Consider the following 971,093-nt stretch of genomic DNA (forward strand, 5'->3'; position numbering starts at 1 on the left):
CTATTGTTCACAAATCATTGCCTCACAGATTGTGCTTTATGGCAGGGTGCCTTTTCATGCTGGTACAATCATTTTCTCCAGACTGTTCCTCTGTTGTATGCAGTACACGTTGCTGTAAAATGTGTTCATATCCTCCTACATTTAGTATTTCCTGAAGTGCAAGAAGGCAAGCAGACCCAAACCATGATAACCGTTCCCATACCTTAATAACGCCTCCTCCACACTTCACTGTTTCCAAAAGCCAGTGCATCTCCACAGTGGTGGTTGTTTGTGCCAGCATCTGCATCTATCAGTGCAGTTGTAAAGCTGGTGGTATTACGGAGCCTATAGCCCCCCCCCCCCCCTCCCCCAGAACATGAGGAAGGCTATCGTTATGTACATCGTAGAGTTACCATACCTCAACATGTAAACTCTAGTAGACAGACCAGCACTGCCACAGATGTTCCTGTGAAATTTCTTCTAGCAAATCAAGTAACTGGGAAACATTGCCCATAAAGGAAGACAGTTTGTATACTGTCAGACCATGTAAACTTCATTCTAAACCATGGTTCTAATGATTTGGCTTTGGAGACATTGGAATATGAAGTGTGCATGGGGCAGCCATATAGCCCCCTGACAGAGCCTCCAACACTTGCAAGATCACCGAGTGAGGTGGCGCAGTGGTTAGCACACTGGACTCGCATTCGGGAGGACGACGGTTCAATCCCGTCTCCGGCCATCCTGATTTAGGTTTTCCGTGATTTCCCTAAATTGTTTCAGGCAAATGCCGGGATGGTTCCTTTGAAAGGGCACGGCCAATTTCCTTCCCAATCCTTCCCTAACCCGAGCTTGCGCTCCGTCTCTAATGACCTCGTTGTCGACGGGACGTTAAACACTAACCACCACCACCACTTGCAAGATCCCCACTCCAGTGGAGAAACAAGGTGAAAGAAAATCACTGAAAAGTGGCTCCCACACTACAGTGGAACATAGAATAGGTCAGGACGCATGTGGAGGAACAAACTCCTAACACAGAAACATTCCCTGTGTTAGTGCTTACAAGAAACACATTTTAAACCCACAGACACCCATGTGCTGTGAGACTGTACCCGCCACCACAAGGGTGACCTGACTGGGGAAATGGCCAAGGGAGAGGCAGCTGTGTTTTTCACACACTACTCCTCTGCTGTCCCTGGTTACTGACTTGCATTGAAGTTCATGTGGGTCAGAGGATCACTATATGCCCTTGGTATTTATCACCACAGGAAGCGAGAGATTCCGAGGCTCTCACAGATCTTATAGACCATCTCCACCAACCATTTCTCCCATTTGAAGTTATGAATGCTCATAACATATTATGAGACTCATACTGTACTTTTCCCAGGATCAAGTTTTAGAGAGTGTCATGATGTCTCGGAAGCTGTGCATGCTCAACACAGAAAGTCTGACCTGTTTAAACACTGCTACAGCAGAGTGAAATGGTGCTGTTCACCCAGCTGGCTGTGTTCGAACACCGACACAATGGGTGGATCACATCACATGTAGGGTCTCCTAGCTGCCACCCTATCCATTCTGAAATCGTCAGATCATATTAGAAGGCAGCCTTTATCTTGGTGGAATGATGCATGCAGCTCAGCAGTTCAGGGCAAGCATACTGCTCTGTGACATTATTAAGTTCTGCCCAGCAATAGAAAACCTCGCAGCCTTTCAAGAAGTAAGAGACAAAACTCGACACATAATCAAGAAAAGTAAGAAAAGATCATGGCATGCATTCCTGGACTCTATCATTCCATGTGTTCTTTGTAAGTGTGGGAAGCCATCAGAAATATTTGTGGTTAATGTGGTCCTTACCGATAGCAGAAACATTCCCTGTGTTAGTGCTTACAAGAAACAAATTTTAAACCCACTGACACCCCTGTGCTGTGAGACTGTACCTGCCACCACAAGGGTGACCTGACTGGGGAAATGGCCAAGGGAATGCTTACAGAGCACCGTTAAAGAACAGTGAATGTGGGCAACGTTGACATTTGTGGAGGCCTACCACAAACATGGTGATTCATTACCGGATCGAATCGTACATTGGTGTACGAGGGCTATACAGAAAGTAGGGAACGTATCTGTCTGACACCGCTAGGCACGCACCGATCGCTTATATTTTGGTATGTGCTAGCTCGGCAGCTCAGTCGGCATCCATCTGTGACAGCAGGAACGTCTCTGCGTGTCTGGTTTTTTCGATATTCGAATTTGAAATGTGCGCTGCAATCGAAAATCCCGCCAGTTGTGAGGTGCGGTCTGTGACACAGTTTTTGTTGGTAAAAAACCTAAAACCTATAGAAATTTATTGTTAACTGTATGAAGTGTATGGAAACAACGTAATGAGTGAATGTCCCTCTGGAAATGGTGCATTTGGTTTAAAAATGGCCGAACCAACATTCATGATGAAGAGAAGAGTGGATGCCCGAGCATTGTGACTAAAGTTGTTGAAATGATTCGTGAAAACCGTCACTTCACAATAACAGAGCTTTCGCTTTCTTTTCCACAAGTTTCACGGACTTCGTTGTTTGAAATTGTCACTCAAAAGCTAGGCTACCACAAATTTTGTGCACGATAGGTCCCCAAAATGCTCTTTTCCACCCCCGGACTCCCATATTGGTGATATCCATTATTACCTCATCGATCCATCTTCTTCTAGGTCTCCCTTTTCGCCTAACTGAATGGATCATACCTTTCATCATTTTCTTTGGAATTCTATCCTCTGCCATTCTCTCCAAGTGTCCTAGCCATCGTATTCGCTGTGATTTCACAAATTTTACTATGTCCCTGCCTTGTATTAACTCTTGTAATTCGGCATTGTAGCGTATTCTCCAGCCTTCTTCCTCCCTTATTGGCCCATAGATTTTGCGTAGTATTTTCCGCTCAATGCTCCTTAGAGCATTTTTATCATGTTCTGTCAACGTCCATACCTCTGAGCCGTATGTGATAACTGGGCGGACTAGGGAATTATATATTAGCAGTTTAGTTTTTCTCGTAACAAGGCTATTTTTGAAAAGCTGCATATTTGCAAAGTAAGCTCTGTTTCCTGCTTGTATTCTTTCTCTTATAGCCTTTCCAATACTGTTATCATTTGTTGTTAGGGCTCCCAAGTAATTAAAAGAGGACACTCCATTGAAGCATTTCCCATTGATGTTTAGGTTTTTAGGGGTTCTTCTGGCCTCAGATTGTGACATTACCGTATATTTTGTTTTGTTTTCATTTACTATGAGGCCAATTTTTAAGGCTTCTGTTTCCATTGCCCGGTATGTTTCTAGGAGTGTATTGGTATTTCTTCCTACTAAAGCAATGTCATCAGCGTATGCACATATCTGGCTAGTTTTCATAAATATGGTGCCTCTTTTGTTGATTTTATTTACTGCACTATGCAGGGCTATGTTGAATAGGACACCTTTATTAAAGTCAAAGCTATCACTTGTTCTGCTAAGGACCTTTACTTTTGCTCTTGTCTCTGTCATTGTCATTCTGATTAGTCTTATTAATTTAGCACATATTCCAACTTCTTTCAGTACTCTGTATAGTTCTTGCCGATTTATGCTGTCATAGGCTGGAAAAGAGCAGCAAATAACCGAGAAGTGTGGAGGAAGATTGTTGAAGAAGCCAAGGCTCACCAAGGGCTGTAGAGCTACTGAAGAAGAAGATAGGTCCCCAAGATGCTTACAGAACACCGTAAAGAACAGTAAATGGGGGCAACGTTGACATTTCTGGAGGCCTACCACAAACCAGATCGAATCGTAACCGGTGATGAGACTTGGGTGAAACATGTCAATTGCGAGACAAAATTACAGTCCATGGAGTGGGGGCACACAAGGTCCCCCCAACAACCAAGAAATTGTTTGCAAACCTTGTCAGCGAGGAAGTTGATGGTGACAGTGTTTTGGGATAGGCATGGTGTGCTTCTTATTGATTTTCTCGAACGTGAAGCAACCATAAATTCTGCCCTGTACTGTCAAACTTTGCACAGCCTTAGAAAAGCAGTTCAAAAGAAAAGCCAAGGAAAGCTGACATTCAAAATGTTTTTGCACAACAATGCCTGACCTCACACAGCAAACCGCACTAAAGAACTCCTTAATTCATTCAAATGGGAAATTTTCCCTCATCCACCCTACTGCCCCGATCTTGCACCAAGCGACTTCAACTTGTTTCCCAAGATGAACAACTGGCTGGCAACGCAGTGCTTTGATGACAATGTGGAACTCCAGGCGAGTGTGACTCACTAGCTGAAGTCTCAGGCGGCAGAATTTTATGACGAAGGTCTTTCGAAGCTTGTCCACTGCTATTTTTTCTTCTATTCCCCCCCCCCCCCCCCCCCCCCAAAAAAAAAAAAAAAAAAAAAAAAAAAAAAAAAAAAAAGTACCCTACTTTCTGAATAGCCCTTGTATCTAAACAATACACTACCTAGAGATATTGCCCAGACGGTGCCAGAGCATTTTGTGATGACTACTGCTACTGTCAGCCAGGGTTCAGTGTCCTGCGCTATTATTGTTTGGCCATTGAGAGCGCCAAGTTGAACTTGGCATCCAACAATTCTGAGTCACACAACTGGCCTTTCTCCATGTGAGAGATGGATCTCGGACTGTCTGCAGCTGCTGACACTGCACCCAGATATCACCAAATTTGATATAGTATGCTGCAAGACTTGGAAACAATGTCAAAGGAAATCCTCTTCAAATGTTAATTCCCAATTTCCCAACTCTTGTTCGTAGGCAATTCTGATAACCCCTCAACCGAGGAGAGGACCAAACATGCCCCACACACAGTCCTCTCCAATCTTCCTAAAAATCTGTCGTAAGTGAAGGAAATTAAAGTTACAATACAATGCTTGACAATAATTTGTGGTAATGAATTTCATCAGTTCTTAAAAAATCACAGATGTATAACAGCAAGTAAAAACTTATCAAAAAATTGACATTGGTATCTGTGTACATGGTAATCGAGCTGTTTTCTGACATGCCATGACTACAAATTATACATTCAAAACACACGTTTTCGGAGATCATCCTTTGTGCTCACCCAGAAAAAAGCAAAAGTTGATGAACATGTTGAATTAAACCAAAAACGTACTGCAACTAGTTTAACCATACACATAAAGGCAGACATCTGCTTAATGACATACTTTGTCACCATTGCTGCTATTGTTAAATTCTTTTCTTATGAGCCACATTCCGTATGCTCACCATCATTAAAAGTGTTATTTTAGGCTTGATGAGAGAAACAGAGATGTGAAAAAATGAGTTCACATCCAGAATTGATGTTACTAGCTTATTAGAAGTTAGATTAGTGAGTTACTGTACACTGTGTAAAATGTATATCAGAAAGGAAACTCAGGTGCCATAGTTTTGCTTCATACCCTCTTTCACTGCTGCCAATCTTTACGATCTAGTGTGTGGTCCAAAGTATATACATGATTAAAGGAAAATGTCTAACCTCTGTAACATCCTTGTCAAACGCTACAATATTCCTAGACCACCTTCTCTATCCAGTGGTTCCTACCCCTGTAACCGACTCCGCTGCAAAACCTGCCCCATGCATCCCCCCACAACCAACTACTCCAGCCCCGCTACTGGTAAAACATACACAATTCAAGGCAGGGCCACATGTGAAACAACACGTCATTTATCAGCTGACATGCCTGCACTGCACAGCCTTTTACATCGGTATGACGACAACTAAACTGGCTGGGCGCATGAACGGCCCCAGACAAACTGTCCGCCTAGGAGATGTCCAATACCCAGTAGCAGAGAATGCCGTCCAGCATAATTCTAGGGACCTAGGAACCTGCTACAACGTACGTGCCATTTGGCTTCTCCCACCCAACACCAGTCCCTCGGAACTGCGGAGATAGGAACTTGCACTCCAACACATCCTTTCATCCTGCCATCCCCCTGGACTGAAGCTACGTTAACCAACCTCACTCTCATTTACTCTTCAGTCTTCTCCTTTTTCCCCCCTCTCCTCTTTAGCCATTCACGCATCTTTTCACCCTACATAGTTGTGTTTATCTTTATACTATATACCTCTTTACTTCTGTATGCATCCTCTTTGGTTTGAAGGTGGCACAGTACTTAACAGTAGAATATCTTTGGCTTCCCTCTGACACTCATGCCTCCATCCTTGCTACCCTCCCTGTTTACCTTTCCCTGTTGCTTCATAACCTGGTTTGTGAGCAACTGAATCCACTTTCCCTTCTTCCCTCTTTTCCCCTCTCTCCTCCCTGATGAAGGAACAAAGTTCCGAAAGCTAGGAATGTAAATTTTTTGTTCTGTTTTGTGTATCTATCGGCTGTACTGAGCTGTGGTAAGTACTGGCCAGCCCCTCTATCTCTCTGAAAGTATATACATGAGTAGTGTATATAGTTGTTGCAACTGTTTCATGTCAGATTTGAACACGAAAGTCTTTAAAATGTGTTATCACAAAATCCTTGTTCTATTCCCGTGTGATATCTCTGTGATAGCACTTCATCTGCACAAAAAATATATTTTCAGCACTTCACAAAATGCTTTCATCCCTACTGGCACTTCCGTCACTGAAGGGTGACTCGCACTCTCCACACATCCAGAAGGTGAGCTCATTTTATAGGTATTAGCGGGGCTTGGTGGCTGTGCTGGCTATCAGCCAATTAGAGTTCACTAGCCAGAAATGGGCTACATTTACTCGTTTAAGACTGAGTCTATTCTTACAGACTATTTGAATTAAAAGGTTGACAGTTGGTATTGTTGCTGAACACAGTACATTGGAAATACATGCAAAAAAAATGAGGCTGAATTACAAGTGCCACAAGAAAAGGTGGTGGTTGGGCCTCTTCATCACTTATTGGCTCGGTCTGGAAGACTTCATGTTGACTGTCTTGTTTTCCATTATCACTGTAATCTAGAAGTAATTGTATTATACTTTCACGGTTAAGCTGAATGTTGGAAGTTGTGTTGGCAACACTGATCATGGATTACGTCAGCATTTTCTCTCTCACATCTCCCCTCTCCACAACAGCCTAAAATATTCCCTTAATTCTGCCACCACCAATGGTGCAAACCATCTATCTTTTGAGCTACTTATAAGTTTCCAGAATGAGATTTTCACTCTGCAGCAGAGTGTGCGCTGATATGAAACTTCCTGGCAGATTAAAACTGTGTGCCCGACTGAGACTCGAACTCGGGACCTTTGCCTTTCGCGGGCAAGTGCCCAAACACATCCAAATTAGATACAGCTAGGAGAATAATGGAGGTCTTGCAACTTGTCCACAGTCAACAGCTTATCCCTCAAAACTGACGGTATTAAATTCCAAACAAATAAAAATAACCTGCAGATACTCGAAGTAGAGATTGATGGGCATCCACTGGATGAGAGGTTCCATATGTAAAGTTCTTGGGCATCCAGATGGATTCAGACAACAAGCATGTGGATAAGTTAACAAAAAACTTCCTGAATTCCAACCACCCAGGGCACCCCATTGTGGCCGGTTACTGTGCTCCCACTGAGAGAATCTCTGCTCTCGTTGACCAACACCTTCAGCCCATTACCTGGAACCTACACTCCTATATAAAAGATACCAACCACTTCCTCCACCAACTCCACAGTTCCTGTCTCACTACCACACAGGGCCCTGCTCATCACTATCAATGCCACCTCCCTTTACACTAACATAACTAATTGCCCAAGGCCTTACTGCTGTTGAACATTACCTTTCCTAATGCCTGACAAATTCCAAACAAACAATATTGCAAAAACATGGACGAGTAGGAGAAACCTTTGCTCAAGACATCGATACCGAAATTATCACTGGAGGATAAAATACAACAAGCAATAATCAGTCTTGAAACCTGGGCTACAATACAGGAAAGGAATTTATGACAGAAAGTTGAAACATACAATGCAATTTTATATAGGACAAAAGCTGTTTCTTAGAACACATCCCAAATCCACAAAAATTGGAAAACTGAACCATAAGTGGCAACTGCTATACACTGGACCATACATAATTATTAAAATCCCCTATCCAGGAGCATACAGATTGGTACACACAAACACAGCTAAAGACAAGGGCGTTTACCCACACAAAGACTTGAGAACGTCCATATATTGAAGAAGGGCTGTATACCCTCAAAGTTGTATATATGTATAATAATATTAGACTTAGGATGCTGGAAAGTCACATTCCAGGATATATGTTAGTTGATTAGGAAAATTTTTAATTGTGTTTTTTCTTTTATGTCAAATGTGTAAATGATAAGATTGGTTATAACAAGGAAGAATTTTACTTTCATGTGTCTAGAGACGATGATACTCTAAGCACCACACTTTGCCTTGCACGTAGCCCAGTTGTAAACAAATAAACAAACTTGTGAAACGCATGGTAGCTCACAGTATAATCACAGCTCACCGCAACGTAAGTGGTAGCAGAGTGACACAGTGCATGCACATTGGAGAGCAAGCTAGTCAACAAACTGCAAGTGCGTGTGCACCAGACAGGCACAGCTGGGAGTGTTGGAGTGCCCAAAACAAACAAACCTGATGAGCTACAGTCCGCAGTAGCATTTGTAAAGCCTTTTGAACAAACAGGGACATAGAAAATTAAGGGAGAGTCTATACTACAACTATGACTATCTACCCAATACGCACATAGAAAGATAAGCCAAGGGAGTATATACACGGGAAAGGGACACTAAACTACGAGATATTTACTTAAGCTACATTACTATACCCATTATATCCATACATGAACAATATTTACAAATTCAAGTATTGAAAGAGCACGCACTAATTATACTTGGACGAGAAAGGTCTTGCTGCAGGTAAACAAGCGAGTACAGTATAAGTGCAAACTGAATAACAGGTCGCATCACGCCTCTAATACACTTTATCTTTCAGATTTATAAGTTAAGAAGAAATGCACACTCGACATTAAATAAGTTTTGCTGTAACACAACTGCACACTGAAGTGAATGAATACATGGTTGAATACATGAAAAAGGTATTAGTAGCCATCGAGCCACTATACACTTGTCTATGAAGATTTAGTTACAAGTTAGTATTAAGTTTTTTCTTGCAGGGAACAATGCATCGACATGTCCTAAAGTGGAGAAAGATAAATGCTTGTAGTGTGCTAGGTACCATATAAACATAAGAAAGGATCACACCACAAGTAAATGTAGTTGTAAGCTTATGATATGCATGAATGTGATAGTGTGAAAATATGTGTAGAAGAAAACAGTTGCAGTACATTACATATCATGATGCTGAACTAAGGTTGAGCACTACCAAGTAATTGAGGGGTTGAAACCAAACTACTGTGAGTGCTGACTACCCATGAAAGTGTCAAACACCTGAATTACATTGAAATTTTTATGCACATTTATTACTTACGTAAACATTGTTTTATACTCATTATACGTAACATATTGTATTGATGATACAACTCTGTAAACCTCAGCACATGAAAAGGTTATCCTTTATTCAATGACCATAACAATTAAATATTGAGCTGCACATTTGAACACTGAATAAGTATCGGATGTGATTGGTATCATCAGATTTGATTTGTGTTTGTAAACAACAAACTATTTTGTTCTTAGGATCACAGTTAAATATGTTAACAAGACATAACTGAGCACATAAATTCCTTTCCATGGAATTTCCTCAACCCTATAGAATGTAGATCCTTCCTGGAGAATACTAGAGAGGTGAGGCCATTCGTAGTTATTTGAGTGGCACATAGCATCTATTGTAGCGACTATTGTTTACTACTTTGATTCTTTATGCTCCGACGAGCAGCCATTGTAAATTGAAGTGAAATGTATGTCAATTTATGCTATAAATGAAAACTGAATCTATTATTGTATGAATGTGATCTGAAGAATGTATAACCAAACGAGAGTAAAATGTGTACTCATACAATTGGAACCAATAATGTAACAAAAATGAATACTTTATATAAAAGGGGGAGATAATATGTTGCAGACTATAATGTATGTGAACAACAATAATGGCATGTCAGCAAACGAGTAAGATAAGTGTAATTTGTATTTTATTATGTTATGTGTACAGTAGGTGGAAAGGAAATCACAGAAACTTCATGTAATGCAACTGTATGAAAGACACTCAAAAACAAAGCACAAAAACATACGAAACCTGGATGCAAAGTGTTAAGTGTGAGCGTGATAAACTAAAAATGACAATACTTCATGTAACATGAATTTTCTGTGCTCGTCAATGTCATAAAAGCAGCAAGGAACTTGGCTTGTCAACGGATTTCGGATGTGTGGCTGGTCTCCCCACTGAACAAGTGACAGAGACGAGGTGAAATAAATCTCTCAGGCCGCTGATATGGAAACCAGTTGACACTGCATCAAAGGTTTCACAAAGGATCATGCTGCTGAACATGAGCTTCATGAATTCGTGCAGTGAAAGCTACTGTAAATGCATGATACCAACAATCTGCCCTCATATTGAATATGTGAGCGTGAACTGGGAAGATAATGGACGCTGCGCTGCACACACACATGCTTCGAAAGGTGTAGATGCTGATTGACAGCAATGGGACTTATGTGGTTACAGCAAGCACTTTGTTAGGAGAGAAAACTTATACATCTATGTGATAAAAAAAAGCTGCATGCCCAAATAAACTGATAACCATTGAGGATAATTCTGATAACCGAAAATAAAGACTATGCCCCCATACGACCAGGGAAATAAGCTCAAGACACTGTGCTCTTCCGTATCACGTCAGTGCACAGCGTGGGGCAATGTGTTGAATCATATTATTTTTTCGTTCTTTTCTTTTTATACATGTAAGCTATATGTAAACTGAATGGGATATCCACAGTGCCAAAGGTAAATTAACGAGTTGTTTTGTGACAAGGATAATGTTTTGATACATCTGCATGAAACAAAAGAAGAAATATGCTCTTCTATTTATTAATTCCTGTATCTCCACCTGTTTGTTTCTACAAGTGGTAGCGAGCGGACGTGTGCTCGGATCCGTCATACCAGCATTGTTAAAAAGTGTGTATCTCAAAAGTGTTATAAAAAGTTATTAGAAAGGTAAAATTAATTTGCATGTGTGAGATGTGCATCTCTGTCTGTCCATCATTTCATCCGCCACTGAGATCCTGCATCAAGAGGTTCGGAGCAGACAAGAGGAATTTGTGTGAGCAGCAGAGGAGCGAGCCTGCATCAGCATTATTATAATCAAGACTACACAAAATGGAATTAATGTGAATCATTACCTGTTGATACTGGAATCAGTTAAAGTTCTCCCAGGATACATGTACAGCTTTATAAATTACCTTCCAATTTCTATCAAATATTTTCCCAATCAATTTTTTCAGATTATTCAAGCAGCAATTATTACTCAATTTCCACCATTATCCCCCCACACATATACATATTCCACTATTCACCAACACGACATTCTTTATTTCAGTGACTGCTTCATATCCAGTGCCATATGGATCCTCCCAGCAATACCAGATTTTCTGAATACATCAATGGATTGCAACACGAGGATAGCTGAGCTCAGTGGTAAACGGCACTGTGCAGCAGTTATGTGTAGCAAGTAGGGCACACCACACTAAGTCTCTTGTTACGGCAATGAGGCCAAATGCTGGGTTTTAGTGAAACAAATGGGTACTGGAAGCATATAAATAAGTCTGGATTTGAAGGCAGGGAAACAGCCTGGCATATTGTAAACAAAGAATGTGAACATAGAGAAAAACCAGGCTGCAGCAACATTGCATTAGAAGAAAATGGAATACTGTTGAATGAACCAAAGTCTGTATGTGAAGCCTTCATTAAACATTTTAGTAAGGCATGCAGAGAAGAAAAAGATGAATCAGCCCTGAAAATAAACACAGTTAAAATGAGTAATTCATTTTTCCTAAGGAGTGTAACAGAGTTTGAGGTCATGAATATAATTTCAAAACTCAAAGTAAAATCATCTAGTGGCTGGGATGACATATTGTCCACACTACTTAAAGAATGCAAAAATGAGTTAATAAAATCAATAACATGTCTAATTAACAGTTCAATTGGCCAGGGGACCTTTCCAGAGCTTTTAAAAATCACTGAGATACAACCAGTGTATAAAAAGGGGGTATCACAGACATAAATAACTACCGGCCAATCTCTTTGACTTCAACACTTGGCAAGCTGCTTCAAAGAATAATTCTAGATCAAATGGAACCCTTCTTCTGTAAATACAAACTATTAAACAAAACAGAACATTGAATTCGAAAAGGGCGATCTACAATAACAGCATTAGCAACTTTTTTCCATGAACTACTGAACAGGCTGGATGAAGAAAACAAAGTTATAGGGACTTTCCTAGATCTGTCTAAAGCATTCGATTCTGTGAATCATGCAGTACTGTTATCCAAGTTAGAAAATTACGGGATAAGAGGAGTAGCTCTAAAATTACTAAGTTCTTATCTCTGTGATAGAAGACAGTGCACAAAACTAAATTAAAAGAATTAAAGTAAGATCCAAACAGTAAAGTCAGCATACAGAACTCTCAATTGTGGAGTTCCCCAAGGAAGAATACTTGGACCATTCTTGTTTATAGTATATATTAGTGATATAACACAGCCACAAAACTCCAAACTAGTGAACTATGCTGATGATACATCTTTTATTAGCTGGGGCTGTACAGAGCGGGCAGCATTCCAAAGCAACAAAGAGAACTTTGAAATGATCACAGAATATCTACCAGTGAATAAGCTTACACTGAATAAGGACAAGACTGTAGTAATAAAGTTCTTGCTACATTTTAATAATATTCATACTCAATCACTTTCTGCAGTTGAAACATAAGACAAACATAAGTTTTTAGGCATATTGATTGATAAACATCTTACTTGGAAAGAGCATATCAGCTCCACCTGTAAAAAGGTTTCTAGTAATATTTACTTACTAAAACGTCTTGCAAATATAATAGCTCCCCGTGTGCTTAAACAAGTGTATTATGGGTTAATACACTCGCATCTGCAATATGGGATCGAGGTTTGGGGTGGGGCACCCACTGTCTATATGGATCGCATTTTCAGGCTTCAAAAAGAGAGCAGTTAGGATAATACAAGCAATTACTGACTGTGTACTCATTGTATGTATTTAAGACCATAATGTTTGTAAAAGAGAACAAGGAAAACAGTGTAAAGAACAGTGATACCCATAATTACAATACTCGAGCCAAAAGTGACTATCATAGGGTACGAGCTAACAAGAAAGCTACAGACCACCATCCATATGTAACTGGGAGACAATTCTATAATAAGTTGCCAAAAAATATAAAGCAACTCCAAGGCAATCTTTTCAAGGGCAAGTTGAAAAAGTGTTAATAGAATGATGTTTATACTGATTAAAAGAATTCTGAGCTGCAGTACTGTTAGTTTATTCTTTTACGTACTGCAGTATATCAGTGGTGGTATTGCTATAATTGGCTAATTGATATATATAATCATGATATGTATGGAGTGATATATAATGTGCTAATGTGTTTATAACATTATTGCTTGGAATGATATACAATGTGCTACTTGATGTATATATTCATTCTTGGAATGACATGATATTGATATAATTGTACAAAAAAATGATGATGTCCAAGACTGTAAAGTTAACATGGACAAATAAACATTATTATTATTATTATTATCATCATCATCACTTTTCATCGCCAGAAGGGCGACACCGGATAGCAGACTACTGGGCTCCACCAGTTGCAGCCATGAGTTCGAGACTGGGCCGAGCCTGCCACCTGCAGTAAGTCCTCCTTGAGACTCGGTGTCACAGCCGTGCCGATCTGCCATCTGCACCTGCTGCCTCAATAATGGGTTCCCGGCAGTGCTTGGCACCACAGCACCAGCTGCCAGCTAACTTCTGCCCATGGGCAGCAGGTTGCACCTTGTACACAGAGGCTCCACACACCACCACTGCAGTCGTGTGTGGAGACACCATTGCACCCCAACACGACACACCAATGACGTCAATGGCCATGGCCTACAAAGGCTTCAGATCTCAGCAGCACAAGGCATTGGTTCAGTAGTTCTAGGTGGAAGCAGCTGCCCATTCATCAGTCCCAGCAAGGGTCAGTGAGGAGAGGTGTGCCCATCTCACCACTTATCGAAATCAATAAAAGTTCTTTGTAACTGTTAACAGCATTTGCCCTGGGTCCCATGGCCTGTCACCACTGCTCACTCATCCCGCAGCATGCCCAGCACACTGCAGAATGGTGGTAGGAGAGCCAAAGGCACCACAGTTGACAGCAAAGGGGTTCCATCCCTGCAGTATCTCTGTTAGAATGAGTAAGATTAGTTTTGATCTTGTGAGATGGCAGTCATGGGATTGAAGTTTAGGGGACATTATGATACAAGGGTTACCTTTGGAGATGAATGTTTGGTAACTGTTCTCTGTACTCTGTATAATTTACTTGGGCACTCTGCCTCTTAAACTGAATTGATAGCTGTGAATTGCTTTATTTGTAATAATTTTGGGCAAACAGTGCTGAGTGTCCACATAGCTCACAATTAGACAGAAGTAGGTTGATAGAGTACTCTTCAACTACCTGTTCTATCGACATTGGTTTTATTATTTCTCTTTGTTTTTCTGAGTTGTGAAAATGAGTAAAGTTGAGATAGTGGCAAAGTCAGAGACATGATGTGTTGCGAGTAAGGCGGCTTTACAGTTGTCAGTCAATTAGGTAGCTCATTTGAAGGCAGATACTGTGGTTGCAAAAAAAGCATTAGTGGACAAAGAAATTGAAATAGAATTAATGAAGTCTCAGGCACAAGAGATGGATTTGACTATTGCTAACCTCATTTCTTCCTTCTCTGGTAAGGCACTGTGGATGTGGTAGCATTTGTAGAAGAGCTCATGACATCGTTCAACTTAGGCGGTTGGTCGGTTAAATATTTATCACAGATTGGTCGGTTAAACATTTATCACAGATTGCAATGTTACATTTGATGGGGGAAGTGAAGTTGTTTGCAATGTGCAAAAAAGCATTACACAATGCAGAGACTTTTGATCAACTGAGACAGGCATTGGAACAACAGCACAGGGGTGCATGTGTCAGTGGCCTCAAAAGAGTTAGTGAGTTAAGAGGTGATAAAACCAAACATATTACAGTTTGTGTTGGGTAGGGGATACTGGTACACAGCCATTGTGGTCAATAGTGATGAGTTTTTTGTTCAAGACAACCAAGTTAGGCAATGTGATAAAGTGGTGTCTCATGTAAGCAAGACCTATAGTTGAATATGGTGGTGAGGAATTATTATTTAAAAGAGAGAGAGAGAGAGTTAGATTGGCAGATAGAGTGACATACTTCTGGTGTTACCTGTATGGAAGTAAACCCAAGGTAGTTATGGACCATGCTGCTTTGGAATGGTTACAAGGTTTGAAGGACCCAACCGGTAGATTACTGAGTTGGGCATTGCAACTCAGTGAATCTGAGTATGAAGTAATCCATAAAGCAGGGAAGAAACAAGGAAATACAAGTGGGCTAAGCAGAAAAATAGCTGTAATGCAGGCACTAGGTCATAACTTCAGGGACTGCCAAATAGGGAATGTGTAAACAGCATGGCAGCCAATATTGGTTTAGCATGTGTCATAGATTATTATGCACATTTTACAGCACTATGGGGGATGCCAGATGATAAATCAGGGTGGCAGAAAAGTACTAGTGGAAGGGAAGGAAAGAGGATGTTAATCGGTAAATCAGGAATTGTGTGGATTGTGCACAGTTAATGAATTTGAGTTGCAAGTATGAACTGTTACAGAGGCTGCCAAAAGCAATGGAACCATTGTTTCATTGGGGTGAACATGTTAGGCCCATTCAACCAAACACCAGCAGGTAATCATTTTGTTCTGAGCGTAACAGACCAATTTTCTTGTTACATCGACATAGTGCTGATGTCGGACCAATAAGTGGTCCCGGTGAATAAGCGGATGTTGAAGTTTGGGGTGCCAGAGACGATAATTACAGACCAGGGGAAGAGCTTCATGTCACACCTGATAAAAGAGCCATGTCAGTTACTAAAGACAAAAAAACTGAGAATCAGTTCACTTTACTCACAAGCCAATGAAAGGATGGAACGGATTCTTTAGACAATTGGGAAGATGCTTAGTTTTTACATGAATGCTCACCATTCAGATTGGGACACTTATCTATCGATCTTAGTGAGTGCACACAACTCCAAAGTACACACTAGTACAGCGTAGTCGCCATTCGAGGTGAGGTACAGGAAAAAGACCCCATCACCGTTCGATAAGATTAGCCAGAAAAGAGGAGTGGTACAGGAGTTTGTCAAAATAGTGAGGAAGTTTGGGGAAAGGTCCAGTGAGCAAATACTAAGACACTGGAGAAGCAGGAAGACGCAGTAAAATGAATGTGAACATTACCTCAGTATAAAATGGGTCCATGGGTAATGGTATCAAGTCCATATACCTCAAAGGGAAAGATGAAGAAGTTTGTACCAGGAACCATTCCAAGTAATTGAAACTACATTACCAGTAAACGTAAAGTTGCTGCTGCCAACAAGGACAACAACTGTGAATGTTGGGTGTCCATGACCATTCAAGGGTACACCAGAGGCAGTGCCACAAGAGGTATTGGTAAAAGGAAGGAGAAGAAATGGAAGGATGAGCAACAGGAAAGAGATGTCCAGAAACCTCAGGCCGTTATGAAATGAATATTTTTCTTTTGTGTATATTGTAGGGTATTAACATTGTTTTGGATAAAATTATACATTTCTGTAAGTGTATTGAGATGTGCTGTTCGGAAACAGTAGGCTTCTGAAGGTCAGGGAAGTGATACTGATTTCTGTCCTCATGGTGCTGTACAGAAGAAAGGCCGACGAAGAAGAATGCTAGTTGGTGGTGCTGTACTGCTTCACTGAGGACGGAGTGCGGGTGCTGCAGAATCATCGCCTAGATGGAGGAGTTTTGTTTTCCAGGCATCATGATGTGGTGTTATTCTACCACAGGTGGTCATTATGTTTAGTGTGTGGGATGAAATTAGGTGGCTGCAGAAAGTGTTTTCTGGGATGCAACAGTTGACATTTAGTAGTGGGAGCCTAAAAGATGTCTCAAACGAGCACAGGAATTTGCTGGGGGCATTTGTACAATTAAAGGAGCAGAAAGCAGGACATCATTGGAGTGGTTCTGCATGATTATAGGATAGTGAAAAGGGGATGGGCAGACGCTGGGGATAGGATATTAAAGATCATCTTTGGGTCAGCTGATGTGAGTGATGATGTATGCAAGTTGAATGAAACGGCAGAAGCCAAGGCAAATAAAGTAACTGTGGAGTGGCATTACATGCAGATTGTGAACTTGGATAGCGGAGTGCTAAACAACACGTGCTTGCTCTGGTAACTGGGAAGGAAGTTGTGGATTATGCCAGGGCCTCAGCTAGGGCTTTGAACTGGGACCTGGAAGCAGTACAAGCTTTAACACAAGTTCTAGATGCAAGACTAACAATAACAAGGTTTTGCAGTCACTGGGAGATAGCATCTGGGACGTATGAGTGGAGTTTGTTGCTGTCACCTGAACAGTATTTGAGAAGGTTGAGGAAGATGCAAAGAGAATTACTGCCAGAACTGCAGCTAGTTGTGGAGCCGAGTAGCCATAACTTACCATTCTACTACTATGGTGTTGCGGTGGGTGTGAAAGTGGATAGCACATAATTGTATCACAGTGCTTAAGTGTTACACAGTGCACACTTACCTGCTAAAGTTAGCAGAAGTTGGGAAATTAGTGCAAGTAAGAGGAAGGGGTGCTACTATTAGCAGATGATGGGGATCAATGTGTCGTGCTGACTGAAGGTGAGCTCTAGCAATGCCAGAGTGGGGTAGTCACCATATGCCTGACTCGCGTAATTGGGATGAGTAGGATTACACGCATCATACAACTCTTCAGGTGTAAAACAGAGAGATTTCGTTACCAAAATGATGTGAAATGGAACCATAATTTCTGAAGGCAGGTTTACACTGGATATACTCCATGTACAACAACTTAGAGGTACTTGCTAGTTGCTATGAGATGCAGAAACTCAGGGGGGCAAGCTGTCTGGAATTACAATGCAATGGACTGTTGATCACATTTCATTTAGCAGCTACTCTGATGGGAGTTACTCTACTAAATGTGACACAGCTCAGCTGTACTGGTCAGATGAAGCTCTACAGATGTTGTCCAAAAAACACCTTACTTTCCTTAACTACACCTGGGAACATAGCCTTGTCGTTCAAAAAGCTGGATGATAGTAGTCCACGGGGGACAGATCACTGCAGAGCAATTGTTGCAGCTTGTGGAACAATATCGGCACGGTAGACATCAGGTAACCAAACTTGAGTGTCACAATTGCTAGCACTGATGTGACTCTGATTCTGTATTGCCAAGCTCTCATGTACTTAGAAATGATGAGTCATGCAGAAGTTCAACTCAATGGTAATCAAAGTTCCCGTAAACTGGCTACCCCAATTGGGTGATGAAAGATAGTCTTTGAGTCAGGGGTTAATGCACTAAGTTGCATAGTAATTAAGAATAGCCAATTTAGTATTGGGTACCACAAAAGAGAACTGAGACAGGGTAAGACCCAAGGGACCGGGTCTTGTCTTTAGCGGAGGGCAGTGTAGTGCCATGGCCCAGTCTTTGGACAGTGTTGCGGTAACAGCCGCTGGTTGGTAGATGCCATTGTGGCAGGTCACAATAACAAACATGCTAGTGGCTTGTAAGCGAGGATAGCTGAGCTCAGTGGTAAGTAGCACTGGGCAGTGGTGACATGTAGCAATTGGGGTGCTCCAGAGAAGTCTCTTGTTATGGAAACCTGGCTAGGCGCTGTGTTTTAGTGGAACAAATGGGCACTGGAGGCATAAAAATAAGTTTGGATTTTAAGCAGGGATCACTTGTTCTCACTGGAGGCTAGCAGTATCACCACAATGCAACAGCAATGCCAGACGAGTGGGCTCTGCCAGCCGCAGCCATGGGTTCGAGACTGAGCTGCGCTTGCTGTCCCACTAAGTCCTTCACAGGACTTGGTCTCTCATCCCTGCTGATATGCCACCTGCGCGTACTGCCACCGATGTGGAATTCCCAGCAGCACTTGGCACCACATTGCCAGCTGCTGGCTGACTTCTGTCCAAGGGCAGCTCATTGTACCTCAATCCCAGCAGACTCTACACACTACAACCATGGCTGTGTGTGGACCCAAGTGGCCATCTCCCAAGTGGAACATCATTGTACCATAACACAGTATGTTGCTTATGTCAACGGCTGTGGAATATAGAGGCTGCTGGCCTCAGCAGCATGAGGCACCAGTTCAGCAGCTCCAGGTGGAAGCTGTCACCTGTTCATAAGCCCCAGCAAGGGTCAATGAGGAGAGGCGTGCCTGTCTCATTATGCCATGTACTGAAATCATTAAAAATTCTTTGTAATTGTTAAGTGTTTTCCCTGGGCCCCACAGACTGTCACCACTACTCACTCATACCCAGCATGCTACAAGTAGCAGACAATACATGATCTTTAGTGAATTATTGAATAGAGTTTTTTAGAAAAACACTGTGTAATGCTGTGACTAATTTTTAAATTGTAAATAGTTCAGTAGATAATGATCTTTAACAATGTCCACAAGATACATAGTTGTAAACAGTAATGTAACTTCAGCATTGAAATTCCTGTAAATGATAGTTATCAAAATAAGTAAGAATTTTAGCAGCAGCCTGTGTATTTTGAAAGTAACTGTTCAAAATCAATACTTTATGAAATTTTATATAACAAATCATAACACAAACAACACCAAATACTTTCTTAATTACTGTAAAATTACTATCACACTTAAATTTTTGTGAATATGTAATTTTTCATTATAACTTTACAAAAGTATAATGGTAATAATGAATGTGTCATCATGGTTTATTACCTTTTTTTATATAGGATGTAACACAAATATACAGCATGAACTGCAGGACACAGTCCTCACACATAGATTAAGAAATTATGTTATATGAACATGGGTCTCGAAATGCTTTGTTTCTGTGTTACAACTCGTTTTCTCCACCTTAATAATGATGGGAAACACACATCAACAAAATGCACCAGCATACCACATGCAACTATTTCTCACAAGAGATGCCCTCCACAGGCATTGATGCATGCATCAAGTGACCATTGTGTATGTCAGATGTGCTTATGTATCCCTGGAGTATTGCATATGGCTTCACAGCCTTCCATAATACGGGCATGGAGACTTTGAACCTCTTGTATTGGGGTTCCATACACAAGAGCTTTCAAATGCTATCCCACCCCCCATAAATAAGAGTCCAGTGGATTTAGGTCCGAACAGTCACCAACAATGCCAGCCCAAACATTGACAGACTTGCGTCAACAATTGCATGAGGATTGACGTCTGCTGATACATATCGATTGTGAAAATTTACAATCTGATCTTGTTGAAATCACACCTCACCTATGAACAGCACCATTGCATTAAAATTAGGGTTGACACTTTGTTAAATAAACCATTCACAGAAGAGTAACCACGCAGGAAAATCCATTGCTAATAACTTTTGCACACACTGTAAATGGCATGGATACAGCTGGTCCTTGCATAACACTCACCAGACAGTCATGTGGTCAACATTCATTGTTGCAGCTACTTGCCTTGTACAGACACTAGGGTCATCATCAACTGCGTGAGAAATGCTGCCACCTGTTGTGGTGCCCATATCCTTCTAGGCCTCCCCTGATCACAAGTTGTTGTTGTTGTGGTCTTCAGTCCTGAGACTGGTTTGATGCAGCTCTCCATGCTACTCTATCCTGTGCCAGCTGCTTCATCTCCCAGTACCTACTGCAACCTACATCCTTCTGAATCTGCTTGGTGTATTCATCTCTTCGTCTCCCTCTACGATTTTTACCCTCCACACTGCCCTCCAATACTAAATTGGTGATCCCTTGATGCCTCAGAACATGTCCTACCAACTGATCCCTTCTTATAGTCAAGTTGTGCCACAAACTTCTCTTCTCCCCAATCCTATTCAACACCTCCTCATTAGTTATGTGATCTACCCATCTAATCTTCAACATTCTTCTGTAGCACCACATTTTGAAAGCTTCTATTCTCTTCTTGTCCAAACTATTTAACGTCCATGTTTCACTTCCATACATGGCTACACTCCATACAAATACTTTCAGAAACGACTTCCTGACACTTAAATCTATACTCGATGTTAACAAATTTCTCTTCTTCAGAAACGCTTTCCTTCCCATTGCCAGTCTACATTTTATATCCTCTCTACTTCGACCATCATCAGTTATTTTGCTCCCCAAATAGCAAAACTCCTTTACTACTTTAAGTGTCTCATTTCCTAATCTAATACCCTCAACATCACCCGACTTAATTCGACTACATTCCATTATCCTTGTTTTGCTTTCGTTGATGTTCATCTTATATCCTCCTTTCAAGACACTATCCATTCCATTCAACTGCTCTTCCAAGCCCTTTGCTGTCTCTGACAGAATTACAATGTCATCGGCGAACCTCAAAGTTTTTATTTCTTCTCCATGGATTTTAATACCTACTCCGAATTTTTCTTTTGTTTCCTTTACTGCTTGCTCAATATACAGATTGAATAACATCGGGGAGAGGCTACAACCCTGTCTCACTCCCTTCCCAACCACTGCTTCCCTTTCATGCCCCTCAACTCTTATAACTGCCATTTGGTTTCTATACAAATTGTAAATAGCCTTTCGCTCCCTATTTTTTACCCCTGCCACCTTCAGAATTTGAAAGAGAGTATTCCAGTCAAAATTGTCAAAAACTTTCTCTAAGTCTACAAATGCTAGAAACGTAGGTTTGCCTTTCCTTAATCTAGCTTCTAAGATAAGCCGTAGGGTCAGTATTGCCTCACGTGTTCCAATATTTCTATGGAATCCAAACTGATCTTCCCCAAGGTCGGCTTCTACTAGTTTTTCCATTTGTCTGTAAAGAATTCGTGTTAGTATTTTGCAGCTGTGACATATTAAACTGATAGTTCGGTAATTTTCACATCTGTCAACACCTGCTTTCTCTGGGATTGGAATTATTATATTCTTCTTGAAGTCTGAGGGAATTTCGCCTGTCTCATACATCTTGCTCACCAGATGGTAGAGTTTTGTCAGGACTGGCTCTCCCAAGGCCGTCAGTAGTTCTAATGGAATGTTGTCTGCTCCCGGGGCCTTGTTTTGACTTAGGTCTTTATGTGCTCTGTCAAATTCTTCACGCAGTATCATATCTCCCATTTCATCTTCATCTACATGCTCTTCCATTTCCATAATATTGTCCTCAAGTACATCGCCCTTGTATAAACCCTCTATATACTGCTTCCACCTTTCTGCTTTCCCTTCTTTGCTTAGAAACTGGGTTTCCATCTGAGCTCTTGATATTCATACAAGTGGTTCTCTTATCTCCAAAGGTCTCTTTAATTTTCCTGTAGGCAGTATCTATCTTGCCCCTAGTGAGATAAGCCTCTACATCCTTACTTTGTCCTCTAGCCATCCCTGCTTAGCCATTTGGCACTTCCTGTCGATCTCATTTTTGAGATGTTTGTATTCCTTTTTGCCTGCTTCATTTACTGCATTTTTATATTTTCTCCTTTCATCAATTAAATTCAATATTTCTTCTGTTACCCAAGGATTTCTACTAGCCCTCGTCTTTTTACCTACTTCACAAGTATCCAGCTTGAATACCCCATGTTCCCTAAGATGACAATCAATGGCTTCAAATGTTTTTCTGTTGGGGCACCTTCATCCTGCAAATGTCTCCCAGTACAAACATTGAGCATGAGTGCCATTGGTGTCAGCTAATCCATACATCACATGTGCATCTACCATCTCTACAATTGTGTGCACTGCCACTGCAGGAGCCTGGCCTGTGATTAACTCTACGTAATAACCTATGTGCTTGCAAATGTCGTACATATTGCTGGAACAGTTGATGTTACCAGTAAACGAGTAATGATGTACATCACATGGCAACAAGGACGAAACACTGGTGGTGCACAACGTAACAAAATGTCACCAAGAGTGCATGTTCCCCATGATTCTAATGTTCTGCTCTTGTGTGTTTCCCATGATTAAGGAATTGGAGAAAATGAGTTGTCACATGGAAACAAACCATTTCCAGACCCATATTCATATAACATAATTTCTTTGTCTGTGTGTGATGAATGTGTTCTGCAATTTGTGCCGTACATTTTTTGTTTCACTCTGTATAAGTGGGAATGTTAGCCCAATCACATAGTGCAAGTTACTTAGTTGTTGAGTAGTTGTGTTGACTGGTGGATGTAAGAACTTGCAGTTTGTTTTGTATAAATAAATAAAGAAAATTACCAGGATGTGTGTGGTAGATTTTTATTTCAAGAAGTAAAAATATGAGATTTGCTAAAGAATGCATAATCCAAAAAGTACTGACCCTAGGATATCTGAAGCAAATAAATAAGATCAACAATCAGTATCAGCCTCAAATTCTTCAAGATAAGTATTCATAAAAAAAGTTCTCTTTTCACGTTCTAAAATTTCTGTACCTTGCGAAACACCTCATATAGTTGTTGACGAAAAAGCAGTTTATAACTAACAATTTGAACTATTTTATGCCAATGATGTGTTTCTACATGGAGTGTCCATTATTTGAACTACTTTATATCTTGATTGAGAGCAGGAACATTACATGTGTTGGAGGTGAGCTAGGCTCACGATATGGAGCTGGCATTTTACTGCAGTTCTTTGAGTTTTCAGATAATGCAAGAAAATAAAGTAAATTATCTGCATAATTGCAGAAAGAACTAAAAAGTGAGCTTGAAGTCACAGAAATTAACTTAGTATTGTATAAGAACAGAAGCAGTTAAATGCCTGGCTGAAAATATCAAAATAAACTTGTCTAAAGGAATAGAAAAGACATCATAAAATTTTGCTATTGTCAAAGAAGTAAAAAAAAATGTGAAGACAAAAACTATGATCAGAAATTGGCATTGTTCAAATGTGATATTAATGGTAAAATTTCTGTAATTGACATGAAAGTTATTGAAGCAGAAAAGAATGATACTCAATTATAACCAGAAAACCTGAGAGATCATATTACTTTACTCTGCAGGGAGGAGATGTTCCCCAATACACAAAAGATAGGTAAGCTCCGCCAGACAAAAGGTCAACTTTTCAGTATTCCCACCTTTGTTACAAAGTATGGAAATGAACAAATTGTACCTAAATTCACAAAATCAAGCATCGAAAGCCCATGGAACCAACGGTGGAAAAATTCAATGACTGCTTCATACAACTTTTTAGGCACAGTCTGACACCAACTTATTTCCTGTTCAATGGGAAATATCATGAACAAACCGATGGCCCGATGACAGGTAGTCCATTGCCAACACTGAGGCCAACATATACGTGGGAAAACTTTGAAGCAAATGTATTAGAGTCTGCCAAGACGAAACCAACGTGTTTCTGTTGACACATGAACAACCCATTTGCTGTGCGGCCACATGGAACAAAAATACTATTAGAGTTCCCGGAACGTACAAACTTTGTACGTCACATTGTATATAGACAAACCAAACACACTGGCTTCTATGTCCATGCCTGAGCTTCCAACATCTATTTCAAAAAAATTGACTGAGTACTTAGTTCATCAAACAGTGTGGCTTTTGCAGCCCAAATACAAAACACCAGAGAGAGGGGTTGGGACCAAGAGAGAGAAAGAGAAGATGTAAACAAGTTAGCTACCTTAGGCTGGCCTAATACATGTAAGGATTGGTAGACTCCTACAAAATCATGTAATTTGACAACAAGGATCTACTGTGTCTTGTCAAAGTTGATCTAGGTCTCCAAATGCTGGGTGTATACCTCATTCTGTGTAAATGTGGCATGTCTTACATGAGGGAGACTATTAAAACAGACAAGGAAAGCAGCCAAAAGATCAGTGACACACTACATTTAAACAACAAAGTTAGTCAGCTGTCTCAAACATAATCATGAAATGACATTTGATGAGGCACGGTGCAAATACAAAATTCCTGCGACAGCTTAATTAATGAGTCTATCAAAATAAATATGCCAGGAAACCTAACAGTCACAGGATTCAATTTAAACAAGGCTTTATGTATTTATTAAGATATTGCTGGCCATCACACCCACCAGAGCTGGGAAATGCTGACAGAACATGAGTTACAAAGAATACTATTGTGGGCTCTGAAAAAGATAAGAGCATTAAAGGGCACAGTGGGTGTTGAAAGTTGAACTCATAATCAGCTATAAAAAGTGGCATGAGCTCAACAATACTTCTCAGTCTGGTTGGAGTCCACATAGCAAGTGAACTTAATAGCACAACTTAAGAGATCACAGCTCAGATTGGAGTGCTGGCTTTTCTCATGCTTCCTCTTAAGGCAATAAGGACACGGGTGCTGGACTAGTGCCTCTCTCTCTCTCTCTCTCTCTCTCTCTCTCTCTCCTGCTTGTAAATCTCAACATAAATTTAATTCTGCTTCTTTTTGTTTTGAACTAGTCACACTGATTAATGGCCCACAAATCCTCAGCATCCTGACTAGCTTGGACCCCTATTTTCACAGAGGATTACATTTAGACTTTAGTTTGTTGTCTCTCTATGTTGCTTGATGTATTTCCAATATTTTTCTGTATTTCTCCATACTGTTAGTTTTCATTTTTTTCTGCAAATATATTTCTAAATTTGGTAATTTAAGTTTTTTGTCTGTTGCTTCTAAATTTTGACAGTTGTTTGGATTTACATCTTTTTCAAAAATGATGAACTATTTTGCTTGGTTACACTATCTTATATAAAAAAAAGTTTTTGCTTTCATAGTACCTCTGATATTTTCTGTATATGATGGTCTAATGAGCTGCAGTGTAGTTGCTTGTCACACAACAATACAGATGACTTAATCAGTGAAAATAGTCTATTAAAATGCATGTGGCACAGGCATGCCCATCCAGACACCAGTGTCTAATTATGCATGCTGGTGTTTACCATCCCAGATCATATATGAGAAATATTGATGGCTCACCTGTTTGTTGGGATGGCACCAATATAGGAAATGTGTGTGGTGCAAACCTGGCAAGATAACTGTTGGCTGGAGCTCTTCTCATGTTATAGCTATGTTCTTTATATCAGACACTGTAAATCTTTCATTTTTTAGATGGCATTATCTCAATTCGCTCATCAGAAATATGTGAAAGCAGTCTTCCAAGTAACTACTAGTCTCTATTAATTAACTGCCCACTTGATACAAAGTAACTCAGCACATTTATCACATGAAATCTAGAACTTTTTCCTGTTGGTGCCATCAGTGTAGAAGTTTTGTTGCTGTGTTGCAGTTTACCCACTAATAGTTTCCTCAATGCAGTGTTCAGTGTTCTTTTGTCTTACCGACAACAAAATGTGTGTGTGTGTGTGTGTGTGTGTGTGTGTGTGTGTGTGTGGTGGGGGGTGTGGGGGTTATGATTTGGTGATACCTTCAGCTGTCACTCTCTTTATTTCATGTACAGTTGTAGAATTTTGGCCTTAGGCCATTTTCAAGTATCTAAAACAGAAGCATTATACATTGGATACATTACTGACACTTCTAATTTTTGACACAGGAACAATTCATATCTGTAGATATACTAAATGCATTATAATTAACTTTATGGATGATCCTGTTGTTTCAAGTATGTCCTTGCAACTATGACTGCATGTGATGCTCATAAAATAAATTACAGAGATAATTCCTATTTTACAAGCATGTTACTTTCAAATTATAATGTGCCTAGTATATCTACAGATATGACTTGTTCCTATGTCAAAATCACACGTGTCACTAATGTATCCAAAGTATAATGCTTCTGTTTTAGATACTTGAAAATAGCCTAAGGCTGAAATTGTGCAATCATATATGATATAAAGAGAATGGCAGGAATCATGATATCTTTCAAAAAATTCATTGCAGCTGCAGACCCTACTGCACTGAAAATTATAAAATGCATGTTGTTTGTCACGCACAATTACCATTATAAACTTGATTTGTACGGCTCCATTGTTTGTGGACAATGCAGTTTCTACAAACAGCAGTGTATTTACATAACAACAATATTATTTCTTGTCCATTCTGTGTCAACTGTGAATCTGTCCATATCTTAATTATTGTTTGTGCAGTGTTAATGTACAGTTTTTCATGCACACTGAAATAGCTTAAGGAAACTAGACATGCCATGAATCTAAGTTAATGATCCAAATAAACATTTGTAGACAATGACTCTTTATTAGCAACTATATCAGTAATACACCAACCACTAAGCAGCACATAAACGTAACTGATGTAGAAGAAAGAACCAGGTAAAAATGCTCCATGGTACATTGCTTCCATGACCCCGCAGTAAACACTATGAATGCTAAACAAATATCACATCACACAACTTACAGAACACAGCTCAAGCAATAAAGTGTATAACAGATATAACATTATCACTTTGAAATTTTCTTTTTGTGTGAGTGACAGGCACATATTTAATGTGTGCACCAGTCAAGTTATTTGTGGTCACACCATCTTGTTTGTGATGACTCCAAAAATGTGGAAACACAGCCATTAATACAGGCACACAGGGAAACAACCAACATTACTTTTTGGATTAAAATCCACAATTCCATATATTTCATTTTCGCAGCCTTCCCACACTGTCTGAAAACATTTCTTCTTGATGTCGTATAATTCAACAGACATATGTCCACTTTCATCAGTTGAAAAAGCATATATTTTATCATGGATCAAGCACGCTCCCGAAGGCTGATTATAAAATGCTCCAACAGTTTCATGTTCTGCACTTGTCTCTGATGTTGTAATGTATGGCGAAAATTTTATCAGGTCACATGAATAGGCACCTAGAATAGAATAAATAAAATTATTGGTTACTTTGAATGTACAAGAATGGTAATGCTACCTATTTCCGCACATTAGTATTCTTCCTTGTAATAATACACTAGCAGAGTTAAAGATTATATGTAAATAAAATTATACTGCCCTAAAATTTGTGACATTTTTCTCACTGATATTTTGGAAAACACCAATTAATTACATTACGTTTATTGAACCACAATACAAATTTTTGGAGTTTGCTGTAGGCAAGCATTTCTATAAATAAGCAACTGTTTCACCAATTAAAATTTTCAATATTATGATTTTACTCACAGCTGACATTTTACCAGCAACTGTAGTATATATTTTTTCAAAATTAAATTAGTTATCAGACGCGCAACTGAAATATATACGTTGTACTGGCTTATCGATGTTATGAACCAGTACTGAACTTCCAAATACCACAGATTAGTTAAGAGCAATAAAATATTTCAATGGTGCAGCTGATGATTGACTTTTTTTTTTTAAATAACACAGCACTACCAGCGGCACTAACAAGAGCAACAGCACTGCTTGTATCACAACTCTGCTTGTATCCCAACTTTCAGTTTCATTTGAAAACTAGCTGAAATGTACCTGCTTCACTTTATCTTTCTTCCCCTACTTGTTTTCTAAATCGGACAAAAATGTGCACTTATCACTTCATTTTTATGAAATCAAACTTATTTGAAAGAATTTGTTGTAAACAAATTTATTCAGGTGCAAAGATGAATTTGTTTTGTGGTTCTACCAACGTGAGAGCATGCTATGTACAGTTGCCTGTACAAGAAATGCCTTTGTGAGGGCATAGTAGGAAAACTGATAGAATTTAAGAATTTTACTGGGAAGCTTATACCTTTGTCTGGGTTTATCCCTGTATCAATGCATTTAAAATCCAGGATGGAATGTAACAATATTGTGAAAAGAATAGTGGAGATGCTGAGTCGCAAATAGGCACAACAAAAAGACTGTCAGAATGTGAGCTTTCGGTCAACAAAGCCTTCATCAAAAATAGATAACATAGGCGCACACACTCATGCAAACGCAACTCACATACACATGAGCACCATCTTTGGCAGCAGAAGCCAGACTGTGAGCAGCAGCAAATGATGGGAGAGGCAACTGGGTGGTGGAGGTATGGAGGAGGCTGGATCGGGGAGGGGGTGGGATAACACGGTAGGGGTGGGGGACAGTAAAGTGCTGCTTGTGGAAATGTACAGCAATGAGATGAAGAGAGGGTAGGGCAAATAGATACAGTTGGGATGTTAGACGGAAGGCAGGTGAGGGACGGGGAGTAGTGGAAAATGAGAGATGTAAAAAGACTGAGAGTGCATTGGTGGAATAGAGGGCTGTGTAGTGCTGGAATAGGAACAGGGAAGGGGCTAGATAGTTAAGGACAATGACTAATGAAGCTTGAGGCCAGGAGGGTTGTGGGAACATATGATTATATTGCATACTGCTCGGTTCAGAAAAGTTGGTGTTGGTGGGAGGAATCCAGATGGCACATGTTTGAAGCAGTCACTGAAATGAACAACGTCATGTCAGGTGATGTCAGCAATGTGGTGGTCCTGCTGCTTTTTGGCCACAGTTTGTTGGTGCCCATTCATGCAGACAGACAGCTTGTTGGGTGTCATGCTCATGTAGATTGCAGCACAGTGGTTGCAACTTCGCTTATAGACCACACAACTGGTTTCACAGGTAGCCCTGCCTCTGATGGCCAGTTGCCTCTCCCGTCACGTGCTACTGCTTGCAGTCTGGCTTCACCTGCCAGAGACTGTGATTGTCTGTGTAAGTTGCATTTGCATGACTGTGTATGTGTATGTTGTTTGTTTTAGACAAAGGCCTTGTTGGTCGAAAGCTCATTTTCTGACAATACTTTTGTTGTGCCTATCTGTGTCTCAGCATCTCCCCAATAAGGTGAGTAGCAACTACCGTTTTCATAATATTGCATCAATACATTAAAATATTTTTTCTGCCCCTGATATCATATTCTATATTTCTTTATCTGTTTGTTACTAAAACTGTTTGCTCACACAACAACTCTATTATATAGGTTCTCTATAAGCCAATACATTTTTCAACGAGTTGTTGTCTGTCTCTACTATGCTGCACAACTTATTAGTTAAGACAATTTTGCTGGAGTGTGGATCAATCTGATGCGTGCTGTTTATAATTGTATTCTAGAACATTCAAGAATACTGTAGGATGTTCAAAAACCTTAAGGGAATGTTCATAAAAGCTACAGAATATTTTAGACAAATCTTGAATTTTTTCCCCTGAAAAACACACTGAAGTGAAAGAGACAGAGGACATTCCTGGTGACCAGCGTATGACTGAGACCACTTCAAACACACTATTTCCACAACTATAACAGCTACCAGTGAACTGCCACTGTAGTTCACAATGGGGAAACCAAGGACACCAGACACAAAAACCAGTGAGTGGTCAAATAAACAACCATGAAGTGCACCAATGTTTCCACAAAGAACAACCCACATGAATCAAGAGTCAAATGATTTGTGCCACACTGAGCATGGAAGAGTGGATGTAACCAGTTAAAAGCTAGTCATCAGAGTTGTTTGTGTCTCAGGTGTCATTTTCACAGATAGAAGACACTAGAGAGATCAGGGAACCAACAGGTGAGAATAAGAGATGTGGTGTCTGTACAGTTCAGTACAGGACTTCCTGACCACAACAGTAGGAGCAAGCATGAAAAAGGCACCTGAAGTTGAACACCAAGAATCTCAAAAAACTGACGGTATCCAGCATTTGTATGAATAAGCACTAACAGTGCCATTTAAGCACTGATAAAATCAAGAGTACTTTTGCACAGATTATTTGAAACAGAAATTTCTGCTGCAAAGGCCTAAACACCTTGATGAAAGCTTTGAGAATTATTCTCATTTTAAAACATAAAATAATTAATGTACTATAACATTAATATGTGCCAAAAAATGGAGCCAATGAAAAGATGATGTTCTCCAGTACAATTGAACACTGTGGAAATATATGCAATACACTATCATAATTAGAATCAGACATGGCACACACTAAGGAACTGTAGTTCAAAAATGGTTCAAATGGCTCTGAGCACTATGGGACTTATCATCTGAGGTCATCAGTCCCCTAGAACTTAGAACTACCCAAACCTAACTAACCTAAGGACATCACACACATCCATGCCCGAGGCAGGATTCGGATCTGCGACCGTAACGGTCGTGCGGTTCCAGACTGAAGGGCCTAGAGCCGCTCAGCCACACCGGCCGGCAAGGAATTGTAGTCACTAATTCCTAACCAATTAAGAATAATCACACAAACATGTACAACAGCATGTGGTTGATTAGTACCTAGGTAGTAATGTCAATATAGCCTTAAGATTTATTGATGTAAATGGTTTGATATAATTACTGTCTCTGAAAACTTTAGAATGCTAATTATATTAACTACAGCCAAAGCTAATGAAAGATCCTTTCAGAATATCATACTGTATATTTTAATAAAGTTTCTTTACACTCACACACACACACATCCATCTGCACATATACAGACACAGGCTGCATTTACATATGTCTGCCCATGTCTGTATATGTGCAGATGGATGTGTGTGTGTGCGAGTGTATACCTGTCCTTTTTTCCCCCTAAGGTAAGTCTTCCTGCTCCCGGGATTGGAATGACTCCTTACCCTCTCCCTTAAAACCCACATCCTTTCGTCTTTCCCTCTCCTTCCCTCTTGCACCAGAGGCAGTCCAAAGGTGAATGTTTGGTGCGCGCTATTGCACGATCGAATTATCGGGCCATTCTTCTTCACTGAGGCTACCATCATATCTGCAGTGTATCTGGACATATTGCAACTGTATGCTGTTCCTGCTGTTCCTCAGCTGCTTCGGTATCACTCTGATGTCCTGTTTCAGCAAGACGGTGCACCACCTCATTGGGGTTTGGACGTCCGTGCCTATCTCGATATGACCTTTCCTGGGCGATGGATTGGTCGTGATGGGCCAACAGGTTGACCTCCACGCTCTCCTGACATAACCCCATTAGATTTCTTTTTTATTGGGTTATGTCAAGGACGAGGTCTACTGAACACGTGTACCAGATCTTGAAACCCTGCGGCAACGGATAACCACAGTCGTTGAATCGATCCCTCCAGTGATGTTGGCTAATGTGTGGACGGAAATTGAATATTGCCTAGATGTGCTACGTGCTACCAAGGGTGCTCATGTGGAAGTTTATTGATGTGTGAAAAAAACTTTGATATTTTGTAAACAATTAGACACCAGTTTCATATTTGTATCTTACTTCTAGCCTGAGTTATCAATTTATGTAATCAGTGAAAGACCTTTCGGACACCATGTGTGTGTATGGGCTAACCTGGTGGCGTGCACATCATTATGTTGGCTTATACTATCTGGAAGCCATCAATACCACAGTCTCCCTTGGGCATGCGATGGCAGTTGTACTTCAACCTATCTTTCAGTAAAAAAGGTAGGATGTGTCAGTACATGTTGCTGAACTGTATACAGGATAACAGGATAAACACCAATGTTACGGTTTTCCACAGCAATGGATACAACAAGTGATCTTAACTGCATCTAATCAGTAATCACTGGGTCAGGCAGTTGTGTTGTCCTGAGATATGGTCCCTCCTTCAGGTAACTTACAGGCCATATTTCAACAGGGTAGCATCCATCCACTTGTGAGGAATGTACAAGCAGGCCTCAGAGAACAATTGGCAGAGCAACACTACTTTCCAAGTGTTCCTGATCATTTGACAACTCAGCCATTAGTCTAAATATGTCCAGGATATGGTTTGCTGGTAATAAATTGTCATGGACATCAATCAGTCATTGTTGATGCCTTCTGCAACTGCATAAAAGTACATGAAAGTAAACTTAGGCTTCTGCTGCCATTGTCACAGTCAATAAAAATCTTCTGGGTTTGAGGCCGCATTGTCAACCACAAAATTCCTCAGGGTGTATTGCTAACTGCTGAAGGAACACTAGATTGGTTACTTATATACTATGGAGGAATGCTGTCATTGCTTATGAGGGTGAGGAGGAAGGGTGGTCCTTGCATTGCTTGTTGTCACTGGCAGAAACAGGCATTTTCCATTGGAGTTTCCTTTATTGCTTGCCATTTGTGGAAATCGGTGAATAGGAAACTGAGCAGCGACTGCAGTGTAGCGTTGTTTACTAATTGCCTAGTATCGTCTAGGGCATGTCAGCACTCTACGTGTACCCTCCGCTACTGTGTGCCTGTTGCTTTGTGAGAGCTGTCCTTCTGCGAAGCTGTCACTGTTGGCAGCCCAGACGTTGGAAGTCAGTACCTGTCTTCTCTATTCATGTCGTTTGGTCACTTGGCCATTTCTATAGCCTCTCTAATCTTCCTCCTCAAACTGCTTCATCCTGCACTGTTCCTGATGTTCTGCCTCCACTGGTTTGTTGTATTGTTTGAGATGGCTATATCTCTCATATTCGGATAACCTTGTGCTTATTGGATGCCCAGTGTCACCTACATACATCAGTCCACATTCGCTCCGATTTCATAAACTCCGGCGGCACAAAAATTGTCAATTGTATCTTTCGTCGAGCCCAGACTGCCTTTTATTTTGTTGTTGCTATGAAAAATCAGCTTAATACTTGCCCAATGGAGAATTCTGCCCACACGCTCAGTGACCCCTTGTATGTATTGTAACAGGACAGTGTTCCGTGCTTCGTTTTGCATTTCCCTATTGCCCTTTTCCTTTGGTGCCATAGTTTTATGTATCATCTTCATGTAGCAGCCATTAGTTCCAAAAATGGACTTTAGGTTCTGTAGTTCAGCTTTGAGATTGTGTTCATCGCTGATCTTGTAGGCTCTCTTAGTTAAAGTTACCAGAGCCGATTTCTTTTGCATACGATGGTGGTGGGAGGTTGCATGCAGGTACTTATCTGTGTTGATGGGCTTCCTATAAACTCTGTGTCAATTTTCCATCTCCATGGTAAAGTGAATTTTGCTGTGCTGCTGATTGAGATGTTGGTGGGAGTTCTGAAGTTCTTCTTCCCAATGTGGCCAGATGACAAAGGTGTCGAAAAATATCATACCCAGCATCTGGGCATACTGGTGCAGACTGGAGTGCTGTTTCTTCGAACATTTGCATAAAAATGTCTGCTGTGACAGGCAATAGAGGGGAACCCATACCTACACCGTCCATCTGCTCATAGAAATCCCCTTTCCACCTAAAATAGGTGGTTGTCAAATGGTGGCGCACTAGCTTTCCAGGTGTTCCTATAAGATGTTCTTAGTGGGGTACATTCGTGAATAAAGATTTCTTGTCAAAACTGACCATCAGGTCTGTACCCGCGACACGCTTTTCTTTCAAAAGTCCTACAAAGTGGGTGGAATCCTTGACGTATGAATCTGTGTGGCTTACTAGACATCTAAGCTCTGGAGCCAATTCTTTCACTAGGTTGTAGGTCACTGAGTTAATACTACTCACTACTGGGCATAAAGGAAAGGGTTCTTTGTGCGTCTTTGGTAAACCATATATTCTTGGTGCCTATGGCACTTGTGGAATGAGTCTTTGGGTTGCGTCAAAGTTCATCCTAGTTTGCTTCAGCAGTACTTGTGTCGATATCATTATCTTGCCTGTCCGATCCCCCTTAAGCTTACGGTAAATGGATTCACTCAAAAGATCCTCCACCTTTTGTCATAATCTACTCAACACTACAGTGGCATTTCCCTTGTCTGCCTGTATTACCACTATCTGAGAGTTGTTCTTCAGCTCCTCGATGGCATGATGTTCCTTCTTATTGATGTCTTGCTTCGGAAGCTTTGCGCGAGCCAAGATACTAGGCAGTTAGTAAACAGTGCTACACTGCATCACCGTTCAGTTTCCTATTTGCCGATTTCCACCGATGGCAAGCAATAAAGGAAGCTCCAATGGAGAACACCTATTTCCGCCAATGACGACAAGCAATGCAAAGACCAATAAAAGAACACCTAATACCGTTCCTTCTCACTCTCATATCCAATAACAGCACTCCTCCATAGTACACAAGTAACCAAACTAGTGCTTATTCAGCGGTTGGCAATACATCCTGAGCAAGGTGTCTTGCAACAGTTGCCAAATCCTTCACGTATGAATCTGTGTGGCTTACTAGACATCTAAGCTCTGGAGCCAATTCTTTCACTAGGTTGTAGGTCACTGAGTTAATACTACTCACTACTGGGCATAAAGGAAAGGGTTCTTTGTGCGTCTTTGGTAAACCATATATTCTTGGTGCCTATGGCACTTGTGGAATGAGTCTTTGGGTTGCGTCAAAGTTCATCCTAGTTTGCTTCAGCAGTACTTGTGTCGATATCATTATCTTGCCTGTCCGATCCCCCTTAAGCTTACGGTAAATGGATTCACTCAAAAGATCCTCCATCCTTTTGTCATAATCTACTCAACACTACAGTGGCATTTCCCTTGTCTGCCTGTATTACCACTATCTGAGAGTTGTTCTTCAGCTCCTCGATGGCATGATGTTCCTCCTTATTGATGTCTTGCTTCGGAAGCTTTGCGCGAGCCAAGATACTAGGCAGTTAGTAAACAGTGCTACACTGCATCACCGTTCAGTTTCCTATTTGCCGATTTCCACCGATGGCAAGCAATAAAGGAAGCTCCAATGGAGAACACCTATTTCCGCCAATGACGACAAGCAATGCAAAGACCAATAAAAGAACACCTAATACCGTTCCTTCTCACTCTCATATCCAATAACAGCACTCCTCCATAGTACACAAGTAACCAAACTAGTGCTTATTCAGCGGTTAGCAATACATCCTGAGCAAGGTGTCTTGCAACAGTTGCCAAAACGTCGGAATTTTATAGTTGACAATGGGGCCTCAAACCCAGATGAATTTTATTGACAGTACACAAAAATTGATTTCCTGCAAACATATCCTAATCCAAGCCATTATGTTTATTATGTCTGACTACATCATATGGGGAGCTTCATACCACAATGAATTTCAAAGTTTGGAATCATATACAATTATGTCCTCTTAATCATTTAACTCTGTATATTTATGTATATTTATTTGTGTTGCAATTTTCTCAAATGCTGGTGTACATATAATATGAAGTGTTCAGTTTGGAATGAAATATTTCGAGTTACATGGCTTCTGAAGTATATTGAAAATAGAAGGTGCAGAATGTAATGCCTATATCTCTATCATTGGTACATATTCTGGTTGTGAATGCTTTACTGTTTTTCATTGACTCTGTGGAACATGCACGTAACAGATCAGTGTCACATGTCTTTGTTCTTAACAGTGACATAAAGGAAGGAAAATACATTCCTCCAAATTCTCAACTGCTGTAAAAAGTCCTGAAATTCCCACATGCAGTGTACATAAACAAAAAAGCTTCTCCCGTATATTATAGTCTTCTTCTTGTTGTTGTGGTCTTCAATCCAAAGAATGCTCTTATGCAGCTCTCTACACTAGTCTGGCCTGTATGTCTACATACCTACTGCAACATACTACTATCCAAATCTGCTTACAGCATTCAAGGCTTGGTCTCCCTCTACTACATCATGACTATTCCTGAGCTCACAATGAGACTCATCAACAACTGTTCTACCTGCAGACGGTTCACAGTTGGAGAATGAAAGAGGAGAACTGACAGGGAATATAAGGTACCCTCTGCCACACAGCATAAAGTGGCTTGCAGAGTATAGATGTAGATATAACACAGGCGAGATACTGTCAGGCTACAAGAAAAATGTAATAACCTAACACCAAAGAACGCAGGTGTTGACAGATGTGAATATAACCAAATGATTAGTTTCATTAATCATAGTTGTAAATTTTAACATGCTTTATCTACAAAAGAATGGACCAGTTCAGATTCTGGAAAAATGTGGGAACATTCAGGCCAGTGCTGACCCTAGGATGTATCCCAAAATATAGACTGAAGGACAGGCAAACCTACATGTATATCATTTATAGATTTACAAAAAGATCATGGCACTATTTACTGGAATACAAGCTTTGAAATTCTGAGTTTATCTAGAATGTGTACAGAACTAGATTCTCATTTGTAAAAGTCAAAGAACATGCAAAGGAGGCATTAGTTGAGAAAGAGTGAGACAGACTTTTGGACTGCCCGCTTCGTTATGAGGATATGCCACCTACTTCATGTGCCTTGATTCCACTTAGATGCTCTGTTAAAGATTTTTCTATGCTCTGTCAAATTCTTTTTGTAGTATCACATCCTCTGTCTAACCTTCATCCAACTTCTCAACAGTGTTGAAATGTATTTCCATTACACTTTCTTTTAAGTAATAGGACTTTTAATGAAATACAGGATGATTCAGGAGGAATGTCACATAATTTGTGAGAAGATTTGACAAGTGAAAATAAAGCAAAAAGTCCTATGAGAGCATGTATCCAATTTTCACTCTTTCGGAAACTGTAATGGTTTGAAGACTAAACACATCCATGAATGGATATGAAGACAAGTATGAATATTACTTATCAAAATTAAAAGTACATGCTGCAGTGGACAGAATAATGGTGAGGCAGGTGACTGACTCATCCTAAAGAGGTGTGAGGGTTCTCCAATTCATGGCAGCACTTTAACATCACACCGAGGCTTCAGTTGCAAATGTACCCAGTGCGCAATCATGGGTTGGACCAGTGAGCAGTCTTGAGGCTGCGTGTGTGTGTATGTGTGTGTGTGTGTGTGTGTGTGTGTGTGTGTGTGTGTGTGTGTGTGTCATGCTTGAGTGCTGTTTAATTGAGCAAGTCCACTGTGTCTGTGAACACCAACATGCCACATACGTTCACTCACACAGAATACGTAGACATGTCATTTGTGTACAGGTTCTGTAATGACAGTGCCCTTGCAATTGTGACAGAACACCAGAGATGTTTCCCTGATCGACGAATACCCTGTGCCAGGGTATTCCCCAGGGTTTTTCAAACATTACATGAATCTGTAACAGTACCCAGTGTACACATAACATCAGAATGTGAGGCCATCCAGTCAGCTGAGGAAAGGGAAGACGTTATTGCAACTGTACACCAGTGCCTCAGGCGGCACTGAGAATGGAGGTATCTACTTCACATCGGCCAATTGCCAGTCAAGTACAATCTGCCAATGACTGGACAACTATGGACAGAAGCCTACTCGTAAGTTAGAAGAGCAGCTCTCACCCACTTGTTATAGATCATCGTCCATGGCTGACTTAAGACAGGGAATGTCATTTAGTGAACTCTTAAAGAAGTGAACAGACAATTGTTGTAATTGCATTTGCTATGTATTGTGAAATTTACCTATGATTATTTACACTTACCCATTGAGGGTCTTTTTTGAGTTATATTAAAGTAGTGTTGCAGACCTCAATATCCAACAAGTCACAAAGATAAGTAAACCTTTTTAACTCATTTGTGTGACTTTCTTACTAATTTGTTGGAGTGTTGTAGAACATTCATATTCCTATCCTGTTACCTGACCCTGGGGCATAGCTGTGAAATAGTGACAGAAAGAAACTGTCTTAGTGGTGTACTGCATCAGAAGCCATTTCATTAACTCACAAACTCGGCCTACTGTAACAACAGTGGCAATTCGGCCTTTACAAACTGGTGACGAGGATCGAATACAAAAGTGGCTACAAGGTGGCAGCTTCTCAAGCCAGACACAGTGGCGATAATAGCTGCCGTGACTTTTGCTTTGAATTTAGTGTTCTTATTTGCTGGGATTTTTTTTGTGCTGTCCGAACGAAACGCAGCCAGGGCAAAAGCACCACAGGCCCAAAGATAGAGGCTGGTGCCCATGCCATAGATACTCACTATTTGCATGAATTCCTCTAGTGCCTTGAGCGGTGCTGAGGATGAAGGTATTGACTTCGCCTCAACCAACTGCCGGCCAAGTACAATCTGCCAATGACTGGATTACAATGGACAAAAGCCTACTCACAAGACAGAAGAGCAGCTCTCGCCCACTTGGTTATACATCATCATCCAGGGCTGACTTAGACAGGGAACATTGTTCAGTGAACTCTTAGAAGTGAACATACTGTTTTCATAATTGTATTTGCTATGTGCTGCATAGTTTACCTACGATCATTCGCATTTAGCTATTGCGGGACTTTTTTGTGTTATATTACAAGTAGTGTTGCAGAACTCAATATCTAACAAGTCACAAAGATAAAGTAAACCTTTTCAACTGATTTGTGTGACTCTGTTACCTGACCCTGGGGCATAGCTGTGTAGTAGATGGAGAAACTGTCTTAGCGTGTACTGCACCAGAAGCTGTTTCGCAAACTCACAAACTCTGCCTGCTGTAACAATAGTGGCAAATCAGCCTTTACAAAACTGCTGTTTATCAGGCTGATTAAAGGGGGATGTGTATGCTACGAAGGTGGACCCACACAAGGAATTTGTCACTTGCATCACCGATGCTGTTTCCCACATCAAACCTTTCAAGATGATGATCAGTGTGCAACACAACTCAATCTCCAATGCACTGACAAGTACATTGAGATGGGTTTGGACTTTTTGAACACCATTATTCTGTTCACCACAGTGCCTACACAGAATTTTGGTAAGTAATATTCACACTTGTGTCTATAATCATTCATGGATGTGTGTACTTTTCAACATGCTCCAGTACTTAATGATCGAAAATTCGACACATGTTAATAGGACTTTTTCAGTTTATTTTCACATGTAGGAACACCTCACAGATTATGTGACATTCCTTTTTAATCACCCTGTATGTTTAAGGCACAGTGCATATGAATGTTTAAGTTACAATTATTTAAGAAATAGAAGCACACTTACTCATTTATATGTGAGTGTACATAATTTTGTGTAATTATATTTGGGAATTGTCCCTTTTAAGTCAGAAGTGAGAATTTTTCTGCGCCACCACCACCTTATACAGTGTGTAACAGGTATAGGTGCAGATATTTTTGTATCATCATCATCAGTTATCTGCTATATTAGCAGGTCCTTTGCCTCTCCATTTTCTGCGATTCATTGCTTCCTTCTTAAGGCTGCTGTATGTTGTACCGTCCATCATGTCATCCAGTATCTGGAATCTCTTCCTTCCTCGCTTCCTTTTCCCTTCTACATAACCTTCTAAAACTGTTTTTATCAGTCCGTCATTCTTTCTTAATGTATGCCCAGTCCAATTTCTTTTTCTTCTCTTTATTACATCTAGTAACTGCCTTTTCTCTCCCACTCTTCTCAGTACCTCTTCTTTTTCTACTCTGTCCATCCAACTTATTCTTTCCATCTTCCGCCATGTCCAGATCTCAAAAGCCTCCAGCCTTTCTCTGTCTTTTTTCCTCATAGTCCATGTTTCAGCGCCATATAGAAGAACACTCCATACAAGACATTTTATGAGTCTCTTTCTGAGTTCTCTGTCCAGACCGCTGCAGAAGATTCTCCTTTTCTTATAAAATGCCTATTTTGCCATTGCTATCCTTGTTTTAATTTCTGTGGTGCACTTCCAGTCGGTGTCTATCCTGCTTCCAAGATACTTAAAATTTTGCACCTGTTCTAATGTTTCTCCATTCAGCACAATTTTTATTTCCTTATTTCCTCCTATTGCCAATACTTTTGTTTTATTTGTGTTAATTTTCATTCCATATTTTTTTCCGTTAGTTGCAATGGTGTCCACCAAATCCTGTAATTCTTTTTCCCCTGTGGCTCTCAAGCACCCTACTCTTCTTCCTCCAATTTCTACTCCTTTGTCATCTAATGAGCATTGGTCAATCATATTTTCCAAGTACAGGTTGAAAAGAGTAGGTGATAAACAGCATCCTTGTCTTACTCCTTTCCCTAGTCTGATCCAGTTTGTACTTTCTCCTCTCACTTTAACTGAAACTTTTTGATTAAGTTACAATGAGTTTATAAGTCTTCTGGTTTTCCAGTCCACTCTCTTTTCCCTCATAATAGTCGCCAGCTTGTCCCAAACCACATCGTCAAATGCCTTTTCTAAATCGATGAAGCACGTATATAGGTCTCTTCCTTTTTCAATAAACCTTTCTCCCAAGATTCGTAGGAGCCCTATTGCATCTCTGGTGCCCGTATTCCGTCTAAAGCCAAACTGCTCCTCACCGAGATTCTCCTCTATTACTTTTTCAAGTCTTTCATTAGTTATTCTTAACATCACTTTGGCTGCATGTCAAATGAGGCTGATTGTCCTGTGCTCGCTGCATTTCTTGGTTCCTTGTTTTTTCGGTAATGGAATCATTACTGTTGTCAAAAAGTCCTCAGGCCATTCACCACTGTCATATATTTTATTACATAACCTCAATATTTCTCTTATTCCATTGTGGTTCAAGCATTTTAGTATTTCTCCCGGTATTGTATCTGTACCTACTGCTTTGCCATTTTTCATTGCAGCAATGGCAGACTTTAGTTCTTCCATTATGATGGTTGGTCCTTTCTCTTCATCACTTACGCTGTTGTTTGATTCAAGTTCCAGAGTTTCTGGTTTGCTATTTGTGTCATATAGCTCTTTTATATATTCTTCCCATCTCTGGAGGACATTGTCACGATCTTTGTACACTACCTCTTTGTCTTTACTCAAAATTTCCATAGTAGCACTTCTGTTTTGTTCCCATGTCATAGTCTTTACTCTGTTGTATAGTAAGTCGTATCTTCCCTTCCTGTCCAGTTCTTCAATTTCATCATATTCCTCTTTTAGCCATTTTTTCCTAGCCTGCTCTGTTTCTCTTCGCAGGTTGTTACTTAACCTTCGGTATATCTTTCTTGCATCTTCAGTGTTCTTGTTTTTCAATTTCCTTCTCTCCTCCATCTTGGAAATCATTTCTTGTGTGACCCATGGCTTTTTTTACCTTTTCCCTTTTACATATCCTATATTTTGCTGTCCTGCTTTAATAATTCCTTCTTTCAGCATATTCCAGTACTCGTTGGCATTATCAGGTGCTTCTTTGTCTCGTAATGTGTTTAGAAAGTCCCAAGACAGCATTTCTGTAATTTGTTCTTTGTTGGACCTTATCTTCTCTAGATCCCACTTCTTCACCATTGTCGCCTTTTTCAGTTTTTTAATTCTTATTTCTATTTCTGCCATGAGTAAGTTGTGGTCACTATTAATATCTGCACCTGGTAATGTGTGCACCTTCTTGATTCCATTCCTGTATCTTTCTTCTACCAGTATAAAACTGATTTGGTTTCTATATTTATCCCCTGGTGATTTCCAAGTGTACGCCTCCTCTTATGCTTCTTGAACCATGTGTTTGCCGCTATCAGCTGCCTTTCCCTGCAGAAGTCAATTAACCTTTCACCTCTGTCATTTCTCTTTCCAAGACCATGACTGCCTACTATGTTTCCCTCTTTCCCTTCTCCCACAATGGCGTTCCAGTCTCCCATTACTATTTATTTTCGTCCATTATTCTCTCTATTACATTGTACGTTTCCTCTACAATTTGGTCATCATGTTCTGAAGTTGGCATATACACCTGGACAATCAGTAAATCTTTTTGTGCTCCTTTCAGCCTTACACCAATAACCCAGTCATTTGCATAGTCTACATATTCCACATATTTAGCCAATTCCTTTGTCATAATCATTCCTACTCCATTAATTCCTTTTACTTCTCCTCCTGAGTAGTAGAATACATATTCATCTGACTGCAACTCTCCATGTCCATTCCATCTTACCTCAGCAACTCCTACGAGGTCCATATGATTCTTTTCCATCTCTCTTTTAAGGTTTTCTTGTTTGTAGCAGAGTTCTGACATTCCAGGTACCAATTCTCATTTTGATTTTTTGCCTCCTTTCAAGTTGTCCCCCCTGGAGATCCGAATGGGGGACTATTTTACCTCCGGACACTGATTTAACATGAGAGGAAGCCATTTTTTTGCATAAAATGGAGACTGCATTATGCAGGGAAGATAATCTGCGGTGGTATTCCGTTGCCTTCTGCAGTTCTGGAGGCCGCCCCTAACATGGGATACAGACGCCTTTTGCAGCCGCCCGCTCCAGGTCAGACGCTGCATGAGAAGTATAGGTTGGAAAATGAAAGACCCTAGCCCTCGAAACCTAATAGCGTCAGGGTCGGAAAAGAACAAGAGCTGGCCGAGGGTGGCGAGATAGGAAAGATAAAAGTCAGGAGCCTGGCATAAGTAAGTGGAAGCAATGCCAGGACTCAGCTCGGGGCCCTGTGGTCACCAGCCATGTATCACTAGGTGTGACTCCCTGAGGACATGTATATGGTACATTAAAGCATATACACATCAGTGTATTGCTTATTTTTTTCTCTGTGTCCAACAGTCTTTTCACAAACACATCGCATAATGTCCTACCTGATATTTTATGCACGGAGGTAAGTGTACCACCGAGTAGACTATGTTCGCAGTATAGACTGACCATTTTGCATACATGCATCCACACTTAAAGACCTAATGTGCCACACGGAGAAAGCAAGCATTAATGGCTTGCTCTTGCCACATGCATTGGAGGTACTAACCCACCTAAAAACATACTATTCCTAATAGCTATAATTATAAGTCTAAAATCTAAGCAAGTACTCATGTAATGTTGTTCAGTACACTGTCCTAGGCTAGTAGTATAAATGACTGCACTTACACCCATTATGCGCTGTATAAATGAGTAATTGCACCATTTAATAATGTTATAATAGAGTGCAGGTCCACATTTTGTAAATGGTATTACATGTTAATACATATACTTGTTTGTATTATATTATTATTCTGTCTGAGGTACTTCTTATACAGTGTGTGACAGTTGGAGTTCACCAGTGTATGATGCCTTTACATCATAACCAATATGTCAAGGAGCTTCCAACACTGCACGGGTGCTGAACTCAGTCCTCAGAGAAGACAATGTTGAACATCAACAGTGTATAGGGGAAAAAAATCTGTAAAATATCCGTGATTAAGTTCTACTTTACTGAGATACCCACTCCAAGAGCGTGTTGCATACATGCAGGCAATATATGTACGTTGTTAATGACTAATAATTTTACAAAATTTTTCCACTCAGTGAACCCTCTCACATGGTGACCCTGTGCAGAAAAGCAACTGGAATGGAAGAATTTCACTTTGAAAATTAAGATGAAAGCAACTAAGAAGAATTTTGAATCAAGAATCTATTACAATTATTTTCTTACTGACTTCCATTGTACTACAAGCTTTCTTGAAGAATACTTCATTTAAGATGATGTTACTCAAGACTGATTAATATTTGGCTATTTTATATGTGAAAAGTGTGGACACAAACTATCTCATGACTACGTCATTATGTAAGAGTGAACTGTAGTACAGTGAACAAGGATACGCAATTATTCAACAGAAAAAAAAAAAAAAAAAAAATCATTAAAACATTATTATAACTCCACATGACATAAAGAATAAAATCTGTTTGATATTTGAAGCGAACTGTGATACAAATCAGCATTTATATAGATCAATCATAGATCCCTTGAACACAAAATCATATCCAGCAGTTGGAAGAAAGCACAGGTCACATCTGTTTATAAGGAGGGTAGCACAAGTGATCCACGAAAGTACTGTCCAATATTCTTGAAATCAATTTCTTGTAGATTCTTACAACATACCCTGAGCTCAAACATAATGAGATATCTCAAGCAAAAGACCTCTTCTGTGCCAACCAGCATGTATTTTGAACATATATCTGCTTGTGTCTGTATATGTGTGGATGGATATGTGTGTGTGTGCGAGTGTATACCCGTCCTTTTTTCCCCCTAAGGTAAATCTTTCCGCTCCCGGGATTGGAATGACTCCTTACCCTCTCCCTTAAAACCCACATCCTTTCGTCTTTCCCTCTCCTTCCCTCTTTCCTGATGAGGCAACAGTTTGTTGCGAAAGCTTGAATTTTGTGTGTATGTTTGTGTTCGTTTGTGTGTCTGTCGACCTGCTAGCACTTTCATTTGGTAAGTCACATCACCTTTATTACTTCATGAATTCATACAATACTACAAATTAAAATAGCATTTAATTTTTAAATACTCACTATACTCAGCAAAGAAGGAATAATGCCATTAATTTCAGTTTGAACAGGAAAAATGACAATGTTAAGTTAAATGTAGATGGCACCTCTATAGATTGTGTAACAATGCAAAATTTCTAGGCATGAATATTGATTCTCAGTTGAAGTGGTGTGAACACACAAAGGTACTGGCAAACAGAATGTCATCAGCATGTTATGCCCTTAGAATCCTATCATCAGTGTGCAACATGCAGTGTCTTTTAGTTACATATTATTCATATGTGCACTCAATTCTTAGCTATGGCATTCTTTTTTGGGGAACAAATGCACAAAATATGAACACAATTTTCAAACACCAGAAAACAGCCATAAGAATACTAACCAAAAATACTAGTCGAGCTCATTGTAAAGATCTGTTCAGAACACTGGGGATTTTAACTGCTCCGTGTGAATACTTTTACCAGTCAGTTGTACACACCAAAAATAACATTGGTAATTACTGCACAAACAGCACTGTCCATGGCAATGCAACAAGAGATAGACTCAACCTACATTTACCATGAAAAAATCAACATAAAACTCAAAACAGTATTTTCTACCAAGGAATAAAACTGTACAATAAATTACCAAAAGAGATTAAAGAAATTGCAAAAATACACTTATTTAAAAAAGGCAGCTAAAAAGTAACTGTTATGCAATACATTTTATACATTGAAGGATTACTTAGATAAAACAGAGTAGGGGTTTGAAAAAAAAGTTATACAAATAAATAATAATAATAATAATAATAACGAATATAAAATATCCAACACTCCACATAACACTTTCACTTTATGTTTTTTTCCTTCTTTTTTTCCTTTCTAAAAATACTTACCCCCAAGCTATGTATAGCACAATACTACCACCTCTTTCTGAGCTCAACATCTCACTCATTATGGAGGGATGCTGACTCAGTTTTTCAGGATAGCAAATGGGAAGTTGCAGTACAGAAAATGGTCCACAGATCACCAGTGTGAGTGTGTGTGTGTGTGTGTGTGTAGTGAGTGAAGTGTTATGAAACAATGTGTGTACAGTGCGTGCAGTGACTGATAGTGAGATACGAGTGAACAATGTGACATTACATTATTTAATAAGTTATTTGTAAAATAAGTATTGTATACCAAGATTAAATCTAATGATTGTCTCTAACTAGAAGTCTGTAAATATATGTGTATACAAATTAGCTTATTTTAAATTGATCTAAATTTTTTAAATACTTTGACATGTCCTATATCCTTGTAAAAAGAGATCTACAGATGAATAAAGTTACTACTACTACTACTACTATTACATTTCTCTTGACAACACAAATCAAAAAGCTATTGCCACAGAATTAAACAAGAAGAATATTACACCATTAGAATGACGTGTAACAATAAATAATAATTACTAAGAAGGAACATAGCAACTATAAATAATTTTTTGAAAGAATTTAATCAAAAATTGTATTTGAAAAGCAAATGTAGAAGATTTTCACATCACACAGCCAGGCTATGCTCACAGCAATCAATGCAGAAAGTGCACTCACTGTGAGCAACGAGTTGGTAAATAACAATGGCAACCAGAGTAGAGTCAGCAAAGCAGACAATATGCAGAAACTTCAACAAATGGCAGCAGCAGCACTTGGCAATTAGCAGGCGAGAGACAGCAACAGACAACAGGTACACAAGACATCAGCAGTTGGTGGCAGGTGCAGCTGATGCTACATAATACCTCAAGAAATTCTACTACTTTATAATCCAGTGGGTTTTGTTCTTTTAAAATGTACTGTGAAGTGGTTTCTTGAGTATTTTGTCACTTGACAGAGTTAAATACTGACACAGTTCTCTACTTACAAAGTCACTTTGTGAAACACTAGTCCAGCAGAAAGACAACTTGTCGTGGAAGCTCAATTAAGATTGAAAGCATCAAAACGAGAGCAAACTAAATAATTTATTATAAGCCTGAAAATCTGAGATGGAATGTAACTTTATTATGCAAAGTATAGTTGCTACTCACCATATAGTGGAGATGCCAAGTTGCAGATGGGCACAACAAAAAGACCGTCACAAAATGAGCTAACAGCCAACAAAGCCTTTGTCGAAGTACACACACACACTCACACACACACACACACACACACACACACAGCCTTTGTTGAAACACACACACATACACACACACACACACACACACACACGCACACACAAATGCAACTTATGCACACACAACCATAGTCTCTGGCAGCTGCAGCCAGACAACGAGCAGTAATGCATGATGGGAGAGGCAACTGGATGGGGTAAGGAGGCTGCGGCCCCAGAATCCTCCTTACCCCTACCCGGTCGCCTCTCCCATCATATGTTGCTGCTTGTAGTTTGGCTTCAGCTACCACAGACTGTGGTCACGTGTGTGAGAGTTGCGTTGTGCATATCTGCGACTCACCTCTCCGCTATATGGTGAGTAGCAACTATCCTTTTCATAAATCTGTTGTTATAAGTCGGTTTAAATTACTGACTCTTGTGACTTTATTTGTTGAGATCGACATAATGGCTATCATAAAGAACGAAATAAATTTAGAAACAATAATGCAAGAGCTATCACAGCAAACAGTACAGGTGAATGAGAGATTTACTTGAGCAGATGACAAGTTTTCTGAAATAGATGACAATTTTTCTAATATGGATCAGATACTGAGCAAGAAGTTCTCAATTAAACAAAAGGATGGACAGACTAAATAATACAGTATACTTAGGAGAAATGAGGCACAAGATTTTGATAATTAATTTGATTTAGTAGACTATGAAATCATCATTAACACTGAATTTTCCAATACCGTTACTTCAGTACAGGATGTTCCAGTAAATGAAGAAGTAATATATACAGTAACAATACCAGAGAAGGAAAGTTGCTACTCACCATATAGCGGAGATGCTGAGTCACGATAGACACAATAAAAGGATTCACACAATTAAAACTTTCAGCTATTAAGGCCTTTGTCAGCAGTAGACACACATACACGCGCACGAGTGTGCGCCCACCCACCCACACATACATAAAAGCAACTTGCACACACGTATGCAGTCTCAGAGAGCTGAGACCACACAGGCAAAATTGTATGAATCCTTTTATTGTGCCTATCACGACTCAGCATCTCTGCTATATGGTGAGTAGCAATTTTCCTTCTCTGGTATTGTTACATTCCATTCCGGATTTTCCATTGTTTAATATATATAGTAAGTACTTTAGAATACAGTACAGCTAAGAACACATAAACTGTTACAATATATATTAATGAAATAAAACCTTATTTAGAGAAACTACAAGGTAGTGTGGTATAACATATCATATCATATCATATCATGAGAACCCAATGGGTGTTAAAATTACAAACAACTTCAGTTGGAAAGACCACATAGATAATATTGTGGGGAAGGCAAGCCAAAGACTGCGTTTCATTGGCAGTACACTTAGAAGATGCAACAAGTCCGCTAAAGAGACAGCTTACACTACTCTCGTTCGTCCTCTGTTAGAATATTGCTGCGCGGTGTGGGATCCTTACAAGGTGGGATTGACGGAGGACATCGAAAGGGTTCAAAAAAGGGCAGCTCATTTTGTAGTATCATGTAATAGGGGAGAGAGTGTGGCAGATATGATACACGAGTTGGGATGGAAGTCATTAAAGCAAAGATGTTTTTCATTGCGGCGAGATCTATTTACGAAATTTCAGTCACCAACTTTCTCTTCCGAATGCGAAAATATTTTGTTGAGCCCAACCTACATAGGTAGGAATGATCATCAAAATAAAATAAGAGAAATCAGAACTTGAACAGAAAGGTTTAGGTGTTCATTTTTCCCGTGCGCTCTTCGGGAGTGGAATGGTAGAGAGATAGTATGATTGTTGTTCGATGAACCCTCTGCCAAGCACTTACATGTGAATTTCAGAGTAATCATGTAGATATACATGTAGATGTAGATTATAAGAGATGATAAGCCAATTTCTTCTAGTACTAGTAATAAGATATAATTGTCCGTCACTACTGAAAGATTAGTGCCATCAGTTACTACTGACAAATTGTTACCTTCTGTTACTCCAGAAAACTTATTGTCATCAGTAATTACTAATAGTGTGTCAGCTGCTATTACTACTGAAATTTTATTAGCATCAGTTAATACTGAGACACCGGCAGCTACTGTCACTACTGAGACTTCACCAGCATTTGTTGCTGCTAAGAAGTTACTGTCTTCTGTTATTACTGACACTTACTCTTTGTCTGTCATTACTAATAACTTGCTGCCAACAGTAACTACAGGTAAACAGCTGTTACTCTATTACTAATAAGTTAAAATTGAATTTTTTTACTTAATGCTATTAATAATATCTTATTTTACTGATAAGGTCATACTAGCTGGTTTGTTGCCTTATTAATTAAAGATGTAATTCAGAATGTTACTACACAGCATGAAGATATCAATGCTCACTTCAGCATTGATAATGCAATACATGAATTGTGTATACAGTTAGATAACTTATACTTTATACACAAGAAGAGAGTGCTCATATAAGATAACATTATTATTTCACGATTATGATTGGTATTTTCATGAGAATAGTGAGCTCTTTTAGTAAATGTCAAAAACCAATTTTTTTTTTTACTACAGGCACATACAATATTTCACATTAAATAACACCAGAGGCACTTAGTAAGTTTTTAACAGTGAACCATGCTGGCCTTTTCCTAGTGGCCACGGAGAGCGGAAGGTGCTCCCATCCAGCAGTTTTCCTTTGTTATGATTTTTTAATGCATTGGTATACTCAGTGTTTGTCCTTTCCTTCCCTTCTTTCCTATGTTTTACTTGTTACCTTCCAAATGGCACCACATGCTCTTACGTACAAACCACACTGTATCGATCGTCTCGTCAGAACACAACACATGGCTTCAAGACTGTGCTGACTGTTGGTACAGCATCTCATATCCCACATTTCTTGTGTGGATATCATTAATCCTAGACCTTCGAATTGATCACTCTTCTTGCATCCCTCTCATGTGTTACTTTCAACATCTTTCTGTGCCACATGAACTTGTACCTCATCCTACCAACTCTTGCCCATGCCCCACTCTTTATCTTCTCCTATTCCAGTTCAAACACACTTAAATTCACACAATCTAGTCACATCTGCAGCCACCTTGTCCATAAATATCTGCCCACAGACCTGCAACCCAAATTATATCTTTTTATTTATTTTTATCTGTTTTCACATTGATCTCAGCCCATTTTCGACTTCCACTATCAGACTATTCCTTAAGGTTTCATCTAGTTTCCCCACACTTCATCCATTCCACCCTTTTTGTGATTTTTCCCAAGTATTTTGGTGTATTTTTGGGAATTTTTTCACACATAATTCTATGTTATTTATATATTTTATGTGTTTTTATCCTCCACCATGGATCCATGTTGCTTCAATCTGCGTCTATACAGAAAAGTTTCCTCATTCAATCCCAAATTCCTGGATCCCATCTCACACATTGAAACTCTTGCCCTCTGGGAACTAGAGCAGCATGCACAATGCCATCTCAGAAAACTCTCCAACCTGTTCACTTCCTACTAACCCTTTGACTACCACTATCCACCACCTCTACAACAGCCTCCAAAACCTTCCCCACATCCCCTAATAGCTAACTAACCTTGCCTCACAGACGTATTTCATTCACCCCACCCTCAAAAACTTCCTCTCAGCACCATCCAGAACATAAATAGACCAGAAACACTGTCATGAACTTTTCCTCTACAAGCCTTAGCCCCACAGAAGTATCAGTCCTTTCCAAAGGCCTTAACTTTTGCCCCACTCCCAAATTCAATCATGCTGGACTTGTTAGAGGCCTTCTCTCCTTTTCCCAGTCTCTACAGTGGAAACACTTTTTCCACAAACCCTACCAATGAGACTCAACCAAAGACCGATGCCTATCTCAGTTTACTCCTCCATCCAACCACGCTCCTCCCCTCCACCCCCCCCCCCCCCCCCCCCACCCATTAGCTTTCAAGAATTTTTTAACCTCAAACCTTGCCTCACCAACATTCCCCAAATCCCCCAACATGCAAACTAATCTTACATTTGAAGAAAGAACAGCACTCCACCACCTAAAAACTGATCCAGAACTTATAATCCTACCCGCTGACAGAGGCTCCACCACTGTTGTTTCGAACTGCCAGCATTACCTGGTAGAAGGACTCCGCCAGCTGTCAGATTTATCCATCTACAAACCCTGTCCTAACAATCCCATTCCAGAAATCCAGTAGGGTCTTCAGTCTCTCCTCAAACCCTTAGGCCCCTCCCAGAACCTCTCCCCTTAGTCTCTCTCTCTTCTCAGCCCTACTACTCCCCACATTCCTACCTTCTACATGCTTCTTAAAGCCCAACCACCCAGGATGCCCCATTGTGGCCGGTTATGGCTGGTTACCATTCCCCCACTGAGAGAATCTCTGCTCTCATATACTAACACCTTCAGCCTGTCATCCACAACTTACACTATCATATAAAAGATACCAACCATGTCTTTCACCAACTGTTCCTTTACCACACAGTGTCCTGCTCGTCACTACTGAACCATCTCCCTTTACCCTGACAATCCCAATGCTCATGGCCTTGCTGTTATTGAACACTACTTTTGCCAATGCCTGACAGATACTAAACTTACAACCTCCTTCCTGGTCACTATCACCAGCTATCAATCACTACTTCTTTGAAGGCATCACCTGCAAAGAAATTCAGGGTATAGCAGGGGATACCTGCATGGCACCATCTTACACCAACCTATCAATGGGCCATATAGAGGAATCCTCCCAAAACATTCAGAATCCCAAATCGCTCACCTGGTTCAGATTCACTGATATAACACCTATGTGATCTGGACTGAGGGTGAGGACACACTAATACATTCCTCCAGAACCTCAACACCTTCTCTCCCATTTGTTTGACCTGGTCCTCCTCAACCCAACAAACATTTTCCTCAATGTTGACTTCCACCTCAAAGATAGCTACATCAGTACCTCTGCCCATATCAAACCTACCAAACAGCAGCAATACCTCAACTTCAATAGCTGCCACATATTCCACACCAATAAGTTTCTTCAAAATAGCCTTGCCAACCATCGCCATTGCATCTGTAGTGATAAACAGTCCCTCTCAAAATATAACAATGGTCTCACACAGGCCTTCACAGACTGTTATTACCCTCCCAGACTTGTACAGAAACAGATCTCCAGTGTCGTATCTCTCCTGTCACACATCATTTCCCAACATTACACCATCTGATCACAAAGAGCATTCCCTTTGTGATTCATTGGCACCAAGGACTGGAGCAACTGAATCACATTTTCTGCCAGGATTTTGACTACCTCTCGTTGTGCTCTGAAATGAAGAATGACCTACCCACTATCCTTCCTATCCCTCCCACATTGGTATTCTGCCACCCACTGAACCTACACAACATTCATCAGTAAACATTTCCGGGCTAAGTTGCCGTGGTCGATCTGTAGAACTTCTTCTCCCTGACGTTTCGTTCTCAACTATGGAGAACATCTTGAGTCAAAGACTCACCTCGGAAGATGTTCTCTGTAGTTGAGAACGAAACGTCAGGGAGAAGAAGTTCTACAGATCGACCACGGCGACTTAGCCCGAAAGTGTTTACTGATGAAGACGCCGGCCGTGAAAGCCTACATGGAATGATACTACACAACATTCTTTTCCGTCCCTACACAACCCCTGCTCCCAGCCCCTTGCCTCATGTTCATATCCCTGAAAAGACCTAGATGCAAGACCTGTCCCATACATCCTCCAACCACCATCTACTTCAGTCCAGTCACAAGTATGACCTATCCCACCAAAGGCAGGGCTATCTGTGAAACCACTTGTGACCAGCAAGCTAAGCAGCAACAACTGTTCTGTGTGCTACAGGGATGTGACAACCAACAAGCTGTCTGTTCACGTAAATGGACACTGACAGACTGTGGCCAAGACACAGCTGGACCACCCAGTTGCTTAACATGCTGCCCAACACAACATTCTTCATTTCAATGACTGCTTCACAGCCTGTACCATCTGGATCCTTCCTACCAATACCAGCTTTTCTGAACTGCGCAGATGGGATCTTTCCCTGCAACATAACCGATGTTCCAGTAATCCACCTGGCCTTAACCATCATTAGTCACTGTCCTTTACACACCTACCTCCTTCCCTGTTCTCATTCCAGCACCACACAGCCTTCTATTCTACCCACAGTCTTTTTACTTCTCTCCTCTTCTGCTCTCCCCCTGTCCGCTCATCGCCCTTCGCCCTCAATCTAACCTCCTGACTGTGCCCAGCTGCCCTACCCTATGTCCACCTCATCCCTGAATGCTCCCACAAGCAGCACTTTAGTGTCCCGCACCCCTACTGTGCTATCCATCCCCCTCCTCACCCCAGCCTCCTCCTTACCATCACCACCCAGGTTGCCTCTCCCATCATGTGCAGTTGCTCACAATCTGGCCACAGCAGCCAGAGACAGTGGTCACACGGGTGACGGGAGTGTGTGTGGTGTTTAATTGAGAAGAAGGCTTTTTGGCTGAAAGCTTACTTGTTCAGCAGTCTTTTTGTTGTGTCTGAGCGCAACTCAACATCTAGTGGATTCACAATACTGACATACATTTGTGTAATAAAATCATATAAGGACTGGGAGATGAAGAAGCTTGCGCAGGATAGAGTAGCATGGAGAGCTGCATCAAACCAGTCTCAGGACTGAAGACCACAACAACAACAACAAGGACTAGAAGTATTACTGCATGTGACACAGTAACACTGACAGTAAGTATTACAAGAGTCAATGTAGAATTACTGATAATACAGATAGAATGTGACAGTTATTATGAAAAGCACTACCAAGTTAGCACCAATATGAAATTTCAAAATTTAGGGTACTTTAGTATCTTCAAATTATAGGGGGGGGGACACTGAGCAATACAATGATTTCAGAAAGGAATTTTAAGAAACTTTCATGGGTAACAGTATAATTTTGTTAACTGTAGAGGATTCCTGGAAGCTGAGAACTGATTCATTTCGTGTCCCTTGGATCATCTGCACAATTAATTGTAACAATGTGGAACTAGTCATTTTACATCCTCATTATTCATTCATATGTAAACGTGACTACATGTTATAATCCACCCTTTTTCAGTACTATTGAAAGTACTAAGTTCTATGCATAATAATTTACACATTACAAAATTAGACATTCTTCAATGGAATAGAAGAAGAGAGGCAATTACCATGGAGAAACTTTCTCAATTTGTTTTCAAATTTAACTGTGCTACCTCTCAGACATTTCATATCATTGGCTAAGTGATTAAAAATTTTGGTGGTAGCATTTTGCACCCCTTTTTGAGTTAAAGACAACCTCAGTGTGGAGTGATGAGTGTCATTTTTTTCTGGTATTGTATTTGTGAATATCATTGTTCCTTTTGATTTGTACTGGATTATTTACAACAAACTTCATGAGGAAATAAACAAACAGCAGTAGAGAAAATGCCTACCTCCTGAAATAGATGTCTAAAAGATGATCATGGGTGAACAGTGAGCACCACATTTTATCCTTACAGCTCATTTTTGCACAATGAAGACTTTTTTCCTTAAAGTGGAAGTATCCCAGAGCATTATTCCATATGGCATTACTGAATTATTAGTGGGAAAAATATAACTAACCAGTAATAAGTGAAATGTATTTATTTTTATGTACCTGGTGGTTATAATTAATCTGATGGTGTTCCGAGTGCTGCAGTGTGGGCTGTATACATCGTAGGATGCTGAAACATCATAAGCATGTTCATTAATCAGTGCACTCACAGGGTATGCTGAAAAAATAACAGTTTCACTTTTTGCTGCCAGGTAAAGATATGTCAAATATGGTATGGGTGTAGGAAAAGGGGAAAGAACCATCAAACAAATGATAATGGTGGTTCTGGCATGTTTATTAGGATATGGTCACAAGTTTCAACATGAACATGTGTTCAATACAGTCTTCTGACTCAGCAACACATAGCATCCATAACACGGCATGGTCGACATTTGCTCGCAGTATACCGAGTGTAATCAGAGCGATATAATATCCTTAACATCAGGAACAGTGCAGATACATCCCTGATTGACATAGTCTTTCAGAAATCCCCACAACCTGAAGCCACACAGATTTAGGTTGGGGATCTGGAAGGCTACACATCTTGAAACTGCCTAGAGATGATGTGGTCATTACTGAAGGTTTCTTGGAGCAAATCTTTCACCTGGCAAGCGATATGTGGTATTGCCCCATCTTGCATAAAAATAGTTGTGTGGACACAGTTGTGTTCTTGCAAATCTGGAATCACATGTTGCACAAAGAAGTCCTTATAACATGCAGATGCCACTGTACAACTAAAAGGCCAGAGGGAGAGGGAGGGGGGGGGGGAGGGGGGGAGGGGGGGGGGGGGGAGGGAGAGAATACAGACCGAGAATGAACAAGCTTGTGAAAACAAACCACAGTCATGTAAGCTGACTGTAGTAGATGTTCCTGAACAACATATATATGATGTAGAACTCCCATATTGTGCCACTTCTGTGCATTCATGGCACCATGCAGAGTAAAACGTGCCTCATCCATCCAAACACATCATCCATTTCCAGGTGCCAAAAAAACGAGGGGACATCACTGTGTTGTAGAGTGTCTTGGGCTTCATTTCATGCACACTCTGAATCTTGTGGTAATACAAGTGTGAAATGTGCTGCAAAACTTTTTGAACTGCTGACTGGAAGGAGGGGGGGAGGGGAGGAAGAGGATTCTCATGGTGCAGCTTGAGCACAGGCTTGAGAAATTGAGGCATGTGCTGCACAGTCAGCTACAGTTTCAACAACTTCATGAACAGGTGTCATGGGAAATGGCAGCTTTCCTCTCGCTGCTGCACCATCTAATTCACCTGTTTCTTCAAATTTCTTGCTCATATTCTTTAGCCAATTTATTGACATGGGGCCTCTTTGCAGCTCTCTTTTGTTGGCAATATTCCTGCAATGCAGCACTGCTATTTCTGCCATTATGATAAAATAACTTTACCAGCAGTGCAAGGTCTATCTTCTCACCAGTCATTGTGTTTCATAAGGAAAACAAACTTTCTTAATTCTTTACACCAAGTCACTTCACAAGAGAAATCAACAATTTCCAATGGACGAACAGTATACTGACATTAAAAAATAAACATTCCATATTCTGATTGCTTATAGTGACATACACTCCTGGAAATGGAAAAAAGAACACATTGACACCGGTGTGTCAGACCCACCATACTTGCTCCGGACACTGCGAGAGGGCTGTACAAGCAATGATCACACGCACGGCACAGCGGACACACCAGGAACCGCGGTGTTGGCCGTCGAATGGCGCTAGCTGCGCAGCATTTGTGCACCGCCGCCGTCAGTGTCAGCCAGTTTGCCATGGCATACGGAGCTCCATCGCAGTCTTTAACACTGGTAGCATGCCGCAACAGCGTGGACGTGAACCGTATGTGCAGTTGACGGACTTTGAGCGAGGGCGTATAGTGGGCATGCGGGAGGCCGGGTGGACGTACCGCCGAATTGCTCAACACGTGGGGCGTGAGGTCTCCACAGTACATCGATGTTGTCGCCAGTGGTCGGCGGAAGGTGCACGTGCCCGTCGACCTGGGACCGGACCGCAGCGACGCACGGATGCACGCCAAGACCGTAGGATCCTACGCAGTGCCGTAGGGGACCGCACCGCCACTTCCCAGCAAATTAGGGACACTGTTGCTCCTGGGGTATCGGCGAGGACCATTCGCAACCGTCTCCATGAAGCTGGGCTACGGTCCCGCACACCGTTAGGCCGTCTTCCGCTCACGCCCCAACATCGTTCAGCCCGCCTCCAGTGGTGTCGCGACAGGCGTGAATGGAGGGATGAATGGAGACGTGTCGTCTTCAGCGATGAGAGTCGCTTCTGCCATGGTGCCAATGATGGTCGTATGCGTGTTTGGCGCCGTGCAGGTGAGCGCCACAATCAGGACTGCATACGACTGAGGCACACAGGGCCAACATTCGGCATCATGGTGTGGGGAGCGATCTCCTACACTGGCCGTACACCACTGGTGATCGTCGAGGGGACACTGAATAGTGCACGGTACATCCAAACCGTCATCGAACTCATCGTTCTACCATTCCTAGACCAGCAAGGGAACTTGCTGTTCCAACAGGACAATGCACGTGCGCATGTATCCCGTGCCACCCAACATGCTCTAGAAGGTGTAAGTCAACTACCCTGGCCAGCAAGATCTCCGGATCTGTCCCACATTGAGCATGTTTGGGACTGGATGAAGCGTCGTCTCACGCGGTCTGCATGTCCAGCATGAACGCTGGTCCAACTGAGGCGCCAGGTGGAAATGGCGTGGCAAGCCGTTCCACAGGACTACATCCAGCATCACTACGATCGTCTCCATGGGAGAACAGCAGCCTGCATTGCTGCGAAAGGTGGATATACACTGTACTAGTGCCGACATTGTGCATGCTCTGTTGCCTATGTCTATGTGCCTGTGGTTCTGTCAGTGTGATCATGTGATGTATCTGACCCCGGAATGTGTCAATAAAGTTTCCCCTTCCTGGGACAATGAATTCACGGTGTTCTTATTTCAATTTCCAGGAGTGTATTTTTACCTGAGGGCAAAAAGTGGAACTATTATTATTTTCAGCATACTTCACAAGTGCACAGATGATGAAAGTACCTACAATGTTTCAGTGTCTTGTGATGTATGCAGCCCACACTGCAGCACTCAAAACACCATCAACGTAATCATAAACACTTGGTATATACGAAATGATATATCATTGTAAGTGTGTGATGGTCTATGGTCTATGGACCTTTTGTGCTCTAGAGGACAGCACCTACTAAAGTGTATTGCGGTATACTGAATAATACGAAGAATCACAAGAAATCATAACATTAATGTTGAAGTCAAGAAACCTATTTTATTATTATCCTTTGCTGAGGTGAGAACGTATATGATTTAGATTACTGTAATTAGAAGGAGTGGGGACTTATTGAGAAAGTACCAATATTTACCATGGTCCTATTACACTTTGTCCTTTGTGCAAGGACAAACCCTTCCTTTTCTTGCTAAAGTAGAGTACAAATTTATTGATAATTACTGTGGTCCTTCTACCCATTGTAACTTGTGCAGAGGAACAATCTTTTTTGTTTGTTACAGAGAATTGTCAGTTTCTCCTTGGAATTTGCTCTAATAGGAGAGTTAACTGAAAATGGTAATGCTAATAGTAAGTGAAATGTCTGAGGAAAAAGAAGAGTCTCTAAGACTTCCACCATGAGAGGCATGCTATAATTTAATGATGTCAATCCCCTAAAAAGTTTAGATTAAGATTATTATCTAAATAAATAATTGTGTCTATTTCTGAACAAATTGTAAATGATAACCTTATGGAATATAAAACAGTTAGTTAGTTTCATGTTTCACGTATCATTTTGCATGATAAATCATAATGATGTGTAACGAGTCATTTTACATTCACTTTGCAAATTAATTGTCAATATGGGTACGTGCTGACCATTAACAACTCTTTTTCTTTTCCAACAATTTTAGTTGCAGCATTGTGCACCCCATTTTGTGGTAAAGACAACCTTAATGTGGAGCAACGGCAGTCATTTTCTCTTTGATAATGTAATGAAGTTGCTGTACATCACTGTTCTTTTTGAACTGTAGTGGATTATTAACAACCAACTTCATGAGGGAATAAATATACTGTGAAGCAGTAATCAGGATGCCCAACTCCTTAAACAGATGTCTACAAGATGATTATGGGTGAACATCACATACAGTTAATATTCTTACTTACAGCACATTTTTGAGCTACTAAGACTTTCTTTCTTAAGGATTTGTTAGATTAGATTCAGTTTTCGTTCTTTAGGCTAAAAAAATGAGATGTTTCTCGTAGGTGTGGAGAATGTCAGAAAGTATAACATAAAACATTTGAATATAATACTTCCTTCCCTGATCATTTGCCAGGAGATCGTCAAAACAGGTGAATACAATGCGGCAAACTGGAACAGCTAATATTTACAGAATTAACACTTGTCAGAATGAAACACTGTTACGCACTATTAATAAATTTATCATACACAAAATACCTAATCTTGATTGTTGTGACCAAGTGCTGTCAAAACTGAAATCTAACAGATTTTTACTTAAGCTGACACAACAGTCTCTGTTAAGATAGTCATCTATGGAGTAGAAGGATTTGCCTATCAAAAAGTCTTTCAAACTCTGTTTAAACCATGCTTTATCTGAAACCAAATTTTTAATGGTTGCTGGCAATTTACTGAAAATGCATGTTCCTGAATATTGGACACCTTTTTGGACCAAGGTAAGTGATTTTAGGTCTTTATGTAGGTTGTTCTTATTCCTAGTATTGATACTATGTATTGAGCTATTGTTTGGAAACAGAGATGTATTACTTGCAACAAATTTCATTAAGGAATAAATATACTGAGAAGCAGTGGTTAGAATACAAAGTTCCTTGAACAGGTTTCTACATGATGTTCTTGAATTTACACCACAAATGATTCTTAATACAAGCTTTTGCACCCTAAAATCTTTTGCTCGGTTTGATGAGTTGCCCCAGAATATGATCTCATATGACACAATAGAATGAAAGTAAGAAAAGTATGCAAGTTTTTTTATATTTATATCTCCTACATCTTACATCATTCTCACGGCAAATACAGACTTGTTTAGGCACTTAAGCAACTCTGTGGTATGCCCTTCCCAACTGAATTTATTATCAAGTTGTAGTCCCAGAAATTATTCCATGACATTGTTGAATGAAAACATGCAAAATATGTCAACTTACTGACATGTCTCTCTCCAAGTCCTGCAACGATTCCAAGTACAAAAGTGGCTGAACAAAGTTGTTTTAGGAGTTGTGAAATGTGCTTTTTCCAGTTTAAATTCTCATCAATATGGGCATCATGCTGACACAAAACAGACATTTTTGGGCAGTCTCCTGTCTGTCTGTCAGTCATTCTTGTACTTGACCACTGGGGGACTGATGACCTTAGCTGTTTAGTCCCCCTTAAACATCCCAACAACCACCACCACCACCACCACTTGGCCACTGCTATAAAACATATGGTGTTAGGCCATCTTCTTCCCCCTCTCTTGTATTTTCCCCTGCCTGGCTCAATTAGTTTGATTCTGTTACAGAGCACATATACCATCTGTCTCTGTTCTCCCCCCCCTCCTCCCCCCTTTTTTTCCTTCCCCCTAAAAATGTCACTGTTGTGTCTGAGTATATATTCAACTTCTGCCACCCACCCCTGTTGCCCAGATGAAGATCACTTTCCTGGAAGTAAACGTATTTATGTCTCTCAACTGCCCCTGAAAATCTGCAACCCACTCAACATACTATACAACCTCACAAATGGACTGCTGTGTCTTTTATGAAGCTAGACTGTTTTCATATCAACCGAAGCCTGCATATGACATAGACAATACACATCATTCTATCATGATATACATCAATGAGCGATACTTAGTCTATCTCTGATGAGATGTTGACAAAATTAATCACAAGTCATCTTTCACAAAGTTCAAAAATGAAACAATACTGTTATTAATCACACTTGACTATGACTGGTATTTGTGAGCAGAACAAAGGTGTACAATAACTTTATTTTATAAATGTTATCACATTTCTGAAGGAAAGTGGTACCCAGGTGAGAGATGTAGTTCTCATATTGTTATGCTCATGAGAATGACACAAAAGTTTACATCTTCAGTTATGTTCTCAAGGGGGGGGGGGGGGGGGGGGGGAATGCAACAACAAAGATCACAAGAAGATAGGTACAAAATAAATAACACATCATGTTTTTTTATGCTATGTAGTGTAAAAACTGATACAGCCAAGGGAATTCTGAGGTAAACTACTTCTGCACAAAGGACAGGAAGAATAGTATCCAATGTCTAATTAACCTCACTTGTTGTTTTTCATGAACAGTGTACTGATTTTATGCATTATGTATGCCATGACAAGTCTTTAACATCACTTGAGTTAATAGCATACAGTTTAAATGCTGTAACACTTCAGGCAATTTCAGACATTGAAAATCATTATAACTCAATACTGAAACTTCCTAATTTCACACACTATAAATTTAAGCAAATACCATGTTTCAGAAACATTATTCTTCTGAACTCCTTCTCATACTCGTTCCTATGTCACCTCTTCAAGATATATACTTCAAAAAGTTTTTGCTTTGTCCAGTTAATGTTTTTCCATGACATATTATCCATTTTGAACTGAATAAACTCTGCAAGATTTTACAAAATGATAATAGTGGCAAAAACTATACTACTACTTCAAAAAGTTTTTGCTTTGTCCAGTTAATGTTTTTCCATGACATATTATCCATTTTGAACTGAATTAACTCTGCAAGATTTTACAAAATGATAATAGTGGCAACAACGATACTACTACTAACTCAATGTACTTATTTTACAAATTAACATTTAAAGACATCAAATTGATATTTGTAAATGACAATTTGTAATTAATTTTGACATTATTAGTGCCTAGTGACATCTATTTTGATAGTGTTTGCTTGGTATGCATTGACTTAGCTTCTCTGTTGAATACCACGTTCATCACCATATTCCACAGGCACCTTATGGTCCCTTGTAGGCTTGAATCTCTCTAATTTTAGCTTCATGCTCTTTTCACAAGATATACACTTGAGGAAGCAATATATTGGCCTACTCTTCTAGGATCGTACACACTCGGAATTTTAATAGCAGACCACACCGTAATGTCTCTCTCGCTGTCTCTACCACTGAGTTGACTGAGCATCTCTGTTGACGCTTTCATGCTTACTAAATGAACCTGTAATGAAACGTGCTGCTGCTCTTTGGATCTTCTATATTTTCACTATCAATCCTATCTGGTGCAGACCCCAGACTGATGGTCCATATTCAGGTAATGACTGAATGAGTATTTTGTAAGCTACTTCCTTTGTTGACAGACTATATTTCCTGAGAATTCTTCCAATAAATTTCAGGCTGGCATCTACCTTCCTTATTCATAATTAATTTTCTGTCATCACTCCACATCAAATTGCTCCGTATGCATACTCCTAGATATTTTATGGAAGTAACTGCTTCAGTAATTGTTCTGCAATCGTGTAATCATATAATAAAGGATCTTTCTGGCTATGCATTTGCAAAACGTTACATTTTTTTAAGTTGAGGGTCAACTGCCTCTCCCTGCACCTAGCCTCAACCATCTGCAGGTCTTCCTGGATTTCGCTACAATTTTCTAATGCTGCGACTTCTCTGTGTGTAACAGGATTACCAGCAAAAAGCCTCGTGGAACTTTCGACTCTATCTACTAGGTAACTAAATATATGTTCTGAAAAGCAATCTATACGTATAAAAGGCAGTGTCCTAATTGACTCATCTTTGCCCAGCCCGAACTGCTATGGATAGAAACTTGAAATCTGGCGAGGGTGGCGATCTTGTAGTGTAGGCATTGTTTAAGAAAGGATTTTTCAAAATTAGGGAATGAATTTTTTTTTGGAAAGTATGTAGCTATTGCAGTAATTTTAAAACTATAACTACAAGAACTGGTATTTGATTTCTCGGTCAGAAATAACGATATACATGTTACAGCAGTTTTGGAAATTTAACCTCTTTGTGGGTGAAATAGTGGGTGAAAATTTTCATGAAAATAAACAAATTTTAAAGCTACATACATGAAAACTGATATTTGACTTGTAGGTTACAAACAAAAAAATACGTGTTTCATTGTTTTTAGAATTTCAGTCTCCTCGAGCGTGAAACATGTAATGGGATGTTTTATGAAACTATTTCATTATGAAAGAAATTTTAAAGCTAAATCTAAGAAAACCTGTACTTAGCTTCTGGGTTAGAAAAAAAATTGTGAGTTTCAGTGTTTTTTCAAAATTCAACTCCTAAGGGATGAAATTGGGGATACAAATTTCTATGAAAATTGATATATATCGCAATGTGGCGTGTTTCGCCTGTGCTAGCGAAATATTTATCCCTTGTCTTGGCATTGCTCCATGGCTAGCGAAGAAAAGTAAGAAAATCAGAATGTGACGGGACTTTGTTGCGAGACAGGATAATGAGAGGACGTGTACGAAGTGTGCGCAATAAAGTCATTGTTAGTCGCCATATTGTATAATTTGTGTTTTTTGAGATTCATGGGCGATATGTAACATTAACGTGGAGTTTAATAACAGCCACAATGCCGTCTGTTCCATTTCAAAGGTAATTTCGCGTATTTATTTTTGATCAAAGATTCTGTGAAGACTTGTAATGTACTACAAGCTTGTGTAGGACTTTAAACATTTGGTGGTCGATGTTTGCTGTAGAACCTGCTTCAATAACACGGGCAAAAGCATGCAGAAAGTTTTCTCTGCTAATATGAACTCATTTCACTCACAAACAACATTGAATATGAATGGCAGTATTCCAATTTGAGAAGATCCTATAGAAGTTTTCTTTCTATTACATTTGAACAATTTTACAGGCAACTGTAGGAGTCGGCAGCTGCTTCTACACCATGAGAGTAACTTGTCTACAAGTACAAAATCACATACGCTGTGGGAGTAGTCGACATCGCTCGGTATATTGTCCTTCACAGACGTACAAACAGAGACACTATACACACTAGTTCAATAATAACGAGTTTAGTATTACCAGCTTAAAACCATTAATTTATTACCTTGAGCAGTAATATTATAAAAATGGTTAAAACATGACAGGACCTACAAGGAGCGAAATATAAACACTGTCAAGTATTTCATGACCAAAAACAAATTAATACACGCTCATTCAGTTATATGTATTTATGGTATATATTTTGATTTGTTGTGATAAATGTGTATTTTATGTTATGTATACGTACTAATGTCATGCTTAGTATAATTTCATGCATGATGATGATGATGATGATGATGATGATGAGCGTTTGGCGTCATTGGCCGGGAGGCCCCTCGCGGGGCAGGTCCGGCCGCCATAGCGCAGGTCTTATTACAGTCGGCGCCACATTGGGCGACCTGCACGCCGGATGGGGATGAAATGATGATGAACACAACACAACACCCAGTCCCTGAGCGGAGAAAATCTCCGACCCAGCCGGGAATCGAACCCGGGCCCAGAGGACGGCAATCCGTCACGCTGACCACTCAGCTACTGGGGCGGACATTTCATGCATGACTGATGGAATCATTCTATGTGATCTACATTTGGCAGCCATGACAACGTGTGTCCATCACATATGAACTTCATGTGGTTCTACTCTGCAGTAAAGGCAAGCACAAGAATGACATACTAACTCATTGCACACATTAGTCTGGTGTTTGTAGATAACAACTGGGCTAGGAATATTTGTAGAGTTAGTTATTATATGCTTTAGTATATGCAGAGTGATATGTGTTTTTTTCTTGATGTGTTCACAATTGTGGAAAGATATTCTGGGGCATAGAATCTGATATGTATTTTAGTGTGGTAAAGCTGAATTGTGCCCAGAGTAAAGTAATTGAAAGAATAGTGAACAACTGAATTGTTATGGTTAAAATCAGATCTCATTTTTAAATGCAGAGGGAACAGGAAGCGAACGTGCAGCCCAGTGACGATGAACAAAACCCAGGGCAAATGGTAGATGCTGGCCAAGGAGAATCCAATGAGCCTTTGGCTGAGGTCTTAAATCAAATGAAACTTTTGATGAATACAGTAGCTGGTTTAGCTGCAGAACAGTCCAACATGTCTGCTGCTCAGATGAAACTGTTTGGGGACAAAACTGTTTGCTGAACAAGCAAATATGTCAGCTGGGCAGGCAGCTATTTCTGCAAATGTAGAAACTATAACTGTGGAACAGGCAAATATAGTGGCTAAAGTAACAAATGTGACCACAACTGTGAGCAATTTAGTTACAGAACACGCAGAGTTAGCCGAGAAAGTAAAGGGTATAAATAATAAAGTGAACGAACTGCCCACAAGGGAAGATTTTGATAAAGTTTTAGCTGATGTGCGTACTTTGACAAAAGAACAGACAGAAATCTGGAAAGAGATAAATAGTATTAAGTAAGCCCACGAACAATTTCCAATCAAAATAAACAGAGTAAACAGTGAAATTGAAAATGTGCAGGGGAGACAACAAATGGCAGAAGTAGAGGTGCGAAACCTGGCCTCAACAGCAAAGGAATTAGTGTCTGGATGGGAAGGGGGAATGGAACAAAAAAAAAAAAAAAAAAAAAAAAAAAAAAAAAAAAAAAAAAAAAAAAGGCAGTTTAAGGAACAATTAGACAACTGGGTAGTGGATAAGGAAAAGCGGGTGATATTGTCTGTTAATAACGGTATCAAGGAAGCGGTAGGGAATATAGTGAGTGAAGGCCTACCGTTACCTCGCCAAACAGATCAAGAATTGGAGGAAGTTCAGGAGCAGATAGGAACCTACTTCTAAAGATGGAAAGGAGAAGTTACACAGAATTTGAAAATGTGCACTTGAAGGATAGAAGAGCTTTGGAGGCTGGCTACTGAAAAAAGAAAGGAAGCCAGCCCAGAGTGGAGATCTATAATTATGGGGGTGATGAGCAGTACCCAGATAAAAGCCCACGTGAACAAATGTATGGAAGTATGTCATCTATGAGTGATTATACCAGATCAATCAAGGAAGAGAAAATGTTAAAGCATAGGCAATTCTAAATATTTTTTCCAGAAAAGAAGACATTAAATTTTGTTGTATTTATCAGATGATTCAGAGGAGTGTTGCAACGAGCTTGGGCTGATCGACAGAAAATTGAATATGTATCAGGATATGCCCAGGGCAATGGTAGTCTGTTGGTGACTGATGTAATAGACAAGTGTCATACCTACAAAGAATTTGAGAAGGCATTCCTCAATAGATATTGGTGAAGAGGCATTCAGGAGAGATTGAAGAAGGAGGTACATAACCTAGAACCCTTCTCTTACCAAGACAGGAACTTAAGGAGATACATTGAAAAATATGTGAATATAGCAAGATATAGGGATCAACCAATAGATGTGATAATGATTATCAAAGCTCAGCTTCCGATGGAGATCAGGGAAAAACTGCTGTATGTTTCAGAAGATAATCTGGAAGAATTCATGTCTGCATTAGATTCAATCAATTTGCTACAGGAGGAACAAAGATGAAGAAATAATTACAATAACTCCTATAAAACGGAAAATAGGAAGATGGGTTATGACGGTAATAACGGAAGAATGGATGGAAGACAAATGAATAATTTTCATTGAACCAAAATGAATAATGGTTACAACAATGGAAGGTTGGTTGGTTTAAAAGATGGGGGGAAGGCACCAAACTGCTAGGTCATCAGCCCCTTGTTCTGAATAAAACAATGCCACAAGGGTGAGAAGCAAACAAACGAAACTTACAACACAAAACAAAAGAAATGAAAAACCACAAGAATGGCGGAAGGGCAACAATTACTTAAATGGACAAAAGGGGACAACAAAACCAAAGAGACACAAGAAACAGAGAGAAGAGATTAAAACAAGAAAGCAGGTTACCATGGCTGGCTGATCATAAGTATAAAAAGAAGCCAGCCAGCCACTCTGCAACACATTAAAACCTCCACCCTGAAAGCTCTAGGGTGTAAGACACACAGGGACAAAGGACATGTCCTAAAACTTAGATCAAATGATAAAACCCACCCTCACGAATAAAACATAAAACTAAATCAGCCGATGAGGCGTTGTCAGATAAACTTAGCAGCAATGAGATCGGTTACCTACGATTTCATCACAGTACAGTCAAAGTAGGACAGTGCACCAGAATACAGGCCATTGTCAACCGGGCACCACACCGACACTGAGGCAGATCTTCATGGTAAAGAAGGCAGCCATGGGTCGGCCAAGTGTGGCCAATGCGGAGCTGGCAGAAAACCACAGAATCCCTGCGAGAGTCCCGAATGGAGGACTTCCACACATTTGTACTCTCCTTAATGGAATGCAGTTTGTTATGCGTACTGAGATTATGCTATTCCATCTCCAAAAGCTGAAAAACCTTGCAGCGTAATAATGACTGCAGGTCATTTACGGGAATGCCGATCTCCAGAAGCGATTTCCGTGTAGCCCGTTTCGCCAGCCTGTCAGCTGGAATTCCGACATGGCCTGGGGTCCACACATAAACACCACAGAACAACCGGACTGTTCCAGGGCACACAGGGACTCCTGGATGGTCACTACCAAATGATGGCAAGGGTAGCATTTGTTGACAGCTGGTAGGTTGCTCAAGGAGTCAGTACACAAGAGAAATGACGCGGCAGGGCATGAGAGGATGTGGTCAACTGCAGCCATGTGGCTAGGAGAGCTGCTCAATATGTCTTCCACAAACATACGCAAAACAAACGTGACCATCAGCCACCGAGCCATCGGTGTAAACCACTTCATGGCCGCGGTACATGTCAAGAATCGAGAGGAAGTGACAGCGGAGAGCCGCAGGGTTAACGGAGTCCTTAGGGCCATGTGATGGTCCAGGTGAAGCTTCATCCTAGGAGTACACCAAGGAGGTATACGTGAATGGACCTCGAGGAGAGGTGGTAAAGGGAAGAACTCCAGTTCAGAGAGAGGAGACCGGCCGTGAACCGCAATTGTGAGCCCTGACCTAGCCCCACCGCTGTGGGCGGTAAAGGAGATAGTAACTCAGATGTGCAGGAGAACTACGAATGTGTGCAACATCACTGGTGAGCAATTATGCATGTCAAATCTGCAATGGAGGGAGTATGGTCTCCACCTAGACACTGGGCACCACACTCGTTCTAAAAGCTCCCGTCACTAGGTGAACTCCGCAGTGGTGCACTGGGTCAAGTAAATGCAGTGCTGAGGGCGCCGCTGAACCGTAAACCAGACTACTATAGTCAAGGCGGTATTGAACAAGGGCTCTGAAGAGCTGTAGCAGCGTAGAGCGATCTGCACCCCAGTTGGTGTTGCTCAGGCAGCGGAGGGCACTGAGGTGCTGTCAGCACTTCCACTTAAGCTGAAGAAGGTGAGGTAACCACATCAATCAGGTGTCGAAAACCAGTCCTAAGAATCAATATGTCTCCACCACAGTGAGTGAATCATCTTTAAGGTAAAGTACTGGTTCCGTACTGGTTCTGGAAGAACAGTATGACGCCGACAGAAATGCACAACACACGACTTCGCGACTGAAAACTGGAAGCCTTCGGCAAGAGCCCATGACTGCGTCTTGTGAATGGCTCCCTGTAAGTGCCGCTCACCGACACTAGTACTGGAGGAGCAATACGAAATACAGAAGTCTTCCGCATACAGAGAAGGTGAGACTGACAGCCCTACACCTGCTGCTAGACCGTTAATAGCCTCTAAAAACAGAGACACACTCAATACGGAGCCCTGCAGAACGCCATTCTCCTGAATACGGTTGGAAATATGGAAGGCACCAACTTGGACACGGAAAGTACGGAGTGACAGGAAGTTTTGGATAAAAATCAGGAGCGGGCCCTGGAGAACCCACTCATACAATGTGGCAAGGATATGATGTCACCAGGTCGTGTCATATGCTTTACATAAGTCAAAAAAGATGGCAACCAGGTGTCGGCATCAGCAAAAGGCTGTTCGGATGGCAGACTCGGGGGACACAAGATTATCCGTGGTAGAGTGACCCTGGCGGAAGCCACCCTGACGTGGAACCAGAAGGCCACGTGACTCCAGGACCCAACCTAACCGCCGACACACCATATGTTCTAGCAGCTTACAAAGAATGTGGGCGAGGCTGATGAGCCAATAGCTGGCCACATCAAGCGGGAATTTGCCAGGTTTGAGCACTAGAACGAATGTGCTCTCCCACCATTGCGATGGAAAGATGCCATTGCACCAAATCTAGTTGAAGACGACAAGGAGATATTGCTTGTAGTCAGACGAAAGATGTTTAATCATCTGACTGTGGATATGATCCGGCCCGGGAGCTGTGTTGGGGAAATGTGCAAGGGCACTGAGGAGCTCCCACTTTGTTAATGGGGAATGAGAGGATTTTCCTTTCCATCCGCCATTTCAGGGTGTGAAAGGCTGAGGGGCAATTCTTCAATGCAGAGGCTCAAGCATAGTTCTCAGCAAAGTACTCGGCAATTGCATTTGCGTTGGTACATAACACACCACTGATGTTAACGCCAGGGACAGCTGTTGGGGTCTGGTACCCTAAAAGACATCTGATCTTCGTTCAGACTTGGGAAGGTGCCATATGGCACCCAATGGTTGACATGTACCTCTCCCATCACTCCTGTTTCTGTTGATTTATAAGCTGGCGAACACAAGCACAGAGCTGCTTAAAGGCTATTAGGTGCTCTAGGGAAGGGTACCGCTTATGCCGCTGTAGAGCTCACAGACGCACCTTAATTGCCTCAGCCACTTCCAGTGACCACCAAGTGACTGTCTTTTGTCGGGGGCACCCTGAAGGACCAGGTATCACATTTTCCATCCTAGAAATGATCCTTGTAGTGACCTGCTCAACCACAACATCAATGGTGCCATGAGGGAGATTCAACGGTGATAGCAAAGCTGAAGGCTACCCAGTCTGCCTTGTTTAAAGCCCATCTGGGTAGGCATCCATGGGCATGATGGGGAAATTGTCACTGACACACAGGTCGTCATGAGCTCTCCAGTGGATGGATGGGAGAAGGCCAGGACTACAGACCAAGAGATCAATGGCTGAATATGTGCCATGTGCCACAATGAAATGTGTGGGGGCACCTGTATTTAAGAGGCAGAGGTCGAGATGAGACACTAAATTTTCGACATTTCTACATCGGCCAGTAAGCACAAGAGGTTATGGGTGTTAAAAATCTCCCAAAAGTAGGAAAGGTTTAGGGAGTTGATCAATCAGTGCAGCCAATACGTTCAGGGGTACTGCACCATCTGGAGGGAGATATACATTGCAGACAGTTATTTCCTGCATCATCCGTATCCAGACAGCCACAGTTTCAAGAGGAGTTTGAAGGGGTACAGGTTCATTACATACCAAGTTTCAGGACATAGACCCAAACACCAACTGTCACTCTATTATATTCGCTCCAGTTCTTGTGATATCCCCTGTAGCTGCGACGGGCAGGGGTCCGCAGTGCCGGGAACCAGGTTTTCTGGAGGGCAATTCAGGAAGCAGGTGTAAAGCTCAACAGTTGCCGTAGCTCAGGCAGATGATAGAAAAAACCGCTGCAATTCCACTGGAGGATGATATCATCGTGAGATTGGGAAGGCATGAAACACTCAATGAGGCAGTCTACACTTCAGGGTCACCTGCTGCCACCAGATTAGTACCTGTGCGATCACCATCCACTGTGTCTGAGGGCCCAGAGGTCCTCAGCAGACACCAGAATCGACACTTCATCCTCAGACGCAGAGCTTGTAGGTAGCGGTGGTGTGGGTGCCACCACAGTGCCTTGGTTCTTGGGGGTCTCTTTCTTTTATGGTTTTTCTCACTGCTCCTTAGGTTTGTCCAGCTGTGAGGGCTTCACTGATTCAGTCCCAGGGACTGAGGAGGGCCATGAAGCCCTATGACCAGTACCTGTGGTTGCTTCAGCCACTGGAGGGTGTCAGATTTACCACTGGTGGGAACCTGGGAAGGGAGTGACCCAAGGGACCCTTTCCTAGCGAGAGGAGCTGAATAAGATGTACGCTTCTCTGGATTGGGGGGGGGGGGGGAGGTGTTGCTCCTAAAGTAGGTGGTACAAGAGCAACAGGAAGGGAAGTGCCCCCCACAATCGAGGGGGCAGGTGGAGTCTGGCGGCTTTGAGAGCCAACTGTATGCGGTGGAATGGAAGATGGTAGAACTGTCGTCATAGCGACGGCACAGGATGTAGCCCCTCATATTTTCTCTTAGTCTCAGTGTAGGTCAGTCGGTCCAGGGTCTTGTATTCCATTCCTTTCTTTTTGCAGTCTAGCGAGCAAGGCAAATGGTGCTCTCCACAGTTGACACAGATGGGAGGCAGGGCACACGGAGTATTGGGATGTGGAGGATGTCCACAATCCCGACAGACATATGGCCGAACTTCCAGCATTTAAAGCACCGCATCGGGGGAGGGATATATGGCTTCACATCACAGCAGTAGACCATCAGCTTGACCTTCTCGGGTAATGTGTCACCCTCAAAGGCCAAGATGAAAGCACTGGTGGCAACCTGATTATCCCTCAGATCCTGGTGGATGCGCCAGACGAGATGAACACCTCAACATGCTAAATTGGTGCCCAGTTCATTGACAGACTGCAAAAGAAAATCCCTGTGAAATGTGATACCCTGGACCATATTTAAGCTCTTATGGGGTTTGATGGTAACAGAAACATCCACCAGCTTGTCATAAGTGAGTAATGCCCATGAATGGGCAGAGGATGACACATTTTGGACACGCCCTCCACCTCCCAAACCTGTACTCTACATGCTCCACAAAAAACTGAGGCTTCATAGGCATGAAAGATTCCTGATCAACTCTTGTACATATGAAGTACTGGGCTGAATAAGCTTTGCTCTCTTCCTTAGCCTGGAGTTCCTCCCATGCTGTGGCCAGGGAGGGAAACAATTCGGGGTCATATTTCTTAGCATTGAAGGTAGACTTCGACTGTTTAGAGACTGCTGGTGGTGGACCAACAGCAAGAGATGATGTACTATGCTTCATCAGGTGTCACCTGACCTGATGCCACCCACTCCAACCAGGGACCCTCCCTACGGGCGCCACCCAGCTGCAGTGAAGGCCACCTGGCAGGATGGCCATAGACAGGAGTCCTGATGCCCCAGGGGGATGGCCATCTACTCCTTGGCATACATGGAGAGTTAGCAGCACAGGCATCAGCAGGGTGATCCCTGTGTGGTCAGGGAGCTACAACCAACAGGGTACATGGTGGTCCCATCACAACGGACTGGCTATTGTGCTGGATATCAGGTGCAACCAAGTATACAAATCCATTATCATCATCAGCAAAGAAAACGAAACTGCACTGTTGATGGAAAAATATGCATCAGGAGGGTAACCTCGCCCAACAGTTGGAGAAAGAGCAGAAGTGCAGATCCACATCAACAAAGGGTGCGAGAGGCCTCAGCGCATGATGGACACGATGCACCATGTAAGATAAGGCCTATTTTTACCCCCAGACCCGCAAGAGCGAACTGCATGGAACAGCAGAATAACAGAAGAAATTATGAGCCAAACAGAAACAGACAGAGGTGATTTGAAAGGAGGTACAATGCTGTATATAATTACTGTAGAAATCAACGCCAAAGTAATCAAATCATATACAAGGTGATGCCAAGGCCAACAAATAATCAAGTCTCGCGAGAACAGCCACCGGTTATAGTAGGGCCCGGGTTTTAGTGACAAGTCATATTTTTTTCTGAACTTTAGGGTGAATTTTAGAATGATTGATACACAAAGCTGGGCATTTTAGTGTCGACAAATGTATTTTGATTGTGCATATAAAGTCATATTTCAACAAATTTTAGCAATAGGTCATATTGCGGCTAAGTTTTAATATAATAAGTCATATTTTGGTCAACTTTTGCCAAAAAATGCATATACCGTTTTTCTCGTATCTTACGGGACACACGAATAAGAAAACGAATATGTTGCTCACAAGACAATGTTTAACATGATATTATAAAAGATAAACAGATAAATTAGTACACAGCTTTATTTCTCAGGACTGTAGCAGAAAATCGGTGTACCACAACAGTCATTTAACGAACATAAAACATTGTTGCGCAGAGTCGACAATACACACTCAGAGCCAACAAATGCGGCTTCTGCCGTAATAATCATCGCAGTCGCACAGGTGTTCGCAGTAACCAGTTTGAATACAGCCTTTGCCTTGTTCAACACGCCTAAAGCAAAGTTCTCCAAGAGCGTGAAGTTGCGAGGATATGTTCAAGTTTTTGGAGAGAAGTTCTTTAGTACTGATGGGAAAATATTATTTTGTAAACTGTGTGAAGTTAAAGTTAGTGCAGAAAAGCACTTTAATGTGCAACAACACTGTAATACTACTAAACACGGCAGCTGTGTGAAACAAAGTGCTGAAAATAACAGCAGGCAAATGCTGTTATTTGAACAGACAGGTCAATCGTCAATGGTGCAATCATTCTGCAAGGATTTGTGTGAGATGATGGTGTCCTGCAACATCCCATTGGAAAAACTGAAGAATCCACACTTCAGACGGTTCTTGGAGAAGTACACAACACATCCAGTTCGAGATGAATCTACACTGAGAAAGAACTATTTATCCATATGTTACAATGATGTGCTCAACAAAATACGAATTACTATTGTTGAGCAAAAGATCTGGCTGTCGATAGATGAAACTACAGATATTAGTGGGCGATATATTGCAAATGTTGTTGTTGGGGTTCTAAAACTTGATGGCCCTGGAAATATGTTCCTACTAATGCGTGAAGCTCTTGATAGAGTAAACAATTCGATGATTGCTATTTTGTTTGACAACTCTCTGAAGCTACTGTGGCCAGATGGTGCAAAAAGAGACAACATTTTGCTTCTTGTAACAGATGGTGCTTCATATATGGCTAAAGCAGCCAAAGGGCTTCAGATTCTCTACCCCAGTATGGTGTATGCCACGTGCCTTGCACATACGTTGCACAGAGTTGCTGAAGAGGTGCGATCAAATTACCCTGACATGGACAAATTAATTTCCTGTGGCAAGAAAATCATGTGAAGGCTCTGCTACAGGTGCAGAAATTCAAGGAACAAGCACCTTCAACCCCCTCCCACCTAAACTTGTCCTTACACGATGGGGTTCTTGGCTTAATGCTGCTGAGTATTACTGCACCAACTACACCCAAATAAAGACAATCTTCTGTGAGCTTGATAGCGATGAATCAAGTGCTATCAAAATTGTGGAAGAAGTGTTTACAGATACACTGTCTCGAAACTTGGCATACATCAATGCAAATTTTTCAGTGATATCAAAAGCCATCAAACGACTGGAAGCTGTTGGCACTCAGCTATGTGAGGCCTCGAGTATTGTGCAACATGTGCAGAGTGAGTTGGGTCGAGCTCGTGGTTATGTGGCTGACAAAGTGAAAACCAAATTGCAAAGTGTTCTCCAGCAGAATCCTGGATATTCTACACTGTGCAAAATTAGTGACAGTCTTTCAGGGAATGCCGCAACATTTGAAGATACTGAAACAAAGCTGAACTCCAGTGACCTGGCTGCCTTCAAAAACGCTCCAGTGACGTCTTGTGAAGTGGAGACAAGCTTTTCCAGGTACAAAACTATCCTGAGCGACAACCGTAGATCTCTGACAATGGAAAACCTGAAAATGCACCTTGTGATCCAGTGCAACTTGGCAGATACTGAAGATTGACATACAGTATTAAATAATGTGAAACGTTTTAAATACTATGTAGAAATAAAAACATTGTTTACTGTTTCAGTAGATGATCTTTTCACTGTACTTTGTGTTTAGAAAATAGAACATTCAGACATTCAAAAAATAGGTGCAAATTAGCCACAAACCCTACAGAAAAAAAGAACTATACTTACAATATTTTGAGAAGTGAATTTTGTATTACTTTATGGTGAATAAAAAATTAAATAAACAAACAACAATGCTTTAAATAAACTTCTATTAAGTCATATTTTATTTTTAAAGGTCATATTTATGTAAGTTTTAGGTCATAAATGTTTGCATATTTCACTGTTTTTTAGGTAATTAAAATCCGGGCCCTAGTCATAGTCAAAGCAACTGATAACAACAATGGACCGACTACAACAAGCAACTTAAACTGAATACGATTGGAGTTTGCCCCAGAGGTTCGGCTGATAAAAGAGCAGTGGGGGGCAAGTAATCGCCTGTAAACAGTTTTAGATACAATGATGGAATGAGGATCACTAAGGAGTAACCAGAAAACATAAATCTTGGTGAACAAGTTTCTAATAAAGTGTCAATATCAGCAATCTGTGCCAAAATATTAGACATATCTATCAGAGTAATCTTGGATACTGGAGCTTTGATAAATGCAATTTCCAACAATTTATTTAAATGGTTATCCCATAAGCCAGAGTTACCGACATTGCCGATACGAAACTAAGCTCATTGGAGCCTTAGGTACCTGTTTGCAACTAGTTCAGATACAAACTTTGCTAGATGTAAGAATACAAAACACAGCGATAAGATGCGTGTTCCTCGTAATTCAAAAATTAATACAAGATTGTATCATCGGACTAGAGACTATGAGGGAGAAGGACTTAAAAATAGACTACTCATCTGGTAAAGTCAGTTTTTGTGATAATGGGGAAATGACACAAGTTGATCTGATTATGGAAGAAAGGAGCATTGGAAATTACTGTCCTGGGCATGGTATTAAGCTCATTAGAAAAGAAATGAGATGTAAATGTACAAAAGAGGTAAAGGAAAGCAAGATACTTAGGATAGCAGGACAAGTGGAAGAAAAGGCAAAGGAAGCTGATGGATTGAAAAATGAACAAGATGATCAGTTGGTAGATCTTTTGGAGAAATATATCCAGGTTTTTGAAGAAAGGCCAGAAAGAGAAAGATAAAATAAGACAATAAGTTAAAGAAAGTACAAACTTTTGCTGTAGGGGATAGTGTGTTCTTGTGCACTCATCCACAGGCATCTTAATTGAAGAAGAAGTACAAGAAATGGCAGTTGTTATTTGTCGGACCGTTTGAAATAATAAGGATTCCACATCCTGGGGCATATCTATTGGCCTACCCAGTGACGGGAAAGGTGATGGGACTCTATCCTCACCATCAATATTAAAAAGTACTACACGAAGTGAAAATTAGAGTCAGTCCAGTCTCTAGTAAAGATTGTATATATTAAGGAGATTTTATTTCATTGAGGTTTTAGGTGTAGATAGGTTTGGTTAGATAAGCAAGTGTATTGATGTTTGTTTTCAGCAGAACCACAGAAGGAGAGCTGATGATGATTGTATACTTTTATGTGCATATGAATAACTTTTGTGTTTGTTTCTAGAATGAATTTTAATTTTGTATGTGTTCATGTTCTAGATTAAGTATAAAGGGTAATGCAGTTCATGAGCGATAGTGTCAGTAATTACTGGAAGCAAATATTTTGATAGGAAATGAGTCCAAGTAGCTCTGGACATTGAACTTCACGCACTTGTCTGAGAAGTATGCTGAGGCAGAATAATTTTCTGACAACAAAGAGCAGGTGTGTGCATGTCATCTTGTGACTGGCTTTACTACAATTAGGTGCACCTTTGCTCTATAACCAAATTTTCATTATCATGTAAAAGGTAAAGTAATGGTGGCTGAGCTGAATAATGTTAGATTTGGATGCTAGCAAGAAATTACCACGTATTAGCGGTTAAATGTTTGTATTACTTGAGCAAAATGGACTTTCAGTGAAGAAAACTAAGTAATATGACATTGTAAATAAGGGAATATATGACTGATTAAATTATGTATGAAGTTATCAAAACATAAGTGCATTGTATTTGTGCGTGCTCACAGACAACCTGTGAATGTTGATAGGGTACAACAAATGCACCATAATTAGGAACATAATGAGAATTCATATCATGTTGATAGTGATCGACAGTGTAATTCAATGAAAATAGGATATAAAAACAGTGACATTTAACTGAAGTGTTAGAAATGTAAAAGAAGGGTGAAAAGTGAACAAAGAAAAACTCGATTCGAATCTAACGTGCCAGTGCAGAAACATGTTAGTATGCCAATCTACCAACAATTCCAGGGCCAAGAAGAAATTCAGAGTAAGGGGTCAGAAGGTTCAGACTTGTCAGTCTGTATTATGTCCACCACATCCCATTCCTGATCCTGATGCATGCCTGTAACCACCTGGTCCACCACAAGAGACAACAAGATATTGATCCATCAACTACACATCCTGGTAGCTGCTGTGTGGCAGTGTGTGTCATCATTTGAGACCAGCCCACCCCGCAGTGCCCAACTTCCCTGCGAGATCGACCAACGTCACCCAGTTTCTCTGCAATAACAAATTGTGAAAAAACTGAACAAGAAGATTTAGAAACTTCAGTCAAGGATATGGCCCCCCCCATGGGAGGGGGAGGGGAGGGGGCGACTAGCGGGTAGAAGAGGTTGAATAGATCAGCTGATCGGTTTGACTGTCTTATTGTTATTGGTTTAAAGTTAATATATATTGCAAGGTGGTGTGTGTCGCCTGCACGAGCAAAATATTTATTCCTTGACCTCGCGTTGCTCCATGGCGAGTGGAAGAAAAGAAAATCAGAATGTGACAGGACTTGTTTCCGAGACAGGATAGCGAGAGGATGTGTATGAAGTGTGTGCAATGAAACAGTCATTGTTAGCCGCCATATTGTATAATCTGTGTTTTTTTGAGATTCATGAGCGATATGTAAAATTAAGGTGGAGTTTAGTAACAGCCATAATACAATATGTTGCATTTCAAAGGTAATTTCATGTATTTATTTTTGATCAAAATATTCTGTGATGAACCGTAATGTACGACAAGCTTGTATAGGACATCAAACATTTGGTGGTTGAAGCTTGCTGTAGAACCTGCTTTAATAACATGGTCAAAAGCATAGAGAAAGTTTTCTCTGCTAAAACGAACTCATTTCACTTGCAGACAATCATCGAATGACCATATCCAAATGGCAGTATTCTAATTTGAGAAGATCCTGTAGAAGTTTTCTTTCTATTACATTTAAAGAATTTTACAAATGATCGTCAGAGTTGTCAGCTGCTTCTACACCATGAGAGTAACTTGTCTACATGTACGAAATTACGTATGCTGTGGGAGTAGTCGACACTGCTCAGTATATTGTCCTTCGCAGACATACAAAGACACTACACACACTAGTTCAATAATAACGAGTTTAATATTACCAGCTTAAAACCATTAATTTCTTCTTTTAAGTGATAACATTATAACTTTTAAAGAAATATATACAGGATGAAAGTTAATGTGGAAATATCAGCATAAGAACTCAAAAGTCATGATTACCAAAGAGGTCCAAACTCAGTCTACCAGAACTGCTTTTCGGTCATAGGTACATTCGGAAAACACCATGCTTCTATGGCCTTGATTAATGTGAAAAGTTTAGAAAATGTTGCAATTTGTGAACAACATAAAAATTTGATTAAAGAAATACAAAAAACATCTGTGCACACCATACAGTCTAGGTGAGCGAAGCAGTGGTCACTAAGCTAGGTATTCTGTAACACTTCCTAAGGGCATGCTCCAAGTTACTTTTACACCTCAAGACTTACCTGCAATCAGAATGACATGCTGTGTTATGGAGATTTTTGGTCTCCTGAAACACCATAATATGCAAATATAAAACATATTTCAAAAGTCTATAACAGATCAACATCAGAGCTACAGACCTACAGCCTTCTGTGGTTGTTTGATGACCTTTCTTGAAAATGGGAATGGTGTGCTTTTCTCCAATTTTTGGAATACTTTGCTCCTCTAGAGCTCTACAGGGGAGCCTTGTTTAATTTTAGTGACTTTAGCTGTTTCTCAATGCCAATATCTATATTACTCATCTATTCAGCAGTGTGAGAATTAAAGTGTGGCAGCACTTCTGCAGCTTCTGTTCTACAGAAGCACATGAAAATGGAATTCAGAATTCTCAGTTTTGCTTTGCTGCTCTCAATTTCAGTTCCTCCACTATCCATGAATGGCTGGACACTTCAGTGCCACTGACATCTTTTGCATACACCTATTTTTTAAACAATTAAAAATTCTTCTACAGTAGTCACTGAAGGTTCATACATTGCCTTCCTGAGAGCCAAATGTATTTCATTCAACATTTCTCTATCTATAACCCTAAGCTTTGACATGATACATTTGTCTGTTTATCCATCCTACTGAACATGTAAATCTTTCTACTTGGTTTATTTGCGCTCTGTACTTTAGTAAACACTGTTGTTACAAATACCTTAAGGACACCGGTACACGTTTCAATATGGACATCCTCAAAGAGCGTCAAAGGTCAGGTCTAAAGAGGATCAGAGGTCAGGTCTGTTTGTTGCCATTGGGTCTAATATATTTCTATCTTGAGTGCGCTTCCAAACTACAGTTTTCTGAGAAATCATTTAGTACTATTTCGCAGGATTTCTTTTCATGCACATCACTTACAATAATGACAGTATGATTGACGACCATATGTATCAGAAGCTGAGTATTTATCTGCAGCTTTTGGTTACTTTTGGGTTGAGTCTGGTGGTTGACATAAGGACACAATTATAAGCTTATGTCCACTCTTCATACAGATTCTTGCCCAATCTCACAAGCAGCTTCAAATTTTATCTCAGTGGATCTGAGTTTCTCATCTACTGTAACAACTATGCCACATCCATTTACCAATAACCTATCCTTTTAATCTCATTTAGATTTACCTAAAAATCTCACTGCTGTCAATTGTGGGCTTTAGTTAGCTTTATTATATGACCACTGTTTATTAAGACTGGTTCACTCCATAGGATTTTGTAGTGAATACTTCGGCAGTTGATACTACAATTTTAATCAGTTCATCTGTGTGTGTTGTGGGGGAGGGGGGACATTTGTTTGGATCTTATTCTAATAATGCAGGGTATCTTATAGCTATCATTAACTGGATTGGATGGAGAGTCATCTAAAAAAAAAAAAAAAAAAAAAAAAAAAAAAAAAAAAAAAAAAAAAAATAAAAAATAAAAAATAAAAAAATAATAATAATAATAAAAAAATAAAAAAAAAATTCTCAATCCTATGGTATAAGCACATGAAGTCACCACCAAACTTCTCACTGAACCTTTGATGTCTCTCACTGAAGCCTTCGACTAGGCACAAAACCGGAGGGCCTCGATCAGTTCTAGGGACAATGCATCAGATCATAAATTTTGTAGAAACTCTGTGAGCAAGGTTGGTCTTCTCAACCACCTCTGCCAGTTACTGGGGTTATCCTACTACGACCTCGCTCTCCAGATGACTTATATTTGTTCCAACATATGCCACAATCGACAGTTTTTTGTATCTTTTTCCCCAAAGCTGCCGAAACAGCCTCTTCAGCTTATTGACTGAGGACTCCACAAATACATACAGAATGCACAAGTTTATCCTTGCCATCCCTTCCTGCCATTTCCTAAAGGGTATCATTATGCACCATATGTTTGAAGTGTCAATGATTAATGAACCTCTTCCCTTTTATGCTTGCATTCTCTTGACAAAGGACACAGCATGCTTCCACAAAGTTGAAGTGAGTCTCACTAGCTCAGTTTCAGTTTCAGTGACAGACAGCACCTTAAACTAGTTGGTCTGGGGGATAGGTGCAGCACCTGGAGTTCTCCCTGGTCCCGCCTCCCTGATCATGGCCTAGACCCAGCACTGACATGCCACTCACAGTCAAGTGGATGAGCACTGATAGCTCCTACACTTAACACAGAGGAGACAATATCCATGGGAGATGGTTGTACTTGAGGTACCTTTGGTACAAGACTCTTGGGAGTGCGCCAGACACATCCATTTGCAGCAGCTTCCAATCACAATAAGAGTTATTTCCAGCTGCTTATGAACAGTAGCTAACTCATCCTGTGCCTGAGACCACCAGTCACAGTTGGTACAATGTTTACCTGGACACTAACCAAATTAACTTGAAATAAACCTTACTGATGGTTTTAATTTCTACAACAATTGCAAGTTCACTTTAAGACATGCTATGATAAGATAAGAGCCTGGAATAAAAGTTACAAATTCCTTGAAAAATATTTGTATCTTTAATTCTGTTGAAATTATGCTTCTTAACAGACTCATGAATAACTGTTGAAAACAATGATGATGTGTGACAAATGTCATCAATATACATCAGTGTTGAAGGGAAAAATTAATGGAACACTTATTTTTGAATCCAAGTATTTGTACGAGTTGACCATTTCAAATTGTAGCTCACTGACATTGTAGTCATGGGAAGTGTACAGTTTACATCTCTGAACATTTAAAGCAAACTGACAATCTTTCAACAATTTTAAACTTTACCAAGATCTGACAGGATATTTACAATTTTTTTTCTTCAAGTAGTACATCATATTAGACAACTGCATAACCTGCAAAACGTCTGAATTACTAATTATACTGTCAGACAAGTCATTAATATACAACCTAATAGTAAGCTTTCTAAAAATTCTGCATCCTGACTACCAATAAACTTCTGATCCAGTCACAAATTTAATTTAATACTACATGTTGTTGTTGTGGTCTTCAGTCCTGAGACTGGTTTGATGCAGCTCTCCATGCTACTCTATCCTGTGCAAGCTTCTTCATCTCCCAGTACCTACTGCAACCTACATCCCTCTGTATCTGTTTGGTGTATTCATCTCTTGGTCTCCCTCTACGATTTTTACCCTCCACACTGCCCTCCAATACCAAATTGGTGATCCCTTGATGCCTCAGAACATGTCCTACCAACCGATCCCTTCTCCTAGTCAAGTTGTGCCACAAAATTCTCTTCTCCCCAATCCTATTCAGTACTTCCTCATTAGTTATGTGATCTACCCATCTAATCTTCAGCATTCTTCTGTAGCACCACATTTCGAAAGCTTCTATTCTCTTCTTGTCCAAACTATTTATCGTCCATGTTTCACTTCCATACATGGCTACACCCCATACAAATACTTTCAGAAATGATTTCCTGACACTTAACTCTATACTTGATGTTAACAAATTTCTCTTCTTCAGAAATGCTTTCCTTGCCATTGCCAGTCTACATTTTATATCCTCTCTACTTCGACCATCATCAGTTATTTTGCTCCCCAAATAGCAAAACTCCTTTACTACTTTAAGTGTCTCATTTCCTAATCCCCTAATCCCCTCAACATCACCCGACTTAATTCGACTACATTCCATTATCCTCATTTTGCTTTTGTTGATGTTCAACTTATATCCTCCTTTCAAGACACTGTCCATTCCATTCAGCTGCTCTTCCAAGTCCTTCGCTGTCTCTGACAGAATTACAATGTCATCAGCGAACCTCAAAGTTTTTATTTCTTCTCCATGGATTTTAATACCTACTCTGAATTTTTCTTTTGATTCCTTCACTGATTGCCCAATATAGAGATTGAATAACATCGGGGAGAGGCTACAACCCTGTCTCACTCCCTTCCCAACCACTGCTTCCCTTTCATGCCCCTCCACTCTTATAACTGCCATCTGCGTAAATAGCCTATTGCTCCCTATATTTTACCCCTGCCACCTTCAGAATTTGTAAGAGAGTATTCCAGTCAACATTAACAAAATCTTTCTCTAAGTCTACAAATGCTAGAAACATAGGTTTGCCTTTCCTTAATCTAGCTTTTAAGATAAGTCGTAGGGTCAGTATTGCCTCATGTGTTCCGATATTTCTACGGAATCCAAACTGATCTTCCCCAAGGTTGGCTTCTACTAGTTTTTCCATTTGTCTGTAAAGAATTCGCGTTAGTATTTTGCAGCCGTGACTTATTAAACTGATAGTTCGGTAATTTTCACATCTGTCAACCGCTGCTTTCTTTGGGATTGGAATTATTATATTCTTCTTGAAGTCTGAGGGTATTTCGCCTGTCTCATACATTTTGCTCACCAGATGGTAGAGTTTTGTCAGGACTGGCTCTCCCAATGCTGTCAGTAGTTCTAATGGAATGTTGTCTACTCCCGGGGCCTTGTTTCGACTCAGGTCTTTCAGTGCTCTGTCAAACTCTTCATGCAGTATTATATCTCCCATATCATTTTCATCTACATCCTCTTCCATTTCCATAATATTGTCCTCAAGTATATCGCCCTTGTATAGACCCTCTGTATACTCCTTCCACCTTTCTGCTTTCTGCTTTCCCTTCTTTGCTTAGAACGGGGTTTCCATCTGAGCTCTTGATATTCATACAAGTGGTTCTCTTTTCTCCAAAGGTCTCTTTCTGCTTTCACTTCTTTGCTTAGAACTGGATTTCCATCTGAGCTCTTGATATTCATACAAGTGGTTCCCTTTTCTCTTTTCTCCAAAGGTCTCTTTAATTTTCCTGTAGGCAGTATCTATCTTACCCCTAGTGAGATAAGCCTCAACATCCTAACATTTGTCCTCTAGCCATCCCATGTCCATACTACATACGGTCACAGTTTTGTTAATAAGCATTGATGTGGTACCAAGTCAAAAGCTTTCGAGAAGTCAAGAGATACTGCAGCAAACTAATCCATCCTTGAAACTTCCTGGCAGATTAAAACTGTGTGCTGGACTGAGACTCGAACTCAGGAGCTTTGCCTTTTGCGGGCTAGTGCTCTACCAACTGAGCTACCCAAGCACGACTCACGCCCCGTCCTCACAGCTCTACTTCTGCCAGTATCTCATCTCCTACCTTCCAGACTTTAAAGAAGCTCTCCTGCGAACCTGGTTCGCAGGAGAGCTTCTTTAAAGTCCCGAGTTCGAGTCTCGGTCTGGCACACAGTTTTAATCTGCCAGGAAGTTTCATATCAGCGCACACTCTGCTGCAGCGTGAAAATTTCATTCTGGAAACATCCCCCAGGCTGTGGCTAAGCCATGTCTCCGCAATATCCTTTCTTTCATGAGCGCTAGTTCTGCAGGTTTGCTTCTTTAAAGTTTGGAAGGTAGGAGACGAGATACTGGCAGAAGTAGAGCTGTGAGGACGGGGCGTGAGTCGTGCTTGGGTAGCTCAGTTGGTAGAGCACTTGCCCGTGAAAGGCAAAGGCCCCGAGTTCGAGTCTCGGTCCAGCACACAGTTTTAATCTGCCAGGAAGTTTCATATCAACGCACATTCTGCTGCAGAGTGAAAATCTCACTCTTAATCCATCCTTGATCCATAGCTTTCAGGAACTATGTGAGAAGATCTCAAATTCTGTTTAACGTGATCAGTGTTTTTGGAATCCTTGCTGGTTGGCATCGTGGTCATTCTGTTCAACATACCTCATTACTTTTGATCTCAGATTTTATTCTCCAATACAGTTCACAAATAATAATGTTGTACTTCTCCATACATATCAAACCATAAAGGTTACCTGACATACCTAAGAAGAAAACAGATGATAATCATCATGAAATGAAGTTTTGATGATTTAAGAGACTAAACTTAGAAGTATTGTCATATGTCCTACTTACAGAACTTTAAAAGTCCTCTAATGCTCATTTTATTTTATTCATCTACTTTTACATACATACTCCACAAGCCACTGTATGGTGTATGGCAGAGGATACATGTACCACTACTAAACATTTCCTTTTCTACACCACTTGCAAAAGAAGTGATGGAAAAATGACTCTCTATGTGCCTCTGTATGAGCTCTAATTTATCTTATCTTGGCTGTTCCTGCACAAAATGTACATTGGTGGCAGTAGAATTGTTCAGCAAATCAACTGCAGATGCCAGAACTCTACATTTTCTCAACAGTGTTCCACAGAAACATTGTTGTCTTCCTGTCAGGAATTTCCATTTGAGTTAACGAAGATCTCCGTAATATTCACATGTTACTGTAGCACATCTAGCAGCTTGCCTTTGCATTGCTTTGATGTCTTCCTTTAATTCAATCTGTTGGGGAGCCCAAACACTTAAGCAATACTCAAGAGTGAGTTGCACAAGAATTCTATATACTGTTTCCTTTGTAGATGAGCTATGCTTTCCTAAAATTGTCCCAGTACACTAAAATCAACCATTCCCTTTCCCTACTACCATCCTTATGTGCTCTTGCATTTCATAAGGCTTTGCAACATTATGCCTAAATGTATAATCAACATGACTGTGTCAAGAAGCATACCATTAACAATGCATTCAAACATTACACAGTTACTGTTCCAGCTCATGTGCAATAACTTACATTTTTCTACATTTAGTGCAAGCTGCTATTCATCACATCCAACAGAAATTCTGTTTTTAAGTCATTCTGCATCCTTCTACAGTCACTCAAAAATGATACTTTCCTGTATACTACAGCACTGTTAGCAAATGGTCACTGAGTGCTGCTTACCCCATTTTGTTGGACCATTTATGTATATAGAGAACAAGCACAGTCTTATTACATTTCCCTAAGGTAACCCTGACAATACATCTGTCTCTTATGAACACCCATCATCAAGGACGAGGTACTGGGTAATATTACTTAAGAAGCATCTCAGAGTTTGCAATGGGGCACCACGTGACATGCTTTCTGGAAATCTACAAGTCTTATGACATTTTATAAAACTCTTATTGCAAGAGATTGAATTGTATTTTTAATTCATCTGTGTCAGTTATATTCAAACTTGTTTTAACATCTCATCCGACAATTTTATATACATTTTTAATGAAATATTATTCTCATGTGCAATTAGGGAATCATTTTCTTGTAGACTTTGAATTATAATTGATGTTAACTGTATTCAAATGCATGTTTCTAACTTGCTAACATAGTTTTTACATGTGAATTCTGTGCTATACATTTTCACTGTTACATATAGGAGATATTACTAAGACAGTCAACAGTAAGCCTACTGCTCAGATACAGCTACAACAGAACTTCGAGGATTAAACAAATGTTGTTTATTTTACATTATTATAACAATATCTTGAAATTCAAAGTTCATAATATTTGTATCATCATACCTGTAAGATATATACTTTCTTCATATGGCATTGCACTATTGAATGCCATGTTGTTCGTTATTGGAGGCTCTCTGAATGTATGCCACACATCAGATCCAACGTGATATATATAGACTTCAATACCAAACACAAAAATGTACCCTTGATAAACACAGCATGCCACGGAGTACATATTCTGAGGAAGAGATGAACACTCGATCCATGATCCTGAAAAGAAACCTATATATAATATACAGTAATGGTAATGGTTAACATTTCTCTTCCTACCTTTATGAATAATAAAATATATTATACAACGAAAGTTACCACAACTACAAGTCTTGTTCTAACTAAACTGCTCAGACCATTTTATAATGATAATATATAACTATGACTACTTACCAGAATATCAGAAAACTTACCTGATTAGTAAAAGGGCATTTGTTTCAGCATAATACAACATATCTTGCTCACTTTCAGATTTCAGAACACTTTTATTTTGTTAAGTGAATGAAACAAAATTAAACAATCAATCATTAAATTCTATTATTCCTTCACAACCTATTACTCCTATTTATTTATTTAACTTGATTTTATCAGGGCCATCAGTTCCTTGTTTACATTGTAGTTGCCTAAGAAATGACCATTTTAAAATGACAAATAATATTAAAATGATTTGAACATCTATAGAGAGAATGTGAGTAAATAATACTGACTATGATCGAATAAGGTTAATACTGCCAGTACTACTTCTGGTGCTGCATGCATTTTTTTTATATTGGTATGACTATCAACCAGTGGTCCATCAGAATAAAAGGTCACTGCCAAACTGTGGCCATGAGAAAAGCAGAGCACCCCATGGTGCAACATGTAGCTGAACATAACACGCTTGATTTCAATAGCTATTTCACAAACCAGGCCATCTGGGTCCTCCCCTCCACCACCAGCTTTTCTGAATGTGCGCAGATGGGGTTATCTTTGTAGCACACTCTCCTTTCCCAAAATTACCCCAATCTCAACCTACAGTAACCTACTGTCCCCAAATCCTCCACCCAACATTTTCCAGCTCCTTGTCCTTTCACCTCCTCCTTTTTTATATACCCTCACCACTTTTGTGTGCCATCCACCCTTTCCCCTTCTTCTCTCCTTTTCTTACCTCCACATCTCATCTCCTGATGTTGCACCTTGCGATCTCTGGTCCCTGCAGGGCTTGCCAGACAGAGCTCTTCTCTCCCCACACCCGTACCATGCCATTCCTCCCCCTTTCCCACCCCACTCCAGATTGCTACTCAAGTGACACGAACATGCAACAACTAAAGGAACTGTTTCAAAGAATACAGACAACAGCAAGTGGACTGGGTTAGTTCAGGGTTGTTTGGGGATTGCATGTCAACCATTCAATAAGTTCTCAACAACTAACTTTCTTTGGTCAGTCCTATTGTCTGTAAGATTATACGATATGCACCACAAATCTTTCCTCTACACTTTATTTATTGCCTATCTTATAATTGTATTTTGTTTATATCCCAGAATTTTCATAATCACAATATTTTATGCTTAGTTAATATATATAAATTCAGAGGAGAACTTTCTGAGCCATTTACGATTAAAACAGGGTTAAGACTAGGAGATGGTCTATCACCACTGCTCTTCAACTGTCCTCTTGAATACTTGATGAGAAAATGGTTGATCTGATTTGATTTTAACAGGGAAGCTAAAACAGTTTAGTTCTAATCCACCACTTCCCACACCGAAACTGAGTTTGTTGTGCGGTATCACTCCCTGTATATCTAGTAGAGCCAACCAATGCCCTTAAATAGTGCAAGGAGTCCCTTTACCAGTTTTTTGTTAGGCACAATTTCTTCAGGTCTAGTTGTCCCGAAGATTCTGTATCTTTTGCTCTCCAATGCCATGCATTTGAACATTAGGTGTGATTCACTTTCTTCACCCCCGTCACACACCCTACATTTAGGGTCTTCTTCCATTATACCCATTGGGTGTAGGTGTTTTTTGAAATTCCCATGGCCTGTCATCAGTTCAGTCATGAGTTTGATCTCTTTCCTGTTCAATCCCAGGATTACAGAGCCTCTTTTAAAACATGGCTTGGGCATCATTACCATCCCATGTTTTTGTTTATGGACCTTAGTCCAATATTCTACATGCTGTTTCCTAAGCCAGTTCCATGGTTCTAGTTTGACCATAGCCCTGGTGATTGTCAGGACAGGTTCCAGTCCAATAAATGGAGTCATTGCCCCCATCCTGGCCAATCTGTCAGCTTGTTCATTGCCACAGATCTCTGAGTGGTCATGGACCCACACTAGGTTTACGCTATTGTTTCCCCTTAGCTCCACCAGAGCCATGTGGCATTCTGCAAAAATCTTAAATCTTGTTGCAGGAGCTGCCAGTGATTTCAGGACTGCCTGGCTGTCTGAATAGACATAGATGCTACGGTCATTATAGCACCTACACATGTTCTCCTCCACACATGTCCTGATTGCAGTAATTTCAGCTTGGAATACAGAGGCCAGTTTTCCTAGAGAGATGATGCCCTCCAGTCTTGGCTGAACCCCTTACACCCCTGCCCCAACTCCTTGGTCCGATTTCGACCCATCGGTGAACCAAACGATGTCCCCCGTACAGTGTCGAACTGTTTTTCCCACTGCTCCCTGCTTCCAATTATTATATTGAAAGGCTTGTTGAAGCAGTTGGGAGTTATTATATAGTCAGCAGGCATTTCCCCAGCCATTCCTATACTTACCTCACTCACTATGTTAGTGTGTGATTCTGGATATCCAAATGAGACCCAGTTTTTGCCAGTTTTAAGTTTGTATGCCCCAGCTGCTGCCTCCATCTTGACCCAAAGGTGTAGTGGAGGCACATCCAGCATGGCTTCCATCCCAGCAGTTGGTGTGCTGCTAATTCCGCCTGTTATGGCTAAGCAGGCCAGTCGCTGCCCCTTAGCAAACTCCTTAGCTGCAACCTGCTGTTCTACATTCTTCCACCACACTACAGCCCTAGGTCTAACCACTGTGGTGTGTATCCAGTGCATACTCCTGGGGCTTAGGCCCCAGTTTTTGCCACAAGCCCTTCTGGTACTCACTAGAGTACTTTTTGCCTTGGAGCAGATGCTCTTAATGTGAGGGGTCCCTGTTAGTTTCTCTTCTAAGGTTACTCCTAGATATTTCACTATCCCCTTCACAGGTAGAGTTTCATCGAAGAACTTCAGATTCCAACTCAGAGTGCTGGATATGCCTCTTTGAAAATCCACTACAACAGTCTTCTTAGGATTAACAGTCAGATCCTGTTTGATGCACCAATTTTGCACAATGTCCAATCCTCCTTGTGCCATATTTCTAACTGTGTCAGTAAATTTGCCAAGTATTACTATGACAAGGTCATCTGCGTATCCTTGGCACAAGCATTGTCTGGAATTTAGTTACTCAATGAGTTCGTTCACCACTAGATTCCACAATAAAGGTGACAGAACTCCTCCTTGTGGGCAGCCTCTAATGGTGCTACTTACCATCTTTTCATTCATCATGGTAGCCTCTACCTTCCTTCCACTAAGCATGGCCCTAGTCCATTTACATATAGTGGTCCCTAGGTCATGTACCTCTATTGCCCTTACCATGGAATCGAAGGTCGTATTACTGAAGGCCCCCTCGATATCCAGGAAGATGTAGAGGGCTATTTCTTGGAAGTGAAGTGCTTTCTCCACCCTCCAAATGTGTTGGGGGAGAGCTGTCACACACAATTTACCTGGTTGATGTACATGTTGGTTTGAATGTAGAGGGGCCCTAATTAGCCTCCTCCCCCAACGTAAACATTAACCAATTTTTCCAATGTTTTGAGAATGAAGGAGGACAGACTGATTGGTCTCGTATCCTTGGCCTTGGTATGATCAATTCTCCCTGACTTTGGAATGAAGACAACCTTCACTGTCCTCCAAGCATTGGAAATGATTCCTACTGCTAGGCTAACACTGAATAACCTGCATAGGATTCTCATGAGATTCTCTCCTGCCTGTTGCAGGAAAGCTGGAAAAATTCCATCTGGGACAGGTGACTTGAACGGTTGGAATGTTCCCACCGCCCATTGGATTTTATTAAAGTCCACACACTCTTTGGCCGATTTCCCGTCCTCTCTTCAAGTACCTGAGAACCATTATCTCTCCGGGATTACATTCTGGTCTGTGTTGTCCGGCAGAGCATATTGAGGAAAGCAAGTTTTGAGGAGCAGTTCCAGCATCTCATGTGCTGTCTTTGTATATTCTCTATCCTCCTTCCTCAACGTACCTCCTGGATTGGTTGGTACTCTAGTGAAAATTCTGTGAAGTCTGGCTTGAGCAGCCTTGCTCTCCCCTTCCTCATAGAATGCCTTCCAGGATGCCTTCTTTGCTTGTTTGATTGCAAGGTTGTAATTGACAAGGGCCTCACGATATTTAGTCCATTTTCCTTTACGTCTCGCAATGTTAAACAGTCTTTGTACCTGAATGAATTTTATCCATGGTGGATCCTGTCGAACTCTGTGACTGTTCCTTTATAGGGTGTAGAAAAATATCTGCTACCAGTCACTTTGTACCTGTCTTCTTTGAATTTCCAAGTTATTATTCCACCAAGGCACACTCCTATTTGTGCACTTCTTGGTAATTGTGCAGTTGTCCTGATATGAGGTCACTATGGCAGAGGTAACAACCTCTGCTACTCCCTCAAACTCTACTGGATTCCTTATTGAGGTTTTAATTTCTGATAAGCCTAAGTCAAGGTCCCTCCTATATGTCTCTCAGTCTGTTTTCCTGGGATTCCTATAGGTCATGGTCTGTCTGATTCCCATTTCAACCTTGAATTTAATGTACATGTGTAATTTTTTGTTTGTTTGTGTTTATCAAATGGAAACATGTTTATCTTCTGTATTTTTATTTTCTTGTAATTGTACTTGAGAACAAAATCAGTTTAATACCCTATTACATCCAGTATTGACAATAATGGTACAAAGAGAATCCTAAAAACATAACAACTGGAACCAAGAAAGATGATATAAATCTAAACTGTTTGGGATTCGGAGATGACTTGGCATTACTAGCTAATAATGTACAAGAAGCTAGAAATCAAAAAATGAGGTTGCTAAATATAGCACAAAAAATAGGACTTCAGATATCTTCCGAAAAGACTGGGATGATGGTAGCAGAACCGCTAGTAATAGACCGTGTAACAGTAGACAACAGAAAAATTAAAATAGTCAAGCAATTTAAATATCTTGGAGAGATTATAACACACAACTTGGATGAAAAACCTGCTTGGTAAGAAAGAACCAATAAAATGATACAAGCTCAAAACTAACATGATCTACATACAATAAGAAATGTCTATCAATTCAAACAAAATTAAAACACTACAAGATGGTGGTTCAGCCAGAGGTAACATACACAAGTGAGACTCTTTTTAAAGTCACTAGAGAAACAGAGTCGACAAAATACTAAAAGTAGAGAGAAAAATAGCTACAACATGCATAAATAAATAATACCAGAAGGAAGGACAACAGTGGATAGTGTCAAATGAAGGAGTGTACAGGGAAGTGCAGCCCATCACAGATACTATACGTAAAAAGAGGATTTCTTTCTTTGGCCACATAATGAGGATGCCAGAAACCAGATTAGCAAGAAAAATTATGCAGAAACTGTGGAATTTGAAGCAACAAGTAGGATGGATCAAGGAAATTAAAGAGTATATGGGGGAACTAGATATAAACTTGGATGATCTGCAAAACAAGACAGAAAATCTCAAGAAACTAAAAGACAAAAATATAGGATTTAAATGAAAAGTAGACAAATGACACACAATGAAAAGGGTATTTACAGATGAGGAAAGACAGGAAAGATCAGAACAAATGAAAAGATACTGGGCAGTTAAAAAAGAACGAAACATGTGCTTACTGAAGAAGAGGACCAGGAAATGATTGTCACTAAAGTGGTCCAATGAGGCCGTAAAAGCAAATAATAATAATTATTATTATTATCATTATTATTAGTATAATTATAATAAATATATGTGTGTATATGTATCACAGGTTTTTTTACTTACTAGTGACAACATTGTATTTTGTGACAGATGCTGTTATTAATCTATGTCGCCCAAAACCTCCAATAACATAAATTTCATCATTGAGACAACACACAGCATGATGTCTTCTAGGTGATGGTAAACTGAAACAATTAAATTTCACTAAGTTTTAAAAATTATTATTTCTTGTTTAAAGTCTCAACAAGTTGAGTAGTATATCATACACTATGTTGTAAAATGTCATTATGCACAGTCTTTAAAAAATGACTAACATCTGAAAGGATATAAATAAGTGAATATTATTCCACAATAAAACAGAAAATCTAATACCTTGTTTCATATGCCCAGTCTTCTTTGAATATATCATATTTCCAGATAGACTTGTTCCAGTTGGCATGTCCCATAAAATATTCACCCCCAATGATGAAAAGCTCCCTTCCTGAAACACCATTACATTACAGACAGACTTAAAGGGTTGTAGTATTTCACCAGTTCATCAATCTTTCTTGCAACACAAGGAAATCTACATCTTCCAGAAGAGATTTTCACTCTGCAGTGGAGTGTGCGCTGATATGAAACTTCCTGGCAGATTCAAACTGTGTGCCAGACCGAGACTAACTCGGGACCTGGACCTTTACCTTTCGTGGGCAAGTGCTCTCATTCTGGAAACATCCCCCACGCTGTGACTAAGCCATGTCTCCGCAATATCCTTTCTTCCAGGAAAGCTAGTTCTGCAAGGTTCGCAGAAGAGCTTCTATGAAGTTTGGAAGGTAGGAGATGAGGTACTGGCAGAATTGAAGCTGTGAGGATGAGTCAAGGCAAAGGTCCCGAGTTGAGTCCCGGTCCGGCACACAGTTTTAATCTGCCAAGAAATTGCAAATCTACATCTTGTTTTGTCTGAAGTCTTCATGCTGACTGCAAAAAGTGTTTAAGTGTTTTTGACTGATAAGTGTTTTTGACTGCAAAAAGTGTTTAAGTGTTTTTGCTGCATACTGAAAGAATGTTGTAAGTTATATTGACAGGAAAAAGGCAGATACATTAGGATGTAGTTCCCATCAATGACAAAGGTTATTTAGGACACAGTACAAGCTAAGATTGGGTAATGATGTGGAAGTGTACCAGCTGTGTCATTTACAAAGCAACCAACCCAGTATTTGACCTATGCAAATAATAGTATTTGAAGAAAACCAAGACTTGCATATTTCAAGATGAATTTGAGCTCTCACCTTCCTTAGTGTCTTATCACTGCACCACTCTGCTCAGTGTAATTAATAAAACAGGACAATAAAACAGTGAGAGCTAGTTGCACTGATATGGTCACAAATTTAGATGTAGTCTGAAGTTAGTATTACAATAAATGTTGATTATCAGAGAGAAATTAACATGAGCTGAATTAATGCATCATTTCATTAGAGTAAAAATAATTCATCCAAGAATGTAGCACACTGCTGGCTTTTCAGCTGCAACTGCAGGTCAGAAAAGGTGGGGATACTTCAAATTTCATGTTCTAGGTTTCAGCTATGAAATGAGAGGTGTCACGTTATTTTGAAAATCTTTCCCCAATCAAAAGTTAACAAACTTCTTATCTGTTTACATGAGCTAGAATGTGAAAATTAAATTGAATCACCATGTCTATCTCAGTACCATGTAAATACAAGGTCCCCTACGTTAAACATATAAGACTGTAAATTTGCTACCAGTTCTCTAGGAAAAAATATGGATAATGGAGGAGATCGCATGATCATAAAAAAATTGAGTCCAAATCTACTGATGTCACTAATTACTGCTCAGATCAACAGTTGAAAGATAGGGCTCGTGAACTCCAACTACAAGAAACATCATCCATAATTGTTACAGTGTACAGTTCCCCACTGGGAAACTTTCAAATATTCTTACAAAAACTTGTGTCATTGCCATGCCAACTAACAGGTAAAATAAAGAAAATGGTAGTCTGTGGAGACTTAAATATCAATTTACTGAAAGATTCAGGTAAAAGGAACAATTTATACATGTTACTGAACATTTAAAACATATGTCCTCTTGTTAATTTTCACATCAGAATCACTCAGGAAAGCAGGACATTAACAAACAATATTTTTGAATGTCAACTCTTAAACAATGATATGCTTACCCAGTAATGAATGGCTTCTCTAAGCATGACGCAAAACTAGTCATACTAAACAACCAGTGGTATCAAGGAGAACAGGGTAATTAATGAACATACTATAAAAAGTTTCAAGGCAGCCTCGCACGAAGCTGGATGGAGCAATGTGTATACTATGACAAATATAAATATCAAATTTAATAATTTATAGATGTGCCACTATCAAACTTTAACAGCAGTTTCACAAGAAAACGATCATGTGTTGCTCTAATAAGAATTAAAAGAAGCTTTGAAATACAAAATGAATCATTTGGACAAACAAGAGTAGAAGGACTGATTTCATACTGTAAGAAATGCTGTGTTGTCTTGTGGAAAGTGATTAAAAACTTAAGATACCCTGGTATAATGGCTGAAATCAATAAATAAGATTATTTCTAAACTCCACCCGAACAGGCCATGAAGGCCCAACAGTACCGACCGAACGCCATGTCATCCTCAGCCCACAGGCATCACTGGATGCGGATATGGAGGGGCGCGTGGTCAGCACACCGCTCTCCTGGCCGTTGTCAGTTTTTGTGACCGGAGCCGCTACTTCTCAATCAAGTAGCTCCTCAGTTTGCTTCACAAGGGCTGAGTGCACCCCGCCTGCCAACAGTGCTGGACAGACAGGATGGTCACCCATCCAAGTGCTAGACCAGCCCGACAGCGCTTAACTTCGATGATCTGACAGGAACCGGTGTTACCACTGCGCAAGGCCGTTGGCAATAATTAAGTTACTAAAGTTAAATGTATATGGGCAATAGTTAAAAGAGAAACCATGAAATCAGTTAACGAATGCAAGGACTTTATTACAGAAATCAGCCAAATAACATATCACAGCAATCAGCCAGCCACCATACTTAATAATCGCTTCCTGAAGAAGCTCAGAAGATTGACATAGACTGTTCATGCGGTGAAACAATAGAATACATGCAAGAAGCAATGCCTCAGGCATACAGAATAATTACAATTACTCCACACACAATAAAGAATGTACTTAACTCCCTCAACATAAAAAAATTCACACAAAATTGACAATATCTCAAGTAATGTCCTAAAATACTGTTCTTCATAAATATGCAATGTTTTCAGTAACATATGCAAAGCATCACTATCACAGGAGATGTATCCACACAGACTAAAATACACTATTGGCTCTGAGCACTATGGGACTTAACATCTCAGGTCATCAGTCCCCTAGAACTTAGAACTACTTAAACCTAACTAAGCTAAGAACATAACACACATCCATGCCTGAGGCAGGATTTGAACCTGCGACCGTAGTGGTCGCGCGGTTCCAGACTGAAGCGCCTATAACCGCCCGGCCACCAGAGGCCGGCAAAATACACTATTGTCAGACCCATTTGCAAAATAGATATTGATAATTATCAACCAGTCTTACTACTTACTTCCTTCTCCAAAGTACTGGAAAAAATTATGCATGCAAGAACTATAACATACCTCTCTCAAAATAATATACTGGTACTTAATCAGTTTCAATTTGTATTTAAAAAGGGTCTCTTGATAGATCTTACTTTTTCTGATGCATCAATCAGGTAACACAAAATTAGAATGACAAAATACTGACAACTGGTATTCTCTCTGACTTGTCAAAAACATCTGATTGTACAGTTCACAGTATTCTACCAGAGAAACTCAAATATTATGATATCAGATCTCACTGGAAACTGCTTTTCAAAATATCTAACTGACAGGATGCAGAGTGTTGCATTAAGAACTGCAGCAACTGTACACAATGATACAGCGTCTTCAGGTTACGGAAAATTACTAAATGTATACTACAGGAATTGAAACTGGGTTCACTGCATTTCTGCGAGGCATAGTTACTGTTCAACTGAGTAAATACAATGAAATTCGCAAAAGACATTACAGCCTGATACTGACATGTCCCCTTTTTACTATCCTTGCAAGATGCACAGTGAAACTGCTCTGCAGCATCACACATTCATTCATTACCACAAAAGTTTACAGATCTGCTTTTTCTAACAATACTTGTATCAACATGAATTTGTGACCAATTAGTATAACTTCTTCCCGCTGCAACATTCTTTTTCATCTTGGAGTGTAAATCAGGTATTGCAATTATCAATAGATAAATAAAGCACAGTTGAATAGATGAATGAGTGTTATAAATGAGGGTAGGACATCAACCGGTTTGTCTACTCCATTGGTGGAGCAGCCACAGCTACTTTGATCAGTCCGTTTTCTGGTAAACCAATTGACGATATATTCTCCTTTGTGGATGATCTGGAAGCAGCTTGAGTTTTGGTCTGATGATCATCTATTGCAAAAGTCTAAGTTGCGATTCATGGGAGAGGCAAAAGACTTAAAGAGATATAATGAAGAGTTGTAGATTGTAGATTGTATTTTATTGGTCCTGTTGTCTACATAGCAGCTTATGCATAAGACATTGGACAAGTCAAGTTATAAATATACAGGCTGAAAGTAATTTCAAGGCATACATATTTAAGCTTACAATAATACACTTTACACACAAGTATTTATATAACACATTTCATAAATTTAAATATTCTTCAATGGAATAAAAGCAGTGATGCTGTAAATATGACTTTAGAGATTTTCCAAATGTATTGACCTCAGTGATAGCTTTTATGTTTTCAGGAAGTTTGTTATAAAGCTTAACTCCCATGTGAAAAGTACCATTTTGGCACAGTGCTGTGCTGATTTGAGTCATATGTAAGTTCCTGTTTTGTCTGGTAAAGTGCTCATGTATATCACAGTTTTTTTGTAGCCTCTGGTCCTTGCCTATTACATTTAATTTAAAGAACAAAAGGGTTTCCATAATGTATACACACGATAATGGGGGAATACCAGATTTCTTAAACAGGGGTTTACAAGAGTCTCTAGGCTTGCACCCAAACAAGATTCTAATGGCCCTTTTTTGTAGTTTAAAGTGCTATTAGCTATTTTAGAGTTTCCCCAGAAGGTGACCCCATATCTAAGACGAGAATGAAAGTACGCATGAAATGCATTCATTACTGTTTTCTCACTACAGCATGATTTTAATGAACAAAGAAGATAACATGTTTTGCTCAGTTCTGTATTGAGACATTCAATATGCTTATTCCATCTGATGTTACTCTGCAGCCAAAGACCTAAGAATTTGGTTTCAGTACTGTTACCAACTGGTTCGTCATTGATAGAGACTGATGGGATAAACATGTCCTTGTTAGGAACATTGTGGAATTTTAGAGCAACGGTTTTCTTGTTGTTTATTACAAGCTGATTACTCTGTGCCCAGCTGCTAAGTTGTTTCGTGACCGTGTTTACTGTCTGCTGTAACTGTTCATCGTCGTCTCCTTTTAGTAGAATCATGGTGTCATCTGCAAATATGATTGATTTTTGTGCATCAATATTTAAGCTTAGATCATTTATGTACAGAAGAAACAGAAGGGGTCCCAATACAGATCCTTGGGGTACACCAAATTTTATTTGTTTATAGTCAGGTAAGTGATTAGATACAGTTTTTAGTTCAATATTTGTGTGCTTGACGCACACTGCCTGCATACGATTTGTCAGGAAGGAACTGATCCACTTGTTGGACAGACCTCGAATACCATATCTTTCTAGCTTTGATAGCAGAATTTTATGGTCCACCATGTCAAAAGCTTTTGACAAGTCAATAAAGACTCCTATTGTTTCCTGTTTTTTGTCCATCAGGTTTAGGATGGAATTGATGCACTCATAGACAGCAGTTGTCGTTGACCTCTTATTTCTGAATCCATGTTGTTCATCACATAGGATGCTGTTTTTATTTATAAATTTCATAAGTTTCTCATACATAACTTTTTCCAGTACTTTAGAGATGCAGGAGGAAATTGTGATGGGTCTGTAGTTATTTACATTGTCTTTATCCCCTTTTTTATATACAGGAATAACTTTTGATGTTTTTAACACATCAGGGAAAGTGCCTGCCTGAAGAGAGCACTCGCATAAATGTGTGAGTACTTCAATTAGGTTTGATGCGCTCTTTTTTAACATTGTTGCAGGTATACCATCAATACCTGCCGATTTGGAATTTTTTAGTCCTTTTATTACTTTAGCTACTTCATCTTGTGAAACAGAACTGATGTACATTGATCCTCTACATGTACTTATTTTATATTCATTTGCCTGGATGCTCTTAAAGTTTGATTGTAACATATTTTCAGCAGTGAAAAAGTTGTTAAATGTGTTAGCTACTTCTATGGGGTTTGTTACTTTTTTATTTTTATGTGATAGTGTTATATTTTTCCAAGGTTGTCTGTATTCTCCACATTCTTTTTTTATAACACTCCACATAGCCTTTGATTTATTAGCTGAATTATAAATGATTTCATCATTATGCATTATTTTTGCTGCTTTTATTACTTTTCTTAATATTTTGGAGTATTTGTTATACTATGCGCGTACTACAGGTGAGGAATTTTTTGAGTTACATATTTCATGAAGTAGTCTTTTCTTCTGGCATGAAACCCTTATTCCCTTTGTGGTCCAGCTGTTTGCTCTAGAGTTTCCCCGTATGGTTAATGTTTTCAGTGGGAATGCAAGTTCAAAGAAATGGGTTAATGTATCAATGAAAGTGTCGAATTTTTCATTTATATCGTACATTTTGTACACTCCTAGCCATTTTTCTTTCTGTAATAAGTTGTTGAAGTAGTTCACATTATGCTGATTATAGCTTCGATATGCTGTTCTAAGAGACATGTTGTTAATAATACTGCCTTGTACTTTTATGCTTAATATTTGAGCAAGATGATCACTAAAACCTGCATTGAAAATTTTTAGTGAGGTGTTGTGTAAACTCTTCTTTACTAGAAACTGATCAAGAGCTGTTTGACAAGTTTCTGATACTCGGGTAGCTGCTTTTACTTCAGCCTTTAAATTGTAGGACGTTGCAAGGTTCAAAATGGTCTCCCTATTTCCACTATTCAGGAGGAAGTCAATATTGAAGTCACCACAGATTATCAATTCACAATCTATTTTATTTACTTTATTTAGCAATGACTCCATTTTGTTTAAGAAAAGTTCAAAATTCCCGGACGGTGATCGGTAAACTGTAGCAATAACCAGGTTGAACTGAGTAATTTTTATAGCTGCAATTTCATAATCCTTTTCGACATTTGCCCTAGTTAAGTCAGGTAGTGTAATAAAATCTACATTTTCCTTTGTGTAAATTGCTACCCCACCCTGTTTGCTGTTTTTCCTGCAGTAGTAAGCAGCCAAGACAAATTTGTTTATTTTCGTATTCTGGATTGGGAAACGCATTCACATTTGAGAATTATGATAAGGGCTCCAGTACCACTATAAGAAACAGAAAAGCATAAGGTTTTTCTGGGAGCTGTTAAATAGAATGACACAGAAACACAGTGAGTCAGTAGAGAGTTTTAGAGATAGGACAAAGAAAGCCAAAGCAAATACATACAAATTAATGGGAAGTGGCGAAGCAAGTAAGGTCATCCTCCAGGAATCAGAGCAGAGGGCACTAGAGAATTTTCTGATGGGTCTGCCACTCGATATGTTTAGGAAGGTTAAAGCAGTTACCCCAAAAATGCTGCAGTTAGAAAACCTGTGGAGTGGGAGGAAATAGATACGACAACAGGGGTAAGCAACATGTGAGATATTTTATCTACTGATGTAAGGTGTTATAGGTGTGGATCTGCAAGCCATGTCTAGAGGCAGCACTGAGAACTGTGGTGTAGCTGGGCAGCAGTAGCAGGATTATAGAAACAAGCCATGAATGGATAGGGGTAGAATACTCAGGCATTAAATACAAACGGGAAGCCCAAGCCTGCCAGGTGACATTTCCATTAAATTTCAGTGCTGCAGAAATGTATGTAGAGGTGGTGAATGGTACATTAAGAGCCCCACAGATGATTAAGAGACTGAAGAAATGTATGATGCAATAAAAGAAACTATTCAGATACTTAAGGGAGATGAAAATTTAATAGCCATGGGAGTCTGGACTTTGACTGTAGGGAAAGAAAGAGAAGGAAAAGTAGTATGTGAACATGGGCTGGGGGTAAGAAATGAAAGAGGAAGCCGTATAGTAGAATTTGCACAGAGCATAACTTAATCATAGCTAACACTTGGTTTAAGAATCATGGAAGAAGGTTGTATACATGGAAGAGGCCTGGAGATATTGGATAGTTTCAGACAGATAACATAATAGTAAGACAGATTTAGGAACCAGGTTTTAAATTGTAAGACATTTCCAGGGGCCGACATGGACTCTAACCCCAATTTATTGGTGATGAACTGTAGATTAAAACTGAAGACTCTGCAAAAAGGTAGGAACTTAAGGAGATGGGACCTGGGTAAACTGAAAGAACCAGAGGTTGTAGTGTGTTTCAGAGAAAGCGTTAGGGAATGGCTGACAAGAACAAGGAGAAACAAATACAGTAGAAGAATGGGTAGCTTTGAAAGATGAGATAGCGAAGGCAGCAGAGGATCAAGTAGCTAAAAATATGGAGGCTAGCAGAAATACTTGGGTAACAGAATTTAACTGATGAAAGAAGGAAATACAAAAATGCAGTAAATGAAGTAGGCAAAAAGAAATACAAATATCTCAAAAATGAGATCGACAGGAAGTGCATGTTGAAGCATATATCATCAGGGGTAAGATAGATACTGCCTACATGAAAATAAGAGAAACCTTTCGAGAAAAGATAGCCACTTGTATGAATATCAAGAGCTCAGATGGAAAACCAGTCCTAAGCAAGGAAGGGAAAGAGGTGGAAGGAGTGCATAGAGAGTCTATACAAGGGATATGTAATTCAGGGCAATATGATGGAAATGGAAGAGAACGTAGATGAAGATGAAATGGCAGATATGATACTACATGAAGAATTTGACTGAGCACTGAAAGACCTAAGCCGAAACAAGGCCCAGGGTATCATAGAAGATTGGTTAAGGAATGGCAAACCTACATTTCTAGTGTTTGTAGACTTAGAAAAAGCTCTTGACAAATGTTGGCTGGAGTACTCTCTTTCAAATTCTGAAGGTAGCAGGTGTAAAATACAGGGAGCAAAAGGCTATTTACAATATGTACAGAAACCAGATGGCAGTTATAGGAGTTGAGGGGCATGACAGGGACACAGTGATTGAGAAGGGAGTGAGACAGGGTGGTAGCCTATCTTCGATGTTATTCAATCTGTATACTGAGCAAGCAGTGAAGGAAACAAAACAAAAATTTGAAGTAGTAATTAAAATCCATGGAGAAGACATAAACACTTTGAGGTTTGCTGATGACACTATAATTCTGTCAGAGACAGCAAAGGACCTGGACGAGCAACTGAATGGAATGGACAGTGTCTTGAAAGGAGGATGTAAGATGAACATCAACAAAAACAAAATGAGGATAATGGAATGTAGTCAAATTAAATTGGGTGATGCTGAGCGAATTAGATGAGGAAATCAGGCACTTAAAGTAGTAGATGAGCTTTGCTATTTGGGGAGCAAAGTAACAGATGATGGTCAAATTAGAGAGGATATAAAATGCATACTGGCTATGGCAAGGAAAGCGTTTCTGAAGAAGAGAAATTTGTTGACATTGAGTATAGATTTAAGTGTCAGAAAGTCTTTTCTGAAACTGTTTGTGTGGAGTGTAGACATGTACAGATCCGAAACATGGATGATAAACAGTGTAGACAAGAAGATAATAGAGGCTTTTAAAATGTTGTGCTGCAAAACACTGCTGAAGTTTAGATGGGTAGATCACATGACTAATGAGGAGGTACTGAATAGAATTGGGGAGAAGAGGAATTTGAGGCACAACTTGACTACAAGTAGGGATTGGTTGGTAGGACACACATTCTGAAGCATAAAGGTATCACCAATTTAATATTGGAGGGAAGCGTGGAGGGTAAAAATCATAGAGGGAGACCAAGAGATACATACACTAAGCAGATTCAAAAAAGATGTGTGTGAAATCTTATGGGACTTAACTGCTAAGGTCATCAGTCCCTAAGCTTACACACTACTTAACCTAAATTATCCTAAGGACGAACACACACACCCATGCCCGAGGGAGGACTCGAACCTCCGCCGGGACTATCCGCACAGTCCATGATTGCAGCGCCTTAGATTGTAAGCAGTAGTTATTTGGAGATGAAGAGGCTTGCACAGGATAGAGTAGCATGGAGAGCTGCATCAAATCAGTCTTTGGACTGAAGCCCACAACAACAATACGGAACAGGAAGCATGAATTTTTTTTGGACACAGAGACCCATGTGACAGTGGCAAACCTGGACATTTACGTAGGGAATGGTTAAATTTCACCAACCCCCACAAAAAACTTAAGTGTCATGTGATATTTTGTGTAATTTAATATCTTGTATAGATACCTTTTAGTAACCTGACATGTTCCACATCATTACGAAGTGACGTATTCATGATCTATGGAACAAGTACTAATCTAATCTGACCTCAGTTATCCATGAGCCAACTAGAGAGATTGGCAACAGCAAAACATGACTGGATAATATAATAACAAACATGACCCAGCTTTCCTACAGCACATCTGCTCTAAAAGTAGCCATCTCTGATCACTATGCAGTACAGCTTCAATTGGAGGCAAATGAGATGTCCTTTGCCACTAAAAAGAAACTATATATAAGCAAAAGAGTTATGTGTAATGATGACATCAATACACTGAACTGCATGTTAGCACACACACCACAATTTGAGAATGATAGCTTTTCCTATGATAACTTTGCTGCTGACTGATACTACTGTTTCGATACCACATGCCCAACTGTAGCCACATAAGTTAAGCGAACTAAAAATATAAACAAAAGTAGCTGGATAAATAATGATGTCATTGAAGCTAGGGAAAAATTAAAATTATTTCAAAGTGCAATGTTGAATAACAGACAAAATCTCAAGCTAAAGGAGGCATTCAAAACTTATCAAGAATACTATATAGATTCATTAATACAGACCAGGAGCAGCTACGTTGCAAACAAAGTCCAGGCTTCACACAGTGTTACTGCTGGTGTCGAGGGAGTGATAAATAGTTTTAGAACAGGCAGAGACAAATCCTGTATGGACTTTATTATTGACCACAATGGGATGGTGGTAAAAGATCAACTTGAAATTGCTAATATATTCAATAGATATTTTTCTTCAGTAGGGGAAGCTATCAATGACAAACATAATAACCTGCAGTTAAAGGCAATCCACCTGAGCATAGCATATGTCTAGCCCCTATGAACTGAAATAAATAGTTAATATCATTAGCTTCCGAAAATATTCCAGTTCTGGAGGGCGCCATAGCCTCAGTACTAGTGTATTAAAAGTGTGCAAACAAAATGTCTCTGTACTTGTGTATGTAACACCAATCTTTAAAAAAAGAGACAAACTCAAAATTCAAAACTACAGACCAATCTCTATACTTGCCGTCTTTTCCACAATATCTGAAAAAGTCATATACAGCAGAAATATAAACTTTCTCCAAATGCACAATCTAATGTTTGAAAATTAAAATTGTTTCATAAAATGTAAATCAATAAGCACAGCACCCGATTAGTTAATTGAAGAGACAATAAGTGGCACTGAGAACAAGCAACGTGTCGCAGGCATATACCTCAACCTGAGGAAACTCTTGACTGTGTTAACACCAGAATGGAACATTGGCATCAGAGGCATTGCTCACAACCTAATAAAATCTTACACGAGTAACCAAAAACAGTTTGTACTGCTTAAAACTGAAAGTGGTGTTCACAAATCCAAAATCCCTAACATAAAATATGGAGTGCCCCAAGGCTCAGTACTGGGTGCTCTTCTGTTTTTGATTTATGTAAATGACAGATTGTATGTCTAACTCGACCACAGAAAACGTGCGAATTTCATCTGTTATTAAACCTGGGGCAAAGTTTGTTGATGTAACAAGCTCTGTAAACAACGACTGCACCAATTTTACAGAAAGTGATGTCATTGTTATTATAGCAGGTTCAAATGTCATTTATCGCAACGAGGCCAGTTCATTTATTAAAAAGTTGATTGTTATGTTAATGATGTTGTCCCATACAAATGTGATCGTGTCAAATATTCCAGCGAGATTTGATCTGTCTGACTGGTCGCGTGTGAACAGAGAAATCCGATCTACAAATAAAAAATTAAAACATTTCTACTCAAAGTTAAAAAATGTGAGACTGCTGGACCTTAACAGTTATCAAAGAAGCAGCTTCACTATACATGGACTACATCTTAATCGTCTCGGTAAGACTACTCTAGCAACTGACATCAACAGAGCTATTGAGGAAATAAAAAGCAATAATTCAAATCTGCTACCTTGTACCTCAGATGTCATACACACGAAAGACAGAAATGATAATTATATATGCCTGCAGAGCAAGCAAATGGAAATAATTCCTCACTGCAATGTCAAGACTGTTGATTTTTTAGGAAAACAAAGTCCCTCAGTGTTCCTAATTTAGAAACTTTCAATTTGTGTGATAATATTGACCTTGACAAGGATATATCCTCTCATGATTGTACTAATGTACCATTTTTACATTATAATGTTGAGGGCTTGGGCAACAAAATCGATGTATTTGAGGCCTTAGTTACAGATCTAGCTTCACATGTAATCGTGGTTACAGAGCATCAAAAAACTAACCATAATATTCAATATTATAAGTTACAGGAGAATAATCTTACTTCGTTTTTCTGTAGAACATAAAGGAGGGGGAGTTGCTACTTATGTACGGAAATGTAACCTAATAAGTTCCGTAGAAAAAGTATCATGGGTTAATGATTATTGTATTGAGAAAGATTTTGAAGCGGTGATAATTAAGTTAATGATTGTATCTGTCCCACTTATTGTGGTAGGTATATATTGAGCCCCTCCTGGTTATCTCGAGGTTTTCCTGGAAGCACTGGATAGTGTATTGGGGAAGCTAAGCAAGGGTGGCAATACAGTAAATATTATAATGTTAGGAGACTTCAATATAAACACACTAAGTGACAGCCAAGAATGCAAAGGTTTACAAGACTGCATAAGATCCTATGATATTAAAGATCTACTTGGTCATGTGCCCACTAGAATAACTGAGTCAAGCAGCATATATATATATTACGAAAATGTTGTGTCAGAACAGACTGTAAACGGGCACATATCTGATCATCTAGGACAATCATTAGTCATTGGTTGTCTTAATAAACTTAAAAAAAAAACAAAAAATATGAGAATAGAAGATTATTTTCTGAATACAACATCACCTTGCTAAAGAAAACTTTGGGTCAAGAATCTTGGGAATCAGTTTATAGAGAAAGGGGAGTTGACAGCAAATGGGAAGTATTTGTAAAAATTTTAACTAGACATATAGATATTACTATCCCGGCAAAGAAGATCAATGTAAATAAAAATAAACCTCCAGTAGTCAAACGTGTAAAACTGGATGATAAAACAAAAAGACTCAAAGAAGGAATGGAGTATATGTATAAGCTACACAGAGAAACCAGTCTTGATTTATATAAAGATGATTATAAAAAAATATAAATATGAGTATCGCAAGGAAGTAAGGAGAAGGAAAATAGAATATATTAGCATACAGATCAGAAATTCTGACTGTGTCTCATAGTCGTGCTGGGCAGTAGTTGATGATATGAGGAACACTGATTCAAAAACTAAAATTATTAATATAGAGTTAAGTACACATAATGACAATTTTTCTGATCCTTATATAGTTAGCAATATATTTAATGATTACTTTATAGATGCTATTGAAAATGATATTTGCATGAAACAGGAGAGGCAGTTTAAATATAAGGAAAAGGAACTGGTCTCTTGTAAGCTACCTACAGTAACCATCAAGGACGTAACACAGCTAATTAACAGCCTAAAAAAATAAAAGATCAGCTGGATGGGATGAATTTTCTCCTTCTCTACTGAAAAAATGCAAGGGTGAGTTAGCCAGACCATTAGTCCATCTAATAAATTGTGTACTTGAAGAAGGTGTGTTTCTGAAGAAACAGAAACTTGCTATAGTTAAACCTTTATATAAAAAAGGGGAAAGAAAGCAACCACAGAACTACAGACCAGTTGCCTTAACCTCAGTGTTTGGTAAATTAATTGAAAAAATAATGCTAGAAATCTTAATTGAACACTATAATACGAATAACTCAATAGGAGAGATCCAACATGGCTTTAAAAGTGGTCGGAGCACCATATCTGCAGCAGTACAGTTTGTACACCGTCTGATGGAGAAAATAAATGAGGGTTACAAAATGGCAGGAGTGTTTTTAGATCTTTCCAAACGTTTGACAGAGTCCATCATGGCACTCTTTTAAGTAAACTTGCTTGTAATGGTGTCAGTGGGAAACTGTTGCTTTTAATAGAATCTTACCTTAAAGATAGACAACAATGCACAGAAGTTGTGTATGATAATGGAGAGGTAATCGAAAAAAGAAGATCAAAGATAAGAAATATAAATTTTGGTGTGCCGCAAGGCAGTATCTTGGGCCCCTTCTTGTTTATTTGCTATGTGAATGATTTCCCAAAAGTATTAGACACCAGTCATCATATTACTATGTATGCTGATGACACCTCTGGGGTTTGCTGGGCACATAGTAAAGATGGCCTAAATTCAGTGTTACAGAATTTTGATGAAAAAGCTCAAACACATTTTGAAAAAAAAAAAAAAAAAAACCTGAGGGTCAATATTAACAAAACTAATTTAATCTATTTTAAGACAAGTGGCTCAAATAAAAATACTGTTGTAAATGAGGACATTCAGGAAAATACCTGCTCAGAATGTAAATTTCTGGGGAAATATAGAGGACAGACTTTCGTGGAATCAGCAAATAGATCATGTCTGTGGTTAGATTACATTAGATTAAATTAGTACTTGTTCCATAGATCATGAATACGACACTTCGTAATGATGTGGAACGTGTCAGGTTAATAAAAGGTGTCTATACAAGATATTACATTAGACAAAATATTACATGACACTATATATATAAAAATAGAGGGAAACATTCCACGTGGGAAAAATATATCTAAAAACAAAGATGATGAGACTTACCAAAAGAAAGTGCTGGCAGGTCGATAGACACACAAACAAACACAAACATACACACAAAATTCAAGCTTTCGCAACAAACGGTTGCTTCATCAGGAAAGAGGGAAGGAGAGGGAAAGACGAAAGGATGTGGGTTTTAAGGGAGAGGGTAAGGAGTCATTCCAGTCCCGGGAGCGGAAAGACTTACCTTAGGGGGAAAAAAGGACAGGTAGACACTCGCACACATGCACATATCCATCCACACATACACAGACACAAGCAGACATTTGTAAAGGCAAAGAGTTTGGGCAGAGATGTCAGTCGAGGCCTCTGTACTTCCGCCTCAACTGACATCTCTGCCCACACTCTTTGCCTTTACAAATGTCTGCTTGTGTCTGTGTATGTGTGGATGGATATATGTGTGTGTGTGTGTGTGTGCGAGTGTATACCTGTCCTTTTTTCCCCCTAAGATAAGTCTTTCCGCTCCCGGGATTGGAATGACTCCTTACCCTCTCCCTTAAAACCCATATCCTTTCGTCTTTCCCTCTTCTTCCCTCTTTACTGATGAAGCAACCGTTGGTTGCGAAAGCTTGAATTTTGTGTGTATGTTTGTGTTTGTTTGTGTATCTATCAACCTGCCGGCGCTTATATATATATATTTGTGGAGGTTGGGAAATTACCCACTCACTATATCCAAAAATTCATCTAATGAGTAGAAGGAGTTGCCATTAAGAAAGTCTTTTAATTTCCTTTTAAATGCTATATGGCTATCTGTCAGACTTTTGATGCTATTAGGTAAGTGACCAAAGACTTTTGTGGCAGTATAATTTACCTCCTTCTGAGCCAAAGTTAGATTTAACCTTGAGTAGTGAAGATCATCCTTTCTCCTAGTGTTGTAGCCATGTACACTGCTATTACTTTTGAACTCATTCGGATTGTTAATAACAAATTTCATAACTGAATATATACACTCCTGGAAATGGAAAAAAGAACACATTGACACCGGTGTGTCAGACCCACCATACTTGCTCCGGACACTGCGAGAGGGCTGTACAAGCAATGATCACACGCACGGCACAGCGGACACACCAGGAACCGCGGTGTTGGCCGTCAAATGGCGCTAGCTGCGCAGCATTTGTGCACCGCCGCCGTCAGTGTCAGCCAGTTTGCCGTGGCATACGGAGCTCCATCGCAGTCTTTAACACTGGTAGCATGCCGCGACAGCGTGGACGTGAACCGTATGTGCAGTTGACAGACTTTGAGCGAGGGCATATAGTGGGCATGCGGGAGGCCGGGTGGACGTACCGCCGAATTGCTCAACACGTGGGGCGTGAGGTCTCCACAGTACATCGATGTTGTCGCCAGTGGTCGGCGGAAGGTGCACGTACCCGTCGACCTTGGACCGGACCGCAGCGACGCACGGATGCACGCCAAGACCGTACCATCCTACGCAGTGCCGTAGGGGACCGCACCGCCACTTCCCAGCAAATTAGGGACACTGTTGCTCCTGGGGTATCGGCGAGGACCATTCGCAACCGTCTCCATGAAGCTGGGCTACGGTCCTGCACACCGTTAGGCCATCTTCCGCTCACGCCCCAACATCGTGCAGCCCGCCTCCAGTGGTGTCGCAACAGGCGTGAATGGAGGGACGAATGGAGACGTGTCGTCTTCAGCGATGAGAGTCGCTTCTGCCTTGGTGCCAATGATGGTCGTATGCGTGTTTGGCGCCGTGCAGGTGAGCGCCACAATCAGGACTGCATACGACCGAGGCACACAGGGCATACACCCGGCATCATGGTGTGGGGAGCGATCTCCTACACTGGCCGTACACCACTGGTGATCGTCGAGGGGACACTGAATAGTGCACGGTACATCCAAACCGTCATCGAACCCATCGTTCTACCATTCCTAGACCGGCAAGGGAACTTGCTGTTCCAACAGGACAATGCACGTCCACATGTATCCCGTGCCACCCAACGTGCTCTAGAAGGTGTAAGTCAACTACCCTGGCCAGCAAGATCTCCGGATCTGTCCCCCATTGAGCATGTTTGGGACTGGATGAAGCGTCGTCTCACGCGGTCTGCACGTCCAGCACGAACGCTGGTCCAACTGAGGCGCCAGGTGGAAATGGCATGGCAAGCCGTTCCACAGGACTACATCCAGCATCTCTACGATCGTCTCCATGCTAGAATAGCAGCCTGCATTGCTGCGAAAGGTGGATATACACTGTACTAGTGCCGACATTGTGCATGCTCTGTTGCCTGTGTCTATGTGCCTGTGGTTCTGTCAGTGTGATCATGTGATGTATCTGACCCCAGGAATGTGTCAATAAAGTTTCCCCTTCCTGGGACAATGAATTCACGGTGTTCTTATTTCAATTTCCAGGAGTGTATATTGTGAGGCTACAGTGAAGATTTCTAGCTCTTTAAATAAGTGTCTGCAGGATGATCTTGGATGAACTCCAGCAATTATTCTGATTACACACTTTTGTGCAAAAAACACTCTTTTACTCAATGAAGAGTTACCCCAGCATATGATGCCATACGAAAGCAGAGAATGAAAATAGGCATGGTAAGCTAATTTATTCAGATGTATATTGCCAAAATTTGCAATGACCCTAACAGCATAAGTAGCTGAACTCAAATGTTTCAGCAGATCCTCAGTGTGTTTTTTCCAGTTCAACTCCTCATCAATGCATATACCTAGAAATTTTGAATACTCTACCTTAGCTACTGATTTCTGATCGAAGTCTATATTTATTAATGGGGTCATTCCATTTACTGTGTGGAACTGTATATACTGTGTTTTGTCAAAGTTTAATGATAGCCCATTTGCAGAGAACCACTTAATGATTTTCTGAAAAACATCGTTTACAATTTCACCAGTTAATTCTTGTCTGTCGGGTGTGATAGCTATACTTGTATCATTGGCAAAAAGTACCAGCTTTGCATCTTCGTGAATATAGAATGGCAAGTCATTAATATATATTAAGAACAGCAGAGGACCCTAGACCGAACCTTGCGGCACCCCATTCTTGATTGTTCCCCAGTTTGAGAAATCACCAGTTTCTTGCATATTATGTGAACTGTTTATTTCAACTTTCTGCACTCTTCCAGTTAGGTTTGATTTAAACCATTTGAGCACTGTCCCATTCATACCACAGTACTTGAGCTTATCTAGAAGTATTCCATGATTTACACAATCAAAAGCCTTTGATAGATCACAAAAAATCCCAACGGGTGACTTCTGGTTACTCAGAGCATTTAATATTTCATTAGTGAAAGTATATATAGCATTTTCCGCTGAAAAATCCTTCTGGAAACCAAACTGACATTTTGTTAAAACTTTATTTTTACAAAGGTGTGAAACTACTCTACAATACATTACTTTTTTCAAGAATTTTGGATAAGGCAGTCAGAAGAGAGATTGGGCGGTAGTTGTTGACATCCGATGTATCCCCTTTTTTATGCAGTGGTATAACAATGGCATACTTCAGTCTATTTGGGAAAATACCCTGCGTCAGAGAGCTATTACATATGTGGCTAAGAATCCCACTTATAACATTTAGTCTGTATTTACTATGGAGATTAGTTCAATATCTAGATATTGAAGCAATAAAAATAGTATATTTTGGGTTGGTGTATCTATCTATTGTGGGGTAGGTGTAGCCAATACAATATAAGGAGGGTATATGTATTGCAGAAAAGAGTAATAAGAACTATGGCAAAAGTAAGACCCAGAACTTTATGCAAAAACCTGTTTATTAATTTTAATATTATGACTATGTATGCAGTATATATGTTTCAATCAATATTATTAGTGAAAAAAGACAAAAAAGTGACAAACAGGAATATGGAAATCCATGATTACGATACAAGACACAAATCAGACTTTCACATGGTGAGCAGAAGATTGAATCTAACAACAAATACCCCATTCATTAAGGAAGCAATATTTTATAATTCTCTGCCAAACAACCTGAAACAGCTTTCTGGTAGAATTTTTAAAAACGAGTTGAAAAAATTGCTTATATTGAAGCGCCCATACAGTATGGTGCTGACATGATTTGACCTCAGGGATGCTATGTTAAATATACTTAAATGATCTTTTACTTAATAGCATGTAATCTATATATATTGTGTATCAATAATATAAATGTAATTATTGTAACATTGCCCATGCATGTTAACTACATGTTTCGAGCTGTAAGATAAATGAAATAAATAAACATAAGATATTACACTCAGAGTTCCAAAACACTTCTGTATGCAGGTGGTATATCCATTGTGTGGAAAAAGTAATCATTTAATGAACTAGAGACCCACTGTAATAATGTGACAAATGAAATTGTTCAGTACTTTAATGAATCTACGGAATAGAAATTTGGGGAGCAACAACAAAAGCTAATCTAAATAAGCTACTGCTACTTCAAAAAAGGGCTATAAGAATCATCTGTGGAGCAAAATATAACAGGTGTACTAACCGTAGTAAACATGTACATTCTAAAACCCCAGCATTTGTTCCAATTTGTATCAGTACAATACCAAAAATAAAGAAAAATTTTACATCAGCAGCCCCACAACAGCACTCTATGAAAAGTGTCCACAATACACAGGTTCAAAGTTAGCCCAGTAAAGTTATGATCCTACCCACAATGAGGCTTAAATTTCAGCTTAAGAAATTCCTGTTACAAAATCCATTTCACACATTAGAAGAATACCATACTTACATGTAGATTAAGAAGTGCTTTGAAAAAATATGTAAATAGTGTTAAGCACCATCTTATTTGTAATTTAATCATTTTGTTAATCAATCACATATTCAGAAGAATCTAGTATTGTGCTATGTATCAAGAATTGTAACCTGATTTTATACATATGCAATGAATCATTTGATGCTGAATTAAGTATTATTATTATTATTATTATTATACATTCATTACAATAAGTATGTTATATGTCATGTCTAATATGAAACATTGAAAAAACATTTTGTAATTATTATAGTGCAGAAAGAGAAAAAACAAACACAGTTTACATTTATTCATGTGAAGTACAACAATAGTGACAAATTATAGGAAAGTAGATTTCATCTATGGACACTAGCAGTAACAGACATGAGAAAAGGGGCAGAAGGTGGAGAGACAAGGGAGCACAATAAAATACAATTGGTGAAGATAGTGAAGAAGAAAGTGAAGTGACTGACTGTGAAATGAAAAGAGAAAGCAAACAACGTAAACGAGAGATGATGGGAACATTTTATTTACTTTTTTATAGAGTGTAAACTGACCATATACATTAATTTTTGGTGAAACAATATGATGGTGACAGAAGGAAGTGCTCAATACTTTTCTTAAAAAGCAACAGAGCATTTAATTGTGTGCAGAGTACAGGGCAGCTTGTTACAGAATTGGATGACAGCAATGGGGAAGGAGTTTGCAAATGGTTTCATTTTATGGATAGGCACAGCTAGGTTACCAGGTGAGACCTTGTGTTTCGATTATGATGAGATAACAGGTTCTTAATCTTTGATGTGAAGTACTGTGGAGCATGCAAACTGAAGAGCCAATGAAATAAACATAGCATATGGTAGTCACCAACCTCACATAGTTGTAACTAATCTCACTGGATATATGAAGCATTGACATGGTCACATGGACAGATGTTGCAAGTTTAAAATGAACAAGTATTCATAGTTAGTTCTAACAGTCTAGTGTTCTCTCTTGTTCCATGTTTGATTATATTGTAAGAATGGAGATTAGGTAAAAAGAGTACTACACAAGTTTACATTTCACAATCTGTGAAAATACGTGCTGAAACTTTCTACGGCCACAGAGGAAATTTGCCAATAGTATCTCCTGCACAGTTGAGATGCTCATTGACAGTGACACCCAAGTTCTGATGATATACTAAAATTACTCAGTTTCAACAAATTTGGTAACCAAGGAATGGTGGAGAACTTCTACATCATTTATAAATAGTGCCCCACTGTGACTGACTGGTGGTGTACATACTCAATATCAGTATAAAAATTTAGAGAGGAAGGCAGAAAGATTCTTTAATATTTTTTTGATGGTACTTCAGAAGTCTGATCTCCCTGCTGTTGCTAGGTATCTCAGATATAATGCATGCTATGAAACATAGCTTGAAGCCTTTTCACAAGAGCTGCACAACTCAGTGCTGAAAACCCTATCGAAATCCGTGTATTGATGTTATTTTCGTTTCTATTTTATGCAATCTATTTCATAGCTGTGCTTTGACAAAAGGCAGTCACACACTGTATTTCATATACTTTTAATGCATTCAAAGAGAAACAAATTCTCCCTGATGTTTGTCTGCCTACCCACACTATGTCACCCTGGTTTAAAAGATGTGCCATGGAATAGCCTGAATAAATTTTCAAAATCACCACACCATACGCCATGTGATATAGGTCGGCAAGGAGAAGCAGGGGCTTGTGTTGTCACTTTTGAAGACTTCTAATTCATGGTGAGCTCTATGTGGTAGGCATATGTACCATTCATTTTTAATATGTTTTCTGTTCTGTTATCCGTACTCATTGCGAGAACATGGCAGTTTAACTTGTGCTTAAACTATTTGCATCACTGAAATGAAGCACTTAAAAATAAAATTCAGGGGTATATTTCATTGGAGCTTATGTGTAAAGCACTACAAATAACACAAAACACAAGAGGGAACTTTCACACTGACAAAATCTACAAAGAATGTCATCCAACATAGTATTAATCAAACAGTTTCACCATTAGGAACAACTATACCATTCTCATTTAAATGTCCATTTAGAGCATTAAGACCTTAGAATTAAAAATGTTGCAATGAATCAACAAAATGTCAGCCACGTAGTTTTGTCTCCATACAAGTAAATTTTTGTTTAAACCAGGTATATTCTTCAACACATTCAAAAATGGCTTTAACAGTCAAACTAAATGCATGAATAAAATGTCTGCTTACTGGTGTATGAGATAGCAGCTTTTCTAGAGACAAATAAGAGATTTATAGTTTCTGATATCATGTAATCTTTTATCGATAACAGAGGATAAGAACACTTTTAAGTTAATAAAATAATGAAGTTGTGGCTTGCTGTGAGTCACTAAATATGATGGAATTAGGGAGATAAGAATGGAAGTAAATTTTACATTAATAATGGAAAGTAACAAATAAAATGAATCAGAACACTACTGTGGAGAAAGTGAAGGAAGTTTAGGGTGTCATATACTATTGATGATGAGAGCATTAGAGATAAATGCAAGTGCAGATGAGATAAGGATGCAGAAGACAAAAGGTCAAGCCCTTTTCAAAGGAACCATCCTCATATTTGTCATAACCAATTTATGGAAATGGCAGAAAACCTAAATCTGGATGGTGGATGAATACTGAAACCTGCTCTTCCCAATTGTGGTTGCAATACCATGACCACTGTGATACATTTATCAATGTTACTGTGGAGAGTAGAGTAGTCAATAGATAATGGATCATGGACTATGGAAGGAGAAACTGGGAGAAGAAATCAAACAGAAACAATAAATTAGCTGAGGTGAGAACAGAAAAAAATTGGTAACACTAGAATGAGTGAAAGTATTTGAAAATAAGAAAAGTATAACAGAACACAAAATGAATGAGAAAAGTGTGGTACAAAAAAGGTCATAGTAAAACTGATGAAGATTGTGAAAATAAGGAAGTGAAATACCAGGAGAGGATGCAGAAAAAACAGTAAATAATGATGAAGAAAAACACAGCAACAGGAGAGACTAATGTCAAGAAAACAAGAATCAGTTGGAAAGCAGACTTCTACCTGCAAAGTTCACAGAACATTTTTGACACGAAATCTGCAATAAAATTGCTACTTTTGTATCACAGAGCTATTTCTGTGGCAATGGATATACTATCCACATGCATTTTCTATCTGTGTAGTGGTCATCAGACTGAAGTAAAAAGTTGAATAATTATTTCATTTGAGGTGATGTACAACGTAACTGGTGCAGCGTGCCTAACTCCATGATAGGTCTTTGTGATACTAAAGTGGTAGTTGTATGAGGATACAAATGACTAGCTCTGGATTTGGAATAGTCACAAGAATTACCATCTAGTTGAACAAAAACAATTTATGTAGCTGCATAAAGGGAAACTGTAACACTGACATAGAACATAGTTGATACATTGAACCAGAGTAGTTATTACCTCCACTGTCTTTGTCAATTATTTGGTGGGTAACACTCCACATGACAGCAATGAACTACACATGAAAGCTGATGAGAATAGCTTGATAAAAAATCAAGGTGTATACAGAAAGTACTGCATTCCAAACATTACTACTGTAGAACTGTGAACATGATTTTGTATGTTTTCAATGGCTTCTTTACTCTTTTATGTACCACAATCAGTCACAGAGAATGTCAGACCATTGCCAACGAATCATACTTCTCAAAATGTTCAAGTAAACTGACTACCCTACTGTCTTTGAAATCCACTCTGTCATTTGACTTCTTAAGTCAAGGGATGTGAAACAGGCAAACATACATTGTTGACTATGTGAGATCTCTGAAGATAAAGTAACAAATGACGGAACAGTAAGGAAATGATAGCAAAAGTTCAATGAGGATAACGAGCCAACACACATCACCCCATCCCCTCTCAGCCCCTCATCGATTATCAAAATGGCAAATGGTTTGAATGACAGCTGCATACTGACAAAACAGTCCGCTTTGAGAGTATGAATAACATAACAGAGATAAGTTACATGTAAACAGATTGTTCATTAGCTACCACTAATTTCTGCTATTACTATCTGAAACCACTGTCTTAAGTTTATAGGAACATATTCTACAGTGTTATATATTTATTTATTGTCTCACCTCTGCTGATAACTTGATATCCAACTGGTTCATGTACACCCTCATTGATTTTTGACAAGTGCAGAAGTGGCATTGGTTGCATTAACTTTCTCCCTTCAAAGTATATAACATATATTCTTTTAATAGGGTTTCTGTTTTCATGTACCACTCGATGTCCAACAATACATGGGACAAGAGGTATAAATCTGGCTGGAGTATTCACCAACTGAGCAGCAATTTCCTTCATTTCAGGGTTTAAATCTTCTGAAACCAAATCATCAGCATTCTTCTCCCCTTCACTGAAGTCACTAACACTTTTCACAAGATCTTCATTTGATGCCCTTTTTTCAAAATTTCCATCTGATGTGTGTACAATTGGTTTCAGACAACAGCATATACTCTGACACTCCAGAGAATTATTTTTTGAACAAGGTTGTGAGATCTGGGAAAGAGTTACAGAAGCAGAAAGTTTATCATCTTCATATGATAAATTATGTACAGTAGAAGTTTCTGCTTCTTCATCTGATGAGTGTGCACATGCTTCTTTCAAGTGCAAAATTAACCTCAATAGTTTGTTCCCTGCAGAACTTATGGGATACAGGAGCATAGTCTTTATGTCTGAACCACTCAACTGTGAGAACCTAACACACTGTAGAACTCTGCATGTATATTCTGCTCTTTCTGGATTCTCTTGTAGCCAATTCATTCCTGCCTCAAAAACTTCAAATTCTCCTTCTCTTACATTTAAACCATCATTTGATAAATAGTCTTCCAACTGTTCTATCGTAAGCTGAGTAAATGATGGTGACAGTTTCACTTTGAAGAACTCCCATAAAGCAAAAGCTTTAGCTTTCTTGTATAATTCAATTATATCAAGCTCATATGTTTTGTGCATTGTTTGTAAACAAGTTTCAACTGTTAACCATTCTTGAGCAATCAGTCTTACACATGTCTTTTTTAAATCTTCAAATTGCAGCATACTTGAGGCTTGAAGCACTGACAGTATCATATCCGAGTTTAAAATTTCAGATGGAATTTCATTAGTTTGTATAAATTTCAGTACAACTTCCATAGCATCAGGTTCTACACCCTGCAGAAGAAAAGAACATCTTATTTCAAATGAGGCTACAAGGATGTATGGAGCTAAAGAGAAATCCACTACAACAAACATTTCAATAAAGGACAACACAACATAAATGTAACAATGTTATATTCTACAATAAACACGTATGAATAAATGCAGGAAAATGGAGGAGTGTGTGGGAACATACAGCAAATGCCATCTTCGGGAGTTAGGTGGTAGTGCATTTCGAAAAGTAAAAAGTTAAACAATATACAAATACAAAAGGAGCAAACAGGAAAAGCATTAACATTATACTCAAAACAGTCCTATGTAACAGTTTGCTTTAAATAAATGAACTACGTGAAATGAAAAACAGTACTTGATTACTCAGTTTCAACAGGCATTCAACACTGAAAGTAAAACAAGTGCCAGTTAAAAGAAAGAATTAACAATTGTAAATAAGTCTATATAGATTACACAGACAGAACTGAATGAATACAGGAAAATGGGGGAATATGTATCACCAGACAGTGTTGGAATCAATGAAAAACAGAAAGGATTATGTAAAGTTTAGGAGAGGGAAAGTATTAAGGTCTGGACTGTGAGCTACATGTTTATTAATTTCTACGACTTCCAGCAGATTGAGCTTTTGGCTTTTCCTTGGCTACCACATATGCTAATTCATTTCTGTCAGTTTCCATTTGTCCTGATACTAAGTAGTGTGACATCTCCTTTCTCTAGCTTTCTAGGTAAAGAGAATCCTGGAACTTGTAGAGATGTTTATATGCTGGAAAAATGCACTGTGTAGGTTCATGGGCACTCAGACAAGGAATTCCACAGCACAAATACTACTCATCTACTCCTTTGCCCTCTACAACATGAGGAACTCAGCACAAAATATATTTTACTTGATAAACATATCTTGAGGACATTCAAGCATGTTAGCTAAACATAAAGTTATTGGTATGTACCGCCCACCAAATACAGATGTGTTGTACTATCTTGATAGACTTAACAGGGCAATTAGTCAAACAGGCCTCACTGACCTTAGTGTAGTTGGAGACTTAAATACTGATGCAAACTCCTGTAATATAACCTACCTGAAAATAACGGATATATTAAACTCATAATCTCACAAATATAGTGAATTCTGACACTAGGGTAACAGAGTCAAGCTCCAGTATGATACATTAACAAAAATGTAAGAGACAGTGTTAACTTTCAAAGTGTTGATTTTCATTACTCAGATCACTATTGTCAGGTGTTAGAATATTTCAGGTTTGCTGTATCAACAAGCAACTAAGATAATTGAGAAGAAGCAGATCCTGAATAGCACCAACATCAGTTCCTTCAAAACTAAGTTAGCAGAGGACAAATAGGACACTACCAAACTAAAGGGTCAGAAAACAAATGGGAAAAATTTTATAGGACAGTGCTGAAGCATTTCGACTACTGCTGCCCTCTCAAAGAAATAACCAGGGTACAAACCAACTCTTGTCTTGAAAGTAATACTAGGCTGAAACTTACACCTAGCCTGATTAAGTTAAGGCAGAATATATATTATCTTGACTGTTTATATAAGGAAAAAAAGCTACACATATTTAAGGAAAAGTACAATCAGGCCAAAAAAACTTTTAAGGCAGATCTTTTATACCTGAGGAAACAGATAATGATGCAGTAGAGCATTCATCCAACATAGGTAATGCATCCTGAAGACTAATCAATAAACATTGTAAAGCCACCAGCAAGGGATATAGTGAACCAGTTAGCATTAGACACGAGGGTCATCCAGTGAAACATCCAAATGAAGTATGGACTTTATTCAATAAGCGTTTTATCTGTCCTTTTGACCAAGGAGCCACTATTATAGATTTACAAGCTGGCACACCAAATGATGTCACGGATGGTATAGAGCTCGAATTTATGGAGGTGAGTCAACAGGAAATATTTAACACAATGCAAAAGCTAAAGAACAATCATTCATCTGGATGGGCTGGTATCTCAAGTGTGGTGTTAAAGAAATGTGCCAATGAAATAACTAAACCCCTTACCCATCTTATCAACTGTAGTATTAATGAAAACATATACCCAAATGCCTTAAAAATAAGTGTAATTCAGCCAGTCCTTAAGAAAGGAAGTGCAGACGAAGTTTCAAATTATAGACCGATATCACCAATCGCTACCTTCAGTAAAATATGTGAAACAGTTACCCTATCACAGCTCCCAACATTTTGCTCAAGACACAAACACTTACCAAATGGCAGCTTGGGTTTAGGAAAGGCTAAAGCAGTTACCAGTTTCTTCCCGAAGTATATAGCAATACGGAATGGGGTATGCACACAGCCGGAATATTCCTTGACCTGAGCAAAGCTTTTGACTCAGTAAACTATTAGATTCTCTTAAAAAAACTGTGGGTGTACAACATCAGTGATGCATCAATGAAACAACTATCCACCTATCTGGTGAATCGGAAACAGTGTACCAAACTTACACATCAAATTGACGATAAGAGCTTAAATTTTAAATCCACAAGTGAAACACTGACACATGGAGTTCCTCAAGGCTCAATTCTTGGACCTTTCTTCTTTTTAGCATATATTAATGGCGTACAGCCAATTAACTCATACATTGTAAATTATGGTGATGACACCTGTTTTATTTTATGATAAAGATTGTGAGGAACTGAAATTTTCAGCAAGAAATGGGATACTAGAATTAAGTTCATATTTTCATGCACAAGGATTAAAGGTCAATGTAAATAAATCCCAGATGCTAATATTTACAACTGGCAGCTCACATGAGGTATGCAGCATAGTGGCAGAGGAAGCAAACAAGTGTAAATTTCTAAGGATACATCTGGACTCAAACCTCTGGTGGATTAGCCACATTAATGCTGTATGTAAAAAAAGTCAGCAATGGGCTGTATCTTCTTAGCCAACTGTCCAAAATGGTGCCCAACCACATGCTTAAAACTGTGTATTATGGGACAGTCTATCCCCATCTTAGCTACTGTATAGAAATATGGGGTTGTGCTGCAGATGTTCACCTCAACAGAGTACTATTGCTACAAAAAAAGAGGGATTATACATGAACTAGGATATAAAGACTCTTGCCGTGATGTTTTCAGACAACACAAGGTACTTCACCATATATTCTTTGTATCTTTATAAATTACTTACTTTTTTCCTCACAGAAAATTGAAGTAACTAAATGTAGTGATATACGTGACTACAACACCAGGTTCAAAGAAAATTACTACCGACAATGAGCAAGATTAAAAATGACGGACCAGAGCCCATATACTAATGGACTGCTTTGGTATAATAAACTGCCAGAGCCCATGAGAAACAGTAATAAAAAGCAATTCAAATCAAAACCAAAAGAATTCTTAATTGAAAAGTGTCTCTATTTACTCAACGTATTTTAAATGGTTAAGTTTAAGAGCTGTAAAATATATAAAAAAATAATTGGCTCTATTAATGTGTGTAAGATGTAATGTATTCTGACAAGCATCAATTTTACTGTTTAACTACTACCTGTAAGGCTAAGATCTAAATGTATTTTATGTTTGTAACTGTACTTGATGTTTGCAAAAGCCATCATATTGATGGCTCCACACAAAAAAATGTAAATAAATAAATAAAAGGCATGTTTTTTAAGTAAGGTCTGTTTTGTTGTAGAAACTAGTAGTCTGCGTGGATACCGCAATGAGCGTGCGTGTCATGTACTGGCATGCCTCGGGAGCAACTGTGCTCAGTTTCAGCTCTGTAGCTAACCTGTACGGTTCTGTTCTGTGCTTTCAAATGTTTAAGACTATCAACTCGCCCACCACGTGTGAGGTTCACTCAGTGATACGGTTTTTGTCAGCAAGGAACCTGTCTGCTGCAGAAATTCATCGACATATTTGCAAAGTGAACAGCGACACTGTTATGATTGAAAGCAAAATGATTAAGTTGGTATGAGAATTCAAAGATGGCCATGACAATGTCCATGATGAGGACCGCTCAGGTCACCCTTCTTTCATTACAGATGATTTGGTGGCTTCAGTTGAAGCAAGGATTCGTGAGAACAGGCACTTCACAATAGCAGGTGTCTCAAATGAATATCCTGACATGTTGAGATCAGTGCTTTACAACCTTGTTTCTGAACATCTAAAGTTTAGGAAACTGTGTTCCCATTGGGTCCCAAAACCCTTAACAGAGGACCACAAAAACCAAATATTTAAATGTGCGATGAAGTTCTTGACTCGTTATCACGAAGAAGGTGTTGGCTTCATGAGCTAGATCGTAACTGGAGACGAAACATGGGTTTTGCATATCACGCCCGATCAAAGCAACAGAGCGTGGAATGGAGGTACACACACTCAGCAGTAAAGGTGAAGGCCACACAGACTCTGTCCCATCGCAAAATCATGGCGACAGTGTTTTGGAATAGGCATGGTGTTTTGTTGGTCTACTTCACACAACGAGGAACCACTATCAATGCAGAAGCATACTACCAAACCCTGAGAAAGCTACACAGAGCGATTCAAAACAAAAGACACGGCATGCTGACAAAGGGAATTGTCCTTCTCCATGACAATGCAAGACCTCACACTGCACGTCAGACCTGCGATTTATCAGACAGTTTTGTTTGAGAAGTTTTAGACCACCCACCCTACAGTCCTGATCTTGCGCTGAGCGATTGCCATCTGTTCCTCCACCCCAAACGAGACCTTAGTGCCAACTGTTACAATGATGACAAAGACGTGAAAACGGCAGTGAACTCTTGGTTATCACAGCAGGCAGCAAGTTTTTGTGAAGAAGGTATTTTAAAATTGGTTGAGAGTTATGATACCTGTTTCAACAAACTTGGCAACTATATCAAAAAATAGTGTAAGTATGTACCTTCTGAAAATAAATTTCCTAATTTGAAACAATCTTTCATTGTGTACTTATGTTCAAATGGACCTTACTTAAAAAACATGCCTCGGAAATGCTTAGTGAAAATAACAGCGCCACTATGAGATATCCCCTGCTTAGACCAATCTCTAAATACTTCCATCTAGCATGGTGAGTATTTCTAATTTTATAGAATATAAAAAAAGAATTTGCAGTTGTATAGCCCCACTTCAGTAAATTTGATGCCAACTGACACTTAAGTGTGCTTTGCGCAGATACCAAATAAACTCGTTTTCCTCATGTAATCCTTGAACATCAAGAGTTTGGAATATCGGTGATAAGCTGCTCACAGACAGCAAGTGGCACTTTTACAGCTTGGAAAAGAGAGGCCAGTCGGGAGGAGGGGGAGGGGGGGGGGGGGGTGGTAACCTCCACAGGGTGTGTACCCAAGTGATCAAGAGATAGGCAGGAGAGCCCTACAATTCAGTAAGGCTGGTTGAAATACTCAATACAAGCCACAGACCAACAGGCAGCCCACTTGCTGGAAGCTTTACAATACTAGTACAACCTCTCTACAACAGTCATAAAAATAGAGCGTCCATGTGCAGAACTGTGGGTGAAGACTGGAATAGCATCTGTGCTGGAGGTGATCTCTAGTATGGCACTGATGGCCTTGATATCCGTACCCCAGAACAGCTGTAAAACATGTCTCATTACTTATTAGGGGTGGCCTAATTTAAATCCTGAAGAGTGTTATAAAATTCCTTTGCATATGCAAACGCATCATACAAACAGCCTATGAATTGATGCCTCAGAAACACTAAAGCATGCCCCTCAAGCAATGCACAGTCACGGTGCTCTGGGGGACTTGCGAGAAGTGGGCTACCAGACAGCATGAAAGGCACTACTATCAATAGGATGACTTTAAATTGTAAGAAAGAACTGGCCCTTCAGTTATGGTAACAAGACTGAAGAAGGAAATCTGATAATAGACTTTTGCAGAAAACATGGATTAATTTCAGGAAATACATGGTTTAGATGGGTGTGGAGAAAGAATGACAAGGACTGGTCTTGTCTGGCAGAGTAGGGGGAATGGAGATAACTGGAAGATGTGATGGAAATGCAAAGAAAAGCTTTTGAAGTGGTCAATAAATTGGTGGTAGCCAATTTGAAATTTGGAAAACTCACGAAGTTAACACAAAAAAGGGAAAGAAAAATAAAATGTATGTAAGTTGTAAGAGAAGGAAACAAGCGAAAAGTTCCAAGAAGATCTGAAACAAATTCCCAAAGGAGGAGTGACTAATGGAAAAGAATAATGGATTTTTTGCAGAAGAGGTTTTTTAAAGTTTGTAGTAAGTATCTGTGGAAGACTATCAGGGACTAAAAATGAAAAAGAGAACAACAAAGAGAAAATGCAACAACAGGATAAAAGAAGCAGTTAAAGAGAAGCAAATGGCTTGGAGGAAGTGTATAGGTAATGACAGTATTTAAAATTAGCAAAAATACGAAGAAGCCAAATATGATGAAAAAAAAAATAGTATAAGAAGATAACACATAAACTTTGTAGGAAAATGTTAAGGGAAGTAAAACACAGAGGAGATACAAAATACGTTAAATCAGAAACAGGAATATTGATACAAAAAGATGATATGCTAAAAAGATGGAAAGAATACTTCTCAGAAATTGCTGAATGTTAAATACAGGGACCTGATAGACGAGAAGGAAAAAGGAAATATAATGGAAGAAGAGGGAGGAGGAGGAGGAGGAGGAGGAGGAATATGTAAGTCATAAACAGACAGACCTACATAGAAGATGAAGACTGCTAAAGCAGCAGGTGTGCTGTGGTGTCCACAGAAATGATAAAAGCATCACAACCAATAGAGTCATTGTAATTATACAGATTATTTAGAATAATCCGGAAGAAAGAAAGAAATTCCAGAACAGTGGGGAAATAGTCAAACTATCCCCATTTCCGAAAGATGATAAGAAGGAATTTAATGCTGCAGAGGGATCACCCAAATTATGCGTGTAGCTACGATCTTTTAGAGAGTATTGGAAGTAGCTGAGGAGTAAATAAGAAGGAAAAATGGAAGAACAGTATGGTTTCAGGAAAGACGGATCAACATATAACCTGATGTTCACGTTAAAACATTTGATTGAGAACAGATGAGAATTTGGAAAAGACAATGTGATGACATTTAGAAAGCCCATGCCAGTGTGCCTAAACATGTTGTCTAGCAAATATTCAGGGGTAAAAAATGAATATAACAGAAACAAAATGGTCTGACAATGAAACGGGTCAGTGACAGGGAAGTGTGTTGTCCCCCCTATTCACTGTAGCCATAGAGAAAAATTGTGGAGGTATTAAACCATTGGCTAAAAAAGTGCCATTGTCATCTTGATAAATGTTGAACACCACAGCCAATATCTCTCCTTTATACATTATTATGTGAGGCAATATTGATAATAGTGCGCATGCTCTCTTTTCCTGCACCCTAATAACACTATAGACAGTTGAACTTTCTACAACATCACTCAGCTCCCCAGACATTTTCCTCTTGTGTGGACACTCCAAAGTAAGTAATTTATATGGGGATTTAGCAAACACATGCTCCAACAGTCAAGCTATTGAATAGCAATAGAGACAAACACGTTATGTGGGTAAAACACTGCTACTGAGTTGATCTCTCAATATTCTCTCTCATTTTCACACATACTGCTCATTTGAATGTGCTCAAAGGTTTACATTTCAGTGATTACTTCCTGACATGGACATGAAGAAGTGTTAAACAGAGATTACGAAGAGATGTAACTTGTAGAGGCTCAAGCAGGGCATCAAAGGAAGCAGCTGAAATACACACACAACAAGGCGAACTTGATGCTTTGCAGCTGTATTCGAGCACAGCAACAGCATTCACGAATGGGTGGATCAGATCATGTGATGCAGCACTCTGCAGCCTTTAGGTCACTTCATTCCACAGTTTGCTGTTCTTTTTCATAATCAGAGTACTCTCCAATGGAACAAAAGCCATGTTGCTTGCTGATGACAGTGATGAGGGATGACAAAATGTAAATGCAAAGACAGAGAGAGAGAAAAATTTGGGGTGAGAATAAGCAAAGACAAGATCAAACCAATAGTGATGTCAAGGGTAAGAAAGGAAGGAAGGGGAAGATAAAACTGAATGGAAAAATTTTGGATCTGGGCAACAAGAAACACCTTTGTTTTAATGATATCCACCCCAAATCCTGATATCATGTCCCTTTCACTCTCCCCAATTTCTCAATAATACAAAATGTGCTGCTCTTCTTTGAACTTTCTTGATGTTCTCTTGTTAATCTTATCTGGTAAGTATCCCACACCATGAAATAGTACTCCAAAAGAGGATGGACAAGATAGTGCGGGCAATGTCTTTAGTCTGTTGCATTTTCTAAGCATTTTGCCAATAAATCACAGTTTTTGGTTCACCTTCCCCACATTTTCTGCATGTTCTTTCTAATTTAAGTTTTTGTAATTGTAATTCCCATGTATTTAGTTGAATTTATGGTCTTTAAATTTGATTGATTTATTGTTTAACTGAAGTTTAATGGATTACTTTTAGCACCAATGTTGATGACCTAAAACTTTTCATTATTTATGGTCAATTGCCAATTTTTGCACCATAAAGACATCTTTTTTAAATCGTTTTGCTTGAGAAGGAAGAAGAAAATTGCCTCTCTCCATGAGTTGGCAAACTGTCTTGTCTGATATACTGCATTAAAAAATTCTAGTTGTATTTCATTTCTTTTGGTATGCAGGCACCACATTTACTATTCTATGAAATCTGGTTGTTACTTGGAGCAGTATGATGATCCTCAGGGAGTGCGCAGTGCCAAATCTGGCTCCCACATGGAGACAGACCAATTATGCTTCTCACTCATCACTTAACACTTCCGGGCTGAGATGCCGTTGTCCATACATAAGACTCTCCTCTGACGTTTCGCCTTAAACTGCGGAAGGCATCCTCCGAAGACAATTGGCGAACTACAATGAGAGAACGAGTGAGCGCCATATATATATTTGCAGTGTTTGGCAGTCTCAATGGCCTCTTTGTACATTTGCGCACAATAATGTGACGTCTTTGCTATGATGGTCATCTCGATAACTTTATTAGAGCCTGGGCTAGTAAGCTTCTGATTTAAAGAGTTGCTTCTTGTCGACTGAAGAGAAGATGCTTTCACCAACTAATTGGTCATTTTTAAAATCCTTGATGTCGGATCCTTCTGAAGTTGTTTGTAATTGTTGGGATCCAAAATGTCCATGATGTTTTCATGATAATCTTTACTTTTCATTACGACAGTAGCGTTGCCTTTATCTGCAGAAAGCAAGATGATGTTTTCATCTGCGTTGATGTCCCTCAGTGCCTTCCTTTGTACCTATGATAGATTACTATTAGGTGGCTTACATGTGCGGAAGATTCCAGCTGTTTCCATTCTTATAACATCAGCAGACTGCTGTGACAGCTGACGGATACCTGCCTCAACATTAGACACAATATCTTCCGTGGGAACCATTCGGGGCGTCACTGCAAAATTTCCATCCTTAGCAAGTACTGGAACTCCATCCACAGTCAAGACTTTGTCTGACAGGTTAATAAACTGTCCGAGAATTATCCTCTCTTGTGCCTCCCAACATGATCTTCTATAAGGTATCGATCTTCCTCTTTTGTCTAACCACTGACATTTCTGCACTTACTTCCATAGTTCTAAATGTAAGGTTCTCAATCCTATTCCAATTGTCATACTGCAGAGTATTACTAATGAGAATATGAAGGTGAAACAGCTTACTGTTGGTTTACGTCAGTGCTCACTGTGTCTGGTGAATCCTCTCTCATGACACTGCTGATTCATACGGCTGTAAATTCGATGAGCTTGTGCCGAGCGGAACGTCCTCTTCACTTGCAGAAATTTCGGAACAGTTGACATGTCCCTGCAGCGTAACAGGAAGGTGAGCGAACACAGTTGTTGTGACTTCTTCTTGCACATTGTGCGACTGTCCTCTGAGGATGCCTCCCGCAGTTGAAGGCAAAACGTGATGGGAGACTCTTATGTATGGACCATGGCATCTCATGGCCTCCATTTTATGATTATACTTCTCACTACTGGTGGATCTGAGAGCCAATCCAGTCCCTGATCAGCTGTGTGGTATTAAAGGAACACTGGATCACTGGAACAGAACTGCTGGCCAGTATTTGCTTTCAGGACATAAAATGTCAGTACTACTTACTGACACACAAAAATACACACATTATCCAACCTTTTGGAAGTAATTGTTTCTTACTTGGAGAGGACAGGGGGATGGATTGGGGATGGTTAAAAAGGAAGAGCTGACTCAGACCCCAAGATACGAGGGACCTAATTATTGAGAGTATGAGGAAAAACAAAAATCATAAGTTACAGTGATGTAGCCATGACAAAATCCTAGGTCATCACTTTGGTGTTGTTTGGGAACAGTTTTGCATGTGGATGGCCAATATTCACGAACTATTGCATTTACCAGATATCCTTCTTATGGATTTCCTGGATTTTGTTGAACAAACAGAATGCTTGACGTGTCCAGGGCCAGTCACTATGACCTTGTCTTGCTCTCTTAAACAGATTTCCTGGCCTTGCACCTTGTAAATCCTGAAGGTTGCAAGATTTGCTACAACTGGATTGCATTTACGCCACAAAGCAGGTGGCGCCTTTGTTTCATCAAAAGATTTCCCTGATATTTTCAGGTTGATATTCTAGATTTCCCAGAACCAAATTCTGCAGTAGAACGTTTTTAGTCTGACTGACAAGACTAATGACTTTACAGAAACAGAGCAGAAAAACTTTGGACCTACATTTTCTGAGAGAGGTTTGTGGCCAAATCATCAGCTAGATTCCACAACAGATAAAACAAAACAATAGTTTATTAATAGTTTTATCAACAATTCTTCAGTTACAAGCTCTTTTCACTGCTACTGCTATCTGTTACCATTCCATGACACTGTGTAACATCCTCAAGCGTACGAGAATTCCTTACAGGAAATTACTTCAACTTCTTGTCACAGGAATGTAATGACTTCGTTAGCAATGCTGCATCAATTTTGGAACTGGATGCTCTTCACACTGTGGTTATTGTTTACTTTAAGTATGTAAGTCAGCAAAATATTACTTTAATTTCCTTCTCGCTCCGTACGATAAGTCTCCCCTGGCCCATAGTTCTGTGTGACTTTCCCAAAATCTACCCTTTTTCCTACACCTCACCAGTCCTTTTCATTCACCCTTCTTCCTTCCTCTTCACCCTTCTGCTGAAGAAGGAGCCACCGGCTCCGAAAGCTTACCAATCACAACATTCTTTTATGTGTGTGTTTTACCGCCGCTTGGTGAGTAGGTTTTTTATCAATCAAGTTAAATAATTTCATCAATAATCGATTATTTTCATTGTTCTAGTTATATAAGTATTAATATAAGTGAATAGGAACTGAAGCCTGCATAATCATTTGTGATCTACAAAACATCCATGTTCAAATATGGATCTGTATTAATAATTTTTCAAAAATTAAATAAGCTACCTTTGCTCCTATGTAAATGATTATTTCACATACATTCTGTCACAATCTCAATCATGCAACAGGAAACGGAGCTGGAGCCCGAGAACTCAAAGACAATAAGATTCCCAACGTTGCCAAGTGAACTGGAGGTTGTAACAATCAAGCAACAAAACTTTAGTTCAGTGCACTTCTTAACCTTTCCTTATACAACTCCACAACAGACTGTTTTCAAAGCAGAATATCAAAGTTATTTGTAATTAAATTACTCAGAACATTTCTTTCTATCATCAGAGTGTTAAACTCCCCCTAGCCTCTGGAACACACTGAGTCTTCCAGAATTTTCAATCCAATCATTTTCCCTGAGAATTCCCAATTTTCATCGTTTTCCACACAAGTCACATCCTAAAGCAGAAGCATATCAGATTGCCAAGCAGCATTCTGCATTCCACTGGAGAGCACTCTGATTTTGAAGAGCAGCAAACTGTGGAATGACGTGACATAAGGCTGCAGAGTGCAGCATCACAAGACCATGTCAGGAAGTGATCACTGAAATGTAAATTTTTGAGCACATCCCAATGAGCAGTATGTGTGAGAATGAGAGAGAATATTGAGAGATCAACTCAGTAGCAGTGTTTTAGCTGCATAACATTTCTGTCTATTGGTATTCAATAGCTTGACTGTTGGAGCATGTGTTGGCTAAATCCCCAGATAAATTACATACTTTGGAGTTTCCACACAAGAGAAAAAGTCTGGGGAGCTGAGTGGTATGGTAGAAAGTCCAACTATCTTAGTGTCATTAGGGTGTAGGAAGAGACAGCATGTGCACTATTATCAATGTTGCCTCATGAAATAATGTTTAACAGGTTACGTTCCATTCAGAAAGCTGTTGCACGCAGCGACTGTTATACTTACTTGTAAATAATGTTTAAAATGGAGATATTGGCTGTGGCATTCAATATTTATCAAGATGACAATGACACTTTTTTAGCCCTCTCCCCATTATGGAGGCTATAGACCCCCTGGGAAAGGGATGTCCAACTCTTAAATGGGGCTCTTCAGTTTTCTTACATGCCTCATTTCTTCCACCTGAATATTGACTCTTTTATTGGTCGCCTGCAACACAGGCTTTTTTGTTTCGGTATTGTTAGAGATTTAGCTTTCAACTTCTTGGTTGCCTCAAGTATGTAAATTGTGCCGACAGAACATAAGATTTTCCTGAGGTTTTGACCTTAGTATTTGCTTTTATGTTTTTGAGAAGGTTTACTTCCCGTATAGATCAGTTTGGCACAGGGATGAGTTGATTTGTGTCACATGGAAGTTTTTATTTTAGTCAGTAAAGTGATAATGTATATCACAGCGCTTTGTTTTATTTACTATCTTTACCTCCTACATTTACTTCAAAGAATATAAGGGTTTCCATAATGTAGATACATGGTAAAGGAGAGACCATAGATCTTAAACAGATCTTCACAGGAGTCTATATGTATGCATCCAATGACTATTCTAATGGCCCTGTTTTGCAGTCTGAATGTGCTAATAGCTGTTCCATATTTAAGCTGGGAATGAAAGCAGGCATTATATGCATGATTTGCTGTTTTCTTGTTGCAGCAGGATTTTAATCTGCAAAGAAAGTACCGAATCTTGCTCAATTTTGCATTAGGATATTCTACATGCTCATTCCATTTTACATTACTGTGCAGCCATAGTCCAAAAAACTTGGGCACTGTACTGTAATCAAGTATTTCATTGTTGATGGAAAGATATGGGATGTGCATATCTTTGTTCAGCACACTTTGAAATGTTAGTGAGATGACTTTTTTTTATAATTTTTTTTTATTGAAAGCTGATTATTGTGTGTCCAGTTTACAAGATCTGTTCAAAAAAATAAACTTATTTAAATAATGTTTTTATTCAACACACACACTTCCTAGTGTTGTGTCACTTGCCTTGTGGCCCTTGAAAGCTGCTTCTGAAATGTTCTTGAATGCCTGCAATGAATTCTATTTGATGAAATCAATGTTGTTGAAACATCATTCTTTCAGTTCCAATTTTAATTTTGAAAATGAGAAAGAGTAACACTGAATTATACCTTTCACCCAAATAACAATGACTAAGGAACTATGCGAGGAATCAACAGTGGACCACGATGTCATTATGCGGTTGTGACAGACATAGTGCTGCATACAGCACATCGCAAGTTTCTTCTTATCTGCTTTAAATATTTTTTAACAGGCCTTTTACTGCTATTTTGTTAGCTGATGATATGGCAGAGACCAACTTTATGACAAGCATTTCTTCACAGGAGCGCTTGCAGATACAAGTACTTTTCATGACTTCTCCTTACAAGGTCTACATTACAGAGCTGCTTGTATTGACTATAATTTTGGACATAGCTTGAAATGATGTTAATACTGGTAGTTTAACAGACTGACATGTTTTCCCCCCTACATCATATCACTCCCACTTTGTGGCCTAAAGCTTCTGAATTTTAGTTTCTTCATTGAAAGTTCACTCTCACAGTTCTAGATTGTATAACTTTCAAGCAATTTACACACAATGGTGGTGTGAAGATTGTGTTCGAGTCTCATTTGCATCTTAGCCAACAGGTGCCTGACCATTGCAATTTATGGTGGAGTATCCATACTGCTGGTATTTAAAACACCTCATTTGTATGGGCACATCTGGGCAGACCTTAAGATGCATAACACCTTTACTGATATTTTCCAATAATGCTGGAATACTGAAGATAAATATAAAAGTGGAGGTTTCCACAATCTTAGCACTGAACCTCTTCAAAATGTTTCTTACAAATACAACTACTATTTTTCCCATTCAAATTTTTTAAATGTGCATCCACACCGCATACCTGTAAGAATCAACAATTTTGCTGAAAGTCTGGTGTTACGCCAAAAACGTTTTGTGATTGCACCGAGTGACGTCACCTTTCATAGATGTGTTTTCCAACAATACTGTGAAATTTCTGCTAGAGGTGTTCCATTTACAAAACCCCTTTACTGACTTTAGGTGCCCTGCTGTACACTGCAAATGGCAAAGGTTTTTTTAATCTAAAACGTTTACACTATTTCAAAGGACCCCCCCCCTCTCCCTCTCCCTCTCCCTCTCTCTCTCTCTCTCTCTCTCTCTCTCTCTCTCTCTCTCTCTCTCTCTCCCTCCCTCTTTCTCCCACATCATTCTGTGACATAGTACATGTTTTGTTACATGTAAGAGATTTCTTCAATGCTGTTGTTCTTGCAGTGCTCCCCTCTAAAAGATGTTTTGCTTGTATGGATGCTGTGTCACTCCGACAGTTTACTTGCACAGTTGGAAACGGTTCCCATCTTCTACATTCTGTTTGCCACCTTCTGCCAATGAACCCACCAATCTTTCTCCACTCCTCTCCTTTTTTGCTCCATTTTCCCCTCCACCCTGCTGCCCAACCTCCTAATGTTGCACATGTTGGCACTTTTAGTCCCTGCACACTCTGCCAGACAGTGATCCTCTTCACTCCTTCAAGATTGCTGCTACTGTCCCACGTTACAGTTGCATTCTGGCTGGAGTTGGCAATCACGTGAGGGTGAGACGTGCTTGCGTATGTGAATGAATGGTGTGTGTTTCTCTTTTTCCGATGATGGCTGTGGCTGAAAGCGTATATATAGGCATCTTTTAATTGTGCCTGTCTGCAACTTAGCATGTTATCTTTACATTAAGTAGCAATCTATCTTTTCCCATTGTTAAAATTCATACTGTTTCTTTAAATACAAACATGCATATTCCTCTAAAAAAAGGGGGAGAAGAAAAATGGACTGTTTCAAACTTTCATAAAGAAAAGCACAGGTTTTTTTTTTTTTTTTTTCAAAATATAAACTACTGCAAATAGCGTGCAACATTTCCCTTCCGAGTATTTTCGGTGTGATGTAAAATTATTTTTTATATATGCTATACCTTTCAGTTTGTGAATAACATTTTAATTAAATTGGAAGAATATATGCATGTATCTCATTTTTAAATGCTCAAAACATGTAAACAGTGCTCCTTTAATGAATCTAAGACTGCTTCACAGACTTATAACAGGTAATCATTAAGAAAAATGAGAGAAATTTGCAGAGTTATATGGTTTAGCCTTGGCTAAAGCTACTGTTGTGTACCCTTCTCATAATTACGACAAGAACTTCATCAGAAGAAGTATTTTTGTCACAGAATAATTAAGTATAACTTAGTTTTTGTAGACCCTTCAGAAAAATCCAGTTTAGATGACAGTCAACAGCTCACACAGAAAAATTTCTAATAATCTGTCAGCCCGCCACTTTGAAATGGACCTATTCACAATACTATACAAACACACATGTTTTAAGTTTATCTTTACACATGCTTAGCTGTCTATCAATCCAGTCTTAAAATAGCTGCTCACAAAAGGTACATTTCCATACAATTCTCATCTTGCACTCAGTTCTGTACTTGTCATGAATCTTCAATGCAGTTAATGGGTGCTTTGCCAATACAGCACTTAGTATGAACTTATCTCTGTACAACAGCCCTCATTCAAGGGATGCTAGTTCTAATGGGGAAGGAGGAGAGCCCTTGCAGCAGATAAATGGCAATTTGTATGGTTTACAAAGGAGTTAAGTTCTCTCTCAATTTCTCTCCCGTCAATTTATTCGAATAAAAGCCCCAAGTGTAGAATTTTCTTGGTCTTATGAAAATATAATAAACACAGACACTGACTTAATTCTAAGAAAAATATTTTGCCAAGAAAATTCTGTCAATTTGGTTTGAATTAATGAAATACATTTCTCTGACATGGTTTGTTTGCAAAGTGTTCTGGTAATCATCCTTTTCTGTGTTATTAAATCGCCAGGATTTACTTTAGCAACCAATGTAGTTATTTTTTTATCCAAGGGCCATGTCCTCAATATCTATAATGTGAAATGTGTCAACAATATGAATTAGAATCAGTCCTCAGTGTCTGGAGAGGACGGTGGCAAAGAGATTTTTGTGTGTGTGTGTGTGTGTGTGTGTGTGTGTGTGTGTGTGTGTAAATATGAACGCCTTTAATCTATGGGACAATCTACTTGTAAATGAGCCTAGTCTGCCACTCAATGCCTTCTCTATGTTGTGAGTAGCAATTTATATTACTAAATGGCTAACCTAGTGCATGGTCCCAGTTGCAAGCTACCTATCTAACACCTTCTACAGGAAACAAATATTTCATTTAATTATTGACCAAGTTTAAAAATTTAAAACGCTCTCATAATCTGATCACTAGGACGTATAATCTTATGGTATGGGTTTAAGACTAGATGAAAAGTATTAAAGTTAGAAACTGAGGTAGCATAACTCATGGCGCACAAATTATCTACACTATATTCATCCAGTATTTGAGAATGGACTTCCAACAAACTTTACACAATTTCAAACCTTTACAAAACTTTTTTTGCTGATACCCCACAAAATAATGAAAGGAAAAAAGTTTATTGCTTGCCATATTTTTCCTGTTCATGCAGTAAAACATCACCAACAGGCACAGTGTTTCAATTTATTACTTCTTTTCTACCAATTCTATTTGCAACAAATTTTGCAGATAGTATCCAAATATGCCACTGAATGTACTTGCAAAACTATATCACTGTATGACACATGGTGCAGGAGATAATGTCATAAACAGTGAGATATGTGGAAAACTAGCTTTAGCTTAAAATTGAGCACGGTGAAACTTCAGCATCAAGCATGACATTTTAATTTATTGCTTCTTTACTACAAACTCTATTCGCAACACACTTTGCAGACAGTATCAACATATAAAACTGAATGTACCTGCAAATTTACAATCATTATGCAACACATAGTTCAGGAAATGTGATGTTATAAACACTGAGATGTGGAAACTGACTTGTTTAAAATGGAGTGCAAATTACCCAGACTATATTCATCCAATGTTTCATAATTAAAGTATTTAGCAAATTCCAACAAACTTTAAACATAATTTCAAACCTTCCTAAACTTTTTATCACTTACCTGCTTAACGTCAAATATGTAATTCATTAACTGATTTTAATTTTATACATGGAAGTCAATTCTTTAAGGAATCAGGGATGAGAGGTTTACTGGTCTATCCTAATTCATATAGTAGTAGTTCTGCTCTGGATTTTCCTGTTTGCTAAATGTGTTAGTTGTTTTATAACACACGTTCAAACATTCTGTTGTGATGTAAGAGGTTTCTTGTTTCTTCAATCAAATATAATCTTTGTTTTTATTGTTTATCAGTATGTTTAATTCACTAAAGGTGTTCAAATTATTTGTGGTGGTGTAATTATCATTTCTTGTGAAGTCAAGTCATTTTCATACCCACTGTCATAATTCTGAACACTTCCATTATTTTCAGATTGCAAATAGTTCTTAATGTCCTAGCTTGATGAGGGAATACTCCTATTGTCAATTTTTTCTCAGTTTGCTTACATGCTTCCAGTTACCTACATCAAGCTAGAGGAAATATAACCTACAGCATCCTAACCGAAAATTTCTCCAGAATACTATTCTATGTGACAGTATCAAATAATTTATGCAAAATTAATTAATTTTCTGAACTCCTGACATTCCAAAATCACCAATAACACATTTGGTAAAACCTGCTAAATTTCAGCAATTTTCAAAATATTTATATTATGAAAAATGTGTAATTCTTGTCAGATGGCTGGTGAAGTTTCCAAATCACTATTGCATTCTCAAAGATTTTAAATGTTGACCTCCAGCCCTCTGCTCCCACCATTCAACAATGGCTTGGCCAACTACTTCTCTGTCATTCTGCAAGTCAGGTCCCTTCATTATGTTTACAGATTAGAAATACTGAAATGAGAAATGGATAAGTTGCCGTCACATATACTAGGAATTAGTGCAGAGAAGTGTACTGGCAGGAACAACAGGATGTCGGGTGTTGTGATTCTGGCATTATCAACGCAAAATCCAACAGGGGTGACAAGAGTAGCTTTATCAATGAACAAAAAATAACACTGGGTGAAGTACCATCAACAGCATAGTGAATGGTTTGTCATAGATAAGACGGACATCATGCCAAGAACCCCCACCATAACGCCACAAGAATACATGCCTATAGCAGCTCTGCTAACAACAGAGATTGGAAAAATATATGATGAGGTGCAAGAAACTGCTTCTTATCTGTAACAAGACATTTAACTGTGATGGGCAACCGGAATTAAATAGTGGAAAATGGAAGATGGAAAAACAGTAATAGAACATGGATTGAGGGAAAGGAATGAAACAGGAAGCAGCAAGGTAAGAGTGTTGCACAGTGCACAATTATTGTTGCAAACATTTTATTTAAGAATCATGAAAGAAGGGTGGATTCATATAAGATATGTGGAAGAAGTAGGAGATTTCAGGCAGATAACTTAATGTAAGACAGAGATTTGGAAACCAGGTTTTAAATTGCAAAATATTTTCAGGAGTAGATGTGAAGTCTACTCTGACCATTATTCGTGAGTAGATAATGCACACCACAATGAAATAGTAGATAAAAAATGAATGGGTAGGTCTGAAAGATGAAGTAGTGAAAAAAAGGAAAAGACACTTGTAAAATTGGATGGAAAGTGGTGAAGAGATAATGGCTACAAGGAAAATGCAAAGCTCTAGAAGTATGCAAAACTATAGGAACCTGGATGTCACTTATAGGAAAATTAAAGAAATCTTCAGTGTAAAGAGAAGCAACAGTACAAACAGCAAGAGAGAGCTCAGATGACAATCCAGCACTACGCGAAGTAGAGAAGGCTGTGAGGTGGAAGGAACATAATGAATGGCTATATAACAACAAAAAACTTAAAAGATTATACTACCAAAAGGAGGAGGCAAAGTGGATGAAGATGTAAGTGGTGGTGCAATAATCTGAGAAGAATTTGACAGAGCAGTGAAAGACTTATGTTCAAACAGGGCACCTGGAGTAGATGATATTCCTCAAAATTATTAATATTCTGAACAGGACCAAATGACAAAACAGGACTACCTGGTATGTAAGATATACAAGACAAACAAAATACTCTCAGACTTCAAGAAGAATCTAATAATCCCAAGAAGAAAGAAGATAGGTGATGACAGATATTAGTATTGAGTTTTATAAGTTGTGGTTGCAAAAACTAAGTTGAATTATCTACACAAGAAAGGAATGATTAGCAGAGGCTATTCAGACAAAAGATGAAGAAATGTAGAAACATGTAAGGAAATACTGAACCTATGACTTTTCTTTGGATAATGGACAGAAGAAAGACAAAGCCGCATTTATAACATTAGTAGACTCAGAGAAAAATACTTTTTGACATGTGGACTAGTATTCAGTCTCCTAAAGCTGAAGGATAAAACAAAAGGAGTGATAGATTATCTGGAACTTGAAGGGTGCATTACTGGAGAAGGGATTGAGATAGGGATATAGCATATCCCTATTTTATTCAGTCTGTACACAGAGTAAGAAGTACAGGAAACCATGAAGAAATTAAATTTCATGGAGCAGAAATCAAAACTTTTAAGTTTGTTGATGACATTGTAGTTGTCAGAGATGGCAAAGAAATTGGGAGATCAATTGAACAGAATGAAGAGATTTTAACATGAACATCTATAACAGTAAAACAAGGTTAATGGAATGTAGTCTGTTGATACTGAGGAAGTTAGATTATGACCTGGGAGCTGAAGGTAGTAGAAAAGTTTTATTATTTATTCAACATAACAACTGACAGTACAAAATGTAGTTTTTAAAAGTATCTGTATGAATGTAGTGGTTGGTATATAGAAATGAAATGCAGACCGTAAGCTTGTCAAAAGAAGAAATTAGAAGCTTTTAAAATGTGGTGCTACAGGAAAACGCAGGAGATCAGATGTGTAGATTGGGTAGTGTATGACGACATATTGAATCAAATATGGGAGGGGGGAAAAAAATTTATGGCACAACTCAACTAAAAAAAAGGGATTAGTCAGTATGACACATCCTGAGACATCACGGAATCATTAATTTGGTAATGAAGGTGTGGACAGGGGGATATTAGTGTAGATGAAGAATAGGGCTGGAATAATAAGCATGTCCAAATGGGAGGCTGCAGCAGTTATAAAGAGGCGATGCAACTTGCACAGGACAGAACAGAATGGGGAGCTAAATCAAACAAGTCTTCAGAATGAGGACAGACAAGAACATCACTAACTTTATATCACTGATGTGAAGCACAACATCACAACACTGCTAAAATGCCAACTACATGGAAAGCAGTCTGCAGCACAGTACTTGCTCATTTGTTTTGTTTTGAAGACAAGTGTCCATTTGTCTAGTAAGTCAGTGAACAAGGCTCCAGCTCTCAGCTGATAAATATTTACAGAACAGTAAGTTAAGTGTTTATCTTTTCCTGTATTCTCCTTGTGGTATATTTATTAAATTTAGTGTGTTTTTCTGTTTAACAGATTTAATTTTGTGTTTTTGTAAGAGTAAATGCGGGCAGCCTGTAGCAAAGTTTTTATTTCTTCTGAACAGCCAGCTGCATACCTCATCGAGGCATCAATGTCCACTGATGACACATCAAGTTGTGTATCTAGGGTTCTGACTGCTTTTATAGTTTACTTCTTCAGTTAGTCTTGCTAGGACGGGTTGGATGTGTGCATGCTGTGTACAAACACAGGAGGAGCTGAATGCACTTTTTGTTATAGTCAGTCACCTTCAGGCTGCTGCCTCAGGTTGTAGCAGTGGTGGAGAAACTTGCGCGTTGCACACGACACCTCAGGTTTCACTTGTTTTGCCCATGGGTTCTACTACCGAGGCACCTCCTAGTGTACTTGACATGTCAGATCAGTCCTCATAGCAGAGTGAGTGGTGGATGGTGTTTCCATCACTCAAGGCAGTGGGTCAATGTGGAGACTGGTTGTCTGGCCTCACCCATTCACCCTGTGAGTGGACAGCTAACCGTTCCTTCAGCAGTTTCTGAGCAGGCACACGGAGGGAGGGGTTTATTAGTTATTGGGAGCTCCAATGTTAGGCACAGAGGGAGCCCCTTATGCAGACAGCTTTCAGGGCTGGAAAGAAAGCTATTGTGCACTCGATATGTTTGCCAGTGTGGGCCTTATCTGAGAAGTGGAGGCGATCTCATGTGCGACTATCGAGCACACAGGGTTCAGTAATATCACAAGTTGTGGCTGATGTCAGCAGAAATGATGCCAGTCACATGGGTTCCGAGGCCATTCTCAGTTCATACAGGCAGCTGGCAAAAGTGGTGAAGGCTGCAGGCCTCACACATTGGGTGCAAGCAGAGCCTGAAACCTGCAGCATTTCCCCAGAGTTGATCAGGATCTGGAGCCGAGTGGGGAGTCTCAACCAAACCATTCATTGTCTTGACTACATACTTCTTGGCCTCCATTATTGGTTGGTGGTTTGTAGGACTCTCCTCAATAGGTCATGAGTGCACTATACAAAGGAAGCAGCTACTCAGAGTACCTGTGGAGTGCATGTGAGGATTTTTAGGCTAGGCAGTAGTTTGAGATACTCTGATGAACACTCGTCAGCCAATATGCAGCAAGGGAAGTCAGACCACTTTGACAGTCAAAATTTTATCAGTAAACTGTCGAAGTTGTCGTAACAAAGTTCCTGAATTTACTATCCTCCAGGAAAGTTCTAGTGCTCAAATTATTCTCGGGACTGACAGCTTGCCAAAACCCGAAGTGGAAAGCACTGAGATATTTAGTAAGCCATGGAACTTGTATCAGAAATAGAGATTCGAGACAATAGGAGGGGAGTGTTCATAGCAGTTGACAGAAATATTCTTTCTATTGAGGTTGAAGTTGAGTGCGACAGAGAAGTTACCTGGTCCCTTATAATAGGTCTAGGTGAACCCAATTTAATTGTTAGATGTTTTTACCACCACGTGATTCTATTGTGACAGATCTAGAGTCATTCAAAGAATGATTATGGTCAGTACTATGTAAATACTCAGATCATGTGTAATTAGTTGAAGGCAACTTTAACCTCTGAGTATCGACTGGGATGTCTATGGATTCATTGCAGGGGGGTGGGGGTACAGTCAGTCACGTAAAGTACTTCTGAACAAGTTTTCTGCATCCGAGCAGCTAGTTTGGCAGCCCACATGCAATGGAAATAACTTAGATCTGGTAGCTACAAACACACTGGACCTTATCAACAAGAATGGTTACAAAAGTTCATAAATCAGTTAAGAAAGCTAGGAGAATATTTCTGCAAGAAAGAGCAGATAAGCACTGGCATCTCACTTAGACAGTGAATTGGCACCAGGCACCACTCAGTTCCATAACATGGATGTAGAGGAATTATAAGCAAAGTTTAAGCAGATTATAAATTACAGTCTAGAGAATTATGTGCCTAATAAATGGATTAAGGATGCAAAACACAGATACATAATTACATGTAACATCGTATATGGCTGTTGCAGTGAGAGCACAGCTGATATTACTGGTCGGTCATGCAGGTTTCCATAGTGGGCCAAAATAGGGCCGCATGGTGGCCAACTCATCCTCAGTTTCCACTACCCAACTCGCCTCTACCTGCAGACTCTGGCCATTGTGACTGTTTGCTGTGTGCATAGTGCTATGAATGATGAACTTGCGGTTTCCACCACTGCTAGGCTTAATGGAGCTCTGATCACTCAATAAATGCTTATTGCAAAAACAGTGCTTCAATATTATTCAACTCAAGCAAACTATCCCATATTAGTTTCTATTGTGGCTCAGATGATTGCACTGCTTAGAATTTCGACTGTTTGGTTTATCGACTAACAGACAATTTTTATTTGTTACCCCAGAACTTATTTGTGCTCAATAAACATTGTTGACCATAAGTGAGGGACATAACATTGGCAACAAGGCAGTCACAGTTTCAGTTCACCAAATGGTACCACGAGCCAGATTTCTTGAGCATTGGCAGCAACAGCTAACCCAGTATCAGGATTTGATCAAGCATTTAACTAGTTCAATGTTGTAGCTGCCACAGGCATTGCCAGCCACCCTGGCACTTCCACAATTTTGAAGAGGCTTAAAGAAGCCTGGAAACTCTACGAATCCTCACTTATGTTATTCAGACCAAAAGTTAGCCCCATTGTCTGATATGCAGCTACCATAGTCTGACATATTCTCTTCATTAGCTGCACATTTTTTTCTACCAAAATGAAAGAGGTAGCATCAACTCTAGAATTCTTACAACATTAAAAGTCAGACACTATATAAGTTGTACATCTTGGATTGCAGATTTGCAGGGGTTGAGTCAAAAAAGTAAATTCACTTGTAAGTGTGATAAGTCATACACTGAAAGTTTAGCTCATGAAGCAATGAGTTGTTTATCCCCAAACAGGGAAGACCACAAATTAGCATTAGGACAGTCTGGCCCAGTCTGCCTGAAGTACTGCGAATTGTGTGCACATTTTAAGTATCAGCAGCAGCGCAACAAACTTTTTGGCGTATTTTGATATTACACAAATGGCCCAGAGCTGCAATGATGCAGTGCAGCTGATTTCCACAAAAAACAAAGTGGTAAAGAACTTATGTTTACTGTCAGCCACTCGACCTTATTCTCTACAGTCCTGAGCTAGTACCAGATATTTGCAGTGATGCACTGTTTTTCCAAGTTACCAGCTTGTTTTTCCTTACCTCCCAGACAGGAATTTCCTCATTATGAGGGCAAATATTACAAGTGCTTATGAAGAAGGCACAATGTGGAGGTATACTGTAGCAAGGTGGGCAACAGACAGCAGTCCAAGCTGATTCAAATTAATGACTCTTCACGCCATGATCAGGTGCTGCCATCACAGAAAATTTTGCTACAGGCAACAGTACAAGACATTCCATTGACTTTTCTTTTTGCTAATCACGCATTAGTCTCAGTTATCAACCAGTCTATGTGGACACTCCCTCACTCAGTGCAGTGTAATCAAAGTTGTGGGTTTACGGCCACTTCTTGGCCATGTGCAACTAACAAGTCACTCATCAGGTGTCAAGGACATTCTCTTGGCTGTGGTGTACCCATTGGTCCAGAATATATTTTGCCTCAGTGTGAATTCTACTTTTGGATTTTCATTACATCATGAAGCACATCCCTCGGCCTATTGGTATCTGGTGCTACCGTAGTTACACTTTGTATGCAGTTTGCACCATTGTTCGAACCTGGTTTGGGGAATGCAGTTAACTTTCAATCCCACATTGTTTTAAAGCAAAGTCCGAGATATTGCAGAGCCTGCTCTATTCTGCTGCCCATTAAGGATGATGTTACGACTGAACTAGATGGAGAGAACAACAAATACATCTCCTTTTAAAACGGAACGAATCAGTTTTGAATATTTTGTTTTCAATGTAAGCCACACAAGAGCAGACAAATATATCCAGCTACACACACACACACACACACACACACACACACACACACACACACACACACACACACACACACACAGAGAGAGAGAGAGAGAGAGAGAGAGAGAGAGAGAGAGAGAGAGAGAGAGAGATATCTCCAAGCTAGAGTACTGAACGATTGTCTCCAACATATTTTAGGTGAATAGTGTATCTTACTCCATATCTGCCTCAGAAATGTAAATCACAGACATTTAAAATACAGTGAACAGAGTTTGCAAGTGCGTCAGGCAAATATTGTACACACCAAGATTATAAAGTGGCACTGTGGCAGCATGACAGCATTTTGTCATAGAAACAAATGAAAGAGCCATGACAATCAAAGACTTGTCAAATACACACCCAGCAAACTGAGAAAATGCCAAGACGAAGAAAAAATATTTGACTGTCAATTTCTTTAGTTCCTCAATCATTTTAAGGAGAATACATAAACAATGACTTACTATTCCATAGTCTTGAAAGTATTATACAATAAGTCAGAAACAAGTGTCAAAAATTTCACAGCCAAAATATCCAAATAAGGTGGTTTACAGCAGAAGAGTACGACTTCTGGCAATCTTGAACAAAGGTTGGTACTCTTTTACATGATAGAATGAAACTATTTATATTATGGGTAACCTTTTTGTTAAAATTCAATGTTTTGTTAGCAACACATCACTTGCTTTCATCTGGTGAAGGCGACACCACTAATGGTCATTTCGAATTGTTGATTATTTATTCTTCCAGTATCTGTCTCATGGAAAAGTTCCAATGCAGTTTTAACTAAGAAAGTAAAACTTTTGCTTTGCCAACCAAACACCATTATACACCACCCCTTCTCTCTAAGTTCTGTTCGTTATTTGCAGTAGAACTTAATGGGTAATACTGATTATGAACACAAGTGCTGTCCAGCAAGAAAGGAAAGTGGGAAATGGAGTACATAGCACAACAGTTAGAAGAAAACAGTAGTTCAAAGAGTACAGGAATTCACAAACAGTTGATGTAGAAGCCATATGCTTTCAAGAAAGTTAAAAATACATAAACAAATTTCTCTTGAGCAATATATCGAATATTAATCAATAACTTTCATAAAAAGATATGATGATCAGGATGCTTTATAAAAACACATGTAGACACACATAACAATCAGCACAAATAGCAAAAATAAATACAAAAAAGACACAAATATATCAAGTTTTTATTGGAACACACAGCATGTATCAATTAGGTTACATCTACAGGTAACACTCTTGACTAATACATTATGAGACTGATTGGCTTTCAACACTTTAAGCTTAGTTAACTCGTATAATATTCAAACAAATCCCACTCTTTGTACCTTCTTTTGCACCTAAAAGGCTGATGATCACATAAAGGTGGACCACATTCTACTTCAATTTCTGAAATCCCACATTTGCAGTTGTTCCTTGCCTTGCACGAGGAAGAAGCAAGTAAAACAGTATCAAAGTGTTTCTTGTTGCTTTGTGTAAGCCTCTATGGCTGACAATAAGGTAATAGCACAGTTTCCTGCAACTGAAAGTACAAAAAATGTGATTTTAGACTCTTTCTGAAGTGGCATTACAGTGTGTATGTGTTATAAACATGAAAGAGAATGTCTGGAAATGCAAACGGTAGTGAATGTAATAATTTATTGACACAATGTCCAGAAGCTTCTTTAGAGTCCTAAAGCTATTGTTTGCGCTTTGAATATTGAAACAACTATTGGTTGAGACCCTTGTGTGTGTTCGTATTAGAAAATATACTGCTGATGTAATGATTGAGTGGACCAGCCCATCTGTTTTCCAGCTGCCAATTTTATGCTGGAATTCTAAATATGCAAACACTTGCTTGAAACTCTCACCTACTCTTTACCAGCTGGTTCATTCCATTTGATATTTTCTTTCCTTTTGCTTTCCTCATATCTGCAGTTCTGATAACCCTACAGTATACCATTTGCTCTTATGAGTATTAACCTATCTTCAAATCTCGAAGTTTGCAATTTATTGTCCCGAAATAAAAACATAACAGAAGCAGTATTTTTCTAAGATCCACATTACTGTCTATTTAGAAAAACATTGTTTAGTGTAGTGATGGCCCAGAAATTGCTGTGGGTGCTCGAATTTCCCAACTTCCTTCAGTCCATTACTCCCAATACTCTTTCACACAGGCTGGAATACCAACATTCCAGCATCTCGCTCCTTGTAGTGGTGCTTCTAACAACACTGGTACATTAGCTTGTCAATATCCGAAGAGTTTAGCAAGCTATATAAATAGGGTTAAACATAAACTGAGCTGTGTTGCAGCAGTCACAGATGAGTCCTGAATGCTTCTCAATCATCAGTTTACAGCTTACAGTTTGAACATTTAGCTATTATTCGACATAATCTCCACTCCTGTTGATGCATTTTTGTAGACGCTGTGGCAGTTTTTGTATGCCCATGTCATACCAGCTCGCTGACATGCTGTTCAGAAAGTTATGAACCTCTTCTTTCACCTTGTCGTCGGAGCTGAATCGCTGGGACCACAATTAACGCTGACAGGTACTGTGAGACTCTGAAAAAACTCAAACGGGCAATTCAGAACCGGAGAAGAGGAACGTTGAGCAAGGGCGTACACATTCTCCATGACAACGCCTGCCCACACATCGTTCGGCAAACCGTTGCTCTCCTGGAACATAAACATCCACCCACCCTATAGTCCTGACTTTGTGCCCAGTGACTATCACCTGTTCCCTAGGTTAAAAGAACATTTGGCCAGAAAGCGATTCAGCTCCAACAAGGAGGTGAAAGAAGAGGTTCATTACTTTCTGAACAGCATGGCAGCGTGTTGGTATGACATGGGCATACAAAAACTGCCACAGCGTCTACAAAAATGCATCGACAGAAATGGTGATTATGTCGAAAAATAGATAAATGTTCAAGCTGTAAACTGATGTAAACCATTGCAGAAATAAACAGGTCTATGTACTTACAAAAAAAAAGGAGACCTTACTCTTGGAATTACCCTATCCCATGAAGGCCTACTTAGAAAGTTTCTAGAAGCAACCTTAGGTGTTGAATCTAGTAAAATACTACAGCCCCTATTGTGAATACAAAGTCGGGCTAACTACACTGTGCATAGCGTATTTTAAGCAATTATTCTTCCAGTGCTCCTTATATGAATGGAATAAGCAACCCCATTGCAGTGGTATGTATCTTCCAGCACGCAATTCAGTGGTTCGCAGAGTATAGATTTAGAAGCAGAATGTAAAGTCTTGTGTCATATGAAATTACATGAGTGAAAAGGAGAGTGGTTAATGGCTCAAGGCTGGATGCTGCTCAATGTGGGAAAGTTGTGTTGTCTTGTCATTGTTTCCGCTGCCTTGTGCAGGCAGACTAAACATTAAAATTCACCTCACATTTCTCAATTTTATGAAATTCAATAGCATTCCATTTACAGAGACACGAGGAAAAACAACTTTGCGTTTCTAACACAATGTGTAGCACAATGCGCAAAATATTTTTCCTCACTTATGACTCACCTTAAATAATATGGAAACATTTAAATGACAGACACCAGGTCTTTGAGAGATTATGGCCATGCTGTCCCACCACCAAAAAGCACAGATTAAGAGAATTTCAAGATTCAACTACAAGCATATTTCCACAGTTCTGCAGTGGAATATAAGACACAAAACAGAGAAGATTACATGGTGTGAAGCTGTAACAAATTAGTATGACACTGACTATCAGCAGTGGATAAAAAACTAGCAAACAAGTAGCAACAAACGTTGTTGTTGTTGTTGTGGTCTTCAGTCCTGAGACTGGTTTGATGCAGCTCTCCATGCTACTCTATCCCAGTACCTACTGCAACCTACATCCTTCTGAATCTGCTTTGTGTATTCATCTCTTGGTCTCCCTCTACGATTTTTACCCTCCACGCTCCCCTCCAATACTAAATTGGTGATCCCTTGATGCCTCAGAACATGTCCTACCAACCGATCCCTTCTTCTGGTCAAGTTGCGCCACAAACTTCTCTTCTCCCCAATCCTATTCAAAACCTCCTCATTAGTTACGTGATCTACCCACCTTATCTTCAGCATTCTTCTGTAGCACCACATTTCGAAAGCTTCTATTCTCTTCTCATCCAAACTATTTATCGTCCATGTTTCACTTCCATACATGACTACACTCCATACAAATACTTTCAGAAATGACTTCCTGACACTTAAATCAATACTGGATGTTAACAAATTTCTCTTCTTCAGAAACGCTTTCCTTGCCATTGCCAGCCTACATTTTATATCCTCTCTACTTCGACCATCATCAGTTATTTTGCTCCCCAAATAGCAAAACTCCTTTACTACTTTAAGTGCCTCATTTCCTAATCTAATTCCCTCAGCATCACCCGACTTAATTAGACTACATTCCATTATCCTTGTTTTGCTTTTGTTGATGTTCATCTTATATCCTCCTTTCAAGACACTGTCCATTCCATTCAACTGCTCTTCCAAGTCCTTTGCTGTCTCTGACAGAATTACAATGTCATCGGCGAACCTCAAATTTTTTATTTCTTCTCCATGAATTTTAATACCTACTCCGAATTTTTCTTTTGTTTCTTTTACTGCTTGCTCAATATACAGATTGAACAACATCGGGGAGAGGCTACAACCCTGTCTTACTCCCTTCCCAACCACTGCTTCCCTTTCATGTCCCTCGACTCTTACAACTGCCATCTGGTTTCTGTACAAATTGTAAATAGCCTTTCGCTCCCTGTATTTTACCCCTGCCACCTTCAGAATTTGAAAGAGAGTATTCCAGTCAACATTGTCAAAAGCTTTCTCTAAGTCTACAAATGCTAGAAACGTAGGTTTGCCTTTCCTTAATATTTCTTCTAAGATAAGTCGTAAGGTCAGTATTGCCCCACGTGTTCCAGTGTTTCTACGGAATCCAAACTGATCTTCCCCGAGGTTGGCTTCTACTAGTTTTTCCATTCGTCTGTAAAGAATTCGTGTTAGTATTTTGCAGCTGTGACTTATTAAGCTGATAGTTCGGTAATTTTCACATCTGTCAACACCTGCTTTCTTTGGGATTGGAATTATTATATTCTTCTTGAAGTCTGAGGGTATTTCGCCTGTCTCATACATCTTCCTCACCAGATGGTAGAGTTTTGTCAGGACTGGCTCTCCCACGGCCGTCAGTAGTTCCAATGGAATATTGTCTACTCCGGGGGCTTTGTTTCGACTCAGGTCTTTCAGTGGTCTGTCAAACTCTTCACGCAGTATCATATCTCCCATTTCATCTTCATCTACATCCTCTTCCATTTCCATAATATTGTCCTCAAGTACATCGCCCTTGTATAGACCCTCTATATACTCCTTCCACCTTTCTGCTTTCCCTTCTTTGCTTAGAACTGGATTTCCATCTGAGCTCTTGATATTCATACAAGTCGTTCTCTTATCTCCAAAGGTCTCTTTAATTTTCCTGTAGGCGGTATCTATCTTACCCCTAGTGAGATAGGCCTCTACATCCTTACATTTGTCCTCTAGCCATCCCTGCTTAGCCATTTTGCACTTCCTGTCGATCTCATTTTTGAGACGTTTGTATTCCTTTTTGCCTGTTTCACTTACTGCATTTTTATATTTTCTCCTTTCATCAATTAAATTCAATATTTCTTCTGTTACCCAAGGATTTCTACTAGCCCTCGTCTTTTTACCTACTTGATCCTCTGCTGCCTTCACTACTTCATCCCTCAAAGCTACCCATTCTTCTTCTACTGTATTTATTTTCCCCATTCCTGTCAATTGCTTCCTTATGCTCTCCCTGAATCTCTGTACAACCTCTGGTTCTTTTAGTTTATCCAGGTCCCATATCCTTAAATTCCCACCTTTTTGCAGTTTCTTCAGTTTTAATCTACAGGTCATAACCAATAGATTGTGGTCAGAGTCCACATCTGCCCCTGGAAATGTCTTACAATTTAAAACCTGGTTCCTAAATCTCTGCCTTACCATTATATAATCTATCTGATACCTTTTAGTATCTCCAGGGTTCTTCCATGTATACAACCTTCTTTCATGATTCTTGAACCAAGTGTTAGCTATGATTATGTTGTGCTCTGTGCAAAATTCTACCAGGCGGCTTCCTCTTTCATTTCTGTCCCCCAACCCATATTCACCTACTATGTTTCCTTCTCTCCCTTTTCCTACACTCGAATTCCAGTCACCCATGACTATTAAATTTTCGTCTCCCTTCACAATCTTCATCATACATTTCTTCAATTTCTTCGTCATCTGCAGAGCTAGTTGGCATATAAACTTGTACTACTGTAGTAGGTGTGGGCTTCGTATCTATCTTGGCCACAATAATGCGTTCACTATGCTGTTTGTAGTAGCTTACCCGCATTCCTATTCATTATTAAACCTACTCCTGCATTACCCCTATTTGATTTTGTGTTTATAACCCTGTAGTCACCTGACCAGAAGTCTTGTTCCTCCTGCCACCGAACTTCACTAATTCCCACTATATCTAACTTCAACCTATCCATTTCCCTTTTTAAATTTTCTAACCTACCTGCCCGATTAAGGGATCTGACATTCCACGCTCCGATCCGTAGAACGCCAGTTTTCTTTCTCCTGATAACGACATCCTCTTGAGTAGTCCCCGCCCGGAGATCCGAATGGGGGACTACTTTACCTCCGGAATATTTTACCTAAGAGGACGCCATCATCATGTAATCATACAGTAAAGCTGCATGCCCTCGGGAAAAATTACGGCTGTAGTTTCCCCTTGCTTTCAGCTGTTCGCAGTACCGGCACGGCAATGCCATTTTGGTTATTGTTACAAGGCCAGATCAGTCAATCATCCAGACTGTTGCCCTTGCAACTACTGAAAAGGCTGCTGCCCCTCTTCAGGAACCACACGTTTGTCTGGCCTCTCAACAGATACCCCTTCGTTGTGGTTGCACCTACGGTACGGCTATCTGTATTGCTGAGGCACGCAAGCCTCCCCACCAACGGCAAGGTCCATGGTTCATGGGGGGGGGGGGGGGGGGGGGGGCTGTTCAGTTAAATAATCAATTAAAAAATTCTCACATCTTCAGCCAACTGGGTTAACTGAAATCGTGTGATGTTTCCATACGTGTCATACCCATCGTCTTATAGTGAAGTGCTGAAACAGTGGCTAAAGCATTTTTATATATGTAATGCTAGAGGCTGCAGCAGCTTTTCTAAACATGCATACTTGACTGTATTTTTAATTAATTATGAAGACCCATGGTTTGAGAATGTACATAATGTCCAAAACTAGACATCACTAATAAATAAAGGATACTTCTTAATGTGACTTACAATGGTATTCCAACCATTTATTTCAACAAAGAAAAAGTTGTGCTCCTATTTCACCTTCAGAATGCTGGATGTCTACAAATAATTAAGGTGATTAGTGATAGAAAATGCGACTGTGCTACAATTATAGATGCTAGCATTCCATAGTTACAGTGATGGCCATTAAAACTGCAAGTCCAGAGAAATGTAGACACTCTTCGTTAGTCAGTGTTAATGGACCAAAATGACAAACCATTACAGTTTTTGCATGGGCGAAGGTTATTTTGTGTGTTCAACGTGACCCCCATTAGTACCCAAATAACGTCAATGCCACTGAACTGTTGACCAAACTACGACTGCCAGTGTTGCCAGTGTGACAGTCGCACAGGATGCCTCAACTGTTTCTCGCAGCATGTTCAGTGTAGTTGGCTTCTGTTGATAAACTTGGTAGAAGCCAAGAGGTGTAAGGTCTGCAGACCTCAGTGGGTACTGAACAGCTCCTCTTTAACCTATCCACTATCCAGATATATTTTCTTCCCAGTACACTCTGACATCTCTGTGGAAGCAAGATTGAGTGCCATCTTGTTGCAGGTAAAGTCTTTCATTTCCAACCACCTCTCGGACGGCAGGTAAAATCAATGTTTGCAGTATCTGAAGTTACACCTCACCTCATCTATGGTACCTTCAAAAAAGAGTGGGCCAATCAAACTTTGCAATGACAGACCACGCCACACATTAACACTCGGTAGATAAACATTTTTGTTCACGTGAACATGGGGATTTTCAGGAGCCCAGTACACAAATTGTGGCAGTTTACAATACCATTCAGCTAGAATTGCACCTTGTCAGACAAGACAATCATCCCTGAAAACCATTCATCCTCACTAAGCATGCCTTCAAACCACCCGCAGTACTCCATCCTTCAAACCGGATCATCCCCGTTCATAGTGTGCATCAATCTCAGAACGTACACATTCCACTTTGCAGCCTCGAGAATTTGTCGGTGACCTAGTAAAATGGTGCAATGCAGCAACACTGGAAGCTGGACTTTTTGATGGTTTTGGTCAGCCACAGCTTTCCTTATGCACATCCTGGACAGTACCATCAGCTTCAAATTTATCCCGAATACGATAAATTGTTGTAAGTGTTGGTAGCTGAGTTCCGTACACATTACGCCACTGCCACTGTACCTCCATCATGTTTTTGTACTTCCAGTACCACTTCAATATGGCCTTGCAATGCTCAGATGACAATCTTACTTCATCTGCTCAAGCGACAATCTTATTTCATTCATTGCTGCACTGTCAGCTTCTGGAAAACAAACACCAAGACCCACTGAGAAAACAATGGACTACACAACTGCAAAAAATTGCAACAATATGTCATTTTGTTTCAAAGATATTAATTAACAAAGGGAGTCTACATTTTTCTGACTCCCCTCTGTATTAAGGGGCACACAAAAAAATATTAAACTGGCATAAAGTGCATCATAATCTTAGATATGCAAATGAGGAACATATCAGTGCAGCCTGTGCACCTTGTGGCTAGTCACCGTGCACCTGTGATGCTGCACAGGCAAGTAGAGGCACATGTGCATGCCCATACCTCTTCCTCAATGTGTGTGTGTGTGTGTGTGTGTGTGTGTGTGTGTGTACGAATGGATTCCATTCACACCAGTGTTCACGTTCACACTGCGCACCTCTACTTTCTGTGTGGGGCAAGCTACAGCCGCACAGAGACTAGCTGCACAGCAACTAGGCAGAAGATGAACTGGTGTAAACACGCCTTTACAAAGTAGGTAGGAGTGACACCGTGTATATTATACATACAAGAAAAAATGATGGCATCATTTTTTATTTAGAAATTCCAATTGAATGTTGGTTTTTTGTGAGATCATGTTATGCCTCAACTACAGAGGAGGAACACTTACTAGCACCTGTCTGAATTCGTCAGCGGCAGAATTACAACTGTGGGTTAAACTCCTGTAATAATGTAGCTGGCAACGGTCTACCCGACAGGAGGCCCTAGCCACATGACATTTACATTTTAGCGGCTGCTATCACAGAACCATCATGCCAATACGGAATTTATGGATACAGAAGGGCTATACTCAATGTCATGCAGACTCACATCCACCTCACATGAATAGCAACCAATACGACAGACATACTATTCATTCAGCTGTCTAGGATTTTACAAACACGTCACCTGCCTTGAGTCTGAAAATGGGCATGATCGAAGCAAGATAAACATTCAAATCTATAGTGCAGAGCGATGTCTGGAGTAACACGAACTTTAAGCATGGTAACCATGGCAGATGGTTCCCCTGACTCAGATGCAGAAAGAAGTGTGCCAACAGTGGTGCATTCAGGCATATTTTCAGACAAGTCCCAGTTCTGTGTCCAACATCATGATAGGTGTATCCATGTGTAGAGGCCCTGAGAGAAATGAACATTGCCAGACTGCTTTCCACATCATCATATGGGTCCAACACCAGGTGTGATAGCTTGGGTGCAATTGGATACACAAGAAAACTGTGTCCAGTTCAAATAGCTGGTAATCTGGACAGCAACTGTTACATTTCCAAAGTATTAAGGACAACAATTGTGCTCTATCTATGATATCTTTCAACAACATAATGCTGCACTGTGTACTGCTTATTCTATTGTGACCTACTTTAATACAGAGCATCGCCTCCATATTTCTCAACCATTAAAACATGTGTCATGGGTTGCCAAGACACTGGGGCACTACCACCTGCCAGCCACTAAGACTGATGAACTTTGGCACAGAATTGTGCAGCAACGTGGAATGACATACCATTATCTGTCATATAAGCTCAGTGCAATTCAATGCCCGGCTGAGTTAGAAGCATTGATAGTGTTAGGGGTGACAGCTCAGTGTATTGAACTACGCACAGCACGTTCTCCCAAATAATCTACAACTTTAATATTTTATTCTTCCTACTATACATGCTACAAGTAACAAGTAAAATTTCCTTTGATTTGCTTCCACCATTATGTGGAACAAGAACAATTGTACAATGACCCAGACTCAAGAATGTTAGAGAAAAAGTGACACGTAGCTACAGGTCTTGGCTCCTCTATGAATGGATGAACCCACTGGCTTTTGACTGACTTGCCCAAGCACTAAGCCACCATCCCTTCCTTGTACCCATGCCATGTACAGGGAGAGAAAAAAAACTTCGTTAGAGAATGCAAATGTTAGTTCATCTACGCAGAGGATTCAAGCTATTCTGATCTGATGATGTAGGTAAATTTCTCTGCCAAAACATGAAGTTTGATTCATCATATATGGAAATATACCTCGATCTGTTTATTATGTTATTTCTAGTTACAAATATGCATCTGAAGCTGATGAGTGCTTTGGTTTTTACTACATTTTGTTGAATACAATCAGAACATATGGTTACCCTTTTTCTAATCAGTTAAGCACATCCTTTTAGTTTTAGTGGCTACTGATTTACAATGTACAGTATTTTAGTTTTGACAACATTACAGCTGCTAGCCTGTAGACCACACCTACAACAGTACTGCAGATTCTTTGTCTTTTTATTGAGAAATAAACTGACTGTATTTCTAATACTTAATCCTTCAAGATAACTCAGTTTAATGTTAAATTTAGCTCTCTCACAATGTTTCTCTCTACTTGTATTTGATGTTTTTGTTCTTACAGCTTACTACCAGTCACTAACACTTCAGTTAACTGGTATATACACTGGCCACTCCATCTTCAACAGAATTTTGCTTCATTTCTGTCCAAAGGTTAAATGCCGCATGAAACTAAATGTCAAACTTTGAAAAGTTACTTTTTGAAAGCAACTAAGTTACAGTTAAAGTTACTTCTCAGGAAATGTAGCTTACACCCAAACCACTAGATGTTGTAGACACTAAGAACGGTACCAAACTTTGCATGTTGATAAAGTATCAATCAAAACATCGATTTAGTTCGTACTGTGACCTGTCCTCCACTAGAACAAGCATAAACAGTAATTAAAAGTGACACCAGAACTATAGAGCACAGGAAACGCTTATCTGCAAGTTACTTACATAGTTCTTACTCCAGAACTTGCTAAATGCTTTGAGTGTTTATAAAAGTTGATCTGTAATGTTGTGTCTACTTAGTGCTTTTATGGTTCTTTATCTATCTGCACTTTCATATTCAGCTGAACAATGAACAACAGAAGCAAATTAATTACTTTTGACTGATGTTTCTAACCCCTTTGCTCCTCCCCACCTCACCAAAATATCTTTTTAAATTGGCATGTATTTTCTGACCGCTTGTCCTGTCCTCTCAACTATTAATGGCTGTAGATATGACATATATTCCCTTGTATTAAGCTGACACATCCAATGTCACTGTAAAATGATTCTTGCAAGAATCAATCAACAGGGATTACAGAAGTGTCCAATTCCATCAGTCTGCTTTGACCCACGATGTCATCAATATATTCTAAGAGTCTCCAATATGGCACCTATGACGTCACTACATACACACAGCAACAAACATGAAAATACATATACACTATGTGATCAAAAGTATCGAGACACCTGGCTGAACATGACTTACAAGTTCGTGGCGCCTTCCATTGGTAATGCTGGAATTCAATATGGTGTTGGCCCACCCTTAGCCTTGATGACAACTTCCACTCTTGCAGGCATACGTTCAATCTGGTGCTGGAAGGTTTTTTGCAGAATGGTAGCCCATTCTTCACTGAGTGCTGCACTGAGGAGAGGTATCAATGTCTGTCGGTGAGGCCAGTCCATTGCGGGGATGTTATTGTCGTGTAACCACTCCAACATAGGCCGTGCATTATGAACAGGTACTCGATCATGTTGAAAGATAGTCACCATCCCTGAATTGCTCTTCAACAGTGTGAACCAAGAAGGTGTTTAAAACATCAATGTAGGCCTGTGTTGTGATAGTGCCACACAAAACAAGGGCAAGCCCCCTCGATGAAAAACACAACCACACAATAGCACCACTGCCTCCAAATATTTCTGTTGGCACTACACACGCTGGCAGATGACATTCACCAGGCGTTTGCCATACCCACACCCTGTCATCGGATCGCCACACTGTGTACCGTGATTCGTCACTCCATACAACATTTTTCGACTGTTCAATCGGCAATGTTTAAGCTCCTTACACCAAGCGAGGCGTTATTTGGAATTTACTGGATGTGTGGCTTATGAGCAGCTGCTCAACCATGAAATTCAAGTTTTCTCACCTCCTGCCTAACTATCATAGTACTTGCAGTGGATCCTGATGCAGTTTGTAATTCCTGTTTGATGGTCTGGATAGATGTGTGCCTATTACACATTACGGCCCTCTTCAACTGTAGACGGTCTGAGTCAGTCAACAGATGAGGTCGGCCTGTACACTTTTGTGCTGTATGTGTCCCTTCGCTTTTCCACTTCACTATCACATTGGAAACAGTGAACCTAGAGTTGTTTAGGATTGTGGAAATCTCGCATACTGACATATGACATTTGTGACACCCAATCACCTGACCACGTTCAAAGTCTGAGTTTCGCGGAGTGCTCCATTCTGCTCTCTATGAATACTGAGGTCGCTGATAGGGAGTACCTGGCAGTAGGTGGCTGCACAATGCACCTGATATGAAAACATATGTTTCTGTGAGGTGTTTTGATATTTTTGATCACATAGTGCAAATAAGACAATAACATCACAAAAAAAATTAAAAAATAAAAAATATAAAAAACAGACTAATGGGACAACCACGAGAAACTGAGGGATTTAGGATGGGGACAAGCTAACCATAAGAGTAAAAAAAGAACCAAGCTTCCAAAACACACAAAATGATGAACAAAAAGGAAAAAATTACAGCATTCCACTACATCAACAAAATTGTAAGAATCTGACACTTCTCTTGACCTATATAGGTCAACCATAGCTGATGGTAGGAAAACAATACCTACAACTAAAATTATGAAAATTTCCCTTCAGGTGTGCAGGTCAACCACTGCTGACGATATCAAAACATCAACACCTACACAGCTAAAACTATGAAAATTGGAATCTCACATTTCCTTCCACCCATATAGGTCAACCACAACTACCGATACCAAGAAACTGACACCTACAACTATGAAAAATAAAACCATATCCACAACCCCTCAAAAATGCAAAAATCCAGCATCCCTACATAAATTGAAACACATTCAATAGACCATAAATACATAAAACATCACAACTCTAGAAGAATAGACTCAAACAAACAATTACTTATCACCAACGAATTCCAGCACTGCAAACTAGGTCAACCACCCCCCCCACCCCCCCACCCCCCAAAAAAAAAAAAAAAAAAAAAAAAAATCTCAGTGATCAATCAAAATAACTGGAGGAATTTAATAATGGACAACATGCCCTCCACTATCTCCGACCGAAGCACAGCACTGTTATATTTCATCGTTATGTCCATACCTAACAATAGAAGCCACACAATAAATAAAACGTCTTACTGCACCATAAACAATAAAAAATTAATTGACAATTCACTGAAAAAACTTCCAAACCTTACATCCCAAACTACAAACACTGTCAACGACTTCACACATCCAGCACCAAGGCTCAAATGAACCCAATACAACATGTTACCCTCGGCACAAAAAACACACACACCACCACCACCACCACCACCACCAACAACAAACACAAGGAGACGACATCTACAAACAAAACCAATTCATAAATTCCATGCTGTAATGATGTCCCACACAACAACACCTTTACACTATGGGTCAATGGGTGGAATCTGATGATGGGTGGAATCGGACGCTTCCACTGATCCAATCATCACATTTTCTATTCATTTTAACTTATGCTCGGGGACTGGCAACACATACGTCTGTATAACAGCAACTTTCATTTCTTGAATTTTCAGTATATAATATACTACAAATTATCATCATTCACAGATTAAGTCTTTTGTCTGTACCTGAGGACTTTATGAATTGGCATTTCATACTTAACCCATCAAGTCTTCTTGCCATGCAGACCGTCTATTTCAAATTTCAATTAAACCGATGTTCTATGTTAGCTGCCTGTCTTTATTGAACTGTATAATGAGCTTTCCATTTCTTCAGCTTTTTGCTCATGGGCTATGGCATTCCTTCTTTGCAGACCTATTCCACTGACCAGCTCTTTTGCTTCTGAATGATAAACAGTTGCAGATTCTAATTTCTATTAATATAAAAATGGAAAGGCTTGAAGTCAATCTTAGGAAACATAAGTTTGGGTTTTGGAGAAATGTGAGAACGCTGTGGGTAATACCGACCCAACGTCTTATCTTATAAGATAGGTTTAAGGGAGACAAACCTAATTTTATAGCATTTGTTGACTAAGAGAAATGGTTTTGATGATGTTGGCAGGAATATACTCATGTTGAACTCGTGAACGTGGCAGGCATAAAATCCAGGGAACACGTGGCTATTTAGAGCTTACACAGAAATGAGGCTGCATTTATAAAAGTAGAAGGACATGAATGGGAAGCAATTGATAAAGGAGTGATGCATGGTTATAGCCTATCTCCACTGTTATTCAACCTGTGTCTTGAGCAAGCAGTAAAGGAAACCAAAGAAATAACTTGGAAAAGGAATTCAGTTTCAGTGAAAAAATATAAAAAACTTTGAGGTCTGCCAGCAACAGAGTAATTCCGTCAAACAGAAAAAGAATTGGAACATCAATTGAATAGAATGGACAGTTGGGGTCGACAGAAGCGTCCGATCTCACACGTCGGCTTCGACCCATGATGTAAGGGTGTTGTGGTGTGTGACGTCATTACGGCGCGGAGTTTGGTTTGTGAGTGTGGCGTGTTTGTAGATGTCATCGTGTTGTGGTTTGTTGTGCCCCCTAGTGGTATGTTCAGGGTTTTCGTTTGTTTGGTGTATTGGGCTCAGTTTGCTGTTGCTCAGTGGCGAGTGCTGCTTGCGTATTTTTGAAGCGGAATTTGTATCAGTGAGTTAACGGTTTTGTGTGAAGGTTAATGTACTGATGATTGCTGTACGTCGGGTGGTTTTGTTATTAAGTTTAATCAGTTGTGGTTTTTTGTTCAGGAATGGATATGAAAGACAAGATCAATAGTTCTCGGTTGAGGGCTATGATGGGGGACACGGCTTTAGAGCTGATTAAGTTCCTACAGCTTTTTGGCCTAATTGCCGAGGTGGTGAAGTGCGGTGTGTGCCATGAAGCAATGAAATTGGTTAAAGTTCCGGCCTCTCGGACCAGGGACGGTTATATGTAGCGCTGTCAGAAAGACGACATATGGCGTTCCATACGGCGTGGTACCTGGTTCGAGAAGTCTAGGTTGGGCATGCGTGAGATTGTACTTGTTACATATTATTTTTGTTATATCCCCACAGAGTTTTTGCATGCATGAGACTGGTGTGAGAGAGAGGAGTGTTTTAGATTGGTATTCCTTTTGTCATGAAGTGTGTTTGGAATTTATTAAGTACAGGGGTAAGTTGGGGAGGGGGGGGGGGCATGGGGTTGTTGTGGAGATGGACGAGTCACAGTTTGGGAAAAGGAAGTATGGGAGGGGGAAGTCTGTGGCTGGTCTTTGGGTGTGGGAGGCTGTAGTTCCGGGGAGGGGGGGGGGGGGGGGGTTTCAAATGTGTTTTTAGGGTAGTGGAAGGGATGTCCAAGGCTGAATTAGTGGGGTTAATTGAGGAATATATAGAGCCGGGGTCCACAATAGTTTCTGATGCTTTTTCTTCTTATAGGGTGTTGGGTGAGAGGGGATTTAATCATTTAGTAGTGAACCATAGTTTAGAGTTTAAGAATTATGAGACAGGGGCTTGTACTAATACAATAGAGGGGATGTGGGGGGCGGTTAAGTCAGTTCTTGGGAGGGGGAAGAGGCGCTCTTCCAACCTTCGGTCTCATTTAGATGAGTACTGTTGGTGGAAGAGTGTCCCAGAGGGCTATTGTATTGTTCGGGTTTTCTTAAGGGCTGTGGGTAAAATGTATAGGCCGAAAGTGGTTGGTTAGGGTGGTCTGGGTAGGTGGGTGGGTGGCTGTGGCTCAGGGTGGGGTGGGTGGTTTATTTTGTTCTATAGTATTTGATAAAGTGGGCGGGGGGAGTGTGCTTGTTTTTTGTTTTAGTTGTGGAGGATCTATTTTGTTAAGTTTTAGTGTGTGATTGAGATTTTTTTATGTTGCATTTGGTTTTTGTTTGTGGGTTTTTTAATTTTGGGTCGGGGGGGGGGGGGGGGGGGGTTTGAGGTGTGGGTGGGGTGGGTTTTTCTTTTGGTTTAGTATTTTTTCGTTGGTTTGTGTGTGTGTGTGTGTGTGTGTGTGTGTGTGTGTGTGTGTGTGTGTGTGTGTGTGTGTGTGTTTGCGTGTGATTGTGGTGGCCAATCTAGTTTGTGGGGCTGGAACTTTCTTGTGGTAAATTCTCGTTTTTTTGTTTTTGGCGTATGTGTTGTGTATTGGGGTATAGGGAAGTGTTTGATTGAAATCTGTGGCTGTGAAGGTTAGTATTGGTATTGGGAGATGTTTTTGAGTTACATAGGTCAAGGGTAGTGGTCGATCCTCATTTATGGGATTGGGAGCTGCTGTTGAGCTATATAGTTGGAGGGAAGTGTTCAATCTCAATGTTTGGTGGAGTATGTTGGTTTTTGTAATGGGAGATGGGATCGGGATTTGCTGTTTAGTTATATAGGTCAAGGGCAGTGTTTGATCTGAATTTATGGAATCGGGAGCTGCTGTAGATCTGTGTAGGTCAAGGGGAGTGTCCGTTCGTAATGTTTGGCAGTGCATTTTGGTTTTTGTTTTGGGGGATGGGATCGGGAGCTGCTGTTGAGCTATATAGGTCAAGGGAAGTGTTCGATCCCAATTTATGGGATTGGGCGCTGCTGTAGATCTATATAGGTCAAGGGAAGTGTCCGATTCCCAATAATATTGTGTTTTGTGGTATTTGGTGAGTTTTGTGATGTCGATTTTTTTCGTCGTTTTGCGTGGTTTTGTATGGGGGTTGGTGGGTAAATTTGTTTATATTTAGTTTGTCCCCACCCAAAAACCCCCAATTTCCCACGCTTGTCCTGTTGGAGTCATTAGGCTTTTTGTGAAACGTGTGAGTGTTTGTTTTTCGATGTATTTTCGTCTTTGTGATATGTATGCAACGATTTTATATCCACCATATTGGAATTGTCGTTTATGGTCGTTTCCGCCATATTTGTGACGTCATGAGTCAAAGCGGACGGGTGGGATCGGACACTTCCGTATTATGGACGTGTCCGATTCCACCCGTCTGCTTTGACCCACGATGTCATCAATATGGTGGAAATGGCTATTCTAAGTGCCTCCAATATAGCGCCTATTATGTCACTACATAAACATGGCAACAAACATGAAAATACGTATAAGACAGTAAATTCTTCCTGCAACAACTGCGGGAAATTGGAGTTTTTTGGGAGGGGACAAGCTAAAAAAAAAAAAACCATCCCAACACACACTAAATGACGAACAAAAAAATAATAAATACGAAATCTAGAGAGATCGGACACTTCCCCGCACCTATGTAGGTCAACCGCAGCTAACAATACCAGAACACCAACGCCTACAGCAAACTATGAAAATTGGAATCTGACATTTCCCTTATTGATACGAAAAAGCAACACCTACAACTACGAAAAACAAAACCGAAACCACAACGCATCAAAAATCCAAAAGTCAAACATCCCTACGTAAATTAAAACACATTCAATACACAATAAATACACAGAACATTACAACTCGAGAAAAATAGAAAAAAATGTTACTTATCACCAATAAACACAACAAGACGACATCTACAAACACAACCAACTTAAACTCCGCGCCATAATGACGTCATATACAACACCTTTACGTCATGGGTCAAAGCAGATGGGTGGAATCTGACGGTTCTGTTGACCCAGATAGTGCCATGAAGAGAGATTATATGAATTTCAACGAAAATAGAACAGTGATAATATAAGTTAGTCAAACCAATTCAGGCAATGCTGAGAGAATTAGACTATGAAGTGAGTCACTAAAAATAGCAGATAGCTTAACAATCACTAGCCAAAGTGGAGGGGGTATAAAATACACAGATGCAACAGCAAGGAAGTATTAATAAAACACTGAACATAAATTTGTGTGTTAGTAAATCTTTTTCTAAAGGTATGGTACGGAAGTCAAATGTGGGAGATAAACAGTTCAGACAGGAAGAGAATAAAAGCTTTTGGAATACAGCGCTATACAACAAAAATGGTTCAAATGGCTCTAAGCACTATGGGACTTAACATCTGAGGTCATCAGTCCCCTAGATTTAGAATTACTCAAACCTAACAAACCTAAGGACATCACACACATCCACGCCCGAGGCAGGATTCGAACCTGCGACCATAGCAGCAGCGCGGTTCAGGACTGAAGTGCCTAGAACTGCTTGGCCTCAGCTTCTACAGAACAATGCTGAAGATTAAATGGATAGATCAGATTACCAATGAAGAAAAGGCTTATTGAATGATTTTTTTTAGAAAACAAATGTATGACAAAATTTGACCGAAAGAAGAGGTTGGTTGACAGGACACATTCAGAGACTTCAAAAAATTGATAATCTGGTATTGTATGAATGTAAAATTTGTACAGGAAGAACAATGTTTGACCAAATGGAAGCTGCAGTGATTGTGAAGAGAAAGAGGTTTGCACAGGATATACTAATACAGAAAGGTGCATCAATCCAGTTTTTAGACCAAAGACCACAAAAATAATGAGCTGTAAGAAGTATGACTAACTGTTTATTGCAATGTGGATAATTCATCACTATTATCAACCGATTTTAAGTGAAATTCACAGATGTAGGCCAGATCCCACCAATTAAGTTATACTTCTGTATCTTAAAGGCACATAAGATTCAATACTATGGGAAATACACAACAGGCTTAAAAAGGGAAACCGGAGATCTTGTCAAAATGACTAGCAAATAATTTTCTTACGATGTTAAATTTACTAGTAAATACAGATCCACGTCCCTAACAATAAAATGTTGGAAAGCCCACAAATAATAACTCTTACCTCAGTCATATTTCTATAAATTTATATTTTTAACACTGCAATATCTAAATACAAGACAGGCATGATTTTTTAAAATTTCTTTGCAGATATTCTGAAAATTTTAAACGACTCTTCAACTACACGTGAACTCTGTATTTTTTTTACGTTTTATCATAGCAGAATCTGTAAGAATGGATATTCTTACTTTTTTCAGGGGTTTTACTGCCCTTGTTCTACCTATATTTATTAACGGAATCATTCTACTTATTTACACTTCTGTGTACACAGAACATTAGCATATGGATTTTGATAGCAGCTAAACGTTTACAGCTTTATTTTTTTCAAAATGACATACAGTGCATGCTTTGACAAGCACCATACACACTTAAAAAAAAAAAAAAAAAGGTAAAGTAAAAAACCATAGGTAGACAATTCAGCCTGTGCTCTATTCCCCCTATACTCGATAAGCATTGCTACTTCTGAACTAACTTACACTCTTACTGAACGTAAGTGTCTATAACAGTACAGTTTTAATTTTGTGGACACATTGTCTGGCAAGATTGGCTATGTTTTACGCACCAAATGGTAGAGCCTGTTTTTCTCTGAAAGTTAACTACATTTATTCTTCCATTCAATGGGATCTTTACTTATTCTGAAGTCTCTGGCAGGGCTGAAACCCCACTTTGAAATAAAATATCAGCTCCTGTGACAGAGGATGGAAAAAGGCTTTTAATCACACATTTACCTACTTACAGTCTTAAACGAATTTGAGTGCAGTGTATGTGCAGACAATCGCAGGCTTTCTGTCAGAACTTCGTAACATATTGATGCAAGCAAAACGATATCGTTAAAGGGCTCAACATAGAGGGAGAATAGCTCACAATTCGAATTACGATTATTCTACAGGTGTTATGTGTAATGCATTTAAATCTCCGTGATAAATTGACTTGTTGACAATGTTTACATGTCTACATTAGCACCTAGGTACTGTCAAGTCGAAATAATGGGTATTGTTCTCGATATCGTCAAATTGAAGAATGTTACAATTCAAATCCCAAAGAAAGAAGGCGTTGACAGGTATGAATATTAACGAACTATCAGTTTAATAAATGTCATGGCTGCAAAATACTAACACAAATTCTTTACAGACAAATGGAAAAACTGGTCGAAGCTGACCTTGGGGAAGATCAGTTTGGATTCCGTAGAACTGTTGGAACACACGAGGCAATACTGATGCAACTACATATCTTAGTAGAAAGATTAAGGAAAGGCAAACCTACGTTTCTAGCAGATGTAGACTTAGAGAAAGCATTTGACAATGTTGACTGGAATATTCCTGTTCAAATTCTTAAGGTGGCAGAGATAAAATACAAGAGGGAAAAGCTATTAACAATTTGTACATATACCAGATGGAAGCTATAAGAGTCTAGAGGCTAGAACGGGAAGCAGTAGTTGACAAGGGAGTGAGAGTGTTGTAGCACATCCCCAATGTTATTCAATCTGTATATTGAGCAAGCTGCAAAGGAAACAAAAGAAAAACTTGAAGTAGGCATTAAAATCCACGGAGAAGAAATAAAAACTTTGACGTTTGCCAATCACATTGTAATTCTGGCAGACAGAGCAAAGGACCTGGAAGAGCAGTTTAATAGAATGGACAGTGTCTTGAAAGGAAGAAATAAGATGAACATCAAAAAAGCAAAACGAGGATATTGGAATGTAGTCGAAATAAATCAGGTGATGCCGAGGGAATTAGATTAGCAAATACGACACTTAAAGAAGTAGATGGGTTTTGCTTTTGGGGAGCAAAATGACTGATGATGGTCGAAGTGGAGAGGATATAAAATTTAGACTGGCTATGGCAAGGAAAGCGTTTCTGAAGAAGAGAAATCTGTTCACATCGAGTATAGATTTAAATGTCAGGAAGTCTTTTCTGAAAGTATTTGTATGGTGTGTAACGACGTATAGAAGTAGAGTTTAGACAAGACGAGAATAGAAGCTTTCGAAATATGATGCTACAGAAGAATACTGAAGATCAAGTGGGTAGATCGGGGAACTAATGAGGAGGTACTGAATAGAATTGGGGAGAAAGGGGAATTTGTGGTACAACTTGAGTAGAAGAAGGGATCGGTTGGTAGGTCACGTTCTGAGGCATAAAGGGATTCACAATTTAGTATTGGAGAGAAGCATGGCGGGTAAAAATCTTAGAGGGAGACCAAGGGAGGAATACACTAAGCAGATTCAGAAGGTTGTACGTTGCAGCAGTTACTCTGAGATGAAGCAGCTTGCACAGGATAGAGAGCTGCATCAAACCAGTCTCTGGACTGCAGACCAAAACAACATCATCGTCAAATTTCACGGCATTGTTCTATGAATTGTTTACCATACAGTCGATGAAACTGACCTGCATATCAATAACTCTTTTATCTTTTTCAACAAAACGATGAGTAAACATAGCTTCAAAATATGGACTTCGCATAGCTAATTCTTTTCGCCTGCACTGAAATTCTTGGCCATTTATCCTTAAAACGACGTCCCCGCCATAGTCATCCTGTATCTCCGCCATAGTTGTTCGTAATATGGTGTAGCATTTACTAAACTCCCTTACCGCCGCCCACAAAACAACATACTACTACACTTTCAAACTCTTGTCACATGTCATAATACAGATATCAAGAGGATGTGTTCCTTTGATTAGAAAACCTTAATGTATGTTAATCAAACTGTTGCTTTTATGATATCGATATGCAGGTAAATTCAATGAGGAAATTCCGTATGCATTTAAACATTCTGAGCTCTTTACATATTTCTCCACGTGTCGGTCCAATATTAGCAGGCTATTCGCTTTTTAACTGTTTCAAAAGACTGATAAATAACACACTTGGAACCTGAAGCCGAATTTCCAAAGGCCATGACAACTGGCACATGTATCCCCTCCATCAACTCCTCTGTGGATGTTTAGCGCCTGCATCCGTGGGGTTACTGGATTACCGAACGCACCGATAAATGTCTCTGTAAGTGAGATGTGATGAAGAAGGTTCGCAAGTTTTCTAACACATGCAATGCATATTAAATGGATTCAAGAAACTCCTTGTTACCACTAGAGAATGCATGATGAATTTCATTTCAAGCATCGTGTTTACTCGATACATGAGAATTAAATTTTGCGAAATTCACAGACTCAAATTCGATAAGGAAAACAACCCAAAACATTTTCAATGGCGTGAGCTTCCTATGAAAGCAGAGACTTTGAGTTTAACAAAAACTATTAAACAGGACGCCTATAAAGGAGACCTCTTAGAAAACAGTTGTGTGTACTCCTTTAAAATATTGTTTAAATGTGTGGGACCATCGCAAATAGGACTAAGAGAGAATAATGAACACACACAAAGGAGGCCAGCATAATAGGTAACAGGATTCTCTTGCTGTTGGGAGGATGTTAGGTACGGCAAATCTTGATATACCTTAATCGGCAAATGCTTGAAGAGAGAGGACAATAATCCAGTAAACGCCTATTTAGAAAGATTAAGAAACAGTATTATGTGAATAATCTGTACTACATCTCCTGTGTGTTGCTCCTGTAGGGAATGCAAAGACAAGATTAGAGTAACCACCACGCGCCCAAGGGCATTTACACAGTCATCCTTTCCACTCTTCAAACGCGAATGAAATGGGAAAAAGTACGAAAATGTGGTACAACATTAAATATCCCAAGCCACACTCTTTACAGTGGATTACAGAGTGTGGATGTACAGACTCTATTAAATGAATAATGCTGTTACAGCGGTACTCCTGTTGACACTAATATGTCATTGTCATCCCCAGTTCCACTTGTACTCTACAACACTGTGCAATTTGACAGTGTTCACATTAAGAAACCGTTGACAGAGGTGAAAAGGAAAAATAATTGCTAGAGCTAAACTGGAGTTTGAACACCTCTAATTTAGAGGTGTAGCACTACATAACTAAGCCACTGCAGATGTTGTACTCTGTAGGCTGCCTGTATTAGAGGTGGCCGTGGCTGGGTATACCTCATCTACCTGTCTCAAGCTGCCAACCAGGTCGTTCACACATTTGGACCAGTACATGTCGTACAGAGGGAAATACATTTTTCTGATTTTCACGCCATAAAAACACTTGTATGTATATGTATAAGACCATCCTACATCTGTTTCTAAACTTATTTTTATAAATGTGTTACTTTCGGCATTAGAAGGGAAATTGTTATTTTTCATTTAACATGATCTTTTTAGATGCATAGTGTTCGTCAATCGATTTTGAGGAAAGTATCACTTATAAATCTGATTTGTTTTACAACCGGTACTGTAGATTCTTACCCTCATAATAACCTACTTACCTTTTCATAATTCGTAGCAGTCACAGTGAAATGATACTATTTACAAACGTGTTCACTTGATTTTCTGATCTTCCATTGGAAAAAGGTCGTGGTGTATACCTTTCAGTCCAGTATGTTCTAAACCACACATTATTGCGAGTTAAATACAACTAAAACTACACTGGTGTGCAAAACGTACAGGCGAAAGTAACTTTCACGTGATGTGTTACTGCCAACTGATTTAGCTTGACGAAATTTAGATCATAAAAGGAAAGAACTGCTATAGTTTAGCACAGACAGTAACTGAAAGAAATATGCAGCGAAACGAATAGGAATGACACTTTTGTTCACACACAATAATTACACTGAAGTCACTACGATTCACGATGGTCGCCTGGCGATTAAAAAATATAGGACATGGTTCTCAATATTATGGGTGATTATCAATCACCAGGGTCGGCAATGCATGACCCCTTGGTGTGTATTGACACCACCGAGTGTGGTGGTGTTAATGCAAGAGGTGGCCAGTGGCATGCTGGTGGCTGGACTGAAACACTGATGCACAGTATTTGTGGCAGCTGTGCACTGTCTTGACGCGACTGCAGCTCAGCGCAGGGCGTGCAGGCAGAAAAGGAAACCTGCTGTGACTCTTCTAGTGGGAGAGAGTCCCCAGCAGTGATGCTCACCCTTATAAGCAGAAGTGTACCGCTTCAGTTTGCCTGCACAAGAGTACGATGGTACCTAATGGTTACTGCTAGTGTTATTGCTCTTCCTAAATAGCATCCAATACAAGCAAATCAGTTGCATCTTTACTTGTGGTTACTCATGCTTTAGGTACTTGGGACACACAAGACTTTGTTTAAAAAGAACAGCTCGATGCAGTCATAGGGTCAAGCCATGCGCATCAGCTTTGATGCCCTGCAGCCAACTTGCTGCAAATAATAACCTGTAGCTGTTATCTTGCAATCAAATACTCTCTGCATTGGCTGGAATTGCTAGTTAATAAAATACACGGAAATATAAAATAAAAGATAAATGGATAATTTAAAAAGAAGGGTTCTATTCTAACGTCTGTAATTGATGTAGATGACAGAGAATTACATTGAATACTGTGTAAGGTGGCAGAATAAATGGTCAGATTCGCACCTGCATGAGACCTTTACAAATCGCAATGAGAAGGTGAAGATGACACCTAACGTAAATCGACAGTTATTTGCCTATCAATAAGTAATGCAAAAAGGGATGACAGTCAATCGATGGTAATTAACACACCATTCCTATATAATGCTTGTCTTTGAGCGGAAGGTAGAACAGGGAACGCGAGTTGAGTGGCTTATAGTCTTGAAAAGCCATCTCCACAACGGTGTAGCGAAACCATGCTGCGGGAGTTATGCTAGCAGCCACTTAAAGGGGTGGCAGGAAGGAGGACAGCGACCCCGGGCCAGGTGATTCAAGCTGGAGGGCCGCCTGTAGCGAGGGCATCGGTACAAGAGCAGAGAAGAAGCTTTAGAAAACTGCGTTTCGAAATTCCAACGGGATATGAACAAAAGCAAGTGACGCATTTTCGTCCAGCGATTGCAACATACCGAAAGGTCAATGTGCTTTAGGCGTCTAGATTGGGCACAAAACGTCGGTTTGGTGGAAACTCACTAGGAAGGAGAAAAATACTGAAGTTTCGACGCAGTTTGATAAAAGGGACGTTGCGATTGGTAGAGGGTGTTTCTACAAAATAAGAGGAACGCTCCTATTGGTCGAAAAAAGCGGTGACGTGAAAAAGGAACCCAAGTGAAGGGAGGCAGTTCTGCCAGGAGTAGGACAAGAGAGAAATTTGGTGGGGACTCTTCTCTGAACTGGCGTCAAGTGCAGAACGGAGTGCTTAAAGCTCCGTACGATGCAGAGAAGAAATTGTTGTGGACACTGTGCTCACAGTGGCTGCACTCCAGCTAAAATTAGCTGTAGCAACGCTTAGCTCCAACTGTGGAGAAACGAACCAGCCAAACTAGTTAATTGTTCTTGCAAGAACTGAGAGGGCACTATAATATGCATGCTGCTCCAACCATGCGCGTGTATATCGCCACATTATAAGACTCAGGCTGATCACATGTTTTCTCGCATAATGAGAAATATAGGGACAGTTTCTGCTGGAAAGTTCAGCAAAGGCCAGATTAGTTTTCTAGGAAGTTTAGTGGGAGAGAGCGGCCTCGCAGACAGCAGCACGTCGCAGCTTAAGGTAAATACCGCATGCAGAGGTGTGAACTTTGTTGGTTCACCAGCTTGCGTCCACTGTAAACTCGAGCGGCCTTGGGTAATCTTGCGCTCAAATTTGTCACTTGACTGACCGTCCACCATAGACATGATTGTCATTCTAAATAGTACCGAACTTTGAACCGGAATCGGACGATTTTCGTAGTACTGACCAACGTCATAATGTATGTGTAGGAGCAATTTTGTAAAGAAACGTCCAATTAAACTTTCATATTATTGTGCTTAAGATTAATGTAAAGGGACTTCCAATTAAACTTTCATAATATTGTGCTTAAGATTAATGTTCTTTCAGAGAGTTAATATTTAACATTGTTGTGTATAAACTTATTCCACTTTTTGATGTTGGCAAGATGCATTATCCATTGCGCTGTTTTTATGTTGGAGAGTTGAAAAGGTGAGAAATATTGCGACTTAAAACTTGTCATTTCACCTCACACAGTTGTTCTCAATTCAAGAATAAGCAAGCAAAACAAAACCCCCACAACCTTACAAATGTTTACTCAAGAAAGGACATCTGAAATAAATGGGATATGGTCCTATAATATTCAGTTAAAAAACAGAATGAAAATACCCATATCAAATGCGGTAAAGTTACATTGAGAGCGTTACGAGAATGGCAGAAAAACCTCCAAACTAAATAGTCATCAGAGACTCACGAAAACAAAGTCCACTTCGTCATCACAAAATATGAAAGATTCTCCAGCTCAAAACAAATCAGAGTTCAACATGATGTTTCACAAACTCCCATACACTACACAAAGAGTAGTAACTCATACCAGTATATCCTCAGTTCCTTAACACAACGGAATAAGCTAGAGTCCTATTCTGGAGGATATTCAGACCTCTCGAAATATAACCTTCCTTCAGAAACTAAGGTATGATAGTAACTGTTCATCACCCAGAATCAAACAAACATCTCTATGACCGAACCAATCATGTTATCTCAGGTATGTCTGCCTTCTTCAAGAACCCAACATGAAGTGTCCAGAATCGCTCCGTTGAGGTCTTCACTCAAGAAGTCTCAGTTTCCACTTCACTCCAATAGTGTTCCACCACTTCCAACTCTCAGTGGCTGAAGCCATCCTCAACAAAAATACATTGTTCTTAAACTCTAAGACATAAGTCCACTTCCTGGACTAAACTAATAAGTTATAAGAATATTTAAATAAAGAAACTTCATGAGCTACACTCATAATATTCACAATACCTCTAAATAAAGGTTTTTCCATTGATAAATAAGACAGCATTCTTCTGCAAGTGCGCTTATGTTAAATGACAAGAGATTGTCACTAAAAATTGGTTAAATTGTTATTTACAAGAGCTTGACAGAAACGTCCTCTAGCACTTTTTTCAACTGTGGTATCCGCTAACACATGCTATTGATCACTTTTAAAGCAGCACAATTTTTTACTAGCCCTTTTAATCAACATTTAAATGAAGTTACTGGCACAATAGTAAACTATTCACTAAACAAAAACAAAAGTACGAGAAAATATTGGTTCAAATGGCTCTGAGCACTATGGGAATTAACTTCTGAGGTCATCAGTCCCCTAGAACTTAGAACTACTTAAACCTAACTAACCTAAGGACATCACACACATCCATGCTCGAAGCAGGATTTGAACCTGCGACCATAGCGGTCGTGCCGTTCCAGACTGTAGCGCCTAGAACCGCTTGGCCACCCTGGCCAGCGAGAAAATATTCATGCTGCACTCATTTTCTGAGTAAATGTGGTGAATATGATGTCATGACAAACATTTGTATAACAAAGAAGATGTATAAGACATCACGAATCAATAAATAAAATAGATATAGATATATAGCTTTCAAGGATAATAACTATAGTACAATTGTATCATATGAGAACATGTTTGTTGAAATCTCATGGAGCGATTCAAAGTTTTTAATTCAGAGGGTCATTGTGAAAACTTTTATTCACTATGAAATATTAACTTCTGGAATTTGGAAAGATATTCAGATATTATTGTGTCACTGAATATACTTCATTTCTCTGTGATCACAAATATATTCAGATTTTCATTAATATGTAACTGTGATTTATTGTCGAAGTTTGGAGAGCTGTAACTTAGCCATCTGTAAGAATGTCTGACAGTCTGTTATTTCTGGGAGCACATTCTACACAAAGGCAATGCAAGTATCAACCATCCAAATTCCCAGCTCTGGGATTTACCCGTTTCTGACGAGAGGCTCATTGTCCGTGCACCTGACTGGCCATAAATGGTCAACTAGCTGTGCTGACTGCGGGGATCCCATTTCCCTGGGCATGCTAGAGTTTTGCCGTGCAACATACTGACCTTTTTTCATACCATTTCTAGGCGGTCGATTAGCTTGCCTACATATGCATAACATTAAATGCAGCTGCAATCACATCTTCCTCTAAACATCCCTTGCTCACAGCACTTCGCTACAACTACTATGGAATCATACAGAGATTAGATCCAATGCAATCGTGCTCACTGAAAATACAGCTGTGGTTCCAGTATGTCCCATGGGCATCGCCCTATTACATCTCTGGTCTTCGCCTACACATACTGCCATATTTCCCCTTACTTCACTGGTAAGGGTGGATGGCAAAAACGTACACTGCACAGGGTCGTCTGCAACTGGAAACTGAACCAGCATGTAGTTAAGGTTGGTCCATACTGACTTCCATTTCCACGACATGATGGAAACCTTTCTGAACCTTTTGTAAACAAATCAGGTAGTGCTCCAGCACCAACAGAGTTGCACTCAGCTCTCCAGACAGGGCATGTTGTACAGCTTCGAGTAATTCTACCGCTTCCACCTGAAGATACCCTATGGTATTAGCTAGCGGCTTAAAAGCCTGACTACAAATACCCTTTTATCCAATGAATCCATTTGGATCTGTAAACCACTTGGACCCTGTTTACTCTGTCAACTGTTGTCTTTGCATACCCTGTTAGCTGTGTGATCAGTCTCTACAATGTGTGTGTCTTTTTAGCACCTCCTACTCCGAGTTTGATGAGTGCATAGTGTGCCATTCTAGTATTGCTTTACTAATGTCTCCCAATTCCCTTATTCTTCTCAAGGTCTCATTCAGTTCTTGGATAACGTTGTCTTCACCAGACCTGAATACTGTTTCTCACCAGCATCCATCTATACCCTCTTGAACCATCAAAAGGCTTATGGTGCTACATCTATAACTTACTGCAGTTGATGATGTAGCTGTTCATAGGACATAAGTAACTGGTGGTATTTCCCCCATATTGCTTTCCTCTCTGCTTCCCATCATAATTTCAGGAATGTTGCCTCCAGCCTCCATGAATTAACAATGACTGGTGATTATAACTCCCTGCTGTTTGGTAAATAGCCCCCCACTTTCCAATTGGTGGTCCTGCAGTGGTCCTACTCCACCTTTGGTCGAAAGTTGTAACACCACTGACCCCCATCACTGGTGTGCTGCAACCTGGGAAAAAGAAACCATTGTTACTCTCCCTCCTTCTTTCGAAAATTCCAATGTACCCCACACAGGTTCTCACCTGAATAGATGACAAACAAAAACACCTTTGAAGGTAACAAAACCCCTGACATAAAATTACAATATTTGCAGATTCTACCCATAGTCTCTGTAGCAGTAGAATCACTATGTGACAAATGTACACTGCCCTCTCAGCCTCTCCCATAACTTACAACACCAAAATAACCTTATATACTACTTACACTAAACAAATTTTCGTGATACTCACAATCATTCTTTCTTAATTCCAAGCTCATGTGGTATCTCACGTGTAAATGGCACGAGTTCCTTATGGTTCTCATTCTCCCTATCTTCCCTTGCTCTGTTGTTAGTGATCAGTGCAGACACTTGTGACAATAATCCAGAGTGCCTTGAAATTGTTGTCCGACTTGAACTATAACCGTTTTAGTTGGCGATTGTTGTTTGACATTTAGTGGTGACAACATCTCGATCACCTGATAAGGCCCCTTGTACCATGTAATTAACTTCTTGGTCTTCCCTTTTGTGGTATACAGACTTGATAGCGTCATCTATTGTCCTACTCTGTACTCTGGCAACTTTCCCACACGTTCTGCTACCTCTTCCTGATGCTCCAGCTTTGGCGTTTGTCCTCTCTACATGTTTTTACATTCTTCTTAATGCCTTTGTAAAATTCTGAAATAGCTCTCAATTCCTCCTGATCTCTGGTTTGACTATATAAAATGACACAGGCATTTTCCTCTCAAACACTTCCTCATTGGAGAAGGCCCAGTGGTGGTGTGCACTTTGGAATTATATTCTGGTATGACAAATGGTAAGTAAACATCCCAATCATTATGGTCGCTGTTGACATAGTAATTCAACATTCTAGCAATGGTATGATCTAGACACTCCATTCTACCGTTGCCTTCTTGGTGCAATGGGCTTGTTTTTTTAGTTTTCACACCAATAATAAGTGACATGCTGCTTCATCAGGTCCAACATGAAGTTATTACCTGTTATTCATCGTGGCCTGCAGCACCATAATTCTTGATGATTTGGAATGGCAATCATTGATATATATCATGAGAAACGATGAATAATAGAATGTAACTCTTTCCACTGGCGTCTGGCTAAACGGTTCCGAAATATCTATTCCTATCATCCGAAAAGGTTTCATTGCTTCTGATAACCTTTGTAGCAGTACTTTCTGCTGCTGAGATCTGGCCGTGTGCACATGATACATAATTATTTATGTACTGATGTAAGTTGCTTTTCGTTATACTCCACCATTAACATTCTGCTTCTCTTTGATTTGTTGCACTATGACCCCCATACCCAGATAGCATGTGGTCATGTGTTTCCTTCAATAAAAAAAAATGGTTCCAATGGCTCTGAGCACTATGGGACTTAACAGCTGAGGTCATCAGTCCCCTGGAACTTAGAACTACTTAAACCCAACTAACCTAAGGACATCACACACATCCATGCCCGAGGCAGGATTCGAACCTGCGACCGTAGCAGTCGCGCGGTTCCGGACTGAAGGGCGTAGAACCGCTTGGCCACCGTGGCCGGCTTTCCGTCAATACTTCTTCCTTTAGCTAGGGAGGTAAAATTATGCGCTGCTTCAGCCTCACTGATCTACAAAGCAATCCACCATGCACAATGTACTGCATCTGCAGTGTAAACAGCTTACAGTCCACTTCAGCAGCTTGTACTGTCTACCCCACCACAAGTGCCATACTAACATAACCTTCTTGCTCAATCTGTTTGCATTTCCTTGCCATGGGGCCACACTACAAAAGTGTCATCTACACTCCTGGAAATGGAAAAAAGAACACATTGACACTGGTGTGTCAGACCCACCATACTTGCTCCGGACACTGCGAGAGGGCTGTACAAGCAATGATCACACGCACGGCACAGCGGACACACCAGGAACCGCGGTGTTGGCCGTCGAATGGCGCTAGCTGCGCAGCATTTGTGCACCGCCGCCGTCAGTGTCAGCCAGTTTGCCATGGCATACGGAGCTCCATCGCAGTCTTTAACACTGGTAGCATGCCGCGACAGCGTGGACGTGAACCGTATGTGCAGTTGACGGACTTTGAGCGAGAGCGTATAGTGGGCATGCGGGAGGCCGGGTGGACGTACCGCCGAATTGTTCAACACGTGGGGCGTGAGGTCTCCACAGTACATCGATGTTGTCGCCAGTGGTCGGCGGAAGGTGCACGTGCCCGTCGACCTGGGACCGGACCGCAGCAACGCACGGATGCACGCCAAGACCGTAGGATCCTACACAGTGCCATAGGGGACCGCACCGCCACTTCCCAGCAAATTAGGGACACTGTTGCTCCTGGGGTATCGGCGAGGACCATTCGCAACCATCTCCATGAAGCTGGGCTACGGTCCCGCACACCGTTAGGCCGTCTTCCGCTCACGCCCCAACATCGTGCAGCCTGCCTCCAGTGGTGTCGCGACAGGCGTGAATGGAGGGACGAATGGAGACGTGTCGTCTTCAGCGATGAGAGTCGCTTCTGCCTTGGTGCCAATGATGGTCGTATGCGTGTTTGGCGCCGTACAGGTGAGCGCCACAATCAGGACTGCATACGACCGAGGCACACAGGGCCAACACCCGGCATCATGGTGTGGGGAGCGATCTCCTACACTGGCCGTACACCACTGGTGATCGTCGAGGGGACACTGAATAGTGCACGGTACATCCAAACCGTCATCGAACCCATCGTTCTACCATTCCTAGACCGGCAAGGGAACTTGCTGTTCCAACAGGACAATGCACGTCCGCATGTATCCCGTGCCACCCAACGTGCTCTAGAAGGTTTAAGTCAATTACCCTGGCCAGCAAGATCTCCGGATCTGTCCCCCATTGAGCATGTTTGGGACTGGATGAAGCGTCGTCTCACGCGGTCTGCACGTCCAGCACGAACGCTGGTCCAACTGAGGCGCCAGGTGGAAATGGCATGGCAAGCCGTTCCACAGGACTACATCCAGCATCTCTACGATCGTCTCCATGGGAGAATAGCAGCCTGCATTGCTGCGAAAGGTGGATATACACTGTACTAGTGCCGACATTGTGCATGCTCTGTTGCCTGTGTCTATGTGCCTGTGGTTCTGTCAGTGTGATCATGTGATGTATCTGACCCCAGGAATGTGTCAATAAAGTTTCCCCTTCCTGGGACAATGAATTCACGGTGTTCTTATTTCAATTTCCAGGAGTGTACATGTCTGTAGAACACCTTGGGTTTATGGCAGGCGGTGTTCAGTGCCACATCTTCAAAGTGCTCCATGTACAAGTTGGCAATACCTGGGGCCAGGGAGGAATCCATGGCAACGCCATCTGTTCGTTCCGGGCGCACGTCAACAGGAAGAAAAAGCCAGCAATATAAAACCATCATCAACCTGACAGAGAGAGCAGTGAATGAGCAAACCATCTCTGTGCTGTCGAAGGACTTGAACGTTGCTCCAACTCCAAGAACGTTACCAAAACGTGATATCATCAGCAACATCGAGCAAGCCTTTGGTGGACTCCCACCGAGAGCAGGCGAGGAAATGTGGAGGGAGACCAGCAGGGTAGTCGAGAAAGCAAGAATGCTGAAGAACAACATTATAGCAGAAGAGTGCAAGGCACTGTTGAACCTTCGCGATGACAAGGATATAGTGATCTTAGCAGCAGACAAAGGGAATGTGACAGTCCTACTGAAGTCAGAAGATTACTGGCAGAATATCGACACCTTATCAGAAGATCCGGCATACAAAGAAGTGGGGAAAGACACTACTGCTTCTGTTATGCACTGGACCATCGATCTTCTCAGCAGCTCAGGACTTGACAGAAACACCACCAGGAAGGTTAACCCTCAGGCACCGGCTCCACCGCGACTGTATGGCATCCTGAAGGTCGATTTGGAGAATGTCCCACTACATCCTATATTGGACACCATAAATTCTCCGACATATGGTGTAGCCAAGCACGTAGCACAGCTGTTAAAACCACTCATGGGTTACTGCCCTCACCATGTCAAGAACTCGACCGAATTTGTTAAGGCACTCCAAGGGTTACACCTGGATGAGAAGGATCTACTAGTCAACTTTGATGTCACTTCTCTTTTCACCAGGTGCCGCTGGATGATTCAAATGGTTCAAATGGCTCTGAGCACTATGGGACTTAACTTCTAAGGTCATCAGTCCCCTAGAACTTAGAACTACTTAAACCTAACTAACCTAAGGACATCACACACATCCATGCCCGAGGCAGGATTCGATCCTGCGACCGTAGCGGTCGCGCAGTTCCAGACTGTAGCGCCTAGAACCGCTCTGCCACCTCAGCCGGCTCGATGATTCCTTACAAGGGAACCCCCCCATCGCACCCCCCTCAGATTTAGTTATAAGTTGGCACAATGGATAGGCCTTGAAAAACTGAACATAGATCAATCGAGAAAACAAGAAGAAGTTGTGTGGAAGTATGAAAAAATAAGCACAATATTCAAACTGAGTAGTCCATGGGCAACATAGGCCACATCAAGGAGGACATAAGCACAGGAGCGCCGTGGTCCCGTGGTTAGCGTGAGCTGCTGCGGAGCGAGAGGTACTTGGTTCTAGTCTTCCCTCGCGCGAAAAGTTTACTTACTTTATTTTTGCAAAGTTATGATCTGTCCGTTCGTTCATTGACGTCTCTGTTCACTGTAATAAGTTCAGTGTCTGTGTTTTGCGACCGCACCGCAAAACCGTGCGATTAGTAGACGAAAGGACGTGCCTCTCCAATGGGAACCGAAAACATTTAATCCAGGAAAACATGTCTGATATATTCTATACGACACTGGTGACAGCATGTGCGTCACATGACAGGAATATGTTGTCGACCCACCTAACTTGCACACTTGGCGAATGGGTAAAAAGATTCTTCTACCTTGCCCGATTTAGGTTTTCTTGTGGATGTGATAATCATTCCCAAAAAAGTGATGAAAACATAAGAGTGTGTCACATAAACTGCAACAAATGAATGTAACAGTTTCACAGTCGCACAGTTTTCTCTGTGCTCTGTAAAAACATACGTTTTCAAATTTTTCCGTGTGTAGACCGTCAAATCCTGCATATGTCCAAGCAAATCTGAACATATCCTGGTATTTTGGAGAGCGAAGTTGATTATGTGTGAGTGCCTGAACTCTGATAATTGTCTGAAAATAAAAATTTAAACTTACCACTCGAGGGAAGACTTGAACCAAAGACCTCTCGCTCCGCAGCTGCTCACGCTAACCACGGGACCACGGCGCTCTTGAGCTGACGTCCTCCTTGATGTGGCCTGTGTTGCCCATGGACTACTCAGTTTGTATATTTTGCTTGTTTTTTCATAGTTCCACACAACTTCTTCCTGTTTTCTCGATTGATCTGTGTTCAGTTTCTCAAGGCCTATCCATTGTGCCAACTTATAACTAAATCTGAGGGGGGTGCGATGGGGAGGTTCACTTGTAAGGAATCATCCAGCCGGCTGGGATGGCAGAGCGGTTCTAGGCGGTACTGTCTGGAACTGCGCGACCGCTACTAAACTGAGGGGGTGCGATGGGGAGGTTCCCTTGTTAGCTCTACTCGAAGATCACTTCGATGAGGACACACTCAGACTCATTCATCTTGTGTTAACCACAACGTACTTAAAATGTAGTGGGAAATTCTATGAACAAACAGATGGCGTTGCCATGGGTTCCCCCTGGCCCCAGGTATTGCCAACTTGTACATAGAGCACTTTGAAGATGTGGCATTGTACATCGCCCGCCACAAACCCAAGGTGTTCTACAGACATGTAGACGACACTTTTGTAGTGTGGCCTCACGGCAAGGAAAAACTACAGGAGTTCCTACGCCATCTCGGTGGCATTCATGATAGCATCAAATTCACCATGGAGGTAGAAGAGAATGGCTGCCTTCCCTTCTTGGATATTTTGATCAATAAAAATCCGGTCAGTATGTTGGGACACTCGGTCTACAGGAAGAAGACGCACACGGACTTATATCTCAATGCTCGGTGGTGCCACCATCCAGCACAACGTAACTCAGTACTGAACACCTTAGTACAAAGAGCCAGGTCGATCTGTGACAGTGAGAGTTTGACGAGTGAGTTAGCACATCTGCAGGAAACCTTCTGAAAGAACTGCTACACTGAGACACAAATAAGATACGCCTTGCGTGCAGACAAGAGGCAGGAGGAGAAACCAGAAGCAGACGAAGCAAAACGTGTGGCGTTTCTGCCGTTTGCTGGACCGCCGACAGCCAAGATCACACGAATATAAAAGAAGCATGAAATAACGACCATCTTTTGTGCACCGAATAAAGTCAAAGATATACTTGGCTCCACCAAAGTCCAGCTGGGGTTGCAGACGCAGGTCATTTACAGTATAGAGTGCGAATGTGGGATGGAATATATCGGGCAGACAGAACGATGTATCTCCCAGCACTGTACTCAACACATCAGGAACATACGACTAGGGCAGACAAACAAGTCCGCGGTAGCAGAACCAAGCATTATCGAGGGACACACATTCGAATTCGAAAAAATTAAGAAGCTGTGCAGCTCCAACGGCTTCTGGGACTCAATCTTCAAAGAGGCAGTGGAGATACATCTGCACAACAATTTAGTAAACAAGGATAGCGGTTTTCAGCTCAGTACAATGTGGAATCCCATAATTCGCCTACAGATTGGACAGCCACCGGGTCTCGACGCCGGGCCGCGTCGCCCTCCCGCCCCCCCCCCCCCCCCCTTCCCAACCGCCACCACCACCGACGCGGTACCCCCTTCTGGAGAAAGTGGACGACAGCCAAGCAGCTGAATAGATACGCAGAACACAGCATTCCAACATTTCGCCAGAAGATGATGAATACAAAACTCATCGCAACGTAGCGACAAGACAACGCCACCACTCGGCTGATAACCCGAGAAGAATTCATCACTCTTGGTTAATTGTGATAGATGCTTGCAGCAAGTTTCCTTTTAGTGTGCCAATGAACTCGACAACTCAAGTTTGCACAATTCAGGTGTTGTCCTCTGCTTTTGACTCGAAGGTTTACCTGAGGTCATAGTGTCGAACAACGGCTCTCAACTCACGTCAAATGAATTTGAAACATTCTGCAAACGCAATGGCATAAGCCTCTAACTAGTGCACCGTTTCATCCACAGTCAAACGGCGGAGCAGAACGTTCTGTCAGAACCTTCAAGCAGCAGATGTCGAAACTTCGCACCACACACACCAGGGATCACATTGCAACTGTTTCTCGTCTCCTATCGTTCACATCCACGAGATGGACCATCGCCGGCGGAATTGCTTGACGGCCGCCGCCATTGGACACTGCTCCACCTGCTCCATCCACCTCAGCATCCGGCGCCGAAGGAAGCCGCAAGTATCGCTTCGCGCCGCATAATATTGTCTTTTACAGGGTTTTTAGCGGAAACAGACGGTGAGATCCTTCGTCGACTTGGCGCAAGCATATATCTCATTTTAGGCCCAGACGGACTGCAGCGCCGACATCACAATCAAATTCGCCACTGTCATATGCACGGTGATCCGTCTGTGTCTCTTCTCCCAGATTCACAGATTCCGAGGGCAGCGTGGTCACAGCAGCCGCCAAAGGGTGTCATCACGACACTGCGGAACGACCCCATGGAGACGGAGCCTTCGTCGCCTCCACCTTCTCTCGACCTAATGAGGAGCTGGACCCGCCCTCTCACTAGCAGCCGACGCCTTCGACATCTTGCTATGGACCTCAGAAGGTGGACGCGTACCCTTCTGGTCGTTTGCCGGGAGACGTTTCCGCCAGAGCGAAGGCCGGATGGCGGGGTACGACCGGAAGCCACAGCTTCCAGTCCAGTGCAGCACCCACACTCCTGCCTCCCCCGCGTTCCCTACACGAGGACGGTCCGTCGCTTTGGTGGGGAGGAATGTTCCGGCGTAACATCAAGCGCCGACACGTCGGTCAAGAACATCAGAGCAGAGAGGACTGTGAGACGGCGCCAGCCAGTAGTATGCTGACCGACCCCTCTCTAGGACGACATCGAGACAGCAGCGGCATCTAGGCCAAGAGAATAAAAACGACGCGCCACCTGGCGGCGGACAGTGGAAGACGAGCCGTTCTACGAATGCTACAGCAGTGACTTAGGATCTGCATTGTTTCACCTGTGTTACGAATAGTATATATCGAAGAGACGTCTTATCTGCCTGTCGCCCATTGCTTGCGACACTACTGTCTTTTACAAAGTTAAATATTGTAATCATTTCCTTTTGAAATAAACTTTATTAATACGATTTGCTTGAATTGTTGTCTAATGATCCGAGGAAGCAGGTTGCCTAGGCACTCTATATTAGACGAGTGTGCAGAAAACAGCAGAAACGAGCTTTTTTTGGACGTCAACAGTGACGACGTAATCTGTGCGACTTAACGCAGAATCGGCATTGAGCAGCGAGACAATTTGAATCAGAGCTGTCTTGATGACCTCGTCGATAATATGCTAGGACAGATCCATGCCTGCATTCGCACAAGATGTTCCACCACGCATTGACGTTGCTCAGGAGTGCTGCGAAGAATATTTTGTCGTTACCCAAATATTTTTGTTATTTGGTGATATTGACACATTGCAAATCGGTATACAAACATGTTTCATAGCCAATTTTTGTTTTATGTGCCATGAATTTCGAATTAAAGGGGTGACGAAAAGGTTTTGTTATTAATGTTGTAAGAGGTATGCGCTATATGCGCTGCCTGCAACAGGCAAGACTTAGGAGAGTCTCTGACCAGAGAGCAGTATGTAGTTAGTTGTTGCTTGTCGCTAGTCGGCATTAGTCTTGAGTAGTCTTCTGTAGTCGGCAGTAGTCGACAGTAGTCTGCGTGAGTTGGCTGTAGTCGGTAGGAGTCTGCGCGTCGGCAGTCTGCTCTGGTCGGGACTCTGGAGGATGAGTATTATTGTAGAAGGTAAAGAAGCAGCCTTGCGCATATCTAATAATGTATATCAACTGTCATTCGATTTCTTTTAAAAATGCCCCAATAATAATTTTTATAATATAAAGTAATTTTTTAAAAAAAAGCATTCATTTCAATTTAAAGATTTAATTCAATGGATTATCTTTCCTTTCATGAAACACAAAGCATAGGCCAGCATTGCACGGAGCTGTGCCGCAAATTTTTTATATAAGAGCAGATATATTCGCAGTTTTTATTGAGGTAAGAATTTTTGCTTTTTTTATTCAGAATACAGGGCCGAGGCGCAGCGCTGATGTCGTCATAAAATTTACCAGGTTACTGAATTTTTTTATTATTTTGATGTTTAGGAATTTTTCTGTTTCGAACTTAACATTAAATGAGAAAAGAATTTTGTGGGAACATTAAACGTGAATGCATTTATGCACAGAGATTATAAATGGGAGCCGATTTTGTTCATAGGTTACATTAAATAAAAATCACAATCATTATTCATATTTCGTATGGGGAGGTTACACTTGGCGACATCCGGTCAGGATCGTATTTCTTTGTGAATCTTCTGATAAGTAGTCATATATCTGCTCTTATTTATTTAAAGTAGTTTGCATCTGGCGCAACGCATTTACTAACTTGTCAGTCTTTCTTTCACAGATCATCGGAAATTTGTTGCTCTTTGTTGTAATTATGTTTGTTGCATTTTTGCATTGTCCTTGTTTCATTTGTGCTTAATTTTGATTTGTGAAAAATGCCGCGAAAAACTGTTAACAGTACATCGCGATGTACAATGAGTGAAATAGCCGACTCGAATAGCTTGACCGACAATACACTCCTGGAAATGGAAAAAAGAACACATTGACACCGGTGTGTCAGACCCACCATACTTGCTCCGGACACTGCGAGAGGGCTGTACAAGCAATGATCACACGCACGGCACAGCGGACACACCAGGAACCGCGGTGTTGGCCGTCGAATGGCGCTAGCTGCGCAGCATTTGTGCACCGCCGCCGTCAGTGTCAGCCAGTTTGCCGTGGCATACGGAGCTCCATCGCAGTCTTTAACACTGGTAGCATGCCGCGACAGCGTGGACGTGAACCGTTTGTGCAGTTGACGGACTTTGAGCGAGGGCGTATAGTGGGCATGCGGGAGGCCGGGTGGACGTACCGCCAAATTGCTCAACACGTGGGGAGTGAGGTCTCCACAGTACATCGATGTTGTCGCCAGTGGTCGGCGGAAGGTGCACGTGCCCGTCGACCTGGGACCGGACCGCAGCGACGCACGGATGCACGCCAAGACCGTAGGATCCCACGCAGTGCCGTAGGGGACCGCACCGCCACTTCCCAGCAAATTAGGGACACTGTTGCTCCTGGGGTATCGGCGAGGACCATTCGCAACCGTCTCCATGAAGCTGGGCTACGATCCCGCACACCGTTAGGCCGTCTTCCGCTCATGCCCCAACATCGTGCAGCCCGCCTCCAGTGGTGTCGCGACAGGCGTGAATGGAGGGACGAATGGAGACGTGTCGTCTTCAGCGATGAGAGTCGCTTCTGCCTTGGTGCCAATGATGGTCGTATGCGTGTTTGGCGCCGTACAGGTGAGCGCCACAATCAGGACTGCATACGACCGAGGCACACAGGGCCAACACCCAGCATCATGGTGTGGGGAGCGATCTCCTACACTGGCCGTACACCACTGGTGATCGTCGAGGGGACACTGAATAGTGCACAGTACATCCAAACCGTCATCGAACCCATCGTTCTACCATTCCTAGACCGGCAAGGGAACTTGCTGTTCCAACAGGACAATGCACGTCCGCATGTATCCCGTGCCACCCAACGTGCTCTAGAAGGTGTAAGTCAACTACCCTGGCCAGCAAGATCTCCGGATCTGTCCCCCATTGAGCATGTTTGGGACTGGATGAAGCGTCGTCTCACGCGGTCTGCACGTCCAGCTGGTCCAACTGAGGCACCAGGTGGAAATGGCATGGCAAGCCGTTCCACAGGACTACATCCAGCATCTCTGCGATCGTCTCCATGGGAGAATAGCAGCCTGCATTGCTGCGAAAGGTGGATATACACTGTATTAGTGCCGACATTGTGCATGCTCTGTTGCCTGTGTCTATGTGCCTGTGGTTCTGTCAGTGTGATCATGTGATGTATCTGACCCCAGGAATGTGTCAATAAAGTTTCCCCTTCCTGGGACAATGAATTCACGGTGTTCTTATTTCAATTTCCAGGAGTGTACTTGCAACACTCAGTGTAATAGCGACAGCCCTCCATTTACAGGCAATCAGTGCGTACCGACCACTAGTAATGATTTTGATCCTAATGATGAACAAATAAATTCAATTGTGTCCTCTATTAATTTAACGACAATTGTTGACGCTGGACGTTCTGTTACAATGAACGGTGCCCAGTTCGACACGCGCGATTTGCAAAATTTGAATTGTGCACAGATGAATTTTTCTAACTAAAATGAACAGTGTACTCAAAGTACGACAGATTTATTTGATTCCGAGGTAGTGACTAACAGTGCACATCCGGTTGGCAAACCTTTTCAAGAATTACAGAATAACCAAATGGTTACAGAAAACGTGACAAATGCAGATACACCATTACACAGTACAGAGAATAGAGCCGATAATTTTGGTTGGGATCAAGTTATGGCATTATTACGACAAATGAATGAAAAAATAGATAGCAATACCAAACAGTCGAATGATAAGCAAGACAGCAATCACAAACAACTTAGTGAAAATCTCAAACAACAAATTAATGAAAAACGAGACAACAGCTTCAAACAACTTAATGAAAAACATGACAACCTTAATTAAAAATTAGACAACAATTCCAGACAGCTTAGTGAACAGATTACAGCCGTTGCCGCGCAATGTCGTGATACTAAAGAACAATTACGTGAGGAAATTAAGGCTTGTGCTAGGAAAAGTAGTGAAGAAATTAGATCTGTTGCTCAAGAATTAAGGAATACGCAAACAGCTGCAACAGAATCACTTAGAGACGAAATTAGTGCAGTCGCTAAACAATGCTCTGAAAACGCAACACAGTTCCGCGACGAGTTTAAATTAATGTCAGCAGAACTTTCGCGCACACTGGATGCAAAAGTAGACGCGAAATTTGACCAACAGAACAGTCAAATTGACGAACGTTTTAATCACCACCTACAAAACAGTGAGACGCGTTACCGTAAATTTATACAGGAACAGAATAAAGTAAAGCGACAAGTCATGGAAACAGTTACTGTACAGATACAGGAAGATAAGGGTAAATTGTTTACGAAAGTAAAAACATACGTAGACAACAATGTTGCTACAGTATCAGACGAGATTAATACTATCAAACAGTTGAACACCGAATTGCGTGATAAAATTTCCGATCTTAAAACAAAAACAGATACACATACAGTAGACTTTCAGACAGTGACCGACAGACTTGAACAATTAGAATTAATACAGGACCCCGATGCCATCGAAGCAGACGTTAAAAAATTGAACGAAACCACGCGTAAAATAGAAAAACAAATTAATGCTTGTGACACTAAAAAAGATGATCAGGTAAAAATACTGACTAAAAAATATGATGAATTGGCCAGTCGTATTGATGTTATTGAAAGTAATAATGACAGCAAATCAGACGATACTTCATCGATTTCGTTTAATCAAACACCCGAATTTCAAAATTTACAGCAGACAATCAGTGAGATAGATTCGTCCAATAATACATTACGCAGAAAATTGTCATCCTTACAGCACGAAGTGACGGAGATGAAGAAAAATATTTCAGACTTTGACACATCACAGCAGACGCCACTTTGCGAACATTTATCAGACTCACACCGCCAGTATAATTTAGGTAATTACAGAGAGTACGTGAGTTAGATTCCGAACAGTCACAGACAAATAGATTTTCATACAATACTGAACCTGTTCAGACATACAGAGACGATAACGTTGATTATAAGCAATTTTTATCTCTAAAAAAATGTAAGGTATTTATAAATGACAGAGCACAGGTACACGCTTTGAACTGGATATGACAATTTATTTTTGTACTTTCACCGCATTTACCTGTAATGCAGAAACTAGCTTTGAACTGGATACGACAATTTGCTCTTGAATTTTTACCAGCATTTCGTGTAATGCAGAAACTAGAATTAGCATGGATACAGCAATTTGCTTTCGAATTTTCACCGGCGTTGCCTGTAACGCAGAAACAAAAATTTATTTGTAGCGCGTAATTCACCTCAGGGGATTCATTACACTTAGATGAATATGTGCCGTAGCGTGCACAGGGCCCCGAGCCGTAGTAGTGCTGTTTCATCTTTAGTTTTCTGCACTGCTGCCTTCTCTTCTACTATCCTTTATATCTATCAAAACAGCTCTTCAACTATCGATCTATCTATAATTAAGAATGAATAAAGAAAACCCGATAAGACAACTTTTACCGAAAGTGACAATTTTTCATTAGACGCTCCAGAAATGACAACCATGAGAACTTTAATAACAGCCAAAAAAATTTAATCATCAGTATGTGTAAAATTATCAGCAACAGGTACCACATTTTGGTAACAATAGAGGTTTTTCACTGCAATAGCAACAAAACCAACTGGTTAGCATACCTAACCAACAATGTAATGTACAAGGTCAACCAAGCTTTAATGTTTCGCCGGTTGCACGTATAGCATCAGCTCCAACAAATAGTAATGCACAGCAACAAGGAAATAACTACGTACAGAAAACACACCATTTCAATTCCTATCGCAATGCGCCGTATAGAAATGGCTATCATGACAGATGTAAAAGTAATGAGCACAATTTTCAGCGTACGTTTAATAACAGTCGGTCTTATCAGCAGCAGAATCATCCACAACAACAGATTATCATGAATGAACCAGACAGTAGGTATCATCCCGAACGTAATACGTCAGGAAGAAATAACAGAACAGTTCAAATAGTCGAAATGCCACAGCATCCTCCCGCAAATAATAGCACGTCAGATAGAATTTGACTAGATACAGTACACGTTACATCTTTCAGTAATGTAAGCAATACTTCAGATACACGGAATCTTGTTCACGAAAATGTTATTTGAAACATGCCTTGTTGAATGCAGCTCTTTTATCATACGCAGATGTTACTAGAAATTTTTCCATTGCCACCGACAGTTGTAACACCGCTGTAGGCGTACACATTTTTCAGGAAATTGAAGAAGATGGCACTACAGTAATTAAAAACATAGCCTTTGCGAGTCGCATTCTGTCACCTGCTGAACGCAATTATTCTGTTACAGAACTTGAAACATTATGTGTTGTATGGGCATTTACGAGATTTCGGCATTTTCTTTATGGAGGACATACGACCGTTTACACAGATCATAGAGCGATACAGTATTTACTTTCCGCTAAATTTACACACGACAGATTAAGCAGATGGAAACTTTATTTGCAGGAATTTAATTTTACAATTGTTCACATTCCCGGTACACAAAATATTGTAGCAGACGCACTATCCCGTTCTCTCAGCAACAATCAGCAAGACATCGCAGCCAACTTCTGCAAAGCAAATTTCAGCGTCAAGTACATTCAACAAGTTGCATTTGAAAATTTCATTTCGTCGTCATTACAAGACATAGCACAAGAGCAGAGTAAAGACAACGTATGGAAAGAAATTAAACACCTTTGGCAAGATAGGAATAATGTTACCATTAGAAACCATTACACTCTACGCAATGACATTCTGTTTCGCCGCTCTCACCCTGATAGCAACAATTGGTTATTATGCATTCCTGACGAGCTTGTTAACAAATTAATCTGGTATACTCATTTAAGTTACGCACATTACGGAGCCAGAAAATGTTTTCTTATACTGAGACAGAACTGTTATTTTACCAATATGGAGAAACGTATTCGACGAGTTTTAGCGTCATGTAAAATCTGCCAGAAAGCTAAGTCAGATACGACTTCACATATTCCTGCATTACATCCCGTTGTACCTGTTAAATTGAGACACATGGCCGCTGTAGACAGTTTTGGTCCGATTCCCCGAACTAATAGAGGTTTTTGCTACATCTTTGTCGCTATTGAACTCACTTCAAAATTTGTTACCTTCACTCCGTTACGCAAAGCTACTGCTAAAACTGTTTCGAAAGCATTTGTAAAACATTTTCTATTTCATGTAGGGCATGTATTGAAAGTAATTTCCGACAATGGACCACAGTTTCGATCTGCTATATGGACACGTATGTTACGAGCTAGAAACATTTCTCCGATCTATATATCCAGGTACCATGCTTCTTCGAACCCTTGTGAACGATTAATGAAAGAAATTGGTAAACTGTGTAGAATATACTGGCATAAAAACATATTGATTGAGACACACACATACTCTCATTCCAGGATGTAATTAATTCCAGACCAAATGAATCTATGCTATCTCCGACTGTTATACTGAAAAATGTTGAACCACCTACCAAAATTAAAGAATTAGTATCCTTTCCTACATCTCGTCGACTACGACACCATGAAATAATTGACATTGCGCTGAACAACATCAAACGTGCCGCAGAGCGCTGGAGAAGACAGCAAAAACAGGTTTGTACACGCCGTGACTTTCACATTGGACAGAAGATATTAGTACGCACACATTATTTATCTAATAGAGGAAAAAGTAGATGTAGTAAATTTGAGCTTCTATATGCAGGTCCATATCGAATTCGCAGCATTCCTCACCCCAATGTAGTACACGTCGAAACTTTGAGAACGAGAAAAACCAAAGGGAATCACCATATCTCCAACATCAAACCCTTTATTGAATGAAAATACTTTATGATCTATCACACTATAATGCCATTTCCTGATTTTTTTTATTATGACCACTTATGCAATTATATTCAAATGAACACTTACTGATGATTATCGTATTTTTATTGGCAAGTGCCCAGCAAGGTAAGGTTCGCAGGTCGCTTTTCTTGTCGTTACACATCAGACCGTGCACATTTTTCCAGATGAACTTACACATTTTATGACCACTTATGCAATTATATTTATGTGAGTACTTGATGATTGTCATATTTTTGCTTGGCAAGTGCTCGGCAAGGTAAGGTTAGAAGGTCGCTCTTCTTGTCGTTACACATCAGACCGTGCACATTTTTCCAGATAAACTTACATATTTTATTACCAATTATGCGATTCTATCTAGTGACATATTAATTTTGTCAAATTCTTTCTCCATTAAAGTCTTCAACTCTCGCCTCTATCAACTACACAACATACAAGCTGAACAAAGAGAGGCATTTCTTGTCGTTACACATCAGACCATGCACATTTTTCGTGTATGTATGATTGTTTTACTGTTTTGTTTGTATGCACTATGAAATAGTTAAGATATAACAAACACCAGTTGACTTTGACATTATGCCTTATGATAGCTCAACATCGTGACTGCTTTACATTTTTTTTTTTTTTTGCAGCTACATTGTGATACTGTGTGTACATTTTTGCATCTGAACACGTCTATGTTTTTTGACATATTACGTTTTCTGTCATACTATGCTGTATGCTCAATTATATCACTAGAAACCAGCTTTTATTTAATGGGTACATGATTTAAATGCAAGACATTAATCATTGTTCATCATTTTCAGAAAGAAATAACGTGTAAAAGAAATAAATTAAACAGATGGGAATTTCACCTTCGGAATGAACGAAAGAAGATACAATACCTCGTCACGAAGAGTAAATGGATCAGAATTAATAAGCATTAACAAGAATATACTATACACATCGTATGATAGCAGTCTTAACTAATTTTTTCTTTCAGAATACGAGGCGATTGATGCAGACTGTCAGACAGAACTACACATCTTAGTTTTAGTGATGAAATATGCTAGAAATAAGGAACTCTAGACTATGAATAGTTGTATAATGAATAATGAAGTGACTTTTTTGCAGATGATAATGAATGATGATGAATAGTGATACAGAATATGCTAATATGGATAATGAAGTTTTTCTTTACAGGTGATGAGAATAATGGAGTTATGGTGATATGGATGATGAAGTTTTTCTTTGCAGGTGATGATAGTAATGATAATGAAGTTTTTCTTTGCAGATGAAAATAATGATGAAGTTTATATATTTACTGTTAGTTAAGAAATGCTATGTAGTTATTTAGGTATTTGTTGCAGTTCGTTTTGACAGTATGTCTTATGTCACATGGTATGATGACTGAAGGTTTTGGAAAGGACAGCTAGAGAACATATATATTCAATACACATTTCATTACCTGCTAATTCGAAGTTCACTACTTTTCAGCATAATATGCATTTCTTCTTTCAGCTTAATAATCCATTTTGTATTTTTCCAGGAGAAGCTATTCATGAAATTAATGTGCTATAAGCAGTTGGTCATTAAACCTGTGTCATTCATGAATGTGATCACATATACTCTATTTGTTTCATAACCTTGCTACAGCTGACTCATGATGAATGACATAACCCATCTTCATTTGCAGCAATAAGTCAAAAGCAAATATTGTTATCCCCCAGCAATTAATTATGGATCCCAACGCAATGCATTGCTAGCACAAAAAATGTATTACCAGTCCCAAATAATGTTACCGATTTAAAAGAGTTATGAGTAATACTGAATAATTTTTTTTCAGCCACAGACTTGAGTAATAGTTACAGTATGTTAAATTTTTAAATATGTCATATGTCACTTGAATGATGAGTTCTGAGTAATAGTGAATGATATTTTGTAATAATGCATGCATGCTCTACACTCTTTAACGCCTGTTTTGAATGATGACTTCTGATGGTTTGTAACTGGTCAATGAGTGCCAATGTTCTCTGTAAATAGATAACTTATGAACATTATTCTGTAATACTTCATACATGGTACAGAAATGTTCAGTAACTGGGCGATGAGTGCCTCCAATTAATCAAATCAGTTGTTAGACTAGTGTAATTATCAATGATGACTGGCATAAGACTTAATGTCCTTCACCTCCTGATCTAATTACCGGAAATTACTGTAATATCCGTTTGTCCTGTCTATCCTCATGCTCATGGAGCACTATATTTGGTTTTTGCATTAATTCTACGTTGGTGTACCTTACAAGAACGTGGTGTTGACACGACATGCTGTCCACCACCTTGAGCGATGGAGATGTCATTATGGTCCCACTGTTTGGTGTACCTAATGTACTACCAAAATGATAACATGGAATATTACTACGACATTTCAGTGTCTTGGCTACACTGATTAGTACTTGAGGGAAAAGAACTTCAGATTGTCTCACTTGATGTTGTGCTTCTGTAGAAAGATATGGACTTTCAGTGCAGCTGCGTGCAACCTAATGTGCTACAACCATGATGCAATCCTTCCCTTTCCTATCCTAGTTCTTGTAAAATAGTAAAAAAAATAACTACAGTGCGTGTGCACTTTTGTCTTTTGTTAATATGTTGTGTACTCATTGCCTTTACATTTTGTGATTTCCTGATGTGTTCTATACTACAGTGCGTGTGGAAAAAAAAACTACAGTGTGTGTGCACTTTTGTCATTTGTTAATATGTTTTGTACTCATTGCCTATACATTTTGTGATTTCCTGATATGTTCTGTACTACAGTGCGTGAGCACTTTTGTCATTTGTTAATATGATTTGTACTCATTGCCTATACATTTTGTGATTTCCTGATATGTTGTATACTACAGTGCGTGTGGAAAAAAAACTACAGTGTGTGTGCACTTTTGTCATTTGTTAATATGTTTTGTACTCATTGCCTATACATTTTGTGATTTCCTGATATGTTCTGTACTACAGTGCGTGAGCACTTTTGTCATTTGTTAATATGATTTGTACTCATTGCCTATACATTTTGTGATTTGCTGATATATTCTGAACTACAGTGCATGTGCACTTTATGTCATTAGTTAATATGATTTGTATTCATTGCGTATACATTTTGTGATTTGCTGATATATTCTGAACTACAGTGCGTGTGCACTTTATGTCATTTGTTAATATGATTTGTACTCATTCCGTATACATTTTGTGATTTGCTGGCATATTCTGAACTACAATGCGTGTGCACTTTATGTCATTTGTTAATATGATTTGTACTCATTGCTATACATTTTGTGATATCCTGATATGTTCTGTACTACAGTGCGTGTGCACTTTTGCCATTTGTTAATATGTTTTGTACTAATTGTGTATACATTTTGTCATTGCTTGATATGTTCTGTACTCAGTGCATGTGCACTATATTTTATTTCATGTTCTGCACTTATATATATGTATATATTCTGTGATTGTAAACTTAGTTAAGTAAGAAAAATTTGTTGCTCATGGCAAGTCCAATTGACTCACCATAGCTGCCAAATTTTTGCCCCCCCCCCCCCCCCCCAGTGGAGGGTTATGTAAGAGGTATGTGCTGCCTGCAACAGGCAAGACTTAGGAGAGTCTCTGACCAGAGAGCAGTATGTAGTTAGTTGTTGCTTGTCGCTAGTCGGCATTAGTCTTGAGTAGTCTTCTGTAGTCGGCAGTAGTCGACAGTAGTCTGCGTGAGTTGGCTGTAGTCGGTAGGAGTCTGCACGTCGGCAGTCTGCTCTGGTCGGGACTCTGGAGGATGAGTATTATTGTAGAAGGTAAAGAAGCAGCCTTGCGCATATCTAATAATGTATATCAACTGTCATTCGATTTCTTTTAAAAAATGCCCCAATAATAATTTTTATAATATAAAGTAATTTTTTTTAAAAAAAGCATTCATTTCATTTTAAAGATTTTATTCAATGGATTATCTTTCCTTTCATGAATCACAAAGCATAGGCCAGCACTGCACGGAGCTGTGCCAAAAATTTTTTATATAAGAGCAAATATATTTGCAGTTTTTATTGAGGTAAGAATTTTTGCTTTTTTTATTCAGAATACAGGGCCGAGGCGCAGCGCTGATGTCGTCATAAAATTTACCAGGTTGCTGAATTTTTTTGTTATTTTGGTGTTTAGAAATTTTTCTGTTTCGAACTTAACATTAAATGAGAAAAGAATTTTGTGGGAACATTAAATGTGAGAGATTATAAATGGGAGCCAATTTTGTTCAGAAGTTACAATATTTAAAATTCATTTAATTAATATTTCTGTGGTGAGGTTACACTTGGTTCATATTTTAATTTAAATATTTTTGTGGGGAGGTTACAATGTATTGATTGTAATACTTACAAAGTAGAAATTAGAATGTAAAATGTAATTTAGTTGCATGATTATGAGCAGCGAAAAACTGATGTGAGGTGGCCTCACAGTATTCCAGCTCCCGTGCAGATAGTTTAGAGTTTGATGTTGAGGCTACAGATCAACAAGAGTTCATGAGGAACGTCATTTTACTTCGTGCGAAATGTCAGCTGCACATTTCAGAAGACTGAGAAATTTTACTGTGTGTGTTCAGATTTCTATACTTGCAAAATTTCACGTTAATACTCGTCGAAACTAGCCCAAATTCTGGTACGTAGTCATTTAGAATGTATTATCGAGATACCGAAGAATTTAATTAGCGGAAGGATGTCAAAAAAATTTTACTGCTTAGGGGGCTGCGTGAAGCCACTTGTTTAGAAAATGGTTCAAATGGCTCTGAGCACTATGAGAGTTAACAGCAGAGGTCATCAGTCCCCTAGAACTTAGAACTACTTAAACCTAACTAACCTAAGGACATCACACACATCCATGCCCAAGGCAGGATTCGAACCTGCGACCGTAGCGGTCGCGCGGTTCCAGACTGAAGCGCCTAGAACCGCTCGACCACCTCGGCCGGCTACTTGTTTAGAAGCGCCGTGCTAATTTTGTGCTTGCATGACGTTGGTAAGCGGATTTCCGTTACTAGAGTTTGCTTCAGCTTTAAGCGTTGACTGCTTTACGCAGCTTAAGACATTAAAACTCACGCGACGAGACAGTCAGTGATAAGCAGTGGGTGTAATGCCCTGGCGGACGACCTGCACTTGCCAGAGGCAAAACACGGAGCCAGGGTCCATAAAAGATGACGGCAGCTGGGCTATTGCGTAGCTCGTGCAGAACAAACAGCGAGTTGTAGGTGGGAAACGTGACAGTTGACGGAATCGCAATGAACAGCCGTGTCTGAACCAGCAGCTACGTCACAGGCTCGCCGCATTGACTAGAACAGTCGAGTGTCGTGCAGGGCGTCTCACACGCGCAGCTTGGCACGGAGTGGTCCCTTTCGAAAGGTGAGCAGCTGTCGGCAAAGGAGAGTCCTTTTGCGATAGCAATGGCGTCGGGGAAGTTTTACACCTGGGGGAGTCTGCCTGTTTCGCTGAGCTTATGTGAAATACTACAATTTTTCTCTCTTTGGCGTAACAGAACACATTTCCCCACTGATGTTGAAAATACCGTCTTTAAAGCAAACTATTACCCACGAAGTTGTTGAACGTGGGGTCGACACTAAAGAGAAAAATTGGCCAGGTGCGAGTAGGATTGGCGCTGTCAGGGTTCTGTAGCCTCTTAATTACGTATATAGCAGTTCATCGATCCTGGGAATCGAGAATCTCCACGATTTTTGCTTGTATCACCATTGATACTAGCAAGATATTGGTCCCGGGAGTTCCAAAACTTTCCAGAATTTGAAGTCGGATGACAAATGACGAAAGAGATATTTTTGTGTGTTAATTACATATTAACAATTTTCGGATTTTTTTCCCTTATTTGTGCTGTGACACCTTGTTTCTTACCAAACTTCATGATTCTATGTCAACAGCAAGCTCTCTGTAGCTTTTGGTGAGTGAGTTTAGGAGTATCAAAATATATGATATAAATGGCCGTATCTTTTGAGTGCAATGACTTGCATGCTTAAGTTTTTTCCGCCGCCAAGGGACCATAGACTTTAGTATGTAATATAAATTTTAACTTGATACGTCGACCCGTTCATGAGAAAAAGGGATCTTAGACGGACAGACAAAGAGTTACATATCATAGGCCTATCACAAAAAAAAATATTTTTCGTGTGATATATTTACAAGTTAGATATTTTCGGGTTTTTTCCCCTTACCTTTACTGTGAAAGCTTTCTGCTTGCAAAATTTCTTGTTTCTAGGTCAACGGTTTTAAAGGGTGAGTTGGCGAGTGTGAAATATCTGACGTAAATAGCTGTACCTTTGGACTGCATTGACTAAGAAGCTTATACTTACTACACTGCCAAGGAACTGAGAACTTAGTATGTGACATAAATTTCAATTTGATGCGTCTACCTGTTGTTGTTGTGGTCTTCAGTCCAGAGACTGGTTTGATGCAGCTCCCCATACTACTCTATCCTGTGCAAGCTTCCTCATCTCCCAGTACCTACTGCAACCTACATCCTTCTGAATCTGTTTAGTGTATCCATCTCTTGGTCTCCCTCTACGATTTTTATCCTCCACGCTGCCCTCCAATACTAAATTGGTGATCCCTTGATGCCTCAGAATATACCCGACCAACCGATCCCTTCATCTAGTCAAGTTGTGCCACAAATTTCTCTTCTCTCCAATTCTGCTCAATACCTACTCATTAGTTATGTGATCTACCCATCTAATCTTCAGCATTCTTCTGTAACACCACATTTCGAAAGATTCTATTCTCTTCTTGTCTAAACTATTTATCGTCCACGTTTCACTTCCATACATGGCTACATTCCATCCAAATACTTTCAGAAACGGCTTCCTGACACTTAAATATATACGCGATGTTAACAAATTTCTCTTCTTCAGAAACGCTTTCCTTTCCATTGCCAGTCTACATTTTATACCCTCTCTACTTCGGCCATCATTAGTTATTTTGCTCCCCAAATAGCAAAACTCATTTACTACGTTAAGCGTCTCGTTTCCTAATCTGATTCCCGCAGCATCACCCGATTTAATTCGACTACATACCATTATTCTCCTTTTGCTTTTGTTGATGTTCATATTATATCCTCCTTTCAAGACACGGTCTATTCTGTTCAGCTGCTCTTCCAGGTCCTTTGCTGTCTCTGACAGAATTACAATGTCGTCGGCAAACCTCAAAGTTTTTATTTCTTCTCCATGGATTTTAATACCTACTCCGAATTCTTCTTTTGTTTCCTTTACTGCTTGCTCAATATACAGATTGAATAAAATCGGGGATAGGCTATAATCCTGTCTCACTCCCTTCCCAACCACTCCTTCCCTTCCATGCCCCTCGATTCTTATAACTGTCATCTGTTTTCTGTACAAATTGTAAATAGCCTTTCGCTCCCTGTATTTTACCCCTACCACCTTCAGAATTTGAAAGAGAATATTCAAGTCAACATTGTCAAAAGCTTTCTCTAAGTCTACAAATGCTAGAAACAAAGGTTTGCCTTTCCTTAATCTAAGATAAGTCGTAGGGTCCGTATTGCCTCTCGTGTTCCATCATTTCTACGGTATCCAAACTGATTTTCCCCGAGGTCGGCTTCTACCAGTTTTTCCATTGGTCTGTAAAGAATTCGTGTTAGTGTTTTGCAGTTGTGGCTTATTAAACTGATAGTTCGGAGAGTCTGAGGGTATTTCGCCTGTCTCACACATCGTGCTCACCAGATGGTAGAGCTTTGTTAGGCCTGGCTCTCCCAAGACTGTCAGAAAATCTAATGTAATGTCGTCTACTCCCGGGGCCTTGTTTCGACTTAGGTCTTCCAGTGCTCTGTCCAACTCTTCTCGCAGTATCATATCTCCTATTTCATCTTCATCTACATTCTCTTCCATTTCTATAATATTGTCCTCAAAAACATCGCCCTTGTATACACCCTCTATATACCCCTTCCACCTTTTTGCATTTCTTCTTTGCTTAGAACTGGGTTTCCATCTGAGCTCTTGATATTCATGCAAGTCGTTCTCTTTTCTCCAAAGGACTCCTTAATTTTCCTGTAGGCAGTATCTATCTTACCCCTAGTGAGATAAGCCTCTACACCCTTACATTTGTCCTCTAGCTATCCCTGCTTAGGCATTTTGCGCTTCCTGTCGAGTTCATTTTTGAGATGTTTGTATTCCTTTTTGCCTGCATTTACTGCATTTTTACATTTTCTCCTTTCATCAATTAAGTTCAATATCTGTTTTGTTACTCAAGGATTTCTTTTCATGCTCTGCTGCCTTCACTATTTCATCTCTCAAAGCTACTCATTCTTCTTCTACTGTATTTCTTTCCCCCATTCTTGTCAATCGTTCCCTAATGTTCTCCCTGAAGCTCTCTACAACCTCTGGTTCTTTCAGTTTATCCATGTCCCATCTCCTCAAATTCCCACCTTTTTTCAGTTTTAATCTACAGGTCATAACCAATAGATTGTGGTCAGAGTCCACATCTGCCCCTGGAAATGTCTTCCATTTTAGAACGTGGTTCCTGAATCTCTGTCTTACCATTATATAATATAATCTATCTGAGACCTTCCAGTATCTCCAGGCTTCTTCTATGAGTAAACCTTCTTTTATGATTCTTGAACCAAGTGTTAGCTGTGATTAAGTTATGCCCTGTTCCAAATTCCACCAGGCGGCTTCCTCTTTCATTCCTTACTCCCATTCCATATTCACCTTCTACGTTTCCTTCTCTTTCTTTTCCTGCTATCGAGTTCCAGTCACCCATGACTATTAAATTTTCGTCTCCCTTCACTATCTGAATAATTTCTTTTATCTCATCATACATTTCATCAATCTCTTCGTCATCTGCAGAGTTAGTTGGCATATAAACTTGTACCACTGTGGTAGGCGTGGGCTTCTTATCGATCTTGGCGACAATAATGCGTTCACTATGCTGTTTGTAGAAGCTTGCTTGTACTTTTTTTAAATTCATTATTAATCCTACTCCTGCATTACCCCTATTTGATTTTGTATTTATAACCCTGTAGTCACCTGTCCAGAAGTCTTACTCCTCCTGCCACTGCCGGCCGGGGTGGCCGAGCGGTTCTAGGCGTTACAGTCTGGAACCGCGCGACCGCTACGGTCGCAAGTTCGAATCCTGCCTCGGGCATGGATGTGTGTGATGTTCTTAGGTTAGTTAGGTTTAAGTAGTTCTAAGCTCTAGGGTACTGATGACCTCAGAAGTTAAGTCCCATAGTGCTCAGAGAGCCCTCCTGCCACTGAACTTCACTAATTCCCACTATATCTAACTTTAACCTATCCATTTCCCTTTTTAAATTTTTTAATCTATCTGCCCGATTAAGGGATCTGACATTCCACGCTCCGACCCGTAGGACGCCAGTTTTCTTTCTCCTGATAACAACGTCCTCCTGAGTAGTCCCCACCCGGAGATCCAAATGGGGGACTACTTTACCTCCGGAATATTTTACCTAAGAGGACGCCATCATCATGTAATCATACAGTAAAGCTGCATGCCCTCGGGAAAAATTACGGCTGTAGTTTCCCCTTGCTTTCAGCCGTTTGCAGTACCAGCACAGCAAGGCTGTTTTTGTTAGTGTTACAAGGTCAGATCAGTCAATCATCCAGACTGTTGCCCCTGCAACTACTGAAAAGCCTGCTGCCCCTCTTCAGGGACCACACGTTTGTCTGACCTCTCATCAGATACCCCTCCATTGTGGTTGCACATACGGTACGGCTATCTGTATCGCTGATGCATGCAAGCCTCCCCACCAACGGCAAGGTCTACCTATTCCTGAGAAAAAAAGGTCTTAACAGACGGACAGACAGACAGTCGGACAACAATGACAAAAAATTTTCTTTCGTGTTATGTATTTATAAATTAACAATTTTTGGAATCTTTTATCTTTACTGTGAAAGCTTGCTGCTTGCGAGATTTCATGATTCTAAGTTTACATGAAGCACCATATTGGTTTTGATGAGTGAGTTGGCGAATCTGAAAATCTGTGACATAAATGGCCATACCTGTTGTTCGTTGTCTTAGAAACTTCAGTTTCTTACATCGCCAAGGGAGTGTAACCTTAGTATGTGGCGTAAATTTCAACTTGATACGTCTGTCTGTTCCTGAGAAAAAGGGCTTTTAACAGACGAACAGACAGACAGATAGACAGGCGGACTATAAAGTGATCTCATAAGGGTTCCATTTTTACCGCCTGAGGTGCAGAACCCTAAAAACGATCAAGAGACCCTACGAATAAAAAAAAAAGAGAAGATTTGAGTATCCTATTCACTCCTTTTGGCGTATCCTACGTTTCCACAGCACTCATATCGAAATTTATAGGTCGTGAAGACAGGAACTTTTCGGCGCTTCATTTACAAAGACATCAGCAGCTGTTCGTGAAGTACAACGTATATCAATATTTTATTCAAACCTCTCTTAAATTTTTGTTAATTACCCTGGCATCCAATTTGTTCACTACCGACTCTTCTGAATAAAATCCACTGTGTAATCTATAGGGAGTCGTGTTTGCGTTACACTCAAAACACTTTACAAAAATGTGGACAGACAAGCCACGGAGGACAAAGGATGTTGTACCTAAGAATGATTCATCTGTTCACTACGGTAACAGTTCTGCTCTTTTTCCCACCAGAACCTTGAAAGAAAGGTGCACATCAAAAACTGAACGGTTTTGGAAAACAAGGAATCCGCAGACAATACGAAAATGTATGTAAGTGTGTATGTTCCACATCTACTAAACCACTGGACAGATTTCAACCACACTTGGTACACATTTCCCTTATTGTCAGGCATCAATTTCTATGGGGTAAGAAACACTCGCCTATCATAGTTCAGAAGATATGACGTCATAAACAATGAGATGCGTGAAAAATTGCCGATCCTGCATGACATTTAAATTATTACTTCAGTGATACTAACTCCATTCGCAAAATATTTCGCAGACAGTATCCACATATTCCCCTGAACGTACCTGCACAAATATATCGTTGTACGACACATAGTTCAAGAGATATGACGCATCATGCATGAAGTTGTAATATGTTTATTCTTTATTACTAAGACTCTTCAGCAATAGAGTAACTTAAGGAAAACGCTGACACCTGGCAGCGTTTTTGAGAGCTTTGAGCTGCGAAGACTATACGGTTGCAGGCGAAAACAATAGACTTCTATGTAGCTATGAAGAGGCATTACCATGGACAGGTTTAAAAAATCGCTTTGTTGACACGCGAAACAGCTGTGCCCAGCATACACACACCGAGTGTAATGCATAATTGAACTCTTTGAGACCTTCTAGCTACAGCTGTGTACATTAATTTTTACTGTTTCTTAGCTGCAAACAGGAATATTTTTCCTCACTGGAAACCTCATGTAGATATTTGTGAATCTTCAATCTTTTCATCATATGTAAGTGCTGCCATGTGTTGGGCAATCAATATAAAAATATTAACAAATGAATGTAGACTGCACAACAGCTTATGAAATAGTTGGTTAGTTATATTTCACTGTATTGTAACTGAATATTATTATTGTGATTTTGTATGATAGTTATTGAATTATCAGTTTATTTACTAAAACAGTGAATATTTAAAAATTAATTACTTGAGGCCATAAAAAGAATCCAAATGTGCCAAATGTAATTTGAAAATGGGTACAGATATTTGTATGAATGTTGCATTTAAAATCTGTAAAAAATTCATCTGACAGCATTAGAGCGAAATGAAATACTTTATTTCCTCCAGAAAAATTTAGGTCTGAAAGGTTTAAAAGGTGTTTTCACGAATACATGGACATGAAATTTTTTTGGTACTACACTACAAACAGCGCACACTTTGTTTTCTTTTGCAATAGTAAACTGCGAAAATACATTGGTGCCCCAAATTAAAGCAACAAACCCTCATTTCACCGTCCAGTGTCTAATTCATGATATAATCATGCAAACTGTCTGTATGTTCTTGTTCTGTACGGAAGATGCCATTCCAGTCAATGGACAACCATGCCAAAGATGGCATCAGGGCATTAGTATGCAGTATCAGTTATCCATTAGTATGCAGTATCAGTTATCTTTATTACATCAGAACATTCCGGGACTCGGAAATAAAGTTGATGAACTAATCATTTGTATCGATGAAATGAATTCATCTAACCAAATTGACATAATCTGCCTCTCTGAACATCAAGTGACCACTGGTATAGATATGCTAGACATTTCAGGATTTAAGCTAGCTTCCTACTTCTGCAGAGTAGATATGGATGGAGGAGGAGTTGCCACATTTATTAAAAACTGCCTTAAATTCAAGAACATTGATATTAATAAATTCTGTTTAGAGCAACATCTAGAAGCATGTGCAACAGAAGTAGAGTTCCATAGCAGATCCTATTTCATAGTAACTGTTTACCGAGTACCTGCAGGAAATTACAATCTATTCCTAAATCATCTAGAAGCTCTTTTGGGTTATTTTACAGGAAGAAACAAAGAAATTTTGATTGCTGGTGACTTTAATACAGATGTTCTAATGCAATCTTCCAGTAAACATTTACTGCGGTTAGTAATGTTGTCTTTCAATCTAACTCACACTGTAAACTTTCCAACTAGGATCACTAAATCCTCAAGGACAGCCATTGATAACATTTTTATAGACAAATCAAACGAACAAAATCATATAATAAAACCTGTTATAAATGGACTATCAGATCATGACATGCAGCTCCTTGTTTTAGATGTAAATTCTAAGCAGATTATCAAGACTGCTAAATCTGAGTGCAGGAGAGTAGTCAGTCAACCAAACATTGAGTGTTTTAGAAAACTGCGCAAAGATATGAACTGGAAAGATGTTTATAGTGCTCATGGCATGAATGAAAAGTATAACACATTCATGAACAATGTCAGTACCATGTTTGAAAACTGTTTTACTCTAAAAGTTACCCAAATTAAACAGAAGTCTATAATAAAACCATGGATTACACAAGGAATAAGGATTTCCTGTAAGACAAAAAGGAAAATGTATCTGTCGACCAAGAATAGCTCCAATGCTCACGATTTTGCTAAATACAAGGAATACTGTAAAATATTAAAAAAAGTAATTCAGACATCTAAACAAATGCACTACGAGAAGAAGATAGCATTGTCAGGGAACAAAATAAAAACAATATGGGATATAGTGAAAGAGGAGACTGGTAGAACGAGAAAGGAACAGGAGCAAATAGCAATAAGGGTAGATGACACATTAGTAACCGATGGGCATAGTGTGGTAAATGTATTTAACAAGTACTTTATATCCGTTACTGATAGAATGGGATCAGTAAATAATGCCCTTAATATCTGAAACTAGCCTTTACAAATAGCTTCAGGTACATGAATATGTCATTCACTTCACCAAAAGAAATAACTTCCTTAATAAAATCTTTAAAAACAAAGCATTCAGGTGGTTACGATGAAATATCAACAAAGTTAAGTAAGGCATGTTCTTGTGAGTTTAGTACAATTCTAAGTTACTTGTGTAACCAGTCAATTATAACTGGGACATTTCCTGACTGGCTAAAATATGCAGATGTTAAGCCACTATTCAAGAAAGGGGATAAAGAGATACCATCAAACTACAGACTGATTTCACTTTTGCCAGCATTCTCAAAAATTTTAGAAAAAGTTATGTACAGGCAGCTTCTCAACCATCTAACCACAAATAACATATTATCAAGAACACAGTTTGGATTTCTGACCGGTTCTGATATCGAGAAAGCTATTTACACCTACAGCGAAAATGTACTTAATTCAGTAAATAACAAATTACAAGCAGCAGGTATTTTCTGTGATTTGTCAAAGTCATTCGATTGTGTGAACCACAACATCCTCTTAAATAAATTAGAATTCTATGGTGTCATGGGCAGTCCTGCAAAATGGTTCAAGTCATACCTCGCTAACAGGAAACAAGGGGTGTCAGAGCAAGGGACTAGTGAATTAAGTCATCAGTCATCATCAGAATGGGAAGAAATTACATGTGGTGTCCCACAAGGATACATCTTAGGGCCATTGCTTTTTCTTGTGTACATTAATGATCTCTCATCAGTTACACTGCCAGAAGCAGAGTTCGTTTTGTTTGCAGATGACACAAGTATTGCAATAAATAGTATGTCGAGTGTAGTTCTAGAAATATCTGCTAATGATATTTTCATGGATATTAATAAATGGTTTAAAGCCAACTCACTGACATTAAACTTTGAAAAGACTCACTATATGCAGTTCAGAACCTGTAAGAGGTTTCCACCCAGCATATGCATAAAGTATGAAGAAGAGCAGATAGAAGAGGTTGACAGTCTTAAAATCCTGGGATTACAACTTGATAATAAATTCAGTTGGGAGGAGCACACCACAGAACTGCAGAAACGCCTTAACAAATCTGTATTTGCAATTCGAGTGTTAGCAGACATAGGCGACATAAAAATGAAAAAGCTTGCATACTTTGCCTACTTTCATTCCATAATATCATATGGTATAATATTTTGGGGTAACTCTTCAAGTCAAACAAAAGTTTTCAGAGTCCAAAAGAGTGTAATACGTATTATTTGTGGAGTAAATTCACGGACGTCCTGTAGAAACCTCCTCAAAGAACTGGGTATACTAATTACTTCCTCTCAGTATATTTACTACTTAATGAAATTTGTCCTAAATAATATATCTCTTTTTTCCAACAAACAGCTCAGTTCATACATACGACACCAGGGAAAAAAATGATCTGCACAAGGACTTAAAAGCACTTACTTTAGTTTAAAAAGGGGTCCACTACTCAGGAACACTTATCTTCAATAATTTGCCAGCAAACATAAAAAATTTATTTACAAATGAAGATCAGTTTAAAAGGAGCCTGAAAGACTTACTAGTGGCCAACTCCTTCTAGTCCATTGACGAATTTTTTAATAGAAACAAATGATGTATTATATATATTTATACTATGAGTATTGTTATTTCAGCTTAAAAAAAAAACAAATTGACATGTTCCACATCCATGAGGATCTCCTCAGCACGGATCTATGGAACGAAAAACTAATCTAATCTCACCTATGGGACGAGGAAGTGCCTACAGAATCACAGACGTTGCAGTATGCACAGAGAAGCTGTGTACCAGATACTCTGCTGTGGAGGGCCATAGAAAGAATGGAAGCAGGATGGTCGGAAACTGATGTGGCCCGATGGCTTAGTGTGAACCGTCCTGTTATTTATCGAAGTGGCGATAATTTATAGAGACCGAAACTATATCCCGAAGACCAGGGCAGGGCCGACTACATGTGGCTTCAGAAGAGAGGACCGTCATTTGGCTGTAAGGGCACTACGGTGCTGCATTAGTACTGCACAGCAACTGGCATGTGAGTTCGTAGAATACACTGGACGTGTTGTACCGAGACAAACGGTGTGCAGAAGGCTTTTGCAGAGTGGCCTTTATTGTCGGAGATCCATTGTATGTCTACCTCTGACGCGTCTTCACAGAAGGAAACGTCTAGAGTGGAGCCGTCAACATGCCACCTGTGCGGTCGAACACTGGGGCAATTTTTTTTCACAGATGAGTCCAGATTTAATCTGGAGAGTAATTCTCGATGGATTCGCATCTGGAGGGAACGTGGAACACGATTTCGGGACCCAAACATAGCGGAAAGAGACCGATATCGAGGAGGATCCCTAATGATGTGGGTAGGGATTATGTTTACCACTCAAACTCCTATTGATGATATTGTACTGATGAATCGACAAGGTTTAACTGGTGTCAGGTATCGTGACGAGATCTTAGAACCTCATTTGCGGTTGTTGTCAGGTGCTGTGGGCCCAGGCTTCGTACTGACGGACGATAATGCTCGACCTCATAGAGCATCCATGGTTGATGTTTTCTTGGAAACGGAAGATATTGCACGCATGGCATAACCTGCTCGCTCTCCCGATTTGAATTCCATAGAGAATATCTGGGATGCACTAGGGAGACGGCTTGAATCACGTCAGCATCTACCAACCACTCTAGTAGACTGCAAGCAGCTCTGCAGGAAGCATGAGCGTTGTTGCCCCAACATGAGACTGATGACATCATTCACAGCATTACCCGCAGTTGTTAGACCTGTATTGCTGCCATACTGAGCAAATTAACTAGTTGTCGGAATGTGTGTGCAAATCGGTTAAATTGGGAAAAACGAACATTTTTGTCTACTGTTATGCATGTTGCCGTTGTTTACGTTCGGAATTCTTTGCATTGTTTCTACTTTACTTTCACGTATTTATATTGATTTGTGGCAAAATAAAAACAACCTTGCAAAATTTCCGTTTGTTGCTTTAATTTTGGACACCAGTGTAAGCACCGAGTACTGCCGGGTTTGTCAGCTAGTTGAGGTATAAAGGTTGTTACATAATAACTTCGTATCATGAGTATAATGTCAAGTTAACATTTACATTGCAGAATTACTCCTGGCCGAGTCGGATATTTTCTCTTTACTCGGGACTAAAAATGCAAATGTCGTGTGCCTAGGGCCTCAAGTCGGGTAGACCGTTCGCAGGGTGCAAGCCTTTCGATTTGACCCCACTTCGGCGACTTGTGCGTTGATGGGGATGAAATGATGATGATTAGGACAACATAACACCCAGTCCTTGAGCGGAGAAAATCTCCGACAGAGAGAGAGAGAGAGAGAGAGAGATAATGAGTGTGGGAGGGCGGGGGAGCGGCCGCGGGGGTTTCTCCTCATCATTCACTTTATCTCCATCCGACGAGCAATTCGTCGAAGTGACCTGTGTGAGAAAGACGTGCCACCTGGAGATCGAAACACCTCAAATGTGGTCTCCCAGCCAATAAAGCCAAGCGGTCACTTTATTATTATTATTATTTTGTAATTGCTGTGTAGCGCATTCCCTTTCTTGTCATTCTTGTTGGACACCGTCTGTAAGCCTTGTTGTGTACAACTAATCTGTTGTCATTATGTTAATTCTACATTCTCCCTAATGATTTAGCACATATCGTTTCTATTAATTTGTGAAACACATTTACTTTTTTCAGACTAGCAATACTCGACACACGTGAACCATAAAGACAAGATGAAAGCTACATCTCCTCTGTGTCCGTTTTATACCAGTAACGCCGCAGGGTGACAGTACACTTCCTCCAATGCGACAAGAGGCAGTTCCTTATTTGAGTATGAAATATACTTCCAAATAAGACAGCAATTCGTTTCATGTGGAGGACAGGTAAATCCTAAGTTCACCCATGAATACTGTAATTACTGTGAAACTAGTAATCTGGTTTCCTACAGTAAAATACTACGGAACTTATCTCTTTCAGAACTATGATACATCAACAGAAATTACTGTAGTTCCGTTTGAAGAAGTAAAGTTAATCCGAAATGTTTGTAATTTATTCAGCTATTTCATTTATTTATTTAATTTACATGTTCAGGACAAAACTCTTCCTGGCTCTGCTGATTTTCTGTTCAGGGACTGTAAACTCCAGGCCGGCCGTAGTGGCCGAGCGGTTCTAGGCGCTACAGTCTGGAGCCGAGCGACCGCTACGGTCGCAGGTTCGAATCCTGCCACGGGCATGGATGTGTGTGATGTCCTTAGGTTAGTTAGGTTTAATTAGTTCTAAGTTCTAGGCAACTGATGACCTCAGAAGTTAACTCGTATAGTGCTCAGAGCCATTTGAACCAGTTTGTAAACTCCAGAACTCCGCAGTCTTGACGGCATCACTTATTGCATATAGGTCTTCTCTGGTACAAGAATCGAGCACGTTTCTGCAGACGATGAGATGTTGCGGGTCATACAGGTCAGCACATTCCCAGGCCCCATTTTAAGAGGTTCGCTTCCATTGTAACATCCTTGTCCTCAGTTGGTTCAGTACCTTCCATGTCACGAGCTGCAGACGAAAGCCGGCATCAGGTTCCTCTGTGATGTTCTCCGCAACCAGTTTGGTGAATGAATTTCATCACAGCTCTGTCTGGCTAGTTCCGGGTGCTGATGGAATTGCTAATGTTGTGCGCATCAAGCTCCTTTGATCACAACCTAGGTTTTTATAATTCGTGCCCAAAAAGACGTTTCTTGGGATCGATTTTTTCTTTCTTCTTCTCCATATCTGCGACTGTCCTTCTGGAGATGCCAGGTGGCGCTATAACCATAATTTGACAAATGTTGGTGATAGGAGTTGGTCCTACGCAGCCAACCATAATGCATCCAGTCTCCTTCGACGTCGTATCCAGCGTTTGACACGAGTGAAATTTTGCCAAACTTGTGCTGCATATTCCGCTGCAGGGAAGCATTGCGTCGATGTACGGAGCATATTTCACTCCGAGCCTCAGGTGCTGCCAGTAAGTCTACAGATGATGTTGTTCTGGTAGATACTTCTAACTTTGTTTTTTGGCAATGAACTCTGAATGTGAGACTACGATCCAACTTTACTCCCACGTATTTTGGAGTGTAGCAATGGCATTCTTGTTGGTCTCTCGAGAAAATATTTAACTTCCTCCTGCCTTCCTGGTTTTTCAGATGAGAGGCACAGACTTGCATCTTTCCGGGGTTTGGATTAAGGTGGTTATCGTCGTAATACTTTCCGAGATCTTCAAGCGCTGCTGTCAGTTTTATCTTCACTTCCTCAAATGTTTTGACTTGAACTTCAGTTGTTGTGTCATCTGCTTAATTAAATGTTCTTGTTCCGGATTTGCCTCGTTGTTTGTTTGTATAGATGTTGTACAGCAGGGATGCCAGTACACTAACCTGAGAGACATCATTCTTCAAGGTCCTCCATCGGCTCTTCTTGTTAAGCAAAGCGTTTTGCAACACCGGATAAAATGCCTTAAACAGTAGTCATTTCTGATTGAATATACCTTTCTAATAAACTTCTTGTGGTTGACGGTGTCATACATTGGTGACAGATGTATAAATGCTACTTCTGTAACTTGTCCTCTTTCGTAAACGTAAAAATTTGGAAATTTGTGGTAAGGTCCTGTGGGACCCAACTGCTGAGGTCATCGGTTCGTAAGCTTACGCACTACTTAATCCAACTTATACTAACTAATGCTAAGGACAACATGCACACCTATGCCTGAGGGAGGACTCGATCCTCCGACGGGTGGAAGCCACGCGAGCCGTGACAAGGCGCCCGAGACCTCGCGGCTACACCGCACGGCAATGCAATTTATAAACGTCTTCTATTTACTGAGTCTTATTGATGATTTGACCACATCATGACTTTCTTTGGTGGACATGTGACTGTTTATTTATAAGATTTTTATCAACATGTTGTGAGATGCGAGTGAGAATCGTCCTTTCCAAGACTTTACGCAGTTGGCGGAGAAGAGCAGCTGGTTAGAAGTGTTTATGGTCCGTTGCTTCTTTTCCAGACTTGGCAACTGCCACAACTTTATCTTTGATCCACTCTGCAATTTCGAAATGCAGGTGTTCATTACGTTCAAGATCCAGTGATTTCTAATTGATCCAAACACATTAATTTACTCAGGTGTTAGGTCGTCTAAGCCTGCAGCTTTATTATTCCTCATAGATTGAAAAGTTACTTCCCGTTCTTCCACGGTGACAGAGGTTGGTACTGTGCTAAACTCTGCATCTCAGAGGAGCAGGTGGACCCTATGTCCTCAATTATTTGCTGGATGCTTTCCAGTCCCTTCCTTCCACTACAGCTTTTGTTCTCTACAGTTCCCTCTAGTACCACAGAGGTTATTCCCTGAAATCCTAACACGTGTCCTATCGCCTTGCCCCTTATTCTTGTAAGTGATTTTCATGTGTTTCTTTCTTCGCCGATGCTGCGGAGAACCTTCTCGTTCCTTATCTTACCCGACCACCGAATTTTTAACATCCTGCTGTAGCACAACATCTGAAATGCTTCGTTTCTTTTCTTTTCAGGTTTTCTGACAGTCCACGATTCACTACAATATAGTGTTGTGCACTAAATACACTCCTGGAAATTGAAATAAGAACACCGTGAATTCATTGTCCCAGGAAGGGGAAACTTTATTGACACATTCCTGGGGTCAGATACATCACATGACCACACTGACAGAACCACAGGCACATAGACACAGGCAACAGAGCATGCACAATGTCGGCACTAATACAGTGTATATCCACCTTTCGCAGCAATGCAGGCTGCTATTCTCCCATGGAGACGATCGTAGAGATGCTGGATGTAGTCCTGTGGAACGGCTTGCCATGCCATTTCCACCTGGCGCCTCAGTTGGAACAGCGTTCGTGCTGGACGTGCAGACCGCGTGAGACGACGCTTCATCCAGTCCCAAACATGCTCAATGGGGGACAGATCCGGAGATCTTGCTGGCCAGGGTAGTTGACTTACACCTTCTAGAGCACGTTGGGTGGCACGGGATACATGCGGACGTGCATTGTCCTGTTGGAACAGCAAGTTCCCTTGCCGGTCTAGGAATGGTAGAACGATGGGTTCGATGACGGTTTGGATGTACCGTGCACTATTCAGTGTCCCCTCGACGATCACCAGTGGTGTACGGCCAGTGTAGGAGATCGCTCCCCACACCATGATGTCGGGTGTTGGCCCTGTGTGCCTCGGTCGTATGCAGTCCTGATTGTGGCGCTCACCTGCACGGCGCCAAACACGCATACGACCATCATTGGCACCAAGGCAGAAGCGACTCTCATCGCTGAAGACGACACGTCTCCATTCGTCCCTCCATTCACGCCTGTCGCGAGACCACTGGAGGCGGGCTGCACGATGTTGGGGCGTGAGCGGAAGACGGCCTAACGGTGTGCGGGACCGTAGCCCAGCTTCATGGAGACGGTTGCGAATGGTCCTCGCCGATACCCCAGGAGCAACAGAGTCCCTAATTTGCTGGGAAGTGGCGGTGCGGTCCCCTACGGCACTGCGTAGGATCCTACGGTCTTGGCGTGCATCCGTGCGTCGCTGCGGTCCGGTCCCAGGTCGACGGGCACGTGCACCTTCCGCTGACCACTGGCGACAACATCGATGTACTGTGGAGACCTCACGCCCCACGTGTTGAGCAATTCGGCTGTACGTCCACCCGGCCTCCCGCATGCCTACTATACGCCCTCGCTCAAAGTCCGTCAACTGCACATACGGTTCACGTACACGCTGTCGCGGCATGCTACCAGTGTTAAAGACTGCGATGGAGCTCCGTATGCCACGGCAAACTGGCTGACACTGACGGCGGCGGTGCACAAATGCTGCGCAGCTAGCGCCATTCGACGGCCAACACCGCGGTTCCTGGTGTGTCCGCTGTGCCGTGCGTCTGATCATTGCTTGTACAGCCCTCTCGCAGTGTCCGGAGCAAGTATGGTGGGTCTGACACACCGGTGTCAATGTGTTCTTTTTTCCATTTCCAGGAGTGTATATATTCTCAGAAATTTCTTTCTCGGATTAAGGCCTATGTTTGATAATACCAGACATCTCTTGGCCATAACGTCCTGTTTGCCTGTGCTGATCTGCTGTTTATGCTCTTCTTGCTTCATCCGTTGTGGTTTATTTTGCTTCCATAGTAGCAGAATTCCTTAACTTTGTCCTCTTTGGGGACCACAATGTTGATGTTAAGTTTACTTCTAATCTATTTTCTGATACCTTCTTTCTTCATTCTATTCTCTATCCATACTCCGTTCTCATTGGAATCTTCATTCTGTTTAGCAGGTCCTGCGATCCTTCTTTGTTTTCTCTGAGTATGGCAATGTTGTCAGGGATTTTTATCGTTGATATCCTTTCACACTGAATTTTAATCCTACTCTTGAAACATCATTTTATTTTCATCGCTGCTTCTTAGGTCTAGAAATGTAAGAGACTGTAGGGGGTGGATTGTTTATGCCATTGTTTTTAACAAACTATAATGTCACATGTTAGTAGTGCAGGGTTGTGTTTCTCCATAGCCATAGTTTATTTGTTGTACTATGGTAACTGCTTAGTCTCGTGCTTAAAGCGGGAATTGTGAAAAAAAACAACTAAAATTGCAGCTAGTTACAATGGGAGGTGAAGTGCTTACAGAAAATGCTCAATACTTTGCTGCCAATTGTGTAATTGAGACATGAAACTTGAAGGTAGGACATTAATTATAGTGATATTGGCTACAGTTTTAAGTGGGATAACACCCACTCACACATAGTTTGCCTAGAAGAGTAGATGGACTAACATTTTCTGCCATTTTGCAGAAGAAGCCATGGTGTCATAAAATTATAGTTATTCAGCAACACACTGTTATGTGAAAGTGTCTTACCTTAAAAATTTATGCTAATACTTTCTTTTCTGTCGCTGCAGATGCTTCTCTCACTTCAGTGTACAGAACAAGAATGATGAAGCTCACCCATTTGATCTAATAATAAAAGGGGTAAGGGAGAGGGACTGGGCTATAGAGAAATTAGGAAAAGAGGGGGCGATATTGACTGTGCCATACACAATTGCCCAAATGCATCATGAGGCTGGGACATCCCCAGAGAGCGAAGGATAGAGGTTACTTTGAAGATAACTCGCACAACTGCCTCAGGTGTAACATGATACCCCTTATCTTCTCACCAGAAGGCTTATCTCGGGGTAACACTCATCTAGAACGTGCATTAGCTAATTATTCATGACCTGAAGTCATACCCAATGGCTCCCCACGTCGTGACGCCACCAGTAAAACCACTTGCTGGCGCTCCATGTTCTTTCATCCCACATTTCGACGCCACTGATCAACATTCCTTGCATCTCAGTCAGAGCACCATTCCAATTGCAGCTGTTTGTGTTGTGCTGTTAATGGTAGCTTATGCATGAGACAGGAATTCCCAAGTGCAGCTGCTGGTCATTATCGATCAATGGTGCAGGATGACACTGAATGTTGCAGGGAGTCTATTACTTCTTTCGGATGGCTAGCGAAGATGTGAAGGGCTTATGATGTACTGGGTGCACAATACGGCGATTCCCCCTTGTGGTGGTCAGATGTAGTCGATAGTACGCCTGTTCTCACATTGTCCTGAAATCTAGTATGGACCGTTACCACATCTGAATGTCCCACAAATCGGAATACTGTACGATTCGATCAACCAGCCAGATATAGTCTCACAATGAGGTTCCTTTTGAACTGTGTCTTGTGCAGATAATGCTGTCTGACACAAGTACGTGATATCTCCCTGTCTTTCAAACTGATCTCTCAACATCTAACTCTGTTAATGCCTCTTATATAGCTTTTCAGACCCGGTAACAACACTAAACATGAACAATGCTGACGCACTCTGGTGGCCATTCCACATGTGACAGAGAATTTGAACTCTAATCATTTATGCATCCACCAGTATAATGTATATGTTCAAAGTCACATTTACACCTGACCATTTCCTCTGGGTGCTTCACTTTTTAATCAAACAGTGTACGTCCAAATTTTTATTTTGTACTCAAATGCCAAAGTGATAGAAAATGGTTCAAATGGCTCTAAAAACTATGGGACTTAACATCTGAGGTCATCAGTCCCCTAGACTCAGAACTACTTAAACCTAACTGACCTAAGGACATCACACACATCCATGCCTGAGGCAGGATTCGAACCTGCGACTGTAGCAGCAGCGCGGTTCCGGACTGAAGCACCAAGAAACACTCGATCACAACGGCCGGCACCAAAGTGATAGAACACATTGAAATAGCCACACTAGTTGCCAGAACCAAAGTTCATTTTGTCACTGACACAGTAATAGCTCAATGTTTCCCACTTCCATAAAATACATCTTGGTCCCTCCATTGATATGAAGCCCTATATGATGCAACATTTCATCAGAAGATGACTGTGACCTACTACTGACATTGGTTATTGTATAACTAAAACTACAGTTATCCATATTTCTGGCATTTGATCACAATGTCAAAATGCATCTCTCCAAACAAATTTATGGCACACAGTATTCTTCGGTGTACAACACAAATTAAATTCTAATGTAAGACCCACATCTGTCTACTAGACACACACACATACACACACACACACACACACACACACACACACACACACACACATACACACACAGGACTATACCTATGCACTTAAGTGGAATAACTGTACCTGTTGGTGATAACGCTCAAGTCCCCATGTACATAAATGAAATTTGTGATTTTAAATACACTCCTAGCCATTGAAATTACCATACCATGAGCAACAAACGTCATACTGGCATGAAATGTGTTACATGATAAGCATTTCACTGCAACTGCACAAAGTAGATAGAAGTGTGCCAACTACACTGATCAGCCAGAACGTTTTGATCACCAACCTACTATTGATATAAACCCATCCAGGCGATAGCAGCATCAACTAGAAAGGAACGACTGCTAGTTAGACACACAAACACACGCACACACACTCACTCACACACACACACACACACACACACACACACACACACAGTGCTTGTATAATCAGTGAGCATATTGTCCATGTGTAGAATGGGGAAGGTGTGTGATCTAGCTGAGTCTGACCAAGGCAGACTGAGATGGCGCAGAGGCTCGGCACGAGCATTGCAAAAAGTGTACGACTTCTCGGATGTTTGAGGAGTACCTTGGTGAGTGTCTTCAACAGGTGGCGAAACCATCGTGAAACCACATCCAAAGGTCGTGGAGTGGAGTGGCCAGTCTTCATTACAAATGTCGGATGTTGTAAGCTGGGCAAACTGGTAAAACAGGACAGGAGGCGAACTGTGGCAGAACTAACATCAGACTTCAATGCTGGGCAGAGTATATCTGAATATGCAGTGCACTGCACTACTTCTAAGAATGGGCCTCCACAGCTAACGACCCATGCATTGTCCAATGTTAACACCACGACATTGGCAACTACTACTGAAATGGGCATTGGACGTTGGCGCAGTGGTAGAGCATTGTTTGGTCTGGTGAATCCCAATACCTTCTGCATCATGCCGATGGGACGGCACAAATCTATCGTCTTCCAGGGCACCAGCTTATTGATACATGACTGTAGGACAGATGCAAGCTGGCAGTGGCTCCATTATGCTCCAGGGCAAAATTTACGTGGTATCTATCGATCCAGTGGAGTTCGTGCAAGGCACCATGATGGCCAACGAATACCGTACATGGGTTGCAGATCACGTACACACCTTCATGCTGCCGATGTTTCCCGATGTCAGTGTCATTTTTCATGAAGATAATGCGACATGTGACAAGGCCAGAAGTGTTACGGAATATTTCGACCAACACAGTGGCGAGTTCCAGTCGATGTACTAACTCCCAAACTCGCTAGACCTGAACCAGATTGAACACATCTGTGATGTGATTGAATGTGGCATCAGAGCTCATGTCCCATCTCCCCGGAATGTACGAAAACTGGAGGACCTCTGTGTGCAGATGTGGTGACAACACCCTCCAGCGACCTACCAAGGCCTTATTGCTTCCATGTCACGACACTTAGCCGCTGTTGCCCATACCAAAAGTGGACCTACTGGCTACTAGATAGGTGGTCATAATGTTCAAGTTGATCAGTGCATTTTCTTACGTAAAAGGAAAACTTGTGCAGTGAATGAATATTGTTATAGAAATCAAACATGTTGTTGTGGGTAGCGATTTGACATTTGGTAAATAAGAATACTTGGCAGCCAAGATCTCGTGTTGTAGTATTTTTATTTTATTTTATTTTATTTGCTCAATGATCAGTTTTGACAGTCTCTACCTGTCATCTTCGGATCTACAATGTACCAGGCGAAAGACGTTAATATGACAACCAGCATGACATTACAACCAGTATACACATGGAATTACAGTACAATACCCAGATATCACAATATTTTCTACATACCTTCTGGAAGTAATATTACTGTATGTGAATTGCACAAACGTAACGAGAGCACGCACCACTTATAAAACAAAGGAGCCACATTGGCTTGTCAGATACGTGAAACAAAGTAAATAAATAGTCCATAGCACCAACAGTGTGTCCCAGAGAGGTGGCGGTACACACTTGGTGAACAGCTGGCGTAAGTGAGCCATTCACCGATAGTTAAATGTTCTTTGAAATACAATATCCTAATCGTTAAATACAATGACATAGGAATGGTTATTATATAACGGAAAACGTTTCTACCAGTCTAAGCGAAAACAACCACAAACATTTAAATAATATCCCAATATAGAGCAAAAGCTGTCAGTTCATAACTGAATCACTGAAACACTTAGCCTACATTATTATGTTTATACCTTGTTTGTAAATGTAGATAAATTAACATATTAAAAGTGAGAATACATACAGATATTGTCCTTATACCTACAGGATTATCCACATGAATATAAATACGTTTGTCATGCAAACATTCAAAGAGTAATGTCAGCAGCAGTTGGCTAAGAAGAATGTCTTAACAATACGCCTACAGCACGCCATTGTACGCTTTGCATAAGGGATTGGATAAAAAAATTTATTCACATATTCTTGGAAAAATTAAATTAACAGCGTAAAACTTTATAATATGCTCCAAAACTGTCAGCTGTTAGTGTGAAGTACCTACAGATAGTACATGAAAGAGCTGTTTTGTGATATGTGCCCGATCAAATGTGAAAAGAACACACTCAGAAAATCATATAAAAGGTAGGCTACAACTTTTCATACAACAGTTTTATAGGCATTATACACACACGTATTTAAAATCATTAGGTGTAGGGCAGCAACTTGGATTATCAGAGGAACCAAAATAGAGATGTACTCTATTCAGAAAATCAGGTCTAGCGGTTATCCGCTTGAATGAAAGCAGCTGCCAGATAACATCAGCCTGGCTATACCAGACTTGAAAAACCATGATGATGTACTATACATTGAAGTACAACAGTAAACTGTAGTAATAAAAAAGAAAATACATCCTGACACTCCAGCACATTGGAGTACATCACTGAGTAGCTAGTGGATACCACAATAGAAAAATGCACCTATAATCACTTATCCACCATTGGATAACATGCTGCTAGAATATATGAGAAGAGTATTCACGTAACATTGTACTAACAATATATTATAGAAAACTAACAGTATCATAAAAAGGTTGACTTTGTATCACAATAAGATTACATCAAAGTATCAATAACAGTGCATAGACCTCATCTAGTAATTACAACTGTGAGATGCCTATGTTTAGAAGATAGTACACACTTAGGTGACAAAAATCGTAAGATAGCGATATGCACATGTGCAGATGGCGGTAATACCACGTACACAAGGTATAAGAGGACAGTGCATTAGCAGAGCAGTCAATTTTACTCATGTGATTCACGTGAAAAAGTTTCTGACGTGATTATGGCCGTACGACAGGAATTAAAAGACGTTGAACGCGGAATGGTAGTTGGAGCTAGACGCATTTCCATTTCGGAAATCGTTAGGCAATTCAACATCCTGAGATCCACAATGTCAAGTGTGTGCCGAGAAAATCAAATTTCAGGCATTACCTCTCACCACTGACAATACAGTGACAAACGGCCTTCACTTAACGACCGAGAGCAGCGGTGTTTGTGTAGAGTTGTCAGTGCCAACACACAAGAAACACTACGTGAAATGACTGCAGAAATCAATGTTGATGTATGACGAACATATCGGTTGGGAGAGTGTGGCGAAATTTGACATTAATAGGCTATGGCAGCAGACAACCAGCGCAAGTGCCTTTGCTAACAGAACGATATTCCTGCAACATCTCTCATGGGCTCATGAGCATACTGGATGGATCCTAGATGATTGGAAAACCGTGGCCTGGTCAGATGGGTCCCAGTTTCATTTGGTAAGAACTGATGGTAGGGTTCGAGTGTGGTGCAGACTCCAGGAAAACATGGACCACAGTTATCAATAAGGCGCTGTGCAAGCTGACGGTGGCTCCTTAATGGTGTGGGCTGTGTTTACATGGAATGGACTGGGTCCTCTGGTCCCACTGAACCAATCACTGACTGGAAATGGTTATATTCAGCTACCTGGAGAACATTTGCAGCCGTTGATTGACTTCATATTCCCGAACAACAATGGATTTTTGTTGGTTGACAATGCGCTGTATCAGCGGGCTGCAATTGTTTGTAATTGGTTTGAAGAACATTCTGGACCATTCGAGCGAATGATTTGGCCATCCATCGAAAATTTATGGGACATAACCGAGGGATCAATTCATGCACAAAATCCTGCACCAGCAACACTTCCACATTTATGGACGTCTATAGAGGCAGCACGGCTCAATATATTTAGCACGGGACTTCCAACAACTTGTCAGTCCCTGCCACGTCGAGCTGCTGCACTACCCCAGGAATATGGAGATCTGGCACAATATTACAAGTATCCCAAGAAATTTGTCACCTCAGTGTACAAAGTTAAGAAGTTGCACAAACATTTTCATATATTATTTTATTAAACTTAATGAAAACAGGATTATTTAGGACTATCAGATATAAGTAATGTCTCAAAACACTTTAAATTTGTACGTGATCTGATATTTATGTCCTGTTTAAAATTTTTGGTCGACTTACAGAGAGCAATGAACACCTTGCAGTATGTGATGCTGACACTTTCAAGTCAAGGTCTATTCAAGGGATTAAGTAGGAAAGGAATCTGTAGTTGTAATTGGTAATTGAGTTCCTGGTTTCGGTATGCAGGCAACCGGGTACGGATCCAGATGCAGTGGACAGCACCCGCACCAGCCTCGCAGTGGGTGCAGGAGGCAGACACGTGCACCCTGGGCGGCACCGCTGGCGCGCTTTTCTCACAGTTGTTGGCAACACTGGCACACGCTCAGTGCCTGCTGTCAGATCGCAGTGCCTACCCACCGGACACAGCGCATCCGCTACCAGAGTATGACTTCGTGGTGGTCGGCGCCGGGTCCGCTGGGTGTGCAGTGGCCGCCCGCCTCTCGGAGAACCCTGCCTGGAGGGTACTGCTGCTCGAAGCGGGTGGTGACCCGCCGCCTGTCTCAGATGTGCCCGCACTCACAGCGACACTTCAAAGGACTGAGGTGTGTGACTGCTAGACCACCAGCTAGTATCACAACAAACACCACCTGGCTACTATGTGCCTCGGGCTATCTACCCCACACCACTCACTCTTGCACAACTCAATCCATCTCCGCTCCGAAGGTCACTGGTGTGGTGGCACTCAACTCAGGTAGTCAATTCGAATCCTGGTGATGGAAGAGTTTCACTGCCAGTATTTTGAGGGTGAGTGAAGAAAAGTGGTGACATAAAGCTTCTGATCGCCAGTGTTCTCAGATACAGACAGCCTGGTTAAATTACAAATGCCTCGCACTGTATTTTGGAGTGAGCATAAGTGACACAGCTGCTGGTGAATCGTCCTCCAGATGGGAACATTAATCTCTGTGGCTCATTTGGTGCTACTCGAGAGAAAGAGGCTGCATGCAAGCTACAGGTTTGATGCTCTCCCATCTCTCATCGCCAAACAACACAAGCATTACACCACACATCTCCTAACATACAATTCCATACAGCTGTTTCTTTCTTTTCGCTGGTTATTCACAAGTGTAGCAGTCTCAGATGGTAGGCATAAAATACCGTCGTAAAATGTATGAGATGTTCTCCCTGAACATTTTTTTGACCGGTTAGTTCAGGAGCCCATTAGAAGTGTAAATGGCTGAGAAAATCTTGAGCAAATAGAGAACATTGTGACGGATATAGGGATAAGTGACCACAAAGTCGTTATAGCGCAACTGAATATTGCAAAACCCAAACCCACCAAAAATAAATGCAAATTATGTCCACTTAAATAAGCAGAGCCATTTGAACCTTCGAATCAAAGAAAAACTATTTTCGTTGCGTTGAGAGCTTTTCACGAAATTTCAATCTGCAGCGGTCTCCTCAGAATGCGAAAATATTTTGTTGACACCCATTTACACCGGAAGAAACAATCACTGTAATAAAATAACTCATAGCTCGCACGGAAAGATTTAAGTGCTCGTTTCTGCCACACACTGTTAGAGAGTGGAATGGTAGAGAAATAGTGTTAAGTCGTTCGATGAAACCTCTGCCAGACACTTAAGTGTGAACTGCAGAGTATTCATGTAGATATACACCGAAAGCTGACGTCTGTTATGTTGGAAAGGTTGTTCAGTGGCACTGTCGTATTACTTCCCCATCCCACTAGTTAGTAATAGTAACAACCACAAAATGCCTTGAAATAAATGAGCGGATCGAAGTAAAGGGAAAAATTTAAGGAAAGCAAATGTCAGGCTGAGATTAACTGGAAGAATCTTAAGGAACAGTAGTTCATCCACGAATGAAATAGCTTAAAATACTTAGACACTGCTCGACAGTTTGCGACCTTTACTCGTTTGAATTAATGGAAGAGACAGAGAAGATCCAACGAAAAACGGTGCGTTTCCTCACCAGATCGTTTAGTAAGCGCGAGAGAAACACGGTGATGCTCAACGAACTCGAGTGGTAGGCGCCACTAGAGGGGAATTATGCATCGCTCAGAGGTTTAGTTTTAATTGCGAGGGCGTACTTTCTGAGAAGTATCGGGCAAGATATTACTTCTTCCCACAGACGTCTCGCTACGGTTGCAGGTTCGAATCCTGCCTCGGGCATGGATGTGTGTGATGTCCTTACGTTAGTTAGGTTTAAGTAGTTCTGCGTTCTAGGGGACTGATGACCTCAGATGTTAAGTTCCATAGTGCTCGGAGCCATTTGAACCATTTGAAGCCACAGACGTCGCTCGAAATGACCAGTGCGGGAAAATATGAATTAGAGCTCGTATAGTTATTTACCAACAGCCTTCCTCCCCTCATAATATTCACGTATAGAACGGAGTTTGATCGAAATTATAGTGGTGTCAAAAGTACCCTCTATCACACATTGTATAGTGGCTTGCGGAATACAGATGCAGAGTTATATCTTTCTGTTACAATACCTGCAGCACGGCCCACATTTTTCCCGACGTCTGCGACCAGAAATATTTGATAAAAATTCACATATTTGAGCAGTATTCGTGAATGGCTCGTATTACTTCTTGTATGTGGTCTCCTTACCATGTGCACTGTAGTTTCCCATAATCCTCCTAACAAATCTATCTTGTGTTTAGCTTCCCAGTGTGTTTATTCCATTTCATACCACTGATATTCGCTATACAAAGTGCAGATTCTATGTGAACGATACTTAAATAAAAGGAAGTTGTTCAATCACTCCCGATTTGGTTCAATTTTTTCATTTCACAATTAATTCCTGAAGTCTAGATTACATCATCAAGTGCAGTCATGCCAGTTATTAAACTATTGCCATAACAGGAACTGCCAATGGGAACATTTAATTATAGCTTGGACCGTCCTCTGTAAAATCATTTATATGGAAAACCCTTCTCTAGCGTAACCGGGTTCCAGGATGGTGGGTTTAGTGTCGATTCGTAACTACGAATACACTTCATGAACTTCTGGCTGAGTCTGCCACAACAGTGTGACATCCGGAGTGTGATGCTGTGCTACTCCGTCCAAGTGCTGACAATGTAACTTCGTCAGGCGTGTGTGATGTCCTTACGTTAGTTAGGTTTAAGTAGTTCTGCGTTCTAGGGGACTGATGACCTCAGATGTTAAGTTCCATAGTGCTCGGAGCCATTTGAACCATTTGAAGCCACAGACGTCGCTCGAAATGGTTTAAAACCATTGTACCATATGCGCTAGATGAGTATGTGCCAAGCAAGATCGTAAGAGATGGAAAAGAGCCACCGTGGTACAACAACCAAGTTAGAAAACTGCTGCGGAAGCAAATGGAACTTCACAGCAAACATAAACATGAAGCCAGGTGAAAGTCCGACAGTAAGCCATAGAAACAGGAGTTACATAAAAACGTTTATTCCAAGCGAAATACGAGTATGCAGCAGCTTTAGTGCTGCCACGCAGCAGTCAGGGCTGATCCCAGGTGGGGAAACGCACTTAGCCCAGCTAGAGGCCTAGTGCAGTGGCCAGACCGTGGTGTCATCCCGTCGAGCCGCAGCCTGACGAAGCTACATTGTCAGCACTTGGACGGAGTAGCACAGCATCACACTCCGGATGTCACACTGTTGTGGCAGACTCAGCCAGAAGTTCATGAAGTGTATTCGTAGTTACGAATACGGCAACTATCAGCTGTGGCGATAACATATTAGACCTTCTGGTGACCAACAGACCCGAACTATTTGAAACAGTTAACGCAGAACAGGCAATCAGCGATCATAAAGCTGTTACTGCATCGATGATTTCAGCCGCAAATAGAAATATTAAAAAAAGGTAGGAAGATTTTTCTGTTTAGCAAAAGTGACAAAAAGGAGATTACAGAGTACCTGACGGCTCAACACAAAAGTTTTGTCTCAAGTACAGACAGCGTTGAGGATCAGTGGACAAAGTTTAAAACCATTGTACCATATGCGTTAGATGAGTATGTGCCAAGCAAGATCGTAAGAGATGGAAAAGAGCCACCGTGGTACAACAACCGAGTTAGAAAACTGCTGCGGAAGCAAATGGAACTTCACAGCAAACATAAACATAGCCAAAGCCTTATAGACAAACAAAAATTACGCGAAGCGAAATGTAGTGTGAGGAGGGCTATGCGAGAAGCGTTCAATGAATTTGAAAGTAAAGTTCTATGTACTGACTTGGCAGAAAATCCTAAGAAATTTTGGTCTTATGTCAAAGCGGTAGGTGGATCAAAATAAAATGTCCAGACAGTCCGTGACAAAAATGGTACTGAAACAGAGGATGACAGACTAAAGGCCGAAATACTAAATGTCTTTTTCCAAAGCTGTTTCACAGAGGAAGACTGCACTGTAGTTCCTTCTCTAGATTGTCGCACACATGACAGAATGGTAGATATCGAAATAGACGACAGAGGGATAGAGAAACAATTAAAATCGCTCAAAAGAGGAAAGGTCGCTGGACCTGATGGGATACCGGTTCGATTTTACACAGAGTACGCGAAGGAACTTGCCCACCTTCTTGCAGCGGTGTACCGTAGGTCTCTAGAAGAGCGTAGCGTTCCAAAGGATTGGAAAAGGGCACAGGTCATCCCCGTTTTCAAGAAGGGACATCGAACAGATGTGCAGAACTATAGACCTATCTCTAACGTCGATCAGTTGTAGAATTTTGGAACACGTATTATGTTTGAGTATAATGACTTTTCTGGAGACTAGAAATCTACTCTGTAGGAATCAGCATGGGTTTCGAAAAAGACGGTCGTGTGAAACCCAGCTCGCGCTATTCGTCCACGAGACTCAGAGGGCCATAGACACGGGTTCCCAGGTAGATGCCGTGTTCCTTGACTTCCGCAAGGCGTTCGATACAGTTCCCCACAGTCGTTTAATGAACAAAGTAAGAGCATATGGACTATCAGACCAGTTGTGTGATTGGGTTGAAGAGTTCCTAGATAATAGAACGCAGCATTTCATTCTCAATGGAGAGAAGTCTTCCGAAGAAAGAGTGATTTCAGGTGTGCCGCAGGGGAGTGTCGTAGGACCGTTGCTATTCACAATATACATAAATGACCTTGTGGATGACATCGGAAGTTCATCGAGGCTTTTTGCGGATGATGCTGTGGTATATCGAGAGGTTGTAACATTGGAAAATTGTACTGAAATGTAGAAGGATCTGCAGCGAATTGACGCATGGTGCAGGGAATGGCAATTGAATCTCAATGTAGACAAGTGTAATGTGCTGCGAATACACAGAAAGATAGATCCTTTATCATTTAGCTACAATATAGCAGGTCAGCAACTGGAAGCAGTTAATTCCATAAATTATCTGGGAGTACCCATTAGGAGTGATTTAAAATGGAATGATCATATAATGTTGATCGTCGGTAAAGCAGATGCCAGACTGAGATTCATTGGAAGAATCCTAAGAAAATGCAGTCCAAAAACAAAGGAAGTAGGTTACAGTACACTTGTTCGCCCACTGCTTGAATACTGCTCACCGGTGTGGGATCCGTATCAGATAGGGTTGATAGAAGAGATAGAGAAGATCTAACGGAGAGCAGCGCGCTTCATTACAGGATCATTTAGTAATCGCGAAAGCGTTACGGAGATGATAGGTAAACTCCAGTGGAAGACTCTGCAAGAGAAACGCTTAGTAGCTCGGTACGGGCTTTTGTTGAAGTTTCGAGAAGATACCTTCACCGAAGAGTCAATCACTATATTGCTCCCTCCTACGTATACCTCGCGAAGAGACCATGAGGATAAAATCAGAGAGATTAGAGCCCACACAGAAGCACACCGACAATCCTTCTTTCCACGAACAATACGAGACTGGAATAGAAGGGAGAACCGATAGAGGTACTCAAGGTACCCTCGGCCACACACCGTCAGGTGGCTTGCAGAGTATGGATGTAGATGTGGATGTAGATATAATGGAATGACGACAGTGAAAATCCGTGCCGGATAGAGAGTCGAACCTGGACTTCTCGCTTATCGCAAAGCTTTTCGATAAGTGGGAAATCTGGATGCAAGTCGTGGTCCGGCACAAATTTTCATTGTCCTCATTCCATTTTACAGCAGATGGTTGTCCATATTCGAAACTAAGAATGCAGTTCATGCATTTGATGAAAGCTGTAGCTGCAACAGTGCCTGCTCCTTCGGACATGCAGGCATGTCTCAAGGAACATTGCATCGTAATTCGGAATAACGCAGGCACTGCAATATCGTATTTATCCGCCGACACCGGACGAGTGACTTTCAATAAAATGTCTTCCGTGTACAGGAATATACATAATGGACGTACAAATACAGGTTGTAGACATATATTTACCGAAATATGGAAGTTTGGATCTGGCCTGAGTCGTGCTCAGATAACCAGACAGTAAGGCGATCGCTCGCGTTAAGCGGGATGTCCGTGTTTGAGTCCAAGTCCGGCACAAATTCCCACCGTCGTCATTCCGTTATACAGCTGATGGTTGTCCATATTCGCAACTGCGAATACATTTCGTGTATTTCATGGCGGCTGTAGTAGCTGCAGTGCTTTTTCCGTTGGAAATGCTTATGTGTCAGAAAGAACTTTGCATCGTAATTCGGAATAACACAGGCACTGAAATACCGTGTCAGCAGATGTTGGTGGCATTGTCTGGTGCACATATGCGACTGTGCAGAAATCACTCGAGGTCACTGACTTGAACCAGTGATTCCCGTGCATGACTGGGCGTCAGTTGGCCTGCAGGGGTAAACCTGCAGTAGTAAAGTGTGCCCACACAGGCACTGAGAGGGAACTGCTGACATAGGTTCTCGCGAACTTCCGTATGGGTTCATCATTCTATCTTACACTTGGCTCTTAGCTTGAATGCCTCAAACGACGTAGACATAGTTTGACCATACACCACCTCATACGGTGATAGGCATGTGCTCTCATGCGTCTTCGAATTATAAGTTGCCACCACAAATGGCAAGTAAGCGTTATGATGACTATTCAGGAACCAGATTAGCATCTCTTCTATCGTCTGATGCACCCATTCTGTTGTTCAGTTAGCCTCTGAATGTAATGGACTTCCTATTAGCCGGTTAATATGTAACAAGTGACATAACTGTCTCATCAGTTCCGCCATAAAGTTGTTGACATGATCTGTGATTATTGTGTCTAGAATGCTGAACTTCATCACCCAATTAATTAACGTCGCGTGTCCTATCGTTTCGGCCTGTTGATTTGGAATAGTGATAATTGAAGCACAAGGAGATAAGTGATCTGTATAGACAGAACAAAGCGGTTCTGCACTAGTATCTGGCTAAACCTACACAAAATATCCATTCCGATCATTTCAGAAGGCTTAATAGATTCTGCTAATCAACGCAGTGACACCCACTGATATATAAAATATGTATGTTGTGCATTGTCATACAGTTTATATATACATCTTGTTTACGTGTTCTTCACCAGTAGTACTCAACTACACTTCGATTTGTGGTTCTACATTTCTCGTGCCCAGATAACGTCTCATCATGCACTTCCTTTAATACTTCTTCCTATAGCGTGACAGGCACTTTTACATGAGGTCCAAGACTCCTTGTCCTACAAAACACCTTGTCCTTAAGGGGGAACTGCAGCTGTGTTGCAGACGGTTGTAGTCTGCATCAGCTGCTTGCATTCTCTTCCACTCTTCAAAGCTATGACCTAGTGTCTGCATCACACCAATTTTCCTGCCAAGCGCGTTCGCGTTACCATCTTTCTTGCTGGGTTTGTGAATTACTTTGAAGTCAAAATCACTCAGTTTGTGCAATCCTAGTTGATGAATTCTTCAACCATCTGCATGCTGTGTAATCTTTCAATACCTTATGTTTTTGTCCTTAAGAATAGCAGCAGAAACATGTCACACTATACATTAAACATCTCTTATTTGGAGGGGCAATAGCTTTTTTCGACTTCATTCCATTGCTCTGAGGTGTAAGTGAATGGAGGTTTCTTACCTTGCAATTCCTGACTTAAAACACAATCCACAACATGTTGCTAGCATCACATGACAAAATCAACTCCTTTCTGTAACCTGGAAAGATGAACACAAGTTGTTCATAATTATTTTACTTTTCCAAACTCGGTTTTACAATCTAGTGTCCACTGGTATTTTGCACACCTTTTTTTTTAAAAAAAAAAAAAGGTTGAGTGGTCATCCTGTATCTGCAAATCGTATTACATGTTTCCTTTAGAAATCGGCCAATCTAAAAAAGACTGTAATTCTCTATTCATTTAAGGTGTTGGAAAGCTTCATCCATTCTTCACCAACCTTGGCTCTGTTCTTAATCCATCTTGGCTGATTGCATGTCCCAAGTAATTCACTTCCTTTAGTGCAAAATGGAACTTCTCTATGCTAAAGGTCAGGTGCACTGCACACAGTATTTTAAAAACTTCTCTCGACCATTGACACTCTCCTTCATATGCTGTGCGAACACAATAATGCAATTGTATCATCAAGATACACAGTACACTATCTCAAAACTCCATCTGATAACTACTGAAACATGGAAGGGTAATTTTTTAAACAAGATGGCATTTACCAAAATTGGTAACGACCCCAAGGATCCGTAAATGCAATTTTCAGTTGATCCTCCAGTACTACTTCCAGTCGGTGATACTCACTTCTCAGATTTATTGTGGTAAAATATCCATATTGTCCCAAGTTATCCACGTTTTCCGTGATACATGGTACTGGATGTACATCTGTTATCACACGTTTATTGAGACAACTGTAATCACAGCAGACGGACTATTTGTTGGTCTGATCTGGAGACTTTTTGGCACTATGACACGAGGTGCACTACATGGGCTAGTGCTTAATTGCTGGTTAATGAATTCTACCATTTCTGGTTGTAGATAGATTTTAGATGATTGGACACCCAATGCAGCTTACAGTCCACTGGAGACTGATTCGAATGTAGCCTTAGCTACTTTGCACGTAGCTTAATTAGCTTGTCTTTAATGATAGAAAAATATTGTAGCAGTAAGTAGCTGACAGTAGTCTCCCTCCCCCATATGGAACATCGCTCCTGCCAACTTTAGCATGATGCTTATATAGGAAAACTACACTAGGATCATGCAGTACCATAACTGTGACAAAACTTCCACGCTTTAACACTATGACTTTGCTCCATCCTGAAAACTTAACAACACCAAATCTACGTCATTATCGCCCCCTTTACGTAACCTCTAACATGGAAGGTTTAACTGCTTCTTCCACAATAGGTCCATACTCGCCACAGACACGAGAACACTTGGTGTCTATTAAAAATCTACGATCCCTGCGAACCACTGCACCAATCAAGGAACATTCTACCTCAGCATATCTTTCCATAGCATTAAAACCTACTAGTAGCGCCGTTCGGGTGGAACTGAGGCCCTTCATTGCTGTTTAATAGTTGATTCCGTGCGTTCCGCCATTTTCCATTATACTCCTTACTTCTGCAATCCTTCTCCGATGCCCACCTCTCACACACTTATAATAGTGTGATCGGTGATATTCTTTTCGCGTGTGACATGAATGTCTAAAATGTTAGCACTTCACATCAGTAGAGAAGATGTTTCTTCTACCACGAACTTTCGTCTCTGCATCTCTTTCATCCAGTGCTGTGACTATGTCAGTAGAGTCAGCCACGTCCTTTAGATCTTTCTTGACACATCAGGTGGCAGTCCCCTCAAGATTGTGTCTAATTTCCTACGTTACGCTTTCTGCAGGATGATTCTTTTCCTTTCGTCATTATCCATCAACTGATAAATATTCAGTTGATCCTCCATATCCTATCTGCAAAATTCTCAACAGAGTCATTTTGCTTTTAAGACACCCATTTAACGGTATGTAATTGGTTATGTACCTATTCTGCCTCTTATAACGTTGTAACAGCCCTTTCTTGTGTTCGTCGAATGTCTGAGCATTCATTAGGTGCTCTTGCCACATAACACAGTTTTTCGCTTCTCCCATCAAGCGCAAATCAGTCACCTACAACAAACAGTCATTTGTCCAAAATCCCAGCTTTGCAGCTGTCAACAGGTCACCTGTAAATGCTAATACAGCCTCGCGTGTCTTGATCGAAAAAGGATTAAGTAATCCAACGGTATCTGAATCTAAGATGGGAGCAGTCAAACTGGACGAAGCCATGTACTCTTTTTCAGAATCTAACTACTTATACGGTTCAGTATTATGTACTCTTACCTGAGCTACCTGATCGAATAAGTACTGTACATCCCCCTTGGCGGTACGCCCCTCTGTTCTACATTCTGTCCCATACAGGAAAAATAGTAGGAGAAACAATAAATAAAATGGTAACATATAAAAGTATAGCTAACCATATCAGTAAAAGCAGGGGATACCGCCTAATATCATGTCAGACCTCCTTTTGGCTAGCGTAATCCATCACCCTGACGTGATATGAACTCAAGAAGTTGGTGGAAGTCACCTGTTGAAATAATGAGCCATGCTGCATGTATTGCGTCCGTAATTACCAAACAGCTGCCGGTGCAGGTTTTTGTGCACGAACTGAACTCTCTATTATGTCCCGTAAATGTTCCATGGGAATTATGTCTGGCAATCTGGGTGCCCATATCACTCGCTCGAATTGTCCCGAATGTTCTTCAAACAAATCGCGAACAACTGCATAGGCCCATCATCCATAAAAAGTCCATTGTTGTTTGGAAACATGAAGTCTAGAATGGCTGCAAATGGTCTCTAAGTAGCTGAACATAACCATTTCCAGTCAATGACTGGCTCACATGAACCAGAGGACCCACTCTGTTCCATGTAAACATAGCCTATACTATTATGGAGCCATCACCAGTTTGCACAGTGCCTTCTTGACAACTTGGCTCAATGGTTTCGTGGGGTCTGCGCCACGCTCGAACCCAATCATCAGCTCTTACCAACTGAAAGCGCGACTCATCTGACCAGACCATGGTCTTCCAGTCGTCTAGGGTCCAACCGATATGGTCACGAACCCAGGAGAAGCGCTAAAAGCAATGTCGTGCTGTTAGCAAAGGTACTCGCGTCGGTCGCCTGCTGCCATAGACCTTAACGCCGAACGTCGTCGAACTGTCCTAGTATGCGATCGTCGTACGTCCCACATTGATTTCTGTGGTTACTTCACGAAATGTTGCTTGTCTGTTAGCACTGACAACTGGACTGAAACGCTGCGCACTCGATCGTTAAGTGAAGAAGACCGTCGACCTCTGCATTGTCCTTGGTGAGAAGTAATGCCCGTATTGAATTCTCTAACGATTTCTGAACCTGAAAGTCCCACGCATGTAGCTCCGAATACCATTCCGCATTCAAAGTCTATTAATTCACGTCGTGCGGCCATAAGCAAGTCGGAAACTTTTTCACATGGATCACCTAGTATAAATGACAGCTCCACCAATGCACTGCCCTTTTATACATTGTGTATGCGATACTACCTCCATGTATGTGCATATTGCTATCCCGTGGTTTTCGTCTCCTCAGTGTTTTACAGCTAGTACATGTACCTAATCATCAGAATCTGGATTCAGGACGCTGGTTAGTAAAATACCCACACCGTCCACTTGTGACTAGGGCTGAGGGTGCACTATGACATAACAAAATACATGGTATGCACCTTACTGTTTGCATACCTGCGTATCTCTCTTGTGTTCTCTTTGCATTGAGTCAAGTATATGTCCTCATTCAGCTTAACAACCGAACCTTAAAAATTATCCAGTATTCTAGACGTTAGGATATTACTTTTGGAGGGAAAAGAAACATAAAAGACGAGAAACTGAAACAGTAACTGCAGTCAACCGACTGTGTTCTTCATATTGTACGTAAAGACTGTCGTCGTCCCAAATCCATTTGGCCATTTCTACTTCCTGAAGTCAGCAATTCGCCACTTTTAACGTCACTATAACAGAGTAACAGGACGGCAGGTGAGGTCAGGTATGCCATGCAGGTTGCGAAGGCGCTGAGTGTCGATTAATACGGTGCCAGGTTTGTGCTCATCCAGATGGATGTCTGATTGTAAGTCATAGAAACAGCAGTTATATAGATTTGTAGTGTTGGCAGGCTGCTGTCGGTACACTGAGATGCAAGCTGGTCTCATTCGAGGAAAGGTGCTTAGTTCAGTAAGCAGCTTCATGTAGCGACAAGCACACGGTGTCAACCCGTCGAGCAGGCAGCTGTTGAGTCGAAAGTATGTTGTCAGCAACCTGGCGCAGGCCCCAGGCAGCAAGGCAGCGTGCTGCTATGACAGACTGTGTAGAAGTCGGTCACATCAGCTAGTGCAGATGAGTGACTCACAGTGTGGAAAGTATTCGAACACAATTTCTTGAATAATGGACTCCAGAGCCAGATGAAGCGTCAGTGGTCTATAGCAGTAAGCCTGCTGTAGCAGAGTGCGTGTACACAAGACAGGTTGCAGCTTGACAGCTATAAAGACCCAGATGCAAGACATGGACCTCCAGGTTGGCACCCTGAAGTCTGTAAAAGTCCCCAGTGGAACACACCAGTTCGACTCCTGGAGGCATCGGGGCTAGATTCAGCCAATAATTCTTCAACTTGTGAAGGCAGCATCTAGTTTCAGTAGCTAGATGACCCATTTCAGGTCGACAACTGGCTTGGAGTACCTCTCATAGCTGGCTGCAGGTGCTGACAGACAATGTGTAGCTGAAATTGGCAGTATTTATGGTGGTTCACCACTGTTTTGCCAAGCCATCACTTCACGTCATGTTGAACAAGGAAGTGGTTTGTAGTCAGGCCCTGCCACAGTCAGCATCAGTACTTCAATGGTGTCAGGTGTTTTACAGCCACGGAAGTGAATGGCAAAGTTAGATATGGCGTGACTTGTCCCTTTCTGAGGTCTGGACAGTGATCCCTAGTGTGTCATCAGAATTTGCGGGTAGGACCGAGCGAAAATACGCCCTGCTATCTTCTGTCTGCTTCCTTTCTCTAAGGCTACTTGCGTCAGCCAGTGATGACATTTTGTGCTAAACCAGCAACGGTTTTCAACCGCCATGTTAAAGAAGCCACTGGGGACATTTCAGTATTCAGAGAAATATCTTTTGCAATTCACCAGAGATAGATATATATTCGGCCTTATGGGAATAGTTTAATTACATGTTTGTCTGCACATAACATTGAAGATAGCCTGCAGAAACTGTGAAGCGAATAAATTAAACTACAGTCACAGGACTTGATGATCTTCTATTCTTTGGTTTCATAGAGTCTCAGCATCTCATCCTTAATACAAATTCACAATTAAACTGTTGTAGATTTTTTTCAAATTGGTCAGTATCAGTACTTTCCTCCTGCTACCACTGTCTGGTAAATCTTTCTTCATATATTGTCTCTCTGTCTCATCATAATGTTGCAAATCCGTTAGTAGCAGCATTACTAGTTGGACCAGTCTGCAGGGTGACACTACAAAAGAGCCAAGTCACATATTATGATAATCGGTACCATACTTAGTATAATTGTGGAGGGCTGTATGTATGTAATGCAACCAGGCAAATTATTTTAGGTTGGTTGGTTGGTTGGTTTGTGGGATTGTAGGGACCAGACTTCTACAGTCATCAGTCCCTATTATTTTAGGGTCGTTAGCATTATTATATAACATTTTTGGGGCTGCGTATCGAATCAGTAGTGTTCATCATCAGGTATCGAGGCATGAAAATCACTCAAATATTATTTATGTTACTAACTCTATTTTCATATGATCACTAGTTTGGTTCAAATGGCTCTGAGCACTATGGGAATTAACTTCTGAGGTCATCAGTCCCCTAGAACACAGAACTACTTGAACCTAACCAACCTAAGGACATCACACACATCCATGCCCGAGACAGGATTCAAACCTGCGACCATAGCGGTCGCGCGGTTCCAGACTGTAGTGCCTAGAACCGCTCGGCCACCCCGGCCGGCATCACTAGTTTGCGGAGCTGCCTGAGTTAGTTGGCAGTTGTGGCGGAGGTCACACTCTCCAAGTGCTCTGACAACAGCGTCAGCAGTCGCGGAATACTGCTTGTAGTTTTGTATACGAGGGTCGTCCAGAAAGTAAGTTCTGTTTCTATTTCTATCTGCGACAGCGATACGATCGCAGTTCCGAGAATGTGCGGCAGTTACTCTGACTCTAGGAGAAGACATGTACGCCATTTTCAGATCGCTGCTGCCGACCTGTGCTTTGTTGTGTTTCCTTATAATGTCAGCCGTAATTGAAAATGCCGCCGCGTGTGAAATCAGATCTGTGATTCGTTTTCTAAAAGCAAAGAAAGTTAAACCAAAGGAAATTCATCGGCAAATCTGCGAGGCTTACAGACAAAATGCTATGAGTGATTCAATGGTTAGAATATGGGTCTGACTGTTCAGTGAAAGACGAGATCAAGTGCACGGTGAAGAACGAAATGGACGCCCGTCTGTGATTACTGATGAACTGGTTCACACAATTGAAGGGAAGATTAAACATAACAGTAAGTTTAGACCTAGTAACCCTTGCTATGGAAGTTCCGCAAATCTCACGATCACTAATTCGTGAAATTGTTACTGAAAAACCACATGGTTGAATACACAGGCGGCAACCTTCTATGAAGAAGGCATACAAAAACTTGAACCACGCTACAAGTGCTTACAAAATTTCAGAAGCTATGTAGAAAATTAGTTTAACGATTGTAGATTTTTGTACAATAAATATTTTTTCTGTATCTGTATACGTTTTTTTCATATAACTAAATGGAACTTACTTTGTGGACGACCCTCATATATTGCAGCGCTTTTCATAATGTCTGTTTAATATATCTGTTAAAGATATTGTATTTGTTAGTTTTCATTCAGTCGTGTGTTCTGTGGTTTGAAACTTATATCCAGTGAATATCTGTCTATGGCGTGTTAGATTTTAGTCTTAACATCCTCCTACCATCCAGTCGTTAGAGTCCGTGCAAGATACGGTAGCCGGTGCGCAGTGAGAAAATTTCGTTAGAAGTGCTGTGCGAGCTCATTCGTTTGTTCATCGGGGAGGCTGACAGTGTTTCCTTGCTTGTGGGTGGCTGTGATGACAGAATCGAGGCGTACACCCTGCGGCCTTTATCAAACTATTTTACAGAATTCATTACATAAAGCAATTCATTTTTGTATTACTTATAACTTTATTTATAAACTTCATGATGAAGTGCCCATCGTTTTGTTAATGGTCATAGTTATTGTGATATTTGCATTTCAGTAAGACACTGAGAAATTCGAAGAAGTGTGTAATGAAAAGCAGGGTTTGCTATCATTTTGCGTTGGTGAATATTTACATAAAATGTTGCTACTCGTGTAGTTTAACTAACCTATCGAATTTTTCTTTAGACTTGGGTAGAAGTCTCTATCTATCACCAGTCTCGAGAAAATTGATCTTACGTAGCTAACTCTTTTGTGATCTTTATAACATTTCTCATATCTCATAAACTGTTTGAATTACTGAAACGAGCCTTTTGGCAAATGATAGCAAGCAAAGAGGGCAGTAGTTTGCCATATGGTGTTATTATATGACATTTCATTATCTACCACATTATTCTACAGACTTTTACGATGAAAGAATGTAATTTTTAAGAGCCATCGAGAACTGGTCAAATGAGAAATACTGCAGGTTTTGCAACAACGCAAATGAAGACATTACACGTTTATTTTTGTGCCGTGGATGCGCTTTTTATAAGTTATTGACCTTGCTTGCCCTTAGTTCTTCACTTAGTAAAATTGTTTCAGAATTGCCCTGCAGCTGCGACTGCACAACATGTTAGTGAGATGACATTGTGTAAACTCTGCAGAAAATTTTACGATAGCAACAAGAAAAATGTAGGTTTTACTAAAAATTCGCCCCTCTTGACGCCGCCCTGAAAGTACAAATAGTTAACAAATCAGACGAAAATAAATCCATGCTTTAGTTGCATTTTCAGCGAAATTCTTTTTAGATACCAACCAAAGCCGAGTTGTCAGCAAATATTTTTGGATGGTCATCACACAAGTGTGGGCATGGAGCAGTTCCATGTAATATTTGCAAAAAATATGAGTGTTGGCTTCAATTCAGTATGGCACTTCACCTGCAGTGCTCGATATTTCCCTACAGAGCGCCAACCCCCTGCCTGCAACCCCCACCACTACTGTTGTCCCCATGCTCGTCTTGTCGACTGCACATCCACTGGCCATGTTCTTCTGCATGTACTCTCTAGTTAATTGGTTGCATTACAGTGGTTTTTTATGATTTCTGTTTAAGATTGTTGTTAAAATATTGTGCTTTTTATTTTCCATTTTTTTCGTGCCTTCTGCTACCTAAAAGCAAATATCCATGTAGTTTTTACATTCTCACTTTTTATGTTAGCTGTATAGAACAGCAAAAGATAAGTTTTCATTAATTCATACTTTGTTACTGTTTAAGTTCGTGTTAATACTCTTTAGGTTACAGTAAAAGTAGAGTCATCTCTATCAAATGTGGAAATTGTCATAAGTTAACTGCTAGAGGAGAGACTTATCATGAATATGGGTTGGTATTCCGTGGAGGTGATTGTAGCAGAGAAGCCAACGAAGTATCATATGAGGCTTTGCCCTGGAATTGTAGATTATGTAGTTAAAATGAGAGCATTGTGGAATGAGAAAGAAAGATTTGTACCCCTCAGGCAGAACTGGAAATGGTGTGTTTTGAATTAGATCGTAAGGGAGAAGAGAAAATGGGAACTGGGAAAAGATGACAAGTAATTAACAAAAGGAGAAAACTCCAGAAATCACATTTCAGGTTCTGGTTGGCAATCAGGTTGACTTCTTACATGAAGTAAGACAAGTGCCTCAACCAGTTTTAATGCAAAATAGAGTGCAGCAGATTTGTAGGAAACACTTTAAGCCTAGATCAGCAGAAAACTGAGATAGAAGTAAAAAACACACTGATGCTAGGTCACCCTCATGGGAGGGGTACAGGCCAAATGTTAGGGGAAAAAAGCTGGTCGCAGAATGCAAGGTCGTAAGCAGTTTGGCATCTTGTGCCAAGCTTTGCCAGGTGACAGAGAACATAAGGGCTTTGTACAGAGATTTTGATGAAGAGGATCAGGTACCTGCAGTAGGAGGAGAAGGTAACAGCTTGGCTAACAACCTAGAGTAAGGTATTGAAGGTGACCTGGAGGATCTAGGTGCAGCATGACACACACTCCTACGGGGATTGTGACGGTTTTGCAGTGCCATGGAAAGCCTTGGGTTCATGCAATAGTCAGCCCTGTAAACAAAGATGAATGGATTGCTTTTGACTGAAACAAACTCTCATATTTGTGCAGTACCTGTTGCTGCAATAGGGAAATAGGGATACACAAAGTGTGACCTCAGCTAAACAGGTGGAGAAGGACGCATTAGCCGAGGATGATCCGTAAGTTGGAAGTTGGTCACAAACACGAAAGGTAAAATCCCTGTGATTACTGGTGTGACAGTGGCGCGTTTTTTAGTTTAGAGTCATTTTGTAAACAGATAGTCCTGAAATAAATTAGAAAAGAACAGTACCAAAATATGTGTACCAGTTTCCAGGAAAAGAAAAGTTAATTTATTTCATTGACACATTAAAAGGCTGAAAAACGAGGTGTGTATGTGTTCCTTGTATGCCTAGTAGATGGGGGAAGTTCTGGAGCGACAGAAGTTCTAAGTAGTATGGCTAACAGAGCACCACTCCACGTTGTATTGTCGCCAAATTTATTCAAGATGGCGGATCCAAGACAGTGGCCATGAATGTGGAAATGTCACAGTAACGTCTTTGCCAGAAATTCAAATTTGGCGAAAAAATAGGTCGCTTGGGCTACCTCCACTAACTTAACTCCACCTCCCTCCTGCCATCCCCCCTTACCTGCCCCCCTCCTGTCCCCTCACCCATCTGGAAATTGGTGGGAAAGGCCTCAGTCTGTGCTGGGCTATTGGATAGTATTTATTTTGTATGCATTGTTTATTTAAACAATTTGAATTGTAGCAGACAGTAGCTCCGTCCGATGTGTTCACCATGAGGTCCAGAATCAAACTGATAGAGTTCAAAATGCCACCACCAGAGGGATTTATTGGCCCTCCCCCACCTCTCCAGTGATGTAATCCCAGATGGCCGTATGGGAAAAAGTGACGGGAAATTCGTTCAATCTGTATCTAGCTGCTGGAATGGGAAGATAGACATAGTTGTTTACTGTGTGTATTATGTTTTCAATGGATGATATTCCTGTGCTGGAGAAAGAGAAGATTATCGGGTATAGTAGCTGTAATCATGCAGCTGATGACTGTGTTGATAGCCGCCTCCATGATGCTTGGAAAGCAATGATATTTGGTGAATGTATGAGGAAGAAGAATAAGCTTCATCAAATAATGAAGATGCATCAGGATGGGTCTAAGTTATACTTTGCAGCTTATACTGATAAATGCATGTGCTGTAATTGTAGATCATTCGATACAACTTTGGTCAGTCTTCTGAAGCACAATAGGCAAGGTGTTCACCCCAGAGTCTCTGGTCTGCTGGAGGAGAAGCCAAGTGCTGGGCTACTGGCACCACCACGTGGTAGCCGCAGGGGCGGCCGCATGCTAAGCACACCCTGCCACATTTGAAATACCCACAGCCTTCCTCCTTCCCATCCCTGGTGCACAAATACCCTTTGTCGTTGAACATGAACTGCTTCGGGAGTTATTAAATCTGGTGTCTAAGCAATGTGTGGAATACTGCCATATACATTACTTGACGATGTCACAGGAACTAAATGTACCACTGCACAAAGAGAGAGAAAGTGAACTTTTGCAGGTGTCGCAAGAATATTTAAATAATTTGCTACCTAAATACACATTTTATTGTGAGGATAAAGACCACCACCACCACACTTGAACACAGACTCGAAAAATGAGAACACAGACTCGAAAAATGATAGCAGCACGCCTGTGAAACAGCCCAGAGACACTTCACACAATTTTATGGGAAACAAATCTTGAAACCGATATCAGCCACGATACCTGATTTTACAAGCCAAAACGACGATATTTGGAAGACGAAATAAATATCTCTGTAAGTCTAAACAGGACGCTCATCACTTCTCGAGTTTTCGTATATTGTTTGAAGACACTACCAAAGAGAGAGAGAGAGAGAGAGAGAGAGAAATTTCTGAGTCTTACAGATGGTGTGGTGTTCGTCACTATACCTCAATGGTCTCTGAACACTCGAACGAAGTAGACATCACGTGACTCTCAGAACTTTGCTTAGATACCTTGCCACTGTGTTGTTTGAACCATCCTGTAGAGGCTCCTAAGCCCTCACAAAGGATGTCCTGTAACTCTCTGATGTCATGGAACTTCTTGTGAATGGAGCTTTCTGACTGTTTCTTACTGAACTTACCTGCCAAACTGCTGTTGCTGCCAGTGTGGGAGCACTGTCCACCGTTTTCTGCAGATAACCAAATTACGAGACTTTCAGTGCAAGACTATTTGGTACAGATCGAGATAAAAAGAAAATATACCGCAGTCTTATTGCACTGAATGTAAAACCCTGCAAAAGTGGTCTGCAGATCATGAAATATGGAAAAAATCACACACAGACTCTACCTCAGTTACACTGTTCTGCTAGTCTTGAGGAAAGTTTGAATTTTTCGATTTGGAACCGGCCGAATAACTGCTGCTGCTGGTGTCAGAGCACTGTCCGCCATTTCCTCCAGATGAACAAATTACGAGACTTTCAGTGACAAAACTATTTGTACAGATCTAAAAGAAACATACAGCGGTCATACTGCACTGACAGTTAAATCCGCAAAATAGGTCTACTCACGAAATACAGAAACTACTGCCAAAGATACTTTCTCAATTACGCTGCTCTGCTACTGTTGAGCAAAGCTTGAATTTTTCAGTGTGAAACTAATCTCCAAACAGGCTATTTAACCACATACCATATGGATGTAGTAAACACAATTCGTATCCTGCACCATACAAAATCATCACTTCGGCATCCTGCATATAGCTATCAACCGCCTGACACTCGTATGTATACCGCAAGGACAGACAGATTTCCCCCCCCCCCCTCCCCCACACACACGCAAAACATAAGCACATGCATTAAATTTCCCGCTTATCGATCGCGATAAACGGAAAACCTGGGTCCGAGTCTTCGTCCGGCACAAATTTTCATTGTCGTCATTCCATTCTACAGCTGATGGTCGTCCTTATTGGCAATTGCGAATATGTTTAATGTATTTCATAACGGCTGTAGTCGCCATAGTGCCTGTTCCTTCGAACATGCACGCGTGTCCTAAGGAATTTTGAATCGTAATCAGAATAACACACGCACTGCAGTATCGTATGAGCACATGCACCGTATGTAGTTATCGCACGAATACATTTTTCCAGCGAGGTGGGTCGGGCACTCACCGCGGCCAACAGGCACGAGTCAACTGCCTCCGCACACGCTTGCTTAATATGCGATCAGAGCGCCCTCAGCGGACTGTGATCACTCTTCGAACTGGTGAACAGAGGCTGGGCTGGTCCCGCTGGCACAAAGGCGTTACTGGTCCGGCCCCGACCTGCTTGCTTGCATAGTGCCATGCTTTCTACAGCCGTCTCCAGACACTGGGATTACAAAAATATTAGTATTTTCACATGCCATACCATTTACCGATAGTTATCGATATCAGCCACATAGCAGTATGTTAACGATCGTTTGCACAGTATAATTCCGAAGATAAAGAGTCGAAATTATATCTCTAGAAGTCTGAAACTTTAGCGAGGTGGAACTGAGTAACTAGAAACTCATCTATGAATATCTTTACGCGAAAAACCGAAAAAATAGAGAAAACGGGTAGTTCCACTCGTATTTTTTTAACGAATACCTGTGTCAGTGATATAACATATTCCAAATCATTCTTGTACTTTAAAAGTCAATTAAGGTGTTTCTCATGTCTAGAGAACTAGCAAACGTCTCTTCTACCTGGTTTTCACCATCTAGATGCGCACAACACACGTCACAATCGATGTTTCATCAAACAAATAAAGACAGGAAATAAGTAGAAGCAGAGAGCCAATATACATGACAGGGAATAATTGTCCAACACCCAAACACACGTCCGTGTTGCATCTTCTCAAATTTCCATGGAGAACATCTACATCCACATCTACTTCGATACTCCGCAAGCCACCTGACGGTGTGTGGCCGAGGGTACCTTGAGTACCGCTATCAGTTCTCCCTTCTATTCCAGTCTTGTATTGTTTGTGGAAAGAAAGACTGTCGTATGCCTCTGTGTGGGCTCTAATCTCTCTGATTTTATCCTCATGGTCTCCACGCAAGATATACGTAGGAGGGAGCAATATACTGCTTGACTCCTCGGTGAAAGTATATTCCCGAAACTTCAACAAAAACCCGTACCGAGCTACTGAGCATCTCACTTGCAAAGTCTTCCACTGGAGTTTATCTATCATCTCCGCAATGCTTTCGCAAATACTAAATGATCCTGTAACGAATCGTGCTGCTCTCCGTTGGATCTTCTCTATCTCTTCTATCAACCCTATCTGATACGAATCCCACACCGGTGAGCAGTACACAAGTAGTTGGCGAACAAGTGTACTGTAACCTACTTCCTATGTTTTTGGACTGCATTTCCTTGGGATTCTTCCAATGAATCTCAGTCTGGCATCTGCTTTACCGGCGATTAATTTTATATGGTCATTCCATTTTAAATCACTCTTAATGCCTACTCCCAGATAATTTATGGAATTAACTGCTTCCAGTTGCTGACCTGTTATATTGTAGCTAAATGATAAAGGATCTTTGTTTCTATTTATTACTGCACATTACACTTGTCTACATTGAGAGTCAACTGCCATTCCCTGCACCATTCGTCAATTCGTTGCATTTCAGTACAATTTTCCATTGTTACAACCTCTTGATATACTACAGCATCATCCGCAAAAAGCCTCAATGAACCTCCGATGTTATCCAGAAGGTCATTTATATATATTGTGAATAGCAACGGTCCTACGACACTCCCTTGCGGCACACCTGTAATCACTTTTACCTCGGAAGACTTCTCTCCATTGAGAATGGCATGCTGTATTCTGTTATCTAGGAACACACGTGATCACGAAGGCTGCCCAACACGTACTGAGTATTAGTTTACTGTTCACTCAACTAAAGGGCAACACGGTTGGGTGAGTTGCATTCTTGTACTCCAGTCCGTCTATTTCAGGCAGCTCACAGACTACTGCTACCATGCGCTCCCTGAACACCAGGCAAAACATCCAAGGAAACCAGTCACAATAATCATTACGAGTGCAGTCTCAATCTGATGACAATCAACAACGAGCGAAGTATCGGAAATACCCTCTCCTGACGGCTGTGGCTCTGGAAATATGAAAATCTATATCATCCTTATGACTGGACGTAATTTATCACGTAAAAAAATCTTTCACTCCCCTTACGGTTATCGCAATTTTCCACGTCGAATCCATACCTCCCCTTATGAGACGACATAATCATTTTCTCATCACTTGCTGTAACACTCTCCACAGTCACATACTTTATAAGGCCGCCGATCACAGAGAATCTATCACACATGCCCTACTAAGTATAACATTTCGCTAGTAACTAAATGCTGGTGATATCAAAAGCTGAGGGAAAATCGGTGATGGACGATTCAAATGGCTCTGAGCACTATGGGACTTAACATCTTAGGTCATCAGTCCCCTAGAAGTTAGAACTACTTAAACCTAACTAACCTAAGGACATCACACACATCCATGCCCGAGGCAGGATTCGAACCTGCGACCGTAGCAGTCCCGCGGTTCCGGACTGCAGCGCCTATAACCGCACGCCCACTGCGGCCGGCTCGGTGATGGACGGATAGGCCTCATTTGTTCTTCTCGCAAGTGGTACCATTGTGACGTAGTAAGAGAGATGTAATCTTCATACAAGCCATCAGATGTTAAACACGCGATCGCAACTCCTACGTTACTGTCGCCCCACATTAAAAGCGGTCTTGGTTCTACAGGTGCATACAAATATCTCTATCAATATCCATGTTAAAAACTATACAAGCTTTATAAATCCAGGTATGGTATTGCTTCCAAATGAAGTGGTCTTTCACACAAATACTGTGACACTGAATGTAGACAGTGATCACGGGCTGTGTATTAACAGACTGAAAGTGCACCTGCACTTCGCCAGCGGTGTAAGCTCGTAAGAAAACCACCGAATTTAGAAAGTGACTTGGATAAGGAACTTACTATTAAGCCGGTATTTGCAACTACCTCATGCTGCCACTAGATACATATCATGCTAACAAACAGTACTTGTAATGCATTCTATCCCAAAGGAATGTCACACGTTCTGTAATAAATCCACTGAGTTATAGGCAAGGAAGGATGATGGTTGACTGACAATGATCACATGCAGTAGATGGTGTACCACACAATGAATCACTTAAGGAAACCACTAGATTGAGGTCGTAAGAAATGTAGAAAATCCTCTGCGTTTTCAGATCTATGGTGTTACGCCTTCTGGTAGAAATACTGACCGTAATTTGGAATCAAATGTTTCCATTCAACCAATACCTGCGTGGGATCCTATGGAAATGTCTTTTAATGGCTACAGCCACTGGTTAATCAGATTGGTGCTAATCTCATATCTTTCGAACCTATCTGCTACAGTAAAATTCCAGTGTGGCTTTAGACAATCCCTGTGCATCTTGTAACTAGTTTCTCAGTCACTACCCCCCCCCCCCCCCCCCCCCCCACCCCACTGCAGCTTTGTCCATGTGATGGTCCCCTTTGAGTTTGAGTCGGAACTGAGCAGAAGTCGGAGGGTGCTCTATCTACGACCTTCTGCAACCTGTGGAGAAACAGGGTGAGCTGTGTTAATGCAACAGGATGGTCTTTTTTGACCACTCAGTGGAAATGGGAGCATAGTGTTGCAGCTGCACCAACTTTGTACGATGTGTAAGGCCAACGCCAAGCGAAGCTTTCTGCTGCAGCGCGAGGTAGTAGAAAAGACAGTACTTGAAGTTACAGGAACTAGGAGATGGTGGATTTTGCTACTGCATTGTAATTTGTCTCAAAACGACTTACAGGTACTGCAGTCTGAAGGAGGTCTGCATCCTTCAGGGTACATTCACATTTGTCACCCAAACATTCTTTCTCTGTCATCGTTATTTTGTACCATCCAACAGAAAAAACTCAACAACAGGAAAAACTCAGCTAAGTCATTCATCTGACAGAGAACTCGATAAGATTTTACTGCATCCCTGTTTTCCGATGTAGATATCGAGAACAAGTACCGTTTTTGTGCTGGCATCGAGCATATGTGGCGATCCTATTAAACGTAGAGGTATTGATCCAGTGGAGCAGGTGAGCATTTTCGAGATTTACTCATTTTTTCGTTTGTTCTGTCGGGTGTGTCAGTTGTGTGGTATAATCTGTGTTCTACTCATACACAACTGCGTGTTTTGTTGTGACTTAGAGCACTATCTACCTGCGATCATTAACAGCAAACCTATCCATACCACAGTAATCAGAGGTCTTCCAACTCAAGTGTGATGATGACGAAACGTGTCCATCCTATTTCGGCAGCCTGCCGCATCTTGGGGCATAAAATGGAGTCTCCAGTTTCATAACTATGGTGATTCAAAGTTAGCGGCAGGTGTTTGTGAGGTAATGCAAATCCCCGTGTACACATCTGCTTGACAGATGTCTTGTTTATGGAGTTAGTGGCAGCATGTCATGTAATTTCACATGTCTAACACTGCTGCTACGTGTTTGTCTGATTCCTTACCAGTACCTTCTTGGTACTGCCCCCTGACATTTGAACAATACTTCAGAATTGATAGGCCAGGTGATGTATGTCAAATGCTTAAAGCTCGGTCTGTCGGGAGATCCATCATGCATTAAACCACAAGCTTTCTTCTTCTTAACCATCTGTTATATCATCATAACATTTTCATATCTACTACACACTGATTTCGGGTGCTTAACTGCTCAACATGCGCGCGTATGGAGAGATTTTGTGCACATGGATGGGTGCCTTGAGGAATATTGGTGTGGAACAGCAGTTAAAAACTCAGCTCGCTCTGTTCTTTCATGAGACGTGGAATGTAGTGGTCTACGTCTGGCCAGCTGCAATTAAATCGATGACAGTGTTGCAGGGAGGGTTGGTCAAAGACAACCCAGGAGGTCTTTCAATCTCTAACACACTTGATGATGAATAGATGTGCAGCACAGTTATCTATCTACATTTACAATCTAGTGTATGGTACTCACGAAGTAGGGGAAGGGTCATTTAATGATGATACAGAAATGGGGAAACATGCTGACATGTCATTGGTTGGTGTTGAAATTATGGAAAAATAAAATGGTAAAATTGCTCAGATTGATCACACTATCAACTATGATGCTTGTTGCAGCACCTCGATTGTGTCTTTTCCATCCCATCTGTCCACTGTTACACTGTTGATCATATTGATTGACTGACATCATTTGTTTGAGATAAATATTCTTGGTAGAGGGACAACCACTTATACGGATGGCTAGCACCAAAACAGTGATCTAGTTTCTATACATTGTGATGTCTTCCGCATTTTTGTCGATAAGGAACATCACATCTTTTATTTCAGTCATCCTGTGTGTGTGTTATGGGAGCAGCAGCATAATTTATACCATCCAATGTCCAGTTTTCTGTGAGACTCATTGGATCAATAGATGTTAGTGTCAGTTTAGAACCTGACCCAGATCTCAAAGTTGTGGTGGAAGAAACAGAATTTATGGCGGTGTACAAAGCTGTAGTCATACACTGCTTAGATGTGCAGAAAATACAATGTATCAAACAACAAAACAGAAACCCTCTCTTGCGATGGGGGGAAATGGTCCTCCTACAGTACAAGCGATCACACTTTACACTAGTTTGTGAAGGTGACTTCGATCACTGGTCACCTGCTCCAATGGAATAGTACCTGTATGTTTAATAGGATCGTCACATATGCTTGATGCCAGCACAAAGACGACATTTGTCAGATGAAGGATGTTAGCTGAGTTTTTATTGTTTGTAGTGTTTTTCTCTGTTGGATGGTACAAAATAACGACTATAGAGAGAGAATATTTGGGTGACAGACTTGAATGCACTCTGAGGAATGCAGATATCCTTCAGACAGCAGTACCTGTATATAATGTGGAGATGTGTTGCAATGCAGTAGCAAAATCCTTGTCCTTCACCCACTTCCTGTGACTGCATGTACTGTCTTTTCTACTATCTCATGTTGCAGGAAAAGCTTTGCTTGGCGTTGGCATTACACATCGTACACAGTTGGTAGAGCTACGACAATAGGTTCCCATTTCCACCGACTCGTCAAAAAAGACGATACTGTTGCATCAATTCACTAAAAGAAATCTCCATAGGATCCTACATATGCATGTGGTTGAATGGAAACACTTGATTCCCAATTGCGGATAGCATTTCTACCAGGAAGTGTAAAACTATAGATCTGAAAAGCCATAGGATTTTGTACATTTCACACAACCTCAATCTAGTGTTGCTTTTTTTTTTAAAATAAAAAAGTGATTCATCGCATAGCACACCCACTTCTTTCACCTATAACCCAGTGGATCAATTACAGAACCTGTGACATTGCATTGTTGTAGGATACATTACATATACTGTTTGTTAGCATGATAAGTATCTAGCAGCAGCATGAGGTAGTTGCAAATACTGGCTTAATGCCAAGTTCCTTATCCAAGTCACATTCTAAATTCGATGGTTTTATTATAATCTTACACTGCCAGTAACGTGCAAGTACACTTTCAGTCTGTTAATACACACTCTGCAATCACTACCTATAGTCAGTGCCATGGCATTTGTGTGAAGGATCACTTCATTTGGGACTGATACCATACCTGGATTTATAAAGCTTGTATATTTCTTAACATGGATATTGTTAGCGATAACTATATGCACCTGTAGATACAAGACTACTTTTAATGTAGAGCTTCAGTAACACAGAAGTTAGGATCGTGTTTTTAATGTCTGATGGTTTGTAAAAAGATTACATCTCTCTTCCTCAGGGGAAAAATGTAGTGCTGCGAGGTGCGAGAGAAAATGGCGGACAGTGCTCCTCCACTGGCAGCAGCAGCAGTTTTGCAGGTAAATTCAGTAAGAACCAACCAGAATGCTCCATTCACAAGAAGTTCCATGATGTCATCCTATGTGAGGATATAGGAGCCTCTGCAGACTGATTTGAAGAAGATGGGGTTAGATATGTTTGGCAATTTCTGTGACATCTGAGAGTCATGTAATGTTTTCTGTGTTTGAGTGTTCAGAGACAAGACCAAGCTGTCCATACTCCCGTCCTTCAGACTGTCAGTATGCTGTCCCTCACCTGCCATTGTGGCTTTAGAACATCACCAGATCAGCAGCTGAAAGGCATCAAACATTCATCCAGAATTGCAGGTATATTTCTCGTCTGTGGGACAGTTCCTCGAATGCTGTTTGTGTAATTGTTCTGATTGTCCCATCTTTACACACGCAAGTGTGGGCTTCAAGAAGTGAGGAAAATACGTCCCTCACTCCACCAGAAAATATAAACTAAGTGCACTCACCATTTAAGAATGATGATGAACAACACACCAGCTGTAGAACTCAGAAATGTCTCTTTCTCTCTTTCTCTGATAGTGCTTTCAAAGAAGCAGCGAAAACTCGAAAAGTGGTGACTGTCCTCTATAGAGTTACAGAGACATTTATTTCGTCTTCCAAAAATCATCGTTTGGCTTGTAAAATCATGTATCGTGACTGATATCGGTTTCAGGATCTGTTTCCCACAAAATTTTGCAATATATCTCTGGGTTGTTTCACAAGCTTCCTACGATCTTTTTAGAGTCTGTGTTTGAGGGTGGCAGCATACATCGCAAAATTGAAGCACACTACTGTGCAGCGATCTTTTTTGAAACTATATTTATAGTAATGTCCAGCTGTATTTAATAACTCATGAAGCAGCCTGTGCTCAAAGACAAGGGAAGGCTGTGGTACTACCCCCAAAAGCACATGAAGTGTCTCAGGGGTGGGTTCACAAGTGTGCTGCAATCCTTTTTGGAGTCCATGTTCAAGTGTGGTGGTGGTGATTATCGTTGGAATAAAATGTGTATTTAAGTAGCAAATTATTTAAATATTTTTGCACCATCTGCTAAAGCTCTCTTTCTCTCTCTTTGTGCAGTGTTATATTTAGTTCCTGTGACATCTTCAAGTAATGTATATGGCAGTATTCCACATACTGCTTAAACACCAGATTTAATAACTCCCAGAGCAGTTCATGTTCAACGACAAAGGGTATTTGTGCGCCAGGGATGGGAAGGAGGAAGGCTGTGGGTATTTCAAATGAGACAGGGTGTGCTTAGCATGCGGCCGCCCCTGCGGCTACCACGTGGTGGTGCCAGTAGCCCAGCACTTGGCTTCTCCTCCAGCAGACGCAGAGGCTCTGGCGTGAACGCCTTGCCTATTGTGCTTCAGAAGACTGACCGAAGTTTTATCGAATGATCTACAATTACAGCACATGCTATTATCAGCATAAGTTGCAAAGTGTAACTTAGACCCATCCTGATGCATCTTTATTACTTGATGAAGCGTATTCTTCTTCTTTATACATTCACCAAATATCATTGCTTTCCAAGCCATCGTGGAGGTGGTTATCGACACAGTCGTCGGCTGCATGATTGCAGCTATTGTACCCATTAATCTTCTCTTTCTCCAACACAGAAATCTCATCCATTGAAAACATAATACACACAGTAAACCATTATGTCCATCCTCGCAGTCAAGCACCTACACACAGACTGAGCGAATTTCCCACCATTTTTCCACATACTACCATCTTTTATTTTGTCACAGGACGGGTGGGGAAGGGCAATGACGCTCTCTGGTAGTGGTGCTTTGGAATAGATCAGGCGGTGTCTGGACCTCATGGTGAACACAGTGGATGGACAACTCTAATTGTTTAAATACACAATGTATACGAAATAAAGACTTACATCCATTCTGTCCAGCACAGACTGAGTCCTTTCCCAGCTAATTTCCAGATCCGGGATGCTTGTGGATGAAGGGGGAAGGGAGGGGTAGGGGGGTTGCTGAAGTTAGGTTAGTGGAGGTAACCCAAGCGACCTATTTTCCCGCCAAAATTTGAATTTCCTGCCATGATGTCACTGTGACGTTACCACGCCTGTGGCCGCCATCCTGTATCCGTCATATTGAATAAATCTATCAACAATGGAGAGAAGGGTGGTGGTCTATTTGCCCAATTACTGTTCTATGACTCTCTGTTCATCACATAAATACTAAATGCAGAGATGGAGAAGTTCAATATCAAGAGTTGTAGACTAGCATCATTTTGCGTAGAATTAACATAGAAAAAGAAGCTGTAACCTATCTAAAAGTTTCCCTCATCGAAAAATTTAAAAAATTATTTAATGTATATAAGAGACCAAAAGCGTTTGCAAGTGAATGTTATGACAGAATATTTCTCTGGAAATTGTAACAGCCTACATATCCACTCTAGAAAACTTTCAGCTACATATGAGAAATCTAGATGCATTATTAAGCGAGCTGTCAGAAAAGGAGAAATATTTTGTACTTTGTGAAGATTTCAGTGTAAATTTCTTAAAAGATACAGACAGAATATGATCTGGATCATTATTTAAGTGTTTCGATCTAATTTCAACAGTTAATTTTCTAACTCGTGTGCAGCAAGATAGTATGACCCCGATTGATAACATTTTTATAGTCAGTTCTCAGGCTGAAACAATTAATATGTATGCAACTGTTAGGAGACTGTCTAATAGTGATGCACAATTAGTGGAAATAAGCAGTACCGCACCTTACAGCTTTGAGGCATGTTGATACAAAGCAGTGAGGCCTATTAATGAGAATACGGTACAATGTCTGTGTAGTAAGTTTAAGGCCAAGGCATAGAATGAGGTATATATGGAAAGAGATTCTAATAATAGATTCAATTTATGCCGTACTACATTTGTGCAAATATATGAAAATAGCTTTTCAGAAAAAGAATTCAGAAAATAAAAAAAAACAAGTAAGGTATGTATAACTAAGAGAATTAAAATCTTATGTAAATGGAAAAACAAACTTTATATAAAGGCCATATTAATCAAGATATGATGTTACTTGCTTACTACAAAAAATACTGTAGTGTTTTAAGAACCCCTGCTGTCGTCTGTTACAAATCTTCACAGTGGCAGCTTATGTAAGTAGCTTTTCTTGTGTCTTCATAGTAGTACACTCCTGGAAATGGAAAAAAGAACACATTGACACCGGTGTGTCAGACCCACCATACTTGCTCCGGACACTGCGAGAGGGCTGTACAAGCAATGATCACACGCACGGCACAGCGGACACACCAGGAACCGCGGTGTTGGCCGTCGAATGGCGCTAGCTGCGCAGCATTTGTGCACCGCCGCCGTCAGTGTCAGCCAGTTTGCCGTGGCATACGGAGCTCCATCGCAGTCTTTAACACTGGTAGCATGCCGCGACAGCGTGGACGTGAACCGTATGTGCAGTTGACGGACTTTGAGCGAGGGCATATAGTGGGCATGCGGGAGGCCGGGTGGACGTACCGCCGAATTGCTCAACACGTGGGGCGTGAGGTCTCCACAGTACATCGATGTTGTCGCCAGTGGTCGGCGGAAGGTGCACGTGCCCGTCGACCTGGGACCGGACCGCAGCGACGCACGGATGCACGCCAAGACCGTAGGATCCTACGCAGTGCCGTAGGGGACCGCACCGCCACTTCCCAGCAAATTAGGGACACTGTTGCTCCTGGGGTATCGGCGAGGACCATTCGCAACTGTCTCCATGAAGCTGGGCTACGGTCCCGCACACCGTTAGGCCGTCTTCCGCTCACGCCCCAACATCGTGCAGCCCGCCTCCAGTGGTGTCGCGACAGGCGTGAATGGAGGGACGAATGGAGACGTGTCGTCTTCAGCGATGAGAGTCGCTTCTGCCTTGGTGCCAATGATGGTCGTATGCGTGTTTGGCGCCGTGCAGGTGAGCGCCACAATCAGGACTGCATACGACCGAGGCACACAGGGCCAACACCCGGCATCATGGTGTGGGGAGCGATCTCCTACACTGGCCGTACACCACTGGTGATCGTCAAGGGGACACTGAATAGTGCACGGTACATCCAAACCGTCATCGAACCCATCGTTCTACCATTCCTAGACCGGCAAGGGAACTTACTGTTCCAACAGGACAATGCACGTCCGCATGTATCCCGTGCCACCCAACGTGCTCTAGAAGGTGTAAGTCAACTACCCTGGCCAGCAAGATCTCCGGATCTGTCCCCCATTGAGCATGTTTGGGACTGGATGAAGCGTCGTCTCACGCGGTCTGCACGTCCAGCACGAACGCTGGTCCAACTGAGGCGCCAGGTGGAAATGGCATGGCAAGCCATTCCACAGGACTACATCCAGCATCTCTACGATCGTCTCCATGGGAGAATAGCAGCTTGCATTGCTGCGAAAGGTGGATATACACTGTACTAATGCCGACATTGTGCATGCTCTGTTGCCTGTGTCTATGTGCCTGTGGTTCTGTCAGTGTGATCATGTGATGTATCTGAACCCAGGAATGTGTCAATAAAGTTTCCCCTTCCTGGGACAATGAATTCACGGTGTTCTTATTTCAATTTCCAGGAGTGTATATTTGTTAAATTTCGTACATATTTTTCTATTTAAGAAGTTTAATCTAGAGTTGTAACTGTAAGTGTAAGTTCAGGCAGTTTACAGTTTTCAGTTCTTCTGAACAGCCAACCACACAACTCATTAAGGCTTCAGCATCCATTCGTGACATGTCAGAAGGATAGCAGTTACACACCTAGATTTTAGTCTGCTTTTATAATTTACTTCTTTAATTAGTCTTGGTAGGTAGGTTGGTTGGTTGATTTGGAGGAGGGGACCAAACATGGAGGTCAACAGTGCCAGCGGATTAAGGAAGGATGGGGAAGAAAGTCGGCCATGCCCTTTCAAAGGATCCATCCTGCCATTTGCTGAAGCAATTTAGGGGAATCATGGAAAACCTAAATCAGGACGGCTGAATGCAGGTTTGAACTGTCGACCTCCATAATGTGAGTCCAATGTGCTATCCACTGTACCATCTCAAGCGGTTCAAGCAGTAAAGGAAACAAAAGAAAAATTCGGAGTAAGAATTAAAATCCATGGAGAAGAACTAAAAACTTTGAGGTTCGCCGATGACGTTGTAATTCTGTCAGAGACAGCAAAGGACCTGGAAGAGCAGTTAAACAGAATGGACAGTGTCTTGAAAGGTGGACATAATATGGATATCAACAAAAGTAAAACGAGGATAATGGAATGTAGTCGAATTACATTGGGTGATGCTGAGGGAATTGGATTAGGAAATGAGACACTTAAAGTATTAAAAGTGTTTGGCTATTTGGGGAGCAAAATAACTGATGATGGTCAAAGTAGAGAGTAGCTATGTATCGAAGTGAAACATGGGCTATAAGTAGTTTAGACAAGAAGAGAATAGAAGCTTTCGAAATGTGGTGCTACAGAAGAATGCTGAAGATTAGATGGGTAGACCACATAACTAATGAGGAGGTATTGAACACAATTGGGGAGAAGAGAAATTTGTGGCACATCTTGACTAGAAGAAGGGATCGGTTGGCAGGACATGTTCTGAGGCATCAATGGATCACTAATTTCCCTCATACATTTAAAGAGATACATTTTCTGGACTTAATGGCGAGTTAGTTACATAACCCATAAAACATTTGAACTATTCCTCTATTGAAATGATGTGGCATGAGTCAGTTTAACAGATACATATGCGAAATTAATGCTAACATTAATGAACACATTATTTATAATTATATGCATGTAATTACACTCAAAAACTACTTTTTTAAAAGGCAGCCATATTTTTAAACAAACATTCGTCCATTGAATAAAAGGAGTTGTGGAGGGTAAAAGTCCTAGAGGGAGACCAAGAGATGAATACACTAAGCAGATTCAGAAGGCTGTAGGATGCAGTAGGTATTAGGAGATGAATTAGCTTGCTCAGGATAGAGTAGCATCTAGAGCTGCATCAAACCAGCCTCTGGACTGAGACCAAAACAACAAACAAAATGTAAAGGTCTTTGCAGAGGGGATAAGTTTCTAGTTACTCAGTGGTTTACAGCACGCTACACCTGGCTAAAGTGTCTTGTTTCTAGGGAAATAATTTCCATTCTACATCTTCGGAATTATGTTGCATGAGTGATACTGCTATGCATGCAATTTGCTATGTGCTTGATATTGAGAAGTATCGCGTGAATGGTATATTATTCTCGCAAACCATGTGAAAATACATGTGTTCTTGTAATCCCAGAATCTGAGGATTGGTGTGGAAAACAAGCAAGCGTGCAGGTCGGGACCAGAAGTAGTGACGTCTTTGTACTGAGGGGAACCGACCCAGCCTTTGTACAACAGCCTTCGCAGTATATGTACGAGTGTCTCGTGAAAATGGCTTGATATTCTGCCAAACCATGTCAAATTACATATGTTCATGTAATCACAGTGTCTGGAGATGGCTGTAGAAAGTAAGCAAGCAATCAGGTCAGGGCCAGAAAGAGTAACGCCTCTGTGCCGACAGGAACCGACCCCAACTTTCTACAACAGTTCAGAGAGTGACTTTGCTCCACTGAGGGCGCTCTGGTCATGAGTCGGGAGCAGATGACGTGTGACCACTGGCTGCATTGGATGACTGCGGGACCACGCGGGAAACGTCTAGTGCATTGAGGAATATATGTATGATGCATGTGCTTCTGCTGTCTGTCTTTGCAGTATATGTACAAGTGTCTGGCCTTCGATAGCTGTATGCATGATGCAAAATGGGTGATTTTGTATGGTGCAGGATACGAATTGTATGTTTACTACATCGACGTGGTACACGGGGAAATATTGCTGGGTTGGAGATCGGTTTCATGCTCTAATATTCATGGTCCGTTCTCAGTGGCAGAGAAGTGCAATTGAGTGAGTGCCTTTCTATATTTGACGATCTGAAGGTCCTTTTGCAGGGTTTAACTGCCACTGCAATATGGCGATCTGTACAAAATAGTTTTGCCACTGAAAGTCTCGCCAGCAGAAAGAAAGAAAAAGGCAGATAGTGCTTTCACACCAGCAGCATCAGTAATTTGGTGGGTAAATTCAGTAAGAGCCGCTGACAATGCTCCATTCATTCGCAAGATATCCTTTGTGCTGGGACGTAGGAGCCTCTGCATAGTGGTGTGAACGTTTACTGTTTCTGAGACATATGTTGAAAGCAGGACGTCGCGATTTCCAGGAGGGGTAACACGTGACACATGGGTTGCCTCGTTAGGACCATCAGGAAGAATGCAATCGGTGTTATTCTGGGCTATTTTTGAAAACAGCTCCTGTTAGGACAAGAATATCCATAGAGAGAACCTGAGACATCATGAAATCTACTACAAAAGTGACTGTTAACTATTGCTGTAACACTTTACTATTTCCAGTGGGTAGACTTGCCTTTTATTTACATAGACATGTGACGTCAGTATAACACTAAGAGCCTTTCAGTTGCACCTGTGCGAGTGAGCCGCACTTTAAGCTGGACTTGCAGGTAGACGTCAGTAACAGTAAGAGGCGCCTCACATGTCCCATTAGGATTGCTAGGAACAATGCACCATGCGCTATTCTGGGAAGCATTGCAACAGATTTCTGTAGCGCGACCTGTGACGTCAGTATAACTTTGAGAACCTTTTGTCTGTGCCTATGATGGTGAGTCGTTAAGAAATAATTGCTAATTATTAGGTCTTTGCTGGACAGCAGGGAGGCAGGCATCACGCCAGTAACAGTAAACACGTGAACGTCCTGAGGGTGACTTGGCTCTTATTTACATAGACATGTGATGTCAGTATTACTCACGAAGAATTCTAACTGTATACCCGAAAATAGACGCGGCTTTCACCTACTGGCAGTATCTGGCAGAGGCGTGAGAGCAATAGCTTGCACCCCTGCATTCATCTTTCCGGCGGCTAACCCAACAAATCACCTGTGCGGGGTCGGCAGTGTTGTCACATGCTTGCTTTTGAGCCTCTAATACATTTCGGTTGACAATAGTTCGAATGTGTTTTTAATGTGCAATGACTGGTTGTGCATTATTTTCGGCTGTTTAAGTGTTATGAGCTCTTTTGCAGAGCCTTTTACATGCATTATTTTTTGACAATTTGCAAATTGTTTACGTGTCTACACATCAGTGTACCACATTACTTCAGTGATTTACGAGTACTTTGCAGGTCTGTAGGCTATGCACTGCATTATTTCGACAATTTACAATTAGCAAGCGTGTCTGCAGAGCATTCTACATGCATTATTTTGACAATTTTCGAGTTGTTTTCGTGTCTGTAGACTGTGCAATGCATTATTTTGACAAAGAGCGTGTCTGCAGAGCGTTTTACATGCATTGTTTCGGTTATCTAAGAGTAGTTTGTAGCTCTGTAAGGTGTGCAATACATTATTTCGGTAATTTACGAGTTGTTTACGTGTCTATACATCAGTGTGCTGCATTATTTTGATAATTTACGAGTAGTATTCAGGTCTGTAGGCTATGTAGCGTGACTCCAAGCATGTCGGGGAGAGTGTTTTGTACTATGTGAAATCCATCCTTTGGACTACGTCACAGAAGGGATGACAGTGCCCTCTGGTGGCAGTACTGTGTACAAGGTCAGTTGGACTCCAGACCTCATGGTTAGATTAGATTAGATTAGATTAGTTTTTCGTTCCATAGATCTGTACTGAGGAGATCCTCGTAGATGTGGAACATGTAACTTTTTTTTAAGCTGGAATAACAATACCAATAATATGAGTATATACAATACATCATTTTTAAGCTGAAATAACAACACTAATAGTATGAGTATATACAATACATCACTTGTTTCTATTAAAAAATTCGTCAATGGAGTAGAAGGAGTTGGCCACTAGTAAGTCTTTCAGGCTCCTTTTAAACTGATCTTTATTTGCAAATAAATTTTTTATGTTTGCTGGCAAATTATTGAAGATGAGTGTTCCTGAGTAGTGGGCCCCTTTTTGAACTTAAGTAAGTGCTTTCAAGTCCTTGTGCAGATCATTTTTGTTCCTGGTATTGTATGTATGAACTGAGCTGTTTGTTGGAAAAAGAGATATATTATTTAGGACAAATTTCATTAAGGAGTAAATATACTGAGAGGCAGTAGTTAATATACCCAGTTCTTTGAAGAGGTTTCTACAGGACGTCTGTGGATTTACTCCACAAATTATACGTATTACACGCTTTTGGACTGTGAAAACTTTTGTTTGACTTGAAAAGTTAGCCCGAAATATTATACCATATGACATTGTGGAATGAAAGTAGGCAAAGTATGCAAGCTTTTTCATTTTTATGTCGCCTATGTCTGCTAACACTCGAATTGCAAATATAGATTTGTTAAGGCGTTTCTGCAGTTCTGTGGTGTGCTCCTCCCAACTGAATTTATTATCAAGTTGTAATCCCAGGAATTTAAGACTGTCAACCTCTTCTATCTGCTCTTCTTCATACTTTATGCATATGCTGGGTGGAAACCTTTTACAGGTTCGAAGTTTAATGCCAGTGAGTTGGCTTTAAACCATTTATTAATATCCATGAAAATATCATTAGCAGATATTTCTAGAACTACACTCGACATACTATTTATTGCAATACTTGTGTCATCTGCAAACAAAACGAACTCTGCTTCTGGCAATGTAACTAATGAGAGATCATTAATGTACACAAGAAAAAGCAATGGCCCTAAGATGAATCCTTGTGGGAAACCACATGTAATTTCTTCCCATTCTGATGATGGCTGATGACTTAATTCACTAGTCCCTTGCACTGACACCCTTTGTTTCCTGTTAGCGAGGTATGACTGAAGCCATTTTTCAGCGTTGTCCATGACAAAAAAATGGTTCAAATGGCTCTGAGCACTATGGGAGTCAACTGCTGAGGTCATTAGTCCCCTAGAACTTAGAACTAGTTAAACCTAACTAACCTAAGGACATCACAAACATCCATGCCCGAGGCAGGATTCGAACCTGCGACCGTAGTGGTCTTGCGGTTCCAGACTGCAGCGCCTTTAACCGCACGGCCACTTCGGCCGGCCTGTCCATGACACCATAGAATTCTAATTTATTTAAGAGGATGTTGTGGTTCACACAATCAAATGCCTTAAATCACAGAAAATACCTGCTGCTTGTAATTTGTTATTTAATGAATTAAGTGCATTTTCACTGTAGGTGTAAATAGCCTTCTCGATATCAGAACCTTTCAGAAATCCAAACTGTGTTCTCGATAATATGTTATTTGTGGTCAGATGGTTGAGAAGCTGTCTTTACATTACTTTTTCTAAAATTTTTGAGAACGCTGCCAAAAGTGAAATCAGTCTGTAGTTTGATGGTATCTCTTTATCCCCTTTCTGGAATAGTGGCTTAACATCTGCATATTTTATACAGTCAGGAAATGTCCCAGTTAAAATTAATTTGTTACACAAGTAACTTAGAATAGTACTAAATTTACAAGAACATGCCTTGATTAACTTTGTTGATATTCCATCGTAACCACCTGAATGATTTGTTTTTAAAGATTTTGTTATGGAAGTTATTTCTTTTGGTGAAATGAGTGACATATTCATGTACCTGAAGCTATTTGTAAAGGTTAGTTTCAGATATTCAAGGGCATTATTTACTGATCCTGACAATCCCATTCTATCAGTAACGGATATAAAGTACTTGTTAAATAGATTTGCCACACTATGCCCATTGGTTACTAATGTGTCATCTACCCTTAATGCTATTTGCTCCTGTTCCTTTCTCGTTCTACCAGTCTCCTCTTTCACTATATCCCATATTGTTTTTATTTTGTTCCCTGACATTGCTATCTTCCTTTCATAGTGCATTTATTTAGATATCTGAATTACTTTTTTTAATATTTTACAGTATTCCTTGTATTTAGCAAAATCGTGAGCATTGGAGCTATTCTTGGTCGACAGATACATTTTCCTTTTTGTCTTACAGGAAATCCTTATTACTTGTGTAATCCATGGTTTTATTATAGACTTCTGTTTAATTTGGGTAACTTTTAGAGGAAAACAGTTTTCAAACATGGTACTGACATTGTTCATGAATGTGTTATACTTTTCATTCATGCCATGAGCACTATAAACATCTTTCCAGTTCATATCTTTGAGCAGTTTTCTAAAACACTCAATGTTTGGTTGACTGACTACTCTCCTGCACTCAGATTTAGCAGTCTTGATAATCTGCTTAGAATTTACATCTAAAACTAGGAGCTGCATGTCATGATCTGATAGTCCATTTATAACAGGTTTTATTATATGATTTTGTTCGTTTGATTTGTCTATAAAAATGTTATCAATGGCTGTCCTTGAGGATTTAGTGATCCTAGTTGGAAAGTTTACAGTGTGGGTTAGATTGAAAGACAACATTACTAACTGTAGTAAATGTTTACTGGAAGATTGCATTAGAAAATCTGTATTAAAGTCACCAGAAATCAAAATTTCTTTGTTTCTTCCTGTAAAATAACCCAAAAGAGCTTCTAGATGATTTATGAGTAGATTATAATTTCCTGCAGGTGCTCAGTAGATAGTTACTATTATATAGGATCTGTTATGGAACTCTCCTCCTGTTGCATATGCTTCTAGATGCTGCTCTAAACAGAATTTATTAATGTCAATGTTCTTGACTTTATGGCAGTTTTTAATAAATGTGGCAACTCCTCCTCCATCCATATATACTCTGCAGAAGTAGGAAGCTAGCTTAAATCTTGAAATGTCTAACATATCTATACCACTGGTTACTTGATGTTCAGAGAGGCAGATTATATCAATTTCGTTAGATAAATTCATTTGATCAATACAAATGAGTAGTTCATCAACTTTATTTCTGAGTCCCAGAATGTTCTGGTGTAATAAAGTTAACTGATACTGCATACTAATGGGATTATAACTGCTTTGATGAAGACGAACTGGCAGTTTCTGATTACTTTCTGTTAAACATTGTTTAAATGGAGGCTGTATGCTAAAATCTGACTCCTGTTCATCTGTTGTCTCAAACTGAGTGTTTCTGCCAATCTCTCTCAGAACTCGTTTTCTTTCCTCCTTCCCTATCCTAAAAAAGGCATCCCTCTGACATCTGTGACACTGGTATTTTACCACTTGTGACAGTGTCCCCCCTTAAGTTTTCTGCAATCAACCCAGACAGTTTTCCCTTCCCTTTCCTATTGAGGTGAAGGCCATGCCTAGTGTAGTCCCACCTATCGATAGCATCCACATACTGCATGGAGCTACTGCCTCAAATTGTTTAAATGAACACTGTATGCAAATTAAAGACTTACATCATCCTATCCAGCAGCCCAGCATAGTCTGAGTCCTTTCCCCACCAATTTCTAGGAAGTGGTGGCGGTCGGATGACTTACGTTAGTAGAGGTAGCCCAAGTGACATTTTTTCCCGCCATTTTCTTGGGTTATTGGAGGCAGACCAAGGAACCTTTTTCCCCACCAAAATTTGAACTTCCTGTCATGACATCATTGCGACATTGCCATTCCTATCGCCGCCATCTTGAATCCACCATCTTGAAAAAATTTGTCAACAATGGAGAGTAGGGTGATAGCCTTGTTGTTCCACTACTTATAGTTTGAGAAGAATAGTGATGTCCATGCCTACAACATTAGAAGAAGCGACCTTTATTACCGATTATTAATACATCTGTCAGTGGCTAAGAAAGTAGTTCAGTATACAGCAAAAAAATATTTTTGATCATTTGCCCAATAACACAAAATCTCTGACAGACAGCAAAGGAAGTTATAAATCTAGCCTAAAATCATTTCTCTTGGACAACTCCTTTTATTCTCTGGACGAATGTTTGTTTAAAAATATAGCTGCCTATAAAAAAAGTAGTTTTTAAGTGTAATTACATGCATAGAATTATAAATAATATGTTCATTAATGTTATCATTAATTGTGTATGTGTGTCTACTGAACTGACTCATGCCACATCATTTCGATAGAGCAATAGTTCCAATGTTTTATGGGATATATAACTAACTAACTCTTCATTAAGTCCAGAAAATGTATCTCTTTAAATGTATGAGGGTAAATTGTATGATTTGATCCTTCCCAAAGCGATATGTTCATGTGTAAGTATTTCTGAATCATACTCTGCAGTTGACTACAGCATGTGCATCCACTGCCACTGAACGCTACAGTGTTGAACATCTGTCCCAGTTCTTGTAACACCTTTCAGCACTGCCTTAAGTCTTGTTTCACTTTACATAGTCTATCAGTGTACATGTGTTCCTTATGAAAGATCAGTAATCAGATTTACCCAAAAATCACAGTATAAACACAGTATGATCACTATATAAGCATTAACTACTCTGAAAGTGTTTTGGGGCTCTTGCCCTTATACAGGGTGTTACAAAAAGGTACGGCCAAACCTTCAGGAAACATTCCTCACACACAAATACAGAAAAGATGTTATGTGGACATGTGTCCGGAAACGCTTAATTTCCATGTTAGAGCTAATTTTAGTTTTGTCAGTATGTACTGTACTTCCTCGATTCACCGCCAGTTGGCCCAATTGAAGGAAGGTAATGTTGACTTCGGTGCTTGTGTTGACATGCGACTCATTGCTCTACAGTACTAGCATCAAGCACATCAGTACGTAGAATCAAGAGGTTAGTGTTCATCACGAACGTGGTTTTGCAGTCAGTGCAATGTTTACAAATGCGGAGTTGGCAGATGCCCATTGATGTATGGATTAGCACGGGGCAGTAGCCGTGGCGCGGTACGTTTGTATCGAGACATACTTCCAGAATGAAAGTGTCCCGACAGGAAGACGTTCGAAGCAATTGATCGGCGTCTTAGGGAGCACGGAACATTCCAGCCTATGACTCGCGACTGGGGTAGACCTAGAACGACGAGAACCCCTGCAATGGACGAGGCAATTCTTCGTGCAGTAACGATAACCCTAATGTCAGCGTCAGAGAAGTTGCTGCTGTACAAGGTAACGTTGAACGCGTCACTGTATGGAGAGTGCTATGGTTAAACCAGTTGTTTCCGTATCATGGACAGCGTGTGCAGGCACTATCAGCAGCTGATTGGCCTCCACGGGTACACTTCTTCGAATGGTTCAACCAACAATGTGTCAATCCTCATTTCAGTGCAAATGTTCTCTTTACGGATGAGGCTTCATTCCAACGAGATCAAATTGTAAATTTTCACAGTCAGCATGTGTGGGCTGACGAGAATCCGCACGCAATTGTGCGATCACGTCATCAACACAGATTTTCTGTGAACGTTTGGGCAGGCATTGTTGGTGGTGTCTTGATTGGGCCCCATGTTCTTCCACTTGCGCTCAATGGAGCACGTTATCATGATTTCATACGGGATACTCTACCTGTGCCGCTAGAACATGTGCCTTTACAAGTACGACACAACATGTGGTTCATGCACGATGGAGCTCCTACACATTTCAGTCGAAGTGTTCGTACACTTCTCAACAACAGATTCGGTGACTGATGGATTGGTAGAGGCGGACCAATTCCATGGCCTCCACACTCTCCTGACCTCAGCCCTCTTGACTTTCATTTATGGGGCATTTGAAAGCTCTTGTCTATGCAACCCCGGTACCAAATGTAGAGACTCTTCGTGCTCGTATTGTGGACGGCTGTGATACAGTACGCCATTTTCCAGGGCTGCATCAGCGCATCAGGGATTCCATGTGACAGAGGGTGGATGCATGTATCCTTGCTAACGGAGGACATTTTGAACATTTCCTGTAACACAATGTTTGAAGTCACGCTGATACGTTCTGTTGCTGTGTGTTTCCATTCCATGATTAATGTGATTTGAAGTGAAGTAATAAAATGAACTCTAACATGGAAAGTAAGCGTTTCCAGACACATGTCCACATAACATATTTTCTTTCTTTGTGTGTGAGGAATGTTTCTTGAAAGTTTGGCTGTAGCTTTTTGTAACACCCTGTATATGTTATTATGTACAAAGGTATGCTTAAGATAAGGAGCATAGTTAAAGAATGGTGTAATTTTTAACGAAATAGCCAATGCATGAATACATATAAAAAAAGAACTGATGTTTTGTTGATCGTTTGGTGTAATGTGTATAAGTAAATTGTATACTTTCTAGACTACTTCAGTTTTAGCAAACACTTGAATGTCTGGGAGAAGTTTCTGAGAGTGTTATTTTCCTTAAATATCTTTTCTTCATTCAGCATATTGATTCTTTTGTGATAAAAACCTTGTGGGAAGTGACACATGAAACACGTCAGAAAAATTCTATCTATAAAAATGATGATAGCCAGTAGACTTTCAAGCAATCAGTGAACATGCATGCAGCAAGACAACAGCAGAAAAGTGTCAACAAATATTTAGACATGAGAACATCTTCTTGGCAACACATACATCATGAACTGCTTTTCCATTTTTGTGTAGGCACGATTAACTTTTAGACATGATGTAACCCTGGCAACTGAACAAACAAGTGATAACTTAGTTAACATGCTTAATAACATAAAAAAACACTTAAGAGATTTGTATGGCCTGGGGTCTGATAGTGAGTAACCGTGGCAAGAAATGGTGTTGTTGGTTAAGTAATGGTATAAGATTAATAAATGCCAAACAGTGTGACTGGCTTACATGCATGCATATAACATTTAATATATCAGTCACAAGATACCAGTTTCCCAACACAGCTAATGACTGTTGTTTGTACATCTGCAGGTAGACTGGTCATACTTGACAGAGCCTGATGGACGCACTTGTCTGTCCCATGTCGGTGGACAGAGTTCATGGCCCTGTGGCAAGGTGCTGGGCGGCTCCAGCGTGATCAATGCTATGATCTACATCCGAGGCAGCCCGCAAGACTATGACAGCTGGGCTGCTCTGGGTAACGACGGTTGGTCCTATCAGGACGTCCTCCCATTCTTCAGGAAGCTAGAAGACTTTGATGAGGAGGATCTGAAGAGGAGACCGCACACAGAAGTGGTACATGGACGCGGTGGACCCATCCACGCTGCCAAACCAGCTATGCTAGACCCTGGACATCAGGTTGTGGAGGCAGCTGCAAAACGACTTGGCTACACCATCATTGAAGATTTCAGTGCTGAGCCAAATCTGGGCTTTGGACAGGTTCACTGCACCATCAACAATGGTTCGAGGTGGAATGCAGCTCTCGGCTACTTAGCCCCAGCCAAAGAGAGAAACAACCTACACGTGGTGAAGTTTGGCTATGTAACGAAGGTACTCATCAATACCACAACCATGACAGCTGATGGAGTGCAGTATTTGAAAAATGGTAAATTGATGGAAATCAGGGCCACAAAAGAGGTAATTCTGTCAGCAGGAACTATCAACACGCCATACATCCTGATGCATTCTGGTATTGGGCCAAAGGAGCATCTAGAGGACATTGGAATAATGGTGGTGAAAGACTCTAAGGTCGGTCACAATTTGCAGTTACACATACCATATACAGGGTTGTATTATACTAGGAAGCCCGTACAGGCCAAATCGGCAGAGGAAGACGTCTTTGAGTACCTGACAAACAGGACTGGACCTTTATCAACTATAGGAATGAGCAGCTACTTGGGATTTGTACAGACAGATAAAATGGCTCATCACATCCCAGGGCTACCGGACATTCTGTTGTATTTTCTGACGGCACAGAAATCACTGGCCAGCGTGATTGCCAACATTTTCAACTATGACTGGGAAGCAACAGAGGCACTGAAGGAGATGCTGGATGATGAGGAAGCGCTCCTGGTTTTGCCAACACTGCTGGCACCACGCAGTCGTGGCCGTGTCAGACTCAGGAATGCAGGACCCATGGTCCCGCCCGCTATCGAACCTGGCTATTTCCAGGATCCACGCGATCTGGACAACCTTTTGGCCGGCGTGGAGGTAGCACATCGGTTGGGCAATACGGGGCCAATGCATACTGCGGGCTACTCAGTACGCGACCTGCCACTGGGGGCATGCGCTGGGCGGCAGCCACTGACCCGGGACTATTGGCACTGTTTTGCGCACCACCTACTTCTGACACTCCACCCGGTTGGCACTGCCAAGATGGGGCCAGCTAGCGACTCTGACGCAGTCGTCGATTCCCAACTTCGCGTCCATGGGGTGTGCAACTTGAGGGTGGCCGATGCATCCATCATGCCACTCATTGTGCACTCCAACACCAACGTACCGTCCATCATGATAGGCGAAAAGTGCGCCCACATGGTGACCCAGCACTGGCGGCGACAATACAGCGAGGCTTATGTCTAAGTGGTCAGTTTCTTCTGTAGACAGTGGTAATAGTGACTCAATAATCAGAGCTAGGATATCTGCAATGTATGATGCTTACTGAATGGGAATGTACCACTCCTGAATTTCGACTTTGGTAGATAAAGCGTGGCGAGTACCCTCCACTGTCACACATTAATTGGTGGTAGCTTGTATTATGTTTCTATCATTTAAAAAAATGCTATTCTGCCGCTCCCAACAGACAGTTAATACTGTGCTACTGCTGAGAACACTTTCTCCTTTTCCTTTTTGGACGCCTGTTCGTACAAAATTAGTCTTCTGATTAATCCTAATACATATATAAATGTGCAGAAACTTTGTTATCTTGTACCGACGACTTGTTCTCAGTGCTACTACGCTGGTTTGTTCACCAAATGTACTTGGCATCAAACATTATAATGTGGCAGGAAGCGAACCCCTTACCATCGAAAGTAGTTGCTGATATGAGATGACTTGCTTCCACACGACAGCTAGACAGCGTCATCACATGGCCAAATAGGGCTGGACAACACCTTCATCTGAATGATAGGTTACACGCAGATTAATAACAATTTACAATAATTTATTAGTAGAAATTTTATAACACGTAAGTGTAGTATGAGAAAAGTGCTTGGCAACGAATACTTGATTATCTGCATACCTGAAAACTGTGGCCAATCGAATTCCACAGATAATCTTCAGAAACAAAAATTAATTACATTGTCACCATTAGAATCACTGAAGTAATGTTTATAATAAATTCTACTTTAATTATCATAGTATGTGTAAAACTACGGTACTTACATAGAATACAGTACAATCCAGTTTGACATTACATTACACTACATTGAAACAAAACAGTCTTGAACTGATTTCTTTGTCCGTAAGGTAGCTTGTCTTTTACATATCGCGTTATGAATTTTACGCGTCAAAACTTTTCAGAAAGGGGAGCATCTTCTTGCTCTTCCAGATAGTCCAGTAACCCTTTGGCCTATTGAAGTGCTGATGCGTGACAGATTACTGTTTCTGGAATTAAAGTACTGATGTCATCATCACCACTATCACTCACCTCCTCGGATTTCCCTTGCATTCGAGTAACAATAGCATTTCACTCAACATCTCATGATCTGGCTCCGTGTGTCGACGTTAAACCATTCAGAAATATTTTCTTCGTCCAGTTTCACAAGCTGGAATATTTTCCAAAACAGCAGCTAATGAACAGTCTTCTTCTTCATCAGAATTACTGATCTCATCAACTTCAGGATTAATGTTTTTCCATGACTTGCTACGGTTGATTGTTTAACCAGTAATGACATCCTGATCCTTGGATGGATTAAGGCTGTCACGCTAGGGGATAAATATTTTACAAATATCATCCCATCATCTGATTACAGAACATTTTCGTTCGTATGCGATGGTGCATTGTCCAGTACCAATACTTGCTGATCGACTCTTCAACATGCAATGTTCTCGCACCTGTGGCACAAAGCAAATATGGAACCATGTTTGAAATATTGTACGATCTGTCCAGGCTCTTTCTGGTGAAAATAATGGACAGGTAAATTGTGCATTCCTTTTTCTTTGAAACAGCTCGGTTTGTGAGCTTTACCTGTTACACTAAGCTTAATTTTTTGTGATTCCATACCATTAGCATAACACAACACAGTTATCCTTTCCTTGCCCGATTTATAACCAGACACACTACGCTCTGTCTTGAAAGTTAAAGTCTTTTCTGGTAGACGCTTCCAAAACTACCCGGTATCGACTGCATTCTATATTTGTTCTGGCTCTAAATTCTCTCGTGCAATAAACTCCTGGAAATCATTAAAAAATTTAGACGTAGCCTTATTATGCCCATTTAACTTTTCTACTTGGATGGCAATCTCTTGATAACATGACGCTCCTAAAATCTTATTAACCAGTCGGGAGATGCGTTAAAACCTCTTTCAATTCCCAAGGTTCTGAAGAAAAACTTGGTCTGTTTGGAGCTTATTGGGCCAGGTACACTACGTGATCAAAAGTATCCGGACACATGGCTGAAAGTGACTTACAAGTTCGTGGCGCCCTCCATCGGTAATGCTGTAATTCGATATGGTGTTGACCCATTCTTAGTCTTGATGACAGCTTCCACTCTCGCAGGTATACTTTCAATCAGGTGCTGGAAGGTTTCTTGGGGAATGGCAGCCCATTCTTCACGGAGTGCTGCACTGAGAAAAGGTATCGATGTCGGTCGGTGAGGCCTGCCACGATGTCGGCGTCCCAAAACTTCCCAAAGGTGTTGTACACGATTGAGGTCAGGACTCTGTGCAGGCCAGTCCATTACAGTGCTGTTATTATCGTGTAGCTACTCCGTCACAGGCCGTACATTATGAACAGGTACTCGATCGTGTTGAAAGATGCAACCGTCATCCCCGAATTGCTCTTCAACACTGGGAAGCACGAAGGAGCTTAAAAGACAATGTAGGCCTGTGCTGTGCTAGTGCCGCGCAAAACAACAAGGGATGCAACCCCCTCCATGAAAACCCCGACCACACCATAACATCACCGCCTCCGAATTTTACTGTTGGCACTACACACGCTGGCAGATGACGTTCACCAGGCATTCGCCATACGCACACCCTGTCATAGGATCGCCACATTGTGTACCGTGATTCGTCACTCCACACAACCTTTTTCTCCTGTTCAATTGTCCAATGTTTATGCTCCTTACACCAAACGAGGCTAGATCATGAAATCCAAGTTTTCTCATCTCCCGGCTGTCATAGTACTTGCAGTGGATCACGATGCAGTTTGGAATTCCTGTTTGATGGTCTGGATAGAAGTGTGCCTATTACACATCACGGCCCTCTTTAACTGTAGACGGTCTGTGTCAATCAACAGATGAGTAGACGGTCTGTGTCAGTGAACAGGCGATGTCGGTCTGTACGCTTTTGCGCTGTACGTAGGCCTTCACGTTTCCATTTCACTATCATATCGGAAACAGTGGACCTATGGATGTTCAGGAGTGTGGAAGTCTCTCGTACAGACGTATGGCACAAGTGACACCCAATCATCTGACCACGTTCGAAGGCCGCGACTTCCGCATCGCGCTCCATTCTGCTATCTCATGTTGTTGAATGACTACTGAGGTCACTGATATGGAGTACCTGGCAGTAGGTGGCAGCACAATGCACCTAATATGAAAATGTATGTTTTTCGGGGTGACCGGATACTTTTGATCACAAGTGTACTTCTGCGCCGTCTGCTCTTTTCTGTTGAAACCACTACAACATGGTGTTATCCAGTTGTACATATGTAGACAATTAGGTAGCCCTCCGCTTTGAAAAACCCATAGATGAGTCAGAACTGCTAAGAAACTGAATTATGTTGTCTTTGTTTTTCGAAATATCACGAATTGTAGCTTCAGCCCTCAAATTTCGTGCACCAACACTGCCTTCTTCGAGTTTGTGTATTATTTCCAGTTTGCGCTCTGTCGTTAACACAACACGTTTTCGCTTTTGAGACGTTCGGAACGAACAGAAACCAGCGACTACCTTCTGCAACCACAGTCCAGCGCGTACAGTGTGCAAATAGCACATCGTTTACTACACTAGTGTTTTAACGTGAGATTGTTGCTCCCCCGTGACCACTCTCGGGTTAAAGAAAAATTTTCAGCAGAAAAAATGTGGAAGAGATATATCGTGGATAATTCACAAAGCCGATAATCGAGAGTTTACTGTACTCCAGCGTTCACTTGCACTTATCTACGTTTAAAACTGGTCAAGTCTTGAACTCAGTGAATGATAACTATGTCACTTCCAGAATGTCCAATCTGGGTCTTCTTGGCGGTAACTGTGGATGCGGCCCTGATGCTGTTTGAATGGAGCTGTGTGCCAGCTTATATCTGCATTTGGCGGATAGATGTCCAGTTGTCAGCCATTTGCGTGAAAAAATGCGGAAGCTTAAAATAGGCTTTGACGTGTGGTGCCCTCTATGGAACCTGGCCTAAGCTCAGTTGCCCATGAGTACTAAGCAACTCGGTACTCTTCTATGTGTGGTTGTGTTCCATATGATCTGGAGGACACAGCACCTGCATGGCGTTCTGACTACATGTGCCCATGTACACTATGTATATGTTGTATATGTCGACTTACGCTTTCTTCATGCACTACTTAAGATCTAAGCCTGTAATGTTGCTATAACTCGACATAATGGAACGTAACATTTATTTCGATGTTGCTCTTTGATTTAGGATGGATAAGAGGCTAATCAAACTCATCTTCATACACCTTCGACAGAAACAGTCGATCACAAATTGGATTAAATAAATAGAAATTTACAAAGAAACATGTCAAGAGGGGAAAAATCCAATATTAGAAGAAATAGGATTCTATAGCAAGAAAGAAAAAAAAAAGACAGGTTCAAAGTGGACTCGAAAGAGAAAGAATGAGATTCTGGGAACATCCCCCCAGGCTGTGTCTAAGCCATGTCTCCACAATATCCTTTCTTTCAGGAGTGCAAGGTCCGCAGGAGAGCTTCTGTAAAGTTTGGAATGTAGGAGACGAGGTACTGGCAGAAGTAAAGCTGTGAGGACGGGGCGTAAGTCGTGCTTGGGTAGCTCAGTTGGTAGAGCACTTGCCCGCAAAAGGCAAAGGTCCCGAGTTCGAGTCTCGGTCCGGCACACAGTTTTAATCTGCCAGGAAGTTTCATATCAGCGCACACTCCGCTGCAGAGTGAAAATCTCATTCTGGATCTCACTGTTTACTTTCGCAAATACTGCGATAGTTATAGCCTTCTGAAGAACGGCACTAAGTGCCTGAAGCAAGTTAAGAAATTAAATTTCCTTTATGGAACTGGCTGCTGACTATTTCGATATACGAGTATATGCTGAATATGGTTAAAATACTAAATTTATGTGTGAGCCAGTATGGACTGTCCACACTCACAATTTCGGCCGCCACAAGGCCACCATTGTTTTGGTCGTTGCTTTTCCACTTGTTCGCCTGACGGATATGTGCTGCTCGGCCTGTAGGAATTTTGAGGCTTCTCCTCAGTTACGCTTCTGCCCCCCCCCCCCTTTTCACTCCCCCACAGAGGTGATTTCTACTGGGAGATGACTTCCAGCCTCTAGCTGCACATGGTGTTTCCTGCGAAAGCTCGATCCCTCAGGCAGTCAGAGGTAAAAGCTAGCCAAATATTCGTTTGACCATCAAGCATAGTCGTTACACTGTCTCGTAATCTGTATGTGTTATTGACTTTATTGATTTGCCGAATATAGTTCTTATCGTTTGATTGCATGTGCTATAAACTTATCATAACAGTGTATGATACGTGCCCCACACATTTAAAGTCAATTTCAGTGCTTGAAATCGCATAGACAATGGTTTACAGCTCTCTCTCTCTCTCTCTCTCTCTCTACTGTTTCTTTGTGGTCAGCATTCTGGCAGATTTGATCCAGCCTGCCATGATCGATTTCCGCTCCTGTGGCAGTCTCTTCATCTCAAGGTATTACTAACATCTTTTCCCAATGAACGCTACAGACAGAAGTTGCATGATGATATTGCCAGTTAGGTACACTTCAGCATACGTAGAACAATATCAACCAACTATACTGGGTGGTTATAGCTAAAGTGCATCTACCCAGAAATATTCAGTGTGGGCTGTAATTATTGTGTGGCAGTGAAACATGGCAGATATTCTAACGCATTAATATGGAATCGATTTACGCTAGAAAAAATTAGTTCCAGTTTTGGCAACCAGATTCACTGTGAAAGCAAGAAAGATGTATACAAATGTTTCCATATGAAATGGTTTGGGAATGGGACATGGACAGAAAAGGTCAAACAAATGAGAAAAGCAGAAAGTTGATTATGTTACTGACCGTTGTTTACACTGTTCAACATGAGCGCCAAAGATGTTAACGAGATGCTGTACAGTGCCAGATTTGCACCTGGTGGCCAAAATTGGAAGTTATTTTTTTTCCAGTGTAAATTGATTCCTCACTAACACATTAGCGAATCTACCAAGTTTCGCTGCCATACAATAATTACAACACACACTGGACCATGGTGAATAGCTGCACTTTCATCATAACTACCCAATACTTTGACACATTTACGTGTACAGACACTACCCTTACACGTAATTATGACTGGGACCCTACATAAGTGACAACAAATTAAAATGCTGTTACCATGGTTCTGGATGGTTTCTGTTATCAGTAAGGCAAAATACGAAAGTCATCCAATCTCCCATTGCATTCTTAATTGAGAACCTCCCTGGGACTTGCCATCTGCAGTGTGCAGAGTGCCGGCCTCCTATTCCCGCTCCTGGGGCAGGATCTCTCAGTGTCTCACTGGATTACCTATGCATACATCGCCAGCCGGACGTTCGACAGTCAGACCCAGGACTCCCACCATATACCTGTGCAGGAGATCCACAGGCATTCCTAGACGAGTGGCTGTATGCAGCAGGTACTGTATGCAGTCGTCTCCCACAGTTTGGGCCTGCACCGCCCATAAGGTCTCTACAACAACATATAGGCTGACAAATGGTGGCTCAACTGCTACACCACTGAGACGCTGAGCATTCTCACGCACAGTCTCGCCCCTAACAACCTGGAGCAGATGCACATTGATGGGAGCACGGTGACTTTTGCTCCAAAACCATTGGCCATCCCATCATCACCCCATAGTGAAGATCGCGAGTCCTAGAAACTGCGAGCAGCTCTTACTCAAGTTCAACTCACTGACAATGCCACAAAATCACGTGACAAGATCGTGAAAGACGCGAGTACTGATTTAATGTGGAAGGAAGCTTCAATAATCACAAAAAGGAATGGAAAAATGGTGACAACAAAACATAAGAAGGAGGCATTATCGCAGGAGTCCAAATTCTCAGTCGCCAGGAGTTGAACAACGTCCCTTGCAGTGGGTCATTGGTTTGCTCGCTTGTATAAAGCTGTTAGCTGTTAGTGACTAGCTGTAATTGTTTGTAAATGGAAACAGGGCTACTTTCTTTTGGGTTACTCTTTGTACTGGTTTTCCTAGGAGCACGACGATTTTGGCTTTGGATTACTGTTTTACTTTGACTCGCACACACTCTCATCACTGATTCTAGCCACCGGGAGTTGCGCCAGCATGCAGCTTGGCTGCAATTGCCCGTGTCTGTCTCTTCAATCTACCTAACTCATTGATTCTCAGCAGACGCCTCTGCCCTGACCTCTATGGCTGTTGGCATGTACAGCAGTTGTGCACTGGCAGAGCAGAGAGGAGTAGCAAATCACAAGCCTTTCCCACAAGTGTCTAACAGGTCCTTCCCTACAAAGTCTGATAGCTCCCACATCTAAATGAGTAAATTTGTATATCCGATTAAAACCGGTGATAACACAACAACAGGAAGAGAAGTAGGCATATCAATCAATGTATAGACATCTGATGAAGCGTAAAAGATGTATCCCCTTGTAATATATCGCACCTCCACTGGCAACCACGTACCTCTTTCCCTTTCGTTTTGTAGTTATATCTACCTTTTTTGTTAAATCTTTTCATGTCAAGTATTTTTATTATACATAATGCGCAACACAATAATTAAAGGGCCAGTTTTTAGAAACCCCGTAATTAACTTCTACTGCAACACTCCAACGCAGAGTTGGAAATTTGGCTCAAAGGTGCCTATAACATTGCTCTGTACAAAGCGTGGCGCCACGCTCGGGCTCTGCGAAGCTTCAAACAGCAAGGTGTCGACACATGTGAAAAGAAGACCAGAGATTAGAAGTTCGTGTGCGATGTAAGGTAGGTTAATGATGTCACATAACAATCGAATTTCACCACAATTATGCCCAACGCTACCGTGGATGTCTCACACGATGGGGAGGCCGAGCCGGCCGGTGTGGCCGTGAGGTTCTAGGCGCTTCAGTCTGGAACAGCGTGACCGCTACGGTCGCAGGTTCGAATCCTGCCTCGGGCATGGACGTGTGTGTTGTCCTTAGGCTAGTCAGGTTTAAGTAGTTCTAAGTTCTAGGGGACTGATGACCACAGATGTTAAGTCCCATAGTGCTCAGAGCCATTTGAACCAATTTGAATTCGGGGAGGCCGACACCCCTTCTCATCCACATATAACCCCTTCTTTTGATGCTTCTGCAATGGAGGTCAAAACCGCAGCGCCCAGCGCTGAAATCACGCTATTTTCTTATAGGTGGCCAAGGAAAACATTTCATATAAACCACTGCTCAGTATGCCTCAGGGGGCAGCATAAAGGGCATCAGTGAAACCACCTCTTTGCTCGCGGCGTATACTCTCACACATTTCGCGGTCGAAAACTATAGTTTGGAGTGCGATGATCAACACGACAACGTTCTTGGCAACCTTTGATGCTTCTAACCCCCTCCGGACGATTCAGCACTTCTCTTAGGAAATCGTGGCCCTGCAACCCCATCGAATATGATCGCTCCCCTTTGGTAGTGCAGTGAAATCGCAATTTTTTCTCTGTTGTCCAGAGTGGAACCACTCGGAACCTTTCAACATCAATCGACGAAATTTGAAGGTGATCCGGAGCAGCGAAGGGTTCTTATGCTTTCTCGACCCTCCTGTGGCGTGAGCATGTGAGAATAAAATGGAAAAGAGTCCATCTAAGACCCCCAGTTCGGTAACACCCTCAGTGCCTCCCATGCTCCTTTTATGAGAACTTTAAGAATGTGCCTGTACAGAGATAGTCAGTCATTAATTCCTAGGTGCTGGTGTGACAGGCAGTCATTTCGACAGCCCTGAGATGAGTGGCATTATGTCGCTGAACTAGAGCCTGCTGCCCACATGAGAAATTTAGGGGGTGTCGAAAGGGCTACCTGTCATGCTGGCACCTAGAAATCAATGACTGGCTGTCACTGTATGGGAATAACAAAGTTAGCACCAAGATTTCTGTCGAACTGTAGGATCTTAAATGGTACGTTCCCTGTTTTATTCGCATGTGTGTCAAATTCGCACCACCAACCCTTTTCACCTTTCCCTCACTGCCATCAATATTGCTTAAAAAGAACTCTTCTTATATCCACAACAAGTCCGTGCAACCTTCACATGAGGAGATTCACAGACATATCCTCAAACTAAAAAATACCAGAGCTTTGGGAGAGGATGGTATCACTGCGGAACTGCTTAAAAATTTTGCACCAAACTCACTCAAAGAACTCACACAAATCATGACAGAGACTTGGCAGGCAGAAAAATTTCAAAGACTTTAAATTCGCACTAATTCAACCACTACGGAAAAATCGCCTTGAAACGAATTTAAATACTGTAACTACTGACGAATCTTCCTTCTGCAAGTTACATACAAAATTCTATCAACGTAAGTCCTCCAAACAGTTGAGGAGGAACTCGATCACGAAAGTGCCGAATAAGAAGGCTACTTCCACAATCAGCTTGTGTAGAGCAAATATTCAATTTAAAAACAAGATTAAAAATAAAGCACTCATGAACTATATGCTCCTTTGTGGACTGCAAGAAGGTGCATGATTCAGTTGATCAGCAGTCCCCTTTTGCTATCTTCAAAGAACAAGGACTCGACCTGAAAACTGTAAATCTCATGAACACAACCTTCAAAGTAAAGTTCATGGGTGAGGTGTCAGAATCAAAACGAGTGTTCGGCAGGACGACTGTCTGTCTGCTTTCTCTTTAATCTAGTTTTGGACAAAGTCATCCGACAGTGAGAAAAAGAACTACTGGGAACCTATGCGGATTGGAGGACCTAAATATGACATCCAAATTGCTTACTTAGATTTCACATACGATCTAGCAAAACTAACAGACCATAAGATGACAGCAATTAAACAGAAACAAACTGTCAAAGAATGTGCTGAAAGAGATGGCCTCCAAATATTCTTCCAAAAGTCGAACATCCTGTTCAAAAACAGATCACAGAAATGAACAAAGCGAAAGAGAACCACACTTCAAGTGCTTAGGCGAAAAACTTGAACCTACAGGACAAGAGAAAATGGCACAGAAAATTCGGATGCAAGAATGTGGGAGATCTTATAGCAAAATCTACAACGTCTGTACAATAACTCTACATCTACACACCCAAAAATTAGTCACTATAACACAGTTACCAAGCACAAGGTCTTGAACGCTAGATGAAATGCATACACTCGACAGAAAAGATAACCTGATAGAGACTTTGAAAGAATAAAGCGAAATCTAAGGAATATACTTGGCCACAAAAGAAGACAGATACTGACTAAAGTCCTGAAACAAAATTGAAAAACAATCGAATCTCGAGGTAGGTATAACAAAAAGAAGATTGAAATGTTATGGGAATAGTCACAGACTCCCAACACAGGACTTTGGGGCAAAATTGCAACATACAGAGAAAAACCTTGGATCTGGCAGGTCAAAAAGGATTTAGAAAAGGCTCATGTAAGTCTGTCAGACATTTACAACAGAAATTTATACAAACAAAAGTTATCAAATGGTAAGTACTGCCAGAGAATGAAGTCATCACGAGACCAGGGACAAAGAGGCCTGAAAAGAAAAGATTCCATGGAGTTGTTGCGAGGCTGGTTGTACTCACTTTATTGCAACATAAAAACACACCGCAACTCGTACAACTGCTTTACTGCCGAAATAACACAAAAGAACATCCATCAAAGAGAAAACATAGAAGAGAAAAAATAAGTCAGAGACTGTGCCAAGGATAATAATTACAAATGACAATAACTCGCACATAGCATTACACTGCACGTAACACTGCACTTCACCACTCCCCACTTAGTGTCAACGGTACTTTGTGTTGAAACGGACATGTCGTCCAGACCGGGTTACAACGGGTCGTGCACAGGCTACTGATGGTGCATTAGAGGTAGCCTCAGATGTCCGTTGAGGCTGACCTGCGATGTGCAGTGGAGTGGCTGGAGCTTCGGTCATGTCCGTAGTGTGTGTAGATGCGTCAGTACTCATGTAGGGAGTGCGGAAAGCTGGTTTGAGCCTGTTGACGGAGACAATGGTTGGTGTACCCATCACATCGACAATGACTATCTTGTCCTCCCTACTGCTCACACCATAAGGTCCAGCACAGGGTGACTGCAGCGGCTTGTGTACTGCGTCATGCTGTAAGAAGACATATTGGTATTCCCATACCTCATCAAACACAAATGGGCGACGGATCTGCTGATCCCTTGGAGCAATGGGGCGTAGTTGCCGTATTTGTGTATGCAGCTTTTGTACAAAATCTGAAATGTCAATGCCGTTGTCTGGCACATTAGCAAAGAACTGGCTGGGAAGTCGTATTGGCTGGATACAAACAAGTTCTGCAGTCGTGGCGTTCAGGTCTTCTTTCAGCGATGCACGGAGACCCAGGAGGACAATGGGCAACGTCTCTGTCCACAACTGTGTGTCGCGACATCAAAGCGACACTTTCAGTTGGCGGTGCATGCATTCAATTAAACCATTTGCTGACGGGTGGTAAGCTGTAGTTCTAATGTAGGATAGAGAGTGCTTTGAACAAATACGACTCAAACTGTCTTCCTTGGTCTTTTGTGATTCGCAATGGCAGTCCGAAATGGGCCACCCATCCCCTGAAGAATGCAGTAGCGACAGTTTCGGCGGCGATGTCGGCGATCGGGAGCACCTCGGGCCAACGTGTAAAACGATCGATGGCTGTAAGGCAGTAGGTGTATCCTTCTGATGGTGGGAGAGGTCCTACTTGGTCTAGGTGGACATGATAAAATCTCTGATTTGGAGGAAGAAATGTGCCAAGAAGTGACCTATCGTGTCGGCTAACTTTATTCCGTTGACAGGCACACATTGTCGCGCATATTGCTTTCAATCTTTTCCCATGTGTGGCCAGTAAAAATTCGCTTCACCATGTTGGTAGCGGCTCATATTCCAGGGTGCGACAAGTTACGTAAAGAGGCGATTGCCTGTTGGCGGAAGTCAATAGTCACAAAAGGTCTCGATTTGTTGGTGGCAACATCACAATATAGCAGCACAGTTGACAGTGGCAATGCAATATGGGGAAGTTGTAGGCCCGATGGTTGCGCCAACAATCTTGGAACTCACTGTCAGATTGTTGCGCTACGGCGAGAGCTTCAAAATCAACTTCTTCAGCGATAGCTTCAATCCTGGAGAGTGCATCAGCTAGTACATTTAGTTCTCCTTCAACGTGGACAATATTGGTGGTGAAATGTCCGATATAGTCAAGGTGTCGCAGCTGACGTGACGATGCCTTCTCAGGACGCTGACAGAAAGCATATGTTAGTGGCTTATGGTCTGTGATGAGAGTAAACTGCTGTCCTTCCAACATGTGACGAAATTTCTTAATAGCACCATATGCAGCATACAGTTCGCGATCATATGTGGAACTATTCTGCTGATATGGTGATAGCTTTTTGCTGAAAAAGGCTAAGGGCTGCCAGTACCCATCTATTTGCTGTTTCAGTGCAGCACCGATTGCAGTTGCAGATGTGTCGACCATCAGGGCGAGAGGCGCCTGTGGACCTGGGTGCGCTAACAGTGTAGCTTCTGCGATGGCAGTATTCAGCCTGTTAAATACCAACTCGGCCTCACTGTCCCACTGGAGTTTGTCTTTTGGCTTCACTGAACCTTGCAAGAACTTATTCAGTGGTACAGCTAGGAAGGCACGTTTGCGATCGAATCGACTGCAAAAATTGGTTATGCCAGGAAATCTACGTAATTCTTTAACCATCATAGGCTGGGGAAAATTCAGAATAGCGTCTACTTTCTCCTGTAGTGGCCATATGCCTCGAGTGTTGATAGTGTAGCCTAGGCACTGTACTTCAGCTGCTCCAAAAATGCACTTCAACAGGTTGATGAGCAGGTCATATGCACATAAATGAGTCAAGATCTGTCGTAAGTGTGATAGGTGTTCTGCCTCAAGATTTGACATGACCAAAACGTCATCAATATACTCATAACAGAAGTCTAAGTCACGTGTCACTTCATCCATGATCTGCCGAAACGTTTGGGCAGCATTACAAAGTCCAAAAGGCATTCGGGTAAATTCAAAGAGTCCAAAAAGCATGCATACGGCAGTCTTAGCAACGTCGTCAGGTGCCACAGGTATCTGATAAAACACACGAACTAAGTCTGACGCAGAAAAGATTCGCTTACTGTGGGCATTGAAAGTAAAATCTTCGATATGCAGGACTGCATAACTGTCAAATGCTGCACAGGTGCTGATGTGGGAGTCTGGCATGTGATCTGTGGGAATTGCCTGATGAGCTCTGTAAATAGAGAATCACCAGTAACCACTCGTACTGCTGTGTCTTCCACACAACGCACTCAAACTTGGCTTGGTAGGTTGGTAGTAGTGTCAAGTAGGCATCGATGACGAAGGTCAGGCAGGAGTCCATAAAATCATTAAAAATCCGCTGCAAGTATGGGCTGTGTCAGATCTGCTGCGACAAATTGCCATTCAAATTTGCACCGCAGGCCCAAGTTCAAAACTAATATGACATGACCATATGTTGTTATTGTGGAGCCACTGGCCACAAGAAGGTGGCAGTCATCACATTTGCGATGTGGCAAGCAGGCAGATGGATAGACTGACACGTCAGCACCTGTGTCTACCAAATACTGTAACGTTGTCCTATGTTCCGTTACAAACAGTCAACGGCTGTGTCTGGAGAGCCAATGGCCGTCATCACTGACTTCCTGCTAAGTTTCCCTCTTCACATGGCAGTTTACACTTGCATGTCTCAGAACCATACCGTCAGTGATACCAACAGATTCTTGCTGACGAAGGTGCGCGGCTGCGCTTACCTGGTGAGCGGTGGCGACAAGATTGGTAGCTGGTAGTCTGGGTCTGTAATGCAGCTACTTGCGAGGTGAGCTCAGCAACCTGTGCTTGTAGTGCAGCAAGAGTGTTATCTGCCTGAGGCTGTGAGTGAACTGTTGCGATGCATGCAGATGGATACCTATCCATTATGTGATCTTCAGTTTGCACGTGTGCATCCAGATCACTTGCACACACTGTCAATATTTTCAGTGAGTCGGGTGCCAGGCATGATAGCCAAATATTCCGCAAAATTTCGCTAATGTACACAGTCAGTGTAGTAGCTGCGATGGTGTGTGATCGCCAAGCTCTTCTGTGCAGAGCAGCTTCTCCAACCTTTTCGTCTTGGACTGTGAGAGCCAGATTATCAGATCGTTCTCGATGGTTGTGGAACAATCAGTAATTGGTGCTGACTTCTGTGACCATATCTTCACTGAGTGCAGCAACTACATAACTGTGCTTCGTTTCATCTGAAGTTATGTGCACTAGCACAAACTGATGTTCTAGTTGATCAAACCACAGCATGGGATTCTGTTGCCAAAATGGTGGCAGTTTTACTGTCATGCGACTAATTACTGCGCCAGTAAGCACTGCTGCAGTTGGGGGTGGGTCTGCCATCATGAGTCACGGCGATAAGGAACACAGAAAATGAGCGACGCGGTTGACGTGGATGCCAGTATTTAGCGCGACGCCGCACGATACGGAGCGTTAGTGAGCGTCGAATTTCACGATAGTGACTGTCGGTGATCACGTCAGGGTCACCAATGTTGCAAGGCTGGTTGTACTCACTTAATTGCAACGTAAAAACACACCGCAACTCATACAACTGCTTTATACCAAAATAACACCAAAGAACATCTATCAAAGAGAAAACATAGGCCAGAGACTGCGCCAAAGATAATAATAACAGATGGAAATCATTCGCATCATTCGCACATAGCATTACACTGCACGTAACACTGCACTTCAGAGTGAATAAGAGAGATGCTTTGAAACGTCTGATAAGATATAGTGGCACCTACTACTAATAATAATAATATACGCAAGAAATTTAGTTCTTTGTTTTGAGAACTGAGCAAAACTGACCAATATGGATCCAAATGAGAAAAAGTTTAGAAACCCCATTTGAAATGAAATTCGGTATGTAGGCTCAACAAAAAGTTGAACATCTCATAAAAAAGGCTTGAAAATACGTTTAAGGAGTGGCACAATATGTAAAATAAAAAACTGTCTGAATAGTGAAAAGCACAGGCCAATGAGTTATATGACGAAGTTCAAGAGGTCTTTGATGACTGGAAGTTGCAGACAGACACGCATATAGCGGAAGTAATCACGACACAAATCGTTGCGCTAGTGAGCAACTAAGAGAAACGCGAATGAAAGATTTTTGAAAAAATAGATAAGCACCTGACCTTAAAAACAATCAGAGTATAAGTCATGTCTGACATGTAAAACATTAAACTAGAGGTAAAGGACATTAAAGATGAAGACAAAGCAGTTTGTGTTCACATCCACAAGATCAATTATTCAGTATTGCAAGTGTTGCTCGGAGAACTCAGTTTGTTCAGATCACAAGTCGGGAGTGCCAAAAGTACAGGAAAGTACACAGGAACTACCAGTGGTATGGGGGCAGAAGCAATAATGATTATGCAGATGGTAAGAGTATAGTATGATACGTCACAGGTGCATTCCTATATTTGTACCAGAAAGTGATATGTGCATGCAATGGTATTTAAAAAGTATTTTCGCAGTGTACTGCAGAAAACTCGGACCAAATATCAGGTCAGATTTGCTGAAGACTATATGTAAGATGATGCAGCATTGTGAGCAACATAAGCCGCCAACTCATGCCACACATACCAAGAGTCTGAAGGTGGTTTTTGTTGAGTATTAGTCACGCGCATTTCAAAAGACGGTACACGAAGAGGTTTTCGTTCCAGAACCATTGAATGTAAGACAAGGGACAGATGTTTCGAGAAGTATCTACGCGAAGCAAAATACTGGAATCAGAACATGTCACAAGTTAGCATTTTGAGGATTTTAAAGTGAAATCTTCCACTACACACTAGAGACAATGGCTTACAGGAATTTTTGGTTGTACAAGAACATCGAAGAGTCACAACTGTGCACAGTTTTAGAATGACACAAAATGGCAGAAGGAATTATGGGAGCAATCGAAGATTAATTTGGAGAGATGCACAACAGAGGAACATTGTGGGAGATAGAAGAGCAACCAGTCCAATGGCTGCATGCATCACATGCGACTCACAGTGGTTTGCGGAGCATAGATGTAGATGTAGAAATAACAGTAATAGGTGATGGCAATCATGCCACAGCCACAGTGTCTAACCAGGCTGTCACAAAGACACTAACTGGAGAAATGGACAACAACGATGTTGGAATAATAATAAATGGAAAGATGCACTTGAATAGGCTTTGAACAGATCGAAAACGAGTTAAAAAATGAAATTAAAAATGCAGCACTCAACCAAGCAATCAACCAGTCAGTGATAAAAAACTGATTGGAGCTTTTAGACAGAGAATCAAGTCTATTAAGCTGAAAGCCTGTTGAGAGTAACAATTTAATAAGAAACATTTCATTCGGTCGTTGGATGTTTGGTAGTCGGTGTTATTTTAAGGATTGGTTTTTCATCTGAGAGGGATGCAGGGATCGGCTTCTATGCTGGAAAGTTAATGATACCTATTGTAGCAGATCTTATTCAGGTTGATTTGCTAAGCCCAACACCACACGCAGAACCTCTGTGATCAAATAAAAGTACAAGTAGTAGGTACATAGTGGAGCAGACTACAAGAAGCACATGTCATGGAACAGGCTGAAATGAATATATTGGAGCCAACTGAAGATTAAGTATAAAATTAGATTTTGTGCAAATCACATACAAGCAAAATCTGAAGGACACGCTGTGTTATTACTTGGACGTTCATGAGGAACAACCTGGAAAAATTAAAGAAAACAAATGAATTTTTGCTGTAAAACCCCACTAATCTTTCTGTCTTCTTACACATCCTATTTCTAGGAAAAACGATTTGAACTGAACAGGGAAATTAAGCAAATGATAGACTGGCAAATCACAGAAACTTCAAAGAGTCCTTACTATAGTGGACTTTTAGTTGTATCAAAAGAGGAGGAAGTATTTGAGTAGTTTTACATGGAAGATATATTAATAAAGTAACCAGAAAATTTAGAAGGACATTTGTAGAGATTTGATAGACTACATTACCTTTGAAGTATAGATTTACGATTATCTTGTAGGTAAATACCTTTGACAAAAGGGTCAACAAAATATACAGTATTCAGATATGCAGGAACGAGTTACTAGTTCAAAGTTCTACCATTTGAGTTGAATGTAAGTACAAGTGTGTTCATTGCAGCTGTGGACAAATTATTGGGTACAAAATTATTATATCAAATGCAGGTTTACATTGATGGCTCGTAAATAGCTAGTTTAACAAGTCAAGAAAATTACGAATTGATAAAAGAGGTAGAGTGAGACCAAGAAGTTAATATACTAAGCAGATTGAGAAGGATGCAGGTTGCAGTAGTTACTTGGAGATGAAGAGGCTTGAACAGGATAGTGTAGTATTGAGAGCTGCATCAAAACAGTCTCTGGACTGAGGACCACAACAGCAACAAATGATGTACTACATGTATGTTGAAGGCCCGAAGTCGCAGCAAATATAAAAAGGTCCAAATTCGGAAGGTGGAAGAGTGACTTTCTTAGTTTCATTAGAAGGAATAATACCAGATGAAAGCAAAATTACAGCAGAACGCAATTTTCCTATACCATGTAACAGAAAACAGTTAAAACGAATCATAGGGCTATGCAGCTTTTACCAGAGATTTATTCCAAAGGAGGCAGGGAATAATGAAGTCTTGAACTGACTGCTAAACAACCTTATGGCATGCGAGTGGACAACAGAAAACCAGTCAGCTTTCACATAATTAAACAAGAACTTACTCAAGCCAAGGCTTTACACCACCCAGACTTAGACCTTGATGACATTTTGATGTGGAGTGTTAACACATTATGAGAAGTCATATTCCACTATTGAACTTGAAGCATTAGCCATAGTATTGACACTCAAGAGATTTCATTTTTATTTAGCAAGTCACTATACCAAAATATACAGTGACGACAAAATTCTAAGCTTCCTACTCAGTTGTAAACTACTGTATGCACAATTATCCCATTGGCCATTATACATACCAACTGCCGATACACAGTTTTAAAATAATTTGCATGAAAGGAGAACAGAACATAGTCACAGAGCCATCATCACATTTATCAGAAGGAAGAGAAGAATCATCTTTGAGTAAGGAATAGATTGGAGATGTAAAATTTATCCCAAATACTTTTTGGGCATGTGTAAAAATATGTCAGACGCAAGATGCAAATCCCACCTGGTAGAAAGGAGAGCAAATTCTGAAGCCATACCCAGACAACAAGTGTACTGCCCACTGCATCAACAAGGAAGAAGTATTATTTTACAGAAGAATCTGTGGCATGGACCACTGCTTAGTTTGCATTGCTTTGGAATCTTAAAAAAAGAGGCTTGCACACACACGATTTGTGGAGGCACTTCAGTGTCAAAAAATATGGTAATAAGTTAGAAGAGTACTGTTACTTACACAACATGGGAAGTAAAGAGTAGAGTGATTTGATATTCTATTTATTGTAGTGTGGTGGAAAACAAAGGAAGTAATAAATGTAGAAAAGCAGACTATACCCTAACATCCTTATTCAGCGATTATAAAAACGTAGTATGAATATCCGTGGTGCTTTTCCGAAAGGATAAGGAGGTGGGAAATATGTTGTTGCTGAGAATGATATGTTTACAAAGTATCTGAAACTATACTGTCACAAAAAAGATATTCGCCACTCTCTAGGACATCGTTCAGTTCATCTGTTACTGCCATCAGTGGTCAGTCGATGCTCAGGAGGCCTGTCTCTGCACACACTGACTCTGCAAGCAGTAACTGTGCTGAGTTTAAAGGTGAAAAGTGTTTGCAACATTCGTTGTAGGGCATAACCATGCCCTGCCGACGAGTCCATACTTCTGCTGAACAACTTCAGCCATTTGAAGAGGTCACATTGTGGACTGCAGAAAGCTGGATGGATGTATTAATGGTTTCCTGCACATGTTACAAGCTATGTATTGGTGGTGTTTCACTGCTTCCAACAATGGTTTGTGGAACATTCCCACACCTGTAGACCAGGTTCTGGATATGAACATAGTTCAGGCGCATGTCAAGATCGGTGCATTGTGCATGAAGTGGTGGATGACTAAGCTCCATTCTGAGATAAAGTCTGAGCACAGGCTACACCTGCTATGTCATCAAGGACCACTGCAAACTATCTGCTTGTAGCAGGACTAAGAACACATGCGAATGTGGCCAGGATACTAATGATACCACAACACCACCAAGCATGGCTACTCTGGTTTTGTGAAAGAGTGGAATGGCGCTCTGTTATCTCCAATGATGAGAGTAGTTTTTCTCTGTGTATGGTTCATAGACATGCACATGTATGACATAGACCCCATGAGCTGCCTATTCCAGAGTGCATTCGCCCATAACACATAGGTTTCATCGAAAGCTTTATAGTGTGGTGGGGAGGGGGCATCAGTTATAGCTCACGGTTACATTTTGTGTTTCTGCAGGGTAAAGTCACCGCACCTGCTACACTGCATAGGCTGTTGTCCCCATGCTACTGTCATTCCTTTGACAGGTAGATGATATGCTCTTTCAGCAGGCCAGTGCATTTCCACATATGGACACTGCTACAGAATATGCTCTTCATGCTGTACAACAAGCACCTTGGCCATCAAGAGAGCCAGACCTCTCACCAACTGAACATGCATGGAACATGATAAAGCAGGAACTTACTCGATCTCCAGGGCCTCCAAGAACCATTGACAATTGCAAAAAAAAAAAAAAAAAAAAAAAAAAAAAAAAAAAAAAAAAAATGCTTGGGACAATCTATCGCAGGACGCCATTTGGTACCTTTATGATCGTTTGCATATAAGAAAGCATGCCTGCGTTGCAGCCAGAGGGGTGGGGGCTGTACACTGTATAATGATGCAACTGTTTTGGCACTCTTTACTGTGCCATGTCTGTTTCATTTGCTTCATTTCATCTCAGTTTGTTATCATGTACTCCCACAATGATGAATTACCTGTCATTTCACTTGTCAGTAAAATGATGTTGTCTTGAGGGTGTTACATTTTATTCTAGCATTGTATACGGAATAAAGGACACAATCAGCAAACTGATTAAGAGATTTCATGTCAGTTGATTTGTGAATCTTTCAAAACCAGATGCATTATAATCAGATAACGGAATTCAGTTCACTTGAGATCGATAGCGCCATTTTTAGCAGATTCAGGGAGTACCCAAATTCAATCCAGATGACTACCCAGCAGCACACGTTTTTGTAAATGTATCCAGTTTATGATACTATACAACCTAAAAAGAAAAAGACTATGGTTTGACTGCCTAAATCAGTTGCAAGACATCGTGAACGATCAATCTCTCCCACATATCTACACATTTTGCACCATGTTTGGAAACAATTAACGAAATAAATGGTCACAACATATACCTCAATATGACTGCACTAAAATTCAATGAGAAGAGAATGTCAGACAGACAGTTATTACACAGTCAAACCAAGCAATACTATGGAAGAAAGAAAGAAAAATAATACAAGACAGAAAATAATACACTATCAAAAACTATGAGGCTAGAGATTTAATTCTCATAATAAATCATTCAAAGTCATTACTGATAGGTAAATGTGTAAGAAATGGGAAATGTTACACACTGGACCATAAAGAACTATTTCTGTACCTCATGCTGGAGTGGGTGTGGTATGTTACCCAAATTCAGGGTGCATAACTGGCTTATATAATTACCACGATTTAAAATAATTTTACAACTAGACAAACAGAGAATGAGAATGAATCAGCAAGCAGAAGATATGATGCTACACAAACTTATGTGAAATTTCTTTATATTTTTCCCTTTTTTGTTATTGGAAATGTATGTCTGTAGCCTATATGCTATATTTATATTGCGTGTACTAAAAAGTGCTCAGATTCTAATCATAGAATATGTTTCATTAATGCAAGACGTTTGTAAATATCCAAAAAAGATACATTTTGCTGTGATTAAAATATGTCTTTAGGCAATATGGTCCACCTCCATAGCTCAGTAGCCAGAGTGTCTGGCTGCAATGTAGAGGATATGGGTTCGAATTGACATACTGCCATGGATTTTTCCTTGGTGGGAGGGGTGAAACAGGGTGCACTCAGCTTTGTGATATCAACTGAGTTGATACTTGAGTGAGAAGTAGTAGCTCCCATGATAACAAAGCCGACAAAGGCCAGGGCTGGCACTAGGGGGAGTGTGTGGGGCAAAAGTACCCTGGGCCCAGGATCTTGAAGGGGTTAAATAGGAATCGAATGCAAATTTTAAAATTTGATTGTGAATGAAAGGGTTGAGCACTGGAATCCCTTCCTGAACCTGCTGGATCATTTTAAAAAAAACTGCAATGCATGCTCTGTAACATATTCCCATGCTGGACACAAGGTTGGCAAGAAGTTTTTATGGTATAGTATCCGTTCCTCAACAGTGTGGTTAGCAACAGCTGGATGGTCATTGGTGCTTATGGACATACTGAAATATAGCATCCATTCCTCAACAGTGTGGTTAGCAACAGCTGGATAGTCATTGGTGCTTATGGACATATTGATATATGTCTCCCAAATCCACCCTTTGGATTTTGCGTTAGGAGAACGGGCAGGTCTGTCCATTCGCCAAATATCCTCTCACTCCAAGAGTTCATACATCTGTAGTGTTTGATGTGATCATGCACTGCATTCCACAAAAACGAAGTCACAGCCGGACACACCTATCAAAAGACATGCATGGGGAAGCAGTACAGTGTGACAATATCGCTGAGAGGTGAGTCTATTATGTACAAAAAGTTGGTCATTATGGCCATGCAACATTATGCCTCTCCACACCATAACTCCAGGACCACCAAAACGATCATGTTTGACAATAATCATGGGTGCATTAAGTGTTCTCAACTCTAGCTATATGAGGGTACATCCAGCATTGGCATGGCATCTTTTGAGGGATGCATTCAGCTATGACTTCATTTTATATACAATACTTCGCCACATCGAACTTAATAGGTGGAGGAGCTCCTGGAATGACAGTATATTTGGCGAATTGGATGGCTGTCCGCTCCCTAAATTACGTCCCATTGAATACATATGGGGTGCATTGGGGAGACGTATTGCAACACATTCACGTGCACCAACGACCATCCAGCAATAGTTAACCGCATTGGTGGAGGAATAGAACGTCCTATCATAAGAAATCCTTACCAACTTTGTGGACGGCATGGGAGCACATTGTAGAGCATGCATTGCCATCTGCAGTTATCACACACCCTAACAAAAGCATGTCCTGCCTATTGTAATGTCCAGGGAACCATCATAAACACTAACTTTGACCACATTGTGTAAAATTACGTTCATCCTGAAGTTTTGCAGACCAGTGTATTTGAAATCATTTCAACATATCTTGATGTCTTCAATGTGGCACAAAGTATTAGGGTATATATATATATATATATATATATATATATATATATATATATATATATAATATGTTGTGCATAAAGCAAGAGAAGCAACAGTAGATATTGAATGTGCCAGTATTGAGAGTCTAGTGGAAGAACTAAATAAACTGAAAAATAGTTGGAGTACTATTTACGCAGAAAGTTGCAAAGTAGCAAAAAATGTCACCTCAGTTGAATGTAACGATTTGCAGCACAGAGAAATGGAAAGGTAAATGAAACCACTTTGCAGAAAAAATACCATTACAAGATTGAAACCTGAACCCGTAGGACAGTTTTAGTCTAAACTTTTTTCAATATTATTCTGCGTAGAGTAGGAAGCTTGGCTATAAGCTACACTGCTGAAGACAACACGATCAACACATTTGCTTTCTTATGGAACTTCATAAGCCTACATGATTCTACACTATCACACTGTGTAGAAAACATGGCATCTTTGTACAAAATAGACGTTAATAATGACGATTTGAAAGACGAAATTTTGCAGTTAAAAAAGTTTCCTGAAGCAAATTTTGGGTCTGAGCCTCTTCCCCATCTGTGCCTTCTCTATGTTCTCCATCAATTCAATTTTAGCAGCATATTTCCAAATATGATGGTAGCCCAACGGATTTTCTGTACTTTTCCCATTACTATTTCCCAAGCAGAGCGATCATTCAGCGTTATTGTGAGAGTTAAAAATTTGAAAACCACAATGGGGCTAGAGCAGCCTGTTGGATTAGCTATGATTGCAATAGACTTAGAGTTAGCCTACTCATTAGATTATACAGGGGCTGTAAGAGAGTTCATGTCTTAAAGAGGTAGAAAGAAAATATAATTTTGTAAAATATCAAATTTATGTAACCTGTGAGCATTCAGAAAGTTTTTTAAAAAAAAAGTCGTTGTTTGATTTTTTTGCATTCAAATGTTCTAACTTCATCGAAAAAACCAAAGTTCAAAATAAAAAACTTAGGGCTCAAAAATCGTAGCGCCAACCCTGGCTGGGACAGCCATTTGCTATCCCTGCACCCCTTCACACCACACAATTGGCAGAGGATAACACCACGGTTCACGTGGTCCTGATTGCCCCATCTAGGGCCAGAGCGACAAAATTCGGGTAATACAGGTACGTTATAGGAACTTCTAGCTTGTGTAATGCCTTTTTATTTTTCTCACAGTATCGATTTATACGAATATATATATATTTCCACAAAAATAAACAAGTAACACATTCAACACAAAGTTACGTTTTTCAAATTGTAAATGTATGTTGATCCTAGTGAAATGATAACTAGAGCTACAATTAGAGATAACACACTTGAATTCACTTTGCTAAACACATTTACTAGTGCCCTGTCGCCCACAGAAACTGTATTGTTGCGCATTACATCCAGCATAGAAAATACACCCACATCTTGACCAATGAAACTGTGACACGTCAACATATGTTCGAAGTGCCCTCCGTTTGCATCAATACACGTTTGCAGATGGGTTCACTGCACCCCAGAGAAAGAAGTCTAATGGCGTCAAGTCGGGGGACCATGCTGGCCATCGCACAATACCTCCCCGCCCCGTCCACCAATTTGGAAATTGTCGCATCTAGAACGTCTCTGACAAGTTTTGCATTGTGTGCGGGACATCTGTTATGTTAGAACCATATTCCAAAGTAAAAATAGGGACCTACAATACAATTAGCAATGATGCCCCACCAAACACTGACACTCCACTGTCGTTGTGAGCAACTTGGCGAATCCAGCGGGGATTTTGCACGTACCAGTAGTGCATGTTCCGCAGATTCACATTACCATGATATGTAAATGAAGCCTCGTCCTTAAACAACGTATTGCTTAGGAATACTGGATTACCTTGCAACTGTTTAAGCGTAAAACGACAAAATGTAATGCAGGATTCAAAGTCATTCCCGTACAGTTCTTGGTACAGTGAGATATGGAACGGATGAAACCCATGCCGATGCAAGATTCTCCACACACTACTGTGGCTTATTCCTACACCTCGTTCAATTTCTCGTACACCCACCAGAGGATTGTGCGCTACAACAGCCAGAACAGCAATTTCGTTTCCATTACCAGTCGCTGGCGTTATACGTCGACGTTTTCTGGGAGCCCAACTTCCTGTTTCCATGAGTGTCTTGGAGAAGTTGCGAGTGGTTCGACTTGACGGACATTGCCGATCTGGGTAGCGTATAGCATACAGTGTCACAGCTGCGGTTTGCATTTCTGTGACATACGCCATAAATTAAAATAATACCTAGTTTTTCTTCATTACTGAAGGCCGGCATATCAACTAGATGACGGCAAATGTAACAAGCCACAAGAAAACAGGCTTTAATGTGGCAATGTATGTGAATTACGTTATAGCATGAGAGCAGTTCAGATGACCAGATTAGGAGACACTTGTACACTGAAGGTAGAGCGTGCTATGGTGATATCGGTATGTTTACAGCAGGATACAGGCGCCAGTGCAGGCAGCCACCGCTCTGAGCACAGTCTTATAGGCGATGCATTACGTCAGAAACTGTGACGCCGTTGCTATCCTTTGCAAGCCACATATTTCAGAACTTACGAGGTTTAGAAAAGTGAAACAAATTGTATTACCACTAATTGTACCTCTAGTTGTCTTTTGCAACAATAAACATTATGCGCAGGACATCCATCATGGTGATACCACATTATAAGAGGGGGACCAGTTCAAGTAAGGTACAGTGTCATCAATGAAATATGGATCAATGATGTGTTGTCATACAATACCACACCATACATTAACACTCCACTGACATAGTACGTCAATCACATCACGATTACTGGCAGTGTGAGGTGCGCACATAAGTCTCAGGACGTGCAATATCTGTGCACTTCATTTATTTCAGGCTTCAACTACACTTCGCAATTTCTTGGTATGCAATTGACGTATTGTTATGCAATCAATGCCATTATTTTGTGGTTTTTTATGCTATTCATTGCATACGAAATAATAGGGGTGTCCATTTAAAAATACACAAGTTTTGTTGAAAATATTATTTGCTTACGTTTTACAGTTTTGCATAGTATATGGTTTCCTAAGCCCCTGCCATACGTTCATGCTGGTGAAAACCGTTTTTGAATATCTATTGTTGTTCCAGAGATATTTGAGGTGGCATAGTTAGGTGAGACACCCTGTATTAGGGTGAAGCCAAATTCGCGCACTTAGTCTTCGCAGCGTGACTCCATACATGCCAGCGATAAAAAAATGTCTCTCACAAAATTTCGTCCAGTGAATGCATCCAGCAGAAAAAGGACGTTAAAGAGTGGCAATCTGGCCACACTGTAACCACACGTATGTTAACTATCTCTGTCAGCAGATGTTAGTCATGCTGTACACTTGGTGCAGTGGATAGAGTTTTGGGTTTTATGCGATTTCAGTCTTTCACAGCGTATTCCACTGATGAATTCTTCTCGTGTTATCAGCTGAGTGGTGACGTCGTCTTGTCACAACGTGATGATTGGTACGAAACTCACTGAAATGTTGCAAAAAGACAACGCCACCACTAAACTGATAACCCGAGAAGAATTCATCACGAGTTTTGCGTTACCAAGTACTGTAACGCCGGAAATGCATATCCTGCTATTTCCATCTATTGTACTATAAATTTTTTCCTTATTTTGTTACCTGAAGATATGACATTTCTGTGTCTTTATATATTGTAACTGTTCTACTATTTGTATATATATATATATATATATATATATATATATATATATATATATATATATATATATGTGCATTTATGTCGATGTATAATTGGTTTGTTTTGTAAATATTATTTGTATCATTATGCTGGGTCTTTCCTAGGGAAAACTATGCTATCGAACGATTACATCGATAGGTCGTGTGGAGAACCAAGTGTTTAGGATCTTTGGGAGTGTTAACTCTGCCGCATGGAGCTTGGGCAGAGTGGAGTCCGGCTGGAGTAGGGTGGTGGAGCAGTTAGTTTGAGTGATGCGCCCAAGAGTTGCTGGGCTTCCGGGGTTTGGCAGCATGTAATTGCGCTCGACTTGCTATGATAGTTTCTGGCACGGTGTCGCGGACGGGAAACATTAGCAGGCACACATCAAGAGCCTGTTTTGCCTGGTGACCGTGTCGAGAAGAAGGCGCGCCAACATCCGGCTTCTGCAACAGCTACGGCCGACAATAAGTGATTGTCACCACCTCCTCGATCGACGACTTCAAACCTTCAATCAACCAACAAGGAAGACTGAAAGCATGTAAAGTTTTAGAACTGTATGGCAGACCTCAGCTTTCAAACTATTCCATTAGCATTACTAAATACAGCAACTTAGCATGAACCTTTGTTGTTCATTGTCCTAATTGCATTACCAAGCAGGGTCCCTTCATCTTCCGAAATGAACTCGAATGTCGTGGAAATTCAAACGCCAGAATTAAAGTAATATCATTCGATTTCACTGCTTTAATTTCAAAGTTCAGTTAAGGTATTCATAGCTGGCTAGAAATATTTAGATTACACAAGCACAAATTAAGAGTGCGAGTTTTGTTGCCATATTTTAGCTTACCTGTGACTGCAGCTCAGCTTGGTACGTACTAAATTTTGCTATTGTTAATTGTTCAGAATCATTTAATTCAAGTTCAAAGTTAAATCTCTTATTTCTAAATTGCGTAGATTCAAGTAGCTTTTGAAATGATTGTTGAGATAGCCCAAGACTAACCTTATTTTATTGAATTTCGTAGTGCTTCAGAGACAAAGTTCACTATTAATTTCAGTCACTAAATTAACATTCAATTTTCCGGTTTTATTAATTCCTTAGCTAAATTAAGTCAGAGTGTAGCGAAATTTATTACTTCTGACAAACATTCAGTTTTCACACAACACGTGTCAACATTTAGTTGCCATGCTTTTAGTGCTAATTATATGTGCAATAACCTTCCTTTTTCAGTTATTATAGTAGTTGTCCATAGGACAGGCGACCGTAAATTGCCCCAAATCTCAAATATCTAATTAATGCCAGTTAATTGTTAATGTAACGACCACGCATTTACTTTCTTTATTAATTTTACAATTTTTCAAAATTAATTTCCATCAGTTTCATTTGCATTTTTCCTTTCATTTAGATGTAACCCTTTCCTACCTATTTACCTACAGATTAACTTCGGTGACTATTGCTTTTCCCAAATTTCCATTAGGTACACACGGTTTAATTTTTACTGTCATTAAGGTCAATAAGTGAGGGAGGTTACAGTACAAGGTTGATGCTTCAATCCTAGGTTGAGGGATATGTGTTTTATTTGGTAAATGTAGTCCAGTTGGTACAATATATGGCATCTTAATAGTGATTGTAGAAATGGAAGATTGGTCACCTTTGAAAGAAGCACCGTGGGCGTGAATTTATTCGCACCACTTCATCTGCTAGATTCGAAACCTTGTTAAGGTCCATTTCATTTTGTTAGGGCCTTATGTTACTGGTAGGACTAGCAAAGTGCTTTACGAATAATGTCCAAACTTGGTTACTATTTGTATGTGGTATCACCATGGTCCCACTAATTATGCCTTTCAACATTGAGTCTGGTAACCATGTGCTGATTAGTATACATCTCAACGTATTATTATTATTATTATTATTATTATTATTATTATTATTATGGTTATTATTCTATTGGTGGGATTGTGGAAACATCACACCTATTACCATTAGGTTGGTTCAAATGGCTCTGAGCACTATGGGACTTAATATCTATGGTCATCAGTCCCCTAGAACTTAGAACTACTTAAACCTAACTAACCTAAGGACATCACACAACACCCAGTCATCACGAGGCAGAGAAAATCCCTGACCCCACCGGGAATCGAACCCGGGAACACGGGCGCGGGAAGCGAGAATGCTACCGCGCGACCACGAGCTGCGGACAATTACCATTAGGCAAACAGTGTATTTCGACACTGAACATTCCACAATTAGCGATGTCAGGATGGATCAAGCAAAACAATATCTGTCAGAGGGGTAATGCACTTTAGGTGGAACAGCACGCATGACTGATGGTGTATTTATACTGTATGTGTTGTCCACCAGACAGGGACTAGTTGCGAGCAGAGTAACACACCCTTGGCAGACTCCAATGTACATGCGTACTTGTATCGAATTCTTATTGTAAACGTCTAAACCAGTGTGGCAGACATATGGCATACACAAACGATGAATATATGGATATGCTTCTGGTCTGTGGTGCATCTGATAACCGGGCTGGTGTTGCCACTCATGAATCTGCTGCTAGATATCTTCGTCCATGGCGTCCAGACAAAAATATGTTTCATCATCTGGAGCTACGCCTTAGGGAGTCAGGTTCTCTCCTTCCACCATATTGTGGCCGAGGTCGTCCATGGACTTGCCATACTCCAACTACTGTGGAAGGTATTGTGGATGTCACACACTAAGAACCTCAGTGATGTACACATAGCATAGCAAGGCAGCTGTGTGTCTTGCAACACACGGTCGTTAACGTGCTGCACATGCATGCAAGCATGAGATGCACCCCTATCACTGTGCTTTCTCGCAACACCTGCATCCTGCAGATCTCCATCAACAGATGCAATTCTGTGAATGGTTCCAACAACAACAGTAAGCCAACAATGACTTTGTGAACATCATAATATCGTCAGATGAAGCAGCATTCACTCATTGGTAAGAGGTTAACCCACACATCACCTGTGGCCGTGGATATCAACTTCGCTTTGGTATCAACGTCTGGGCCGAAATATTGGGCGACAGGTGTTTGGGCCCCTACATGTTGAATGACTGGTGAACTGCATGAATGTATCGTGTATTCCTCTCAAACTATCTACCTGATGCACTGGAAGATGTATGTTCGGCAGAGGAAATGGTTCCAACATTATGGTGCACCTCCACACTCTGAAATTAATGTGCAACAATATTTGGACAGAACATTTCCAGGGAAATGGCTCAAACGTAGAGATCCGCACTCACCTCACCTAAATCCCCTGGATTTCTTCCTGTGGGGACACATGAAGGAGCATGTGTACTCTACTCCACTGACGAATGTGGAAGAATTGGTAGCACATGTTCATGCTGATCTTGTTACTGAGGAGACAGCTTTGCTGAAAAAGGTCCAGAGCTGTATGATCCGGCGGGTTGTACAATGTTTGGAAGTGCAGGAAAGTTGCTTTCAGCATCTGTTGTTCTGAGGACAACGTATTCTGTTGTGAAGGTTATGCGGTCATTAATATGGACATTATTATTCTCACTAAGAGCAACAACAGATAAATAAACAACTGTGTCATTAAAATCAGGGGAAATACTACTTTAAGCTATTAATAAACCACAACCCATCTCTATGAAGTTATAGAGGTATTTAAACCTACCTCAAAAAGTGGATGTTGTTTTTCAGGCACTATAATGTTCTGATTGTTCTTGAAGGATTTCCCTTCTGCCCTAAGCTTTTTCCTGAGTTGAGATACAGTTCCTTCACGTCTTTTACGCCGTTTCTTCGCCACATACATTACATAGCACTAAACGAACAGTTTATTAACAAATAAACATTTATTGCTTGTTACACCACGGAATCATAAACTCAGACTAAGAACAACTGTCACACGTCAGCTCTGGGTCTCTGGCACATAGCCCAGATTGGACTATGGAAGTGATGGCACATAGAGCCACAAGCATTCTTGGAGCAATTACTTGAACTAATTCTAAAATGAATACTGGATACCACAGTTTTAACTGAGTGGAGTTAGGCACTTGGCCCACATTTTGATAGGAAAAAGAACCTTTTTCATTTTGGCACTTAGCACAAATTTCATTTTCAGCCTAGACTATGTGACATAATATGTTACACTTTACATATGATGTGCGATGGTTTCTCTCATGGAAGAACGATTAATGTGCAACACTAAAAATCAAATTTATGTAAAATTGTATGTAAAATAATGAAGTGAAGCTTGCTCTACAGAATATTTGACAGGGGTGTGTACATGTGCTAACATCGATATTAAATATAATTGATATTTCCATAACTTAAAGGTCATAAAATAAGATGTATGTACAATATTCATACACTTGTACAAATGTTGCAAGTTCTTAACTCTGATGAGGAAGCCACAAGACAAAGTAGCAGGCTAGAAGGCATCGACCATCACACCCTACAAACTTCTCATTAAAAAAAATTGTAATTTTTTTTTTATTTTCTGGGTTGATGTCATCCTGCTTAGCTAACATTAGCGAGAGCCAGGATCAAGAAGATTCTGAAGGTCTCCCATGAAAACAAAAGAAATTTTCTGACTCATAGAATATATAAAAAAGCGGCAGTCACGAGAAAAGGCACCTGCATGGAATCTCACTCTCCTACAGCATTGCCAATTAGTGATAACTTAGTAAAAATTCAAAAAAATATTAGACAGGTTTGTTTTAGTCTATATAATGGTAGAGTACTTAAGAAAATTCTGCCACTTGCTACGAGAAAAAAATAAAAACTAACGTTATAAAAAAGTTGGAGAAAAATATTTTTTTTACTTCAGCCTTTGGAAAAAACAGAACCACTTACGCATTTGGACTGAAAACAAGACATTAACATTCGCAGAGTTTATAGAAGCGTGTGACACATACTTTACCGTGAAAACATAAAAGTATTCCGAGATAAAAATTAAATACCGTAAGAGGTGTGAAACTGTTCCCCCTGTGTAACAAAAAATTATCGTCCCAGATAAATTTATGTTCTGTTGGGCCTTGTAGAAACTTCCAGTGAAGAAGTTGTTAAGAAAACCATGAAATTAATTTTGGTAATATATGAGACATCATTGTGATATTGTGTCACGCATGGACACCTGTTATTTACGAGAGAAACCGCTGCACAGCAGCGCGTGAGTACCTGTGTGCCATCGACAGGATTTTATTTCCAACGGCTCGCCTTGATGGGAACGAGAATTTTCCCTACATCGCAAAAATTTATTTGCAGCTCTTAAGCAGAGTTTCCACAGGCATGAATTTCTTACACGCGCAAGCCTCCAGCCCACCACTACCCTTACTTGCACATAGGCGTTTCCACACACATGAATTGGAAACGCTATTTAAGCGACTTTCAAGAAGGCGACAAGTGACATTATTCCACGAGTGTTGCGAAGCTTTTAGCCGAATAATTTATTGTGGCATTGTCAAAGAAAAAACTGCCGGACAGATATTGGATTTGGAAATGTGCATCTTATAGGAATGGCTCTGGAACACCAAATACGCCAATAAGGGAGTTATCTAGCAAGAACAATGTTCTTTTCGAAAATAATTCTCGAATGGGTAAAATCAATTTTGAAAAATTTTTGAGCCATACTTCTGAATCTGTAAAAAAAGTCTAATACAGGTATGTGAGATGCCATGCCAGCTCTCGGTAAAATACCAGAAAAATTGAAATATCTGGCAATTGCAATCACTGCAGCATACATACTGCGTTGCGAGGAGCACTGTTTGTAAATTTTTATATTATATATAATACCCTCAAGGTACATAAGAACGTAAGTATTCGCTTGAACATTTCATCTCTGTTTTTATTTTCGGAATTGCTCAAGGTTCTAATAGATCAAAAGTACTGTAAATATACGATTTTTTCGCGGTATCGTACTTAATTTTGTATCCAACATTGTACTATAGTGTAGAACAGTTACTATTCAATGAGAGCACCAATATAACACTGTTGTATTTATAGCGGATTTTAATGAGGGTCAGGAGTGGTTTTAAATCTCCAAAATTCCAGATCAATTTCCATTTCACATTAATGATTAGACCCAAAGATTGAAACAAAAGAATTATTATCATTATACTGAAATAAAAAAGTGCCTTTATAGTATTGACTATTCTGCAGTAATACGAACCTCAGCAAATTCACACCCTCGTTTTCCATAACTTTTAATCCATTTTTTCACTTCAAACGATGATGTCTTACTCTGTTAGAAATAAATGATTATAAGGAGTTGTTGAATGCTAGAATGATAAACCTATCGCGCTTTTTAAAAACATTTTGCCACTTTAGAAAGTATTTATTTACTTAGTTGAAGAATAAGCCAATATTTTCGCCTGACGCTAACATTCCACACACATAAACAAACGATACTAGATCTGTGCTGTCGAACAAACCATTGCAGAATGAGAGCAGATCCGCCTATTGGCAGTTGCTGAAGCTGATAGGCATTGGTGGGGGAAGTGACATTGTACCTTCGACCATAGATACCAATATCTATGGTCGAAGCATTGTACACAAAAGTAGGATATCTTCCAATTTCGTAATTTATGTGTAAGATGGCATAACAGTGTGCAAGTAAGGCCTTTCGACAAAGTTGACTTACATTAGTAGTGGTGGTGGACTAGGGGATGCACGTGTAAGAAATTCATCACTGTGGAAAGCTGACTTTCATGACCTTCGCTGCTACATCCATCACCCAAATCGCCAATATACGGTATACAAAAGTAATTGTATGTACTTTCAGGCCAATACTTTCGTTGACGTGGAGAAAAATATGTTTTTGCGTGTAGTTTTGGAAACAAAAGTTTTATTGAAGTTTATTACAAAACTATTGTCCTCAGTATGCAGTAAGTGTATCTGACACAAAACTTCATTCTTGCTGCTGGAATGTCTCTGCAGTCCATTAAAATTTTTTGTCTATCATTATACTATCTGAATCAAAAACCAAGTGAGTTGAGAAGAGAAAGAAAGGCATTCTCTGAGCCAGAAAAGTTAATTTTATTACGAAGATCACTCTGTATTTTTCTAGCTGTCAGAAACTCTCCTCTGTCGTAGTATCAAAGAACCAACTTTTTGTCAAAATCGTCAAATCTCGCAATTTTCGTTTTCATTTATGTGCCTTTCTTGGAGAATCAAAACACATGCCTGTACCTAGAGATTCTGCTGATGTTACTACACTGTTAATATGGAACATAGTCGATTCCGTAACATCACAAGGTTTTGTTTCATTTGATGAACTTGCATATAATTTATATTATTTATGGCCTCTACACTGTTGGCCAGCTCAATAACAAAATCTTCAGTACTTTCGTTACAACAATTTTTAAATTTTTTCGAATGTCTTTTCACTCTTAACACAACCAACCTGAGTAGCACTATGCATGGGTTCCTGCATATCACTCAATACCAAATACACATGCATGATACGTTACATGGAAGCCTGAACCACACGTGAACATACGAGTTTTCACAGAAACACGAAAAATTCAGCTAGCGCTGACCAACTGCGCTGTTAATGGTGGGCAAGTGGCAACAGAGCTCTGAGGTAGGCAAGCTACAGTGTTTAGCACTAGCAGACTGTAGGGAGCACATGTTGTCTTGATGTGCCCAATATGGTGACTGCCACTCTAGCAGACTTCGAATGTGCCGAGTGAACTCCACTATCCAGTTGGGCTGGCATCGGTGTGGTGTCTTATTAAGCCTGCTCTGTAGTGGTGCTGGCCTCACGTGGTACAGGAGGTGTGTCTTTGAGCCAGCTACAAACTGTCAGGACAGTCACAGGTGTTACTGCCAGCCTCTTCACGTTGACTGCCTGATGTGCTGTCGAATGTGTACATCTCATTCCTTTTACTCTAAATTCCTCGCTGTCGTCATTTACTGGTACTGCCAGAAATGATGGAGGGCGCAGGGGGAGATATGGGCACAGATGGCATTGAGAAGGCAGAAGCTGAACTTCAGCTGATGACAAGCTTCTGCTTGCAGCCCAACATTGGTCTTGCAAATGGCCAGAAACGTTGAAAGAGAATCCAGTCATAGGGTGCACAACCATGACCAGGGATGGAAAACCCTCTTCCATCAGCGAAGGTGTAATTGTGACTGGAGGGTCCATAGTAACCCACCAGAAGCCAGCAGGGTGAAAGGGTCTGTCCTCTTGTGTTTGGGGCTGCTGGAACAACACTGACAATGATCCCACAGCTTTGATGACCATTGGCTCCCCATCCGGCACTGGCAGTGTGGGACCCAAAGGATAGTCAAGGTGGCTGAGCCTGAGTATCCTTCCTGTGCACCAAATCTGCAAATGAGAAACCTGCAGCAGGATCATCATCCCACACAAGTGAAGCTGATTGTCGTGGCACTTAAGAAAATTATTTACATTAAATTTAAAAAAGAGGAGGATGAGCTTATCACTGCAGAGGATACAGCAATTAAAGAGCGTCCTATGGCGGCTTCCATGCAAACGTCCTGTTGGTGATCTGCCATTGTATGGCTGTGAATGGTATGATGGAAATAAGAGCGCTAATACTTGGTACCATGTATGGAAAGTGCATAACATGTTCATCTGTTGCTTGAATATTCAGATGAAGTATTCTGCTTCACGACTAAATTGAGAGTGGAGTGGTGCTGTCATCATGTACTTGATGCTGTTGGCACCAGAAAACTGCTGAAGTTCTGCTGAGGTAAATTGGGGTCCAATATGCTAGACTTTTGATGCAAAATATCGACGTGAGAGTCTTGATAGTACTGTCTGTTGTGGTGGAGTGCATGGGCATCACAACTGGAAACTTGCTAAAGGTATCTACCACAATTAGGCAATGGGAATTCCAATAGGGTCCTGAAAAGTCAATACGCAGACATTGGTAAGGTATGTGGGGCTTGAGCCAATTGAAGAATTTCTGTGCCTGAGCAGTTTGGTGCTCCACATCCGCTGGACACTGTGAAGTCAGATGTTCTATTTGGGTGTCCATGCTGACCCATATGCAATGGCTCCTAGCGAGCTGCTTAGTGCATACAATGCCCCAGTGTTCATGGCGGAGAAGGTGAAGAATTTCCTTGTGAAGCTAACATGGCATAACCACACATGACTAAGCATTGTCAGTATGTAATAAGGTACAGGCTGCTGGACAGGTAAGTTGCACCCAAGAACAAAATAGCGGTATGCAACTAGATCACTTACCTGCTTAGTGGAACGTGGCTAACTAGTGCAGAGGTACTGCACCAGAATCTTGAGATTGGGTGCCACAGCAGTTGACTAACTAATCCGTCGATGGTTGATGGGGAAACCATTAGGTGTTGCACTTTCTTAAACCTTAATGTGGAAACAAGAATCTTATGAGGTGTTGAACACCGCATCGGTGCCAACTTAATGGTGGGAGAGAGTGCCTACATTCGAATGATTAGCCATGAGCCTGTACACAAATCTGAGAGGAACAGAGACCAAGGCCCCAAGTTTAGTGCCGTGTGCGGCGGGACTGTCTTTGAAGGGCTGAAAACTGTGCTAAGAGGCAAACAGTTGCGCTATGCTTTGTTGAAGAGTTTGATGTGAAGGCAATTGGCCTATACAATGATCCAACTTTGTATGAGAGAACCGTGCCAAACGCATAAGAAGGTATGTTAACCTCAAGCACAATTGGTTTAGTGCGACCACAGTCTACCAGACGATCGCTCAGTAAAGGATCTTACATTATGAGAACTGTTGCATTAGAAAATTGCAGAGAAATGCAGGAAGATCTGTAGCGGATAGACACTTGGTGCGGGGAGTGGCAACTGACCCTTAACATAGATAAATCTAATGTACTGCGAATACATAGGAAGAAGGATCCTTTATAGTATCATTATACGATAGCGGAATAAACACTGGTAGCAGTTATTTCTGTAAAATATCTGGGAGTATGCGTGCAGAACGATATGAAGTGGAATGATCATATAAAATTAATTTTTGATAAGGCGGGTGCCAGGTTGAGGTTCATTGGGTGAGTCCTTAGAAAATGTAGTCCGTCAACAAAGGAGGTGGCTTACAAAAAACTCGTTCGACCTATACTTGAGTATTGCTCATCAGTGTGGGATCCGTACCAGGTCGGGTTGACAGAGGAGATAGAGAAGATCCAAAGAAGAGCGGCGCGTTTCGTCACAGGGTTATTTGGTGAGCGTGATAGCGTTACGGGGATGTTTAGCAAACTTAAGTGGCAGACTCTGCAAGAGAGGCGCTCTGCATCGCGGTGTAGCTTGCTGTCCAGGTTTCGAGAGGGTGCGTTTCTGGATGAGGTATCGAATATATTGCTTCCCCCCTCTTATACCTCCCGAGGAGATCACGAATGTAAAATTAGAGACATTCGAGCGCGCACGGAGGCTTTCCGGCAGTCGTTCTTCCCGTGAACCATATGCGACTGGAACAGGAAATGGAGGTAATGACAGTGGCACGTAAAGTGCCCTCCGCCACACACCGTTGGGTGGCTTGTGGAGTATAAATGTAGATGTAGATGTAGAATTAGAGTTTGTCACAGCACATACAATGTTCAAAAAACTTATGGAAAAGCAACTGGGTGACGTCATTGAAAACCACCGATATTTCGTCAGAAGCACACCCTGGCAGTATTGCTGGAATTTTCTTTCGAAAATAGCAGGATGTGCTCCTGTCGAAATATAGGCGGTTGCTGATGACGTCAGCTGGCCGCATGCCTGTGAGATATCTAATTTAATCTTACAATTTCTGAAATGCGACCTGATGCTCCCAACTCCACTAAAAGGGAACATTCTTTTGTCAACGACTACGCAATGGAGCTGCAATCCGTGCAGCATTTAGAATGAACCGAATGTCATAAGTACATTTACCCATCACAGCCTGGACTTCACCAACGTTCGTAGGAGCTGGAAAGCCCCGATTGGCGGTTAAGTGTGACTGCAAAGCATGGATCCCCTGACTGTTGATCACATGTCCTAAATATTAAATGTCAGTGTCGAGGAAGGACCACTTGTCTTTATTCCACCTTAACCCAGCATCAGAGAGTACTTGAAACGATTTCCTGGGATTGAAAAGATGTTCATCAGGAGTACGACCCAAAATGTCTGTATCATTCATATAGTTCAAACAACAAAGAACTGTAGCAGTCAACTGTGACAAATGTTTTGCCTTTCGAAAATACACTCACCTGTACAATGGCGAGTTATTTGGTTTGCTCCAGGAAGATATTGAGTGGAACTATGACAAAAAAATATTAGTTCACTTTATTACAGTATGAATATGAAGATTTACTTCACTTGGTGCTATCCAGTTCCACAGGAATGTTCTGAGAATTTACAACTGATTTTGAATATTAAAGTATCACTTGATGTAGAGAAATTTGCAAGACTAGAATTTACAACTGATTTTGGATATTAAAGTATGACTTGATGTAGACAAATTTGCAATACTCTTCACTTGAAGTATAAGTGACAAACCAGAGTTCTGCCTAAGACATTCTACACTGGTGGCCTAGTTGAGACGATGCTGACTTCCTGATCATGACTGGGAACCGGGACAAACATTCCTCTGCTCAGCCATAACTAGACCATCGATTTCAGTGGTGTAGTGAAGCTCTGGTAAGTATGGCTATGCTGGTGATGCTAATTCGCAAGTGCAGCATACAGCGACTATATTCTTTTGTAGTTTCGTTGTGAGGCGCCAACATTGCTTTGGCATTGTGTCCTACAGACGGCACCACAATCCTCCACACCAGACCTCCTCCTCATCATCGTGTAGGTGGAAGCACACGATGACGGCTGGGAAGACGACTGAATGCAGATGAGGAGAGAGGGAGGGTAACAGCGGCCGATAGCAGCCCCCTCTCACAGCCGGGTATCCACCTCGATAGTGACTGGGAACACTACGCAGAAAACCAGTCAAATAGTGGACATGTGCATTCAGAGACATAGGTGCTGTAGTCAGGCAAACAGCGAGGGGATGTTGGGGGTAACGTGATGGCCATCTGGGTGCAGCGTGCCTGTGGACATCAGTTCAGGATGCGGGACAGGTGGCGACACTGGCGATGTCAGCAGCTGGAAAAGTCACCGACACACTCAGAAGTGCATTACAGCTGGTTTTGGTGGTGTCGCTGCAGCCCTGCAGAACCTTGGATGACATAAGAAGAACATCCAATGGTTTTTGTAATGACTTCGTCCTCCCAAAGCTGTTTCTTTCCAAAAACTTTGTAGAAGACTTCATCTCGCGTCTGAAACTTTGTCTGACCTGTCAGAGCAAATTGTCTTTGCAGCAGCCTCAGAATATGCAATGTGGTATGGTGTTTATGACTGTGCAATAATTTCACAGGTGACGTCCTGTCATGAGGCAAGGAGCAGCTGGAGGACAGCAAAATCCTTAAAGCTTCCTGAATTGTGTAGGAGGAATGGAATTTCTCCATATGACTTTTGAATGTTCGAACGAACCATTCAGCTTCACTGTTAGACTCAAGGTGAAAAGATACAGGTGTGTATGCCATTAGTGGCACAGAACTGTTGGAAGTCAGCTGACATGAATTGCGGTCCATCGTCTGAGACAATGACATCAGAAAGACCTTGAAGACAAAAAGAAAAAAAACAAAAGACAAAAGTAGTGGTGGGTGTCACTGGGAGAACAAAAGGAAACTTACCCCAGCTAGCACTCAAGCTTATTTCAAGGTGGATATTGAGTTTAGGTTCAGTTGAAAATTCAAGATTGAAAAATCAGCCTGTTACACAGTTTACATCAAGCTGTAAAAATTTAGCTTGAATTAAAATAATTTTCCCAAGCTTGAAATAAACTGTAATTTCCCTGGAAGACTGTACAGCAGATGCGCTCGCAGCATAGCTTCCATAGATGTCCACAGGAAGCGCCACAAGCGTTTATAAGCCTTGCACTGACTTTGCTAGGTTTACGGCCATTTTACCTATGTGACACGCGTTAATGATTGTTGACTGTTGTGGAGTTTGTTTTACACTGGAAAATAGTTCGGTAAGTGTGTGGCATCTCCTGCCTTACTGCTACACCGGGTCTGAAGAGGATATTAGTGTATTACAGGTACGTTGGTGCATTTTTCTCTAGTGGTACGCTAATATTACAAATGTTAAATATTATTACGGAACGTAAAGAAATATCATATTCTTTTACATAGAAAAATTGAGCCTGGATGAAAGTGAAATGGATTACGAGCTAAGAATACATATTACAAGTTGTTCAGCAAAGAGAGGTCATTTTAATCTAGCTCTCAAGTACGTGGAACCAATAAATCAAAACTTAATGTTATTTTACCCTTTTAAAATCTCGCCTTTTTTTTCTTTTACATTTCAGTTCCACTGAACTGGTAATTTCTTAAATTCATTTCGGTTTCATCTTTTATTTCATTTTGATTCAGGTTTACTCACCAAAAAATAATTGTGGATAGAATAAAACGTCTACATTTTTCTAAACAGTAGTTTCTTTATAATTCAGATTACAGGGCCCTGAAACTGTTAGAAATAGTGATGTGTGGCTTCTTCATGAAGTCATCACAAAATTACCCAAATGTCATCTTTACTTTAAAAATTTCAAGCAGAAAGTTATTTCAAATTACTTTTAAACTCTTTGGAGTGAAGTCAGCAGAAGCAGCTGCTTACTCAGTGACGTTTATACTAGTTAATGATTCTTACTACATCAGTGAGTTTGAAGTTATTTTGCTAATCTGGGGCATAAATTATATTTAGGTTGATCAGTTTCAACTTTTTACAATTTTTATGTTTAGGTATGGCTAACATTTTCTTTTACCTGTTACAGGATCATTATACCGGCAGAAGTTAGCGATATTTGATCCTGCTCTGGTCTGTGTGCTGGGTCCGGAGGGGCTTCAGAATAATTAAATTTTAAAATAAAACAATTTTAAACACTTTGAAAACAGAAAAATGTAAACATACATGTCTTGATAATTTTTTTCTCACACCATTTCCATTTTGATATTTATTTAATTAATTAGGTTCAATAAATTCAGATTAATAATTATGTAGCTTAAAACAAGCTGTAAATACCAGGCTGTATTCCACATGTGTAGATACAGCTGGAGCCAAACTTGATAAGTCAAGCTTGAAATATAGCTTGAACTCTGCCAACTTTGATGTTTGTTTCAAGCTTGAATCCAACTAACAGGCCTGAATATTCCAGCTTTGATCAAGCTTATATACTTGAACTTTACATCTGGAAACAAGTTTGAAACCGGCTTGCTGTGCTATCTGGGACTGTAAGCGTCTACCACTAACAACCATCGCCTGCTCCAGGACAGATCTGCGATTTCAGTATGAGTGCATTGACACAGTCTAGACAGACGTGGACACTCAAAAAAGCGTCGTAGTGGGGCCGACTGATGTTACACACAGATTTTACAACGAGATGTCATTTGTTCATTCCTGCCAAACACAATGTCATCTAGTGAGTTATTTCATGCAGACTACACCCCAATGACCTTGATGCAATAAAGACAAAACTTACCACTATTATTTATTTATTTACACACCAAGTTCCGTAGGACCAAATTAAGGAGCAAATCTCCATGGTCATGGAAAGTGTCAGTACATGAAATTACAACATAAAAGTAATAACAGATAAAATAAAATGTTTACGGACTCAAAAAAGTCAAGCTATAAGTTTCAGTAAGCGTAATCAACAAATACAACAAGAATCAGCTTAATTTTTCAAGGAACTCCTCGAGAGAATGGAAGGAGTGACCCATGAGGAAACTCTTCAGTTTCGATTTGAAAACACTTGGATTACTGCTACGATTTTTGAATTCTAGTGGTAGCTTGTTGAAAATGGATGCAGCAGTATACTGCACACCTTTGTGCATAAGAGTTAAGGAAGTTTGATCCAAATGCAGATTTGATTTCTGCCAAGTATTAACTGAGTGAAAACTGCTTATTGCTGGGAATAAGCTAATATTGTTAACTAAAAATTACTGTAAGGAATATATATGTTTAAAGGCCAGTGTCAAAATACCCACAACCGTGAACACTGATTGACAAGAGGTACATGAACTTACTCCACTTGTTGCCCAAATCACTCATTTCTGAGCCAAAAATATTCTTTTAAATAATAAAAATGGCAAGGTACTGTTAATCAGAGACAGGCATAAGCTGTGATCTAAATGACAATAGATTTATTCATTCTTAATATCACTTAACAAAAAAGATGACTAAGAACCGTCACACAAACATTTTCATTTGACAAACGCTTTCACTAACATGGGGTTTATGATGGACAAAGTGATCAGCTGGGGATCGACACACGACACTAACCAGAACAGTAATCTCTTTACCTGACTTCATACACGTGAATCCTGGTTATGGCACAAAAACTACGCCACCATCAAGCATCTATACTCTACTATTCAAAAAAAGAAAAATATGGTTCGAAAGACAGGGTGCAGAGAAACATATATTGGAACCCTGCATCGTAACAGCGAAAAATTTACCTTCCTTCTGGTCAGGGCGGCACACTACGATGCGTTCGGTGACGTAAGTCATGGACGGCCACTACCTGTTATTAATGGCGTGCGCCCGAAAAATGCAAGTACATGGTCTCGCGTTTGGTTAATTCGGAACGCAGGTACTTTCCAATGAGTCTCTGAAACCCCGGTCGATTCCAGTGTGTAGGTGGACCCGTTTGCTGGTTTGCCAAACCAATTTGGCTCCGTGCCACGACTATGCGTGACGGAATGTGTCAAATGTTTAGATGGCCGACTCAAGACAAATAAGTACACCCACACATCACTCATATCACTCATTGTGTGCGTGATGCTAGAAGCAGTACCTGTCACGATTCAGAAGGTGACTGGCACAGGCTGTAAGTGGCACACTGCTAACAGCCTCGTGCTTTCAGAAATATGTTTTGTAACAGAGTCTGGACGTCTGGGCGCCAGTGACTGTACCATGGAAATTTGCAGGGCGCACACAGTTGTCCCGTCGCCTTCCTTAGTAACAAGGCCCCATCCTCTGTTTTATTGCCGGTCCACAATGCACTGGCCGTTGCAGCGGCGACTTCTCGGCGCTAGTCAGTCTACCTCGACGCGGATGCCGACTGACTGGCGCCAACCAACATGTCTGCACAATGAGACCCCAGAACTCGGGCGTCTGGAAATGTTTCCACCCAGGTTCCTCAGAAAAAACGCGCTTCCCTCGGCCCACCGTCGCTGTGCTCTTTTACTGCAATCGCTTAAATCAGCACCCTATTCCTTTGAATGCAGGCAAAGCTTACCGTTATTCCTTCCCTAGAGCGTGCAAGCAAGAGCATTAACTACTGCCCACCATTTCATCGTGATTTATGAAGTCAAATTGCAATAAAGATCATATTCCCTAAGAACATGAAGCGGCATAACACCGAATCAGAAGCGAGAGTGCCCTGCAATCTCTGATACTACATAAGCGAATGAAAATAAGCAAAGTAGATTAATTTTCATGTTGAACAATCACTCACTTCAGACACCGTTCCAATAGTAAAAATGGCACCATTAAGTCTTAGAACAAGATCTTGAATGTGGGCTTCCCATGACAGTTTACTGCACTATGTGATCAAAAGTGTCCAGACACCTCCAAAAACATACGTTTTTCATATTAGATGCATTGTGCTGCCACCTACTGCCTGGTACCCCATATCAGTGACCTCAGTAGTCATTCGACATCATGAGATAGCAGAATGAGGTGCAACGCGGAACACATGGACTTTGAAAGTCGACAGGTGATTGGGAGTCACTTGTGCCATAAGTCTGTACGCGAGATTATCACACTCCTGAACATCCATAGGTCCACTGTTTCCAATATGATAGTGAAGTGGAAACATGAAGGGACACATGCAGCACAAAAGCGTACAGACTGACCTCGTCTATTGACTGACAGAGACCACTGACACTTGAAGAGGGTGGTAATGGGCAATAGGTAGACGTCTACCCAGACCATCACACAGGAATCCCAAACTGCATCAGGATCCACTGCAAGTACTATGACAGTTAGGCGGGAGGTGAGAAAACTGGGATTTCATGGTCGAGCAGATGCTCATAAGCCACACATCATGCTGGTAAATGCGAAACGATGCCTCGTTTGGTGTAAGGAGCGTAAACATTGGACAATTGAACAGCGGAAAAACGTTGTGTGGAGTGATGAAACGTAGTACACAATGTGGCGATCCGATGGTAGGGTGTGGGTATGGCGAATGCCCGGTGAATGTCATTGGCCAGCACGTGTAGTGCCAACAGTAAAATTCGGAGTTGGTGGTGTTATGGTGTGGTCGCGATTTTCATGGAGGGGGTTACACCCCTTGTTGTTTTGCGTGGCACTATCACAACAGAGGCCTACATTGATGTTTTAAGCACCTTTCTGCTTCCCACTGTTGAAGAGCAATCCGGGGATGGCGATTGCATCTTTCAACACGATCGAGTACCTGTTCATAATGTACGGCCTGTGGTGCAGTGCTTCCACGACAATAACAGCACTGTAATGGACTGGCCTGCACAGATTCCTGACCTGAATCGTATAGAACACCTGTGGGATGCTTTGGAACGCCGACTTCGTGCCAGGACTCACCGACTGACAGTGCAGCACTTCGTGAAGAATGGGCTACTATTCCCCAAGAAACCTTCTGGCACCTGATTGAAAATATACCTGCGAGAGTGGAAGCTGTTATCTAGACTAAGGACGGGCCAACACCATATTCAGAATTCCAGCAATACCGTTGGAGGGTGCCACAAACTTGTAAGTCATTTTCAGCCAGGTGTCTGGATACTTTTGATCATATGGTGCATCTATCTGAACACCTAGAAATTTGGACTGTTCAGTTGCACTAATCATATGCCCATTCTGTGAAATTAAAACGTCACATTGTGTTGAATTGTGTGTTAGAAACTGTAAAAACTGAATCTTACTGTACTTAGCTTTAGTTTATTTTTTACAAGCCATTAACTTATCCCATCAAATGCACTATTTGAAACCGAGCCATTGTTGCACACAACATCCTTTACTACCAAGGTAGAATCATCATCAAACAGAAATATTTGAAAATTACCTGTAGTACTAGAGGTCTTATCATTTATGTCAATAAGCAACAGGAGTGGCCCCAACACTGATCCCTGGGGCACCCCCCCCCCCCCCCCCCCCACTTGACCATAACCCACTCAGACATCACATCACAGCCATTCTCAACACTGTGAATAATGACGTTTTGCTGTCTGTTGCCAAAGTAAGAAGTGAACCTACTGTGTGCTACTCCCTGTATTCTCTAATGCTGCAACTTCTGGAGCAATATTTTGTGATCAACACAATCAAACGCCTTAGTTAAATCAAAAATATGTCTAGCGTTCGCAACCTTTTGTTTAATCCATTCAGTAGCTGACAGAAGAAACAGAACATAGCATTTTCAGTTGTTAAATGACCTCTAAAGCCGATCTGTACTTTTTATAGCAAATGATATGATATAAAAGATCAATTATTCTTTTCAATAACTTTAGCAAACACTGATGGCATAGAATAGGTCTGAAACTGTCTACATGATCCCTTTCTCCCTTTTTATAAAGCAACTTTACTACTGAGTACTTCAATCGTTCAGGAAACTGACCATTCCTAAGGGAAAAATTACAAATACAACTAAATACCGGCCTAACATGTGCAGCACAGTTCTTTAATATTCTTCTAGGCGCTCCATCATATCCATGAGAATCCTTAGTCTTCAGTGTTAATTATTGACTCAATCTCCCCCTTGTCAGCATCAGAGAGGAATATTTCAGACATCAATCTCGAAAAGGCATTTGGCAACAGAGTATATGATTCCTTGTAGAAACTAAATTTTTATTTGATACACCAGCAATGATCAGAAAATGATTGTTGAATACTGTACAAAGATCTGATTTAAGAGAAAGATAAATATTTTTACTATGACCTGAGTTTGTATTGTCGACCTTGTGCTGCTGACCAGACACTTCCTTCACAACTGCCATATGGTTTTAATTTCATCCTGTGAATTAACTATTCTATTTGCGCACCACATACTCTTTGGCTTCCTAATAACATTTTTAAGCACCTTACAGTACTGATTGTAATGGACTACTGTAGCTTGATTGTGACTACTTCTAACATTTTGATACAACTCCCACTTTGCTCAACATGATATCCTTATCCCACTCGTCAACCACCTGGGCTGTGTTTTGCTGCTAGTACCCCACTTAGAACGTTCTAATGGAAAGCAGCTCTCAAAGAGCATGAGAAGTGTGTAAAGGAAAGCATTATATTTGCCACCTATGTTATTGGCACTATAAACATCCAGCCACTGTTGTTCCTTGACGATATTTAAAAAACTCTCTATTGCTGTTGAACTAATTTTCCTACATAGTTTATAATTATGTGTGACATTTTTTTGAGTACAAAAGCCTTTTAGTGTTAAAATTTGTGCATCATGGTCTGAAAGGCCATTCACCTTTTTACTAACAGAATGCTCATCTAGTAATGAAGAATGAATGAAAGTATTGTCTGTGGCTGTGCACCATAGTTGGAAGAAACATAGACTGCATCAGGTCATATGAATTTAGGAGATCTATCAACATCCTTTTTCTTGCACCATTGATCACAACATGCTCATTGTCATTCTCTATATGCAACAGTAGAACATCTGATCACGCGGAAAGAACATGATGATGAGATAAATAGCGGCACACCACTGGGTGGGGATTTCTTTTAAGCTGTATGGCCATCCACGGAGCACTTATTGCAAAACAACCTGAAACATTGCTGTGGCAACACACCAGCAATCGAGAGGAAAAATTTGAGGACATTCGAAGTCCTGTGAACTGATTTGAAAACATGACTCTTCAGAAGAATCAAATGCTATGTCGGTACGGACCAATAACGAGGCCAGTGTCCGAATGTTGGGCAGTGGGCATGTATGACAGCTCATACTGATAATTATACAATATCAGACCACAACATTGCAATTTTTGTGTTGTCTGAGAGGGGACAGGCTTGGCAGAATCGAACAAGGCCTTCAAAGACCAATGATCCATCAGCAAATAGAACTTCTGACTGCACAAATATTGATGAAACCTTGTAACATCATGGAGAATGATGAGTGCCTCTTTTTCAAATTGACTGTAGTTACACTGCGCGTTGTTAAGAGTTTTTGAGGTAAAAGGAATAGGTCTATCAGAGGAACCGATTTCATGGGAGAACACTGTTCCTATCCCGTAACAACATGCATCCACAGCAAACAAGACAGGGTTAGCTGGGTCAAAATGAATCAAACATTGATGACTTAACACTGCATCCATTAAGTGCTGAAATGCGTTCTGGCAGTCTGTGGGCTACACAAAAAGAAAATTTTCTGGCGTAGCCAGTTGAAATGTGCAGTAATTTGAACAATGTTAGCAGTAAATGTAATATGTAAGCTTCCCCATGACTGATTGGATCTGCTTAATGTTACAGGGTGCAGGCAGATATCTACTTGCAGCCAAATGCGATTAGGAGGATGAATACCCTGTACATTAATTATGTGACCTAAGTAGTTAAGTTCTCCCTGGTAGAAGAAGCACTTTTCTTTGTTGCACTTGAGGCCAGCTGAGGAAATGACATGAGACAAGCACTTTAAATTTGCTTAATGTTTGGCATGCACAAGACCTCAACTACAATATCACCCATATAGTTGCTACAAGAAGGGACTTCTGCTATTACCTGTTATACATACACACATACATATATTAATCCTTGTTCCATAGATTATGAATACCACATTTGATGTGGAACATGTCACTTTAACATAAGTATTCTTTACAGAAAATAATTAATTATTTTTTATTTTTTTCCTTTTTTTACAGTTACTACTTCATATCTAAAAATCCATCTATTGAGTAGATGGAGTTGTCATTGAGAAAGTCTTCTAATTTGCTTTTAAAGGTTGGTTGGCTATCTGTCAGACTTTTAATACTATTTGGCAAATGGCCAAAATTTTTGTGGCAGCATAATTCACCCCTTTCTGTGCCAAAGTGAGATTTAATCCAGAATAGTGAAGATCATCCTTTCATCTAGTGTTGTAGTTATGCACTTAGCTGTTATTTTTGAATTGGGATGGGTTTATAATGACAAATTTCATAAGTGAATGTCTGTATTGTGAAGGTACTGTGAATATCCTGAGTTCCTTAAATAAGTGTCTGCAAGGTGATCTTGGGTGCACTCTAGCTATTGTTCTGATTAAACGCTTTTGTGCAATGAATACTTTCTCTCTTAATGATGAATTGCCCCATGCCATATGAAAGCAGTGAATGAAATAGGCGTAGTACGCTAATCTACTGATATGTTTACCACCAGAATTTGCAATAACCCTAATAGCATAAGTAGGTGAACCTAACCGTTTCAGCAGATCATCAATATGTTTCTTCCAACTCAGTTTTTCATCAATGCATATACCCAGAAATTTTGAGTATTCTGCCTTAGCAACAGACTTCTGTTCATAGTCTATATTTATCAATGGTCTTGTGCCATTTACTGTACTGAATTGTATAAACTGTGTTTTCTCAAAATTTAGTGAGAGTCTATTTGCAGAAAACCACTTAATAATTTTCTGAAAGACAATATTTACAATTTTCTCAGATGATTCTTGCTTGTTGGGTGTGATTACTATACTTGTATCATTAGAAAAAAGAACTAGCTTTGCATCTTCATGAATACAGAATGGCAAGTCGTTAATATATATTAAGAACAATAAGGGACCCAAGAATGAACCCAGTGGGACACCATTCTTGTTACCTCCCTGGTTAGAGGACTCTACTGATTTTTGCAGACTATTTGTACTGTTAATTTCAACCTTCAGCATTCTTCCAGTTAAGTATGAATTAAGCCATTTGTGCACTGCCCCACTCATACCACAATACTTAAGCTTATCTAGAAGAATTCCATGATTCACACAATCAAAAGCCTTTGAGAAATCACAAAATATCCCATTGGGCGCTGTTCGGTTATTCAGTGCATTCCAGGAACCTTTGAAAATTGCAGAATCTGAAGGACTTCCAAAATATCGTCTTTGTAACGAGAACAAACCTAGATGAGTGCTTATCACAAAGTATAGCGTAGGCTGCTCGTCCAGCGATAACTGTAAGTAAGCCTCAAGGAAATCAGTCTTTGAAAACTGTCTGCCCTATCCTATTCTGTCCACCAGTTCCTCCAAATGTAGAAGTGGAAAAGAATTCACGACAGTTTGTGGGTTTACAGTTGCTTTAAAATCAGCAAACAGATGTAACTCTTGAGGATGACCAAGGATGATGCCCATAGGCTTGCAGAAATGGTTTAGATAATCCCATTGTCTTTCATCCTTGCAGTTACTGAACAACCTACATATGGTCGACAGGCCACGCATGGAAAAATCGTGGGTGCACATTATCTTTCATAATAAGCTGCACTTCAAAATCTTTTATCCATCCTAAACCGGTTCAGGCAGTTCGTTGTACTTACTACACAAGTCAGAAACATTAGTGCAAGGCACTGAAACACTGATTTGTAATACATTGTCTTGTATGCACATGCTAAACAAATGAAACAAATCTTTATTACTTAGGGGAACAGAAGCATCCAAATATAATTTCATTGTATATTGTTTCACTCATAACTGAACTAAAAGTTTATTCGTCGCCTGTATGTTGTAGCACTAGATTTCTGAGATGCGGAATTCGAAGTTTGGCTTGTTAATGGTTTCACCATAACTTTATGCGCTTATTGACAGCTTTGCTGCGACTGTGCATTCACTCAGTGCTGGCTGTTGCCTGACGTGAGCATTGCTTGCCACGAAGTAAACACTGTCTGAATGTGACGCTGCCGCCCGCACTGGTAGCATTTTGCGTCATGACAAGGACAAGCTTTCGAGTTATGATTCGAAAAGCACTAAGGACAAGACTTCCTCAAAGAATTTTGAATCACATGTCGTATACCACTTCTATGTTTACTTTTCTCTCAATACTGTCATGTACTTTAGACAATGGTTTTGTACACTATGAACAACAGAAATACATGGAGCCTCAAAATCAACCTCTGTTGAGGCCACAACACTTCGAGATTCCGCAATAAGCAGAACCGTTTTTAGATCAGGATTGGGTGAAAGTGTGTGTTTGATACATTCTGTGTGACTGAATAATGTAACATGACATCACTATAATTGAAACCGCAAGAACACTTAAACTTACAATGCCTTGCCAGCCCTCTGAGTTCAGCAATCCACTGTTTAGTGTTTGAGCAAGCTGCTGCTTGAGACAAAAGTATTTAAATCTTGCTGCTGCGACATGTTCATCTAGCAGCCTAATGAGGTCGTTGTAATTGGCTGGTGTCCGGACACAGTTTAACGCACAGATGGAAGACATCGAGACCGACCATCGACAAAAAGAAAGCATTGCACTCTACACTTGTTAAGATATATGCAGCAAAATGAGCCTCTAATTGCGCCGGATATTCTGACCATTCTTCTTCTTTATTATGATGTGGACCAAATTTAGGTGCAGCAATCCATGGCAGCAGTGCTCGGCGTGAGAGTAGTGTTGTCAGTTACTGAACAGTGAGTAGCAGGTGTCCAGTCTGCTGTCCTTGAAGCTGAGTAATTTCTGTTAGAGACATTTCCTGTGGCGACTCAGACTTAGTGAAACACTTGATATGATATGCACAAATCAAGATCAGAAAACTGGCAACTCCGGGCAGTGACAGTACGACTAAACTCGCATACAGTAACCATGCCCTAGGCAAGGCTAGTCTATTTTTTACCAGAATCATCGCTACTTTTTGTGCCACACGAAAATATACTCGCTAGTACAATGGTGGGTTCTTTGGTTTGCTCTGGGAGGGGATTGAGTGGAACTATAACACATACAATATTAGTTCACTTTATTACAGTAATGATAAGAAGATTTCCTTAACTTGGTACAATCCATTTCCACAAGAATATTCTGAGAATTTACAACTGTCTCCGAATATTGAAGTATCAGTTGATACAGACAAATTTATAAAACTCTTCACTTGCAGTGTAAGTGACATACTGTACACATTAGAGTTCTGACGAAGACGTTAATACACTGGAAGCCTATCTAGGATGATGCTGCAAATTGGGACAAGCCTTCCTCTGCTCAGCCATAACTAGGCCATCGATTGCGGTGGCGTTGTCAAGCTCTGGGAGGCATGGCTATGCCAGTGTTGTCCATTTGTTGGTACAGCATGCAATGAATATACTCTTTGACGGTTTCATTGTGAGTTACTAATCTGGCTTTGGCACCTTGTTCTTTGGACGATACAACAACAAATAAGGTTGAAAAATTGCAGGTGGAGACGCAGTACTGAAGGGCAACCTCAAAAATTTAAATAACTCCACGTGAGTGTTGATCAGAAAAACTTGTTGCAACTGTTCATTCAAGAGTAGCTGTAAATAAGTGTCACAAAGATCAGTCTTGGAAAAGAAGCGCCCTGCCCCAAGTTTGTCCACGAGTTCCTCACACCATGTCAAAAGAAAAGAATAAATCACAATCGATTTACTGTTGCCTTGAAATCTGCACATAAGAGTAACCTGCCTGAAGGTGATGCCCACTAACTGGCACCTACTGCAGATATCACACCATTGTTCTGCTAAGATAGATGTTTCTGTGCCACATGATCTCTGACAGCACGAGGAACAGGTTGTACTCTTCAAAAACGTTGCTGCACCTTGTCTTTCATGAAAACATGAGTCTCAGACTTATTAGTTATGCCTAGGCCATCGTGAAAATGTCACTAAATTCATCGCACAGTTTAGCAACCTTGTTGGTTGGTTGGTTGATTTCGGCGAGGGGACCATCGGGCTAGGGAAGAATGCAGAAGGAAGTCAGCTGTGCCCTTTTAAAGGAACCATCACGGCATTTGCCTGAAGTGATTGAGGGAAATCATGGAAAACCTAAATCAGAATGGCCGGACGCGGGTTTGAACCGTCGTCCTCGCAAATGCGAGTCCGGTGTGCTAACTGCTACACCACCTCGCTCAGTAGCAACTTTGTCCATAGGCGTAGAAGAGTTCACAGACAGAACATTGTCTTGAATGAACAAACTAAAAAGAACAAACGAGTCCATGCCAAGAACCTTTTCATTTTCAGGTAAGCACAATACTGTGAATGAAACTGCCTTGGTAACGTTACGAAAACTGGCAGGTAAGCTGCAAACACGTAACACAGGAATGTATGTCCACTGTAAGAAGACAGAGTTGCCTGTGACCTGTGTAGCTAAGGCTCGCCTAATAATTCTTAAGTGCTTTCATTCACTGTCACTGATGTACCAGTATCCAGCTGCATGCGTATTATGCGATTGGCAATCTGCAGAGAGAGAGACAACTCATTTGCCTGATGCTGTATGTAAGAAGTACGTGACTTTTTCGCTGTTGCTTTTATTTTGCACTGCATAGCACTACATACATTACTTGGCGTGCAAAAATTGCAGTAACATTCATGGACTGAGACTTTAGACAATGTGCGAAGTGTACGTTGCACTTGTATTTCTGTAAACAAATTGCTTGAACATGATCTTGCTTGCCACAATGATAACACTTAGCATCATGGCAGGGACATGTCTGACACTTATGTGCTGTGAAGCACTGATAGCAAGGTCGAATGCCATTGGTCTGCTGCCTAGCATGTTGGCTCTGTTGATGTCGCTCCCCTGGCTGAAAATTTACGTGCTGCAGTGAGTGAACTATGGGTACAACATATTTATCACTACTGCCTGTATGGCACAAAGAAGCACTAGAATCAAAATCCACTGTTGCACTGTCTTACAAGTCCTGACACTCCACTAATTGCAAAAGCTGTTGCAAACTAGGATCAGGATGAGGATCTGACACATTTTGAATAATGTCATTGCTGATCATGGTATCACTGTAATAACATCCACACTCATACTTAAATATGCAATGACGTGTAAGTCCTTGTAGTCTGCCACCCACTGCTCATGAGTCTGATTAGACTACATTTGCAAATGAAAGAATTTGTAAAATGCCGGCCGCGGTGGCCGAGCGGTTCTAGGTGCTTCAGTCCGGAACCACGCAACTGCTACGGTCGCAGGTTCGAATCCTGCTTCGGGCATGGATGTGTGTGATGTCCTTAGGTTAGTTAGGTTTAAGTAGTTCTAAGCTCTAGGGGACTGATGACCTCCGATGTTAAGTCCCATAGTGCTTGGAGCCATTTGAACCATTTGTAAAATACAGCTATCACATTAATCTGCTCATCAAAGTATTTGTCTAATGCAGCAGTTCATTCTTCATAAGGAACATCTTCAGGGCGGGTGATATGTAAAAGTTTCCAGGCGATCCTGTAAACTGATACACAACCAATGCAAGAAAATAAGGTTGCCTGCTCCTACCTTCAATGTCATGCACTGTGAAGTGTGGATTGAGCTGTGCTCAGTAATCGAACAATCCCTCATATGTTGAATCAAATGCACAGAATGGTGGAGAAGAAACAGGCACTGCTGGCTGTGCTGCAGTTGGTGGGGGCGGCAGTGGTGTATTTACTTGTGCAGTGAGCAGTCTTGTCATCATTTCCATCAAATTCTGCATATGCTGCTCCCGAAACTGAGCAATCTATGTTACTGACAGTTCTTGTGGAGGACTAGAGATGGTCAATATATGCACCAAAAATTACAAAAAAGAAATGGTATGCACAACCAAAAACCATGAATGTTAGCCTCAATATGCACAAGCAAAACAGTCATTTGAAGGCCACCTTCTGAAACAGAAAAGCACAGGAACGAAAGCACTGTGAAAAATCACAGTTCTGAAGAGAAACTATTAGTGGTACCAGGTGGTTATATGGCGAGAATTAGAAGCAAACTGGAACACTCGTGGGCACAGTCTCATCGCCAGTTATTGGGTATGTCCAGGGGTGGATGTCAAGGAATAGAGGGGTGCAGAGACAGATGGCAATTAATGAGAAACACATGTAATATGTTCTTAATTATGGTTTACTTAACTTCAATTCAGCTAGTCCATTTGTTTTCCTATAGTTCCTTGACACAAGCATGTTTGTCGTAGGTAGTCACAGACAGAGGTGAGGCTAAGTAGCAGGCTTTGAATGCGCCAAGGGTATTCTGCTATTCGACAGGGCTGGGATTGGTATGGCGTCTTCTTAAGCCAGCTCTGTGGTGGTGCTGGCCTAGAATGCTGCAGAGGATGTGTTTTCGAACTGGCCTTGGACTGGCGGGCAGTCACGAGAGTTACTGCCAACTTCTTCACACTGATAGCCTGGCGTGGTGTCGATAGTGTACAACGCCACATATGTATTTGAAACTCATAAGAGCTTAGCTCATAGCTATATCATTAATTCAAAAGAATCACCTGCGGCAGATGAAGTCTGAGTTTGGTGACCCAATGATCAACGACCTCAGTGCCTGATAAATATAATAGTGTCCTACCATTATTAGAGTTGAAGACTAAGGTCAGAGTGGCTTCACTGTCAATAACCAGTACACTCACGGCCAATTTAAAGTCGGCTGTGGCATTATGACACTATGAGTGGACAAGAAGTTTACTAATTCATTCGTGTTACCCACATTTACACAAGTGTGCTAATATTCTTGCTGTAATATAGTTACAAAGGTAATTTTAGTAAGAAGGCAAGTGAATTATTGATTGAGAAAGCACAAAAGACCAGTGTATTCAGAGAACCAAAACACCAACTCCCAAACCAGCAGAGTTCATACTACCAGTATATATAATTTGGACACTGTGATTTGGCTCGTTCACTTCTTCATTTAGATAATTTGACCCAATTAAGATTGACATACTCTCCCATCCCCACTCCCTCCCGACACAACTACTTGGATGTTACAAAGAAAATACTTTTGCTACCAATGAACTAAACAGGAGTCGACTAAAAAAGACCCGATCCGTTTTGTTCTGAATTGCATTTAGCATTATTATGTTGGAAGAATCGACAGATTATTATTATTTTTACTACAGTGTACCGTCATGACTAGTCCCATAAACTTAGACCGTTCTCTATAGGGCCTTAGGGTGTAGCTCATAGAGAAGAAATATTTCTGCTCTATGGTGTAGCTTTGGCACGCTGTACTGTGCATGGTCAGCTTATAGTGTATACGTAATCGGCTCTAAAAACTCGTCTTGCTGAGAAGACGAAATAATTATTGTTTGTGTTTCGATATTCTGCGTTCTTGTAGACAAAATACACTGCACCACTGACACACTGTAGAAGACCGAGCTTTGAGAGATTAGTACGTCATGACGCTGGAAAACCTCTAACTGTTGTTCCATTTAAATTCTATATTATTTCTGTCATATAAAGGCTGACAGTTGCTTTGGTGGATGGATCTCCGCCGCAAGAATTATGGAAAAAGTTGTTTCATATCTTAGCGCCACTTGGTGCGTTCAACAAGCGGCTACTGCTTACAGTAAAAGATATACAATATACGGATAATTAACTTACGATCACACCTAATTTCAAAACAATAAGAGTTGTTTGTCTGTTGTCAATAATTAACAAGTCTGCGTTCGCTCCTTATGCTTCTTTTTAAACCACATTACTCTGTATTGCTTCTCTCGGAACCAGTGGCCTGTCCGCAATGGAAGGCGTACCACAAAATGGCGCTAAAAAGAGCTGCCGAAATGTAAGGTTGTATTTTGTGACAGTATTTTGGTAACATGGCAACTCAGAAACCGGTAGAGTGGGTATCAGCATTAATAACAAGATTCGAGGAACAGGTATAGTAAATCAAATGCCTTCTAACTTAGTTCTTTTAGCAGATTTAGTTGATATTAACGAATCTGAAAATCAATATCTTGCAGACAGCTTTTGTGAATGGGCTAGCCAGACCGGATGTTGTGGTGGGGATATGAAGGGATGAATGAAATATAACTGACGGTTGCATTGATGTTTAGCGGTTTGTTGTCATATTGGGAAAGAAGAATTATCTGTCATTCAAATGTTTCATAAATGTCGGTACTGACACGCCCATCAATGAAAATCGTGGCGCACGATGAAATCAATATCTGACGCATGTGTGAACTGGGAGAAACCAGAATGATAAATAATCCAAATGTTACGGTAGGCAAATGATTGAATGACCGAATCGAAGCAAGACTCGTCGTGTCCTGTTATATTAGCAAGCAGCGAGTATCAAACATCGAGTGAAATCTTGAGAAGTGTACGCATACGCGTCCCGCACCTCGACCGCCAAGATAAATATTTTTGACATCAATGTTTTTTTCTATATAGGTTTGAAATTATAGTACATTCGTATCAGCAGAATAATGCGATGGAGACATAGAACCATTTGTTACCTGTAACTGACGCATTTTCTATTGTAGTAGCTGAAATTCAATAGCGACATACGATTATTTCCAGAATATAATTATCGCAATTTAGCAAATTTTGATTAATGCGTTTCCAGGGAGAAAATGGTTTGAAGATTTAGCTATCTTGTCTTCCTGAACAAAAGCAGTCATTGTTAACTGCTTGTTAGTTAATAGGAGCACCACAGGAATGTGTCCCATTTTAAAATTTCTTACAGGGCATTAAACCTCATAATTCATCCATCCATAAGGCATATGAATGATGAGATGCGCCTTCTTTGAGATGGCGTGTAACAATTAATTTCTGTACCAGCTATTAATACATGAGTCTGATGTCTTACAAAACATGGTTCATTGATGGAAAACTTCTATGATCTCTTCACATCCGTAGGAAGTGCTTTGATTGAATGATAGATTTTTATTTTGGCCCATTTGTCAACACTGTGTACAGTGTGTGTAACTGTGATATGGGGCAAATATATTAATATTTAGCCAACATACTACAATTTAAATACAAATGATTCACAAATATGACAATTCACAAGGTTACATATATTTTACTGTGGTTTCATGTTCAGATCTAAAAGTTATTTTGACACTCTTTCTCACAGATCACTACAGCACATGCATACAATATATCATTTTACGTTTATACATAGTTTTATATTCAAGTTTTAATTTTGTTTCTAGGTATTCTTTCACACAGATGTTTACAATACATACATACAGACTGCAAAACATATATTCTCTCCCTCCCCCCCCCCCCCCCCCCCCATCTCTCACCACCATAACATTCTTGTTGCATTAAATAATCCAGAAATATGAATTTTTAATGAATCCATAACTGTGTCATGTGGCACATATCGAAGTGAAAGATATATATTTTATGAATAAAATTCCATTGACAGCCTGTGTCTTGATTTTTCAGGTTTTTATTTCCATTGCATTTTTCAGAGCAAAAGCTCCATTGCCAGAGTTCCCAAGTTTAACATGAGACTTTCTGTCAAGACCTGACAAAGTAGACACTTGTACATGGTGAGAACCTGCTTCACTGTTTGTCCACACTTTGCCAGGTCATGATGAAATGATGAAAAACCTTGAATAAAACTTGTAGATTTCCTTCTGGAGTGTGTATTGGATATATAAACCTGAAGAACCAAAATAGACATACTCAACAGACTTTTATTCATAACATACAACTCTTAAGAAGTGTATGGATTGCGTTCTCACTCATACTGACCTGCAGACTGTGGCAGATACTTCAGTAGCTGAAGATCTAAGTACTGAAGACCTCAGGTCTTGCGTGTCCTTTAAGAATATAGTGGGGATCCCTTTCTTGTTAGCTCTTCTTCTTGTCTGCTGCTGCCTCTTGTATAATGTGGCTAAATTTATTGTCCATGGAGGTGTGAGGCATCCATCCACTGCACATATGCAACATAATTTATTGATGCACTGACACATGTCATGTGTGCTGAAGTAGGCCCTACAGTCTTCAACATGTAGTTCATTATACCTTGCAGTTGGGCATAAAGCCAGATGTGATGTAACAGTACTCTATGTCTTAGGCCTACATTGTTTCAGAGCCAGGCTTACCTTTTGTGTTGATGGGCTGTTGTTTAAGATTCATGAATGGATAAACAAAATATTCTGGTCTGAAATGTAACCATGTGCATTCAGTATTTTATTGTTGAAATTTCCGTGTTTTAAAGTCATGATATGGAAATCAGTATTCCAGAATCTCAATGTAGGTATACCAATAACCTTTTAAATAGAAGAAACATTTTGTAACTCCACGTGTTTTTTCACATTGAAGATTATGCATATATTTCAACAAATTTTAAACCAAATATTGTCTAATAGTAGGTATTCTAAGATTACAGTGTCTATACTTGCTCTACTGAAAGAACTACTTATCTTTAACTACCTACATAGCAAAGCGATGACTATGTGTTGGTATACAGCCCTAAAAAAGTATTCATAATAAGAGTACTGAACAGAAACTCTTCAAGAAAATATGAAAATTATTGCAGAATAACAGGGTCTATTCTAGGTAGCAGATATTTGCGTTTTCTAGTTTAAGAACGCAAGCAGGTTCATGTCTGAGTTCATCAGATGTAAATGCTTGGAACCTGATGGCCTCTGCATGGTTGCTGTACCTTTCAGTCAACTCCCCATAGTCATTTGGACCTCTACTTCTATGGTATATAGTTTAGTTACTTAGTTGTATGTTCCATAATTGCAATCTCTTGCTGTGATGTGGGATGAGTCAGTTTTATAATTATACAATCATAGTACAGTTTCTCAATGAAAAATATAGCAACATATTGGCCATTTACATAATTGTGCTTAGCTACATCTCCCCCCCCCCCCCCCCCATTCCACTTCAGCTCACTGAGGAAGGTGGCGCAGCGGCTAGCACACTGGACTTCCATTCGGGAGGGCGATGGTTCAAACCTGCATCTGGTCATCCTGATTTAGGCTTTCCGTGATTTCCTCAGATTGTTTCAGGCAAATGGTTTCCTTGAAAGGGCATGGCCGAACTTCTTCCCCATTCTTCCCTAATGCAATGGGACTGATGACCTTGCTGTTTGGTCCCCTTCCCTAAATCAACCAACCAACCCCTCCACCCTATTTAATTATTTTTTTACATGTAGTGATTTGTATTTAACTATGTTCGGTCTCGTTATCAAATGCAAAACATGAAGACACAATTTTAATGCACATTCAGAAATTCTTTTATGGATAGTATATCATGAGTCTTTTTTTTTAAGGTGCTTGATCCACAATGTAGTTAGATAGCAGAAATATTAGGTAACTTTGAGAAGTTCACAAGCACATGAAGATGTTGTTAACCCAAACTTGTAATTTGTGAATTAAGAAAGGACATAAATGGTGCTGTATTTAGATCTGTTATGCTATGGAAAATCATAGGTTAATTGTGATGCAGTCAAAACAAATTGCTGAGAGTAAGTCTTATTCCCACAGACTGTGTTCATTCATCATGAATAGGAAGAAGAGGAGGTAGATGATAAAAGAGAAAATGGAAAAGTAACATACCTGACTTCATTAACATTTGCTGACATCATTAGTTACTGTATCTTTAATTTCTCATAGCAAATCTACCATTTTGAAATGATGGAAAGGTTTGGTACCACTGATTCTCAGAAACAGAGTAGGAGCTTGGTTGTTGGATTTGGAAGCTACTTATATATAGGCTAGTTGATGTTTTTCTGATTTGTTGGTGTTTTTAGGAGAAACAGAACTTCCTGAAAATTTGAGGTTACCTGCAACATTATTACTGTATTTCCAACTTGCAAATGGACAATTTCACTATTTCTACTCTTTTCTTTACTGTCTGTATTTGATGACAAATAAACCCACCCATCCTCTGAAGACCTGGTAGCCAAAAGGCTGCTGTGATCTTAATTTCAGATTTCATTTTCTCTCATATCATTACAGAATAAGTGATTACTATTGTTGTTGTTTTAGAGTCTGCCCTCCATACTGCTTTTGATATGTAATTTTTTTAAAACAATGAAGCAAATTGACAACTTAAAATGAACTTCCCTGGATCTGCATCCAAGTGTCTGTTTCCCGGTTTACGTGGAGTGAAATAGATCGACAATAAGAGATTAAGATTTACAGAGAGATGGCTTGCATGCAGGCCCAGCAGCAACTTCTCTCTTGTGACTGGCAAGGTTGTTATGCCAAGACCAGACAGGGAATAGCTGTCAGATGAATTAGGATCATAAAAGCATGTACTAGTAGGCCTCGTTGCCACCAGAAGGTGACTGAGTTAGAAAGGTGCAGAATTACTGAGCCCCACAAACTGGGCTGATCATATTGTGACATTTTGTCTCTTCCAAGACATGCTGTAGAATATAGTGAAGTGTATGTGGAACCAATGGATAGAACAAGGTAATTTGTAAGATGGAGATGATGCAGTGTGACTACTGCATGGGATGACAGCTACCTTGTCTCATTGGCTGTAACAAACGCATATGTTCTTCCTCAGTGTTTCTTGGCGGTGGTGCACTGATGTTCAAGGGTGTGGACCTGTATGTTCAATAGTTCAGAATCGTATGCTGGGGCTGCACTGATGGAAGGCATGCCATAGTGGTAGTTTCCATTGTCCAATAAGTTCAAACATTTCAGATTACACTGAGTGTGTGGGTGTCATTGATCTTGGATGGAATGCCAATAAAACGACAAATATAGATGCTATTCAGCACGTAGACTAGGCAGAGTGGCAACAGTCACAATGAAAAAGACATGACCAGTGTCATCTCCGGACACAGAAGCCCGACTGCGAGTGGGTCTGAGATGAGCAGCTGTGATCGGGTGGATAGTGTGGGTTTAGGAGAGGTGTGTTGTGAGGAGGGATGCAATGTAGGCATGGAGGAAGATGCCAGTGCTACCTGTGGGAGCATCCCTCCCCGTCCCACATCTCCATCCAATATGAATAAACTGAATGAGGTAACACTTTAAAACAGGGCTACTGTGTATATGGGAGTGTGGAAGCTCCAATCTTCATCCAGTCATTTTCATTTTACATAAATTACTTTAGGCACATGCTGGGATGGTTGCTACTATGAAATCATGGCTAAATATGTGCCTCAGCCTTGTTGTACTAGACCTGTAAGTATCTAAATGCCTGTGTGTGTAAATTACTGTATTTTTGTTATCCTTAAATTGCGATACCAATATATGTCCAGTATTCTTCTAAAAGGGATCTATGGATGAATAAAACTACTATTACTACTACTACTAATATTCCTCTTCTGTACCCCAACTACCCACTCTAGCAAAAACACAATCGTAATCAGGTTTTAGTGCCAGGAGATGACAGTGGCTGTTCATGTATGAATTTTGTTGTCATCTTATGAAGGACTTATGCTGATAACTGAATAATATCTAACGATCTTTTTCTTTGTGCCTGTCTGCCATTCAACACTTTTCCTCTGTGGTGAGTAACATCTATCATATTTAAACCAGATGTTCCTCATAAGAGTCGTCAAGTGCATTTCGTCTGATGTTTCGACACATGTTTGCTATTCTGTTTTTTGGACTGCCTAGCTGGAGTAAGCCCAAGCAAATACTTCTCATCACGTTTTTCATGTGACGCCCAACATTGACAGAAAGTGTGGGTTTGTATCCTGTTACAAGCAAGATGATTTTTAAAGCTGAAATTTATGTGCCTGTAGATAGACCTGCCTCAAATTAGTCTAGTGCAATATTAGTTTTATCAATACTTAGTAACAAGGTTAATAAAACAAAAAGAATAAACATGACTCCAGCAGTCACAGGCGCTGTTGCTGCTTGGGTACTGTTATTCTGTGCATTTTACTGTCCTATTCAGTATGCACTTATCAAGCTAATATTGCACCAGACTAACTGGAGATCACCGTATTGAAGAGGCATTTAAAAATTCCGGTTTAAAAATCACTTTGTTTGTAAGGGGAAAGAAATCGACGGTTTCCAGCAACACTGGGCAGAACATGAAAGATTTGATGAACGTTGTTTGTTTGGGCTTACTTGAGCTGCACAATCAAAGATCAAAATTGCAAATATCTGACAAAGATAAGCAACATTTGAAATTTTTGTGTGTACTTTCTGATAAAACCTTGAACTGGAAGAATATATTACTGAGCTTCTCGGACAGTGAAATACAGTTACTTACTCTTCATATAATTGTTAGTCTTGGAAATAAATGAATGAGTCTCACGACATATTTCTCATTTTTCCACTCGATATCGTCGTACGGAGTAATCTGGCTTAACTAACCACTTACAAAAAAGTATTGATTGCACAGAAGTAAGCAGTGAGAATAATAAGTGGTGTTCACCCAAGGTCATCAAGTAGGTATCCCTTCAAGAAGTTAGGCATTCTAACTGCATCATCACAATACTTACATCCAATAATGAAATTTGTCATAAATCATCCACCACAATTTGGGAAGAATAGTGACGTTCTCACCTACAACACTAGAGGAAAACATGACATCTATTACTCATTATTAAAGCTGTCGATGGCTCAGAAAGGATCTCATATGCAGCAATAAAATTTTTTGATCATTTTCCCAATAACATAAAAATCTGACAGGTAGCAAAACAAAAAAATAATGTGTTCTTTAATGTGAACACTGTATTCCTAACCTGTAAATGGAACATGTAACTACCTAACAATACAGACAGTGACCAATATTTTTTAACTCTTCTGGACGCATGTTCTTTGGTCTGATCCATAACACACATCATGGATGTTGCAGAAGTATGCACCAAAGTTGAAGGTCTGCAATGGACAAAGAGGCAAAGACAGGTCTAATTACGAATCCATTCATGTTACTAAAATGTCACAGTCCAGATTTTTACTTAGCACTTCCAGCTTTTTAACTCTTTGCAAGCAAATATTCTCCCACCCCTACATGAACTATGGACCTGGCCTTTGGCGAGGGTGGTTTGCATGCCTCAGCAATACAGATAGGCGTACTGTAGATGCAACCACAAAGGAGGGGTATCATTTGAGAAGCCAGACAAACGTGTGGTTCCTGAAGAGGGCCAACAGCCTTTTCAGTCATTGCACAGGCAACAGTTTGTATGATTGACTGATCTGGCCTTGTAGCATTAACCAAACCAGCTGTGCTGTGGTGGTACTATGAATGGCTGAAAGTAAGGGGAAACTACAGCCGGAATTTTTTTGCGAGGGAATGTAGCTCTACTGTATGTTGATGATGGCATCCTCTTGGATAAAATATTCCATATGCAAAATAGTCCCCCATCCAGATTTCGGGGCAGGGAATACTCAGATGATGTCATCATCAGGAGAAACAAAGCTAGTGTTCTACACATCAGAGTGTGAAATGTTAGATTCCTTAATCAGGTAGGTAGGTTAAAAGATTTAAAAAGGGGAATGGACAGGTAGAAAGTTAGATATAGTGATATAGTGAAGTTCCGTGGCAGGAGGGACAGGAGCTGTGGTCAGGTGAATGCAGGGTTATAAATACAAAATCAAATAGGGGTAAAGCAGGAGTGGTTTTTAAAGTGGATAAGAAAACAGGAATGCAGGTAAGTGAACACATTATTGTAGCCAAGATAGACATGAAGCCCACACCAGCCACAGTAGTAAAAGTTTATAAGCCAACTAGCCCTGCAGATGATGAAGAGATTGAAGAAATGTATGATGAGAAAGAAATTATTCAGGTAGTTAAGGGACAAAAATTTAATTGTGATGGGGGACTGGAATTCAATAGTAGGAAAATGAAGAGAAGGAAGAAATAGTAGGTGAATGCAGTCTGGGGGAAAGGAATGAAAGGGGAAGCCACATGCTAAAATTTCTTCACGGGTTAGTATTTAATCACAGCTAACACTTGGATTAAGAATTATGAAAGAATGGCCACACAAACGAACTTGTTATTATGAAAGAAGTTGTGTATGTGAAAGAGACTGGAGACACCAGAAGGTTTCAGATTGCTTATATAATAGTAAGACAGAGATTTTGGAACCAGATTTTACATTACAAGACATTTCCAGGGGCAGATGTGGACTCTGACCACAATTTATGAACTGTAGACTAAAACTGAAGAAATTGCAAAAAATTAGGAAATTAAAGAGATGGGACATAGATACATTGAAAGAACCAGAATTGTCGAGAGTTTCAGAGGGAGCATTAGGAAATGACTGACTAGAACGGGGAAAGGAGTACAGTGCAAGATGAATGGATAACTGGGAGACATGAAATAGTGAAGGCAGCAGATGATCAAGTAGGTTAAAAGACAAGACCTACAAGAAATCCTTGGATGACAAAAGAGATATTGAATTTGATTGATGAAAGGCGAAAATATGAAAATGAAGCAAATGAATCGGGCGAAAGGGGAAAGGAGACTGGATACGAGAGATTGGTAAGAAGTGCAAAATGGCTAAGCAGGAATGGATAGAGGGCAAATGTAAGGATTTAAAAGCATATATCACTACGGAAAAGATAGGTACTACCCACAGAAAAATTAAAGAGGCCTTTGAAGAAAAGAGAAGTAGCTGTATGAATATCAAGAGCTCAGATGGAAAACCAGTCCTAAGCAAAGAAGGGAAAGCTGAAGATGGAAGGAGTGTATAGAAGGTCTGTAAGATGAATTCGAAGGCAGTGTTGTAGAACTGGAAGAAGGCGTAGATGGAGATGAGATGGGAGATATGATACTGCAAGAAGAATTTAATAGAGCAGTGGAAGACCTAAGCCAAAACAAAGGCCTGGGAATATATGACATTGTGTCAGAACTACTGATAGCCTTGGGAGAAGCCAGTCATGATAAAACTCTTCCATATGGTGTGCAATATGTATGAGACAGCAAAATACCTTCAAACTTCAAGAAGAATGTAATAATTCCAGTTCCAAAGAAGGCAGCTGCTGAAAGGTGTGAACATTACTAAACTATCAGTTTAATGTGTCATGGTCGCAAAATACTGACTCAAATTCTTTACAGAAGAATGGAAAAATTAGTAGAAGATGGGGAAGATCAGTTTGGATTCCGGAGAAATGTAGGAGCACGCAGGACAATATTGATGCTATGATCTATCTTAGAATATATATTACGTCTACAGCATTTGAAAAATTAGTGAAAGCTCTTGACAGTGTTGACTGGAGTACTCTCTTTGAAATTCTGAAAGCAGCAGGAGTAAAATACAGACAGCAAAGGACTAAATACAACTTGTACAGAAACAAGTGAGCAGTTATAAGAGCTTAGGGGTATGAAAGGAAAGCAGTGACAGAGAAGGGAGTGAGACAATGGTAGCCTATCGGTGATATTATTCAATCTGTACACTGAGCAAGCAGTAAAGGAAACAAAAAAATTTTTTTTGGAGTAGAAATTAAAGTTCAGTGAGAATAACAAAGACTTTAAGGTTTGCCGATGATATTGCAATTCTGTCAGCATCACTAAAGGACTTGGAAGAACAGTTGAACAGAATTGATAGTGTCATGGAAGGAGGATATAAGATGACTGTCAGGAAAAGCAAAACAAGTATAATGGAATGTAGTTGAATTAAATCATGTGATGCTGAGGGAATTGGATTACGAAATGAGACACTCAAAATATTAGAATAGTTTTGTTATTTGGGTAGTAAAATAACAGATGGTGGTCATGACAGAGAGATTATAAAATATAGACTGGCACTGGCAAGAAGGGCCTTTCTGAAGAAGAGAAATTTGTTAACATTGAATATAGATTTAAGTGTCAGGAAGTCTTTTCTGAAACTGTTTGTACAGAGTATAGCCATGTATAGAAGTGAAACATGGATGATAAACAGTTTCAACAAGAAGAGAATAAAAGATTTTGAAATGTGTTTCTACAGAAGAATGCTGAAGATTGGGTGGGTAGATCACTTAACTGTTCAGGAGGTACTTAAGTAAGTAAGTATTGGGGAGAAAACAAATTTGTAGCACAGCCTGACTAGATGTCAAGGGATCAGCAGTTTAGTATTGGAGGAAAGTATGGGGGGTAAAAATTGTAGAGGGAGTCCAAGAAATGAATGCAGATTCAGAAGTATATAGGTTGCAGCAGTTATTCAGAAATGAAGAGGCTTGTACAGGAAAGAGTAGCATGGAGAGCTGCATCAAATCAGCAATTGGACTCTTGAAGGCCACAGCGACAACAACAACAAACAGCTACTGCATTTCCGAAAGTACTTTGTGGTTTTTTGATTCAGTATTCTGTGACTGGTCACACAGTTTGACATATGTGTGTGGGTGGTAATTTGAATGCAGTAGTATATTTTGTATTAAAAACAGCAAATTAACATGTTACACCACAATGTAAACCATAGCCAAGAAATTATTGGACATTTAATGGGTACATCCCCACAACTGAATCAAAACTAATTATGTATAATCTACTACGTTCTGACAGCATGTTGTAATGAGATTATGGCTCTGAAAATTTTCAGCCATTTACCCTAACAGGCTGCTTCTCCATGCTTCGTTTTGTGTATTGTACTTTGCTATTTGTCATATGTAGAATCAAGTTTCATTATAATTTACTTCATCATATTCTTTCACATTGCAAGAAAATTAATAGAATACTATTTCCCTCACATCTGAGCTCTTCTGTGTGTACGTGGAAATACATTCAAATTGAAAGTAGAAAAGTGATCCCTAACAATATTTAGAATGAACAATATTTAGAAAGAGTAGGAATGCTTATTGGTATTGAATAGAATTGGGGAGAAGAGGAGTTTGTGGCACAACTTGACTAGAAAAAGGGATCGGTTGGTAGGACATGTTCTGAGGCATCAAGGGATCACCAATTTAGTGCTGGAGGGCAGCGTGGAGGGTAAAAATCGTAGAGGGAGACCAAGAGATGAATACACTAAGCAGATTCAGAATGATGTAGGCTGCAGTAGGTACTGGGAGATGAAGAGGCTTGCACAGGATAGAGTAGCATGGAGAGCTGCATCAAACCAGTCTCAGGACTGAAGACCACAACAACAACAACTTACCAACAGTTTCAAATTGTATCAAGTGGAATAGCATTGACAGTCACACAAATTAAAATACAACTGGGTCTTTGGTTTTTGGAATTTCATGTATTAGATCAGTATACTTTGCATATATCCATTCTGTTATTAGTTATGGGATAATATTCTGGGGAGTGAACAGGAGAAATATCGAAGCTATATTCAAATTGCAGAAAAGAGCAGTACATATAATGATCAAGAGTGGCAGTATGGCTCACTGCCTTGAGCTTTTTAAAATGCTGGAAATCTTAACCGTCCCATGTGAATATATTTTTCAGAATGTTATGTACATTAAAAAAAAAATTGGACACTATGTTAACAGTGGCTCTGTACATGGTTACGAAACTAGGAAGTGCAATAATTTGCAATTGGATAGAAAAAATACAGTTAAAACGCAACAGAGTCTACTGTACAATGCCATCAAATTATATAATAAATTACCGCAAAACATAAAAGTTACTATATAGTAATGGAGTACTTGAATTAAAAGAGATTACTTAAAATCTGAAAGTTCTGTGTTACACTATATGGAGAAATAATAATTATATAAGACTGAAAAATGTAAATTAGATATAGGAAAATTTCACTGTCAACTATTGTGTAAGAAACAAATTTAAACTGTTAAATTGTCTATTATTCAATGACGAAATCCATACAATGTAAATTGTTTCATGGATTAATAAAGAAATCAAATCAAAGAATTATGAGAAAGCTAAGAACAGAACTGCTGAAAGGGAGGAAAAGTCACTCCAAACCTTTGACAGGAGGCACGACATTACATTCAATCAGTAGATAGCAGCTTTAAGTCTAAAAGAATAAATTCAAATTGTAGAGTGCTAATGTTTGGAAGTAGGTGACATACAATTGAAGATGTGAGCTACAAAGGAAGAAAATGATAAAAAATAGCCAAAACAAAGATGGGAAATTAATTAATGTGACATAAATAAAAAGTGAATAAAAGATGTAAATATTAAAAAGAAAAGTAAAGGAAAAGTTAACAAAGAAAGAATGTGATGCAAACATGGGAAAAGGAATGAAAGAGGATGGGAAGAATAGATTGAATTAAAAGGGGAAAAAAGAGGAGTGAGAGGAAGAGGGGTTGCAGGGTAATGAGGAAAAGAGAAAACATGAAATAAAATATAATTAAGAATGAGTTGAACTAAGGTATAAAGGCAAAGAGAAAAACATGATGAAGAATATAAACAGAAAATTCAGGAAGAAAGGGGGTAAAAAATCAAAAAGGAGAAGGGTGTATAGATACCTTGTGACTACTGCTAAATTTCACAAATAGCTTAGCAACAAAATGTTGTGCTGCCAGCATATGTAATTTATTTATTACAATTCAATCTGAATGATATCTTGATAGTGGTGACGCCAGTGTAAACACAGGACAAAACTTACTTATCAGTTGACAGATCACACATGTGCTCTCACGGGTTGCCCGTCTTGTGTTTCCATACATTTTTCTACTGATGGAGTGGGAACATGCAATAAGATACGGTGCGTAGAACAAGATTTATAATTAGGCTGCTCACTTGAGTAAGGACCAGGGTCCTATTTCACAAACAGGATGAAACATATTAATAGTAGCTGTTCCGCTGTGTAAGTTATATTGATCCACTCCTCTAAGACTAATACTTCCAATACTCACCAACACCCACTGGTTTGTCGCCTCACACAGTCGTGATTTGCACTGGGTCTTCATCCTTCGCTTCTTTCCTGTCTTATTTTATTTACCTTCTGCATCATCTGTCCACCTTTTCCTTTGCCCTCTACATCTGTATGGAAATTTGCCTAATTATTAAATTTTATTTCATTTTTTTTCTATTTTCCTTACCCCTCTTCATACCTTACTTCTTCTTTTCCCTTTTTCTGTTTGTTGCAGTTTATCATTATACCTCTTCTTGTTCCTTTTCCCTAACACCTAGTGCTCAACAAATCTTTTTGCAAAAATTTATTTTGTGGTCTTCGCATTTGCACTTCCTGTTGCTTTCCTGCTTCCCATATATTCTCTTCCCATTTACTTCCATGTAATTCAGCTCTTCTGTTTTGCTGCTCGTCAAAACTTGTACGTATGCAAGTGTCTTTCTGGTATTCCCTGATCCTGATGAAAGAATTTCATAAACTTTTACAACTTCAAGATTTGTCCATATTGTATGATTTGTTACCTCCCAAGTATTCATTTTCAGGTATCTGCTAAGTATTTGCACCTGTTGTGGTTAAATATTGCTATTGTGTATTTGTAATGTCAAGAATTGCATAAAATACACACCTTCATGCTGTTTACAGCATCATACCTTATCATTTTATTGAAATTGACTTCCTGTCAAATAAAGTAAGCAGTTTTGCATTTGCAGTGCAAATATTGGCAAATTACACTGACTTGAGTACACAAAAAATTGCTTATCATAATTATTTTGGATCTGTCATTAGATATGGGATAATTTACTGGGGAAGTTCAAGTAGTGTATGTCAAATACTGAAACTGCAAAGGAAAATTGTCCGATACACGTGTAGCAAACAGTCTTGTCACCCATTATTTCGGAAACTGCAAATCTGAACTGTTCCCACCATATACATTTATGAAATTATAGTTTTCCTACACAGCAGACAAAAATTATTTGAGAAGAATCATTTTAACCATACATATAACATAAGACATAAAAATAATATTATGCTACCCACACACCAGTTGAAATTATATGCATGGACTCCACAGTATGTGGGGTGACAATATATACCAAGTTAATGGGCAAAAACAAATGTAATATGAAGCCAGAAATTTTAAAAATGAGACTACAGAAGATTCTGTGGGAGAAATGCTACTATTCAATAGAAGAATTCATAGAGGATTAAGTGATCGTTTGAGAAAAGGGTAATTAAGTGTTAGATTTTATTGTATGTATGTGTAAAAAATTGTATCATTATTATGATGCTGTCTGTTAACATCAGCTTTGTTTATGGTGAAATTTTACCACAATTGACAAGCCTCCTGCACCTGAATAAAATGATTTAGATTATGTATGTTGTGAGACAAATAAACCACAATTCAGAAACACTATGTAGTTTTTGTAACATACAGCTGTCTCTTGCCATTATATTTGGCCTTTCTTCCCATCAGGGTCTTGTCAAGACCATATAGGGTTGATGGTCTATGAAACTTAATTTGTAGGGACCATGAAGTACTTTTTCCATATTTGGCTTCATGATCTGCCATAAACACAGCAGCTTAGCAGCTGAATTAGAGATAATTGTGGTGTTGGATGGAGAGCACTCCTTGCACCACAGCAAAAGTAACAATTCTGTCAAGTGAATTGAAAGTGCTCAGATACAATGCTGGCAGTCAAAGCAAAAGGTAGGCGAGCTCTGGAACAATAGCACTTTTTGTCACAACCAAATCATGGGCATTTGATGCATGGAACAATCCATATCTGAAGTCCTGCAGATCCTTTGCTTTCCATATGACACTGTGTGATTGCCATGATTAGGGGAAAATGGTGCTGCGGAATTGATTGCTGTATGAGAATTGATGACAAGGGTTACTGCAAGTGTAACAGCATATGGATGACCCACAGAGTTGTGTCCATAATTGGTATGAGATAACTGAGCAAATTTTGAAAAATAATGTTGGGTTGCAAGTCTTGTATCTGAGGGGACACAAACGGCTCCAGCGTGTCTAGATACACTGACCCATTCACTGTTTGTTGTGCAAAGAAGAACGTCGAACAATCCTGTCATGCATTAGACCGCACCAGACGTTTAGTTTAGGGCTATATGGACATGTTAAATGACAACATGCATATTTTGCGAACCCCAAATCCGAACATTATGCCTATTAACCCTTCCTGACAGATAAAAGGTTGCATCAGATGAGAATAAACATCTTTCCAGGAAGCTGGCATCCATATCAATGCTGTTGTTGTGGTCTTCAGTCCAGAGACTGGTTTGATGCAGCTCTCCATGCTACTCTACCCTGTGCAAGCTTCTTCATCTCCCAATACCTACTGCAATTTACATCCTTCTGAATCTGTTTGGTGTATTCATCTCTTGGTCTCCCTCTACGATTTTTACCCTCCACGGTGCCCTCCAATACTAAATTGGTGATCCCTTGATGCCTCAGAATATGTCCTACCAACCGATCCCTTCTTCTGGTCAAGTTGTGCCACAAATTTCTCTTCTCCCCAATTCTATTCAATACCTCCTCATTAGTTATGTGATCTACCCATCTAATCTTCAGCATTCTTCTGTGGCATTACATTTCGAAAGCTTCTATTCTCTTCCTGTCTATACTATTTATTGTCCACGTATCACTTCCATACATGGTACACTCCATACAAATAGTTCCAGAAACAACTTCCTGACACTTAAATCTATACTCGATGTTAACAAATTTCTGTTCTTCAGAAACGCTTTCCTTGGCATTGCCAGTCTACATTTTATGTCCTCTCTACTTCAACCATGATTAGTTATTTTGCTCCCCAAATACCAAAACTCATTTACTACTTCAAGTGTCTCATTTCCTAATCTAATTCCCTCAGCATCACCCAATTTAATTCGACTACATTCCATTATCCTTGTTTTGCTTTTGTTGATGTTCATCTTATATCCTCCTTTCAAGACACTGTCCATTCCGTTCAGCTGCTCTTCCGGGTCCTTTGCTGTCTCTGACACAATTACAATATAATCGGCGAATCTCAAAGTTTCTACTTCTTCTCCATGGATTTTAGTACCTACCCGAATTTTTCTTTTGTTTCCTTTACTGCTTGCTCAATATACAGATTGACTAACATCGGGGATAGGCTACAACCCTGTCTCACTCCCTTCCCAACCACTGCTTCCCTTTAATGCCCCTCCACTCTTATAACTGCCATCTGCGTAAATAGCCTATTGCTCCCTATATTTTACCCCTGCCACCTTCAGAATTTGAAAGAGAGTATTCCAGTCAACATTGTCAAAAGCTTTCTCTAAGTCTACAAATGCTAGAAACGTAGGTTTGCCTTTCCTTAATCTATTTTCTAAGATAAGCCGTAGGGTCAGTATTGCCTTCCATGTTCCAACATTTCTATGGAATCCAATCTGATATTCCCTGAGGCCGGCTTTTACCAGTTTTTCCATTCATGTGTAAAGAATTCATGTTAGTATTTTGAAGCCGTCGTTTATTAAACTGTAAGTTTGGTAATTTTCACATCTGTCAACACCTGCTCTCTTTGGGATTAGAATTATTATATTCTTCTTGAAATCTGAGGGTATTTCACCTGTCTCATACATCTTGCTTACCAGATGGTAGAGTTTTGTCAGGGTTGGCGCTCCCAAGGCTATCAGCAGTTCTAATGGAATGTTGTCTACTCCCGGGGACTTGTTTCGACTTAGGTCTTTCAGTGCTTTGTCAAACTCTTCACGCAGTATCGTATCTCCCATTTCATCTTCATCTACATCCTCTTCCATTTCCATAATACTATCCTCAAGAACATTGCCTTTGTATAGACCCTCTGTATACTCCTTCCACCATTCTGCTTTCCCTTCTTTGCTTAGAACTGGGTATCCATCTGAGCTCTTGATATTCATGCAAGTGGTTCTCTTTTCTCTGAAGGTCTCTTTAATTTTCCCGTAGGCAGTATCTATCTTACCACTCGTGAGATAAGCCTCTACATCCTTACATTTGTCCTCTAGCCATCCCTGCTTAGCCATTTTGTGCTTCATGTCGCTCTCATTTTTGAAACGTTTGTATTCCTTTTTGCCTCCTTCATTTACTGCATTTTTGTATTTTCTCCTTTCATCAATTAAATTCAATATCTATTCTGTTACCCAAGGATTTCTACTAGCCCTCGTGTTTTTACCTACTTGATCCTCTGCTGCCTTCACTATTTCATCTCTCAAAGCTACCCATTCTTCTTCTAATGTACTTCTTTCCCCCATTCTTGTCAATCTTTCCCTAATACTCTCCCTGAAACTCTGTACAACCTCTGGCTCTGTCAGTTTATCCAGGTCCCATCTCCTTAAATTCCCACCTTTTTGCAGTTTCTTCAGTTTTAATCTTCAGTTCGTAACCAATAGATTGTGGTCCAAATCTGCCGCTGGAAATGTCTTACAGTTTAAAACGTGGTTCCTAAATCTCTGTCTTACCATTATATATTCTATCTGAAACCTTCCAGTATCTCCATGCTTCTTCCATGTATACAATCTTCTTTCATGATCTTGAACCAAGTGTTAGCTATGATCAAGTTATGCTCTGTGCAAAATTCTACCAGGCGGCTTCCTCTTTCATTCCTTACCCCCATTCCATATTCACCTACTATGTTTCCTTCTTTTCCTTTTCCTACTCTCGAATTCCAGTCACCCATGACTATTAAATTTTTGTCTCCCTTTCACTATCTGAATAATTTCTTTTATCTGATCATACATTTCGTCAATCTCTTCATCATCTGTGGATCTAGTTGGCATATAAACTTGTACTACTATGGTAGGCGTGGGCTTTGTATCTATCTTGGCCACAATAATGGGTTCGCTATGCTGTTTGTTGTAGCTTACCCGCATTCCTATTTTTTTATTTATTATTAAACCTACTCCTGTATTACCCCTATTTGATTTTGTATTTATAACCCTGTATTCACCTGACCAGAAGTCTTGCTCCTCCTGCCACCAAACTTCACTTATTCCCACTATATCTAACTTTAACCTGTCCATTTCCCTTTTTAAATTTTCTAAACTACCTGCCTGATTAAGGGATCTGACATTCCATTCTCCGACCCGTAGGACGTTAGTTTTCTTTCTCCTGATAACAACGTCCTCCTGAGTAGTTCCCACCCGGAGGTCCAAATGGGGGACTATTTTACCTCCGGAATATTTTACCCACGAGGACGCCATCATCATGTAACCATACAGTAAAGCTGCATGCCCTCGGGAAGAATTACGGCTGTAGTTCCCATTGCTTTCAGCCATTCGCAATACCAGCACAGCAAGGCTGTTTTGGTTAGTGTTACAAGGCCAGATCAGTCAGTCATCCAGACTGTTGCCCCTGCAACTACTGAAAAGGCTGCTGCCCCTCTTCAGGAACCACACGTTTGTCTGGCCTCTCAACAGATACCCCTCCATTGTGGTTGCATCTACTGTGCAGCTATCTGTATAGCAAGCCTCCCCACCAATGGCAAGGTCATGGTTCATGGGAGGTCCATATATCAATATGCTGCAGAATATCCGCGGCAAATTGTTGTTGGCATGGTTTGTCGTTCAGCATCAGTTGTTGCAGAATTTGCACTTTGTAAGCACACATACGAAGATGCTGGTGAACTACGTGATGCAGTGTTGATTGAGGTACATCAAGTTGCCTAGATGCGTGACGAACTGACTCACGTGGGCTTCTGAGAAATGTTTGTCTGATGCCCTCTACTGTCTCCTCTAAAACTCTGTAATGTGCAGTGCCAAAATGTCTCGGGAACACTTCCTGTTGTCAGAAACTTCCTATACCATTCCTTAATTGTTTTCACATCAGGTGGATCACATTCATACACATGACGATAATTTCTTTGCACAGTAATTGGCTATTTTGTTTCTGGAAACCACACTACTGCTTACGCACGCTGCTGTGGAGTCGCCATTTTCAGTTCATGCAACCATGCTGCACTCTGGCGACAATACTTTTCACTCCTGACGTGGGAATATAAATTCTTTGAGATGCTTTTTCATTGTCGTATCTTCTGTGGTTTTTCTCTCCTGGGTCCTTGAAATCAGGAAGGTTCTAGTGGTACACCCTGTAGTGCTCAAGCAATTATAAATGCAAATAGCTAGATTTCCGAAGAAAATGAGCTCAGAATTAATAACTAAATTGGGATGATTAATAGTAATTTGAATTCTTCTCTCCATATATGAGTGCCATGTCTCTTCATAACCTTATTCCTAATTGTCCACTGAAGTGTTATGAGTTGAAAGAGGAAACCAAAATCTTATTTACTTAAATAAAAATTATTGGTTAAAAAAAGTACTCCTTGATCCTGTTGACAGTAAAAAAAGGCACTGAAAGCAATAAGTCAAGCTAGTCTTGTAAAAAACATAAGACTGGCTGTAGAAGATGGCAGTGAAGTGTGTGCAGCATAACATTACCCGTACCTGTATGGGAGGGAGGACAGAAGTACTGTCCTCTGAGAGTGGCCAGCACACAATAGGGGAAGTGCTCAACTCTCTCATTTGTCACTTATGATGTAAATGACTTTACACACATTCTCACACCTTTGACTCAGGGTTACTGTACCTACAATTAGTGTGCTCGGAGACAGTGATGAGTTACTGTGTATAACAGGTGTGGCAATTAAAAAAATGTCGTGAGGCTCCCAGCTGGTTACAAGCCATTTGTTCTGACATCTCTTCAGTGGTGTGTGTTTCACAGCTCATTTATCGAACAGCTTATCTTTTAGCCTTATGATGCAGAGTAAATCCCAGTAAAGGCATATTGATCATGGAAAAACAATAACTGAAGTGTACTCACCAACTGTTGATGGACAACTGAAGTGGCTGCTCCTTTAGAGCAGAAAGATGGACTTAGTCAATGTGGATGGCAAGAATTTGTCTTCTACTTGTGGGTGAATTTATCCTACTTCAACGCTAAATTCCAGCATGAGCCAGAACTATGGAAGAGTCTGGGGTGGGCTTTAGGGCATGTTAGGTAGGTGACTGAGACAGAGAAAGGATTCCTTTGATGATCAGAAATTTACTGTATTTTATATGTGACATTCTAGTTTGCATTGTGTTATTTTATTATTTTCAAAAGATTGAAGGTGCGTGATTGTAACTTAATTTGAAAAGTGAACCATAGAGTTCGTTCTTGTGCCATAATATGAAAGAAATTCCCACAACAGTAAAAACACTGCCCCTCTAACCCTGTTTGTCGTTTGACATGAAACAGGCTTTATAATTACATTTTGAATTCCATGAAATAGCATACAGTCATCTTTTAATATTGCACTGTAATTATAATTGTCTAAAATTATCTGATAAATGAAGTAGCAATTGCATGTTTTCTTGTTTTTGTTGAATTTCAGTTGCCATGTCGAACCGGGCCTCAAACTACACATTCTCGGATAAATGAAGAACAGAACAAGAAATGTCTTATCCAGATAAGCAGATACAGATTTTCTTTAGTTATTTCAGGTCTCACAAAAATCCTACAACGTGTAAATGAAATGGTAAGTTCAAATTATATATTTGATTTCAGATACTCTTTTGTTTGTCTTACAGTCTTCCATGTACATTTGAGTTATTTATCAAACTTAATGTAATTGTACTATAATAGGAAGAGGGCTTATGACTAGATTGACTTGAAACTGATTCACGTTGAGCAGATAAATCAGTTAATCTAACTGTTCAGATTATCAATTATTTCTTCACTGTAGAGAGCAAGATACGGAAGATTCCTGTGTGGCAGCATTTAACATGAGCAGGTTTGTAATGAGATGAGAAAAATGGTAAATGAATATGGAAATGTGGTACTGTAAGAAGAGAATAATCAGTGTGCTGCCATAGGGAGTGGAGTAAAATGAACACTGGTAACGGAATCAGTAAAGTGCAAATGGTTTATTGAAGGTCAGGTTGTAGAAGTCTGCTAAGAATGTCAAAACCGTAGGAAGGAAAATGGCTGATTTAAATGTAGCTTTTTGTATGTGAAATGAGAAAAAAGAAATATTGATGCGAACACAGTGTAGCAACATACAATCACAGGTATTATTTTTGCTGCTTATTTTCCGCTGATATCAGGAATCTGTGCAGAGCGAAACTTTTAAATATAAATGTTCAAATAAATAATTAAATGTCGTGTGACTAGGGCCTCCCGTCGGGTAGACCGTTCACCGGGTGCAAGTCTTTCGATTTGACACCACTTCAGCGACTTGCGCATTGATGGGGATGAAATGATGATGATTAGGACATCACAACACCCAGTCCCTGAGTGGAGAAAATCTCCGATCCAGCCGGAAATCGAACCCGGACCCTTAGGATTGATATTCTGTCACGCTGACCACTCAGCTACCGGGGGCGGACAATGTTCAAATGATAAACACAGAACCATTCACATTGTGTTTTGTACAGTGCTGTTGAAGAAGAGAGAGGTTGAGTTGATACATTTGAAGCACCGGTATTTATTTAATGCAGTAGCAGCAGAAAAATACTTGAAGATCGTAAAAATGTTGTCGTGTATTACTGTAAATATTAGGTGCAAAAATTACATAGTTTGCACCATCACTTCAGCCATTGAAATATGAATGAGTTCATCAAACTTCAAACAGCATGAAGGATAGGCAATACTGATTTTAAAATAAAAAAAATGTTTTAAATATGGTTAGGTATTGTGTGATTAGTTAACAAAAGAGCATTTAATGCATTAAGTAAGTAAAATGTTTTTCTTCTCCAGCAAATAAAACTTAATAAAATACTACTGAGCTAAAAGTATAATGTTAGTACATACTTGTGATATTTGAAGGAAATTTCCTATTATACTAGTAAATAAATTATAGTCAGAATGTGTTAGTGTAAACTGACAAAATTTTAAGATTATGGTAAAGTTTTACATCGGGTTACGGAATTAAGTATGTGAAAAACTGCAGAAGCAGTTGACCTGGAAGAAGAACATGAAACAAAAGCAGTAATTTTTTAAGACTAGCTATTTGCTGCTAATAAATCTCAGATGATCTTCACAGTGGCTGTTTGGGTGCCTCAAAACAATGACTGCAGCTACATGATTCATAAATGCAAATATGTTTATGAGAAGGCGATATAGAAAGAAGAATTTAACACTCGAACTCTAAAGCTGTAATGTCCTTAACTGGAAAAAGTGCAGTTACAAGGCATATAAAATAAGTGTGTAATGGACGTCAGTAACTAATTACTGTTGTTGATCAGGTACATGAAGATAATGAAACACAATAAGCTTATACCTCCAACTACATGCAAAACAAGTAGTAGTCATTTCCTCTACTGACAGATTTTGGGAAACTAAAGATTATTTGTGAGAAATTCAAAAATATTTCAGTTATGTCCAAAATTCACTTGCTGCCATGTGCAATCCACGTAACATATTAGTGAATGCAGCAATGCACCACAATTGCCAAATATGTATGGGAATTGGATTTATTTCCTAACCTCCTGCTCCCCCTTCTCTGCAATCTCCTCATCCCTGTCTCCTCTGCCTCCTCCCTCTCTTTGATCTTGATCCTTGTATAGCAAATGAAACCTTGATTGGGAATTGAAGTCACTTAAAGTGAATGGGTGAATTTGGATGGGATCTTTGGTACTTCTGGTATGAGGGAGACGTCAACATCTGCTGGATCTATGAGCATAATAGCTCCAATGACAGTACTTACCATAGTTTTAATCTATGAATGGGAGATTACAAAGTTTGGACAGTTCAGATTGTGTGGTAGTATTCTAATCATAAGCTGATAATCCATAAATTCAACTGTCCTGTTTACTGTTAAAACCGAGGTTGTGTACATAATTTTTAACAACGTTTGCATGTATAAAAATGAGGAGAAATATATATATATATATATATAAAAGGACGGGTATACACTCGCGCACACACACACACACACATATCCATCCACACATATACAGACACAAGCAAATATATATATATATATATATATATATATATATATATATATATATATATATATATATATATATTTGCTTGTGTCTGTATATGTGTGGATGGATATGTGTGTGTGTGTGTGTGCGAGTGTATACCCGTCCTTTTTTCCCCCTAAGGTAAGTCTTTCCGCTCCTGGGATTGGAATGACTCCTTACCCTCTCCCGTAAAACCCACATCCTTTCGTCTTTCCCTCTCCTTCCCTCTTTCCTGATGAAGCAGCCATTGGTTGCGAAAGCTAGAATTTTGTGTGTATGTTTCTGTTTGTTTGTGTGTCTATCAACCTGCCAGCGCTTTCGTTTGGTAAGTCACATCTTCTTTGTTTTTAGATATATTTTTCTCACGTGGAATGTTTCCCTCTCTCTCTCTCTCTCTATATATATATATATATATCTAAAAACAAAGATGATGTGACTTACCAAATGAAAGTGCTGGCAGGTCGACAGACACACAAACAAACACAAACATACACACAAAATTCAGGCTGAGTGGAGAATTTAAATGGCCAGCTGTCATAGTTAAAACTGACTGTGAGAAAGAAAATGAAACTGCACATTTTCACAGCACAGCACTGCATTTTCTTTCTCACACTTGGTTTTAACAGAAATCTTGTAGAATGTTTAAGAAAAGTATACAGACTATGTTTGTATGTTTATTAGAGTATTGTGGAAAAATCTGAAATAAATCGGTCAAGAACTTTTCAATATTTCTGCTGACAAAGTTTCCCCTTTATAAATGACATATACAAAGTATCTCAAGAAAAAACACCGACAGTACTTAGAATGTTGTGTGGGAAAGCAAACTGATCGGTTTTCAAGAAGGAACCCATATCTGGAAATGCACAGCTTGCGTGGTGGAGGGCGTCACAGTCTGAGAGTGACTGTTGATGGTTTGTTCCAATTCATTTTGGTGTCTGAATATGGAACATATGCAGTCCTTTAACTATCTGTGTTCTGTGGATGGACAACCTGAGCCTAATAACATTCCTGTGTATATGCCACATTTCTCTACACTGCCCTTGTACACGTCCTGCTACAGACTCATTTGGTCTACCAGTGCAGCATCATTGTTGACAGCAGTGTGATATGTACAAGTACACAGCTGCAGAAATGACCGACATGTTGCTTCCATACGGCAAAGTGGATTGCAGTGGGAGAGCTGCTGCAAGACTGTATGCATAACATTTTCCAAACAGACATTCCCCACATCATTCCATGTTTGTGGACATTGATAGATGCCTCTGAGATGACAGAAAGTTGCAAGTAAGTATTTTCTACCTGAGGTGTGTCCATTGTAAAATAGTAGCATTTTGTGCTTGGTACTTGTGAATACTATCCCCAATCTACTATTTGGCATCTGGTAGCTGGCGAAACGTGATGCGGATTGGCCACACTCGGTTTGAGCACTGCAGTGGGAGGAGGACATGCTGATAATGATCAGACCCAGGACCCAGCCACCAGCATTCAGCAGGTAGCACAGGTGCTGCACGCGGATTAAAGTGCCTTGTGGGGTCTTGTCCGTAAGCAATGGCCCCATCCGTACCATATGCAGAAAGTGCTGGCATTACAGGAGAAGGATTAATCATGGTGGGTACAGTTTGCGCAGTAGTATTTACAACAGTGCATACTCCAGCCACAATTCCCAAGCTTGGTGCATTAGTGGATTAACGCACATTTGCTAGACAAGGTATGTTAAAATTGCGTAACATGCATGTTTGGGCAGACAAGAATGTGCCTGCGTAGATGATTCAAAATCACCAGCACATGGTTGGTGTTAATATCTGGCCTGGGATAATGGGTGACCATATCTTTGGGCCATATATACTGCCCAACTGACTAACAAGACTGATCTACCTCACATTAATTAGAGTGATTTGCCTACCTTGTTAGATGTAGTGCCACTGAATGTTCAGATGAACATTTGGCTGCAACATGACAGAGCTCCAGCACACTTTTGATGTCAATGTGTAGAATCACTTCAGCATGGCATATCCCAACCAATGGAGACCAGTTCCGTGGACAGCACAGTGCGCAGATCTGTCATGCCTCAACTATTTTGTGTGTGGTTGTCTGAAGAGTATGGTGTGGTACACCTGTAACATCAGTGGAGGACCTTATTGCTCGAGTACAAGGAGTGACTGGAGTACTTAAAAGACAACCGCACTTACTGGCTCGTGCATGAGGCTCAGCACTGCCATTGTAGGCTCTGCATTGATGTAGGAGGTACACAGTCCAGAACCCATTTGTAATATAGACAGCATAATGTGCTACTCATATTGGATTTATTGATGTAATGTGGAATGCACACCCATCTCAGACTCTGACATTCTCCAGTGCCGAAGCTGTACTTCTGTACTTTTCTGGACATGGGCTACTGCTTGAAAACTAATCAGTGTGCATTCCCATTCAACATACCAAGCATTATTAATGCTTTGTTGGGACATGCTGTGTATTTATATATTATATTTATTGTAAAAAATGTATCCGCAGCTCGTGGTCTAGTGGCTGGCCTTGCTGCCTCTGGATCACGGGGTCCCAAGTTTGATTCCCAGCCAGGTTGGGGATTTTTCTATGCCGCAGGACTGGATGTTTGTGTTGTCCTCATCATTTCATCATCATCATCATCATTTCGTGTCACGGGGTGGCGACAGGAAGGGCATTCGGCCACCCCTTCAAATACCGTGCCAAATCCGACCATAACCCTGCCGACCATGCGAAAATGTTGGACAAAGCCACAAGAAAAAGAAGAGAAGATTTATTTTAAAAAAAAGTAGCCTTTGCCCATCTGAGTGTTTATTAGAGTATCATGTAAACATTTGAAGTAAATTGGTGTAAGAATTTTGGTAACAATGTTAAACAACTACTTGGCTTTAGCCAGTGTCCGTCACACGTTGTTAGAGCATCATGTAAAAATGTGAAATAAGTCAATGTAGAATTTTTGAATTTTTTTAATTTAATTTTTTTTATTACAGTATCTTTTAAAAATATGTAAGTAATAAGTAAGTCTGTCAAGAACTTTTTGAGATTTTTGATAACAGCGTTAAACAGCTACTTGTCTTTTCATAGTAGTAAAAAATTGTGTGGGTACAAGAGATTCAAAAGATACATGGATCTCCTCAAGTGTGTGACTGTTGAACAAGGAATGGACAAAGAGGCTGAGAGTATCAGAGCGAGATCCGTATGGTGAAGCCCATTTCTGAATCGACTGAAGTGTTGAGTTTGTAGCAGAATAACTGTGGCTTCTGGATTTATGGCCTCTACTGTTGTGGCACTCTTGTGGTGCCAGTGCTGTTGAAGTGGTTGGGGTTGGAGCCCTGTGCTGGGGATGGCTTGTGAGTGATGTCATCAGATACTTGGCCTGTGAAACAAGCAGAGTACCGATATGAAGTTAGATGTTGGCCAGTAAGCTTAAGAAGGGTCTGGTAGTGGCCCATGGATGATGTCAGCTTTAAGATGGTGATACAGATTGAATGTTCCGAAGTGAACTGGCATCGGTTGTTGCTACTTCGGCTGATTTGGGCCCAAAGTATTTCTGCAGCCTCCACAACTGGCACCCCAGCCTCTTTTGAGCGATACTCTCTCTGACCTTAGCCGAGAGAAGTAAGGAACCACATAGTTCATGTGGTACCACCTATACAATAATATGCCATCACAGATATACATGCAGTGTAAGTTGTAGGGCACGATAAAATAAATGAAAAACAAAACACATTGTGCAGTATTATAAGGGCCTATCTGAAAATTTCTAATTGAAGATTGCACGCTGCAGAATCAGAATGCTAATCAGGCAAAATTGCCATGAATATTGAGGCAATCATCCCACCGACACACCAGTTGAAGATACCTGTTTGGTAGTCCGACAGGAATTGTTGATGCTTCAGAGAACTTTTTAAGGGACCGAAGGCTCAATAATCGTATGGGGAGAGATGAGGACCATAGCGTAGGTGCTTGACTGCCTCCCGCATGAGTTGGCGTAACTTTTGTGTTATGACATTTGCAATATGGGTACATGCATTATCTGCATCCCTTCTCGTGCACCATTCCACAGTGGTGGTTTTCGACAGACGTGCTGCCCCATACACATTCTTCATTGTATGATGGATGTCTACCACTATTTGTCCTTTGGCAGCGTAGAAAAGAATAGCAGCACATTGGTTCTGTTTGGACACATTGGGTAATTACGTTGCCATAGTTCATGTTTCCGCATTTACCGTATTTACTCGAATCTAAGCCACACTTGAAAAATGGGACTCGAAATTGAGGAAAAAAAAATTTTCCCGAATAAGCCGCACCTGAAATTTGAGACTGGAAATTCAAGGGGAGAGAAAAGTTTTATACTGCACTTCCAAATCGAAACAAAGTTGGTCCATTGTAACATGAGACACAATTGGGGTCAAATGGATGAAGATACAGCTACAGTAGTTTGGTTTGAGTCGTAAGTTAAGAGTTAATCTTTACCAAGTAGCCATTGCTATGTGTCAGGTGCTCCGTCCGTATTTATACGGGTACTCTTCCTTTTTCACTTGCTTCGTCTGGTTTGATCTGATAAGTGCCGTTCTCTTTGTTATAGGTGTTTATGTCAGTCTAAGCTGAAAATGCATTATTGTAGTGTGTCATGCATTGTTTGTCGCATTCTGATAATGAGTCTTTACGACCTGTCGCTGATTGCGGCATGGCTTGCTTTTGTGTGTGCTACCGCGGCTTACATAAAAAAAAAAGAGAGGAATTGTCTCATAAGTGAAACAATGGCAAGAGACTGCTTTTTGTTGTTACTTACACTGCTGCTTTCTTTGATGATGATCAACAAGAATCAAATAATAGACTGCGTATGATAGAAGATGTTCTGAACGAGAGTTTAGCGAAAATTTTTCTCCATTTGAAAATCTTTGCACATGCCTCTTCAGTACATTACATTCTGCACAGAAATTAGATTCATCTTAGATTTAAAAATCTAGTCAGTTGCTGTGCTTCATTTCCAACTGTATCACTTTTCAGCATAAGAATAATACGAATATAAACGTGACATGATATGTATATTCTTCCGCGTTTGCTGTTGTCTCACTCTAGTTTTGTAGTTCATTGGGCAGACAGGATTTAAATGAGATAGCAGCAAACACGAAAGAATATATGGCATAATGTTTACATTCTTCTACCTTTTCTTTTAATTTATTTAGCTACTGACTCAGAGGTTTGGGTGCCAGTATTTATCTTTGTGCATGCTAAGCATGCCTGTGTAGCGCTACATATATTCGATGGCAGAAGTTAGCTGTGGCGACAACATTTTTCAGAACTTCCACTTACTTTGCACTCGATTCTAAGCTGCAGGCGGTTCTTCGGATTACAAAAACCAGAAAAAAGTGCGGCTTAGATTCGAGTACATACGGTACTGTACGCACATCAGAAAGACACGAATGCCACACTAATCTCTTGCCCACATGTTGGTGCTGATATTCGCGTATCTGAGTTGTGTTGCATTGCGTACACACTGAAGCAGCACCCTCATAGGAAAACTCCTTGATTGCCCTTTAGAATTTGATAAAATATCCACAGTACTGATGCTAGATAAGCTATAAATATGCAGCGAATGTTGTTCGCAAATACATTGAGAGCTGATATCCGGCATGGTGTTTGGGGTTCTTGGTAGCTTGCTGCCTCTCTGAAATTTTTTATCTAGTGTGACACAAAGTAATGGCAAGAATAAATCTGCATGTTCCAATCTTATATGAGTGAAGCAAGATCACTGAAGTTCATAATTTGATAACAAAATTTCTGGTGTCTGAGTGTGTAATCTGATTGCTGTTGACATTGCAGTGGCTGCTACAGTAAGCTTTGTATCAAATTCTGTTTAAATGTATAGACTGTCATGTGCCTTTCTACAGCATATATGAAGTTAACTGATGGGTCTTGATGTTATATACATGCATGTACGATTTACAATAAACATTAATTTATTTCAAGGTTTCTCACCAACCCCTTTCCATATTAGAATTTTTAAGATTCAGAGTATCACTGTCACTGGTGTTTTACATATATTTACACTTACATGACATGTATTAATTTCAGTTTCCAACTGTTGTCGGCCAACGCCCACATGGGCCAGATATTGAAAGAAATTGTTACGAATCATTAGTGATTGTTTTGGATACACTGGAAAAGTGCCTCAGTAACCAACCCAAAGATACAGCAAAATTTGAAGAAGCTATGAATGTGAAGCTACTGCTTAGAGAAATTTGCCAGTTTATAGGTATGATCCCTGATGCTTAGCCTATTATATTGTTTTAAATCAATGTCTGTTATCTGTCAACTTTATTTTCTGCTGATGAAATAGTATCTTTTAAATATGTGTATTAAGTATTGTTCTTTTACTTGTCTAAAATTTAAGATAAAAATTTGATTATCTATTGTTTCAAAAGTAAATCACATTGTATGATTAAAATTGTGCTAGATTCATGACCATGAGATAGGTACAAATTGCATGTTTCCAATTTTATCTTAGAACCTCAAATCAGTGAGAACATTTGAGATAAACAGCAAAGTTATGAGTAATATTACAATGTTACTATCAGGTCATAAATTGAGTAATCAACAATTCAAAATTAATGTTTGTAACTGGGATACATAGATAGATCCTTGTTATTAGTTATGAATGTGTTCTTGGAGATGCTGTTGTTTCAAAACATTTTAATTAAATGGATAAATGGAAATGAAGAACTCACTTCATACACTGCAGTTGCAATGTGGACATGTTTATTGTTCCAACATGACCGCTTTCAACAGTATGATGCTGCCATCATCTGATCTTATGCAGCTTGTTATAAAACTGCCATGTTACATTACATGAAGTCAAAGCATAGAAGTGTATCTTCATTTCCAGCCATACCGTTTGCCCCACAGTCCATCATGTGTATCTTATCAATATAAATAACTCCTCCTTGTTTTGACATTTATGTGATATATCTCAAGTAATTTTTGATATCCATCTCTTTGGTTGCTGTGTGTTAACATTGCCTGGTAGTCATTAGTGTCAATCTAAACATTGTGACTAATTTTCATTGGTAATCGTAGATCACTGAAGGCTCTCCTTCAGTAATTGATTCACAGGAAACAATGCTTCTTAGTGAGTCAGTTATTTACATGTTCTGTGAATCATAATTGTGGCCTTTTGCTGTGATATGTAATGAATCAGTTCTACAAAACTTTGGCAGTATGCTGGTCATTTACATAAGTTCTTAAGTTGTTTTTATTTTTTTCCTTACATGTATACAGTAATTTATACTTTTCTATGTTTGATCTCTCTCTCCCTCATACATAAACAAACACAATCATACTACGGCACATTCAGATATTTTTCTATAGAATATAGGGAATTGTCAAGTAGATTATGGTTTTAGTTTGTGCATTTAGTTAATTTTATTATCCTTTAAATTCTTTACACTACTGAATACATGGTAAAAGATTTATATGGCCGAATACCTCATTCCGTTCTGTGCCCCACAAAGCTGAGTGATAGATAATGCAAATAGTTTCTTTTTCTATAATTATGTTTATGAATGTTACTGTAGTGTACAAACTGTGATTTTTGACAACAAATGTCCTAAGGGAGTAACAAACAAATTATTCCTCACTGATGAGATACTGCAGAATATGATACCATTTTGAAAATAGTAAAAATAAATCAACTTTTTGACATTTTAGTCCCAAAAATCTGATTTTATCCATCACCAAAAATTGCAGGTCTTAGATGTTTAAGAATTCAGTAATGTGTGACTTCCAGTTCAGGTTCTTATAAGTAAAAATACCTAAGAATTTAGACTGTACTATTTCATTTATTGATTTACCCTCAGTCATTATTTCTGATGTTGTGGTCAGGTCTTGTGCAGTTTTGAATGATATGCAATGTGTTTTAACTAAATGTATCAGCTGTCCAGTTACTGATCATTGGCTATTAATTTTCAAGATAATGTTATTTACATTTTCATCTGTTGGAATTAGTTCATCAGGCTTGATTTTAATAACTGCATTATCAGCAAAGGGAACTTTCCTGCTTCGTGGAAAAACTGTATATTGAGAGATAATGTATATATAACAAGAATAAGAGAAGACCCAATATCAATCTCTGTGATACACTTGTCCACTTATATTAGCTATTCCACATTCTGAAGACACTGTTTCATTGTGTACACTCTCTGATGGTCTTAATGCAACTTTTAAAACGTGTTAGTTCTATATCATGAAAACCAGTTACTAGTGAGATCTCTAATAACATAATATTCGAGCTTCTCTAGGAGAACATTGTGAACTGCATAATCAAATGCTTCTGGCAAGTCACAAAAAATACCAGTGGGCAATATTTTGTTATTCAAATTTTGTATTATCTGATTTGTGAATTGAAAAACAGAATGTTCTATAGAGATACAGTTTGGAAATGTAAATTGAGTCTGAGTGTGTGTCTTATTATGAGAGAAGTCTGTTATAGTTCTTGCACAAGTAACTTTTTCCAGCACCTTTGAGAAGGAGGCAAGTAGTGAGACTGATTGGTAATTGTTAATTTCTGTCTTACTAACTTTCTTACAAAGGGGTTTGACAACAGCATATTTAATACTGTGTGGAAATATTTACTCTAATAATGATGTGTTGCATCTGTGACTGAAGACATTGCATATATATGGTGAAGAACAGTATTTTGGTTCTTTTCTTAAGGTGTCAGCTCCATGGCTTTTTTTCTGTTTTAAAAAGTTTAGTTGCATTCTTAATTTATTTGGCATAGAATGGAGTAATTGTAATTTGTCTGTACGTGAGAGGCATTGCTTCTTGCTTGTAGTCTACTGCTTTATGCCATGTACTGTCCTTGCCAATTTTCTAAGCTACTTTAACAAAATGCTGGGTAGGTGATCTTTCTGTGTCTCACATTATTTGCAGCCTTCATTTTTTACTTCCATGTAGCATATAAAGTGTAAGGTTCATAAAACTGTTTCCTTCAAATTAAAAATTTATTCAGGGGGTTGGACAGAGATTATCAATGTAATTATTGTGCCATGGTATCTTGTTCTTCTGATACATATTTGTTCGTATATTGGGTTGAATATTCATACTCATTGTAAGTATAATTGATTACTGGATGGAATAATACGCAAAATAAAGGGAAGACAACCATTAACCTGTAGCTGAGTGATGTGTGGTGCACACAAACACACAAAATAAAGCAATCTTTATGCTAGCTTTCAAGTTTTTGCTCTTTCTATGGCAAAAGTGCACACATTCATACACACGATCATACAGATTCCCAAACATGTGTACTAGTGCTAAAAAAAGAGCTAGTGCTCGAAAGCTAGTGTGAATTGTGTTCTTTGTTATTTATTTCTGTACTCCTCTCATAAATCTGCTATATGCGAGTGAGTGCCGTCCACCTGCTGTACACATTTTAGTTAAAATGACTTTGTTTTTTTTTGTTTTTAGTGTGCTGAACTCTAATATGATAAAAAACTGCATCACCTACCACTTTTTTAAGAACGCATGCTATTGACAATCCACAGCTGTACGAAATACTTTGAGATTAATTCACTGGCTCCAAATTCCTTGACATTGACTGTATTAGGTATAGATCTACTACTCAATATTAGTGATGAATTAAGTGGGCTATGATAAAAGGACGTAGACAGTCTGACATATGGAAGTTTGAGTTGGTCCGGGGAGCTTGCATGGATTGCCGAACTGATTAAGGTGACCGATGCAATTGGTGTGAAATCTGGGTTCGAGTCCCAGTTCAGGACAAATTTTCACATCTTAATATTTGGTAATAGATTTACACCTAATTTAGCTGATGTCAAGGTTTTCACAGCCAGAAAATAAACTTCAAAGTATTTAAAAATGCATTTATTAGTGAGTCTAATGATATATACATCCTGTACGATTTGATTAATAAAATAATTAAGATAAGGAATGGTAAGGCAAGGGATCAGTGCTGGTCCAGTATAAATTGACCAGCCAAAAAATCTTTGAAATCTGGAGAGAAGAACATTTCTGTTCGAGAACCTCATGTATCCAGGGGGAAAATTACCACTTCTATGCATTAAGTAGGGCCTAATGAAAAAGTTAGTGAAAACTTTATCTAAAAATGAAGAATGTTTCAAATATCTGTATGAGAAGGTGCTTCATCTGTAAGAGGCCAAATGAAATGAGTGTGTGTTGGATCTGACATTGGAAACATGCTCTTCAGTTGCAATGTTGAATAAAAAATCTCTGTGGGTGAGAGAGTTCCTAGACAGCAAAAAGGGCCCACATAATAGTTCTGTTGTAGCCAACATGCTGGGAGAGTTCAAGGAAGTTAAACTGTTTGATGAGCCTCTAGATTCACTTTCTTATCAATCATCTTGATTTTTCCTTGAAGATTTTTGTGATTTCAGTGAGGAAAAAAGTGAGTTCTTTCATCAAGACATCACGGTAATGGAAAGACATTATCAAAGCCACTGGACTAGCAATGTGATAGGGGATCTTCCATTGGTCTCTATCCACTAACATGCAATTCATTTAAGAAAAAACTATGATAGAAGATTTAAGGAAAAGAGAAAAAGGAAGACAATGGCATATAATTCCTGTGTAATAATGAGGTTGTTATTACTTTCCATTTCATTATCTTGTGTTTTGCTAATTTTCATGTTCATAGTGAAGGCGCATTGTTACAAAACTGTACATAATAGAAAGAAAGAAAAAATCTGAGATCAGATTCAGAGTCGGTGCTCAAAAATCTATGGGTTTAAGTTGTTACCCAATAAAAAGTATACAGATTGAATTTTCACACAGTAGAGGATTGTGTGCTGATTTGAAATTTCCTGACAAATCAAAATTGTGCGCTGGATCGAGACTCGAACTCAGAACCTTTGCCTTTTGCAGCTACTCAAGCACAACTCACAACCTCTCTTCACAGCTCTACTTCTGCCAGTTCATAATCACCTACCTTTCATACCTTTCAGATGTTCTCCTGTTAAACTTATGACTAGCACTTTTGGGAGGTGATGATGTTTGGCTTATGGAGCACCCAGCTGTACGATCATCAGCACCCTTACAAACTCCCAATTTTTACACAGTCCAATTTTTTTCACAGTCCAATCTAGCCACTGTCATGAATGATGATGACAATGAAATGATGACAACACTAACACCCAGTCCCCAACCCTCCCAGTAATCGAACATGGGACCCCGTGATCCAGAGGCATCAATGCTAGCCACTAGACCACAAGCTGCGGACTCTTTAGGAAGAAAGGGTATCGTGGATGCGTGGCTTAGCCGTGACCTGAGGGATGCTTCCAGAATGAATTTTCACTCTCCAGCAGTGTGTGTGCTGATATGAAACTTCCTAGCAGATCAAAACAGTGTGCTGAATTGAGACCTGAACTTCGGACCTTCGCCTTTTGTAAAGAAGTGCTCTACCAACTGAGCTACCCAAACACAACTCATGACCCATCCTCACAGCTCTGCCAGTTCCTGATCTAGCATCCATACTTCACAGAAGATTTCTTGTGGAACTTGCAGAACTAGAACTCCTAAAAAGCACGGATATTGAGGAGACAAGGTTTAGCCACAGCCTGAAGGGAAGCTTGCAGAATGAATTTTTGCTCTATCATCTGACCCTGTGTCTAGTCCTCTAAGTGCTGTAACCTAAAGATATCTGTGTGGAAAGGATTTGTCCATGTGTATGTAATCCAGCTGCCATCCCCTTTTCTCTGATCAGGATGTTTCCAGCTTGTTTGACCTCTTTTTTCAAGTGGGATTTCATACTGACTACAGAATGCAGCAAGCGTTTGTTCATTCCTGTTACCTTGGTATGTTTTACTCTTCCTAACTGGGCATAGAGGTCCCTTAATAAGATCTGAACATTATTTTTATTTAATTTGCTTGTTTGAGGAGATTTCAACAGATTGTCCTCAACAGATACTTAATGTAATTAGTGGGGGCACGAGTGTTTATGATGGTACAGATTTTGTTTGGTGTTAGTAAGGTTGAAGTTCTGATTCTTGGTCAGATGGCTTGAAAATCAGTTATACAACTTATTATTTTTACATTCATTGTAAAATGCATTCCAGATTGGGAGCAGTGTTGCATGACAATTTATCTGGGTTTCTCTTTGTAAATTCTGTATCTTTGAGACTTGACTACTCGTTCATTTTATTTGTGATCTCTTGGAACCCTGCTATTAACATTTTTTATTTTTCTGATTGGTAATTTGATATTGTTTTATTCTACTCTGTGCAAGTGGGTGTTTGGGTGATTGCAAACATATTGATTCCTTGCTGCCTTTTAGGTGGCTACCCACTGAATCTGACGTAGCATTCTTCAGCTTTTTTGTCGGACAGGGCAGCAAATTTTTTTCCCAAAAGACCTATTCATATTTGAGTTTTGGAGGTAGTTAGCCTTGAACAGATTAAGCTCCAATTTACAGCTATGGTCGCCTCAGTACATTTTGTGGCTGCACTTTCAACCCTACTCTTTTATCTGGGCTTGGGACCAGCAACAGAGACTAAAGAGCTACTCAGTTCACCCAATAACTACTGCATTAACTATGATAATTATTTAGCACTATTATTTACTATGATAATATAACTTGTTTGCATCTCATATATTTGCTGAAACTCATTTTCTTTGTTTCAGATGTACCACAAGACAATCCAAATGTTTTACAGCTAAAAAATCTTGCATCTAAAGTGCTCTTTGCTCTCAGTTTAAACTTCTTCAATGCTGTTTTCAATAGAATATCTGCAAGGTATGTATAAATCTTTCAAGTTCTTTCTATCGTTTTTTCACTCCAAGAAGGAAAGCTATTATATGAAAGGCTTGAGTATCAGTTAATAGTGTTGGGTGTTTTATTTTGCATTGCTAATGTATTTGTTTCAGGGGCCAATTACATGTTATTTAGAATAATACTGTGCTGACACACAACTGCTCATATTTTTAAGAAACTGTTTACGCCATTGTATTAGTGCATCACTTTGAACGGTCTCCTTTCAGTAACAGGTTTAATCAAAATTGATTGGGTCAGTGGCTGTGGATAATCATTTTCCTATAATCAGGTTCTTGCGCCCCACTGAAAAATGATATGTGGTGTCTGACACCAAGGAAAGGAGGCTGATGTTACAAATTTGTTTACTTATCAAATCTGCTAAATTAGTGTTAGCTGACTTATAAAGCAGAGCTCATTGGGGTTCACACAGATGTGTATTTCTTCATTTCTCTATTAAATTTTTTTATTTTTCATTTATCTTGAATCTACTTGGAAACTCTATTGTTTTAGCCTTTCAGTGGAATACATCTACATCTATACCCTGAAAACCACTGTCACATTATTAGGATTTTTTCCCCATTCCATTCATGTATGGAGTGCGGGAAGAATAATTCATTTAAATCCTCTGTGTGTGCAGTGATTATTCTAATCTTATCCTCATTTGACTATGGAGTTAAACGTTCCAGCTTTTGCTTTGCTACTCTCAATTTCAGTTCCTGTCTCATTTGCTAGAAACTGGACACTGACTTTGGTGCCACTAACAGTCTTTACCTATGACCAGAATTTGTTTGGCTTTTGTGAAATATCATTTGACAATACTCTGCTATGATAATCATTGAAGGCATCAGGCATTGCTCTCTTGACAGCCAAACACGTTTCATTCAGCATCTTCTATCTATACCCTTACACTTTCTTTGACACCTATTATGCAGTAATTTCTGTTTTTTATAATTTCTATACAGTGACTCTATACCACGTAGTTTCCCTCCCATTATGAACTGTTCTACTGGGTACATATCTATTCAGTGCATGGTCAACTATTCTTTTAAACTTGATCCGCAATTCCTCTACATGCTCCTGCCCAGTGCTGGAAGTTTCAAGTTCCTCATTGAGATATGTTGCCATTAGATCCAATATATTTCCATCATGAGTGGGATTCCTAACTATCTGTTCTAGGTAGTTTTAAGAGAACGCATTTAGTAATATTTTACATGATGTCTCATCACACCCACCACTAACAAAACCATAGTTTTCCCAATTAATTGTTGGGTGATTAAAACCTCCACCAACGATTACAGTATGATTGGAAAACTTATGTGCGTGTAAACTGAGGTTTTCTCTAAAGTTTTTGTTTACATCAGGAGATGAGTCTGGTAGGTGATAGAAGGATCCAGTTATCATTTTATGCCCATCCCTGATACTGAGTCTTGCCCAAACAATCTCACATGCAGCTTCAGTTCTATCTCAGTAGATCTGAGTTTCTTGTTTACTGTGACAAATACACCACCTCCATTTCAGATTTGCCTACCCTTTCAATTTATACCTAAATTTTCCCCAAAAATCTCATTGCTATCAATTTCAGGTTTCAACCAGCTTTCTGTACCTAGTATTACGTGAGATTCACTGCTTTTCATGCATTCACTGCTTTTCCAAACTCTGGCACTCTGTTGCAAAGGCTTTGGTGATTTACCATTAGGATTTTGATACTCTCACCTGTGAGAAGCATTTCTTTCAGTCTCACACTGATACTTCTGGGTTTCCTACAGCTATCGTCATATGGATTAGATGGAGAGTTGCCTAATCTAAAAACCCCTTACGTGCACCCCACACACACTCAGCTACCAGAGTAACAATCTCTAATGTGTAGTACACAATGGGCACATTTAAAGGGTCGCTAAAGTTCTGAACCCTATGGCAGAAGTCCGGGAAGTCTCAGCCTATCTTGCCACAGAACCTTTGAAGTCTCTGGTTCAGTCTTCCCATTCATCTCAGAACCAAAGGGCCATGATCAATTCTGGGGACAATGCTGCAAATTGTGAGCTCCGTTGAAACTTCATATACAAGGCTGGTCTTTGCAACCTTCTCTGCCAGTTGCTGGAATGACACAGTTCCCACAGTGGCTGCAGGAACAGCCTCTTCAACATGTTGAATGAGGTCCCCATTGAGTGCGCCTGGTGTCCTTTCCAGTTCCTTGCTGCACTTTGACTAAGGGATACCATAATTTGCCGTACAATTGAACTGCCAATGATGAATAGACCCCTACCCTTTTGGGTTTGCCTCCTCTAGACACCGGACAGAACAGGTTTCCCCAAAATGGGTGAAGTGAGTCCTGCTGGCTCAATTTCAGTGTCAGTGAAAGACAGCACCTCAAACTTGTTGGTTAGGGGGATTGGTACAACACCATGAGTTATCTGTGGTCCCTGTCCATCCTGTACGAGACACTAGATCTACCATTGACATGCACTCACAGTCAAGTGAGTGAATAATGTCAGAATCCTGCACTTTCTGCAGACCAGACAGGATGCACACGAGGGAATACTACTTGAGGTACTTCTGCTATTGGTATCACAGGTACACAACTCTCAGGATCTCTTTCAACACACCGATTCACAACAGCTGCCAATCATTTGACAGTAGTCAGGGTGGTTTCTGGGTACTTAGGAATGTCAACCAACTCATCCCTTGTTTGAGAACAGCATTCACAGTGGGGCTGCAATTTATCCCCCAGTGCAGTGTGTTACAAGGCAGTGAACAAGTAACTGTAAATTTGGCCATCTGATTATTTTTTAATCTGTTGAGCTAAAAAGTTTCTAATTTCCTATCAGAATTGAAGCAAATTCATAAAATGAGGTTTCTATTAAGGCAATACAAAAACCAGTGGTAAAAATTACTAGATTCCTAAAATGTTTTGAGGTTAGTTACAATTGTTAGCAAACCTGGAAACAGAATTGATTTATGATAAATGCAGATAATATATAGGGCTACTCTTCTTTAATGGAAACTAAACACAACACTATACAGGGTGTCCCATTTATCTTGACCACCCTAAATAACTGTTTGTCCAGATGAAAATTACAAGATGTTTCAAACAAATGTTCTGTGGCTGTCAGGGGGACATCAATCAGCATGATTGCCTATTTGTAACTTTGTTTTTTACAAAGATATGAACAGCGGTATGACTTTTTTTAAATGGCACCCTGTATTTTTTATTAGGTAATTCATTTCCTCTCCTAAAGACCTATTCAAAAATGTATCACAGTGTACCATTCACTGAAACACAACATTATTAATTACATAACGCAACATTGACTTTGAGCCCTAGATCACAAACTCATCCACTTGCTGCAGTTGCCAGAAAACAAATGAAAACCAAGTAAAAACATAATACAAAATTGACTTTGACTCTCCTGCACCATTGCTCAGGAGCAGAACATTCAGAGGTACTCAGAATGGTGACCCTGGACACCGATACACTGGTGCACTCGTTGAATGAAAGAATTATTTACTGCTTCCAGTGGTGCCTGCTGTAGAGTATTACAAGCAAGCATGATACGTTCCTGCATGTCCTCTGGTGTTGTTGGAATATCATGATTGACAACATCTATAATTCATCCCCAAAGAAAAAAGTCCAGAGGATTTAAATCAGCAGACTAGCAGGCCAAGTAACTGTTCCTCCTCGACCAATCCATCTGGCAGGATACCTTCGGTTCAGAACACGACATGCATGCAAGCGTTATTTGCTGGACATCCATTGTGTTGATACCACATAAGCATTCTGGTTCTTAGCAGCACTTCACCCAGAAGAGGAGGAAGAATTTGTCTGAGGAAGTTGGCATACGCTGTGCTGTTTCACCTGTCTAAGCCATCGTGGGTTGTCGCTGGACCAATAATGCATGTTCCTTGTATTTACTTGTCCCATGTTTGAGAAGGAACATTCATCGGTAAATAGAACATTGGAGAAGAAGTTCGTGCTGGCGAGGATTTGCTGCTGTGCCCACTGACAGAACTGTACTCAATTCTGGATATCATTACCATGTAATTCTTGATGTAGGTGTACATGGTAAGGATGGAACCGGTGACATGTAAGAATACAAAGTGCACTGGTTTTAGGAATGCCAATCTCATGTTCAAGCTGTCGTGTGTTCACATGTGGATTCGTAGCAATGGAAGTGAGAACAGTAACTTTGGCAGCTTCATCTGTGCGAATTCTACAACGATTGCATTGTTGTGGGTTGAAACTTCACGTTTCCTGAAGTGTCGCAAGAAGATGAGAAAACATCCATTGGGGAGGTGTGTTCTTGTCAGGATATCTCTCTCTTTACAGTTCCGCTGCCTGCGTAGCATTTCGCCTACCTTCAACAACAATAACAGCAATTATAAAAGAAACATTGTGTCTATGCAGTTTGTAGGAAGGACAGCCTTTACTGTATGCCTACTCTACACAACAGTATTTAAAAGTACTAAACTACTATACTAAATGTACCCGTACATAAGAAAACAGTACTGCAATTGATGTTCTGCTAACTTACATTCCCCATAGATGAGTAGCATTTCTACCTTCTCTTTGTTGGTGTACATTCTACTCACACAACTCTTCAACTGACGATGGTTGACGGGATGGCGAGTGTGCATTCTACCTATGTGTACATTTGTCCTCTGCCAACGTCAGGACGTGGATGTGTTCCATTACCCCAAGTACCTGCACTAAGCACTGGGAGCGTCAACGTCATTGTTGTGTTATGTAATTAATAACGTTGTGTTTCGGTGAATGGTACACTGTGATATATTTTTGAATAGGTCTTTAGGAGAGGAAATGAATTACTGAATAAAAAAATACAGGGTGCCATTTAAAAAAGTCATACTGCTGTTCATATATTTGTAAAAAACAAAGCTACAACGAAGCAATCATGGTGATTGACGTCCCCCTGACGGCTAAAGAACATTTGCTTAAAACATTTTATAATTTGCATCTGGACAAACAGTTATTTAGGATGGTCCAAATAAATGGGACACCCTTTATATTAGAATATCTTCTACAGTAGTTAAATCACAAATGCTGATTTAGTGCAGGTACAAAGGACAATGGTAGCTTCTGAATCCAAGGACACACACATAGTAAACAGGTGACCCAGTACCACTGAGTTGATAACTTTTGTTGAAACTTATCACAGTATATGGACAAACTTTAATTAAAAACAGGTGCATGCCAATGCATCGTGACAGATAGTGAGGAGTCTGGCTTCTTTTATGCCAAGGTGGTATGTTTACACTAGTAAGATCAAGTCTGGGATAGAATATCCTTTTAGGCACAGTATGTTCTTCTGCAACATATTGGTGCAAATGCTTTGCAATTTTTGTTTAGTGGAGACACTAGTAACCAATTGCATTAGAGATAGCTGAAGTGTTGGAGAATCAGTTCTTCAGCCAATCAAGAAATGAAATATGCTTGTGTCCTTAAGTCAAGGGATTTTTGAGATGCACAAAGCAACAGAAGATACTGTGATAAAGTGAGCTCTAAAACTTTCTTGGCAACATTGTGACCTTTGGTTACCTGATGCAGATGAAAGCTATACAGGAATATCAATCATGGATAGCAGTTTTTATTTATTGGGATTGCTGTGTTGAACTTAACTTCTCTTTCTGTAGGTCACATGATTTGTCTTTCTGCGGATGAGGCAGTTGAAATATATTTGCTGAAAACATTCAGAACTCCTAATAAGGAAAAACACTGGTTTACAGTGGCCAGTTTTTTTGCGCTTTAGGTAATGATCTCTATTGCTTTCTTTTGCAATAAAAGCACATTCTTGCAACCTGCTGAGTGGCCCCACAATAACAGCTCATTGCTGATGTGGCTGTGGAATGTTCTGATAGTACACTTTTTAGTTGTCTCAAGAGGGACAGAACATGTGAAATGTTTAGAACTACAGGTTTAGTGTGCTGTTGCCAGTACAACTTTGTATCAATGAAAAAGCCCAGAATCTAACAACTGCTGTGTCACCCAGTGCTCCAATGTCACTGGGGCAACATATCATCCTCTGTTTTGTCTTCATCAATTTTCATATTGTTCATGATAAACCAGGTCTTGGCCTCATTGAAGAGGACTTCTGCTTGGTGCTGCTTGGTGAACAACTTGAACTACATCCTCTTATTTGAGATCAAAGTTGTATCATCCATGAACTGCAAGGTGTGCCCATTGGAACCCATGTCGTTAGTGAAAATGGGGAACAACAGAGGCCCTATTAGGATCCCTGTGACAAACCATATTGTAGCTTCATTTCACCTGTCTGCTCCTTGCACTGATATAATTTGCCATCCATTTTTCACATAGAGGTCAAGACTTTGTAGAACGGTTCCCCCAATACCAAATAATTTTAGCTTGCTGAGCAGGGGGCAGGATACAATTAAACACCTTACTGAGGTGACAAAGTGCCAGTGCTATAGACTCCTTGTCTTCTAAACCCTGACTAATACTTGTAACTAAATCAAGTTGTTGTTGGAGTGTCCATCCAAAAGCCGCACTGTGTATCATAAAAGAGGTTATTTCCTTCGAACAAACTTATTAGCTGAGATTTCTGTACATTGAGCAAGCAGTTAAGGAAACAACAACAACAAAATGGGGGATGGCCAGTGATATTGAGGTTCTATCAGAGACAGCAAAGGACTTGGACGAACAGTTAAATTGACAGCAGGATATAAAATGGGTATCAACAGAAACAAAACAAGGATAATGGAATGTAGTCAAATTAAATCAGGCGATGCTGTGGGAATTAGATTAGGAAATGAGACACTAAAAGTAGTAGATGGGCAGTGAAATAACTGACGATGGCCAAAGTGGAGAGGATATAAAATATAGACTGACAACGGCAAGAAAATTGCTTTTGAAGAAGAGATTTTGGCAACATTGAATGTAGATTCAAGTGTTAGGAATTCTTTTCTGAAGGTGTTTGTCTGGAGCATAAGCATTAATGGAAATGAGACAGGTACAATAAATGGTTTACACAAAAGAGAATAGAAGTATTTGAAGTGTGGTGCTGCAGAACAAGGGCACCCATAACTGAGTTCAAGGGGGAGCCTTGCCTCCCCACCCCACACACCCCCAGCTATCAGGGAAAGAAAAAAAATAGTGTAATTAGGTTTTTTCCTTTCAAGGAAATGATTTAAAAGTTGGTATTAAGCAGGTTTATTACAGGGTCAGAACTAGAACTGTTTACAGGTACTTAAAGTCACGATTCATCTTCTAAAATATTAAAAATACTCCATACTCCAGGTCTTGCCTCCTCATCCCCCCCCCCCCCCCCCCCCCCCCACCCATCCTATCCACAAAAGATTGTACGGGCGCTTTTGGTGCAGAAGAATGCTGAAGATACGTTGATGACGTAAACAACGAGGAGGTATTGAATAAAAATAGGGAGAAAAGAAATTTGTTTCATAATGTGGCTAAAAGAAGGGACTGGTTGATATGACACATTCTGAGAGTTCAAGGGATCACCAGTATAGTATTGGAGAGAAGTTTGGTTGGAAAAAAATTCTAGAGGGAGGCAAAGAGATACAGTAAGCAGATTTAGAAGGATGTAGGTTGCAGTAGTTATTCCGAGATGAAATGGCTTGGGCAGAATAGAGGTGGCATGGAGAGGTGTATCAAACCACAACAACAATAACACTTTCTTTGTAAACTGCTACTGTGCAAGCTACGTACAGCAAGTCTGGAAATTCCCCAGCATGGAGGCATTTATTTATTACTTTTTAGTGGGAATAATTTTATAAGCCTCTGAAACATGTCAACTATTACAAAGATATAGCAAACCCTCAGTCATCTTAGTTTTTGGCGAAGACTCATAGACGTCGCCGGTTTCAAGGTCTAACATTTTATGTGGAAGAATATACTGTCTAAACTCTCTACCTGTTTCATTGCTAACTTTTACTCTTTGGCATCTATCACAGGTAGGGCACATCTCTTGTTTTAGTCTTCTCCCAGCGTTACAAAAATAGATGTTGTCATGTATCTTTTGTAAACATTTTGTTGTACCACAGTGTCAAAAACTTTAATGTACATATTTTGTTAATAGGTCAATATATAAAACTTTTATCCATTATGAAGGAGGATCACTGTGACTATGATAAATAAAAATTTCTTGAAATTACTGCAACCAATCGCCTTTTGTATTGGTCTTTAATTTTTATTATCCCATTACTGGTTTTGAACCGCCTAGCGATTCATCATCAGATGGTACATATTTATTGATTGTCTGCAGCAGTGTGGGAGTCGTATAGCTGCGGTAAGATGTATGAATGAAACATGTAAGTACTGAGTCTGGTGAGAATTATTCACATCATGAGATCGATTTTGTTGTGTTACTTACAGTTATTAGTATTCGTTGGCTGGTTGTTGGTGCAAACAGTATTCTCTCTCTCTCTCTCTCTCTCTCTCTCTCTCTCTCTCTCTCTCACACACACACACACACACACACACACACACACACACACACACACACACACAACCTCTTCGTTCCACGTACTCCCCTGCTTAACATTACATTATTATAAATAAATAAAAAGTAATGCTGTGATGTTTATTGTTTATTTCACAAGTATTGAACATTGTTAGTCGAACAAAAGATAAATGAAATGTCAACCAAAATTTTAGTGCTAAAATTGTAGATGCAATACCTTCCAAACTCAATGTTTAATAGATTTTGTAAATAGCACATGCCAACTTTGCCATATAACTGTATGTTATTTTGCAATAGAGAAATATGTAGGTACTGACTGTTGCCAGTATAAATTACAAGAGCAGAACAAAGAGACTCTCTGCCCTAATACAAACTCTTTGACAGTACTTTAGCTATACTCCTTCGCTTATTTAGGTTTTATAGAGCATGTGGAACATGTTACCTGTGGCTAAGTGTGTGAGGTACAGTAAAAGTAATGTGACTGGAAAACATGCATCATATTTTCCTGAATACTGTGTGGACCAAAACTAACCAACAGATACTAATGCAACAAAATTGATCTCATAATGTGAATGATCCTCTCCACACTCAGTACTTATGTGTTTTGCTTGTACATCTTGCCACAGCTACATGACTCCCACACTCCTGCAGACAATCAATAAATATGTACCATGTGATGATGAATTGCTAGGTGGTTCAAAACTGTAATGAGGTAATAAAAATTGAAAACAAAACAAAAAGCAACCAGTTCCAGCAATGTCAGGAAACCCTTCAGGTCAATATATTGTTCAGGTCAACACAGCTCCCAGCCATTGAAATCTGGTTTGAGCCTCCTAAATAAAATTTCTTTACATACTTTGTAATGTTAGCTGCTCTTTCTCCATCACTTTTATGTAGAAAACTCTTAACTTATCACCAGTTATTGTCTTAGTTCTAGTTTCTTCTGATATCTGTACAAATTTTCAAAATCTCTCTTCCATCTTTTAATCCCTTTCAGTACAAAATTTTGAACTCTTTTTCTCCCTCACAACTATTATTTTCTGAGTTATCGTGCATAGACTGTTGTGAAAGAGCATGGAAATGTAAAGTCACTATTGACGCTTCCTCCCTTTATTTTAACATCCTTAATGTCCATGGCCTTATCGCTATTGAACACTACCATTTCCAATTCCTGACGGATTCCAAACCAACCACCTCCTTCTTAGTTGCCAAGACCAACTATATCCTCACCCACAATTACTCCTCCTTTGAAGGCATTACCTACAAACAAATCTGGGGTATGGCTATGGGCACCCATGTATCACCATCCTATGCCACCCTATTCATGGGCCATCTAGAACAATCCTTCCTAAACACCCAGAATCCCAAACCCCTCACCTGGTTCAGATTCATTGATGACATCTTCACGATCTGGATCAAGGGTGAGGACACCCTATCCACAGTTCTACAGCACCTCAACATCTTCTCCCCTATCTCTTCACCTGATCCTACTCAACCCATCCAGCCACCTTCCCCAATGTTGACCTCCATCTCAAAGATGGCTATATCAATACCTCTGTCTATATCAAACCTACCAACCACCAGCAAGACCTCCACTTCAACAGCTGCCACCCATTTCATGCCACCCAAGTCCCTTCCATACAGCATAGCCTGTGACCATTGCATTTGTAGTGACAAACGGTCCCTCTCGAAATATACAAGCTGTCCCACTGAGGACTTTACAGTCCATAATTACCATCCCAACCTCGTACAAAAACAGATCTCCCATGCTTTATCTTTCCAGTCATCCAACACCACCCGAAGTCCCACTGTCTGGCCACAGAGGAGCATTCCCCTCGTGACTCAGTACCGCGCAGGATTGGAGCAGCTGAATTACATTCTCTACCAGGGTTTTGACTGCCCCTCATCATGTCCTGAAATGAGAAATGTCCTACCCGCTATCCTTTCCATCCCTCCCACAGTGGCATTCTGCCGCCCAACGATCCTACACAGTATCCACGTCTATCCGCAATGGTCCTAGATGCAAGACCTGTGTCATACATCCTTCCACCACCACCGATGCCAGTCCAGTCACAAATACCACCTATCCCATCAAAGGCAGGGCTACCTATGAAACTAGTCGTGACCTACAAGCTAAGCTGCAACCACTGTGCTGCATTCTATGTGGGCATAACACCAACAAGCTGTCTGTCTGCATGAATGGCCATCAACAAGCTGTGGCCAAGAAACAACTAAACCACCCTTTTGCTGAGCACACTGCCCATCATGACATTCCACGTTTCAGTGACTGCTTCACAGCCTGTGCCATCTGGATCCTTCCCACCGACAACAGCTTTTCTCTCCCTGCAATATAGCTTACGTTCCTGTAATCCCCCTGGCCTTAAACTTTGTTAGTTATTGTCCTTACCCACCTAGCACCTTCCCTGTTACCATTCCAGCACTACACAGCCCTCATTCCACCAACACAGCCAGTCTCTTTACTTGTCTCCTTTTCTGCTACTCCTCCCTCTCTCCACTGCCTTCCATCTGTCCTGACTACACCTAGCTGCTTTACTCTCCACCTTGTCCCTGCACGCTTCCAGCAGCACTTTACCGTCCCCCACCCCTTGCTATCCCTCTCCCTCCTCACCCAGCCTCCTCCTTATTCCCACCTGGTCACCTCTCACATAATGCTCTGCTGCTTACAGTCTGACTCCAGCTACCAGAGACTGTGTTCATGTGTGTCTGAGTTGCATGTTTGTGAGTGTTTGTGTTAGTGTGATTGTGTGTGTGTTTCTATTTTTGACAATGGCCTTGTAGGCCAAAAGCTAAGTTTCTAACGGTCTTTTTTTGTGCCCTTCTGCAACTCAGTATCTCTGCTATATGATGAGTAGCAACTATCCTTTTCATTATATTGTTACATTCCATCCTAGATTTTCCATTGTTTAACATATTCAGACTATGTAGGAGTCCATGTGTATTTTTAGGATTGTCATTCTCCCTTTACAAGAACTGATTAACTGTCTCGAATTGAGAACTAGCCTAACATACCATCTTCTTTTGCAACAATTACCAGCGAATCACTGTGTTCGCTGCTGCTTCTGTCTTGTTTTTGAATCTGTCTCTCTATTTTTCTTTTTGAGAAAGGTGTCCTATTGGGCTTATTAAAAAAAAGCTTGTTGAGATTTAAGGTCTCTCACAAAAAATTATTGGAAATCCCACAAAGTTTCTTTTAACTGTTCTTTCTGTTCGGAGTTTAAAGCTATAGCTTTGTTGACTTTACAGTTTACAAGTTCCTCAAAGTTTTGATCATATGAGTAATCTAAAAATATTTGATCAGATATGTGTTGATATCTCCATGGCTTCTTATTTCTCTAACATGGTTACACTAATTTCCACAGTTTGCAATGCACACATCTGTCTTAGAAGTAACAGTATTCTTAGGTTCAGTAATTATTACACTTTTCCATCCCAGTCAAAGCATGCATTTGATTTACTACCCAATCCATCCCCAGAAGGAAATTTTCTGACAATTCAGGAATCAGTAGACATCTGTGTTAAAAGGTTCTGTTTGCAATTTTAAAAGTGAATAGTACTTGATTCTTCACTATTTTGCTGTGTGTTCCTGTTGCCCTTTTATTTTTGTCCTTATTACTTTTAATTCAGCAGACATCTTCCCCTTCGTAATTTTTTCTCTAAGCCTCTCTGTCGCTCTGGAAATGGGACTTCCTGTATCTATTAAGCATTTACCTTCCCAGTCATCCGTATTTGCTTTTATATGTGGACTGCCTAGCTCATCACTTAATTCTTTTCCCTCACTATTTTTAAACAGGAAATCATTTACAATTTCTTTAAAATTAAATTCTTCAACTTTTTCTTTTTCAAAAGATTCTTCTCTTTCAGTTTTCAACAGATCAACAGCCACATCCTAGCCTCCATTTCTTCCATCTTCTTCTAACCTGGGCTTTACACCAAAGACACTACTATTCATTGCTCACTTTTTCCTTAATTGGTTTTCAAGTTTTCTCCACAGGTTTGGATAAGAGACTCTCTTCCTAATCCATCAATGGCCAATGACTGATAAACACTGATAGGCAACATCTGTTTCTCTGATGCATCTCCACGAATGACCTCCCCCCCCCCCCCCCCCCCCCCCCCCCCGCCCACCCATTTCTCTTCAAAAACCTCACCATCATGCACTTAACTTCCTTACCCTATCTACATTTATTTAAATATAAACCCAATCCTCAACTTCACAGCCTTCACCATCACTTTTCTCACTAGCAACAAAATTATCATCATTATCTTCATCATAATTACTCTCAGCATCCCTATTCACGGATTGTTCCCCCCTTAGCATCATATCCACAGGTGTTGCTGCCCAGTACTAAGATTCATCCAGTCACCTTCTTTCTCCTCAAATAACCTCCCCAGATCAAAACTATTATTTTTTTCTCATTACTTTCTTGTGTTGTATCGTGTGCTGCACTTTCTGTCCAGTTATAAAATTTGGGTAAAGCCACAATGCCCATCTCTGGATCTCTTACATTTCTATGATCACATTTAATTTCTGAACAATCATTAGCTCTTATAGCAACCCAAAAATTTTTGTTAAACTTTAAGTTCTTCATATGGAAGGTAGAATGTCTGTTCCATTCTGACTTATTGTTATTGAACTTCCCTCATTTATTCCAGTGCAAATTCGAGGTCCCATAGTTACATGATCTGTTTGCCCCAAAACTTCATTGAGTTGACCTTACATTTTCCTTTCTATTTCCCTGTTATCCTGTCTCCAGTTTGGATGCATTTGATTTCCCTCTTCCCATCTTACACTTCTATTGTCATCATTTCTTTTTCACTGTCTGTCTCTTACATTGATTAAGTTCTGACCACTATGTCTTTCCAAAGCAGTGTGTAATTTATCAACAAATTTCAAGAATTGATCCAGAGAACCATCTGGCCTATGGGCAAGATCCCACTGTAACCTTTCAGGCAACCCTCTCTTAAGTGCTTCATTTTGTGTCATTTCATCAAAAGCTTCATCCAAGTATACAAATTTCTTTAGCTGATTCCTTCAGAAATCCTTCATACAGCCTTTCTTATCTCTATAAATAGATTGAGTCAAAAATTCACTTTTGATTTTAGCCTATTCTGATTCTGACCAAAATTTAAATGAAGAACTTTTTTCAAAATCCTGAAATGATGTCCATTGACCAAAGTTAAAACTTGCCCATGACAAAGCTTGTCTTTCAAGAAATGTATAGACAAATTCAATTTTTAAATTGTCTTTCAACACCAGACACAAAGTTGTCTTTACAATGCTGTAAGAAGTTAACAGTTGTAAACTGTCACAGGATGAAGTTTTAACTGGTAAATTGGACCACATAATGCCACTGTTTACACATGTATTCTTACTAACAAAGTTTCCTTGGATTTCTAGTAATTTTTTATCTAACCCATTAACATCACTGTTTACATTACTTCCCATGCCATCTACGATTTTATTGAAATTTATCTGCCCCACTGTTTCTGTATCTAAATAGCAAACTCTTCTACAGTTTGTAATTGTTCAATAGCCTTTGATTGTTTTACAGTTTCTGTAATGAATTTATTTTCTAAAACTATAACTCTGTTTTCAAAAGTGTCTACCCGTGCATCAACACCTTTTAAGCCAGCCTCCGCCCCAATTTTTAGCTGTGAAATCTGGCTGTTAATTTGTTCATTGTTGATCTTCATGGTAGATTCTAAATGATCACAATTTTCTTTTATTAAACCCTGTAGTTCTGCTTTTAAAGGGTCACTAGAAGACGTTGTTAGAGATTCTAATTGCTCACTGTTGGATTTTATTTCAGATCTTAATATGTTACTGTTAGATTTAATTGTATACTCCATATTTTTTTTAACTTCGAGGCTATTTCTTGTATTTGTCCTAACATGGATTTTAATAAGTCATTCAAGTCTGCTTTTCTATCAGTTTCATCATTTGAAGTGTAAAAAAATCCTGACTCACTTCAAAGACAACCTCCCTACAGCTTACCTCCTGCTTCTTTATTGTCTTTCAATTCAACTCTATTAAAAAGTACTTTAATCCAAAGAATGCTGAGTTTGATAAATTTTGTGAATTTAGTCTTTTCTTCAGTAGTCTTGTGTTAAGGTCTTCTGATTGTTTCTTGACTTTCATTTATTAGTGATCTGTCTGTGAGTAAAATTTTCTTCTGATCTGCAATCAAAATTCCATGTGTCTTCAGAGCATTTTGTTATGGGGTCATGTTTATATTCTTGTGATGTTTATCTATAATAAAAAAAGCTGTTAGTGCTTCAGCCAAAAAAGTCTATGAATCCTGGCACGAGCACCCACCTGTAATGATTCTCTCCTAATAATGTTTACTTTCACTGACATTACATGTGAGTGAGCAGCACTGTAATGACAATTATTGCATTGTAAAAGAGATATCATCACATTTCATGAAAAGTATTTTATTTAACTTGTGATTGGCATTAGTTATCTAGGGGTCCCTGTAATTTTAATTCCATGAATCAGGTCCAGGATTGTTTGTTAAGACAAGCTTGAAGCACTAGTTCTCATTTTCAAAATATGTGGTTTTGTTCAGTGTAAAACTATCAGAAACACAGTTCACTATCACAAGAAAGAACACAGATTCAGAACGAACATAAATACTTGAGAACAGTTTCATTGTCTTTATAAACCCCACATCTCCAAAGGGCTTCATATGAAGTTAACCCTTTCAATGGCAAAATGAATCTGTTGCAATTGGCACTAATTGACGATAATATAATCCATGCTAAATGTTCTCAAAGCTTCCAGTATGCTCAGTTAGTCAAAACATTGTTTATGTAACTTCCGTGGTTAGATCTTAATTCAATTTTAATTTATTATGTATTTTTCATAAGTATTAATTCCTCTGAGGATTTTTGAAAATAACGGTTGATGATACAATTTTTGAGTTGTTGCAAATATTCTTAAAGCTGTTAACCTCATGTTATAATGAAACACTGGTTGAGTATTATTGTATTTTGTTGAGAAAAAAAAAACTTATTTATTCTCAATAAAGACCAGGTGCTGACAAAAAGCGGTGAGTTTGGTTTTCAAATTTTTGAATATGGAGGCACTGTTTACACAAGAATCACTTGACCAAGGAGCTTGTAAAAAAACACCTAAGAGTAAAAGTGCGAGTGTTGTGACTCAAAATAAAAAACAGAGATAAATAAAACATTATGCTCATATGTAATGTTGATTAATAATTTAACACAAATCTTCTTCTTTAATACGTTAATAAAAAGAATTTACTTTAACACTTTCCCTTGTTAAATAGAAATCAACAAACAGGCAAACCCACAAAACAAAACAAAACTGAGTTTTACAACAGTCCCATTTGATTACACAATATCTTCATACGTGTCTTCGATAGAGCTATGGTCACGATATCCGCTACCTGCTCTTCAGATGGGATTTGATGAACTCTTAATTCTTCCTTTATAAAGTTTTTCATGAATAAAGAAATGCTTGATGGCTATATGTTTGGTTCGGCGATGAGATTCGGGATTCTCTGCCAACTTCACTACTGCTGAATTGTCTATTCGGAGAACTGGGATTTCAGATAGTCTTGTTGTTTCTCCGAGTAGACGAGTTAACCAAATAATCTCCTTAACAGCTTCATTTGCGGCAACTAGTTCAGCTTCAGTTGTAGATGTTGCCACCATGGTTTGTCACTGACTTAGCCATGATATCGCCCCTCCTGTGTAGTTGATGACTACTCCAGATGTTGATCTGCCTTTTTTTGAGCAGCCTCCAAAATCTGCATCACTGTAGCATTCCAGAGTTGTGCTCTTTCCTATTGATTTGTATGTGATTCCATATTCAGTCATTACTGATACATAATGAAGAACCCTTTTTACCCTTAATATGTTTTCTTTGGTGGGATTCTTGAGAGATCTTGACAGAACACTTACACTGAAGTATAGGTCTGGCATCAGATACATTAATGCTCCAACTGCTTATCTATTTGGAAAAGACTGTTCTACCTTGTCATCTTTCTCTGACTGTGAAACATCTGTAACTTACAACATTGGGGTAGAAACTGCTTTACACTCTGGAAAGCTGAAACGTTTTAAAATTTGTTATGCATAAGCCTTTTGGTGAATCTTGATACAGCCATCCTTGCCATGTTCAATTTACAGACCTAAATAATATTTTCCAGGTGCCGTTGTGATCCTGAACTCCTTTTGCAATTGTTGAAAGAAAATGCTCAAATCATTTGAATCAGTGGCAGCTACCAACCTGTTATCAACATACAAAATTACCAGAACATCTTTGCAATTTTTATTTTGAACGTACAAGCACGGATCTACTTGGCTTACTCTAAAATCTAGATCGACCAAAAATTCTCTGAATTGCTTGTTCCAGCATCTTGGTGCTTGTTTTAAACCATACAGGCTTTTCTTCAGCCTGCAAACTCTGTTGGTTCCATCTTCATATCCTATTGGTTGTGCCACGTAAATGGTTTCCTCAAGTTTTCCATACAGGAAGGCCATTGACACATCAAACTATCCAATATACATTCTTTTAGTTGCAGCAACACTCAGAATAGAGCGAATCATTGTCATTTTTGCAACTGGACTAAAAGTTTGACTGTAATCTACGCCTTCTTGTTGACTGAAACCCTTGGCAACCAGTTGAGCATAAATTTTTTGATCTGACCTTCTTCATTTGTTTTCAGTCGAAACCACCATTTACATGGGATTGCCTTGGCACCCTTCCGTAAGTCTTCAAGCTCCCAGGTTTCATTTTCGATCAGAGATTCCATTTCTCTGTCCATTGCTTCTTTCCATTTGATGCTGTCTTCATGTCTAAGAGCATCCTCATATGTTTCAGGAACCTCATTTGTGACAAAGAAATCTTCTGTTATCATTGCATAATCATTGAGTTATGTTGGTCTCTTTAATGATGAACGATCTCTTAACTTCACTCCTATTTCCTATTTGTAAGGTTCGAGAATGTCATCATCAGATTCTGTGTCTGAACTACTTTTATGCTCCAACTATCTTCTGAGTGTTTATTTTCCTCACTCTCTGATTGATTTTTAATATAATCTGGACCTGCAATGGGCTTTTCAACATCTTGAAATGGTAGTGTAACTTGTTTAGTACAGAATCCCAGTTTTTCTTCAAATTGCACATCTCTGGACAGCACAATTGAATTACTTTCTTTTATCCAAATCCTGAAGCGTTCATCACCATCATAACCAATGAGATGTCCTTTCACAGATTTCTTGTCCATTTTCTTTCGTTTTTCACTTGGAATGTGTACATAACATGTTGAGCCAATAATCCTAAGATGTTTAGGCTTTTTCTGTTCCCACAACTTGTAAGGGCTGAAACCTTCTACAGATGACTTCCCTGTCCTATTCTGTAAATTTCTGTGTTAACCAGTTCAACTCATATCTGTTCTGGATAAGTGACATCTAGATTTGAATACTTAAGTGTCCTGGCCATCTCAACAACTGTCCTACTATCCGGCTCACAAATACCATTTTGCTCAGGAGTATAGGGAGCAATCAATCACTGTGTTATACCATTTGAACTTTGGATGGATCTAACCTCTTTGTTATCAAACTCCTTGCCATTGTCACTCAGCATCTCTTTAACAGAGTGCCCCAATGCCTTTGTACGTGAGAGAAAATCTTTGAGAATTTTACTCAACTCTGATTTTTCTGCAGCAAAATAACCACAGTGAAACTTGAAATGATTCAAATGGCTCTGAGCACTATGGGACTCAACTGCTGAGGTCATTAGTCCCCTAGAACTTGGAACTAGTTAAACCTAACTAACCTAAGGACATCACAAACATCCATGCCCGAGGCAGGATTCGAACCTGCGACCTTAGCGGTCTTGCGGTTCCAGACAGCAGTGCCTTTAACCGCACGGCCACTTCGGCCGGCATAGTGAAACTTGGTGCAATTATCTTTGAACAAAACAAGGTAATATTTCACCTGGAATGACTCATGAAAAGGTCCGCACAGATCAGCTGATATCAACTCAGCAGGCCTTGTTGATTTTCTCTAGTTCCAAATGGTAGACGATGCGCTTTCCCAAATTTGCATGGTTCACAAATCTCTGCCCTTCCCTAACATCAATGTTAAATTCCTTTTTTAATTTTGTTTTAACATGATGCTTGTCTTGATGACCCCACCTCTCATGATACAGTTGAAGTACATCAAATCTATCTTCCACTGAAAGATTCACCATTGCACCCTTCTCTGGCACTAACGGCTTAATTTCTGCTTTGTATAAAGTACTACCAACTTTACGATTTCCACACAGTCTCGCTCTACCACCAGTTGTCAAAGAGCAATATGTAGTACTTGACTGAAATATACTATTTTTGTTATGGTCTTTGGCAGCTAAAACAGAAATAAGGTTTTTGGAAATTTTTGGTACATGCCAGACATCAGTCAGGGTCAGTTCTTCACATCTGCTGCCAACTGTTACCAGAATCCGAATTGATCCTCTTCCTGTTGCTTCTAGAGACTCCTGTCCAGCAGCCGTTATAGAGCAGGGATTGTTGAATGCTTCAAAGCTGACAAAGTAATCAGGACTATTTGTCATATGTTTCGTTTGCACCGTTGTCAATCCACCAATTGTATACATCCACTTCTAATGAACAAGCCTCGCCACAAATAGTAAACAATGCTACATTCGTTATTACAGTTTTGTCCATGTTTTTCTGAACAGTTGTATTTTTAGCTGGTCTTCCATCAGCAATCCACTTCTTACAATATTTGATCCAGTGGCCCGGTTCTTTGCAATAGTTACATTTTCCTTTAACATTGAATTTGTTAGTTTTTATTTTGTTTTGTTCACCTGATTTGACTAGTAATGCCTCTTGTTTGATTTTTCACTACTCTTTATGAAATTTCTCTCAAACATGCACAGTTGTTCCTTTAATTCATTAAACTTTTCTTATCATCTCTCGTTAATAACATCCAGCTCGATTTAAAGGAATCAAAGCTTGCAGGTAGAATATGTAAAACTATACATACCAATAGCAGATCAAGCCCATTGTTCAGTTCATTCCACAGACTTGTTAACTTTGCGACGTGTGTGGAGATGTCTTCTTCCTGAGTCTGATTAAATGCGAAGAAATCTGAACAAATCTTGAACAGCTGGTCCTTTGATGATGCTTCGAAATTCTGCTTCAATGTCTCCCACGCTTCATGAGCCATTTCTTTGTCCATGATCTTCTGATACACAGTGTCTTGTAATCATCGACTTGGCATAAGTGTTTGCTTTATGTTAAAAAATCTGGCTTCGCTTTATGATCCTTTATTGCTGCATCATTAGCACCTTCAAACAGTGGCTCAGGTTTTATTGACTTCCCATCAATTATGTGTAAAGCTCCTTCATGATAGTCGATTAGATCTCGCATTTTTCTCTTCCACATTGGCCAATCAGTTTCACTATTCAACGGCTTGATATGTTTTACCAGATCCATTTCTCTCTAAAACCAAAAAAACACACTCTCAAATACGAGTTAAAAGAAAACTATACCTGTCACTTTTTGCACACATTTTTACACACGTAACTGGGACCCATAACCTATTGTATTTTGTTGAGGAAAAAAACTTATTTATTCTCAATAAAGATCAGGTGCTGACAAAAAATGGTTAGTTTGGTTTTGAAATACTTAGATTTATTTCTGAATCTGGAGGCACTGTTTACACAAGAAGTCACTTGACCAAGGAGCTTCTAAAAAAAACCACTTAAGAGTAAAAGTGCGAGGGTTGTGACTCAAAATAAAAAACAGAGATAAACAAAACATTATGCTCATATATGATGTAGATTAATAATTTAACACAAAATTTCTTTTTAAATACATTAATAAAAAGAATTTACTTTAACAAGTATTGATAGTATTGCAAGAAAAAAATAAATAGTGGCATATGTTTTGTCTAATACTACAGTTACACTGTAAATTAATAAAAAAAGATATAGTTTTCTTTTATTAGCATTTACTGTCATTTATGTGCAAACTAATCATCATAGAGTAGCATCGCAGTATACTAAAATATAGATATCTGAACAAAAAATAGTATTTATGGCAAATTTGCTCCTGGGGGCTAGAAAACTTTGTGAAAATCTACAATCAAAGATTAAATAATTTATAAATAAAAATAAGTTCAAAACTGGCCAGAATTTAGGTTGAACCACAGATTTCTGCAACCAAGAGAAGTTCTGCCTGGTCTTGATTCATTACAGAGCACCAAGAAAGTTTTCCAAATAGCCCTTCTTAAGAGTTTTGACCATTTGTGTTGATAATGCCTCCTGTTGTATTACAGTTATTATCTAAATTAAAATTGTGGGTTATGATTGGCACAACTTTCACTGCTGATGAACAGATTTTCTATGTTGAGTATACAGTAAGCAGACTGAGTTTTCTGCGAAGTCTTAACCAGCAACATATATGTAGTGATGCACACGCAAAGACCAAAGCAGTGCAGCCATCTAGGAAGCAAATATTATTGATGCAGATACAAAAGACTCCAGAATCCAGATATGAATTGTTTCTTGATATTTGCTACATTTGTAAGATAACTGCGAGGTGTTTTAAGTAAGATTACATAGGAAAGTAATTCCAGATAAATCCTGAAATTCCATCTTGTATACAAGTTTTGATCCACGAATCAAACTTAGTAATGCACTATGACTGCAAAGAATATGTTGAAAATTAAGTAGGCGGTGAACACTTACTTATTAACACAACAATTTACAGCAGGCATAGTAGAGAGGAAAATTGAATTTCATTGAACATGAGCAATTGTATCAAATATCTTACCAAGTATAACAGTGTTTAAGTGATGTGATGATAGCCAGGTGCAGAATGAATGAGCATGTGAATCCAATTTGTTATAATAATACTCAAATATAAGGCACTGAACAAACTCAATTTCCGTAGAAAAAAACACTGCATCTCTGCCACCTGCATCTGCAGCAAAACCTACCTTTTCACCTGAATCACACGCAAAGAAATGTGAGGCATGATATTCTCAGTGATTACAGTTAGTATTGATATCAATTGCATTGAGAACCCTGTCTGATTTTACCAGTTATCGATCATGTACTGACTGCAGAGTACAAGTCAGCCTAATTCATTTAAATTAGAAAATGAGCAGCAAAACAAATTGAAATTAAAAGATATTTGAATGTAAAGTCAGATAACTGACTTCAGAAAAGTAAGGAAATTGTAGTAACACATATACTACTAGTGCCCAAGAAACGTGTGGTCACTGAAGTCCAATACTGTACATAAAAAAATCAAACAAACTGAGTTGAGTACAAGTCATAAAGCATTTGCAAAGGTTCATTGATGGGGAGGTTTTCTAACTTTCTGAGAGAACCTTCAGTTTCAGTTTTAGTATGAAAGTCACAAAATGCTTTCACTGAACCTAAAATTGAAAATTCGCTGGCATACATTTGTAGCAGCCTCAGCTTTCTTGCCAGCACCATTCATCTGGAGCAGAGGGTAGTCAATAAGTTTGACGCTGTTTTGACAATAAATCCAGGCTAGCGTAATTTTGCCACTATCCTCAGTGGGGGAGAAGAACGCACTCCAGCGGACATCTTTCTGGGAATATTTCACATCCTAAAATGTGCATCATCAACATCCAGTGATGTGAAGAGATTATTTTCCTTCTACAAAAACACTTGAATGATTAGTGATGTTCCGTGAATGCAGAGAACTGGTTGTTCACTGTACTTCAAAATTAGAGGCAAGATAGGGTACCTTAATAATTACAGTGAAGATGGACAGAGCGGGAAATAATACAGCCATTTATGAGTGTTTTTAAGATTAGTAAAGATTTTTACACATATAAATTTACAAATGTGAGTATTTGAACATCAGAGATTTATGTCTGCTTGTCCTAGGTAACTTGCTATTAAAGTATTAATTTGGCTATTGTTCTCACACATCAGGGTTTATATATTTGATTGCAAGGGACGCCGCGTTTTTAAATTTCATTTGGTGTGGAAGATACTTAGTACATCCTAATATGATGTGATTTAAATCTCTGTCATCTTCTGGATGTTTACTGCTTGTGGGTGAGTCTATCACTCCTGTCCTACAGTGGTGCCCAAGAAAACAAGCATGTACCAATCTTGTAACTGACGGGCTGTTAGTATATGTACTATGTTGAAACAAAGTAAAAAGCTTTTTTAAAATCTGTGACTCAGAGAAGGTGAGAATTCATGCTTATGGAATGTTTTTTTTCTTTGTTGGGGGCCACAATCGTGTAGAACTTCCTGTGTGAAATTGGCGCCATTTGACTACATTTTAATATTTAGTTGTTTCACAGTTATGCAGTTTTAACTTAATAGCCATTATCAAATGCAAAGATGAACTGAAAATAAAAAAAATGTACAGATCATACTATTATTATTACTTACATACCACAAAATATCCAATATGCCTGAATGACGTGTCATCATCAAAATATTATAACATACATCTAGTCACATTACAGGATGTGAGTACAGATGATTAAAAATACGTAATACAGCTAACATTGTGGACTGCAGACAAAGTATAACGTACTGCACTGCATTATGACAGTTGATACAGTGCTTTCAGTAGTGGTCTGTAGTACATTCCCAACCAAGATCGATGCATTGTGCTAGCAGCGATGGCCAGCTGATTATCATCTGGTTATGAAAAGCAGGCACATATAGCACCTGCTGTATCATCAGGGACTATTGGGAACCTTCTGCATACAGGAGTTCCTCTGACACTACGACATTGCCAGGCATGCCAACTCCGGTATCACGAAAGAGTTGACTAGGGTGTGGAATGGCACGCAACTGTCTTCTCTGATGAGAACAGGCTCTGTCTGTAAATGAGTAATGGATGTGGAGAAGTATGGCATAGACCTGGTGAGCTGCTCACTTCAAAGAACATTTGCCCATGACACACTAGTCCCATCCCTGGCTTTATTGTGTGGGAGGCTATCAGTTACAACTCGTGATCACACTTGGTGATCCTGCATGATAAAGCAATCAGTGACTGCTACATTGCACTGGCTGTTATCCCCATGCTACTGCCATTTCTTCGACAGGAAGGTGATGTGTTTTTTCAGCAGGACAATGCACGTCTACATAACAGCTGCTGCGCTCCAAAGCACTCTTTATGGTGTACAACAAATGTCCTGGCCAGCAAGATCACCAAATCTCTCACCAGTTGAACACATATGGAACATGAAGAAGCAGGGCTTTACTCATTCTCCAGGATTTACACGAACCATTGCCAACTGCAACAAAAGGTGCATGGAGCTTAGGACAGTCTATTGCAGGATTCCATACAGCACCTTTATGAACATCTGCATGTAAGAAAAGATGCCTGTGTTGCCACTAGGTGGGGGTACACCGTTTATTGATGCAACTGTTTGGGCCCCTATTACCGTGATGTATGTTTCATTTGGTCTGAATTTATCATATACTCCTACAATGAACAACTTCCCACTACCTCACACGTTAATAAAATGACATTGTCCTTGAGAGTATTGAATTTTTTATTTCCGTCAATGTTGCCTTTAATATTGATTAACATTCTTTGTAGTAGTTTCATTCATTTCTTGATTTAATTTCTTTTTCGTGGAGCAAAAATTTGTATCATTCCTTTTCCCAGGTTGCAGGAGCTTAGTACATGCAATGAAGAAAATCCTGATTACAGTGATATAGAACTTATACAACATATCAATGTTGACGTCAATCGCCTTATTAAACTGTTAAATGGTAAGTTAGTGTTGTCTCAACCTCAGTTAAGTCGTCCTTTACTTAGCAGAATGTTTTATTACTTAATGTTCCTTCACTAAAAGTTTATTTTTATATGCTGTGAATGCTGCTGCTTAACATACCATGGACGCCATGCTCAATGCAAGGAAAAAACATTTACCTTCTCCTCAAAATAAATATTTACGTAAAAGAAGGCAGTAATAAAACAATCTGGTGTCCTTTTGGCAGAACTTGTTTTATACCTCAGAATAATAACTCTCTTCCAAACATTGCATTAAGCATGGTGTGGGAAGTTCTGGCAGAATGTAAGTAATTTAGGAGTAAAGTCTGAAAATGTTGCTAGCTTTCAGATGAAATCTTTTCTGACCTAGCGTACACACATACATGTGCAGTCATACTCCACTCCCCTCCCTTCTCCTGTCCTTCCCTCCCCTCCCTACCCCTCTGCCCCACCCCCTTCAAACAACAGCTACATTGTGCTGGCTGAATACACAATGCCAGGCTGCAGTTCCAAGGCAGACTGGTGTGAGAGGGCAAGTCGGGTGGAGTGTGTGAGAAAAGAAAGAAGGCAAGCAGTAGGAGGGAGGTTTGGGGAAGGGTGAATGACTGCTTGGACGGAGGCAGCAGATAGGGTAGGAATGTTTGGAAGGGGAGGGAGCAGGTGCATGGAATAGGGAAGCAACAAAAGTTTGCTGGTATAGGTCTGTTTGTGCAGCACACAATGGTGATGATGTGGGGAAGCGGGTTTGGAAGGGGAGACTGTTTGAAAGAGGGGTACATGTGCAGGTTGAGTGAATTTAGCATCCTGGGGCAGGGAGGAAGTGGGTGTGGGGCAAGACACTAGCAGAGATTGAGGCCAGGAGGATTATGGGAACAAAGGATGTATTCCAACGGTAACTCTCATCTACATACTTGAGAATAACATTGCATTGTGTGTGTGTGTGTGTGTGTGTGTGTGTATGTGTGTGTGTGTGTGTGTTGTTGTTGTTGTTGTTGCTGTTGCTGTTGTTGTTGTTGTTGTCTTCAGTGTGAAGATTAGTTTGATGCAGCTTTCCACACTACAATTTCCTGTGCATGTGGTTTCATTGTACCACAATTACTTTAACTGTCATCAATTTGCACCTTCTTACTGTATTCAAGTCTTGATCATCCCCTACAATTCTTACACTCTGTACTTACCTATGTATTTACTCCTTGACACATGAGTCCTGTCAACCTATATTTTCTTTTTCTTAAGTTGTGTCATAAATGTCTTTCCTCTCTTATTCTATTCTTTACTTTTTTATTTGTTACACAATTTTACCTACCTAATTTTCAACATTCTTCTATAGCACCACACATTCATGTCTTCAAAGACCTTCTTTTTCTTACTGTTTATCAACCATGTTTCCTTCCCATCCATCTGAAAATAGTGTTTTACTGCCCATCCTTATGCCGCACGCACTCCCAATGGATCATACCACCCTGTAAAAGACCCAGGTGAAAGACATGTCCATTGCACCAACCTACCATGTCCCATTTGCAGTGCCACTACCCGAATTTACTGCTTTATTATTAGACCATGCGGCATTGGACTTCTGGAAAGCAGCTCTCGCGTGTAATAGGTTTGAATAGACACCCTATGGTGATCCAACTACTACACGGAATTTTTGGAATAAATAATGATAATGGTGCGTAACAAACTTATTTTTAGGTCTATATTTGATTATTAGTAGCACTGATAATCTCTTTAAAGTGACTGAACAGGGAGCACTTAATTCTGTATGTTTGATATTGCCTAGCAGGAGGACATTATTCATTTAAAACAATACCACAGCCTGAAATCGTTTCACAATACATAAACACACATGATAAACACTTGAACTTGTTTTGGGTTAATGTAAACTACACAAATTGTAATTACTGAATTTAATGTTACTGAGCTTGCATTGTGCTGATGGCACAATGTGTACCAAGGTGGCAGCAATTTCCTTGAACACTTAATTAAAGAACAATATAGATCTGCTTGTCAATATAGTTACTGAAAACACTAATTGAGAATCACATTGCTCGGATGGAACCGAGTAATTTTTGACTATGGTAATGTTCTGAAAAGCCACCACACCGAGCTAGATAGTAATTAAGGTGGCACAGTACCTGGCATCTTCCATCCGTTGCGTGAAGCGGCGTCTGCTGGCAATTTCGGCGTTAATTCCGACTATTTTCTCTTGTAATATAGCTACGCCGATACGCACCTAACTTTTCACTGATGTTATAGCACATAGAAATCAATGGATATGGGGTAATAATGAGCTATTTCTTTTAAATAATTGATTACACTCGGGGAATGCAATTTAAACCACAAAATTATTATTGCCTTCAAACTTAACACACTATAGAGAACTTGGTTTCACTATTACACAAACTGAGTCACAGAATATAAATGTACTGATAATGGCATCGGTATAACAACCACTGTTCATAATAATACTCTTGTAACATAACTTCTAGTTCATTGCTACCGAAGTGAGCTCACCGATGGACCTCATCAGTTATTGAGATCACAATACGCCATTGGCTGCGGCTACTGGTCCACTGGCACAAGTAACTCGTCGCAATTAACATGGCATTGCACCATGCAGTGCCATGTACCTCACAGCAGGAAACCATACTATTTTGCCACTCACAACCCATCTCCTTCAAAATCCTGCATCTTACAAGACTTAGTGTCCATTTAGGTTGTAGCCATACGATAAACGAAGTCCATATCTGTTTTCAGCTCACTTCTAAATGGCCTGTTAGCAACATTACTGTAGCACACACCGGCAGTCACTTTTACGCCACTTAACACTTGTTCTGCCTCGGAGCGATGCCAACTTACTTGTACCGCCAATATTACGCGCCAACCTGTACACTGTTCTCATTCTCGGGGATTCCCCTCACACCTAAACATTATTTTACATTACGCCAGGTTCTCTATTTACAATTAAACCTACCATAGCATTACAATATTCAATTACAGTCATTTTCGTATATTAAAGTAATATTACATTTATATTTTTACTACACATAACAATATTATTTAGTTTAATTCTTTTGTTATTTCGCTGTCAGAGTGCAGCACAAGCCAGACACTGTCTCCCACATAGTGTTCTTTAATTTAGCTGCCACCAGGCGGAAGCACTTCTGCTCTGCCTTCGATTCTGGCCCACAGATGGCATAAGCGTCCACTTTCTCTACTGTTGCGCCTTGACTATGCCTGGCATTCACTATACGGCATGTTGTCACATTACACATTCCAGTCCTGTGACAGGACTATCCCATGCTATGAAAAGCACAGCTCTGCTGTACCTCCAGCAGAACATTCTATGTGTGTGTGTGACCACTAGCAAGCTGCCAACCTGAATGAATGACCTCTACCAAACTGTAGCCGGGAGGTGAGTTGACTACCCAACTATAAAACACATTGATGAGTACAATTTGCTCGATTTCAGTGACTGCTTCACAACATGTACCATCTGGATCCTTCCTCCCAACATCAGGTTCTCAGAATTCACAGGTGAGAATTACAGTTGAATCTGATTTATACATATATCAAGGGAAAGTGAAAAGATTGTGACTCAGGATTACTTAGAAGTCAGATATAGATACAGCAATGTGTAAACTTTACAAACGGCAGAGATAGAGTACAGTATTAAAAGAAAAAAGAAAAAAACCGGTCTTGCTTTAGAGAAATTAGATACTGTATTGTAGTTTGGCACCTTGCACAGTACAACCAACAAAGATATAGCATTAAAGAGAAAATGTATTATTTTGAACTTGACACTGCTTTAAAGAAATCAGATAATTTGGCTTGTTTCAATTTTTGTGCATTAAGTGCTTATTAATGAATTCATTTTTGCATTGTTGTAATGCCTGCACACATCACTTGCACTTGACAGTTCACTCAGTTTAGGTGTTTCAAGATTCAGGTCATCATCTCCATCACTGTCACTTGAAACTAGTCCACATTCTTGATTGTCATCATGTTGTTAGTACACACATCAGCAATAATATCCTCATCCTGGAGTTCCGCGCACATGGCGAGATTATCATCAAGACGTTCAAAACTGTCGAAATCTGTACCCTCCAGTAGAGCTACTTCATTACCACACACAGCCACCCCCACCATTATTATCAGCAGCAGTTTCTTCCAGTAAGGTGTGAACTTTATGGAAAAAGCTGTTAATTGTGGAGGGTGACACCATTTGTCAGGCACTGAAATAAATTCTGTGGCTTGTAGTAAGTTAATGAAGAAATTTTCATTTCCCGCATCAGTCAATGCTGTCAAATATTGAACCAGTCTTTTTCTATAATGCAATTTGAAAATTGCAATAATGCCCGAATCAAGCAGCTGTAGAACACTGGTACAGTTTGGAGGGAAAAATTCCACTTGAACATTTTCCAAAACTGCAAGGGGTGGATGTGCTGCACATCGGTCCATAAGAAGACAGTTCCCCTTTTTTGCTTTTTTAATTTTAACTTCCAGTTTTTGTAACCACTGTTTCACTAAAATCATAATCATTCAAAAATTTGCATTGGGTTCATATTGTATTGGTTTTGTCTTTACACCTTTGGAACACCATGCATTTACACTTGTGGCAAAAAGAACTGTCATGAGAATTTTACTTTTCTTCCCTCCATGGCATGAGTCACCCTATCAGGCTAATCTTTGACCAGAAAGCAGACTATAGAATAGACCGATCTTGTCACAGTTGTAGTTGCTTTGAGGTTGAAAATCTCTTAAGGTACTCTCAGAACCTCATCAATACAGTGTTGCACCATGATGTCTTCCACAGCCTTCGATTTGCTGGAATTTGTTCTCCCTATGATTCCTTGGCGATCTTTAAATCCTTGTAACCATGTTGATGAAGCTCGAAATCAGTAGTGATCGTACTTGTAGCATAATCTGTCACCTTTGCTTTCAGCATGTCGCCACTAATCAGTAGAGCACCAACCCGTTATTGCTGAAAACATGTACAAAGTTACTTTTCCAAATCTTTGTATCTCCTGTCTTGCTGATGGCTGCATTTTGTTGGTTTTGCATCCAATTTTAAAAAACTCATTTCTTTTGCTGATGACTCTACATAGTGTGATATAGACAGTTCATAATTCTGAAGTGATTTCAGTTTTTGTTTTGTGTGGACTAGCATCCACCTCTCCTATGAATATTACTTTTTGATAGTGGGTGATTTTTCTTTTTTCTGTTCTCCAAGGATGTACAAAAGCAACTGAATGATAGAACCACTGTTCAACAATAAACATTAACCGGCCACTTTTTACCTCTCGATTGTTACCACAAAAGAAATTCTTGTGTTGAAAACAACAGTGCCAGAAGTGTCTTTGTTTCCTTGTTGCATGCTCTGGTTAACCTTGTCTTTGTCTGTTGTCTCTGCAGCACTGCCACTTGTTGTACTTGCGCATGTTAAAAAAGTTAAGGAAAATATCACAGGGTTTCTTTTCAAATAACAGTGCTTATTACAGTTATGCAAAACTCAATTTATTTCATCAGAATTTGATATTTATAATAGCAAATTGTGTAAGACTGTATTATGTCTGGGACTGATAAAACTTTACATATAAATAAGACAGAACAGAGTTACGTGTATATCAGGTTCAACTGTATTCTTACAACATGTATGATTTTGTAGTCATCCTGGCCACTATCTCTGCTAACTCCTGCCCCACAGCCTCCTCCACCCCTGTCCCATGACCCATCCTGTACGCACACCCTTCTTTCTGCAGTGTCCTTCTTCCTCAGTTCTATCTCCTCCTTCCAACCCACTCCTCCATGTCATTGTGCACTGTGCCCAACTCCTTCTGACTGTCGTGAGGATGACACTCTTCCCCTAATTCTCCCTACTGCCTCCTGTCTCCTCTCACCCATCCACCTGACACTTCATAGTACTGTTGAAGGATTTCTGTGATAGCTAGCAACATTCTACGTTATTTATGTGCCTCAACTATAAGGTGAGTTCTTCCATTAGTTATGACATGTTTTCACTTTTATCTGTAGAATTGTATAAAGTACACTTTTCTTTCTTGAAACAATTTTCTGTAAATCTAGAGACGCGATATTGTTGGTGTTGAATTGTAACACAGGGTTAAATAGACAACAAAGTATATCTGGTTATGACAATATTATGAATGACTTTATTGGTTACAGAAACAATACAGAAATTTAGGCTCTTAAAAAAGACAGCAAATTTAGTGTTAATGAACTCATTAGAAAAAGCAATCTGGAATTGGATGGATACTTACCCCAACGAATTTGCCGACTTGCAGGTAAGTTCGTTCATATGGAGCCACTTATTTTTATATTACATTATACCTTTATGTTATTCCACTATAGTTGTTTTCATATGTTCATTAGTGTAAATTTACTGTCCACAGAAAAAGCCTAATGATGAACTGTCAAAATGTTGTGAAGGCCTTTTTGATATACTGGACAATTTTGCTGACAACAAAAAGGGACGTGCTGCCGTGTGGCCTCTTCAGATCATGCTGCTTATTTTATCACCAGTCAGTATTTTCCTGTGTAGTCAATGTCCTTAGCATTCACAATAATATTCTTCTTCACATTTATTACCAATCCACAAAGAATTTCTAGCTGTGTGTAATTTTTCTTTGAGCAGAAAGTATTAGAAGAAATTGTGAATGCTGATTCCGGTGCTCCGTGCTCACCTCGTCACTCAAAAAAGAAACAGTTTGTTGATTCAGTGAAGCGTGCTGTCGGTCCACATGGTACCAGCAAACAGCTGACAGAAGCTGCAGCGGTTACTTGTGTGAAACTGTGTAAAGCATCTACGTATATCAATAACCTCGATTCAAACAATGTAGCTTTTACTCTTGTTCAAAGTGTTATAAATGATCTCAAGGTGAGGATAAATGTTTTAGGTTTTTCATACGTTGGATGGATCTCTTATTGGAATTGTGTGTACAACATAGTTTTGTATTTCAGGCACTGCTATTCAATCCAGGAAAGCCATTTTCTCGGGGGCAGAATTTTGTCCAGCAAGATATAGACTTGATGATAGACTGTTTTGTATCATGTTTTAGGATTAAGCCCCACAATAATGAAGCTTTGAAAGTGTGTCTGAGTCCCCATTCCCCATCTACATACCATTATGTTTTGGTTAGCTCATTATACAGGTGAGAATATTGATTAATTATAGTGTGTAGGTAGTTAATGCTCAATAATGTTTTGGTTAGCTCATTATACAGGTGAGAATATTGATTAATTGTACTGTGTGTGTAATTAATGCCCAAATAAATCGAAAAATGTGTGTCTTCTTGTTCTGTCAACTAAATGTCGTTACACATATTGTCTACTATGCTAATGGGCCAGCAAAAAGCTGCTTCTGATGTTTACTATTAACTGTCCTGACTATATTTTCAGTGATAGATTTTATGGTTCATGAAAATTGCGGTGCTCATTATTGTATTTTTGAGAGGGAACTGTATGGGAAATGGACATACAAGTGATTTAAATGTGAATATTTTAGACTAGGCCAAACGTTGACTGCTATGAATATCAGTTGAAATTACAAATTACTGTAACAAGTCACATGTATTGATTTTCAAAGTGTATGTTTCTGTGAATTACACCTTCATCAGCAAGTGTATTTATTTAAACTCCAGTACATGTAGTGGAGAAATCAGTAAATTTGATTAGATACATTATGAATATAATAGGGAGAAACATTCCACGTGGGAAAAATCTATCTAAAAACAAAGATGATGTGACTTACCAAACGAAAGCACTGGCAGGTTGATAGACACACAAACATACACACAAAATTCAAGCTTTCACAACCAACGGTTGATTCATCAGGAAAGAGGGAAGGAGAGGGAAAGACGAAAGGATGTGGGTTTTAAAGGAGAGGGTAAGGAGTCATTCCAATCCCGGGAGCAGAAAGACAGGTATACACTTGCACACACACACACATATCCATCCGCACATACACAGACACAAGCAGACATTTGTAAAGGCAAAGAGTTTGGGCAGAGATGTCAGTCGAGGCAGAAGTATAAAGGCAAAGATGTTGTTGAATGACAGATGAGGTATGAGCGGCGGCAACTTGAAATTAGTGGAGGTTGAGGCCTGGTGGGTAACGAGAAGAGAGGATATACTGAAGGGCAAGTTCCCATCTCCGGAGTTCTGACAGGTTGGTGTTAGTGGGAAGTATCCAGATAACCCGGATGGTGTAACACTGTGCCAAGATGTGCTGGCTGTGCACCAAGGCATGTTTAGCCACAGGGTGATCCTCATTACCAACAAACACTGTCTGCCTGTGTCCATTCATGCGAATGGACAGTTTGTTGCTGGTCATTCCCACATAGAAAGCTTCACAGTGTAGGCAGGTCAGTTGGTAAATCATGTGGGTGCTTTCACATGTGGCTCTGCCTTTGATCGTGTACACCTTCCGGGTTACAGGACTGGAGTAGGTGGTGGTGGGAGGGTGCATGGGACAGGTTTTTCACCGGGGGCAGTTACAAGGGTAGGAGCCAGAGGGTAGGGAAGGTGGTTTGGGGATTTCATAGGGATGAACTAAGAGGTTACGAAGGTTAGGTGGACGGCGGAAAGACACTCTTGGTGGAGTGGGGAGGATTTCATGAAGGATGGATCTCATTTCAGGGCAGGATTTGAGGAAGTCGTATCCCTGCTGGAGAGCCACATTCAGAGTCTGATCCAGTCTCGGAAAGTATCCTGTCACAAGTGGGGCACTTTTGTGGTTCTTCTGTGGGAGGTTCTGGGTTTGAGGGGATGAGGAAGTGGCTCTGGTTATTTGCTTCTGTACCAGGTTTGGAGGGTAGTTGCGGGATGCGAAAGCTGTTTTCAGGTTGTTGGTGTAATGGTTCAGGTATTCCGGACTGGAGCAGATTCGTTTGCCACAAAGGCCTAGGCTGTAGGGAAGGGATGTAGAATGGGTGGCAGCTGTCATAATGGAGGTACTGTTGCTTGTTGGTGGGTTTGATGTGGACGGACGTGTGAAGCTGGCCATTGGACAGATGGAGGTTGATGTCAAGGAAAGTGGCATGGGATTTGGAGTAGGACCAGGTGAATCTGATGGAACCGAAGGAGTTGAGGTTGGAGAGGAAATTCTGGAGTTCTTCTTCACTGTGAGTCCAGATCATGAAGATGTCATCAATAAATCTGTACCAAATTTTGGGTTGGCAGGCTTGGGTAACCAAGAAGGCTTCCTCTAAGCCACCCATAAATTGGTTGGCATACTAGGGGGCCGTCCTGGTACCCATGGCTGTTCCCTTTAATTGTTGGTATGTCTGACCTTCGAAAGTGAAGAAGTTGTGGGTCAGGATGAAGCTGGCTAAGGTAATGAGGAAAGAGGTTTTAGGTAGGGTGGCAGGTGATCGGCGCGAAGGGAAGTGCTCCATCGCAGCGAGGCCCTGGACGTGCGGAATATTTGTGTATAAGGAAGTGGCATAAATGGTTACAAGGACGGTTTCCGGGGGTAACATATTGGGTAAGGATTCCAGGCGTTCGAGAAAGTGGGTGGTGTCTTTGATGAAGGATGGGAGACTGCATGTAATGGGTTGAAGGTGTTGATCTACGTAGGCAGATATACGTTCTGTGGGGGCTTGGTAACCAGCTACAATGGGGCAGTCGGGATGATTGGGTTTGTGTATTTTAGGAAGAAGGTAGGGGTGCGGGGTGTCGGTGGGGTCAGGAGGTTGATGGAGTCAGGTGAAAGGTTTTGCAGGGGGCCTAAGGTTCTGAGGATTCCTTGAAGCTCCGCCTGGACGTCAGGAATGGGATTACCTTTGCAAACTTTGTATGTAGTGTTGTCTGAAAGCTGATGTAGTCCCTCAGCCACATACTCCCAACGATCAAGTACCACGGTCGTGGACCCTTGTCCGCCGGAAGAATGATGATGGATCGGTCAGCCTTCAGATGACGGATAGCTTGGGCTTCAGCAGTGGTGATGTTGGGAGTAGGATTAAGGTTTTTTTAAGAAGGATTGAGAGGCAAGGCTGGAAGTCAGAAATTCCTGGATGGTTTGGAGAGGGTGATTTTGAGGAAGAGGAGGTGGGTCCCGCTGTGACGGAGGACGGAACTGTTCCAGGTAGAGTTCAATTTGGATAGTGTCTTGGGGAGTTGGATCATTAGCAGTAGGATTAGGATCATTTTTCTTTGTGGCAAAGTGATATTTCCAGCAGAGAGTACGAGTGTAGGACAGTAAATCTTTGATGAGGGCTGTTTGGTTGAATCTGGGAGTAGGGCTGAAGGTGAGGCCTTTGGATAGGACAGAGGTTTCGGATTGGGAGAGAGGTTTGGAGGAACGCAGGGTAGTTTATGATGTGTCTAAGGATTTCTTACTCTTGTATACTGTTTCATTAAATCAATCATGTGACGTAATGGAGGAAAGTGCCCATGCTCACTATTTTAATGTGACTTGTACTAATATTTTGCACCTAGTCCAAAATATTAAAGTTCACTGTTTATTTAATTTCTTGTAGCCACAAATGTCATTTGATGACATGTATGAACCAACTTAGCTAATTACTTCATTCAGATATCATGTTTCATAGAGCACATAGTACCCTTTAGGATGGTGAAAATTTCAAGACATATATTACTACAGATCTGTAGCTATTACAAATTGTTATTTTTTTAAAATTTGTTTATACTGCATATGTCAACTACACTAACAACTATCATTGATGACAAAGTGTGTATATTTTGTGTGAAAAGCACTAACTGCACTCTTTTTATTCTTAGGAAGGCTGCAAATTAGTTTCACACTAAGAAATAATCTGTTGCTTTTGGGATAAAATAGCTTTTGAAGCAACTATTCTGATGCCATACACTACGTGATCAGAAGTATCTGGACACCCCCAAAAACATATGTTTTTCATATTAGGTGCATTGTGCTGCCACCTACTGCTGGGTACTCCTTATCGGCGACCTCAGTAGTCATTAGACATCGTGAGAGGGCAGAATGGGGCTCTCTGCAGAAGTCACGGATTTCAAATGTGGTTAGGTGATTGGGTGTCTTTTGTGGCATACATCTGCGCAAGAGATTTCCACACTCCTAAACATCCCAAGATCCACTGTTTCCTACGTGATAGTGAAGAGGAAACATGAAGGGACAAGTACAGCACAAAAGCATACAGGCTGACCTCGTCTGTTGACTGACAGAGACCACTGACAGTTGAAGAGGGTTGTAATGTGTAATAGGCAGATATCTACCCACACCATCACACAGGAATTCTAAACTGCATCAGGATCCACTGCAAATACTGTGACAGGTAGGTGGGAGGTGGTAAAACTTGGATTTCATGGTTGAGCGGCTGCCCATAAGCCACACTTCATGCTGCTAGATGCCAAACAATGCCTCGTTTGGTATAAGGAGCGTAAATATTGGACAATTGAACAGTGGAAAAATGTTGTGTGGAGTGACAAATCATGGTACGCAATGTGGTGATCCGATGAACAGGGTGCGGGTATGGCAAATGCCCAGTGAACGTCACCGGCCAGCATGTGTAGTACCAACAATAAAATTCGGAGGCGGTGGTGTTTTGGTGTGGTCGTGTTTTCATGGAGGAGGCTTGCACCCCTTGTTGTTTTGCTTGACACTATCACAGCAGAGACCTACATTGATGTTTTAAGCACCTTCTTGCTTCCCACTGTTGAAGAGCAATTACGGGGTTGGCAATTGCATCTTTCAACACGATCAAGCCCCTGTTCATAATGCACAGCCTGTGGCAGAGTGGTTACATGACAATAACATCCCTGTAATGGACTGGGCTGCTAAGAGTCCTGACCAGAATCCTACACCTTTAGGATGTTTTGTAATGCTGACTTTGTGTCAGGCCTCATCAACCGACATAAATACCTGCCCTCAGTGCAACACCCCATGAAGAATGATGTGCCATTTCCCAAGAAACCTTCCAGCACCTGACTGCGAGAATGGAAGCTGTCATCAAGGTTAAGGCTGGGCCGACACCCAATTGAATCCCAACACTACCAACGGAGGGCACCACGAACTTGTAAGTAATTTTCAGCCAGGTGTCCGGAAACATTTGATCACACAGTGTATATCTATTACTATATATTTCACAATTTGCTGGTAGTTGGGAGTTCCAACATTAAGCGCATAATGGGGCCTCTTAGGAACATGGCTGGCAAGGAGGGAAGGAAGCCAGTGTACACACTGGAGGGTAGTCATTCTGAATATGGAAAGTGTGCTTCCAGATGCTATGAAGAGTACAGGGTGCAGCCAACTGCAGGTGGTTGTCCCACGTTGGTACCAGTGACATGTGTCACTTTTGATCGGAGGAGATTCTCTCTGGTTTCGGGCGGGTAGTGGAAATGGTAAAGACTGCCAGTCTTCCTTGTGAGATTAAGGCGGACCTCACCTTCTGCCGCATCGTCGACAGAACAAACTGTGGTTCTTTGGTGCAGAGCCCAGTGGAGGGGCTGAATCAGAGGCTCAGGTGGTCCTGTGACCGTGTAGGCTGCAGATTCCTTGACTTGCGCCATTGGGTGGTGGGTTTCCGGGTTCCACTAACAGGTCAGGAGTCCACTACATACAGGAAGCAGCTACACGGATAGCGGGGGCTGTGTGGCAGGGATTGAGTGGTTTTTTAGGTTAGAGGGTCTCAGGAAACCACAGAAATGGCATCTGTCTAAAACGTGGCACGTAAAACACAGTAAGGTAGTTGTAGAAATAATCAGTATTGTTGTTGTTGTTGTTGTTGTTGTTGTTGTGGTCTTCAGTCCTGAGACTGGTTTGATGCAGCTCTCCACGCTACTCTATCCTGTGCAGGCTTCTTCATCTCCCAGTACCTACTGCAGCCTACATCCTTCTGAATCTGCTTAGTGTATTCTACTCTTGGTCTCCCTCTATGATTTTTACCCTCCACACTGCCCTCCAGTACCAAATTGGTGATCCCTTGATGCCTCAGAACATGTCCTACCAACCGGTCCCTTCTTCTAGTCAAGTTGTGCCACAAACTCCTCTTCTCCCCAATTCTATTCAATACCTCCTCATTAGTTATGTGATCTACCCATCTAATCTTCAGCATTCTTCTGCAGCACCACATTTTGAAAGCTTCTATTCTCTTCTTGTCTAAACTATTTATCGTCCATGTTTCACTTCCATACATGGCTACACTCCATACAAATACTTTCAGAAACGACTTCCTGACACTTAAATCTATTCTCGATGTTAACAAATTTCTCTTCTTCAGAAACGCTTTCCTTGCCATTGCCAGTCTACATTTCATATCCTCTCTACTTCGACCATCATCAGTTATTTGCTCCCAAAATAGCAATACTCCTTTACTACTTTAAGTGTCTCATATCCTAATCTAATTCCCTCAGCATTACCCTATTTAATTCGACTTCATTCCATTATCCTCGTTTTGCTTTTGTTGGTGTTCATCTTATACCCTCCTTTCAAGATGCTGTCCATTCCGTTCAAATGCTCTTCCAAGTCCTTTGCTGTCTCTGACAGAATTACAATGTCATCAGCAAACCTCAAAGTTTTTATTTCTTCCCCGAACTTTTCTTTTGTTTCCTTTACTGCTTGCTCAATATACAGATTGAATAGCATCGGGGAGAGGCTACAACCCTGACTTACTCTCTTCCCAACCACTGCTTCCCTTTCATGTCCCTCGCCTCTTATAACTGCCATCTGGTTTCTGTAAAAATTGGAAATAGCCTTTCCCTCCTGTATTTTATCCGTGCCACCTTCAGAATTTGAAAGAGAGTATTCCAGTCAACATTGTCAAAAGCTTTCTCTAAGTCTACAAATGCTAGAAATGTAGGTTTGCCTTTCCTTAATCTTTCTTCTAAGATAAGTCGTAGGGTAAGTATTGCCTCACGTGTTCCAACATTTCTATGGAATCCAAACTGATCTTCCTCGAGGTCAGCTTCTACCAGTTTTTCCATTCATCTGTAAAGAATTCGTGTTAGTATTTTGCAGCTGTGACTTATTAAACTGATAGTTTGGTAATTTTCACATCTGTCAACACCTGCTTTCTTTGGGATTGGAATTACTATATTCTTCTTGAAGTCTGAGGGAATTTCGCCTGTCTTATACATCTTGCTCACCAGATGGTAGAGTTTTGTTAGGCCTGGCTCTCCCAAGGCTGTCAGTAGTTCTAATGGAATGTTGTCTAATCCCGGGGCCTTGTTTCGACTTAGGTCTTTCAGTGCTCTGTCAAACTCTTCACGCAGTATCATATCTCCCATTTCATCTTCATCTACCTCCTCTTCCATTTACATAATGTTGTTCTCAAGAACATCGCCCCTGTATAGACCCTCTATATACTCCTTCCATCTTTCTGCTTCCCCTTTTTACTTAGAACTGGGTTTCCATCTGAGCTCTTGATATTCATGCATGTGGTTCTCTTTTCTCCAAAGGTCTCTAATTTTCCTGCAGGCAGTATCTAACTTACCCCTCATGAGATAAGCTTCTACATCCTTACATTTGTCCTCTAGCCATTCCTGCTTAGCCATTTTGCACTTCCTGTTGATCTCATATTTGAGACGTTTGAATTCCTTTCTTCCTGCTTCACTTACTGCATTTTTGTATTTTCTCCCTTCATCAGTTCAATTCAGTATTTCTTCTGTTACCCAAGGATTTCTACTAGCCCTTGTCTTTTTATCTACTTGATCCTCTCCTGCCTTCACTATTTCATACCTCAAAGCTACCCATTCTTCTTCTACTGTATTTCTTGCCCCATTCCTGTCAATTGTTCCCTTATGCTCTTCCTGAAACTCTGTACAACCTCCGGTTCTTTCAGTTTATCCAGGTCCCATCTCCTTAAATTCCCACCTTCTTGCAGTTTCTTCTGTTTCAATCTACAGTTCATAACCAATAGACTTTGGTTAGAGTCCCCACCTGCCCCTGGAAATGTCTTGCAATTTAAAACTTGGTTTCTAAATCTCTGTCTTACCATTATATAATCTATCTGAAACCTGTCAGTATCTCCATGTTTCTTCCATGTATACAACCTCCTTTTATGATTCTTGAACCAAATGTTAGCTATGATTAAGTTATGGTCTGTGCAAAATTCTACCAGGTGGCTTCCTCTTTCATTTCTTACCCCCAATCCATATTCACCTACTACGTTTCCTTCTCTTCCTTTTCCTACTGCTGAATTCCAGTCACCCATGACTATTAAATTTTCGTCTCCTTTCACTACCTGAATAATTTCTTTCATCTCATCGTACGTTTCATCAATTTCTTCATCATCTGCAGAGCTAGTTGGCATATAGACTTGTACTACTGTAGTAGGCGTGGGCTTCGTGTCTATCTTGGCCACAATAATGCGTTCACTATGCTTTTTGTAGTAGCTTACCCGCACTCCTATTTTTTTTATTCATTATTAAACCTACTCCTACATTACCCCTACTTGATTTTTTATTTATAACCCTGTATTCACCTGACCAGAAGTCTTGTTCCTCCTGCCTCCAAACTTCACTAATTCCCACTATATCTAACTTTAATCTATCCATTTCCCTTTTTAAATTTTCTAACCTACCTGGCCGATTAAGGGATCTGACATTCCACGCTCCGATCTGTAGAACGCCAGTTTTCTTTCTCTTCCTAACGACGTCCTCTTGAGTAGTCTCCGCCCAGAGATCCGAATGGGGGACTATTTTACCTCCGGAATATTTTACCAAAGAGGATGCCATCATCATTTAATCATACAGTAAATCTGCATGCCCTCGGGAAAAATTACGACTGTAGTTTCCTGTTGCTTTTAGCCTTTCGCAGTACCAGCACAGCAAGGCTGTTTTGGTTAGTGTTACAGGGCCAGATCAGTCAATCATCCAGACTGTTGCCCCTACAACTACTGAAAAGGTTGCTGCCCCTCTTCAGGAACCACACATTTGTCTGGCCTCTCAACAGATACCTCTCAGTTATGGTTGCACCTACGGTACGGCTATCTGTATCGTTGAGGCACACAAGCCTTCCCACCAACGGCAAGGTCCATGGTTCATGGGGTATTCTAGTTGTAAATTGTCTTAGCCGTGTTGGGAAAGAACCAGAGCTCCAAGCCATAATAAAAAGAACTGAAGCTCAAATAGTTATAGGTACGAAAAGCTGGCTAAAGCTGGAAATTAGTTCAGACAAAAGTTTTTCAAATGACCTAACAGTGGTCAGAAAGGATAGATTAAATGCAGTTGGTAGTGGAGTATTGATTGCCGTCAGAAGTAGTTTACCTTGTACTGAAATTGAAGTAGATAGTTCCTGCAAAATAGTATGCGTAGAGATTTACTTGACAATCGGACTAAACTACTAATTGGGTCGTTTTACCGACCCTCCGACTCAGAAGATGTTTCTGAATAGCTCAAAGAAAAGTTGAGTCTCATTTCAAATAGGTACCCCACTCAGACAATTATAGTTGGTGGTGACTTCAATCTACCCTCGATATGCTAGAAAAATATGTGCTTAAAGCTGGTGGCAGGCAAAAAAACATCATCTAAAATTGCACTGAATGCTTTCTCAGAAAATTATTTTGAACAATTAGTTCATGAGCCCACTCGCGGTGTAAATGGTTGTGAAAACATACTTGACTTCTTAGCAACCAATAATCCTCGACAAATAGGGAATACCATGATGAATACAGGGATTAGCGACCACAAGGCAGTTGCTACTAGGCTTAAATTCTTAACACCTACAACCCTTAAATCTATTTAAAAAAAGCTGATAATAATGCTCTTAATACCTTTTTAAGAGACAGTCTCCACTCCTTCAGATCTCATCACATAAGCGTAGAAAAGGTGCGGAATGATTTCAAAGAGACCGTACCGAGGGCAATTGGAAGTATATACCACATAAGTTAATAAGTGATGGTACTGATTCCCCATGGTACACAAAACGGGTCAGATCGCTGTTGCACAAGCAAAGAAAAAAGCATGCCAAATTTAAAAGAACAAAAGATTTAAATAGTAAAAGAATTCAATATCTCGAAGAGTGGATTAGTTGGAATGCTGGGGGAAGCATAGCAATGGAATCCAGAAAAAATAAACTTGAATTGGCTTTCCAACTAACAAAAAACACTTACAACAAAAAATCCCTTTCATGGGGGTCCAAAATCACACATTACAAGACAGTGATTACGCCAGAAGCACTGTAAGCAGCAGAGACACTAAACATGAATTTCAAAGGCCAAATGGAGAAACTTGAGCTAAAGGAAAGAAAAATTTTGAGAAAAATCTTAGGACCAAAATTTCAAGACAATAAGATTATATACATAAAAATGCTGAGGGAATTAGATTAGGAAATGAGACACTTAAAGTAGTAAAGGAGTTTTGCTATTTGGGGAGCAAAATAACTGATGATGGTCGAAGTAGAGAGGATATGAAATGTAGACTGGCAATGGCAAGGAAAGCGTTTCTGAAGAAGAGAAATTTGTTTATATCGAGTATAGATTTAAGTGTCAGGAAGTCATTTCTGAAAGTATTTGTATGGAGTGTAGCCATGTATGGAAGTGAAACATGGACAATAAATAGTTTGGACAAGAAGAGAATAGAAGCTTTCGAAATGTGGTGCTACAGAAGAATGCTGAAGATTAGATGGGTAGATCACATAACTAATGAGGAAGTATTGAATAGGATTGGGGAGAAGAGAAGTTTGTGGCACAACTTGACCAGAAGAAGGGATCGGTTGGTGGGACATGTTCTGAGGCATCAAGGGATCACCAATTTAGTATTGGAGGGCAGTGTAGAGGGTAAAAATCGTAGAGGGAGACCAAGAGATGAATACACTATGCAGATTTGGAAGGATGTAGGTTGCAGTAGGTACTGGGAGATGAAGAAGCTTGCACAGGATAGAGTAGCATGGAGAGCTGCATCAAACCAGTCTCAGGACTGAAAACCACAACAACAACACACAAAAAATGAAACTCTCTACAAGAAAACTGAAAAACTTTCAGATACTATGCAAAAAAGGAGGATAAATTTTTATGGTCATCTTCTCAGAATGAATTCCAAGAGATTAACCAAACAAATCTTTGGCTTTTTCCGCACACCACAAAACGAAACCTAACTGGTTTAAAGAAACTGAGAAAGACCTAGTAGAATTAAAGATTTCAGAAAATTCACTTATCGATCCAACAGCTAAATGAATTACTGAAGATGAAAACATAAGGTTCGGAGACAAATCTACACAAAAGTCCAAAAGAAGATCATATAGAATGGGCCCTAAGATAAGAACAACACACAAAGAAATGATTGATCCAGCATACCTGAAAGAGTGTGAAATGAAAGAAGAAGAAGAAGAAGAACGCAAAATCCCCAAGACTGGCAAAGCTTTGCAGAAGTTTGAAATACTTCAATGCAAGATGCTTTTAATAATTTCCACAACGGAACTCTGTCTTGGAATCTGGCAGAAAACCCAAACAGATTCTGGTCATACATAAAACAAACCAGTGGTTGGACGTAATCAATACCTTCACTGCATGATAACAACAGTGAAGTCACTGATGACTAAAGCCATTAAACGTGGTTTTCTGAAACTCCTTCACCAAAGTCAAGAACAACTGCCAAGATTAGAAACATAGAAGTAGATATCCTCGGTGTAACAAACCAGCTTAAATCATTTAATAAAGACAAGGCCTCCGGTCCAGATTGTATACCAGTCAGGTTCCTTTCAGAGTATGCTGATACAGTAGCTCCATATTTAGCAATTGTATACAACTGCTCACTCACAGAAAGTTCTGTACCTAAAGACAGGAAAATTGCTCATGCCACACCAATGCCCAAAAAGGGAAATAGAAGTAATCCCCTGAATTACAGGTACATATCACTAACATCGATTTGCAGTAGGGTTTTTGAACATACACTGTACTCGAACATTATGAAGTACCCCAAAGAAAACAATTTACTGACACATAGTCAGCATGGATTCAAAAAATATCATTCCTGTGGAACGCAACTAGCTCTTTATACTCACGAAGTAATGACTGCTATCGACTGGGAATGTCAAATTGATTCCATATTTTTAGATTTCCAGAAGGCTTTCGACACCATTCCTCACAAGCGTCTTCTAACCAAACTGCATGCTTATGGAATATCGCCTCAATTGTGCAACTGGATTGTGTTTCCTGCCAGAAAGGTCACAGTTCTTAGTAATAGATGAAAAGTCATCGAGTAAACCAGAAGCAATATCTGGCGTTCCACAAGGAAGCGTTATAGGCCCTCTGTTGCTCCTGATCTATAGTAATGACATAGGAGACAATCTAAACAGCCTTATTAGATTTGTTTGCAGATGATGCTGTCATTTACCATCTTGTGAAGTCATCAGATGACCAAAACGAATTGCAAAATGATTTAGATAAGATATCTGTATGGTGTGAAAAGTGGCAATTGACCCTGAATAAAGAAAAGTGTGAAGTTATTCACATGGGTACTAAAAGAAATCTGCTAAATTTCAATTTCGTGATAAGTCACTCAAATCTGAAGGCTGTAAATCCAACTAAATACTTAGGGATTACAATTACAAATAACCTAATTGGAACGATCGCATAGATAATGTGGGTAGAGCAAACCAAAAACTGTGATTCATTGTCAGAACACTTAGAAGGAGCAACAGGTCTACTAAAGAGACTGTTTACACCACAGTTGTCCACCCTATTCTGTAGTATTGCTGTGTGGTAAGGGATCAGCATCAGGTGGGACTGACAGATGACATAGAAAAAGTTCAGAGAAGGGCGGCTCATTTTGTACTGTCGCGAAATAGGGGAGATAGTGCCACAGACATGATACATGAATTGGAATGGCAACCATTAAAACAAAGGCGTTTTTTGTTCCGGCGGGATCTTCTCATGTAATTTCAACCACAAGTTTTCTCCTCTGATTGCAAAAACATTCTATTGGCACCCACCTACATAGGGAGAAATGATCCTCACGATAAAATAAGAGAAATCAGGGCTTGCACAGAAAAATTTAAGTGCTCGTTTTTCCTGCTCACCTTTCGAGAGTGGAACAGTAGAGAGACAGCTTGAAGGTGGTTCATTGAACCCTCTGCCAGGCACTTTATTGTGAATAGCAGAGTAACCACACAGATGTAGATATAGAATTAATTGATTATTATGACACATTATTATGTTATTATGTGCTGTATGAATGATGGTTCAAATGGCTCTGAGCACTATGGGACTTAACAGCCGTGGTCATCAGTCCCCTAGAACTTAGAACTACTTAAACCGAACTAACCTAAGGACATCACACACATCCATGCCCGAGGCAGGATTCGAACCTGCGACAGTAGCGGTTCCGGACTGCGCGCCTAGAACCGCGAGACCACCGCGGCCGGCTGTATGAATGATGGCTTGCTTATTATGATACTTGTGTCTAACAATGTTGCTGAAGGTTTGGAAACCCCGAATACAAATAGTCACATAATTCATGGAAGGAAATTACCAAGAGAAGTTTATATTTTGTTTTGATCTTATTAGGTGACATTTTCATACTTTACATTTGGCTGCAGTTTATTAATCAAAGATTTTTATGCATTGAAAGTGTGGCAGTGAAGAAAACTTTTGATTTTGTTTTGAGTTTACATAGATGGTCACTTTCATAATTTACATTTAGGAGAAGTTTATTAAAGATTTTTATACTAAAAGAAAAACACTTAATATGCTAGCTAGGGAAACAGTTACCACATGTAAGTTACTTTATATCTTGTGTTGTGTTTTGACGTATCATATTTCCTTCAAGACAGACTGCAGTAACACGAATAACTTTGGAAAGTGTATGTACTAGCTTGTAAGTATAAGAATTTGAAGATTCATGAAAAGCCTTTGAAAGCATTTGGTTATCAACTCTGTGTAACACATTTTTTGGGGGGTTAAAAAATAATGTGAGTAAAAACAGCCACACATGTGCAGAAACAGCACTGAGTGGCAATTAGATGTAATGAATAAGTTGATTACTTTATATCAATTATAAGCTTGAGTTGTTAACCAAGAGTGTCTTTGTGTGCACCCACCCACTTACATTCTTACGCGTGCGTGCGCACTCACACACACACACACACACACACACACACACACACACACAGTAAAAACTTCACCTTTCTCTACTTAATTAATCTGATTAAACATTAATTTCATTGCAGTTTTGCATCTGTTTCTTGTTCAGTAAATATTCTGTCTAATTTTAATGACACACCTTCTACTGATTGTGATGATAAACCTTCACTAGCCACATTACAGCATATGATAAGTGCTTGGATCGAGGAACAGTCGGAATTGTTGTTGTAAATTGTTGTAGTTGTGTTGGGAAAATCCCTGAGCTTCAAGCGCTAATAGAAAGCACAGAAGCTGAAATCGTTATAGGTACAGAAAGCTGGCTAAAGCTTGAAATAAGTTCTGCAGAAATTTTTACAAAGTCTCAGACGGTGTTCAGGAAAGGTAGATTAGACAGAATTGGTGGTGGAGTGTTTGTGTCTGTCAGTAGTGGTTTATCTTGTAGTGAAGTCGAAGTAGATACTCTGTGTGAATTGGTATGGGTGGAGGTTATACTTAACAGCCGAACTAAGTTAATAATTGGCTCCTTCTACCGACCCCCAGACTCCGATGATATAGTTGCTGAACAGTTCAGAGAAAATTTGAGTCTCGTAACAAATAAGTACCCCACTCATACGGTTATAGTTGGTGGGGAATTCAACCTTCCCTCGATATGTTGGCAAAAATACTTGTTCAAAACCGGTGGTAGGCAGAAAACATCTTCCGAAATTGTCCTAAATGCTTTTTCCGAAAATTATTTCGAGCAGTTAGTCCACGAACCCACACGAATTGTAAATGGTTGCGAAAACACACTTGACCTCTTAGCCACAAACAATCCAGAGCTAATAGAGAGCATCATGACTGATACAGGGATTATTGATCACAAGGTCATTGTAGCTAGGCTCAATACCGTTTCTTCCAAATCCACCAGAAACAAACGCAAAATAATTTTATTTAAAAAAGCGGATAAAGTGTCACTAGAAGCTTTCCTAAGAGAGAATCTCCATTCCTTCCGAACTGACTATGCAAATGTAGACGAGATGTGGCTCAAATTCAAAGATATAGTAGCAACAGCAGTTGAGAGATTCATACCTCATAAATTGGTAAGAGATGGAACTGATCCCCCATGGTACACAAAACAGGTCCGAACGCTGTTGCAGAGGCAACGGAAAAAGCATGCGAAGTTCAGAAGAACGCGAAATCCCGAAGATTGGCTAAAATTTACAGACGCACGAAATTTGGCACGGACTTCAATGCGAGATGCCTTTAATAGGTTCCACAACGAAACATTGTCTCGAAATTTGGTAGAAAATCCGAAGAAATTCTGGTCGTATGTAAAGTACACAGGCGGCAAGACGCAGTCAATACCTTTGCTGCGCAGTGCCAATGGTAATGTTACCGACGATTGTGCCGCTAAAGCGGAGTTATTGAACGCAGTTTTCCGAAATTTCTACTCCAGGGAAGACGAATGGAATATTCCAGAATTTGAAACACGAACAGCTGCTAGCATGAGTTTCTTAGAAGTTGATACCTTAGGGGTTGCGAAGCAACTCAAATCGCTTGATACGGGCAAGTCTTCAGGTCCAGATTGTATACCGATTAGGTTTCTTCCAGATTACGCTGATACAATAGCTCCCTACTTAGCAATCATATACAACCGCTCGCTCACCGATAGATCTATACCTACAGATTGGAAAATTGCGCAGGTCGCACCAGTGTTTTAGAAGGGTAGTAGGAGTAATCCATCGAACTACAGACCTATATCATTGACGTCGGTTTGCAGTAAGGTTTTGGAGCATATACTGTACTCAAACATAATGAATCACCTCGAGGGGAACGATCTATTGATATGTAATCAGCATGGTTTCAGGAAACATCGTTCTTGTGCAACGCAGCTAGCTCTTTATTCACATGAAATAATGGCCGCTATCGACAGGGGATCTCAAGTTGATTCCGTATTTCTAGATTTCCGGAAAGCTTTTGACACCGTTCCTGACAGGCGACTTCTAATCAAGCTGCGTGCCTATGGGGATCGTCTCAGTTGTGCGACTGGATTCGTGATTTCCTGTCAGGAAGGTCGCAGTTCGTAGTAATAGACGGCAAATCATTGAGTAAAACTGAAGTGATATCAGGTGTTCCCCAGGAAAGCGTCCTGGGACCTCTGCTGTTTCTGATCTATATAAATGACCTGGGTGACAATCTGAGCAGTTCTCTTAGGTTGTTCGCAGATGATGCTGTAATTTACCGTCTAGGAAGGTCATCCGAAGACCAGTATCAGTTGCAAAGCGATTTAGAAAAGATTGCTGTATGGTGTGGCAGGTGGCAGTTGACGCTAAATAACGAAAAGTGTGAGGTGATCTACATGAGTTCCAAAAGAAATCCGTTGAAATTCCATTACTCGATAAACAGTACAATTTTTAAGGCTGTCAATTCAACGAAGTACCTGGGTGTAAAAATTACGAACAACTTCAGTTGGAAAGACCACATAGATAATGTTGTGGGGAAGGCGAGCCAAAGGTTGCGTTTCATTGGCAGGACACTTAGAAGATGCAACAAGTCCGCTAAAGAGACGGCTTACACTACACTCGTTCGTCCTCTGGTAGAATATTGCTGAGCGGTGTGGGATCCTTACCAGGTGGGGTTGACCGAGGACATCGAAAGGGTGCAAAAAAGGGCAGCTCGTTTTGTATTATCGCGTAATAGGGGAGAGAGTGTGGCAGATATGATACGCGAGTTGAGATGGAAGTCATTAAAGCAAAGACGTTTTTCGGCGCGGCGAGATCTATTTACGAAATTTCAGTCGCCAACTTTCTCTTCCGAATGCGAAAATATTTGTTGAGCCCAACCTACATAGGTAGGAATGATCATCAAAATAAAATAAGAGAAATCAGAGCTTGAACAGAAAGGTTTAGGTGTTCGTTTTTCCTGCGCGCTGTTCGGGAGTGGAATGGTAGGGAGATAGTATGATTGTGGTACGATGAACCCTCTGCCAAGCACTTAAATGTGAATTGCAGAGTAATCATGTAGATGTAGGTGTAGATGTAGATGTAGATGAAGTAACCCAATAAAATTCTGTTAATAGCTGATTTCAGTATATTTGCATACAATAATGATTCTTGCTTATAACAGAAATCCACGTAGCCCAATAAAGCTGCCCTGGACTATGTCTCAATTTCCGAAATTTTGAAAAATAATAATTTACCAGTATATCTTGTTATTGGTGCAAGTAATGGCTACTAAGTGAATTCATAGATTTGTGTGTTACCCAATATCCCAGCTTTGTTTCTTTATCAGTGACAGCTTTTCTTTTGATTTTCCCAGGCTACATATAATTTTCCATTTCTACCGTAGGTGCCAACAGATTTTTACATTTAAGTGTTTTCTGTGTAAGAGAAAAACAGCAACAATTCTATTTTAAGTAACTGAACTTAACCCTAGGAATGTTGATATTTTTAATGGTACTGTGAGATGTGCCCGGTCAATCATTGCTAACTTTATTCTGCCTAATAATCTTGTTTGGCATTTATAAGATTAATGATTTGTGACATCAGATTTAGAAACTAAAAGAGAGTTGACAATCTACAGTATAATTCATGTTTTAATTTAAAGTTTTTAAGAAAAGAGTCAAATCATCTAAAACATTGATCAGAGCCTAAATGTTGATGACATTAAACATGCTACTGAATTGGGTGTGCATTTTGTGAGGATAAAATAGTTTACCAAGGTAATGGCGCAAGACAACCAAATGTGTATTACTGAGAGTCATATATTCTTGCTGACATTCAGTTCTCCACATTTACCATGTTATTTTATTATTCATGGGATGCAATGCTGGGATTCACTATGTAACCCTGCTTCAGTTGCCTCTACTTTGGACACACCAGCAAACAATGCAAGAACCAAACCAGGTGTTGTAAGTGTGGCAGTTCCCATCCTGCTGAGTCTTGTAATGATGCTTATACTTAAAGTCCCAACTGCAGTAGTGAGCATTTCACCACAGACATATTATGCATACTTAGAGTTGGAGAAAAATCATGATATTTTATGGCCAATATGCTACTGTACTTTTTTGCCACATTTGGTGTTATTGTTTTGCCAAATTTGGTTTTATTGTCAAATTAAGCATTTTGTCAAATTTAGTGTTTTTCCCCAAAATAGATTTTTTTTTAATTTTTTTTTTTTTTTTTTTTAAATTTGTTTCTGTTTTTCCCAAATGCAGGATTGTTTTTCTCAACTTGAGTGTTGTTTTTGCCAAAATTGGTGATGTTTTTTTGCCAAATTTGGTTCTATGTTGAACAAAATGTAGTGCTGTTTTTTGCCAAATCTGTGATTTTTCTTTTCTTTTTTTTTTTTTTTTTTTTTTTTTTTTTTTTTTTTTTTGCAAAATTTGGTGCAATTTTTTACCAAAGATATTGCTTGTTTGCCAAATCTGGTGTTGTTGTTTTTTCAAAATTCAGTGTTTTTTCAAAATTCAGTGCTATTTTTTCCCAAACACAGTACTGTTTTTGCTGTATACAGTGGTTTTTGTTACATTCGGTGTATTTGTCAGACTTGGTGTTTTTTGGCCAAATTCAGTGTTGTTGTGTATTTTCAAGTTTGGTATGCTTTGCCAAATTCTGTGTTTTTTGGCAAATTTGTTTCTTTTTGTCAAAATGAGTGACACTTTCTGCCAAATTTCGAATTATTTTTTGCCTAATTAGGTGCTATTTTCATCATTTCAAGGTCCTTTATGCAGGAAACGAACTGTTATTTGTAGATTGTATATGAACCTTTATCTTGAGGAGAGTGAAAGTGAAAACAGTTCAGGAACTATTAGCTATGATTAATGATAGCTCAGCTGTCAGCATGGCTGATTGCCATGCAGGAGGTCCGGATTCGTTTCCCAGCCAAGTTAGACATTTTTTTCTGCTCGAGGACCGAATGTTGTGTTGCCTTCATCACACTTTCATAATTATCGACACACAAGCCCCCGAAGTGGCGTCAAACAAAGGGAGTTGCATCAGGCAGCTCAACAACCTCAAATGGGGTCTTGTGGCCAATAATGCATATGATCATTTCATTATGAATATTAGTAAACTCTTGTTGTCATATTTATGACATTTTTATATGGTGATATTAAAAATTTTGTGGTATCTTGTGAAAATTAACAATTTTGTGTAATTTCTTTAAAAAATGTTAATTTTGTGTCATTTTTCATATTATCATTATTGCAAAATTTTCCTGATTGCGTAGTGTATCACAGAAGGAGAATGACTCAGGAAATGAGTGTTAGTGAAGGTATATCCTTTGTGAATTGTTATTGATATATTAAGGCAGTTAAAATTGTTCACAATTACATATCCATTCCGGCCACTTCAACCAGCAGCTAAATCCCAACTGTCATTCTGGACAAACAATGGTCAACAACAGGTTTTGGCAATGCAGTCCCCAGATCTTGCATTCACTTGTCCTGTAAGTGATGTTGGAAGCATGCCTTTGGGAGCCCTGTGATCCAGTACTATGAATCATCTGCAAGTGTAAAGACCAGCACTGTACCAGGTATTTTCACAATAATGGTATAGCTAAGGCTTGTGCAGAATAGCTCCAGCTCCAGCACAGAAATGCATTCTCATTCTCAGTGCTGGGTTAGTCCACCATCCGTTTGTTCAGAAGGGACGGCCCCTTAATTTATGTTATCTACTGAGCTGTGCGCTTCGTCCATCCACTATCTTGTGGTGGGCACATGCAACAGAACCCCCAGCAATACTGTTGTCCCCTCATCTACAATGTCATCCACATAGATTATTTTTTGCTCACTCTACCAAAGGCATTTCCATCACTTCCAACAACCGCCACAGTTTCTAATGTTTAGAAAACATACTCACCAGTCCCATAGGACATGATGGAAAGTACAACCCATCACAACTCATCGGTCAGTTTCAGAGAACATTAGGAACAATACTGTGATTCAGAGTAATCCCCAAGACCAGGATGATGACATATACAGCCTTGTTTTAGCTTTAATACATCAGGCTGCCCAAGGCCAACTGGATCCAAATGCCATGCCCCTCATTCCAGATAGAATGTTTCCTCAAGACTATGAATGTGACTCAAAATCCTCCAATGGAATGCATGAACAATAAGATCTAATTAAGAAAGCCTGTTCCATGTGATACGTAACATTCATCCCTCATTTCTATTGATTGCAGAAAAATGGCTCAAGCCTAATTCTTTGATTGTAATCTCCAGATATAAAATGAAGAACAATGGATTCATGGGAGATGCGACACCACTTTATTCATCCATTAAACAATAGCATGCCATAAGTAAATGGTGCTGTCCATACTATGATCATGACTCTAGCTCAATTCAGGACTTATGAAACTACCAGGTGGTTCAGTTACAACCCTGGCATTTCACTGTGTGCTGAGATTGGTGAGACTAAATGATATATGACAGGAAATCTTCTTAAGGTCCCAGCCACCTTACTTAATTTCTGTTGACCTCAATTATGATGCTTCAGCGAAGATCTGAGTCAAAAGATGAAAGCAGTGCAGCTGTTCTTTCACAAATAGATGCCCAAAACCTACTGACCTTTTGTCCAAGATTGTACCTTCACCTTTCTTCTTCTTCTTCTCTCTCTCTCTCTCTCTCTCTCTCTCTCTTTTTTTTTTTTTTCTTTTTTTTTTTTTTTTTTTTTTTTTTTTTTTTTTTTTTTTTTTTTTTTTTTTTAAAGAACTCAGCAGCTTTCTCCATTTCTCACTCTGAAGTGTGACTGAGAAGTCTTGAAAGGCCCCATGGGGTTAGATCATTAATCCACATTATCCCAGCCTAATCACATGACAACAAATTCGTCTTCTTTGTCGCAGATAGCTGGACCAGGCAAATAGAACTTCGACAAAGCTGACTGGCAAGTTCATTCAATATTGCTAATACAGGAGATGAGCGATTAACCTCCCCCCCCCCCCCCCCCCACCCCCTCACCTTCCTCCTCCCCACCTTCCTCCTCCCCACAGATGGCTGAATGTAAGACATGTGACTAGTTCTTGGTGGGAGAAAACAGCATTCATAACCATTCCAAGTAAAGCTATTCACTGTGCCACAGTAAACGGCCTATGAGATGTTGTAACCTGTAATGCTCCTCAGCTATTGCTTTAAGAACTAAGCACTAAGAGAATTTAGACAGAAGTCTACAAAGGAGATGTATCTACAATACAGATGGTGTCTGTTAACTTTCAAGTAATGATCTCTTGATGAAATATCACTTTCTACACTGCTCCATTGTAAGTTCAACTGGCAGACAAGCTAACCTCCGGTACCATTCCTCAGATTGAAAACATTTGCTATCCACAGATCACATATTTTTTGCCAGGTAGAATCACTCCCAGTAACGTGGATCTCACAGATTTTTGCATTCATCCTGAAACAAAGAAAAAAGCCTTGTCGTGCTTGGTCTTATAAGTCTATTGCTCTGAGCTCATGTAGCAACAAAAGTGTAGAATGGATTGTTAAACAACTGGAGCTGTGGGTGGAACAAAGTTACTTAATATGATGCCCAAAAAAAGGGACACACACAATATCATTGAGTGACATCTTGGCCGCATTTGTCCAGCATAGCTTCCTCATCACGCTTTCTCTCCATATCTCAGCTGCGTATGCAATTGTACGAATCTCTGTACTAATGCGTAACATTCAATCTCTTGTATATCGAATACATTCATGACAGGTATCTACAGACTGCATTACTCTTGTTGTGAAAAGATTCAGTGACCCAAACAGAATATCATAAGGCTTCCCTTAAGTGTACTCCTCATCATAGTATTATATACCATTATACATGGGGGGGTTAGAAAAAAAAAGAAGAAGGAGAAGGAAGAACATTGCCATGGGCAGAGCTTGTGTAGTACGCATCCCGCTAGGCATGTATAGTGCAACTCATTGCCAGCTCCGTGTCGCCTGTGTTGTCGACATGACTTGTTCTGTTCATTTGCAATTATTGTTTTTGCTAGTGTTGTTTTGTTCTTGTTTCATTTTTTATTATGGCACGTGTAAATGAACAATTAGCAGCTGTGAAATTTTGTTTTCTATTTGGTAAAAATTTAATGTTGAAAACAGCTTACCAATATGACACTATGGGAAAAAAATGAAGTGTATGAGTAATTTCCTCGATTTAAAAATGATGTCACATCGATTGATAACAAACCTCATTTTGGATATACATCAAGGGCATAGTTCATTCAGAGTTTGTTCCTGCAGGTCAGATCTTCAATCAAACCTTTTCTTTGATTATCTGAGTCTTCTACCACGACACTGCACCTGCACACACAGTCATCTCTGTTGGACAGTTTTTGGCTGAAGATGACACAGTTCTGCTGACCTACACACGTTACTCACCTGTCCTGGTTCCATGTGACTTTCTCCTATTTCCATGCATGACAAGAGGCATGAGTGGACACAGATTTGACGACATTGAAGAAGTCAAGGGGAAAAAAATAAAAAAATAAACGAGGCAGGAGATGTCAGCTATTTCTAAAGATGACTACAAAAAAATGTTCAAACAGTGGTTGCACTGGTGGGACAAATGTATTAGCTGTAATGGAGAATATTTTGAAGGGGATAAAGTTGTTTTGTAAACAGTTTGAAAATATATAGGTCTTTTTTTTTTGGGGGGGGGGGGGGTAGTCCCCTCATATACTGCTGATATTGAAATTTACCTATCACTGACTGTTAACCTTTTATAATTTTCAGATGATATATAGCTATACTTGACAGATGTGTCTCTCTCCAGCACAACTGTCATACTCCAGACAGACAACTGTCATACTCCAGACAGTGTTGGCATTGTACATGATGTCAGTTGGTAAAACTGGTATAGCAGTATCGCCTTACAAATTTCTAGTAGTGGTGTTTACTCCCAAACAAGTGCAATGTCCTTCTCCACGAATGAAGTTGGGATACCGTACAATGTCAGTAACTGTGAGTGCATGATTCCTGGGACTAATCTACAACTCTCGACTGATGTGGTATGCCCATATCATCTGCATTCGAACCTGTAACAAGTGACAAACCATCCTCTTTGTGTCAGTGGGTCATCCTTCTTGTCAAATGCTCATGCATTCTCAAACTAGACTAAACACAGTGTCATTGTCTTAGAGTCGGCATTGGAATGATGGCTTCAGCACTGACCAATATTCTTCACTTCATATTTGCCATGAATTCTTTTCAGATAAATTAATGTTGCAGAGAATCCAAGCTCTGAAGACCCCGATGTGCAAAAATGTACCAAACTAAAGGAGCTTTTTCATCTCAGTTATTGGTTCTGCCTTGAAAGAAAAACTGAATTGCAGTGTAGTGAATAGTGGCTGTTAATGAACAGAAAGACCTGCTCACTTGACAGAGCATGAGACTAATCAACATTTCAATTACTTTTTCTCAGTCATTTGGGTCATGATATGTCCATTTGCTCCACAAAAGTGAAAAGTTAAATATTATCAACATATTCAAGACAACTGTGCAAGTGCAGTGGCCAGGTGCAATTAAAATATTCACTGGTAGGCCAAAAGTAGTTGATCAACAATACTTCAGTCCTGATTTCCAATCAGAATAGTCATACTCATCATTGTTTACAGCAGAGACAGTGGTCATTATGCAGGCTCCCCAGTTCGTCAAACCACTGGGAATGAACAAGATCTTTCCCGTTCCTGACTCAGTAAATGTTCTTTCAGCTCTTAACACCCCAACAAATATGGAAAGACAACAGTGTTCACCTTATGGACATACTGCAGAAGGTGGTTGAGCTGTAGCTGTACTAAACTATGGTGAACTTTCTGCAGATTACATCACCAAGACCTTCATCAAAATGACCACATGTATGTTCTCGCAAAGGACACACTGTGTTGCAGGTACTTACCTATTCCTGCTTCAGTGCATGTGGCGATATGCCTGAACTTAAAATGAGGGCATAGAATGCTCAGAAAGCAATGTGATGACATAGGGCTGTCAGTTTAGTTTGGCATGGAAAACTGCATTAGCAACTATATGTCAAGACTGCAGCCAGCAGTGCTTGGCACAACAGGCAGATCGAAAAGGCCCAGTGAGGGAATCTATTGTGGCCTCTTGCTCTGTCCAACCAACTACTCTCCCAGTGCTGGGGCATGTTGGACCCAGGCACCTGCTAAGATACAAATAATGGGACTTCTGCTGTGGTGCAACATCACACCAGAAGATGAAGGCTATGAAACTCATCAAAAAGTCGAAGGTTTTAAGTGCTGCCAAGTGGCTGGTGACTTGAGGATGAATTCTTGTAAGATTACCTTCATTAATTTCGGCATATTCTGTCCCATTCTTTACAGTATGGATTCTTATATTGTTTTATTTTTATAATAAATGAACTGCTGTAACCACAGTCTGAAGAAAAGGTTCAAATTGAATAAGTAAGTCAAGTCGAACCGCCACTAAAAATGGAATGAGAATATCGACAGACAAAACAGATTTGATGGCATTTCAAGGTTTGGAACTGTAAGAGCCAAAATTGTTACAGATGGACAAATAATTGGACAAGAAGAGACTTTAAATATCTGGGGTGCAGTTTTAATTTTCAAAGTTAATTGATGTAGCACTGTAGAATTGGCCAGCTTCAAACATTTTTGTGGAACCATACAATGTAAATTAAAACATAATGTGCAGACATAAACATCAATTAAATTCTACGAAGTAATAGCCTTGCCTTTGCTGCTGCGTGGTAGTGAATGTTGGACTCTTAATATCAAATCAGTTATGACAAAGTGAATCATCTAAGATGAACTTCCTCCACTTTGTAGTGGGATTTTCATCACTGTACCATAAAAGAAACACCAACATTAGAAAAGAACTAAATGTAGACCCCATTACAAATATAACTGAAAAATCAGACTGAACTGGAAAGACTGTATCCAAATGGATAGCAAAAGCTGCACTACTTTACACGGCATCATGAAAGAGAGATGTTGGACACCCCTTAAAGAGATGGTGTGAACAATTCCCAGGTGGAATGATTATGGTAAGCATTCTATATAACTTCACAATTACTGTGGATCACAAACTTCAGAGTTAATAAAAATTTTAAACATCTCTTGTACACCGTTGGGCTTACCGCGGGCTGCATGCCAACTGCTTGACTCCTCAAGCATCAAGCAACTCCCAAAACTGTTTAAACATTGAGGTCTTTCAGCTGATCGGGCATGCTGTGCATAATGATTGGCTTAAGACTCAAATGCAGAGAATCTCATTGGGCATCCATTTTTCCCCACTAACAGAGGGTAAAGCAACCAATCAGCTTCCAGTTGCTGAAGAAAGGAAACAACTCCCTGCAGGCTGCAGAAACATCTCTGGTAGGAACTCCAATAAATGCTGGCTTTTCATTCAGTGATGGATAAGATTGAGTATGAAGGCAATGTCTATGAGGCCACACTCAAATAAATATGAAATTGCTGTCCAGTTAAAACACGAATTAGATAAGTGTTCCTTGAAACACTCACCTCCTTCAGCCTCAGATATGATACGTTACAATTATAACACTTTTTGTACTTCACAATGCGTGTTGTGACTTAAAATTTTAATAAAACACTCAGGAAATCATAAATTGCTTATACGTGAACTGTTTTGTATACTGTTTCATTCCTCTCATTGAGTTGCTTTCCCACAACATAATTAGATGAACTAAAGCATTGCTGCAGTGTATTCAAGGTTTTTCTCAGGAGAAAAGCCTTCAGCTGTGCTTTATCACTAACAGACTTCAACATTTGAGGAAGCCAATTAAACAAGGAATGTTGCAAATTGCTGCACACTTCTTTGACCAGTAAGGAAGGTTGTGCTTTTGACATAAAAATCATTTCAGTCTCATGTGTTCACTGAATGGGTACTGTTGTTCCTTAGAAACAAATTTACATTGTCAGCTCAAAATTAAATGAGTGATTAACTGTAGTGTGATGTCAGTGTAAGAACCCCAACTCTGTAAATAGCAGCACACATGAGCTTTACAAATCAAAATGATTATCATCCAGATGGCTGGCTTTGGAGTATAAATATTATTCAGGCTTGAACTGAGGTGTCCTTATATATTGTCCTGTAAAGTATCAAGGAATCATTTGGGAAAAATCTTTAACTTTCACTGTGTTACTAGGGGCGGGCATAAGCAATTTCTTAATTGTAAATATAGCTGCATTCAGCTTCAGCAGAAGGACATTATAACAGTTCTACAGAGAGGTTATATTCTACCGTCAGTTTCATTAATCTGGTCATGTCTGTTACAATAATGATGCCGCCACTGTAAGAAAGTTGAAAGTGACCATGGACAGAACTGTGTGTCAGAAAATGATTTAACTGTGTTTTGTAGGTATTAAAAATCAGCCTACTTCAAGAAATGCTTGTTACTGGCCATATTTTCCTTTATTATTCTATCCATGACCAGAATCTGCAACAGTTACATTAACATGCAAATAAAACATCTTTATAGCTATCTCCTACAGTTAAGGGCAAGCCATTTATTTATATTTGATGGAAAAAGAGAGAAGCTGCCCTAGTATGGAACCCAGCAGAACACTTAGTGTCGCAGCACCCCTGTCAGATGCTTGTTAATTTCTTTTTATGTTTAAGTGTAAAGCACTCTTTTGCTCCATACCAATCAGATAATGCTTTACCCCTGATTTCATAATGTTATAATTCACTTAAAAATATGTTGTGTATATTTAACAATACCCACTGTTGCAGAAGATGCCCAATGGCTGTAATGTTTTCGTAAAAGCTTTCCACTAAGTTGTGTAGTAAGAAATATATTGCCTGGTCAATAAAGAATCATGCCTGTAACGGTGTTGAAAATTTGCCTGTAAGTTAGTCCAAAGAAATAGTTAAACAATATATTATACATTGTCTCTTTAAAATCTCTGAAAATGTAAGTAATACTGGTGTAAATATGTAGTTTTCAGCATGATTTATTCTGGTGTCTCATGCAGAACATTATACTAGCCAACAAAATATTACTTTTTATCTGTAACTGACATGAAAACACCTATTTTTTATGTTTTTGGATGTGCTGGTAGCAAAAGTGTTAATGAAAATGCATAATTATCTCTGGTTTTGAAGTTATGATAATTTTTCAGTATTGCTGATATAACTTATGCATGTAATTACCTTGGTGTTACCCCTCAGAGGAAGGTCACTGAAGGTGCAACTGCCTTGCCTAGCATTTTTAGTTTTCTGCTGGAGATTGCCTGATTAGCATCCAGCAGCAATCGACTAACATTGATGTACTCAACTTTCCATGGTATATCATTTCTATGTCCAAAATTTGCTGGTGGGGACTTTCTCTGTTCTCGTTGGTTACAGCACCACAGTTGTCAAGAAAGAAGTCCAAGTGGGAATCTACGAACTGTAACTTTAAGGAGATGTTGCACCCTAGTCTACTGTAGAAGTGCAGAAGATTTGCCACAAGGTCCTTATGGTTTCCTGCCCTCTTGTTTCCTAGAAAGTTTGTTGACACTTGAATAAAGGTATTCGAAACTAACTTTTCATCACCTGTAAGGGTGGAATTGAAATGCTCATCTCTGTACAATTTGTGTATCTGAGGATCTACGGAAATGCACTCTCTTTTTGTTTTGTTTTATTTCACAATTTTGAACTGTAAGGGGCGATCCGTGGTAATACATTGGAGAAGACAAACTTCTTTCCCATGATCACTAATAATAACCTTTATTTGCGATAATCGGTAATCAGTGTTACCATCTTCAGATCGTGTTGGAAATTGCGTATTTCTTAAAATAGCGTTAAAATGGCCTTTGTCATGAACTGGCATTTACATAGAAGACTAGACCTTGGATGCATCGGCAAGTCAAAATTGAAACAACTATTTACACAGTTATTTACCACATCTGTCTTATGTCACTCACAACAGAGCACATCATTGCAGTCAGGGTGCCCGTTTTATTGGTCCCTGCTAAGATGTGGAAATTACTTGTACAAACAGAGAAATGCTTCCTCAGTTTTGACCATAGCCTAAATGAAGTTTTTCATTAGGCTCTGTTTTATATGAAGAAAAGGGAGAATTGCATTCTTGGATCTGAAAAGTGCTTTGTGTGAATCATTGTGAGATCCTGATTTAAGTGATTGACTCATAGCCAAACTAACTTTTTATAATGAAGTGCTTTGGCATAGAGATTCCAGAGGCACAGGAAGCAACAGAATTTGGTGTACCTGTGCTGTATCCCAAGTAAAATGCCTATGACTTTCTGATCCCTGCAAATAAATTCAATCACAATAATTGTTTCTTTCATTTAAGGTGCCTACCCAATTGGAATCAATGGCAACATGTTGCCATTATGCAGTAGCACACAGTTGAGACTTACTTTGGAGGAGTCGATGAATAACCTCCTCTGATAACTTTTATAGTCAGTGCCCCTAGCTGCCGTTATTCCCTGTATATTACTACAAAATACCAAGTTCCTTTCACTTTTGAAAAATGGAATGAATGGTGTATGGTAGTTATGGAACCAACCACTTTTACCGTTTCATCAAAACAATTACTCTGTTGCAGTCTTGAGGCCAACTATTCGGCTTTACTTTTTGGCATTTCCATGTCTCTCACTGGGGCATTAAATTCACACTGTGTTATTTTGTGAATCTTTGTACTCTTATTGTTACACACAATATAAGGATCTTCTGAAGAACTAGGTTTTGAAAATGATGGTGGAGTACTAGTTTTGCTACTGCCCTCATCACTATCACAGTCAGGTGGGACAGGATCAGGCAGACCATCTCTTTGAGGCACTGGTCACTCTTCTTCTGGAAAATACACTGTGTTAAGGGAATTGTCATACAAAAGTAAAAATCATTCACATGGCGTGATAGTTTTGCCAGAGTGTGATAGTTTTGCCAAATCAAGGGTATAGCACAGCCTATGGAAGATCTTTTGTGATTCCACCATGAATGAAGACTTGAGATGCAGGATATCCTGGTCCCCAATTTCACAGCCAGAGTATAGTTTGTAGGCCTTCTTAATATATGGCATTATTGGCCTTCATTGCGATTTCAGTGTAGCCTGTCCACAAATGTGGCAAAAATTGTGTGTACTGTTTGCACACTTGTAAGGCATACTGAGTCACAGGAATTAAGGTCACAATATGCAGTAACTACATTCAGTAAGACACACTTACAGCACACAGACAGAACAAGCTTGTAACAGTCTGAAAGTATGCTTAAATGAAGCGTTCTTTGCTCCTCCTTTCTCTCCCCCTTTCCCTTGGCTCTTGCTACGAATCTGGGATAAAAATAGGGACAGAATACACACAGTTATTGTTGCCTGAAACTTCATCACTCTGTTGGGATTTCGAAGCCTATATGGGTAGGGATTGGCAATGAAGGCTAATAAAATATAATTATATGCACCCGCACCCACCTTTAACTTGCAAAATGAGAGCTAATTCGAGTTTTTCATTGTTGATTCCATTATCAGCGTGGTCAGTATCATTAACAAACATTTATTTTGCCCCAGCTACACTTTCACTGTTGGCTAGTGTTACATCTGAATATTTAAAAATACCTAGCTGAAAATAAAATGCCATAAAATGTTGTTTAGAAATATTCAGTTAGTAAACTCTTACAGAGGACATTTTATAAATAATACACAGAGTGTTATTACTGTAGATTGTCTGATGCAACAACAATGAAAATTATGTCTGATATAGTTGGGAGCTTGAGGAAGAAGCATGTGTTTTTGTTTTTTTCACTGTGTACTGTGATAAAAAATTGGCAAGCAGTAGAAATAGACCCAGCGGGAGTCTCAGGTACTGTGACTGTTGAAGACCAAAGGTCATACACTGAGACTGGAACTTTATGCTTCAAACACAACAGAAATCCAGAGTGCATTAAGTGAAGTTTGTGGGGATTTTACAGGGGCTTGAGCACAGTTTCATGCTGGGTTAATCATTTTTGTGGTTGTCATATGAGTATAGGCAATAATCCAAGACCAAGAAAGCCAAAAATGTCATCAAATGAAGTAAGTGTGAGACTTGTGGCAGATGCTCTTGAAGAAGATCACAGTGCGACTTGTGAGAAACTGTCTGAAGCCTTGGGAATACTCCCAACATCAATATTCCATATTCAGACAAATGATTTGAAGAAGAGAAAAATTTTTGCGAGGTGGGTCCCACACTGTTTGACAGCTGAAGGGAAGAAGAAATGTCTGAACATTGCAACCTTGCTCAAACAACAATTCGACTGTGAAGATCAAGGATTCTTGTGTTGAATTGTTGCTGTTGATGAAACATGGATTAGAGACTCTGAACTGGAGTTGAAATCACAGCCCAGTGAATGGAGTGCTTCACGTTCTTCATGTGGTTGTTGTTGTGGTCTGCAGTCCTGAGACTGGTTTGATGCAGCTCTCCATGCTACCCTATCCTGTGCAAGCTTCTTCATCTCCCAATACGTACTGCAGCCTACATCCTTCTGAATCTATTTAGTGTATTCATCTCTTGGTCTCCCTCTACGATTTTTACCCTCCACGCTGCCCTCCAATACTAAATTGGTGATCCCTTGATGCCTCAGAACATGTCCTACCAACAGATCCCTTCTTCTTGTCAAGTTGTGCCACAAACTCCTCTTCTCCCCAATCCTATTCAATACCTCCTCATTAGTTATGCGATCTACCCATTTAATCTTCAGCATTCTTCTGTAGCACCACATTTCAAAAGCTTCTATTCTCTTCATGTCCAAACTATTTATCATCCATGTTTCACTTCCATACATGGCTACACTCCATACAAATACTTTCAGAAACGACTTCCTGACATTTAAATCTATTCTCGATGTTAACAAATTTCTCTTCTTCAGAAACGCTTTCCTTGCCATTGCCAGTCTACATTTTATATCCTCTCTACTTCGACTATCATGAGTTATTTTGCTCCCCAAATAGCAAAACTCCTTGACTACTTTAAGTGTCTCATTTCCTAATCTAATTCCCTCAGCATCACCCGACTTAATTTGACTACATTCCATTATCCTCGTTTTGCTTTTGTTGATGTTCATCTTATATCCTCCCTTCAACAAACTGTCCATTCCGTTCAACTGCTCTTCCAAGTCCTTTGCTGTCTCTGACAGAATTACAATGTCATCGGCGAACCTTAAAGTTTTTATTTCTTCTCCATGGATTTTAATACCTACTCCGAATTTTTCTTTTGTTTCCTTTACTGCTTGCTCAATATACAGATTGAATAACATCGGGGAGAGGCTACAACCCTGTCTCATTCCCTTCCCAACCACTGCTTCCCTTTCATGTCCCTCGACTCTTATAGCTGCCATCTGGTTTCTGTACAAATTGTAAATAGCCTTTCGCTCCCTGTAGTTTACCCCTGCCACCTTCAGAATTTGAAAGAGAGTATTCCGGTCAACATTGTCAAAAGCTTTCTCCAAGTCTACAAATGCTAGAAACGTAGGTTTGTCTTTTCTTAATCTAGCTTCTAAGATAAGTCGTAGGGTCAGTATTGCCTCATGTGTTCCCACATTTCTTCGGAATCCAAACTGATCTTCCTCGAGGTCGGCTTCTACCAGTTTTTCCATTCGTCTGTAAAGAATTCGTGTTAGTATTTTGCAGCCGTGACTTATTAAACTGATAGTTCGCTAATTTTCGCATCTGTCAACACCTGCATTCTTTCGGATTGGAATTATTATATTCTTCTTGAAGTCTGAGGGTATTTCGCCTGTCTCATACATTTTGCTCACCAGATGGTAGAGTTTTGTCAGGACTGGCTCTCCCAAGGCTGTCAGTAGTCCTAATGGAATGTTGTCTACTCCGGGGGGCCTTGTTTCGACTCAGGTCTTTCAGAGCTCTGTCACACTCTTCACACAGTATCGTATCTCCCATTTCATCTTGATCTACATCCTCTTCCATTTCCATTATATTATCCTCAAGTACATCGCCCTTGTATAGACCCTCTATATACTCCTTCCACCTTTCTGCTTTCCCTTCTTTGCTTAGAACTGGGTTTCCATCTGAGCTCTTGATATTCATACAAGTGGTTCTCTTTTCTCCAAAGGTCTCTTTAATTTTCCTGTAGGCAGTATCTATCTTACCCCTAGTGAGATAAGCCTCTACATCCTTACATTTGTCCTCTAACCATCCCTGCTTAGCCATTTTGCACTTCCTGTCGATCTCATTTTTGAGAGGTTTGTTTTCCTTTTTGCCTGCTTCATTTACTGCATTTTTATATTTTCCCCTTTCATCAGTTAAATTCAGTATCTCTTCTGTTACCCAAGGATTTCTACTAGCCCTCGTTTTTTTACCTATTTGATCCTCTGCTGCCTTCACTACTTCATCCCTCAAAGCTACCCATTCTTCTTCTACTGTATTTCTTGCCCCCATTCTTGTCAATTGTTCCCTTATGCTCTTCCTGAAACTCTCTACAACCTCTGGTTTAGTCAGTTTATCCAGGTCCTATCTCCGTAAATTCCCACCTTTTTGCAGTTTCTTCAGTTATAATCTACAGCTCATAACCGATAGAATGTGGTCAGAGTCCACATCTGCCCCTGGAAATGTCTTACAATTTAAAACCTGGTTCCTAAATCTCTGTCTTACCATTATATAATCTATCTGAAACCTGTCAGTATCTCCAGGTTTCTTCCATGTATACAACCTCCTTTTATGATTCTTGAACCAAGTGTTAGCTATGATTAAGTTATGCTCTGTGCAAAATTCTACCAGGCGGCTTCCTCTTTCATTTCTACTCCCCAATCCATATTCACCTACTACGTTTCCTTCTCTTCCTTTTCCTACTATCGAATTTCAGTCACCCATGACTATTAAATTTTGATCTCCTTTCACTAACTGAATAATTTCTCTTATCTCATCATACATTTCTTCAATTTCTTCATCATCTGCAGAGCTAGTTGGCATATAGACTTGTACTACAGTCGTAGGGGTGGGATTCGTGTCTATCTTGGCCACAATAATGCGTTCACTATGTTGTTTGTAGTAGCTTACCCGAACTCCTATTTTTTTATTCATTATTAAACCTACTCCTGCATTACCCCTATTTGATTTTGTATTTATAACTCTGTATTCACCTGACCAAAAGTCTTGTTCCTCCTGCCACCGACCATCACTAATTCCCACTATATCTAACTTTAACCTGTCCATTTCCCTTTTTAAATTTTCTAATCTACCTGCCCAATTAAGAGATCTGACATTCCACGCTCCAGTTCTTCATGTCCAAAAAAATGTTTCGACACACTCAATCAAAGCTCAAGATAATGATGATTTTTACTTATGATCACCAAGGAATCATCATGACAGATAGAGGCCCATGTGGAGCAAGTATCACAACAGTGTATTATCATAACTTCGTGCAAAACTTGCACAAAACGCAACTTCAGTTACTCAAGGCTGGGCCACTCATTCTCCATCACAATGCTTGCCAATGTATCAGCAATGCTGTAGGCAAAAAACTGCATGCATACATACATATGGGAAGTGTTGTCGCATCCTCCCTCCAGGCTGTACATGGGTCCACCAGACTTCGACTTGTTCTTGAAGTTGAAAAACCCCTGCGTGGACATCGTTATCTTTCTGTAGAAGAGTTTTCTACCATAATTATCTGAGTCATTCAACAGATGAACAGAAGTGATGTCGTGGATAGAATAAAAGAGCTTCTGAGACTTGGGATTCAGTCATGGAGAAGCAGGGAGACCATACCTGCAGCTGTCATCTATATTAAGAGAACACATATGAACTTGGGTTGTCTATAGTGTCTGTATCCCTACCACTAAAGCAACATTCAGTCTCTGTATCCCTACCACTAAAGCAAAATTCAGTGTGTGTATCCCTACCACTAAAGCAATGTTCATCCCGTTATTATTTTAATCGAACACAGTGGATAGTACCAATTCAAGTGCCACCCGTTACATTCACTAAGACGACTGGTAAATTCCGTCACTGTATCCTCAAATATACTGCAGATTCTAAATTGTCATATTCTTATTTAATATTCTTTCCATGTATTTACACTTCCTAATGCACTTAACACTGAGATGCTCACTTGAAAGTATAAAATTTGAGATTTTTGAATGGTTCTCCATGCTGTTGTGCGCAATTTCGATGTTTCCCATGATGTTCAGTTAATAAATTAATGGAAAACCTGGTAATACAAGAAACTGAATTAATAAAGACAGCTGTTCATCATAAGTGGAAGAGTAGGCACATAGACAAGAAATTGAACACTTGAGCCCAGATTTCTAACTCGTATTCTTCATCATAATGCGGGTATGTGCGCACACAGACCAAGACAACCACACACACACACACACACACACACACACACACGCACACACAGGCGCGCAGAGCTACATATCCATAACTGTGCTGGGGTGGGGCGATGCACATACACACATGTGTATGCTGTGAAGGAGAACACAAGTATGTTAAACTGAGCTGCAGTCTTCATCTTTCTGATTACATGGCTGTCCCCTTTTCACCATTTTAACTATTGATGAGCTGTTGTCTGTACGTCACTCATTTAACTGATCATTGTATTGTGTTAGATTTTGGCAAGATCAATTGTATAATACCACACTGTCTTTTTTGATAGGTAGGTAGTGATTTGTGAGTGTCACATGAATCAGAATTTGTTCTTTTTACTAAGAACTGTGACATGTAAAACTGGGTTTAATAATTCTGTTATGTTTTGTCCATGATGCTTAATGAGCACAGTTTATAAATGTGCACTATTCTGTGTTTCATTCAGATAAGCAACCAGTCCAGAACATAATAAATCTCATTAATTATGAAGATAATTTCCTCCATGATCATACTTAAAATAAGTATGAAGAAGAGATCCATACTTACTGGCCAGACATTTCCTTGGTGTATTTGTATTGGTTTTAATATGTGCAGGCAACTTTGAATAGAAACCTGAATAAAATTGTAAGAGTACCTTTTTTTAGAAAAGATATTTTAAATTTGTTACAGGATAATTACTCAACCCAGGTTATCATGGTGGCCGCAGATTGACTTAGTATATAGTAAGTCAGCAGAACTTCGTTCCATGTTCACTGACACTCTCAACAAGGTCACCCAAGGATACATATCACACACACCTCTTCGGATGATTACGGTATGTTGTAAGGCCAATTAGTGTTTGTCTTGATATTTTCCATGGCCTATATACTGTGTAAATTGTGTTTTTTGTGACTGACCTAATTTTCAATAACTTGTGGCTGTTTTAAGCTCCAAAACTTCAATAACATGAAGATGTCTTAAGAGATATATATTCAGTGGAATACGTCCTCTTGCTTTTCAGGCTGTTTTTATTTTGTCACAGAAAAGATCATGCATTTCATTTTAAAACCTTATTTCTAGTTAAAAAAAGTAAAACTAGTTTTCATTTGTCAAAGTAATCAGAATATCAGATAAAAATCTTTAAAACATGTTCACTATAGCGTTCAAGCGTTTTATAGCTATTAAAAATCAGCCTACTTCAAGAAATGCTTGTTACTGACCATATTTTCCTTTATTATTCTGTCCATGATATGAATCTGTAACAGTTACATTAACATGCAAATAAAACATCTTTATAGCTATCTCCTTCAGTTAAGGGCAAGTCATTTATTTATATTTGATGGAAAAAGAGAGAAGCTGCCCTAGTATGGAACCCAGCAGAACACTTAGTGTCGCAGCACCCCTGTCAGATGCTTGTTAATTTCTTTTTATGTTTTAAGTGTAAAGCACTCTTTTGCTCCATACCAATCAGATAATGCTTTACCCCTGATTTCATAATGTTATAATTCACTTAAAAATATGTTGTGTATATGTAACAATACCCACTGTTGCAGAAGATGCCCAATGGCTGTAATGTTTTCATAAAAGCTTTCCACTAAGTTGTGTAGTAAGAAATATATTGTCTGGTCAATAAAGAATCATGCCTGTAACGGTGTTGAGAATTTGTCTGTAAGTTAGTTCAAAGAAATAGTTAAACAATATATTATACATTGTCTCTTTAAAATCTCTGAAAATGTAAGTAATACTGGTGTAAATATGTAGTTTTCAGCATGATTTATTCTGGTGTCTCATGCAGAACATTATACTAGCCAACAAAATATTACTTTTTATCTGTAACTGGCATGAAAACACCTATTTTTTATGTTTGGATGTGCAGGTAGCAAAAGTGTTAATGAAAATTCATAATTATCTCTGGTTTTGAAGTTATGATAATTTTTCAGTATTGCTGATATAACCTTGGTGTTACCCCTCAGAGGAAGGTCACTGAAGGTGCAACTGCTTTGCCTGGCATTTTCAGTTTTCTGCCGGAGATTGCCTGATTAGCATCCAGCAGTAATCGACTAACATTGATGCACTCAACTTTCCCTGGTATCTCATTTCTATGTCCAAAATTTGCTGGTGGGGACTTTCTCTGTTCTCGTTGGTTACAGCACCACAGTTGTCAAGAAAGAAGTCCAAGTGGGAATCTACGAACTGTAACTTTAAGAAGATGTTGCACCCTAGTCTATTGTAGCAGTGCAAAAGATTTGCCACAAGGTCCTTATAGTTTCCTGCCCTCTTGTTTCCTAGAGAGTTTGTTGACACTTGAATAAAGGTATTCGAAACTAACTTTTCCTCACCTGTTACAGTGGAATTGAAATGCTCATCTCTGTACAATTTGTGTATCTGAGGACCCACGGAAATGCCCTCTCTTTTTTTTGTTTTATTTCAAATATTTTTAACTGTAAGTGGCGATCCATGATAATATATTGGAGAAGACAAACTTCTTTGCCGTGATCACTAATAATAACCTTTACTCACGATAATCAGTTTTGGTAATCAGTGTTACCATCTTCAGATCTTGTTGGACATTGCATTTTTCTTAAAATAAAACAATAACTTCTGGCTGTTTTACACGCCAAAACTTCAATAACATGCAGATGTATTAAGCCATATATATTCAATGGAATATGTTCTCTTGCTTTTCATGCTGTGTGTATGTTGTTACAGAAAAATCACGCATTTCTTTTTAAAATCTTATTTCTAGTTCAAAAAAGTAAAATAAGTTATCATTTGTCAAAGTAAACAGAATATCAGATAAAAATCTTTCACTATAGCATTCAAGTAATTTCTGTTATCTTGCCACTTTTTCTACTAGTATTCATAGTACAAGTTAATTAAGAATTATAAATGGACCTTGCACTTACGAGTACAGAAAACATACAGCCACTGAGGAAGACAGCCATTTTAAAAGATCCAGAAGAAGCCTCTTTCTGTGACAGAATTAGCTGTGCATAGTGTGAGAAAAATGCTCTCAATTGATTATGGAAAGCATCTGACAGATTTGTTGTTACATAGGTAATGAAATTTTATGGTATTTTACAATTACTAAAAGAAACATTACGGTACTATTGTATGCATTGTAGTGATGTGCATCAAAATCTGAGATAACTTTGAAATTGTGTCTGTGAATTCATCTTTCAAACTTCAAAGCTGACATTGAAAATCTTTTAAATACCTATAATTTGCAGCTGAATTAATGATACAATTTTTCTCATAATATTTAGACAGGTTACCTAGCTGTTTTCCACAGAGGTTTGTATATGAATATTGGTTGCTTGTTGTCTGGTCTCATATCAGATTGTGAAATGGGAAGGCTGCACTACTTCATATGACAGTACGTGTTCACTTCCAGCTCTGACAATAATCTGTTTCCTGTATCAGATTTATGTTTTTTCCTGTAAGCTATAAGTAAATTGAGTGTGGATTCCAAAAATGTTAATAAAGAATTAATAAACCATGAACCATTGAACTTGCCGTTGGTGGGGAGGCTTGCGTGCCTCAGCGATACAGATAGCCGTACCGTAGGTGCAACCACAATGGAGGGGTATCTGTTGTGAAGCCAGACAACCATGTTGTTCCTGAAGAGGGGCAGCAGCCTTTTCAATAGTTGCAGGGGCAACAGTCTGGATGATTGACTTATCTGGCCTTGTAACACTAACCAAAACGGCCTTGCTGTGCTGGTACTGCGAACGGCTGAAAGCGAGGGGAAACTACAGCTGTAATTTTTCCCGAGGGCATGCAGCTTTACTGTATGGTTAAATGATGATGGCATCCTCTTTGGGAAAATATTCCGGAAGTAAAATAGTCCTCCATTCAGATCTCCCGGCGGGGACTACCCAAGAGGACGTCGTTATCAGGAGAAAGAGAACTGGTGTTCTACGGATCGGAGCGTGGAATGTCAGATCCCTTAATCGGGCAGGTAGGTTGTTGTTGTTGTGGTCTTCAATCCTGAGACTGGTTTGATGCAGCTCTCCATGGTACCTTATCCTGTGCAAGCTTCTTCATCTCCCAGTACCTACTGCAACCTACATCCTTCTGGATCTGCTTAGTGTATTCATCTCTTGGTCTTCCTCTATGATTTTTACCCTCCATGCTGCCCTCCAATACTAAATTGGTGATTCCTCGATGTCTCAGAACATGTCCTACCAACCGATCGCTTCTTCTAGTCAAGTTGTGCCACAAGCTCCTCCTCTCCCCAATTCTATTCAATACCTCCTCATTAGTTATGTGATCAACCCATCTAATCTTCAGCATTCTTCTGTAGCACCACATTTCGAAAGCTTCTATTCTCTTCTTGTCTAAGCTATTTATCATCCACGTTTCACTTCCATACATGGCTACACTCCATACAAATACTTTGAGAAACGACTTCCTGACGCTTAAATCTATACTCGATGTTAACAAATTTTTCTTCTTAAGAAACGCTTTCCTTGCCATTGCCAGTCTACATTTTATATCCTCTCTACTTTGACCATCATCAGTTATTTTGCTCCCCAAATAGCAAAACTCCTTTACTACTTTAAGTGTCTCATTTCCTAATCTAATTCCCTCAGCATCACCTGACTTAATTCGACTGCATTCCATTATCTTCGTTATGCTTTTCTTGATGTTCATCTTATACCCTCCTTTCAGGACACTGTCCATTCCATTCAATTGCTCTTCCAAGTCCTTTGCTGTCTCTGACAGAATTAGAATGTCATCGGCGAACCTCAAAGTTTTTATTTCTTTTCCATGGATTTTAATACCTACTCCGAACTTTTCTTTTGTTTCCTTTACTCCTTGCTCAATATACAGATTGAATAACATCGGGGATAGGCTACAACCCTGTCTCACTCCCTTCCCAACCACTGCTTCCCTTTCATGTCCCTCGCCTCTTATAACTGCCATCTGGTTTCTGTACAAATTGCAAATAGCCTTTCCCTCCTGTATTTTATCCGTGCCACCTTGAGAATTTGAAAGAGAGTATTCCAGTCAACTTTGTCAAAAGCTTTCTCTAAGTCTACAAATGCTAGAAACATAGGTTTGCCTTTCCTTAATCTTTCTTCTAAGATAAGTCGTAGGGTCAGTTTTGCCTCACGTGTTCCAACATTTCTACGGAATCCAAACTGATCTTCCCCGAGGTCGGCTTCTATCAGTTTTTCCATTCGTCTGTAAAGAATTCGCGTTAGTATTTTGCAGCTGTGACTTATTAAACTGATAGTTCGGTAATTTTCACATCTGTCAACACCTGCTTTCTTTGGGATTGGAATTATTATATTCTTCTTGAAGTCTGAGGGTATTTCGCCTGTCTCATATATCTTGCTCAGCAGATGGTAGAGTTTTGTCAGGACTGGCTCTCCCAAGGTTGTCAGTAGTTCTAATGGAATGTTGTCTACTCCGGGGGCCTTGTTTCGACTCAGGTCTTTCAGTGCTCTGTCAAACTCTTCACGCAATATCATATCTCCCATTTCATCTTCATCTACATCCTCTTCCATTTCCATAATATTGTTCTCAAGTACATCGCCCTTGTATAGGCCCTCTATATACTCCTTCCACCTTTCTGCTTTCCCTTCTTTGCTTAGAACTGGGTTTCCATCTGAGCTCTTCATATTCATGCAAGTGGTTCTCCTTTCTCCAAAGGTCTCTTTAATTTTCCTGTACGCAGTATCAATCTTACCCCTAGTGAGATAAGCCTCTACATCCTTACATTTGTCCTCTAGCCATCCCTGCTTAGCCATTTTGCACTTCCTGTCGATATCATTTTTGAGACGTTTGTATTCCTTTTTGCCTGCTTCATTTACTGCGTTTTTATATTTTCTCCTTTCATCAATTAAATTCAATATTTCTTCTGTTACCCAAGGGTTTCTACTAGCCCTTGTCTTTTTACCTATTTGATCCTCTGCTGCCTTCACTATTCATCCCTCAAAGCTACCCATTCTTCTTCTACTGTATTTCTTTCCCCCATTCCTGTCAATTGTTCCCTTATGTTCTTCCTGACACTGTGTAAAATCTCTGGTAGGTTAGAAAATTTAAAAATGGAAATGATTAGGTTAAAGTTAGATAAAGTGGGTATTAGTGAAGTTCAGTGGCAGGAGGAACAAGACTTTTGGTGAGGTGAATATGGGGTTATAAATACAAAATCAAATAGGGGTAATGCAGGAGTAGGTTTAATAATGAATAAAAAAAATAGGAATGCAGGTAAGCTACTACAAACAGCATAGTGAACACATTATTGTGGCCAAGATAGACACGAAGCCCACGCCTACTCCAGTAGTACAAGTTTGTAAGCCAACTAGCTCTGCAGATGACGAAGAAATTGATGAAATTTATGATGAGATAAAAGATATTATTCAGATAGTGAAGGGAGATGAAAATTTAATAGTCATGGGTGACTGAAATTCGATAGTAGGAAAAGGAAGAGAAGGAAATGTAGTAGGTGAATATGGTTTGGGGGGAAGAAATGAAAGAGGAAGCCGCCTGGTAGAATTTTGCATGGAGCATAACTTAATCATAGCTAACACTTGGTTCAAGAATCATGAAAGAAGATTGTATACATGGAAGAAGCGTGGAGATACTAGAAGGTGTCAGATTGAATATATAATGGTAAGACAGAGATTTAGGAATTGTAAGACATTTCCAGGGACAGATGTGGACTCTGACCACAATCTATTTGTTGTGAACTGTAGATTAAAACTGAAGAAACTGCAAAAAGGTGGGAATTTAAGGAGATGGGACCTGGATAAACTGACTAAACCAGAGGTTGTAGAGAGTTTCAGGAAGAGCATAAGGGAACAATTGACAAGACTGGGGGCAAGAAATACAGTAGAAGAAGAATGGGTACTTTTGAGGGATGAAGTAGTGAAGGCAGCAGAGGATCAAGGAGGTAAAAACACAAGGGCTAGTAGAAATCCTTGGGTAACAGAAGAAATATTCATTTTAATTGATGAAAGGAGAAAATATAAAAATGCAGTAAATGAAGCAGGCAAAAAGGAATACAAACGTCTCAAAAATGAGATCAACAGGAAGGTCAAAATGGCTAAGCAGAGATGACTAGAGGACAAATTTAAGGATGTAGAGACTTATCTCACTAGTGGTGAGATAGATAATGCCTACAGGAAAATTAAAGAGACCTTTGGAGAAAAGAGAACCACTTGCATGAATATCAAGAGCTCAGATGGAAACCCAGTTCTAAGCAAAGAAGGGAAAGCAGAAAGGTGGAAGGAGTATATAGAGGGTCTATACAAGGGCAAAGTATTTGAGGACAATATTATGGAAATGGAAGAGGATGTAGATGAAGATGAAATGGGAGATATGATACTGCGTGAAGAATTTGACAGAGCACTGGAAGACCTAAGTCGAAACAAGGCCTCGGGAGTAGACAACATTCCATTAGAACTACTGATAGCCTTGGGAGAGCCAACCCTGACAACACTCTACCATCTGGTAAGCAAGATGTATGAGACAGGTGAAATCCCTCAGACTTCAAGAAAAATATAATAATTCCAATCCCAAAGAAAGCAGGTGTTGACAGATGTGAATATTACCAAACTGTGAGTATAATATGCCACGATTGCCAAATACTAACGCGAATTCTTTATGGACGAATGGAAAAACTGGTAGAAGCTGACTTCGGGGAAGATCAGTTAGGATTCTGTAGAAATATTGGGACATGTGAGGCAATACTGCCCGTACGACTTATCTTTGAAAATAGATTAAGGAAAGGCTATCCTACGTTTCTTAGCATTTGTAGACTTAGAGTAAGCTTTTGACAATGTTGACTGGAATACTCTCTTTCAAATTCTGAAGGTGGTGGGGGTAGAATACATGGAGCGAAAGGCTATTTACAATTTGTACAGAAACCTGATGGAAGCTATAAGAGTTGATGGGCATGAAAGGGAAGCAGCGGGTGGGAAGGGAGTAAGGCAATATTGTAGCCTCTCCCTGGTGTTATTCACTCTTTATATTGGACAAGCAGTAAAGTAAACAAAAGAAAAATTCCGGTAGGTATTAAAATCCATGGAGAAGAAATAAAAACTTTGAGGTTCGCCAATGACTTTGTAATTCTGTCAGAGATAGCAAAGGACTTGGAAGAGCAATTGAGCGGTATGGATAGTGTCTTGAAAGAAGGATATAAGACGAACTTCAACAAAAGCAAAAGAGGATAATGGAATGTAGTCGAATTAAGTCAAGTTATGCTGAGGGAATTAGATTAGAAATTGAGACACTTAAAGTAGTAAAGGAATTTTGCTATTTGGGGACCAAAATAACTGATGATGGTCGAAGTAGAGAGGATATAAAATGTAGACTGGCAATGGCAAGGAAAGCGTTTCTGAAGAAGAGAAATTTGTTAACATCGAGTATAGATTTAAGTGTCAGGAAATCATTTCTGAAAGTATTAGTATGGAGTGCAATGACGTATGGAAGTGAAACATGGATGATAAATAGTTTGGACAAGAAGGGAATAGAAGCTTTCGAAATGTGGTGCTGCAGAAGGATGCTGAAGATTAGGTGGGTAGATCACATAACTAATGAGGAGGTATTGAATAGAATTGGGGAGAAGAGGAGTTTGTGGCACAACTTGACTAGAGGAAGGAATCGGTTGGTAGGACATGTTGTGAGGCATCAAGGTATCACCAATTTAGTATTGGAGGGCAGTGTGGAGGGTACAAATTGTAGAGGGAGACCAAGAGATGAATACACTATGCAGATTTGGAAGGATGTAGGTTGCAGTAGGTACTGGGATATGAAGAAGCTTGCACAGGATAGAGTAGCATGGAGAGCTGCATCAAACCAGTCTCAGGACTGAAGACCACAACAACAACAAACAATAAAATGTTTATTGTTCTTCTCCGAATTATTAGATGTAGCGATAGCATCTTCTCTGCCTGTTTAATTTAATAATGAAAGGTGAGTCTATATTATAACATCACCGCTCTTCCTCTCTCCCCACTTTTGTGTTACTGTGTGGATACTGGCCTCTCAGGATTTAAAACATGTGTGGTAGCAGTTATTAGTACAGATATCCGTTATGCTCGGATGATGATAGTAGACTTCCCTTATATTCTAACAATATTTGGATATTTTCAGACCCTTGCACATTCCATGAGCTTATATTTCTATGAATTATAACCTTTGGGACTGAAATATAATCTGTACATTACATGCACATTCTATATCTTTTGTGTAGTTCTAACAGAAATAGAATAGTATGCAGTAACATTTAGAACTATGACTGTTGGTATTTGGAGGGTTTGAAATCTATCAAATAATCGTTCACACGCACAATGAACAATTGCACAGTTGTCTCATTATGAGAAGGAAGGAAGGAAAAGAGGGAGGAAGGTGGGGTTTATTGTCCTGTTGACTTTGTCGTTGTTAGAGATGGACGAAAAGCTCTGCTAGGCAAGGATGGGTCAGAAAACTACAGAAGAAAAAAGTGCTCCCAGGCACATAAAGAGGAAAAAGTGGCTTGTAGTTAGGGCAGCTTCAAATACAATTAGAAACCACAAACTAAAACTGGTTGTAACTGGGAAGTCTGTCAAGCCAAGAGCACTCAAAAATGTAACCATGTCAGCTCTTGGGCTGGTTACCTACGTGCATCAGAATAATACCTGGATGAATCATGAAATGATGAAGAATTGCTTTTTATTCATTTGTACTAGTGTGCAAAAAGTGTTTAGAAGGAAAGGGATTGCCATGCATAGCTATTTTGACAGTGGTTAATGCATCCTCATCTTGTAAGAGCTTTAAAGAAAGTAACTGTGAAGGTTGTTGTGTACTGAATCATTGAGTGTTGGAGGGAGATAAAGTCAGATACAGTTTCTAATTTATGTAGAAAAATTCTACAGGAAAGTAGGCCTAACATAGAAACCAAAGATTTTGATGGTGAGGATGATCATCCCTTGTATAATTTAATCAGAAGTTTGCCAGGCTGTGAAGTGGCAGTAAATATGGAAATAGTTGAGTGGCTAAATTTAGACAAACAGTTGGAAGTTATAGACTCTTCTATAATTCACATGGGTAACACCTGCTCTTCAGATGGTGGCGTGATATTGCCATGCCGAAACATTCCAGCTTTACCAAACGAAATACACTTCACTGTTGAGACTCTATCTTAGTAGGAAAGAGAGAGAGAGAGAGAGTGAGTGAGAAGAAAGATGATAACAACAATCCCTAATTAGTGGAAGGTGCAGTGTTCCCCTTTAAATATACATGTATTCAGATTCAATTTTGTTGTTACCTTGAAGCTCTGAACAACTTCACCTGTAATTAAATTTCCATCGGACACTGTTTGTGCAGCTTGATAGACTGTGTTAGCGCTGCACTCATGTTTGTGCTGAACTCTGGTAAACTTTACCAGTTTTCAACTGTATGCAAAGTTATATGAATTACTTCTTTGCTCAGTTACTTCGTATAATATATCCCAATGTACAATCAATTCTTATATTACAACATTTAGGAACTGGTAACATCACTTTTATGTACAGCTTGAGCTCAGACATTAGAATAATAAATGACACATTCTGTTGTGAATGTCAAATTTGGCTGTCAAGACAGAAATGCATGAAGCCTTCAGTGACTACTGTAGCAGAATATTGTCAAATAATCTTTTACAAAGAAATTCTGGTTATTTGTAAAGGATCTTAGTGACACCAAAGTTAGTGTCCACTCCCTAGCGAATGAGACAAAAACTGGAATTGAGGGTAGCAAAGCAAAAATTGTAATGCTTAACTCAATTTTCAAAAGTTCCTTTTCAAAGGAAAACCCAGGAGAATTGCCCCAATTCAATCCTAGTACCCTGAAATGAAGAGTGAAATGATTGTGTTAGTGGTGTTGAGAAACAACTAAAATCTTTAAAACTGATCAAAGCCCCATGGCCCAATGGAATTCCTATCAAATATTATACTGAATTTGCATCTGAGTTAACCTCCCTTTAACTTTAATCTATTATAGATACTTTGAACAAAAAACTGTAAGCACAGGTGACACCCGTCTTCCAGAGGGATAGTATTAGTGATCCACAAAACTACTGTCCAATGTCCTTGATATTGATTTGTAGTAGACTCTTCGAACATATTCTGAGCTCAAACACAATGAGATATCTCAAACAGAATGACTTCTCCCATGCCAACGAGCAGGGATTCAGAGAACATCAACCATGTGAAACCCAACTCATAATTTTCTCACTTGACATACTGAAAGCTTGGGATCAAGGCAGTCAGTTGGATGCAGTATTTCTTTATTTTCAAAAAGCATTTGACTGCGTACCACACCTACACTTATTGTCAAAATTATGATCATATGGGTATCAAGTGAAATTTGTGACTAGATTGAGGACTTCATGGTAAGGAGGAAACAGCATGTTCTCTTGGATAGAGAGTCATTGTCAGCTAACTTTAGATATGCCCCATGGAAGCGTATTAAGACTCTTGCTGTTCATGTTGTATATTAATGACCTTGGAGACAATGTTAATAGTAACCTCAGACATTTTGCAGATGTTGCAGTTATCTATAATGTAGTACTGTTTGAAAAAGACTGCATAAATATTCAATCGGATCTTGATAAGATTTTAAAGCGGTTCCAAGATTGCCAACTTACTTTAAATGTTCAGAGATGTAAAGCTGTGCACTTCACTAAATGAAAAAGCACAGTATCCTATGACTATAATATCATCGAGTCATAGCTGGAATTGGCCAACTCATACAAATACATGAGTGTAGTACTATGTAGGGATATGAAGAAAAGAGAAATGATCACAAGGATCAATCATGGGTAAAGCAGGTTGTAGACTTTGGTTTACTAGTTGAATACTGGGGAAGTGAAGGATGTTACTTACAAATCACTCATGGACCCATTCTAGAAATTTGCTTAAGTGTGTGGGATCCAACCCAAATAGGACTAACAGGGGATATTGGATGTATACAGGGAAGGGCAGCATGAATGGTCACAGATATGTTGGACCCGCGGGAGAGTATCACAGAATGCTGAAGAAACTGAACTGGCAAACTCTTGAGGATGGAAGTAAGCTATCCCGAGAAAATCTACTAACAAAGGTACAAGCTTTAAATGATGACTCTAGGAATATACTACAGCCTCCTACATATCACTCACATAAGGATCATGAGGACAAGATCAGAATAATTATAGCAGGCACAGAGATATTCATTCACTCATTCTTCCCATGAATGGAACAGGAAGAAACCCTAATAATTGGTACAATGGGACATATCCTCTGTCATGCATTTCACAGTGGTTTGCAGAATATAATGTAGATGTGGATATAGATTTGTTATGCAGTGACATCACATCTCGTCGTCACTTGTGTTCTGTACTCAGTGGCTCATCACACTACTCCAAACTGAGATCCTATTTCACAGATGTTACATGAAGCCTACACAGGTACTGCAAGTCGTGGTAATACTGTGATCGCCATTCCAATTTGAAGACAGGTGATGTCCATCTGTATAAGCAATCCTTGCAAAGCTGATGACCAAAACCCACAAACAGGATCCTAATTCTTAACCAGTAAATTATCATATGGTTTCAACCATCATGAGCATCATTCATCAGCTGAGTACTCTGCCAGAGATATAAGTAGCACCAAAATGAATATCGATAGTCTCATTCCCAGGTTGATTGTGTGTCATATATCACTTCATTAGAGCTTTGTTCATGAGATTAGATGATGAGATTTATTCTTCTGGTTAGGAACTTTAATCAGTCAGCTGCTTAAAAATATGTGATTCCATCCTTTGTTCACTTTACCCATATAGATATACTACCATTGGAAAACTCTTCAGAACTGGAATAATTTATTTAGGTAGTGGTGCATACTGAACTTCAGAAAAAATGGTGTTGTTAAAGGATGAAAAGTTAGTGTTTGACTTGCATCGTTGGCAAACATTCATTGCAATACAGTTCTCTGACTGATATGCTTTAATTACTCAATTCATTGTGTATTTAATATCTTTTCATGAATTATTGCATTGTTAATTGTTTATTACTGATTTAAGTTGCATTAAAACTGAAATGTTAGTGATTGTATTCATTGATTTGCAGAGCCTCACGTTGAAAGGCAAGGATTCAACATCAAAATTCAAAGAGCGGGGTGAAGAGAGTCCAGGTTACAAAAATTTATTATTATGGATGGTGCGCCTTATTCACGCAGACCCTATGCTGATGCTTAATGTAAGTGTAATTAAAATGACAATTAGATTAGTCCTCAGTGTATGAAATGAAACATGATTAGGCCTAACTAAATATTCAAGGTAAAAGTTCGGTGGATGTTTTCTTGACATTTTATTTGGTTGTCCTTTGGTTTTTGATCCTGTGCTCCCTTCTATTTTCCGAAGCTGCCATATCCGACTCGTCAACATCTTTATGATACCTGTTCACACCCAGGAAGCGTCAACTTGTGACCCTCCTAGCTCCTTATGAGAAACTCTGCCTGTCTTTGTAGGTTTGTAATTATTTATTATGAAAGTAAAGTTTATTAATAGAATCAAATTTACAGCGTGCAATAAAATTTATTGTTCATATGCCATCCTCATTCATAAGTGAACAAACTGCACTTTTGAATATGTATTAATATTGAAGTTGTGGTGCTGCAGAGGAATGCTGAAAATTAGTAGGGTTAGATAGAATAACTAATGAGAAGGTACTGAATCAAACTGGAGAAAACATAAATTTTTGGCACAACTTGACTAAAAGCAAGAACTGGTTGACAGGACACATCTTGAGGCGACAAGGAATAGTCAGTTCAGTAATGGAGGGAAGTGTGAGAGTAAAGATTGTAGAGGAAGACCAGGGCTTGGATAAAGTAAGCAGGTTCAAATGTATATAGGCTGCAGTAGTTACAAACTGCAGAAATGAAGAGACTAGCTCAGGATAGATTTGTGTGGCGAGCTGCATCAAACGAGGATTCAAACTGAAGACCACATCATTTAAATAAACTTCCAGTCACAACCATCTTGTTGTTGGCTTGGACCATGAATTTATAAGCCTTGCCATACTTAGGAAATAATATGGTGATTCACAGTTGCATTCTACATCTCAGTTTTACTGCCATTCGAGTTGTTCTGATCATGCCTGTAAATGTTCAGTCAGAAACCAAATTGAAAGGTTACATTTTCTGCATTGTGCTGATTCTGGTGCTGGTGCTTTCACCATCAGGAAGAAAGACTTTCCCACCTTCTACATCTCATAGATATTGTCATCTTCATCAACCATTGATGTGTTCATCTTCATCAGTAACAGGAACATGATGGGGTTCTATAATCTGGAGCCAGATGCTGTTTCTTACAGGGTGAAATTTTTGATGAGCCAAAAGTTGTTTGTAGCTGATATAGGTAATTTGAAAGTCCTCATTCCCCTCTTTTCAACAAATGTTTTACTTTTCTCAAAAACCTCATATCTCAAATGTTATTCCTATTCAAAATTTTTGTGTTCTAGAAAATTTCAATTTTAAAATGTGATTACTTAAACTCAGTACCATAGTTTTACAGCCCTGATTTTTCTGTTCCAAAATATGTAAATTTTTACTAAAATAACTTGTGAGTATGGTAATTATTCCAATGAGAAACTTTCACTTTCTCATAACCTTTTTGGTGGGCTTTGGGAATCCCCTGCACATTCAAATCATCATCACAAAGTAGTACCTATTATTTTGCGATTTTCTAGTTATACTGATCTCAGTTAAGCAAACACAGCTCTTTGCCTGTTATACATTTGTGTCATTCAATTTTACTGCCTTTTTCATTAATAACTAACCTACAATAGTCTAGTATTTTGTCAATATATAATATTCTATATTGCATATGTCTACGAATAGATATATAGAGGGTTTATACAAGGGCGATGTACTTGAGGACAATATTATGGAAATGGAAGAGGATGTAGATGAAGATGAAATGGGAGATACGGTACTGCGTGAAGAGTTTGACAGAGCACTGAAAGACCTGAGTCGAAACAAGGCCCCTGGAGTAGACAACATTCCATTGGAACTACTGATGGCCCTGGGAGAGCCAGTCCTGACAAAACTCTACCATCTGGTGAGCAAGATGAATGAAACAGGCGAAATACCCTCAGACTTCAAGAAGAATATAATAATTCCAATCCCAAAGAAAGCAGGTGTTGACAGATGTGAAAATTACCAAACTATCAGTTTAATAAGTCACAGCTGCAAAATACTAACACGAATTCTTAACAGACGAATGGAAAAACTAGTAGAAGCCAACCTCGGGGAAGATCAGTTTGGATTCCGTAGAAATACTGGAACACGTGAGGCAATACTGACCTTACAACCTATCTTAGAAGAAAGATTAAGGAAAGGCAAACCTACGTTTCTAGCATTTGTAGACTTAGAGAAAGCTTTTGACAATGTTCACTGGAATACTCTCTTTCAAATTCTCAAGGTGGGAGGGGTAAAATACAGGGAGCGAAAGACTATTTACAATTTGTACAGAAACCAGATGGCAGTTGTAAGAGTCGAGGGACATGAAAGGGAAGCAGTGGTTGGGAAGGGAGTAAGACAGGGTTGTAGCCTCTCCCCGATGTTGTTCAATCTGTATATTGAGCAAGCAATAAAGGAAACAAAAGAAAAATTCGGAGTAGGTATTAAAATCCATGGAGAAGAAATAAAAACTTTAAAGTTCGCCGATGACATTGTAATTCTGTCAGAGACAGCAAAGGACTTGGAAGAGCAGTTGAATGGAATGGACAGTGTCTTGAAAGGAGGATATAAGATGAACATCAACAAAAACAAAACGAGGATAATGGAATGTAGTCGAATTAAGTCGGGTGATGCTGAGGGAATTAGATTAGGAAATGAGACACTTAAAGTAGTCAAGGAGTTTTGCTATTTGGGGAGCAAAATAACTCATGATGGTCGAAGTAGAGAGGATATAAAATGTAGACTGGCAATGGCAAGGAAAGCGTTTCTGAAGAAGAGAAATTTGTTAACATCGAGTATAGATTTAAGTGTCAGGAAGTCATTTCTGAAAGTATTTGTATGGAGTGTAGCCATGTATGGAAGTGAAACATGGACGATAAATAGTTTGGACAAGAAGAGAATAGAAGCTTTTGAAATGTGGTGCTACAGAAGAATGCTGAAGATTAGATGGGTAGATCACATAACTATGAGGAAGTATTGAATAGGATTGGGGAGAAGAGAAGTTTGTGGCACAACGTGACCAGAAGAAGGGATCGGTTGGTAGGACATGTTCTGAGGCATCAAGGGATCACCAATTTAGTATCGGAGGGCAGCGTGGAGGGTAAAAATCGTAGAGGGAGACCAAGAGATGAATACACTAAGCAGATTCAGAGGGATGTAGGTTGCAGTAGGTACTGGGAGATGAAGAAGCTTGCACAGGATAGAGTAGCGTGGAGAGCTGCATCAATCCAGTCTCAGGACTGAAGACCACAACAACAACAAACAACAACGAATAGATGTCACACACAAAGCCTGAGTCAGTCGGAAATTAGCAGCCCTTATGCAAAAAGTTAGCGCTGAACTGTTAACATATGAAACCACTGTGTCCATCGGAGTCATGTAAAGTAATATGCTAGTCTGTCAGCACTGAACTTCATTACTGTTTGTTAATTAGTGTAATTATCAATATGCGTCAAAAAGCAAACATTGTGTGTGTCAGTCAGTATGAACGTATCAAAATCATTCATAGCTGTGTTCTGTATTTTATTTAACAAATGTTCTTCAAGCCCATTAGTAACAGGAGGCTGACTGAGGAAGATATGTTATGAGGCTGCCAAGATGCAGTTTTTGGTCAGTAAACTTACAATGTGGTGAGAACAACTTTACACGACAGAAGTGGAAATTCTTCTAAAGTGTACTGCAAATTCTTACCAAGTTGGAATAATGATATTTCATGATCAGCATCAGAACCCATTAGAACCCACAGTAAGGTATCAGTTGGCCATCAATAAATAGAACAAAAAAAATTACTAAGGTAGAGTTCCCTTCCTGAGAGCCACTGTCCTGTTTTCCCAGGAATACTGGCTCATATGAAAATGTGTGATTCATGGTTTATGGACAATAATTAAAACAAATGTTTACTGGGGCAGGTATGAGAGTTTTGTTTGCTTTCATCCTGGGGTTTGAATGACCTGCTCTTCCTTTTTAACAATCCCAAACCCATCCCCAACAAAGAAACTTTGTCCGAAAAGCTAGAAGAGTGTTGTGTACTTTTATATGTCTCAGTTGGCAGTACTAGATCCCAGAAGGAAAGTACTGCCCAGCAATACTGTTTAATAATTCTAATAATTTTATAATTTTTCAATCATTTGTTGTAGATATATGCTATGAAAGACTATTGCAGAATAACATTCCACACACACACACACACACACACACACACACAGTAGTAGATAAAATGACATTGTTGAAAACATATACTTCCTTACATTATTGACTTTTAGACTTATAACAAAGCAAGTCACTAAAGCTGTAACTTGTGAATTTTTCTGCTTATGTCATTTTTATCCAGTGATGGTGTAAGTGGATCCATTTACATATCTATTCTGTCTTAACAGAATCAAGGTAAAGCTGGGCATGAGATACAAAGCTCAACATTAGAACTTATAAATGGCCTTGTGAGTTTAGTGCACCAGCCAACTATGCCTGATGTGGCCCAAGAGGCAATGGAAGCACTGCTTGTCCTTCATCACCCTGAGAAAATTGAAGTTTGGAATCCAGAAGCTCCCATTAATACTTTTTGGGATGTGAGGTGAGTAGAAAAAAAAGAGATACAGTATTATTTTCTAGGCTCATAGAAATAACATAGTTTGCTTTCTGGTAAATTGGCCAATTGAGCCACCACGAATCGCAAATGAGTAAAATATTGAATTTTATTTCATTGCCATCATTTCTTGTGAACAACATAAAAAAGATGTGTTACTAAAATAAGGAAAGAAATGTTTAAATTCCTGGAGCCATTCTCTAGGTTTAAAGCAGTTGGTATTTGTTTTAGTCATAAGCAAGGTTTGGCATTTAATCTCAATGAATAGTTGTAATAATATAACAGGAAATGTATGACTGTTTTATACCATATTGTCGAATACTTTTTGCTGTAGCAAGAACAAACCTGATTTATGGAACACAGTACGATATAAGCAACATGTAAGATACAATGTACAGATTGTGTGTACCCCTGAACACATTGTACAACAATAACAGGTTACCAAATAGGCCGAGCACCTGTTTGTGATCACTTAAATAATACTGTTTCTTTCATGGGTCACCAGATCGTGCCCAGGTGGCCTCTGTAAGTGGGCCTGTGAACTGTTTAAATGCAGGGTTCTGTGAAGCTGCCACACCTGAAAAAAACAAGGGCAGGCAGATTCTTTCATGGTAATATGGGCCTGAAAAGCAGTAGCACAACTGAGCCCAAGGGAAAACAGAGATTAAATGTACATCACATCCGTACTTAAAAACACTAGGCACAAAAAAATGCATGCACAGAAAAAAAGCTCTGGGATGGAAAAAGCACTGGTACCAAAAAAACACTGGTACTGTGAAAAAAAAAACTCCGATCTCACAAGGCACTGAGATTGTGAGTCGCAGAAAACACCAGTGACGGTCTGACGTCCATTTCATCACCCGACGATCACAGCCACCGGCGAGTAGGGACGGAAGTAATTGCGGTTTCAGGTTCGCACACTGTGCCTTTGCTCACGAAAAGCTGTCGGGCAGGACCAGGGATAGCACCTCACCGAGGTCAACGGTCGGCTCCGGAGGTGTCGGCGGGGTGTCGGAGACGACAGCCGCACAGTTCCCGGCAACAGAGATGGCAGAGGCTACGGCATCAGGTGTGGTGGAGACTGCACCGGTGACGGCAGTCGAGGAGTGGGGGCAGAGGTGGGAACGCCCACCAGCAATCTGCCAGACGGCGACCCATGCTGCGGTGCGAACTGGACCGTCTCCGACATGGGAACAGGCATTTGCGGCAGTGGGGCCAGGGGAGGCAGTGGGCCCTCAGGAACGGACCCCGCCGTGTTCACCTGCAGCTGGTCAAAGAAACAGGAATCTGCCCGTCAGGTGTGCAGGCAATGCAGAGGCACCTGCCCCAGGAACACTAGATGATGGTGGGAACCCAGTTCAGCCAGCAGCTGAAACCATGAGTCCAGAAAAGCGCAGTTGGCTTGAGCTATCGTGGTGCTGACTGCAAAACGATCGGAGATTTCTGAGGCGGTCTTCAGTGGAAGAACCCGAAACAGTATTGTCGTCAAAGTAATTGGTGCAGTCGCCACGGAGGCCGTCAACTGTTTTAAAAACTGCTAAAAAACTGTAGGAGGTGAGCTAGCGATGCCAAAAGGCAAGTATCTCTGTTGGTTTCTACTCAAAGGTGTATCAACAGCAATAAGACGCATAGTGTCCTCATCCGAGAGGAGCTGAGGGCACACTTCTGAAAAATCAACCTCGGAAAAGTATTGGCCGTCTGATAATTTTGCAAGCAACTTGTCAGGGCGGGGCGAAGGGTACGTATCTATCACGGGCTGTATACTAATTGTGACACTGAGGTCGCCACAGAGGCAAAGCTCATCTGTAGGCTTTTTAACGATTACTAGTGGCGTAGCCCGTTCACTGGAAGAAATAGGTCAGATGGTCGAATTTGGCCTCGACAGAGTTGTGTGACATGACAGGCACCTACCACACCTGAAAAAAACGAGGGCAGGCAGACTCTTTCGTGGTAATATGGGCCTGAAAAGCAGTAGCACAACTGAGTCCAAGGGACAACAGAGATTAAAAGTCAGAGCAGAGGGACTCCAGTTGCTGATACAGATCTTGATCTCACACTACATTTACCTCATCAGCAATGGAGAAACCGTAAGCATTAAACTCATCTGACTCTAACAGATAAGCAGTACGGAAGTGATCCACAACAAGGAAAGTGAGGGGGTGAACAACAGATGTGTAAGAGCGTGAACAGAGAACTGATCTAGGATCGGAATCTGCTTTTTATCATAGCTAACCAACTTCCGTGAAACCTGTGTGAGGGGAGGGGAGCACAAGTTCACATACGTTTTTGCGTTTACTAAAGTCGCTCCTGTGCCCATTTACATATTTTGCAGTTTATTAAATACGTGCAAGTCAATAAACAGTTTGTTCGGGGAAACAGTCATTGTAGAGATACAATTTATGTCGATTATTACTACTGTGTCCTCCCGCCAGTGCCGTGTGGCCTTTCTTTTGACGCCTTTGCAAACAGCCCAATGGTTAGGGCATGCAGCACACACACGTTGGACGGAAGGAGGACACGCAGCCACTGTTTTGATGTGGCCTGTTGCTGCTGTGGCTGTAACTGATGCTCCTGCATGCAATACTGGGTTGAAGGTTGTGCTGCTGCAACGACTTCCCTGTCATCCTGGACACTTGCAGTGTGCCTAAGAGGTTGACTGCGTAACTTCCGATACCTCTCCCCACGTAGCAAACTGATTGCCTACAGCCCATGAGACCTCAAAGGACTGTGCTACATTGAGCACATCCGTACGTGTTGGATTCTCACATTGAAGTGCTTTTTTGTGGACTTCCCTATCTGGGGCCAGAAAAATAATAATATTACGCACCATGTGATCAGCTTATGATTCTTTATGGGTATTGGTGACAACTTTACGACGATCGCTCAACCCGTGTAATTCAGCAGCCCAGGCTTTGTAAGATTGGTTTGGGTGTTTCTGACAATGGAAAAATTCTACATGCCCTGCAGTGACAAACATTCTGTCACAGTAATAGGTTCAGAGAAGCTTGCTAATTTCATCAAAAGATAAGCTGGCCAATTCTTGCAATGATGCAAGATGGCATAACAAGTGATAACTGAGTGGCAAAAGCAGGAAAGAAAGAAAGCTCTACACAGATTTGTATTTCCAATGCAAAAAACATGGAAATTTTGAAATAACCATGGCTTTTACGACTCCCAATCTTCAGCTGATTCATTATGAAACTTCCTGACAGATTAAAACTGTGTGCCCGACCGAGACTCGAACTCGGGACCTTTGCCTTTCGCGGGCAAGTGCTCTACCATCTGAGCTACCGAAGCACGACTCACGCCCGGTACTCACAGCTTTACTTCTGCCAGTACCTCATCTCCTACTTTCCAAACTTTACAGAAGCTCTCCTGCGAACCTTGCAGAACTGGCACTCCTGAAAGAAAGGATATGGCGGAGACATGGCTTAGCCACAGCCTGGGGGATGTTTCCAGAATGAGATTTTCACTCTGCAGCGGAGTGTGCGCTGATATGAAACTTCCTGACATTAAAACTGTGTGCCCGACCGAGACTCGAACTCGGGACCTTTGCCTTTCGCGGGCAAGTGCTCTACCATCTGAGCTACCGAAGCACGACTCACGCCCGGTACTCACAGCTTTACTTCTGCCAGTACCTCGTCTCCTACTTTCCAAACTTTACAGAAGCTCTCCTGCGAACTTTGCAGAACTGGCACTCCTGAAAGAAAGGATATGGCGGAGACATGGCTTAGCCACAGCCTGGGGGATGTTTCCAGAATGAGATTTTCACTCTGCAGCGGAGTGTGCGCTGATATGAAACTTCCTGACAGATTAAAACTGTGTGCCCGACCGAGACTCGAACTCGGGACCTTTGCCTTTCGCGGGCAAGTGCTCTACCATCTGAGCTACCGAAGCACGACTCACGCCCGGTACTCACAGCTTTACTTCTGCCAGTACCTCGTCTCCTACTTTCCAAACTTTACAGAAGCTCTCCTGCGAACCTTGCAGAACTGGCACTCCTGAAAGAAAGGATATGGCGGAGACATGGCTTAGCCACAGCCTGGGGGATGTTTCCAGAATGAGATTTTCACTCTGCAGCGGAGTGTGCGCTGATATGAAACTTCCTGACAGATTAAAACTGTGTGCCCGACCGAGACTCGAACTCGGGACCTTTGCCTTTCGCGGGCAAGTGCTCTACCATCTGAGCTACCGAAGCACGACTCACGCCCGGTACTCACAGCTTTACTTCTGCCAGTACCTCGTCTCCTACTTTCCAAACTTTACAGAAGCTCTCCTGCGAACCTTGCAGAACTGGCACTCCTGAAAGAAAGGCTATGGCGGAGACATGGCTTAGCCACAGCCTGGGGGATGTTTCCAGACTGAGATTTTCACTCTGCAGCGGAGTGTGCGCTGATATGAAACTTCCTGACAGATTAAAACTGTGTGCCCGACCGAGACTCGAACTCGGGACCTTTGCCTTTCGCGGGCAAGTGCTCTACCATCTGAGCTACCGAAGTTTGGAAAGTAGGAGACGAGGTACTGGCAGAAGTAAAGCTGTGAGTACCGGGCGTGAGTCGTGCTTCGGTAGCTCAGATGGTAGAGCACTTGCCTGCGAAAGGCAAAGGTCCTGAGTTCGAGTCTCGGTCGGGCACACAGTTTTAATCTGTCAGGAAGTTTCATATCAGCGCACACTCCGCTGCAGAGTGAAAATCTCATTCTGGAAACATCCCCCAGGCTGTGGCTAAACCATGTCTCCACCATATCCTTTCTTTCAGGAGTGCCACTTCTGCAAGGTTCGCAGGAGAGCTTCTGTAAAGTTTGGAAAGTAGGAGACGAGGTACTGGCAGAAGTAAAGCTGTGAGTACCGGGCGTGAGTCGTGCTTCGGTAGCTCAGATGGTAGAGCACTTGCCCGCGAAAGGCAAAGGTCCCGAGTTCGAGTCTCGGTCGGGCACACAGTTTTAATCTGTCAGGAAGTTTCATATCAGCGCACACTCCGCTGCAGAGTGAAAATCTCATTCTGATTCATTATGTGTCAGAAAGGGTGACGGTTGCACTGATGGGAGAGTAACCTGCCGCAAACATGCAGATGCCACTTGACTGAGAGCGGTGGTGAGAGCCTGCTGTTCTTCTGCGAAAGCTTGCCACTGACAATGCTATGTTGGAGTATTTCTTCCATCAAGATGTTTTCTGGGCGATGTAGCACTGACACTAACACATGGAGAAAACGTAATCCTCACTTGTCGCCTTGTTTGCTACAGCAAGAACAAACATGATCTATGGAATGTAATACTGTATAGAGCAACAGTGTAGTGTAGATTGTGCTTAACACTGAACACATTGATTGGATAACAGTAATACAGATTATAGAGTAGGCAATCTTTTAAATAATACTGTTTCATTGGCGGCTCACCGTAGCTCGTCAGAAGACTAACCCAGGCGGCCTCTATAAGTGGGCCAGTGAACTGTATGGATGCGTCATCTCTGAAATTGCAGACATCATCAGTGAAGTTCACTTTTTAACATATTCCAGATTTTGCAGTATTAACCAGAGGAAAAATACTGTTACTACTTGGACAGAGTTAATGTTCATTTACCAGACACAATCTCGTCACTGTAAGAAGTTATTTATTGCAGCGCAACTCTGCAAGCATCTTCACTGGTAGTGCTACAGTGTGCTTGTGGTCAGCGACTCATAGTTGCTTGTCAAACTCATTTTTAAATTTGTTTTCTTGTTGGGGAAGCTAAAATTGTGCATACTTTTTTATATGTGGAACAAACTTGACCTCTAAACATAAGAACTGTATTGGTTTTATTTTTAAGAATTGTGCTTCCACTATTACACTTTGTCTTTAGAGGCTAACCAGCTTGAAGTACACTTTTTTGTAGGTAAAACAATAGATATTAATTTGCATGGCAGTGAAAACTCATGGTATAGTGTTAATACTTTAAAGAGTAAATGTAACAATTCACCGAGTAGTAGAGTTGCTGAGTCATTGAAAAGCACATCAATAAGAATGAGAACATTGCAACTTTCAGACGAAACCTTTTACAGAATTATAGGCACAAAACACACACACACACACACACACACACACACACACACACACACACACACACACACACACACATACATCTGTATCGCTGCATTACCCTGGCTTTGTTCACATGAGTACCCTATAACTCAGAGAAAGGTTTCATCTGATAGCTAGCAAAGTTCTTGGTAGTTTCCAATAGTCAGTGAGCTATTACTTCAGCTCCTCAAAGTAAAAGAATATTAATTTTATAGATATTAATTTTTATACTGTGATAATAGAGATTCCAGACAGGAGATAATGATTGGTGAGCGATACATAACGACACTTAACAGTATGCAATGAGTACTGAGAAGTTAACGAAATTTTTTATGTTGTTAAAGGTGCCCGTGTGCTACACATCCGTTAGCTACAGATAAATGACATCCTCTCCCCATTTCTGTTTGAAGATATTGTTTCATACAACTGTAGTATTACTTTCTCTTAACTATATCTTTATCTCAAAGCTTTGTTGTTTTACCCCTACCAGCAGATAATTAATATTTCTAGTTGGTGAGTAGACTACTTATTATTTCATGTTGTAATGCCTTATTCATAACCAAAACTTGATTAGAAGCAAATGATTTTTAATAATTTAGTGAGATGTGAGTGTGTAGTTAAAATATTTGATAATTTGAAGCTGTATTTGGTGTTATTTGTATATTAAACTGTTGAGTTTCGTTTGCTAAATCACTTTAAAGCGTAAAGCATTTCTGTGGTAGTGTTATACTGTTAGCTGTGTTACTGAAACCTGGCTTATGAGTAGTAATTTATAATTTTGATTGTGTTTCTGCTATGTATAGTACTGCTTACAATACTTTAAACAAGGTGACAATTTGCTCAATTGCACATCAGAACATAATTAGTATTTTAATCCTTTTCAGTTCACAGGTGTTGTTTTCCATCTCTCAGAAACTAATCCAGCATCAAATTATGAATTATACAGATATTTTAAAGTGGCTGCGAGAAATACTTGTTTGCAGAAATGCATTTTTATTACGCCACAAGGACTATGCAAATGTCGGGAGTCAGATCGCTATATGCAAGCAAGCACATATTAAATTAGAGGTACAGTACAGTATGGTTGCATTATCTCATGTTGGTGTGCATAACTTTAGTCTGTGGCTTTAAATTGACGTTTTTGTACTGGTAGTTTATTTTGTGTGTTATTATGAATCTAAAGGTAATGCCATCTTTGACCTGTAGTTTGGTTTGAACACCATAGTGATTTAATTGCTATGGTCCTGTTGGGGGTGTTATGTCATTTGTTGTCTCCCTCTGACCTTTGAACTGACATACCCAGCCAGTTTAGGGGGATCTACACTTTAATGTGGCCTCTGAACGTCAGTGCAATTCAGCGTTCTCACATTAACAAACTACTAGAGATGAAAGTAATGAGATATGACAGATAAAAGCCTAAGACAGACAAGGCTTCAAACCAAAAACCTTTGAATTCATAGGCTATCACTTTACCACTGAGCTGCCAAGCCATACCATAATTCTTGTTGTCAAAGTATTTATATATTTTGTGTCATCACTGCTGCCTCGTGTGCCCTCTGCTTATGAACTTCATTGTGTATAAGAAGGTGGTCGTTTCTCAATACTTCCACACCTTATCGTGTTTTTTTTCCCCCCCTATCTATCTTACTCTCTCAAATTATATTACTTCCTCTGTGGCATAAATACACTGTTGTGCAGAACTTAAGGACCAAAGTAACTTTCATATGATGTGTCTGCACCAAGTAACATAGCTTTATTGAACCATATGTAGAAAGAACTGCTACAGCATAGTACAGACAGTTACTGAAAGAAATACATAATGAGATGACACTTTTATTGAAAGACTGTAATAATTACACTGAAATCGCTGTGATCTGTGTTCATCCCCCCCCCCCCCCCCCCCCCTGGCTTTGCAACTTGCTCCCTTGTTGGCCACAAGGTTGGCAAGGAGTTCTTGTTCTTGTGGTAGCATGTTCCCTTCCTCCACCAGTGTAATGACAACTGCTGCATAGTTGTTGATACATGTGGATGTGCTGCAACGTGCGTCTCCTAAGGATCCCACATATGCTCGATGGGATTTAAGTCGAGGGAACAGGCAGGCCACCCCATTTACTGATTATCTTCTTGTTCCAAGAGCTCCTCCACTTGCGCTGTTTGATGCGATCACACATTGTTTTCCATAAAAATGAAATCAGGGCTAAAGCAAAGCAATCACGTTTCAGAATATTCCTAGGTGCATTATGTGTTTGCATCTGTAACTGTATGAGGTATATCCAGAATCATCACTCAGACCGAAGCTCCTCTCATCCAAGAAGAGAGAATGCGACCTCTTTCCTCACTGTGCAGTCACTAAGCTCTTGCCACCACCGCAAACAATGCTGCCAATGTACGGGTGTCAACAGAACAAAACGTACTGGTCATCGAGCAAACAGACCACTCCCATGCAGTCACTGTGCGACTGAGGAGCATGAGATTGAGATTGTGTGCCTTGCAGTCCTGTTAAATGTAGTTGCAATTGCTCCTGATGTTTGATGTGGGTCCCTTCTTGCCTGATGCACAATGTAGCAGTCTGCTGCTGTAGTTGACCCTTGGTCAGTCACCTCCTCTCATTCAGGCAGCAGTATCTGTGGTTCAGAATGCTCCCCATGCTGTTCTTGTGCAGCTTTATCCAATTGTGGAATCAGTTTATTTCATACTAAAGTACTGGGCTACACTTGAAACTCTGTCCTTCTTCCAGTTTCCTGATGATTCTTTTATCAGGTAAAGTCATCCAGATATTGTCTCCAGACCATGTTGTTATGAAGAACACCACCACAGTGCATTGTAGCTGCTTGCTAATTAACACACACTTGGTTTTCCTGTTCCTTCAGCTGCCTCGTCTTGCAGGGCCAATCAGCCCCATTTGGCACTTTAAGTCACACTGCTCTTAACGTCATGTGATGCCTGGCTTCCTGTAAATCTGTAAATGACTGGGAGGCCTCTGGTAACATGTATCCACACTTCCATTAGTTTTCACTGTGTTGTTATTAAGTTATGTTACTTTATCTACCTTGTCTGTAAGTTTCGCAGAGCAATGTATGTGTAGTGCTAATGTTGCAAAAGAATTTAGAGGTAGTATATAAGAGTGAAGTTCCTTACAGAAAGAATTCATGCTGTTCTTGTGCAGCTTTATCCAATTGTGGAATCAATTTATTTCATAGTGATGCATGGTGTTAGTGATGATGAGAATTTTTATGCAGGGCTTCATAATAAATTTGTATGACACTTATGAAAAAATTTTAATGTTCAAATACTTCACTGCTAATGTCAAAAACTGGCCAGAGGAGGGGAGGCTAACATTTGTTAGTTACGGAGAAGAAACAATTAACAATTGCTGTCTTCTGTGTGGCCAACAACCCAGTAGCAGCAAAAAACATGTTGTTACATGAAAGGATCCATCTGCACTCAGGAGAAATACCAGCTATGATCAACACTGTGTAATAGGCTGTGGTCAGCAGTAGTTTTGTTACATTTGGAAGTAGTTTTTATATATTAATTTTTTTACTTTGTGTGTGTGTTTTGCAGCCATTATAGTAGGTACATCAAGAAGGATAGAAAATAATGAAACTTTACTTGTTGTGCAAATATAATGTGTTAGGAAGAATATCTGGTCAAATTTATAAGTGATTTGGTGGTATACAGGGTGTGAAATTTAGTGCACAGGGTTACTACCTCTGGAAGCAACATTGGTCTAACCTGGCTGGACATTAACTCAAACTGAGCTTGGATATGAGATACAGAGAAGCCACTTTATGCTTCTTCATCTCTATGCAAGAGCTCATCAGTCATAGTGGCTGACGAGTGAAAGCATGCCAGTCTCTTGGCAACCCATGACCAGATGTTTTCAGTGGGTGAATGATCTGGAGAACATACTGGCTTGGGCAACAATCAAATACTGTCTTTGTCAAGGTAGGGCAGGACAGCACTGGCAACATGTTATCTTGAATTATCTTGCTGAAAGGTAATATCATGAAGACCTCATTGATAGAGATAGCCATCAACTTTAACACATCAGAAATGCAATGCCTGCTGTCCAGATTGCTGGCTGTGAGAATCAGAGGTGATCATGTAACATACTCAACATGATTCCTTACCATCATATCACATGTTCGACCTGTATGAAGATAACAAATGCCATCTGACAATGTTCATTCTCCTTGGAGATTCATCCATTGTGAAGCAGTACACATAACCAGGACTCATCTGAAAACATGAAGTGTCATTCCCACGCCCATTGTTGTTGTTGGGCACACCACTTTTGGCACACCTCTCTCTGCTGCCATGTTAAGGGAAGCTGTAACAATGATTGCTCTGCTTACTATCTATGATGTGCCATACATTGTTGCACCATCTGTCTGGGGAAATATCCTGCTGCAAACATACCCATTTCCTGATTCTTGGTACATGACATAGCTGTACGATCCCGTACAGCTGAACAAATAACATGTCTGTCCAACTTTGGTGTTATTCACCTGGGGTTATTAAAATTGTCATGGCACTGCGTATAACCCTCCTGAACCTATTGATCCCATACTTACATGACAGTTGTGAGACCCTGATCATCATAAGCTGCAATAACAAGGAATTATAACTTGCAGTCTTGATAGGGCACGATCCTACTGCTGTCAAATTCCCACATAGGTGTTTCTCCTTTTTATGTAAGCCATAATGACATTCTCACAAATGACCAGATTTCTGAATGAGAATCTTGTTGTGTAACTTTTCGTTATGTACAGAATGTAGATGGCATTACTCCTACGTACTTTTGGTCTGTTGTACTGAAATGCTTGTAACTTGCATACCGAAGTACTGAATATAAATACAACTTTTCTTGCATGTTACTTTTATGACATTGTATTTTTTATGGCCAGTAGTGTTGTATTAGGATATAGCAAACGGTCAGACATGCCCTAAATTACAATTTGTCCATAATTATAATGATTTCGAGGCTAAAACTACAGTCTCAGGGGGGTCCCTGTTAAAATGACGGAATTCGCTCTTTCATTTATTTTAGTAGTTTGAGAACAGGTTACTGTGACAAAATAGGTGTGTGATCTATATTTTACTTTTTTGTTATTATGATTCTGTTTCAAGTGTCACTGAATACTTTCATTTGGCATGCCTGTTACACATTTTTCTTTTTAATTTTTTGGAAATTCCTTTCACTGTGCTTACCGATGATGCAATGTTCTTAATTGTTTTGTCCTTTAAAAATTGATCTTATTTCACCTTCCACTAACATTTTGATTAAAATAACATTTGCATTTTATATTTTGAGAAACATAGCTTTGTGATCTAATTTTTAAATTTCCAGCACTCTTTCTTGTCTGTCTTACTAGGGGTTAAAGACATAAATTTTTACTTTTCAAGTGTTTCATTTAGGCTTCAAATAAAGATTTTTATTGTCGATTTTTGAAAAAAAAAGTCTGGGCGTGGCTGCCCAGACAATCCCCCACCCCCCAAATTTTTTAGTCTGCATCATTACTGATAGCTTTCTTCCAAAGTTGGCATCTGTGAGTAGCAATAATTGTTGTAGAAATAATTTATTATACACGAATGTGTGCCTTGTATGGCCTATTTTAGCTTTCTAGATAAAATGTGTAGAACAAATAACTAAGGAAATGATCTACAATATTAGCAAAAATATAGATTGCTATTACTGGTAAAGGTGACATGCTGACTAGCAGACAGGCACAACAAAAATACTGTACACATTTAGCTTTTGGCCAAAGCCTTCTTGACATCACACACACATGACTGCCATCTCCAGCAACTCAGGCTGGAATGCAGCTGTCAAGTCAAACAAAAGTAGCAATCTGGAGTGAGGCAGGGAAGGGGGAGGGATAGAAGTGTACAGGTTGTGTTATGTGTATTGGGCAGGAGAGTGGGGTGGGGGGGGGGGAGGGGGGGGGGGGGGGGCGAGCGAGCAGAGCACTACCTGCCACAGAACGTGCAGGGACTACTAGATGGATGCATGACAAGACTGCCAGGTGCAGAGTAAGGAGAGGAGCAGGGAAGGGGAAAGACAAGTGGGTGCATTGGCAGACAGAGCACACAATGAGGATGAGGGGCATAAATAGGAAGGAGATGAAATGACAGATGGGGCGGAAACTGTTGGGTGGAGGGTGTTGGGACACTAGGTTACCGTAGGTTGAGGTGGGATAATTTCAGGAGTGAAGAATTTGTTGTAAGGATAACTCCTGTATGTGCAGTTCAGAAAAGCTGTTAGTGGAGGGGAGGATCCAGATGTTCCTGGCTTGTGAAGCAGCCATTGAAATTGACATGCAGCTGCATGTTGTGTCACACTGTAGCCCACTGCGCTCTTGGCTTGTTGGTGGTCATTTGTCTTGCTGGACTGCTGGCTGGCATTCATACCAATATAAAAAGCTGGGCAGTGATTGCAGTAGAGTTGGTATGTGACATGGCTGCTGTCACAGGTGGCCCAGCTTCTGATCGGGTAGGTTAAGCCTGTGGTAGGATGGGAATAGAAAGTGCTGGATTGTCGGTTTGGACAGGTCTTCTGCAGTGATATGATCTCTCTGACAAGGATTGGGGATTAGGAGTGGCATATGGATGGACTTGGATGTTGTGGATTTTCGGTGGATGATGGAACACCATTTTAGGAGGATTGGGAAGAATTTTGGGTAGGATACCCTCATTTCAAGGCATGATAATATGTAATTGAAGCCTGACAAAGGATGTGGTTCAGTTGTACCAGTCCAGGGTAGCTGGTTCTTGGGGGTTGTGGAAAGATTGGGGGATATGTGGGGAAATGGCTACTCACCCCCCCCCCCCCCTCCCACACACACACCTCCAAACCTTCCATCACGCCCAAGAACCAGCAACAAGGGAGTGCCCCCTTTGTCACCCAGAACAATTCAACCACATCCTTCATCAGGGCTTTGATTACCTATCATCATGCCCTGAAATGAGCAGTAGCCTATTGAAGATCCTCCCCAAACCTCCTGAAGTGGTGTTCCATCACCCACCCAATGCCCACAACATCCTAGTCCATCCCTACACCACTCTCAATCCAAACCCCTTATCACAGGGTCATATCCCTGTGGAAGACCCATGTATGAGACATGCCCAATCCATTCATCCGGCACTTCCTGTTCCAAACCTCTCACAGGCTTCTCCTACCCCATCAGAAGCTGGGCCACTTGTGAAACCAGCCATGTCATATACCAGTTCTACTGCAGTCACTACAGAGTTTTTTATGTTGGTAGGACTGCCAACCAGCTGTCCACCAGGATAAATGGCCACCGCCAAACTCAGCCAAGAGCATAGTGGACCACCCTGGGACACAGCATGCATCTGAGCATAATAAGCTTGATTTCATAGGCTGCTTCACGACATGGGCCAGCTGGATCCTCCCTTCCACCACCAGCTGTTCTGAACTGTGCAGATGGGAGTTATTCTTACAACACATTCTCCGTTCCCAAAATTATTCTGGCCTCAGTATATGGTAACATATTGTTCCCACGCTCTCCACACAACAGTTTCCATCCCCTCTGTCATATCATCTCCTTCCTATTCATGTCCCCTCACCCTCATTGTGTGTGCCCTCTGCCAATGCACCCACCTGTCTTTCCATGTCCCTGCAACTCTTCTTTTCAACCCCTCACCTCCTTGCCCCACAGTGCCCTGAAGTTGTGCGAGGTATTCTGGTCACACCTTCATCTAATCCCTACATGCACCACCTACATGCTCCACCAGTCGGTGCTGTCCTTTCCCCTCACCCTTACCTTGCTATCCCTCCCCCATCCCCACCCCACTCCAAATTTCTTCTTTCGTTCAACGAGACAGTTGCATTCCAGTTCAGCTGCCAGAGACGGCAGTCATGTGTGCTTGCTTGTGTGAATACATGTGTATTTTCTATTCTGAAGAAAGCTTTGGCTGAAAGCTAAATGTGTGACAGTATTTCCATTGTGCCTGTCTGCAACTCAAAGTGTCATCTTTGTGGTAAGTAGCAATCTGTCTTTTTCCTAATATTGTAGATTATTTACTTATTTATTTATTGTACTCAATTGGAGCATATTATCTATACAGCTAAAATAAATCATACAGTGCATGTATCTGTGTATATAAATTATTTCTACAATAATTATTACAATTTGCTACTTATTAATACTACACAGGTGGCCATAAAAATTGCAAAACCATAAAGCCAGCACGCAATAAAAATCGTATTGGAATCCAGTGGTTGGGCATGCAAGTGACAAGCATTTCAGTGCAGCTGCACAGAGTAGGTAGGAGTAATGCCATCTACATTCTGTGCATGAGGAAAAGTTACACAAGAAGTTTCTCATTCAGAAATCTGGTTATTTGTGAGAACATCATTTTGTGGATCATGTAAGAAGGAGAAATGGAATTCGACACTAGTAAACTGCAGTGTATCATTCCACGAAACTGAACTGTAACAGATGTCATGTTGGTGAAGGATTACCATCTTAAGGTGGTAATGGAGTGTAAAATCTACCAAAGCCTTGAGAAGTGATCATTGTGTGCCAAAATGCAGCTGTGCCAGTTGAAGTTATTTTTGCATTTACTGATCTCTACTGCTTGTTTGATGAGAGAGTCCCAGTAAGTTGTAGTGTGTAACAAGAGTTTTATTTCATCATAATTTAAGTTGACTCACAAGGCTGTGTTCAGCAACAGATGATTTTTCTAAAACATGAATTTTAATGTGTCATTGATATTTGGAATCTATACGGACTGATGCAATTGTTTTTGTGCTGGCAAGGGATTTTGTGACTTCCAGGAACTCTGAGGGCAGTATTGTCATTAACTGCCTGCAGCATCTGTTTTAATTTCCTGGGTGTGCGAAAAACATCATTTGCCCCTTATCTGCCCAGAATGTTCTCAATTTAGATGCACAGAAAGGGAAAAGTGCAAAAGGAGGATCATATGATAGTTGTTGCATGCCATGTTTTTCTTTTTTTTCCCTCTCTCTCTCTCTCTCTCTCTCTCTCTCTCTCTCTCTCTCTCTCTCTCCCTCCCCCCCCCCCCCTCCTTTGGACAGTGGTAATTTAATATGGTGGTGCCCATTGATGTTATTTTGAAAGATGTAAATTTGACAGGATTTCAATAACTGAACTCTGGAAATTTGTACAGGAATGTAGAATCTGCCATCTTTATCTTGCTCTAACAGCAGGCTGTATACAAATTGGATGAACTGTATGAGGATGATAAACAAGGAATCTGCTGACTTCATGACTTCATTAAAAAGTCGTGGAGTTTAACAGAATTGTGCCCTGTATAAAGAAATTTCATCTCCATCAACGCACAAGTCGCCGAAGTGGCGTCAAATCGAAAGACCCGAGGAATGGCCTACCTGACAAAAGGCCCTAGTCACACGACGACCTCTAGATTGGCATTTGTAGATGACTTAGTGATAGTAAGTAGCCTTTGATGAATAAAACTTACAACACAACATCACTGTCCAGTTGGAAGAGCAGAATAGAGGAATGAGGTGGTGAATGTTGGAAGGATTTCAGACCATGGCTATTAACAAAGGGAAAGAAATATACAGTTTTACAGTGGCTGGGGAATCATTATAATAGATAATTGAATTGAAGTACTTTGACTCTGCCATGAAACTGAATGGAAAAGTGGATTAAGAGATTATGGAAAAGCTTTCATTGTTCCTGTGCTCTCTATGAAGAAAGGTCTAGAATAACAAGAGTATTTTCCCAATCTGTGACACCTTTAGTTGTGGCAGCACCTTGTGTTGTGTTATTACATTCACTGGCCTCAGTATCAAGGGATTAGAGTTAGTACTGAGGAATAATTAAAGTCAGTATCAGTCTGTAATCTGATTAGATATTTGTGGTGAAATATGATTAATTTATTGTTGCTGCTTTGTGAGTACGTAATGCTGTGTTTGGGTGCATGATGTTGGGAGTTAAAGATAAAATGTCCTGCTAGATTTAAGAATCTGATACACAATATGGACCTGTAGTCTTTCATGGGAGTTGAAGAAGCTGAAAGGATTACAGTGTTTTCAGTAGTGTCGTTTTCCCTCTCTCTCTCTCTCTCTCTCTCTCTCTCTCTCTCTCTCCCTCCCCCCCCCCTCCCTCTCCCTCTCCCTCTATCATTTTTTTCTTTTTTAATGAGGCTTCTACGACAGTTAATGTAATAAAGTAATAGCAGGCTGCAGAGGTAATTTTCTGTCTGCAGTTAAAGTGTGTTATCCAATGACTTACTGTTTGTATGATGAAGTTGGTAAGCTGACACATTTCATCATTGGCAATATTCTCTTTCCATTTAGGTTGTATTTTTCATGTACCTATGGAGCATTGACATAGAAGCTGTTTTGGTTGCGATGTCTTGCTTCAGCTTGCTTTGTGAAGAGGCGGATATACGATGTGGTTCAGATGAAGTTACAGCGACATCATTACTACCCAACTACCATCTTTATCAAGAACTCTCACAGGCTGCCACAGTGCTCACCACAGGTTTGTGTCAACAGTGTACTACAAAATACTTGGTGAATTGCAGTGTGCATAATAAACTATAAAAAATGAATCTTTTTTGGAAATACAGGGTGTACATAAAGTCTGGGAACACTTTCAGTTATTTATTGCATAAGAACCAAAGATTGTACAGAAATCATACATATGTCATTTTGAAGAGAAACTTTGAAAGTTTTTTTTCGTGTATGCTGCCACAGCATAGTTTGGTAATTTTCCGATAGTCTGCACTAGTTGCAAACTTGTCGAGTTCAGATGCGAGAGCACTTTGCAGAGAGCACTGTCACTGGATATTCCTACTTGGACATGTTGCAGCAATGGCTGATGCCTCAAATGCAATCGTACTCTCCTTTCATATTTCAGCAGGATGGGGCTCCACCCCATTTTCATAGTGTGGTTCATGGGTACCTGAACACGGAGCTGCTGCATCGATGGATCGGCCATGCTACAGAAGAGGACAGCTGTTTCATGAAACAGCCACCCAGATCACCGGATCTGACTCTGCGTGACATTTTTATGTGGGGACACATTAAATATCTGGTATAGGTACCGCTTCTACCTCATGATTTAGCAGAGCTCTGGGAGAGAATATGGGAAGTGACTGCAACAGTTGACGATGACATGCTGGGACGGGTATGGCAAGAATTCGATTACTGTATTGACGTCTGCCAGGTCACTCATGTTTACATATCGAATGTTTGTAAAAAAAAACTTTCATAGTTTCTTTTCAAAATGCAATATGTATGACATCGGTACAATGTTTAGTTCTTTTGCAATAAATAATTGAAAGAGTTCCCGGACTTTATGTTCGCACTGTAGAGCAAGTTGTGTTGAAGTACAATAGAGAGAGTGCTAGAAAAATTTCTGACATGTGATTACTTGTGTTACAAACTGGCCGAAACACTTTCATGTCTTATTACCGCTCTCACATTTAGCTCATCGGTTCTGTTCTCCTTCCTACATTTTAGTACATTAAAAAGTTTTCAATGCATGATAATGAGAATGCACATGTGGTGTGTTATTTACTCAGATGCCAAAAAAAAAATGCTATTTTGTTACATTGTAGGATGAAATCACTATTTGTAATATATTGCAGTACAGCAGAAATTTTGAATTCATCAGAATACATATCTGAAATAATAGTCAGAATCAGTCTATGGCCATATCTTATGTATTTATTTGTATTATGTTGACAGCTGATCTTCCCCAATTGTGGCAGCTTTCATTTTCACTGGCTGTTCTTCAGTCAGGCTCCAAAATGTAAAGACTTCATTTCTTTGAGGAGAACTGAAATGAAAACCAGTGTGGTCTCATGTGAATTTCAAAATATCTCATACATTCTTATTCCATTCAGGATTCTTACTGCCATCAATACATTTCCAATGCAGACTGTGCAGTGTGGATCAGTAGTCATGCACACACACATAATACTCACTTTGGTCCCATTAGTTGATAACACAAATGCCATTCTAACTGTGTAATGTAGTGTTATATTATAAACTTTTGGGTTAATTGGGAACCTGCAAGTTTCATAGTAGGCACTACATGATCTTGCAAATGCTGTTGGCTATGCAGTCTCTAAATTGGAAATCTTCCACTGAAATGATAGATGTTGTATTTCAATACTCCACTATACAACTTTCATTGTTCTCTACGTTGCATGAGGAAATGCCTAATATTTGCTGGTGTGCAGCATATAAGGAACTGTCTAGCCTTCGATGTCAAGTTTCTGTAGTTCATTTGGACAGGCCTGATACGTAAAGCAGAACCTGATATACTGTATTTTATGGACTTTAAGATGCACTTCTTCCTTCAAGAAATTGCCTCCAAAAATCAGGCGTGTCTTATACTGAAATTTATGTAAAGATGTCCAGTGTTTTGATTTAAAATTCCCTCCAGTCTTAAAAATGGCCACATATTCGCTTCCACGGGAAACATAGCTCTGTCTGGCGACATTGGATTCAACTGGCAGCAGCAGTGCACCGATGCAACAAACATCAGTTGAAGGGTTTCACAAGCTTGCTAACACTGTCTCCCTCCTGCCCCGCCATCAAAAACCCAGACCGCTGTCTAGCCTACAGTGTGTCATTGCAGTCTATGATGCTAGTGAACCTGAATTTGAAGGGATTTGTGTTATCAGTAACAGTACAATATTTTTGTTAGAGTTTCATAATGGAAAAAAAATAAAAGATATTCATATGGTGCTGGCTATAAATTGAAAGTAATGGCATATGCCGAAGAACTTTGAAGCAGTGCAGCTAAATAGCTTTTCAGCCCTCGATTAACAGAAGAAACCACTCGTGATTGGTGTGCTAGTGAAGAAGAGCTGCAAAAAAAAAAAAAAAAAGAAAAAAAAATTGAGGAAGACTGAACGTGTAAATTGAGCATTGAATGCAAAATGGTCAAAACTAGAAGATGACGTATTGAAAAGGATTCAAGGACACCATCCAATTGGCATTGGAATTAATACAAAAATGCTTCAAATATGCAAAGCTAACGCTACAGGTGAACTTAACAGACTTTAAGGGTGCAGTCGGTTGGTGCTACAGGTTTATAAAGTGTCATGGATTTCGTATGTGAAGCAAAACCAAAATATCTCAGAAAATATCAGGGAATGAAAAAAAAAAAATTATTTTTCCATCACTTTATTATTGAATGTAGAAAGAAAACCAGCATGGAACTAAGCCAAATAGCGAATACGGATGATGGCACCTACTCATCAGATCATCTTAGAAAGTCAACACCTCTATGAAACAATCCATTTTGCTCTTGTGACAGATTTTTTGCTTAACTTAACCAAATCTATTCCACTGATGTTTATAAAGGAATATTTTCTGGAAAAAAATTATAGTTGACTACAGCATTTCTTGAAAGAGAAACCAAAGTTATGGATATTTTTGGGTTTTATAGAGGATGAAAAAGTTACACACTAAATGAGAATATGTCAAACATTCACCCACTCATCTACGTATGAGGACTGATGTATTAAATATGGTATTGCCATTAGCAGTGTGAAGAGAAACTGTAAAAGTGGATGGAATATATAAGAAAATATAGAGTGTAAAAACAATGAATTGCATTACAAAATATTATGCAGTTTTTTACATCCCCTATCTGAGCAGATCATATGGCTCTTGTATTGAACCCTGAAGAATTTGTGTCCTTCTGCCAAAGACTGTCAGTTGTGTGAGTCATGGATTTGCAAAGAGATCTAAATCACACTCATAAATAATTTTAGTTATTACAGTTATCCACTTTCTTTCACTGAAGAATCAGCTTTACTGTATCCTGGTAAGTTGTTTCAGTTTATCAGAATATTCCTATTTACAATTGTGGTTTTTCTTGTGAGTATTACACATCTCACAGAAGCGACATATCCTGTCCAGAGACTGTTGAAAATAGAGCAAAATATCTTCTTAAAAATTATATTTGAGTCCATGTTTTAAACCTTAAATCATTGTCTTAACTTGATTTTAAACTTCTTCAGTAATTACTTTACATGACAGATCCAGTGACTAAAGTTTGTTTGTAATAATTTAAGATTCAAATAATTTCATATATTTTTCAATACTTCTTGCCTCACAGCCAGCGGGGAATCAAGAATTTACTATCGTGAGCAAAATCAGGGTAAGATTGTTGTTTATAATGCATCCATCATTTCTCTCTGATTTCAAAGCCATTTATATTGTTAGCTTGGAGATAATGTATCATAAAATGATACTTGTTGGGGAACTTACCATAAAACTGTGATTAAATCAGCCACAAATTTTATTTTGGATGTACAGTAACACTTTTCAGTCTTTCAGTCAGTTTTCATATTCAAGCACTTTGTTGCTGATGTTTTAATCTTTTATATATTTTTATCATTGTGTTTTGTTCCTTCTTGGTATTTCATTTTTCCCTTTACTTTTACTTTCCTCCCGTGTCTGTTTGGGTAAGATACTATTATTATGAGATGTGCTGCATGCACTGTGGAGTATTGGTTAGCATAGCTGGCTGGTGTGATGCAGGGTGCCATTTCAGATTCTAGCTTCAATGAATATTTGTTAATGTAGTATTTCTCATTTGTGGAAGGTTCTCAAATTTTTTTATGTTTGTAATGTTTGCATATTGTGGAATATTCAGTATTTGTATAAACAGCAGCACTCTACATCCAGAGGCAGTTCTGTTCTAGCTGTATGTTGGTATCTGCAGTAAAAGTGCTTTCAGTGCTAAGTATAGTGCTTCATTAACAACCCTGTCTTTGGATCTAGATTTTATTGTGGCCATGATGTGATAGTATAGAACACTATCTTTTACTGATTTTCTTGTTGTCATTTATCATATTAATTTTCTTCATTTTCCTTGAACTCCAGATTAGAATATCAACAATGTAGGAAAAGACAGATTGCTACTTACTGTAAAAAATGATAAGTTAAGTTGCCGACAGGCACAATTAAAAGACACTTACACCTAAGCTTTGAGCCACAACCTTTGTCAGAAAAAGAAAGAGAAACACACACCATTCATTCACACAAGCAAGCATACCACATGCACATGTGACCGCCAGCTCTGGCAGCTTGGACCAGAGTGCAGCTATCACGTGGAATGGAAGCAGCAATCTGGAGGGGGTGGGGAAGAGGAAGGGAAAGCAGCGTATGGGTGGAAGAGAGAGGAGCACTCTCTGGCAGACTCTGCCAGGACAAGACTGTCTACAGGCGCACGTCAAGAGGTTGTGGGGCAGGGAGGTGGTGAAAATGGAATGAAAAAGAAGAGGAGTCGGGAAAAGTGGGCAGATGAAATGGTAGAGGGTGGCAAACAGAGAAGATGGGAGACGAGAATTGGGAGGTGATAGGACAGCCTATGTGTGTCTTTTAATTGTGTCTGTCTGCAGCTTAACATGTCATATTTACAGTAAGTAGCAATCTATCTTCTCCTACTTTGTTGTTTTATTATCGCTGCATCAAATGAGAGTAATCATTGAAATATGTACTTGCATATTTTGTGAGAAGCCATGTATGAAAGTTAATTAAGAAATAAGATACTGGAAAGTGAAATATAAACAGTGAATAGATTAAAGAAAATCACCCTGTTGTTCACAAAGTCAAAATGTACACAAAGAAAATTGAAAACACTGCTGTGCTCTGCTGGGAAAGTGTAACTGCTTATTTGTATATGCAGGAGGAGGAGGAGATTAGTGTTTAATGTTCCATCGACAGTGAGATCATTAGAGACGGAGCACAAGCTCAAATGAGAGAAAGATAGAGAAGGTAATTGGCCATGTCCTTTCAAAGGAACCATCCCAGCATTTGCCTGAAGCAATGTAGGGAAATCGTGGAAAACGTAATCAGGATGGCTAGATGCAGGTTTGAATCGTTGTCCTCCCAAATGGGAGTCCAGTGTGCTTACCACTGTACTGGTGTGCTCAGTTTGTTTGTGTGTGTGTTTTGTATTAGTTAACTCTGAAGAAAGACATTGTCTGAAAGCTCACTATTTTTTCAGTCTTCTTGATATAACTGTCAACTGCGTCAGCTAGGTGAGTGGTTACCTTTACTCTCCTATTATTTGTTAAGAAAAGGTATAGGATACTGAATAATTGTATAGTGTCAGAAAGTTTGACATTTTAGAAAGAAACCAAGGAGTAATTTGTTCATCATTTAAAAAACTGTGGTTGCTTTTGAGTATCTCTCGTGTTTGACATCTTCATCACGTAATTGTTGATGCTCTAGAATGTAAAACTCTTATAAGTTCTTATCACCCCTTCGCAGCAGCAAATTAGTAGTACTGCCAGAATGTGAAACACTGCTGTTTGTTATCTGCTCCCACTCCCCATTCCACTCATACACACAACTGCGCAGAAGTGTCTGTGTGTGTTAACTCTCTGACAAGAGGTTTTATCCAAAAGCGCAGTTGGCACTCGTCGTTTTTGATGTTCCAGTATGTGGCTTGGTGCCCCCTTCATTAGGTAGGTAGTGATCTGTGCAAATGTAGATATTTATATTGTACATTGAATTTTCTGTCACCATATTTAAATTTGAATGAATATTGTTTTTGTGTTTTTTTCCTTGTCAGCTTTATCCAAACAGTTCACTGCACTGGTCATTTTTACTTATAACTACAGTTTTCCTTCCTTCACTGATATTTATGGAAAATATTTACGAATTTGATATGTATATGTAGTATTGATGTGACTCTGGAAAGTAATTTTCTATTTTTGAAATGAAACCTGATCTTACAGGACGTGCAGCCTTGCAGAAGCGTATTATGGCTTTGTTGAGGAAAATTGAACATTGCATCAATGGTGTGCAACCAGTAAGTGTCTTTGCATGAGTTAACATTATTTTTGGTAAATAATGCACTGGTTCAGTTGTAATCTGGTAGAATGTAAATAATTTAGAAATAAAGATAACAACACATAAATAATAGTGCTGATTGAACGAGATAATACACTGTGCCAGGGTTGCAGTTCTGCAGCTTAACTGAGTTGAGGGCTGTGCTAGATGGAATGGATGAGGGAGCAATGATGTGGGTGTGGGAGGGGAGGTTGAGGAAGGGTGGCTGACAGCTGAGAGAGAGGCAGCAGGTGCATGGTACAGGAATATGATATGGGCACTGGTACTGGTGAGTCCATACAGTGCGTGAAGATGACAGTGACTTGGGAGAAGTGGATGAGGAATGAGCGGACAGAACAGAGGAAGGGGAGACTGCGGGGAACAGATTGTGGGTGCAGGATGAATGAAGTTAGGATCATGGGACAGGATAGGGTGGGTGTGAGGCAAGGGATTAACAGAAACTGAGGTCTAGAAGAACAAGGGAATGAAGGATGTGTTACGAGGTCAACTCCAATATACGTAAACAGAGAAGCTGGTGCTAAGGGGAAGGATCCATGTGGTATGGGTTATGAAGCAAGCATTGAAACCGAGCATATTGTACACAGCAGCATGTTCTACCATTGGTTTGTAAATTCGGTTCTTGGCCACAGTTTGGCAGTGACCGTTCATTTGGGTTGTCATGCCCACGTAAAATGGTGCAGAAATTACAGCAGAACTGATATATGACATAACTGCTGGCTCACATGGGAGATAGGAGAAGGCTGCGATGGGTCTGGGATAGGATGTATTGGGTGGGTGTATCACACAGTTCTTGCACGTGGGTTCTCCACTGGGATATGACCTATATGGCAAGAGGCTGGTAGTGAGTGTGGCCTAAGGATGGGTCAGTATGTTGCTCTGATTGGAATGGTAGTGTACAGTACCACTTAGAGAGGGAGGGGGGGGGGGGGGATCAGATGTTCCTCATTTCTGGACATAATGATAAATATTTGAAACCCTGACAAAGACATGGTTCAGTTGTTGCAATCTGGGATGATATTGGGTGACAAGTGGGCTTGCTTCTTTGTAGCTGGTTCCTAAATTTGGTGGGAGGATTAGGGGTATTTGAGAATATGGTCCAGGAAGTCTGTCAGTGAACTATATTTTGGAGATAATGCTTGCCTGGAAAGGCCTTAGGCCTTCACCATACTGGGGATGAGAATTATCCTTACTGCTGATACACAGAGCACAGTTGGCCAGGATGTCTGGAAGTGATTTTTTTGCTGTGGAAATCATGACAGCTATCAAAACGCAGATGCTGCTGATATTTAGCGGGCTTCATAAGGGCAGAAGTGTGGTTGATGTTATCAGAGGTGCAGGTCTGCCCGGAAAGGTGGCATGTTCCACTGAGGACAACCAGATCAAGGGGAGATAAGATGTTGAGGCTGTGGGGGATTGAGGATAGTGTGTCCTGGCCCTGAGTCCAGATCATGAAGATTCATTATTGAACCTGAAACAGACAAAGGGTTGTCATGCCCACATAAAACGGTATGCAGAAATTGCAGCAGAACTGATATATGACATAACTGCTGTCACACATGGGAGATAGGGGAAGGCTGTGATGGGTCTGGGATAGGATGTAGTGGGTGGGTTTATCACACAGTTCTTGCAGATGGGTTTTCCACTGGGATATGACCTTTATGGCAAGAGGCTGGTAGTGAGTGTGGTCCAAGGATGGTTTGAAGACTAGGAGATTTTCTCTAGGCAGTTGATAATCAGATTGGCATAAGAGGGTGCCATGTGGATGCCCATGGCCGTGCTGCAAATTTTTTTGTATATCTTTGCCTCAAAGAATAGATAGTTACGTGAAAGGATGTAATTAGTGAGTTGTATAAGGAATATGGTAGTGGGTTTTTTGGATTCAGAAGGATGTTGGATAGGTAGTGTTAGATAGCAGCAAGATTCTAGGCATAGTTGTGAACAGGGAGGTGGCATCAACAGTGATGAGTAGGGATCCAGGTGGTTATGGAAGTTGGAAGGATGGGAGTTGGTGAAGTAAGTGGTTTGTATCTTTAGCACAGGAGACTAGGCTCCTGATCCCTGTCTCCATTCTTCACTCAACCACTCCATCAAACACAGTCCGTGCATGCATGTGCCTCTGTGTGCTCTAGCTTGAAAAAAGGATTCAGTTGAAAGCAGGGAAAGTTTTGTTTATGTGCTCGTCATCGATGACTCAACACCTCTACAATTCAGTGAGTTGCTACTTTTACTCGTAAACTGTTAATACTGTAACATCAATAACATTTTGTTTCCTTAGTTCAGTAATTGTTAACTAGTATGTATTTTATTTCTAAGGCATGGGAGGAGACATTTCGTAACTGGGAGGCTTCAACAAAGTTATTAACGTCATACCCTAAATCCAAAATGGAAGATGGTCAGGTTGAACCATTTCATCGTTCTGTAGGAAAAAGAAGAGCTTCACATCAAAATTCAGAACATGAACTTGAGGTAATTTTACTTCATCATATCATAAAAAGTGCTAAACATCAATAGATTTAGTTGATAAATGCATTATTGCATTTTGACACTGTTTCATACAAAACATGTAATCACTATACTAAGTCTTACACTTTAATTCAAAGTGTGACATTACCCTGTAAACTATTTGAAAATGTTCTGTTAAATAAATTAAATTTCTTTCTTTTAACTTTGTGTTGTTTTGTTACATGATCAATAATGCATTAATGTTTGATTTGGTATTGTCATGGAACGTGCAGGACCAAATAAATGAATGGGCCAACATGACAGGGTTTCTGTGTGCCTTGGGTGGTGTTTGCCTGCAGAGAAAGTCTCCCTCACGGCCCTCTCTGGGCATTGGTCTTTTGGCAACAAACATGGAGCCACGGAAATGCAATTTAACTAATACAAATCAGGATGTGCAATATTGCCCTGTAACACAGTAAGTCATTTCACTATCCAAATTAATAAAAATGAGAATGTGTTTTGAAATGACATTGAAATATCTGTGGACTGTACATAAATTGAGTCTTCAAAACGTACAACATTAGATCAAAGTAAAAATGAGTTATCATCTCACAGTGAAACAGATAATAAATGTGAAATAGCTCCTGCTGCAGTTTAAAGTTGAGTATTTTCAATCATCTGGCTACACTTGCAATCTACTGCGACAATCTGTTACATGAAATAGCTTTCATTTTCTCTCTCTTCACCCCTCTCCTCTCCTTTGTCTCTCTATAATTTTTAGTCTTATTGTTCTTTAAAGTAAAATGCTTATCAGTAGTTTGATTCAGAAGTGCTTAGAACAAAATGGATAGCATTTTGATATCCTATAGTTGTGGATGTTTTTTGTCATTGTACTTTTCTTGCTGGTTTTGGTGAAACCTCAAACATGTATTCAGAGATTCCCTATTCTAAAACATTAGTCAAAGATTTCTTAGGATGACATTTAATTATCTGATCCTTGAAGGACTCTATAAATGGAGAAAATTGTAGAAACATGAATTCGAGCTGTTCAGTTAAGATAAAAAAAGAAAGAAAAAACAACTTTAAATTCAATTTTACAGAATTATTTATTTGTATATTATTTTAGTTAAAGCTTTTCAGCACAATCTTTGTTCAATGAATACTGTGCCTTAATCATTACTTTATAATGTCTTCCATTAGAAATCATATAATATTTTAATTTCTTGATTGGCACATTACCTTTCTTTCATTTTATAACTCAGCAATGGCTTCATATGAGCGATGATGCAACAGCAGTTTCCAAATGTGTACTTAACAGATGAGCTTCTGGTACAACATATCTATTTCTCAACAAAAATAATTTTTGGTAATATAATTTAATTGGATAGATAAAAGAATCTGGTCATGAAGCGCTGGCAGGAGAACACACATATAACATCTACTATCGTTAACAAGCAAAAGACTGGTTGTTGGGGACTTGACCAGACAAGCAGTCTGTCCAGTGCAATCCCCAGAAATCAGTCTTCCTTTTCATCCCGTCCAGTAAGTCTCCCCTGACTTGGGATTCTGGGTGACTTATCTGAACTCTACCCCTTTTCCTAAACCTCACTAGTCCTTTACCTTCACCCCTTGTCCTTCCCCGTCAACCCTTCTGCCAGAAGAAAGAGCCACTGGCTCTTGAAAGCTTGCAAACCGTAATACCTCTTGTATGTGTGTTCTCCTGCTGCCACTTGGTGAATAGATTTTTCATCTGTCCAGTTACGTAACATGTTGTATTTGTTATTTCCAACTACTGCTTGGTTGGGTACTTTTGTTTTCTAGCAGTAGACTCATAGTGCCTAAACACATCAATTTCTTCATTGTATTCTTCCATTTTTACTCTTCTAGTATTCCATAAAGTCATATTGTATGTGGTTTAACATTCTGACTAATTGATTCATTTTCATTTCCACCTTATGCCTCACTGTCTTTGTCACTTCTTAAAATCACTATATGTGCATTGGCCTCCCTTTACAGACAAATTAGGTGACTGGTTGTAGGCACTGGAAGGGGGCAGATATAATAATTGGTGCCACTCTTAATTCAATATTGGAAGCAGAAGGTAAAAATTCTAAAAGACAACTTCTCCGAAAAATTTAAAGGCAAAGCTGTTGGAGAAAACTTGAGAGTGATAACCAGTGTAGTGTACAGACACATCCAGCAAATAGCTAAGACCAACATTATGTAATGCTACTAAAGCATTTTGTGTGGCTACTCTAAAAACCACTACCATATTTGCATACATGTATCTGGAATACACTGCAAATTAGTGAATAACCTGAGAGTTGTGGTCTGAGTCAAGTAGGAGATTTCACAGACAGTGTACATATTTGCAGTCATGTTGTTGTCATTCTAGTATGACATTCTTAAACTTTTGTTGTGATTAAAATAAGCAAGATGATACCTACCTTAAACAACTTTACACACTTTTACATTTCTCCCACAGATCACTTTCTAAAGCCCAATGATAATGGCACGGAAATGACATAGACAAATTTCAGATGGAACTGGAGGCCTCTAGTTTGCACTTACATGCTTGCAGCAGATGTGTCATCGCTATATGTCTGAAACCCTGTGACTATTTGAAAATCTGGTCATGCGTCTGTGATTAGGCAGGTCTGTTTAGCATTACTGTTGCTACTCCACATGAAGAACAGCTTAGAAAAAGTGACTTCCATTGAAGGCCACACTATTTGGCAAACTTGACGGTCACTCTCATTGAGTTATCCTCTAAATCACTACAGAGGGGGAAAAACACTGGAAAGAAGCAAATGCTGATCTTTTGATCATGAGATGTTAGAACTCTCCTGGACTGGAGGGAAAAAAATAACTGCTCTCACTTGTAGACTTTTTAGACTGGACACTGTTATTCCAGTTTTAAGTGAATTCAGAATCTCTGGTGAAGAGAGAGCTACTGAACCTTGTTTGAGTTAAATTGTTTTGCAGAAAGGAAGTCATAGAATTACTGGCCTAGTTCTCATAGTCTTCCCTCAATAGCAGCAATGTGCTAGACTGGGACACAAAAAACAATAATAACAATAATTACATTCATTTTTTTTTTTCATTTCTGTTCAGTTGCTACACAAAATAAATGTTCACATTGTGTTAGTCAATATATAAATCTTGACTAACAAGTACAGATACTGAAATAATTTCAAGATATGAAGCAGGGCATATTAGGAAACATTCATTGTCTGTCTTAGCCAGCAGCTAAGACAGACAGTTGTGAAAATCATCATTGTATTATATAACGTGTCTTAGAGTATAAAGATTATGTTCTTATTTGGTAAAGGGTAACTGAGAACTTGCTTCCAGTATCTGAAAATGTTGACATCTCGATCTGGAACCAAGATATTCAGAGAATCCTTAGATTAGCACCAATGCATGTGGCAGAAAAGGAGCAAAGAATTGTGACAGCAATTATGCAAACACTCTTTTCTCAGTGTCTGGGACACAGGAAACTTCAGGTATCCTGTGTAGTGTTAATCAAAATTTTTTGCATCAATTCTGCACACAAATGAACAATATTTTACTTCTAATATCTACAGATATATACACCACATTTTGCTGATGAGGTTTGCTCTCAGTGTCCTGATTATTAATCCTCTGATAATAGAAACTCTTATTCAACAACTCTAGCCATAGTTTTTGTCAAAGATTTTTATACAAACAAAACCAGACTTCAGCAAAATATTGTTTCAGGTGAAATGAAACTGTATGTTTAAATGATTGAAACATGTGCATACCTATTTTATCTACAGTCATATTGTCACAGGCAGAAATAAAATGCATATTATACTTCATCTTGCTATTTAGAGGATGCTTCTTGCACGTTACTTATGCTTTTCTTTATGTACTGAATGCAGAAAACAAAAAATTGATGCATGGCAACTAGCATTCTTGAAAAAATACATTTGCTGCGTGTCTTTGCACAGTTTTTTGCTTTAAATTTTTTCAATTCATGAGTAGTATAGCCAATTGCAGACTTGGTCAACACTGATAGATGTTTCTGGGCAGAAAAACAAACAAATCCATCAAGCACCTTTCTCATGGGATTAACTAATGAGACAGCAGATACAGACTTACAGTTTTATTCACTTATGTATTTAGTTTCTGTATCACTAAATACAAAGTTCTTTAGTCATGGAATGAATCAGTAGAAAACAACATATTTTGCAGCATCAATTCTGGAAGCCAATATCTGTATGATTTCCTATTAGCTATTTGAATTACAGTTTAATACAGAAATGAAAAACTCATATAATCAAAAATATACTGTGTTATTGTTTTTCCACAGTACTCACATTCTGTCCAATGATTCAATTTTTTAAGAGTGGTAACATTGACAAAAACTTTTGCAGGTTTGTTGGACAACTTTTGAGGCTTCTTGTTTGCAACAATGAAAAGTTTGGTGCCCAGATTCAGAAGCATGTGAAGGAATTAGTTGGACATGAAATGTCTCCAGCATTGTACCCAATTCTGTTTGAACAGATAAAAGCAATTGTGGAGAAATTCTTTGACCAGCAAGGTCAGGTCAGTGAAACTCATTTTTACTTTTAATGACTTATGGAACAGAAGAAAAGATTGTATTTACCAACAGCTGAAAAATTACTTCCGGTTCAAGACTTAGAAATATACAAGTTAATAAAACTCGATAGGGTCTCTAGCTTTCCAAACTTTCAAATATTCTCTCATCAGGAGAAAGGAGAAATAGAATGAAAATTAGAGTTTCATAACAGATGGGGAAGGATTGGGCACAGGAATAAAGAAATGGTGCAAAGCATGTGTAACAGAGAAGGTAGCATGTAGGATAAAAGAATGGTGTGCTGTATACTTGGAAAGGAAGAAAAAGCAACTCAAAATCTTGAATCGAGCAATAAGAGGTGAGAGGAATAAGTAAAAAATTATGGTGAAAGAACACACTTTTGACGTTTAACTTTTAGTATCATAGATTAATACCATGTGGGTGACAAGAGCTCATAATGTATTGGAGAGGTATTTCTCATCTTCAGTGTTCAGGTTAAAGGGAGATTTAATGTCCCATCAGTGATGAGAGCATTTGCTTTCTACGAAGGACCCATTTGTCCCAAGTGATTTAGAGATATCACAGAAAGCTTAATTCTGGGTAGTTGAATAAAGATTTGGACATTACTCATCCCAAATGAAGTTCCAGCTTTTGTACAACTATGGCACATTACTAGGTTCAGAGTTTCAAAGGTTGATTAACATCACAAACCCTGTTGTTATGTTCTGCGGGATGATCAGATTACAGTATTGGTGCTGTTAGTGTACACATTTTGTATGCTGGTGTTTACTCTGATCAACAGTGTGGTAGTGGTCATTCCCTTACAATAAACTGAACAAAACTTCCACCTCAGTGGGAAGTGTTTCTCTTATCTACATGTTGCTATTTGTGAGTTTAAACTATGAGGTACTGAGAAGCTACATTGAGCAGGTTTTACAATGGGATGGCTACATATTATGTTATACTGAGGCATGTTTAGAAGTGACACAGATCCTATCAAATATGTTACCAAGATTTTAGTTGACTATGGATGGTGTCTGGATCAATTTTGATAATGATGATCTCATTTCAGGATGTGATTTACAGAAGTCACTGTTACCACAGGAGCTGATTAAAACATTCTGTTAAGGCTGTTGTTGTGTAATGAGGAGAACACATGTTTTACCACTCTTACGAGGCATTGTTTAGCTAGGGTATGCATTTTCTACTAATGTAGGGCTTCTAAAAATTACAAAGCTAGAGATTCAATCATATTTTACAATTTGGGTATATATATCAATCCTGCTTCAGTTGTTTTGATGGTCGCTATGTAGATGCTCATATAATCTAAAATATTTTTAACTATCTTTGTTGATTCTCATTCTTAGCTGGGATTTTTACAGGTTATGAGATAACTGTTTGGAATGATTTCTGTTATTTTCAGGTTATTGTAACAGAAATCAGCACACAGTTTATTGAACATATCATCTTCATTATGAAAAATGTCCTTGAAAGCAAGACAGATCAACCCTCAGAACACCTTGGTGTTACAAGTATTGAAGGAATGATGCTTGCAATTGTAAGGTAGAGTATATCTACAAATTTTACTACAAAGAGAATTGTGGGTGCTTTTGAATGAGTATGACAAATGTACTGTCATAAAGTGCTACAATTTAATTAACTAGTGACTGACAAAATTCACATGAAATATTAGCACATCCAATACCCAGGAAGTAGTAGACTTTTTAAAAGAGCTGTAGTGGTGTTGTTAAACTGCTTTATTGAAATATAAGTTAATGTTTTTTTTTGTGTCGTGATAGACAGACCATATAGTGGAGATGCTGAGTTGCAGATAGGCACAACAAAAAGACTGTCACAAATACAGCTTTCAGCTAGTAAGGCCTTCATCAAAATTAGACAACAAACACACACATACACACTCATGCAAATGCAACTCACACACAGGACTGCAGTCTCAGGCAACTGTCACGAAGGGATGTACATAGTTTGCAACCAATGTATGATACTCGACTGTCAACGTGCCTTGTAGAGCAAACGCAACTCACACATGCATCATGACTACAGTCTCAGGCAACTGAGGCCACACTGCCAAGTTGCCTGAGACTGCAGACGTGTGTGTGAGTTGCGCGAGCGCGCGCGCGTGTGTGTGTGTGTGTGTGTGTGTGTGTGTGTGTGTGTTTGTTTGTTTGTTTGTTTGTTGGCTAATTTTGATGAAGGCCTTACTGTCCGAAAGCTATATTTTTGATAGTCTTTTTGTTGTGCCCAGCTGCAACTGAGCATCTCTGCTATATGTTGAGTAGCAACTTTCCTTTTCACAACATTGTTACATTCCATACCCCTGGACTGAACCTATGTTAACCAACCTCTCTCCCATATACTCTTCAGTCTTCTCCTCTTTCCCTTTCCTCTTTAGCCATTCACGCATTTTTTCATCCTACATAGTTATGTTTATCTTTATACTATATACCTCTTTAGTTCTGTATGCATCCTCTTTGGTTTGAAGCTGGCACAGTACTACAGTAGAATATCTTTGGCTTCCCTCTGACACCCATGCCTCCATCTTTGCTACCCTCCCTGTTTACCTTTCCCCTGTTGCTTCATAACCTGGGTTGTAACTGAATCCACTTTCCTTTCTTCTCCCTTTTTTCTCCTCTATCCTCCCTAATGAAGGAACAAAGTTCTGAAAGCTAGGATACGTAAATTTTCTGTTCTGTTTTGTGTATCTGTCGGCTGTACTGAGTTGTGGTAAGTACTGGCCATCCCCTCTATTTCTTTGTTAGTATTTGTTTCACATCTTTATATGAGATTTTCCATTAATCCTCTATATACTCCTTCCACCTTTCTGCTTTCCCTTCTTTGCTTAGAACTGGGTTTCCTTCTGAGCTCTTGATATTCATACGAGTGGCTCTCTTTTCTCCAAAGGTCTCCTTAATTTTTCTGTATTCAGTATCTATCTTACCCCTAGTGAGATAAGCCTCTACTTCCTTACATTTGTCCTCTAGCCATCCCTGCTTAGCCATTTGCACTTCCTGTCGATCTCATGTTTGAGACGTTTGTATTCCTTTTTGCCTGCTTCATTTACTGCATTTTTATATTTTCTCCTTTCATCAATTAAATTCAATATTTCTTCTGTTACCCAAGGATTTCTACTAGCCCTTGTCTTTTTACCTAGTTGATCCTCTGCTGCCTTCAATATTTCATCTCTGAAAGCTAACCATTCTTCTACTGTATTTCTTGCCACCATTCTTGTCAATCATTCCCTAATGCATTCTCTGAAACCCTCCACTATCTCTAGTTCAGTCAGTTTATCCAGGTCCCATCTCCTTAAATTCCCACCTTTTTGCAGTTTCTTCAGTTTTAATCTGCAGTTCATGACCAAAAGATTGTGGTCAGAGTCCACATCTGCCCCTGGAAATGTGTTACAATTTAAAACCTGGTTCCTAAATCTCTGTCGTACCATTATATAATCTATCTGATACCTTCTGGTATCTCCAGGCTTCTTCCATGTATACAAGCTTCTTTCATGATTCTTGAACCAAGTGTTAGCTATGATTAAGTTATGCTCTGTGCAAGATTCTACCAGGCGGCTTCCTCTTTCATTTATTACCCCCATTCTATATTCACCTACTACATTTCCTTCTCTTCCTTTTCCTACTATCGAATTCCAGTCACCCATGAATATTAAATTTTCATCTCCCTTCACTATCTGAATAATTTCTTTTATCTCATCATACATTTCATCAATTTCTTCGTCATCTGCCGAGCTAGTTGGCATATAAACTTGTACTACTGTAGTAGGTGTGAATTTCGTGTCTATCTTGGCCACAGTAATGCGTTCACTATGCTGTTTGTAGTAGCTTACCTGCACTCCTATTTTTTTTTTATTAATTATTAAACCTACTCCTGCATTACCCCTATTTGATTGTGCATTATGTAGTCAATATTTGTCATGTAATAGTTACTTTACTAATGCTAATGTGAAACCTGTGCTGTGGCATAGCCATGTTACTTTGGAGTATTACTACTGATCAAATACGGAGTAGAAGGAAAGAAGTCTTAATCTCAAAACAAGCTCATTGTTACATAAGATGCCAGTTACAGTTCACTGTCTCGGGACAGCCATACAAACTGTTGTATGAAAAAGTAAAATTACTTGTAGTTATTTCAGTTCGATGAAGAGAAGCTGGAAGCATGAGGGATCTGGGAGCAGCTTGAGAGAGTCAGTGGAACACCGTCTCCAGCCACTTCTTCCTGAGAATGACATTGCTACAGACAATGATTGGCACACTTACTTTCAAAATCAAATGCATATTGAATATCTTAACAATCATGTTGTACTTCCTTTTACAGAAGAAGAGGTAGCCTCAGAAATCTGCAAGATGAAGAAATCGGATTCCTCAGGACTTGACGACATTTATCCCGAGGTCTTGTAACATGCAGCTCCACAGATAGTGACTCCTTTAATATCCATTCTTAATGCCTCACTCGTACTAGGATGTATTACAGAGATCTAAACTGAGGTGAGGCTCCTGTGTCACTGTTCACAGGCACGCAGTGAGCTTCATGGCTTGCACCAAAGTCATTTTTGGATTCAGAAAGGGGAAGTCTATTGATGATGCATTATAGAGGATTATAAGAGTAGTAGATGGCACACCTAGACAATATGCTATGGCTACAATGGTGCAGATTGCAGAAGTGATGTTCACCGGATTAAGAGCTCTTGAAACACAAAATTCCTCTTCAGTAGTCTGGTGAACAAGTGCAGAAGACGAACTGTTGAGTGGCAGGTTGGACAGGTAAAGATAAACAAATATATCACCACAGGCTGTCCTCAGGCTCCATCTGGGCCAGTTTTTTGTAGGAAGGAAGGAAGGAAGGAAGATTAGAGACAGAGTACAAACTATAAATGTTTCAAGCATGGGGAAAGAAATCAGCCATGCCCTCTGAAAGGCACCATGTAGGCACTTGCTTGGAGCAACTTAGGGAAATGAAGGAAAATCTAAATCTGGATGGTCGGATATGGATTTGAACAATCGTCCTCCCAAATGTGAATCAAGTGCGCCAACTACAGCCACCACATGTGGTCTAATGAACCCTTGCTACCTGTAGTGGATGGGGAAGGTGACATAGGCAGCAGCATCAGTTATGCAGATGACTTTCCAGTAGTTGCCTCAGAAGACTCGTGGGCAAAGCCGGAGCCAAAAAACAACAAATGCTCCATCACTGAAGCAGCAATGGTGCATTAATGATAAAATCAGAGATTGTCAACAAGGCAAACTTTTTTTCTCCTGTAGACTGTCTAACTAAAAGTGACTTAAGTGAAGTTAGGATTTACATAAATAAATAAAAAAGAGATTTCTCAGCTCACATCAGTAAAGTCATTGAGAAACTGTGCAAAATAATGCATAAGCTAGCCCATGTTGTAACTGTGAGTTATAAATTACTGTTGTCAGCAGTGATACTGTATCATTATACCATCGTTGTTGTCATTATTGAAATCACAGCAAGTGTGTGGGTCCAGTAGCTGCACTATCAACATGGGAAAACACACCTAAGACGTATGTGGTAAAGTGTTCTTCTAAGATGTTTGGGAGCATTTAGTGCAACACCAATAGAAGCATTTTTAGTAATTCTGGGAATATATTTCATTGATATAATTGCCAGATTCAGGTCTGCATGCTATTTGTTTCAGAAGGAGAACACTGAATATGTGAGGCAAATCATTGGGAAACAAATCATGAATAAAGTGCAACTTAAGTCCTGGATAACTGGTATGTGCTAGGAGAACTAGTACATGTGAGAGGTATTGGGATAATACAGACACTGTGTGTTGTGTTTATCAGTTTTTCACTGACATCTGAGAAAGGAAGTAACTGCAGTATATGGACCCAAGTTCATGATCCATTTCATAAAAGGATGTAAGCTGTATCCTGTAAAGATGGAAATAATAGGACAGATGTGAATGTGGAGAGAGCAGTACATCTGATCATACTGTATTACAGTGTTTTCTAAATGGAGATATCAGAGGTAACATCACTGTAGGTGTGGACCTTCAACTTGGCATTAAAAATCCCTGATCCCTGGACAGCTAAAAATAACATTATTTAACAAATATCCCACAGGTATCGTGCAAGGTTTAAGGCACAAAAAATTATAAGCAGCTGACATGCCAAACATAACAAAGAATACTGTAGTCACATTTTCACATAACAATAAGAACAATTATTGTTGCCTAATATAATAAACACACTTATTGAATACTGCTGTTGTAGATAGACATTTTTGGTATGCAGTAAGTCATGTGTGGTTCATGCTGTGAACCATGTAACTAAACCCCTGGCAATGCACAAGACATGGTAGCAGTGAGTCCACAAAAGCGTAGGGCTTTATCTCAAAAATAGAGGTTGTTAAGAGGCACAGTGGGTGCTGTGACGAGTTTTACCAAGACCAGCATGGATCCAGTGTAAAATAGAGTGCATTTTATAATTAATTTTAAGAACTGGTGAAGGTTATATATACATTATATTTGAGGTATAATTCTTCAGATTTATCTTTTTTCCCTCTATTTATTTTTCCTTTATTATTATTATTAGAATCACCCAAAGCTCAAAAAAATCATGAACTTCTAAACATAATACCATATATACATATATAACACATTATAACAAAAAAATGAAATGAAGTGCTTATTATCAAACTATAATATTTGTTTACAGGTATGTGCGACATTTAGACATGACTGTTCATGCTATTCACATAAAAACGAAGCTTTGTCAACTAGTAGAAGCAATGATGAAACGTCGAGATGACTTAGCATTTCGACAGGAAATGAAATTTCGAAATAAACTTGTGGAGTATCTAACTGATTGGGTTATGGGAACATCTCACCAGATAGCACCACCAGGTTCTGGTGATGTCACAGTTATTACGAGGTAATAACATAAAATAACTGACTGGCATATAATTTAGTAATTAAATAAATAAACAGATTGAGAGAAGTCCTGCGAGTAAAATCTATTAATGAATTCACCTTAAACATAATACAGATTGTGTATTTGTAATTTTCATGTGGTTATTATGTTTAACGTGATGAAATTATGGTGCACATGTTGTCAGTAATGTATAAAACTTTTTATTATAATGCCTAGATAGCTACTCTTTCTTGATATAAAGCAATCAGTTTCAACTACACTTCGTAGGCAGCTTCAATAGTAACTTGTCAGTTCACTAAATTGTAACTTCCCTACTCAAGATGCGCTTTAGTGATCTGAGAAGTTACAGCAGTTAAAACTATACGGCTTGAAGATGATTTGAAAGAGTGTTTGAAACAGGTCACCTTTTTCAAAGAAAGTGCTGCAATCTAGACTGTAATAGGAAGGTTATGTTATGTTTTCACATTCCATATTATTCTTGTGACTTATCTGTATATACAGTTAAAAACATACATTCTTGCTATAAGTTTTTAAGAAACTATATTTATTTATTATCCTTCTTTTTGATAGAGATCTTGACCAAGCATGTATGGAAGCAGTGGCAGCATTACTTCGTGGCTTACCTCTTCAGCCAGAAGAATCAGACAGAGGTGATTTAATGGAAGCCAAAAGTCAACTGTTTCTTAAGTAAGTAAATTACTAGTCTTGGATATGGAAATAGATGTAAAGATGTTATGATTATGACTTAAAGCAGCAGAACATTTGGATGAAAATAGTGGAACTAACTACTGATTTAAAAATTAGAGACAGACAACCACCCACTTGGCAAGGAGCAGAAAGTGATGCCGTGGTAGATGCCCACTTCAAAGATCACAAAACTGCATTGACTCTCAGTAGGAGAAGGGAGATGTGCAAGAAAGGGAGAGAGTAAGAGAAGTATTGTTATACAGTAGAGAGGTAGCCAGTAGTGGCAAAATGTGGATAAATTCTGGCAGCAGTCAGAAAATTGGGATGGCATAATCTTAGAGAGATAAGGTGGAGACAGCAATAAAATGTTGGAATGGTTGAGAAATATCATGGAAAACAATGAGAAAAAAGTGGTTGCCAGAGGAGGAAGGGGACTGATACATGTTTGAGTCAGTGTGATTGTGAAATGGAGGATCTGTCAATAGGACAGTTGTGCCGTGTGCAGTGCAAGGGAACTGAGAGGGAGAGGATCAGGGGGGTGGGGGGGGGGGGGGGGCACACAAATAGCTTTGGTGTTGAAACAGTTGAATTCATATGTGTTACACTGCCCAAAATTTTCAACAATCAGGAGCTTTTCAGTTGGCCGCAGGCTGCAGTAACCATTCATGTGGATAGACCAACACATAGTCATCAAATGCACTCTGAACACTGCAAAGTAATTACAGCACAGCTACTAGACTATGTGGCTCCTTTCATTCGAACACTCTGTTTTTGACTGGATTGGAAATGCATGCAGCTACACATACGTAGGAGATGGGGGCTGAGCATACTGGACAAGTCGTGCAACTCATGAAGTGCAGGATTGTAAGCAAGTGTGGCTTAGGATTTGCCTAAGCTCAGAGTGCAATTGAAAATCTTTTTAGTTGGGAGGAGGGGAAGGGGATTGAAGTACAATATCCCTATCTTAGAGCACAACAATGGGATATCTGTTTACAGAATAACTGCATGGAGACACTATGGCAATGTTGTCAGTGTATTCAGATTATGTGTGTTTGCTGCTATAGATACAGTGATTGCAGGTGCTAAGGTTCTGAAAACTATGTATCATGGACTTGCTTATTCAATAATAGCATAACATAGCCTTTCCTGTAGCACTAATCGGAGAAAAATGTAGAAGAGGCTAATCAAAAAAATGAAAAGAGTACCAATATGATCGATCAGCCATCCAACTTATATTCAACCAACAAAATGTATTTCCAGTGACCTATGTTTACATTCTAGAAATAGCCCCTTCAGAAGGAAAAAATCACCTAGAAATTTTTCCTGTAAGTGGGAAAATACACAACATTAGCCTTCAAAAAGGCAAACGTTCATCTGGTGAGCCAAAGACTCAACAGAAATCAAAATGGGGTTATATATGTCGGCAGCCTATCCTTCATCAAATTACCCCTATTGATTAGAAACAGAATCAGACACACTTCTTATGTCCTATATATTGTACATCTGCACATTATTAGATGTGTGAATCAAATAAACAAAAAAGATATAGGAGGAACTTTTTTTGTGTGAGGTGATGACAGCTGACAGTGTCTAAATACTGGTGGTGATCGGTGTGTTTCATATGACAGAGATTTCTATGAGGGTTGGAACTTAAATAGTGGCAACTATTTATTCACAACCAATACAAAAGAGTTACATGTTTGCACCTGTTACTGTCCTTCAAAGTAGTCATCAGTGTAGAACCTGCTGCCAGCAATGTGGATGGTGTAGTATACCGTTAGCAGAGCCTATTCTGTTGATGGTGCGAATGGAGCGATCTACTGCCTGTCTGATCTCCGGAACAGTTATGAAGCGTGAATGCTACGAAGTGGTTCCTTCATCTTCGGAATCAAATCAAAGTCACAAGGACTTAAGTCTGGGGAGTATGGTGGGTGGTACAGTACTTCCCAGTCCCATCAACCAAACAGGACAGTCACAGCTTGCGCTGTACGTGCCTGCGCATTGTCATGCAAAATGATGGGTGGGTTGCACAGAAAGTGTCACCGCTTCTTTCACAAAGCTGGTCGCAGGTGATGCTGCAAAAACGAACAGTATTACTGTGCATTGACGGTCTGCCGTGGAGGAACATAATGCATTAAAATAACATCATCACAGTCATACACGAGAATTGCCTTAACTTTAGACTGCTCCATTCACACCATCAACAGAACAGGCTCTGCTAACGGTATACTACACCTTCCACATCGCTGACAACGGCTTCTGTACAACACTGGTGACTACTTTGAAGGACAGTAACGGGTGCAAACATGTAACTCTTTTGTATTGGTTGTGATTAAATAGTTGCCACTATTTAAGTTCCAACCCTCATATTAAGCCATCAGAAAGGTTGAGAATAACATTCAAGGTGGTAGCTTATTATGTTGAGAAGGACCATGTTAAGCAAATCTGAGAGTACGTGTTGAAGTTTTGACGAAGGAGACGGTGTCCTTGCCATAGGTCCATATCGTGAAAATGCTATCAAGGAATGCGAAGCAGAATAGGTATTTAATTTGCAGGGTAAACTGTAAGGGTTCCTCTAGGTGACCCATGAACAGGTTAGCATAGGAAAATGCCATGTTTGTACCATTGCAACAATACAGTTTCATTAATAAAGTTGCCTTCAGAGGAGAAATAATTATTGACCAGAATTTGATTGGCCAAGCACATTCGGCTGGAGTCAGGATATGCATATTTCTGGACATTTCAAAGACTTCTCTTGAAATATTACAGGTTTTTCTTAAAAAAAGAATGCAGTTTATGCCAGATTTTGACTGATTCTGCCTTCTATATAAATTTCCTGTCTCCTCTTGAATGAGATTTTAATATCTTTAGTTAACCATGGCTTACTTGTTTTTTAATGGGCTTTTCAGATATCTTTTTAGGAAAGTTACTTTCAAATATTGACAGCATTTTGCTATGTAGTATATTCAATTTCACATTAGCATCTCTTTCTGCATATGCCTCATCTATCTCTTTGAACTTACTCTTAAAACATTGTACCCTCTTCTCATTAATGAGTATCATTGCTTTGTATGAACATGCCTTAGAGATGTAAGATGCTGCATTGTTTATTTCTATTAATTGTGCTTCATGGTCAGGTAGTCCATTAACAATTTGATACACGTTAATTGCTTCAGGTGAGCATTGTCTACAAAAATGTTTTTGAGTAGGGTCCTGCTATCTTTCTGCACATGAATTGTAAAGTTCACTACTGAAATCAAAGTGAAATAGCCAAATAATTATTCAATTTCATTTTTCCTGTGGAATCTTTTAAGAAATCTACATTGAAGTCCACACAAACTACTTACTGTTTCTTCTTGTGTACCAGGAATCTCAATAATGCATCTAGATTTGTCATAAATAGTTGGAAGTTTCCTAGAAGGGATCAGTAGACTGTTACAACTGCAAAAATGACTGGGCAAGGTAATTCAAAGATCAGAGGAAGACAAGGATGTACAATTTTTAATAGGACTGTACCTATTAGGGCACTGTTGTATTCGAACCAGGGTTCAGATTGAAGAGAGATTTACCTTCACCTAAATTTAAGGCCATACTGTGTAAATGCATAAACTCGTTTCAGCATTTTCAGGTTTTGATATCTCTTTTTGTGAGGGTAAAAACTGATTGATTTTGTGGCCTCATTAAGGAAGCTGTATAGTGAGTTACTTTACGTATTGTGTTTACAAATACAAAATGTATTATATAATGCTTTGTGGATGACACATTTCAGTATTAACACATATAGCCTGTTTGATTCCATATAGTTGCCTTTATTTACTTAGAAGCTGGAAGTAATTCAGCTCAAATTGGCAAATGCTAAGGCTGTATATAAATTTTAAAATTAGGATTAAAGGTTTTCCAGACTTAGTGAAATGGAGATACCATTGTGACATCTTTTAATTAATGTTCATCTATGATTCCAGGTACTTTACTCTATTCATGAATCTTTTGAATGACTGTACTGATGCTCAGGATGTAGAAAAAGAGGTGTCAAGACAAAGGGTAACAGCAGGAAAAATAAGTACACTCCGTAATGCAACAATTCAGGCTATGTCTAATCTCCTTTCAGCTAACATAGACAGTGGACTAATGCACTCGATTGGTAATCCATTTCTTATTACTATTATGAATATAATGCACTAAAAATTTTGTATGAATATGGATAATAGTGGTATAAGTGTGTTTGTATTCTGTCCAATCCCAATACTACAAACAGAGACATTTAAAATGGAAAACAATGCTCCTAGTTTTTGGAACTATAGAATTACGCAATTAAGGAACAATAATGGCAATTCACTCTTAATCTACAGTTACTGTGACCAGCCACAAGTTATCAGTCTCCCACAAGCAAGCCTCTAAGTTAGAAGCAGTGATTTCTATTTTCTAATTGAAAATACTGGTAGTTCCACTTACTGAACGTAAGTGCTGCCCAATAATTCCGTTTCTTTGTAATTTTAACAATTAGCTTACTAGAATTTTCTATTTTATACGGTTTATATTTTGTCTTTCAAAGTAATAAAATTCTGAATAATTTAATGCAGTTTTTTAGTTTGTGTTCACACTGTGTGCCGGGCCGAGACATGTCTGGCCAGGTCAGGATATGCGTAGATATCAAACCTGTTTTTAGTTTGTGTTCACACAATGTGCTGGGCTGAGACATGTCTGGCCAGGTCAGGACACGCGTAGATATCAAACCTGTTGTTTTGTATTCCGGTGTTCACACTGGCAGCCAGGCTACACCAGCACAGTGAGAGCCACCATGCTGGCAAGGCAAGAGCCAACCCACACTGTGCCAGCAACATCCAAAATGTTTAATATTCGCGGCATGAGCCAGTGGGCCATGCAAGCTGGTGGAGCTACACTTCAGCTTCTGCAGTAAACATATCGAATGTCTCCATCTGTTTGTATAAGAAGAAGCACAGCCACTGTTTTGTCAAGAAAAACATTTCATATTTTATTTAAATTTATTTAAAGGACAAATTCCTTAACATTTCAGCATCAGAGCAGTTACAAGTATAAGCTATATATCAAAATGCTCTCTCCTTTATGTGCTATTATTTATTATAAATCTTACTGTGATATCTTGAATTGATTATAATATATTAGTAGTATAGTCCATGTTGCATGAACCACTGTGTGTAGTATTCTGGTATAAATCATCTCTTCTTGTATATCTATGCACATGATGAACCATCACCCCCCCCCCCCCCCCCCCCCTCTCTCTCTCTCACACGCACACACACACACTTGCATTTAAATTGTTATGTGTTGCACGGGGAGGGGGAAGCATCACTACCAGATGGCAATGTATTGGAAAGTACAGCATCTCTTAGAAAAATGAAGGAAGTAGTGGGCAAAAAGCTGAAGAAGATGTTTTTGTAACTCGAAAAGGACAAGTTAGCTATGATTAAATCTCACCAAGACGTCACCCAAAAGATGATACTTACCGCTTCCTGATGAGTCTCAGGAATGCAATAAACTGTCTTCCTCTTCAGAGGCGAATTTTTGTAAAACTTAGATGTTAGGGGTTGTGTGTAATGAATTAGAGGCAGTGAGATCAGTACAGTGCTATCCTCCAAAACAGTGACTGTGCACTGCTTCAACTTAGTTTATTATTATAGACTGTTTTGCTTCTGGTGCTATGTTGTTGTTGTTATGGTCTTCAGTCCTGAGACTGGTTTGATGCAGCTCTCCAAGCTACTCTATCCTGTGCAAGCTTCTTCGTCTCCCAGTACGTACTGCAGCCTACATCCTTCTGAATCTGCTTAGTGTATTCATCTCTTGGTCTCCCTCTACGATTTTTACCCTCCACGCTGCCCTCCAATACTAAATTGGTGATCCCTCGATGTCTCATAACATGTCCTAGTAATCGGTCCCTTCTTTTTGTCAAGTTGTGCCACATATTCCTCTTCTCCCCAATTCTATTCAATACTTCATCATTAGTTATGTGATCTACCCATTTAATCTTCAGCATCCTTCTGTAGCCCCACATTTCGAAAGCTTCTATTCTCTTCTTGTCCAAACTATTTATCGTCCATGTTTCACTTCCATACATGGCTACACTCCGTACAAATACTTTCAGAAACGACTTCCTGACACTTGAATCTATACTCGATGTTAACAAAATTCTCTTCGTCAGAAACGCTTTCCTTGCCATTGCCAGTCTACAGTTTATATCCTCTCTACTTCGACCATCAATACTTATTTTGCTCCCCAAATAGCAAAACTCCTTTACTACTTTAAGTGTCTCATTTCCTAATCTAATTCCCTCAGCATGACCCGACTTAATTCGACTACATTCCATTATCCTCGTTTTGCTTTTGTTGATGTTCATCTTATACCCTGGTGCTATACTCCTATGAAAATACGTGCTATACTCCTATGAAAATACGTTCTGTTTTGAAATTTTTATCTTGAATGTTCTTCACTTGATACTGCAATGTATTATTACTCATTTTGCAATACGAATAAAAGTTTTTCAGGGAATTTCTTAGTTCTTCATGTAAGGAGAAAACTCTCTCAAATATCAATCGATATTCATGGTATAACTCTGAACCACGTATTTCTTATGTGCTTCAAAATTCGATGAGTCACAATAATGTGAAAACAAAACCAACAGAGCAATAAAACAGACAGTGACACACAAATCTCATCCTCTAAACTGGTTTGAACTGCATGAGGATTCAACACATCAGTCATTACTAATTCATTTACCTACCCTGCAGTGTTTGGGGCTACAGTGAACCCACACAGTTCCCTTTCATATAAATTAGAAAAATCGAAATGGAAGCTAAATGGGTTGCTAAAAGATACCTTTCTATCACTGCAACCCATTTTAGTTATAGTCGTGTTTACAGATTTTGAGTTAGACATGTAGAAACTTACAAAAAGTATAATGTACACTAAAATAGTTTTTGACTGAAATGTGAGTGATGAATTTCTAATTGAAGGAGACAGATAATCTCCCACTTTTGAAACAAAATCAGGATAGTGATATATTTGCTTTTGATTGTTCTGTGATGTATTTATTCAGTTGTGTTTATATATGAATTGTGATTAACTGGCTCAACTGCTACAGGAGGAAAGAACTTGCATTATTGTACCTTGCCATAAACACCAACTTGTGTTCTGACACCATGAGTGTCTTACCGAGTGAGCATAAGTGTTTTTTTTATGTCAAATTGTCTGTCAGATGTCAATTTTTAGATTTGTTTATGCTGACTGTGACCTGTGTTACTAGTTGTTTTGAGATAGTTTTAGGTAACTGCCCACAGCAAATAGTGTCCAGAGTACAGCAATTTTGACATTAAATTAAGTGATTTTGTCTTGCAGGCAATGCTTGTGCGGATTCATAAACTAGTCTTTTCTGTGCCTCATTTGGCCTAGCACCTTTAAGAGTACCAGAAGATGTCAGCATGAGTATTACGTTATAATTCTCTGTAAGACTGACGGTGAACGTTGTTCTATAGAAAACATGGAAACCGAAGCCAGTACACAAGTCTTTATGACAATCTCTCAAAAATATTTTACTGTAGTCCTTAAGCTGTCTGATACTACAGGAAATTTTGTGACTTAGCTATAGTCATGTATCTATGAGTATATTTGCATTAGAAATTAATTACTTGTGAAAATTCAGGTTAGAAGGAAAACTGAGTCTTCATTCATTTTTAAAATTATGTCATAAGTGATGAAAAGAAAGCAGTGGTCAGACATGACATATATTGCTTTTAAAACAATTACTATAATTATCACAAAATGCACAGAAAAAGGGCTTTAATATCAGATAAGGAGTTGTAGTAGACATTTTCAATTCCTATAGCTGGAACAACAAAGAAGAAATCTATGTTAATGGACCAGATCTGAATCGATTTTATTTTGCTGATGACATGGTTGTACTGTTTGCCTCTAGTGCATGTAAAATTCATCATTGAATGAAAGAATGAGCTTGAAAGTAGGGCAGAAAATCAATTATAATAAGATTAAAATAATGTACAATGAGTACATCAAAAGGAAGGTGGTACATGTTAGCAATAAAGTCATAGAACCAGATGATGGCTTCTTTTTTTTTTATTAGAGCAGTTGAAGACAACAACGGGACAAACAGCAAAAGAAATAAACAAATGGATAAAATGTCCTGATGTGCTTTTTGTAAACCAAATAGAGTTTTCAAAGCTAAGTTTCTGATGTACCTAAAAAAGAAAGATTGTAATCAATCATACAATGAAGGCTTTCACGATTGGATGTTACTGTTGTTGATAATTGTTCCGGGTTATATGGCAGTGGTCCATGGAATTCTTCTATTCCTAACGTTTCATCCAATACTACGTTGGACATCTTCAGAGGTATGGCTGGTCCTGCTGAACATTGAGAAAATTGAAGGTCTAACCTTGGCTCCTGAAGACATTCTGGTCAGTTTTGATATTGTATCTCTGTTTACTACGATTCCGGTCAGTGAAGTTATGGTTTACATAACGGAAGTTTTCCCTGAAGATTTGACCGCTCTGTTTAGACACTGACTCACATCTAGCCAGTTTCAGTGGGATGAGGATTTTTATGAGCAAGTGGATGTTGTTCCCCTGTGATTGCCAATTTTTACATGGAGAAATTTGAACAATTAGCATTGAATGAAGCAAATAAGAAACCATGTTGTTGGTATCGTTATGTAAATGACACATTCGTGGTTTGGACACACGGTAAAAAAGTCTTAGGCGAATTTTTTGATTATCTTAATAGCATAAACCCTAAAATTCAGTTTACCATCGAAGTGGAAAAAGACAAGGCTATTTTGTTTCTCGATGTGTTAGTCATGAGACAGACCGATGGCAGTCTAAAATGTAAAGTGTTCCGGAAGAGCACACATACTGATAGATACTTACATAAGAACTCCAATCATCACCCACAACAAAAAAGAGGTGTAATCAAAACTTTAATGGACAGGGCAAAACGGATTTGTACGCCGGAACATCTGGATACGGAACTGAATCATCTGAAACAGGCCTTCGAAAAGAATGGGCACTCAAACAAAGAAATTAATAGAGTTTTAAGACCTAATTACAGCAGACCAAAGGACAAGGATGGTACATAGCAATGTAAGAACATGGTGTCTTTACCTTTCATTAAGACGGTTACAGATCGAATCGGCAAAATTTTGCTGAAACATAAAGTGAAACCGATATTCAAACCTACCAGAAAAATAGGACTAGTACTTCGTTCTGTTAAAGATAGAAGGCCACCTTTATCATCTTGCGGTGTGTATAAACTTCCGTGTACTTGTGGCAAGGTCTATATTGGTATTACGAAAACAAGTGTGAATACGATGGTAAAGGAGCATAAAAGTCTTTGCTGACTGGGAAAAATAGATAAATCGGCCGTTGCGGTTCGCACTTCAGTCAGGTGACCATGTAGTTAAGTTTTCTGAAACTACAGTTTTAAGTGCTTCCACGAACTATTATCCACAACTGTATAGGGAGGCTATTGAAATTTATAAACATGAAGATAATTTTAATAGAAAAGAAGAGGCCTTGAAATTAAGCGAGACATGGACAGTGGCATTACAGAATCGATAAGTGATTTTTATCTATGACGGACTATTATCGATAGTTACATTTTATCTTTGACTAGTTTTCTCTCTGCTACTATGTGCAAGCTAGACCACGCCCACTTTCCTTGGTATTTAGGTCGCTCTCCGACGCCCGACTCGTCAGTCGGCAGGACTCAGCAGGACCAGCCATACCTCTGAAGATGTCCAATGTAGTATTGGACGAAATGTTAGGAATAGGAGAATTCCATGGACCATGACCATATAACCCGGAAGAATTATCAACAGTTGTAATCAATGTTTTTATGGTAGTGAAACATAGACTTCTAATGTAAAAACCATTTAAAAGTTGCTCAGTTAGCAGTGATGGGAATGGCAATAATAAGAATCGCTGGGAGAGGATTGGAACAAAATACATTGGAAGACATAATTGTGACTGTATTGAAAATGAAATGGATGTTTGGTTGAAGGGGGAGAGGGTGTAGAATGTATGCGGTCAATGGATTGTACACACATCAAAAAAAGTTTTGCATCACCCCAGTTTCCAGAACTCCCGAAGATAGGCATTGACTGTGGATATTGTATCACAGACACAGTCCCTTTGACTGTCAGAGATGTCACTAAACCTGCCCAGAAATGTAAACAACCATGCATGAGCAGTGCCTATTAGACAGAGGGAGTCTGACAGACGATCAGTTCCAGTCATTCCACCAGGAAGGAGGTACACAGTTCATGTTGTCTGTAGTTCAACCATGCCTAGACGGTCAATACTACAGTTTGATTGTGTCCGCATTGTTGCTTTGTGCCAGGAAGGGTTCTCAACGAGGGAAGTATCCAGGAGTCTCGGAGTGAAGCAAAGCGATGTTGTTCGGACATTCAGAGACATGAACTGTTGATGACATGCCTTGGTCAGGCCGCCCAAGGGCTATTACTGCAGCGGATGACTGCTGCCTATGGATTATGGCTCAGAGAAAGCCTGACAGTAATGCCACCACGATGAATAATGCTTTTTGTGCGACTACAGGACATCTTGTTATGACTCAAACTGTGCACATTAGCCTGCATGATGCGCAGCTTCACCCCAAACTTCCGTGGTGAGGTCCCTCTTTGCAACCACAACACCATGCAGTGCGGTACAGATGGGCCCAACAACATGCTGAATGGACCACCCAGAATTGGCATCACGCTCTCTTTACTGATGAGTGTCACATATGCCTTCAACCAGACAAATGTTGGAGATGTAGTTGGAGGCAACTTGCTCAGGCTGAACGCCTTAGACATACTGTCCAGTAAGTCAGCAAGGTGGAGGTTCCCTGCTGTTTTGGGGTGGCATTATATGGGGCCGACGTACGCCATTGGTGATCATAGAAGGTGCCATAATGGCTGTGAGATATGTGAATGCCATCCTCCAACCGATAGTGCAACCATATCGGCAGCTTATTGGCAAGGCATTCGTCTTCATGGATGACAATTCGCATCCCCATCATCCACATGTTGTGAATGGCTTCCTTCAGGATAATGAAATTGCTCAACTAGAGTGGCCAGCATGTTCTCCAGACATGAACCATATCGAACATGCCTGGGATAGATTGAAAAGGGCTGTTTATGGACAACGTGACTCACCTAGCACTCTGAGGGATGTATGCTGAATTGCCATTGAGAAGTGGGACAATGTGGACCAACAGAGCCTTGATGAACTTGTGGATAGTATGCCACGACGAATACAGGCATGCATCAATGCAAGAGGACATGCTACTGGGTATTAGAGGTACTGGTGTGTACAGCAGTCTGGACCACCACCTCTGGAGGTTTCGCTGTATGGTGGTACAACATGCAATGTATGGTTTTCATGACCAATAAAAAGGGTGGAAATGATGTTTATGTTGATCTCTATTCCAATTTTCTGTACAGGTTCCAGAACTCTCGGAAACAAGGTAATGCAAAACTTTTTTTGATGTGTGTATATGGACTAAGAAAGTTCTTCACTGTATTCCAAGATACCAAGACTTGAATTAATGAAAGGTAGGTAGGTTACATGCAGGAGCTATGTGCATACACGTAGCTAAGACTGTAATGTATGGAAAAGTCTAGAAGAGGCCTTTATAGCAATATATGAAAATGTTAGAAATGGAAGCAAAAAGTACTGGTTGCCAAACAAAAACAATTGTACTGTAGGAAACAGTAAAAAAAATATTCTGTTTGCATATATTTTACTATGTTTATAAGAATTCTTAAGAATTAAAGCTTCAAAATTATTTTTCCCTTGTGACAATTTTTTGTTAATTATGTGTATGATATGATAGTTGCTTATGTTGCACTTCTGAATCATGTGACATTCAAAATAGAATTTCTTCAAATTTTTGTTGATGTATTTTATGCATTACATGTCTCTTTTAATCCCAGAATGGAGTTACGTTTTTTTCACCACTCCCCAATACCTAAACACCTATACACTTCCTTTTAGTTCTATACATTCTTCTTTTGGATCTGCCAGTTCATGTCTTAACTGATAAGAGCTCCTGTCTCACCTTTTATAAAGCTTTCTATCAATTATCATTGGGGAGCCGTGTTTTTATTTTTACTTATTTAATTTCACCTGCATAGATCTAGGCTACAACCGTGATTTACAAACAAGAGCAGCTTTTATGGAAGTTCTAACTAAAATTCTTCAACAAGGAACAGAGTTTGACACTTTGGCAGAAACAGTTTTGGCAGACCGATTTGAACAGTTGGTGCAGTTGGTTACTATGATTAGTGACAAAGGTGAACTTCCAATTGCTATGGCTCTTGCCAATGTTGTCACCACATCACAGATGGCAAGTATAATTCAGTATATGTATTTTAACAGTTGTTAGTAGTGCATTTTATGCAGTTGATGTACTGTAACTTCAAGTCTCTGTTCAAAGGAAGTTTTAGTGCTTCCATTATACCTGATTATGACTTTTAGTTAGATTTAGCTTTACGCATTTATTTTATTGAATTCACATGTTCAGCTAGAAGAAAACTTGTCCCTTACTCTCTATACTGGTTTTCATTTGATAGATAATATTTTTAAAGATGTGAAGCAGAATGAGAAAACGGTTGGGTAAGTGTGTGAAGCAACTCATGAAATTCATGGTTTAGCAGGAAAACTGAAGATTATATCCAGAGCTGTTGCAGTGAAGGAAAAATCAATCCAAATCCTGGCTAGGACAAAGTACAGATGTTCTTTACTTCATGTTTACCTTGAGCTAAAGCTTGGCATGGCTTTAGCTTCCTTCAGCATCTATGTATATATAAATTCTCTTTCATAAAATTATGAATAGGACAACGACGTGAGCCCAAGTACCTCAGTCAGGAAGAACACTACCAACTATAGGTTTCTATTAACATTAATTTCTACAACCCAATCAATAGTGTACAGTTGATAGTGCATAGTGAACTACCATCATATATCCCCTCCAACACTTCTTCTTCATCCACATAAGGTGCCTGCTAAGAATGGTTTCCAGTGGGTCCCATTTCATATCCCAGTGTAGCGCACAGTTTTAGTTTGCTGAAACGTTTATGAAGCATAAATGTTTGTTAGATAATGGAAATACAATATACTTTCAATTATTTGGGGTAAGGTGGGGGAGAAGATGCACACATAATCGAAAACATGAATAAGCAAAACGTTTTCAAACGTGTATGCATGGTGGCCAACAACTGCATACATGACTTGGCGCAGTCATCTTCCACTGCTGGTCTGGCTTAGAGTCCGCCTGTGCCCCTAGTGGGCAACAACCACAGTCCCCATGTGTGCAATGTGTGCCCTCTCTCTCTCTCTCTCTCTCTCTCTTTATGATGCATTTGTAATCCGCAGAGCAGATAATCCACACACAAATAACCGGAAATACACTGTACCCTGATCCAAGTCTTAATCAAATTCCAGGGAAATGAGTTTCTCTCTCAGTTTGTCTGTCTGTCTGTCTCTCTTTCTCTTTATGATGCGTGTATAATGTGCAAACCAGATAATCCACACATGAATAATAGGGAATCCACTGTACTTTGATCCAAGCCTTAATCAACATGCCAGGGAGATGAGTTGATTAAAGTTGAAATAGAATGCGTCTAAATTCATTTTCAAGTTAGATATCGCAAGTGATGTTTCTCTGTGGCCAAGATTGTTAATTCTCTGCGTTACTTTGCCAGGAGACAAAAGCTTTGAATTCTGAGGGGCTAAGTGATGAGGTGGTGGGAATATCCTGATCACCAGACTAAGTTTTAATGTCCTAAATCACTCCACAATTTCACATTGAGTGAAGGTATTCCTCTCTGTTCATGGTAATCTGCCCATTGGATGTGGATGTGAAGCTCGGTGGCCCTTTTGGTGCCAAACCAGTGCAGTGAACTATGTCTCAGGACTTGGTTTTTTCCTCTCCCTTTCTTGCATTCCATACTCATTCATAACAACTCAAAACATGATTAATCTGTTCATTCTATCTCCCATTCCTCAGTCCATGTGTCCTATGGTACATACTGTGATCCATGCATCTAACAGGACAAGCTCTCAATGCTCTGCTTCACCCAAAACCAACCCTCAACTCAGGATAATGTACTTTCTCAGTCCCTCTTCTATTTTATGTATCCATTTACTTTTTAATACTTCCTTTATATAACAATAATTATTTGGTAAAATTGAAATTCAACTCACCTCTCCTACTGCAATTAGGAAAATAATAATTTTGCTCAAAAGTAACCACTCACATGGAATTGATGGCATTTCCAACGGAGCACTAAAGGCTTGTTCTCAACAGATAAGTAGGATTCTCAGCCACATATGTAGTAGCTCACTGAAACAGGGCATTTTCCCAGATGCACTGAAATACTCTATTGTTAAACCATTGCATAAAAAAGGGGATAGGTCTGATGCTAACAACTACCGCCCAATCTCACGTCTGACAGTTTTATTCAAAATTCTTGAAAAAGTAATGTATTCAAGAGTAGCAACACATATTTGTAACAATGAAATACTAACAAAATGTCAGTTTGATTTCTAGAAAGGCTTTTCAACACAAAACGCTATATATGCTTTCACTGATCAAATAGTAAACACAATGAATAACCGAACATCACCAATTGGGATATTTTGTGATCTCTCAAAGGCTTTTGACTGTGTGAATCATGAAATTCTTCTAGATAAGCTTAAGTATTGTGGTATGAGTGGGACAGTGCACAAATAGTTTAATTCATATTTTACTGGAAGAATGCATAAGGTTGAAATTAACAGTACAAATAGTCCACAAAAGTCAGCAGAGTCCTATAACTGGGGAGGCATCTAAATGGAGTCCCACAGGGTTCAGTCTTGAGTCCCTTATTGTTCTTAATATATATATATTAATGACTTGCCACTCTGTATTCACGAAGATGCAAAGCCAGTTATTTTTGCTGATGATACAAGTGTAGTAATCACACCCAACAAACAATAATCAGCTGAGAAAATTGTAAATAATGTCTTTCAGAAAATTATTAAGTGGTTCTCTGCAAATGGACTCTTGTTAACTTTTGAGAAAAGACAGTATATACAATTCTGTACAGTGAATGGCATAACACCATTGATAAATATAGACTATGAACAGAAGTCCGTTGCTGAGGCAGAATATTCAAAATTTCTTGGTGTGTGCATTGGTGAGAAATGGGGAATTGGAAGAAACACACAGATGATCTGCTGAAATGGTTAGCTTCAGGTACTTATGCTATTAGGGTTATTGCAAATTTTGGCGAGAAACATATCAGTAAATTAAGCTACTATGCCTATTTTCATTCACTGCTTTCATGTGGCATCATATTTTGGGGTAATTCCTCATTAAGAGAAAAAGTATTCATTGCAAAAAAGCTGGAGCGCCCCCAAGCCCACCTAGCAGACATTTATTTAAGGACATCAGGATGTTCGGAGTAACTTCGCAATACATATATTCACTTATGAAATTTGTTATTAATAATCCATCGCAGCTAAGTGCATAGCTACAACACTAGAAGAAAGGATGATCGTCACTATTCTGGGTTAAATATGACTTAGGCACAAAAAGTGATGAATTATGCTGCCACAAAAATCTTTGGTCATATGCCAAATAGCATTAAAAGTCTGACAGATAGTCAACCAACATTTAAAAACAAATTAGAAGAATTTCTGAATGACAACTCCTACACAATGGTTGAAAAAAAAAAAATTATTTTGTGTAAAGAGAACTTATGTTAAAGTGACACATTCCACATCATTACAAAATGTCATATTCGTGATCTCTGGAACAAGTATGTATATATGTATGTATGTATGTGCGACTGTCTTTACTCAGTGGAGCATCTTCACTTCTTTTAGTACAAATGGTTGTTTTTGTTTATGTCTCACTTTCATTCTGTTTGTATAGTGACTGATTTCAACAGTAAGTTTTTTTGCACCCTTCACATGCAAAGAGTTTCTGCTTCAATTATTAAGAAATGTTTTTGTGATAGATGCCTTTTGTTTTATCTCATTTAATGAATATTGTGTGTGTCTCCCACATTTTTGTGCTCTTAGTGATCTTAAATCCAAATTTCTGCATTACAATGCTTATTCATTTCTTTAAATATAATATAATAATCTCTAGATAAACACATTTTGTGTGAATTAAAAACACTTCCTTCATAAATATTATTTTTATGAACAAAGATAGAAATAAAAATAATTACATGTGTGAGTGCTGCACGTGCACACACTGGATGGGTATCTGTTTTGTTTTTACACACCAATATGTCATTTTTCTATTTCCACAGAATTCCTTACATTCATTAATATTGCAATTTTTCATGCTTTATGGTTATTTGCAGACATTCTTGAGTTGTCAGGTTTAGTCTTGGATACTGTAGTCTTCCTTGCATGATATTTCAGTGACATGACTCGTTGCCTTCATCAGGTGCTGCCCGAGACTAGTCGTTGGATGGAGTGTGTCCATAATTTGTACTCTCTGTCTTCATGCTCTCTCTGTGGTTTATTCCCACAGGCACTGTCCTCAAGTGTCCATGCTGTCCAATGCTCTGCCTGTGGTCTACTCCTGCAGCCTTCACACACCGTCTGTGGTCCTCTGCTGCAAGTGTCGCCCTCACGTGTCTGCATCATGTAATGTTCTGAATGTAATTTATGCCTGCAGGCACAAACCTTGAATATTCTGTTTTCGGTCCAAACTATCAGGTCGCTTTCTGTTTGCGGTTTGTTGTCATTTGGGTTATCCAAGGACAATTTGTTTCCAGGCCAGTCCACCTGGCAGGATGCTTTAGGCTTCTGTGCTGATGAGATTTGCATTTGTTGTATTTTTAAAAGATACAGTGCAGGACGCCAAGCTTTACTCAGCTAATAGCCTTTGTCCCAATTGATTAGGTTTTCTATTAGTCAAATGTCAATGGACTCCCTCACAATGCTGTCCCAATTTCTGGCCATTTGGGTCAGCATTCTTGTATCTTCATAGCTCATGGAATGATCAAGTTCCAAGCAGTGTTTGATGGCTGACTTGGTTACTTGTTGCAAATGTGTGTGGCAGTGTTGATTGTGGCATCTGGTGTCAACAGTTCTTGTAGTTTGTCCAATATATGACATGCCACATTGGCACTTATACTATACATTCTTGGCTTTCATAAACCAAGGTCATCTGTATCATTCCACAGTAGTGCTGTGATCATGGCTGGAGGACAGAACACATACATGAGTTGTATTTTCTCATTTTCCTGCTGTTTTTGGCAGAGATAGATCCTGCATTGGGCAAATAAGCCGCAGCCTTATGTTTATTTTGTTCTGCTCCCTTGTCAAGTGGTCAAGTGTCTGGGTGAGTGGCCTCCTCAGTCTGCTTGGCAGCGTGTCCATTTATGTAGAGCATTGTATGTGGACGTTTCTTCTCTGACAGTCAAGCCGTCTTCATCTGATAATGAGTGTGCCCTTTGGACCAGGATGCTTAGAACCCATTCTTTTGTGTTGGGCGATGACAGCTCTTGCCTCTAGATACAAATCAGTGTGTTTTGGTTTGTGATATACACCATGGCCAACAAGCCACATGCTTACTGTTTGACTGCACATCTAAGAATGATAGTTGACCATCGTTTTCCAGTTCCATGATAAATGTTACTTTCAGGTGACTTGGGTCTAGGTATTTTAAAATCTCTTTGAGACCATTCCTGCCAAGGGACCCAATCAGAAACTTGTGTTCCTCATACCTGAAGAAACATGTTGTTTTGCCAGCCGCTGTGGCCGAGCGGTTCTAGGTGTTTCAGTCCGTAACCGTGCTGCTGCTACAGTCGCAGGTCCGAATCCTGCCTCGGGCATGGATGTGTAAGATGTCCTTAGCTTAGTTAGGTTTAAGTAGTTGTACGTCTTGGGGACTGATGACCTCAGCTGTTGAGTCCCATAGTGCTCAGAGCCATTTGAACCATGGGGTTTTGTTCCTTAATGTTTTCAATATTTCTGCTTTGAATTTCTCAATGAATAAATTGGCAGCTGCTGAAGAGAAGGCACTGACCATGGTTACCCTGTCAGTCAGTTCGGAAAACTTGTCGTTGTGTAAAAAGTATGTAGCTGTGCAACCAGTTCCAAAGAGTAGACCTGTAAGGCATTCTATGAAGTCCACTGTGTAACAGATGTGGTGAATGCATTTCCCAGTTTTATATACTAGGTGACACTGCTAGACACAGGTGAACAGTGCAATCAGGATACTGCTGCAGACTCTTTCTATTGCATAGCGCTGTCAGAAGCACATTTAGCATAAACAAAACAAATATCACCACCTAATTTATCTTCATAATGAGTATCAGAACAAAAGGAATGCTATTTATTTATTATAAGTTTATAGCAAGGCTCCTCACACACATTCCCAATATGTTTGGTGACCATTTTCTACTGAAACCCTATGTTGTGTACGCTTCTACTGCAAATACAAAAGACCAAGTAGATTCCTGTTGCCCACATAGATCATATGGAGAAGATCATAAAAATCAAAAACTTATGAAAGCATAGTCTCAAGGCAATGTTTCCATTCTTTCATCTTTATTTATGGTATTCTTAATTCTTGTCTCAATTTAGCACAAACAAAGAAGTAAACATTTGCATAATACTGGTGATGTTTTCGTAGGTGGATTAGTCATGTTTTGATGTGTTCTCACCGAACATGAATAATAAAATAAAAAATATGTATGGCTTGGTTATGTAGACAGCTTTCAGGATTTAAGAAAGCATACAACTGAAACTTTTGCTTTGGGGTACTTATACTTCATGTAAACTGCAGATTTTCTTTCTAAGTGACTGAGGTGGTTGGTGGCAGTGTAGACCACCATGGGGATCAGAGATCCAGTTCTACATAGCATTCAATTTAATACTAGGGAACTATTCTCTTCTGTACTGTCACTGTGGAAATTCTAAATATAAATCATCAATAAGCTTAGATCGATAAAACATAATAACAGTTTCAACTGATGTTTCTTTTGGGTAGTACAGAAGCATTTCATTGTATCCTATACTTGAAGACATAATGTCTGAGGACTCCAAGGCCACTTTTAATATAATGAAGAAAGACAAGTTTAGTTATCTGGTTTACCAGTTTGACTCTTGCCAGAGGTTTGTGTTGACGTAACGAAGGCCTGTGAGATGAGTTTGTACAGTGATTATCAGTCTACTGCAGTGTGTAGATCGTTGAATGTCTTAGCAACAGCACAATCACCCTAAAATCATGTTTAGAAAGATAGAGCAATGTTCTTGGCTCAAAACTGAAGTGGCACGAGTTCGGAACACGCAAGAATGTTTCTAAGGACTGCGTGAAGCATGTGGTGATGCAGTATTGCCATGCAGCACAGTTGCATGATGGTTTAGAGCATTCAGATTAGGCACAGAACGACCCCACACGGAGGACAATACTGTTCAACTCCGTGCTTCCTTCTCGGACATTGATCACCGCTGGACTGACGTGAGTTGGCAGCAGAAGTTGGAATATGCCACAAAACTGTGCTCCACATTCTGCATGACATTGTGGAGCACACCCAGATTGCTGCATGTTGGATACCCCATGAAAAGACTGAGGAGCAACAGTGGCACTGCCATTCCATTGCACAGGATTTGTTGTGCCGATACCAAAGGGAAGGTAATGACTTTCTTTGCTGCATCATCACTATCGACGAAACTTGAAATTCCAGTCCAATGAATGGAGGCATCCCGGTTCTCCTTGTATACAGGAAGTGCGTGCTACATCAGTTGCTGTGAAGATGATGTTCATTGATGGGGGCAATACTGCATCATGCTATATCACCAGGGGTGACAGTAGACACTGCTTACTCCTGTACATTCCTGGAACACCATCTTCATCCAGCACTCAGGTGACATTTCATGGAACAGCACCTCATTATTCTGCACGACAGTACTCAATGTGACGCTGCTGCTACTGTCCGAGGACCTCTACTGCTGCTGCCAATGGGAGAGTCTGGAACATCCGCCATATTCACCCGACACGGGTCTCTGTGATTACGATCTCTTTGCCAAAGTGAAAGAACCACTGAGAGGGATCCAGAACAATGTCAAAGATGACATTATCCGTGCCATAGGGTGGTCAGTATGGGACATCAACAGAAACATATGTGCATGTGGTATGTGGTGATGCCTTTGGATTTTTGGCCAAATGTCATAAATAATGGGGACAATTATATTGAAAGTATGTAACTCTAAGTACCTCTGTCAATAGAGTCATTTCAGAGAAAAATAATAATTCTGATTACTTTTTATACAGCCCATATATATATATATATATATGGTGGTGGTGGTGGTGGGGGGGCAGGAGGTGGGGGTTGGGGGAGTGAGGAAGATATTGTACCCTATGTGCACCAAAATATCACAAAAAGTGCTGTGCAGCACAATAGCTGTAATATTGGTGACTGCTTCACTACAGGGGACAAGTTGGACTAATCTTCCAGCACTAGTACCACAGAACTGTGTAAATGGAGGCACACTCTACAGAATGTGGTTGGTTCTTACGCCAACCTGATTTTAACTTATGCTAATTTTCCCTATTTTAACATATCGCCTACACTGCAAACGACTTTTGGTGTGTTTTGGCGAAATTTTCTTTTTTGGTGCTTTTTCTTTTCTTGGATAAAGTCTTATCTTTACTTTATTTTCTCTTTTTTACCCTCAGTCACCATCAGTGTCAGATGCAAATTTCTCTTTCCCTCCTCTTCTTCTTTCATTTCCTACACACTGGCATCCCTCTCTGATACATTTTATTTTCAAACTTGTCAGTTATTGTTAATGTTATTGTGATATTCTTTTAGTCCTGTTGTGCTGTTTCTTGTATGATACAGTTAGGAATATGTGCCTAATCCTGATGAACTTCTGTTTTCTTTGCCCCTCCCCCTCTCCCTCTTTCCTGTTCTGTCTTTTGCCAGACGAAGAAGCACCAGATTTTAAAAAAGTTAGTAATTCTATTTGATTTAGTATACAATTGTCAATTTTATGTACCAACATAAAATATGTAGCAGATATTGTGTAATGCAGTCTCCTTTGCTTTTGAATTTTTGCAACGTATTATTCATCAGCATGGCAAGTCTCTTCACATTTTGTATGCACTTCACAGCTGACAATCAGCCGGTAGTAAACATAGACATTTACGATTGGTGCAGATAGTCATGTTTATGTTCATACATAATACTTTTACATTTGACATGCTGATGTGTAGTGATCTTCATTGTAGAGGAAAGAGCATATGCAGTTTGAAGAGACTTGTAGCACTGATGAATAATATGTTATAAAAATTCAAAAACATAATATCTGATAATGACAGGATAGCTGTGTCGAAATCAATCATCCAATAAAATGTTTTCTTAATGATCTTGGCTTGTGAAGTTTTCTTCAGTTACTGTACATTGCCCCCAGACTGACCATGTCAGGAATATATAAAAAATTTGTATTTATAAAGATGTAATTTTGTTATATGAATCATTTTATGGCATATTTCAGGACGAACTGGCTAGAGTATTTGTTACATTATTTGATGCAAAGCACTTACTGTCACCATTGCTATGGAATATGTTCTACAGAGAAGTTGAAGTGTCTGATTGTATGCAGACTCTTTTTCGTGGGAATTCTCTTGGCAGCAAAATCATGGCATTTTGTTTCAAAATATATGGAGCTAATTATCTACAGACACTTTTGGAGCCTTTGATAAGGCCATTATTGGAAGATACAAGTCAAAGTTTTGAAGTAGATCCTGCAAGGTAAGTTGCTTTCTTGTCTCTATTGTCTTAAAACTTTGTGCTGTCCTAAAGCAGCTGTAGTTTTGTAAAGGACACAACGGTAGTTGACATGTGTGAATAAAACAGAATTAGTCTGTTAATTTAGAGTTAAAACTGACTACACTTAGTTACTTTTAACTTCAACTATAACATGACCCCAAGTTGTGAAATAATATTTTGCATCTTTCTGTGTATATTTGATATGTGGAATATACTGAGAAGGCAAAGGCCTGTTAAGATTTCTTCTCTCGTCACAGTGCTAGTTAACTGAATGACGGAAACCATAGCCATCATTCAATGAGCATGCCAAAAGAGTGCATGATTTTCAAAATATTGCCCAAAGGATGGTTGTGTAATTTGAGAGCTGCAGTGCATACCTCTAGATCGGGAGCCAACTGGATCACTATGTCTCAAAGTAAAGAGTCAGAATAAGCACTTATGGCTGCTCTGTTCGAACAATTAAAATTGCATCGGTGACACAGTACTTGTAAATCAGCCAGGGTGTGATAAGACTAACCATTTTCCTCGTGGTATTGATGAAATCTGTGTCGTGATGTGACCACATGGAATTATTGTGAATAATAATTCGAAAGCAATGTGCACATTTCCTCAAATGTGAGTGGAACTGGATTTGGCAGTGAAGCCAACTTCTTCAGTAAGAAAAATGTCTCCAGAGAAGCTCAAGAAAGGAAAAGCAACCATTAGAGAACGTCATTGAGAGACCCAAAAGCCAGTGATGTGCTTATTCAGCCACTTGTTAATATGGTCACAGACCTCTTTGTCATTGTTAAAAGGCAGAAATGTGGGTGGGTGGCTCTGTATCAGCGAAGATACGACTGCCTGTATTGGGTGCAACTGACTCAGTTTGCTTCCATTGTTGCTGCTGCAGGAGCAGCTGTTACTGTTCCCTGTGTTGCATAAGCTGGGTGTCCATGGGTAACCATGTACCTTATTTCCAGTTATGGTGACCAAGATTCGGCAGAATTCAGGAGCTATGAAGGATCTTGCTGCAGCTAGACAAACTGGTCAGTGGTCATCAACACCAGTTCACTGAATGTCGACAGGAGGAAAACAAGAAAAGCAAAATGGACAGTGGAGACGCATGGCAGAATAACAAAGTCCTTATAATAATCGAATATCAAAACCTAATACATAACAAACTTTGAAAATACACCAAAGGTGTGTATGACAGTTCAATGGATGCACAACCGAAGGCAGGGCCATGGCACAGCTAGCTTTACAGTGTGGTTGTAAGCGCTAAGTGGTCAGTAAAGTGAGCAAGACCCTGTGGCATCACAAAGCTGGTGTTGCACAGATGTTACTACCAGGTACAACAGTGTTTTCTAGTGGTCATCATCAAGTTTTGGGCTCTCCAGCATGCTTTCAAAATCTCCGGGCCAGGATACCAGATTATGAATTTAGCCTGAATGGATAAAGAATGAAGTTTTTGTTGAAATAGTTAAAAATGTTTCAGGGATTAAGGTCATAATGCATACCATGTCAAGACAGTCACTGTAGGACAGTGCATGATGGGAATCCCACTATAAGTGTACATTACTGCTGTCGTTTAGTGTACAAAATGTGCAAACAATAGAAAAAACATGTGACGATTTAAATATGATGTTATTTGCAATTTTAATATTAGTGAAAAAGATGACAAGATGCTTGTTATTCTCTCACTTCTCATTAGAAACATTCTGAAGATAAAATTGTCCCAATATTTGTAGAAACACTTACAATTGTTGTAGCAAGCTCCAATATTTGGCAAGTGGCTTTGCATATGATAAGTAGTTTAGATGGTAAATAGTTGTTAGTATTCAGTTGCTGCCATTACCATAGATTAGACAACAGAGAGAAATGATATAAATCTGATTACAAGAAGTGATAGCACATGGCTTATTGGATGTAAAGCTGGAAACTATAATAAAAATTATTTACTTATAATACCTCATTAGATTAAAATGTTATCATTTATACTATAGCTATAGCTATGTCTCTTAAATGCAGTTGTTTTTTTCACATAAACTAGAGGTGTTTATCAATAGAAAATGCATTTAATGGCTCTCATTTGTTAAACATTTCCTCTTTTGTCACAGATTGGACTCCACTGAAGATATTGAAGAAAATCGGAGGAACCTTATAGCTCTTACCCAAAAGGTCTTTGATGCAATTGTTTCATCTGCTGATAAGTAAGTTCCATTTTATTTCAAGTAACCATTGATTGTGTCAAACTGAAGGAAAAGTTAATTTTTCTTATTTAGTTGATAGGCAGGCAGCCATATCAGAAGAATCAGTAAAGCTTATGAACTAAATGATTAAATAAAGTCCAATACTGATTTCTGACTAATGTACACTATAGATTCATTACTTTATGTGACTACTCTGAAACCCTTGGGTAACAGAAGAAATATTGAATTTAATTGATGAAAGGAGAAAATATAAAAATACAGTAAATGAAGCAGGCAAAAAGGAATACAAAAGTCTCAAAAATGAGATCGACAGGAAGTGCAAAATGGCTAAGCAGGGATGGTTAGAGGACAAATGTAAGGATGTAGAGGCTTAACTCACGAGGGGTAAGATAGATACTGCCTACAGGAAAATTAAAGAGACCTTTGGAGAAAGGAAAACCACTTGCATGAATATCAAGAGCTTTGATGGAAACCCAGTTCTAAGCAAAGAAGGGAAAGCAGAAAGGTGGAAGGAGTATATAGAGGGTCTATACAAGGATGATGTACTTGGAAAAGTTTGACAGAGCACTGAAAGACCTTAGTCGAAACAAGGCCCCTGGAGTAGACAACATTCCATTAGAACTACTGACAGCCTTGGGAGAGCCAGTCCTGACAAAACTCTACCATCTGGTGAGCAAAATGTATGAGACAGGCAAAATACCCTCAGACTTCAAGAAGAATATAATAATTCAAATCCCAAAGAGAGCAGATGTTGACAGGTGTGAAAATTACCAAACTATCAGTTTAATAAGTCACAGCTGCAAAATACTAACGCGAATTCTTTACAGACAAATGGAAAAACTGATAGAAGCCGACCTCGGGGAAGATCAGTTTGGATTCCGTAGAAATGTTGGAACACGTGAGGCAATACCGACCCTACGACTTATCTTAGAAGAAAGATTAAGGAAAGGAAAACCTAGTTTCTAGCATTTGTAGACTTAGAGAAAGCTTATGACAATGTTGACTGGAATACTCACTTTCAAATTCTGAAGGTGGCAGGGGTAAAATGCAGGGAGCGAAAGGCTATTTACAATTTCTATAGAAACCAGATGGCAGTTATAAGAGTCAGGGGTATGAAAGGGAAGCAGTGGTTGGGAAGGGAGTGAGACAGGGTTGTAGCCTCTCCCTGATGTTATTCAATCTGTATATTGAGCAGGCAGTAAAGGGAACGAAAGAAAAGTTCGAAGTAGGTATTAAAATCCATGGAGAAGAAATAAAAACTTTGGGGTTCGCCGATGACATTGTAATTCTGTCAGAGACAGCAAAGGACTTGGAAGAGCAGCTGAACGGAATGGACAGTGTCTTGAAAGGAGGGTATAAGATGAACGTCAACAAAAGCAAAACGAGGATAATGGAATGTAGTCGAATTAAGTCGGGTGATGCTGAGGAAATTAGATTAGGAAATGAGACACTTAAAGTAGTAATGGAATTTTGCTATTTGGGGAGCAAAATAACATGATGGTTGAAGTAGAGAGGATATAAAATGTAGACTGGCAATGGCAAGGAACGCGTTTCTGAAGAAGAAAAATTTGTTAACATCAAGTACAGATTTAAATGTCAGGAAGTCATTTCTGAAAGTATTTGTATGGAGGGTAGCCATGTATGGAAGTGAAACATGGACGACAAATAGTTTAGACAAGAAGAGAATAGAAGCTTTCAAAATGTGGTGCTACAGAAGAATGCTGAAGAATAGATGGGTAGATCACATAACTAGTGAGGAGGTATTGAATAGAATTAGGGAGAAGAGGAGCTTGTGGCACAACTTGACTAGAAGAAGGGATCGGTTGGTAGGACATGTTATGAGACATCGAGGGATCAGCAATTTGGTATTGGAGGGCAGCGTGGAGGGTAAAAATTGAAGAGGGAGACCAAGAGATGAATACACTAAGCAGATTCAGAAAGATGTAGGTTGCAGTAGGTACTGGGAGATGAAGAAGCTTGCACAGGATAGAGTAGCATGGAGAGCTGCATCAAACCAGTCTCAGGATTGAAGACAACAACAACAGCAACTCTGAATTAAAAAACAAAATGATGTATAAAATGTAATATCATGTTAATTTTCAGCTTATGTTGGTTCCCTCACCACAAACTCACAATGTTCGCCTTTGTATGTTCAACAGTAACCTCCAGCAATGAATTTCAAAATATGAAACTTAATGTAATCAGCTGAAGATGGACGTTAGCATGAAACTAGTTTTGTTTTAAGTAAACCACTTTCAGGTGTGAGTGGTAGTGGATTTTCTTCAACTTTACTCCTTAGAGGAACAGTCACAGAGTTCAACAATACCCATTATAGATAAAATTATATTTTACTAACTTGCCCAAACTTAACTTATAAAGTATCTGCCCAAAGATATCCACACACTGAGTGTATGTTGTTGTGTTAAATGGTATAATATCCAGTGACTCCAAACCTTCTTGACATGAAGATTCATGGCCAGTCTTGGTGAAAATCAATCCAGCCCTAAGACCACAGAGAATGTAGTTTTGTGTAGCATCGTTTTCAATCATTCTTTGAACATCAAGTTAATTTTATTTGGTAGCAGCTGTCGTTAGGCATCCACATCAGCTTTCGTTTTTAACAGAAGTCCCTGTGTACCTAATTTGCTTGCACCAAATCATGAATGTGGATATACTGAAAAGAATCTCCAACTGTGGCCATTAAAGGCAGTAAGGAGTCAGAAGAAATTCTGTCTCATAATTTGTAGTTCTCTCGAGTTAATGTTATTTTTGATACAATAAAAAAAATCATTGCACAGACATGCTCCCATTTCGACTTCATGAGAGATGGTGACTGAATATATGATGACGGGAGGATGGCAGTGAGGGCCATTTCACCACTTCTGGAAACTACACACCATTAAAATGTGGAAACATAGAATATATTGTATGCCAATACTGTGCATCTTTCTTGGAAATGCATCAATTTAACGGAACACTGACATTCTGAAGGTCTCAAACATACTTATGAATATGGCTTTTGTAGCATGTATTAGTTACGTAGTGTCATGTACTCATACTACACATTTAAATCAACATCTTCTCTTCCCCTCCCTTCCCCGCCCAGTATTTTTTCTGTGTGACATTCATAAATTAGACAAGTTATACAAGAAATTTATGCATTTTCAATATTGTCTTATTGTTGTACTCCTGTTTAGGCTCTCTTTTCATTTAGTCATTTCTTCTCATGTGTTGATAACTTAATTGTGAGTGTCAGACTTCTGTTACTCTTCCACATTTAATTTTTTCTGCATTTGATTATACTGGGAAAGCATTTGCTATTGTGTTAAGTGCAATATAACTGCACACTTGAACTATGTGTTGTTGTAACTATGCCACGTAGAAACACTGTTTTCTGTTGAACATACGCATTTTCTGTACATGTGTTCCTTTGATACATTATTTATCTTTTTTCGCTAGTGATTTGCCTTAATAAACAATTACGGTTATGACTAAATCAATCATCACTCTCTTACCTGATTCAGTTGATAGCACATTATATTCTTCGACATTTAATATTCCTCCTTTATAAGTCTTAGAGAGTAGCTGCAATTCTGTAACTGTGTAATTATAATTATTATGTGATATAGAACCTCTATCCTCTATTGAAAGTTGATTTTTCATGTAGTACTCATGTTCATTTGCTGTATTATTTATTCTTCTTCACAAATTATTTGCCTTATGTTTTGAAGGAATCAGTGCACACTGTGTGTTAATTCTTTATCTGATTTGGTAGGTAGCATATGACTTCCCTTCTTCAGTTCACAGTGCGAGTAAAACGCCTGTTCAGGTGCATGTACATTTCTCCATGTTACATGTAAAAATTTGTAACTTTTCTTATATGCTGCATTTAATCCACATTATTCGTCATACCATAAAACAATACATTTGAGTTATCTGCCCTTTCATTTTACTTGAATGAAAGGTGTCTGTTGCTTCGAAAGAACAGACCCCACACAGATCCCACTGCTGCGAAACACTATATGTAAATTGAAGCGAGGTCACTGCTATCAGCTGCAGCGGGACATTAAGTTGAATCAACGGCGAAGAGAGAAAATGTGTACTGGACTGGGATTCAAACCCGGGACCAGGAATATAATGGACAGGGCCTGGGGATAGGTGGTGCTCAGTGGGAGTGTGGATCAGCCTTGAGGCATACCGAGATAGTTAATGTAGTTGTGATAACGTTCTGTCCCGGATGGCGTAGTGGTTACTGCATCTGTGTAATAAGCAGGAGATCCCGGGTTAAAATCCCAGTGGACTTGGTCAAAGCCGAAAATGCAGAGTGGAGCTATGTGCTCTTCTGTAAAGTTATACAACACATTTTTGCTCATCACCGCTGATTCCGCTTAATGTCCTGTTGCAGCTGGTAGCCCATCAATTTACATATAGTGTTTCACAGCTGTGGGATCTGTGTGGGTTCTGTTCTTTTGAAGGAACAGACACCGTGCACTCGAACAGTTGATAAGCCTGGCTGGGCAATGGATCCACTTTCTTCAGTGCGAATATACAAATACGTTTGACCTCCTGTGTGAATCTCTAAGTAGCAAACATGAGTATAACGGACAGGGACTGCGGATAGGTGGCACTCGGTGGGAGTGTGGATTGGTCGTGAAGTGTACTGAGGTAGTCCATGCAGTTGCGATAAGACTGTGTCCTGGGTGGCGCAGTGGTTACCACACTTGCGTAGTAAGCAGGAGATCTGAGGTTTGAATCCTAGTCCGGTACATATTTTCGCTCATTGACACTGGTTCCACTTAATGTCCTGCTGCAGCTGAAAGCATTAATCCCCCTTCAATTTACCTTCTTTTTTGATCGTGCCTCATCTATCCCTCTCATTATCCCAAGGAAGTTGGTTTCGAAAGTTAGGGCATTGTATGTACTTTTACAAGTGTCTATTTGAAGTACTGACATGTCTCCTGAAGGAGAGTACTTTTCAACAGTTGATCTCACAATTTTATAATTCATCTAATACGTGTGGAGACCTTTGGAGAAAAGAGAACCACTTGTATGAATATCAAGAGCTCAGATGGAAACCCAGTTCTAAGCAAAGAAGGGAAAGCAGAAAGGTGGAAGGAGTATATAGAGGGTCTATACAAGGGTGATGTACTTGAGGCCAATATTATGGAAATGGAAGAGGATGTAGATGAAGATGAATTGGGAGATATGATACTGTGTGAAGAATTTGACAGAGCACTGAAAGACCTGAGTCAAAACAAGGCCCCAGGAGTAGACAACATTCCATTAGAATTACTGACAGCCCTGGGAGAGCCAGTCCTGACAAAATTCTACCATCTGGTGACAAAGATGTATGAGACAGGCGAAATACCCTCAGACTTCAAGAAGAATATAATAATTCCAATCCCAAAGAATGCAGGTGTTGACAGATGTGAAAATTACCGAACTATGAGTTTAATAAGTCACAGCTGCAAAATACTAACGCAAAATCTTTTCAGACAAATGGAAAAACTTGTAGAAGCTGACCTCGTGGAAGATCACTTTGGATTCTGTAGAAATATTGGAACATGTGAGGCAATACTGACCTTACAACTTATCTTAGAAGAAAGATTAAGGAAAGGCAAACCTACGTTCCTAGCATTTGTAGACTTAGAGAAAGCTTTTGATAGTGTTGACTGGAATACTCTCTTTCAAATTCTAAATGTGGCAGGGATAAAATACAGGGAGTGAAAGGCTATTTACAATTTCTACAGAAACCAGATGGCAGTTATAAGAGTCAAGGGGCATGAATGGGAAGCAGTGGTTGGGAAGGGAGTAAGACAGGATTTTTTAGCCTCTCCCCAATGTTATTCAATCTGTATATTGAGCAAGCAGTAAAGGAAACAAAAGAAAAATTTGCTGTAGGTATTGAAATCCATGGAGAAGAAATAAAAATTTTGAGGTTTGCCAATGACATTGTAATTCTGTCAGAGACAATGAAGGACTTGGAATAGCAGTTGAACGGAATGGACAGTGTCTTGAAAGGAGGATATAAGATGAACATCAGCAAAGGCAAAATGAGGATAATGGAATGTAGTCGAATTAAGTCGGGTGATGCTGAGGGAATTAGATTGGGAAATGAGACACTTAAAGTAGTAAAGCAGTTTTGCTATTTGGGGAGCAAAATAACTGATGATGGTTGAAGTAGAGAGGATACAAAAGGTACACTGGCAATGGCAAAGAAAGCATTTCTGAAGAAGAGAAATTTGTTAACATCGAATATAGATTTAAGCGTCAGGAAGTCGTTTCTGAAAGTATTTGTATGGAGGGTAGCCATGTATGGAAGTGAAACATGGACGATAAATAGTTTGGACAAGAAGAGAATAGAAACTTTCGAATTGTGGTGCTACAGAAGAATGCTGAAGATTAGATGGGTAGACCACATAACTAATGAGGAGATATTGAATAGAATTGGGGAGAAGAGGAGTTTGTGGCACAATTGGACTAGAAGAAGGGATCGGTTGGTAGGACATGTTCTGAGGCATCAGGGGATCACCAATTTAGTATTGGAGGGCACCGTGGAGGGTAAAAATCATAGAAGGAGACCAAGAAATGAATACACTAAGCAGATTCAGAAAGATGTAGGTTGCAGTAGGTATTGGGAAATGAAGAAGCTTGCATGAGATAGAGTAGCATGGAGAGCTGCATCAAACCAGTCTCAGGACCGAAGACCACAACAACAACATCCGATACTCATGTTCCCTGCGCCTTATGTAGATAATGAAACTCAGGCATGCATTTGCTTGTTTATTTAATCCAAGTAAATTCTTCTTCCTTACCATTTTGGAGTAAGCCTTTGAATAACAACAGTATCCAACCATTGTGAGATGTTGAACACATCACTTAATGCAGAAAAATACTTCCAACGCAATCCTAAATTGTTATGCCAATACTGTTCCCATATCTCCTTTTTCTCCTTATCTTTCTACCCTTCAGCCACTTTTCTGTTCTCAATATAGCTCATTCCCTTTTATAGCTTGAACTGACTTCTTGGACTACCTAGCTTACCTCGTCACTTAATTCCCAAAGTGGATATCTACACTCTCTTTCTGCTGGCAAATGTGACCAAGCTAACATCTAGCACCCGTAACTATGAATAAATAGGTATTGCTTAATATGCTATTTGTTATTTTATTTTTTAATAGTAGTTAGTTATTGTGTAGGTCTTTTGCTTCCTTAACATCTGTTTTTACAGGTAAATTGCATTTAAAAATTTGTATGGTAAATTTAAATGATTCTCAATATTTTTTAGATTCCTACGTTCATTTCCCCTTGTCAATGATGTTGCAAAAGGTCATGTCGTTATTGTGCAGTGCACATTATGTGCACTTATCTTTGAATAGTATCATCCGATGTCCTCCATTTATACATATCATCATTAAAATTTACCTGTTATAAAGAGACATTGAGACACAAGATGTTTGATATGTTGTCACACAGTATCTACCCATTCATCAAATTTAAAGATGGTAGAAGCAATTGCATCCTTGTGCTGGATGGAATTTAAAAAAGAAAAATTATGCTCATGTAGTCTAAGGAAGTTGAAAGAATCTAAAATTAATCAATGTGATAGGTCCTGCTAGGAATTTAGTCTTAAGCTGTTGTGCCTCTATCAGTTTTGCATTATACAAACCTTTTTCTTGTCCTGTGGGGGGATCCACGAGAAATACAGTTTCTTTAAGTGCCCTTCCACGTGCTTACTTAATTTGTGCACTTTAAAAACTAAAATTCCACCCGAACAGGCCATGAAGGCCCAATGGTACTGACCGGCCGCCATGCCATCCTCAGCCCACAGGCATCACTGGATGCGGATATGGAGGGGCATGTGGTCAGCTCACTGTTCTCCCGGCCGTATGTCAGTTTATGATACCAGAGCTGCTACTTGTCAATCAAGTAGCTCCTTAGTTTGCCTCACAAGGACTGAGAATTTGTGCATTTTTGTCCAAGTAGAATATTTTAAGTGGTTCCCCTATAAACGTTTTGCACATGACATGTACTGGGGAAAGTCCAGTCGACAAATACATCTTTTGTGTATTGGAATTCAGGAATCATTTGTACCCAAATATTGACCTTTTTGGAACAATATGTGTGACACAGTCGACCAATATCCTTCATTTTAACTTTATGTGGAAGTTGTCCCAAGAAGTAAATTCCTCAGTATGTACAATTCCCCATCCAGGTGCACCACATTCTAAGTAAGTGACCAGAAAATCTATCTTTTTTTAATACTTCCACCATTTATGTAGTGACCTGGAGAATACTATTAGGAAATAAGAGGGGTGCACCTCCTCATTTGGTTTATAGTTTGGAAATCATTTGGACAAGTTTGTCACATTTCCTATTTGTAATTCCTCAAGCAATTCATCTAATAGGCCATTACCGGGACTGGCTTTCTTTCTGTTTAATTCCTTTTCGTGAGTACATCTTGATGGTCTGTTTGCATCTCTAGTTTATGGTCATGGTAGATTATCAATTTTACCCTCTAGCACCTGAAATCAGTTGCAGAAGCAACTGTTGCCCAAGTAACTTCTCTTCAGACTCCTTTTCCTCTGTTGCGATACCTATGGCAGCCTGAAAAGTTACTTAGAAAATGAGCAACCATTCAATGATCGTGAACACTTCTTCTTGCAGTACTAATGTTAAACTTCCGTTACAACATGCACATTGCATTTTATAGCTAGGTACAACTTCAAGCTATTACAACATCTCTTGTGCATCAAAGCTGTCAAGCATTGACTGACTTCACTTCCTGGAGATGTCAGCAGCAATGTATCCAACTCCTGGGGGTTCCATAGACCAGAGTGTATCTCCTAGGTGGGACATTAGTAGCATGCAATAATGGTTAGCTTCGGCAGGGTCTCAGCATGCCGTGATATCATCATCTGATGCCCCATTTTGCATACACTGTTTATTCACCCCAGCACACGGACCTGCCCAGGGAATACCAAAAATTCTGTACACCCAAGACGGATCGCAAACTTACTCTAAACAACAAGAAAATTCCTTTTTAAAAATCACAGACATCATTCATCGTATTGAAAGGTCAGGATATGACATATCATTTCAAGCCAAAGCAACATGTTACACCTCAATGTTTGAATACATCAAGTCATCAGAGAGCAGCAAGATCTTCATTTACATAAATTTCCAGTACCCCACTTACAACTGTTTAATCTTCTACAGTAGGTATCTTTCAGTTTCCTTTTTGTGTGCAATCTTGTTACTGTCTTCTTAAAACCAGTAGCCAGCCAGAGTGGTCGAGCGGTTCTAGGCGCTACAGTCTGGAACCACGCGACCGCTACGGTCGCAGGTTCGAGTCCTGCCTCGGGCATGGATGTGTGTGATGTCCTTAGGTTAGTTAGGTTTAAGTAGTTCTAAGTTCTAGGGGACTGATGACCACAGCAGTTAAGTCCCATAGAGCTCAGAGCCATTTGAACCAAAACCAGTAACCCATAGGTTTTATTTAATGTACGTTTCTTGTGCTGTCTTAGTAACAAATTGATGTCGGTACTGCCTACTGGTTACATGAAGAACATTCCTGTAGCTAACCAGTGCCATTCTCATATGTAATTCATTTGCTAGTTTTTTTCTTGGCCAGAGTTGTTTGTCATTGATAAGTGATTCCCTCAAAGAAAGTCCATTTCACTCTCCATCTCTGCAGTTCCATCTACTGCAAAATTTATTTCATTCACAATTAGCGATCTGCTTCACTACAAATGAGTAGCACTAAATATCTATGGCTGGATGGTGTGGTGTAGTGGTTATTTTGTTTTTGCACCCTCACATAAATTTATGAATTAAATTCAGAGGATGACATTAGGTAACTGAATATCACCACTTTCATATAAGTGGAACGATTTAAGCTATGTATGCCAGGAAAGTTCTCAGGAAGCATGAATGTTATCTTTTCCATGTGCAAGTGGCATGTGGAGTGAGATCTCATGACAATGATGGGAGTACATCATGATTTAATTAATCTGTTTACAACCAATGTAAATATTGTATGAGAATCATGGGTAGATGTGTGTGTGGTTGTATAAGTTGTTTAATTTGTAGCATATCATGTTTCAAAGGCTGGTTGGGTGGGTCGTAACCAAAGGCCACAAAGAAAATAAAAGAAAGGAAAAAAGTCCACACACGATTTAAATATATCAAGTGTAACGCTTAGCAGGCATTAAATCTTTGTTGTGGTCCCTTCAGTGGTAGGTTTTCCGCCCTGCCATCCAAAGTATCATGTCTTCATAAACATTTGATTCAAGAAAAGCAGATATCCGGATGTTGAGTAATCTGCTGTGCTGCTGAAAAACTTTCTGTATGTAAATCAGGTGAAGTTGCACCCCATGCTGAGGCAGTTTTTTTTTGGAGAATGTTTCAATTAGCTAAAAAATAAAGACTTTGTAGTGGCATATTTTTTTACTGTGAAGTTGTTCTCAGAATATTGCAGGGAAATAGTCAGTAAAAGTATTAGATTCTTTAGTATTTTATAGTCTCGCATCATGGCTTGATGATGAAATGGCTATATTTTTGTTATTGGTCATATTTGTTACAGTATTTGGAAGTTAAGTAAGTCACTGGTCATTGTTTGAAGAATTTGCAGTGAATTATGGGTGCAGATTGTGGTTGCTAATCTGAGGGAAGCAGATATTGAAGGTCTGATAATCTTGCCTTCTTTCAGAATTCATCCCCTGACCATATGTAGAAGCATTTTGAAAATTTCTGCAGTCGTCCAAAGCGATTTCTGAATCCCATTCCATCTTCTGTTTTTAAGGTGTGAGGAAGATTGTGTTCATGGCTCTTTCCTTCTTTTAGAAGCTCACAAATGTACCAATATTGATGAGCAATGCTGCTACCTTTTGGTTGATGCACTTTAGGTGACTGCAAAATGCCTGTATCTCTTTCTCACCAGTGGAGGTTTGTTTACCAGTCTTATGTATCATTTGAAAGTGTTCGCAAAAGCAATGTCTGAATACGTTAAGCAATGTATGCACTCAGTATACTGCAGCCAACACGTTCCACCAGTTGTTGATGTATCAAAGAAGCAGAGCTTTCGTGCATGCTCAGAGTAGGGCTCTGATACCGCACAGAGCTATGCATCTGAGGAGTCCTACCATTCACCACTAGATGGCAATTGCATCATTTATACAGTGGCAGTGTGCTTTAATTCATCATAATTCAGCCATATTTGCACATAACCTGTATTACTTACATATGCAAATGTTTTTTTTGAATCAGTCTGTCCATTAAAGAAAATCATATCAAAATCCCTGCGGTAGTTCCTGAGGTTACCCAAAACATACAAGTAGGACTGTGGCAGGCAACTTCAATTTACATGCGTATAGAACAAATGGATTATATGACCATATGTAACAACCCCTCACTGACAAAAACGATAGATATTGGAAGGATAGTTATCTGAGCAATTAAACATGTTACATCATCAATTTATGCAAGCAATGTTCAGCACTCTCCATTGGCATGTTCAGGAAGTTGTAAATAATTTTAAATAGTGTTTGCTAGATAGAAACATTCCCTTGTTACAAATCACACTCTACTTTTTCTATAAGTAGCATGTGGTTGTGTAAGTCACACCTTTGGCCATTCAGCTATGTAACTTCCAGTTCCAGTAGTTCCGAAGTCTATAGTTGAACTCGAGCAGTGACCACGAAGATGTTTAAAAATCACAGTTACCAGTTCTTGAACGTAACATTTACTACAAATAATGCCGTATGAAAACCTTCACTTTTCATGGAAGTTCTTCAGTAATTTCCTTTAAATTGTTATGAGTCGTCATATAGAATATATAAAATAAGCAATGGTTTGGCAATGTTATTTAACAAACTTCGTCAGTGCTTTGTAAGTAGAACTCAGTGTCAGTTTTGTACGATTCTCATTTCAGATTCAGTATTATTATATGATTTATTGTAGTTTGTTTTTTAGGGAAGCAATTTACAAATGATTGTATGGAAGTACAGGTAATTTAATACTGAAATTAATGCAGCAACTATAATCAGAAATTTTCCCTGGTGAATTTGTAATTTAAAGACAACTGCCAAATACCCACAATAATCCATTTCTTTCATAAGAAGTCTAAAGAACTACGGTATTACATTTTGCTGCTGATCTTGATAAAATTTTCTTATCTCTTTTCTTACTGTATGGCACCAACACTATACATGGTGACACAAAACAGCCATTGTAGACCTTCATCCTTCTGCTGATAACAGAATGTTATAGAAATTACAGTAAATATGTATAGTACCCTATTATGAGAAAAACTTGAGGTTTAAAAGTAGTAGTAGTTCTGTTTTCTCTCAAAAAATACAGTAAATTTGTGTAGCTGAATACTTTCATAGCAACAATAAAAATGGGCTTCATTTGGATTATGTTTCTAAATAACTGTTAAAAGTGTAACCATATTTAACAGATGTGAGACAAGATGCTAACAATTACAGGAATTACTGCCTCAAATGTTGTATATAAAAAATTACTACTGTCACTAAATTATTATGAATGATGTTGCTTTAATATTCACAATGGATAATGATCTGTGATTGATCTGTACAAACCTTATATTTGTATGCATGTGTTTTACGATAACAGCAAGGAGTCATGTAATAGGTTCCACATGCAAGAGTAACATACTACGTTGCAAGGAAACTGCATTTAGATGAAGTGTGAATAGCAACTGTATTTGATCTCTCAAGGTGCTCTTCGCTCATATAAGTAGACGAGATCACACATAAATAACCCTTTCTTCTCATCTCTCTGTCACAACTCATACATCCTGCATCTCTGAGCCACCTCCATTGCCTCTTGTATGCCCATTTTATACATTTTCTTCTGCCACTGTCATGTTTTCCACAAGAAGACTCTTTATTTATCACCATTCATCGTTTTCCTTTTCTCCTTTTCTCCTTCTCCTTCTCCTTCTCCTTCTTCTTCTTCTTCTTCCTCGTATGCAAAAGGCTGTGCCTTGTCTCAGCAACAATTCTCTCCCATGTTATGCCGTCCACTTCATTTCTTGATAATTGCGCCACTTTTCTTCTTTCAGTAGATATTCGACTATTTTTGTCTCATCCACCCTTTGTTTTTCTTTCCCAAATTTTTCCCCTCAAATATATCTGTTAAAAAAATTGTGGCAGCCCTGCACATGACCAAGAATTTTTCTCTCTCTTTGTTGAATAGTTGCTATGAGGCTTAAAACTATAATCATAAATTCAAATACTTTTCTGTATTTCAGATTTCCTCCACAGTTGCGGAGTATGTGCCACTGCTTATACCAAGTATTAAGTAAACGTTTCCCGCAAATTCCTCAAAACAATATTGGTGCTGTTGGCACTGTGATATTTTTGAGATTTATAAATCCAGCAATTGGTGAGTTCGTTTGATTTAACTTTATCTCAGGGTGTCGCATAGAATTAGTATAATTTCTGTCTTTATCTGAATAATTATTTGTTAGCATATCTGTGGGAATAGCTTGCCATATTAAAAACCAATTTGCACTTTTGTTTTTTATAAGAGAACAGTGAACACATTTTATTCCACAAACTACTTCAAAATTAATGATACCATACTAATAGTTTTCACACTGTCTCAGTTTCACCACAGGAAATGGGTATTGTGAACAAGCAAGTGCCACCTTCTGTCAAAAGAGGACTCATGCTGATGTCAAAAATACTCCAGAATATTGCAAATCATGTAGAATTCAGCAAGGAGCAACATATGCTTCCTTTCAATGATTTCCTACGTGCTCATTTTGAAATTGGACGAAGGTATATATTTGAAAAGCTATCTATTATTGATATTACTTTATTTTGGTGCACATTGAAGAAAACATTATTTTTTTCAGATTTTTCATTCAGATTGCATCAGATTGTGAAACTGTGGACCAGGCATCACATTCAATGTCTTTCATCAGTGATGCAAATGTACTAGCTTTGCATAGATTGCTTTGGAACCATCAAGAAAGGATCGGTGATTATTTATCAAGCAGCCGTGACCACAAGGCTGTAGGGCGCAGGCCTTTTGATAAAATGGCCACATTGCTAGCTTACCTTGGTCCTCCAGAACATAAACCTATAGATTCACAGTAAGTTTATCTAATTTTAGATAAATAAATTTTCATAATATGGCTTCTGGTTGTGAATTTAATTTTTCTTAAATTTAAAGCCTGTATAATGTCGCGTAGTTTGCTTTTTTCTTCATATGCCAGGTGGAGTTCTATTGATATGTCCAGCACAAATTTTGAAGAAATAATGGTCAAGCACAATATGCATGAGAAAGAAGAATTCAAGTCCATAAAATCACTGAATATTTTTTATCAAGCTGGAACCTCAAAGGCTGGATATCCAGTGTTCTACTATATTGCTCGTCGTTACAAGTGAAGTATTCTTCATAATTACAATATTAAAAATATTGTACTCTGTAAAGCAAGTGATATGGATTGTTTACCTGAAATTTATAAACCATTGCATTTGTAGTACAACCTCATCTCAGGGATTGGAGTGGTATATCCATAAACCTACAGTCTATCCTTTTCATAATATTGTCATATCCAGTTTCATACTTCAGTTACAATTCAAAGTACATTGTGTGTGTGTGTGTGTGTGTGTGTGTGTGTGTGTGTGTGTGTGTGTGTGCGTGAGTGTGTGTGCGTGAGTGTGTGTGTGTGTAAGAGTGTACCCACATGCAAATAAAAAAATAGCTTTTTATGTCTTGTATGTCTCTATTCTTCTGAAGGAGAAAAATTATGTATTGTTTCAGTTTTAGATAAGTGTCTCCTACAAAAAATGTAGCATATTGCTTTTGTATTAGTTTTCTTCGAGCTTTAATCATTTCTATTCAATCACTATCACCCCTGGAGACTTTTCTCTCACATGTCGTCAATGGATTCATAAACTTTTTTCTGTTATTACTTACACAATGTCAATATTTTCATGCTATCTATCTTTGTTTCTGATTCATCATTTGAGCTTTATACAACTATACTCAGAAAGAATTTAATTATTAAATATAAAGATTCACTTGCAGGCCACTGTACATGTAAACAGTTGTTACAAGCTCTTATGGGTCACCCCCCCTCTAACATTACCTTTTTTTTCAGTTCCGAAACCTGATTACTAAGTTGGTCTATTTGGTATTGTACCCTGTCCATTTTATTATTGTTTTCAGTTAACTGATCATTGACTGCACTAAATTTGCTATTGTTATCTGTTTTTATTTCTGTTAACTGATCATTAGCTGCACCAAATTTGCTGTCGTCCATCTTCATTTCCTCTAATTTTAATAAAATAAATTGCAAAATATCGGTTTTCACTGTTTTTTTGCTGATTACACTTTCACTTGGTTTAAACATGTCTTGGCTGGCTGGGTCCTACAGCCTTCACATCTACATCATTACCCTTGTCTCTATTCTTTTTCCTAGCAATCACACAAGTCTACCAGAAATATCAATTTCACGAATAGTTTGTACTTATATTTTCTGATGTCCTTCATCATAGTTATCAAGTCCTCTTTCAATTCATGTGGTCTGCCATTGTTGATGTTATTACGTCACTGTTGATCCGGCTTTGTAGGGCAGTCCCCAGGTCTTCTTTTTTAAATTGACTGGAGTTTCCATATATATAAAAGCTAGAAATGACACGCATCACTTTTCTTTCTTCTTCTGCAACAGACAAATTTTGTTATCGGTCAACAGATCACGGCTGTTGCCCGTACTTCTAATCTTACCCTCCCACACATCGCCATTATATTTCTCCATTATTTGCAAAACATTCAAAAGCTTTGAGAGGCATAAGATAAACCAAAGAAGAACTTTTTACTTATATTCATTATCTTGTTGTTGTTGTTGGCTCTAATTATTGCCGTGTCTAGGGGTACATTCTTGAGGCAGTAATTTTATAACATTGCGGGTTCCTGAAGACGAAATAACTGATGAGGATTTGCCTGTTGTTATGAATACCTTTTTATTTTATCCCATCCTTTTATATCACACCAACTTTACAATTTTCACTTCTACCACACCAAAAATTACATTGTTATTGACAAGTTTAGAAAAATGTCTACTTCCATCTGAGGCATGCCCACCACTACTTACATTCTGCTGTACTCACAATTTCCAAAGAGTTTACAAAGCAAAACAGTTTACAAACTTTCTTGACTGGAGAAGAATCTTTACCAAATTACATCATTATTGTATAAATAAATCCAGAAATAAATGTGGTAATTAGTGTTAGATTGTGCAAGTAACAATATGAGTTTTAAGTATGCCAGAAATTTTGTAATTTCAAATATTTTTAAAGGAAGAGTGGTTTTAACTCGTAGTACATATTGACTGTAACACATTAATTTCATTTGATACATTTTAGCCTGATATATAATACATTGTAAACAAAATCAAATGATGAAGTTCATTCAGTTAAACAGTCGAGAATGTTTACCTGCACAAGAATCGAGAGTATACGTGGTATTGGTGATTTCTATTGGTAATGTTAGAGGAGGGTGACCCATTATAAAGTGATTGCTGTGATGAAGTTGTTGAATGTTTCTTGTATCAGCATTGTCATTTATATCATTTCATCAATTCAAATATGTAAGTGTGTGACTATTGTCAGCTCTTTTTACACCAACCTAATTTACCTTTCTTGATGATGATGCTCTTTTACAAGATTTTGCTTGAAGTCAGTTATAGGTTTCAGTTTTGACTACATGAGTATATTATTGTTACTATTACAGGATTGGTGAAACAAATGGAGATCTTCTTATTTACCATGTTATATTAACACTGAAGCCTTTCTGCCACTCTCCATTTGAATTAGTGGTTGATTTTACTCATACCTGCTCTGACAACAGATTTAGGTAGGTTAATCAATGTTAATTGCCTATAACTCCATTAATATTTTTGCCAATCAGTGTTAATGGTCATGTAAAAGAATTATACATACTATCAGAATGCTGAGCAATTCAGTTCGCTAATGTTCTCTCTGCTTTTGCAGGACAGAATTTCTGCAAAAATGGTTTTATGTTCTGCCAGAAGTAGCATATGAAAATGTTCATGCTGCATATGTTTATAACTGCAATAGTTGGGTTAGAGAATACACTAAATTCCATGACCGTATTCTAGCTCCATTGAAGGTATGACCTAAACAGTTTACAAACAAATTGTGTGTAAACTTATACACGTATTTTTAGCTGTAATCTAATCATTTAAGGTGAAAATGTTGTTGGTAAATCTATTGTTGTTCAGACCATATGGCTCCTCTTTATGTTTCTAATTCAATTTTCATGCTGCATATTGCAACATAATACTCACTCATGCAACATAGTGTCTCAGAACAAAGTAATGCTTAGTTTTGTCTGCTAGCTAAATTTCAGTTTCTGCCCCGTTGTGCTTCTTGTTTGTTTATGCTCATGGCCGTCTGCCAGTTTATAGGGTGTGAACTCTACACTTTTAGTAACTGTGAAACAAAATCTCTCAGTGTATTGTGACCACACTGAAAGTCTTCCCCTAATGCGCTGACACTTTAACGTGTTAGTTTCATGTGGTATGTATTTTGTACTGTGGTTGCATCAAATACCAGTAGATGTTGGGGTGACCCACCTCATTTATGACACTACCAAACTCAGCAAGAAATTGCACAATAGACTTACTGAAGACTTAGTGTTGTATCCTGGTCCATCACAGAGTTTGATTACAATCTTCACAACACCAGAAGGGATCGGCAATCCCTAGGGCCACGTGCCCTTTCTGCTTTCGATGAAACACAGTACATGGGTGTTGGCTGGCTTCCCTGACTGCCTTCTTAATTATGTCCGTATTGGGTCAGGTATGGGTTGCACAGTCATGAATGCCCACAAAAGGGTGAAATCAGTATACTGCATACTTTGTAATAAAATAATGTCAAAAAAATCTTAAATCAGTGAAGCACTCCATTCACTAATTGAAAAATGCTGCTATTTCTCAACAGAAGCAATCAGTTGTTGAATGCTTAAATAAATGCAAAAGAAGAAAACAAGCAAAGATCATTTCCAGAAAAAAACTACTTAAGTTTTTACAACAGTTAAACTAACATTCCATTCAAAAAGCTGTTGTCACTTTAAAAAAAATTAGTTTGAAAGCATTCACACTTCGTCTTCCAGCACATAGTGTGCTGCCCTTTTAAATTTTTACACCTAATCAAGGGGGGGGGGGGGGGGAGACACCAAAAATGAATGCTACATTTTTAGGTCCCTATTAATATATTCGAAAAAAATTCTCTCTACATTGTTGTAAACATGCAACATGCTAATTATTTGCAGGGTAGAATCACACACAAACGGTACTGAAACGTATTAGAGATGTCACAGCACAAGTGACAGTCCTGAATATGGAGGTATTGAAGTTTATATCATAGTGTAATGCAGCTTTCATATTACTAGGCATACAACCAGGTAAACTTAGATGAGCATCAGTAAAATACAAAGTGCAGTTAGAGTTAGAGTGCAATGTAACGTAAAAGTATGAGTTTAATGGCAGGTCAGATGAGCAAAAGGCATTCCCATGTGTTATCATGCTGGCCACAATGGAGACAATAGTCTTTAGATTAGATTAATACTAGTTCCATGGATCATGAATACGATATTTCATAAGGATGTGGAATGAGTCAAATTTTCCAATAAATGACATAATTAAGTTAATTTAACAACATAATTAAGTTAATAGAACAAGTCTGTTTAGTGGGTGTGGTTTTAGTAAAAGGTGAATTACATGTGAAAGTAGTGGAGACTTGCCCTTCATTCACGATTAGAGATAACTGCAGAATGCTTCTCAGAGACCGTGTAGCTGTCTTAAGTTTGTATTCTGAAGCAAAGTTCAGACCAAGCCAATTTAGAGTTCCCCATATTAAAAATGGAATCCACAATATAACACTGTAGCCAAACCAATGTCACACTTCACACACACTCCCCAGACTGCATCATAACTGTGACTCAAGCCAGCCCAAGGCTGGCTTATACATCTGATTCTGGGATGGTCTCACCAAAGGGTGCTCTTGTTGATAAATGCCATCTTGATGGTTGTGCCATAGTGGTTAACAGTGATCGGGTGGCACCACTACATCACTCCCCTCCCCTACAGTAGCGATCACCTGAGGACAAATCTGTACATAGTGCATGGTTCAGTGATGGTGCCACTGGGAGAGATTGTGGATCAGTGAACATGAGTGCTGCTGCAGAAGGATGGAGCAAGATGAGGCTCCATGGATGTTGCATGAGTCGCCCCTGGAGTGGAGGGCAGAGAAACAGGCAGCTGCTGAGGCAAAGTTGATTTCTGTGACACTGCAGGAATCCACAGTCTTAGGCCACAGTAAACAACATGGACCTTTGGTAGATGAGGAACAAAGGTGAAACCAGGTTTGGTGGTGTCTGGACTCATATGTCATAAGTGGCACACCCACCTGCATCAAAGAAGGCCTTAATAATGGCATGCACTTGTGGCTGATGCAACTAGTCCAAGTGCTGCAGTGAGGGTGGCGATGTAGCTGTGCCACCGTGTCATGGCCTACAGTCAGGGTGACCTGTAAGTTGCTAGGAAACCACAATGGTTGATAAGTGCAGTGTTGGGCATCATTTCCACTAGTAGTGGCCGTAACATAATCTTGCATATATTTGAGTCCATTTGCTGAGAGATTGAAGCCCAAGTACATCAGACACTGTTATCTGAAAGAACATTTGAATTGGTTGCATTTTTGTCCTATTACTGTTTCAGGAATCATAAATCCAAAAGTGTGGAAAGAGTCTATTTCAGAAATGATGCCCATTTTGGCATCAGTTACCACAAAAAAAATTTACTCAATGAATGAATTGGTTGTAAGTGAAATTAGAAATGTTCCTATCAAGGATGCGTTATGATACTGGCAGGTCCAAAAATTTGTCTCAGCAGCCAGCAAATATGGTGACCATAATCTTAATTAATTAAACTGATTCAGCAAGGGCACAGAAGCACCTGTGTCCAGGAGTAATTTCATATGCTGTTTGCCTATCAATACATGTAAGTACATTTGCTGGGTTGCGTCTGGAAAACGCTACTTCAAGCAGAGATGTGTTGCATGACCCTCACATTCATCTGTTGCTAGCATTAGCTGATGATTTTGATAATGATTATAAAAACCCTTCTAATCAGCGGTCAAAGAAGGGAGAACCAAACCATCATTCCGTCATGTTGTTGTTGTGGTCTTCAGTTCAGAGACTGGTTTGATGCAGCCCTCCATGCTACTCTACCCTGCACAAGCCTCTTCATCTCCGAGTAACTACTGCAACTTACATCCTTCTGAATCTGTTTAGTGTATTCATGCCTTGGTCTCCCTCTACAATTTTTACCCTCCGCATTTCCCTCCAATACTAAATTGATGATCCCTTGATGCCTCAGAATGTGTTCTACCAACAATCCCTTCTTTTACTCAAGTTGTGCCACAAATTTCTCTTCTCCCCAATTGTATTCAGTACCTCCTCATTAGTTATGTGATCTACCCATCTAATCTTCAGCGTTCTTCTGTATCACCATATTTCGAAAGTTTCTGTTCTCTTCTTGTCTAAAGTATTTATCGTCCCTGTTTCACTTCCATACATGGCCACACTCCATACAAATACTTTCGGTAACAACTTCCTGACACTTAAATCTATACTCGATGTTAAAAAATTTCTCTTCTTCAGAAATGCTTTCCTTGCCATTGCCAGTCTACATTTTATATCCTCTCTACTTCGACCATCATCAGTTATTTTGCTCCTCAAATAGCAAAACTCCTTTACTACTTTAAGTGTCTCATTTCCTAATCTAATTCCCTCAGCTTCACCCGACTTAATTTGACTACATTCCATTATCTTTGTTTTGCTTATCTTGATGTTCATTTTATATCCTCCTCTCAAGACAATGCCCATTCCGTTTAACTGCACTTCCAGGTCCTTTGCTGTCTCCATATAAATTCTTTAAGAACTTAAATTATGTTAAAAAATTTCTCTTCTTCAGAAATGCATTCCTTGCCATTGCCAGTCTGCATTTTACATCCTTTCTACTTTGACCATCAGTTATTTTGCTCCCCAAATAGCAAAACTCATCTACTACTTCAAATGTTTCATTTCCTAATCTGATTCCCTCAGCATCACCTGATTTAATTCGGCCACATTTCATTATCCTCAATTTGCTTTTGTTGATATTCATCTTATATCCTTCTTTCAAGACACTGTCCACTCCATTCAACTGCTCTTCCAGGTCCTTTTCCCATGTCTGACAGAATTACATTGTCATCAGAATACCTCAAAGTTTTTATTTTTCTCCACGGATGTTAATTCTTCTCCAAATTTTTCTTTTGTTTCCTTTACTGCTTGCTCAATACACAGACTGAGTAACATCAGAGATAAGCTACAACCCTGTATCGCTCCCTTCTGAGCCACTGCTTCCGTTTCGTGCCCCTTCACTCTAACAACTGCCATTTAGTTTCTGTACAAATTGTAAATAGCCTTTCACTCCCTGCATTTGACCCATGTCACCTTCAGAATTTGAAAGTGAGTATTCCAGTCAAAATTGTCAAAAGCTTTCTCTAAGTCTACAAATGCTAGAAATGTAGGTTTGCCTTTCCTTGATCTATCTTCTAGGATAAGTCGTTGGGTCAGTATTGCCGCATGTGTTCCAACATTTCTACGGAATCCAAAGTGATCTTCCCCGAGGTCAGCTTCTACCAGTTTTTCCATTTGTCTGTAAAGAACTCGTGCTAATATTTTGCAGTCGTGACTTATTAAACTGATAGTTTGGTAATTTTCACACCTGTCAATAGCTGCTTTCTTTGGGATTGGAATTATTATATTCTTCTTGAAGTCTATCATAATTTTGACTATTAGCCACCATACTGGCTGATAAGAGAGACAAACTTCATTATTATAATATAAATATTTGCATGGCTTATTTAAATATGCAGCTACAATATTTAATAGTCATTGCCTTAATTTTATGTTTTATCTGCCCTCATGTGAGCATTTTTCAAACACAGACTTCTCAAAAGAAAACACATACACCTAGTTATGCAGGGTTACCATGTAGCCTCTTGAGTTTGGTCAGTTGCAGGAAGCATGTCACCATAAAAAATGTGTTCCTATCCTGTAGATTATAGGATATGGGTTCCGCTTTTTGCAAACACACTGCTTTTTCTTTTTACCCAAACATGTTTCAGCACCTCTGTGCCATCATCAGTGGGTTTTTTTGTTTATTGAAAAGCTGTAAAAAGTGAAAATATTTTAGGTTGTAATTGATTTAACAAAGTGAGGCCTATAGAAAGCTTTTGTTTGTATTTGCTTCTTACCGTGATTTTGCATAATGTGGGTTTACAGAACCAACTCTATAGTGTCCTGCACTGACAGCTTGTCAGCCAAGTGATGTAAATGTAAATTTCATCAGCAATGTAACACATCCTTTGATTTTTGAAAACGTGATTTTTGGTGTGTCAAAATGTTTTGCATATATATTTGTTACTACTCACATTTTGTGGTAACTGATCTTTCTTGTTTTGGATTTCGAGGACACTGCACACACATATTAATGTAATTTATTTCTTTATAAACTCCATTTTACTTCACAAGATGTGGTGAGCACTATGTTGGTGTCATTTTTTCCCAAGAGAGTTTGACGCCAAATTTGAATTTTGTTTACTTTTTCTGTCTCTATCTCTCTCTCTCTCTCTCTCTCTATCTCTCTCTCTCTCTCTCTCTCTCTCTCTCTCTCTCTCTCTCTCTCTCTGTGTATGTGTGTGTGTGTGTGTTGTGTTGTGTGTGTGTGTGTGTGTGTGTGTGTGTAACCTCGTTTAGCTGTTTGTGTTGCCTTTTCTGTGAAGTTCTTGTAATGCATTAAATAATGTGCCTTTACAGAATATAGTGTATTCATTTAAAACCTGTTTGCCTTCTGCTGTTGTCTCCTGTACATTGATGTTATCTCATTCTGTCTTCTGTTTTTGTTTTGAACGGCCAGTGTCAGTTGGTCACAGTCAGTGTGCTCCCTGCCGCTGTTGGATAAGCAGCTGCAGCAGCAAGTCATATACTCCTAGCTCACTCATTTGTTACATAGTTTAATTCTTAATTTCTTTGCGTGCGTATTATAGTATTTGAGAGTTGTAGCATCGCATTTTAGTACCTGAATACTGTAAAATCGCGTAGTCTCCTTCCGCCGCCGAGCAGTGTGTCAGCAGTGTGCAAGTAGCAGCATTACTGCATTTACTAGGCAATCTTGTATTTTAATAACCGTTTACATTTTGTGTCGATTTGTTTGCGCTCTCTGTAGATTAGTTCAGACGTTCTTTGCTCAACAGTTTTTAGCATGGATAGGGACTGCAACTGCTGTGTTCGGATGCAGGCTGAGTTGGCATCCCTTCGCGCCCAGCTTCAGGCAGTGTTGGCTTCGGTCACACAGCTTGAGACTGTTGCCAATGGGCATCACTGTGGGGGTCCAGATGGGGGTTTGTCGGGGATGGCCAGCTCGTCCCACGCATCCCCTGATCGGACTACGACTGTGGTTGCCCGGGATACTGCCCGCATTGAGGCTGATCCCTCACCTGTGGTAGAGTGGGAGATCGTCTCAAGGTGTGGCAGGGGGTGAAAGACATTCCGGAGGGCTGAACGGAAGGCCTCTCCAGTTTGTCTGACGAACCGGTTTCAGGCTCTGTCTCAGGCTGATACTGATCTTCGGCCTGACATGGCTGCTTGTCCTGTTCCAGAGGTTGCCACTCAGTCTGCAAGATCCGGGCGGTCGCAGAAGGTGGGCTTACTGGTAGTTGGGAGCTCCAACGTCAGGCGCGTAATGGGGCCCCTTAGAGATATGGCAGCAAGAGAGGTGAAGAAAACCAATGTGCACTCCATGTGAATACCGGGGGGAGTCATTCCAGATGTGGAAAGGGTCCTTCCGGATGCCATGAAGGGTACAGGGTGCACCCATCTGCAGGTGGTCGCTGATGTCGGCACCAATGATGTGTGTCGCTATGGATCAGAGGAAATCCTCTCTGGCTTCCGGCGGCTATCTGATTTGGTGAAGACTGCCAGTTTCGCTAGCGGGATGAAAGCAGAGCTCACCATTTGCAGCATCGTCGACACGACTGACTGCGGACCTTTGGTACAGAGCCGAGTGGAGGGTCTGAATCAGAGGCTGAGACGGTTCTGCAGATTCCTCGACTTGCGCCATAGGGTGGTGGGGTTTCGGGTTCCGCTGGATAGGTCAGGAGTCCACTACACGCAACAAGCGGCTACACGGGTAGCAGGGGTTGTGTGGCGTGGGCTGGGCGGTTTTTTAGGTTAGATGGCCTTGGGCAAGTACAGAAAGGGCAACAGCCTCAACGGGTGCGGGGCAAAGTCAGGACATGCGGGGACCAAGCAGCAATCGGTATTGTAATTGTAAACTGTCGAAGCTACGTTGGTAAAGTACCGGAACTTCAAGCGCTGATAAAAAGCACCGAAGCTGAAATCGTTATAGGTACAGAAAGCTGGCTGAAGCCAGAGATAAATTCTGCCGAAATTTTTACAAAGGTACAGGCGGTGTTTAGAAAGGATAGATTGCATGCAACCGGTGGTGGAGTGTTTGTCGCTGTTAGTAGTAGTTTATCCTGTAGTGAAGTAGAAGTGGATAGTTCCTGTGAATTATTATGGGTGGAGGTTACACTCAACAACCGAGCTAGGTTAATAATTGGCTCCTTTTACCGACCTCCCGACTCAGCAGCATTAGTGGCAGAACAACTGAGAGAAAATTTGGAATACATTTCACATAAATTTTCTCAGCATGTTTTAGTCTTAGGTGGAGATTTCAATTTACCAGATATAGACTGGGACACTCAGATGTTTAGGACGGGTGGTAGGGACAGAGCATCGTGTGACATTATACTGAGTGCACTATCCGAAAATTACCTCGAGCAATTAAACAGAGAACCGACTCGTGGAGATAACATCTTGGACCTACTGATAACAAACAGACCCGAACTTTTCGACTCTGTATGTGCAGAACAGGGAATCAGTGATCATAAGGCCGTTGCAGCATCCCTGAATATGGAAGTTAATAGGAATATAAAAAAAGGGAGGAAGGTTTATCTGTTTAGCAAGAGTAATAGAAGGCAGATTTCAGACTACCTAACAGATCAAAACGAAAATTTCTGTTCCGACACTGACAATGTTGAGTGTTTATGGAAAAAGTTCAAGGCAATCGTAAAATGCGTTTTAGACAGGTACGTGCCAGGTAAAACTGTGAGGGACGGGAAAAACCCACCATTGTACAACAACAAAGTTAGGAAACTACTGCGAAAACAAAGAGAGCTTCACTGCAAGTTTAAATGCAGCCAAAACCTCTCAGACAAACAGAAGCTAAACGATGTCAAAGTTAGCGTAAGGAGGGCTATGCGTGAAGCGTTCAGTGAATTCGAAAGTAAAATTCTATGTACCGACTTGACAGAAAATCCTCGGAAGTTCTGGTCTTATGTTAAATCAGTAAGTGGCTCAAAACAGCATTTCCAGACACTCCGAGATGATGGTGGCATTGAAACAGAGGATGACACGCATAAAACTGAAATACTAAACACCTTTTTCCAAAGCTGTTTCACAGAGGAAGACCACACTGCAGTTCCTTCTCTAAATCCTCGCACAAACGAAAAAATGGCTGACATTGAAATAAGTGTCCAAGGAATAGAAAAGCAACTGGAATCACTCAACAGAGGAAAGTCCACTGGACCTGATGGGATACCAATTCGATTCTACACAGAGTACGGGAAAGAACTTGCCCCCCTTCTAACAGCCGTGTACCGCAAGTCTCTAGAGGAACGGAAGGTTCCAAATGATTGGAAAAGAGCACAGGTAGTCCCAGTCTTCAAGAAGGGTCGTCGAGCAGATGCGCAAATCTCTGACGTCGATCTGTTGTAGAATTTTAGAACATGTTTTTTGGTCGAGTATCATGTCGTTTTTGGAAACCCAGAATCTACTATGTAGGAATCAACATGGATTCCGGAAACAGCGATCGTGTGAGACTCAATTCGCTTTATTTGTTCATGAGACCCAGAAAATATTAGATACAGGCTCCCAGGTAGATGCTATTTTTCTTGACTTCCGGAAGGCGTTTGATACAGTTCCGCACTGTCGCCTGATAAACAAAGTAAGAGCCTACGGAATATCAGACCAGCTGTGTGGCTGGATTGAAGAGCTTTTAGCAAACAGAACACAGCATGTTGTTATCAATGGAGAGACGTCTACAGACGTTAAAGTAACATCTGGCGTGCCACAGGGGAGTGTTATGGGACCATTGCTTTTCACAATATATATATAAATGACCTAGTAGATAGTGTCGGAAGTTCCATGCGGCTTTTCGCGGATGATGCTGTAGTATACAGAGAAGTTGCAGCATTAGAAAATTGTAGCGAAATGCAGGAAGATCTGCAGCGGATAGGCACTTGGTGCAGGGAGTGGCAACTGACCTTTAACATAGACAAATGTAATGTATTGCGAATACATAGAAAGAAGGATCCTTTATTGTATGATTATATGTAAGCGGAACAAACACTGGTAGCAGTTACTTCTGTAAAATATCTGGGAGTATGCATGCGGAACGATTTGAAGTGGAATGATCATATAAAATTAATTGTTGGTAAGGCGGGTACCAGGTTGAGATTCGTTGGGAGAGTCCTTAGAAAATGTAGTCCATCAACAAAGGAGGTGGCTTACAAAACACTCGTTCGACCTATACTTGAGTATTGCTCATCAGTGTGGGATCCGTACTAGATCGGGTTGACGGAGGAGATAGAGAAGATCCAAAGAAGAGCGGCGTGTTTCGTCACAGGGTTATTTGGTAACCGTGATAGCGTTACGGAGATGTTTAACAAACTCAAGTGCCAGACTCTGCAAGAGAGGCGCTCTGCATTGCGGTGTAGCTTGCTCGCCAGGTTTCGAGAGGGTGCGTTTCTGGATGAGGTATCGAATATATTGCTTCCCCCTACTTATACCTCCCGAGGAGATCTCGAATGTAAAATTAGAGAGATTAGAGCGCGCACGGAGGCTTTCAGACAGTTGTTCTTCCCGCGAACCACATGCGACTGGAACAGGAAAGGGAGGTAATCACAGTGGCACGTAAAGTGCACTCCGCCACACACCGTTGGGTGGCTTGCAGAGTATAAATGTAGATGTAGGCTGTGGGTGGATTTCAGTATTTTTAAATCTGAAATTTCTCGCGCTGCTGGAGCACAAATAGAGGCGTGGGGTGATGTCGGGGACATACAACCTCTGTGCGCTGTTGACGACGCGTGTGGCGTGTCCCCGCCGGCCGAAGTGGCCGCAGTACCGCTCCCACGCACATCCTCGGGCTAACCGTAAACAATCCTCTCAGAAACTGCAGCAAAACCCCCAGCAACTTCCTTCGGTGTTTTACGAAACATTCACGCGAGGATTGTCCCCAACGTTGGGCCATGTGTCACAATTGCAAAAAGAAGGGTCATGTGCCTTCCATTTGCAACTCCAACCGCATACATGGTGTTCACGACCGTGACGCTGATTCTGCTTCTGTGTTGTCTGTCAATTGCACTTCTTCCCTTTCAGGGAAGTTATTCCTCTCAGTCCAAATCCTTGGTCAGAATGTTCGCATGCAGGTGAATACTGGTTCTGTTGCCACTATCATTAATTCCAGGCGTATCTTCAGTTGGGTTCTCCACTCCTATCACCTGTCACACGGCAATTACGGACGTACAATAAACAATTTAATGCTGAGGCATCTTATAAATCCATCGTTCGCACTGTACCCGTATTTGTGGTCGACCAGAGTAATGCAGAAAATCTCTTTGGTTTCGATGCTTTTCACGTTTTTGGGTTCTCAATAGATGACTCTGTCAATATCGTCTCTGATGCTATTCCTTATGCTCGATTGGATTCCTTGTCAATGACATTTTCGTCCCTTTTTTCTCCTGGGTTCGGCCGTGCAAACAACTTTGAAGCTCATGTCACTCTCAAACCTACTGCTCGGCCTAAGTCTTTTCGGGCTCGGCCCATTCCTGTGGCCCTTTGTGATCGGGTAAAATGGGAGCTGGATCGTCTCACTACTTCAGGGGTCTTGCTTCCTGTCACTTCCAGTGAGTGGTCCTCTCCTACCATTGTTGTTGCTAAGCCGAATGGTGATATTCGTCTCTGTGGCGATTTTAAAGCCACTGTAAATGCACAATGCCTCATCGACACTTACCCTATGCCCCGACCTGAAGAATTGTTCACTAACCTTGCGGGTGACCAGTATTTTTCCAAAATTGACCTGGCAGAAGCTTATCATCAACTTCCTCTCGACGCTGCTTCCCGGCAGTTTCTGGTCCTTAACACGCCTTTTGGCCTCTATCAATACCAACGATTGCCATTCGGGGTTGCCAGTGCCCCCGCTCTCTTTCAGCGATTCTTGGATCAGTTATTGCTCCCTGTCCCTGGGTGTATAAATTACATGGACAACATTGTTGTCACTGGCTCCAACACTGAAGAACATCTTCAGAACCTCCGTACACTTTTTCATGTCTTACAGACTGCCGGTGTTAAGTGTAATCTTCAGAAATCAAAATTTTTTCAGGCATCTATCATGTACTTGGGGTATCAAATCTCTCGGGATGGTATTCATCCGCTTCAGCAAGCTGTCGCTGCGATCGATGCGCTTCCTCGCCCTACATCTGTTAAGGAACTGCAGGCCTTCTTGGGGAAAATAGCATACTATCACAAGTTTTTACCGTCTGCTGTTTCGGTGGCTCAGCCGTTGCATAAAAACGTGCTTTTTCATTGGTCCGCGTCATGCGATGCAGCTTTCCAGAAATTGAAGACTATGCTGAAACAGGCCCCGTGTGTGGCTACTTATCGACCTGGCCAACATCTTGGCTTTCCACGGACGCCTCTCAATACGGCGTGGGTGCAGTCCTTGCACACTATTTTTCTGACGTTTCCGAACAATCCATAGCTTGTGCCTCCAAAATGCTTACGGATGCCCAACAAAAGTATTCTCAGATTGAAAAAGAAGCTTTGGCCATATTTATGCTCTTCATAAGTTTGGTGTTTTTCTCTATGGATACAAATTTCATCTTGTTACGGATCACAAACCACTTGTTTCCTTGTTTCATCCATCAACGTCACTTCCCGACAAGGCTGCACACCGCCTCCAGCGTTGGGCTCTTTACTTGTTTCGTTTCAATTATGAGATTCATTTCCGGCCGACAGCTCAACATGTGAATGCAGCTGCACTGTCTTGCCTTCCCATAGGTCCTGATCTGGCATTCGATAGGGTCGAACTTTTGTTTTTCCACCTGCATGTTGCCGAGCGGTGGGTTGTGGACGGGTTCCCCATCACCGGAGACCGGCTGGCGGCTGCTACAGGTTCTGACCCTACCCTCTCCCGGGTTTTTCGCTGTATTCAGAACGGTTGGCCAGATCGTCCGTCCGCTAAGACTTCTAATCCATTGCGGAACTACTACACTTTGTGTTACCGCCTCACGGCTAGGGATGGTGTTATCCTCGTTTCCAATGACAATGCTTCGTCACGTGTTGTGGTACCTGCGTGTTTGCGTGCTTTGGTCTTGCGCCTCCTTCACCAAGGGCACTGGGGTGTCTCTCACACAAAATCTCTGGCGCACAGTCATGTGTACTGGCTCGGCATCAACTCTGAAATCGCACACGTGGTCGCTACCTGCTGACCCGAAATCATCTTTGTCACCGTGGCCTTCGCCTGAGAAGCCCTGGGAGCGCATTCATGCTGACTTCACGGGTCCTTTTTTAGGTACTTATTGGCTACTCGTAATTGACGCCTACTCTAACTTTCCTTTCATTGTCCGTTGCACATCGTCTGCCACCGCAGCAACCACAAATGCTCTCGCCTGCATTTTTTCTTTGGAAGCCCTTCCCTCTACTCTTGTTACTGATAATAGTCCGCAGTTTGCCTCTTCCGAATTTGCAGATTTTTGTGCTCGTCACGGCGTCATGCATGTCACGGCCCCTCCGTTCCATCCACAATCAAATGGTGAGGCTGAACTACTGGTCCGCACATTTAAGGCTCAGATGAGGAAATTCCTGATTTCTTTTGCTGCTGATGATGCGCTTCTCCAATTTCTGGCTGCTTTGCGTTTCACCCCCATGGGCGACCACAGCCCAGCTGAGCTCTTACATGGCTGATAGCCCTGCACGCTACTTCATCTTCTGCGGCCTTCCACCTCACGGCTGCGGGTGCCTTCGCTTGGCCGGTTCACTGCCGATGACCTTGTGTGGATACGGGGATATGGCAGGTGGCCAAAATGGAGTCCGGGTCGCATCTTACGAGACCGTGGCCAACGCCTGTATGAAATCCAGACGGACACGGGTGTGGCAGTGCGTCATTCGGACCAGCTTCGGCCTCGTGTGCCAGCAACACCTGTTCCGAATGCCGATACACCACCTTCAGCTCTACCCGACGCTCGGGATCTTGGCATCTCTCATTACTCACAACGCAGCCTTCTCACCGTCATCTCGGTGCCAGTACAAGAAAGGACGTCACCAGGACACGTGCCCATGCAGGAACCGGATGACCATCTGTCGGAGCAACTCTACTCGCCTCCCTCTCCTACGGACGCAGACACATCGTCCATGTCTCCTGTTATATCAGCTGGACTTTCCGCAATGGGCAGATTGGTGCACGGGGCCCCAGCAGATTCGGCCCCTAAGCTTCCTGTCATCTCAACCCGTTATCATCGGGGACACATCCGTCCATACGGGAAGCCTCCTCCTCAAGGCTTTACGGCCAGTCAAACAACACCTATGGACGTTAGCAATCTACAGGCCACCTCCATCAAGACAAGTGCAAAAATTTCAAAGGGGGGGAAAAGTGTTGTGACTCGCCAATCATTCAAAGTGCCGCCGCGCAATGACGCGCGTCCTCTCCATGCGGCGCTTTCTGCCAGCCATGCAGCAGCCGCGCCACCTAAGCGGCCAGCCAGCCAGCGGCCGCTAGGCTTGGACTCAGTGCTCATTCGAATGTTACCGTGTTCACATGTCTTGCTTTGTCAACTTGCTCAGTGACGTAGATGTGTTGTGTCGTTTTGAAATATATGTGTTCAACTTGACATTATAACAGTCTCCACCATGTGGGGCTTATAACCATTTTCCTGTGCTATCTGTTTTACTGTGTTTAGTTCCTGTCTGTAATTCAGTTTGCTTACAGGTCTTGTGCTCAGTCTTTTGAACATGAATCTGAATCTTGCTTGTTTGTATCCCACCGGATGGTTCGAGTGATTGTGAATGGTGGTGCTTGTGGTTGTTGGTATCCTGAATATTGTGGGTGTAGTTCATTTTTCATATGGTGAGGTCCAGGAAATTTAGTGTGTTCTCTGTTCCTGCATCTAATGTGAAGTGAATTTTTGTGTATTAGTTGTTTATGTCCTTGTGTAGCTGTTCTAAATGTACATGTGGTTCATCAGTTAGGCATATTATGTCATTGACGTAATGGTACCAGTATATGACTTTTTATTTTTTTGTCTTATTATGTGTGTGAAGATCCTGTTCTCTAGGTTATTCATGAATACGTTGGCTAGTACGACACTAATTGGCGATCCCATTGGCAGGCCTTCATGTTGGGAATAAAATTCTTTGTTGAACGTAAAGTAATTTTGTGTTTCAGTCTTTGTATGGTGATGTTGATTGTTTCATTAATTGGAATACAAGTGTGCACTGATGTGACATCCAGTGGTATGAGGCTTGTTGTGTCTGGTATGTCTATGTTCTTGGTTCTCTCTATTCCTTGCATTGAGTTCTCTAGGTTTATGTTGCTTTCAAACGTGCATATGTTCTTTAGTAATGTGTGTGTATGTTGGGCTAGGTGGTATGAGATTAGATTAGATTTACTTTCATTCCAATGGATCCATATTGAAGAGGTCCTCCAGGATGTGGAACATGTCAGAAAAACAACAATACATGACAAATATTTACAACTAAAACAAACAAGCTAATGTACTATTCCACATGTCCCAAGTGGAATGATCGTCATTTTTTAATGAACACTACATGAAAGTTATTTTACAAATACTAATGCACTGAATTTAAAATAAAAAAGTTTTTATTTACTTATAAGGTAATAAACATGTAATACGGTTGTATTGCTAGAGAAGGCCGAAATGCACGCGTTAAACTCAAGCAGGCTGGCGTGAGGTCTGAAACAGGATACGTAATGAATGCTATAAATAAAAATACGTAGCTGCTGGAATACTTAACTTTAATCCACCAGTTGTATACATCGTTCTTGACGGTACGTTATAAAGAATATCAACTGTTAATGGCGCCTTGCTAGGTCGTAGCCATTGACTTAGCTGAAGGCTATTCTAACTATCTTCTCTGCAAAAAGAGCGAGGCTTCGTCAGTGTTGCATCGCTAGCTAAGTCATCCGTACAACTGGGGCAAGTGCTAGTAAGTCTCTCGAGACCTGCCGTGTGGTGGCGCTCGGTCTGCTATCACTGACAGTGGCGACACGCGGGTCTGACATGTGCTAATGGACCGCGGCCGATTTAAAGCTACCACCTAGCAAGTGTGGTGTCTGGCGGTGACACCACAAATACAACTACTATAATACTTATTTACAATGAACACATTACTGCACTGAAATGGTGCAGAAGTTAGATTGTATGGAAGGAAACTACCACGTGGGAAAAATTATATATTGTGTTTGTGTCTGTATGTGTGGATGGATATGTGCGTGTGTGCGAGTGTATACCTGTCCTTTTTTCCCCCTAAGGTAAGTCTTTCCGCTCCCGGGATTGGAATGACTCCTTACCCTCTCCCTTAAAACCCACTTCCTTTCGTCTTCCCCTCTCCTTCCCTCTTTCCTGATGAGGCAACAGTCTGTTGGTCTGTTGCGAAAGCTTGAATTTTGTGTGTATGTTTGTGTTTGTTTGTGTGTCTATCGACCTGCCAGCGCTTTTGTTCGGTAAGTCACCTCATCTTTGTTTTTATATATATATATATATGCCTCTACACTTCTGCCTCGACTGACATCTCTGCCCAAACTCTTTGTCTCTAAATATGTCTGCTTGTGTCTGTATGTGTGGATGGATATGTGCGTGTGTGCTAGTGTATACCTGTCCTTTTTTCCCCCTATATATATATATATATATATATATATATATATATATGCCTCTACACTTCTGCCTCGACTGACATCTCTGCCCAAACTCTTTGTCTCTAAATATGTCTGCTTGTGTCTGTATGTGTGGATGGATATGTGCGTGTGTGCTAGTGTATACCTGTCCTTTTTTCCCCCTAAGGTAAGTCTTTCCGCTCCCGGGATTGGAATGACTCCTTACCCTCTCCCTTAAAACCCACTTCCTTTCGTCTTCCCCTCTCCTTCCCTCTTTCCTGATGAGGCAACAGTTTGTTGCGAAAGCTTGAATTTTGTGTGTATGTTTGTGTTTGTTTGTGTGTGTGTATATATATATATATATATATATATATATATATATATATATATAAAAATCAATTGGTTTTACTGAAAAATTCATCAATGGAGTAGAAGGAGTTGGCCACCAATAAATCCTTTAGGCTTCTCTTAAACTGAATTTCATTTGTTGTTAAGCTTTTTATGGCTGCTGGCAAGTTATTGAAAATGTGTGTTCCTGAATAATGCACACCTTTTTGTACAAGACTAAGTAACTTTAAATCCTTGTGAAGATTATTCTTATTTCTAGTATTGATTCCATGAATTGAGCTGTTGATTTGAAAAAGTGATATATTTTTAATGACAAATGACAAATGTCTTTAATATGACAAATTTCATTAAGGAATAAATATATTGGGAAGCAGTAGTTAGTATCCCTAGTTCCCTAAACAGGCTTCTGCATGCTGTTCTTGAGTTCACACCACATATAACTCTTACTGCACGTTTTTGTGCCCAGAAAACTTTGGCTCGGCTTGATGAATTACCCCAAAAAATAATCCCATATCACATTACGGAATGAAAGTAAGCATAGTATGCCAGCTTTCATTTTTATATCCCCTATGTCTGACAAAATTCGCATTGCAAACAGAGATTTGTTAAGACGCTTCAGCAGTTCTGTGGTGTGCTCTTCCCAGTTGAATTTATTATCAAGCTGTAATCCCAAGAATTTAACACTGTCCACTTCTTCTATCTTCTTGTCATCGTATGTTAGACGTATACTCGTGGGACACCCCTTACAAGCTCTGAACTGCATGTAGTGTGTTTTTTCAAAGTTTAGTGACAAACACTAGGAACCAGTGATTAATGTCCACAAGTATTTTATTAGCTGATCTTTCTAAGACTACGCTTGATTTGCTATTTATTGCAATGTTTGTATCATCGGCAAACAAAACGAACCTGGCATCTGGTAATGTTACTGATGAAAGGTCATTGATATACACAAGAAAAAGTAAGGGCCCCAAAATGGAACCTTGTGGGACCCCACATGTAATTAGTTCCCAGTTAGATGATGCCTGATAGCTTGATACATGTCTCTTTCCTAATAACACCCTTTGTTTCCTGCCAGAGATATAAGATTTGAACCATTTCGCAGCATTTCCTGTTACACTATAATACTCTAATTTACTTAAAAGGATATTGTGATTTACACAATCAAATGCCTTTGACAGATCACAAAATATACCAGTTGCCTGCAATTTTTTGTCTAATGAATTAAGCACATTTTCACTGTAAGTGTAGATAGCCTTCTCAATATCAGAATCTTTTAGAAATCCAGACTGTGACTTTGACAGTATGTTATTTGAGATAAGATGGTTATAAAGCCGACTGTACATCACTTTTTCGAAAATTTTTGAGAATGCTGGCAACAGTGAAATTGGACGGAAATTTGATGCTATTTCTTTATCTTCCTTCTTAAACAGTCGCTTAACTTCAGCATATTTCAGCCATTCAGGAAATATTCCACTGATAAATGACTGGTTACACAGATAGCTTAATATGTTACTTAGCTCAGAATTACATTCTTTAATTAACTTTGTTGATATTTCATCATACCCACTAGATGTTTTTGATTTTAAAGATTTTATGATGGACATTATTTCTGTGGGGTAGTGAGGGTCAAATTCATATTATGGAAGTTGCTTGAAATTTCTGGTCTGAGGTATTCCATAGCAGCATCTACTGAACCTGACAACCCCATCTTTTCGGTAACAGTTATAAAATGTTTATTAAAAAGTTCTGCAACACTATACACATCTGTCACCAATGTATCATTTACTCTTAATGCTATTTGTTCCTCTTCATGTCTGGTTCTACCGGTCTCCTCCTTCACTATATCCCATATTGTCTTTATTTTGTTATCTGATATGATTATCTTTTCCTTGTAATATATTTGCTTTGACATCCGTATTACAGTCTTTAATATTTTGCAGTATTTCTTGTAATGTGCTATAGCATCAACATCGGAACTGTTTTGGATTGACAGATACAGTTTTCTTTTTGTTTCACAAGATACCCCTATTCCTTGAGTAATCCATGGCTTTTTTGTAGACTTTGCTCTAACCTTGGTAAGTTTTGGGGGAAAACAGTGTTCAAATAAGGTAAGCTCTTTATTAGCAAAAGTGTTACATTTTTCATTCATGCCATGAGCACTGTAAACATCAGTCCAGTGAATGTCTCTGAGGAGTCTCCTAAAATAATTAATTTTTGGCTTATTGATTACCCTCTTGAGCTCAGATTTAACAGATTTTATATCCTGTTCAGTATTAACATTTAACAGAAGGAACTGCATGTCATGGTCTGAGAGGCCATTGACTATTGGTTTTGTAGTATAATTTTGTTCATTGGACTTTTCTATAAAGATATTATCAATGGCTGCTTGTGAGCAAGTGGCTACCCTATTGGGGAACTTTACAGTGGGAATTAAGTTGAATGATAGTATTACTAACTCAAATAAGTTCTTATTGGGAGAGTCTTAAGGAAATCTACATTGAAATCACCAGGAACCACTATTTCTTTGTTTTTGGTTGTTAAATGGGCCAGTACAGCTTCAAGGTGGTTTACATACAGATTAAAGTTACCTGCAGGTGCTCGATATACACTTAATATTATGAAGGATTTTTTGTGAAATTCTAATTCTGTTGCACATGCTTCCATATGCTGTTCTAGGCAAAATTTATGAACGTCTATGTTCTTAAATTTATGACAGTTCCTAATGAATGTGGCAACTCCTCCTTTCTCCATTTCTGATCTACAAAAGTGAGATGCTAACCTAAACCCTGTAACACTTAAAAGTTCTATACCAGTGGTCACATGATGTTCAGAGAGGCAGATTATGTCAGCTGGGTTTGAAGACTCTAATTCATCTATGCAGATAGTTAATTCATTAATTTTATTTTGGAGTAGTTCTGAAGTTGATGATCGGCCTCAACCCTCTATGGGCGATTGCGACAAATTTATAACGCTTACAGTGAATTGCTGTATGTGCTTAATGAGACGTATTTTCACGCAGTTGCTGAGTGTAGCAGATGCATGGCGCTTCAGACAACAGATATAGGAAGTGGCGCCGCACTGTGGCAATTTCGTCAACTACTTGAACCGTTGTCTCTAGTGAGTTCCGTGTAGCATGGCCACATGTGTTTCAGCTGTTGTTGTTTAGTATTACTGATCTTGAAAAATGTAAGTTATCAACTTTTCATAAATATTGTAGGATGTATATAATATTGATGTACTTCTGGATGAAAAATGGTTATTGTAGACATAGCTCTTACAGTGTGTGAGCATAAACATTACAAATTTGACAACTTAGGCATACACAACAAAACTGTTGTTAGCTTAGATCATGAAACCTGCAGCATTTTATGGAAAGAACAGGCATGCTGTTGCTCCAGATGAGGAATATGTGTCAACAAATAGGGAAACAACAATCAGCAGTTCTGTAGATGGTAAGGTATGTTGCTTTTATCTCTGGGCTGTACTGCAGCATTATTAATACTGTTTCTGCCTTAGTGATTTTAAAAAGACACTAAAAAGTATAAGTTTTGTCACTTTCAGAACCAAATAGTCAAGAGGATGTCAGTGTTCCTGATGTAGAGAATACTTCAGCTGCTTCAGCATTATGTGAAACCACTAGGCGAAAACCAGTTTGGAGAAATATTAGTAATGGCAACAGTGCTCATGACATACCACAGTGGCTAGGTTCAATTCATGAGTCTACTTCAATCCAGGAATCTGTTGAATATTTCAAACATTTCTTTGACACTCAACTTCTCAAACATATTACTGAACAGACAAATCTATATTCTGTTCAGAAGAATCCAGCTAAACCTCTCCAGCTGACTGTCAGAGTACTGGAGCAATATATAGGAACAGCATTGTATGTGTCACTTGTTAGTTTAGGCCTCACTTTGTTAAATCAATTATAACCTAAAATATTTTCACTTTTTACAGTTTTTAATTAAAAAATTACCCACTGTTGATGACACAGAGGTGCTGAAACATGTTTGGGTAAAAAGAAAAAGCAGTGTGTGAGCAAAAAGGCGGAACCCCTATACTATTATTTAATGGAAATGCAGAAAGAAAAGACGTGAGCTGCAGATCCAAAAGACGAATATCCTGTAGATTTTGGCAGTGTCAACTGGCCACTACTAGCACCTTTTTTTGTATTTGTTCCAGCTAACAACATCAGTACTATTTTTAATTGCTTTATTTCTGTCGTGGTTGACATTTTTGGCACATCCTCTTGCTTCAGCAGAATTATTTGACCCTGTTTTTCTTGCTACATTCTGGAAATTTTGTTATTAAAATTACGTGGAAGATGTGAATTATCTGTCATTTGGTTTACATGTTATATTACATATCTTCTGCATTGGGTAATTGTAATGCATCTCATTCCAATATATGCTTTTATTGGAAGCATCTTAGAACTTTGTATGGGGATTCAAAGCATAATATTAATATATTTCTACTACTATTGTATTGCGAGTGTACTAAACATAATGGTTATTATTTTCAGGGAAATCGTAAAATAATATTTATTGAAGCACCTGCAAGACTAAATGATTTCATAGAACCTGATCAACAGAAACTTCCTGGGGCTACCCTATCCCTTGACGAAGATCTGAAGGTCTTCAATAATGCCTTAAAGCTCTCTCATAAGGACACTAAAGTTGCTATTAAGGTAAGATACTTTTATGAAGTTAAAAAATAAACAATTTAATTAATGAAATGTGGTTTGAGTATACACTTGTTTGTAATAATCATGTAAGGCTGTTGCCAATTACGTGCTTTAAAAAATGAATTGTTTCTCTCTACTTTACTTTCATTATTTGCGTGTTCCATGGGCCACAATTGCAACCTCTTACTGAGATACACTGGTAAGCCAAAACATTATGACCACAGCCCGCCACAATGTTGGATGCCACCTGATGGTGTTGCAGGTATGTGATGCAGTAATGAAAGTATGTAAGTGGAGCAGACACAGATGGGGGATCACCCTAGTGAAGAAGTGGGCTGCAAATGGGGAAATCTATTGAGATAAGTGACTTTGACTGAGGGCAAATTATTATTAGACAGAGCCTTGAACAAGTATCTCAGAAACAGTGCAGCTGGTCAAATGTTCAAATGCTACTGTCGTGAGCAACTACAGAGACAGGTAGAAGATCAGTGAAACAACCACTAGGCGCTAAATGGTGGACGTCCATGACCCGTCACAGAACGTGGGGTGCTGCTCCGTAAGGTAGGGTAGATGGCAATCTGTGGAATCTCTGCCAAAAGAACACAATGCTGTTGCATGCACAAGTGTTTCAGAACACACCATTTATTCTACATTGTTGGACATGGAGCTCTGCAGCAGACCACCCCTATGTGTTCACATATTGACCAATGATATCATTAACTGCGATTGCAGTGGCCATGTGACCTATGGGATTCAATCATCAAGCAACGGAAACGTGTCGGCTCTTCGGGTGGCTACATTTTTTCTACACTAGGTTGATGGTTGTCTCCACAAACACCATCATCAATGTGAATGGTGGCTAGAAAAGTGCAATGCACCAGACACAGGCTGGCGGGAGCAGTATTATGCTATGGGAGACATTCTCCCGCACTTGCATGGGACCTGTGGTGGTAATTGAAGACATGCTGATAGGTGCAAGCCACCTGCATTCCTTCATGCTTGATGTCTTCCCCAACAGCGATGTCATCATTCAGCAGTATAACTATCCGTGTCTCAGAGCCAGAACCTGCTACAGTGGTTTGAGGAGCATCACAGTGAACTCACGTTGATGCCCCGGCAGCCAAATTCGCATGCTATAAATACTGTGGAACCCATCTGGGCCGCTGCTGGGCACCATCACTGCATATGTAAATCAGTGGCCCATTATTTACAAGCGTTATGTGACCTGTGTGCATGGACCTCTACTGCCACCACACAAATCTACGAACAAACAGTCAGATCCCATACACAGAATCAGTGATGTACTTTGTTCCAAAGAAGGAGAAACATGTTATTGAACAGGTGGTCATAATGTTTTGGCTCATCAGTGTATGTTAACTTCTTAAGCTAAAGTAATACACAACCATGAAACTACAACAAAAGTCTTTTTAACAGAACTTTAATTAAATCATTTTCTTAAGTAGGTATGATCAGTACTATTTCGTTAATCGTTTCTCATACAGCTATTTGCAACTATTTATGTATTTGGGATACCTGTTCCTTAGAAGGGGCTTGGAAATTTGTCAATTAAAGTAAGCTAGTACACCTTGGGTATGGTTGTCAGATGCATTGCTATCACGTAAAAGTTCTTTGTATGTCAGTGAAAGAGTGTGGAGATTAATGGACTGAAGGAAATAAGACAGTGGTTTCAGACTAAGGTCTAGAACTATAGAACCCGAAGAGTGTTAATAGAGTTGGATGAGGAGTTAAATAACATTGAATGGAGTACAGTATAGTTATCACAAGTGCAGAAAAAATACCGAACAGAATTAAAATCAGAACATTGGAGGAGTAAACTCAAACTGCACTATTCTTCTTTGGCTCATCAGTATAGAAGTGTGCAGAGGAACAACGAAGTGAAAAATCTGTGAAATACATCTATTCATAAATAAAAGCTGACTTAAGAATTTTCCTTTGTGTGAGACCACTTGTACAAGGTTCATGTGCAAATTTGAAGTTCTAGATTCGCATATTTTACTGTCCGTGTCACTTCTGCATAGTCTTTCATTGATTCCATTAGTACCCATTTGGATTGTGATGTGTTGTGAAATTCGAACATTCACAACGTGAGGCAATACTGACCTTACGACTTATCTTAGAAGAAAGATTAAGGAAAGGCAAACCTACGTTTCTAGCATTTGTAGACTTAGAGAAAGCTTTTGACAATGTTGACTGGAATACTCTCTTTCAAATTCTAAAGGTGGCAGGGGTAAAATACAGGGAGCGAAAGGCTATTTACAATTTGTACAGAAACCAGATGGCAGTTATAAGAGTCGAGGGACATGAAAGGGAAGCAGTGGTTGCGAAGGGAGTAAGACAGGGTTGTAGCCTCTCCCCGATGTTGTTCAATCTGTATATTGAGCAAGCAGTAAAGGAAACAAAAGAAAAATTCGGAGTAGGTATTAAAATTCATGGAGAAGAAATAAAAACTTTGAGGTTCGCCGATGACATTGTAATTCTGTCAGAGACAGCAAAGGACTTGGAAGAGCAGTTGAATGGAATGGACAGTGTCTTGAAAGGAGGATATAAGATGAACATCAACAAAAGCAAAACAAGGATAATGGAATGTAGTCTAATTAAGTCGGGTGATGCTGAGGGAATTAGATTAGGAAATGAGGCACTTAAAGTAGTAAAGGAGTTTTGCTATTTGGGGAGCAAAATAACTGATGATGGTCGAAGTAGAGAGGATATAAAATGTAGGCTGGCAATGGCAAGGAAAGCGTTTCTGAAGAAGAGAAATTTGTTAACATCGAGTATAGATTTAAGTGTCAGGAAGTCATTTCTGAAAGTATTCGTATGGAGTGTAGCCATGTATGGAAGTGAAACATGGACGATAAATAGTTTGGACAAGAAGAGAATAGAAGCTTTCGAAATGTGGTGCTACAGAAGAATGCTGAAGATTAGATGGGTAGATCACATAACTAATGAGGAAGTATTGAATAGGATTGGGGAGAAGAGAAGTTTGTGGCACAACTTGACCAGAAGAAGGGATCGGTTGGTAGGACATGTTCTGAGGCATCAAGGGATCACCAATTTAGTATTGGAGGGCAGCGTGGAGGGTAAAAATCGTAGAGGGAGACCAAGAGATGAATATACTAAGCAGATTCAGAAGGATGTAGGTTGCAGTAGGTACTGGGAGATGAAGAAGCTTGCACAGGATAGAGTAGCATGGAGAGCTGCATCAAACCAGTCTCAGGACTGAAGACCACAACAACAACAACAACAATAAACTTGTACAGTTCTCGTCAATTGTAGGCTTAAACTTAATTGTGATCAGGGTGTATATGACCCGGGACAACCAGGAGATCCGGGAAAAACCCAGTAATTTTTTCATCTGGGAGAAAACCAGGAAAAACCCAGGGAATTTTTAGAATTCCAGGAAAAAAACAAAAATAAAACTTACGTTGCATTGGAAATGTGCCATATACAACAACAAAACACAGTACCCATACAAGTGTCTGCTAACAGCAAAATGTGTCAAAGGCTTTAGGAAGATTACGCAGTGCTTCATAACAACAAATTGCTTCCGATGAGCGTGACGTCACAACTGTTTACCTTAGATTCGTTTGAGCAGTTGTGAATGGGCTCTTGTGCATGCGCTGTTGAGTTGTGTATGAGTAGTACCTTCTCCCGCTTATCTATACGGAAGTGTGGCTGTTAGCTGTACGAGCAGTAACAGCAAACAGCCAGATACTACCCAGAAAATTTTACTAGCGCACCCAAGCTGCCAGCTTCAGCCATGCGCAGCAGGCCTGGATCTAGGGGGTGGGAAGGTAGAGGGCATTTGATATTGGTGCTTCATGAATTATATTCTGTAGTGTTATAAAAATGACCATTTGTGCCAAAACAGTCTCGTTAATTTGATGTATGTTACAATGGTTGCAATATTAGAAGGGCCTATTTCATTTTATCTAGCAGATAGTGACAAAACAGATGTAATCAGACTGAGAAACCACACCAGTCTTGGGTACTATTTGTATTAACAGCTTTTTCAGTATAAGACATAGACATTTCGATTTTTCATGTAGTAAAACATTTGACGAACTTTGATGGTGTAATAGATTCTTTCACAAGCTGTAGCAAGATAGAGAGAAAAAAATGCTAGGACCTAAAGATTGAAGAAATGTATACTGACTTGCTTGTTTCTTGTCTTTACTGTTTTTATGTATCCTATATTTAATTTTATGTCACACAAAACTGCAAGTCATTAGCTAAAAAGCAAACCTGTCCCAAATATAGTCTGGCGTCCATTACACGTTTGAATTCCACAGAATGAAATACAGTTATGTGCAATAGAATAATACTGTGTGAAGAGGCATGGCACAGCACTTCGGCACACCCAAGACCAAATAACATATCTTACATGTCCTCGAACATATATGTTTTATGTATCAGACTCTTCAGAAAGATGTGTGCTACAAAATGAACATATTTTTGAAAAATCCTATCTCAAACGCTTGCGGGAGTGAGTGAGGGGAACTAGCTTATTGCCCCAGTTTGGAAATATTGTAAATCAGGGGCTGATGTGCAGAGCAATCTGAGTTGTAGTGGGGAGATGGGTAGTCTCCACCTGACCCCTGTTTATGTTTAGTAATATTGCTGTTTCCTCTTCATTTACTGCTCTCGCGTCAAATATAAACAGAACGGATTTGTTTGGCTGGTAGCTATCAAGTGAATTCACATGATTACGGAAGACTAACATGTGTTATTAGCACTAATCACCTTGCAGAACAATTAAGCTTTTTTTGTCAGTTTGCTAGAGAAATTTGGCTTTTATTGCTCTTTTCCACTGAGGCAGTCAATTTATTTCAAACAAAAAGTTTAATTCCACACTGTTGGCTAGTTTCAACTGTTTGCATCATTACAAGTGCATGTTTTCGTCTTCTAGTACATATGGCATTGTGCCCTAATAAAGAACCAAACATGAGATAATACAATAACGGTACTCCAAAAATTTACATCCTGACAGGCACACTGAAAAGCCCACTTCTTTGTCGAGGCTTGCTTCATTGGGAATCTGGACATTTGAAGGTGCATTTTAAGCCGGATCATGCATGTTAGTTTGGTTCATGAAATTCCGATGCTCTTGGAGTATACTCTGATGTCTTGTTTCTTTTATGACATAATGTAAGATCTTTTAATGTTTCACATGTACAAACATACAGGCTTCCTACGTCATCATAGCTGCGCAAGCGCAGTAACGCCTGTTATCTGGTGCTCTCTGGCAACTGCTGGAACAAACCTGTTTTTAACAGGTCGCGGGAAAATATTGCGAATGGTAATTTGAAAAGCGTTACTTTTGAAGTAAATTTCTCTTTACGCAAGATGAACTATGTGTGAGAATGTACAATGAATTTCTTAAATCACAAAGTGTTCGACTCTCATTTAAAAATCAACTCTTTGATGACGAGCCAGTTAGAAGAATTTCAAGCCCAGAAGATCAGATATGTATGTCGTAGTTAAAGATTTTACTGGCACATTTGTGTGATGTATCTTAAAGTGTAACGCGCACAATAAAGATCAATGTTATATATATGTGAAAGCTTAGCTTCTCTTGCAGCTTATTAATCTTTGAGACCAATATTATATGTGAAAGATTTGCTGTTCTTGTAGCAATACTACGTATATTTATTTAAACCATTAACTTTTCCTATTTGTGTGTTTGTGCTACTTAACAGTGATGTTGCTATTGGCTGACTACATCATGTGTCCTGTGCTCTGAATATACGCTGTCATCGGCTGGCAAATTCACATGACATGAGCTATTAATGGCTTACAAAGGTGCATCGCAATCTCAGTTTCGATGCTTCAGAAAGTACCATGTGGTGTTTAGTGGAATTTGAATTTAAATAATATGAAAATTGCAGCATACATGTAACTGCACATCAAAGATCTTTCCAAAATGTGTTTTTTCCCCGAGTTTAGTTTTCTAAAGTGCTTGGAAATTCTACACTGGTGTATAAAACCATAACCATTCAAAGGATTGATAAGTTTTACAGTTCCGACAGAAAGTATGCTGACACTTAACATGGAAAAAGTGTATTTTTAACTAGGAAATCCAGGAAAAATCTGGGATTTTTTTTTTCTTTTCCACTTATACACACTGATGATATTTAAAAATTTTTGAGAATAGTAGGCATATTCTCATTTAAAACAGTCATTTTCTAATTTCATTGTACAATTACATGAGGAATAGGTTATTTTTGAGAATTTTCAGTTACTTACAAAACTATATTTTAGTAAGTTACAAGAATGAGAGTTTTGAATATGTAACTTGTTTCACAGCAAGTCAGCATTTATGGTTCACAGTTACTGCTGACAAATACATCACTTATGAATTTCATTCTATTTCAGTGCAGATGAGGATGTGTTATGGAAAATTTTCAGAAGTTTCCATTATCCTGTGCATAATCTAATTTGTTGTAAATCGGTGTGATTTACTTAGTGTAGCAGATATTTTAACGTACATATTGTGTTACACCTAGCTTCCCCTTAAAAACGAGTATATAGTATCTACATTTATTGTAAATTAGTTCCACTTTCAAGTTTGCCAACAACAACAACTGACTGCAAAAAGTTTTAGGAAACTAGTAAATTGTACCTCAGGTTTTTCTGTTGCCTTAATAGAACTGTAACACATTGCACCAGCCAAAATGCAGCCCCACTGTAAGTGCTACTCTCAAACATGGGATGAGTTGGTTGATGTTCGTAAGCAGCAGGAAGTCACCCTGAGTACTGTCAAATGATTGGCATCTTCTGTGAATCGGCTTGTTGGAAGAGCTCACAAGAGTCGTGTGCCTACAGTACTCATACCAGAGGTACCTCAAGTGCTATCCTCTTCTGTAGACGTGACTGCCAGTGGCATGTCAATGGTAAATCTGGATATGCTGTACGTGGTGGACAGAGAACAGGGAGGACTCAGCATGTTGTATCGATCCCCCTAACCAAAACATTTGAGGTGCTGTCTTTCACTGAAACTGAAACAGAGCCATCAGGACTCACTTCACAAGTTTAGTCAGTTTCAAAAACATGCAAAAGCAAGAGAATAGGGGTGTATTAATCATCAGCAGTTCAAACATACTGCAAATGATGATATCCCTTAGGGAAATGACATCAAGAGACACAGAAAAGGACACCAGGTGGACTCATTCAGATGTTGAAGGGGTCATTCAGTAAGGAAACAGGGTGTAACCAGTTGCAGATTGTGGCACACATTTGAACAAATGATCCTTGTCATTTGGGCTCTGAGGTCATACATGAATTATTCCAGTGACTGGCAGAGAAAATTGAGAAGACCAAGCTTGCTCATGTAGTTTCATCAAAGCTGACATCTTGCCTCGTAGTCCTTTGGTCCTTTGGTTCTAAGTTGAGTGGGAAGACTGAACCAGAGTCTTCAAAAGTTTTGTGGTAAGCTAGGCAGAGACTTCCTGGATATGCGTCATACGGCTGAAAACTGTAGGGTCTTCCTAAATGGGTCAGGTGTGCACTACACTTCAGAGACTGCTCCTCAGGCAGCTGAGTGTGTGTGGGGTGCACACAAGGTTTTTTTAGATTAGGCAACTCTCAAATCCAGATAATGACAGTGGTAGGAAACCCAGAAGTATCGGTGTAGGATTGAAAGAAATGCCTCCCACAGGTGAAAGTATTAAAATCCTAATAATTAAATGCCAAAGCATACACAACACAGTGCCGGAGTTTGAAGCACACCTGAAAGGCAGTAAAGCTCACATAATACTTGGTACAGAAAGCTGGTTTAAACCTGGAATTGATAGCAGTGAGATTTTTGGAGAAAATTTAAGTGTATATTGAAAGGATAGGCAAATGGGGAATGGAGGTGGTGTATTTAATTGAAGCAGACAAGAAACTGGGTGAGACTCAGTATCAGGGGTGGGCATAAAATGGTAACTGGATTCTTGTATCACCAACTAAACTCATCTCCTGATGTGACCGAAAACTTTAGAGAAAACCTCATTTCACTTGTTCCCCAATCATACTGTAATTGTCAGTGGACATTTTAATCATCCAACAATTAATTGAGAAAATTACTGTTTTGTTAGTGGTGGTTGTAATCAGACATCCTGTGGAACATTACTGAATGCCTTCTCTGCAAACTACGTAGAACAGACTGTTAGGAACCCCACTCATGATGGAAACATATTGGATCTAATGGCAACAGATAGACCTGATCTGTTTGACGATGACCACTTCAAAACTGGTATCAGTGATCACGATGCAGTTGTGGCAACAATGATTACCAAAGTACAAAGGACAACTAAAACAAGCAGAAGGATAGATGTGTTCAGTAGTTTCATATCTCAGTGAGGAACTTGAAACTTTCAGCACAGAGCAGGAGCGTGTAGAGGAATTGTGGCTCAAGTTTAAAAGAATAACTGACCAACCACTGGATAGATATACACTCAGTAGAACAGTTCATAATGGGAGGGAACCTCCACTTGCGGCAGGGCAGGGTCAGTCGTCTACATTTTTGTTAACACTATTGTTCAGTCCACCTACCTCGATAGGATTCTTGCTGATGTCCCTTCACTCTGTGGTAGCAGATATGTGCTAGGCAGTGTAAAGTGGCGTTGATGAAACCACCACCTAATACCTACCACAAAGAGGCCGCGTAACTCTAGTTGAAAGTCAGTTCCTGAAAGTTCATGATTAAAAAATCGGGCATTCGGGATCTTCAGTCTACTTGCAGAAGAGCGATTAAAATTAGATTAACTCCGCTTTTTATTCATATTGAAACACATGAAATGGCTATCAAGTCCATATTTAATATGGTAAAACATTATCATTCAAAGTTCACTCTCTGTAAAACAAATATTCGCTCAAAAAGCAGCCAGAATTTTATTAAGTCTGACTTGACTAATTTTCATGTTCTACCAGTCATAGACCCACAACTATTCGGGAGTTAAACATTCAGCTGTTTTAGTGGTCTTCTTCTTAAGAAGTGCTCACCAAAGTATTCCGCACAGAGCACAAAACATGCCACGCGGAGTTGTTACTACGACCAGAAAGTTCACATACTCATATCTCTCAAATTATTTAACTTAGAAACACCAAACTTTCATTAAAATGTTTGTAACTCCAGTCGCTTCACTCACGATATGTTCGAATTGAAATTAGCTCACTAATTCCTCATCTTACAGAGTACTTTTAAGGAGTGATCTAACATCATGTTATCCATAGACTGGCTAGCAAGCGACTCTTCTTGAGGTACTCTCCTATATGCCCTCTCCTCTTTTCACGCGGGAACAGCTTTATTCTGATTGGCTGTTGATCTAAACGACCAATCAGAATGTTCCTTCCAGATCATTTGGTGGCAAATCTTGCCTTATCCAATCACTAATTTGATAGTAATTATTGTCAGCAAAACTTCAAATTCTTGCATTTTGTTTAATCAAAATAAACGAAGTGTGAAATATTCTTCAAATTGATAAATAAACTTATTCTGCCTTTTATTTCAATACTGGCTGCTTTTATACAAAAGCAAGCACATAGCGACCCATACAGACATTTGTCACCTGAATCGTGGTTGCAACATAACTTTCCCATGGTTTGCTTGTACAGGGTTTTACGTAAAATGCAATATTAAATAATCAGATAATAATTTTGACCAATTTTTGTATTACATAATACACAGTGACTTAAGTTTTAAAAAGAAAATTCTAATTAATTGATTTTTATGCACTGATAACTTTGGTATGGCTTCAAATGATAATGAAAGTCAATCTGATATTGTTCCTGGCTTGGCTTTAAAACCCAAGCATAGGTTTTAGGAGTTTTAGGTAATTCTCTTTATCACCAGAACTATAATAAATAAAGATCTGAAATTTGAAAGCATCATTCCATTAATAACAAAAGGCTGTGTACCAAATCTGAACAAAATCGGATAATAACTAATATGGATTATGTAGCTTCATAGAGGGTATGAATCTTCGTATCGTCTGAATGTTACGCTATGCAGTTCTCATGGCAGGCAGCGTCAGCTGTGTTGTGACCCAAAAAAAAAACATGGCCAAACCATAGCCATCCTGCAGCCACCGTACTAGACGGCTGCGTGCCTTACTGCAACGAATGTCATCTCATAATAACTTGCTACGTTACACATGGCATATAGTCATTGTAAAGAAGCTTCTAAAGAAATAGAGATTACCGCACAATAGGAAGAGAGATGCTGAGTAAAATGCATTTGGACTAATGACCTCAGCAGTTGAGTCCCATCGTGCTCAGAGCCATTTGAACCAAAATGCATTTGGCTGTCAAGAGAACAATACGTGACACCTTCAATGACTACTGTAGCAGAATATTTTCAAATCATATTCCAAAAAACGCAAAGAAATTTTGGTCCTGTAAAAGGCTGTTAATGACACAAAAGTTAGTAACCAGTTCCTAGCAAATAAGACAGGAACTGAAATTGAGGGTAGCAAAGCAAAAACTGAAATGCTTAAATCCATTTTCAAATGTTGCTTGCAAAGGAAGACCTAGGAGAACAGTCCCAATTTAATCCTCTTACCACTGAAAATATGAATGAAATAAGTATTAGTGGTATTGAGAAACAACTGAAATCGTTAAAACTGAACAACACTTCAGGGTCTGATGGTATCCCAGTCAGATTCTATACTGAATTTCAGTGGCTATCCCCTTCTCTAACTGTGATCTGTCGTAGATCCCTTGAGGAAAAAACCATGCCAAGTTCTTAGAAAAAAGCACAGGTCACACCCGTCTATAAGAAGGGTAGTAGAAGTGATCCACAAAGCTCCCAGCTACTTGAAATTACTTTGTTGTAGAATCTTAGAACATATTTTGAGCTCAAACATAATGACGTATCTTGAACATAATGACCTCAGTGCCAACCAGCATGATTCCAAAAACTTTGATCATGTGCAACCCACCTCACACTTTTCTCGTATGACGTTCTGAAAGCTTTGGATCAAGGCAGTCAGGTAGATGCAGTATTTCTTGAGTTCTGAAAAGCATTTGATTCAGTACCATACCTACGCTTATTGTCAAAAGTACAATCATACAGTATATCAAGTGAAATTTGTGACTGGAATGAGGACTTTTTGGTACAGAGGACGCAGCGTGTTATCTTTGATGGGGAGTCATTGTCAGATTTAGAAGTAACTTCATGTGTGTCCCAGGGAACTGACTTGTGACCGTTGCTGTTCATGTTGAATATTAATGACCCTGCAGACAATATTTATAGTAACCTCAGACTTCTTACAGATGATGCAGTTATCAGTAATGAAGTATTGCCTGAAAAATCTGCATAAGTATTCAGGTAGATCTTGATAAGATTTAGAAGTAGTGCAAAGATTGGCAACTTGCTTTAAATGTTCAGAAATGTAAAATTGTGCACTTCAGGGTGAAAAAAAAAAGTTTCTTATGACAGTAATATCACTGAGTCACTGTTGGAATCAGCCAACTCATAAAAATACCTGGGTGCAACACTTTGTAGGGATGTGAAATGGAATGGTCACGTAGGTTCAGTTGTGGGTAAAGCAGGTGGTAGACTATGGTTTACTGGTAGAATATCGGGGAAGTGTAATCTCCTTAAAAAGGAGATTGCCTACAAGCCACTCATGTAGCTGGTTCTAGAATATTGCTCAAGTGTTTGGAATGCCTACAAATCACTTGTGCAACTGATTCTAGAATACTGCTCAAGTATTTGTAACCCATACCAAATAGGACCAACGGGGGAGATTGAACATATGCAGAGAAAGGTAGTACGAATGGTCACAGGTTTGTTTGATCCATGAGAGAGTGCCGCAGAGATACTGAAAAATCTGAACTGGAAGATTCTTGAAGATGGACATAAACTGTTCCGAGAAAGTCTATTAAGAAAGGTTGGGCAACTGACTTTAAACGATTACTCTAGGAAGATACCACAACCTCCTACTTATCGCTCAAATAGGGATCATGAGGACCAAATAATAATATAATAATTACAATGTGCACAGAGGCATTCCGTCATTCTTCCTGCTCTCCATATGTGAATGGAATGGGAAGAAACCATAACTGTTAGAGTGGGTCGTACCTTCTGCCATGCACTTCTCAGTGGTTTGTAGAGTATTGTTGTAAATATAGTTGTAGAATATCAATATTTGTTTTAATACATTCAAGATGATGCCTAAGTCTCACTCACACTCTGGCATAGCCAGTGCCCGAGTGAGACTCAGGCACCACCTTGATGTAGTTAAAAATAAAGGCAACACATGGGAATCATTCAAGTCTCTGCCCCAAACTGCTTATATTCTGTTAAGGTGGCGGAAGACCTCTACAAACAGTCACAGAAACTGATAAATGACAGCAAACCCTACTTCAAGATGATAATGGGAGAATGCTTTGTGAATAAGGACAAAACATAATGAATGATTATTTAGTCAAAAGTTTCAGTATCACACCAGAAGTTACAGTGGTCATTTGTTAGTGGAATTCCTGAAGAACAGCTTGCTCCCCCTTCATACATTCCTCCAACACAAAAGTAAAAGAAGATTGACTATATTGTATCAAACAAGAAAAAAATGGGCCAATGTAACAATGAAAACAATCAATTTTTGACAGAATAATTTAATTGCATAGCTAAAAAATCTGCTCACCAAGCGGTGGCAGAACACGCACATAAAAGGAGGTTGTAATTATGCAAGCTTTTGGAAAGGTTCATTCCTTCTCCTCCTGTGCGGTAGGTCTCCCGTGACCTGTGGTTCTGGGTAATTTTCCTGAAATCTACCACTTTTCCTAGACCTTTCCAGTCCTTTTCGTTCGTCCATCTTCCCTTTCAACCCTTCTGCCTGAAGATGGAGCCACTGGCTCCAAAAGCTTGCGTAATTACAACCTCCTTTTATGTGCATGTTCTGCAGCTGCTTGGTGAGTAGATATTTTATCCATCCAATTGAATTTTTCCACCAAGAAAAAAAGTGGTCAGGATGTAGTGGTCCTAAGCCATAAATTCCCTTGCAAGTGATTGTAGTCTAGTAAAGTGCAGAGTAAACACGTATAGAATTAGACAGCAAAATGTAGATTATTGGAATTAATATTTAAAAAATAGGATTTACGGGGTTGGATTAAGAAACAAGCTCAGCATCGTAATAATTGTGACATAGACATAGATGAAAGGTCGGTTTGGAGGTGGTCATTCTTTCTGCCAGACAAGAGGAACAAAGCTGACCATCACACTCAGCTAGCACAACATGCTGCTGAGCACAGCATACTCAAATTCAGTGGCTGCTTCACAACCCGTGCCATCTGTCTCTTCCCTCCAATACCAACTTTCCCATACTATGTACAAGGAAGCTATCCTTCCAACACATGTTTCACTTCTGTAATCCTCCTGGCATCAACCTCCGCATACCCACTGTCCCCACATCCTCTACCCGACACTTTGTCCTCCCTCTGTTTTGTCACTTTCCCCCAATCCAAACTTCCATATCATTTTCATTGTGCAAAACACCTCTCCCTCTCTGGTACTTACGTATCAAGTGCCTGGCTCATGCACCTGCCATCCCTACTTCCCGCATACCTATATCACCCACCAGCTGCCTCCCTCTGAGTTGCTAGCCTAGCTACCCACCCCAATTTTTGCATTCTGCCTCCTTCTCCCTCTACCCACCCAATCCGACACAGCCCCCACCCCAGTCCACCTGCCGAACTGCAACCCCAGCATTGTGTGTCCAGCCATTACAATATAGGTGCAGATGACTCAATGCCTCTGCTTTTCAGTGGATGGTCTCCTTTACTCCTAAATATTTAAGAATAATGAAGTGTTTGACAAAAAGTATCTCTGCTGATATTTGTTTATTAATGTGCCAACATATGCTGAAGATATTTGAAAATACCTCAAAATGACCATGCAGTGACCAGTTACAAACAAGTCGTCTAATGTGTATAGTATGCGCCAACACTATTCGCTGCGTTATAGGTGGATGTTGGTTGACCATAATTGCAAGAGAGAAAGAAACAAAATCTCAGGTTACTTCTTGTCTTAATCGAAAGTTCTGCCAAGTCCATTTGTTAATAATACCAGTCTTTTGTCACAATGCGTCATGTTGATTACATGATGCTTATAATGGAAAAAAATTTTAGAATTGATTTTCATGTGTTAGTACATTGAGAAGAACATACACTGATCGGCCAGAACATTATGACCATCAATGTACTATCGATATAAACCCGTCCAGGCAATAACAACGTCACCTGGCGAGGAATGACAGCTAGTCAGACTGATAGATGGTGCATGTAGTATCAGTGAGTGTGCTGTCTGTGTGTACAATGGGGAAGGCATGTGGTCTATCTGAGTTTGACCGAGAGCAGATTGCGAGATGGCGATGGCTTGGAGGCTGGGATAAATCATTTCTGAAACTGCATGACTTGTTGGGTGTTTCACGACTTTGAGAGGTGCTATGGTGAGTGTCTTCAACATGTGGCAAAATGAAGGTGAAGCCATGTCCAGATGTTGTGGCATTGGACGGCCACCCCTCACAACAGATGTTGCACATCCTAGGTTGGGCAAACTGGTAAAACGGCACAGGTGGCGAACTTTGGCGGAACTGGCATCAGACTTTAATGCTGGTCAGATTACAAGTGTGTCTGAACACACAGTGCGCTAAACACTCCTAACTATGGATCTCCGCAGCCAGTGACCCAATGTGACTGCTACCTGATGATGTAACCCAACTGACATCCAGTATCAGAAGAATGTATTGACTGATTCTTTGAAGTGCCACTAGAGTGCGCCTTTGACTTCTTGCTTAAGTCTCATACATGGGTGCAGGAATGCAAAAGCATCAATATATGCTCTTAGAAGCTCACCCCGTACTTTAAAGGTTCTTATCCTATCTCTAATAATAAATCTCTGATGTAATGTTTTTGACAGTGAAACAGCACACTTAAAAGATCAATTAGAGACTGCTTAAAACAAAATGACATGCAACTAAAGTCAAGTGAAGTAAGTGATACAGATTGAGTAGATTGTAACCTTACATTCAGCCTTTGCACTGTACTACTTTTTCCTTACTTCTCCAGATTCTTTTTCTATCTTTCCCCACGTCTCCTTGCCTTCTCAAGCTTTCACTCTTCAGTGCCAATCACTCTGCGCACACCTGTACCCTAGCGTTATCTTTCCAAACCTCCTCCTCTGATATTCCTTCCTCTCTCCCTCCCTTGGATTTTCTATGTTTCCACCACACACTGCAGCTGAGATCCCCACTCACCCCACTCAAGCTGCAGCATCAAGAGAGTGAGTTGCTATGCGTGTAAAAGCCATGTGTGTGTGTGTGTGTGTGTGTGTGTGTGTGTGTCCACACACATGTGTCCTTATGCCAGCCATTTTTGTTTGGTTAATGGTAATGTGTTGGTTAGTTTATGGGGGTTGAAGGGACCAGACTACAGAGGCCATTAGTTCCTTGGTAATCTGTCCTCATATAAATGTTTGTATTCCATCCTGGATTTGACACTGACTGAAGTTTATAATTCATATGGCATCGAAGTGTGTTTCGGGCATGACTGGAAGTGGAAGATGTTGATGATGGGAAATCCATTATGTTCAACTGCTCTGTGTCTGTTAGTAAAAATGTTATGAGACATTTTAAATGTTACAGGTTGGACCAACAGCTATACAGATTACATCATCAGAAAAGTCAAAGGTCTTGGCACATTCAATATTACTAAATGATGTTTATTATGCATCAGAAATTGAAGAAGTTTGTCTAGTTGATGACAATCAGTTTACTCTGACAATTGCCAATGAATCTGGTCCTTTGTCATTTATACACAATGACTGTGATAGTATAGTGCAAGCAGTCATCCACATTCGTAATCGCTGGGAGTTGTCACAACCAGTAAGTGTTTAAAGTATTTATTCATTTAATTTGTATAAATTATAAAACAATAAACTTGTAATTTGCTTTCTATCACCTGTAGGTGTTATTGCATTGGAAAAAAAATATTGTTGGTGACTTCTGTTAAAACATATTGTAGAGTATTGCTTTCTTATTATGATTCCAAATAAGAGGGAAGAAATATTCAAAATTATAAAAATGTAAAAGATGGGAGATAAGCCATACAAATACCATGAAAGCTGTATTGCAAATGTTAAGTCTTATAGAATTTTGGAACCGAGTAAATATACTGATTATATGAGTGACCATTTTCTCATATCATGAAAATAGTGACATTTTTGTACATTACACATTGATTTCCTTAAGTATCGGTAACTTATTTGTGAAGATGGGAAGGAAACTTCTGAATATATTGATAGTAAAAAGGGTGTTTTCTCCAAGATGATTGAAAGTAATAATTTGTTTTATAAAGGTGGTGATGTATATGTTTCTTAGAATTTCTGATAAATTAATTGTGTTACTTTGCAGCTTATGTGACATGAGAAATTCACAGACTGTTGATTATATCACCCTTAATCCTAAGGCTGTGATTCATATCAGTTTAAACATTTTTTTTATCTAAACATTTATGAAAGTCCATTATAGGGTTTATGAAACCAGTGGAAGGATTTTGAATTGCTGTTGGCATTCCTTGACACCAAGTGCAAAGTATGCAGTGAGAAGTTGCCATATGTTGACATTTATATATGATTCTAGGTTTCTTATTGTTGAGTATGACATTATTCTCTATTTACATGTCACACAGTTTATATTTTGGGTGAAATTAATGTAGAATGACTTCCCCCATAGTAAACAAGTATCACTTTTTGCTGTGTTTAATAGTAGTAGTTAAGTGTCTGTGTTGGTTCTTATGTCTAGCCCCTCTGTACTTCATTAGTACAGAAAATTCTGAGCTCCAATTTTTTAATCATAAAGTGAAGTGATTTAGTAACAAGGTTTATGGGAATGAGGATGACTAGAACAACAGATAGATAGAAATGATGACTGGAGATATAATTACAAGAAACAGTATCCAACCAAGGAAAATATATTACTTTTTAATTTTATCCATATTTTGCAGCAGAAATTCATAACCTAACATTAAACCTTTTCGTGACAGGAATATGCATTTCACCTCATTCAGGAGAAGAAATAAAACATGTATTGAAACAGAAGTACACCTGACGATGGACCCACAGGGTCCAAAATGCATCATGTAGTTAATAAAACATGAAAAAGTTGTGACTGAAGGCATTTTTTAAGTCGTACCTCCAAAATATATTACTTTAATTAAGATATCAGGTTAGTGTAAGAAGGAGAAATGATGAAGTAGATTTTTCACACCAAGAGGCAGAATGTACAGAACAAAACACTGTCAGCCACAGTAAGATAACCTGAAATCTGTTAGGTAATAAAAATATGAAGCAGAGGTTTCAAGATGACACTTCTTTTGTAAATAAAACCGCCTTTTCTTGCTGCAACTTAATTTATTTTTCCCAGACTCATTTCACCATTTTCTTACTTTATGGCCTCTTCAGTGGGATCTAGAACGATACAATTTTGTTATTTTTAGATTATCAAACAGTCTATGTCATATTTTTTACATAAATAAATAATTACTTACGATTTGGTGGCATTTGTGTTTCCTCTCATCTGGTCTGGAGGTTGCACTACCACTTCATTTCCGAAACATAAGCACAATTTTGTATTGTGAACTTTTTCTTTTACACTGTTCATCATGTTTCTCCTTCTTTTTTGTGGTACAAGTCAGGAACAATTAACAATGGAAGCAAACATCTAGGATCAACGTATCTTGTACTAGGAGGAGGGAGAGCTTAACCTTACACAGAGGATTAGTTCTAATCAAGACTTAAAATGCCCTGCAAGCAGTATTGAGAAATTCTTCAGCATGTCATCAAATGTCAAAAAACAAATACTGTGCTAAAAAATTTAACATTCCGAGAACAAGGCAAGGGCAATATGGAGCATTATCATACATGAAATGAGTAAATTTGGTTTTAACCTCCCAGATGACAGTGGCAGTGAGACAGCTGATATGAAAATAAAATCATTGGGTAGTGAATTCTATGAATTACTGATAATATTATCTGAAAACTTGGGGATAAAAAATGGTCCGTCAAAGGCATATCTATTAGGATTACGTGGTCAAGCATTATGTACTCCGCTATCAGACATCAGTTTTGACAAATCATCTGATAGATCACAAAAATCATCAGATCACTAAAAAAAAAAACAATAATTCTTGCCACTGTGAGTGCTGACTTAGTAACGCCATCCTTGAGTTACTTTTGGAATCAGTTGCGAAGTCAAGTTGTATTTCCTGAAAGACTGAAATATACAATAGTGAAACACATTTGGGTTGGCTTCAGTAAAGGCATCTTTACTGAGAAAGTAATAAATGGTCTCACAAATTATTTCTAGTAGAAGTAAACAAGAAAAACCTACCAGTTGGCATTTTTGTGATCTTGCCAAGGCCTTTTTTCTATGTCTTTATCTAGATCGATATTCCACAATCCACTGCATGTCACGTGGCAGAGGGTTCCCTGTACCACTACTAGTCATTTCCTTTCTTGTTCCGCACTCAAATAGAACAAGGGAAAAATGATAGTCTGTATGTTTACTTATGAGCCCTACTTTCTTTTATCTTATATTCTTGGTCCTTACACGCAATGTACGTGGGGGGCAGAAGAGTCCTTCTGCAGTCAGCTCTAAAAGCCGGTTTTCTAAGTTTCCTCAATATTGTTCCCCAAGAAGAACGTCGGCATCCTTCTGGGGATTCCCATTTGAGTTCTCGAAGCATCTCCACAACACTTTCATGTTGTTCGAAACTACCAATAACAAATCTAGCAACCTGTATCTGAATCACTTGGATGTCTTCCTTTAATCCAACTTGATATGGATCCCAAACACTCAAGCAGTACTCGAGAATAGGTTGCACTAGCATCCTATATGTGGCCTCCATTACAGATGAACTACATTTTCTTAGAATTCTCCCAATAAACCGAAGTCAGCCATTCAATTTTCCTACCACAATCCTCATATGCTCATTCCATTTCATATAGATTTGCAACATTATGCCCAGGTATTTAAACAACATGACTGTGTCAAACAGGATACTATTAATAATGTAGCCAAATACTGCAGGTATGTTCTTCCTTTAACTTAACATTTTTCTACATTTAGAGCTAGCTGCCATTCACCACACCAACTAGAAATTTTGTCTAAGTCCTCCTGTAACCTCCTAAAGTCACTCAACTTCAACATGTTACCATACACCACAGCATCATCAACAAACAACGACAGATTGCTGGAGAGAGAGAGAGAGAGAGAATAATAGCGGTCCTATCACACTCCCTGGGGCATTCGAAGTGATACCCTTGTGTCTGATGAACACTCGCTGTCAAGGATAACGCACTGGATTCTCTAACTTAAGAAGTCTTTGAACCTATTACACTTGCTTGTACATTCTTTAACAGCCTGCAATACGTTTTAAGACCATGCTGATTTGTGAACATAAGCTTCTTGGTCTCAAAAAAATTTTATTATATTCTGACTGAGAATATGTTCAAGGATTCTACAGCAAACTGATGTTGGGGAAATTGGTCTGTAATTTTGTGCATCCATTATTTTGCCCTTCTTATATGCAGGAGTCAGCTGTGCTTTTTCCATTCACTTGGAACTTTTTGCTGGGTGAGAGATTGGCAATGAATGCAAACTAGGCGAGGAGCCAGTGCTGTAGAATACTCTTCAAAAAACCAAATTAGGATTCCATCTAGAGTTTGTGACATTTGTTTTCAACTCCTTCCATTGTTTTTCTTTGTCAGGGATGCTTATTACTGTGTCATCCATATGGGAGTCTGTTTGATGATTAGTTGACAGTATGTTTGTACGATTCTCCTGTGTGAACAATTTCTTGAATGTGAAATTTTAAACATTAGCTTTCATTTTTCTATCTTCAACTACCACACCAGACTGGTCAATAAGTGAGAGGATGGAAGCCTTAGACCCACACAGCAATTTTACATAGGATTGGAATTCTGTCAGGTTCTTTGCCAGATCTTTTGTTAAGGTGTAATGGTGGTAGCAGTTGTATGCTTTGCACGTGTATCTTTTCACAGATGTATGAATCTACTAACCTTTCTTTGCTGTCATTTTGCACTCTCTTTTGAAGCGAGAGTGCAATAGCCACTGTTTCTCAACATGTTCTGAATCTCATTATTAAACAATGGTGGGTCTTTTCCGTTCTTAATCCACTTTGTAGGCACATAATTCTCCAGAGCACGATTTACAGTCCCTTAAACTTTGCCCATAATTCCTGTCCATCTTACTGGTACTAAATGATGTCAATTCACTGTCTAAGTGAGATGCTAACAACTGCATATCTGCTCTTCTAGCACAAACTCTCTCCTAGCCTTCTTAACTGATTTATTGATTTTCGTAACTACAGTTGCTATAATGTCATCATTACTGCTAATCCCCATTTCTATACTGACGTTGCGTATAAGGTCTGGCCTGTTTGTAGCTACAGGGTCTAAGATATTTCTGTTGCACGTGGGCTGCCAAATTACCTGCTCAAGACTGTTTTCAGAAAAATACTTTGTATAACTACCTGTCTGTACACTCCGTAATGAATCCACAGACATTCCGCTCTATACTCAGAAGGTTAAAGTTGATTACTCAGAAGGTTAAAGTTGTCTCCAGCTAGTAATGCATCTCTGGGTGTTTATGTGCTACTGACAATAGACATTCTTTGAATGACTAGAATTGTCACAGCAGGATCAGATGGCTGGTAAAAACATCCATCAGGTAACTTGATTTCACCTAGATCTGTTTCACTCAACCAGATAACTTCACTGTCACACTTAGCTTTGACCTCAATAGAGACAATATTCTTGTCAACTGCAATGAACACTCTCCCTCCTATGATCTCTAATCTGTCTTTCCAAAATACGTTTCCTGACTAAATATCTTAGAGCTTACCACTTCGGGCTTCAGCCAACTCTCGGGCCCGAGAATTATTTTAGCGTGAGAACTTTCGTGGCTGGCAGTAAATTCGGGAACTTTTTACAAATACTGCAACAGTTTACTGATAAAATTTTAACAGTCAATGTGTGAACATGGTCTGACTGTCCTTTGTGCATATTGATTGGTGATGTGCACTCCACAAGTACTCTGCTATCCAATTAGCTGCTTCAGACCTGTGTAGCTGCCTCCATTTGATTGTAAAGGTCATAAAATTCTGTTAGGGAATTAAAATATACTGCATTGAAGGCCTTCCCCTTGTATTAGTGGAATCTTATCTGACAATAGATAACAGAGAATCATATTAGCAAAAGATGCGACAGGAATGAAATTAAGTTCACAGGGGAGCAACTTTTAAGATGTGTACCTAAAGACTGGAAAGTTGCACAGGACACACCAATACACTAGCAAGGAAATAGAAGCAATCTGCTGAATTATAATTATAGGTCCATTCATTGACAATGATTTGTAGCAGGATTTTGCAACATATGCTGTGTTCCAGCATTATGAAATACCTTGAAAGAATCAATCTGCTGACACATACTCTGCATAGATTCAGAAAATATCACTCTTGTGAAACACAACTGGCTCTTTATTCACACAGGGTTATGAGTGCTATTGACATAGGCTCTGAGGGTGTTTCCATATTTTCAGACTTTCGGAAGACTTTTGATGCCATTGCCCACAAGCAGCTTCTAATCAAATTGCACGCCTATGGAAAATTGTTTCAATTATGTGACTGGATTCATAATTTGCTATCAGAAAGGTAACAGTTTGTAGCAATTGATGAGAAGTCATCTAGTGAAATCAATACTGATATTGGGGGTTCCCAGGGAAGTGTTTTAGGCAATCTACTTTTCTTAATGTCTATAAACGATTTAAAAGACAATCTGCACAGCCCCCTTAGATTGTTTGCAGATGTTACTGTTATTACTGTCTAATAAAGTCATCATAAGACATAAATACAAAATGATTTAGACAAGCTGTCTGTGTGGTGCAAAATGTGGCAGTTGACCTTCAGTAGTACACTGTGTGGCATCCTTCACATGAATACTAAAAAAAAAAAAAAAATCCATTAAATTTTGGTTACATGATAAATAACACTAATTTTAAGGTTGTAGGTTCATATAAATACCTAGGCATTACAATTAAAAATAACTTAAAATGAAACCATAGCTGTTAAGTCCCATAGTGCTCAGAGCCATTTGAAACATTTTTTGAAACCACCACGTAGAAAAAGTTGTGGGGAAGGTGAACTGAAGACTGTGTTTTATTGGCAGAACCTTTACAAGATGCAAAAACTGTACCAAAGAAACTGCCTATGTTACATGTGTTCATCCTCTTCTAGAGTACTTCTGTGCAGTATCGGATCTTTACCAATGAGATTGACAGAGGACATCAAAAAGTTTGATAGTAGGACAGTTCATTTTGTATTAATGCAAAATACAGGAGAGTGTGTCGCAGATATCATAAGTGATTTTGAGTGATGATCATTAAAACAACAGTGTTTTTCCTTGAGGCGAGAGCTTTTCAACAAATTTCAATCACCAACTTTCTCCTCTGAATGCCAAAATATTTTGTGGACTTCCACTTATATAGGGATAAATGACCATCATAATAAGAGAACTCGGAGCTGGCATGGAAAGATTTGGGTACTCATTTTTCCCACATGCAATTTCTGAGTGGAACAATTGAGAAATAGTCTGAAAGTGGTTAGAACTTAAGAGTCAGTTGCAGAGTAATCATGTAGATTCAGAACGGTCACAAGGTTTAGTGCCTGAATGATTTACCTGAGACATTGAAAGAATCACCACAAACTGTAATGTTTATTGATGAAACTTTGCAAAAACTAATATTATGCTTCTCCAAACAAATCAAAATAACTGACAGGTACCAGAAGTAGAGGTCAATGGGTATACACTGAATGGGGTTCTGTGTGTGAAGTACTTAGGCATCCAGATGGTTAATAATCTGTGGTGGCATCAGCATGCAAGTAAGTTGAACTCAAAAGCTCAGTTTTGCCTGCTTTGCACTTAGGAACCTCTCTCATTGTGCTGATCTACAGACAGGACTGCTCCCATACTACCCTACCTTCACTCAATTCTGTTCTATGGCATAATATTCTGGACAATGCATCTAAGGTGAAAAAACCATTTTCCACAGAAGTACGCAATAAGAATATTGTAAATCGATGATGACCAAACATCTTGCAGAAGCCTCTTCAGGGACTCAGACATCAAGAAAAGTATGAAAGATTAGGGTTCAACATTCCATTGACATCAAGGTCATTTGAGATGGAAGTCCTTGATAGTATACATGATTAATAACAACAGTGAATTTAGGATCAATTCTTGCTTATTTTTCTTTTTCTTCTTCTCCTTTCTTCAAGTATTAGACAATTGCCTGTTACATCCTGTTATTCAGTGCCTTTTTTGTTTGAGGCTAGTTTCTATTTTATGTCTCGTCCTTGTTTTTGATTTGCTTGTTGATATTTCCCCTATTGATCGATAATTTGTTGTTATTTATGGCATTCTATTTTCATTCATTCTTATGACATGATCTCTCCATATCTATATTCCTTGATCTGTTCTTTTATGTTTCAGAGTCCTAGTTTTTTACCAGTTGTTGCATCCCTTATCATATCACATAGCCAAGAAACAGTTGCTGTTCTTAAAAATCATATTTCCACAGCTTGTTTTCTTTGTTTATTTCTATCTGTTACTGTCCGAGTCTCACTGCTGTGTAGATTGTAATACCACTGCAATTCACAATCACAACATTAGAAGTAGAAATAATTTTCATCTAAACTTTGATGCGTCCCTCTCTAGATGTTTTATGTTATATTTAAGAAGGTTGTTACAGATTACCAGTGAACATCAGATAGGATGAGATCAGATCTTACATGTATAGCTATACTTTGCAAATTCCTATGAAACCTATGGTAAAAGGTACTTTTATTTGTTTCTTCCTGTTCCGTTAATAGACACAACACGAGAAAAATTGTTGTTGATAAGCCACAGTGTGAGCTATTGTTAGCCGAATTTTATCTTCTGCATTTTGTTGGTAGTCATTTTGAGCTCACTCAACAGAAATGTGAATTTTGTCTAGAAAACTGGTTCTTTTACTTTTGAAAGCATGATTCTCAAATGTATTGGATGGCTTTCTTTGAATATGGACTGTTTTTTTCTGTTACAAGCAACAAGCTTATTGCCGTTTGAGGTGCTTTTCTTTGTACACTGTCATTGTCCCCTAACAGCTCCAACATATACAGCTACCACAAACTTGAGAAGTATTCCACCTCCATTTACATGACTAAAGTCTTCAGCTCATGTTATGTTGGCCTTCCATTGTCCTCCCTCTCTTCCCTATCACTATCTTCTGAATTCACCTCTTAATACCTTCACAAAATAGGGCTTCCTTCCCCACAATTGATTGTATTTTGTTTCATCCAACTTCACACTCTTGTGCTCTTTTTCATTCTACCCTTTCATTCCACCTTCAGTTATCTTTGGTAAGACACTAGGACAATTATTACTTACAACTATCTATTTCTTCACAGATCTCATTCCCTTCATCCTTAACTTCCTTCTTCCACACACCTCACAAATCCCTCTTATCACTTTTTGTGAAAGGTTTGTAACCTATTCTTGTTCTCCCCATCTTCTTCCCCTGCTCTCACTCTGAAGAAGGGACCTGTTGCCAGGCCTATCATAAGTCATTTTTCGTATTTGATGCTGTCTTTCTAAGAGCCAACAAACTTTGTGTGATTTACTGTGTGTGTGTGTGTGTGTGGGGGGGGGGGGGGGGGGGGGGGTTTATATGCTGAAATTTATTCATTTGAAAACTACTCTGAATTTCAGTCTGTTGACACCACTGTCAAATGCTTTCTATATTGGCTTTGTTGCACCATCTTCAATTTTACTATGTTTTAGATCTTTTCAGGAGTAATTTACCTGTTATTGTTGTTGTTGTTGCTGCTGCTGCTGTCTCAGTCCAGAGATTGGTTTGATGCAGCTCTCCATGCTGCTCTATCCTGTGCAAGCCTCTTCATCCCCGAATAACTGCTGCAACCTACATCCTCCTGAATCTACTTATTGTATTCATTGCTTGATCTCCCTCTGTGATTTTTACCCTCACACTTCTCTCCAATACTAGATTGGAGTTCCCCTGATGTCTCAGATTGTTTCCTGTCGACCAGTCTCTTCTTTTACTTAAGTTGTGCTACAAATGTCTTGTCTTCATAATTCTGTTCAGTATCTTCTCATTAGTTACTTGATTTACTCATCTAATCTTCAGCATTCTTCTGTAGCACCACATTTCAAAAGCCTCTGTTATTTTTTTGTCTAAGCTGTTTATTGTCCATGTTTCACTTCCATACATGGCTACACTTCAGACGAATAAAATCAGAAAAGACTTCTAGCACATAAATCTATATTCAGAGTTCATAAATGTCTCTTCTTCAGAAACACTGTTCTTGTCATTGCATCTACATTTTATATCCTCTCTACTTCATCCATCATCACTTACTTTGCTGCCCAAATCATACACTCATACACTACTTTCAGTGTCTCGCTTCCTAATCTGATTCACTCAGTATCACCTGATTCGATTCAACTACATTCAGTTATCCTTGTTATGTTTTGTCGATGTTCATCTTATATTCTCATTTCAAAATGTTGTCCATTGCATTCAATTGCTCTACCAAGTGCTTTGCTGTCAGGTGGAATTACAATGTCACTGGCAAACGTCAGTTTTTATTTCTCCTTGAACTTCAATTCTTACTTCAAATTTTTCTTAGGTTTCCTTTACTGCTTACTTAGAGGTTGAATAACATCAGGGATAGGTTACAACAGGTAAGTTACAACACACTCTCACTACCTTCTCAACCAGTGCTTCACTTTCACACCCCTCAACTCGTATAACCGTTGTCTTGTTTCTGTACAAGTTGTAAATAGACTTTTGCTCTCTGTATTTTACCCCTGCTAGCTTCAGCATTTCAAAGAGAGTATATATCCCAGTCAGCATTGTCAAAAGCTCTCTCTCGTAAGTCTGCAAATGCCATAAACATAGATTTGCCTTTCCTGAAGCTGTCTTCTAAGAGAAGTCACAAGATCAGTATAGCCTCACGTGTTCCTACATTTCTCCGGAATCCAAACTGATGTTCCTCGAGGTCACTTCCCACCAGTTTTTCCATTCTTCTGTAAAGAATTGCAAAATACTAATTTTGCAACCAATACTTCTTAAAACTGATAGTTTAGTAATATCCAGACTGTCAGCACCTGCCTTCTTTGTAATTAAAGTTATTATTTTCTTCATAAAGTCGTAGGGTATTCTGCTTTTCTGATAAATCTTGGACACCAGATGGAGTAGTTTTGTCGTGACTGTCAGTAATTCTGATGGAATGTCATCAACTCCTGGGGCCTTGTTCCAGCTTAGGTCTTTTACTGCTCTGTCAAATTCTTCTTGCAGTATCATATCTCACACCTCATATTTATCTATGTCCTCTACTCTTTCTATAACATTGTCTTCAAGTTCATCTCCCTTGTATAGACCAACTATATATTCCTTCCACATTAAATTTTCCCTTTTTTGGCTTAGTACTGGTTTTCATCTGAGCTCTTGATATTTGTACAAATGCTTCTCTTTTCTATATGCCTCTTTAATTTTCCTCTAGGTGGTATCTATCTTTCTCCTAATAAAATATGTTTCTAAATCCTTATATTTATTCTCTGGCCATTCCTCCTTTGCCATTTTGCACTACATGTCAATCTCACTTTTTAAATGTACACTCCTGGAAATTGAAATAAGAACACCGTGAATTCATTGTCCCAGGAAGGGGAAACTTTATTGACACATTCCTGGGGTCAGATACATCACATGATCACACTGACAGAACCACAGGCACATAGACACAGGCAACAGAGCATGCACAATGTCGGCACTAGTACAGTGTATATCCACCTTTCGCAGCAATGCAGGCTGCTATTCTCCCATGGAGACGATCGTAGAGATGCTGGATGTAGTCCTGTGGAACGGCTTGCCATGCCATTTCCACCTGGCACCTCAGCTGGACCAGCGTTCGTGCTGGACGTGCAGACCGCGTGAGACGACGCTTCATCCAGTCCCAAACATGCTCAATGGGGGACAGATCCGGAGATCTTGCTGGCCAGGGTAGTTGACTTACACCTTCTAGAGCACGTTGGGTGGCACGGGATACATGCGGACGTGCATTGTCCTGTTGGAACAGCAAGTTCCCTTGGCGGTCTAGGAATGGTAGAACGATGGGTTCGATGACGGTTTGGATGTACCGTGCACTATTCAGTGTCCCCTCGACGATCACCAGTGGTGTACGGCCAGTGTAGGAGATCGCTCCCCACACCATGATGCCGGGTGTTGGCCCTGTGTGCCTCGGTCGTATGCAGTCCTGATTGTGGCGCTCACCTGCACGGCGCCAAACACGCATACGACCATCATTGGCACCAAGGCAGAAGCGACTCTCATCGCTGAAGACGACACGTCTCCATTCGTCCCTCCATTCACGCCTGTCGCGACACCACTGGAGGCGGGCTGCACGATGTTGGGGCGTGAGCGGAAGACGGCCTAACGGTGTGCGGGACCGTAGTCCAGCTTCATGGAGACGGTTGCGAATGGTCCTCGCCGATACCCCAGGAGCAACAGTGTCCCTAATTTGCTGGGAAGTGACGGTGCGGTCCCCTACGGCACTGCGTAGGATCCTACGGTCTTGGCGTGCATCCGTGCGTCGCTGCGGTCCGGTCCCAGGTCGACGGGCACGTGCACCTTCCGCCGACCACTGACGACAACATCGATGTACTGTGGAGACCTCATGCCCCACGTGTTGAGCAATTCGGCGGTACGTCCACCCGGCCTCCCGCATGCCCACTATACGCCCTCGCTCAAAGTCCGTCAACTGCACATACGGTTCACGTCCACGCTGTCGCGGCATGCTACCAGTGTTAAAGACTGCGATGGAGCTCCGTATGCCACGGCAAACTGGCTGACACTGACGGCGGCGGTGCACAAATGCTGCGCAGCTAGCGCCATTCGACGGCCTACACCGCGGTTCCTGGTGTGTCCGCTGTGCCGTGCGTGTGATCATTGCTTGTACAGCCCTCTCGCAGTGTCCGGAGCAAGTATGGTGGGTCTGACACACCGGTGTCAATGTGTTCTTTTTTCCATTTCCAGGAGTGTATATAGTATCTTTTGCCTGCTTCATTTGCTGCATTCTTATGTTTTTTCTTTCCTTAGTTGAATTCAGCATCATCTGTCATGTTCAAGGATTTCTACTAGGCCTTGTATTTTTACTTGTTTGATCTTCTGATGCCTTCACTATTTCATCTCTCAAAGCTACACATTTGTCTTTCCCCTACTGTAGTTAATTTTTTTCCTAATGTTCACTATGAAACTCTCAACAATCTCATATTTCAATGTATCCAGGTCCAATCTCCCTATTTTCTGACCTTTTTTGCAATTTCTTCAGTTTTAATCGATAGTTCATAATAACCAATAAATTGTAGTGAGAGTCGATATCTGTCCCTTGAAGTGTCTCACTATTTAAAACCAGTTTGGAATTCTCTGCCTTACATTATATAATGCTCTGAAATTTTCAGTGCCTCCAGATCTCTTCCAGGTATACAGCCTTCTTTTATGATTCTACATCAAGTGTTAGTGATGATTAAATTATGCTCTGTGCAAAATTCCATCAGGTAGTTTCCTCTTTCATTACTTTCCCCCAGACCATGTTCACTTATTATTTTTCCTTCTCTCTCCTTTCCTACTATTGAATTCCATTTCCCCAAACAATTAATTTTTGTCTTCCTTATCTATCTGAATAATTTTTTTACCTCATCATACATTTCTTCAATATGTTCGTCATATATAGAGCTGGTTAGCTTATAAACTTGCGCTGCTGTGGTGGGTGTGGGCTTAATGTGTTCATTATGCTGTTCATAGCAGCTTACCTGTATTCCTATTTTCTTATTCACTATTAAACTTGCACCTACACCACCCCTATTTAATTTTTTATTCATAATCCTTTGTCCACCTGATCAGAAGACCTATTCCACCTGCTACTGTATTTTGTTAATTCCCAGTATGTCTATATTCAACCTATCCATTTCCCATTTTAAATTTTCTAAACTGCCTGCCTGATCAGGGATCTAACATACCTTGCTCCAGCTCATATAATGCCAGTTTTGTTTCTCCTGGTGATGACATAACGTTGAGTGGTCCCTACCTGGAGATCTGAATGGGGGACTGTATTACCTCTGGAGTATTTTACGAAGGAGGGATTTACCTCTACAGCATTTTAATTGCTGTAAATGTAATATGTTAAGGAAATTTATCTGTGGTGTTGTCAATTAACCTGTTAGCTTAAATTTCCACAAAAGTTGACATGCATGTTATTTTGTTTCGTGTTTCTAGGATTCTGTTACTGTTCATCAGAAGATAAGGCCAAAAGATGTACCTGGAACGCTACTCAATATGGCTTTGCTTAATCTAGGATCATCAGACCCCAACTTACGAACAGCTGCTTATAACCAGTTGTGTGCCTTAACTGCAACATTTGACTTGAAAATAGAGGGCCAGCTCCTGGAGACACAAGGTAAATTATTGTTCTCATCATCATATTTTCAAATGCAAAATGGGGAGAGGAAATCATTTGAAAAATTGAGTTAAATGGAATTCAATTCATGGAAAGATAATTTGACCCAGGCTGTCCCATCACTTTTGATCGTATAATTTACATATTTTAGAGCACCACACTTCATCAGTTTTTCTGCTTATACTCATTGTTGAAATTAGTAGAATAAGACATATGAAGACCATCACATAGGATAAAGTGAAGAGATTTTAGTCTGATGTGGTAACATTGTATTCTGCAATACCCAAGGATATCTATTTCAACCATAAATTTCTGCAGAGGGTCCCAATGCAGTTCTCATGCCACAGCTGCCAATATTATGCATTATGGTTTGTGACAAGTGAGATCATCATGGCACGAAAGACTGAAGCACCGCCATTTCACATCACTTTCAGAACTGACATATGTGTGTGGTACTATGAATGTGCTTTCCAATAGATCCTCAGTTGTTGATCTTCATTATTCGTGGACATTGGTTTTGGGTGCTGTTTGAGAATACAGTAAACATGCACCCTATTGTCAAAACTTACTCCATTCCTTATCCATCTGAATTTTGTGATTAGTACATGGCAGATATTTTTCAAATATAGCTCTCATTGATGCCAGTCTTCATCTTCCACTTAATGATGAATCACAACAAATCATGGTTATAAATACTCCTTTGGGCTTTTTCAGATGAGAGGTTACCATTAGGATTAGCTGATGCACCCTGGAATAGGTCATTTGCGATATACCACACTGTGCAAGCTACCTCAACATATAGTTATCACAGAGATCGACCAAAAGAACTTTTTGACTGTTTTCCGCCCCATATTCAAGATGTAGGTGTTAAGTATAACTTAAATGTAAATACCATACTTAGCCACCTATAAGATAACCCTGAACATGAGACACCCCCATTTTTGTAAGAGGCTCCCTGAGAAATTTTTAATGTATTCCGCGTAATCAAAGCTGCAAACTGTTTTATTTATATAAGTATATTTGTAAAAACGTTCACATTATACCTATTGTAAACTTATACCATTTGTTGATTGGCTACATTTTGATGATACATGAAGAAATAAAATGAACAAATGAAATGATTTTTCATTAGTTTTTATCTTTACTTCCTTTTTTTGATTGCTATCTAAGCCAGTGATCTGTGATATCATTATGTTTTATCATCATCAGCAATTTGGAGTAATTGTGTAAATAGTGTCACAGGACAACTTGAACACTACTCATTTCAGTAGGTATCAGTACTTGGATGGTGTTGGAACATCTCTACTTGTTAGTGGCTAGTGTGTTACCAAATCCAGTATTTTTTTACATGTTACCAAATCCAGTACTTTTTTACAACACCCAAGGAATTCTTCAGTGTATGCAGTAAGTGCTGTGGCCCACGACTTGCATCGATTTTTTAATTTATATAACCACTTTTGCTTTCATTTAAAACTTAAGGATGAAAGTAACTTTAACATGATGTGTCACTACCATGTAACATAGCTTGGACCATACACAGAAAGAAATGCTACAGTATAATATAGAAGGTAACTAAAAGGAAAACATAATGAAATGAGCAGATATGACGCTTTTTATCAAAGACAATAATTTCACTGCAGCCACTGCAATTTATGATGGCAATGGACATTATAAAAGATGGGACATTGTTCTTAATAGGGTGTATGATCACTAAGAATGGCATGTTCTGTGACATGCTCCTGTGCTGCCACAATGTTGGTAAGGAGTTCTGGCTGAAGGCCATTCCATTCCTCCACCAGTCATTGGTGCTTGTAGACATGCAGTAATACATCCTCCAAATGGCTACCACACATGCTCAGTGGGATTTAAGAGGGGAAACGGGCAGGCCAGTTGATTTTCCGAATATCCTCTGGTTCCAAGAGCTTCTCTACCTGCGCTGTGCTGTGTGTTCCATGTTGTCATCCATAAACATAAAGTCAGTGTCAAATACAACCCAGAAAAGACACAACTGTGGAAGGACGTCACAATAACATTGACCAGGGAGTGTACTGTGTTCAGAGATTTGGAGATCAATACAGCCATGTAACATTAAGCCTCCATACAATACCAAAACAATCATGTTCAAAAATGCTCCTGTGTGCATTATGTATCCTCATATGGCAAGAGGTGGGAGCACATAATGCACCCAGGATCATTGTTGAACGTGATTGTGTTGGTGGTCCAAGTGTTATAGTGTGGGGAGACTTAATTTTTCATGGGCATACTGACCTCCAAATCTTTGAAAATGCCGCACTCACTGGTTAACATTATTGTGACATTGTATGCCTTCACCATGTGTGTCTTTTCAGGGGTGCATTCAGCTCTGATTGTATTTTTATGGTTGTCAATCTGCAACCTCATTGAACTGCACAGATGGAGGAGCTCTTGGAATGAGAAGACGTTTGGTAAATGGACTGGCTTACGGGCAGAGTGCCTCTTGGAATGAGAGGATGTTGGGTGACTGGACTGGCCTGCCAATTTCCTGGATTTAAATCCCATCAAACAAGACAAAATAAGACTGAACATGTTACTAACAGGTTGGGGAGTCATATTGCAACATGTCCATATCAACAACTATCCAGCAATTGTCAGCCATGCTGGTGGAGTAACGGAATGTGCTACCACAAGTGCTCCTTGCCAACCTTGTGACCAGCCTGGGAACGCATTACAGAGCCTGCGTTATTGCTCATAGTGATCTTAAGAACCATGTCTCGTGTTTTTTAATGTCCAGGGGATCTTCATAAATCTCAGTGACTTCAGTGAAATTACAGCATTTGATTAAAAAATTCTTTCTGTTACTTGATGTACTGTACTGTAGCAGTTCTTTCTATGTATGGTCCAAGTGACATTGAGCTATGTTGGCAATGACACATCATGCAATACTTACTTCTGTCCTTAAGTTTTGTGCATCAGTATATGGTGGTAAGTTGTATCTGTACATATATATTGCTTCATTTTTTAATTTTTTTTAAATTTTCAAGTGCTGTTTTGATAAGAATAACATGTATGTTCTTTTATAATTTGCTCTTTTACATTATTGTATTGGTACTAATGTGGAATACTAAAGTAGCAATTCAGAGGCAGGCTGCTAGATTTGTTAGTGGATTAGAACTACACATAAGTGTCATGGAGAGGTTTCAGGGAACTCAAATGGGAATCCCTGGAGGGAAGGCGACACTATTGAGAAGATTTAGAGAGCTGACATCTGAAGCTGACTGCCGAATGATTCTACTGCTGTCAGCATATGTTGTGTGTAATGACTTTGAAGATAAGACAGGAGAAATTATGACTCTATTTGCAATTGGAAAAGAAAAGAACATGAGTAGTAGTGGTACGGGGTACCATCCACCGTGCACCGTACAGTGGCAGACCGTGCACCGTACAGTGGCAATCTGGTTAGCTGTTCACGGCCTACTGTTGCGAGCATCTGTGGAAAGTGGTTGAAGGACAGTGAAACCACAAGTAGATAACAAGGTGTCAGATTACGGTATATTAATAATTTTTACTTATGGACCGTCTGACAGCAACTGAATAAAACACAATTTTAGTGCCATACGCGTTTCGCCTTTATTTTCTGCAAGGCATCATCAGTGGCAGGTTGCGTGGACAATTTCCTACATATTATGCTCCTGTTGCATTTTTGGTGTTGTTCTTCTTCTTATGAACGCCAATTTGCGGTTTTTTTCCCCATTCCACAACACTATGCACTGAACGCTTGTTTTAAAGCAATGTTTTGGTTTCTGTTGCCGACTGTCAAAATGAAGTAAGTTTTGCGTGATGTGTCAAAATGACAGTCGGCAACAGAAACCAAAACATTGCTTTAAAACAAGCGTTCAGTGCACAGTGTTGTGGAATGGAGAAAAAAACTGCAAATTGGCGTTCATAAGAAGAAGAACAACACCAAAAATGCAACAGGAGCGTAATATGTAAGAAATTGTCCACGCAACCTGCCACTGATGATGCCTTGCAGAAAATAAAGGCGAAACGCGTATGGCACTAAAATTGTGTTTTATTCAGTTGCTGTCAGACGGTCCATAAGTAAAAATTATTAATATACCGTAATATTACACGCAACTGAGGAAGACAGGACTATAAAAGTTGAAGGTGTCAGATGTCTACATTTTGTCACAGAACTTGAGAGGTTGGCGCTTGCCCACTGTGTGAAGCAGGATAGATGGTGATCTGTAGCAGATCTGATGACAGAGTACAACACTGGTGTAGGAACACGTGTTTCAGATCACACTGTCTAGTGCACATAGTTGAACATCGGATTCTGCAGTAGACAACCCCTTTACATTCCCAATGTTGGCAACATCATCAGTTATAATTTCAGTGGACACAAGGTTATTGAGATTGGACTATAAATCAATGGAAATGTATTGCCTGGTTGGAGGAAATGTGTTTATTGTTACAAGATGTCGAATGTCATGTCTGTATAAATCTTCATCCTGGCAAGTTGCTGCTCGAAACATGCTCTATACTGTGGATGCAGGCCAGTGGGGCCAGTTTTATGCTAAAAAGGACAACTGACTTGGGCTTCTGTGGACCTTTGGTAGTAGTCAAAGGCATTTTTACAGCTGTGAATTACATGAACATTATTCAGACCATTTATATCAGTTCTTATTTGATGTCTTCTTCAGTGGTGATGGCACCTACCAGCAAGATTATTGTCCATGTCAAGAGGCCAGAATCATGCTACAGTGTTTTGAGGAGTAGGATAGTGAACTTAAGTGTTTGTCTTGGTCACCAAATTAACCTCATACGAACCCAGTGGAACACATCTGGAATGCTGTCGACAGCCAGTTCTGCATCCATAAACCATTGGCTAGCAATTTACAAGATTGCGTGACTTGTGTGCATGCAGACATCTGATGCCACACACTTCAGGAAACCTACCAAGAATTTCTTGAATCCGTGAATTACTGTTATATTGCTTCCCAAATGTGTACCAACATGCTGTCAAGCAGGAGGTCAATATGCTTTGGCTCATCAGCCTACGTGTGTGGATGTGTATTCTGTTACCTTCAAAGAAGGATTTGCACATAAGCTAGCAACATTTTTGCCTTTTTTCTGTGCCTGTCAACCACTTAACCCCTGAACTATATGGTTAGTTTTTACCTCTACTTCTTCCGTTATTTATATTCACCAAAGACTTTCCATTACCACAATTATTACTCCTCTCCAAGCTATCTCATAACATGCTTTAAGGGGCAGTACACAGTATGTATGAAATTAGTGACTGATGAGTGCTGTAGTGTCTCAAAATTGCAGTTACGCCAATGCTACAAGATGAAAATTAATGTATATCATTTTGTAGGTCTCTGTATTCCATCAAACAACACCATCTTTATTAAGTCAGTGAGTGAAAAACTTGCTACCAACGAACCACACCTAACATTAGAGTTTCTTGAAGAATGTATCCAAGGTTTCAGAGTGTCAACAATTGAACTGAAGCACTTATGTCTAGAGTATATGACTCCTTGGCTGGCAAATCTTGTGAGGTAAAATTACTTGCAGTTTATGTGTTTATCTGCTTATGCTTATCAAGAGTATGTTAAATGAACATTACTAATAGATTGCATGATTTTATCTTTTATTTTGATTTGCTTGATTTTTTTATTAAGTACTTTTTAAGAAAAAATAATACATTTAATATACTAAGTCTCTGTTTGATTTTCATTTTCAGGTTTTGCAAGCCATCAGATGAAAATAAGAGGCAACAGAAAGTAGCTCAGATTTTAGAAAAACTTATAATTTTAACAATAGAGGAAGAAGAAATGTATCCATCAATTCAGGCTAAAATTTGGGGTTCCATTGGACAAGTGAGTGTAATATGTGGCTAAGATATTAAGTTTATAAAAAAGCAAATTGACATTCAGGGAATTGTTAAATTCTCAGAGAGACTAATGGATGGCCAGTATGTAACCTTGCAATTAATATCTCTCATGCTTTCCTGTCTCTTTCTGAATTTAACAACAAGCTGTTTTCCCTTTTACACAGAAGAAAAGTCATCAGGACAGCTAACATCTACCAGATCTGAATGCTTGTCATGTGCTGTTGACTAATTCATTACTAAGTTGATTGACCAGTGCTTACATTCAGAAGGCACAAACCTCATTACAATTAATAGGAATATAAAAAAATCAAAAAATGCAAAATACAGGATGGAAGAATAACAGTATTGCTACTCACCATATAGTGAAAATGTTGAGTCACAGGCAGCCAAAAAGCATTCTTCTGGATAAGAACACACACACACTTTCACACAAATGCAACCCTCACATGACAACTGCCTCTGGCTGCCGAGGCCAGACTGCAAGCGATTGCACATGATGGGAGAAGCAGTCTTGGTGGTTGCGGTAAGGAGGAGGCTGGGAGGGTGAGGATAGTAGGGTAGGGGTGGGGGATGGTAAACTTCTGATTGTGGGAGCATACAGGGATGAGGTGGAGAGAGGGTAGGGCATCTAGGTGCAGTTGGGAAGCTAGACAGTGGCCAAGTGAGGGCAATTGGAAAGGGAGAGAAATAAAAAGACATTGTGTGTGTTGGTGGCGTAGAAAGCTGTGTAGCATAGTGCTCAAATGGGAACAGGGAAGGGGATGGATGGGTAAAGAACAATGACTTATCAAAGGTTCGGGCCAGTGGGATTTCAAGAACATAGGATATATTGCAGGGAGATTTCCCACCTGTGCAATTCAGGAAAGCTTATTTGGTAGGAAGGATCCAGATGGCACAGACTGTGAAGCAGTCTTTGAAATGAAGAACGTCATGTGGGCAGCATGCTCAGCAACTGGGTTGTCCAGCTGTTTCTTGGTTGCAGTTTGTCGGTGGCCTTTCATGTGGACAGACAGGTTGTTGTCATGCCCATGTAGTCTGCAGCACAGTGGTCACAGTTTATGTTATAGATTGCGTGACTGGTTTCACAGATAGCCTTGCCTTTGGTGGCATAAGTGACACTTGAGAACGGACTGGAGCAGGTGGCAGTGGGAGAACGTATGGGGCAGGTCTTGCAGTTAGGTCTGTTACGGGGATATGAGCCATGAGGCAAGGGGTCGGAAGCAAGAGTTGTGTAGGAATGGATGAATATATTATATAGCTTTGGTGGGCAGCAGAATACCACTGTAAAGGGGAGTGGGAAGGATAGTGTAGAACATCCCTTATTTCAGGGCATGATGAGAGGTAGTTGAAAACCTGGCGGAGAATGTGATCCAATTGCTCCATTCCTGGGTGGTACTGAGTGACGAGGGGAGTGCTCTTCTGAGGTTGGACGATGGGACTTTTGGAGGTGGTAGGTGACTGGAGAGATATGGCATGGGAGATCTTTTTCTGTGCTAGGTTGGGAGGGCTAATTATGGTTTGTGAAGGCCACAATGAGACCATTGGTATATTTCAAGAGGGACTGCTCATCACTGCAGATGTGAAGGCTATAGTGGCTAGGCTGTATGGAAGGGACTTCATGGTATGGTATGGAATGGGTGGCAGCTGTCGAAGTGGAGGTATTGCTGGTGGTTGGATGAAGGTACTGATGTAGCCATCTTTGAGGTGAAACTCAAAATTGAGGAAAGTGGCTTCTTGGTTGGGGAGCATCAGGTGAAGTTAATAGGGAAAAGGTGTTGAGGTTCTGGAGGAATGGGGATAGGGTGTCCTCACCCTCCATCCAGATCATGAAGATGTCATCAGTGAATCTGAACCAGGTGAGGGATTTGGAATTCTGGGTGATTAGAAAGGATTCCTCCAATTATCCATGAATAGACTGGCATAGAATGGTGCCATATGGGTGCCCATTGCACCACCCCGGATTTGTTTGTAGTTGTTGCCTGCAAAGGAGAAGTAATTGTGGGTGAGGATATAATTGTGGGTGAGGATACAGTTGGTCATGATGACTAGGAAGGAGGTTTAGGGTTGGTGTTGGGAAAGGCAGTGTTCAGTAGCGTCAAAGCCATGGGCGTTGGGAATGTTAGTGTAAAGGAAAGTAGCGTAAATAGTGACAATCCATATAGTAAAGGAACAGGAACTGTGGAGAGTCAGTGAAGGAAGTGGTGGGTACCTTTTATAGGAAGGTTGGTTGGAGGTAATAGCTGAAAGTGTTTGTCTATGAGAGCAGAGATTCTCTCAGTGGGGGCACAGTAACTGGCCACAATGGGGCATTGTGAGTGCTTGGGTTTATGGACTTTAGGAAGCATATAGAAGGGAGGAGTGTGAGGAGTGGTGGGATTGACGGGAGAGATAGACTCTAGGGAGAGGTTCTGGGATGGGCCTAAGGATAGGATGAGAGATTGGAGATCCTGCTGGATTTCTGGAATGGGGTCACTGTGGCTGGATTTGTCGGTACACGAATCTCACAGCTGGCGAAGACATTCCACTAGGTAATCTGTGCAATTCAAAACAACAGTGATGGTACCACTGTCAGGAGCTCTGTGGCTGGGTTTGTAGGTGGACGAATATGACAACTGGCGAAGTACTTCTACAAGGTTTTCCATGCAGTTGAAAACAACAGTGGTTGAGCCATTCTCAGCAGTCAGGATTATAAGGTTGGGATCAGTTTTTAGGTCATGGATTACTAATTACTGAGAAAGAACTGCAGTGTACCACCTAAAAACTGACTCCAATCTTATAATCCTACTCTCTGTTAAAGGCTCCACCACAATTGTTTTGAACTGTAAGGACTATCTGGTGGAGATTCAGCCACCTACAAACACAGTGACCTTATTCCAGAAACCCATTAGGATCTCCAGTCTCTCATCATATCCGTAGGCCAGCCCCTGATCCACTCGCCAGAGTCTATCTCTCTCCTCACCTCTACCACTCCCTGCACTGGTATCTTTTAAATGCCTCCGACAGTCCATAAACCTAACCATCCAGGATGCCCTGTTGGAGCTAGTTGCAGTGCCCCCACTAAGAGGATATCTGCTCTCGTAGGCGACCATCAGCATATTACCCTCAACCTGCCTACCTATACAAAAGACACCAACCATTTCATTCACAGACTCTCCACAGTTCCTGTTCCTTTACTACTTGGTGCTCTGCTTGTCTTTATCGATTCTGCTTCCCTTTACACTGACAACCCTAATCCCCATGGCTTTGCCGTTATTATTGAACACTACCTTTCCCAATGCTTGACAGATTCCAAACCTACAACTATACCAACTATGTCCTCATCCACAATTACTTCTCCTTTAAATGCCTCAACTACAAACAAATCTGGGTTAATGACAGTGGGCACTCGCATTGCACCACCTTATACCAACCTATTCATGGGCCATCTAGAGGAATCCTTTCTAACCATCCAGAATCCCAAACCCCTCTCCTTGTTCAGATTCACTGATGACATCTTCCTGATCTGGATGGAGGGTGAGGACACCCTATCCACATCCCTCCAGAACTTCAACACTTCCTGCTCCATTTGCTTCAACTGCTCCTCCTCAACCCAAAAGCCATCTTCCTTGATGTTCAACTTCGCCTCAAAGATGGCTATAGCGGTACCTCTGTCTATAACAAACCCACCAGCCACCAGCAATACCTCCACTTCAACAGCTGCCACCCATTCCATACCAAGAAGTCCCTTCCGTACAGCCTAACCACTGTGACCTTCATGTCTGTAGTGACAAACATTCTCTCTCAAAGTGTACCAAGGTCTCAATGAGGCCTTCACAGACCATAATTATCCTCCCAGTCATACACAGAAACAGATCTATCATATCTTATTTCTCCAGTCACCCACCATTTTCCAAAGTCTCATCTTCAGATTACAGAGGAGCAGTCCCCTTGTGACTGAGTACCACCCAGGACTGGAACAACTGAATCACATTCTGAGCCAAGGTTTCGACTACATCTCATCATACCCTAAAATGAGGAATATCCTACCTACTATCCTTCCCATCTGTCCCACAGTGGTATTCTGCTGCCCACCGAACATACACAGTATCCTTGTCCATAACTACACAACATTTGCTCCCAGCTCCTTGCCTCATGGCTCATATCCCTGTAATAGACCTAGGTGCATGACCTGCCCCATACGTCCTCCCACCATCGCCTACTCCAATCCGGTCACAAAGATCATCTATGCCATCAAAGGCAGGGTTACTTGTGAAACCAATCATGTGATCTATAAGCTAAGCTGCAACCATTGTGCTTCATTCTGCATGGGCATGGCAACCAACAACCTATCTGTCCCACATGAATGGGCACTAACGAAGCAGGTGGTCAAGAAACAGATGGAACATCCAGTTGCTGAACATGCTGCCCAACACGACATTCTTCATTTCAGTGACTGTTTCACAGCCTGTGACATCTATATCCTCCCCACCAACACCAGCTTCTCTGAATTGTGCAGCGGGGAACTCTCTGTGCAATATATCCTATGTTCTCGTGCCCCCCCCCCCTCCCCCTCCCCCTGGCCTGAACCTTCATTAATCGTTGTCCTTTACCATTCCCTGTTCCCATTCCAGCACTATGCAGCTTCTTCTCCCATCATGCACAGTTGCTCACAGTCTGACCTCAGCAGCCTGAGACAGTGGTCATTTGTATGTGAGTTCCATTTGCGTGAAAGTGTGTGTATGTGTGTGTTTTCTTATTCAGAAGAATGCTTTTTGGTTGAAAGCTTACTTGAAGTAAGTCTTTTTGTTGTGTCTGACTGGGACTCAACACGTCCACTATATGGTGTAGTGTTTCCTTTACTCGGGGTTCTGCCGTGAAAATATAAAATAGAAAATCTGATTGGGTTTTGAACTTTGGTGGTTTAAGTTACAGATAAGGCGGACTTCGTATTATTGATTGAAATAGTGCTGTAATTTGACCGTGCATGGCAGACCGAGTCGGCAACACTACAAAAAGCGACTGTACAGAAATAGCATCAGAAACTAGTGGAAATTTACCTTATAACCTTGTTAGAAACGCAGTACTAATTACAATATAGTCTTCATGGCTGTCCTCCTAATTCCCTTGTAGGACGACTCGTCTTTCACTTTTCTCCGTCTGTTGAAAACTTCTTCAAGTTGTCACTGTCATGATCAATTCACAAATTTGGCGATAACCACCTCGAATCACTATTGAAACAACCTCGCTTTGTAATATAATTTTAATTTCCACCCAAAAGCACATTCAACACAGCGTGGAAAAATACACATCTTTCGTATCAAGACAAGAGAGAGAGTCATCAATTAGCTGTTAAAAACAAAACGTACGCAAAAGTAAAAAAAAAAGAACAAAATTGTTTATAAAAATCGGTCGCTGGCGCAGCGCTCTTCTGTGTGCGCGATCGTGAATTATATCTTTGTATTGGCAGAGGCGCCGTAGTCAAAGTACCATTACAATGGTGTGTAGGATTCTGTGGGAGGGGTGGGAAGGATAGTAGGTAGGACATTCCTCATTTCAGGGTATGATGAGATGTAGTCAAAACCCTGGCTCAGAATGTGATTCAGTTGTTCCAGTCCTGGGTGGTACTCAGTCACATTTCATAGTACTGAACATTAAAAAAAAAAAAAAAAAAAAAAAAAAAAAAAAAAAAAAAAAAATGCTTACTGTACTCGTGGGATAGATAACAGGAGAATGTTTGGGGTGATTTGTCAAAAGCAAAGTGAAGAAACGAGAGCAGAGCTCTGGGTTCACCCAGATTAAAAGGGCCTCTCTAAGTATGAGGAGAGAGGTAGTCAAATATGAAGGAAAATGTTTTGAAAGAATATGAGAACAATGATAATACTTTAATAACCACCTTAACTTTAGGAATGATAGAAGAGAGAGAGAGAGAGAGAGAGAGAGAGAGAGAGAGAGAGAGAGAGAGAGAGAGAGAGAGAGAAACAAAGATGGGTAAAATAAACAAGAAAAAAAACAAGTTTTAAGAAAGTTACACATAAAGTAAAGAAAGGAAAAATTAGAATAAAGCAGAGGAATAATAAATAATAAAACATCCACAAAAATGCAATAGCCAGTGGAGAAAGGGGTGGGGAGGGGGGGGGGGGGGGAAGAAGGTGGATGTTTGGCTAACATAGGCTGAATTCAAGAGAGTAGCAAAGTGAGTAAGTTCCCATCTTGAGAACTCAGAGGACGAAATGCTGGTTTGGATGATACAAATAGCCTACATGCATTAGCTGACATTCAAGTCTTGTGAATCATGCTCTAGAGCAGGTTGTTCCAACTCGTCGGCTCCGTTGTGAGCCGCGGAGCGCTCCCTGCTCCAGGGAGCCATGTCGCTCGCTGTGACCGACCATTCAAATGGGCCGGCACGGCTGGCTGAGGCAGGCGGCAAGGCAAGCGTTTTGATGTGCCAGCTGCGTCTTACAAGATCGACAACTTCATACTCTTAGCTGCTAAGTCTGGTGACATGCTACACCAGGAAATACGATGTTCAGGAAATAAATAAGAAACAACTGTTTTGCAAGAAATTGCATACCAAATTTATTGGGCCTCTGTAGCTTGACATTTTCTTTTCATTACAAGATCGGAAATATCAGGCGTCAAAGTAATTGCAGCATTAATGCGAAGGATGGCCTTCATTGTTGCATCCTGAACAAACGATCATTCCTTACTTTTTACTCTTTTCATTGCTGAGAAAAGCCGCTCACAACAATACGTAGATCCAAACATGCACATCATCTGAGCGGCATTGTTGTGAAGCTTGGGAAATGTTTTTTGCTGTAATGAACGATACCATCGTGACAAATCCAACGAGTTGTAGTACCTCTCTTTCAACAAAGTTGAAATTTGCAAATCAATAATCTCCAATTGAAGTGACCATGACAAGTCATCGGGGGGAAACTGAAAAAGGAGTGCTGAACACCTGAAGTTCCATTTCCAAACTAGTGAGGTCTCGGAATCGTGTTTCAAACGACGTGATGAGCTGCTTTAACTTTGCTTGATAATCGCCGAAAGTAGTACCTTCAGTTAGTTTTAAAGAAGCGAGACGATTGTAGAACGTTAAATGTCCATTACTCATCTGCCTCTCAAATAAACGTAACTTTTCCATGAACGCTTTGATCTGGTCGTGCATGTCAACGATTAGCTACCCTTTGCCCTGCAATGACAGATTTAAATTATTCAGTTGCATAGTTACGTCAGCTAGGAACACCAGGTTTGATGTCCATTTTATATCTTTCAGACAACGCATTTCTTCCCCTTTGGTTTAGAGGAAAAGGGATATTTCCTCACGAATGGCAAAGAAAACATCTAGAACATTTCCCCGACTCAGCCAACGAATAGTACTGTGGTAAGGTATATCCCCATACTCCGCTTCCATATCTTTCAGGAATCCTTTGAATTGGCGATGATTCATACTGTGACGCCGCACAAAATTCACACACTTCATGACATCTTTCATTACGCCACCTAGCTCTACTATTTCAGCACACAGTGCCTCTTGGTGAATAAATCAATGAAGAGTCAAAATGTCTTTCCCGAATTCGTCCCCAAGTTTATTTTTCAAACGAGAAGCAAAACCTTGGTTACGCCCGATCATTCTGTCGTTACAGAATGGAGCTTATCCCACGGCAAATTTATATTGTCCACTGATTCACAAACAGCTTCAAAAATATCACATCCTGTTGCGGTGTAATCGAGTGGTACCACATCCCAGAGTTCTTCAGTTACTAGCAGCTCCATGTCGACACCACGCACAAAGACTGCAAGCTGAGCACAGTCCGATATGTCAGTTCTTTCGTCAAGCGCTAGAGAAAATGCAACAAACCTCTCCGCCTTATTCCTGAGCTGTCTCTAAATCCGCTGCCATGTCCAGATTCGACGAGACATTGTTTGCTTCGACAGGCAAACCTCTTCAATTGCCTGTACCTCCCTTGGAAACAAACATTCGCAACAGGTACCATGCACGATTTTACGAGTGGTCCCACCGAAAACGGCTTGCCACTCGTCGCAATGATGTGAGCGACCCTGGAGCTTGCTCGAATTGCAGATTCAGTAGTGTTTCTCCGCTCTCATTCACCTGAAAATTATAAACGCATTACAGAACACGAACTATGTTGCATGTTTTGATACCCTCCGTATTACGAAACTGTTTTTAAACTTACGTCTCCTGGTACATCGTTCTTAAGACTGGCTACCAGTTCTCTGCGTGCAATGCCTTCTACCTGATCGTAGTGCGCTGCGTGAAGACGTGTATAATGTCGCTGTATATTGTACCTCTTCGCAGAATTAAATACTTCATGACATACAAGACACTGCGGACGACCATTCCTCTCAATGAATAGAAAGGTATCCTCCAATAGAGGTACAGGGCCCCCGCGGCTAGTCATAGCCATCATTGAACATGGATTATTGCGTCAGTTGCGGCTGCATGCGGCCAGGGGGCAGTGAGTTCACTTTCCCCCTCCATGTGGGCTCCGAGCTGCCGCAGTGAGCGCTTCAGAGCGCTTCGGCTCCCGGAGCTCGGTTGGAACAGCCTGCTCTAGAGTGTGTTCAGTAGTAATTACTGGGTGTGCCTAAGACAGGCAGTTCATCTTTGCTCATTCTTACATTCTGACAGTTTAGTGATGGTCATCACTGTGCTGAAATATGTGCAGTCAATGTATCATCTGCTAAACTACAAACATGTATCCCTGAGTAATGTTGTACGTGTTGCCAGTGGTGGGGCCTGAGAAAGAGCTAATGGGTGGGCACATGCAGCATGTTTTACCCAGACAGTGGTTGCTGCAATAGCTGTCTTGAATTTCAGGTGATGGTCTGTCAATATAACAAGGTTTTATGAGGATTTTGAGACATTACGGAGTGTGGGGGGATAATATCATTTCAGAGTTCAGTCAGAGAAAGCCTTATTTCTGGCAGAGTAATCTACTGAGGTATTCAAGGCCTGGGTGGTAATGTGTAACAAGAGGGGTGCTTCTGAAATGCAGGGAATGAAGAACTTTGCTGCCAGTAATGATGGGAGGAGAAATGAGAGATGCTGCCTGGAAGATTTGTTTGTGGGCAAGGTACTGGGATAATTGCAAGATGATATGATATTGGTGTAGTTTTTGAAGAATTTAGTTCTCAAGCAGATTTCTTTACCTCCTGTAACTTCTGAGTACCCTGTCTCCACTACAGGAAGTATGGGATCTATCACTTCTCATCCATTTGATTGTGAGTGGTGAGTGGTGTGTCATTGGTAGAGCTAGGTGCTTTGTACAGGGGAAACAGGTACCATGGAGAAGTCAGGGTGTCATACCTTAACCAATAAGTTCGAGCTGCTGTGTTCCACTGAATCTTAATCTGAGGTTGTGAGACCCACTTTGCCTGCTGCCTGCTGGGAAACTTACTGTGTCCCATGTCAGGACAAAGAAAACACAAAAGGGAAGGGGTCGATTAATCATCACCAGTTCAAATGTATGATGAATAATGTACCCTCCAGGGATAGGAAGGAACACCAGGTATATTCAGTGTGAATGCCTGGGGGCCTCATTCAACATGTTGAAGGGGTCATTTTGTGAGGGAACAGGGTGTAACCAGCTGCTGATTGTGGCACTCACTGGAACAAACCATGCCTGTCATTTGGGCTTTGAGGTCATACTTGCGTTATTCCAGCAACTGGGAGAAAAAGTTTAGAAGACCAGCCTTACTCATGAAGTTTCATTGATGTTCACGATTTGCAGCGTTGTCCCCAGAAATAGTCGTGTCCTCTTGGTTCTGAGGTGAGCAGGAGGTTTGAATCAGAGACTTCAATGGTTCTGTGACAGGCGAGGCTGCAACCTTCTAGACTTGCACCATGGGACTTGGAAATGTAGGGTCCCTGTAACTGGGTCAGGTGCACACTATACACTAGAGGCTGTGACAAAGGTGGCTGACAGTGTGTAGGGTGTACACAAGGGTTTTTTAGATGAGGCAGCTCTTCATTCTTTCCAGACATTTCAGCTGTATGAGACCCAGAAGTATCAGTACAAAACCCAAAGAATTGCCTACTATAGGCAAGAATATTAAAATTCTACTGATTAAACGACCCAAAGAAATGCCCGCTATAGGCAAGAGTATTAAAATCCTAGTTATTAATTGCTGAAGCATTCACAGCAAAATGGCAGCATTTACAATAGTTCTAAACAGCTGTGCAGCTCACATTATACTTGATATAGAAAGTGGCTTAAAACACAAAACTGATAGCAATGCGATATGTGGAGAGAATTTAAGCTTGTATCAAAATGAGAAGCTAATTGTAAATGGAGGGGGTGTATTTGTCGCAGTAGACGAGAAACTCAAATACACTAAGACAGAAATTGAAATTGTTTGTGGGATTTTCATGACAAGACTCAGTATCAAAGGTGGGCACAAACTTGTAATTAGATCCTTCTATTGACCCTCAGACCCGTCTTCAGATGTATCCAAAAACTTCGAAGAAAACCCAAGCTCTCACAAGTACATAAGAAGTCAAATCCTACTTTTATTGTTGGAAGAGACTTTCATCATCCAACAATCAACTGGGGAATATTACAGTTTTGTAAGTGGTGGGCATGACCGGACATCCTGTAAAGCAGTAGTAAATGCATTCCCTGAGAATTACCCTGGACAGATTGTTTGGAAACCCACCCACAATGGAAATGTATTGGATCTAATAGCAGGAAATAGACCTGACCTCTTTGAGAAACTCCACATAGAAATTGGTATCACCGAACATGAGGCAGTTGTAGCAGATGTGATTAACAAATTGCAAAGGGCAAGTAAAATAAGTAGAAGGATTTATCAGTCATTATTGGTTTCTCCACTTGAGCTTCCTGCAATTTATTAAAGAGAATTTTACACCAGACTCATTTCACTTTTATTTACAAAGCATCTTGTGTGGTCTTTTTTGCCAATATGTATACATATTTTTGTACATTTTTGGTTGTTTTAGATGAGAAACAGTATTCCTTTATAAGGTTGGCATGCAATTTACTTACAGTGTTTCTGCCTCTTCTTCACAAATTTTGCAAACCGTTGCTCCTTCTCTGTTCGTTAGTGGAGGTTGAAGCAAAGGGAAGCAGAGAGAAGAAGCAGTGTTTTGCAGAAAATGTGAACAAATGGCAGAAACACCGTAAGTAAATTGCACACCAACTTTATAAAGAAATACTGCTTTTAATCTAAATCAACTGAAAATCTACGAAAATATGTATCCATATCTGCAGAATGACTATAAAAGATACTTTGTAAACAAAAGCAAAATGTGTTTGGTGTAAAATTATCTGTAATTATTTGCAGTAAGCTTAAGAGAGAGAAACCAACAATAGATGCTGCAGAAGATGGCCTTGCAAACAAACATAAGAAGGATTTACATTTTCAGCAAACTAGAAAAGAGGCAGTAGGTTATATCTCAATATGGAGCTCAAATCATTTAGCTCTGGTAAGGAGCATGTAGGACAACTGTGGTCAGGTGTAGAAGAATAGTTAATGATGCACTTGATAGATATGTATCTCTACTCTGATTAAAATTACTTTTTGACTGACAGATTGCAGTGGCGTCCAGCCAGCCACATTTCACAAGGCACTACATGTACCTACAAAACAGGCAACACAGTGAGCATGTGGTGCTTGAGAATCAACTATGACTTCTTGGTGGCTGGCTCCTACCAATCGACTCGCTGAAACATTAATCACAAAGTAATTCAATCGAGTATAGCAGAGCAGTTCATGTTGGGAGGGACCCTCCATGGTACACAGTCACTGTAAAAAGACTTCTAAAGACACATAATAGGCTAAAACAAGTCATGGGGCTATAGATATGGATGTACTAAATGAAGTGCATTTGGCTGTCAAGAGAGCAGTGCATGAAGCCTTCAACAAGTACTGTTGCAGAATATTATCACAAGATCTCTCACAAAAATCAAAGAAATTCTTCTCATATTTGAAGGTTGACAGTGGTGCCAAAATAAGTGTCCAGACACTCATAGACAAGACAGGTACTGAAAGTGAGTTAAATGTGCAGACAGTGTAAAATAAAATATGACTTATAAGAAATCAGTGGCTGTAATGACTTTGTGTCTGTTCCATTATATCTTATTTGGGATGACAGAAAAGAATCACCTCCCACTTTTGGGAATTTCCAAGTACATAGAAGGAAGTAATGACCTGTAGAAAACATTTTTTAATAACTGAAAAGAAGAAGTATATGAAGTTGTTATTCACACTGACTTATGAAAATTATAAATTGCAACAGAGTTGTTAATTACCTTCTCCTCTCACCCACTCCATCCAACTCAACCTCTCATCACAGTTGAGGTGGAGCACTGGTACAGTATAGTCAGACAAGAAAAGGTACCTATGCAGGTGTGGGCATGTGTATGTGTGTGTGTGTGTGTTTGTGTGTGTGTGTGTGTCTTGTGCATGTGTACGTATTCTATACTAGTTAACTTGGAAAAGCACATCATTTTAAAGCTTAGCAATGTTTTCAAAATTGTTTATGTGCGCAATGACAGCTCAGTACCTCAACTATACAGTGAGTTGTTACCTGTATTCCTTCCATTATTTGTAGCTGTCATATATATATCATTAGATGAAATAATTATTTGACTGTTGGAGTACAAATTATCAAATAAAATAATGATAATAATGTAAACAAGGAAATATGATCATGTCTTTTGCTAAAGAGGAAATATGATGTGTTTGATAAGGTTCACTAGTGACTGGTATTATCTTTCAATTAAAATTAAAAATGATTTGTGTGAAATATCATGCTTTTTCATTCAACTGAATCCTCTTTTGACTGGAGATAATTAAGTTATTTCTCTGTTTACATTTGTTCTTCTTATATTTAAGATTAATGTTTCTACTGCTATACTTTCCCATATAGTTTTGCTTTTCGAAGAAAGACATTATCGTGATCAATTTCTTTCTTGTTTCAGGTACCAGAACTAATAGATATGGTACTTGACAGCTTCATTCACAGATCAGTTACTGGTGGGCTGGGGTCACCGATGGTTGACATAATGGCAGATACAGCTGTTGCACTGGCATCTGCAAATGTTCAGCTTGTAGCAAAAAAAGTAATTGGGCGCCTGTGCCGGGTAAATATCAGTAATTAATATTGGTGAATACATTTATGCACTGGTAATCTGTACCTTATTTCCATGATGTTATATTCTGTCTACATTACCAGTATCAAAGATAAGAGAGAGTAAGCATTTTTCATATGAGGTAAAGTAAATATGAAACTTGAGGAAGTGAACTAAGAATGTAATAAGTTCCATCTTGTTGACCAAAGTACTTTCATCTCTCAGTCTGATACCTGATAATAAAAACATGATGACCAGTCATCGAACATATTTATTCTATGTTTGCTCTTTTATAGTTTCCTACATTATATTCTTTCTCTCCTGAAATAGTGAGATTGTAAACAGAATGATTTTATTGATTGTGAGTGATTTTTTATTTATTTATTCCTAGATGTGATTGATTTAATATTTTCTTCTGTTTTGCTTTCTAGGTGTTAGACAAAACATGTTCATCACCCACACCTCTCCTGGAGCAGCATATGATGTGGGATGACATAGCTATATTGGCAAGGTATCTTCTTATGCTGTCTTTCAACAACTGCTTAGATGTGGCCACCCACTTACCATATCTTTTTCATGCTGTGACTTTCTTAGTCTGCTCAGGATCCCTGAGTATGCGAGCTGCAACTCACGGCCTTGTTATTAATATCATACACTCTCTGTGTACTTGTACAAAGCCCTCCTTTTCAGGTAAGTGCAATGCAAACTAGTGAATGTTTCCTTTAATTATTTTCTGTTGAATGCTAGTTATTTCAAAAAAAGATTAATTTTTACATTTGTTCATGTCAGTTCAGTTATCTTTGCTTAAACTTGCATCTTTTTGCACGCAAGTGATGCCAGGGTTTAAAGTTGTACTCATATTTTGTGCCAAAAAATCTTAAGATCTGTAAGGGACGTGCAGTTTGCCACATACTCTGTAGCTAATAAGCCAGTTTACTGCATAGCTAACAATATTAATTATGTATTTAGGGGATTGATTGCTTCATAGTTACAGCATTGAACAGTATTTTTTAATAGATCTAGAGTAACTGTAACTCCTACTTATGACTAAATTATTAAATAATCTCATTCAGAAGGTTTTTCTTGAAACTAGTTATTATCTTGTATGATATACTTACTGATATTACACAGTTTTAACTTTACTGATGACAGCGTATGTTAGTTGTGTGTGTGTGTGTGTGTGTGTGTGTGTGTGTGTGTGTGTGTGTGTGTGTGAGTGTGAAAAGAGGGAGAGAGCAAACATAGTGTTCAGAAGCACCAGAGTTGTAATATAAATTCAGTCAATCTGAGGGAGCACCATGAGTGGCTAATGGATTAATCCAGGTTTCTCACCCTTACATTTCCTAGCTGCTACTCACTTTATCTACTTACAGGGTTACCATGTGCTTTGCACATTTCCTACAAATTGTCGAAATATCATTCAACTACATTTTCAGTAATAATATAGAACACAGTAATTGCAGTTAATATTCCTATGTTGTTGCGGTCTTCAGTCCAAAAACTTCTTTGATGCAGTTCTCCAAGCCCCTCTATACTGTGTGAGCCTCGACCCTTATCATCTCTGAATAACTGCCGCAACCTACATCTTCCTGAATCTGCATACTGCATTCATCTGTTGGTCTCCCCCTGCTCCCCCCCCCCCCCCCCACTTCTCCCCCCCCCCACTCCCACTCCCAATCCCACTACCCCCCCCCCCCCCCCCCCCACCACCACCACCACCACCACCACTTTCGTTCCAGTACTGAATTGGAGATCCCTTGATGTCTCAGAATGTGTCATACCAATCGACCCCTTCTATTGCTCAAAATGTGACACAAATTTCTTGTCTCCACAATTCTGTTCAATACCTTGTCATTAGTTATGTGGTCGACTCACCTAATCTTCAGCATTCTTATGTAGCACCACATTCTTTTTATCTCAGGTGTTATTGTCCATGTTTCACTTCCATACATGGCTACACTCCAGACAAATATCTTCAGAAAAGACAGAAATGCTTATCTTACCATTGCCAGTCTGCATTTTATATCCTCTTTACTTTAGCCATCATCAGTTATTTTGCTGCCCAAAGAGCAAAACTTATGTATTACTGTAAGTGTTTTGTTTTCTAATCTGATTCCCTTTGCATCATGTGATTTAATTTGAATAGATTCCATTATCCTTGTTTTGCTTATGTTGATGTTCATCTTATATCCTCCTTTCAAGACACTGTCCATTCCTTTCAGCTACTCTTCCAAGTCCTTTGCTGTCTCTAATAGAATTGCAGTGTCATCAGCAAATGTCAGATTTTTCTTTGATTTACTTTACTGCTTGTTTATTGAGTAACATCAGGGATAGGCTATACATATTGAGTAACATCAGAGACAGGCTACAATCCTGTATCATTCCATTTTCAACCACTGCCTCCCTTTCATGTCCCTCGCCTCTTACAACTGCCATCTAGTTTGTTAAAAGTTGTAAATAGCTTTTTGGTCCCTGTATTTTACCCTTGATACCTCCAGAATTTCAAAGAAAATATTCCAGTCAACATTAACAAATGCTTTCTCTTGTCTACAAGTGTTATAAAAGTAGGTTTACCTTTCCTTAAGCTACTTTTTAAGATAAGTCTTAGGGTCAGCACTGCCTCATGTGTTCATCGCAGAATCTAAACTGATCCTCTCCTAGGTTGGCTTCTATCAGTTTCTCCATTCTTCTGTAAAGTATGTGTGTTAGTATTTTGCAGCCACAACTTGTTAAACTGATAGATCACTAATTTTCACACTTATCAGCAAATGCTTGCTTTGGAATTGGAATTACTACATTCTTCTTGAAGTTTGACGGTATTTTGTCTTTTTCATAGATGTTGCATACCAGATGGAATAGTTTTGTCATTGCTGGCTCTCCCAAGGGTTTCAATGATTCTGGTGGAATATCATCTAGTTCCAGAGCCTTGTTTCAGTTTAGATCTTTCAGAGCTTTGTCAAATTCTTCTTGCAGTATTGTATCTTCCATTTCATCTTCATCTACTTCCAATTTCCTTTCCATATTATCGCTTTCAAAATTGCAGTTAGTGGGTTTCAAACTCGGGACCTTTAGTACTATGATCTGATGCTCTACCAACTCACCTACCAAAGATGTTGACATTTGCATCTCACTCATGCGCTTCTTGTATACTCCGTAGTTCTGGTGTTACTTTTTTAATTACCATTTACACATGTTCTCCTGGATGACAGGACACAACAAGAACTAGATCGGTGTTCTGGTTGATACTCTATTGACACACAATGTTTGATATTGATCTGAGTGTCTGACATCTGGAGGTTTGGGTGTTAGCAATTTTACATTTCCTGTCAATCTCATTTTTAAGTGTTTGTATTCCTTTCCACCTCCTTCATTTGCTGCTATTTAAATTTTCTCGTTTCATCAATTGAATTCAATTACTCTCGTGGTATCAAAAGATTTTTTCTAGGCCTTGTCGTTTTATCTATTTGATCCTCTGCTACCTTCACTAGTTTATCTCTTAAACCCACCCATTAGTCTTATAGTGTATTTCCTTTCCCCTGTTCTAGTCAGTCATTGCCTAATGCCCCCTCTGAAACTTGCAACAACCACTGGTTCTTTAAAATTATGCAGGTCTTATCTTTTTAATTTCCTACCTTTTTCCAATTTCTTCAGTTTTCATGTATAGTCCATAACCAGTAAATTGTGGTCAGAGTCCACCTCTGTCCCTGGAAATGTCTTACAATTCAAAATCTGATTCGTCTGCAGGTCTCCTCCCCATTAACAACCTTCTTTTATGATTCTTAAACCAAGTGTTGGCGATGATTAAATTATTCTCTGTGCAAAATTCTCTCTTCCTTTTCCTACTGTCAAACTCCAGTCCCCTATCACAATTAAACTTTCATCTTCTTTAAGTACCTGAATAATTTCTTTTATTTCATCATACATTTCTTCAATCTCTTCATTATCTGTGGTGCTAGTTGGCGTGGAAACTTGTACTTCTGTGGTAGAGGGCTTCGTGTCTGTCTTGGCTATGATAATGCATACACTTTGCTTTTCATAGTAGCTTACCTGCATTTCTATTTTCTTATTCATTATTAAACAGACTTTTACATTACTCCTATTTGACTTTGTATTTATAGCCATTTATTCACCTGACCAGAAGTCATGTTCCTCCCACCACCGAACATCATTAATTCCCACTATATCTAATTTCAACCCATCCATTTCCCTTTTTAAATTGTCTAACCTACGTGCCCGATTAAGGGATCTAACATTCCACACTCCAATATGTAGAATGCCAGTTTTATTTCTCCTGATGACAACATCCTCATGAGTAGTCACTGCCCAGAGATCTGAATGGGGGACTATTTTACCTCTGGAGTATTTTACCCTATAGGAAATCGTCAACACCTAACTATACAGTAGATCTGCATGTTTTCAGGGAAAATTACAGCTGTAGTTTCCCGTTGCCTTCAGCCATTCACAGTACTAGTTCAGCAAGGCTGTTTTGGTTGATGTTACACGGCCAGATCAGTGCATCATCCAGACTGCTGGCCCTGCAACTACTGAAAAGGCTACTGCCTCTTTTCAGGAACCACAAATTTGTCTGGCCTCTCAATAGATACCCCTCCATTGTGTTGTACCTACAGTATAGCTATTTGTACCACTAATGCATGCAAGCCAGCCCATCAATGGCAAGGTCCATGGTTCATGGGGGAATATTCCCATATATTTAGAATTTCTTAATATGTCTATAAATTAAGAAATTATATTATTTTATTTCACTATTGGATCAATTGCCGCAGTGAGCTCGTATATTGGATCCATTATGTGGAGGGCTTTTCAGATGCTAAAGTTTTTTTCCTACTTTTTCTGTTGTAACCTTCCAAGATTATTCTAGAAATGAAATTTTATAATAGAACAATGAAAAATTCAGGAAGGAATGTAACAGTATTATGAAAAAGAAAGTGCTACTCACCATATAGTGGAGATGCTGAGTCGCAGACAGGCACAACAAAAAGACTGACACAAATAAATAAAGCTTATGGCCATTAAGGCCTTCATCAACAACACACATACACACACACACACACACACACACACACACACACACACACACACAAATGCAACTCACACACATGACTACAGCCTCAGGCAGCTGAAACCACACTTGAGCAGCAGCATCAGTGCATGATGGGAGTGGCGACTGGATGGGGGTAAGGAGGTGGCTAGGACAAGAAGGGGGAGGGATAGTATGGTAGTGGTGGCGGACAGTGAAGTGCTGCAGGTTAGACAGATGGCAGTGGAGAGGTGGGGGAGGGGGGGGGGAGTAGCGGAAAAGGAGAGAGGTAAAAAACTGAGTGTGAAAGACAGCTGTGTGCTGCTGGATTGAGAGCAGGGAAGGGGCTGGATGGGTGAGGACAGTGACTAATGAAAGTTGAGGCCATGAGGGTTACAGGAACATAGGATGTATTGCATGGAGAGTTCCCACCTGCGCAATTCAGAAAAGCTGTTATTGATGGGAAGGATCCATATGGCACAGGCTGTGAAGCAGTCATTGAAATGAATGACGTCCTGTTTGGCAGTATATTCAGCAACAGGGTGGTCCACTTGTTTCTTGGCCACAGTTTGTCGGTGGCCATTCATGCAGACATACAGGTTGTTGGTTGTGAGGCTCACATAGAATGCAGCACAGTGGTTGCATCTTAGCTTGTAGATCACATGATTGGTTTCACAGGTAGCCCTGCCTTTGATGGGATAGGTAATGTTCACGACTGGACTGGAGTAGCTAGTGGTGGGAGGATGTATGGAACTGGCCTTGCATCTAGGTTTATTTCAGGGGTTTGAGCTCTGAGGTAAGAGGTTGGGAGCAGGAGTTATGTAAGGATGGAAGGTATATTGTGTAGGTTCGGTGGATGGCGGAATACCACTGTGGAAGGGGTGGGAAGGATAGGATTTCTCATTTCAGGGCACGATGAAAAGTAGTAAAAACCCTGGTGGAGAATGTAATTCAAGTTGCTCCAGCTCTGCATGGTACTGAGTTATGATGGGAATGCTCCTTTGTGGCTGGTCGGTGGGACTTTGGAGGTGGTGGGAGACTGGATAGATAAGACATGGGAGATTTGTTTTTGTACAAGGTTGGGAGGATAACTACGGTCTGTGAAGGCTTCAGTGAGACCTTCCGTATATTCCAAGAGGGACCGCTCGTCACTGCAGATGCTACGATCACGGGTGGCTAGGCTGTATGGAAGGGACTTCTTGGTATGGAATGGATGGCAGCTGTCAAAGTGGAGGTATTGTTGGTGGTTAGTAGGTTGGCTATGGACAGAGGTACTGTTGTAGCCATCTTTGAGTTGGAGGTCAACATCTAGAAAGGTGGCTTGTTGGGTTGAGTAGGACCAGGTAAAACAAATAGGGGAGAAGTTTTTGAAATTGTAGAGGAATGTGGATAGGGTGTCACCACCATCGATCTAGATTGCAAAGATGTCATCAGTGAATCTGAACCAGGTGAGGGGTTTAGGATTCTGAGATTTTTTGGAATGATTCCTCTAGATGGCCCATGAATAGGTTGGCATAGGAGGGTAGGTCCCGCATAATAGATTAGAGGTGTTGGTCTATGGGAGCAGAAATTCTCTCAGTGGAGGCGCTGTAACCAGACACAATGGGGCATCCTGGGTGGTTAGGTATATGGACTTCAGGAAGCATGTAGAAGGTAGGAGTGCGGAGAGTGGTAGGGTTGAATAAAGAGATGCGACTAAGGATTTGAGTAGCGATTGGAGATCTTGTTGGATTTCTGGAATGGGGTGGCAAGGTGTGTAGGTGGAAGAATCTGACAATTGGTAGGGTTGGTGACGTAAAAGTGTTTCCACTGTAGGAATCAGGAGAAGGAGAGGAGATCTTTAACAAGTCCAGCGTGACTGAATTTGGGAGTGGGGCAGAAGGTGAGAAATATACCGAGGGTCTCACTGAAGCTTTCACAGACCGTAATTATCCTTCCAACTTGGTACAAAAACAAATCTCCCATGACTTATCTTTCCAGTCTCCCACCACCTCCCAAAGCCCCACTGTTTGGCCACAGAGGAGCATTCCCCTCATAATTCAGTACCACCCAGGAATGGAACAACTGAATTACATTCACCGCCAGGGTTTCGACTACCTCTCATTGTGCAGTGGTATTCCGCCGTCCACCGAACCTACACAATATACTTGTCCATCCTTACACAGTCCCTACTTCCAACCCCTTATCTAATGGCTCATAACCCTGTTATAGACCTAGATGCAAGACCTGTCCCATACATCCTTCCACCATCACCTACTCCAGTCTGGTCACAAACATCACCTATCTGATCAAAGGAGGGCTACCTGTGAAACCAGTCATATCATCTACATGCTGAGCTGCAATCACTGTGCTGATGATATGTGGACATTACAACCAAGAAGCTGTCTGTCTGCAGGAATGGCCACAGACAAACTGTGGCCAAGATACAAGTAGACCACCCTGTTGCTGAACACGCTGCCAAACATGACAACCTTCATTTCAATGACTGCTTCACAGCCTGTGCCATATGGATCCTTCTCACCAACACCAGCTTTTCTGAACTGCGCAGGTGGGAATTCTCCCTGCAATACATCCTACTTTCCTGTAATCGTCCTGGCCTCAACCTTCATTAGTCACTGCCCCCACCCATCCAGCCTCTTCCCCATTCCCATTCCAGCACTACACAGCCATCTTTCCACCATCATACTCAGTGTTTTTACTTCTCTCTTTTTCTGATGCTTCCCCCTCCCCCCCCCCCCCTCCCGCCCCCCTCGTCCCCTCTCTACTGCCCTCCGTCTAACCTGCAGCACTTTACTGTCCATCCCCCCCCCCCCCCCCAATGTACTATCCCTTCCTCTCCCCACCCTAGCCTCCTCCTTACCCCTACTGAGTCGCCACTCCCATCATGCACTGGTGCTGCTGCTCTCACAGTGAGGTTACAGTTGCCTGAGACTGCAGTCCTGCGTGTGAGTTGCATTTGTGTGTGTGTGTGTGTGTGTGTGTGTGTGTGTGTGTGTCTACATCTATTATTCACGAAGGCCTTACTGGCCGAAAGCTTTATTTATTTGTGACAGTCTTTTTGTTGTGCCCATCTGTGACTCAGCATCTCCATTATATTGTGAGTAGCAACTTTTCATAATAGATTTTAATTGAAGTATCTGGCTAATTAACATATTTCCCGTGGGACCACATTTTCAGAAACAGAAAAATCTGTGTTACCACTTGGTAATATTGATTTTTTTAGGGTTATATCAAGTAAATTTTCCGATCTTACAATTCCTACAAAAACAACACTTTTGATTAGCGGCATTTCCCAAACGTCTAAATTTTGAAATGAGTATTCATTTTAATTGCCACTTCATCATGGATTTATGAATTCTAACAGTGTTAATAAAAGCCATATGAACAGTCCTTCAGAAATAAGACATTGATTTGACCTCAGTTGGCATAAAGAGGAATATATACATCAATGCTTCAACTTCTGTTAGGTGTCAACAAGATAGTGAAAAATTCAGAATTGAAAGAAATGTCAAGAAAGGAGATTTCATATCACCAAAATTATTCTCAACTACTTTGATAAATTGTTTATTTCCGTAAATGGGGAAAAAGAAGAAGGAATTTCTGCTAAGGGAACATACCTGCACCATTATCATTTTGCTGTTGTCATATACAGGGTGTCCTATTTATCTTGACCACCCTAAATAACTGTTTATCCAGATGCAAATTACAAAATGTTGCAAGCAAATGTTCTTTAGTCATCAGGGGGACATCAATCATCATGATTGCCTTCGTTGTAACTTTGTTTTCTACAAAGGTATGAACAGTGCTATGACTTTTTTAAATAGCACTCTGTATTTTTTATTTGGTAATTCATTTCCTCTCCTAAATACCTATTCAAAAATGTATCACAGTGTACCATTCACTGAAACACAACATTATTAATTACATAACTTTGAGCCCGGGGTCACAAACTTGTCTAGTTGCTGAAGTTGTCAGAAAACAAATGAACCTAGTAAAAACATAACACAAAGTTGACTTTGAGTCTCCTGTACCATTGCCCAGGAGTAAAACATTCAAAGGTGCTCAAAGTGGTGACCCTGGACACCAATACACTTGTGCACTCGTTGAATGAAAGAATTATTTACTGCTTCCAGTGCTGCCTGCTGAAGAGAATTACAAGCAAGCACAATACATTCCTGCATGCCCTCTGGAGTTGTTGAAATATCGCGATAGACAGCGCCTTTAATGCATCCCCAAAGAAAAAAGTTCAGAGGATTTAAATCAGGAGACCTAGCAGGCCAAGTAACTGTTCCTCCTCAACCAATCCATCTGGCAGGATACCTTCAGTTCAGAACATGACATGCTTGCAGGGTGTTATGCGCTGGACATCCATCATGTTGATGCCACATAAGCATTCTGGTTCTTAATGGCGCTTCGTCCAAAAGAAGAGGAAGAATTCGTCTGAGGAAGTTGACACACGCTGTGCCGTTTAGACTACCAATTGATGAAATATGGGCCATTAATTGTAGTACCAAGCATGCCACACCAGATGTTAACTCTCCATAGATGCCTATGTTCCACCTGTCTAAGCCATTCATCGGTAAATAGAACACTGAAGAAGAAGTTCGGGTTGGCGAGGATTTGCTGCTGTGCCCACTGTCAGCACTGTACACGATTCTGGAAATCATTCTCATGCAATTCTTCATGTACGTGTACATGGTAAGGATGGAACCGGTGATGTGTAAGAATACGATGTACACAGGTTTTGGGAATACCAATCTCATGTTCAAGCTGTCATTTGCTCACATGTGGATTCATAGAAACAGAAGCAAGAACAGCAACTTTGGCATCTTTGTCTGTGTGAGTGCTACGACGATTGCGATGTCGTGGGTTGAAACTTCCCGTTTCCTGCAGCATCCCAACAAGACGAGAAAACATCCATTAGGAAGGTGGGTTCTTGTCAGGATGTCACTGTCTGTACACTTCCGCTGCCTGCGTAGCATTTTGGTTACCTTCAACAACAACAACAATAAGAGAAACGTTATGTCGATGCAGTTTGTAGGAAGGACAGCCTTTACTGTATGCCTAATTTACACAACAGTATTTAAAAGGACTAAACTACTGTACTAAATGTACCCATACAAAAGAAAACAGTATTGCAGTTATTGTTCAGCTAACTTACATTCCCCATAGATTAGTAGCATTTCTATCTTCTCTTCGTTGGCATACATTCTACTCACACAACTCTTCAACTCATGATGGTTGACAGAATGATGGGTGTACATTCTACTTATGTGTACAGAATAAGATTTTCACTCTGCAGCGGAGTGTTCGCTGATATGAAACTTCCTGGCAGATTAAAACTGTGTGCCGGACCGAGACACAAACTCGGGACCTTTGCCTTTCGCGGGCAAGTGCTCTACCAACTGAGCTACCCAAGCTCGATTCACAACCCATCCTCACAGCTTCAGTTCTACCAGTACCTCGTCTTCTACTTTCCAAACTTCATAGAAGCTCTTCTGTGAACCTGTGAAGTTTGGAAAGTAGGAGCCAAGGTACAGGCAAAATTGAAGCTGTGAGGACGGGTCGTGAGTCATGCTTGAGTATATCAGTTGGTAGAGCACTTGCCCATGAAAGGCAAAGGTCCCGAGTTTGAGTCTTGGTCCGGTGCACAGTTTTAATCTGCAGGAAGTTTCATACTTATGTGTACATTTGTCCTCTGTCAACGTCAGCACATGGATGTGTTCCATTACTCTGAGTACCTGCACTAAGCACTGGGAGAGTCAACATCAATGTTGTGTTATATATTTAATAATGTTGTGTTTCAGTGAATGGTACACTGTGATACATTTTTGAATAGGTCTTTAGGAGAGAAAATGAATTACTGAATAAAAAATACAGGGTGCCATTTAAAAGAGTCATACCGCTATTCATGTCTTTGTAGAAAACAAAGCTGCAACAAAGGCAATCATGCTCATTGATGTCGCCCTGACGGCTAAAGAGCATTTGCTTGAAACATTTTGTAATTTGCATCTGGACAAACAGTTATTTAGGGTGGTCAAGATAAATGGGACACCCTGTATAGCTAGCCTATAGTGCAATTTAACTTCAACAATCAATGGAGGAAATTAATAGAGCAAGTATGGTTGTTGGATTGGAGTCAATTGTAATGTATAAACAAAACATGGAAGGGATTTACAATGAAGCCATAAAAACAGTTGATGAATTTTTGTATTTATGAAAGGTGAAGGTGACAGTGGCTAGATGAACAATAAAATACATAAATGGAATAGTAAAAAGTTCCTGGAGTGCTTCTGGTAAGCTACATAGAGTTTTCAAAATTAAGACCCCAGTATAGCTGAAAAATAATGATAAGAATCAGTGTGTATTACCAAAGAGACATGGACTTTCAGTATGATAAGCGTTACAAAACAGAGAGAGTCTGTGACATTCGCCTGCTGTATTTCTTCATTGATAGTCTTTGTTATCAATGCAATGCGCTGTTATACTGGCTGAAAAATGGGGGTGCAAGTTCAACACTGACTACTGTAAATAATGTAGCCGACAGTTTTGCGCAGTTGCGTTTCACAGTTCTTTACTTCACTGTTCACAACCCCCCAATATTACACAGTTGATATGGTCAGTTCACTATTGGTTAACTTTTGATAAGCCTCATTAATAGTTTGCAGGCAATATACTGCTACAATAGTTTACTGTTGAACATCTATTAGCAGTAAAAACCTAACCACACAGTTCTTGCAGAATAATACGCTATGTGTGACGCCATTGAACAGTCACTGCCATTATTTTAACAGACGGTGTACTTGTGTTACACTTATTTCACGGTTAAGTTGATGCATTGTTGTTGATCTAACCAATACAGGTTTCTTTTCTTAAAAATCTCCCATGGGCTGACTGACTCAAGACCAAAAATTGGGCCTTTATATATCGTCACAATAATAGGTACTGAAACTACACAATGTTTGATGTTCAATTTACAGAAATTACAATTAAAGCATAATTCATTCAGCTAATTGAATACATTGAAAAATGCCTTCTTTATAACAGTTTCTTCTACTGCAAAGGCTATGCTGAATTATTTGTTTAAATAATGAAATTAACTGATATAGTTATACAAACAATACTTTTGACAAACCTGGTAATTACTTCGGAATTAAATAAGGGCTGGCTTTGCTAATACATTTCCGAATGGAGTCAAATAAATACTTTAAGAATCCTTGTAGTTATTCTTCCAGATGTTTATAAATAGTACACAATTAATATTAGTTTATAAGTCAACAATAGAATCTAAGTCATGGAACAGTTACTGATTTCTCCCTATAACAAAAGATATTAATTAGGAATGGTCAAAATAAATCAGGAAATTGATGACACAAAACTAAGCACAAAATTAGATCTGGTACTGTATTGTTTAAGACTGAGAGCCAACCTTTCTCTTTTATGAAAATGCAGATTATACTCATGTATGTTAATAGTAATTAGGCAAAAATGAAAATAAAATGAATTTAAGGAGGCAAATGGCAAAACAAGAGAGGAAGTAAAGAGATCCCAGCTTGCTTCATCTTAAGTCTCAGCCAACAATGAAAGGCATCTTGTTGGGAATTACTAAGACTGAGTCAGAACAAGCAAATTGTTCAAGAAACAGACGGGATTGGAAGACATAATTATGATGTTAATGAAAATGAAATGGAAGTTGACAGGACATAATGCCTGATGAATGGCTGGCATATGAACCAAAAAAATTCTTTTCTCTATTTCAAGCCATAAGAAAAAAAATGTATATGAAGACCCAATGGAAGATTGACAGACGGTATCAGAAAACATGTATTGGTTACACATATAGGTTTGTCTAAAGAGCAAAATCCATGGGAAAGCCTGGAGGAGGCCTTAATTCAGTAGTGGACGCCAAATGACTCATGGTGATGACAGTTGTGGATTTCAGCATCCTTCTTATTGTTATAGGCTGTACGATTAAACTTGTTTATGGTTGTGCTGCAAACAAAATGTTCAGCACTGTAGTTGTCACAAAGCTGCATTTCTTCTTTCCAAGACTGTTAAATTGAACTGTTTGAATCATAATATTCTGTGTGGGTTCATTAGCACTGAAAAATATTCCTCCATAAGAAAATGAGTCTACATTACTTCAGATCATTTGTTTGTAAAAAAATTATTCTTACTATCTGGGAAGGTTTCTCAGTCGACAAATTTCTGATGAGATTGTTAGCTGTAGAAATCCGTTAATAACTGTAATTTTTGATGTGCAGAGCTGCTGTTATTATTATTATTATTATTATTATTATTATTACTATTACTGCTAGTGTGTACACTTCAGGGGGAGGGAGGGGGAGCTGGAGGAGGCTGGCATGAAAAACCTTTTAACCGAGTGTCATTAGTTGACTTCATAACAACATAGATAGCCAATCATGAGAGTGTAATGTCATTATAACGGTATTTTTGTTAGAAGCAACATCAGTTTCAGTATAATATTATGAGCTGCTGGATTTCTTATTTCAGAAGAGACACAAAGAGTTTTACGACTGAGCTTGGATGAATTTTCATTGCCCAAATTTTACCTCCTGTTTGGTATCAGCAAAGTTAAATCAGCTGCAGTTACAGCATTTCGTTCCAGTTACAGGCATCCAAATGACAGATGGTAAGTATGTTAAATTAAGTCAATGCACCTAGTCACACTAGATTCTTTTTGTCTCATTAGCTTTAAATGGAATCTACTCTGCCTGTATGACAATGAATAAAAATTACATTTTCTAGGTATGGCGGTGAACGTTGTTTTTCTGGAGCACCACAGGACCGTGAACGTTTATCTCTCACTTCATTGGAAACTATTACAGATGCTCTGCTAGAAATTATGGAGGTAAAGCCAAACTGCTACATATAACATAGGTTCTTTATAAAGATGCTCCCTTTGTCATTCTTCTGTGTAATAAGCATTAAATCTGTTACACAAGCAGATAAATTAACTGCCAACCTAAAGAAAATTAGCAAACTACATTTGTAGGTATAAACAGCCTAAAATTATACAAACTGTAATATTGTTTTACAAAAGCAGATGCATTGTCATAGATATTAATTTACACATGTCAGCTTAAGAAAACAGATGTTATTGTTACATGTCTACAGACTTTGCATAACAGCTCTGAGCTCAATTTCTTCAATAGAACTGACCCTGATCACATATTTGTAAATTCATAGCGAGTAATATTTTGAATTATTTGGTTGTTTGTATGAACTTATAATTAGTATGCATTTTACAAATACAGATAGAGCATACCAGTTGGTGCCCATAACTTTTCTTTCTTCCAGTCACTGTAGCCTTTCCTCAGAAAATGAAAACAATGATGGAGCTGGTACACATGTACTGTTCTGTTTGAGCTGAGTGACTATTGAAAAGTGGGGTATAATGTTTCATCTACTGTTAAATGCACTAAACAGCTGGAATTAATTTGGTTAATTAGTAGGCTTAAAATTAAGAAAGAAAACTAATTAAAGTATTCAGTTTTCAGAACAGTGAGCTAAATCTCGATGATGTTAGGCTAGCAGTGAGAAAGTGTAAAAAGGGGAAAGGAAAGTTGTTAAAAGATAGGTATCATCACTAGTTTCTTTATTCCTTATTGGTTGAAGACTTGTTTCACGTCTCATCGTATACGACTATGGTGTATTGCCTGTTGACTTTGTCTCGGGATCTACAACCAACATTTCTTTGTCAATTTTCCTGACATTTTGCCACCACAAATGGCTGATATTTTCAGAGGTTCACCTTCCATTTCTGGTGACAAAATGGAGTTGAGCCCACAACCAGAGGGTATATATACCTCTCACACGAAAGTTCGAGGGCTTTTCCATAGTCGTTGCCACTGTTGTTCTCCTCTTGCTTCCTGCAAAAGTTATTTGCTGCGGCACAGGAATCCAGGACCAATTTACATTGAAGCTTTCTTCTTCCTTGTTGGACAGGACAGAGCCAAAGCAAAGCAAAGCAGAAAAAAAAGCCTTAAGGTAAATGGATCCTGGATTTCTGTACTGCAGCAGATGACTGTTGCAGGTAGTGATGGGAGATCCACACATCAGGAAAATCATTAAACAATGTCAACTGAAGATCCAGAGACAAAAGCCAACAGGCAATAAATCAACAGGTGGCCAGGAAAGCCTCAACAAAAATGGAAATGAGCATGTGGCATCATTGGCCGGGAGGTCTCATTCGGAGAAGTTCAGCCACCAAGTGCAAGTCTTATTTCATTCAGCACCACATTGGGCGGCTTGCGCCCCAGTGATGAGGATGAAAAGATGATGAGGACAACACAACACCCAGTCCCCGAGCAAAGAAAATCTCCAACCCAGCTAAGCAGGCGGACAGCCTCAGCAATTTTATGTATAACCAAGTTTATCCAACAACGATGTAGGAAAAGATAGATTGCTGCTTACTGTAAAGAAGACATGTTAAGTTTGCAGACAGGCACAATAAAAAGACACTCACACAAACTTTTCGGCCATGGCCTTCACCAGCAAAAGAGAAACATGCACTATTCATACACACAAACAAATGCACCTCGTGCATACATTACTGCCACCTCTGGTAGCTCTAGCCCAAGCACGCCTGCTTATGTGTATGAATGGTGTGTGATTCTCTTTTGCTGATAGAGGTTGTGCCTGAAAGCTTTGTGCAAGTGTCTTTTAATTGTGTATGTCTGCAACCTAATGTGTCTCCTTATGGTAAGCAGCAATCTTATCTTTTCCTACAGTGCTGAAACCTAAAGTTTCCATTGTTTTATGTTTATCCAAGTTTTCCTTATCTGTTTCTAGATAGCATCTATCCATCTGCTGTTACATCGTCTTCATTTTCATTTCTTATTATGAAAAACTCAGAAAAGAATTTCCTTGGACCACCTTCCACCAGCCTACCTCCATTTCAATAATGTCATGAACTCCAATTTTTTCATCATACTTATTTGTTTGCCTTCCTATTCACTATCGTTATTCCCAACATAATCATTTCCACTGGAAACTCTTCATTTTAGGTAGGGCTATAGACATTAGGTGGTGCGGGTTAGACTTGAAGGGGTCAGCAGAAGAAAGTGCTAACCCTCAATTTAATTAAGATATCTGCTCACATCATCTATTGTGTTTTTGAATACACCACATGGCGATACTAAGTTTTTCCAAACATGTCACTAGAAAGAGTTGTCTACTACATAATTTGTTTCATCTTATTGAATTTTTGTTCTTGTCTTTGAATGTAATGAAATATATAACATGCAACAGCTCAAAATATGCTCTTGTGGGTTATCTCTTTCTTCCACTGACCACTTCAATTGTCAGTGTGCACATGGACAGAAGTACTGGAAATTTATTTCTGCACATTGCATTTTATTTCTTCAATGTCGATCGACTTGTTGTTTATAGTTGTTGTAATTCCAGGCTGTATTAACTGCTTCCATTACATCATTACTATTCATCACCATCTTCCTTCAGCTTACTGGTTTCAGTTTAGTTGATCTTACCAAAGTGAATGTTTGAACACATTCTCACATAAAATGTGTTGACTTCGTCCATTCTTTGTCGAAGTTCTTAAGCAGGGGCGTGGATGGGGAGGAGCAAGTGTTTCAGATAATCCTTTGCTGCATACTTCTCCTTCATTGTTTAGTTATTGAAAATGGTTTCTAAGGGAACAAGTAAGTACGAGGGCAGTTCAATAAGTAATGCAACACATTTTTTTTCTGAAACAGGGGTTGTTTTATTCATCATTGAAATACACCACTTTATTCCCCAATCTTTTAGCTACACAACACTATTTTTCAACGTAATCTCCATTCAATGCTACGGCCTTACGCCACCTTGAAATGAGGGCCTGTATGCCTGCACGGTACCATTCCACTGGTCGATGTCGGAGCCAACGTCGTACTGCATCAATAACTTCTTCATCATCCGCGTAGTGCCTCCCACGGATTGCGTCCTTCATTGGGCCAAACATATGGATATCCGACGGTGCGAGATCGGGGCTGTAGGGTGCATGAGGAAGAACAGTCCACTGAAGTTTTGTGAGCTCCTCTCGGGTGCGAAGACTTGTGTGAGGTCTTGCGTTGTCATGAAGAAGGAGAAGTTCGTTCAGATTTTTGTGCCTACGAACACGCTGAAGTCGTTTCTTCAATTTCTGAAGAGTAGCACAATACACTTCAGAGTTGATCGTTTGACCATGGGGAAGGACATCGAACAGAATAACCCCTTCAGCGTCCCAGAAGACTGTACCCATGACTTTACCGGCTGAGGGTATGGCTTTAAACTTTTTCTTGGTAGGGGAGTGGGTGTGGCGCCACTCCATTGATTGCCGTTTTGTTTCAGGTTCGAAGTGATGAACCCATGTTTCATCGCCTGTAACAATCTTTGACAAGAAATTGTCACCCTCAGCCACATGACGAGCAAGCAATTCCGCACAGATGGTTCTCCTTTGCTCTTTATGGTGTTCGGTTAGACAACGAGGGACCCAGCGGGAACAAACCTTTGAATATCCCAACTGGTGAACAATTGTGACAGCACTACCAACAGAGATGTCAAGTTGAGCACTGAGTTGCTTGATGGTGATCCGTCGATCATCTCGAACGAGTGTGTTCGCACGCTCCGCCATTGCAGGAGTCACAGCTGTGCACGGCCGGCCCGCAGGCGGGAGATCAGACAGTCTTGCTTGACCTTGCGGCGATGATGACACACGCTTTGCCCAACGACTCACTGTGCTTTTGTCCACTGGCAGATCACCGTAGACATTCTGCAAGCGCCTGTGAATATCTGAGATGCCCTGGTTTTCCGCCAAAAGAAACTCGATCACTGCCGGTTGTTTGCAACGCACATCCGTTACAGACGCCATTTTAACAGCTCCGTACAGCGCTGCCACCTGTCGGAAGTCAATGAAACTATACGAGACGAAGCGGGAATGTTTGAAAATATTCCACAAGAAATTTCCAGTTTTTTCAACCAAAATTGGCCGAGAAAAAAAATGTGTTGCATTACTTATTGAACTGCCCTCGTATTTCAGTGAAATGGGATCAGCTGACCCAGCTACTTTTCCTATTTAATTTTCTCACTCCCTTCATGTAGTCTCAATGAAACTGTGATCTTATTGCAGATTTTGCTTAATAAATTAACATGTAGAATGTACACCTTACTTCTCATATGCTGCAACACAAGAATTCGTCAAAATGGGATGTAAAGCTTTCTCAAAATCTTTGAGAAACTGCAGCACAAAGAATAGAAAATGAAGAAATGGCAAGGTAGTAACTAGAAAAATCTGTGTTAATGCAATTGTTTTAACAGAATTATTTGAATTTTCCAAAAAATTCATTATAGTATCGATTTTCAGGTGATTTAGTTGGTACATCAACCCAAGACAAATCACCACATGCCATCAGTTAATTAGATGATGTTAGAACAAACAACCCACTTCCATAGCTGAGGTCACCAATTCACACCTGTGCAGTGGTGCTTCATTTGGAGGTGAGCCAGTTCGAATCCTGGCAGTGGATGAAATTTTCACTGCCAGGATTTGGCTGGTATGGGGAGGAGAGAGATGGTGGCATAAAGTTCCTGATTATGTTTTTGTGCCAGCGTCCTGAGATTAAAATCCAAACCTTTCCATGGTGTTTCACGAAGTGAGGGCATGTGACACTCTTGATGGTGATATGTATAGAGATATTAAGCTCAGTGGTCCCCTTGGTGCTATTTGAGAGGAATAGGCTATATGTGAGCACTCGTTTTCACCCTCTCCCTTTTTTCATCATCAGCATCATGGAATATGAACATAACACGGCACTGTTCACATTACGCGCACCTATACTCCACAAATAAACATGCAACAGAAAATGCACCTATGTGAATGGAGAAAGGCCTGTGTGTGCAGAGGAGGAACGCACTTTCTGCTCAGCAGCTGAACCCTCCCTTTGGAATATCCAGCCAGCAGTTCCATTTGGCATTTAATTCTAATCTTCCAAGTAGAATAAACAGGTCCAGGGATCTTGACTGTATTCTTTCCAGGTGCAGCAATAAATTCACAAATTTTTGCCATTATCAGTTCCATTTTTACTGATAAATTCATATCTGTTCTTTGACATTACAATGTAGCACAAAACACAACAATTATTGGCTCAATACTGTGCTTCTTTGACTAATATGAACAACTGAACTGCCCTAGCTCTTTTTTGCCTGGCACTGGCCTTGATATAAAAGTGGCAATCCACAATGAAAAATACATTGTTATTCTGGTACATTAGTAATATTATAATGGTCCTAAAACTTAAGTATAACAGTAAGTTTGAAAGAAGAAAGAAAATGCTTGATACAGTTTGATTTTTTACATACTTAGATTTTTTTATAAAATAGTTTGTATAAAATGAACATTAAACAGTTTGTTCTAATAAAGCTAATTTTCTACTAAATTACATAATTGATTCAATTACTAACATTTACACATGTTCAAGAATTACATTTTTCTTTAGACCAGCAAGTTACTTTGTACTTTAAGTTATACGTTACTAAACAGTCTTGATGTTTCTACGTCGACTGTCTGGAACTTTCAAATATGAAAAACAACTGTATTTCATGATTAATGCACAAATGATCTGTGAATACTGTAATATTGAATAACAAATGTTAAGTGCAGTCGTGTAATGTGATACTTGATACAGTGTATTAAGTAATACATTAAAAGTTGTGTATCACGTTTCGGCAGGGTGGATTTTTTCGTTCTTGTTACTCGATAGTACAGTCTCTCATTAATTGTCCACCTACCTCAGTATGGCTTACGACATCCCTTCACTCTGCAGTAGTAGATACTCACTAGGCCGTGTAAAGCAGCGTTGATGAAACTATGACCTAATACCTACCACACAAAGGCCGCATAACTCAAGTTGCGAATCGGTTCCCGTAAGTTCATTTTAACAAATTTCGGGTGTTGCATAAATACAGTGTACCTGCAATAAGCCTTCAGAAATTTTAGTAAACTGGTTTTTATTCTTGAGGGAGCACATAAATTTGCTAGCAAGTCTGAATTTACTATTTTTAACTGCTCTACTGTTCCCATCTCATAGTGCATAGATAATGTTCCCACACAAAAAAAGCAGCAAGAATATCTATCCGTCCGACCTGATTAATGTTCGATCTGACAGTTACTGACCCACTACTATAGCGAGTTGAAACTTCAGTCATATCAGTGGCCTTCAAAGTTAGAAGTGCTTGCCCAAGTATTCCATAAAGTATATGGAATATGCCATGCGGAATTTCACTAAGACCGAAGTATCACATGCTCATAACACATCAATTAATCAGATTGTCCTCAAAATGTTTGTAACTTAAACTGCCTGAGTCACGACACTTTTAACGGCAATGAACTCAACAGATCTTCATTTTACAAGTTATTTTCTCGGCAACATTTAGTATAATGTTACACATATGAAGGTTGGCGAGTGACTTTCTTGATGCCACCCCACTCTATGCCTATCTAACTTTCTACATGCAGGAACATCTTAATTCTGATTGGTTAATGGTTTGAATGACCAATCAGAATGATCCTTCTTGATTATTCTCGCGGCAAAACTTGCCTGAGGCAATCACTAGTCAGAAAATCATTTACATCATTCCAATGCCAGTTTCTAATATAATATTTAATAAAATAGACCAAAATACAATATAAACTTTAAGTTAATTTAGAAACTTACTCCGCTTTCAACTTCTATTCTGGCTGCTCTCTTACAAAAGCAGGCACACATAGACATACATCATCAGCTTTATGGTTACAGCACTATTTTCCCATGGTTCATTTTCATAAGTTTTTACATAAAATAGTATTAAATTTTTTCGTATGTCCCACACCTTGATGGAGAAACTTTGACATTTGAGAAGGTACAAAAACTATCTTGAAAATTAATAAGTAATTCTCTGCAAATGGACTGTCACTGATCTTTGATAAAACACAATACATACACTTTCATACTGCATAATACCTGGTCGCACCATTAGAAATAATGCATGAGGATAAACCAATAAATCAAATAATTCTTAGCAGTTTATGTTGATAAGAACAGAACTGAAAGTGACATGTTACAGTCCTTAATTTTTGTATTACCAGTGATAGCAGATTTTGGAGATGAATATGTTAAAAAGCTGTCTTAATTTTCCTGTTTTCACATAGTGACATCTTATGGCATGGGGTAACTCGTCACTGAGGAAGAGAAACAGTGTTTGGTTCACAGAAGCATGTGATAAGGACAGTATGTCATGACAGTTCGTTAATCAGTTGGGCATACTAACAACAGCATTGCAATACATATGCATCCTTATGTAGTTTGTTGTGAACAGCCAACCACTGTTCAAAGATAACAACAACATTCATAAATGGCAATATTATGAAAACAATAGTTTGTTACTCCCCATATATTGGAGATGTTGAATCACATATATATGCAACAAAAAGACTGTAGAACAAGTAAGCTTTCGATCAGAAAGGCCTTCTTCAGAATAAGACAACTCACACACACACATACTCACACTCACACAAACACAGTCTCTGGCTATCTAATTCCGATGAAGGCCTTTTTGGCCAAAAGCTTGCTAGTTTGACACTCTTTTTGTTGCACACATCTGCGATTCAACATCTCCGGTATATGGCGAGTACCAATCTATCCTTTTCATTATTCCATCCTGGATATTCCATTGTTTGAACATTCATAAATGTAAGACAAGGAAGAGAAATTATTTCCTATATCCTTGACTCATTGTCAGCCTTAGTGGCACAGATAGGAGTGAGATTATCAGTCATAAAAATCTTTGACCACTTAGCCATTGATGTAAAGAATTTAATAGATATTAAAAATAATTTCAAACACAAACAAATCATATCTATTTGAAAACTAATGCTTCTCCATAGAAGAATTTCTTAAATTGCAATAATATGGTTTGTGTGTGTATATGTGTGTGTGCGTGTGTGTGTGTGTGTGTGTGTGTGTGAGAGAGAGAGAGAGAGAGAGAGAGAGAGAGTAAATTACTTTAACTATTTGGAAAAAAGACAACACTCTGGCATAATTTTCACTTATAAAGTGTACTATAATTGCAAAATTGGCTCTCTCCACATTATTGTGAATAGTCGCAGATATGATCAATGGAACATGCAAGTAACTAAACAAAGCTACATTAAACTTCCTGTTTTAATACAACTTTTTTCATTACTGTACTTGTCAACAATCACTGTGGCAGTTACTTAAACATTTGTTTGACCTCAATCCTGGAAGTATGCATGAAATTATTTTTACTGTCAGTGCAAAAAGTTTTCTGTGCTGAGATGTAATCTGCTTAAACACATAGCAAATCAACATATTTTCTCAAAGAGAAACTCCATGATAATGATCTCCTTGAGGGAAATTGATTAGAAATGGCTGAGTAATGAACAGTATGTATACTGCTTCAGTGACATAAATAATGTAACGTATTTTTTCCACTGTCCATGCAGGCTTGCATGCGGGACATACCTGATTGTGACTGGTTACAGTGTTGGACGCAACTGGCCAAAAGTTTTGCTTTCTCTTATAATCCTGCATTACAACCAAGAGCCTTGATAGTATTTGGATGTATAAGTGAGTGTTATTATCTTAGTCCCAATCTTTAGCATATTAGAAGTATACTGTACTGTAATTTTAATATGTCTTTTCTTGCTTTGAGAAAATGAAGATTACTTACTTTCACAATTGCTTAAGGTAAACTAAATTTTTGGAATATTTAATGTATAATATTGTATGCAATAGTGATCTCATTGTGAGATGTTTTGTTATAGGTTCTGCTTTGCTTTTGTGAATGTTGCTTTTGTAATTTTAAAGCTTTTATTCCTCTTCATTGGTGTTACATCACGCATTTTGAAATCTATGTCAACTTACCAGTGTTCAAATTTGATTGTTACATGTTTTCAAGCACAATGAAAATGTGGCACACACAAAGTATGTCAGCTTTGAGGGCAGCAGATTTATCTGTGAGCATCATTGAAAAATATTGTATTTGAAGCTGCAGATTGTCCAACTTGAGATAATTTGATGGATGGTTCAGTAGGATGTATGAAGTACATAATATGTGAGCTATTACAGCGTTTCAGAGCATAGGCATCTTTTCCAGAGAAAAGAAACATCAAATGGTTTTAGTGAGACAAATGATAATTATGAGGTCTGAAATCATGTTTGAAACAAACAAGACCAAAACACTGATAGGGCATCTGGGGGAAATCAATGTCCTGCAAAAGCTGACACTAGAAAACTTGCAGTAAACTGTCATAATTGAAGTGCAAAATGTAATAGATGTTATGGATCCAACATGAACAACTGTGCCCTTGAAGAGCACAAGATTGTAATGGAACATGAAGCCAGAAATACCTTCAGTTATAGTGCTGCAACTTGTAGCCATGTTATGCTCATTCCTTTCCTTGAAACTGTCTTCATTCCAGGGTTTAATATTTTTCATGTCGCATCATAATGCAACATTGATCTTTCTGAATGATGCATTTTCTCTGTGAAAATGTATTCCAAATTCTCACAAGTTTGTAAAAGTATTGGAGATTTGTATTAACTTAATACTGATCATGCCTATATGGGGCTGATTTGTTTATGACAATTTTAAATTTGTTTATATTTCATAACAGTTGATAAATTTTGTAAATTTGTGGTAAGATCTTATGGGACCAAACTGCTTGGGTCATTGGTCCCTAAGCTGATACACTACTTAATCTAGCTTAAACTAACTTAAGCTATGGACAACAGACACACCCATGCTGCGCGGACCGTGACAAGACGCCTCAGACCGCGCGGCTACCCCGCGCGATGTGGATAGTTAATTACATACTCAGTGTCTAAATTAGATTTTACACACTCTATTATTTTAATATTTAATTTAATTTTTCTCGTCTCAAATTATCATGTTTATTTTACAGAGGGTTTTCATACCACTATATTGATTGTTAAGTTCTTTCATTTCAAGTTGTATGAACAGGATGATAATCTTTGATTAGATTTATACCAGTAATCCACCAATTCCTTAAAGAGTCAAACTCCCATGAATAAAACAGCTTCATACTTTACAACTGAGTACATTTGTTCAGTATTTGACATCAAGCTTAGAAAATTCCTGAAATTTTTTAAAAGTTTGTTGGAAGTCTTATTATCACACACTGGATGAGTATAGTCTGGGTAATTTACGCTCCCTTTTAAGTGAAAGCTAGTTTTTCACACATCTCAGTGTTTACCACATTTCTAGTGAATATGTGAATATGTCATACAATGGTATAATTTTGCAGAAAATGTTGTGCTTCATACTGAAGTTTTACTGCATGAACAGTGAACAAATAGTAAGCTAAACTTTTCTCCTCGCGTCATTTTGTGGGGGTGGGGGCTGTTAGTGAGAAAAAGGTTCTTAAAGGCATGAAATTATGTGGAAAGTTTGTTGGAAGTTGCTATTTGCTGTCATTCTCAAATGCTGGATGAATAAGTCTGAGTATATGTTCACTGTGAGTTACACTGCCTAAATAAGTATGCACAGTTTTTAAAGGTAGTTCTTGTCTTACTGTGTTAAACCTTTTAACATAAGATTGTTCTGTTGTTGTTGTTGTTGTTGTTGTGGTCTTCAGTCCAGAGACTGGTTTGATGCAGCTATCCATGCTACTCTATCCTGTGCTAGCTTCTCCATCTCCCAGTACCTACTGCAACCTACATCCTTCTGAATCTGCTTAGTGTATTCAACTCTTGGTCGCCCTCTATGACTGTTACCCTCCATGCTGCCCTCCAATACAACATTTGTGATCCCTTGATGCCTCAGAACATGTCCTACCAACCGATCCCTTCTTCTAGTCAAGGTGTGCAACAAATTTCTCTTCTCCCTATATCTATTCAATACCTCCTCATAGTTATGTGATCTACCCTTCTAATCTTCAACATTTTTCTGTAGCACCACATTTAAAAAGCTTCTATTCTTTTCTTGTCCACATTTCACTTCCATGCATGGCCACACTCCATACAAATACTTTCAGTAACAACTTCCTGACACTTAAATCTATACTTGATTTTAACAAATTTCTCTTCTTCAGAAATGCTTCCCTTGCCATTGCCAGTCTACATTTTATATCCTCTACTTCGACCATCATCAGTTATTTTGCTCCCCAAATAGCAAAACTCATTTACTACTTTAAGCATCTCATTTCCTAATCTAATACCCTCAGCATCACCCGATTTAATTCGACTACATTCCATTATTCTCATTTTGCTTTTGTTGATGTTCATCTTACATCCCCCTTTCAAGAAACTGTCCGTTCTGTTCAGCTGCTCTTCCAGGTCCTTTGCTGTCTCTGACAGAATTACAATGTCATCGGCGAACCTCAAAGTTTTTATTTCTTCTCCATGGATTTTAATTCCTACTCCGAATTTTTCTTTTGTTTCCTTTACTGCTTGTTCAGTATACAGATTGAATAACATCGGGGAGAGGCTACAACCCTGTCTCACTCCCTTCCCAACCACTGCTTCCCTTTCATGCCCCTCGGCTCTTATAGCTGCCATCTGGTTTCTGTACAAATTGTAAATAGCCTTTCCCTCCCTGTGTTTTACCCCTGCCACCTTCAGAACTTTAAAGAGAGGTTTCCAGTCAACATTGTCAAAAGCTTTCTCTAAGTCTACAAATGCTAGAAACACAGGTTTGCCTTTCCTTAATCTATTTTCTAAGATAAGTATTTCACCCATGACCATCACATTGCTTGCTTACCTTAATTAATCCATCTGTCAATTCATTGAAGTTTGGATGATTCAGGTGTCCTCTTTGAGGAGAACACATCACAAGAACACAAAATTTGTTGCCATTCATAGTATTTCACATGACTGTTTTAACTCACTTTAGCGTAGAGAAGTAACATCCTGCCTCTTCAGTCATCTCTAGGAAGGTCATTTTTAATTGGAGGTGTTTGACACCCCCAGGAAAAGCTTTTTGTGAGATTGTTTTCATAAAGAAAAAGGTCTAAGCACTTGATGCTTTCATGAGACCTTTCGGCTGCTCAACACTTCCAGTTAATGATGTAAATCTGAATACTAATTTAAACAAAATTTCTGGGAAAAGTAAGAGGATGTATTTGGCATGCTTATTTCCCTAATCATTTTAAGTGACACTTTGTGACCATTACTATATTATAGTGCATTGTAGTGAGACGTTCTCTCACTGCAAGCAGTGGAATGTGCAGATAATGTGCAGGTTGGTAGAACACCCATGGACTGAACAGTCAGAGCCTTTGGGAGGTCCATAAGAGCTGTACTTCATAGAAGCCACACCCCTAAACCTTGCGCTACCTAGAGCTAACCAGCATTCTGAGGTGCAGCCTTAAGACTGGCTACTGCCTATTTGAAAGACTTACATGAAATCAACAGTTTAAGAACTTTGACTGTTTAAATCTGTGTGAGAAATATGTGACATGTGTTCCATTAATTTAAATTCTGTAATACATTATTGAGAAATATATTTTAATATATGTTTTGTGGTGGCTCAGTCTCTTTAACTGTGAGCCACGTCTGGGAAGGAATAAGGGTAATACTAAACCGTCGCTCTGACTGTTCTTTTTCTGTCGCCATGTATCCTTCCACTTCTTTTTCCCATTCAGCATATTCTTTCCACTATAAACATAAGATTTAAAAAGAAATGTTTATCATCATATTTCTCTATGCTGTTACTGATTTTCTTCTTATTCATGAGAGGGAAAGAAACTATATAGTCTTCCGTACGTGAATACTCCAGTGTTTTACAAGGTGTGCAAGTGTTACAGCTTCTTCAAATTAATTAACATAATTAGCATATGTAGCAATCACAAGAGAGATACTCAACAGGCAAAAAGGCAGAAGAAGAAGTGTTGCATTTGTATATGCCCTAACATTTAAATGAGTAACAATGAGATTGTGTAATAAGCTATCACTAATGATGTCTGTCTGTACACAGCAGTGATGCTGGTCCTTCAATAAACATAGAAAGTTGAAAACTAAATTTCTTCCAATCATGGATCTAGACTTCTCAGGTGATATTTAAAGGAAGTCAAATGTATTTTATGATATAGGGAAAGCACCTATCAACACTGTTATGCTATAATTTTACCCAATGGAAATGTCAGTGACTGAGATGATACTATAAAACATATCAAAGCCATTCTGTTGACTTAGGAAGTACTTGCAAACATAAAAGATTATTTATTACCTGCCAATTTAATATTTAGGTATCCCTTGATCAAGAAATGTAAAATGAAGTTAGGTGTTGGTGTGGAGATGAAAGCTGAAGCATCCCTGTTTCAATATGCAGCCTGGAGATGGTTCTCACACAATTATCAGTTGCATTCAGTTGCAACAAAAGACAATTAATGATACAGGAAAAGTTCCTTGTGGCAGTTCAAATTCCATAATTGCTACATTGAAGTGTTTTGTTCAATACTACAGGTACTCAGTGGGCTCTGATAGTTATTACAGGCAGAATACCAATTAACCAGTCGAGACTAGTCATTATTTTGTCACAAATGGAAATATATATATATATATATATATATATATATATATATATATATATATATATATATATATATATATAATAATAGAGGGAAACATTCCACGTGGGAAAAATATATCTAAAAAGAAAGATGATGAAACTTACCAAACAAAAGCGCTGGCAGGTCGATAGACACACAAACAAACACAAACATACACACAAAATTCTAGCTTTCGCAACCAATGGTTGCCTCGTCAGGAAAGAGGGAAGGAGAAGGAAAGACAAAAGGATATGGGTTTTAATCCTTTTAATCCTTTTAATCCTTTTGTCTTTCCTTCTCCTTCCCTCTTTCCTGACGAGGCAACCATTGGTTGCGAAAGCTAGAATTTTGTGTGTATGTTTGTGTTTGTTTGTGTGTCTATCGACCTGCCAGCGCTTTTGTTTGGTAAGTTTCATCATCTTTCTTTTTATATATATATATATATATATATATATATATATAACAAAAGCGCTGGCAGGTCGATAGACACACAAACAAACACAAACATACACACAAAATTCTAGCTTTCGCAACCAATGGTTGCCTCGTCAGGAAAGAGGGAAGGAGAAGGAAAGACAAAAGGATATGGGTTTTAAGGGAGAGGGTAAGGAGTCATTCCAATCCCGGGAGCGGAAAGACTTACCTTAGGGGGAAAAAAGGACAGGTATACACTCGCACACACACACACACATATCCATCCACACATACACAGACACAAGCAGACATTTGTAAAGGCAAAGAGTTTGGGCAGAGATGTCAGTCGGGGCAGATGTACAGAGGCAAAGATGAAGTTGAAAGACAGGTGAGGTATGAGCGGCGGCAAATTGAAATTAGAAATTAGCGGAGACTGAGGCCTGGCGGATAGCGAGAAGAAAGGATATGCTGAAGGGCAAGTTCCCATCTCCGGAGTTCTGACAGGTTGGTGTTAGTGGGAAGTATCCAGATAACCCGGACGGTGTAACACTGTGCCAAGATGTGCTGGCCGTGCACCAAGGCATGTTTAGCCACAGGGTGATCCTCATTACCAACAAACACTGTCTGCCTGTGTCCATTCATGCGAATGGACAGTTTGTTGCTGGTCATTCCCACATAGAACGCTTCACAGTGTAGGCAGGTCAGTTGGTAAATCACGTGGGTGCTTTCACATGTGGCTCTGCCTTTGATCGTGTACACCTTCCGGGTTACAGGACTGGAATAGGTGGTGGTGGGAGGGTGCATGGGACAGGTTTTACACCGGGGGCGGTTACAGGGGTAGGAGCCAGAGGGTAGGGAAGGTGGTTTGGGGATTTCATAGGGATGAACTAAGAGGTTGCGAAGGTTAGGTGGACGGCGGAAAGACACTCTTGGTGGAGTGGGGAGGATTTCATGAAGGATGGATCTCATTTCAGGGCAGGATTTGAGGAAGTCGTATCCCTGCTGGAGAGCCACATTCAGAATCTGATCCAGTCCCGGAAAGTATCCCGTCACAAGTGGGGCACTTTTGGGGTTCTTCTGTGGAAGGTTCCGGGTTTGAGGAGATGAGGATGTGGCTCTGGTTATTTGCTTCTGTACCAGGTCGGGAGGGTAGTTACGGGATGCAAAAGCTGTTTTCAGGTTGTTGGTGTAATGGTTCAAGGATTCCGGACTGGAGCAGATTCGTTTGCCACGAAGACCAAGGCTGTAGGGAAGGGACCGTTTGATGTGGAATGGGTGGCAGCTGTCATAATGGAGGTACTGTTGCTTGTTGGTGGGTTTAATGTGGACGGACGTGTGAAGCTGGCCATTGGACAGGTGGAGGTCAACGTCAAGGAAAGTGGCATGGGATTTGGAGTAGGACCAGGTGAATCTGATGGAACCAAAGGAGTTAAGGTTGGAGAGGAAATTCTGGAGTTCTTCTTCACTGTGAGTCCAGATCACGAAAATGTCATCGATAAATCTGTACCAAACTTCGGGTTGGCAGGCCTGGGTAACCAGGAAGGCTTCCTCTAAGCACGGCCAGCACATCTTGGCACAGTGTTACACCGTCCGGGTTATCTGGATACTTCCCACTAACACCAACCTGTCAGAACTCCGGAGATGGGAACTTGCCCTTCAGCATATCCTTTCTTCTCGCTATCCGCCAGGCCTCAATCTCCGCTAATTTCTAATTTCAATTTGCCGCCGCTCATACCTCACCTGTCTTTCAACTTCATCTTTGCCTCTGTACATCTGCCCCGACTGACATCTCTGCCCAAACTCTTTGCCTTTACAAATGTCTGCTTGTGTCTGTGTATGTGTGGATGGATATGTGTGTGTGTGCGAGTGTATACCTGTCCTTTTTTCCCCCTAAGGTAAGTCTTTCCGCTCCCGGGATTGGAATGACTCCTTACCCTCTCCCTTAAAACCCATATCCTTTTGTCTTTCCTTCTCCTTCCCTCTTTCCTGACGAGGCAACCATTGGTTGCGAAAGCTAGAATTTTGTGTGTATGTTTGTGTTTGTTTGTGTGTCTATCGACCTGCCAGCGCTTTTGTTTGGTAAGTTTCATCATCTTTCTTTTTAGATATATTTTTCCCACGTGGAATGTTTCCCTCTATTTTTATATATATATATATATATATATATATATATATATATATATATATATATATATATATATATATTACAGGCAGAATACCAATTAACCAGTCGAGACTAGTCATTATTTTGTCACAAATGGATATATATATATGTGTGTGTGTGTGTGTGTGTGTGTGTGTGTGTGTGTGTGTGTGTGTGTGTGTGTGTGGATAACCTCCTGACAACAGTTAGAGTGAATGCTGAGAATCTTGATTTGAATAGAAACCTGCACAGTTATTTGTACCATAGTTTAATCTAATGAATCATGAAGAAATTGCTGTAGAAATGTACACTATGTGATCAGAAGTATCTAGACATCTGGCTGAAAATGACTTAAAAGTTCATGGCACCCTACATTGGTAATGCTGGAATTCAATATGGTGTTGGCCCACCCTTAGTGTTGATGACAGGTTCCAGTCTCGCAGGCATACGTTCAGTCAGGTGCTGGAAGGTTTCTTGGGGAATGGCAGCCCATTCTTCACAGAGTGCTGCACTGAGGAGAGGTATCAATGTCAGTCTGTGAGGCCTGGCATGAAGTCGGTGTTCCAAAACATCCCAAAGGTGTTCTGTAGGATTCAGGTGAGGACTCTGTGCAGGCCAGTCCATTAAAGGGATCTTTTTGTCATGTAACCATTCAGCCACAAGCCATGTATTATGAACAGGTTCTCGATCATGTTGAAAGATACAATTACCATCCCCGAATTGCTCTTCAACAGTGGGAAGCAAGAAGGTGCTTAAAACATGACTGTAAGCCTGTGCTGTGACAGTGCCGCACAAAACAATGGGTGCAAGCCCCCTCCATGAAAAACATGACTACACCATAACACCACCACCTCCGAATTTTACTGTTGGCACTACACATGCTGGCAGGTGATGTTCACCGGGCATTCGTCATAACCATGCCCTGCCATCGGATCGCCACATTGTGTACCGTGATTCATCACTCCACACAAAGGTTTTCCACTGTTCAATCGTCCAATGTTTACTCTCTTGCACCATGCGATGTGTCATTCGACATTTACCGGCATGATGTGTGGCTTATGAACAGCCGCTCAACCATGAAATCCCTGTTTTCTCCTGCCTAACTGTCATAGTACTTGCAGTGGATCCTGATGCAGTTTAGAATTCCTGTGTGATGGTCTGGCTAGATGTCTATTACACATTATGGCCCTCTTCAACTGTTGGCGGTCTCTGTCAGTCAAGAGATGAGGCCAGCCTGTACTCGCTTGTACTGTACGTGTCCCTTCACGTTTCCACTTCACTAGCACATCAGAAACAGTGGACCTAGGGATGTTTAGAAGTGTGGAAATCTCACATACAGACGTATGACACAAGTGACACGCAATCCTTGACCATGTTCGAAGTCTGTGAGTTCTGTGGAGCACCCCATTCTGCTCTCTCACGATGTCCAATGACTACTGAGGCCACTGATATGGAGTACCTGGCAGTAGGTGGCAGCACAAAGCACCTAATATGAAAAACGTATGTTTTGGGGGGTATGCGGATACTTTTTATCATATAATGTACATTTATGTATTCAGTAACATTTTCAGTGCTTTCCAGCATTCCTCTGTTTTTATTGTCACTATACACACAATATTTATTGTTATTTTATGTTTAATATGCATGCTTATGCTTTCTTTCTTAAACAGGTAAAAGTATCACTGATCAAGATGTGAAACAGCTTCTCAGGATTTTAGTTAAAGCACTAGAAAGCTTCAATGATATAACGTTACTTGAAGCACTAGTTGTTTGTCTGACCAGACTCCAACCTCTTTTGAGATCTGTAAGTAAAGTTACTGATGAACAAAATAATAAATGCTTACAAACTTTCTTTTCAATTACATCCATATATATTACAACTGAACAGAGGCAAATGGCTGAAAATGTTGTTATGGTTTGATATTGAGAAATGTGAATCACTTTTCAAGCTTTTTAGGCATATTCGGTGTCAAATGCTTTTGGTGTTCTGATTACACTATCCAATGTTAATGTGCTACGTATCATTTCAGAAATATTAATTTCAAGAAATGAAGTGCATGGTAAAATCTGCAGTGACAGTTAATACTAAATACATAAACATTCAGTTTCCTGTTAGGTTGTTGGCTCAATTTATTTTTTCTTTCTTTTTCTTATTTGCATATATGCTCTGCTAATGGCATTTAATCTTCTCTCTATACACAAAATTGTATTAATTATTTGGATCCTCTTTATTGCTCTAAAGATCTGTGTGATTTACATCCCTCTTCATCATGGCACTAGACCGTATTTTCTATGCCTTTACCCTATTTGCTGCAGACTTCGCTGTCCTTTAAATATTGTAGCCCTTTGAAGGTCTGTGCTTGTAGAAGAAAGTTGTTGTAAAAAATTTCCTTTATTCAATTCAATATCATTTATTTTCACTTTCGTCATAAATGTTTCAGCGCCCTGTCTGTTGCATTCATTGGGTTGCTATTTACTTCCTGTAAAATCATGAAGAAATAACCATTTTTGAAATATTTGTGAAACAAGGTATAAAACTAATTCCAAATGACATATTATGTTTTTCATTGTCACTGTAACAAACATTTTAGTATTAAACTATACAAAATTTCCATCTGCTTTAAATGTTTACAAATGTTAAGGCTACAAAACATTTTTAATCAAATCAGAATAAAACATTTGAAAGACAGCATACTTAACAGTAACTACTATCTTGTTTTGATCAAAAAACAGAAAATCCACCACCAAATGAAAACAAAAGCTGGGATGTTAAAATTAAAAGGTCTGTCTTGTGAAGACGTAAACTCAAAAAAAAAAAAATTGTGGGCGTGGTGGGGGGATGGAAAATCCCCAGCTTCCAAATTTTGAATAGTTTTTCTCCTTTAGTGTCTATGTGTCAGTGTGTTCATGTCTGTTATTATTGTTTAGAATATGTTGAGTGCAGTCTTTCAAAAGGAAGGGAATGTGATATATGCATCATACGGGAAATTAAACAAAATACAATGCACTGAGGTGACAAAAGCCATGAGATAACAAAGTGCACATATGCAGATGGCAGTAGTATCATGTGTATGAGATATAAAAGGCCAATACATTGTCGGAGCTGTCATTTGTACTCATATGAAAAGGTTTCCGAAATGATTATGGCCACACGACTGGTATCAACACACTTCCAACACAGAATGATAGTTGGAGCTAGGGGCATGGGACATTCCATTTCAGAAATAGTTAGGTTATTCAATATTCCGAGATCCATAGTGTCAAGTTTCTGCCAAGAATACCAAATTTCAGGCACTACCTCTCACCACAGTCAATGCAGTGGCCAACGGCCTTCGCTTAATGAGCGAGAGCACCGGAGTTTCTGTAGAGTAGTCAGTGCTAACAGAAAAAAAACACTACGCAAAATAACCACAGAAATCAATGTGGGGTGTATGACAGTGTGGCTGTTGGGACAGTGTGGTGAAATTTGGCACTAATGGGCTGTGGCAGCAGATGATCAAAGCGAGTGCCTCTGCTAACAGCACATCGCCTACAAAGCCTCTCCTGTGTTCGTGACTGTTTCAGTTGAACCATAGACAACTGGAAAACCACGACCTGATCAGATGAGTCTCAATTTCAGTTTGTAAGAGCTGGTGGTAGGGTCTGAGTGTGGCACAGACTCCATAAAGTTATGGACCCAAGTTGTCAACAAGGCACAGTGCAAGCTGATGGTGGCTCCATAATGATGTACACTGTACTTAGTTTAATGTACTGGATCCTCTGATCCAACTGAACCAATCGCTGACTGGAAATGGTTATGTTTGGTGCTTGGAGGCCATTTGCAGCCACTCGTGGGCTTCGTGTTCTGAAACAACGATGGAATTTTAATTGAGGACAGTGCATCGTGTCACCGGGCCACAATTGTTAGTTGTTGGTCTGAAGAACATTCTAGATGATTTGAGTGAGTAATTTTGCCACCCAGATGCCCCTCCACGAATTCCGTCGAACAGTTACTGGACGTAATTGAGAGGTCAGTTCGTGCACAAAATCCTGCAGCAGCAACACTTTAATAAATATTGACGGCTATAGAGGCAGCATGGCTCAGCATTTCTGCAGGGGACTTCTAGTGACTTGTTGAGCCCATGCCACATCGATTTGCTCCACTATGCTGTACAAAAAAAGATCCAGCACAATATTAGGAGATATCCTTTGACTTTTGTCACCTCAGTGTAATTCATCATTGACTGACGGATAGAAGGAGGAGCCAGAAAACAGGGTTTCAGATGGTGCTTGCTGTTGTGTCTGCTTCAAAGAAATAAGACAGAGATGAAAGAACCATCACAGTATTATAAAATTGTTAAGGCTTTTGTGGCCACTTGTTGACAAACTGCCTGTTTGCTTCTGTCTTGGATTCTTTGGCTGATGATTTTTCTGACGTTTCACCTGCACGAGTGGCTGGCTTCGACCTCCATTGCTGGTCATGAACTGAAGCTGAGCTCACTACCGCAGGCTATATGTACGTGGCATCCCAATGTCCAAGAGCTTCTCTGTGGTCATTTGTGGTGTGGTTCCCCTGTTGCTACCTGCAACAGTCATTCGCTGGAGCACCAGAAGCCAGGATCCATTTACCCTGAAGCTTTCTTCTTTCTTGTTGAAGCTATTCTTGTGTTTTTGTATTTTTACAGCTTCTCTGGACAAGTGGGTGTGATAGCTCTTATCTACAGTCAGAACTTCTGTGTCAGTGAATTGTACAATGGGAAGTGTCTCACACAGCACTTGGTCTGCCGCAGCCGATTCCTCCACCTGCCCGGAGTTTACCTTCTGTGATCCTGGTGTTGACTAATCATCCTGTCATTCCAACACAAACTTTTCTGCAGATGCATGATATGTGGTATATTCCCAACGTGTGGTGTATTCCCAACATTGCAAGTGGGTCTCTTTTCTCCTATGCTGAATGTCATATTTGCATGTTTCTGACACATCAAGCACATTGGTGTGGCCATTCCGAACTTTCCTTGTGAAAGAGCAGAGGAAACACGCACTGAAACAGCCAGGATATTGCGCCAAGCAAAACAACCAGCTTGCAGCCTGAAGAAAGGAGAGATGCAAGCTATCATGGATCTTAACTCTGACAAGAATGTATTGGTATTGCCTGCCACTAAGGGAAATGTGGCTGATGTAATGAAGACTGAAGACCGCAAGCAGAAGATCAGGGATCTATTAGAACTGACGATGTACTGGAAACTAAGCACAGATCCAATGCAGTGTATCACATGGAATATAAATTGACTAATCAAGGCATCTTCTCTGCCCGCAGACATACAGAAGAATGTGAGCAACAAAGAAGCCTACCACCTCACCTGTATGGATTACCAGAGATCCATAAGAATAAAGTTCCACTAAGACTGATTGATAGCACTCCTGGCTCACCGATGTATAACCTGCCAAAACACTTAGCCCCTCTGCTCCAGCCGTACTTGGGGTAGACTGACACATTCATAAAGGACTCAGAACATATGATTGAGAAGCTGAAGAAACTAAAACTTGCACCAAGCAACGTCCTGGTCAGCTTTAATGTTGTTGCATTGGTTATGAAAGTGACACTCAGGGACTCTCTGGAGCACACTGATTCCATTTTGCTGCAAGACGTCACCGAGCTCTTCATGGGTGTTTCACCATGAGCTATCTCACGTGGAGTGGAAACTTCTACAGTCAGCTGGAAGGCATTGCTGTGGTTAGTCCTCTTAGTCCAGTTGTGGCCAACTTCTTCATGGAACATTTTGAAGCACAGGCACTGGACTTGACTCCTTGTAAACCTAAGGTGTGGTACAGATATATCGATGATACCTTCTTTGTTTGGATCCATGATGAGGAACAGCTCATTGACTTCTAAGCTACCAGAACAGTCTCAAAGCTAAAATAAAATTTACCTTGGAAGTAGAAAAGAACAAAAAACCTCCATTTCTAGATGTGCTGGTCACAAAGGATGGTGAAAATCTGGGACGCAATGTGTATCAAAAACTGACACACATGGACCGATACCTGCACAAACTGTCAAATCACCACCTGAGCCAGAAAAGAGGCATGATTAATATGCCCATAACATGAGCAAGACGAATATGTGAGCCACAGCACCTCAGATGCAAAATACAACACCTGGAAACTGTTCTGAGGAGCAATGGGTACTCCACAAGTTATATTAGAAGTATAACAGAGTCAAACACTTGGCAAAGTGACACATCAGAAAAAGAAATATCAGTTATGGCCTACCTGCCATACATTCCCAGAGTGACAGACAGAATCAGCTGTATGCTTCGCAAACATGGAGTAAAAAGAATTTACAACTGACAGAGAAGATCAAAAAGTGTCTCAGATCAGCAAAGGAGAAAAGGGACCCACTCGAATTTCGGGAATATACAGCATGCGGAAAAGTTTTTGTTTATGTTGGAATGACTGCATGATCAACCAACAACAGGGTCACAAAACATAAATGACATTGCAGGGTGGTGCATGTGGAGAAATCAGTCGTGGCAGAGCATGTACTGTGTGAGAACGACCACATTGTAAATTTCGCCAACGCGGAAGTTCTGACTGTAGAGTAGAGCTATCACACCCACTTGTTCAGGAAATACACAAACACGAGAATAGCTTCAACAAGAAAAAAGAAAGCCTCAAGGTAAGCAGATCTTGGCGTCCCGTGCTGCAGCGAACGACCATTGCAGATAGCAAGAGGAGAACCGTACCGGAAATGACCACGGAAAAGCCCTCGGACTTTGGCGCACCAGGTCCATACAGTCTGTGGCTGTGAGCTAAGTTCCAGTTCACCACCAGCAATGGAGGGTGAAGCTTGACAATTCCAGCCACTTGTGCAGGTGAAATGTCAGAAAAATCATCAGATGAATGTCGGCTGAAGAACCTGAGACAGAAGCCAACAGGCAGTTTGTCATCACAGTATTGTTACAAAAGTTGCAAATTTTGGCATTTTAGCGCAGTTTGTGACAAAGTTTATTTTAAATGTAGGTGTTTACTACCTGTACAGTTCCCCTTACTTAATGAATATAGAACTGAAAATGTTCATGCTCAGCTTTGAATTTAATCATTAATTGTCATATATGAACCTGATTTATTTTAAGAATTTTTGACTGCATGTCCTTCATATCATCTCAAGGCTTTTCTTGATTTCAGGAATCTCCAATACACAGAGCACTATTCTGGGTAGGCATATCTGTTCTTCAGTTGGATGAAGTCACTCTATATGCATCAGGGCTTGCCCTTCTTGAGCAGAATCTGCATACATTGGAATCACAGGGAATCTTTGATGAAAAGGTAAACTTTCTTAAAGAACAGTGGAACAGTTTATTTACATTTTTGTAATCTTTTTTGCTTACTTCCTTCCCCACTTTACCTATGAATCACTACATTCTTCATTGTAGTAAGAAACCGTGCTTCCTAACAGCAGAAAACACAGGGATGAAAATCATGTAAAATGTAGTCTTTATCTTGAAAGGTCCTTCATGTGGTAAAAGAGAGAGACCAAAGATAGATAAAGTGAAACAAAAGCCCTGGCCAAGGAAGACGCAGTAGTATGGATCAAAGGAGGAGGAGTCTCCAGTAGAACACCAGCAGTAGATGATATAAGGATGGTTTGATAAGACTAGTAAACAAGTAATGTGTGTTTTGTAAGCAACACACCTTATTTCTTGAAATAGTCCCCTTTGAGGAATATGCACATGATCCGTGATCTTCCACATCTTTCATCACATCAGAAAAATAGATTCTGTCAAACTCTGCAAAATACTCATTGACTGCAACTATCACTTTTTAATTTGATGACAATTTCTTCCCAGCAAGCCAAAGTTTCAAGTTATGGAACAGGAAGAAGTCATTGGAGCTACATCTGGTCAATAGTGTAGATGAGGAACCAATTCAGAACCCAGTTCATGCACTTTTGCCACTGTTATCATTTATGTGTGGGATGCTGCATTATTGTGGTAAAAGAGCACTTTTTTGTGTGCCAATATCGGTCTTTTTCAGCCAATACAAATTTCAAACAATCCAACACTGAAGCATGACAGGGTCCCATTATGGTTCTGCCTTTTTCCAAGTAATATGTGGGGATCATTCCTTGGGAATCCTACAAAACAGTGGCCGTTTTCTTATCATCTTACAAAAAGTTCATTGCCTTCTTTGGTGCACTTCCAACAGCCTTTGTTCATTGTTTTGGCTGCCATTTTGACTCTGGGATGTAATGATGGATACAAGTTTCTTCAACCATCACAAAAGGTCATAAAAGTCTTGCAGATTGTGATAAAACATGTTGTGGTGGATGCACTTTTGGTCGACTGAGAGCAACCATGGCGTCCACCGGGCACATAACTGAAGAATCAGTTCTTCATGCAGTATGTTATGCACTGTGCTCACTTGATGTGCCTACAGTCTCAGCAATCTCACACATTTTTCTTCAGTAGTCTTGCATTATCATCTCATGGATTTTGTCAACGGTTTCCTTTGTGGTGACCTCATTTGGACTCCTGAAGCGTACCTCATCTTTGGTGCTTGCCCCACCACATTTATATTAATTAATCCAAAAGTAAATGCTTTCCAGTGATGGTGCAGAGTCCACTTGAACTTCTTCCAGGTATGTTTTGATTTGTGCTGCAGTTCGACTCCTCAAATCAAAATGTTTAATAACAGTGCAAAACTTGGTTTTCTCCATTTTCAATCGCAGTTGACCCACTGACCAATTCAGGCAGCTGTTAACAATGAACTGTATGCTGCACATTGTTGAAATTTTTTATGTGAGCCTTGGAATAATCAAGCTTTCCAACTGTGAAGGCACATCAAAAATGTATTGAAAGTTTGCAAGACTTATCAAACCACCCTTGTGTATGGAACTGAGGAGTTAGAATGGCAGAGAGCGCATTCAACCAATCAAAGATAAAGAAAGGATAGACTAAATAGTAGAATTCAGAGACAAAAATGCACATCAGGTATGGTACATCAAGAGAACCAACAAAGCATAGAAGACAAACCAGAATGAAAAATAATGAAAAATATAAATTTGTTGTTCTGAATACTAAGTAGCATAACTTCAGCTCATTTATATGTAAATATAAACTATCAAAAGGAAAATTCACGTTGTCTCTGTGTAATATTAAAGTGATGTGTGGTTATTAAACAAAGGCTTGCATCTGAAGAGATCTGATTTTACAAAAATTTTACTTGAAAGTGGTTCTCTTCATCAGCAAGCTGCTTGTTGTTCTGTTGTATGCTGCTTTATTATTAACATGTGATGGGATAGTGCGTTCAAATCATGTGAAATGTACTGAAGCTACATCAAAGCAACAGTCTTGAGGCACCCACGTAGTAGAAGAAAATCATGTAAGTACTGCGCACATTCTGATGAATTGGAAGTGTCCACAATCTTCAGCAGGACAATGTAACTTTTTGAAATTTTCTTTGGTGACAGGAAGTAGGGAGAATTTCCACAAAGAAATCAATATTAGGTTTACTAATAAACTTTTGGCAGTATTTAACAGGTAAAATAAACCTGCTGAAATTTTTTCCCTCTCCTTCCCTCTTTCCTGACGAGGCAACCGTTGGTTGCGAAAGCTAGAATTTTGTGTGTATGTTTGTTTTTGTTTGTGTGTCTATCGACGTGCCAGCGCTTTCGTTTGGTAAATATATCTAAAAACAAAGATGATGTGACTTACCAAATGAAAGTGCTGGCAGGTCGACAGACACACAAACAAACACAAACATACACACAAAATTCAAGCTTTCGCAACAAACAGTTGCCTCATCAGGAAAGAGCGAAGGCTTTCCCTCTCCTTCCCTCTTTCCTGATGAGGCAACAGTTTGTTGCGAAAGCTTGAATTTTGTGTGTGTGTTTGTGTTTGTTTGTGTGTCTGTCGACCTGCCAGCACTTTCATTTGGTAAGTCACATCATCTTTGTTTTTTTATATATATATATATAAAAACAAAGATGATGTGACTTACCAAACGAAAGTGCTGGCAGGTTGATAGATACACAAACATACACACAAAATTCAAGCTTTCGCAACCAATGGTTGCTTCATCAGGAAATGGGGAAGGAGAGAGAAAGATGAAAGGATGTGGGTTTTAAGGGAGAGGGTAAGGAGTCATTCCAATCCCGGGAGCGGAAAGACTTACCTTAGGGGGAAAAAAGGACAGGTATACACTCGCACACACACACACATATCCATCCGCACATACACAGTCACAAGCAGACATTTGTAAACGCAAAGAGTTTGGGCATCTCTGCGTATCTATCGACCTGCCAGTGCTTTCGTTTGGTAAGTCACATCATCTTTGCTTTTAGATATATTTTTCCCATGTGGAATGTTTCCTTCTATTATATATATATCGGGAAGTGGTAGCCTACAGACGTATGCTTGGATCCATCGTACCAGCATTGTTAAAAATGTGTATTTTAACCTTTCATTAAAAGTATTATAAAATGTTATTAGAAAAGGAACGTTTATTTGCACGGTTATAAATTCAAATCCTATCTGTTCATCATTTCACTTGTCGTTGAGATCCTGCATCAAGATGTTCGGTGTAGACATGAATAATTAATGCCATATCTGGAGGAGCATTTCTCATCGATGTTGTCACACTCAAGACTAAACACAATGGAATTAATGTGAAGGTAATGACTCACACTTGATAAGCACCTATTGAACTTAGTTTACTTATACTAAAAATATTGTCTTTCATGTGACAGGTCGACAATTTCAGTGGTTGCTGTGAAGCAGCAGTATGTAATGCAAATTATGTTTATTGACCTTGAATGTAATGATATTAAACGTCTGTTGATATTGGGGTCAGTTAAAGTTCACTCAAGATTGTGCACAGATTCATAAAATACATTCAAAATTTTTTTCAACTATTTTTTTCCAATCAATTTTTCCAATTATTCAAACAATTATTAATCCATTTCCATTTCCACACGCCTATTCGAAGGTGACCATTGAAAGGATGGCGCCTAGCGAAATATGAACAGACCTTTCAGTTGTTGAGATAAAAAATTTTGAGATAAATGATTCATGCTATTGTTACAAGGAACTAATGAAATGTATGTCAATTTATGCTATAAATGAAAATAGAATCTATTATTGTATGAATATTATATGAAGCAAGTGAGAGCGACGAGGTGAAATAAATTCCTTGGGCTACTGATATGGATACCAGTTGTCACCACATCGAAGATTTCACATAGGATCACACCACTGAACACAAACTTGACGAATTTGTGTAATGAAAGACACTGTAAACACATGACACTGGCACTCTGGCCTCATACTGGACATATGAGTGTGGACTGTGATAATAACAGACAGTGGGCTGCGCGCACATACTTCGCAAGCTAAACACTGTGCAGATGCTGACTGACAATAATGGGGCTATGCAGTTACAGCAAGCACTTTGTTAGGAGAGAAAACATATTTGTATGGGTTAAAAGAAGCTGACATGCCCATAGAAATTGATAACCATTCAGGATAACTCCAGTGGCCATGGCTATGCCCATACTGGCTGGGATAATCAAACCACAAAAAGGGAAATAAGCTCAGCCACTGTGTACCTCCGTACGATAGTGCACAATGGGGGCCAATTGTATTGAACCATATTATTTTTCTTTCTTTTCCTTCCTTACATATAGTATGAAACAAAGTAAGAAATACTCTCTTCAGTTTATTAATTCATGTATCTTCACTCTTTTGTTTCGAGAAATGGTAGCATATGGAGATACGCTTTGATCCTTTGTACCATCATTGTTAAGAATGTGTATTTTGTAATGCAAATTATGTTTATTGACCTTGAATGTAATGATATTAAAGGTCTGTTGATACTGGTATCAGTTAAAGTTCACCCAAGATTGTGCACAGGTTCATAAATTACCTTCAGTTATTTTCAACTATTCATTCCAATCAATTTTTTCAATTTTTCAAACCATTATTAATCCATTTCCACATCACTACTCATTTGCTATAGCATTTGTAGTACTCCTTTCTCTGTTCGAAGTCTTCTGTCAAAGCCAAAAACTGAGAGTCACATTAAGTACATCAAAGAAATAATACAGAATTGTGAATGAAGCAGCATCAAGTATGGCATCCACCAAACTGAAGCACTCGCTCTGCCTCAGTTCTTGACTTGCATACATATTCTACCTGAGTCATTAAATGTTTTTAAGAAACTCTACTGTCAGATGACAAAAATTTGTTTAACAACACATGAGTCACCCTTTAAGATGTGATGTTCCTGTTGTTTTAAAATACATTATTTGTTCTTAAAATGATGTCAGCTTAGAAAAAGACCAAGTAGTTTGTTTACAGTGGGTTCCTGAAGAAACAATGTTATGAAAATATGGAAATTTTATGTAAGTTTTTGTTGGAATTTTTTTTCATATTTTGTAAGGACACAATAATAAACACCACAAATTTCTTTGTTCAATATAAAAGAGGGGGTGGGGGGGGACCTGTTTACAGTAGGTTCACAGAATTTTGTTGTGGTTGTGCTTCCTTCAGCAATCAATTTCTTATAGGTCAACCGAAATTGACTGTCATTCCTAAAATCATTGATGCTGTGTGCAACATGATTTAGCATGTGACCAATAGTGACATAGAGGTACCCTTAGACATATCAAAGACTGGTGTACATTCAATTCTGTATGAACATTTAGCACTGAAAATGTTTGTTTACTGGATGTTCCTGCACATTTTGAATGAAGCTTAAAAAAATAAAATGCAAAGTCCATATACAACAACATAACAGGTGGTGGAACTTGGATAGAAAAATAAATACCTAAAAATAAGCAGCAAACAACTGTCAGAGTGTGTTGAGATGAACTGACACTGGCAAAAGTAGTTTTTCTTGTGTCACAACCGTTGCTCCAGAGGACTTGAGAATACTCAGTGGTATAAAACAGCTTCTTTGCCATAAGTCACTGATGAAATCAAAAATAAAAATTAGAAAATAATGCATCATTCTTCATCTCAACAATGCCAGCTGTCACACAGCATGTCAAACAGCTGATAAGGGAAAACATTTAATTAATGATTCACTGTCCGTATTCACCTGATTCATTGTCTATCAACTTCTCTTTGTTCTGTTATGTCACACAAGAAATGCATCTAAAATGATTTTCATCACCCCACGAAGCTGTAAAATTCTCCCAAAACCATATTTTTACGTATCAGTGTCAGAGTGGAAAAGTGTTTCCAGGATTGATTTGAACACTTGAAACAGTGTGTAAGTTTTACAGATGAATAACTGAGAAACAATAAAACAGTTTATACAAGAAAAAGTTTTATTTCCTTGTTTTTGTGACAACTTAAAAGGTAGCCTCCATACCAATTTGTTCAATCATCGTGATTTGTAGTTCGCATCATGAGCAGTGACATGAGCTGTACATTAACAACAAAGAAGCAACGCCTAGAAACTCAGTCTGTACACTGTATTAACAACAAATTATCACTGTGCTGCTTTATAATATTCGTTCTTACACCAGCTAAATGAAAGCTAGTCGGTTTGCATCATAGTAACTACTTCGGGGGAAAAAAAAATCGCTTTTGCTTTCTGAGTCATATTATAAGTTGCTGTGTGTCTTCTATAGGTAGTTCAGTATTTAGTTGAATGGAATGGTAATTTTTCAAAACATGACTGAGGCCTCTTTACAGTAAACTACTAAGCACACTGGACAAAAAGCAAATCACCCCTGGAGGCATCATGCTAATAACTTGTAACTAGCCTTCATAATCACCTCAATTCACCAATGTGTCATTTGTGGTGTAAATTCAAGGACATCATGGAGGGTGGGGCAGAAATTAGAAACATTCTGCAAAACGATCTGTGGAACTTGTAAAAATAGCTCAATACACAGTGTCAGTACTAGTAAAAAGAACAACTTACATAAAGATCTACAACCACCACTTACCGTGCTCCAAAAAGGGGCCCAGTATTCAAGAACGCACGTTTTCAATAAATTGCGAGCAACCATTAAAAGTTTGGTTTTAGACAATTAAAAAGAGTTTGGTAGACTTTTTGGTTGGCAATTCTTACTCTATAGGTGAATATCTTAACGGGGACTGTTAAACAAGCTTAAGTAAAAATGTATGTTAGATTTCAGTCTTGGCAGCACTTAGTACAACAGTCAAGACTAGGTATTTTGTGAATCTTCACGGTAAATGATAACAGCCAAACAGGTGCAGGATAAAGATTTATTGAAATCCTTGTCCATGGTTTTGGTATATCTAAATATATCTTCATCAGAAGCAAAAATAAACCTGAACAGGAAGACACCTTCATTAGCAAAAAACTTAGCAATATAACTGAGATAGGAGAAGAAAACATGCACTTACTTAGAGCGTTAAGTAACCATGAAAATTACCAAAGTGTTACAAGCACAAAAACTTTCAGTCACTTACTAAAATCACATCCTGCAGTGGAGATGCATAAAACAATCATGCCAAAGGCGTCGTCAGTAGTTAAAATTAAAATAGTACCTCTATCTGTACAGCATAATTATGAAGAGATGGTCGATGCGAACAAGGCATATTATCAGTACTTAGCCTGTGAACTAGCATAAAGAGGGTGTGGAAGCACTAGGGCAGACAGTTTCACCGAGAGAGGGCACTTGTGGCATGCACGAGACACTCGTGCACATTAAAACCCAGGGATACATACTCATGCGCATGAAAATTTTAAAGGTTGTGCTAATTCAAACCCTCTGTCTTAATAAATAAAACATATCAGAAGCATATAAAACACCTACATACAATAGAAAATATGAACACCAATTTGTCTGTGTCCTAGTGTCAAGCAGGTGAAGCTTGCACCAAGGAACACATCTAACGAGAGAGGGCACTAGTGTTATGCACGAGAATCTAGCGCAAATTAAAGACTAGGATACATACTAGCGAAAATGAACAAAATGTTGTAGTAAATCGAAACCATCTATCTCCTAAGGTTGAACATTTTTTTTCCTAACAATTTGGTCAGTTAACATAGGGTCGTATCCATTGTTAATAGCTATGAATTTTGCTAAAGATATTTCTTTTTCTAAACAATCCTGTTGTAAAGGTGTGTTCACTGTACGAAGAACTGCAAAGTGAAAGAAGGCAATTTTGTGAGTTTAGGTTTATTGTTAGGGACAAAACAGCGGTAAAATGTTCAACCTTAGGAGATAACAGGGCAATAAAGAGTGAAGGTAAAACTTTATTTCTATTCCATTTTTGGGGAACGTATCATACAAGATAAGAAGACTTCTGCAGGAGCAATACGGTTACAGAGTTGCCTTTTCTGTACATAACAGCTTAAAACAAGGAGTGATTCATACTATTGGGGCACAGGAAGAACTTGGCACTAAATCTGGAGTTTACAATATTATTTGTAACGACTGCCCCAACTACTATGTTGGTCAGACAGGTAGACCCATTAAAGTAAGATATAAAGAACACATGCTAGGAAAAAATGGGGAAAATGTGTACAATTTCACATTTGCTGAACATCTATTGCTCTTACAGCATATGCCACATAAACTGGATGGTGTAGAATTGCTACATGAAGTGAGTAAAGGTTACAAACTAGACCTGTTTGAGGAATTAGAAATTTTCAAACGTCTATCTCAGAAAGATGGATTTATTCTTAATGAATAGGTGCAGCTTAGAAACAAAAATTTTTTTGTATAGTTTCAAATCCCTTCTTGCTCTAACGTAATATAGTTTGGCTGACTAGAAGCTAGTTTTCTTGTTTATTGATTTTCTTGTTTATTGATGCTGGTGAGACGGTCCTTTCCTGTCTTGTTGGAATTTTACATATTGTTGATGATTATTGTTCGCAGTTCTCGATGTGTATGTGTGGTTTAAATGATTCTGTTATGTTTTTTATTCATGACAACAGATGGTTTCAATTTACTACAACATTTTGTTCGTTTTTCCTAGTATGTATCCTAGTCTTTAATTTGTGTGAAATTCTCACGCATAACACTAGTGCCCTCTCTCTCTCTCGTTAGATGTGTTCCTTAGTGCAAGCTTCACCTGCTTGACACTAGGACACAGACAAATTGGTGTTCATATTTTCTGTTGTATGTAGGTGTTTTAAATGCTTCTCATATGTTTTATTTATTAAGACAGAGGGCTTGAATTAGCACAACCTTTAAAATTTTGATGCGCATGAGTATGTATCCCTGGGTTTTAATGTGCATGAGTGTCCCATGCATGCCCCAAATGCCGTCTCTCGGTGAAACTGTCTGCCCTAGTGCTTCCACACCCTCTTTATGCTAGTTCACAGGCTAAGTACAGATAATATGCCTTGTTCGCATCAACCATGTCTTCATAATTATGCTGTACAGATGGAGGTACTATTTTAATTTTAACTACTGACGATGCCTTTGGCATGATTGTTTTATGCATCTCCACTGCAGGATGTGATTTTAGTAAGTGACTGAAAGTTTTTGTGCTTGTAATACTTTGGTAATTTTCATGGTTACTTAAAGCTATAATGTGTGTTTGTTTTCTTCTCCTATCTCAGTTATGTTGCTAAGATTTTTGCTAGTGAACATGTCTTCCTGTACAGGTGTATTTTTGCTTCTGATGAAGGTATATTTAGATATACCGAAACCGTGGGCAAGGATTTCAATAAATCTTTATCCTGCAACTGTTTGGCTGTTATCATTTTCGGTGAAGATTTTCAACTGTTGCTGCTTCACCCATGTTTAAAAAGCTGTTGTTTCTAGCATGGTATGTATGATAACCTCATTTAGGTAAAGATAAGTAATGTGACAACCTGGGAAATCATTATTTTAACCTGAAAAAAAACCTTGTATTTGAAAATTAAGATTTGTGGCCACACTGTCTGTGGAATAAAGACTGTATCTCATCTAATCTAATCTAAGGGAGAATGTCCACAAGTTTCTTCAGGTGTACTATATCCAGATAAAGCCACTCATTGATGACTGTAGAGCTACCAAATTCTTGGGACGGTGACTGCTATCTTTCCCCCACAGTTCCAAATAGTCTCTCATGTTTTCTGTAAGTGGCAATTTAGTGGGTCTGTTGAGGTGCGATAGGGTACCCGAGTGTTTGTCAAACCAGGAATCTATGCATACAGCCCTGCGAACACGGCTGCTGTGTTGTAAAATGGGAGTGCTCCCAGCACGGTCACTTGATATCAGTTCTACACCATGTACATTGCTCCAAAGCAACCCATGTGCTGTTTTAAGGTGGGGACTAATATTTTGTCTGGTGACTTGTTTGCCAAGCAACATTATAATGAACAAGCTGCTTGCCATGTAGCTAACAGAAATTTTAAATTCTTGGTATAGGTTGTCAGGTAAATTGAGGGCCTTATGAGGGTTTTTTTTTTTTTTTTTTTTTTTTTTTTTTTTTTTTTTTTTTTTTTTTTTTTTTTTTTTATTGGGATTTTTGCTTTATGTGAGATTAGCTTAGCGCCCACAGCTTCGCTCAAGTAGACTGTATTGTCTGCACAGATTTTTTTTCTTTAATCAAATTTTACATTATTCATAAATTTAAACACCTTCTAAACTTTTCACTCTAATTAAGGCCATGGAAGCTTGCTGTTTTCCAAACATACTTCTGACCAAAAAGTGATTCTGGTAGCTGGAAGCCAAGGTTTCTGTTAATCATGCCTTTTGGATTCTTGTGGTAGTATTTCTGTAGAAACTTTCATCCTCTAACACACTTCTTTGTATGCAACCAAGAAGTGAAATACAACTTTTAATAGATTTAACTTTTTCTTAATGTAACAAAATATTTTCTTAAAAATTTTCATCCCCTATTTCACTCGCTTGGGGGCTGTTTCCAATAACATTGCAACTCATGATTTTTTTTTTTTATTATTATTTTTTTATTTTTATTTATAACATGAAGCCAAATAAAATTTTCATAGATTTAGCTTTAATAATGCTTCCATAATGAAATGATTTCATAAAACTTTTCATCTACTGTTTCTTCCCCATGGAATTTTGAACAAACTCTTCTTAAATGATGCTTGCAATATAAGATTAATACCAATTCCACTGTTCAAGTTTCCATCCTTAGCAGCTTGGACTGGGTGATGATGTCTCTGCTGCACCTCTTTAGGTGTTGAATTTCCAAATTTCTGACAGAGAAGCCAAATACAAGTTTCAAAGATTTAGCTTTCATAAAATGTTTCCTCCCCACAGGGGTTGAGTTTCCAAAGCCACTGAAATACACAGAGATGTCAAATAGCAATTTTTCATAGATTTATCTTTCTTCAATACTGATTTTTATTTTCAAAAACAATTTTCAACCACTGTTTCACCCCCATATGGGTTAAATTTCCAAAAATGCTGGAACACAGATGTCTTTATTTCTGACCAAGACACCAAACACAAAGTTTCATTGGTCTAGGCTAAAAATTGCCTTAACAGTGATGTATTTTCAAAAAACCTTTCATCCCCTATTTTACCCCCTTAGGGATGGAATTTCAAAAAACCCTCTATAAACAAAGCCTATGGTATAAATCAACACCATCTGCAAGTTTCAAGATTCTATCCTTAGTGGTTTGGGCTGGGTGATGATGAGTCAGTGAGTCAGTCAGTCGAGACATTGCCTTTTATATATTGAGATTGAAACTTGATGAATTCCTGTACACTAGTGTACACAACACCACTCTGACACTAGGCAAAAAGGTCAAGTGAGGATTTTTGTCCTGTGTTATGGTTATGCAAATCACAATTTGCTTGAAATTAATTTTTATTATCTGCAACAGGGACCATTAACAAGAGAATGTGTTGGGTGGAGAGAGCTCACTTCTGCTGAATAAAAACTTTAATTACTTAATCAAACAATGGAAAATCCAGGATGGAATTAACAATATTATGAAACGGAAAGTTGCTACCCTTCATGTAGCGGAGTTGCTGAGTCGCAGCAGATGGGCACAATAAAAAGACTGTCACAAATATAGCTTTCAGCCAGTAAGGCCTTCATCAAAATTAGACGACACACACACACACACACACACACACACACACACACACACACTCCTTCTGACCTTGTCCAAAAACAAATCTCCCGTGACTTATCTTTCCAGTCTCCCACCACCTCACAGTCTCACTGTCCACCCACAGAGAAGCATTCCTCTTGTAACTCAGTACCACCCAGGACTGGAGCATCTGAATTATATTCTCCATCAGGGTTTCAACTACTTCTCATTGTGCCCTGAAACGAGAAATGTCTTGCCTATTATCCTTCCCACTCCTCCCACAGTGATACTCTGTTGTCCACTGACCCTACACAATATAACTGTCCATCCCTACACAACTCCTGCTCCCAACCCTTTACCTAATGGCTCATACCCGTGTAATAGGCCTCGATGCAAGACCTGTCCCATATATCCTCTGACCATCACCTACTCCAGTCCAGTCACAAACATCACCTATCCCATCAAAGGCAGGGCTACTTGTGAAACCAGTCATGTGATCTACATGCTGAGCTGCAACCACTGTGCTGAATTATATGTGAGCATGGCAGCCAAGAAGCTGTCTGTCTGCACGAATGGCCACCAAGAAATAAGTGGACCACCCTGTTGCTGAGCAAGCTGCCAAATATGACATCCTTCATTTCAGTGACTGCTTCATAGCCTGTGCCATAAGAATCCTTCCCACAAACACCAACTTTTCTGAATTGTGCAGGTGGGAATTTTGCCTGCAATATATCCTACATTCCCACAACCTTCCTGGCCTAAAACTCCCTTAGTCATTGTCCTTTCCCATTCAGCTCCTTCTCTGTTCCCATTCCACCATCACACCCAATCTTTTTACTTCTCTCCTTTTCTGCTATCGCCCCCCTTCCCACCTCTCTGCTGCCTCCGTCTAACCTCCTGACTGCACATAGCTGCCCTGCTCTCCTTCCAACTTGTCCCTGTGCACTACCCAGCAGCACATCACTGTCCGCCACACCTACCCTTCTATTCCTCCCCCACCCCACCCCAGCCGCCTCCTTACCCCAACCAGTCGTGTTACGCCCATCATCCACTTGTGCTGTCATTTATCTGAGACTGCAGTGATGTGTGTGTTGCATTTGTGTTAGTGTGTATCTGTGTGTGTGTGTGTGTGTGTGTGTGTGTGTGTGTGTGTGTGTGTGTGTGTGTCTGTCGTCTAATTTTGATGAAGGCCTTACTGGCCGAAAGCTATATTTGTGACAGTTTTTTATTGTGCCTATCTGCGACTCAGCATCTGTGCTTTAATTTCTTTAGATGCATTTTCCCATAAATAATGCCATAAAACAATAGGTAGGGAAAATATTCGGAATAACCCAACCCTCTTGTATTCAGTTCTTCACAACAAGATATTTGTAAGAGCACAACAGGTTGACCTGCACTTCTTGATTTATTTATCGTATTGTTGACTCATTTTTAAATTGTTAGCCAGCTGGGCCCCAAGGAATTTTACACAAAGTATTTGATTTATTGTGTGACCAGTAATGTCTATGGTACAAGTAGGTCATTTTTATGTGCTTGTAATTATTTAATATGAGTTTTTGTGAGATAAGACTTAAATGCTTTGCTGTGGACCAGTCGTAGGCCAGTTCACCTATCAGCAAACATTACAGTTTTTGAACTGCCCTGTACAGTCATTGATAGGTTATTGATGCAGTTAGGAACAAAGTCAGATCCTGTTCTGATCCTTGTGTTCTGTTCTGCTATTCTAGGGCCAATATTTCTGTAAGACAATTTGTTAATGTGAACCTCTCCTTTCTTTATTGAAGGTGAGATTCCATTAATGCAAAAAGGATGATTTGTTGCCACAACATTTTAATTTGAGAAGTAGAATTTTGTGCCCCACATGACAAAAGGCTTTTGTAAGTAACACAGTATGTATCAACAGAATAAATTTTCTTGCTTAACTTTTCCAGCAATTCATTTATGATGTTTTGTATGACTTCCTCTGTGTAGAATCCTGTATAGAAACTGAGAGGCAGTTCATAAGTTATGCTCAGTTAAGCTTCTGTCATAAGCCACTCCTTCAAACACTTCTGAAAAGAATGCAAGGAGTGAAATGTGTCTGTAATTAGACATCATTTGCTTAGCCATTGACTGATCATGGATATAGCTAAAGAGTAGCTCAATCAGGTCAGTGTAATACTTTAAACTCTATTAGAAACACCATCATAACCAGCAATCCCACCATTTCTCAGTTACCTGATGACCTAGTAAACTCTTTAGGTTTTGTATTTTTTTAAACTCATGTATGTTGTTAGAACATGCTGAATGTGCTGAGACAAATCAAATGCATGTGTAATTGGTTGTGTATTAGTAAGTATAGTATTTTCTGTCACTATGAGGAACTACTGTAATTGAAAAAGAAATGATTGTATGGCATTGATGGCTGAGATTTCCCACATGGGGACGTTCAGCCGCCGAGTTGCAAGTCTTTTCAGTTGACACCGTATTGGGTTACTTGTGTGTCAATGATGATGAGGACAATACACCACGCAGTCCCTGACCAGAGAAAATCTCTGACCCAGCTAGGAATCGAACCCAGGCCCGCCATCTGGCATTCAGATGCACCGAGCACTCAGCTAAGGGGGCTGACACTAATCATTCAATTTAGTACCTAATGCTTTCAATGTGTCATCATTTTTGCCATTGTTACTTTCTGGTAAATCAATGTCAATCACATTGCTGTTTTTGTTTGTTTTGTCTTTAAAGATTCTCCAAATTTAGTTTGCTTTGTTGGTGGAGTGTTTCATTTTTTGTGCACGTGTTCCTTCATCTTCTTCTTCTTCTCTCTCTCTCTCTCTCTCTCTCTCTCTCTCTCTCTCTCTCTCTCTCTCTCCCCCTCTCCCTCTCCCTCTCCCCCTCTCCCTGTCCCTCTCCCTTTCCCTCTCCCTCTCTTTTCACAACATACTGAAGAATTCTATTGTACTGGTAGTAATGAAATTTCAACACTGTTAATGGCTGTCCAAATGCAGTGACTGTTTCTGAGATACTCTAATGTTGTTTTGGATGCGATTTTATGACGGGGCATCTACTTTACACCTTCAGTCAATGATGTTAACTTATGGTGCAAAATACCAGTAGGACATTAATCATCATGGTGAAACATGAGTGTGCATGCAGTAATTAACTGTTGTTAGCTTGGCATTCTAATAACATCAAACTCAATAGAAAACAGATTGAGATGTTATAGGGACACAACAAGTGAAGGAATGAACTAATAGAATATGTGTACTTATGCCAGTTGGTCATAATACACCAGATAACATATTATTATTACATGATCTGGGGTAATACCATTTTAGCCTGTAACGAAATTACTGCACAATGTACCTGAAGTTCATTTCTGTAAATGGTTTTCTTATGTTGTAATTACATTTATTTTCTCACAGTATCAATAAATATAACAAAATAGAGAATAGTTACCATGCCAAATAATTAGAAATGGAATGGAAATGCCATGTGGCTAGGGCCTCCCGTTGGGTAGACCGTTCGCAGAGTGCAAGTCTTTCGAGTTGACACCACTTCGGCAACTTGCGTGTCGATAATTAGTCCAAGATACTGGTGTTTGTGCATTTATTTTGGGATTTTTCTAAACAAGGAAGAAAAATAAATCCATGTCCTCATTTCTTGTTAATACTAGAAGCATGGTATTTTTTGTATACCTAAAACCTTGGCAGCACTCATATTGACTGCATTGGCAGAGCTACCAATTTTTCTATTTCAGTTCATTGCCACATGGCAAAAAACTTTGTTAATGAAGAGAACAATCAAATTGCAGTCACAAATTAGTTTCAGTTGTAGTTAACCGTTTTATTTGTGATTTGATTCATTTTCGGAGAAGAATGCTATAGAGAGTAAAATTGTGATTTATCATGAGAATGAGTCCTGAACACAGCATCACTTTGAGAGTACTTTCATATTTTCCACATACAGGTTTTCTACAGATGTCTTTGATCTTGCATTTTGACATTCTCCACTGCCTTCTGCATTTATTATTTGCCTGTTTGTCGTCATTATTTTACCACTGCTGATTGCAGGAAATACTCTTTGGCATCTGCTTTCCACATATTCATGTCTTAGTTCTTCTCTGAGATGCTACAGAAACTGCTTGTAGCTGATAACTTTCCCTGTAACTGCTATGTAAAGAATCCATGCATTTATTCCAGTGAAGTCTGGCATATTGTATAAAATTTGTACTGACCTTTTGAGTGAAACTGCTGTAACAGAATACTTTTTTGCCATCTGATCCAGCATATCTATACAAAATTTTTCTTATAATAAAATTCGACGGTTTCTGGAAAACAATTTGCATCATTTCCAACTTCTACAGCTGAATGAAGTGTACTGAGAACAATGACATTTTCATTTTTCTATCCTTGATGAATGGACAAGATTGTGTCTTCCTGCTTCATCACAGTGGTTGAATGTAATGGTGCTTTCAAGATTCTTACTGGTGTTTGTATCACTCTTCTCAAATGGTTCACTGTACCAACTGGACTTGTATCTTCACTCTTCAATTTTTTAGCCAGATACAAACATGTGGAAAAGTTATTTGTTGTATTCCTTCCTCTTCTAAGGAACGAAATGGTCAGTGTTCATCCTTTCACAGGTATGGAAATCGGTTCAGAAGATATTTGGTATCTACATCCACTGCTAAACAAAAACTGATACCCATTTATCTAACTTGCTAACAGTGCAGTGTGTAAATTTGCAACTGGCCGTTGAGACCATGAGTTGTTCATGACTCATTATGCTTTGTCTCAAAATCTATTTCTTGACACTGTATTGTAGAAGAAATGTCATTCCCAGCTTTTTGTCCACAAGCTATCAAATTATGTTCACCTGTGCACGTGCACTCATACACACACACACACACACACACACACACACACACACACACACATATGCACGCACGCACACATATTCATGGACATAGTAACTGCATTGAATGTACATAGCTCAGAAAGAGAACACTCCAGCTATTGTCTCCTAGTTACTTATGGGGTTATGTTATTGTACACAGCTTTATGTATTTTACCATCCTGTCACCCACAAACAGTTACCAAGAACTAACACAACTGTGAATTTTGATGTTTCTCTTCACATGTAGTGTTCGTCTTTTACTTGTAGTCTGTGCGGGTGCATACGAGATATGATACAAAGTCACACATTATGTCGTATCTTTTCTGAATTACAAATGGCCTAAAAAAAGTGGTGACAGTAACTGAAACTCACCTCTTCCACCTTGTCTTACTCAGTTGTATCGATTGTAACCCTTTTCTGAATGATAGGCTGGTTTAGGCAGAGGTGTTTGTCTTGCAGCTGCAACAGTAATTGCTGTAGTTTCTCCAGATACAGCTCAACTACTTTTCTTTGATTCAGCACAGTCTGGAGTGTAATCATCATTGCTAGTTTCTACTTGTGTTTCAGTTTCACTTTCTTTCGATTCTTGATCTGAAACGCACTGCAGATTTTCTAAGTATTCCATTTGTTCCTTACATGAAAATTTACTTTTCTTTGTTTGTGAAGATGGTTCCCAACAGCTCGTAAATATTTAACAAAATGTCATAGTTCACCAAGAAGAGCTGATAATAAACACTTCTTTATTAACCAGTTTCAGTCTTCGGCGCATCATCAGGTGTCAAAAGGCACTTAAATGAGCTTAGATGGCGATTTAAAACCTATGTCGCCAATTGGCATAAAAATCGTCATAATCACTGTTGTCAAGTAGTAAAATATAGTACATTGCCAGTAATAAAATGTACACTGTCAGTCTTCCTTCTATTTGTAGAATCTAGTTCTAATATTCTGTGTAGAGGCATTCAGCACAAAGGTGACTGCACATCTGATCACTGTGATGCAGTAATCAGTTAAGAAGCTTTAGCATGCATTCTCACAGTTGTGCATTACAACTGAGCACCTGCTGTGCCTTCGGGCACCAATAAAGAAACCTTAAATAGTCAAAATTACTACTGTCATGGTCCCTAGATACCGGTCTTGTATAAATGATTCACAGAGTTCTTGCCGCAACAGATTTGTAGTCAGACTCGAGCTTTCAACAGCTTCTTCTGTCATCATTGTCAGAAGATTTCTGTAGGCTATCAGTTACTAGTTGGTGAAATTATGTCATGGAGACACCTCGAAATCATGGAACTTCTACCAGATATTATGTCGACGTCTGTGGCTAAAGAACATTGGTAGCAATGCTGGTTTCATTAGATGATGGATGCTTGTTGATTTCTCTCCTGCTTTCACCATGAAGCACCCATTTCCCTGCTCCACTAAGGGTGTCCCAGTTAAAGTTCCTGCTACATATTCCAATCTCAACACCTTTGATGACTGAATCCCAGTAGGTAGATGCATAGGATCATATTTTCATTTCATCAAACATAACTGTATGTTATACATATCTGACATGGTAAGAACTCTGTGAAGCCTTTATTAAGAATGACACCACAAAAAAGTAAACTGTAATAGTTACAGGCCAGTAATTTCTGCAGTGCAGTCTGGTTACAAAAAAATAAAAGTTACAAAATTGTGAAGCTTTACAAAAAGACATTGTTGTTATAGTCAGACAAAATTTCAGAGTGGTCAATTTGACCACTTCTTTAGCTGTATTGTTAATCTGTGTTTGAAAAAAAGTATTTTAGTTCATCTTTTTAAGTAAACTAATTTATTTGTGGCAAATTTTAAAAGCAGTCATGTGATTGGGCTTGGGTGTCTTAGTGTTTAGGATAGAATGTAAAAATAAATACATTATAAAACAGACATGTTGACTGAACCTTCTTTTTGAAAATCTGTTTCAGTCTTTGGAGCAGGTTATGATGTCTACAAGAGAGCCGTTGGAGTGGCATTTCAAGCAGCTAGATCATGCTGTTGGTCTCAGTTTCAAAGGTATTTTGCATAACTGTTACCCTTCACTGATAGTTGTTTATATTTTGCATTTATTTTGTTACAGCTTCCCTCTCACCATTGACACGAATGAAATTTTGTTTTTCCTTTGGTGGTATATGCTGTGCAATAACAAATATCAACTTAACCTATTAAATATTTTGCTTACACGTATCTTTAAAGTAGTGTTGTTGTGCGTATTTTTTTCAAAAGAATAAATTAGAATACCAATGCTTCATCAAATTACTTGTTTTCAGCAACTTATCACCAGCAAAAATTCACCTGTCAAGCTGAGAAATATGTGTATGAGTTCAGACACACTGTTAAATCCCTTCAAGATGATACATCAGTCCCAAAACTACAACTATAGAGACTGAGAATGTACACAGTATGGTACTGAATAATTAGGGATTAAAGATATTTGAAATTTATCTGAGCATAAGACGACTCTGAATATAAGATGACCCTATTTTATATAAAAAAACAAAGATGAGGTGACTTACCGAACGAAAACGCTGGCAGGTCGATAGACACACAAACAAACACAAACATACACACAAAATTCAAGCTTTTGCAACAAACTGTTGCCTCATCAGGAAAGAGAGAAGGAGAGGGAAAGACGAAAGGATGTGGGTTTTAAGGGAGAGGGTAAGGAGTCATTCCAATCCCGGGAGCGGAAAGACTTACCTTAGGGGGAAAAAAGGACGGGTATACACTCGCACACACACACATATCCATCCACACATATACAGACACAAGCAGACATATTTAAATATTGGAATGACTCCTTACCCTCTCCCTTAAAACCCACATCCTTTCGTCTTTCCCTCTCCTTCTCTCTTTCCTGATGAGGCAACAGTTTGTTGCGAAAGCTTGAATTTTGTGTGTATGTTTGTGTTTGTTTGTGTGTCTATCAACCTGCCAGCGCTTTCGTTCGGTAAGTCACCTCATCTTTGTTTTTATATATAATTTTGACTTACCAAATGAAAGTGCTGGCAGGTCGACAGACACACAAACAAACACAAACATACACACAAAATTCAAGCTTTCGCAACAAACTGTTGCCTCATGAGGAAAGAGGGAAGGAGAGGGAAAGACGAAAGGACGTGGGTTTTAAGGGAGAGGGTAAGGAGTCATTCCAATCCCGGGAGCGGAAAGACTTACCTTAGGGGGAAATACCCGTCCTTTTTTCCCCCTAAGGTAAGTCTTTCCGCTCCCGGGATTGGAATGACTCCTTACCCTCTCCCTTAAAACCCACGTCCTTTCGTCTTTCCCTCTCCTTCCCTCTTTCCTGATGAGGCAACAGTTTGTTGCGAAAGCTTGAATTTTGTGTGTATGTTTGTGTTTGTTTGTGTGTCCGTCGACCTGCCAGCACTTTCATTTGGTAAGTCACATCATCTTTGTTTTAAGATATATATATATATATATATATATATATATATATATATATATATATATATATATATATATATATATATATGGGCTCCTTGGAAAAATTTTATTTTCAACATTGTGTGGCTAAACAAAATTACAAACTGTTTTAATGATATAAATTAACTTCCTTAAAAAGTTAACATTTTACCTATTCTGAACTTTTTCCATTTAATGATTATTTTGATAGTAAAAGAAGAAATAAGATAAACAAAAAGAAATGATTTACCTTCATTTTTATTTTCACTTCCTTTTTTAGTTTACTATATCTGTTGTATTGATATGTTTCATTACCTTCATCACTATAACACAATCTTCATTCATAAGCCTACTGTCATTTCTTCCTTCCTGACTCTCCTCCTATAGTATGTCATCTTCTGAGCCATCCATAGCATATGATACGCATTAAATTTTGAATCCTTTCATAATACATTAATTTGATATTCTGCCCCAGACAGAAAGGATCCACTGACCCAGTATGGATACCGAGGGTCCTTTAACTTCCCCCCTTGGAGTGAAAGCACAATCTCCTAGAAGAAGCCACTCGCTGTAAATCTGTTGCAGGTGGACCTTGAAAGATCAATTCTCAACATCCATAAATTTAAGTGGTGAGGTCATGTCGCCAGGAATTATTACCAGGTCTACATTCTTTGCCATCAAATCCTGAACTTCCTTGGTGAGGTGTCCCCAAAATAATTCAGCACCAACATTTTACTTCTGTTAAGCAAAGAGCCTTGTATTCTGTTCCAAATAACCTGCAAGCAATCTAGCATCAGATCATTTGTGCATAGATATGATGGATATGGTAGCTGCTGGGTGTACTGTCAGGAGGCTGTACTGGAGTTGGGGGGGGGGGGGGTGAAAAGGACTATGTGGGTATAGTGCGGATAGAAGGCATGTATGGGACTGGAATGGGAGCAAGGAAGGATTAGAGTAAGGTGGACAACAGGGACTAGTGAAGATTGAGGCCACAGGGGTTACAGGAACAATGCATATTTTGCAGTGAGAGTTCCCACCTGTTCGGTTCAGAAAAGTTGATGCTGGTGAGGAGATTCCAGGTGGCACAGGCTGTAAAGCAATCACTGAAACTGGGTACACTGTATTGCACAGTATGCTCAACAGCTGGGTTGCACAGCTATTTCTTGATCACATGTTGGCAGTGGCCTTTTATGCAGACAGATAGCTTGTTAGCCACACCCACATAGAATGCTGCACAGTTTTTGCAGCTAAGTTGGTAGACTGTATGTCTACTTTCACAGGGACCCTACTCTCGATCGGGCAGGAAATGCTTGTGACAGGACTGGAGCAGCATGCGTGGGACAGGACTGCATCTAGGTCTTTCACAGGGATATGAGCCATGGGGTGAGGGGTTAAGAGCAGGGATGGAAAAGTACAGAGTGCTAGTTGGATGGGCAGCAGGACACCACTGTGGAAGGGGTGTGGATGATATTTCTCATTTCCTGGCATGAGAAGTAATTTACACATTAGCAGAGAATGTGATTCAGTTGCTCCAATCCTAGATGGTGCTGAGTCACTAAGGGGCTTCTCCTTTGTGGCTGGTCAGTGGATACTTGGAGGATGGTGTGTGACTGGGACACAAGGTGTATGATGTCAGCTTCTGGATGAGGTTTGGAGGGTAACATTGGTCTGTACAGACCTCAGTGAGACCTTTGACATATTTACAGAGGGGCTCAGAGTCAACCCAAAATCAATACTGAATGCTGCCTCACTCATTTTAAGCATCTGTCTAACCGAGATTCACCTCCACTTCCCCCCAATCATGCCCTGATAACATTCCAGGATTGAGACATGGACTTTTACTGTGAAGAGCTTTCAAAAGCATAGGGTTGCTAAGCAAGCAATAGAGACATACATGTTGGCAGGAACAATCTGGCGTGGAAGTCATAATTATGATTGTAATTGGGGAGGACAAGTAAATGGGCAAATGGGTGATCAATAGTTCAAGAAAGTTGCACTAGACTGTTGCTAATCCAGCCATTCCTTGCACATATGGGTGCCAAATTAGCAGAAGTTATAGATTATTGAGAGTATCTTACATTTGGTGTAAACACATGGCGATTATACTGTATTAAATCCAAAGATACATTCATTTTCATAGAATAGTTAGTGCTTAAGTGTGTACAAATACAGTAGCATCACTCACTATGAAACTTGTTCCAAATTTTTAGTTGTCACAATGATGACACACAATGGCAGTATGCTTTTCACACAATGGCTTTCTAAGCATTACAATGGTACTGCATGTTTCTGATTGTTGTATAATGTACTCCAGGAAGATGTAGCTTCAGCACTAACAGTATGAAATATCTTCATGTTCTCTTCTCCTGTACCTTCTTCTTCATCAGTTTTATCCTAACTTTGCTCTACACTTTTGATTATCTCAACATCTGTTAAAGTTTCATCATAAATAATTGCTCATCCAACGTTGTACTCAGCAGCAATGGCTTTCTGCAAAGAACTTCAGTTCAACTTATTTCTAATTTTGAGTTTCTGCTTGAGATGTAGTATAATGTGTTTCCCTTTGAAGCCGTGATACTGAAACATTAAAAAAATCCGCAATTTCAATATGTATAACATTTTTTAACATTGTAGTTAACTAACAACTTCGTTGCACATGAGAATTCATTATTGTATGCTCCATTTCTGTTTGAGCGACTAGAGGCTGGAAGTGGGCCAGATCACTGAGAGACCAGGCACTGAGGGCTAGATTAGCAAGAGTTTAGTGTGTTTGCTAAAGTTCAAGAGATAAGAAAAGTTCGAAGTGATGACCTAATTGAAAGCATGTAGATGGAATTATAAAACTTGTAGTGGAAAGATCTGGAGGGCAATTTATCCATTAGGGTATTTCAAACACCTGTTGCTGCTGCTGCTGATTATGATGATTACTTGCCATATGGTTATGGCAGTGAAATATCTGAAGATTGTTCAAACAAATACCTCAGCAAATTTCAGGATGTCTTACAGCTAATTCACCTTTAGTTGCATAAATAAGGAAGACACAAAACAAAATGCAAGAAATATATAAGTACTTATTGTTCTACAACCGACAGTAAAAGCAGAAGGCATGATTTGCATGACAAGTTGGGAGCGCATTTATAGAAATTTAAATGTCTATAAAAATTGCTGAAATTAGATGGGAAAATATTGCAGAATTCATTAGCCATAATATTTTAGTGATTTTGATGGTAGTCATTATGGTTTCACAGCTTTGCCTTTGTGCGTGCAGAATAGGATTATAATAGGTGTGCCATTCTGCAGTAACATAAAGGTTCTTACCATGTAGAAATGTCAGTTTTTTTAATTTCTTATGAAACTATAGATGTGGGAAGTAGTCGAATTGGGAAACTGTTGATTACTTTGCCTTATGTTGCACTTTTGTCTGCTGAATATTATAATATAATAGGTTTTGTATTTCCACTGAGAGCCTATCCATTTCAGCTACAGTTCTGTACAAAAATGCAGCATATCATGTGCAACACAATAATACTTACAACACTCTTATGAAGAGGATGTATAGCTACTCACATGGAGGAGTCATTGAGCTACAGACAGGCACAATGGAAAGACTGCTAAATATTAAAGCTTTTGGCCAAAAGGCCTTCTTTGGAAGTAGCAAGCACACACACACTTTCACATAAACACAACTTACACACATACATGGCCACTGCCTTCAGCCACTATTGCCCAAGTGCGAACTATAACTGCATCTGACGTGACTAGTTAACTGAAATGGGTTGGGGGGAGGGGGGGGGGTAAGGAGGAGAGGAGGACGTGGGGGTGGAGAGTGGGAGGTATAGCAGGGGAGAGGTGAGGGAAAATGTTGTACTACCTGTGGGAGCATGCAGGAACATAGTGGGAGCAGGACTGTGCTGCTGGGTGCAGAGTCAGGAAGTAGAGCTGGGCTGAGGAGGCGGGGGGGGGGGGGGGGGGTGAGAAGGAAGAGAAATAGAGAAGGGGTGTGCTGGCAGAATAGAAGGCATGTGTAGTGCTGGAGTGGCAACAGGGAAGGTGATAGGTAGGTGGAGGACATGGAATAGCAGTGGCTGAAGCTGGAGGGCTTATAGGGATGTAGAGTATGTTGTAGGGAGAGTTAGCACCTGTTCAGTTCAGAAAAGGTGGTGTCAGTAGGAGGAATCCAAATGGCGCAGGTCGTGAAACAGTTACTGAAGTGAACCACTTCATATTGGGCTGCATGTTCAGCAACTGGGTGGTCCAGCTGTCTCTTGGCCACAGTTTGTTGGTGGCCATTCATGCAGACAGACGGCTTGGTAGTTGTTATATCCTTGTAAAAGCATGGTTGCAGCTTAGTTTGTGGATCATATGACTGCTTTCACAGGTAGCCCTGCCTCTGATGGGTTAGAAGATGCTTGTGACAGGATTAGAGTAGGTGATAGTCAGAGGATATATGGGACAGGTCTTGCATCTAGGTCTATTGCAGGGATATGAGATGTGAGGCAAGGGTTGGGAGCAGGAGTGGAGCATGGATGGACAACGACATTGCGTAGGTCTGATGAGCAGTGGAATACCACTATGGGAGGGGTGGGGGAGGACAGCAGCTGTGATATTACTCATTTCAGACAAGAGATACTTGGAACCCTAGCGGAGAATGTCATGCAGTTGCTTCAATCCTGGGTGGTACTGAGTCGCAAGAGGAATGCTCCTTTATGGACAGATGTCATGTATGTGGGAGGTGGTAGGTGATTGGATACAAATGTCATGTACAAGGTTGACAGAATAATTTCAATCTCTCAGGGTTGAGTGAGTTCATTGACATATTTGGAGAGGATCTGCTCATCATTACAGATGTGTTTACCATAGGTGTTGGTACGGAATGGATGGCATTTGTCGAAGTGAAGGTATTGCTGATGGTTGGTAAGTTTGATGTGGATTAAGGTACTGATAAGCCACCCTTGAGACAGAGGTCAACATAGAGAAAGGCTGCTTGTTGGGTTGAGGAGGATGAAATGAAGGAGAAGGTGTTGGGTTCTGGAAGAAGGTGGATAGGGTGCTCTCACAGTCAGTGACGAAAATGTCATCAGTGAAACAGAAACAGGTGAGGGGTTTGGGTTTCTGGGCAGTCCCTTACCCCTCCCCTCCTCTAGAAGTTCATGAAGATGTTGGCATAGGATAGTGCCATGTGGATGACTATTGTTGTACTGTGGATTTGTTCAGGAGTGATGCCTTGAAAGGAGAAGCAATTGTGGGTAAGGATTATTTGGTCATGGTTAACAGGAAGGAGGTTGTAGGTTTGGAAACATTAAGCTTTGGTAAAGGTGGCAACAAGGCGATGGGCATCGTTGAAGTTAGTATGGAGGAATGTGGTGTCGACAGCGATGAGCAGGGTGCTGGAGGTAGAGGAACAGAAACTATAGTTGGTGGAGGAATTAGTGTCATTTATGTAGGAAATTAGGTTACGGGTAATAGGCTGAAGGTGAAGGTCGATGAGAACAGAGATTCACTCAATGGAGCATTAGCAACCTGCCAGAATGAGGCATCCTGGGAGGATAGGTTTATGGTTTTTAGACAGCACGTAGGCGGTAGGACTTCAGGTAGTGATAGGGATGAGGAGGGAGATATATTCGGAGGAGAGTTTCTGAAATGAGCCTAAGGATTTGAGGAGGGACTGGAGATCCTACTGGTTTTTTGGTAAGGGGCCACTGTGACAGGGTTTGTAGGTTGACTAATCTGACAGCTGACGAAGTGTCTCTAATAGGTATACCTGCAGTCCCACTTTGTTGGAGCCTTTGTTGGCAGGTGGGATTATAAGATTAAAATTAACTTTTAGTTGGTGGATTGCAGTTCTCCCTGTGCATGTGAGGTTGATTTCAATGCTGAAGAATTTGGGAATGACAGTGAGGTAAGGTTCGAGGTTAGGAAATTCTGGAAACTTAACGGGGTGATTTTGGAGCAGTGGGGTTGGGCCACAGTTGGTTGCAGGAGTGAAATGAGTCAGCCAAGGCTCGATATTGGTTTTGGTTTGAGTCAGATTAGTAGGGTTAGTGGCAAAAAAGTGTTTCCACTGTAGGGGCTCCAGAATAATTGAATTTAGATGTGGGTCAAGGCCTTTGGAACGGATTGATACTTCTGTGGTACTGAGGATTTTGGAGTACAGGTTCAAGACTGTTTCAGGTCTGAAGAGTACAGTGTTGAGAAGTTGTTTCTGATTGTATTGTAAATATACAAGTAATAAGTGTACGAAGCAGGCTCGATCAACTACGAGGGGATGTGAGGGTGGTTCAGAGGCTTTTGTAAAGGTGGTGAATAGTGGTAGTCAAAGGTGGGAGCCGATGCTGAACAGATTATAGAGTTTTTTGAGATGGCATTGTGCATGCTGCTGTAGTTCAAGGAGGGCAAGAGTTTCAGTCTGGGACACGGATTGCAGGAATCTGGGATTGCACAACAACAAAATTTTACATATGGAGAAGGTATTACAAGGAATTTTTGGTCTAATTTGTATGGTACTGCAGGACTAGGTTGATGCAGGCTGTGGACTTGTGGAATTTGAACAGATAGAGAGGAGAGGTTGCAGTGGAGATGGGTAATTTGATGGTCAGGTCAGCCGGAAGGATCCCATGAGCTAGGCAACAATGCAGGCACAGTGGGAGTGGGTTCTGGCTAGGGATAGGGAAACTTTTCTGTAATGGTGCAGGTGGAAGGAGCAAGAATTCATAATGGACGATAAAAAAAACTGCCTAAAAGAATGTAAGGATAAATTGCAAAAAGGATGAAACAGATGAAGTATGGGGAAAGTAAGATGAAACTTGGAGGGAGGACAGCCATTAGTGAACACAAAAACGAACTAAAATAAATGTGAAAACACTTTGGCATTAAAAATAAGTAAATAGAAGGATTATACTGTAGGGATGCTGGTTGTTGGGTGGATATATGTGAAGAGAGGAGTCATCAGGTGTAAATGGATTAGGTGAGGTCAGTATGCGCATGCTGGAATAAGGGAAGAGAGCCTGACTGCACCTAGCAGCCCCATCCTGTCCCCTCCACATTGTAATCTTACTCTCCCACGCATCACTATTAAAATTCTCCGTCTTTGCACAAATTTTGAAAGCTTCGATAGGCGTAAGGTATACAAAAGAAGAACGTCTTTACTTATCTTGATTTACCCTTCATGTTGTTGGCTGTAATTATTGTGTCTAGGGGTACATTCTTGAGGCCGTAATTATGATTTAACAGGTTCCTTAAGACAAAATAACTGATCAAGATTTGCCTGTTGCTATGAATATCTTTTATTTTATCCCATTCTTCTATACCACACTGACTTCACAGTCTCCATTTTTACAACACCACAAATTACATTATTAGAAACTTAATCAAAAACACATTTGATTCCATCAGAGGCATGCCCACTACTACTTACATTCTGCTGTACTCACAATTACCAAAGAGTTTACAAAACAAAGAGTTTACAAACTTTCTTGACAGGAGAAGAATCTTTACCAAATTATATCATTGTTTTATAAATAAATCCAGAAATAAATTTAATAATTAGTGTTAAATTGTGCAATTAATTATATGAATTTTAAGTATGCCAGAAATTTTGTAATTTCAAATATTTTTGAAAGAAGAGTGCACGTACAGTGTACTAACAAATTGATTTCTTTTTATACATTTTAACCTGAAATTTAATACATCATATACAAAATCATATGAAGTTCATTCAGTTAAGCAGTTGAGAATGTTCACCTATACAAGAATCGAGAGCATACATACTATTGGTTATTTCTACAGAAAAAATGGGGATGTTAGAGGAGAGTGATCCATTATGATGTCCCTGCACACTCTCACAGTCATCACACCACCTTCTGCCACTCCTACCTGCTATCTCTTCTTTTCTCCAACCCGTGATTCCTCCTTACCCCCACCACCCGTCGCAGACTGCTGTTCACATCAGACTCGGTCGCAGTCGACAGCTGGGCCACAGTGGCCTGAGACAGTGGGCATGAGTGTGTGCATTGTGCTTGTCTGTGTATATGTTATATTTCTGAAGAAGGCCTTTTTGGCATAAAGCTTAAATGTTAACAGCCTTTTCATTGTGCCTATCTGTGAATCAACACATACTCTGTATGGCAATTAGCAATCTATCCTTTTCATGATATTGTGTGTGTGGAGGGGGGTTAAAGTGGGAATTATTGGCATAATTAGTGACAGTTATTGTCACTGCAAAGGACATGAGCTAGACTATCTTGGCTACTAGCTATTTTTTTGATTTGTCATAGCTATTACTGTGCTGTTGAATAGCTGTGGATGTCAGTAAATTACATATTTTCTTACTTCTTACTAGGAAACAAAAACAACCAACTCAGATTTTGTGTTCCAGAACAACAAATACAACAAACGCTTTACCATCCTAAAAACCAGTAAAGCAAACTGAGGTGAACCTTAAAATCAGGTTAGCATATTTAAAGCAGTCAGTAATGTAAACAAGTATCAGGAACATGTAAATGAAGTTCATCCAGCATTATAACACATTATTTAATTAGCAATTTGTGCCTTTTTTCCGATATGAAGTTAAAATATATAATAGCCATCTACAGCTTGCCAATAAGAAAATAGTTTTAATAATATGTTAAAAAACAATTGGTCAGTAGTATAAACTAGCTCAGAATCAAAGTAGCATAGAAACAGTAGTTCTCACATTGATACACATGAAAAAATCTTTGTTGGAATATTTAGTCTAAAAGATATTCTAGATGACATGCTGCATTCACTGTTTACTTGCAGTCAAAATCAGCCAACAGTGACAGTAAATACAAAATGTAATGTAAAGTAACATTCAATTCATAGATTTATGATGTAACAACAGAGATAAATATTGTGTCAACAGATTCCAAACTTGCACATTTTCCAGGTCTGTATTTTGAGAAAGAATAGCAGTAAACACACTGGCTGTGATGAAGTATGTTTTGGTAAACATAAGGAATTGTTTTCTTGTGAGATGGTGTCTTCTGTTAATCATTACTCATAGACATATTTCAAATCCTGAGTACTAATCCGTTTTTGTATCTTTAAACTGTGGAGAACTACGTTTCTGTTGAGTTAGGGGAAAAAGAAGAAGAAGAAGAATCATGTTACACTCCTGGAAATGGAAAAAAGAACACATTGACACCGGTGTGTCAGACCCACCATACTTGCTCCGGACACTGCGAGAGGGCTGTACAAGCAATGATCACATGCACGGCACAGCGGACACACCAGGAACCGCGGTGTTGGCCGTCGAATGGCGCTAGCTGCGCAGCATTTGTGCACCGCCGCCATCAGTGTCAGCCAGTTTGCCATGGCATACGGAGCTCCATCGCAGTCTTTAACACTGGTAGCGTGCCGCGACAGCGTGGACGTGAACCGTATGTGCAGTTGACGGACTTTGAGCGAGGGCGTATAGTGGGCATGCGGGAGGCCGGGTGGACGTACCGCCGAATTGCTCAACACGTGGGGCGTGAGGTCTCCACCGTACATCGATGTTGTCGCCAGTGGTCGGCGGAAGGTGCACGTGCCCGTCGACCTGGGACCGGACCGCAGCGACGCACGGATGCACGCCAAGACCGTAGGATCCTACGCAGTGCCGTAGGGGACCGCACCGCCACTTCCCAGCAAATTAGGGACACTGTTGCTCCTGGGGTATCGGCGAGGACCATTCGCAACCGTTTCCATGAAGCTGGGCTACGGTCCCACACACCGTTAGGCCGTCTTCCGCTCACGCCCCAACATCGTGCAGCCCGCCTCCAGTGGTGTCGCGACAGGCGTGAATGGAGGGACGAATGGAGACGTGTCGTCTTCAGCGATGAGAGTCGCTTCTGCCTTGGTGCCAATGATGGTCGTATGCGTGTTTGGCGCCGTGCAGGTGAGCGCCACAATCAGGACTGCATACGACCGAGGCACACTGGGCCAACACCCGGCATCATGGTGTGGGGAGCGATCTCCTACACTGGCCGTACACCACTGGTGATCGTCGAGGGGACACTGAATAGTGCACGGTACATCCAAACCGTCATCGAACCCATCGTTCTACCATTCCTAGACCGGCAAGGGAACTTGCTGTTCCAACAGGACAATGCACGTCCGCATGTATCCCGTGCCACCCAACGTGCTCTAGAAGGTGTAAGTCAACTACCCTGGCCAGCAAGATCTCCGGATCTGTCCCCCATTGAGCATGTTTGGGACTGGATGAAGCGTCGTCTCACGCGGTCTGCACGTCCAGCACGAATGCTGGTCCAACTGAGGCGCCAGGTGGAAATGGCATGGCAAGCCGTTCCACAGGACTACATCCAGCATCTCTACGATCGTCTCCATGGGAGAATAGCAGCATGCATTGCTGCGAAAGGTGGATGTACACTGTACTAGTGCCGACATTGTGCATGCTCTGTTGCCTGTGTCTATGTGCCTGTGGTTCTGTCAGTGTGATCATGTGATGTATCTGACCCCAGGAATGTGTCAATAAAGTTTCCCCTTCCTGGGACAATGAATTCACGGTGTTCTTATTTCAATTTCCAGGAGTGTATTTTTGTATTCTAACTCATTCTTTCGTTATAGCTACAGTTTTGCTTGAAAGAGTGCATACAGTCATTTGGCACGCTGTAATACCTGAAGGTGCACTTACAGTTTCCAAAATGATATTATGAAATAACTTAAAATAAGGCAGTTTTATGACATTAAGTGTCGGTTGTGTGTGCAATCTCTGGTGTCTTAACTTTTGGAAAGTAAGTTCCTAAAATTTTTTTATGTACATTATTTCTGTTTTATTCATATGAAAAATTTTATTATGTACCTGCTATACATTGGTAGAACCTGATCCATGAACCAGCATTTTTCTGATATACTTCATTATGAAAAAAAAGGTAATGTTTTCTTGTTACAGCAAATTTTCATTTTGCTCTTGTGGGGCATCTCCTTAAGGGGTTCAGACATCCAACTCCAACGACAGTATCTCGAACAGCACGTGTTCTTACTAGTTTGCTTGGGATAGTGGCAAAGCCTCATAAAAGAGACAAATTTGAAGTAATGCCAGAGAGTGTTGCATATTTGGCAGGTAAATTTCTTCATTTATCTTAACTTGGTTGTTATATCGCATTTTTGATAATTGTTTGCATGACAATTTGTTTTTACTTTCAATAATTACAAAAAATTGAAGTTCCCTGAACGCTTCGCTTTGTATATTCAGACTAATCTCAGGAACTACTGTAGATATTTTTATATGGTTTGTATTAACCGGTAGACTTTTTTTATGAGGAAGGTTTGTGTGTGTAATTTATGAATATATTGTGGCAAACAGGCAGGACTATGAAGAAATAGTCAACCACCATGTGAAAATGATGCTATTGCCATTTAGTGGTGAACGGCAGAACTACTTGGCTGACAGCAGTGTGTGACAAGACTCTTCCTTTTGTGTCCTGACAATAGGCGGTACGTGTTCCACACAGTGCACTCAGTGTGCATGTCCCTTAAAGTATTCAGATATTATTTGTTTGTACACTTTCAAATTATGCAGAAGACTGGTAAACGAGTCTCCTGGCAAGAAAAACATTTAGTCCTTTTAAATGTCATACAAACATAGGCATGATCTTTTTGAATGGAGTTCAGAAATTTCCTGCACATGAATACAGAAGAATTGGAAATAGTTCTACAGATGGTTGAGGGACACATTCCAAAATATGATAACAATTTCAGACTGCTAATATCTGTTTCCCTCAAAGCAAAAATCACATTTTGTTCTGTCAATTTACTGTGAAATCTTCAGACTTTGAAATATCGTAATAAATATTTAAAGGAATCAAATATTTTTAACAAGTAGTTTTCCTGCAATCACTTGAGAACAAGTGCACAGCAAAAGCAACATGCAAATCCAAAACGTGTGCTGTTTTTATTTGTGATACAGAAAAAGGTTTTTCTGAAAAATTACTTCAACAACTTAAATAACTTTGCTTTGTTTAGATACAGTACATCCTTTCAGCATTGCAGCAGATTACTGAGTTTTCAGCTTGAATCAAACATGGATGTGGACGCGAATCTTTATGAGGCATGGCGAAAGAGTCTACAACAAGAATTGTGCCAAGTTCCAACAGTGCATCACAGTGTGTACTAACCTACACAATAGGAGTGCTGTAGCATGAGCTAAACATGTAGATTGTGCATGATTTTTCTTATTTTTTCCTCTTCTTTGTGCAACCTCAGCCAGCCACCGATACATACTGAATCACTCACACCCACATATACCCATGATTCACATACAGTATTCACATTGATTGTAAATGTATTCCTTGCATCATGAAGATGAGGCCGGGTCGCTAGTAATTTTTATAAAAAATGCTAGATGATATTGTGAATTGCATCTTAAAAGTAACCATTATTTTCAGTACTTATTCTGTTGAATAATAGTTTTAAATGGTATTTTCATAGAATGATTCAACATTTTTGATGCATGAGTCTTAACCTTATATTATTGTTCACACTGTTTCTTTTTTTGCTCACTCTGTAAACACTACTTAAATGTTATTACAGTTTTACTGGTATTACAGGATATGTTTTGTTGGAAGAAGACAGGTCTCAACTAATGTTTTGTAGTGCATCAGTCTTAGTGTAATTCGAAAGAAGGAAAAGAGTGTGTGGGGTTACTTTGGAACAGAAAAGAAACTATTGTATAATCCCCTTCTCCCTGCCAGTTAATCATGTGATGTTCCCTGTTCCCATGTTTCAAAAGAAGTACGTATTATTTATTCATATTACAGTATCTGTAGCTCTCGACTCACTAGCTCCGATCAGCAAAAACTAAGTCTTCAGGCAAATATTACATGTAATTCAGATTTTGCCAACATTGCAAATAACCAATGCAGTCACACAGTAGCAGCCTTAGTTCCATTATCCTTTAAGGTAACTATGTTGTGTGGTTTCGAGCAATCTGAGGTTTCAGTTGACAAAATATACAGGGTGCATAACAAAAATTGACATGGGTGGAAGTATACAATTACAGCAGTTAAAACATTCCAGTAAAAACTCCCATAAACAACTGACTTATGAGACAATTGTCAATGTGCGGTTATGATCCACCACTAACTTCAATGTGGAACATTAGCCTAATTAGTAGAAATATATGGGAAATGTAAACTTTTCAGTTAAGTTCCCATCTGCTTGAGCTCAAATTTCAAGCATGGCTCATGTTTGGAGAATTGAGTATGTGCATGATGGGGCAGCAACACATTTTGCTGCTGATACAAGACAACAGGTATCATGCCAGTAAGGTCTAAGATAGACAGAGCGAGCAAGCCTTGTACTTTACCTGACCTCAATCCTCTGGATTTTTCTATCTGGGGTGTTCTTAAAAAGGCAAAGAACTGGAGCAGCAGGGGAGGGGGAGTTTGAATGAAATTGTCACTCACTGCGGAGACAAATAGAGATGAGAAAAACTGTTCTTTTCAGAGATCAGATCAGAACTGGTCACTCACTGAAGTGAATTAGCTCTGTTTCATGACAGCATTCACCATTCACTCGCAAAAAAAGTAAAATGAAGGTACATTGCCTTTTTGCTTCAGACGCTAAACTGTACTTTTATCTGATTTGGTCCTATTTTGAAAGCACATGTAAAGAGGAGTAATACTTTTGTGTTACATCCCTAGTAATTTTCAGATACAGAAGTTTTAAATTTTGTCTTCTATGAAAATTGTATATATTACGCTAAAATCCTAAATATTTTTTATCAAGTAGAAAAATTTTGTAAATGAAGACTGATTCTTGTTATATTTTAATACTTTTATTGGAAAAAATTATAACAACTGTAATTGAAGTGTGTCTGCAGTCATCATTTACAGCCAGTATTACCATATATGTTCCTATTAGAGAAAAATTAATTAGTATTGTCATTTATAAACAAAATATGCCCCATTTTAGTCAATGTGAGTCTTTTAATCTTCTCAGCACACATTTGTCCTGCTCTTGAAAAAATATATTTCACGGGTCACTGATGCTGTTGTGATACATAATACTTTTACAACCAGCTGATACAGCACAGGCCACAGCAATTTTCTTGTTTCCCGCCAGTTTAAGGGATTGCTATTTCTAGGCAAATATCCCTCAACTAAATATTTGTCCAGTTCAACAATTTCTGCCCTTTATGGGTCCTGATTTACTTGAAGCTGACTAATGGTTTCATTGAACTCCTCCCAGATTGATGAAGTTTCGTATATCACATTGGTAACTGGTTGAGAAATGAGCTCTTTTTTTTCTTGTTGAAAAACGAGCACTTTCATTTCTCCAATACCCTTCAGTAGAAGTCCTGAAATGTTTGTCGTCTGAAAATCCTTGCCTTTGAATTGTGGATGCAGTAACGTTGCCTGATTGATCAGTTCGTTGCTGGAGATAACCCCAAACCACTTTGATAATCCTTTAAGCAAATTATCAACCAATGACTATTTCTTGAGGATATTCTGTTCTTTGTCTTTAAAAGATTTTAGTTGCTGTTCCATTAATCTTAGCAAGATTTTCATTTTTAAAAGTGAGACTGTTTTCTCTAGGAACACTTCTTTGGCCACCTCATCGAAAACTTTCAATAACCTTAATTTCTGTTGCATTGTCTCCCAGTCTGTACCGTTTAAGTTTAAGGTGATCGATTTTCCACCTAAAACGGAGGCAAAAAATTATGGGATCTTTATTTAAAGTAAATCTGTGCAGCATTTCATAATTAGAGGTCCCTCTGGCTGGAACGTCTTGTTTCTGTTTCAGTTGGTCTTTTTTAAATTTCTTGCTTTTCAGCTAGTTTGCTTAAAGCAGAGGGTCTCTCCGTAAGAAACATAACAACTTATTTGACCTTGTCAGCAGTTTTCTGTATGGACTTCTGAATTGTGTGTTGCCCAGTGAGGTTTAAAGAATGTGCAAAGCATGAGATATGTGAAGGTTTCAGAAGCATGGCAGTTAATTTCATAATTGATGCATTTTCTGTTTGAAGCTGATATTGTATTTGGGATAACAGACTTGACCCAATTTGAGATGTTTTCTGCAGTGTGTCTGTCTTCGAAATGTGAGCACTCTAAAAGGCATGACTTTAATTCACTCTTCTCATCCATGAAATGTGCAGTGAGTGCATACAAACTAATGTTATTTAACTTGTCCATGCATCAGATGAAAGGCAGACTGCCTTTACAGTGGTCAAATCATTTTTAATTTTATCAAATAACTCTTGATGCAAACTGGGCATTAGAGACTTTGACAATGTTTTTCCACTTGGTTAATTATAATTTGGGTAAAGCATATACATATTAAATTCTGCCTCTTCAACTACAGAGAAAGGATGGTATTCTCTGCAAATCATTTTTAAAAGCTGTACATGTAATGCCATATTTTTATTTAATGTGAGTGGCTTTATAATATTAAAAAAATTACTTATTGGTTGTTGTAAATGAAAAGCTGTTGAGGGTGAGTGCACCATGAAAGGAAATAAATCAAGACTTGATCCAGAACCTGATGACACTGATAGGCTGGATACATCTTGAGACTCAATTTGCCTTTCTGGGAGGATACCTTCACCTGAGGTAGAACGAGACATCAGAGAGGACAATTCATGAGAAATTATTTCTCGAATTTCTGCATTGATTGATAATGATCTTGATCAACTTCCTGACCAACATTGTTCCAGAGCCACTGTAGGATGATTTGCTTTTAGGTATCTCTTCAGGTTTGATGATGATTCAGAAGCTATGGCAATTATCTGCTGAAGTAGTGGCATTTTCCTTTTTCTTCAATTCTGGTAAAATGGTACCAAACATCACTTGCAATTCTTCTAGGCAAAGGCAATGTGGATGACATATTGTTGTGCAGCACTGAAAAGTACACTGGTAAAATTAAAATACTTACTTTTAACATAGCCATTTTAAATTGCAAAAGCTGAAAGTGAGAACAAATATACATGCAGCATATTCTATAATCAGAAGTTATAGAGTAGAATGTAGAACGTCGTGATCTGCAAAACCTGGTCCCACAATCATAAAGTTTGTATCATATATGAAGAAATGTCATAGTGATTAAACTCCAGAAGACAAGCCTGATAATATGCGAGGATTTCACTGCTAAAAAACAAAAATTTTGAATAATGTGATTTCCAAATTTGGACTACATAGCATAGGAACAAGAGAAGACAGGATAATGATCAGATAACGGCTGGAAAAAAGATGTGCAAATGAACTCCAAAGCCTGTGCTTTAGGTGCTATGAACTTGTCTACTTATTCAGCCACTATTTCTACCAGTGTGTCTGTGTTGTTACTGTAGAACATAGTTGGCCCTCACTTTCAACTCATTGCGACAAACTCTGCCATATATTTCAGAATATCGACATCCATGTCTCTCTTCTGACAAACATGGACACCTGGCTCAAGCTAAGCATGCTCTCCAGTTCCCTAAATATAGATTCCAATGTCCTAAGACACCACAGAAGTAAAAGATGAGCAGATGGAGTAGTGGCATACCAATGTTTTGACTTATTACTGCCCATGCTACTCACATCCATTAGTAACGAAGACAAATAAGTCAGATATATGTTCGTAAATATCAAATCCCTTAAGAAAATTTGCCTAGTGTGCATCCTCTGTAGGCCACTGAAAGTAGGCAGGTTAGCATAGTTCAAAACTGACCTTTCAAACTTCGATTCGACAAATAATGCTAGGAATACTAACATAAATATTCTGCCCCTTCACTGTGAAATTCAAGTGTGTAGTTTTTTTCTTCAAGTGAAACAGTATTTCAGCTTGCACCTACCCATAATGCAGCCTATAGTTGGGCCCCCATACATATATTTGGCACGAAATCCCCAAACAAAGAAATTCATATCTAGAATATCAGCTCACAACATCATATTCATGACTTACTCTCTAAAATATTCAAGGAATAAACTGTGCCAATATACAGAGACTTTAAGTGAATCAGTGTACCTGAACTTGCAGCGGAAGCACAAGAGATAATTTGGGAGACAACTTCCGTACCATTTGTGAACATGAAAGACCAGCTCCATGGATTTATTACCAAAATAACACTATTACACAATAAATACGCTCCCCCAAAGACTGGAAACCTTAAGGGAAACCTGCACCATGGCTAATGGAAGAGCTAAAACTTTATGAATCTCGCAGACATTGCACATCGAACTTACAAATGACTTCCTACCCTTGAAAATAAAATTAATTACAAGCAGCAAGCAAACAGTCAGTCAATCTGAGAGAAACAAAAACTAAGACATGCCAGTACTTAAATCTAAAACATAAAGACCAGATGCTCCATGGAAAAGCTTGTGTGATCTAGGGAAGAGTTGGCAAAGTAGAAGCTGCAGCTGATCACCTTGTCCCAACCAACGAACTAAACCAGTTCTTGACTGTAGCTATAACCTTCATTGAACTGTAAACAAAACATAGACTTAGTATTTCATGGAGGTAAGTGATGGCAGTCACTAAAAATTCTTTCTTAATCTGACAGTGCTGTCGAAAAATCCTTCAGCTCAGCATTTACTGTACAGGACGGCGTTACAGTCCAAATGATCAAGCTCATTGTTGACCCACTACTGCATAACAACTGCTGCTCTTGCCTGGACAACACAGCAGAAACACTCATTTCTATCAGAATACAAGCACTAGAGATCCAGTTGCTAAGAAGAGTAGCGGGGTACATTCTGTTTGACGGGAGAGTGAATATAGACATCAGAAAAGAACTTAAGAGTGAAAAACATAAACGAACAGATTAAAGAATACAGAAAGAACTGGAGAGATTATGTCATGAGAATGGAAGATGACAGATTACTAGAATTAGTGGTAAGTATTACCCAGTGAACAGAAGATACTTAGGAAGACCAAGGAGGATCAACAATTACAACCAAGAGGGTGTAACAGGCAAATGTATAATCCATGGAGAGAAAATAAGAAGAGTGATAATATTAAAAATATTGTGATTTTTTAAGTAACTGTGATTTTAATAAGTTTAATAATTACGTAGAAAACTCTAGTGTGATGTAAGAGAACTCCTGAAGGCATTAATCTGTTCAGGTTAAATGAATTAATAAAAAATTAAACACGATGTACAGGTTACCCCAGGATGAATGGTCAATATTCAGGGATATGGCAGAAGCCATCATTTGAAGCAAAAAGCTTCATGTGGACATGTACATTGTCATTGTTTACAACATTCCATGGTAGAGTAGATGAATTCGAGACAAACACTTTGATATAGGACACATGGTCTATGAAGTCAGAAACCACTGCAAACTGGCTTGCCTACACCTCAGTGAATGCATATTCTCTCGCTTTCTTCTCATAACCTGTAAGTCCTTGAGACAAAATAAACAGGACCTTTTTAAAGGAAATTTAATATAGTTTAATTTTATGCTGCGACAAATTTTTGCTAGAGGCTGGTGATTTTGTATTATTCAAGAAAAACATACAAAAGTAAATTTAAATATGTTCAATTTCAGAAACCATTTGGAATAGACCATATGCCCATATTTAGATTTTTGCTTCAAGTAATCGTTCCTGTCATATCTCTGCATATTGACCATTTCTCCTGAGATGACCTTTATTCATGGACTATCATGCATGTTAAAATAATTATGTGTTATACATACCATTGTATTTAGGATCCTATCCAGCCAAAGTAATTAAAACCTGCATAAAGACTACCAAAAACAGCAACTATAAATGCAACAGAGAGAGAAGAAGACACAATAGTACACGTAACAAGAACACTTACACGAGAAAACAGAAGAACTACAACACAAGAAGATGACAACTAAAACAAAGCAAATAAGGATACAAATAATAAAGAGGTAAACTCAGAAGGAGAGATGCTCAGTCAAGAAAGTGAGTTGCATGCTGTATGTGAAATGTGATTTATTAGTCTCATTACATACATTGTACAGATCATATGATCTGTTGTATATCAAGTTTAGCAAAAATATAATGTGTAATGATTTACAGAAATTCTTTTTACACTATTTTAAGAATAATGGCAATAAATACAACACTACAATATTAACTATAAAGAAACAGTTTACCAATTTCCTTTGTTGTACACAGACAACACTGCAGTATTAGCTATAGATTTTTATTGTTCAAGGTGTCAGACTGTCTTCCAGGAATTCTTCAATGGTGTAGTAGCATTTCGGCAAACTTAAGGTCCATTGTTAATACGTTTCTTCCTTTTAATTTGTTATATATTTTTAGCCCCATGTACAGTGGTGTCTGAGCATAAAGCTTTAAGTGATGTGAAAGAAATTTGAAGTTTTCCTTGTGACGAGTACCATAGCTATGCTTAAAACCAAACTTTTCAAGATTATGTTGATTATTATATACAAAAATCAAAATTTCAAAAATGTACAATGAAGTAATTGTTAGTATTTTTAATTTCTTGAACAATGGGGGACATGACTCATTTTTGTGGGCATCACACATGTTTCTAATGATTTTCTGTTGAAGAATTAGTAGCCTTGTACTGCGTGTAGAGTTTCCCCAGAAAATTATCCCATACCGAATAACGGATTCTAAATAACTGTGGTAGACTGTCTTTCTTGTGTCCATATGAGTGGTACCAAATAAAATAAACATTGCAAAAGCTAGGGAATTTAATTTATTTGCCAGGAAGTCTATATGTGTCTTCCAGTTTAAACTTTTATCAAGGTTTAGGCCCAAGAATTTCATATGGCTCACTTCTGTCATCATTTGATTATTATGGGCTATTTGTACAGGACAAATTGCATTATCTGAGTCTTAGTGATATTGAGCTTTAGTCCATTCCTATGTAACCAGGATTCCAGTTTCCCCAAAACATTTTCTATATTACCTGGAATCTTTTCTATCCGGACTGAGGTGTCATCTGCGAACAATACTGAATGAGCATCAATGGTAAATCATTTATATACAGCGAGAACAGCTAAGGACCCAGTATTGAAACCTGTAGAACTCCTTGGGAAATTGTTTTCCATTCAGAGTGGTAGTTAACTGAATTTGATGTTAAAATAACTCTTTGCTTCCATTCTGTCAGATAAGAGTTAAACCACTGTAATGCTGTATCTTCAGTCCCATAGCTCTTCAGTTTGTGAAGTAATTATGAGTGCTTTACTGAGTCAAATGCTTTTGTTAGATCAGAGAATATTCCTGGGACTTTTGTACCCTGGTCTAGTGATGTGCATATTTTTTCTGTAAATTTTCTGATGGAATTTATGGTGGTTTTTCCTCTTTGAAAACCAAACTGATTTTTACAGGTAATGTCATTTACGGTAAGGAAATTTTCTAGTTGTTTTGCCAAAAGTTTTTCAAATATTTCAGAAAAAACAGGAAGGAGAGAGATACGCCAGTAGTTTCCCATATCATCTGGTGATCCTTTTTTAAATAATGGGTTAATTTCTGCATATTTTAGAACATCTGGGAAAGACCCATGTTCGAAGGACTGGTTTACTATAATAGTCAGTGGGTATGAAATAATACGGCGTACTGCCTTGATTATCATGGAAGGTATTCCATCACATCCAGCTGAATTTTTGTTTTTTAATGAGAATATTGTGTATTCCACATCTCTTTGAGTGATTTTTCTGAATTTTTTAAAAGAAATGTTTTGTATGTCATGTTTTGCTATATTGACAAAGAAATCATTGCAGCAGTTTGACATTTGAACATGATTTACAATAATATCACCCTGAAACCTAATTTGAGAAATTTGTTGACTTTTAACATTGACTTCCAACTCTGATTTCACAACAGATCAGACTGCTTTTGTTTTCTTTCTTTCTTTGTTTATGAATATACTATTTGCCAGTTTTCTTGCTGCCAATATCACTTTTTCGAATACAGTCGTATGGCACTTAACGTAAGTTACAAAATTTGGGTTTCTATTTACTTTGAGCTCATTGTGCAACTGTCTTTTTCTGGCAGTTGAAATTTTTAAGCCTGATTTAAACCAAGAATTTGGGGGAAATGTTTAATTGAATACACCCAAAAAACAATTTAGAAATTTATGAAAGTATGTTTTGCTTGAATTACAATGGTCTAAAGGCCAGCTTACAACACTTAACTTATCACAAAACAACTTTTTTTTGCACTAAAATTCCTTCTTATAAAAGATTCAGATTTTAGTTTCTCTGTTTTGGGGAGCTCTGTAAACAAAGCTGAGTGATTAGATAGCCCTAGATCTAGGCAAGACTTCCTTGCATCATCAAACCGATAATTTGTAATAATATTATCTATTCAGGTTGCTGAGTGGAAGTTTTCTCTAGTGCACATTGTAAAGTTTAACTTGAAACCACATTTTTGGATTAAATGGCAAAATTTTTCAATGTCACTGTTTTCAGTTAATGTATTTAAGTTGAAGTCTCCTGCAATCACAATCTTTTTCTTGCTTTTTTTAAGTTTATCTAAGAGATATTGAAATTTTTCTAACAACAATTTAGTGGCAGAACTCCCAGGAATTCTGTAAATTGTCATTATCACAGTATTTAAATCACAAAACTCTACACAGCAGCTTTCAAAAATACATTCTTCATTCAGATTACTAAAATCTTCTTTCACTTTAAAGTTCAAACAGGCATGCAGTAAGATAAAGGAGCCCCCACGAGATTTGTTTTTCTACAAAATTTGCTGGCACGTTACAAATTACTAATTTTATTTAGAATGTCTACGCATTCTTTTGCCAGCCATTGCTCGTTTAAGCAGACTACCTTTATGTTTGCCAGTTCAGAAAGTATAACTTGCAGCTCATCAGTTTAAGAGTAACCTAGATTTGGACGTTTTTCTGCTAAACTGTTTATATTTAGATGCAGCAAGATAGAATTTTTGAGTTTGTTTATACTTTGAAGAGCCTCACTTGTTCCATTATATTTACAGTTTCCATTTTGGATCACCACTTTTGTTTTCTCACCCCTTTCAGAAGTTTTCAGTTTCCCTTGCTTTTAATGATTCTGGGGATGTCTACAATCATTTTGCTGAAAGTCATTAAATCTAATCTATTCAAGTGTAGCCCATCCTTTCCCACACACTAACTTCTTACAAATTTATTTGAGTCTACAAAAATTGCACCCAGCTTGTCTCACTGTTCCCTGATTCCACTGTTTATCTTATTTATGTATGTGTCACTTACTGTCCTGTGTAGAATTGCAATAATGACAATTTTTGAATTTGCGACCACACTTTTTGCTGAACAGATCAAGTTCCGTGTTTCAGTAATCATTTCTTCCTCACTGCTATTCTGGATGGAATTTGTTCTGACATGTATGAAAACACCTTTGTATCTGTCCTTTTTTCATTTCCATTTTCAATTTCACTTCATTGCAAATTTAGAATATTTTGAAAGTGTCTGCTGATTGATATGGTCGGGTTCTGGGACGAACATCGATGGAGCACGGTGCCAAGAGCACCATGCTCCGTGAGTGCAGTGAGATAGTTTGCAATCTGATCCAGTGGGGAGTAGTGAGCTAGAGATCTACCTTGCCATCTGATTCCTGAGAGTGGTGGGGAGCAATGAGCTAGTGAGATGGCCTAGAGTCCGATTGGTGGAAGTGATGGGCAGCCTGAGCTGTTGGGAGGGGAGTGATGCATGGATCACTTTGTGATATGCTCCAACTGCATGGTGGCTGAAGAGCGCAGCTTTTATGATCACTGGCAAGACATTACGAGTGTGATCCTAAGTCAACAACTCACTCAAAAGTTTGTAAAGTTTATTGACTTCTGAAATTATAGATATTCTTTTAAAATCAAGAGTGGAAACATGATGCTAGAAGTGTTTCCGTCTTAATGTATTGTTCTGAAGCACTTCTGTATCATTTGCTTTGGTAACTTTGTGGTTAACGTGGTGGATTGTGAAGAGAGGGGGCTCAGGTTCGATTCCTGGTTAGGTCAAAAAAAATTTTTTTCCACTTGGAAACTGGGTGTACTGTTGTGTTTGCATTCATATTGTCATAATTATAAGGGACATTCAAAAAGAAACGAGCCGGAGGCATAATTACAGAAACCAGTACCTGTATGTTAGAAGTATTGACTCTGGCTGTTGAGACACTTGTCCCACTGTGACACAAGGCGGTGAATGGCTGTGTCATAAAATTCCCAGGGCTGTGATGTTAACCAGTTCCATACGTACAGCTGGACGTCGTCGTTCACATGAGTGTAGGAAAGGTTATGCTGACATTCTTCTTTGACCAAGATGGCCCCCCTCTGATTCACTTCCTACAGCACGGGACAATAGTGAATGCCCAGTGTTACTCACAAACCTTGACTGCCCTTCGCCAAATGATTAAATCAAAACGACCAGGCAAATTCACCCTTGGGGTCATTCTGCTCCACAACAATGCACTGCCTCATACGGGCAACACAGTCGCGGCACTCATGCAGAAATTCAAATGGAAGATTCTCAGCCACTCTCCATACAGTCTGGACCTCTCTCCCTGTGATTACGTCATTTTTGGTCCCCTTGAAAAAGCTCTGAGTGGCAAACGATTCACCTTGAATAACGATGTCCAGCTGTATGTGCTGAACCAGTTAACATCGCAGCCCCGGGAATCTTAAGAGACAGCCATCCACCGCCTTATGTCACAGTGGTACAAGTGTCTCAACAGTCAGGGTCAATACTTCTAACGTACGTGTAGTGGCTTCTGAAATTATGTCTCTGGCTCATTTCTTTTTGAACGCCCCTTATAATATTACTATGGAGATGGCTAAATGGGTGCTGCATACCGATAGCCAGTAAAGTGGGGGAGGGGGGGAATGGGGTGGATCTTTCTTTATTTTCTGTTTTCATGGAAGAGAAAAGCTTCATGTACTAGTAAGGTATGCAAATCCGCATGTGCACACGATGTGTAGCACATTTTTGGGAGCTTGGGAAACAATTTCTTAAGGATGTGGGGCGGGAACCCATTGCAGCAGCCTAGCATAGTATTTTCATCCTGCTCATTACAGCCACCAGAGATGCATTTTGAAATCAGATGAGCTACCATTCAGTTTTTCCTAATCATCCATCACCCACTCTTTAAGCCAATTCAGGAGCGAACTGCTCATCTCTAGAGACAAATGCAGTATTGCATTCAGACGCAAGGACAACATTCAGAACGACTTGTTTTCATGGATGCAAATGTACCGTAAATTGTTAAATGTAAAGTGCTCAAGCAGGATTTTATTTCTTGTTAATGTAGGCCAAGGGTGAAATTTGCGCCCAGTTAGAGGGGAGAATGTTCACATTTAAAAAACATTTGTACTAACTAGGACAATATGTCATACTGAAGTTAATAGTGGCTCATAACCACACATTTGCAAATGATTTTTTGGGAGTAGATTCATGTTAACTGGAATGTTAATTCTTTTATTACTGTATACTTCTGTACGTATTGGTTTCACTGTTAAGTATGATACAGCCTCTATATCAAGAATTAGGTTCCTCTGAAGGCTAACATTTTCTCCAAATGAAGAACGAGACACAGTTGCCAATTCTTAGGTTCCATTCTCACAATGGTACAGGGCAGGGATGCTTACTTACCCACTCGTCTCCCCTCCCATGGCAGTCCAAGTGCAAGGCAGAGCTAGTACCTTCCACTCCCCTCTCCCACAGGGGAAAAAGGAAGGAAGCAAACAATATGTATAAAACCTGTCACACACTGATGTTTCAAAGCTTTACTGATGAGTTTCAAAATGTGTCATAATATGAATCATTCTTAGTTGCAACTGTAATGCGAATTTTCCAGTGTAAAACATAATTATGTTTTCCAATAATTCCTATAAAATGTATGTTTTTAAGTATAACTTGCACATCACATGTTCCACTATTTTTAAGTGTGCATGTTATTAATTACTATTTCTGAAATTGTTTCAAAGAATGAGAGTTATACAATAATTAAATGACATGTAATATTTCAGTAAAGTAGTGGATCCTCTACATAGTGTAAAGTGTTTAGCACACTTTACTCGCATTCGGGAGGACAGTGGTTCAAACACATGTCTCGCCATCCTGATTTAGGATTTCCGTGATTCCTGTAAATCGCTCCAGGCAGATGCTGGGGTGGGCTCTTTCATAGGGCAGGGCCAATTTCCTTTCCCATCCTTGAACTATTCTGAGTGTGCACTCCGTCTTTAATGAACTCAATGTCGATGGGAGGTTAAATCCTAATCTTGCTTCTTTCCTTCCCATCCTTATTTCACTGAGAGAAATCACAATTGTGAAGTTTCACCAGTATAAGATTGATCATGACAGAAAAAATATCATATATATGGGGCCACGTAGACTAGGAACAAAAGAGAAGTGTACAAAGGAATATGACCATATGTCATGCAAACAAACCAGTGATTAGGTACTACAAATGGGTGCCATGTTTGGCTCGTAATGTGGTCAGTAGCACATGCAAACAAGATATAATGTCTTGAGAAACTATTTAGATTGTTTAAATGGCTTTAGAAATGGGAGTTTTCATGTAGATTCTGATTTCTCAGCACTGGTGTCAGTGTCAGAAGAAGTAAGAAGTCGATGCCATGTGAAGCATTCTGTGAGCAGAGCAATGCCAGAATCTGGATCCACCGAAAATTTTCCAGTTGACATCAATGTGAATCTAATACAACAAGTGAGTAACAGTGGAAAACAGTATGTTGCTAAGATCATATTGCTTAATACAACTACAGTTGCTGTCATATGTAAGTAATTTCTGTGTAATGCTTTGTTCCTTGTTTCAGTGACTGAGCTTTCAAATTGTACCACTGATTACGTGATAATTTTTAAATTATGTCTGTTTTATAGTGAGGAGATATAAATACTTGCTAGTGCAGTAATCACATTCATAACATATAATAAACAACAAGGAAGGAAAAGATTGCTACTTACTGTAAAGATGACACTTAAAAGTTGCAGACAGGGACAATTAAAAGATACAAGCTTCATACAGAATAGGAAAGAGTAACAGACACCATTCACTCACATGAGCAAGCACATCTCACACACACACACACACGTGACCGCCAACCCTGGCAGCTCGGTCTGAGCTGCAAGAGTTTGTGGTCATTTATGTGTGAGGTGTGCTTGCTTGTATGAATTAATAGTGTGTGTTTCTCTTTCTTTTACTGATGAAAGTTGTGGCCAAAAGCTTATGTGTAAGTGTCTTTTAATTGTGTCTGTCTGCAGCTTAATGTGTCATCTTAACAGTAAGCAGGAATCTCTCTTCTCTTGCATTGTTTATATTCCAACATGGAATTTCCGTTGTTTGATATGTAATAAACAGAATTTTGCAGAATAGTGGAATAGGAAAGCAATTAAGTCATCCAGAGCCTTAAATCAAAACAGACTGATCTAAAACTCAAGAAATGTACAAAATATAGTGAATTTAAGTATATACCGTTAAATTCATCAAGTTCAATGCTAAAACATAAGGCCTAGAAATGAGCTTTTAACACATTGCAATGTAATAATGGAAAATTTATCACTGGTCTGAAGCTAAGTTACTTAAGTAACCAACATATAAAAGAATTCTTGTGCAGTGGATATGCAGATTCCATGCTTCTTAGCAGCAACAATAATGTGAACTAATTTTTATAAATGACTTCTGATTATGCTGTTCTGTAACTGCTGTGCAAAATAGCATTTTGTATCCTGAATTCAAGTATAACTAGCAGATCACTTTACTGCAATTTTTATGCATACATATATTTAATTACTGTTTCTTAATTTTTGCTAAAATTTGGAAGTTATGAACATGAACATTTTATTAGCAAAGAAGCTGAGAGAGAAAGCTACAAATAAGGTACTCGGGAGAGGGAAGCAACAGGGACACAAACTTGGATAGTATTCTCAGTGTAAACTGCAAGTGTTTTTAAGCATTTGAGCATCCAAAATTCAATATAACACAAATATATAATGATGTTGTCATGTCCATGTCACATTGATTAAAATAAAAGTTTCACTAGCGCTAAAGATTGGTGTCAAATACCGTATATTTTTGTTCTTATTTCAGACTAGGTAAAATAGCCATAATGACAAACGTCAAATACGACACGTAATCTGATCCAATTGCACCAGCAAAAATTCTTTCATTATTTAATCACAATAATATAATAAAAGCCCTCAATTTTTATCTTAAAATTTTGTTGTACTCTGATAAAAACGGGCTGTTGGATCACTTATTACCTTATTTCACCAAACTCAGTACACTCATAGGAGTGGCGTTGAGTCAAAGCACCAATTATCCCATACCTCAGCTATATTAAAAGTAAGCGTACTCATCACATAAAAAATAAAACAAAAACCGTATCTAGTCCTATTTGTCACTGCTGCTTTCCAGACTATCACATTTTTTTTCCTTCTTCAGGCATTGCCACCTAGTTATCATGAAAAAATCTTCCAATATGATATTATACATTATTCCACCTATCATACTCAAACACCATTTCTGAACTGAAATTAATATGTGCTACTTCTAATATCTTCTTATGTTTTAACATAAACAAAGCAATCTTATACACCACAGAATTTCCAAGTCTTGTTCTGACTTTACATTCAAGAGTAATAAACTAACAGAAATTATTTGCTACAGAGCAAGGAGAGTATTTTAACTCTTTACAGTCATTGCAAGAATCACAGCTGCCACTGGTTTTTGGCAAGAGTTTTCATACAGGATACCTCTGTTGTGAGTGACATTTGGGGGTCCGGTTCTCGTTTGTTGGGGGCTCTGCTCCACCCCATCTCACTCAGGCAGTGTACAAAATGCATAACATAACATATACATGTGCTATTAACACATATTATAAATGTATCCTTTTCACAATTCTTCAAACAAAAGAAGAAGAAAACAGTATTGATTTGCATTTGACATTCTAAGTGGTGAAAATTTATGGAAAGAAACCACTCGTTTAAATCAGGAGGACAAAGTGATATCTTCCATTGGACATGACAGAAAGAAGGTTACAAGTCCTTCATTCTTATTTTAGCTTTTCACAAAAGTTGGTATGTTTAAAGATGTGAAATCTGCATAGTTTGAAGGCTGCAACTGCAGCAACCCATAGTTTATTTCCATTTGCAGCCATAATACAAAAATGGGTAACTTTAAATAATTCTATTTTTTCAGCCACCAGCATCTGCAAACATCCCAAACTCAATGGGTATATCAAATACAACAAATGACATAATTCACCAAGTTACCCAACATCAAGCTGTGAGTGGGAGTAGTACACCAGCTAACAGAAGACAAAAGTCATGGGATCTGCTTGATCAATCTGCTATAGCACAAGCTCATCAGAAACAAACCCCTCCACAACAGGTAATTATTATAGAAATAAATTTAAAAATAAGAGGAAGAGACATATCTTATCCCCGTACCTTAGTACTGATAACTATTAATCAGTTTTCAATTACATATTGATGGTTGGCATTGGAAACCTCATAATTCCATCTGTCTCTAAAAACCTTGTAATTCCAGTAACCACTAACTCCATAATCAAAGAGAAATTTGAAAGTGCATGGATTTCTTAATCTTTCAAAAACTAGGCTTCTACTGTACAGTGACACATGCGGCAACTTTCTGTAGCACTTTATATTATTTTCTAAGAAACCATTTTTGTTTCTCTTGGAATATTTAGCAAAATGGAATTGAGAGGTTTTGATTGCCTGTGATTGATATGCCACTCTAATGGTACATTCAGTATACTGTTTAAATTGGTGTCCCCCAAAGGGAGGCAAGCCTTGGGCTGTCACTTGTAAGTTGTACGCATTGCTGGATTATATGTAGGATGTATCTTTAATGTGTGTCACAAGCCTCTTGAAGAATAATAATATTAATTACTTATCACTCTGTAAACTAGAAATGCACACACACCATACACAGTCTTCCAACTGAATAGCAGGCTTTCAGAATATAGAGATGAAATTTATTTCACCAAGAGAGTATAACATCAATTGTTAGAAAAAATACTGTGGAAAATTGGATACTATGCATAAAGATTAAGAACTTCCATATTATTTATGTGAACATACAAAATAAAAGAGTAACAGGTATTCAAAAACAGAGAAAATCAAATGAGTTTCCTCCCAGAATATGCACTATTTTTTGCACTAGACTCAACAGTTTGATTTTTGAGTTAACAGTCGTTACATATTGTCTTTCGAATCACATATAAGGAGTTACCCAAAATGTCTAAGAATTTCACTGTAAACATCATAAATCTGTACTTATGTCCTAATGCCCTCTGTCACCTTCAAAGTAGTCATCTCGGCCATGTATGTAATGATTCCATCATGTTCTCATTTTTGCAAGCACTCCTGGAAGTCTGCAAGGTGAAGGGTGTTCAGAACCCGTTGCGATTTCACTTGGATGTCTTCAGTCAAGTTAAAAAGTCACATTTTCAATGCGATTTTCATTTTTGGGAACAGGTAGGTGTCACATAGGGGCTACATCTGGCAAGTAGGGAGGGTGGGGGGACAGATGCCGTGTTGTTTTTGGCCAGGAATTCATTCACAACAAGCAAAGTGTGTGCAGGTGCATTGTCATGGTGCACCAACTAGTCTTTTCTTTTTCAACAACTCTGCCATTTGCACCAAACATTTTCCCTCAGTCACTTCAAAACCTTGCAGTAATACTTCCCGCTGACAGTCTGGCCAGGTGGAACAAACTCATTATGCACTATTCCCTGAATGTCGGAAAAATTATCGGCATTGGCTTCATATTGCTGTGAACTTCAGCTTTTTGCGGTCTTGGAGGAGATGTCTTCCATTGTGATGACTGCTGCTTTGTTTCAGGATCATAACCGTAGACACAAGTTTCATCACTTGTTATGACTCTGGATAAGAATTTTGGACACTCTCAAACTTTTTGTTGCAGCTCAAAGCTCATCTGTATCCTGAGGTTTCATTGGTTGATGCTGAGAAGGCCAGGTACAAACTTTGCTGCAATTCGTCTCATGTTCAGTTCATTACCTAGAATTCGTTGACATGTACCATATGCCAGCCAAGTCTGTTACCAACATTGCAAATTATCTGCCTTTGGTCTTCGTGAATTGTGTCACACACTTTCATGATCATTTCTGTTGTTGTGCATGTTGACAGTCGACCAGAACATTTGTCAATTTCCACAAATTCTTGGCCTTCTTTGGCGCACATGAACCACTGAAATGTGTTCGCTGGACTCAGAGCACTCTCATCAAATGCTTATGTCATCATGAGGCGCGTTTCAACTGCAGTTTTGTTCAGATTGACACAGAATTTGATGTAAATCCATTGTTCCTTCATATTGTCCATTTCACAATTCACAGAAGCACTGAAAAATGTCCTGACGTCCACCACTAAAACTTACAACTGCAAGTGCCAAAGATGACAAAACTTTGTGCCACATAGCTAAGATGTGTACTTCGAAACATCGAGCGGCAGTATGTCGTACTGCTACTGGTTTGACCAGTACAATGAAATTCTTGGGTATTTTGGGTAGTAGCACCTTGTATATGACAAGGACACTGGTCTTGAAATACAGTGGAAACTTAATCTTTTTCATGGTAGTAATGATAGTTGAGGAAGCCCTACAATGATCTTGAAAGTGACAGTGAATAAGTATTTGATGGTAAGATGGTCAAGAATGTATGAAACAATGCTTTCAAGACAATAACAAGGCATAGAGTGAAAGATACCATATGATTTTTGATTATGAGAATACACATAACAGGTGTGCCCCTCTAACTTGAGGTCTGTGTCTCCCTGGTCTTCGTTTGTAATCTCCTCCAATCAGAACTAAAACGTCCTGAAGGTTAGGAATGCTTAATGCACTTAAAATGCTAAAGGGAAAACCTGGTAGAATGTAAATAATATAGAAATAAAAGTAATAACCAAATAATAGAGGTATTAAGTCATTGACAGCCACAAAAACATGCCTGAAAAACTTTGATAGCTTTCAGATGAATCCTTTTTCAAGCTAGGGTAGACACACACACACCTATACTACTTCATCCAGTGTATTCAGTTGGCACAGTGTATAGCTGGACGTGCGCGCGCGCGCGTGTGTGTGTGTGTGTGTGTGTGTGTGTGTGTGTGTGTGTGTGTGTGTAGGGGGGAGGTGGTTTTGTGTGTGTGTACTCTAGCTTGAAAGAGGATTAAAGCTATAGTACAGTCAGCAAGACTTGGACCCAGACAGCTGTAGCTGGCAGTGCTGATGGCAGCTTTCACTTGTGAAACACAGAGAGAGAAAGAGAGGGGGAGGGGGGGGGCGTTCAAGATCAAGGTTGTCAGAGCCAAAAACAACACACAGGCATTGCCATAGAGATGCATAAAAAATTGTATTACATGACGGGTTGAGGTAAATGCACGAGCAGTCACGTCAGGTCCACTACAGCTCAGAGGGATATTCTCTCTCTGGCTCTGCTGTAGTAAAATCTTCGGTCTTGTTATGTGGGCATTGATGATTCATTGCGTCTAGTATTCAGTGAGTTATTACCTTTACTGTTAAATTATTTATTTTTATCAGTAGTTATTGGAATTTTCCGTTCTGAAGGCAAGGAAGTCACCTGCTTTTATAGACCTTGGAATAATATTCGCAGTTAATTATTTACAAAAGTTGCAGAAGCACACACGCCAGATAGTTGTTGCTGCATTCTTAGACATCACAAAGGCATGTGACCATGTCCACATTCCACACAGTTATAATGAAAATATTCAAGATGTGACGAAGTACCAACCGAGACCATCGTCGTGTTGAGGAACTAGAAGAGACGTGTATTCCAAAAGAAATAATAATCTTGATAATTTGAAATTGTAAATGGAGCCTAAGGAGCAAGCTCTCTTTTAACATCTCTCTTTATAACTACACTTGATGAAGTAATATAAGCAGCAAAGAGGGCGCAGCACACAATGATCACCTTAGTGCGTAATGATACTGAGAGAGTAGAAATCCAGAGTAGAATGAAGCATTAAGAAATATGCTTTCAGAGAATGGATCTTACCATACTTAAAATGAGAATGGTTTGCTCGGTGATGAGTAGAGGACCTGAAACTGTTCTCTTGAGAGATGAAAAAAACACAAATAAGAGGCATTTAGCTGCAGACGGGTACACTGAAAAAGAACACTCAGTATTTCAGCATTTGGACAAAGTTCTTTAAACATACATTCACACAACAACTCTCTCTCTCTGTCCCTCCCTCCCTCTCTCTGTCACACACACACATACCACACACAGATAGCTTCTGACCTCTGTCGAGGTCAGGTCAAGGCACAGAGCAGGATGGGGAGGATAGGGGTGGGGGAAGGTGCTAGTGCTCTAGTGCTGCCGCTGGGTGCTTGCAGACATTGTGCGGAGGCGGTAGGATTGCTGTGTGCAGCATTGGGAGACTGATTTATTTATTTATTTGGGTGTGGGGGGGGGGGGGGGGGGGAGACGAGAGAAGGGGAAAGGACTATGTAGGTGCAGTGGCTTTCCTATTCTTCTGTCTGATAAAATTACCAGTGTGTCCCCATAATGAAGGAGGTGTTTAGCTTAAGAAGATAAAAGGAGGTCAATATTCTCCAAGTTGGGGACATGATTTTAGAAATAATGTGTACTATACTGTGAAAGTATGTTATGTTACATTTTAAAGACTTTCTACTTTGTTATTTACATAATCTAGTACAACATGAAATGTATCATTTATGAGGTATTGTTTAACTATTCAAGAGGGATCACATCCTCTATGCTTGACTGTCATAATCAGCCCAGTATTTCTCCACTTTATCTTATTTTGTATGTAAGGCTGTCACATTAACTAATAAGATAGTTTTACATACACTGCTAGCAATTAAAATTGCAACACCAAGAACAAAGTATCCATGATTAAATTTGTATGTGTTTTGGGGGTTTAAAAGATGTGAGATTTAACATGCAGAGCTGTAACCTCTGGCAGCAACAGTAGCACAAATCCGTCTGGGCATCGAGTTGACCTCAACTTGGATGACGAATATGCTTCAGTTCTATGCCACAGTTCAGGAATTGTAGTGGCTGGTGAGTGGTAGTCTGTGTCTCTTGGCAACTCATCACTGATGTTTTTCAATTCCTGAAACATCTGGAGGCTGCTGGTTTGGGCAGTAGTCAAAGAGTATACTTAATGCAGACTGAAGGGACAAATGAATACCTGTACGAGGGCCAGAACTTGAGCTGAAGTCTTGTTCTCTCAAGGCAGCTCGACTAACCACTAAGCCACCCTAATACAGTGGTATTGCACGGCTGCACAGACTACCCTAGTATGCCTCCCACCTCAATCCAAATTCCCTTTCACAGATCTGCCCACTTGGTATTCCCCTTAAAGTCAAAACAGCATTGCAGAGGTTCTCCAACTGTGCTAGAATAGCACCTCAGCATCAAAACTAAATGGGAAATCCTGCATGAAATCCCGGCAGTTGCAGAGCCTCTACAGTGCTGTTCAAGTTTAGGGGGAACATGAAATGGGCCGAGGAATTTGGATTGAGGAGGCGGTGTGCTAGGGTAGTCCGTGCACTTGTGCAAAGCCAACGTCCAGCATGGCATCTGCCAAGTGAGCGGGGGACCCAGTTTCGAATCCCGGCCACGGTACAAATTTTTTCATGCATTGCTTCAGTGTGCATATACAGAGTGTCCATTTTAACTGAAGACATTGAAATATCTCAAACACTATACATCAGGTCAAAAAAGTTATAATTTCAATTTGCTTGACTTAGAGGAGGATATCTGATGATACCACACGTAACCCCCCCACCCCATCCTGTGCGTGGGTGGTGGGGGCCAACTTTGAAATCTTCAATGGGAAGCCCCCCTTTTTTTATTGCAGATTACGTTTCTATGACAAAATGTACATAAATTCTGTCTCAAGCTTTTTCTTCATTTTGCCCCAGATGGCACTGTAATTGGAGGAATGTAAATAGGTACACAATCGTAATTTACGACATGCTACTCAATGGCCCTCAAATTTCCAATGGCACATGGTACCCCACCTCCGTGCTCTGAGGGAAGGACAGGCCACTATTTCGTAACTTCTAATTGGAAACTCCATTCGCATTGTTGTATTCCTCCGACATATCAAACAGGGGACTACTTGATGGTCCACCGTGGCCGTGTAGCAAACTACAATGTATAGCAACAGGCAGTACACTGCGACCAGTGCTCATGTATCGTGCAGACATAGAACAGATAGTGTCTCTAAATATTACAATACTTGTGCAGTGTTTATTGCCTGCACACCTACATATCATTTGGAGAACTGATGTGCAAGTGGATGATGAATGGTGCAACCACAGAAGAAAAAACTGAAATGATCCTGACTTACAGAGAATGTAGGAGAGACGTTGAGGCTGCTGTTGCCTTGTAAAACGATAAACCACAGTATCATTAGCGTATGATCTTGCCACTGTTGTATTCCATTTGACATTTCTCCTTCTTACACGAGGTATAACATTCAAATACAATTTCTGAGTGATAGACCTTCTGCATAATCCTTCCTTATATTAAAAACTAATGACTTGCCCCAGCTTCACATGGCTACCACTAAGTATTTATAGCCAGATGACTTGTCTACCATAGTGCAAATTTTGTTTATGACTGCGTGGAGTTATGATTAAAATTCTGCTAAGAACAGTGACCACTTGCCAGCTGCCTGACTCCAGCACCAGACCAGTGAGGTTTACATTTTCTGTGTAACCTTCTCCCACGTTTCTTACCATAACATCACTGCAGAGTGTGTTCTGCCAAGCAGCATCATTAGGATGCAGTCACTGCCAAATAACATTAGTATGAAGCACCCTCTGCCATCATAAAATCGGCACTTGGGGCCCTCTGCCTCATAACATCGATACAGAGCACACTCTATCACTTATAATCGATACTGCACTCCCTGGGCCTCATTACATGGTACAAAGCATCCTTGGCCACACAATATTGGTAAGGAGTACTCTCTGCCATGCAAAATTGATACAAAGCACCCTCTGTCATGCAACATTGGTATGAAGCACCCTCTGCCATGCACTATCAGCATGGAGCTCCCTTAGACATGCAACGTGGCACAAAGAACTCTTTGCTATGAAATATTGTTATGAAGCACCTTCTGCCACGAAAAATTGGTAATAAGCACCCTCCACCTCACTGCATTTGTACACAGCATCCTCTGCAACATAACATCATTAAAAACCACTCTCTGCCTTGTAGCATTGATGCACAGCATGTAACTTTTGTAGGATGCACCCTATGCCATGCAACTTTGGTATGAAGCATCTTCTGTCACAGAATATACGTACTTACATCATTTGTTGTGCACAATCAGTACTGAAAATCCTCTGCATGTAACATTGGTACCCACCTTACAGCAGTGTCAAGCCATGCAAGCTACTGGGGTTCCAAGGATTTCTGCCATTCAGTTCTAGATGACAATGGCATGGTCTTCACAGTAGCACTTTAATTCATCATAGTTCAGAGAATTTGCACAAAATATTTATCAATCATAGACACAGATCTTCACCAAATAGCAGAAGCTGTCTGCAGGCACACACAAAAGAGAGCGAAAAATTTGATGACTTTCAGAAGAAATCCTTTGACAAGCAAGATCATGACACACACAGACATTGGCACCTACACTGTGCCTGCTGGACACACATTGTTGGGGTTGCAGTTTGGCAGGTGGGCTGGGGTGAGGTTGTATCGGGACACACTTGTGTCCATCTGGCACGAAGTAAGTGTGTGTGTGTGTGTGTGTGTGTGTGTGTGTGTGTGTGTATACTCATGCTCGTCAAAGGATTTCTTCTGAAAGTAATCATGAATTTTCATTCTCTTTTGTGTGTGCCTGTCGACTACTCAACGCTTCCAGTAAGTGATCACCTTTACTCTGAATTATTTACATTCTGCCAGAAATTTCCTTATACACAAACCTTCCTTGCAAAACATTGTATCTATTAGTCAAAACCATGTCAAAATTCTTACCGTAGTTCGTGAGATTAGCCTGTACATACAGGCAGTACTATGGCAGGAGACTTCAGGTTATATATTTACTAGCTACGCGCCCTGCTTCACATGGATAGCACAAAATGTCTCTGGCCAAACAACATGCCGGGTGTAGTGGTAATTTTATTTATGGACATTGTGTAGAACTGTACATGAAATTCAGAGAACAACCTTAATCAAACAATGGAAAATCTGCTATACAGAGAACAACATTAGTTAACTGAATACCATCACGTTCGTATAACTTAAATGATTGAAGCAGCACATGCCAGAAAACTTCTCAGGAGACGTAAATATTATCTTCTCCATGTTTAGTTAGTGTTTGTGGTGATATTTCATGCCAATTGTGGGAGCACATCATAATGTAATTAATCTGCTTACTACCAGTTAAATATACTATGCAAATTGTGTGATTGGATACATATTTTAATTAGTAGCATATTCTGTTCTGCAGACTGGCTGAGTGGATTATTTATCAAGGGCACAAAGCCAATAAAATGAAACAGAAAGAAAAATAAAAAACATGCTTAATGTAAAAATGTGGTCCATGACAACACTCCTATTATAAAGCTTAGTATGCACTGATTTGCTGTTGAGGCTCATTGCTGCAACTCCCTTATGACAGTTCTGTTGCTCCTATGTGCATAGAATCATGTTCACATCCATCTTTGAATCGAGAAAAACAGAAAGCTGAAAGTTGAGTCATCTTCTGTGCTGCTGAAAAACCTTCTTTATGGAAATGAAGCATCCCATGCTGAAGTAGCTTTTCAGAAAACCTTTCACTTTTTGCATAAGAAATTGAATACAACAAATTTTGGATTCACATGCTATGCAGTTGTTCTGAAACAATTGCAGTCAATTGGACATGACAGACAATTTGTGAGTCCCTAACTAGTTATCCATCTGGGGAAAGGAAACTTGTAATCCAGAAAGTGCTTCTCTTCTGGCAGATCTCCACATCATTGAAAGGTGTATGCTAGGTTAAAAAGCAGTATAAAAAATAAGGCCCAGTCGAAATGCGATCTTGCGCCTTTTGCTTCCCAAGCATGCACTTTAGTGCTAGACCATCAAGCCTGATATCGAATTTGGTCAAGCTTCGCCACTCTCTTGAGTCTTGAGCCACTGCTGCTGTCTGGAGTTGTGGCAGCAGTAACACTAGGTGGCGGTGGCATTGTTTTCACATTGGTGGGGGGGACTGTAACTCATCATAATTCAGACAATTTCCACAAAATATTTAAAAGCTATGTACATAAATTTTCCTCATGCATCACTACATCTATTAGTCAAAATCTTTTCAAGAACCCTATAGTTGTTCCTGACATTAGCCTGGATATACAGACTGAAGTGAGCAGGCAAATTCACTTTATATATATGGAGCAGAAATAGATAGTTAGATACATAGATGTAGATGAGATTGCGCCTACTTACTTTGTGTGGTTGTACTGAAACACTAATCATTTGCATATCCCAGTATGCAGTCCACTTTGTGCTAATTGATGCGTATTCCATGCCATCTTCATGGTGCTGCAATTTTGATGGCCTACCATGTAATTCATTTCTATTTATATTATGATCATGCATCCTTAGTAACTAATTTTGTGCCATGCTATGTTGTTACTGAATTCAACATTGCTGCTGCCTTTGTTTCACAGTGTTCATGTGTTGAACTGAACAAAAGTGAAGTGATCAGAATATATTTTATTAATAACAAGTTTAAGATATTTAATACATACACAGGCAGTGCTATTGCATCCTCTTAAATGTCTGCGTTGTTAACTACTGATATACCATTAGTTGTACTTATATTTTCTGCAGTCACTTATATGTTGATTCCAGTATCTTTTTTGATGTTCACTTTTATATAAATTCTGACTGGTGGTTCTTATTTTGTGATTATGTTGGGAACTGTTTGTAGAAAGATAACCTGTGGTTTTCTTAATGTATATTTTGGTTTGCATTGAGAGCAATTATTTATAGTTTTATATAATGAGATTATCTTTCAATATACTTATTATTATTATTATTATTATTATTATTATTGAGTCCTCTCTTGTAGATAGAGAATCATTTCTATGTTTTCTGTTGTCTATTCAATGTTACAGAGTTGTTTCTTGTCTGTGTACTCAGTATACACAAAAATACTGCCTCAAAAAAAGAAAATGAGGTGATTAATGTTAGTAAGGAATTATTTGTCATAGTGTATTAGTCCACAACTGTTTCTAACCTTGAACTGTGTGCTTACACTGTGTCAGGTTTCATAAAAGTTGATTAACTCATTGGCAGTGACAAACAGTTAACTATAAACATCCTCTTGAGCTGCAATGGAATGCGAAAATAACAGAGCACCAGTACATCCTCATAGAAACAGTATGCAGGAATGGTTTTTACAGCAGAAGGAATGAATTCAGGCATATGTCAATCCAAATGGGTCCTAATGACATTAAAATAAATAGTTGAGATCAAAATAATATTTCTTTATTGACTGGTTTTAGCTTATGTACAAGCCATCTTCAGAATTTCTTGGCCCCCTATGGTTGGAGCTGATGGCATCCGAGATGCCATCAGCACCAGCCATAGGAGGCCAAGAAATTCTGAAGATGGCTTGTATATAAACTGAAACCGGTCAATAAAGAAATATTATTGCGATCTCGACTGTTCATTTTAACGTAAATATAACATTTGGTTGCTGCTCTCCATAGACTAAGTTGCAAAAATTTATGAACAAATGGGTCCTAATTTAAATTGCCCATATTTAGTAACTACATAAACTTGCAACATTAATTTCCATTTCAGAGTCAAGACCACGTCTGTAGTGAACGAATTGTCCACTGACACTTGTTTCAGCTTAATATCAGTATTTAAAAAAAATGTCGTGCACTAACATGTCATGACAAATAACTTCTTAGAGATGCAGATAATCTCGTTTTTTTTTTTTTTTTTTTTTTTTTTTTTTTTTTTTTTTTTTTTTTTTTTTTTAAAAAAAAATCAAGATTGTTTCAAGCAAATACAAAGTATGAGTTGTTATTCACAAATAAGAAGACCCTATAGGCACACAAAACACTGAAGAAATTTGTATTAGTTTGCATTTTTGCATGGATGTTCCATTTTTATTCATAAAAATATAATGTAATATGATAATTGAAAGCATTTTTTTGGGACACAAAGTAGTTGCCCTAATCACTGGGCTATTTGAGCATGCCTCTAGGTGTGCCACAAATATTTCACCTTCACTAAATTTGCCATCTGTCATTCCCAAACAGTACTACCAGGTTCTCCTATGGCGTATGTGAGAAGAGACCTTTGATGCAGTGGAATCAGTGGACTGTGGCTTAACATGCCACAAGGATGTATGTGAAATGAATTAAATGCAGTATAAATACAGATTTGTTACATAGCAGGTTCAGCATATCTAAACAATGGAAATGCCGTGTGGCTAGGGCCTCCTGTCAGGTAGAAGACTGTTCGCCTGGTGCAAGTCTTTTGAGTTGATGCCACTTCGGCGACTTGCGTGTCAATGGGGATGAAGTGATGAGGATAAGGACAACACAACACCCAGTCCCTGAGCGGAGAAAATCTCTGACCCATCCGGGAATTGAACCCGGGATGTTAGGTATGACATTCCGTCGCGCTGACCACTCAGCTACCAGGGGCGGACATCTAAACAATTAGGACAAATTTCACCATGACATTGCATCTTTTTATTAACTCTTCGTTCCATTCATTCCATTTCAGCAACTTTAATCAGTTTCATATACCACTTCTGGTAGGCTAAGGAATAGTCGCACATTGATGCCGGCAGTATAGTGATTAGCAAAGGCCATCTTTGCTTTTAACATCTAGGATTCAACTCAGTAATAATAGAAGTAACAGTTTTGCTATTCCAGTCGTTTTGTTTTTCTTGTAAATGGTGCCTAAATGTTAATTCTGAGTCAAAGTTAGCTAAGTATTTCACCTATTTAATCTAGTGGTTACTATGTCTATAAGGTTGATCACTTCTTTGTAAATTACAAAACTGTTGCTTCTCTGGGTTAATTTTTATTTTATTATGTGTATGTCATTTCTCCATTTCATTTTGCTGTAACTGTAGGCTCCACATGTCATATGATGTCTCCAATTGATGAAAAATGCTGTATTGTCAGTGTGCTGTGAATTGTGTTATTCTTCAAGAGGATATCATGAATGTTGATACTGAATGGTCTCAGAGAAACAACAAAACTTCAGGGATGCCAGTTTCTGGCTTTCTTTATTTGTAAGATGTTGCTGCCAAGCCTTATTATAAATAAAATAATTTCCACATCTAAGAACATTGCCACTGTGGACACAACTAAGCTGAAGGTTCTAAAAATATTTTCTGATAATGGGAAAGGAAGAAAGAAAGTTTAGGCTTTATTGTCCCATCAGCAACAAGCTTGTTAGAGAAGGAAGACAAGGTCTCTGATGTGAACTAGTCAAATCACATAAAACCTCAACCTGGATGGTCGAGTGGGTATTTGTACCGCTGCTCTTCAGAATATGAATTGAGTGCCTTACCACTGCACCTCCTTGCATGGTTTCTGTTAATGGATACTTCAGGATTGAAATCATAAATGAAAATAAAGAAAGGCAATCAATTATTTGTAGATGATAGGTGGATAACACATAGACAGACATAGCAGCATAAAAACAGTACTAGCTTTTGACAATGTAGGAAAAGATCTCTCTCTCACACACACACACACACACACACACACACACACACACCTCATGCACTGCCAATTCCAGCATCTAGGGCCAGAATGTAACATCACATGGGTTGCAAAAAGCAATGCAGAGGGGGTGGCGAAGGGGAAGGGATAGTAGTGTACAGGTAGGGAGAGAGACGAATGTACAGGGACTAGACTCCAACAGGCACAGTGTCAGGAGATTATGGGAAGTGGGGAAAAAAGTACAAAAAATGAGAGGAGCGGGAAAGATGGGTGGATGCTTTGGCAGAGGGCTGTAATAAACAGGGTAGGGTGGGAGATGAGAATGGGGAGGAGATGATAGGACATACAGTGTGGAAACAGTTGGGTGGATGGTGTGAGGACAGTATGTTACCATAGGTTGCGGCCAGGATAATTACGAGAGCGGAGAATGTGTTGTAAGGATAACTTCCATCTGCGCAGTTCAGAAAAGCTAGTGGTGGAGGGAAGGATCCACATGGCTCAAGTAGTGAAGCAGCCATTCAAATCAAGTGCGTTGTGTTCAGCTGCATGTTGTGCCACATGGTGGCCTACTTTGCTCTCGGCCACAGTTTGGTGGTGGTTATTCATCTTGGTGGTCAGCTGGTTGGTAGTCATACCAATATAAAAAGCTGTACAATTATTGCAGCAGAGCTGGTAAATGACATGGCTGTTATTATGCATGGCCTGGCCCCTGATGGGATAGGATAAACCTGAGACAGGACTGGAATAAAAAGTGCTGGGTGGGTGCAGTGGGCAGATTTTGCACCTGGATCTTCTACGGGGATATGATCCTCGTGGCAAGGAGTTGGGATTTGGAGTGGCATAGGGATGGACTAGGAGGTTGGGTGAGTGATGGAACACCACTTTAGGAGGGGTGGGAAGTATCTCATGTAGGATATACTGCACTTCGGGTCACAATGATAGGTAATCAAAGCCCTGGTGAAGGGTGTAGTTCAGTTGTTCCAGTCTGGGGTGGTACCGAGTTATCAAGGGGACACTCCTGGTTTTTCAGGTTGGCAGGAGAATTGGAGCTGTGAGGGAAAATGGCACAGGAGGTCTGTTTGCGGACTAGTTCTGTGGGGTAGTGGCTGTCTGTGAAGGCCTTCTACATGCTCCCCAAAATCCACATACCCAACAATTCTGGAAGCCCCATTGTGGCTGGTTATTGTGCCCCCACCTCCAACCAATTGTCCATAATCTAGCCTCCCACATCAAAGACACAAACCTCTTCCTTCAATGACTCTCCACCATCCCCACTCCTTACCTCCTGGATCCCTACTTGTCACTGTTGATGTCACCTCCCTATACTCCGACATCCCTCATGGTCATGGTCTTACTGCCATTGAACAATACCTTTCCCAGCATCATTCAGACTCCAGACCCACTACCTCATTCCTTGTACAACTTACTAACTTTATTGTAACCCACAACTACTTCTCATTTGAAGGGAAGGTATATAAAAAAATCTGCGGCACAGCCATGGTCACCATCATGGCTTCCTCCTATGCCATGCCAGCCTTTTTATGGGCCATATAGAAGAGTCCTTCTTAGCCTCCTAAAACACCAAACCCCCACTCTGGTTCAGGTTCCCTGATGATATCTTCATGATCTGGACCCACAGCCTAGATACTCTATCTTCGTTTCTTCACAACTTCAACACCTTCTCTCCCATCTGGTTCACATGGTCCTCCCCAAGCCAGCATGCCACCTTCCTAGATGTTGACCTCCTGCTCTCTGATGGCTCCAGCCACACCTCTGTCCTCATTGAACCCACCAACCACCAACAGTACCTGCATTTCAATAGCTGTCATCCCTTTCACACCAAAAAAACTGTTCCATATAGTCTGGCTACTTGGGGTTGCGTATCTGCAATGACAAAAACTTCCTTACTCAGTATGCTGAAGGCCTTCACAGGCAGCCGCTATCCCATGACCTAGTCTGCAAACAGATCTCAAATGCCATTTCTCCTCACAACCTCAATCCTCCCACCACTCCCAAAAACCAGCCACTAAGGAGTATCCCGTTCATCACTCAGTACAAATCCAGACTGGAACAACCAAACCACATCCTTTTTCCAGGGCTTTGAATACCTATAATCATGCCCTGAAATGAGGGATATCGTACCTAAGAAATTTCCCACCCTTCCTAAAGTGGTGTTTCATCACCCACCCAAACTCGACAACATCCCAGTCAATCCCTATTTCACTCCCAATCCCAACTCCTTGCCACAAGGATCATATCCCTGTGAAAGGCCCAATCCACCCCCCACCCCCCACCCCCCAGCACTTCCTATTCCAGTCCTGTCTCAGGTTTATCCTACCCCATCAGGGACTAAGCACCTGTGAAAGCGGCCATGTCATTTATCAGCTCTGCTGCAATCAATGCACAGCTTTTTATATTGGTATGACTACCAACCAGCTGTCCACCAGAGTAAATGGCCACCACCCAACAGTGGCCAAGAGCAAAGTAGACCACCCTGCAGCACAACATGCAGCTGAACATAACATGCTTGATTTGAATGGCTGCTTCACTACCAGAGCCATCTGGATCCTTCCCTTCACCACCAGCTTTTCTGAACTGCGCAGATGAGAGTTATCCTTACAACACATTCTCCACTCCCATAATTATCCTGGCCTCAACCCATGGTAACATGCTGTCCCCACACCCTCCAACCAACAGTTTCCACCTCCTATGTCCTATCCTTCTCCCATTCATGTCCCCCACCCTATTTATCTGCAGCCCTCTGCCAAAGCATCCACCCACCTTTCCATGTTCGTCTCATTTTATGTTCCTTTTTTCCCTATCTCCCTGCCCCACAACATACTGACACTGCACCTGTTGGAATCTAGTCCCTGCACACTCCACCAGACAGCATTCGTCTCTATTCCCACCCACACACCACTATCCCTTCCCCTTTACCTTCCCCTTCCCCTTCCCTTTCCCTTTCCCTTTCCCTTTCCCTGCTCCATCCAGATTGCTGCCTGCATCCCATGTAATGCTGCATTCTGGCCTTAGATGCTGGAGATGGTGGTCATGTGTGCATGAGTTGTGCTTGTGTATGTGTGTGTGTGCGTGTGTGTGTGTGTGTGTGTGTGTGTGTGTGTCTCTTTACTGACAAAGACAGTGACCGAAAGCTACATGTGAGTGTCTGCAACTTGACGTGTCTTCTTTATGGTTAAATAGCAATCTATCTTTTCCTACATTGTTGATAGTACTAGTGTTTGAGTTTTCAACACGGGGTTTGTCTACTAGACAGTAGTTTTTGAAACTGTTGTGTGTGAATTGTGTGCCACCCATAAATCATCAACAGATGAGTCTTTCCTCATTTTTGTTTAGAAATGTGTTTGGTGACTATGTAATTGTGTTTCTGCTCAGGTTTTTGTTGAACTCCATGTGGATCCAGATATATTGTCATTTTTTGATGAAGGTGCTTGTGATTATGTTAAAGAGTATTTTCTGAAATACCTTTCCCACCACACAGAGTACGCTTGTGGCTTGGTAATCTGTTGTTTGCATTAACTTTCTGCCTGGTTTTTGTGTTTGTACTAATTAGACCACTTGCCGTTATCAAGAATGTAAGAGTACTCTAAACACTGAGTATTCATTTTGCTTAGTAACAGCAAAAAATTTAGTTTCCTGAGTTTTATTTTTTGAATTAATCTTCTTTTATCTGAGACTGGCATTTGCTGGAAGCTCCACATTGGCATCTCCGTTTTTCCAGTGTATGATGAAGGTATTTTGGATGTTCCTGAGCTCACAAATGGCCCAATCCATAGTTGATCTACATATTTCACACACCACTAGTTTGTGATATCTTTGTCATGCTCTGGAGAGACACAGATGGCGGTGCGAAGCTTTTGGCGAGTGGTGGTCTCAGAGTTAAGAGAAGCTGAAGTCAGAAAGGAAACCATGGGAAACCAAATAAAAGAAAAAATTATGTAAATATTATAGAATAATGTTATTAATAGGCATTAAGTCTTGGGATGTCCATGAATGTATCTGATAGGTTAGGGATTATTAATTAATAATATTCTGTTATCAGTTACAAATTTTATTGTATAATTTCTGTCGAATGTGTTTTGCAACTACAACTCCATTTGCTGGGACTGTATTGATGTGTTGGGCATTACATCTGCTTCAGTTTGTCACCTAATTGTGACAGAATGAGATAGTTGCTAGATGTAACAAGACAAACTACTCCTCATGTGGGATTCATGAGATAAAGCTAGAGAAATGAGAGAAATAAAATCGAGTAACATTTTACCAGCATTTAACCACATGACCAGTGCAGAAGACAGAAGTCATACGGTTACATGCAGGTAATCTGTTATGGACCATTTTTCCTATCATTTCTGTGGCTCTATCTAATTTATCCCATATGTGGTATAGTTTGTCTCATTAAATATAACAACTGTGCTGCTCTGTTAATGTTAGGTGAAAAACTGAAGCAAATATAGTGTCCAGCATATCCATACAGTCCTCAAGAACAGAACTGTAAGTCGAAAACGCATTGGACAACAACTATAAAATAAAATTTGTGAGTGGTTGTGGAATAAACTGCAAAGTCAATGGATTCCTCAATGGGTGTTTAATTTGCAGCTTTATTTTATACAGTCTCATTCACTTGTGTTTTCCCAGCTTTTTTATGATTGTTATCATTTCAGAATTTCTGACATATACTGACGTTAAAAAATTGCAACAGCAGAAATGATTTATGTAGAATAATGAAATTTCAGGAATAAATTTGTCTGGGTAACATATTTAATTGACTAACATTGGAAGATCGTAGGTTAATGTAAGTGTGAGATAAGTCATTGCAAATGTGAAATGCTGGTATATTAATACCTGGTGTAACCACCAGTATGTTGAATACATGCATGCAAATGTGCATGTATTGTGTTGTACAGGTGCCACATGCTAGTGCAGCTGGTAGGTTAAAACATGCTGTTGCAGTTGGTTGGTGAGTACAGGATGGTCAATGCTGTTTGTGGAAGATGCTGGGGTTTTCATCCAGTGATGTCCTATATGTGCTCGACTGGAGACAGATCTGGTGATCGAGCAGCCTAAGGCAACATGTCAACACTCTGTAGAGCATGTTGAGTTACAACAGTGGTTTGTGGGCAAGTGTTATCCTATTGGAAGACATCCTCTGGAATGTTGTCCGTCAGTGGTGGCACAATAGGTCAATTTACCAAATTTACATTCAGTTTTGCAGTCAGCATGCACAGGATAACGATGAGAGTGCTCCTGCCATCATATGAATCACATCCCAGACCATAACTCCAGGCATATGTCCAGAGTGGATAGCAAGAAGATAGGTTGGTTGCAGAACCTCAGCTGGCCTCCTCCTAATCAACACATGGCCATCGCACCGAAGCAGAACCAACTTTCAACAGAAAATGCAACAGACCTCCACCCCGCCCTCCAACGAGCTCTCACTTGATACCACTGAAACTGCAGATGGCGGTGGTTTGCGGTCAGTGGAATGCACAATACAAGGCATCTGGTTTGGAGCTGTCCTTGAAGAAACCAGTCTGTAACAGATATTTGTGTCACTGTGGTGCCAACTGCTGCTCGTATTGCTGCTGCAGATGCAGTACAATGCTCCAGAGCCATACACCAAACATGATGGTCTTCCCACCTGGTAGTGCCACGTGGCCGTTTGGAGCCCCGTCTTTGTTTGACTGTACATTCTCGTGGCCACCACAGCCAGCTGTCGCATACAATGGCTACACTCCTACCAAGTCTTTCTACAGAACTGCAGAAGAAACATCCAGCTTCTTGTAGCCCAGTTACATGACGTCATTCAGACTCAGTGAGGTGTTGATAATGGTGTCTTTCTTGCCATAAAGGTATTTGTGATTAACATCAACTCACCACCTCCAATCTCTAAGGTAACTGATGCTCGCAATGGTTACGGTGTGTATTTAAAGCAAATCTGATTTGCATCTTCACAGTGATATTACTAATGCCACTCTTATTCATCTGCCAAAAACTTTGATTAGATATCATCTGTCAGGTGTAGAAACAGATTGATCAACTATCAGTTATGTCACACAGTTCCTGCTTGGTGTTGCAATTTTTTTCTGTCAGTGTAGTTTTATGTTCATCTTCCAAGTCTTTATTCGTAATAGTATTTGTTCGTATTCTTTTTCTTTTCCGGCAAACCCAAGGTTTTGTTAATTAATGAAATTTATTATTCAGTTGCAAGGCAGATACTTCTAAATCAGTAAGTCCATCACAGTCTAGCCCATGACATATTTCTATAGGTCTTTTTGGTGTCTTCTTTGTTTCTGTTCCTTGTGTTCTGTATCTGGTATAGTTGTGTATTTACCAATGTTGATGATATTACTTTTAAAGCAATTGTGGGAGTGGTTCCTATAGAAATATCTTGTTGACGATGCTATTGGCCAATGTCTTTTCCACCTTGTGAATCTTTTCTTTAAATTAGTCTATTTCTTGGTTAATTTTTTTTCTGTTGATGATACATTTCTTGTTGGGAGAATGTTATTGCTTAAATAGTGGGCTGATTCGAGCAACTTATTCCGTTTCTTTTTGTAGAGTGCAACTGTTCTTGTTAATACTGCATTTAATAACTTGTCATTTTGGACCATATCAGTTAGTACGGCCAGTTGTAACTGCCCATATAAATTTCAATGTTGTAATGTCTAGAATATGAGGTTTCTGGTTCCGTAGCCTTGGTATATGTGTTGATTCATTTGGGCTAAATATAGGAGTTCCTAGAATGTCCTCAAGGCTTAAGTATTTTATTTATCATGTATGAATACATTACATGTGGAGAAGGCCTTCTTGTTACTGTAGGTTTTCTTCTAACAACTTTGTCTTAGGAAGGCTCCAATAAATATTTGTCCCTGAACTGCATTTACTGTGACTGCATGTATCTCTCATGTTTGTCGATATGGTGGTGTTTCTTCTTTACGCTCCAGTCTTCTTTTTATAAAAACTGCTGTACTTTATTTACTCTTCTGACATTTCTATAATCCTTTAACTTTTTAGTGCAAATCTGTCTGCAATTTTCAAGAGTATCTGTGATATTTGTAATATGTCAGTGTCACATTATGATGTTACATTGTGTTTTTGTTGTGCTCTTCAGTCTGAAGAGTGGTTTGATGCAACTCTCCATGCTACTCTATCCTGTGCTAGCTTCTTAATCTCCGAATAACTATTGCACACTATGATCATTTGAACCTGCTTGCTGTAAACACCTCTTTGCTCTCCCTGCACAATTTTTACTCTCTACCTTCCCTCCAATATGAAACTGATGTCCCTTGATGTCTCAGAATGTCCTCTATCAATTGGTTCCTTCTTTTAGTCAAGTTGTGCGACAAATTTATTTTCTCCCCATTCCATTCAGTACCTTTTCACTAGTTATATGATCCAGCCTGTAGCGCTTCACGAATTTCTGCATAAATTTTAGAACCACTTGGCCTTTTTCTGTCTCAAATACATGATATTTTAAATAGAAGTGTGAGAGAGACGAGTCCAACCTACTGCACATTGCATGTTTGTGTGTGCAGGTCTAAAAACAGTTACGAGCAAATTATGGACGTGGCGGCCGACAAGTACCTGCTGTACGATCCATAGAGTTTCAGTGTATGTGTAAAGAAGAAGTATGTATTATTCTGTGCTTTTAGTGACTGTGGTGATTGTTAAGGACGAATGAAGAAATGAGGTTAGACTTTTAAGTAATTTGTGTGTTGGACTTGCTAGAAGCAAGACATGTTCATAAATTACGAGTGGTTCTTAAACCAGCTCACTTATGAATGTTAATTTAATGCATTTCTAAAGCTCGAAATATGAGTGAAATACGAGAAGACGGAGATATTTACATGTGAAATGCAAGAATGTTATTCTGCATAATCCTTTTCGTTGTTAATTGGTGAAAACATAAAGTTTGTATATTTACTCCACACATTCTATCGTCAAAAAGCGTTAGAGCTTGGCGACCAGTGAAAAGGACTCGAAAAAACAGGAATTTTGAGATAAATCAAAGAAGAAGATATGATGTGTTGCCATAGCAACCAGATATAACAAGACAAGAGAACTGTTTCGTGTAATTGGATTAAGCCCAAAAATCAAATGGAAAAATTTGTGGATGCAACAAAGGAGAAGACGTAAGGAAGTAATAACGGTAAAAGAACGAAAAGAAGACCTCGACATATGAGGCTAAGAAGAGATATGATGAGAATAATTCAACTAAGAAGATCCATTGGGTGGAGTACACAGCTCTCACACGCATCACAGCGATGCTGACACGGAAACAACATCCAACGCCACCAACACCAGTTGCGGTTCACCGGTGCTGACCTGCTTACACAGGTGCCCACGCCAACGTTGACACCAAATTCTGACGCCGCTGAGTTGCTGTTCACCGCTGCTGACTTACCGTCACATCCGCTTACCTATGTTGCGAGAATTCTATGCTGGATGAGCACAAAATTGAGCTATAGTACCTTAGCATGAAGTGATACAAACAGTAGAGTGACTTTTATTGGTATAGTTATTATACTCAGAGTTGAATTTTTTTTTTAAATGATTACTAGGTCTAAATATCATAAGAATATGGATCAGGAACAGCAAATTGGAGAAATGTCAGAACCAGGCATGGCTATGAAAATTAGTAAACAAGGGCCAGACTGGTCTGAATTAGTAAACCTAATCAAAGCTCAAAACGCTAAATTAGATGCCCAGGGTGCAGCTTCAACTGCTCAAAATGAAACCTTAAGTAAAGAACTAGGCTCAGTAAATTCTCAAGTAAATTTTCTAAATGCCAAAGTAGAATCGTGAAGCAAAGAATTCGGTAGTCGATGTGAAAGCATGGGGGCTTTAAAGACTGAATATGCCAATTTAAATAATAAAGTAGAGGATTTGAAATGAGAATTAAAGAATGAAGTTACTAACTCTTTAAACTTCCATGTACACTCCTGGAAATTGAAATAAGAACACCGTGAATTCATTGTCCCAGGAAGGGGAAACTTTATTGACACATTCCTGGGGTCAGATACATCACATGATCACACTGACAGAACCACAGGCACATAGACACAGGCAACAGAGCATGCACAATGTCGGCACTAGTACAGTGTATATCCACCTTTCGCAGCAATGCAGGCTGCTATTCTCCCATGGAGACGATCGTAGAGATGCTGGATGTAGTCCTGTGGAACGGCTTGCCATGCCATTTCCACCTGGCGCCTCAGTTGGACCAGCATTCGTGCTGGACGTGCAGACCGCGTGAAACGACGCTTCATCCAGTCCCAAACATGCTCAATGGGGGACAGATCCGGAGATCTTGCTGGCCAGGGTAGTTGACTTACACCTTCTAGAGCACGTTGGGTGGCACGGGATACATGCGGACGTGCATTGTCCTGTTGGAACAGCAAGTTCCCTTGCCGATCTAGGAATGGTAGAACGATGGGTTTGATGACGGTTTGGATGTACCGTGCACTATTCAGTGTCCCCTCGACGATCACCAGTGGTGTACGGCCAGTGTAGGAGATCGCTCCCCACACCATGATGCTGGGTGTTGGCCCTGTGTGCCTCGATCGTATGCAGTCCTGATTGTGGCGCTCGCCTGCACGGCGCCAAACACGCATACGGCCATCATTGGCACCAAGGCAGAAGCCACTCTCATCGCTGAAGACGACACGTCTCCATTCGTCCCTCCATTCACGCCTGTCGCGACACCACTGGAGGCGGGCTGCACGATGTTGGGGCGTGAGCGGAAGACGGCCTAACGGTGTGCGGGACCGTAGCCCAGCTTCATGGAGACGGTTGCGAATGGTCCTCGCCGATACCCCAGGAGCAACAGTGTCCCTAATTTGCTGGGAAGTGGCGGTGCGGTCCCCTACGGCACTGCGTAGGATCCTACGGTCTTGGCGTGCATCCATGCGTCGCTGCGGTCCGGTCCCATGTCGACGGGCACGTGCACCTTCCGCCGACCACTGGCGACAACATCGATGTACTGTGGAGACCTCACGCCCCACGTGTTGAGCAATTCGGCGGTACGTCCACCCGGCCTCCCGCATGCGCACTATACGCCCTCGCTCAAAGTCCGTCAACTGCACATACGGTTCACGTCCACGCTGTCGCGGCATGCTACCAGTGTTAAAGACTGCGATGGAGCTCCATATGCCACGGCAAACTGGCTGACACTGACGGCGGCGGTGCACAAATGCTGTGCAGCTAGCGCCATTCGACGGCCAACACCGCGGTTCCTGGTGTGTCCGCTGTGCCGTGCGTGTGATCATTGCTTGTACAGCCCTCTCGCAGTGTCCGGAGCAAGTATGGTGGGTCTGACACACCGGTGTCAATGTGTCCTTTTTTCCATTTCCAGGAGTGTAAATCAACCGTTCACTGACTTTAGTCGGAAACAGAATGATCAAATTCAGGATATGATAAAAAAACTAGAATTTGATATTGAAGATAAAAGTAATAATGTGGAATCTGAACTTAGTGGAAGGTTAGGATCATTTGAAAATGTGTGTAATGTTAAGTTTGATGCTGGGAAACAGGAACTGCATACTTTAAAAGGGAGTGTCAATAAGAATCGCAAATCACAGGCGTTAATACATGAGTAGAAAATGTAGAAAGAAGTTTCCAAGAGAGGATAGCTAACACTGATACAGTAAATATAAGTAGTCTGGAGGAATCTTTTGAACAAATATCGAAAAGTTACTGAGAGTATAACCTCCGGAAACATTCTATTGCTTCTTCTGAACTTAATGATACTAGCAAGGTTATAGATTACATGTAGAAAGAATTCAAGCTTATCCAAAACAAAGTAGAAAAAAAGTGTTTCGTCACCTAATGTTGTGTTACCCAGGGAAGTGGTGATTGTTTTGCAGTGGGGAGACTTTCAAACAAAATTTAATGAGAAGTACTGGTCTGCACTTGCTCAAGTGATGTTAATATCAGATCCATGGGATCTGGGCAGAGTCATATATCCCCCAGGGATTTTAACATTCTTAGTTAACGGGAAGAGTGACGACCGTCGGGTCCCGAGTTGTTTTCAGTGTTTCTTCTGTAATGATTTTCATGCACCGAATTCCCCCAGACTCTTAAACTATTCTATCCCCCACACTTAGAGGTACTGGTAAAAAAATCTTACCAGTGTAAATTTGTTATTACATCATTCAAAATTGCTTCTGGTAAGAGATTTACCCCCCCCCCCCCCCCCCATGAACCATGGACCTTGCCGTTGGTGGGGAGGCTTGCGTGCCTCAGCGATACAGATAGCCGTACCGTAGGTGCAACCACAATGGAGGGGTATCTGTTGAGAGGCCAGACAAACGTGTGGTTCCTGAAGAGGGGCAGCAGCCTTTTCAGTAGTTGCAAGGGCAACAGTCTGGATGATTGACTGATCTGGCCTTGGAACAATAACCAAAACGGCCTTGCTGTGCTGGTACTGCGAACGGCTGAAAGCAAGGGGAAACTACACCCGTAATTTTTCCCGAGGGCATGCAGCTTTACTGTATGATTACATGATGATGGCGTCCTCTTGGGTAAAATATTCCGGAGGTAAAATAGTCCCCCATTCGGATCTCCGGGCGGGGACTACTCAAGAGGATGTCGTTATCAGGAGAAAGAAAACTGGCATTCTACGGATCGGAGCGTGGAATGTCAGATCCCTTAATCGGGCAGGTAGGTTAGAAAATTTAAAAAGGGAAACGGATAGGTTAAAGTTAGATATAGTGGGAATTAGTGAAGTTCGGTGGCAGGGGGAACAAGACTTCTGGTCAGGTGACTACAGGGTTATAAACACAAAATCAAATAGGGGTAATGCAGGAGTAGGTTTAATAATGAATAGGAAAATAGGAATGCGGGTAAACTACTACAAACAGCATAGTGAACGCATTATTGTGGCCAAGATAGATACGAAGCCCACACCTACTACAGTAGTACAAGTTTATATGCCAACTAGCTCTGCAGATGACGAAGAAATTGAAGAAATGTATGATGAAAAAATAGAAATTATTCAGATTGTGAAGGGAGACGAAAATTTAATAGTCATGGGTGACTGGAATTCGAGTGTAGGAAAAGGGAGAGAAGGAAACGTAGTAGGTGAAATGGAGATTGGGGCTAAGAAATGAAAGAGGAAGCCGCCTGGTAGAATTTTGCACAGAGCACAACATAAGCATAACTAACACTTGGTTTAAGAATCATGAAAGAAGGTTGTATACATGGAAGAACCTTGGACATACTAAAAGGTATCAGATAGATTATATAATGATAAGACAGAGATTTAGGAACCAGGTTTTAAATTGTAAGACATTTCCAGGGGCAGATGTGGACTCTGACCACAATCTATTGGTTATGACCTGTAGATTAAAACTGAAGAAACTGCAAAAAGGTGGGAATTTAAGGAGATGGGACCTGGATAAACTAAAAGAACCAGAGGTTGTACAGAGCTTCAGGGAGAGCATAAGGGAGCAATTGACAGGAATGGGGGAGAGAAATACAGTAGAAGAAGAATGGGTAGCTTTGAGGGATGAAGTAGTGAAGGCAGCAGAGGATCAAGTATGTAAAAAGACGAGGGCTAGTAGAAATCCTTGGGTAACAGAAGAAATATTGAATTTAATTGATGAAAGGAGAAAATATAAAAATGCAGTAAGTGAAGCAGGCAAAAAGGAATACAAACGTCTCAAAAATGAGATCACAGGAAGTGCAAAATGGCTAAGCAGGGATGGCTAGAGGACAAATGTAAGGATGTAGAGGCCTATCTCACTAGGGGTAAGATAGATACCGCCTACAGGAAAATTAAAGAGACCTTTGGAGATAAGAGAACGACTTGTATGAATATCAAGAGCTCAGATGGAAACCCAGTTCTAAGCAAAGAAGGGAAAGCAGAAAGGTGGAAGGAGTATATAGAGGGTCTATACAAGGGCGATGTACTTGAGGACAATATTATGGAAATGGAAGAGGATGTAGATGAAGATGAAATGGGAGATATGATACTGCGTGAAGAGTTTGACAGAGCACTGAAAGACCTGAGTCGAAACAAGGCCCCCGGAGTAGACAACATTCCATTGGAACTACTGACAGCCGTGGGAGAGCCAGTCCTGACAAAACTCTACCATCTGGTGAGCAAGATGTATGAAACAGGCGAAATACCCTCAGACTTCAAGAAGAATATAATAATTCCAATCCCAAAGAAAGCAGGTGTTGACAGATGTGAAAATTACCGAACTATCAGTTTAATAAGTCACAGCTGCAAAATACTAACACGAATTCTTTACAGACGAATGGAAAAACTAGTAGAAGCCAACCTCGGGGAAGATCAGTATGGATTCCGTAGAAACACTGGAACACGTGAGGCAATACTGACCTTACGACTTATCTTAGAAGAAAGATTAAGGAAAGGCAAACCTACGTTTCTAGCATTTGTAGATTTAGAGAAAGCTTTTGACAATGTTGACTGGAATACTCTCTTTCAAATTCTAAAGGTGGCAGGGGTAAAATACAGGGAGCGAAAGGCTATTTACAATTTGTACAGAAACCAGATGGCAGTTATAAGAGGCGAGGGACATGAAAGGGAAGCAGTGGTTGGGAAGGGAGTAAGACAGGGTTGTAGCCTCTCCCCGATGTTGTTCAATCTGTATATTGAGCAAGCAGTAAAGGAAACAAAAGAAAAATTCGGAGTAGCTATTAAAATTCATGGAGAAGAAATAAAAACTTTGAGGTTCGCCGATGACATTGTAATTCTGTCAGAGACAACAAAGGACTTGGAAGAGCAGTTGAATGGAATGGACAGTGTCTTGAAAGGAGGATATAAGATGAACATCAACAAAAGCAAAACAAGGATAATGGAATGTAGTCTAATTAAGTCGGGTGATGCTGAGAGAATTAGATTAGGAAATGAGGCACTTAAAGTAATAAAGGAGTTTTGCAATTTGGGGAGCAAAATAACTGATGTTGGTCGAAGTAGAGAGGATATAAAACGTAGGCTGGCAATGGCAAGGAAAACGTTTCTGAAGAAGAGAAATTCGTTAACATCCAGTATTGATTTAAGTGTCAGGAAGTCATTTCTGAAAGTAGTCGTATGGAGTGTAGCCATGTATGGAAGTGAACATGGACGATAAATAGTTTGGACAAGAAGAGAATAGAAGCTTTCGAAATGTGGTGCTACAGAAGAATGCTGAAGATTAGATGGGTAGATCACATAACTAATGAGGAAGTATTGAATAGGATTGGGGAGATGAGAAGTTTGTGGCACAACTTGACCAGAAGAAGGGATCGGATGGTAGGACATGTTCTGAGGCATCAAGGGATCACCAATTTAGTATTGGAGGACAGCGTGGAGGGTAAAAATCGTAGAGGGAGACCAAGAGATGAATACACTAAGCAGATTCAGAAGAATGTAGGTTGCAGTAGGTACTGGGAGATGAAAAAGCTTGCACAGGATAGAGTAGCATGGAGAGCTGCATCAAACCAGTCTCAGGACTGAAGACCACAACAACAACAACAAGAGATTTACTTGCTCCAGTCATTTAGGCTACTAACAAACTCTAACTCCCTATGAATTTTTCATTGCATCATCCTCAGTTGTGAGAGAAACATACCAGTGAGTATTTGTTATTGTGTCATCCAAAATTGCTCCTGATAAGAGATTTTCTTGTTCCAGTCAGTTAGATGTCCTGACTTTGCTCGGCTGCAGGATGAGGCAGAGAATTGCACACATGTTGTCTCCAATCTCAGTCATTTATTAGGTACCTGGTCAGTTCTTATCTCCCTCGGTCATGGGAATACTATTCTAATGCGAATGTAATATAGCCAAGCCAGCTTTTGCCTTTTTGCTCTACACAAGGTTTCCGTCCTCGCTGAGCTGGCCTTAGGACAACTGAATTATTCTTTGATAGATGTACCGCCATAGTCAGTCCAGAGTTCAAATTTATATTTCCTAATGCGTATTGTCTTAATGAATGGAAGTGAATATTACATTAGCAGAACGTATAATATTGGATGAATAATTAAATAATGATGAGACTATAGCATAAAATGTTCTATTTTGTATAGAATATTTTATACCTTTTATGAGGTGTGATGTAGACGGGAGGGTTTGTATTGATTTTGAAAGGGGTGGGTAGTGTAAATAAGAGCATGATTTACACCAACAGATAAAGCATGGCTAACACAGAACACACATCACACCTTTCAAACAACCCTCGCAAATAAGTGTGACTGGTTCTTCACCATTTGCCATTTCCATTGGGTTGCTAAGATTTTCTTTGGGGACCTCAAGGGGGAAGGTGGGAATGTCCATTCTGTAGTAGATGATTTAACACCATACCTCCTCCGGCTTCTCAATCAAGAACCGGCGAGGTAGGGATCCTGGGGAAGGGGGATGGGAAAGGTTTCCTGTCTTTGGGGCTGTCATGTTTCTCTTCTTTGATCTTAGCAACCATTTCTATTTCTTTCTTACTTCTCTTTTGAGGCCCTAACTGTTTTTCGCTCCTTCCATACTGATATACTTCTACTGGGTACTTCTATCGCAGAAGTCCTTCCTAGTCTCCATGGTTTCCAATAAACTACAACTTATTTTCACATAAGAACGCCGAAGAATCAGAACACACAAACACACTTATGCATACACACAAAGAAATATGAATACACAAACAATGAAGTTACAGATTAGAAGGATGTAAGAACCGTGAAGGGTTGTAGGGGAGAAGATATATGTACATCTAGAAAGATGCACACGTTGTTTTTATTATGATGGTTCTACGTCACCTATTTACATGAAAAGCCATCATATCGATGAAGATATGATGATCTTACAACAAGTATACCTAAGCAGGAAGCATGAGTAGTGTAGGAGAACACAAGCCAGATTGGAGTTATTTGTGATGCTTATTTAAGAAAAGTCAGCGTAGCGAATACTTGGATAAATTGATGAATATTAGGATAGTGGGGCTTGAACAAAATAGGTAGACATAGTATCTACCATGAGTTGAATAATATGTGTAGATCTAGTATCTACTAAGATTATAGAAGTAGAAAAGTAGAGGAGGACTGTTGGGTATTAAATGAGGTATTAAGAAGGGAGAGTGAAGTGTAAAATATATTTTTATTTTTCCAGGAAATATTTAATTATAGTGTACAAAAAAGATGTATACTAGGGCAATGAACCATGAGGCCTACTCATAAAGGATAAGGGTGATGTACCTGGCATTTGCTAAATATATAGGGCAGGTGTACCTACATGGAGATAGGACAACCTGGAGCCTAATGAATAGGGATGTTGTATAAAGGGGTGTACCTGCCAGAATGGAAAGAGGAGGGCATTCATAGGTCAACCCCCCATGTAAGGTATAGGTACTGATCTTAGGGGAAAAGGACAGTATCGTGACAGAAGTCACACATTTAATAGGAATTACTCTGGTAAGTTTGAATTCTATATATCACTAGCATTATTATGTTTTATGTGAATTTACAAGTGTCAAAAAGAACACTTTCATTGGCACAGAGTTCCTCCCAACTACAAACTACTATAAATAATGATATTAGTATGTACTAAGGAAAAAATAGTACAAGGAATTAGAATAAAGAATAAAGTTCTCAAGTGTCATGAACGCCTGGAGCTTAAGATTGGAAACTAAAGATTTAGTCCTCACAATTCCTTGATATGAGAAAACGAACTCCAAAATGGCTTGAAATGTTCACGTTTTATAATTAAAGTAAAATGAAAAAAATTAGGAGTAGCTAAATAATAACAAAAAAAGGTATTCACGGTTATGAAAAGAACAAGGTATACTGTTGAAATATGAATTGTTAGTATATGTGATGTAAATGTACAAAATGATAGTATATAAAATATCACGTTTGATCTGCGGAGGGGGGGGGGGATATGTAGTGCTTCGAGAATTTCTGCGTAAATTCTAGAACCACTTGGCCTTCCTCCATCTCGAGCACATGATATTTTAAATAGAAGTGTGAGAGAGAGAAACCCAACCTACTGCGCATTGCATGTTTGTGTGTGCAGGTCTAAAAACAGTCACGAGCAAATTATGGACGTGGCAGCCGACAAGTACCTGCTGTACGATCCATAGAGTTTCAGTGTATGTGTAGAGAAGAAGAAGGAGTGTTTATGTATTATTCTGTGCTTTTAGTGACTGTGATGACTGTTAAGGACAAATGAAGAAATGAGGTTAGACTTTTAAGTAATTCATGAGTTGGACTTGCTAGAAGCAAGACATGTTCATAAATTATGTGGTTGTTAAACCAGTGCTATTGTAAATGTATTTAATCGAGTCTAATACGAATCGGTTGACTTGCAAACTTTCGAATATTTATGTGAGGAACGGTGAATTTGTTCTTTGTTGAAGCTGAAATATATCAAGACTAAACTAAAAGTATTCTGCAAGTATCCACTTATTTCAAGAGTAGAGAGAGAGTTGGGTAAATTCCCATAACCAGCTTTATTCTTCGGAGAAGAAGTTTTTGGAGATCGATGTGGCTGACTATCCAGAGAGGAATATTGACTGTGTATACCAATTAAGTCAACTGATGTGAGAGTGGTATGAATTTTGCAGTCCAACTTTGTATCGATTCTTGTCATCTAGAGTGTTAGAAGCCATCTAATCTGTAGCATCCTTCTGTAGCAGCACCTTTCGAAACCTTCTATTCTCTTCTTATCTGAATTGTTGAGCTTACATTTCACTTTCCTATGATACTACACTCCAAGTATGTCCAGAAAAAATGTCCTACCACTTAAATTTATATGTGTCACACCCTTCTCAATCACTGCTTCCCTTTCATGCTCCTTGACTCTTATAACTGCTGTCTAGTTTTTGTACAAGTTGTAAACAACCTTTTGCTCCCTGTATTCTGTCCCTGCTACCACCATAATTTCCAAGCATGTATTCCAGTCACAATATCAAACACTTTCTCTAAATCTACACATGCTATCAATGTAGGTTTACCTTTCCTTAAGCTATTTTCTAACAGAAGAGGTAGGTCAGTATTGCTTTGCATGTTCTACATTTGTTTGAAATCCTAATTGATCTAGCCCAAGGTTGGTTTCTACCAGTATTCTATTCTTCTGTAAATAATATGTGTCAGTGTTTTGCATCCATGACTTACTCAGCTGGTAGTTTTTAAGATTCACACCTTTCAGCACCTGCTTTCTTTGGATTTTGAGTTACTACGTTTTTGTTGATTTGTAAATGTGTTCACCTGTCTCATACGTCTAGCAAGCCAGGTCGAACAGTTTTGTCATGGCTGGTTCTCCCAAGGATATCAGTAGTTCTGACAGAATGTCATGTACTTCAGGGGCCTTGTTTCCACTTGGGTATTTGAGTGTCTTGTCACATTCTTCTCAGAACATCGTATCTCCCATCTCATTTTCATCTACTTCCTCTTCCCTTTCTATAACGTTACCTTCAAGTTCTGTTCCCTTGTATAGTCCCTCTATAAACTCCTTCCACCTTCCAGCTTTCCCTTCTGGGCTTAGTCCTGGTTTTCTATCTGAGCTCTTGATATACAGACAGCTGCTTCTCTTTTCTCCTGTTGGCAGTATGTATCTTTCACTTGTTATACATGCTCCTATTGCCTTTTATTTGTTCTTTAGCCATTCCTGCTTAGCCATTTCACACTTCCTGTCAGTCTCATTTTTTGGCTAAAAAATTCCCTTTTGCCTGCTTCATTTGCAACATTTTAATGTTTACTACTTTGGTCAATTAAATTCAATATCTCTTGTGTTATCAAGGGATTTATACTAGGTGTTGCCTTTTTTACCTATTTGCAACATTTTAATGTTTACTACTTTGGTCAATTAAATTCAGTATCTCTTGTGTTATCAAGGGATTTCTCTTGAGCTATCCATTTGTCTCCTACTATATTCTGTTCCCCTGTTTCAGTCGACCATTGCCTAATGCTCCCTCTGAAACTTCCAACAATCTCTGGTTCTTTCAGTTTATCAAGGTCCATCTCCTTAATTTCCTACTTTTTTTCAGTTTCAATCTGCAGTTAATTTCTAACATCACCTCTGAGTGCTTCCCAAAAAATATCACCAAAACCTCAAATGTAACTCAAGTAATTCCTGAGTTATCCATGTTACGAAGGCAGGCCATTCTGTCATTATCCTTACTTTGATCAAAGACTCCACCGCTGCAGAAAATCTTTACACATCCAGACCCACACCCACACAACCCATTCTTCTACCTACTTTGCAGAATACACAAACAACCATCCCAGCTGCCTAAGTGATGCAGTCTTCAAATCCCGTACCAAACGCATCTAAGTACTGGTAGATCAGCGTCTTCAACCCACTACACAAAGCCTCCCACCCTACACAATAGACATCAACTGCTTCCTAAAATGTCTTGAGTCCATCCTCACCTCTCTTTCACCCAAAACCTTCTTTGTCACTATGGGGGTGAACCCACTCAACCCTAACATATCCCAGCTACATAGGCTATCAGCCCTAGAACACTACATCCACAAGTCAGTCTCCCAAAAACACTGTGACCTTTGCAAACTTTATTCTTACCTATAACTTCACATTTGAGGATCAGACCTAAAAACAAACCAGGAGAATGTTTATGGGAGCCAGGGTGGTCCCACACAATGGGACCACAAGAAAGAGGTGTTCCTCAAGATGCAGAAGCCAGGTCCTAGAGTTTGGTACACATTTATTGATAAGATCTTTGGAATTTGGACGCCTCAGCTTCCTGTAGAAACTTCACTCGTTTTCCTAATTTAAACTCTGTAGTCATTTTATAAACCCAAAATGATCTTTTCTCTTGTGGTCCTCCATTTCATTGTAGCTCAAACTGAAATCTCAGTCCGTATAAAACATATTAATAAATAACAATATCTCAACTTCAATAACTGTCACCCTTTCACATCAAAGGAACATTTTCCTACAGTGTAAGTAAGCATATGTAAGAAACAAGCATATGTTCTAGCGTCAAATCCATCAGCACCTATACCATCAACAATCATCCTCTTCCTAGCTTTCATCTTCTGCAGCAAAAAGCCTCACACTTCTAACACATTCAAAAACGACCCTTTTTTCACTAATTATCATCCAGACCTCTTGTCATCTTAATATCTTCCAGACCTCAGTATATCACTTAGCGGATGTTATGGCCTTATCAAGTCTAGTCCTGAAATGAGATCACATTTCCCCAATTTCTTTCCCACACCACCCACTATCATCTGCCACTGCCCTCCTAACCTCTGCAACATGCTTTTCATCTATTACGACATTCCTAACCATTACCCTGCCTTGAGGTTGATTACCCCAGTAAGTATTTCCAAAGTAAAACCTGTGTCATACTCCCACACACTATCACTTACTCCATCCCTGCCGTGGTAAAGTCTACATTGTAGGCAGTGTAACGTGCACAATGACAATTATCATTTGCAAATCCATATGTGTTCACTTCACAGTCTTTTATATATAAATAATCACCATTAAACTAACTGAGGACATCAATGGATACAGAACAACTGCCCACCTTGGGAACACCCACACCCAGTTACTGAATATGCTCTACAATATGCTTCACCAAATGGGCCATTTGAATCCTCCTACCCAATATTATTTCCCCTGACCACCAGAGATGATAATTTGTTCTCCAACATAATCTTTCAACCAGCCACCCTCTGGACCTAATATCTGTTAACACTCCTTACCCCACCAGCCCCACCCCTGTTTTTACCTGATGATAGTATTTCATTATTTACTCAATTATCCTTTTCAGCATCATCTTTGCTTTTCTCTATCTATCTTACTTAATTGTCTTGTCTCTTTTTCCACTGTCCTCTAGTTCTTTATTGCATCACACATTCCACTTTTCATTCCTGTTTAATCCAGTTTTACTTTTCATTTTGTAGTTTTGTCTCTGAACTGAAGCTGGTAAGGTTCTTATCTTTGGCCTAGCCCTTCGTTTTTGTCTCCTCTTGTCCTCACATGGAGTGGGTCCCTGTCAATCTGGGGTTGGAGTAACCAACCCCTCCTTTCCATTACTCTCCAACCAATCGCATCAGTTTTTTTTCCTACTTCTAAGTGTTTTATTTCGCAGTAATTAATATTTTGCCTTCTGAAAGCAAGTTATGGCCAGGTGTTCTGCTCCTTATAACTTCATTGTTTTCATGACTGAAATTATCCCTTTCATACAAATGAATGTGCGTAATTAAGGAACACCTTGAGGCCAAGAAGAGTAGCATAAACACCAACAGTGATGTGGCTTAATAAATTATCCATTAGATTTCAGCCATGCAACATCAGAAACCATATTTCATCACCTGGTATTTCAGCCATATACCTTTCGGCCATATTCCAAATGACTTGTCAAACTGAAGCTACAGTACGCACTCCATCCTTTTAAACTGATAGAGCACACTACTGCAAGTGCAGCTAAAGATACATGAGCACCAGAGATGATGTTCAATGGCATGGCAAAGAACTATTTAATCTGCGGTGTAATGGTCAATCCATACTGGGATACACCATTGCAAGTTTATTCAAAAGAGGTGACAGATTCCTTGTTTTCTCCAAGTTGAAACAGCTATCTCATTTAATGAAATTATTCGTCAGACAAATTCTACAGCTTCCTTCGCCGTTGGGTCCCAAAAAGGTGAAAACAACACTAGAATTTCAACATTTTCATACAGCATATAGTGCCAGTGTCGATGCAGTGTTCTACCACAACTGATTTATGGGCTGTAGGAGCCAGTTGTATCCTAGGAGTTCTGTGTATCTTTTATGGACCATAGGCATCATCTGATCTCTGTATGAAAAGCCACATTCACACACATTCTTGTAAGCCGTAGATTGACAAAATGTCATCTGGCATTATTAGTTAAGGTTGTTCTTCTCGTGTACTCCAGGTCAATGTTGAAATGGTTCCTGTAACAATATCATCACTGATTCCTTCTTGTCATCGACAATTGGACACAAAAAAGGAAGAAAACTTGCTAATTTTTAGAAGAAATTCCGTTTTTCAACTACAGCAATCCTGGCTCTGCACAACCTGTGTGTGTGTGTGTGTGTGTGTGTGTGTGTGTGTGTGTGTCAATGACTCAATGGTTCTGCTTTTCAGTGAGTGGTATCCTTTACTCCTACCATATTTACATTCTGCATGATCTCTAATGATCTTAATATAAACAGGAGATATACACTAAACTCAGTTTGCCAAGTAAAAATATTTTTCCAATTTGCTTAACATCCATTTCAGCCTCATTTTGATATGTCATAGATACTATTCTCACTACTGGTGCTGTGAATGGAGTAGATTTCTTGGCTATTGAAAGTGCATTATGGGACAGAGACTTAATAACTGTAGAAATCTGTCAGCCTGTGACTCTTCCAATCATCAGTGATCGAAAATAATCTATTATCATTTTACAAGTATCAGTGAAGATGTGGTTTGGTTTACCACAGCTTAATTGTGATACTTTTGTTATTGTGAAGGCACAGAGACTGTACAATTTTGTATGGAAATGGGTCACAGTTATTCTATAACTTAGCAATACTTAAGGAAAAGGAAGCAAATCCATTTATAAATTTATGGCACTGTAACTACTGAAGGCTGCTGTGCACCATATACCTTGCTGTTGTGTGGTGGCTTGTGTGCCTCAGCAATACAAATAACCGTACCTAAGGTGCAACCATAATCTAGGGTACATGTTGACAGGCAGACAAACGTGTAATTTCTGAAGAGGGGGAACAGTCTTTTCAATAGTTGCAGGGGAAACAGTGTGGATAATTGACTGATTTAGTCTTTTAACATCAGCCAGCAAGGTCTGCTGAGCTGCCACTGCTAACGGCAAAGGAACAGCACCGTGAATATATTAACATAGCCAAGACAGACATAGAGCCAACACCCACCACAATATTACAAGTTTATTTGCAAACTCAACCCACAGATGATGCAGAGATGGAAGAAATTTATGATGAAAAAAAAAATTATTCAGATAATTAAAGGAGACAAACAATTAATTATGACAGGGGATTGGAATTCAATAGTAGGAAAACAAAGAAAAGGAAAAATAGTAGGCGAATATGGTCTGGTGGAAAGTAGTGAAAGAGGAAGCTGCATGGTAAATTTTGTATAGAGCATAATTTAATATTCGCTGACACTAGTTTAAGAATCATCAAAGAACACTGTATGCTTCGAAGAGGCCTGGAGACACCAAAATGTTTCAGAGTGATTATATAATGGTAAGACAGAGTTTTTGGAATGAGATTTCAAACTGTAATAAGACATTTCCAGGTGCAGATCTCAATTTATTGGTTATGAACTGTAGATTAAAATGAAATAAATTGGAAAAAGTGTGAAAATAAGGAGATGGGACCTGGATAAGTTGAAAGAACCAAAGGTTGTTGACAGTTTCAGAGGGAGCATTAGGCAATGATTGACTACAATAGGGGAAAGAAATATGGTAGAACACGAAATGGTAGCTTTGAGAGATGAAATTGTGAAGGTAGCAGAGGATCAAACAAGTATAAATCCTTGGATAACACAAGATATATTGAATTTAACTGATGAAAGGAGTACACAAAAATGCTGCAAATGAAGCAGGCAAAAGGGAATATTTACCCATGAGATTGAGAAAAATTGCTAAACGGCTAAGTAGGAATGGCTAAAATATAACTAGAAGGATGTAGAAGTATGCAGGACTAGGGAAAGATAGATACCACCTACAGGAAAATTAAAGAGGCCTTAAGAGATTAGAGGAGAAGCTATATGGATACCAAGAGCTCAGATGGAAAGTCAGTCCTAAGCAAAGAAGGGAAAGATGGGAGTGGAAGGAGTATATGGAAGGACTATACAAGGGCAATGAACTTGAAGGCAATATTATGGAAAGAAAGGAGGATGTAGATAAAGATGAGTTTGGAGATATGATACTGCAAAATGAATTTGACAGAGCACTGAAGGACCTAAGTTGAAACAAGGCCCATGGAGAAGACGACATTCTGTCAGCGCTACTGATATCACTAGGGAAAACAGATAGAAGCCAGCCTTGGAAAAGATCAGTTTGGATTCCAAAAAAATGTAGAAACACACAAGGCAGTACTGACCTTATGACTTCTCTTAGAAGATAGGTTTAGGAAAGGCAAACCTACACTTATAGCATTGGAGATTTAGAGAAAGCTTTTGACTACGTTGATTTGAAAACACTCTTTGAAATTCTGAAGATAGCAGGGGAAAATACAGGGAACAGAAGGCCATGTACAACTTGTACAGAAACAATACAGCAGTTGTAAGTATCCAGGGGCATTAAAGGGAAGCAAAGATTGAGAAGGGAGCGAGGCAGGGTTGTAGCCTTTCCCTGATATTATTCAATCTGTACATCGAGCAATCAGTGCAGAAAACCAAAGAAAAATCTGGTTAAGGAATTAACATTATGGGAGAAGAAATAAAAACTTAGAGGTTTGACAATCACATTATAATTCTGTCTCAGGCACTAAAGGCCTTGAAAGAGCAGTTGAATGGAATTGACAGTGTCTTGAAAGGGGGGATACAGGATAAACAACAAATGAAATGGAATGTAGTGAAATTAAAAAAGGCAGTGCTGAGATAATTAACTTATGAAGCGAAACACTAAAAGCAGTAAAGGAGTCTTGCTAGTTGGGCAGTAAAATAACTGATAATGGCTGAAGTAGAGGGGATATAAAATGTAGACTGGCAATGGAAAGAAAAGCATTTCTGAAGAAGAGAAATTTGTTAATACTGAATGTAGATTTAAGTGTTAGGAAGTTTTTTATGGTATTTCGAGTGTAGCATTGTAGGGAACTGTAATGTGGACAATAAACAGGTCAGATAAGAAGAGAATAGAAGTTTCTGAAATGTAGTGCTGCAGAAAAATGCTGAAGACTAGATGGGTAGCTCATGTAACCCATAAGGAGGTACAGAATAGGATTGGGGAGAAAAAAAATTCGTTGCACAATTTGACTGATAGCAAGGTTGGTTGACAGGACATGTTATGAAACATAAAGGGGTTACCAATTTAGTACTGGTGGGGAAGTTTGAGGAGAGCTGAAGAAGATATGTGAGAAGAATATACTCATTGTTACAATACAGGTACATGTTCCATAAGCACAAGAAGCATACATTTTGTCAGCATGGTTTCTATCCAATGACAGAGTGGACAAAAACTCTGTTTTAGCTTGTGTGTTAGCATAATATTTGCGCAACAACTGGCAGGCCTAGTGCATTATCCAAATAAAATTACAGTGTAATGTGTGCTTGGTGATCTGGGTCTTATTTACACAGTGCCAGACTGCCATTTATAATAGACCAATCCACTTAACTTTGTCCATCAGTCTTTCAAGGTCTATCCATCTCTTGGTATTTCATCTTCACTCTGTGCTGTCCTTACTCACAATAATAATAATAATTTTTTTTTAAATCCTCTATTACCATTCCTGGTGTAATTCTGCCCAGGCATTCCTAGCATATCCACTCGTTTAAGTCCTTTCATATTAAATTGGCTGCATATGCTGATAAAAATGCTGACATGTTTACATAGCATCTGCATAGATGTTACCGTCACCATCAACCACACCACACGATTATGTATTTTTGGTCTCCTTCATTTTGTTACTGATGCTCACTTATTACATCATTTGGTGATTTTTGGATACCGTATGTATTTATTCCCTCAACTGTTCTACTTATATCAATGGGTGATATTTTGACTATTGAAGGCTAACAAGACGCCTGTATTTTTTTTTTTTTTTTTTTTTTTTTTTTTTTAAGTTGTATAACTGTATTATCAATCAAAATGTAAGCAGTGATCGTTTTACATAGCACTCATGCAGAGAATGTATCATATTTCAAGAAATCACAAAAATTGACAGCTCAGAAAGCAGAAAAATTATGTAATCCTGGAAACAGAAGTATTGCAATACAGAAAGCTAATCTTGCATCAAAAATTCAGTTGATATTACAGAAGATATTTTCCTGCAAAAGTCACCTAAAAAGGGTTTTTTGTAAGATTAATTTGCATGTACAAATTCTATAAGTAAACAAACAAAATGTAAAAAAGGGAAAAAATGTGGAATAGTAATTTCTCAAAACTGTTTAGTTTGAACACTACACTATTTGATTAATCGTCATTATTATGACTAGGTCTAGAAGTTTTTAAGACATAATTGTTAAGCACTTGCTTAGCTATGGTTACAACGCATGAACATCTTATTGACTTAGCACAAAAATGGTCATGATTGAACTTAGGAACAAGTCTATATCTAATCTGTAACGTCCGGCAATACGGAAGTTCAATCATGACCATTTGTGTGCTAAGTCAATAAGATGTTCACGCGTTTTAATCATAGCTAAGCAAGTGCTTAAAAATTACGTCTTAAAAACTTCTAGATCTAAGTTCCTCTTAGGTGATTAAACTTCGTGCTTAAGCACAAAAAGTTTCCTAGATAGGTCATACCTTGTAAGCACATGTCTTCCTCATATCGTGACCAATGAATACTTTATAAATGTTAAGACAGTCGATCTAATTTCGTTCTGCACAGGTTAACATATATGCCCTTTTCCTCAGCTATACCTTTTATTTCACTTACTACTAGTAAATTCAAGGTCAGGAGTTAAGTTCACATCTTGTCCGAACAAGTAACTACAGTTTATGTGCAGGCGCAAGGTATTGTGTCCGCCTAGGCGGGCCTCTTGCCGCATCGTGGTCGTGAAGTGGGGCCGAGGCAGTTCCAGATAAGTTTTATAGTCTGACGATAATTTATGGATTTTTAGTTTAAGCTTGACAATGTCCACTATGGAAAGACGGTAGTTACTGTTATTCTGAAGAAGGTTGGGTTATCCCAACTGAAACCTAGGTAAATTGTAGGCAAACAGTGCAACTGAGGCTGTTAATTATTAAAATTAAAATTAATATTTACACAGTTGCTAACAGGGCCGTGAAATGTTGATGATATTTAAACACTATTTAATTCCTTGTAAAGATTTAAAAATGGAAATAACATGAAAAAGAGAATAACAGAAATTTTCTAGATATGAAAATATCCGCAAAGTCAACAATGCAAGATTGTTGCAAAGTCAATGAAATATGTTGATTGAACCTACTCGTGTAATGAAGTAAATGCTCTTCATTTCCTTCAATAACATTTTTTTCTTTTGAATCAGACCCATCCTATCCTTTTGGACCATGACCAATCCACTTATTTCATTTATCTCAGAATGCCAATTTTGCCCCTCTAATCTAGCAGAGCCAATTCAAGATGGATGGACTGTGCATACATTTTTATACATATCTCATTGCCAGCTACTGCCTTATGCTGAAATTACTGTATTAATTCCTTGGCAAAAGCAGTAAATTTCTCAGGCTATAATCTATGAGCACCTATTTCGTAGAGCCAAAATAGAAACATTTGCAGACAGATGGACACACAGGTTCAATTACTGAATCACTAATTATTCAACATTTGAACTATTTCTGCTTCAGGTGAAAGGACGGTGCACACTATTTCCAGGTGGAAGAAAAAATCACTCCAAAGATCAGAAGAGACAAGTTGGACGTAACAATGCTCGATAATCACCCCCTCAATTTAATTGGAAAAAAAGCCAACAAACCATAACATCTTCACTTCATCAATAACAACACTTACCCCACTATGTTTCCCTCCCTTACAGCATTGGACTTAATGCTAGATGGATTTATTATGACGCCAGATCTCTTGTTAAATGAGTCCCACACACCTTGTGACTCCTGTTGTCCCTACAACTATCCATGCAAACCTGTGTTCTATCTGGCCTTTGAAATGATCTCGATTGAGCCCTGGCTTAATAATTCTGCTGCAGATAAATATGTAAATAAATAAAAATCACCTCAGTACACAATACCTCCATGGACCAGAGTGTTAATCAGCTTGTGAGGCAAGAGGGTTGAGATGCGTAAGTCATGCACTCAAATACCTATTCTCACGCCCCTAAAAGTAACTATCTGCTCACCGTTGAACATAGTCCATCTTCTTGACAGATACTGTAAAAGCAGTAACACGCATTTCTACACATTTATTCCAATACGAACTAGCCCCCCCCCCTCTCTCTCTCTCTCTCTCTCTCTCTCTCTCTCTCTCTCTCTCTCTCTCTCTCTCTCTCTCTGCATGAAACGTACCTGCATAGCCAAGGGCAGTGCATACATGTTTTCTGCAAACCGGCATGCAAGTTTATGTCTTACTTTTTGTCAATGAATGTCCATAAACTACCTACACTGACAACACACAACACCTTGTAGTTCAGAATGGTATGAAACAGCAACAAAAATCTGATTATTTGTTTTATCAGTTCCATCAGTTAGGTTTCCTCGCTGAGCACCAATACTGTCCAACTCAGAAAACTGGCTGTCATTGACCAGCCTATCTACATTGCCACTAGTGTCTTTCCCCTGTAATTGTCCATTCTCATCAGTGGTCTCAATTTTTTGCCTTTTTTTAAGCATCTTGCATCCTCTCTGTACCGATGATAATTTCACTTTTTATAATTCATTCTATTGGCTTCCTTACTTTCCCATTTCGAGTTTTTCTTTAATATTTGTTTTAGTTGCATAGTTGTGTTTTCTAATTGCATAGCTCATGTCTTAATCAAGAATCCTACAGCTTCTTTTAGTCATTGGTGTGTGTTGAAATTTACATAATACAGGCCAAGATTCTAAAACTGTATTTTTTATATAACTGATTTGATGAGTTTGAGGATATGACTTTCCCCAAGAACTAAATACAACATAAGCACAAATCTTTTGTATTTCAGTCAGTTGAGTGTATATTACGCAATTTTGAAGCCAGATTATTTTGATACCTAAATTGTAATCATATTTCATTAGTACATGCAAAGTATATCTTATATTATTGATATGAGTGTTGATGCTACTGTTTTTTATTTAATATTCTGTAATTACATCTTCGTATGACTAAATCCAGCAATTCCAACAAGTTACGAAATATAGCTAGCAAATATTCACAAAAGGTATTTTTATTCATATCCAATAATGTTAGAGTGACACTGAAAAAGAAAAGTTTGATAAACATTTCATCCATAAGAGATGTCATTATGAAGGATGTGACTGTTGATAAATACAAATACAACAGTTCCTGTGTCAGTCACTTATTTATTTTGCCACTGTACGTTTCAATGATTGGTGATGAAGGCAATGGTGTGAACTGTCACATAGTGGAAAAATAAACAAATAACTGATATAGCAACTGTTTTATATGTAGAAAAATCTGAAATAAAAATGTAGGAAATCGAAATTTTAATGAAAATAGCCAAAGTAGCTAAACTGATTAATAGTCCTCAAAGTGGAGGCACGGGAAATAACATTGCGTCTGTTTACAGTACTCGCATCTGACCATGTTAGTGGAGTTATTAGATTATTTTCATGCCTTCTATTTGTTTGATGATGACTGTCATAATTAAAGTACAATCATTTCGATTGCTACATTTTTTGCACTGTTTTGGTAAAGTGCAACTCAGGGCAGCAGTAGATGAAATGAATATAGGAAAACTCCTGAAAGAACTCTCCAGTTGGTTGTAGGAGATGACTTAACAGTAAAGGACTGAACAAAGATGTTACTTGTCTCACAGATGCTATTGTGCTGTCATACCAACTAACCCCATAAAGTATGAGAAGCTCCCAACTCCAGGAGAGAATATCTCTTTTAAATTGATATTCCTCTTTTCTAGCACAGAAAGTGACATTTTCTTATTTTGGCTAATGTATTTGGGTACATAAATGAATACACATAGAGTATTGCTGTGACAGGTGTTTAAATAGTGAACTACCACTATGACTCATTACTGCAGTAGGAGTATGGGATGCCTATGTTGCGACTGAGGATGGCAAGTATACTGCAGCCATGTTATTTTGTGCTGTGAGCTAGTGCCAGAATCCACATGCCAGATTTGTGATACACTTTTCTTCAGCTCAGTAAAGGTTATAGGAAGGATCAACAGAGAAAAGTTGGGGACACTATTTTGTCAATGTCCTGTAAAGGTTCAGAGGCAACGTATCTGTGGTATACTTTGGATTCCAGATGAGGGAAGTGCACCCCCTCTTGCTCCCACCATGTCTGTGGTTTTAATAGTCTGGAATTTGCATCTTGGATGTTAATCCATTGTTGTCTTATTCCTTCCCTTGTTGGGAGTTTGGATGATTTTCCTTCGTTTCATCTTAACTTTTCTCTTCCTATTTCTTTTCATTTCTTCATATAAAGGAAGTTTCAAAAGTTAATAATATCAACAATTCGACTAAGTTTTTAATTTGTGTGTCTATCAGCTCTGCATAAATAGCTATTGTTCCAGCAAGTGGTAAGTAGACAGTACTCTTTCAAATAGTGTTCTACCTTTATACCACTTGTGCCTCAACCGCGTGACTGCTACGGTCGCAGGTTCGAATCCTGCCTCGGGCATGGATGTGTGTGATGTCCTTAGGTTAGTTAGGTTTAAGTAGTTCTAAGTTCTAGGGGACTGATGACCACAGATGTTAAGTCCCATAGTGCTCAGAGCCATTTGAACCATTTTTGAACTTGTGGCTCATGGTTTAATGATAAACAACTGAACTACTCTTTATATTGTGTTTTAGGTTTTATGGAAGTGTTTTATTGTGCTTAACATATGCTAAAATAAAATAGCTTGTCTGATACCCTCATGTGCCACCACACCACATATACTTATCATTGATGAACTTCTTCTGTGTATTCTTCTCTTAGGGACATTCTCTTTTCTTTTAGATTTTTCCATGTGCATGGCTGGTTCTTTCCATCTGTTTCTCATCTTTGTTGTGCATCACTGTTTATTTAACAGTAATTTGTTCGGTTGCATATTTCTTTTGGTTTATAACATGAAACTTTGTTCCAGTTTCATTTGTTTTTTCTCCTTTTTTCCTTCTGCCACCCAAGGTATATTAGCACCTCGTTCTGTTCACTATTAACTGTTTGAATATTCTCCTTCCTTTTCATTTTCTTTTCAATTTCACAGCTTTTCATCTTTCACAGTCTCAGTCACTTAATTATCAGTTTCAGTTATGCCATGGTAATTGTATTTATTAAAAGCAATGCAGCAATTGGAATTTTGCTCATCCAATTTGTGAATTCATTTTTTCAGTCCCAATCTAACTATCATATGTATCTGTATATTTTGTACTGAAATGACAAACAATTTTGAAATGTATATGTAATCCCTCTGATCTCATTATTTAACTACGTGGATTGCTTGGTTTATATTCTTTTTCTGTTTTGAAATTGTAAGTCATCCATTACATGGTTTCCCTGTCATCTGGCCCTTCCTTCTGCCACTTCATGTCCTATGCCACTTTATTTTTATTTCCTATTTTTCTGAATTAAAGCCCTTGGCTCTTAAGTCTCAGAATTCAACTTCTATCTGTTTGCTTTTCTGCCACTAAGTTTTCCATCCTGTTTGGTGAGTATTATTATTTTATTTGTCATGGTTAAAGGTGTAAATGGCTTTGTAATTAATTATGGACACGATTTAAATCTATATCACATCATTTGGCAGCAGTTATGAGATTAATCATTTTCAACAGTGTTTCGTAAGGATTTACTCCTGTGTGAGCATGCTTAATTGTTATAGTAATTTGAGAAAGGAAAACCTTTTAAGGTGCACTCAGTGAATTGACATTGCCATGCATGTAGGTTCATTCTGCTGCATGTGGGGGGGACTCTAATAACGATAAAGGGTGGCGCAGTCTGGATCTGGGCCACCAGCCACCTTCAAGTTCAGCTTCGTCAAGACCATTATTTCGCACACAGCGTTCATCATCAGTGCCTGCTCCAAAATCAACTGCTGAAGCAGGTGCTACAAAAGTAAGGGGCTTCATTGGTTTCAGTAACAACTGTCTGCACTGTCATAAATCTGAGTGTTCGGAATCTTTGTGATATTGTTTTCACTGTTGACTGTAATAGTATTCTGGTTCCTATTTCATCCCCTCCCAAATGTTAAATATTAAATGAAAGCAGGGAGAGTACAAAAGAAATAAGAAATGGGGAACTTGTAATTAATTCGGCAGCATTACATCAAGCTGTACTTTCATTCTGTTACTAATTGCATAATTTCCTTTCGCACTCAGTTTTATCACTTGAAGTAAAAAGAAGAAAAATAACAAATGTGTGATATTTTTTTTTATTTAAAGAGTTACTAAACACACCTCTGAGTACACATATTTTATTTGTAAACACACAATGCGTAAACCTTAAAAGATGATAAACAGAGTAATGTGAGGTTCTTTAAACAATGTAAAGTACAAAATGTGTTGCTCAAATACAAAAAGTAAGGCTTTGTGAGTCTTGTAGTAGTTGGAAGAACACGCAAACATATTCTTAAAATACAAAGCTCAAACTTTTTTTGTATTTTGGCACATAAAAATAGGAATAAATGCTGGGTATTTCATTTAGACAGTGTTTGAACAAAACATGTGATTGAATTCTTAAGCAACAAATGCTTCATAAGAGGCAGATGTTACTACATTTACATCCAAATTCATAATCACAAGACAGTGTGTAATTTGTAGCAGACTTAACCCATTTGGAAATAGTGCCTAGAAAGAACAATTTTCAGTGTCTATATCAGTTAAAACGTGTCTAATTTTACTATAATTATTGAAATATTTTGGAATTTAGTATACACTTTTTAATTTGTATTTTTATTATACAAATGTACAGAGGCATTTCTTGCACTGTTCAGAAACCTGAGAATATGAAAAAATTGCTGTCATCAAAATAGTTTTGACAATACTCTCAACAATTATGGAAAAGATAGATTACCACTCCCTGCACTCATCTTTACGGTAAGTAGCAATCTATCCTTTCCATAAATGTTGATCTTCCAAGCTGGACTTTCCACTGTTTGACAATACTTCGACTTTTCAGTGTGTTAGCTTTCATTCGAGGAAACAAATTTTACGAAACAGTTTTCATAATTAATTATGCAATGTAAAATGATTTTCTCTCTTTGCAAACACTTAAAAATTACTGGAAAAAAGACAATCAGTGGTTAAATGAGGTTGACAGATGAAACACACTCACACATATTGACATATAGCTTCTCCTGCAGAATTCTTTTTCAGTACATAACTCAGAATTTTATTTATAGAAGGCTATTGCTGTGTCATGTGTCAGTCTGACCGTTTCAAAGAAATTTAATGTGCACTCACCCTGCTATAGTATTCTTTACAGAAATCAACGATGGCAAGCAAACCTTTTCCCTCTGAGAGCAATATCACAATGATTCTACTTTTCAGCCTGGTTTTGCTTGAATGTTTTGCATAATTTTTACTGTCTCTTTCTCTGTCTATTCCCTGCTTGTTGCTTGTCTATTGGGACCCAACACAGACTGCACGAGTACTCTTCAAAACACAGCGCTCTTTCTCTGTGCCAACCACGAAAGAACAAAAACCTGGTGATGAACCTGAAGCAAAGGTATGCAAATCCATCACTAGTTAGGACAAGCACTATGTAGAAATGCAGATTTCTTGTGTTACTAGTTGGAGACATTTGCTAAAAGAATTTTGCAGAGTGTTTTTTAATGTAAAAACTTAGAAAACTTTTAGGCATTTCTTGTTAGTAAAATTTACTCGTAATCTGGTACACAGCAGATCTAAGTTGCTTGATAAATGCCATACCCAGAAAGGAAGATGTAGCAGTCAATGAGCAAACCTACAGATGAATCTACAGTAGTTTCACATTTTCTGAGAGTTTCCATGCCATAAACTATGTTCTGATACATAATCTTCTGTTATTAAAGCTTGTCTGATGACCTCAGCATTTTCTGTCATCTACACAGTGAATTGTAATCTGTTTCATTAACCACTCCTGTCTCACAAAATGAAAGAATAAAGAATTTTTCTGACTGTTGGAAGAGATTGTCTACTTAGATCTTATAGGTTAAGGATGTGGTTTCCACCAGCCTCTAATGTTCTGTGGAATGAAATTTCATGTTGTTATGGACATACAGCATCTGTTCTACCACTCTACTACAAGAAGGCCACAACTGTTGCATTATCACCTAATACCATACTCTTCTTCTTTTTGTGCTACCTTGTCCTTCGAGTTTTATGAACAAATGTAGTTAGTTACGGTAATGGAAAATCCTTGGTGAAATACTTATATATAATAATGGAAGAAGGTCACAGCTCAACATATAATTGAGAAGTTGAGTGTTCAATAAGCATGTAAAGAAGACTGAAAACAATGCCAAACTTTTGGACAATGTCCTGCAGCAACAGAAAAAACAAATACTTACTTTTGTATAAGTGCTGCTATCATATGCTGTACAATAAATAAAATGTCCTTGAGAGCTAACTAGTACAGGATAAACACGCACACACACACGCACACACACACACACACACACACACACACACACACACACACACACACGCACACACACACCTGCATGACTGCACTGTCCTGCCCGACTACACTGTACCAGCATTGCAGCTCTACTGGAATGAGGGCCATATTGGATAGAGTGGGCAGGGGTGAAGGGAAATGAGGAGGATTAGGGAAGGGTGGCTGATGGCTCAGAGGGAGGTGCAGTAGCCACATAGATAGGAATGTGGCACCACTGAGGTGCCGCAGGCAGGGGGAATTCATATAGAGCACAATGACATGGAGGAGTGAACTGAAGGGAGACTACGCCTTGTGTGTGAGTGTAGGATGAGTGACGTGGTGCTACAGGGACAGTGGTGGAGGTATGTTTGGGACAATGGCTAGCAGAGTTTGAGGCCATAGGGATTGAAAGACGAAGGACATGTTGTCAAAAATAAAATTTTAAAAAAAATCTATATAATTCAGAGAAGCTGGTTGGGGTGAGGGAAATTACAGTTGACAGGAATAATGAAGATCCATTGAAGTCGGCCATTTCATAGTCAGCAGTATTTTCCACCATTGGGTGTTCAATATTGCTCTTGGCCACAGCTTTGCAGTGGCCGTCATTTGGGTGACAGCTGGTTGATGCTCATGCCTACATGTGAAAGCTGTGCAAAAGTTGCAGCAGAGCTGTTATACGAATGATTGCTTATCCCTGTGACAGTGCCTCCACAAAGTTTTGACTCTTATGATGAAGAGGTTGGGAGTGGATGTGGCATAAGGATGCGAAACACCCAGCTGCAAGACGTGTGCTTTGCACTCACCCAACATATCCTATTACAGTCCCTTCACACATATACCCTATACCGTCAAAGACAAGACCACTTGTGAACAAAGTCATATTATGTACCAACTATGCTATAACTTTTGCACATTCTTTTCTGTGGGCATGATCACCAAAACCCCCTCCGTAGTGGAGCTGCAGAGCTGGTAAAATGTAGTTGGCCAGGACAGTATAGCCATGGAGACGTAGATGTCACTGCCATCCAAAAGCTTAGCTATATGTTACATCTTATCTCTATTGACCACTCTATACATGGATCTACATGGCGAATTGTTATCACTCCATGGTGAAGATCGGTATTGCAATTCAGTTTTAATGTGTAAACACCACTGTGGTTTCTTTTTCCACTTGAAACCTTCACATACAGAATGACATGCAAAACCATCTTTCTCCATATGAAAATGTGACTGAAATGTCAAATAGTTTTGCTGATATTTGGTGAAGTCTGTAAAGTCAAGGAATGATGACAAGAGAGGCGAAATTCAGCTCCACCGGAATAACATCTGTCACTTGCCGTCGAGTAAAGGAAAGAACTATGCATGTGCAAATATATTATTATGCTGATATTCAGAAGACATGCATGATTGGAGCTCAGTATCTATGCTCTGTGTAATTCATGGTTTCATGAGGTAAGGTACTGTTGCATGGATCTTGATATCTAGGGTTGCATGGCAAGAACTTTAATCCAAAAATTTACTGAGTGCTTCTGTTATGAATGTAATGCTGAAGAAAGCAGTCCTTACTAATTTCAAATAAACAATCCATGAAGTGTCACAGTTAGCAAAAGCATGCCAAAAATGTTTATTGTCAAACAAAGAGATGGATACCTACATAAAATTGTATGTGATCTAAGATTTCTAGTTTGCCAATTCTATAATTTTGTGTGATGTGCCTTGTTTGTTCAAATGTGCTTCATATACAGGGTGAACCAGAACTCCACCAACAAACTTCCAGAGGTGGTGGTATAGATCAAAATGAGAGAAAGAGGGCCTCAAAAATGCATATCTTCAGTACTACGAAACACATCTCTTCTACTGCAAATTGTTTTCTTTCCATATTTTGTGATGATATAGTGTGGACTAAAACAAGACAAAATTGTTCAGTAAACAGGGGTTCTAAAATGCATACCTTAAAAAGCTATAAACACTTACTCAGTAGAAGAGGTGTGTTTCGCAGCAGGCAAGATTAACAAGTGCTCCTAGCTTTTGAACTATGCAATTTGGAGCCCATGTATACTGAGTACATTTTCTGGTTGTCATCCTTAATACCTCTGGAAGTTTGTTGGAGGCCTTCTGGTTCACCCTTTATATACGTCAGTTGTCAACAGCTACCGTGGATCACTGTAACGCAGCTTCCTATGAGAAAAAGATAATCTGGCATTTCAAATTTCCACTCTCATTTTTGCATTAACTACTGCTCTTATAAACTAAAGAACTAAACCTTTGATTTTTCAGGACCTGGGTAGTTTCAAAGTTGTAAAGTCACCTTCAAATTATTTCATAGTTTTCATAACCAAAGCAGTATCATTTGCTTGGAGTATATTGACATTAATTGTGTGCCTTGTAGAGCGATAATTTCATCTGTGTTATTTGTTCTGCAGAATGATTATTCATTACATAAAAGATGTCCATTACATTTTTTGACTATTATTATTATTATTATTATTATTATTATTATTATTATTTTTTTTTTTTTTTTTTTTTTTTTTTTTTTTTTTTTTTTTTTTTTTTTTTTTTTTTTTTTTGCGTCATTATCTGCATTTTGTGTAACAGGTTCCCACTCTGTCTCAGGCTGATTTTATTTATTTCTTTTAACTAATGAACTTTAAAACTCTATACTGTGCAAGACATGCTAAAATTTTATCAGATGAGGTAAGGAGATAGCACACATCTAATAAATTTCAAGGTAATAAGTAATTATGTAACATGGGGCATCTAGTTCAGCCATAAAAATCTACAAGGGAAACTAAATATTGTTAGAACAAGATAAAACAATGATTCACCATTGGCAGCAGTTGAATGACTAAAAAATTACAGTTGAACGACATTCCAAGGAGTGAAATGTCATAGCATCATTATTCAAATTGCCTATATCTGACTAAATAAAAATTCAAAAAAGTGTACAAAATTTTATCAAAGGAGAAAATATATTTTTGAATGTCCAACCAGATTAACAGTTTTGTTCTTCTGCATAATACTGAGCAATGGAACTAGTCATCTGAGAAAGGTACAGGAAGCACCGAAATTTGGTATACCGCCTGTCTGGTTTACAAGTAGACTGTTAGGTGCTGATAGCAACAGCTTGCTATTTATACTTGTGTGGCCAAATAATATCCCATCTTTCAGTTGTAAATAATTTAGGAGCGAAGGGGACCACCCACCAAGTATCAAAAGCATTCACTCATCAACAAACATGAGTGGGAGGGAGGGGGGAGGCGGGCGGGGGGGGGGGGGGGGGGGGGGGGAATCAGTTGGAGCAGCAGCCCCTGGTGAGAATTTATTTTCTTTACGAACATGAAAAAGGACATGTGACCACAGAACCCAGATTTTTATGACCTAATTACTGCAAAAATTGTCAGTAAAGAGACCTGAAAAATCCATAAAATAACATAAAAACAATTTAAGTAAAGTGTGTTATGAAATGAACTACAGTAATGAAAAACTGTAGGAGGTTGGAACTGTTTTTACAAAATTAACAATTAATTTAAAATTTTCTTTAAGAAATCTCATTCTTTGAAGTTGTAGAAAATTGTATAACTGTTTTAGAGGTATTATGGTATATGAAAGTCAGCATGCAGATAGCTCAGAACCCCTCACATGATGGAAATATATTGTATCCAATGGTAAAACAAACAGACCTGACCTCTTTGAAGATGTCCATGTCGAAACTGATATCAGTGATCTTGGCGCGGTTGTGGCACCAATGATTACCAAACTACAAAGGGCAACTAAAATAAGCAAAGAGTTATATATGTTCAGTATGTCTTCATAAGTGTGGGGACATCTGTTATCCGAAAACACGTATTTAGAAACCTTTCTGCATTTGCTGAAACAATTGTAGCAGGCACTCTATTTTCCTCTACTTTCAAAAACAAATACAAAAAGTCAACACACAAATATCAATATTTCACAAATGGACATTATATTTGGTACAGTAGTGAAGTAAAATATTTATTTTTTTCTTTTAAGATGCATTTATGGTACAAGTTAACATCCGTAAGTGATACAATGACAACAATAAGCAGATGAACCAATAATTTATTTTCAACTGCATTATTGCCTTTTTCCTAGGTACAAGAGCATTTTCATTCTTGCCAACATTAAAAGAATAAGCCATTTTGTCACAAATGGAAATTGTGCACAAAAATATAAAAAAATGAAGTAAAATCTTAAAAATGCAGTTTTGTACTGTGTATTGTCCTACAGGTTGTGTGTGAGTGGGAACGTGATGTTTTTTTGCGTATAAATCAGTTTGAAAATAAGTGTCAGGGCTTGTAGTAGTGGCTCAAAAGCACAAAATGTGGAAAATGTTATCTATATGAGTTTTTTAATGGCAGGAAAACAATTAATTGTGGAAACATGGCTTACAACAGGAAAATGTAAAATCTGGGGATGTAAAAATGGCTATTAGGAAGTTGTAGCAAGGATTAGGGGGAAGTTATCAGCAGAGTATAATGCTCTTGAATTCTAAATACATGTACGGGGAAAATGTTTTGCCGTTACTGACACAAAAACCAGTGGAAATACCAGATTCCAACTCTAGTTGAATGTAGATAGATTAGTTTTTAACTTTGCCTGAACATGCTTTTGGAAGATTCTTTTTTGGAACTTTATCTGTAATGCCTGTAGTAGGATATTGTTTTTCCTGACCAGTATAATAGTTTTACATTTATATGTTAAGACTGATAGCCCTTTGCACTGTAGTGTTTGGTGCTTGAGATAAGCATATAATCATGTCTGTGACCAAAGTAACACAGCCACAGTACAATAATTGCTCTGAATTCCAGAGTAATTGGTTCAAGTAATTTGCATCACTGGAATTTGCCAACAGGTGAAACAGAGATTGTGGAATGTGTTGTTTGGTTATTATTTTGTGTCCAGTTGTCATATGGTAACATTAAGTTCGACAGCCACTTAAGTTCTTGTTAAGATTTCATTAGATTCAGTTTTCATTCCACCGACCCGAAAACGAAATGGCTTTCATGAGTGGGGAACATATTAGAAAGTACAACATAAAAAACATAGGACATCTGAATATAATACTCACTTCCCTAATCATTTTGAGAGTGTCAAGATATGTGAATGGAACTGCTAATATTTACAGAATTAATACAATGTAAGAATGAAACATAGTTATACACTTTCAATAAATTTATCATACACTAAGATACCTAATTTTGACTTGTGACCAAGTGCTGTCAAAACTGAAATCCAACAGACATTTTTACTTAAGCTGGTCTAATAGTCCCTGTCAAGATACTCATCTATATAGTAGAAGGAGTTGCCTGCCAAAAAGTCTTTCAAACTCTGTGCTTTATCTGAAACCAAGTTTTTAATGATTGCTGTCAATTTACTGGAAATGAGAAAGATGGGTATGTTAAGATGAGTAGGCAAAAAAGATGGGTATATTAAGATGAGTAGGCCATGTTCTGACATCTGGTTCATACCTAACAATGTGAATATAGCAGTACAACATCCCAGAAATACTCTGGCCATCGACTTAACAAATTTATGACATGAAACTTGTCAAATACTGTCCAGCAGTTCAGTCAATATTGTATGATTGTTTCTACGTGATATCAATTGTAGATTGTGTTGTGTTTGTGTGTAAAGAACTATAGTAGTACCATCATACTTGCATTAGAATCATTCCTGTTAGCTATGTCTCTGTTGCTAAGTAATGGATTTTTCCAAGCAGAAACGGTAGCATTTCTCTCACATTTACCACAAGCAACTTAACTTTTGTGTTTTTTTGATGACTGTCAGGGACAATATCCCATGGTGTATCTCTCAAGAGGTTTTATTAGTAGTGGGCATGATAAGACATCCTGTGGAACACTACTAAATGCCTTCTCTGAAAACTACCTAGAACCCCACTCATGATGGAAATATATTGGGTCTAATGGTCAATGTGCACTTCGAAACTGGTATCAGTGATCATGAAGAAATTGTGTGAGCAATTGTTACCAAAGTACAGAGGACAGCTGTAATAAGCAGAAAGATATACATTCAGTAAACTAGATAAAAAAACAGCAATGCCTTATCTCATTGTGCAACTTCAAACTATCAGCACAGGACAGGAGCCTATAGAGGAACTGTGGCTCAAGTTTAAAATAGTAGTTGACCATGCGCTGGACAGTTATGTACCCAGTAGAACAGTTCGTAATGAGAGGGACCCTCCATGGTATACAGTCACTGTAAAGAAACTTCTAAAGAGGCAGAGATGTAAAACAAAGCTTAGGATTATGGATAGAGATATGCTCAGTGAAACGTGTTTGGCTGTCAAGAGGGCAATGTGTGAAGTCTTCAGTGACTACCATAGCAAAATACTGACAAATGATATTCCACAAAACCCAAAGAAATTCTGGTTATATGTAAAGACTTTTAGTGGTGCCAAAGTTAGTGTCCTGTCCTTAGAAAATGAGACAGGAACTGAAACTGAGGTTAGCAAAGCAAAAGCTGAAATGCTTAACTCTGTTTTCAGATGTTCCTTCACAGAGGAAAAACAGGAGAATTACCCCAATTTAATCCTCGTACCGTACCACTGAAAAGATAAGTGAAATCAGTATTAGTGTAAGTGGTGTTGAGAAACAGCTGAAACTGTTAAAACTGCACTAAAGCTCCAAGGTCAAATGTAGTCCCTGTCAGATTCTGTATTGAATTTGTGGTTGAGTTAGCCCCTCCTCTAAATATAATCTGTGATAGATCCCTCAAACAAAAAACTGTGCCCAGCAATTGGAAGAAAGTGCACGTCACACCCGCCTATACGAGAAGGATAATAGAAATGATCCCCAAAACTACTGTTCAATGTCTTTGACTTTCATTTGTTGTACAATCTTAGAACACATTCTGGGCTGAAACGTAATGATGTGTCTTGAACAGAATGACAGCCTCCATGCCAACTAGCATGCATTTCAAAAACATCGATCCTATGAAACCCAGCTTTGGCTTGTATCAAGGCAGTCAGGTAGTTGTATTTCTCGACTTCCAACTTAGTGTGTGCCCCAGGGAAGTGTGTTGGGACCTGTACTGTTCGTGCTGTATATTAATGACCTTGCAGACTATATTAATAGTAACCTCAGACTTTTTGCAGATGATGAAGTATTGTCTAAAAGAAGCTGCATAAATATTCAGTCAGATCTTGATAAGATTTCAAGCTGGTGCAAATATTGCCAACTTGCTTTCAATGCTCAGAAATGTAAACTTGTGCGCTTCACAAAACGAAAAAACATCACTAAACAAAAAACATAGTATCCTATGACTGTAATATCAGTGAGCCACAGTTGGAATTGACCAACTCATACAAATACCTGGGTGTCACATTTTGCAGGAATATGAAATGGAATGATCACATAGACTCAGTTGTAGGTAAAGCATGTGACAGACATTGGTTTATTGGTAGACTACAGGAGAAGTGCAATCAATCTACAAAGGAGATTGCTTACAGATCACTCATGCAAACCATTCTAGAATATTTCTCAAGTGTGTGGGACTCATACCAAATAGGACTAACAGGGGATATTGAATGTACACAGAGAAGGGCAGCATGAATGGCCACAGGTTTGTTTGACCTGAGGGAGAGTGTTAACAGTGATGCTGAAGAGACTGAACTAGCTGACTCTTGAAGATAGACGTAAAGTATCCCAAGAAAGTCTGCTAACAAAGCTTCAGGAACCGGCTTTGAATGACGACTCTAGGAATATACTACAACCTCTACTGATCGCTCTCATAGGGATCGTGAGGACAAGGTAAGAATAATTACAGCACACATAGAGGCATTCAAACAATCATTCTTCCTGCACTCTATACATGAATGGAACGAGAAGAAACGCTAATAACTGTCACAATGGGACGTACCCTCTGGCATGCATTTTGCAGTGGTTTGCAGCGTATGGATGTAGATATAGGTTATCAGTCCAATTACAGACATCACTCAATATACCACCTGTATTACTAAATGGACTAATGGATTCTGGGGCCAACAAGAATTTTAAATTCAATATTTCATATAACTATTAACCCCACCACTTCATTTTATATTTATGCACTTTTTTTTTTAGGTTTCATGTGTTAGAAAAATATATCTCTCTGCCAGATGCGAGAATTAATGGGTATTGCACTTAGAAACAAGACTGAAAGTAGAAAACTTTGTCAATTTAAACTTTAGAAACCCCGCAACCATAGCAAGCCGTTTGTGGTTATGTGAGGAGTGCTACTGACAAAGACGTTGCACTATGACACCAGAGTAGTGGCAGTTGGTTTTGCCATTTACATTGGTTTGCAAAAGGAACTTCACACGTTAAGTGGCACACAAAATTAGTTTTGTCACAATTCACAGTCTGTGAGTGATGTTTACCTGGAGTCATAGGAATGGCCACTTACATTTAGTGAACTAGCTTTCAATAACTGCAGCAAGCATATTACCATTACCTCAACTTCTAATCATCACTTTCATAAAGGTTACATTATGCAATTTCAGGAAGGAATAACAGTGATTCAGATTGTTCGCAACTGATCACTGTTCTTCCTTCATGAAAAAGTGGTGGTTCCTGCATTACAGGATCTTATGGGTTCCAAAATAAATAAAATTATGTGATCTTCTATCATCCAGTGAGTCAGTGAGTACACCACTAAGACTTGTGTACTGTGCAAGTAGAAGCTTTTCTTCAACTACAGGCAACACATCAGGTAGATCGTATAAAAAAAATGTACTGATACTAGAGGTTTCTTGTAGTTTCTCTTCACTGAGTCGCAAGACTTGCTGCCGCTGCTATGCAATCAGAAATCTGTGACAAGAAAGCAATTTGATAAATAAATAAAAGTTTTATGTAGCTCTAAATATAAATATTTTACAATAGTTTTTTGTAAGTGGAGCCATTCACATTTACTGACAGATGGCAACAAATTTCTTTCATATCTGCGTATAACAATGTCAGTGCCTAAGATATGTTCTATTGACGTCCTAAAATTAATATTTTTGATAAAAAGATGCATCGAGACTATGAAGTATGAAATTTACAAGATATCCATTTTTATTTGGCTTGCTATTTTTTATTCTGTGGTTCATTGTTTCAATAAAACCACTACAGTTTAATCATTCATTCGTAACTTTTCTCCATTTTTGTGACTCCGTTGTTACCAGTACCCTCACTAAATTCAGTTTTTCTCAAGTTAATAATTCATATGTACCAACAACCAATTCAGATGTCTTTATTGTATTCCTCTAGTCTTTATCTGTCTTCTTAATGCTGTCTCTCCTTTCATTCATTTGCAATTCTTATTTTATGACTGTAAAACACATAACCATTATTTTTTTTTTTTTTTTTTCAGAACATTTCTGTACACCTCATCTGTAACAATCTTTAGCCGTTTATTATAGCCTCAACCTCATTGTCTTTGCACCACTTTACTTGTTACTGTATTGAATGCAACAATACAGTGTGTAAGAGTAAAATTACCTTATTCTGCTTTCTTTCCCATGATTATATTGATTACAAGGAGTAATCACTGATTGGTTATAAATACCTGTTGATAATGTCGATTACATCAAACACGCTGAGTGGCTTCAGCTCTGCTTTGAATATTCAACTTCCATATTCTCACTCATGTGTTGTTGTTTGCTGCTGGAAGGCAATGGCTATGTTGAGTTTGAAGTCCAGATAGTGAGTTCAATTCTTGATACCAGAGATTATTAGACATATGAAATGCCCATTCTATAATAGAGTTGGCAAAAGAATATACCTGAGGAGTGGCAGCAATGTTGCCAGCTTTTAAGTGTGAAGTGCAGATGGCTGCAGATGAGAACAATAGTCACCTTCATAGAAGCAACACCACTGAAGGGTTGCCATAGAGATGTATACAAAATCAAGTTATGTGACTGGCTGAGGTAGAAGTATGATGCAGCCCCACCATCCCCATTGGAATTGTCAGTGATCTTCTTTAACTAACTCTACTGTTGCTGTGTCTACAAGAAAAAGGCACTCCACACAGTGGCCACCGCACCTCGCACAGCAATAGGAAGAGGAATTGTACAGTGGGAAGCAGCACCAACTATCTCATACGGTTCTGGTATCATTACCTGTATTTTGCACATCTATGACAGCAGAACTAATGGACTTCTTTTCTCCATTTTAGAGGTTAATGTTGATGTAGACAAGTCCTGTGGAGGAGCAAGGACACACTCTTCACTTGTTTTAAAAATTGCAAACTAATCTGGTACACAGAAAAGAAGCCATAGTGGCTATTGCTGGCCTGCCACACACATCATGTTTGTTAGCTAACTGCAGCAGCAACCAGAAACAAGTGATTGCCAGCACATGTCATCCTACTTATGCTGATTTTCTATTCTACCAGCAGCACCAGTGCAAAGAGTGTTCTTATTGTGGACAAACTACACATATCATTACCACTCTACTTTTTTACACACTGATCTTTTCACAAGTTTCAGTTACTAGCAGTTAAATACTCGAAAAATACCTTTTTTTTCAATATTATTTTTAGAAGATGCTAGGTATTTGCAAATATTCATCTCTATTTCACTGGTAGAGTGTATTAACATGCACCGCTGTAACTTGTTTACTCAGAAGGATACATTACATTTGAAGATCATGATGTAAAGAAAGAAACAAACAAATGTCAAAATTTGACCCTCTGAGAATAATATTCTCTCCATTAGTGTTTCTTCATTTTATAATGTGGCAATAAGTGTAGCAGTCATCAAATATTAATTTTTAGTTGTAGCAGATGTACCTCCTCTGTGAACCATACTCCTTGCCACGGTATGGTGCCTTGCGTGCCTTAATGAAACACATGACCATACCACAGGTTCAGCCATGGCAATGGGCTATCTGTTGAGAGCCCAGACAAATGTGTGCTTCTTGAAGAGGGACAGCAGCCTTTTCAGTAGTTGCAGGGGCAACAGTCTGGCCAACAAGGCCTTGCTATGCTGTTACTGTGAATGGCTGAAAGCACAATTTTTCCTGAGAGCATGCAGCTCTACTGTATGGTAAAGGCATCCTCTTAGATAAAATACTCTGAAGGTAAAATAGTCCCCTATTTGAATCTCCCAGTGCAAATCATTAAAATGAGTTGGAATGATGGCCAAAGTATGCAAGTGTGCTGGTTGTGTAATTAATTTTCCTGTATATCCCTCTTGTTTGTCTTGCCTTTTGGTTCCTCTTAGTTGCAGGAATGAATTAATAGCAATGGATGAGGAAGTGAGATTAGTGAGTTGTAACTCTGAATTGTTTTATGAAATGTACTTGAGACTTTGAATTAGTACGTGAAGTGTACTTGTATGGTTCAAGTGTAAGGCAGGTGTCCAGATTCAAGTCACAGTCTAGCACACAGGTTTCCACCAAGGGAGAATATTTCACTTAAGTGAGAACAGTGGACTTGTGGTCATCATTCTCTATAATATTTCCTTTGCTAGGGACCCTATCCTTAGTTGGCAATCAGAAAAGAAACAGAGTTGTCAGTGGGTGTAGGTTAGTCTATATTGTATTTGAGTGGCTCACTTAGAAGAGTGATCCCATAAAAAGTGGCTGTTCTTATCTGAGGTTTGGTCCAACACTGTTCAGTGCAGCAATACTTCATAAAATTTTAAACATTTAATTTAAGTTAATATGGTTGGTTGGTTGGTTGGTTTGGGGAAGGAGACCAGACAGAGAGGTCATCGGTCTCATCGGATTAGGGAAGGACGGGGAAGGAAGTCGGCCGTGCCCTTTGAAATGAACCATCCCGGCATTTGCCTGGAACGATTTAGGGAAATCACGGAAAACCTAAATCAGGATGGCTGGACACGGGATTGAACCATCGTCCTCCCGAATGCAAGTCCAGTGTCTAACCACTGCGCCACCTCGCTCGGTTTAAGTTAATATGAATGTTGCTAAATGCAATGCATTCTGAACTAGCACGATATTTTTCAATGCTATGCACATTGTTCGTCCAGTAATCAAATTTTGTTTCTTACAGATATTTAGTGCCTCTCTTCCACTGCAAAAATAATAGATGAAACATACTAGTTGTGTATTTTTCTTGAGTGGTAAACTGAACTGTATCAGGAATGGCTGAAAAACTTACAGAATTCCAAGGCCTCCTTGGATTTGATCTGTTCTGACTTCAGAAGTGGCATATAATGTCTGTAGTTTGCATAGAATTTGTACTGAATTGTGTGTGTATTATTTTCTGTATGTCGTTCATTTGTACGAATGTTACCATCTTTAGTTGAAAGTTGCATGTGACGCATGTCGTACAATGCACTTTATGTTCCTATCATAAGATGATGCACAATACAGAACTTCTTGTTTTGTAAGCTATGTTATCAGTAATACTAGCATGATTTTAGTGCTGTACTTGCATTAATATGTACATGTTGTACCATTTTATAATAAATATAGTTCCATTTTTTATGTTCTCTCCAGAATCGCAGTGCACGGGTATCTGTTTCCAATGAGAACAATATTCTGTTGGACCCAGAGGTACTTACTGATTTCTCCACACAGGCTCTGGTCCTAACAGTATTAGCCACTTTGGTCAAATATACCACAGATGAAAATGAGACCCGTATATTGTACCAGTACTTGGCAGAAGCTTCTGTTGTATTTCCAAGAGTCTTCCCAGTTATGTAAGTACCTGGAGATAATTATACTTGTGTTTTTCTAAGGTAAATAATAGACCCCCCCCCCACACCGTGTGCGCACACATGCTGTCACCCCCTGCCAAACACACACACACACACACACACACACACACACACACACACAAAATCAGTCCAGTGTGGGGTGTCTTTTTTCATGTACAACAGCAGTTCAGAAAGTAGGCACCATTCTAGCATGGCAATAGTATTTGTGTGCAGAATGCCACCTTGTCACATCGGTCTGTTCTATGATTCAGAAAACAACCAGCTATGAAATTATGAACACCATTCTCATGCATTCAAAATGATTAATGGAAAATCTCATATAAAGATGTGAAACAAATACTAACAAAGAGATAGAGGGGCTGGCCAGTACTTACCTCAGCTCAGTACAGCCGATAGATACACAAAAAACAGAACCAAAAATTTATGTTCCTAGCTTTCGGAACAAATGTTTCTTCATCAGGGAGGAGAGAGGGGAAAGAAAGGGAAGAAGGGAAAGTGGATTCAGTTACTCACAACCCAGGTTATGAAGCAACAGGGAAAGGAAAACATGGAGGGTAGCAAGGATGGAGGCATGGTTGTCAGAGGGAAGCCAAAGATATTCTACTGTAAGTACTGTGCCAGCTCCAAACCAAAGAGGATGCATACAGAAGTAAAGAGGTATATAGTATAAAGATAAAGATTAACACAACTATGTAGGATGAAAAGAAGCATGAATGGCTAAAGAGGAAAGGGAAAGAGGAGAAGACTGAAGAGTAAATGGGAGTGAGGTTGTTTAACGTAGGTTCAGTCCAGGGGGATGGCGGGATGAAAGGATGTGTGGAGTGCAAGTTCCCATCTCCGCAGTTCAGAGGGACTGGTGTTGGGTGGGAGAAGTCGAATGGCACATACAGTGTAGCAGGTTCCTAGGTCCATAGAATTATGCTGGAGGGCATGCTCCGCTACTGGGTATTGGACATCTCCTAGGCGGACAGTTCGTCTGTGTCCGTTCATGCGCTCAGCCAGTTTAGTTGTTGTCATACTGATGTAAAAGGCTGTGCAGTGCAGGCATGTCAGCTGATAAATGACATGTGTAGTTTCACACGTGGCCCTGCCTTGAATTGCGTGTGTTTTACCAGTAGCGGGGCTGGAGTAGGTGGTTGTGGGGGGATGCATGGGGCAGGTTTTGCAGCGGGGTCAGTTACAGGGATAGGAACCGCTGGGTAGAGAAGGTAGTCTGGGAATATTGTAGGGTTTAACAAGAATGTTACGGAGGTTGGGGGGGGCGACGAAAGGCAACTCTGGGTGGTGTGGGGAGAATTTTGTCAAGGGATGATCTCATTTAAGGGGTTGACTTGAGAAAGTCATATCCCTGGTGGAGTAATTTGTTGATGTATTCGAGGCCAGGATAATATTGGGTGACAAGGGGGATGCTTCAGTGTGGTCTGGGGGTAGGAACATTGTTGTTGGACGGGGAGGAATGTATTGCTCGGGAGATCTGTTTGTGGACAAGGTCTGCAGGATAGTTACGGGAGAGGAAAGCACTGGTCAGGTTATTGGTGTAATTGTTGAGGGATTCGTCACTGGAGCAGATACGTTTGCCACGAATACCTAGGCTGTAGGGAAGGGAGTGTTTGATGTGGAATGGATGGCAGCTATCAAAGTGAAGGTACTGTTGTTTATTTGTGGGTTTGATATGGACAGAGGTGTGGACATGAGCTTCAACAAGATGAAGGTCAACATCCAGGAAGGTGGCTTGGGTTTTGGAGAAGGACCAGGTGAAATTCAGATTCGAAAAGGAGCTGAGGTTATGGAGGAAATTAAGGAGTGTTTCTTAACCATGAGTCCAGACCACAGAGATGTCATCTATAAACCTATACCTGCCAGGGGAAGCAGCTGTTGGGTCTTCAGGAAAGCCTCCATGCGGCCCATGAAGAGGTTGGCATAGGACGGAGCCATCCTTGTTCCCATGGCTGTTCCCCTGATTTGTTTGTAGGTCTGCCCTTCAAAAGTGAAGTAATTATGGGTGAGGATGAAGTTGGTAAGCGTGATAAGGAACGAGGTTTTTGGAAGATCTTCGGGTGGGTTTTGGGAGAGGTAGTGCTCAAGGGCAGAGAGACCATGGGTATGTGGGATGTTTGTGTAAAGGGATGTAGCATCTATGGTGACAAGAAAGGTTTCAGGTGGGAGAGGAGTGGGAATGGATTTGAGGCGTTCTAGGAAGTGGTTTGTGTCTTTGATGTAGGATGGGAGTCTGCGGGTGATAGGTTGGAGGTGTTGGTCTACCAGAGCTGAGATACGTTCTGTTGGGGCTTTGAAGCCTGCCACAATGGGACGGCCAGGATGGTTCTCTTTGTGGATTTTGGGTAATAGGTAGAAGGTAGGGGTACGTGGCTCAGGTGGAGTGAGTAAGTCTATGGAAGCCGTTGTGAGGCCTTGTGAGGGACCTTGGATTTTTAGGATTTTCTGCAGCTCGGTCTGGATGGAGGGAATGGGATCCAGGGTAACAGCTTTGTAGGTTGAGGTGTCGGAGAGTTGACACAGTCCTTCTGCCGCATACTCCACACGATCAAGTACCACAGTTGTGGAGCCTTTATCTGTCGGGAGGATGGCAATAGAGCGGTCTGTTTTCAGCTCCTTAATGGCACGGGATTCAGCTGGGGTGATGTTGGGTGTTGTTGAGATGTTCTTCAAGAACAACATCAACAAAGGAGGTGGCTTACAAAACACTCGTTCGACCTATACTTGAGTATTGCTCATCAGTGTGGGATCCGTACCAGATCGGGTTGATGGAGGAGATAGAGAAGATCCAAAGAAGAGCGGCGCGTTTCGTCACAGGGTTATTTGGTAACCGTGATAGTGTTACGGAGATGTTTAACAAACTCAAGTGGCAGACTCTGCAAGAGAGGCGCTCTGTATCGCGGTGTAGCATGCTCGCCAGGTTTCGAGAGGGTGCGTTTCTGGATGAGGTATCGAATATATTGCTGCCCCCTACTTATACCTCCCGAGGAGATCACGAATGTAAAATTAGAGAGAGTATAGCGTGCACGGAGGCTTTCAGACAGTCGTTATTCCCGCGAACCATACGCGACTGGAACAGGAAAGGGAGGTAATGACAGTGGCACGTAAAGTGCCCTCCGCCACACACCGTTGGGTGGCTTGCGGAGTATAAATGTAGATGTAGATGTAGAAGAAGGTCTGGGAGGCAACACTGGATGTGAGGAATTCCTGAAATGTCTGCAAGGGATGGTTTTGGGGGAGGGGAGGAGGATCCCTTTGAGAAGGCGGTGGGGACTGTTCTAGACAGGGTTCACCACTGGGTCTAGAATTTGGGGGCTGTGTTTGGGTAGTGAAGTGATATTTCCAGTTGAGGTTCCCGGTGAATGAGAGGAGATCTTTAACCAGGGCAGTGTGGTTGAATTTAGGCATGGGGCTAAAGGTTAAGCCTTTTGATAGAGCAGATGTCTCTGGAGGAGAGAGGGATCTGGATGAGAGGTTTAGAACTGAATTGGGACTGGTGATACGTGGCATTTGACTGTGGTTATAGTTGAGATTTGATCTGTGTGGGGTATGTGCTGGGATGGGGAGATTGAGTAGGGTGGCTAGGCTAGGTTTGTTGGCTATGAGGGGGGTTTGTTGAAGGTTCTGTTGTGGTTGGTGTTTGTGAGGGATAGGGAGAGGGACCCTACTTCTTAGGTGTTACACTAGCACTGTGGATAGTTTTTTCAGGTAGTGTGTGGCATGGAACTCGAGTTTGCAGCTGGCTTCTAGGATGATGTTCCTGAGTGTGTTCTCCAAGCAAGGGTTTGAGAGGTGGAGGACTTTGAAGAGAGATAGGAGTTGTTCGGAGTGGTGGTTACATGAAGTAGTGTAGAGATGCAGGACAAGTTGGGTAAGGGCCAAGGATTGAAGGTTCAACCTACAAAGCTGTTACCCAGGATCCCATTCCCTCCATCCAGACCGAGCTGCAGAAAATCCTAAAAATCCAAGGTCCCTCACAAGGCCTCACAACGGCTTCCATAGACTTACTCACTCCGCCTGAGCCACGTACCCCTACCTTCTACCTATTACCCAAAATCCACAAAGAGAACCATCCTGGCCGTCCCATTGTGGCAGGCTTCAAAGCCCCAACAGAACGTATCTCAGCTCTGGTAGACCAACACCTCCAACCTATCACCCGCAGACTCCCATCCTACATCAAAGACACAAACCACTTCCTAGAACGCCTCAAATCCATTCCCACTCCTCTCCCACCTGAAACCTTTCTTGTCACCATAGATGCTACATCCCTTTACACAAACATCCCACATACCCATGGTCTCTCTGCCCTTGAGCACTACCTCTCCCAACACCCACCCGAAGATCTTCCAAAAACCTCGTTCCTTATCACACTTACCAACTTCATCCTCACCCATAATTACTTCACTTTTGAAGGGCAGACCTACAAACAAATCAGGGGAACGGCCACGGTAACCACGATGGCTCCATCCTATGCCAACCTCTTCATGGGCCGCATGGAGGAGGCTTTCCTGAAGACCCAACAGCTGCTTCCCCTGGCAGGTATAGGTTTATAGATGACATCTTTGTGGTCTGGACTCATGGTGAAGAAACACTCCTTAATTTCCTCCATAACCTCAACTCCTTTTCGAATCTGAATTTCACCTGGTCCTTCTCCAAAACCCAAGCCACCTTCCTGGATGTTGACCTTCATCTTGTTGAAGCTCACATCCACACCTCTGTCCATATCAAACCCACAAATAAACAACAGTACCTTCACTTTGATAGCTGCCATCCATTCCACATCAAACACTCCCTTCCCTGCAGCCTAGGTATTCGTGGCAAACGTATCTGCTCCAGTGACGAATCCCTCAACAATTACACCAATAACCTGACCAGTGCTTTCCTCTCCCGTAACTATCCTGCAGACCTTGTCCACAAACAGATCTCCCGAGCAATACATTCCTCCCCGTCCAACAACAATGTTCCTACCCCCAGACCACACAGAAGCATCCCCCTTGTCACCCAATATTATCCTGGCCTCGAATACATCAACAAATTACTCCACCATGGATATGACTTTCTCAAGTCAACCCCTTAAATGAGATCATCCCTTGACAAAATTCTCCCCACACCACCCAGAGTTGCCTTTCGTCACCCCCCCCCCCCCCCCCCCAACCTCTGTAACATTCTTGTTAAACCCTACAATATTCCCAGACTACCTTCTCTACCCAGCGGTTCCTACCCCTGTAACCGACCCCGCTGCAAAACCTGCCCCATGCATCCCCCCACAACCACCTACTCCAGCCCCGCTACTGGTAAAACACACGCAATTCAAGGCAGGGCCACGTGTGAAACTACACATGTCATTTATCAGCTGACATGCCTGCACTGCACAGACTTTTACATCGGTATGACAACAACTAAACTGGCTGAGCGCATGAACGGACACAGACGAACTGTCCGCCTAGGAGATGTCCAATACCCAGTAGCGGAGCATGCCCTCCAGCATAATTCTAGGGACCTAGGAACCTGCTACACCGTATGTGCCATTTGGCTTCTCCCACCCAACACCAGTCCCTCTGAACTGCGGAGATGGGAACTTGCACTCCACACATCCTTTCATCCCGCCATCCCCCTGGACTGAACCTACGTTAAACAACCTCACTCCCATTTACTCTTCAGTCTTCTCCTCTTTCCCTTTCCTCTTTAGCCATTCACGCTTCTTTTCATCCTACATAGTTGTGTTAATCTTTATCTTTATACTATATACCTCTTTACTTCTGTATGCATCCTCTTTGGTTTGGAGCTGGCACAGTACTTACAGTAGAATATCTTTGGCTTCCCTCTGACAACCATGCCTCCATCCTTGCTACCCTCCATGTTTCCCTTTCCCTGTTGCTTCATAACCTGGGTTGTGAGTAACTGAATCCACTTTCCCTTCTTCCCTTTCTTCCCCCGCTCTCCTCCCTGATGAAGGAACATTTGTTCCGAATGCTAGGAACATAAATTTTCGGTTCTGTTTTTTGTGTATCTATCGGCTGTACTGAGCTGAGGTAAGTACTGGCCAGCCCCTCTATCTCTTTGTTAGTATTCTGGTGCATTCGCTTGTTATAACCTCAAAACACAGTAAATGAAGCAGACAAAAAGGAATACAAACTTCTCAAAAATGAGATCGACAGGAAGTGCAAATTGGCTAAGCAGGGATGGCTAGAGGACAAATGTGAGGATGTAGAAGCTTATCTCACTAGGGGTAAATTAGATACTGCCTACAGGGAAATTAACGAGACCTGTGGAGAAAAGAGAACCACTTGTATGAATATCAAGATCTCAGATGAAAACGGAGAACTACTGACAGCCTTGGGAGAGCCAGTCCTGACAAAACTCTACCATGTGGTGAGCAATATGTATGAAACAGGTGAAATACCCTCAGACTTCAAGAAGAATATAATAATTCCTATGCCAAAGAAAGCAGGTGCTGACAGATGTGAATATTACCAAACTATCAGTTTAATAAGTCACGGCTGTAAAATACTAATGCGAATTCTTTACAGACAAATAGAAAAACTGGTAGAAGCCGACCTTGGGGAAGATCAGTTTGGATTCCATAGTAAAATTGGAGCACATGACGCAATACTGATCCTATGACTTATCTTAGAAAATAGATTAAGGAAAGACAAACCTATGTTTCTAGCATTTGTAGACTTAGAGAAAGCTTTTGACAATGTTGACTGGAATACTCTCTTTCTAATTCTGAAGGTGGCAGGTATCATATACAAGGAGCAGAACGCTATATACAATTTGTACAGAGACCAGTTATAAGAATGGGGATGAAAGGGAAGCAGTGGTTGGGAAGGGAGTGAGACAGGGTTGTAGCCTCTCCCCGATGTTATTCAATCTGTATATTGAGCAAGCAGTAAAGGAAACAAAAGAAAAATTCGGAGTAGCTATTAAAATCTATGGGGAAGAAATAAGAACTTTGAGGTTTGCCGATGATATTGTAATTCTGTCAGAGGCAGCAAAGGACCTGGAAGAGCAGCTGAACGGAATGGACAGTGTCTTGAAAGGAGGATATAAGATGAACATCAACAAAAGCAAAACAAGGATAATGGAATGTAGTCAAATTAAATCGGGTGATGGTGAGGGAATTATATTAGGAAATGAGACACTTAAAGTAGTAAAGGAGTTTTGCTATTTGGGGAGCAAAATAACTGATGATGGTCAAAGTAGAGAGGATATAAAACGTAGACTGCCAATGGCAAGGAAAGCATTTCTGAAGAAAAGAAATTTGTTAACATCGAGTATAGATTCAAGTGTCAGGAAGTCATTTCTGAAAGTATTTGTACGGAGTGTAGCCACGTATGGAAGTGAAACATGGACGATAAATAGTTTGGACAAGAAGAGAATAGATGCTTTCGAAATGTGGTGCTACAGAAGAATGCTGAAGATTAGATGGGTAGATCACATAACTAATGAGGAGGTATTGAACAGAATTGGGGAGGAAAGGAGTTTGTGGCACAACTTGACTAGAAGAAGGGATCAGTTGGTAGGACATGTTCTGAGGCATCAAGGGATCACCAATTTAGTATTGGAGGGCAGTGCGGAGGGTAAAAATCGTAGAGGGAGCCCAAGAGATGAATACACTAAGCAGATTCATAAGAATGTAGGTTGCAGTAGGTACTGGGAGATGAAGAAGCTTGCACAGGATAGAGTAGCATGGAGAGCTGCATCAAACTAGTCTCAGGACTTAAGACCACAACAACAACAACAACAACCTCAAAACATGGGTGCTCTAATAAAAAAATCCTGTAAATGTGAAGTGCAAGCTGTAACAAGATTTCTTTCGGTGAAGTATATTTCAGCAGCAGACATTCATCATCAGTTGTGCACTGTATATGGCCCAAACTTTATGAGTGAAGGTGGTGTGCAGCAAAGGTCTGATTTTTTAAAAGTAGTTGAACAAACATTCATGACGAAGAGAGGAGTGGTAGGCATTTTGTTGTGAGTAACTGTCTTGTGAAGAAAATTGATGTGGCACTTCATGAAAACTGAAGATTCACCATCTCTGAACTTCTGGACAATTCCACAAATTTTCTCATACTGTTTTGTACTAGATTGTCGTTGATAATTTAGGCTGCCAAAAGTTCTGTGCTAGATGGGTAACAAAATTTCTCACAGAGGTCCAAAAAACCAAACGAATAGGCTCTGCCTCAGAGTTCCTTTCACTTTATGATGCGGAAGGAGGAGGTTTTTTGGAGAGAATTGTGACTGGTGACACAATTTGGTTGGCATACATAAAGGCTGAAATGAAACAGCAGTCGATCTCTGGGGCCATACCAGTTCTCCGTGCAAGCAACAGAAAGCCCACCATTTTCATTGAGGAAGGTTACGGCTACAGTTTTTTGGGGTGCTGTGGGAGTTTTGCTGGTGCATTTATGGAGTGTGGAATGACAATCACTTCTTATGTCTACCACGAAGCTTTGAAGAAACTTTTTTAAGCAACCCATTCAAATTAACATCACAGTATGTTGACATCTGGTGTTATGTTTTTGCAAGGTTCATTCTCACAGTGTCAGATAAAGTCTAGATATTTTGATCCAGTTCCAATGAGACATTTTGGATCTTCCCCCATACAGCCCAGACTTGATGCCAAGTGATTTTCATCTCTTCACTCACATGGAGAAGTGGCTTGCATCACAGCACTTTGGTGATGATGATGAACTTCAGAATGCTGTAAAAGATTGGCATTGTGCTCAGGAGGCAGAATTTTATGAAGAAGGAATTTGTAAACTGCTAATATGCTAAGGCAAATGCTTAAATTTAAATGGTGACAATATTGAAAAATAGTAAAAACTGTAGTTTCAAGATACATGTAATTTTACTCCATGCAAAATTTTTATTTGCAGCAAATCAGAGGCTAGTTTCTGAATCGCTCTCATAAATACCAGACAGATCTGTTAAACAGTTGTGTAAGGACATACAAAATACATAGTAACTGATAATAGGTCATAACAACATTTCATGATAACAGGCAGTGAATGCTGTTCTTTCAGGTTATTCATTCTGATGTGATTTTTACACTAATTTATTCTGACATTGTTTTGTGACATAATCTTCTGGTTTATAAGAAGTCTTACGTAAGGTAAAGATTAAGCAATATGCAAACATTGCACTATTGCCTGACAGCCCATGGGTTGGTACAGAAGTTTCCCAAATGCTTAGCTGCATGCGCAGTTAAACACTGTCTTTAAGAAAATTCATGATTGCTCTTTAAATTTTTGTTTTTCTCACAAGATGATAGTGTGATACTAGAGGGAAATTAATGTTTCAATTTTCTTAGCATCTTGCATAAAGTGACCTAGACACGAGTAGTTTTTGTATTACATAAATACTTATACAAGACACTCACGTAAACAGTCAATATGTAGCCATAGCCATAAATGCAATAGCAAGAAACCGTGTGGCATCAGACTTGGGAACGCTAACAGTCATGTGCACTAGTTGATCAGTAAAACTTTTTACCACAGTACACTTCATTACATGACTGCGCACACAAATTACTACTCAAATAAATATGATTAATTGCATTTTGGTTGCATAATGGAGGAAATGCTAATACAGCTGTTAACCATCATACTTTCAGCTGACTGTTGGAGAGACCTTAGCATCACCCATAAAACAATTTCATGACCAAGTACCAGTATTTGTATGCACTTAACGACATAAACTATCATGACATGAAAACCACTTCGACTGGACTGTTAGTATAAGTAATTAATATTCAGAAGTTAATTATACACCTAACCTGCATTGAGCTGAAGTTTCATTGCACACTGTGGTGGCTGGTGTTTTAATCAGAAACTTGCTACACATTTATTTATAAATTGTTACATTGTGCAAATGTAGGCAAAACTCCACTTTATCGTAATGATATGATAATAATGAACATAGTGAATGAAATTTTTATAACCTTCCTTGAGAAGGAAGGGAGATGAAAATTTAATAGTCATGGGTGACTGGAATTCGAGTGTAGGAAAAGGGAGAGAAGGAAACATAGTCGGTGAATATGGATTGGAGCTAAGAAATGAAAGAGGAAGCCGCCTGGTAGAATTTTGCACAGAGCACAACATAATCATAGCTAACACTTGGTTTAAGAATCATGAGAGAAGGTTGTATACATGGAAGAACCCTGGACATACTAAAAGGTATCAGATAGATTATATAATGGTAAGACAGAGATTTAGGAACCAGGTTTTAAATTGTAAGACATTTCCAGGGGCAGATGTGGACTCTGACCACAATCTATTGGTTATGACCTGTAGATTAAAACTGAAGAAACTGCAAGAAGGTGGGAATTTAAGGAGATGGGACCTGGATAAACTGAAAGAACCAGAGGTTGTACAGAGTTTCAGGGAGAGCATAAGGGAGCAATTGACAGGAATGGGGGAAAGAAATACAGTAGAAGAAGAATGGGTAGCTTTGAAGGATGAAGTAGTGAAGGCAGCAGAGGATCAAGTATGTAAAAAGACGAGGGCTAGTGGAAATCCTTGGGTAACAGAAGAAATATTGAATTTAATTGATGAAAGGAGAAAATATAAAAATGCAGTAAATGAAGCAGGCAAAAAGGAATACAAACGTCTCAAAAATGAGATCGACAGGAAGTGCAAAATGGCTAAGCAGGGATGGCTAGAGGACAAATGTACGGATGTAGAGGCTTATCTCTCTAGGGTTAAGATGGATACTGCCTACAGGAAAATGAAAGAGACCTTTGGAGAAAAGAGAACGACTTGTATGAATATCAAGAGCTCAGATGGAAACACAGTTCTAAGCAAAGAAGGGAAGGCAGAAAGGTGGAAGGAGTATATAGAGGGTCTATACAAGGGCGATGTGCTTGAGGACAATATTATAGAAATGGAAGAGGATGTAGATGAAGATGAAATGGGAGATACGATACTGCGTGAAGAGTTTGACAGAGCACTGAAAGACCTGAGTCGAAACAAGGCCCCCGGAGTAGACAACATTCCATTGGAACTACTGACGGCCTTGGGAGAGCCAGTCCTGACAAAACTCTACCATCTGGTGAGCAAGATGTATGAAACAGGCAAAATACCCTCAGACTTCAAGAAGAATATAATAATTCCAATCCCAAAGAAAGCAGGTGTTGACAGATGTGAAAATTACCGAACTATCAGTTTAATAAGTCACAGCTGCAAAATACTAACATGAATTCTTTACAGACGAATGGAAAAACTAGTAGAAGCCAACCTCGGGGAAGATCAGTTTGGATTCCGTAGAAACACTGGAACACATGAGGCAATACTGACCTTACGACTTATCTTAGAAGAAAGATTAAGGAAAGGCAAACCTACGTTTCTAGCATTTGTAGACTTAGAGAAAGCTTTTGACAATGTTGACTGGAATACTCTCTTTCAAATTCTAAAGGTGGCAGGGGTAAAATACAGGGAGCGAAAGGCTATTTACAATTTGTACAGAAACCAGATGGCAGTTATAAGAGTCGAGGGACATGAAAGGGAAGCAGTGGTTGGGAAGGGAGTAAGACAGGGTTGTAGCCTCTCCCCGATGTTGTTCAATCTGTATATTGAGCAAGCAGTAAAGGAAACAAAAGAAAAATTCGGAGTAGCTATTAAAATCCATGGAGAAGAAATAAAAACTTTGAGGTTCGCCGATGACATTGTAATTCTGTCAGAGACAGCAAAGGACTTGGAAGAGCAGTTGAATGGAATGGACAGTGTCTTGAAAGGAGGATATAAGATGATCATCAACAAAAGCAAAACGAGGATAATGGAATGTAGTCGAATTAAGTCGGGTGATGGTGAGGGAATTATATTAGGAAATGAGACACTTAAAGTAGTAAAGGAGTTTTGCTATTTGGGGAGCAAAATAACTGATGATGGTCGAAGTAGAGAGGATATAAAACGTAGACTGGCAATGACAAGGAAAGCTTTTCTGAAGAAGAGAAATTTGTTAACATCGAGTATAGATTTAAGTATCAGGAAGTCATTTCTGAAAGTATTTGTATGGAGTGTAGCCATGTATGGAAGTGAAACATGGACGATAAATAGTTTGGACAAGAAGAGAATAGAAGCAATCAAAATGTGGTGCTACAGAAGAATGCTGAAGATTGGATGGGTAGATCACATAACTAATGAGGAAGTATTGAATAGGATTGGGGAGAAGAGAAGTTTGTGGCACAACTTGACCAGAAGACGGGATCGGTTGGTAGGACATGTTCTGAGGCATCAAGGGATCACCAATTTAGTATTGGAGGGCAGCGTGGAGGGTAAAAATCGTAGAAGGGAGACCAAGAGATGAATACACTAAGCAGATTCAGAAGGATGTAGATTGCAGTAGGTACTGGAAGATGAAGAAGCTTGCACAGGATAGAGTAGCATGGAGAGCTGCATCAAACCAGTCTCGGACTGAAGACCACAACAACAGCAACAACATTCCTTGATATTTGAAAAACACTTGAATTTTGTCACATGCAGAAAGATGTACTGTTTCACTGATTTTAATCACCACTGTGCCTGTGGTTTGTAATACAGAATTTGACACGTTACCTTTTGACATCAACTTCTTGGCATAATTGATAGCTGGATGATATTTTAGATGGAAAAAGCTAGATCTTTAGAATTATGATTCCTGATCATTCTTTGGCAATGGTATTAGAAATTGCTTTTCCACAATTTTACTCTGCTGTAGTGTGGCAGTTCTCTGTGTTCTATAACAACTAGATTATTAGTTTTGAAAAGCATCAGAGCCTTCTCAACCTGTAAATACAAAGAATGAATGTAAGCACTGAACTCAGTGGCTGCCTCATTAGTTATCCCCTTAAAAGAGAACTCTAGTCACTTTGGTGCACTGTAAATGGGATAGAGCTGATATCAGGCAGCCAGGGACCCTCCAACTATGTTTGTCTGTTTTCAAATGGTACAAGGCATCAAGTCCACCAATCCCCCACAGAGACATTTTAACCTGCACTGTGTGGAAGGTGTAGTTCAGTCCAGAGGTGGTTCTGTGATGTTTTGGTGTCATTTTTCTTATAATGCTAATTTCAGCATTCTCTGTGGCCAAGTGTAGCCCTTTCGTTGTACACCTTCACGATGAGTGTGCTATCAACACCTTTGTCTTCCAAAATGGCAACACATGTGTTCACATATGTTCCCAGTTTGACAAACACTTAGGCAATCTATTGTACCTCGACTGGCCTGCTGAATTACCTGATCTTAATCCCAAAGAAAACGTCTGGGCTTCATTGAACAGTGGGTGAAACATCCCTGGACTTAGGTAGCTCTAGGGGATCTAACCAACAATGAATGGCTTCAGATGGATATCACCAACTTGAAGAAACTTGTAGACTCTCTTCTTTGCTGAACTGAGGCTATTATTAAGGTTGGACATGCTGCTATATGGCATCAGCATGTTGTCTTCGGAAGGTAACTCCTTATTGTCTGGTGTGCTTCCTTTTCCTGTCTTACTTGCATTCCCCAGAATATTTTATCATGGGACTGTACTGAATGACTTTATAGAACAAGGAGTAAAATTGTGGTACAGTATTGGGCACTGACTCTACTTCCACAGACAGGTTCTGAACTTGAAACAGTGGTCCGCAGACACCTGATTATTCTGAAAAGAAACTATGTCTGAAAAAGTGTTAACCTAATTTATATTTTCAATTATACTTTGTCAACATATTGACATTATGCTGGAACACTTTAGGTAAACATAAAAATGCTGACGCTATAAAATGCCTTCATGTGTCTAAAGGTTTTTCACTGTATATATTGTACTGCCACTGTTAAAAACTATGCAGCAAGCAACTGCAAGAACTAAAAGATTTTACTGTCTTAACACACTGTATGCACTAGATGAAATATATGTTTTGCTTCTAATAATAGATATGTGAACCTGTGAAGCCAGTCATAATTTTTGTCATCTTTCCCTTTGCAGTCATAGCCTTCTTGATGCAAAAATCAATAATGTCTTAGCTATCTGCCATGATCAGGTCATATTAAGTGCTGTACAGAGTATTATTCAAAACATGATTGCTTGTGAAGATACTAGTCAGCAACAACTGCATTATCTGCAGAGTTGTGGCTTTGGTGGTCTGTGGAGGTTTGCTGGACCTTTCACCAAGGTATGAAGGACAATTACTCGATATTTTTATTAATTGTATTTTGCGCATTGAACATAAATATTAATGCCAGTTCCGTTCTTTTATTCATAACAGAGCAACTGCACAGCTGAGAGTGCAGAGTTGTTTGTAAACTGCCTAGAAGCAATGGTTGAAACTTGCCTTCCTGTTGAGGAAGGTGAGGTTGATCTAGCACAGTATCCGTCGATGTTGAGTGTCTCCAGTAATATGAATCTGAGTTCATCAATGTCAAGCTTGACTTTAGGATCACCCACTGAAAAAGGTTAGTTAACAGTTTTTCCCCCTGCCATCATTAATGATGACAAATATACATTTAGTACAGCAGTAGGATGTTTTACTCTGCATGGCACTTTTATCACTATTTAATAAATGTAAATAAATCAACACTTATGGTGCAAAACATGTGATTTAAATTGTGAATTATAACCATCCAATCATAATGTGCATTCAAATCACGAGGAGTCTGTTAAAATAGTTTAATTTGAGTGTGTGATGAATGATAAAACTAATAGACAGAGCTAAGTATTGTATCAAATTTCACAACATTCAGACTTCAAAACTAGTACTCAGCAGCACTAATCAAGATTGAAATTCAAACACCTGCCATAATCCGAGTTTTGTTCTAGAAATGTTTTTGGTATGAGCTGTACTTCTCAACAAAATTTAACATAATTATTTTTCAGTTTTGTTTATCTATTGCTTTTAGTTACTCTCATTAATAATTATCTGTCAGTCATAATATTTGCATTTCCACAGAAAACTCATCGCATTTGAGATAAGAAAAGCTGAAGTGAGCATGTAAGTTGATTATTCTTTTGCAATACTGATCTGCAGTAATTCATTATCAGTTTTAATCTTTTGTTGAGATTCATGTATGGGCAGTGTCACACTGGTTCTGTGCCTGCGAATTAGAAAAAGAAAGGAAAGCAGGAGGAAAGGCACAAGAAGTAGAAATTAAAAAGGTGATAGAAAATAATAATGAAAGCAAACCTTATACAGGTAGCAAATCTCTGTCAAAACTTAAACCAAATATTAGTTCTGAAGATTAAATGTCACAAATCATAGTTGGTATTCTGAAATAAATACTGACTGGCTCAGCTATAAAAGGTAATGCTTCAGCACAGATTAAGAATCATATAGTCGTCTTTTTTGAGTTGATGGATATATGTCATTTTAGGCTTTGCCCAACGTTAGTAGTAAAATCAGGCTTTTTGCAGATGATGCATTTACCTATAATGAAGTACTACCTGAAAGAAGCTCCATAAATGTTCAGTCAATTCTTGATAAGATTTCAAAGTGGTGCAGAGATTGGCAACTTGCTTTAAATGCTCAGAAATGTAAAATTTAGCACTTTAAAATATGAAGAAATATAGTATCCTATGACTATAATATCAATGAGTCGCAGTTGGAATCAACCAACTCATACAAATACCTGAGTGTATCACTTGGTAGGGTAATGAAATGGAGTGATCACATAGGTACAGTTGTGGGTAAAGCAGGTGGTAGACTTTGGTTTATTGGTAGAATACTGGGAAGTGCAATCAGTCTGCAAAGGAGATTGCTTACATATCACTTGTGTGACCGGTTCTAGAATATTGCTCAAGTGTGTGTGACCGATACCAGGTAGGACTAACAGTGGATATTGAACATATACAGAGAAGAGCAGTAGAAATGGTTACAAGTTTGTTTAATCCGTGGGAGAGTGTCACAGACGTACCGAAAGAACTGATCTGGAAGACTCTTAAAGACGGACGTAAACTATTCTGAGGAAGTCTACTCTCAGAATTTCAAGAACTGGCATTAAATGATTGCTTTAGGATATATTACAACTCCTACGTATTGCTCACATGGGTATAGTGAGGATAACATTAGAATAATTACAGCATGCACAGAACAGTCATTCTTACCCTCGCTCCATGTGCGAAATGAACAGGAAGAAACCCTAATAACTGGTACAAAGGTATGTACCCTCTGCCATGCACCTCACAGTGGTTTTGCAGAGGGTAGATGTAAATGTAGAGGACAATGATCTCTAATATTTTAAAACACGAAATTTTCAAGCATATATTATTACATAACTAACAATAATCATTAGGAAAGTCACAGTAGTACATAATTAACAAACTCAGTATTGTCATAAGATGTGCTTAGACTAGGCCTTATAATTTACATGCCAATATATTTTTCAGTGAGATCTTGCAGTTTTTTTCCATTTCTTGCTCCTGTTTAAATATGCGCTATCACAAAAAAGGCACATTTGCTGACAATTTTTATCTGATTAAGAAGCTGATGCACACTTTCAGTAAACCTTGAACCGCCTGGTTTAGTCTTTTGCATATAAGCATGCGTAACAAGGGACTGCTCCAATCTGACGTGTCAAAATTTTAGCTGCTAAGACAAGTATTTTTTGACAGAACACTGAAAATTACCAAATTCAGGGTTTTCCAGGCACCTAGAGAACTATGCATCCCTACAGTAGCTATAAGCAGACAGCGTATGAGCAACATATCAGGTGCATAGCCTTGGTTAATGCAGCGCTGGTAAACAGCTAACATGGCACAATGTGATTGTAGTGTGTAAAACATATTCAATTTCTGTTGATAGTTTCTCTAACACAATTGTTCACAGTTACTATTCGCTTGAATTTGCAACTCATTTACTATCGGCTGTAATTTTCAGCAACTGTAGTATTATTTTTTCTGGATGAAATTCGGTCATGAGTTGCAAATAGATTGTATTATGATTTACCATTTTCAACAAATTAATTTGGCATTTTCAGAAGCCTACAGCATAGGGATATTATAAAGTTCTAGACCTTGACCATATTTTTATGTGAAGTGTAAAAGGTATGTTACAGAAACTTATTTACAAGGTTAACTCCATTGAATCCGCCTCTCCGATTTAGTGGTAAGATGGCCTAGTGGTTACCCTGTCAAAAAGGAGACACAGATCAAACATGAAAACAGGAGGAAGGTACGCTTAACTGTGAACAAAGAAGCAAAATAGAAACAGTGAATGACCCAAGCTTAAGATGTGCAGTATCGAGTGAAGTTGAATAGGTACAGTGTCATGGTTATGTTGTGGTCACGGTGTTTGACTGCGAAGTGGGAGACCCATGTTCAAATCTCCCTCGTGTCCTATATATATGTATCTATGTTTGTAACAGCAAGGTGTAAGGAAGGGACATCCAGTTGAAGTACCATGTTATGACTCTTGCATTCCGTTTTGGAAGTTTTGACTCTTGAATTCCTTTGTTGTGGCATTGTTCACACCCATTTATTTGTTGTTCTCATTTCTGTGAGAAGTCTATGCAGCATCAACATCTGCTCTCACTGTTCATCACATTTACATACAATGATAATGTGATGGAAAGTTCATAATTTTGTGTTTGGGAAGGGCGAGGGAGCGTTGAACATGGATCTCCCATTTTGCACTCTTACACCATGACCACACAACCATGAAGCTATCACTCTTGTAAATCACTCCATGTTGCGCATCTTGAACTTGGATCATTCACTGTTTCTATTTTGTTTCTTTTTTCACAGTTCAGTACACCTTCTTCCTATTTTTACATTTGATCTGTGTTCAGTTTGTGATGGGCTATCCACTGGACCATTTTACCACTAAATCTGAGGCGGGTGCAATAGGGAGTTTCGCTTGTTAGTATTGATTTAGCGGATGTTGATATCTTCTTCACAGAAGCATTGTGCCACGGCATGTCCAGAAATGTACATATTGTATGTGATTATTTTAAACACTGATTGAAAATTTATAGCAACAGAATCTGCTGTGCTAGCAGCAAGCAAAATGTATCAAAAATATAATCAAGGTACACTTGAAAAAGACGACACATAGTTCTAATATATTATGGGAATGAGCTAATTTTTACATTATGTAAGAGATGATGATGTGTAATCAAAACAGTGTCTTTTTTTTTTTTTTTTTTTTTTTTTAATGCGGGTTGATTATTCAACAAATCTTTTGAATTTAGGTGAGAAATTCTATATATTTCAAATTCTTCTACAAGGTTCATTTTGAAGCCCTTGTCCACTATATGTAAAATATTCATGTTAAGCAAGGTTTGAGGGGGACATGTGTTTCTTTGTCTTCTGCAAAAGTTGACTTATATAAATTCTCGAAATCTTTGTTGAGAAAGTGTTCATGAAAGAGGGTGTTGAATGCCCTCCCTGTCTGTCCTATATAAAAACACAGACGTATATTACATTGTATTTTATCCAGATTTGAAAAAGAATTAATATAAGTCAACTTTTACAGAATGTCTCAAAACCGAGGACCAAACACTTCTGCCTCCACCCTTGCTTAGCATGGAAATTTTACATACAGGGTGGAGAAAAATTGTGTCATGAAATTTTAACCCAGGATAGCTGATGCCAGCAGGAAGCAAAATTAGTAATGTGTGGGTTGACAACACACCAGTTTTAAACTACGGAAACTTGGTGCCACACGCTCTGATTGACTGCGATTGCCCCGTTGCTGATCGTCAGTTGACGGCAGTGCTATGGTTGTCGGTTCACACATACAAATGTCCCTCGCCCTGTCACTGCCCCAATGTGATAAGAACAAGTGTTGAATAGGTCTTGTTGTTCGTCTCCACCTCACGTCAAAGGCTTTCACACCTAAGCTTCGCTTCAGAACACGCACACACCACCTGTGATTTAGTCATACAATATGCATGGTGGCACAGTATTCATTTGAAGAGCGAGATAAGGTTTTTGTTTATGGACTAACCGATGGTAATGTGCATGAAGCTCGATGGTCGTATGAGGAACAGTACCCAGCAAGACGCCACCCACACCCGCAAACATTTACCACAATTCACTGGCGACTTGGTGAAACATGCCCGTTAGCGGGATATCGTGGTGATGCTGGAAGACCTCAAACATGATGGGCTGTTGCATTTGAAGAGGCTGTTCTAAAGCATTTCAAGAAAGCACCTACAACAAGTACTCAAGCAGTTGGACACAACATGGGGACACTCATCGGTTAGCCTGGGAGGTTTTGAGGGATGATGGCCAGCATCCATTTAGTTTCAATCCTGTCCAAGACCTAAATCCTGTGGTGGACTATGAACACAAGCTAAAGTTTTGCCAGTGGTTTCTGCGACATGTTGCAGGAGATCCTGACTTCCCCACCATTGTGTTTTCTACTGACGAGTGCACCTTCCATCGGGAGGGCTTTTACAACACTCAAAACATTCATTACTGGGTAAGGGAAAATCCTCAAGTCACTTACATCCACAGACACCAGGAGGATTTTCATTCAACATTTGGGCAGGCATTGTGGGTGACCATATGAGTGGGCCAATCCGTCTACCTCCTCGACTTACCGGGGAAAATTACCTGCACTTTTTGCAAGGGACTCTTCCCGCCCTGCTGGAAGATGTCCCCCTAGACATTGGCTTCGCATGTGGTTGCAGTATGATGCAGCGCCCACACATAACAGTCATGCTGCACACAGATATTTAAATGAACTCTTCGATGGCCAAGTAATTGGCAGAGGTGCTCGTAGGACATGGCCCCCATATGATCACCAGACCTCACACTGGACTTTTTCCTGTGGGGATTCTTCAAGGTTCTAGTTCACTCACCTGGACGCGAACCACCTAGAAATGAAGAGGGATTAATGGATCACATTCAGCATGCTGCCAATCAGGGCAATGCCAGGAATCCGTGAAAGAGTTCAGCAAAACACCGTTCGACGTTACCGAGCTTGTGTCGCATCAGAGTGTCGGCAGTTTGAGCACCTGACTTAAGTAAACAATGGCCTAGCTACAAAAAAGACTGTTTTCAGGCCTGACAAAATTTGTAAAAGACTTTCTGCATGCGAACTAACAGCTGTTGATGGGTTTGTTCCCAGTTGGTCTTATCATGAAACTACAATGGATGTGTCAAGACCCTGGTGGATTTGCCTGCAGAGTGGAAGGCTGGCGAGCTACCACCGAGCGTGCGGGCCATCTTGGATGCATTGCAATCTCTGGCAGGCATTCACGGTCATGCATTGTCCAGAGCATTCGGCAACAGGGCAATCCTGTGGCCAATGAGAGTGTGTGGTGTCAAGTTTCTGTAGTTTAAGAATTGTGCTTTCTTGACCTACACAACATTAGTAATTTTGGTTCCTACTGGTATCAGCTATCCAAGGTTAAAATTTCATGACAATTTTTCTCCACCCTGTATAGTTGATGGGGGTTACAAAATAAAACTTTTAGAATTTGGAATATATAAACATCCTCAACTAAATTCAAAAGATTTGCTGAATGATCAGTGTTCATTAAAAACACACACACTGTTTTGAATGCATGTCATCTCTTACAAAATGTGAAAATTAGTCCATTCCTATCATGTATTAGAGCTATGTGTCATGTTTTTTCAAATATATTATATATAATTTCTTCATATGCCTTGGTTATATTTCTTTAATATATCCTGTTGTATATGTTCCTTGCTGCTAGCACAACACATCCATAAATGTGATACAATTACCGTAAATTGTCTATCAGTGTTTAAAATAATCACATACAATATGTACATTTCTGGACATACCATGGCATTAGGCTTCTGTGAAGGAGATATTGACATCCGCTAAACCTATTCTAAGTAAATTTCTCTAATATACTTTTTATATTTTACATAAATGCATAGGCATGTAGGCTTCTGAAGATGACAAATTAACTTGTAAAAATTGATGAAGCATGATGAAATTTATCTGCAACTGATGAATGAATTTTATCCTGAATTTATTTTCTTTGTATTTGCTTTTGTAATATGTCTTTGTGCAGGCTCCAGACTTTCACAGTATCGTGGAATCCAGTAAGATTATTCAACACTGAAATATGAAAAATGCAGTATGTAGTCAAAACCACCTATTTCTGCTGAAGTACATATGTGTTATTTATTAATTAATTTATTGGACGTTCATTCGAATGATGTCAAAATTTCATTAGAAATTGTGGAAACATTAGAAGAAACAGAAAATAATTCTGACAATTCTGTGAATTGTGGTTCAAATGATGATTGTTGTTCTAATTAAAGTGCAAAACAAAAATACAGTACCTTTCTAGCCCAAAGAAAACATTGCAGTAATCGTTTCAGTGGCAAACAACAGTAAATTTTTTCGTTAAAAGAAAGAGAGTACATGCAAAGCCACTTTCGTTTCCTAAAACCTTAAAGTGAATTGTATAAATGGAAGAAAGATTTACACAACTACAAAATATGTGCTGAATGAAACTCACAAAAGTGTGAAAGAAAACCTATTCTGAAGATTTAAAACTACTCATGAGAGTGAACTGTCACTGAGGAAGGTCTATGAGGCTAGAGCATCAGAACTGTGAGTGACATGTACATTACTGACTTCTAGGCTTCATTGACCTAGTTTAATAGATTCAGGAAATTGTATGGAAAAGGAAGCCACAAACTTAGGAAGTTTACCTCAAGTAAACATGTAGAGGAGATGTAATTAATAGGTAATGCTGTGCAATTTCTTCTCAAATTAGTCAGGTCCAAAGTGAATGTGTCACATAATTATTTCAAAGATATCTGGAAAAAATATATGTTGAAGTTCCACAAGAAACCTCTCAAAAACTATAATAAAATTTAGTGAGACAAACGTGATAGCTAGGACCTCACATTATTATACCCACATGTATAGAGAAGTTATAGAGATCTACAAGCATGAAAATAATTTTAATAAAAAAGAAGAAGGATTAAAACTAGACAAGATATGGCGGTCGACTCTGTACCAACGAAGTGACTATCGATTACCTATAATCGAGAGAGATGGCACTAGCCAGAGATAGCTCTAAAGTCGAAAGCATGTGATGAGTGGTGGCACCATCTAAGCGCTCTATATAAGCAGGACCTCCAGCGCCTAGCAGCTAGTCGCCGACTCACCTCAGAAGATGTTGCCCACAGTAGGCAATGAAACGTCAGGAAGGAGAAGCAATTTTATTTATGGACCACGGCAATTCAGCCCGGAAGTTTTAATTAATGAAGATGCCGGCCCTGAAAGCTTACATGTTATGATTATAATATTTTTATTTTCTTATGATTCGTTAAAACATTATAGACCTCTCTAAATCGACAGTATTTGTGAAAATGTCACAACGAAAAGGAGAAGAATTGCAATAAAAACCAAAAGTGATAGAGATCTGAAATTACTTTTAGTAAAAATGTCGTTCAGTATACTCTAGGTAGGAATAGCAACAATGTAGGAAAAGATAGATTGTTACTGAAAGAGGACACATTAAGTTGCAGATATGCTTAATTAAAAGACACTTACATAAAGGGTTTGGTCAAGCCTGATGCATAAAACAGGTGACTGGGTAACGCGTAATTCTCAGCCCCAGGTTGACAGGTAGTATTCGCATGTACCCCCTGGTACAGATCACACCCAGGGAGGGATGATTGCCTGAGCTGCTACCTTCCAAAGTTGCTGATTGGTCTCTCTGCCAGTTGTTCAAGAGGTGTGACCTGAGATGTGAACAATTACCAAAGGTGGATGAGACCCAGTCAGAAGGAGCATGCAATCGGAGACACTGGCAATCATGGGAGATTTTCTCGCACTAAGCTAATCATCTTCTTCGCAATCAACATTTACCAAACATAAATGGAATCAAGCTCCTGATTTGAAGATCCTCCCAGCTGCACCACTGCTCCTCATGCTTTCATGTACTGAAGACGGTCAATCCTTTGCAATGGTAAATCCATTTCTTATTCAGAAAGGTGTTGATGCAACTGCTGGCCCTGTGAAATCCTGCTCTCGTTTATGCATTGGCGCTTTGCGTTTGGACACTGCTTCTGATTCTCAAGCACAACTGCTTGCTGCTTCACCCCTTCACAGCTGTCTTGTTCGTGATGAAAGCCATAAAATTCTGAATTCTTCCCGTGGTGTTATTTACACTAGGCTACCGAGATTGCCCCGTGTATTTCAATGAGGGGGCTGTCCAGGAGATCTGGGTACAGGAAGAAATACCTTACCCGGTCGCTAGCGAGTTATTGGCTATTCGCAAACCCTGTGTTCTACCATCTGCCACTTACAGTACTCTTCTTGCTACATCTTGCTCCATGAAGGACATGGCCACACAGACATGCAACTTCAAATTCAGCACCGTGGTTGCAAAATCGTCCAGTGTCATGGTAGCATCCCCCCTCTCCTCCTCCAGCTGTGCAACAAGCCACCAAACTTTCACCTCACAGGGCGAAGTCATCTATTACACAACCAGCAGGGCGTAAAGGACAGAAGGACTACTTCCGTGAAGACTTCCTACGTCCCTCGAGCCAACACACATCTGAGTCTTCCCCAGCCAACCGGCTTCTCCTTCACTGACTCGGATATCCTCTTCGCTGGTGTTGCCATGTGATACACTCGCCCCACCGACCTCTGGGTCACTGGTGTGCACTGCCAACTGTTTTTCTCCCCTGGACTCCGTGGACTGGTAGAAGGAGAATGCTAACACCTCTGTGGATCTCATGGAGCAGGATCCTCCAGCTTCTGCACCCTGTAGCAGTGAGTCTTCATAGGCTAGCACTCAGCAGCCACCGAGGTGACACTCCTTTATTTTTTCCCTCTCCCCTTTCCCCGTCATGACACTCCTCCAATGGAACATTCGTGGCCTTCGATCCAACAAAGAGGACTTAGGCTGCTCCTAAAAGCGTCCTCCAAGAAACAAAATTGCGTGCTCAAGACCCCTTTGATCTGTCACATTCCCCCCTCCTTCAAGGAGGACATTCCACCTCATGGAGGAGAGGAGTCATGCTGCTCATCCAGGATAACTGAAGCTGTTGCAATCTGCATTTTCTTTCCTCACATGACCTTTTCCCTTTGTACCATTTACATCCCTCCGCCCTTTGATTGTCACCAGGGCGGACTTCTTCGAGCTTATTGGGCAGCTACCTCACCACTTTCTGCTGCTCGGTGACTGAAGTGCACACCATCCCCTTTGGGGTTTCGCAGAACCTGTCAGAGACGTGCCCTCTTGGCTGACCTTCTGAATCAACTTAACCTCATCTACTTAACAAGGGAGCAACCACGTTCCTTTCAGACTCCACGCACACCTATTCTCATTTGGACCTATCCTTCTGCATTGCCCAGCTTCCCCATCATTTTGAGTGGTCTGTACTCCCTGACACATACTTGAGGGACCATTTTCCATGTGCTATCCGTTTTCTGACTCCTACCCAAACTACGTGCACACCCAAATGACAGCTTTTTAAGGCTGACTGGAGGCTTTACTCCTCCCTGGCGTCCTTTGACGAACAACACCTCCTCAGTTCTGATGACCAGGTAGAATATCTTACAAACATTATCCTTACCACCGCAGAATGTTCCATTCATCGCACTTCCTCTTTACCACACTATGTCCCAGTCCCTTTGTGGACGGAGGTATGCTGCAACGCAATTTGCATGTGGTCGCGCACTCTCCACGCGTTTAACCATCATCCTGTGCTGGCAAACTGCACCCATTACAAAAAGTTGTGTACACAGTGTCGTCACGTTCCTCGGGATAGCAAAAGAGCTACCTGGATTTCATTTGCTAGTTCTTTTAACAGTTCCACTCCCTCTTCCGTCATGTGGGCCACCTTCTGATGGCTCTCTGGTATCGAGGTTCATTCCCTAATTTCCAGCCTGACAGTAGCAGACAATGTCATAGTGGACACTAATGGACACTATTGCTGTCTCCAACACCTTGGGCTGTCATTTTGCCGAGATTTTGAGCTCCTCCCACTATCACCCTGCTGCCTTCCTCCATCGGAGGAACACCCTTCTCTTCTCAGAATAGCGAGTGCTACAATGCTGCCTTTACTATGTGAGAACTAGATTGTGCTCTCACTTCATCCCCATCCTCGACCCCAGGGGCAGATGTTGTTCACATTCAGGTATTAAAGCACCTTTCTTTTGTGGGGAAGCACTTGCTCCTTCATACGTTCAACCACATCTGAGCAGAAAGCACATTTCCCAGATGTCACTGTCATACTCATACCTAAGCACTGTAAGGACAAACACCTTCCTTATAGCTGCCACCCCATTTCTCTCACCAGCTGTGTTGGCAAGGTGATGGAAAATATTATTCATGCACAGCTGGTATGGTGGCAAAGAGTCTCACAATTTACTAAGCATTGCACAGTGTGGATTTCAAGTGCGCCATTCTGAGTTGACCATCTCGGTTAGTTTGCTTTGACAATGTCAAAACTGTTTGTATGAACTTCTGGCAGCGCAATTTGTTCCTTCCACCACCTTTACATCTTGGGCCTGTTGATCTTCCGTTCACTGAAACTATGAAATTCGTGGGGCTCATGCTCTATAGGAAACTTTCTTGGTCCTCCCACGTATCTATCTTACCTAGCAGCCTGCTGTAATGCAGTCACTCTGTGTCCTACATATCCTCAGTGGTACTTCCTGGGGAGCAGATCGAACAACCCTCCACCATTTGTACTGGTCCCTTGTCCATTTGAAACTAGACTATAGGTGTTTCATTTATGCATCAGCATATCCATCCCTCTTACACCATCTCAATACTATCCACCATTGTGACATGTGTTTGGCCGGTAGTGCCTTTTATACAAACGAGGTGGAGAGTCTGTATGTAGAAGCTACCAAACTACTGCTGTCCTGCCACCATGACTTTCTTCTCAGTAGATATGCATGCCCTTTATCTGCCATGCATGGCCACCCATTCTGTGACTCATTTGATCACCAGTATGGGGCACGTCCCTCTTCTCAGTTACCTCCTGGAGTTCACTTTCGGCTCTTGCTCCAACAGCTTAACTTCACGCTACCTGCCACTTTCCCGATGGCTGTGAACCTTTCACCAGCTTGGCTTCGTGCAGCAGCCTGTGTTCACTTTGGCCACCATTCGCTTCCTAAGGACACTACTTCAGCCTTGCTCCATCGCCTTCAGTTTCGTAACAGTCATACAGAACTTCGCCATAGTACCTTTGTGTGCAATATGGCTCTTGAACTGACCGTGGTGTTGGGTATGCCTTCATCATTGGCACCGACATTTTTTAGTGTCGACTTCTGGAGTACTGCTCAGTATTTACAGCAGAGCTCTTCGCCCTGTATCAGCCCACACAGTACATCTGGCGTCACAGGCTTTTCAATTGCGTCATCTGTTCCAGCACTCTCAGTGGCCTTCAAAGCCTCAGTGTGCTGTATAGTGTCCATCCCTTAGTGCAACCGGTCCAGGAAAGCTGTCACTTGCTCACTCTTCATGGAGCCACTGTGATGTTTATGTGGGTCCTTAGTCACCTCAGACTGACAGAAAATGAGGCCGCTGACATTGCGGCCGAGGCTGCACTCCTCGTACCTCGACCCGCTACTTCTTACATTCCCTCTGATGATCTCTGTGCCGGCATCTGTCAGCAGGAGGTGTCACTTTGGCATCACCACTGATGCTCCCTTCATGGGAACAAGCTCCAGGTTATTAAGCCTCTCCCAGCGGCTTGGGCGACCTCCTTTCACTGTGAGGAGATCATTTTAGCTAGGTTGCATATCAGGCACTGTCGTTTTAGCCATCATCATTTGTGCTGTACCCACCAGAAAGATCGCGGGAGGCGCACATTGGCACGGCGCGTCACGGACGGTAGTTGCTGCAAGTAGAGTCCCGTCCACCAGAGGGCACGCGAGAATTCGGATGCGACCTCTGCCGGCATAACAACAACAACAACTCCGGCAGCACGGGCCGGGCCCAGTCAGTTCACATCGGGCAGGTCTAGCAGACAGTTCCCGGTCAACACTAGGTGAAGTGCGACGGAAACGTAAATCGTGTTACTACAATTTGTTAAGTGGTGCTCCCCACCAGTTTGTGCTCATTGCCCTCAACCTTTGATGGTCCACTGCCTCCTGACGGATGGTCTTTTCTTAACCACTTACATTCTCATAAGCATTACCGTGCCTTTTTGCAAACGATGCCTGGGCTGTCGACTGGGTTTTACTTTTTATCCATTGTAGCAATATGGCGAAAGACATTTAATCCTTCACTCAAGACCTCCATTTCTGTATGGCATATTTTATAGACATTTCTCCACAACCCTGGTTTTAGCTGTCTTCTCTTCCGTTGATTGGGATTAGCGTGTAGTCATTTTTAACTCCTCTCTTTGTCTCTGTGTTCTACAGTTCTGATATGGGCACATATGACGCTAGTTGTTTTTGTGCCCTAAAACAAAACAAAATAGTCTTCATGGGCAAAAGAGAAACACACACCATTCATAAACACAAGCAAGCACACATGATCGCCAACTCTGGCAGCTCGGGCCAGGCAGCCGGAGTTGGCGGCCATGTGTGTGTGTGCTTGCTTGTGTATATGAATGATTAGATTAGATTAGATTAATACTAGTTCCATGGACCATGAATACGATATTTCATAATGATGTGGAACGAGTCAAATTTTCAGTGGTGTGTGTTCCTCTTTTGCTAATGAAGCCTGTGGCCAAAAACTTTATATAAGTGTCTGTTAATTGTGCCTGTCCACAACTTAACGTGTCTTCTTTACGGTAAGTTGCAATTTATCTTTACCTACTTTGTTGTTCACAATACTAACAGGCATGATTAAAATACACACACTTATGTTCTTTTGTTCATCTTCAATTTGGACAAATTAACTACAGACATTTGTAACCTGTAGCAAACTCCAAAATTATGTTTTGAAAATATGAATAGTCAAAAGATGTTAACTGTCTTGAGAAATTATAAATTGGAAAGCCTGCTAACTGTTACTATGACATTAAGCCTAAAATTATTAAACTGTCAAAATATTTCTACGTAAAGCTGAGAGAATCTGAATTTTTTTGTTTCTTTATCAATTATTTTCCCTAAAACCGCCATCCTGAATATTCTAAAACTTGCATAGTATCTTAGTTGGTCATTGTACTTACGGAAGATTCAACCAGAGTGGGCAATATTTTGTGGTGCAAAATTTGAGAAATTTTTATGTTAGACCTAGGTATTCTGAAGGTCAAAAAATCCAAAAATCTAAAGTATACTGTGGTGTCTGCATTTCACACATAGTAACAGACCGCATTTGGTGGAGAACTGTTCTTGCACAGTATATGCCACTCCAGGATGCAACCCACCAGTGACTTGACTGAATTCCTTCAACTGGCTTCATAGGAGACCATTCATCTTTCTTCAAACAGAATTCCCATAATGTATGTTCATTTAGGAGTAAGAGTTTCAGGTATTTTAGTAATTCTGATATGGTCTGTACAAATCCAGTAGCATCTCTGACAGCATCAGTGGCTTCATGCTGGAGATTGATTCTTGTTGCAAGATGTTTACAAAGATTTTGTACCCCATCACATGCGCTTTTTCCATAACCTGTTGCTGAAATTACCCATTTTTTGTCCTAATTCCTGTACAGTGTTTTCCAAGCTCATAAAGCAGTTTTTAAAATAAGATGCTGCACTATCAGCCACATATGCATGTGCAAGAAATGTATGGCCTCTAGATACTATGTCATCAATTATCATACTGACAGCATAGCATGCATATGCGCTGTCATGATCATAACTGACAATAGCAAAACAGTGTGATGTTCCAAGGAAGTTAGCAACACATGTGAATATTGACACTTGTGATGTGCACCAGTGGTAGCTTTGAATTTTGTTCTGCAAAGCAACAGACCCATTCTCAGCAAAGTCAAAATAAAGATCTAATGTGCCAGTATTCTGGGATGTCGCTGATTTTACTTCTGCTATGGCCTGTCTCTGAATCCTGCGAATATGCTGATGAGCCAATGCCTAACCTCTGTAACAAACTTCCCTAACTTCATTGTCTTCTTCACCAAATCGCCCTCCCATAGTGGAGAAGTTACATCATTGTCTGTATCTATCCTGAAGGTGTAATGCTTCAGCAGTCATCTCTGCAGCACCAGAATGTGTTGCACACCCCTGTCCACGTTTATATTGTGGCTCTTGATGTATAAACAAAAGCATCAGGTACATCTCTGTGTACTTCTTCCCTGTGACACTACTTACAGTGAAACAAACAAGTTTCAAGTTAGTGCAGTTAATACACGTGCATATTTCCTTCGCTGGCTGGCATTTTACCCGTTTTGGTCATAAGGAGTAGAATTTTGTGAGACCAGTTAGTAAATTTGGGTTCTCCTTTTTCATTAGGAGATATGTTTCAATTGCTGATCTTTTTATGTATCTTTTTACCTTTTAAACTTTTCGCCATTTTCACTAAGAGAGATAGCATCAGCCTGGTTAAGAGTTTGCCTACTGCAGTTCTTGCATCGCGTAGGTGAAATGAAATGAAATGTCGTGTGGCTAGGGGCTCCCGTCGGGTAGACCGTTCGCCTGGTGCAGGTCTTTCGAGTTGACGCCATTTCGGCGACCTGCGCGTCGATGGGGATGAAATGACGCGTAGGTAATATTCCAGAACAAGATTAAGCGTATCAGTTAGCAATGGATGCTTTTCGGCGACCTGCGCATCGATGGGGATGAAATGACGTGTAGGTAATATTCCAGAACAAGATTAAGCGTATCAGTTAGCAATGGATGCTCACAGAGGGAATCTCGGCATGCCAAATAGCTTTTTAATTCTTTATTTTGTGAGCTTTTGAAAGTAAATAGTTTGTGGAGGTTGCTATGTATTTCTGTATCTGCTGCTTATAGTAGCTACCTGGTATCAGTTTCAGTAATTGTACCTTCTCAGTATAGGTGACTGCCAAGATAGCAGTGTTCAGGTTCTGAAATCGCACATCACACTGGGTGCATGTCACTATATTCAGGTTCTGCAGCAAGTGCCTCTACATTATACACTTCACAAAGTTTTTAAGATGTTGCTTGTGTAAAACTTGTTTCAAGTTCTTCTGCTTTTCTTTGTACATGCTATTTTATTCTTGTGCTTCTTATTCTTACCTGATAATGTGAGATATTTAGAAGCTACAATAGAAATGCTAACATTCATCACATCATCAACTTCACATCCAGGAATATAAACATCTGAACTGTCTTCTTCAGTTTGACATTCTGGTGACAGTCATTGTTCAGGTGGATAATCACTAAATTTCTTGTTGTAGCAAGTATATCAATTCCTGCACAATGGATGTGATGGTAACACAGTTACTTGAGGACGTAGATACTTCTGCAATACCTCTGACAGGTTTCCAATAATTGCAAGTGTTTTCATTTTTCTTAAACACTGCCTTATTTTTTCTTTTTTCATAGTCCACACACCTCACTCTTTCACCAGAAGAGAGCTGAAAACATTGTTGCAAGCATGCATATTTTACACTAGAAATATGCAAAATGCTGAATATTTTCTAACACTTTATACAGAAAAATTTTGCTCTCTTTGATTGCAGTAACAATATGTTGTGCAATTTTCATAAGTTTTGTGATGGGGCTTTTCGAGTAAATAAATCATAAAAACTCAAAAAAATATAAATTTTTTAAAATGCTTCATAATAAATGTTTGTATAATACAAATCACTGGAGCAGAGAAGATATGGTTTATGATTATATCAGTTGTATCTAGTAATATAACAAGGAAGTTCATGTTCTATGACTTTCCAAATTAAGGGAAAAAAAAAAAATTTAAACAGACAAAAATTAATTCTCGTAGCTCTTTGTCATTTATGTTTATAAATGGAACAGTATTGTTAAAGTTCACTGATATGCACATTATCAGTTTGCACCACCATGTTTTATGAATTTCATCAAGTATGCCTGGTATACAACAAATATGCAAAACAACTGCCATGGCCATTTCTTATTTCAGCCTAATTTTGTCTAACCGAAAATAGCGATTACTGTGAAGCATCTGAATGCATTAATTTTTCTTTTATTAGGTGTGCCTAATAGAAGGAAAATGTTGGTTTTCGTCTTGCAATAGACACCTCGCATTTTTGTGGTGACTACAGAGAATAGACATGGAACCATTTCATTGATGATACTCTTCTTGGGTATGCAACCGGATAATGTAGTCATCTTCACAAAATATTTCAATGGACCAACTGGCCGCCGTCTTCCAGCAAGAATGTGCATCAGCATAGTCACATGAAGATGGCGACCAGTTTCATCATAACAACTATGTTACAAGAACTGCTATAAAATATTTCATGCCAACAAATTAAAGTCTCGATTGATGGAAATTGTCTGTAAAGTAACATCATACACTGCCTTGATTTTATTTCCTCTCTTAGTCACTGGTGTAGCAGCTACATCTGCAACATTTTAGCTGCTGATAAGAACTGCAATTTATTCAAAAAATTAATGATGGGAGGCATTTTTGGTATGGTTTGAGTGCTTAAATTTCACATTTATGCACTTTGAACTTCACGATATGTTCTCTTGTCATGGCTACATCTGCTTATTCGCCAATTTGCTCACTAGGCAGGAAGGGCTCTTATAAGCTGTGTCAAATAACACTTGCAGTGCACCTTTGCATCTAAAATTTTGACAGTGCATTCTTTTGGTGTAATCTTTCAGTGCGAAGAATTTCAGGGTAGGTTTCAACATGTTGGATTGAACCATTCCCTTGTGTGTTACAAAGGTCGTATACATTCTCAGAGTGATCACACAGTAGCACACAATCAACTCTTAATTCCTTGAGCAGGAATGGTTATGAAACATCAAGATATTTTGTCCATATCTGCAGTAATTCCAGTGTTTTCTTTAAGCACAACTGATTTATTTATCTTGGCATTTAATTTTTGTTTATAATTTGCTGATTGTATACTGCTTCTCTCTCACCACTCTGAGAGGACTTTGGCTTTGTATCTCTCTGTCATCTCCCTCAATTAACTCACCCCAGTGTTTCTCAGTCCTCACTTTGACTTGTATGTTCCTGGGGTTAAGTCTTATGCACAGGTTTCAAAAAAATTGTAACAAATGTTTGAGAACCATGCTTTAGAAAGTATAAGCACAATTATACAGATGGTAAATAAATTACTTGGGTGTGCATATATCAATGGTTGCTGTATGTTTGTAGTTGTTGTGTTTATAGTGATTGTAGGTGCTATTAATTTATGCATGTTTATTGGGTAGGCATTTTTTATTTGACACGTATGTTTCTGTTAACTACTCTTTTCCATAAATTTTTCTAAATTACGACATTCTCATACATATTGTATTGACTCTCCGACCCATGTTTCCAGAGTATGTATATGAGCAATGATATTAAGGTCTTATGTTTACAGAATCTTCCATCAGTTCTTGGTAGAACAACATTATAATACATGAAAACCACCAGTTTACTTTTGTTCCACGGTATTACTTTTATTGTGTTAACTGGTTTTCGGCTTACAAGGCCATCTTCAGACATTTACTGAGTAGTGTCACCAAAGAAGTTACAATGTTTGCAAACAATATTGGAAGAGAAATAACACGTCTGGGCTGAAGCAGAAACATACAGTATCATCTTTGACAGTGTGGTGGTAATGCAATGAAAAAATTTTTTACTTTTTCATTGCATTACCACACTCTCAAAGATGTTACTTACCATGTTTCTGCTTCAGCCTAGATGTGTTACTTCTCTTCCAATGTTGTTTTCAAACATTGTAACTTCTTCGGTGACAATACTCAGTAAATGTCTGAAGATGGCCTTGTAAGCCACAAAATGGTTAACACAATGAAAGTAATACTGTGGAACAAAAGCAAACTGGTGCTTTTCATTTATTAAGGTATTATATTGGTGGCATCATCTTTGGTTTTGCCCAACACTTTGAATTTATCCAGTTTCTTTTCCAAGTATTTCAATAATTTTTTTGAGTAATACTGATGTTTAAGATCTATCTGTTTATTTGGTGGGTCTTGTGAATGGGTTCTTATCTGTATATAAATTTCTAGTTTCGTGAGAGTGTTCACAGTAGGACCCTTCTGTGTCATGTAAGGTTTTTATTTATAATTTAGTGACACCCAAGCCCACCACAGAAAAATACAACTAATCAAAGAAACAATATCTAGAAAGAAAATAAAATACATACTAACTGCTTGTATGGGTCCAGTCTCAGACAAAGTTAACATATTATTCAGACCTACAAATATAGAGCTAACTTCCTGGACCACTAACAAACTCAAAGTGAAATTACAATCAGGCAAAAAGCCACCAATTTATGCTAGCCCTGGTCTATACAAAATCACATGTAACAGCTGTAACGATTTATTCACAGGCCAGACCAAAAGAACCTTTTTCACACTGTTTAAAGAATACATAGTGATAACAACCAATTAAAATTTTTTCTCCACCTAAAAGACAGTAGACACAGTTGAACACACATTGCAAGTACTTCATAGAATTCCAAAGACTTCTACCATGAACATTCTCAGGGAACTTGAAATTTATATATATATATATATATATATATATACCGTCGACACACAAGGAACACTGTGTACAAGACTATTGAAAACATTGAATTCACAACATCGGCTGCAGACAAGAAGAAGAACACAGTGAAGAACACTGCTGCAACTGCACTCGTCGACGGTTGACGGACCGTGTGTTTTCTGTGGATGTAGACTTAATTTCAGCATTCGACATTAATGATTCCTTTACTCATGGCAATGGGTGGCTTACAGTAGCCATTGTACGAGGTGGTACAGGAGTTCCTAATGTTCCTGGCCATGAAAGTTTTGTAGACAGAGACAGAGACGCACCTATGCTGAAATTAAGTCTACATCCACAGAAAACACACGGTCCGTCGACGAGTGCAGTTGCAGCAGTGTTCTTCACTGTGTTCTTCTTCTTGTCTGCAGCCGATGTTGTGAATTCAATGTTTTCAATAGTCTTGTACACAGTGTTAGTAATAGTGGATGTCCGGTTCTCAGCTACGCTACAGATCAGTTTATTTATGAAAATACAAAGTACAGTCTCCAACAAATTTTACATATTCACATACACCTTTGCCTTTAATCCAAATAAATACAGACTCATTTACAGATATTTTTCTCTTATTACGGGTATACAAAGACAATGGGGATGGGGACATATACACAGATTTACCAAAGTCTTTATTTGCAAGTTCACCAATATGATAGGTACGGTAGGCAATAATGTCTCTGTCTAATATGTAAAATTATTAACACATACAGTCACTACAAACATAGACTACTACGAACATACAGCAACCGTAGATATATGAGCAATCAAATAATTTATACATCATCTGTATAACAATGCCTATACTTTGTAAACATATGACATCATAGCCAGAAAATTGTCAAATTACATCATAACAAATTAAGTACCACCTTAATTCAGCAAATATAGTTCACAGCTCGTGGTATTGTGGTAGCGTTCTCGCTTCCCGTGCACAGGGTCCCAGGTTTGATTCCTGTCAGGGTCAGGTATTTTCTCTGCCTCGTGATGACTGGGTGTTGTGTGTTCTTCATCATCATTGACTCGCAAGTCGCCGAAGTGGCGTTAACTAAAAAGGACTTGCAATACGGCGGCCGAACTTCCCCCGCATGGGGCCTCCAGGCCAACAATGCCATACTATCATTTCATTTCAGCAAATATAGAACGACAGTGAAAATCATTAGCCAACAATGTCATGTCACTGTCTAGCCAATATATATACATAATGGCAATCCATGCTCCATGTTCTACTAATAACATGAAAATGTATAATGAATATAATTGTGCCCCACATTGTATTGCAAGTCACTTAATAATGGCACTTCAGCTGAGGCAGGTCTGTAGTAAAAAGGAAAGACATAAAAATTAGTATCACACAGCATTGAGTCTGGACATTCATTAAAATGTCACTTGCTGACTTCGACTAGGGGTGCAGGCCCTATGGAACATTAAATGTTTGAATGATTCCTAGGATCAAAACAAAATGTTCCTAAGAGAGCACATTTCCTACAATGTGTCATTATAAAATTACATGCTACAGTATTACGGGAAATACAGTGGCTGTATCATATGAGCAGCTACAAGTTCTCTACCATCAGCAGCAATGTGTACCTGAAAACAATTCAACATTGATCGGTTGAGCCACTCAGTGATCCCTGAATCATGCTCAGCAGTGGCCCAGGCATTATACACTGATCAGCCAGACCATTATGACCACCGACCTACTATTGATATCCAGGCGATAGCAGCATTACCTGGTGAGGCATGACTGCTAGTTGGACACACACAGTGTGCATATAGTATCAGTGGGCGTACTGTCTGTATGCAGAATGGGGAAGATGTGCGGTCTATCTGTGTTTGACCAAGGGCAGATTGTGGTGGCTTGGAGGCTCGACACGAGATCATTTCAGAAGCTGCACAACTTGCAGGTGTTCGAGGAGTGCTGTGGTAAGTGTCTTGAACACATGGCGAAGCCAAGGTGAAACCACGTCTAGACATTTTGGGGTTGAGCGACCACCCCTCATTACAAATGTTGAATGCCATAGGCTGGGCAGACTAGTAAAACAGGACAGATATCGAACTGATTATGGGCAGAAGGCCAGGCACACAAAGTACTGAACGTTGATAGCTGGTCCACAATCTCGTAAAGATGTCCAAACTGAAATCCATTGGGGCTGAGTTATGCATACGCCATATATAGTGGTCAAGTTCTAGGAGACACACCTTCAAGCAATACATGGAGAGTATCCTCAAGAAAGTTAATTATACTGGTTCATTCATTCAATGTGACCGTGTTGGTACAAGGCACAAGAATAGTTTATAAAAAGTACAAGCCCAGTGGACAGGCATAGTCATCACTAAACAGGAGCATAATGTAACATCACCTACTGAGTAAACAATTGAACCTGCTTGTGCTATGCTGTGTCAATCTACTTACTCTGCCCTAGTGACCACCGCTTGGCACCATGTTACCCTACATGCAGTCAGCAGGTGGATCCACTGCTTGGAGTGCCACTCTTGATGAAGTCAGCTGAGTTGAGAGCCGCCAGTAGTGCGATCTGACAAACCTTGTTATCTCTGTCACTTTGCTGTTATTGGCAGAAAAAGATTTTCCCTCTAGATGGATTGGAATTGGCCCAATTTGTGATGGCTGGGAAGTGGATGGGAGAGTTCTACCTCAGATGTCATGGGTTGAGGTTCCTCCATCTCAACATCCCTTGAGGCAAGGTAGGGCACTGGGGAGGAACAACTGAATCTGCCTCTCAGCACAAGAGTGGCATCACAGGGTGAAGTGGAGTTTCTGCGTTGTGCATACCTGTGCATCTGACAAAGCATTCATATATTACAGTTTTTGGATCTGTCTTTGGATGAAGTTCACAGAATTGCACAAAGTTTCAAATTCTCCCAAAAGACTAAAAAACTCTGAAAGCTTGTCACAGATCCTGGAGAATGAGAACTTATTGGGATCACTGAGGGGGTTTAGTTTTCTAAGAAAATTCATTTTGTCTTGAGACAACCAAGACAGAAAGAGCAATTTCTTCTGAAGATCAGGATAGTTTCCCTTGGAAGGAGATCAAATGATGTTGTAGACAGAGCAGTTACATTTCCCAGTTACAAGTACCACTCTGAAATTATGGGACTGGTGAAACCGCAGGTGTTGCCAGAGATGAATCTGCAATCACTGCAGGAAGAAATATGTTACTATCACGTGGGTGTTTGGTGTCCCTCACCTTTAACTGCAAACTTTTGATTTGTTGTTGAAGATGATGTTAGTTCCACTGCTCTTGAGATTTCAGAAGTTACGGTTTTGTTAGGTTCACTTCATAGCACAGAGAAATCACGTCTCTTCACCACTGTTGCGATGTGCATGTCACTTTCATTGAACAAAAGGAACAACAGTTAACACAAAGTACAGAACCAAATCCAGGCCTTGTCGTCAGTAAACAGCATGAGTGCATTTGACCAGCACAATAACCTATGACAAGTTCATGTGTTAGGCAAGACTCACCACTGTTGTGACTTGCACATTACTTTTACTGAACAAAAGGAACAACAATTTACACAAAGTACAAGTATAATGCACAGAATCAAGTCCAGGCATAGTCGTCGGTAAATAGCACGTGTGAATTCAGCCAACACAATAATCTATAGCAATTTCATGGCTTGGGCAAGACTCACCATCAGTGATGTGGCTGGACTTTAATGTAATAACGTCCAGCGTGCAACTACAAAAATCTGTTTGTGCTTCACTGTACTGCTCAGGAGACACTGGATGGGCCAGATGACCCTACAAGGAGCAAGTGTTTTTCCCACTGTCTGGAGCACTGCTCTTGGACTAAGTCAATGGAGCAGACTGGTGGTGGTGGTGGTGTAACTGACAAACCTTGTGATCCACATTGCTATCAGCATCATTGCAACACAATAATAAAGTGATCACGAATATTTCCACAACACACTTTCAATCTAAATTAGTTTTGATGATTAGTTAAGATTGTATCATGGGGATTATCTTTTGCCCAATAGCAACGTTTGTCTTTGTATTGTATCTAAGTTATGCCTCATCTGAGAACAAAATTGCTATCACAGATGACAGTATGGTAGAATGCATGTGAAGTTTCCACCAACAGAATTCTGCTTATGGATGGTAATGAGCCACGGTCAGTCCGCTCGTTACCTTAAGTACTCTTTACAGGTAGTATGGGTATAAGACATAAACATGTAAAATGCAGCACACAGAAATGTGACTGTTTTCACAGCCTGTTTGTCTTTGATTTGTGTCTGGATCATTTTCCACACGTTTTTCAATGGCAGGTGTTCACACACATACATATCAGTTGCAGTGGACTGCTTCATTCACGTGGCAATACAGTGCTGCAAATACCCTGAATGTCGTCCGTTGCATGTGTTGAAAATTCTTCTGATGCAGATGTACTTCTTCACACTCATCACCATTGGCAGGACTATGCATGAATACATACTCACAAGCCACAAATACATACTCGCAAACATGGCAAAGGGTATCTCGTACCAATAATCTATTAGTGTTTCCCTGTACTATTTCATTTGCTGATAGAGCAAGATATAAATAAATGCCTATATTCCTCTGCATACGCCCTAATCTTTCTCATCCTGTTCTCGTTATCTCCACATGAGATACATGGTGTAGCAGCAGAACGACCACTTGGTCTTCCTTGACTGCAGGTTCTCTAAATTTACCCGAAACGTGATTCGCTAGGACTACATTGTCTTTTTTCCAGAGATCCCCATTTGAGTTCCCAGAGCATTTCCTGTTACACTTTCATAGGGGCTGTACCACCTTGTTATAATTCTACTAGCATATCTCTGAATCCATTCAGTGTCTAATGTCATCCCTACTTGACAAGGATTCCAAGTACGGGACCCATACTCTGAATCTGGTCGCACTAGCATCTCGATTGTAATTTTGTTTACGGATGTAGGTCCTCCATTTGTCTACACGAACAGTGCTTCTACACATTCATCCCATTTCAATCCACTTGTTAGTATTACTCCTAAATACTTACACAATGTGATGTGCTCAAGGTGTTCACCAACAATACTGTAATAGGATGTTATCAAGTTATTTTTCTTAGTTATATGCATTATTGTTAATTTATTGAGTTTTTTTTAAAAAGAACGCTTGGCTATAGACTGTATGATACGAAAAAGAGGAGTATAACAGTCAGACAAGAACTAAGAGTTAAAAACATAACTGAACAGATCAAGGAGTATAGAAATAAATAGGGAGATCATGTCACAAGAATGAATTAAAATAGTAATCAGTTATTGACCAATTGGTAAAAGCCCAGTTAGCAGACCAAGAAATAGCTGGAGAGACCAATTAACAATTAACCACAGACAACAGAGCACCTAACAATGGAAAGATTCCTAACACTTGAAGGTAGAAGAAGAAAAGAAGAATATTTTTCATGTATCCACATTTAAAGAAAATTGTCATTTGTGACACAAAATTAATTTTGTACAAGTATTTCCGTATGTCCTCACAATCACCTGGTGATGATACTTTCCTGTATAAAACAGGATCATCAGTGAACAATATTATAGTGCTGCTGCTCCTTTTGATAAAATGTTTATGCATATTGAGAACATTCAAGATCCTATTACACTTGCTTGGGCACACCCCACTTTACTTTCATTTCTGTTCAACATTTGCAGTCCAGTATAAAATACTGTATCCTATTAAACAGTCAAACATTCAACAAACCAATCACGTATCTGCAAAGTTATTCCATTTGAATGTATTTTGGCTTGTATTCAAAAAAGGTGTAAGATGGAAGCTACCTGTTTACCTGTGTCTACTGCTCGCAAGAAATCATATATGAATGAATAAAGAGTGGTTTTTCTTGGATCTTTACTTGTTCTTTGAAAGTAATTTGTTTTCCTCCAGGCACATTATAGCATTTGAGTTAGGTATTATGTCATAGGATCCTGCAACAGACTGACATATTGGTCTGTGATGCCTTGGTTTGAATAATACACCACATCTCACAACAACAACCTAGTTGCCCTATTGCACTGTTCACTACTCACCCTCCTAGCAGAACCATGTAATTGCCCTTGTAACAGCAAAATATGAAAACAATATGTAGCACATTGTTTACCACCTTTTTCTTCGCGCACGGGGTGGCTGTGTGGTCTAGGGTGCCTTGCCACAGTTTGCTCAGCTCCCCCCTGTCAGAGGTTCGATTCCTCCCTTGGGCATGGGTGTGTGTGTTGTTCTTAGCGTAAGTTAAATTAAATAGTGTATAAGCCTAGGGACTAACGACCTCAGCAGTTTGATCTCACAGGAACTTACCACAAATTTCCAATTTCTTTTTCTTGCTATCCCTATTCAGGAGGAGGAGGAGATTAGTGTTTAACATCCTGTCGACAATGATGTCATTAGAGACGGAGCACGAGCTCAAATTAGGGTAGAAAAGACAAGGAAATCAGCCGTGCCCTTTCACAGGAACCATCCCAGCATTTGCCTGAAGTGATGTAGGGAAATCATGGAAAACCTAAATCAGGATGACCGGATGTGGGTATCCCTATTCAGAGTGATATCGTGAACTTTTCATTTGACATATCTTTTGATATGTTAAAGATAAAATTTGTTTTCATATTGATGACCAGTTCCAAGCAGCTTATAAAAGGAATCGACTGTATTTTTTAAATAGAAATATGCTCTTTTTTGGGATCATAATATAAGTTCTTGTTGAGACAATAAAACGACTTCATAGCTCTGAAACTGAGATAACTCTGGTGAGTTGCTGAATCCTGTAGAGTACCTGTCAAGGTGAAGTCGATTATCAGTGTCTTTGACAAATTCAAAGACATTTGAGATGACATTTTCAGTTCTTCGCTTTGTGCAGGTATGGAAACAAAAAGATGGTGCACTGTTCAGTATGATTTTTTTTTTCAGATTTCTCAAATTGTATCATTAAACTAGCAACTGAGGGCAAGACAGGTCAATAGTTTATGAAAAAAATTCATTTTCAGTATAAAAATAAATGTGTAATTTCTTCACTTACATGTTGCAGAATCCCCAGCAATTCTTGTTTTACCACCTATCAATTATCAATAGCCCCAAGATAATCACATTACTCCATAGACAAAATCTACAGTTAGTTACTTGTATATTGTGGTGGATAAGGAAATTTCACATATTAATGATACGGCAAAATAATCTCCCCTTTGCGAGCTGTCATTTGTCAAAAACTCTTTCTGAATTCTCAAATCATCTATGAGATACAAGGGATATTGCGAACATATCATTCATACTACGTCATTTGAGTGGCGAGAGTGGAAGTGAGTGCTATATACAGGGTGAGTCACGAGGTTTTCCCCCGGTTGCTGGAGGTTATTTCTTAGGTTATTTGGAACAAAAGATGTAAATACAGTAATGTGATCAAATCTATAATTAAGGAGCTACAACAGAGTTCTCAAACATGCCACGGTGTATGGAGTGTTCCACTTGTGTTCACAGGACACACGTTCAGTCTTAGACAGGTGCAACCAGTGATACGTTTGCATAACAACCACGTTGTTGATACTGCAGTCACTGTTTACTGTTATTGTCTCCTGTATGCAGTACACTTTGCCATGCCGTACAAGTTTTCATCACAGGAGTATGGAGAGATGGTGTACATTTTGGGCTTCTGTGATGGTAATGCAAAAGCTGCTGTTGTCGATTATCACCTTCGGTATCCTAATTGTAGGATTCCGAATGCCAAAACATTTAGTGGAACATATCGAGCATTGCTAGAAACTAGTACTCTTCCCAGTATTCATACTCACTCTGAAAGACAATCATGACATTCAAGAAGAGGAAAACATTCTTAATTCAGTAGAGTGCAGTCCTCATTCAAGTACAAGATGCCTAGCTACCCAATTGAACATTTCACAACCTATGGTATGTAGGATTCTTCATGAGAATAGACTGTATTCTTTTCACGTGCAGGAAGTTCACCATTCAGAGCCACATGATTGAGCCAACCGTTCGCACTTTTGTAACTGGTTAAATGGAAATTGGGAGCTCTATCGCTTCATAATGTTCAGTGATGGGGCAACCTTTACAAGAGATGTCATCAAAAACATGCATAACATGCATGAGCCAACCATTTGCACTTTTGTAACTGGTTAAATGGAAATTGGCAGCTCTATCACTTCATAATGTTCAGTGATGGGGCAACCTTTACAAGAGATGTCATCAACAACATGCATAACATGCATGTTTGGGCAGACGGAAATCCCCATGCCACAGTAGTATCTCAAAGCAGATTCATTATAAATGTCTGGTGTGGTGTTGTATGTGATCAGTTACTGGGGCCGTATATTTTCCCGGGAAATTTAAATGGTCAGATGTACGCTAACTTTTTACGAGAAGACTTACCGCAGCTTCTTGAAGATGTTCCTCTGGAAACAAGGCGGCACATGTACATCCAACATGACGGGACACCTGCACGCTTCCACCATGTGGTAACAGCTTATCTTAATCAGCAATTCCCACATCGATGGACAGGTCACGTGGGCCCTATCAACTGGCCTGCTAGATCCCCAGATTTAACATCCTTAGATTATTGCACCTGGGGGTAGATGAAGTGAAATGAAATGTCATGTGGCTAGGGCCTCCTGTCAGATAGACCATTTGCTTGATGCAAGTCTTTTGACTTGATGCCACTTTGGCAACTTGTGTGTTGATGGAGATGAGATGATGATGATGATTAGGACAACACAACACCCCTGAGGGCAGAAAATCTCAAACCCAGCCGGAAACCGAACCCGGGCCCTGTGGCATGACATTCCGTCATGCTGACCACTCAGCTACCGGGGCGGACTAGGGATGGATGAAAGATATAGTGTACGAAGTTAAGGTGGAAACATGAGAAGAATTGATACAATCCATTCTCGATACTGCAACATCAATAAGGAATGAGCATTTGAAACTTCGATATGTTACTCGCGCAGTTCACTTCCATGCGAATCTTTGCCTTCAAATGCAGGGAGGAAATTTTGAACACTTCCTTTACATCCACTCTCAATGCAAGACATCGCTACAGAATTGTTTAAATTAATGATTATGTCCATTTTTGATAGTGAGATCCTACAATAAAAGTTTTTTTCTGTTACTATAGCTCCTTAATTATGAACCTGATCCCATTACTTTATTTATATTTTTTTTTTTCCAAATAACGTAAGGAATACCCACTAGAAACCGGGGGAAAACATCGTGACTCGCCTTGTATACAATCAATTTCCTCAAGATTGGAGATATATGTGAATCTCCTCTCACGTTTAAACAAAAATTTGAAAAATTCTATATATTAGCTACATTTTGTACGAAGCAACTTATGACCTAAAATTCTCCAAACTTAACTTACACTCATAGCAACTCATTTTTTAATTATAAGTCATTCGAATGTTATATGTTGGGTTACTTAATTTCATATCACAATAACGACATCCGTCAAAACAATGAAGCTTTAGAATAAAACCACTAGATATGAAACTCAATCATTTTACTAAAAAGTTTCTTTATAATTATTTGAGGGCAGCAGAGCAGCTGGTGGTTGTGTGGGACCCGTGTTTTGTGTTATGCACTAACCAGTATTGCTTATTCAAGGCAGGCTGTCACAGGATGGTAGGTCAGGTCAGGTCAGGTCCAGTACTGAGGAAACTGAATAATTTTTTATTTTGTCCATGTCAGTTGCATTTATATAAAATTCAGTTGTAGTGGTTAACGGTTTTGGGCTGACGTGCCCATTTTCAACCTACACACCTGAAAATTACAAAGTACATGCCTTACAACAATGTGTACAAACAGTATTATGTCCATATTATAGGTACTCATATGCTTACAGCCATACCCTGCATTAACTGTAATTATTCATACAATATGGTGACAAAAGGCACAGCAAAGTATACTGTGGGCAACAACTACTTTCATTGATCTTAGACTATGTGTCTGCTGCTACTGACTGACATTACCAAACTGACAAGTATTACCTACAGTTGTCAACAGGACACCTTTATAGGTGTCGCCCTCTATATATGTGCATGTGCCTGTATATTAGTTTTCTTTGGTTCTGCCACAACAGTTGTCTTTTTATTTATAAGATTTTAAAAGTAAAGAAATATCGAATTTAAGTTACAGATAATGTCGACACTTTTGTTTTACAGAATAGCATGGCATCCAAATGAAAATAAAAATTTTACATTACAGGAAATGTCAACAATTTTTTTACAAAATAATGTAGTGTCCAAAAGGAACATACAAAACCAGAAGGCGACAACACAGTGCACCCTCCTCTATACAACCCTGTATTTTTGTAGCACAGTGCATTACCAAGCATTACTACCTTATATACAGGAAATCAGTGCCAAAGAAACTGATACAGGCATCGTATTCAAATACAGAGATATGTAAACAGGCAGAATACAGTGCTGCAGTCGGCAACGCCTATACCGAGATACGTAAACAGACAGAATATGGCGTTGCAGTCGGCAATACCTTTATAAGACAACAAGGGTCTGGTGCAATTGTTAGATAGGTTACTATTGCTTGCGACAATGGCAAGTTATCAAGATTAAAGTGAGTTTGAATGTGGTGTTGTAGTCATCGCACAAGCGATGGAACATAGCATCTCCGAGGTAGCGATGAAGTTGAGATTTGCCAGTACAACCATTTCACAAGTGTACCATAAATATCAGGAATCCAGTAAAACATCAAATCTGCGACATTGCTGTGGCCAAAATGATCCTACAAGAATGGGACCAACGGCAACTGAAGAGCATTGTTCAACATGACAGAAAAGCAACCCTTCCACAGATTGCTGCAGATTTCAGTGTTGGGCCATCAACAAGTGTCAGTATGTGAACTATTCAGTAAAACACCATCAATATGGACTTTCAGAGCCCAAGGCCCACTCATGTACCCTTGATGACTGCACAACACCAAGCTTTATGCCTCACCTGGGCCCGTCAACACTGACATTGGACTGTTGATGAATGGAAACATGTTGCCTGGTTGGACGAGTCTTGTTTCAAATTGTATCGAGTAGATGGGCGTGTACAGATGTGGAGACAACCTCATGAATCCATGGACACTGCATGTCAGCAGGGGACTGTCAAGTTGATGGAAGCTCTGTTATGGTGTGGGGCGTGTGCAGTTGGAGTGATATGGGACCCCTGATACGTCTAGACATGACTCGCAGGTGACACATACGTAAGCATCCTGTCTGATCGCCTGCATCCATTCATGTCAAGTGTGTATTCCAATGAACTTTCAGAAAGTCCAGCAGGAGAATGCAACACCCCACACATCCAGAATTGCAACGGAGTGGATCAGGAACACTCTTCTGAGTTTAAATACTTCCGCTAGCCACCAAACTCCCCAGACTTGAAATTATTGAGCATATCTGGTATGCCTTGCAGCATGCTGTTCAAAAAGAGATCTCCACGTCCTCATACTCTTATGGATTAGTGGACAGCCCTGCAGACTTCATGGTGTCAGTTCCCTCCAGCATTACTTCAGACATTAGTCGGGTCCCTGCCACATAGTTTTGTGGCACTTAAGATTTTTATGTCACTGCAACTAAGACAGGCAAAATAAAAAAAAAATGTCCAATTCACTAATCAGTATTGTCTATGAGACCCTGCCTTCCAGCTGGTGATGACACATGCCAGCAGGACTCCTGATTGTCAGTGCAATTAGCATTCAGTGAAACCTATATGGAAAATAGCACTGGTGCTATCATGGAAGACATCAAATTTCCCTGTTCTTGGAAGGCTTTGCAGGAGTCACCTCGCAAATTTACTGTGCATCCTACTCCATGTGACACAGTCTTCTCAAAGAAGTGCCCTCTACAACTTTTAATCTCTTTTCTGCTATTGTAATTTTCCAACTGCAAAATAGTGGAGTGAAATGAAAAGGATTGGAATATAACAGAACTTCTCTATACATTTCTTTCATCTCTCAAAAATATTTTATGCAGATGTTGACTATTGTAACATGATTTGCTTCAGTAGGAAGTACATGTTATAAATACCAGAATGTTGTCGAGGAGACAGCCATTTACAGGAGAATTAATGGCTTTCATAGGCATAATCAAGAGCGAGTTCTATATTACAAATGATGGTGGAATTGCCATTACTGTGTGTGTGTGTGTGTGTGTGTGTGTGTGTGTGTGTGTGTGTGTGTGTGTGTGTGTGTGTGCGCGCGCGCGCACAGTAGCTGTGATTATAATTTTAAGAGAACTACAGCACATAAGCACAAAACTGAAGGACTGGTAAATATATTTGTTTCAAACTGCCCCCACATGCACAAGCACACTCACACACAAACACGTACACATGCATGTGCGCGCGCTCGCGCGCCCACACACACACACACACACACACACACACACACACACACACACACACAATGATATTCTTATGTGATTCATTGTTTTTCTGTAATAGCAATGTAATGTATGTTCACAACTAAAATGAGCTATTTAATTAATTCTGTGTCCTATAAAAATTCAACCAATTTTTTATGTATTACAGAACCCGTCTTAGATGTTGGGGCCTGTTCTGATGGATCAGGAAATTCATTAGGACGTTCTCCATTTGCTAAACAGCGCAGTTTCAAGTGCATTAGCAAGAGCAACAAATCAGGCAATATTGTTGATACACCAAAGTGAGGCAGGCTGCCTCTGAAGGAGAAAGAATCCAAGAGTAATACATCAGCAATCTCATCAGGAATGTGCAGTTGTATCCATTACTGTTGCCTTTAGTCACATTTTAGAATGGCATCAGCTTTTTAAAGATGGGAAGAGTAGGCAGTTATTTGTGTTTATTCTTATTTTATATTAGGAATTATTAGGAATTCATGAAATAGACTTGCTTGTTTCGATGTGGTGCTGAAGACCTAATATATTAAAATACTGATAAAATGTCATTCACAGATATATAATGACATTGACTGAACTGTACCTGAAGATGGATATGTAGATATTTTTAATACGGGTTCAAAGTATGAAAAATTCATAAAACTGATCTGTTTTAGAAATGACTGAACTTTTGCATGACAAACTTTTTTTAATGTATAAAATTTGTTATTGTGTATTATTAGTAGCTTATTTTACTGTTATCAATTGATATATACTTTTGATCAGAAAGCTTTTATTATGTAAATAATGTCTTAATACACCATTCCACATGGCTATAATTATGCCTTACCTCAAAATGCAATAGAGGCTTCTGCAAATCTGATTATATATACATTTTATAAACAGTTTTTTTCAAAGTTAAGTGTACAGAAATGAATATGGTGCTAGTTGTAAATTAATTGTCACAATGTTTACGCTGCTACAACATTCCTACACAAATTATTGTACATTTTGTAAATTATTCATTGTGTTCCACAAACAGTGGACAGAGCCTATAGAAAACACCAGTTTTATTAAAGAACAATATATATATACTTATATATACACAGATGAGAGTAAGACTATTTCACTAAACAACGATTTAAGTGTTCAGTCACTAATATCCTCTTCATCACTGAAGTAGGTACTAGGCTTTATCCTCTTTCGGCGAGCTGTAGTCTCAGTCGGAATTGTGGAATTATCTTCTTGAATCATTTTTCTTTGCTGGTACAAATATTGATTGTATGTAATTAACTGAGGCTGACAATAAATATTGTACATAGAAATACACACAATGCCTTTCATTATTGCCAAATTTTAAAACTTCAGAACTGACAGAGTTGATTATGATTTGCTAATTAGAATAAAAGAGTCTCCAATTCTCTACAGTTTACAGTGTTAGTTATGAAGAGATGCTCATGTTTGTATAAGTGAAGGCAAAAATTACTGCTTGTATTATCTGACACATGCCATGTTCATGGACTACAGTAGAACTTCTATTATCCGGATGACTCAGGACCAGACCCAATCTGGATAATTGAGTAAACTGTGAAAACTAATCATTTCTTAAAACTAAATTTGTGTATACATACTATTGTAATATTAATTTCATGACTAAAAACAATTTTTTTTAGGTTTTGTAAAATACTTAAGTACAGTGTCAATTCTTGAGAGGTCGGTCACAGTCCATTGTTTTGCTGTATTCAATTGTTTTCATGCAGCCAAGCCTTGCATCTGCTTGACAGCGAGCAGGCTGTATATGGTCACACTTAGGCTGCTGCTTCATCCAGGCTGCTACTGACTATCAATTTCTTATCTCACACTCTGAATGATTTCATCATCACTGAGAATTTGGAATCCAGGGCCCTAAGAATCGCAAGCAAGCCACCTATATTCTATGCACTGCAGTTGGAATGCCCAGGAATTTTCAAAAAGATCTCTCTTGTGTTCTCAGGTATATTTCATCCTCTGCCACTTCTCTTTCTTCCTCTTCCTTTTCATGCTGCTTCTTTTTATCTTTGTCTTTTTGTATCTCATCCTTCATTAAAATGCCTTTCAGTTTATTCCAAGTTCTTTTTAATGTGGCTGTCTATGCCAAATTCCATGCTTCCACCATTCCACCACCATGTAAGAGCAGTCTTTGATATTCAATTTTTGGTGATGAGCCACAATGTCTTCTTTATTTCCGTCTTTTATCTGAAGCTTCCCCAACGATTGCCTTCTGTAATGTCACTTTATAGTTTCAACAATCAATTTGTCCACTGGCTGCAGTAAGCTCATTACCTTTGGTGGCAGGAAGAGTGTTTTGAAACATCCATCTTCTCTATCAAGAAGGCTTTCAGTGGGGTGCATGGGTGCAATGTCCAGTATTAACATCATCTTACTGCCTTCTTTCCCTCTGCCTTTCAGTGTTTCTTTTTACTCCAGGTGTGAAAATTGAACCATACCATTTGCAAAATAAAGTAGCACTCATTCAGACCTTTGGTTGATTCTTGCAGAAGATGGGAAGCTTTTGAACATTTTCGAAAACCCGAGCATTTTCGATTTTCCTAACAACAGGTGGAGTATTCCGTCATTTCCTGTAGAGTTAGCACAGTTCATCACTGTAAGAAAGTCATTACTAATCTTGTGGCTGGGAGTGCTAGTTTCCCTTTTAGAAGCTTAAGTTATTTCAAGCAAACTGTTCTAAGTAAGGTGTGTCTCATCTTTTATTTAAAAATTGTTGGTCATAAGATCCTACTTCAGTTTTCAATTTTTCAATAAAATTTTCTGCTGCTTTTTGGTCTGCTGATAGTTTTTCACCATTTAAATCCAACTCATGTACACTTGCCTTGGGATTCTGTACCCAGCCACTGCTCACCTTAAACAAAGACAAATTGTCCCTTTTTTAGCTAAAAGTTTCACTTTTTTGCAAACAATTGGCCCTGAAAGAAGATTTTTCAATGCTCTGCTGCAAAAACCACTTGAATAAGGCCTCTTCAAGCTCTTTGTTTTCCGCTGTTTTTATAGCTTTTCTTGACAAACTCTCATCTTCATTCTCAAGGACAGACACAAAGTTTAAAACTGAGTAGGAGTTTTTTTGGTTGAAATGGTTGATGTTCCCACACTAAACATCTCAGGTAACTGCTTACCACACACACTAATTGTTAGAGGACTTTTATTTTGTCTCCCAATGATAAGACAATGCATTTCCTTTTACAGGCACATGCCACACAGTAAACTAAAACACAACCACAAAATTAAAAACATAGAAGACGGAACATATACCAAAAAATTAGTGTGTCTGTTAAGGTCACAACACAAACTGACTTAGACTACACTGAATTACAAGCACTACAAACCGTACTGTATTCATTGTTCAATGGAAGTTTTTGTCTGTTAATACATTCCCTGCTGAGTGATTTTAAAATGATAAGAGAAATGTAAAGTGTACTGTATACTATAATGAATATCAAACAAAACCAATGACTTTAGTCATAGAGTATAAATTTCTTTTTCCTCAAAGCAATCCGGATAGTTGGACAGGGTTGCCACAAGTTTTGGATATCAGGGAATCAAACATATAAGGGAAATTTGAAAAAGACACTGGAAAAATCTCATTTTTGTCTCAGCAGATGAAATGGTTTGTTTACTGAGATGCCATGCACTGTCGCTGGCTGGGCGCAGCTGAGTATGTGAGCCACTTCCCTACTCCCTCATTCTTATTGCTTCTCCCCTTTTGACTACATCCCTCAACTTACAGTCAGTGCTGCCACCAGTTCTTGCTGCTAGCCTAGCAGCTGCCTGTTGAATCTAGTCTCACAGATCTGCCCACAGGCCAGATTTGTTTGTGTATGGTGTAATGTAGCAGATTTTCATGGTTTATCCATGGACCCAGGACTGTGGTGTTCCTCAACAGGCCGGAGGACATGAGCAATGGATTTGAAGAATTGCAACTGTCTCACCGCAAGTACATCGTACAGTGCGGCATTTTATAGACATTTTATATATTCTAGTACATTTTGACACTTCGAAAGTAGTTTATATATTAGAAAGTATGGACGATAAGAAGAAGAAAATTGTGGCAGTCACTGACAGTTTGTATGCTATGTACTCACATATTTTTTGAAGGAAAGACCACACAATACTTGTAAAGTAATAGACATAAAACAGTGGTTAATAACAGCCAATAATGAACATAGTAGAACCAACATTTTATTGACAGTCACCAATAGTGTTGGTTAACAACTTTTTCCTGCCTTAATCACTTCTTTCAAGAGGCCTACTTTTTTCTGAAGTTATTTCTGTCTTGTGACTCCACAAAAATGCATATTTTTGTCACTAAATGTGTTCCATTTTATTGAAATAAAATAACATAAGTGGTTTTAATGAAAAATATATTCCAGTTGGCTTGCTTTCTCCATCTAAAAACAGTTCATTGCAAAAGATGTTGATGTTAGAACTTAAGATTTTTGCTCATGCATTTAGAAATACAGAAGTCCTTACACTTTTTTGTCAACTTGTGTCTTTACTTACTCTTTAGATCTCAAAATTTGTCAGGGAAAAATGCTAAGACTTGTCTGTTCAGGGAGATATCAGAGAATTTCACTTGGGGAAACTTGTGGCAGCCCTGTTGGAGTTCAGATAATTGGAGTTCTACTGTACTTGCATTATATTAATATTTACCTCAAGTCGAATAGCTGCACTCAATGTTTCTTCGTCAGATTCATACAAATCACTCTCTTCTTCTTTAGTGGAACTTTTAAAAGCACATAACCTGTCTTCAATATCTGAAGAACTGTCAGCATCCTGGAATATAATATTTCAGGTTTTTTTGTCATCAAAATATGCAGAACAAAATTTATAAAATGCATTACCCATATGTATGTGTGAAACATGCTGTACTCTTAACAGAAGGCAGACAGACAACCACTCATATCATAGCTGAACAGGCAACATGACATAAACAAGACAGTAAATGTTGGTGAGCTTCTGACAATGTTCTTCTTCACAGTCAACGAGAAATACATCCACAGCATCACTGCAACCCAACTGGGGAGATGAATTATGCTGAGTAGAATGAGTGACAGGAACAAGAAAACAAGAAGGAGATGGTGAGGGCAGGGAGGGTGGAGGCAAGGGAGACTGTTAGATGGGAAGGAGAGGTAGCAAGGAGCAAGGAAACGAGTTAGGAATGTGGCAGCATTGAGCATTGAGCTTGCCCTGGCAGCATTGAGCTCACCCCGACACAGGTAAGGGAAGCTGTGTGTAGTGCATGATGAAGTGAAGGAGAGGGACAGGAAGTGTAGAGTAATAGAGTGAAGTGGGAGATTTGGGGATGGGGGTACAGAGGGGGATGGGACAGAGGGATAGTGCAGAATGAGATAAAGAAGACAGCATGATCGAAATATGTATTGAAAGGACAATTCCCATACATGAAATTCAGAAAAAACTGGTATGTATTTTCTTTGTGTGTGTGTGTGGGAGGGGGGGGGGGGGGGATCCAGATGGCATGGGTTATGAAAGAGCCACTGAACAGAAGAAGCATGTTATGCTCAGCAGCATGCTCTACAACTGGTAGGTCAGTTTTGTTCTTCGCCACAGTTTGGCAGTGATCAATCATTAAGGTGGGCAGCTGGGTGGTAGTCATGCTCACTTAACCCTCGTGCAGAAATTACATGTATAACATGACTGCTTTCACATGTTGCCCTGCCTCTGATAGGGAAGGATATGCTTTACTTTCCAACTTATAATCTAAGAAGGATCAGAAAGAAAATCCTTGGGTTTCTACATCCAAAAGGGCAATACAACTGTTATCATTTCTGTGTTTTTCTCTTTGCCTTATCTCAACTTGCCTGTCTTTCACATCCATTTCCACCACACCTATCTCAGGTCTCTCGCATCACTTTACTAACTTACTCCCCCCACCCCCTAACCCACTCCTCCATTTCACACAGATAAAGTTAACTTAGTAGGTGATGAACATTTGTTACAGTACCTTAGTACTTTATTTGCTTCTTGCAACAAACATACTTGTTTTTCATACAAAACTATTATGTTGCTGTTGTCCATAATTAGAATTCATTTTTATATGTCCAAAGATCTTTGTGAAATCATTGACCTATATGAAAAATGGTACTGGTCCTAGTGTGCTCCCACGAATCACTTAACATATTTTGAGTTAGGTAAGTACTTCACCTGGGCACATGTGGAAGTGTTTTAGCATCCGCCCATCAAACGGACAGAGTATGAGTCCATGTTGTGGGTTGTATACCTTAGAAACCAAGAGGCTGCTGTTACATCAGTGCTGGGCCTCTCCCCTTGCCCCTACAGTTGAGTGAGTATGACAAGTCTGAGAACAGTGGGGCTGCTTCCTACTCGTCAACTCGTTCCATTACTAAAGCGTGCAGGAGGTTATCATCTGCAGCAAGATTCACACAGGTAGTACTAAGTTTCTATGGCTGGACTTCGCAGTAATAAATTAAATGCATAAATCTTCTTTGTGAATCAGTCTGTATATTAGTGAAAACCCTGTTAAAATCTCTACAGTAGTTCCTGAAATCATCCTCCACATACTGGCAGAAAAATGCAGTGGGGACTTTAATTCATCATAGTTCAGCCAATTTGCTTAAAATATTTATAAATTATAAATACAAAGCTTTCTTGTGAGTCAGTCTGTCCATTCGTGAAAACAGAATCAAAATTGCTACTGTAGTTCCTGAGATTTGTCAACCACTCTAGCGGAGCTAACCCCAAAATGAAAGCCTGATTCTCCTCGCATAATGAAACAACACGTACTTTGTGTCTCAAGGGCATTTTCATAATATCACTTTCTTGAATGTATATGCACCAACAGAAGATGCACATGAAGACATTGTAGATTATTTCTATGATCAGTTACAGGAGGTTTGTGACAGAAAAGCTAGATATGACTCCAAAATAGTACTTGCTGACTACAGTGTGAAACTGGGCAAACAAGAGGTATTCAGAAACACATTTGGTGAGGGTTTCCCAATTTGCTTCTGCGAACAAATGAACGGAAAAATATCTACAATGGTACCTGTAAAAAAGAATGAAGCAAACCAAATAGTCAACATACTGCTATCAAAGAGATGGGCACCTAATACAGAAAATGTGCACACTTCTCAAGGAGCTAATTCCGATTCTCACCGCTATTTAATAGGAGCCAAAATGAGGCAGAAACTTTCTATAGCTGCCAAATGAAACAGTACTAGAATAAAGAAATGGGACATAGAACAACTGAAAGGTAAGTCTACTGTTTAAGAGTATCAGGACAGACTGAGAAAGGAGTTATGAACAAAATATGGTGAAGACCATATAGACTCTATTAAAAATGCCATTCTGTCAACAGCACATGCAATATGGGGAAACAAGAAGACTTAGAAATGAAGATTGGTGTGACAATGAATGTAGACAGGCACTGACACAGAAAAAGGACGCAAGACTGAAGTGCTTCCAGCAAAATACAAGACCAAATCAGGCATTATATAATAAAAAGGGAATACAGGCAGCAAGGGTATGTAGAAGGAAAAAAAGGGAAGCCCTAAGGAGAAAGATAGAGGAGACAGAAGAGCACTATTAAAGGAATGAGAGCAGAATTTTTTATAAGAAAATTAAAGAAGGAACCCAAGAATATAGACCAAAAATAGCAGCATGTGATCACACAGAGGTAAATTTGCTGACAGATAAAGAAAATGTTCTGGATAGATGGAGAGACTAATTCAAGGGAATCCTGAAGAGCAATCTTACAAGGGGGAGAGCAACCACTCTACTAAATCGCAAGTCCAGAGAGAGGAGAATCCAGTTAGAGAAAGCATCAGAACCTGGCAGAATAACTGCAGAAATAGTAAAAAAACGGGTGGACTGGTCTCCATAAGAGAATCCACAAACTTATCAAGTTGATGTAGTCAAGAAATAATCCCAGAAGAGTGGACCTTCAATGTAACCCAACAAATCAATAAGAAGGGAGACAAGTCTTGTTATTTGACTTACCAAAGAATTACCCTGCTAATTTAAGTTATAATATTCTCTTTGATATTATCTACAACAGGATAGTTCCAGATGTAAATGAGATTCTGAGAGAATATCAGTGTGGATTTTGCCCTAATAGGCCAAAAACAGATCAGATATTTTTGTACTGAGGCAAATACATGAGAAGACATATAAGTGTAATATTGAGCTTCATAACCTCTTATGTCTTTAACAGTCCTCATAGAGCAGAAATGCTAAATGAGTTGCTTCTGCTCGATGTAACATCTAAGTATGTTCACTTATCCAAGCAACACTGACAACTTCCAACACTGCAGTGTGAGTGAATGGGGAACTCAGTAAATGGTTCAGCATCAGTAAAAGAGTCAGACACACAGACACCCTCTCCACAATGGTTTTCAATATGAGTCTTGAAGCAGCCATTCAAGAGCTTCAAATATCTGGTTACACAGCAGCAAAGTCAACAAATATATGTGCATACACTGATTATGTAGCAATTATTTATAGAAGAGTTTTAGTAAAGGAAACAACAGATGAGCTGAAAGAAGACACACTACCTGGATGCCTTGCTATTAATGAAGTGAAGGCTAAGAATATGAATTTGAACAAGAAGAAATATAATATGGATAAACTACCAGTAGTTGGTGTCACATTTTACCAAGTACAGAATTTTCCACGTAAACTGAAATAAAACTGCCCATTCTAAGTGGTAACAGATTCTTCTCCAAATCCAACAAATTGTCGGCCTCAAGGTTATTAAATAGATAACCGAAACTTCAAATCTATAAGGTCATGATCAGGCCAGTTGTAACCTATGGACATGAAACATGTACACTAACGGGTGCTGATGAGCAGCAACTCAGGACATTTGAATGCAGGGCTCTGCACAAGGTTCAGGATAACAATGGGCTAGAACAAACACTGAGATGGTTTACCTCATACAAGGAGCTGACGTTGTCAGAATTATAAAAAGTGGAAAGAATTATAAAAAGTGGAAGAATAGCCTGGCTTGAAAATACCTTTAAGATGGATATTTGATGAATAACTAAAAAGGTTTTGAAAGCAGTGGACTGATGATGTGGAAGAAGATTGTGAGCAGATGATCTGGAAGTAGGTGGTCAACAAATGATATGGAAGAAGTTATAAACTCTGTCAGAGTTAGAGGATGGCGAAGAACCGCACTGGAGAGAGCAGAATGGAGGAAACTTGTTGAAGAGGCTAAGACCTATGCTGGGCTGTAACGATATGAGGAGAAGAAGAAGAAGTTCCTGAGATTAGCCTTCAATATGGACAGAAAAACATGGCAGGGGACTTCAGTTTATAAAATGTGTTGACAATCATCATGCCCAAATACTGTGTGTGTGTGTAGTGGTAATGCCACGAATCCTCGGTTGTATTCACACACTTGTGTATTCACTCTCCATTCTATGCCAGAAGAGTCCACTTGTACCTGAAAAGACTCAAGTGACAAGTTTATGGTTATAAACTGGCATAACAGAGACTGTCAAGTTGTCTCCGAAGATACGGAGATGGCGAATTTGGAGATAACATCATAGCACCCGTGGGCGAATTTACAAAGATCATTTCTGATCTCTAGTAAGTGAGTGAGCATGAGTATGAGTGAGTGTGTGAGAGTGTGTGTGTGTGTGTGTGTGTGTGTGTGTGTGTGTGTGTGTGTGTGATATATATATAGCTCATTGTGGACCAGACATTATTTAACTGCAACTGCACTTGGTAATCTACAAACTCAGATTTTCATTCATTTTGTGCATAGGTTGGTAAAAAGCTTTGGCATTGTATTTCCACAAAATATGACCGTTTCCATGTTACACTTAGCTGTATGTAATGGAGGAAGAAAAGTAATGTGTATCTGACATCAGTCATGCTGCTGAGGGGTGGTTGGTCATTCTGTACAGATTAATGTGCATACAAACTTGCAGACCTGTGGTTGACTAATGGCTTGCAATCGTGTTGTTTACAAGTGTGTAGATTTCTCACAAAAAGCTGAGTGCAAGAAATTTGCTATCAGTTACTCTGGAGAACAACTGCACTGTTCAAATATAGTATTACAATAGTGGTGTGCTGCTTGACACAGTCAGATTGATTAAATACAAGGACACAGTCATATCGATTAAATATCTAGGTGTAACATGCAAAGTGACATTAAATGGATCAAGCATGTAAGGACTGTAGTAGGGAAAGCAAATGATGTGTCCATTCAAATAATGGTAAGATTCAAAATAGTGTGTAAGTAATACTTTATTAACACAGCACAGAAAGAACAAGAGTTAACATAATGTAGCTTCTGAGAGATACAACTGAAATGAATCCTCGTGATCTAGTAGGAATGAGATGAAGCCAAGAGTCTGTTGTGGCCTGGGTCATGACATCAGTCATACCAGTTCCAGAAGACAATGAATACAGATAATGCCGGCATCAGAGGAGGCAAAGATTCTGAGGGTGACGGCAGGTGGGTTGGTGCAGAAGCTGTTGGGTATTTTCCAGAAATGGCCACTGAGATGCCGAGTCCAGATAAAGCCACCATCAGAGCAACCAGAGGCAAAGGCAACTGCTAGCGGATCGGCATTGCATGCGCTGATGGGATGCTAATCACAGCCCAGCATAAGCCCAGAGTGTGATCATAAGCATGGACTTGTATGCTGCCTGCTTGCAGTTGAGCAGCATCTTAAATAGGCAACAACTGGAAGGATATCTATATGGTGCACAGTTTGCCTGTAACCTGCAGATGTAATCTACTTCCAAAATTGCAACGGCCACTATTGCTGATTTGCACACTGTAACGTGGTTGTGCCTCTGGTAGCATCTACTGGAAGTTGGCTTGTACTGCTAACAAATCCATGGTGTACTTCCATTGCTCAGCACATACTGCCTCCTGTGGAAGAGTGCCTGGAGCAAGACTATCCACTGGTCGCAGATGTTGTGCCGAAGGCAGGAGCAGCTGCCATAGCTTTGGATGTATGGTATAAGGAAAAAGATGATGACATCATCTTTATGTTGATCACAGATCCTGCATCCACTACCGGGAGGGGGGGGGGGGATACAAAAAGAAGAGCAGTACCAACAGGTGTCCATGGGAAAGACATACCTTCCCCCAGGCAACATGGGATGTCCGGAGATGTGGGCAGCTCTTGCAACCTGTGACTCTGTCCCTGGAATCTTGGACCCTAGGGTGTGAAGCAGTTGTTGCAGAGAGAGTGGATGACCCGAGTGTGCCTGTGAATGAAGTTGGTGGGAGGCCTAAAATGAGGAAAAAAGTGCAGGCTCATTGTGGCGGTGAAGAGGACATGAAGTGCTGTGCTGCCCTTGTGCAGAGGCAGGCTATGACTAGGTGTGATGCAGCAGAGGCTGCATCAGGTGTGGCTGGAGGATAGTGGCAGGAAGGGCGATGGGGCAGCAAGGGAAGAGGAATGTACCTGGAGGCTGGAGACTGAGACTGGGCAGTGGTGGAAACATGGGCTCTAAGGTCACGCCTGGGTAGCACAAGTGTGAGCCTGCGGCAGGAGAGACACTGTGCATACTGTGAAGTGTCGAGGTCGTGCACGAGGCACACGAAACGGCAACTGTGTGCATCAAGGTCACGTCAGAGGAGAACGATAATTGGGAGGCAGGATGCAATGGGGAAGACATCAGTGGATCTGGCGTGCACAGGTGTACAAGAATAAGGAAGGTCGATAAAGGTGAGCTGAAGTGGTGGGAAGAATGCTACCAGGTGTGCAGAAGCATGGAAGAAAGAGGGAGCAGAGCACCAGAGGCAGCAAAGAAACCAGCATGTAGTCACAAGAAAGACAACCAGGTGAGAGGAGGCATGAAGTGCTGCACCACCCTCATGGTGGAATGCAGGGGCAGTGTGGTGTGCAACTAGAGCGAACATAAATGTGGACCTCATTGCTGACTGATGTGATGTGCCACCCTCTTGAGGAAGGTTGTTCATGGCTGCATCAATCTGGAACAGGTATGGTGCCATGGAAACAGCAATGGGCTTGCCACCAGAAGAGGGTGGAAGGTGAGGTTCAGGGCAGCAGGAATGGAGCTGCACCCTTGTCACCAACTGATGTGTCCTGGGCTGTGCCACCCTCAACAGGAAAGACTGTCTGTGACTCCATTTTCTTGGCAAACACTTGGAGAGGTAGGGTAGCATCTGCTCAGCTGGAGGGAAGGCAGCCGCTGAGCATGAGAACAATTGCAGATAACTCTAGTTGCTGCAGCATGTAGACTTTATGCTAGTAGACAACTGATGTGTTCTAACTGGTAGCACAGAAAAGCAAGGCAACGGCCTAGGCTGCATGCAAATAACGATGAGTTTCCAAATAATGTGTAAGTAACAGTTTATTAACACAGAACAGAAAGAACACAGTTTAACATAATTCAGCTTCTGATAGCTACAACTGCAATGGATCTTCCTCATCAGGAGTGAATGTAACAAAACCAAGAGCATGTCTTGACTTGGGTCATTACGATGTGTGACGTACATTATCACAATGGTCTGTTGTAACATAAGTTGTGACAGTAATGGCTAGGTACAAATACACATACAAGATTACAGTTCCGGCAATATCGAATCTGGGGAAGGACAGCATCAGAGGAGGCAAATACTCCAAGTGTGATGGTTGGTGGGTAGGTGCAAATGCTGTTAGTATCAAACTTCCTGGCAAATTAAAAAGTGTGTGCCGGACCGAGACTCGAACTTGGGACCTTTGCCTTTTGCGAGCAAGTGCTCTACCATCTGTGCTACCCAAGCATGACTCACAACCTGCCCTCACAACTTCAATTCCGCCAGTACCTCGCCTCCTATCTTCCAAACTCCACAGAAGCTGTTACATATCTTCCAGTAACAGTCACAGGGATGTTGAGCCTGGTAAAGGCTGGCATTGGAGGAGGCACAGGCTCCACAGCGACTGCTGGTGGGTTGGTGTGGTGCAGCTGATGAGAGCTTGGATTAATAAGCCACTCGGCATGGCTAGCATAAGCCCAGCATGTGAGCATAAGATGAGACTGTGTGCTGCCTGCTTATAGACATAATCTAGTGTTGTGGCTGTAGCGTTGTTATCACAGGTGCATGCGCTGCTTCTGGAGAAGTTGGACCTATAGTGGCACTTGTGGGAGGTTGGCTTGTCAACATGAGTGCTTATACTGTTGATGAATCTGCAGTGCACTTGCATTGCTTACCACACAGTCTGTGGTAGAGGAGCACCTGAAGCAAGACTAATCTGCTGCAGGTGTTGTGCCAAAGGCAGAAAGCGGCCAGTGTACAGCCAGGTATATGGCAGTGAAAGGTTAACTTGAGTTCATTGAGGGAATACTAGGAAACTGTAGCTCATTCATAAAGATGATTGTGTTTCAAACACTAGTGCAACCCATTCTTGAGTATTGCTCGAGTGTTTGGGGTCCCCACCAGGTCAGATCAAAGGAAGACACCAAAGCAATTCAGAGCAAGCTGCTACACTTGTTACCTGTACATTCAATCAACATGTGAATATTGTGGAGACGCTTCAAGAATTCAGATGGAAGTCCCTGCAGGGAAGACGACATTTGTTTTGTGAAACACTATTGAGAAAATTTACAGAACTGACATTTCCAACTGAGTGCAGATCAATTTTACAGCTGCCAATGTACGTTTTACATGAGAACTGCAAAAACAAGATAAGAGAAATTAGGACTCGTATGGATGCATGCAGAATGTCATTTTTCCCTGGTTCGATTTTTGAATGGAACAGGAAAGGAAATAACTAGCTACACTCTGCTATATACTGTGCGGTGGAGTATATACAGAGATGTAAATGTAAAAGTGTGTGGTAGAGTGTACTTTTTATTGTATCTTATATTAAGGTCATTGCCCATTCCATTCACAGATGGAGCATATGATGTATGACTGCTGTATGCCTCTGTGTTGTTTTTTGCCTGATTTATTTGTATGATTTCTATGTGAAAGATGAAAAGCACACAAAAAAAAAAATTCATAGTTTTTACTTGAAAGATAATTCTTTTAAGTTTTGTAAGCAGCTTCTCATGAGATGTTCGATGTCTTTCTTCGACTGCCAAACAATTAAGCACTTTCAACATTTATGTCTCACTTTCTTGCCAGTTGAACCAGCCTGCGACCTTTTAGAGTACCCTTTTACGTTCAGTGTCCCCATTAGTCCAACCTGGGCCCCACACACTTGAACATGATTCAGGTACAGAGTGTTTTGTATGCATACCCTATCAATTAATCATAGCTTGGCATTTGCTTTACCTCCAACTTGGTGACCATAACCATTCTACATCATATTTTCATAAATATTCCCACAACAGAACTGATTTTATCTGTCTCTCATTAATTTTGTAGTCAAAGGATGACACATTTTTGTGAAGTACATAGCTTTGCATTTCTCTAAATAAGCAGCTACATGCCTCTCTGCAGCTGGCTGTCATTCTTGTCCAGACATGACTGGACATTACTGCAATGTTTACAAGCTAGAATAACCTCATACATAGTTGCATTGTCTGCACACCTAAGATTGCAACTAGTAATGCCCACTATTCCGTTGATGCATGGCATGAACAGCCAAGGTTTTATTTTACACTCTACTGTGGAATATCACATATTACTTCAGTGCCTGCAAGTGACTCTCCATCCAGGATAACACACTGTGTTCCGACTACAGAAAATTTTTGCTTAACCTAAAATCATGGTCAACTATCTCACAGGAACACATTTTCTTTGGAATGCAAAGATGCAGTGCTGAAACAAAGCCATTTTTGCACTCAGGAAACAGTTTATCAATCTCTTCTCTATCCAGGTCATAGAGGTTTCATGTGTGAAGGGTGCAAATTGAGTTTCACACGATTGACATTTTTTGAAATGCATTGCTGATTTTGATGGAGAACATTATTTCCTTCCAGATAGGTCATAATGTTTGAACTAGGAACATGCTCTACCTGTCTGCTACAAATAGATGTCAGTGATATATGTAATATGATAGTCCTCTGGATCAGCTTTTCTTCTTAATTTGTAGTCAGGTTTGAACTGTGCTCTTTTCCAATTGCAGAAAATACAACTCTGCTCAAAGGATCTGCAGTAAATAATGATTGGAGTGAAGCCAATTCACTCACAAATTTTGTATAGAAACTGATAGGAATTGAGTTTTGGTGACTGAAGCTGCTCTTCAACACCACTAATACTGATCAATATGTCATTCATCTTAATAGTAATACAACTTCTAAATGATGGCAACACTCCTTTAATTTCCTTTGTGAAGGAGCATCTGAAGATAGACTTCAACATTTCCTTTTTTCCTGTTCTTGTCCAGTCCTCAAGTAGATGGAGTTTTTGTGTTGTTGATGATTGTAACGTATGACCATAATTTCTCATGATTTTTGTACATGTCTTGTGAGAATATTTTACTACAGCACTTATTCAAGTCTTCATTCATTGCCTGTACGGTACCTAAGTGTGTTTCAATTAATATCTGTCCATCTATTGATTGATGCTTTGCTTTGTACTTATTATGTAGCACACATTGCTTCTTAAGAAGTTTTGTAATACTGGCTGTGCACCAAGGGTGATCTCCACCATCTTTAATTATTCTGCTATGAATGTGTTTTTCTAAAGTTTGGCTAACTAACTGATTATACTTGAGCCACAGTTCCTCTTTACATTCACTATGTGAATCAAATGAGTCCAGCTTATATCTAAGACTAAACATTTACATTTCTCTGCTTACCTTTCTAGCCCCTGGTACCTAGATGTCCATTACAGCTACAACTGTACCATGATCACTAATCCTAGTCTCTCTGAGAGCATCCACAAACAATCCAGATATTTTTGTTATCAACAAGTCTAGTATGTTTCTATCATGGATAGGGTGCTAAATAATTTCTTCTAGGTAATGTTTATAGCAGGAAGTCTTCTCTCATTCGCCACTTATGATGTTGTAACTGTCTTAAGTCAACAGATGGGCAATTAAAATATACTTCAACTATTAAAGGGTAAACTGGAATTACACACACTAGGAAACGCACGTTTCCTCTGAAGTTTTCAGTTAATTATGCAACCGAGCCTATTGACTGACAGAAGAATTCAGCTTCAACTTTAATCCCATTCCTGACCATTATTTGTGCCCAAACAATCTTGCATGCTGCTTCAATATCTACCTCAATTGATTTAAAATTGCTACCTGCTGCTACAAATGCAATACTTCCAATCCTCTGGATGCCTTTTAGTAAACATCTGTGTGTTCCCCAAAGATTGCACAGCTACCATTCTCTTGTTTTAGCCGACTCTCAGTGCTGAATATATGTAGACCCTGCAATTTTCAATCTGTTTCACATTGTAGCACATTTTTGTGAATGTGAATGCTTCTGCAATTTATCAATAATCAATATGCTCATCTATCTGGGAAATTTCTGAAGCCATAAGTGTATATTTCCAAGCCATCTGCAACAACATTTATATGGGGTGGACGAATAGTCAGCTGTTCTAAAAGACCTTGTATGCATTCCATGCCCTCTGGTGTGTAATGTGCCCATGATTTGTCTAGCGAAACCCAGCAGCTCTCAACACCTCTGCACAACTTAAGACTGTCACAGAATCCCCCAACCCTGGTTCAGTGCTCAAAACACAGGTCCGTGATCATATCTGGAAACTGTGTGAACTTCACTGAGTCACCATAAGCAAGACTGGTTTTTTCAAGTTCTACAACAAATTTTGGAAGGAACAGAGTATGATCTCAGAACCAAGCTGTCAGGCAATATTTGTTCTGATTTGGGCAATCATCTGCAGCAGTAGCATTATGCCCCCTTAAGTGTTGTTGGCATAGTTTCTTTATTGTGTTGAACAATGAATACACTGCAGCCAGTGGGCAATGAATGCTGTTCAATACGGCCTCTGTGGACATAGGCGAAGCCAACATTACCATCAGCCACCGAGCCATTGGGCTAAACAACTTCAGAGCTGCGGAACATCTCAAGAATCAAGAGGAAGTGACAGCGAAAAGTGGCGGAGTTAACTGAGTCCTTAGGGCCATATAAAAGGTCCACACGAAGCTTTGGCCGAGGTGTACACCATGGAGGTGTATGTGAATGGACCTCAAGTAGAAGTGGTAAAGGGAAGGACTCCAGTTCAGAGACAAGAGATCGTACGCAAACTGCAATTGTGAGCCCTGACATGGGCTGCCGATGTGGGAGATGAACTGTCACAAGTGGGAAAAGGAAATGGTAATTCGGATCTGCAGGAAAACTATGAATGTGTGCACCATAACTGGCAAGCAGTTGTGCACATCAGATCCACAATGGAGGGACTCCGGCCTCTACCTGGACACTGGTCACCGAACTCATTCTAAAAGCTCCTGTTGCTAGTTGAACGCCACAGTGGTGCAGTGGGTCGAGTAAACACAATGCTGAGGGCGCCGCTGAGCCGTAAACCAGACTCCCATAGTCAAGGCTGGATTGAACAAGGGCTCTGTAGAGCTGCAGCAGCATAGAGTGATCTGCACCCCAGTTGGTGTTGCTCAGGCAGTGGAGAGCATTGAGGTGCTGCCAGCACTCCCGCTTAAGCTGACAAAGGTGAGGTAGCCAAGTCAATTTGTTGTTGAAAACCAGTCCTAAAAATCGATACATCTCCACTACAGTGAGTGGATCATCATTAACATAAAGTTCAGGTTCCGGATGAATGGTACAATGCCGACAGAAGTGCATGACACACGACTTCGGGGCTGAAAACTGGAAGCCGTGGGCTACAGCCCATGACTGCGCCTTGTGAGTGGCTCCTTGTAGGTGCCGCTCACCAACAATAGTACTGGAGGAGCATACAGATAAGGGGAGGATGAAGGCCCAACAGCTGCTGCAAGGCCATTAATGGCCACTAAAAATAGAGATACACTCAATACGGAGCCCTAAGGAATGCCATTCTCCTGAATACGGGGGAACTATGGGAGGCACCAACTTGGACACAGAAAGTAAGAAGCAACAGGGAGTTTTGGATACAAATAGGGAGCGGGCCCCAGAGACCCCACTCATACAATGTGGCAAGGGTATGACGTCACCAGGTCATTTCGTATGCATTACATACGTCAAAAAAGACGGCAACCAGGTGTTGGTGTCTGGAAAAGACTATTTGGAGGGCAGACAAGATTACCAGTAGTAGAGCGACCCTGGTGGAAGCTGCCCTGACATGGAGCCAGTAGGCCACATGACTCCAGGACCCATCCCAACCGCCGATGCACCATACATTCCAGCAGCTTACAGAGAATGCTGGTGAGGCTGATGGACTGATAGCTATCCACATCAAGCTGATTTTTACCAGGTTTTAGCATCGGAATGATGGTGCTCTCCCGCCACTGCGATGGAAAGACATCATCACACCAGATCCAGCTGAAGATTAGGAGGAGATATCGCTTGTAGTCAGACGAGAGATGTTTAATCATCTGACTGTGGATCCGCTCCAGCCCAGGAGCTGTGTCGGGGCAATGTGCAAGGGTGCTGAGGGGCTCCCACTCTGTAAATGGGGCATTATAAGGTTCATTGTGGCGTGTAGAGAAGAAGAGGACTTTCCTTTCCATCCGCTGTTTGAGGATGTGAAAGGCTGGGGGCTAGTTCTCCGACACAGGGGACACCTGTTGGGGTCTGGTATCCAAAAAGATGTCTGATCTTCAAAAAATGGTTCAAATGGCTCTGAGCACTATGGGACTAAACTTCTGAGGTCATCAGTCCCCTAGAACTTAGAACTACTTAAACCTAACTAACCGAAGGACATCACACACATCCATGCCGGAGGCAGGATTCGAACCAGCGACCGTAGCGGTCGCGCGGTTCCAAACAATAGTGCCTAGATCTAGGTCCTCAGTGGACACCATAATCTTCACCTCATCCTTGAACACAGAGCTTGTAGGTAGCTGTGGTGTGGGTGCCACGGCAATTCCATTGGTCTTGGGGGTCTTCTTTCTGGATTTCTCTCGCTGATCCTTGTGTTTCTCTGGCTGGAAGGGCTTCACTAATTCAGTCTCCGGAATTGAGGATGATTGTAAAGCCCTATGCCCAGCTGCTTTTGGGTACTTCAGCCACTGGTGGGAGTCATCTTTCCTACTAGCAGAAACCCAAGAGACCCCTCCCTAGCAAGAAGAGGTGGAGAAGACTTACGCTTCTCCGGCTGAGAAGTGGGGATTGGTGTTCCTGATGGGTGGGGGAACAGTGCTCCCGAGGTAGGTGGTGTGGGAACAACAGGGAGGGAAGTGCCCCCCCAAACATCAAGGGGGCAGGTGTAGTCTTCTCGCTCTGAGAGCCGAGTGGAACACACGGAACTGATGGGGCTACAACTGTTCTCATAGCAACGACATAAGAGGAGGTCATAGCCATAGGATATAGGCGCTCATATTTCCTCTTGGCCTCTGCGTAGGTCAGTTGGTCCAGTGTCTTGTATTCCATGATTTTCCTTTCTCGCTGTAAAATCCTGCATTCTGGTGAGCAAGGGGAATGATGTTCTGCAGCTGACACAGATGGGACGGGAAGACATATGGCCGAACTTCCAGCACTTAAAGCACTGCAATGGGGGAGGGATATATGGCTTGACATCACAGCGGTAGACCATCACCATGACCATCTCGGGTAATGTGTCACCCTCGAAGGCCAAGATGAAGGCACCGGTGGCAACTTGATTATCCCTCGGACCCCGATGGACGCGCTGGACGAAATGAACTCTGCATCGCTTTAAGTTGGCAAGCAGCTTGTCATCAGACTAAAAAAGAAGGTCCCTGTGGAATATAATACTATGGACTGTATTTAAGTTCTTATGAGGCATGATGCTAACGGAAACATCCCCCTGTTTGTCACAAGCGAGTAATGCCCGTGACTGGGCAGAGGATGCCATTTCTATCTCTGAGACTTGGAACACTTAGAGACTGCTGGCATTTGATCACCAGCAAGTGATGACTTGGTACACTTCATCGTGCATCGTCTGCACTGATGCCACCCACTCCGACCAGGGGCCCTCGCCACAGGCGCAACCCAACCACAGCAAAGGCCACCTGGGAGTCCAGATGCCCCAGGGTAATGGGTATCTACTCCTTGGCATACGTGGGGAATTAATGGCGCAGACATCAGCAGAGCAATTCGTGTGTAGTCAGGGGGCTACAACCAACAGGGTACATGGCGGCCCCACAGCAACGGACTGGCTACCGTGCTGGATATGAGGTGCAAAGAATTCCATGGTCATCGCAGGTGCAGAAAATGACACTGCATGGTGGGTGGAGGAAAATGCACTCAGAAAGGTGTCCTCGCTCAAAAGATGGAGGATGAGCAGGACTGCAATGCCACAATGAGAAAGTGGGCTAAAGATCTCAATTGGTTTGCTCTTCAGGAAAATCTTGAAAAATGGAGGTCAAAACCTACAGGGGACCATTACATAAAGACCGAAAGGTGTGAGACTCCTTTTAGTTGCCTCTTACAACAGGCAGGAATACCTCGGGTCTATTCTAACCCCCAGAACCGCAGGGGGCATTTATTTAGTTCTCCTCCACAGTTGCATACAATCTTTAATTGCAACTACATTCAAATGTTTGTGTTCATTTTTAAACCATTTCTTGCATCTCTAATAATTGACTGTAACGTAATTCCAGTGGAACACTCAAAAGACTTGTTCATACACCAGCTTTTTTTCCCCTAGAGTACGAGTAAGTCTTTTGAATGTTCCACTGGAATTATGTTACTGTTACAAAAATAAAATAAAAATATTACCTTAATGATTAAATACATTGCTGCCCATTAAAATTGCAACAAAACAGTGATGGCATGCAATGAACATCAAACTGATACAAAGTGAACTTCATGCTTAGAAATGAAAATTATTAGAATTGCAGTGCAACATGCCAGAGTATGTAGGAGTAATGCCACCTACATTTTGTATCTAAGAAAAGAATACACTATGGGTTTCTCCTTCAAAAATAACATTGTAAAAATTGGTAGTTTGTGAGAAGATAGTGTTATGCCTCCCTTGTGTGAGGAGAAACATCTACTCAGTATATGTTGAGATTTAACAATGGCAAGATTACGGTCTTTCCAGATTGTGATTTGTCATATTAAGATATTGTTAATCTATTATATTCGGAATCCCACGTCTGTCGTGCAAATATGGAATTGATAGATGCACGAGGGCTATACTCAAAACCCTGTAGTATCTCAGAAATCCTGTTCGACTAGTGGCTGAAAGAACAAACGTATTGTTCCCTCTGTCGTGTAGGATTGAACAGCTGTCTCATGGACCTCGAGACAATAAGTGGACTTGTTTGCAGTAAGGCAAATATCCACATGAAAAGTACAACTACTCTGGAGCACCATAGACCGTCAGCACGAATAGTGATCATTGTTTCAGCTAGCCTCAACACAGCAGCAGACAAGGGCACAGCAGCAGTGGTGCACCCAATGATAACACTGGACACTGCCGTGGCATGACATCATCTCTACAGATAAGTCCCAGTTGTGTGTACATTATCACAATGGAAGTGGAGAGCAAACATTGCCTGACTGGATTTATCGTCATTATCATAAGGGCCCAGTCGCATACTAATGCCAGTGGCTACACCCTATCTTTGAGGTCTCTATGATGCTATGTTCCGACAAGATATCACAAGACACATGCTGCTCGCGCTGCTCTGACTTACCTTGCTACTTGAGGTTTTCGTTTGACTGTTGCCCTCTCTGGCATATTCCCTAGATCTCTAACCCAGAGAAAACATCTAATCAAGGGTTGCTGAGAGACCGGCACACCCTTCGCACCAGCCACTATGATGAACTTCAGCATACAGCTGCAGCAGCACAGAATGATTTACTTGTATCTCGATACTTGGTGAGGTTAGAGCCTTTGCTGCTGGCAGACATCACAATTCTGTGTACTAAATTTTGCCTCCATATTACCTACAAATTTAATCTAGTGATCTACCTACCAACTGGCTTCCTACAATACTATATATGGACAACAAGTAAAATTTTGTGGCTTGCTTTCTTCACTGATGCAGTTTTCAGTGGCCAGCAGATTATTAAAAGTATGTTACTCTGATAGCCTCTATTAAAGCTGACTATGAAAATGAATGCATAATTTTTCCTGTTAATGTAGACTGAGATTACAAAATCCATATAAATAAATGACAGCAGATAACACATAGGGAAGAGAGAGGAGAGAATAAAGCAGAAATGAAATAGACAAGAACTGCTGGACTCTACTCCAATTTGAATCTGGAGCATTTAAAAAAAAATTATGAACAGTATTAAAGTAAGCACAAGTAGTATTTTGAAGGTCTTAAGCAAGTATACATACTTCATCATTGCTCTGCTGTAACTTCTTTGGCAGCTTCTTTTTCTTTGGAGGTGGCTCCCTTTCACCCAGTGTATTGTGTGGGCACTTATAGCTTAAGTGCCCCTCTTCACCACATTCATAACATCGTGATTTATCAGGGTAATTGCGTCGTCTGATAAATTCAGCACTACGACCATTGTCAGTTGCTAAACTACTCTTCAGTGTACGACCAAACATCTGGAACATCACATTTTTACAGGAAGATTATGCTACTATTGTCAAACTACACAGAAAATACTGTACAATCTATACATGGCTTGAATAGTGAGTCACAGATTATCAATAATAAGCATGTCACTTTGCAAATACAATTGCAATGAGCATAATAGGTCTCAGAATTGTGTAGCAGTAAACTATCCCAAGACTAAAAAAGAGAGGCATCTACAATAATGGCAATGGGTATCACCTAGAAATTGGTCATATTAAATTGCTAATGTCTGCCTGCAGTAAAGCTATGGCATACATTCTGGACTCATACACTCATGGATACCATTAGCATTACTGAAAAAAAAGAGGTAGAAAAAAACAGTCGAAAATATTTGGACATTTTATTTGTTACTTTAAAAAAACACATCAAATTACACCTTACCACTAGCAATTCTAAAAATATTTTCCGATCCCCATAATTTTTTCATTCTCTATAATGTTTATTGTCCGCCGCTCGTGGTCTCGCGGTAGTGTTCTCACTTCCCAAGCACAGGGTACCTGCTCCGAGATGACTGGGTGTTGTTGTGTCATCTTCACCATCATCGTCCATCCCCATTCCAGTCAGAGGAAGGCAAACCACCTCCATTAGGACTTTGCCTAGTACAGTGGTGCGGGTCTCCCACATCATTCTCCTACATTCTGTCAAGAAACATGGGACTTCATTTCAATTTCCATAATGTATATTCTTTGCCCCCTAACAACATTTTCATCTCCCATGCCTAAATCCAGAGCTCAATATAGTTGCTAGAAGATGACTACTACCAAGTGCCTCTAACAAATATGGGAATCTTGACAACTATGCTTCATGCATCACCTGAAGGCCTCAGGAACAATTTTATCATGTTGAAATGTCAAACAGTTCATGGGACTGTTATAATATTAAATACGCTCTTACTTAGAATTAGTCATTTCCATGTATAACTACCCATATTTCATGTTTTGTAGGTGATATTTCAACACTGCTGGATACCAATACAGGAAATAAAAAAAGGTAAATTCCCTGACATTTCAATTAATCCTCTCCTAATTTCTATACAAACGTAAACATTTTGATTCTTTTATTGTTGCCTCCACTTAAAATATTCTGTTCTGGTGTCATTTTGCACATGGTTATAGACATGCTGCTATTTCTCCTCCAGATTCATCTTACATGAAATGATCTGCAGTGGACAGTTAGTTAGTTTCATGTTCCACGGATCATTTGCATGATAATTCTTAATGTTGTGGAATGGGTCATTCTATATTCGCATCACAAACTATTTTGTAAGTATGCCTACATGCTGATCATTTACAAGTGTTATTTTTAATTTCTACTCACAATCTTTTACACATTACATTAATGGTAAGTCTTGTGCGGACTGTAAGGAGTTGTCATGAAGAAAAGTTTTCATTTTATTTTCAAATTTTACTTTGCTGTCTGTCAGGCATTTTATATCACTGGGTAGCTGATCAAACATTTTCGTTGCAGTATTGTGCAACTCTTTTTGTGCTAAAGCCAACCTTAATGGTTTCCCCATGTAGCTAAGGTGAATGATGGGATGGTGACTTTGATTAGGCCATTACCAACTTCCCACCCTATGAAATATGGCATCCCGGCTAAGACACAAGTTGAAAATATGGTCACTATTTTTTATTTACTTAAATTTGCCATATTTCGTGACAGTACCTTTTCCGTTAGACGTTTGCAAGGCGATATTAGTCTTGGCTTCAGTTGTCTAAGTATGATTCCACAATGCATCTTTGTCGGCTGCAGAAAAGACGTGGTTCAACGTGTTTGCCTCATTTTGGTGTTTCAAATACCATTTCTTCAAATGTAATTTCTTTTTTATAGTTAATACAAAAAAATAGTAATATAATTCAAAATTATTTATGACGGCGACCTTCACATTCTTCTTCCGTCAACACACACCAAGAGTTAGCTGCCGACTGACTATAGTCAAAGACGACTCCAACGTCAAAGATATTTTACACAACACACAAGCTTCCACTTGTAATCAGTCTCTTTGCTAATCTTCGATACATTTTCTAATAGTAATCAATATGCTTTCACTCTCAAAAACAGAAGTAAATTAACATATAATAAGACAAATTATAATAAATTCTGACAAAAAAAATATAAGAAAACATTTACAATTCGGTATCGACAAATACGGTAAAAAAAAATAACATCTCCTAGATCCATTACAATTATCCTCATCTAATCCTACCGTATTTTGTTATCGTTTTATTATCTGACATGTCTGATACTATTTATTTGTTTGTTTATTTATTATACTGAATGGTCTGTGAATCAATAAATAAATAAAATGAAATGAATGTCATTTTTCTTCTAGTATTGTAATTAATGCACATCATTGTTACTTTTGAATTGCAGCGGATTATTTACAACAAACTTCATGAGGGAATAAATATACAGTGAAGAGTAGTCAAAATGGCTAACTCATTAAACAGATGTCAACAAAATGATCATGGATGAGCACTACATATTACTCTTACAGCATGCTTTTGAGCAATGAAGACTTTCTTTCTTAAAAATGAGTTATCCCAGAAAATTATTCCATAAGACATTATCAAATGGAAATGAACATAATATGTCAACTTACTGATTTCTGTCACTCCCCAAGACTTACAATGATTTTCTAAGTGCAAATGTGGCTGAAGAGGATCTACTGGTTGAGTACATATGCCAGACATGGCATGTTGTGTCCCTATTCGTTGGGGCAAGAAGTTGAGAGCAGGAGTGACATAAAGACAGGCAAGGCTATATCTACATTCGGTAGGTGGCAAAGTATCATATTGACAGTATTACAAAGCATTTTATGGTGACTGTTTTCCATTAAAGTGTACAATGGAAATTATGTGAATCCATGGAGGAACATCATAATTTTTCCAACCAAAATGGCATTAACAGAGTGAGTATTTGAGTCGGGGACTGGGGGTTGTGGGTGTAGTAAGGTATTAGCAAAACAGTGGAACATGACAACGGAGATCTGTTTATGGACATGTGTGGGTGGCACTGCCTATTTATGAAAGCATTATCAAGACCATCAACATAATGAAAGATGGCGTACTTGGCACTACAGATATAGAAGGCTACAGGGTAATTACTTCTGCAGGAGTGGCAGCCATCAAGCAAGTACTGTTGGAGGTATTATTGCCTGGTCGGCTTAATACGGACAGAGTCCCTCACGAAAAACCAGAGCGGTGGAAGTCAATATGCATGGGATGCCTTCCTTCTCAGAAGAGAACTATGCAAAATGATCTTGGGAGACGACACAATGATTCTGAAAGAATGTGGCCTTGAGTCCTTGTCTTTTTAATTCCAGTTGTCTGCTGTTACTTCATAAGTAGTTTTTTCTCCTATTGTATTTAACCACAGTTCCACTTCAAAGACACTGTTTGTAGCTTCATTTGCCCTAAAAAACTTTTCAAATCAATTGATATGTTTACTAATTTTTTACAAAAAGTACTGAATTTGAAATAATGCCATACTAATATTTGAAATGTTATAAAAATTATAAGCAATTCATGTGTGACTAACCTCCTTCCCATTAATAGATTTGGCACAAGACAATGCATCTTCTTTCTTTAAAAATAACACAAAAGCAACACCTTTACTTCTTCTGGTGTTTCGATCCTTTAACACAGTCACCCTGCAACAAAATTCATATTTTTCCATTATTTCTGACACTACAGCAAATTAATGGACTGTCATAATATACTAGAATTACAGTCATCTCCCATTTGAGCAACAGATGCAAAGTTTTACTTTAATCTCACATATATGCACACACTTTCCAATGAAACATATGAAAAGACAACCCCTCATTCAGGTTAGGTTAGTGAAATAATAAGATGTACAAGTATATCAATGTATGGGGTTTTATTTTAACAGCCTAAAAATGATGTTATGATAAAAGTATGGCTTTGTAAATTTTACTGCTAAAGCAAACTTCAGACTGTTCATATGTGGTATATTCTGTTCACATGTTATTCAAGTACATCCAGTAAATTAAGTTGGAAAAGTGGATGTATATAGTGAAGTGATGATTATTACATAATACTATATATTTCTCAAATAAATAAATAGAGTTTTTTACTCTCCATTTTTTCTTTTGCTTGTGAGACACAATTTCTTCAAAGCCATTACTTCCTTAGTAATAGAATATTACATCCATGGTTATCAGTGTAGCAGTTCTGTTATTACTTTGTTCTTAAATGTTATAGGACAGTTCTTGTAGACTATAAATATACTTCCGGATTAAATAGGATCACTCAATGAAAAGCAGCAGCATTGAGTTGTTAATAGGCACACACACGAAAGAAAGAAAACTTCCTAGCTTCCAGAATTATCCTTTGCCAATCTAAGGTAAAAAACGCACACACAAACACACACACACATACACACATACACACACACACACACACACACACACACACACACACACACACACACACACACACACACAAAACCTATGTACCTACACTGGGTACCAGCTAGACTAATAGTTCCATTTGCGGCGGGTGAACTGGCCATGGCATCAGATGAGGTGGGTTGAGAGAGAGGACATCAGAGACAGGGAGAAGGACTGGGGTTGGGAGGTTAGCGGTGGCTCAGAAGGAGGCAGCTGGTTTGCTGGCTAGGAATGCAGGAGAGCGGGGTGACAGGTGTACGGGCTGGCACAACTGTAGCAACCGGTGGTAAGCAGCAAACACTGAAGGCAATGTGGGGACATGAATTGGGAAGAGGTGAAAAAACGGAGGAAAGGAAAACTGTTGCAAAACTGCGGCCAGGAAGATTCTAGGAGAGGAGAATATATTGCAAGGATAATTCTCTCTGTGTAGCTTAGAGAAGCTGATGTTGGAGGGAAGCATCCAAATGGCTCGGTTTGCAAAGCAGCCATTGAAACTGAGCATGTTGTGCTCAGCTGCATGTTGTGTCACTGGGTGGTCAACTTTGTTCCATGACAACAGTTTGGTGGTGGCCATCCATCCTGGTGGACAGCTGGTTGGTGGTCATACCAACATAAAAGGCTGTGTAGTGAAACTTCCTGGCAGATTAAAACTGTGTGCCCGACCGAGACTCGAACTCGGGACCTTTGCCTTTCGCGGGCAAGTGCTCTACCAACTGAGCTACCGAAGCACGACTCACGCCCGGTACTCACAGCTTTACTTCTGCCAGTACCTCGTCTCCTACCTTCCAAACTTTACAGAAGCTCTCCTGCGAACCTTGCAGAACTAGCACTCCTGAAAGAAAGGATATTGCGGAGACATGGCTTAGCCACAGCCTGGGGGATGTTTCCAGAATGAGATTTTCACTCTGCAGCGGAGTGTGCGCTGATATGAAACTTCCTGGCAGATTAAAACTGTGTGCCCGACCGAGACTCGAACTCGGGACCTTTGCCTTTCGCGGGCAAGTGCTCTACCAACTGAGCTACCGAAGCACGACTCGCGCCCGGTACTCACAGCTTTACTTCTGCCAGTACCTCGTCTCCTACCTTCCAAACTTTACAGAAGCTCTCCTGCGAACCTTGCAGAACTAGCACTCCTGAAAGAAAGGATATTGCGGAGACATGGCTTAGCCACAGCCTGGGGGATGTTTCCAGAATGAGATTTTCACTCTGCAGCGGAGTGTGCGCTGATATGAAACTTCCTGGCAGATTAAAACTCACGGGCGTGAGTCGTGCTTCGGTAGCTCAGTTGGTAGAGCACTTGCCCGCGAAAGGCAAAGGTCCCGAGTTCGAGTCTCGGTCGGGCACACAGTTTTAATCTGCCAGGAAGTTTCATATCAGCGCACACTCCGCTGCAGAGTGAAAATCTCATTCTGGAGGCTGTGTAGTGTTTGCAGCTAAGTTGATATATGACATGGCTACTTTCACAGAAGGTCCAGCTTCTGTTGGGGTAGGATAAGCCTGTGACAGAAGTGGAGTAGGATGTGCTGGGTAGGTAGATGTAATAGATCTTGAACTTGGTCTGTCACAGGGATCTGATCCCTACGGCAAGAGGTTGGGAGTAGGGAGTGGCACAGGGAAGGATCAGGATGTTGTGTTGCTTAGGCAGGTGACAGAACACCACTTAAGGAGCATTGGGAAGGATCTTGGGTATGATGTCCCTCATTTCAGAGCAGGATTAGACATAATCAAGGCCCTAGCAAAAGATACTGTTTAGTTTTTTCAATCCAGGGTGATACTGGGTGATGAAGAGGCACTCCTTTGTAGCTGACTCTTGGGGATAGTGGGAGAATTGAAGGTGTCTCAGGATATGGCAGGGGAAATTTATTTGTGGACTACAGTAGATTTGAGGGGTACTGCCTGCCTGTGAAGGCCTTTGTGAGGCCTTCAACATACTGGGCAAGAGAGTTCTTATCACATAAGATATGCTGTCCACAGTTGGCTAGGCTGGGTAAAACAAACAAACACACACAAACACACACACACACACACACACACACACACACACACAGGTGGCTACACTATATGAGAGTGATTTTTTGGTGTGGACAACAAAACCACCCTATTAGTCTCTCTACAACTTTTTCCATCCTTTCCACTCCACCTACCTCATGCTATATTATCAATTTCTTCTTATAACCACTTGCCCATTACCTGCATCATTTTCCATTTCCTAAAAACATTCCTACTGCAATGGACCCCTATTCCACCTTTCTGCACCAATTCAGAAAAGTATCCCTTTTCCTGGCTAAAACCCAGTCCCACATCCTGTTACTTACATGGTGTCTGAACCATGGAATGCCCCCAATGGCCTAAACATAAAAATTCCCTTCTCTGGATGCCACTCCTCCTTTCACATGACCTTCACCTTTTCACATTCTGCCAGTCCCTATCTCTCATGGACCTGGTACTGCAAAAACACCTCTCCATGGCACAGACATCCCAGAACAACCTCTATTCCCCCTGCAAGAGACTCTCACTACGCAATCCTCACTGCATACACTAAATCTCTGCAATAGAAACCCTTGAATTCCAACACCTGGAGGAGCGTTCCATCCCCATAAACTGTCCAACCTGTTGACATCCTACTCCCACCTTGGGGCACCACTACCCATCAACATCCATTCTTCTCACAGTAAAACCCCTCATAGCATGTAGACTCTACCTAGCTAACCTCTTCAACTTACCACATCCTTCAAAAGTCCCTCCTAACACCTCACAAAACCCAGAATCCAAAATACTGTTGTTAACCTCTACACCATAAACCTCAGTCCCACAAAAGTTTCAGTCCAACCAAAGGCCTAACCTTCAGCCATACCCCCAAAATTTAACCCTATTGGACTAGTTAAAGACCTCTTTCTTTCTCCAGATCCCTACAGTTGAAACACTTATTTGCCAGCAATCCCTCCAACCAAAGCCAACCTAATCTAAACACTGAACCTTGCCTCTTCCAATTCATACCACAATCCAACAATGACGCTTCTATCCTCTGAGCTTACCAAACCCTAGTCTGCTTCCAGAAATTCCTCACCTCCAACTTGGGCTCACCATCCTTCGCCATGAACCTTCCTAAGAACACTAATCTTTTGGCAGAAAAAAATAGCCATACACAACCTGAAAACAGATCCAGCCCTAATCAACCTCCCTGCAGACAAAGGTTCCATCACTGTCGTGATGATTCGCAATGACTACCTAACGGAAGACCTCTGCCAACTGTCTGAATTGTCCACCTTCTAACTTTGCAACAGTGCTCCCATCCCAAAAGTCCAACATAACCTCCAATCCCTAGTGAAATCCATAGGCACTTCACAAAACATCTCACCTGAGCCCATCTCCCTCCTCACTGCAATAACACACCGCACACCCATCCACCTTCTACCTGCTCCTCAAAATCCACAAACCCAATGATCTTGGACACGCTATTGTGCTCCCACTGAAAGAATTTCTGCTCTTGTTAACCAACATCTACAACCAGCTGCCTGAAACCTAGCCTCCTACATCAAAGATACCAGCCACTTCCTTAACTGACTTTCCACTACTCCCACCACCTCATCTCCTGGGTCCCTATTCACCACTGTTGATACCACCTCCCCATACACCCACATCCTATATGCTCATGTACTTGCCACTATCAGACACTACCACTCCCAATGTCCTTCATACTCTAAACCCACCACCTCATTCCTTATACACTTTACTACTATATCCTGACCCACAACTACTTTTCCTTTGAAGATAAGGTCTTAGCTACATTCCTTCACAATCTCAACACCTTTTCTCCCATTCACTTCAACTGGTCCTCCTGTACCCAATATGCCACTATCTTGGGCATTGACCCGCACCACTCTGATGGCTCCATCTACACCTCTGTCCATATTAAACACACTAACCACCAATAGCACCTGCATTTTGACAGCTGCCTTCCCTTCTACAAAAAAAAACAAAAACACCTCTCCCACACATTTTTTAACCTAACTCAGCAAAAGGATAACTCTGAAAGCCAGCAAGTTTTCTCTCTTTTGTGTGTGCCTACTGCCAACCCCCAATGCTTCTGCTTTTCAGTGAGTGGGCTCCTTCAAACCTAAAGAATCTACTTCGTTCCTAAACCTAACAAAATGTGGTTTGCACAGTAGGTATTACTCTCAGCATTACAGATGTGATGTAAACTTGCTTGTTACTTCTCATTTACACCTCAGTACTGACAGCCTTAATTTTCTGTTGCAACATACTCTTTACACATTCCACACAATAACAGAAAACTGTAAGAAAAATGAAACGTTATATAAGTTTAAAAATACAAGAGATGTGACATGTTAATTGAGTGTGGTACGTGTAAATAAACCTCATGATATAAATAAAGGGAAGGAAAGAAAGAAAACAAACCATGATCTTTCCAAAGTAAGTACTCCTGCATTTGACCAAAATTATTTAGAATGTGTACAAAAACAAATAGAATGGAAATTTGAACTAAATTCTTCCCCAATTCATTTCAAAATAACAACAAAACCAACTCATGACATAAGGAACAGCACACCTTGGTACCACAAAACCTATGCAACACTTACTGTTGTAATTTGCAGACTGAAGACTAGTTTTACACAACTCTCTACACTATTTTATCCTGTACCAGTTCCCTCAGTTTTGCACAACTACAGCCATTTGACCCTGCTTACTGTAATCATGCCTTTGTCTCCCTCCACAATTTTTAATATTTACTTCTCACATTACACTTCCCCTCTCACACACATGCCCTTACAATGTTAACTATTATTACCTGATGCCTCAGAATGTGTACTGTCAACTTCTTCTCCTTTTAGTCAAGTTAAGTGCCAAAGCTCCTCGAGAACCAAGGACCTTGCCGTTGGTGAAGAGGCTTGTGTGCCTCAGCGATACAGATAGCCGTATCATAAATGCAACCACATTGGAGGGTTATCTATTGAGAGGTCAGACAAATGTGTAGTCCCTGAAGAGGGTCAGCACCCTTTTCAGTTGTTGCAGGGGAAACAGTCTGGATGAAGGAACTGATCTGGCCTTGTACATAAACCAAAACAGCCTTGCTGTGCTGGTACTATGAGTGGCTGCAAACAAGGGGAAACTACAGCCATAATTTTTCCCGAGGGCTCGCAGCTTTACTGTATGGTTGAATGATGATGGTGTCCTCTTGGGTAAAATATAAATATTCTGGAGGTAAAATACTCCCCCAATTCAGATTTCTGGGGGGGGGGGGGGGGGGCTACTCAGGAGGACATTGTTATTAGGAGAAAGAAAACTGGCATTCTCTGGATTGGAGCATGGAATGTCAGATCCCTTAATAGGGTAGGCAGGTTAGAAAATCAAAAAAGTGATATGGATAGGTTAAAGTTATATATAGTGGGAATTAGTGAAGTTTGGTGGCAGGAGGAACAAGACTTCTTGTCATGTAAATACAGGGTTATAAATACAAAATCAAATAGGGGTAATGCAGGAGTAGGTTTTAAAAAAAATTAGGAGCACGGGTAAGCTACTATGAACAGCATAGTGAACGCATTATTGTAGCCAAGATAGACATAAAGCCCATGCCTTCCACAGTAGTACAAGTTTATATGCCAACTAGCTCTGCAGATGACAAAGAAATTGATGAAATGTATGATGAGATAAAAGAAATTATTCAGATAGTGAAGGGAGACGAAAATTTAATTGTTATGGGGGACTGGAATTCGATAGTAAGAAAAGGAAAAATAGGAAAAGTAGTAGGGGAATATGGATCAGGGTAAGGAATGAAAGACAAAGCTGCCTGGTAGAATTTTGCACAGAGGATAACTTAATCATAACTAACACTTGGTTCAAGAATCATGAAAGAATGTTGTATACATGGAAGAGGTCTGAAGGCACTGGACAGTTTCAGATAGATTATATAATGGTAAGACAGAGATTTAGGAACCAGGTTTTAAATTGTAAGACATTTCCGGGGACAGATGTGGACTCTGACCATGATCTGTTGTTTATGAACTGTAGATTAAAACTGTACAATATGCCAAAAGGAAGGAATTTAAGGAGATTGGACCTGGATAAACTAAAAGAACCAGAGGTTGTAGACAGTTTAAGAGAGAGCATTAGGGAACGACTAACAAGAACGGGAAAGAAATACAGTAGAAGAAGAATGGGTAGTTTTGAGAGATGAACTACTGAAGGCAACAGAGGATCAAGCAGGTAAAAAGACGAGGGCTCGTAGAAATCATTGGCTAACAGGAGAGATATTGACTTTAATTGATGAAAGGAGAAAATATATGACTGCAGTGAATGAAGCAGGCAAAAAGGAATACAAATGTCTCAAAAATGAAATCAACAGGAAATGCAAAATCTCTAAGCAGGGATGGCTAGAGGGCAAATGTAAGGATGTAGAGGTATATATCACAAGGTGCAGGATAGATACTGCTTACGGGAAAATTAAAGAGACCTTTGGATAAAAGAAAACCACTTGTATGAATATCATGAGCTCAGATGGAAAGCCAGTTCTAAGCAAAGAAGGGAAAGCAGAAAGGTGGAAGGAGTATATAGAGGGTCTATACAAGGGCAATATTATGGAAATAGAAGAGGACGTAGATGAAGATGAAATGGGAGATATGACACTGCATGAATGCATAAAGAATTTGACAGATTACTGAAAGACCTCAGTCGAAACAAGGCTCCAGGAGTAGACAACATTCCATTAGAACTACTGATAGCCTTGGGAGAGCCAGCCCTGACAAAACTCTACCATCTGCTGAGGAAGATGTATGAGACTGGTGAAATACCCCCAGACTTCAAGAAGAACATAATACTTCCAATCCCAAAGAAAGCAGGTGTTGACAGGTGTGAAAATTACCGAACTATCAGTTTAATAAGTCTTGGCTGTAAAGTACTAATGGAAAAACTGGTAGAAACTGACTTTGGGGAAGATGAGTTTGGATTCCGTAGAAATGTTGGAACACGTGAGACAATACTGACCCTACGACTTATCTTAGAAGATAGATTAAGAAAAGGCAAACTTATGTTTCTAGCATTTGTAGATGTAGAGAAAGCTTTTGACAATGTTGACTGGAATACTCTCCTTCAAATTCTGAAGGTGGCATGTGCAAAATACAGGGAGCAAAAGTCTATTTACAATTTGTACAGAAACCAGATGGCAGTTATAAGAGTCGAGGGCCATGAAAGGGAAGCAGTGGTTGAGAAGGTAGTGAGAGAGGGTTGTAGCCTATCCTTGATATTATTCAATCTGTATATTGAGCAAGCAGTAAAGGAAACAAAAGAAAGATTAGGAGTAGGAATTAAAATACACGAAGAAGAAATGAAAACTTTGAGGCTTGCCAATGACATTGTAATTCTGTCAGAGATGGCAAAGGAACTGGGAGAGCAGTTGAATGGAATAGGCTGTGTCTTGAAAGGAGGATATAAGATGAAATGTTTCTACATTTCCCTGAAACACAAACTGATCTCTTTGGTCAGCTCCTACAAGTCATTCCATTCGTCTGTGGATAGTTTGTGTTAGTATTTTGCAATCTTGACTTATTAAACTGATGGTTTGGTAATATCCACACCTATCAGCACCTGCCTTATTTGATACTGGAATTATTACATTATTCTCGAAGTCTGAGTGTATTTCACCGATGTCATATAAATCCTGCATACCATGGAGAACTGTTTTTCACAGATTATATAATTTCTGATACAAATTCCAATTTGCTCAGCTGTTCCTCTGCTGCCTTCACTATCCATCTTTCAAAGCTCTTCTACAATATTAGTTTTGCCTATTTCAGTCAGTCACTGCCTAATGCTCCCTTTGAAACCTCTCCACTTACCGCTCATTCTCTACCTTTTTGCATCTTCAGTCTGCATTTTATAACTAGGGAAGGTAACAGTCTGGTTCTACATCTGCTCCTGGAAATGTTTTACAGTTTAGAACCTTGTTTCTAAATTTTTATCTTATGTACTCTATCAGAAATCTTGTGGTATCTCCAGGTCTCTTCTACACGTTCAACCTTATTTCCTTATTCTTAGCCCATACATTTGAACTAATTAAATGTGCAAAATACTACCAGGCAACTTCTCCTTTCATTTATTCCTAGTCCCCCATCACAATGAAATTTTCTCTCCCTTAATGTGCTGAATAATTTCTTTTCTCTCATCATATATACAAAGAGGAAAAAATAAATCACAACGCCAAGAAGGAGTTGTACGACATAAACATAAGTTGGTAGGCATGATCCTACATCTGAAAGATAAGGTCTATTCAAATTTCACTCCAGTCACGTAAGGGTGGCAATAGCAGCACCACTATGAGGATCCAAATCAGGTATGCTTTAAATACATGCTGTAATGGTCATGAGCATTAGTTACCTTTGAGGTTGGACGTGTTGAGATGATATTAGTCAACAATGCCTTTGAGGTAACAAAGATGCCACTGTCAACACCTCATTGAGTCTGAACAAGGTCATGTATGGCTACAAGAAGCTGGATGCTTCTTCTACGATATTGCAGAAACAGTTAGCAGGAATGTAGCCACTGTACCTGATTGTTAGTAGCAACAGTCACAACAATGTACAGTTGCAAGAAGACAGAGCTCCATATGGCCATGTGACACTACCAAAAGGGAAGACCCTCAGATTCAGCATATGGCTCTGTTGCATCGTACTGCATCTACTGAAGCAATCTGAGCAGCACTTGGCACCACAGTGACACAACAAACTGTTACAAATCAGTTATTTTAAGGACAGCTCCAAGCCAGATGCACTGTAGCACGAATTCCACTAACCCCAAACCACCACCATTTGCGAGAGCTCATTGGAGGGAAAGGTGGATGTCTGTTGTGTTTTCTGATGAAAGCTGGTTCTACCTCAGTGCCAGTGATGACCATGTGTTGGTTAGGAGGAGGAGAGTTGACGGCCTGCAGCCAACCTGTCTGTGTGCTAGACACACTGAAACTACTCCAGGCGTTATGGTCTGGGATGTGATTTTGTAAGACTGAAGGAGCACTCTTGGGATTATCCCACGCACTCTGATAAGAAAACTGTACATCAATCTGATGATTCGACCTGCTGTGCTACCATTCATGAACAGCATTCCAGGGACTGTTCTCCAACACGATAACACTCATCCACATACCGTTGGAAGGCAGCAGTTCACAGACAGGGCGGTACTGCCAGTATTTACGAGGTGCAGCTAGAAAAAAACTGGACTGATGCTGGAAAAAACATTTATTTACAATTATTTACAATTTCATGTTATCTCCTTCAATGTACTCTCCTCCTCGGTCTCTACACCGCTCCATACGAATTTTCCACTGTTCATAGCAATGCTGCAGATCATTTTCGGTAAGTCCATACATTACTTCCGTCGCTTTTTCTTTTACTGCTTCAACAGTCTCAAATCTAGTTCCTTTCAAAGCTGACTTGACTTTAGGGAAAAGAAAAAAGTCACAGGGGGCCAAATCAGGTGAGTAGGGTGGATGATCTAAGATGGGAATGTTGTGTTTTGCCAAAAACGTCTTCACTGACAACGCACTGTGAGCTGGGGCATTGTCTTGGTGAAGGATCCATGACTTTTTTCTCCACAAATCGTTCCGTTTTCTCCGTACTCGCTCACGTAGGGTAGCCAGGACGCTAATGTAGTAATGCTGATTCACTGTTTGTCCCTCTGGTACCCAATCAATGTGCACAATCCCTTTGATGTCAAAACAAACAATCATCATCGCCTTGAATTTCGATTTTGACATTCGTGCTTTTTTTGTCGTAGAGAACCACGAGTTTTTCAATGCATCGATTGGCGTTTAGTTTCGGGATCGTAAGTAAAAAACCACGATTCATCGTAAGTAATAACATTTTGTAAGAAGGTGGGATCACTTTCAATGTTTTCCAGGATGTCAGAACAAATCATTCTTCGGCGTTCCTTCTGTTCAATTGTGAGACACTTTGGAACCATTTTTGAACACACTTTGTTCATGTTGAAACTTTCATGAAGAATCTGCCTAACACTTTCCTTGTCAACTCCTGTTAACTCAGACACTGCTCTGATTGTTAAACGGCGATCTTGTCGAACAAGATTACCGATTTTTTCAATGTTGGCATCAGTTTTTGCTGACAATGGTCTGCCAGTGCGAGTGTCATCACTGGTGTCTTCGCGGCCATCTTTAAATCGTTTAAACCACTCAAACACTTGTGTTCACGATAAACAATTATCGCTGTACACTTGTTGTAACATTACAAACGTTTCACTTGCAGATTTTCCTAGTTTGAAACAAAATTTGATGTTAACACGCTGTTCTTTCTGTACACTCAACATTATCCGACGCACAGACAAAACGTCAACTACTTAAAGCAGACGCCACGGGCAGACTGAGTGCAGGAGGCAGATGAAACTCGAGCAGTAGGCGGAGCGAGAGTCACGTGACAGGCCACGCGACTTTCAGCCTTATTGCATTCGTTTTATTGTTTCACCAGTACTAGTCCGGTTTTTTTCTAGCCACACCTCGTATCCACAACAGGGCAAGTTTCTAATCAGGTAGTGGTGGACACCTACAATAATTCAGGGGGTGTTCAAGTCACTGGCACTGCTCACTCAGGGCCACTTACTGTTAACTCAGACATGCACTGCCAAGTAGAGTAGACAGTATCACCAAAGCAGGAGATGGACATCAAATGGCCATTCTGCCACTGTGACCTGCTAAGGGCATATCAGGGGTGTTCCAGCACTTCAACATTGCAGCTCAAGACCAAATAAAAGATGTTATATCTTGTATCGGAGTTTTCCTTACAATCCTGGCCAGAAGCACCGCCTCCCAAACCCACCGCTCCACCACCTCTGTACCATGGCAGCCCCCTCTCACTCCGGTTTGCTATAGAGTGGTGTCAGAAGTATTTTGGTATCAGTGGACCTCATTTGGCAGCAGATACCAGCACAGTTGATGTCTAAGCAGCACTACTTCACAACCACAGAATGCAGTTTCATCAAACAAGGGGGTGAGTGAGCATACTATTGCTTTTTGGATTGTTTTCCCCGTTTTATATGTAGAGGGCATGGAGTCAAGAGAGTGATGCACAGGGATTTGAAGGTTACATTTGTGCAGCCAGGGGAACAAGTTGATCTTTCGCAATTCTTTGTACTACAAAGAAACATTATTTCTGATCTGTGAGATGTGGCCAATGTAATTTGCCAGGGCATGCTGCATCCTGTACGAAATGCAGAGTGTCACTAGTTGGGAGGCAGCTCAAGCATTGTTTACTGAAATGGTGCAGTTAAGAGCAGATATTACAAACCTGTTTAATAGACTTGCAGCTATGGAGAAAGAATTAACCAAGCAAACCACTCGTTTCTTAGACCCAGCCACAGCCAGTTTTATCATGCCCTTCTTTCCATGTCTTTTATGGATGACCTGCAGTTATGAGTTAGAATTGAGAGGGTGGTTACCTTTTACATGCTTCTTAAAATCCTAAAACCCAACTATCCTCAACACCCTGTTGTAGATGGTTATTGCGCTCCCATGGAATGAATTTCTGCTCTTGTAAACCAATCTGTCAGCCACTAACTAACTGCTTGAAACATCAAAGATACTAACCACTTCTTTCACTGACTTTGGCCATCCCCACTCCATTACCTATCTGGATCCCTACTAATTACTGATGATGCCCTCTCCCTATATAGCAATGTCCCTCATACCCACAGCCTTGCCACTGCCAAACACTAGCTCTCCCTACTTCCTTCCAACTCCAGACCTACTACCTCATGACTCATACATCTTACCACCTTTGTCCTCACACACAAGTTCTCCTTCAAGGGGAAGGAAATAAACAAATCCATGCACAGCCATGGGCACCTGCACGGCACCCTCCTACGCCAATCTGTTTATAGGCCATCTACAAGAAACCTTCCAAGTTTTTGAAAACTCCAAACCCCTTGTCTGCCTCAGGTTCACTGATGGTATCTTCATGATCTGAACACAGTGCCAAGGCATCCTATCCCCCCATTCCTCCAAAACTTCATCACCTTCCCTTCCATTTACTTCACCTGGTCCTCCTCAATCCTACCTGCCATCTTCCTGGATGCTTCCATCCACATCAAACCAACTAACCACAAACAGTCGCAGCATGTTGGCATATGTGCAGGGATGAGAATTTCCCTGTACAATACACTGAAGATCTCACTTACAGGCACTATTCCTTCCAATCATAGCACACAAACAGATTTCCAGTACCGTATCTTCGCATAACCCTAACTCTCGCACCATGCCCAAGAATCGGTTGTACAGGAGCACCCCCTAATCACCTATTATCATCTCAGACTGGAGCGATTGAATAGGTCCTTTTTCCCCGTCACTGACTATCATCATACCCAGAAATGACACACATTCTACACATAATCCTTCACATCTCTTCTAAATTGGGGTTCTGTCGCCCGCCCAACCTACACAATATCTTGGTCCAGCTCTATGCCACTCCCACTACCACACCTTGCCATGGTGTTCATATCATTTTGAAATACCCAGGTGCAAGACCTGCCCAATTCACCCACCCAGCACATTTTATTCTAATCCTGTCACAGGCTTATCCTATCCCTTAAAAGGCTAGGCCACCTGCTTAGCCATATCATATACCAGCTCTGCTGCAATCACTGCACAGCATTTCATGTGGGATGACCAACAACCAATCATGAGAACAAATGGTCACTGTCAAACTGTGGACAAGAACAAAGTCGACCTCCCAGTGGCACAACATAATGCTAAGCACAACATGCTCGAATTCAATGGCTGCTTCATAATCCATGCCATCCAGATCTTCCCCTGCAGCACAGTGTTTCTTCTTTATGTGCATAGGACATTTTTCAGTGCTATTGCATAGGACATGTTTCAGTGCCGTAACCCCCCTAGTCTCAATTTCTACTAATCAACTGTTCCCACATCCAATCATCTTATTTGTGTCCTGTATCTCACCAGCTGTGGTAGCCACGTGCCGCATGCTTACCCCACATATCTGCCACTTCTCCCTCCTGCAATACAGCCTGCACACCTACTACCTCTCTCTGAGCTGGTTGCTACCCATCTCCAGCACCTCCTTCTACTACCTGCCTCTTTCTCCCTCTACCCACCCCATCTGCCACAACCCCCAACCCAATCAACCTGCCAGTCTGCAATTCCAGGATAGTCTGTCCACCCAGTACAATGTAGGTGCACAAAGAGAGATAGATAAAGATAGATAGATAGATAGATAGAGAGAGAGAGAGAGAGAGAGAGAGAGAATACTCTCTAGTTCTTCAAAGGATTTCTTCTGAAAGCTAGCAAAGCTTCTGTTTTCTTTTATGTGCACCTGTCGACGGATCACAATTTCTGTTATTCAATTAAATGCTCTCCTTAGACCCTGGATAATTTTCTTAATACTTGTTAATTTCCCTACACTTCCCTCTGCACCTACTTTCTCCTCTCCTGTCATGAACAAATGAATTCCTGACATTAAAAACAAGGATTTGTCTCTCATTTTCCATTTCTGATGCGATGCAATAAGTACCAAAGAGACAAACATTACAAACATGAAATTTCTGCTACCATTATCTTTCTTCTTTATTTACTGTTTCCTTCTTGCTACTTCTGCAGAGTAGATACGGATGGAGGAGGAGTTGCCACATTTATTAAAAACTGCCATAAATTCAAGGACATTGACATTAATAAATTCTGTTTAGAGCAGCATCTAGAAGTATGTGCAACAGAAGTAGAGTTCCGTAACAAATCCTATATAATAGTAACTATTTACCGAGCACCTGCATGAAATTATAATCTATTCATAAACCATCTAGAATCTCTTTTGGGTTATTTAACAGGAAGAAACAAAGAAATTTTGATTGCTGGTGACTTTAATACAGATTTTCTAATGCAATCTTCCAGTAAACATTTACTGCAGTCAGTAACGTTGTCTTTCAATCTAAACTCACACTGTAAACTTTCCAACTAGAATCACTAAATCCTCAAGGACAGCCATTGATAACATTTTTATAGACAAATAAAAGGAACAAATTCATATTATAAAAGCTGTAATCATGCAGCTCCTTGTTTCAGATGTAAATTCTAAGCAGATTATCAAGACTGCTAAATCTGAGTACAGGAGAGTAGTCAATCAACCAAAAATTGAGTGTTTTAGAAAACTGCTCAAAGATATGAACTGGAAAGATGTTTATAGTGCTCATGACATGAATGAAAAATATAACACATTCATGAACAATGTCAGTACCATATTTGAAAAATGTTTTCCTCTAAAAGCTTCTCAAATTAAACAGTAGTCTATAATAAAACCATGGATTATATAAGGAATAAAGATTCCCAGTAAGACAAAAAGGAAAATGTATCTGTCGACCAAGAATAGCTCCAATGCTGATGATTTAGCTAAATACAAGAAATACTGTAAAATATTTAAAAAAGTAATTCAGACATCTAAACAAATGCACTACGAGAAGAAGACAGCGATGTCGGGGAACAAAATAAAAACAATATGGGATATAGTGAAAGAGGAGACTGGTACAACCAGAAAGGAACAGGAGAAAATAGCATTAAGGGTAGATGACACATTAGTTACTGATGGGCATAGTGTGGCAAATGTATTTAAAAAGTACTTTATATCCATTACTGATAGAACGGGATTGTCAAGATCAGTAAATAATGCCCTTGAATATCTGAAACTAGCCTTTACAAATAGCTTCAGGTACATGAATATGTCACTCACTTCACCAAAAGAAATAACTTCCATAATAAAATCTTTAAAAACAAAGCATTCTAGTGGTTACGACGAAATATCAACAAAGTTGATTAAGGCGTGTTCTTGTGAGTTTAGTACAATTCTAAGTTACTTGTGTAACCAGTCAATTATATATAACTGGGACATTTCCTGACTGGCTAAAATATGCAGATGTTAAGCCTCTATTCAAGAAAGGGGATAAAGAGATACCATCAAACTATAGACCAATTTCACTTTTGCCAGCATTCTCAAAAATTTTAGAAAAAGTAATGTACATGCAGCTTCTCAACCATCTGACCACAAATAACATATTATCAAGAACACAGTTTGGATTTCTGAAGGGTTCTGATATCGAGAAGGCTATTTACACCTACAGTGAAAATGTACTTAATTCATTAAATAACAAATTGCAAGCAGCACGTATTTTCTGTGATTTGTCAAAGGCATTTGATTGCGTGAACCACAATATCTTTTTAAATAAATTAGAATTTTATGGTGTCACGTGCAGTGCTGCAAAATGGTTCAAGTCATACCTCGCTAACAGGAAACAAAGGGTGTCAGTGCAAGGGACTAGTGAATTAAGTCATCAGCCATCATCAGAATGGGAAGAAATTACATGTGGTGTCCCACAAGGATTCATCTTAGGGCCATTGCTTTTTCTTGTGTACATTAATGATCTCTCATTAGTTACATTGCCAGAAGCAGAGTTCGTTTTGTTTGCAGATGACACAAGTATTGCAATAAATAGTATGTCGAGTGTAGTTCTAGAAATATCTGCTAATGATATTTTCATGGATATTAATAAATGGTTTAAAGCCAACTCACTGACATTAAAGCCGGCCGAAGTGGCCGTGCGGTTAAAGGCGCTGCAGTCTGGAACCGCAAGACCGCTACGGTCGCAGGTTCGAATCCTGCCTCGGGCATGGATGTTTGTGATGTCCTTAGGTTAGTTAGGTTTAACTAGTTCTAAGTTCTAGGGGACTAATGATCTCAACAGTTGAGTCCCATAGTGCTCAGAGCCATTTGAACCATTTGAACTGACATTAAACTTCGAAAAGGCTCACTATATGCAATTCAGAACCTGTAAAAGGTTTCCACCCAGCATATGCATAACGTATGAAGAAGAGCAGATAGAAGAGGTTGACAGTCTTAAATTCCTGGGATTACAACTTGATAATAAATTCAGTTGGGAGGAGCACACCACAAAACTGCAGGAACACCTCAACAAATCTGTATTTGCAATTCGAGTGTTAGCAGACATAGGCGACATAAAAATGAAAAATCTTGCATACTTTGCCTACTTTCATTCAGTAACGTCATATGGTATAATATTTTGGGGTAACTCTTCAAGTCAAACAAAAGTTTTCAGAGTCCAAGAGCGTGTAATACGTATTATTTGTGGAGTAAATCCACAGACGTCCTGTAGAAACCTCTTCAAAGAACTGGGTATACTAACTACTGCCTCTCTGTATATTTACTCGTTAATGAAATTTGTCCTAAATAATATATCTCTTTTTCCAACAAACACCTCCGTTCATACACACAATACCAGGAACAAAAATGATCTGCACAAGGACTTTAAGCACTTAGTTTAGTTCAAAAAGGGGTCCACTACTCAGGAACACTCATCTTCAATATTTGCCAGCAAACATAAAAAATTTAGTTACAAATAAAGATCAGTTTAAAAGCAGCCTGAAAGACTTACTAGTGGCCAACTCCTTCTACTCCATTGACAAATTTTTTAATAGAAACAAATGATGTATTGTATATACTCATACTATTAGTATTGTTATTTCAGCTTAAAAAAAGATGTATTGTATATACCTATACTATTAGTATTGTTATTTCAGCTTAAAAAAAAAAATTAAAAAAAATAAAAATTGACGTGTTCCACATCCACAAGGATCTCCTCAGCACGGATCTATGGAACGAAAAACTAATCTAATCTACAAATTTTGAACTCCCACATACATGTACACCCACAAAAGCTACAAGGGCACAACATGTGGCAGGAGCTAGTAATGTGCTCACAAGAATTCTATCTAATGTAAAGACTATGACTAAGAAAATGCCATTGTAACAGGATGTGTTTAGCCCAAGTAAAACTGATTAACATTTTATTACATTTGTGGAACATAACATATCTTTCTGATATGAATATAACAGAGGGAAACATTCCATGTGGGAAAAATATCTCTAAAAATAATGATGATGTAACTTACCAAACGAAAGCGTTGGTATGTTGATAGAGACACTAACAAACACAAACACACACACAAAATTCAAGCTTTCGCAACCCACGGTTGCTTCATCAGGAAAGAGGGAAGGAGAGGGAAAGATGAAAGGATGTGGGTTTTAAGGGAGAGGGTAAGGAGTCATTCCAATCCCCAGAGCGGAAAGACTTACCTTAGGGGGAAAAAGGGACAGGTATACACTCGCACATACACACACATATCCATCCACACACATACAGACACAAGCAGACATATGTAAAGGCAAAGAGTTTGGGCAGAGATGTCAGTCACGGCGGAAGTACAGAGGCAAAGATGTTACTGAATGACAGCTGAGGTATGAGCGGCGGCAACTTGAAATTAGCGGAGGTTGAGCCCTGGTGGGTAATGGGAAGAGAGAATATATTGAAGGGCAAGTTCCCATCTCCGGAGTTCTGATAGGTTGGTGTTAGTGGGAAGTATCCAGATAACCCGGACGGTGTAACACTGTGCCAAGGTGTGCTGGCCGTGCACCAAGGCATGTTTAGCCACAGGGAGATCCTAATTACCAACAAACACTGTCTGCCTGTGTCCGTTCATGCGAATGGACAGTTTGTTGCTGGTCATTCCCACATAGAAAGCTTCACAGTGTAGGCAGGTCAGTTGGTAAATCACGTGTGTGCTTTCACACGTGGCTCTGCCTTTGATCGTGTACACCTTCCGTGTTACAGAACTGGAGTAGGTGGTGGTGGGAGGGTGCATAGGACAGGTTTTACACCAGGGGCGGTTACAAGGGTAAGAGCCAGAGGGTAGGGAAGGTGGTTTGGGGATTTCATAGGCATTAACCAAGAGGTTACGAAGGTTAGGTGGATGGTGGAAAGACACTCTTGGTGGAGTGAGGAGGATTTCATGAAAGATGGATCTCATTTAAGGGCAGGATTTGAGGAAGTCATATCCCTGCTGGAGAGCCACATTCAGAGTCTGATCCAGTCCCGGAAAGTATCCTGTCACAAGTGGGGTACTTTTGGGGTTTTTCTGTGGGAGGTTCTGGGTTTGAGGGGATGAGGAAGTGGCTCTGGTTATTTGCTTCTGTACGAGGTTGGGAGGGTAGTTGCAGGATGCGAAAGCTGTTTTCAGGTTGTTGATGTAATGGTTCAGTGATTTAGGACTGGAGCAGATTCATTTGCCATGAAGACCTAGGCTGTAGGGAAGGGACCGTTTGATATGGAATGGGTGGCAGCTATCATAATGGAGGTACTGTTGCTTGTTGGTGGGTTTGATGTGGACGGATGTGTGAAGCTGGGCATTCGACAGATGGAGGTCAATGTCAAGGAAAGTGGCATGGGATTTGGAGTAGGACCAGGTGAATCTGATGGAACCAAAGGAGTTGAGGTTGGAGAGGAAATTCTGGAGTTCTTCTTCTTCACTGTGAGTCCATATCATGAAGATGTCATCAATAAATCTGTACCAAACTTTGGGTTGGCAGGCCTGGGTAAGCAAGAAGGCTTCCTCTAAGCGACCCATAAATGGGTTGGCGTACGAGGGGGCCATGCTGGTACCCATGGCTGTTCCCTTTAATTGTTGGTATGTCCGGCCTTCGAAAGGGTCCTATTCCAAATCAAATGCCACTTTCCTTGACGTTGACCTCCATCTGTCCAATGGCCAGCTTTACACATCCGTCCACATCAAACCCACCAACAGGCAACAGTACCTCCATTATGACAGCTGCCACCCATTCCATATCAAACGGTCCCTTCCCTACAGCCTAGGTCTTCATGGCAAATGAATCTGCTCCAGTCCTGAATCACTGAACCATTACACCAACAACCTGAAAACAGCTTTCGCATCCCGCAACTACCCTCCCAACCTAGTACAGAAGCAAATAACCAGAGCCACTTCCTCATCCCTTCAAACCCAGAACCTCCCACAGAAGAACCCCAAAAGTGCCCCACTTGTGACAGGATACTTTCCGGGACTGGATCAGACTCTGAAAGTGGCTCTCCAGCAGGGATACGACTTCCTCAAATCCTGCCCTGAAATGAGATCCATCCTTCATGAAATCCTCCCCACTCCATCAAGAGTGTCTTTCAGCCGACCACTTAACCTTCGTAACCTCTTGGTTCATGCCTATGAAATCCCCAAACCACCTTCCCTACCCTCTGGCTCCTACCCTTGTAACCACCCCCGGAGTAAAACCTGTCCCATGCACCCTCCCACCACCACCTACTTCAGTCCTGTAACCCAGAAGGTGTACACGATCAAAGACAGAGCCACGTGTGAAAGTACGCACGTGATTTACCAACTGACCTGCCTACACTGTGAAGCTTTCTATGTGGGAATGACCAGCAACAAACTGTCCATTCGCATGAAACGACAGACCAGGTTGTTCACCTGGAATATTACTTATTCAGCCACCACTAACACGTGGAACAGATGCTGTCGGGATACCGCCACTAACATTGTGCCCTCTGTCCACTTTGGCCTTGGACAAGAGGCTTCCTCTTCCGCCAGCTCCACCGTACCGAAGTCCATCTTTTTCGCCTTCGCTGCCATTGAGGTCTTCACCATATCCCTGGCAATGGGACATCACGAGGTAGTATCACCTGGACCAGGTGAACCTTGGTTTTTTAATGAGATGTTACTCCTCCCGCTCCTCCTTTCTCAACCGGGCTTGGGACCGGCTATGTCATTATGTACTTTATCTCTTTCAAGGCAGAGAAAAGTTGTTCACAACAAAGATCTAACCCAGTAGTAACTTGAAAACTCCTCTGTATGTAAGATACTATACCACTAGGCCAAGTTCATACCTTTGCTTTAATTTCTTTTAATTGGATTTCCAAAGCATCTGGTCCAATTGAAAAATAGTGCTTATTAATTTCAATCCATTTTCTACGCTACACATCCTGAATCCTTATCTCAAAATTCTGCCATAGTTGCACAATTTCAGTGATCTAAATTTATTTTCATGAAGCCAATCTAATAACAAAAATTGTTCACATGAAGGACAGGCAGAAGATCTGTGCATGTCTTTTTTGCTTCAGATTTATGTCTCATTGGATTTTGTCCTTCACTGCAGCAATAAATTGCTTTCTCACATCACCATCCAACTAATCATACAGCAGCAAAGTGAGAATGGTAACAGACCTTTACTGGAAGACACCACTGCTGCCACCTTCATTACAAAGTGCAAGATGTTAGCAGCTGAATCAAACAAAGTACTGGAACGACAAATGACTGTTTTAGATCAAAGTGTTGCCACATGTCAAGTGTGCTGAATAATTGGAACAGTGTGAGCACAGTGAATTAGGCTGCCTTTCCGCTGCATCTACCCAGCAGACAAGCTATGGGCACATGCTCCATGAGGCAGAGTTGGAATGGTGGGGTGAAGTTATACACTGTTACGTTTATTGCTGCCCTCAATCAACTTTCATTTTCCAACGTGTTCCACTTTTCCAGTCAGGCTTCTAACAAAAATGATCTCTTTATTAACTACATACATTTCAAGTTCTATGGCCATCTCAATAATGGTTTAATATCCTGTCGACATTGAGATCATTACAGACAGAGCACTAGCTCAGATTGCGTCAAGGATGATGAAGGAAATCAGCCATTTCCTTTAAAAGGAACCATACCGGCATTTGCCTTGAGCAATTTAGTGAAATCTCAGGAAACCTAAATCTGGATGGCTGGATGAGGGGTTTGAACTGTCATCTTTCCAAATGTGAATCCAGTATGCTAACCACAGCATCATCTTGTTCGGTCTCAATAACTGGCCAAGCATAATGCAATATTGTAATACAACATTAGAAAATCCCAGACTGTATGCAAAAGTTGGAATGAATACAGATAACTGCTAATTAGTTAGTGGAGGCATTGAATGATAGATCTGGCATACAAATAGTAATTTCAACAACATAGTTCAGATCATAAACTCATATTCTTCTTCATCCATCCAGCTTGTGCAGAATATTTCACAATTTATTGGTTTACTTCATTAAAAGGAATCAATGAAATGAATCCTGCAGGCTCACAGGTTTCCTCTCACTGTTTAGTTTTTTCCTAGCATCAAGTGACAGATCCACAACTCTTCCACTGTAAAATATCAGTAAACAGTCAGTTACACTATTTTGCAAATGGTCCATACATCGCTTACGGTCTCAGCCCTCAATCACATATTGTCCATGAGTGCGTCGTGCATTTACTGCGCTTACACATGTTGCAGTTTAGACACACTTCACCTTCAAGAGGAGTGTAGTCACGTTTGAATTCAAATGCCCATTTCATAATTACTGAAAATGAATGAGCAGATTCCTTAAAAACCTTCAGCAACTTTGAAAGAGTTGTCACTGGTGACAAACTCTTCAAAACAAAGAATTTTGTTGTTGCACAGTATTCCAGTTTATCTTTTTGTTCAAAATGGCACAGCTACTTTAAAAAGCCATCTAAACAAGACTACCATATAGATGAAGGTGATGCTCAGTTTATGTTATTGTGCAAAATGTACCAACACAATCAAATTTCACCATACAAATTCCATCTCTGCATTAGGCTGAAAACACTACTACTTGCCTTCACACAGTCTGTTCAACATCCACAATGTGCACATATGTAAATTTGAGTACTATATTATCTGTATGATTCACCCCACAAACCCCACTTCCACTACTCTATGGACTAATTATGGCGTTGTTTGCACCATTCTCATAAATGTCATGTATTCATTCTTTCAGTAAATAGTTTTGTGGCAGAGAAACAAGCACGGAAATAGAGTCTTAACACCACTCAAAAGACCACTGTCAGTAATCTGAACATCTAGGTTACAACAAAAGATTTCTGCAACAGCTGATAAGGATGCTTGACAAATGGGTCATGATAGTATGCTTTTGACTTCAGTGATTCTTATAATTTAACTTCTAAGGTCAACAAAATCAGAGCTAAGGTTACAGGATCCTTCATGTCTCCAGAACCTAAACACATGTAATTCTTGTTAATCTCTCTCACAGAATTTCCAAACCTCTGGGCTTCTAAACTCATGCTTTGTTATAGCTGATTCAATTCTCTCCTTTGACTTATTCTGATAGGAAGCACATCTGCAAATTTTACATTTTATTCTTGACTCTATTTGCCTTCGGTAAAATTCAGTGGAAAGCCCAGAGATTCTTGCCATACTATGTTCTTTTTATACAGAGCATGTGGAGCCTGCACAATGATGCAAGGTAGTGGTTCCACATCTACTGTGCACCTCAAGCTAATGTAGTGTGCATGGTATGGCCTATGTTGGCAGCACCCAAACTACTATTCTAGGTTGGCCATACTTCCTATTGATACCGCCTGTGACCTCTCTGACAGAGAGAGAAAGGTTTATCTGCACGAAAGCAGAGAGCAAAATAAGAGTCGACAGTGGAGACAAGCTGGAATCAGTACTGCGAGCAAGCAGGAAGTTGACACTGACTGTGAACAAATCCCTGACATGGATAAACAGTGTGTTTACTTGGCTGTGCCTAAGTGGAATGGATTATGGTCTGTCACGCAAAAGACTGTCATTACTTGGCAGGAATGCATTGTGCACTTACAGAACATGAATGAGCCGGTCACACAGAAATTGTGTGTTGTCACTGTGTCAGACATTGAGTTTCTTCAGGTACTGTGTACAATGGTTGTGTTGCCATTTCATGATTTTCCGTTCTTATTGTGCACTGTTATTTGCTCACACGAAACTATTGGTATATATTTCATGTGCTACCTGAGCGGTAATAATACTATGTCAATATGGACTGGGAGAAAAGAATGAAAGTGGAAGTAACCTGGTGGAGCTTTGTACAGAGCATAAATTGATAATCACTAACACTTCGTTTAAGAATCATGAAAGAAGATTGTACATGTGGAGACACTAGAATGTTTTAGGTTGATTGTGTAATGGTAAGACAGAGATTTTGAAATCAGATTTTAAACTGTAAGACACTTCCAGGTGCAGATGTGGACTCTGGCCACAATTTATTGGTTATGAACTTGCAAAAACGTTGGAAATTATGGAGATGGGACCTGGATAAATTGAAAGAACCAGAGGTTGTTGAAAGTTTCAGAGGGAGCATTAGGCATCAGTTGACTAGAATAGGGAAAGGAATATACTAGAAGAGGAATGGATAGCTATAAGAGGTGAAATAGTGAAGGCAGCAGGGGATCAAATAGAAGGCAAAGCCTAGTAGAAATCCTTGGATAACAGAAGAGATACTAAATTTAATTGCTGAAAGAAGAATACATAAAAATACAGTAAATGAAGCATGCAAAAGGGAATACAAACGTCTAAAACATGATCCATAAAATTTAGGGCATGCAACCACATAAATTCGACTTCTTCTTCTCAGATTTCAGCTGAATACTGTCCAGCCATCTTCAGAGTGAGCCGAGGTGACTGACGCTCCAACACTTGCACTGTCCTTTTAAACCTGTGGACCGCACCACTGTGCAAGCGGCCACAGATATACAAAGTGCCAGTGATGTTGATCGGCGGAAAGAGGTATGACATATGTATGGAAATTAGATCTATGGCTGTGCAGTTGATCCACACAGTGATATCAATGTATCACTGTGAGCTGCACCGTAGCAACGTCTCTGTGATTTTATTACAGAAATTGCAGGATTCCCCAATTTGTACAAGCTGATGCCGCTATCTCTATTAATTAAATTCATCACCAACCGAATTTCAATTGCTTCTTTCACTAATGAGTCCCAGAAAGATGAAGTTCAGGCAAAAATTTCGACGTTATCATACACAAAAGTGTACCCAGTGTCAATAAAGTGCTCTACCACAACAGATTTATTAGGTTGTAAGAGCCGGGTGTACCTGCAGCGCTATGTGCATCTCTCCTGGACTGTATGTGTTGTCTGTTTGATGTATGAATGGCTGCACTCACAGGGGATCTTGTAAACCCCAGGCTTCCGAGGCACCAAATTATCTTTAACAGAACCCAGGAGTGCTGCTGTCTTTTGTGGAAGGCAAAATATCACTTTCACTTTGTGTTTACTGAGGATCAATCCCATTTTTGATGATGGGCTTCCCACATGTGCCAAAAAAAAAAAAAAAAAGCCACGGGTTTAAAACTTTCCATGTCTTCTTCTGCTTTTCTTATACCCACAATTGGTTTCATTTGTAGTGCCTTACGTACACGCTGTGGAGAGCACCCACTGGTTCAAAAACTCTTCTCAGCTGTAGAAGCTTGTCCTCCAGACTTCTCTCATCAGCAATGGCATGTGCTCTGCGTACCAGAGTTCTGAGTACATTCATCATCTGTGGAGGACGGTGGTAGCTACTTTTCGGATATCGAAGCTCCAGATTGACAAAGGTTTTTCAGAAAGCACACATAACAAATATTGCTCTGGGTGGTTGTTTGCCATTGAAAATGTTGTTATCATGCCATCATCAACGAGACAAGTTCCAGTCATCAGTCTAAATGCTTAGTTAAATTGTGACCATTTTGTCAGCTATGGAAAACTATCCTTGCCCAGAAAAAAACTCTAAATGCCAGTGACAATCATAAGCAATGCAGGTAGTCAAAGAGAACTTTGTATCATTAACGGTTACAAACAGCCACAACGCATTCTGAAAGGTGTAAGGCGAGGGACAGCTGGACCAGTCCAGGGAAGGCAGCTTAATGCTGGCAACGAAGAACTGTACTCCCGTATCACTACAGACATTGCTGGGAGGAAACTACTACTGAACCACAAACAGTATCCGTTTTGAATGAGGAATAACATCAGCAATTGTTAGGTGTTCTGTGCCAGATTTCAGATGCTTTCCAATCTGAAGAGGAAAAACACTGTGTCAAAGATGGGGATCATCCTCCAATTAGCCAGCACTAGTACAGGGTGATGCCAGCTGAATGATGCATACTTTGGCAGGAAATGAAGAGTATGTTGCAGAATAAAAAACGTCATTCAACCCCCAGAGAGTCCTTGGTCCTCTCCTGTAGTCCTTGTGATAAAGAAGGATGTCTAGTCTACCCATTGTCTACACACTGATGAAACCCTAAACTGCATTGAAGGAGCAGAGAATCTCTCAACTATATACGTGCAGTCAGGCAACTGACAAATCCAGGCTGACAAAGCTGAAGGCTGACCAGGAAAAGACTGCCTTCACAACTCCTGGCAGTCTATATAAGTTTAAAGCTGTGCCTTTTTGAGTATACAACACTCCAGGCAAAATCAAACAACCTACTCCAAAATCATAAATTGATAACTATTTCTATCTGGATGCCTTTGTCGTTTTTTCAAAGACATTTGAAGAATAGCTCAGCCTATTGACAAGTTTGCTGAAGTGTGTTCCCACTGAAAATCCAAAAAAGTTGCTTTTCGTCATCCAAGAAATAAAAATCTTGAGACAACTAGGGAATGTTGATGAATTCCGTCCAAATCCAGAGAAAATAAGAGCTGTCACACATTTTCTGACTCCTTAGCACATTTGTGACATGTCTTGGAATGTGCTTGTAATACTGGTGATTCATAAAGGACTTCTGTACCAAAGCACATCCCCTGCAAGAAATACTACAGGGAGATCCAATTTTTTCTGAAATGAGATGCAAGAAAGAACTCTCCTTGTCTTTAAGGATGCTCTAAAATCTTCTGCAGTTATAGCATTGTACGATGAGAATGTCAAGACAGAATTTCACTCCAACATTAGCTGTTACAGTATAGGTGCAGTTCTAGTACACATATCAAAAAAAGTTTTGCATCACCTCGGTTCCGAGAGTTCCAGAACCTGTACAGAAAATTGGAATAGAGATCAACATAAACATCATTTCCGCCATTTTTATTGCTCATGAAAACCACACATTGCATGTCGTACAACCATACAGTGAGACCTTCAAAGGTGTTGGTCCACATTTCTGTACACACCAGTACCTCTAATACCCAGTAGCACATCCTCTTGCATTTATGCATGCCTGTATTCATCGTGGCATAATATCCACAAGTTCATCAAAGCACTGTTGGTTCAGACTGTCCCACTCCTCAACGGCAATTTGGCGTAGATCCCTCAGAGTTGTTGGTGGTTCATATCATCCACAAACAGCCCTTTTCAATCTATCCCAGGAATGTTTGATAGGGTTCATGTTTGTAGAACGTGCTGGCCACTCTAGTCGAGCGATGTTGTCATCCTGAAGGAAGTCATTCACAAGATGTGCATGATGGGGGCGCGAATTGTCATCCATGAAGACAAATGCCTTGCCAATATGTTGTCAATATGGTTGCACTATCGGTCGGAGGATGGCATTCAAGTATCATACAGCCGTTAGGGCATCTTCCATGATCACCAGCGGCGTACGTCAGCCCCACATAATGCCACCCCAAAACATCAGGGAACCTCCACCTTGCTGCACTCTCTGGACAGTGTGTCTAAGGCATTCAGCCTGACTGGGTTACCTCCAAACATGTCTCCGACGATTGTCTGGTTGAAGGCATATGTGACACTCATTGATGAAGAGAACATGGTGCCAATCCTGAGCAGTCCATTCAGCATGTTGTTGGGCCCATTTGTACCGTGCTGCATGGTGTTGTGGTGGCAAAGATGAACGTTGGGAGTGAAGTTGTGCATCATGCAACCTATTGTTCACAATTTGAGTTGTAACACAACGTCCTGTGGCTGCACAAAAATCATTATTCAAAATGGTGGCGTTGTTCTCAGAGTTCCTTTAAGCCATAATCCATAGGTAGCGGTCATCCACTACAGTAGTAGCCCTTGGGCGACCTGAGCAAGGCATGTCATCGACAGTTCCTGTCTCTCTGTATCTCCTCCATGTCCAAACAACATCACTTTGGTTCACTCTGAGACACCAGAACACTTTCCTTGTTGAGAGTCCTTCACGGCACAAAGTAACAATGCAGATGCAATCGAACCGTGGTACTGACCATCAAGATATGGTTGAACTACAGACAACATGAACCATGTACCTCCTTCCTGGTGGAATGACTGGAACTGATCGACTGTCAGACCCCCTCTGTCTAATAGGTGCTGCTCATGCATGGTTGTTTACATCTTTGGGCAGGTTTAGTGACACCTTTGTACGGTCAGGCACTGTGTCTGTGATAAAATATCCAGAGTCAATATCTATCTTCAGGAGTTCTGCGACCTGGGGTGATGCAAAACTTTTTTTTATGTGTGTTTAAACCTAGGAATGTGCTGGAAATGTGATAGCTTGAGATGAACTACTTTACAACCAACAAAGAGAAAGTTGCAATTGTTTGAACCAACAACAAGTTCTAGCTATATTTATTTGGCAAACCACTCACCATTGTGACAGACCACCATTCTCTATGCCGGATGAGTAGCCTGAAGTATCTGTCAGACTCACTTGTGTGATGGGCACTGAGGCTTTAAGAAAATGACTTCACAGTGGCACACAGAAATAGATGCAAACACAAAGACTTCAAGTGCCTTTAAAGCAATCCTGTGGCCAAAATCTCAGCGATTATTGCATTAAATGACACTGCCGCTGAACAGAGGAGAGATCCAGCCTTCCTGAAAATGATAGGACCTTTGAAGAATGGGGAAATGTCCAAAGCAAAATTCTAACAAATGGAATATTGTATAAGAGTAACGAAAATGCAAAAGGGCAGAAATTTTTGCTCATCATCTCAGCTCATCTACGACCCTCTGTCTTGAAGTTTTATCAAGGTGCAACTACATCTGATCATCTAGGACTTGTGAAGTCCACATATAATCAGATGCAGGTGTCATTGGCTAGGTCTCTGCCGATCCATGAGACACTATGTTGGCACTAAGAAATGTCAGCAATGGAAGGATGTGCCACAATTACTTCCAAGGGCATCTGTTACCAATTCTGTCTGCAGCAACACTGTCCAACTGAATTTAATCAACTTCTTGGGGAGATTCCCAAAGTCGATAAATGGGAGTCAAGGATAACTGTTTGCACTTGCTACACTGTCACCAAAGCTGTGCCGACAGCCTCAGCTACAGAATTTGCTAGATTCCTTTTAGAAGACAGTCCAGAGGCACATATCAAAGATGGGTGACTTCTCGTTCAAGGAAACTAAATACCCTCTCAATGACTGTGATACTTCAATAAGAGAGGCTACCTACAATACTCGCCACAGTGAAGAATATGTGGCAACACGACCAAAATGTAAGGATTTGCCATTGCTAACATACAGAGGTACATGGGTAAGATCTATATCCACAGTGTGGTATTCGGCTCCAATGGGAACGGGGTGTAAAGTCGTGAGCTGCACTGCAGGGAGAATGGCATAGCAGAAACTGATGCTAGCTGGCAAGTTGTGGGATGCCAGTTCAAATCTGATCACCAGCAAACACTTGTCTTAAAGGTTCTAGATAGTTCTAATGATGTAATATTTCAACATTCAAGAATATTCAATGTTTGTATAAACAGCAGCACTCTCCATCCAGGAAGTCAGTTCAGTTCTGTTCTGTTCTGCTCTGTTCTGTTCTGTTATGGTTTTATGTTGGTGTTCTTAATAAATGTGCTTTCATGCTAAGTGTTGTACTTCACTGATGATCCTGCTTTTGGATTTGAGCTTGATTTCTGGTTACAACATGATAATATTACCAAACCATCATCAGTTTAATAAGTCATGGTTGTAAATTACTGGTATGCATTATTCTCAGAAGAGTAAAGAAACTGAAGGAGGCTGACCCCGGGAAAAATCATATGGCATACTAACCCTACATCTTACTTTAGAAGATTGGTTCAGGAGTGACAATGTCTACTGAAAACTCTGATGATAGCAGGTGTAAAATATAGGAGTGAAAAGTTATCTACAACTTATACAGAAACCAAAGTGCACTTATAAATATTTCAACCAATAAAACCACAACATCTCCAAGGAACTGATTTATCTGTCACTAAAACACAACTAGTTTCATGACCATAAAGTCACATCTTCAGCTGGAAAACAAGTGAGCCTAAGGAAGATACACTGCTTACAACTAGAACTATCCTTAGCTTGACTATATCAAAATGCTGCAGTGTCAGTTGCCAGGTGAGGACTACAGACCTTAAATTGTGATTAGATCTCCTTGCGGGTAAATACCAGATTTCCCCTATGATCTTGCTAGAAAGTGGCTTATAAAAACACACCCGTCATCCATAAAACAACAGAGGATATGAGGCAAGATGAAACCCTAAAAAGAAGATGATGGCAAGAACTAAAACAAGCGAAATGGACACGAATCGTCCAGTAGATCCATCTTACCAGCATGTGGTGAGCTAACCTCAAGTGAAGTGGCCAGGACACCAACATAATGCGGAGCATGAGTCATGTCCAGACATGCATGTACGGAACCAAAGGACCAACACAAGAACCCAGTTGCTCCAAATATGTGTAAGCCATGGTAGGAACTAAACACAACCAAGCAAATAATCACATGACAGCACCAGAAGAAGGGCAATATCTGTACAAAACCAAAGTCTGGAATCACCAGCATGAGAAACAGTTTAATTGACAATCAATGTAAAGTATCTTGACACACTGACAGTGTCATACGTAATGGTTTTTAAGTTTAAATTTATACACCACATTTGTGGAAGAAGTAAAAAGTAAAATATAACAAAGAACCGATTACAAAATATCAGTAAAAAAATCTACTGCTCCAAAAATGCACATGTGTGTTCAATGAGGAACTATGTCTTGAAAACCAACAAAAACTTAAAAAAACAAGAGGTCAAAAACAGTCACTTAAAAAACCAGATAGGACACATATCCTAAAATGGAATACAGTAACACAAGATCCAAAAATGGGGTGACCATTCCTTCGAACAAGACACTTAACAAAAATACAAACTACTACACTCAGCATGGAATAGTACAGATCTGGTCAGAATTAACTTAAAAACAATATACTACATATGAAACAAAAACTGGGCTGTCATCTTAGGAGAACACATAACACAATATTTTTAAATGAAAAAATTGTAAAATATTATAACAAACGATGGAAATTCCAGCTTGGAATACCAATAATTTCAGAAAAATAATAGATGGTTACTCACCATAAAGATAACTCATTGAGTTGCGGACAGGCACAATGAAAAGACTGTTACACATTGCAGCTGTCAGCCAAAGCCTTCTAATACACATACACATTCACATGCAAGCACACCTTATGCACACATGATCATTACCACCAGAATCTCCAACTGGAATTCTGGAATTCACTCATAAAGAGAAGGTCATTCTATTCTGTCACAGATATGATATGCTATAGCTGTGGTAATTAGCTGCTTACATTTCAAGAACTTTGGTGTAGCCCCTTTATCCCAGCAACGCAACAGAAAGGTGAGAGAGAGCAAAGAGGAACAGTCATGTGTAGAAAAGACTGACACATACACTCAGGACATTCCATTGAGAAGCTGAAGAAACTAAAACTTGGGCCAAATAACATCCTGGTCAGCTTTAATGTTTTCTTCGTTTACCAAAATGCCACTCAGTGGTTCTCCGAAGTATATTGGTTCCATTTTCCCATATGGAACTACCAAGATCTTTCACACATATCTCACCATGATCTACTTAATGTGAAATGGCATCCTCTACGAACAGCTGGAAGGCATCACCATGATTAGTCCACTTAATCCAGTGATGGGCAACTCCTTCACGGAATATTTCGAAGCACAGGTGTGCTGGACTTGGTACCTTGTAAACCTAAGGTGTGAAACAGATATGTTGACAACACCTTCATTGTGTGGAGCCACAGTGAGGAACAGCTTGGTGACTTCCTAAAACATCAAAACAGTCTCCACGCCAACATAAATTTTACATGGATGTAGAAAAGGACCAACAGTTACCCCTTCTACATTTGCTGGCGAAGGCCTGCAACAAAGCGTGTACCAAAAACTGCTGTAAATAGACCGATAACTGATCAAACTGTCAAGTCAGCACTCAGCCAGAAAAGAGGCATAATTAATACACTCGTAAAGTGAGCAAGACAAATATATCAGCACCTCAGATGTGAGATGCAACACCTAGGAGTGGTTCTGAGAAGCCATGGGTACTCCACCAGTTATATAAGAAGTGTCACAGAATCAAATACTAAGCGAGATTACACATCAGAAAAAGAAATGTCAGACACATTCCCAGATTGATGGACAGAATCAGCCACATATCATGTAAATATGGCATAAAGATTATTTATAAACCGACAAAGAAGTTCAAAGAGTGTCTCATATTGGCAAAGAACAGAAGGGACCTACTTGCAATGCCGGGAAAATACTGCATACCATGTACATGTGGGAAAGCCTATAGTGGAATGACTGGGCAATCAATCAACACCAGGATCACCAAACATAAGCAACAGTGCAGATCGGGACAGGGGCAGAAATGGGCCATGGTGGAGCACACATTGTGAGAGACTGACTACACAGTAAAATTCAGCAACATGGAAGTATTTGCTGTAAAGAAGAGCTATTACACCTTCTTTTTCAGGGAAGCTATAGAAACACACAAGCATGACAACAGCTTCAACAAGAAAGAAGAAAGTCTCAAGATGAACGGATTCTGGATACCCGTGCTGCAGCAAACGACCAGTGCAGGTAGAAATGGGAGACCTGCAGCGGTAATGACACGGCCTCAAGACCAACTCCAGTCCATTATCAGCAACAGAGGGTGAAGCTTTGATAATGTCACCTACTTGTGCTGGCGAAATGTCAGAAAATTCATCAAATAGACGTTGGGCAAGGAACCCGAGACAGAAGCCAACAGGCAATTTGTCAACAAGTGGTCACGAAAGCCTTAACAATTTTGTCCCTATTTATGACAGCTCACTAAGATGTAGAAATTGACATTTGATTTACAATAAACATACAATTTCTCTTTCAAAATATGGATACTTGCCGGTTATTTACATAAATAGGTCCATGCGAATGCCTTTGTGTGTGTGTGTGTGTGTGTGTGTGTGTGTGTGTGTGTGTGTGTGTGTGTGCGTGCACGAGTGCGCACATGCATGTGGTTTTCCTATCTTTCTCTTTTTTCTTTAATTCAACAAAATTTGGTGAATATAACTGAACCGCATACAGCATCCTAATGATCTACATCTACATACATGATCTGCAAGCAGCTACATGATTTTCCTGTTCTACTCACAAATAGAGCAAGGAAAAAATGTGTCTATAAGAATTCATGGTCCTTAAGTGCAATGTACGTTGGTGGCAATAGAATTGTTCTGCAGTCAGCTTCAAATGCTGGTTCTCTAAATTTTCTCACTAGTGTCCATCAAAATGAAAGTCGCCTTCCCTCCATGGATTCCCATTTGAATTCCCGAAGAATCTCCGTTACGCTTGCATGTTGATCGAACTTACCAGTACGAAATCTAGCAGTTCATCTCTCTGAATTGCTTCGATGTCTTTCTTTTATCCGACCTGGTGGGGATCCCAAACACTCAAGCAGTACTCAAGAATGGGTTGCACTAGCATTCTATACACTGTCTCCTTTATAGATGAGCTGTACTTTCCCAAAAGTTCTCCCAACAAAATGAAGTCGAGCATTCCCGTTCCCTACTAACAACCTGTTGTGCTCATTCCATTTCTCATCGCTTTGCAACAACATACCTAGACATTTAATCAATATAACAGTGTGAAGCAGCAAACTACTAATACTGTTTCCAAATGTTGCAGGATTGTTTTCCACAGTCATACACATTAACTTACATTTTTCTATATTTAGATCTGGTAGCCATTCATTGCACCAACTAGAAATTCTGTCTAAGTTATCTTGTATGCTCCTACAGTAACTCAATGACATCACCTTCCTGTACATCACGGTGTCATTAGCAAACAGCCATAAATTGCTGCTCACCCTGTCCACCAGATTATTTATGTATAGAGAGAATAATAGTGGTTCTATCACACTTTCCTGGGGCACTCCTGTCTCTGATGAACACTTGCTATCGAGGACAACATACTGGGTTCTATTACTTAACAAGTCTTCAAGCCACTCACATTTCTGGGAACCTAATCTGTATGCTCAGACCTTCGTCAACAGTCTGCAGTAGGGCACTATATTAAACACTTTCTGGAAATTTTGTAATATGAATTTTGCCTATTGCCCTCCATCCATGGTTTGTATAATATCTTCTGAGAAAAGGGCAAGATGAATTTCACAGGAATGATGCTTTCTGTATCCGTGATTATTTGTGGACAGATCTTTTACATCTCAAGAAAATTTATTACATTCAAACTCAGAATGTCTTCAAGAGTTCTGTGGCAAACCAATGTCAAGGACATAGGTCTGTAATTCTGCAGATCCATTCTTTTATCTTTCTTATTTACTGAAGTCATCTGCACATTTTTACATTTGCTTGGGACTTTGCGCTGGTGAGAGATTCTTGATAAATTCAAGTTAAGTAAGGGGCCAATGCAAAACTGTTCAACAAGTGAATGGATAGAAGCTTTCAACCCCCTTAGTAATTTTACTATAATGGTTTTCATCAATGCAACAAGGGCCTTTAAATTATTGACATGAGAAATCTAAAATAGCCTAAACCGAGCTACCTATAATTTGCTGTCCTCTTGTCCACATTTTGGCTCATCATGAGTGACAAGTAACTCTTGCTTACTACTTTAACAGAGTGAGGAAATAACAAGTAAAATTAAACTTCAATGTTTATAATAACTATAGATAGTCAAAAATCTATTGTTTCACAAGCACAGCTTGTTCATCGATCACATAAATTTTAATACTCTCTTCAGTGGTCAGTTCAGAATCTAAACCTGCTCAAAACTCATTATTTGTAAATTCTTTTTCTGTGGCAATTTTTGGGTAATTAAAAAGACCTCAGCACACTAAATTGCTCATAACTTTCCCAATTAGGATTTCACTGTCTCTCTAGTTTTTCCTACTGTAGACTCATGTTAAAAAACATTTCATTTAAATATAATTTCTATATCTATTAAAACATAGTTTGTATGATTTTTTAAAAAAATGGAACTATAAGTGGTCTTTTTATCCCTCAGCAGTCCAGTCTGTCATCACTGTTCCCTTTTAAAGTACATCAATCCTTCTGAAACTTGGCACATCAGATTAATTCTCTAGACAAAATATGGTACTGCAATCTTTATATTCTAACTTATACCTAATTGGTGCGTTATCTGTTATGTTTTTCTAAAACCTAAGACAAAATTCACATTTTCTTTAACCCTCAAGCGGGCATGCCACTGTTTTCAACACAAGCAGGCACGTGACGTACTCTGTACACATGTAAAGATGTTACTAAGGTAAAGATATATGAGTAAAGTCGCTGTTTAATCTTATTTTAATTAAACAACAATAAAATAAACTTACATTACATAAGCTAAATCGTCCCTTATACTATTTATCTGAATCATGTGCACTTGTACCTCACTTTTCATGTATTTGTTCACATATGATTTAGATTGTAAGCCTCATGAACACTTACACAGTTATTTCTATTATAATCTGATGTGTTCTATATCTCAGCTTATTTCAGACTGACACCATCACAGCAGAAAGTAAGAATGTGATATTGAAATTATTGTTGTTGTGGTCTACAGTCCAGAGACTGGTTTGATGCAGCTGTCCACGCTACTCTATCCTGTGCAAGCTTCTTCATCTCCCAGTACCTAATGCAACCTACATCATTCTGAATCTGTTTAGTGTATTCATGTCTTGGTCCCCCTCTGCGATTTTTACCCTCCACGCTGCCCTCCAATACTAAATTGGCGATCCCTTGATGCCTCAGAACATGTCCTCCCAACCAATCCCTTCTTCTAGTCCAGTTGTGCCACAAATTTCTTTTCTCCTCAATTCTATTCAGTACTTCCTCATTAGTTATGTGATCTACCCCTCTACTCCTCAGCATTCTTCTGCAGCACCACATTTCGAAAACGTCTATTCTCTTCTTGTCTAAACTATTTATCGTCCATGTTTCACTTGAATACATATACAAATCCTTTCAGAAACAACTTCCTGACACTTAAATCTATACTCGATGTTCACAAATTTCTCTTCTTCAGAAACGCTTTCCTTGCCATTGCCAGTCTACGTTTTATATCCTCTCCACTTCGACCATCATCAGTTATTTTGCTCCCCAAATAGCAAAACTCCTTTACTACTGTAAGTGTCTCATTTCCTAATCTAGTTCCCTCACCATCACCTGACTTAATTCGATTACATTCCATTATCCTCGTTTTGCTTTTGTTGATGTTCATCTTATATCCTCATTTCAAGACACTGTCCATTCTGTTCAACTGCTTTTCCAAGTCCTTTGCTGTCTCTGGCAGAATTACAATGTCATCGGCAAACCTCAAAGTTTTTATTTCTTCTCCATGGATTTTAATTCCTACTCCAAATTTTTCTTTTGCCTCCTTTACTGCTTGCTCAATATACAGATTGAATAACATCAGGGATAGGATGCAACCCTGCGTCACTCCCTTCCCAACCACTGCTTCCCTTTCATGCCTCTCGACTCTAACTGCCATCTGGTTTCTGTACAAATTGTAAATGGCCTTTTGCTCCCTGTATTTTTCCTCTGCCACCTACATAATTTTAAAGAGAGTATTCCAGTCAACATTGTCAACAACTTTCTCTAAATCTACAAATGCTGGAAATGTAGGATTGCCTTTCCTTAACTTATCTTCTAAGATAAGTTGTAAGGTCAGTATTGCCTTACGTGTTCCAACATTTCTACGGAATCCAAACTGATCTTCCTCGAGGTTGGCTTCTACCAGTTTTTCCACTCGTCTGTAAAGAATTCGCATTAGTATTTTTCAGCCGTGACACATTCAACTGATAGTTCGGTAATTTTCACATCTGTCAACACCTGCTTTCTTTGCGATTGGAATTATTATATTCTTCTTGAAGTCTGGGGGTATTTCGACTGTCTCATACATCTTGCTCACCAGATGGTAGAGTTTAGTCAGGGCTGGCTCTCCCAAGGCTGTCAGTAGTTCTAATGGAATGTTGTCTACTCCCGGGGCCTTGTTTCGACTGAGGTCTTTCAGTGCTCTGTCAAACTCTTCACGCAGTATCATATCTCCCATTTCATCTTCATCTACATCCTCTTCCATTTCCATAATGTTGTCCTCAAGTACATCACCCTTGTATAGACCCTCTATATACTCCCACTTTTCTGCTTAGCCTTCTTTGCTTAGAACTGGCTTTCCATATGAGCTCTTGATATTCATGCAAGTGGTTTTCTTTTATCCAAAGGTCTCTTTAATTTTCCTGTGAGCAGTATCTACCCTGCACCTTGTGATATATACCTCCACATCCTTACATTTGCCCTCTAGCCATCCCTGCTTAGAGATTTTGCATTTCCTGTGGATTTCATTTTTGAGACGTTTGTACTCCTTTTTGCCTACTTCATTCACTGCATTCATATATTTTCTCCTTTCATCAATTAAATTCAGTATCTCTCCTGTTACCCAATGATTTCTATTAGCCCTCATCTTTTTACGTGCTTGATCCTCTGCAGTAGTTCATCTCTCAAAACTACCCATTCTTCTTCTGCTGTATTTCTTTTCCGTTCTCGTCAGTCGTTCCCTAATGCTCTCTCTGAAACTATCTACAACCTCTGGTTATTTTAGTTTATCCAGGTCCAATCTCCTTAAATTCCTTCCTTTTGGCACATTGTACAGTTTTAATCTACAGCTGATAACCAACAGATCATGGTCAGAGTCCACATCTGTCCCTGGAAATGTCTTACAATTTGAAACCTGGTTCCTAAATCTCGGTCTTACCATTATATAATCTATATGAAACCCTCCAGTGTCTCCAGGCCTCTTCCATGTATACAACCGTCTTTCATGATTCTTGAACCAAGTGTTAGTTATGATTAAGTTATCCTCTGTGCAAAATTCTACCAGGCAGCTTCGTCTTTCATTCCTTACCCCGATCGATATTCCCCTACTACTTTTCCTATTCTTCCTTTTCTTACTATCGAATTCCAGTCCCCCATAACAACTAAATTTTCGTCTCCCTTCACTATCTGAATAATTTCTTTTATCTCATCATACATTTCATCAATCTCTTTGTCATCTACAGAGCTAGTTGGCATATAAACTTGAACTACTGAGGTAGGCATTGGGTTTGTGTCTATCTTGAACACAATAATGCATTCACTATGCTGGTTGTAGTACCTGCACTCCTACTTTTTTATTCATTATTAAACCCACTCAGGCATTACTCCTATTTGTTTTTGTATTTATATCCCTGTATTCACCTGGCCAGAAGTCTTGTTCCTCCTGCCACCAAACTTCACTAATTCCCACTATACCTAACTTTAACTAATCCATTTCCCTTTTTAAATTTTCTAACCTACCTGCCCGATTAAGGGATCTGACATTCCACGCTCCGATCTGTAGAACACCAGTTTTCTCTCTCCTGATAACGACATCCTCCTGAGTAGTCGCTGCCCAGAAATCCGAATGGGGGACTATTTTACCTCCAGAATATTCTACCCAAGAGGACGCAATCATCATTTAACCATACAGTAAAGCTGCATGCCATCGGGAAAAATTACGGCTGTAGTTTCCCCTTGCTTTCAGCCATTCACAGAACCAGCACAGCAAGGTCGTTTTGGTTAGTGTTACAAGGCCAGATCAGTCAATCATCCAGACAGTTGCCCCTACAACTACTGAAAAGGCTGCCACCCCTCTTCAAGAACCACACGTTTGTCTGGCCTCTCAACAGATACCCCTCCATTGTGGTTGCACCTACAGTACGGCTATCTGTATCGTCCATGGTTCATGGGGGCAAGGGGGGGGGGGGGGGGGGATTAAAATTATTAAAACTGTAAAATGGTTTAGTTGTGGTTCTCCTTGGAACACCAATGGTAATTTTTTTTTTTAATTGAAATATTTACTATCTTGACTAGTCTCTCCTTTTGGGAAGGTCATTCAATTAGAAAGAGCAACAGGTTGTAAAGCAAATATCTGGGAATCCAGTTCAAGAAATATACCACTAGGGGGTTGGGGAAAAGGGAAGCAAAAGGAATGATCACCTGTGGAAACAAATGCAATGAGCCAACATCATGATCAAAAATCCAATATTCAACACTCACAGCAATTTCTCACAGCAACAGGGATGCTGGATGGTGGTAGGCTGGATGATGAGACTATTTTTCAATTAGCTATTTGGAATGCATGCGGACTTGTGAAATAAGGAGAAGTATACATCAAATTCCCAAAATCAAAAGGTTACAAAGTTCTATCCATATTCAAGAATTTTATCGAAGGTATTATTCTTTTGCAGTAAATAAAAGGAAGTGATTAAAAGACACAATAAGAGATAGATGTAATTGGATAGATAAAAAAATGGCTACTCACCAAGCAGTGGCAGAAAACACACATAAAATAAGGTTTTAATTAGGCAAGCTTTTGGAGTTATTGGCTCCTTCTTCAGGCAGAAGGCTTGAACAGGGAGAGAGGGGTAAAGGAAAAGGACTGGAGAGGTCTAAGAAAATGGGTAGATTCTGAGAAAGTAACCACGAACTGCAGGTCAGGGGAGACTTACCGGAAGGAACGAGAAGGAAAGACTGATTGTTGGGACGACACTGAATAATATCTAAAAATGTGAGAACTTAAAGGAGGAAGACAGGGTAATATGCAAGACAGAGATACTTCTAAAGCATCATGTACAAGTAAATAAGAGTGAAAAGCTACATGTATCGTATGTGACAGAGAGGGAGGGGGACAGCAAAAAATTGACAGAAAAGAAAATGAAAGATGTAGAAAACTAAAACAAGAGTGAAGAAAGGAGTAGTTGCTGTGTAGAATGGCTGAGACGGAAGAAATTAACACAAATTAAGGCAATGTGGGTGGTGAGAACCAAGGACATGTTGTAGTGCCAGTTCCCACCTGTGAAATACCAAGAAACTGGCGTCTGGGGGAAAGAGTCCAGATGGCATGCATTGTGAAACAGGTGCCGAGGTCATGATTGTCATGTTGTAGAGCATGCTCTACAACAGGATATTGTATGCCTGGACCTGTACTCTGGGTGACTTTTCCAGAATGTACTATCCCTTTTCCTAGACCTCTCCAGTCCTTTTTCTTCACCCCTCTTCTTCCCCATATAAGCCTTCTGCCTGAAGAAGGGGCCACTGGCTCTGAAAGCTTGCCTAATTATAACCTTCTTTTACCTGTGTGTTCTGCTGGTTCTGGTGAGTAGATTTTTTTATCTACCCAATTAGACAATAACAGATAGAGATACAGAGACATCTGTAAAGTATATCAACAATAAATTATGATTAGTGCTAAGCAACCCACACAGATAATTAAGGGAATTACTTTCAGATGACATTATATACACTGATGAGCCAAAACATTATGACCAACTGCTTAATAGCACGTTGATCTCAATTTGAAACACAACATAGTAGTAATTCTGTATGGCATGAATTCAACAGTCCTTGGTAAGTTCACAGAGGTAAGTGGCATCAGATGCCTACACACACATTGAGTGTACCCATTGATCTCTATTTCTGTTACTAATAAGACATTTCTAATTGTTGGCAATTGCATAATATCAGTCTTTCTAAGTTTGAGGGTTGAGTTTTTGGCCATTCAAAAATTCTCTTAGCTTCTATGGAACAGAAGCGTTTTGGTCCTTCATCAGTATACTTTTGTCATCAGCAAATATCTCAGTTTTTTAAAGAATTGTCTGGTGATTCAAGCAGATAATTTTTGCAGATCAAGCCCAGGAGTGGCCTAAGCAATAAAGCATGCAGGGTGCAATGTTTAATGTTTCCCCTAAAAATGACTTGACAAATTCACAAAACATGCTGACAAAGCCGGGAACCCAGTTTGTGAGGGCCCCCCCCCCCCCCCCCCCCCCGAGAAGCCTTTACAGTTCCAATAAATTCTTCTGGAAATTATCTGTGCAAGCAACTTCTTTAACAGAAACAATCAGATGTAGAACATGCCACACCTGTTGTAATAGTAGGAGAGACTGACAGCCCCATACTTTTTGAGTGGTTACTGAAGCTTTGCAGTTACATGTTTAGCAGAACACTTCATCCAGGGTTTGTGTTGCATCCCTCAAAGATTGTCACAAACTTTATACTTGTGTGAGGAGAATTTCAAGTGCTGCACCTGGTGTCATCCTCCACTGAGTAGTTGAGATTTATTCCTAAGTGCTTCTGACGCTGTCAATAATCATTACATGATATTCTTTATCTAGATATCTCCTCGGAAAACCTAAATAACTGAGCCCTGAACTCACTTAAAAATAATAACTGCAGAAGCACGGAAGACTGGAATGCATTTTGAAGCTGGTGAGCTGGGCAATGTAATAACTATAGTAATAGCGAGATCACCTTCTTGGGACATACACACTTTAATTAGAATATCTGCTAGATATTACGTTTATTGAAAATCCATTATAATTGCCTTTGGGGACTTTAATATTAACATTGTGAATGATTACACATCAAATAAGCTATTTCTTAGTGTATTGCACAGCTTCAACACGTTACCTCTTATAAACAGAGGTAGAAATTATTGATACACATTCAGGGCTATCTGACGATAATACACATGCTTTACTGTTCAAACTATACCTGTATGCCAAAAGGGATGTAGGCCTACTTCTTGCTTATACAAGAAATTTCTCTGCTGACGGCTGTGCTAGTTTTGTAGATAATCTATGAAATGAATCCTGGTTAGAAGTGCTTTCACAATCAGATACTAACAATGCTTACAATGTTTTCTCTTTAGCATTCATAATTTTGAAATGTGTTTTCTGAAGAAACTGATCCGAGTCCATTCATGTTGGAACACTAAATCTAGTACCTGGACTACGCCTGACGTTAATACTTCCTGTATAACTGTAAAAAGGCTCACCTCTTAAATGAAAAGCTTCACTTTATTTTTTATTTTTATTTACACGACAAGTTCCGTAGTATCAAATTGAGGAGTAAATCTCCAAGGTCATGGAGCATGTCAGTACATGGAATTACAACATAAAAGTAATAACAGATAAAAATAAACATTTATGAACCTGAAAAAAGTCAGTCCACAAGCTTAAGTAAAGGCAATCAACAGTACAACAAGAATCAGCTTAATTTTTCAAGGAACTCCTTGACGGAATAGAAGAAGTGACCCATGAGGAAACTCTTCAGTTTCGATTTGAAAGCGCGTGGATTACTGCTAAGATTTTTGAATTCGAGTGGTAGCTTATTGAAAACTGATGCAGCAGTATACTGCACACCATTCTGCACAAGAATTAAGGAAGTCCGATCCAAATGCAGATTTGATTTCTGCCAAGTATTAACCAAGTGAAAGCTGCTTATTCTTGGTAATAAGCTAATATTGCTAACAAAAAATGACAGTAAGGAATATATATATTGAGAGGCCAATATCAAAATACCCAGACTCAAAAACAGGGGTCGACAAGAGGTTCGTGAACTTACACCACTTATTGCCTGAACTGCCCATTTCTGAGCCAAAAATATTCTTTTAAAATGGGAAGAGTTACCCCAATAGTAAAAATGGCAGATCAATAGTTTACAGAATATATAAAGTGTTATACAGAACTATACTAAAAGGTAATACGGGAAATTGTCAAAAAGTAAAACAGGGAAGAGATATGAATAGTAGGAAATTACACTTGGCAAAAAAGATCTGCCAAATTACATAGATGATTACTTTATTAATGCTTCCCAATCACTAAGCTTAAATTTCACATATATCAAGATAAATTTAAAAATCTTACACTGGCTTACAACATGAAGTTAGTTCCAAAAAGCGTCAAACACAGAATGTCAGCAGATGTAGGTGAAATACTAGTGACACTTATAATCCATACTACTTCACATCACACACATTAAAAATGTTGAATGTAGTGCCTTTATTCAAGAGTAGCAATAGGCTAAAGCTGAATATTAACAACCCATATCATCATTCTCAACACTCAATTACTTGAAGAGATTAATGATGTAACAAAGTACAAATGACCATGAGCTACTGAACAGTAATCAACATGGCTTTCATACAGGAAGAAGTACAGAAACAGTAACACTGGATTACACAGATGAAATCATTGGAAACCTAAATAGCAACAATAGTATTGTAGAAGCTAATTTAGACATTTCTAAAACTTCTGATAGTGTCAGTCATGAAATTCTTTGGGATAAATTGAAACTAATGGGGTTAAATGGGCTATTAAACAAGCGGTTTCAATCATATTTGCAAAATAGATCACTGGTTGTAGACTCACATCAGCTCATTTTGATCATAAAATCAGATTAGTATCTCATGCAAAGTAAGTCTAAATAGGTGTACCACAGAGAATTGTGTTAAGACTCCTTTCTGCTTCTTATTTATACACTGTGATTCAAAAAAATATTTACAAACTAATATGGCACATCAGATACCACAAAGACCGGTAATCATATACGAACTGGAGGTCGCACACGCCAATAGAGGCCACTACGGTCACGTGTGGACTGACATGTTGGAGACTGTTTAATTGGGCTGTACATACTCCCGAACCGATTGGATGGTTGCACATATGTTGTATTCCTGCGTGAGAGCTGCTGGACATGCTGAATGACGTTCCAATGCCTATTTGTTGCAATTTCAGCATGTTGGAGCCCCTGCAAATTTCAGCAGACAAGTGAGGACACATCTGCAGGCAACCTTTCCCAGCTGCTGGAATGGTCACAGTTGGCCTTTAGTACGGCCACCGCGATCATCCAATATGTCCCCAGTCAAATTTTTCCAGTGAGGATATGTGAATGGTCTTGTGTATGCATCGCGATGATCCAATATGTCCCCAGTCAAATTTTTCCAGTGGGGATATCTGAATGACCTTCTGTTTGCAATACGTGTTACATCATCAGAGGATATAGTGTGCAGGATCATTGTGGCAGCAGTATATCTTCAAGATAGATCAAGTATCTATGAGAGGATGTACCATTCAATGCAGCACTGATGTCATGTATGTCTTCAAGCATCTGGACAATACACTGAGTGGGAGTCCATGTGTAGCATTTTTTGAATCAGTCTGTATAGACCCTAAATGACATCTAGAGTTCAGAAATCATACCTAAGATCATGTTGTTTCAGGATGTACTAGTTTAATAGCGAGTGATGTTAAGGAATCTCTGTCAGCAACAACTGATCAAGTCCTGAAGTCCTTACATTGGTGGCCAATAGGCTGACATTTAAGTGAATAAAGCAAACTACATTAAATTTGTAGAAAGAATCAAAACCAAGATCTCCAACTGGTGCTGGGCAAAAAAGAGATAGAGAGGATACAACATATGAAACTTTTTGGAATGTATGCTGATCAAGATAAGTTGGCAAGGCCATATAACAAAACTCTCCCAGACATTAAATTTTGTATAGTCTGCTCGGAGAACCATTTCTTAAGTATACTTATCAGGAGCTGCTACAATGTCTTACTTTAGTTACTTCCAGTGCCTTATAGCTTATGAAATAGTTTTTTGGCATAAAACTAATGCACAATTAATGTAATTTTTACACTACAGAAAAGGGCTATTCAAATCTTGTAGCACAGTTCTACATGGGCTCTCTGTAAGCCCTTATTAAAAAGTCATGTATGGTTTACCCTCCCTTTACATAAACCAATGTGTGTTAATGACAAGCTAATCTTGGAGACCTGCAAACTGACAGCAATTATCAAGGCTACAACACACACACTTGTGGGTCCCTCCATGCAGAACAAGAAAAAACTCATACTCACACATATGAGCCACTTTGGTGTCATTCTTTACAATGTATTGCTAACATACATAAAGAGGTTGGAGAATAAAATGACTTTTATAGCAGAATTAAAATAATTTCTTGTTGAGAAGTGTTTCTAGAGTGTAAACAAATATTTATTTATTTATTCATCCATAGACCATTTAGTACAATAGATCGGACATGTCAGAAACATAAGAGAAACAATATATACATATAAAACACATACTAGGATAGGATAAGGTGAGGCTAGAGCAGGAAGTCAGTCAAGAGCTAATCAAAGGAACCATTTAACTTTAGTGACAAGAGGAAATAATGGAAAATGCAAGTCAGGATGGTCGGGCAGGAAATAAACCCCAGTCGTCCTGAATGCAAGTCCAGTACATTACGACCACAGTAGCTACATCGCTTGGAACTTGATTGGAAGGGGAAGAGCAAAATACAAGGTGCATCCGGAAAGTAAGTTCTGATCACATCCAGAGATGGCACGAGTTGTCGGTTAGGAATGTGCATACACAAGATTAGAGAGCAGGTATGGAGGAATAATGCAGTTCAGTTTCAGTTTTGTGATAACAATGGTTACCACACAGTGCTAGGATAAAATGGCTGCTCTGAAGTTGTCTCCTGCCAACTGTGAGGTACATGCAGTTATATGATTTTTGCATGCTCAGAAGCAATCTACAGCAGAGATACATAGCCAATTGACCACATGTGTGGACTCGACATTATGAGCAACAGTAAGGTCAAATGATGGTGCAGGAAATTTGCTGAAAGATGAATCAACATTCACGACAAAGTCCGTAGAGGCTGACCATCCCTGGTGACACCAGAACTGATGGTACCCATGCGGCATGCAATTTTGCAGAACTGGTATTTCACAATTTCAGAACACTCTTGTCAATCCACTCCCACGTCTCACTCATCGGTGCACGAAACTATCTCCTGATGGCTTGATTTTCATAAACTGTGTGCAAGGTGGGTGCCAAGGCAACTGAAAAAAGAACACAAAATCAAATGTCTAGCTGCTGCATATGGCATTCCTACAGCGGTATGCAGAGAAAAGTTATGAATTTCTCACTGGGGATGAATCACAGGTGTCACATGCCACACCAGACGTAAAACAACAATCCGTGCACTGGTGGCATAATAGTTCACCTGTTAAGACCAAATTCAAACAGACAAAGAAAGTTCTCTGTCAAAAAAATCCATGTGCACTGCCTTCTGGGATCGACATGGTGTCCTCCTTCGTGAATTTTTACTCCAAGGAGAGACGTTAAATGCTGATCAGTATTGTCAGACATTGCAAAATATGAGGATGGGGATCCAGAACAAAATAAATGGGATGTTGACTACAATCAATACACTTGTGCATGACAATGCAAGATCCCATACAGTGAACATCACACGAAATGTACTGAATCAGTTTAGATGGGTGATCTTCGACCATTCACCCTACAGCCCTGACCTCGCTCGAAGTGACTTTCATCTCTTCCATGTCATGAAGCGTTTTCTGACAGGAAAAAGTTATGACAATGCTGGGCTCCACACTGAAGTGACTTCGTGGCTTCAGACTTTGGTGGCAGACTTCTACGACATGAGCATACAACCGGTGGTGCACCATTGTGGTAAGTGCCTCAACAGTGATGGTGAGAGTAGTCAATGAATCCGTGTAGCTATTCCAATAAATGTCTTACTTAATGATTTATTTGTTTTCTTTGTTGGTGATCAAAATTTACTTTCTGGATGCACCTCATACATCATTTACATTGCGACTGCACCTGTGCCTGCAAGGAAATCAAGGAACAAGAAATTTTGAAAATAAAAACACTACTAAAGAAATGAGAACACATGAACAAATTACATAACACTGCAGAAAAGTACAAAATGCACATTAAATTAATAAATGATGTAGGTAAATCATGAAACTTTTTTATTTAAAACACTGCTCAAATAATAAAACACACAAGCAGGTTATGTTGTTGTGGTCTTCAGTCCAGACTCTGGTTTGATGCAGCTCTCCATGCTACCCTATCCTGTGCAAACTTCTTCATCTCCAAGTACCCACTGCAAGCTACATCCTTCTGAATCTGCTTACTGTATTCACCTCTTGGTCTCCCTCTATGATTTTTACCCTCCACACTGCCCTCCAATACTAAATTGGTGATCCCTTGATGCCTCAGAACTTGTCCTACCAACTGATACCTTCTCCTAATCAAGATGTGCCACAAATTCCTCTTCTCCCCAATTCTTTGCAGTACCTCCTCATTAGTTACATGATCTATCCATCTAATCTTCGGCATCCTTCTGTAGCACCACATTTCGAAAGTATCTATTCTCTTCTTCCTGCTTAAAGGTGTAATGTACATAAACACAAAAACCCGCCAACACTATCATAATTACAATGTGGCTAGCACCAGATCCCTTCCCAACAGAGATGTATTACACTGCATCTGAAACAGAAAAGCAACAGAAGAAACAGTCTTTGCAAAGAAAAGACACAGTACAGATGGTACATCCATTAACACAATCAAAAGAACCCAACAATGAATGAGGCCCTATTAACCCTATAAGCTAACATATTCATTTACATTGTAGAAACACTTCTACATCCATACTCTGCAAACCACCATGAGGTGTGTATCATGGCATTTCTCAACAAGTATGTTGCCCATGAATTATAAAGAACGGCACTAACATGGCACAGATATTTTTCAGGTTGGGTCATTCTAATTTGTTCTGTATGGAGGGACTCGGAGTTGTGAGTACTATAACTGTGGTGATCGGAGTTGGTTAGCAGCTTATCATATCTAGCTCTTGTCATCAACACAATATTTGTATATGTACAAGAAGGGTACAGTAACCAAACAAAACTTTTTAAATAGGGGCTTGTAGTGAGCCCTAGCCAACCTCTGTGACAAGATACAAATACCCCTTGTTATCAGATGTACCATTTATGCTGCGTTTATCTTTGCGCAAGAATGTTTCTGCTGTTGGTTTCCTGCTTTATCTGTTTCAGATCCATTGCAATATACCTCTTCAGAGAAGGGATTGGTTGCAAGGTTAGTTGTGATGGATATAGTGTTGCCAGGTATTCCAATGTTACACTTTTCAGCAGCGTTACAAGAGAAGGGATTGGTTGCAAGGTTAGTTGTGATGGATATAGAGTTGTCAGGTATTCAAATGTTACACTTTTCAGCAGTGTTACATAATATGTTCATCTGTTTTCAATGTTTCAGAAGTGCATCATATCAAAATTTCATGTTTTAGTTATATTATTGATTGCATATGGTTTGCTTTCCAATCTGGTACTGAGCCAAGTGGCTAAGCCAGTGTTAACGCATCAGACTCCCAATCAGAAGGAACAGGGTTCATACACTCTCCAGCCATCCTGACTTAGGTTTTCTCATGCTGCTAAGGTAAATCTAAGAATAGTTGATACGACCAAGATAACTTCCTACCCTATCCTTACCTGATCCTACCCTACGTTGTATGTATTTCATACATGTTTATATTATTTCTAACATATCCAATACTGTTGTGCTAAATGGTCTAAGGTAGTGATCACCAAACTAGGGCTTGTGGGCAAGATGTGGTTCACGATGTCAATTCATCTGGCCACACTGACAGTACATGAGGTGATGTGATAAAATTTGAGTTTAAATGGTATTTTTAGAAACTAGATCTTCATGTGTGTGGAGACCTCCAAGTTCCTACACGCCTTAAACTTCTTATGTTCGATTTTAAATTATTGCACCTAGATTTTCTTGTTTGTTGTAACATCTGCTTATTTTTCACCCTTCCAAGACTTTAATTATGTTTATAATTCAATGTATTTTTCATTTTGAGGAATGAATCTGTCACTGGTGTGAGTTACAAAATAGTGCACAAAATAACAGAATGGGAAAAACCATTTACTGATGGCAACTTTATCAGAGAGCGTATGGTGGAAACAGCAAAGATATGTGTTCTCAAGAAGCCTTTCAGCAAGTTCAGCTGTGCACAGAACAGAATAACTGGAGAGAAAATAATGCTACAGCTACACGAGAACACTAGGAACTTCTTGTGGTATTCTCTGGCGCTAATCAACTGATCACTCGAGTATGGCACAACAACTCTTGTTCATTTGTGGTATCAATTTAGATAACAGATGAGTTTGTATCTGTTTGAAGCATGCATGAAACTGGGCAAGAAATTTTCATGGAGGCACAAAAATTTTGCTTCAACAGAATGACCTTTGAGGTGTTAAAGCTGTTGGAGTAAAAATGTGGGTGGAGTGAGGAAGGGTCTGGTGGGGTAGCTCAGGACTCATTTGGAAGATTTGTAAATTCCACTTGCTCTCTTCAAACACTGCATCATGCATCAGAACACGCTCTGTGGGAAAGACTTGGATATGTCTTGTGTACTGAAATCAATTGTTTCTGCTGTGTACTTTGTTTGTGAATATGCACTTAATCACTGTCACTTCCAGGCTTTTATTGAAGAAATTAATTCTGATATATATATATATATATATATATATATATATATATATAGACACACACACACACACACACACACACACACACACACACACACACACACTCTCTTAGATCCTACCTGGCTGTCGAAGTTGTAATTTATGGCTGACATCACATTCCACATGAATAAAATGAAATGAACTTGAAACTTTCGATAGGGATAACTTCATCTGTAACCTTTACAGCATCATTAAAGGATTGTTTGAAGGAGAAAACTTTCTCATTTTCAATGTTTCAAATAATTCTGAGGATGTCAACCTTGCTTTTCCAAAAAAAAATTACTCGTGACTTGAAGAAGTGGAGAGAAGTTCAGATCTTGACAGAATAGTGTGTGACATTCGACTGTTCAAGAATCTGTCTCATTGTAATCTTAAATGTTTGCCAGTTAAACTACAGTTGGTGCTCACTGATTTGCAAACAAATGGCTTGTTGAAAGAAAACTTTTTAAATTCAACTGTTTCTTACTAGATGTTGAGTTTGCCAAACTGAAGAATTTGATACTGGTCACTGGTAAGGCAACAGAATTTGGAACAACTTATGTCTGTGAGCAAACATTTTCAAAAATGAAGTATATGAAGTCAGAACATTGACCGAGATCAACTGATGAAAGCAATTCCCTTATTAAATATTAGATGCAGCAATATCAAAACAACCATTGATGAAATATTGAAAGCCACCCTTCAGCGTCACTTATCTCAGTAACGTTTTTTACTGTTTTCTTTATAGATTTACATGTTTGCACACTAGGTCTGATGTAACTATCTTTTTGCTAATGTTGCCTTCTTTTACAACTTTTTAATAAATAAATATGTTGACTGTCCCTGTTTTTTGTGCATTGTGTGCCATTCAGCCATGAATAACACAGAGCTCTTAACTTAGTTTTTCATCTTTTTTTCCCCCAGGGCTTTCATTCTGGTTTGCAAGTATTGTACAGAATGATGATGCAAACCACACTCCTCATTTTGTCAGTTACCAGGGCCACTGTGAAAAACTTTTGTGACCTCTGCCCCAAGGACATACAAATACTTTGAATTCACTCCCAGGGTGTTCTGTACTACCATGTCTTTCCCCTAGCAGAAGAACCTTCGTAGACTTTTTAACACTCTGGCTACTATTAGCCTTAGCTTTCGAGAGAGAGAGAGAGAGAGAGAGAGAGAGAGAGAGAGAGAGAGAGAGAGAGAGAGAGACAGACTCTCTACAAGTTTAAACATATCAAAGGCAAAGAAGTTGGAATTTGAAATCTTACGTCTAAATGAAGTGACTAATATAGAAACATAGGCTTTTGTGGCCACAGTCAATTTCAATTCTTCTGTGGAGTGTGACTACATCACCTGATAAAACAACTGCCATTTTAGCAGCTACTATAGGCAGCCATCATCAAGATGAGTACTTATGATTAGTGGTTACTGCATGGTCATCCTGGCATATACTGGGTCATTCCATGGTTGTGGATGAAACCATTTGCATTGAAGTATTAACGTGAAAATAAGCGTAAAAAAAAGGGGTCGATCTGAGTATGACACTGTATACAGCAGATGTTTCACAATGTGAGCTTTGTCAATTTGTAAATAAACAAAGGAACAGGAAGGGTTTTAGACTTTTAAAAAAAGTTTCACCCTACACGAAATGACACTGCTATCTTTTGAGTGAGTGACAGATGAAACAGGAAAGGTTGTCAAATGCTTATTGCCAGATAGATCTGATACTAATTTTCATCTGGTTGCATCTGAAGCAGACTGCCTGATGTAGTGCTGCTTGCATAGTGGCCAGTGGCGCCTGGGATTTGCAATAGCAGAAGAAACATCAGAAGTTTTATCACATATCATACATCAACATCAAGAACAATGTCGTTGAGGGGGGGGGGGGGGGGGGGGGGGGGGGGGAGTGACTAATCTTGGGGTATGTATGGTCCATGACTTGGTGTCTATTCTTGGGCAGGTGAACACTGCTGAAATAACATTACATCTTCTGACTACCCCAAGAACCAACTGCAGCTCCTTCTTTACCCACTATCACCCTGGATTGGACAACGTAACCGTATTCCTCACCACAGCTTCAAATATTTCCTTGCCACTCCTCTCGAAGTGGTATTCCATCGCCAACCTCATCCACATTACTATGTATTGTAGTGCATACTTATGCTGCATATATTCCTCAGTCCCATTCCACGTGCATCATACCCCATGGAAGACCTGTTCGATGAACCCCCCCCAGAACATCCTTCTCTAGTTCCATCACAGGCATATCCTAACCCATCATAGACAAAGCCATGTAGGAATCAGTCATATCATATACTATTCTACTATAACTTCTGCATGGCATTTTACATGGGCAAAATCATCATCAAGCTGTCCACTTGAATGAACGAGCACTGCCAAACAGGCCAAAAATAGGGTTAACCACCTAGTAGCTGAACATTCTGTGAATCAGCATTCTCAATTTCTGTGATTGTTTCAAACTCCATGCAAACCCCATTCCTGCCACCCACTAGCAGATTCTCTTAGTTACACAGGTGGGAATTATCCTTGAAAGTCATTCTTAGATCAAATAATACTCCAAGCCCCGATCTCCACTAACCTTTGTCTCACTCCCAAATCCTCTCCTGCTCCATGATCCTAATGTCAGTTATGCAGCATTCACACACTTCTCTCCACAGTCTATCTTTTTTATGTTCTTTTACCAATCAGGTCCTCCACATCATTGTGCCCTGAACAGAACTCCACATGCGTGCCTATCTCATGCACCTGTTGCCCCTTCCTCCCGGCTGTCAGCCACCCTTGTCTAAACCTCACGTTCCCCATTTCTTTTCTCCCATTGCCCACTCCACATGACAGAACTACTCATCCAATTGCTGTATCAAACCAAAAACTCATGATTTGGAGGGGAAAATTTTAACAAGTAATCAGAAATGTTCTGTCAGAATACCTGCAGAAAATCTGATATGAATGCACCTCTTGTTGTTGTTGCGGTCTTCAGTCCTGAGACTGGTTTGATGCAGCTCTCCATGCTACTCTATTCTGTGCAAGCTTCTTCATCTCCCAATACGTACTGCAGCCTACATCCTTCTGAATCTGCTTAGTGTATTCATCTCTTCGTCTCCCTCTACGATTTTTGCCCTCCACGCTGCCCTCCTGTACTAAATGCCTCAGACAATGTCCTACCAACCGATCCCATCTTCTTGTCAAGTTATGCCACAAACTGCTCTTCTCCCCAATCCTATTCAATACTTCCTCATTAGTTACGTGATCTACCCATCTAATCTTCAGCATTCTTCTGTAGCAACACATTTCAAAGGCTTCTATTCTCTTCTTGTCCAAACTATTTATCGTCCATGTTTCACTTCCATACATGGCTACACTCCATACAAATACTTTCAGAAACGACTTCCTGACATTTAAATCTATACTCGATGTTGACAAATTTCTCTTCTTCAGAAACGCTTTCCTTGCCATTGCCAGTCTACATATTAAATCCTCTCTACTTCGACCATCATCAGTTACTTTGCTCCCCAAATAGCAAAACTCCTTTAGTACTTTAAGTGTCTCATTTCCTAATCTAATTTCCTCACCATCACCCGACTTAATTCGACTACATTCCATTATCCTCGTTCTGCTTTTGTTGATGTCCATCTTATATCCTTTCAAGACACTGTCCATTCCGTTCAACTGCTCTTCTAAGTCCTTTGCTGTCTCTGACAGAACTACAAAGTCATCGACAAACCTTTAAGTTTTTATTTCTTCTCCATGGATTTTAATAGCTACTCCGAATTTTTCTTTTGTTTCCTTTACTGCTTGCTCAATATACCAATTAAATAACTTTGGGGAGAGGCTACAACCCTGTTTCACTCCCTTCCCAACCACAGCTTCCCTCTCATGGCCCTCGACTCTTATAACTGTCATCTGGTTTCTGTAAAAATTGTAAATAGCCTTTCGCTCCCTGTATTTTACCCCTGCCACCTTCAGAATTTGAAAGAGATTATTTCAGTCAACATTGTCAAAAGCTTTCTCCAAGTCTACAAATGGTAGAAACGTAGGTTTGCCTTTTTTAATCTAGCTTCTAAGATAAGTCGTAGGGTCAGTATTGCCTCACGTGTTCTCATATTTCTACGGAATCCAAACTAAGCTTCCCCGAGGTAGGCTTCTACCAGTTTTTCCATTCGTCTGTAAAGAATTCGCATAAGTATTTTGCATCCGTGACTTATTAAACTGACAGTTCGGTAATTTTCACATCTGTCAATGCCTGCTTTCTTTGGGATTGGAATTATTATATTCTTCTTGAAGTCTGAGGGTATTTCGCCTGTCTCATACATTTTGCTCACCAGATGGTAGAGTTTTGTCAGGACTGGCTCTCCCATGGCTGTCAGTAGTTCTAATTGAATGTTGTCTACTCCCGGGGCCTTGTTTCAACTTAGGTCTTTCAGTGTTCTATCAAATTCTTCACGCAGTATCATATCTCCCATTTCATCTTCATCTACATCCTCTTCCATTTCCATAATACTGTCCTCAAGAACATCGCCCTTGTATAGTCCCTCTATATACTCCTTCCACCTTTCTGCTTTCCCTTCTTTGCTTAGAACTGGATTTCCATCTGAGCCCTTGATATTCATACAAGTGGTTCTATTTTCTCCAAAGGCCTCTTTAATTTTCCTGTAGGCAGTATCTATCTTACCCCTAGTGAGATAAGCCTCTACATCCTTACATTTGTCCTCTAGCCATGCCTGCTTAGCCATTTTGCACTTCCTGTCGATCTCATTTTTGAGACGTTTGTATTCCTTTTTGCCTGCTTCATTTACTGCATTTTTATATTTTCTCCTTTCATCAATTAAATTCAGTATTTCTTCTGACACCCAAGGGTTTCTACTAGCCCTCGTCTTTTTACCTACTTGATCCTCTGCTGCCTTCACCACTTCATCCCTCAAAGCTATCCATTCTTCTTCTACTATATTTCTTTCCTCCATTCTTGTCAATTGTTCCTTTATACTCTTCCTGAAACTCTCTACAACCTCTGGTTCTTTCAGTTTATCCAGATCCCATCTCCTCAAATTCCCACCTTTTTGCAGTTTCTTCAGTTTTAATCTACAGTTCATAACCAATAGATTGTGGTCAGAGTCCACATCTGTCCCTGGAAATGTCTTACAATTTAAAACCTGGTTCCTAAACCTCTGTCTTACCATTATATAATCTATCTGATATCTTCTAGTATCTCCAGGGTTCTTCCATGTATACAACCTTCTTTCATGATTCTTGAACCAAGTGTTAGCTATGATTAAGTTATGCTCTGTGCAAAATTCTACCAGGCGGCTTCCTCTTTCACTTCTTAGCCCCAATCCATATTCACCTAGTATGTTTCCTTCTCTCCCTTTCCCTACTCTCGAATTCCAATCACCCATGACTATTAAATTTTCATCTCCCTTCACTACCTGAATAATTTCTTTTATCTCATTATACATTTCATCAATTTCTTCATCATCTGCAGAGCTAGTTGGCATATAGACTTGTACTACTGTTGTACGTGTGGGCTTCATGTCTATCTTGGCCACAATAATGTGTTCACTATGTTGTTTGTAGTAGCTTACCCGCATTCCTATTTTTTTATTCATTATTAAACCTACTCCTGCATTACCCCTATTTGATTTTGTATTTATAACCCTGTATTCACCTGACCAAAAATCTTGTTCCTCCTGCCACTGAACTTCACTAATTCCCACTATATCTAACTTTAACCTATCCATTTCCCTTTTTAAATTTTCTAATCTACCTGCCCGATTAAGGGATCTGACATTCCACGCTCCGATCTGTAGAACGCCAGTTTTCTTTCTCCTGATAACGACATCCTCCTGAGTAGGCCCCGCCCGGAGATCCGAATGGGGGACTATTTTACCTCCAGAATATTTTACCCAAGAGGACACCATCATCATTTATCCATACAGTAGAGCTGCATGCCACCGGGAAAAATTACGGCCATAGTTTCCCCTTGCTTTCAGCCGTTTGCAGTACCAGCACAGCAAGGCCGTTTTGGTTAATGTTACAAGGCCAGGTCAGTCAATCATCCAGACTGTTGCCCCTGCAGCTACTGAAAAGGCTGCTGCCCCTCTTCAGGAACCATACGTTTGTCTGGCCTCTCAACAGATACCCCTCCGTTTTGGTTGCACCTACGGTACGGCTATCTGTGTCGCTGAGGCACACAAGCTTCCCCACCAATGGCAAGGTCATGCACCTCTTACCAGTTACTATAATGGTTGCTAATAATAAAGCTCAGTTGAAATTCTAGCAATGCTATAAATTACAATATCTGATTTTCACCCTCTCTGCAAATTAATGACTGGGAAGTGAATTTAGCTCCTGGCGACATGTAACATTTATTATATTCAGTTGTGCGTAGAGCACGTTTATTTTTAACTTGCAAGGATTTACGATTTTCATCGATATATATATATATTGTGCATGCTACATCACGATGTATAAATGAGAGTACTTTTGGTACCCATCACATGATAGCTTTACATTATTATACTCAACATTATGTGTATGTGTGTGTTTGAAGGGAGTGGGCTATGAGGGATACCAAATAACTGAACCTACGTACAGGCACAAATAAAATCAAATTTCATACTGGAGGGCACTCTATGTAACTGTAATGAGAAGGCTGGCATTTCATTTATGAGTTGTACGCCAATATGTCACTCTCTTAAAATTGTTATGAATGATGTAGCTATTCATAGGGATATCCCCTCTTGTAAGAATTGACACAACAATCATGATATGTAGATCACTGCTTGTCTTCAAACATAAGAAACTAACATTTGTATGCGTCTTTCAGCATAATACCATTGCAATAAACATTTCTAATTTAAATATCTGAGTGCATGTTCTTACTGACACATAATACAGCAATCGAACAACTCTCTCAGTTTCTTAAAAGAAGGATCTTTGGGAATCACTACCTCTATACAATGGAGATAGACCAAAAAATAAGGAAGATTAGTATAAAACCACCCATCGTTATAGAAAGAAGCCATTAGAGACAGAGCACAAGTTCTGACTGTGAAATCGGCTATGCTCTTTCAAAGGCACCAACCCCACATTTGCCTGGAGCAATTTGGCCTGTAAAACAGTTTTTACACCAACCTCCAAGTTCTGCTTGTCTGCCTGAAGAACCCCTGCAGAACAAATTGAAGGAACTGAACAAGAATTTGAAGGAAAGATGTACTATGTGGCTAGTTTACTTACACCTGATGAATACTGAAATAAGACTTATTCCTCCACAATTCTGAAACCATCACATAAAATTTGGGTGTTGTATAAGAAAAATTAATTTTCCAGGAACGCTGATGTCACCTTCTCCTTACCGGAAAATGGAGGCAAAGCTGGTTCCTAAATCTGGTTGAACAAACTGCTTATTCAAGTGAGAAAGGCGTAAGCCTATTATAAATTCTATCTCACAGCGAGTAAAGTATTGTACGAACGTAACTCCAGGGTGTAATGTTCGAGGGTTGCGGAAGGCAGACATTTTTATGAAAGCATAAATTCGACTAAAAATACTGTCATCCAACAGCGCTGCTACGTTGTCACCCTTTCCAACAAAAGTGATCACCAACTTCCGTGGTTCACTAACTCGTACTTCAGTTTTGACGTTTCGTGATCAAATATTTTGAAAAAACTCTTAATTGGGCAAACAGGTAACCACCGTAAAAGATAACATAAGAGCAATTACATGTAGTGTTCGCAAACGCATATTTCGACGTAAGCTACGGTATTTCAACAATTACAAATATAACTTGGACAACATGCAACACATTTAATCGAAAAATAGCAATCGTGTAATTATAGTCTCAGACCCCATACTTACTTCACTACTCTTCCATATTTTTCAAATATTTTATGCAAATCATTGTTTGTCAACGAAAACGGCAAATTTGATATGTAAACAGTGCTTTTGCTTGGCGCCAGTCCGCCACTCATTTTGTCAAAGATTTTTGCTACACACAAGCGATGGGAATCGGGGAAAGTGATCACCTATTTAACCATATTCTGAGAGAGCATAGATCAAACAACCTCCGATATAACTGGTAAAATTCATGTACCAGTTGTTACAGCATTCCACAGGCACATGTTTTGTACGGCAATTCAGAGCTACGAAAGTCATTGACATTTGGATGAAGTCCAATAGGACGAACAAGATCAGATTAGATTACTTATTTATATTATTTGCACACGGTCAATAGCTACATATTAGTTACGCCAAACACGATCTGTTTATATTTGTTATAAAAAAGCTTAAAGAAGGTCCAAAGATTTAATTTAAGAAAGAAAATAAGTATTAGTACCTTCACTTGCAGATTGGAAATGGCTGCCGCGGTGAGAGGGTTTCTCCGCACAGGAGGTAAAATGCAAAGGATTTTGCAGTTTCAGTCTCACTTTAATTAATTATGTTGTTAAATTATAACTTAATTAAGTATGAGTAATATTCGTGGTATTACTGTTGTAATTTAATTGCTCCAAAAAAAATTTTAGCGTGAAGGGCAAGGCGAAGGTGGCGGTTGTATTATGAAAGAAATTGATTTAGATTTGTTTGACAAGCATTTAAATAACACAGGAATTTGGTAAAGCAGTCTACACATTTAGAAGGAAGGCTGTATGAGGCTGAGGGCGTGGCGGCTCATGTCCTGTGTGTTAAATGGGCTTAAAGGGCATACAAGTCTATGCCCTGTAAGTGTTGTATTGTGCGATATTGAACAAGTTACGTGAATAGATAGAACAAGGGAAATGACGGAAGACATATAAATAAGACTTATTTTCATTGATGAAGATGAACGATGAATTTGAGTGCTCCTCAGCATATTTATAGATTTTATTGTGCAAGGACTAATTCATTTGCTCCATAAGGAAAATAGAAATCTATGAAAGTGTGTGGAAGGCATGCAAAAACTAACAGCGATGGTGAAACACTGTATCAGATGCAGATATTTGCTCTGTTCTCAGGGTATACATCTGTAATACGAAGCTTCTGTTTACATAGAATGACAGTGGTAAGTAATGTAGCTGGAAAATCAGCAACTGTTTACAAAAGAAGTTTCATTCTGTGTGGTTCACATTTGAATAGAATTATGGCAACAGCAATATAGTGTTTTTGTTCATATTACCAGCTTCTTACTGGCTGCGGTGGTCTAGCGGTTCTAGGCGCTTCAGTCCGGAACCGCGCGACTGCTACGGTCGCAGGTTCGAATCCTGCCTCGGGCATGGATGTGTGTGATGTCCTTAGGTTAGTTAGGTTTAAGTAGTTCTAGGGGACTGATGACCACAGATGGTAAGTCCCATAGTGCTCAGAGCCATTTGAACCAGCTTCTTAATGTGAAAGCTACAAAAAAAATCAAAGAACTCCAAGATATGAACAGTCATTCCTTTCCCTTCTTGTTCAAATCCTTATTGATGTGACAAAAGATCAGAACTTTTTTCCCCTGTTCTTACTGCTTTATATGGCACTTGTGATGAACAAACAACTGGACAGTGTGTTTATCACTGTATGTGAATGGTACACCAATTCATCCAAGAACCATCTCACCAAGATGTAGGAAATGTCATGGTAATCCAGTGCAAATCAGTATCTCAAAATATAAAACACACAGAATACTAACATGCTGTGTGTAAATCACTATATCATGTTAAATAGAGTATTACAGGAACTATGCAAAATGGTCCAGATCGTATGTCTGACATGAAGCAGGGTGCCATCAGGAAAGACATATGTATTGATTACGTGTGACATCCCACAAGGTCCCATGTTAGGGCCTTTTTTTCTTGTGTACATCAATGATTCCTCATCTGTAACATTATCAGATGCCAAGTTTATTTTCTTTGCCGATGATGCAAACATTGCAGTAAATAGTACATAAAATGTAGTCTTAGAACATTTGTTTGATCAAATTTTCATGGACATTAGTAAATGGTTCCTAACCAATTGTTTGTCACTAAACTTTTGAAAAACACACTACTTGCAGTTCAGAACTTGTAAGACGTTTCCCACTACTTTATGCCTAAAATATGATAACAAACAATCAGAAGAAGTGAACAGTGTTAAATTCTTGGGGATTAGAGCTTAATAATAAATTAAACTGGGAGGAGCACACCAAACAAATGCTGAAGTGCCTAAACAAATCTCTATTTGCAATGTGAATGGTGTCTGATACGGGATATAAAAATGAAAGAAACTGCCATGCTATGTGTACTCCATTCCATAATTTCATATGAGATGCCTTTTTGAAGTAATTAGTCAAGCCAGGTTTAAGTTTTGCATATCCAAAAACATGTAATAAGAATTAGTTGTAGTGTAAACTCAAGAACACCCTGTTTAGTGAACTATTGGTGGTATCCACTGCTTCCCAATATATTCTTCCTCTATGAAATTTGTCATTAAAATATGTATCTTTTTCAAACCAACAATTCAGTTTATGGAACCAGTACTTAGAAGACAGAAAGAATAATAATATTCAGACATTGAAAGTCACTTACTTTGTCTCAGAAAGTTGCCCATTATTCAGAAACACACATTTCAGTAGCCATAGACAGCTTAACTCTCAATAAAGACCAGTTCAAGAGGAGACTAAGGGATGTAATGGTGGCCAACACTTTCAATTCCATAAATGAATTTCTTAGTGGGCCAAGAGAGAGAGAGAGAGAGAGAGAGAGAGAGAGAGAGTGTGTGTGTGTGTGTGTGTGTGTGTGTGTGTGTGTGTGTGAAATCAGACTTCCATAATTCAGTGCAGTAATGCACTCATTGTAAATAAATGTAAAATTTTTCTTTTTAGTGTTTATTACCTCAAAAACTGAAGACATGTTTTATCCTCCAAAGGGGGAGAGGTTGGAGACGAAATAGACAGTACTGTCGGATCGGATCTGACCTGCTCCCTTTTCCATGAGGTTTGTGTGGATATAGGTACACAATTAATATTATTATTGAATAATAACATTTACTGATTGTAGACATATCGTGTAATCATTAGCATTTAATGGTCATCAAATCCAAATCAAAGCACCTACACAAAATGAAACACAAGTCCTATCTTTTTTGACAAAACAAAAAATTTTTTTTTTCCTCATAACACATTGGCAGTTGTCGTGTGAAGGACTCTTGAAATACGTGGATTGGGCATTCTTTTTTCTATCACCAATTTGGTCAAACTCAATGCAAGATTTTTTAGGAACATGGACCATGCACATACTGGGAGTGAATCTTGGTGTTTATTACATTGTAATAAAATGAAACTGTTCACAGCTGCAATATCTAACATTTCACAGAAGTATCTCATGGCCACCTTAGGGTTTTCCATTTGGTAATATTGTGTTTGCAGAGTTTGTCCAACACGGTCACTCCGCCTTTTGTTAGCTTATAGAATTCAACAACCTCTTGCTTGCTTGATTCATAACTTATTGTTCCACTTTGGTGCATTATTGACATTAGGATATTTTTTAAAGTTCTTTTTAGGGGTGAGGGAAATCATCATTTCATTGTCTTGATCGATAAACTTTACAGTTCCAGCTAAGGCCATTGACAACTTGGATAACCGTATCTCACTGTTATTTTTACGTAGTGTACCAACTAATGTTTCTCTCAGACAATTTCTCTGCCAACTCATTTGAAGTGAATCAGTTGTCACATTTAGATTGCTCCCTGTCGCTGAGTCAGTAAGTTTGAGAACATAATGAGTTGGTATGGATAAATCATCCTTCTTGTTTGTTTGCGCTTTGTTGATATATGGGATGTCTGAAATAAAATAGAATGTTCTGGTATCACACAATGAAACTGTCAGGTTTTGAGGTGAAACATTCTGGAGGGATACTGTGACAGGTTATAATACTGCAAACAATGACTTACAAAAGCATTTCTGAAACAGCAAATTTATTATTAGCATGTTTGTCACAAACAACAACATACAGCCATATCTCTGTTTCTCTTAGTAGTTCTGTATCCTGCCTATCTCTGTAGCTACCAGGAAATTATTGTGCACTCACATATTTGGTACATACGAGCTCAATCTCTTGTCATATTCATGATTGTCTTCCCCCCTCACTTCTTGTACATCCACCACATAACCCATCCCAGCTACAACCTATGCTTGCCGTACTTGGGCTGGGGGGGGGGGGAGAGAGAGAGAGAGAGAGAGAGAGAGAGAGAGAGAGAGAGAGAGAGAGAGAGAAGGGGAGGAGGGGTGGGGGTTGTAACTTGAAAACTTCGTAATAGTCATTTTCTGCATGCTTGTCTGCTGCTCAGCCTATCTTGTATTTAACAAGTAGTGCTCTTTGCTCATACATGTAATTATAGTCTATCTTGAATTTTCCGTCAGTTTGTTTTAGAATGTTATATATATTGTTTCATTGTCGTAGCTCCAAGGTTGAATTGTGTCAGAACAAACTACACATCAACAAGGCCCAACCTCAAATTGACTTCATCCACTAAAGTCATTTGCCAGGGATTTACTGGAAAACAAGGAACATTCCATAGCCAGCAAGCTATTGATTATGGGACAAACCTTGTTGGAGGTGTTTCCCCTGGTAAAGGTGGAAAAACCCATCTAAACCTGCCTGTTTTCAACTCAGTGCAAGAGGTATGTTATAAAATTATACTGTGTGTTCCATTTTCTTGTACCATTTTGTAGTGAGAGAGAGAAAAAAGAGAATGGTTTAGTTGCAATAATTTGGCTAGATAGAATACCAGATTTTATTTACATTTATACATATCGTAACAAGTTTCAGTCACACTTTCCTTTGTACTCCATTTGTAGCCTACATCCATGACTCCTCCATCTGTGTATGGCTCTGAATGACTTGTCTGTTTTTCATTTGTGTGTGACATTATTTTGGACCTTTTTATAGAAAAGAAACTAGAAATTGTGGCCTGTAGCTGTAAGCATTCAGAATTAACATTTATTCCTTAAAGCATTTATTAACAACTCTGTCAAAAGTTGCAGTATTAGGTCACTAGTTTCAAACCAAACCTGGTTTTCTGAGGCTGCACTGAAAGTGCCTGATCTTAATAATAAACATCAAAGTGGCAACACATGCTTTATAAATGTTAGCAGAATGCATGCCATAATCCAAACATACCTTTTACCAAGTCAAAATCGAACTACATATCAGCAAGAGTCAATGCAGCATCAGTTGGCCAGGTTTGAAAATGAACCTGTAAGGTTCGAACTAGTCGCCTAATATAAATACTGCAACTGGTGACAGAATAGTTAATAAATACTTTAAGGAATTTAAAGAAGTTGCTGGCTCTCTGTCAATAAAGTGTGGGAACTGAAGAATTAACATTTATGTTTGAAAGGGGTAGTGTCTCACTTGTTCTTAGTGTCGCACTATTCTCTAGACGAGTATTTTTTTCATCTATCATCTCCATTTCCAGTTCCTGTATGAAATATTTTACCATTCCAGCCCTTGGATATATTGAGTTACAAAACTTGTAAGTCAACATCGTTGCAATTAGTAAAATGTTACATTTTGAAACTCAGATTTCGCAGTTGTATTGAAATTGTTTCAAAAGGAAAATTTGATGTGGAAAATTGATAATATTCGCAAAGGAAGGAAGGAAGATTAGTGTTTAATGTCCTGTTAATGACAAAATCATTGGAGACAGAGGAAAAGCTCAGATGGGGAAAGCAAGGGAAGGAAATTCGCTGTATATTTTCAGAGGAAACACCTTGGCAGACACCTAAAATGATTTTCTATGGAAAACCTAAATCTGGATAGCCAGATGAGTGTTTGAACTGGAGTCCACAGGAATACTGGTGCAGTGTCCTAACCATATAGCCCAGTAAAAAAAATTAGATTCATTCTTCAGAGAGGAAATGGAAGGAAAATATTTCCTTGCTGAAGAAAGTTTTGATGTGCAGCATACCACAGCTTTCTCTTGTGTACCAGTCTCTCCACCTCAATTTTGTGTTGGATATATTATATTCCCTTCAGTATTTTGTCCTCTACAATGCCTTCTAGTTACACAGAAGTTATTCCCTTTTGTCATATTGGATGTCTTGTCTGTTAGTGTTTTCTACATATTCCATTCTGTGCCAATACTTCAGCGAATCTCCTTATTTCTTATCTTATTGTATACTTTCAATACTTACCGTTCAGAAATGCTGTGATTTTTGTTCCTTTCTGGTTTCCCAACAGTCCATGAGTTCTGGCTCACAGTGGGTTAGACGTCGAGAAAATTGATGCCCAGGTGGCTGTGATTAACAAGTTTATTGATGAAAACAGATCCTTCATTGGAGCTTAATTAACAGACACAAAAAAAAGTCCTCAGTCAATTCTCTGCCTTGAATTGGGTGAGAGCTGGTAATTCCAGTTGAGTGTCAGCCATGGAAGGCAGAGTCACAATTACTACATTCAGAGTTACTGTCTCACATGGTGCACTAGTTGTCTCTGATTGAAGGAATGCTGTGACACACCACAATACCAAAGTTCTGGAGGCCTATTGTGGTTAAGGCTAGATCTCAGTATAGCGTGACGACTACCAGTAGCTTAACATAGTATTGGAGATGAAGGTCCAAGGTCAGTAAACTAGCTGACATTAGAGAACAGGCTGCTGGAGGTTTCAGGAGAGACTCTAATATATGGATTGCTGCAGCAGTCACTGTTAAGCTCCCAGACCTCGTTCATGGAGAGCTCCATGTGAACTGGTGTTCCATGGTTATGTGCTGGCATAAATATGTTTGTGGCACACGGATACAGTGGAAACTGCGTCTAAACACATGACATGTGGAGGTGAAATAGTGCTTTTGATAGCAGCACAGTGGATGTCAATGCGTGTGCTGCTGTTGGTGAGCCTGACCCTTCGTATGACAGCTGACAAAAATTCTGTGTACGACAAATGGCCCACTTGGTTGCTGTCCAGGGTATTTCCTAACACCTGAGGCAAGCACTTTTCCGTGATGCACTTGCTGATGCGTAAGCTGGCTGCAGAGGATGGCTATCCATGGTTTGGGAGTATGTGACTGGTTGATGTCTTGTAGAAACAGCATCCCTCCCCTCCTCCTCCCCCCTCCTCTCCCTCAGGTAAGAGATGCCAAAGCCATCTTCATGGAGAATGATGATCCAGCCTTCTTCCTCCTCCCCTCCCCCCCCCCCTCCCTCCCTTTCAAAAATGATGGCTGTTCCATCAGGAGACAGAGGACAAGGAATTGTCGCAGCGTCTGCCTTGAGGAAGCGGCCCAAGGTGTCGGAGATGTTTGACCAGTGGCCATGTCCATAGGCTGGGTCACTGGACACTTATAGAGGCTGCTGTGGGTGGATCAGGGTGGCTAGGGGCAGCCAGGGAGCAAACTGTCTGAAGTGAATCTGAAAAGATAACAAAAGTAGTAATAGATGTACCACACCCAGAGAGCTGATAGTGTTTGTGAGTACTTTGGAAATATGCATAAACCTGTGAAGGGTGGAGAGCAGTTTGGGAACACACTGGAAAGAACATGATAAACACATTGTACCTGGAGGGCAGGTATAGGTTCGAGAACACTTGAAAAGTAGAAATATTGCACCTAGGGGACACAGATGGGAGGAGGAGCATTCAAAAAGTAAAAGTCTTGCACCCAGATGGTGTTTATGAGTGCAGGAAAACTGATGAAAGAGGAATATTCTGTGTGGAGAGAGTATATGCTTGCAGGAACACTTAAAATATAAATCTGTTGTGCCTGGAGGGCGTATATTAGTGTGGGAGCACTTGAGTAAGAAATAGAACAGGAAAGGACGACTAGCAGTTAGTCTTGGCACTTCGATATCAAAGCCTCCAATGACTGAGCGTGCGGCAGAATATGTAAAAGTATAGGAAAGAGAAGCATGATGTTGCACTGTTGGAACAGGAAAAGGCTTGCCTACTGAGGTCGTTCGACAACATTGGCAAGGAAAGTCAGGAACGACAGCATCGACAGTGATAGCCCATCGGTGGGTGTTGCATGTCAATGATTGCTGCCAGCTCCACATAGCATTGGAGGGGAAGATCCAAAATTGATAGACTGGCTGATGTCAGAGAGTGTGCTGCTGGAGATTCCAGGAGAGACCGGATGCACAGACCACAGCAGCATTTGTATAAACCCCAGAGCATGTTGTGTTTTGGCTTTCTGTAGTTGTGAGCCAGCATAAATATGATGCACAGATACATTGTGACATACTTGTGGGTGTGGGACTCTTGAAGGTGAAATATTGTCTGAGATAGCAGTGCTGTGGTTGTGAATGTGCACACTACTGCCGTTGGGCCTAGTGTCTTTCATGATGGGAGCCAAAGAATTTGTGGACAACAGACCAGCGTGTTTGGTTGCTGTCCAGCATATTTACTAACACGCAAGATGTGCTGGTCGGTAATGGACTTACCGACATGTAAGCTGGCAGTAGGATATGATAACTGATGCTTGGCCACCCATGGGACATGGGTGTGCTACTGGTTGCTATTGTGGAAGCATTTAGCCACAGATGCAGCACTATGATTCATTCCTATACAACTCTGTGATCCAGACATAAATCCTCAAAAATTTCCCCCTCAAATTAAAATGTTGAAAGTAGAAGACTTCTTTTGATGAGGAATTCTGTGTGTCCTTGTGCTGTTATGCTTCTTATATCCTCCTTGCTTTATCCATCATACATTATTTTGCATCAGAGGTAGCAAAATTTCTTCTTTTGGTCTATTACGTGACCTTCACTTCCCATGATAAAATCAACACTAGTCTCATTTCTGCTGCTCATGGATGGTTCTCTCTCCATCTATATTGTGTGTGCTGTTCAATGGGTCCTTTAATTGTTCGCCACTATCACTGAGAATCACAATTTCGTCAGTGGATTTTATCATTGATATCCAATGACTCTGAATTGTATTTCCACTTCTTATCATTTCTTTCTTGGCTTCTTTGAATACAGCTTGAACACTTGAAGATAAAGACTGCATCACTGCCTAATACCTTTCTTAATTCGATAACTTCTCTCTTGGTCTTCATTTGTTATTGTTCCATTGTGGTTCTTGTGTAATACAGAATATTAATCATCTTTCTTTGTAGATTATACCTATTTTTCTAGAGATCTGAATAGCTTTCTCTATTTGATCTTGTTAAATTCTCTTTTCTAGATTGAGTAATCTTAGATGATCTCTCATATTTTGTCAGCGTGATTGATTTATGGTGTCCTTTCTGGTGTTCTAACCGAGCTATTGTTCCCATTTTATCCACACTGTTTCAATGACCGACCCAGCCATCTTCTTCAGCTGCTGTGAGTTTTGCTGTTAGTTTTATTCACTGCCTGGATTCCAACCACGTTTTGAACTATTGTTCGTCTCATGGCACTATTTATAGCCATGTTAGAGTCATGATGCTACCTACACTATTTGATGCTCTTTAGTTTTTCAGAGCTTGCGTTGATATTCTGTGAAATTCAAATGCTCTCGGCTTGTACATGCTCTGCTGGACATGGTGGTTGGCAAGATTTTAACAAATTGAGTGCTGGACAACATTTGTTATTTAAACTGAAATCTACATCCTTGTTTATTAGCTTTTGTGACACATTTATTTCAGAAGACTCCTTAATTATGCTGTCCCAGAGATTTGGCGTTTGACACTGGACACAACGTTTCATGATCACATTCGAGGTAATGCTTGGCGGCAGGTGCTTTGCTTAGTTTTTCTGTCGACTGTTCTGATAGTCTGCACCTCATAATACATGCCGAATTCACATGGCATGTGATACACACCCATCTTTTGGAGACCAAGATTATCTTTAACATTACAAAGAATACTTCTTATCGTAGTTGTAGGAAGTGAAATACATTGGATGTCACAACATCTCCAAGGGAGAATGAGTAGCATTGAAAAGTCTGTAAATTCCAAGAATGATTGCCTATCAAAGTTGTGGGGTCCAAAAGATACATATCAAACGTGCAATCTTAAATCGATCATGCGACTCTGGTGGTGGGCATTATGGGTATGTTTACGGTGGTCACTGCAGCAACGACAAAAGAAGAGTGTTACGAAAATACTTGTAATTACACAGCAGACAACTTAGCTTACTCGTTGTCGGTGTTATCGTCATGCGAAAGTCCGTGTGATGTGTACTCTACAGGAACAATTCTCTTTTTGCCATAGCCTGGGTAAACTCTGCCAGTATCACACAAGAATATGGTTAGAGTGTCACATGCGTTAACTTTTCCTTGCAAACGCAAGTTGTGGAAATAGAGGTACTGAAGCAAGTATAGTTCATCTCTTTGTCCTGGACACCCTTCTCTTTTAATGGAAGACTTCACAGATTTCCATAGCTGCTTGATGTTCTGCATGTGCACACTGGGGTCATCCGAAGACGTGAACTCTACAGAGTGGTTGACAAACTCCTGGGCAAATCCTTCTGCGTTGAGTGTCTTGTAGGACTGAAACCTGTCTGTAATGACTTAACTACAAGGCAGTACGAAGTGCTGTATCAGACCCACTGAAGTAACCTTGTCTCTGGACAGTACTCTGACAACAAAATACTTCCAGGACTCTCGTTCTATTCCACCGAATACCCAAATGTGATCTATTTCACCCTTTGAATGTTGTTCTCTGTGGTTCTTCTTTCTTGCTATGTGAGATTCATCCACTTCAAAAACTTAATTTGGGCCACCAATCAGTACACTGTCGTTCATCACTACCATGTAACACACTTCTCTGCAAAACCTGAAATATTTGCACACGGTATTAGCAGATAAGTCAGTTTCTGATGCTGTTGCTTGCAAGATGTAGTCTCACATCCAGCAAGATGGAAGAATTATGCTGGTCTGGATGGATAATTGGGAAGAGGCGAACCATACATTCTTCCTGATACTCGTTCGCTTTCCACACTGTCCGAAATGAAATTGTAACGGTATTTCAGCATCGAAACTCTTCTTAAGAAGTTGTACACACTTCTTATCACCACAGTCTACACAGTCTCTCCTTTCCTCATCTAGTAGTACTCCATATTTGCGTCAAAAAGTCAATTACTTTTCTACGCTGGACAAGCATGGAATCAGATTTTTCCATGTGAGAGAATCTGCCAAAGAAACGTCAAGAACACCAGACATCCCACTCACTATCGACATAAATCGTCTGGCTTTCCCTAGCAACTCACAAATAATTCGCGGAGGTATGTAATTTAGAGCAACTAAGGGAATGACGGAAAACAGATAAAAATGACAATCACAAATAATTAATCATAACGCCCACCACCAGAGTTGCATGCTTGATTTACAATCGCACATTCAATATGTATCGTTTTGATCCCGCGACTTTGATAGGCAATTATTCTTGGAATTTACCCCGAAGTCTATGGAGTATAAGCAAATTGTAGTTCTCCAAGCTGACAGGAGCAGTACTACAGTCATCACGTAACGTGTAGACTATAGTAAGAAGATTTTCAGTCTTTTGAGTGACGTAGCATACAGGCAGATAAGTGCTGTTTTTATGAGTAAAATGGAGAGAAAGATGAGGACTTCTCTCAATGAACCAGGTTTGGCATGTAATAGCATTAAAGATCTTAAAACATGAGTGGCAGTACCATTGCAACTATAACACATCTACATCTACATCCATACTCCGCAAGCCACCTGACGGTGTGTGGCGGAGGGTACCTTGAGTACCTCTATCGGTTCTCCCTTCTATTCCAGTCTCGTATTGTTCGTGGAAAGAAGGATTGTCGGTATGCCTCTGTGTGGGCTCTAATCTCTCTGATTTTATCCTCATGGTCTCTTCGCGAGATATACGTAGGAGGGAGCAATATACTGCTTGACTCTTCGGTGAAGGTATGTTCTCGAAACTTTGACAAAAGCCCGTACCGAGCTACTGAGCGTCTCTCCTGCAGAGTCTTCCACTGGAGTTTATCTATCATCTCCGTAACACTTTCGTGATTACTAAATGATCCTGTAACGAAGCGCACTGCTCTCCGTTGGATCTTCTCTATATCTTCTATCAACCCTATCTGGTACGGATCCCACACTGCTGAGCAGTATTCAAGCAGTGGGCGAACAAGCGTACTGTAACCTACTTCCTTTGTTTTCAGATTGCATTTCCTTAGGATTCTTCCAATGAATCTAAGTCTGGCATCTGCTTTACCGACGATCAACATTATATGATCATTCCATTTTAAATCACTCCTAATGCGTACTCCCAGATAATTTATGGTATTAACTGCTTCCAGTTGCTGACCTGCTATTTTGTAGCTAAATGATAAAGGATCTATCTTTCTGTGTATTCGTAGCACATTACACTTGTCTACATTGAGATTCAATTGCCATTCCCTGCACCATGCATCAATTCGCTGCAGATCCTCCTGCATTTCAGTACAATTTTCCATTGTTACAACCTCTCGATACACCACAGCATCATCCGCAAAAAGCCTCAGTGAACTTCCGATGTCATCCACAAGGTCATTTATGTATATTGTGAATAGCAACGGTCATACGACACTCCCCTGCGGCACACCTGAAATCACTCTTACTTCGGAAGACTGCTCTCCATTGAGAACGACATGCTGCATCCTGTTATCTAGGAACTCCTCAATCCAATCACACAATTGGTCTGATAGTCCATATGCTCTTACTTTGTTCATTAAACAACTGTGGGGAACTGTATCGAACGCCTTGCGGAAGTCAAGAAACACGGCATCTACCTGTGAACTCGTGTCTATGGCCCTCTGAGTCTCGTGGACGAATAGCGTGAGCTGGGTTTCACATGACCGTCTTTTTCGAAACCCATGCTGATTCCTACAGAGTAGATTTCTAGTCTCCAGAAAAGTCATTATACTCGAACACAATACGTGTTCCAAAATTCTACAACTGATCGACGTTAGAGATATAGGTCTGTAGTTCTGCACATCTGCTCGACGCCCCTTCTTGAAAACGGGGATGACCTGTGCCCTTTTCCAATCCTTTGGAACGCTACGCTCTGCTAGAGACCTACGGTACACCGCTGCAAGAAGGGGGGCAAGTTCCTTCGCGTACTCTGTGTAAAATTGAACTGGTATCCCATCAGGTCCAGAGGCCTTTCCTCTTTTGAGCGATTTTAATTGTTTCTCTATCCCTCTGTCGTCTATTTCGATATCTGCCATTTTGTCATCTGTGCGACAATCTAGAGAAGGAACTACAGTGCAATCTTCCTCTGTGAAACAACTTTGGAAAAAGACATTTAGTATTTCGGCCTTTAGTCTGTCATCCTCTGTTTCAGTACCATTTTGGTCACAGAGTGTCTGGACATTTTGTTTTGATCCACCTACTGCTTTGACATAAGACCAAAATTTCTTAGGATTTTCTGCCAAATCAGTACATAGAACTTTTCTTTCGAATTCATTGAACGCCTCTTGCATAGCCCTCCTCACACTACATTTCGCTTCGCGTAATTTTTGTTTGTCTGCAAGGCTTTGGCTATGTTTATGTTTGCTGTGAAGTTCCCTTTGCTTCCGCAGCAGTTTTCTAACTCGGTTGTACCACGGTGGCTCTTTTCCATCTCTTACGATCTTGCTTGGCACATACTCATCTAACGCATTATGTACGACGGTTTTGAACTTTGTCCACTGATCCTCAACACTATCTGTACTTGAGACAAAACTTTTGTGTTGAGCCAACAGGTACTCTGAAATCTGCTTTTTGTCACTTTTTCTAAACAGAAAAATCTTCCTACCCTTTTTAATATTCCTATTTACGGCTGAAATCATCAATGCCGTAACCGCGTTATGATCGCTGATTCCCTGTTCTGCGTTAACTTTTTCAAATAGTTCGGGTCTGTTTGTCACCAGAAGGTCTAATATGTTATCGCCATGAGTCGGTTCTCTGTTTAACTGCTCAAGGTAGTTTTCAGATAAAGCACTTAAAAAAATTTCACTGGATTCTTTGTCCCTGCCACCCGTTATGAACGTCTGAGTCTCCCAGTCTATATCCGGCAAATTAAAATCTCCACCCAGAACTATAACATGGTGGGGAAATCTACTCGAAATATTTTCCAAATTATCCTTCAGGTGCTCAGCCACAACAGCTGCTGAGCCAGGGGGCCTATAGAGACATCCAATTACCATGTCTGAGCCTGCTTTAACCGTGACCTTCACCCAAATCATTTCACATTTCGGATCTCCGTCAATTTCCTTCGATACTATTGCACTTCTTATCGCTATAGACACGCCTCCCCCTTCACTGTCCAGCCTGTCTCTGCGGTATACATTCCAATCTGAGTTTAGGATTTCATTACTATTTACGTCTGGTTTCAGCCAACTTTCTGTCCCTAGTACTATATGAGCGTTGTGACCGTTTATTAATGAGAGCAGCTCTGGGACCTTTCTGTAGACGCTCCTGCAGTTTACTATTAGCACATTAATATTGTTATTCCCTGTTGCATTTTGCTTACTCCTACCTTGCTGCATCTCAGGAGGCATCTTGTCGGCCCTAGGGAGGGGATTCTCTAACCTAAAAAAAACCCCATGTGCACTCCACACGTACTCCGCTACCCTTGTAGCTGCTTCCGGCGTGTAGTGCACGCCTGACCTATTCAGGGGGACCCTACATTTCTCCACCCGATAGCGGAGGTCAAGAAATTTGCACCCCAGATCTCCTCAGAATCGTCTGAGCCTCTGGTTTAAGCCTTCCACTCGGCTCCAAACCAGAGGACCGCGATCGGTTCTGGGAACGATACTACAAATAGTTAGCTCTGATTTCACCCTGCGAGCGAGGCTTTCCGCCTTCACCAATTCCGCCAATCGCCTGTACGAACTGAGGATGACCTCTGAACCCAGACGGCAGGAGTCATTGGTGCTGACATGAGCAACAATTTGCAGTCGGGTGCACCCAGTGCTCTCTATCACCGCCGGTAGGGCCTCCTCCACATCTCGGATGAGACCCCCCGGCAAGCAGACAGAGTGAACATTGGCCTTCTTCCCCGACCTTCCCGCTATTTCCCTAAGGGGCTCCATCACCCGCCTAACGTTGGAGCTCCCAATAACTAATAAACCCCTCCCCCCGTGTGCCTGCTCGGACCTTGCTGAAGGAGCAGCCACATGTCCACTCGTAGGCAGAGCGGGCAATGCCACACGGCCAGCCTCCACATTGACCCTCCGCCTCGTGCGCCGCGAATGCCGCTGAACCCGCCACTCCCCTTGGGGAGAGGGTGGCCCAACCGCGCCCAGTACACGCGAAGATGTCTCGACAGTAGGGACAGTTGGTGAAGCATGTAACACCTGGGGTGTACCTTGCGACGCACCAGACTCCCCACTGCCGCTACACTCCGAGGCAGCAGCCTGAAGATGGCTGACCGCGGCCATCAACACGCTCAGCTGTTCGCGAACAGTGGCCAGCTCCTCCTGCGTCCGTACACAGCAGTCACACATCCTATCCATCCTAAGGAATCAATTTACTGAAGAGAGTTAATCAACCTTTAACTAGACTGCTAATTCACTAAACGCGGCTGTTTATTCACTAAACTGTGGTTGCTAGGCACTTCTTGTAGAAAACAATGAAAATAGCACTACCTGTCTCTGGACTGTATTGAAAACAAGCACTAGCACTACTGGCACTATGGTTGACTAAAGGGACTCTCTCTGACTGTATTCAAAACAAACATGAAATCTATGGAACTATTAATAGCACTCGACAATTAAAGCTTCCTAAAAGCAAATACACACGGAAGAAGAAGTGACAAGTAAGAAAAATACAATTAATACTTATATTAAGGTAGCTCGCTGCACAGCAGACGTGAAGCAGACGGCAGTTGCGACGACACTGACTCTACTGGCACTATGGCTGACTATAGGGACTCTCTCTGACTGTATTCAAAACAAACACGAAATCTATGGAACACTATTAATAGCACCCGACAATTAAAGCTTCCTAAAAGCAAATACACACGGAAGAAGAAGTGACAAGTAAGAAAAATACAGTTAATACTTAAATTAAGGTAGCTCGCTGCACAGCAGACGTCAGTTACGACGACACTTTACTAATGTGCCCCCCAGGGGGTCCACAACTCTTTTGTGGACACGTGCGTAGCGAGCACGGGACCCCGACCTAATATGGCCCTCCTTCCTTTCCGGGCTGCATACCTTCCCTTTCTGCATCCTTCCCCGTCCCCCATCTTCGCCGGCCGCGGTGGTCTAGCGGTTCAGGCGCTCAGTCCAGAACCGCGCGACTACTACGGTCGCAGGTTCGAATCCTGCCTCGGGCATGGATGTGTGTGATGTCGTTAGGTTAGTTAGGTTTAAGTAGTTCTAAGTTCTAGGGGACTGATGACCACAGATGTTAAGTCCCATAGTGCTCAGAGCCAACCCCCATCTTCGCCCCTCCCCCCCCCCCCCCCCCTCGCCTCTTGCTCTTTCCTTCCCTTTCTCCCCCTCTGGGAGTATGGTTTGTGCCTACATCCGGAGACGGACGCTCGAAACTGTTACAAATTCCTTGCTTTCTACACTTGCAAGTCTTCATCCTTCCTCTGTCCTTCTCTTTTCCTTCCCTCTTCTCTTTGCCCTTTTCTCCGCTGCGGCGTTTGAGACCTCTCTTCTTTCCTTTCCCTTTCTCTTTTTTCCTCCCTGTGCGTGTCTGAAGGCCGACCCACGCATTTCCATGCGTAGCCGGTGACGGGATAACGCGTAATTCCCCGCCCCGGGTAGACAGGTAGGACACGTACGTACCCCCTGGTAACGGCCAGGCCCAGGGAGGGGTGATTACCCGAGCTGATGCCTTCTGAAAGTGCTGATTGGTCCCTCCGTCCATTTGTCGGGAGGTGTGAACAATCACCTAAGGTGGGAGTGCCCTCAGAGAGGGCCCCCACAAGAGAGAAGCGCGCCATCAGAGACGCCGGTAATCATGGGTGATTCTTCTGCAATGTTTTCCTCACCTTCCACTATGTCTGCTCACAAGCGTAAGTTCACTGAGTCTCAGCCACAGACAGTTCTTTCATCGTTGCCACAGTTCCTTGTTGTTTCTCGGTCTGACGAAGGTCACGACTTCTCCACGGCCAATCCTTTCATTATTCAGAAAGGTGTCGACGCAATTGCAGGTCCTGTAAAGTCTTGTTCCAGATTACAGAATGGCACCCTGTTGTTAGAAACAGTCAGTGCCCTCCAGGCACAAAAATTGCTGCGTACTTCACTGCTCCACACCTTCCCTGTCCGGGTTGAAGCGCACCGCACTTTAAATTCCTCGCGTGGAGTCATTTATACACGCTCCCTCAATGGATTGTCTGACGAAGAAATTCAGCACTACCTGTCTGACCAGGGCGTAACGGCTGTTCATAGAGTTATGAAAAGGGTTGACACGAACATCATTCCAACCCGCACTGTCTTCTTGACATTTGACAAAGTTCAACTCCCATCGAAAATCAAAGCAGGCTATGAGATAATTTCCGTTCGCCCTTATGTCCCAAACCCTACGCGTTGCTATCGGTGTCAGCGGTTCAATCACACCAGCCAGTCCTGTTCCAATCCGGCCAAATGTGTTACGTGTGGCAAGGATGCCCATGAGGGTGCTTGTCCACCTCCATCCCCTCGCTGCATCAACTGTATGGGTGACCACGCTGCTTCCTCTCGAGATTGCCCCGTTTTTAAGGACAAAAAGCTCATCCAGGAAATCAGAGTGAAGGAAAAGGTGTCGACCTTTGCTGCTCGAAAATTATTCGCCAGTCGACAGCCCACCGTGCCTCAGACAGGAAAATACAGCACTGTCCTTGCTTCTCCTCGGCCAACAAAGGAGGCGGCCACGCAGACTTGCGACCTCACCTTTAGTGCCACGGTCGTCAGATCGGCCAGCGCAAAGATCGCCCGTTCAACCTCACCACTTTCGCCTGCCCACTCTATGGCTCACCCTTCATCGGGTTCTGCTAAATCTCGAGCCCAACAGTCAGACACCAAGACTTCGAAAAAAGAGCATACTCGTGAAGATTTTTTACGTACCCCAACTTCACACCCATCGGTTCCTCCTCCATCTAAACATCAAACTTCCAAGAAGGCTACAAAGAAACCCAGTTCATCTCCTTCTCCGCCAAGGCGTGTCCCATCTACAGCACCACCTGGCGGAAATTGCCCTCGGCCGTCTTCTGTGTCGCCGAGGCGCACTGCTGGCGGCCGATCAACCGGCCGATCGCTGGTGGCAGGAGCTGCTCCTGAACAACCTATGGATCAGGATCTTCTGCCTTCGGCTGAATGCCGTTCCATGCTGTCGGTCGCAAGCTCTGAGCAGTTGTTGAGTTGACAGCGACCTTGGTCACATTCCTCCATTTTCTGTTCACCCTATGTCCATTATCCACTGGAATATCCGCGGCATTCAAGCCAATCGGGATGAATTGTCGGTCCTCATACGATCCTACTCGCTGGTCATCTTATGTCTTCAGGAAACAAAGCTGCGTCCCCATGACCGCTTTGTTCTCCCTCGTTTTCAGTCTGTCCGATATGATCTCCCCTCTGTTGAAGGCACTCCAGCCCATGGAGGACTCATGATTCTTCTCCACTTAAACACTTCCTTCCAAGCTGTAGCCGTCCGTCTTTCCCTTTCTGGATACACGTTCTCTCTTTGTACTGTATACATTCCATCGTCCACACCAATGGCACGAGCTGATCTCCTTCATCTTCTTGGTCAGCTTCCACCCCCCTATTTGCTGGTTGGGGACTTCAATGCCCACCACCCGCTTTGGGGATCTCCACATCCTTGTCCACGTGGCTCACTATTGCTAGACGTATTCCACCAAGCGGATCTAGTTTGCCTCAACACTGGGGTCCCTACATTTTTGTCTGCCTCCACATCAAATTTATCTCATTTGGACCTTGCGGTTGGTACTGTTCCGCTAGCTCGGCGCTTCGAATGGTTCGTCCTTGATGATACACACTCGAGTGACCACTTTCCATGTGTCCTTAGACTGCAGCTTCAACTGCCATACATGCGCCCGCGACGCTGGAAGTTTGCCCAAGCCGATTGGACACTTTTTTCGTCTCTAGCGACATTCGATGACCGTCACTTTCCCAGCGTCGACGATGAGGTCAAACACATTACCGACGTTATTCTTACAGCTGCGGAACGTTCAATACCACGCACCTCCGAATTGCCCCTGCGCCCCCCCCCCCCCCCTCTCCCCCGTTCCTTGGTGGAACGAGGCATGCCGTGACGCAGTACGTGAGCGGCGACGTGCTCTCCGCGTTTTCGGCCACCATCCTACTTTGGCCAACTGTATCCGCTATAAGCAGTTCCGTTCGCGATGCCGTCGTGTCATCCGCGATAGCAAGAAGGCAAGCTGGAAATTCTTTATTAGCTCATTTAACACCTTCACTCCCTCCTTGGAAGTTTGGAGTCGGCTTCGACGGTTCTCAGGCGCGCCTAGTTTCTCCCCGGTCTCTGGGCTCACTGTCGCGCATGACACATTAGTGAACTCCGTCGCAATTTCTAACTCATTGGGTCAGCACTTTGCTGAGATTTCGAGCTCTTCAAATTACCCGCCAGCGTTTCTCCGGAAGAAATGTGCAGCGGAAGTGCGACATCTTGCTTTCTCCTCTCAAAATCGCGAAAGCTACAATACTGTTTTCTCCTTGCGGGAACTCCAACATGCACTCTCTTCTTCTCGCTCCTCCTCCCAGGACCGGATGGTATCCACGTCCAAATGTCGCTGCATTTATCAACCCATAGTCTGCGTTACCTCCTTCACCTTTATAATCGAATTTGGACCGACAGTACCTTTCCCAGACGATGGCGGGAAGCTATCGTCGTTCCTGTTCCGAAACCTGGTAAGGACAAACATCTCCCCTCTAGCTATCGCCCCATTCCTCTCACGAGTAGTGTCTGTAAGGTTTTGGAGCGTATGGTGAATTACCATTTAGCTTGGTGGCTGGAATCCCGCAGTCTTTTTAAGACCTGCCCGATGCGGATTCTGAAAGCATCGTTCTGCAGTTGACCATCTTGTTGCTCTCTCCACTTATATCATGAACAATTTTCTCCGGAAACGCCAAACAGTAGCAATATTTTTTGATCTGGAGAGAGCATACGATACCTGTTGGAGGACAGGCATCCTCCGCACACTGTTCTCTTGGGGCTTTCGAGGTCAGCTGCCCCTTTTTCTTCGCGAATTTATGGCAGAGCGCACATTACATTTAGGGTGCGGGTGAACACTACTCTCTCCCGTACTTTCTCCCAAGAAAACGGGGTACCCCAGGGCTCCGTGCTGAGTGTTGTACTGTTTGCCATTGCTTTAAATCCAATTATGGATTGTCTCCTTCCTGATGTCTCGGGCCCCCTCTTTGTGGACGATTTTGCGATCTACTACAGCTCTCAACGGACCAGCCTTCTTGAACGACGTCTTCAAGGATGTCTCGATCGCCTCCACTCTTGGAGCATCGAAACCGGCTTCCGTTTTTCTCCCAGTAAGACCGTTTGTGTTAATTTTTGGCGACGTAAGGAGTTTCTTCCGCCCTCCTTACATCTAGGTCCTGTCAACCTTCCGTTTTCAGACGTCGCTAACTTCTTGGGTCTTATGTTTGACAGAAAACTGTGCTGGTCCTCCCATGTTTCCTATCTTTCGGCTCGCTGTCTGCGATCCCTCAACACCCTCCGTGTCCTGAATGGTACCTCCTGGGGAGCGGACCGAGTGGTCCTTCTCCACCTCTATCGCGCCTTAGTGCGCTCGAAATTGGACTATGGAAGCATAGTCTACTCCTCTGCTCGGCCGTCTATTCTTCGGTGTCTCGACTCTATCCACCACCGTGGATTACGTTTAGTGTCTGGAGCTTTTTACACCAGCCCTGTGGAAAACCTTTATGTTGAGACTGCTGAACCTCCGCTGTCCAATCGGCGAGCAGTCCTTCTGCGTCGTTATGCTAGCCATCTGTCTTCCATGCCTGCTAATCCAGCCCATGACATTTTTTTCGACGCCTCCTTTGATGTAGGATACGCAGGCCGCCCCTCCTCCCTACTACCACCGGGAGTCCGCTTCTGTCAACTGCTCCATTCTCTTTCCTTCCGCTTTCCTAAAACCTTCTTGACAACTTGGGGTACAGCACCGCCTTGGCTCCGTCCCCAGATCTGCCTGCTCCGTGACCTTTGTCGATTTCCCAAGGAAGGTACCCCTTCACTTGTTTATCGTCGGGCATTTGCTGTTCTATGTGCACAAATGACGGAAGCCACATTTATTTACACCGACGGCTCGAAAACATTGTTAGGTGTAGGGAGTGCCTATATTGTTGGCGACACCCCAAATCACTTTCGGCTTCCCGACCAGTGTTCGCTTTATACTGCGGAGCTTTACGCTGTTCTCCAGGCTGTCCACTACATCCGCTGCCATCAGCGGATACAGTACGTTATCTGTTCAGATTCTCTCAGCTCTCTCCTCAGTCTCCAAGCTCTTTACCCTGTGCACCCTCTGGTCCACCGGATTCAGGACTGTCTGCGCTTGCTCCACCTGGGGGGCGTCTCGGTGGCGTTCCTCTGGCTCCCAGGACACGTTGGTGTCTGTGGAAATGAGGCGGCCGATATTGCAGCCAAGGCTGCAGTCTCTCTTCTTTGGCCAGCTATTCCATCGATTCCCTTCGCCGATCTACGGAGCGTTTTATGTCATCGTGTTCTTTATTTATGGCACGCACATTGGTCCACACTTCCTCATAATAAATTGCGGGACGTGAAAGCTCTTCCTTGTGCTTGGACCTCTTCCTCCCGAACGCGTCATCGGGAGGAGGTAATTTTAACTAGACTCCAGATAGGGCACTGTCTTTTTAGCCATCGACATCTTTTAAGCGGCGATCCTCCCCCACTCTGTCCCCACTACTCTCAGCTGTGGACGGTAAGACACCTTTTAATTGAGTGCCCCTATTTTAATCCGTTACGCTCCCGTCTACAGCTGTCGCCTGATATATCGTCGATTTTAGCAGATGACACGCGCTCAGCCGATCACGTTCTCGAGTTTATTAGTGCCAGTGAAATGATGTCAGTCATTTGAAGCTTTTTTTGGGGACAACCAACCCCTTTCTGTAGTGGATTTTTAAGCCTTCCTTCTGCTTTTCGTTTCTCCAGTTTTATGACTTTCGTTCCCATTGCTGCTGGTTTGCATTTTCGGTTGATTACCTTTTCCTAAGTCACGGACCGGGCGCTAATGACCATAGCAGTTTTGCGCCCTAAAAAAAAAAAAAAAAACAAAAAAAAAAATTACTAATGTACACGAGGGAAGACTTCATCTAAGACCCATAGTTAGTAACACTGACACACCTGCATACTGCCTGTCAGAATACCTGAATAACATTCTCAGTGAATATGTGGGGAAATGCAAACATTGCATTTGCAACTCCATTGACTTTCTACTGTGGCTCTAGGATATGGATATTATGGCCAGTTTTGATGTTGTCTCCATCTTTATGAGAGTTTGACTTTCTGATTTCTTGTAACTAATCACTGAAAAGTTTGACAGTTGTTTCATGGGACTTTTTAGATAAGTTCTTACATCAAGTTATTTCCTGTTCAGTAGAAAATATGAACAAACTGATGGTGTGGTGATGGGCAGCCCATTAACGCCATGTGGTGAACATATCCATGGAATGTTTTGAAGCAAAGATATTAGAATTTGCCAACTTGAAATCAACATGTTTCTATTGGTATGTAGACAATGTGTTTATGGTGTGGCCACATGGAATAGAAAAGCATCAGGAGTTCCTGGAACTTTTAAACTATATCCACCATAATATAAAATTCACAATGGAACTTGAAAGAGAGAGTCATATGCCTGTCTTTGAATTGTTAAGGGAAGAAAGGATGGATTCCTGGGTCACAGTATATGTAGATAACCTACACACTCTGCCTCCATCTACAAGTGTCAAGCCATCACCATCCATCACAGAGAAATTTGGTGTTAAAGACTTTTGTCCCCCTGCGGGTCTGGAGGTTAGAAGAGGCCCGAGGTATTCCTGCCTGTCGTAAGAGGTGACTAAAAGGAGTCACACACCTTTCGGCCTTTATGTGATGGTCCCCTGTAGGGTTTGACCTCCATCTTTCAAATTTTTCCTGAAGAGCGAGCCACTTGGGGAAGAGCGCCTTCACATGGTGCATCGTGTCCATCATGCATTGAGATCTTTACCCCATTTTCTCGTTGTGGCATTGCAGTCCTGTTCATCCTCCATCTCTTGATTGAGGACACCTTCCTGGGTGCGTTTTCCTCCACCCACTATGCAGTGTCACTTTTTGTGCCGACGATGACCATGGAATTCTTTGCACCTCATATCCAGCATGGTAGCTGCCGTGTACCCTGTTTGTTGTAGTCCCCTGACAACACAGGGATCACTCTGCTGATGCCCACGCCGTTAACTCCCCACGTATGACATGGAGTAGGTGCCCATCTTTGTGGGGCATCAGGACTCCAGGCAATGACCATCCTGCCAGGTGGCCCTTGCTGAGGCTGGGTGGCGCCCATGGGGAGGGCCCCTGGTCGGAGTGGGTGGCATCAGAGAGGACGACAGGTCATGAAGCGTAGTACGTCATCTCTTGCTGGTGGTCCACTGCTTGCAGTCTCTAAACAGGCAAAGTCTAACTTCAGTGCTAAGAAATATGACCCCAAATTGTTCCACTCCCTGGCCACACAATGGGAGGAATGCCAGGCCAAGGATGGCAGTGAAGCTTATTCATCCTGGTACCTCATATTACGGTAGTTGATTGGGAATCTTCAATGTCCATGAAGCCTCAGTTTTTTGTGGAGCATTTGGAGGACAAGTTTGGGGATGTGGAGGACTTGTCCAAAATGCACTCTGGGTCAGTCTTGATAAAAACAGCATCCTCTGCCCCGTCACAGGCATTACTCGCTTGTGACAAGTAGGGGGATGTTTCTGTTACCATCACGCCCCATAAGAGCTTAAATATGGTCCAGGGTACTATATTCCACAGGGACCTTCTTTTGCAGTCTGACGATGAGCTGCACGCCAATTTAGAGCAGTGAGGTGCTCATTTCGTCCAGCACATCGATCAGGATCCGAGGGATAATCAGGTTGCCACCTGTCCTTCATCTTGGCCTTCGAGGATGACACATTGCCCGAAAAAGTCAAGGCGGTGGTCTACCGCTGTGATGTAAAGCCCTATATCCCTCCCGCAGTGCGGTGCTTTAAATGCTGGAAGTTCGGCCATATGTCTTCTCGCTGTACTTCCAGCATCACATGTCGAGATTGTGGACATCCATCACATCCCAATACTCCATGTGCCCCGCCTCCCATCTGTGTCAGCTGTGGAGAGCATCATTCACCTTACTTGCAAGACTGCAGGATTTTACAGCAAGAAAGGAAAATCATGAAATATAAGACCCTGGACCAACTGACCTCGACTGAGGCTAAGAGAAAATTTGAACATCTACGTCCTGTGGCTACGACCTCCTGTTTCGGCACCGCTACGAGGACAGTTGTTGCCCCATGAGTTCCTCGCATTCCTGTCGCCTCTCAGAACCAGAATAGTAAACCTGCCCCCTTGATGGTGGGGGGCACTTCCCTTCCTGTTTTTCCCTCAGCACCTACTTCGGGAGCAACACCCCCCTTCCCCTCCCCCAACCATCGGGGAAATCAGTCCCCATTTCTGAGCCAGAGAAGCATATGTCTTCTTCGGCTCCTCTCGCTAGGAAGGGGTCCCTCCATTCCCAGGTTTCTGCTAGTGGGAAACGTGATGCCCGCCTGTGGTTAAAGAGCCCAAAAGCAGCTGCTCATAGGGCTTCACACTCATCCTCAGTCCCAGAGACTGAGCCAATGAAGTCCTCACAGCCATGGAAACCCAAGGAGCAGCAAGAGAAATCGAAAAAGAAGTTCCCCAAGACGAAGGGAATTGCGGTGGCACCCACACCACCACTACCTACAAGCTCTGTGTCTGCAGATGAGGTGGAGATTCTAGAATCCGCTGAGGACCTAGATCTCGCTGGACCCTCGGACACAATGGATATAGATTGCTTAGGCAAACAGCTGGTGGCACCAGGTGACCCTGTTGCTTAAACTGCCTCATTGAATGTTCTATGCCTTCCCAGTCTCACGATAATGTCATCCTACAGTGGAATTGCGGTGGTATTTTCCACTGCCTGGCTGAGCTGTGGAAACTGCTAAGCCTTACACCTGCTTTCTGCATTGCCCTCCAGGAAACCTGGTTCCCGGCAATGCGAACCCCTGCCCTCTGTGGCTATAAGGGATACTGCAGGAACCGTAGCGGCTATAATTGAGTGTCAGGTGGAGTTTGCATTTATGTCCTAAACTCAGGTTGTAGTGAAACTGTGCCCCTTCAAACTCCTCTTGAAGCTGTGGCTGTCTGAATAAGGACGGCACAGGAAATAACTGTCTGCAATGTATATCTTCCTCCAGAAGGTACAGTACCCCTAAATGATTAGCTCCACTGATTGATCATCTCCCTAAACCTTTCCTACTTTTGGGAGATTTTAACACCCTGGGAGATTTTAACACCCATAACCTCTTGTGGGGTGGCGCCGTGCTTACTCGCCAAGGCAGAGATGTCAAAACTTTACTGTCTCAGTTCGACCTCTGCCTCTTAAATACTGGGGCCACCACAGATTTGATTGTGGCTCCTGGTAGCTGCTCGGCCATTGATTTATCAATTTGCAGCCCAGAACTTCTCCCATCTATCCGCTGGAGAGCACATGACGACGTGTGTGGTAGTGACCGCTTCCCCATCTTCCTGTCACTGCCCCGGCATCAGGCCCACGGACGCATGCCCAGATGGGCTTTAAACAAGGCAGACTGGGAAACTTTCACCTCAGCTGTCACTGTTGAATCTTCCCCACATGCTAACACCGATGTGATGGTCAAGCAGGTGACTGCAACAATAGTTTCTGTGGCAGAAGACACAATTCCTCACTCTTTACAGTGCCTCTGGCAAAAGACACTCCCATGGTGCTTGCCGGAAGTCACTGAAGCAATTAAGGAGCGTCGGTGAGCTCTACAGCGGCATAAGTGGTACCCTTCCATGGAACACCTCATTGCCTTTAAACGGCTCTGTGCCCCAGTTTGCCAACTTATCAAGTGATGGAAGCAAGAGTGTTGGGAGAGATATGTCTCAACCATTGGGTGCCATAAGTCACCTTCCCAAGTCTGGGCAAAGATCAAACATGTTTTTGGGTACCAGGCCCAAACAGGTGTTCCCGGCATTAACATTAACGGCGTATTATCTACTGATGCAAACGTGATTGCCAAGCACTTCGCTGAGCACTATCCTTGAGCCTCTGCCTCAGAGAATTACCCCCCAGCCTTTCACATTCTCAAACGGCAGCTGGAAGGGGAAGTCCTCTGATTTAGTACACGCCACAGTGAATCCTATAACGCCCCATTTACAGAGTGGGAGCTCCTCAGTGCCCTTGCACATTTTTGACATGTATCGAGGCCATGAAGTGGTTTACACCGACGGCTCATTGGCTGATGATCACGTCGGCTCTGCTTATGTCCATGGAGGACATATTGAACAGCATTCCTTGCCCAATGGCTGCAGTGTTTTCACTGCCGAGCTGGTGGCTATATCTCATGCTCTTGAGCACATCCGTTCATGCTCTGGGGAGTCATTTCTTCTGTGTACTGACTACTTCAGCAGCCTACAAGCTACCCTCATCATCGTTTGTTAGCAACCATCCAAGAGTCCATCTATGCCCTGGAACAGTCCCGTCGTTCAGTGGTGTTTGTCTGGACCCCAGGTCACGTCGGGATCCCAGGCAACAAACTTGCCGACAGGCTGGCCAAACAGGCTACGCTGGCAACTGCTTATTGAGATCGGCTTATGTGCAACTGATCTGCGTTCGGTACTACGCTGCAAGGTTTTGCAGCTTAGGGAGACGAAAAGGCATAACCTCAGCATGCACAACAAACTGTGTGCCATTAAGGAGACTACGAATGTGTGGCAGTCTCCATGCGGGTCTCTTGCTGTGACTCTGTGGTTCTCTGCTGGCTCCGCATTGGCCATGCCTGGGTGACACATGGCTACCTCCTGCACCTTGATGACCCACATCAGTGTCGATGCAGCGCCTGGCTGACAGTTGCCCATATCTTGGTGAGCTGTCCTTTTTTGGCTGCCTTGCAACGGACTCTTCAGTTACCGTACTCGTTGCCATTAATTTTAGCTGACAGCACCTTATCGGCTAATTTAGTTTTAAGTTTTAGTGCATGCCCTTTGTCCCTTTGTGGTCTCCACTCTAATGTTTTTAGGGTGGATGTTTTAATGTGTCGCAGAGTGGCTGGCTTTTCCTTTTTATTCTCGTGGTCAGCAAGCCATGGTCGTCTGCTTTCTTGGTTTTACTACTTCTACCTGGTCCTTGCTTTTGTGGTTTTCTTTTCCTGTTTTGTCCATGGTAGTGTTAGTTGTCCTTCTGTTGTTCTTCTGGTTCTTTCTTTCTCCTGTTATTGTGATGTACATCTCCTTTTTCTTCTTTCCCTTGTGTAATTATTTTACCTGGAACAAGGGACCGGTGACCTCGCATTTTGGGCTCTGCTGCCCCCTCCCCCCTCTTTTAAACCAACCAACCAACCTACCTACCTAAAGACTTTGGTCCATAGAGCTCAAACACTTTCAGGAAAGGATAGCATCACCAAAGAATTACAGCAACTATGAATAGTTTTCCGAAGGAATGGGTACTCATATCAAATTGAGTAGGTGATGCAATCAAAACACCTTAGAAAGAGATTGAGGCTGAGGCCCAGGAAGAGAAGCCAAAAATCGCTTATCTATGTTATGTTGCCCTATATCCATAAAGATAGATAGTCTGAATATAATAGAGGGAAACATTCCACGTGGGAAAAATATATCTAAAAACAAAGATGATGTAACTTACCAAACGAAAGCGATGGCATGGTGATAGACACACAAACATACACACAAAATTCAAGCTTTCGCAACCAACGGTTGCTTCATCAGGAAAGAGGGAAGGAGAGGGAAGGACAAAAGGATGTGGGTTTTAAGGGAGAGGGTAAGGTGTCATTCCAATCCCGGGAGGGAAAAGACTAACCTTAGGGGGGGGGGGGGGGGAAAAGGACAGGTATACACTCGCACACACACTCATATCCATCCGCACGTTCACAGACACAAGCAGACATTTGTAAAGGCAAAGAGTTTGGGCAGAGATGTCAGTCGAGGTGGAAGTGCAGAGGCAAAGATGTTGTTGAATGACAGGTGAGGTATGAGTGGCGGCAACTTGAAATTAGCGGAGATTGAGGCCTGGTGGATAACGGGAAGAGGGGATATATTGAAGAGCAAGTTCCCATCTCCGGAGTTCGGATAGGTTGGTGTTAGTGGGAAGTATCCAGATAACCCAGACGGTGTAACACTGTGCCAAGATGTGCTGGCCGTGCACCAAGGCATGTTTAGCCACAGGGTGATCCTCATTACCAACAAATACTGTCTGCCTGTGCCCATTCATGCGAATGGACAGTTTGTTGCTGGTCATTCCCACATAGAATGCGTCACAGTGTAGGCAGGTCAATTGGTAAATCACGTGGGTGCTTTCACACGTGGCTCTGCCTTTGGGGCATGGTTTTTCTAATTGTTTATTATTTTATCAGAGCAATATATATTTACCATAAATATACAGTACACATTCACTGCATTTTCTATCTTTTTTATTCACTGAATAATACAAATTTATTATGACTCACTCATTAAATACATCATTTGATATTCACGTTTTACAGGCGAAATCTGCTACAGGAGCAGATGCGACAGTTATTTATGTTCCTCCGCCAGGAGCTGCTAAGGCAATTCTGGAAGCAATTGATGCAGAAATACCACTTATTGTGTGTATTACTGAAGGCATACCTCAGCAGGATATGGTAAAAGTTAAGCATAGGCTTCTGGCACAAGATAAGTCTCGACTTGTTGGTCCTAACTGCCCAGGCATAATTGCTCCAGAACAAGTAAGTATTCTTTCGCAGGCCTGAATTTCTATATGTTTTGAGTTTCTGAAAATAAATTGAAAGCCACTTCTAAGTTTTTGCAAATTCATTTTGTATTTTTAATAGGAACTTAACATTATCAAGGGAAACTTGCTTTTTCTTTTCAGAGAGATGTGATATTATCTAAAATCTGGGAAAGATGTACAAAAATAGGAAAGTAAATTGAAGAAAGTGGACCTAATTAAGTAATTTTAAAAACCAGTAGGCAAAAATGAAAGTAATTAGTGCTTTTTACAATCAATTCCATTGCTACAACAGGATCAGCTGCCTAATAGAGAAACCAGTAAACTTTGGATATTGCCACTGTAACTGTAATTTTCATGTGCTATATTACTTTCATAGTGACATTTCAGATGTCATTTGGTGCAGCTGCAATTATAGAGTACAGTAAAATAAAACACACATTTCGTCAGAGTTCTCATCAATTATATTATATTTTGTGCCTTTTTGTTGCTTATTGGTTCTGGAAGTACACTTACAGTCCTCTTGTTCTGCAAAAATATTTCCTCTTACACAAAAAAGTTGTGTTCTAACCATGTTGATATAGCACTAATAATTGCAATAAAGCAAGCCTAAAAAAATATGACACTTGGGTATCAGCATTCTTCGATTCTCACTTTCATTTACTGAAAGGCTGAAAGTGAACTAAATTATAGGCTAATCTAGACATTCTGTGCAATTGCAGAAGTTTTGCTTTGCTTTCTATTTGCTTGTTTTGATACATTTTTGCAGTTGGGTAACGAAGGAATCCAGAACTCGCATGACATTTTTCATCTTACCACGTAATTTGTAGGCATGCACTTGGATTTGTAGCATTTTTGAATGAACTGTTTGATAGTTCCTCACATTAGTTGGGATCAGTCTGCTACTGAGTTTAAAGTGTATCATTATTATCACCCAGCATTTTATTATTTTGGCGTATTTATGTTATTGTCATAATCTAATGTCATTCATACTCAGTCACAACTGATGTGTGTGTGCGGGGAGGGGGGGGGGGGGTGATCAGCTGAACATGCACTGTTGTCAGTTCCTACGGATGAGCTCTTCAGGGAGCTCAGCCAGTCCTTGCTGGATTTGGCTTTGCCAAACTTAGACATTCTGAGATTGGGACTGCTCTGCACATGGTTAATTCTCTATCTTCTTTGATAGAAACTTCTTGAAAATAATCATAATTACCACCACCAGCAAGGTGAACTACTTGTTGAAAAGAATAATGAAAAGTGTAAAATGTGCATAAATAAGTAGCCTCAGGGAAAATTGCCACAGCCCAATTGCATTAGGGTTACTCTGCCATCTGAAAATCAGTCTGAGATGACTTCTCTGTTAGCCTAGCTAATTGTGGTAATGTATGGGGTCCACTGATTATAATAAAAATCTCCCACTAATTCTTGTAGACTGTTAAGCTGTTTTAAGCTCAACCCATTAAAAGAAGTGATGAGCTTAATCTTCCAGGACTCACATGAGCAAAAACAACACTTTTTGTTAGACAGAATGTTATTTCAAATGTGAAAAGAGAAGGAGTGTATGGAATTATGCCATCACTTAACATTTTAAAAACATGTAGTGTGTAGAAGGAACTCTGAGGCCAGTGGGCAGTGCACCACTGTCAGTCAGTTTTCACAAAGCTGACAATCAGTAATAATTCCAACAAAGATATTATGATCCAGGAAATTAAAATCATCCAATACACTCCTTAGTAGCAGAGTGTCATAATGGCATAATAGCTGCCTATTTTATCACCATCTTCAACTTTATTCGTAGCCAAGGAAGAGTAGTGTGTTAATATTAGTATATCATCAAAGAAGTCCAAATAATACAAGCATCAATATCTGAATTTTCAGTTGTACTTGGAAAAGTGCACGAGTTACAAAGGCCACCTCTTTCAGATGATGAGCAAAGCCGTAGGTAACAGTAATACACTGGTTGCTACTTCTCCTCGTCTGGCATATAAACACAGCTGTGCAAAATATTTAGTAAAGCATCTGAATAAAAAACAGAGAGTTGAAAATCACACCGTGCTATTCTACAACTGAAACCAGTTGTAAACATTTGATTTGATCAGGGAGACAAAATAACAGTGACCAGGAACCCACAGCTTCTTGGCTGTCTTTAATGAATGTAGATGTTACAATCTGTGTAGCACCTACATAGATTCTCCACTGTGCCCACTTTGATAACAAATATGAGGCTCTAGCCAAAATTTTCAGGGCTGGTGCTGCCATCTGTTGAAAACCTTACCTTTGGACTAATGGTCACCATCACCCTCGAAGTAGTTCCCATCCACACGTACACACCAGTCCCAGCGCTTCTGCCACTGGTCAGACGTTCTCTGGAAGTCCTGTTCTTTGTGTGTGTTTATCACCACCAGCGATGCTTGTTGAATCCTCTCTAAAGTGTCCAACAATTGGCCCTCCAACTTGAGTTTCAGTTTTCAGAATAGTACGAAGTCGCAAGGTGCAAAATCTGGCGAGTACAGTGGGTGGGGTACAACCGCCATGTTGTTTTCTGGCAAGCAAAGACGTGTGACAGGGCACGTTGTCGTGATGCAGTAGCCAGTTCTCTTGACGCCAAAGTTCGGGCCGTCGTTGCCACACGTTTTCATGGAGCCTGCGTCACAGTAATACGCAGAATTCACTGTTAGGGTGCATGGTACAAGTTCTTTGTGCACAATTCCCTTGGTATGCTCTTTACCTGTCTCGCTTTTTTGGGCCTTTGAGACCCCGGGCTTTTCCCCCAAACACTTGTTGAATCATTGCAAGGGTGACCATAGAACTTTTCCCAAGATATGCACAGAATTTGATACATATGCGCTGTTCTGTTTGCGGATCCATCGTAAAATCACCACACACCAGACACGGAATATTAGAAATCGCTGTAGACATGCAACATGTCCTCCCAGCTGAATGCCACTCCGCACAATGACTCATCAGATATGCAGCTCTCGCCACCTAGCGGTGCGAGGATCTACTACTCCTACTTTCCAGATGGTGGCACCAGTCCCGAAAATTTTGGATTCTACCTCATATCTCTGACTGGAATGCCTTAGCCAACTACCCTAGTGAGATATCGTACTCTGATCTAGGCTGTATCTCGTATACCTCCGACCCCAGCACGTTTTTCTGTTTACAACCCATCATTGAACCAGACTGTACCTTCTGAATGGTGTCATGGTTCATTCTTCCACTGCTCCCTACAGCAAATTGTTATGTTGAAAGGTTTGTTATAGATGCTGGAAGCTGTTGTATAATCAGCCTCATTTCCCCACCCATTCCTATACGTACCACATCCTGTATATTAGTGTGAGATTCTGGATGTTCCAAATGTTTACAGTTTTTAAACTGAAGTCCATGTTGTTTTCTCCATTGCAACGCAGAGATGTAATGGAGGCATGTCCAGCATGGTCTCCATCTCAGCAGTGCATGTAATGCTAATTCCTCCTGGTAAGGTTAGGCAGGCCAATCTGTGCACACCCCCGAGCTCCTCAGCCAGCTTCTGTTCTACTTTATTCCATCATATTGTCATCCCATAAATTAAAATGGTTATAATAGAGGGAAACATTCCACGTAGGAAAAATATATATATATGTTTGTGTTCGTTTGTGTGTCTGTCGACCTGCCAGCACTTTCATTTGGTAAGTCACATCATCTTTGTTTTTTTATATATATATATATATATATATATCTCCAGTACACGCTTCTGGGACACAGACCCAGAGAGTTACCCCTAGATAATTCATTTCCCATCCGCTGGTACAATTTTATTGAAGAGCATAAGATTCCAGAATGTGACCCAGATATGCTTCTTTGTGAACTACATTGCAACAGTTTTCCTAGGACTGACGCATAGATCCTGTTTCTTATACCTGTTTTGCGTAATGTTCAGAGTGCATTGTGCCATTGTTGTAATGGTACTTGCAAATGTGCCAAGTATTAATATGACTATCAGTCTATGTATCCTTTTCACAAATAACCTCTAGCTTCTAACTCCTCAATGCATTCATTAACCACAGTAGTGGGAACAAAATCCCATATTGTGGAGACCCTCTGATGGTGTTGATCACCACTTTTACATCCATCATGGTGACTTCTGTCTTTCGTCTACTCAGTATTTTCTTAATCCAACTACATATAGTTATCTTAATGCCATGCTCTTCTGCAGCCCTAACCATGGATTCGAAGATCCTATTGCTAAATGCCTCCTCAATATCCAGGAAGGTGCAGAGAGGAATTTGCTTTTTTTACTTTTCCAATCAGTTGGTGAAGTGCTATTTCACACGATTTACATGGTTGATGTGAATGATGGAATTCATGTAGAGGAGCTTCAGTTCACCACCTTTCCACAGTGTGCACATTAAACAATTTTTCTAATGTTTTTGAGGGGAGCTGGAATGATCCATCTTAACTTTAGCAAATAGAAGGAACATTTTTTCTAAAACCATTAAACATATTGTTGTGAAATTTGGACTACATGTTCAATGAATATTTCTCTACAAAGTTATAATGCCATGTTAAGAAATATTTATTGGTGTTTGTTTTACAATTTTTTTTAACAGCTGCGTATTTTTTCTCTAAAATTTTGCACTTTTTCTTCTATAGCTCTTGAATTATACAATTTTTTTTTTTACAATTTGTTATAAAAATGAAGGAAAAGAAGTAAACAATATTGTGTATAAATTTCACTGATTCGCTGTCAGCAGTTTTTGAGAAAATGTTCCTCAAAGACGAAAATTTTAAAGTTATGGGAAATGGCTTTCAAAGTTTTTTAATACATTCCTGCCGCATATGATGGATTATCAGCATCCTCCTCTTTTTCCAGTGTTAGTTTCCATTTCACTGGTCTTTTCTTCCCTTTTGCTGCATGTTGTAGGCCTTTGTCTCTTCTTCCTGCACCTCTTAGTCTTTCTTCATCAATTAGGTGCATTGTGGAAATGATGATGTGTCCTGGTTGGAAACCTAAACGTTTCAGCACATCACATTTGATAAGGTTTCCTTCATTGTATGTTGCCACCTTACCATACACTCTAAAATGCAATGTCTTTATCTGTACAGCCTCTCTTTTGGGAATCCTAATCCAAATTAAATTATTTACACTTTCATTTGGATTTTGTGTTTTCCCATGTAAACACTTTTCCAATAAACTTGGCTGTGATAAATCTCTGAATATGGGTCTAATTACATCAATTGCAGCATTTGGCAAACTGTTTTATGGGCATATTCCATTCTTGATTGGTACTTACACCATGAGTCATAACCTGTGGGGCACAATGCTTGTGGGTTCTCATTTGTTGATGCAATATGAAAAAATAAGGCCCATACTGCACTCCTCATATGCTCAATGCTTCTTGTATTTTGCCTAATTGCACACCCATAATACCTCTACAATCTATCAATTGCTTCATCTGGCAGTCTTCCTCTTCCTCCAAGGGTCTTACCATCACTAAGCTTCTGGGATCCTAATGTCTGCTTTAGTTAGTGCAAGCGAGCCCCCATGCGCTTCTGCACATCTCCAATGCACTCCTGTTTTCTAATGTTAATTTCATTGCCATAAGGCTTGAGTTCCTCTACAGCTTTATATCCCTTAGAATCACCATCTCCTTGATAGTTAGTGTATTGTACATTATACCACTCATGTGATCTGGAAAAAATTGCTTTCACTCCCTCTACTTCCAACGCTCCACTCGTGCTGTGAAAATTTATTTCACAACTTTCACTATGTTCGTCCTTGGTGTTGCCCTTAAATCTACAATGTTTTGAGAGAATAGCAACATCAATTACTTTGCAACTGTCTCCACTGGTAGCTGTCACAACTCCCTTTAGAGATTTATGACCTCTACGTTGCCATGATCCATCTAAAGCAACAGTTAAATCTCTACAATTCCCATTATCTGTGACAGCTTCTTCAACTGCTTTCTTCATTGTTGCTTGAGCAATATCTTCAGCAGAAGATCCCACCAATTCATTATAAAATCCAAACTTGGTTGGTGGTTTTGGCAAGTTCATAATTCCACATAACATTATCCCTGCAAAACTGCCCTTGCCAATGCAACGCAAGCCATACACTAGCCTAACATTTATATCATACACCACCTTTCCACTATTACCACTACGAGGAATACTGTTAGAATTAGAAAACGAAACTTCTGCAGCACTTCAATAACATTTTACATGCCAAACCAATGTGTGAAGTTATTTTCAATTCCAGCCCTCTTTCTTTGCAAACTTGGCATAATATGTTATGTTTAAAAGTATTAGAGAGCAAGGACATGTTAATTGTTTCATTCATATCATTACTGTCACTTTCATAGTTTTCAAATTTTTCTTTGCTGTCACAAAGCTTCTTGCTGAAAGAAGTTCTATCACATTCATTTGGAGTAGTCGGTGAAGCAGTCTGAGCAGCATCTCCCTTCGAAACAACAAAAGATTTCTTCTTCACTCATTGTGCTTTTTCTTAAACACTCAATTGCTGAAATAGGTCATATTGATATCCACAAACCAAATACGTAAAACGGGTACGAGCAAAATTCGTCAAATATGCAAAATTGAACAGCTAAACAACACAAAGCAAACTCCACAAGTCAACACACATGGTATAGTGTTTATGTTTACCGATATGAACAGTCACTTGTCACAGAGATAAAGCCATACAACATTGGAAAACAAAACACTGATTAATTCCGCAAAGTACCCTGCTTGCAACCAGCGAGCGGCGCTGTCAGAGGTGACACACTAAGTCGCTACAACCGTTTATGCGGCGCGTCAACTTTGCAGCGATAAAAAACACACTTAGAATTCACTTAGAAGGGTGAAACTTGATTTGTTTTATTCAGAAAACTCCGAATAATGTTGTAATAAAAAAAAAACAAAAAAAGTTAATTTTGTCATTTTCATCGTTACAGCTCCCCTTAAAAGAAAGGAGGACAGACTGATTGATCTCAAATTCTTTGCATAGGTGTGATCAATTCTTCAGATAGAAAATAGTTCCGGAAGCACTAAAAGTGCTTCCTGCTGCTAGACTGACTACATAACAGTGTACATGGGGGTCTGATTAATCCCTCTCCTGCAAGTTGCAGTAGAGCTCGAAAAATTGTATCTGTGCCTGGTGACTTAAACGGTTGAAACATCCCCACTGCCCACTGGGTTCACTTGAAGTAACACATCCTCTGGCAGATTCCCAGTTCTTCTGTTGGTTACCTGTAAACCAGTACCTCACTGGGACTGAACCTTGGTCTATGTTATTTTCTAGAGTGCGTTGAGAAAAGTGAGCCTTGAGGAGCACATCAGTCATTTCATGCACTGTCCTTATGTACCCAGCATCCTTCGTCCTTAGTGTGCCTTCTGGATTTGTTGGTATGCTTGCGAGGATTTTGTGATGTGTGACAGCTGTACCCTCCACCTCCCCACAGAATTCCTTCCAGGATGATTGTTTCACTTGCTTCATAGCAAGTTTGTATTTGGCAAGGAGCTCTGGAAGGTTTACCCATTGTCCTTTCCTTCTTGCAAAGTCGGACAGTGTTCTTACTTGCTTCCTTTGCAATACAATTGTTCTACCAAGATACCGTCCTGTTTGTGCATTTCTTGGTGATTGGACAATTTTCCAAGTACAAAGTCATGACAGCAAATGTCGCTTCATGTGCCATTTACTCTAAAACTACTAGATTTCTTATAGAAGTTTTAACTTCAGATCAGTGAGAGTTTAGCTCTTTCCTGTATGAGTCCCCATCTGTTTTTCTAGGATTCTCATAGGCCATTTCAACCCCAAACTTAATATACAAATAAAAAACAACATTATGAAAAGGAAAGTTACTACTCACCATATAGGGGAGATGCTCAGTCACAGATAGGCACAACAAAAATACTGTCAACAATAGAAGCTTTCGGGCAACAAGGCCTTTGTCAAAAATATTCAACTCTCTCTCTCTCTCTCTCTCTCTCTCTCTCTCTCTCTCTCTCTCTCTCGCACACGCGTGCGCGCGCACACACACACACAACTGCAGCCTCTGACAGTTGAAGCCACACTGCAAGCAACAGGAGCAGTGCACGATGGGAGCAGCAACTGAATGGGGGTGAGGAGGAGGCTGGGTCATGGAGGGGGGGGGGTTAGCAGGGTGGGGGTGGTGTTGGTAGAATGAAGGCTGTGTAGTGCTGGAGTGGGAACAGGGAAGGGGGTGGATGGGTGAGAAAAATGACTAATGAAGATTGAGGCCAGCAGGGTTATGGGAACATAAGATATATTGCAGGTAGAGTTCCTGTCTGTGCAATTCAGAAAAGCTGGTGTTGGTGGGACAGATCCATCTGGTTAGGCTGTATGGCCCCTGTGGTCATCGCATCAGCAGTGACGTGCAGTCCCTCTCAAAATATACAGAGGGTCTCACTCAGGCCTTCACAGACTGTAATTATTCTCCCGTCCTTGTACAAAAACAAATCTCCTGTGCCTTATCTTTCCAGTCTCAGACAACCTCCCAAAATCTCACTGTTCGGCCACAGAGGAGCATTCGCCTCATAGCTCAGTACCACCCAGGACTGGAGCATCTGAATTAAATCCTCCACCAGGGTTTCGACTACCTCTCATCGTGCCCTGAAACGAGAAATGTCCTGCCCTGTCCTTCCCATCCTCCCCACAGTGGTATTCCACCATCCACCGACTTACACAGTATACTCGTCCATCCCTACACAAACCCTGCTCCCAATCCCTTACCTCATGGCTCATATCCCTGTAGTAGACCTAGGTGCAAGACCTGTCCCACACATCCCCTCACCACCAATCCAGTCTGGTCACAGACATCACCTATCCCATCAAAGTCAGGGCTACCTGTGAAACCAGTCACATAATCTACAAGCTAAGCTGGAACCAATACTCTGCATTCTAAGTGGGCATGATAATCAACAAGTTGTCTGTCCACTTGAATGGTCACCGACAAACTGTTGCCAACAAACAAGTGGACCACCCTGTTGTTGAGCACACTGCCTAACATGACATCCTTCATTTCAGTGACTGCTTCACAGCCTGTGCCATATGGATTCTTTCCAACAACATCAACTTTTCTGAATGGCGCAGGTGTGAACTTTCCATGCAGTATATCCTTCGTTCCCATAACCATCCTGGCCTCAACTTTCATTTTTTCTCACCCACCCAGTCCCTTCCTTGTCCCCATTCCAATACTACACATCCCTCATTCCACCAACGCACCCAGTCTTTCTACTTCTTCTCTTTTCTGCTACCCTCACCCCCCCCCCCCCCCCCCCCGCCCCCCAATACCTCTTCACTGCCCACCGCTTAACCTCTTGACTGCACCTAGCTGCCCTCTCTCCACCTCGTCCTTGTGTGCTCCTCAGCAACATTTCACTGTCCCCCACCCCCATCCTTCTATTTCTCCCCCTCCCCACCCCAGCCTCCTCCTTACCGCCACCCAGTTGCCACTTCCATTGTGTGCGCTTCTGCTGTTGCTCGCAGTGTGGCTTCAGCTGCCAGAGGCTGCAGTCGTGTGTGTGTGTGTGTGTGTGTGTGTGTGTGTGTGTGTGATCTGTTTTCGACAAAGGCTTTGTTGCCCGAAAACTTATGTGGTGACAGTCTCTTTGTTGTGCCTATCTGTGATGCAGCATCTCCACTATATGGTGAGTAGTAACTTTCTTTTTCATAATATTGTTACCCATCCTGGATTTTCTATTGTTTAATATACATACGGTCAGATAAGGATGGCTCCGTTACTACTTGCCATTGTTTGAGAAAACTACCCATTAAGATGCACCCAAACACAACGTTAATTTAATTCTTCCCTTCTGCAATTCCTGAAGGTAGGTTCCTTGCCCTTATTTTTATTCAATATCTCTAGATTGCTTTCCTGTAGGTATTCAAGTAGGTACTCACCTCTGCAGTTGGTGCTGCTGCTTCCCCACATCAGTTTGTGGACACTGACATCACATCCAATCTGCTGTTGTTTGTTCAGCTGGGGCAGATTTCTGCCAGTTTCCTTCCTTTGTGGTAATGAAGGTAAGCTGAGATCAGTACATATTCTCATGTGCTCCCTTCCTCATGCTGTTTCATCCTGATGATCACAAAGTCCCTGGAACAGAAGTTCAACATTGGCATAAATGAATTTTTATTCTTAACATGAACACATGTTCTGCCGATGCCAAATTCATATTCTTGGGGGAAAAAACCTCGTCTCACAAAGTGCCTAGTATCCAGCGCACATTGGTCTATCGATCATTCATATAATTTTGTAACGCATCCCTGATGGTTTTAGAACATCTTTGAACATATTCTAAGTTTATTTCTGAATGAATCATAAGTTGATTTTGGAATGCATGCATGTCTCTGCCAGGGGAATCCCCATCGCATCTAAAAATAAACTTTCCTGCAGACAGAAGGGGACGGGGCTATATGAGCTCAGCAGAATAAAACCGAACGGGTGAATGCCAGTCGCTGTTTGTTTATGTGTTGACTAGGTTTACGAATGATCAGCATTGTTATAATTACCAGTGAAGTCCATGGATTGAGACTACCAGAGTAGGAATAAACAACTAACAGGGGTAACAGGTAATAAAGATTACTTATTGTCTTCTCGGTGTATCCAAGAAAGTGAAATTCTGACAGAAAATTTTTAGCCAGACCGCTACACTAGTAAGGGCCAGTTGTACAGACCCTGCTAACAGCTGCGTAAGTTCTATTCTGGGAGTAGCATGGAAAACGCGTTGTGTGAACACCTAATAATGCCTAATGGGAGAATAAACATGGGATAACTGAACCATTGATTGTGGCAGGTTTAGTGAAGTTAACCGGAGGATAAGTTTTGACGCTGACACAAATAGTTATAGAATTAATTATGACAAGATTGTTTATTAGAACAAGGAAGGAGAAGAAACTGGGACATCTCACAAATTATGGGAGAATATGATGATTTCAAATTTATATAAAAATTTCGTGCTACTACTTTTCGATCTCGTGCTTTAGAAGCTGGAAATGAAATGTGAAACTATTTCTGAACATAAAGCTTTTCACTTGTAGTAGGCCTAATAGGCCTTTGATATTGGTACTTCGTGAATTATATTCTGTTGTGTTATAAAAATGACCATTTGTGCCAAAACAGCCTTGTTTATTTGGTGTTTGTTATGATTTGCTGCAATAGTAGATCAGCCTATTTCATATTATGTAGTAGACAGTGACAAAATACACGTAATCAGATCGAGAAACCACACCAGTCTTGGGTACTATTTAAATAATCCCATCACAATATTAATTGTGAGGTTTCTTTTTTTAAAAAAAAAAGGGGGGGGGGGGGGGCTGGATGTCAAACTAGCCGACTGGGAGCAGGAGAGGCACCACAGGACATTTTAATTTCCAGTGCCCTGAATATACTTTTATGACATCCATTGCAAAATAGTACACGTTTGAATTCCACAGAGCGAAATACAGTGACGTGCGATAGAAGAATGCTGTGTGGAGAGGCATGGCACTGCACTTTGGCACACAATACATCTTACATTTCTTTGAACACGTATGTTTTATATATCAGACTCTTCAGAAAGATGTGTGCTACAAAATGAACATATTTTTCAAAAGTCAATTTCTTAAAAATTTTTGCACCCTACCTCAAAACGCTCTTGGAGAGGGAGGGGGGGCGGGGGACGGGGAGGCAGATTGGAAATATCGTTGATCTGGGGCTGATGCACAGAGCAGTCTGAGTTGTAGTGGGAAGGTGGATAGTCTCCACGTGGCCCGTGTTTACATTTAGTGATTTCGCTGGTTCCTCTTCATTTATTACTCTCACGTCAAATGAAAACAAAACAGATTTCTGTGGCCAGGAGCTGTCAAGTGAATTAAAATATGTTCACATAACTATGGAAGGCTAAAATATGTTATTAGTTTCAGATTTTATTTCCACCATTCTGACAGTCAAGCTAATCGCCTTGCAGAACAGTGAAGTTATTTTTGTCGGTTTGCTAAAGAAATTTGGCTTTTATTAATCTTTTCCTCTGAGGCAGTCAATTTATTTGAAACGAAGTGTTTAATTCCACACTATTGGTTAGTTTCCACTGTTTGCTGCGTATCAAATGTGCATGTTTTCATCTTGCATGTGTGGCATTATACCATAATAAAGAACCAAACATAAGATAATACAGTACTGGTACTCCAGGAAAATTTACATCTGAATCTGGGTACAAGAATGTGTGCATTAAGCCGAATTATGAATTTTAGTATGGTTCATGAAATTCTGATGCTCTTGGAGTATCCTCTGATGTCTTGTTTCTCTTAAGATATAATGTAAGATCTTGCAGTGTTTTACACGTAATGAACGCTCAGGCTTCCTGCGTCATCGTAGCTCCACAAAGACGGTGATGCCTGTTATCTGGCACTCTCTGGCAACTGCTGAAACGAACCTATTTCTAACTGGTCGCGGGAAAATATTGAGAATGGCTGCTTGAAAAGCATTACTTTCAAAGTAAATTTCCTTTTACGCAAGATGAACTATGTGCGAGAATGTAAGATGAATTTCTTAAATCACAGAGCGTTTTGACTCTCATTTAAAAATCAACTGTTTGAGGAGAACCATTAAGAAAAATTTTGAGACCAGATCAAACGTTTGTCGTTATTAAAAATTTTACTGGCACATTTGTATGATTTATCTTAAAGTGTAACACACACAAAAAAGATCAACATTGAAACTTCCTCGCAGATTAAAACTGTGTGCCCGACCGAGACTTGAACTTGGGACCTTTGCCTTTCGCAGGCAAGTGCTCTACCATCTGAGCACCGAAGCACGACTCACGGCCGGTCTTCACAGCTTTACTTCTGCCAGTATCTCGTCTCATCTCCTTGGAAGGTAGGAGACGAGATACTGGCAGAAGTAAAGCTGTGAGGACCGGGCGTGAGTCGTGCTTCGGTAGCTCAGATGGTAGAGCACTTGCCCACGAAAGGCAAAGGTCCTGAGTTTGAGTCTCGGTTGGGCACACAGTTTTAATCTGCCAGGAAGTTTCATATCAGTGCACACTCCGCTGCAGAGGAAAATCTCATTCTGGTAAGATCAATATTATGTATCAAAGCTTAGCTTCTCTTGGAGCTTATTAATCTTCAAGACCAATATTATATGTGAAAGCTTTGCTTTTCTTGTAGCAGCACTATGTACATTAATTTAAACCATTAACTTTTCATATATTTGTGTGTACGCACTTCTTAACAGTGATACTGCTATTGACTGACTACATCAAGTGCCCTATGCACTGAATATCCGCTGTCATCAGCTGGCATATCACGTGAATGAGCTAGGACTTGCTTATAAAAGTGCACTGCAATCTTGATTTCAATGCTTCGGAAAGTATGTATATATTTTAACCGAGTTTCGTTTTCTAAGTGCGGGCAATTCTACGCTGGTGTATAAAACCATAAACATTCAAAGGAGTGATAAGTTTTACAGTTCCGAGGAAAAGTATACTGTCACTTAACACGGAGAAAGTGTATTTTCACCTGGGAGAAAGTGTATTTTTAACTATGGGACTAAACATCTGAGGTCATCAGTCCACTAGAACTTAGAACTACTTAAACCTAACTAACCTAAGGACATCACATACATCCTTGCTAGAGGCAGGATTTGAACCTGCGACCGTAGCAGTCGCGCGGTTCCAGACTGAAGCACCTAGAACTGCTCGGCCACTGCGGCCGGCAATCTTTAAATGTACACTTGAGTAAATCACACAAAGTGTTATTACAAAGTCACTGATCAACCAATACTCCCTTGTTTTAGGATTAATACTGAATCTTTTCCCTTCAAAAGTAGTATGGAAATACACATACTCACTAACTATTAAAGAAAAATTTTATATTTCTCAGCCCAAGTATTTTGTTTGTCTGTGGACAAACCAAACAGTATGCATTTGGATGTGGAATTGCCATCGTCTCAAAAGGTCCATAATATAAATCAATATATTTCTTGAATGAGATTTTCACTCTGCAGCGGAGTGTGCGCTGATATGAAACTTCCTGGCAGATTAAAACTGTGTACCCGACCGAGACTCGAACTCGGGACCTTTGCCTTTCGCGGGCAAGTGCTCTACCAACTGAGCTACCGAAGCACGACTCACGCCCGGTACTCACAGCTTTACTTCGCAGGAGAGCTTCTGTAAGTTTGGAAGGTAGGAGACGAGGTACTGGCAGAAGTAAAGCTGTGAGTACCGGGCGTGAGTCGTGCTTCGGTAGCTCAGTTGGTAGAGCACTTGCCCGCGAAAGGCAAAGGTCCCGAGTTAGAGTCTCGGTCGGGTACACAGTTTTAATCTGCCAGGAAGTTTCATATCAGCGCACACTGCGCTGCAGAGTGAAAATCTCATTCTGGAAACATCCCCCAGGCTGTGGCTAAGCCATGTCTCCGCAATATCCTTTCTTTCAGGAGTGTTAGTTCTGCAAGGTTCGCAGGAGAGCTTCTGTAAGTTTGGAAGGTAGGAGACGAGGTACTGGCAGAAGTAAAGCTGTGAGTACCGGGCGTGAGTAGTGCTTCGGTAGCTCAGTTGGTAGAGCACTTGCCCGCGAAAGGCAAAGGTCCCGAGTTCGAGTCTCGGTCGGGTATACAGTTTTAATCTGCCAGGAAGTTTCAATATATTTCTTTTTCTCCTTGTTGTGCTCACTTCTCCTTTGTCATCACCAACACCAGATCCCCAACTCTTTATCTCTCTGTCACCTTCACCTTTGTGTCATGTCTTTGCTTTCTTTGCATTGCTCTTCTCTCCGTGTTCTCCCATACAAAAGTTTCCAGCTCTTCTGTTCTCTTCTCACCTCATTACGCACGGGGGTTGTGGGGTAATCGACATGTTCTGAGATCAGATTTGGTGGCTTTGTCTTGAATCCACCTCCCATGGTGAAAATCCCATTGAGCTATGCTTCACACAGTTCATTACAGTTTCAAAATCTTTTAGATATTGCACCCAAGAGCTGTGTCTATTGCTACAGTATGTCCTGCAGATCCGCCCCAGTTCTCTCACACAAAGTTCTGCTGGATTGCTCGAGGGATGATACACTGAGGTTCTTATATGCTTTATCTCTGCAGTGTTCTAAACTTAATCCAATCATTACTAGCAAATTGGGATCCATTGTCACTTAAAATAGCTTTGGTACACTAATCGAAGGAAAATGCTCTTGTGTGAACTTGGAAATCAGACTCTTACTGGTTGCCCGTTTAATTGCATACAACTTGATATTCAAAAGTTTCTGCCTAGGCAGGCATGTGCCATGTTTCATTAATACAAGACATTAAAAATAAGGCTTACTACCACCAGCCAAGACATCGTGTTCAATAAGTGATGTATAAGCAACAAAGTGTCTCCAAGCACTGATGATGACTGATATCAGTCGAAATCGATTTGCATCAAGGTAGATAAATTATGTTTCTGCGACTGGTTGCTACATTGTTTATAATTTTAAATATAACTATTGTATTTTAATTCTACAAAAAAAATCTTCTAAAAGACATATGCCGCGTGGATACATTGTGTAAGCATACTGATTTCCTGTAAAAATAAGCAACATGTGGAAATAGTATCTTTGTATAATTTCAAAGAGCCTCTTTGCTGTCGTCTGCCACTGGCTATCAATGTTATTGTAATGTTATAGTGAGAACCCTAAATACGGTATTAATCCTGGTGTTACATTGCCTTCAGGGATTTTTCACTGACTTCCTCCACAAGGTTTTGGCTGTCAGATGCACCTTGCAGTTATTTGTCCTCCAATTTTCTGCGTGGTCTTTCTGGTTCTGCACTGTACTTTGTTGAACAGGGTCTTTGGAGGAACATCCTTAAGTAGTATAAGTACCCATATTGATATCTTCAGGGTCTTGAGAAATTCTGCTGCTATCTCGACCAGTTGCTCTGCCTCCTCCCATGGAGCTGTGTTGGGCACCATCTTGTTTAGCTAATCTGCTGTTTCCAACCCCCATAGTCAAAGATTACAGCACTTTTGCCTAGACCAGTGGTTCCCAACCTTTCTGAGACCATTACCCATGAATGCAATCAGATATAGCTGGTACCCCCGTCTCCCCACCATCATCAGCATTAGTGTTTAGCTAAACTTTACAATGAAAATGAGTTTTCTTCAAATGTTTGTAATTCTCCAATGATGAAAGATAAATGATATTTAGTTTTGTAGGTGTTTTAATTAACCACAAACTAATGAGCTGATGAGAGAATTTATATTGAAAATTGATGGTAATCTTTTTTATGTAGAATGATGAAGCAGTTCTTGTTACATTGCAAATGCTACCTACAGCTCCACCTACATTGAGGGTAGAGATTTATTACAAAACATGCTCTCTTTGCACTACTCTCCCTAGTGACACATGCTTCCCCCACACCCTGCATTCCTATTTAAAGTTGACCAAGCTAGAATGTGTGCACTATACTTAGCATTTGTAAAACACTTGACTGCTGGATTCCTTGAAATTTGAAAACTTCATGCATCATTTATGCCTCTAATAATATGTTGTAGCCATTACGTAGTTAGTGTTGTGTTGTCAGTTAGTTCATTTATTGTTGCAAAGTGAATAATGAAGCAATTTCTGGTCTAATGCGGGAACTACCTACAATTTTGGGAAGGAATTTTCATGAAATATTTAAACATGTATGTGACATACCTGTCTGATTTTTTTATTGTCGTATATGCATGATGCAAAGTATGTGCCTAGTGGGTGGAATTTCTGAGGAAGACATTCATTTTATAAGCTGTAACCACAACCTTCTTGTTTTTACCCCTTGGGGGTAATTACCCCCCAGATTGGAAACCACAGGTCCAAAGAGACCCCCCTGAGTTTTAGGCCTTGACATAAACCTTCTCCAATCTGTTCAAAGAAAGCCGTCTGAACTAGCTCCCCCTGAAGTGAGGTGATGTTAACAAGTGGCTATCCTTGTTAGATTAGGGACATCCTAAAAACCAAGACTGCAGTGCTATACATCTCTTTCACCGTTTCCTGCTTCAGATTTTTCTGGCCCAAATTATCCTGTGAAGTAGGCATAACAGACTCCTCCCTCGTTCTCTTATTCCCTTCTTGGGAGTGGGAGGGGCTTTTTACTCCTTTCACTCTGAGACCGTCTTCTTTGAAGGTCTTAGGTTGAAGACTTTTTAATTCCCTGCATTTGTTTGTAGAAAGCCATTCTTTGCCTTGTTTTCCTCTTTGTTCTCTTAAAAGTGTCCTCCTGTGTGCCCCAGACAAAAATTTGATCTTGATGTGGTCCAACTTTACATTGACATTTTCCACGTCTTGGGCTGGTGTACCCACCGATCCAGTTGCAGAAACAGCTTACATCAGTTCAGCATTTGATGTTTGAATATTTGAGGTATTATCAAGTCCATCAGTTTTTAAATTAGTTTGTGTTCTCCAGTTGGTCCCACAAGGTTTGGGTTATACGAAGTCGACACCATCAGAACCCCACGGCAGGGTAAGGCTAATTACTTGGGGAGTTTGCCTGATACCACTGAGGTTCCATTCAACATGCATTTTCCCATATACCACACATTCATCCCTCACCATTGATCGCATCATACCTTGCATTGGGCAAGTACTTTCATTTCGTCCTATTTGTTCGATCTGACACACATTTTCATGTGAATTGGATGGCCCAAGAAGGAGTAGTTATTCCCCTTGCCTCTGAAAGGATCCACTTCTGCATGGGCGCAAGCTCCTGGGAAAAAATACACACTCTTGAGGCAGGGTGAAAAACTAACGTTAATATGGTAAGTGATTTTAGCCTTCACAAAAGGAACTACCTCATTTGGGAGAGTGCTAAAATAGGTCATTTTTGTCAGCAGAACATATCACACTGTGTGTCTTACTCCACAGTGGTAAAGACAGTATTTTGAGTTGGTCTGAAGATATTACCATGCATGCGTCATGTTGGTATAGTGATCTACCCTGCTGGTAGCTGTTTTTATTTTCCATTAATCAGTTGGCACTACAGCATTCAGTCTACCATGCAGATCACCCATTTGGTTGATTTCTTTTCTGGATTTTTCCATATGAAAGATATATAGGAATAGTGAAGTGGTCACTGGTGTCTGCTGAGCACTCAGCTGTTTACATAAGGTGAGGAGAGTGGAGTTAAATATAACTGATGAAGAATGATCCTTAACTGTGCTGAATAGTGACATCACCTCCAACTCAGTAGACATAATACTTGCCATCACGAAGCTATCAGCAATTTGGACTCAGGATGCAGCTGTATCATAGCATCAGTACACATGTATCAGCATATTTACTAGAATGGATTGGTCCTAATTCACTGACATATTGTTTCATATCAGTACATAAACATCACAAACAAAAGCATAACACTTGTCTCCATCACTCAGCCACTTCACCACTATCGTAGCTTCTTGTCGCCCTTCTGAAGACCCAAAAGTTCATGGGAGGAACTTAATAATACAGCTAATAATGTTCTGGAAAGAAGAGACTCGACCCAAAGTTATTATTGTGACTTCAGAATGAAGTAAACCATAGTGAAACAACCTTCTTATGCACAATTTTGTTTGCACTGATTTGGTGGCACAATTAATGAAACAGGGTCACCAGTTTCTTAGTGCTGATGGTGGTGGTATGCTGTCATGGCATGTGCATTTTCATGATCTGTAGAAGCTAAATCCAGCACTATTTATGATTAAGAACTGTGTCAGCAATCACCACCAGTGATGTAATGAAATTTGTGTACTTCGTATACATTGATTTCTTGATTTCATGTGCAGTAATATATTCACAAACAATGAGAAGTTGAATTTGACACACCTATGAAGTATGATGAAGTACCTACTTTCTTTTGTCCTGATGACGATAGTATCATGTTTATAGAACAGACTTTGCAAGACACCAAAAGAATTGGGAAGCCATCCCATCTGTGACCATTGTGTGTGCCACAGCTTGTGAAGTTTAGTTTGCTTGGTCTAGGATATGCACATTATCACTTGATGATGTCGTAGAAATGCTTAGTAGGATAGATGAGATATAATCTGGAGATTGAGAAGGGAAAAACCTCCACATGCCTGTGGAGTGTTAACAATACCATTCAAACATAGTAAGTGTGTGATGGGGTGGTGCATTGTTTTGCTAAAAGTCTGCATGACACTGTAGGTGAACATGTGCACATGTTTGGTAAGTGTCTCTCAACAGTGACAGACAATGGCAGAGTTATCAGCGGCTCCATTTGATTTTGTGTAAACATCTTCCTGATGCAGGTACCTGTACTACCTGCCCAAATGATGTCATGTTGGCATGTAGTGTGTACACATGCAGGGTGATGGATACTCTACACTATAGTGAAGTGGTAGTACCAGATGATATGACTACTCATTAACTACATTTATTTGGTGACTGATTTGCTGTACTCTTTCCATCTACCCACTTACAATCTGCGGTACTTGACGGTTGTTGACTGGCAGCATCAGTTTTTCATCAGTGAAGGTGCTAATTATACATCTGTGACAAGGTAGCACAGGAAACTTGAGTGCTTGAATGACCTCAAAGTTGTAGTGAGATCTGACAACATCTCAATCACATTACATGCTGGACTGTTACATCAGTCATGACAACCAGAGCACTCCCCAACTCATTGGCTGTGTAAAGTTTAATTCCTCACGAGTGTATTTCGGTACAAGCCCATCCATCGAAAAATAACATCTTTTAGTCCAAAATTTAGTCATCCATGCCATACATAGTATTCGTTTACTAGTTTCTTGTTTGAAAGGAAGAGCTGGTCCATAAGATCAAGGGATGATTTTTCTGTTGTTAGGGTATCTTTACTTACTGTTCATATTTGAGCTGCAATGTGTAACATAAAATTTCAGAAGGTTTCCACAAGGATTGAAGGCTGTCTTTTAAAAACAGCCAGTTTCCAAACCCAAATTTAAAATGAGCCCCTGACACAGTACTAATACTTTCAGAAAATTTAAGAGCCACGTCAGTATTCTGTGGGATTGTAATCCAGTGAAATAAATGGAATACTGTGTGAACCTGAGTGGTTTAATTCTACTTAGTTTACGTGTAGTAACTGTAAATTCACTAAAATGATTTGAAAAATGTGAAAACTATTAATGTCAAGAGGATATTGGTTGTTTACATGATAAAATCATAGAGATTTGTCCCAAACTTAGGCAAATGCTACAACGTCTTTTACTAATAGGTAATGATTGTCACATTTCTATATCCTTGCCTTTGATATGATCTGAGTAGGTTATGAGATGACAAATCTATAATTTTGTGTTATTGACACAAAGGTCTAATTGAATAAAAATTAAGAACATAGCAAAGTAGTGTTGAGCTCAGGTGACAAGTACACTTTCAAATGTAAGCTCTATGGCCCCTGCACATTTAACAAAATTATGTAACTGAATTTTTAAGGTGTTACTGTTTCTGTCTGCTGACTACAGTTAAGTGAAACAGTAAACTGAAGATGAATAGAACAGTCTTGCCCTTATCTGTTGATGCTGTCTGCTTAGCATCTAGCATTGCCAAAACTGTGAATAACGTTCAGTGTTTGTGAAATGCTTTGAAGAAAAGATAACTAGATGTATGCTTTAAATTGATGACAGAGAAAAAGCTCAAAGTAATTTTATGAAATGTGTTTGCATGTTGCCCTGTAGTGTTTTTTTAAAGGGCTGATTTATATAATGCAGTTGGTCTTAGATTACCAAAAAAATGAACTTGGATATCTATGTTGCATAAACATGAATTTTGGGTTATTTCACCACGAACCAGGTTCATCTTTTACTAACAAATTTTTGCAGATCAAGTCTAGTTGTAGTTGTTATCTCACAGCTTAGTAACATCGAAAAAGAACAAATTTCATTTTTGCGAATACAAGTTGAAAATAACTGAATAATAAAGGAGTTGTCACTAACATACACTGCTTTTAAAAAAATCAGTTTGTAGCATTTCATTGGTTATTTAAATAATGAGTGCAGATAATAATTGCTCCCATAAGAATTCTTGAAGACAAATTGTGGTTAATGTGAAGAAGTTTAAAAGCCAGAAGGGAAAAAAAATGAAATGTGAACTAGTTGTATTGAACAGTAAGTATGTGGAGTTTGACAAGAGGCAACAATTGTTAAATATACCTTATAAAATAGCTCTATAGGATTGAAAAGCAGCAACTACACAATTTGTATTATATTGAAGGCAAGTCAGTCATTGGGGAGGGGGTGGGGGGATAATTTAACTACCTAATGCTTAGTGCTAATGTGCTAAGACAACTGCATGCACATTGATGGACAAAATAATGAGAAGATAAAGGTCACTCAGCAGTCATCTTTACTGGCCACTAATGAAATGAAATTCTGTCTTGGTGGCTCAGCAATTATGTGCTGGACTATGATGCTTAAGGGCTGGAGTTTACCTTCCCATTTTTTTTATTCCTCCCCCCCCCCCCCCCCCCCCCCCCAATCGTTTTACCTCGGGCATTAGGAATGTGCAAAATGCCAGGTTAAGCTCTGATTCAGAGTCCATATACCATATACGAAAGGATCACGCCTATTTATAGTAAATCAGTGTGATTTTCAAACCAGCCTTCAGTTTAATGACAACTTTATCTAAGCAGACATTACAAAGGCATACCTCTGCCCCTCTTTGCATTGATAATTTGTTTAGCAGGGACAACAATGGCTTGAAAACCATGCTACTTTATCCTGTGCAAGCTTCTTCATCTCCCAGTACGTACTGCAGCCTACATCCTTCTGAATCTGCTTAGTGTATTCGTCTCTTCGTCTCCCTCTACGATTTTTACCCTCCACGCTGCCCTCCAATACTAAATTGGTGATCCCTTGATGCCTCAGAACATGTCCTACCAACTGATCCCTTCTTCTAGTCAAGTTGTCCCAATAACTCCTCCTCAATCCTACTCAATACCTCCTCATTAGTTATGTGATCTACCCATCTAATCTTGAGCATTCTTCTGTAGCACCACATTTCGAAAGCTTCTATTCTCTTTTTGTCCGGACTATTTATTGTCCATGTGTCACTTCCATACATGGCTACACTCCATACAGATACTTTCAGAAACGACTTCCTGACACTTAAATCTATACTCGATGTTAACAAATTTCTCTTCTTCAGAAACGCTTTCCTTGCCATTGCCAGTCTACGTTTTATATCCTCTCTACTTTGTCCATCATCAGTTATTTTGCTCCCCAAATAGCAAAACCCCTTTACTACTTTAAGTGTCTCATTTCCTAATCTAATTCCCTCACCATCACCCGACTTAATTAGACTACATTCCATTGTCCTCGTTCTGCTTTTGTTGATGTTCATCTTATATCCTTTCAAGACACTATCAATTCCGTTCAACTGCTCTTCCAAGTCCTTTGCTGTCTCTGACAGAATTACAACATCATCGGCGAACCTCGAAGTTTTTATTTCTTCTCCATGGATTTTAATTCCAACTCCGAATTTTTCTTTTGTTTCCTTTACTGCTTGCTCAATACACAGATTGAACAATATCGGGGAGAGGCTACAACCCTGTCTCACTCCCTTCCCAACCACTGCTTCCCTTTCATGTCCCTCAACTCTTATAACTGCCATATAGTTTCTGTACAAATTGTAAATAGCCTTTCGCTCCCTGTAGTTTTACACCTGCCACCTTCAGAATTTTAAAGAGAGTATTCCAGTCAACATTGTCAAAAGCTTTCTCTAAGTCTACAAAAGCTAGAAATGTAGGTTTGCCTTTTCTTAATCTAGCTTCAAAAATAAGTCGTAGGGTCAGTATTGCATCACGTGTTCCCATATTTCTACGGAATCCAAACTAAGCTTCCCCGAGGTCGGCTTCTACCCGTTTTTCCATTCGTCTGTAAAGAATTCGCATTAGTATTTTGCAGCCGTGACTTATTAAACTGATAGTTCGGTAATTTTCACATCTGTCAACGCCTGCTTTCTTTTGGATTGGAATTATTATATTCTTCTTGAAGTCTGAGGGTATTTCGCCTGTCTGATACATTTTGCTCACCAGATGGTAGAGTTTTGTCAGGACTGGCTCTCCCAAGACTGTCAGTAGTTCTGATGGAATGTTGTCTACTCCCGGGGCCTTGTTTCGACTTAGGTCTTTCAGTGCTCTATCAAACTCTTCACGCAGTATCATATCTCCCATTTCATCTTCATCTACATCCTCTTCTATTTCTATAACATTGCCCTCAAGTACATCACCCTTGTATAGACCTTCTATATACTCCCACTTTTCTGCTTTCCCTTCTTTGCTTAGAACTGGCTTTCTATCTGAGGTCTTGATATTCATACAAGTGGTTTTCTTTTCTCCAAAGGTCTCCTTAATTTTCCTGTAGGCAGTATCTATCTTACCCCTAGTGAGATAAGCCTCTACATCCTTACATTTGTCCTCTAGCCATCCCTGCTTAGCCATTTTGCACTTCCTGTTGATCTCATTTTTGAGACGTTTGTATTCCTTTTTGCCTGCTTCATTTACTGCATTTTTATATTTTCTCCTTGCGTCAATTAAATTCAATATTTCTTCTCTCACACAAGGTTTTCTACTATCCCTTGTCTTTTTACCTACTTGATCCTCTGCTGCCTTCACTATTTCATCCCTCAAAGCTACCCATTCTTCTTCTACTGTATTTCTTTCCCCCATTCTTGACAATTGTTCCCTTATGCTCTCCCTGAAACTCTGTACAATCTCTGGTTTAGTCAGTTTATCCAGGTCCCACCTCCTTAAATTCCCACCTTTTTGCAGTTTCTTCAGTTTTAATCTACTGTTCATAACCAATAGATGGTCAGAATCCACATCTGCCCCTGGAAATGTCTTACAATTTAAAACCTGGTTCCTAAATCTCTGTCTTACCATTATGTAATCTATCTGAAACCTGTCAGTATCTCCAGGCTTCTTCCATGTATACAACCTTGTATGATTCTTGAACCAAGTGTTAGTTATGATTAAGTTGTGCTGTGTGCAAAATTCCACCAGGCGGCTTCCTCTTTTGTTTCCTATCCCCAATCCATATTCACCTACTACGTTTCCTTCTCTCCCTTTTCCTACTATCGAATTCCAGTCGCCCATGACTATTAAATTTTCGTCTCCCTTCACTATCTGAATAATTTCTTTTTATCTTATCATATATTTCTTCAATTTCTTCGTAATCTGCAGAGCTAGTTGGTTTATAGACTTGTGCTACTGTCATAGGCTTGGATTTCGTGTCTATCTTGGCCACAACAATGTGTTCGCTGTGCCGTTTGTAGTAGCTTACCCACATTCCTATTGTTTTATTCATTATTAAACCTACTCCTGCATTGCCCCTATTTGATTTTGTATTTACAACCCTGTATTCACCTGACCAAAAGTCTTGTTTCTCCTGCCACCAAACTTCACTAATTCCCACTATATCCAACTTTAACCTATCCGCTTCCCTTTTTAAATTTTCCAACCTACCTGACCGATTAAGGGATATGACATTCCACGCTCCGACTCTTAGAACGCCCCCCCCCCCCCCTTCTTCTTCTCCTTCCTGATAACGACGTCCTCCTGAGTAGTTCCTGCTCGGAGATCCGAATGGAGGACTACTTTACCTCCAGAATATTTTACCCAAGGGGACGCCATCATCATTTAACCATACAGTAAAGCTGCATGCCCTCGGGAAAAATTACGGGTGTAGTTTCCCCGTGCTTTCAGCTGTTCGCAATACCAGCACAGCAATGCTGTTTTGGTTAGTGTTACAAGGCCAGATCAGTCAATCATCCAGACTGTTGCCCCTGCAACTACTGAAATGGCTGCTGCCCCTCTTCAGGAACCATTCGTTTGTCTGGCCTCTCAACAGATACCCCTCCGTTGTGGTTGCACCTACGATACGGCTATCTGTATCACTGAGGCACGCAAGCCTCGCCTCCCCACCAATGGCAAGGTCCATGGTTCATGAGGGGAGGTCAAGAGCTTTAAGCAGTGAGAATTATATTAGTGTTTTTTTTTCCTAAAGAAGTTTCTTCCTCTTATTTTGTTCCAACTTTGTCAAATTAAACCTTCGGTAATAACACTGTGTAGACACTATGTATGATTAATATCTGTGGTCAAAGTGTGATTATCATGTCAGTAGTTGATATAGCAGTGTTGCCAAGCATGTCTCATGCTAAGGGACTTTGTTGAACCAGGTTCAGTTTCAGATGTAGGGGCAAAATTGATCTCCAGCCATTGTTTTTTTCGAAATCGGCCTTAAGTATTTTTAATTTATGTCTTTATGTTGTATTGAGTAACACGGTAGTTTCATTTGTTTGTTATTGTGTACCATGATTTTGAATTTTCTGTCCAGTGCAAGATTGGAATTATGCCAGGACATATCCATCAAAAGGGCCGTATTGGTGTTGTGTCCAGATCTGGCACACTTACATATGAAGCTGTTCATCAAACAACACAGGTATGTATATAATTTTTTACACTTATTTTTACTTTTTTGTTCTAATAATGTGTTTGTTAATGTAAATCTGTTTATGCTATCTGCAGGTTGGTCTTGGGCAGACATTATGTGTTGGTATAGGAGGAGACCCTTTTAATGGTACAGATTTCATTGACTGCCTTGAAGTGTTCCTTAACGACCCTGAAACGAGGGGGATTATACTAATTGGAGAAATTGGTGGGGTTGCAGAAGAAAAAGCAGCTGAATATTTACTTGAGCACAATTCGGTAAGTTTTTCCTTTTCCTTTATGAAAATGCTGGTAATACAGAAGATAAAGTTCAATAACAGCAAATTTTAATACATACAGTAAAACAAGGGTAAACCAAAAAATATTTGCTCACTATTTTCCTAATTTATTACATCATCAATATAAAATGTGCAACGACATCAGTTTTCAACAGTGTCACCCTTAATTTCACTGCACTTGGTCCATTGTTGTACAAGCTTTGCAGTGCCTTGGTTCATTTTTTGGTCAAGCAGCAGACCACATGCTCACCACTTCTTTCACCACTTTATCAGAGGTGAATTCATAGCCTCTTAGACTATCTTTGACCATGCAAATGGAAATCTGATGGAATAACATCAGGACTGTATGTAAGATGCTCCGACCCCTCAAAATGCATATTCTGAAGAGTGGCAATATATGTCATTAAACAAAGACCACTGTTTGACAACAGACCACATTGTTTGTTTAAAATTGCAGGCTTCAACTCATTGCAAAGAATATCACCATAATATTGTTTATGGTTTACCCCCTTTTCCAGGTAAAGTACAAGAACTGGCCTTTGTGTGTTCCAAAAACCTTTTGTCATCACCTTTCGTAAAGGGAGTTGACCATTGGATTTCCATTTGGCTGACAGTATGGGTGTTTCCTTTCCATGCTCTGGTGTGTGACAAGTACACTTTGCAAGAGCACAAAGCAAACTTTTGTGACAACACTGAAATGCGCCGCAAGCAAAGAGAACAGTGCCATGTAGTAGTTGACATGTGCACCAAGCTGCACTCTCAACCTAAAGCTGATTAGCTCAAAATTGCAGATACTTATTGACCTAGCCTCAAAAAAAGAATAATCTTTTCAAAACATTAAGATAACATAAATCTATTGCAAAGCTTACAAGATATTCACAAATGTGAAAGCATACAATGCTGTTTTCACATATTGTTTCTATGTATGTTGAACATATTTTTTATTTTAAATAAAAGTGCAAGTGCCTCTTTCTACTTTTCTAAGAAAATAAAATGTCTGTAACTAGTTAAGTTCCTCACTTGATCTGATCACAGAGTGAAGTTTCTTAATATCTCTGGCACTGTCACTGCTTTACTCAGTATCAAGACTGAAATAAGCATTAGCTATCACAGAAGATTTAAGATCAATGGATGTTTGCATTTATAATGTTTATACGGCGGACAATGTTGGAAAGAGAGGAAACAGTAAAATTTTGTTCAAAGTTGTTCTTGCGAAAAAAGAAAACATTCCAGAAGATTAGATACGTGATGTAACAGAATCACTTCATTCTGCCAAGCAGGTAACACTATTTTTACAGCATTTCTCAGCTTTCTCCTCTCTACAACTATGATTATGGATCTCCTATCATTAATTAATTAGTAATAATAATAATAATCGTGATTGTCATTGTTGGTGGTAGCAGCAACAGCAACCATTTGATGCCACTGCTGGAAGAACTGAATAAAACAAGTTTGAAAGTAAACCTGAAAATTAAACTGAATCATTATAAAATCATCACATCAAAAATAAATTAACAATTAAACTGTAAAACAAGGTAATGAGTTTTCATATCTAATGGAGATTACAACACAGATTGGATATACAGTAAAAGAAATAATCAGAAGAGTAAATGTGATCTAGAGCTCGTTTCATTGGTTAAATAGAGTCTTCAAAATGAGGGTATTCCAATGTCTGTTAAGTGGCAGTGAGATGTAGACCTAAAGCCGGAAAGCCATTCAAGAACGTAGGATTGCACAGCAAGCAGAGAAGAAGTGAACTTGGGAATAATTACGAGAGGGTAAAAGCACGGGGTCAGGGAAGAGTTTTGGGATGGATGATGTAATTATGACTAAAATAAAACTGCCTCACACCCAAAGGAATTTTGAAAACGAGAGTACTTTACTATGCATGGTCGTTTTGGAGGTGGTATGTCCTTATGTTCCTCACGATTTGAACTGACTGACCCAGTCAGTTATAAGAGGACCCACAGTTTAATATGGACTCTGAACTTTGGTGAAATGTATCATTTTTCACATTAACAGGTCACTGCTAGAGGTGGAAGAAGCTGTAGTGACAGAACAATCTCTTAACATCAACTACAGATTGAAGCCCAAATCTTTGGATTTGCAGTCAAGTTTTTATCCATTGAGCCACACATTTATGTTCTGGTGGTTTCCTGCGACTAGAGGAAGCAATGTGGTGCTGGTGTGCAAGACCCACATGTCCCCTTCATCATTGGACTTACTCGAAGTTGCTTTGCCGATCTTTTCAGGATAGCCGACTGCGATGGTCTCCCCCACTTCTTCTCCAAAGATAAGATGCTGTTTGGAGGAATTTTCCCACTCTTAAACTGTTTTCATATACTCAAGACACTTTTAAATCAATCCTCGTATATTTCACTTCCACAAGCAGAATACTGCATAACAGTTACCACATAAATGAATCATATTTTGTAAGTCCCATGACTCACATCAGAAACTATTAATTACTTTTACAATAAATACAGTTTCAAAATCTCTGAAAGTTCTCTCAAGTCCACCATCTGCAATTCTAGCGAGTCAGTAAGTAAGGAAGTGTAAGTAAAAGTGTCTTTTCTTTTCTTTTACACAATTCAACTGTTTACAATAATGACTGACGCAGCACCGACATGGAGTGAGGCATGCTTGCTCCTTCTGTGACGAGCGAGGCAACCACTTGCCCACGCCGATCGACCGTCATTACTGCCGTATTGTCTTGACACGCGTCCACTGTGCACAAACAGAAAACCGGCACGAGGAAGACACTCTCCCATTTCTCATGTTCATACGTAAAATATCGGGTGTTTGAGACAGTGGAAAGCCAAGGGCCTCTAGAATTTGGGTCGAAATTCTCGAGGTACAACAATGTTTTTAATGAGAATGACATGGAGGTAGCCAGACATGTTATCAGGTAATTATTGAGCCCAGGAAGGATTCAGAGGCATGAAAGAATACTGAAACCGTGACAAAATGATATTTTGGTAGGTAACAAAAAGCGTGGAATAGATGCATTGACACATGTTGCTGAAGACTGCAGTGTGAGGAAAAATCTAGAGGAGGTTCTTTTTTTAGTAATGGAGTTAAATCCTCTAAAGCTTTTTATGTGTAATTTCTCTGTATTTAGTAAATGTGCTCTTAAGTATAAAAATAGTGTCCCTAAAACAAATAATAAGTGACCAGGAAGAATTTGGAGTGTTTATTTTATGTTTTTTTTAGTCTGTAACATTTCTCAAGAGAAGTTCATAATAAGTCGGAGAATGGACGTGGAGAGATGTGGACTGAATCAGTCTTAGCCCTGAGAGGTGAATCATCTCGACATTTACTGCAAGGTTCAACAAAATTGTAAGATCACAGAAGTTGGAATGTCCACCAAATCCTTTAAGATATTAATAAAAAATACTAAGTCCCACAGTACTGTAGCAGCATGGGCAGAATACAAGTAATGGGATGAGTAAAGATATCTATTCACATTATAGTGGAATCATTGAGGAATACAAAATTGTCTACAAACTTGCATTCATAATCATAACATAGCACAAAACACAAGTTCATAAGCTGACTTACTATGTTGAAATTCTTGTTTATGTGCCTAACCAATACTCAGTGCCTCAATTATACAGCAGTTATCACTACTCATTCATTTTCTTAGACATGTCCTCCTATGTTATTGTCAGCAAATAAGTGGGGGCATGTATATATACAGAGTGAAGAAAATTTCGCACACTCGGACTTCACAGCGCAATTTCTTACACACTAGCAATACTAAATGTAGAGCAATGCTGTGCAGTTGGGGCAGTGGATAGCATTTCGTGTTAGCACGCAGGAGGTCGAAGGTTCGATTCTGGGTCGTGGCTGACTTGTTTTTGTTTGCTAAAAGTAGTCTGTGTTTGGTTGGCGGGTCATGCACATTCACAGCTCTCGTAAAAATAAGTGTTTAATTGCATAATAACAATTAAATAAGGCAATATTACATCATAATTAAGTAATTAACACCTGTTGTGAGCTATCAATTGAAGGATTCACATTTTTTTTGCATATTTTCTGAAAAAAAGAAAACATCACATAGGTGTGAGTTTTGGACTAGGATTTGTTTACATTGTGATATACTGTAAGTTATGTGATTATTTCAATAAAGTAAAGTTTGTGTTGCTAGTGTATTCTTATACATTATCCATCTGATTCTCTAGTAAGTAGTCGAAATGAAAAGTACCGAAATAAGTGGAAACTTTATATACTGTAGGCTCAGCTCTCAGTTCTTTGTTAACTTTTTGCTTCATCACATAAACAATACAGGTTACATTGTTTTTGTTTCTCCAGAAGTTTTGAAATAGTATCTGAACTTTAGTCCTAAACTTTCTAAGAAAATTAATTTATTAATTGAGCAGTCTACAATGTTATTCTTGTTTTAATTGAGACTAAAGCTAAAATTTGTTTGCCATGAGTGAGAAGTGTATGACTTGTCGCAGGATTGTTAGTTCCGGGATGTGGTGTGAGGGTTGTTGCAGTTTCTTTCATGTGGATGACTGTAGTGGTGTGGGAATTGGTGAAATAAACATGGATCATTGGTTGTGTAGCATTTGCTGCAGAAATAGGAGGATAGTGGAACAGGAGGAGAAGATTGTTGCCCTTCAGGCAGAACTAGGTAAAGCGAAACAAGATCTGGAAAGGTTAAGGGGGGGAGAAGGGAAAAGAGAGGTGCGAACTGACAACAGGTTATAGAAGAAATAGGAATAGGACGTTCTCAGACAGTGTGGTTGTGAATGTGGAAAACAGGTTTGATCTGTTGTCACAGTTGGAAACTGATGAGCCAAAAATATATGTAGGAGTAGACAGGACACAACAAACTTTCAAAAAGTGTTTGAAAACTAAGAAGTCAGAAAAAGCTGTGAAGAAGAAGGTTTTGTTGTTAGGTAATTCACATGGTAGAGGTGTTGCCCAACTGTTGCAGGATGAACTAGGGTCAGGTTACCAGCTCACAAACTTTTTTAAAGCTAGTGGAAGTCTGGGTCAGGTGATAGAGGATGTAGGTTCACTTTGTAAAGACGTCACAAAGGAAAACACCGTGGTAATAGTGGGTGGGGCAGGCAACGGCATAGATAGGAACCCTAATTATTCAATCGAAAGAGACTGGTAAAGATAGCTTCAGCAATCAGACATACTGGTATTGGGCTTGTGTCTGTTCTGAGGTGCTATGACTGGCCTCATTTAAACTCTTCTGTTAGGAGAGTTAGTTTAAGAGGTGGAACGGCTGCTTGGATCAGATATGGGGTGTCATATCGGTGTGGTTCCTGTCGACTATCAGCAGATGGGACTATACTAGGCATGGCCTTCACATCAACAGGAAAGGGAAGGGAGAACTGTCTGGGCTAATAGCAAATAACTTAAAAAGGGGGGGGGGGGGGCACTGTCACAGTGGTAAACTACCAGTAGTTACAAGTGACAGATCAGCAGTTCTTTTAGGGTAGGGAGGGCCGAAACAAAATATGTTCAGAGACAGGCTGAAAATGACATTCACATTGACAAAACAGGCAGCCAGAAAGCAAATTTTAATGCACACAATTCATGCAGACAGCCTCTGATTGAAACTAAAGATACTCAAAAGTTGGCAGGAAAATTAGATTTATCCAGTTGTAATTCTTGCAAACCAGTTGATATAATCTGCCTCTCAGAACATCATGTGACCACTGGTATAGAAATGTTAAATGTTAGAGGATTTGAGTTAGCTTCTTATTTCTGTAGAGAAAATATGGAGAAAGGAGGAGTTACCATATTTGTTAGAAACTGTTTTGATTTCAAGACAATTGATATTAATAAATTTTGCCCAGAGCAGCACTTAGAAGCCTGTGCAACAGAAGTAGTATTTCAAAGTCCTTTATAATAGTAGGTATATACAGATCACCTTCAGGAAATTTGAACCTTTTCATAAAAAATCTGGAAGTCTCCACCTTTGAAAATTGTTTTCCCCTAAAGGTAACTCAAATCAAACACAAGTCAAAAAATAAACTGTGGATTACACAAGGAATAAAGGTATGATGTAGGACAAAAAGGAGACTGTATGTACTATCTAGGAACAGCTCTGATGTTAGAATTGTAATGTATTACAAAGACTACTGCAAAATATGAAGCAAGTAATCCAGAAATCGTAGCAGCTTTATTATGAGAAAAAGATAATTACATCAGGTAAAAAATAAAAACTGTGTGGAATATTGTGAAGACAGAGAGATGTGGGGCCATAAAGGAAGAGGAACAGATAGCTCTAAAAATAAATGAGACTTTGGCAACGAGTACATGCAGTGTTGTATATCTCTTGAACAATTACTTCACTGACAGCTTGTGATTATCAGATTCAGTGAACAGTGTTATGGAGTATCTGAGACCAGTCTTTAAAAATAGTGTCAGTAAAATGGAAATGACACTCTCATCTACCAAAGAAGTAGCATCCATCACAAAATCCTTAAAATCTAAGTATTCCAGTGGGTATGATAACATATCAACAAAGTTAATCAAAGAGTGCTCATGTGAGTTGAGTTCTATCTTAAGTCATTTGTGTAATCAATCCTTATCAGGGGAACATTTCCAGACTGGCTAAAATATGCTGCAGTTAAGCCTCATTACAAGAAGGGTGATAAAGAGATACTATCAATCAATTTTAAATTTGCCAGCTTTCTCAAAAATATTTGAAAATGTGTCTCCTTAAGCATCTGACTGCAAATAATATATTGTCCAAGCCACAGTTTGGATTTGTGAAGGGTTCTAATATAGAGAAAGCTATTTACACTTACAGCGAGAATGTACTTAATTCATTAGATAATGAATTAGGGGCCACTGGCATTTTCTGTGAGCTGTCAAAAGCCTTTGACTGTGTGAACTACAGCATTCTCTTAAGTAAATTAGAATATTATGGTGTCACCGGCAATGCTGCGAAATGGTTTGAGTCTTGTCTATCTAACAGGAAACAAAGGGTGTTGTTATGAAATACATGTACAGTAAGCAGTCAGTCTTCATCTGATGGGGAATTAATTACATGTGGTGTTCCTCAAGGTTCCATTGTGGGTCCATTGCTTTTTCTTGTGTAGATTAATGACCTCTCATCTGTTACATTGCCAGATGCTAAGTTTGTTTTGTTTGCAGATAATACAAACATTGCAATAAGTGGCAAGTCAAGTACAGATTTAGAAAAAACTGCTGATCAAATTTTCACTGACATAAGTGGTTGAAAGCTAATTCACTGTCATTAAACTTTGAGAAGACCCACTATATGCAGTTCAGAACCTGTAAGAGATTTCCTTCCAGCATGTGTATAACATATGAAGACATGCAGATCGAAGAGGTTGACAGTGTTAAATTTCTGGGATTACAACTTGATAATAAATTCAGTTGGGAGAAGGGTATACCACAGAATTGCTTAAGCGCCTAAACAAGTCTGTATTTGCCATGAGAATGATGTCAGATGTAGGAGATATAAATATTAAAAAGAACTTTCATACTTTTCTTACTTTCATTCTATTATGTCATATGGGATCATATTCTGGGGCAACTCATCAAACCGAGCAAAAGTTTTTAGTGTGCAAAAGCATGTGTTGTAAATACAAGAACATCTTGTAGAAACCTGTTCAAGGAACTTTGTATTCTTACCACTGCTTCTCAGTATATTTATTCCTTAATGAACTTTGTTGCAAGTAATACATCTCTATTTCCAACCAACAGCTCAATATTTTGTATCAATACTAAGAATAAGAACAATCTACATAAAGACCTAAAATCACTTACCTTGGTCCATAAAGGGGTCCAATATTCAGGAACACACACTTTCAATAAATTGCCAGCAACCATTAAAAACTTGGTTTCAGATAAAGCAAAGACTTTTTGATAGGCAACTCCTTCTACTCTGTAGATGAATGTCTTAACAGAGATTCAGTTTTGACAACACTTGGTCACAACAGTCAAGATTAGGTATTTTGTGTATGATAAATTTATTAATAATGCATAACAGTGTTTCATTCAGATGGTGTGTTAATTCTGTAAATATTAGCTGTTCCAGTTTACTGCATTGTATTAACCTATTTCGACTATCTCCTGACAAATGATCAGGTTAGTAAGTATTATATGTTTTATGTTTTTATGTTATACTTTCTGACATGTTCCACACGCACAAGAATCATTTCATTTTTTGAGTCTATGGAATGAAAACTGAATCTAATCTAATCTATGGTATGAATCTAATCTAATCTATGGTATCTGGCATCTTAATTGTCACGCAGTGATTACAGTGGGTCTTCTACAAAACATATACAGTTACATACTACAAACACAGAATTGGAAATACAATCCTTTTCATTGGTTGGCTTTGAAAGAAATCTTTTGCATGTTGTGGATGCAAATTGTTTCGTAACACTGCATCTACTAGATTCCAAACTGGTTTGTTGTGTGTACCCTCACCCAATGGTCCTAAGAATTAATACCAACTATTATTCTTGCCATGTTCATGTCTATTGCATTTCGTTAGAGCCTTATGTCACCAGTAGTGCTAGCAATGTTCTTTGCAAATAAGTAGTGCTTTGGAATCTAGTAGATACAGTAGTGCGAAACAATTTGCATCCATGATGTGCAAAAGGCTTCTTTAAAAGCTGGCCAGTGAAAACTATTGTACTTCCATTTCTTTGTTCATAGTGCATAACTGCAAACACTTTGTAGAAGACGCAATGTAATCGCTGTATGATGATTAAGATGCTAGATACCATATCACACAGACTAATTTTAGCAAATAATAAGCCTCTACCTAGAATTGAACCCTTCACCTCCTGCACACTAAGCCAAAACGCCATCCACTGCCCCTACTGCTTGGCACTGCTCTACAAGGTGACAGTGGCGGTTGCCGTACATGTGATTACAGTGTTGCCAGTTGCCAGTCTTTAACGTCCATTTACTGCTCGAAATATGAGCAAGATGAAATTTCATGACAGACATTTTTGTTTCGCCAGTATGTGACAAATCGTGCTGCGAAGGCTGAGTGTACGAATTTTTCTTCGCCCTGTATAGAGAGAGAATTGTGCTTAAACTTTTTATCATATAAATTAGTAGACTTACTCTTCTTGTCCAAAACACACACACACACACACACACACACACACACACACACCTATTCTTCTAACGCCAAATATATGACATTTAAAAATTATGTTTCAGGGAGATCAAGCAAAGCCTGTTGTCTCTTTCATTGCTGGTCTAACTGCCCCACCAGGGCGAAGAATGGGCCATGCTGGTGCTATTATTTCTGGTGGGAAAGGGGGGGCTCAGGATAAAATTAATGCCCTTCAAAAGGTAAAATTAATTTTGTAATGTGTTTAACTTCCATGGTGTTGGAGTGAATTATTTCTATTGATGGTTCATTTTAGTCTTTTTTAAATGCTTGTTGTAGAATTAAATATTCATCATGGTATCTTTCAAATATAAGTAATTAAATTGATGTCTTATTTGAAGGATTTGTACTTTTTAGAAGATATGAAGATTTAGACTTTTTCTGCATCCTTACAGGGAATCAGTGGAAAGTTGACGTTAATTTCAAAACAAACTGGATGTATAATTGTATAATATCTCAAACAGTAGTAACTGAGTTGTAATATAACATGGTTAGTCACAGTCTGTATAAAGATATCAAACTATGGAAAATCCAGGATGGAATGTAACAATATTATGAAAAGGAAAGTTGCTACTCGCCATTTAGTGAAGATGCTGAGTAGCAGATTAGCACAACAAAAAGACTGTCACAAACAAAGCTTTGGGACAGTAAGGCCTTCGTCAAAAATAGATACACACTCACACACAAACGCAGCTCACACACGTGACTGCAGTCTCATGTAACCAAAACCACATACTATGAGCAGCAGCACCAGCGCATGATGGGAATGGCGACTGGGTGGGGGTAAGGAGGAGGTTGGGGTGGGGTGGGAGGGATAGTATGGCAGGGGAGGCAGACAATGAAGTGCTATAGGTTAGACAAAGGGTGGGGAGAGGGGGGGAGGGAGGGAGAAGTATCGGAAAAGGAGAGAAGTAAAAAGACTGGGTATGATAATGGAATGACAGCTCTGTTGTGCTGGAATGGGAACAGAGAAGGGGCTGGATGGGTGAGAAAAATGACTAACGAAGATTGAGGCGGGGGGGGGGGGGGGTGTATGGGAACCTAGGATGTATTGCAGGGAGAGTGCCCATCTGTGCAATTCAGAAAACCTGGTGTTGATAGGAAGGATCCATATGGCACAAGCTGTGAAGCAGTCTTTGAAATGAACGATGTCATGTTTGGCAGCGTGTTATTTCCTGGCCACAGTTTGTCGGTGGCCATTCATGCGGACAGAAAGCTTGTTGGTTGCCATGCCCTCATATAGTTCAGCTAAGTGGTTGCAGCTCAGCAAGTAGATCAAGTGACTGGTTTCACAGGTAGCCCTCTCTTTGATCGGATAGGTGATGTTTGTAACCAGACTGGAGTAGTTAATGGTGGAAGGATTTACGGGACAGATCTTGCATCTAGATGTATTACAGTGGTATGAGCCATGAGATAAGGGGTTGGAAGCAGGGACTGTGTAGGTTCGGTGGAATGACAGAATACCACTGTGGGAGGGGTGGAAAGGATAGTGGGCAGGACATTTCTCATTTCAGGGCACAATGAGAGGTCGTTGAAACCCGGGTGGTGAATGTAATTCAGCCGCTCCAGTCCTGGATGGTACTGAATTATGAGGGGAATGCTCCTCTGTGGCCAGGTGATGGGACTTTGGGAGGTGGTAGGGTACTGGAAAGATAAGACATGGGGGATTTGTTTTTATACCAGGTTGGGAGGATAATTATGGTCTGTGAAGGCTTTGATGAGACCCTCAGTATATTTTGAGAGGGACTGCTCGTTGCTGCAGATGCGATGGCCACGGGTGGCTACGCTGTGTGGGAGGGACTTCATGGTATGGAATGAGTGGCAGCTGTCGAAGTGGAGGTATTACTGGTGGTTAATAGTTTTGATATGGACGGAGGTTCTGATGTAACCATCTTTGAGGTGCAGGTCTACATCTAGGAAGGGGGCTTCCTGGGCTGAGTAGAACCAGGTGAAGCAAATGGGGGGAGAAGTTTTTGAGGTTCTGGAGGAATGTGAATAAGGTGACCTCACCGTCAATCCAGATCGCAAAGATGTCATCAATGAATCTGAACCAGGTGAGGTTTAGGATTCTGGGTTTTTAGGAAGGATCCCTCTAGATGGCCCATGAATAGGTTGACATAGAATGGTGCCATATGGGTGCCCGTAGCCAGCCATACCCCATATTTGTTTGTAGGTAATGCCTTCAAAGGAGAAGTAATTGTGGGTGCAGATATAGTTGGCCGTGGTAACTAGGAAAGAGGTTGTTGGTTTGGAATCCGTCAGGTGTTGGGAAAGGTAATGTTCAATAGCGGTAAGGGCATGGGCTTTAAGAATGTTAGTGTAAAGGGAAGTGGCATCAATAGTAACGAGTAGGGCCCCAGTGTTAAAGGGAGAGTCAGTGGAGGAAATGGTTCGTACCTTTTATATAGGAGAGTAGGTTCCGAGTAGTAGATTGAAGGTGTTGGTCTACGAGAGCAGATATTCTCTCAGTGGGGGCACAGCAACTGGCCATAACGGGGCATCCTGGGTTGTTAGGTTTATGGACTTTAGGAAGCATGTAGAAGGTAGGAGTGTGGAGTGTGGTAGGGGTGAGTAGAGAGATGGACTCCAGGAAGAGGTTCTGGGATGGGCATAAGGATTTGAGTAGTGACTGGAGATCCTTCTGGCATGGGGTCACTGTGGCATGGTTTGTAGGTGGAAGTATCTGACAGCTCACGGAGTTCTTCTGCCAGGTAATCCTTGCGATTCAAAACAGCAGCTGTGGAGCCTTTGTCCACTGGGAGGATTATAAGTTTGGGGTCAGTTTTTAGATGGTGGATTGTGCTTGTTTCTGCAGATGTAAGATTAGTTTGCATGTTGAGGGATTTGGGGAATGATGGTGAGGCAAAGTTTGAGGTTAAGAAATTCTGGAAAGTTAACAGGGGTGATTTGGGGGCAGAAGGGGTGCATCACGGTTGGATGGAGGAATGAATTTACTTAGCAGGGTTCAGTCTGATTGGTAGGATTGGTGGCAAAAAAGTGTTTCCACTTTAGGGACTGTGAGGAGGAGAGAAGATCTGTAACAAGTCCAGCATGATTGAATTTGGGAGTGGGGCAAAAGGTGGGGCATTTGTAAAGGACTGATATTTCTGTGGGGCTAAGGCTTCTGGAGGAAACCTTCATGACTATGTCATGGGTCTGTTTAGATTCTGGATTCTGTGTGGTGGTGGGAGGGAGTTTTGGAAGGGGGGGTAAGTGTAGGAGGTCTGCGAGACAGGGTTTGTCAGTTGTGAGGGGATGTGGGGGATGTTTTGAGTTTGTTGTAGAGGTAGTGGACAGTGGTACTCCAAGGGGAGTAGGATGTGAGCAAGATGGAGAGCTTTTTGAGGTGGCATTGTGCATATTGCTCAAGTTCTGCAGGGTAAGAGTTTCAGTGTGTGTTATGGGTTCCAGGAATTTGGGATTGCACAATAGGAGAATTCTGCAGATGGAGAGCAGGTACTGCAAGGAGGTTTGGGCTTGCTTGATATGGTTTTGCAGTACTGTGTTGGCGAGGGCTAAGGATTGGCAGAATCTGAACAGGTAGAGGTCATTGTGCAAGGAGGGATGGCAGCCAGATATGGGTAATTTGAGGGTAAGGCCATTTGGGGCGATTCCATGAGCCAAGCAACAACGCAGGAACAATATGTGGGACAGATATGGCTAGGGATAAGGAAACATTTCTGTATTGACACAGAAGGAAGGAGCAAGGATCCATGGTGGTGAAAAAAATGCAAGAAGTTATGTAAATAACATAGAATTATATCCAAAAAATTTCGCAAAAATACATCCAAAAGAAAGGTCTATATAGCTTTATTGTGTACAGACTCATACTGGTTTTTATTAGTCTTTAAGGTTTTGTTATGTGACCTTCTACAGAGAAAACCCAATTTTACACTTTTCAAGGGACTTCAAAAAATGATGTAAAACACAGGAAAATGTAAAATGTGGGAAATAACCTTTTAAACTGTAAAAGTTACATGCAGGATACCCCCTTGCACTTATATTATCTAATAAAAACTGCTGATGTAACTGAAACTGATAACTGTCTTTGTAGTAGGAACATTTGACTCAATTTCATATGTCATGAGGTTTTTGAAAGCCTGCAGCAGTGATTTATTATTTAAATAATGAAATACTGCACTATTTACGTATTTTTTCATGCTTAGCAGGACGCATTTCGAGAATTCTTTCTCGTTTTCAAGTGGAAATATGTAAATAAGTATTTTGTGTGGTGTTTGAATATGTGTTATTCTGTGTCTCTTGCACTGTAGTTGTCTTTTTGAGGACATCAGGTACTGTGCCTCATAAGTTATGTAGAAAACCACACTGAGACACGCTAACTATCAATCACATTGTTTGTTTGTGTAATATCACAAAAAATACGTAAATACTGCACTTCACAACAGGAATAAATTCTCGAAACAGATTTTGCTCAGCAATGTTAAAATACGTAACCGGTGCTGTTTTCGAATTGAGCAACGCAAAGTGAATGACAGTGTCACCTAATGCTCCAAGTGGCCATAAGCTGAAACACGCTAAATACGGTTCGAAAAAGGTGTCATGATGATCACAACAATCACAAAACTGTTTTTGCACAACAGAGACAGTTTGGAAATGGTTGTGATTGGTCATGATATCTTCATTCGAATGAACCTAGTTGCCCCCATCAGCCACGATGACAAGTAGAGTTTGGCAGTGATGGGAGATATAGCACGAATTGTTGCAACTTTTACGTGTTTACTGGTTTAAATCTTCTGAATAGTGTCCTGGTGTCAGGTAGATTAACCACGTAATATTTGTAAACATTACTGGACAGCCAACATCATGCCTGCATTATTTTTTCTCCATAAACATTTTTTCGTAATGCATAAATTGTGGGGAAAATTATAAATGTGTTGACGCAAAATCAGGTGCAGATTAACATTGTGGGCATTGAAAATTTGATGGGACCGATCAAAAATGTCGTGAATGGTGGGAAAACGATAATTACGGGAATGTAAAAGTGGGGTTATACTGTATTAAACGTATTTCATACTATCTAGTTCTAAATATGGAAAGAAAGAAGCAGAAGAGCAAGCTGAAGCTAATCAGTTACATTCTCATGAAGAAAGCTGTATTCACTAATGAAACTATTAATTTACACTGTCCTCAACCTGGAAGCTGATTTGCTCACCACACCACTTTACTTGGTGTGGTCCTGTTAGAGATGGTATGTCCTCGCTTTCTTCTGACCTTCAGACTCATTTATCTAGCCAGTTATGAGAGACCTACAGTTCAGCATTGATTCAAAACCGCAGTGCAGTTTGGCATTTTTTGCTGCAACATATACTGCTGAAGGTAAAAAAATGATAAGTGAAAGTAAAAATATCCCACTACCGACTAGACATTGAGTGTGAATTACGTGCATTGCAGCTAAAAGTTGTGTCTCTGTAGTACATTCTCTTGAGCATAACAGGTCAGGTTTGTAGTCTACACAGGATGATAAACCACTATCCGCAGCTTTCACTTTCCTGGTTCTAGGCCACCTCCCCCTTTTCCTCCCCCCCTCCCCCCCCATTCCCTTCCTTCTACTCCATTATTAATTCTTAACAATTTTTGTAAAAGCATTTATTTACTACTGTGAGCCATCTCCAGTAATTCTTGTGATATACATAATATGTGTCTCTCAATATGTGCACCTCAGTGCCATGATTACTTTGATGTGATCGGTTTTACTACTTGTTCAAACTGTGGATTATTGTTTAATTTTAATCAGTATTTTGAAAAGGATAGTTGCTACTCACCATACAGCAGAGGTGCTGATAGACACAATAAAAAGAATATTACAAAGTGAGCTTTCGGCCAACAAGACCTTTAAAACACACACACACACACACACACACACACACACACACACAGAGAGAGAGAGAGAGAGAGAGAGAGAGAGAGAGAGAGAGAGAGAGAGAGAGAGAGAGTGAGTGAGTGAGTGTCTCTGGCAGCTGAAGCCAGACTATGAGAGCTGCACATGATGGGAGCGGCAACCGGGCAGGAGTAAGGAGTCTGGGGCATGGGGTGTGAGGGGTAGCAGGGCAGGAGTGGACAGTAAAGAGCTGCTAGAGGGAGCATGCAGGGATGAGGTGGAGAGAGGGTAGGGCAGGGCAGCTAGGTGTGGTTGGAAGGTTAGATGGAGTTGTTTGTTTAATTATAAAGTATTTCTTAATAACCCCAATTTGTCATATTGCAACAGCCACCATCTTTAGTGCTGGCAACTTCCTCCACATGCTGATACTCAAGCCAGTGCTCACACAATCACTTCTCTGCCTGGGAAGCACCACCAATCTCCTGTCATTGATCATGTGCTTGCTAATGACCGCATGGATACCAAAGTTGGTCTAAGCGAATACCTTCACCTGAGCCCCTTAGCTGAGCCAATATTTACAACTCAAAGTTTCTTATAACTTTAGGGGCTGACACGTTGGCAGACTATATATTTTGTTAACGCCATCCAAACTTCAGCATTCTTCTGTAGAACCTCATTTCAAAAGCTTATGTTCTCTTCTTGACTGAACTGCTTATCATCCACATTTCAGTTCTGTATGAGTTTACATTACAGATAAATAAATTATGAAAATGCTGCCTAACACAAAATTTAAATTAGATGTTTACAAGTTCTTCCTTTTTCAGAAATGCTTTTTTTGCTATTGACAGTCTGCAGTTTGCATTCTCTTTATTTTGGACATGGTTTGTTGTTTTGCAGTCCAAGTAAGAATTGTCTAATTTCCTAATCCAATCCCCTCAGTATCACCTACTTTAATTAGACTGTGTTCCATTATCTTGGTTTTATTCCTGTTGATATTCACCTTATCTCCTTTGGAGACAGTATCCATTGCATTCAGCTACTTCTCTGAATCCTTTGCTGCCTCTGACAGAATTGCAATGTCATTGGAAAACCTCAGAGGTTTTATTTTTCTCTCTGAACTTTAACATCTCCTAGGTTGCCTTTACTAATTGAATAACTTTGGAGACAGGCTGCAACTGTTTCTCATCCTTTCTCAACAATTTTTTCTCTCCCACATCCTCAACTCTTGTAATTGCAGTTTGGTTTCTGTACAAGCTGTAGATAACCTTTCACTATCTATATTTTATCTCAGAATTTCAAAGCAAGTATTACAGTCAACACTGTCAAAAACCTAACCGAAAGTTTGAGGTTTCTTCGGTCTATCTTCAAAGTCAAATCCTAGAGCCAGTATTATTCCTACATTTCTGTGGAACCCAAGCTGATCTTCCCAGAGTTCAGCTTTTAGCAGTTTTCTCATTCTTCTGTAAATAATTCATGTCAGTATTTTCCAAACTTGACTTATGAAATTGATGGTTCAATAATATTCACAGATAACAGCATCTGCTTTCTTTGATATCGGAATTATAATATTCTTCTTTAAGTATGAAAGCATTTTGCCTGTCTCATATCTCAGGTAGAATAATTTTGTTATGACTAGCTTTTGTAAGAATCTAAAGTTTCCTGATGGAATGCTGTTTCGGCTTAGATCTTTCAGTGCTCTAGCAAATTATTGTCGCAATAGCATATCCCATATCTAATCTTCATCTTCTGCAATATTGACTTCAAGTTTTTACCCCTTGTCTAGTCCTCCTCTATATTGCTTCCACCTTTCAGTATTTCATTCATTGCTTGGTACCGGCTTGCTATCTGAACTTTTAGTATTTATGCAACTATAGCTGCTTCCCTTATCTCCAAACGTGTCTTTAATTTTGCTGTATACTGCATCTACCTTTCCCACTCTTGTGCATTCTTCTACAGCCTTATATTCCTCATATAGCAGTTCCTGTGTAGCCATTTTGCACTTTCTGTCTGTCTTATTTTTTAGATACTTTATTGTCTTGTGCTTGCTTAACTTGCTGCATTGTTGTGTTTTCTTCCCCTTTCAGTTAGATTCAATATCTTATGTGTCATACTACCACTACCACCACCACTACACCTTGTATCTTTAGCTATTTTATCCTATGCTGCTTTCACTATTTAATCTCTCATAGCTTCCCATTTGTTTTCTTTTGCTTTCCTTACCCATGTTTGTCAGTCGTTGCCTTTTGCTTCCTTTGAAACTCTCAACTACTTTTGGTTTTTTCAACTTATCTAGGTCCCATCTCCTTAATTTTTTTACCTTTCTGAAATTTGTTCAATTTTAATGTGCAATTTGAAACCAATAAATTATGTGCCAAGTCCACTTCTGTCCCTGTAAATATTTTGCAGTTTAAAATACCGTTTTCAGAATCTCTGTCTCACCATTATACAGTGTGATTTAGTTGCCCCTACCACAGGGTTTTATGCAACCCACAAGACTTTCATTTTCTCTCACTCGCTATATGCAAACTATTAACCCTACAGAAAAAATGAAACGTTTTTGCTAGAGGCAGTAGTTCTCGAATTATTCAAGGAAAAAGTAGAAAAGTGACCATCACATGCGTTTTTCTTGAATAACACGAAAACTGTGGCCTCCACTAAAACATATCCAACTACATTAAATTTCCTACAAAAAGTTCCTGTTCATTTTTTCTGCGGGACTATTAGTTTGCGTGTAGCAAGTGATAGAATATGAAAATCTCTGCCACTGGAGTTTGTTGAGTATCTCTATAATGCTATCGCACCCACTAAACTGTTGTATGACGAAATGTGCTGCACATAATTCAATACCTCTCTCTCTCTCTCTCTCTCTCTCTCTCTCTCTGAAGGCGTTTCAGGTCGCATAAAACACAGTGGTAGTGGCAGTTGAATCACCGTGTAAAAAACTGTCTACAACTTACTGCAAATGGTGCATGGGAAGAACCGAACCACTATTAGTAAACTTCCATATAAGCTCTAATTTCTCTGACCCTTTTTTTTTCTTGTCCTGTTCATTTTGCAAAACATTTGGGTAGAAGTAATATGTTGCCCAACTCTTGTGCTGTCTGCCACTGGAGTTTGTTGAGTACCTCTTTAATGCTACTAACCCACTAAACTGTTCTATGATGAAATGTGCCCCCCCCCCCTCCATAATTGGATCTCTCTCTCTCTCTCTCTCTCTCTCTCTCTCTCTCTCTCTCACACACACACACACACACACACACACACACACACACACACACGTCCCTCCCCCTCCTGTTATTTCAACTTCTAGGTATTTTCCAATTGTTGCAGTTTCTAGTGATTTTTTTACCAATAACAGAATCAAACAGTAATGGATCACTGTGCCTATTTATCACATAATGTTTAGTTCGTTTACATTCAGGAGTCAGCCTTCACTGTACCTTTTATTGATCCTGTGCAGGTCACCCTACATTTCACTGCAGTCTTGTAATATTGCAGTGCTCCTACAAAAAAACTTTTATTCACAAAATCATTCATATATTGTAAACAGTAATGGCCTTGGTATACTCTAGAAGTTACCGCTACATCTGTTGATTTCATCCCATTGTGAATAATGTATTGAGTTCTGTCTTGTAAAAAGTTCTGAATCTAATCATAAATCGTGTCCGATACTCGATGACATGTAGAACTGTATTAAATGCTTCCAGAAGTCAAGGAACACAGTGCTAACCTGGGTGCCTGTCTGTGGTGCTCTGGATTTCAAAGATGAACAATGCTGTTTGTTGCAAGATCTCTGATTACGGAATTAATGTTGGTTTCTATAGAGAGGATTTTTGTTCTCCAAAATGTCAATGCAGGAGCACAGACTGTGCTCCATAACTCTACATCAGATTGATGTCAGTGATAAAGGCCTGTAATTACATGGATTAGTTGTGACAATCCCTCTTGAAAACAAGAATGACCTTTGCTGTTTTCAATTGCTTGATACCTTTCTTTGTTCCATCAACCTATGATATAATACTACTAGAAGGAGAGCGAATTGTTTCACATAATCTCTGTAGAATCTCGCAGGTATTTCGTCTGGTCCAGATGCCTTTCCACTGTCGAGCAGTGTTAGTTGATTCCATGATTATTTAACTCAATATCTGCCTTTTCAGTGTTTGTATGATGTTTTAAAGGAGGTGCACTATCACAATCTTCTGCAGTGAAACATTGTCAGAATACTGAATTCAGTATTTTAGCCTTCTCTCTTATCATCTTCCATTTTGGTACCATTATTTCTTCAGTTTGATTACTTTTTGTCAGATCATTGTACATATCTCCATATAACGAGATGCTGAGTCACTGCAACTTAGCATCTCTGCCATATGGTGAGTAGCAACTATCCTTCTCATTATATTGTTACATTCCGTCTTGGATTTTCCATTGTAGCAATATGTCTGTCTTAAAAGGTAAATAACTGTTTTTAATTCCCGAGTGTATCTGACCTTCTGAAGCAAAGATTTATTTCCAAAAAGGGAAACTGTAGGAATGAGATAATTGTAAAGAAAACTTTTGTTTACAGCTGTGAACCCACGTGTCTAAAATGGGTAGGAGAGCCCATATTTCTCTTTAATCTTTTCTTGGTGTGGATTATGAAGATGAAAACTTAGCCTAGGGACTTTATTTATGTTACACATAGATTTCATAGCAGTTTTGTTATAAACTACACCTTTTTTTTTTTTTCAGGCTGGAGTGGTGGTGACAAAGAGCCCAGCCCAAATGGGAAATGAACTCATGAAGGAAATGAGGAAACGTGGCTTAGCTTGAGAATGTTATTCAACCTTTTACTAATTAATATTGCAGAGCTTTATTGAAGTGAATGTGTATATACACTTTTTCTCCCCTATAAAATATTTATATGTGAAAAGACATAGATCCATCGATTTTTATGTGTGAAATGTACTGATAAATACGAATGAGTCTTGAGATACATCATGAATATTTCATGTTTTCTTGGAATTAGTGTGAGATATGTTGTACAGCTTTTGCTGTCCTTTTTGTTATTCCTCTGTAAGTACTTGTTGAAGACTGTGTACAGGTGTTGAAAATACGTTTTTGTCTATATTATGAGAATAAACCAGGGCCATTGTATTTTATATGGTCTTATTTGGCACAGTTTATATGTAAGCTGTTGTTAGGAAAAGAATACTTGTAGACTGACATATCAGCTCAAAACTAAATTTTATTAATTGCACAATCTATGAAATAACAATTACAGCCATTTCCTTTTACTTGAAAAAGCCGAGTACATATGTTGCCTTTCCTGAATGAGAAATGTGATGTCTATATCCAAACTTCCATTTTCATCTCAAGTCGTATTTAAAGCTTATTAATGTAGTAAATCCTCAGCCTAATACTTTGCCCACTTAGTAAGGTGAAATATATTTTTTATATTCAAATTAAAAGTTTTCATTTAGTGTAAGTCAGTATTTTATGGGTACAAGACTATATAAATGAAAGTCAAGATGGAAGACATATTACAATAGGTAAAAGAGAGTAAAGTAAAAACCATCAGATTTTATAAGTACTCAACAGATTTTGTTAGCTTTACTGCTCATACATCGTTAACGAAGAACGCAATGTTCATACACCATTAATGTTTGTCATCATACTGAACACAATGTTAATGATTTTCTGGTGGAGATGGATTATGTTTTATCTAGAGACACTTTCTAGACTTGTTATTTCTTATACTTGTCCAGCTCAAATAGTGTCATCTTACAGTTGTTTTAAAATTAAAAAGGTTACAAAGCAGAGAGAAGTTATTTTAGGTTGGAAGGGGCAGAGAAATGTGATCAGTGTTTTCAGCAGTAAGTCGCTTCCTAAGGGGAAAATGCCAATCAGCAGTTTGTTTGGTAATCCACATCATTGCAGCAACTTGACTATCACTGCTGGATAAAGGTTACTGCTGCTACTGAATGACATCTAGCCATCTCATTGGTTGTCACCACTTTGTTTTCCTGTGTCTTAGTATCCATCAAATAACTGTTTTAGTAGATGTACACATGACTACTGAAGTAAACTGAAAGTTCTGTGATCTGACATAGCATCCAAATTACCAATGAGATCACCCCCACCCCTGGGTGCCAAAATGTAGTGAATCCTTCAAAGTTCTCTGTAATATCACATATAATGCATATCACCAATGAAAGGTCCCCTCACTGGATGGAAAAATGCAGTGAACTAAAAATTCTTATATCTGACATGAAATGACATGCAGATTACTAATGAGAATGCCCCATCCTGGAAGCCAATAAAGATATCATTAACAAAGTGAAATCAAACAGCAAAATGTTATGAGATTAAGGGATTGATGTATGCATGGAATACATTAATTAGAGGATAAAAACATTAATTGTTTGCTTTTGTTACAGTACTTCTTACACCAAAAAATTACAAATCTCAGGGCTGATTTGACTAGGTGTGGACATGACTGATTTATTCAGCAGAAGGAGGGGGGGAATGAATCACCTTACCGTCATTGTCATTTGTGATGAGTAGCAGGCACCAGGTTGGTACAGCGCATTGCTTTGGAACTGTGCAGTGTGAGTCGGCTACCCTCTTCAGGTCCCACAGCTTTGCAGGTCACCATGGGTTTTGTAGCCAACACAGCTTTGTTACGGTGTTTGAAGATAGATGTTGTGCAATGATATTGTAATTCTCAATTGAGGGCTTCATTTCAAAGCACATGTCTGTAAGGATTTGTCCATTTAACATAGAACAGAAAAAGAAAAAGTCACAAAGTGACGAACATTCAGATGGGAGTAAGGATCAGATTCAAGTCAGCAGACTAAGTAGGTGATGGATGGAATAACCTCCATGCCCTCTTGCTTTAGCGCTATTTTGCCAACTGCCATTCACTTCTCATCAGTCTTCTTAGCTAACAGACTCCTCGAATTTTTCATGCTCTCAGTGTTGTCATTAGCAGACAAAATTTGCAATGCCAGCCAATGACTGATCGCCATTACATAACCATGCCTCCCAGAACAGGGTGGAAATTTTCTATCTTAGTTGGGCTGGTGTGTGACCTGGGAACTGGCGTCTTTCTCACATGTTCATTGTTGAGGCTGTTCCTAGCATTTGTCGCACATTGTTTGGATGCTTTTTCGCATTCCTTAATTGCTGTGAAAGCAGCCACAAAACACTTCTTTGTAAGAATGGACAGTCTCATGCTTCTGCTTTGTCTAAAAATTTGCTGGCATTAGTGATTTATAAGCAAGATTCTTACTGCTCAGCAAACTTTTTTTTAAGCAGGTTGACTACTTCGACAGTTCTTTAGTTTCACACATCTCCTTTATGCGAATTCTTGGCATTTTTATGTCTATGCTAGATCTCAATACTTGCAGGGCTCCACAACTTCTCAGCATGACTCTGAGGCAGTTCTAAACCGCTGTTGCCAGCCAGCATTCTACATGTGCACTCTTGATGCTTTTCTGTTTGCAAGGTGTGTCTATTCTTTAAGTAAGCCAGTGGCATCCACCAGCCTACCCCTCACATGCTTGCAGATTTGCCCCCCCCCCCCCCCCCCCTCCCCCTGCATCTGTCCTGGCCCTGAATGAGGTCTGACTTCCCCTTCATCAAGAGCTGCTGGTGCTCGGAGTTAGCAAAAATTGCCACCAGCGGATGTATCGCACTACGTATCCAGAAACTTCCACACCAGTCCATTTTCTGATTGATTTTGTTTTTCTTTCTCTCCTAGTACTACTCAACATGGTACTCTGTTGCTCAATGAATAACTCTCAGGTTTTTGGATCAGCCATGCCTCACTGCTGAAATAAAAACCAGCGATACACTCTGACTGTAGCTTTCTGTTTCAGATAAATTAGAGATTTAGTTTGGAAAACCCTATTTAGTTTACCAAAAGTACTCTTCTGTGTATTACTTTACCTGTATTTTTGTATTTATGACAGTTGAAGACAATGACTGGATAGTCATTGTCTTCAACTGTTATAAATATAAAAATTATTCAGCTTGTTCTATAGCTGCTTCATATTATTACTGTCATACATCCCTTTTCATCATTTCTCGCATGCTCCTTTGCATTGAGCAACTCTCAGTTTTTAGAGATTTTTACACTGTGTATCCATGTCTTGCTGAAAAAAAGCTGGAACTGGCAGTACACATGATGAACTGAACCCAGTTTCAAACTATCTTCTTGATTTCTTGGTAATGGTTGAGCAGTCAGCGATTAGGATGGCTCCTCTCAGTTCTCTTGTTATTTTCTGAGTGCAGTACTGGGGTGTGTCATTGGAATGAAAGAGGGTATTGTATGTTACTCAGTAAGTGTATGTAATTCAGTTGGTTGTGGATTTAGCTATGAAATGATGATGTGGTTGAAATGCTTAATTCATGGGAGAGGTGTCTACAAGATGATTTCACAAACATCATATATTATTACCTCTTTTCACATCTATACAGTCAGTAGTTTCTTTTTAAGTGATGGGGTACTCCAGATAATTATGCCATAAGATTTTAATAGGTGGAAATATTGTAAGGTATTTATATGTTGGTTTCAAAAACTAGCAATTATGTGAACAGCAAAAATTGCTGAAACATAACTGTTTTGAGAAGCTCAATAATACCTTCCTTCCAGTTCAGACCCATCAATATGAACACCATGCCATTTTGAACATTTTTCTGTTCACTGGCTATTTCCAGTAAAACTTTCTAACATAGTTGTTTTCTCCGCAGTTTTTAAAGTGTTCTCATTTCTGCTCCTTTACAGCTCCCTAATCAGGGAACACAGTGATTATCTATTCCGTAAAAACTAACACTTGACATAATATGTAGTGTACCATTGAGAAGTAGTAACACTGAACCATAATGTGCAAAGTGAAATAAATTTCACAATCAGTTTGAGGATGAGATGGTAAAATTTTATTGAACAGAGAGAAATATAAATCGTCAGTAGGTACTGTTTGTTCTGCCATTGAGTCGCGGAATTTCAGTGCACAAGCTGTCAAAAAAAAAATCTAAGGGGTGCTCGGTGCAAAGAAGTATGCAAGAAATAATGAAGAGAGGCAAGTGACTGTAATAATGCTGTGATTGATAGTGATCACACAACCTTTTACTTTTATTGAGGCACCATGTAGATTTGGATACAGCTAAAAACAGCCCTTCCTGTTGTCCTCTTAGTTTGATTGTGTGCTGTGGAACCTTACTCAGTAGTAATGATTGCTCTGACTTTGCAGTTCTAATGTCAAGGAAGAGTTTAACTGATCAATAGTCTTGTATGTACAGGTCCACAGCTGCTGTGTTGTTACCATTTAAAAGCCACCAGATCCCGTTTTCATAATTTGGCTGCATTCATGCAGTTAGAAAACTGTGTTAGAGCTGAAAGCCAATATTTGCATTTTATTATCTGCCTGCACACACAGTACACTAGTGCTCAGTGTCAGGGCCTGCCCAACGATTGGCATTTCTGCTTCTGAGGAAGATTAATTAGTGTTATTACATACAAAGGACACCAGGGCTTTTCTTGTTTCCTTTTTTGTAGTTAGTAGCACATTCTACACTGCCACCAGTGCCATTGGCATGTACTTTGATTTTGTTGTTACAGCAGACTCACTGTTGCCTTCAGTTAGGTTGCTTGCCTTTAGAGAATGGATAGGAACTGTACTTGTTGTACCTGGATGCGGGGTAATTGTCCGTGGTTCAGAAACAGTTTAAAGTTTTATTGACCATGGCCTCAAACTGCCACTGTAAGGTCCAGTGACATTGATGCAGCTGGGGAGGAGGTAGTAGCACCTCTGGCATTGGCTGAGGTCTGTGATGTCACTACAGCTTTCAATACAAATGACTTGGCTAGCTCATCCTCAACAGCAAATGATGGGCAGTGGCAGGACTGTCAATCTCGTATCCCAAGGTGACCTCTAGTACTGGCCACATGGCTGTTTCTTTATTCCTTAGCAACAGATGCAAGGTGCTGCTGCCAGAGTACATACGAGCCACCAAAGAGCACCTTATCTCTCAGGATTCTGACCTATATTTCCGAAAGTTCCAGACAAATACAGAGAATATTAGATGAGTAATGTACTCCTTACGGAAATAGCAGTGATGTCGGGAAGGACGGACAGTATGCACTCATTAAGTTTTCTGGAGTACTATAACTAAAGTGTTGAAGAGGCTCTGCTGTTGGCTATTGAGTGAACCTGATTGCAAAACATGGCATAAACGGCACATGGGTTTAGAGGCAATCGTTGTTTCCTGTAGTTGGCTGGCTGAATCATTGAAGACAGCAAGTCTTGCATGTAGCGTAACATAGCTTGCAACATATTTCCTAGATTTGAATGTGGTTGAGAAGAAAAATTAAACCTGCTTCTCAGATTATCCTGTAACAGTCCTGGTTGAGGGTGTTTTGACCCACACTATGAGAGAGGAAATTGTTGCCCCTCCCCCTCCCGTCCTTGCCTCAATCAGCTGCCTTGTGCTAAATATAGGAAGCGCAGAAAACAGTGATATGTGTATGTGGTTTTTTTTTGTTTTGTTTGTTAGAGAAGCACATCCATGGCCCATTATCCATTATGTTCTACACTGTTCAGTCACATTAATGTGACCATCTGTCTAAAGCCTGAATAAGTAGCTTTTACTGTGTGGACCACTGCAAGACAATCCAGGAAGAGTGTCACAGAGGTGCTGGAAGGTACCAACAAGGATGGGGAGTTATGCAAATTCTAGTGCTGTGGCGAGCTGCGTTAAATTTCTCAGTTGAGGAGCCATCATGCAAACAGCCTGCTCAAGGTGGTTGGATCAGTGGACATCCAGTGTGGTATTGGTGTGCAGATTCCAGCCTTTGTCAGCGATGAACACCAGTCAGCTTCAGTTCCATTTGTAGCAATGTTTGCGAATGGTTGTTGATGATACACCGTTGTTAGTCCCTTGTATCATCTGAGCATTCAGTTCTTCACCAGTTACACATCTATTTGCACCCATTACAGCTCCACAGCTGTCATTCACCCTGTCATCTATGGATTCTGATGCACCACAGTTGCCTCGGGACTGGTTTTGGACAGTATACTTTAACCGTCATGGCACACAGATGGTTTACAAACTGAACCACTTTGTAAACACTTCTATCCATGGCTCAAAAGCCGATGAGTATGCTCTTTTGGACATAAGATAAATCACTCAGTTTTTGCATTATGACAATGACTGCTCTGCTGTCTGCAGCCCCCAATGCATTTTATATAATGTGTACTGCTAATGCTGCCACCTGCCATCTGTGTGTGTTTATTGAATGTCGACGTCGAACATAGGCAGTTGTCACATTAATGTAACTGGATTGTGAATACCTGGAGAGATTAGTTGTTCAGCTATATTAAGCACAGGAGTGAACGCCATCCAAAATGTGGAATCCATTTGTATGTCTATCATTCGGAGGACCCAGGTTAAATTCTCAGTACTGACAGAGGTTTTTCCTTGGTGGTAACCTGGAATGGGATTCAGTCAGCTTCATAAGGCCAAAGGAGGAGTTGCTTGAACAAGTAGCAGCAGCTTAAAGGACAAAAAAGCCAACCACAGCTGGGAGAGGAGGCACTGATCCCTTATTGCAGTGAATGACATGGCAGCTGGTTGGCATTGGGCCTGAACCTGAAGTTACTGTTGTGGCAGCTGCAAAAAGGTGAGTACTACACATTACACTTGTTGTTTTGTTTATGTTCTTATCAATTCTGAGGCAGTTTGTAAAGCATTGTGGTGCAGTGATTAAGGCACTACTCTGGTATTTAGAAGAAGCAAGATTGTAATCTCTGTCCACATTTACATTTTGTGTAGTTTTGCTAAATCACTTAAAGCACTTGGTTTTAGAAGGATGCAGCTGGTTTTCCTCTGTTATACTCCATCTTGAATGACCTCGTTACCACTGGGGCATTAAACTTCGTAATACTCCTGTGACAATTGACATAAAAAATAATTATTTTCCTTATTAATCAGACAGCTAATCATAATCAACTATTTGACAACCACTGGTGGATAAAGGTCTCCTCTATAGTTTCTCTACATTATAGGTATGGTTAATATACATCCACATTGTACAAAAAGTTATGGGAATGTAGCCAGCTAATTTTCTTTACGTTGCTTTTCAGTAGATGAACAACCATGACTGGATGTTCACCTAACGAAATATCGTTCGTTATTGAGGACATTACCCAGCTGTGTTCCTGTAAGCTATTTTAACATTTGGTGTGCTGGGAGAATCTCAAGTTTTACACCTACTTTGCGCCGTTATTTTTTTATTTTTATTTTTTTTTTTAAAAAGGTTTCTTACAGTCTTTGATCAGTCATCATCTTAATATCCTTTCTTATCGTTTGTAATCAACTAAAGTGCTTCCATTGGCTTACCAACCATCCATCTCTATTTCACTTACAACAGAAACAGTACAAAGTCCAGGACAGAATAACAATAATATGAAGAGGATAGAGTGCTCTCACCAGATAGAGAAGGTATTAAGTTGCATACCTTAGCAATGGATCTTGCTGAGAACGTGAGAAATCGCAAAGTGAATATAAGGATTCCATTGAGTCACTCATTGACCAGTATGGTGTGGCAGTAGTAGGTAGCAAAAATGAAGCCAAAGTTTTAAATTTCACATTTAAGAAACCATTCTTCCTCAAGAATTGTACAAACGTACCATTGTGTACTGCCCACTCATCTAATATAGGCTGCCTAGGAAAACTGCTTTCTCGGATCACTAGACATCATTAATATTATTTGCCTGAATTGATGTTTATAACAGTAAGATAAATGAAAATACTTAACTTTACGTATTCACAAAGGTGACATGCAAATAATCAGTGTCTTTCGGTATATACAATTCCAATACAAGCAAAACAATACAGTTCATAACTCACTGCTGTAGCGTTCAGAGGGCAGCTCGTCTTCAACTTGGCCTGCGGCCAGGCGGAGTGGCGCTTACATTCTCTTCGTGTACAGACCACTCCTGTCTCGGTGTCATGGTAGAAAGGGGTTCGTCAGCGTACTATTGGCTGACATCATCTCGCAGCCCTCTCTGCTCTTCCAGTCTTGATGAACGTGCCGGTGCTTGACATTACACCAGAACATCCCCCCCCCCTCCAAAGTGACGGACCGTCACTGTGTAGGGAGCTCGACAATGGTGGGGGAGGCAGAAATGTGGATGCTGCGCTGGACCAGAAGCCGTTGCTCCAGGGGACATCAGGCTTCCAGTCGTACCTTGCCATCTAGGCTTCGCGCTGGTGGAAACATCCTCTGTAAAACGACCAGAAGGGTATATATCCATCTCCTGAGGCCCATAACCAAGGCGTCGGCTGCTGCTGTGTGGGCAGGTCCAGCTCCATAAGGATCACCGTGCACGTGACAGTGGTGAGTTTGTTAGCGATGTCGACGCTGCAATCCATCGGGGCCTGAAATGAGATACATGTGTGTGTCAAGTCGGCGAAGGATCTCACTTCGCACTCATCGTCTGCTGCCATTAAAAACCCTGAAAAACAGAATATCATGCAGCGCGAAGCGATACTTGCAGCCTTCCTTAGATGTCAGAAGCCGAGGATGGGGCAGCACTGTCCGATGGCCGCAGCCGTGAAGCAATTCCACCAGCAATGGTCCAGCTCATGGATACACACAATAGGAGCCAAGAAACATTTGCAAAGCTTGTTCCCTGGTGTGTACAGAGCAAAGTTTAGCCAGCTGCTGCTTGAAGGTACTAACAAAACATTCTGCGTCGCCTTTTCAGTGCGGATGGAACGGTGCACTAGTTAGATGCTGTATGCCTTTGCGTTCACAAAATGTTTCAAATTCATTTGATGTGTGGCCTATTATCCAACACTATGACTTCATAATTACTATTAAAAACAGTCTTGATCACGATTTATTTAACAAGGTGACCGGTTTCGACCACTACTGTGGTCATCTTCAGACCTACAAGATGTATACAAAGCACTAATTAGAGGGCTACATGCATTAATGAAAATACATAGAGTTATACGGCTATAAAGCTATAAAACGTTGAATTACCATTGAGTAGGAACCCCTTTCTGTTGGAGAATCACAACTGGAGAAACCAGTGCACGTCTTTATATAATGGAGGCTCCACCCACTTCTGACTGCATGATGTCATTATTAACCAATGAGTTATAAGTCGAATTACAATTTAAAATTTCTTAGTTAAAAGAACATTGTCAAGAATTAGAAATAAATATACACTAAACTTAGCTTATTAAACAGCTATTGTCAATTAAAAAGCGTTAAAAATATTTAAATATGTAGGAAAATGAGCTTCGGTTTGGCAGTACATGGGTTGCCCTCTCGTGGCCTGTCAGTGAACCATTTGGAACCACTGGTTGCTATGGTGAAGTTAGACGCCGTTGCAAAGATGAAGGAAGAAATTGACGCTTTCGCTAACAACTTAAATAATTTACATCCAAAACTTGTATTTACAGTAGAACATGAAAGTAAAAATAGTATTAATTTCCTTGACCTCACAATTACAAAACAGAATGGAAGACATAATATTTCTATTTATAGAAAACCCACATCAACCGACGTAATAATAAATGCTACATCATGCCATCCATTAAGATACAAAATGGCATTTTTTAAAACTATGATACATAGGATACTGAAATTACCTCTCCAACATGATGCAATCCAAAAGGAAATTGATACATTAAAACAGATAGCAGTTGCTAACAATTATAATTCCCATCAGGTTGATCTGTTATGTAAAAAATTACAAGAAAAAAATGATGCTGTTATAAATTCCAAGAAGACATTTACACAAATGACATACATGGGACCTATCTCAGATAAAATAAATAAATTATTTAAGAACACAAGCGTGGCAATAGCATTTAAAACTAATAACCCCCTACAGATGAAACTGAAACACACAATTGGAGACTCAAATAGATACCAAAAGTCAGGTGTTTATAAAATAATATGTAATGACTGTGAGAAACAGTATATTGGCCAAACTGGCCGAAACTTTTTAACACGTTTCAGAGAACATACTACTGGTGCTGCAGTCAATTTTCGGTCAACATCTTGATGAATACAATCATTCTGAGGGTTGCATTTCTAGCAATTTGAAAATATTACATACTGTGCCAAAAGGACCACTGCTAAATACCTTAGAAGAAATTGAAATTTTTTCACTTCACAAAAGTAATCCATTATCTGTTTTAAACGAACAACTTCAGTTCAAAGACAAACATTTCTTTGAGCTTTTCGATGATCTGCTTTAGAATGTCTACTCTTCTGTATTTGTTTTAAAAAAAAGGTCTTTCAAATTATTAAGACTTTTAGTAAATATTTTATCTTTACATTGTAATTGTATTTTACCAAACATTATTTTATGATTGACTATCTGTTTTAGAATTATTGCTTTTATGCTTTTAGACTGCTAATTCACATCGTTTTATTTTATTATTGACAATGGCTCATAATTTAATAATTTTATAATTTTAAATTCTTTCAATTTTATTTGCTTATATGACTGGTATGTAACTTGAGGAATAGCAATGCCTTATATAAAAAAAAAGGCACTTGTAATCTACATACTAACTTCATAGATAATACTTCATATATACGGTCAACTACTTCGTAGCGTATTTGTGCAGCATGTAGTATATATATCAGCTACAGATTATTGTAGCTTACTCTTTTCGTTTCAATAAAGACAAGTTGCTGCTCAATAATACATCGTCTGACGCCACAGTCTTTTCCATTCCACTTCGCAACAACTTCGTTGGAAAGAAGCCTGCCGCCACATCTTTGCATCGGCGTTTGTCCTCACCATGGCAACCACTAGTTCAACTATCGACTCTACAACAACTTCAGTGGAAAAAGGTTGCTCCTTCATCTTTGCAACGGCGTCTAACTTCACCATAGCAACCAGTGGTTCCAAATGGTTCACTGACAGGCCATGAGAGGGCAACCCATGTACTGCCAAACCGAAGCTCATTTTCCTACATATTTAAATATTTTTAACGCTTTTTAATTGACAATAGCTGTTTAATAAGCTAAGTTTAGTGTATATTTATTTCTAATTCTTGACAATGTTCTTTTAACTAAGAAATTTTAAATTGTAATTCGACTTATAACTCATTGGTTAATAATGACATCATGCAGTCAGAAGTGGGTGGAGCCTCCATTATATAAAGTAAGACGTGCACTGGTTTCTCCAGTTGTGATTCTCCAACAGAAAGGGGTTCCTACTCAATGGTAATTCAACGTTTTATAGCTTTACAGCCGTATAACTCTATGTATTTTCATTAATGCATGTAGCCCTCTAAATAGTGCTTTGTATACATCTTGTAGGTCTGAAGATGACCACAGTAGTGGTCGAAACCGGTCACCTTGTTAAATAAATCGTGATCAAGACTGTTTTTAATAGTAATTATTTACAAGACATTGATCACTGCTGTTCCCGTAATGCATTCAAAAGCAATTCACTATGACTTCAGGTAAACGTTTGAGGCAAAATCTGAATTGTGCTATGTGGTGATGTTGTTGTTGTTCATTGGCACAGCAAAAGGAAACTTGCTATACAAATCAGCCAACGAGTATTCCAAAAAAAAGTCTATGTGCACATGGTGATTGCGACTTAGGCTAAGCAGAGAATGTTTGTGGCGGAGCGGACTGATTTTTTGCACATGTGACACTGTGGCGTCATCTGTTCTATTTGGGTGTCCATACCCTGCCACGTACAGTGTCAATGCCATGTTTCATACAAACAATCCCCCAGTGTCCTTAGTGAACTAACTGCAACACTTCTTTTTGCAAAGCTTTAGGGGTTAACACATGTGACTGTCCACTGTCATTTTGAAAAAGACTCACCTTTCTGTACAGCGAGGCTATGCTGACGTGCAAATTATCGGCGCACTACAGAGTTCTTTATGCTATGCAAGGAACGAGGCCAAGGTATGCAAATGTATTTTAGCAACATGTTCAAATCTGAATCTGCTTCCGTGGACTGTGCAATTTTCCTATAGTTAAGCAGAAAAGATTGAAGCAATTCCGAATCCTGAGCATCGATGTCACAACAAGATGCAGCAGAACCGTCAGTGTTTGTATCAGGGCCAATCGGAAGTTGTGAAAGTGTGTCCGCATTAACATGTTTACCCATCAGATGACACACAAACTCATACTGGTATTGAGACAACAAGAAAACCCATCTTTGCAATTTTTGGGCAGTTTGTACAGGAACCGGTTTTGTCGGATAAAACGAGGACTGCAAAGGCTTATGATCCATCAATAAGTAGAATTTTGTGACACCAGACACAATAGCCAATGCCTCTTTCTCAGTTTGTGAATAGTTACACTGAGCTTTGGACTACACTTTTGATGTGCAAGCAATAGGTCTGTCTTTATCACCAATTCTCTGCGAAAACACTGCACCGATTCTGTAAGAGGAAGCATCAACGTGCAACACAACTGGATTGTCAGGGTCAAAGTGAACCAAACATTGATAACTGAGCAACGCATCTTTAAGTTTATGAAAAGCTACTTGGCACTCATCTGTACTAACAAAGAGGACGTGCAACACAAGTGATGCAGTGGAGTTGTGATTTGTGCAGCATTCAGTATGAACCAAATATAATAGTTCATTTTCCCTAAAACTGACTGCAATTCTGTGATATTACTAGGAACTGGCAAATCTCATATGGCTGACAAATGCAACTGAAGAGGATATACACCTTGACTGTACATGACGAAGATACTGCAACTGAGGTTTAAAAAAATCACACTTGTCTAGTCTACACTTTGGTTCAGCATCAGATAACATACAAAACAAAACAAGCAAATTTTCAATGTGATCTTCAGGTGTACGACCTGCTACAACAATATCAAGCAGTCAGCTGTTTCATGTACTGTTGGAAAATGGCGGGTGCAGAAGCACTACCAACAGGCAAACGTAAATATTTAAACAAGCCCAAATGAGTGTTCACTGCACGCACTTTTTGAGATTCTTCATTGAGCGGTATTTAAAGATATGTGTCGCACAAATCAATTTTTGAAAAGTAGCAGCCAGTGCCTAATCTGTCCATGAGATCCTCTGGGTGTGTCAGTGGGTAAGTACCAACAACAGTTTGTGGGTTGACCGTAGCCTTTAAATCAACACAGAGGTGAGTGCGACCTGAAGGTTTGGGGAGCAAAACCAGTGGTCTTGCCCATTGACTAGCTCAACTATCTTGCAATTCTTTAAGTTCAGCAGCAACTTTGTCCCGTAATGCAATGGGAACAGTTCTGGCCCAGAAAAAATTTCTGCTGAGCATTGTCTTTCATGGTAGTATGTGCAACAAAATTATTAGCCTTGCTTAAACCTTCAGAAGAGTGTTCAGGGAATTCTTTCAGCAGGCTAGCTACACCGCCTTTTGTATGGAATGCAGACGCTGACAGCACTTTGTCCTGAAAGTTAAAGCCAAACAAATCAAATGAATCGGAGACCAAATATGTTCTCACAATGGCTTGATAGTACCTCGTAAAAGTCACTGTTCACATATGCAAGCAATACATGGCAGGTAAAGTACATTTTCTGAGAACAGGAATGTCTTGTCCATTATAAGCCATCAGTTACGTGCTAGTTTTAGACAGGGGTGGGGAGCCTAATGGTTCACATGTGTGACGATTTAGCAATGTCACAGAGGCATGTCCAACTGAAATTTCACACATTTTCCACAAGGAAGCAAATGAACAAAATGTTTGTTGGACTGGCATAGCACTGAAGAAACTGCTAGCTTGTTAGTTTTGCTAATAGCTGTTGCAGGCTTTCAATACACTGTGTTAATTACATGGGATTTTTGTGAGTGGACTGAATTCTTACATTTGTTCCATTTTCAAACATACAGATTGCTCAGGTCCTTTCTTGCCACAAGTGTAACACTGTGCTTGTCGGGAGGGGCAGTCTTGGCATTTGTGCTGTGAATAAGATTGAAGGCATGACTGTGAATAACATTGAAGGCATGACTTAATTCTGTTCACCTGTTTAGTAACCTGCTTACACGGTGTGGCACATGCAAGCTGTTGCTTAATGGGCCAGTCGCTATTAAGGTACGACTCAACCTGACAAATTGCTGGCTGCTCAAATTTGTTGGCCGACAGAGCACCTGAATTGGACTGATCTAGTATTTTTGCACTACTTGCAGAAATGATGGATCAGACTGTTTAAAAATCTGTTCTCTGAATTTGACATCAGTTACAATGTACATGATCCCATCACGCAACATAACATCTGAATATAAAGCACCATAAGCACATTTGAATTTGCATTTCCTCATCATACCCTGCAAAACTGTTATCCACTCACAAGAAGTTTGTTCTGACCATTTCTTGCAATTAAAGAACTGGTATCTAGCAGCTACCACGTTCACTTGTCTGTCATAATAATTAGTTGGCAAATCCACAACCCGATCATACAAAAGTTCACTCAGAGTGATGTTAGGAAAGAGTTTTTGAATGAGGCGGAACACTGCACTTCCCACCATGGACAATAAATGAGGCAATTTCACAGTACCTGGTATATCATGAGCAAGTATGTGGGCCTCAAACTGTTGCAACCACTTGAGCCATTTGTCTTCTTGTTCATGAAACTGGCAAAAAGACAGTATAGCACTTGGAGCTACAGAAGGTGCTTGGTCTCTTGGGCACGCAGTGTTGGCTAGTAGCTGCTGCACAATATTTAGCAATGTAGATACTTGCTGGGTCTGGTACTGAAACACCTGCATTAGCTGTGTTGCATCTAAAGTTTGCAGCTGTGGTGCCTGAGCATGGGGTGGAATAGGTGGATGGGCATGTTGGAAGAGACAAATGCAATAAACAGGCAAGGCAAGCAAGAAAAATAATTACAAAACTAAAGAAAATTTCTGCAACACCCACCTGAAAACACTGATGAGAAAAAACACCGTGGTTCGTGGTACACCTCGTTGCCAGTGTCATGTTCTGCCCACTCATCTAATATAGGGTGCCCAGGAAAACTGCTTTCTCAGACTGCTACACATCAATTTAAGCAAATCGTATTAATGAAGTTTTCCTAGGCACCCTATGTTAGACGAGTGGGCAGAACACAGCATTGGCAATGAGATGTACCCCGAGCTGACAGCCACCACTGATTCCCTGTTTTGGCTTTTCATGGGCTATTGTTTTGCTGGAGACTTGATTCTCTCATCTTTTCTTTGCAGGGGTGTTTACTTGCTTCAACTTTGCATATTCACAAAGGTGTGTTGCAAGCAAAGCAATACAGTTCATAAAGCACTGCTGTAGCGTTCAGAGGATGGCCTGTCTTCAACTCGGCCTGCGACCAGGTGGAGCAGCGCTTACATTCTCTTCATGTAGACGCTGCTCCTGTCTTGGTGTAATCCTAGAGAGGAGTCTGTCTGTGAACTATGGGCTGCTGATGTCTCACAGTCCTCTGCTCTTCCATTCTTGATCGTTGTACTGGCGCTTGACATTACGCTGGAACACACAGTCATATGACGGTCACACACTCTCTCTTATGGAGAACATAGTTATAAGCATCCCTAATGTAGAGAAACAACTGAAAGATTTGAAAGCCAATAAGTCACCTGGACCTGATGGAATCCCAGTTTGGTTTTACAACGAGTACTCTACAGCATTGGCCCCTTAAGGAGAGCCGGAATGATCCGTCTCCTCCATGTTAATTTTAGCAAATAGCAGGAACATTTTTTTTCTTAAACCATTACACATATTGCTCTGATATTTGGACTACATGTTCAGTGAATATTTCTCTACAAAGTTATAATGCCATATTAAGAAATATTTATTGGTTTTTGTTTTGTTTTACATTTTTTTAAAACAGATTGCTTATTTTTTTCTCTAAAATTTTGCCCTTTTTCTTCTATAACTCTTGAATTATACAATATTTTTTTACAATTTGTTATAAAAATGAAAGAAAAGTAGTAAACAATATTGTGTATAAATTTCATTGATATACTGTTAGCAGTTTTTGAGAAAATGTTCCTCAAAGGTGAAAATTTTAAAGATACGGGAAATGGCTTCCAAAGTTTTTTAATACATTCCTGCCCCATGTGATGGATTGTCAGCATCCTCTTCTTTTTCTAGTATTAGTTTCCTTTTCACTGGTCTTTTCTTCCCTTTTGCTGCATGTTGTAGGCCTTTGTCTGTGGCGGTTGGGACCCACGTGTGAACTGTGCCTCCGTCTGAAGTGCAACAATCGGGTGGGTGATGGTGTTAAAGGGGTGGCATGGGGTGGTGAGTGGCAGGGCAGGGTGGGGATGGGAGTAGATGATGTGCTGCCTATGGGAGTATGCAGCAACTTGGTGGGGACAAGATGGGCTGCAAAGGGCAGAATTGGGAGACTTTACTGGAGAGGGGAGGCAGGAAATGGAAGAGATGCAGGGAAGGGGAAAAGACTGTAGGTTCATTGGTGGAATAGGTGGTGTACATAGTACTGGAGTGGGAGCAGGGAAGGGGATAGATAGTGTGACAACATGGACAAGTGAAAGTTGAGGTCAGGAGGGTTGCAGGAATAAAGGATGTGTAGTAAGGAGTGTTCCCACCTACACAGTATAGTCATCTTCCCTTATGATCTGTTCCCTGATACATTTGATTCTTTTTTCTGTTTCTTCTATTAAGTCCCAGCATACATCTCTTCATCAGTTATTGAGCTACCATCAGTTTTTTAATGTTTTTTTTTTTTCATTAAAATCCCATGTCTCACTGCCTGAAGCTAAAACTGGTTATGTATTCCAATCATTAATTTTTCTTTCCAGATGCATTGGAATTGTTCTTAAAACCCCGTGTAGTGTCCCAGAAGTACCACAGACCATTTTTACAGTTCTTTTCATTCCTTTTATATCAATGTAGTCCGTCTCTGAAGTAGAAAAACAATGCGAAACTCACTAGGAGCAACATACAATACAAGCAACAAACAAGGCGTGTTTTTTAAATAAGTACCATTTTGAAATTTAAAAAAGACGTGCTAAGATATCTCAATAATTTTATTTTTACATGAAAGCCTGTACCTTAATCTACTTTTTACATAATTTCTGTCAATATTGAGGCACTTGTCATAACGTTGTACCAGTTTTTGAATACCCTCCTCATAGAAGCCTGCCGCCTAACTTGTTAACCACCGCATCACCACTGTTTTGATTTCGTCATCGTCTCGAAGACGCTGACCACCCAGGTGTTTCGTCAAGTGCAGGAACAGATGGTAGTCACTGGGCGCAAGATCTGAGGATGATCTAGAGTTTCCCATCGAAAAGATGTGATGAGATCTTTGGTATGATTCGCCACATGCGGACAGGCATTGTCTTGCAGCAAAACGATGCCCTTGCTCAACTTGCAACGTCTTTTGTTCTGAATTGAACGTCGCAGATTGTGCAATGTCTTACAGTAAGCTCCTGCATTGATTGTCTCATTACGGCAAAAATTCCACAAGCAATACTCCTTTTCTGTCCCAAAAAACTGTGCACACGATTTTCCGGGCAGAAATTGCTAGCTTAAACTTCACTTTTCTGGGTGAATCTGAATGCCGCCATTCCATGGACTGTTGCTTTGATTCTGGTGTGACGTAGGCCACCCATGTTTCTTCGCCCGTAATAATTTGGCTTAAGAAATCATCACCGTCGTCGTGGTACTGCTCAAGGAAAGTCAATGCACTGTCTAAACGTTTGGTAGCCAACGGGCGCACAATTTTCGGTAAATCAAGTGCTCGGTCACAATGCCATACAGAACACTACGAGAAACATTAGGAAAGTCATCCCGCAAGGAGGAAATCGAAAAGCGTCTGTTTTCTCTCGGCTTTTTGCCATTTCCTGTACCAAACTGTCATTAACGACTGAAGGAGGCCCACTCCGTTGTTTACCATGCACATTTGTGCGGTCATCTTTAAATGCTCACACCCAATTTTTTACCATTCCATCACCCATAATGTTTTCTCCGTAAACTGCATAGATCTCATGATGAATATTGATTGCTTTTAGGCCTTTAGCACTAAAAAATTTTATAACAGCCCGTACTTCACAGTCGGCGGGACTCACGATTATCGGAGGCATCTTAAACACTCAGTACACAACGTAAACAAGGAAGAATCAGACTGTAATGGCGTCAGTGCATAGACAACAGATGTAGGTACCCGTGCAGAACACTAGCCGCAGTGTAGAAAACGGTAAAAAACACACGCCTTGTACAATAAAATGTTTATTGTAGAAAATGAAAGCACTTTCTTGATGGCCTGAAACTGCAGTACAAGTGGAGTGTTGCTGCTTTAAAATGCATCTTGTGAAGTGAGTGTGGTATGTTGGTTGAACTATCTATGTGAAGAGCGTGCTGTTCACTGAATCTTCTCTTGGTTCTTGGTAGAACAACATAATAAATGAAAGCACTAATTTACTTTTATTGCCTTAACCAGTTTTCGGCGTTCAAGGCTATCTACAGACACTTGCTGAGTATTACCACCAAAGAAGTTACAATGTTTGTAAACAACATTGGAACAGAAGTTACAAGTCTGCATTGAAGTAGAAACATACAGTAACATCTTTGACAGTGTGGCAGTAATGCATTGTAAAAAGTAAAAAAATTTGAACAGTAAATGAATAAAAATAAAAACAGATTAGACAGGAAAAAACTTGAACACACAGTATGAACAGAATGCCTTCATGACAGTTTCTGTTAGTAAACAAAACTAATAAAATAAAATTAGTAGTTGACAAGGCTACTTCAGGAGGTATAAAACATGGAGAGTGATACACAAACCACTTCCAAGAAGAAAGGATCATCAATGTAACTGTAGAATATATATAAGAAACTTAAGCAATATCAATAAGATAAACAGAAATGAATAAATGCAGGAAAATGGGAGACATACTGTGAATGCAATTTTTGAGTGTCTGGTGGTACTGCATTTTAAAGGGTAAATAAGGCTGAACAATACACAAACACAAAAGCAGCAAACAGGAAATACATTAAAATTATACTCATAACAGTTTGCATTAAATAAATGAACCAAGTAAAATAAGAACAATATTTGATGAGACAGCTACAAGAGATATTAAACATGGAAAGTATTGCAAGTACCAGTTAGAAAAAAGCCTAAACAATTGAAACTACAGTTTATATGGACGATGTAGACAATTTCAATAAAATAAAAGAACTTAATGAATACAGGAAAATGGGAATACGTAGGAACAGACAGTGTGTGAAGTAATGCAAAACAGAGATGATTATGTAAAGGTTAGCAGAGGGGGAAGTGTTGAGCTGTGTCTGGCCATTTAGAAATAGATCAGGACTTAGAGCTAGATATTTGTTAATTGACAGGGCTTCCAGCAGGATGAGTTCATGGCCTTTGTTTTCTGGGGGACTGCAGCCCGTTTCGCCTGTCCACCACGGACGAGCCACCAGGAAGAGCAGGGAAGAAGATGAGGTGGGATAGAGTACACTCCACACTACGAGAACGCCTCTCATGCTGACAGTGCCGGGACTCCAATCCGGAGCCTCCTACGCACAGTGGCCTGCTGTCCATTCAGATTTTGTAAATTTGTACAAATGCCATTTGGACCGTGTACTGCCACACAGACTTAATGTGCTTCATGGATGAAGTAACTAGAGGTTTAATGTTTTGTTATGTTTACACTGAAGACCTGCTTGTAATGTCATGTAGCAAGGCAGAATATCTAGCACATCTACAGCAACTATTCACTAGACTACAAGAACATAACTTTAGGATTTACTCACAAAAATGTGCCTTCAGAGCGAAGGAAGTAAAATTCTTACAGTACCTGATCAATACACAAGGAATACTGCCACTATTTCTTTGTTTCCCATACCCACTACAATATGAGAATTTTGTAATTTCTAGGTCTTAACAAAGTTTTATAGATGTTTGTACATTATCATGTATTTTTGTCAGCAATTCTAAGCATTCTGGGTCAAATTAAAAGCTGCTTTTGCAGAGTCTGCATTTTCAGCTCATCCTTTTCCTGAGATGTCTCTCATTTATGGTAGATGCTTCATCAGCTGCAGTTGGGTCCATGTAACAACAACATGTGCAAAACAATTGGCAATCTCTAGTTTTCTTCAGCAAGAAATTATCATCTTTTCAAGCAACTTGGTCAATTTGTGACTGTGAGCTCTATGTGGTATATGCCTCAATCAAAAAGTTTTGGCATAAGCTTGACTGTAGACATTTTCTGTCAAAAGTCATACAAGGGAGTCATGACAGTATCAGTATGATGGTGAACATACCAGTTATGACATCTGGACTTCATTGCACAATTTACAATGGACATTCAGCATGTGGATGACGAGCAGAATGGACCAGCAGATGCACTCTCTCATACTGATGCTGTCATGAAAGAATTTGACTTTACAGCACTCGGCAACAGCCAGGAAGGAGACAGAGCTGAAGCATCATCAGGCTTACATCTCTGATGCATTCAAATACCAAGCTTGAACATAGCACATTACAGTGATGTACCAATGCAAGTGCAAACACTCACTATGGCTGATTTTCACAACCAAGCAATTTTCTCTCTTCATAGTGTCTCTCATCTACAAGAAAAGGCTACTGCACAACTGGACAAAGATTGAAAGATTGTAAGGCATATGTTCACCAGTGCAATGCTTGTCAGTGCAACAAAGTAACTTGGCATATAACGACTTCACCCCACCAAGTGAATGCTTTGAACTTATCCAAATCAGTATCATTGGACATTTGCCACTGTCAGATGGCTACCAATATTGCCTGACAACAACTGATCATTTCTCTCATTGGCCTGAAATCTAGCCTATGGAGGAGACAACAGCAGCAAATGTACCCACAACTTTCTTCTGTGAGGGAATTCCACACTTCAGCTTTCCTGTCCATGTCACCACTGGATGAGCAATTCGTGTCATCTCTCTTTAACATGCTGACTGCTTTCTGGCTGCCAATGGCCACAGCAGACACCTCTGCCAACCAGTTAAAACACTCGCAGCATTCAGCATTGCTCGGCATGAACTGTATTCGAATCTGTACCTACTGTCTCGCCACTAACCATCTTATGAAATGGCATCATTAGCAGTTAAAGGCCTCCCTCAGATGAAATTCTACAGAGCTCTTGACTGACAGTCTATCAATTACAGTTAACAAAATGTTCCATGCTATTACGATGTATTCAAATGAATTTTACTTTAAAACCCAATGTTTCATTCCCATCTGCAGAGGACATTTTCAAGGGAGATCATAGCTTCTTTGAATGTCTGATTCACACCTTGGCTTACTACTGACTTCAGCAAAATTCCATTTCCGTGCAGCGGAGTGACATCACATGTTTTGAATACAAGAGTGCAATTGGCCATTGTCGACTGCCGTTGCTATCACCACATGGCGGAAGATTTGCACACATCTTCTTCAGCACTGGAATCCAAAGATCATTCAATTTCACACCCTTCTCTTTCCTATTGACATTCCTGGGGTGTTTTACAATCTCTATTGCCTCTCTGCATAGCCTTTCATGGTGTCTTCTTGTGGCTGCCAGTACTTGAGTGCTATCAAAATGAATATGTGGTCTCCAGTTGCAAAGCATGTTCTACAAATCTGATCTGTCAGTCTCCCCTCTTTTTCAATTGCCCTTGGGCTCACCTAGTCATTTTTTGACAATTCTTTTTGTAGTACCCCTGTTCACCACCTCAACAACAACACAGAATACCATAAATTCCTATTTTTTCCAGCAGTTTGAAAGCATCCTTGGCTGATTATAGGTTATCTTGTATCTTCTGGGTGGTTTTGTAGATTACTACGATGCTCAACTTTTTGAAGATATTTCCTATTTGACCAGTAACGTCCTTAATGAACGGCAGGAAATCTTTCAATTTCTTCGGTGCTTGAGCATCACTATGATTTCTCCATGGTGGTCTTAATGCTCTATTCACCTCAGTGAATCAATAACCATTCTTGAGCAATACACTGGTGAAATGTTTTAATTCTGCATCAAGCAGCTCTAGTTTGCAGATTTTCTTCGCTCTATTCACTGACGTTATTTTTGATGCCTTGCTTTTGTTGTAGTGGTAGATGGAATCCCGGTGTAGCTAACGGCCTGTGTGTGTGAGTTTTTGGTGAACTGTGTCGCCCGAGTTACCATCTTCTTTTTCTTGAAAACTAGCACATCAAGAAAATTTATGCCTCTACCTGCCGCCTCCTCCTCCTCCTCCTCCTCCTCCTCCTCCTCGGTAAACTGAATCTTCAGATTGGTCCCATTGAGATGTTTGTGAAAAATACCTGTTTATCACTTTCATTCAACCACAAAATAAATATATCATCCATGTACCATAACCAAATATTCCATTTCTTGTCTGCAGTTTCCAATGCTTTCTCCTCAAAATTTTTCTGTGAAGTCTACCAAGGCCAGTTGTGTTAGTGTATTCAAAACTTCATGTCAAACCACTGCGTGGAAGGATGCAGAAGTGTAATTTTACTGTAGTCAGTTATGAGCCAGGGTGTGAATCAGGCATTCAAAGAAGCTACAATCCCATTTGAAAATGTCCTTCGCGATCAACATAGCCCAGCTTTATCCAACACTTTTTCGCCTTTTTTCACAACAGATCTCCAGTTACTTTCTCCAGTTACTTTCATTTTCATTTCAACCTCATGTTACACTTTCCACCTTCTAATACCATGTCACCCTCACAACACCCCCACAACGACCCCATTAAGTTTTATTTACATTCCCTCCACAAACATGCCTTCACCCTAGCCAGATTAAGCTCGCATGTTTTCTCAGGCTTGTCTGACATTTGGCATTACCCCCAAAGGCCTCACACTTAAAGTTCCCATCTCTGGCTGCAACCCTTCTTTCCATCAGTCCCTATACCAGTTCCAAACTGAACAATCCATTGCCCTCACCCACCTAATCCTTCACCTAAACATCAACTCAGCCAATGAACACACCCGTCAACTCCTATCCTTAATAAAAGTCCTCAATCTCTCCTCTCCCACATCCACACCGGCTGTTCAGAGCATCCTCCTACAGGCCAACCGCAAATTAGAACAGCATGCCACCCTTCACCTCAAAACATTATCCAATCTCCTGGTTTCCCACCTCCGGAAAGGCAACTCACTCACCCTTCACAACCTTTCCAGCAAACCTCAACCTCCTCTCATTGCACACAAACCCAGTCTCTCCCATCTACTCAACCTCCCACTTCCAGCTCCACTCCCTCCAAAACCTCAGAATTCCAATCAACACAATCTGGAACCACAACACCCTAATTCAGTAGTTAACCTTTCCTCCAAACCTCTCTCCCAATCCGAAACCTCTGTCCTATCCAAAGGCCTCACCTTCAGCCCCACTCCCAGATTCAACCAAACAGCCCTCGTCAAAGATTTACTGTCTTACACTCGTACTCTCTGCTGGAAGTATCACTTTGCCACGAAGAAAAATGATCCTAATCCTACTCCTAATGATCCAACTCCCCAAGACACTATCCAAATTGAACCCTGCCTGGAACAGTTCCATCCTCCGTCACAGCGAGACCCACCCCCTCTTCCTCAAAATCACCCTCTCCAAACCTTCCAGGAATTTCTGACTTCCAGCCTTGCCTCTCAATCCTTCTTAAAAAACCTTAATCCTACTCCCAACATCACCACTGCTGAAGCCCAGGCTATCCGTGACCTGAAGGCTGACCGGTCCATCGTCATCCTTCCGGCAGACAAGGGTTACACGACCGTGGTACTTGATCGTCGGGAGTATGTGGCTGAAGGACTGCGTCAGCTTTCAGACAACACCACATACAAAGTTTGCCAAGGTAATCCCGTTCCTGATGTCCAGGTGAAGCTTCAAGGAATCCTCAGAACCTTAGACCCCCTACAAAACCTTTCACCTTACTCCATCAAGCTCCTGACCCCACCGATACCCCACACCCCTACCTTCTACCTTCTTCCTAAAATCCACAAACCCAATCATCCCGGCCGCCCCATTGTAGCTGGTTACCAAGCCCCCACAGAACAAATCTCTGCCTACGTAGATCAACACCTTCATCCCATTATATGCAGTCTCCAATCCTTCATCAAAGACACCAACCACTTTCTCGAACGCCTGGAATCCTTACCCAATCCGTTACCCCCGGAAACCATCCTTGTAACCATTGATGCCACTTCCTTATACACAAATATCCCGCACGTCCAGGGCCTCGTTGCGATGGAGCCCTTCCTTTCATGCCGATCACCTGCCACCCTACCTAAAACCTCTTTCCTCATTACCTTAGCCAGCTTCATCCTGACCCACAACTTCTTCACTTTTGAAGGCCAGACATACCAACAATTAAAGGGAACAGCCATGGGTACCAGGATAGCCCCCTCATATGCCAACCTATTCATGGGTCGCTTAGAGGAAGCCTTCTAGGTTACCCAAGCCTGCCAACCCAAAGTTTGGTACAGATTTATTGATGACATCTTCATGATCTGTACTCACAGTGAAGAAGAACTCCAGAATTTCCTCTCCAACCTCAACTCCTTTGGTTCCATCAGATTCACCTGGTCCTACTCCAAATCCCATGCCACTTTCCTTGATGTTGACCTCCACCTTTCCAATGGCCAGCTTCACACGTCCGTCCACATCAAACCCACCAACAAGCAACAGCACCTCCATTATGACAGCTGCCACCCATTCCACATCAAACGGTCCCTTCCCTATAGCCTAGGTCTTCGTGGCAAACGAATCTGCTCCAGTCCGGAATCCCTGAACCATTACACCAACAACCTGACAACAGCTTTCGCATCCTGCAACTACCCTCCCAACCTGGTACAGAAGCAAATAACCAGAGCCACTTCCTCATCCCCTCAAACCCAGAACCTCCCACAGAAAAACCCCAAAAGTACCCCACTTGTGACAGGATACTTTCCGGGACTGGATCAGACTCTGAATGTGGCTCTCCAGCAGGGATACGACTTCCTCAAATCCTGCCCTGAAATGGGATCCACCCTTCATGAAATCCTCCCCACTCCACCAAGATTGTCTTTCCGCCGTCGACCTAACCTTCGTAACCTCTTAGTTCATCCCTATGAAATCCCCAAACCACCTTCCCTACCCTCTGGCTCCTACCCTTGTAACCGCCCCCGGTGTAAAACCTGTCCCATGCACCCTCCCACCACCACCAACTCCAGTCCTGTAACCCGGAACGTGTACACGATCAAAGGCAGAGCCATGTGTGAAAGCACCCACGTGATTTACCAACTGACCTGCCTACACTGTGATGCATTCTATGTGGGAATGACCAGTAACAAACTGTCCATTCGCATGAATGGACACAGGCAGACAGTGTTTGTTGGTAATGAGGATCACCCTGTGGCTAAACATGCTTTGGTGCACGGCCGGCACATCTTGGCACAGTGTTACACCGTCCGGGTTATCTGGATACTTCCCACTAACACCAACCTATCCGAACTCCGGAGATGGGAACTTGCTCTTCAATATATCCTCTCTTCCCGTTATCCACCAGGTCTCAATCTCCGCTAATTTCAAGTTGCCGCCACTCATACCTCACCTGTCATTCAACAACATCTTTGCCTCTGCACTTCCGCCTCGACTAACATCTCTGCCCAAACTCTTTGCCTCTGTATATGTGTGTGTGTGCGAGTGTATACCCGTCCTTTTTTCCCCCTAAGGTAAGTCTTTCCACTCCCGGGATTGGAATGACTCCTTACCCTCTCCCGTAAAACCCACATCCTTTCGTCTTTCCCTGTTTCCTGATGAGGCAACAGTTTGTTGCGATAGCTTGAATTTTGTGTGTATGTTTGTGTGTCTATCGACGTGCCAGCGCTTTCGTTTGGTAAGTCACATCATCTTTCTTTTAGATAAATTAACTAGTAAGTAACACGTATGCAGGTCGTCAGGAGAAGTAGGTTATTTTGATTGCATACCAAGATCTTTGCAAGGTTGAAAACACTAATTGGATTCCACATTACTGAGAAACTTATGGAAACTGCATATTACCAAGCATATACCATGAAACCACAAAGAAAAGTAATACAGTTTTATCTCCACAGGTTCAGTTTGGAACTGGTATAGGGACTGATGGAAAGAAGGGTTGCAGCCAGAGATGGGAACTTTAAGTGTGAGGCCTTTGGGGGTAATGCCAAATGTCAGACAAGCCTGAGAAAATATGCGAGCGTAATCTGGCTAGGGTGAAGGCATGTTTGCGGAGGGAATGTAAATAAAACTTAATGGGGTCGTTGTGGGGGTGTTGTGAGGGTGACATGGTATTAGAAGGTGGAAAGTGTAACATGAGGTTGAAATGAAAATGAAAACTCGAGAAAGTAACTGGAGATCTGTTGTGAAAAAAGGCGAAAAAGCGTTGGATAAAGCTGGGCTATGTTGATCCTGTGGTGAACTTGGGTTGGTAGACAACGATGTACACAAAGGTTAGGTGGTTGTGTTGCCGCCAAAACACGTTAAAGGATGGAGAGATTCGGGAAAATTTCGAAAAAACGGCGTGTAAATGTATTAAAAAGAGTGGTTTTGTGGTGGCAGATTATGAAAATGAGGCTAACAATTGTCTGGCGAAGAAATAATGACATTAAAACCTGTGGGAAGCGGCTAAAAATTATCAGTGATGTGGGAAAAACGGAAATGGAAATAAAGCGAAAGTTACCAGAACTAGACGAAATGGTTGTTTAATAGGTGAAAGGAACTGTTTGTGGACTAGAAACGGTGGATTTTATAGCAGCGGTAGTGTTGAAAGCGGAAAAAATTTTTTGGTTATGGTTTGGAAGTGGGTGACGTATTATTGAGTATATATAGGCGGGATAAAATTGTATAGTAGATTACGGTAAAAAGGAGAAGGTGAATACAAAGTGAAACTACTGGCAAAGACAAGAAGAGAAAATAAGACGACAGAAAAAATTTCGAAATGCAACAGTGACAATAACAAACGTAATTGTTGGGTTCAAATTAATGATATGAATTAATAGAGGGAAACATTCCACATGGGAAAAATATATCTAAAAACAAAGATGATGTGACTTACCAAACGAAAGCGCTGGCACGTCGATAGACACACAAACAAACACAAACATACACACAAAATTCAAGCTTTCGCAACAAACTGTTGCCTCATCAGGAAGGAGGGAAAGACGAAAGGATGTGGGTTTTAAGGGAGAGGGTAAGGAGTCATTCCAATCCCGGGAGCGGAAAGACTTACCTTAGGGGGGAAAAAAGGACGGGTATACACTCGCCCGCGCGCGCGCACACACACACACACACACACACACACACACACACACACACACACACACACACACACATCCATCCACACATATACAGACACAAGCAGACATATACAGAGGCAAAGAGTTTGGGCAGAGATGTCAGTCGAGGCGGAAGTGCAGAGGCAAAAATGTTGTTGAATGACAGGTGAGGTATGAGTGGCGGCAATTTGAAATTAGCGGAGGTTGAGCCCTGGTGGGTAATGCGAAGAGAGAATATATTGAAGGGCAACTTCCCATCTCCGGAGTTCTGATAGGTTGGTGTTAGTGGGAAGTATCCAGATAACCCGGACGGTGTAACACTGTGCCAAGGTGTGCTGGCCGTGCACCAAGCCATGTTTAGCCACAGGGAGATCCTCATTACCAACAAACACTGTCTGCCTGTGTCCATTCATGTGAATGGACAGTTTGTTGCTGGTCATTCCCACATAGAAAGCTTCACAGTGTAGGCAGGTCAGTTGGTAAATCACGTGTGTGCTTTCACACGTGGCTCTGCCTTTGATCGTGTACACCTTCCAGGTTACAGAACTGGAGTAGGTGGTGGTGGGAGGGTGCATGGGATAGGTTTTACACCAGGGGCAGTTACAAGGGTAAGAGCCAGAGGATAGGGAAGGTGGTTTGGGGATTTCATAGGGATGAACCAAGAGGTTACGAAGGTTAGGTGGATGGTGGAAAGACACTCTTGGTGGAGTGAGGAGGATTTCATGAAAGATGGATCTCATTTCAGGGCAGGATTTGAGGAAGTCGTATCCCTGCTGGAGAGCCACATTCAGAGTCTGATCCAGTCCCGGAAAGTATCCTGTTGTAACATTACGAGTCAAGACAGCTGTAACGGAACTTGAATAGCGTAAAGTTATCGTTAAAAACGCACGCCGCGCGATTTGTTATGATTTGGTCGGTCATAATAGTAGTAACATGCTTTTGAATACAATTAAAATATAACGGCGATACCTGTTTAGCGTTATTGGAAATAATATGTAATAAATTAATGAGTAAGGTAGCCAATCCTATAAGAAGAAGTAAAATTGGGCATATTAAGGTGTTTTGCTTTATATCGACTAAGCCAATGATACGGCGTCTTTTTTTTTCCGTTTACTCTTAGAAGAAGAAGAAAAAAAAAAAGAAAACAAGTAACGAAGTGCTAATTGTGCGTTGTGAAAAATATAGGGGCGAATTTTAAATAGCTACAGTGTATAATCAGATTAACAAATGGACATTCAGTTACGCGAAATAGCCGACAGTGAAGTGTGGTCATTAAATTGAGTACACCTACAGGGCGGTCAATTCCAGGATAAGTCTATTCGCGTCTCACGAGGCACGCGGTATTGAGACCGGTTGTTTTTTATTATATCACGGAGAGCGGGCTTCAATTTATAAAAAGGAGAAAAGCTGTATCATTATCATTGACTGTTGGTGTTATGCAACCAAAACTGTTCATCAAAGGGTTTTGTGAATGAGTGGTGAATGCGAAATGAAACTGTGAATGAAGTTATGTTAAATAAAGCAGAAGAGACAAGACAGTTTGGTCATATCTGTTGTTATTCCATAAACCGTAACATGTACTCTCGTTGTACGAAGCCTTTATAGACGATCGTTATGACAATTTGCTTTGAAGGGATCTCGTTACGAGTTAAGTTATGGGGACCTGGTCAACAGGGGATAGTTCGTAGATCTTAACTACTGCAGCTATTCTGGGATCAGGTGCTACCGTGACCGTTGTGTGTTGTCTATGGCTTAAGGTCATCATATCTCATGCTCTAAGATCGACGCGCCTTTCCTCTTGGTATAACGGTGTCTCATGGTAACCACGACAGCGCCGACGGCGAAGGAAGATACGGTAGAAGTGGCGCCACAACGTGTGGCTCGATTGAGGAGGATTGCTGCATCGAGTCGAGTGTCATCCGGATTCACGAACCCTAGAGTTAGAAAATATTGTAGCAGCCAGTGAGTCTGTCCAATGAAAGAGGTATTCTTCAATAATCGCTAAAAGTGAGCGATACTACCAGGTATGATTAAAATAACTGTATAATTATAAAAAAAAGGGAAGTTGAGACTTGTGATTTCGGTAGATAAATATATATAAATATATAGTGAAAATAAGTGTATGTCTTGGTAGTGAATAATCATGTCAAAACAAACGAAAAGAATACATGATAATGTGCAGTTGAGTAGAGTAATGAGTAGAGAGAGAGGGGAAAGTGAAGAGGAAAGGGGTGATGCATCCCATGAGCTCAATGTGGGACAGGAGACATGTACAGATAATAATACAGTTATTGATTTAGAGCCGTTAGGAGATTCAAATACAATGATAAGTAAGGTAAGCAGCGTGGGAGAACATAAAGATCTTGAGGTTTCGGAAGTAGATCAGCAAGTTTATCATCAAAATGGAAATATTAATCAAAAAATGTTTGATATGCTGGTATCAATAAATACTCAAATGGGTGTAATGAATGGAAGACTTGGTTCACTAGAAAAAGATAATAAGCAATTAAAAGAGGACAATCAAAAGTTAAATGAAAAATTTGAGGCCAAATTTGGTTCATTAGAAGTTAAAATGGATTCTTTGGAAAGCAAACTGAACACCTTTGATTATAAACTGGAAAATACTAAGAAAGAATTAAAGGCGGACTGGGAGACTCAATTAAATGCGAAATTTGGAGAACTAGATGTAGAGTTTTCTAACACCTTAGAAAGGCAATATAATAATTTAATGGGAAAACTTCATGACGTAGAAAAGAAATATGAGGTAGTTTCGAAGAGTTATGATGGCCTGTCCAATAGGATGGTTAAGTGTGAAAGCAGCTGTTTCCATGCTAGCGCACAGATAGAAGAGCTTTCGAAACAAGTAGTCGAGTTTGAGTCTGATGCTCGTAAAGGGATTAACAAGTATTTAGTAGATCAAACTAAAAGACTTGACGAAGATCTAACTGAATGGATAGAAATAAAAGGAAATGAAATTGCAGACAAGGTTAAGACTACTATTGGATCCCAGCCAAATGAAAATATCAATGAGCACCTAAGTAGAAATGATGAATTAATTAAGCTCTTCACTAGCGAATTTCAGAAAATAAAAGACAAAATAGTTGATGAGTTACCTAAATGGCAAAAGGAAACCAATCATAAATTGGCGGAGTTAGAACGAAAGTCATCACAAAATTTGTTGACAGAGGACGAACGTTCGGAGAATAGGTCGAAAAACAACCGAACATGTGATAATACGAAGTACAATTGTGGTGAAAAATTGCATTGGGAAGTTGATGATTCGGTTGGTAAAGATGATGATTCTTTTGGTCAGCGAGGATATTTGTCTTCTTTAAAGGTGGAGAACAGCATTTTTAAAAGTAGACAATTCCCAACATTCTCCACTGAAAAGAACAACCTGCATCCGAAAATCTTTATCAATAATTTCAAAAGAATATTTCCACGTAGCTGGTCAGAACACGACCGACTTCAATTTATAGTATCCAAAATTACCGGAGAAGCCACATTATGGGCCGCCGAAGTAAGTGAAAGTTGCCATACTTGCGCTGAGTTTGAACAACTTTTTTTGACTAAATACTGGTCGTCGAGTAAACAAGAGAAATTAAGAAAAGAGGTTTACCAACCTGAGTATTTTAACAGTAAAAGGAGTACTTTAAGGCAATATTTTGAAAAGTACATAAATAAGACACGTTATTGGAGTGATACAATTTCTCACAAGGAAGTGATCAGAATTTTGAAGGGAAGGTTGCCCATAAATATACGTGAAAAGTTAATAAATGTTCCTGACCACGACTTAGAACAATTCTTGTCAGTGATTGACTCTATAGATATGATTATGGAAGACGCAAGACAAATGAGTAGTAATCAAATGTCGACTCACACTCATAGTAATACGAATAATTATAATAATAATTTAACGTATGATAATAATACCGAAAACCAGGTCAAACCCCGCATCACAGGAGCATGGACAATCTTCATCCTATGGTTGCAATAAAAACAATGATTATAATAAATATAGAAGAGATACTTACTGTGCTAGAGGTAAACCTCGATATGGTGACGAGAATGTGCATAGTAGTGATATTAATAAGAGTAACAGGTACCCAAGTGATGAACCCAATTGCATTCGACCTTGGGAAGATAATTCGAAGCATAATGTTCATCGGCAGGATGGAACAAATGCCTCAAGTCCTCATCCAGCACAAGGAGTTATACCAATGGGCGAAGGAGCCTCCAATGTGCGACGGGGTGAATACCATAACTCGGATCATACTGTACGGATTGTGGAAGTTCATGAACCCCCACCGATGACTCAACGAGATAGATTAAACTAATACCAGTCACCAAATGCCTTCCTAGGATGACTGGAAAGGAGAAGGAAGGCAGGCATCAATTTGAAGTGAGAGTATTAAGGTACAATAATGATCAGGATATAAGGAATGAATTAATTGAAGAAAAACCTGAAGTTTCTAATAAATGCGGTCAAATTTTACAGGCAATAATTCCAACAAGTATAAATAATGTTGATGTTGAAATATTAATTGATACTGGAGCAACTATTAGTGTCATGACGTTGGACTGTTTAAAACAGATAAGCCAAGGGGTAAAAATGCCCACTTTTCCTATCACAGGATGTACCGTGTCTGGCGCGTTCAGCGCAAAAATGCAAAAAGTTGTGAAACAGGTACGTGTTGACGTTACAATACAGGGGGCTCAAAGAGAAAGTACATTCCTGGTTGTTCCTAAAATGACAGTACCATGTATCTGGGGTTTGGATTTTTTATGTGAGACCGGTGCAATCATTAATTTAGAGAAAGGTGAATGTATATTTAATTCCAATGGTAATGTTTTGACAGCCACCCTGAGAAAGGGCCGAGTAATTCCAAATCAATTGTGTATGAATCTAATGGTAAAATATGTCAGTATTGATGATGAAAATGTGTATGATATATGCCTTATTGAATGTTCTGAAGAAATGATGGATAAAATGTCATTGCAGGAAAAGGTGTGAGAGTCAGAATATTTATCTGTTATCCAAAGGGATGAACTGTACTACTTGTTGGAAGCATATCAGTCAATTTTTAGTAAACGTCCGGGTATAATAAAAGACTTTGAATACCATATAAAGACGTATGCACATAAACCCTTTTGTCGTACTTCCTATTCTATCCCATGGACAAAGAAAGAAGTAGTCAGAAAGGAAATCAATAAAATGTTAGAATGGGGTATTATTGAGCCCTCAGATTCCGAATATTGTAACCCTCTTGTGGCGGTAATTAAACCCAATGGTGACATCAGATTGGTGTTGGATGCCAGAGAGATCAATAAGATCATTATACCTGTACAAACACGACCGGAGAACCTAGAAGAGTTAGTACAAAAGTTTTATGGTGCCCGCTTCTTAACTTCTTTGGATATGCGTAGTTCATATTGGCAAACTAGAATATCGAAAGAATCTAGAAAATATACTGCATTCGTTTTTCTGGGCCGAAGTTACCAGTTTACTGTCATGCCATTTGGGTTGAAAATAGGTGGTGGTGTTTTCATATCGGCATTAGATACCGTACTGGGCAGAGACCTTTTGAATGAAGTTACTTTATATGTGGATGATTTGCTAATGGCTTCTGAAACTTGGGAGGAACATTTGGACTTATTAAGAAGAGTTTTTGCGAAATTTTTGGAATACGGAGTTACTGTAAATTTGAGCAAATCCAAGTTTGCTCATAACCAATTGAAATTTCTTGGACATATAATCACTCCTGAAGGGATAAAACCAAATCCTAAAAAGATGGATGCGATTAACAGATGTGCTTATCCAAAGAATAGAACGGAATTAAAGTCATTTATCGGCTTAGTTTCATTTTTTCGACGATTTTTACCCAATCAGTTAGGAAGCCAAGACTGTTTGTTACGGCTGTTAAGAAAAAATGTCATGTGGGAGTGGAATTCTGAATGCACGCAAGCTTTTGATAACATCCGCAATGCTTTGACTAATGCTCCACTGTTACATCATACGATACTTGATCAAGATTTTTATATTGCTGCGGATGCTTCTGAAACAGGATTGGGTGCCACTCTTTTCCAGATGGACAATCCAGAAGATATCAGTACCATCAAGATAATTGGGTTTGCCAGCAGAACACTCTCTAGCTGTGAACGTGCATATTGTACTACTGAATTGGAAGTACTGGCCGTGGTCTGGTCACTTAGAAAGTTTCGCTATTTTGTATATGGAAAGAAGATCATTGTATTCTGCGACCACAAAGCTTTATCTTTTATTTTAACAGGAAGGATGTTCCATTCACGTTTAACCCGGTGGGCCTTGCTACTGCAAGAATATGATATTACGCTCAAATACATCAGAGGGAAAGAAAACATCATAGCCGATGCTCTTTCAAGACTACCGAAAAGAAAGAATGACGACGATTGTGAAGAATGGACTATTGACTTTAAAGTCATGAATTTATCAAGGCAATATTGTGAGAGGCAGATTTCACAGCTATCTCGAAGTCTTCCACAACTGCAAGAAGATGATAAGTTGTGGAAAGCCATTAGGCATGCTGTTGAAAGCAAAACGCTAAGTCACTCTCAAGAACAGTATCAATTAAAATCCGGAATATTGTATCGGAGGAAGGATGAAGAAGATGTTTGGAAAGTCTGTGTTCCAAATAAATATTTAGAATCACTAGTATGGTACACTCACTTGAATTGGGGTCATTTTGGTGCCGCTAAATGTACAGCCAAAATAGCACAATACTGCTATCATCCAAATTTGGGACGTATAGCTACAAATATTATTAAGAAGTGCAAAATATGTCAGAAGGCGAAACCCATAAACTATTGTCGGAAGATAGAATTACATCCTATCATCCCACAACAACCTTTAATGTTGGTGTCATGTGACGTCTGTGGGCTATGTCCCGTGACACGTGGACAGTTCAAATATGTATTGGCTTTCTACGATCTCTTTTCAAAATATGTGAAATTATATCCTTTGAAAAATCTCCACGTTCAACCCATGTTACGCAAATTTATCAACAACTATATAACTGAGTTTGGCAAACCTATAATGATCTTGACAGACAACGCTGCTTATTATACAAGCAAAGTATGGAGAGACACTATGAAAGAACAAGGAATCCAGCACATTTACATCTCAAGATTTTACCCTTGTGGAAATCCGGTTGCAAGAATCTTCCGAGAGTTGAACCGATTTTTACGGACGTACATACCCAAACAACATTATAAATGGATCGATTGGATTTATGAATTTGAGAAAGTGTATAATGACTTACCACACTTATCGACAAGTTATTCACCTAACCAAATAGTATTTGGTGAAAGTATTGTGCCAGAATGGATGAAGAAATTACCAGCAATAGAACAAAAGATTACCAAGAAAGAAGATATGGTGAAGAAGGTCTACGAAAACCTGAAGCATCAAGCACAATTGAGAAAAACCCGTTTTGATAAAAATGTGAAGAAAGTAGTCACATATGATGTAGGGGAAGAAATTTTATTGAGAAATCACCCAAAAGCATCAACCAGGAAAAGACTGAATAAGAAATGGCAATATTTATATACAGGTCCATATAAAATAATGAAAATACCTCATGAAGGGAGCTACCTCCTGGCAGATTGTGATACTGATGTAATTAAAGGCTTGTTCCCTCACATAGACCTGAAGAAGTATTATCAATAATGAGCAAAATATAGATTCAAGAAACACTGAATGATACCAAGACTACACTCAGTGGACTAAATAAAAGCACCAGTGGATAAATACGTACATATACTAACTTACAAGGAAAATTAAAGAATGTACCGACGATTTCCATGAGATACCTTCTTGGTATCAGCAACAATGTCGACGCTGAAATACGATTTATCCTCTCACCGAACAGCGAGGATGGATGATTTAAAAGTGGAATTAAGAGGAAAAGAAAAGGATCAGATCCTCTCTGGTTAAACAAGTGGCCTAATAAGGGTTTTGGCCTAGGATGCCAATCGTCGAACCCGGCTGTGATCCCTGCCTTGCACAGTCGGTTGAAGAACTGAGGGCTTCATCCAAGAAAAAACATTTGGTGTGAATATGAAGTGATTAGTGCGAAGTGTTTCTAAGACAACCTATAAACAGATGTGGAATTTAGTTAAGGGCATTTTGTCTAGGCCCATTAACTCAACTTAAATATTGTAGAATGTATGTACTGACTTGTTGAGTGAATCTGAGAGTGAGTGTATTCGCCGAAACAAATACCCTCTCCTGTCACAGTACACAAAAAAAAATAAGCCTGTTCTGTCTGGAACCCTCTTCAAGACATCACAGTCTGGGGGGCCGTGTAACATTACGAATCAAGACAGCTGTAACGGAACTTGAATAGCGTAAAGTTATCGTTAAAAACGCACGCCGCGCGATTTGTTATGATTTGGTCGGTCATAATAGTAGTAACATGCTTTTGAATACAATTAAAATATAACGGCGATACCTGTTTAGTGTTATTGGAAATAATATGTAATAAGTTAATGAGTAAGGTAGCCGATCCTATAAGAAGAGGTAAAATTGGGCATATTAAGGTGTTTTGCTTTATATCGATTAAGCCGATGATACGGCGTCTTTTTTTTCCGTTTACTCTCAGAAGGAAAAAAAAAAAGAAAACAAGTAACGAAGTGCTAATTGTGCGTTGTGAAAAATATAGGGGCGAATTTTAAATAGCTACAGTGTATAATCAGATTAACAAATGGACATTCAGTTACGCGAAATAGCCGACAGTGAAGTGTGGTCATTAAATTGAGTACACCTACAGGGCGGTCAATTCCAGGATAAGTCTATTCGCGTCTCACGAGGCACGCGGTATTGAGACCGGTTGTTTCTTATTATATCACGGAGAGCGGGCTTCAATTTATAAAAAGGAGAAAAGCTGTATCATTATCATTGACTGTTGGTGTTATGCAACCAAAACTGTTCATCAAAGGGTTTCGGTGAATGAGTGGTGAATGCGAAATGAAACTGTGAACGAAGTTATGTTAAATAAAGCAGAAGAGACAAGACAGTTTGGTCGTATCTGTTGTTATTCCATAAACCGTAACATGTACTCTCGTTGTACGAAGCCTTTATAGACGATCGTTATGACAATTTGGTTTGAAGGGATCTCGTTACGAGTTAAGTTATGGGGAGCTGGTCAACAGGGGATAGTTCGTAGATCTTAACTACTGCAGCTATTCTGGAATCAGGTGCTACCGTGACCGTTGTGTGTTGTCTATGGCTTAAGGTCATCATATCTCATGCTCTAAGATCGACGCGCCTTTCCTCTTGGTATAACGGTGTCTCATGGTAGCCACGACAACGCCGACGGCGAAGGAAGATACGGTAGACTGTCACAACTGGGGTACTTTTGGGGTTTTTCTGTGGGAGGTTCTGGGTTTGAGGGGATGAGGAAGTGGCTCTAGTTATTTGCTTCTGTACCAGGTTGGGAGGGTAGTTGTGGGATGCGAAAGCTGTTTTCAGGTTGTTGATGTAATGGTTCAGTGATTTAGGACTGGAGCAGATTCATTTGCCACGAAGACCTAGGCTGTAGGGAAGGGACCGTTTGATATGGAATGGGTGGCAGCTGTCATAATGGAGGTACTGTTGCTTGTTGGTGGATTTGATGTGGACGGATGTGTGAAGCTGACCATTCGACAGATGGAGGTCAATGTCAAGGAAAGTGGCATGGGATTTGGAGTAGGACCAGGTGAATCTGATGGAACCAAAGGAGTTGAGGTTGGAGAGGAAATTCTGGAGTTCTTCTTCACTGTGAGTACAGATCATGAAGATGTCATCAATAAATCTGTACCAAACTTTGGGTTGGCAGGCTTGGGTAACCTAGAAGGCTTCCTCTAAGCGACCCATGAATAGGTTGGCATACGAGGGGGCTATCCTGGTACCCATGGCTGTTCCCTTTAATTGTTGGTATGTCTGGCCTTCAAAAGTGAAGAAGTTGTGGGTCAGGATGAAGCTGGCTAAGGTAATGAGGAAAGAGGTTTTAGGTAGGGTGGCAGGTGATCGGCGTGAAAGGAAGTGCTCCATTGCAGCGAGGCTCTGGACGTGCGGGATATTTGTGTATAAGGAAGTGTCATCAATGGTTACAAGGATGGTTTCCGGGGGTAACGGATTGGGTAAGGATTCCAGGCATTCGAGAAAGTGGTTGGTGTCTTTGATGAAGGATGGGAGACTGCATGTAATGGGTTGAAGGTGTTGATCTACGTAGGCAGAGATACGTTCTGTGGGGGCTTGGTAACCAGCTACAATGGGGCGGCCGGGATGATTGGGTTTGTGAATTTTAGGAAGAAGGTAGAAGGTAGGGGTGCGGGGTATCGGTGGGGTCAGGAGGTTGATGGAGTCAGGTGAAAGGTTTTGTAGGGGGCCTAAGGTTCTGAGGATTCCTTGAAGCTCCGCCTGGACATCAGGAACGGGATTACCTTGGCAAACTTTGTATGTGGTGTTGTCTGAAAGCTGACGCAGTCCTTCAGCCACATACTCCCGACGATCAAGTACCACGGTCGTGGAACCCTTGTCCGCCGGAAGGATGACGATGGACCAGTCAGCCTTCAGATCACGGATAGCCTGGGCTTCAGCAGCGGTGATATTGGGAGTAGGATTAAGGTTTTTTAAGAAGGATTGAGAGGCAAGGCTGGAAGTCAGAAATTCCTGGAAGGTTTGGAGAGGGTGATTTTGAGGAAGAGGAGGTGGGTCCCACTGTGACGGAGGACGAAACTGTTCCAGGCAGGGTTCAATTTGGATAATGCGTTTGCCTCATTTTTTGGTGCTTCAAATACCATTTCTCTGAATGTGATCCTTCTTGATGTTTATATAAAAAAGTAGTAGAATAACTCATTTTTGCTGGTCACTTGCAAATTATTATAACAGGGACCTGCACATTGTTCCACCGTCACACATAGAGAGTTCACTGCCGACTGACTATGGTCAAAGACGACTACAGTGTCAAAGACATTTCACACAACACACAAGCTTCCACTTGTAACCAGTCTCTTTGATATTCTTCGTCACATCTACTAATATTAATCAATATGCTGTCACTCTCGAACATATAAGTAAATTAGAATAAAATAAGGCAAATTACAATTCACAAAAAATATTCTGACAAAAATATAAGAAAACATTTACAACCTCCCTCATTAGATTTGGTATCGACAAATCCTGTAGAAAATAACACATCTCTCAGATCCATTACAAGAGGAAGAAAAGGCTGTAAATTTTTTGGTTAAATGAAGGAGGCAGAAAACCCTTAAACTTAGCAGTGGGCAAAGGAGGTTTGATTTTAAAAAACCGGACCATGACTTGTATAAGTGAAAAAAGATTTACATGAATCACGAGATATGCACCAAAATGAAACTCGCAAAAGTGTGAAAGGAAAACTGTTCGAAAGATTTAGAACTGCTTGTGAAAGTCAACGCACCATTACTGAGGGAGCTCTGCGAGACTGGGCACTCTGAATTGCAAGCTTGTTGAACATTACTGATTTCCAGGCATCTTTGACTTGATTAAACATATTTGTAAAATTATATGGAAAAGGCAGTTGCAAAATTATGAAGTTTCCCTTAAGTAAATGTGAATAGGCAATACTGTATAGAAACTCATAGCTGATGTGAAGATGAAGCTTCTTGTTATTCCCTAAAAGATGTGTATAAAGCCAGTCAGTCAGGTTTCATGTAGACTACACTTAATTATTAAAAATAAATAAATAAATAAAGACAGAGTCACTGGTGCAGTTGACAAATGTCATGGCCTGTTCTTATACAACAATGCCAGTGATAAGTACCAGTGGATTACAGTTTCTATATTTTTATATCTATCTTCAGGAACATCAAGGCAAATTAGGACACTTTTTACTTGTGAAAGGCTTGTAATCAATGTAGCAAAATCTGGAAACATGAAAGAGAATAATTTTCAATGTTGCAACCAGGACATCATCTTCCCATTTGCAGAAAAAAATCATTGCTTTTTTTGGACTCTTGGCCTGGTCATGATGACTCCTCTTTCTTTAGGATGATGATGAAAAGACTGTTAATATAATTTGGATTCCTCCCAGATCTAATAGTTAGTGCCTCAGCCTCTAGATAAAAAAGGTTTTTCAACAGTGCAAAGCATTTTTTAGAAAACTGTCGGACAATATAATTTCTGATATCTCTGTCATTTCAATTTCATCAGTGGTACAGTATTATTGATCTTCAGTCATTTCCACATTGTCAATTTGCATCACCACATTATACAAATTTGTTCAAGTATTGCTGGTACACAGCACAATAAGAAGAATAATGGTGATGACAATTTCTTACTCCACTCGAATTCTTTTTAAACAAAACTAGTAATTGCTGTGAAGTGCCTGAAGCCATTAATTTTTCTTTTATCAGGTGTACCCAGCGTAAGGAAAATATTTAGACATTTCACCTTTTTATGATTACAGGGAAATAAACAGGGAACTGTTTCACTGATGGTAAAATACACATTATTCAATCATCATAATCAACAAATTAAAGTCCTGACTGATGGTAGTTGTCTGTAATGTAACATCACACACTGCCTTGATTTTATTTCCTCTGCTGTAACATGTGTAACAGTTACATCTGCAACAGCTTAGGTATTGACATGAACTGCAAGTTAATCAAGAAATTAATGATTTGAGACTTTTTGGCATGGTTACAGATTTTAAAATTTCACTTTTGTGCACTTTGTATTAAGCTTGCTACATCATCTTGTCAGGGCTTGTCTGCTTATTTGCCGATTCACATGCTGGCTGGAAAGACTGTACAAACTGCTGATATAATCGGTTCTTTGTGCAATAAAAATGAAATGCATTCTGGCCAGCTGCATAATTATTACAGTGGAGTGGACACTATTCATGTATCAGTGAAAATTTGTACATGCCAGATGAAAATAGATTTTGCTTCAGATTCAATTTTGTGCTCACTGCTAATTAACTTTGACAGATGTCTGGAGAAATAATACTACATTTTGGGTTTTGTGAGCTGTGTGCTTGTTTTGATGGGGTAGTTACTAAAATTTTTGAAGTGAGTAGTCCCTTTTTAAAAGCCAGATAAATGATAGGATGGTTGTGTGATGTCATCTATTATTCATGTGAAAGGCTTAAACCTATCACAGACTAAAGAGAAAATTACAACCGTAATTTTCTACCAGCACGATAAAAACATTAAGTTTCAGAATTCTGGTAGAAACAAAATCTTCTCATTATTTTACAGCCCACGATTGTATGGAGTAGGACAATAATGTCAATGTCAACTGACAGCAATGTGTAATGCTTTCTATTCAACAATATTATTTCTTGAACGGCACCATCATTCTCTTTTGGGGTAACAGCAAGTTATGATATGCAGAGTGAAGGCTGTAGTACAACGATGACATATGAGAATCCTTTTTGTCGTATATATATGAATGTAACATATGTCCGATTGATGACAGTGACCAGGACGCTTCTGAAATTTATATCCGCTTGGAGATGTAGAAGGCAATAGGCAAAGAACTGAAGATGTGAAATCATCACTATACACAATTTCTGACTTCCAGAGTGTTCTTGTCCAGTGGCGGGTAACATTACTGTTAGTGATGCCTGAAGGCTGAATTTACAGTATGAGGAGCCATAGTGCATCTTGTATTGCCATTTGAAGACACACATATTGATGTTCTGTATGCCATAGGCAGAGACATTACATAGTTTAGTGTTACTTTTACTTAGGGACAGTTTTACAGTGTAATGTAA

At 40.0% G+C, this 971,093-nt stretch overlaps 5 protein-coding genes and 2 non-coding genes across 12 annotated transcripts; 5 read left to right on the forward strand and 2 right to left on the reverse strand.

The window, feature by feature from the left end:
* Window positions 1-27,278: 27,278 nt before the first annotated feature.
* LOC124605113 (kelch-like protein 38) lies at window positions 27,279-163,885 on the reverse strand. 4 transcript variants are annotated; one of them, XM_047136592.1, is made up of 7 exons: window positions 163,778-163,885; window positions 142,879-143,072; window positions 115,678-116,746; window positions 91,965-92,073; window positions 91,656-91,777; window positions 85,597-85,803; window positions 27,279-27,919 (listed from the first exon to the last, which is right to left on the reverse strand). In XM_047136592.1, the coding sequence occupies exons 3-7, from the start codon at window positions 116,726-116,728 to the stop codon at window positions 27,627-27,629; spliced, it is 1,782 nt and encodes a 593-aa protein (XP_046992548.1). In that variant the 5' UTR covers window positions 116,729-116,746; window positions 142,879-143,072; window positions 163,778-163,885; the 3' UTR covers window positions 27,279-27,626. The 4 variants fall into 4 exon arrangements, with proteins under 4 accessions (XP_046992548.1, XP_046992539.1, XP_046992529.1 ...); XM_047136583.1 differs by lacking the exon at window positions 163,778-163,885 and adding an exon at window positions 163,301-163,436; XM_047136601.1 differs by lacking the exons at window positions 142,879-143,072; window positions 163,778-163,885 and adding exons at window positions 54,695-54,761; window positions 163,301-163,754 and having other exon boundaries at window positions 27,768-27,919.
* On the forward strand, window positions 83,665-83,739 carry Trnas-uga. The gene has a single exon. It is a non-coding gene; the product is annotated as a tRNA-Ser (tRNA).
* Window positions 163,886-174,296: 10,411 nt separating the features above from the next.
* On the forward strand, window positions 174,297-259,530 carry LOC124569763 (glucose dehydrogenase [FAD, quinone]-like). The gene is made up of 4 exons (XM_047131093.1): window positions 174,297-174,818; window positions 215,254-215,320; window positions 215,378-215,733; window positions 257,983-259,530. The coding sequence occupies exons 1-4, from the start codon at window positions 174,297-174,299 to the stop codon at window positions 259,528-259,530; spliced, it is 2,493 nt and encodes an 830-aa protein (XP_046987049.1).
* Window positions 259,531-264,113: 4,583 nt separating this feature from the next.
* Trnal-caa lies at window positions 264,114-264,188 on the forward strand. The gene has a single exon. It is a non-coding gene; the product is annotated as a tRNA-Leu (tRNA).
* A 50,079-nt stretch (window positions 264,189-314,267) lies between these two features.
* Window positions 314,268-773,757, forward strand: LOC124605129 (neurofibromin). The gene is made up of 53 exons (XM_047136614.1): window positions 314,268-314,399; window positions 334,525-334,668; window positions 343,187-343,367; window positions 349,769-349,880; window positions 374,025-374,131; window positions 380,316-380,434; window positions 380,543-380,671; window positions 380,785-381,027; window positions 381,111-381,301; window positions 416,109-416,253; window positions 428,500-428,628; window positions 432,988-433,181; window positions 440,132-440,315; window positions 449,560-449,746; window positions 453,347-453,388; window positions 455,979-456,052; window positions 458,407-458,559; window positions 458,829-459,010; window positions 462,936-463,107; window positions 464,523-464,662; window positions 469,816-470,031; window positions 470,602-470,718; window positions 474,681-474,859; window positions 482,900-483,111; window positions 492,276-492,532; window positions 494,647-494,739; window positions 508,016-508,149; window positions 508,373-508,547; window positions 508,625-508,864; window positions 508,964-509,155; window positions 511,510-511,632; window positions 511,770-511,908; window positions 532,731-532,895; window positions 548,537-548,776; window positions 562,301-562,481; window positions 567,838-568,021; window positions 568,207-568,342; window positions 581,304-581,465; window positions 581,885-582,143; window positions 595,006-595,144; window positions 595,261-595,363; window positions 603,992-604,115; window positions 613,286-613,419; window positions 618,780-618,920; window positions 637,406-637,493; window positions 649,810-649,980; window positions 664,374-664,501; window positions 666,992-667,183; window positions 711,189-711,359; window positions 726,347-726,549; window positions 740,512-740,698; window positions 740,792-740,978; window positions 772,604-773,757. The coding sequence occupies exons 1-53, from the start codon at window positions 314,340-314,342 to the stop codon at window positions 772,738-772,740; spliced, it is 8,397 nt and encodes a 2,798-aa protein (XP_046992570.1). The 5' UTR covers window positions 314,268-314,339; the 3' UTR covers window positions 772,741-773,757.
* Window positions 773,233-855,746, reverse strand: LOC124605149 (zinc finger CCHC-type and RNA-binding motif-containing protein 1-like). Of its 3 annotated transcripts, none has more exons than XM_047136632.1 (5): window positions 854,950-855,146; window positions 798,549-798,660; window positions 794,762-794,977; window positions 777,133-777,255; window positions 773,233-773,691 (listed from the first exon to the last, which is right to left on the reverse strand). In XM_047136632.1, exons 1-5 carry the CDS (start codon window positions 855,108-855,110, stop codon window positions 773,578-773,580), a joined length of 726 nt encoding a protein of 241 aa, XP_046992588.1. In that variant the 5' UTR covers window positions 855,111-855,146; the 3' UTR covers window positions 773,233-773,577. The 3 variants fall into 3 exon arrangements, with proteins under 3 accessions (XP_046992588.1, XP_046992596.1, XP_046992604.1); XM_047136640.1 differs by lacking the exon at window positions 854,950-855,146 and adding an exon at window positions 855,450-855,746 and having other exon boundaries at window positions 773,235-773,691; XM_047136648.1 differs by lacking the exon at window positions 854,950-855,146 and adding an exon at window positions 854,831-854,895 and having other exon boundaries at window positions 773,236-773,691.
* Window positions 855,747-855,759: 13 nt separating this feature from the next.
* LOC124605137 (succinate--CoA ligase [ADP/GDP-forming] subunit alpha, mitochondrial) lies at window positions 855,760-930,231 on the forward strand. Its single transcript, XM_047136624.1, has 7 exons — window positions 855,760-855,983; window positions 859,982-860,202; window positions 884,210-884,431; window positions 909,728-909,832; window positions 909,919-910,098; window positions 919,302-919,436; window positions 929,822-930,231. Exons 1-7 carry the CDS (start codon window positions 855,947-855,949, stop codon window positions 929,900-929,902), a joined length of 981 nt encoding a protein of 326 aa, XP_046992580.1. The 5' UTR covers window positions 855,760-855,946; the 3' UTR covers window positions 929,903-930,231.
* The last annotated feature ends 40,862 nt before the right edge of the window (window positions 930,232-971,093 follow it).

This window comes from Schistocerca americana, chromosome 1 (assembly GCF_021461395.2).
Source record: "Schistocerca americana isolate TAMUIC-IGC-003095 chromosome 1, iqSchAmer2.1, whole genome shotgun sequence".
NCBI classification, from domain to species: Eukaryota; Metazoa; Arthropoda; class Insecta; order Orthoptera; family Acrididae; genus Schistocerca; species Schistocerca americana.

Bases quoted from the DNA above. Each gene is read 5' to 3' on its own strand.
- LOC124605113 (XM_047136573.1), bottom strand. From the start codon at position 163,462: ATGGCGGAGATACAGGATGACTATGGCGGGGACGTCGTTTTAAGGATA. The intron at 92,074-115,677 runs GTGAGACAATAA...ATGGTGTTTCAG, and splicing joins ATATCAAGTTATCAGCAGAG to GAAGGGAGCTTTTCATCATT. The intron at 27,920-85,596 runs GTATGATGATAC...ATTCTATTCTAG, and splicing joins AGAAAGTATATATCTTACAG to GTGCCTATTCATGTGACCTG.
- LOC124569763 (XM_047131093.1), top strand. From the start codon at position 174,297: ATGGCAACGCCATCTGTTCGTTCCGGGCGCACGTCAACAGGAAGAAAA. The intron at 215,321-215,377 runs GTAGGAAAGGAA...TTCGGTATGCAG, and splicing joins AGGTCTATTCAAGGGATTAA to GCAACCGGGTACGGATCCAG. The intron at 215,734-257,982 runs GTGTGTGACTGC...GTACATCTGCAG, and splicing joins CGACACTTCAAAGGACTGAG to GTAGACTGGTCATACTTGAC.
- LOC124605129 (XM_047136614.1), top strand. From the start codon at position 314,340: ATGGCAACTCAGAAACCGGTAGAGTGGGTATCAGCATTAATAACAAGA. The intron at 314,400-334,524 runs GTATAGTAAATC...GTTGAATTTCAG, and splicing joins TAACAAGATTCGAGGAACAG to TTGCCATGTCGAACCGGGCC. The intron at 664,502-666,991 runs GTGAGTAACAGT...CTATTTTTTCAG, and splicing joins ATGTGAATCTAATACAACAA to CCACCAGCATCTGCAAACAT.
- LOC124605149 (XM_047136632.1), bottom strand. From the start codon at position 855,110: ATGTCTGCCTTCCGCAACCCTCGAACATTACACCCTGGAGTTACGTTC. The intron at 798,661-854,949 runs GTAAGGAGAAGG...ATTTTGTTGCAG, and splicing joins AGCTTTGCCTCCATTTTCCG to GGTGACTGTGTTAAAGGATC. The intron at 773,692-777,132 runs GTAAATATTAAT...TATTTGTACCAG, and splicing joins GTGCAGCTATTCGACTTGAG to CAAAGAAAAATGATTCAAGA.
- LOC124605137 (XM_047136624.1), top strand. From the start codon at position 855,947: ATGGCTGCCGCGGTGAGAGGGTTTCTCCGCACAGGAG. The intron at 884,432-909,727 runs GTAAGTATTCTT...TTTTCTGTCCAG, and splicing joins GCATAATTGCTCCAGAACAA to TGCAAGATTGGAATTATGCC. The intron at 909,833-909,918 runs GTATGTATATAA...TGCTATCTGCAG, and splicing joins CTGTTCATCAAACAACACAG to GTTGGTCTTGGGCAGACATT.